General features: G+C 46.0%; 2 protein-coding genes and 1 pseudogene across 2 annotated transcripts; 2 read left to right on the top strand and 1 right to left on the bottom strand.

Annotated features, from left to right (window-relative positions):
• The first annotated feature begins 179,721 nt into the window (after nt 1–179,721).
• On the top strand, nt 179,722–179,872 carry LOC138496188 (5.8S ribosomal RNA; annotated as a pseudogene).
• Nucleotides 179,873–244,720: 64,848 nt separating this feature from the next.
• TM2D2 (TM2 domain containing 2) lies at nt 244,721–293,403 on the top strand. Its single transcript, XM_069617918.1, has 4 exons — nt 244,721–245,057; nt 274,454–274,541; nt 286,891–287,006; nt 292,625–293,403. The coding sequence occupies exons 1-4, from the start codon at nt 244,831–244,833 to the stop codon at nt 292,836–292,838; spliced, it is 645 nt and encodes a 214-aa protein (XP_069474019.1). The 5' UTR covers nt 244,721–244,830; the 3' UTR covers nt 292,839–293,403.
• A 142,096-nt stretch (nt 293,404–435,499) lies between these two features.
• On the bottom strand, nt 435,500–995,241 carry HTRA4 (HtrA serine peptidase 4). Its single transcript, XM_069617917.1, has 9 exons — nt 994,319–995,241; nt 608,095–608,194; nt 585,283–585,487; nt 533,664–533,858; nt 522,921–522,953; nt 499,607–499,721; nt 489,125–489,182; nt 449,462–449,557; nt 435,500–436,090 (listed from the first exon to the last, which is right to left on the bottom strand). Exons 1-9 carry the CDS (start codon nt 994,761–994,763, stop codon nt 435,925–435,927), a joined length of 1,413 nt encoding a protein of 470 aa, XP_069474018.1. The 5' UTR covers nt 994,764–995,241; the 3' UTR covers nt 435,500–435,924.
• Nucleotides 995,242–1,153,433: the final 158,192 nt, after the last annotated feature.

Genomic DNA, 1,153,433 nt, shown 5'->3' with positions numbered 1-1,153,433 from the left:
AGCCCTTGTCTCCTGTGAATTTGTTTGGGCTCGATTTATGGTGTAAACTAAGCTGCACTATTCACTGTTCCCATGATGGTGTATAGCTGGGCATCCCTGCTCATAGAGAGCATGAGGTGTTGCCAATATTACAGGAAGTTCCCAATCCAGAACTTGGGGACCGAACCGGCACCCCCTGCCAGATACAGAAGCTGTTTGACCAGGTCATTTGCATGGGTTGACCAAATTATGGTCAACCCATGCAAATGATACTGGGTATGTGGTTAATGTTAAGCCAGTTAAAATCACTTTGAATCGTGCCAAGACCTTGCCATGTGTACCTCAGTATCCTATTTCCAGGCAGGCTGAAGAAGGTATCCGTCCTGTGATAGAATCCCTTCTCCAACAAGGTATCATTGTGCTGACCGGCAGTCCCTGCTATACTCTGATTTTGCCTACGAAGAAGCCAGCTAAAGAGGTTTATCGTTTTATTCAGGATTTACGTGCAGTTAATGCAGCCGTGTTACCATTTCTTCCAGTGGTACCCGACACAGTTACCATTTTGTCATATATTCCCTATACAGCCGAATATTTTACTGTCCAGCATTTTTCTCCATGCTCCTACATCCTGATAGTCAGTATCATTCACGTTCACCCATAAATCAACTCAAAACATGTTTACTAGGCTACCAATGGAGTACGTAGAAAGCCCTACCCTATTTTCCCAGATCCTAAAGAAAGGTCTAGATTCAGTATGGTTTCCAGGAAGGTCGACACTGGTGCAGTACGTAGATGATCTGCTCATGGCCTCTCCCTCCTTGGAAGCTTATGAGGAAGACTCACTTGTCCTGTTGAAAGTGCTTGCTGAAAAGGGTCACAAGGCATCTAAAGACAAATTACAGTATTACAATGATCCAGAAAGTCCCTTGACCCCAGACCAAGAAGCAAATGAGGGGTTCATCGGGATGTTACTGAAAGCAGTGAGCCCAAGGATATGTATCCATAGATAAGCCCCTCCAGAACCTCAGGCATGATTCGATCCCTGAGCCACTACCATGGTCCCAGGAAGCAGAAGATGACTTTGTCACCCTTAAGCAAGCATTCGCAAAGGCTCCAGCTTTAGGTTTGCTGGATTATTTATTTTTTATTTGTATTTATTGAGCGTTTTAGTACCTAAACTGAACTTTTCACACATTTTAAAACATCAATTTACCTTATCACAAGCATTATTCCAAAATACATCCTAAGACCTTTTAAGACCACATCTCACCAAAAGTTTTAAAACCACATCCTAAAAGTTTAAAACCACATCCACAATTTCTAAAAATCTCAATAGTAAGGAAATGTCATTAGCATTTCAAATTCTGGTCAATAGCTCGTCCACTGATGAACTAACAAACAATTCTGTTTTCTCTCTCCAAAAAGAATGCAAAGCGGGGTAGTTTATACAAAGATGTTTTAGGGTTGTGTGCTCTAGTGCACAATGTCGACACAATTTCATTCCCCTTGGCACCTTCCTCCTTATTCCCAACACCTCCATAGTTGGGAACAAGTTTAGCTTCAACCTCGACATTTTAAACCTAAAATCTCTCGAAGGGTGCTTCTTCAAATAATAAGGGCCAAGACATTAAAATGTTTTATTGACCAAACAAAGTGGTCATTAGAACATCAATATTCCAACAGTTCAGCCCTCAACTGTATCCAAACATATTGGCACAACTTTTGTTTCACTTTGTTTGAATTCAGTATCAATTCCAGTTTTGAGGACTCAATTTTCAGAAGAACCTGCGTGCACCACTCTACCCAATTCTCAAGAACCCTACAGTTGGTCTTTACACACATCAAGTTAAGGTACACAAAGAAGGAAGCCTTTGGGGGTAAGAGAATACTAGCATAAATGTGTAGTTTTCCCCAATCTGTCTGGATTGGAAGTTGTCCCAACTAATACAAGATCCCTAACAAGGAAACTGAGGTTGGTAGGCGCAAAACCTTTCACCACAACTTTGCCTCCAACTTTGACCATGATGACCCGTTTCCCATGGTCCGAGCCCTAAAAATGAACTTTGGCACAACGTTTTGTCTAAATAGCGTCATCAGGGTCATCGCCGAAAATCTACCAAACTTAAAATCAAATTGAATCAGCTGACTTTTGGTTTCTGCTTCCTCCTCCCCACCTCTACTTCCCGCTTCATGCCACACTGCCGTTTCGGCTTCGGTCCATTTCTGCAGGTCACTCCACCAAAATTCTACCCTCGGTCTGTTGCATGCCTTCCACCCCATAACAATTCTGCGCTTGCCGAGTATATATGGCAAGTCCTTAAGCTTGCTAACATGTTTAAATTGGCGCAGTCTAGGGAACCCCCCTACCATGCATGCCCACACTGATTCCACGTTCAGCTTGATCCCCTTCTCATGTAATCGGTGGGCTACTTCTCCCCAGAACTTCCCAATTTCCGGACATGCCCAAAACATGTGTCATCCCTGCATTTTCTTCCCCGCATTTGGGGCATGTTTGTCGTCCGGCGTTCTTAAACCGTGCTATCCTCTGGGGGGTCATCTATGCCCTGTGGGTGACACATAGGTGTATTTGTTGCAGCCTTGCGTTCCTAGACACTTTTTTATGGTACCCTTGAGCCCTCTCCCATAGCCCATCACTCATGAGTTCCCCTGTTTCCTCTTCCTAATCTTGTCTTAATTGGACCACTTCTTTTCCCACCCTGGACATCAGCAACTCGTAGATTCAAGAAACCTCACGCCCTCCCTCTGCTATACCATATATCGTTTCTATGGCAGCGTCCAGTTGATCTTCCAGTATTATTTTAGACCATGGGCCTCATTATGAGTTTGGAGGCAGCCATGGTGCTATTAGCACCATGGCTGCCTCCAAACTCGGGTCCGGTTCCGGGTTCCTTGAATGAGGAATTACCGGGTCATTCCAACCTTGGAGGACCCGGTAATTCCTCATTCAAAAAACCCATCCCCCTTCCCATTTGATCCCCCATAAGGCTCAATGGGAATGGGGAGGGAGCTAATAACGGGCCCGTTATTAGCTTCCTGGTCCCCTTGCGGGACCCGCAAAGGATGTCTGGTCTGACCAGACGTTCTGAGAGGGTCCTGCAAGGGAACCTCATAATAGGGCGGAATGGGTTTACCGGCACCAGCACCATTACCGGCGCCGTTAAACCCATTCCGCCCACCTCGTAATGAGGCCCCATGTCTCTGTGATCCGCCGTGCCATTCTAGTATAAGTAATATACTGCCCTACGTGTAGACCCGTTACCTCTGCCAATACCTCACATTCTTTTACTTCCCCCTCCTGCCATATGTCTCCCACCGTGGCTATCCCCACCGGTTCCCAATGCGTACGAATTGTTTTCCTTAGTTGCACGTCTCCTCCAGTCAATGCCACTAGCAGCACTTGCGGAGTACACGGAGTTGAGTTCTCCATGGCCTGACAAGCTTTGCACCATATCTTCCATCCCAATCCCAACATTCCTGGGCGCCCTTTTAGCTCAGATTTGGACAGTAATATCACTTCTTTCAGAAAAAACAGGGCACACTCCGATCTCAACAATCTGGACTCTGATGTCGAGTCTTCCGTTAGCCATTTGACCACATATTGCAGTTGACTAGCCAAGTAATAGATCTCCAAATTAGGCAATTTTATACCCACTTTATAATATGCGTTTTTTTAACTTCCACAAGGCAATTCTGTTCCTAGTTCCATGCCAAATAAATCCACTGCATATGCCCTGGAGTTTGACAAAGACACGCTTTGGTATCATGTATGGTATGTTCCCAAAGAAATGTAGTAGCCTAGGTAACAGAACCATCTTCAGCAACGCCCCCCTCCCCATCATGGCCAAGGGGAGCTTAGTCCAAACCCTCATGCTATTTTCTATGTTCACTATCGCTTTCTCAGTGTTGTGTTTATATTCTGCTTCCACCGTGTGATAAATGTCAATCCCCAGGTATCTGAAAGTAGTGGTCTCCCATGGTATTTGTAAGACTGGCAGTTGTTCCCGCAGGACCCCTAAATACCTACCCAGGGGGAATGTACACGATTTCTTGGGATTACCTGCAATGCCAGAGAGCAACACAAATCGCTCCATTACTTCTAGAATGTATTGAAGATTTTCCTCGGGGTATTCTAAGTATAGTAACATGTCATCTATATATAATGAGATTAAGTGTGGTCCCCCTTTTGTGTAAATCCCGACTTCCTCATATTGCTGTCTCAAGTGTATCGCCAGGGTTTCCAATGCTAGGATGTACAGCATCGGGGACCAAGGGCATCCTTGTCTGGTGCCCCTACTAAGTTGCCACCTCTCCGAGATGATCGCTGCCGTTTTAACTCTGGCTAGCGGTGAACTGTACAGTAATTTCACCCACTTAAGGTACCCGGGCCACATCCCATATTTACTTAGAGCTGCCATCAGCCAAGGCCATTTGACAGAGTCAAAGGCCTTCACTGCATCAAGTGATACAATTGCAATCTCGCTCGAGTCCCCTACTGTGTGCTCTATGACCCGGTGGAGTCGTCTGAGGTTGCCTGATATGCTTCTGCATGGCACATACCCAGACTGATCAGGATATATTAATCTGCTTATAACCTGTCTCATTCTGTTTGCCAGCACAGTCGTTAGTATCTTGCTGTCCTGGTTCAGCATTGACAGCGGTCTATACGACCCGCAGTCTGTGCTTGGCTTATTGGGTTTGGGGAGTGGGATAATGATCGCCTCTCTCAGGGATTCTGGTAGCGTCCCTGTTTCAAATGCCTCATTTAACATCGCGAGCAGCGGGGGAGCACTTCTTCCCTATACATTTTGTAAAACTCACTGGGGAGTCCATCCGCTCCCGGGGTCTTGCTGGTGGGTAGTTGCTCAACCACTGCTTCTAATTCTTCCAATGTAATCGGGGCATCTAGTTTCGCTCGCTCTTCAGCACTTTATGTCTTTCAATGCTTCAGCTCTGAGTCGCCACATTGAAATCCTAGCCCTTGGGGACAGGTATTGCCATGTTAAAACCAATGGCGAGTGGTCTGAAAGGACCCTCGCTTTGTACTCTGTTCGCACTATTTCCGCCATCATCTCCTCTGAGGCAAACATATAGTCTAACCGTGTGTACAAGTTTTGTGGGGCAGAATAATACGAATACTGTCTATTGTCTGGGTGGTGTAACCTCCACATATCCTCTAGCCAGAGGTCCACCAACAGAGTCTTAAGGGCTCTGGCAGCGGGGGTGGGTTTGTCTGATTTCCTGCCTGACCTGTCTACCCTTGGGTCCAACGTGCAGTTAAAGTCACCTTCCTATATCACTGCCCCACCGAAGTACGGACTCATTTTGCATTATAGGGTCTTGAAGTAAGCCACTGGGCCTCATTCCGAGTACGGCGCTAACCAATGGCGCTATTAACGCCTTGGTTGACGCCGGACCGGCAGCGCCTTGGTGGATGGCGGAATTACCGCCCCATTCCAAGGTTGGCGGGGCGGTAATTCCCCATTCACCAAGGCTCTTCCCCATTCCCAAATGAGCCCCCATAGGGCTCAATGGGAATGGGGAAGATGCAAATAACGGTGACCGTTCATTATGGTCACCGTTATTGGCTTGGAGGCCCCTTTGCGCCCTCGACTTTAACACCTGCTCAAAGCAGGCGTTAAGGGCGAGGGCGCAAAGGGAACTCGGAGTATGGCGGTAAGGGATCACCGCCACCGGTCTCGTTACTGGTGGCCGCTATCCCTTACCGCCATACTCGGAATGAGGCCCACTGTGTCCTGGTTCTGGGCATATGTATTGATAAGGCATATTTCTCTATTTTCTATCAATCCCCTTATTCCCACAATCCTCCCATCCCCTTCCACTGTGGTCTGTAACAGTTTGAAAGGGACATGTGGTGCCACCCAGGTGATCACCCCTCTGGCATAAACCGAGTACGTTGCACCTATGACGGTCCCCTTCCATTTCCTCTGTATCACCTCTTGTTTCTCTTTCGTGAGATGCGTTTCCTGTACTAGGGCTATATCTATTTTCGGTGTGCAGTCATAATGTCGACATCAATAATGTCGACAGTCAAAATGTCGACAAATTAATGTCGAAAAACAATAATGTCGACAAACAAAAATGTCGACATTATTCGATATTTTTTCGAAATTTAATTTAGTGTATGAATAAATAAATAAATATATATATATATGATGTGTTGAGTATGAGGGGTGGTTGGGGGGGTGTGGGGGGGTGGCAGGGGGGTGTTGGGTGAGGGGGGGTTGGGGGGGGACCCCCCCATAGTAAATACAATTTTTATTTATTTAATTATTGAATAAATAAATAAATAAATAATTGGTATGTGTTGAGTATGAGGGGTGAAAGGGTGGTTGGGGGGTGTGGGGGGGGTGGCAGGGGGGTGTTGGGTGAGGTGTTGATAGTTTTAAGGGTTTATAGTTATAATGTCAAAAAAAAAGTCGACATTTTTTTTTCGAAAAAATGACTTTTTACATTATAAGTATAGGATGTCGACATTATTATTTTCGACATTTTTTTTCCGACATTTTTGTCTGTCGACATTTTGTTTTCGACATTATGACTATAAACCTCTATTTTCTGCCTTCTTAAGTACATCATAATCTTGTTACTCTTTAGGTAACTGTTGAGCCCCTTGACATTCCAGGTAACTATCTTAAGGTCCCCCATATTTCGACCATATCCAGCCCCCTCCATTGTCTCTCCCCATCCTCTGCATTAGGCGCAGGCGCGCATGTGTGTAAGCTAGTTTCCCAAAAAATAACACTGCAAATCCCCCAACTCCCTTTCCTCCCCCCACCCCTCTCATCCCCAACCGCCCCAACTTCACAAACAATTGCCCAGCTGCATCCCTGGATCTCAGGCTACCCCGCATCTAGTCCCTTTCTACGGCCTGTCCGATACTCAGAACCCAGCAGGGGGATACTTTACTACTAATATCCTACCTAATCTAACTACTGGGGGTATAGGTACGTCTCTTCCGCTCCTGCATTGAAGCTACAGTTTGTAATACGTTCCTATATGTTAGGCACTGCATAACTTCCACAACTCAGATCAACTATCTTCTGTATATATTATAGATCCGGGGTACGGATCTAGTGCACGATTATAATCTAGTCCCAAAGTCAATAAACGTGCTGTGCTTATCTCCATGGGATCTATATGTCCACCTGTGTGGCCTTGCGAGGGTGCCGATTCACTTCTCCATCTCCCTCTCCGTCTGGTCTCCCGGTCCTGACAGACAGTTCCTTGCGTCCAGCCATGCCATCACATCCTCTGGTGAGTAAAAAAAAAGGGCCTTGTTTTTATGGAGCGCTTTAATCTTCGCCAGACACAGTAACATGTATCTGTAGCCCGCCTCCTGCAGCCTCCTTTTGACTGCCACATAGTTCATACGCTGTCTCTGCACCAAGAGGGTGTAGTCCAGATACGCTGTGATGGTTGCTGATGCTCTGCTTATCGTCCCTCCCTTTGCGTAAATGTTCCAAGATCTTCTCTCTGTCTTTATAGTTTAGTATTTTGGCGATGATCGGCCGTGTGGGGGGGGGGCTCCCAGTGGCGGCCTTCTGACCAAGGCTCTGTGCGCCCGTTCCACCGCGAATTCCTGGCTGAGTGCCCCATCGGTTGTCTCTTGCAATAACATATTCTTAATGTAATTTGTTGGGTCCAATCCCTCCTCTCCTTCAGGAAGTCCCACAATGCGTACATTATTTCGGCGCGCACGCCCTTCCGCTTCTTCAGCTCTGCTTTCGAGGTTGTGCACTTGTTGTTGCAGCATGTGGATCTCTTTGGCATTGGTCGAGCATGTGCCTGTGTTGGCTTTTACCTCCTTTTCCAAGTTCCCTGTGCGCTCGGCTAGCGCTCGAGCATCTTGTCGCAGTAGGTTAACGTCCACACTTACTGCGTCAATTTTGCACTCAAGCGAGGTCTTCAATTCCTGGATAGCAGCGCCCATCTTGCTCTCCCAAGATACTTTCAATTTCGCTATGGCATCTAGTATTTGTTTGTCGCTGCGAGCTGTGATGTCTTCCTGTTGTGTGTGCTGTCCCTTAGGTCTGGCCCCTTCCACTGCTGGTGGTGATTTAGCAAACTCCTCTAGGGTAAGTTGTTTCCCCTTTGCTTTGGGCACCTTGGATGCCATCCTCACATGAGTAAGGCAAACGTGTCAGGTGCTGCTTTGTGATAGGTCTCACCCCGGTGGACGTGCCCTCCAGCAAGCATAGTTGTTGCAGTTCACTGAGTCTGTTGGGGGCGCCATGGCTATCAGTCGGGTTTATGCTATCGCGCTCCGTTAGCCTCGCTCTCTTCAGGGCTCAATCTGTGGCCATTGTGATCCACCTGAATTATTTGCAGCTTTGTGATCCCCTGAGATCCACTGTGTCTGTGTAACTCCCCTTTGATATGCATACACTTGTGTGCACCAGTTTCTGACTTCCAATCACTTGTACAACTTCGCTTCTGTGTATGCTCACATATACTGCCCGGCTGACTCCACGCATCATGTATTGCGAGCCCCCTCCACGGGACTGGTGATCAGTACCAATCCTTCGCTTCCACTTTCTGTACTTTCCCCGATCCAATCATCCAGCGTGTCGCCATCAACTTGTTTGGCAGGACATTTGCTTTTTCTGCACCTCCTCTGTGGGCATCTCTGCTCGAGGAATTCCACTTCGCTGCTGTGTTGGTGGCCGTGTGCTCCTGTGGCCCGTTTCATTTTTGCTGGGAGGCCAGTTCTAACAGGGTTTCTCATTCCATTACGTTCGTCTGTGCACTCCACTTAGGCGTTCAATCTCATCCTGTTCCGGGCAGATGGCTGTTCGAGACCGACTTCACTGCTGTTGCTGCCGTATATGAATGTTTCCAGGCAGTTACCTCGAATTTCCACATCTGTACTGACAGTTCGTTAGGTTGCTCGCCCCGCCCACTCTTCAAGGCTACACCACCATCATGCAGCCGGCTCCCACAACTGCAGTATTATGTGTTATGCCCAGGACTCCAACAGCGCTATTTGTAGGGAGCACCTGTGGTGCCTGTATTTCAGTTCTGCTCTGTGAGTGTTAGCCATCCATTTCTGCAAGCGGGCAGCATTCGTTTGAGTTCATTTGTATCCTATGCTTGTGCGCTACTATGTATCCAGCCTCGCCTTGCTGTGTGATGTTGCTCTTATATCCTACTCCTGAGCCACCGCAACGTTCCAACCTCGCTACGGTAGCGGGCTCTTCTCAGCAAGCCTTTCCGTCTGTGTGGGGCTCTTGCAGTGCTGTCCTCTCGTCCTCTCGCAGAACCTCCGTTCCTGCAGTGGGGCACCTGTAAGCACCATCAGTACCCTCCTTTGCTCACCGCCCACTGTGCACCGCTCTACCGCTTCTCACTGGTGATCACTTCTGCTGTTAGGGCAGTCTTGGTATTAGCTCGGGCGAAATGGCGATTCCATTCCTACTTGTTATCGTCGCTAGGCGTCCCTTTGTTCTGAGTGGGCCGCCATTTTGGTTTGCCTTCGGCGAGTCTCAGCAAGTTTCAACACTCATAATTCGCGCATCCGAGTGCCGATCGTCACATTTCTACGCCGTCTCAGTGCCACAGATATTCATACAGCAGCTTTTTCAAGTTTCCATTCCTCAACTTGTTTTCTGCATGGTTCTTGTCTGTGCTGCGCAGGATCAGCAGGAGCTCCTCCATGAGCACGCCCTAGTGCATGGCTCGTTAGCCATGCCCCCTCAGCCATATCTTTAATATAAAAACTAAATAAGAACAGAGCAAGGACACATCCCTGGTGTAATCATCAATTTGTTTCTATCCAGTCCGTAAATGAGCCATGAGAATCTAGCCTAACTCTAATTCGGGTCCCCGAATGGAGAGCCTCTAAGATATCAATTAAGGGCAAGTGGCATCCATTATCATTTAAGCCCTTCCAAAGAATTGCTCTATTTACATGATCAAAGGGTTTGCCTACGTCAAGGAAAGCCAGAAAAAACGGTCTCCCTTGATCTTTCACTTGCCCCGATAGAAGAGACAGTACAAAGCTGTTTAAAGCTGTCCCCACTCCCTTCTTAAAACCTGCCTGACATGGATCTAAGCTACCCCCACCCATGCCTGAAACTCTTTATTGCTGGATCATTGTAAACCGTTTGTCTTGTTTTGCGATGAGTGCAACAGGTTTGCTCAAGGTGTGTTTACTCAGTTACACAATGATAAGCACCAGCCTGTATCCTACCATAACGTGGCTGTAGATCCAGTGGCTGCAGGACTTCCAGCTTGTCTGTGGCCTGTCACTGCTGCTGCCCTGTTGAGAGAGAAAAATGACTCCTTAATCCAAGGACATCCTGCCACGAGTTTGGTTCCCCATTCTGTCTTGTCATTGTTACTAAAAGGAAAGACGCAACATGTGTCGAATTCCGGAAAAGCTACTAATGTCTGCTGCTAATGTAACCCTGTGTCGCTGTTCAATCTTGAACTCTGCCTCAGTGTTAACAACCCCTGAAGATTGGGATGGCAAATTGTCAGGTTGTTGTGGAAACACTTTTGTCACCCTGTGTTGATCTGGCTGATGGACCCTTATTGAATGCGGACCTTATTCTTTTCACTGACAGATCTTGTATCTCCATTCCAGAATCCGGAGAACTGGTTTCTGTGTACTTTGTATGTACCCTCCCCCTTGCTGTTCTAGAAGCATATCTATGACCTATGGCCAAATCGGCACAGGATGCTGAGCTTGTGGCCTTCACCCACGCGTGTACGCTGGTTCAAGGTCGATCAGCAGCGATCTATACCGGCTCCAGGTATGCTCATGGGGTGGTCCGTGACTTCAGAGTTCTCTGGAATCAGTGTCGGGACTTGACCTCCGAGGGCAACTCAATGTTGAATGGAAATATTTTTCAGCCCTATGAATGCATTGGTACTCCCTGTAGCAATAGCCATAGTGAAATGTAAAGGGCATGACCCTTCACAGTCCTTTACTGCCCAAGGACATGCTTAAGCTGATGGTGCAGCTTGCTCAGCAGCATTGAAAGGGCCCCTGGCTCCTAATGAATGTCTTGTTTGTTTTGCAGTTCCACGGTTACCCATCCCTTCCCTTTCCAGTCTATCAATTCTCCAAGATCAAGCTCCAGAAGCTGAGAAGGTGACCTGGACTCAACATAGGTATAGCCTAGGAGTAGACTCCCTGTGGCATTCCCCAGATGGCCGCCTGGTGGCACCCAAGGTACTTCTCCCCGATCTGGTCCATGAAACTCACATCGTGGCTCACTCAGGTAATACTGCATGATAACACTACTGCAATGGGACGGAATAACTCCTGTTTTAACCTCTATGACTCAGGGCTATTGTGAAAAATGTGCTACCTGCTTGATGTACAATATTGGGAAAGCAGTGTCTATGAAGCTGTCTGCCTGTCTCTTACCGGAAGATCCCTTTTTACACTTGCAGATAGCCTGCATACAGCTCCCTGCGTGCATGACCTATCTCTACTCTTTGATCCTTGTTGATGTGTTTTCAGGGTGGGTGGAGGCCTATCTTTGTAGGAAAGCAGATGCTGTCACTGTAGCCAAGAAATTACCAGCTGAGTTTATGCCTCGGTTTGGGTTGCCTCTTAGTATAGACAGCAACTGAGGTACCCATTTTACTGGGCATTCCCTAAGTCATTAGGGAAGTATGCAAAGCGCTAGGAATAATTCAACAGTTCCCATGTGTTTACCACCTACGTTAAAGCATACACATCGAAGTCTGGAATGGTGACCTTAGGTTGAGGCCGTCCAAAGTGTATAAAGAAATGGGGTTGTAGTGGCCCCAAGTTGTGCCGTGGGTTTTGTTTGCTATGAGAAATAACCCACAGCGTAAACATAGATTGTCGGCTCATGAAATCCACACTGGTCGTACTATGAGATTGGGAACTGCACCACCAGCAGTTCCCCACGGTCAGAGTTTGTTGTTGAAGGATGACACATTTCTCATGACCACACTGACCACCCTTCATCACAGCTCGACTGGTCGCATCATCTGACAATCCCCCTTTGAGGAAACGGTGCGACCTCAAGCCTAAACCTTTAGCATCCTACTTCACTCAAGAACTCAACCTCAACAAATAAACCATCGGATAACAAGAAAAGAATTGGCAAAAAACCCTGCAGCGTATCCGACCTTGCCCTGCTCAAAGAACTCTGTGCTACAGGCAGACACATAATCAATACTGCCAAGGCCAACTAGTACCAAAACACCATAACCAAGACCAACAATGAAATCAGAGCCCTCTTCAAAGCCATCAAGCAATGCATCAACCTTCTGCCTGACCCACCTGTAGCACACACCACCGAAAAATCCACTGCCATCAACTCTTTCGTCATCAACATGGTCAACGTGATCAGCATGATCCACAAATACATAGGGCTCTATCAGAACCATGGTGATAACCACCAATGCATATAGTGTTACCGCAACTCGGGCCAGCAGTATTAGCAACGGATATCGAGTTGTGGTATAGCTGGAAGTCCCCATTTTTTCAAGAGTCCATAGGACTCCATGGGGCATGCTGGGTGCGATTACCGCGGCACAATTTGCGCTGCATTAATAGCATCGTAAATGGGCGTAAAGGGGAGATTTTTACCTCCAGCAGAATGCTGGAGTAAACCTCCCACTTTCCGCCCAAACTCGGGATTGGACGGAGCAGTAATACATCCTTACTCATGACCTTTCCGACTGAAGGACTCCTCCCATACCTGACAAACATCAACATCTCCCTAACTCAAGGCGCCATCCCCTCAACCTTAAAACTGGACAAATCCTCCCACGTCTCAAGAAACTAACACTTGACCCTGCCGATCTCAGCAACTACTGCCCAATTTCCCATCTTCCTTTTCTAGGAAAGCTCCTTGAGAAAGCAGTAGCCACACAACGCCCCTGACACATGAAAGCCAAGAACCTTCTTCAGTCCTACCAATTTGGCATCAGCCCCAGATAAAGCACAGAAATGTCTACCATCAAGGTGATCGATGATGCCCTTAAAATCCTCAATGATGCCCATCCTTGCCTCCTAGTTCTCCTTGACCTCTCAGCAGCATTTGACACAGTAGACGACCAGACACCCATCGACAATCTACATCAGCCCCTGGGGATCAGTGAGATTGTAATCAGCTTGTTCAAATCCTACCATGCAAACCGCCAACAGTTCGTACAAATGGATTCTTCCAGATGACCAATTCTATCCATCACCTCTGGAGTCCTGCAAGGATCCATTCTGTCCCCCGTGAACTTCAATCTTTACATGGAACTACTCAGAATCCTTCTCTCTCCATACTACATCCATATTCACTAATCAAAGACATCAACAGGCTCAAGACCTGCCTCACATTGATCCAGTCCTGGATTTCCAGTGCTTCCCTGAAGTTCAACCCCTCCAAGACTGAATTCCTACTGCTGACAAACAACAACAAACACCCTGACATCCAGACCTGGCTCTCTGGTATGAGCCTTAAGGGATTCACACCCCAGTTGCCGCCCTGTGCCAAGTTCCATAGGTTCAACATCGACAGACACCTCACATTCACACAGCACATAGCAAGGAAGACACAAACGGCCTGGTACCAACTTCAGATGTGCTGTCCAAGCCTTGGTCCTCTCCCACCTAGATGGTGGCAATGCCCTTTTGGAAGGCCTTCCGGTGACTACCCTGGGACCCCTAACATGTGTCCTGCATGCTGCAGCAAGACTCATTAAAGGACTCTGTAAATTCAACCCCATCACCCCGACCCACATAAGACTGCACTGGCACCCACTGCAAGCCTGTATCATCTTCAAAATCTGTAGCATCATCTACAAGGCTGTTATCCTGAAGTCCCCAAGCCACCTCATTGAGAAACTCAGTATCTGTGCAGGCCTCCACCAGAAGTAAGTAAATGTGCAGACTTGAATTACAACAGTGCAGGAAGGAAAGAACCAGAATACAGGCCATCTCTGTATACGCTCCTAGACTCTGGAACCTCCACCCTATCAGCATCGGACTTGCCTCATAACCTCTACAGTTCAGGAACAATCTCAAGACCTTCCTCTTCAAAGAATGGCTCCTCCTTAACACCTAGGTCCACACACCATGTACTCCCCAACCTACATGAGACTCAGTGATCTGCTCCCCACTGTCTTCCCCCATGCAGCCAATTGCCCACCTCCCATGTTAGCTTTCCGCTCCTTCATGTATGCCTGCATATCCAATCTGACAGATTGTGGGATTTGTGCCCATTTGCCACATGATCTTTTCTCCTGGTTCCCTATCGCACCCATTGCCATCCAGTGGGGGGATGTCTGTTTGGATCTCAAGTTGGTGACCCAGTCTGTGGGTCCAGGTCCCTGTAGGGATGCTCAGTACCACTTGTGTTTTACTAGTCCTCTGAAATTCCCCACCCCTCACCAAGTGTGCATCAAACCAGACGCAGTTCATCTTTCCTCCCCGACTGTTGGCCTTCTTTGTTATACCAATCAAGGACATCTACACATGGGAACTAGAAAGTGTCAATATTATCTGTCCACTAACTCTAGTGTGGTGATTAATAATCCGGGTACTCGACATATTCCAGAGTTTACTTCATCTGTGGGGATAACCCTGGTTGCCCATAAATTGGGGAGGGATTTTTTAGATGGGATATATTATGCTTTTAATGCGTCACACTCTCACCTTTGCTGCTCAGCCCCACGCTAGGAGAAGACATGATTGGGAAACCTTTATTGCAGGAATGGGATATTTTATTCCACCCCTTGGGTTTAAAACAAATAGAGACCGGTTGATCTGAATGTCACGGTTAGTGAAGGACACTGCAAATGCTACTGCAGTCTCCTTGTCCTTGTTGTCCTGTGAACAAATAGCCATCCGGACTATGGTGCTCCAGAACCCTATGGCTCTAGATATTGTTCTAGCCTCGCAAGGAGGCATCTGTGCAGTCGTAAAAAGTGAGTCCTGCACTTTTATACCAGATTACGCAAGAAACATCACTGACATCATCACCCACATTCTGTAAGCCTCCTGCACATTAGTACTGAGACTCCCTGGTCCATTGGGACCCCTAGGTGTGTCAATTGGCCAGATCATTCTTGTAGCAGTGGTTATAATTTTAAGTGTGTCCAGCCTGTCAAGGGTATGTAAATGCCTCAATTATCGAGTATGACTTTCATGGGGGACAATAGGCCGTGGACAAGGCTTAAGTTAAAACAAACCCAGAAATCCTTGCCTCTAATTCACAGTAAAATCATGGACACTGAATTGCATTTAAATAGCATCATTAGAAGTGACCATGAAACTGAAAGTGAAGCAAGACAAAGTTTACCCCTCGATGTAATCGAGGGAGGAGTTGAAAGTAGCAGATCGGGACTGATTAATCCCGTTTTTTCCGCTACTCCAACTGCCATCCTAACTGCCCAATGCTTTACGGACACAATCTTGGAAGAGTGTACAGATGGCACAACGCCGGACTCAATAGAAGCTCCACCTCTTGTGGAGCCCGAGCCGGCTTTAGATGAACTAGCAACTGAACTTGCTCTAGCCCAGGCGCCGGTTGAGGCATGTAGAGCCACCCTTATAGCGAACTCAGATGTGGAATCATTGCCAATACCGCAGCAATTATACCTGCGCGATCAAGCAATGCCTGCAAACGCACGCGAGACTGCTGAGAGCTTAGTGGTCTTGAAGTATGAAATGGATAGAATGGCCAAAGCCTCCATCGAAGCCCGCACCGAATCTACGAACTTACACTTACAGTTTATCAACGGTGATAACGGCAGCAAAGCTAGGAGAATCCTAACTTTAGACAAAAATCCGAGGAACGGAACAAATCACACAGAAGTTGACTCAAACAGAGATAATGAGGTATTAGAGGTGATTGAGATAAATGCGGAGGCATTTCAGTCACCCTTCGATGTAACAGACAATGAACTGCTTGCACTTGAAGTCCCAAACATTGCACTTGATCCAAACTTACTGAAATTCACTTTTCCACTGTCTACCAAACCACATGAAAACCATCGGAAAGAAAGTACGCCAATACAAAAAATCATAAATGGTGTCAAGAACTGCAACCAAATAAAGGCAACCACGATGACATGCAATGGAAATGTGTCAAATCCCTTACATTTATTAACTAGTGGCAACCCTGTATCTGGAGCAACAATCAGAAATCAGACCTTTGGTCTACCACAAGGCCTCTGTAATGTATTACCGCTAAAAGAGATAGATCTGGCAGCGCGCGAAGCACGCTTGACAAAAAGACTTTTAGCCGACTTCGAAGAAATGAAAGATAGATTAACAGCAAGTTTCACTCTTGGAGCCTCAAGCAATAATAGCACTGTGGAAACTGTCTCTGACATAAATATTGAAGGCGACCAAGAACGCACCATCAGTGACAAAGTGACAGGACTGAAACAGACATCTTTGGATCAGAAGCGCAAAGCAGACCGCCTTAACTTAAATCCAGCAATTGACATAACACCATGCTCAAAAAGTCAAGGAATACACCTCTGCACTAGCACCAATACTGGCTCAAAAACGCAAAGCCAGGGGGGAAAAGCAACTGATGTGGAAATCCAACAACGGCCGAAAAGCATTCCAGCAACCAGTATGAACGAACAGAGTATTTCAAGCAAAGAGAATACTGGTAGCTTACACTGCAAAGATTCTGATTCAAAATCGAACCTATCAGCTGCGGCCGCCATACAGATCCACAATAACGTCTTGGCTGCAACATCTCTCGCCTTGATTCCATTCATAAAACTATATGAAAGCTTGAATGAATCCTCCCAAAACAACGGAGCGATCATGAGACACTTAGATGACAAAATAAACAAAATCGAAACAGAATTCGTGGCTTTCCAATTAAGACAAGAAGTCGAAAACACTCAGTCTGCCGAATACATGAGCAGGCACTTTGAACAACTGCTGATGGAACACAAAGGATCCAAATTACGCATTGAGGAAATGCTCGAAAATTTAACACAAATGCCATCACACGAAGTAGAGAAAAGAGATACTCCTATTAATATTTATGGCAGAACAGACGCAGGGATACAATGCAGATTGGATGCAGAAATACGTGATACAGAAAATGCAAATAATAAAAATACCTTAGTCACTGGTCCAATCTTGCAAGCTCCTATTGACATAACAGGAAACAGCTCAATTATAGTTCCAAAGACACGGACTAATGGAATTACCCCTGAGATAAATAAGATTGCTAATTCTTCAAATCAATCCCTGGCGGAGGGAACCATTGATTCAACTGTTGATTCCCGTAATAGATGCAGTGAGATAAACATGAACACGGGGAAGTGCTCTGAGCAGCCATCATGTTCCTCCGCAAAAGCATCATATGGCATTTTCAGCGGCCCCGCCAAAAACCTTGAGATTACGGCAAACAAAGAAAAAACAATCTCAGGGACAAATGGTCACCCAAAGAAAAAGCTAGAAAAAAAAAGAACATTCAGACTGTTCCAAAACACAGAAGCAACATAAAACAATTTATAAGAAATCTGACTACGCCTGTGAAATCAAAGTCAACTGTAAACAAAAGCCTTAGCAAATCAAATGCAAATAGTAAAGTGGGAAAAGCTGAGACAATAGCTGAACCTAAGTGCAAATCGCTTGCAAACCCAAAAAAGCGGATGAGAATCGAATCAGATCAGAGATCTTCTGATCTTGGAGATCTAATAGAAGAACTATGTAATTTGTCTACATATGATGATAATGAGGCTGAGGAATCCCCTCGAGGATCTGCTGTGGACCTAACAAACATGTCGACAAGTAGTTCAGACTCACCAATACAGACAAAACCAGGGAAACCGCTTTTAAAGAAAACAGGAGGCCAGAAAAGTGATATAGGTGAGGCCGGGGAGAAACAAAGAACAAATGTCGAACCTTTGTCTGGACGGAAGAGTGGTCCACCAGACTTTAACTCCAAGTCAGCAAACAACTCTCGTTCGGAATTAAATCCAAAATACACGTCCGCACATAATTGCAAGTCCTCTTCTGACTTACATGATTTTCCCCGAACTAAGGCATCCTATCAAAAGATCATGATCGAAAACATTTTCCGAAATGAATCAGATGTTAACTTGAATCGCGGAAACATCATGGGTCTACTGCATGCAGTACCAGCGCTAAGGAACATCAGGTCCGACGACATCCGTATTGTTGAATACTTTTCGGAAGATCGAGTTGACATTGTACTTCTCCACATAAATTCCCAAGCAGTACGTACAATGTTACTATCTGCAAAGCAGGATCTCATGTGCTTGGGATTTGAGATCTCACTTTATGATCCAACAAATAGCCAAGGACCAACAGCGATCTCTGTGAATATAAAAGCGAAAGAAACTTTGGAACAGTGACGTGATAGCTTGAGGAGACAGTTAAAAATCATACCACTTAGTAATGCAAAGAAAAGGAACCATGAAAACAAGTCAAATAAGCTTTAGCGCAAAAAAAAGAAATTGATGCGCCTGCGACTGTGATTTCTTGGAACACAAGGGGCTTCAACCATCTATATAATGATTTTCCGGTTGATCTAACTGATAACTTCGCCATCTGTTTACAGGAAACCTGGTTGCGGGTGCCACCAACTAAAGATGGCTATGTAACATTGCTAAACCCAGCAGAAAAAAACAACAGGGGACGTCCATTTTCTGGCTTAATTACAATGATAAAATCAGGAACAAATTGGGAAATAACTGAAAAAATGAATCCAAATAGTTATGTTCAAGGAACACTACTTCAAACAACGAATACTCAAAACAACAATGAATATCTATTAATTTTGAACGTGTACTGGAATCCGTTAAAAATCTCGACTGATGCATTTATATCTGCTGTAATGCAAATAATAGATAGCCACCAACGGACCTGTTTGTAACTTGCAATAATCATATGTGGAGACTTGAATATTTCTTGGTTTGATGAACATAAGAAACCTATCGAAGAAAATTCGTTAGATGGATGCCATGGAAATAAAAACAGAACGCAATGGAGTAAAGAACTGGAAGCCCGTGACTGCATGATGGCAAATGGTCAAGTGAGAGGTGACATACCACCAAATTTCACCTGGGAGAACATGGGATACAAAAAGACCTTAGATTATTTTTGGATTTCTAGAAATGTGTTTGCAACTATCACCAATCTCCAAATTATACCTACAACCAACAGTGATCATTACCCATTAGTAATGTCCTGGTTGTTAAAACGTAAAAAGAAATGTGAGACCAACAGTAAAGCACTTGAAGTAAATCATGGGCGAAATCGACTAAGGATAAAAGAATACCAAATTATCAAACTGTCCAATGAAATACAAGCGACAAACTATGATAACGTCGACCCTTTAAACTACATACCGTTGTTACCAAGCCTGAATACAGGCTTTGCTGGGAAAGTATCCCAAAATAATAAAGATCATAAACATAATTGGAGCCACACTTTGATAAATCAAAAAAAACAGCTCAGGAAAGACATAACTAAATTAAAAAAACAGCATGGAGCGAATGTCCTGTGCCAAATAAAACAGAGAAAACAATAATATCGAAATTGGTTAAAATCTTTCTCATATCAGAGAGATCAAGAGCGTGGCGAAGAAATGTTGGCCTTGATCAAAAAAAATAATTCAAGGGAAATATGGAAAATCCTGAATAAAGGCATGGGTAATCAGGATGCCCTAATGTCTAATGGAGTGTCCGAAAGTGACTGGATAACGCACTTTCAAAGTGTCTTTACAGGAAAGGAGACACCACACCTTGAAGAGAGTGGAAATAACAACACAGACTGGGACATAATTGAGTCTAGAGAAAACATTCAAATGGCCATATCAAAATTAAAGACCTCAAGAGCTGCTGGGCCAGACGGAATCAGCAACACAATGTTAAAAGAACATAGCCATGCATGGTCCAAATTCATTGGCAAACTTTTCGTGGCGATAGCCGATAGAAAACATGTACCGAGTTCATGGACTGAGGCAATAATAGTACCAGTATATAAGAAGGGCAGTCGTGACGATCCCGCCAACTGTCGACCGATTGCCCTCCTGGACACTATTGGCAAAGTGCTGGCGACTTTCTTACAAAAAAAGCTATCTGCATGGGCCAATGAAGTCAACCTACCTGATATCAGACAAACTGGTTTCACAAAGGGCGTGGGAGTAGAGAACAACCTTGTTCTGGTAAATCTGTTAAAACTTGATGCCCTAAATAAGAAAGATCAAGCGTTCGATTCAATTAATCGAATTAAACTATGGGAGAAGTTGGAAAATCGAAACTGCCCTAACGCTTTGCTTCAACCGATAAAGGCACTACACTCCAATACAACAATTAGAGTAAGACTAAACACAAGTGGAGACCTGTCTAAATCTATTATTACCACCAGAGGAGTAAAACAGGGATGTCCACTTGCTGCCATCTTGTTCAAACTCTATATTGCTGACATCTCTATTGCATTGGCAAGTGTGAACTGTTTCCCCCCAAAAATCAATGGACATCCAATAAGTTATGTGATATATGCAGATGACTTAGTACTGGTTGACAAGACCCAGATAGGGCTACAGCGGCTTTTGTCAAAGCTTGAATCCTACATGATTGATAATGACTTATCAATCAATCAATGTGAAAAAAACAAAAATCATGAGGTTTGGCAGTGATCGAGTCGCTAAAAAAAAAAACTTCAAATGGCGAATTGACAATAAAATCCTTGAAGAAGTCATGGAAATTCGATATTTAGGAATAATGATGAACATCTCGATTCATGAGTGGAGCTGGGTTCATGATCTATTCCAGCGGACCCGAATGCTCGCCCTACAAGGAGCAAGAATACATACCTTATACGGAAAATTTTCAGTATTACCGCTACGTACGTTTTACATCCAAAAAGTGGTATCCACAATAACTTTTGGGGTAGAAGCAGGCTGGAACATAGACCTAAAGATATGGCCCACTTTAGAAGGCTTATTCTGGCGCCAAGTCCTGAGATTACCAAAATACCTCTCAATGACCATAATACGCCACGAATTGGCACTAGAAAGCCTGTACGGAACAGTTCTATGGAAATCCCTGTCACTGCTACGAAAGATGGAGATATCGAACCCTGCACCAGCTTACAAAATCTTAAAATCAGAAGGAACACATCAACACAAGGGGCTGCTCTTAAGATGGTCTGAGAAAGTGAAAGCCATCTTGCACAGTGCAAATATCTCAATGGAAACTTTGATGAATCGGTCACAGATCGCGAGAACAAAATTGAAAGAATGGTTATGGATAGACAACGTGAACAAACTCGAAACAATGCCGACAGCATTGGATCTTGGGCCAACAAAGAATAAAGTGGACAATATACCAAACTATCTGTGTCAATTTCCATCGAGATATCACAGAGATAAATTTCTCAGATTCAGATTAAATCTTTTGAAAACTAACCACATGCTGGTGACGAGAAAAATGAAACCAGATACCGAAGAAGCCTGTCGGCACTGCAAACTCTTTGCAGAGTCACTAAAACATCTGATAATTGAATGTGTGGCCCTAAACAAGTTGCGTTCCATCCATTAGAGCAAATTCAAGCCAGTAAACGAAGAGATGGAAGATCTGTGGTTTCGGATACTGAGTGGAAGCTCGATACATCTTACCTGTTCAGTGATAAACTTTCTAGACACAGTCCTAATCTGAAAAGACACGAACTAAATTGTCAATGGAAAGCGTCACTAATGATCTTAGGATAAGTTGTAATAAAAGTTTTGTAAAAACTAGATGTTACAAATAAAAAAAAGAAAAAAAGAAAAAAAATTATCGAATATGCACTACCTGTTCTGAAGTTTCCCAAACTGCCCAAGTGCAATGCTGTCATGTTACTGAAGACATGGTTTGTTAGGGCAGTCCAGGATGTGATGTTTGTTCCATTAGGGATGTGTGTAATGAGGCTGGAGTGGAGGTCTCATAGAAGGGGACTGGAGGAAAGGGTTAAGGATTGAAAAGGTTATGTACTCCCATAGCATATAACCACTGCACACTGCTGTGAATGCACTGCAAACTGTCATGTTAAAACGATTGCATCTAGCTTGTGTGAGGGAAGGCGGTAGATTGTACTGCACATGTTTTTGCCATGAAAGCTCTTTTTCTTTTTCTTTTTTAAAATAACTTTTGGAGGTTATGTCTATGAGGCACAGCTCACTGCTCGTGTACTTTGTAGATCCCACCGGACACAGAAACAAGTCCCCTTCTCTTGGGGTTCACCAGGAACAGAACACAGGCCTCTTGACTTGGGGTTACACAGAATATACTCAGGATAGCTCTAGCACAGATCACCAGTGGATGCGAACAGCACCCGCGAACCCCCATCCACAACCTCAGCCTCCCACACTCATGCTGGGATTACAGGCGCACGCCACAACGCTCTTTTCCTAGCACAAAGGAATGCTCGCCTTGATAGTTCTCGCTTCTGACTTATTTCCCTTTTGCCATATGCAAGCGTGTTTATGTTCTCATTTTCTTATAAAAAGCGGCTTTAGTATGCAGAAGTCATCATATCGCAAGTGTTCTCTATTGCTGCCTTAGAGTATTTGTGAATCTTGAACGAGTAAATTCACCTTGATTAAATGTGTTATGCTATGCTGTCCTCCCTGATAACACTAAGCAGCACGTCAGAGTGTAGCTGGCTTTGAAGGTTTGTATAATGACAGTTTGTTCTCCGTCCGCAACAATTTTTCAAGGTGAGATCTTGGCCCGTTGGGACCACCCTCTTCTATTGAAATGCATGCGTGCTTTTGGGATAAGAGCGAGGTGCTCGGAGGGAGCGGGGGTTCACTTGCGCAAGAGTCTTGTACTGCTGTCATTTCTCTACCACACCACCCATTTCCTTCTTTCCCCTCGTAATTCTATCACTAATGCTTTCCGCTCTATTGCCTGGCTATCATTTGAATCTCGGTTTCTGTTCCATTTTTTTGTGCATTGTTTTTAAGTGTGCACATGTCTTGGCCCCTCCTTATCTATCATCCCTGGTTACCTTCTATGTTCCCACTCGCTCTCTTCAGTCACAATCTCACTTTCTTCTTACTGCTCCAAAACGTCTCTGTGCGGCATCCAGTTTTCAGTCTTTCTCCTTACTTGCGCTCAAGATCTGGAATTCCTTACCATTAGCTGTTCATTCTTCCCCTTCTCAGCCTCATTTCACTCTTCTCTTCAAGTTTACCTGCTGCCTTTATGATATTTTGTGTGAGATTCATTACAGTTGCATTTCTTTTGTACCATTGGTCCTACTGTTTAGCACTTTGGTGAAAGCACTATAAAAATTCAATACATTAAATGAAATGATCCTCAGATTGCACATATTAATTCTGCAGCAGGCACATTAACTGTGATATCCTTGTATGATTAGTGTGAGTGCTTGAGTGAATGCAGGGCCTCATAGAATGGTGAGGTGGAGCCTGGAGAGTTGGCGGCTTGGGGATTCCAATTAGTTTTGGTTGGGACTTGAAGTATGTCAGGGAACAAGGACAGATGCTAGTTACCTTCTCTCCTACCTTTCATGAACTATGGCTATGTAACTAAGCACAATAAAGCATTCTTCTGTTTGATACTTACCTGAGTCAGCCTGGTTCCTGCTCCATGTCATCCCTGGCTCAGATACAACATTAACCCACTGAGATATTTCACCAGTTTTGACTTAACAGACCTGCAAGTTAAGCGTAAAACAATTTATCAGGTGCATTGACAAACAAAGATGCATTTGTTAACAAGATGATGCCTTTGCAATGCCCCCTTGGGGAGAGCTAGTTGTGTTGAGTACCCAACTTGTGAATGGCTCGGGCTCCGCCTGTGCTTGTAAGGGCTATCCTATAAGGAAACAGTTAGATTTAGAACCAGGCTAGTGCTTCTGCGTGGTTGGCAAGGATGGGGTACTGTAGTTATTTGTCTGGAATTGGAGAGGACAAGAATAGGAAGGGTGCCATAGAGAGAGTGCTATGCCCTGAAATCAAACACAGCAATGTAAACTTGTCACACTGCCCACTGCGCTTCAGCAGTGCCACGAGTGTGTTGTTTACAGTATATCAGTCTAATCCACGTCGTTGCTGTCCCATCCTATGTACAGGAACATGCTAAGTAGAGACAAGTAATTCGCAATGCCCATTAGTGTAAAGTACACCCACTTAGAAGAATACAAAACTGATTCACACACGTGTTCCCCTCTGCTGAAAATCTACTGTACATAGACGTCTTCAAACAGGCAGTCCTTTATACAACTATTGAAATAACTTATTTTCATGCTTATTTCATCACAAAACAGTGGCATGTTCAAACTCTTGACCGGGGAGCCCCAAGTGGGGCACTGGCGTATGCAGGGGTGGCATGAAGTACGAGCGCGCGCGCACACACACACACACACACCCGTCCCCCATAGTTTAGGATAATGGGGTGACACCTGGGGTGGCCAATCAGATTCCAGGGGTAGCAAGTGCCCCCCGAGGCCACTCCCTAAACACGCCACTGTCACAAAAATCCATTTAGCTTTGTAAATGCATGTTACAACGTTATTAAGAATTATTTGACTTATACAAAGTGTGATGATTTCAGGCCATGTTGCCCTCACTTTCCAGTTAGAATAATTCTATAAAAAGGAAAGAAAAAAATAGCAATTTTTCTGACAAATGTGATTCCTACATTTTAAGTGAGTATCCTTGCTTATTGCAGCCAGAGATTCTGGGTCTTTGATTTCTTTAGTTTGAGGGGTGTCCCCGACGCTGTCTGTGCCCCAGGCCTCAACATTCCTTAAAATGGCGCCTGCAGGGAGACAGCAGAGAGGAATGCAGGAAGAGCAATATTCAAGACTGTCCCTAACACAGTGAAATCTTCCAACACTGTGCACCAACAGGCAGGAGCAGAGGCTGAAGAACATGGGAGAATTAAGGGCATGAATGGCACAAAAACACAGACCGTGAGTGGGGATTTGCTGGGCAGGAAGAGAGTGATGCAGTCAAACAGCAGGGTGGTGAGACAGGGATGGTAGCAGTGTAGGGCGAGAGAGGCATGCGGAGAAAATAGATAAGAAAGAGCCACATCGCTGCGGACGATGCAGGGGGAAGAGTGCATGGGATTCTTGCAATGGGTGCGAGACTTGTAGACAGTGCTTTAAGTGGGGTAAGAAATTGAGGGGGGGGGGCTCGTTTGGGGGTGTGATATATGCTGTGGGCGTGGCCTAAAAGTGCACAAATCATAGTAGGTGCGCAAACAAATATATAAATGTATGTGAGCATTTATATATTTGTATGCGTACTAGTATGGTTTGTGTATTTTTCAAGCGTTCTTTTATAAACATAGCAATGTTACATATTTCTATGTTTATAAAAGGTGGATTGAAAGTGTACAAACCATAGTAAGTTACGCACACTTGTGTTTGTGTACTTTTCAAGCCACCTTTTATAAACATAGACATTTGTAACATATTTCTATGTTCATAAAAGATGGCTTGAAACCTACAAGCCATCTTTTATAAAGCGTTGAGGACGGACAAAACCCAAGGTGGTTTTGTCCGTCGACAAAGCTTTATAAAAGATGCCTTGAATTGTGTACGTTTCAAGCCGTCTGTTATAAACGTAGAAATATTTCTACGTTTATAAAAGATGGCTTGAAACGTACACATTTCAAGGCATCTTTTATAAAGATTTGCCAAAGGAGACAGGCACCTCGGGCTCAGTGATCGCTGCTCTGAGCAGAGATCAAAGAGCCCAAGGCGTCTTTCACCCTCTGGGAACCCGCGGGCTCCGTGATGTAATCTACATATTAGATCATGGAGCCTGCAGGTTCACAGAGGGTCAGTGACCTGGCTAGGGCAAACAAAGGAACTGTAACTTCCCTGATGACCCCTCAGATGAGGGGTCATCAGGGAAGTTACAGTGACTGACAGAAGTGCCAGCCAGCCTCAGCGACGCTGTGGCTGGCTGGCACTTCTGTCCACTTGCCTAACGTTACACTGGCGGGCGCATCTCCCGTCGCGGCTGCGGCCGTGGCGGGATAATGCGTCCTGCCATGGGACCGGGAGCCCCGGAAGGGCCCCGGCTCAGACCCACTTTTTGGAGACTGGCGGGGCCCGGCCCCGGCAGGCCCCGGCCCACTTAAAGCACTGCTTGTAGAGAAGAAAGGAACAGAGAGGTGAAAAGGTTACGTAGGCCTAGACCGACTCACCAGACCGGGATACAGGGAGCTTCCCCATTAGGCCTTGGGGCTTAGGGCCTCTTTTCTTGGCGGAAGGATACATAGATAATGAAATCACTTTTTGTTTGCTTGAATTGGTTCAGTTCATTTTGATAATCATGATTGCAATTCATTTTTTTTGTGCTTTTTACTTTTAATTTTGCAGCTCAGCTTCAGTGACTGAGAGTCACGATCTCTGCCAAGCATTTTGTTTGGAGCTGAGTAGCTACTGCCAGTCAGGCGTGACTGTGGATGTGGGGGAGGGGTACATCACACCTGGGCCAGCCATCCTGGGTGTAGTTTGTTTGCGTGATTCTTTCTAGCCATGGATTTGGGGATGTGCGCCTGCGCATTGTTAGAGGCACCGGGCATAATTAGGTAACTGCACGCGCCCTAGTCCTTAGCATAGGTTTAAAACGCTCCAGCAATGAGCTTCATCATCCTTTCAGCAAAGCATGTTGAACTGCACGACCTGCTGCGAGTTTGCAGCTCTAGGCTGTGTGGGGCTGGCTGAGAGCAGAAGGTCTGTATAGGTAAGGATTGAGCGATCGTCACTCTTTTCTTCTGCTGCTTTGCACAGGACCGGAGTCGCGCTTAGTAACACTTTTTGGTAGTAGACGGTGCATGTTTTCTGTATTTGTAAAATGGGCAGGACTCCCAGACCGGAGGTCGGAGCCGGGACATCTGGTGGACCATCACACATCTGGGTCGGTGAAGGGGAGGAGAACCTTACACCTATAAGTGACACCTGAGTGTCTGTCACTGCGCCAGCCTTGTCCTGTTAAGGGACCCATGCAGATTAGCATCAGCTAGCCAAAGGGGCTCAGAAGGTGCATAAGGTGACCCATTCCTTTCCCTAATAGTTGTTGGTTGTGTTTCTGCCGCAGTTGTATTTCTTTTTTGTGTGACTGCTCTCTTGTTATGGACGATGATGTATTTCTAGTGCAATATGTCCTTTCCACTAATATTTCATGTCATTCTGAGGCACTAGCCTAGGTCAGGTGGTGAGGATGCAAGAATTCCCCTCCCTCTCCACACACAGCGGCAAGATAGGCCGTCCACATCCCTTTGTAGAGGAGCAGCTGAATGCCTCTGTAGGAATCCCGCCCTCATTTTGCCTATATTTTGGAAACCGGAAATGTGCTATATGTGCAAAATCAGTAGTAGTTTCAATACCATGAAGAGCCTTTGAGACAAGGTATCCATTGAGAAAACCCTACCTGATGTATCCCCGTAGAGATGATAATCTCTTGAAGGAAATCGCAGAAGGAATATGAAGATGAATAAAAGAGAAGATTGGTGACGTCACAAGAAGCAAGCGTGACACACTGAGGAGAGCTATCCAAGAAGAAAATGTATAATCCATATAGAATCCGATTACAAAGTAAAGAATTGAGTGGACTTTCATATGCGGAATGAAGAAGATTGCACGTGTGAAGAGCACTGCAGAAAATGCAAGCCGTTTTGTAACTGTACAGGGGCTGCAACGCAAGTAGCCTGTCTTGGTCTACCTTCGAACTTCAGCTGTCAATCCTCCTTTCTGCACGGGTTTGAGCTTACTAAAATTGTGACATTGAATATCCATATTCTATATAATGACATCTTTATAATGGCATCTATATAATGGCGGCCCCGCCTGCAGTCTACTTACTCTATATAGATAGCCTTCATGATTACTACCGGCGATGTATCCCTCCTCTTATGACTTTCTGCCAGATCTGTACTCCAATGCAATAGTTTCTGCTTATTGGATAGTCCCAACTAAAAAGTGGAAAGGTCTTGTCGTGGTCCATGATTGTGCGTGTGTAGGGCCACAGAGCAGTGGTGAAATTGAAGAAGCAGCAGCGAAGTTGACAATGCACAGCTGAGAGGATGGAGTAAGTGTGGGAGTGACAGAACACCTGTGATTGGGGTAGACCTGAGGCGGAGCACTCATAAATGATATGGGGCGTGGGTGTGAGTGTAGGTTAGAGTGTGGCACAAATGGAGTGAAAGTGAGTTAGCAAGGCTGAATGAGAGTGGGAGAATGACTAAGAGCGCCGTGTTGGAAGCGAGCGGTAAGGGGTGTGTGTGTTGCATGGTAGAGAGCCCGGGTGAGAGTTGAGGCACATAAGGGAGCAGGTCTGCGGGCATAAGAGCATTGTGAGATATGGGGGGCAACTGAAAAGTGGGGGTAGGCATGAGTGAGCAGGGGTTATTGCCATAGAGTAGCGGCAAAGGCGAGAGAGCACTAGTGAGGGCAGGGTTGGACTTGCCTGTAGGGAGCGCTGTAGATTTCCTGGTGGGCCTCTGCATCCTGGGCCTCTTTTTGTGGTTACCTATTTCATTGCCATATTTTCTCAAAGGAAAAGGGTTGGGCTTGCTGGAAATGTGTCACATGGGCCCACTTTGAACATTATTTCCAGGACCTCTTTTGGTTCCCAGACCACCACCCCCGGTTACAGGGGGAAAGAGATCAGGTGGAGATGGTTACATGATTTAAGGGGGGCCGTAGAGTGATGGAGGGAGAGAGAGAGACCGAAGGAAGAGAGACTGGGTAGTGCCGCTTGCAGCGAGTCTGGTTGACTGTGACGGACACAGGGATGGATGGCCCAGTCCACACCATGGGCTTTGACGTGGCCGTCATAGCAGCAGTGTTGGAACTCAGTACCAGAGCACGAGAATCTAGCTTCACGGCAGCGCACTTTTCAAATACAAACCTGACTGCAGCCTGCAGACGAGAATCGCATTATGCGGGTTTAAATACCTGGTTGCGGCTGCACACCGAACGTGTACTCCTACTGCAGCAGATCCCATGTGCATCTTGCAGATTTGCTTCTGAAACGTCTCCTCTGTGAGAAAAGGAATCAGGGTGATCTGTTATGCCGCTGACGACGGGAAAGACCCAAAGAAAATGGAGGAGGCAGCATGGTAACCGCTGCAGAGTCCTCAAGACATCTTGTTCCCCTCCCCCTGGGAAAGGGAAGAGTGCGGGGGCGGAACGGTGCCAAAATATCCCGAAGCCCGCGAAGGGCAAAACAAAGGAAAGGGGCGGGGCGAGCCTCTTTATAATCAGCAGGGTCCGACTGCAGAGACATCTCGCTCTTGCAGTGGGACCCTGTTGACTCGCCGTGCGGAAGGAAGGATTTAGTTTTTGTTTGGAAGGAGCTTCGTGAGAAATTGCTGCAGCTGTCTTGGTCCTCGATCCTTTAACTGAGCGGAGCAGGAAGGCGGGGCAGGAGCCCAGGTGGCGCGGTGGAGCAGCGAGGTCGGGAGGAGCCCAGGATCGGGTAATCGTGAAGACCCGTCTCGAGCAGACCCGGCGGGAGCGCAGGAGCAGAGAGGCAGCGCGAGCAGCCGGTGCAGCCCGTACTGAGCACGTCGGGTGCAGCTCGCACCAGCAACGAAGAGGACCAGCCGAGCGACGGGGTCCTACAACGCGGCATCGGGTGCCGGGAGCCTCGTCACGAGACCGGGAGGGGGAGGCAACCCAGAGGCGGGGACCAAGGAAGCCGGCGGAGGAGAGAACGCCAGCGAGCAAAGGAGCCGCGGGTGTTCCGTCTGAGGCCACAGCCCGTACAAAGGTCCCGGACTGCACCAACGGCCGCTGTGGGAGCCCTCACCGCAGGTGTCGGCACACTTGGCTACGGCCGGGGCACTGCCCGAAGGATACGGACGGAACAAGCGGGCATCCGCAACCAGACTACCTTGTCCCGCACCACAGGCACCTGCATCACCCGTATTCGAAGCTGCGACCCCCACCGGAAGGACCCGGGCTTCAATAAGTCGGGCTGCGTGCATCTGCCCCGCATTTGCTTGCTGCTCACCAGGCCACAACGAGAGCAGCAGCGGGAGGGAGCGAGCGGATAGGCAGGTGCCGGCGCATCGGCCAGAACTTTCCTGACGCCTAGGGCCAGATCCACTTTCCTGGAGCAGCGGGCAGGTGGCAAAAGGGCTCTAAACACACAGAAAGGCCTGTGTCAAGCAGGCAGCCAGCAGAAAGGCGCCAAGAGGCAAGAAGAGACAGTGAGCCACGGGGAACAGCAACAGGCTTCACAAGGTGGAAAGGAAGCGGGCAGTTGGCCCAGCAGGATATCTACAAGCAATGGATCTGGCAGCCTTTTTGGAGATGGCTAGGGTAGCAGCAGCATCCCATGGGCCAGATTGGATGAAGACTATGGTGGCCCAACCGGGCCAGGAACGGCTTGGACACAGCCAGGTGGTAGATAACTCACCACTCATGTTTCAGGACAGCGCCAGTGAGGCAACGGTGGTGGAGGTGGAGATTCACAGTGTGGAAGAGGATGAGGAAGAAGTACAGGTGAAGAAAAGAAAGAGGACATTGACGGCGAAGGCCAAAGCAAACAAAGAACAGGCCAGCAGCACCAAGAGGCCACAACAGAAGGGGAGGGCACAGGAGGATGTGGCCTTAACGGCTCCTACACCTGCTGAGGCTCCAGGGAACCGTGTGAGCCCACCCAGCACTCCTGCAACCAGAACAGTGGACGTAGCTGGGGAAGGAATCACATCCCTGGAGATGGTGAAAGGTATGGTGATGGAATGCATGCAAGCATGGGGAAAGAATGGGCAAGTACCAAATGTAATTACTAATGCTGGTATGATGGAAGGGATGGTCAATAGTGTTGGATCATTGTCTCAGCAAGGGGTATGCCAGGGCTTTGGGGGGCCAGTGGGCAGAAACTGAGGTTAGGCATGGTCCCCCTAGGGGGGATAAGCCAGTTGCCTCAAAAAAGCAGGATCCTGCCCGGGGGATTTTTATCAATCGGCCTGCCTAGCGTGGGTCCACCTGGGGGGGGCAGTCAACAGTCACAGATGGCCGCCGCAGCGAGGGCACAGAGGGGGCAGGAGTGGTGGAGTCAAGGGCCGGGGGCGCCTAACACCACTCGGATAGCACAACTGCCGGTACCAGTGGCCCCAGCAAGTGCGCAAGCGGGCCAGAGTGGTTGGGGGCTGGGGCATGGGACTGGCTTGTTAGGGGTTCAGAGAACAGCACAGCTTCCAGCAGCCAGCCCGAGCAGCTTTGGACCAGGGGGAGCCTGGGGGCAGGCGACTCAGTATGGTAGACCAATGCCAGGGTTTGCTCCAATGCAGGCAACAGTGAATTCCTTGGTATGCATTATCCCATGGGCAGTCAAAGAAAGGTTGTGGAGGAAAGAATTTATAGAAATCTTCGACTTATTGGGGATTGTTCCTGTGGGAGGAGGGCTGAAAGAGCTGTCCGAGAAGGAGAAGGAAAAGAGGAACAGGGAGAGCACCAAGGTGGAGCACTCCATTAACAATTGGCTCAAAGCATATAGGATGTACATGTCAGTGATGTTGGAAAGGTATCCACAGGACGCGTTAGCAATGATAGCTTATGAGCAGTATGTGCATGACTTATATCAGAAATATGGCAGTGATGGGTGGTTGGACTATGACTGGGGTTTCAGGCTAAAGATGCAAATATGGCCGGGGGCGTGGCTTAGCAGCCGATGTAGTGAGACGCGCTGCCGAGGAGCTCCGGAGCCATCCTGACAAAATCAGAGAAAAACTAGCATAAATTGATTCCAGAAGACCGCCAAAGTCTTCCTGCAGAGACAGGAACACCTGCTGCCCACCCGGCGAAGCCCCCGGAGGAAACCGGGCGGTGGAAAAGAAGTTAGACCGCCGGAGGGGAATCGCCCAGCGAAATCAAAATGGCGGGTGCGCGAGCTGTGGGAGGACCCCGGCCGCGTAATACAGAATGAACTGGTGAATCCACAGGAGAGGGACACATCACGCGCATAACAAAAAGTGCGGGTAGACCCGAGCCTGAATCAACCTTGCGACGGAGATCGGCGCGGCCGGTGAAAGTGAAACGTGAAGGCGGGAAGGCCCCTGACACGGGGAGGCGACATACGCAGCAGGCACGAGAAGGCCCGAACCCGAAGCGACACCCGCGAGAGCCTAACGAATACACCCGCCGGAAGATCCGTAAAACACCGGGAGCAGGGCGGCAGAAAAGCAGGGGCTACGGCACATGGAGTGCAGCCAAGACCGGTACCGGCGACGCAGGCAGAGGGCGGCTCCCCCGCGATGCCGAACAAGAAAGCGGAGGGGAAAACCAAGCAAGTAAGCATGGAGACTTTTACGATGGCGTCCAGACATAAACTGTCGCCGCCGGCGGAGGACACGTCGCGCCCTGTGGAACCCGCCAACGAAGGCACGATACTGGAAGCAATCGCCTCCATGAAAGAATCGCTTGAAAACAAAATGGACACAGCAATCGGGGCCCTGAAAGCATCTCTAGAAAATAAACTGGATACAGTAATGGTAGATGTGGGCCTTCTCCGCCAGGATGCGAGGAACCTGACAGAGAGAGTGACGGCGACGGAACAGCAGGTGCAGCAAAATACGGCGGGGGTTGCGGTAACGCAGACACAGATGTCGGAGGTACTACAGAGAATTAAGGTTCTAGAAAGGAGAGCAGAAGACGCAGAGGGGAGAGCACGGAGGAACAACATCCGCATAATTGGAATTCCGGAAGGTGAGGAGGGCAAAGACCCCACTGAATACGTCGAGAACATGCTCCTCCAGGAGGTCGGAGTAGGTGCACTATCCCAGGGCTTTGTGGTAGAAAGGGCACACAGAGGCCAGACTGGAAGACCCCAACCGGGTGCCCCCCCGAGAGCGATGATTGCTAGGATCTTGAATTACAAAGACAGGGAGAAAATACTAGCGTTCTCAAGGAAGGGGGGGGAATTCATCAGGAACTCTTCCAAGATCACAATGTATCCAGACTATACGGCCATGGTACAGAGGCAACGAGCACAGTTCGGCCCAACAAAAGAACGCCTCAGGACCGCGGGGGTGAGATACATGCTCCTGTTCCCCGCTAAACTCAAGGTGATACACCAAGGCAAAACATGTTTTTTCGACTCCACTGAAGAAGCCCACAGCTGGATGGACTCACAAGGCTTCCCCCAGTTGAGGCAGAGAAACGCTAGTAATCCTAGAAATAGACCCCGATGAGAAGTAACAAAGGCAATCTGGAACAAGAAAATAAGCATTATGTGAGTCAAATGGAGCTAGCAGTAAGCATGGAGGAGCAATCGGCCCCACTTTAGCTGCATTGGCTGAGAGAGGTGGCGCCCCAGAGAAGAATCAACTATCAGTTTGGATGTCAATTTTAAGGCATCACGCTGCGGCGAGTCTGCGCCCATTACAGGAGCATGGCGAGAGAAGCTGCGGAGCCCGAGCAGGGGGAGGGTGGCTGGGCGTTAGTTTTTCAGTTTTTGTTAAAGTTATGGACGTTGAACGGAGTGAATGGGCAGTACAAGGCACAAACTACGGAAGAACCATTGCAGAGAACACTGAAATAATACAGACAATTAGCGACTGGAGCAACATAGGCATCAGCAGCCGCTGCATCGAGAAGCATAGATCCGCGACCAGGACACTGAGGGAGATGGGCACGAGAAGAATAAAGCGCAGGGTGCAAGGACATGGCAGTGGGACACGGAAGCCAAGCATACAAAGGAGATCATGGAACCGGATAAACTGACGATAGCTACCTGGAATGTGAGAGGACTCAATGCGTATGTCAAGAGACTTAAGGTTTATGCCTGGCTAAACCGGATGAAAATCAAGATAGCGATGTTGCAGGAGACACACCTCACAAGGGACAGGCAGGCCAGGGTGGACAAGAAATGGGGAGGACAGATTTACAGCGCCACATATTCAAGTTACGCACAAGGTGTACTAATATGGATTGCCCCGGGGGTCCCATTCCAGCTACTCAAGCAAGAGACCGACACAGAGGGACGGCTGGTATTGGTGCATGGCATGCTAGAAAACAAGGAGGTATGCCTGGTCAACACCTACGCACCGAATACTGATGCAAGGGACTTCTTCAGGAAACTAGCGCCCAAGTTAGCGCAATATAGGGAGGCGACGTACATCTGGGCCGGTGACTTCAACTGCACCTTGAATCCCCTCCTCGACAGATCTGATAATAAATACAAGAAGCCGGCACCTCCAGCCAAAGAACTGTGTGGGATCCTGGACCAGCTACAGCTAGAAGACGTATGGAGGCAGGTACACAGGGAAGGGAGGGGTTATACACACTACAGCGCACCACATGGAACATTTACACGTATAGACTACATATTCGCGGGCAGGGAATCACTACAAGATATCACGGGAATCACCATTAAAGCACGCACACTCTCTGATCATGCCCCAATAGTGGCGACATGGGCACACACCAATAGGAAAGCCCCTATCCCAACGTGGCGACTTCGAGCAGAGGCCCTGAGCGAGGGTGAGTTTGAGGAACACCTCCGCGAGGTGATCGATGATTATTTTGAGCAAAACGAGGGCAGTGTTGAGAGTGGTGCCGTATTATGGGACGCATTCAATTTGGTAATTAGGGGAGCGGCAATAGGCAAAACAGGAGGATTGACGGGCCGGCCACGAGGGGATTGAATGAACTCGAGAGAGTGATTGAATTGAGAGAACAACGAGCGGGACTAGAGGGGGAGGAACCTGGAGAGCTGATAGAGCTGCGTACTAAATGTATGTTACTCTGGGAAAAACTAGGGAGGCTAAACTATGGGAGGTACCTACAGCGGTTACAAGCAGAAGGGGATAAACCTAGCAGGCTCCTGGTCTGTCTTACCAGACAAGAGAATAAAAAAGATCCCATAACGGTGTTAGAAGATCACACTGGGGCAGAGGTCAGGGACCAAGGGCACATTAACGCAATGTTTGCGCGTTTTTATGAACAATTGTACGCCCCAAATCCGGAAATAGACCCGGAGGACATAACAGATGCACTGGTAGAAATAGGGTTGCCGAAGCTGAAGGAGGAACAGGCCCAGCTGCTGGATGCACCCCTCACGGTGGAAGAAATAGAGACGGTGATCGCAGAGCTTCCCACTGGCAAAACCCTGGGCCCGGATGGGCTTCTGGGGGAATTCTACAAGACGTACAAGAGCGCCATTGCCCCGAAATTGCTTGGAACATTCCAAGACGCATATGAGACCATGCGTCTCCCGACAAGCCTGTCAGAATCAATAATTGTCCCGATTCTCAAACCAGAGGAGCCCCCAGGAAATGCGCCTGTTATAGGCCAATATCCCTTATTAATCAGGATGCCAAAATATTAACGGCGGTCCTAGCCAACTGCTTAAAACAGGTAATATCCACGCTGATCCACCTGGACCAAACGGGCTACGTTCCGGGAAGGAACATGTCCTGGAACCTCCGCAGACTTCACCATGTGATAGATGAGACAAAACCGACTGCCAGACGAGAGTGTAATCGTGTCTTTGGACGCTGTCAAAGCTTTCGATTTTGTGCGTTGGGAATGGCTGATGGGTGTACTATCCCACTTTGGTATCGGGGAGGGGTACCTCCGGTGGATCAAGTTACTATACAGGGAACCCAGAGCAAGGGTGAAAACGGGGCGATTCATCTCCGAGGAGTGGAAGATACACAGGGGAACCAAGCAGGGGTGTCCGCTATCGCCAATGTTATATATCCTGGCTCTAGAGCCATTTGTGGTATTCCTTAGAGCAGAATATAGAGATACCGGACTGGACATAGATGGGGTGCTCCACCAAATCTCGCTATACGCGGACGATATGCTCCTATTCGTACGCGAGCCGACCACTAACCTACCCTGCCTCCTAGAGGCGATCGGGGCGTACACTAGGCTCTCGGGCATAGCGATTAATAAAGAGAAATCCCTCCTCTTCCCCTTGGCAGGACTGAAACAGGCCCCCCCCCCATTGTTTACCGGACCTGGGTCTGATGTGGGCGCCCCGCACCTTTAAATATTTGGGTATAGGGATACATCATAATACCGTTGATACCCATGCATCCAACACGCTCGCCGCTCTAGATAGAACGCAGCGGTCAATGACTTACTGGAGGACACTACCACTGGGAATGATGGGAAGAGCAGCCCTCCTGAAAATGGTGGTGCTGCCCCGCCTACTATACTGCCTCACGAACATCCCATACAACATACCCAGGGCCTTTTTCACCAAACTAAATACAATAGCGCGTTCATTCCTATGGGGAGGAGGGAGAAATAGGATCGTAATAAGGACCCTGCAGAAGGGCTATGAAGAAGGTGGTATCAGACTACCGGATTTTGAGAAGTACTATTTAGCGGGGCAGCTGCAATTTGCAGTAAAATGGCTGGGGGAAGACGAAACAATAAACACTTGCATTTTCCAACCTGCATTGAAACAGTATTACCTAAGGGAAATACTATGGCTCGATAGACCCCGGCTCAGAACCCTGCCGAATATGCTTAACATCGCAGTGGATTTATGGAAAAGAGTGTGGAAACTCCAAGGGGTAAAGGATCCGCAGTCAACGCAAATCCCACTAGCGGGTCTCCTGGGGGGGGAACACAAATACATTAGCAACATACCGAGCACACTGGGAAGCTAAAGGGGTAAGACAAATTGGAGACCTGAGAAGGGAGGGAAGGTGGGCGGACTTCCACGAAATGGTAGATGTATATTAAGTACATATGGGTCAATTCATCCTATATACCGGCATGCTGAGAAACATCACGGGAAGATGGCCAGATTGGGAAGACCAGGACGAGGAAACAGCATTAGATGTATGGTATGACATTGCAGAGGGAACACATACGACCTCTAGGTTGTACGAACAACTACTGAAGGCCAAGGACCCACAGGAACGACACATGAGGCAGTGTTGGGAGGAGGAGTTGGGGAGGCCCCTCAGCGATCAAGAATGGACTAGGGCCTTAAGATACCCAAAAAAGGTATCGAGAAATGCGAGGTTTAGGCAGGCGCAGCTATACGTCACGCATAGAGCGTATCTCACACCCAAGAAGAGGAATAAAGTCCATACAGGGGCTCAGAGCGGGTGCCCCCGTTGCTCGGCGGAAGAAGCGGACATGGTACTCATGTTCTGGTCCTGCCCAGTGATACAGGAGTTCTGGGACGGGATCGGATTCAAGATAGCAGGAAGTGGACTTCGAATCCAGGCGGAACATCCTGAAAAGTACCTGCTGGGCCTCTTCTCGAGAGGGGTAAGCATGATTCACATTTGGCAAAGATTAAAGATTTGATAAGTATACTGGCCAAGAGACGGATAGCAATGACATGGAAGTCAAAGGAGGGCCCGCGTGTGGAGGCATGGTGGTCAGACCTTCAGAAGTGGGCGCAGGCAGAGACAGTGGTGTGGGCAAGAGCAGTGATAAGAGGGGAAGGGGAAACTGCGCATAAGCTGTCTGCATGGAACACACTAATGCAAGATCTTTTTGGCCACCCGGAGGAGGAAAGCTCTGAAGACCCCTTGGAAACAGAGGACCCGTAGGTGAAATAGTAAGGCCAGCACTAAGCACAAGAATAGAACATTGTGCATACCAGACCTGGTGCTCGACTCCCCGGGAGGTCCAGACTGAACTGATATGGTCGCTGGGGAAACTATGAAACCACAATGGGACGACAAGTTCCGCATGAAGTGCCAATAAGCCATCAACGTTAAAGTTGTTTGTATGTTATGTGTTTGTTGTTGTTAAAAAAAAACAATAAAGAAATAAAAAAAAAAAGATGCAAATATGGCCAGCAATGTCGTGGGATGAGTTGGATGTCGGGGGATACAACGACAAGGTGGTACCCTCCAGGGAGCCAGATGACAAGCAACAAGGGGAGAGGTCCCGGGCAGGGAGGGGCAGAGGGGGATACACGCAGCGGAGGAGGGGGTCCTTTCGCGGGCCCTCCTCCTGGGTGTATCGGGCAGCAGCCCACCAGGGGGAGCAAGAGAACTGCTGGAGGTTTGCAGAGGGGTACTGTTCATATGGGAAAGCATGCAGGTACAAGCACCAAAGGGGAGGCGGCGCCGGTCCCCGCAGACCCATCCCAGGCAAAGCCAAACACAAAGACAGTAGCAAACCAAAAGAGAAAGCAAATAGTGATTGAAGTACCGCCGAAGCAATGCAATGTGGGGGGAAATTGTGAATGACAGAATTGTGATTAAATGGAAATTACCCACGCCGGTTAATCTCCTTGCCATGACTCCTTTTCTAAATGTATATCACAATAAGGTTGATGCAAGGGTATCAGGTAATAATATCGCCATATATATGGTCGCCGTAAATAATATCGCTGGGAAAATGTCGTGGCAATATTATTTGGGTGACCATATATATGGGGACAGGGGCAAAAAAAAAAAATGAAAGAAAAAAAAAATAGTTTGGGGGTTGCGGTGGTGTCCCCTGCATGTTCCATGCACTAATGTCGCCACAAAAAACGGCAATTTTTCAGCGATATTTTTGCATGGCGAGATTTTTGTGGCGACATTATTACATGGAACCGATGCAAGGTTGTTGTGGCAAGGGTTCAGGTGGGGTTTTCAGATCACGGGGGCAGGTAGCCAGGTGGGGAAAGAGGCGGCCAACCTACGGTCAGCATTGGAGAAACCAGAGGTGGTGCAGAGGAAGGTGGAAAAGGAAGTGAGCCTAGGAGGAGTGGCAGGCCCATTCCCTGCTCCACCCATGGACAATTTGGTGGGATCGCCACTAGGGTTGGTACCAAAGAAGGAAGAGGGCCAGTTCCGCCTTATCCACCACCTCTCCTTCCCCGAGGGTCAGTCAGTGAATGATGGCATACCTGAAGAATTGTGCAGGGTGCATTACGCCTCGCTGGAGGATGCGGGTCAAATGGTGAAGGCAGCAGGGGAGGGGGCTCTGTTGGGGAAAGCAGACATAGAGTCAGCATTTCGATTGTTGCCAATCCACAAAGACAGTTACCATTTGCTGGGTTTCAAGGTGGGCAACGACTACTATTACGACAGATGTTTACCAATGGTCTGTGCAATCTTGTGCGCCTATTTTGAAGCGTTCAGCACCTTCTTGGAATTTACAGTGAGGCAAAAATCAAAGGAGGGGGGAATTTTGCATTACCTGGATGATTTCCTCTTCATTGGCAGAAAGGGGACGGAGGAATGCAGGGCTCTCATGGATGAATTTCAGGGGATGATGGGACATTTGGGGGTGCCTTTGGCGCCAGGGAAGACCATGGGTCCAGCCACTACATGGACATTTCTGGGGATTGAGATCGATTCAATAAAAGGCGAGTGTAGGCTCCCGCAGGACAAGGTACAGAAGCTACAGGTCATGATACGAGGCATGTTAGGAAAAAGCAAAGCAACCCTGAAGGAGTTGCAGTCTCTGGCGGGAAACCTCAAATTTGCGGGGAGAGTGATACCATTGGGCAGGGTGTTTGCCAGAACTGTGGAACTGAAAACAGTAGGGTTGCAACACGCCTCTCAGCACGTCCGGTTAGGTGCTGAGGTAAAGGAGGATCTCAGGATGTAAGATACTTTCTTAACAGAGTCAAATGGGGTGGCAATCTGGAGGGCTGACTGGGCAAGCAGTCAGAGGCTCAAACTTTTTACCGATTCCTCAGGGTCCCTGGGTTTTGGTGCAATCCTGGGGGACAGATGGTGTGGCAAGGCATGGCCACTTGAATGGCACAGGGAAGGTGTCACAAAGGACATTACACTGTTGGAGCTATTCCCAATAGTAGTGGCATTCAAGTTGTGGGGGGAACTCCTAGAGAACAAAGAGGTTGCCTTATGGTCGGACAACTTAGAGGTGGTCCAGATTATCAACACGGTGTCATCCAGCAACCTAAGGGTGCTAAGGCTACTCAGGGAACTCACCAAAAGTTTGTTAGCTCTGAACATTGAAGTCAGGGCACGGCACATTCCCAGTGTAAAAAATGCAGCCACTGATTCTCTGTCTCGTTTACAGTGGGAAAGTTGCCCCGAAGCAAGGAAGGAAATGGCCTTGTTCGAGGATCAGTGGTGGGGGATGATTGGGGTGATCTGAGCTCCTTGGTAGAGACAGCACTGGCGCCAGGTACAGCTAAGAGGTACAGGGCATGTTGGGAACGCTTTATGCAATTCCAGGAAGAGGTGCTGCCAGGCGATCAGGGGGAGAACCCGGTGCGGGCCTTTGTGGGCTGGTGCTGGAGGACGGGGAGGACCCGAGCATGGGTGTCGTACCACTTGGCGGCCATAGCGCCTTACGCCAAACTTAAAGGGGAAAAGGACCCCACCTTGGAACACTACATCACCCTGGCAATGAGGGGCTGGGCGAAGCGAACAGTACCAAAACCGGATGAGAGGCCGTCAATTGATATTTTAAAACTACTTGGGTTAATTAAATGTCTGGACGTTGTGTATAACGGCGGGGCCGAGAGGGTACTGTTCACGGCTGCCTTTACGGTGGCATTCTTTGGGGTTCTCAGGGTCAGCGAGCTGGTGCCAGAGAATAAAGATGGCAAGGGGAGCGGGTTTCTACAGTTGAGGGACGTACAGGTGAGCAGCTCCGAGGTGGTCATCTATGTGAGAATGTCAAAGACTGATCAGAAAGGGAAAGGGGCGGCATTAATGCTGCAGGCCATCCAAACCAGCAGAGTATGCCCAGTGGCGGCGGTGGCCAACTTCCTCCAGCAGCGGCAGCCGTCAGAGGCAGAAGCACCATGGCTCTTGCACAGGGACGGGTCCGCAATAAGCCGCTTCCAGTTTAAGAAAGTGATGGGCCAGGGCCTGGCTAAGATTGGGTTAACTGGGGGCCGGTTTGGGACACATTCATTTTGAATAGGGGCTGCCACCTCCGCGGCAGCCGGGGGCTTCAGGGCGGAGGACATAATGAGGTTGGGAAGATGGTCTTCGGGGTGTTACAAAAGATATATTAGGCCAGAAAAAATGTGAGTTAACCATGCCGTTCCCTCCAATTCTCCTTTCCCAGCATTACAAGGAAAGAGGAAGCGCACCGTGTGTGTAGTGGGGCACTCGTTCGTCTCAAGGGCCAAGGCGAGCTGGACTCGGCAGCAGGAGGAGATGACAGCCAGCGAGTTCCGGATTGAGTGGCACGGTGTGCCGGGGATGAAATGGGCACAGCTACAGGGGCTTTTACGGAAATTGCTGGGTAGGCAGCAGAAGCCGGAGGTGCTGGTGATCCACTTGGGAGGGAACTATTTGACCAGCCTGGGGAGAGGGGTTTTGTTGATGGACATTACGCTCTAGTTACAGGAGATCTCGGCACAGTTGGGCGAAATGGAGATTGTGTGGTCAGAAGTAATTCCCAGGGCCGAATGGAGGGGGGCCGAGAACCATTCAACAGTCGAAAAATCGAGGAGAAAACTGAATGGGGCCGTGGCAAAATTCTGCAGGGGCAGAGGCTTCCATAAAATCAGACATGGCCTGATCAACGGGAAAACTCCTGAGTACTTTCGGAAGGATGGGGTGCACCTATCTGCAATGGGAATGGAGCTCTTTTTCTGGAACATTTGTACCAAATTGCTGGAGTTGTGTAAAGGAGACAGGAAGAAGGGGAGCCACGGTGGGCGGGAACCCACCTAGTGGCGTGGTGGTGTTTGGGCGACCAAGCACAAATGATAGACTCCGGATGAGCCAAAAGGAAACCGGAATGGGTCTTCGCTCTTCCGGACCAGCGCCTCTTGGGGGCCTAACGGCGGGGGAGTCTGGTGGTAACAACTAAGGCTCAGCTTCCCCCAAAAAGAAATGGCGCTCTCCCCACCCTCGGACACCTGCATGGGCAGGATAGGCTCAGGTACAAAAGGGTCGGGGGAGTTGGGGGCCTACTATGGAAACTGTACAAAGGTATAGGGGGAAGCAGGTGAGATCCGACACGGAGCACGCGCCACACTTGCAGACTGAAGTTCACAAATGTGTACAATAATTCTGTTGTCATGGAAATAAAACTGCGGCCAAGTTTGCCATTTGAAAATACTGTGTCACGCCAATTCATTGCTTGGAAATAAATAAATCGCAGCGTAAGAACTTGCGCAAAGGACTAATTGGCAATAAAGGCAAATGGACAAATGCAGGGGTTATTTCAGCGCTCTGAGACCTATGGGTGTGTAGCTCTATAAGAAATAACGATAACGATGTGTTATTTATATAGTGCCTTAAACCAAAGCGCTTTATTGCGCATATATATATATATATATATATTGATCAGCCTGAGGAAGCCTGGTACATCCAGGCGGAACGCGTGGCGATTTTCCACCCTGGGGGGTGAGTGTTGTTTAAACCTGTATGCCATTGGAAGGTTTTGATGTATACCTACCCTTTATTGCATATTTTGCACAGTTGGTTGCTTGTTTTTATAATGAATAAAAACGAAGTATTTTTGTAAGAAGGTGGTTTGGTCTTGAGTGCTGGGAATACTTCTGACATATTTTGTGGGGTTTTTTGCAGTGTTACAACCCTCCATTTATATGTGTTTTTCTATATATATATATATATATATATATATATATATATATATAGCAGAAAGGGAGGAAAAAAACGAATCGCACTCCCGCAGGCACCAAAAAAAAAAACAAATGCCAGGTTCAGTAAGCAGTCGGAAAAAACACCGCAGACACAGTGCAACAATTACTGATGTCTTTTAATGTTAATACAAAATAAAAAAAAAAACCCAAATGCATTGTGCAAAAACCAAATGCACAGCACAAAGCAGCACATAGAGGACAAAACAGAAGGACGCCTAAGTTAAGCAGCCTGCAAAGAACGCGTTTCGCGCTATACTGAGCGCTTGATCACGTGAGGGGGAGAGGGTTGGACAGTGATAAATACACCACCAACAACAGTCCCTCAACTATGTCGATGGCAACAGCTGCTACCAACACAAGAGGGAACAGGGGCCGCCATGTTGGAAGGGAGTGTGTACACATGCTGAAACAGAAGAATGAGAGCACAGTGCTTTTGCAAACGCTTCTGTCAGTGATCGGTAGAAGTAAAATAAAACTGACCAAGATGTAAAATATAGTGTGTAACACCACAGTCTCCAAATAGGGAAAAGGCCCTTATACAAGTATCAATACCTATAAGGGGACCTTTCTAGACATCATTGCACAGTGCATAAAATAACAGTATTATGACCACATGGCATGGAAGATGTAAAATCAAACTCAAAATAAATAAACCAACATTAAAAATAACCCCATGTAAATGCATAATCAGCCTCATGAACTAACATATCATTCCCAACACTTAAGTAGAAAATACAATACAATAACAATAAAACTAGTCAACCAAGATTAGATGTAAGATTCAGGTTAAAAACAGCAGGACTGGACCTAAATGTTAATAAATTGTAACAAGGTAATACAGCCGGCAAGATAATTTGTGCAAATAGCAAAAATAGCAGCTAGATCGTCAGAGGTAAATGGTACAGTGCAAATCAGCAAATAGAGCAGCAAGGCAACAGTGCGGCTGCCCAACCTCAAAAGTAGAGGATTTAATAAAGTGCAAGTGCATCGACCTGATAGACTGTGTAAAATTGCAAAAAATAGCAACTAGTTCATCAAAGTGCAAGTGCAGACCATGATGTCAGAGTACCTAAAGCCGAAGGCAAAAACACAACATAACATATCCAGAGCATACAGTAGACTAGACCAGTAATTTCAAAACATTGAGGAATAGTAAAACAATGTCAGAAAATGAAGGGAATAACACAAATAAATAGAACAAAAAACTACATCTAGGTCCCTGAAGTAAACAAGACATAGGTGAGAGAGCGCTCCCCCTATTGCAAAATAATCAGCTAAGACAGGCAGGTAAGAAAGAATAATAATCGTAAGTGCAAAAACAGAATTAGATCAATAAATACCTGCGTACAAACCAACTAAAGTGAGGCAGGAATACAAAAATACAAAAGTGTTGAACCAGAAAAACAAAATAACCCCAACAAAGGAAAACAGAGCATAAATGGCAGGAGAAAGCAATAATGATAAATACAAGTGGGCACAAAATCAGGTACCCAAAAAGGTATACAATTCCTCGTCTACATTGTGACCCCTGGGAAATTTAGTGTCAAGATCCAAAATAAATCTGGTTTCGAGTTGTCTCAGCCTCAAAATACGATCACCACCCCTCGGATGAGGGGGTACATGTGCCACAGCAAAAAATGTTAGCATGTTAGCATCATTGTTATGTTCAGATTTAAAATGTTTAGCCATAGGATATGTCGGATCAGAATTCTTGATGGCTCTCAGATGTTGCAGAATTCTAAGTTTTAGTTTACAGGTAGTACTGCCGACATACCAACGCCCACAAGGGCACGAAAGTACATAAAAAACGAAGGTGGTGTCACAGTTAATAGAATGACGTATCATCTGCTGGGTTTGTGTGATAGGATGCAGGAAGAATTTCTTAACAGTGGCATGGTCACATGCTTTACATTTCATGCACTTAGTGAATCCCGTATGAGAAGCTGGAAGCCATGTATTAGAACGCTGGATCTTGCCCATGGGAGGTAAAAAGCTGGACACAAGTTTGTCCCTTAAAGAGGGAGCACGTTTATAAGTCATAGTTGGACGGTTGCCCAAAATAGGCTTCAAGTCAGCATCAAGGGTAAGAACATGCCAATGCCTTGCCACAATTTTACGAATGTCATTGGATGAGGTATCAAATGTAATGATGATTCTAGGATCATCATTTGACACAATTTTGGGACAAGTATCATACAGCAATGCATCTCTAGACATGCCACGAGCTCGAAGATATGCCGTTTCAATCGTTCTTTTTTGGTAACCTTGCTTCAAAAAATCCATGGCTGCCTGTGCACAATGATACTCAAAACAGGCGATATTGGAGCAATTGCGGCGATATTGAATAAATTCCCCATAAGGGATGTATTTTTTACAAGGTGTAGGATGACAACTATTGGCATGGAGTGGTAAACCAGTATTGGTAGATTTCTTATGTAATGCAGTACTGATACCTGAGTCATCCATCATAACGGTCACATCCAGATAAACAATTTTAGTGCGGCTGTGGCATTCAGTAAAACTGAGATTGACCTGGTTATTGTTGATACTTTTAACAAATGAAAGCCAATCCCTTTCGGTGCCCTTCCAAATGATAAAAACATCGTCAATATACCGCCACCAAGAAATAATCTGTGTCGGAAAGAAAGATAGTAATAGGTCAGAAAGGAAAGTAGCCTCCCACCACCCCATTGTGAGATTAGCATAGGATGGTGCAAAGGTGCTCCCCATCGCGGTCCCCCTTACTTGCCGATAGAAATGGCCTTCAAAAAGAAAAACATTGTTGTGTAGACAGAATGAGAGCATATCCAAAATCATGGTGCTGTGTCCAAGGTAGTTTAAAGAACGAGTGTCCAAAAAGTGTTTACATGCAGATATACCAATGGTGTGACATTAGTCACAACGCTTCTGTCAGTCACATCTATTAAGATGTGTATAAAGAAACTACATCTAAAGTGGCCAAAAGTAAACCTTCCTCCCAGGGTGTGTTGGTAACGTGTTGTAAAAAATCCTTAGTATCCCTCAGGTAGGAAGGTAATACCGTGACAAATTTGATCAATGTTTCATCAATGAATTGGGCTAGATGTTCCAATAATGAGCCACATAGAGTAACAATGGGCCTACCTGGGGGATAAATAAGGCATTTGTGCGTTTTAGGGAGGAAATAAATGGTAGGTATAGTATAGCATGTGGGAGTAAGAAATTTAACCAGATCATCCTCCAATAGACCTTCATTCGTCCACCTGGTAAACAAAGCAATCAAATCTGTCCTGATTTCTTCAGATGGGTCCTTCAACATTTTGGTGTAACATTGGCGGTCATGTAATTGTCGATTGGCTTCAATGACATATTTAGTTCTATCCTGGATAACAACATTGGAGTCCTTGTCGGCTGGTTTGATGACAATATTAGATAGCAGCTGGAGTTCATTCATGGCCTGGCGTTGAGCAGTAGTGAGATTCTGTTTGGTGGTACCAGCCTTATGACGAAGTTTTCTGAGATCGTCAATGCATAAATCATGGAAAGCCTCAATACAGCCACCGACAGGAAATTGAGGGTTAAATCTGGATTTACTTTTTAACTTGGTCTGTATATCCCAATTGGGATTGATGTCAAAATCAGAAAAATCAATATTCGATTGTTCATATTTATCATCATCAAGGCATGCCAGATCCATGAGTGAAGGAATGTCCGAAATTAAAAGATCGGTGCCACCCATACGAGGTATAGAACGTTTTATAGGGGCATCAGTGTTGGCAAAGAATTTTTTTAGCTTGATTTTACACATAAACTTGTCAAAGTCTATGCGTACTTGGGCGTAATCATAGTTCACAGTGGGGCAAAAATTAAGACCCAGTGATAACAACGAGGTCTGGGATTTGGTGAGGACATGAGATGACAAGTTGATAATTTGGCAAATCTTCATATTGTCTATAGTTGATTTTTGGCCCCAGAGCGTGTTGCTCTGCCCTGTTGCTGCGGCTTTTGACCGGTTCCCACGTCGGCCTCGGCGGATGACTTTTTTGCCTGCGATTTTTGTCCTCTTCCTCGTCCTTTGGGCTGACCACGACCTCTGCCTCTTTTTTGATTTTTACCATCCTGACATAAAAGTCTCATTTCATCTAAAAAATTCATTTTGGGAATGGGTTCGTCAGTCTTAGATGCAGAGATATCTGACTCAGAGGTGGTCACGGCTAGATCACCAGATGGAACAGACATTAACTGTATAGCATTGGTTTTGCGGAGAGAGTCAAAACGTTTAGCGAATGTAAAAACAACGACCCATCTCATAGTCTGTTTTGTCTCGTAGAAATTTCCTGTGTTTACGCTGTTTGATTTCATCTTCATATGTAATTAGAGCTTCATCAATTTTTTTGCGTAAAGATTTGCCTTCCTCTGTTGTGGGGACTTTGGTAAGATCAACCTCTACATTACCTAATTCTTCTATATATACAATCACCCAACCGAAATTGGTACTCATTTATCGAGCTCGGAAGGATGAAAGGCTGAGTTGGCCTGGCTGGGATTTGAACCTGCAACCTGCAGATCACACTCAGATTCAGCCACTCATCTAAAGGGCTAAAGCATACAATGGTCGTTTGTTATGAGTAATAAGCACACCTCATCTTTCTGTCTGATGTGATTGTACCGATACTATAGGGTGAAGGAAACTTACGCTTCTGTGGATCATGCTGTATCTTTTCTGCTGTGATGACCCCTGCACTGACACTTCCTCTGATTGCAGCTTGCCCTGCTGGGGCCTATGCTGTACCCGTTCTGTGTGCTTGCTGCGACACTGACCCTGCTATACCTGTTTAAAGCAATGGAATCTTGCCCTCCCACGGCCAGTGCTCTTCGGTCCCCCAATCTTTTTGAGAACAGTCGCACTGCTCTGCCAGTATTAGTAATAGTTCTGCGTTTTAGTAATAGTTCTGCGTTTCAGGAAAACACGTGTCTGCCGCAGCACGTTTAGGTGTACTGCGGTGGCCCGTGATTTCCCTGTTTTTGGCAAGGAAAGCTTGCCTTACTACACTCTATGTGGATATGCTAGATCTGTAGGTCCGATCGACAATGTGTGGGGGTCCATTTCAACAGGATGGTCAGAAAACATCTGTGGGCTGCATACATTATAACTGAGACAAAGAAACAGCCGGAAGTTAATAGCCTCCGATTATCAGAATATGGCCAGCCAGCAGGGAGCTAAAACACTAAATGCACACTTAAAAGCTATACATCCCTATTTGTTAACCAGCGGCCTATGTGAAGGAACCAGCAATCGGGTGTTAAAACGTTTGCAGACCCCAAGGGAAGTGATGGCAGGAAGGATTCAACCAAATGCAGCTTGTAAGCCGAGCGCTGCAATGAGCACATTTTAAGACCCGGAACGAAATTAATATATTGTTGTGTTATAAGCTGACTTGCAACATGGTTTCTGGGGGCTCCCTGAGGGTCGGGGCCCATTTCAATTGCAAAGGTTGAAAGGCCCTGCTGGTCGGATGGAAAACTGCACTGCTGTGACTGTTGTGTGTGATGGAAATTGGACTGCCTTCTTCTGTTTGTGGGAAACGTGCAGTGGTATGCAAAATGATGTGTCTTGTGCATGTATGCGCGATGTTGCACTGCCCCTATTAGGTTGACCTGTTTTGTGTGCACCTTGCATATGGTGACTAGAACGGGCACGTCAGGCTTGATTTGACATAAGATGGAGGGACTTGGAGTTGGACTTGGCAGACTGCACTTGACATATGATGGCATCCAAAGTCTGGTGGTGTCTGTACTAAGATGCATGGGATGACTATATATTGTTTATGAGGCTTTAACTACGTCGTATGGCAGTCATTGCACACTTGAGGCTTCACTTGGCAAACGACAGCAGCAACTAGGGGTGTGTGGCTGCATTCTGCATGTGCTCTCTGTCTGTGCCTGGTATGTTTGTTTTCAACTGACCAGAGGTAGCAATATCTGGACATCTCAAGCTGTAATAGTATATGATGGCAGTGTTCTTTGCCCATGATGGCTGTGCCCCTGACATACCAAGGCTGCACCCTTGGTATATCATGGCAACCCACTACAGGCCACCCATAAAGGTCAGATTGTCGCTGGTTCTTTCGCTTCGTAGGCTACTATCCTCCCTGAGAGGTTGCCATACCCCTCCAAGTACACCATTCCCCCTTCTCAAAGATATGCAATGGCCCTATCAGCTGGCTACTCCTGGAGAACCCACACAAACACAACCATGAAATGAATTAGGAAACACACAAGTGCAAGGACTGGAATGCTAGACCTCATAACTGAGATTTGAATGGAAGGAAAGATGCAGGACGTTGTAGGCAATATAAACACATTACACGTATGCAATCCCTGCTCTAGGAGGCAGCACTATACCTATGCCTTTATAGATGAGGGTTCCAGGTGTGTGTAGAAAATGAAATGCTTTGTGCTCCGACTGTACTGTGTGAGCTTTGATGTGCTTGATTCTTTTCTTTAAAAACACGTGCATACCGGATGCCTAATTTAAGAGGAGCCGCCCATGGTGCTGTATAACTCTTCCTGAACCCCCCACGGGAATGCGTGGATGCACTGAGTGCTGGCGACACAGTAGTGTGAGACCTGCCCCGGGCGAGTGTAGAGGGGGCAGCCTCGGATGATAGCTGACATGTTGATGGAAAGGACCGAGAACCCCTTCTCTGGTTCTGATATGCGGGTAGGTAGCACCCATGGACTTTAAAAGTAGTGCTTCTGCTGTTACAGCAACACCAAAGTTATTATCGGGTTAGTAACTAAAGTTTTCTTTTCGGTACTTCAGTAGCTGCACTTTTTGTAACTTTTTTAAATCCGAGATGGCACATCATGTGATGTAAAAAACAAGGGGGAGTCCCTCTGCCGGACATTAGTCCCAGTTATGAGAGACTTACCCAGAGTCTTTTGCTCACTATCTTTCACAGAGCAGAAATATCTAAAACATCAGTCTTTGTCCTGCCCTGGGACCGTCCAGCATCAAAATGCTAAGCAATTCTCCTCTGAACAAGAGTACCAACAGCAACCCCAGACACATGTTTCAGTCTGGTTGGACCTCATCAGTAGGGTGGAGCTGTATCTCTCTGATAGTGAGCAAGGGGTCCATATCTGGATTCCCCTGGTAACTTAGGGTGAGACACAAAGTTACTTAAAATATGCAAATAACAAGGGGGTCCTGGGAGTCTCTGCGGAAATTAGTCCCATGTCCCGGTTACGAGAGACTTACCCAGAGTCTTTAGCTCACTATCTTTCACAGAGGAGAAATGTCTAAAACATATCAGTCTTTGTCCTGCCCTAGGGCAGTGCAGCACTGAAATGCTAAGAAATTCCCCTCCGAACAAGAGTACCAACAGCAACCCCAGACACGTGTTTCGGTCTGGTTGGACCTCATCAGTAGGGTGGAGCTGAGCCTCTCTAAGAATAGTGAGCAAGTGGTCCATGTCTGGATTCTCCTAGTAACTTAGGCTGAGACCCAAAGTTAACTTAAATATGCAAAAAACAAGGGGGGTCCTGGGAGTCCCTCTGTGGACATTAGTCCCATGTCCCGGTTACAAGATACTTACCGAGAGTCTTTAGCTCGCTATCTTTCACAGAGGAGAAATATCTAAAACATATCAGTCTTTGTCCTGTCCTAGGGCAGTCCAGCACTGAAATCCTAAGCAATTCTCCTATGAACAAGAGTAGCAACCCTAGACACGTGTTTCGTTCTGGTTGGACCTCATCAGTAGGGCGGAGCTGTGCCTCTTTAAGAATAGTGAACAAGGGTTCCACGTGTGGATTCCCCTGGTAACTAATGGTGAGACTCAAAGTTACTTAAATATGCAAAAAACAAGGGGGCTGGGGAGTCCTGTGATGTAATCAAGGTCAAAGATCATGCTATATTACCTTCTGTGACACTATGGGGAGGATCAAAGGTCATGTGATTAAATTTCCTGTGATTCCATCAGACGTTCAATGTCACTTCCACTACCCCTGGCATTCTGGTGAATTGACATTCCTCTGGGATCTCAGAAGCGATCACTACATTTGAACTGATAACTCACAACATAAACTAGGCGCACACTGGTGGAGAGTAACTATTACTTATTTCCTCCTATGGTTGCTTGCAGATCCATTGCTGACAAAATGCCCACCCTCCCATGTTGTTAGCTTCCCATTCCCTTGTTTCTCTGTTTCCCTAACCATGTCCTTCCCCCCTAGGATTGTAAAACGCTCAGTTGTTTCCTGAAGCTAGGTCCATGCTCAATAAGTACTCTAATAATAATAATAATATTGAAGAAGTAAATATACAATGAATACTGTCAAGTTCTATAACTCTGTCGAGATACACATGGCTCGTCTTCCTGCAAATGCCACTCTGTGCTTCTTCCCTTCTTCTCCCCATGTTCACTTCTCTCCCTTCCTCTCGCAAGAGCAAACCTCTTACGAGATTTCATCCCCACATACCTCATTTTCTTGAAACACGTAGCGCACTAGTCCATGACATAATGATTGTATCTGGATGATTTCTTTTTCATCCAGCAGGCCTATTATCCTCATCATTGTCATGTGCGCCTTCTTCCTTGTGTCCTCTTTGTCTTAGTGCTGTTTGCCTGCTTTCTTCATACGACATAGGCTGCCTGCTACCCTGTGCATCCAGCTCATGTGTTATTTCCATGCTGCTTTATCTGCTGCCCCCTCAACATCTTCTTCACTTATGAGCCCAATGTTTTGGTCTATGACAAACAAGATATCTTTGCATGCTCTACTCTCCATGGTTTTTGCATACACTGCCACTCTCTCCATTTTCCATCTTTTCCTGCCTTGGGTGCACACGTGATTTGTAGCTGTGGATGCCACCTAAATGGGTTGACTGCACCTAAAACGAGTTACTCTATCCTTATAAGGCATTCTTATTTTGAACATATCTCCTCTCTCTACTGGTCTCCCTTTTACAGCTTGTCAGTGATTTTACCAAGATCTTATCCGGTTTGTGTCCTTCTTTGTTTGTTTGTTTGTTTGTTTGTTTGTTGGTTTATTATTTATAGTGAGCACCCCACCCTTAGGTATCTGGGCGCATTACAAGAATATACATGTTCATAGTTACAGAATAGGAAGTAAAACACAATAATTACATATAGAGGTATGTGGCAAGAATAACGTTTCATACTTTGAACAATTTAAGAATGATACTACACACTTTAAACAAGAGGCAAGGTATATACATACAGGATACAGAGTAAAACAAAACACAGTATAATGATACTAGTGGAAGAAATATACATTTGGGCGCAGGAGGCAGTGCGGTCTTTACAGGTGTGTCTTTGGAGATCAACCACAGTTTGATGTCTTTTCTGAAGATGTAGAAGGATTGGTCTGTGCGTAGTGTGGGGGGGAGTGAGTTCCATAGTTGGGCAGCCATCAAAGGGAAGCTGCTACCCCCAGCTTTTTTTGCTTTGTATCTCGGGACCCTTAGGCAGCCAGTGTTAGTCGTCCTGGTTGGTCTAGTGGGGTTGTTTTTGACAAATTCCAGGTATTGAGGGGCAGCGTTATTGAGGTATTTATAGGTAAGGGAGGCTGTTTTGAGCTGGATTCTTTCTTGGATGGAGAGCCAGTTGTTATTCCGTCTAGTAGTTGAGATATGTTGCTGTCTGGAGATACCCAAGGCAGTTCTAAGGGCATTATTCTGCAAGATTTGGAGTTTATTGATAATAGTTTTGCTTGCACCTAAGTAAAGGGCATTGCAATAGTCCATTTTTGATAACGCTAGCGTATGCGCTAAGGTCATACAACATTCCGTGGAGAGGAAAGGTTTGCAAGAGTGGATGAGCTTGCAGTTGGCGGCAGTTGTTGAGGCAGTTGCACTAACCTGTCTGCTCAGACTCAGGGAAGAGTCTAGGTAAAAGCCCAAAGTTTTAAATTCGTTGGCCACATTTATATCGTTACCATCAATGTTGAAAGATCGGTATAGGTTGCTAAAATTTCTTCATGTTGGTAGGGGAGGCTAACATGAGTAACTCGGTCTTCTCATTATTCAGGCAGAGACTGTGAGTGGCCATCCATGCCTAAATGATGAGGTAGATTTTGTTGACAAGGGCAATGTCCTTGTCATAATCTCCTGATAGAGGCAGGAAGATCTGGGTGTCCTCTGCATAGTAAGTGTAGATGCCACCCAGACGGCCCAGTTCATCAAACAGAGGTTTGGTGAACACATTGTACATGGTAGGTGATGCACATGAACCTTGTGGAACACCACATGTGATGGGGGTGGGGTCAGCTGCTGCAGAGGCAGAGAAGACTCACATGGATCTATTGTTGAAGAAATATTGGATCCAAGCTGTTGCTTCTGTTGAAAAGTGAGCCGCAGTGGATAAGTGTCTACAAAGCACCTTGTGATCAACCAGATCAAAGGCGGCTGATAGGTCCAGCAGGAGCAAGAGAGCACATTTCCCTTTGTCCTTCAAGTCATCGATTTGGATTTTCAGATCGTTCAAGGCAGTTTCTGTCCCATGTTGGGGCCTGAATCCAGATTGTCGCAGTCCAAGTAACATATGGGCCTCGAGGTACGTTTGAATTTGGTTGTAGGCAGCCTTGTCAATGATTTTAAGGAGAAAAGGTACAGTGGTGATAGGACGGAAATTGGTGGGGATGCTGGGGTCAAGTGTGTTTTATTTTTAGTAGTGGAAGTACCCATGAGTTCTTTAGATTGGTTGGGACAGTTCCTGTGCGAAAGGAGGCATTGATGAGGGTGGTTATGAAGGGGGCCAATTCTTTAGCTGTATCTTTGATGACAGAAGCTTGACAAGAGTCACGTTGGCAGTTTGAGTGAGGCAATAATATGAATTACTACTTGGGTGGATACTGGGATGAATTTGAATCGCTGTAGTGGTTTCAGCAGGATGGGGGTAGGTTTGAGCGTGGCCTGCTGTGGAATCAGAGTCTGTTTTTTATCTGCTATTTTCTATTGCAACAGAGTGATTTTATTCGTTATGGCTTCTTGAAATTTTGTGCACCAGGTTTTGTCCTTGATACAGTTATCAGTTGAGGGGATCGGAGATTCAAGTTCTCTTAAGATGGTAAATAGTTCTCTGGAACTAGAACTAGCTTTTTCAATCCTATTATTATAGGTTTCTCTTTTAGCTATCCGAATGTCTTCTGTATATCTGGCTGAAATTTTGAGCAAGGTATCTTTGTTGTCTGGGGAGGAGTTATTTCTCCATGATGTTTCACATTTTCTTTTTTCGTTCCTTAGAGCTTTCAGATTCGGGGTGAACCACGAATTGAGGTGTGCTTTAGGTCTGCTTTTGCTCTTTTTTAGAGGGGCAATGTTGTCTAGTGCCATGGTCAAGGTTTGGTTATAGAGATCCACCGAGTCTGACGGGTCGGAGGAGGCAAAGGGGGCCACAAGTAGAGCTTGGAGGAGAGGCAAAGGTTTATCTGCAGTATTATTCTTTTTATTCCTGGTAGGCATGGATGGGGCAGTGAGGTAGTCCATGTTGTGAGGGGTGCAATCTTGAAGGTTTAATGACAGGAGGGCGTGGTCGGTCCAAGGTTGAGGGTCAATAGAAGTGATGGTTGTGCTGCAATTAAGGTCCGCTATCCAGTCGAGGATTCCCCCTTTGTCATGGGTGAGGAGAAGGACTCTTTGAGTAAGGCCAAGCTCCACTAAGGATTTGGCGATGGAGGTAGCATGAATGTTGATCGGGTCATTGTAACCTAGATTAAGGTTGCCTAATAAAAGGATTTGCGAGGAGGGTTTTGTGTTGGTGGACTGGAGTGCATTGTTTTCTTCCTCGAAGGAGTCCAATGGTCCGGTCTGTAGATTATATGCATTGTTATGGTTTTGGAGTTAGTGAGGGGGAGTTTTACAGTCTGCAGTTCGCAGGAATTTGTAGAAGTGTGTGAGACTACTCTAAGTCCCAATGTCATTTTGGCTATGAAAGCCACCCTACCTCCTCTGGCGTCGTCTCTGTCTCCTCTGAGGACTGTATAGTTATTCGGGGTCGCTAGAAGGAGGGATGGTCCAGCTGCTTCATGTAACCAGGTCTCGGTCATTGCGAAGAAGTCCAGGTTCTTTTCTGGGATTAGATCAGCAATGTTCACTGCGTGGGCAACTAGGGACCTAGCATTTATCATCGCTCCTAGGATAGCATTAGTGTTGTTGTGGGCAGAGGGTAAGGGTGTGGCCGCGGCCAGTCTGGTCTTCTTCGAGTGTTTAGGTTTTGTTTTGGGTGTGCGTTGAGTAGAAATGTTAGTGGGCAATGGGGCAGGATGTATCTTATAGGATTTACCCAATCTGCTGCCAAGCCTTGCATTTCTGCTCGCTGAAGGGCATGGATGATAATATCCAGACCACTTCTTCCATGTCTATTTCCATGCTCTCCCTTATCCTAGGCAACAAGGTGGGCATGAGGGTTGATGCTGCCTTCCTCTTTCTAATCACATGGAAGGTTGACATTCCAGAAACTGTGTTTGGAGTCATTCCATGTGCTTCCAGGACTTATAATGCTGTCTTATAAGGGGTTATTCATGAGGCCATTGCTAACTGAATTAAACCGTTACTAAATCTGTTGGCTCTCTCTAACAGCCCATTGGACAGGGGATAATAGACTAGGGTTCTCTTTTGTTTGATGTTGTGATTTTGTAAAAACAAGTACATTTCCTCCGAAGTCAGGTATGCCCCATTGTCTATAACCATTTCCTTGGGCAACCCTTCTCTTCTGCATGTTTTATTTTAGTGTCTCAATCACCATCCCGGTCATAATTCTGATACAATGACTATTCAAAATGTATGCTCAGGTTGCATGACTTCTAACGGGCCTATAAAGTCCAACCCAATCTTTTCACATGTACCTGCTTAGTGGAAAGTAATGATGCTTGACTAACCGACAGCTGCTTGTTACTGTTGGCACACTCATGACAAGTTATGAGGGTCAGCTGCACCTCTAAGTCCATTCCTGGCCTCCAAAACACCCCCCGATTCTTCTTTTGGTCATGGTGATACACAAGTGTCAAGAGTGGGCTCTTTCAATTATCATTTTTCACAGGCCGTAGGCTGAAATCCCTCTGTTGTTATGACCATTCGGCATGTATAACTCCACTGACATTTTCCAATATTGCCGTATTCCTTCAGGCACAGCCTTTTTATCTGGCCAGCCACATTTAATACATCTCTCTATCAGACACATAGTTTGGTCTTTTTGCATCACTTCTTCCCAATGCCGTACACTTGTTCCAGAATATTTCCTCATTCATATATTCCACCAATGCCACAACACATTTGTCCTGAAGATAGTTTTCAAGATTCTGTGTTTTCAGTGGCGTTCTGGAAATCCAGCCTGCTTGTCAATTCTTCCATCAGGTGTACTCCTGCAGTTTTGCAGCTATATATGCCAGTCTGGCAGTGGACGTTTTAGTATCTCCAGTGGCTTAACATATGGACCAATGGTTTATGATCAGTAACTAACCAAAACTTAGTTCTCCACACATGTGTAAAAGCATTCCGCTGCACATGCTAGCATCTCCTTTTCAATTGTGGAATAATTATTTCCTGCGGTTGAGAGCGCTTTAGAAACAAATGCAACTATGTGCTCAGTGCTTCGCTGTTTTTGAGTCAGCATGGCCCTTATGCCATAGGCACTGGTGTCCTTGATACTGTATATGTTGCATGTAGAATTGAATGGTTTTAAACACGATGCTTCTGCGACCATTCTCTTCACCTTCTACAATTCCTCTTCTTGTGCTGTGTCCCAGGCAAATTCTGCATTTTTTCTTTAAGCATCTCATCTCGGAGGTCATTTCTGAACATCATGGCATGGCTTTCGCATAGTATTCAGTTAGCCCCAAAATGATCAAAGCTCTTCCTTGTTTGCGGTGGTGCATCTACTGTCATTTGTAGCAGATTATTTTTTTTTGTTCAGCACTGGCTGCAATTGTGTATCCCAGATTCTCAACTTCTTTGGTCCCGATTTGTCACCTATATTTCAGTTTAACCCTTGCCGCTTGCAGCCGTTATAACACCTCTCTCAGCACTTTGTCATGTGTTTTCTCCTCTGTAGCATATATCAGAATATTATGAATCAAACCTGGATCCCTGCTCTTTGGTTGACCTGCACAACAGTACCATTGAACATGCCCTAAATCAAATTGCACCTTTGAAACTGAGAAAGGCAAAACCGGCTGCCCATTTAAGCAAATAGTTCACTGCTGAACGAAGAGCATTACGTAACATCAAAAGACTATCTGAAGCCAATTGGAGAAAATCCCTGTCAACCCCGAACAAGGAAAGCTTCCCTTCTGCGGCAGCTACTTACAAAGCTGCCATCACCAACACTATAAGAGGTAGCTACAACACCAGGATTCAGAACACTAAATCTGGTACCAAAGAGCTCTTCTCTATCATAAAAGAACTAGTCTCCAGCACCCCCCACAGTGGATTGTATTAAAGATAGAGCCTGATGTGCGCACATCCAGAAAGCTTTATCAGACAAACTAGTCTTACTACAAAACAAAATTGAGACAAAAAAGAATGGCCTTGCCTCCAATACCCACTTACCCAATTTGCTTACTCCGCAACAGCCCCCCTTTCCACTTCTCCCCAGTATCCTTGAAGAAGTGGCTAATACAATTTCCGCCCTCAAACCTTCGAACTGCAAGGGAGACACCTGTCCTGCTTCAGTCATCAAGGAAGGCGCAAAATGATTAGCACCTTTCATCACGGCTTTGATTAACTCGTCCTTTAAAAACTGCATAGTCCCAAAAAACCAACCTCGATCTAAATATACTGACAAAATACAGACCCATAACAACGGTCCCATTCCTGCTAAAGTAAATAGAGTAGCATATCTCCAAATTCAAAAACATTTGGAAGATAACAACCATCTTGGCCTGCATTAGTTTGGCTTTAGACCCAGAAACGGAACCGAAACGGCCCTCCTGGATCTAAAGATCCAAATGGATGAAGCCAAGGACAAGGGCAATCTGGCCATCCTGCTCCTGCTGGACCTGTCAGCAGTGTGTGACCTTGTGGACCACCAAATCTTGACTGAACATCTCTCCTCTGTGGCAGCATTTTCACCAAATGCCGCCAGTTGGATCCAATCCTTCCTTACAAATGGAACAACCAGAGTCTTTGCACCCACTGCGGCCGCTGAGCCAGTACCCATCCACTGTGGAGTCCACCAAGGCTCATGTGTTTTTCCTACGCTTTATGATATATTTACTGAGCTCCTCTTTGATCGTCTTGATAACCTGGGTGTCACCTACACAAACTATGCAGATGACATGCAGGTCCTCATCACCCTCACTGGTTGCCATGAGAGAGATTCCGAAAAGCTTGATGAAATCTATAGCGAAATACAGGCATGGATGGCCACACACAGCCTCTGCTTAAATGACGACAAGACGGAGCTCTTGATCGTCGGCACCCAAGCCCATCTTAACAAACTCGTCCACAAGTACAAATCCTTTAACATTGATGGCAATATCATCAAAGTTGCCAAAGAGGTTAAAACCCTTGGTGTCTACTTAGATTCCACCCTCTCACTTAAAAAACAAGTAAATTCCACAGCTTCCACCACCGCATATACTAATAAACTAATCAACGCTGGCAAACCTTTTCTGTCCACAAATAGCTGCCTCACGTTAGCTAGGGCCTTCATCTTGTCTAAATTGGACTATTGTAACACTCTATCCCTAGGCTCATCTGAGCATAATCTGAATAGATTACAAGTTCTCCAGAACAACGCCCTTCGCTGCGCCTTGAACATATCACGCTCTAGTCATATCTCGACCACCAGACGTGACCCTCACTTTCTACCAGTACGCGACAAAATTAAACTTCACACACGCGTCATTACACACAAATGTCGGACCAATATAGCCACCCAATATTTGTCAGATAAATTCTCAAGGCACCAATCTACCAGACTTACCAGTCTTACATTCCCAATCGGACTCTTAGCTCTGGTAGCGATCGATTGGTGGTGGTTCCTAGGTTTCACTTTCAGGGAGTGGGTGGCATAGCATTCTCTGTAGTGGCTGGTAAGCTGTGGAACAGTCTTCCTCTTAAACTTAAGTCTACCGACAACCACTTAACCTACTGTCGCCTACTTAAGACCACTCTTTCCTGCTGATTATTTTTTCCCATCCTTTCTTTGGCCTTGCTATGTACTTCCCCTCGCCAAGATGCCTTCTGGTGTATGTGCGCATTATACATTTTCATAACATAACATATTGAGTTTTGACGATATTCATTATTCGACAATATTTTGTATTCTTTCATCATTACTTTCAGTTAATTTATGCTGAGTTAGGGGTAGCTGTCCGTGATCACTTCTAGATTTAGACTGCTCAAATTGATGCAGACTCTCTGCACTTTTCATTGTGATTTTTTGAACTACTGAGCTCAGCGACTCTACTTGTTCGATGGTACCTTCGTTCAGCATTTTCTGTAGTTGCTCTTCAAGTGTAGCAAGTGCAGAGGCTGGCACAAGGCAAACGTTATGCTTGACAGGAACAGCTTTATGTCTTATTTGTAATTTGTGCAAGGAATTGTTGATGCACCAAAGAGAATTGTAGATTATTTCTGGATAATCCTTTCCAGAGAGAAAATGTTATTCCTGATCAATTGACCGTACTTGGTCGCTAGTATTGGGGGTCTAACTTAATTTCCAATTTTGCCTGACCATCCCCGCGTAACACGACTGTTCCCTTTTCAGAGAAATATATCTTTGTTTTGGCTCTTCTGCCCTTGATCTCCAACCAACCTTTCATGCGTCGCAGTAGCTGGACACTGCCTACTCTAAGTACTTGTGGATGCTCTCTCACTTTATTAACTGCAAGGCTTTTTGTCCCACTATTGATTTGTATGTGTCAATCGGCATTATGGCTAGAGCTCATCATCTCGTTCCACCCTACCTTGATTGTGCAATGTGGTTTTTCCCTTCTGACCTTTCTCATGTTTGTCATCAGTAACATGGGTGCTTCCTCTGACGATGTCTCTTCATCAGGTCTGACCTCTCTCATTCCTATTGGCGTAATCTTGCTGCTCCTAATCCTACACACTTTTGGCACGTGTACTATTCTTCCAAAGTGTGTGCACTGTCTGTAGCTAGGCAAATCCTATTGTTGGCTAGATGTCTGACCCTGTTGCCTCGAGGACATCTCAGCATTGCTCTTTTCTTTATCAGTACTTCATTGTTGCTGTGATACCTCGACCCTTCTCGATGTCTTCTTACTTGCAATACCTGCACTTCGCCGGTGAGTGCGTTTCCGGCCTGTTCTTTCCATCTTTGCACTGTTTCTTCAGTCACGCTGGTTATCTGAATCGCTTTGTCCAATGTGAATTATTTTTCTTGTATGAACTTGTTCTCTGTGTTGTTCCCGAATTCACCCTGTACCGCCATTGCGTGCATCCTGACAACATAATAATCTACTGGTTCTGCACTGCCCTGTTTCCATGTATAAAATTAAAACCTGTGCAGTACGATGTTGTCTGTTCGAAAATCAGTTCACTATTCTTCTCATTGCCTCTTTGTAGGTATCATCATCATCCACACTTTCCATGGGTTTCTGATTCAACCCGGCAAAGATCTGCCTTTCCTTTCCAGAGCATATCCCGCTCTTCCTTGTGCTTTTACGAATCTGGCAAATAACGCTTCCCAAAGGAGCCATGGTATAACTGGCCTACCTGGTGTTGAGAGAAATGGTGGTGGGGTGTTGCTCCTTGCATATTGTGTAATTGTATATTCTTTCTACGTGGGTCTCTGTGGGTGCCACACAGGTGCTTTATAAGCACACAGGATGTGGGGCGTGTGTACCAATAATGAGGTCCCACAGGGAGTGTCCGATTCACAAGTCTTCGTTCTTCCGAATCGCTTCATACACTGACCCCAGCCCATTCTGTCACCTGTTTCCTGTCCTACAACAACAGACATGGAAATAGGACAGACGCTGATCATTTCAACTAGAATGTTACATTGATTGATTGATTGATTTATTGATTTATAGAGCGCTTTGCACCAAGGCGCTGACATCTCCCCCTCACATAAATGAACACATCTCAAAGGCTTTCTCATCAGTCTCTTGGATGGGCTTCAACTGACTGCCATTTCTTCTCAATTGCTGGCACTGCAGCTGCTGCACATTTGTTTGTGAGATATACCACGTGAAAGCTTCTTTGGGATTAGTCCTACTGGAGTGCACTCAGGGTTACCTGTTGACAACAGCGGGCTTGCTACTTTGAATGCAGCTGCTGTCAGCAGTGTTCACATCACCAGGAATGCAATCAGAGCAGCTCTCTTCTGAACTGGAATAGTTCACATCACCATCCATGCAATCAGAGCAGCTCTCTTCTGAACTGGAATAGTTCACATCACCATCCATGCAATCAGAACAGCCCTCTTCTGAACTGAAATAGTTCACATCACCATCCATGCAATCAGAGCAGCTCTCTTCTGAACTGGAATAGTTCACATCACCATCCATGCAATCAGAGCAGCTCTCTTCTGAACTGGAATAGTTCACATCACCATCCATGCAATCAGAGCAGCTCTCTTCTGAACTGGAATAGTTCACATCACCATCCATGCAATCAGAGCAGCTCTCTTCTGAACTGGAATAGTTCACATCACCATCCATGCAATCAGAACAGCTCTCTTCTGAACTGGAATAGTTGAATTTTCTTTCAGGAGAGGTGGAGAGGTGGGGCCTGCTGTTCCCTTTATGAGCTTTCTGAAGAGGGATGAATTTTGAGTAATGGAGTGATCTTGATCTTCCGCCAAGATCATGGATGCTTTTATCTCAGTCACTCGTAATGGACTGGGGTTGAATGCGGGCAAGTCCTTACAAGACTGATACTGTCGTACATAACCTCGTCCCCTACTTAAATGTCCGATTCTCTGGCCCTCCCTCGCCCATCAACATAGTCCTTCATTTTCTGTTTGTTTGTTTGTCTCAGCCATGGTTCTGGCTTGCTGAGTCACTTCCGGGTCTTCACTCTGTCCAGGGATCTGTGGCAGACACGTCCGGACCTTTTGGTTGAATATAAGCTCTGAGGGACACATGCCTGTGGTGCTGTGTGGTGTAGTTCGATAATCCCTCAGGAGGGTGCAGATGGCTTGCATGAACGACCCATTTGGGATGGTGCAGATCTGTTGAGTTTGTTTGATGTTGGCCATGAAATGTTGCACGGTACCATTCGCCTGTGGCCACAGCATTGTGAACTTCCTTTGTTCGAATCCCAGATGTTCAGCGAACATGGCAAAGCCACGTCTACTAAAGGGGGGACCATTGTCAAACTTCACTATGGTGGGGATACCATAATCAGCAAACATTTTGACAAGTGCAGGAATTATAGGATGGGCACCTGCAGATGAGACCAAATGTACTTCCGGGTATTGCAACATCCCGTCTATTGTCACCAACACATACTTGCCATTGGATAGTGGCTCAAATAAGTACACTGCCACCTCATCCCACACTCCCAAGGGCAGAGACGTCATCCTTAGAGTTCTGGAAAGGTGTGTGGCACCACTGATTTGCAAATGCCTCTTCATGGACACTGTACCCAAGTCACCCACATGTGCATGCTCAATGACTCAATCTTGTAATGATAGAGGAATGACAATTCTATTTTCTTTTAATAGTAGTCCTTGTGAGGATATAGGGCCTCATTGCGAGTCGGGCGGTACAGGGTTAACGGCACCGGTAAAGGTGCCGGTGCCGTCAACCCCGTACCGCCCGATTCCGAGTTCCCCTCGCTGGACCAGCTCTGCATGTCTGGTCTCATCAGACGTGCAGAGCGGGTCCCGCGAGGGGAAGAGGGAGCAAACAACGGGCCATCTCGTAATGGAATGACAATTCTATTTTCAACCTCGGAATGGCCCGGTAAATCCTCATTCCGAGGACCCGGACGCGATTTCTGCGGCAGCCATGCCGCCAATAGCGGCATGGCTACCGCCGAACTCGTAATGAGGCCCATAGACAGTTGGTCTTTTATGAGAGAAAAGATTTACATTATCTTCTGCTCTTCCTCAGAAAATGATGTCACTTCATTTGTATAATTGCACCATCTGCCTGATAGCATCTTATGCTTCACTTGAGTGAGAAAGACATCATTGCACACATTTTGTATGATTTCCTGTAACTTCATTGCTTTTGGAAGGGCATTGTCAATGATGTAATTGATGTATGGAATGGATTTTCACATTTGTGCATTATTCACCACCGGCAGTGGGTATCGTGAGAGGAAACTGGTGGGATTGTTGTCTTTCCCTGGCTTATGCATGATATTAAAACAGTATTCCTGCAGTCGGAAACCCCAGCGTGCAAGGCGTGGTGGCATTTTTGCATTGGTCTTTCCATAAATTGTTGTGACAGCCGATGATCCCTAACAATCGTGAACTTCCTTCCATACAGGAGTAAGTAGTAATGTTCACATGCCCAAACCACAGCCATACTTTCATTCTCTGGCTGTGACTAGGCGCATTCTGTGGTGGATGGGGCTTTACTGGCATAAAAAACTATGCGTCTAGTTGATTGAGACCCTCACTTGAATTGTGTCAGTATGGCCTCCAACCCTGCAGGACTCGCATCCATTGTCAGTTCTATTTCTAGGTCATATTATGCCATAAAGGTGGCTGATGAAATGCATGACTTTGTTTACTTGAATGCAGCCTCGCACTCGAGGGACCAGGTGAACTCCTGACCTTTCGCTGTGAAGAACCTCAATGGCGTGTTGACCGATGCAACGTCCTGAATGTATCTTGTACAGTAGCTAGCAATTCCAAAGAACAACCTCACTGCTGAGGTGGACATTGGGGTGCATGTAGCAACTAAGGCTTCCACTTCTGCTCGGTCAGGTTGGAGCCCTTCACTTGAAAAAATATGTCAGAAAATGTTTAGAGTCAACTTGCTAAACTCGCATTTATTTGCATTGGGAGTCAGATTAGCCTCTTCAAGCGCCATGCACACTCGCCTTAGTGTGTCATCATGAGCCTCCTGCGTGGCCCCAAATATTAGAATGTCATCACTATAATTTAAGCACCAGGGAATGTGCCGAATGGCCTGGTCTATCTCATTTTGAAAACATTCTGCAGCTGCGGAAACACTGACGTTTAATATTTTATATCTAAATGTAGCTAAGTGTGTGGCGAATGTGGTAATATAACAAGACTCGGGGTGTAGTTCCAGCTGACGGTATCCTTTATCAAGGTCCAGCTTTGAGAATACTTTCAATCCATGCAGGAAGTAAATCATGTCTGTCATCCTTGGTGACATATTTCATTCCCTTTCAATTGCTTGATTTGGTGTGTGCATTTCTACACACAGGCGGATCTTAACGCTGTTTTCTTTCTTGGGCACGGTGACGATTGGAGAAACCCAGGTTGTAGGCCCTTTGATTTGTTTGATAATGTCCTGCTTGAACAGTGACTGTAGTTGATCCTCTGCCTGAGACTGAATGTTCAACGGGATGCCCCGATAATGTTGTGCTACAGGCTTGTTAGTATGCGATTTAATCTATCTCTCAATTTTCCTAATGATCTGAAAAGCGAGGGAAACATTTTGAGGACTATGTCCCTGCCACTGGAGGTACAGGCCAACATAAATTGGTATTTCAAAATTGGGTACTCCCAGTTTTTTGTTATCGGGGGGACGACGCTATCAATGGGAGACTGATACGCTGAAAGCAAAGGATAATAGGTCGCCTACCCCTACCTTACGACCCTGAGTCACACCAGGTTAGATCCAAGGTAATCTCATGTAATTTTAGGATTACTCATACCACACGTGATTATCAAAAATGTTTTCTTTTTATTTTTATTGTTCAGACAACACATGCCTAAAATAAAACAGGCGTGCAAGCGCCTAAATCTGTAAAAACACTGTGCTAGTCACTTACAATCTAACTGGTGTAGACACACCAGACCTTTCAAAATTCCAAATTACATGGAGAAAGGTAACAGGAAAAACAGTGTATATTACTGCAAGCGTGGACACAGGTAGTTTCAGGGAAGAATCAAGATATATTAAAGTCTCCCAACTGTGATGTATGCCTCAAAGGTTTTATGACCAGAGCGGGTCTGGTAGTTCTGTACTTTATTTATTAGCCGCTCTGTGCTGATTTATCTGCGTTGATGTAGGGTGACTGAGAGTTGCTTAATACATATCAGCTACCCTTTTTGCAATTTACTGAAAATGAGAGATAGGAATCAAGAAAGTGAAAAAGTTCCTATTAGCAAGTCGACATATGTTTCGGCCTTTCTGACTCATACGGAACTCTCTCTTGGTGCTGTTGGTTCTGATGGTAATAGTGGCCGTCTTCAGGACAGAAACAATGTTGTTGTTTTCAGTAATAGATACTTTCCCATTAGTAGAACATCTAAAATGAAATATATAAAAAAAGGTGTTTTACTGAGAACATTTTATCAGCCAAAGCTAAAAATGGTGGTAACTAACAGTATTCAAACTGTTGTTTCTTGGACTAACCCTAGTGTTTCTCAATTTCTTTGGGACGTATATGGTAACTTTTTCGGCATTTTGATCCGGCTCCTAAACGGATGCCACGCATTCAATTTATTTTCATGCACTGTATCTGTAAAAATATATACAGTCATCAATATTTCCTTTGTACTACTCAGTCACTTGAATATTTGCCAGTTAGTAACACTAACTAGTTAAAAATACCTTTAGTGATTAGACTTGTGATGAACTGGTGAAGGCAAAAAAACTCCACTCAGCGTGGTTCACGGTGGTGCTGTGTTCACACTGTTGGCACTTTCATCTGTTGATATGGATGAGCAGTGGCTGTGAAAAGGAACAGGGTTGGTCATTGCCCGTTGCACTAAGTAAATTCTAATTCTTAGTTTGTTCTTATTTAATTAAATCATAATTTACCCGTCTATAAACGGCTAGGCCTTTAATAATTATTCAAGCATTCTGCTCAAAATTGCATTTGTCTTGTTGAGACATTTGGGTTGCAAAAACCTGGCATTTCAAACTACGTGTAAAGCATGGCATTTTAAAGTATGTTCTTTAGATTGCAAAACATGGCATTTTAAGCTATGTGCAAGACAAAGATTAGAGCCCCAGAATGCTTCATACTCATGTCTATAAAGGGTCGTGGATGACAGCTATTAGGTTATTACGTGCTGCGTAAATATAGGCAGGTCAGCCAACTCAGTGCCTTATGGGCATTGAAGTCTATAGCGTGTTTTAAAGGAACCGCGATTGATTTACTAAAACACAAATTCCAGCTGTGGAAATGCTGCGTGGTAGATCTATGTCTAATCACTAATCGCCTTCCTAGTTCTGAAGCATCTCATACAGTGACTGACTCCGCCTGTGTTTCCACGCGTTGTCAGATGCACGAAAGGAAATGGTTTGGATAACTTGTGCTATATGCACCATTCTTACGTGTCTTAACTCACCTCCAAAAGGGGGGCCATTCAAACTCCTTGCGCTCGTGTAAGTCAGGAGTGTGTTGATTCATCGGAAAGCATTTCTTGTCGGCTAAGTGTGATACTTAAACGAACGTCATGGTCACGTGCTGTAGAGTCATGTGCACGTTCCAAAAAAGGTATTACAAACACGGATTTACTCGCCACTTCTAAAACCTAATGCTTTTATTCAAATAAACCGCCGCGAGAGCCAGGGTCACAATCTAACGAATGTGGTTTCAAAAGACCACTTTAGGGCTGTGTGTTCTGTGTATGAGATATTCCAGACGGTTACCCTGCTGCTGGGAAATGTAGTTTGCACAGGTAATGTACTCTATGTGTCAATGTAAGCACAAAGAGAAGTTCACACAGTTACATTGTACAATACAGGGAGATAGATATTCGCTTTCCCTGAAGGTATTCAACTGGTACATAATACATTAAATGAAAGATCTTCAACATAATCTTTGTGCAAGTCCATACATAACATGTAGTCACATGACATTGACAAATTAGTATTTTGTCCAGGTCTAATTGCAGTGCACAGTCACCTAGTCAGTCACTGTATGAGATGCTTCAGAACTAGCAAGGCGATTAGTGATTAGACATAGATCTACCACGCAGCATTTCCACAGCTGGAATTCGTGTTTTAGTAAATCAATTGCGGTTCCTTTAAAACACGCTATAGACTTCAATGCCCATAAGGCACTGAGTTGGCTGACCTGCCTATATTTACGCAGCACGTAATAACCTAATAGCTGTCATCCACGACCCTTTATAGACATGAGTATGAACACATTCTGGGGCTCTAAACTTTGTCTTGCACATAGCTTAAAATGCCATGTTTTGCAATCTAAAGCACATACTTTAAAATGCCATGCTTTACACGTAGTTTGAAATGCCAGGTTTTTGCAACCCAAATGTCTCAACAAGACAAATGCAATTTTGAGCAGAATGCTTGAATAATTATGAACGGCCTAGCCGTTTATAGACGGGTAAATTATGATTTAATTAAATAAGAACAAACTAAGAATTAGAATTTACTTAGTGCAACGGGCAATGACCGACCCTGTTCCTTTTCACAGCCGCTGCTCATCCATATCAACAGATGAAAGTGCCAACAGTGTGAACACAGCACCACCGTGAACCATGCTGAGTGGAGTTCTTTTGCCTTCACCAGTTCGTCACAAGTCTAATCACTAAAGGTATTTTTAACTAGTTAGTGTTACTAACTGGCAAATATTCAAGTGACTGAGTAGTACAAAGGAAATATTGATGACTGTATATATTTTTACAGATACAGTGCATGAAAATAAATTGAATGCGTGGCATCCGTTTAGGAGCCGGATGAAAATGCCGAAAAAGTTACCATATACGTCCCAAAGAAATTGAGAAACACTAAGGTTAGTCCAAGAAACAACAGTTTGAATACTGTTAGTTACCACCATTTTTAGCTTTGGCTGATAAAATGTTCTCAGTAAAACACCTTTTTTATATATTTCATTTTAGATGTTCTACTAATGGGAAAGTATCTATTACTGAAAACAACAAAATTGTTTCTGTCCTGAAGACGGCCACTATTACCATCAGAACCAACGCACCAAGAGAGAGTTCCGTATGAGTCAGAAAGGCCGAAACATATGTCGACTTGCTAATAGGAACTTTTTCACTTTCTTGATTCCTATCTCTCATTTTCAGTAAATTGCAAAAAGGGTAGCTGATATGTATTAAGCAACTCTCAGTCACCCTACATCAACGCAGATAAATCAGCACAGAGCGGCTAATAAATGAAGTACAGAACTAGCAGACCCGCTCTGGTCATAAAACCTTTGAGGCATACATCACAGTTGGGAGACTTTAATATATCTTGATTCTTCCCTGAAACTACGTGTGTCCACGCTTGCAGTAATAGACACTGTTTTTCCCGTTACCTTTCTCCATGTAATTTGGCATTTTGAAAGGTCTGGTGTGTCTACACACCTGTTAGATTGTAAGTGACTAGCACAGTGTTTTTACAGATTTAGGCGCTTGCACACCTGTTTTATTTTAGGCATGTGTTGTCTGAACAATAAAAATAAAAAGAAAACATTTTTGATAATCACGTGTGGTATGAGTAATCCTAAAATTACATGAGATTAGCTTGGATCTAACCTGGTGCAACATAAATTGGTACATGGTTTGTAGTAGAACCATTTTCATGATGGATTTGAAATTGAGGAGGCTACCTCCTGGGGCCTTTCCTTTCGCCACACAGACAGTCCGTTTTTTAGCCTTTGTTTCAAACATTCCTTTGCATGGTAGCGGTGTCCTCGACCCATAATAGTGTATGTCAATGTTGGGTGCTCTTAGTTTGGGAACATATTTAAGGCCTTTATGTGTTTCTTCAGTCATTACGTTCACAGTGGCCCCTGTGTCTGTTGAGAATTCTTGGGTGCTTCTGTTCACTTGTAGTAATAGTGTGGGAGTGTATTCAACTGCCGTTTTATTTTCAATGACATGATCATACCCTCTCTTTCTGTCTCCACTTGACAAGGAGCCTGAGCCAGTCTAGCGCCTGTGAGATGCCTGGGAGATACCTCTATGTAGCACACTTTATTATGTGTCGACCTCCTTTTCTGGGGTTTTCCCTTCTTCGCTGAATCTCCTGACAATCTTCTGGATCTCTGTGGCGACGTGATGTATCATTCGTCTGTTGGGTGCTGTTTGGTGCTGGGGATCTCCGGTTCACGGATCAGTAAGCTTCTGAGCCTTTCTAGGATTGTCTTGTGTTACTGCAGTGTTGAACATGTTTAGCCATTTTGCACATGGCCTGAAACTGATTTTTCTCGCCACATGCATCACATCTGTGGGCCATGGCAGGGTGCGTCCCTTCATGGGGAAAGTCATATCCACATCTGAAACATTTGCATGATTCCTTCTGACTTTGCTTTCCTCTATCTTCTACCTGGCACATCGGGGCAGGTGTGGGCTAGAATCATCATCTCTTCCAATGACCTCCTCTTCAGTAATAATTTCTTACGAAAGTCTGCCAACTTACAACCTGCTATCACTTGTGATCTGAGTGCTTCGTCTGTGGATTAGTTATCAAAATCCCAGTATTTCACTCTTTTCCTCAGCCTCATGACAAGCGTGTCCAGCTTCTCATCTTTTTCTTGAGTTGTTGTGTGAAAGATGTCTCTTTCATAATCAATGTTCCTATTTGGACTAAACTAGGTAATGAGCGAGTCGATGACGCCCGTGAAAGTGTCTGAGGTCGTTTCTTGCATTTCATAGATGATATCTTGTACCATACCTCTTAGTCTTCTTTCTTCCCATATGCCCATGGTATCAATGTAGATATGAACAGCTTTTAGTCATCTGGCCCATCTGGGCCCAAAACTGCTGGTGTCTGTAATATCAAAAGGTACCACTGCCTGTAATTGCAGGCTGTCTTGCATCACATCTGGGCGACTGGGATTCATGGGTGAGAATGCCGAAGTGTGGACACTGTGAATTCTTCTGCATACATGGTTAATCACCTTTTAGTCGAGCAGTTCTTATCTTGGGCAGTGCTGGTAAGGTTACCTTACTGTATTGAAGTGTCTTGGGATTGGTCGCTCTACGCTGCACCCATTATTCGGGCGTCCTCAAGCCTGGTCTTTCCCTTGTACATGTGCTTGACTGAATTGTAGCAGATGATGCTACTTTCCAGCAGGCCACTTGGCATCATGGTAGCTAAACATCTGAGCTCTCCAATGCCTGGCACAGTGTGCGTGTACCACTCAGGCTGCATAGATACATAGGTCTGGTGAGCGCGCTGGGTCAGCACTATCACTTGTCGCCAGTGTTCTAGCCAGCATGGGTGCTTTATAAGCACACGGGAAGCGGGGCATGTGTACTAATAATGAGGGCCCATACGAAGTGTGTGGTTCAAATGTCTTCTTAATTCTGAATCCCTTCATACACTGATCCCAGCCATCCCGTCACTTGTTTCCTGTCCTACAATAACGAATATGGAAACAAAGCAGACACTGATCATTTAAACTAGAACCTTACAGTGGGGAGGAAGGTCCCGGATCCTGGCCAATTACATTGGGCCTCATTCAGAGTTTGGAGGTAACCACGCCGCTATTTGCGGCATGGTTGCCTCCAAAATCGTTCCGACTCCGGCCTGGTGAATGGAGTAATTACCGGTCCATTCCGAGGTCGGCGGGACCGGTAATTCCCCATTCACCAGGGCCATTCCCCATTCCCATTTGAGCCCCCATTGACCGCGGTCTCCCTTTGCGGGTCCTTCCTTAACGCCTGCTAAAAGCAGGCGTTAAGGAAGGACCCGCAAAGGGAACTCGTAGTAGGGCGCAAAGGGATTACCGGCACAGGTGTCATTACCGGTGCCCGGTATCCCTTTGCGCTCTACTTTTAATGAGGCCCAATTGTGTCCTCACAACATACACTAGATACGAACTAGATGAGAGTAACTAAATATTACTTTATTGAAGAGTTAAGTATGCAATTATTACTGTCAAGTTCAATAACTTCGTGGAGCTAATCAGGACTCGTATTCCTTCACTCTCTGCTCTGTCTTTCATCCCTTCTTTTCCTTGTGCTCTCTAATTTGCCGTCATGTCCCAATAGCTAGCTTCTCGTACCTGTGCAGAGGTAAGTCCTGGGTCTAGGATGCATCCAGTGCTAATATGAAAGCACTTTTGTGTATATTTGTTTTGCAGCAAAATCGTGCACTGGTGTGCGCACCCTGATCCACTTTGCTGAGTCCCAGCACCCCCTTCCTGTTCCCCGCCTCCCTCCCACCCCTTCAAGCTCCCTAATTGGGCCTAGCAGCCCGTTCTGTAGACCCTCTCCCCCCACCTGCACCACAGCCTGTTTTTAGTTTGTGGCTGGTGCAGAGGTAAGTCCTGGGTCTAGGACCCATCTAGTGCTAATTTGAAAGCACTTTTGTGTATATTTGTTTTGCCACGAGATTGCGCACTAGCGTGCACACCCTGGTCCACTTTGCTGATTCCCGGTACCCTCTTCATGTTCCCTGCCTCCCTCCTGCCCCCCTGAGCTCACTGATTGGGACTAGCAGTCCATTGTGTAGTCCCTCTCCCCCCGCCTGCACCACAGCCCATTTTTAGTTTGTGGCCAGTGCAGAGGTAAATCCTGGGTCTAGGACCCATCTAGTGCTAATTTGAAAGCACTTTTGTGTATATTTAATTTGCCGCGAGATCGCGCACTAGCGTGCACACCCTGATACACTTTGCTGAGTCCCGGCACCCTCTTTCTGTTCCCCGCCTCCCTCCTGCCCCTTCGAGCTCCCTGATTGGGCCTAGCAGCCCGTTGTGTAGTCCCTCGCCCCCCACCTGCACCACAGCATGTTTTCAGTTTGTGGCTGGTGCAGAGGTAAGTCCTGGGTCTAGGACCCATCTAGTGCTAATTTGAAAGCACTTTTGTGTATATTTATTTTGCCGTGAGATCGCGCACTAGCGTGCACACCCTCATAAACTTTGCTGAGTCCCGTCACCCTCTTCCTAGTTCCCCGCCTCCCTCCCACCCCCCCCCAAGCTAGCAGCCCATTGTGTAGTCCCTCTCCCCCACCTGCACCACAGCCTGTTTTTAGTTTGTGGCCAGTGCAGAGGTAAGTCCTGGGTCTAGGACCCATCCAGTGCTAATTTGAAAGCACTTTTGTGTATATTTGCTTTGCCGCGAGAATGCACACTAGCGTGTGCACCCTGATCCACTTTGCCGAGTCACAGCACCCTCATCCTGTTCCCTGCCTTCCTCCCGCCCCTGTGCTCCCTGATTGGGCCTAGCAGACTGAGCTCTTCCCCTCCTCCACCCGCTTCTTGGATCAGTGTTTTCCCCGCCCCTAGCCCAGTGTGCCGATTTGCTGCCTAGCCCTTATCTGTACAGCCACCCAGGGCAGCCATCCTGCCCGGCAGACCCCTCTGAGAGGGGCCCTAAGGCAAAGGGCAGCTCCAGAAGAAGCATCTCCAGAGGGTGTCTGCAGGTGTCAGCAGGGGAAGTAAGATGCCAGCAGCCGTCAACAAGCAGCAACTGACAAGCTAAGTAACAATTGAAAGAACCATCACTGTTCCACACTAAACTACACCTCCGTCAATATTCATATTTGTCTATAACCTTGATTATACTTATTCCCCACCACAAACTTTTACTCCCACTAAACACTGCTCAACTCTCTAGTTTATCCATAACTGTACATTAGTCACCTCTCAAAAGTCAAACCTAGGTGTGTTTCCACTGATTACATTTCCATTGATTGCTGTACCCTCAAACCTAGGCCTTTCTCCCACTATCCACGAAAGTTGAATCTAGGTGTTTGTCTGCTGATTCCTGCACCCTCAAACCTAGGCCTTTCTCCCACTATCCGTGAAAGCTGAATCTAGGTGTGTGTCCACTTATTTATTTATTTATTTATTTAAATTTGTATAGCGCGCAAGCAGCCCAGGGGCATTGAGGCGCTGTTACTTGCATGAGCTTAGTTACAGGCATGGTATCAGTAAGAGGCATAATACAGATAGGAACAAGCAAGGTTATCATTACAGCTTATGCGGTTGGTCAATACAACTTAGGCAGTGGGTCATATGGTTGGTATTATGCTGCTGCGAGGGACCTTATGAGAAGAGGGTGGTTTTCAGTGCTTTGCGGAAGGCTAGGAGGGAGGGCTCACCGCGGATGGTGGGAGGTAGGGCATTCCAGTGAGTGGGTGCGAGATAGGGTATTGCTGTACCCTCAAACTAGGCCTTTCTCTGACTATCCAGGAAAAACATAGTGGGGTGTATCTGCCTACCTGTGCTACTCAGACTCCAAGCCCACTACCCTTTTAACTAAAGGAAACCAGCGTGGGGCACCTCAGTACTCATCTAAACCTATGCCTCAGGCCAAGTCCTTCTAGCCTATAACCCCCCTTACTCCATCCACCCAAGATAATCAAGCTGTAGGGTAAGGACTCGCAGTCACTCTTACCCCGACAGACTACCCACCTCTATCTGATATCATCCCACATATCAAGCCACAAGACCACCCAACCCACACCACTATACCTAAAATCACAAATGCAAGGAAGCCAAGAATCATCATAACCCAAACTCAGCAAGGTGCTGCATGTGCGCTGCTGCCCTTGCAACCATTACGAAATCCTCTGCAAACACCTCACCACCACCTTCCACCTCACCCCTGAAGCCACCCTCTGGATCCAATTCTTCCTTCTGGTCGATCCACTAGGGTCTTTGCGGGACCCCATATCTGCTAACCCCATACCTGTCTCCTACGGTGTCCCACAGGGCTCCTGCCTCTCCCCTACCTTCTATAACATGTATACCAAACCCCTCTTTGACCACCTAGACAGCCTCAACATCCCATATACCAACTTTGCTGATGATACGCAGGTCCTCCTCAAAATCACTGGCAACCATGACCATGACTCTACCAACATCAATCACGTCTTCAGCATCATACAGGCTTGGATGACTACCAATCATCTCTGCCTGAATCACGGAAAAACAGAGCTCCCCACATCGCCTAAAACTCCTCAGCCCCGCTTTCTCTTCCTTTTGCATAAATGGCAATAGCATCCATGTCTCCGCCCATGTAAAAACACTAGGCGTTTACACAGGGATGTCATTTCACCAAAATACCAGGGGTAGCGGAAGTGACATAATACGCGCCTTGACCTCTGATGACATTACCGGAAGTGATGTCATTTGACCCCACCCCAAAGTGACATCACGGCAAGTGATGGAATATGACCTTTCACCCCTTGGCAAAACAGGAAGTGGCATCACATAGCATTGTTTCTACCTACACTACTAAACATATGGTTGGGATATCACTGTAAAGTGATATGCATTTGATACAAGAATGGATCACCATATGTATCGTTAATATCAGTGCATATAGGCCCATATTACCAAATGACTGTGAATGCAAGTAGACGTCCAATGCCAAATGAGAATGATGTGTTATTATATAGCAATTACCCTTAGGAGCTTCATATAGAACAAATATACATACAAAATCGCCCAACCTGTGTTAGTTCTCATTTATCAACCACAGCAGGATGAAAGGCTGAGTTGACCTTGCCGGGAGTTGAACCTGCAGATCACACTGCAGCAGTGAATGCTCAACCCACTGAGCTATCTTACCACCATAGCTATCAGAAAACCAGCCCCTCCAGAAACAAAGAGCCACATGCTGCTGGTGACAGCCCACAAGCCTCAATTTAAAAACAATAAAAACATTTCTTTAGGGGTAACACAGGAGACCACAGGGGTAGCAAGGGAGACCTCAGGGGTCGCAGGTGCAACCCCTAAATGACATCCATGTGTTTATCTGGACGCTGAACTAAACATGCAAAACCATGTCAAAGCTATTGCCTCGTCTGCAGCCTACTCTATCAAACTTATAAACCTTTCCAGGAAATTCCTTACCCCTAACAACTGCCTCACCCTAGCGAGAGCCATCATAGGTAGCAAACTAGACTACTGTAATGCCATCATAGCACGGACCTCTACTAAAAACATCAACAAACTCCAACTGCTCCAAAACAACACCCTCAGAGCAGTATGGGGCTTGAAGTGTTCCGACCACATCTCTCACATCAGACGGGAGGCACACTGGCTTCCCATCAAAGCCTGCATCGAGTTCAAACTTTTTGCCATCACCTACTGCTGCTTACACAACACTGCCCCCCTTACCTCACTGACTGTATCACCAAGAAACACAACATGCGCAATCTCCGCTCTTCCACCACATCAGCTCTGAACATACCGAGATTTGCTAGAAAGAGAGCTGGGGGATCTTGCTTCACCATCGCCGCTCTCACACTCTGGAACGCCCTCCCTCAGCAGATCCAAGACGAACCTGCCTATGCACTCTTCCGTAAGAATGTAAAAACCTCACTGTTTAACAAATATCTTTAATTATCTGGACTGCCCTACTTACTCTGAACCTGACTCATGATCTATGATGTAATGCAACTACCATATACTGTATGACTCACGTTCTACGATGTAATGTCATTCCTAACTTGTACATTTAGCGCTGTGATACCTCCGGGTATGGCCGCTACCAACAAATAAAACAAATAAATAAATAAATAAATAAAATAAATTACGGATACAAACTTCTGAACCAACCCACTCCTAATCACCACAACATTCCACGAAACAGAACAGGACAACGCGAAAGAAAAGCATGAGAAGGAATAAACCAAATGGAATCACAAACTGTCTCTCATCCACTCGACATAGTGATGACAGGAGAACACACCCCTACAAACAGGGCGGATGACAGAACAAAAACCAAAAGAAGAGAACAATCTCTATACCCAACACCATACCTCACCACTGTACACCCAGCACAGCAACTCACTGCCACCAACGATGCTAGACATACCAATAACATACAGGAAGCACACGGTAAAAGAACAGGAACACCAAGAAGGAACAACAAGAACAAAACCAACGCCTTCACTCCATATATCGCAAAATCGCGTGGACACCTCCATCAGCCTCAACAAAATACAGAAGAAGAACTGGAAGAACTCAGGAACCCAATACATAATCTAACAGACTTACTCAATGAGGAAACAGACCACACCGAACAACCACTGCACCCAGAAAGCAACATGGGAGCAAACCAACGCAGCAATCACAAGAGAGACCTGACATAAAAAAAATGCAAAACCATGGCAAAAAATTCCACTGCAACCGTATCAACGCAAGATCAATGTCCAAACACTCCACAGAGATCTACGACCTACTGTGCGACGATGGCATTGATATTCTTTTCCTTTGCAGAAACCTAGTTAAATTACAACTTTAAAATCACACTCCACAGCTGCCTACCCGACAACTTCAAGTGCTCATAGTTAAACAGGAAAGATAAAAGAGGAGGAGGACTTACAATAGCATACAAAGATCACCTGAAAATAAAAACATAAATAAATATACATTTCTTCAAACTTCAAACAAGAAAATAAAAGTAAAAATCGAAACATTACATTACAATTTACAATTTACTTCTACTACATTCATAATTAATTGATTTAACGTATAACATTCTCAATTATTTATATAAAAGGAGAAGGAGAAAAGAAAAAAGAAAATGAAATAATAAGCAATAAAAAATACATAATGTTAAGACTTGTACAATCATGGCCTTAAAGCGCAACTTTACATACAATTCCATAGTAGTTGGTCTACCTATCTCATCTCAAGTTAGTTTCCAAATCTAGCGCTTCTAAAAATATTACAATCTCATAGCCAATACTTTTTGTCTGAATATGAAAGAGATAGTACCACAACATTCCCTCATCCATAACTCTATAACTTTCAAAGTGTTTCCTAAAGTACATGGTTCGGGGTACTGTAAGATTTGAACATTCAACCACCAAATGTTGTGAAGTTTCCACGGCTTGTTGACAGTATCTACATATAGTAGTTTGTTCCCTTAACGGATACCATCATACCAGAATTGCTCTAGTTCGCCACAAATTCAGTCTAAAACGCAAGAGACCTGCCCGGTGATTGCGATTTGGAGATTTTATAAGATATGCAGCAATAGTCCCATATCGTTTTAACACAAATGGGTTTTTCACAAAATCATGGTGGGTTGACATTGTGTCCTGAGTTGCAATCCAATCTGTTTCCCATAGCTTAAATTTAGCTCTGGTGGGATTCTTGAGAAGCAATTCAATTGAAATGTCAGCACCGAGCAGATATTCTTGCACTCTAGCTTACCAAATTCTAATAAAGGTATTTGATGATGATTTAACATAAACCGCTAACATTTTTAATAAACTGTTAGTATTATTCACTTCCGGGCATTTTCGATATAGTGAGAATACTTTCTATTTATAATGCCCATATAATGAAATTAGACCTAATTCATGCCTAACCATTGATAATGGAACTGACACAGGAAGGTTTAGCAAAGTTTTCCAAAATTTGCCCTCATACCTATCCCAATACAGCTTGATCTTCCACCATTTCGTTTCTGATCCATAAAGCATTATGGGTAACACTTATTGTTGATAGTAGGTTACTATTGGAATGATCGAGAATTTGCAGTAATTGTTATTAATAATATGAGCTTGAGACACTGCTGTTATAAGTTTCCATTTCAGGCTCGTGTCATACGGTAGATCCACATGATGATTGCTTATGTTTACGCCTAAGTAAACATAGTGTGAAACTACCTCTAGCTTTGTATTATACAACTTCCAATAGTTTTTGCTACTCGTTGTTTAGCATTCCCAAACTGAACTATCTGCGTTTTCTTGGTATGTATCACAATCATGTTTTTTTTAGCATATTTTTCCAAAGGAGTTAGCATGTTGCATAGACCTCCTGAAGTTTTTGATATTAAAACAAGGTCATCCACATACAAAATCCATTTGATAAAATTACTTTCCAGTTTCGGGGAATTACAGTTACATTTCTCAAACTCAGCACCCACATCAGATATGACAAAATTGAAGAGGGCTGAAGCAAGGATTCAACCCTGCTTCAGCCCTCTCGAGGTGCATATCGGTCCAGACAGTGTACCATCTTGACTTAACCTTATCTGTATCGATGTATCTGTATGGAATTCCATTAGCCATTTTAAAATGTTCCATGGACACCCTCGATTCATTAGCTTACTGAACAATAATTACCTTGGAACCGAATCAAACGCTGTTTTAAAGTCTACGAAGGCTACAAATAATGGTTGTTTTTTTTGTTGATTATCCGAAATGATGGAATTTAAGGTGAGTAAATTAATCCCTGTACCAAGACCTTGAATGAATCCAGTTTGATACAGATCCTGCAGATACTATACAGGCAAAAACTTTGCCAGGACAATCTAAAAGGGCCATTGGTCTGTAAGATCCTGGATCCATCCTGTCTCGCTTCTTGAATAATGGACTATTACAGATTTTTTCCAAGATTCTGGTAGAATACCTCTCAACATTATTACATTGAATATTTAATTTAGAATTGAGGCCCATATTAGCGGATTTCTTTGGACTACACTATTATCTTAGCCATCAGGCCCAGTGGCCCTAGATGTACTTAATCTAGATATCTAGTAAAGAATATTATCTTCATCAAAGGAGATGCAATGGTTCCAATCAGGTCTTGATATATTCAAAAAGCATTGTGAGAATGGGGAGACATAAATTTCACTGAAATATTTAAACCAAACATTCTCCGATATCGGGTTAATTTGAATAGCTGCTTGCGTCTTGAATGTTACCTCATTCAGCAATACCCATATGTTGGCAGTTGATTTGGATGCCATACGGAACAACATATATTCGCTGTCATGTTGGTATTGTAATATTTTTCTCCCTCGGTTCCAGTTCTTGTATACAATTTCAGGTGTTTTATTTTACTTAATCTTTCCAAGAGTGAAAGATGTATAAGATTTTGAATCGATCGCTTTAGATCTGCTTTCCTATCGTGTACTATACGATCAAATACATGTGTGTGTTTAAAATAATATTTTTTAAAGTTTGTTTGTATAGGCATACACCTTAACATTGCTTTCGTATAGCAAATTCTGTTTTGAACTGTCAGAATATCATTGAGTTCATAAATTGTGGATTCAATCCATCTAATGCGATTTCTGGCATTGTTTGCTATCACACAACCTCTATACTTGTCCTTTCGTTTCTCAATGTTGTACAGATTCCACGTCCATTTTAAACACAACTGATTATGATCACTTACATTTGTCTGCTTGATTGTCAAAGAGTCTATTATGTCCAATAGGCTTCTATTGGTATATATATAGTCTAGTATTGCCTTGGAAGACTCTCTGTGCCACGTGTAATTAGCTGGGATGTCACCACTGGTAGCTCTGTTGAGCAATGTGAACTGACGCTCTTGCATTAATTGGGACCATGTCGTTTCATCTTCTTTATACGACATACCCCCCCCCTACCGTAAGAAGATGAAGCTTTAAATCTCTAACAATTATCACAAAATCTTCCCTGACATTAAAGTGTCAAGAATAAATTAAACATGCTAAAAGAAAGTATCAGGATGTAAATGTACCCTACCCCAGTAAATATTCAGTACAACCAGTACATAGATATTTACTTCAATTATGACTATTTGGATAAAAGGAGTTGGAGAAGTACACATTTGAATTTTAAAGCCTTTAGAGACTTTAGTAGCAACAAGTAAGCCCGCCATAGGGCGGCCTCTGAGTTGCGTCATGGCAGGAGTAAGCAACACATTGTAACCATCCCAGATGGGCGCAAATGGTAACCAAGTCTCCTGCAACACAACTATATCATATTCAACTAGATCTAATTTATTTGAGTTGGTAAAATGTTTGAATCCACGTGTGTTCCTGGAGATTAGGCAAACAGATTCCTTTGTTATGTATTGTTATGCCTGACGTTGTTCAAATGGAAGATTCCTTGCATCCTGAATACTCTGCCCTGAGATTGTGTTTGGGACTATAAGTTTTTCCAACCTGTAGATTTTCAGGGATATTTTTTGCGATTTTTGATTCTCAAGATTGTTCACGGCCTGCTGTTCTTGCAGTACCAGAAAACCCAGTTCGTACAATAATGATCTTTCTTCCCATAATATTGGCCACTGCTCCAGAGTGAATATATAGACGTACATTAGTGAAATCATGTTAATCTAAGAATTCAACTGCATCTATATCACTAGACCTTATGCTAGCTTGTTTAGGGGAATCTCTACATATATTTAATATACTCAACCGATTAGGATCAAACTTGGGATCTGGATGGTCTCGGCATTTGACTATTAACTGATGACAGTCCTTGTGGTACTGCTGTTTATTGGGTTGTATTTTATTGCGATTCACTGTGTTCCAAGGAGCAGATTTAGGATTTTTCGGGATGGTGTCTCTTTCAACAATTATGTTCTGCATATGAGGAGCTTGGTTCAAATCTGAAATCCCCTTTGGGCCTAGTAAAGTTGGTTTATAAAATGAAACAGGCATTCTATTTGCATCAAAACTCTTAGGATCTTGTAATTCAGTCTGACCTTTCAATATGTATGCAGCCACATACTTGCTTATTTCCTCCCGAATTTCATTGTTAATTACTTGTGTACGTCCTAGCAAACTCTGACTTGCTGATTCATTCAGAACAGTTGGATCTCTATGAACGGTGGACATACAAAATTGCTCACTGTTTCTTGTGCCATCTAGTTGCATGGACGCAGCAACCAAGTCAAGAGGTTTATACTTTAACGTATTAAGTGTTATCACTGGAGATACATTTGTCTGTTCAGAAGAAGGATCTTTAGATTTAGAATTCTGATGCAACAAATGTACTGATCCTTTTTTCCTCGGCATTGGTAGCACTTTAATAAAGGGCCTCGTTTTGGCTCGTAATTTGGCTCTTCTGTGCAACGCAATCACACTATTTGTGCGGTTGATTGGAACGCGCAAGTCTGTTTTCTTTTTACTCAAGTTTGTAGTTTTCTCAATTAATGGACTTTTGTTTCAGAAAATATCAAAAGACGTGAGTGATAATGACTTAGCATGCTCATTCACAGGAATCACGATTGGTGGACAGGGTTTTTCAATATTTGCCACTGCATTGATATTTGACAGTATTTCGTGATCACTGATATGGTTTTGAGATGAAAAACCTATACCTGTGGAGGAATCTCTAAGATTTGTTGACGTATTGGCTTGCGCTGCCATTGGTGTCGATTTTACATCAGTGGTTTGAGTTCCAACATTAGACAACCGCTGCTCATTACATGTTTGCGTTCCCACGTTGGTTAGTTCACAGTGTCTGAAAATGTCATACATGTCAGGTGGATTGTTCTTTTGTTTCGGATCATTGCGCATCGATTTTGCTTCAGCCAATAAATTAAGAAAAACCGTCTGATGGTTTATTTTTTGATCCATAGTCTCATATAGCCTGGCTAAAGTGAAAAGAGCAGTGTTCATAGCTGTTAATGTATGGTTTACTGCATTGATGTTATTCAGAATTACTTGCTCCAAATCTGAGCTCTCTTTTTTATGATTTGGTTCTGCACTTGTTATCTTGTGTGAGTGATTCTGAATAGTCTGGGCAGGGTTGATGTTTCGTGGTGTCGGTAGTATGAAAGAGGATCGATGAGACGCTGCTGGAGATACATGAGAGAACGATGGACTGAAAGAATAAAGTGACTCAGTCCTACACTCGTCTCTCTGTGGATCATCCAGAGAGATGCCATCGATTGTAACTGAGGAAGGGGCTAATTCAATGGGGGCCTTAATCGGCGATACTTCCATCATTTGCATTAGATCTCCCGAGTTAGAACGTATGAACAGTACCTCATTAGGCGCACCATGTGAATTATTACTAAGATCTATACAGTCCAATGCATCATCAACCTGACCTATTACCCTCAACGCTTGGTATGCGTCCGTTAAGGAGTGTTGAGCAGCCATTGTGCATATTCTTGGTTTAGCGTCAACGATGTCAACACATGCAGCATTTGATTTAAGTGACTGCATTAGTGAGTTGTTTAATTCATTCATCTCTGCAATTTTATCAGCAGATATGGGATTAGACGTAGGAATTAAATTACATTGACTGAGAGCTGCAACAATTGTTGTATCAGATATACCCACTTCTGACCCTAGGGAAGTAGACGGTATATAATGAGTCCCCTGATTGCTCCACTCATGTACCGGGACACCTGATTGAGGCATGACGGGAGCAGCAGGGCTACAATACAAACGAATATCTGCTCCTATTGATGTGGTACGGCGATGCGATCTAGAGGCCATTTTCTTAACTGCCGTTTCCACAAACGCTCTTTTACAGGTTGGTGTGGACGGCGTGGCAGAGAAAATTCTAGTATTATTCCACGGCATGCCAGATTTTAATGTATAGCTCGTCAGCTAAATTCAAGTGTAAACATATTATTAGGCTCCCCAGTGAGCACGGTGCACAGCTTGCAAATTACTTGTTAAAGTCACAAAGGAGGTGGACGCGCAATTCGATTAAATAAATTAGGCCAAAGCTGCAATTGGAAAGCGAAAAAAAGATATTTAGCTAAATAAAAACAGGATTGCAAATTCAAGCGAGGCCACAAATAAAACTATAATACTTGCCACACCCTCTCAACCCAGCCCAAAGCCCTTCTAACAGCAACATTCGCAAAAGCACGTACATGGGCTGTAAATATGATTCTGGGTGAGGGAGGAGATGCTTTCAGGATTTATGATATTTTCGTGAAAAGTCACCTGGTGAAAGAAGAATGAGTAATTAACGTTGCGTTGCAACTCTCTCAGTCCCAATGGCATAGGTGACCTCCCACAATCCGTACTGTGTTCCAAAACAAAGCAACACCCTTCGCGTTGAAACGCTGACAGAGTCCCAAATGCAGCAGGTCAAGTCGTGCAGCCACAGACAGCAACCCTTTGCACAAAGCCCTTCTCACAAAAGCACGCACGCAAAAGCGCGTGCATGGGCTGTTAATAGGATTCAGGGTGAGGGAGGAGGTGCTTCCAGCACTTAGGACATTTTCGTGAAAAAGGTCACTGTGTTCCAAAAGAAAGCAACACACTTCGCGTTGAAATGCTGACAGAGTTCCAAATGCAGCAGGTCAAGTCGTGCAGCCACAGACAGCAGCCCTTTACACAAAGCCCTTCTCACAAAAGCACGCACGCAAAACCGCGTGCATGGGCTGTTAATAGGATTCTGGGTGAGGGAGGAGGTGCTTCCAGCACTTAGGACATTTTTGTGAAAAAGGTCACTGTGTTCCAAAAGAAAGCAACACACTTCGCGTTGAAACGCTGACAGAGTTCCAAATGCAGCAGGTCAAGTCGTGCAGCCACAGACAGCAGCCCTTTACGCAAAGCCCTTCTCACAAAAGCGCGCACAAAGAAATTCAAAAAGCCAAAAAGAAATACTACAACAATCGAATCACCAAAGCCACCAACACTCAAAAAGAAGTTTTCAGCATCATAAATGAAATGAGGAACCCGCCGGGATGCAACAACGCTCCGTACCTCCACAGAAAATGTGCAACGACCTTGCAGACCACTTAAAAAATAAAATCAGCGACATCCATCGAATCATACAAATCAGGCCAGTCAACCAAAACACACACCCAATGCGCCAACCGTGGAACCACAGAACAAACTACAAAGCTTCCCACAAATATCAGTAGAGACATTCATCAAGCTGGTAAGACATAGCAATAAAGCAGGCTCGCCCATGGACCCCTGCCCTCCGGATATCTACAAATCAATCCTGACACAAGGCACACCTTGATTGTTGTAATACTACATAAATCTCCTTAACATACCACTCGCAACAAGGAAGTGATGCAATTATTCAAATCGGGATACATCAAACCACTCCTCAAGGACTCAGCAGGCGACGTGGAAACAGGGCTGTCAGAAGATGTGGTGAGGCCCGGGGCAAAACATTTGGTGAGGCCCCCTTACAGTTTTTTGCACTCGGCCAGCGGCGGCATATCCGCACACAGGAGACTTGAGAAATCTACCCTTGAGTTTGTGTGCAGGATCCCAAATATGGTTTATTACTACTTTCTCTAATGAAGAAAGGTTCATGCCAGACTAACTTTTTTATCATATGAATAAATATATATAAGATGGCATGAGCTCTCTACTGCGCCACCTCCAATTCTCTGAGGGTCAATCACTTTTCCAAGCAAAGAGTTGAGGGCAGATCTCTTTCTTCGGCTGGGGCCTCCCTCTGGAAACAGCCTCCCTACCTCGCTAAAAACGAGGAGCACCATCTCCGGTTCCGGAAGCACCTCAAGACCTGTTTATTTGCTTCTGCCTTCTTTCTTCCTCTCCCTTGCTGATCACCTGCCTGATCCATGCACTGGTCACCTGGTCAAGCTCTGAATTCGGGCCCAGGTCCCTGCCTGTACGTCCTATTGCAATCCCGCACTGCCTCTTGGCTCCCCTGCACTTGTGGTCTGTATCTGTAACCCTACAGTCCCCGCTCTTGCTCGTATTGTCCACCCGTTGGCTACACTTATGAGTACTCACACTTGCCACCAGTTGGCTGCACTCTTGTTTCTACTTTGTTCCTGCACTTCTGCATCCTACCCCACCCTCGGCACTTCTCCCCTCCCCATTCCCTGCTCTTGTACGATCTGAATGACACAAGGCCTAGTAAGATCTGTGTTTTGTCCTACTCTTTTGTTTCTCCCTCCTTGCCTTGTCGCGCCTAGAAACACTTGCGTACAGGCACGTTATAAATGCCATATCATATAATTAAGGAGCACCCTGCCCCTGTTTGCGCATTAAAACACACATCATACACAGTGACAAATGATGTACAGTGGAGGCTGGTACATTTCTGAACTTAAGAGGCTTAAATGTTTGTTCCAATTAGTCAGGATCAACAGAGCACAGTGAGGGAGCCCAAACCAAAGGGTGGCTTGGGGGGGGGGGTTCTAACTCCCAAGAAAATGTTTGAAACATTGGGTTAAAAGTATGCATTTTATAGCACTTTCTTTGCAAAATTGGGTAGAAATCCACACAGTTTGCAATTGGTTTTGTATGGAAGCACATGGAAATTCCCAATAGTTGCAAATCACAAATTGTGCCTAGGAACATTTTCCAATACATTTCATGCCGCCTTTCCACACGGGATATGCTAGTATAAACATATATTCATGCTGGTTGTTCTAATTATGTTGAAGCAGGCTGCATCAATATTTGCCATTATTACCATGTACGGATTCCCAACCAGTAAAAATGCCATGCCACAGAAAGTATATCCAGGCTGACTGTGTACCATAAGTGTTATTACTGGCTAGATTGGCCTACATTCAAAGTGGGCCAATTTAGCCAAGTAGTATGTTTGCTTTAACCTTGATGCATAGTCCTGTGCATCAAGGGTAAAGCAAAAAGAGCACTGGCAATGCTAACAGTTTGGGCATTTGTGTAGGCATGGCAAAGGCACTTCTGTATTGGTATTAGCTGGCCATTGATAGTGCCAGTGCAAAATGGTTTGAGTACCTGAGCAGCTAATAGCAGTGCCTCGTAAATGCCTAATACTTATACATAAGCCAAAACTGTTGGCTTTACCAATGCTTATTTTTAAAAGAATTTCAGCGAAAGACATGCAGGGTGTTTTTAAATTGAGTGGCCAAAGGCAGACCTGATTAAGACATTTTTATTACACCAGTTACGTGTTTACAACTCCAATGAAGTCATGAACTCTTAGAAGACTCCTTTGAGGAAACACTTGCAGGCACATTGAGGGCAAAGTTTGATGGCTAGCCATGTTTAAAGCTAGCCCAAAGAGTTCCAGTGAGGAGTTGTTTTGGGTGGGGAGGACAGGGACTGGGTGAGAATGCCATAGGGATAAGCATGGCCATGAGAAGTCATTTCACTGTTAGCACCTGCATTCATATCCATACACTTTTAGGTAATTGAAATCGTGATGTGGGGTTAGCACTTGCATGCTAGGGGAGTGATTAGAACGGAAGTGGTGACATGAGACATCTCATTCTCACAGCAGTCCTTAAGTGTGATGTTTCAGAAATGAAGGCAAGAGGTAGCTGCTTGTAACATTGAAGCTTCACCAGAATAGTCTCATTCGAAAAGTGGAAAGATTTTAGGTGCCCCCACACAAGGAAGTTTGCCCCTTCCTCACAGCTACTGACGTTAGCACCTCTCCCAACATTTGAAGTATTAGTCCCCTTTCCCCCCTGACATTTTAACCTAGGTGCACCTCTGATGCCATGAGCCCACCCCTTAATGAAGTGGCCCCCAGGGTGGCTACATTTAGGGGTGGTGCTGAACACACACTCACAAAAAACACTTTCACCCATGCATTCAACCACCAGTTACACAACTCCATACATGCATGTATACATAAAACCAAACACAGCATTGACACAAACATCAACATGCATGCATGCATTCATACATACATACACATATACATACTAATTTAATTTAAATACACATACACACTTAATTTAAAATAAAAAAACACTTACCTTACCTCCATGCACCCTTAAAAAGCATCCACGCAGCCGACACGTAGACATGCTGCCTGACAAGAGAGAACTCCTCTCCCATCAGTCAGCGGGGTCACGCTGAGCAATGTGAACACACTGACTGACAATAGAGAACTCCTCTCCCATCAGGCAGCGTGGTCACGCTGAGCAACGTGAACACACTGACTGACAAGAGAGAACTCCTCTCCCATCAGTCAGCGTGGTCACGCTGAGCAACGTGAACACACTGATTGACAAGCGAGGAGTCCTCTCTAATCAAGATGAACACACTGACTGACAGGAGAACTCTCCTGTCAGTCAGCGTGGTCATGCTGAGCAACGTGAACACACTGACTGACAAGAGAGAACTCCTCTCCCATCAGTCAGTGTGGTCACACTGACAACATAACACACTGACTGACAAGAGAGAACTCCTCTCCTGTCAGTCAGCATGGTCATGCTGAGCAACGTGAACACTGACTGACGAGAGAGAACTCCTCTCCCATCAGTCAGCGTGGTCACACTGACAACATGAACACACTGACTGACAAGAGAAAACTCCTCTCCTGTCAGTCAGCGTGGTCATGCTGAGCAACTTGAACACACTGACTGACAAGAGAGAACTCCTCTCCTGTCAGTCAGCATGATCACGCTGACATGAACATACTGACTGACAGGAGAGGAGTCCTCTCCCATCAGTCAGTGTGGTCACACTGACAACATGAACACACTGACTGACAAGAGAGAACTCCTCTCCCATCAGTCAGCGTGGTCACACTGACAACATGAACATAATGACTGACAAGAGAGAACTCCTCTCCTGTCAGTCAGCATGATCACGCTGACATGAACATACTGACTGACAGGAGAGGAGTCCTCTCCCATCAGTCAGCGTGGTCACACTGACAACATGAACACACTGACTGACCAGAGAGAATTCCTCTCCTGTCAGTCAGTGTGGTCACGCTGAGCAACCTGAACACACTGACTGACGAGAGAGAACTCCTCTCCCATCAGTCAGCGTGGTCACACTGACAACATGAACACACTGACTGACAAGAGAGAACTCCTCTCCTGTCAGTCAGTGTGGTCACGCTGAGCAACGTGAACACACTGACTGACAGGAGAGGAGTCCTCTCTTGTCAGTCAGCGTGTCCACGTTTTCAGCTGAATGACGGGAGGCAGCAGAGCTCACTTCTGAGCCCTGCTGTCTCCCATTATTTTGCTGTTTGTTGCGGAGCCAAACGGCTTCACAAGAAACAGCAAAATCATTGCAGGGGCAGCACAGTCCCCCGTGTGAATAAAGGACACGGGAGACTGTGCTGCCTTCCACTTAGGAGAGGGGGCCGCGAGGCCCTCAGCAAGCGCGAGGCCCGGGGCAGTTTGCCCCCCCTGAACCCCCCTCTTGACGGCCCTGCGTGGAAAACCTATCTAACTACAGACCAATTTCAAGCCTCCCCAACCCTGCAAAATTGCTATAAACCTACGTCTACAAACTAACACAGGAGCATGTGGAAAAAAAAAACTGCTCGACCAGGCACAAGTCGGCTTTAGACCCATGAGAGGGACAGAAACGGCACTCCTATCTATCTAGAATGACCTAAAGACAAACGCAGACTCTGACACAAACTCAGCCCTGATACTACTCGACCTCTCAGCAGCATTCGACACAGTCCGCCATGACATCCTTATCAAGACAGTAGAAGATATAGGAATAACTGACCTACCCCTGCTCTGGATTAAATTATTCCTAACTGATAGAACGGAAACTGTTTGGATAAAACCCTTCAAATCTGCTCCACGGGACATCAACTGTGGAGTGCCACAAGGATTGTCCCTATCCCCACTGCTCTTCAATATATACCTGACTCCATTAATCAAGCTCATCAAAAGACACTGTCTTAACTGTTACAACTACGCAGACGACACACAAATCATCTACAAAATCGAAGATGCACAAGAAGAGAACACAACCCTAAAAAACTGTCTAAAAGGACTCTATGAATGGATGAACACAAACAGCCTCAAACTCAACCCCAGGCAAGACAGAAATGATGGTTATATCCAGAAATCAGGAAAGCAATCAATATATCCCATGGGCGACAGAACAATGAACAGCACTCACACCAGCGAAAACCGTCAAAAACCTTGGAGTCCTAAATGGACAATACGCTAACACTGGAACCACAAGTAAACACAATAATCAAGAAATGTTTCTTCCTCCTACACATGATAAAAAGGAACTTACCATTCCTCTCAATCACACATAAAACACTTATCATCATCACCCTCGTCATGTCCAGAATAGACTATGCAAACAGCCCATACCTCGGAATGCCAGAACACTTGCTGAAGAAACTGCAATGTATCCAAAATGCAGCAGCTAGACTCTACTCAAACTATCACAAAGGGACCATATTGCCCTAGCACTATAAATGTTACACTGGCTGCCAATCACACAATGAATACATTTCAAAGCAATGTGCATAACGCAATGAGAAATCCATTGCCAAGGAGCATAATTCCTGCAAGAAAATCCAACCATTTACTGAACGACAAGAGCACTCAGATCAAGCAACAACATCTGCAGAGAACCAAAACCATACACAAAAAAAAAGACTTGGAGGATCCTCATTCTCCCATCTGGCAGCAAAAACTTGGAACACCCTCGCGAAAGAAAAACGCAATAAGATGAACCACCAAAAATTCAAAAAATTACTTAAAACCTGGCTCTTCACGTCGAAGGACAACCCAGTAAACCCAACTTATCAAATAAATGTGTCCTGCTTACAGAATCAAAAGCCGACTTAAAGTCAACAAATGCCATGTATATCGGTTGTTTGGATTTTGCTGTACGATGTTGTATGGCTGAGACTGTAATTAGGTTAATCGAAGTACCCATCTCCAGAACAGAACCCGTCTGATAAGGGTGAAACAGATTATCTTGATTGTTCCATGTGGTTAGATCTCTCAGGATCAACCTCGAGAACAATTTTCCAGGGGCGTCCAATAAAGCGATCGGACGATAGCTTTCTGGATTTGTGCGATCCCCTTTTTTAAATATGGGCACTATGATTAACTCCTTCCAGCTAACCGGAATTTGTTGTGTGCACATTACCTCCTGAAAGATCAGCATTAGAATGTTAGACCAATATTCAAGATTGGCTTTAAACTGATGGTTTGACAACCCAACAGGGCCAACCGCTCTGGACTGAGATAATTTGCCAATCTACATCTTAATATCATCTATATCAAATTTCAGAGGGATACAATGGATAGACTATTACAGTGTGTGATATCAATGCACTTTCTTTAGCATAAGCTGTATAAAGAGTTTGATCCACGTACTTTCAGGTACAGCATTCACCTGCAAGGAAACGTGCAACGTTAATGTACATGAGTTAAGAAAATGCCCTATAGCGCCAGAATTTATTGAGGCAACAGCTCTAAGCATTGTTTCGCCATCATGTTGATATATTAATGATCTTCTAGCTACTACCCAATTTCTATATTGTGCTTTCAAACTCTTGATTTTCCAAACTGTATCTTTGTCATACAATTTTACTTGCTGTATTGCTTTACGGAGTTCTGTTTTCTTTAACTTGATCTGTAAATCAAAAGTATGCTTGTGTTTGAACATCTGTTTCAACCACATGCTAGATGTCTTGTGAAGTAAGTACAAGGTTGAGGTATAATCCTGCTGTGCAGAGCATGCAGGCTTAGCATTATTACTTAGAATTTGTAAGGCCAGAAGCAATTTCTGTAGCCGTTTGGTGTTACAGGTAAGTCGATTATGACCATTACTAACCATCACTTCTCCCTATACTGGTTGGATGCAGGGACCCGACAGGGCCACGACCAAGTAACCATCAGTTGTTTGTTATCACTTTTGTTTTGAGTGTGAACTGAGAACCGACTTATGTGTGGAAATAATTTACAGTCAATATAGATATAATCCATAACCGATTGTTGTTGGCCATGATGCCAAGTGAACTTAGCTGGTAAATCACCCTCAATGGTTCCATTGAGCATGATCATCTATCGATTATGCATTAAACTGTTCCCTACATTCTTAAATTCTAACACAATTGGGAAGTGATCACTGCAAATCTCACCAGCCACATGGAAACTCAGAACTAGATCCCAAAATTTTACCCGGACACACAAATAATCAATTGTGGAATGGCCTTAAACTGAGGAAAAAGTGAGCTTACCCGGCATATCATTGGCAAAATGACCATTGACTGTGCACAACCCCCAGTTGTTTAGGTTCTGCCAGAGCCTTAGCCCTTTCACACAAATTCTAGAGTCCATCATGGCTGGTGTAGGGAACCCTGCCAAATTATGTTCGGATACATCAAGCAGTACATTATCAAGTTCCCCTTGAAGCTTTGCATTAAAGTCCCCCCTACAATAAGGATCCTATCCTGTGATGTAACCAAATTGGCCAAACCATCCACAACTGTGAACAATGCTTATAAACAGCCCCTTGAGTACTGAGTATGGGGACTACTGTAAAAACTGACAAGCACAATGTCATTCGTATTAACTCTTTTAATCCTAACCACTTGGAGGAAGGGGTGTGAAGTCTCCATGAGGAGGAACTCACTCGCAATATTGGTTTTTACCAATATGGACATGTCTCCAAAACAATGACCCCTAACATTCCTCTGGGCCACAACACTGTATGCAACAAATCCATCGACAATCATTCCACCAGTGACCAAGTCTCTTGACGGAGCACTATATCCACCTGCTCAAAAAGAACCGATACCTCCGGGCTGGCCAGCCTGGATTTAATACCGGCCACATTCCATGACATGACCACTAATGTCTGAGCTGATAAACAGTCAGTAAGAGATATAATATATGGGTCAGCTACTCAATCATCACCCCAGCCGGTAGAGCAGAGATATCAGGTGGGGCTTGGATCAAACTGGACCCAGACTGTAATGGCCAATGAATGGAATCCATCTTGGTTAGACATTCAAAGAAGTTGGTAAGTAATAAGAGAGGTTGCAGCTGGCCTGCTCACACTGGGACAGGAAGCTGCCGGCTCACTGCCTCAGTAGCCTATTTCCTGGACACCAGCCTAGTAAACTCCCGGAATTCACCTGGATGGCAACCTGTAGGTGCTGTGTTTTGCCCATATTTGGCCAGCTCTTGGATGCACCCCACCCCCACTGGATGGAAATTGCTCAGTGGTACCACCCATGCACTGCATCCACTACTAAGTGCCCCCAAGTTAGAATTGACGACATACCCTATGATACAGAGCTTGGCAAATGTAGCAGCAACACAGTCACCCTCAACCAACCTTTTGGTTAGGCCCACCTAGGGCACACTTCTAGCCATCAATATATGTTGGGGTGAGGGGGACTCGCACTGGTTGGCAAGAATCAGAAAAGTTCAGAAGGCTGCGCGACTTACACATTGGTCCCTGCTTGGGACATAGACATGGACATGGCCAGTGACAGCAACCGAGTGACATGTTACACATGAAGGTAAGGCTTGTTCTTGCCTGACAATAGGAGTAGAACTAACGTGAGTTTCAGTTTCTAGACTGCCGCTCATGATGTATGATGGCGTGATGCACCGCAGGCGGAGACAGTGTTACATGAGGAGCAAGAACAGAATCGTTCAGTCAAATCTTAGTGCTGTTAGTCATGGCACTCAAGGTTGGATGATGATCATTGTTTAAATGTAACCGAATACATGTATCTTACTGTTTTATGCATCATTCTCATTGTGTACAAACCCTATGAAAACCCGGGGAAATCTGTACGTATTTCCACTATTGGAATACTCCGCCAGGGATGCTCCCCTACCGCTGAAGAGAAAATAATGCTGACTCTGTTGATGCTGCCATGGTCATCATCTGTGGATTTTACTGGCCACTTTTAACAAATGACAGACTTGCATTCCTACCTAATTCGTAGCATTTTAATCGCACAGTAAAAGAAAGCATCTTGTTATTACCTTTTCATAGTTTGCCCCTTCTCAAGATGGCCAGGAGATTCAGGTAGAAAAGGAAAGCTTTATTGATTAGTTGCAAGATCAAGACATCCACCGCCCCGCCCTCTCCATCCACCATCCTCTCTCCAACTGTCACTCCACAGCATTCTGAACTCATGGCATTACAGCATGAAAGCAAGGAAGACAGAGGAAGAAGCCCACTTAAAAGAGACTAGCAGAAGCAAGAGGTGCTACAGATCAGGACAGTAAACGCACCCACCGAAACCAGCACACCAACATAATCCCACTACACAAACCAAATGGTCCCTACAGCACCTCTGCCAGTGCGCAGTAGGCACCTACCACTCCCACTGGGGGGCTCCACAACCTCACCATCTACGGGAAACAAGCTGCGTGACTGAGCAACTCACAATCCATGACTGGCACCCTTATAACATCCACACATGCCCCAGACAGCTCAAACCCACAGGGCAGCGGGACACACACCAGGCGCAGCCACACTCCTCAAAGAAAAATAAATAACAGACGTGGAGGGTGACAACTCTCACACCAAATTAAGAAAGGATGTCCTATCAATGCCAAACAGTCCATACAAATACAACAGAAGCACATCTAGTTACCGGTATCAGGTAATAATGTCCCCACATAATGTCGCTGGGAAAAGCCATTGGCGACCTTATATATGGTGAAATTATGTATGGGGAAGGGTTGCGGGGATGTCCCCTAAAAATTCAGGGGTTGCGGGTGTGTCCCCCGCATGTTCAACATGATAATGTCTCCGCAAAAAACTGCGACTTTTCTGTCAGGAGACATTTTTGCGGGGACATTATTACATGGAACCTACTTACCATCAGGCAACCACTCTACCAACAGGAAGATCAAACACATTCACCAGGAACTAACTAGACTGCAACTGACCCTGCAACATGCCAGCCACCTACAGCAGGGCCGCCCTACCACCCACCAAAGGCACATATCTAGCTATACTCATCCAGTGTGAAAGCAACACTAAGCTCTTCATGCCCCAGTCCCCCGATGCACTGCCTCAGCTGCAGGAGATAGTAAGTCAAACACCCACTCAAATACACACTAGAGAGCAGTGCATAGGCAGCGCATGGTCCTCACACAATAGCAGCACATTGATATGGCAAGCAAATACCGATACAAATCCCCATTAGTACCGCCCCCTCCCTCGGCCCATGATTTGCTAGTCCACGAACCCAGTCCTGCAGTGATCAGTACACCGGTCACGTACACATATATAGCAATGCTGTCCCACCCAATCCACAAGACAATAAGAAGGCCTTACATCACAACTAAGCATAGGAACTATTAAGATTAGTGCCACAGAAGAACTTAATCAACACTCTTCCAAAAGAAGAGGCGTCAGTGCTGCAGGAGGCAGCACCCAGTTGAGTGTCTCCCTGACCCCTAGTACTGGGGCAGAATAGAAAATATTTCTCCTCGAACTATGAAGGATTGGAGACACATTGTGCACAGCACTTGAAATGTGTGCTCTGGGTGGATCCCCCAAGTGTGCACAGAAACATCCTCTGGAGCTGGCTGTGGAGTGCATCCTGCAGAGATGTTCGTACAGTAGTGGCACCATTAAGTGCTTGTTGAGTATGTGCTGAACACACATATATTAATGCCGCTCAAAAGAGTGTATAAGCAGTGCTTTCGAGTCCCCTTGTCACCAAGAGGGGGACCGCAGAGGGGAGTGTATAGTCATGTTCTTGTGCATGTGGACTGTACGGAGATCACCAACCCCCAATGGCTGATCTCATCATATGGGTTGATGGCTTCCTGGGGAGAGGAGCTCCGGAGGCGGTACGCAATGTTTTGGCGCAGCGCTTTGGGCGCCGGGTGTTTTGACGCAGCACATTTGGCACAGGTCCCTGTTAGGTGTGTCCTGTTGGCCACCCAGCAGTGCGCAGAGACCTGCATGCCGAGATATTTATGTTTTACTTAAATATATTGTCAACCAAAGCACTGGAAAATGCAGTGCTTTGGTTGACAGCACATTTGAGCATGCAGTAGCCGCTCAGCACATGCACTTTTAAGATTACTACTGCCTTGTTTACCACCCAGATATAGACAGGAATATGCTTGCACAATATTTTACCACCTTCCGTCTTTCTGATTTAGGCCAGGCACAGTCGCACATGGTCAAGAGAATAAAGGCTACTGCATGGAATTAACTGTATTAATGTAACAGCATTATTTCTCTATTTTTACCACCACACTCCTAATAACCTCTCAGAATCAAAAAGCACACAATAATCAGATAATCCTGGCAAGGACATGGAGCGTGGTAGTAGAAGGAACAATCTAGAGATTTGGCTTAGCAGAAGGTATTGAGAAAGAGGAGTCATGGAAATAGCTGCAATCATTCTTGATAAAGGTCCTCAAACTTTATCCTAGAATCAACTTGAATAGCCTAACACTCCACTTGTTGGGGGTCATGCAAATATGCCCCCCGACCTTCAGGAACTAGCCTTGTAGTGCAACAATATACTTTTTGGAAATATACAAGTCATGTTGTAACTAGAAGCAGCTGTGGCAAATGAGATCATTAACGTGGCTAGGTCACAGAATTTACAAATCCCCAAATCTTGTTCAAGTCACAGCTGCAAGACGCTCCCAGATGTTATGACACTCACTTTGGAATTCATCACCCATTCGGATTGATGGTCATAAATGATGGAAAAACCAGGAACTAATTATATTATCATCTGGGTATAGTCATGTACATGCCAAGTTCAGTAACATGATGTTTACGAATGTGTATTCTTTCATTTGAAACATTTTCAATGCTTTCAGGATTGTACATGTATTTGAGGAAGCCCTCCACCCCCACTTCTCTCAAAATTGGAAAATCTCTAATGCGCTAGATTACCTAGACATAATCCACTAAATTCATTGAAAGGGGTACTGGGGTGGTTTATCTGCTAGTCCCTCTTAATCAACCAGTTTGATATGCCCTCAAGCTATGTTCTTGCAATTGCAGACCTTGTGGTTGTTTTGCAATACTGGCCATTGCTTTATTCTTTACCCCTGGTTTCCTTCCCTACTACTCCACAACTACATACAATGCATGTGCTGCAATCAGGATGTTCACCAGGACCTCTGTGTGCCAATCACCTAAAATTCACCTCTTTTCCTGTACCACACATTGTAATTGAGAGCACAAAAATCACAGACATCTACATTTAAAGACAATGGCCCTCATTCCGAGATTGGAGGTAGCCATGGCGCTATTTGCGCCATGGCTGCCTCCAATGCCAGGTCCGGCACCGGTCCGGTTGAATGGGGACTTACCGGGTCATTCCGACCCTGGAGTACCCGGTAAGTCCCCATTCAACCAACCATTCCCCATTCCCTTTGAGCCCCCATAGGGCTCAATGGGAATGGGGAAGGCGCTAATAACGGGCCCGCGAATAGCAGGTCTGTTATTAGCGCCCTGGTCCCTTAGCGGGACCCGTAAAGGACGTGTGGTCAGACCACACGTCCTTTACGGTTCCCGCTAAGGGAGCTCAGAATTGAGCAGTAAGGGATTACCGGCACCGGTCTCCTTACCGGTGCCCGGTATCCCTTACCGCCCAACTCATAATGACCCCCAATGTGATTAAAAATATATCTTTATGTGCAGTATAGCTGGTTGGTTGTTGCGGATATTATTAGCCCAAATGCGAGTGATGGATGGGCTTGAGGTGAAGCCAAGGGTGCACAATAAGTGGAAAAGGACAGTAACACCTGCTACAGCCCCCTCCCTCAGGGCAGGAATCCGGGTTCCAGATAGGATTGTGAAGTGTTTGTATTTAAGAGTACAATAATAACTCCCATTCTGAGTGGGGGTATTTCTTTGGCGAGGATAATATATTTGACCTCTAAACCCAATCCTTTTGTAATCCACACTCTTTGCCCTTAGTAGATTGGGCAAATTAAAACATGCACTTTTGCCCGTGTCATATAGCAGAGAGAGGCTCACAAAGAGTCCAAAAACGATTTTATAAGAAAAGGATTTATTTACCACAAACAATCCTCTTCAGGTCCAAACTCAAACATATAGTGCCCATACAGTATTTGTTCCAAATGGTTTAACAAGATCAAGGTTCCACTTCTTTACTTCACAAGATGTTTCCACATCAGTTATAGTCTTTGTGGTTCTTTCTTCAAAATTCTAAAAGGCCTCTCTCCTGTTGATGGAGGGATAAAGCCACCTCTGATCGCTTCTGTAGATGTCGCTGTGCGTCCAGCAGAAGCCGTAGATAAAGCTAGAGTTTCTCTTCCACTTGCAGACAGAGTCATATGTGGTTGCCTGCCCACAGTTCCATAAACTATCTTAAGAGGACCTTATCACTTCCCTTTTCCAATTACCTGATCTCTTCCCTCTGTATTCATCTGCTGGTCCTGGTCCTCTTTGATAACATGCCGCTTGCTTGTTCCTCCTCCTACTGTGGGTTTAATCCCTTCGGATCGGGATCTCACCCCTACCTCTTGCCTTGTGGTAAGCATGCCCTCTCATTCCAACTGGCTCTCACTAGGACCCACCTTGCAATCCATGTGTGCTTTCACCTGGTTCTTAACCTCCACTTGATGTCTTTGCCTTTCCAACTCCTGACCTTTTCCTCCCTCCACCTTGTGATGTCTTCCTCCTACCAGCTCCAGAAGCAGCCCTCCTACAATCTCCTCATGTCGCACTCCTACCATTTCCTGTCTCCCACCCACCCACCACCTCCTCACCACTCACTCCTACCACATCCGGATGCCCCTTCTCCCTCTCGTCTCCAGCCTCCTCCATTCTCTTCTGCTTCTCGCCCAACTCCTTACACCACCCCTTCTTCTGAATTGCCATCTTGCTCCAAACTTGGCCCATCACCATCCCCAAATGCCTCCACCTACCTTACTAAGATGTCCTATTTTCGTTTGAACTTGTCTCCTGCTTTGGCAGCGTTGGGTGTTAGAGCTGCGTGTGTATCCGTATTAGTGCTGCTGTCTGTTTGGCTGCAGTGGAACTGCTTTTCCCCCACAGGTGTAGAGAATCACTTAGGGCGTAACCCATGCAGTTACTGGAACAGAACTTTAAGAAGCTGATCTGCTATCTTGGTTTTCTAGTCTGTGTAAGCCTGTGTATCTGCACGGGCATCTGCAAACCCAGTGAAGTTGCGTAAACTTTTTCAGTGCTTTAGAGTTGTTATGATAGTTTCTGGCAAAGCTGAAACCTGCGTTTTGTTGAGCCTTGGTTTGGGGAGGGGTGCACTGCCCTGTATAAGGTTGCCAGTCTCCAACAAGGCACTTAAAGAACCAGTACCACTTTTGTGTGGCATGCCACTGTCTCATAACATATCGATAGGAGTTAAGGGAGGGTGACTGGGACTCCACACCACAGGGTAATCATCGACTAGCTCAGGGAGGGTCCTGCCCCTTTGATCACCCCTCTAGATGTGCCCAAAGTAAGGCAGAAGACTTTGTCACAGCTGCTGGTGGAGGTGTTCTGCTGGTACCACTAATCAAACAAATAGGGCTAGTTGGGGGCTGCCTCGTAATCTTCTGTTTTTAACTATTTTTTGTTGGGAATATCTGTACTCCCTATTTTTTGTTGATAGTATTTTCCTGTTTTTAGGGAGTAAAAGGAAATGGTCAGCTGCTTTATGCGGAGCTGGCTGTAACGGCATTTTAATATGGCAAAATCGTAAACGCAGATTAAAAATAATGTTAATTGTTGGAGGAGGTGATTTGAACTTTGGTGTGAACTATGCAAAGGTGGGATATAGGTGATGGGAATCAAGGAACGATGGTACCGATCGCTGGAATAGAAACAGCAGGCCTTGTAACACTTATAAGGCACTCTACTGACCCATTGTTTACAAAAACCTGTCAAATTAAAAATAATATAATACATGGTCTTCTGAAAGACCTAAGCCATTTGGGAACAGCTTTCTACCCTGATGTAATGGCCTGAGGGAAGCAAGGGCATTAGTGGGGCGGTGTTCTTTACACAGATAGTAAAGCCCACCCCCAAGTCATTACCTATGTTAGCATCCATGAGGTGCTGTCAAAATGGGTTTGGAGTTTAAAAAAAGAAAATTAGTATGTGTGTGGGGGATGGGCACATGGACTTACGCAGCATGCCTGCACAAACAGAAAAGGACAATTTCTGCCCCCTCTTTCACTCAACGGACTCACCTTTCATTAGGACACGGGAGTTTCCCAGACCTTTTGAAAACATGCCATATATGCCCTCATGTTCAAAAAACAAATTGAAGACATTGGCCCTCATTACGACCCTGGCGGAGGTCCATGGTGCAATTTGCACCATGGACCATGGCGCAGAGCTGCCAACTCCGCCATGGGGGTTGGCGGACTTACCACCCCATTCCGACCTTGGCGGGGCGGTAAGTCCCCAATCCCCATTTACCCTTCCCCATTCCCATTTTTGCCCCATAGGGTATAATGGGAGTGGGGAAGGCGTTAATTACGCCACCGTAGATTACGGTGGCGTAATTAACAAGAGGTCCCGTAGCGCCATGGATTTTTCCGCCCGGAAAATCCGGGCGTAAAAATCACCATGGCGCTACGGAAAGTCGTACTCTGGCGGAGAGGTACGCCATGCATTACGCTGGCGTAAACCCCTCTCCGCCAGGGTCGTAATGAGGGCCATTGATCATCTATCAGATTATTGTCCAGTTACTTCACTGCCATTTTTGGGAAGGTTCTTGGCGAAAGTGGTGGCGCTGCAATGAAATGATTGCGAAAAAAGCTGAAACTATTGGAAGATTTTCAACCAGGGTTTAGAGATGGCTGCGGTATTGAAACTGCAACTCTACATGTTTTGGATGATATATTACAAATTCTTGATGATGGAGGCAAATGTCTGTTGTTGCTTTTAGATCTATCAGCAGTGTTCGACATGATTGACCATGAGGCACTGCTAGAAATGCTTCAATATTGAGAGGGGATCAGAGGTAGGGTATTCGACTGGATAGGTTCTTTACTTATTAATCATTACCAGGCCACACCAATTGGCCTACAACGTTCTGACCCGCTTCGGGTACTGTACAGAGTGTTCCAGCGTTCAATACCATTACCAATTCTATTCAATTTGAACATGGAGTCGGGTGAAATTACAAGACACACAACTGTATATGACAATCTCTTCTAAGGGTAATTTATAAAGATTGGGGGACTGTCTCCATGAGATTGAAGTTTGGATGGTAGTTCATTTTTTAAAGTTGAACCCTTCTAAAACAGAGTTCTTAATTTATTCTCACTCCTAATTGCTGACTGTTCTCTAATACTAGCATTTTAAGAACTTCGTCCTATGAGTTTAAACATTTTGCCAAGTCTTTAGGATTCATATTAGACTCTCACCTATCTTTTACTACACATATTAATGCTATGTTGAAAGCAGCTGGTTTTGATTTATTTACACTAATAGCTGTGATAACCCTCCCCTCCCCATGGTGCTCTCCATCTCCCCATCTATTCCAAATGCTTCTCTATCTCCTATCCTCCCTATTTTTTCAAAGGCTGGAAGGAAAAAGTTTAAGAGGTCTCTCCTGGTCTCTAACCCTGGTCTGCCCATTGCCGACACTTATGTCAATGCTTCCTCCAGGCAGACTATCACTGACATACTCTTTGTCACTCCCTCTCCTGACCTATGGACTCCCCATATGGTTTTGTCAGGAAACCGCCTCAGTCCAAGCACTCAGGCACAATTAAGGCTCATTTATGGGCTAGGTTCCCTATCCATGGCTTCCCCTCTCGTTTACACTCTCAGTGTATTGCGCCACGTACATCTCACTCCATGAGAATTCGCCGTTTAGCAGGTAAACAGTGTTGGAAGTTACCATGGAGACGCGGTCCTTCCACGTTCATTCAGTCACGTGTCTTTTCACGTTAAGCCTTGGTTCACCCTGTCACGTGTCTAATGTTTCCTACTTATGCCCCGCCCCTCCTTCAATCCCTCCTTCTGAATTTGTTTTCTATGGCCCTTGCTATCTTGTTTGGAACTACTTTCTTGATTACCTACTCGGCTACGCTCCACGGATTCATCTTGTCCTGCTCCTTGTCTGTCTGTTCGCAATATCCAGTTTACGACCTTGGAACGCTTTTTGACCCGCTATGCCTGCTGATTCTGTACCTCTCTCTGCCTGCACGGATATCGACCCGGAACTCTTGACCATTCTACTTGCTCAGCGTGCGGTTCTTGCACTCATCTATAACCGTCCCCGCACAAACTTACCTTGTGACTCTTTCCACCGCATGTGCCTGGACTGCTTTCAGGAAACTATTAGGCAATCTCGTGCTGGCGGGTGTTAGGAGGATCATTTCTTCGCTGGAACTTGGACTGCTTCCTGGGAACTCTGCTAGGCGTCCTCGTGCCGGCAGGTGTTAGGAGGATAATTTCTTTGCTGCAACTTGGACTGCTTCTGGGAACTCTGCTAGGCGTCCTTGTGCTGGCGGGTGTTAGGAGGAGCATTCTTCACCTCATTGGTACAAGGAAAGTGTAACAGAGGATAGGCCCTTCCCTCTCCATTCTTCCCAAGCCTACTTCACCCTGCAGTACCCACTCTTGGACATATGGTAAGGTGTTGTCTTGCTTGTCTTATTTTGTCATACTGCTAATTTCCTTGGTTAATTCAACCCAATTATTATCCTGTTGTCCATTTTCACAGGATACGCCTGTTACTTATCTCAGGAACATAAATCTTAATAATGGAACATTACCTGCTACCTAAAGGTACTTTTGCTTGATTTTGCCCTGTCAGTTGTTCATGTACATACGTTGGAATTAATCTTGACCTTCCTTTGCAGGTCAGCGGTGTCCTGTGGCTTCCATCCATCTTTGGGTCAATTAACTCCTCAGGCATTTGTGTTTGCATCCCTGAGGGGTACATTGGCAGAAAGAACTTGTCGGCTACACGACGGTTTGAACTCCCGGAGCAGAACTCCAACCAGGAATCGTTCAGAGTGCTAACAGGTTCTGTCCTCTCCCATTTCTCTCCCCTTTCTCTTCCTTACCCATTAGTAAGGGATGATAGCTCAGGGGCAATGTCTTTGTCTTGGAAGCAAGACAAAGAAGCGCAACACACGTTTGAATCCCGATCCCGTGCTTTGAAAGCAATCTCTGGTATTAAGTGTGTTATAAAAGAACAATTCTAATTATAATTAATGGTGGAACCAAATGGGAAGTGCTCTTGACACACTTCTCATCATCCAGGTGCATCATCTCATTGTTGTCTAGCTGAATGCCACTATCATGGCCCAGGGCTCTCAGCCCAACCTCCTCCTTCTTGAGAGGTGTCTCCCGTCTCTCTTCAACTTTCTCTCTTCTCCTGCCACTTCTCTGACTTCCACCCCACTACTTCCTTCCCTTTCGAGTGGTGGTACCCCGACCCTGTACCACTCCTCGGAAAAAAAATATTGAAAGGGGCAACTAGCTTCACTTAGCTACCCTTAACTCTCACTCTGCTGTCAAACACTCTTCTGATCCTGTCACCTCCTTGAAGACTTTGACCTTGACATCCATGCGTTCAATCAGACGTGGTTCAATGCCAGCTCTGTCACTGCTTTTGACACTCTCCTTCCTAAGGGCTACAAGATCCTCTACAAGTCCAGGCCTAACCGGCCGGGTAGCGATGTGGCCCTTGTATTTCCTGAATGGATCCCTGCTTTTATCATACCCATTCAATCCTACTCATCGTTTGAATGTCTAGTCTGCAACCTTTGCATCTCCCCTACCCTATCTATCACTCTCGCTACCATCTACTGGACCCCTAGGCGGGGCTCCCTCTTTTGATCGGAGTGGGCCGACCTCACCTCTTCTGACCTCTACCTCTAAACATCTCCTCGTAGACTTTAATATTCCTCTTGATTCCCTGATGCAGCCCACCCTTCTGCAAAATCTGTGACTCTTTCTGTCTCACCATTCTTCCCTCCGGTCGAACCCATCAGCCGGGCACCAGCTTGATGCGCTCCTCTCAGCTGACCTCTCTCTCTCTCTCTCTCTAACCCTCTCAGCACACCTTTCTCTTGGTCTGATCACTCTCTCCTCTCCTATCACCTTGAGCTCCTGGGCTCCCCGGCTAAGCCTCTGTCTGCACTGCCATCCTCCTTCTCCGTCATCCAACCTATGAAGTGAGTGTCAGTAGCTTCCTTTGCCACCTCTTTTATCCCTCCCCTTACTCCTGCTTTCGACTCCCATTCTGACTCAGCCCTTGCCAACCTTCACCTTTCCATCTACAACACCCTGGACATCTTTGCTCCCGCCATGAGGATCCTCATGAAGCCTGCCTCCGAATGCAATGGTTCGTACAATTATGACCTAGCCTCACGGAAAAGAAGTGTAGAGTCTCGGAACGTAAATGGCTGCTTCACACAAATCCTCTGACAAACTGGCCTTCCGCCTGCTCCAAAGGCATTACAGACTCTCCATTCGGTCCAAAAAGCAGGCCCATATCCAAGCCTGCATCTCGGGGGCCAACAACAATACGGCTGAACTTTTCAAAATCTGTAAGGAATTTGCCAATCCCAATCCATTCTATAGCTCTACTCTTCCTTCCCAGGCCCAATGTATGACCACGGCCTCCCACTTCTTAACAAAAACTCAGGACATCCTGTCCTCACTCTCCTCTTCACTCCCTCCTCCACCTGCTCTCAGGCCTCCCTTGCACCCTCGCCGCCCCCGCAGTCTCCCCATTCTCAGCCATAGCACCTGATGAGGTCACCAAGACTCTTACAAACCGGTGCTTCCCTGCTCCTCTAGAACTATCAAGGACAATGTTGTTGCCTAACTCCCTCTTTGGCTGAGTTCTGCAATCACTCTTTTGCCACTGGCTCCTTCCCACAACCTCTCAAGCATAGTCTTGTGCACCGCACCTCCTCTTAAAAAAGCCATCTGCTGATCCTTCCTGTCTGGCTAACTACTGTCCTATATCCACTACCCCCTTCTTGGGCAAACTATTAGAGAAGTTTGGCCATCTCACAACTAACCCACCACACTGAAACTGTTGGTTGTCTCCTTGACCACCAGACTGGCTTCAGAGCAGCAAAAGGCATGGAAACTGCTCTCCTGAACACCTGTGTTGACCTGCTTTCTAATCTCGACTCCTTTTCGCCTTTTGTTCTCATCCTCTTCGATCTTTCCTCTCCCTTTGACACTGTCAATCATGCCTCCCTCTTAAATCATCTCCGCGGGTATCACGGACCATGCACAGGCTTGGCTGACTTCTTTCCTTATGAACCGGCCCTCCCAAGTTCAAATGGGCCCTTTTCTCTCCTCTACCTCACTCTCCAACTGCCATGTCCATAAGGGCTCTATCCTTACGCTGTGGCTGTACAGTATTTACCTTGCCCATCATGCCCACTTGATCTACACCTTCTCTTGTCATTTCCAGTGTTATGCCGATGACATGCAGCTTTCCTTTAAGCTTCCCTCCCCTACCTTCCCTCCTTCCTCTCTCATTTCCTATTTTCTGACTGCTATTCAGGCATGGTGCGCTGGTAATGATCTTTGCCTTAATGCCAGTAAGACTGAGATCTTTCTCATTGGAACTCCTGCTCCTTCAGTCCCCCCTAAACTCTGGCCACCCTCCTTGAGCCCCCTCCCGTCACCCTCTTGTGGGGCAAAAAACATGGGAGTCATCTTTGACTCCTCTCCCTCCTTCTCACCTCATATAGCGGACCTTACCAAGAAGGCCCACTTTCAGCTCTACCTCCTCAGAGGCATTCTCCTTTTCCTCACCTTCCCCCAGAAACTCAGTGTCTCCAGAGCTCTGGGTCTCTCCACGCTGGACTATTGCAACAGCCTCTCTCCTCCCTCCACCCTCTACAACTAATCCAGAATAGGTCTGCAAGATGTATCCTTGGCCTCAAGCCCAGGGACTACATCTCTCCAAACCTAGAATCTCTCCACTGGTTCTGGGTGGCTACAAGGATCAAATTCAAGACCCTCTGCATCATCCACAAAGCTTTCTGGGGCCTGGGTCTGCGCTATATCCAACATTGCCTCCCTAACTACTTACCTGCTAGGGTCCTTCGGTCCTATAGCTTTAACTCTCTGCAGGTCAACCGTTTCTCCAAGCAGACAGTGGGGGGTAGATCTCTTTCCTCGGCAGGAGCTTCCCTCTGGAATTGCCTCCCTGCCCCTATCAGGCTTGAGCCAGATCTCCTTAAGTTCTGGAAACTCCTCAAGACCTTCCTCTTATCCTCCTCCTTTCCTCTCCCTCTCCCCTGCCAATGGCCCCGGATTCATACAACTGGCTGCCTGGCCCATTCTGAGTCCTACAGGGGCCATGCCCTCTTCCTACCTGTCTACCGCAGCCCCCCATTAGCAGCACTTGCCTTCGGGCACTGTTCCCTAACCAGCCCACTGAGTCTGGTCCACCCCTGCTCGACGCACTTTTACCCCTCAGACTTGCACTCCATGGGCTCCCTTAGCACTTATACTGCCTCAGCCCTGGGTCTCCCCCTCTGCACTTTGCTTTACTACACTTGCATGTCATAAGGTCTAGTAGCACCGCTTCCTGTTGTTTATCCTCCCATGTTCCCCCTCCCCTTTTGTTTTGTGGTGCCTGGAAACCCTTTCTACTGTATAGGGACCATACAAATGACCAATAAATAAATAAAATAAAAAATAAATCAACCTTTCCTCGCTGAATCACACTTTTGTTTACTTGTCCAATCCTTGGTACTGTCTCATTTAGACTTTGGAAACTCCCTGCTAATTGGCCCTCCTAAAGCACTGCTAAAAGTGTTTTTTAATGTGGCTGCGTGCCTTATCTATGGAGCAAGCAAATATGAACATATATTGCCTATTTTGCAAGCACTTCACTGGCTCCCAATGGATTTCAAAATAAGAAATATATGTTCAATGACTTTGCATTACACACAGAGCACTTTATACGAAGACTCCTATATATGTTTCTGAAAAACCTAAAATCTCTGGGGGTACGAGAGGGCTTCGGAGCTGGGAAGCTTTGTGACTGGACGTTGCCCGATTCAAACAGTCAATAACTTTGAGACGTTCTTTTTTGAGGAGCTGCAGTAAAATGTTGGAATGCACTCCCGATGGAGATACATGTGATAGCAAGAATATTCGAATTTGCAAAAAGCTGTAAAAGCCTGGTTCTTCAGAATAGTTTTTAAATAGGTTGTGTTTTTAATTGATTTTAATGTATATTTTAATGGGTCCATGCGACTCCATAATATCTTTAGAATGATGATGCACCAGTAAAAGAAAAGCAATTGTAAATGTTTTAAAATTAGTGCACTTTTAAGGTAACTGTGTGTTGATCATTTTATATTTTATTGATGTGATTATTTGTCCTGCGCTCAGATACATTTGATTATCTTGTTTACGCTATGTTATGTTAAAGGATATTTATACTGCACACTATCACCACCAGAGTGGTCACCTGGCTCTCTGGCTGATCTTAAAGGTAAGAGTGTAGGATGGGTTAGAGAGACTGAGCGGGAAAAGTGCAAGAGAGCTATGATGTGCTGTTGGAAGCTTCAGTTCGGTTAACACTGTTTGCTGAGCTTAGGTGTGCTTTTTGGTTGGTAGCCGTCATGTGCTGTTGTGCGAGGCTATGTGTGATTTGTTTTGTTTTTGCAGTGTAGTGAAGTGTGTGTAGTTTGTTGTGCTTTAGAGGTATAGTTGTGTTCAGTTAGAGCTTGATAGGTGTATGCAGAGGGGTGAGATGTTTTAGTTAGTAGGCTGGTTAGTGTTATCGCTATCTAGATGTGATGCATGCTAATCTTCACAATTTTATATCGATGTGACGCATGCTAATCTCCACAATTCTATCTAGATGTCACGCATGATTATCTGCAAAATTCTGTCTAGATGTGACACATGCTAATCTTCACAATTCTATCTAGATGTGACGCACGATTATCTTCACAATTCTATCTAGATGTGATGCATGATTATCTTCACAATTCTTTCTAGATGTGATGCATGCTTATCGCCACAATTCTATCTAGATATGACGCATGCTAATCTGCACAATTCTGTCTAGATGTGACACATGCTAATCTTCACAATTCTATCTAGATGTGACGCGCGATTATCTTCACAATTCTATCTAGATGTGACGCATGCTAATTTCCACAATTCTATCATGATGTAACGCATGATTATCGTCACAATTCTATCTAGATGTGATGCATGATTATCTTCATAATTCTGCATGGACAGAGTCTGTATGAGCACTCCCTGCTACTGAGGGATACATACCAGATACTCAGGATGAAACTGTGCTGACGCACCTTTGTGTCATCCTTATGCTTTGTAGGAGCTTGAGTGCCTGCTTGTGTAACTTGTACGTGGGTTGGATTGCTCCCAATGCTGGCACGCACCCTCTGCAACAGTAGCTGTAGTCTGCTCGGTAGTGGGAGACATCCTAGTTTGCGGGATAGACTTCCCTCCAAGGGATAAGGACTAGTGCACACGGGCAGTGAGAGCTGGGCAGTAAATGACAGAAAAAAACAGCCCATCGACAGTTGCTAAATGTAGAGCGCAAGCAGCCTTGCTCGGAATGCTATGCAAAAGGACAACAGGGATTCAAAGTCGAAGGATCATGCAGCACACATCCATGCACACCTCCTATTTATTGATTGGACCAACGCACAAGGGTGCTTCCTGCTTCGTCCCACTTCTGCATGGCTCGTTGCAGTGGGTGTCAGGCTTTTAATCTTGTTTTGCCTCTAGTAAAGGATGAACATGGAACTGTATGAGTGGGGAATAGGGGGTACCCATAACTTAACTTTGCGTTTGGCACCGGTGTGTGTTGAGGGAGTGGGGGATCAAACTGCAAATAAATAAATAAATAAATAAATAAATAAATAAGGACGAGCAAGAGCATGACTAAGCAAACAAAGAGTGGCATTGTCACTCAAGACAAAGGAGAATGGTCAGAGCGGGGTGGGACAAAGCAGATAGGTGCTGGGTGGACGAGGAGAATTTGAGTGCACAGGGTGGAAGAGAGACTGACTATAGACAGGCAGGGCAGTAAAATGATGCCTAGAGACACAGTGAGGGAACAAGGGCAAGCATGCCTGTCCCTGGAGATAAATCCAATGTTCCCTCAGCCCTGATTGATTCCCGCTGCATCCTAGGGTGCTCAATAAGCATTACTGCCACGAGTGTGGGGGAAATGGTGAGCAAGAGGTGCCTTAAAGGCCGACGTTATGCTCTCGAGCAAAGTGAGAGCCCTCCATTGTGGTGTGTTCCCATTTAAGTGCCTTGTGATGTGCTAAGTGACTGGGCCAAGCTAATAAAGAGAGGTCACCCGTTTCACGTGGTCAGTGAACACAGGGACCACTGTAAAGTACAACGCTGTCTCTGCGTTGTTATTAAAGAGTGGGTAGGCCTCACCTGGGCAAGGCCCTGCCCCATCACACTGGCGACGAGGTGGTTGTCACGTCGGATCCATTCCAGGTGGTTGTGAACCGGCTACCAGTCAGCTGAGACTCCTCGCTGAAGGCACGGACTGTGCGCTGCTGAACCTCTCAGGTGAGACTCGGCAACGGCTGCACAGCAACAGCGCCCACAGGCCCAACCTTGTAGGGCACCTTGTCGCTGCTGTCATCCGGCCAGCAGTGGCGTGGCAAACAGTGCATACCCTAATGTCCCACACGAACACCCGACTCAGTGCGTGTTGGGAGATCACTGTAAACAAAACAAACAATGATAAAGAAAGACAACACGTTCAGGAAGTTGTTACTTCGCCTGCTACAAACCAAGCCCAGTTGTCCATGCTCATCTACAGGGTGTGACCCAATCAAATAAGCCCACACAGTTGAAACACTATCTAAAAGAAAAGGTGAGGATAACAATATACCTTAGTATAGGGGTTGCAACTCCCACATGGAGTGCTTGTGCGCACTGATCCAATCACCATGGTGACCAGCTCTGCCTGACCACCCGCACTTGGCCACGACGTGGGGACAGCTAGGCAACACAGTCTCTACATGAGGGTTGCAACTCCAGAACTGAGTGCTTGTGCGCCCTGCCTCTGAGGTCCATGTGCACGGCAAGCGACGGATACCTAACAAATGAGCCAAAATCTGACAGTGGCCACGACCAGAATAACGGTGGTGTATTTGCTCACAACTATTCCACATTTCAACATATAAGATGGCGGATGAAGCCAGAGGTGCCCCTGCTGGTGTCAGAATTCAATGCCCATCCATGTACCTCACACCCCTGCAGAATTCGATGTCTCTGGAGCTCCTTCAGTCCTAGGCCCCGGATGGTCCACCTGGGTGAAGCCCCTGAAGATGTTCCTAGCAGCAATGGATGAAGACAAAGATGAAACAAAAAAGTCAGTTATGCTCTACTCGGCTGGCCCTGCCGTTCATAACATTTTTGAGACTATATGACCTGCTGACAGATCCTTCAACGCAGCCAAGATGGCACTCCGGGAGTACTTCGCTCCCATGGCTAATTTAAACTGCGAGAGATTCCTTATGAGGACTGCCCTGCAAAAGGAAGAAGAATTCCTCACTGCCATTCATAGCAGACTGCAGCGGATGGACATGGCGTGTGCATGGCCAGATGAAGAACACGAAAGGCGTCAACAGCTAGTTCGGGGATGGTCATCTATTAAACTAAGATGACAGATACTGCTAGAACCGGTATTACTCTAGTACGCACCCTAGAACTGGGAAGTTCGCACGGGTTGGCGGATGTCAGTGCGGACAAGATGTGCGGTGCCATGAAGTCAATCAAGCTGGAGGAGGCATGCGCTCTAGGAAGAAAGCAGTTCCACAGACCAGACAAACGACTGCTGTGGAACAAAAAGGAAGGGTGAGGAAATGAGGTAACCCTGTGTCCCAAACGCAGCTACGACCGGCCCCACTCTAATAAATGCCCGGCAAAGGACCTTATCTGTGGGAGATGTGGGACTATGAACCATTTTTCCTGGGACTGCTTAGCGCCAGCACCATCAACGCATCTGTGAGGACGAGCCGGATCAAGACAGTCGTCTTAGAGGCAGAAACGGAAAGTAGCGCTCGTGGGGCAGCCACCACCAGACGAAGAGCAGCCTGTAGAGGAGGAAACAGACGAAGAAGACGTATTCTTCATTTTCAGCATATATGAGCTAAAAACATCAAAGCAACACCAACCGAAGTGTACAGTTCACATCTGCAACTCACAGTACCTGTGTTGGTTTAGACGGGAGCGTCAGTAAGCGTCATGGCGGACGAACACTACTGCAGACTGGCGGATGTTCCGCCCCTAAAAGAAACACAAGTATGGATATACATATTTGGCGGGAAGGAACCGTTCCCGTTAGAATGTGTTTTCATAGCACGTGTTTGACATGAGGACACCACTATCCGAGCAAGGTTCTTTGTCACCAAAGTGAGCGAAGTGACACTACTGGGATGCACCACAGAAGACCATTTACACATTGTGAACTTTGCTTTTTGCGTTCACGTACACAATATTCAGTCCTTGCTGGCTAGATTTGCAAGTGTGTTTACAGGCATAGGAAAACACACAGGTGACCCAGTCTGCCTTCAGATCGATCCCACTGTACAGCCCACAGCATTGAAGCACCAGTGAGTGCCGTTCCACCTAAGGGAAATGGTTGAAAAAGAACTTGAAAAGAAAACCTGGTTGAGACGGACATCATCGCTGAAGTACAAGGGCCCACCCTGTGCGTCTCTCCAATTGTGATTGCCAGTAAACCCAAACATCCGGACTCTATTCGCACATGTGTAGATATGCACCTCCCAAACAGAGCAATAAAAAGGGAAAGACACATCACCCCAACGCTTGATGACACTCTAGCTGACTTACAAGGGGCAAAATTCTTCTCAAAACTTGACTTAAGATTCGGCTATCACCAGTTGGTGTTGGCCCCAGCCTTCCACTACATCACTACATTCACTATGCACCGAGGGCTCTGTAGATACAAGCACCTCCATTTTGGAATTTTATCGGCCGCTGCTGTGTTTCAGAACACGATCCGTGGAGCACTGGCAGTACTGAAGGGAGCCATCAATGTAAGTGATGACATTATGGTCTATTCCAGGTCTGAACAGAAACACTCGGAAAGGCTGGGGAACGTTTTGAGCCGCATCTAGCAGCTGGGTCTTACGCTGCATAAGGACAAATGCGCATTCTTACAAAAGAAAATCAAATTCCTTGGGTTTGTATTTCAGGAAAACAGAATCTCTCCCGTCCCAACAAAGGTGAAAGACATTTGGGATGCAGGGGCCCCTTCTAACGTGCCTGAAGTACGTGGCTTTCTTGGTATGGTCACGTACTGCGGAAGATTTATACGTAACTTGGCCACCCTGTCTGAGCCTCTCCACAACCTCACGAAAAAGGACTGTGTATGGAGATGGACCACCCTGGAACAGAGCGTGCTCGAATATATCAAGACTGCGCTTACTCCAGAAGATACAATGATCTTTGATCCAAGTAGAAAAGCGGAAATCATTGTGGATGCCAGCCCATTTGGACTTGGAACTATGCTGATGCAGTCAGATGACTGTCGGAATGCCCATCCAGTTGTATTTGCTAGCAGGCCCCTCTCGGCCACAGAACAGAGATATTTGCAAATATAACGCAAAACCTTGGCTGTACTCTGGGGCTGCAAATACTTCCACCTTTACGTATATGGCAAGTCTGTGAGAGTGGTCACCGACTACAAACTGCTTATCCCGATCATGTTTGGCTCATCCTCCAAACCTCTGGGTCATATGGAGAGGTGGCTACTCGCTTTACAAGAATATGACCTCGAGCTGGTATTCTGCCCGGGGAATGCTAACGCGGCGGACTACCTATACCGACATCCCGGGGAGGCAAAGTAAAAAGGGGAAGAGGATGAGGAGAAGGAAACAAAGGAGTTTCTACAGGTTTTTACCTCGCCACTACGCCCTTTTCCATGTCCATCGATGACATAAAGGAAGTGTCAGCTAAGTATGAATGCTTCCGGATCTTACAGTCGGCTGGGACTCGAGGGGAGTGGGAAAGAGTTCTGGAGAAACTAGACAGGTGCACGCAGGATGCAAAGATGGTGCTTGAACAAATGTGGCGTGTGCGAACCGAACTAACATTCATGGACAACAGCGTTGTTCTCAGAGTGTTGAAAATGGTTATCCCCTCTAGTCTAGTACCGTGTGTTTTGGAACTTACCCACAAAGGCCATCAAGCAGTAGCCAAGACTAACTCACACTGAGAATGACCGTCTGGTTTCCAGGTCTCGAAGACAAAGTAGAGGGCTTTGTCTGCACCTGTGTGTGTTGTCAAGCAGCAATGCCACACCAGAGAGAACCCTACATCGAATCAATGGACCAGAGCAGCGTACCTTGGGGAATCGTACACATTGACTTTGGATCCACCTGCAGAGACATCAATTTCATGATCCTGGTGGACCAATGATCAAGGTATCCGGAAGTGGATTTGTGGATTCCACCTCGCTGGAAGACATGGTGCCTGTTTTAGAATAAATATTCGACACCCATGGGCTACCTGCCGAACTGTGCACAGAGAATGGCCCACCTTTCCAAAGCGGAGGATTCTACGAATATCTTCAAGGCCTGGGAGCACAACATTGAAAGGTGATACCGGTGTTGTGTATAGGAAACGGCACGGCAGAGAGCATGATGCGGACCCTCAATAAAGTGTTTTGAATTGCACACGGACTAGGGGAATGCCAGTGGAGGGCCCTATACCAATTTTTATCAGAATATCGTACCACTCCCCACTACTCGAGTGGTGTACTGCTGAGGCGTTGCTAGGGGGTGGCTAAGGGGGCTATAGCCCCTGGTCTTTTGGTTGTAGCCCCGGATAGAATCTCAGGAGCTACAAACAAAGGGCCAGCTAGCCCCCAGTCCCGACAGTTCTGACATTAGCATAGCCCCCGGTCTTTCCCAGACCTAGCAACACCCCTAGTGTACTGCCTGCCGAGGCCCTCTTTCAGCGGTTCCCGCGAGGGCTGTTGCTGGATAACTCGCTCTGCAGCCCTGGGTAATTGATGATGACCTTGTGCTTGAGAGAAGAAAGAGAGTGAATGAAAGGGAGAACATCTGGAGGGGATTACGAGATGGCATTACCCCATGAGCCTACCCCGATGGAAGTGGTAAAGATCAATGGAACAATGACGGCCGATTGACAGTGAAGAGACAGTGAAGAGGAATTCCAGTTTCTTCCAAAAGATAGCAGGGTCAACTGGAGAAGGACACAACGACAGCCCAAACCATCCAAAGTGGACAGATAACCCACGATGGCCAGGTCTAGAGAGCGAGAAGGTCGATCGGGAAACCTTTGTCCACAGATGACGAAGATGGACTGACAAATCAAGGTGGAGGCACAACACTGATGGAAGAGGAGTCTGAATGTGAAAGGCAATATCTGGCAAGAGAATGCCGCAGACCACCAGCATACCTGAAAGATTTGGAAATAAATAACCATTGACTTAGGCAACTGTCAACTAAGGGCTGTTGGTGACCTGAGATATGTTCATGTTGTGGACCAGTTGTTTCCACCTGTTGTGGCCAGATAATAATAATCCGTTTGTGTTGTCAATTATTGAACAAGGAGGAGTGTGGCGTGTGCCCCTTTAAGTTCCCCCGTGACGTGTGAAGTCACGGCCAAGTTAATAAAGAGAGGCCGCCCGTGTCACGTACAACGCTGTCTCTGCGTCGTTATTGCTGAGTGGACAGGCCTCACCCTGGCCCATCGTAACCATTACTACCCGCTAGGGGCAACAACGCTTTTTGCACCTGTTATGGGGTGACATTCACTTCCCCAAAGGAAGCCAAAATGGGGATTCGTCTGCGTCATCACATCAGGAAGGAGTTCATGCGTGAACAAACAAGGGAAGGGCCTGATCAGAAGAGGAGAGGCCGCAGGGAAAGGGAAGGGCCTTATGTGGAGGGGCGAGGCTGCAGGAATGGAAATGCCCCCTCCACAAAAAAAGGTAAGCAGGTCACAGAGGGCATAAAGGAGATTGAGGACACAGCAGCCCCAAGGAGTGTGGAATTTTGGGCATTCTAACAAAGAATAGTGCTTGAAATGACTCTCGCCTATATTAGTTCCAGTCAAGGGGCCTGAGGTGAATCCGAGGGCACTAGATGTTGCAAGGCGTCACAGGTATCACTTGACGCTAGCACGGGCGGCAAGCATGGTCATGTGACTATTGTTGATAAGATAAAGTTGGTGAGAAAAATAAAGCAGACCTTGACAACAACTTCCCAGGTGTCGATGTGTGTCATTGAGCGGATGTGTAAGCGCGGCCCTGAGGCCAGACCCGACACTTAAGGGATAAAGGATAGTACCGACAATAGCAGCCCGCCAAAGGAGGCTGTTGCCCTATTTTAATGTCGAAGCAAGGAAAAAGAATTTACCATAGTTTATAAAAAAAAAAAGAAAAGTGGAGCGTGACTCATCCGCGCATGAACCGGGTGCACAGGTTGCGACATGTGCAGGGAGGAGCAATGCAACTGAACAAGGTTCGGAAGTGCAAGCAGAGTGTGATGAGATCAGGGCGTCAAGGAGCGCCGTGAGCTTGGGCAATGGAGTATACGACGTGGTGATAACAACAGCAGCGTCATGATAAGAAAGGAAGTGATTAAAAAGATAGAAACAGGGTCTGTCACGAGAAAGTACTTTTGCCCGCCGTGTCTTTGTTGAGGTAGGGCCCATGCTCACGGACTCTGCAGCAACTTGCTATAACGCGAGCATTGATCTTGGGCTTCACTTTACTCCACTGAAATGGGAGCGGGAGCGGTGGGCGGCACGTGCGCCCGCGGCTTAGCATTTACTGTGCCCTATAGTCATAGGGATGGCGTTAGGGCCTTTCAACTTTTTAAAATGAAAGGGGCCTTGTGCCTCAGGGAGGCCCCAGCAACTGTCCCCATGTTTCCAGTCAGCAGTATTGTGACACAGCAATATATTCATTTCTCTATGTTCGTTCTGTGGCTTAAAATGTGCACTTTGCAGCACTCGGGCGTTTTTCTCTTCTGACAGGATATATCGAAATGTTATTATAACCGTATTGCCTTCTAACACTGGTTCCTCCAAATCAGCCACTTGCTGACAAAGAAGGGGTTGGAACTCTTCAGTGGGCATTTAGTGTTTAATCTCTCTGCTGGCTGGCTGTTTTTGCCCGCTTGTGTCTCAGACCGTTTCCGCTCTATGCAGGGGAGTGGGGGGCCCTCAACCATCATGTTGAAATGGCACCCCCCCCACACACCTTCAGCAGGGCCTGCCTATTCAATGTCATTATCGGTGCTCTAGGTACCTAAACAGAACAGTTCCATTCCTGAGGGACCGGCTTAAACATAAATAATACAAGATACTCTTGGCTCGGGTACAGGCCTTGTCTGAAGTCTTTTAACAGCCAGACATATGCAGCACACCTGTGACAGAAAGCCGGCCGCATACCCAGGCCCTGCATGCCTTACATGACCTTAGAGTGCACATTCAAGCCCCAGACATGGACCCAGGAAGCATCCCTCCTCTCTCCATCACCTAGAGGACAAGCTAGTGCCAGTATCCAAGCCAGCACACATAGAGTAGTTCATGTAAATAATCACTCTGGAAAGTCGGGCTATATACAACATACTCAATACAAGAGCAGTTTTTACAGAGAAGACACAATATAGATCATATAATAAGCATTATAACTCACATCCTGAGAACTCTGTGATACCAACCACAGTATTTATTTTAAAAAATCAGCAGAAAACGAGAATTAACCAGCCTCTCTGGTGACTAAGAAAGAAAAAAGATAATTCCAAGAACTCATAAATTCCCAATTTACATAAATATAAATAAGATAAAAACAATAATGTTGACAATGCAGAAAATAAAAACGTGGTCATTTACTAAGTGGAATTATTTCTTCTTTTTTGTGACAACGCTATAGGTATGTCTATGGTTTTATAATTTTCCACACATCACTTGCTTAACAATTGCATATTTTAAGACCATCAGATGTTACAAAGGGTACATAACCGACATATTTCTACATTTCAAACTATTTATTGTCCTTCCATCCTCAGAGTCAAACAGTAAATTAAGTATGCCACACAGAAAGTCTTGTAGCATGCTCTATAATTGTGTATTTTTATAAAAAGCACTACAGGAAAACCTTATTTTTACAGAGGGTGAGTTCAGCAAACCTTCCTCATATATAGTCAGCACTATACTGAAAACCAAATATTTCTCCTGGCACTTTTCCCCTCCCCTCTCCCCTGCATTTGCGCGATCTCAATGTCACCAGGCCTAGTAAGATCATTGTCTTTGTCCTCCCTTTGTTTCCCCTCCCTTGCCTCATCGCGCCTTGAGACACTTGTGTATAGGCACGCTATAAATGTCATATCATATCAATAAACAATATATTCTTTGACCCCATATCTTTTGATTACAAGTGCATGAAGGCTGGTGCAGACTCTAAAATAATAGATTTTTCATAGATTTTTACATTAGCCGTCATGTACCTACCTGGGTACGAAATAATAGACGTGGCGTCACGCCTCCAAACTTAAAAAAGCATTACGTACAATAGGCATGTATCGTTCTAGGGAATTGTGGAATAATTGTCTGATGTGTGGATGTCACTTCATAGATTTTATCGGGGTTTTGAGTGGGCACCGCTATGATTTTGTTGTCTATTTCTATATAGATTCTGCTCCTTTTTCTTTTAAATTATTTGGTCCTGTTGCCAGAAAAAGTACACTTGCACAGTGGAGTACAACGTGACTATAGGATATTTCTGCAGAGCAACTTAACGACTGGAAGGACTTGTGTGAAATATCACTTGCAATTCATATGCATTTATACATTCATGCAGTTGAGCACATTCCCATATATTCGGGAAAGAGTTCCTTTACATAAATAAGTCAGTGTATACATAAGAGGGCTCAAAAATATTTTATTTTACAGAGACAATAGTCCTTCTTGTGTGTGTCCAATGCATTTTGGTCCTAATTACCATCTTCAGGGACAGTTTCTAAAAAACTATTGGCAACCAAATTATAAACATTTGCCAAAAGGAAATTCTGCTTATCTTATATACTTTGTCATTGTTCTGATATAGTTACCAGGCTTTGTTTCCACTTCTGTACACCTTTTTAATTGTGTTTTTACAATTGGTTTAAGTTAACCATTCAGGAACCCCATTAGGTATCTGTAATGTAAGGGGGTAAGACAATTTACACTTTCTTGCTTTGTGAATATAATTCCCAGATTTTCTAAGAGGTTGCTAAATAGGTTAATACATTGTCTAGTCTTAATAGGAGAGATTTCAAACGTTTCTTTATTCTATCTTCTATGTGAGCCCACTTGACAAGGATGTGTATTTTAAGGATTCCACTCTGTAATGGAAGTAAAAGAAATCCTGTGTTAACTAACATTTTTGCCTAATAAAGGGAGGGAAACCATGATTGGAGTCCATAGAGTGTTCAGGAAACGGCTGTGTGCGGTGGCAGCTGCTTTGGAAGGCTACATATTGAGGACGGCTTCCAAAATCATAGACCACACGGTAGCTATCTTGAATGGCCTACATGTTGGAAGAAACAAAAGTGGTAATGCAAAGGAGGTGGCCATCTTGATATAAAAATGGAATCAATACAATGGAGACGGCCATCTTGGAAACATGATGGAAATAAAATGGGGTCACCATGTTGGAGTTAAAAATGGCAGCGCCTATCTTCGTTTATCTAGATGTGTGTTAGTGGCTACGTTTGTAGACAGTATGGCTGCGACACAATAGAGGCAGCCATCTTTCAATAAACAGCAGAAGCAGTTAAGGCGCTTTAGCTGGGACAAGAATGTCACATGCTATAAGTAGGGTTACTAAATTAGTAATCCTTGTGTGCCATGAACCCAATGGTGAATGAGCTAGTCTACCTAGAGTAGACAAAAAAGTTGAAGAAAAATAAGGCATCATACACCTAAATACCTGTTCCTTATTTAACAGTGCTGACTATTCAGTTTGCTCATTCAGCCCTTGTATGGGAATCTTCTATCTATCGATCTATTTGGCTTTGCATAGCTTAAAACGCACAAGACTACCAGCAGAAAGAACAAGGAAACTAATTAAACAAATACGTTTTCAGGCATACCTTAAAATGATTAAAACCTAAATCCCAAGCAGACATGAAGAGGGTGAGTTCTAGAGATTCAGGCCAGCCACTGAAAAAGCGTGACCGCCAGAACGTTCTAATCTTGAACCGCAGAATCCATAATTGTTCCTTTTTGTAGAGTAGTCTTTCCATGTTATGACGTCTTGGTGGATGTTTTTATGACTTCCACAATTGTCCACCTTAAATTATTTTCTGAGAGATTATGTTTTACATAACGGATCACTTATGGGGCAAGCAGTGTTTTATTTCACATTTTGTGTCTGTGTTCTGTGATACGGGCGCTCATGTTCCTTCATGTCAAGCCAACAGAAAGCTTTAAACAAGGACCTAAATTAATGTACATAAACTACACTATTGGTTTTGCAGTTAGAAATAATGTCAATGTCCCTGATCTATTTTCATAGATGAATGTGGTGCACTTAGTTGTAAATGGGCACGCTGTAGACCTCCCGTAAGGATGGTGGCCCTTTAACTCTGCTTGTCTATAGGTCTGCATATGTGGGCTAGTATGATAGTATCAATAAATCCTTTTGTTGTTTTGACCTCTTAGAGACAAACATTTGTTTCTCTGGCAAACCTTCCTGTTTTTCACTGAGATGCTAGTGCTTAAGTGCTTAAGTATTGTTTTGTGGATAATGGAGCCATCGTTTTATTATTATTTTTTTTTAAAACTTTTATTTTTGACGGCAGAGGTACCTAGAAGGCACACAAATGGAGGCATTTACTGTATACTTTGGAGCAGCACATTGGTTACAATACAAAAATCACAACAATGTCAACAGAGCAACATATAGAAGGATAGGGTACTGGAGTTCATGATGCAGGGATAGATCCCGATTGGGCAGGGGACAGGTCAGACCCGGGAGTACTTTCACCTTGATTGTTAAGATAGGTGTTAAATTCAACCCAGATGTTCTTGGGGCGAGAGTGGGCGTGGAGCATGTTTAGATATTCTTCCTCACAATTGCAGGACCAGGTGAGCAAACGCAGCCACTTCTGAGGGGCCGGGGGGAGGAGCTTTTCCAGTTCTGAAGTATGCATTTCTTAGCTATCATACAGGTAATGTTCAGGAATTTGGCCACGCGTCTGATGTCATCTGTTCTCCATGCTCCAAAGAGAACTGCTAAAGGGTCAGGGTCAACTACTCTATCAGTAATTACAGTAAGTGTTTCTAAAATGCTTTCCCAAAATTCAAGTAGTTTGCCACAGGTCCAGAACATATGTAAGTGATCTGCTTCCTCCGCCCCGCAACGGGGACAGGGGTGCACAGCGGTGTGAGTGAACCTCGAGGTCCTGTGTGGGGTATAGTAAAGTCTATTTAGAAGTGTATACTGCATGGCACGGTAGCGAAAGTTGAGGGAGACCTTTTGAGTGTGTAGGCACATTTTTTCCCAGATCTGATCAGTTATTTCCAGGCCCAATTCCGTTGCCCACTCATTGCGTGCTCTGAGAGGTTGAGTCGGGGCAGTGTCCTGTAGGATCTTATACAATGAGGAGACGACACCACGGGCGCCTCCCGAGTTGGCAATGTATGCAATCACCGGGTTATCTGGGGGCTCATCTGGAAAGGGGGGCCATCTGCTGCGAAATGCAGCCCGAAGTCTATAATATTGGAGGGTCTCCAGGGCAGATCTGGTGTGTCCCGATTTTCATGTCTGTGGGTCAATGAATTTGCCATCTGGGTAGAAGTCAGACAGTGCTTGGTATCCCAAAGCCCCCCAGTATTGCGCTAAAGCGGTATCGTGGGTAGGTTCCAGACCGGGGAAGTACCACACGGGGAGCCATTTATAGTAGGGGAGGGACTCCGCTGTGGTGCGCAACAGACGAGTCCAGGCCCGGAGGGTCGTGCTGATCCGACCAATAGGAGGTGCCAGCAGCAGCCAGTCGCTCCAGTTTGACATGAGGCCACGTTGGAGAGCCTGGGTACCAATGAGTGGCGTGTTGGGCCTGGGCCGCAGTCCAGTACAGCACCAGATCAGGAGCTGTGAATACACCATGCTTGTATGGAAGCACCATGCCGGTCCACTTCTTGCGCACCGCACCGGAGTGCCATAGGAACTGTGCACATAGCGTGTGTAGTCTGACAAAGTATTCCCTCCCCGGCCATACGGGTATGTTGCTAAAGGTGTAGAGAATCTTGGGAAGTAGAATCATCTTGATGAGGGAGAGCCAACCAGCCATGGACAATAGGAGAGTGTGCCACCGTGATATTTTTGTCTCCACTGTTTGTGCTGCCGCCAGGTAGTTTCCAGTAAGCAAGGCGGGTTTGGTTAAGGATACCTGGACCCCCAAATATCTGACACCATCCGGGGACCAGCGAGGGGGGTATTCGGTAGTGGGCTGTTGGGTAGATCTAGTGAGCGGAAATATCTCAGATTTTGAGTAGTTAATCGTAAACCCGGAGTGGGTGCCAATGCGAGTGATGTCTCTCAGTATAGGGTTAAGGTGGGCAGTCGGATCCCTGATGTATAACAGTACGTCATCCGCCTGTAGGGATATGATTTCAAGGTTGTCTTTCAATCTAATTCCCTTGCGGGCATGGCGTGCACGGATATAATCCGCCATTGGCTCTATTACTAGGACAAACAGGATCGGGGAGAAGGGGCAACCCTGTTGGGTGACCCTGTAAAGTGTGAACAGTTTAGATGTTAGTGAATTAGCGCGGGCTCGCGCCCGGGGAAGCGTATAGAAGTTTAATGTACCTAATCATGTTCGGGCCAACGCCCATTGTCTCCAGCACTAACCACATGTACCTCCATGAGACCATATCGAATGCCTTCTGAGCATCTAGGGTGACCGCCACAGCCTGCACATCCTGGTCGATGCGGGACATTACATTAAACAGCCTTCTGATATTGTGGGAGATGGAGCGCCCAGGGACAAAGCCAGCCTGGTCCTCATGAACCAAGTATGTCATGATGGGCAGATATCGATTCGCTATAATCCTTAGCGAAAATTTTAGTGTCAAGGTTCATGAGAGAAAGAGGTCTGTATGACTCAGATTCATTATCGGGTTTACCAGGCTTGAGCAGCACCGTAATGGCAGCTTCGCGCAGGGAGGGGGGAAGGATGGAAGTGCGGAGTGATTCGTCCCAGACCTCAAGCAACTTGGGGGCCAATATAGCGATGTGTTCTTGATAGAATTCAGTGGTAAGCCCATCAGGACCCGGCGCCTTACCCCTAGGCAAGACTGAGATGGCCGCAACTATATCATCCAATGTAATCAAGGAGTCAAGTTGGTCCCGGGTTAGGGGGGAGATACACGTGGTGGGTATCTGGTCAAGGAGCTCACGCATATGCTGTTCGGTGTGTTCAGTAGGCAGGGAGTATAGAGACCTGTAGAACTCAGTGAATGTGTCCAAGATTTGTTGGTCCGCCCATTGTACATTGCCTTGTTCGTCTTTGATGGAGGTAATCTGGGCCCGGCCAAGTTCCCCTCTTACAAGTGTCACTAGTGTTTTGCCTGGCCTATCCATCTCGCCATATTTCTGGGCGGCTTGTGGGCGGGCGAAGTACTGGACTTCGTTAGTCGCAAGTGTATTGTATGTCTGGAGTTCTTCACTGATCTGGGCGAGTATGGCAGGGTCAGCACCTGAGGGGCACTGCAGCTCTAGTTGTCTCAGTTTGGCTTCGGAGCGACCGAGGGCAGCTCTAATTGCCTTCAAAACCCCATCTTCCCTGGAAATTGACATACCCCTAATATACACTTTGAAGGCATCCCACCTAACCCCAGCAGACGTGGCCTGGAAGGAATTGAGCTCAAAAAAGGATTCAATTTCGGCCAGTATTTTAGCCTTGAACACTATGTCCTTAAGAGCTTTGTATTTAAAGCGCCAGGTGCTGAACGTCGGGGCAGGTGCTCCCAGTTTAACAGACAGTGTGATCGGGGCATGGTCTGATAATGTGCGAGGTAAGATCCGGGACCCCTCGACCCTGCCCAAGGTTTCACTCGATACGAGGAACAGGTCTATCCTGAATGAGTTGTCGTGCACCGACGAGTAATAAGTATATTCCTGCCGTTGAGGGTATAGGGTTCTTCAGACATCACAGATGTTAAGTGTTTTAATGTGGCCGTGTAGTTTACGTGCGGCACCGGACAGGGATCGGGTTGCAGTACCAGTTCTGTCAAGGACAGCGTCTAGGATGAGGTACAGGTTCCCCTCCACACAATCTGAACTCCCACATAGCCTAGTAGTATGGTGGCCACAGTGTCGAAGAACTCAGGAGAGTCTACATTGGGGCAGTAGGTATTAACAAGCAAATACTCCTTGTTGACCAGCGTACAGTGTAGTATGATGTAGCGCCCTTCGGGGTCTACATAGCTTTTGTGCAGTATAAATTTGATAGATTTATGGATCATCGTGAGGACACCCCTAGACTGGGTGGAGTAGGAAGTGAAGTAAGTGAAGTACCTAGCGAGGCCCCATGACGGCACCATAGCGCTTGGCACATGACCATTGGAATGTGTTTCTTGTAGGAATAGAATTTTACAACTGTGCCTATTGGCATAGGCCATGATCTTATGGACCTTGGTATGGTTGCTCAGTCCCCGGACATTGCAGGACATTATGACAGTAGATGTCTCAATGATTAACATTTAATCCCATGGCACCTGTCTAGTGAACATCCCAGGTCCGGCAGCCGCGTGAGCTCCAAAGGTTGGAGTTGAAAGTGCGCTCGTGCCTCCACAATGCGCGTGCCATGGTACCTTGTGTGCCTTTTTTGAATAACACCCCATACCCTCCTACCACCCTCACCACCAACCCAAGATTAGTAGTGTGAACATCACCCACCCTTATCTGCACACAGCTGGGCCTTCCCCAACTTGGTCCAGCCTGTGCAAGAGCCCAACTGGGGCAAACCCATAACAACAGTGTATCGAAGAACAGTGCAATTGCAGTGGGGTGAGCCGTTGCCGTGCACTAGCACACTTGGAACCATAGTGATTCCGTTGCAAAACAAGCAGTTTTAGCGGTCATGTAATGCTTGCCCCTGCATCTCTAAGTGGGGAGTAGGGACCCGCTGATGGAACATGTGAACGTTACAGTTTTAACAATGTTAACAATGAGTATGATCAAAAATAAACAGTCAGTATTGCAATAGCTCAGTGGTGTGCATCTCCAAGATGCTAGGTGACGTGTACACAGCCGGGGCTGTGCAAAAGGGTAAATGAGGAAACATAGTTGAGTGTAGGTAAGGTTTAACGTTCAGTGAGAATCTTGATTCACAGTTGAGTGGAACATTTAGATGACGCTGGCCAACTTTAGAGTTCAGTCATTGTTCATGAGGCCACCGGCGGGAGGCTGCGGGGAATATGTGCCTCTATGAACTTTACCGCTTCTGATGGCACCGTAAAGAAATACAGTTTGTTGTTAAATGTGAATTTCAGGCGTGCAGGGAACAGTATGGCATAGGGAATGTTCCTCTCTCTGAGTAGTTTTTTTCACGCCAAGAAATTGGCGACGCCCCTGCTGCACTCCAGTCGAGAAGTCAGGAAAGATTCTGATCACATGTGACTCCATTCTGAGCTCTCCCTTTTCGCATGCAAGGCGGAGGATCAAGTCACGGTCTTTAAAGCTGAGAATCTTCGCAATGATAGGTCTCGGAAAGTCTCCAGGTTTGGGGCACAGAGACAGCGCTCTATGGGCTCTCTCGATGGTGAAAAAGGGGGGCATATCGGGATTACCCAGTAGTTCTTTCAACAGGTTCTCAACTGCCAGTTCGAGCCGGCCCTTCAGCGCATTCTCCGGGACTCCGATAATGCGTATATTATTTCTCCGTGATCTAGATTCGAGATTGTCACATTTGGCTTTTACTGACTTCATATCGGTGACCAGAGTGGACACTGTGCCCTGTAGTGTCGTTATATTGTCCTCGTTAGTTCCGATCCTGTTTTCAGCCTCCGTGATTCTTGTTCCCTGTTGATCTAGTTTAGCTCTGAGTGACGCCACATTTGCATTAATGTCATCCAGCTTTTCATGGAAGGCTGCAAAGTTTCTAGCCATAGTTTCCATCATTACCGCGAGGTCTGTGGCGGGCGCCTCAATTGGGGCCGTTCCGTCAATCTGGTCACTTGATGTGTGTGCCGAGTCAGATCTCGGGTGGCTTTAGCAAATTTGTCCATGGCTCCGGTTTTGTTGGTGTTCCTGGACCTGTTGGACATGGTGCAGTGTGGTGACTGAGTGCTCAGTGCTCGAGGGAGGATCTCATGCGGGTGTAGTGCACCAGGAGGTCATATGGTGTAGAGACAGAGAGGTGGTCCACCACAAGCACTTCAGTGGGAGAGGAATGAGCTGGTGGAGAGAGTAAGGAGCCACAGCGTTCGTGTAGGCAGTCCAGGAGAGGGCAACAACTCCACAGGCGTTTAGGGAGCATGGATATGGTGCCCGAGTGGTTCCACTGTCATGATTATTGCGCAAGCCCAAGCAGATCACAGACTTTGTGCATGAGGAGCTCAAGGTGCGAGGTGTTTATTCAGGAAGTGGTCTTTCCCATCCCTCCAAAAAGACAAGGGAAGCTAGTACATGCAGCAGGTAGGGCCGCGTTTCAGGCCGTGAACGGGTCTCCAACCGAGTGTTGACCTGAAGACCAAGTAGCCGTGTAGCGTGGACAGTGTCGAGCGACCTTCAAAAGTCGAGTTGTTGCAGGATAGCCAAGCCGAAGAGCAAGGAGAGGGCGTCACACTGGGGGCTCACATTATTGTGACGAGTTCTCTTGTCAAATGCCCAGCACTAGGGCACAGTGCCAACCAGCGGTAGCCGATGTTGTCTGGGGTGAGAGATCATGGGAGATAGTGCCTGAGAAGGTGGCCGGAGGTCAGCTGAGGCAGCACACAGCATCCGCACCTCCAGGGTACCGTTATAGCGGCCAGGGCAACATCCGCATATGTCGACAGTGTCACAGGTCCACAGCCCTCGCTATGGAGCGCGGCGGTAAAGACAGGGGGACAGCGGGCAAGATTAATGTGTAGTGGCTCCCCAGCTCCTCACCTGTGGCGTGGCCCGCGACTCTGGCCGAAAGCGGCTGGATCTCGTTCAGGGCGGATGGCAGGCTCAGTCCACTGAGCGGAGCACTGCGATTCCTAGGAACAGAAGCCACGCCGCATCAACAGTGGTACAGCGGCGCGGGCATAGGATCGCCAGGGTCTCCCAAGTCACCAGTCACTTCAGAGGGGGCCAGGTGCCGCGCTGCAGGACGGTCCCAGCAGCCGCACGGCCCGCGGCTCCAGCCCAACTAGAGGCCGCCGACAGCAAGGCGCCACAGCGCCGGCGTAGTGCAGAGTCCTGTCTCACCAGCAGCGTCCCCGGCCCCTCAAAGAGACCACACGCACCACGTGCAGCTCGGGTCTCCGGGTGGCCAGGCCCAGGAATGACAGCGGGGGGATCAGGCAGGAGTATGGCACAGGGCGCAACAGCGCAGGGGCCCAGTTAACAAGCGGCACCACACGGGGCTGCCGCGGGCCTCTGCCGCCACCAGGGCAGGCCCACGTTGAGCAGGGAAACCAGGTAAAAGGGCCGTATGTCGGCCTCGGAAGTCGAATCGGGGCAAACTTCACTCGCAGGTAGCCCCAAGTATCAGCAGAGCAGGGGGACTGGTGTAGAGGCGTAACGTGGAGGCTGACCGCAGATGTCCTCGGATGAAAAGCGGCAGTGCTCGGAGAAAATTAGCTAGGCAGCCATCTTGTAGGCTGCTCAACAGCGCCCCCGGAGCCATTGTTTCTTAAGGTAGTAACACATACTCGGCCTCATCACAAGTTGGACAGAGCGGTAAAACACGGCAGTAACGATATTACCGCTGCATTACCGCTCCGCACAATTATGAGCTGTGCAGAAAGTTGGGGATTCACCTCCAGCTCTGAGCTGGGGGTAAATCCGCTGACTTTCTGCCCATTTTCAGTGCAATTACCATTGGTGGTATTAGAATTGCGGTAATTGCACCGAAAATGCCCTATTGGGTCCACTGGACCCACAATAAATGGGGATTTACCACTACCACCAGAACTTGGGATCCAGCGCTAATAATGCTGGACCAAGGTGCGGTAACGCTAATTGCGTTGGCCAGTATCCCGGGGGATTTACCACCGGGATACTGCCCAACTTGTAATTACCCCTACTGTCCTTTAATATTATTTCTGTCTTATTCAAATAATCTGTTTGGACCTGTGTTGCTTGCTGTTGTGGATTGTTTGTTTACAGCGTTCCCGCATTAAATGAGTCGAACATTGGTAAATTCGGGTAAAAAAAGACGTTTTCAACTAAATTGTTCACACCTCTGTTGTTTTGGAGGTACACATTTTGTATTCTGAGATAGACTTTTAATGAATGAATCAATGTATTTACAAAGTGGCGCTAAAATAGACCCTCAACCTGAAACTATTGACCTTCTTTGCGTATTTACAGACTGTGAATTTTAGGCAAAATATACATTTAGTGAAAGACTTTATCTCATTGTGGAGACCGATGCGTCAGATCGGGCAGTAAAGGCTATACTTTTACAAGTCGTTGCCACTATTCCACTCAGGAGAAAGAACACCCTGTGCTTTTCTTATAGAAACTGTCTCCCTGCAAAGTCAACTATTCAGGTTTGGAGAAGGAATTATTAGCCACTCGTGATGTATCCTCTCATAGGTGCTTGACACAAGGTCATTGTCCTCACCAACCATAAGAATATGCAGGTCCTCTAAAAGACTGACTGCCACAATGTCTGCCAGGTCCACCAGGCCTGCATTTTTTCCATTGTGATTTTGTTATCAGGTGTAGTCATGGTTGTCAAAACACAGTAGTAGATGCCTTGTCAAGAAGGTATCTTGAAGAAAGAGTGTACAAGCCTTCGAAGGAGACCATTCTTCTGAGAAAAGTGTTTTGTTTGCAGACTATTGTAGACACCCTTTTATAAACTATACAAGTTGAGACTGGTAAGGACTTTATTGTTAAGAGTTATCAAACAAAGAATCATCAAGATTTTATTAAATTTGATGGACTAGAGTTTCCTAAAAGAAGATTATACTTTCCCACAAGTCTCCTTATCTGATTTCTACGATGGCACCATCATTCTCAGCTTGCAGGCCTCCAAGAGGTTGTGACCTCTACAGGGCTCTTAACCAGAAACCTTTGGTGGCCTAACCTCGGGAAGGACTTTCACAATTTACTATCAACTTGTGCAGTCTTTTCCCAGACGAGCACAGATCGACGCCAAGACAAGGCCTATTGAGACTTTTCACAATATCTGCACAACATTGGGAAAATATTTCTACACATCTTATACTACCACAGAAGGTCCCGTGGTAATCATGACCACTCTCAATTATTTCTCCAAGTTACCAAATTTTTCAGCCTTGGCCAGCATTTTCCCCACCAAAGAAATGGCGGTTGTAGTCCTCTCTAAGATTTTCCATCCTGTTACCAAATAAAATTGTGTCCGACCGAATACGTTTCTTGTTTCTGGTTGCTTTGTGTAAGAATAGAAACAGCCCTCTCCTCTCTGCATACAAACATAAAAAACAGAGAGATGAAATCCAACCCTGGAAGGGTATTTAGCATGTTTTACTGACGCCACTCAAAGCAATCATTATTCCCATTTGGCTAGAGCAAAATTTGTATATACCATTTATTCCCCCTTCTTTGTCACCTATGGGTTCCATCCTAGAATGTTCCCCACAGACATAGTACCACACAGACACAGCAGTTTAGATACAGTACCCCCTGCATATGACCTGTTAGCCTCGATCAAGACCACGCATTGCAGAGTGAAGAAGCTCAAGACAAAGATATTAGGCAGAGGCTGATAAAAGCTGCAGACCGGCGGCAGCGCTCCATAAGATGCGTGATTGTGTCTGGCTTTCCTCCCAGAATTTGCCTCCATCGCTAGTAATGGCCAAACTATCACCTAGGTATTATGATCCTTCTTCCATTGTCAACGTCCTTAATCCTGTCACAGTGTGTTTACGTCTACCCTCCTCTTGGAAAATGCATCATGCTTCTCTCTTGAAGCCTCTACGTCACAGTATTTTTCCCTTTCACGCTCCCCCACTGCCCTTGGTGAAGGCTGTCCCCGAGTGAGAATTTCAAGAGATATGTGACTCTTGAGTCCATGAAGCGATCCCCAGGTTCCAGGCATACTTCAGCGCCTTTATGTATGGTCCATACATACACCTACCTGCTGTAGTCTGAGCTTTTTTCTGTCTTTTCCTTCAAACCTGGAGGCCCCTTCAGCATTGGGAATAGGGGCATACCGTCACAGTGTCCCATTGCCATGTGTGCATGCAGAGCCCCTTACCGGCTGCTCCCTCTCATGCCGAGGTTCACTGAGCACCACATTTCGGAGAGATCCGGGGCTCCGTGGGTTTCTCCATGGTGCTCTGTCCTTCCTGAATCGAGATTTGGTTGTGGTGTGGTGTTTTCCTCACCAATGCCCTACTTCGCAGCACTGTGAGGGTGCTCCTCCATTACAGGTTTTCCAGATTTCCCTCTTTGCAAACTATGCACGTGCCTACTGTATCTCCTATTAAGCGTTTTGTAGCCGAGGAGCAAACTGCTCTCCCATCAACCCCAAGAAGAGACACCACTAAAAGTAGTTAAAAGTTGATTAATTAACTATTGCACACTTTAATTAATAACGAAGAAAAGTAGTCCGGATAACTGAGCTCCTTTCCTTTGCCACTCTAAATTGGCCTCTGCTCTATACCTTGTCTGTTCAGTCTGGTTTGCCTGGAATGGCTATCCCTTTCCAGGTCATTTCCTGTTCCCCTCACTACTTAAGTGCGGGAATTCACAGTCATGTGTGCTCCCTCATGTGCCTGTGCCTTGTTGCTGATAGTTTCCTTTGTTATCTCTGTAGGGATTCTTTATCCACTGGAACCTTTTGCGCCAATAGGTTTTCCACTAGGATACTTTAGGACTTCACATCTGGTCCTGGCTCTCCGGACCAACCCTTTCCAGTATACTTGGCTGTGCACGGCGAATGGAACGTGGCATCTTTTTCCTATCCTGGTGATCAATGTTTACATTACCTATTATGGCACTGGCAAGCCTATGCAGAGGAAGGCTTTGTTAGGGTAATTTCTGTGGTCGGCAGAGCCGTACCCTCCAGCTCTCGGAACGCCCTAACTCCTTCCAATGTCCCAAGAAGTCGAGATCCACACAAGGAGCAAAGGGTTACTGCTGTTCTATTATAGCAAACAAGCAGGGATCACGCACATGGAGCAAAATCCAGTCCAGGCACATTTCACCGATTTTGGGCTCGCAGGCCACTTTTGTGCACTTGTGATGTCATAAACATCGTCACTTACCAAAATCCTTCCCCGAACCTAATACTACTCCGGGTTGGTTCAATGAGTGGTAGGTCCAGTATAAAAACATATAGTGCGCAGTGTTACTGGTGGACGCTGTGTCAGGTGGTAAACATTGATCATCGCTAAAAATTGCTATCTGAAAAGTGTTACATTAGAGAGCCCGATGATTGGCTGGGGATTCCCGCCGACAGTCCCTAGCCCCCAGTGCCCTCATTGGTCAGGCCGCGGGACCCCAAGCCACGGACTACAGTTGGACCCAGCCCGCAAGACACCTGTTTACATACAATGTGTATCAACTATGTGACAGTGTGTAACAATGGGGTGCTTCTGCTAATGCCATGTGAGCGGTCTATTCCCAGCGCATGCTGTAGGTGGATTGTTGCAATTTGTTGCAAGCTCTGTCCCAGACGTGAGACGGCCACGTCTTCTCAACTTTAGTCCTTGGCACCATGTCAGTTCGGCCGAGTCACGTGTGAGGAGACCGTCGGTGAAGCAGAAATTACTTCGATTTAATTTGTATTTTGGCTTGGAACATTCTTTCTTGTAGCCGGTCTCACCATGGCGCGGTGGGGGAGGAATGCCACTTGCAACATCATGTCCTTGGCGGCTGCAGTCCTTGCCAGAGCTATTCTGCTTACACAGCATCTTCGGTTTGGGATGTCTGTGAGACGATTCTGGCTTGCTGGATTTTCCTAAGGCCTACTTCAGCTCCGGTTATGCATTCAGCGTAATTATCCATAGGTTTAAGGCATGTCATGGTCAGTCAGGTCCCTTGAATGCTCCTGTCTATACATAGGGTTAATAGCTTGTAGCTCTTCTGTTATCTTGCATTTCTGCGGTGCTGTAGCGAACCTAAGTGGCAAAATAATAAATATGCAGACAGTATGTATATGTCACCATCCTCTAACTCATAGAACTGTACGCGTGTGTTCTTCATGTGGATTGGTGTGTGAGTGTATTGAATGTGCAGGTTGCACGTGTGCTTCCTGTCTAACGCAGCTATGTCATCATGGTGTCTTTAACGACCTGCAGCATGGTTTGCAGGAGATTTAGTCGATTCGGTCCATACAATCATCTCCAGCTCAGTCTTGACTGTCGACGCTTAGTTTGGATATAGCCCGTACCATCGCAGGGTTATATGGTCGGGTAGCTGGATACTGTTCATGGTGTGTGCTCAAGCTGGGAGCGGTGGGGATTGGTGCAACCTCATGCGGTCGGTGGTTATTCTGTCGAGGGTGCTTCTTCCGGTTGGGGGCCCGTCAGGAGTGAAGGGACACTCCGATTTTCTCTCTTTAGGTCCCCCTCTGGTCGACTTGTCAACCACAAAATTATTGCTCTGTTTGTCATCTCTTGCCACACCTTCGTGATTCTAGCCAGATGTCCGTAGTGATTTACGTGATCTTCAAATGACCAATACATATACACGCATTCTCCTCCAGGCTTGCAGTAAACCCATTTTCCAACATAAATCTTTGGGTTCCTTGGATTCTCTAGTTTCATTGATGGTGGATACATATCTGATTCCATTAGCTGTTGTCGTAGTCGCTCCCGTTCCATATGTATGATGTCTATCTGCTTCCATCCTCGGCAGGCAGGACTAGCTTCATTCCTATCATTTCTTCTGCAGTGGTCTTATATTTTGCCATGCATGCTTTTACCCCAAGTAGCGAGGCCATCCCCAGGATCAGGCCTCCTGCCAGTATTTTTAGGCCATCCAATAGCCAGGACGGCATCCAGGAACAAAGGTATGAAAACCAGCTTCCGTCCTTCTTTGTACCTTTGGATTCTTCTTCCATCTTAGCATGCATTTTCACTAATTGTGATACTGCGTCTGGTAACGTCCCGTTGTCCTCATCATTTGCAGGTATGAACATGCAACAGGAACTTCTGATTTTTGCGGATACTCCTCGGAGCTCTTCCTTTATTGCGTTGAATCCGTTCACAGTTGAGTTTATTGTCATCATTAGCTCCCATCTTGTTATTTGGAACCGTTTTGCATTTGTGTACATTTGGAACCCGGGATGTATTATTGCAGAGAAGAACATGGCAGTCCTGCTGAACAGTCGATATGATGGTGGTACTTCATCAAGAGCAGTTTCCGATTTGCCCCAGAAGTAATTCCCTTGTCGTTTTACTCTCCGTAATTTTCCATCTTTGGTGGTGGTGTTGCCTGGTGGTAGTTCAGCTGGGGATAACAACCTCTTCCTTCTTCTGTTGCCTACATCCATTTTCGAGAAGTCATCTATTTTGACATGCTTCTTATGCACTACCAACGAGGGTACGCTGACATGTGCCAGTGAACGGATCTGTAACGCTTACCTCTGGGGCCCTGCAGGAGTGCCTGGTCCGGTCTGTCGGCGAGGGCAGGTCCGCTCTGTGAACGCCTCCTGATGTTGCCCAAAACACTCTCTCCCCTCAGCTCACTGCAGGTTTAGTCACCCAGTGGTCAGAGAGGCAGGAGTGACCTGAAAGACTTGGTTCTGGTGCGTTGTCTGTGTTGCACCTCCAGGCGTCTTTCACCAAATGTCTTCCCAGTTATAGTCACTGGTTCGTTGATGCTACAGCCCAGTTTCCTCACTTGACAAGTCTCTGCTTACCTTTGTGTTTTGAGTTTTTCAGGTGTGCAGTGCGCGGAGAGCGGATGCACGGGAAGAATCTAACAGATGACGAAGAAACAGAACCAGAAGCAGTCTGCGGTCCGCACGCGCTCCGGTAAGTAGTTGCAGTGGATCTTGCCTCACGTCATGTAGCTTCCAGAGGTTACTGCATTGTGTTGAGCTGGTCTTGACGCGTAGTGCAGAGCAGGTTTTCTGATATCTTGACCTGTAGTGCAGAACGAAGGAACTCCGTGGCAGGCAAGCGTCACGCTGGCAGCCGGAGAAAACGCTAAGCACTGGGTGTGGCCCAGGGCAAGGCTTATATAGCCCTGGGCCCACCCAGCACTACTAGACCACCATGGAAACTTGTACAATGGTCTTCTAGAGGCCATGTTGAATAATATTGACTAGTCTAGTCCTGGGGGCCATCTTGGATGGGGCTACACAGGCAACAGCCTGTGGCTGCGCCAGGCAGCCAGTTTCTCAGCCCAGGTCCTTCCTTGAGCCTTGGCGTTAGCCCGGTTCGTGAGAGCACTCCCCCCCGAAAGCCCCCACAAGGAGAGCTACTCCCGGGCCTGGTCGTTCCGGATGTTCCCTATGGTATCGAGCCACAAGGCGAGGCGCATGTAGATGTTCCACTGGTGTCATGAACCGAGGCTTCCTCCCCCAACTCCTCACTTGGATCTTCTGGGAAGGATTCTTTAGGGTTGGCCTCGGGCTTCTTCTGATCCTTTCTCCTTGAGGGAGTCTTGTCCTTTGGAGTTCGGACCTTCTTATCGTGTAGATAGGGTCTGGCCCCTCCGGAGGCCACCTTGGCAGAGATGTAACTCTGACCTCGGGGATCCCCAGAGGGCCAGTCCTAATTTCCAGGGAAAAAGCACAAATGCAGAAAAAACCCTGTTTCCAGATGGGTTCAGATGGGGGGTCGTCAGTTCCTCTCAATCGAAAAGGAAGGCGTAGCTTCTCCACACCAAAGAGGAATACATGTAGAATAGAAGTCAGATTCCTCAATTGTTCTGACTGCTGGGAGTATAAACTGCATAGAACTCCCGAAGTTCTCCTAATAGAATGCAGATAAGAGTAAAGGATATAAGGTGAAAAAGGCAACACCACGTGACATTATGACAAAAAGAATATCCTAAACAGTTTAGGCAAGGCTGACCGAAAAGAAAAATAGAAAAGTATACAGATCTAGTCTGATTGAGTAAAGCCAAAGTTTCCCAGGGTGAGGTCAGAGCAACAGGGACCCACACCTGTGAAGGGCTAGGCAGCGCTGATAGAAGTAAGGATACCGGCACCTACAGTTCAAAATAAATTTAAAAAAAGGATAAGCTGAGTGGCGAAAGGAACAGGAGCAAATAGGGCTAACTAAAGGCAAAAGCACTGAACAGGCGGCGCCGAGACACCAGGAGTGGAAAGATGAAGAATTATAAGGCGGGAGAGAAAATAGAGCAAGCAAAGAAAAGAGGCACGGCAGGTAGGAGGAGGGTGACTAGAGCAGGAATCAAGGCGGTAAGTAGATTTGCTGAAGGCACAGAAGGATCCAAGAGGAAACTCCAACACACGAACCGAGCGTTGACAAACAGATACAACGCACCGGCTTGTGGGAGGAGCCAGCCTCTTAAAGGTACGGCGGCCATCTTGGGTGAGGACTGGAGCGCGCGCTGATCATAGCCTCCAGTGCTTCCACAATCTCCAGTTCCTGACAGTATACCCCTTCTTCCTCGGGGCACCCCCAGGTTTGCCCGGATGAAGTCGATGGAACCTCTGCACCAGAAGTGGGGCATGTATATGGCTCACAGGTTCCCATGTCCTCTCTTCTACTGGATAATTCTTCCAATGAACCAAGTAGTATAACCGCCCTTTGCGGTAACGGGAATCCACCAAATGAGATACTTCATATTCTTCAGGTGTCGAGATCACTCGGGCACGTGAGCGGTTCACAGGTCTCTTGAAGGGATCATCCTTGTATTCTTTGAGAAGGGATACATGAAAGACCGGATGCACCTTCCTAAGATAATCTGGTAGCTGGAGCTTATATGCAACCGGATTGATTTGTTGCAAAATGGGGAAAGGCCCAAGAAAACGAGAGGAGAACTTCCCCCTATGAACCCATCTAGGTAGATACCTGGTGGATAACCAGACCAATTGTCCGACCTTCCAGCTTGGATGGGCGCGACGACCCTTGTCAGCCCACTTCTTCTGCGCTAGTTGACTTGCTTGGTGAGCTTCCTTCGCGAGCTTGTGCACCTTCTGTAGGTCTAGTAGAATCGAATCTAGAGCCGGAATCTTGGTAGAAGGAGGACTGAGCCAGGGTAGGTGTTGAGGATGGTATCCGTAAGTACAATAGAAAGGGCTCATCTGGATCGAGGTATGAAGGGAATTGTTATAAGCGAATTCCGCTTGTGGGAGGAAGCAATACCACTCTTCTTGTTCTGGACTGCAAAAACACCTAAGATATTGTCCTAAATTGGCATTAAGTCTTTCTGTCGTTGCTCTGTGGATGATATCCTGAGGAAAGAGCCTTGTGAATTCCGAGTGCTTGGCAAAGGGAGGACCAAAACATTGAGGTGAATTGGGGTCCCCTGTCGGACACAATGGTTTTAGATACACCATGAAGACGAACAATGTCCTGGAGAAAAGTTGCGGCCATCTCAGAGGCTGAAGGGACTTGCTTGAAGGCAGAGAAATGCGCTAGCTTGATAAAGGAGTCTATGGTCACCATGATTGTAGTCATGCCATATGATGGAGGGAGATCCACGATAAAATCTGTAGATATATGTTCCCAAGGACGGTCTGGTAGGGAGTGTTGTTGTAACAACCCCAGCGGCCTTCCTGTTCGGTTCTTGTTGGAAGCACATACCGAACAAGCAGACACATACTGGCCTACATCTCTTCTTAAGGTAGGCCACCAGAATCCTCTCTGGATAAGATCAAAGGTCTTCCTAATATCGGAATGACCGGATAGAGGGGTGTCATGACACCAAGAAAGTATTAGCTTTTGCAACTCCTTCGTAGGAATGTAGAGAGCTCCTTCATGATAGAACAATCCGTCCTTACCCTGGTTAACAGATAACGGAATTTCGGAACACCTCTGATACTGTGGGATTAGGTCTTGAAGGAACGAAACTGTAGAAGCTAGGACGGTGAGATGCGGAAAAACCAGTTCATGTTCCTTATAGGAACTAGATGACTCTCCTAGGCTTCTGGACAAAGCGTCGGCCTTCCTGTTTTCTGTGCCAGGTATGTAAGTAATCATAAAGTCGTATTGTAAGAAAAAATAAGCCCATCTGGCGTGTCTGGCGTTAGAACATTCTAACTGTTGCAAAACCCGAAGGTTACGGTGGTCAGTTCTAATGGTGAATTGATGTGTGGCTCCTTGTAGGAGATGTCTCCATTCTTGGCAGGCCAATTTTATGGCCAACAGCTCCTTTTCGATTACAGAGTAGTTGCACTCACTACTAGTAAGTTTCTTGGAGTAGTAGGCAACCGGATGCTCATAGCCGTCTTCCGTCCTTTGGAGTAAGACTGCCCCTACCGCCCCTCCAGAAGCATCTGTTTCAAGAATGAAAGGCTTGGCCTGATCCGGTTGGACCAGGATGGGTGCTGTAGAAAAACATTCCTTTAAGAAACTGAAAGCTCTTTGAGGTTCGACTCCGAATATGAACCTCACACCCTTCTTCAATAAGGAGGTCAAAGGGAGTACCTTCTTGGAGAAGTTGGGAATAAACACCCTGTAAAAGTTAACCAGTCCTGGAAACCCTTGTAGTTCCTTGACATTGGTAGGTTCCTTCCAATCTCTAATGGCCTTTACCTTATTAGCATCCATCTCAATACCATCCTTGGATAGTATGAAATCCAAGTAGGACACTGTTGTGGATTCAAATGAACACTTCTCTGGCTTTACCAGTGAATGATGGAACTGCAGACGCTGTAGAACTAATCTGACCAATGATCGGTGCTCTGATAAAGACTTGGAAAAGATTAGGATGTCGTCCAGGTACACTACTACCGACAAAAACAACATGTCGGCGAATATCTTGTCCATGTACCTCTGGAAGATGGCTGGTGCGTTTACGAGACCGAAGGGCATCACACAGTATTCAAAGAGTCCGAAGGGGGTGCGGAACGCCGTCTTCCACTCGTAACCTTGCCTGATTCTTAAGAGGTGATAAGCACCTCTTAGATCAAGCTTAGTAAAGTACACCGCCCCCTGTACTGCCTCCAAGATATCCCGAATTAGGGGCATGGGATATCTATCCCGGATGGTAATCTTGTTTAGACCCCTGTAATCTATACAAGGGCGGAGCTCTGTCGAGTCCTTCTTGGGAATGAAGAATAAGGATGCCCCACAGGCGGACTTGGACTCTTGGATTAATCAGTTCTGTAAATTAGCGTTGAGGTACTCTCTTAAAGCCTTCCTCTCTGGTAACGACAAGGGGTACATTCTACCAAAGGGTACCACAGCCCCCGGAATTAAGTCAATGCAGCAATCCTCAGGTCTATGTGGTGGTAGTTGTCTGGGTATGGTGTCCATAAACACCTCTGAGAAGTCTTGATAATGTACGGGAACTGAGGCCACAGTGACAGGTTCCTGAACCCCACACTGGCTGTGTTCTAGGGTGTTAGGAGAAGCAGACCGGTTGATACAGTGGGACACACAGAAGGTCGAATTGAAAGAGAGCCTGTTGGTAGTCCAATCAATGTGAGGGTTGTGTCTCCTTAGCCAAGGAATTCCTATAACTAACGGAAAATGAGCAGCACATATCTGGTCAATCACCAAAAACTCCTCATGTTGGCCGAGCCTCATCCTTAATGGAATGGTCTCCAGCGTTATAGGTCCGGATGACAGGGGCCTACCATCGACCCCTTCTACTGGAATCGGGGTGGCCTTGGGTATGGTGGAGATTAGATGCTCAGCTGCCCATTTAGAGTCAATGAAATTTCCAGCAGCTCCGCAGTCTAGCATAGCAAACACCTCAGTGGGGGAATCCTCGGTCAACCACAGGTTGACCCGAAACACCATTAGGCTGTTATCCTCCGGGGTACTTACTGCTCCTGTGTAGTAACAAGGGAGCTTGTTACTTCCCCCGAAACCTCCCTTGCTATGGATCGGGGGTGGAAGTTTCCCTGTCGTCTAGGTGGGACTTCAGGACAGTCTCTCAATAAATGCTTCGAGGAGCCGCAGTACATACATAATCCTGCCTCTCTCCTTCTTCTTCTTTCTTCTTGCGTCAAGGGACCGTGAGCCGCCCCAATCTGCATAGGTTCATCAGTCCTAGGGGTAGTTTGAGGTGGAGGAGCAGGGGATGGTTGACTGGACTGTTGTGGGAAGCCTCTGGTTCTTCTTCTTTCGGATCTTCTCTCTTGAAGACGGAACTCGATCTGAAGTGACAAAGTCACCAATTCCTGAAAGGATGCCGGACGAGCCACTCTGGCTAGCTCGTCCTTGATTTCTTCACGAAGACCCCGTCTGAAGATTGTTTGCTGAGCAGAATCAGGCCAATCTGCCTTGGCTGCCTGCCTCTGGAAACGGGAGAGATAGGTCTGTATGTCTGTGTTTCCCTGTTGGACATCAAGTATTGCTTCCAGAGAAGAATAGAATACTTCTGGTCTATCAAATCCTTCACCAAAAACCTCTGTAAAACGATCATAGTCGCTCAAAACGGGATAATCTCTGGTAACCAAGGGTGTGGCCCATGCAAGGGCGTTTCCAATTAGATTGGCTATGATGAACCCCACCTTAGATCTGGCAGTCTCATAGGCGTGAGGTCGGAAGGCGAAATACACTATGCAGGCATCCAGAAATTCTTTCAGACCCCCCGGGTGACCATCATATTTACCAAAGGAAAGGGGCATTGTAGGCAGGTCTCCACGATCATCCCGATGTAACACTACCTGCTGCCTGAGGGCTACATTCTCTCTCCGTAAAGCCTGCACCTCTAAAGTAAGGTTCTGTAAAGCAGCCACCAATTCCTGATACTGCTCTAGTGAGGCCATGATGGTTATTGGGCGTTGTATGCTGTCATGAACCGAGGCTTCCTCCCCCAACTCCTCACCTGGATCTTCTGGGAAGGATTCTTTAGGGTTGGCCTCGGGCTTCTTCTGATCCTTTCTCCTTGAGGGAGTCTTGTCCTTTGGAGTTAGGACCTTCTTATCGTGTAGATAGGGTCTGGCCCCTCCGGAGGCCACCTTGGCAGAGATGTAACTCTGACCTCGGGGATCCCCAGAGGGCCAGTCCTAATTTCCAGGGAAAAAGCACAAATGCAGAAAAAACCCTGTTTCCGGATGGGTTCAGATGGGGGGTCGTCAGTTCCTCTCAATCGAAAAGGAAGGTGTAGCTTCTCCACACCAAAGAGGAATACATGTAGAATAGAAGTCAGATTCCTCAATTGTTCTGACTGCTGGGAGTATAAACTGCATAGAACTCCCGAAGTTCTCCTAATAGAATGCAGATAAGAGTAAAGGATATAAGGTGAAAAAGGCAACACCACGTGACATTATGACAAAAAGAATATCCTAAACAGTTTAGGCAAGGCTGACCGAAAAGAAAAATAGAAAAGTATACAGATCTAGTCTGATTGAGTAAAGGCAAAGTTTCCCAGGGTGAGGTCAGAGCAACAGGGACCCACACCTGTGAAGGGCTAGGCAGCGCTGATAGAAGTAAGGATACCGGCACCTACAGTTCAAAATAAATTAAAAAAAAGGATAAGCCGAGTGGCGAAAGGAACAGGAGCAAATAGGACTAACTAAAGGCAAAAGCACTGAACAGGCGGCGCCGAGACACCAGGAGTGGAAAGATGAAGAATTATAAGGCGGGAGAGAAAATAGAGCAAGCAAATAAAAGAGGCACGGCAGGTAGGAGGAGGGTGACTAGAGCAGGAATCAAGGCGGTAAGTAGATTCGCTGAAGGCACAGAAGGATCCAAGAGGAAACTCCAACACACGAACCGAGCGTTGACAAACAGATACAACGCACCGGCTTGTGGGAGGAGCCAGCCTCTTAAAGGTACGGCGGCCATCTTGGGTAAGGACTGGAGCGCGCGCTGATCATAGCCTCCAGTGCTTCCACAATCTCCAGTTCCTGACAACTGGTTCCCAGGTTTGATCTAACACTCCATAGCCCTTCCAGTCCACCAAATAATAGAGCTTCTTTCAGACTATTTTGGAGTCCAGGATGTTTTTCACCTTGCATTCGGCTTCTCCCTGCACTATTATAGGTGGAGGTCTCTTAAGGGTGTCTTGAGTGCCTGGATGTACTGGTTTTAGCAACGAATCGTGAAATACTGGATGTATACGGAGTACTGGTGGTAAATCCAGTTTCATGGCCACAGGTTTAATAATGTTCTTTATCGGGTATGGACTGATGTATCTTGGGTGGAATTTCTTGGGTCCCTTTAGCTGTATGTGCTTTGTAGACAGCCACACCTTGTCTCCAATCTGGTACTTGGGCTCAAGTGTTCTTTTCCTGTCTGCAAAGTGCTTTTGGTTTGCTTTGGCTTACTGTAGAGTTTGCGCAGCCTTCTTTAGGGTTTCTTTAATGCTGCTGTGCAAGGTGCACACGGCTGGCATGTCCAAAGCTGCTGGTGGATCTAGAGTTGAGGTTCGTGGATCCCGTCCACGTAGGAAGAAAAAAGGTGAAATTCTGGTGGAGCTATGCACTGTGTTGTACGCACATTCAGCTGCCCATCGTAGCTCCTTCAGTTCTGGTCTGTTTGGGCAAGCATGCACCGGAGGTATTGCTCCAGTGATTGATTTGTTCTCTCGGTCTGTCCATCGGTCTGTGGATGGTGACTAGTAGACAGACAGACCTCGATCTGAGCCTTGGCACAGCAAGCACTCCAAGATTTGGACACAAACTGACTTCCCCGGTCCGAAATTACCACTGAAGGGAATCCGTGCAGTCTGACAACGTTGTTTAGGAAGATTTGAGATAACTGTCCTGCGTTAGGTATACCTTTCAGAGCGGTAAAGTGCGTCATTTTAGTTAGGAGGTCCACTAATACCAGATGGTATTATAGCCTCTGCAGGGGGGTAGGTCTGTGATGAAGTCTAAGGAAATAGTGTGCCATGGAGTCGGTGGAATCAACAAAGGACGAAGTAATTCTTGAGGCTTGGCTCTGGACACTTTGTTCCTAGCACAGACATCGCAGGACTTCACATGTTGTACAATGTCTTTCCGCCAAGTAGGCCACCAGAAATGTTGTTGAATTTTTGTCATCGTTTTTGCTATGCCAGGATGACCTGCTGGAAGAGCATCGTGATAAGTGTTCATGATTAAGTCCCGCATTTCTTGATGTGGCAAATAGAGGCGCTTCTGATTATATGGCAGATTGTTGAGTGCAAAACGTTGTGGCCCCTGCAAAACCCATGTTTGTACTTCCGTGGGGGTCATAATTTCTTTGATTTCTTCATGTAGATTCTCCAGTGTGGTCTGGTGACTTCTGATTAATCCAATCAGTTTATCTTCGGGTATGATAGGCAGAGAAGGAGGGGATGCATATGCATCTTCTTTCTCAGTATTCCAGCCGATTTGTGATAGCGCGTCTGCTTTTCCGTTTTTCACCCCGGTACGGTAATTGACTGTGAAGTCGTATTCCGAGAAAAACTGAGCCCATCGCAGGTGTTGTGGTGTTTGTGCCCTGGCTGTTCGCAGGAATTGCAGATTGCGATGGTCGGTAAGCACTGCAACGGATGTCGTGCTCCTAGAAGATGGTGCCGCCATTCCTTGAAAGCTGCTTTTATGGCAAGAAGTTCCTTGTCGGTCACTGCATAATTTAGTACAGCTGGATTGAACTTTCTAGACCAAAAGGCTACTGGGTGTAGTTGGTTGGTGCCTGGATCTCTCTGGGACAATACCGCCCCATCGCTATATTGGAAGCATCCGTTTCAACCAGGAATGGAAGGTCCGGATTTGGGTGACTGAGTATTGGTGCTGTGGTAAATCGTGTTTTCAGTTCTTGGAAAGCTTTCTCGGTTCGGCGGTCCACTGAAAAACGCGGTTCTTTCTGAGCAATGATGTAATTGGGTGGACTACCTCTGAGAAATCAGCAATGGCCCTCCTATAGAAGTTTTCGAAGCCTAAGAATCTCTGGACAGTTTTGATGGAAGAGGGGGACGGCCATTGCAATATTGCATCCACCTTGCGCCTGTGCATCTGGATGCCGTGCGGGGTGAGTATGTATCCGAGGAACTCCACCGTGGTGACGTGAAAGGCACATTTTTCAAATTTTGTGAACAGGTCGTATTGACGCAACTTAGCGAGGACTGCTCTTACGTGGTGTACATGTTCTTTGATGGTTTCAGAATAGATCAAGATGTCGTCAATGTAAACCATAGAGCAAATATCCAATAATTCTCTTAGTACATTTGTCATAAAGTACTGAAAGGCTGCTGGGGCGTTGCACAGCCCAAAGGGCATGACAGTGTACTCAAATAGCCCAAATTTGGTGCAGAAGGCCGTCTTCCACTCGTCTCCAGCCTTCACGCGAACCAAATGATAGGCCCCCCTGAGGTCCAATTTTGTATAGACTTTTGCCCCTTTTACTTGGTCTAAGAGTACAGGGATCAGGGGCAAAGGATACCGTTTTTTTATAGTGATTTTATTGAGCCCTCTGTACGCTATGCATGTCCTCAGGTCCCCCTCCTTCTTAGGGACGAAGAAGAGAACTGAGGAGACAGGAGATTTGGAAGGCCGAATGAACCCATTGGCAAGGTACTGGTACAGATATTCACATAGGTGTTGGTTTTCCTTTTCCGTAAGGGCGTAGATGCAGCTACATGGTAATTGTGCAACTGAGATCAAATCTATCTGACAATCGTGGGGCCTGTGGGGTGGTAATACATTGGCCTGTTCTTTGCGAAAAACATCCTGAAAATCGCTGTACTGTGGAGGCAGTTGCCCTACGATTCCAAGGACAGCTCTTGATGTCTGTATTGCTGACTCAGGTTTCTCTTGAGTTTTAACTGAAGCTGGATAACAGTCCTGAGCACATTTGGGTGAAAACCTCACCGTATGCTTACGCCAATCTATGACAGGGTTGTGACATACTAACTAGGGCATTCCCAGAATTAACTGCAACTGAGGGGCATTAATAAGGTCGAAGATGATGTTTTCCCAATGACTGTCATGGCATAGCATCACAACCATTCCAGTACATTGGGTCACTGGCCCAGAAGTCAACTGAGTTCCATCCATGGACAATATGGTATCAGCCTTTTCCCTTCTTTGGGTAGGCACCCCTATCCGTTGGGCCATGGTAATGTCCATGTAGTTGCCTACTGCTCCGCAGTCGATATACGCTGCCAATGTGTGCATCCGTTGTGGCTGTTCGGGGCATAGTAGGATGACCGGTGTTGTTAGATACAAGACCGCTGACCCAAGAAACAGAGCTAGAAGAGGTCTGCGGTCCGCACGCGCACGTCCGTAAGTAGTTGCAGTGGATCTTGCCTCACGTCGTGTAGCTTCCCGAGGTTACTGCGTTGTGTTGAGCTGGTCTTGACGCATAGTGCAGATCAGGTTTTCTGATATCTTGACCCGTAGTCCACAACGAAGGAACACCGTGGCAGGCAAGCATCACGCTGGCAGCCGGAGAAAATGCTAATCACTGGGTGTGGCCCAGGGCGGGGCTTATATAGCCCTGGGCCCACCCAGCACCACTAGACCACCATGGAAACTTGTACAATGGTCCTCTAGAGGCCATGTTGAATAATATTGACTAGTCTAGTCCCGGGGGCCATCTTGGATGGAACAGACATAGCAGCTGTCCTGTGTGGTGTCCTTACCAATTTTCGACATGTGTTAATACCACAGCACTACGCTTACCTCTCCTTACCTTTTCATCTGTACTGGTTGTACCACCTGACACAGTGCTCCTTGTGGCTTGGGTAGGGGAGGTGTTAATATCAGGGGTTGCAGAGACAAGCAGAGCGGTATACAGCTGCCAAACGACAGCAGCTAGTAATCCAGTGGACAGCATTACCACAAGGTTGTCAGAACAAATTTTATTATCATAGCCATGAGTATATGTATGTATATATATATATATATATATATATATATACACGGCTTACCACTCTGTCCAGCTGTTGATGAGATGATAAAGTTGCCCGCCTGAAAATAGGCAACCGCCTGTGCCTGCGCCAGGCAGCCAGTTTCTCGGCCCAGGTCCTTCCTTGAGCCCTGGGGTTAGCCCGGACCGTGACAGGATCCCTCCCCAGTTCGGTTTTGGTTTGTTGTATGCTTTTTATCCACAGGCCCAATAATGCCTGATCCCATCTCCACTATCTTCTCTATCCGACTGCATCCCTCGGTTGTTCCTACTTCAATATCCCTGTCGTGTTGGTAGCACAATGTTGGTGTTGTTAAAGGAATGATTGTTAGTGGTCCATCTTCCTTATCCAACCAGGTCTGTAAGCTTGCACTCCTGGCCCATTCCTTGAGACATTTTCTTCCTGAACCTTGTTTACAGCAGCTTTTGTCAACGGTAATGGTTTGCTTCCCACCACTCCATCTACCTATCCTTCTTTAGTGTATACTTTTCCAAATAGCAACATGTGAGGCCGTTCCCAGCAGTCGGATTCTCTGCCTGTTTCCCAAGCGTTCCATTTGCACAGCAGGTAGTCTAATGCTACTTCCTTCGTTTCTCCCTATTCTGATCCATCAGTTATGTATCGCAGTGCTTGAGTGTGTTGCCAATAATTATCGAACATAGGTAGTGTTTTTATAAAACTATCCTCGTACGGGTATGTTGCTTTTTATCTCCATCTGAGTGTTGCTGTCTTCCCTTGGAATCTCCCTTGAGTCTGGAACAGTGCGAGATATAGGAGACAGTGTGCCGTTGTTGCTGGTACTTCTGTAGCTATGAAGGTCCTGGAGGCGCCCATGGCACATGGGATCAATGAACAGACATAGCAGCTGTCCTGTGTGGTGTCCTTACCAATTTTCGACATGTGTTAATACCACAGCACTACGCTTACCTCTCCTTACCTTTTCATCCGTACTGGTTGTACCACCTGACACAGTGCTCCTTGTGGCTTGGGTAGGGGAGGTGTTAATATCAGGGGTTGCAGAGACAAGCAGAGCGGTATACAGCTGCCAAACGACAGCAGCTAGTAATCCAGTGGACAGCATTACCACAAGGTTGTCAGAACAAATTTTATTATCATAGCCATGAGTATATGTATATATATATATATATATATATATATATATATATATACACGGCTTACCACTCTGTCCAGCTGTTGATGAGATGATAAAGTTGCCCGCCTGAAAATCACGTTAAAAAGCATTATGAGGTTAGTATTTATAAGTACTTCAAGACCGGTTTACTAAATAATCACTCAATGTCCATGCAAATAGATCTTCCTATATTTTTCATATGGACCTGTCTCTAAGTATGGGTAGGGTGTGGTGAAGTTGTGGGTAGTTTTGAGCTATGTATTCTAAGACTGCGTTGTAATATATACGAGGTGGCCTTGGTATGGAGTGTGTGGGCCTCCGTAGAGCATGTATATATTGGTGAGACAGTGCTTCAGTGTGTTCAATTGGGGGTAACATCTAAATCAAATGTTCAACCTACCTCTAACATTCATTCATATGCATTTATTAAATGCAGAACCCTGCATGTGCGGATAAAAAGAGAACATGCTAAGACAATGTTAACACAGTGTATTCCTAATGAGATTGTGCATGCTGTACTGTCATTTCTACATCAGGACATTCTTCATCTTTTCCCGTGTGTATCTCCTGTAGAACTCTGTATCTTTTTAACAGCAATGTTTAGTTTATTAATTCAGTTGTCCCAGTGAAGCTGTGGGGGCATCAAGTGCTTGTGAGCGTCTGACCATAGGGTGATCAGTACACTCTTGCTCACTTATGTTCAGGGAAGTATCTACATTTGAGGTTATTGCTAGTGGGATACTACTGCTGTCGGGTGTGTCTGTCATTGCTGTAGCGTTGGCACTGTTGGTGACGCGTTGGGGCAAGGACGATGCTTTGTAGGGCTTGACGTCATGGAGGTGGCTCCAAACAGTTTTATTTTCAAGTTTGACTGCCCTATCTGCGACCGCTTCAACTATGTGCAGCCCTGTGAATCTGGGTGAATTCCACTTTCTCAAATAATTATTAAGGAGCACCTGGTCTCCTTTTTAATAGTCAGTTATGTTGTGGGCTCCTGAGTGTCATCTGTTTCTTGTATATCATTCTCCGACCTCCCATGTGTCAGTTGGATCTGTTGAGATATAAAAGAAGCGCTAGAAACAAGTGAATTAACATATTCATGCATTTCAGTGCCACACATTTCTGCTGTCCCTTCGCAATCCTTGATTGCCCTTGTAGGTGGAGCTAACGGGAGATGCATTTGGCGTCCGGCCACCACCTCGTGGGGTGTGAGGTGGTGATCTCACCCAGGTTTGTTCCGCAGTTCAAACAGAGCCAGGGGCAGGCAATAAAGCAAGTTCTTCTTAGTGCTTTGCTGTGTTTTGGCTATACTTTCTTTAATGATTCCATTGAGGCGTTTGCAGACACCATTGGCCTGCACACGAGAACTTATGCTTTATCCCTAACAATGTGGTTATATGCTGGAATAATTAGTTTGCAAAATGGGGACCGTTGTCAGACCGAAGGACATTGCAGACGCCCCACCTTGGGAATACCTCTCTGACCTGAATTTGGCTTCCCTTAGAGAATCAGCATGGGAGCACAGGCCCGCCTCTATCCACCTTGAAAAGGTGCAAACTACCACAATCATGTAGCAGTAGCCTTGACATACGTTGATCATATCAACCTAATTTATGTGGAGGTGTAAGAATGGACCTTCGGGCCAGGGCATTACTCCTTTGATCATCTTAAGTGTGTGGCTGGCAGTGAATTGTTGGCAGATTAAGCAATTGCTAATGAAATTTGATACCTGGGCATTTAACTCAGGGCAGAACCATGATCCTCCAATTCATGCCGCAATGAACTCTTTCCCTGTGTGTGCAGGATGGTATAGTTGTGTTAATGCTATTTCTAATAATGCAAGGGGCATAACTACTTTCCCCATATTGTTTTGCCTCCACATGGCATCTGTAGGGAACATTGAGCACCCTCTTTTTACCCAGAGTTCCTTTTTCCGTCATTGGAACTGCTGCCTGCTGTTCCATTACCTGTGTCTATGGTAGATGGTTATAACCTTCTTTCATCAGCATCTGTCTCGCCCCTCCCCTCTCTTTTTGTTTTTCTTTGAGGTCCCATATTTTCCCAAAATAGGAGGCGTGTTTTGCATAGAAGTCGGCTGCTTCATTCCCTTTTGATATTGGATCTTCCCCATTAGTGTGCGCTTGGCACTTCACTAATGCAAGTCCTGCTGGGTATGTTATGACCTCTATCAATTCCCCTAGGAGGAGAGTGTGCTGTACTGGTGTGCCATCTGCCCTTCTGAACCCCCTTCTTAACCATCTAGCTAGGCCAGAATATACTGTTGAGGTTACGTAGGCACTGTCTGAATAGAAAGTGACCCTTTTCCCTTCACTTTCCCTGAGAGCTAATATCAAGGCCACTAGTTCTGCTGCTTGAGCCGAATATTGGGGAGGTAATTTAACACATTTTACTGCCTTGATTGTCCAATCCTCTCTTAATCTTACCACTGCCACCCCTGTTCTTCTCACCCCATCACCTTGATCAATTGTTGAAGACCCGTCAATATAGAGCACCTCTCCCCCCTCAAGCGCATCATCCTCTATTTTGCGTGTCTCTGAGTAGTATTCAATAGCTTTTGTACAATCATGAGCATATTCCCCTTCTTCAAATTCTTCTGCCAGGAAGTGTGCTGGGTTGACATTCTTACACCTCACTATCTTTAGTTCATGTCGTGAGAGTATAATTTCGTACCCTGTTGCTCTGTGTGTTGTCAATGTGCTTTTTGGCTTGTGCAGGAACGCATAGAGAGCACGTTCCACATAAAGTGTTGTGGAACATCCCATAGTTATTTGTGATGCTTTTTCTACAGCAAAAGCTGCAGCAGCCAAGTGTTGTTCGCAAGGCAAGTGCCCTGTCACTACTGGGTCTAGTTGCCCGCTGCAGTATGCAATTGGTTTGTGGCCAAGGTTTGTCCTTTGTGTGAGTACTGTCTTCATTACCATTCCATGAGAGTGTGAGAATATAAATAATTCTTTTTTATAATCAGGGGTACCCAGGACTGGTGCTGTTGAGATTGCTTTCTTTAATTCATTGAAGGCGTACATCATTTCCCATGCCCACCCCAGCTTCTTCCCTCCCCTTTGGGCTTCCTTGAGGGCTGTAAGCGGAGGACCTGTGTAGGTTCTGTAGTCGAATCCCCATGCTCTACAATAATTGCATAGACCGAGGAACTGTTGTAATTGTTAGATCTTGTGAATCTGGGTGCAGTGGTATTGAGAAAAAAGTGTTTTTGAGGTCAGTCACAGTGAACCGTGTAGCCTCAGCTGGAATGCCACAGAGTATTGTGGCCGGGCTAGCCGCTACGGGGTATTCTGCCTCCACAATGTGCTTGAGGGGTCTCAAATCTTGTATCAAATGCCACGAAACCCCGTTTGCCTTGTGGATGGGGTACACAGCAGTGGTGCAGGGGGATTCTGATGGGACCAGGATGCCTCTTTTTTTGAGGGCGCTTATTATCTCATAAATGCCCTCATCTGCTTCCTTCGACAGAGGGTATTGTCTAACTCTGGGCAGAATTGATCATTTTTCAGTTTTATTTTTACCCCTCCTATGCTTTTGATGTACCCTACATCATAGGGACTAGTTGTCCATAGTGAAGTGGGTTCCTGTGCTAAGTCTTCCTCGCAGAAGGGGGTGGTGCGGGAAGGGGTGCTTCCAATGCCATTGCCATTTTCGGGGCCACTTCTCTGTATGTTAACCGTAGCCAAAGGTACACACTCATCCCTAGCATCATCTCAATCTCTCCGTTTTCTTGTGAGAAAAGTTCCTCGTCTGATACTTGGGTCAATCGACACCCCTCTGATAGTGCTATTACTGCCCTCCATGCCTTTCCTTTGTCGTCTAGAGCCTGTACTGCAATCCAATCCTCTCTAGCCACTATTCCCTCGATGTCTATAGATACAAACGTTCCTTCCTTCTCATCTGTTGGTGTCCCTGGCCTAAAGACATACTCACCTGGCCTTCTCCACACTTTCCCTGTGATCCCTGGTAACCATGCCAGTACCATGTCTGTCCCGTACTGAAATACTTTGGGGTCTACTGGCTCTCCCCTCTGTACCCTTTTGCCACAGTATGCCTGAAGTATTTGCCTGGCTGTGAGTATGTGTATGCCTGGTGTGGAACACACTATACCTTTGTAAAGGAGATGGTCATGTTCAATCTACTCATTATGTCACGTCCCAAGATGTTTACAGGCGCGTGTTTAGAGTAAAGTAAGGGTATTGATAAGTCATGATCTCCTGTAGATAAGGAGATATTATCGGTAAATGGAACAACTTCTCGAGCCCCAGAAAATCCTTGAGTGTTCATGGCATCGCCTGGCAACGTGTTTTTCCCCTCCCGTATGCATGACCTGCTGGCCCCTGTGTCGACCAGAAAGCAAAATGTTTTGTCACCTATCGCCACCTTTATGCGAGGTTCCTCCTCAGGGTTAGGTGTTACTGATAGGACACAGCAAGGTAGTATGTGGGCTGTCCTATTGTGGGTATAGGGAATGTCCATTCCCAGCGTAAGGGTTGTGTCTCATTATTGTAACCCCTCTCATTTTTGCCACTGGCACCACCGCCACCGTTTCCATTGGTTGCTGTACGTTGTCCTGTAACTGCGTCAGTTGCTGTACTGCTTGTATATGTTGTGGTGGTTATTGTTGTGTTTGTTGTGGTTGCTGTTGCAAGGTCCCTGGCACCATTTGGTGTTGCATCTTCGGCTGGGGTATGTTTTGCTGTTGTGTCATTGGCTGCTGTCCTGCCTGTGGATAGTACCCGCTCTGGCCTCCTTGATAGTTTTGTTGTCCTTGCTCACCCCACCTTTCTTGTATTGCTCTGTAGCTGCACGTGTGAGAAATGTGACCTAACAGTCCGCACATCCAGAATTGGGGTGGTTCCTGCGCTCCTCCTCCCTCCCCTTGGCCTTGCAATCCCTGCTGTGGGTAGCCCCAGAACCCACCTCCGGTATGGTGTGCTTGTGGTCCGAAGCCCCGCCCCCTAGTAAACCCTGCCCTTTCTCTAAAGTTTGGTTGGTATCCGCTAATACCCATGTATTGCCCCCCCCTATGGGTGGTTGATATTGCTGGGCTGTGTTATATTGTGGCAGCTGCTGGGACTGTGGTTGGGGTTGGGACACTGCTGTCTGAGTTTGTGGTGCAGGGCTGGTGATTACTGCCCCCTCTAAAGCGTACTTTGACAATTTCTTCTGCACTAATTTAGCATTTGTCTGCTTTTCTATCCTCCACCTTTTGGTTCATCTTCTCTTGCCATAATCTACAATGGTGCACTATTGTTAGCTGTATTTCTGACCATGCTTTTGCTTCCATCCCCACCAATTTCTTCAGTTGTCTTTGCACTGGCTCTGGTAACCCTTGTATTAAGATGTGATAGAAGATAGCTATTGTTTTGTCCCACAGCTCTCAAGTCTCAAGGCGCCAAAGCTCTTGAATCTCTTGAATGTAGCTAACGGAATCCTCATCGTCACGCATCTTGCGTGACGTAATTGCCCATATGTCTGATGTGTCAGGGTATTGTGTCCTTAGTGCCTGCCATAACACATGCCTGCAGTTTGCAAATGGAGATCCGTCATGTGTTGTGTTTTGTGTCGTCACCCCTGGGAACCCCGCCCTCCTCCAGATGTCATCTGCTGCGTCACCCAATATGGATACTAGCAACCCCTTGACGTCCCCCCCCTGCCAGCCTGTGCCCCGCCGTCAATTCTTCCATTTAATATATCCATTTTCTTGCTCATCCACTTAAAGATGGTAACCTGTACCTAATGTTTTCCTTGTCTGTGTGTTTCCATGGTACATATTGTGGCCTGGTCCCCCCTCTCTCTAATAATGACATCTGTCAATATTCAGCCCTTACTTCAGGTGACCGTCTATACTGTCATATCTGGATAAGTCCTTTCTCATCTTCCATGTCTGCTCTAATGTCTGTAATGTCTATATTGTGTGACCCGCGTGGGGCATACTGTGTTCCTGTGTGCTCGTCCCGCTGACAGTTGTCTCCCCTATTTTGTGTTATAGCTGCCTCATCTCTTCTGCGCCTGGAGAGGTCTCGGTGCCTATTTGTGTAGGGTGTATGCGGGACTATTGCTGCTGCTGCATCCTCAGTCGTTTTGTCAGTGTGCTGTCCTCCATTCCTTTCATCTTGTGTTCTGCACTCCCATGACATTCCCCTGCCTGTTCGTGTAATGTAGAGTTTGATTAGCCCTTCCTTTCCTACATCATTACTGTCTTCATCTTCCTCACTACAGAAACCGTCTGAAAATGTAAGTTTGCGTGGGAGGGGGTAGCACACCGTTACACTTTCAAAATCAATGTTTGTAAAATGAGTTGCGTTATCTTTTCCCCCACCCCTCCGTACTGTGCGCTCCAGCAGCCCTTGGGTGCACCCTGACCGTTCTCGTGCTACTCCCTGCGTACCCCTTCGATACGCGCCGGCCCTGTTGCTCTTCCCGTTCCATCTCGTCCCCCCTGGTCCGATCCAGCTCTTCCATTATTTCTTCGCTTACTTTCCGTAGTGCTCTCTCGTCTTCATCTCTCTGACTTCAGGCCCCCCTGTCCTTGCTAGCCTTAGCTCCTTCAATATGCCTTCCTCGTACTAATGTGTTTTCTAAAAATATCATCCACCTCCAAAATGCCATTTCTCGTTCTGCTTCATCTCTTTCCTCTTCTTGTATTCTACCTCCCCTCCCCTCCGTACTCACCTGGCTTTTCCCTCCCATCATGTATCTCTCCCTTACATCCCTCTGCTCCCAGTCCATTAACGCCTCACGTTCCCTACTTTCCCGCTCCACTTTCTCCTTCCTTTCTAGCTCCAATTGCTCTTGCTTTTCCCGTTCCTTTTGCTCTAGTTGTTTCATTAACGGGTTCCTTTTCTCTTTTAATCCCGCTATTTTCACCTCTAACTTCGCTTCCTCTTCTTCCCGCACTTCACCTACCCTTACATCCTGCACTGACTTTCCTCTGCATCCCTGTCCCAGCTCCAATTTCTCTATGGCCTTAGTTGCCCCCTCTGCCTCCCCTGTAGTAGTCCCCTGTAGCTTCAAGAGCACCCGTGCCGCTACCAATTAATCCGGGCGATTTCCAGCAAACTCGCTCTTCGCCTGCCGCAGCCCTCCTCCATCGGTGCCTGCGCTGTCGGCCTCTGACCGCCCCCCACCCTGCGGGGCATTGGGGGTGTTGCGTTCGGGCCGTACGGGGGTGGCTTGTATGTGGGATTTGAGTAGCCCTCTGCCACGGTTAATTCTCGGGGTTCTGTAGCCTCTCTCAGTTCTATAATCAGGTATAATCCCTGCTCCTCCTCCTCCTCCTCTGCATTCTCTGAGACAATGCTGGGAGGTGCAGGAGGCGGAATGCAGGAATCCCCTTCCCCTTCTTTTACCTCCTATACACTCATCATCCCGGGTAATACCCCTGAAACATACGCCACAGCTCAAATATTTCCATACGGTTAGCTAGCTTCTTCCCCTTGTACGTCTTGTGTAGGTAGGTGAGTAGTGACTGCAGCACATCCTTGGAGAAACTCCTGTTAGGCGGCCATGGTACTGTTGTCTTTCCATCCATACCCTTAGACCATTCTATGCTGTATTTCACTATTCTGTCCTTATAAATGGGCAGCGTTTTACAGATGTGCTGAAATGGGGTTGTTAGGGTCCCGTGGCCACCGTATGATGTCCCTCCCCATGAACCCTGGGACATCATTGTTTGTTTGTAATTTTACCTGACCTCGAGTTGAGGATTTCGACTTTCTGCTATCAGTGCAAGGGTAAAAAATGTATTTTGTTATACAGTTCAATATTCAGTTAGCAACATCTGTGGCTTCTTTCGGCCTTACACCTTGGGCAGATTCTTATGCCGCTCCGCCTTCACTAGGGCTGCTGTTTTTCAGCACACCCCTTTGCCGCAGATGTCCCTTGCGACCTCGCACCTTGCGCGGCATACTCTCGTACCGCCCTGCCTTCACTAGGGCTGCCGCTGCCAGGCATGCCCCTTCGATCCCATGCCCGCGCTCTCCGTGCACGCCCACCTGTTCACCTGTCCAGTAGTTTCAGCGCAGAATTCCGAGCCCCGTGCTCGCTTATACCACAGTATTCTATGCAATGACCTATGGGTGCCGTCACAAAGCTAATGCCTCACAACCAAACAATTCTTGCACGTATTACACGATCTCGCCATTTTAATTCTGAATGTAAAAATCCACAATCCCCACAGCTGTCTTCCCACCTCCCCGAAGTGGAGTATACGTCATCAATCAACTCGTCTCGTAATTGAACTGCACCGTCACATCGCCTGACGCGTGATACGCTTCTTACCATAGAAACTGAGCCAGTCAACTACCTTCCCGAAATCTAAGATAGCTTCAGCTACATCTTACGGGAATCTGACATCTATTCATCTCATCGAACTAGAACTCTCAATTCATAGGAAAACCACATCTATTCCCCACGAGCTACAACTTTCATTCATAGGAAGACCACGCCCCGACACATGTGTTCACTGTCCAGACCTATCGGTGCAACAATCCTTCTGTCACATGGGGACCTGCTGCCCCGTCCCCAAAACGCACACTAACACCAGAAGGGACTACCTCTGCTCCATTCCCTACAATCATACACGTGCCAACCACCTCCTCGGTACTGAACGCTATGACAATGTTACACCAGATTCCACCCTATGTACACATTCTCCCCCACCCGCTCAATAGGTTGTTGCTAGTTGTGTGGACCACACTTACTTTAGTCGCACGTCTGCCAGCACCGCTCAGCTTCTGGCTCCCCTCCCACTCGTCTCGTCTCACCTCCTCTGGACCGCATCTGGACACTCACCAACTGTGGGCGGGTTGATTTCTGTAGTCAGCTCCTGGCGGCCAATCTCTGGTTGCACTGTCTGGTTGTGTCGCAATTTGTGAGGGTCCTGCAGTCCTCCGAGGTCCGACGGCGGAGTGGGCCGCACCTTGCTGTGGCCTCCAACATGTTAGGGTAATTTCTGGGGTTGTCAGAGCCGTACCTAGGGTCCGTGGACCTCCAGCTCTCGGAAGGTCCTAACTACTTCCAATGTCCCAAGAAGTCGAGGTCCACACAAGGAGCAAAGGGTTACTGCTGTTTTATTATAGAAAACAAGCAGGGATCACACACATGGAGCAAAATCCAGTCCAGGCACATCTCACCGATTTTGGGCTCGCAGGCCACTTTTGTACCCTTGCGACATCACAAACATCGTCACTTACCAAAATCCTTATCCAAACCTAACGCCACTCCGGGTTGGTTCCCTGAGTGGTAGGTCCAGTATAGAAACATATAGTGCACTGTGTTGCTGGTGGACACTGTGTCAGGTGGTATACTTGGATCATCCCTAAAAATTGCTACCTGAAAAGTGTTACATTAGAGAGCCCGATGATTGGCTGGGGATTCCTGCCGACAGTCCCTAGCCACCAGTGACCTCATTGGTCAGGCCGCGGGCCCCCAAGACGCGGACTACCGTTAGTCCCAGCCCACAAGACACCTGCTTACGTACAATGTGTATAGATAAGGTGTGACTATGTGTAACAATGGGGTGCTTCTGCTAATGCCATGAGAGCGGTCCATTCCCAGAGCATTCTGTAGGTGGATTGTTGCAATTTGTTGGGAGCTCGGTCTCAGACGTGAGACGGCCGCGTCTTCCCAACTTCCAAGCCTTGGCACCATGTCAGTTCGGCCGAGTCACGTGTGAGGAGACCTTCAGTGAGGCCGATTTACTTCAATTTAATTTGTATTTTGTCTTGGAATATTCTCTCCTGTAGCCGGTCTTACTGTGGCGCGGTGGGTGAGGAATGTCACTTGCAATATCATGTCCTTGGCGGGTGCAGTCCTTGCCAGGGCTATTCTGCTTATGCAGCATCTTGCGGCCTACTTCAGCTCCGGTTATGCATTCGGCGTAATTATCCATAGGTTTAAGGCATGTCATGGTCGGTCAGGTCCCTTTAATGCTCCTGTCCATCCATGGGGTTAATAGCGTGTAGCATCTGCAAGCAAATGCACAAGCTCTTCTGTCATCTTGCATTTCTGCAAACCTAAGTGGCAAAATAATAAGCATGCAGACAGTATGTATATGTCACCGTCCTCTAACTCATAGAACTGTATGCACGTGTTCTTTGTGTGGATTGGTGTGTGAGTGTCCCGAATATGCAGGTTGCACATGTGCTTCCTGTATAACGCAGCTATTTCGTCATGGTGTCTCTAACGACCTGCAGCATGGTTTGTGGGAGATTCAGTCGATTCGTTCCATATAATCATCTCCAGCTCGGTCTTGACTGTCGATGCTTAGTTTGGATAGAGTCTGTACAATCGCAGGGTTATATGGTCGGGCGGCTGGATACCGTTCGTGGTGCATGCTCATGTTGGGAGCAGTGGGGATTGGTGCAAACTCACATGGTCTGTGGTTAGTCTGTCGCAGGTGCTTCTTCCGGTTGGGGGGCCCGTCGGGAGGGAATAGACACTCGGATTTTCTCTCTTCAGCTTAGTCGGGGGTTTGATGCTTGACATTCCGGGACAAGTGTTGCAGACTGAGTGTTTTACTTCTGAATGTCTGACATGTCTCATCCATACCAGCAAGGGTGGGTATCTACCTGGTGTTCATCTGAGTGCTTTGTTGTACCCCGTACTGATTGGGGTTGCTTACCTAGGACTGCTGGTGTCTTTTCCTTGTTAATATCTGGCACACAGGTCCTGGGTTTAGCTTTGAGTGTCCCTAACCTTTTCCTCTACTTTCTCCCACTCTTCCTTCCCTCTCTTTAGTCAGAAGCTAGAATGCAACTGCCAGGCTTATCTGTGAAGACACCTGACCGCATCCTCTCTTTTCTCACTACTCTCTCCTCCTCTTTCCTACTCCAAAGTCAGGATCTATAATGGGGCCCCTGGGATGATTTGTGAATGCCCCCTGTCCTTCATGTCTCCTCCTTCCTTCACCCAGCCCTGTGATTTGAACTGATCTTCTATTGCAATGCTAATATCAAACACAATAAATAAATAAGTGGCCCCTGAGCATTGATATGATATGGCATTTGTAAGGTTCGTATACACAAGTGTTGCTACTTTAATGAAGAAACGGGTGTGCTCGCGCAAGCCAAAGGGAGGCCACTATGTTGAGAGACCGCTAACACTTCTCTGGGAACCAAGAGGCATTTGAGTGGAACTCAAGTCACATTTCACAACAGATGAAGGAATGTCGTTCTGAACCACCCTCTGAAGCCAGCAGCCATGGGGAAGGACACCCTAGTACTGTGACCAACACTAAGCCAAGCATCTCCAAGCCGAAGGAGACCTTATACAGAGTATGACTTGATTTAAGGCTTTGCATTGGACTCTGGAACTTTCCTCTTAGGTGCGCCAGATGTGTTTTCCACATGTGTTCAGAGATTTGCTAGATCATTTCTCTGTGCATTTCAATTTCCATATAATACAATGTGCAGTAATAATGTCAGAGTTTTCACATGTAATTATCAGCTGCACTGTGTGGCAACGCCATTGTTTCCAGTGCGAGGCTCATTAATGTGTGTGAACGGTTATGACGGATGTGTGTACAGTGAAATACCTTTCGCGAATCGCGAATGTACAGTGCACATCAACGCAGACATTCAGATTTAAATGTAATTGATCACAATGTTTTGATACCCCATTCTCATTCTTGTAGATTTCAAAGCAGATGTTCAATTTTAAGTTGTAATTTATTGTAATGTTTCTATGCTTGTAGGCTTCACTGCACTACAAAATGGTGGATGATGAACTGGAAGCAAGTACACACCGGAGTGTATGCTTCAGGTTATGGATCTCAGTCTCAGTCTCAGATTGACTGAATGGGTGACTGAGTGGCGTGCGTACAGACAGGAGAATACACGTTATAATGAGTCTCTTAGTCCTAGTGTAATGAATGCATGACTAAGGACAGACAAACACACTACAAAGATAGAGAGAGATTCTGCTGTCTGTCTGCAGTCCTCACAGGTAGGTCCTGAAATATGCAGTAGTTCATGGACAAGACAGCATCTCCTTCTCTATCACAGAATAGATTATGCGTGTGCATGTGAGGTTCCTAGCAGAGCGGGCGTGGGGGGGGCGGGCCAGGCGCCCGCCCGGGGGTCCATTAGCCCCTGCCACGCCAGCTCGGGCGAGTCTTTCAAGGGCTCCCTCAAGCTGGCGTTGTGGCAGAAGGTGCGGGAGGCGGCCTTTTGCTATTAAATGCACCCGCCGCTGCGGACACATTTAATAACAAAAGGCTGCTGTTGTCAGCACCCTATTGTTATTACATGCACCCCACAGCCGCAGGTGCATTTAATAACAAAAGGGCACCATAAGCCCCCCACCATGCCAGGTCAGGGGAGTCTTTTAAGGGCTCCCCCGAGCTGGCGTAGTGGCAGAAGGTGCCACTTTGTTATTAAATGCGCCTGAGGCGGCGGAGCGCATTTAATGACAGTAGAGTGCTATTGCACCCTATTCACATCATTACCTCCTGGTAAAAAAAGAAAAATTGCCACATCCTGGCCCGCCCCCGCCTCCACCCCGCCCCCTGTTGACCAGGGGCATGCGGGGAGCGGGTGGGGGCCCAATTCACCCAGGGCGCTGCTGACCCTAAGACCGGCCCTGGTTCCTATCTCTTTTCATCAGTGTGGCTACCAAGTCATATGCAATTGCATTTACAGATAACCCATCTCTAGGTTTGTGCCAAAAGAACTCATAGTGTGTTCACGATCTCCACCTTCACCTTCTGAAAAGCATCTTCACATTCGCCAGACTAGTTGTAGTGCACCACCTTTCTCAGAAGTGCTGAGACATTCAATGTTGGTAGAGAAGCCTTTGATGAACTTGGTGTAATACTGAGCTATTACCCTAAAGGATTTCAGTTGCTCCTAGTCTTTGGGGAAGTGGGATTCTACTGTGCTCTTCACCAACCATCTTTAGGGTGCAATCCCACTGCTGAAGTCAAATATCTCACAGAGTCCAAATGAAATGTCTTTTAAGTGAACCACTTTTATTTTGTTAATTGGCAGATGCATACTCTACCTGGCAGCCCTCATCAGAACTTTACCTCAGGCAATATGTTGCTCCGCCACGGTTTTCCCACATACCAATATATCATCTTGAAAGTACTTGACTCGCTGTATTCCCATCAGCATAGGTGCAAGTCACACTACTCTATGAAATACTGAAGCTGCTCAGCATAACATCAAGCCTTCACTATCAGAACATGGGGAACAGTCTTATGAAAGTTTCTACATGCTGACACTTCATGTGTAGACTGGAGGTAGGTGCTGCTCATGTCTAGTTTGGTACATACATTCACTCTGTTAAGGTATAATACCAACTCAGTTACATAGGTCAGATTACTTCCTTTTAAGGCCACTCACATCTAGAGGAATATCAAAGTTTATTTATTTATTTATTTGCATTTGTATAGCACACTTGCAGCCCTAGGGCATCGAGGCGCTGTTACAAGAATTTGTAGGAATTTTTTATTTATATGTTAGCAGGTGACCAGGGGTCTCTTGGTTACAGCAAAGACACACACAGTCAGGTTACATAACGATGCAAGGTAGGAAACTTCCTTTTACAGATTGTTGGCATTTTTACATTTCAGACAAAAAGCTTGGTTTTGATAGCTTTGCGGAATGCTTTGTGGGACTCGATCATTCTTAGGTGCGTGGGTAGTGCATTCCAATGGGGGGCGGCCAGAGTGGGGAAGCTGGAACCCCCAGCGCGGACTTTTCGCATTTTAGGCGTGATCATCATGTTTGAGTAGCACTTCCTTAGGGGTCTTGTGGTGGTGTGCTTGGTGATTCTTTGGGTCAGGTAGGGGGAGCAAGTTCATGAAGGCATTTGTGAGTGTGGGCAAGGGTTTTGAATACAATTCTATCTTTGACCGGGAGCCAATGGGCCTGTCTTCTCACTTCGGAAATGTGGTCTTTTGTTGAGGTTCCTGTGGCTGCTCTAACTGCATTATTTTGGACCAGCTGGAGTTTGGCCACATTTTTGTTGGATGTCCCAGCAAGTAGGGCATTGCAATAGTCCAGCCTCGATCCAATTATTGCCTTTACGATGGTGAGGCAATTATGGCGTGATAGGAAGGGTCTGGCAGCGTTGAGAACTTTAGAGTAGTAGGCTGATGAGGTTGGCAGGTTAACGCAATGGCGTTAACCTGTCTATCCATGGTCAGATCGGAGTCCAGGTAGCCTCCTAGTGTCTTAACATTGTTGGAGACGTTGATGGGAATATTATCAATGGTGAAATATAAGTACTAGGTTACCCAGGGTGGTGGGTGATCCTATGAGCAGAAGTTCAGTTTTATCACTGTTGAGGCACAGCCAGTTATCAGCCATCCAGGATTGGATGGTGGAGTAAATGGTGGCGAGTGTATTTGTATCCTCTAAGTAGTCCCCCGTGATCTGGCTGAGCAGCTGTGTGTCAGCCGCATAATTAGTATATGATATGCACAGGGAATCAAGGATGCTGAACAGAGGTTGTAGAGTGTGGGCGTGATACACGACCCCTGTGGGACACCGCATTTGATGTGCCTAGGGGTGGCACAGGATGAGTCGGAGAAGACTTTGATGGCCCTCTCTTGGAGAAAGGAGATAATCCAGTCACATGCTTTAGGGGAGAAGTTAGCCTGAGTTGCTAGATGATGGCATAGAGTGTTGTGATCCACCAAATCAAAAGCTGCAGATAGGTCCAGTAGCAGGAGGAGAGCAAGTTTGCCTGTGTCTCTCAGATCGTCCATTTGATTCTTTAAATCTAGGAGGGCCATTTCGGCGCCATGTCGTGGGTGGAAGCCAGATTGCCGCAGGCCGAGGAGACGGTTGTCTTCCAAAGATTTTTAGACCTGTAAGCTGCTTTGTCCAGAATTTTAAGTAAGAATGGTACAGTGGTAACAGGCCTATAGTTACCGGAACCGTTGGGTCCATGGCCGGTTTTTTGAGGAGTGGGCGTTAAGTCCAGTTGGAACATGGCCAGCCTGGAAGGAGGAGTTGATAAATGTGGTTAGGAAGGGAGCTAGTATATGTGCCGAGTCTTTGATGAGTTTGGCTGGACAGGGATCTCCCTTACAGTTAGACGATTTAATGGATTTGATGGATTTGAGCAGGGCGATGACTTCTAACTCGGTCATATCTTTGAAGTCAAACAGTGGGGAGGACTTGGTTTCAGTGGGCATGGTGGATTTGCTGTGCAAGTTGGCTATGAGGCGGTTAAGGGCTTTTTGATGGCCGCGAATTGTGGTGTGAAGGGAGTTGAGCTTGTCTAGCATGGCAGATTGAATACTGTTATACCAGTTTTCGTCTTTGATGAGGGAGGCAGGAGGGGAGGATGGTTTTTTCAACTCCCTAAAGATGGTGAAGATTTCTTTGGAGCCAGATTTTGCATCATTGATCCTTGAATTGAAGGATGCAGCTTTAGCTAGGGTGATGTTGGCTTTGTAGGATATGGATATGACTTTCAAGGCATTTCTGGTGGCTTCCGAAGGGTTGGCTTTCCATACGGAAAGGGCAATCCTTTTCTGGGAGCGTTGGTTGAGGAGTTCTTCTGAGAACCATGCGTTAGAGTATTTGTCTTTTTTGGCTTTTTTAAGGGCGTGTGGCGCAATGGCGTCGACTGCTTGGGTGACGATCTCTTTAAAGGTGTAAGCTAGGGTTTCTGGGTTCTTAGAGAAAGGTGCCTGCAGGGCAGGGATGAGAAGATAAGGTGCTATATTATCAGCTGTCAGTTGGCGCAAGCTCCTCGTGAGGGCTGCTAGGCAGGGGTTGATGGGCCTATGGGGCCCTTTTTTAGTATTGAGGTTGAATTGAATGTAGTGATGGTCGGGCCATGGGATGGGGGTGTTGGCGGTGATTTGGATGGAGCAATTATGGTGGCTGATCCAGTCGAGTGTGCGCCCTTTGTGGTGGGTAGGGTCAGAGATAGATTGCGAGAAGCCCAGGGTGGATAGGGCTTTCTTGAGGGATTTGGCATGGGATTCCTTAGGGCCATTGAGCCCTAGGTTTAGATTGCCCAAGAGTATGACTTGGGATGACTTTTTGATGTTGTCAGACAATGAGAGGATGAGGGTGTCCTGTAAGTCTGTGATGGGGCCGGGAGGTCTGTAAACAATATGCATAGCAATAGTGCAGTTATGGGAGACATTGATTTTTAATGGGAGATAGTCACTGTTATGTTCAAGTTGCCCAAACGCTTCTCTGATAGCAAGGGTTTCCCTGGCAATGAGCGCCACCCCCTACCCCCTCCCTGGGATGTACGGCCTTTCCTGAAAATAGAGTACCCTGAAGGGATGGCAAGGGATAGTGACGGGGCTGAGCTTTCGTTAAGCCACGTTTCTGTAAGAATTAGGAGGTCAAGGTTGTCTTTACTGATAAGGTTGTTAATGTCAAGAGCGTGGGCAGGTACTGAACGGGCGTTGACCAGGGCACAGCTGAGTGCGTGGACACTTAGAGGGGTATAGGCAGGTAGCGAGGTGGACGTAGTAGGTGGCCCCTGTATGTAGGTATCACTACAATTGGCCAGTGCAGTTGAGGGCTCCTCAAGGGGCACAGGCATGGAATGCAATGCAAGATTAACATTAGTCATGGGGGCCTCAGGGGGCACAGGCATGGAATGCAAAGCAAAATCAATATTAGTCATGGGGGCCTCAGGAGGCACAGGCAAGGAATGCAATTCAAAATCAACATTAGTCATGGGGGCCTCAGGGGGCACAGGCATAGAATGCAAAGCAAAATCAACATTAGTCATGGGGACCTAAGGGGGCAAAGGCAAGGAATGCAGTGCACAATCAACATTAGTCATGGGGGCCTCAGGGGGCACAGGCATGGAATGCAGAGCAACATCAACATTAGTGATGGGGGCCTCAGGGGGCACAGGCATGGAATGCAGAGCAACATCAACATTAGTCATGGGGGCCTCGGTGCCCCAGGCCGTAGGCACAGGGTTGATGGTAGTGTTAATGTCAGAGTGTGTAGGATTGTCAATATTGGGCATCAGTGCCTTAGGGGAAGCATGCATGGGGAACACAGTAATGGCAGCAGGGGTGGCCAATAATTGCATGGGTGCGATAGGTTGCACAGATGATGTGGACAGCAAGGGGTAAACAGTAAATCGTTTCGCAAACAGGGGTCCTGCCTCAGCAGCATGGGCGGACGTGACATGAGTGGGTAATGTTAAGGGAGTTTTGTAGCTGTGACTGAATGTTTGAGTTCCCAGGTTTCACGGCCAGCGCGACGTATCGATGGTGATTAGTAGGGTGGCGGCTGACTGAAAAGGGTGGACATCTGAGACCGACCCAGGCGTTGCGGTCTGCCAGGCTTGGAGAATGGGTGAAAAGCATGGGGGGGGTGGGTGTGCGTACAGAGTCGTGCATTCCTAAGGCAGCATGGAGGCGGGCGTAGGGCATGGACATGACCCTTCCTCAGATGGGGGAATGGATTGCAAGATGTGACGCTCTTGAGGGAGCTCTTAGCCTTACCTTTTGTTGGGAGGCCTGCTGGCGCCTTGCGCGCCGTCGAGCAGCGGAGTGCTGCAGAGAGCGGCGAAGGCCTTAACCACAAGCCTTCCCAAGATAGCGGCTTCGCCTGCCGGTCTGCCTCCTCTCCCTTTAAAGAGGGAGAGGAGGGGCTGGCAGAGGCAGGAGCCCAATCATCTGTGTCTGAGTCAGCTGTGTTGTTTTGCTAGTGGTGAGGGAGGGGGGCTGCTCCTCTAGATGTTTCTGTGCAGGCTGGGCCGCGTGCATCGTGATGGCGGCAGGGGGCCCGATCCTCCTCCTTATTTTCTGGTGCTGGTGGGGTCCGGATGGAGGCTCTCGCAGCAGAGCTGCAGAGAGCGGCTAAGGTCTTAACCACAGGCCTTCGCCAGATAGTTCTTGTCTCCAGCTGTTGCAAGACTGCAATTGGATTGTCTCCATCGATTCAATTTCTTTGTCACTGAACAGTTAGTTTAACTCTTCCTTCAGTTCACTTCTTGCTGAGACTGGTACCAATCTTACCTTGCGTTTCACAGAACATGCCCTTTCCTGATGCGTATTTCAAGGATGGGCCCTTCAAAATCCTAACTGCTGGCTCAAACGCTCATTCGTGTCTTTCTACAGTCTCATCAAATGCTTTAGTTTCCACGCCCAAGATCTGCTCGCTTGCATTTGGGTTTAGTTTGAGTGTGAATGTTTCTTGATGAGACCATCCAACTACTGGCTTCCCTTTTATCAATGTAAACCTTTTCTTTGATTTTTCTGTCGTTAAACTGAAGATGGCATCTTTGCTCCACAGCTCTCTGATGGTCATGTCCAAAATCATCATCCAGCGTCCTCAAACCTCCCGAGAGTGTATTCCACCCCCTTTTACTCTGTAGAGTGGTTTCCTTCTTATGCAGTTGCGTGACTGCTGACCAGTACTCAGAACCATGTCTCGTTCTGGACCTTCAGATTACCAGAAGATGTGAATACTTCATCCTTGTCACATGTCTTATGTTCCTACTCGCTTTTAGAATGTGCCCTTGTGACTGCATCTTGCGCAGGTTCTGTCTCACGCTGGCCACACCTTGCTACTCGCCTAATGTCCTTGGCTGCTGCACCTGTAACGAGTGTACTTGTCTCGTTAGTCACTTGCACGCTCCTTCGGCCTGCCTCTTGATTGCTAATGGTGTTGCTTCCTGCTTGACCTGGATCTCCATGTTGTTGCATGGTCCAGCCTCTACGGCACTGTTCAATAGTCATAGCTTCTTCCAGTCTTTGATCTTTTCTGTGTATCCATTTTTCTGCGGCACGGCTGCTCCTGCACACACAATGCCTGTCATGCCTGTCATGCTCGTGCTTTTATAGTTAGCATTTCGGCAGATCTGTGAAGACAAACCATGGGCTACATTTAGATAGATCTGGGAAGATTTAGCCATGCACCACATTGGATAGAATCATGAAGACTAACCTGCCTCACTTTGGATAGATTGGGTAGATTAGCCATGCGTCACTTATAGAAAGTTTTGTGAAGATTAGAAATGCGCTAGTTTAGCTGTTAATCTTACAACACCGAGAAGCACAATTGTATCTAATCATTCTTGCTGCACAAATAGGGACTAATGGGAGTAGCCAATGGGTTGCACTTGTAGGAACTTGTGGGAGAAGATAGTGCTCTGAGCTCAAAGGGGTGGCGGGGCGGACAGTGTCCCGCAGCCGGAAGACTTGGAGGGTTCCGTTAAGTTGCAGCTGCATGAGGTCTGAGTACGTACTCCGAAGAAGTTTGCGGAAAACCAATGTACCACCCTGCACCTGCTCCTCTCCAACATACTTCACTAGCACTATACATGCCTATGGGGTAGCCAATCTATGCAAACACACACCAAACATAACTAATATCGACCCACAACAAACAATCCCAAACACTGGACCTTACCCTTACCGATACAACAAGCCACTGCATACGACCACAAACACCAGCCATGCTACACATAAAAGACACTAAAACACACACCAACCATAACATTATCCTGCATACAACAAACAACCATGACACTGGACATTCCCTCACGGATGCAACAAGGTAGTGCGCACGATGAAACTACTAGCCAAACCGCATATGAAACGCACAAACACGCACCCAACATAACATTAGAACATAACAAAGAACCAAGGCATTGCGACTTACCCTTATAGATACAACAAGCCAGTGCACACAACCAACTCACATGCAAGCCAACACACACAGATGCTAGTTTCTACTGGTTCTAAACCTATGCTATCATTCTACCCTCACTAACACATCCGCCCTCTTTCTTGCAGAGCCACATAAGCGACTGGAGACCGCCCCAGTGGTAACGGTGCGTGGTATAAGACAACATAACATAACAACATAACATATGCTGCATCTACCAGCATCCACATTCCTTGCTCAAGCGCACATGTATTTGTAAGTGTGTTCCTGTGTGCACGTGCATCTGTGTGCTTGTTACCACCAACCCATTTATTGTTTTAAAGAGCACACTAACCATCGCCAAAGGAGGCATTAAGACGTTGGAAGGAAGATGAAGCAAAAGTACACATTTACATCAAAAAGTATTACAAAAAAGAAAAAAAAACAGAAAGAAGAGACATTTGGTAGAATATGAAATAGTGGCAAAGAAAACAAAGAAGGAAGTCCAAAGTGGTTTATTGGGACTCAACCCATACTACAGACTAGACTGATAGTACCCAAGATCCTGCTGAAAAAAAAAAACAGAGTCACACAAGTGCCATTATACCAGTGCCCATCAGGCATAATAGATGGCTCTGCGTGGGATTAGCAACTAAAGTTAGGGTTGTTCAAACATTTATTTTGCCCATAACTTTAGCAGAACAATGCTAGCTGGTCAGTGGAAGAAGAAATGATGGACAGAAAACCACGGCTCTAGGTCAACAAGTTTCTCCCAACGTTACGTCTATGGAAGTCGATTGTGGGGAGTGGTCATGTAAGCCGGACAGGGCCTCCGTATCAAAGCCGATGGGGACGGAGTGCCGCAAAGGCACAAATCCATGGAGCCAAAGCCCAATCCTGGTACAACTGAGGGAGAGCGGCAAGAGGCTACCAGGATAACACAAATCAACAGGCATGAAAACACTGCCACTATACACAAGTGGGGTGAACTAAATTAAATTCAGCCATGCCTTCCATATCACAATCCAATTAGAGAAATAAAGGTGAATGATGTTGGTAACAGGAGGCACAGGAATGGAGTGCCAAGTTAAAAAAAAAAAATGGAAAAAAATAACAGGCACCTTGATGGTAGAAAGTTTATCAAGAGTGTGTTTATATCATGTTAGGCTGGTTATGTTAGTTGTACAGCACTCACACAGTGGTAGAGTTGTTCTGTAAGGTATGTCAGTCTGCTGATGAAAAGGGCGTGCCATTGCCAAAAAGTAGCCATGATAAGGATGCCTGGAATGCTTTTGTTAAACATGGCTTTAATAATTTTAAGAAGGCCATAGAGAGATGTAACGGCCATCAGACTTCAAATCTTCATCGGGCGGCTGCAATGGTGCTAGTATCTGTGGAAAGGGGTACAAATGTTGTAGCAGCTCTGTCGTTGGGCCACCTAAAGCAGATGAGGGATAACAGAAGTGCGCTGTTGAATATCTTGACCACATTGTTGGCTTTAGCTCGGCAAGGTCTTGCAATTCGGGGCCATACTGATGAGGACTCTAATTTAAATGCAATTCTGTCGCTTCGTGGCAGAGATGTCCCAGAATTTCAAACGTGGCTTCAAAGAACAGAATACAAATGGATGTCGCATGACATAGTAAATGAAATGCTGGCAATTATGTCACATAATTTGCTCCGTGGTCTAATGAAAGAGATTCATGATGCAAAATTCTTTTCGATTATTTTGGATGAGACTGCTGATGTGTCAATAAAAGAGCAGGTCTCTGTAGTCTTTCGTATTGCAAAAGAGGATCTTCAGGTAGAGGAGATTTTTTTTGGCTTTTATCAAAGGTCTAGCACTACATCACAAACTCTGCCATTTTAAAAGATGTTCTCCTGAGGTTTGGCTATGAAATGGAAAACTGTTGGGGGCAGTGTTATGATGGTGCTTCCAATATGGCTGGACATCGACATGGTTTGCAGACATTGGTGCAGGAGGTGGCACCACAAACTATTTATGTGCACTGCTTTGCATACAATCTGAACTTAGTAGTACAGGATGCAGCTATGGGCATTGCCAAGTTCAGGGATCTGTTGGTTTTTGTAAGGGACTTGATTGGGTTCATTCGAAATTCCCCAAAACGGCTTGCTTGTTTTGAACATTGTCAAGAAGAAGGGAGTGTCAAACTGCTTCCATTCTGCCCTACCCGATGGACCGTTCGAGTAAAATCTTTGAAGACTGTACTAGTTAACTACAGTTCTGTAATTGAATTTCTGGGACTTGCAGCCGGTGACCACAATGAAGCGGGAGCAAAAGCCCATGGGTTGCACTTGCAGCTCCATAAACTCGAAACCTATCTAGGTCTTCATCTTCTGTACTTGGTATTTTCCCGTGTTGAATCTGTGAACACTGCTCTACAGAAGGTCAATTTTAGGTTCCATGAAGCAGCGGTTATGATTAAAAACCTTAAGACCATAGTTGCACAACTGCGTGAGGGATTTGAAGACTTCTTCTCAAAAAACAACATCAGCGGCCAATGATTTAGATGTGGAAATAGAGGAACATTTTGTGCAAATAAGGGCCAGGAACACCACGGCGCCTGGATGAAGGGTCACTTCCTCATGGTTTTGAGTCTCCCAAAGACCTCTATAGACAAGGTTATTATGAACTCATGGACCGCACATTGGTAGCTTTGTCAGAACGTTTCAATACAACTGCATGTGACCATATGGTTAACATTGAAAAATGTGTTACAGGGAATGCCACCAGTGATTATGTCATCAATTTTTATAAGACTGACTTCCATGAATGCAATCTAGAGTTCCATAGAAATATGTTCCTTGAACTTCTACAGAGGGATAAGACTCTGGTTATGTGTTTTCAGGATGTCTTTGACTTGTTCCAAGGTGAAAGGGGTCGTCCTATGCGCAATTTGTTCCCAGTCCCAGAACTGGCACGACTGCTTCAAATTGCAGTAACCATCCCTGTATCCTCTTGTTCTTCGGAGCGTTCATTTTCATGCCTTCGGCGCATCAAAACCTACCTGAGAGCTACAATGGGCCAAGCTTGATTAAATGCTGTTGCTTTGCTACATGGACACAAAGATGAAGCTGCACATCTGGATGTTGAGGCCATTGCAGATGAATTTATTCAACAAACTGTTGTCCGTAAAAATACATTTAGCCTGGGGAAGGTGCTGCAATGAAAACAGTTCACCTGTTCTCCTCTACAGCAGCACTATTGTAAGTTTGAATTGTTGATGTTTTACTGAACTATGGCACCACACACGTCTTGATTGGTAGTTTTTAATCGGTAAACGTCTTTACTTCTCGTTTAACTTGAATTGGGAACTTTTTTTTGGTGGTGGTGGTGGTACTCCACCTTGCAGCTGTACCTTCTGTTTAGCAAGCATTTAATTCTCCCATGTTGCTCTGCCTTTTGAGGGAGGGCTACTACAACCTGGATGATTATAGAGTGGTGGAGTAGGGGCAGTGATGGCTTACTGGAATGCAACTTGAAGGCTTAGATCTCCTTCTTTCTTGACTTTAGTATATGCAGTACATGCTAGCCAATGTTTCCACTGTTGGCGACTAAATGCACATGTTCGGTCATATAACTGCCAGTGATGTCACTTCCTGTATTTGGGCCCCCCCCTGGGAAATTCATAAGTCAGCTCCCCTGATTTCAAGAAATGTTTGCACCAGGGCAAAGGAATAAGCGTAGGATAAACAATGCTCTGGTGCAAGGGCGCATTGAAAGGTTATGTTTCTGTATTAAGGCAATGTTTGCCCTAGTGATAATGGCACTTGTGCCTTTGTACAGTTTGATATCACACTAGCTGCTCACTCAAAGTACACGGCTGCATTACAGGACATCGCCCAGACATCACCCTCTTACCTCCGACACTGTTCATTGACTGCAGCCCGGCACACTACCACCCCAACCCGCAACACACAGCAGCCTTTCGAATTATGCTAAGGAGGACATCCTGGAATTGGACACCATCGGACAACATGGGGCACCCTCACCCTCCCCACCCCCCCTACCAAGCACCCCTTCCCTTCCAGGCCCCGCTGCATTTACCAAGCAAGAAACCAGTCCAAGGTGTTTTATTCGTGTCTCAAATCCCTCAGGGACTTTTAATTTGGGCAGTGCACAGGCAAACAAGTCGTCAGGCATACACCAATATACAAAGTGCACTTCACATACAAGGCATCTGGTGACAGCAACACTGCTGGCGCTTAATAATATGAAGAAATGTGACATTGCTGTCAAAAATCAAGGTTTTTAAAAGCTATTTAACACCCGTTAACGGCTTAAGTGGTCACGGAATGGGGAGGAGAGGTGCAAAATAAACCATTTGTTACTAGGGCACACTACCCCCAGCAGGGCCTTATTGGCTTGTGAACCCTAGTTTAGCTGTAGGCTCGCCGCCGGATAGGTCAGAAGTGAAGCACTGCCCTCGGAAATGGCTCCAACGCCAAACATCATCTTAGCAAACTCGAACTCAGTTGTATTGAATGGGGTTCTAGTAGTAGGTGCTATTGCAGTGCTTAAAAGGGAGGAATACAACACTCCTGCCTTTTAAATTCCTTGCGTCTACCAGTCAGTGCATCCTCTCCAAGAGCCAACAGGCATAGAAAGATGACTGCAGCGTTCTATGTAAATTGGTGACAGTGGCTAAAAGGAGATGGATAGGCAGCTACAACCAGAAACGTGAAGCGAATAAAAAATGTACATTTGAATATGAGACTCCAGAGTGCTTATTACAACCTGCAACTGAAACCAAATACTACACCTTTTGAAAACTGTGCACCATCAGCCCTCACCTCTCCAGAATCCAATCAGATTAACTCCTCCATACCAACAAGAGTAAATAAATGAAGGACTCTGTAGTGCTCTAATGTCCCCTGTGGTCCACTGCCACCCCTCCATTTTCTACACAGACTGTCAAAAAAGCAGGCCTTTCGGCCATAGTCTGTGTTTTAAGCTAAGGGACTGTAAAGACTGAGAACAAAGGCCTGATCGGAGAACCCAGAAGTAAATCCCCAGGCAGTTTGGCTGCCTACTATTGGTGGCAACTTGTTTTGAAAGGAGGAATGTTGACAGGAAGGGAATTGATCTTGCTGTGCTGCCCAACCAATCAGCAGTCTGAAGGGCAAGGACTGCAGGGACGATCACCTGCCTGTGCAGAAAAAGTGCATCGATGCCAACAGGTTCATAGTGATAGTTTCGACAGTTAAAGTTCTTACATACAAAGGTTCTGACATAAAAGCACCGAAAAAAAAGTTTTTAATTTTTTTTCTATACAAAACTAAAATAAAACCTAAAACATGAAATGAAAAAAATGTATTCAAAACTTTTTCATTTGAAACTTTGTATTCAGAACTTTTGTATGTCAAAACTATTTTTTCGAAAGTATGACTGGACACCCTTTACTTCACTCTGTGAGAACACATCCTATTTCCACTCTTCTGATGGCCCCCGGGAGTAGGGGTATGGCAGAGCAGCCAGTGGCCCTTTCACAGAACAACAGAGACTCCCTTAAACAATGAAAAGAGAAAAGAGAGGATGACAATGTTTAACAAAGGCAATACTGGTTGCATATTTTTGGGACAGACAGTACTACTGGATTATTTTGGCCATAGAGGGAAATCCAATGTTTTACAGTAGCATTAACAGCATAATTTGGGGACAGCATGAAACTGTTTCACAGTGGCAATACTGACAGCATAATTTGGGTACTGAGAGAATGAACATGTTTTAGATTGCAGGTCAACGTGATACAAGCAAATATATTGACAAAGCTTGGATGGGAAAATCTTTCACTGACAATATTGGTATTATTTGGCAAAGCAAATTTGAGTGTGTTCTTATAGTGTCATTACTGGCATCTATTGGCACAGCCGTAATTGAAAATGTCGTCCTAGAGTTACACTTTTTTTCCTATTAGGGACAGGCAACATGTGTGTTATTACAGTGACAATACTTGAACCATAACTATATTTGTAAAGGAAGATATGCTATCACCCAAGTGAACCCCAGGATTTGAACAATGACACAAGAAAATATAAAAGTCCTAAACTTAAGGACCCTTGCACCCCTGAACACCACTATACTGCTCAGTCAAATTCTCAACAGTAGTCACAATATGTGTTCTTTAAAGATTCTTTACACAGTCAAGAGTGTGAAGTATAGGTAAAAATTGATGTTAAATCATCCAGTGGTTATTTCTGAGCTGTATGCATTTCGGCAAAAAGCCTTCCTCAGGAGCAAACACTTGTGCATATTACTTCCAGATTCTTCTGTACAAAATATGGGTTTAGAAACAGAAGATTTCCAACCAGACTTCTTCTGGAGGTAAAGAAGTAAAGGCCACTCTTTAGTGCAAGGAGGTCAGGAATTCACGCTTTCAGTCCAGATTGTGGAAAGGAAGGGAGAAATCATCAATATGAAAATTCTGGATGTAGCAATCTGTCTCTTATGGCATCATGGACACTAGTAAATAATCTTAAATCTCAGTGGAAAACGGAAAACGCTGGCCTCTCGCAGGGCTGCTCTTTCCCCCCACTCACCAAATTAATATAACTTCAACTACGATCAATTCACAACTTTTTACCATCTTCACAGAGGTGTGCACCACTAGAGTACTCCATCTCTCCTTGGAATAATGACACACTCAGGATACCAAAGCCTTCTTACAGTGTGTGGCGAACCAGAACAAGGACTCAGACCACTGACTGACATTTTAGTAGGATCTTTATTTAAAAGTAAATGAGAACTCCTAACTTGCCCGATTTCTATGAGCGATGTTCCCTACTTAAAACTAAAACTAATAGTGCTCGTCAAAGAAAACAGTCCTTGGTCCAAAATCCTATCCAACTACTCTGACTCTACCACTTGGGATAAACTGAACTAAAAATAGAGGCCGGAGCAATGACCTCTTTCTTCGGCTTCTGCCTGGCCCAATCACTTGGGTGCTCTGTTGATAGTTCCAAGTTTGCTATTATCAACCAGAAACTAAGTTCACAGCTGTCTCGTAGACTTTGTTAGTCCAAATAAAAAGCTCCTCCTTGTGATTCCCTCTTCTCAGGAAAACACGTTTTCTTTTCAAGATCTCTGCATTGTACATTTTAACACAGTTCTCTTTATAATGTTTTTTTTTCCTCTGGGACTCCCCAAAGTCCTACGGCGTACTAATGGGCTTGTGTTCTCTCAATTCACATAAACCCAGGGCACTTGCCCACTCGGGTTTATGAGTTTACTGTAACCTTGTGGGCTCTCTCAGCCTGGATTTGCAGTATTCGTACCTCTTTTGTTCTGAGTCACATGGGGGTGCTTCCTTGCTTGGGTTTCTTTGGTTCCCGTAACATCACCAGCTCTCCCAGCCTGCATTTGTAGAATTAGTAGCTGTTAAGGGTAATCTCTCAGTGGGGGCATTTGCCTCCCTATTGCTGCTAGTCTCCGCCACTAAAGCCCCTTCGGGTGTAGAGCTCGGGCATTTGGGTTCTCCCCAGTGAGCTGGTCTCAGCATCGGTTGTGCCACCAGAAGAAACGGGTGTCTACCCATTTCCTCCTGATTCCCCAACCTGGACTTCGTGGTCGGAGACAACACCAGCCGTCTGGCTAGCATTGGCCTCTCTCTCCACACAATTGAGCAAGGTCATCGAGGTCTAGCTGCTGATTTAGATCTACTCACTGCTGAGTTTCAAAAATGATCTGGGTGGACACAAGTCTTTTTGAAAAAATACTGCAGTTCTTATTTAATTTGTATGCAGTTAGTGTAGGAGTACACATGAATCTTTGAGGCACAGGATATTCGACATTAAAACATACATGGTGTAGTACATGAATCATACAATTCAAATGACAAATATTTGAAGTCTCACATTTTTGCAATTTCATTCTCAAAAGCCCCTTGTGGAGGAAACTTGAGAAATCAGTGTGGTAATAGTCAGGTGAAGCAGCACATTTGTGTGAAACAATCAACAGTTGGACAACAACTGGAGGCTCCGGATGCCAACAACAACAACCACCTTTTTTTCAACGGGGCATGCAACAAGGACGTCCAAGGAAAAGACCAACACCCCAGGGGCAACATATGCGGACCCGGCAGTGGTATTACAACCAAGGTCAGCAGAGAGGATTCCAATCTTCAACTTTTCCAACCACGTAACTACTCCAGCGGAACAAAACCTCCTTGAGAAAGGTCTTTCTTTTGTACAAGCAGCTAAAGCCCAAGCCTTCAACACAGAACTCGAGTTGAAACGCTTCTTCCATAACATCCGGCTGTAATACTTCTTTGAAGTGTATCTACCTGAACACTCACAATCTGGCACTGAACGTCCGGACAAGATCAACGACAACACGACTGGACTGAAAACAAAATCGACCTTTATGCCTCCATCTCATACCATCCCATGCAAATTTGAGACCTATGAAAACATTGTAACCCTTGCTATTCAAAAGGGCCTCTCCAAGAGAAACTTTTACCCAGACAACTTGCTTCCAGAAGAAAGGAGAGCTCTATTCTCCTTGAAAAACAACCACAATATGACAAAGGGGGTGGCATTGCCATCCTCAATACCACAGATTACGACAAAGAATGCTTACGCTTATTAAGCAACACAGAAGCCAATGTACCTCTGCAACGAGATCCCACCAAAGACCTGCAAGAGGAAATTCAAAGTTTGACCCGTCACGCCCACGAACAATCATGGATCTGTGATGATGAATACACTTTTCTCAATAAAACACATCCACGGATTCCATCTTTTAACATATTACCCAAAATACACAAGAGCATAGAAAACATGCCTGGCAGACCCATTGCATCAGCATGTGACTCGATTTTCGAACCACTATCAGTCTACACAGATGTTTTTCTGAAACCCTTTGTGAACCAAATGGCTTTCTACCTAAAAGACAGAAAATATACCATCTTGATGCTGGGAAAGATCACCATGAAACAAGAATATATCCTGGCCACTCTGGATGTTGAGGCACTCTACACCTCCATACCACAACAAGAATGCCTTGAAGTACTGAGAAATTTCCTGGATCAGAGAAATGACACTCTGTCAATTCCAACCAACTTTATACTTGAATGTGTCAGACTGGCCACGACGGAAAACGACTTCTTATTCCAAGACTAGATATATAAACAAGTAAAAGGGGTCAGGATGGGGGCCACCTTCGCGCCGTCATAGCCATCTCTACATGGCGCAATATGAAACAGAACATATCACGGCAGCGAGTAATCCATACAAAGACAACATCGTGGTTTGGAAAAGATACATCGACGATGTATTCCTGATATGGCAAGGCAATCAACAAGACCTCATTGCGTTTCAGCAATGGTTGAATCAATGCAACCAACACATCAAGTTCACAATGCAGTGGGACTTTCATTGCATAGATTTCCTCGATCTACACATTTTCCGGACAGGGGATTGTTTGAAAACTGAATTATTCTGCAAACCGACAGACCGGAATACACTCTTATATTTTGGAAGTTACCATCCTGAGAATATGAAATATAATCTACCCTATGGTCAATTTCTCAGGATCGGGAGAAATTGCACAGACCTAGACACCTATGAGAAGCATGCTGCAGATCTTCAGAACCAATTACTGGATAGAGGATACCCCAGAAAAGCAATAAAACACGCTAAGAAACGAGCAGCCAATACTGATCGAACAATATGTTTAACCAAAAACACCAAAAAAGATCTTGACAGATTGGTATGCATCACAACATATAGTCCTTTAAGCAATCTAATAAAGAAGACCATCAAACAACACTGGCACTTGATACAGAACACTGGATCTCTCAACAAAGTTCCTTTGTTCGCATTTAAGAAAAATCAGAATATCAAAGAATCACTGGTACACACTTTTACAGAACCAGTGAAGCAACAAACCATCCTTTGGAATTTACCTCCGATCCAAGGTCACTATCGGTGTGGGAAATGGCCAGTCTGTCAATTCACCAAAACCACGAAAATGTTCAAACACAAAAGTATCAATTGGACCTTACAAGACCACACCAACTGTAACACAAAACAAGTCGTCTACATCATAGTATGTCCTTGTGGACTACTGTACATTGGTAAAACGATGAGAGCGGTGAAAACGAGAATCTGCAAACACTGTTCATGTATAAATAATAAGGTACCCGATAAACCTCTTGTGGAGCACTATCTCAAGAAAAAGATAAGATAAGATTATAATCGAGCCTGCAGTTATAATCCAACAGCTGCAATACAGATGGCACATATCACAGCTGGGGCTCCACCGGAATCTGTCATTGGCCCTCTGTGCTTTAAGTAAGATGAGGTATCGATGGGAGGGGCTCTAACAAGAGACGGTGGCCAGAGATAGGGATGATTTAAAGAGAGTGCTGGGTCTGGCTGAAAAGGGGGGCAGCTAGTTTAGGCAAGAGTCACCTGCCCCCAAAGAATACCTCAGGAGAACCTGTAAACATGTATTTTGGGGCACTCTATAAGGACACTGATGGGCATGTTAGCATCCACTCTGAATATTGTAAATAAATCTCTCCCTGGCTTTGTCTGTAAATAAATTGGTCTGCAAATAAATCTCACTCGGTAAACGATCCAATTAGTGAATAAAACACCATAATTCTGAAATTAAATCGCTTTTAAGAAAAGGGAGAACAAAAATCACCAATGTGAGCGCCTTGCTGCTTTGCATAAAATCAAATCAAATTCTGGGAACATAAGAATTAGCACATGTGTTTATATTTCACAAATTCGTGAGGGAAAGTGATTCAACCATGAAATCCTTCTGAGCACATAACGCAAACTAGGCTAGCAGTGATTTAATTTGTCAAAATGCGTAACCTATCTGGAAAACATCTGCAGACCATGTGCCATATATACTCATTTGGTCAGCTTCAGCATGCATATCTAAGTTTTTGGCTGTCATATTTCCGCAGAGAACTTCAGCTTGCAAATAAATCCAATGTTCATGCTTCCAAATACTATATGCTTCAGATGTTTATAATTGGACGGACTGAGGGAGCCTCAGCTCACAAACGTTTTATAAGACTAACCTAAATATAATTCATGATATCAACTTGGGCTTTAAGTGGGCTGAGGCTAGCCAGGGCTCAGCCCTGTCAGTCTCCAAATATTGTCCTTGAGCTGGGATTCAGCAGGCTCCCCAAGCTGAGTGATAATGCCGCTCCTTTCCAGTAGATGTCACTATCAGTCATGGTTATAATTACAAATTCAGTTAAATACATTTTGAATTAGGTTGTTTTTAAACAGGTTCGATTACTACAACACATTATATTAAAGTATTGTTATTATAATTATGTTATTATTCCATAGGAATCAGGCATTTCTAGGATTGCATGGTACACTGACCTATTTTGATTTGAATTTCTATATGAATATAATGTTTTTGGTTAATGTTTTTAAACACCTTTATATTATTTTATATATATCTAAAAGTAGAATGTACTCCGTTGCATTACGTGTATGAAAACTTGATCGTCGGCCCCGCCCCCGTAGTCCTCGAGCTCTTAACACATTTAAAGCACTATCATCAACAGTAAAAGTTTATGGAGACTGTGGCACCACCTCCCATTCTTGGAGGAAGGTGTGCAATTACGGTAGCGACTAGTTCCCATTCGAGAAAAGGACCATAGCAACGGCCCGCCCCCTCGTTGTCACATGACCTCTGATGTCATTCGTGTGCTTTCCGGAGCAGAGAAGCGGTTCCGGAGCACGTTCAGTAAGCGGGCTGGGGCTGAGCGGGAATTTTGAACGCTCTGGCTGCCGCCTGTGCAAGTGCAACCGGACCCTGCCAACCTTTGGCTAGCAGCGTTTGGAGTTGGCATTTCAACACCGGGAACATTTCTAGGAGGCCCTGGAGCGTCCTGAGCGGCAAGGCTCTGGCTTCCAGGCTGCAGGAACAGCAGCAACCTGTGTGCTTTTGGCTGGCTGTAAATTGGAATTTTCTTCCGGATACCGTGAACGTTCCTGCAAGACACCCGATTTAGACGGGGGAGCAGGAAATTACATTTACTTTAAAAATCATGCTCAGCTATTCAACATGAAAGGTATGGAGGGCTAAGAAAAGGAACAGGGAGACAGTGTATGCTTGTGTTTAACTGATCAACGGGGGTTAATAGAGTGATTTAATGTTTTATGAGGGTGTGATTATTAGGATGTGTGGTTTTAGAGGGGGTTGGCTGGGGCTATCTGCGTGTGATTCGGGATGGCACACAGGCATGAATGGTTGGATAGGGGCATGCTGGTGTAGGTCTGGTGGGATGAGCCACTTTTGCGTGACTCTGGAGAAAGGGGGCACATTGGTGTGGGTCTGGAGGGATGGATAGGACATAGTGGTGTGGGTCTGGGTGAGGGATAGGGACAGTGGTGTGGGTTGGGGTACATTGGTGTGGGTCTGGGGAGGGATGGAGGACATGGGTGTGTTTCTGGAGGGAGAGATGGGGCACAGTGGGTCTGGAGGGTGGCATGAGTCATCTAGGTGTGGGTTGGGAAGTGGAACGGGGCATCCTGGTGTGGCTCTGGAGGGAGGTGGTGGGGCACTTTGGTGTGGCTCTGGAGGGAAGTGGTGGGGCACATTGGTGTGGATCTGGGTGGGGGGATGGTGCACATGGGTGTGTTTCTGGAGGGAGAGATGGGGCACAGTGTGTCTGGAGGGTGGCATGGGTCATCTAGGTGTGGGTTGGGAAGTGGGACGGGGCATTTTGGTGTGGCTCTGGAGGGAGGTGGTGGGGGCACATTGGTGTGGCTCTGGAGGGAGGTGGTGGGGCACATTGGTGTTGATCTTGGCAGAGGGATGGTGCACATGGGTTTGTTTCTGGAGGGAGAGATGGGCACAGTGGGTCTGGTGGGTAGCAGGGGTCATCTAGGTGTGGGTTAGGAAGTTGGACGGGGCATCTTGGTGAGGCTCTGGAGGGAGGTGGTGGGGGCACATTGGTGTGGATCTGGGTGGAGGGATGGTGCACATGGGTGTGTTTCTGAAGGGAGAGATGGGGCACAGTGTGTCTGGAGGGTGGCATGGGTCATCTAGGTATGGGTTGGGAAGTGGGACGGGGCATTTTGGTGTGGCTCTGGAGGGAGGTGGTGGGGGCACATTGGTGTGGCTCTGGCGGGAGGTGGGGCACATTGGTGTGGATCTTGGCGGAGGGATGTTGCACATGGGTGTGTTTCTGGAGGGAGAGATGGGGCACAGCGGGTCTGGTGGGTAGCATGGGTCATCTAGGTGTGGGTTAGGAAGTTGGACGGGGCATCTTGGTGTGGCTCTGGAGGGAGGTGGTGGGGCACATTGGTGTGGCTCTGGGGGGAGGTGGATGGGGCACATGGGCGTGTTTCTGGAGGGAGAAATGGGGCACAGTGGGTCTGGAGGGTGGCATAGGTCATCTAGGTGTGGGTTGGGAAGTTGGACAGGGCATCTTGGTGTGGCTCTGGAGGGAGGTGGTGGGGGCACATTGGTGTGTATCTGGGTGGAGGGATGGTGCACATGGGTGTGTTTCTGGAGGGAGAGATGGGGCACAGTGTGTCTGGAGGGTGGCATGGGTCATCTAGGTGTGGATTGGGAAGTGGGACGGGGCATTTTGGTGTGGCTCTGGATGGAGGTTGTGGGGGCACATTGGTGTGGCTCTGGAGGGAGGTGGTGGGGCACATTGGTGTGGATATTGGCGGAAGGATGGTGCACATGGGTGTGTTTCTGGAGGGAGAGATGGGGCACAGTGGGTCTGGTGGGTAGCATGGGTCATCTAGGTGTGGGTTAGGATGTTGGGCGGGGCATCTTGGTGTGGCTCTGGAGGGAGGTGGTGGGGCACATGGGTTTGTTTCTGGAGGAAGAGATGGGGCACAGTGTGTCTGGAGGGTGGCATGGGTCATCTAGGTGTGGGTTGGGAAGTGGGACGGGGTATTTTGGTGTGGCTCTGGAGGGAGGTGGTGGGGGCACATCGGTGTGGCTCTCGAGGGAGGTGATCGGGCACATTGGTGTGGATCTTGGCGGAGGGATGGTGCACATGGGTGTGTTTCTGGAGGGAGAGATGGGGCAGAGTGGGTCTGGTGGGTAGCATGGGCATCTAGGTGTGGGTTAGGAAGTTGGACAGGGCACATTGGTGTGGCTCTGGAGGGAGGTGGTGGGGCACATTGGTGTGGCTCTGGAGGGAGGTGGATGGGGCACATGGGCGTGTTTCTGGAGGGAGAGATGGGGCACAGTGGATCTGGAAGGTGGCATGGGTCATCTAGGTGTGGGTTGGGAAGTGGAACGGGGCATTTTGGTGTGGCTCTGGAGGGAGGTGGTGGGGGCACATCGGTGTGGCTCTGGAGGGAGGTGATGGGGCACATTGGTGTGGATCTTTGCGGAGGGATGGTGCACATGGGTGTGTTTCTGGAGGGAGAGATGGGGGAACAGTGTGTCTGGAGGGTGGCATGGGTCATCTAGGTGTGGTTTGGGAAGTGGAACGGGGCATTTTGGTGTGGCTCTGGAGGGAGGTGGTGGGGGCACATTGGTGTGGCTCTGGAGGGAGGTGGTGGGGCACATTGGTGTGGATCTTGGCGGAAGGATTGTGCACATGGGTATGTTTCTGGAGGGAGAGATTGGGAACAGTGGGTCTGGTGGGTAGCATGGGTCATCTAGGTGTGGGTTAGGAAGTTGGATGGGGCATCTTGTTGTGGCTCTGGATGGAGGTGGTGGGGGCACATGGGTGTGTTTCTGGAGGGAGAGATGGGGCACAGCGGGTCTGGAGGGTGGCATGGGTCATCTAGGTGTGGGTTGCGAAGTTGGATGGGGCATCTTGGTGTGGCTCTGGGGGGAGGTGGTGGGGGCACATTGGCGTGGATCTGGGCGGAGGGATGGTGCACATGCGTGTTTCTGGAGGGAGGGAGAGATGGGGCACAGTGGGTCTGGAGGGTGGCATGGGTCATCTAGGTGTGTGTTGGGAAGTGGGATGGGGCATCTTGGTGTGGCTCTGGAGGGAGGTGGTGGGGGCACATTGGTGTGGATCTGGAGGGAGGTGGTGGGGGCACATTGGTGTGGATCTGGGTGGAGGGATGGTACACATGGGTGTGTTTCTGGAGGGAGAGATGGGGCACAGTAGGTCTGGACGGTGGCATGGGTCATCTAGGTGTGGGTTGGGAAGTGGGACGGGCATCTTGGTGTGGCTCTGGAGGGAGGTGGTCGGGTCCCATTGGTGTGGCTCTGGAGGGAGGTGGTGGGGGCACATTGGTGTGGGTTTGATGGGAGGGATGGGGACATTGGTCTGGGGAGGGATGACCGCATATTGGTGTGGGTCTGGGCGGATGGGGGCATACTATGATGGGTGGTTTTAGAGGGGGTTGGCTGGGGCTATCTGCATGTGCAGGATCGGCACATGGGCATCTGATGCAAGGGGCATCTTGCTATGTGGAGGGAGGATGGTGCATTATGGTATTGGTCTAGAGGGAGGGATGGGGCATCTTGGTGTGGTTCTGAGAGGAAGGGATGGTGCACATGGGTGTGGGTCTGTAGGGAGGGATGGGGACATTGCTTTGGGTATGAAGGGAGGCACAGGACACATTGATGTGCATCTGGAGGGAGGGATGGGGCACATTGGTGTGGGTCTGGAGGGAAGGATTGGGGCTCATTGGTCGGAGGACGTATAGGGGCATCTTTCTGTTTGGAGGGAGCAGGGGCCATCATGGTATGGGTCTTGAGGAAGGGATTGTGCATCGTGGAGTCTGGATCGGAGGGGCATTGTTGATATGGAATGGGCATATGGTGGGGGCATGTCAGGGAATGGTGGAGCATGTGGGTCAGGGCTGGAGCGCTCTGGTGGGAAGGAAGGGGGCATCTGGGTGTGAATGGAGGGATGGGGTATGTTTGTCTGGAGAGAAGGATGTTGGTTTATTGGAGTGGTGGGAGCATGTGTGTGTCGAAGGGATGGGGTAATCGGGTGTGGGTATAGAGAGAGGGCGAATGGCGCCATCTGAGTGTGGAGGTAGAGATGAAGCATATGGGTGTGGCTCTGAGGGGTGGAGCATCTTGGTGTAGGTATGGAGGGACGGATGTTGGTGTCTTTGTGTGGGTTTGGATGGAGGGATGGTGGCATGTAGGTCAGCAGGGAGGTGGCATTTGAATCTGGAACGTGTTTGGAAGGAGAAATGGGGCATTTGAGTGTGAATGGTTTCTGCTTGTGGGTGGGGGCATTAAGGATCATTAACAGTGGAGCAGCGGGAGGGAGAGTCGTGGGCCCGACCTCGGTTGCATCCCAGACGTGCACACCCACAGCCCGGGGCACCTCTCGCAGAGCGGTCCGGTGCGCGTGGTCAACCAGCCCCCTCTCCTCACTGAGCCCGCATCTGCGCTGGCCGGGGGGCGCACACTCCTCTCTCTGACCTGCCAGCGGCTGGGCATTGGTGGGCACACCCCGGTCACCAGGGAAGCCCTGACTGGGGGCAGCCGGGAGCCGAGGGAAACCTGACTGCTCTCGAGGGGTGCCTCCCCAGGCAGACAGGCACCCGGGCAAGCCAGGCATGAGCCATGGTGCAGCTGGCTCACTTGACGGTGGGCGCCAAGGTTCCAGCCGCCCACATCTGTGTGTGAGCAATGGCCAGGCCCGCTGGCACAGTGGGTGACCTTCCCTATTGCCCAGGTACCTGGAGCTGGGTCCTATGTGGCCGGGCTGGGGTTTGAAGACTCTAGTGGTCCCACCCGACCCCCTGTCTGTGCTGTCTCTGGCCTGCCTCGTTGTCCATCTCCCAGCCCCCCCTCCCAAAAGGGAAGCGGAAGGGGTCGGGGAAGGATGAGTGGATCGGGCCGTGTGGGCAGGTGGCAGAGCGGCCTACCTCTATCACCCTGGGAAGCGCTGTGCTGCTGCAGCTGACGGTCAGGCTGAGCACCTGGATTATTATTTTTTATTTTTTTGAAACCACAATGGTTTCGGCCGAGTTAGACAGGGAGCTGGGCTGTCCAGCCACAGCCAGCGCTGCCTCCCCCAACCTCTCCTGCACCGGCAGGGTCAGGCCGACGTCTAGGACAAAAAAAGTTGCCTGTGGCTCTTGGCGGTGGATCACTCGACTTGTGCATCGATAAAGAATGCAGCTAGCTACGAGAATTAGTGTGAATTGCAGGACACATTGATCAACACTTCGAACGCACCATGTGGCCCTGGGTTTTTCCCGGGACTACGCCTGTCTGAGGGTCGCTTGTACATCAATCGCCTAGTGGTTCACTCCCAGGGGCGTGGCTGGGGCTGTCGCAGGGACCCCATTCCATTCATCCCCCTAAGGTCAGACCCTGATCAGCACCGTCGCTGGATCCTTGGATCTGGCGCACAAGCTCATTGCCGACATGTCCTGGTTTCCCCAGTTTCCCCACCTCATGCTGGTTTCGGGAGGGCCGGGTGGCTGACGCGCCCCGGATGTGGTGGCGGCGGCAGCAGGCTTTAAAAAAGCCTGGCGCACCTTCACCCTACCCCGGGGCACCTGGCCGTGCTGTGTGTGGCTGTCTTTGGTGTCCCATGGCTGCCGGCGCAGGATGACCATGGAGCACGGACCTCGTGACCATGTGGGCTTCGGTCACAGATTGGGACAGAATACACTCGCCTGCGCCAAGGGCTGGGGCAACCCCCCATATGGGCCCGAGGCCAGCTGCCCTGAGCTTTGTGCTCCCCGACCACGGCCTCAGATCAGACATGGTGACCTGCTGAAATTAAGCATATTACTAAGCAGAGGAAAAGGAACTAACCAAGATTCCCTCAGTAACGGCCAGTGAAAAGGGAAGAGCCCAGCGCCGAATCCCAATTAAGCAGCAGGCGTGGGTAATGTGGCATACAGAAGACCGACTCCCCGGCATCACTCAGGGGGCTCAAGTCCTTCTGATCGAGTCTCCCCACGCAGATGGTGTTAGGCCGATAGCGGCCTCTTGCACACCGGGATCAGGTCTTCTTGGAGTCAGGTTACTTGGGGATGCAGCCCAAAGCGTGTGGTAAACTCTGTCTAAGGCTAAATACGGGCGCGAGACTGGTGACCAACAAGTACCGTAAGGGAAAGTTGAAGAAAGTTCAAGAGGGTGTGAAACGGTTGAGCGGTAAACTGGTGGGGTCTGTGCAGTCCACCTACAGGATTCAACACGCCAGGCAGGTTCGTCACCTGGAACGGTGGAGGCCCTTGCGGGTCTGCGGCCCGGGCACATCCAGCCCCAGCAGGGTGCATTTGGGAAGGCCCCAGGGGGCATGTGGCTCTCTGCTCCAGCAGAGAGTGTTACTGCCCCCTAACAGCAGTTTTGCTGTGTCCACGGGGCTGAGGGAGATAGACCACCACCGGGGCCTTATCCGGCAACTGTCCTGGCCCCTCTTGGGGGTTGCTAGAGTGGCCACGGGAGACGGGGCTCCCGATGTGACTGTGGTGGACTGCCCTCAATACACCCCAACCACGTCGTGCTGCCGGACGGGGAGGCCCACAAAGGGCGCCAGGGGTCGGTTAACCACCCGACCTGTCTGGAAACACTGACTAAGAATATAATGCCTGCCCGAGTCAGAGGGATGAATGAAACCCTGTGATGTAATGATGTTGAGGGCCGGTGCCCGGCGATTGCAGTGGCATCCTGTCGCGGTGGGCTCTCCACCGACCCGTCTCCCCCACTCTGTCAGAGATGATGCATGAGCGTGTGTGATAGGACCCGAAAGATGGTGAACTCGGCCTGGTGGAGGTCCGTAGCGGTCCTGATGTGTAAATCGGTCATCCGACCTGGGTATAGGGGAAAAAGACTAATCGAATGATATAGTAGCTGGTTCTCTCCGAAGTTTCACTCAAGATAGCTGGCGCACGGAAACCCCAGTTTTATCTAGCAAAGCGAATGATTAGAGGTCTTGGGGCCGAAATTATCTCAACCTGCTCTCAAGCTTTAAATGGGTATGAAGCCCGGCTTGCTGGCGTGGAGCCGGGTATTGTATGAAAGTGCTCAGTGGGTAACTTTTGGTAAGCAGAACAGGCGCTGCGGGATGAACCGCACCCGGGGTTAAGGCGCATGATGCAGATGCTCATCAGTCCCCAGAAACGGTGTTGGTTGATATAGACAGCAGGATGGTGGCCATGGTAGTCGGAATCCGCTAAGGAGTGTGTAACAACTCACCTGTCGAATCAACTAGCCCTGAAAATGGATGGCCCTGGAGCATACCAGGCCTGCGTTGAGAGCCGTGGGGGCTAAGTCAGGCGAGTAGGAGGGCTGCTGCAGTACGCACAGAAGCCCGGGGCGAGGGCCCGAGTGGAGCCGCCGCAGGTGCAGATCTTGGTTGTAGTAGCAAATATTAAAACGAGAACTTTGAAGAATAAAGTGGAGAAGGGTTTCATGTGAACAGAAGTTGAACATGGGTCAGTCAGTCCTAAGGGATGGGCGAGTGCCGTTCGGAAGGAATGGGCTATGGCCCCCATTGCCCTCAGCCGATCGACAGGAAGTCGGGTTCAGATCCCCAAATCCAGAGTGGCAGGGACGGGCGCCCTTGCGGCGTCCAGTGCGGCAATGCAAATGATCCCAGAGAAGCCGGCGATAGCCGCATTTCTTTTTTTTTTTTGGAAAAAACAATTTTTATTTTATATAACACATAATTCTTGGGACTTCCAATTCAGCGTCAGAGTGTTGCAATCAGCATTGTCCAGTCTCATGAAACTCCCTCCCCCCTAACTTGAGCCAATATGTCAATGTCATCATCCTGTGATTTTTCAGGCGGGTTTAACGTCGTCTCTTTATCCGTTTTATCATCGCTCTGATCAGACTGGGGGGGCCACTCATGGTAGCCACCAGCTGCCTCCATTCAATTAGGGGTCCTACCTCCTCCTCCCCTCCCCTACAAACCGTGTCCCACCAAACAGCCGTTTCTGCCTCTGCCCATTTTAAGAGGTCAGCCCAACACAACTCTATCCTCGGCCTCTGGGCTGCCTTCCAGCACATTGCTATCCTTCGTTTGGCCAGGACATATGCTAGATCTTTCATTTTGCTTATGTGCTTTAAGTTACGTGGCCTAGGGAATCCCCCCAGCATGCATGCCCAGGCCGACTTCACCTCCAGTGTAATACCGGTTCCTGCTAAGCGTGCCTTCACTTCTTGCCAAAACCGCCCCACCTCAGGGCAGGCCCAAAACATGTGGAGTAGCCCAGCCTCCTCCACCCCACACCTAGGGCATTTCTGAGTCGTATGGCCACCAAACCTAGCGATCTTACTGCGGGTGAGCTATGCTCTATGTGTGTCATATAGTTGGATCTGCTGGAGCCTTCCGTTCCGGGACACTTTTTTATGATATCTTTGGGCTCTTTTCCAGAGCCCATCCGACATGGGCTCTCCCACCTCATCCTCCCAAAGTTGTCTGTTGGGTCAAGTCCTTCCCCACCTTGGACCCCAACAGCTCGTATATGCGGGAAATCTCATGCCCACCCCCTGAAATATCATATATAGCCTCCATGGTGGCATCCGGTTGTCCGGTGAGCACCTCTGTTGGCCACTTCACTCGTACTCTCTTGACAATTCTGGTGTAAGTTATGTACTTCCCTTTATGCACCCCAGTATCTTCGATCAGGTTCGGGAACTCTAATGCCTCCCCTTCCAGCCATATGTCTCCCAGGGTGGCCAGGCCCACTGGTTCCCAGTACTTGCGGACCCCTTGTATCAGCTGGGGATCCTCTCCACATAGTGCTGCAAGCGGCACCTGCATAGAGTACGGAATCAGGTGTCCCGCAATCTGCCAGGTTCTGTGCCATATCTCCCATCCCAGTACCAGCAGCCCCACCATCCCCCGGACCCTCGACTTGGACAGCCACACCACTTCTTTGTGAAAGATGGGGAGAAGTTCCCTGCACAGCAGCCTGGTTTCTGCCGTCTCCTCGCCAGACAGCCATCTTGCTACATACTGCAGCTGCCCTGCCAGATAGTATATCTCAAAATTTGGCAGGTTGATCCCTCCCCTATCACACGAGTTCTGTAGTTTCCAGAGGGCCACCTTGTTCCTGGAGTTGCCCCAGATGAAGCTCCTACACTGGCAATGGAGGTTAGCGAAAAAGCGCCTCGGGATCTCATGCGGTTTTGTTAACAAAGAAATGCAACAGTCTGGGCAAAACTACCATTTTTAGCAGAGCAGCCCTCCCCACCATAGCCAGGGGTAACCTGGACCAGAATCCCATGCTGTTCTTAATTCCTTCTCCTGCTTTAACCGTGTTGCGTGCATGTTATTCTGCCACATGGTATATGTCAATTCCGAGATATCGGAACGACTTTGTGTGCCAGGGTAATCGGCAACACTGACAGACTCCTGGGCAAGACAAGCTTGTATCTCCCCAGAGGGAACAGGCTAGACTTTTTGGGGTTAACCGCTATGCTAGAGAGAACGGCAAATTGCTCCATCATGTCTAGAATATATTGCATATTCTCTTCTGGGTAGCGTAAATATAACAGTATGTCGTTCGCATATAAAGAAACAAGGTGCATGCCATCTGCAGTGCGGATACCTATCTCCTCGTATTGCTGTCTCAGGCAGGTGGCCAATGGCTTCAGTGCCCATATGTATAACATGGGCGACCACGGGCAGCCCTGTCTAGTGCCTCTGCTTAGTTACCATTTGTCCGAAATGATAGCACCCGTTTTGACCCTGGCGATCGGGGAGCTGTATAACATTGTCACCCACCTGAGGTACCCCGGTCCCATTCCATAGCCTTTAAACGTCGAGATCAACTAGGGCCTTTTCACTGGCTCGAAGGCCTTGACCGCATCTAGTGAAACTATTGCCAGTTCACCTGGGTCATTTTTTGTCTGGTCAAGGATGTGATGCAGTCTTCTGAGATTATCAGTTATGTTCCTGACATAGCCCGTTTGGTCGGCGTGTATCAGTTTACCAATGACAGCCTTAAGCCTATTTGCCAGTACAGCAGTGAGGATTTTACTAACCTGATTGAGCATTGATAAGGGCCTGTACGACCCACAATCAGTGATAGGCTTGACCGGCTTCAGAAGCGGGATAATCACCGCCTCTCGCAGGGTCTCTGGTAGCCTGCCTTGCTCATACGACTGGTTAAGCATGGCCAGCAGCGGGGGAAGCAACTCTTGTTCATAGGTTTTATAAAATTCACTTGGAAGCCCATCGGACCCGGGGGCCTTACAGGTGGTCAAGTAGCGAACCACTAGTTCGAGTTCTTCCATCGTAATAGGGGCATCTACATCTGCGCGTTCTGCCTCATCTAAGGTGGGTAGGCCCATGTCCTCCAATCTTACCCAAATTTCGTGGTCTCTAGGGCCACCTGGGTCCTCATAAAGATGTTTATAGAATCTCAGGAACTCCTTATTCACCCCCTCCTGGGTATTCTGAGTCCACCCTCCCTTGCCTTTAATTTCTCTGATCACCGTTCGCGTCGTCTCACTCTTGTATAGCCAGGCCAGCAACCTGCCCGGCTTATCTCCCCCTGCGTGCTATCTCTCCACGTATTTCTTATAGCTTAGTTTACATAACCTGTCCCAGCAGTCCCCACTGGCCTGTTGTAATTGCCTTATCCTGTCTCTGTCCTCATCAGCGGTGCCTTGCGTACGCATCCTGCCCTCCAACTCCTCCTCAATTCCCTTCCACTCTGCTCTATGCCCCCCTGGAGGCCCCTAGGCTTCGAAATGGCAACCCCCCGCAAAACCACCTTAAACGCCTGCCAAACAGTTCCCATAGAGCTTACACTACCAGTATTTATCTCGAAGTACTCAGTGATCGCCTCTCTTAAATCCTCCCTGAATCCCGGGTCCTGCAGAGCCTCGGCTCTGAGTTTCTAAGTGGGAATCTGTGCCCTGGGAGGTTGATGCCGCCACTCCAGGACCAGGGGGGAGTGGTCCAAAAGCACCCTAGCTTTGTATTCCGCACCTTCCATCTCTCCTGCCAACTCTGTGGAGGCGAAGACATAGTCTAATCTTGTGTGAAGGGCGTCTGGTGCCGTATAGTGCGAGTATTGTTTATCCACTGGATGCAACTGCCTCCAGACATCCACTAGGGCGAAGTCCCTCGGGAGGGCCTGCAGCACCTTTGCTGCTGGGGTTGGTTTGTCTATCTTACTATCCGATCTGTCAACATTAGGGTTAAGTACACAGTTAAAATCACCTCCCCAAATAATCCCACCACCCAGCAGAGGGCCGACTCTACCGTACAGGGTCCTAAAGTAAGCCGCTGTGTCCTGGTTAGGGGCATATAAATTTACAATACACACTTCTCGGTTTTCCAATATACCCTTCACAACAGTCAATCTGCCATCTGGGTCACCCGTGACCTGAAGCAGCTGAAATGGCACCTGCAGCGCCACCCAGATGATAACTCCTCTAGCGTAGGCCGAGTATGTGGATCCCACCAGGCACCCCCTCCACTTCTTATTAATCACCTCCAATTTCTCCCTAGTGAGGTGGGTCTCTTGCAATAATGCTATGTCGGTCCTCGTCCTTTTCAGATACATCATCACCTTGTTACGTTTCAGATAGCTGTTGAGGCCCCTGACATTCCAGGTAACCACTGTAAGGCACCCTGGCGCCATCACCATGATATCCCGCCTCTTAAGGGTCACATTTTGGCTCAATACCCTTTCCCTCCCATCAAACTTCCCTCCAACCCCCTTCCCAACTCCCCATCCCCCAACTTCAAACCACTGCACACCCCTCTCACCCTCCCACCTCCCCCCCTTCGTCTACCCCAACCCCAACAAGTGCCCAGCTCCATCCCTGGATCTCGGGCCCCCATGCGTTTGGTTCTGCCCTAAAAGGCCCCAGCCCAGAACCCAGCAGGGTGTCACCGAACTACCAGTGACCTAACTAAACTATTCGCTATGGGGGTGTGAGGTCATGCTCCGTATAGCTCCTATATCTATATCAAGGTTTCCAGTGCCACTGTCTCATATTTATAATTGTAGCTCTGAACACACTCCTCTGCCGGTATATGCAATGCTATATTCAAATCCCATTGTCATGAGCTGCAGCACCTAGGGCGCTTTTCCGACGCATGTTACTTATCTCCACCTTCTTCTCCCTGGATGTCCGGTTCCTGGGGACAGCTCTGCGCATCTAACCATCCCATGGCATCCTCTGGGGTGTCAAAAAACAAGGTTCTGCTCTTGTAGAAAACCTTCAGTTTAGCTGGAAAAAGCAGCATGTACCTATGGCCTGCATCCCGCAATCTTCTTTTCACGGACCCAAAGTTCATGCGGCTGCGCTGTACTTTCAAGGTATAATCCGGGTATGCCGTTATGTTCGCAGCACCTCTTTGTATCGTGCCGCCCTTCCGAAAGTGTTCAAGGATTTTTTTCCCGGTCCCGGTAGTTTAGGATCTTCGCTATCACCGGCCTGGGGGGGGGCTAGGGTTCCCCGGCGGTGGCTTCCTCATCAGGGCCCTGTGTACCCTCTCTACAGCGAACCCCTAGGACAGAGCTCCCCCGGTTATCTCCTGTAATAGCATAGACTCAATGTATTCGTAGGGTTAGTTCCCTCAGCTCCTTCCGACAATGGGAATATTGTTCCTTCGGGCGCGTCCCTCCGCCTCTTCCGACCTGCTCTCCAGATTGCCCACACGTTGTACCAAGGCGTGAAGTTCAGATTTATGGGCAGAACAGGCTGCTGTGTTCGGGGCCATCTCTTTTTCCAGGTCCTCCGTGCGATCAGCCAACAATCGTACGTCTTGCCGGAGAAGATTTACGTCCTCCTGCACCGCTCCAACTTTGAGCTCAAGTACAGCTTTCAATTTCAATTTCAAGTTGCCCAAAATGTCTAGGCCCGGCCTGATCGTTTCAGGGGTGTCCTCCAGCGACCTCCCCTATTTCTAGAATGGACTGTGTCCTCCCATGTTCCCATGTGGGTTCATTCAGGCTTCACAGGACTAAGGACCCTGCCCCAGTCGATCTAGCTCCCCGGGCTGTCTGCCTGGCGCTGGTGTGGCTCTGCGGGCTCCGGTGGCCACTCTTGCTGGTCCCCACTTTCATGGGGCAACCCCGTACACCTTCATCTGCAGTTACCTCTTGCGGCCACCTCGGGCACGTTGTCTGCGTCTCTTTGTTCCCACTTCAGGCGGCTGCAAGTCTCTGTGTTTCTGTCTAAGCCTGTCTGTGCCGCTCGGGTGGCTGGATCAGCATTCGTAAATCAATCATAGGCATGCCTTGTTCTTCGTTGTGCTATTGTGTTTACTAGCCTCCACAGGATGGTTTAGTGGAGTTTGTTGCAGGTTGGGTTGCCGATGTGTGCCTGCGCCTCTTCGTCTCACGGTGCAGCGCTGGGTTTATTGTGTCATGGGCATTTCAGCTTATCAGCTGTCTGTGAGCAGCAACGGTGCTCTTTTCTCTCCTCCCATCACCTCGTTAAAGGAGACGGACGCTCCCAGCGTCGCCTCCCTCTGATCGATCCGCTTGGTGCACAGCGTACCGGGCAGCTCCCTTTGTCTATATACACGCGCGCATTGGCGCCATTTTGAATGCGCTATCCAAGCTCCGCATCGCAGCCCATTCAAAGAATTGCTTGGCAACGTGATAGTTACTTCAATATAAGTCAGTAGTGCTCTGGTCGCCACCGGTTCATTCTAGTTACTGGTTCCACATTCCACCATGCAATAGTTCCATGTTTGCAGGGTCAGCGCTCTGCATGACCCTGCCCTGTGCTGCAATTGCAAGATCAACTCCCTTGGCCCCGGGGGATGCGTGAACTTATACACGTTGCAAAGGGTAATATGATTAAGCTGGCATCTGTTTTGCTAGGAGCTGCTATCACATCTAATCAGGGTCCCCCTGTGTGCCTCCGTCAGGTCTCAGGTAACCCTTAGGCTGTGCTCGGCTATATTATCAGTGAAACTTGATTGCATCCGTTTCAGGGTCTTCCTTTGTGGCACTCCGTATACTAAGCTGGCCCTGTACATCTGTGTTATTGCGTTACCTTCGGTCCGGATGGCCGCAACACGGAGCCTGCAGCCGTGGACAACATGCGCGACCCGAAAAGCTGCCCTGTCATAGGCCTGTCTAATGACCAAGTCTCCACTGCGGCTGCAAGCGAAATCGCCCATAATGCTTGGACGGCTCACACGCCGTCACTTCGCTACATCTGCTTGTGGGCACGCCGGTGCCTCGTATGTGTTGCGCATACACTGCCGAGTATTGCAGTGTATATTGTACTGTCACTTATTCATGGGTGAGCAGCCTTGTAGTCTATCACGCATACACGCGGACTGCTTGGGGTTCCAGTCCCGTTTCATTGCGCACCGGGCATGTGCTTTTCAATCACGGCACTGTTTGTTTGCCGTTTTACTCCGACGTCGGGCTTCTCCCCCGGGTCCCGCGCTGTGGCCACAGGGGGTCTTCACAGCTCCGCTCTACTCGCAGCCCCTTCTGGCAGACCCGATCTGAGCGCAGCTCTCTCTCCTACAACGGGCTGCTTGCGAGTCAGCTGTCCTCCACATCTCTTTGTAGTTGGCGGATCGCCATTTTAGATTCCTCACAAGCGCACCGCCACAAAATTCTTCCAGCTGATTTCGCTCGTATCACAGCGCTGATCTTCACCATCTCCAGCTCCAGTTGGGCAGTGTTAGTTCATGAACTCGGGCAAACGATGTATTCAGACCAGGATGGTTTCAATGTGTCACATTTTCTCGGATCATTTCAGGATCATCAGGAGCCTCCTTGGAAACACGTCCTCCTACATGGCTCTGTAGCCACGCCCCCAGCCGCACAGAGAGTTCTTTTCTTTTGTTTGTGAGGGGCAGGGCACCCTGAATGGGTTTGCCCCGAGAAAGGGGCCCGAGCTTTGCAAAGCGTCGCTGTTCCGGCGGCGTCCGGTGAGCTCCCGCTGGTCCTTAAAAATCTGGGTGAGATTTTGTAAATCTCGCGCCAGGCCGTACCCATATCCGCAGCATGTCTCCAAGGCGGACAACCTCTGGCATGTCAGAACAATGTAGGTACGGGAAGTCAACCTCTGGATGCGAGCCATTCCCTTCCTGGGGATCACCCCAGAGCAGTGTTCGCCAATCTTGTTCTTCCTCTGGGGGTTCAGGGCCGGCATTCTGCCTCGGCCAACACCTAGCAGCTGACTTGGAACTGGTGGGGACCAGGGGAATCTGACTGTTTAATTAAAACAAAGCATTGCGAAGGCCTGTGGAGGGTGTTGACGCAATGTGATTTCTGCCAAGTGCTCCTAATGTCAAAGTGAAGAAATTCAATGAGCGTGGGTAAACGGATGGGGTAACTATGACCTTTAAGGTAGCCACATGCCTCGTCATCTAATTAGTGATGTGCATGAATGGATAAATGAGATTCCCACTGTCCCTATCTACTATCTAGCGAAACCACAGCCAAGGGAACAAGCTTGGCAGAATCGTCGGGGAAAGAAGACCCGGTTGAGTTTGACTCTAGTCTGGCACTGTGAAGAGACATGAGGTAGGATAAGTCAGAGGCCCTCGGGCCGCTGGTGAAATACCACTGCTGTTATTGTTTTTCCACTTACCCAGTGTGGCGGGGGGCGAGCCCCATGGGGCTCTCGCTTCTGGCTCCAAGCACCCGGCACCTGCCGGGCACGACCCGCTCCGGGGACAGTGGCAGGTGGGGAGTTTGACTGGGGTGGTACACCCTGTCAAAGGATAACGCAGGTGTCCTAAGGCGAACTCAAGGAGAACAGAAACCTCCCGCGGAGCAGACAGGCAAAAGCTAGCTTGATCTCGATTTTTCAGTATGAATATAGACCGTGAAAGCAGGGCTTCATGATCCTGCTGACTTTTTGGGTTTCAAGCAGGAGGTATCAGAAAAGTTACCACAGGGATAACTGGCTTGTGGCGGCCAAGCCTTCATAGCGACGTCGCTTTTTGATCCTTCGATGTCGACTCTTCCTATCATTGTGAAACAGATTTCACCAAGCATCGGATTGTTTACCCACTAATAGGGAACATGAGGTGGATTTAGACCGTTGTGAGACAGGTTAGTTTTACCCTACTGATGATGTGTTGTTGCAATAGTAATCCTGTTCAGTACGAGAGGAACCGCAGGTTCAGACATTTGGTGTGCATGCTTGGCTGAGGAGCCAATGGGGTGAAGCTACCATCTGTGGGATTATGACTGAACGCCTCTACGTCCAAAATCCCCCCTCCACCCCAGACCGTGATACTGCAGCGATATCGAGCATCAGTTAGCTTAGGACAGCCGGCCTTGGGTCGGTGTGTAGAGCCGCTTGCCTCAGGACTTGAGTGTGGACAAAATGGGGGCCACCTCTCTCATCCATAGTGCACTGCATGTTTGTGGGAATCTGGTGCTAAATCATTCATCGACAACCTGATTCTGGTTCAGGGTTTCGTAAGTAGCAGAGCAGCTACGTCGCTGCGATCTATTGGAAGTCATCCTCTGAGCCAAGCTTTTGTTGCAAGGCGGCAGCACCGCCAAGGTTCTCCATCCTTCCTCCTGGGGCATGCGGGGTGCACAGGAAAATACCACCCACCATAGGGGCGCACCTGCGGGGGGGTGCGGGCTGGGCGGGGAGCACTCTTCTCACCTTTCCTGGTCAGCCTGGCAGACCAGATGGCCTTGGGCCCGGGCCTTCGAGGTGGTGCCTTATGCCCCCGAACAGGGCAGGGGAAGAGAGGGTGCAGCCACCCCAGGGCGCGGGGTTATAGCTAAAGCCTGTGCCCCTGGAAAGTGGGGTTGGGGCAGGCCCGGCTGGCCACTGGACCACCTGGCCTGGTAGTAGGCCCAGATGGCCCAAGTTGTGGCTGGTGGACCAGATGCCCGAGTTGCGGCTGACTCCTGCATTTGTCTCCGGTCGGGTTCCGTAAGCTTAATAGTCGGTGTGGAAGTGTCTCCCCGGCCCGGGAGCGCTGAGTTGGTGCCTTAAACCCAGGGCGGGGAAGAGAGGCAGCACCTTAAGCACCCACCCCAGAGCATGCGGGGTGGTACCTTAAGCCTGTGCCCCTGGGCGGTGGGGGCAGGTACGGCCGCTGGGCCATCTGGCCCGGGGAGTAGGCCCAGATGGCCCGAGTTGTGGTTGCCACGGCTGACTCCTGCATTTGTCTACGGTTGGCATGGAAGTGCCACCTTGCGGCCTTCAGGGCGTCCATGGCGCAATTACCGGCTTTAGTTCAATGGCGTTCGTGGGTTGCTCCCGGTCCTCTGGCAAGTATCAACCAGTTGTGGTCAGGTCCAAGACGAGGTGCGTGTGTCAAGGGGCGCCCTGAGTGGGTCCCTTTCCTCCGCGTGGGGGTAAATGCTCTCGCAGTGGCCGGCCCTGAGTTCCACAGTGTTTGTGGGTTAGTCCTGGAGGGAAAGGCTCTAATGTTGTGGGAGCAGCTCAGGCCAGAGCTCCAGGGTGAAAGCCCCCGGACCCAGTGGTAGTCGCATCGCTCCCCACAGGGAAAAGCTCTAAAGGGGCCCTGCTAAAGCTCCAGGGTGGCTGGCGGCGGGGGTGTCCTGGCCTTGGGTGCCTGTCTCACGTCTGGGTTGACTGTCCGCAAGCCTGGTGGTGATCGTGGGGAGCCCTGTCCCTCTCTGGAGGGTAAAGCTCTAATGTGGCGGGTGAAGCTCTAAGGCGGCCCGGGCCAGAGCTCCACGGTGGCTGGGGCTGCTGTCCCCACTGCCCTTGGATGCCAGCCTTGTGCGTGTGGGTGGAGTCCCCAAGCCTTGCGGTAGTTGCGGGGAGCCCTGGAAGGGGAAGCTCTAAATGGGCCCTGCTAAAGCTCCAGGATGGCTGGTGGGGTGCTGGTCTCACATGTGGGGCGACTGTCCCTCCCCAGAGGGATAAGCTCCAGGGTGGATCAAAAACCTCTTATGTGGAGGCGGGGGGGAGAAAAACTCTAAGGTTGCCTTGCCAGAGCTCGAGGATGATGATTGGTGCTGGCCTATGCCTTTGGGCACCTGCCGGTGCCCTGTCCTTTGTCAGCTGGGAGGGCCAAAGGCCCTTCCCATCCAGGCCCATTGGAATGCTTTGACCTACCAGATGGCCGCTCTCCGAGCCCGGCCCTCTGGTTATTGGCCAGAGGAATGTCTGCAAGGACCAGGCAGCTTGGCTGCTCTGGAAGTTCTGATGGGCGTCAGTTTAAAATGTTTCTCCAGTTGGGTCTCTAAGGAGCCCGAGGCTTTTGCTGAGAGGTCCCGCTCTGTCACTCTGGGTACACAGATGACGAAACTTAATCTCCTTCCTCCGGATTACTATAGACTGGGTGAGAGGGACCTGTCTGCGCTCCTCTTGGTTCTCGTTGCCCAACCCGGGCTCTATGGTGAAAACCCGGGCCAGCCGGGGGGCGTGCCCCACGCAATGCCCCAGCAGAGACTGGCCTGCTGGGGGTGCTCTTCCGAGCACTCCATGGGAATCGATTTGGTGCACTTGGTCTGTCTAGGGTTGGACTGCTTGGCCATCCTCGGCTGTTTCAAGCTATTTGCTTACACCCGCCTTGGAACCGTGTCAAGGGTTTGCTTCCCTCGGGGAGGGCCCCCTCATTTGGGCAGCTCTAGAGCGAAGGCTAAGCAGCCCGGCAGCTCCCCAGTGGTCAGATCAGACGGGTTCCTCTCACAAGCCACGACGCGGCCCCTCCTCCACCAAGCACATTTCTCCAGCAGTTCGGAACACACGTTGGCTGCTGACCCCCTCTGTCGCCATACCAGTAGCAGCGTGCTGGCAAACCCCACTACCGGTTCAAGTTGTGCCTGGCCTCTCCCTCCCACCCACCCTGTGGCATGGCTGAGCAGGCCCGGCCGCCGGCGCCTGCGTGACCAACCTGTCCACCCGACACGCACGCGTCTAGGGATGCTCTTTGGCGCTCGGGTCCTGCAGACAGCCCAAGATGGTGCGCAGGTTGGCTCTGAGGCAGTCGCGCGGCTCCCCCCGTTGCCACCCTCCATCAGGTGGGGCTACCTCATTGATCCTGCCAGTAGCATATGCGTGTCTGAAAGATTAAGCCATGCACGTGTAAGTAAAACCACTGGTTCCACTGGTACAGTGAAACTGCAAATGGCTCATTAAATCAGTTATGGTTCCATTGATCGTGCCATCTGTTACTTGGATAACTGGTAATTCTAGAGCTAATACATGCCGACGAGCGCGGACCTCCCGGGATGCATGCATTTATCAGACCAAGACCAATCCGGGCTCGCCTGGCCGCTTTGGTGACTCTAAATAACCTCAGGCCGATCGCACATCCATGTGACCGTGACGATGCATTCAGACCAACTTTCGATGGTACTTTGGTGACCACGGGCAATGGGGAATCGGGGGTTGATTCTGGAGAGGGAGCCTGAGAAACGGCTACCACATCAAGGATTGCAGCAGGCGCCGAAATTACCCAATCCCGACTCCGGGAGTTAGTGACGAAAAATAATAGTACAGGACTCTTTCGAGGCACTGTAATTGGAATGAGTACAATGTTTAAATCCTTTAACGAGTACCCATTGGAGGGCAAGTGTGGTGCCAGCAGCCACGGTAACTCCAGCTCCAATAGCATATATTAAAGTTGCTGCAGTTAAAAAGCTTGTAGTTGGATTTTGGGATTGAGCTGGCGGTCCGCCGTGAGGCGAGCTACCACTGCCTGTCCCAGCCCCTGCCTGAGCGTCCTGGGGGTCTGAAGCATTTACTTTGAAAAAAGTACAGTGTTCAAAGCAGGCTGGTCACCTGAATACTTAAGCTAGGAATAATGTAATAGGACACTGGTTCTATTTTGTTGTTTTTCGGAACTGGGGCCGTGATTAAGAGGGACGGCCGGGGGCATTCGTATTGTGCCGCTAGAGGTAACATTCTTGGACCAGCGCAAGACGAGCCAAAGTGAAAGCATTAGCCAATAATGTTTTCATTAATCTTCTGTTGTTTTTGGTTGTTGGTCTTCAGGTCTGCCACTCTGCCAAATTCCCCTAGGAGTGCTGTTAACTTCCCGAGGGAAGTGTCCGTGTCTGTTAGCACGACTAGGAGGTCGTCGGCAAAGGCCATTGCCTTATGGTCTTCCCCACCGAATGTAATCTCTTTTATTCCCCTCTCCTGTCTAATTCTAGCTAGGAAGGGTTCGAGAAAGTTTGCGTACAGGAATGGTGACATGGGCAGCCCTGCTTAGTACCCCTAGTGATCCTTATCTCCTGGGAGACATGCCTATTGATAGCCAGCCTGATAAGTGGTGCTCCATAGTTGACTTTGACCAGGTGGACAAGTCCCGGGCCAAACCCCATAACCATCATCATAGCAAACAAGAATGACCATTTGACTCGGCCAAATGTCTTCTCTGCATCTAGTGCTAACACTCCCTGCCCTCAGAACTGTCCTGTTTGACTTCTCTATCAGGTGGGATATTCGCCTAATGTTGACAAACGTTTGTCGTCCCTTGACAAAGCCTGCTTGATCCGGGTGGATCAGGTCAGTGATTACTTTATCCATTCTAGATGTTAGAATTTTTTGTAAAGATTTTGGCATCAAGGTTTATTAGGGCAGTAGGGCGGTAGGCTACAGAGGGTTTGTTTCTTGTTTGGCTTAGGGAAGAGGATTACCTTGGCCTCCTCCATGGACTGGGAGATGCGGCCCGTATCGGAGAAGGAGTTGAACAGGGATGCCATTAACGGGACTAATGTGGTATGGAATGCTTTATAGAATGTGGCGGAGTACCCGTCCGGGCCTAGGGCTTTATTTGGTTGTAGCGATTGGATTGCTGCACGCACCTCGTCTTAGGTAATCATCCATTCTAAAGCGTCACGCTGGCTCTGTTCTAATCTTTTTAGCCAGCAAGATTTTAAGAAGGCCTTTTGGAGGTCACTCTCCGGTGCCTCCGCAGAGTAGAGGCTTGTATAGAACTCTGAGAATACCTGAAGGATCTCTTCTGTACGTGTGGTTTCCTGTCCCTCTACCAACTGACTGTGGCGTATTGTACCTGCCGCCTCCTTCTGCTTAACCTACCTGGCTAAGAGCCGGCCTGTCTTGTTTGCTGGAGGCAATACTTCTGCCTCAAGAATCGGAGCGATTTTACTGCTTGTTTAGCTAGAAGGATATTGATTTGCCCTTTGATATGCCTATACTCCCTCCTGATCATTACCCCCCTATCTGTCTCCGTTAACCCCTGTTCTAGGTCCTGTTTGGCTCGAGATGCCTGCTTTGCTATGAGCACCCCCCGCATGGTTGCCTTAAAGGCGTCCCATACTACATGTTCCTGCACCTCCGGGGTCTTATTTTCCCCCAAAATAATCGTCGTATCTCGTCGTAAATTACTGCATCAGCAGATGTCAGGGGAACCGCCACTTCCAGAGGCTCCCCCCTCCCATTGGATTTCTAGCTGCATGGGAGTGTGGTCGGGCAGGGCTATGGTTTCCCTTTCTATGATCCGTACTTGGCAGAGCAGTGTCTCCGAAATCAATATGTAATCAATTCTTGAGAATGTTCGGTGCACATGTGAGTGGTATGCCCCTTGGAGTCCCCTTTTAGTTCATGCCATGTATCTGCTAATGCTATTCTGTTATGCTAGCCTGTAGTTTACTAGATGGGCCTTCAGATGTGGGTGTCCTGTCTGCGCTTCTGTCTGTGGATGGGCACCACGCCAAGTTAAAATCCCGTCAGTATTAGCTGGCTCGTTGTTAACTTGTTTAGCTTCTCCAAAACCCCCTGCAAGTATTCTTACTGCCCTGAGTTGGGGGCATACACGGTGGCGATTGTGAGAGGCCACCCCCCATTGTAGCTGGACGAAGAGGAATCTACCTTCCTTGTCGACTTTTGTGCCTATTATTTCGATGTCAGGTAGGTGTCTAAATGCTATGAGGACCCCACAAGCTTTGCTCTTGTCGTTGGCCTGCAGAACCTGGGGTTATCCTCAACTTCATTCTGTATCTGTCTTGCTTACAGATCTCGGTACTCTGGAGCATCACAATGTCGGGCTTGGTATCCTGGAGGAGGTTCTCCAGTTTCTGTCTCTTTAGTCAGTGTGTTTAGTCCTCTAACATTAAGTTTTAGTATTTGGATCCCTACCCATACCCCGTTATGTTCTGAGAGTAACCATGTCGAAACGATCCCCCTCCGGCTGGACTCGGCTCAACTTCCCCAAGCCGTAACGTCGTCCTAGGTTGCTTGATCTCGTTCACATCCCAGAGAATAACTGTGCGGGGAGAGCCATTCCTCTGCTCTCCCCTGTTTCCAAGATCCGTCACCCCCTAGCCCCCCGTCTCCCGGAGCCGACCCTTAGGCTGACATTCCCTGTGTAACCCCACCGGGTCTTAACCCTTGTCTCGTGATTTCCCCCCCCCCCCCCGCTGCTGTTAAGTGGACAGCCTATTCAGCCTGGGGCTTCGGTTGCTATCCCCCCGGACCCTGCAATTGTTTGTGTCTCGGCTCTGACCTCTCTACTCTTCTCCACTCCCATGGCTTCTCTTGGTGGCTTTCATGTTCTGGCCTCCTATTAGGTCCTCCCCCTGCATCCCCTTCTTCTTCAATATTCAGGATCTTGGGTCCCTCATCCAACGTAGAAATGTGGTGTTGGCACCCTTCCCACTTGAAGACCATGCCAAAGGGGAATGTCCACCTGGATCTTATCTGGGCTTTGGTAAGGGCTTTGGTCACCGGGCTCATTTGCCTCCTCATTGATAGTATGGATTTGGCCAGGTCCTGGAAAAGTTCTGACGGCGCTGTTCACTTTTATCAGGGTTGCTTGCCGCTTGGAGGATCCATTTGTTTCGGTCGTATCGCTGTAAAGCCATCGCCACTTCTCTTGGCCTGGCCCCGGGTTCTTCTCGCTGCGGACCTTCTATCTGAGAATTTCTCCCCCAGCCATGCCCAGCAAATCTTTGAACACATGCTGCATTGTTTCCCTGAGGTCGGCATCGCTCACACTTTCTGGCAGCCCCTTCACCCTGATGTTGGACCTTCCCGAGCGGTTCTCCAAGTCCTTGTCTTGGAGCTCCAGGTTGTGTCGCTACCGCCTGCAGCTTCGCTAATACATCTATCTTCCGGGTGTTTTAAGTGAGTTCTTGAATTGCGTTTCATTTGTATCAATTCAACTGTTGCCTTTGATTTCCTGCAGGGATTGTGCAAGTTCTGTGCGTATTAGGCTTAATTGTGTCTGAAGGGTAGCAGTCATTTGGTCACTGAATGCCTTAAAGCACTGTTGCAGCCCCTTGCTCGTGACCTCTTGCCCCTGTGGTAGCGTCGGGGGCTCCTCCAACTGCTGCCTCTCTGTCACCCATGGATCCTCTTCCTCCGGGGCTTCCCCCTCATTTCTACATAGCTTTTGGAGGGTCCCTTCTGTTTTCTTGAGATCTTTGTCCTTGAGGGGCCTTTTTTGGCCTCCTTGGCCTTGTTGCGCAACATTGCCTGCTGATGGGGAGTGCCTGCCTGCACCTTACTGTAGGGGCTTCTTCCCAGGCCTCTGAGGTTCCTCTTGACCCCGGGGTATTGGCCAGTTGTTCTGTAGGAAGGGGATGCTTTTCTCTCCCTCCTGTGCGCAGCGGGGGTCTAGCTCCCCTTTAGAGCCTGGGTTGGCTGCCCCCTGGGGGCTGTGGGGCTAATACGCTCAAAGGTGAAAGTGGTTATGGTCGCAGTGTCACACTGGCCTGGAGCCCAGGAGCTTCTTGAATTTCTTCCCGGGGGGCCCCCGTGCTCCCACCACTCCTGAGCCTCTAAGTATGCTCTTGAACCCATGGAGGTTCCTTCTCGGTTAATCTTGCATGGCAGGGTTAGTTTTGATAAGGGTGGGTGGTGGAGCGAAGCAGCGCTCTCCTGCAGAGTCAAATGCTGAGGGTTGGGGGCACGTGCCGTCCCCACCCCTCTCCCCGGGTTCCTTCCCTGGCCGTTAGCGGGGGGGATGCTGCAGGAGACTTAGTGCTGTCACCCTTCTATTACTGCAGTTTGCCTCTGATGTTGCTGAATGGTATGAGCATGGGCCTTTGCTGGGGCCCGGGTATGCCCCGGGTCTCCTGCTATAGGGGGGTCTCCTTCCAAGTGTAGGTTATGGTGCGCTGGGGCAGATGCTTTCATAAACCTCCATGTCCGTTGTTTGGGAGAGGAGCGTCTTGCGTGCGCCTGCTTCATGGCTGCCAACTACCTTAATTATGCCTACTTACCCTGCGCCAGCTGGGGCGCATCACAGCTCATGGGGGCCCTGTGCCGCGTGGTTCGTGGAGGCCCTGCGCTGCGTGGAGCCGGGCTTGCTGTATGGGGCAGAGGCAGGCGCAGGATTTCAGGGGAATACTATCCACTCCCTCTCATTTGTAGCTGGGTGTCAGGGCTGCGCCAGCTCTTCTGTATTGCCAATGGATCCGCGGTGTTCCGCTCACACTCCACAGTCTCGCCTATGTTGCCTTGGCTGAATGGGCACCCTGCGTCTTCTGCACCACCCGAGTGGGTTCTCTGATCTCCTCCGGCTTGACTGACAGTCCCCACACAGGCATTGCTGCTGGCGGTCTCTAATCCACTAACTCTGCCCCCAAACGCTGCAGTTGAAGTTTTCTTGGGGACCGCTCGCTTCACGGGTCGTCCCTTTTGCTTTTGCTGCCCTGGGGTCTTGTAACGCCGCTTATTGCTCCTTTTTTGGATGGCCGGGGAGGAGCGTGCTCCTCGTGGTGGGGTGATCGCGGGGGCCCTTTTGGAATCTTCTTATGAAGCTTTTTGAACCTTCGTCTGCCCTTTCTTGAGTAATCTTTCTTCCACACTTCTCAATCCATTTTTCGTCCAGGATGTGCACAGAGGGGGTGCTGGTCTCCAAGGCTGATGATGCGGCTTGGATGCACAACTCTGGCAGCGTCGGTGCTTATTACTAGACTTATCTGCCGCCTTTGATACCGTTGACCATGCCGCCTTGCTCGTCTGGGCCGGCCTTTCTGGTGCCGTACTTTCCTGGTTTTCTTTGCTTTCCTCTAACCGAACAGTCAATTTCCATCCCCCCCCTTTTCACTCTGTACCGTCTGCCTTGAGATGTGGATTCCCTCAGGTTTCCTCCATCTTCCAGGTTTTGTTTAACATGTACATGTAACCTCTTACCAAGCTTATCTGCTCTCACGGCTTCCACTGTTATTCTTAACAGATCACACAGATCCTGGTCCGTTTAGCTCTCTCTCTTGTCGAGACAGCGACCAGATTTAGGTCCTGTCTCGAAGCTGTGGGTGCATGGATGTGTAATAGCTGCTTCAAGGGGAAAAATGAGGTGTTGGTGGTGGGCGCTCCTTCCTCTACTGCCTTTTGGACCCCCTCTTTTTGGCCATCTTTAGGGGTAAATATGTCATCTGAGATTCCGCAGACAGAAAAGCTAAGTCTAGTATGTCAAAGGGGCCATCTTCAACTGAAAACCCCATAGTAAGGTTCTTTGTTTACTCCTTTCTCAGTTAGGTGCCCCTGTGGTGTCCTTACTTGTTATGTCCTCCATGGAACACTGCAACGCCCCATTTCTGGCACAAACTGGCTACTTCTTATGGCACCTTCAGGTCCTGCAGAACTCTGCAGCCAGAGTAGCCACGTACACACCTAGTTGTGCTCACATTACTCCATGTGTGCACCATCTTCATTGGCTACCCATGGCCAAGCCCATTCAGGTCAAGGGCTAATGTCTAGTACATCATGCCTTTTATGGAACTGGGGCAGAATGTCTACAGGCTAAATTCTGTTTGTACATTCGTGCTCGGCCACTCCGCTTGGAATGCCTGATATTAAATACTGACAAACTGCCTTGTACATATAAATCCATTATACATCCAGATAAAAGTGCTGTGTGCAAATGCGTCATAAAGTCAAAGCAGAACCATATTACTTCAAGGCAAATTGTAACTATTGCAAATGCCTGACTAAATTGCTAAGAGTATAACGGATTCAAAAAGTGCCAGGTGCGCTTGAGAAACGTGTCAAGTGTTTCTGAGTTCCTTCCACTCAAATCACATTTTTAATTTTAGGCAGTGTGAGTTGCTTTTCATGTTATTTTAACTCACTGGGCCGCATTACGAGTTTAGAGGTAGCCATGGTGCTATTAGCGCCATGGCTGCCTCCAAACTCTGGTCCGGGTTCCTTGAATGAGGAATTACCAGGCCATTCCAACCTTGGAGGATCCGGTAATTCCTCATTCAAAAAACCCATCCCCATTTCCATTTGAGCCCCCACAGGGCTCAATGGGAATGGTCCCCTTGCGGGACCCGCAAAGGACGTCTGGTCTGACCAGACGTTCCGAGAGGGGTCCCGCAAGGGAACCTCGTAATAGGGTGGATTGGGTTTACCGGCGCTGTTAAACCCATTCCGCCCACCTTGTAATGAGGCCCACTGTCCTATAAATCCATATTTCGAGTGACATTTTTTACTTGCAAATATTCTGAGACCTTTAGTTGTCTATAGTTTACCTGTACTTATTCACACTACAGCACCATTATGAAAATCAAATAATTTATAGATCGATAATTGCGTCACAAACCTCCGGCACTGTGTATCATCGTTCCCCTGCTGAAGGTGTGAAGTCGTAATATCTGTTGAGCCCTTACAGGAAATATTGTGACAAAAGATTGTGAACATTTGCAATAATAAAGTTTACTTTTTCTTTTATCCAATTCTTGCAGCGACTCATGTGCAGTTATGAGAACTGTTTTTCCATAAATGTTTCACTATTTGGCTTCTTTTTCCTTCCAATCCCCCAGGTAAAGCATGTTCACTCCATATGGCTCCACCAATTTGATCTTTGGTTTACACATGTATATGTATTATTTGTTGCTTTACAGTGTAAGCACTTGTCATAATAAAAACACTTCAGTTACCCAATTGTCTATTTCTTTAAGATAATGGGCCTCATTCCGAGTACGGCGCTAACCAATGGCGCTATTAACGCCTTGGTTGACGCCGTACCCGGACCGGCAGCGCCTTGGTGGTTGGCGGAATTACCGCCCCATTCCAAGGTTGGCGGGGCGGTAATTCCCCAATCCCCATTTACCCTTCCCCATTCCCATTCTTGCCCCATAGGGCATAATGGGAGTGGGGAAGGCGTCAATTACGCCACCGTAAATTACGGTGGCGTAATTAACATCAAGGTCCCTTAGCGCCATGGTATTTAACGCCTGCTAAAAGCAGGTGTTAAAAGCACCATGGCGCTAAGGGAACTCGGAGTATGGCGGTAAGGGATTACCGCCACCGCTCTCGTTAGCGGTGGCCGCTATCCCTTACCGCCATACTCGGAATGAGGCCCAATGTGTTATTTGTTTTTAACCCCTTAACTGCCAATGCCTCCCACCCCCCCGCGCGCCAAGCCCTTTTTTGGTGGTTTCGGTATGTCGCCATTCAATCCCTTGTAATGCTTTATTTACTTGTGATATCTCCCTCAAATGTGGCCCCCTTTCTTCCCACATGTAGGTGATCATAACGCCACCTAGGAATCCTAGTTTGCGGTATGGGGGTGAGAGAAAATAACCGAAAACGGAGCACATTTCGTGTTTTTTCAGACAATGCCAATAAAATTATGTACAAAGAAGCCTGTGGGTGTTTCCTTGTAAGAGCTAGGAACAAATGATTTGCTGTGCTGAATTTGCCATTTTCCAGGCTTTCAAGAACAGGTTGAGTGAAAACCAAAAAAATAAGGTTACCATCAATTTCGTGAGAGCTATGCAGGTTTACCCCCCCCCCCCCAAATAGTCCATGTGGGGACGGAATGGAAGAGGAGGGTAGGAAAGCTGAAAGGGAAGACCAAGGCATACATTTCTGAAAAGTAGACAAAATTCCAAGTTTAGGAAAGGGTGATTTGTGCAGGTGAGACAACATCTATGTAGGGAAAATGCCCATAGTTTGGGGAAAGATTTGAAAAATTACAGTTAAAAAAGGTATGTGCTGGACATGGTTGAACCTGTAAGGTAATGGCTTCTATGAATATTTAGAAAAGCAGTGTCCCTCTACATTCCCCTGACTTTTCCAGTTAGGAAATCGCATGTACCATAAGCCAAAAACGGAGCCATAGTACACAGGAATTTTATGCTGACGGCCTAAACAGACATACTTAGCATCTGTAAATAAGGAAAATAAATGTGAGGAATGGCAAGCATACCATTTTTGAAAGAGCACAGGCAGCCCTTTTGAAGGGTAGGTGACTTGAGCAGGTTACAAAAGCATACAGTGCTTAAATCGGCAACTACATGTAGTTCACATTTGGGAAATTAAAGGGTTGTGTAAAAAAGTGCAATAGCAAATGTATGAAAATGTTAAACCAAGAGAAAACAACAAATGTCCTACTATCCTACATACCCACACATGTCCTGACGAAAACTGTACCTCATGTGTCGGTGCAACTACCTGGGTGCAAATGGAAAGGGCTAAACCACTGGTAACCCAAGCGTTTCAGGAGAGCAGACTCCCGTAGGAACCCACAGAGGTCTGACTTGTGCCAATTGCCCTAGTATTTATTACCCAAAAGCCCAGCAAAGTCTGAAATTTAGGGAAAATAAACACAATTTTCAGACATTTCCAACCTGGAAACTACTGAAACATACTGCAACACATGGCCTACCTTCCCAAAGGTGTCTGGATGAAAACAGTACCTCGTGTGGGTGTACCTACCTGGGTGAAAAAAGTGTTAACCATCCCCAAGTCCAACGGCACTCCCAAGGAGCACCAGCAGGGTCTCCATCCGTTCCCTGAGGGGAAATTCTGTAATGCTGCCTACCCAGAGCTCCAGGATGGTCTGCGGTGATGTCACCGGCCTTGGATGACTCTACCATGTGGGTCCACCATCCCCAAGTGCAGCAGGACTCCCAGGGAGCCCCGGCAGGTTCCCCGACCTTTCCCAGAGGGAGAAGCTGTAACACAGGCCAGCCAGAGCTCCAGGATAGTTTGTTCCTGGCCTTGGGCAGCTGTCTCCCATATGGAGTGACCATCTCCAAGTGCAGCGGCTGTCCCAGGGAGCACTGACAGGGTCACCTACCCTGAGGGAGTGGCACCCTTCTGGTGCTTCCTGGAACCGCTGCTGGGCTGCGGGATGGTCAACCCACATGGGAGACAGCCGCCCAAGGCCGGGCACTTTACCTGCAACCATCTTGGAGCTCTGGCTGGCCTATGTTACAGCTTTCCCCCACCAGGGAACCCCGGCAGTGTGCCAAAACCTCCACGAAGGGAAAAGCTGTAATGTAGCCCAGCCAAAACTCAAGGACGGCTGGAGGTGATGTCCCCGGCCTTCGGCATCTGTCTCCCATGTGAGTCCACCATCCTCAAGTGCAGTGAGAGCGACCTACCCCAAAATCTGATATTTAAAAAAATGGGTACAAAACATTTGGAAAAAATGCAACTACTTCAGTTTCAATTTAAACACATAGATCCATAATTATGCCAACGGCTAAGATATTTCACACTTTGGTCCAATTAAATGGTTATAATAAATCTTGAATATGATAAATATGTAAGAACCATGAACTGATAACTCGAGTAATAAAATAAATGAAAATAAGGCCTACTTTAACAATATAAATACTTTCATGGAATATAAACGACTTAAAATATGAAACTGTCAATGAAAAGAATTACATATTAAGTACAACAATGAACTGAGTGACAGCATAAAAAAGGAGAGGACTGTGACCATGTTTCTAGGTGGACATATGGGAATGGAGCTACGAGACCCTGGAGGGGCCTGTACTTTCAGAAAGATAATAGCCAGTATATAAGGTATTCCCAAGGCGTATACCCTATACACTTTATCCTTTGCCAGGTACCAGTCTGTAATTCAAGACCTGGTAGAGTTTTGAAGAATGAACAACTCTGCATTAGAAGGTCAAAAGATTTGTGGGTATCGTCTTTGATCCCACTAAAAGTACATTTGAATACACAGTCTGCAGGATGGACTGTGGAAAAGACCTACTTGAGCTTGGGTATGCAATGAAGTTGGCATATGAGGAGGTTCAAGGTTGGCAGAGTTATTGTGCAGCTGCCTGCAGGAGGCACCATGGTGGGGTCAGGCAGCTACCATGACAGCGCTGCTTGACTACAAGTTGGCAGCTGACAATTTATAACTGATAAGAATCACTAGATCTGAAGATGGCGAGTTACTCAGAAGAGCCAATCACTTTGTCACGTACACACAAGGAGTTGGGCACATTAATTAACACCTTTCCTTTTCCAGTATAAAAAGGGGCAGGACTATACAGGGAGGCTTTGGTAGAAGGCCTAGTATGGGAGTTTAGAAACAAGCGTTGCAGTAAAGAGCGGAGTAAAAGAGGAAGAAGGAAGGCGAAGGGAGTTGAAGGAGAGTAAGACTTGAGGTGGATGGGAGAGGAAGGTGAAGATGGGACAAAAGAAGGGAAAGTGGAGAGCAGCGTAAAAAGGGGAAAACTAGCAATGGGGGAAAAGCAGAGATGGAAGGTGAGACACAAGAGAAAAGAAGAAATTACTTGGAGAACAGTTTAAAAGGTACAGACAAAATCGGTGTAGGAAGAGGGCCACCGATGGAGGAACATTTTTGGAAAGGTACTGAGGAAGAAAAGGAAGGTGAAGGAAGGAAGAAGTGCAGAAGGTGGACCTTGAAAATAAGGTAAATGCTGTGGACGAAAGCCTGTGTCCATTAAGTGTTATGCTAGCTGGTGCCTGGTTGTACATCTTAACCTAATACCTAGCCCATCAAAAGTAGAGAGGGGTATTGGAAAGATGAGGAGGAGTGCAGTACCCTGGGTAAACTAACTTGACCGTGGTTTAACTCTCAACACCAAGCTGAGTGGGTCTGTCTTCGGTTTCTGGCCCTGCCGATGCATCACATCATCAGTTTCTGGCCCCTGGAAGGGCCTATCTTTGTCTTCAAGCCCAGGAGTGCCAGCGCATCTTCAAGCCCGGGACAAACAAATGGTCTTTCTGGCCAGGAGAGCAAACAAATATTCATGCCCAATAGGGCCAATGCGTCGTCAATACGAGGAGGATCAACCCATGCTCATATAGAGCACTAGAGGGGGACCAACTGAAGCATTCCCACTTGGCAATACAACTCTAATTGAGTAATATTAGAATACGGAAAGTGGCCATGGGATTAAAGTCCTCTAGAAGAAAGGGGGACTCCTAATAGTGTTAGGAATGTCAGCAGACGGAATCTTATGGGTGTGGAATGTGAACAGAGAACACTAGAAGAGAATGCAAGGCAAGTTGTATGGTGGTTGGTGTAAGGGGGGGGACAGAGAGAGTTGTTACAGCATAAAAATGAACTTAAAAGAAATTAAGTCACACATACTGGCTGTGTTCTGGTTCACTTCCTTAACTGGTGATGAGTTGCGGCAATGACAAAGTGCCTGCACTTGCCATTGAGTGTGGTTGCCCTGGCTGAACAGGTACAGGGTTAGTTGCAGAGTCAAAATGGTAGCTCAGTGGGACTCTCCGGGCATGTATTGGGGATTATCTGGGCTGTGCGTGAGCCTATGAGGACACAGGAAGCACCCTGTGCATGCCGTGCATGCAGACGACAGAACACGTGATCCAAGGACACATTGTCCGGTGTTGCAAGTTGTTACCTGGCAATTTTAGACATGATAAGGAGTTGACATGTCTGTTGCTTAGCTATGTAACAAGCTGAAGGCCTTCACTGCGGACACTGCGCTCCGTGCTGTGCCTGTCCCATGTGCACTGTAGCGACCGAAAGAAACACTTGCACACATAAAGAAGGGAGCATGCCGTAGCACAATTGGCTGTTACTCTGAGAGGTGTTTTTTCATTGCACTTTAAAAGGGAGATTACAGACATTTGTCCCTGGGAACAAGGTGACAAATACCAAGAGCACAAAAATAGGGGAGCAATAGAAATGAATTCAAAGATTATGGGAAATATACCAGGCACTGGGTTATTCCTAGGTTATTAAATCGAAAGAAAGATTCCAGAAGCATATGTTAGCAGTATATGGTCCTAATTATTTGAGTAAAAAGAAAGAGGCACTGTTTCTTTGTCGAGGTCGGGCTGGACAACAATTTCTTAAAACTAGCTGAATGCATCAAGATGGACAACCAGCTTGATGTACGCATAGCCAAGATGGACAAGCATTACGAGGTGAAGGGGAATAACATTTTGGCTTGTTATCAATTTTCCATCAGACAACAGAAATGTTGTGAGACCATTGAGGAGTTTGTTACAGCACTGTGAGGGTTGGCTATAAAGTGTTGTTTTGAACATTATCAGAAAGAGGACATTCGGGACAAGTTGATGATCAACAGGAGATCAATTGGTCCCCTCGTCTAATGGGAACTAGCCCACTCACACTGAAGTAGCTATTTCCCATTAGAGAAACGGCCCTCTGACCTGGAGAGGCAGAAAAGTCGGAGGGCCATTTCTCTAGCTGCTTCAGTGTGAGTGGCCTAGTTCCCATTAGACGAGAGGACCTTTCTGCCTCTGCAGGTCGGAGGGCCGTTTCTCTAATGGGAAAAAGCTGCTTCAGTGTGAATGGGCTAGTTCCCATTAGATGAGAGGACCTTTTTGTCTTTCCAGGTCGGAGGGCCGTTTCTCTAATGGGAAATAGCTGCTTCAGTGTGAATGGGCTAGTTCCCATTAGACGAGAGGATCTTTCTGACTCTGCAGGTCGGAGGGCCGCTTCTCTCTAATGGGAAATAGCTGCTTCAGTGTGAATGGGCTAGTTCCCATTAGACGAGAGGACCTTTCTGCCTTTCCAGGTCGGAGGGCCGCTTCTCTAATGGGAAATAGCTGCTTCAGTGTGAATGGGCTAGTTCCCATTAGACGAGAGGACCTTTCTGCCTTTCCAGGTCAGAGGGCCGTTTCTCTAATTGGAAATAGCTGCTTCAGTGTGAGTGGGCTAGTTCCCATTAGCTGAGAGGACCTTTCTGCCTTTCCAGTTCGGAGGGCTGTTTCTCTAATGGGAAATAGCTGCTTCAGTGTGAATGGGCTAGTTCCCATTAGACAAGAGGACCTTTTTGCCTTTCCAGGTCAGAGGGCCGTTTCTCTAATGGGAAATAGCTGCTTCAGTGTGAATGGGCTAGTTCCCATTAGACGAGAGGACCTTTCTGCCTTTCGAGATCAGAGGGCCGTTTCTCTAATGGAAAATAGCTGCTTCAGTCTGAGTGGGCTAGTTCCCATTAGACGAGAGGACCTTTCTGCCTCTGCAGGTCGGAGGGCCGCTTCTCTAATGGGAAATAGCTGCTTCAGTGTGAATGGGCTAGTTCCCATTAGACGAGAGGACCTTTCTGCCTTTCCAGGTCAGAGGGCCGTTTCTCTAATGGGAAATAGCTGCTTCAGTGTGAGTGGGCTAGTTCCCATTAGACAAGAGCACCTTTCTGCCTCTGCAGGTCGGAGGGCCGCTTCTCTAATGGGAAATAGCTGCTTCAGTGTAAATGGGCTAGTTCCCATTAGACGAGAGGACCTTTCTGCCTTTCCAGGTCAGAGGGCCGTTTCTCTAATGGGAAATAGCTGCTTCAGTGTGAATGGGCTAGTTCCCATTAGCCGAGAGGACCTTTCTGCCTTTCCAGGTCGGTGGGCCATTTCTCTAATGGGAAATAGCTGCTTCAGTGTGAATGGGCTAGTTCCCATTAGACGAGAGGACCTTTTTGCCTTTCCAGGTCAGAGGGCCGTTTCTCTAGTGGGAAATAGCTGCTTCAGTGTGAATGGGCTAGTTCCCATTAGACGAGAGGACCTTTCTGCCTCTGCAGGTCGGAGGGCCGTTTCTCTAATGGGAAATAGCTGCTTCAGTCTGAATGGGCTAGTTCCCATTAGACGAGAGGACCTTTTTGCCTCTGCAGGTCGGAGGGCCGTTTCTCTAATAGGAAATAGCTGCTTCAGTGTGAGTGGGCTAGTTCCCATTAGACAAGAGGACCTTTCTGCCTTTCCATGTCATAGGGCCACTTCTCTAATGGGAAATAGCTGCCTCAGTGTGAGTGGGCTAGTTCCCGTTAGACGAGAGGACCTTTCTGCCTTTCCAGGTCGGAGGGCCGCTTCTCTAATGGGAAATAGCTGCTTCAGTGTGAATGGGCTAGTTCCCATTAGATGAGAGGACCTTTCTGCCTTTCCAGGTCAGATGGCCGCTTCTCTAATGGGAAATAGCTGCTTCAGTGTGAGTGGGCTAGTTCCCATTAGACGAGAGGACCTTTCTGACTCTGCAGGTCGGAGGGCCGCTTCTCTAATGGGAAATAGCTGCTTCAGTCTGAGTGGGCTAGTTCCCATTAGCCGAGAGGACCTTTCTGCCTTTCCAGGTCGTAGGGCCGTTTCTCTAATGGGAAATAGCTGCTTCAGTGTGAGTGGGCTAGTTCCCATTAGCCGAGAGGACCTTTCTGCCTCTGCAGGTCGGAGGGCCGCTTCTCTAATGGGAAATAGCTTCTTCAGTGTGAATGGTCTAGTTCCCATTAGACGAGAGGACCTTTCTGCCTTTCCAGGTCGGAGGGCCGCTTCTCTAATGGGAAATAGCTGCTTCAGTGTGAATGGGCTAGTTCCCATTAGATGAGAGGACCTTTCTGCCTTTCCAGGTCAGATGGCCGCTTCTCTAATGGGAAATAGCTGCTTCAGTGTGAATGGGCTAGTTCCGATTAGACGAGAGGACCTTTCTGCCTTTCGAAGTCAGAGGACCGTTTCTCTAATGGAAAATAGCTGCTTCAGTCTGAGTGGGCTAGTTCCCATTAGACGAGAGGACCTTTTTGCCTCTGCAGGTCGGAGGGCCCTTTCCCTAATGGGAAATAGCTGCTTCAGTGTGAATGGGCTAGTTCCCATTAGACGAGAGGACCTTTCTGCCTTTCCAGGTCAGAGGGCCGTTTCTCTAATGGGAAATAGCTGCTTCAGTGTGAGTGGGCTAGTTCCCATTAGACAAGAGGACCTTTCTGCCTCTGCAGGTCGGAGGGCCGCTTCACTAATGGGAAATAGCTGCTTCAGTGTGAATGGGCTAGTTCCCATTAGACGAGAGGACCTTTCTGCCTTTCCAGGTCAGAGGGCCGTTTCTCTAATGGGAAATAGCTGCTTCAGTGTGAATGGGCTAGTTCCCATTAGCCGAGAGGACCTTTCTGCCTTTCCAGGTCGGTGGGCCATTTCTCTAATGGGAAATAGCTGCTTCAGTGTGAATGGGCTAGTTCCCATTAGACGAGAGGACCTTTTTGCCTTTCCAGGTCAGAGGGCCGTTTCTCTAATGGGAAATAGCTGCTTCAATGTGAATGGGCTAGTTCCCATTAGACGAGAGGACCTTTCTGCCTCTGCAGGTCGGAGGGCCGTTTCTCTAATGGGAAATAGCTGCTTCAGTCTGAATGGGCTAGTTCCCATTAGACGAGAGGACCTTTTTGCCTCTGCAGGTCGGAGGGCCGTTTCTCTAATGGGAAATAGCTGCTTCAGTGTGAATGGGCTAGTTCCCATTAGACGAGAGGACCTTTCTGCCTTTCCATGTCATAGGGCCACTTCTCTAATGGGAAATAGCTGCTTCAGTGTGAGTGGGCTAGTTCCCGTTAGACGAGAGGACCTTTCTGCCTTTCCAGGTCGGAGGGCCGCTTCTCTAATGGGAAATAGCTGCTTCAGTGTGAATGGGCTAGTTCCCATTAGATGAGAGGACCTTTCTGCCTTTCCAGGTCAGATGGCCGCTTCTCTAATGGGAAATAGCTGCTTCAGTGTGAGTGGGCTAGTTCCCATTAGACGAGAGGACCTTTCTGACTATGCAGGTCGGAGGGCCGCTTCTCTAATGGGAAATAGCTGCTTCAGTCTGAGTGGGCTAGTTCCCATTAGCCGAGAGGACCTTTCTGCCTTTCCAGGTCGTAGGGCCGTTTCTCTAATGGGAAATAGCTGCTTCAGTGTGAGTGGACTAGTTCCCATTAGCCGAGAGGACCTTTCTGCCTCTGCAGGTCGGAGGGCCGCTTCTCTAATGGGAAATAGCTTCTTCAGTGTGAATGGGCTAGTTCCCATTAGACGAGAGGACCTTTCTGCCTTTCGAGGTCAGAGGGCCGTTTCTCTAATGGAAAATAGCTGCTTCAGTCTGAGTGGGCTAGTTCCCATTAGACGAGAGGACCTTTCTGCCTCTGCAGGTCAGAGGGCCGCTTCTCTAATGGGAAATAGCTGCTTCAGTGTGAATGGGCTAGTTCCAATTAGACGAGAGGACCTTTCTGCCTTTCGAGGTCAGAGGACCGTTTCTCTAATGGAAAATAGCTGCTTCAGTCTGAGTGGGCTAGTTCCCATTAGACGAGAGGACCTTTCTGCCTCTGCAGGTCGGAGGGCCGCTTCTCTAATGGGAAATAGCTGCTTCAGTCTGAGTGGGCTAGTTCCCATTAGACGAGAGGACCTTTTTGCCTCTGCAGGTCGGAGGGCCCTTTCCCTAATGGGAAATAGCTGCTTCAGTCTGAGTGGGCTAGTTCCCATTAGACGAGAGGACCTTTCTGCCTCTGCAGGTCGGAGGGCCGCTTCTCTAATGGGAATTAGCCGCTTCAGTGTGAATGGGCTAGTTCCCATTAGACGAGAGGACTTTTCTTCCTCTGCAGGTCGGAGGGCCGCTTCTCTAATGGGAAATAATTGCTTCAGTGTGAGTGGGCTAGTTCCCATTAGACGAGAGGACCTTTTTGCCTTTCCAGGTCGGAGGGCCGTTTCTCTAATGGGAAATAGCTGCTTCAGTGTGAGTGGCCTAGTTCCCATTAGACGAGAGGACCTTTCTGCCTCTGCAGGTCGGAGGGCCACTTCTCTAATGGGAAATAGCTGCTTCAGTGTGAATGGGCTATTTCCCATTAGACGAGAGGACCTTTTTGTCTTTCCAGGTCGGAGGGCCGTTTCTCTAATGGGAAATAGCTGCTTCAGTGTGAATGGGCTAGTTACCATTAGACGAGAGGACCTTTTTGCCTTTCCAGGTCGGAGGGCCGTTTCTCTAATGGGAAATAGCTGCTTCAGTGTGAATGGGCTAGTTCCCATTAGCCGAGAGGACCTTTCTGCCTTTCCAGGTCGGAGGGCCGCTTCTCTAATGGGAAATAGCTGCTTCAGTGTGAGTGGGCTAGTTCCCATTAGCCGAGAGGACCTTTCTGCCTTTCCAGGTCGGAGGGCCGTTTCTCTAATGGGAAATAGCTGCTTCAGTGTGAGTGGCCTAGTTCCCATTAGACGAGAGGACCTTTCTGCCTCTGCAGGTCGGAGGGCCCTTTCTCTAATGGGAAATAGCTGCTTCAGTCTGAGTGGGCTAGTTCCCATTAGACGAGAGGACATTTCTGCCTCTGCAGGTCGGAGGGCCGCTTCTCTAATGGGAAATAGCTGCTTCAGTCTGAGTGGGCTAGTTCCCATTAGACGAGAGGACCTTTCTGCCTCTGCAGGTCAGAGGGCCGCTTCTCTAATGGGAAATAGCCGCTTCAGTGTGAATGGGCTAGTTCCCATTAGACGAGAGGACCTTTTTGCCTTTCCAGGTCGGAGGGCCGCTTCTCTAATGGGAAATAGCCGCTTCAGTGTGAGTGGGCTAGTTCCGATTAGACGAGAGGACCTTTCTGCCTTTCCAGGTCGGAGGGCCTTTTCTCTAATGGGAAATAGCCGCTTCAGTGTGTGTGGGCTGGTTCCCATTAGCCGAGAGGACCTTTCTGCCTTTCCAGGTCGGAGGGCCGTTTCTCTAATGGGAAATAGCTGCTTCAGTGTGAGTGGGCTAGTTCCCATTAGCCGAGAGGACCTTTCTGCCTTTCCAGGTCGGAGGGACGTTTCTCTAATGGGAAATAGCTGCTTCAGTGTGAGTGGGCTAGTTCCCATTAGACGAGAGGACCTTTCTGCCTCTGCAGGTCGGAGGGTCGCTTCTCTAATGGGAAATAGCCGCTTGAGTGTGAATGGGCTAGTTCCCATTAGACGAGAGGACCTTTTTGCCTTTCCAGGTCGGAGGGCCGTTTCTCTAATGGGAAATAGCCGCTTCAGTGTGAATGGCTAGTTCCCATTAGACGAGAGGACTTTTCTGCCTCTGCAGGTCGGAGGGCTGCATCTCTAATGGCAAATAGTTGCTTCAGTGTGAGTGGGCTAGTTCCCATTAGACGAGAGGACCTTTCTGCCTTTCCAGGTCGGAGGGCACTTTCTCTAATGGGAAATAGCTGCTTCAGTGTGAGTGGGCTAGTTCCCACTATTATGCAGGACTAGGCCACTAGGGGCAAAAAGGGCCATTTTTCTAATGGGAACTGCCTTCTCAGTGTGAGTAGGCTAGTTCCCATTATTATGCAGGACTTGGCCACTAGGGGAGCAAAAAGGGCCATTTCTCTAATGGGAACTAGCCTTCTTTGTGTGAGTGGGCTAGTTCCCATTATAATGCAGGACTTGGCCACTAGGGCCAAAAAGGGCCACTTCTCTAATGGGAAATAGCAGGACTTGGCCACTAGGGGCAAAAAGGGCAATTTCTCTAATGGGAACTAGCCTTCTTTGTGTGTTTGGGCTAGTTCCCATTATTATGCAGGACTTGGCCACTAGGGCCAAAAAGGGCCAATTCTCTAATGGGAAATAGCAGGACTTGGCCACTAGGGGCAAAAAGGGCAATTTCTCTAATGGGAAATAGCTGCTTCATTGTGAATGGGCTACTTCCCATTAGACAAGAGGACCTTTCTGCCTTTCCAGGTCGGAGGGCCGCTTCTCTAATGGGAAATAGCTGCTTCAGTGTGAATGGGCTAGTTCCCATTAGACGAGAGGACCTTTCTGCCTTTCCAGGTCAGATGGCCGCTTCTCTAATGGGAAATAGCTGCTTCACTGTGAATGGGCTAGTTCCCATTAGACGAGAGGACCTTTCTGCCTTTCGAGGTCAGAGGGCCGTTTCTCTAATGGAAAATAGCTGCTTCAGTCTGAGTGGGCTAGTTCCCATTAGACGAGAGGACCTTTCTGCCTCTGCAGGTCGGAGGGCCGCTTCTCTAATGGGAAATAGCTGCTTCAGTGTGAATGGGCTAGTTCCCATTAGACGAGAGGACCTTTCTGCCTTTCCAGGTCAGAGGGCCGTTTCTCTAATGAGAAATAGCTGCTCAGTGTGAGTGGGCTAGTTCCCATTAGACGAGAGGACATTTCTGCCTCTGCAGGTCGGAGGGCCGCTTCTCTAATGGGAAATAGCTGCTTCAGTGTGAATGGGCTAGTTCCAATTAGACAAGAGGACCTTTCTGCCTTTCCAGGTCAGAGGGCCGTTTCTCTAATGGGAAATAGCTGCTTCAGTGTGAATGGGCTAGTTCCCATTAGCCGAGAGGACCTTTCTGCCTTTCCAGGCCGGAGGGCCGTTTCTCTAATGGGAAATAGCTGCTTCAGTGTGAATGGGCTAGTTCCCATTAGACGAGAGGACCTTTTTGCCTTTCCAGGTCGGAGGGCCGTTTCTCTAATGGGAAATAGCTGCTACAGTGTGAATGGGCTAGTTCCCATTAGACAAGAGGACCTTTCTGCCTTTCCAGGTCAGAGGGCCGTTTCTCTAATGGGAAATAGCTGCTTCAGTGTGAGTGGGCTAGTTCCCATTAGACGAGAGGACCTTTCTGCCTCTGCAGGTCGGAGGGCCGCTTCTCTAATGGGAAATAGCTGCTTCAGTCTGAGTGGGCTAGTTCCCATTAGACGAGAGGACCTTTTTGCCTCTGCAGGTCGGAGGGCCGTTTCTCTAATGGGAAATAGCTGCTTCAGTGTGAATGGGCTAGTTCCCATTAGACGAGAGGACATTTCTGCCTTTCCAGGTCACAGGGCCGCTTCTTTATTGGGAAATAGCTGCTTCAGTGTGAGTGGGCTAGTTCCCATTAGACGAGAGGACCTTTCTGCCTTTCCAGGTCGGAGGGCCGCTTCTCTAATGCGAAATAGCTGCTTCAGTGTGAATGGGCTAGTTCCCATTAGATGAGAGGACCTTTCTGCCTTTCCAGGTCAGATGGCCGCTTCTCTAATGGGAAATAGCTGCTTCAGTGTGAATGGGCTAGTTCCCATTAGACGAGAGGACCTTTCTGCCTTTCGAGGTCAGAGGGCCGTTTCTCTAATGGAAAATAGCTGCTTCAGTGTGAGTGGGCTAGTTCCCATTAGACGAGAGGACCTTTCTGCCTCTGCAGGTTGGAGTGCCGCTTCTCTAATGGGAAATAGCTGCTTCAGTGTGAATGGGCTAGTTCCCATTAGACGAGAGGACCTTTCTGCCTTTCCAGGTCAGAGGGCCGCTTCTCTAATGGGAAATAGCTGCTTCAGTGTGAGTGGGCTAGTTCCCATTAGACGAGAGGACCTTTCTGCCTCTGCAGGTCGGAGGGCCGCTTCTCTAATGGGAAATAGCTGCTTCAGTGTGAATGGGTTAGTTCCCATTAGGCGAGAGGACCTTTCTGCCTTTCCAGGTCAGAGGGCCGTTTCTCTAATGGGAAATAGCTGCTTCAGTGTGAATGGGCTAGTTCCCATTAGACGAGAGGACCTTTTTGCCTTTCCAGGTCAGAGGGCCGTTTCTCTAATGGGAAATAGCTGCTTCAGTTTGAATGGGCTAGTTCCCATTAGACGAGAGGACCTTTCTGCCTCTGCAGGTCGGAGGGCCGTTTCTCTAATGGGAAATAGCTGCTTCAGTCTGAATGGGCTAGTTCCCATTAGACGAGAGGACCTTTTTGCCTCTGCAGGTCGGAGGGCCGTTTCTCTAATGGGAAATAGCTGCTTCAGTGTGAATGGGCTAGTTCCCATTAGACGAGAGGACCTTTCTGCCTTTCCATGTCATAGGGCCACTTCTCTAATGGGAAATAGCTGCTTCAGTGTGAGTGGGCTAGTTCTCATTAGCCGAGAGGACCTTTCTGTCTCTGCAGGTCGGAGGGCCGCTTCTCTAATGGGAAATAGCTTCTTCAGTGTGAATGGGCTAGTTCCCATTAGACGAGAGGACCTTTCTGCCTTTCCAGGTCGGAGGGCCGCTTCTCTAATGGGAAATAGCTGCTTCAGTGTGAATGGGCTAGTTCCCATTAGATGAGAGGACCTTTCTGCCTTTCCAGGTCAGATGGCCGCTTCTCTAATGGGAAATAGCTGCTTCAGTGTGAATGGGCTAGTTCCGATTAGACGAGAGGACCTTTCTGCCTTTCGAGGTCAGAGGACCGTTTCTCTAATGGAAAATAGCTGCTTCAGTGTGAGTGGGCTAGTTCCCATTAGACGAGAGGACCTTTCTGCCTCTGCAGGTCGGAGGGCCGCTTCTCTAATGGGAAATAGCTGCTTCAGTCTGAGTGGGCTAGTTCCCATTAGACGAGAGGACCTTTTTGCCTCTGCAGGTCGGAGGGCCCTTTCCCTAATGGGAAATAGCTGCTTCAGTCTGAGTGGGCTAGTTCCCATTAGACGTGAGGACCTTTCTGCCTCTGCAGGTCGGAGGGCCGCTTCTCTAATGGGAATTAGCCGCTTCAGTGTGAATGGGCTAGTTCCCATTAGACGAGAGGACTTTTCTTCCTCTGCAGGTCGGAGGGCCGCTTCTCTAATGGGAAATAGTTGCTTCAGTGTGAGTGGGCTAGTTCCCATTAGACGAGAGGACCTTTTTGCCTTTCCAGGTCGGAGGGCCGTTTCTCTAATGGGAAATAGCTGCTTCAGTGTGAGTGGCCTAGTTCCCATTAGACGAGAGGACCTTTCTGCCTCTGCAGGTCGGAGGGCCACTTCTCTAATGGGAAATAGCTGCTTCAGTGTGAATGGGCTAGTTACCATTAGACGAGAGGACCTTTTTGCCTTTCCAGGTCGGAGGGCCGTTTCTCTAATGGGAAATAGCTGCTTCAGTGTGAATGGGCTAGTTCCCATTAGCCGAGAGGACCTTTCTGCCTTTCCAGGTCGGAGGGCCGTTTCTCTAATGGGAAATAGCTGCTTCAGTGTGAGTGGCCTAGTTCCCATTAGACGAGAGGACCTTTCTGCCTCTGCAGGTCGGAGGGACCTTTCTCTAATGGGAAATAGCTGCTTCAATCTGAGTGGGCTAGTTCCCATTAGACGAGAGGACATTTCTGCCTCTGCAGGTCGGAGGGCCGCTTCTCTAATGGGAAATAGCTGCTTCAGTCTGAGTGGGCTAGTTCCCATTAGATGAGAGGAACTTTCTGCCTCTGCAGGTCGGAGGGCCGCTTCTCTAATGGGAAATAGCTGCTTCAATCTGAGTGGGCTAGTTCCCATTAGACGAGAGGACCTTTTTGCCTCTGCAGGTCGGAGGGCCGTTTCTCTAATGGGAAATAGCTGCTTCAGTCTGAATGGGCTAGTTCCCATTAGACGAGAGGACCTTTTTGCCTCTGCAGGTCGGAGGGCCGTTTCTCTAATGGGAAATAGCTGCTTCAGTGTGAATGGGCTAGTTCCCATTAGACGAGAGGACCTTTCTGCCTTTCCATGTCATAGGGCCACTTCTCTAATGGGAAATAGCTGCTTCAGTGTGAGTGGGCTAGTTCCCGTTAGACGAGAGGACCTTTCTGCCTTTCCAGGTCGGAGGGCCGCTTCTCTAATGGGAAATAGCTGCTTCAGTGTGAATGGGCTAGTTCCCATTAGACGAGAGGACCTTTTTGCCTTTCCAGGTCAGAGGGCCGTTTCTCTAATGGGAAATAGCTGCTTCAGTTTGAATGGGCTAGTTCCCATTAGACGAGAGGACCTTTCTGCCTCTGCAGGTCGGAGGGCCGTTTCTCTAATGGGAAATAGCTGCTTCAGTCTGAATGGGCTAGTTCCCATTAGACGAGAGGACCTTTCTGCCTTTCCATGTCATAGGGCCACTTCTCTAATGGGAAATAGCTGCTTCAGTGTGAGTGGGCTAGTTCTCATTAGCCGAGAGGACCTTTCTGTCTCTGCAGGTCGGAGGGCCGCTTCTCTAATGGGAAATAGCTTCTTCAGTGTGAATGGGCTAGTTCCCATTAGACGAGAGGACCTTTCTGCCTTTCCAGGTCGGAGGGCCGCTTCTCTAATGGGAAATAGCTGCTTCAGTGTGAATGGGCTAGTTCCCATTAGATGAGAGGACCTTTCTGCCTTTCCAGGTCAGATGGCCGCTTCTCTAATGGGAAATAGCTGCTTCAGTGTGAATGGGCTAGTTCCGATTAGACGAGAGGACCTTTCTGCCTTTCGAGGTCAGAGGACCGTTTCTCTAATGGAAAATAGCTGCTTCAGTGTGAGTGGGCTAGTTCCCATTAGACGAGAGGACCTTTCTGCCTCTGCAGGTCGGAGGGCCGCTTCTCTAATGGGAAATAGCTGCTTCAGTCTGAGTGGGCTAGTTCCCATTAGACGAGAGGACCTTTTTGCCTCTGCAGGTCGGAGGGCCCTTTCCCTAATGGGAAATAGCTGCTTCAGTCTGAGTGGGCTAGTTCCCATTAGACGTGAGGACCTTTCTGCCTCTGCAGGTCGGAGGGCCGCTTCTCTAATGGGAATTAGCCGCTTCAGTGTGAATGGGCTAGTTCCCATTAGACGAGAGGACTTTTCTTCCTCTGCAGGTCGGAGGGCCGCTTCTCTAATGGGAAATAGTTGCTTCAGTGTGAGTGGGCTAGTTCCCATTAGACGAGAGGACCTTTTTGCCTTTCCAGGTCGGAGGGCCGTTTCTCTAATGGGAAATAGCTGCTTCAGTGTGAGTGGCCTAGTTCCCATTAGACGAGAGGACCTTTCTGCCTCTGCAGGTCGGAGGGCCACTTCTCTAATGGGAAATAGCTGCTTCAGTGTGAATGGGCTAGTTACCATTAGACGAGAGGACCTTTTTGCCTTTCCAGGTCGGAGGGCCGTTTCTCTAATGGGAAATAGCTGCTTCAGTGTGAATGGGCTAGTTCCCATTAGCCTAGAGGACCTTTCTGCCTTTCCAGGTCGGAGGGCCGTTTCTCTAATGGGAAATAGCTGCTTCAGTGTGAGTGGCCTAGTTCCCATTAGACGAGAGGACCTTTCTGCCTCTGCAGGTCGGAGGGACCTTTCTCTAATGGGAAATAGCTGCTTCAATCTGAGTGGGCTAGTTCCCATTAGACGAGAGGACATTTCTGCCTCTGCAGGTCGGAGGGCCGCTTCTCTAATGGGAAATAGCTGCTTCAGTCTGAGTGGGCTAGTTCCCATTAGATGAGAGGAACTTTCTGCCTCTGCAGGTCGGAGGGCCGCTTCTCTAATGGGAAATAGCTGCTTCAATCTGAGTGGGCTAGTTCCCATTAGACGAGAGGACCTTTTTGCCTCTGCAGGTCGGAGGGCCCTTTCCCTAATGGGAAATAGCTGCTTCAGTCTGAGTGGGCTAGTTCCCATTAGACGAGAGGACCTTTCTGCCTCTGCAGGTCGGAGGGCCGCTTCTCTAATGGGAATTAGCCGCTTCAGTGTGAATGGGCTAGTTCCCATTAGACGAGAGGACTTTTCTTCCTCTGCAGGTCGGAGGGCCGCTTCTCTAATGGGAAATAGTTGCTTCAGTGTGAGTGGGCTAGTTCCCATTAGACGAGAGGACCTTTTTGCCTTTCCAGGTCGGAGGGCCGTTTCTCTAATGGGAAATAGCTGCTTCAGTGTGAGTGGCCTAGTTCCCATTAGACGAGAGGACCTTTCTGCCTCTGCAGGTCGGAGGGCCACTTCTCTAATGGGAAATAGCTGCTTCAGTGTGAATGGGCTAGTTCCCATTAGACGAGAGGACCTTTTTGTCTTTCCAGGTCGGAGGGTCGTTTCTCTAATGGGAAATAGCTGCTTCAGTGTGAATGGGCTAGTTACCATTAGACGAGAGGACCTTTTTGCCTTTCCAGGTCGGAGGGCCGTTTCTCTAATGGGAAATAGCTGCTTCAGTGTGAATGGGCTAGTTCCCATTAGCCGAGAGGACCTTTCTGCCTTTCCAGGTCGGAGGGCCGCTTCTCTAATGGGAAATAGCTGCTTCAGTGTGAGTGGGCTAGTTCCCATTAGCCGAGAGGACCTTTCTGCCTTTCCAGGTCGGAGGGCCGTTTCTCTAATGGGAAATAGCTGCTTCAGTGTGAGTGGCCTAGTTCCCATTAGACGAGAGGACCTTTCTGCCTCTGCAGGTCGGAGGGCCCTTTCTCTAATGGGAAATAGCTGCTTCAGTCTGAGTGGGCTAGTTCCCATTAGACGAGAGGACCTTTCTGCCTCTGCAGGTCGGAGGGCCGCTTCTCTAATGGGAAATAGCCGCTTCAGTGTGAATGGGCTAGTTCCCATTAGACGAGAGGACCTTTTTGCCTTTCCAGGTCGGAGGGCCGCTTCTCTAATGGGAAATAGCCGCTTCAGTGTGAGTGGGCTAGTTCCGATTAGACGAGAGGACCTTTCTGCCTTTCCAGGTCGGAGGGCCGCTTCTCTAATGGGAAATAGCCGCTTCAGTGTGAGTGGGCTGGTTCCGATTAGACGAGAGGACCTTTCTGCCTTTCCAGGTCGGAGGGCCTTTTCTCTAATGGGAAATAGCCGCTTCAGTGTGTGTGGGCTGGTTCCCATTAGCCGAGAGGACCTTTCTGCCTTTCCAGGTCGGAGGGCCGTTTCTCTAATGGGAAATAGCCGCTTCAGTGTGTGTGGGCTAGTTCCCATTAGCCGAGAGGACCTTTCTGCCTTTCCAGGTCAGAGGTACGTTTCTCTAATGGGAAATAGCTGCTTCAGTGTGAGTGGGCTAGTTCCCATTAGACGAGAGGACCTTTCTGCCTCTGCAGGTCGGAGGGTCGCTTCTCTAATGGGAAATAGCCGCTTGAGTGTGAATGGGCTAGTTCCCATTAGACGAGAGGACCTTTTTGCCTTTCCAGGTCGGAGGGCCGTTTCTCTAATGGGAAATAGCCGCTTCAGTGTGAATGGCTAGTTCCCATTAGACAAGAGGACTTTTCTGCCTCTGCAGGTCGGAGGGCTGCATCTCTAATGGGAAATAGTTGCTTCAGTGTAAGTGGGCTAGTTCCCATTAGACGAGAGGACCTTTTTGCCTTTCCAGGTCAGAGGGCCGTTTCTCTAATGGGAAATAGCTGCTTCAGTTTGAATGGGCTAGTTCCCATTAGACGAGAGGACCTTTCTGCCTCTGCAGGTCGGAGGGTCGTTTCTCTAATGGGAAATAGCTGCTTCAGTCTGAATGGGCTAGTTCCCATTAGCCGAGAGGACCTTTCTGCCTTTCCAAGTCGGAGGGCCGTTTCTCTAATGGGAAATAGCTGCTTCAGTTTGAATGGGCTAGTTCCCATTAGACGAGAGGACCTTTCTGCCTCTGCAGGTCGGAGGGCCGCTTCTCTAATGGGAAATAGCTGCTTCAGTGTGAATGGGCTAGTTCCCATTAGCCGAGAGGACCTTTCTGCCTTTCCAAGTCGGAGGGCCGTTTCTCTAATGGGAAATAGCTGCTTCAGTGTGAGTGGCCTAGTTCCCATTAGACGAGAGGACCTTTCTGCCTCTGCAGGTCGGAGGGACCTTTCTCTAATGGGAAATAGCTGCTTCAGTCTGAGTGGGCTAGTTCCCATTAGACGAGAGGACATTTCTGCCTCTGCAGGTCGGAGGGCCGCTTCTCTAATGGGAAATAGCTGCTTCAGTCTGAGTGGGCTAGTTCCCATTGGACGAGAGGACCTTTCTGCCTCTGCAGGTCGGAGGGCCGCTTCTCTAATGGGAAATAGCTGCTTCAGTCTGAGTGGGCTAGTTCCCATTAGACGAGAGGACCTTTTTGCCTCTGCAGGTCGGAGGGCCCTTTCCCTAATGGGAAATAGCTGCTTCAGTCTGAGTGGGCTAGTTCCCATTAGACGAGAGGACCTTTCTGCCTCTGCAGGTCGGAGGGCCGCTTCTCTAATGGGAAATAGCTGTTTCAGTCTGAATGGGCTAGTTCCCATTAGACGAGAGGACCTTTTTGCCTCTGCAGGTCGGAGGGCCGTTTCTCTAATGGGAAATAGCTGCTTCAGTGTGAATGGGCTAGTTCCCATTAGACGAGAGGACCTTTCTGCCTTTCCATGTCATAGGGCCACTTCTCTAATGGGAAATAGCTGCTTCAGTGTGAGTGGGCTAGTTCCCGTTAGACGAGAGGACCTTTCTGCCTTTCCAGGTCGGAGGGCCGCTTCTCTAATGGGAAATAGCTGCTGCAGTGTGAATGGGCTAGTTCCCATTAGATGAGAGGACCTTTCTGCCTTTCCAGGTCAGATGGCCGCTTCTCTAATGGGAAATAGCTGCTTCAGTGTGAGTGGGCTAGTTCCCATTAGACGAGAGGACCTTTCTGACTCTGCAGGTCGGAGGGCGGCTTCTCTAATGGGAAATAGCTGCTTCAGTCTGAGTGGGCTAGTTCCCATTAGCCGAGAGGACCTTTCTGCCTTTCCAGGTCGTAGGGCCGTTTCTCTAATGGGAAATAGCTGCTTCAGTGTGAGTGGGCTAGTTCTCATAAGCCGAGAGGACCTTTCTGCCTCTGCAGGTCGGAGGGCCGCTTCTCTAATGGGAAATAGCTTCTTCATTGTGAATGGGCTAGTTCCCATTAGACGAGAGGACCTTTCTGCCTTTCCAGGTCGGAGAGCCGCTTCTCTAATGGGAAATAGCCGCTTCAGTGTGAATGGGCTAGTTCCCATTAGATGAGAGGACCTTTCTGCCTTTCCAGGTCAGATGGCCGCTTCTCTAATGGGAAATAGCTGCTTCAGTGTGAATGGGCTAGTTCCGATTAGACGAGAGGACCTTTCTGCCTTTCGAGGTCAGAGGACCGTTTCTCTAATGGAAAATAGCTGCTTCAGTCTGAGTGGGCTAGTTCCCATTAGACGAGAGGACCTTTCTGCCTCTGCAGGTCGGAGGGCCGCTTCTCTAATGGGAAATAGCTGCTTCAGTCTGAGTGGGCTAGTTCCCATTAGACGAGAGGACCTTTTTGCCTCTGCAGGTCGGAGGGCCCTTTCCCTAATGGGAAATAGCTGCTTCAGTCTGAGTGGGCTAGTTCCCATTAGACGAGAGGACCTTTCTGCCTCTGCAGGTCGGAGGGCCGCTTCTCTAATGGGAATTAGCCGCTTCAGTGTGAATGGGCTAGTTCCCATTAGACGAGAGGACTTTTCTTCCTCTGCAGGTCGGAGGGCCGCTTCTCTAATGGGAAATAGTTGCTTCAGTGTGAGTGGGCTAATTCCCATTAGACGAGAGGACCTTTTTGCCTTTCCAGGTCGGAGGGCCGTTTCTCTAATGGGAAATAGCTGCTTCAGTGTGAGTGGCCTAGTTCCCATTAGACGAGAGGACATTTCTGCCTCTGCAGGTCGGAGGGCCACTTCTCTAATGGGAAATAGCTGCTTCAGTGTGAATGGGCTAGTTCCCATTAGACGAGAGGACCTTTTTGTCTTTCCAGATCGGAGGGCCGTTTCTATAATGGGAAATAGCTGCTTCAGTGTGAATGGGCTAGTTACCATTAGACGAGAGGACCTTTTTGCCTTTCCAGGTCGGAGGGCCGTTTCTCTAATGGGAAATAGCTGCTTCAGTGTGAATGGGCTAGTTCCCATTAGCCGAGAGGACCTTTCTGCCTTTCCAGGTCGGAGGGCCGCTTCTCTAATGGGAAATAGCTGCTTCAGTGTGAGTGGGCTAGTTCCCATTAGCCGAGAGGACCTTTCTGCCTTTCCAGGTCGGAGGGCCGTTTCTCTAATGGGAAATAGCTGCTTCAGTGTGAGTGGCCTAGTTCCCATTAGACGAGAGGACCTTTCTGCCTCTGCAGGTCGGAGGGCCCTTTCTCTAAGGGGAAATAGCTGCTTCAGTCTGAGTGGGCTAGTTCCCATTAGACGAGAGGACATTTCTGCCTCTGCAGGTCGGAGGGCCGCTTCTCTAATGGGAAATAGCTGCTTCAGTCTGAGTGGGCTAGTTCCCATTGGACGAGAGGACCTTTCTGCCTCTGCAGGTCGGAGGGCCGCTTCTCTAATGGGAAATAGCCGCTTCAGTGTGAATGGGCTAGTTCCCATTAGACGAGAGGACCTTTTTGCCTTTCCAGGTCGGAGGGCCGCTTCTCTAATGGGAAATAGCCGCTTCAGTGTGAGTGGGCTAGTTCCGATTAGACGAGAGGACCTTTCTGCCTTTCCAGGTCGGAGGGCCTTTCCTCTAATGGGAAATAGCCGCTTCAGTGTGTGTGGGCTGGTTCCCATTAGCCGAGAGGACCTTTCTGCCTTTCCAGGTCGGAGGGCCGTTTCTCTAATGGGAAATAGCTGCTTCAGTGTGAGTGGGCTAGTTCCCATTAGCCGAGATGACCTTTCTGCCTTTCCAGGTCGGAGGGACGTTTCTCTAATGGGAAATAGCTGCTTCAGTGTGAGTGGGCTAGTTCCCATTAGACGAGAGGACCTTTCTGCCTCTGCAGGTCGGAGGGTCGCTTCTCTAATGGGAAATAGCCGCTTGAGTGTGAATGGGCTAGTTCCCATTAGACGAGAGCACCTTTTTGCCTTTCCAGGTCGGAGGGCCGTTTCTCTAATGGGAAATAGCCGCTTCAGTGTGAATGGCTAGTTCCCATTAGACAAGAGGACTTTTCTGCCTCTGCAGGTCGGAGGGCTGCATCTCTAATGGGAAATAGTTGCTTCAGTGTGAGTGGGCTAGTTCCAATTAGACGAGAGGACCTTTTTGCCTTTCCAGGTCGGAGGGCCGTTTCTCTAATGGGAAATAGCTGCTTCAGTGTGAGTGGCCTAGTTCCCATTAGACGAGAGGACCTTTCTGCCTTTCCAGGTCGGAGGGCACTTTCTCTAATGGGAAATAGCTGCTTCAGTGTGAGTGGGCTAGTTCCCACTATTATGCAGGACTTGGCCACTAGGGGCAAAAAGGGCCATTTTTCTAATGGGAACTGCCTTCTCAGTGTGAGTAGGCTAGTTCCCATTATTATGCAGGACTTGGCCACTAGGGGAGCAAAAAGGGCCATTTCTCTAATGGGAACTAGCCTTCTTTGTGTGAGTGGGCTAGTTCCCATTATAATGCAGGACCTGGCCACTAGGGCCAAAAAGGGCCACTTCTCTAATGGGAAATAGCAGGACTTGGCCACTAGGGGCAAAAAGGGCAATTTCTCTAATGGGAACTAGCCTTCTTTGTGTGAGTGGGCTAGTTCCCATTATTATGCAGGACTTGGCCACTAGGGCCAAAAAGGGCCACTTCTCTAATGGGAAATAGCAGGACTTGGCCACTAGGGGCAAAAAGGGCCATTTCTCTAATGGGAAATAGCTGCTTCATTGTGAATGGGCTACTTCCCATTAGACAAGAGGACCTTTCTGCCTTTCCAGGTCGGAGGGCCGCTTCTCTAATGGGAAATAGCTGCTTCAGTGTGAATGGGCTAGTTCCCATTAGACGAGAGGACCTTTCTGCCTTTCCAGGTCAGATGGCCGCTTCTCTAATGGGAAATAGCTGCTTCACTGTGAATGGGCTAGTTCCCATTAGACGAGAGGACCTTTCTGCCTTTCGAGGTCAGAGGGCCGTTTCTCTAATGGAAAATAGCTGCTTCAGTCTGAGTGGGCTAGTTCCCATTAGACGAGAGGAACTTTCTGCCTCTGCAGGTCGGAGGGCCGCTTCTCTAATGGGAAATAGCTGCTTCAGTGTGAATGGGCTAGTTCCCATTAGACGAGAGGACCTTTCTGCCTTTCCAGGTCAGAGGGCCGTTTCTCTAATGTGAAATAGCTGCTCAGTGTGAGTGGGCTAGTTCCCATTAGACGAGAGGACATTTCTGCCTCTGCAGGTGAAGGCAAGCGTCCCCACACAGCACGATCCTCCCCGCAATGAGAGACAATAAAGGACTCTCCCAAAATGGGAATAAGGCCAAGACAGAGTGCGGGTGAGCGTAAATGGGAGTTTATCAATCAGAATAGGGCATGCAAAGGACTCTGCAAACTCCAAGAGCGCTCTGTCCGACAATAGCAAAGACAGGCGTATATATTTACAAAAAACGTCATAAGAACCTACACACTATAGGGGGCACAAGTTCATGGGGATTGGGTGGCGATGACTAACTATAGGTGCTGCTGTGATGTGGTTGGCTTTGGCTGGAAGACGTCACTGGGCAGCCTCGTGGGTTGGGCTGGGCCTGGCAGGGTGGCAGAGTTCATCCAGGCGGTGTTGTGGGGCCATCGCGGCCAGTGGCAGAGATGAATGTCTTTTCCTGACTTGTTAGCCCTAAGCCATGCACACCGCAGTCATTCAAACATTCTAGTATTATCTTCTTTAGTAAATCTTTCAATAGGTTATACAACAGGTTAATGCAACACAGGAGGAATGCACCTTGTGAGGGGTCTGGAGGCAATACGTCAGGGCATGGTTACCAGTGTCCTGTTGACCGGGGCCATAGGTCGTGGGGCTAAGCTTCGGGGCCTGGGGCGGGCGGTACATGTCTTACTGTCTTGTTAGAAGTTGTAATGTATGTTCCGCTGTGTGTTGTCAAAGTGTTGGGTGTCCTGATTGCACAGGGCCATAAGTCTGCGATGGTCCGGTGGGTTGTGAGGTTTACGAGGGGGCGCGTGTGTTCAGGCAGAGGTTTACGGCTGTGTTGTAAATAATGCAGGTGGCGGGTGGTGGCCTTGGGTGCTACAGAGGGGGTTACAAATCTTTGAAGCGGCTCCAGTCTGGTTGGGGGAGGTAAAGCAGTGCTGCGCGGCCTCTGCTCTCATGCCTTGGCAGCCTTCGCAGGGTGGGAGGGGGGATGGCCTTGCACGTATTTCACAAAGGTATCTCCCTCGTGTGTTGCCGAATTAGGTAAAAACATCACAAACATTTGAACACTCTTATAATACCTATCCAGCGTAATACAAAACATGCATTTAAGCTTTGCTGGATGTGTCTCGATTATACCCAGTCTGAACACCTTATTCATGCATTATGTTTTAACAAGTACAGTATTTAGTTATATGCATATATATTTGCAGTAAGTGAGGTAGAGTTAGGATTGGAGGAGAACATAGAAAGTAACCCGCCACTGTTCGTGACGGTGGTGGCACATGTGCGGCCTGGACATGCACACATGACATGCCCTTCCCATGCATTCTTCACATAGGCTCTTTGTATGGTTACATTCGTTTTCTTGTGTCCTCTAGCAGCATTAGTTCAGTTATGGTACGAGCCCATGGGGTGTAAGTTTTCCAGTCATGCACGTAACAGCCAGATTCCTGGTGCGTGCCGTTATTATTAGTACCCAACTGCAATGGTACATGCTCCCCATCGCTTATATCATGGGGGCATGATCTCTTGTAATTATACATCTTACAGGCTTCTGTAATATAAGGGATTTTATGAGAGGAAAGCATTCCTTGCAAGTAGTCTCAACATTAATATACAAATATTGTCTGGCATGTGACGACCATTTTACTGTTTTTTTTCATTTGCCTAGGCCTGCTGGCCGGGTCATGCTGGGAGCGATGATACGATACACTGCGGGAGGTGAACTGTTACAATGTTAGTGTATTACACTAGCTCATGTCCGTCTGGTTCGTGGGAACGTGTTCGCAGCGGATCTACCAGGGTGCTCTGCAACAAGGATGACTGAAACCCTCCAAGGGTGGGGGCCGTGCTACAGTGCGCTGAGCTCACACCATCTTTGCCAGACAAAATGGTTTCTAGGCCTAGCTAAATTTTAATACGTGTGGGCAATTAATACGTGCGGGCAATGTCTCCAGTGGGTGAGCCCTCCACCACCTGGGCCCGGGTGGCATGAGGGGACGCCCAAGAGAGCCATAGTCCTCACCTGGGGAGAAAGTGCAGGCGAGGGGGGTCGTCTTGGACCAGTCCTCCCCTACATTTCCCCCCTTTCGTTACTAAAGTAACGAATTCTTTAAATCTTCTATCCTCCTACATTCTGCCTCGTCCATCACCGCCTCATCCCATGCCGGAGTTCCTTTGATGGGCATCCATGCTCTGCACACTGCTCTTAAGCTCTCACCTCTCCGGGCATATTCATCTGGGGTACACGTTAGATATATGCACCCACCATCTGCTTCTAAATCTACCCAAACTTCCTCATACCATTCTAGTATACGGGGCTCTTTGATGGTGGTGTGCCACAACTTATCTACAATATCTTTATCGTGGTATATGGGCACCAGTTGGTACCTGGGCGAATTATCTATCCCTGTTTGTACTTGTGCTTCTTGCATTGTTTTTATTGTACCGTGTGAGTTGCCCATTGTCACCATCATCATTGCACCATTTGGTACTGCGTTAGCACAAACTCGAAGACCCACCTGGCACAGGCAAAAAAGTAGGAGGAGGAACACAACAGCTGGTATTAAAAATTTCACAGTTGTTCCAAGCCATGAGGGAACCCAGGAGAAGAGGTTGTCGAACCATGTACTCGCTTCTGCTCCGCCTTCCATTTTCATTTTTTCTCCTAGGTTGTGGACTGCTTCAATCACATGGGACAGGGAGCCATTCTCTGCGTCTTCAGAAGGTACGAAAGTGCAGCAGGCACTTCCTATTTTTCGGCAAACACCACCGTCCATCGCCGTCAATAGGTCCAGAACATACCTGTTTTGCATGGTCATTAGTCGTAAAGCTCTTAGTTCAACTTTGATAATATTGAATCCTTCTTCAGTGTCGTTCGCCAGCTGAATCAATTCCCAGCGTGTTATCTGGAGCCATTTTGCGTTTGCCCGTGCTTGGACACTTGAGACGAGTGAGGCGAAAAATGTTTCTGCTGAGCTGAATAATCGATATTTGTCTGGGATCTGAGCCAATAGTTCTGATGATGCCTTTGATATGTAATTTGATGCTCGCCTGTTACGGGTCAGCACTTTTTCCTTGTTTCCAGAAGACAGGACATATATGTGTGTCTCTGCAGTTGGTTGAGCCACACTCTGCATGCGTTCCTGTGTCCCATCGACGTGGCTTTCTGGTATTACCATTAGGGCTGAGTGTAGAGTGGCCATTGAGCAGCTGCCACTCCATGACTGGGGGAGGTGTAGGTATGCCTGTTTGCCGCACACCCAGTACGTGTCCATCAGGGCCGCTGTCCCTTTCCTTATGTCTGGGATGGTGAGGGTCTTGTTGCAGTTCTTGTTTGTTCCCATGGGGGTTCTCCCTTCTCCTTTAAAGCACAGTTTGTAGTCCATTTCGCTTTGCAGTTTGAACGGTTTTTCAATGGCAGTTATCCAAGTTAGTTTTGAAATGTGTTCTCTCCATACTGGTGTACATGTTTCCTCTATCCACTGCAATTTATCCGGTGCCACACCTCTTAGTGCTTCCGCTTTGCACAGTACTTCTTCATCCTTCCGCTTGTTGTCAGAAAAAAGTGTCCCTCCTATCACAAAAAATGGTTCTTTCAAACATACTACTCCTGCCGTTTTTGGGTAACACGTTTTCTCGTTCTGCAGCATTTGAAAAGTCACTTCGTGTGCCTGGAAGGTGTTCTTAATCCTGCACAGCGTGAGATGAAGGAGACATTGGGCATCCACAATAGGCAACTCTTTGGGTAACAACACTTTGGGTGTACCTGATGCATGGGGGATGAGGGAACAGACATAACAGCTCTCGTTTGTTGTCTGTTTAGCTGTGGCACTCATGTCTGCATACCACTTATTTGTTTGATGGGGGTGTCGTGGGTCTTCCATCTCATCTAGACCTAGCCCATAGTACTCATCGTACTTTCTCCTCCCTGCTTCTCTCTTTCGTCTGTTGTTCTTGTTGCTCATGTACTTCCCATCCCCCTGGGCAGTAGACAAACTAGACCCCCCTTTCTCATTCCCGCCCCCCTTGACCCATTCATCATATAATATTTCGTGCATTTCTAGTAGCTTTTCGTCTTCTTTCCTGACGTTATCTGGCATATTGTTTTCTGGGGTGGGGGCAAGCTGGCTGGTGGGGGTGTTATATAACCATGATATGGCAGACGGGTTTCGGTCATTGAGACTGTGGGCATTGTAAGTGGATACCCCTGGTGGAGACACTGTGTTGCTCTGTATTCCACCTTGTGGCTTTTCTCTTTGTGAGGTCACAACACTGGATGGTGTGGTATGATACCCCCACACAAGTTTAGTTCCGTCCCATATCAAAAAATCACCTTCCCTGGTATTGACACCTGCAGTTGTATCGGGCCCGGTGGTACTGTTAATTGGTCCAGTAGTGTTGTTACTCCCTCCCCCCTCGTACATCTCGATAGAGATGAACGCTATAAACCAATATGTAACCAAGCCAAACATTATCATAAAAAACAATGTGATGCATACTGATAATCCACACTCATACGAATATCTACATCTCTCATATACTAATTCTCTCATTCTACTAATTCTATCCGTTGCAGGCTGCCCGTTAGATGCCATGGAAGCTCCTGTTTGAGATATAAAAGTGCATTAAGTGCATGCATGTAAACGTTTTGCTGGCACCATTTGTGCCAATACATTTGACGGGGAATGGAAGCGGGTGGGGATGCGGGGGAGGGGTATTCACAGACAAGGGTATATACAAGTTGTAACAGTATTATTTCATTAATTATATACCACTCAACAAGATAAAAAAAAAGGAAATTTCACACACACTTTTTTTTTTTTTTTTTTTTTTGATATCCTTGTCAGTCATTATTTCATTCAATTCCAGTGCTGACATACACACTCACGCAAGTCGATATTTAGACATCCTACTCATTTGCATTGTTTGCTGTTGTCTGTGCCTCCTCATCTATCTCCTCCTGTACATTGCTGTATGCTTTTCGTACGTCGGTCAAGTGCACCCAGTACCGCAAGCCCTTTACCTTCACTGCTGTGGGCGTGCAAAATATTACTTCGTATGGACCATGGAATCGTGGAGCATTCCACCGACGTACAAAGCTTCTGACATAAATTGAGTCCCCTGGCATCAGCTGTAGCTGTTGCTCTGGTTCCGTGACAGGTCCTGTTATGTTTCCCTCTTCTCTAGTGAAGGGTGGGGAGAGTTGCTTTGATATTGCGCGCGCTGCCCTTGTTAATTTTCTTAGATAGTCTGTGAACTCATCTCCCAATATTGCGGCGCTTCTGTGAGCATCTGAGTGTTCGCGCAGTGGAGAGTGTGCTGTGTTCATTCGTCTCCCAGTCACGATCTCGTGCGGGGACAAATGGTGGTCTTTGCTTGGCTGATTTCTTAGTTCGAATAGCGCCAGGGGTAGACAGTAAATCCAATTTTTCTTCAATGAGAAGCATAGTTTGGATAACCTGCCTTTTAACAGGCCGTTCATCTTTTCCACTACGCCATTACTTTGGGGATGATAAATCGAACATAATTTATGTTTTATACCCAGTAATGTGGTCACTTCCTTGAAGAGTTCATTCACAAAGTGAGAGCCGTTGTCTGAGCGAATCACGTCACAAATTCCCCAGCGCGGGAACACCTCCCTTACTAGGAACTTGGCGGCGCTTTTGGCATCAGGTCGCGCGCATGGTCCCGCTTCCACCCACCTTGAAAATGGGCACACCACCACAATCATGTAACGCGAGCCATTACACCTTTCCCCCATGTCTGCATAATCTATATGTAATTCTCTGAAGGGGCCGATGGGTTTTGGAATTGTTCCCCGGAGTGTGCGTAATGTCATTCCTGAGTTGTATATTTGGCATGTTGTACATTCCATTGCCAATCGAGACACATGCTCCTGGAGACAGGGCACAAACCATTCTTCCTGTATTTCTGCTGCAATGTGCTGTTTACTGTTATGTGCTGGGAAGTGCAACTGTTGAAATGCAACTTCTAGTAACTGCAGTGGCATTACCACTTTCCCTGAGTTATTTTGCCGCCATAGTAGGTCTGTTCCTGATTGGCTGCATCCCCGTTTTGTCCACGTCAATTTTTCTTCTGCACTTGCTCCTTGCTGTAATTCTAGTATTTGTGATAAGGACATCATGTTGTACCCTTCTGACAGTTCTTCGGTTGTTGTGGTCTTGATCATAAACTCACCTGTGTCGTATTTCTGAAAATATGAAGCCTCCTTGGCGGCAGCGTCCGCCGCCGCGTTCCCTAAAGATACAACGTCTGTGTTGGCTGTATGGGCCTGGCACTTCACTATTGCTACAGCAGTAGGGTTTTGTAGGGCCTCAATTAATTCTTTTAACAATTCTGCATGCTGCACTGGTGTTCCGTCTGCCCGTCTGAATCCCCTACGGCCCCATCTTGCTAGACCTCCATGTACTGTCGTTGTCATGTAAGCTGAGTCTGTGTATATTGTTACTGCACAGCCTTTCGCTGCATGTAGTGCTTCTATGAGCGCAATCAGTTCTGCTGCCTGTGCAGAGTAATGCGACGGGAGGCGGTACTGTACTAATGTTTCAAACTCACCTTCCTCTAATCTCACTACCGCCATGCCGACGTGTTTTTCTCCCGTGTCCATATCAATTGATGCGGACCCATCCACAAAGTACACTTCCCCCTCGCTGAGAGCGTTTTCACACACCACTGTGTCATCCCCTCCTTCTCCTGTGTGGGTTGCGCAGTCGTGATTTTGCATATCCTCCAATGTGCACGCTTCTGTAATAAATGTGGCGGGGTTCACTGTTTTACATCTCACTATGTGGATGTTGGCGCTGGACAATATGATCTCGTATGCAGTTGCCCGCTGTGTGGTCAGTGTGCTTTTCGATCTTTCAAGTATTGCAAATAATGAGTGTTCCACAAACAATGTCACAGGGCATCCCATTACTATTGTGGCACTTTTCTCAATCGCGAATGCGGCTGCTGCGAGTGATTGTTCGCACGCGAAATGACCCTGCATCACGGCATCCAAAGTACCACTATAGTACGCCAGGGGTTTGTGTCCTAAGGAAGTTTTTTGTGTCAGTACTGCTGTCATAAGTGTTCCTTTGCAATGGGAAAATAGGTAAAATTCGTGTCCATAATCAGGGTTTGCTAGTACTGGAGCGCTTGAAATTAGCTCTTTCAGTGATTTGAACGATATGCTCATTTCTTCTGACCATTTTATTTTTACATTCTCCTGTTGTGCTTCTTTGAGTGCTTGTAGGAGGGGCCTGGTGTATGCTGCATAGTCTAGTATCCATGCTCGGCAATAATTGCACATCCCCAAAAATTTCTGCATGTCTTTCACTGTTGTGGGCTCTCCTACTGACCTTATTGCCTCCACCCTGTCAGGAATTATTCTCTTTCCATCTTTCGATATGAGCTGTCCCAGGTATAGGACCTCAGTCAGGCAATACTGTAGCTTCTCCTTGTCTACCTTGTATCCTTTGTTGGCTAGTAAAGTCAGGAGCATTGTTGAATCTTTTCTACATGTTGCTTCGTCTTGTGCACACACCAATAAATCATCTACGTACTGAATAATCGTACTCTCTACTGATAGGTTTCCCAAGTCTTCATGCAATATGCGGTTGAATATGCTCGGGCTCTCACAGTATCCCTGTGGCAGCCTGCAGTGTTCATATCTTTTTCCCCCCAGTGTGAACGCTGTAAGATACCTACTCTCTTCAGCCAGGGGTATTGAGAAAAATGCGTTTTTCAAATCCACTACTGTAAAATGTGATGCTGCTTTTGGGATACTGCATAGTATTGATGCAGGGTTCGGGACTAGAGGGAACTCTTTCTGTATTACATCATTGAGGGGGCGTAAGTCCTGTATCATCCTCCAAGACCCCCCTTTCGCTTTTTTGATTGGATAAATACATGTGTTACATGGTGAGTTTGAAGGCACTATTATCCCTTGTGCTAGTAGTGCATTTATAGTTTCTTTTATCCCTTCTTCAGCCTCACGGGACAGTGGATATTGTTTGACTCGGGGTAAGATAGCTCCTTGTTTTAGTTTTATTATCACAGGTTGTACTCCATGCAACAGCCCTACATCATGGGGGCCTGTTGTCCATAAATTGTTTGGTACTAACCTCATGTCGTCATCAAAAAATGACGGTGGTTTTCCTACCACTGCCATTAATTGGACGGGGATCTCTCTGGCTTGGATCAAAATGTCACAGGGCATCGCTATTTCCATTACTATCTCACCATCTGCTTCTGTGTCTAAAAAGAGATCCTCATCTGTTACTTCGCGTAGGGCGAGGTTTGCGTTTGTACACAGTACGGTGCGCCACTCACATCCTTCTCTGTCCATTCCAATCACAGCGATCCGTTTCGTTGATACCTGCACAGCGTGCAAATCCAACGGCACCACTGATCCTGGTGCTGCATTTGGACACACTATGGGGCGGAAGAGGAATTCTGCTGGAATCCTCCAATCCATGTTTTTTAGCTCTGGGACTATAAGGGCCAAAGTCTTTAGCCCTGCAATAAACATCTCTTCCTTTTGTGGCAGCCCTCGTATTTCCTGTGTGGTTGTGTAGGCTTGCACTACTAACATTGCACGCAAGGGGCATATCCCGGGTGTAGAACACACTATTCCTCCTTCGGTAAATGATATGGTCATGTTAAGTTTACTCATAAGGTCCCTTCCCTGCAAATTTATCGGGGACTGTTCATAATACAGTAAGGGTGCTTTTACAGTCTTGCCCCCTATGGTTACATCCAAAGCTTCTGTGTAAGGAACTTCAATTACAGCCCCAGAGAACCCCTGCGTCTCTAACTTCCTGTTAGATAACGGGAACCGGCCCTCCCTGACACATGATTTCTCCGCTCCCGAATCAACCATGAATATAAATTGCCTGTCTCCTATCTGCGCCCCCACCAATGGTTCCTCTGCTGCACTGTGGGTGGTAGATAGAACTGGACACGCAAGTGTTCTCTGTGGGCTGTCCTATGCGGGGTGTCTCATCGCCCCCCCTTCATTAAATACGTTACCTGAGACCACTGACATGCCGTTGTAAGGTGCTGGTGCGGGGGCCCCGTTAGCTGCTGTCGCGAAAGGGTTGCCTGGTGTATATTGCATGCTGTCGTTGTTAGGCATGTTTTGTGGGTGGTTCTGTGTTCTATACTGGGGTCCCTGTTGCTGGCTCGTGTTACCCTGGCTTGGGTCTCTCAGTTGCTGTTGTCCCATCGGAAGGCCATATGGGCTTCCCGGGTGGGGATGGCCATACTGTTCCACCTCCTGGAACCCGTTGTTTTGTCTACTTCTGCACTCCCTGGAGTAATGCCCCCATCGCCCACAGTTCCAGCAACTCCCCTGAGGGCCCCTGGGACCCTGCCATCCACTTCCTCCCATTCCCCCGTACCCCTGTGGTCCACCTCCTCTTCGGCTCCTGTACCCACCTCGTCCCCCTCGAGGGGTCCACTCTTGCCACTGCGGACCTCCACCCTGCTCCTGCTCGTTCCACTGCCGCTGTCCTGTTCCCGCCCAATTAGTTGCCATCCTTCCTTGTATTGCTATCAGCCCCTCCTCCTCATCTTCTCCCTCCCTGCTGTGTGGGAGCGCGGCTACTGCTGCTGCGACCTTCACCAATTTTGTCTGTACTAACTTTGCTTCGTCTGCCAACCTTTTCTGTGCCACCTCCTTCTCCCTCTCCTTTATCCTTTTACAATGGTGTATTATTATGCTTTGGATTTCTGGCCATCCCTTCGCTTCAACGCCTGCAATCTTGTCGAGCGCTTTCTGCACTTCCTTGGGGAGCCCTCTTTTTATAATGAAGTAAAATAAAGATGTCGATTGATACCAGGGCGTGCCCGTCTCCGCTCTCCACATCTCTTGAACCCGAAAAATGTAATCCATAGCCTCCTCCCCCTCATTCATGGTACATTGCATCACCGACTGCAAGTCCGGTGTATCTGGGAATGTTTCGCGCAAGGCGTCCCACACCCTAGCCCGCACTGTGTTAAAGGAGGCCCCATCATGGCGGTCACAGTCTAATGTTACTCCCGGGAAACCGGCTTTAACCCATACTCTTTCAGCCTGGTCGCCCACCGCTGATACGAGCAGACTTTTCACATCTCCTACAGCTAGGGGTACCCCAGCTGTATGTTTTTCGAAGGCGTATATCCACTTACTTGCCCCTCCTGATAACGGGGGCAATAGCTTTAATAAATTAGCTTTATCCATCTGTGCCCATGGGATATAGTTAGGCCTCCCTCCTCCCCTATGTATCAACGGGAGCTGTAGCTTTCCTTTCGTTGTTGCATCCGGACCCGTTTTGGCTGCTGATGTTCCCAGTGATGCCATCTTCCCCACTCTGTTCCTCAGTCGCCCCGCCCACTCATCATCTAGGGTTCTCATAGAACATGCACCTTCCTCCCCCTCGCTTCCCCCTCCTATTGCCATACTCAACCTGTCGCTTTCGTCTAGCTCTTCTCTAATATCACATAGTAGTTCCTCTCTAAGTCCCCCAAGCCTTTCTTCGTTACCACCATCTTCCTCTCGGGTCCCTACTTCTATTATTCGCGTTGGTTCTTCCTCAATCCTAAACAGGATCTCGCCCTTTTTCCACCCCTCTTCGGGCCTTCTGCTTTCATCCGATGCTCTAGACGTACGTCCAGCTCTAGTTGTATCCAGTGCTGTTCGTTCGCATATGTTTTTTATCCTTGAGAGCTCATCTTTTGCTATCAACAGTCTTGATTCTAGATCATCTGTGAGTTTCTCTATGTCCACCCTTTGTGTACCCGCCTGGCCTCGCTCCCTTGTACTTTCATATGGTGGGGGTGCAGTGGGCCGGTGGGGTGTAGTAGTTGTCGGGGGAGGTACATACGTTGGATCACTGTATCCTTCCGCGGGTACGGGTTTCTTTAATATCGGGTATAAACTTATTACCTCTACTGGTGGCGCTACACCTGGCAATTCTTTGATATCTTTCTGTAACATCAGTGGATTGTCTGTAGTAGATGGGAGATCAGGATTTGATGCTGGCGCTTTAGGCGGTGGTACCTCTTCAAATAACCGCCAAAGATCTAATATTTCCCTCCTATTCTGCAGCTGTTTCCCTCGGTACTTCAAGAAAATGCATGTCATTACCGTATCTAGAATGCTTTTGTCAAATGATCCTCCCTCTGGCCATAACTGGGGTAGCCCTTCTCCTTTCAACTCGGTTACCCATTGGTCGTGATATTTCTTAATCCGCTCCGCGTACCCTGGAAGATTTTTACAAATATGTAATAAGGGTGTTTCAGCCCCCATCTCTGTGTCCTCCTAGTGCTTATGTGTCGCTGTGTGTGTCTACAGCTACAATGTGAATGTAGTATCGATATTATTTTTTCGTATTCTACTTCACATTCAATGTTATGCTCGGTTGGGCTCTCCCTCCCTTGACTGCACAACACGGAACAGACTGTACACAGTTGCTAATTTGTTCTCTTTGGGGGACACATACAACAGCAACCCATCATTTATTTTGACAACATCAACCCGGAAATCAAAAGACACCCACTCACGTCACTGCCTCAACGTTGCCTTCAAGAAGTTTTATCCGGTCACACTTACCATGACCATTTAACAATTATACATTTATAGCCGTTTTACACATTCACAACATCAAAGTCGTCCCTTGACACATACGAGGTGCACACACCTCTTGGTAACACTCAGTACACCATTCACGCTGCCCTCCCTTTCCTCCCTAGCCGGCTGTCCCTGTCTATCTTACTTAGCGCATATGCATGTATTTATAGGTTTTAACCTGCTCTTCCCCCTCTAGTAGGACCCTTGTTCTCTTACTTTTCTCCCAAGTTCGTGCTAATTCCGTTTTTATTCTCCCTCTACTCCTAAAGAAAAAAGAAAAAGAAGTAGTAGCGATCACTAATATATTCTCAGTGCCCCCTTTTGCTGAACACTTTTATCTTGTATTTCACTTCGTCATATATTCCCAGCACTAGTCAATATAGCACTATGCGGCGCCGCCTTCCACCCCCTTTCGGAGCTAGGTTCCCGTCACTTCTATCTCTTATTCACCTCGTAATCCTAATGGCCATATGCAAAGAAAAAGAAAGGAAATTTTAGAATGATATTTAGTATATCTTCGTACCCCCTTTTCGTTCCCAGTCCTACACTTCTTTCCCCGCTCCCTTTACGATCGCTCACACTCAGTACTCACGTGCCCGTCTTGAACCGATAGTCTCCGAAACTGGGTCCGTCCAGGCAGTGTCGCCGTCAGCTCAACAGTCAGCCCCGACTCCGGCGAGCGGTACTCAAAGGGGATTTTTCAACCGGGATCCCGTACCCTTTCTCTATTGAGTGCGCACTTCTTAGTGTACCGGTCGCCGTTGGCGGGCAGCCTCCCGGAGCCGGCTCACCGTGCGTATCCCTTTTCGACCGGAGATTCTCGTGCCAAAAGGGGACGGTTATAACGCGTTTAGGAAGAAATAATATCACGTCGGGGTCACCACTGAAGGCAAGCGTCCCCACACAGCACGATCCTCCCCGCAATGAGAGACAATAAAGGACTCTCCCAAAATGGGAATAAGGCCAAGACAGAGTGCGGGTGAGCGTAAATGGGAGTTTATCAATCAGAATAGGGCATGCAAAGGACTCTGCAAACTCCAAGAGCGCTCTGTCCGACAATAGCAAAGACAGGCGTATATATTTACAAAAAACGTCATAAGAACCTACACACTATAGGGGGCACAAGTTCATGGGGATTGGGTGGCGATGACTAACTATAGGTGCTGCTGTGATGTGGTTGGCTTTGGCTGGAAGACGTCACTGGGCAGCCTCGTGGGTTGGGCTGGGCCTGGCAGGGTGGCAGAGTTCATCCAGGCGGTGTTGTGGGGCCATCGCGGCCAGTGGCAGAGATGAATGTCTTTTCCTGACTTGTTAGCCCTAAGCCGTGCACACCGCAGTCATTCAAACATTCTAGTATTATCTTCTTTAGTAAATCTTTCAATAGGTTATACAACAGGTTAATGCAACACAGGAGGAATGCACCTTGTGAGGGGTCTTGAGGCAATACGTCAGGGCATGGTTACCAGTGTCCTGTTGACCGGGGCCATAGGTCGTGGGCTAAGCTTCGGGGCCTGGGGCGGGCGGTACATGTCTTACTGTCTTGTTAGAAGTTGTAATGTATGTTCCGCTGTGTGTTGTCAAAGTGTTGGGTGTCCTGATTGCACAGGGCCATAAGTCTGCGATGGTCCGGTGGGTTGTGAGGTTTACGAGGGGGCGCGTGTGTTCAGGCAGAGGTTTACGGCTGTGTTGTAAATAATGCAGGTGGCGGGTGGTGGCCTTGGGTGCTACAGAGGGGGTTACAAATCTTTGAAGCGGCTCCAGTCTGGTTGGGGGAGGTAAAGCAGTGCTGCGCGGCCTCTGCTCTCATGCCTTGGCAGCCTTCGCAGGGTGGGAGGGGGGATGGCCTTGCACGTATTTCACAAAGGTATCTCCCTCGTGTGTTGCCGAATTAGGTAAAAACATCACAAACATTTGAACACTCTTATAATACCTATCCAGCGTAATACAAAACATGCATTTAAGCTTTGCTGGATGTGTCTCGATTATACCCAGTCTGAACACCTTATTCATGCATTATGTTTTAACAAGTACAGTATTTAGTTATATGCATATATATTTGCAGTAAGTGAGGTAGAGTTAGGATTGGAGGAGAACATAGAAAGTAACCCGCCACTGTTCGTGACGGTGGTGGCACATGTGCGGCCTGGACATGCACACATGACATGCCCTTCCCATGCATTCTTCACATAGGCTCTTTGTATGGTTACATTCGTTTTCTTGTGTCCTCTAGCAGCATTAGTTCAGTTATGGTACGAGCCCATGGGGTGTAAGTTTTCCAGTCATGCACGTAACAACCAGATTCCTGGTGCGTGCCGTTATTATTAGTACCCAACTGCAATGGTACATGCTCCCCATCGCTTATATCATGGGGGCATGATCTCTTGTAATTATACATCTTACAGGCTTCTGTAATATAAGGGATTTTATGAGAGGAAAGCATTCCTTGCAAGTAGTCTCAACATTAATATACAAATATTGTCTGGCATGTGACGACCATTTTACTGTTTTTTTTCATTTGCCTAGGCCTGCTGGCCGGGTCATGCTGGGAGCGATGATACGATACACTGCGGGAGGTGAACTGTTACAATGTTAGTGTATTACACTAGCTCATGTCCGTCTGGTTCGTGGGAACGTGTTCGCAGCGGATCTACCAGGGTGCTGCGGCAACAAGGATGACTGAAACCCTCCAAGGGTGGGGGCCGTGCTACAGTGCGCTGAGCTCACACCATCTTTGCCAGACAAAATGGTTTCTAGGCCTAGCTAAATTTTAATACGTGTGGGCAATTAATACGTGCGGGCAATGTCTCCAGTGGGTGAGCCCTCCACCACCTGGGCCCGGGTGGCATGAGGGGACGCCCAAGAGAGCCATAGTCCTCACCTGGGGAGAAAGTGCAGGCGAGGGGGATCGTCTTGGACCAGTCCTCCCCTACATTTGTCGGAGGGCCGCTTCTCTAATGGGAAATAGCTGCTTCAGTGTGAATGGGCTAGTTCCAATTAGACAAGAGGACCTTTCTGCCTTTCCAGGTCAGAGGGCCGTTTCTCTAATGGGAAATAGCTGCTTCAGTGTGAATGGGCTAGTTCCCATTAGCCGAGAGGACCTTTCTGCCTTTCCAGGTCAGAGGGCCGTTTCTCTAATGGGAAATAGCTGCTTCAGTGTGAATGGGCTAGTTCCCATTAGACGAGAGGACCTTTTTGCCTTTCCAGGTCGGAGGGCTGTTTCTCTAATGGGAAATAGCTGCTACAGTGTGAATGGGCTAGTTCCCATTAGACGAGAGGACCTTTCTGCCTTTCCAGGTCAGAGGGCCGTTTCTCTAATGGGAAATAGCTGCTTCAGTGTGAGTGGGCTAGTTCCCATTAGACGAGAGGACCTTTCTGCCTCTGCAGGTCGCAGGGCCGCTTCTCTAATGGGAAATAGCTGCTTTAGCTGCTTCAGTGTAAGTGGGCTAGTTCCCATTAGACGAGAGGACCTTTCTGCCTCTGCAGGCCGGAGGGCCGCTTCTCTAATGGGAAATAGCTGCTTCAGTCTGAGTGGGCTAGTTCCCATTAGACGAGAGGACCTTTTTGCCTCTGCAGGTCGGAGGGCCGTTTCTCTAATGGGAAATAGCTGCTTCAGTGTGAATGGGCTAGTTCCCATTAGACGGGAGGACATTTCTGCCTTTCCAGGTCACAGGGCCGCTTCTTTATTGGGAAATAGCTGCTTCAGTGTGAGTGGGCTAGTTCCCATTAGACGAGAAGACCTTTCTGCCTTTCCAGGTCGGAGGGCCGCTTCTCTAATGCGAAATAGCTGCTTCAGTGTGAATGGGCTAGTTCCCATTAGATGAGAGGACCTTTCTGCCTTTCCAGGTCAGATGGCTGCTTCTCTAATGGGAAATAGCTGCTTCAGTGTGAATGGGCTAGTTCCCATTAGACGAGAGGACCTTTCTGCCTTTCGAGGTCAGAGGGCCGTTTCTCGAATGGAAAATAGCTGCTTCAGTGTGACTGGGCTAGTTCCCATTAGACGAGAGGACCTTTCTGCCTCTGAAGGTTGGAGTGCCGCTTCTCTAATGGGAAATAGCTGCTTCAGTGTGAATGGGCTAGTTCCCATTAGACGAGAGGACCTTTCTGCCTTTCCAGGTCAGAGGGCCGCTTCTCTAATGGGAAATAGCTGCTTCAGTGTGAGTGGGCTAGTTCCCATTAGACGAGAGGACCTTTCTGCCTCTGCAGGTCAGAGGGCCGCTTCTCTAATGGGAAATAGCTGCTTCAGTGTGAATGGGCTAGTTCCCATTAGACGAGAGGACCTTTCTGCCTTTCCAGGTCAGAGGGCCGTTTCTCTAATGGGAAATAGCTGCTTCAGTGTGAGTGGGCTAGTTGCCATTAGACGAGAGGACCTTTCTGCCTCTGCAGGTCGGAGGGCCGCTTCTCTAATGGGAAATAGCTGCTTCAGTCTGAGTGGGCTAGTTCCCATTAGACGAGAGGACCTTTTTGCCTCTGCAGGTCGGAGGGCCGTTTCTCTAATGGGAAATAGCTGCTTCAGTGTTAATGGGCTAGTTCCCATTAGACGAGAGGACCTTTCTGCCTTTCCAGGTCAGAGGGCCGCTTCTCTAATGGGAAATAGCTGCTTCAGTGTGAGTGGGCTAGTTCCCATTAGACGAGAGAACCTTTCTGCCTCTGCAGGTCGGAGGGCCGCTTCTCTAATGGGAAATAGCTGCTACAGTGTGAATGGGCTAGTTCCCATTAGACGAGAGGACCTTTCTGGCTTTCCAGGTCAGAGGGCCGCTTCTCTAATGGGAAATAGCTGCTTCAGTGTGAGTGGGCTATTTCCCATTAGACGAGAGGACCTTTCTGCCTTTCCAGGTCGGAGGGCCGCTTCTCTAATGGGAAATAGCTGCTTCAGTGTGAATGGGCTAGTTCCCATTAGACGAAAGGACCTTTCTGCCTTTCCAGGTCAGATGGCCGCTTCTCTAATGGGAAATAGCTGCTTCAGTGTGAATGGGCTAGTTCCCATTAGACGAGAGGACCTTTCTGCCTTTCGAGGTCAGAGGGCCGTTTCTCTAATGGGAAATAGCTGCTTCAGTCTGAGTGGGCTAGTTCCCATTAGACAAGAGGACCTTTCTGCCTCTGCAGGTCGGAGGGCCGCATCTCTAATGGGAAATAGCTGCTTCAGTCTGAGTGGGCTAGTTCCCATTAGACGAGAGGACCTTTCTGCCTTTCCAGGTCAGAGGGCCGTTTGTCTAATGGGAAATAGCTGCTTCAGTGTGAGTGGGCTAGTTCCCATTAGACGAGAGGACCTTTCTGCCTCTGCAGGTCGGAGGGCCGCATCTCTAATTTGAAATAGCTGCTTCAGTGTGAATGGGCTAGTTCCCATTAGACGAGAGGACCTTTCTGCCTTTCCAGGTCAGAGGGCCGTTTGTCTAATGGGAAATAGCTGCTTCAGTGTGAGTGGGCTAGTTCCCATTAGACGAGAGGACCTTTCTGCCTTTCCAGGTCAGAGGGCCGCTTCTCTAATGGGAAATAGCTGCTTCAGTGTGAGTGGGCTAGTTCCCATTAGACGAGAGGACCTTTCTGCCTCTGCAGGTTGGAGGGCCGCTTCTCTAATGGGAAATAGCTGCTACAGTGTGAATGGGCTAGTTCCCATTAGACGAGAGGACCTTTCTGCCTTTCCAGGTCAGAGGGCCGCTTCTCTAATGGGAAATAGCTGCTTCAGTCTGAGTGGCTAGTTCCCATTAGACGAGAGGACCTTTCTGCCTCTGCAGGTCGGAGGGCCGCTTCTCTAATGGGAAATAGCTGCTTCAGTGTGAATGGGCTAGTTCCCATTAGACGAGAGGACCTTTCTGCCTTTCCAGGTCAGAGGGCCGTTTGTCTAATGGGAAATAGCTGCTTCAGTGTGAGTGGGCTAGTTCCCATTAGACGAGAGGACCTTTCTGCCTCTGCAGGTCGGAGGGCCGCATCTCTAATGGGAAATTGCTGCTTCAGTCTGAGTGGGCTAGTTCCCATTAGACGAGAGGACCTTTTTGCCTCTGCAGGTCGGAGGGCCGTTTCTCTAATGGGAAATAGCTGCTTCAGTGTGATTGGGCTAGTTCCCATTAGACGAGAGGACCTTTCTGCCTTTCCAGGTCAGAGGGCCGCTTCTCTAATGGGAAATAGCTGCTTCAGTGTGAGTGGGCTAGTTCCCATTAGACGAGAGGTCCTTTCTGCCTCTGCAGGTCGGAGGGCCGCTTCTCTAATGGGAAATAGCTGCTTCAGTCTGAGTGGGCTAGTTCCCATTAGCCGAGAGGACCTTTCTGCCTTTCCAGGTCGTAGGGCCGTTTCTCTAATGGGAAATAGCTGCTTCAGTGTGAGTGGGCTAGTTCCCATTAGCCGAGAGGACCTTTCTGCCTCTGCAGGTCGGAGGTCCGCTTCTCTAATGGGAAATAGCTGCTTCAGTGTGAATGGGCTAGTTCCCATTAGACGAGAGGACCTTTCTGCCTTTCCAGGTCAGATGGCCGCTTCTCTAATGGGAAACAGCTGCTTCAGTGTGAGTGGGCTAGTTCCCATTAGACGAGAGAACCTTTCTGCCTTTCCAGGTCAGAGGGCCACTTCCCTAATGGGAAACAGCTGCTTCAGTGTGAATGGGCTAGTTCCCATTAGATGAGAGGACCTTTCTGCCTTTCCAGGTCAGATGGCCGCTTCTCTAATGGGAAATAGCTGCTTCAGTGTGAATGGGCTAGTTCCCATTAGACGAGAGGACCTTTCTGCCTTTCGAGGTCAGAGGGCCGTTTCTCTAATGGAAAATAGCTGCTTCAGTCTGAGTGGGCTAGTTCCCATTAGACGAGAGGACCTTTCTGCCTCTGCAGGTCGGAGTGCCGCTTCTCTAATGGGAAATAGCTGCTTCAGTGTGAATGGGCTAGTTCCCATTAGACGAGAGGACCTTTCTGCCTTTCCAGGTCAGAGGGCCGCTTCTCTAATGGGAAATAGCTGCTTCAGTGTGAGTGGGCTAGTTCCCATTAGAGAGGACCTTTTTGCCTTTCCAGGTCGGAGGGCCGCTTCTCTAATGGGAAATAGCCGCTTCAGTGTGAGTGGGCTAGTTCCCATTAGACGAGAGGACCTTTCTGCCTTTCCAGGTCAGAGGGCCTTTTCTCTAATGGGAAATAGCCGCTTCAGTGTGAGTGGGAAATAGCTGCTTCAGTGTGAGTGAGCTAGTTCCCATTAGAGAAATGGCCCTGTTTTGCCCCCTTGTGGCTAAGTCCTGCATAATAATGGGAACTAGCCCACTCACACAGAGAAGGCTAGTTCCCATTAGAGAAATGGCCCTTTTTTGCCCCCTAGTGGCCAAGTCCTGCATAATAATGGGAACTAGCCCATTCACACAGAGAAGCCACTAGGGCCAAAAAGGGCCACTTATCTAATGGGAAATAGCAGGACTTGGCCACTAGGGGCAAAAAGGGCCATTTCTCTAATGGGAACTAGCCTTCTCTGTGTGAGTGGGCTAGTTCCCATTATTATGCAGGACCTGGCCACTAGGGGAGCAACAAGGGCCATCTGTCTAATGGGAACTAGCTTTCTCTGTGTGAGTGGGCTAGTTCCCATTATTATACAGGACTTGGCCACTAGGGGCAAAAAGGGCCATTTCTCTAATGGGAACTAGCCTTCTCAGTGTGAGTAGGCTAGTTCGCATTATTATGCAGGACTTGGCCACTAGGAGAGCAAAAAGGGCCATTTCTCTAATGGGAACTAGCCTTCTCAGTTAGAGGAGGCTAGTTGCCATTATTATGCAGGACTTGGCCACTAGGGGCAAAAGGGCCATTTCTCTAATGGGAACTAGCCTTCTCTGTGTGAGTGGGCTAGTTCCCATTATTATGCAGGACTTGGCCACTAGGGGAGCAAAAAGGGCCTTTTCTCTAATGGGAACTAGCCTTCTCTGTGTGAGTGGGCTAGTTCCCATTATTATGCAGGACTTAGCCACTAGGGGGCAAAAAAGGGCAATTTCTCTAATGGGAACTAGCTCACTCACACTGAAGCAGCTATTTCCCATCTGAGAAATGGCCCTAACAACCGATGGTCCGTTTCTCGGATGGGAACTAGTATCAACCGTGCAATTACAACTACACGCGCGCCGCCTACACTACTTCCGCAAGTGCCAAAACGGAGCTATGGTGCTGTCACTGTCAACTCGGGAAGAAGCCGTTTAGGGCGTGCCCTACGTAAAACGTGACGTGTGGGTCACTTGTTATAGATTCGTTGCTGGGTCCGTTCCTCTAATGTGAAAAATGGTAGCGACCTACCGGCTCTTCTAGGGAAGAAGTATTGTCTGGATTCGAGGTGTAATGTGTTGAAGGGTGGCGATGGCGCATGCCTGGGCGCTTAGCTACCTGCTTCTGGGTGGACAGCTGCTCCTTCTGCTGTGTGTGCTGCTCCTGCAGTGCGTCTCCTTTATCTCCTCCAGTAACAGTACCACTGCGGCGTGGACCACCATTCCCCCTGGTACCACCGCCGCAGCCAATTCTTCAGTGCCAGGCAACGGCAGTGAATATCGGGATCCGCTGAGCCCGCTTGTTCTCTGTTCCTTCTTGTAAGTACGGGGTCCTTCAGAGAGGGCGGGGGAGGGGTTGGTCGAAGTGAGGTGGTATATTTTTTAGACAGTGGGGCTTCATTTGAATGAGGCAAGGATCGAGTGCCCCGTTTGTACAAACCGGAGTACTCTGTTTCTCCGTGGGATTTACGCATACCTCTCACCCAGGGATACATGCCCACCCTCACAACATACCACTTGTCTTCTAGAGACTCATTCGACTCTATACACCTAGGAAACCCTATACCTACAGTCAAAAATGTACTAGTTCCCATTGGCTTCACCCATCAAACGATTTGGAGAGTCAGTAGTTTGAGAGTGATGCCTTTAATCAAATGAACACTTCTCGATGTTACCGAGATATTGTCTCATTCCAATACCTTTTACATATTTGAAATTGGACTAGCGTTTCAGTGCTTGCTGATTTTGCCAGGCATTTCTGTACCTGGACATTAAAAACTCTTAGATTTCAATTGCACACGGCACAAGCCCTCCATCCCCCCACTCCCGCAAAAATACATTTCCTGACCGATCCGTTACCACCTCTCCCCAACAAAAATAATGGATGTGAAGGTTATAACAAGTAGTCTATTCATAGAAATATTACAATTTAAACCATGGCGACCGATCCCCTTGATCAACCCCTGGCGGGATTCAAAAAGTGCTGCCTTCTTGTTGTGCACTAAAAAGTAGCTGGTTATTTTAGTTTTGATTTGACACATTATATATAGCACGCTTATACTCGCAGGTCTGAGTGTTGATGTTACTGTACCAGCTGCTTCTTTTGTTTCGGAATGGCTGTTCACGTCCAGTCAGCCTCTCATCTCCATCTCTTTTATACAAATATACATTTTTAGTTTGGACTATTAGGTTGCAGGGCCACTAAGCCGTCTATTGCACTGGAGTACAGGTGGGGAGAAATGGCATATGAGGATGAACACAAAGCTGAAGGTGTGTTTGGGTATTGGCCCGCCCATTGACTTGTCATGGAAATATTAATCCCTACGCCCGTTTCCACCCACTTGCTGCCCCAAACACCTCCTCATTGGAACTCGTTGAGCTTGCTTTAATGGAGCTGTACCATGAAACTTTGCACTCAAAAGTGCCTGCCAGTGTTTTTTCAAAGTAGTCTTCTAACGGCTCTACTTCAGCCCCCTCTGATCTTTCACTCATTCCTGCCTGTCTATCCGCGATTCAGGAATGGTGTGCCTCCAACAATCTGCCTTAATGCCAGTAAAATTAAGATCCTTCTCACTGGGACCCCTGTTCCCGCTTGCACTCTGGTCACCTACCCTGGGCTCTCCACTCGCGCCTTCCTGCGAGGCTAAGAACCTTGGGGTCATCTTTGACTCCTCCTCTCCTCACATCTCGGACATCTCTTAAGAATGCACCTCCTCAGAGTTATGCTTCCTTTTCTCACTTTCCCCCAGAAGCTCACTGTCTCCAGATCCCTGGTTCTCTCTAGCCTGGAGTACTGCAATAGCCTTTTTCTAAATATGCATGCCTCTCCTCTTCGCCCTTTGCAACTAATCCAGAACAGGACTGCAAGACTTGTCGCCCTCTTCTCCCTTCTGATGCTCCTGTCTGCTGTGCCAACTGGTTACCTGGCCTCCCACTGAACCTCACTGGCACCTGGCATTAGGCTCCTGCACTACCTGTGACTAGTAGCCCCTTGCCCTGCCTCCGGCCCTCCCACCCACTTAGGGACTGTATCTGCAACCCTACAGTCCCCTACCCCTTTACTGAGCTACCACCCTGGAAGCACTTACTGCGTTCTTGCCACTTCACCCTCATAATCAGAATGACACAAGGCCTAGTAAGATTGTTTGTTTGTTTTGTCCTACATCTGTCTACCCTCCCTTGTCGCGCCTAGAAACACTTGTGTACAGGCGCATTAGAATTCATATAACAGTTAATGTATTAATTGGAGCTGTAAACATGCAATTGGTGTAATAAAAAGAACTAAACCAGGTCTGCCTTTAGCCACTCATTTATAAGCACTATGCGTGTCCTTCACTGAAGTCCTGTTTAAAACAAGCACTGGCAAAGCCAACAGTTTTTGTTTGTGGATAAGTATTAGACATTTGCGAGGTACTGCTATTGTATCCCCAGGTATTCGCACCTGCTACTGTCAATGGCCAGTTAATACCACTATGGCAGTGGCATGCCTACACAAAAGCCCAAACAACCTTTGCTGTGACTCACAACAACCAGTACACCTGTTTCACACCACTCTGTATACACACAACCTTGTACACCATGCCTGTAAATGTGTCTATTGAAATCTCACGAACGACGCAACAATGTCTTATTCTCACCTAAACTATATAAATTCACTGTCCGAAACACTGCACTGGTCATCTCCACTCGGGTGATTATTTTTCTAAACTTCATATGCATCACACCTTGTTCTTTCACCGCAGCCTTGAAAAAGACCCATGTTCCATGTTGTGTCGAAGCGCGTGTCGGCTGAGTGTATTAAAAAATCACCAACAAATAAGAGGCAAGACTGCTGCACGTCTTTGTAAAATCTGTATACAATCATACAAAGAGTAATTTCTTCAATGAACCAGCGCCCTGGTGATACCGGTACTTCAACCCAAATTCACTTTATCCCTCGCTTGCTAAGAGGAGCAACTACCACCAGGGGCATCTTCGTGAAGTATTGATGGACCTTACAGTTTTCATCATGCCTGATTGATTAGCTTCAGATATCTCCCCGTTAGTTTGGCCAGTACAGTTATCTATTGAAGGGCATACCTGGAGTTGTCGCCTTCCAGGATGATACTGATTTATGGTGAAACAAGGGAAGAACACGATAAGGGCTTATACCAGCTTCTCAGATTGCTGCGTGAATGCGGGATGACACTGAGATTTGAGAAATGTTGAACGTAGTCCCAAAAGGTGAGTATCTGTGGTACACTATTTCAGGTAAAGGCACCTATCCAAAAGCTTCACTACCTGAAGCTAAGGCTATAGGGGAAAGCAACTTGCTCGAAAGATGCCGACAATTAAGGTCCTTCCTGGGCTTAGCTGAGTTCTATGCATGTTTTATTAAATGCTTTTCTCACATGACTGAACTTTTGAGATCCTGCCTGAAGAAAGGAAGGGAACAGTGTATGCGTGCCTTGATGAAATGGAGCAGTCTTTAGCAACATCAAGAATGGCTTTAAGTAGGCTAGTCCTCTGCATGGTTTCAATGTTAAGAATAAGTCACACTTTGTAGATGCCTGTGCATATGGCATGGGCTCAGGATTGTCATCATTTGAGGATGAGATCAGAACCTTAGCTTACGTCTTAAATGTGAATGACCCAAAGTGAATTACTCCATGTTTGCACAGGAGGCTGCAGAACATGTTAAACTGGACCTCTGGGGCAGGGTATTCACATTGCTCACTGACCAAAAACCGTTAGTGAAACAAAGCTCTCCCCACAACTATCCCCAAGTTGTTGGGGTGAAGTTTGTTGTATATTATTGAAATAAGTAGCTACATTTCAGCAATTCTGCTTGCATCCAGATTACATTCCTGGTAGGAAAACATTGAGGCAGATTACATGTCCATGTTGGCCATGCCCAGTAAATCTTTTGAGGGTAATGCTGAATGTGAGGTTTCTTGCAATGTCTACCCAGGGTTGATGTGTGGCATGCTGATTCATTGGTGATGTGGGTTAATGACTTAGGTGCATTTGAAAAGGCATGGCAGGAAGGTCCGTTGAGGGATGGTACCTTTTGAGACGGTTGGCCTCCAGAACACATTCTTCAAAGCGAGGTACAGATCTTTAGCAGCATTGAGTAAGAGGAATGGACGCCTTATGCATCTTGAGAAAATTGTACCACCGCAAGATGCTGGTCCTAGACTTTTCACTCTGGCCCATCGTGGGCATTGATGGACTTTTGGCACATAGTGCAAATTTACAGAAGAATTTTGGTGGCATAACCTAGATGAATATGTGGAGCGAGTAGTGCATATCTTTTTTTAATACTTTTTTTGTTCTTTCAGGCCAGTGACAAGGTTACTATTTAAAGAGTTTGCCAATGACTCGTTTTGCAATGCCAGTAAGACCATGACAGACATTGATATTGTTAGTTCTTTTCTAGTTCGGTTTTATGACTAAAGCAATTAAGTGACTCTAATCGATTACTATTCTAAATGGCTGAATGAGTAGCGTATTGGCAAAGGGACTTTTGTGCGTATGAAGAGATTTCTAGAAATAGCGTTAGTCAGGATTTTCTTAAGGAATTGATTTCAGACAATGGTGTTCTGGTTAGATCCTATGAAATGACAGATTTCCTCAGTACACCTAATATTGTCCACAAGTGTACCTTACTTTACCATCCTCAATGCAACTGTTTAGAGGAGGGAGTGAATCGTAATTTGAAGGGGCTGTCCAAATGTGTCTACAAAATAGTCCATAGGCGCCCCTCTTTGCGAACAAACGCAGCTAAATGACATGTTCTTTGGGAAGGTACCCACACAAGAGTCTGAAGCCACATTTTAGCTCACTGTACCTTTCACAGAGAGGGAAATATCCATTTGCATATCATTCTTTGTCCCGCCCACATGGGCAGTTTAGCACCAAAATGCTATGGGGAATTCTCTTCTGAACAAGAGCACCAACAGCAACCCCACACACGTGTTTCGGCCTTGTTGGGCCTCATGAGTGAGGTGGAGCTGTGCCTCTCTGAGCACAGTGAGCAAGGGGTCCACGTCTTGATGACCCTAGGAAATGTAGAATGGAATTGCCATAGCATTTGTGGGCGGGACAAAGACTTATTTTATTTTTTTATTTGTTTATAACCATATAGGTTTTTACAAAATGAATTTGTATTTTAGAAGATCTTATTATGTTCTACCTAGCAACACCACTCGGGATGGTTTAATTCAATGGCTTTGGCTTATTGCCAGTTTTACAAGGGCTCTGCCTCGCGGGCCACTGGTGGTGGCTTCTCTGCTGGCGTGTTTGCTTTTTGCAATGTCACCGTCAGGAATTTGGCAGCAGTCCTGGACCATTTGGCTGAGTCGCCGGCTATCAGCCGCGACCAACAGGTTTCCTCTTCCAGTGTCGAGGGTTGGATGATGAGTGGTGTTGGGTAAGTTTGTCTTTCCAATGTTAGCGCTGGGCATGACATGAGTAGGTGTCGCAGTGATTCCACTTGTTCTGGAGCTCTGCACAAGCGGCAGTCTGATGTCGGGGATAGCGATCTGATGGCCAGAATTTCCCGAGTGAGGAGTAGGTTCAGGCGGGCACGCATGAAGGTTTTCCTTAGTTCCTTTTCAGGGAATTTTTCACAGTACTTAAGGGGTTCCTTGAGTCGGTTGTGAGATGGAGGAAGATGCTTCAGAGATTTGTCCAGCTGGATTTTGTCATTTGTGCAAATCCAATCTTGTTGTTCCAGTTTGGTTTTTACCCGACTAGGGTTTGTGATGAGCGTTTCCTCGTCGCAGGCAACTTCTTCTAGTTTGCCCTGGATAAAAAGACTTGTATGCAAATTATATTTCCCATCTGTGAAAAGTACAGTGAGCTAAAGTGTGGCTGCGGACTCTCGAGTGGGTATGTTCCCAAAGAACAGGTCAATGGGCCGTGTTCATCCTCACAGAGGGGCGTGTATGACTACATTTTGAGTGTCTACAAAATAGGTAGCACTTTAAGGATGAGCTGGACACATTTCTTATCTCCTACTCCGTCACTTCACACATTACTACAGGTACTGCCCCTTTTGAGTTAATGCTTGGGTACCTACCATGCACTGATGTGTTTGAGACAGTTGCTGAGAAGGGAGTGCACCTTTTGACTGGAGTTGAAAGACTGGCTAGCAGTGTCTATTCTGACACCAAAAGGGGAGCGGGAGCGGGGGACACACCTAGCCAAGACTCAGCAGGAGAATAAGTGTGTGTAAAGCTCCCAGAGTATGTAGGCGCAGAAAGGAGATTGTGTGCAACCTGAGCGTGAGAACAGATAGTGTGTTGGTCGGCTGTCCTTGACCACCCCTTTGTTATGTGTAATGCTACCAGGTGTGGTCCATGGAGTTTGATAACTGCACAACAGCGCAGCATATTGGTCACCCTGCATTTCCGTCCCGTAGTTTGTCGTTCTTCCCTTATTAACGGGGATGGAGTAGTCTGGCTAAAACGCTCAGGCCAAGGCCCTATGCCCACATAAGTGGGGACCCATATGCCATTGCCATATTATTTTCTCATCACTTTTATGTACCATCACAACCTGTTTTCCGTAAGGCAGAAGTGTGTGTTTTTAGTTTTTTTTTTACTAAGCACTTACCTTGTGGCACTCTTGTACTTGTATCAGTTCCTCTTCGAATGTTCAGGCTGAGGATTCAGAATGACCGTTATTCTTTTGGCAGTTCTGTGTCCAATCAACGCTGAACCCATGTTTACCCTACTTAATAACATTTTTCTTTTTGTGTAAATGCAATCCCAATCATTGCTCCACACTTCTTTAAAAAGTATAGCAAGTGCGCCTTTTTAAAGCTCATTGGAATAGTGATGCTGCAGTGGCATTTTGAGACCAAAGTGCTGCAGTTTTTCACACTTGTTTTTTCCCTTGGCAATTTCATTGATCACCAAAAGGGTGGAGCCAGCATTAAACATTTAGGGGGAAGCTGTGGCTGCAGACAACGAAGTGAATTATGGCTCACACAAGGCCCCTTTTTGGAGCACCTCAAACATCGTACTTGATATATTCATGAAGTACTGTCGTTTACTATGTCCCACCTTCTATCTATTACCATATATGGCAGGGACACCTTCGTGTCCCCAGCTTCAGTCCTGCACGTTGATCAAAAATATGCCAGCAAACCTTCATATGGACATGTTCAGTTTTACATGGAAAATACGGAAATCGAATGCGAGGGTCAACTTCATGTCTAGATTCTGCCTGGTTTGCCAATGTACCAGTATTTTATACCAGTAATGCCTTTGTAGGTTGTGGTTGGAAAATGTGCCTTCGCAGCTTCCATATTGCCATTCAAAAGCAGCAGTAGTACAGGCTTCTCTCGCACTCGTGAAAAGGGTTGAGTACAGTAAAGAGCACACTCTTATCTCACTAAGCGGCAGCAGTGCATAGTTCCCTTTCACAAAACCGGTATAGCACAGGCATTGACAATACAAGCTTCACTTCAACAGAACAGATATGTCGCAGGTAGCAGCAGTGACAGCCCCTTACTACAAATCAAATTCACATTCTCTTTATTTTTCAAGATCTATAAACCTTCGTAAAGAAAATTACATGTTTTAAATAAAGTGAAAATCCATAATCACCAGACTTAAGAATTCATTTTACCAAACCAGATTTTCCATTACATCCTTATCATTGGACACCTCACCAGGCCATTGTTTAGACATCTTGCCCTTCGTTTCCCTCAACCATTCCTGATGATATTTAAAAATGTGTATTTTATGTCCGCGGAGCACTTGACATAAATTTCAATGACGTTTCCATGTTTCAACAAAAATCCCGATATTGGAGAAAACCCCAACCCGTCAATACAAAAATTACCCAAAAATTCATTTTCTATCCCTTAAAAGATTTTCCCCACACTAGCTCTCTGCACTCGCTGCTTTATCATAACCACCTCTATAACTATGTATCCCTCAACTGCGCACAAAAGACAACCTCTTATTAAAACACACCGGCCCAAATTCTTTCCATTCCTTTGAGATTTCACCTTCACTCGAGCCTAGAAGGAGTGCAAAGTTTTCCACTACAACACCGCTGTATCTCTTACTCTTTTCATTAGTATGACCCTTTCTACTACAGAGCCATCTTCCCCAAAACTACCAGAGCAGACCCACACTACTTTAGACTAATCAAGAAACTCAAGATGCTGGGTCCGCCTGTGCAATAGTACAAGTAAGGCCTTACCAAGATATGCCTCAGAAAGGTATCTATGGGTGGTCGTACCATCAGATGCCACCTCACTCTAAAGTGAGGGCTCTAGCCAACCAGACCAGAAACCTGAAGGGTATCAAGCCTATCCCTATGAGTAACACACTGCGCTGAAAGCCTACACCTCTAAAATAACAAATTGGATGATAAAAATGTTTTAACAACATAAAATGATTCATACGCTCTTCCCTCTTGCTTGTCCACTCTTTTTGACTGCTTACGCTCTGTTCTCTCCTCTTCTCCCTTTTCCTATCTCCTCCCCTTACTTTCTTCGATGCGCTTAATCTATCACAATTGTCCCGGGACATAGTATGTCTTCCCCGCCCCACAGCACTATCTGAAATGTCATCAGGACTAGAATGATAGGTGCCTGTATTGCTCTCCCCTCTCTTCCTGCATCCCTCTCCCTCACCTTTTTGTTTTTCTCCGCCTCTACCAGAAATGTCATCAGGCCTAGTACGGTAGTCTCCTGTCTGTGTAACCCTGGTCTCCCTGAACCACACAAAGAACACATATTATATACAGTTAATACACTCCCCCTCCGCCCCCCCATTACCGTTAAAAAGCATCCCCCAAAACATGATTGGCTGCCCTGTACGGAGAAATCTAAAACCTGCACAGTTCATTGGACACAGACATTAAAACACAATCCCCTACAACTTGCAAGGTTTACCTTTTCAACACACCCCTCTCCATATTTGGTGGCAGCCTTGCCTCTTAGTTACAAAATAACAGAATTCCTATTAATGACACACAGACCTGCCCTAAAAACACCTAAGCATGTGAAGATGGCAGAAAGACACGTAGATTTCCATTGACCTATTCGTGTTTGCTAACTGTATTGCCCAAACCTATTCGGTTTCCGATTATTGACCCTTCCTATTCACATGAGTTCCGTCCACTCTGACAACAAAATTGCTCTCCTGAAATGTATTACTACTGATCTCCGTAAGTGTCCTGGGTGAAGTCATTGTTCACACAACCCAGCAGGTTTAATAAATGCCTATCCCTTACAACAATTAACTCTCCTGTTTACCAGAGATCATATCTTCCCTTCGCCCTCCAGCACTTTTGCTACCTGCAAACTGACCGCAACCACCCCTTTGACCAGCTTTAATAACCTATTCCCTGACTGCTGACGGGTCTTTGCCATGGTTGTGAAAACACCCCTTGATATATAGAGCAACCTCACCTCATATATTTAATCTTTTACTAAATTCGAAAAATACTTCCTATACATCTATACCATTAGGTGTGCATTTTATACCTATTCTGATCGCCTCTCATGACCGCCATTCATACAGCTAAACTCTACATGCACATATTGATCGCCTGCTTCACCTGAGTGTGGAGGGGCCCTACATGTGACAATGTTTCATTGTTCGGTTTCTGCCTGCATGCAAATCTACAAATGTTTCGCCTCTACATAAAATAACTTAAATGTAACACTTATCCCATTTACCATAAATATTGTAATATTGGTAGCAATTTGCAAAAGTGACAGAAATGAAAATGACATGTCCACCACCCCTCCCCATGCCCCCCCAACCCCCAGTCAGTGGTATGGCCCGCCAGGTTCAAACCTTTCCAATTTACCCAACAGGGTCAACTTCATGTCTAGATTCTGCCTGGTTTGCCAATGTACCAGTATTGTATACCAGGAATGCCTTTGTAGGCATTGGTTGGAAAATGTGCCTTCGCAGCTTCCACATTGCCATGCGAAAGCATCAGTAGCGCAGGCTTTTCTCGCACTCATGAAAGGGTTGCGTACAGGTAGGAGGAAACACCTCTCTAACAGAATCGGTCCATCACAAGCAGCAGCAGGGCAAAGTTCCCTTCCACAAAACCAGTGTAGCATTGGCAGTACAAGCTTCACTTCAACAGAACCAATGAGTCACAGCCAGCAGCAGTGGCAGCCCCCCCTACTACAAATCAAATCCACATTCTCTTTATTTCAAAGATCTATAATCCTTCGTAAAAGCAAATTACATGTTATAAATTAAGCGAAAACCAATATTCACCTGACTTATGAATTAATTTTCCCAAACCAAGGACTGACCAGCATAGTGATTTCAATTTATTTTATTAGTTGACAACATTAAATAACAATGCATGTGCTGCTTATAATACTATTTCAGTAAAATAATACAGTGCAAGCAAAGGGTGCCTATTAAGGAAAGGGAAAAGGTATTTAATAGTTAAGCAGATCTAATTCGCCGTTTGTTAGAATGGGAATTATATTTTTCCTCCTATTGAGTATAAGCGCTGGGCCCAAACCAAATTGAAAAGTGTGTTGGATCCTCTTTGTCTACTCCATCACAGGAAAAACTTTCTGAGGAACAGGGACAAGCATTTGGTTGACTAAGTGGCAACCGAATATCCCTGAAATGGAACTAGTCTGGTGTGTTGGTACTTTACTCTATATTAGTAGGTTAGGAGCTTAGGCAGTTTACGAGTCATTTTACGGCCAATGTACTTGTAGTACTACCTGGGATTTTGTGGCCCTGGAGTTTTGCCAGTGAGGGTGGAAGGAAGATGATTTAGTTTGATTCAATGTATGTTCTATACCGATGTACAGCAGTTGTGTATACATTATGTCTGTGGAAAGATGCAGTTGCCAAAATGATGTAGGAACGCTTTTGATATATTGCGTCCACAATATGCTTGTTCTACAGCATCTGGTGCCCTATGGCATTATTTAAATGTGCACCCGGTACTTGAGAGACCTCCATAAACCTGCCCAAGTTTCAAATCTCAATCATCAAAGGATATCTTACATGAACCACAACTAGTTGCTGATGCGCTTAGAAAGCTTGCCAATTTCTGGGGACCTAATAAGTGTTATTCAGGTTACTCAACTTGTTCTAGAGGGGTCCTGATATGGCACATTACACTTGCGTTTTCTACTTGAAAGGGTAATTGTTGACCCAGAAGGCACATGATGGTAAATGATAATATGAAAAGCCTTTAATTGGTACTGGTTAATTTTTATGCTGCAAATGACAATGCTCTTGAGGTAAATGGTAAATATTTTCTTTTTGTTTTTTTCTCCGTGCTGGAAATTTCTAGGTCGTGTTAGGTTAATTAGGGGAGATTTTAAACTACCTGCATGATTTAACCCCCTGAACCCCCACCCGCCCTTCTCGCCCTTTAAATGATTATATGGTAGACATGACACTTGGTGACATCTGGCGTAAATTGCATAGGCATGAGCAGGGATATACCTTTCACTCTACAGTTCATGACTTGCACTCCCAGATTAGACATGTGGGTAACATCAATTATGACATCAAGGTTGACAGTAGGGTGCTCTGTTCTACCAAGTACTATCTCTGATCACTCCGCTGTCATGCTTACGCTCAACTAAAAGCTCTTGTTAAGGAAGTCACTAATTGGCATCTTAAACCTGCTTCTCTGTGAACATGCTTTTCAGCAAGCACTGTCAAAGAAATTTCACACGTTTTTTATCAGTGAGGACTCTCCAATTACGGCCCAGTGTGGAAATCCTTTAAATGCTATATTCAAGGAGTTTCCATATCGAAGCAGTCTTGAGTCCTGAAGTCTATCCGGACATTTCTTGATACACTTGAGATTTCTCTGAAATCACTGGAAGACAATTGCACCCCAACAGTCTGATTCAATCAGGTGATATTGCCCTCCAAGTTCGAGAATTGTGTACTATGGTTTTTTGAATTTGCTGAAAGGGAAACTAAATGCGTTACTAACCAGAGTTCTGCCCAGAAATGCACTCCAGAAGAAAGCCGCGGTTAGAAACTAACAACTAGTGTGATATCGCGGGCCTGTAAAATAGGGTGGGCTAACTTGTTCACACCACGCATGGGATTAACAGTGTTTTTGTTGACTATTCTGCTGATCTATAGTCCCCTAAATCTACAGTCTTGGATTGATCTCTATCTGGAACGTGCCAATCTGCTTTGTTTGAGGAGCCAAGGGCACCATTGAATATGCCCGTTAAAAGGTCCTGAGTGTAATTGCAGTTCTAATTTGGGCACAGTTCCTGGCCCAGGCAGGCTCCCGACTGAGTTCTTAAAAATGTTTAGCAACATATTAGTGGCTACAATACTATGGATGTACCAGGAAGCTCTACACATCATGAGACGTGCTCATATTAGTCATGCCCGAAACTAAAAAAGAAAAACTACATTGTAAATCATACGACCCCTTTCCATAATCAACCTTGATGATACAATCTTAGCCAAAATGTTAGCTGAGCATCTTATTCTTTTACTACCATCAATGAGCCTCTCGGACCATTGTGGCTTTTTTCACCGGAAGGTCCAGTATGTCTAAAATTTGAAGTCTCCTTAATGTTCTATCCTAAATTTAGCCCAAATTCAGTTGCCGCCTTACTTGACGCTAAGAACGCATTTGATTCTTTGGAAGGGGATTTTATGTTTGCTGTGCTGACAAGAATGAGTGGTGGAGCCACATTTATGTTGTGGGTTTGATTGCTATATGCAAGCCCTATAGCTGGATTATGCAGACATCGGATTGTCTGATGTATAATTAAACTCTGGTGCGTATGTAAAGAACCTTAAGGAAAACCTTCCTCCTCTGTCCAGTAAGTTGGTCCCTATCCTGGACTCCGGATCAACTGGGATAATACTGAGCTGTTTCAATTGACTGATACCACCAAGCTCCCTACTACATTGGCTGGCCCTAAATGAAATTACGTTTTGTTAAGTACTTGGATATTACGGTGGCCAGGACCCCTCAGAACCTGCATGATTTTAATTCTAACCCTTTATTGACTGACGTGGTGTAAAGTACAGAAATTGAACAAACTCCCGATATCTATGATGGCATTTAGCTCTTTAATTAAGATGCTAATCCTCCTTAAATGCCTGTGTATTGTCACTAAAATACCTATATTAGTATCTGAGAATCATTTACAGTCTGGGGTTGGGGAGGGGGGCGAAGGGACCAAGTGAGGCTGGCCTGGGAGTTTCCTTTTGTCCCTTTTTAGTATGGGAGGCAGAATGTTCCAGAGTTGGAGAACTAGGCTTTGATAGCCATGATTCAATCCCTTTTCCAATAATTTCAATGTGAGACTGGGAAGTCTTCAAGCTCAGAATTGAATTGATTTCAGTGGAGTCCACTCTTTTTTTTTTTTCCCCTCCCAAATTTCAATCTAATGATGTGGTCATTGCTACTAAAAGGACGTGTTGCAGAATGCACAATAGGTACAACCAGCCTCCACCCTATGTTGTCACTTTTATTCTTGAATAGAATACAAGGGCTACCATTTACATTTGTAAAAGGGATTGTTATTAAAATACAAGCTAGGCTTGTTTAAGATGAATGATTTGTAGATTCATGACACTTACCTATGTGTATAGGAATTTCACGAGATGGAAACCCCATCATTCACAGAACGTGTGTATTGCAGAATTGGGGGAAAGCTGGTTAATGGGTTTCATCCATTCCCTGACCCACCTGCAACTGGTCTCCTATATAAGCATATTACAAAACCAGGTACTTGTACACACACTATATCTGATTTGTATAATTTAGCTACCGAAAGGAGAGGTACTTGTTCTCTCCGCTACAAAATAGGTTGGGAACTTGCTTTGAGAAGTGTACTAGAAGACAAAGTATGAGGTGAGGTGTGCATCCAGGCCAGGTTCTTTTTCCATGAACAGTCATCCCTTCCCCGGCTAATACATCTAAATTTTCGTCCCAAGCTATATTAACCTCCATTCAAAAATGCACCTAACAGCTATGGTGCTTGCCCGAAATGTAAGATGGGTGTCACCATTTTTTCTTTTTAGATCTAGCCTGGCGGTGAATAAATTCTGGTCGGCGGTAACGACAAAATTGTTAATCATTGCTTACACTGACTTACCACTTGATTACATTTTGTGCTTTTTGGGGATCCCTTGTCCTAACCGGCAAAACAGTGAGCAGATTGATGCACATGGCACTGGCCTGTGTTTTTAGCCTGGATGCACCCATCCCCATTTATTAGTGCATGGTTTAGGGAATTACTGTGGGCAAATAATTGAGGACGTATATGCCCAGTTGTCCCAGCCGAGCTCACACCCTAAAAATGTCCCTACTGGATTGGCATCTTACTTGCATAATTGCTCAGACTGAATAGCACCTTCTCCTTCTGGTCAATTGTTGTGTAGATACTTGGAAACAGTGCATGCTGAACTGTTGTCTCAAGGTCACTATTACCTTGTATTATGCTGTTTTGTTGTCCTTTTCTATTTGCTGGTGCACCACTAACTACTGTTTTAAAAAAAATATATCTTGTTGAAATATTAATAGAAAAGGAATAAGAGACGGGTTGCCACCATGCATCCTTGCCTAACCTGGTGTGTGGATGGGAATCTGGGCGCAAGATCTGTCAACTGGCCACCATAACCTAATAAAATCACATTGTATCTCAACCACAATGTTGCATAATGCTACAATCTATGGCGATGTCTAGTGCACCTCCCAAAATTTGGGACAATCGATATAATCAAAGGCTGCTGTCTAGTTTATGACCCATCCCCCCCCTCTCCCTCCACCTCCCTGATACAAATATTGCTCCTGTAGCCCAGTACTTATTTGTCAAGGATTAATGCGAGGTTTAGCATTAGCTTAGTTGTATTTGAACCTTTACAAATTATGTGTCAGAAAAGACCTGGGTTTTAACCCAATCCACGACTCCCCTGCATGTGAATCAAGAAGGCAGATGGCAGGAACATTTAGGGTCCGACTCCTCGCATTTTGAAAATTGGGATAACCATGTCTTTCTTACAACTCTGTGGAAGACGATTAGCTTAAGTAACTTCTGAATGCTGGGACCCAGACTACTTGATCTTATTGAAACAGTCCATAGGGACTAGGTCTGAGCCAGGAGCTTTCCGGCTGGCTGTGGCTGATCAAGGTGAAACCCGCTGCAACTTTGCACAGATTTAGAACTGAATGATTCTGCTGCTGGTTTTCGTCAACTGTCTTTGGAAGAAAATAATTAGGCACTTGTATGTGAGGCGCTATCAAAGGTTTATAAAAAGAGGTAAAGTGGTAAGTCTACCCACAAAGAACTTCTAGTACCACCCCCGTCCTGCGGGGGTAGAGCAGCAATTGCTTAAGCCCTTAGGTAATCCTCCTCCAAAACTGAGCTGGTAAGCACAGCATGTTCCAATGTGTACTGCATCTTCATTTATTTAGGCCTTTTCTGCTCTGTCAGTATCTTTTACAGTTGTCCACAACGGCCACTATTGCCGGGTCACAATTCTTGAAGGCACTCAAAAGGGTTGTCTTGGTATGAGAGTGCAGGATGGAGAAATCACAAAATAAATACAACAAAGAAACGGAAGTGTACGCTTTCTCATAAAACGGGTCAATTTAGACATCAACTGCAGAATGGAAGGCTTCCCACTCGTGTAATGTGAACAGTACATGTAAATGCCTTCTTCCCTCACAAGAGGTACAGTAAAGGCCACTCCAGTGACACCTTCCTTCGCACAACAAAGTGGGTTGCAGCGAGAGCGTCTATCCTACAACTGTATAATGTTGCTGGCTTGGGACGGTCTTTGCCCTCTATTTGTGCTAGCGTTTCAGGTACCAAATGTCTTCTTAAACATCACCCATACTTAAATAGGATGTGAGTCTTTACTTTGTATATTAAGAGCAACCAATACAAATTAATTCATTAATACATGCAGAATGACACACATCCCTGGTTTGAATAGGTCTGTATTACATTGCATAGTTCATTACTTTCTGACCACAGCCCCAATAACATACCAACCTTAAACCCCGCCCTTTCAGACCACTCCAATCATGCCTGAGGCCCAGGGCTCCACCTCAGACCATGTGATTCTGTTTGTTACTAATAACGTTGAAGTGGGTTGAGTTTTACTCCAACCCCCCTGCCGCTTTTCTTGGGATTGCCTGGGAAAATTTGGGGAACAGCAGAAAAGTGGAATCTGATACCCAGTGGCAGTTGGAAAGGGTTGGTCTAACACACAAATTCGTTTATTATTGTATTGCAACTTCCAGCTTCCCTACTTGTAATCTTTTGTCATTTGCTCTCTTTTTATTACCAGCATACACTTCCGCTCAGGAGTGTTGCTAGGTCTATCGGGGGCTAAACTAATGTCAGGACGTGCAGGATTCGGGGCTAGCTATAGCCTTTTGATTGTAGTCCCTGAGCTTCTATTCGGGGCTACAACCAAAAGACCTGGGGCTATAGCCCACTCAGCCCCTCCCCTGCAACGCCTTCCGCTTCCTTCCTGTGTGTGCGTGCCTCTGACTGATCAGCAGGGCTCCTTATCTGTACTCCTGAACGATAATTATCGTTAGTATCTGGGAAGGCGTCTTGTGCTCACTTGGTAGACCAACTTAGCCTTCAAATGTCTGGGCAGCTCCTGTCGCTGTGACGTGGCGTTTAGGGGGAGTGATATATTTTTTTTTTCCACTGCATTCAGCTCATGAGATTGAATAAATTGTGAGTTACTGTAAGAACGTTCAGCCGAAAACTTGAACCCTGCCGTTTGTTGCAGGAGGGAAAGAACCAGAAGACAGGCCATCTCTGTCTACGCCAAAGAATCTGGAACCTCCTCCCCGTCAACATCACTCGTTTCCTCACTTATACAGTTCAGGAAGGAGCTCAATATCCACCTCTTCAAGGAACGACTCCTCCCTAACATAAACACCACTTCCCATCGCACCTGAGACTGGGTGATCTGATTTTCCCACTGTTTGTTTCTTCCACTAAGACTGGAAAGCGCTCTGTTGCTTCCCATATGTCCCCGCTGAATAAATACCCTAATAATACAGTGCAGAAGAATTTTGCTGCAAGGCCAGCTTGGAAAATTATGATTTTCGATGACTTCTCAACATACGCCACCATCAAAGTTAAGGTGTGTTTTAGAAATGTTTCAGGTGAGTGCAGAAAACCCATCTGAAATGTCAGTGTGGAATAGGTCATTTCTTCTAGCAAGTATGCATGCTCCAGTACCATCTCGGGAAGTTCAAGCATGTGTACTCAATTTGAGAAGTCTCTTGTAGGGCTGTACTTTTTTTAATACTTTTTTATACATAGCTTTACCAACTCTCAACAGATCCTCTCGAGTCTGAAGGTGACCACAAACATGTTTAACCCTCACCGGGGATCACCATTGTAGTGCAGGCTGAAATCCTTTGGATTGAAGCATGTTTTGCAAACACCCTTATGGTGAGTTTCAAAACATGCATGAGAAATTCCTTCTATTAGACCATGTATAAAAGGGACACCTTTCTCAAGTGGAGCCAAATTGTTTGCTTTTTAGCAAATGTGCATACGCATAATGCACTGCATAGTGTTCCGGACCAGTGATGGCTACTGGGTGGCATTGTGGCATGTCCTTGCCTTCTGATACGGCTTATTTTACTCTTGGCAGTACAAAAGATGTCTTCACAAGGCTGGCATCATATTTTGTGGGTCAGATGCTCCTAATGACGTTTAAAAGCCACGGATAAAAATGCTGCTGTGAATGTTCGAATAAATCAATTGGACAGTGTGTGGTCATTAGTGGGTAGTCTGAGGAGGAATTGAGTACACATCACACTGAGATCAGAACGTAATACATTACGAGAATCCGAAAATGAAGGTGATTGTGGATGTGTAAAAATGCCTCTTTATATAATCGCAACCTTTGCTTCCAGATGTTCATTAGTGTCAAGGATTTGGTGTAACCAAACTGGTTTTATATGGCAGTGGTAAAAATCAAAATTTGAGGAGCATGAGCTAAAAGCATCACATAGTGAGTATTGCCATTTTTTTTAATTTTGTTTTTTTTTATAGCAACAAAGGAACTAATTAGTGTAATCTAACTTCAAGTGTGTTTCCATCATATGTGACCCATTACACATGAACTGTCCCGTGGTGGTTTCCTAGTGCACATTTTACAACACATAAGAGTTAATGCCAATAATACATGGAGTTAATTCATATATAAATATTCAATATATAAATAAGGCCTATTTTAATGAGGCCTGTTGGACTGGGGTGTAGAAAGTAGTTAATGGTATGAGTAGGTCGGAAGCTAACCAAGCTCTTATGGGCCATACAGATATGTTGATCACTATGGTTGTGAATTGGCAAACATAACTGTCGGGCATTAACAAAGTCAGTGAGTCTGATTATGTTAAATGCCACTTGCAGCCTCCTATGTGCAGGTACTATTGTATGCAAAGGGATGGTATCATTCACCTATTTAGAGGATGCTGTCACTTGACACTTAAGAAGCAGAGCCTGTACAATTATATGCATGGTTGTCGGGGCTGACCTCGTATCTCTGTTCTCTAAAATAGCCCACCTCTTAAGTAAATGTAGATCGTCATTAAATCAAGTTTATTTTACAACGGCCGCTGGGAGAGAGGCTAGACAACTCTTTGGAGATTGAACTAACCCGAGTCTCTCTGAACCACAGAACGGATACGTGTGCATTTCCACAACACTTAACACACTCCCACAGTTCCCTTTCACATCATTCTCCAATGGGTTTGCCCTATACAAGGAAATCTAATCCCCACAATCCCATTGGCTGTCGTCCATTGTGGCACCATCTCCTTGAATAATTTTCATGACATTGCAAAATACAAGCTCGACCCTCTTCTTTGGTTTCTCCCTGCAAGACGCACATGCCATAAAATACATTTTTAGTACTGCTTCCACTTAGCCATGGACCTGCAATGCTAAATCTGACCCACATGGTTTATGTATGGACGCTTAGAGCCTATGGAGAGCTAACAAAAATGCTCTTTTGATTGAGCATGAATTCATTTCTCCAAGCATTCTGACACTTCAGATACTATTTCTTAGAGTTCTCTCCCCTTTTAATTGTGCTCTACAACCAGTTAAATTCAGCTGGCGTTCGTTCCCATTTTAATCTTTTCATGCTAATCAATTTTAACAGTCAACCTTTTACAAACGTAGCTACTACCCCTATATTGATATCAGCAGGTGGCCAATGCTGCTTCGGCCATTCGCTTTAACAATTTCCAAGTTGAAAACCTTGGCCCATGCTCTCCATTCTATTTCAGATCAAAATAGCCGTTCCCATGGAACCCTTATCGCATGCGCTGGGTAATGGTTTATTTGGAAGAAAAGAATGTCTATGATATTTATAAAACGAAGGTCCCATTGGTTTAGCATCCTATATTTATTCTTGTAGGCGACTGGTGTTTCGACCCTCCTGGGTCATTATCAAGGCATTCTAATGTGTGCAGTATGTTACTCGATGTGGAAGGTTGTAGTCTCAATTTAGGAGGTGGTCAGAGGATCTCTCCATAGAGGATTTGATGCTGTCGCCAGTGGATTTAGCTGTGGTTTCAGTGTGGACAATTCTTCATGGCGCTAGCCCGGGGATTCTAAGTAGATCAAGAATGACGGGCCACCTAGAGTCTTGAAGCCGTGTCGGCCTGTCTCATAAGCCGAGCAGCGTGCCCTGATGCTTCAACTCTTCAGATCCATTGGTGCGATCTTTCGTTGCAGTCGACTGTTGATGAATGAACTCGACCTGTAAAGATATAATTCTGACAGCTTTGGTTAAGACCCTAAGGTATTCTCTAAGCCCATTGCCCAGAATCTCTGTAGATTTCTAGTCATCTGCTGCAGTACATACTGAGGTAAGTGGTGTGCTCATCCTATGCCCTGTGACTACTAATGTACAGAACTTGCTCACTGAAGCCTTTCTTTTTTGATAATCACTGACTCTAATATTATAGTAATATTGGTACATGGTGTTATCTCTTGTGCGTTTGTAGGTTGAAAAAAAGTTCAAGTGGTATTCTCCAAGTCTTGTCTTGAATCCTAGGGACCTATCCTAGCACAACCATGACACCATAAAAGAAAAAAGCCGCATGACGGGCAACCCCCCCGCCCTTATCACGCTATCAATGTAACGTGCATACAGCAAGCGCTGCTGTTTCTACTGGGTACAACCCTAGAATTCAGCATATAATACCTTCTCTGTGAATGCAATGGTCCTGTTTAGTTTGCTGAGTATGTCCCTATCCAAAAAATTCACTGGTGTATCCTTACGATATAACAAGGGAGCAGATGCATTTTAATTGACCACCTTGATAGGCTGATCCTCTGTGTATTGAACCAACAGGAATGCTGCAAAAACCTCTGCGTCCATCGTTTTACCTGATAAGACACTCCCCTCCCCCCCCCTTCCTTGTAGCTCCTGTTGCTATCGAAGACAAAAAGATTCCTTATTGTCACCCCTACCTGGGGTCGTCTTCTGGATCAGCAGTAACAGACAGGACTGGACATGCTAGAGATTTCTGTGGGCTTTCCTAATCTGGATACACATTGGCACCCGAAAGTGGGAAAGGAATTCCTCCAAAAACCTTTGCTGCAGAGTAATGCACCATTGTTCCTTGATGTAACTTTCTTATCCCATGTCTGTACCGATGCCTGTGCTGGCATGACCGACTGAGGTATATAGTTCTGTGCAACTTCAGTCACCGGTGTCTGACCAACCCGAACCAGTGGTGGTTGCACAGATCCTGGGTCTTATGGCAGGGTTGGGGGTGGCATCTGTTATAAGAACTGCATGTAAACCTGCCAACAAATCCCCCTGCATTAGCACGTTGGTCGGAAAAATACACAGATCTATTCCGACAATTTCTTATGTCCCTTTTTTCCACAAGACTAGCACTGCACTCTGTATAGCCCTCCATACTGACCTTCCATTGCCCCAATCAACTGGGGCCTCATCCCACCAAATGCACCATGTCCTCTATGCAATGCTACTCTTCCACTCCCATCTGCCTTAGCACACCCAATGGTCCATTCTGATTCTGTCACAGTAGTTAAAAGCTTCCCTGCTGTCTTTCCGCTGAGCCGGTAATCATCGCTACTTCCAGATTAATTTTAGCTAATTTCTTCTGGACACGCTTAGCTGCTGCTTTTTTCGTGCCTACGCAGCATTCTTTTTCAAATCTTCTTTTACAAAAATGAATATGCACCTTTATCTCTGACAACTCCTTGGCCTCTATCCCTACAACTTTGTCCCGATCATGCTGGGTCTCCCCTTTATCAACATATGATACAACATTGCTATGTTCTTTTCCCATGGTTCTCCCGTGAGCTACAACCAGTTCATTTCATCTGGCCTCCGTTCCCATTATAATTTTTTCTTGCTAATCCATTTAACAGTGGCCCTGTTACCAATTTAGCTACTACCCCTAGATTGACAGTGCCAGGTGGCCAACGCTTCTTCGGCCATTTGCTTTACCAATTTCCAAGCTGAAAACCCTTGGCCCATGCTCTTCTATTTCAGATCCAAATAGCCGTTCCCATGTGGTTTCAGCTGCCAACCGATATATTCTTCCGCGGCCAGTCAGTTGTCCCCGAACAAGAATACGTGCATGTCCATTTTTATGTACATGTGTTCAAACTACTGCATATGAAAACGTTTGTGCAAAAGCACAATGTGCTCCCATATTATATTCATACAATATGATGCTACATGTATACAAATCTAAAATGTATGATACTTGACACAAAATAACACTAAAGGTGACCTTTAACAAACCTCTATTCTAAATGCATGCAAAACTACAACATAATATTGCATCAATTTTTAACATTAATATGGTCCGCGCAACATGAATTTCTCTTTTCTATTGGGATAACATCTATCTGACCCAACATGATTAAGACCTATATTCTCTTATAACTGGAGGGTAAGCTCATGAACAAGTGGAAGGACTTGGGAGCTAATAATACTTGAAACAAGTGGGGAGGCGTCCTGCCACTTACTTTAGGCCCATTTACCTATATGGTAAAGGCTGAATTTCTTTGCATGCTAGTTATGACAGTGGTTATATTATTTAGCTGACTGTCATAGGTTTTCTAAAAAGATGAGCAAGAGATAGACCCTTATGGAAATGCATCATAGCATACTTTTATTATTCTGCTAGTGCTAGTAGGTACACAACATATTTTATGCTTTTTTAAAGTTTTTTCAAAAATATATGTAGAAGATGCTATTTCATAATATGCATCTTAAATCAGAGTACATTCATTTTGTTTTACAAATGCATTGGAAAAAAGAAAGAGTGAGTGACAAATATGGTTGTGACAAACATTCAACAAATGCACTAAAAGAGTGTAACAAATGTGGTATACAAAATCACCATTAATATTGTTTGTTCGTGTCTTGAATAGAACATAGATACAAGACTGTATGGTGTTTGTAAGCTCTAGAGGAGACGGGGACCTATATTCTCATCAACATCCAGCATATGTGGAGGTCGGGCCTAAATCAGAATAACATTTGTTGCTACTTGTTGATTCCAGGTATAGTTTTGCTGAGGAGTCTTAAGTAGTTGAACCCGCAAACAAGAAGTCCAATCTGTATAGTGAGGGATAAAACTTACTGTGTAAATATATATATATATATATATATATATATATATATATATATATATATATATATATATATATATATTTTATCTGTAGACATATTCAAATTTGGCCTGGGCACAGTTGTAGACTCATGACCAAGAATAGCCATCATATGCCAGATAGAACCTCATTTGCACAAACTCTCATTATTTTTTTTTTTGAAACGTGCATACACACAGAAATGTATCACTTTGAAGTTGGAGCACAAAATGTAAGATGCAGGGTGATCTTGTATAGTCGTATGGGAGTGGGGAAATGGATGAACGGTGACAGAGTAGCGTACTACAACTGCAAAAAATAATTGTACCAGTATGTTCTTTTTAGATCACGTCTAGTATATTGGGCTGGGTACGCGCTAGAGTGTTCGAGAGGACTGTATCCTGCACTGCAAGTCTATGAACTCTAATGTGGTGTTTGTTACTAAGATATGGAGTAGCAAGTTTTCGACAGCTGTGGTGTCTCAAATTATTCTTAAACGGTGGAGGTACTTTGACTAATATCGCCTGCAGAATGCATGTTCCTTAACTCACTAGATGCCCCACCAGAGCACGACTCAGAATGTGCTCTGCCTCACTCATTGCAGATGCCATCATGAGCATATATGTCACCAGTGTGCTCAACAGACTCTTAAACATGATATGATATTTTATTTGTATCTCGCTCGTACACAGGTGTTTCAGAGCGCGACTACGCAAGGGAGTGGGGAAACAAGGAGAACACAAAAACAACAATCTTACTAGGCCCAGTGACCTTGGGAACGCGCAAGTGCATGGGACGGGGAAAAGGGGAAAAAGTGCATGGAAGGGGGAGAGTGGAAAGTGCAGAACAGGGGAGAGTAGGTAAATGAATAATCATTTTTTAAAAAATAGAAAGGAGGCAATAAACTGTGATGGTGCAGCCAGCATGTGGCAAGAGCTGTGTTTATGGCGACAGACTTGGTAAGTCTGATAAGTGCAGAGAAGAAGAAAATGGGGTGGGGGGGCTGTATGGGTACAGATACAGTCCATCCAGTGCAAGAGGTGGCCAGGAGACCGTGCAGGAGGGCGGCAGGGTGAGCGGATACCTCGACCCAGAGGAAAGAGGTTGGCCAGGTGCACAGTGCCAAGAGACCGGGTCAGCATGGGAGTGGGGGAGAGAAGGCAGAAACAAAGAGGAAGGTCTTTAAGTGCTTCCGGAACTGGAGATGGTTCTCCTCATGTTTTAGAGTGGCAGGGAGGCTGTTCCAGTGGGAGGCCCCAGCCGAAGATGGAGATCTACCCCCAGCTGTTTTTTTTGAAAAACAATTAACCTGGAGGGAGTTAGAGGTAGAGGAGCGAAGATCTTGAGAGGGGAGGTATTTGTGGAGGGATAGCTGAAGATATTTTGGACCCAGGTCCCAGAAAACCTTGTGGACAATGCAGAGGGTATTTAATACATAGGTATTTAATTATTTTACTGATTATCTTTTTGAGTGGCCTTTGCCAACAGTTTGGCTGGTGGGTGTATTGATTTATATCGGAGTAGATATCGTTGTTTGATTTGCATGAAGGAGTTAAGCACAGACTGGATGCGGATAGTTTTTGGAACTATACCAACTGTACAATTTGAGTTTACTGTATGTATGCAGGTTTGTTTTGAAAACCTTTCCACACTCCCATCCTCCAAAATTTTGTATTTCACAATAACTCCAGATCTGATCTGTAGTGCCCCGTCTTCATTCCCTCTCCTACTGTCGCTTTCTCTTTAAGGGCTTGAGACGTGCTTACAAATGGAGGCTAACTGTAGCAATGGTCTTTGGATATGACATCATCATTACGTGGGAGGACCCAGGGCACAAAATGAGAGCGTTAACAGTACAAGTTAGGGAATAGATGAAACGTTTTGTCTAACATGGTTTCACCAAAAATGTATCACATTGCCCAGGTTTAGGAGTGAGCATGAGGCCAGGAATATATGAGCCGTGCAGTGACAGCATGTACAACACCAATATATTGGTAAAGAGCTGTCCCACGCTATGTGATGTTCAGGTGGAGTCACAAAATCTTGCCCAACTCCTTTTGAGGCACACGACACATAACAAGGCTACAGTAAGCCGCTGTGTTCGGCAACGCACATAAGTTTCACTTAGTATCAACCGGACATGTGGTTACAGAGGGTGGTAGAGCGTATTACAGGACAACAGGAGCTCCACAGAGCAGAGACGGGTGACATGCATTGTGTGTCACCTTTAGCGCTTGTGGCAGCATGATCAAGTTGGCTGTGTGTTTTAAGAAAGCTGCACCGAACAGTAGCACTGCAGCCGGAGGTCGATTTTTCTATTTTGGCTGCTTAAAACTTCATCTTTATCCGAATTCAGTAACATTGAGCAAGATTTATATCCATCACATTGGGGGCTGTTATCATTCATCCCTCCAAGATAGCTGCTACACATGCGTTCCTCTGGAGAAAAGTGAGCACTCTAGTCTGCACACACTGTTTCTAATGTGATTGAGATGCTGCGATCACACAAACCTTATCTTCTATGAGGTAAGAGCAGCTCGAGTGAGACGTTTGCAGCAGAGATAGCTATTCTAAAATTAGAACTGCACATGAGACCAACGTTTGAATAGATTTATTTACATTATCCACAGGGGAAGGTAGGATAAATGTTTGTCCAGTAAGGACAGTGGCGTGTGCACAGCCACACAGCAAATGTGGAGAAGAAGATACAAATGCACTGGACAGTGTAAATAGTAAGTGATAACTCTGTCCAGTTTAATATTTCTCAAAACAATGTATGCCTGTAGAGGTAACTGAAAGATTGCATTGCAGAAGAACCTCGTTCTTGACTAAAAAGCAAAATTAAAGTGGAGAGAGGTTTTGTGAACTGTTACGAACGCCCCAAAAAGGGATTTGTTCCCTCGGTGGGGTCCTTAATAGGCCCCAAGTAAGTGACACTCCTGCATCTGAAGGGCTCACTGAGGTGATTACATTAAATAGCATACTTTTGACGCTAACGCATGCACCCCCTTTTTGAATTTTTCTGCAGGGAGTATAGCTGTGGGAAAGGGGGATGTTTTAATTAAGACACACAGCGATCGATGAACAAAAGAGGGGTTAAACCATCCATTATGAGTCCTGATGAAGGCCCAGCAAACATGGAGGCGGCTCTCCTGTAATAGACTGGGGAGACTGAATAGACCATTGGGCTGAAACCCAGATGTGTCAACAAATTCCAGTTGTACAGGGTGGTAGTCAAACAACCACTGTGTTTGAAAGTGTATGTACCAGAAACCACACCATGGTGGGCTAAGTGGAAGTGCGTTTGGATCAAGAAGACTGTATTTAATTTTTTTGGGCAAAGACCACAAACGCGTACAATGGGTTCATTTGAGGTGCCCAGCAAACATGGTTGATTCTGGGCACGAGTACTATATTGCCTCACCTACAAACCCGCATTTAATGTGTTTTTATGATTGTTTTCTATTTTTGGATACTGAAACAGACCCATACTGAAACAGACCAGAGTAACGTATTTTGCATTACAAGATGGAATAATAAAAAATGTACCAAAGGTGTGGTCTGAGCAGAGATGTGATGGGAAAGCAGAGGATGTACATACAAGGCAGGAGATTCTTTTAAGGAGTTGTAGCACTCCCATATAGGAGTTTTTTGTATAGACTGATGGGCTTTCCTAGAGGCTTTCACAAGGAAAAATGCTTCCATAAATGTTGAAAGTAAGATGTATGGAAGCCTTTTTTGTCGATGGGGAAATGGGCAGAGGACAAAACCTGAGCAGTTAGGAACAACACTTTTTGGTAATGGCTATATCCCTCTTTGAAGCTTACTTGCAAGTATGTTTGCCGACTCCCCTCCACATGTAGCTCTTTGTTGCCTCCCATAAATCCACATGTCATCCTTCATGTTCATCTTGAAATACAATATCTACAATTTGGCCTCTTAATTTCGGCCACAATAAACTAAAGTATTGATTGTGTTCTACCCATCGCAAGGCCTCAATTTGTCTTGCAGAATCTATAGTGGAGACTGCTTAATACAAATATTTTGATTAGCAATCCAATGTATATACCTTGCTTTCAATCGGGCCAGTGCGAGACGTGCCCCATGCATGGCAGCAGAGGCTCTAGCAGTTTTGCAGACTTGCTTCGCCGCTGCAGCTATGATAAGAGGATGCCTTTTGTTGAACATGTCATCGGACACCGCTACCCTTGCAAATTCAATGGGGCCTCATGGTCGCAGCATAGCATTTAAATGGGAAGCTCCTTAGCAGTGATGGTTTACTGATGAACCATTGTTTCTGACAATTGTTGACGTCATTTTTACTTCACATGATATGTAATCCCAAGTAGTAGACTATTAAACAATGACTACTAGAAGGTGATTTTATCATGCAATACCATTTTTGATGTATGTCTAGTCTTGAATGTACATTTCCCTAACTTGAGGGATGTTTTTTAGCTTAACATTACTTTGCATTCTAGTTCTTGTAGTTTTCCATTTGAAGAACAAGGCTAGTCCCTGGATTAATATGAATTTAATTGGGCCAAGCATGAACCCTAGAGAAATGTTGATGGCCAGAAGGGTTTGGTGGATTGGACCAACCAATAAATCTGGGGAAGGGGATTACATTGTAGTCTTCTTTGCGGATCCACTCCTAAAGTACCTGACAAAATCTATCTCGAGGCCTTAAACTGAATGGTGATAAGCTACTTAGTGGCTTGGTTTCGTTGGAGCACTTCTACCCAATCCCAGGGGGAGGGGCAAAGTCCAACATTGGCCCTCTGTCTGATGGGTGAATGTACACGTCGATGAAGACGGTTGTACCCGCGAAGGTCTCACCCAACCCTAACTTTTGTCCTATACTGAATCCGGGGATTAGATTTAGCCCAGCCTATTATCAGAAGCCAGCCAGCCAGGTAGGTGGCCCCATTGGGTGTGATGGTATGAAACCGCTTTGACCCGCTTTTGACTATGGAAGAAATAGACTGACAGGTGGGTCTTTTCCCCGTTCCCCAAGATATAGGTGTGTTCGAGGGTTGTTGGGGGTTGTAGGCGTGGGAAAGACCCAAGCCCAGAAAGTGAGGAGGGTTTAGCTAGCCTTAGGGATGCTGTCTCTGTGGTGAATTTATTGCCATGAATATCTAGCACGGGCAAGGGGGAAATTTAAAGCCAGAAATAGTGATTTTTCTTTTTCTTCTTTTGAAATACTATGATGTGATACTCTTGCAGGAAACATGAGCAATAGTGACCCTGCTCCTATGTATCTTCTGGGGTAGCGGCTAATCAAAAGAGGTAGATGTTATGGTGGATTGGCCATTCTGATCAGGACTTCCTTGAATGGTAAGGTAAAAGTTGTAGAGGCCAAGATGGATTATCTACAAATGCCGCTGCTCTCATCGCCTCAGGGGGGTGTGGTAGCCATTCTTAATTTTTAGATTCGTCCTCATAAGGCAAATAGGTTGTCAAAATGTAAAGCCTTCATCGATCAGTTGATGCAGAGTGTTGACAACATTGATATGTTTGTGTTGGGGGTGACTTTAATCTTAAAATGGGTGGTGGACCATTGGATGATCTATTTGATCCCCTTGAGGAGTTCACCCTAAATATCCAAAAACCTCAGATGCAGGATGCTATTGTGTGTGCAAAGGGTCTACAATTTTCTGATTTCTCTCATTGAATGGGGGGGGTGCGTGCCGTTAATGGGTGTATCTCACCGGATATTCCAGGCCTCCCGACCTATAGCAATCACTTGGGATCCTCCACTGTTTCTGACTTTCAGTAGCTCTGTGGGATAGAATTCTAGTATCCGAATCAGTGGATGACCCCAGTAGTGATCATCATCCAATCAGTTTGAAATTGAGGGGGATTGTTGGATGGGAATCCATGTCTCGTAATACCCCTAGTATCCCAAAAGTAGAGGCGGTGTCAAACAGGAGGATTAATTAGGCTAGAATAGCGGATCCAAGTTGCACCATAATATCTTGGCAGAGCAATTGCCTGGCCTTTTGAAGATTATGGATAGTTAGATAATACGGCACAGGCGGTGTCAGGAGTTGTGGACCTATTGGGGGCCTTTACTCATGGATTTGTGCAGAAGTGTGAGCGGAAGGCGAGTCTAACCATGAAGGGATGGTTTAATGATGCATGTATTTTTGCCAAACAAGTCATTTTTCTTATTTGGATTGGGGTTAAGCTTGCATCACCTTAGTAACATGAGCTGGTAATGGTGCTGTTACTAGAAAATCTATGGAACCCCTCCTCCTCCTCCTCCTCCTCCTCCCCCCCCCCCCATTTCAAGTTATCAGTCCCCTCTGCTCACCTGTGCTGCCTTCCCAGTCTCTGTTCACAATCCTTTACTGAAATGTCCTTACTGTTTTAGTCGCCAGAAACCCTTTCTACGCTCCAGCGTACAGTTTCTCTCCAACCACCTGCCGCAATTGCACACACCCCTCCTTTAGGTCACTGACTGGGGATCAACAAGAGCCACCTGCTGAGATCCAGAACATATGCTTGGTGTTCGCTTAGCAAGCTGCAAGCGCCTGGCCCACATATTAACTATTTTGCATACCTTGTGCCTCCCTTCTAGCTCACGGGCTTGCCTCTATGCCTGACCGGTTCTCCCATCTTGCTGCTAGGTCGCTGTAATTGCGCTTCAATTAAATTAGGTAAAATGTGCAGTATGCACTTGGCAACAGGCACACCGATTATGACTTCTGTAAGGTGGTTGAATATCTTTATTTGGTGGCCTGGTGGTGGTAAAGAGCTAAGAAAGCAAATCCACCTCGACATGCTCAGTCTTGCTTAAGAGTGTGTTTGGTAGATCACAACCCAAGAAATGTGAACTAACAGAGGGATTGATGTTAATACTGGTCAGTGCATACATCTTCAACATCATGTTAATTAACATTCATCATTAAACCACTGTGCATTATGGCATAGGACAAATTCTCCTTTAGCGGAGACTTGCTGAGACTCTGCTGTTGTGATTTTGATTATGCAATAAACCCGGTTTGAACTATGGAAAAACCCATTTGGTGGTCTCTTCCTCGGTCGAAGTTTATTATATATTTTTTTTTTGCATCCCTAGGCCTGAAGAATTCATTAACTGTGATGATCCAGTAGATCATTTAGGAAATAAAAGTTCAAATGATGATCTTGAACATGGATGCCGAAAGGTAAGTACTGAAGAATGTTTAATCCTTGTTCTTGTGGATTTCAAAAATTGAGCTTGTTCTCTCTGATTGGTATTTTCTGTGATTTTTGTGTGTGTACACAATTGGCAAGTGAAGACCAGATATTTGGCACTTGGCACAATGCTTCTTGTTTTAGAAGAATTGGTGATATTAGGACACAGGAATATAGTTTTTACCACTACCTGCCAAACAATTATCCAACCCCATATTGTAGCAACTGGCGTACTTTGCTAAACTGTTCTGTGCTTGCGTCCCATCATTTATATAATTTCCATTGGTCTCTGGGAAAATACTTCTCTTGGACTCTGACGAAAAGGATTAATGGTTTTCAGAAAAGTATATTTGAGGAAAGTATATTTGACTGTTTGGATCCAGCTAGTGTGTCTGACCTTGGGCAGGTGGTAACCTGTTTGCCAAGATTGCACTCAGTACTCATTTTTGGGTAAGACTATACCCCACCATGCATTTTGCCCCACATTACTGATGCCACCTGAAACATTCAATGTGGCTCAATGTTATATTCCTACATATGATTGTAAGCCCACAATTGACTCTGCTCCTGATGACAACATACCTCAGTACATATGACCCACCAGAAGAGCAGGCCCCACATGCACTGTGCATCTCATTATGCAGATGCACCAATCAGGCTACTTTTCTCAAAGATGCACTGCGTCTCACGTCAAAAGAATGCATCCACAAGTCTGTGGACTAGCTGGCATCCCTCCAGGCAGATGCCCCAAGAGTACTAAACCACTCTGCTTTACTTGTTCATGTACCCTACTTCCCTCTCCAAACATGCACGTGACTACATGTCAAAGGTTGCATTGCAAGATGTTTACAAATGCACTCTGCCTCACACGCTACAGATCCTTCACAAGGACTACCTACAAACCTCCACAAGGCAGCCTATTCAATAGTTACTGAGTTTAAATCCCACACTCTTGCTCAGTGAAGTGGCCGCTGTTGGGCTGTACACATTAAAGTAGTAGTGCATGTGGAGCAACTGTCCTGGCCAAACTACATACCATTTAATGTCTCCTATCTCAGTTTGGAGTAGCTCCCTCTCCAACTGCACTACAAGTCACAGCCCACTTTGCCTAACCATACAGAGGACTCCCATAAGACTATTCACAACATGTTCTCTGTACTTCTCAGATTATAACCAGTAGGGCACATGTGCACTCTCTTCCCCTTGAGTTAATTTAACTTTTTTAAGTTGACACCAAATCACCTTCTTTTTGTTAATGTGTTAGTCAATTATTAGACTTTTCACATAGTGCAGAAAGACAAATTCACAATACATAATTACAAATCAACGAAGAGTCGCAAATAACTCATTAAATTTAAACCCAATAAAGCAAAAGAAAAACCACTGCTTCCCACCAGTTCTCGTGGATAGTCCTCGTGGATAGTCCTAACACAAGCCAAGCTCCTTTAATGTTTTTGAGTTTGTCAGAAGTGTTTCATTCCCTGGGGACACTCGATACCAAAAATCCATAGTCTGTACCCATCTTTGGTCACTTACAAATCGGGCAAACAACCGCACGGTCAGAATGTGACGGTGACTGCTGTGTCTCAAGTTTACATAATGAGCATGCAGCATTACATGATATATCTCTCAACCTCTTTGACCCTGTTTCTCCAGTTGGCAGCAGATTTAACTGTAATCTTAACATGACATCTCTGCTGCTGCCATCCGGAAATCTGCTCAAATATCTGGGTAAAACCCTCATTGTTTTTTTTTTTTACAAAGGAGGGTGGTCCCATGGAGCCTCAGCAGTCACATTGTAATTGTTTTGATCCAGTATTCAGAACTAAATCCTCCACTGATGTTGACATTTTTAGCAGAATAGTATTTACCCTTCTAGTCCAATCTTTCATGAAAACATTTGACTGCTGTAGTTCTTCCCGATGCATATCTATGAACAGCGGGTTCTCTCTTGGAAGTTTGATAATCTTATACAATTGCAGAAGCCTCCACTCCATGCCAGTCCGCAGAGACCGCAGACCCAGCTCATAACGATGCAAAACCATGGAAAGGGACGGCGGCACACCCAGGGCCGCCTTGAAACCTTTCCCTCCAGATGTCCCAATCCAGATTCCATGCCCGAGATTCAATATTCATACTGTATAGCAGGGTAGGGATGACCTTGCCTTTATAAAATCGTATAGTTGAGGCCAATGAGAATCGACGGTAATTAACTTTAAGGTTTTTCATTTGTGCAATTAATTGATCTATTTTGCCTCTTAGCCTTTCCCCCACCAGGTTCACGTTAGGATGTGCAGCAAGTCTAAAGCCCAGATATGTTCAATAGGCTTGGTCTCCGTTGACCACCTGTGGGCTATTTGTTTCTTTTTTCCGTTGCAAAGTCTAAATAAATAGGTCTTTTTATAATTGATCACCAGGTCGTTCGCCAAAGCATATTCGCTTATGGCCCCCATTAATTGCTGTATTCCTCGGGGAGCTAAATCAATGAGCATAACGTCATCAGCGTACGCTATCCAGCTGATCTTCCTCCCACCAACAACTTGTTTATCCAAAACATCTGTTAGGTTTGCCAGGTGCTGGTTAAAGAGGCAGGGAGGAAAAATTCATCCCTTCCTCACTCCCCTCTCTGTGGGTAGTGATCTTAAGTGTCCCTGGGAATCCAATCTAACCTGGATGATGGTGTTTTGCCAGTAGTCTCAAGGGAATCCCCCTAAGCCTTCAGTTTTCGCCAAAGTTGGTTCCTATTAACTGTGCCGAAGACCTTAGTAAGATCCATTAAAGCCACATGTATCTGTGGATTGACCGCCTGCCATGCACCATCTCGCAACATGTTCACTACTAACCCTTAAGGGTTGTGGACATGCCTCACTTACAGCCTATTTGTGCTCTATCCTGGATGCCCCTGCTCTCTGCCCAACTCTCCAGTTCCAGCAGCACAGCAGCCGCAAAGGTTTTACTGTCTACGGCAAGAAGGGCGATCGGGCGGTAGTTGTTCGGATCCGCTCGACCGCCCTTCTTGTTAATTGGCACTATAACTGCAGTCTTCCAACTCTCTGGACATTGGGTCTCATTACTACCCTGGCGGTAGCCGTGCCGGTAAAAAGGGCTCGGCTGCCGCCAGGGTCATTTTATTTCCGGTGCCTGGCAATGGGGAATTACCAGGGCATTACAGCCCCGGCAGTCCCAGTAATTCCCTATATCCAGGCGCCGGGAAAAATTACTCCTCCATTCGAGTCTTAACGGACTCAATGGGGAGGACGGATGCACCGTTATTAACGGTGCCAGTGCATCCGTCAAGGTCTGCGAGCGAGTGCTGGCGGAAAGGCACCCGCTCGCAGAACCAGACCGGCATACTCTTAATGAGGCCCATTGTCTCTTCTCAATTGAGTTCCTGAACAAGAGATAACAATGTCAGAGACCAGGAGTCCAGATCTGCCTTTTGAATAGAATTTGTTAGCCTATTTGGGCCTGCCGCTCTCGAGCTGGAGGATTTAACAATTGCATTTCTTACCACCTCAAGTGATACACTCTCAGACCAGGGAACATCTAATTGAACTAATTGAATGTTTTCTACCAAACAGGGATTCAAAATGGGAACACCATCTTCCGACACAATTCGCGTTCTGTAGAGTCATACCCCCCCCCATTCACAAAGGCCCTGTAGTTTTGCATATTCTTTGTGCGAGGGATTCTGGCGTTGGAATTTTAGATCTCGATTGCCCCTGTTCCAATTACGGTATTCTGTGGTCAGAACTTTCTTTTCTCTTAGAAATGTGCCAATTTCACTGTTTTCTTTTCTCAAAACTTCCTCAATTCTCTTTTCTTAACACACAGTTTGATCGAACTGATATTTATGCTTGTGCACTGTTCTGTTCCCTCCCATTTGTGGTCTATCTAACTCCCATAGCAAATGTTGGAACCTATCTGGCTGGCAAGCAGCTCTTAGTTGCTTCAATGATTTGGCAATTAACAAGTTTTTCAGATTTTTAATTAACTCTTGCCCATTTTGAGGACATTTTAACTGTCGATTTCCTCCTATATTCACCACAAGGTCTATCTGTTTTCCCCTTATGTCATGTCATTGTAACCAGCATATTCTGATCGCTTCTCTGGGTGGGTCTTATCTGCATCCCAGAGCAGCTGTCAAATGGGTCTCTGGACAGGATTATGTAGTCAATTACTGATCTACCCTGATTTCCCTCCCATGTATAAGCCGGGGACAAGTCCCCTATCAAGTTTCCAAACCATAAGGTCCCATTCTTCAAATAATCTTTGCCACTTCTTGCCTCTTTCCCCTACCATGCCGAGCCCCTTCACTCGCTGGCTTGAGAAAAGGTAGCATGAATTAAGATCTCCTGCTATTCGGATACTTCTTTCCCTCTTCCAAACACACACATCTGACAGGATTTCTGACTTTTTTCCAGGAACTTGTTCAATCAGTGCCAAGCCTCTGTTACCTCCTCCCTTTACTCCTAGGGTTTCCTCAACTGCTTCCTGTATTACCCTCCAGTACTCTTGGATATGGGGGCATTCCTACCAGATATGGCTCCAGGTTCCCTCCATTCTACGTTCCCTCTAACATAGTTTGGATCCTAAGGCGTACATTATATGGATATTTGCTGTGGTTGGATGCCACTGTAGCATACATTTTACCCATATTTCCTGGATCCAGAGGGACCTTGTGAGCCTGGGGATAGTCACCCATAGTTTCCCCAATCTGTTTCATGTATTGGTTGTCCTATTGCCCCTTCCCATTGTGTTGTCTATCTCCTTTGTCCCGGGTCCTCCCCCTGTTTAGTATAGGAGTAAATTGTTGCCACTATACATCTGTCAGTAGGTATTGCTCAAAGGGAGTTGGGGTTTGCGTCGCTGCTTCCTTCATTCAGGGGTGCAGCAACCAATGTCTTATTTGGATGCATCTGAATCGTTCCCCTTCTTCCACCCATTATCCACCTTGTAATGAGGAGATTTAATTTCTGATCCCTCAAACATGTCGCAGATCTTTTGGCACCCTCCGGCCATTTACTAAAAGCCTTGCCTCTCATGCCCAGAGAGAATTGCAGGTTACCAAAGATTGGTGTGCGAGGGGACGGAAGGGTGGCGTTTCGGGTGCGCTTTATTAATTCGTCCCAGGAGTCTCCTTCCACGGACACTATCTTACTACAGTACATGTTGGATGGCCTCTCTCCCTTAGGTTTCCATAGTACCTCCTCTAGGTTCTCTCCTACCACTGCCCTGTCCATTGGTCTCCATATCTTGTCCCGGTCATCCCTCAACCAGTCCCTCATCACTCTTGTTTGTGCCGCCAGGAAGTATGCCTTAAAGTCTGGCTCCCCCATACCTCGACATCATCCTTGCCCTTTTTGCTATTCTTGGTCTTCAATAGTTTCACACAAATCGATCAGTGTGTTTTTGGAGGACTTTAAAGAAGGAGGCGAGTACTTGTGTTGGGAGGGCCGTGAAGCAATACAACAGTTGGGGGGGGGGGGGGGGGTGGATGACCATCTTCAAGATATTGCATTGATTCTACCTAGCCACGTTAGTGGGCCACAGTCTATCAGTTTGTTCTTTATGGCTTCTTGGAGAGGTGGGTAATTGGCAAAAAATAGCTCTTCTGTTGTTCTTGTCAATTTAACTCCTAGATATGATGTAGCCTTCTCGACCCATCTATACTGGGGGCCGGGGGGAGGTGGGGGAGTACTTTTTGAGGTTATCTACTTCTCTTGGTATTGTCAAGTTTAGGATTTCAGATTTATGGGTGTTTATTTTTAATCCTGCGGTTGTGCCAAATTGTTGCATCTCTGTCTATCGCTCCAAGGGAGGCCTTGGGGTCTGTTAATCTTAGTAACACATTGTCTGCAGTAGGACTATTTCCTTATTAGCTCTTACTGACGCCAGAAGGTGCTCTAGATGGATTGTATAGAATCAAGGTGAGGCGGGGCAGCCCTGTTTTGTGCTGCACTCTATTTGATGGGGTCTGTTAGTTGGCCATTAATAGCTATATGCAACGATGGGTTCTGGTAGTTAACGTTGATCTTTGCTACAAATTTATCCCTAAATCCCATGAGAAATGGAAACCTCCACTCCACCCTGTTGGAGGCTTTTTCAGCGTCCAAGGCGATTAGGAGCGCAGGTATGCATGTTTTGTTAACCTTCGCTGAGGTGCGCTATCCTTCTGGTGTTCTCACTCATTTGTCTGCCCCTAACAAAGCCTGAATGATCTGTGCTTACGATGTGTGGGAGGATTTGGTCTAGGCGCTTCACTAATGTTTTCGTGTATATCTTAGCATCCATATAATTAAAGCGATTGGCCTGTATGAGCCACATACGGTCTGGTCTTTTCCGAGTTTTGGTATTAGAACTAACTTTGCCTCTTCCATGGATGGTGTAATGGACCCCACTCTGCTGAATTCGTTAAATAGGGTTATTACGTGTGGTAACAAAGTTTCACAGTAAGACCTATAGAATTCTGAGGTGAATCTGTCCGGGCCTGGAGACTTATTAAGGGGTAATGACATTATGGCACCTCAAATTTCTTCGATATTGATATCTTGCTCTAGGGTTTCCCCTCTCCTGTTCTGTTATTTCTAATTGTGTGCTTTTCCCTATGCACCCCTCTTGTAATTGTTCTAACAGGTTTTCCGCGCTGTATAGCTTGGTGTAATATCTGAAGAACTCTGTCAATGTCCTCTGATAGTACTCGTGCTACCCCATTCAGTGTTATTTTGTTAGTATAGTTTTAGCCTTCTCTTCCTTTCTCAACATCCTAGCTAAGAGCCTGTCCGATTTGCTTGCTTTAATGTAGTATTTTTGTTTATGGGGGAGCATTCTGCCGCCCTGGTCTGCATTATGTCCAATTGCCCCCTTATGGTTCTATATTCCCTCCTTAGTTTTCCCACTCCCATCCAGGACATTACGTCCTTAGATTTTTGTTCCCTCTGTCTTTTTCGATGAGTCATTTCTCTGCCCCTTCGAGCTTTGGCGGCAATGATCTTCCCCCCACTAGTTTTTGCCTTGAACGCGTCCCACCTTTGAAATGTCTCTACAGTTGTCTCCAAAGAAGCCCTCAATCCCTTCTCTGATGTCCTGTCGTAATATGTCATCCTTAAACAGGAATGTGGGGTATCTCCATCTCCACAATCCTGGTGGGGGCCTAGTTCCTTTTGATTGTTAGCAGGATGGGAGCATGATCTGGCGGTGTCATTGCCCCTACCTTTATAGCTGATATCCGTCCCAATAGAGCATTTGATGACCATGCATAATCCTAGAAGACGAGCGATGGGTGTAGAAGCAATCCCCCTCCTTGCCCCGCTCCTTTTCCCTCCATACATTGACTAATGCAAGTCTTTCCATTTTCTCCTTCAGTTCTCGTGCGGTTTTATCCTGTGCCCTTAAAATCTTCTTGCTCCTGTCCCTTACGGGGTCCCAGGCCAGGTTGAAGTCTCCCGTCAGGACAATGGGGGGGGGGGGGGCCTTTGCGCATTTTTCTAGTCTGGCCAGTGATTTTGTTTTTTAGGATAAAGGCATCTTGTACTGTATTGGGTGCGTAGATCGTGTATGCCTCCCCCTACCCTTTAAATTCACAGCTATATATCTCCCCTGGGCATCCCTGTCAGTCTCCATTACTGTAAGGTTAAGGTCATTCCGAAGTGCTAGCATCCTCCTCCCCCTCCACCCCGCCCCTTTTCTTGCTCTTGTGAGTGGATTGATTAATTTGGCGGAATCACCGTATTCTTATTTGATCTCAATCCCGAGTATGTACGTGGGTTTCTTGTAAGGCTACTATGTCAGGGCCTTCCCACCGTAGGTACTGTTCAATTTTCCTCCTTTTCAACAGGGAATTTAACCCATTGACGTTAAGGGATATTATGGCAAATTTAGGGCGTTTAGCCATTGTCTCAGGGGCCTTCTTGTATATGTTGCCTCCCTGTAGGATCTTGCCCGGACCCCCCCCGCCCCCCGTCCCTACTCCAACCCCCACCCCCCCCTCCTCTCTGCTGGGTAGGGTTCACCAGCCTCTAGCCCCCCTGGAATCAGTCTCTCGAGACTTGAGCCCCTCACTTCCCCCCCCCCCAGATTTCACCTCTCCAGGTTCACCCAAAGCATTTGCCCTCCCCAGGCTTGCACTGTTGGTAGACCTTTGTACCTCTTAGCATTCTTTGTCAGTTGGCGGTGTCCTTTGCGGGATGGCTTTCCTTACACAGGACCTTTTCAATTGCAGTTGATTAACCCTCCTCCTTTCTTGGTCCTTTTTAAGTCTCACCGACGACCACTCCCATGCCTTGAGATTGCTTTGGGGTTTTACTGGGGAGTCTCCTGGGGTCTGGTCTTCCTCTTCTATCACTAAGGTTCTTTCTCCTTCCTCATAGGACGCGATTCAATGATGTTTCTTGCCAGTCGAAGATCAAACCAAACGGGAAGGTCCAGCGGTATTGGATGTCTGTCTCAGAGGACTGACCGGTTTGGGGCTGTTATTTTCCTTTTCATTAGTTATCTGGGCCAGATCCTGGAAGAGAAGAATCTCAGCGCCATTGTAGGATATTTGTTTCATCTTCCTTGACTTTTGCAGGATATTTTCCTCTGTTGTGTAATCATGCAGGGCTACAAAGACGTCCCTTGGTCTTACCCCCAGATCTGTCCTGACGGGCCCTTTGTGGACCCGATTTATTTTTTATAAGTATTTTATTTTCTTTTTTTTAATACTTCTGGTAGGTCCTCTGCATCCAAGAGGTCTGTGAAGATGGTTTTGACCACTGCCTCGAGGTCTTTGTCTCCAAGAGGTCTGTGAAGATGGTTTTGACCACTGCCTCGAGGTCTTTGTCTAGGACCTCCCATAAGAGGCATTTGAGTCAACAATCGCCTGGATCGATTTTTCCAGGTCCCCTGCAGCTCGAGGTTGTGGGTCGCGTTTGACAGTTGCTCCAACAGTGTCCTTCCTCCTAGAGTCTTCTGTCAGTTCTTGGATCGCTCTCTCGTTGTGTCCACCCTTTCTTCCATCTTGTTTATGACCCATTTTATATCTTGCAGTGCCTCCGCCAGATCCTCTCTCGTCATGTCCATTTGCCTGTGGACTGTTTGCAATTTTATCCCCCAAATCGTTCAAATACTGTTGAGAAGTGCCTGTGACACTGTTGATCTGGGCTTCTTGTGACTGCGGTTCTCCATGGTCCGCTTGGTCCTGGCTCTGTTTTAATATGGGAGAGTTAGTTTCCTTAGCCCATATCTTCTGATGGTTGCCTTCCTGGTCCCTTTTGAGGGAGTTGGTGGCTTTTTTACCCTGTTTTTCAACATGGTTGTGAGGTGACAGAGGGGGGAGAGGGAGGGGGAGGGGGGGTTCCCTTCGAAAGGGTTTTTTTTTTTTTTTTTTTTTCTCCTTTCCCTTCTGCCTCGTGGATGGTAGGCTAACCAGGGCGCTTCTTTTGCCCTCCTTGTTTTGGGGCACTGGGTCACTCGGCCCCCCTCCTTGGTTCCCTGGTTAAGCTCTCTGGAGCTTGTGGCTTGATGCTAAGGGCCCTGTTCCAGGGTTGTGCTTCAAGCGGGAGGTGGGCCGTTTTTATGGATGTACGGGCGTGTTGGAAGTCGCCCCCTCATCCGCTGGTTGCCCTCTGAGTGCTTCTCTACCGTTGCGGCCCAATGTTAGCAGAGGGGTCTGGTCTAGGCCGGGCCCTCTGTTAATCTGCAGCTGTCCTTGCGCAGGGTTTTGCACCTTCCCTTGGTCTCCCTCCTTGCCTGCTCACCTCTGTTGCTCCGGATCGGGCTCCTCTGCTAACCAGGTTTCCGACGTGGACTCTGCGTGTCTAGGTCCCTTCCTTGGGATCGCACCGAATTGGGTCCTCCTTCACTGTGCGTCCTTACCCCTGGGTCTCTTCGTGTTCCTCTTCCTCTCTTGCCGCAAGGCCTTTCCTGTTGGGCCGCCTGTCGGGGGGGTGGGGGGACCGAGCACACGCTGTAGGGGGCGGTCTCCTCTCTGTCTTCTCCGGCTCTGTGATTGCTCTTCTGCAGTCTCCTCGGGTTCTGTATGCCACCTCTGGTCTGTCAGGTTGCTCTGCAGCTCGAGCCCTCTAAGTGTCTTGCCCCTGCACCAGCTTGTATTGCCACTGGTCGGCGCGTGGAGACCAAGCGCTTCCTCCATTGTTCCTGCCTTCCAAAGTGAGCGACGTGGACCGAAAGCCCCCCCCCCTCACACCTGTCCAGAGCTTTTATCTGCTTGCCAAAGTGTTTGGGGAGGGAGTTTCGGCTCAATTGCTATTCTTCTTTGGTCCTAAGCATCGATTGCAATGCTCTTCTCTCGGTGGCCATCTTGTATCAGTCAAAAGCTCTTTAAACACTGCAAGTCTCTCGCTGCCACCAATCCACACAAGCTTCGCCTTTGCCTCTTTGTAATCCACAAACCCTTTAATACTTGATACTTAGAAGCCCACCAAACCCCCACTTGTGCTCACTTGCAGTGAGCGTCCAGGGGCCAGGTTTAGTAGGATCCCCTCAGCTGTTTGGTGCCCAGAGAGAATGCCTGCAGTAATCCACGGCACAGTGTCCAAGAATTGAAAATTCACTGACAAACCGTAACTTGCAGTGTTCCTTCGTAATGTTCCTGGTGATTGTTCCAAAATACCACTGACATCCCTTGAAGTTCTTCATAATGTCCTTTCACATCTGCTTGGCATCGAAGATTTATCTTGAATATGCTAAAAATGTGGATTAGTGATGAATGCTTATTGGGTGAAATTACCATAACTTCCTGTCCTAACCACCAAACTATTCCACCATCCACTAGCCAGATGAAGATCCTAATATATATATGCCCACCTTTTTCGGAATAACATGCCTCATTCAGTAAATATCTCGCATCTCATTCTCCTATGATACATGCAGTTATCTGCGAGATAAAGCAACTCCTGCAACTGCCCACGACCTACCACCCCAGAGCCAGGGCTTTTAAGTGGGCCAGGGCCAGCCAGGGCAAGCCAGGGCCGAGACCCGGCAGGCTCTGAAATCTCGTTTTGAGGCGGGGCCCTGCCAGGGCTCACTAATCTCCCCTGGCAGCCCCGGCCACTACATGACCAGGATTTATTCCTAAAGCCTGAAGCTCTTGGTCGTGTGCGAGAGCTTCTTGCTTCACACAAAAATGCCTTTCATCTAGAATGGTGGCGTCGCACCTGCGAGGCATCCCTTGAAACAAGAGAGATGCCTGTGGGCTGGCGCCACCATTATGGAGAGAAACGTGAGGCCGCTGGATGCTGAGGCCTTGTTTTCTAAACTTTGAAGCCCCTGCGCATTCGCAGGAGTTTCAGTCTATGCGCGGGAGTTTCAGTCTTTAGGAAAAAGGCCTCGGCTTCCAGTGGCTTCACGCTTTAATCCTTAACGGTGATGCTGCCCCTCTGCGGCTGAAAATCCGAGGACTGTCCCCTGCCAGGCAAGCCTATAGAAAATAAAAGCCTGGCGGAGGTGCCTGTAGCCCATTGAGCTGGGTCCATCAAGGGGCATGGCCTAATAAGCCAGCAGACGACCCCACCCTCCCCGCCGTTAGGCCCTGCCCCTTAAGGCACTGCCTAGAGCCCTATCCCTAAGACCATTCCCGTACCCCCCCCCTCCTTTGTAATTTGTTGTACTGGAGTGGTTGTGTGGTGTTAGGAACTGGGCTGACTGCAAAAAAAGCACTCGCTAATCAAAGTTGGTGGTTGGTCTTTGGATAAGGAATGGTTTAGCTTTCTCCTTCTGCTTTCCCATCGTGTCGGATTCTTGCAAGCAAGAGACACACAGAATAACCAAAGAAAAGTGGTTCTTTTTCTTCTGGCATCATGTGGCTGCTTTTCACCATGTCAGAGATTTCCTATGCGTTTATTTTTTATTTTCTGTCCTAATAGAAGGGTCCAAATCTGTAGCAAATCTCAGGAGAGGCTATGCTATGAAAAGCACACTCAACTGCTGCTAGAGCAGCAAAGGAAGAAGAAGGGCAGTGAGGAAGATATGAGATCATAGACTTGATAGTATTCCAGTGTAGGTCTGCTAGTGTAACTGGTCTCCAGACTTTCCCTAGAACAACCATTTCTCCATGTTCTAGTTCTCCTCATCCCTCCTGCTCGCCTGGAAGACCAAGTAACCAATCCACAACATCATGGGCTTGGTTATTGGCTGGAGATAATCATTGGAGAGATGTTTTAAGGGATCAAGTATGTCAGGGGAGGGGGGGGCGTTGGCACGACTTGGGAGGCCGTGGAACATGGGGCTGGGGAGTTGTGGTTAGTATCATGAATAATTAAGGGTGAAAAACTACATGTGAATAATGTCAACGTGGCCTGAAAATGTGTAATGCGAAGATTTTCTTTGTTTTTGTTGCAGTTTGGGGGACAAGAATATAAAGAAGTGGAGCGTACTGATGTACCTTGCAGGGCTTTGGATGGAATTGAATGTGCAGGCCCGCGCACTTTTCGCAGAGAAAATGTACCGTGCATCAAGTGAGCAGCTTTCAATTGTTTTTAGTCTGGGCCATTTCTGGCCACATTGTGTGCTTTGTGTACTTCAGAGCATCTTTATCTCGCCCCATTGAAAGCAGAGCTGCAGAAGACCCACTATTTTTAATGTCTTATGGACTGAGGGAGGGGTCATTATTGCGGGATAATGGCTTTCCCCAATTGGAGTTGGCAAAAGGTCATTATCCCAAGTGATAGTGAACCCATCCGATGTCATTAAGGCTATTGGCACATAGTGGTGGTAGTAGTAATATTGGTTCTGGACAATGGTGGTGAAATAAATTGCATTATTTTAATAGTGAAGTGAATAAAGTAAATGCTCAAAACATGTTAGTTGTATAACTATTTTAACTGTAAATTGGGTTGAACTGTAACAATTTCCCTGTGACTGCATTGGGTTTAGTGTAAATGTGAATGACCTCCCTATGTGAATGCATTATTCCAGATTTTTATCTTTCACTTTGGTGTGTTTATTGGAGTACCTTGTTCATAGAAATGTTGTTGGGAAATTGCATTGCTGTTTCTTGATTGTAGAGAAACTTTCTGCTGTTTTCCTGTTTGCTTCTGTCAATATCGGTAGTTATGTACTGCATTCTGAATGGCTCAGTCGAAGGGGTCAATAACCACCTGCTAATATGTTCTATTATGCTGTGTCTATGCATCTCCTTTTGTATGTTTTAACAAAGATCGTGTTTTTAAGGGCCAAAGTAAGGGATGGAGAAGTAGGGTTTGAGGTTATGAGTGCCTAGCTGATTTAGGGATTTCTTTTGCCTCTATTGTGATGTCTAACTTCACTGCAAGATTACTGTCAGGGAGGAACTCTGGCGAGTTTAACTTCGAAATAAATGGGCTTTTTGGTCGACCAGCAAACCCGTCTCTGAAGGGATTGTGTCTCGGGAATAGTGAGAATATTAAAAATGTATACACTGGTCAATGAAGACACACAGGTGTTGCCTTGATATTGAGTAGCACAAAATTAGAGCGGGCACCACTAAAACCATTTTTGAGATGATCTTAATTTATAAAATCTGTTCCACACCAGCAACCCTTTGCACGCAGGGAGTTTACAAAAGTGGATGTGAATCTGACAAAAGTCTTGTGAGAAATTGGATGAAACCTGTCCTCCACAATCCAGGGTTATTTTCAAAAAGGTTAGAAATGTGAATTCAAAGCAATATTAACCATATATAGAATCGTCCAAAAGTGAACACTTGAGCCCCGTTTCCAAACAATGGACACTTTAGATTACACGTATAAATACAGACGAAAATCCAATGCATTTCGGACATTGAGCCCTTCAGCTGGGAAGTATGTGTAAATAATGGACACAATTACAATATTACAATGTTGCACCAACTTGGGACACCAATGGAAAAACATATCCTGTCTGGCTTGACCTTGTCTTCACTCCAAGGAGCATGCAACAGTAATCCTTAAAATATGAATGCTACCAAGAGGAAAAATCTAAAACAATTGTTATTAAGAATACCAAAAAATCTTGACTATCTTCAAATTACTGCTACCCTAAACGTCCAATACTTTAGAAAGTAGTGTAGACATATGAAAGCAATTTGTAACATATATGAATGGAAGTGAACAACACCTTAAATTATACAGCAATCTTTTTTTTAAGTTGTTTTTGTTTATTTATATGAATAGATGTTCTCTCACTTCGCCAAGTGACATTAGCACCGGGTCTAATAAGTTTCAAGTATTGGAAACAGCCTCTCGCAATGTTGATCAGGTTTTCCACCACCAGGCCATTTTAAAAGACCCATTGGTTGACAGCGCACGTGTTGATAACACCACTCCTGCACAAGTATTGAAAAGCAGGATGAACCAAAAGTAGCGTACCAATCATGGAAAACACAATAGGTCTACATATTAGTGACTTGGTATTCAAACTTCCAAGATAAATATATTAAATAGGCGACTGCAACTCCTATTTCTGGATTCAGTTGACACTCTGTAAGATTACTATGTACAGCTGAACACACTCTGTTGTTTCTTTATGATAATATGGAAAATATATGTTAACTTTTGACCAGGGCTCCACATGAGATTTTGATGTATTAGTTTTCTACTTTTCCAAAGAGGTAAAATTATGACACCCAGTCACAAATGGAGGAAGTGAGCACTAGCTCTAAGCTTTCAACGCTTCTGTCACACAACAGCTCAGCTTGAGTAAGAGCAGTGCAGGCTTTGCCTCGTACAAAGAGACAATGCAATTAAGGGTAACAGCAATGTAAGCTTTCACCGTTCAGAACGGGGGAGTGAATCCGAGCAAGGTAGGCCAAAGGTGGGAGATTCCCGCACATGGAACACATAAGGAATGGATCTCGACTGTGGAAGCTCCCCTCAAATAGAAAAAGCACAGCATAGACTTAGTATAACATCGGATATAACATGGACCCCAGTAGATAATACTTTCCTCACATACAACAGGAACGTTGTGGGTCTCAAGTCAGTTAAATTGTGGGTCATAGCAGTAGAAGTTCCACTCACATAGAGAATGACCTGCATGGGATGGAGCAGCGCAAGCACTCCCTACGCTGGTAAATTAAGGGCTTCAGCAACTCAAGCTACACCCCCTCACCCCCATTCCGACTTCGGCATCAGCAGTCCCATTTCCCATCACAAAGAACGTGGAGCAGTGATCCTAGCTTCCCTCACAATGAAAAGGTACATCATAACCATAGCAGTGGGAGCACCACCCACATAGAACATGAGCAGTTACCTGCGTCAGGAGTGCAAGCTTCTCAGAGACTGAATTAATATAGCATTGCTAGTGACTAGTCCAAATAGGTAGGCTAACGCTGCTTCTGGAATCCAAAGCACTCCACACAGTAGATATTTGGTAAGTAAACCACAATTCGAAGGAATTCAACCTTAGAATAACAAATGATTGGTCTGCCAATGTCCAACTGCTCTATAGCTGGTACACTTCCTAAAGCTTGTTGCAGAATGGGATATTAATATTACATGAGGATAAGCCACTGAATATGGCTTTCATTATTCCTCTATAAAGGTATGCACATTCTGCTCTCTTATGAATATTACACAAACCTGGCCAATCAGAAAGTAAAGCAAACAAGACTTGAACTGTGTGCTTTGACGTTTGATTGCAGAATTGTCTTTTTTGATGAATAATAAAAGTCCTAATTTCCCTGAACAAGTACTATGTTGTGATATTTCATAGAGGTAAGTGCTCACTGCTAAAATCTATATCCAATCGCTTGGTCAAATGTTGGTTGGAACAAGTTAGCTTTGCATCCTTCAGAGGACGGTAAACTGGCTAATGATTGATGTAATAATGATCACAGTGCTTAGAAGAGGAACACTGCATGGAAATAAAATGATACCACTGCGTGGTGCCGTTTTTTGAGGTGAATTGCAGGACCACTACTCTATGATCTGCACATTTGTCTATGCAGATAGGAAACCGGAGTACAAGACTTTTGTTAAGTAACTTCTCCTTTGCAATACAGGTTTTGAAAGGAAGATAGTGTAATTTAATATATCACCCATACTCAATGTGGCAGGAGAGCACAATAGCCTCTGACAACATAAGCAGAGTTGTGGTGCAAGAACGTGAATGGGATCCTGGTACACACATACTCAAGCAGATTTCCATGGCCTGGGGCATCCATCAGGAGACCTGTTTCCAAAAGCAGAGAATGTAAAATGCCCAGCCTTTGCGCAATCGCTATGTCACCTAGCCTAGTAAGATCGTTGTCTGTCCTCCCTTGACTTGTCGTGCCTTGAAAAACCTGTGTATTGGCGTGTTATAAATGCCATATCATATCATCACGATTGCACTTGGCAACGTACTATGGATGAACCAGTCAGGAATATTTGCATACATGCCTCCCTCACACCCTACTCCTTCAAACCCGAATCTTCACATGGTGATACAAAAATTGCTTCAGGAACATCTGACATTGATATCTTTGTAACATGTGGTACTCTCAACCCCCTCTAAGCGTGTCAGTGTGCCTACTAATTGGGGTCTGACTAGCCTGCAATCTGCTTCAAGTGAGGTCCCTAAAATATGATCTTGGCAGCCTGGCTCCTGAAGTCATAAAGTTTGGCCCTTTACTTTTGCTGCCACAATGCATTGACACCTGGTGCGAAGCAAGAAAACTCCTACTTCAACACATGGAAGTGATTTGCATCTTAATCCAATTGATTGGGTTGATGGGGTTACTGACCTGCCTTTTCTCCCTCATTCAGGCTTAGCTTACAATGCTCTCAAGGTACACCTGGAAGCACTAGCAGTGTACACCTCTCAACTCAAGGTAGAAAGTGCCTGTAGTCCAGGCATGAATGGAAGGTGCTAAATGCATTTATCCACCAGTTGCTCAACCCCTTCCTGATTGGGGTCTAAATGGGCCATTCACAGACTAATGGTACCTATTAAAGACCCTTTAAAGGAGCTCTCTTAGGGGCAACAAGGAAGGTTGCTTTCTATCAGAAGGCTAAGAAAACGTTAGGTTCTATCACCGGATCCTTGGCCAGTATACACAAGTGGTTTTCAAAGTGCATCCACTTTTTTTTCAGCAAAGCACACTAAATTCCATGTCAACCAATCAATGGCATTACCAGCTTCCTTCCCTAATCCACAGAACAGGGGCAAGAAAGCACTCCACACACTCAATGGTCGAAGATCAGTACTGTTCTACTTTAGTAGAACCAAGTAACTTCAGAAAACATGCAAGCTCTTTATTTCTTTTGTAATAGGAAGGAAAGTTGATCCAGTAACTAAATCAACTAATAAAAGGTGGATTTCTTAATTGAATACAGCACTTCTACACGTTGGCATGTACACACCTTTCATTCACCCAGTGCACTCCACACATGGCACTGGGGCAAATGTAGCTTGTACCATTGGAGGCTGGTTGTAAAGCAGCAACATGGGAGTTCAGTGCACACATTCACACACCATTGTTGTGAAGATATGCAAGCCATAACTGAATCCCAGGTTGGCCATGCAGTTTTAAAGCTTTTGTTTCCAATGTTCCCTCAGCACTCCCCCCACCTCCTCTGCGTACTGCTAGTTAGTCTATGCAAAGCATGTCAATCCAAACAGATCCACAAGCCTCAAAAGACAAACCTTACTTATCCAGTAATAGTCTTTCTGTGGCTTGTATGTGCTTGGAATCACATGTGCCCATCTAGCCTTTATTGGAGCTTGCGCTCAGTACATAAACACAGCTGCACTCTCGTAATACTCATGTCATGTAAAAGAAAAAGAGAATCCCATCTGTGGATGTCGATGCATGAAGCATCATGGGTCCCTGTACATGTAGGTTAGGGATAGGTTTTGAATCTGGAAAAACTAGATTACGGCTTATTTAAAGCATGTCATGGAAAGATGATCACTGGGTGAGTAATTGTCCTATGTTGATGACCAGCGCGAATACAAAAAAAGTGTCTGCTGTCTATGCAAATGTATGTTAGTCTAAAGTACCAGTTACCGCACCTGCTACTCCATAAACGTGTAACAAATGTTCTCTTTAAATCTTGTACGTATGGAGAATGTCCAGACTATTGTACATGTGAAACTCCTGTTTGAACATTAAACATTTCTTTTGTTTCTCCAGGTATACAGGGCATTATTTTATTACTACTTTGTTCTATTCGTTCTTCCTTGGTTGTTTTGGAGTGGATCGCTTCTGTCTTGGACACACTGGAACTGCAGTGGGAAAGCTCTTGACCCTTGGAGGACTTGGAATCTGGTGGTTTGTCGACCTAATTCTTCTGATCACTGGAGGGCTGATGCCGATTGATGGCAGCAATTGGTGCACTTTTTACTAAAAACCGATGGCTTTGCACAAAGAGGCTGCTGATTGTAAGCCACAGAGTACATTCAGAAAAGGATAATGATTTTGTGGCTGAAAGGCAGCGACATTCAGAAAAAGTGTGAATTTTTGGAATTTCAATGGAGACAATTTGATATTAAATTGAAAACATTTCATCACAGTTCAATCGTGGGTAAAGAGGTGGACGGGACTTGTCTGGGATTCATCTCACAAACGGTGAAGTAATTGTGTAATTTCTGTTACTAGTGGCTGTCTGCTTCCATTTAATTGCAATGCTAAATACAGCGGATGTATCGCCTTTTTTTTGTGGGTTGGCTAATGGAAGCATCGCACGACAGAAGTTTACCAATTCATTGTTTTTTTTCAGCAAACCCTTAAGTGTTTGCCTGTGTTAAAAATTAAACAGAAATATTGTAGGCGCAAAATTCCAAATTGAGATTATACTGGAGGATATGTGCTTCTTACTGTTGCTTGTTGCTGCACTCCATGGACGCTCACATTTCCTGTGGATAATGCTTTGTCTGTGCTGCTTCACAGAATAAAACTGCCTGTCATTTTTTTGTCATTTTCCTTTTCTCCCCCTCAACATATTCTCTTCTATACATCCTTGTAGTCTAATGAGCAAAATTGAGTCATTTCGAGTCATTTCGAATAACTGAAGAACATATCATTGCTGGATGAGAAGTTAGGCAGTTACCTGATATCAAATCTGCCATATGTGGTGCTTCTCTGTGAATATAATTGGAGCAGCGTAATATGTACATGACTGAATCCATGGAAATGAACGTTCGAACATATTACTTAAAAAATGTACTCTTGCTGTTCTGAACCAAAACATGTCTGTTTTGTGAAATCTGAATGTTGCCGTTTCCACCATTACGTAAGACAAATTGCTCCTCCTGAATGATGTAGCCCATTAGACCAGTAGTTCAGTAGGCCTTACGCTGGTTTGTGTTTCAAAACAAGTTAATAAAAAAATGTACCGCCCGACCCCCAAAAATTCCCTGCTAAACAACAACTTGTCTAACAATGGCTCAATGATATGTGCTAGAAGGATTTAATCTGCAACTCTGATTCAACAAAATCTCTAAAAACGTTGCTTTTTCAACTGTACCTGGCCATAGATTAATCCCAGTGGATGCACAGTACTGTGCTACTTTTAAAATATGCCACCCCAAATGCTGGCTCCCCAAGCTTTGTACAGCGCGCTGCTGCTCTCAAGCTAGATCCGTGCTTTAAACAATACAAATAAATACACATTTTGACTGCATTAAAAATCCAAACGACAATCTGAAACTCCAAATAAAAACAAATAGGTTAAAATAAATCTAGAATTCAGTGTTGGATCACTAGTTCTGGCATCTTCTGAATGCTGTGGAGCCACTGCTGAGTGTCTGTAGTGCAAATCTGGTGGTGCTTTCAAAACCATACAAGCTGATCCCATGGCTAAGTTGACTGTCTGTCTTGTCACCCAGGATGTGAGCCACATGGTTAATGCTTCTGGCACCAATTTCCATTCCAGAGGCCTGACATAACTTTTATATTAGAATAGGCTTTTGAGTGACCTAATCCTACTTTGAAATACGACTGGTCTAAGTTCCAATTGCTCTATGATGGAGTTATGCCAGTTTCTACTTAATCATCTCATGTGTGACTTTGTCCTCTTCCCCCAAAGATGCCTAACAAAGCTTTTCTCAGTGTAGCTTGGCCTGCAAGTTCTTTTCAAACCGCATGACTCTGAGGCATAAACGGAGGCTGCTATACTTTGGCCCGATGCATCTGAGTAGCATCATTTATACAAAGGCGGTAGCAAAAACGGAGTACCTCTAACTGCTATTTAAAATGTTAATACCATCTACAAAACCAAGGTAGGTGAAACAAAAAAAAAAGTTTTTAATGCTAAAATTGAAGAGGCACTAAACAAACCGTCACTGCCTCAGCTCACACCCCTTCAGTGGATGTCTGTAAAATGGTACAAGTGGCCTTCAAAGCAAAGATTACCAAAGCAAGGGACCAAGTGCTAAGTGGCCCAAAAATCTCGAAAGATTACTAACACAAGGATAGCTCCAAGGGACATCTCAGGCTCTCCTAAATGTGTTTGAACTCCATCAAGGTACCAGAAATGGAGAAGATACTTGCAAGCATGAAACCTATCTCCTGTGTAGAAAACCCTTTACCATCTAAACTCGTCCTAGAGCATAGTGCCATCTTCGCTGCCCTCTTAACGCGGTTTGTAAACTCCTCTTGAGACAAGTGTATTCCCACCTCCATCAGTTATTGTTACTCCCCTGCCCAAAAAAATGAGCCATGACCCTAGAGATCCTGCAACCCTCGGGCATATAACAAATTGCCACTTCCTCCCGAAGATCTTAGACAAAGTCTTAACATCACAACTACAAACCCACTTGGAGACCAAGAATATCCTGCATGGAGGTCAATCGGGTTTCAGGCCATCCCACAGCACTGCAACAGCCTTATTAGACCTGCAATCCCATATGCTGTGCATCATAGACCAGGGCAAATCAGGCTTGCTGATCTTTTTAGATCTTTCTGCAGCTTTTGATCTGCTTAACCATCAACTCCTTCTATACACCCTTGAAACCAGAGGAAATTTCTCCAGCGGAGCCATCGAATGGTTTTAATCCTTTCTAACCAACCCTGTGTCCAGAATACACTGGGGATATGCTTTCCCCGCTACCATTCCCCTGCGGTATACCGCAGGGGGCCAGCTTATCGCCCATGTTGTTTAATGTGTTTTACCGGAGAGCCAGGGCATCAATTTCTACCAACTACGCAGACGATTCGCAAATGGTTATGGAACTCAAATGGGACTACTCCAAAGACTCATCCAAATTCCACTCGATCTTCAATCGGGTCGAACTATGGATTTCTGAAATTTGGATGTGTATAAATGGAGGGAAAACTGAGTTCCTTATCTTTGGCTCTTCGCAAGCCAGGAGCAAGCTTTGCACCTGCTATGATGTTTTCTCCATAAATAAAACTAGGATACCTATCCAGACAAAGGTTAAAAGGAGTCACCCTGGAAGCCTCCTTCAATGCAGATGAGCATACCAAAAGGATTACAACAAATTGCAATCGTTATCTGCGACTCATCAGGAACATTCAACCTTTTTAAAGAGGTGAATGTGGCTACCATCGCCCAAGCTGTCATCTTACCAAGGCTGGACTATTGCAACGCGCTACTTTTCGGGGCCAGCATTGCCAGTATAAAAAGATGCCAGCAAATTCAAACCAATGCTGTACGAGTCATTAAAAGGGTACCCTGAAAAGAACATGTTTCGAAGCTTCGGAAAGACCTGCATTGGCTGTCCATGAAGGACTGCATCAATTTTAAAGCGTGCACCATTGTTCACTACTGCCTCTATGGCAACGCTCCTGCCTACCTTTTTAAAACTGTGGTAACTCTCTACTCTCCAAGTAGATGACTGCGTTCAGTGGACCTTGCCTTGGTCTCCTGCCCCGCTTTCAAACGCTTAAAGGGCAAGGGGAGATCCTTCCCAGTCCGGGCAGCCCAGTTGTGGAATTCCTTCCCTGAGAACCTAAGGCAGGAAGTAAACTTTCTAAGTTTCAGGGACATTTTAAAGACCATGCTCTTTAAATAATTCACCTAAATTATCCTTGACCCAACTTTTTTCCTTTGTCTCGTCTCCATGTCTTGTTACTATTATTGTCTCTGTGTGGCTACTGGTACGTTTATAAATAAATAATACTGCCACGACTACCCAAATCTATTGGTTGGAAAGTGCACCCCATGCTAGTTGGAATGCCTCACCAATTCTGGGAAAGGGGGAGACTATGCTGTGTGTGCCCCCCTTAACAAGCAGTTTTGTGTCTGAAGTAGTCTGGGCCCCCATTTGTGCACCACCCCAACCATATTTTGATCTTGAGAAGTGTATTTTGACAAGTGATTTCATGTCACAAAAGCCTAGGGCTGCCACATATGAGAATGGGGAAGGCACAGGCACATTTGTATGCTTCATACCCTCTCCTTTTGAGCCCCACCAGACTGTTTTGCTGGATAAAATCCTGAATGAGTGAACCCTTTTTCCACTCATTCATTATTATGGGCTCTGTCTTTTGGAACTCTATTGTCTGTATTTTACTTGTCCTATTTTACTATTGCAGTACACAGCTCCTTATGGGTAGTGCTGCTGGGGACCCCTAGGGTCCTAATTTTAGATTCTCTTTTATCCTAAAGTAACTACAGTTCCTAGTATGGCTCCAAAAACATTATAGTCAGAGAGATTGGCACACGTCATCTTGGATTGCCAAAGTGATACCTAGTATTGCCCTTCTCTCTGCTCCTGTGACCTTTTAGACCCAATCTCATAGATATGGCTGGTGGCAGTGGATGTGTTCTACCAACTATTGTGCGATTGTTCTACTGCAGACTGTCCATAGCCTCGGTAGTGCACAATAGGGGCACCCAAGTACCAACTTGTGGCCTCCCTACTTTTTTCACCATTACTACTTGGCTGTTCTTTGTTAGCCCTTCCTCTACCATTCTGGGAGGGGGAGGCCTGTTTGTGTGTGTGTTTTGCCTTTGGCTGGAACATTTGGGTGTCCCCGCCTAGGCTCCAGAGTGCCTGGGCAGGCAGGAAGTGGGGGAAGAGTTTTCCAACCCTTCGCCCCTGTCCTTTGTCTGCCAGCGTGCCTGAATGGGACCAGCTCCCACTGGGGGTCTTGCTATCCCAATTGGACAGCCAAACAGCCCTTTCTGTAAACTGCTGAAGAAGATTGCAGAGGAGTGAGTGCTGGAACTGTATAAAAGGCAGGGCTCCTGGAGTGAAAAGCAAGTCTACCATGAAGTAACCGGAGAAGAAGACGACTTAAGACGCCTGCTGGCCTTTTGCAACATTGTGAACCGACCACTGCTGTCCTGACCCTGTTTTCTGTGCGACAGAGGGACTATGAAGTGGATGACTCCTTCCCTTGACTGGTGGGAACAACCAGTCCTAAGTCTAACTTTGATCCGAGCTGCCTCCCGAGGTCCTGTGAGTTTCCATAGCTGTGGAACTCTAGTACCACGAGACCAGCTGCCCATTTCAAGTGCATCATTGTGGAATGGCTGAGCCCTCCAGGACACTCCAGAGACCCAATCCAACTTGTCCAGACCCCCTCATCAGAGTGTGCGACTACAGGAACCGTGGAAGATTGACCGGGTGAATTGTGTACTTTGGTGGTGCTGCAGAAAAGGTGCCAAAACTGCATAGTGACCAAAGAAGTTGATGAAAGCCGTGCCAGAGGTCCTCCCTCGGGACTGCTGCTGAGAGATCCTGCCAATTGTTCTGCCTTTCGTCATCAGACCAAGGAATCTGGAGGTCTGGTCCAGAACTGCAACATCACAGAGCATCCACCATAAAAGTCCTTTTCAAACCTAAGGTACTGTGGGGAAAAGGTATTGCTTACCTTATTCCCGAAGTTGATCCAGAGTTTTGGAGTGCACATAGAGATGTTCAGGGCAACCACCTTTTACCTCTGCCTCAAGCCGCTGCTTGTGTAGTGTCTCCAACGTTAGTTAAGTTTTCTTGCATCTTCTTTCCTAGAGACTTGATATCCACAGGATCTTTTGACTTCTGCTTTTTCAAGACTTTAAGCCTCTACGAACTACCTGTTAGCTAGGGTTGCGTTTTGAACTTTAAAAGACTTGCTGTGCAGGGAAACTGCCTCTAGAACCTGAAACTCTGCTAGGATAACACTAACCAACTGTTCTCCTTCCCAAAACTCCCTATCTAATATGCGTATGCTAACTAAATACAATTGCTGTATTACTTTGTGGGTGCGCATTATAACCAATAGTATGGTAGACCTGTCTTCCTGTAACAATTGTGTGCGTTCAGCAACCATCAACTAAGAAGTGGCCTTTTGAAAGTATTGTAAAGTATACCTATGTGTGTTGGTTTATTGTGCTGTGTGTAAATATAATCTATATTTTAATATAAATGCATGTGCGAGTGTTTCTTTGATGTGCCTTACTACCTTGGTTCAGTGTACTTACCTATAGCTCACTTCTTCTTAAGATAAGCCTGACTGTTCTGCCACTGTACCAAGGTCTCTGAGTAGTACAGACTGATGGGAAGAGTTGGGGTGGGGGGGGATCTCCAAACCACTGGGATAGTTTACTAAAGTCTTACCTGCAAGTAAAACTCTCCTAACACAGACTTTACAAGGGGGACTATTTGATCTGCAATTTGGACATAACGAGATGCCCCACCATCCCATTTTAAAAAGCAATAGGGCAAGGGCGGAGCCCTGTCAATTGCCCCCCTTTTTACAAGGAAAGAATGGGAGAGATTTTGCTGAGCACCTAACGTTATCCTCACTAAGTTTTGGGCAGAGAAAACAATTGCCTCCAGTAACAATCTGCCCATGCTGTGATTATCCTAAATATTTCACTTGAGAGGCTGATTATTCTAATCCAAGGCTGGTTTAACATCCACAGAGGCAAGATGTAGGACCCCTCCCTGCTCTAAATGTTTGACAATAGTGAATTCTCTATCGCTCTCATGCGTCACCCCTCCGTACCAGGGTGGAAACTAAAGAATGCTGTTTCAGACCATTGTTGGACTCTTTAGGAGATTATTTGCAGCCTATTCACACAATAAATATGAGCAATAACATCAACAAGCCTGATATGAACAGATCATACATTAAGTAAATGTTAAACCTCCACCTCCGATATGCATTACACAGCCACACATATATGTCTGATTCATTTTACATGTGTGTACTGCAACGGGACCTGTGCAAAGTATCACTCACTACTTTCCAACTGTATACAAACACTGTCCTAGACCACACAGTCCTTGGTATGCTCTCAAAAGAGGACAACAGTAGAGATTAGCACATTCCAATTCACCCTTGTGCCTTCTACTCCTTGGCAGTGATGTGGTTTCCAGTACTCCTTATCTCTTGACACTCCATATAAGTTGTGGACCCTTATGCCACAAATTCTCATTCCAATTCAGCGTTTCAGCAACCAGAGCCAGACCTGCAGATCTGTTGTGCTTGTCTGATTTACATCTTGTGTATAATTCTAATAGGCAAGGAGCTGGCTCAAGCTTGACAGTTTCCCTTCTTATTCATTCATATTTCATCAGGCATTGATGCTCCGCGGTTTCGTGATCAGGCAATCCCAAAGTAGAATGGAAAAATGGCCATATGTGTAATCCCTCTGCAGCATGACCATGTGGGCTGGATAAGTGTCTGTTGGGTTATATGTAATACACACCGTACCCCATTGACAGTCCTTCAATTGTACACCAAGCTCTGTCTCCCATGCCCATCTAACATGGAACTACTGCTTGTGGATATGTCACTTGATGCTTGCTGCCCTCTTGCAGGCTGAACAGAGAGCCCAGAATAGGGTCCTTTGGTGTTTCCTCCCATAAAGTTAGATGTTTCTCTGTTGCACTGGTTAGGGATTCCAGTGTGTATATGAACGACTCCACAAAAAAGCATTTTGCTGCCTGAACCTACTCTATCTGGATCAGTGAGTTCCACTGATGCTTAGTTTAGCAGTCATTGCCACATTCCCAAAGCTTTCAATATCCAGAACAGGCAACAATCTTTTGAAGGGCCCTTGCAAAGAATCTCCCTTCCAGTTGGGGTGAGGAGGTCTGCATTTGGGGGCCAATGTATTTTCAGTGTGCTAATCCACTGTCACTTGGGCACTGCTAATTAAGAGTTCTTCTTAGTCTGGTAACTGTAGTTCCACTATGCCTCCAAGCATAATGTTGTTCTGTGCTTCCTTGGGTTTCCTACCTCTGCAAAGCAGGTCTCTGACCAACATATCCAATAATGTATAGGATACATTGATATGGTATAGGTGGGAAAATACAGAAACTTAGGGAGTATATCTCCATCTAGCAGACATCCATATTCCCGGGGAGCCTAGACATAATTGTGCAGAGGATGTACTTCCTTTTGTAGCTCTAGGTGTTGGTGTCGTTACTTGTGCATACTACAGTATTTGAACCACTTCAGCTGCTAGCGCAAGCACAGTTTTGATACATTTGCAGCTAATACGTGGATATGTCTGCAGCTAGTACATGGCTAAGTCCAGCCAATAGTAATTTACAGGAAGCAGGCTTATCGATGAGTATTTCAAAATTCTGGCACAGCTCCAGTACATGGCACATTGGTGGCTGGGTCCCTACAGACTGGAGAATGTTTACTGTGTGTAAAAGAGCATGTCTTTTAGTGCCAATTACTATACCACCCTTGCGGAAGTTTTCTTGTAGCATGGATGCCAGGGGCTTTGAACACCAGTGCAAAAAGGTTTGACCCTAGTAATCATTGCTATACACACCACCCAACTGCATGCCAGCCTTGTGTTATACTTGTGCAGGCTAGCAAACATCCAGTCCTAGTTGACCAAGCAACCCCACTTCCACATCCAGTGAGGCCACTGTGCACTGTCATCTGCAATCCTGACTTAATATGATGTATCGTTTTCCTCTTCACTGAGGTGTTCCTATGCAGTATAAATCCAGCCTGGGTAGGATGAGATGTGTTAGTGATGGCACCTTTCCAGCTGCTAGCTAAAATTTGAATTATTCAGTGGCATTCATAGCACAGGTTGGTTTAATTCTGTATTCCGAGCAGAGCTGCTAGATATTAGCCAGCAGCATTTTGACCACATTTTGTTTAATTCCTCATTACAGTTAAAACTGGCTTAATTTTTTTCAACAGTTGACCTAACTTATTAATCACAACTAGCACTGTTCCCTTAATGTATGCACCAAAGCTAGAACTGCATATATTGTATCATTGTTATTTCACTGATGGCATTGTGAACATATCATTTAAGCATAACTGTTGGTAATGTTTGCTCCAACGGCAACGCAGTTAGGTTAATTCCTACTTCAAAGATTGAACTGCTTGCATTTGTTTCACCTGCAATGCTGCCTAAAAATATGAGTCGCAGTGGGAATAGTGTATAATTTTCATTACTGGCTTTTCACTTGTTGAATCATTAAAGCTTAATCTTGCATCACAGGCAGAATAATTTTCTCTCGGCACAATAGCTAGTGCGTCAATTCTGTGTCTGCAGAACTTTCATCAACTGGTAGCACTTCAACCCCTACTATACAAGTTTCCTTCAGTTGAATGGATTAATCCGGCACAAACAATTTTGACCTCCTCTGTGGCTAATCACCTGCAACAAGCTTTGCTCAGAACCAACTGTAGGACTCACCACACAAACTCCTATACACCTGCATGCACCTCCTAATCTGTATAAGCAGTAGGTGGAACCATTGCACCTCACCAAAGACCAGCCCCTCCCATGAAAAGATACTCCCAACTGCTATAATTTCTATGAGGCTCGCCACTTGTCTCCAATCACACAAAATGTCTTGTACGTGGAAGGACAGTCTAACATGAAAGAACTCAGGGGGAGTCTGAGACAACCATTGCTTTAGATAACTAACGTTCTGCACCTCTCATCTCCCAGTCACTCCAGTCAAGTTTTACAAGGCAAAGAGAGTGGCTGAAAACCCTTTTATAGCTTGCGATAATGCCCAACCCACTAATGCTTCCATTGTACAGCACTAGGAACACCCACCACTCCTACAAGAGAAGGGAGTGCCACCACCTACCTACTTAATCACAAGATACTAGAGAGTGATGAGCAAAACACTCCAGCATGGCAACTTCATCACCAAGGGTTATCAACAATTTGCAGGTTCGTTCCAAGACTATTCTGACACATTTCACAGACACTGACCCTAAAACTTGGCCTGCTAACGGGGACAAGGAAAACCTGCTGACTAATGTGCTGAAAGAACAACAATCGACACCAAAAACTATACCTTTTCAATGCCCACTCAAGGTTTAGACACAGAGATCCCTGAAACTTCAGAGAAGGAGGCCAACATATATTGCTCTTTGCAGAAATGTGTTTAACGGATTAGTTGTTTTACACGTTCTGGAAATAAAAATGCTAGAGGAATTTGCGAAAAAACATTCCCTCTCAATAGAGCCTGCACAAGATAAGGCCAGCAAAACCTAAGTTCCTTCTACAGAAAAAGTATTCTGAGCAAACCAATAAAGCCATTACATTTTTCACCACTCAACCTTGGTATAAAAATCTTTGCATTTTGTAGCACAGCTAAAACCTCCCAGGTGAGAAGCAAGCAAACCTGAAGGTTTTTGATTATACTTTGAGGCCCTTTATAATGTGGATCTGAAATCCCATCAGGAATAATATGAATATATTACAGGGTAGGACCTTCAAACATTGATGCAATCCCAGGCCAATGAACAAGGCTGAAATGACTATTGCAGAAGTGGAGTTACCACCTTACAAAGCTCCAGGCCCGAATGGCCTAATGGGAGCCTTCTATAAAAATTATCAATCTCTCCTTGCTCCGATATTGGTTAAGCTCTTCAATTTATTTATGGTAAGAGGTTCTGTAATCTGTTTATGAATGAATCTAAGCGTGTGGTTTTGCCAAAACAGGTTGAAACCCTAACTTAATGTGGATCATACCGTTCAATAGCTGTAATGACCTTAGACACTAAAATGTACATGAAAATACTTGCAAATGGCCTGGAAAAATACATGCCACAATTAGTGGATGCTGACCTAGCCAGGTTTGTTAGAGACGGACCGACCTTTGACAATATCAGAAGGATCCTACACCTAGTTGAAAAAGAACACAAAAAGGTACCAGCTTTTTATTTACCCATGCTGCAAAAACGGCTTTTGACAGAGTAGATTGGACTTTCCTATTCAATGCTCCACATTGTTGCATACAATCAAAGCATGTTATGTAGCTCTGTGGCCAAAATCCATTTTAATAGACTACTCTCCAATCAATTTCCTCTAAAGAGGGACACCAGATAGGGATGTCCCTTCCACCTGTATTCTTCACGCTTTCCACAGAACCTCTAGATAATAGGATCCGAAAACACGAGGTGGTCAAGCAAACACAATTTACTGAGCTAGAGCATAAAATGTGTCTATATGTCGATGACATCCTATTTCCCATAAGCACAGTCACAAAGACTTCACCCCAATACACTGGAACCTGGAATTCTCACCTGCATATGAGGGCACAAACTTTCTAAAATGTGGATGTGAGACATTGCAAGACATGGCTGATGGGGCATTCACTTAAAACGTTAATCTGAGGGGGGGTGGCTTGATGGGAGCTTAATGGAGACGTGATTTTCCAGAGCTCTGTTTATCTGCAGAAAAATGTGCCACAACTCTATTTAAAAGCAGCCTCCACAGACCTGAAACATCTGATCAGTGATAAGAAGGAGGGATGTGGGAGGGGATAGTGCTGGCCTGCTTGAGCTGAAAATGGCCTGCATAACCAGTGTGGTGGATGATCAGGAATCAGAACTGGAGCTCTCTCAAAATGGTGAACTAACGCATCTTGGTTGGCCGGAGGAGGGAGCAGGATCTCAGAGTCCCTATCAGGAGTGCCAGAGCCTCACAGAGAGAGGGTGGATCAGAGAGGTCAGTGGAGAGTGTGAGGTCGGGCTCCTTACCCCTCCCACTCCTCAAAGCTGAAGAAGGTAATGGTTTGAGGAAAATCAGGATGATTAATCTGGGCGATAGGCTACTGGTGAAGGCCCCTTGATGGAGCAGAGGAGACAAATCAGTTTGACACCCTCGATCGGGGGAAGAAATGGGGCGAAAAGAAGAGGATATGGCCGAACTTGGGGATCTTTGTCCTCCTGGAGTGTCTAGCGGGAACCTTGCAACAGGAGCTGTGGTGGAAGCTACGATAGTCAGGCACACTCAAGTGTTACTCCTAGCCAGCTGGAGAGGAGTGGAAGGTGTGTACTGTGGCGGGCCCCGGTAAATATGGCAATCTGCCCTGATAGCAGGGTGCAGGGGAAACAGCTTCCACTAGTGGCAGCATCCCTCTTGGGGGATAGGAGGTGTGGGATTCCCTCTTTCCTCCACCTGGTATCATTGTGTGTTGGTGGCCAACCTCTTGTTGCAGACCAGATCTGAGGTAGAGGGAGAGCATAGGGAGGTACCATACTCTCGTCTGATAGAAGTCGGCCAAGCTGGAGGGACGCTGACTGGATACCCTAGCAAAAAAGGCTGCGGACTGAGGCACCCAGCCTGAGCCCCACCAAATCGAAGGAGAAGTGCACCTGCTCCATAAAGGATATGCTGCCGTCAGCTAAAATTACCCCTGCAGTTGCTTCAATTCCAGCACGGTCACCGGTATCCACAAAGAAAGACTCCCAACCTGCAATTAAAGGGGCTATAGCCAGGTTATTGAAATCTTTACAAAAGGACATGGCGGCTACGCTACAAGAACTAAATGGCTCCTTCTGAGAACTAGCCCAAAATGTACAAAGTGCTGAGCAGCGACTTGGAGACCGGCGAATAACATTCCAGGCTCCAGCATAGGGTCTGCGAAATTTTAATTTAGTCATGCGTCCATGGATGAAAAGTTGAAGGACAGTGAAAACCGATGTCTTACGAACAACATCTGCTTCGAGGAGTTCCTTAAGAGATTTCTAACTGAGACTTGGAGGACTACGTACGGAACCTATATACAGAGATTCTGGTAGGTTCCCCCGGGGGTCAACTAATCCCTGGATCACACCCATTGGGTATTTTTTGAGCTTTCAACAATGTATAAACCTTGTTCTGGATGTGCTGACAATGATACATCTTTCCAAATCTAAAGAGTAGATCTTCCACAAAATGCAAAATGGAATCTCCTTTGGGGGCAGCACCATCGCCCTATTCCAGGACTTGGTTGCAGGGATGATCCAAAGACGCCAGCAAATTAAACTTCTTACCCAATGGCTGCATACCAAGGTGATTACCTACAGGTGGGTATATCCCTTTTGAATAATATACACTTATTAAGGTGTTCAATGTCAATTTACCACCCTTCTGGTAGCTATGGAAGTGCTTACGATCCCGTGATCGGAGATACAGTTGCCGGACATGGAAAATCCCTCTAATCTGCAATATGACTGGACTCCAACAGGTTCCAGGAGAACAATGCGTAAAGACCATCTGAACCCTTCCTTGAACAGACGAGAGAGGAGCTTGGATCTGACGGCAGCAACCTGAAGGATATAAGGTTGGAGTAGGATCCCAGAGGATGCTGGAGGCAGTGCACTATGAACGACTAAGGGCCATTGGGCAAGAATTGGGAGATTTTGTTTCAATTTAGCTGAGTTGCTATGTTAGCAGTTTCATATATTAGATTGCAATTGTATCGGGAGCATAGACCCTTACTTTGGTAGTATACCTAATGTTTTCCCATAACGTTTTATTTTTAGTTTGTGTATCAAGGCATGACATGATGTGTGAAGAGGATTCTTGTTTAAGGACACAGAGGATATTGACATACTATATAGACATACAAAGGAGGGGATCTAAATGTTGTATTGTATTGCAAGAGTTAGATGATTTGGGAAGAGAGCACTCAAGTGGAACCTGGGGTAAAAGCGTGCAAGGGAAAATGTGTGCACATGGCAGTGGAAGGAAGAACCCGATATCAGGTGGTCCTGAGAGCCAGCTTAATCTAGAGTTGGGGTTTGAAAGCGCTGTATGTGGGGGTAAGGTAGGTTATTGTACAGCGTCTGCTAGAAGGACTAGTTTGGAATTGAATGGCTACCTTTAAGATTATATCCCTGAATGCTGAGGGGTTACATTCCCCAATGAAAGAGCATACTTGCAAAACGGACTGTAATGGGGGCATACCTAGTGGTACTCCAGGAGTCCTTAAAGCAGATTGGCCACGATTTGAGGCCTCAGTGGTTCCCAGATCTTTTTTTTCTTTGCATTATCCCAAGTCAAAAAGGTGGGAGTGGGTATCCTGATTAACTAATAAAATGGTACATTTTAAGAAGACTGTATAGGTTAGACAATCTGGAGATTTATAGGGCTTAATATACACGTGGAGGAGGCAGATCTCTCCCTTTTCTCAATTTACGGCCCTAACCAGCATCAGGAAGACTTTAATGCAATGCTCTTCTCACATATTGCCCAATTCCATGTGGGGGAGTTGATAGTGGGATGGGATTTCAATATGGTGTTAAATGTGGATACGTCCAGACTGTGGAATACATCAGATTCGGATGTTCCAATATCTCTTTCACAAGTTATGGAGGATCTTGATCTGGTGGATTCCTTGTGGCACTCTAACCCTCAAGCACGGGACTAGACATGTTTTGCATGTCCACCATAGCTTCTACAGGCTGGATTACATTTTGGTTTCCTGACTGCTTTTGCCATCGCCCACCCCCACAATGGAACTTAAATTGGCCTTGAACCATGCTCTCATTACAAGGCAGATTGAAGTCAACAGTAGCCACCTTTAGAGGTTTGCATTGTGGAAAATAGATGACTCTCGCCTAGTGGATAAATCTAGCTCTCTGAGAGGATTCCACAATACCTTTTAGGGCTGAAACTTCAGCCAAAATGGTTTGGGAGGCTTTCAAGCTCACACTGAGGGGGGAACATATTAGCCTTGTTTCAGCGTGGAAAAAGGTATAACGGCACAAAGATTGCAAATCGAGTACCGGGTGTGCAAGCTGGAATCTCAATACAAGATGCGGGGTGGGGGGATAACCGAGATTATATAGACAATTACAAACAGGGCACAGCTGAAGGTGACATGGGCTTCAGACATATTCCACAAGGTATTGAAAACTGAGCAATACTGTTTTAGCACTTCTGATAAGGCTTTGTGGCAACTAGCATACAAACTGAAAACCCAATGAACTAGTAACAATAGGGGAGCTATAAGACAAAGGGGGTTAGGTGCAAGTGATTATTCAAGTTATATAATCACTTCCTAATAAAGCGCTGGGTCTGAATGTGTTCTCTGTCCTTTTCTATAAACGTTTTGTGGAATTGTTGATGCCGCAGTTGGTAGTCCTATTCAATAGTTTTGAGACAACGGGGGCTACTACCCCTACGATGGGAGAATCCACATTAACGCTTCTAGGGAAACCGGGTAAAGATGCCAATAGGTGCGAATTGTATAGCAGTTTCAACAAATAACAGAAAATGACATACAACACTTCATATATTTTTATTTTTTTAAAACTACATTTCCTTTTAACCCCGCAGTCTTCTGTAGTCCTTATTTCCTGTCTCTATGCCCTTCCTCTTATTTTCCTGCACTTCAGCAAGGTAAGTACCATTCTTACTGTAGGGCTTGGAGACATTTGTAATTTTGAATATATGCATTTTTCACGAAAGTTAGGATCCAAGTATCCACTCGTTCAGTAGGACGCACTTGTACTAGGGAATGCACATGTATTTTCTGTTTTGACATTAACGCATGTCGCGACGCGGTAATGTAGTGCAACATATGTCCAAGTTTCTTACTGTCATTCAGCGCCGCCAGCGGGCACAGGTCCCTCTTAGTTGGCACGGAGCGATGCAAGGCTCGACACACCGCAAGAAGCCTATGAAGCCCCTGCTTAATTTGAAGCACGATCAGGGCTTCGTTTGGCTCACACAGTGGTGCAGTGCGGGGGCCTTCACCCTTGAGGGGGAGGAATCGGGCGCGCCCACATTACGTATGCAACACGGCTCACAGATACAAGCCAGCTCAGACAAGGAATGGAGACAGTGCACAACACGTTCCCACACCAATATATATATATATATATATATATATCGACCCAGCCCTAGATAAGCAGGGCAATCCCTGAGCGACAGCTTAAGAGAACAATTAGCCTATGAGAGAAAGGCAACAACCAAGGTGCCAACCACACTCGTAACAGATTAGAAAGAGCAGTGGACGTGCAATTGCACCTGACTGCAGGTAATTGGCACAACACCCAGAATCGTGTACGATCAAGAATGGAGCGAAGAAGAGCAAGTCCAAGATCTGGCACTCAACTTCAAGGAAGTACTGGGTAGCTCTCTGGTTGACGCAGTGGCAAAAGGGGTGAGACCCTTACAAGAGAGACTGGCAACACTGGAATACCATCTAAACTGGAAGCAGTCTAGCGCCAAAACAAGGCAAAAGATCGCATCCACAAAAGGGACTGAAATTCAGAGCCCTCAGGGGAGTACCAAGACCGGGAAGAGAAAAGCCTCTTCAACTCCCCTGGGTCACCCACGCAGGGCAGACCCAAAAGCCCCAGAGGCAGCTGATGCATTCAATAAATTGAGACAGGCCTTCCTGCAGCAATCAGTGGTGCCAAGCCTCCTGACCCCCTCCCCAGGGGAAGATAATATGGGCAATATGAATGAAGACTCCTCAGAAAAGTCATCAGAGGCTGCAGTCTCCTCGCAAGAGGAGGCCGCCAAACTGACAGAAGAGTGGGTAGAACCCAAGAGTGGCAAGAGTTTGGAAAGAAAAGTATCTGGATGAGGACGAAGTAAAGTTGTCAGATATGTTTAACCCCGAAGACATCTGAAACCTGAAGTCCTTGGACTGGCAACCATCGCCCAGAGTGGCAAAGTACATGGCACAGAGAATAAGAAAAGTGCAAGATAGACACTAGGTTGCACATGAGATCAGAATGTTCATGACCAGACCTAGTGGAGAAAGTAGCAGAAGCCCCCCAAGCTCGACCCCAAAATGCTAGCTTTTGTCACAAAATCTTCCAAAGTCCTATGGAAAGGTATAGACAGGTCCTGGAAAAGTTGCCAGGAGAAGGTACTAGACCTTACGGGACCATCGTCAAAAATAATGGCCCTGGCGGAAAGGGCTAGAGACACCAGCAAATAAATAAATGCGGACACCCTAGCCAACTGAACGCTGAAAGCAGTATGTCTACTAGGGAACACCAACTCTACAATCTTCTCGGAGAAGAGAAAAGGACTCCTCCTGAAGATCGACTCAAAGTTGAGCGACCTTGCCAATTATGAGACAGGAAAAGCAGCTCAAGGCCTACTCTTTGGAGAAGCCTTTAGTTAAGAAATGGGGAGATTTGTAGGGACCTACACCTCCTTGGCAAAAGCTCAGGCCTCAATCAAAAAGATCTTCCCGGGCAAAGTTTCTGCCGGGACCAGCCGCTATCGAGGTCGAGCGGCCGTCGATTCCATTCCACATGAAGGCCTCAAGCAAATAGAGCACATTACTGGGAAGGGAGACAGCAACATTCCTTCTTCCTAACTAGAGGGAGATTCCCCAGGGGGTGCAGGAGCAGAGGAACCGGAAGAGTGCACAACTCTAACACGGGTGAGACCGAACATCTACCCGTCAGTAGGGGGAGGACTCAACCGTGCTAGCGGAACTGGTCCGTGCTTTCATAGGATACATGGGTGATGCAGACGACCCTAGGGCTACGGCTAGAGTTCATACAAGACCCCATACAAGAGGAATACCCTCGACCCATTCACTCTCAAGCAGAAAGGTAACTCATCCACAACGAGCTAGAGCAACTCCTGAGGAAGAGAGCCATCGAACCATGCACCCAAACTCCCAGATTTGTGAGCAATGTTTCTGGTACTCAGAAAAGAGAAAGTGAGAGAAATTTAAGAGAACTTAACAGTTGGGTGACATACAGGCATTTCAAGATTAAAGGGATCCACCAGCTGGAGACACGCTAAGAGAAGGGGACTGGTTAGCAAGCATAGATCTAAAAGACATATGTCACCATCCCTGTGGAACCCGCCTATCGACTGTTGCTAGCATTCCACTGGGAAGAGCGATTATGGCAATTCAAAACTGACTTTTGGCATCGCTTCAGCACCTTTGGCATTTACGAAGCTCATCAGGCCAGTAGCAGCATCCATTGGAGAAAAGGGATTTGTATAGTTATATACCTGGACGATGTTCTTCTGTTTGCAGACAACAGGGAGAAACTGAACCTGCAGATGACCTGGGCGAAGGACCTCCTGCGTTGCTACGGTTCTTGATCAATCGGGAGAAATCGGACACAACCACATCGAGATGACGCTAGAGTTGCCAACAAGAAAGATCTGAGATATCAGGGAAGAGATGAGGATGTCTCGACAAACAGGTTATTTCCCTGCGAATATTAGCAAGAAAAAATCTTGCAATTAATTATTTTCTTATTTAAAATATATGTATGTATGTATGTTTGGGTGGGGTAAGGGTTACATTTGGAAAATGGGGGTTGAGGGACCCAATTTAAAAAAAAAAAATTGGGAATGTTTCAAAGGGCAAAAAACTGGGTTTGGGGGAGGGGCCCATCCCCCCCCCCCCAATAAAAAAATCGGTAAATTTGATATACCCATTTTCGGTGAAAAATGTCAATAATCTACATTAGATGAAACATTTTCTAATTAAACATTTCTGGATGAAACATCTTTCACTGAAACATTTTTCAGTGAAAAGACATATAACCTAAAACACCTACTGCAAGGACTGAGATACCATCAATTGATTCTATTAGACCGAGAGGCAAACCTTGAATTAAAATGGTGGCTACAGAATATGGAAGCATGGGACAGTCGTGCCATTTTTGGAGACCGTCCAGACCTAATAGTAGAGTCAGATGCCAGCAAATCAGTCTGGGGAGTGTGCTGTGGCACCCTAGAGACGGGGGGAGAGGGGGAATGGAGCTTGAACGAGTTACAACTACATATGAACTGTCTCGAACTGCTAGCTGGCTCATTGCAATAAAAGTATTTACAAAACACAAAGCAAACTGCTGCATCCTGCTGAAGGACATCATCTCGCCAGTCAGATGGATCAATCGCCAATCACCTTGGAGGGACGAAGTCCAGACTCTTAGCAGAACTGGCAAAATATTTCTGTTACTATTGCCTACAGGCGGGGACCTCCGTGACAGCCGAGTATCTACTGAAAACGCTCCACGTGAGAGCGGACTGGAATTCCTGTCACCTGATGGATTGCAGTGACTGGAAGCTCGACACGAACATCTTCAAACAATTGGAGCAGCTATGGGGCCCCCATATACCTGGATCTGTTTGCCTCCAGACTAAATGCTCAGAAGCACAAGTACTTGAGTTGGAGACAGGTTCCCACAACACTAGGGACAGACTTGTTCCTTCAGGATTGGCACAGGAAGCTGCACTATGCTTTCCCTCCGTTTGTGATGTTGAGCAGAGTTCTAGCGAAAATTTGGAGGTAGAAAGCATCGATAACAATTATGGCACCCATATGAAAATTCCAAGTGTGGTTTCCAACTCTTAATGGAGATTTCCTCTGACTTCCCGTGGATCCTTCCAGCAGGAGAGCAGCTGCTCACGGACCCAGCTGGGTTATTTCATCCTCTGAGAGTGAAGGGGACGCTTCCCCTCTCATGGTGTGCAAGGTATCGGGCAAAGATGGTGTTAGGAAAGGTTTCTTAATTGTGGGTAATTTTCCTTCCATGTGGCAACCCCTAACCTTTTTGCTGTTGTTTTCACCATGATCTAGACTTTGCCAGAGAAGTGCAGCCTTCTGCCGCACTCCTCTGGGCTTTCGCTCCATTCTTACGGGGAAACTGACATGCCCTTAAGACAGTCAGTACCGGGAAACGCTGTTTTCCGTAGTTTCTTTATCATGTTGCAGCTTTCGCGCAACATGGCACAAGAGGGCACTGTAAGCTAAGTTACTGCTCTCTTGGATCTAGATACTCTCTTTGGATTGTAAATGAACGGTGCAAGTGAACCACGGACGGGATTGGTGGCAGCGATCGTTTCTTGTGTTTTTGAGCTCCTTTTGACGTTTTAAGTGCGTTTCTCGCGCTTAGCCCAAAATGGTGGCCTGGCTCCCAAAATGGCCAGACCACGAGGCTCTTTGTCCTGTCCGCTGACCGTCTTGCCCCCTTCACCTCCTCCAGGTCGAGCCGGCCCGGGGCCTTCCTTATTTGGGCATGTACTTTCCCGCGAAACACAGATGCTTTTGCGGGCTTCTACAGGCCTGGTGTGTGCCTCCAGGATGGGGGCTGGGATGTCTGGTCCCAATACACATCCTGGGCGCCAGAGAGTCTACGGTGGTGTGAATGCCTGGACCCCCGTGGTTCCATGATGGTGATGAGGTCCACAGATGGTGTGAGTGTTTTATGAGCGGATCTCCCATTGGGTCCCCTCCGTTTTGGCGCGAAGGGAACCGTGGATAAGAGGGGGCTGGAAAAGCCACTACCAGGTCGATCTCCTGAGTTCTCATGAACAAAGGAATACAGGAGCCAAGTATCCTGCAACCACGAGGCTGAACCGAAGAATCGCTGGTGACCCGCTGAAGGACTGCTCCTCTGCACTGCTGTCGCTTTGTGAAACCCTTTCTACCTCTGATCGAACGAGAAGGCCTGTACTGGTACTTCGACCCTTGGAATAGTGGGAACAACTATTCTCGGCATCTTCACCATCTCCTGCAAGTAATCCTTCGGAAGCGTCCCTGGGCCATCCAGTGAACTGACCAGCCTACACAGGAGTATTGCTCTGTTACCGCCGTCAGGTTGTGTTGTATTCCGAGTCCCCGACACTCTCACCCGCTTCGTACACTTGGCGTTCCCAGGTCTGAAGTGAGAGTGTGCACTGGGCTAAAATACACCCGGCCGCATCGTTGCCCTGCTGAGGTAACAATCTGTGCGGGTTCACTTCGTTTGGGACATCTTTAACTCAACTTCTGCTGCCGCGGAATCTACACGACGCCGAGAGTCCCCTGCTCGCATCTGAACCTGCCAGCACTGAAACTGACGTGGAGAAGCCTGGGTCTGCCTGCATCGGGGACCGGTGAGTAGCATCGCTAGGAACTGGTCGCCCTCCTGCAGTAGCCTGTAGCTTTCTCCTCGCTTTGTTAAGCAGCACGCCTTGTCCGCACTCGCGCTCTGCTTCTGCCCACAGTGGAGGCTGCGCTTGAGTCACAGATCTTTGTCCTTCTTCATTTGTTCACTGATCTGAACTGCCTGACGTCCTCGCAGACTTCCTTTTGCCCATTGGCACCCGCGTGTGCAGGTACTTTTGAGCACAAGGCTCCACTCTTCGTAGGGCTCGGACTTCCTTCTAGTTAGGTGCCTCTGAAGGCAGACTGGGTCTAACTTGTATTCGCACTGCCTGTTTTCCTCCCCATCTAGGTGGTCTGCATATTTCGTGCGTCTCTCTCGTTAGACTCTGTGGTATTGTATATATATTGTATTGAGTGTGATGTATTGGTTTACATGAGTTTTATCGTGATTATTCGCTATGGTCAATGTTACAAAGGCCTTGTAATAAATGTGTCTATAATTTTAATATAACACCTGTTTGGAGTAATTTGTAAGTGTCCTTGCTTTGTGTGCTCATTGTGGGCTTTCAGTCACCCTCACCCCTCTTGAGACCTAGTCTTGACCACTGCGATCGCTACCCTGATTGGTCTGGCTTGTCCAGAGGTTACCCTGTTCCAAGAAACTAGGCTGGCCTTCTGAACCTCTGCGCCTCCAGGACAGAGTTCAGGAATCCGTCTTAACAGATGGTTGCTGTCAGGAATTTCAGAACAAGCTGCAGAGCTCATTGCAGACTCATGGGCTCCCTCCACTGGAAGGAGCTATGACACAGCATGGAGTCGCTGGGCGGCCTGGTGCAGTGGGAGAGGTCTTCATCCAGTTTCTGCCCCTTTCGTAGCAACCTTGAATTTCCTAACCTCCCTTTTAGGAAAAAGTAAAGCCTTTCGGACCATGGGAGTTTTAGCAGGTAGAATGAGTACCACTAGGAGACCATCCATGATGAAAGGAGCCTGGTTCCGAGTCCCACCAGAAACTAGATGCTCCCAGCTGTGGGATGTAAACATAGTGCTCTCATTCCTTATACACTGGCCAGCAAATAAACATGGTCTTTGACTCTATTATCAGGCAAACTAGCCATGCTTTTATGCTTAGTGTACATGACAGTGTATTAGAGTCTCGGACATCAAAGCATTAGATGTAGATAAGAAAGTGTACGGACCCGATGGGATTACCTTCATGCTCACTAAAAGGACTAAGACCGACTCCTTCGCAATCTCATACCCTTATCTGACCAGTCAGCCGCAATTATGCGTAGCAGCATGTATCCGAGAATAGGACGGTGGAACTGCAGCCAGCAGGCGTGCCTCAGCTGTTAATAGCACGCAGAAAACCTCATAAAGCAGTAGCTATGGCCACTATAGTGCAATGGGTCCGCAAAGCCATGCAGCTAGTGAGGGGAGCAATGGCATCCAAAGCATACACAACATGAATAGCCATGAGCGAGATTTTATGTGCAGTAGAGTGGGCTAGCGATGTGTTTTTAAGACCTTAAGCCAGTAACATCAATGGCAGAGTGAGTAATGAGAAGCTTTGAACAAGCATAATGCTCGCCTCCGGTCTTGACATAGAAAGAAGATTACCCCTGCATACTGCACATGGAGTCTAGATTCTATTAAAGACATGGAGGCGAGCATTACTATCCCTGCCAGCGCAGGCATTGCATATAACCGACAAGCTAATAAATTTTAAAAAGTATGTCCTGTGTATAGGCAATACCTACCTCACCCTTAACGATGTAACAAGGTCTGTGACAGAAGCGGCATCTAGGCAAATGGATTCCAGGAACGGAGTCCAAAGTTCAAGAACGGAAGTTCGAAGTTTTGTTCGTTTGCATGTTCTTTGCGGTTCCAGTTGGGACATGGTTCAAGATCAGTTCAGAGCAACCAAGGAAGAGGAAGAGCATAGAGACAGGACGTGGATGCTAAGCAGAGACAGGAAATGAGGAGGACTACAGAGGAATGTGGGGTTAAAGGGAAATGTAGTTAAAAAAACAAATAAGAAAATGAAGAGTTGTATGTCATTTTCTGTTATTTGTTGAAACTGCTGAAGAGTAGAGTAAAGAAGTTGAAGCATAATGCTCGCCTTCATGTCTTTAATAGAATCAAGACTCCCTGGGATAGTAATCTTAATTGTATAGACTGATCGCAGTTCTTAATTGCGATGCCCAGATCTATTCTAAAGTCATGGTTAACCGGTTAGCTGAAGTCCTCCCAAGCAATATCCATATAGAACAGGCCAGATTTATTCCCTCCAGACAGGCCCAAGACACAATATATGCAGAGCAATTAACATTATTGAATGGGCACGATAGGAGAGCATGCCTCTTGCAATGTTGTTGATTGACGCAGAGAAAGTGTTTGACAGAATTAAATATCTAAAGGTCTAGGTAAGAGAAGTGCTGCAAGGATTTGGTTTTGTGGCTTCCTTTATAAAGAGGGTATTGGTTAATTTTGTCCACCCATTCACAAGAATAAAACGAAATGGGTGGCTTTTGGATCCAATTTAATGGACGAGAGGGACTCTCCAAGGATGCCTGCTGTCTCCATTGTTGTTTGCACGATCGATGGAACCAATGGCACAACGGGTTAGGAAAATTTAACTTATTCAAGGAATAGAAATTACACATCTTCACCACAAAATAGCATTCTATGCAGATCTTTTATCATGCGAAATTTTAGATAGCAAACAGTGTCCCTTTTGGAATCATTTTGCAGGGTATTACGGTTCAAGATAAACTACGCAAAATCACACTTACTCAATATAACAGAACTACCTATAACAGCCGTTATACAGACACATTTTAGCTTCCAATGGACTCTGGATTCTCTGAAGTACCTAGGTGTTAAGCTTAAGACAAACTATGCTCTATTATTTAAATGCAATATGTAGGAATCTCAAGGAAGATCTGTCACATTGGGGAAAAGCTGGCATTTCGTTTTGGGGAAAGGTAGTGACAGTAAACCTGACCTTACTACGGAAAACTATACAGGACCTGTAGCCAAAAGTTTTCAAATTCATATGGGCCAAAAGGATTCCCAGAGTTTCTCATCACACAATGGTAGCCACCAGAGAGAACAGTGGCCTTGGGGTACTAGACCGGGAGAGCTTTTTATATGCAACACATTTGAACTTGATTCTGGAAGGCAAAACACCTTATCCGGGAGGCAAAAACATTGGGCGTTGATAGAGCAAACAAGATTATGGGTCCCAATACATGATTGGTGTTGGTGTTTTCCAAGGGCAAGAAGGAGCCCTACCAAAATGCTCCTGACTACAAGGACGATAATGTCATATTGGGGTAGGGTGCCAAGGAAATATACTTAACTGTGAGCTTAGAGCCCTTTGGATAGCATGCATGCAGTGAATGGGATGCAGAATAACTCGGACACTAAATAATCTAACCAACTCAGGAAGATGGCAATGTTTTCTGTTTTAATATCAATTGTCTAAAACAGGGAGTTACAACGGACATCAACTGACGTTCGCTCGAGCTCTCAGTACATTTTTTACAAAGAAATCACATCTTTATATCAATATCTTGTTATACGTGATTTCATACTATGTGGCAAATGAGAAAAACCTACGAGGGAATGTGTTATGCTCAAGGGGAACATCTAAGTATACTTTCTATTCTAGGTGGGATTGTGATTGCGTGTCTACTGTCAGGTGGCAGGTGGACAACGTATGCCTACCTCTACTGCAAGTCATCTTGAACAGTAGTACACAGTATATCATTGGCTCTCAAACTATAAGGCCCTCAGTTATATGGCCCTCTACAATTTGTTGGCACGCTCGTGCCATGTCTGGAACATTTGGTTCACTTAGCAGCACGTAAGCTCATACCCAGGGGCCAGGAGGTGGACATGAATTTACCTCCCCACTCAATTAACCCAACATCTCTCATCACCCATGCCTTCGGCCATGAAGATTGTCTTTGAACTTGGCCATGCTGAGTATTCTTGTCTCTGCGAATATAAGGGAGTGTGGGCACACACTATCATAGTTCTAGAACTCCATGCTCAATTCTATTTCCATCCCTGGCTCACGGGACGGGAGACCATGATTTGGTCCGTTTTGCAGCAATTAGATGTCTTAAATCAATAAAACTTGGGACTTGGTTCTTTCTTTGCACCTTAACAAGGGATGCTTCAGCTTCTCACATTTTACTGCCTTCAGGAATAGATAACCAGCTTTGGTACCAGGCCATACAGCCTCACCACTCATGTCCACGATCTAAGCTAATCTTTGCTGCGACAGTGCTCGGCTTTTGCTGTCCGTGGGTCTGGGCTCACGAAATTCATGACACTGATGTACAGCTTCTATACAATGGTGACTCCGCCTGCAGTCTATTCACTACATCTAACTAGCTTCTATGATCACGTAGTCTACTTGCGTTACTGCATCTGTACAATTATGGAACGGCTTGCATTTTCTGCAGTGCGTCACACACGTGCAATCTTTTCTTTGCATATGAAAGATTACTTGATTCTTAACTTTGTCATCTGTTTCTTTAAGGTCCATATGTTTTATTCAGCCAGTCTTCTCAGGGTGACACACTGCAGAAAATGCAAGCCGTTCAATAATTGTACAGATGCAGTAACGCATCGTCTTTTGTGATGTTACTTGCTCCTCTTTTGCTCTTTTTCATATTTCTTCAGGGAGTTACTCCTTCAGAGTGTTGTCTCTTCAGGAATACATTTGGTAAGGCTTCCTCAGAGGGTTCCTTCTTTCGAACATTCTCGGGGGTATGCTTACAACGGTTGGTGTCAAGCATGGCACAATCTCAGGTTTCCAACATACAGGAGGTAGGGGGTGGGACCTCCTGCAGAGGCATTCAGCTGCTCCCCTACACTCCCCCCTCTGGTCGATTCATCGACCACTGCTTCACCGATTTCCACATCTTGGTACTTTCTCTTGAAGTGTTTCTTTGAAATCCAGATCTTCATCACTCTCTTCAGGTGCCGGCTGGTTTAACATGTTCATCCACACTCCAGGTCATATAGCTGCACTGTCCATTCGGATAACAATATACCCATCGTCCTACATATTTCTTATATTTCTTTGGATACAGGAAGTTCGTCCCCTCAGGTGCTACGATGCTGGCCTCTATATATTTTCGAACACCTTCATCTGTCAATTCTTTGGGTCCGAACCCTGATTCGACATCGATCATGATCTTCATTCCTGCTGCTTTCTTTGCTGTCTTCTTACATTATGTAATTATTATCCTGATCACACAGAATCCAAACTTTTTTTTAAAAACGTTTTTTATTAAATTTCAACCAACAAAACAATACAGACCAAATATACAGTACAAGATGACATAATACAGTTTCGAATGTGTACAACATACAATTTGATCTCTGCTCCAAAAAAAACCCACCCCCCCACGAGCCCATCCAGTCTGTTCACTCTGTGTTCATGCCGCGCGGTGGGGTCCGTTCTCCATTGGAATCCGCCAGATCTGGCATCGTTCCAAACAATTCCGCTATCAGTGATTTCCAAGCCAACAGGGTTCCCACCTCTTCTTCCCCTCCCATCATACTGGACTCCTGCCATACCATAGTCTCTGCTTCCGCCCACTTCTGCAATTCCTTCCACCATATCTCCACCTGTGGTTTATGACAAGCCTTCCACCCCATGGCAATCCTCCTCTTAGCCAGCACATATGCCAAGTCCCTCAATCTGTTAACATGCTTCAGTTTCTGTGATCTAGGGAACCCCCCCAATAGGCAGGCCCAGGCTGACTCTACAACCAGTGTGACTCCTTTATCCGCCAGTTTCGCCGCTATCTCGCTCCAGAAGCGCCCAACCACCGGGCAGGACCAAAACATGTGTAACATGTCAGCCCGTTCTTCATCACACTTGGGACATGCTTGTCTACCTGCGTTTTTAAACTTTGATATCCTCAGGGGTGTCATGTACGCCCTATGCGTAATATATAATTGTATCTGTTTCAGCCTAGCGTTTCTCGACACCTTCTGATGATACCACAGAGCCCGCTCCCACATCCGATCCTCCATCGGGGCTCCCACCTCAGTTTCCCAATCTAATCTAAGTGTGTTGGTTCTTTACCAATCCTAAGCATCAGCATGTCATACAATCTTGAAATCTCGTGCCCTCCCTCTGTTACGTCATATGTAGTGTCTACAATACCATCCGGCTCTGCTTCGAGAATAGTTTTGGGCCAAGTCTTCTTAATTTCCCGCGCCAGTCTATGATATGTAATATATTGACCTACATGTAGCCCTGTGTCCTCACCCAACTCCTCAAAACTTATGATGGCTCCCTCCCGCCAAACATCTCCCACCGTTGCCACCCCCGCTGATTCCCAGTGGTTTCTAATCCTCCTCCGCAGTTGCACATCTCCTTTAGCCAGTGCCACCAGCGGTATTTGCGGGGAGCACGGAGCCGGGATTTCCATCATCCTGCACGTGCGGCGCCAAATCCTCAACCCAAGCATCATCATTTTGGGGCGCCCCTGCATTTCTGTTTCGGATAGCCAGATCATCTCTTTTAAGTAAAATGGGGCACAGTCTGCACTAAACAATCTGGATTCGGGGGTACTTTCATCCGAGAGCCATTTAGCAACGTATTGTAGTTGGCCCGCTACAAAGTAGGCCTCATAGCTGGGGAGCCGTACCCCCCTTTTTCGTAACAGTTTTGCAGTTTCCACAATGCCATCCTGCATCTAGTTCCGTGCCACAAAAAGTCCCTGCATATACTATTAAGCTTGACAAAAAACTTCCCAGGTATGAGGTATGGAATGTTCCCGAAATAATGCAGGAGTCTGGACAAAACCACCATCATAAGCATTGCACTATGTCCCATCATAGCTAGCGGCAGCTTCCCCCAAAATTGCATACTTTTCTCTATTTTCCCCACGGCTACCTCCGTGTTGTGCTTATGTTCTTGTTCAACCGTATGATGCACGTCTATCCCAAGGTACCGAAAGGTATCAACCGCCCAAGGGGCTTGCAATACCGGCAGCTGTTCTACAGGGAGACCCCTATAGTTACCCAACGGGAAAATCAGACTTCTGAGAATTCACAGCTATTCCAGACAGCCCTGCATACCGTTGCATAACCTCCAAAATATACTGGAGATTCTCCTCCGGATACTTCAGATACAATAACATATCATCTGCATATAAAGAGATCAAATGTCGCTCCCCACCCACTTCGATGCCTATGGTGTCATACTGCTGTCTGAAGTATATAGCCAAAGGCTCCAATGCCAATATGTATAACATAGGGGACCACGGGCATCCCTGTCTAGTACCTCTGCCTAACCGCCATCTCTCTGAAATAACAGCTCCCGTCTTAACTCTAGCGAGCGGCGCTCTGTATAACATCTTTGCCCATCTTACATATCCGGGCCCCATCCCATATTCCGCCAGAGTCGACAGCAGCCATGGCCACATAACAGAATCAAAAGCCTTTACCGCATCCAAGGACACTAATGCCAAGTCACCCTCATTCCCCCCCGCCCATTCAATGACTCGGTGGAGTCGCCTGTGATTGTGAGTTATGTTCCTGTTTGGAACATACCCGTCTGATCCGGGTGTATGAGTTTGTCTATGACTCTTCGCAGTCTGCTCGCCAAAACAGCTGTTAAGATCTTGCTGTCTTGATTCAGCATTGATAGTGGTCTGTAGGAGCCACAACTGTGCCCAGGTTTATTCCGTTTAGGGAGCAGAATTATAATTGCTTCCCTTAGCGAATCCGGCAGCTGTCCCGTCTCAAACGCTTCATTCAACATATTCAGCATCAGAGGGAGCACCTCTGCCATGTATGCTTTATAGAACTTGCTCGGAAACCCATCCGCCCCCGGGGTTTTACTAGTAGGCAATTGTCTCGCCACCGCTTCCAGCTCTTCTAAAGTGATTGGTGCATCCAACTCTTCCCTCTCTTCAGCACTTATCCTGGGCAGACCTATATCTTCGAGTGTTTCTTTTATCCTCCCTGGATTATCCTCCTCAACGTCCCCATACAGTTCTCTGTAATACGTGGCAAATTCCTGATTAACTCTCTCCTGGGTGTCCGCTACACTGCCATCATCTCTTGTTATTGCTCTGATGGTGGATCTGGGGGTTTCGCTCTTGTATAACCACGCCAGAAGCCGTCCTGTCTTGTCACAACCCACGTGCTGCCTCTCTATGTATTTCTTATAATTCAATTTACACAACCGATCCCAATGCTCTCCACACTTCTGTTGAAGTTGAAGTATCCGCTCTGCATTCGAACCAATATCGCCATCCTCCCTTTGTGCTTTTTCCAAATCCCTCTCAGCCTCCTGCAGATCAGCCAGGATACCGCCTTGCAGACCTTTGGACTTTGCTATGGCCACGCCTCTCAACACTACTTTAAAGGCCTCCCATAACGTGCACGCCGAATCTACACTACCCGTATTCTCCTCAAAGTAATTTATGATCTCCTCCCTTACCTCTTCTTTGAACACGGGATCCTTAAGCGCCTCCGCTCGGAGACACCACGTCGGGATCCTTGCTCTTGGAGGGCAGTATTGCCAGCTAACAATCAAGGGCGAGTGGTCCGACAGGACTCTCGCTTTATATTCCGCCCGCCACATTTCCATTATTATGCCCGACGTAGCAAAGACATAGTCTAGTCTGGTGGACAGCTGTTGTAGGGCCGAGTAGTGAGAGTACTGTCTTTCTTGGGGGTGCTTCACTCTCCATACATCAGTCAAGTCAAAATCATTGAGTAACGCTCGCAACACCCGTGCCGCCGGGGCTGGTTTTTCCAACTTCTGGTCCGATCTATCCACCCTTGGGTCTAGTACACAGTTGAAATCCCCACCCCAGATTACCACACTTCCCATGCACATACCAAGGTTAGCACTCAGGGTTCTAAAATACATTGCTGTATTCTGATTGGGAGCGTATGTATTGATTATACTTATTTCTCTGTTCTCTACCAGGCCCCTGAGTATGACCATCCTCCCGTCCCCTTCAGCAGTTTCCTGTAACCCATGAAAGGGGACATACGGGGCCACCCAGATAAGGACCCCTCTAGCATAAGCTGAGTATGTTGAGCCCACCACCACTCCTTTCCATTTCTTCTTGATCATTCCCATTCTCTCTTTTGTCAAATGGGTCTCTTGTAATAGCGCAATGTCTATCTTTTGTCTTCGCAAGTATAACATGACCTTGTTTCTCTTCAAATAACTGTTTAGACCCCTAACATTCCACGTGATTATTTTAAGGTCCCCCATGGCTTGTTACATTTTCCACCCCCACCCCAGCCGTGCAATCCACTGTTCGTACCCGTTCTCGTCTACGTAGGCTTGTATCCCTGTTCAAACTTCCCTTAACTGCACACACCCCAAACACCCCTCCCTTCCCCTCATCCCGCCCAACCACACCCAACTCCCCACGCCTCCCACCCCCCATTCTCCCTCCCAACCCCCCCAACTCCCTCCCCAACTGTTGCCCAGCTCCATCCCTGGATCTCAGGCTCCCCCGCATCTAGCACTTTTCTGGCTCCCGTCTGTACTCGATGCTCCGCGGGGTAAGGCCGCCCTACTGGCTAGCCTGCTAGGACTGATATGGGGGGGATAGGGTGCTCACGTCCTGCCGCTCCTATTTGCTATAAACTCAACACACTTAACTGTACAAATACCACATATATTTACACTTTGCTATATTCAAGTCCTTGTGTCCGCTCCAGTCCATGAGATCTACTTCAAGTGCCACCCGTACCCAGTGATATCCCTCAACCAAAGCCACCACCCACAGTTCAAATGGATACCCACTGCACATCATGTCCCGCTACATGTAATGTCTCAGCCACTTATCGTATTACTCTTGCGCTTGATCCGCTTCCTGTTCCGGACAATCCTGAAGGTCTAGCCAGGTCGTCGCTTCTTCGGGCGTGTGGAAGAAAAACATCTTGCTCTTATGTATCACTTTTAGCTTCGCGGGATACAGCAGCATATATTTGATCCCTGTCGCATGTAGCCTTCTTTTGATCTCCACGTAGCTGTACTGCTGCCTTTGGTCCAGCATTGTGTAATCTGGATACGCAGTGACAGTGCATGACGCCCTCTCAATGGTTCCTCCTTTACGGAAGTATTCTAAAATCTTCTCGCGATCTTTATAGTTCAGTATTTTCGCTATTATTGGCCGGGGAGGAGCCCCCGGTTGTGGCCTCCTCATGAGGGCTCTATGCGCTCGCTCAACAGCAAAACCTTGCGAGAGTTTTTCGCCCCTATTTCCTGCAAGAGTAAATTCTCTCCCTCTGGAAGGCCGACCACGCGAATGTTGTTCCTCCTCGCTCTCCCTTCCGCCTCCTCTGCCCGATTCTCCAGGTTAGCTACCTGTTGCTTTAGCACGTGAACCTCCTTCGCATTGCTGCTACTAGTGTCCGTGTTGATTTTCACCGCACTTTCTAAGCTACTCGTCCTCTCAGCCAACGCTCTAACATCCTGTCTCAGCAAGGCGACATCGATGCCCACTGCATCTATCTTGGCCTCCAGGGAAGTGCGCAAGTCCGCCATCGCTAACCCCCATGAGTCTTTTAGTTCCGTGATAGCCGCCAGAATCTGGTGGTTTTCGATCGTTGTAGTTCTCTCCATTGGTGCTGACGCGCCCCTGGGTGCTGCGGTCACAGGAGACAACTGCGTCTTGGCAAATGCTTCCATCGTGGACTGTCTACCCTTACTCTTGGTTACAGTCCCTCTTCTCGTCATCTTGCCTCCGGTAGCTTGGTCTCTGACGTGTCGGCTCCGCACTTCTATATCAATGCAGACCCAGGTCCAAGAAAGCTGCCCAGGAGAGCTTCCGTACAGGCATGCGTTCGCCAGGCTATTCCTGGAATGGGTTGTGCTCTCCCACGTATTGGTTCATTGGATTGACCGCAGGGATAAGTTCTTCTCACGCCGCAGGCACCCAACTTTGGGGCCCTCCGCACAATGTACACCGTTAAGTATGTCTTGAGCAATCTTCCTCGCACCCTACCATGTGCAGTGTTTCGCTGTGATGCCATTTGTACTTAGGCTCTGTTTTAACACACGTCAATGTACCATTTGGCAGCGCCTACCAGCACAACAGTACCATGCACCATGCTCCCATGACCACACATATGTATCCTCGCTGGCTCACCTTCCCAGTAGTGTCGTGGCTGGGCTCATAGCATCAAACTCCCAGTGAGCCACTGGTCCAACATCCATTTGGCATATCACTGCACCTGCACACTTCCATGCGGGCCTGCTAATTATGGCAAGTGTAGTGCCCAGTTGGGGGCTCAAAGCTCCAGGTCAATGAGTCCCAAATGCTGTAGTGCGGTGCACCCTCGTTCTGTGCAGCCGAATCTTGTCTATACTGTAACAGAGTTCCGGGTATGGCCTACGGCGGGGCCCCTCGCTTCAAGATCAAAGGGAAGTGTTCCCCATCCAGCTGTGTGCCAGTCCTTCACGGGCTACCTGCATGAGCTGCCGCTCGCTGGTCTCCCCTTGTTGTGCCAGCTTCCACACAAAAACTTTCTTGTGCTGGCTGCAGGGCCTTCAGTCCCACTGAGCCCGCCACCTCCACTGCTTGCCTCGTATCACACCAGCTGTTCTATTTGCTCAGCCGAGCAGGGGAGCCTCACCACGCACTCGGCTATGTGTAGTCACAGCATAACCCGCTTGACAATGGCCTGGATTCTGCTCATCCACTATTTGGGTCTCCTCGTGTCTCCCGCTGCTACATTGTGTCTCTGTGTTCCACCTCGCCAGTCATTTCTTCCGATTTCCCTTCTAAGGCCCCTCGATGCTTTTATTTCGTTTCCCGCATGCAGTGGGAGCCGTGCATCGAGACAGCTGGTGTGGCCGAGGGAGACTGCCTCGTCTCCGTGCTTCATCAGCCGGCTTCGCTCACGGTTGTCATCCGCAGCACATGAGGCCCCTTGATGCTTTTATTTTGTTTCCCACATGCAGCGGGAGCCGCGCATCGAGTCAGCTGGTGTGGCCGGGGGAGACCGCCTCGTCTCCGCGCTTCATCAGCCGGCTTCGCTCACAGTTGTCCTCTGCTGCACATGGTGTGCCACACTCGGTCTGCCTCCGTGATTGTTCCTCCCCACAGGTCGTTAGAGGAGCAGGGGATCGGCACGTCTTTTCAGTGGCATGGCTTCGATGCACGCGGTACGCTTGTATCCGCTTGGCCGCTCTGCAGCTACGGCCATTTATCCTTTGTTTGCTGCCATTTTGGATACAATGTATCTTCGCGGCCGGGCACTTCGGAATCCTCTATCTTGCCGGTGTTTGCACAGCAGGCTTCACACTTCTTAGATCCAGTAGCACATACTTTCCCACGCACTCGTATCTCTTTTGGTAGCAATTTGGCAGGTATTAAGCGCAGTTCATTCAGGTTCAGTGTCGGATCATAGGAGCAGCTCTCGCCCGCACGTCCTAATCCATGGCTGGTAAACCACGCCCCAATCCAAGCATCACCATCACTAATACTGCTTCAACAAACTTGAAGGCGTTTGCCATCTACTGCGGGATCCATGAGAATATGGATGCAAACCAACTATCATCTGCAATGTCCTCTGTCTCGTCTTCCATCTGATTATGCAGGTTTGTCAACAACGTTATGGCCTCTGTCAAGGTCCCATTCTCACCATCGTAAGAAGATATGAATGTGCAACATGATGGCCCAATTGTGGCGTAAACTCCTCCTTCCTTCGCTGTGATCATGTCAATGGCATATCTGTTCTGCAGGGTCATCAGTTGTATGGCCCTCGTCTCTTCATTGATCGCGTTGAATCTCTTTATGGTGGTGTTGATTGTCTGCAGGAGCTCCCATCTAGTAATCTGTAACCATTTAGCATTGTCCATCGTCTGGATCCCAGGCATGAAGGTAGTTGTGAAGATTGAAACAGTCTTGCTGAACAACATGTGCTCATAGGGAATGGACTTGTATGCTTCTATTGATTTGGCTGAAAAGTCATTCTCTCTTCTGGTTCGACTGAGAAATTGAAGCGCTCTTCTCTTTCTCAAATGGGCATCTACTTTCAGAAATTCTCCAATGCAATGGTCACTCTGAGGAATCACTAATGCTGGAATATGAATGAGCACCAAGGAACATGTTCCTCACCAATCCTTGGGCAGCTTCATGTAGGCTATAGGCCTACAAGCTCAACATCGATGCATCAGAACAGCTGTCCCTGCTCCCATCCTGGAAACGTCATCTGTAGTTTTGCAGCCTTTGTTATTTCCCACATGATTCTTCCCCTGTCTTTGTAGCATAATGGCACATTTGCCAATGGGATCAGAACCATAGGACCCGATTCATCTTCTATCTGTGTCAGTTGTTTGGCATGTTTAGCCCATGATTTTAAACATCCATCGTTCACTCTTTGCACCTCTTGCACAGATGAGCTGTGCAGGACATCAGTCCTTCTTCCCATCCCTTCTTGGACTTCACTCGTCCATAGACCAAGACTTGAGTTGGTTCCCAACATCCAGGCCATCCAGCTACTTCCGTTTTATCAGGGCAGTTCAGTCTCTTCATCTCTGAAATGACTACCTCTTCCTGTCCTGTCGCAGGATATATAAGCATCTTGCTCTTCCATTCAGGTTCCTTTTCCATCTGTGTAGTCTTGATATAATCATCCTGGAATGGGAACAACCATTTTGACCCCCAGCGCAAAGGAGCCCAACTTCTCTGGAATTGTCCTCTGGTCATGCATGCTGCAAGATGAGCAAGCCACCTGACATCATGTTCTGAAATTTCTCTAGAGATGATTGTTCGTACTGTACTCATGGCATAGGGTATGAGAGCGCAGACATAGCGACTCTCCTTAGACATTCTCTCCCCCACATTTTTCATGTGCTGATACCAAATGTTATTACCCAAGTGTGCTGCATTGTCTACATATGTATTTATCCTCTCATTATCCTCATCTGCATTTCTCTTATGTCTCACCACAAAATCAGTTTTTTTATAATACTCTTGAAGACTATCAAAAAGAGTTCTCACAGTGGGGAGCACCATAGGGGCTTTTTGTCTCAGCAGAAGTAAGTAAATCAAAAGCAGTTTCTGTACTGGAGGGAACCGTAGTGGCCTCTACCCCAGTGGGAGTACTAGAGACTGTAAACAAAGAGGAATACAAAGACAGAGTATAATTGTGCAGGCATATATCATGCACCAAAATATTGACATCCACCTTTTATGACATCCTAGTACTGGCTGCACTTGTTCGTTTTCTAGAATCATGCCAGCTTCTACATGTCTCATTTTTAATACAGTTTGTCAAATTTCTTACACCTGTAATTGCAATATCTGTTGAATGATGGGAATGAGCAGCCTTCTAATCACAGGGCCATTTTTAGGATCCTGTAAAAAAAGTGTGACTATCAACGTCTCTCCTGACAAGAGCAGGATAAGCTTGAAGTATAAATACTAAAATAGCAACATCACAAGCCGATGCACATCACTCTCTGTAAGTACCATAGATTCTACTGCTTAGAACAAGTATGTACCAATAAATGAATCTGGATACTGAGTTATTTTCCAATTTCTGATCAAGAACTGACTATTAATAACTTTGATGCTTCAAGGTATCTCTAAAGTTAATTTTTCAAAATTCCTATGATTCTCAGCAAGTCCTGCACTCTTTCTAAATTATCTACAAGGAGTGTTCATTTGATTCATAGTTAAAATGCAAAATCTGCATTAGCAGCTGGTCTCCTTATCGTCCTCCTTCCTTGTCATCGATTGAGTCCGCACATGCTGAAATTCTTCTGGTCTTGCTTCTGGATCGGCAATGGTGGGAGAGTGGGTGTCACCTTTATAAACTTTTATATTGCTTAAGGGAAGCCAAGCTCGTCTCCCTTGGACCTTATATTTCAATGCAAAAAAAGGGACCATAAAAGCATAGCTCATGCCACTTTCTCTGAAGTTCTTAATTAGAATTAAATCACCAACATACAACTTGGGTGTCGATAGAAGTTCATTTGATCCGGTTGTTGAATTGTCTTCATCTGTGTTCTGAGACCAACCCCCGACGCTTGAGCTGATCTGAAATGAAAGATGCTAGAGGTCATACATGTCAAATAATCAAGCAGTGCATCACCTAAAGTCTTAGCTACGCTCTGGGCATCACTTCTAATCCTAGACAGAGGTATAAGAGGCATTCTCATTCGCCATCCTGTCAATACCTCATGAGGGGTGAGGTGATGGTCTGAGCTAGGCTGATTCCAAAGGGCATATAAAGCTACAGGTAGGCAATATAGCCATCCCTTCTTCAAAGTCAATTTCCTTTCTTTAAGGAGGCTGTTGAGTGTCTCACATATTCCGTTCGCTTGTGGGTGGTAAGCAGAAGAAAACATGTGTTTTTTATTCAGCAAAAGCCCTATCTGTTCAAATACCTCATTAACAAAATGTGGCCCTTTGTCGGATCTCAACACTTCACACGCACCCCATCTCGGAAAGACTTCACATACTAAAAACTTTGCTGCGCAAGTGGCATCAGGGTGTGTACATGGACCTGCCTTAATCCACCTAGAGAAGGAACACACCACCACTAATGTATACCTCCTTCTTAATTATTTACAGACCACCTGGCCCCCTCTCTTCCTTCTATGAAGACCTTGAAGACCTTGACCATCTTCTCTCTCTCATCTCTTCTTCTCCTACTCCTCTCTCAGTCCTTGGCGACTTCAACCTTCCTCTCTCATCCACATCTCATTCTTCTCCTCTTCTCTTATTACTTGACTCCTACCTCCTCTCTACCTTTCCTATCCTCCTACCCATTCCTCTGGCTCCACACTTGATCTCATCGTTCTCTCTTCTTACTCTTCCTCCCCTGTGTTGTCTCTTCCCATCTATCTCTCTGACCACACCTTGCTCTCCTTCTCCCTCACTCTTCCCCCCTTATCTTCCCCCACCTCTCCCTCCTCTCGTCGTGACCTCCGCAACTTTAACCCTACTCTCTTCCATGACTCATGTTCTTCCTCCCTTCCCTCCTCTCTGATTTCACTTCCCTCTCAGCAGATGACGCCATCTCCACACTGTCCTCCTCTATAACCTCCAGTCTTGACCAATTCTATCCTCTCCCTTCTCGCCTTCTCACAAACCTTCCCAACCCTGGCTCTCTTCACACCTTCTGTCCATGCAACGCCTCCTCCGACGCCTCGAACGACGCTGGATCAAATCCCCTTCTCTGTCTAACCAATTCTCTTATTTCTCATATCACTCTCTCTACGACTTGCTTCTCATCTGCCAAACGCTCCTACTACTCTAGCCGCCTCCACTCACAAGCCTCTAATCCTCGCCGTTTCTTCCAGACCCTCTCTCGGCTTCTCTCCTCTCCCACTTCTGACCCTTCCACGAACTCTTTTCTCTCTCCCTCTGACTTCGCCAACTTCTTCTCATCCAAAATCCTCTCTCTTTGCCAGAACATCCTCTCCTCTTCTTCCTTCTCCCCTCCCCCCCTCTTCCAGCTCTGCCAACTTGTCCACCTTTTCTCCTATCACTCCTGCAAGTGTCTCCCACCCCTTGTCCAAAACTCACCCTACTGCTGCTCCCTCTGACCCCATCCCATCTCCCTCATCCCCAAAATGTACCCCCTCCTTATTCCCAACCTACCCACCTTCTTCAACATCTGTCTCTCCTCTGCCACCTTTCCTTCAGCTTTCAAACATGCTACCATAATCCCTATCCTGAAGAAACCTTCTGCTAACCCTCTTCTTGCCTCCAACTTCCGGCCAATCTCCCTTCTCCGCTTTATTTCTGAGCTCCTCAAGCGCCTTGCCTACTCTCAATTTTCTGCTTTTGTCTCATTCCACTCACTCCTCCCCGCCTCTCAATCTGGTTTTCACCCTAAACACTCCACTGAGACTGCCCTCACCTATGTCCTCAACTCTCTCCTCACTGCTCGCTATGCTAAGCAATCTTCAATTGTCATCCTTCTTGATCTTTCTGCAGCTTTTGATACCGTAGATCACCCCTTACCTCTTAGCACTCTGTCCTCCTTCAGCTTCAAAGACTCTGTTCTCTCCTGGCTCACTTCTTACCTCTCCAATCGATCCTCACTTTCTCCTGGGGTGGCCGCACCTCCTCCAGCCTCCCCCTGAACTATGGCGTCCCTCAGGGTTCCGTGCTGGGACCCTTTCTTTTTTCTCTCTATACCTCCCTTCTCTCCCCAGTCATTTCTTCTTTCGTCATTTCCCACCACTTCTACGCTGATCACACCAAACTCTTTCTTTCCTTCTCTTCTTTCACATCTGACCTCCACCTCACTCTTTCTTCCTGCCTCACGGCCATAAAAGATTGGATGTCATCCCACTTTCTTTCCATCATTTCTGACAAGACTGAGGTGTTTTTCTTCCCTCCTAACACTCTCTCCCCTTCTCCCCCTCCCTTCATCCACTTTCCACCTTCCAACCTCCCCATATCTTCCCATGCCTGCAATCTCGACCTCCACCTCGACTCCTCTCTCTCTCCTTCTCCAACCACATCTCTCTAACCTCTCGAGCCTGTCGCCACCACGTCTATAACATCTGCAAGATCCGCACCTCTCTCACATTCCATGCTTCCAAACTCCTAATCTCCTCCCTTATTTTCTGCCGCCTCTTCTACTGCTCCTCTATCCGCTTTGCACTCCCTGTCTCTCACCTAACTCCCCTAAAATCCAACTACCACTCCACTATCCGTACTCTATGCCTCCTCGGCCCTCGAGACTCTATTTCCTCCTCTCTCTCTCTCAACTTGACTGGCTTCCCTTCCTCTCACAACTGAAATTTCAATTCCTCTGTCTTGTCTACAAATCTCTCCATGACCTATGTTACATGCGCGGGGTAATGCAGCTGTTCATGCGTGACCTTTAATAATGCTACTGGCATCACCGGCTTTCCAGTGCTATCCTGTCGCCATAATGCTTCTGTGGGGGGATAAAGAGCAGCCACTTTGTTTCCATAATTCCTGCTCTTCCTGCAGTGCACTCCCTTGAATCTCCATTAGTTAGGTCATTGACAATTTATTAAACCCTTCTTGCAGTACCATGGTCGTGAGTACTTTTTCTCAAATACTCGGACTAACAAAACTCAAAATATCTGGAGAATATGCAACCCTTTTGGCTTCTACCTCTGCGGCTTCGTTCCCGCAAGAGATAAAATCTGTTTGCTTAGTATGAGCTGCGCACTTAACGACCGCTATGGCCACGGGGAGTTGTAGTGCCTTTATAAGCTTATCCGATAAGGATGTATGCTACACTGGAGTGCTGTCAGCGCGCCGGTAGCCCCTTCTTTTTCTAATGTACTAACCCTGCCTGTACAGTTGACCTCACGTAGGCGGAGTCACTGTTCACTGTCACTTCCTGCCCTTTGTTTTTCTCAAGCATGAGAATGAGCGCCACCAATTCTGCTGCTTGCGCTGAAAAGTGAGACCGTACCACTTGCTACAACTTCAAATTCTCCGTTTAATCTGTCTCACTACCACAGTGTCTGACTACCTTTCCCCACTAGGACAGAGGGGAGATTGGAATCGAGGTTGGTGAGCAGGTCTTCTCGGATGTTCAAGAGAGCAGTTTGTGTTCCTGGCTGCTCCGAAGCCAGACTGATGGTCATGAAGACAACCAACAGAATCAGTGTGGAGGGTAAACTGGGAGATGGCCATCTTTTCCAAGAGTTTGCCCAGGAAAGGGGTGCTAGAGATCAGGCGGTAGTCCGTTGTAAGAGCGGGGTCGGCTGTGGGTTTCTCGAGAAGAGGGTACACACAAGTGTGCTTCAGAGGGGAGGGGAAGGCTCCAGGGGCGAAGGAATGATTGCAGAAATCGGCCAGGGCTGGAGCGAGGGTGTCAATATGGTCCTTTTTTTTAGATGAACAGGGAAGAACCTGTTTTGATGAGACTTTCATAGATCGAACTTGTGTAGAAATCTAATCGGGGGAGAACAGTGGAAAGGAAGAGAAAGGGGGATGAGAGGCAGCTGTGGATGGGCCTGAGGTAGCGGAGAGAGAAGTGGGAAGAGGATGAGAGGGTGGACAGGATGTCCTTGGTTTTTGTTATGAAATGAGAAGCCAGGGCCTGGGAGGGGACAGAAGTAGAGACTGCAGCAGGATTGGCCAGCTCCTTACAAGTTCTGCCTAGTTGTTAGATGCCGCAGAGACATGGGCTTCAATGTGGGCTCTGTGTGGACAGAGAGCCGGTATTGTCTTTGGAGCAGGCGGCAGGCCTGTTTGTCAGAGGATGCAGAAGAAGCCCGCCATTTCCTCTCAGCGACCCTACACTTGCGTTTCAGGGTTACGAGGTCAGAGTCGCACCAAGAGTTGTGCTTGGATTTGGACGTCAGGTGGATCCTCATGACAGGGGCAAGGACATCAAGAGTATCCAAGATAGCAGAGTGGAGCTTGGAAAGGGTGGTATCAGGATGAGAGTTAGCATTAGTTGGAGGAGGGGGAGAAAAAGTGGCAGCGAAAGCCACAGCTGAGACACGCTTCATGGGCCGGATGACTGAGAAGCTAGGTGGCAGTGCTGGAGCTGGCTTGGTCTGCGGGCTAGAGAGGGAGAGATGGGAGGAAAGGAGAAAGTGGTCACTCCAGGAGAGGAGTGGTGAGAAGGTTGGGGAGGGGGAGGTTGAGGGAGATGAGAACATCTAGAGTGCCCTGCAGAGTGAGTGGGGCCAGAGGGAAGAATAGAAAGGGAGAAAGAGTCGCAGATGTAGCGAAAGAGTCCAGAGGAGGCACAGGAAGCTTATTCTAGGTGGGTGTTGAGGTCTCCAAGTAGGAGAAGTTGAGTGGTTGAGGCCAGGAGGGAGGAGGAGAGGTCTGCCCACTTGGAGTGGAAAGAGGTGAATGGACCAGGTGGTCGGTAGATAGTAGCCACTGTGAGAGAGTGGCCAGGAGAGAGAGAGAGAGAGCCTACAGACCAGACATTTAAAGGTGGTGTAGGCCGGCGTGGGAATGATGGAGGCAGGAATCCACTCAGGGAAGGCCAAGGCTACACCCCCACCGATGCGGTTGGCTCTGGGCGTGGAGAGGATCTTGTAGCCATCAGGGAGCAGAGTGTCAAAGTGTCAAAACTCGTAACAGAGCCTGCCTGAACCATGTCTCGGTGAGACCAAGTACATCAAGGTCATGCTCTTCTAGGAGACGGCAGATGTTGGTGTGTTAGATAGCTGAGCGAGAGTTAAGAGTGGCGAGGTGGGGTAGGTTGCCAACCGTTGAAAGACTTCTGGGGAGGGGTGCAAATCGAATGTACTCCCTGCAGAGGTGGAGGAGGAGCCTGAGGGAGGGCAGAGGAGGAAGGAGCAGAAGGTAGAATAGCCAAGGCGGAAAAAGAGGGTGCAAGAGAAGTGGTGGGGGCAAGGAAGCCGCAGAAGGGAGAAAAGGGATAGTGGGAGCAGAAAGGGAATTGATACGGCATGGCAACTGTCTGTCAAAGAGGAGGAGGTTGGCATGAGGGCTTTGGACCAAGGCAGTGCCTTTCCTGTAAAAATTAATGATGAACTTAGAGGAGTGAAAGGAGGCAAAGGAGGGCCTTCCACCGGGTGCCAAAATTAATGGGAGAGGAAGAGAAAGGAGAGAGCACAGAGACCATATGAAGAGTCCATAGGTCAAGTGAAGGAACGACAAAGAGAATGTCAATGATAGTCTGTCTGGTGGAAGCGCTGGTGTAGGTATCGGCGATAGGTAGGCATGGGTTGGAGACCAGGATATCCTTTTAGAACTTCTTCCTACTATACTTAGTGAGAATGGAAGGATAGTCGATAGAGAAACAGTTGGAAAAGATGGGAGGGACAGAGAGCACCATATCTGTGGAGTGGAGGGAGGGAGAAGGGTGGGGCATGGAGACACTGGGTAATGAGGGGTGGAGACAGAAGAGAAAGAAGACTACAGTGGGAAAGCAAGCAGGGGAAGCACAGTGGTCACTGGGCACAGCACAATTCGAAAGGTGGCAGGCATGTGGATACTGGCACAGCATAAATTAAAAGCAGGATAATGCAATGCAGAATGAAAGAGGGGGCAGAGTCCTGAGGTCTGGGAGGTGAGGTTATGACTAACCCACAAGAAACTGAAGAGTCAGGAAAATTCCAGCAGGCATCAGTATGTGTAGGTTCCAGTCTGTTCCCAGGACACAATGTAGGGGGTCGCCCCCAGGCCATCCAGGGAGCAGACAGAGGCCTTTGGTGCGGGCCGGCATTCACCTGCCAGCTACCCTGATTGGCTAGTTGAAGGGAGAGACCACCAATCCCTAGGGCCCTCATGTGAGATCACAAAGCACTCCAGTGCTTGTGTGAATGTCGGCCATCTTGGGTGGTCTAAAGGTCCCAGTTAAACGCAATGTGCCTCAGATGAAAAGGTGCAGGCACTCCGGTAAAGATACACAGTTGCTGACAAACATAGGCAAACTAAACAACAGAGTAGATAAGAGCGATGAGAGGGCTCTAAACAGTATTTCCAAGCCCAAGTAGGTTTAGCGGAGGGTGAAGTTAATGATCTGGAGACACATGGGATCACCACGTTGGAGATGCACTCAGCGATGCAGCCCCAATGTAGTCAAGTTGCAGCCCCGATTTAATCAAGTCTTGGCAGTATTGTAACTTCTCCTTTTCTACCTTGTATCACTTGTCTGCTAGAATAGTCATTAACTGAATAGAATCTTGCCTACACTCATCTTCTGTGGTGCTACCAATTAAAATGTCATCTACGTACTGTATCGCCACACTCTTAAAATCTATATTGCCTAAATCCATCTGTAAGATTGATGGGGATACACAGTACCCCTGGGGTAAACGAGTATGTTTCATTCGAGTTTGGCAAAACTTAAAGGAAGTCAAGTCTTGCAAATCTTTGTGCAACAGGATTGAGAAAAACGCATTTTTCAAATCTTATCACCATGAAATATCGAGCTTCCACTGGGATAATGCATAGTATGATCGCTGGATTAGGAACTAAAGAGAACTCTGCTTCTACAATTCGGTTAATCGGTCTCATATCTTGTATAAATCTCCACGACCCTCCTTTAGATTTTCTGATTGATCGGATACACTGCAGTGTTACACAATGATACGTTGTTTCATCATTTCTGAAATATTCCTTCATCAGCCTCTCGAGACATGGGGTAATATCTTGCTTGAGGTAAAATCGCTCCTGGCTTCAGCTTTATTTTAACCGACCCTATTCCATTCAATAGGCCTACGTCATAAGGGCCTGTGGCCCAAAGGACGCTTGGCACCTTCTACAAATCTTTCTGAAAAAATGCTGGACGCTGCCGCATTATCGCCATTCGATGTTGGACTTCCCTTTTCTCTATTCTTATCCCGTATGTAATGCTCCTAAAAAACACTACTTCATCATCTGTTTGATCTTCCCTAAACATGTCGTCATCAGTGATGTCAGTTAATCTGTACCCTTCTTCGAGAGCTATTACTGTTCTCCATGGTCTACCCTCATCGTACATTCCTTCGAGCATTGACATTTACCTTCATACTATGGCTGCTTCTAGTACTATAATGATAGTTTGTTCCCCCCTCTTTGTCCATAGGTATCTGTGGTCTAAACAAGAACTCGTCAGGTATCCTCACAATTTTTCCCACTAAGCCAGGTAGCCATGTTAGTAATATGCTCACTCCATACAGAAGAATCTCTGGCTCTACTGGAGCGCCCCACAGAGCCACTTGCCCTGTGAACGCCAGTATAAATTTGCCCACTTTTAAATAGTGTATTCCTGAAGTGTAGCACACAATCCGTTGATCAGTGAATGAAATTGTCATGTTAAGGTTTGTCATCAAATCTCTTCCCAAAATGTTAACTTGCGTCTGTCGTGAATATAACAAAGGAACACACATGTCACATTCTCCTATAGAGATTGGTAATTCATCAGTAAAAGGAACTCGACTTTGAGCCCCAGAGAGCCCTTGAGCATTCATGACAATTCCTGATGTTGGATATTTTCCCTCTTGTATACATGAACGAGTAGCCCCAGTCTCTACTAAAAAAGAAAAAGATTTGCCTCCTATCGTCACATAGACCCTTGGTTCCTCTTGGGGTCTGGTTTCACAGATAGTACTGAACACATCAAGTCACCCTGTGAGCTGTCCTATTGTGGGTAGAGGCTCATCCTTGTGAGAGGATTTCCCTCTAAGACAGTGACAACCCCTATTCTGGGTGTCAGCACTTGTCCTGTGTTTGCATAATGCTGTGTCTGCATGGGGGGTTGTTGCAACTGCCCTTGTGGTGGAGTCATTTGCACTCTCTCCGGTTGCTGTACCTGCTGCACTCGCGGCGCTTGTGTCTGATACACTGTCTGATCTTGTGCAAACCCTTCCCTAGTTTGTGTGCTATATAGTGGAGAATAAGCTGTCCCCCCTCTTGAGAATTGGCCATTCTGTACATTCCCTTGGCTCCCACATACACATGCAATGTGCCCTGTCATCCCATAAGTCCAACATATTGGGGGTGCTCGTCTGACAAGTCCCCTTTAGTTGTACACTCCCTTTGTGCTCTGATTCTCATTCTGTGTATTCTGAAACCCACCTTGATTTGTTTGCAATACCCCTCCTCTTCCTCTATAGCCCATACCTCTGCCTCGTGGCACAAACCCATATCCATAGGGCACTGATTAATCACCTGCGATGCACCCATTACTTCCTGCATTCCCAATACTTCTCCGCTTGTCGATACCGTTCCTTCTGTGGCAAATCTGGACAATTTCTTCTGAACTAACTCGGCTTCCTCGATTTTCCTAGTCTCATCTTTCTTCCTATTTTTCTCTTGCAGTAGCCTACAGTGATGTATCTCAGTCCACGGTTTTGCTTCCATTCTCACTTGCTTCTTCATCTGCCTCTGTACTGGCTCAGGCAACCCCTGCCATAAAATGTGGTAAAATAATGCCACAGTTTTTTCCCCCACAGATCGCGAGTTTCAAGTTGCCATTTCTCTTGAATATCCTGAATATAAGCAATAGGGTCTTCATCTTCCTTCATCTTATGTGTCATAATTGCACCCAAATCTGATGTGTCAGGATACTGTACCCTGATTGCCCTCCAAACATCTGCTCTGCAATTATTTAATGGCGGTCCATCATGCGCCGTGTTTTGTGCTGTCACACTTGAATACCCTGCTCTCCTCCATATGTCATCAGCTCTTTCCCCAAAAATGGCTGCCAGGAGACCTTTTATGTCCCCTATGGCCAGCGTGTGTCCTCCTGTCATTTTTTCTAACTCATTAATCGAATTCCTAGTGCCCAAAGTCAAACTCTGGAGTTTACACCTTAAATTATCCTTGTCCATCTGCGGCTATGTTATATTCTGTGGTCTTGATCCCTCTTTTTCCAATAAGGGAAACTGCGTAAATCCCAGCCCACAATCAGCTCCCATCGTTAGTCTATCCATTTATTTATTTTATTTATACCGCGCACAAGACAAAACCCAGAGGCATTGTGGTGCCAACAAAGACAATACACCAAAAAACATAAATCAGAAAAGAATCATGGAAGATGGATCAGGCCATCGCAGGGACGATCGTCCCTGTCCATCTTCTTGATGGTAGCGATCTTAATCTGCTCACATATGACAGCGATTCTCCCTTCTCACTATATGATAGTCCTTGGGGACACTCTGGATATGGTATGGGATCTGGTGACCTATCCGTAGGTTGTACCTAATTGGACCATCTTACTTCTTTGTCCATTTGCAGGCTTCCTCAGGGGCGCACATGCTCCCTCCTCCTGCCTCGAGGACGGAGTCTCGTTCCTCGTCTGACATGTCTTGTCCCCAACTAGTGTGACTATCATCCCCTTCACCCTTGTCCAAGTTCAGTCTGCTTAAGGACAATGTTCTATGTTTGTGACTGAGCGGAGTTGCTTCTTCGCTTCATGATTGAAATGCTAGGGATTGATCCCTCCTCCCTCGACTTTCATAGTTGCTACCTTCCTTTAATTCTTCATAGGCCTTATCAATCCCGTCTCCGATGCTCCCTGCATCAAATCTTTCTTCATCTAATGCAACTCTAGATGCCCTTGGCATCCCTACCTTTATCAGAAGGAACTCTTCTGTTCCGTCCCATCGTATTGATAGGCTTGGCCCTATTGGTTCCTTACGAATAAGGCTAATATCAAGATTTCGCTGTCTCCTTCTTCGTTTTAGTTTTTCATCCAGTTCTCTTCATTTTCTCACATCGCTTCTAATTCTGTCTTCCTCTTGCTTTCGTTCTTCCCTCCTTACTGCTTCCCTTCTTTCCTCTTCTTCTTTGTATTCTTGTGTCTGTTAATTTCTGCGCATCCTCCTCTTCTCTTATCCTTTCTCTCCTATCTGTGACGTCCATCGTTCTCTGCCTATTGTCATACTTTTTGTTCTTCTTTCCTTTCTTCTTTTTTCTCTTGCTCCTCCTGGTACATTTGCTCTTGTCGCTCCCTTTCTTCCTTTTCTGCTCATCTCAATGCTTTTCCCATAGATTTTGAGTAATATCTGTCCACCCATCCATTCGGTTTGCACAGCACTAGCTCATCAGCTTTATCCTTTTCTCCTTTCTATCTCTTAATTTCCCTTTTTTTTTTTTTTTTTTTGTATTTAATCAAAATTAGATTTTTACAAAAGTGGAAGAAGAGGAACTTTCTTTCTTTGTCATCAACTGAAGAAAAATAGTCTACCATCTCCTATGTAAGAAGAATGTTCAACAAACAACAACAAAGTCATGTTGGTCGAAGGTTTCGAATTCATCGTTTTGCCGGATTTTTTCCAAGGCAATGTCTATTAGCATGGAGGCCGCTATTAGCCAGCTTGTTTTAGCACCCGTAATCAAACGGTTCCACCATACATTGTGATCGATAACATAGGAAGATGATTTGACTATGTGGCCAAGGAAAGCTTCTCTTTCGTGAATAATCGAAGGGCATGCCATCAGAAGATGTTTAATAGTTTCTATTGTTTTTGGGTCTTTACAAAGTCTGCAGGAATTTCCCTTTCTATTTCTGTCGACCGCTCACTCTTCTCTTCTTTGTCTTGTATGATCTTACAGTTCTCTTCTTTTCTCTTATTCTCCTCTGGGCTATCATTGCTGCTATAAGTGGGCAGTCTGAATATTGGATTACTATAACCCATCCCCGCTTTCAATTCCTTTAAAGGATACCACCCCTTTCTTACGTGCTATTGCCTTTTACTTCAGGCGAGGTAAGGGGAGCTGAGGGCTCAACACCCTCCTTACGCAGACTCCTCAGGTGGAGGATCCTCTCTCTCTTCCTGGTTCATTTTCCAGAGCTCTAAAATAGGCTAACCTTTTCTCTAATGTCTTCTCTGTGTATGCAGCGTGCAAGTATGTGGTCATGTGTTAAAATACCGCTTTTGGCAGCGATTTCCCCCTTGTGGCCATGGCATGAACTTCTTATCTGCGGTGCCTTTCACCCATTCCGCACTATACTGTTTAAGCTTGGACATGTGTTTTGGCAGTGTCTTGCATAAGTGCATAAGAGGGTGCATAAGAGGAGTGTCTCCCATGATGGCAAGGCTCAATTGACTGTCAATACTTAACTGATTTATAAAATAACCTTTAATCACCACCTTTCAACACCTTAAAATGACAAATATGAGCGTGCACCATCAGTCGCCACTCAAGCCTCTAATTTCTTAATTCTCTAGCTTTGGATTGGTACCAACCACTTCGCTAGGGTAGTTATTGTAGCTCCTCAACTATTTTGAGTGACTTCACAATTTCTATCACTTTCCGATATCTCTACTCCCCAAACCACACGAAGACTAGTCGACTTTATACATTACTAAACACAGTGATCACACTTTTTTCTCCCTCGTCTTTTCTTAATACCCTGTACAGCGTTTGTTTTGAGATGTCACCTTACACGAGCCTGTTTGTGCGTTATATTTTTCTGCTCTACCCCGTTGGGATTTAAGACGTAGCCTTCTGAAACTCTCTTGAGTTTAGGACTCTAGGCGCCATCTCTTCTTTACACAATATTTCCTGTTAATCAAAAATTATCACAATCCCATCCTCTTAATTTGCCATTCCCCTTAGTCTACTCACTGTTTGTTTGTTAATCTTCGGTATCGACTCTTCCTGCAACCGACTACTTTGCCTTCCATCCGCAGAGTGTCAGTGGAAACCGGGCAGAGATTTCGTCAAAGGAGGACCTGCCCACCGTCTTGGTTCTTCTTGCAAGATAATTTCTATGTGGCTGCTTGCCACAAGAAACCCTGCAATCTTCCGGCTAATGGCGGAGGATGCCTGATCATCCGAAAGACTGGGGATAAAATAGTTTAGATCTTTTAACCATCCGCAGTGCTACCACGTGAGCTTAGAGGCCTTTTTATAGCACGCATGCAGTGGATGGGATGCAGAATAACTCAGACACAAAATAATTGAACCAACTCAGGAAGAATGCAACGTTTTCTGTTTTAATATCAATTGTCTAAAACAGGGAGTTACAATGGACATCAATGGACGGTCGCTTGAGCTCTCAGTACATTTTACAAAAAAATCACATCTTTATACTAAAAATTCATCATATGTGACATCATACTACTTGGCAAATAAGAAGAACCTACGAGGAATTGTGATACACTCAAGGGGAACATAAAGTATTCTGGGTGGGATTGTTATTGGGTGTCTACTGTCAGGTGGTCATCTTATGCCTACCTCTACTGCAAGTCACCTTGAACAGTTATTAAGTACACAGTATATCACTGGCTCTCAAACTATAAGGCCCTCAGTAATATGGCCCTCTACAATTGGTTGGCACGCTTGTGCCATGTCTGGAACATTCGGTTCAGTTAGCAGCACATAAGCTCATACCCAAGTGCCAGGAGAAGGACATGACTTCACCTCCCCACTCAATTAACCCAACATCTTTCATCCCCCATGGCTTCTGCCATGAAGATTGTCTTTGAACTTGGCTTTGCTGAGTATTGTTGTCTCTGGGAATATAAGGGAGTGCGGGCACGCGCTTTCATGGTTCTGGAACTCCATGCTCCATTCTATTTCCATCCCTGGCTCACGTGACGGGAGACCACGATTTGGACCATTTTTCAGCAATTAGATGTCTTAAAACAATAAAACTTGGCATGCTTGGGGTTCTTTCTTGGCACCTTAACAAGGGGATGATTGAGCTTCTTGCGTTTTACTGCCTTCAAGAATAGGTAACTGGCCTTGGCTGCCTTCAGCTTTGGTACCAGGCCAGAAAGCCTCACCACTCATGTCCATGATCTCAGCTAATTCTTTGCTGTGACACAGCTCTCTGGTTTGCCTCTCCATGAGTCTTGGCTCACCAAATTCATGACACCGATGTCCAGCTTCTATACAATGGTGCCTCCACCTGCAGTCTATTCACTACATGTAACCAGCTCCTGTGATCACTTAGTCTACTTGCATTACTGCATCTGTACAATTATTGAACAACTTGCATTTTCTGCAGTGCATCACACACATGCAATCTTTTCTTCGCATATGAAAGCTTACTTGATTCTTAACTTTTTCATCAGTTTCTTTAAGGCCATTCGTTTTCTTCAGCCAGTTTTCTCAGGGCGTCACGCTCGTCTTTTGTGACATTTTTTGCTCTTTTTCATATTCGGCGAGGTCCTCCCTCAGAGTGTTGTCTCTTCGGGAATACATTTGGTAAGGCTTTCTCAGAAGGTACCTTTTGAATATTCTCCGGGGCACGATTACAACTGTTGGTGTCAAGCATTGCAAAATCTCAGGTTTCCAACATACAGGAGGTAGCAGGGCGGGACTTCTGCAGAGGCATTCAGCTGCTCCTTTACAACTGCGTTCCCATCACTTCTTATTCCAATTTAGAGGAACCCGACTTTCCACTGGGGCTACATCCTGGTTGCTACAACTGCTGGTCTGAAGAGGTTGTAGAATGTTCGGGCCAATTATTCAACAGGGGCAGGTTGTTATATTTCTATAGCTGTAAACAAGCATTCCTTTTATCGGAGGCAGACAAATATGGGCATATACAATGTAGACATTGGATTAGCAGTTTAGCACTGCTAAAGTAACCTTAAGAGCTAACGGGGGAAACAACAAAGTTGGAGGACCTATTTATAGGCGAGCCACCCGCCAGAAAGGTTTTGTCATTAAATAAGGTCCTCAATGCGAGTTTCTCCAGACTCTGACATGCATACATGGCTAAATGGAAGGCCGGATTCTCCATTGATGAGATGTCATGTATAATATTTGGACTAGGGCTGCGAAGGCATCAAATTGTGATCAAATGAAAGAAAACTGTTATAAAATAATGTATTAATGGTATCTCACCCCGGAGAGGCTCCATACGATCAATTCAACAGTCATGTCTTCCTGTTGGAGGTGGGGACAGGCCCAAGTCACACTCTTATGGTGGTCATGTGCCCTTATCCAACCATATTAGAAGAGGGTGTTGCCCAAATTAAAATTATAACCAGATCAGACTTACCATTGGATCCTCTTGTAGTTTTTCTGGGTGATGAAGATCCAGGGGGCGATTATAAGCTGACTGTGAACAATATAAGCTGTCTGCGGTTAGTCGACACGCTCTATAGATTGCAGGCTCATCTCTTCTGTGACGTTATCAGGGTATGGTCTGAATGGCTGTCTTAGTGAATAGCGTTTCTCCCACCTGCGATACATCAACGATGAAGGGGTGTTGGGGCCACGAGCGATGTACATCTTTCATTTCTCTGTCGACGGGCTGATTGCGGGATGGGTGCAACAAGGGCTATGTTTAGGTCTCTCTCTTCATTCCCATTCTACTAGTCCAACCGAGGAAGAAATAAACTAGAAACATTGTGTCATTCAGAGAGACCACTACTGTTGGAAATACACGGAAATGTGTTACACACTACCTAACAGATATAAATGTCAAACAAAATTCCACCACCAGCATTACTTTTTGAGTACAAATATCCTGCATGTATTATTTGTGTGGATCATCAGTGCACCTTGGCTTGGTTCGGGGTCCCTGATAATAATTTCAGCCACTCCTTCACCAACCCTGCTCTCTGCATGCTAAAAAAGGATTAACTGGGCCTCGTGATGCCTTATCTAAAGCAGCCCTTCCCCCAACCGCTGATCCAGCCCCCCAGAACCCTTGGCACTGTACTTAAGGAAATGAAGGGAAGACCCAGGCATCCCTTCTGCCCTTTTAGGGTACAATGTATCTATTTGGAAAAGACAGCGCCTGAGTGACAGTCAAAATAGGAACTTCTTAAAGAGTCAAGTGGGAGAAATGTTGTTTGAACCATCAAATTTGTGCTCAGTTTACCAGTTTCTTATTAAAGTGTCACTTCTACCATCAAACTAACTCCTGCTGGAGTGTGGAGATCAACACTGTTCGAGTGTACCAGAGTCCCATCATGTTGCACTGGTGCCGCAGTGCAATGGTCCCCCCAGTTCTAGCATAGTGAAACCCTATGGACCACCATGACCTAGTCTGCCCACAGCATATCGGTTACCACTGTAGTAGTGCAGCTGCCACCCATAACCCTGACACTAAACTGCTCATCCACCGTCTTGCATTACACACACATCAGCCGAACATACCGCAGTGGCCCAGCTGCGGTCATTTTAAGTTGTCCCATCTATGAACCAACAACCAGCAAACTATACACATCGTCCACTACACTGCACCTCAATCAGCACAGACCTCGTCCTGAATTTCTCACAGGGAGGAGCTTGTTAGCAAACAACCAAGCACAATGACAACACCTAGAGTTTTCCTCTGGCCCTTGTACCACGCCATGACCAGAGGTCAGGCTTTCCAGAACATACAGCTTAGTATCAATGTGCACATTCTCTCTGAGGCAGACATGTGCTTCATCCATTTATATGCATGCTTCAGCAGGTGTATCTCTGACTTGATGATACTGAGGAACAACTCCCCGTCACCTGCTTCCACTACTGCAACACTGGACAAGGCTGTTAGGTAAGTTTGCCTCAGAACACTTTTGCGTCAATATGAAATAATTCGAATAAATTTGTCCTGCGAGAACTCCATGCATCTGTGTCTTCACACATCATGGTGAGTAGACGCCAGAGATGGCATAACCTGCCCAACAAAGTCAATGAATGCAAGTACATAGAACAAATAAAACTATAACCAAAGACCTACTAATCACCACGATGTGCATTTGGATACACCATTGGTGCAGGAAGGCACATGGTATAAGACTGCTAAAAAGGCCTTGTGCATGCTCGACCACCATAACTCCTACCTCTGTTGCCGTGCCGCCTTCTGGCAGGGCACAGCAACTCAGGTGCGCTGCGGGAGTAGCGCACCTCGCTCGCCCCGACGACTCCCCGCATTTAGGTAAGCCCATCGGGTCCCCTAGAAGCTGCGGGCAACTACAAAGATACCCGTGGATATAGCCACTGCCAACATTCAATTTTTCACAACAAGGAACGTGGCTGCCATATTTTCTCCGCACTTGATCTACTTGGTGCTAAACTCGCTGTTTCCTCACAAGGCAATATACCACTCTTGTACTCCCGCTGCCTTTGTATGAGGCTGACCGTGACCATCACAGCCTCCTGCATCCAATCATCAGGCTGCATCTATTTCCCCCAATACGGTGGACCGGCAGGCGGAAGCCGGCACCCCACCTAAGGCACCACACACAAGGCACCTGTCCTAGCCCCACCATCAGACGCTGCCAGCTGAGGATGGCACAGCAACTCAGGTGCGCTGCAGGAGTAGTGCACCTCACTCACCACAACGACTCCCCGCAATTAGGTAAGCCCATCGGGGCCATTAGAAGCTGCGGCCAACTACAATGATACCCGCGGATATAGCCACAGCCAACGTTCCATTTTCACAACAAGGAACGCGGTTGCCACATCTTCTCCGCACCTGATCTACTTGGTGCTGAACTCGCTGTTTCCTTACAAGGCAATATACTGCCCTTTTACTCCCGATGACTTTGAGATGGCCGCCGCCTTTGTTTGAGGCTCACTGTGACCATCACAGCCTCCTGCATCCAATCATCAGGCTGCATCTATTTCCCCCAATAGGGTGGACCGGAAGGCGGAAGCCGGCACCCCACCTAAGGCACCCCACCTAAGGCACCACACACAAGGCGCCTGTCCTGGGCCTGTCCAGGGACAGCCAGACGGCGACGGCGCCTCTCCATGCCAATTTACACATGGAACTCAAGACACATGAACCTTGAGCCGGCAGACCCCCCCTCCCCCCTAACCACGCTGATAGATAAACATTGTTGCAGACACCCTGATGCAGTAAGATAATCCCCTAACTTGTCATAAATCAGCATTGCTGCCCACCTAATGCATCTCCTAGTATTATATGACAAGCACTGCATTACTGTCTGCTCACCACTCTCACTCTTAGTCTGACGAGATGGGTGAATCCCGTCAGATACTGCATTACCACCCGATTGATATGCCCTGATTGACTGTCCTGCCCCAATTAATCTGCTGTGGCACGCCTCACCACTGTGCTCACGGAAATGCCTTGCTGTTTGGTCTGCACCGATTGACCTCACTGCGACATTTATGACCATTGTGCTTTCCGAAATGTGCTCACTGTAATGCCCATTGCTTTTGAATTGCCTTGCTGATTGATCGGCACCAATTGACCTCACTGTGACATTTATGCCCATTGTGCCCACCCAACATACTTACCACAATGCCCACCGCCTTGCTCTGACTTACTGATCGTTGCCCCACAATTACCCCCACTATCTAGCGCACTAAGCTACAACACCTGCTGTTCTACTAGATCTAGCACGCCAAAACACACAATGTTCATTCCAGGTATTAGCTAATTCCTACTCAGGACCATCCTTTACCTACTCCACGCGACTAGCCACACTAACCCACGCCCCAATACCACCTTTACCACTGAGACACCACTTAACAATATGACCCCTTCTCACCTAGTCACACCCCACACTACTACTAAACTACTCATCACAACCAACCCTTGCAGTCCCACTTCCCGAAAACCATAGATTACGTGCCAGGCGACCCAAAATATTTGAACCCCTCGCCAGGGCCTTGCCTTGCCGCAAATCTTAACAACCGCAGAACACCTAAACCCAATGGTAATCAGACCACCTTGCCCAATGACATCCTAACACATAGTCCAAACAGCACCACCCCAACCAAACACCACTTGCCCAATCAAAGCCCAATGACAATGCCCTCCAAAGCTACCGCTGCCAATACCAGAGGAGCTCTAATAAACACACGCTCCATAGTAGCTCATGCCTCCGACATAGCGGACCTTATCCTTCTAGAAAACCTTCATTTCCTAGCCATTACTGAGTCCTGGCTCCATACTGCTGCTGGCCCCACCCTTATGCTAGCCATACCAGATGACTACACAATTCTTAGAACCGACAGAACGGACTCCAGACGCTGAGGCCTCGCCATAATTGCAAAAACTAAACTGAACATGAAACTCATATCCTCGGACAAACCCAACTCCTGCGAATCCCTAACAGCCAAAATGCCTACTGCCAACTCCCAAACCCTCACCATTCACTTAATCTACAGACCCCCCAGCCCCTTGGAACATTTCAGGAAGACCTTACTACCATCCTCACCAACAACCTCAAAAATACCTCCCGGAGCCTCCTCCTAGGCGACTTCAACTTAGGTCTCAATGACAAGAAAGACCCTCATGCCACCCTTATCGCCAATACACTATCAGAGCTAGGATTCACTCAAAAAGTGTCCCGCTCTACCCACAACAAGGGCAGAACCCTTGACTGGGTGGCGGACTACAACTGCACGGCTACCATCACTTCCATCTCTCCCCAGGCCTGGTGGGACCACTTTCTTCTCTCCTTCTCTCCTTCTCTCTTGATGCTGCAGCCCCCACTCTCCCCAACAATCTGCTCGCCCCAGCCATCCCAACTAGAAACAAAAAAAACACCTTGGCTGAAAACTTAATCCCTCTCATTCTACCCAACTTGAACTCTCTCACTGAACCCACCTCAGACACAGACCCCTTCACCCTTGTAGATGTACACAACAAAACCATGACCTCAGCACTGGACTCCATTGCCCCTTTGAAACTTAGAAAAAGCAAACCCAAAAAACATCTCAACACCTGGTTTTCCCCTTGCCTGAAATCACTTAGTCTTGAAAAACGTAAAAGTGAACAGGCCTGAATACAATCACCTTCAGACATAAATAAGACCACCCTCAACAAAATCACTGCCCTCTACAAAAAATAAATTATACGGGCTAAGCATGACTCCTAGAACCTAAGAATCACTCAAGCAAACTCTAGCACCAAAGAATTATTTACCATCCTTAATGAGCTGGAAACCCCCATCTCAATTCCAGACACCTGTGTGAAGGACAAACAATGGTGCACCAGCATCCAAAGTGCCTTTTCTAACAAAATAGTAGGCCTACAGGCCAAAATCAACAAAAAAAAAACCTTCCGCAAGGACCGCTCAACGGCCCCACAGCGACCTACCCACCTCACACAAAAACCTATCTGCAATCCCCTTCTCCGCTTCAGCTTCTCTAAAGTATCCACCCTAGAAGTGGAAAAAGTTATTCTCACCCTTAAACCTTCCAACTGCTAGGGTGACCCTTGCCCAGCGCAAATCATCAAAGACGCTGCCAGAGAACTCTCTCCCTTCATCACTAACTCATCAATTCCTCCTTCTCCACAGGCACCATTCCTAGCAATCTCAAACAGTCATGGGTTCTTCCACTACTGAAAAAACAATCACTAGACACTACGATACCTACCAACTATAGGCCTATCCCCACTGTCCCCTTCCTGCTTAAAATTCTATACAAGATAGCGTATCTTCAAATACAGCAACACCTAGGAAAAACCCACCTCCTGGGAATCTGACAGTCCGGCTTTAGACACAACACGGGACCGAGACAGCGCTGATTGATCTCAAAGCCCAAATCGACACTCACTGGGAAAACCACGTTACTCCTCCTCCTCGACCTATCAGTGGTGTTCGATCTGGTAGACCACAAAATACTCTGCAACCACCTATACTCAGCAGCCCACTTCTCGCAAGAGGCAATTGGTTGGATTAAATCCTTCTTCAGTAACCGAACCATGCGCGTCTTCTCGACTTCGGCATCCGCCGATCCCATCCCCATCACCTGTGGGGTATCCCAAGGATCGTGTGTCTCTCCCACATTATACAACGTGTTCCCTAAGCCCCTCTTCGACGATCTCGATGGTCTTGGTATCACCTACACCAACTATGCTAATGATACCCAGATCCTCATTCCGCTGACGGGAGATTACGACGAGGATTTGGCCTTGGTGAACAGGGTGTACCTCAGCATCCAGGCATGGATGGCTTCTCACAGTCATTGCCTGTATGATGACAAGACGGAGCTCATAATCATCGGTACCACTATCAACCTTAACAATCTCTGCCCAAACTACTTGAGCTTCACGTTGACAGCAACTCCATCACTGCAGCTAAAGAAGTTAATACATTAGGCTTCTACATAGACGCCACCCTTTCATTCAACAAGCAGGTCAGTTCCATGGCCTCTGCCACAGCCTATACATGTAAATTAATCAGAGCCGCTAAACCATTCCTTTCCACCAATAGTTGCACTACGCTGGCTAGAGCCCTTATCCTCTCTAAACTGGATTATTGTAATGCCCTCTACCTTGGAGCTAACAAAAACTTTACTAACAAAATCCAGATCCTGCAAAACAATGCCCTTAGAGCAGCACTGAGCCTGTCCAAAAAAGAACACATATCACACACCAGAAAAGCCAACAATTGGCTCACCACAACAAACAAAATCCTACTGAAAGTAGCCTCATTGACTCATAAATGCTTGAACAACGCAGCCCCCATTATCTCTCAGATAGACTCAATAGACACCTCACCAACAGGCCCACCAGAACTGCTAACTCTAACCTCCTCACTGTGCCAAGATTCAAACGAGCTAAAACAGGCGACAACAGCTTCCAGATGAAAGCCGTTCAACATTGGAATTCCCTCCCTCCTTCCTTAAGGGCAGACCAAACCTATCCACATTTCAGATGCAACTACATCAATTGGATAAAGGAAAATGATTGCTAAACCCCACACGGCCTACGACCGCACAGTGCTGCTATTCTGCACCGATACCTGCGATACCTGTACTTTGTCCCTGTATATATCTGTATACTCGTTATGTAAATTGCACTATGCCCTCTGTATATATTTGTAAACGTTTGTAGAGCACTGTAACGAAGCCTTGAATATTCCTGTTATCTGTTGCGCCCTGACACCCTAGGGTCTGGCGAGCATTACAAATAAGTAAACAATGCAATAAACCCGTCTGATGACAACAGTATGTTAGCCTGTGATAATCTTTGAGCAGTGGTACAACCCGGCACACATCACAACCTAGAACACGAAAGACCATGCTTTTGGTGTGCTGTTTCTAGTGTTTCCACAGAAAGGGGAGGTTATCAATACACCCAGACAAGGTTTGCCTGAGTACTGCAATGTATGTATCCTACATAACATCGGCATCAGGCGCAATGACCAAGTGCCTGATCAGGAAACGAATAAGAATGGCCCCGGTGATGAGGCGGTGGACATGGGTATCATGGACAATATGTGTACAATCTAGATGGGGTGATGCAAATGAACGAGGTAATGCGTCATTTCTAGTGATGTGATTTATAAACCTACTTCACACAACAAACCTGAAAATGACCCCATTGTTTTGTATGAAAGTATTTCCCAGTATCAAAATAGGGGAGTGCTAGTTACAATGCCAACTTTATAGGTGGTGGGGCTCCAAAGGATATCCAAAATACCTAAATGCCTTTGATAGGAGTCGCTGGATGGCCACACCCACTGTGAACCGAAGCTTTTTGGCCGTTTGGCACACTACTTTGCCAGATAGTGATGCTTGGGGATGGAGAAGGATGAGACTTGAAAAATTGGTGTGCTGCTTTTGTGGCCACAAAATGTCCGCGTTGTAGACAGCGACGGCTCCTGAACCAGCAATCCAGTCAAAGTAGTTTCTGTATGGGCGTCCAAGAGGCAGGGTTCTAAAGTTGGGTAGCAGAAGGAGTAGTTCAACTGGGTAACCTTCCTCAAGGCAGATACGAGGGCAGAATGGGTCCTGGAGTCCTGCTTCAGGGCTGCCTTGGCTCTCTCCCCAGTTACAAGGTGCTGGGCTTCTGCATCAGCATAGGCCTTGCCCCGTCCTGGCCTGGGTAGCCTCAGTCTAACGCTTCAAATCAATGGCCTCCAGTTGTGTTTCTGCCACCTCTTGCCTAGTCTCACTTGTTCGTAGCAACCAATGCCCCCCTAGGGTTTTGGCGGTTCGCAGTTACGGCGGCACTGGTCCCATTGTCTGATTCTGGATCATCACCAGTTCCATGAAGGTGCACCTGATCCCACCATGCCTCGATGGATCACGTATGCCCCCGCCATACGATGGTGTCCAGAGCCTGTTTCTCTGTGGTGTCCTGCATGGCACCTGTAAGTGATTGAATAATATCAGTATACATATTGGCACACACATGTACAACCTTCACACCAGCAGATTCAAACAACTAATTGTACTCTATTACGCTACACTTTCAATGGTCCTCTCAACCATGATCCCTTGAAACGTCTGCAATGAAGCATCCCATGCCTATCTCTGAGTTCGCCCCATTCTCATTGATCTGAAGCATGCTGGCGGACCCTCATGTGGTACCGGTAACCCAGTAGCTGCGCTCTGTGCATAAGCCCTGTTTGGGCTTATCCACAGTGAAATGTTTATGTGCAGTGTAAGGGTGCAGGTGCAATGTGTGGGTGTATGTGCAGTGTGGCTGTTTGTGTAGTGTGGTTGTTTGTGCTCAGTATAAGCATGCATGACCAGTACATCCACAGTGTGATGGCTGATGTGCAGTGAGGGGGTCTACTGTATGCCCACTGTGTGGGTATGTGCACGGTATGGATGAGTGCATTTGGTGAGCATATGTCATGTGTGAGTGTGCATAATCAGTGTGAGCATGTATGTGGAAGATGTGGATCTGGGTGTATGTGCAGTGTGTGGATTATATGCAGTATAAGAGTGTTTGCACAGTGTGAGGTCGTAGGAGTATGTGCAGTGTGACTGTGTAGCTCTAATGCTTGTGGAAAGACTGCTTGAGAAGAAAAGAAACTTGCAATACAAATCCACTCATTTTCTGTGCAAAAGCTTAATCTACAGATGGAAACAGAGCCTGATTTTGGTACTTGGATTGTTAGACCAAGTGGATTTCCTACACCTCAGCTTGAATGTACAGGAAAATTATACATTTCCCTGCTTCCTGAATAGGTCCAGGAGGCGCCTCTTTGTAGCTTTCCCATGGTGGACTGAGAGCGGAACACTTTTGCCCTTCACCTGTGCAGTCTGCATGACAGGTTCCAAAGCTTAGGATGACCTTATTCCACCAGAAAGAAAATACAAGAGCAACAGACTACCTAAGTTACTGATTCACTGCTCAGAGCCACACATCAAGCCACTCTCTTCCTTTGTTTGACAGCGCCTTTCCTCATGTTCAAGGGAGACGTTCAGTCTCAGTGCAAGTGTGTGCCAGGGTTGCGCAAGTAAATATGTTGTCAGTATGAATAAAGAGGTGCAAGCATGAATGTAGATGGCATGAGGTGTGCATGCAGGTATGCATTTTTATTTTATTTGATGTATATAGCGCTTTCGCCAAAGCACTGAACAAGTTCAAAGAAATAGTACAATCACAATATGTAATACATTGGGAGATGATCAACAGACAAGAAAGAGAATTAAATCAATTGTTGGAAAAAGGTGATAAAGGTAAGCTTTAATATTTGTTTGAAAAATGCATAAGGAAAGAGGGGATTGGATGGAAAGAGGTAGAGAGTTCCATTGCTTAGGAGCTAGAAAAGCAAAAGAATTAAAATGTGAGGAGGGACAGGGGGATTTATAATAGAAAGTAGGAACTGATTTTGGGAACGCAGAGCACAGTGTGGAGAGTAGCGCGAGATAACTGAAGAAAGGTAAAGAGGAGCATTACCATGGTTCACTTAAAAATTATTGAAAGAAAATTAAAATGAATACAAGGGAAGGAGAGAAATAGGGAGGAGAGAAAAAGAAATAGAGGAACAAAAGAGAAGACAAATAGATGAGTTATAGACACAGCAGAGAGGAGCAAGATGAGATGTAGGAAGACCAATAAGGAGAGCTGAGCAGTAGTCAATGTGAGAGAAAACAAGACATGTGATGAGAGGTTTGGTAGTATGAAAAGAAAGATAGGGGAGTACATGACGAATGTTAAATAAAGCAAAGCAGGAGAATCGTTAGAAATGTGACTAGGCCTAAGTTATGAGCGGAAGAAGAGAATGTGAGGGACGAAGGGGGAAAGCAGAGGGAAGTAGAGGCAGCGGTGGTGGAATAGAAGTAGCAGGAAAGAAAAAGACCTCTGTTTTAGAGGGGCAAAGGTGTAGGAAGTGAGAAGAACATACATAGCTTGATTTCAGGGTGACAGTGATTGAAAAATAAAGCAAATTGGAAAAGGAGAAGGAAAAGAAAATGTTTGTATTTTCAGCGTAGCGATGGAATGAAAGATTATAGGAGGAGATACGAGTAGAAAAAGAGGTATAGTATAAAGTGAGAAGAGAGTGGCCCTAGAATAGAGCCTTGATGGACCCTGTGGATAACCGGGTGGGGGATGAAGTGTTATTAGGTCTAGCAACAAAGTATGAGCGGTTAGGGAAGTAGGACTGAAACCATCTAAGAAACAAGCAAAGCAGATGGTGTCCATAATGACGGGCACTCCCGTCCCCTACACACCTTTTTACTGACAAATCAGCCAAAAGTCATTCAAATACATGTAAAGTACGTTTAGATATAGGTTACATGTTAAAATGCTGTAGAAAATGATGATATTGAGAAATTTTCAAATCTTGCTTTATGTTCAATTAGTACCTGGTGAGGGTCAACCAGAATGAAACAATCATTCTGATTGGCCCTCGCCAGGTCCATAGCTAGCTGGGAATCCCTCATCCGGGATTCCATTCCTTTGACCCCAGAGGGGGGGCTTGGCAGCCCTCAGCCAATGAGGAGGCTCGAAACGGTCCATCCCTGCTCCTAGCCTCCACGCAATTCTCCCCTGTCGGGGATTCAGGTACATTTTATTTTTTTCCCTCCCCCCTGCCTCCCCACAAACAATCCCCTCCCCTATAAAACTAGGTTCAAAAGAACAGACATACCGTGTTGTATACAAAATTAAACATGAAGGTAATGTTAACTCATTTTAACTCAAGACAGTGAATTTCCAAAAAATCATCATTTTACGCATATCTGGGAAAGAGAGTTTACATTAAAAAGGGGGTTACTTAAAGAAGACCACATATTAAATGAAATATGAGGACCCTGTTCTAATGCCTAGATAGAGATGTGGTCAATTAGTGTCATTATAACTGTAATTGATTTAATAAAATGACATTCAACAAACGAAAACATGAGAGTAAGAACCACAATTAAAACCAAATGTGAGTATCTAGTGGAGAAAAATACACTCGGTTTTATTTATTTATTTATTTGTAATGCGCCGGTAACTCGCGAATTTCGGGGCGCAGAGACATGGACACGATGACAAACAAAATGGGACGAGACAGTTCCTAATGAAATCGAAGGTTTAGTGGGTCAAGGATGGTGAGGTCAATTAAAGAGATACGTTTTCACTAACTTACGAAAGCGTAAGTAGTTGGGTTCTTTCCTTATGTGGACTGGCAGATTGTTCCAGATACCTGTTGTAATGACTGGGAAGGATTTTCCCAGTCCAGACCTACGTTTGTGTGGCATTACAGCGATCCTGTTTTGATCCGAGGATCTTAAGGCACGGCTTGGGACATAAGGACGTACTTTCGATTTTAGGCAGCCTGGTGCCTTCCCGTGGATGCATCTGTGGGCTATTGTAAGCGCCCTGAAGTGGGTTCTACTCTCCACTTTGAGCCAGTGTAATTCCTTCCTGGATTTACTGATGTGGTCTGATTTGGATTTGCCTTTGATTATCCTAACTGTGTTGTTTTGGATAATCTGGAACGCCTGTATTCTTTTTTTGTTGGCTCCTGGCATAAGTGGTGCAGTTGTTCTCTGAAAGGTATGGTCTAATGGCTCTGAGGAGTCTCAAGTAATAATTGCATGTTTTTTTTAATGTATTGAGTCTGGGCTTCTGCTCCTAGGGATGCTTCCATCATCATGCCCAGGGTTTATACTTTCTCAAGTACTTTGATGGTGACGCCTTTGATCTTAAAGTTTGCGTAGTCATGGGACAGTGAGTTCCTGGCTTGGGTGGATCCAAAAACCATCAGCTTGGTTTTGCTGCCGTTCAAACACATCCAATTGGAATCCATCCATTGTTCAATGATGTTATAAATTCTGATTAGATTGTCATTGTTAGTTTTAGGGTCCCCGCTAAGTTCCAGTACCATCTGCGTATCATCCGCATAGTTGGTAAAGAATATATCTGCATGATCTAAAATGTAGCATTAGTATCTAACGTAGAGGTTGAACAGCAGTGGGGAATGCTGGCTCCCTGAGGAACCCCGCAAAGGATCTCCCTTTCCATGGAGAATTTGTTTCCCCAATGGACTCGAGATGTCCTGTTTTTTAGAAAAGACATTATCCATGTTTTCGCCGCTTGTGAGCAGTTTGCCGTTTTTCTTAGGGCTACTTCGAGTAGATTATGATCCAGTAGATCAAAGGCAGCACTGAGATCTAACAGGATGAGAAGTCCCGTTTTTCCCTTGTCTAAGATGCTGAGCATCTTTGTAAGTCCAACATAGCTGATTCTGTACTATGAGATGGTCTGAACCCAGATTGTTGTGGGTGGAGTGCATCCGAGGCCTCAATGTGTGCCTGTAATTGTGCGGTGGCTACTTTGTCCATGATCTTAAGCAGGAAGTTACAGTTGGTTATTGGCCTAAGGTTGCTTGGGTCTCTTGGATCCAAGCCAGGTTTTTTTATTAGTGGGGTAACTGTGACTTTCTTTATGGCCTGGGGGACTAGTTGGTCCTTAAAGGAAGTGTTGACGATTTTAGCAAGTGTAGGTAGGGGCGAAGATGTCTGGGTTTTCTAAGATTATTATGCTGGTAGGATGTTTTCCGCGCATGAGCTAGGTTTCATAGAGACAAGTGTTTGTTTCATCTCTTCTGTGGTGATAAACGAGAAATGGAAGGGTTCTATGTTCTCAAGTGGTTCGTCCACTGGCATTTTAATCAAAAGAGATTTGTTTAGTTGTGCTTTTGTGATTTTTTTCTCTAGCCTTTTCTAGTTTCTCAAAAAAAGCTTTTTGAGTGTTGTCGCATTCCTGTTGTGATGGTGAAAAAGGTGGCGAAATGGCAGGGGGTTTGTCTAAGGATTTCAAGATGTTAAAGAGTTTACTTGAGGCATTTTCTGCTGCCCTAATTTGTTTATTGAAATACAGTTTCTTAGCCTGTATTATTTCTTTCTTGTATTTTGTTTCCGTGATTTTCCATTTTTCCCTATTTTCAGGTGTAGGTTTTTTTTCCAGGTGTTTTCCAGTTTTCCTTTGGCTCCCTTAAGCTCGAATCGTTCTTTAGAGAACCATTCTTGCAATTTGCTTTTGGTTCTAAAAGTTTTAGTCTGTAAGGGTGTGTTTTGCTCTACTAACATTTTGAAATGGTGTAGGAGGGTAGACATCATAATGTCGCATGAATCCTCTTCTTTAGTAATGGTGGTGAAGTATTTTATGCATGATTCAAGTTGTTCTTTCTTGATGTTTTTAAAGTTCCTTTGCATAACTTTTTTTGGGGATTGGGATTTTTTTCTTTAGGTAGGGGAAGAGCGACCTGAAATGAGACACTGTAGTGGTCTGACCAAATGCAAGGTTTGGTTTGGTAGTCATGTGTTTCGAGGTTATTGGTAATTATCCAATCCAGTTGATGACCATTTTTCATGGTTGGTTCTTTATTTGTGATGGTGTAGTCTATGTTTAGTAGTGAGCTTTCTAGATTGATGGCGTCTTTGTCAGCCTGATTGCCGTACCATCTATTGAGATCTCCAACCGCTAATGTGCCACAGTTTGGGCCTTTCAGGAGGTTTAGGAGATGGGTAAAGTTGTCATTGAATTCCGGGGTAGGAGATGGTGGTCGATAGACTACTAGTAAGTTAAGGCAGTTATTTTCAGTGGGCAGGTGCTTGAGGTGAAGCATTTCGCATTCACCACATGAAGATTTGCCTTGGAAGAGTGTAATGGAGCTTCTAGCAATAACTGCAACTCCTCCTCCTTTTCTGGTTTCCCTGTTGGTATAGTAAATTACGTACCCATCTGTGACAGCAATGTCGCAAGTAGGACCTATGGGATCAGCGAGCCATGTTTCAGTGATACAGAAGATGTCAATATTCTCCTCAATGATCCTATCATGGATACATTGGGCGCGTTTGTTGAGTGATCGTGTATTAAGTAGACAAATTTTTAAATTGGTGCTACTTTTTGTTGTGGTAAGTGTAGCTGACGACTGAGTGACTAAAGGTTTTTTTTTGTGTTGTCTTTGAATTGCAAGTTCCTCTTTGTTACTGTTTTGGGTTCTATCCTGGGCAAGCCGGGTGGCAATCATGGCTTTGTTTAGGCGGATAAGTTTTTGTTGCTCAAGGAGCAAGGTGTTCAAAGGAAGGAAGCTCATTTTGGTCTGGTTTTAGAGAGTAGGGATATATGTCTCAGAGTTTCTGCGCCGGACGCGGTGGAAGGCGAGGACTGGCGCAAGACCGGCTTGGCCCAGAAGCGCCGGCGCTGAAGCGCCTGACATTTCCCTAAGATGGGAGCTGGTGCTTCTGGGGATTGTAGTCCCTGTAAGCCTGTTAGCCAATAGCAGTGGCTAATGCAGGAGTCAATGGCGTGTTCCCTGTTTCAAGGTGAAAGTCTTAGTGCACTGCGAAGCGGCTGCTGTTACCCGTAGTTGCACAAGGTCTCGGGGGCAAGGATTTTCCTGGGCGTTCCTGCCGTGCCTGAGAACCCACAGGTAAGTACTTTCTGTGCGTGTAATTATAGTTGTGCTCGCGCTTTTTACCTCTAAAGCTGTCACTTAGAGCGTGAAAGCAGCACAAAGGTGTTCTTAGTAAAAGCGGCTAAATGGCAGTTTAAACTATGATTTCATATCACGCATTCGTTGCTTCATTCATTCAATTTCAAACACTTGTACAAAGGCAGGCACACCCCGAGTTAATGCTTGTTCAATCATGTAGAAATTAACCCTTAAAAGGCAGAGTGCCAACCTCCCACCAAGTTACTCCTCATTCACTCCTTTAGGATGCACTGTATCCAAAAGGTGGATCCAGTGCATTTCTCTTTGCATGAGTTTCTGTATTGTGTTGCCACCTCTAGATGATGTTTTAACGATTTCAAGGATCATAAATCTAATCTGGGCCAAGTTATACCTATTCTCCTTGAAATGTCTAGCCACCGGTGACTTTAAATTCTGTGTTTGAATGTTAGGTTTGTGCTCAAGCCATCTTACCCTGGCTGTCCTGCTGGTTTGTCCAACGTATAATAGTCCACATGGATATTTTATAGCATAGATCACTCCTGTGCTGCTACAGGTAGCGAAGTCCTGAAGAGCGATTTTCTGACCTGTGTGTGGGTGTTGTATTGTGTTCCCTTTAATGACATTATTGCAGTTGCTACATTGCAGGCACGGTTTTGTGCCCTTTATGCATTTTATGCGCACTCTTTTGTATCTGGACAGTTCCTTTCAGCTCTCACAAATCTGTCTCTCAAGTTTTGACCTCTCTTGTAGGACATCATAGGTGGTTTAGGAAATAGTTTCTGTAGTTGTGGATCATGGTGTAAGTGCTTCCAATTGCTGCAAATAATCCTATGCAGGTGTATACTCTGTGCCTCATCACGAGTTGCGTTGCAGCCCTTAAATGTGGCAGGAACAGCATTACCGCTGTATTTAAGGGCTGGCCCTATGACAAGTTGGGCGCTAAATGTGCTGTTTTACCTCCAGCTTTTTTCTGGAGGTGGAAATTCCTGTTTTTGGCAGTATTACCGCCAGCTGTATTAGCCCGCAGTATTAGCGCCGAAAATGCCCCATTGGATCCAATGGACCCAATGGGGAATGGGGATTTTCTATTCACGCCCAATCCGTGATCCGACGGTAATATCGCTGGACCGGTGGGTGTTCAGGCTATTACAGTCGGGCAGTTTTACAGTGGGGATACCTCCCAACTCATGTTGAGGCCCTCTGGCTAGAAAATTCAGATATGTAAAGGAGTGGGATGTCCTTATCTTTGGGAATTGGTTGAAGTAATATTTTGCGGTCTAGCATCTCAGACTTCTGCATGGCTTTGTCTACAACCTCCAAGGGATATCCTCTCTTCTGAAATTTAGTTTTCTGGTCTATATATTAGTTTGCAAGTGATGTAGTGTTGGTGGTTATTCTCTTGATTCTGAAGAATTGAATATATGGTAGACTTTGTATCATTTGTCTGGGGTGAAAGCTCGTGTAATGCAGAACATTATTTTCATCTGTGGGTTTATGATACACATTTGTTTGAACCCCCCTCTCCAGGATTTTCAATTCCACATCAAGGAAGTGGAGAAATGGTTCTCCAATCTCCAGGGTGAATTTGATGCGAGAGTGTATCTCATTCAAATATTCAAAAAATGATAATTGTGTTTTATTTCCACTCCAGATCCAAAAATATAATCTATATACCTCTTCCAAGTTACGAGATATCTAGACCATTGTTAATTTTCCAAAATGTATTCGGAAAGAGTTGGTGCTCAAGTTAACTGGCGGTACCAGTGTCTCTTTCGCTGCCTTTCCAGTGTATGCTTTGTTTGCTGTTGGGAATCCTCCCCCTTTAATCTGCCTCCTCCCTCTGCTGGGATATCTAACCCTCCTAGGCACGAAGCGCCGGCATGACAGTTGGTGCTCGCGTTAACTGGAGTTCACTCGGAGGGACGACAGGGGCTCAAGCCGGATGGCCGCACCTGGCCGGATGGCCGTACCTGGCCTGAGGACCCGGAATTGGGCAAAAAGATGCACTGCTGCCCTGTGTGACCTGACAGATCGTTTCGGAGACGGAGCAAGATTCGCTGGACCTGCTAGACTCTGAAACAATTTCAAAACAGATATTTATCATGGAGTGGGAGGTGAGTGATGTGGAAAACCTTACTCTGCTAGCTATCGTACCACCAGAACTAAGCGAGGAAATTGCTGCGCACCCCAGTGCTCCCTCATTGTGAACTGCCAAGACACTGAGACTCTTCGTGGCTCCAGGCTCAACTTCCCACAAGAAGGAGACATTTTCGACGAGGCCCAGCCCTGAGACCAACTCCGGTCAACTCTGCTATCATCTCCTCCCGTTTACACGCCTGAGGAGGATTGCAATAATGTGCACACCCACTTTCTATTCCATTACCTCTGCTGTCTGCCGCAACATCGCTGACTGAAAACAGATATGAACACAGTCGGTTGCCTGGTACACTCGACATCCCGCAGAAATCCGACGGAGACATTCAGCCTTATAGGTGACCAATAGTGCTACCTAAGAAACAGAATACTTCGAGCAAGTCCAAGTTGCACTTGGCCAGAAACTTGATTTATATTGAATTGGCCATATAAGCTGGTGAAAGAGGGGCTTTGGCTGCTCGCTTTGCTCACAATGGAGCAAAAACATTTGAAAAGCGCTCTGGCATCCAGGCAGCAAGACCATCGCTAGACACTGTCGAAATTGAAGCTCTTATTAATGATCAACAAAAAAGAAATGCGGTTTTTGGAACTCCTCTGGCAACTGTCCCTCAACCTAAATCGGCCCAATCTTCGACATTTACTTTTCCTACTACCCACAAATCAAGTCTACCGTCTTTACTCTTGGAGAAGAATGTCCGTGTGAATCAGCACCAGAAAGGACTGAGTGAACCATTGAAACACGTCCATCCTGACACTGAAATGAGTCCCCACGAGCCCCATGACATCGAGGCATTTGCAGACAGCATAATGACCATAAAATGACCCCCGTACCAGCAACCACGTTCGATTACCTCGTCCAAAGATTTTTCCATCAAAGAAAACCTGGGATTGAGAGACTCATATTCCCAGCGAGATTTAAAAAAATGAACATGCATGAGAAATGGAGCCCACGCAACCAACTGGGATGGCCTTGCAGAATACTGTCATGGTGGCTATGCTGATCTCATTATCTCCATTTTTAAAGCTAAATGAGACCTTCAGCGATGCAATGAAGTATCAGGCTACCCTTTTAGCCATGGTCCACTAGAAGCAATTATATTTGTTTACAACAAAAATGAATTGCACCTTGACAGAGAGGCTGAATTGACGGCACAATGGCAAGCAATTTGATTTGGCAAGGGGCGAACATGCGGAAAAATCAACTATGATGACTTTGATCCTGGACATGCTGACTGTCCTTTGACGAGACAGACAAAATCTCAGAGTCAGACCATGCCCTCCAACCAATCCACAGAAAACATCAATTTGCCGCTCCCAAACACAGCAATCTGATCCACACGAGAACGTGCCCAGACTTTCACCAATCGGGAACAATATGAGGGCTCCATGCAATTGGTGAACAACAAGATTGACCCCAAATTGGCTGAATGCCCTTTGGGTAGAAGATCCCATACAGCTGATGCCTATGAACATCCTACGATTGTGGTCAATCCAACATATAAGTCTCCTCCATCTTTGGTTCACCCCCGGGTTGCTACGGATGAAGTAACAGTGACTGCCCCAAATCCAGTATGTGATTCAGCCGCGTTATCGCAGCAACCTCTGTGAGTGACTGGGACGCCACCCATACCTACTAAACAACCTTATATTATCTTTGGAAAACGATCCTCTACTACCAAAGCTCAAGAACCTATAGCCAAGAAAATGAAAAATCCACCTAGAGGTCCTAAACCAAAGTCAAATGGGGCGAGAGCCTTTTTACAAAACATAAGGGTTCTGTCAGATAAGTCAAAAATAACAGCTGAATCAGTACTAGTGAATGAGAAGGAGAGGCGGACTATACCTCAACCACGAGAAGAGATAACTGATGCAGACAACATCACTGAAGAAGAATTGGAACACAGAACCGCGCTCATGAACCTATCTGTTTATCCATCAGATGACGATCTTGAAGAGGAGCCAACCCTCACTCCTAATCCTCAAATTTCAGTTGAAGAAATCTCAGATGTGATCTAGAAGTAACAACTTTACCTGTTATACCTCTTCTCCAAGATCATGAGACTGTTGATTTGTTATCTGCTTCTAGAGGAAATGTGTTTATCACCTTAGATCAAAAACATCTCCTATCTGCTAAAAACCAAGAACAACCTGAGAGTAAAATCGAATGAATCAATCATAAAACTAACCAACTTTAATCTACTTAGACCTTCATGTCTTCCTTGCATGCTGGTAATTGAAAGTATCTTGAGATCACCAGATGGATTAATTTAAAATTCATGCCAACGTGCTCACATTTGGCCAGAATTGAAACCCCTCGACTCCAGAGACATTAAAATTGTCCAGTTTGTTGAAGAAAAACAAACTGATTGGGTGATCGTACACCTTTTCTCTACTGTGATTACAATTTAAATCTTAGAGTGCTGCCTTTTTACCATTGGGATTCGAACTTTGAGAAGATCAACTCGATTGTCTCTACTAAAGACACGCTGAGGCGAAGGGAGACGAGTTTTAATCACCGAAATATTGGTATCCAGCAAAGCCATGAAATTCCCATGAGCCGCTCGGACAAAGCTTAACAACCTTGTAAACTATTGGTGAATTTTGACATAGGAGGTCATAAGGAATGTTGATCAGTAAAGATGCCAGAGCAAACTCCAACTAGCAGAGACTTGAACCATGCCAATATTCATGCTAGGAAAATAATAGCATCGAGTCAGGCAGATTAGCAATCACAAACTCTAGTCATCTCGGCTCTGAAGTTGTGTTGTTGGAACACACAAGGATTTTCCCATCTTTTTATAGAAGCTAATGCGGAGCTGCAGACATACAATATTATTTGCCTTCAGGAAACATGGATTCAGGGCCTTCGAGCCTGTGATGGTACATTTCATATCTAAATCCTGCCCTTAGAGGAAAATCTGGGCAACCATCTTCAGGCTTACTGACCATCTTCAGGCTTACTGACACTAGTAAATCTACAAGTTCAAGAAGAGCTGAACCCGAGTCCATTCATTCAAATATTGGTCATCGTGAAAACAGCACTGAATAACGACCCGTACAATCATCTGGCAGTTTGTGATCTTTATTGGAATCCAGCTGGGATAAATGACACCATGTTTATTGAGACTGTTTTTTCGATAATCGATGACATGCAACTTCAATACAGGAACTTACAATTTGTAATCTGTGGAGACCTGAATAGTCATCTCTTCAAGGCACTTGGGTTTTTATTTCCACCAAGCTGCTCCCTAAAAAAGCCAAACTCTGGATTAACGAATTACAGGTGTGGTCCATTTTAATCTTTTGTGGACAGCTGCCCGAAGATAGACCTCCTATTCCTACTTGGCAGAAGGGAAACTCGCTTGCATATTTGGACTACTACATCTGTCATGACCCATAGAACTTGCCCCTTCTGGACTTCCTGGTCCTTATTGCGACAGGGCTTGTATTCCTTGTTACTCCCAACATGGCTGTGCCAAGTGACTTGCCTCGCACCTGCCTTCACGTCGCACACGGCACGTTCTATAAATTGGCCACGCCCCCGCGGCCCCGCGCGTCTCAATGCTATCATTAGGTAGTGACTTGACGTGTGTGTGCTGTTCGGCGAATCCACTATTCCTAGTTTCCTGGTTCCTTCTTCCTTCCGTTCACCCCTTCCCTCTAATTCTGCTCTCGGAATCCTCATCCCTAGCGACCGCTACTTTTTTCCTGGACATCCTAGAACTGCGACCTTCCCAGAACTTTGAACGGGCTCTGCAGCCGGACGAGACTCGAGCGAGCCTATACAAGACCCGATCCATCCACAAGAGGAATCCTCCCGCGGAACAGAGCAAGAAGCGATCCCAGGTGAGACGGGGGAGATTTACGACAGTTTGAGACGCCAAACGACCGACACTGATACTGCTATGGAGAAAGTAGTCCAGGACCTTATGCGTGGCATGCAAGAACTCACAACTGAAGTACAGAACTTAAAAGCTGCGAATGCTGCGTTAAAACAGTTTGTTTTGTCTCGCGACCCCGCTAACAAGGACAGTGTGTTACTGGGTGGAGTGGTAGACAAATATAATGGCGCGGCAAAATCCTTAGGTGGATTCCTGGATTCCTGCTTGGTGCATTTTACTTTTAAGCCCTATTATTTTTCAACTTCCAGGGCGAGAGTGGGCTTCATAATCTCGCACCTCACAGGGAATGCGTTGACCTGGGCCACTCCCTTAGTCAACTCAGGAGATGCCCTCCTGGATGATTATGATGGATTCATTCAGGCACTCAAGACTATGTTCGACCGCCCAGAACAGGTTTTTAGTGCTCAGGAACGGTTACTTGATTTCCGACAGGGATCTCAGGATATGCTAACGTACGTTACTAGATTCAAACAACTGGCCAAGGAAGCGGATTGGTCCTTAGAAGCAAGTTTCACTCTATTTCGCAGGGGTCTAAACGAGGATATTAAGGACGAATTAGCCAGGGTGGCTCGTCCTAGCTCATTCCAGGCTCTAATGGATCTAGCCATGCAAACAGACTTCCGAATCCAGGAAAGAAAGGCTGAAAGAAGAAAGACCAAGACACCCTTTCAATAGAATTCCCTTGAGACTACTGTAAAAACCGATCCTGCCCCAACCCCTGACATAGATCCGGAACCCATGCAAATAGGAGCCTTCCGTGGGCCTATTTCCCCACAAGAAAGGATGAGAAGGATCCACATTGGCCTGTGCATGTATTGTGCCTCGGATAAACACCTTGTTAGAGAATGCCCTCTAGCCCCTCCACGGCGTTCGGGAAATGCCAGCTCCCGATCCTAGATGGAGCGGGGTGTCAGGAGAGAGATGTTTGCTCCACATCAATTCCATCCTTGAACTCTCCTGGACAAAACAATTTGGTGATACTACAGGCCTTCCTGTCGCCCTCCAAGAACAAGACCTATCCCATTCTGGCCTTGGTGGACTGCGGAGCTATGGGAATTTTCATTGATCAAGACTGGGTTGTTAGTCATCATATTCCGTACGAGACACGAAACACCATGCAGCCGGTGAAAGCAATTGACGGAAGACCCCTCTCTTCAGGACCCATAAGCCTGCAGACTAAAGAGATCCAACTTTCCATAAACCATCATCACGAGCGGATTACATTCAACATCATTAAGTCAGCCCATTAGCCCATGGTTTTGGGTATGCCCTGGTTACAAAAGCACAATCCGTATATCAATTGGACAGCAGGATCATTATTCCTGGGCTCAGAGTTCTGTATGTCCCACTGTCTATCCCTGGATCCCTCCCCGACACCTCCAAAAGAACCACCAAGAGACCAAGAAACACCACTCATGGTTTCCAATATCATAAAAGTTCCAGAGGCCTATCAGGGATATGCTGATGTATTTTCTACTGCCTTAGTCCAAGCCTTATCCCCTCACAGGCCCGAAGACTGTGCCATAGATACAGATCCCTCAGCAGTAATTCCCTTCGGCAGAATGTCATTCTTTCCGAACCTGAGAAAAAGGCCCTTCGGGAATAGCTAGACATCAATCTTGAAAACGGCACCATAAGACCCTCGAAGTCTCCAGCGGGTGCTTCGTTGTTCTTCGTTCCCAAGAAGGATACCAAGGAACTCAGACCTTGCCTCGACTATCGAGGCTTAAATCAATGCACCCTCAAAGATCGGTACCCACTGCCCCTGATCTCGGATATCCTGGAAGCTGTGAGAGGCGCCGTAATATTCACGAAGTTGGATCTCCGGGGTGCCTACCACTTAATCCGTGTCCGGGAAGGAGACGAATTGAAAACAGCCTTTAGAACACCCTTTGGTCACTATGACTATCTAGTCATGCCCTTTGGACTAGCTAATGCTCCCGCAGTCTTTCAGCGTTTTATGGATAGGGTGTTCTCTGACATGTTGTTCCTCTTCGTCATTGTCTATCTGGATGACATATTGATTTTTTCCAAGGATCCTCTAAAGCATGAAGAACATGTAAAGGCAGTACTACAACGACTTTGTGAACACAAACTTTTAGCCAAACCCGAAAAATGCTTGTTTCACGTTACTTCTGTTCACTACCTAGGATTCATCCTTAGCCCAGAAGGAATTGGTATGGACCCTTCAAAGGTAAAGGCCATACTGGCTTGGACCGCTCCCACATCTGTGAAACAAGTTCAATCCTTCCTGGGGCTCGCCAACTTTTACCGGAAGTTTATTTCTACCTTTTCCAAGATCGTTCAACCAATCGTTGCTCTCTTGAAGAAAGACACCCTCTTTATCTGGTCTACACTGCAAGATAAAGCATTCCAACGATTGAAGACAGAGTTCACGCAAGCCCCCATCCTGGCCCAACCTGACATAAATCTCCCATTCCTAGTGGAAACGGATGCCTCTAACTACGCCATAGGAGCAGTCTTGAAACAGGAACTTGAGGATAAACTGGAACACCCCATTGCTTACCTTTCATCCCAGCGAGACACACTATTCCGTCCTGGAGAAGGAATTTTTGGCCATCCGCCAAGCCTTCACTAAATGGCGACACCTACTTCTGGGTGCTAGATATCCAGTTCAGGTCCGCACAGACCATCGGAATCTCCAAATTCTACAGTCATTGGAGTGCAGGAACAGTCGTCAGGCGCGTTGGGCCTACTTCTTTGCCCAGTACCAATTCCAAATCAATCATGTTCCCGGATCACAAAACATGATTGCTGATGCCTTATCTCGATGTCCAGACTACGTAGCCACTGAAGACAAGGCCTATCCTAAGATGTTTCCCCACACTATCTTTGTAGCTCAAGCAGTCAACCTCCTGGAAGAAATCCGATTGCAAACCCAGTCCTCTGACCTCTGGAAGGATATTTCAAGGAAGAATCCATGGAATCTAAGAGTTAAGGAAGGATATTTATTCAAGGACAATGCACTGGTCATTCCTACGCAGAAATTGCAACAAAGGATAATAAACCTCTGCCATGATACCCTTCACTCCGGGCATCGTGGTATAACTAACACCATCCGTCTCATACAGAGACAGTATTGATGGCCTGGAATGAAGACCGACGTACAACAATACATCAAGGCTTGTGCTATCTGTGTTCAAAACAAACATGATAACAAGAGACCGGCGGGTCTTCTACTGCAACCATTACTGCCAACAAGACCATGGGAATTTATTGCTACAGACTTCATTGTGGAATTACCACCTTCCCAAGGATACACGACCATCATTGTAACCATAGACTTGTTCACTCATATGGCTCATTTTACACCTTTGTATAAACTACCATCCTCCTCAGAACTTGCTGGAATCTTCTTGGAACACATTTTCTGTCTTCAAGGACTTCCTTCCAAGATCATATCGGACCAAGGACCTCACTACGTCTCACAATTCTGGAAACATCTGTGTCGTATTCTAGGGATCCAACGCGCCCTCTCATCAGGTTATCACCCACAAACCAACGGAGCCACGGAACATGTAAATCAAACCCTGGAGCAATATCTTCATTGTTTTACCACCAAGGTTCAGGATGACTGGTCTCTCCTCATACCCCTGACCGAGTTTGCCTACAACAATTCCGATCATTCAGCACTCAAGGTCAGCCCTTTCTATTGCAGTCAAGGTTTTCACCCATCCGTTTTACCTTCTGTTCTTCCACATCCCACTCCAGTACCTACTCTCGACTCATGGATTCAGACTCTCATCAACATACACAAGGAAGCCAAGGAACAATTGAAAGAGGCCCAGGCACGCACTAAGCGTTATGCGGACTCCAAAAGAAGACCAGCGCCTTCTTATTCTGTAGGTGATCAAGTCTGGTTGTCCTCGAAACTATTACCATGACATCTATGGCCAAACAAATTAGCCCATCGGTACCATGGACCATTTTCCATTAAGGAAATCATCAATCCTGTCTCATTCCGACTCAAGCTACCTGACTCCTGGAAGAAAATACACCCAGTCTTTCACACTTCCCTATTGAAACCCTACATCCAATCCACCCGAAAATCCTGCAGACCCAGTCCTGTTGTGGTGGACGATCATCTAGAATATGAAGTGTCCAGGATATGCGATTCCAGGTATAAATGGGGTCGACTTCAATACCTGGTTGAATGGAAGGGATATCCTCCTAGAAAGAACCTGGGAACCAGTTTCTAACTTAAATACCCCTCGATTGCTTAGAAGATTCCATCTCATACACCCCGGCAAACCTGGTGGAACAGGTCTTCGGAGGAGGCATGGTGTCATGACCCATAGAACTTGCCCCTTCTGCACTTCCTGATCCTTATCGCGACGGTGCTTGTATTCCTTGTTACTCCCAACATGGCCGTGCCAAGTGACTTTCCTTGCACCAGCCTTCACGTCGCACACGGCACATTCTATAAATTGGCCACGCCCCCGCTGCCCCACGCGTCTCAACTCTATCATTAAGTAGTGACTTGATGTGTGTGTGCTGTTCGGCGAATCCACTATTCCTAGTTTCCTGGTTCCTTCTTCCTTCCCTTCACCCCTTCCCTCTAATTCTGCTCTCGGAATCCTCATCCCTAGCGACCGCTACTTTTTTCCTGGACATCCTGGAACTGCGACCTTCCCGGAACTCTGAACGCAGTCTGCAGCCGGACGAGACTCGAGCGAGCCTATACAAGACCCGATCCGTCCACAAGAGGAATCCTCCCGCGGAACAGAGCAACAAGAGATCCCAGGTGAGACGGGGGAGATTTACGACAACATCTCCTCGCTAAGATTGATCCCGAAGTTGGATACTTTGAAAGTTGTCGCCACTTCAAAAAGCGATCATTGCTTAATGGCACTGACCTGAAAAGGTAACCAGGGTAGATTGACTTTGAGCAATTTCCCGAAATTAAAACTAACTAAGGGGAACACGATGCTTTGAATTCACGCTTTCCATGTCCCGATCATGACAGCAAATTTTCGAAACTGTCCCAAAATTGGCCCTAACAGATTCGACTATGATTGGATGCTGATCCTCTAAGAGCCACCGACTCAAACAGATCTAACTCTGCTTCTATTCCAGTCCATGCTTATAACACTTACTTGGTTGAGCAAAGATTGAAATATTGTGCAGATCTAAGAAAACTGAAATCATGTCCTTCCGAAGATCAGCCTCTTCTAATTCAAAAAAGAAAACAGAAATATAAAAACTGGCTGCTAATGACAAAGGCGCATCGCCTTCAATTGGATGCGGAGATGATGCTTAAAACTTTGACCAAACAACACCAGTGAATTATGGTCTCTACTTAATGGCCAAGATAGCATCCCTCCACTGTTGACCTCGGCAGTCCCTGAAGTTGAATGGGTTACACACCTCTCTAGTCTCTACACGAAAGGAACTAATTGGGAGTAACCACAAGATAAATTGGCAACAACAACATGGAACATCGAATGGGACAGAGATGACATTTTGATGGGAATAAAGAATTTATGTCGCGAGCACCGGGGCCTGACGGCTAATCTAACAGCACATTGAAATTAAATCAAGGCGTCTAGGCTGACTTCTGTGTCTCACTCTTCACAGCAATAATGGAAACTAACCAGATCCCACCATCATGGAAAAACGCTGTCCTGATCCCTACCTTTAAGCAAGGAGACAGAGCAACCCCAACTAACTATCGTCCAATTACCCTATTGGACCCGTTGGGTAAACTTTTTGCCTCTATTCTGCTCCGTCGACTATCATGCTGGTTATAGCAGAACAACAGAAGAGACCCAAGGCAGACTGGCTTCATGAAGGAGCAGGAACTAACATCAACCTCATGTTACTCCATTTACTAAAATTAGAAGCCCTGAGATCCAAAACAAAACTCTATGCAGTGTTTATAGAACTCAAACAAGCATTTGATAGCGTTAACCATGGAAAATGGTGGCACAAACTACGGATGCGGAACTGTCCACCGGATCTGGTAGTGGCCATGCAGGCCCTCTACACAGCCACATCAATCCAGGTCAGGCTCTTGGGCTCGGGTGCTTTATCAAAGAAAATTGAAACATGGAATGGCTTAAAACTGGGATGCCCGTTGGCGTCAATCCTGTTTAATTTGTACATTCCTAGATCTGGATATTTCCCAAGAAAGAGTGAGAACCAATCCTAAATGGAACCTTTGTCTCTTGGATGGTCTATGCAGAAAACGTGGTGCTTTTAGATAGAACCCTGATTGGCCTACAATGGAGCTTAAATGCTTTATTTCTCTACTTTCAAGAAAATGGGTTAACTATAAACAACGCAAAGACCCAAACGATGTCCTACTGTAATCTTCAAGGACGATGTAAAGAGACATTTTCCCTATTACTGGAATCTACTAAGCTTGTTCAGGTTAAAACTATAAAGTGCCTAGGAGTGTGGATTAATTCATCCTTGAATGCGCATGAGTGGGAGCCTGCCCTAAAAATAAAAGTCCAGACTCTGGCGCATCAAGCCTATATTCTGCATAGAAAATATAGGAAATTTTCTATGCTTCCAGTACTGATCTTCTGTCGCCAGAATGTAATCCTGATTTTGTCATATAGCGCCAAGGCTGCATTCAATCTAACATGAAGGATATGGGATTATTTGGAAGGAGTATTTTGGAGGAAAGTTTTCTCCCTTCCGAAATCCATCCCAGCTACTCGGATAAGTTATGAACTCACTATCCAATCACTTCACTCAACAGTTTTATGGAAGTAGATTGACCTTTATCGAAAAAAACCTTACAGAGATGATGTTCCTCCATTGGTGATTCTGAGATCGACTTCATCCAAGTATCAAAATTAAGTTTTGAACCTCTGGAAGTCCACATGTTTGAATTGGGTGAAAGTTCTTGATTCATCGGAAGAAGTTTTAAAAACTAATCCAACATTGAGTAAAAGAAACATCCAATGGAACGATTGGATTGAAACCCAAGAACTTAAAACAAGATACAAACTGTCTATTTACCGTGCGACTGAAGCACGAGCAGTAAACCTACTTCCTCCATACCTACATAAATTTCCATGTCCAAAGTTCAGAGATCTATTCTTGCGATTGAGACTTAATCTTCTCCCCACTAGAGAAGTGTTAGCTCACCAGCAACAATTGAATGGTCTCCCTAACACGTGTTGTTTATGTCATGATACCACTCAACCGGAATCTTTACGCCATCTTCTAATGGATTGCGACACTTTATCTCAACTCAGGCTTAAGTATCGTGATATTTTTTCATTAGAAGTATCAACCCTCAATGCAGATGAATGGTGGACTTCCTTGTTATTGGGATAACAAAAATGTATTTTATTTTATCTTTAGGATTCTACAATTTTGGACCGAACTGTCTTGAAAGGTCACATAACGAGTGGCCAATGTGACCGTCTTCCCCTTGCATGTCCCCTTTATACCCAGGAATCTGCCCCCAAAGCCTCTCTTGGTCTCAATCACCTCCAAGTGAAACGACTTGCCCAGGAGTATGCCCACATCTTCCTTTTTTGATGATCTGTGGGAGTCCCAGAAGTTTCTCCCTATCTCTTTGCCTTTTATCAGCGGTTAAGCTCCTTGCCGGTAATGTGTCACCCGTAAAAATAGTACTAACTGTTATTGCTTGCCGAACATGTTGCTGGTAAGGGAGTGCTTGTTTTGGGAGTTCAAGCCCTTAACGTTTAGCGTATCAATCTTTCCCTCAACCATTGTCCCTATTCACCCTTTGCTCGTGGCACCTCTTACATCCCGCTGGGCCAGATGCCTCTCCTACAATAAGGACCCATGGCACGTCCAGTCCACCTTACCCCCCCATGCCCCCTTCTCTTTCCCCTTGCCCTTTACTCCCCCCGCCCCTCCCTCCCCCCTTCTATAGCAAGGTTGTCCGTCTCCACCTCCCAGTGTAACTGGGCATGGTTAACGAACCACCAGGGCCTCATCCCTCTCCCCGGGTAGCCTATAAGGAAGATCTATCACTTCCAAGCCATTTGCCAATCCGGGGGGGCAGCCGGACCCCATTGGTACCAAACTGAGGCCTCTGTTCCCCCCTCTCCGGATGCCCCATTTACCCCCTGCAAACAGCCAACTCTTGGAACATTGTATAAAATCCAACAGAACAGGATGGGGGGAGTCCACATAAAAAATGCATCACTGTTCCCCCTATCCCCCACATCCTGCAACCAAACAGTGGAAATCCCACACTCAATTTCAAACCAGTAAGCCTTCATGAAAATCTAAGACAACACAGATAGAGTGAGAACAAGCATTATTGTTCTCACATCCCCTATTACACTTCAAGTGACGACTGTTCGCGGGGGCTGGGGGGACTTGTTCAACTTCTGGAATTTTTGAACCCCTTTCCACCTCTGCCTCCCCCCTCCGAATGCTCTGCCAAAGGTCACGCCTGGCTGCCGACCAGATCCTTGTGACCCTCTATATGTCCTCTTCAGCCACTAGGTAGAGTCTCTCACCCTCCCATTCAAAAGCCAGTGAGAATGAGTGCCCCACCGGTACCTAACCCCCTTCTCCTGCAGCCATCTGGTGAGGGCCCGCATTTTTACCTTCTTAACAGTGTATAGGCTGAGATGTCCTGGAAAATGGCTACTTTTGAATCCCCATACTGTATTTCCCGTAGGTGTTTTGCTTTCTCCAGGATCCCTGCCTTGTCTCTGTAATAGTGCATGCGTGCTAGAACTGTACGAGGCCCCCTCGCTCCTCCACCCGCTCTATGGACTCTATACCAGACAGGGTTTCTCCCTCCGACTCCACCAGTCTGTAGAAGTGGAGATTGTTTCTTCTCTCGTGGTTTTCAATATCGTCAACCTCGAGACGCAGCTCCTCTTCTTGGCGTTCCACCTCCATGAAGTGTACCTCCATCTTGTGTCTCCAGTAGCCCAGTGGATGTTTGGTTGGCCTCTACCCCATCCATTCTGTCCTCCAACGTGGCCAAGTTGCTTGAGAGATCGGCCAGTCGTGCTCCCATGTCTGTTCTCATTCCCCGGATTTCTTCAAGGATCGTCTGAATGTCTGTTTTGATGGCGCCCATCTCTGAGTCCTCTGCCTGAAAATGAAATTTTCGGAAAAAAGACTCCTTCCAGCTCATGTGTCATTCACTGCCCATCTCCCCCCTATTCTCCCGGGGTCTTCAGCGTGAGTCCGCTAGTTTGCAGGTGTTCCGCCTGGTGGCAGTATCCCAGGCCGCTGGTGATGTGACCCTCAGTTCCTGGGGTCTTAGGGGGTGGTTTCACCACACGGGGAGACCCCCTAGTTTGAAAGGGGTGTCCCCTGTGCCTTATGATCCCCACCAATCCCTCGCCGCCATTGTTCAAACTCCAGACTAGGATTCAATATGCCTCTCACTGGTCACTGTGGGCGCAGGTGTCCTCTCCTGTTGTTCACGTAGTATGGGGGTGGGATCTCCCCTTTCCGACAATTCCCTCCAACAACCACTGGGGCCCCAAAGTTAATATGCCCCCCAGTATGAGGGAAGGCCCTTCATTGCAACCAGGTCCTGCCCCGCCTTCGGTATATACCCGCAATCGGTCCACTTGTGATGTTAGGTGCCACCCTGCCTGCGGCTCTTCTCCGTGGTTCTCACAGCTGCACTCCCCATTTTGTGTCCTTCCTCCCCTGGCCGGGGGCTTATTGTGCTGTGCGCCCAGGTTATGCTCCCTTTCTGGGGTGTTGACTTCACGTGCCAGCACCTACCTCCGTCTAAGCAGGGAGCGGGGTGTCTCCAGTGTGGTGCGCCTCCTCATGGGCCCACTTTCTGTCCTTTGCTGTGTGCGGAGGGATATGCCCCCTGGCGCTACCCCTGGGGTATAGGTCATGTTGTGGGCCCCTGGGCTCTACAATTCACTGTGGCGTGGGGCAACAAATTGCCTGTGGGGTTGTGCTGCTCCTAGGCTTCCAGTTCACCTTGGCCCCGCTGCTGTACTGGGGGGCTAGGGTTCGGGGCCGTTTCAGGCCTGAGGGGATCAATACAGGTGTACCTGGGTGCCTAGCAGGCAGGTTATCGCCACAGTGCATCAGGGTTTGTTGTAAACTATGTAAGTGACCTGCTCCAGTGGGGCTGCGGGTCCCAGAAAAGTCTCTGGTGTGCAGGAACCCTACCTCCCCCACCTGTACCCTGCTGCTCTCTGTGAGAGCTGCAGTGGGGGGTGCGTCTTCTCAGAGTAACCGTAGCACACGCGTTGCTCCTGGCCCAGTTTCCCAATGTCTGGCATTGGGGCAGCTGCCACTGCGTTGCCCTTCCCACGTGGTGAGGCCGACCTTTCTCCTGCCCTCCTCATCTGCTCTGATTCGCTCCAGTCGCCCGCTGACCCGGAACATGCCGGGGGGCACGCTCCTGCGACGGCCCTAGCGGGGTACACCTCAATGGTGGGGTGGGCCTCTCCGTCGGGCGTCACGGCACCCTGGCAGCTGTATGGGCCCTCTCATTGGCTCCTGTTGGATTTTGCGGCGTCCGCGGCTCAATTCCTCGCTGCTTCTTTCTCTTGACGTGGCCCTGGGGAGAATAGTCTTCCTTAGCGTCCTGCAAAGTGCGGTCATGGGGGAGGGGCAACGGACTAAAGAATGTGATTGGTCTAAATTATGATTCATAACATATCTGTTATAATTTTACGGGAACACTTGCGGACCCATGAGTGAATAAATGCTACATTTCTTTCATGTCTGTGTAGCAAGAGAGGGCTAGTTTTCTTTTGGCTCTGTGACTTTTCCTTGGTGAATATCAAAGGACATAATCCTGCTGCATAGAACCTTGACCTCGCTTTTGGTTATTTTCTTTTGGTAGGAGCCATACATAAGCTAAACCCCAGTGCGCCTAAAACAGAACTGCCCAAAGTTCAAATTCCTGCAGCCCCATCTTGCCCTACGACTCTTCTTACCCCCTGCACCCTAACATGCCCCATTTTTAATCAACCAAAGGCCGTTAACACAGGGATTTCTCTATTTTGTCCAGATTTACTATTTAAAAAAAATGACATCATGTTGTGTGGCTAGCTGGGCAACAAGATAGCCATAACCTGTTTGAGCTCCCAAAAAATGCACCACTCAAATGGCTATATTTTACCCTAATTCGACTTTGCTGAAGGACCCCATCAGACCAGATGAAGCCTTCCCTCCAGAGGGAACATTCTATTTCTATTTAATGGACACGTGACGCTACTACTGTAACAGTTTCTAAGCGCTCTAATATCAGCCAGCAGGGAAAAGAAGTAAACCAAAAACAGGAGACATAGAGAGCACCGCCTTCCATGTTATTAAACGTCGAACCATGAGAGTGATTAAACCTCGAACAGTCAGGTCTTTAACTTCTTTCTAAACTGCAACAGATCAAGAATTTATCTGATGTCCTTTGCCAAATTATTCCACAGTTTGCTAGCTGCCACTGCCCTCGATTTCCCAAAAGATCAGGCTGTCTGGTATCTAAGAATTTGAATAGACAATCGGGGTAGTGAGCTGAGTGGTCTATCAGATTGGACTAGGCAAACCGTTTCTTCAGAAATGTCTGGGCTAAGCCGTATAAGGCTTTGTGGGTCATGGTGAAGGTCTTTCTGGCCTGAATGTGAAGTCAATGTAGCTTTTGACGCAGGGAAGTTTTTACATTTTTTATCGTGCACATGGTTTAAAACAATCCTTACACATTTACAATTATAGCATCCTCATTGAACAATATGTGTTATTCGATTAAACACCATTATAAAAATGTCATTAATTGATTTAAAGGAAAAATAATTAACCACATGTCAAAAATTAATCATTGCCTACGCCCCTATAAATATAAACCCAATCCTTTTTAAAAGCTGCATCAGCGTGTATGTCAATTTTAGCAAATCTCCTAAAATAATTTGCATCCACAAAGTATCCCTAAAAAAACAAAAAGGAGTGATTACATATATAATCCCTAAAAAAATATAGTTCGAATGTTCATTGGGACTGGGCATATCATAATCACATGTTTCAGGCTTTCAATGGCCCCATTGCTAAATCTACCAGATGCATCAACTCTCATCCTCTGAGAGCAAATGTTTAGAATTCGTGTGTTTTCATCAAATTAAAATCAAATTAAATCAGCATTGCATCACGGTATTCCTTAACAGGGTGAAGGAGATTGGGTCGGATACTGACTTCTTTCACCAACCCAGTAGCAGTATACAAGCAGGGGAGTTATATGTTTCCGTTATCTGATGTTGTGTATCATCTGGACGGCCATTTTCTGAAGCCTTTGGAGGCGGGAGACCCGATGCTTGTTTATACCCAAGTAGAGGGAATTACAATAGTCTAATTTGGTGCGTATGATAGCCCTGGCTAGAGTGGCACAGTCAGTGGTCAATAACAGAGGGTGCAGTTTTTTAACAATTCTTAGATAAAAATGTATGGAACTCACCAATTGGCTGGTGTTCCATTGATAAAGCGGAGTCGAAATAAACTCCAAAGGATTTTACTCTCGTTGCCACTTCAACCGAACAATTGGGCATCGACAAATCCAAAGATTTTGGAGTTCTTTGATCAGCATTTGTGATGAACAAGGGGAAGCCAAAAGCTCAAGGGGAAGAGTATGTGACAAATCGCGGCATTCAGTCACTTTCCCCCAAGAGGGAGGCTCCCTCCTGTGAGGCTAGGGAGGAGAGCCCACTATGCAATAATCCCCTTATGGGTGGTGGTAAGTGGGACTTCACAGGGAGATGCTCCCCTCTTGGAGATAACGATTCCCTTGGGATCCTGTGATGTTAACGGAAAAAAAATAATGAATACCTTTTTTAACTAAACTTAAATACCGAAAATCACAGCATTTTTTAAAATAAAATATGTATATGGGTGGTGGGCTAAGGGATTAAAAACGGTGGTTGAGCTGGTTGGGGTGGGGCTATAATTATTGCAAAATGGGGATTTTCGGAGGGACCCCCCAAAAAGAACATTTTCGTTAGGTTTATTAGGAAATTTTTCATTAACATCACATGGAACCAATTCCCTTTCCCATGATCATGAAGGGATAAGGAGAGCACAGGACGCCTTGACATGGGATAAGGAGAATACAGGACGCCTTGACATTGGATGCAGAGAGCACAGGAAGCCTTGACATGGGATAAGGAGAGTACAGGACGCCTTGACATTGGTTGCAGAGAGCACAGGAAGCCTTGACATGGGATAAGGAGAGTACAGGACGCCTTGACATTGGATGCAGAGAGCACAGGAAGCCTTGACATGGGATAAGGAGAGTACAGGAAGTATTGACATGGGAAGAACAGAATTTGCTACAGACATCTTTGCCATCGCAATTTGGCGAGCATGGCATGTGAAGTCATGTATCACGCAATAGCTGGAGCTGGGGTGCACGTTGTTGGGACTAGTACTCTTCTCCGCTCGTTTAACTCTTAGGCGGCATGCCTACCTTGAGATGTATTGTGTCCTTTTATGTTGCGCTTATCATTTTTATGAATATTACACTTCAATTTGATGGATGAAGGATTGTACATGTTTGGAAAAGTGGGAGAGATGCGGCTGCAATGGCTGCTGCAGTCATTAGGTTCTGTCTGGAGAGCCCACACCCAGTTACCTACCAATTGTGCTAAGTTAAGAACATTGCCTCAATAAATCTAACTCACAGATACACTAGGCTACTTTGTAACAGCAGGTTCTTCACACCAATCAGAATGGAATGAAACTCTAAGGTTGCCACACAACTACCAAAGGCCGGTATATGGAGCTATTTACAAAGGTTGCCCCAAACAACTGCTCCAGACACGGTTGCTACATGAAACAATTAACATGGGCCCCTTGTGAAGTTATGAGCCGGAAAACCCAAACCATCTACCACTAGGTAGGCTGTGTGGCATGCTTGGGTTCCACAGAACTGATCAGGAGACAGGAGGATGGGAAAGAAAGTAATGAATTGCGAGCAGCGGTGAAGTGCCTCGAGGCCAAAGTGCCTGTCATCTGTGTCGTCTAGAAAGCCAGTGGTGTGAGGAAGCAGTCGGCCATTGGGGGATCCAGAAGACAGGTTCAGGAGAGTGGCATCTAGCAAACCCAACGTCAGCATGGCTCCAAACAAGAGAACAGGAAGATGGCGGGTGGTAGCGAAACAAGAGGGGCAAGGTGTACGGAGACCATGGAGAGGCCCATGAATTTGGTGAAATTCCACGGTTTACCAACTGGTAAAGCTCCAAGCTTGACTAATCAGGTTTCACTTAGCGTAAGAGTGGTTTAGTCATTTACATAATATTGAGTGATGAGTAGCCACATTCGTAAACATCAAACCTGGTTGAGTCATGTAGCCCACAAGGATAACAATTGGCAAGGTGTGAGACATGTTTCCCAACACTTTAATTCGGTTTTTTTTACAAGGACAAACTGAAGCAATTCTCTCAGGGTCAGAATCTGTACAAAACTAACTCAAATGTGGTCAGGATCTTCATTCACCATGGACTGTTCAGGTTTCAGGGGAAACATAGGGGTGATAGGGGTCAGGGTCAGCGTCGTTTGGGAAATCTAAAGTGGTCAAAGTTCCTGACTACTCACTAGGGCTGGGTGTTAGTCCTTATGGCTTAACATAAAATAAATAAAATGTAGGCTCCCCTGATCATTAACTCCATAGCTTCCATTATCACCTCCTCCTTTATTCCCTTACCACCTTCTCAAGGACTCCTGTTGCTGCCTCCTCCTGAACCACTCTTGTCATCTTCTTTTAGCTTCTCCTCCAGAAGCACCTCTACATCCAGTACCAACCCCACTCTCTCCCTGACCAAATTGGCCTCTCACACCAGATTCTTCTTGGTCTTTCTCTTCCCCACCCCTAAAGGAGCGGCCGGGGACCTCTTAGCAGCTACCCTGATTACCAGCAATGGTTTCTTTCCCTGCCTTGGCCATGTGCTCGTACCACATGTTATTAGATATATGGGCCAAATCTGTTATGTATTTACCTGTTCAAAACCTACATCAGTATTGCATATGAATCTTTTCACCTTACTGGCAGCATTAGTCATCTGCCCAGATATGGCTTATGTGAGAGCAGGGATAGGGGTTTCGTTTGTGGGATGTTCTAACCCACTAGCCTATGCCCTGCAACATCACTGCGCGCTGTTTCCATCAAAAACAATAGGATGGCCGCCAAGAAGATCTTTGCGCTAAAAATCATGGAAAAGTGCGCAGGAAAACTTGGAAAATTGGCCGCCAATCCATTTTTGCCTATGTCATTGGTAACACAGGAGACCACTGCCAAAACCTATCATTGGGCTACCCACAGAGTAAAATGAAACTACTTGAAAAAGCAGTGCTGCATTGCAAGGGAAACTCAGAACTGCTTTAAAAGTCAGTTTTTCTTGGCTGTTAAATTTGCAAAATAATGATTCTTAAACAGCAGAGAAGATCCAACATTCTTGTTGGGGGTTAAACATCACTTGATTTAAAGAATCCACCTAAGCACAATGTCAGCAGAAGCACATTTCATCATGAGAAAATTCACATTCAAAGGTGCTTTCATGGGAAAAATATGTCAGGAATGGGCACAGTAAAGCCGCTCGCCTGTGTTAGAAGCTGGCATTTATCTTAACCTGTTAATTTAAACTGGTACATTAAAATCAAAGTATGGAAAAGAAGAGACTTCCCATCAAAAACAATATAGGTTGACAATTTAAACTCTGTTTGTTTATTTATATGGCGCACTGGACCAGAAGGTATGAGGGCGCAAGCATTACAAGTATTTTCTCAGCTTAGAAACAGTACTGCACATTATTTACATTATTAAACAAGGGTGCTGTGGGTAGAAGCAGTTATAAGGATACAGAATAAAAATGACGGCAGAGTTGCAAGTTGAACAATTTAGAAGTAGTTGCATGGTGACATTTATTGGTCTTTGTTCTTAAGCCACTGGAAGCAGTTACGCCTAAATTGATGGTAGGATTCGGGTGCTCTGACGGAGGGTGGTAGTGTGTTCCAGTGTTGGGCTGCTTTCACCTGGAAGCTGTTGCCGCCCATTTTCGTACGCTTGAATCTGGAAACGACAAGCAGGTTCGCATTGCTGTTTATGGTGTGTCTGTTGGGCGTGTATCTGGTTATTCTGTCTGATAGATAACGGGGAGCTGCGTTGTTAAGGCATTTGTGGGTGAGGGAGGCTACCTTCAGCAGGATTTTGTCTGAGGTGGTGAGCCAGTTGTGAGTTCTCCTAGTATTCGAGATGTGTTCTCTTTTAGGGAAGCTAAGCGTTGCTCTAAGAGCATTGTTCGGTAGGATTTGGATTTTATTGGTAATCTGTTTGTTGGCGCCTACATAGAGGGAGTTACAATAGTCCAGTTTAGAAAGTATGAGAGCCCTGGCTAGAGTAATGCAGCTTTGGGTGGAAACGAAGGGTTTGGCCGAGCGTATAAGCTTGCATGTGTATGCAGTAGAGGATGCCATGGAGTTGACCTGTTTATGGAAGGAGAGTGTGGAATCGAGATAGATGCCAAGGGTTTTCACTTCCTTGGCTACCTTTATAGGGTTGCCGTCTATGGTGAAGCTGGAGTAGTTGAAGTCCAGTTTATTTATGTTCGTGGCTGATCCCAGGATGATGAGTTCGGTCTTGTCATCATTCAGGCATAGACTATGAGAGGCCATCCATGCCTGGATGATGAGGTACACCTTGTTCACCAAGGCCAAATCCGTGTTGTAATCTCCCGTCGGCGGGATGAGGATTTGGGTATCATCAGCATAGTTAGTGTAGGTGATACCCAAACCGTCGAGATCATCAAACAGGGGCTTAGTGAACACGTTGTACAGTGTGGGGGAGACACATGACCCCTGAGGGACCCTGCATGTGATGGGAATGGGGTCGGCGGAGGCCGTGGTGGAGAAGACACGCATGGATCTATTGCTTAGGAATGATGTGATCCAGCCAATAGCTTCTTGGGAAAAGTGGGCCGCTGAGTCTATGTGGCTGCATAGGATTTTATGATCAACAAGATCAAAAGCTGCCGAGAGGTCAAAGAGGAGCAATAAGGCAGTTTTCCCATTGTCTCTAAGAGTGTCAATTTGGGCCTTTAGGTCAAGGAGTGCGGTTTCTGTGCCATGTTGGGGTCTAAATCCTGATTGCCGGACTCCTAGGAGGTGGTTTTGTTCAAGGAATTTTTGAATTTGAAGGTAGGCTGTCTTGTCGAGGATTTTTAATAGGAAGGGGACGGTGGTAATGGGTCTGTAGTTGGTGGGTACGGTTGGGTCGAGTGAGAGTTTTTTTAGTAGGGGGAGGACCCAGGATTCTTTGAGGTTGTTGGGGATGGTACCAGAGGAGAAGGAGGCATTGATGAGCTTGGTGATGAATGGAGATAGGTCTCTGGCCGCGTCTTTGATGATTTGAGGTGGGCATAGGTCGCCTTGACAGTTAGAAGGCTTGAGGACCAGTATGATTTTTTCCACTTCTAGCGTGGAGACTTTGGAGAAGCTGAAGAGAGTGGGGGGTTTGGGAGGACGGTGTTGAGGGAAGGTGCATGGAGGGGGTTGATGGGTTTGGCGTTGGATAGAGTCTCTTTCTTGTTGTTAATTTTGATTTGGAGGCCTGCAACTTTATTGGAAAGGGCATTTTGGATGCTGGTGCACCATTGTTTGTCTTTCTTGCAGGTGTCTGGGACCGGGATGGGTGTCTCCAGCTCTTTTAAAATGGTGAACAATTCTTTAGTGCTGGATTTGGTATGCAGTATTGTAAGAGGATTCAATTCAGCACTACAGCCAAGTCAACGCCTATTCTAGAATACTGAATGAAAACCCTTATTGATATATCTTTATGTCCAGTTCATGCGTTCTGGATGACTACCCCTATATAACACCCCTCCCTTGGAATCCCCCTGACCCCACTGAGCCAAGAAGTAGTTCTGTTTTGCAAGTTTAAAGGTTTATTTGATAACTTAAACAATATATATTATATCACGCTTTATAATAAATTAATAATTGGATATCACACTTAATCTGGTATGATAAAGATTAACAACGGAGAATCTGGCACTAGCACACTTCTTGATAATCACTAAGGAGTTGACATGAAATGGATAAGGTAGCAACAATACTTTTATGGTTGCAAATGGATGCAATGTGGAATGAAATGCAGTACAGAAAATACTCAATATGATTTCAACAAAACAATGTAATCACTTTTCTCTGGCAATCCCCTCCCCCCTTTATGCAATGCAAGGAAATGGAAGGAAAGCCCACAGTTCTCAGAAATGCAATCAAATGTAATTCAGTTCACCCCAGCAACTTAGACTACAGAAGTTGAAAACACAGCCCCAAATGCTTTTAAATGTGCTGGAAATGAAGAAAAAAATATGCTAAAATGCTTTTAATTCCCTCTAGGAGGTTCAGGGTGAGTGAAATCAAGTCAATATTAGTCCAGGCTCACTTTAGCAAGTATCTAGGAGTAACTAGCAGGTTAAACGAATTTCTGGCAAATGGAAGGCAAGCAGCAGCAGATTTTTACACGTGAAGAAATTTGCAAATTGCGGTAAAATGTCAAATCGCGGCTAAATTTGCGAATGCGCCGAGCGCGATTACAGAGGAACTACAAGGACTATCACTATCGTTTTGGGGTCCTAGGAAAGCCTAGGATCTCAGCTTCCAGGTGAAAGTTACTGAAAGTCTCTAGCACAAACGGTCACGGAGATATGAGCGATTAAATAAAGGTTGTTTTTCAGATTCGAAATTTTAAAGTTAAAAAAGACAAGTGCAGCTTGCAACTAGAAAATGACAAGTGACAGCTTTACAAATGACAGGTGACAGCTTTACAAATGACAGGTGACAGTTAGGAGGCAGTTCTACTTAGATTAAAATAGCTTGGATTATATTATTTTAACTTTCTGCACAGTTTTCTAGGTACTCACACTATATTCTTGAGTTAAATGGGCCTCGCCACGGATCTGGTCAGGTTTTAGACTGGACTCTGGTCTCTGCACTTCACAGTGATCTGGGTCAGCTCTCTCTGGTTCTGCTAACAGTGGTCTGGATCAGCTCTGCTCTGCTGGTCTGGTCTAGGTTTCTGGTTCTGGATATTTGATAGATTTGAAGTGTCTATGTCTGCTCTCTGAAGGTTGAGGGAGGTAAAGTATGGATTTTCCCGGCAGAGCTTCCAGCTGCAAATGGATTTGAAGGTCCCTATCTGTCCTGTCTGTTTGCTTTTATGTGTTTTCAAAATGGGTGTGTGTGCAGCATCACTAGACCCTACCCCTCTCCACTTATCATTGGCCAAGCTTTCATTTCTCCCCTGATTGGGGGAGCTAAGTTGTGTCAGAGTGATGTCATTTTACAGCCTGCAGAAAGTCCACTCCTCCTGTCAACTTGCACACAAATCTAGATTTGAACCAAATACATATTTGCAGAGGTACATGTTGTTTTAAAATCATATGCACCCATCATGCATTACAGGAGGTATACCCTGTTCAAACTCTGCTCTTCCTGGGAGCTTGCATTCAGAAATGGCAATATTTTGCACTTTTTAACTGGTTTGCAATACCGGACATTACCCCAAATTTCCACACATGTGCGCAAGGAGTATGGACATTAGTTGATGAAGTGTCAGATTTTTCACATGCACACATTTTGAGTAATATCCTCTTTTCCGCTAAAACCCCCCTGAACATGCCACCGGTTCTAAAAACCTCTTAAAATGTGGGCAGAAAAATCACAAGAATTATGGTATCAATTATAAAATTTTCACATGTCCGCTCTATGAATGATCCATCTTTTTAGAGTTATGTTCTGGCCCCAAAGGGGTGTGGTTTTCCCCCAGCACAAGGTTGAATTTCTGGTTTTTCCAGTTCTGCCAAGCCAGCTTGCTCTCACAGGCAGTGCTCCTCCCCTTTGCTTCAGGAGGAAGCTACTTTTACGACATCTGCAATAAACCATCTGCCTGAGTCAGGAGAGGGCTTTGTTCAGAGCTCCTGTATTCTGTGGGGGCTCCCCTTAATTCAATTATCAGAGAGATGGCATATCCTTAGTGTGGCCAGCAAAAGGCAGATAGGCCTGGGAACACAGCTGTGACTCAAGTTTCACTCCTGATGGGGGTGGCTGGTGGGCAGAATTCAGTTCCTTAAGCCAGGTTTCAGATAAAATGTCACTTTTTGTTCCCCAGTTTAAGTCAAGACAATTTTTTTACATATGCAGCTAGAATGCTGATTCTAAGTTCAAAACTATGACATTTAAACAATTGCAACCTATGTGACACTCAGAAATAGGTCACTCATTTCTTTTAAACATTTAGATTTTTAGTGTCTTTCAGTCCAAATTTCCTTAAACTGCTGAAATCCACAGCTCAGCCAGTCTTGTTATAAACCTTCAAGTCACTTCAGAATTTAACTTTACATTGGATCCACCTCTCAGTAAGTCTTTGTTTGGCATGCTCTGGGTTCATTTATTCAGTTTTACAAAAAGTAAAATCTGGTGTTGTTTTAAAATGCCGGCTTTTGGATAGTGGTGAGTACTGGTACTGCACCCTTTTTGGGATTTAAGAAAATGAATTCTCAACAGTTATGGGTTTGCTTTTGGCAATCAGCATTGCCATTCCCAATGGTTTCAGACTACTGTGTGGGTAGTCCAATGGTGGTTTTAGGCAGTGTCCTTCTGTGCCCATAACATCGGCAAAAATGGGTGGCCGCCTATTCTTCATGCAGTTCCCTGGGCATTTTCTGGGAAGCTCTGGCCATCATGATGTTTTCATGTCAGTACTGCACAGTTTTGAGGTAGGGCTCGGATGCATGGGTAAAAACATCCCACAAGCCCCCCTCTTGCGATGGCCATTCGGTTTCACTGATGGGACTCGCAAGACCTGGGATGTTTCCTCATCTTCTTCCAATAGATGGCACAGTTCAGCATCTTTTCCTCCATCCGGTACTGGTCGATCGGTTCTCCTCGCCGGTCCTGATGGGAATATTGGGCGGTACCCCGGGCCCGTTGCGTCTCTGCTCCCGGTCTCCAGATCGTCCTCCTTGGCCCGTCTCCAGGTTTTCTTTCTCCTAGGACGACAAAGGAAGAGCGGCAATACCTATTCATGGACATTTCTTCCCCCACTGTTGAGATAGTGGGGCAGCATATGCATTTCATCATAACGAAACATTACATTCTTATTTTGAAAAAAAAACAGTATAACTAAGAGACAGTTTCATGCAAATCACAATATTTTAGAGACTAGATGTGGTATGTTTTATGGTTGGAACTGAATTAGTCTGAGACAGTACCCGCTAGGATTCCAGAGGATTCCTCCAGTTGTTGCAGAGTGTGCCTGGGATGGCAACATTTCAACTGGTTTATGTGGACCCACTTGTCTTCCCCCGCTGCCAAAGGACCTTTGGGGATGTGGATTTTGTAGGCCACAGGGGAGATCTTGTCGATGATCTCAAAGGGTCCCTTCCATGTAGGCAAAAATTTGCGCTGCTTTGCCTGGTTCCTTTGGAAGTTGTATAGATAGACCCGGTCTCCCACCTGATATTCCTTCCTGGAAGTTTTCAGGTCATAATGGGTCTTCATGCTATCAGCCGATCTTTCTAGATTCCGCTGAGCATAAGCAAAAGCATGTTGGAGGTGTTTCCTTAAATTCTCCACATACTCATGAGTAGTGGAGGCATTTATCAGTGTCTGCTCTTGGGTCCTGTAGAGCAAATGCTGCGGAAGCACCATCTTGCGTCCAGTCATCAACTCAAATGGTGACATTTTGGTTGCAGATGAAGGGGTAGATCTGATGGCCATTAGGACCAGAGGTAATCGGATATCCCAACTTGGCCCAGAATCTGCCACAAACTTCTTTAATATGCTCACAATTGTCCGGTTATATCTCTCTACTGCCCCAGAAGAAGCTGGTCTATAAGCAATATGCAGCTTCCTTTTGACCCCCAGTATCTCCCACATCTTTGTCATTACTTCACTGGTGAAGTGGCTACCTCTGTCTGACTCAATCCTTTGAGGTAGACCAAAACGGGAAAAGATGTGGTTAATCATCAAGGCAGCTGCAGTTTCTGCCTTGCAATTTGGGGCTGGGAGACATTCCACCCACTTGGTGAACGAGCATGTGACGGTCAACATGTACTTATTCCCCCTCGCTGAGCGAATCACGGGGCCTAAAAAGTCGATTTGTAAATCTGACCATGGCAGTGTCATCCCCCTCTTTTGGAGAGGCGCACGGTGCGTGAGGGATGATGGCTGAAATTGTGCACACACAAGACACCCCTTCAAGTATTGGTCGAGGTCCTGCCCCATGTGTGGCCAGTATGCAACCTCTCTTAAGATTTCCAATGTTGTGTGAAACCCCCTATGACCGGCGGTGGCCGCATCATGGGCGTGACTTAACATCAGGCTTCGGAATGAGGTAGGAACCACCCACTGATCGTGGCCTGCTTTGGATTCCCTTACCAGCAAACTGTCTTGGATTCGGAACATTTTTGGACATTTCATCAACACTCCTAGGTCCTCTTTCCCAATGTAATCGGTATCCGTCAGGGGAAAGTTCTCAGGGTCCTCAATGTGCTGGTAAAATTTACCAATTATTGGATCCCCCTTCTGAGCTGCAATCAAATCAGCATCAGGGGTCTCCTTACTCCATTGTGCAATTGAAAGGTCGTTGTGAGCATTTGTCTGGGACCTAGTGATAGCAGTGACCTGGATTTCCCCCAACATGGACTCAATCTCAATGAGATCCCCTTGGATGGCCCCGGTTTTGGCCAGCTGATCAGCTAAGTCATTTCCAGTTTTGTCTGGTCCCTCTACTTTGGAATGACCCTTGATCTTCTTCCAATAGATGGTCATCTCATTCGAGGTGACCAGATCATCAATGTTTTGGATCAACTTCCCATGTTTCAAGGGTTTGTTGTTAGCACATAACATGCCTCTGGTTTTCCAATTAACCAGGTTCTCCACGAACCCGTTCCGTACATAATCCGAATCTGTGATTATGACCAGTTCGTGGAGTTGATGCTGGACAGCAGTGAGGATGGCCTGATGCACAGCCATCAATTCTGCCACCTGACTACTTCGGGGACCAATTTTGTATCCAGCGGAAGGTTCTGGGGACTCATTCACCCATGCATTCCCTACGCCGGCCACCAGTTCTTTCTCCCCGTTGTTGTCAACATGGTAAGAGCATCCATCCACATAGACAGTGGGCATTCCCTCACACTTGTCCTCTTCAAAGACTTTGTGTGGGGAATTAAGGTATGCCTCCGTGTTGTCCTTGATTTTTAGACTTTCGTCCTAGAGACAGATTTCTCTGGCACAATCATGCAAGTCAGCCAGACCTTGCGCGAGGGGACTCTTCTTGTTTTGGCCATATCGGACCTCCACAGGAAAGCCTTGCATTGACAGAATCCAGGAAGTAATTCGGGAATTACTCACATTTCCGGTCCGGATTCTATCACTTTGGAGATATTGCAGAGGCTGGTGTGGAGTCTCCACCATGATGTGTTCCCCCTGGATAAACGGGCGGTAATTCTTCAATGCCCACACCGTTGCCAGGAGTGCCTTCTCACAATCGTTGAATTTTTCCTCCACAGAGGATAAAGTTTTGCTCGCATAGGAGATTACTTTATTGACCTTGTCATGCTTTTGGTATAATACTGCCGTCAAGCATGTATTCGAGAACCCCGTCTCCAGGAAGAACTCCTTGTTTCTGACAGGGTAAGCTAGGCAAGGCGCTTGTGAGAGGCTTCTTTTGAGTTGTCTTACTGCCTCGGATTGTTCTGGACCCCATTCCCACTTGACCCCCCCCTTCAAGAGATGAATCAGGGGTCTGGTGATCTCTGCTTAGCCCTCAATGAACTTTCTGCTGTAATTAGTCAGTCCAAGGAGGCTCCTTAGTTCCCGCAGAGTTGTGGGGTCTTTCAGTTTCTGAAGTGCTTCCACTTTCTTTTCCTGGGGACAGAGAGCCTGAGGAGTAATCTCATGCCCCAAGAAATTAACACGGGTTCTACACCACTGTGCTTTCTGAAAGGAAAGTTTTGCTCCGGCGGCCCTCAACTGTGTCAGAACATAACGGATCTCCGCTATGTGTTCCTCTACAGATGAACTTTTAATGAGGACATCATCTACATAAGCCAGGTTACCCCTTGCACCCAAGTCGGGCATGGCCTTGTGTAGAAAAATGTTGAATTCATTGCCGGAGTTGAGGTATCCGAAGGGAGTCCGGGTCCAAGTATACTGCTGGCCCCCAAAGGTAAAAGCCAGCTTGTATTGGTCCTCCCTACTGACCGGCACGGTCCAGTATCCATTGGTCAGGACTATTGCAGTGAATACCTGTGACCCCTGGATCTGGGCCAGCCCTTGGTCAATGTAGGGCAGAGGCCATCGGGAAGTATGGACCCGTTTGTTGAGCTCCCTGAGGTCGGCGCAGAGTCTCCACTGGCCGTTTGGTTTCAATATTCCCAGCACCGGATTATTGAAGGTGCTGTGGATGGGACGGATTATTCCCCTAGACTCAAGGTTCTTAATTATTTCAGTAAGGGACTCCATTGATGCGAGAGGCAAGCGATATTGCTTCACAAACACTGGAGTCATGCCAGGGTCCGTGGGGATGGTTGTTGTGTGGATGTCAGTGCGACCACAGTCATATGAGTCTACCGCAAAGAGATCTTGGAAATCCAAGAAAACTTGTTTCAACTTTTGCTTTTGTTCCAGAGTCACACAGGCATCAGCTAGGTTGACTCTCTCTTCCACCATCTGCCTGAAGCCTGGAAAGACTTCTGGTTTGGCTATCTCCGCGGCCTCCTCCAGCTGGGTGGAGAAGTCCCTGGTCAGAGTGCTGATTTGGACCGGAGGCTTCAGGTGGGAAAGGCAGCCTTCATGAACCTGGAAAATCACCTCATCCCTCCTGAAGTCACAAGTCACATCTTCCTTACCATAGGGGCAGGAAGTGTACACCAGGAAGTTCCCCCCATGCCGGGTAAAAATCCTGTCTGGTGTTGTATTGTCCTCACTGTCACTGTCAAAACAGTCCTTGGGGATTGGTCCTAACAGTTCATTACCTAAATCGATGGAAAAATGTCGGTCATCAACCGCCATTCCAATAATGGTGCCTGCGGCTAGAGTAATACTCTTTAAGTCGCTGTTATCCACCTCTATTGGAATGGAGTCATGTTCTATGTTGACTAATGGAGTTGGGTTTACCCCCAACCCTTGCTGTTGGAGAGAAGCATTTAGATGTATGTAAGCATCAGGGTTTTTCAACTCTTGTCCCCTTTTAACTTTCACTTCCAGGGAGAATTGTCGGGTCCTTTCTGGGATGGTGACTTCCTCTTTAACCTGAATTTCAACTGCATAAGGTAGCAATTGAGCTGACCTAAATGCTTTTTCTGGATCATCAAAGCCCATGGGATTATCCGCTAATCGTGACCAAGCTTTGAAGTTTATTAGGTCCAAACTAATGGCAAAGCGATTGAGAATGTCACTGCCTAAGTAAAAGGCGGCAGGGACGTCTCGCACGACCCAACAATTGTGGACTATGCTCTTGTTGCCAATGGAGATTTTGAGCATACACCTGCTTGGCAGGAGATGTTTGGAATTAGGTGCTTCCAGGTCCATTTCCCATTTGTCTATCAGTTTGAATGTGGGAATGGCTGGATCTTTTGGGAGTTGGCGGAACATGGCTTCGCTGATGAAGCTCTTACCGTTGTTCACACACACTCGAGCGAGAACAGAGTCCTTCCCATCATTTAACTGAACAGGGATGAACAACTGCTCTCCAATTTGCTGAATATCAGCCATGCTCTGAGCTGATTTCACATCTTTCTGGACTATAGGAGTGGGAGTTTCTGATTGTGGATTAGTATAGAATTTCAGGGTGTTTCCTTCCAGCGTGGAGTACCACTTTAGACTGGAAGGAAGGTTGATTTTCAGAAATAGAGAGGACCCTCCATCACCAGTCTGTTGTCCTACTGCTATTACTGTCACGTCTGGAATTTGGCTATTCTGGAAGTGAAATTCTACTTGGTCAGATTTTTGTTCAACCATGTGGCAGGTGCCGTTTAAACTAACATGGTTGACACTCTGTTTTAATTTTATTGGTCGGCTAGTCTGGGTCCAGAGGACCTTGTTTACACAATCTATTAGGGGTGACAACCTTCTCAGGAGGTCATTCCCTAGTAAACAAGGGGTGCCCTCTGGAGTCACAACTATGACCGGGTGTTTCAACTTGTGTCGCCCAATTTTAATGTCCAAATCTGCCGTCCCCTCGACGGGAATTTCCTTCCCGTCGAAGTTCTGGAGTTGTCCAGGAAGAGAGGTGAGAGGAATTTGGTAATTCTCTCCCCTTCCTGCATTCAGTTCATCAAAGGCCCTTCTGGACAGAAGGGTAGCTTGAGATCCAGTGTCCACCAGTGCCAAACTTGTACCCTGCCCCTGTACTTGTACCGGGGCATAGTATCTTCCCTCCTTCTCCTCAAGGGGGCACAGATAATGCACATTTTTGGACAACTGGTGGGCTAACTTTCTGGTTTGGGACATTGCTAGCGAAGAGATTTGGGCAGAATTCTGTGGAGAGCCTTGGGAATCTGAAAGAAAAAGTTGGCAACTGGAGATCAGAGCCATTGTGGGTTCCCCTGGCTCCGGTTCCGGGCCGCCCCCCCCTTTTTGGAGGCAGTCACCGGAATGGGTTTGAACCAGAGGATTTTCTTGCTGTTGGTTCTGGGATGAGATGGTGGGCGGCGGTAGCTCAGTCTCCACATCTCCCCAGTCTGGATTTGCATCCCTAGGGACCCATTTTTCTTTGGGAGGAGTTCCCCCCTCTCTGAAGGAGAAGATGCTTTTCCCAGGATCCTCTGAGGATCCCTCTCCCTCAAATTGGAATATCTGTACCTCCTCCTCAAACTGAGTCTGTTTGGGTCTTTTGTTTCTCCTACCCCCCCTCTGCTCCTTAGGAGGCAGACTTTCAGGGGCAAGAGATTTTGTTTCCGGTTCCTGGGTTTCCAGGGGCTGTTTACAAGTGAGGAAGGAAGCTTCCTCCAAGGCTTTACACCCCCCTTCCCCTTGTGCCTCCTCCCTGGGAACCGGTGTGTTATCGGGGTGCTGCCCCCGTCATTGTTCTGGAGCACCAGGTCCAGAGTTGGGTGTGTTCTGCGCCGGCACGCCCATCTGAGGGTTCTGCTGAGCCCTCAGTATGTGACCCAGATCCCGCGCCATGTTTTGAACCTGGCGCTCTAACTGGGAAACCCGCTCAGGCTGATACGGGGCCCTGTTTTCTCCCCTGGGCTGATCCCGGGAAGGGTAGCTGTCCCTCCTCTGGTAATACCCCGGGTTGGGAAGATTTGGGTACCCCTCCACCCTTGGCCTCCCCTCTCCCGGATTCAGTGGTCTGGGCTCAGGGAATTGGGGAAAGAAGGATGGATGGTTTTGGGGCTGAAAGTCGGGTGGATATCTGGGGAAAAAGTTCTGCCCAGGGTTTGGAGAATTTCTGCCCTCCTGTGGGAAGTTAGGAGGGAAGTTCCCTGGGTTAGGTGCTTGGCTGGATCCCCCCCCTTTGGCTGGAGGAGTCCACACATAACCCAGGATGGGTCGATTTCCTTTGTAACGGGGACTTGCATAATCAGGAGAGCGAGCGACCCCCTTTGTGGGGCTGCCTCCTTGGCTCCCTGTCTGTGACTGGCCCGAGGACCTTCTGGGCCTAGCATTATTAGGTGCAGGTAGGTTTTTAGGCCCCCCCATCTCCAAATCCAAAACGGGGGTGAACTTTACCTCTGCCACCTTGGCAGCAGCAGGGGTGCTGTTGGCTTTGGGGTTTTTCTGGGCATTACTTTTGCTATCTACCGGTTTCTGCACCTCATAGATCCGGGTAGCCTGTTCAATGACCCAGTCTAAAGATCTTTTCTCGTGAAAATCCCTCACGAGCTGGGTCATTATGTATTTGGGCAAGGCATGGAAAAACGTATTAATAAATTCTCTGCTATCCGTGCGCACCCTTCTTGTGGTCTGTGCAAAAGCACGCTTTAACTCCTGCACAAATTCTTGTGGGGCCTGATCCTCCCCACATTGTAAATTGTAGGCTGCCTTGCGAGCCTCTTGAGGATTTCTGTGAACAGAAAAATGTTTCAAGATGGCCGCCTTATAGGTGGACCATCTTAAATGATTTTGGTCCTCCAGCCCCGCAAAGAAACTGGAGTATTCCGGGGAGAAAGTCCACTTTACATATTGAATACAGCTTTGGCTGTCCTTCAAATGGAAAGTCTCCATCATTTGCTCAAACAACTCTAAGTGCTCCCAAACAGAATACTTAGCGTTCTTATGGTAAGGCGTGATGACGCTCCTGATCGCCTTAATCTGCTTTAAGGGGTCCTTAAGTAAGGCCCTTTTTGCCTTATTGGCCTTTTTGGTTCGGGTAACCCTTGTCCATTCATCCTCTGACTCAGAGGCACTGCTCCCAGAGGTTCATGTCTGCTCTTCCAGGTTTTCCCGGATTCTGCGAGCCTGGGAATGGCTGGCAGAATGTGGGGACCTGGTCTCCTGTGTCCTGCGCAGTTCAGAGGAGTCTTCAGATTCCTCCTTGCTGCCAGGATTTGATGGGTACCCCCTCCACTGACCTAACTGGGCAGAGGTTTTCAGGATGCCCTTAATGGGCCTACTCTCCTGGGGTTCCCCATTAAATTGCACTGTGCTTGGGTGCCCATACCCGGATGCCCGCCCCTCCATTCCTGGGTGGTACTGGCCTATGAGCCCCATGCTTCTGGCTGGATAGTAATCTGCCATCCCTGTGGCCCTGTGCTCATGTGCGCCAGGGGACATGGGGGTGGCAGAGTCCAGGGACTGAAAGGTATGAGGGCCTCTGGTACTAGGGCTCCTGAGGTTATGCTCCGGAGTTTCCATTTCCCAGTGAACCTGGTCTCCATCCGCCCCTGCTCCCTGTTGCAATGCAAGAGCATGCATTTGTGCCTTCAGTTCCTCAGTTAAGGCCTTACTAGACTCTATCAGTCTCTCCTGCATCGCTACCTGTTGTTGGAGCCTATCATTGTGTTGACAGAGGGCCTCATTTTCCCTCTGGGCTTCCTGGTTGGTCCTGGAGAACTGGGCCAGTCTTTGCTGCAGGAGGTTTACCTCCTGAGTCCCATCCCTACTGGCCTGCTCCTTTCTTGCCAGAGCATCTTCCACCCTTCTGGTGTGCTCTACCAAGTTCTGGTTTTCTTTTTGGAGGTCACCCAGCCCCTGGAGGGCGAGGTGATTTTCTTCAATTTCCATTTTTAAGTGGCAGACTTCCTGGCCTAAAGTGTCTCTTTCCTGACTGAGAGCCTGCATCTGTACTGCCAGGTCGTCCCTCTGTCGTTGAAGGGCACCAGCTTTTTGGCGCTCCTCATCAAACTCTGCCTGGGTATCCAGGTCTTTCAGAATCAGTTTATTTCTCTCCTCTTTGTCTCTATCTAGCTGGCTTTGCAGGGTGACTACCTGCTCCGCGCATGCCCTGTTGAAATTGATCTGTTGCTCCAACTTTTTCTGGTTCTGCAGTAAGGAGTCCAAACTGTCTTGGTGCTCCTTCTGCAGGGCCAGAAATCTGGTATCCTGGTCTGTCTTTTCCTGTTGTAGGATGCCCATATCCTTTTTTATTTTAATGGTATATTGCCTACTATCATTTTCTGACTCCTGGCTCCTCTGCAGCCTCTGCTCAGAAGAGGCCAGATCAGATCGGGCCTTCTCTAACGCCATCTGTTGCTTGTTCGCCAGATCTTGGCTTTCCGTACATTTATCCTGCATGTCTCCCATATATAGGTACAGGTATGCCGCTATCCTGGCAATCTTATTGTGTTCATCTTTGGCTTTAGGAGCCATATATAGTTCACTCAGGGCCACATGTAATGGACCCTGATCTCTCCATAGGTCTGACCCTGTTTCAGTGACCTGTCGCGTGATGGCCTGCAACCAGGCATCTTGGCCCTGTTCAGTCCATTCACCTCTCACAAATAGTTTATGTAAGAGGTGCTCTCTGGCTATTTTCATGTCTACTAAGGTCGTCATTCTAGAGATTGGTCTCTGTCCTGACTTACAGAAGTTTGTATTTTATTTTTGCAAAACAGACCTTTTCCTAAGAGCGTTCCTTTGAGGAGTGCTTTACAGCGTAACACAGCGTGGTGATCCGACCGGATATGTGTATCTGGTCAGCTGGCACGCTGTATTAATCTGCACAAATGGTAGATCTAACCCAAACGTCCGCACGAGCCCCCAATTTGTAAGAGGATTCAATTCAGCACTACAGCCAAGTCAACGCCTAGTCTAGAATACTGAATGAAAACCCTTATTGACATATCTTTATGTCCAGTTCATGCGTTCTGGATGACTACCCCTATATAACACCCCTCCCTTGGAATCCCCCTGACCCCACTGAGCCAAGAAGTAGTTCTGTTTTGCAAGTTTAAAGGTTTATTTGATAACTTAAACAATATATATTATATCACGCTTTATAATAAATTAATAATTGGATATCACACTTAATCTGGTATGATAACGATTAACAACGGAGAATCTGGCACTAGCACACTTCTTGATAATCACTAAGGAGTTGACATGAAATGGATAAGGTAGCAACAATACTTTTATGGTTTCAAATGGATGCAATGTGGAATGAAATGCAGTACAGAAAATACTCAATATGATTTCAACAAAACAATGTAATCACTTTTCTCTGGCAATCCCCTCCCCCCTTTATGCAATGCAAGGAAATGGAAGGAAAGCCCACAGTTCTCAGAAATGCAATCAAATGTAATTCAGTTCACCCCAGCAACTTAGACTACAGAAGTTGAAAACACAGCCCCAAATGCTTTTAAATGTGCTGGAAATGAAGAAAAAAATATGCTAAAATGCTTTTAATTCCCTCTAGGAGGTTCAGGGTGAGTGAAATCAAGTCAATATTAGTCCAGGCTCACTTTAGCAAGTATCTAGGAGTAACTAGCAGGTTAAACGATTTTCTGGCAAATGGAAGGCAAGCAGCAGCAGATTTTTACACGTGAAGAAATTTGCAAATCGCGGTAAAATGTCAAATCGCGGCTAAATTTGCGAATGCGCCGAGCGCGATTACAGAGGAACTACAAGGACTATCACTATCGCCTAGGATCTCAGCTTCCAGGTGAAAGTTACTGCAAGTCTCTAGCACAAACGGTCACGGAGATATGAGCGATTAAATAAAGGTTGTTTTTCAGATTCGAAATTTTAAAGTTAAAAAAGACAAGTGCAGCTTGCAACTAGAAAATGACAAGTGACAGCTTTACAAATGACAGGTGACAGCTTTACAAATGACAGGTGACAGTTAGGAGGCAGTTCTACTTAGATTAAAATAGCTTGGATTATATTATTTTAACTAAGAGATTGGTTCTGCACAGTATTCTAGGTACTCACACTATATTCTTGAGTTAAATGGGCCTCGCCATGGATCTGGTCAGGTTTTAGACTGGACTCTGGTCTCTGCACTTCACAGTGATCTGGGTCAGCTCTCTCTGGTTCTGCTAACAGTGGTCTGGATCAGCTCTGCTCCGCTGGTCTGGTCCAGGTTTCTGGTTCTGGATATTTGATAGATTTGAAGTCTCTATGTCTGCTCTCTGAAGGTTGAGGGAGGTAAAGTATGGATTTTCCCGGCAAAGCTTCCAGCTGCAAATGGATTTGAAGGTCCCTATCTGTCCTGTCTGTCTGCTTTTATGTGTTTTCAAAATGGGTGTGTGTGCAGCATCACTAGACCCTACCCCTCTCCACTTATCATTGGCCAAGCTTTCATTTCTTCCCTGATTGGGGGAGCTAAGTTGTGTCAGAGTGATGTCATTTTACAGCCTGCAGAAAGTCCACTCCTCCTGTCAACTTGCACACAAATCTAGATTTGAACCAAATACATATTTGCAGAGGTACATGTTGTTTTAAAATCATATGCACCCATCATGCATTACAGGAGGTATACCCTGTTCAAACTCTGCTCTTCCTGGGAGCTTGCATTCAGAAATGGCAATATTTTGCACTTTTTAACTGGTTTGCAAAACCGGACATTACCCCAAATTTCCACACATGTGCGCAAGGAGTATGGACATTAGTTGATGAAGTGTCAGATTTTTCACATGCACACATTTTGAGTAATATCCTCTTTTCCGCTAAAACCCCCCTGAACATGCCACCGGTTCTAAAAACCTCTTAAAATGTGGGCAGAAAAATCACAAGAATTATGGTTTCAATTATAAAATTTTCACATGTCCGCTCTATGAATGATCCATCTTTTTAGAGTTATGTTCTGGCCCCAAAGGGGTGTGGTTTTCCCCCAGCACAAGGTTGAATTTCTGGTTTTTCCAGTTCTGCCAAGCCAGCTTGCTCACACAGGCAGTGCTCCTCCCCTTTGCTTCAGGAGGAAGCTACTTTTACGACATCTGCAATAAACCATCTGCCTGAGTTAGGAGAGGGCTTTGTTCAGAGCTCCTGTATTCTGTGGGGGCTCCCCTTAATCCAATTATCAGAGAGATGGCATATCCTTAGTGTGGCCAGCAAAAGGCAGATAGGCCTGGGAACACAGCTGTGACTCAAGTTTCACTCCTGATGGGGGTGGCTGGTGGGTAGAATTCAGTTCCTTAAGCCAGGTTTCAGATAAAATGTCACTTTTTGTTCCCCAGTTTAAGTCAAGACAATTTTCTTTACATATGCAGCTAGAATGCTGATTCTAAGTTCAAAACTATGACATTTAAACAATTGCAACCTATGTGACACTCAGAAATAGGTCACTCCTTTCTTTTAAACATTTAGATTTTTAGTGTCTTTCAGTCCAAATTTCCTTAAACTGCTGAAATCCACAGCTCAGCCAGTCTTGTTATAAACCTTCAAGTCACTTCAGAATATAACTTTACATTGGATCCACCTCTCAGTAAGTCTTTCTTTGGCATGCTCTGGGTTCATTTATTCAGTTTTACAAAAAGTAAAATCTGGTGTTGTTTTAAAATGCCGGCTTTTGGATAGTGGTGAGTACTGGTACTGCACCCTTTTTGGGATTTAAGAAAATGAATTCCCAACAGTTATGGGTTTGCTTTTGACAATCAGCATTGCCATTCCCAATGGTTTCAGACTACTGTGTGGGTAGTCCAATGGTGGTTTTAGGCAGTGTCCTTCTGTGCCCATAACATCGGCAAAAATGGGTGGCCGCCTATTCTTCATGCACTTCCCTGGGCATTTTCTGGGAAGCTCTGGCCATCATGATGTTTTCATGTCAGTACTGCACAGTTTTGAGGTAGGGCTCGGATGCATGGGTAAAAACATCCCACAGTATTCTCAGGTTGTAAGATTCTTGTTTGGCGAGGAGGATTTCTTTTTTATAGGTAGTGACTATTTTGTTGAGGATCAACTTGTTGCTGTCAGTGGGGGTTTGTCTCCAAATGTGTTCCTTTTTTCGTTTCTCTAGTCTGAGGGCTTTTAGGTGGGCCGTGAACCATGCGTTCAAGTGTTTTAACAGCTTGGGTTTTCTCAGCTTTAGTGGTGCAATGGCATCTAGGGCTAGGCGCATGCTATTGTTTTAACTTTCAACCAGATGGTGGGGGTTGGAGTTGGCTGGGAGGTGGTTCAGTGTGGGTAGAATGCGAGGGATGAGTTTTTCCACAGTTATGTTTTTCTTGCTTCTAGTTGGGATGGCTGAGGCTAGGGAGATGTTAGCGATGGGGCTGGCCGCTTCGAGTGTGAAGGAGAGGAGGTGGTGGTCTGACCAAGGTTGCGGGGTGATGGCAGTGATGGAGATCGCACAGTTGTGGTCTGCTATCCAGTCAAGAGTTCTCCCTTTGTTATGAGCGGGGGTGGACACTCTTTGGGTGAAGCCTAGTTCTGATAGTGAGTAATTAATGGCTGACGCTTGGGTGTCTTTAGGGTCGTTGTAGCCCAGGTTAAAGTCTCCTAAGAGGAGGCATTGAGATGTATTTTTTAAGTTGTTAGAGAGGATGGAGTTGAGGTCTTCCTCAAAGGAGCCCAGAGGTCCTGGGGGTCTGTATAGTAGGTGGATGGTGATGGTTTGGGAATTAGTGGTGGGGAGTTTGGCTGTGAGCAGTTCACAGGATGAGTAGTGATTGGTAGTGTCAGGTTTAAAGTTGAGGTGGGTTTTTGCGATTATGGCGAGGCCACCGCCTCTAGAGTCAGTTCTGTCTGCTCGGAGGATGGAGAAGTTCTCAGGGATGGCCAGCGCAATGGCTGGGCCAGCTGCTGCATGAAGCCAGATCTCAGAGATGGCTAAGAAGTCTAGTTCTTCCATTTGGATGAGGTCTGCTATGTCTGTCGCGTGGGCTACTGCAGATCTCGCATTGATTAAGGCTCCTCTTATGGGAGTAGTGGCATGTTTAGTCGTAGTAGGTGTAGAGGATGATGATCAAGGCTGGTGTTTGGTCGTAGTGTTGGTTTGGGTAGGCTTAGGTAGGTTTGTGCCTTTGTTGGATGGGATAGCCAGGATGTAAGGCTGGGGCCAGTTAGGTGGTTTGGTATGGGTGGTATCCCTGGCTCTGGGCTCATATAATTTGGGGAGTCTGGCGCGTAGTTTGGAGTTTCTCGCAGAGAGGTTGCACGTGTAGAGAGGTACATGGTGAGTAGTGGGGTGGTAGCCATGTTGGTCAGGCCTGGTGGGGGGGGAGGCTGAGATGACTAGTTGTGAGGATAAGGTGGATGATGATTCTCAGCAGTGCTGTATATATACACTGTAGGTACATTTTGGTGGGAGGAGGTACGAGCAGTGGGTATGTGTCTAATAGCAGCTGGTTCCTGGGTTGTGACCTAGGATCAGAATCAAGTAGACAGCTAAAACACACTAGTTGCACTGAGTGAGTGGGCCGGGGGTTCACCTAGATTCAAGAGTCACGTAGGCAGTTAAAACACATTAGATTGCATTGGCTAATGTTGGTTAATCGGGGCAGCTAGATTCACCTAGATTCAAAAGTCACGTAGGCAGCTAAAACACATTAGATTGCATTGACTAAAGGGGGCAGACGTTCACCTAGATTCAAAAGTCACATAGGCAGCTAAAACACATTAGATTGCATTGACCAATGGGGCGGAGGTTCACCTAGATTCAAGAGTCACGTAGGCAGCTAAAACACATTAGATTGCATTGACTAAAGGGGGCAGAGGTTCACCTAGATTCAAGAGTCACGTAGGCAGCTAAAACACATTAGATTGCATTGACTAATGGGGGCAGAGGTTCACCTAGATTCAAAGACAAGTAGATGGTTAAGGGGTTTTTCGCATTAAGTTACATTGACTTTCCGATTGTCAGGGTTTACAGCGACTGAGATGGGTGCAGCAAAGAGTACCTAGATTTTGTCAAAATTGCAGATCTCTAGTGTAAACTAATCAGGACACTTGCAGGCAATCTGAATACAATTTGGTCGGTAGGCCGTCAAGTGGCAGTTTTTAGCAAAATAGTCCAGCGGTCAGTGAAGTTTTTGCACTTTGTATGCTATTTCCTGCAGTACAACAGGCAAACATGGTAGTAGAAGACAGTGAGGTAGCTATGCGTTGCGCCGTAGTGTGGGTCAAAGTTACCTGGAGAGTGTTCGGGCAGCATGGGGCCCCCTAGCGCCTGTGGCGCTCTGTCAGATCAGTCAGTGCAGGCCTTCTTTCTTGGCCTTACTTCGCCGGCTGATAGCCTGCCGGCTATTGGGTGGTAGAGAAATGAGGCTGAGTGGCCAATCTGGGCCAGAGGAAGTCAGGCAGGGGAGCGGACATCAGCAGGCAGAGCCCTGCATCTGGGCGGCGGCCATCTTGGAAGGGATGCCTCATGTGTATTACGGAGGATGCGGCGGGGGAAGCGATCAGCTGTTAGCTAGTGCTGCGCTTCTAGATGAGGGATAATGTGCCGGAATGCGGGATAATGCTGCAGAATCCACGGCAGATCGTGATATTCCAGCATAGATCAAGGAGCTTCAAGGCAGCATGATCATGCCAGGAGCTTACCTCCGTGCTGGTGCGGCTTCCAGTGTGGGTGTGCTGCTCCTGCAGCACACGGCGGCGAGCGAGGTGAGCTCCTGCTCAGGGAGGGAGGGATCAGCAATCTATGTTTAAAAAAGGCTGGAATTAAGAGATTTGTGGCTATATTTGTTAAAAATGTTAATTGCATTTTTTGCATTAAAAGTGAGTTAATGCCAGCCACACTGGGCTTCAAAGACATTCCACAGCTTCGCACAAACAAAGGAATCTTCCCCCCTGCTCTCTGCTGAGGAACTGGCAGGGAGTTGTGAAAGGAAGTGGTAGGGGACTTTGGCCTGTTGCTCTGACAGGAGACAAAAGACTCCCTTGACTGAAAGGAAATGCAAATTTGGGCGTCAACAGAAACCAGATGCTGGCAGGAAGAGGCTCAGGTTGCTCTTGGCTCAGCCAAACCTTTGAGGCGGGGCTAGACTGAAATGTGTATCTGGAACTGAAAAAAATATAATTTTGAGAAAAAGACTCATAGAAAACTGTGCCAAACTGGTAAAAATCTAGAATTTATAGGTTGTTAAATGAAAATGTTGCTCACAAGTAGAAACTACTCTGGAATTTGTGCAATGTTCAGAGACTGAACCACGAAAATGTTGATATTGTAGTAATTGTGATAATGCTAGGAATATGAACATTTACAGGAGTATGCCCAGATGTTATGCGCATGTATGTGGAAAAATTCGTACAGATCTGACACTGGGTAAACAACCAAAAGCGCGAAAAACTGTCAATTGTGAACCGAAACTCTTAAGAAGATGGGACTTGGACGGATATATGCCTTATTTAATTGGGATGTGATTATGTATTATTAGCAAGTTGGTGATATTGTAAATATGTTTGATATGAAAAAATATATTTTCTGTGAAGAAACAAAGCGTCATCATGACACATCATGACACACTGGTTTCCTTCTCAAATCAGGAGAGAGGGAATACTTTGACCAATCAGTTTCCTAGAGGGTGGGCTTAGTATAATCAGCCTATCCACCCCCTTGGGAAATACATAAATAGGGACTGTTGAGGACCTACACACACACAGTCACCCATCAACTGATTTACCGGCGAAGCGCTCTGCAGGAGAACCCAGATCCAGACTTCAGAACTCTGAAAGCAGAAGGCCCAATCCAAAGCTGAACCCTTCTCAGCTGGCCTTTAAAATCTTCCAACCTGATTTTAACCCCAGACTTCCAAGGGGCACAACAAATTCAACAGCCGGGCTGCTCTGTTTTTCTGCTTCTTGCCAAGAACTCTTGCTAGAACCCAGAGATCCAAACCAGTAGAGCAGAGCTGTAACCCTGAACCAACCCATCAGATCCAGTCCAAGAGGCTGTGCAGAGACCAGAGTGCCTTGCTGAGTGCAGAACCAAGCGCCTGAATCCTGTCCGGTGGCGAGCAGATTAGAGTCCAAACCCTTTGACCAGATCCTGACGGGCCTATTCCAAAACCATAGTTGTGAGTATTTAGCATAGAATTGTCCATAGCCAATCTCTTATCCTTAAGTAATCCCATCTAACCCATTCAACATATCCAGACTGCATTGTAGAATCTCTTTTGTCTGTCCTGAAACTTTCTCTAATCCATATAGTCCTGTGATAATTGTAGTGATAATCATCTTTGCGCTAATATATATTTGCTGAAGAAAGGCAAGTGTCGCAGCGGGCAAAGATCAGACAGAGGCACCTCTGGACTGGTGGCTGTACCGTTGGTATCTTGCATCTTCATAGCCCCTTAGTGTAAAAGTGTAAAGCCAATCCTTGTGTGTAATATTCAAAAGCGCATCTTTCATTTGAAATCTTGACTCTTTTTGAGAAAAAATGACCTTTACTAAAACCTTCATAACTTCTGAGCCATACATGCTAGGAACGCAATTCTGCATTTGGCTCAATTTCATCTCATGTAAAACAGCTATTTCTTGCATTCACTCTCTGAATTCAGTTTCCTATCTGCCAGCCATTCAATCCTCATTGCTAGTGTTTACCTGACGCTATCCAAAGCAGCTCCCACTAGTTTTGAATCAATTTAGAGAATTAAATCAATTTTTTGCATTTTTCCCATTCAATTAAAATCACATTCAAAAGCATCTGACCTGTTTAAACTCATTCCTGTTCTCTCTAAGCTTGCTAGGCGGGGAATTGGGATTGAACTTGCATTGGTTAAGAGTGTTTATTCCTGAAACCTGTTTTCTCTCCTTCCATCTCTATATTGCATATTAGGGGGGATTGAGTAGTATCAGGGGGAAAGAGTGATTACATTGCATTTGATTGAATTCATATCAAGTTTTATTTCTGTGCTGCATTAATTTCCTACCATTGCATTTCATTGAACCCACACAAAGTTTTCTTCTATGCTACATTATTCTTCTCATCCATACTCCTATTGATTAAAGAGATTGTTGATTATTGTAATATCACCCATTGCTTATCATTGTGTAAATATTAATAGCGTGAGATTTAGATATTGTTCAGATTCATAAAAGTGTGATATATATCTTGTTCAAATTCATCAAATAAATCTTTTTACTTTGCAAAACAACCTTCTTCTTGGTTCAGTGAGACCGGGGGGGGGGGAGATTCTAAGAGAGGGGCGTGATAAAAGGGTACATCATTCTAAAAGAACTTTAGACATAAAAATATATAATTAAGGGTTCCAGCTGGGTATCTCTCGCCAGGCATTGACTTAGGTGGAGTGCTGGGTTGAAACCACTTACACGTTAGTAGGAATCAAAGCATGCTCATGCGAAAATAGAATACTGCGTAGTGCAATGAAGGTAAAGAGGTAGAGACAACAGAAGGTACAAAACATCAATTCATCAGTTTGAATTACAGTTCCCATTTTTTGTAGTACCGAATGTCCTTTGTACTACGGCCAAACTTTTCAAAGTGTGTAAGGAACAAGCCAATCCTACAAGCCAATCCTTCTGCAGCTTCTTCCTCTACCGCACCCACCCAGGCCCTTTGCTCGGCCATGGATGCACACTTCACCACCAAAACACAGGGCATCCTGTCTTTTCTCTCCTCAGCACCCTCTCATGTAGCTTCATCACTCGACCGCCCCCACCACTTCCCTTCTCTCCTCCCTCTCCTCTGTCACACCTGAGGAGGTCTCTAGGCAAGTCTGGTCTATGAAGGCTTCTTCCAAAAAGGTGCACCCCTGCCCCTCCAAAACCATCAAATACAACATTAACTAACTAGCTCCAGCCCTGGCAGACCACTGAAACCTCTCCTTCGCCACTGGAGTTTTCCCCACTTCTCTCAAGCATTCTCTTGTGAACCCTCTGCTAAAAAAAAAACCTCTGCTGACCCTACTGTTCCGGCGAACTATCGCCCTATCTCCATTACTCCTTTCTTTGGCAAACTCCTGGAGAAGTTGGCTAGCTCTCAGTTTACCCTCCACATGGAATCTGATGGTTGTCTCCACGACCATCAGTCTGGCTTTAGAGCATCCAGAGGCAGGAAAACTGCTGTTCTGAATGCCTGTGAAGACCCGCTCTCAAACCTAGACTCTAACTCTCCCTGTCTTCATTCTTCTTGACCTCTCCTCTGCTTTCGATACGTTAAACTATAACATCCTGATCTCCCATCTCCGTGAGGCCCTGGACCTCACTGATCTGGCCCTGGCGTGGCTAGCATCTTTTCTCTTGGACCGTCCTTCCCAGGTAGAACTCAGTTGCTTTCTCTCCGCTATCACTCTCTCTACTTGTGGTGTCCCCCAGGGTTCTAATCTATCCCCCTGGTTCTTCAATGTCTACATGCCTCCTTTGGCCCATATGATCTCTACCTTCACCACCAACTTTCAGTGTTATGCGGATGGCACACAGCTCTCTTTTAGGCTATCATTGGCCTCCTCCTGTTCCTCGCTCAGCCAGGACTGTCTGTCTGCAATTCAGTCCTGCTGCTGATTTTTGTCTTAATGCCAGTAAGACGGAGATGGTCCTCACTCTGGCCGACCACCCTTGGTCCTCTACCCTCAACCTAAAGTGCCACAACCAGCTGCACCTCCTCAGAAGTGTTGCAATTGTTCTCACCTTCCCCCAGAGGCTCACTGTCTCCAGAGCCCTGGTTCTCTCCAGATTGGACTACTGCAACTGTCTCTTTCTCAATTTTCCTACCTTTACTCTTGGACCTCTTCAATTTATCCAGAACAGAACTGCAAGACTTATCCTTGGCCTCAGGCCTTGGGACTGCATCTCTCTGGTGCTGAAATCCCTCCATTGGCTACCCATGGCTACAAGAATTAAGTTCAAGTCCCTCTGCATAGCCCTTCTGGGGCCGTGGCACTTACTATCTACAACGCTTTCTTCCTAAATACTCTCCTTCCAGAGCCCCCTGCTCAGCCGTCTCCAACTCTCTGCGGGTGAGCCATTTTTCCAAACAGAGATTTGGTGGTAGACCCTTATCCTCTGCAGGTGTCTCCCTCTGGAGCAGCCTACCTGCCTCTCTCCTTCTTGAGCCGGACCTCCTTAAGTTCTGGAAACTCCTCAAGACATTCCTCATCTCTTCCTCTTTCTCTCTTCCTCTCCCTTGCTAGCCACCCTTCTCTTCACTTCTCCCCTGCTTCCCTCCTTCGTTCTCTTCACCAACCTGTTTAGTCAGCTGACTAGTCGTTTGGTGCACCTCCAGAGCCTCACAGGTCCCAGGCTCATCCGCCAGTCCTGCACTTGCCTCCGGGCCTCCACACTCTACCTTGCATCACTGCACTTGGAATACGTCCCATGAGATTGGCACCCAATGTGCCCTTAACCCTAGTGCCTCCTGGACTGGGCGCACTTGTGCCCCTCCCCCTCACTTCTGTCTGCGCTCTTGCACAACCTTGAATGTACTAGGCTTAGCATGTTTGTCTCACCTGTCCTTCTCTATCTCCCCTCCCTAGCTGGTTGTGCCTGCATGCATAAGCGCGTGGATGACCAACCTTTTTGTCTTGTATGTTCCTCCCCTCCCACCCTTCTCCCCCCACTCTTTGTCACATACTTATTGTAGTAGAAATGCCCTGGCCTAATATGCGAGTTATTACTGTTAGATCATTCAGAATCTTCAGGGTCTAAGAACAGTGACAACACCCCCTTGTTCCCTTCTCGCCTTGAAGTGCTTTGAAGCACTTCACTTGTGTATAAGCGCTTTACAAATAAACAATTACAATTACTGTTCAGAAAGTCAGTAAAGTCACATGAAAAGCCTAAAACACGTTATTATTGTTTTAGTGTGTTGGTTAAGCGCTCCTTCTATAATACTGGGCAAGAGCTGCAAAAAACAATCGTTCCCACACTTAGTGTGTTGGTTGAGCACTCTTTCTATAATACTGGGCAAGAGCTGCAAAAAACAATCGTTCCCACACTAAACAGACCTTTGCACTGTTTAACAACCTAACAAGGGATGGATCTCTGTGGGTATGTTTGTGCCACGTAAAGAATAAAGGCATATAAGAACAATCTAGGTGGTATCATCCGTTCGGTCTTGTTCACAAATCTAAGAAAGTGCTTCTCAAAGGGTGTATGCAGGTACGAAACCATGTATCTTAGGGCAGTCCTTTCACTTTCACAATGAATACATAGTGTGTGGAAAGGATAGTGTGCCTAATCTAGCTCTGCGTTTTGTTTTTCCCTAACTCTGGTCTTTTGTTCTTCTTCTTGTATCAAATCGTCTTCGTGCTGACAGGAGGAGGTCTCACCTCAGCAGGGCTCAACGTCTCCAATGTAGTTCCAGGCTTTCTTGCCAGTCAGTTTTACCGCACGATCGGTGGCCTGCTCTACGGCAAAAGGTCCCTCAAACCTAGGTTTGAACCAAGGCCTAACAAATGTTTGCAAATACACAGAGTCCTCCAGATAAAGCAGTGGCTGCTTCAGTACCTCGGAATTAGTTTCTGGTGTGTTGTCTTCCTCAACCTTCTTTGACCTCTCCTGCAAGCACTGCAGCTGTTGGGAGATAGAAGAGGCAGTAGCCATCATCGAAGCAAGGTAATCATGTATTTCATCACCCAAGACAATTGCAGAACTATGGGCGTCTGTCAGTGCTCTAGTGGGAGGAGCAAGTGGGAGGTACATGCGTCACCCTGTCACCACTTCATGGGGTGTTAAATGGTGGTCGGATCCAGGCTAACTGTGTAATGCGAACAAGGCTAGTGGCAGGCAATGAAGCCATCCCCATTTCAATGTGGCTTTAATTTTGGCTATTTTCTCCTTTAGCAGGCTATTGAGGCGCTTGCATATTCCATTTACTTGTGGGTGATAAGCACAGGAAAACGCATGCTTAATCCCCATTAGGGCTGTTATGTGTTCAAAAGTCTCATTTACAAAATGAGGCCCATTTTCTGACCTTAGGAACTCGCACACCCCCCATCATGGGAACACCTCTCTAAGGAGGAATTTGGCTGCCCTGAGGGCATCGGGGTGTGAACGTGGACCAGCTTCGATCCACCAGGAAAAAGGGCATACCAATACTATCATATAACGGTAGCCTTGGCATATTTGAATCATGTCTACGTAATGTAGATGGAGGTGTTGGAAAGACCAAATTGGGCAGGGTATTGCTCTCGCACTACTCGCAAAGTATGGCCCACGCTATATTTTTTACACACAGTACAATTTTCCATAAATGCTGCAATGTGCTCTGTCATATTTGGACAGAACCACTCTTCCCCAATGTGTGTGGCAAGTACGTCCCTAATTAAGTGGGTGGGACGATGCAGTTCTCTGAGTGCAACTTGCAGCAACCCTACTGGAATAACTAGACTGCCTGTGCTCGCCTGTTGCCATAATACGTCTGTAGGGGATATTTAACATCCCATTCTAACCCAGAGCTCCTTTTCCTCTAATGGTGCTCTCCCCTGAAATTTCATTATCTGCGTGGCAGGCAGTGAACTATAACCTTCCTTCAATATCATATTGCGCATGCGTATGCGGATGTTAGATGGGGTGTCAAACTCCTTTATTTATTTAAAATATGCTGTTCGATTTGCTTCTGCATCTGCGGCTTCGTTACCATGGGAAACCAAGACCTCCCCCTTCATGTGTGCTTGGAACTTCGTGACTGCCATTGCCGATGGGATTTGTAGTGCATCTATGAGTCTGCCCAATAGGGCTGCGTGCTGCACTGGCGTGTGGTCAGCACATCGAAAGCCCCTCCTCTGCCATCGTAACAGTCCAGCATGGACTGTATACATCACGCAGGCTGAATCAGAATACGCTGTGACCTCCTTGTATTTTCGTGCCTCTAATGCCATTATGAGAGCCACTAATTCTGCTGCCTGCGCAGAATAATATGAGGGCAATCTCGCACTTGCTACTACTTCCGCTGTCCCGTCTAATTTCATTCTCACCACTGTTGTTCCAGTATGCCTTTCCTCCGTCGCTTGATCTATAGTTGATGACCCGTCAATAAAAAGGGTTTGCCCTCCTTTGAGGGCATTCTCCCCCACTTTAGGAATATCATCATAGTGTTCCATGTATTTATACCAGTCATGCACGTAGTCTCCTTCATCCACTGGTTCAGCTATAAATGTTGCTGGGTTTACAATTCTGCATCTCACTACCTTTATCACTGGATTTGAGATGATTATGTTGTATTCGGATTCTCTCTGGGTAGTAAATGTGCTTTTGAGCTTTACAAGGATCGCAATGAGGACATGTTCCAAATTAAGTGTGATGCTGCACCCCATTGTGATACTTGCCGACTTTTCTACTGTGAATTTAGCAGCAGCCAAGGCGTGTTCGCAAGGATAGTGTCCTCTCATCACTGGGTCTAAATGTCCGCTATAGTAGGCCTTTGGTATGTGTCCTAAGGTTGTCTTCTGTGTGAGTATCACGGTTATCACTACTCCATTTGAGTGTGGGAACAAATACAATTTGTTACGATAATTGGGAATCCCTAGCACTGGGGCTGTGCATATTGCCTTCTTCAGCTCCTCAAATGCTTCGGTCATTTTGTGTGTTCATGGCAGGTTACTGTCCCTCCTCTGTGTCTCATGGAGCCCGCTTCATAGGGGTCTTGTGTATGTGCTGTAGTTTAATACCCAGTCCCTGCAATAAATACAGAGGCTCAAGAATTACTGCATCTCTATCACTGTCCATGGCAGCAGCATTCTAAAGATCGCCTCCAATCTTTCTGGAGTTACTTTTTGATACTCCTGAGATATCAACTGTCCAATGTACAACACTTCCTTCTGGCAATACTGTAATTTTGGCTTGTGTACCTTCCAAGCCTTTTCTGCTAATACTGTCAACAAGTGCACTGAGTCATTTCGGCACTGCTTTTCGGAACTGCTGCAAATCAAAATGTCATCTACATACTGAATAATGGTACTTTCTAACTGTATGTTCCCTAGGTCCATTTGGAGGACACTATTGAAGATAAAAGGTGATTCACAGTACCCTTTGGTAAACTTGTGTGTTTGCACTTCCGGTTTCTGTATAGGAAGGAGGTCAGGTCCTGTGACTCCTTGTGGGGTGGTATAGAGAAGAAAGCGTTCTTCAAATCTATTATTGTGAAATGAGTAGCTTCCGGTTGAACGCTACATAGGATTGTTGCTGGATTCGGAACTAACAGAAATTCTGCCTCAATCGTTGGTTCAAAGGACATAAATCTTGAATAAAATGCCACAACTCCCCTGTCACCTCTGTTACTTGTTATAAAGCTGTATTACACTGTGACTCTGAAGGGACTAAAATGCCTTGCTTCACTAACGCAGCAATCGTCTCATAAATGCCTTTGTCTGCCTCCCTGGATAGGGGATATTGTCTTGCCTTTGGTAAGATAGCCCCTGGCTTGAGCTTTATTTTGACAGCTCCTACTCCCTTTAATAGGCCAACATCATTTGGACTGCTAGTCCATAGAACACTGGTACTCATGCCAAGTCTCCCTTGAGAAATGGTGGTGGTGCCTTTTTCAGCAAAACCATACTCTGTGGCACTTCTCTATAGTGTATCCTCACCCAATAAGTAATGCTCATGGAAAACACAGTTTCGAGATTCGAACGATCATCTCAAAACAGTTCCTCATCTGTCAAGTCAGTCAGCCTGTGCCTTTCTCCCAACACGATTACTGTCCTCCATATCCGTCCTCTGTCGTCAGTCCCATGCAACACTACTCTTTCGTCCCTTACTATAACTGTTTCCAGTTCTATTGGTAACACCTGTCCTTCCTTCTCATCTAGGGGAACCTCTGGTCTGAACAAAAAACTTGCTGGGTATGTGTAGCAGTTTGCCTTGTATCCCTGGAAGCCATGCTATTAGCACTTCCCAGGGCACTCCTCTTTGTCCCGTTAGCCAGTGGTTTGCGTCACCACTTTGTATGAAGTCTCCTCCTACTGCCTTTGGTCAATTTTGCATATTCTGGGCAACTACTCCCTCTCCACTCATCAATATCGACCCTTCCATTTGGTACTTTGATTTTTTTTTCTGCGCTAACTTCACCCCTTCCTGCTTTCTCTCCTCACACTTCTTTCTTGCATTCTCCTGCATTAATCGACAATAGTGCACTAAAGTTAACAGGATCTCAGACCATGGTTTAGCCCCTGTAGAGGAGGAGCCAAATGCCTCTACCGGAAGTCCTGCCCTATTTTGCCTATACGTTGGAAGCCGAAAATTGCAACATACCTGAAAAAGTAATGGTACCTATCGCACAAAGAATCCTCCAAATAAGGTATCCATTAAGAAAGCCCTACATGATGTACCAGCAGAGAAATGACAGTCTCGTAAAGGTGGTCCCTGAAGAAGTGTGAAGTGACAAAGGCAAGAAACTGGTGACGTCACATGAAGCAGTGGTAACGCACCAAGAAGAGATGCCAAGGAAGAAAGTATATAGAGATTATAGAATCTGATGATGAAGTAAAGAATTGTAACATTTCTTGTGCGGAATGAAGAGTGTACGTGTGAAGAGCACTGAAGAAAATGCAAATCGCTTCATAACTGTACAGATGCTGCAACGCAAGTAGACTAAGTAATCAGGAAGGCTGGCTATACGTAGTGAATAGACTGCAGGCGGTGCGTTCAAAATATATATATATAGGTATAGAATCTGGATGTTCCACATTGTATTTTACCAAACTAGGACCTCGTGAGCAAAAAGGTCTGAAAGTGTGGCGCAGAAAAGAAAGACGGCTGAAGATGGAGGAAGAATCGAGAAGGCTTGTCTGTCCCAGAAACTGATTATCTATTTGGGAAGATACAATGAACGTGAGAAGCGAGGTGACCTCCTGTTGAGGTGCAATGGAAAAACACTACGAGTGCCAAATTTTATTCATTTAGTTGTATTAAATATGAAAAAGGAGCTAAAAGACAGTCTCCTTTCGCATGGTGTAGATGAAAAAACGTTTTGCCAACTTACTGAGTCTGTCTTTTTATTGATGTAAGAGTAAATTCTGCATCCCCATCCATCCAATAAATTGTTACCTTGCTTAATGGGCCTATGCGTTTACGTGGTACCAGAGATAGGATGGTTCTGAAAAGACTGATAGATCAGTAGGTATCCAGTGATTCGGGCGATCGGACACCCACCGCCATCTAGCCGGAAGATCGCAAGGTTTCCAGTGGAGAGCGGCCGATATAGAATACTTGCAAGAAGATCGATATTGGTGGGACGGGTCCCTCTTTGACAAAATCCCTCCTGGTTTCCACAGGTGCTGAGCGGACGGAAGGCAACAGTGGTCGATTAGAGTAGGGGAGACAATACTGAACGCCTTGAGCTGAAGAGCGAATGGTGAGTAGATTGAGGGGAATGGCAAAATAAGGGATGGGATTTTTTTAATGCAATAAAATTAACGGGAGGTCGTTTAAAATAACAAAGAGCTTTTAAAAGTAAACAAGGAGCATTTTGAGAGGCTGGTTTCCTACCTCAAGGCAGGTTTAGAAGGAGTAATTTCAAACCCCAATTGGGGTATAAATAGGCGGCACATAAACAGATTTATGATAAGGAATAACTCAAACTCCAATCAGAGTATTTTAGGGGCTAGCTGAAAAGAACTACCATGGTACATATGTGAAAAGTTGACTAGTCTGTCTGTGTGTATATTATGTAAATGAAAAAAAGGTGTCGAAGAGCAACAAGAGTAAACTGTGTCAAGTTGAAATCGAGCAAAAAAGTTATTACCTATTTTAGGTCATTGTCTGTGTCGACCGAAAAGTAGGTTGATATCATTGAGAATTAGAGGCTTTGAGCAGCAAAGTTTGGAGCATGCTCATATTGGTTGTTTTTCTGAAACGTATCTGTGTAAACAAGGTAAGTATTGACAGTCAATTGAGACTCGTCACAATGGGAGATATTACTCCACTGATGCACCTGTGTAAAACGCTACCAAACACATGCCTAAGCTTAAACAGTATAGTGTGTAATGGGTAAAGGGCACAGCAGACAAAATGTTTGTGCCATGGCCACAAGGGGGATTGCTGGCAAAAGCAGTTTTGCAACACATAACTACATACTTGCACGCTGCGTACACAGGGAGGAAATTGGAGAAAAGGTTAGCCATTTTAGAGCTCTGGGAAATATATCAGGACGAGAGAGAGGATCCGCCTCCTCAGGATTGGATGATTAATCAGTGTAAGGAGGAAGGTGTCGAGCCTTCTGCTCCCCATGCCTCGCTTGAAGTAAAAAGCGTTGATATAGAAAGCGCAAGTTTGTATCTGTTGAAGGAACTAAAAGCGGCGACAGGGTATTGCAACCCGATATATTAACCGCGTGCGTATAGTAGTGACGATAGTCTAGAAGAGGCTAGAAGAAAGGAGGCAATCTATAAGATCATACAGAACAAGGATAAAAGCGAACGATCAAATCTAACCACAGACATGGAATGAGAGATTAAGAGATAGAAAGGAGAAAAGGATAAAGCTGATGAGGTAACGCTCGTACAGAATGAATGGATGAGAGGACAGATATTGCTCCTTCTTGATGGGAAAAGTATTGAGGAAGTCGGGCAAAGGGAAGATCAAGACAAGCAGGACAGAAAAGACAGTGAACGACAAAAACGATTGAAAGAGGATGAACATAAGAGAAAGAGCAGGCAGAGGCGAGAAAAGATGTATCAGGAAGAACCGTAAAGGAAAGAAGAAAGGGCGGAGGAGCAAAGGAAATATGACAGCAGATAGAGATCAATTTAAGATCGAGACAAGCAAGAAAGGAAGAGAAAAGAGGAGGAAGCACAGAAATGAAAGGATAAAAGAATACAAAGACAAAGGGAAGAAGAAGAGTGTAGAGCAAATGAAAGAAAGGAAGAGAAAAGATAAGAAGAGGAAAGAGTTAGATGGGAAGCAAGAAAGAGAAGAGAGTTAGATGAAGAAATGGAGCGAAAAAGGAGACAAAGGGAGTGCCATAGTGATCAGATACAGAAAGAGTTAATGGAACCAAGTCCAGTAATATCATGGGGCAATATAGGGGAGTTCCTCCCGTCCTAGGGAGCAATGTCAGGGCCGTCTAGGGTACTCCTAGAGGAGAATTTTGACATAGGGAGCATCGGAGAGAGGATCAGTAAAGCCTATCAAACTTAAGAGAAAGTAGCAAACCGGGAAGCTGAGGTAAGGGAGGTCAGTCCCCAGTCTTCCAATCACGAAGCAAAGAAAGAGACCCGTTCAGTCGCGAGTATAGAGCCTTGTCCTTAGACAGGCTGACTTTAGATAAGGGTGAAGGGGATGAGAGCCATACATGTTTGGGACTAGATATGTCAGATGAAGGAAGAGAAACCTTCCGTGGGGAAGAGAGAGGAGGTGCATGCGGTGTGTGTGGACAGTGAGTTTGTGTGTGGAGTGTGTGAGGCAGTTTGTGTTTAAAGTGTTTGTGGGGTCTATGGATGTGAGTGGAAAATGTGTGTGTTCAGGGGATACAGTGTGCCTGATATGGCAGCCATGGGAGTGTGTGTGTGGGGGCAGGGGCACAGGTGTGTGTAATAGGGGCAGTGTAAGTGTGTGTGGCAGTATGTTTGGCCAGTCTGTTTGTTGGGGAAGTGTTAGTTTGTGTTTAGGCGATGCATGTGTGATGCCTGCCAATGTTTGTGTAATAGTCACCAAGGGGTTAATGTGAGTGTGGGCAGAGTGTGTGGTGGGGCAGTGAGAGGGATGTACATATTGGGTCAATGTGTGTGAGAAGGGTAGTGTGTGTGGACAGTGGCCGTGCGAGGTGAGTATTTTGGGCAGTGTGTGTGTGTGGAAAGTGTGTGGGGGGAGTATGGGAGTGTGTGTGTGAGGGAACAGTGCTCACTGTTTTTTTATTTTTTTATTTAATTAAAGTGTTTATTGGTTAATTAAAACCTTATACACTACAAAAGAAAAAATGTTATATCAACCAAACACAAATACATATTACACATACAAAAGGCATACATCATATTACTCGCTTCCAAATATAAAAGTTTGCCCCAGTAAAAACCTTAATCTCTCCATCATAAATAACTGACCAAAATTGGTCAGTTTCAATCCTTTGCATGTCCTCTACGAAATGTGCATACCCTTTAACATAACATTCCCTTAGTTTGGTGCATGAAGTTAAAATATGTCTTGCTGTCTCCACCTCTATATTACAGTGCCTACACAATCTTTCTGCACGGGGAATATTTGTTCTTGCCCCGATAATATCATTACACGGGAGAGTGTTCAGACGTAGTTGCAAGATAAATCTTCTCAGAGCTCTGCTTCCCGTGTTTAGCAGATATTGTCTTGGGATGGCAGGTTTGAGGCCTTGGAGAGCATAAACAGAGTATCTAGACTTATTATAGAGATAAGATTGATTTTCACATAGATCCCAAATAAAAGCCTTATCTTTAAGACTTTTCTTAATACACATTCTGTTATCTTTTTCCATGCATTCATTATAGCCAAGGGCTTCTAGAAAAGACAGTACTGTTTTATGAAGATTAAGCATATAGGAATTCTTAAATCTGCCTTCACTTTTATTTTGTCTTATAAGGTTAAGCAGACTTCCTTCATCCCCATCCCCTGAAATTATTCTAAAATAGAGTTTGCAACATTCGATTTTCCACAGAGTCGGAAGGGATATGAGACCCAGTTCGCACCTTATAGCTTGTATTGGTACTGAGTTGGGGAGTCCTAGGGCTGGTCTCCAGATCTTCCCTTCTAGTAAGTGTAGTTTACTCAGATATTTACTTTCTACTGTTTCCAGTGCATACAGAATACCAGGTATAATGCAGCTTTTGTATATCTCAAGTAAACCTTCAATTGAGTGGCCGCCTTTACTAGTCATATATTTCCTTATGACATTCCATTTCTTTAGTACTTTTAGATTAACCGCCTCCTGGAAAAAATGTATGCAGGGATTGCTCAGAATGGGCATCCCCAAATATGGATAGGCCTCAACAACCTCCAATTTAATAGAGTTTATCTGCCATCTTGAGGAAAGTGTTTTCTTTTCTAACTTTGTAGCTCCGAATACCATTACCTTAGTCTTATTAATATTAATACTGAGGTTATTCGCTTCAGAGTAAGCTAGTAGGCCATTCAACATTCTTTGTAACCCTATCGGAGTCTTATCCAAGAGGACGGTGTCATCTGCATACATAAGGCCACATATGGGTTTCCCCGCCACTATTGGGGGAAAGTTATTTATGGTGGTGAAGCTTTCCCACATATCTGAAACATACAAGTTATACAATATAGGCGATGTAACACATCCCTGCTTCAGTCCAGTATTCGTAGCGATCTCCGGTGATAACATCCCTCCTTTGCCCAGGCATATGGAGACAGTAGTTTCCCTATACATTTCTTCCAAAAAATGCAGAATGTTGGGACAGATCTTTTTCTCTCTTCATTTCTTCCACAAAAGTCCCCTATTAACACTGTCAAAGGCTTTCGAATAATCAACGAAACACACATAAAGTTTTTCCCCCTTATCCTTAGCCCCTGCTATAATGTGTTTCAACATTGTTATATTATCGATGGTGCTATATCCTTTGCGGAAGCCAGTTTGGAGAGCAGGCAGAAGCCCCTTTTCCTCTACCAAGTTATTTAAGCTGTCAACTAACAATGAACAGAAGATCTTACAGCTACTGTCTGCCATGGCCAGTAATCTATAATTATCGGGCAATTTTCTGTCCCCTTTTTTAAAAATAGGGACTACTATAGCTTTCCTCCAGCTATCCGGTATGCGGCCTGTTTCCCATATAGCGGAAAATAGCTGGAGCAGAGTCACTGCCCATTTCATGGGATTTTGTTTTATGACAGCATTAGCTAACCCGTCTGGGCCGGGGGCACGTGATGCTTTCATTTTAGAGATCATTTAATAATATCCCGAATACCAAAGGGAAATGTATTATAGCTGTATGGATTTATACCAGTAGGGATAGCAGGCATATAACTAATCTTGAAGTAGAGATCAGTAATATACTGTTTCCAAGCCTCCTGGCTCACATTAGTATTTTCCCTGCAATCTTCCTCCATCAGGAATTGTCGGTATAAGTACCAAAAGTTTTTTGAGTCATGGGTTTTGCATATCTTATATAAGCACCTCCAATTGACATTATTAGTACTATACTTATAATCCTTTAGCCAGTTTTTATATTGTGTCTTTATATTACTGATTCCCTTACTTCTTTCTTCGTCATCTGAGTCACATGTCTGTTTTAGTTTACGGATCTCACCCATCATTTCTTTTTTCCTGTCATAAATCACTTGATCAAATTTGTAGGAATGATTTTTTCCCTTTTTATTTTTCACTATGAGGTTACTGTTTGTCCTCCGTATTATTCCCAACAAATTTGTTATCAAATTGAGGCCATGACGCGCAATATCCAGGTCATCAATGATCAGGCGATCAAACAGCTCATTAAAGATAATTAAATTTTTATCCGACCAAGTGATCCTGTTTCCACCTGCAGAAAATTGGATATCCATCACTTTGCCCACATCCCAGCTTTGCTTTATCGGGCCATTGTAGAATTTACCCCTGATGGGTGTGTGGTCACTCAAAAAGATATCTATATGTTCAAAATGGATCATAGATTGGCTTAGTTTTTTATTTACAAACATATAGTCTAACCTATATCCTACCTTCCCATTAGTCCAGGTTGCCCCAGTGCCTGGTCCTATATTAGGTTCCAAATATTCTAACCCCCAGCTAGACATAAGGTTCATCCACCGGCATCCCTGCACGGAATGGGTATTTAATCCATCAACCAGGTTGCCCTCCTGTGTTACCAATGATGCGGTAATGAACGTTTCATCCCACAATTCTTTGCACCTATTCATCTCCCTTACAGCAGAGTCACAGTAGGCGTTAAAATCGCCCACTATACAAATTTCGGACTGAGGAGAGTCCAGGGTCCAACTTTCAATGGTATGGTTTAGAAACTCCCCAATCTCATGAACATTATCCCCCCCTGGTTGAGAGTAGATGTTAATGAGAAGGAGGTTCCCTGATAGCCTTCCCCTATCTATGATTGCACACATAACATTAGGTAGGCTCCCATGCTTCTCATAAGGTTTAAATGAAAGATGTTTTTTTACCCCAATGCATAGCCCTCCATACGGCCGGCCCTTTTCACCTTTGGAAGCAACTTTACTCCAAATATTATATCCATCGAGTAGAATTTCCCCAGTTACCCAAGTTTCTTGTAAGGCAAAAACATCACTCTCCATCAGCAATTGGATACCATCCTTGTGTAATAGGGAATTAAAGCCTCTACTATTCCAAGAGAGGAGATTGAATTCATTAATACATACCTCATCTCAATTTTGAATAGTAGTATTTCTCTCCAAAGAATTTACTTCTACATTTTTATTTCTTAATTCCATAGTAGAAGGTGAAGCTCCCACCAAATTCATGTTTTTATTTTTCCGATCATTATGAGTTGCGGAGTGGCATATCACAATTTCATAGTTATTGCCCCATATTCCATTAGAGTATTCCCTAATAAGGTCAACAAAAACTGCGGATCTAAATTGGACAATGACCCAGTTATCCCAGCTTCCATATTCCGGCAGGATAATAGATTCAATATCCCCTGAGTTAATATTTTGTAGCTGTGGAATGTGTGACAGTTTATTCAGTAGCCAAGTCCGATTTAAAAATGGGCTTTCATCCGAAGTAGATTTTTCTATGATTTTAATACTTTTCCCTACTATAAGTTGGGGTTCTTCATTTATTCCCACAGAATTTGCCATACTTGTTTTTTGGTTACTATGCATAGCCAATCGCTCCATCTCTTTGATATATATTTCCCTCTCCCTTTTTGTGAGAGGCATAATATTGTTGTTATATGGAATTTCAACATATTTAAAATAATTTTCTATAGATACCATGTCCTCACATTCACTTTCCTCTATTGTATTATCCTTACCCTTTAGCCAGTTTTCTAATCCCTTACTTTTATTTACCACTTTTTTCCCACTGTCCGACTTCTGCTGATGTTCAATAATTTCATACTGGTTCCCCACTTCAACGCATTCAGAGTCTAAAGGTGCTGTATTTGCTAGGGCCAGGGAGTTTTTTTTAGAAGTCTTAGTAGTTTTGGTCTTGTCCATCGCCATCCTCTTACGGGTGGATTTTTTATGTTTTCTATTTCGCCTAGTGCGCCTCCTAGAGCCTTGAGCTGCCCTTATTTCTACCTCTCTCACACTAATAATAGTCTTATCAGCCGAGTTTTCCCTTGGATTAAGTTGTTCCGTGGGGAAAATATTAGTTTGTACAGTGGTATTCTCTTTTTCTTTTTCAACCGCCAAAACCAACTCACTCAAGTCTCCTAACACCTCATTAGACCCCATGGAATGCCTTTCCCCCTTTTTAAATTCATTTCCACATCAATCTTCTATCATAATCCCAAGAGATCTTGTATTATCAATATTCTGCAATACCAATGATTTTATGTCACTCTGTTCTTTAAGCAATTTAGTGCAAATGGTCAAGACGACATCCATCATGGTAGTAAGGGCATCCAATTTCTCACCGGATTTAAGTGAATATTCAATTACCCTACTTCTATCACTATTAGCAGAAATTTCAGAGAGGTTACCCATAGAATTATAAGACTCATCCCTCGAATTAAGTTCCACTTCTCTCTCGGCAAATTTATCCAAATCTGGAGAAGCTGACAAATTTGTACCGATAATATTATTCATATCGGTATCCTCAACTGCAGAAATTTCCAGATTTGTTCCTGTTCCCATAGATTGACGCCTGAATTTATGTACTAATGTCAAAAGCGAATTATTATCAATCATAGAGCTATTAACGGAAAGAGGGGGAGGTAATAAATTGTCAATCCTTGAGCTATTAAGGGGGGAGGGAGGGGGAGTACATTATCAGCTGCATATACTTTTTCTTTTATAGTAAAAAAGCTGGGTATCTTAGGTTGTTCCAATACACCTTTAGTCTCACATATAGGCTCATTCTTACTTCCCTTTTTTTGTTTTTTCCCTTTACCAGGCTTCTCGATTCCTAATTTGATATTAGATGTGGATACGCTTTTCTTCCCCTTTTTAGATCTCAGATTATGTGAGCATGGACTTTGGGCCATGGTAATAGAGTGTTAAGGGGGATATATATTAATAAAATGTGAAGGATTAATACATAGGATTAACTATTAATCCCTAAGGAGGCAAATCACCCAGAAATTAAAGCAATCCTATCACAAAAAAATCTATAATAAATGTACCTAGGACCTAATCAGTTCAGTAGTCAATATACAATCCGTTTCTCAGAAATAAACGGGGAGAAGAGACCTTCGCAGCCCCTCAGATGAATTAAGCTAATATCAGGGATCAGCAAGTAATAGAACTATAAAATGAGCAGCCAATACCATCAGTTAAAATGGGAGCGAATAAAAACCAAAGGTATACAATTTCGTAAGAAGAATAGTTAGTTTGTTAGGTTAAAATTATCATCACAAGTCATATAATAAAAAAAGTTAGTGAATGGTTGGAGAATAGAGTTAGAATGTCAATAAATGTAATATCAGAGTGTCAATCCAAACGAACCACCCGGAATGGGAACGCCCGACAGTTTGAGGAGCGGCCTTAGTCCGACTCTCCCCCCCAGCCAGGTGGTAACAATGAATATTTCACTGAGATAGCTGGTTTGCTTACTTAAGATCCTGCAGATTAATCTTCCTTCGGCAGCATCGACACAACACGCACAACAGCCGTATAACAGCCAGAGGGCTTAACTCCACAGGGCTTTACGCCGCAAGGGTGGTTTAGGGTTGGTTTTGATGCCCGGTGGATGTCACGTGATTCGTCACGTGAGGCTGCAGCGCCCCGCCTCCTCCAGGAAGCAGGCACCAATGTAGCAAGAGCAGGAGGCTCGCAGTGCTACTCGAGCGCAATGTTAGGCAGCAGAACGTTGGCGTTTGAAGAAACGCTTTTACACAATTCAAGCAGCACACACCCCTCGGCTGATTTAGGGCTGGTTTTGATGCCCGGTGGATGTCACGTGATTCGTCACGTGAGGCTGCAGCGCCCCGCCTCCTCCAAGAAGCAGGCACCAATGTAGCAAGAGCAGGAGGCTCGCAGTGCTACTCGAGCGCAATGTTAGGCAGCAGAACGTTGGCGTTTGAAGAAACGCTTTTACACAATTCAAGCAGCACCCTCACTGTATTAGGACCATGTTTGTTACAGTGTGCATTGTTGGGATAGTGTGCATTGTGGCAGTGTATGTGGAGGCAGTGTTGATATGTGTGGTGGTGCAGTGTGTGTGGTCAGTATTTGCGCAGCAGCATGTGTTGTGTATGGGCAGTGTTTGTGTTAGTGGGTGCATGTGTGCTTGGGCAGTGGGTGGATGTCTGTGTTTGTGTCGGCAGTGGATGTGTGTAAGTGTCTGCAAGCGATGTGTGTGTGGGGCAGTGAGTGTGGATGTCTATATGTGCAGGGGTCAGTGTGTAGTTGGGAAGTGCATGGTTGGGGGAAATATGTACAGGGTGTCAGCGTGTGTGGAGGAAATGGCAGTGTGTCGGGGAAGAGTGTGTGTGTGGGCAGGCAGAGTGCGTGTTTGTGGGGGGGAAGTGTGTGTGTGTGGTGGTACTGTCTATCGGCAGAGAGTGTGATGGGGAAATGTGTAGAGAACATTGTATGTGGGGTCATTGTGTGGGTTAAGGGTAGTATGTGGGGGCACTGTGAATGTGGCTGGGTGTGTGGGGCAGTGTGGCTGGGCAGTGTGTTGGGGCAGGGCACGTGTAGAATACATGTGAAGGGGCAGTGTGTGAATGTGTGAGAGCAGTGTGTGGAAAGGGTCATTGTTTGGGGTAGTGTGTGTGTGTGGGGGGAAAGTGCATTTGGGGCAGTGTGTGTGTGAGCAGTATATTTGGAGGTGGTTTTCGTTTGGGCAGTGGGTGTGGAAAGTGTGCAGACAGTATGTGTGGTGTGGGCAGTGGGCATACCTGTCATCTCACCCAATTTTGTTGGCCGTCCCCTGCCATGGTGTTAGTTTATTCAACCGCAAAGCCCCATATCGGTCAATGAAGCAAATGGGCTCTCACCCGCCAAAGACAACATCTTCTGTTTTTACTCACCCTCGAGACTCAAAAGGTTGACAGGCATGAGCGTGTGTGTGGTGGTCAGTGTATGTGGGGAGCAGTGTGTATGTGGGGGGGGCATTGGTTGTGGTGGTGTTGTGTGCCAGTGTTTGTGGGGGTAAGTGTGAGGTATGTGTGTGAGAGAGCAGTGGTGGGAGCTGCCAGTGTTGGTGCAGTTGGTGTTTGAGGGAGGTAGTGTGTGCGGGGCAGTGGATGTGTGGAGAGGGCAGCATACTGTGGCTGAGTGTGGAAGAAGAGTGTGTGTGTATATGTATGTGATAGAAACTGATTCAGCTCACATCTCACATTTTCTCTCTAATCTACAGATGTGTTAAAAAAGCTCTATCAGTTCAGAAAAAGGCCAAAACAACTTAGCTTAAAAAAAAATAGGCTATGAAATAATTTTGTTTTAAAAACGAACACATGCCAGTGCCAGCTTCTAGTAGTGTTGTTCAGTGACTGCACAGAGAGGAGTTAATTATTGAAACCTGTGAGGTCATATTTCAGTTTGCTATACAACAGCACATTACAGGCTAGCTGAATGAGCCTGTAAAACATTCATCAGATTGATAACACATAAATAAGTATGCAATGGGTGTGGTTTAGTTGGAGAAGGACATGGATAGGGTAGTAAGTGCCCTAGGCCTTAGCATGGCAATGGGGGCGTTGACAGGGATGACACATAACCAAACAACCTCTGCAGGCTGTCTTTTCCTCCTCAAATGCCATCTCCCTTATATCTGCTATTCCCACGTCAATAGATTCGGTTGTATAGGTGGCTAGCCCCACTTAATAGCCAAAATCTAAAAATGAGGACAGAGAAACAAACTGGTTTTGGACAGTCAAAATAGATGAAAATGATAAAGCTGTGCCACCAATACCACAACCAGAAAGCCAACAGGAAGGATTTTGTGGTTGATGTTGTTGAAGACTGCTGAAAAGTTGAGCATGGGCAGGACGAATTTCAAGAGGCCCGTGAATGTCATCTAGAGCCACCAGACGAATATAGTTGGTCTCAAGACGCAGACAGAGCTATCTTATTGTTCGACCACACTTTGAAGAGAACTATAATTTTGAGAATTTTAGCAGGAGGAGGCAGAAGAGAAATAGGATGCTAGCATGAGTAAGTGGGTCACAGGAAGGCATCTTAGGTAAGGGAGTGACAGCAGTTTTCATAGTTTCCGGGACCAGGCCTGAAGACGGTGAGGCATTGATGACAGGTAGCAGATTTCACTAACAGGGAGGAGCAATGTTTCAGAATTCAGCAGGGCAAGGATCAAGCGGCGATACTGATTTAAGAAAGAGAACAAATAAATCATCAGGAGACAGACATCGGCTCAGAATAGATGCTGGAAGCGGAAGTAGTTACAGCAGCATCAATAGACTCAATTTTAAATGAAAGAAGCAAGTTGTTTGTAATGTTGCAAAGTAGGAAAGACAGGGGAGGCTAAAGCAGTCAGGTAGGAAAGTTCACTAAGCATTGACGGAGCCAGGGGCAGAGGGGGGCAGCCGTCCCCATTGTTCCCCCTGGTGCACAGTGCACCCCCAGCCTCCCGCTGGTGGCATATTATCCTCCCTCCCAGTACCAAAATCTGCCTCAGCTACTGTCACTAAGAATAGCTTCCATCTCAGAGCTAGAACTAGACTTGATACGAAATGAGTCGAAAGAGTGTGTATAGCCATATTATTGGCATGTTTATAGATTTTAAGTTCCTGCCAGTAGAGGTCCCAAGTAACAACAGAGACACCAAAGTCGTTCAGCGACTATAGAAAGGTAGTGTGCGAAGGTACAGTCAGCATGGCTGAGAGAAACCAGTATGAGGAAATAGAATTGTCCGATTTGGATCTGGAGAGTTGAGTGTAATATATAATTGTAACTTTCACAATCTCTATTGTTGCGTGAGAGGAGTGTGTCTTTATAGGTTTCTGTTGGACATTTGGGGGCTTTGTTATAGTAAGGTTCTGGGGCTGTTTGCATATCTCTCAACTAGTCTTAGGTAGGTAAATATAGCCAACCAGTCGTGTTTTACTCTATGCATTCTGGTAGTTGCAGTATTGCTTTTCCCATATGAACTGCACAACAATTCCCAAGAAAACAATGCAGGGCTGTGTGGGGTATGCTCGCCTGTCACCAGGGACGTCATTTCGTGGTCGCCAGAGGTCGCAATTGCGACCTCTGGCGATTCCCTTGCGATGTCTGTAATTATTTTGCGACCTCTGGGCAGGGTTGGCTTGGCACTTTTGGAGGCAGGCCGCAGTGCACAGACAGACCGTGTCATGTCACTGACACTGTTCTTGTCCGTGCCTGCCTGCAGCAGGCCGGCTACCCACAGGGTGGCTGGGCCGCGGGACGGCATTGTGCATTTTATAACATTTGTTTTGTTTCCTTTTGCCAATTGCCACCAGTCACGCTCACGCTGTGAGCTCAGGCCACGTGGTGCCGCCCGGGGCCACAGACAAAGAACCTCTGGACTAGAGAGGGCTGGGCTAGCCCATAAAACAATTTCGGAATCAGATGATCAACTGTCTGCTCTGGGCTGGGCTGGCTGGGGCAGCATTCATTAAAGCAAGGTAACACTCATTGTTACCTTGCTTTGATTTGCATGCATGCATGATGTGTGCATCATAAATTATGGTTATGCAAACAATAAAGGAGGGGTGGGGCGAAAGTCCGGACAGTGCTCAGGCCCAGCTCCTGCTCCGCTCACACAGAGAGACTAGAGCCACGACACAGTGTGTTTGTTTCAAGACGTGTTGGTGTGAGAACTCACACCTGGCTTGGGCCCTGGGGCAGCAGCCAGCAGGGCAGGCGGTTGGAGGAGCCTGGAGCTAGGATGCCTGCAGGGCTGGGCTGGGCAAGCGGCGGGGACATTAAAGTTGCTTTCAACTTTGCAGGAAGCAAGCAACAAATTTGTTGCACTCCACTTTGCAAAGTTGAAAGCAACTATTATTGTCAATGAAAATGTGCGAGACTCTGTGCCGCCACCAGCCCTCACTGCCCGCCCCCTATTGACTATATTTTGCTTGGGCCTGGCAGCCTCTCACTGACCCGGCTAACTGTGCTGAGCTGAAGCCTGCCCTGACATAAACAGACTCACAGCGGAGAGGAGGACTGGGATGCAGCTTGCAGAGCTTCAGCCACGCACGCAAGCAGAAAGGACCACTGCCATGAGTCCAGGACCTGGCCCGTTGCTGGGCGAGTCAAGGTTGAGGAGGAGGCCGCTGACAGGCAGTCCACCACCACCCCACACAGGCGTGCATCACAGGCTGCCTGCCTGCTACTGCTGGCAGCGGAGACAGAGAGATGCAGAGAGCAGTGAGAGCTGAGAGGAGGTAAAGAGACGCGCCACCCTGATACTAGCATTAATAGACCATTCTTGCTTTGAATGACTGTGCAGCTGGCAGAGGAGGGTGCTCCCCGTGACCGGCCTGCTCTGTCAAAGCGCGACCACATCATTTGCGGGTGCTGCCTCTTCTCTTGCACCTTACCCATCCGTTCGTTTTCACAATGTGCATTATCCATCCAGTACAACGTAGGGCTGCAAAAACCAGAACGCATCTTACTCAATGAAATCCCCACATGGCTGAAGACAACCTGAGACATATGCTTACACTCCAACCAGATTTTGAACACCCATTTCGATACTTGGGTATTTTGCAAAGCCTGCGGGCGTGCATGTTTCTCTCCTCCCACCACAGCGCCTCGACCTCCTGAAAATGCAGGACCCCGGAACTGGAGGAGTAGCACTGGCACTTCAAGGCTCCGCCACAGCCCTCTAATGCTGCAAGTGTTTCCAAATAATGTAGGTGCATTCTGAGCCCACCCTCTGTCTCTAGTATCTATGCCATTGGTGCCAAAAGACAGTGTGCGCTCTTGGGGAGTGACAAAGAATAGGGGCAGTTTCCACGAGAAAAACGTGTCAATCTAGCACTACAATTATCAGGTTTACTGATGCAGCAAGACATATCCCTGCTGCTTCTAAGCATTCTAATAATAAGTGTTATGTTAATAAGAAATGTTACCCCCATAGCCAACACATTACCAAATTATGTGGTATGCACATTTAAGGACAGATAGCTAGTAGGTGGGTTAAGTGCTCATTGCTGGGGTACTTTGCTGCATGCTGCTTTGCCTCTTTTTTCCGTTAGGTGCATGTTGCATTAGTTTAAGTGTAATTGTGCACCATGACCATGCGTTGCCATTTTCTTCTATGCCAGGTTTCTGCATCCTGTGGCACAGGACTGGGAGCAGGATGGCCGGAGCAGACCAACACCAAGCAGGAGCAGTTTCTATTGCCTTGTCCGTAACCTCGAGATGACCGGTAACTGCAGGCAAGCCAAGGTAAGTGCATATGCTTACATTCACAGTAATTTGGTAATATGGGCCAATACACACTGATATTAACGTTGCATATGGTGATCCGTTCTTGTATGAAATGTATATCATATTACGGTGATATAACCATGTCTCTTAGTGTACTGAGGAGCAGTGCTATGTGATGCCACTTCCTGTGTTATCAAGGGTTCGAAAGGTTGTGTGCCATCACGTCCGGTGATCTCACGTGGGGGCATGGCCAAATGACATTTATTCCTGTGATGTCACTCTTGGGTGCGTGGCATTGTGATGTCACTTCTGCTACCCCTGGCATTTTGGTGAAATGACGTCCCTGACAGCGACATTTGCACAGGGCCACCTCTCCCGTTAGGCACCCTCATTGACATGACAATAAAGGTGCCGAATGGAAAGGTGTCCCGCAGACAGGACAATGAGGGTGCCGAGCAGGAGGATGCTCTCTGTCCCACTCCAGACCGTTGACTGCACTGCATGCCCAATAAGGGGCAGAGCTAGATGCAGAGCAGGCACACACTACTCCATGTCCCACTCTTGTGTGAATGTTGCAGGGAGAGGGTACGTGTCAGGTTATCATATGGGGGCAGGAACAATTGTGTGTCAGTTTAGCATTCATTTTTCAAGGTGCATTTGGGGTGAAAAGTAGCAGGACATTTCCGTGGCTCACCTGTCCCCCCACACCCCTCACACACTCTTGCCGCGCCCCTCCACCGCCACGCACCCTTGCCTCTTGCAGTGCTGGATACTCCCCTACCTGATACGTGTGTAGTTTAGAACTATGTTGTTTGTATAACTCTTGCGCCAATTTAGGGCTGCTTTAAAGCTTCAATTGTGAACAGTAGAAAAAGGAGGAGTGAATAGGAGAGAGGAAGAACAGGAAATACTAGCAGGAACTAGAGAGGTGGGTAGGAATAGGAAATGAGAGCAGGAACAGGTCACAGAAAACAAAGGGAAAAGGAAATGGAAAAATGGAACAGCCGGATGAAGGAGGGAATAACGTTGAGGGGAAAACAGGTGAGATTGGCAAAGGATGCCAATGGGACTTTTTTTATGCTATGCCAGTGATTGAAACTTTTGCTTATGAATTTAGGTTGGTGAATGTAGGTGTCCTGTTAGTACTGCAACTATGTTAAAGGTAATGCCAGCATCCGGGATAAGCCAACACAGAATGCTGAAAAGGTGCTGGTGTGGTCACAGAACGTTTGCCCCAAACAGGACCCTGGTAAACAGCTTTTACAGGGAGCAATGGTTGTTTTGGGGACATAGGTCAGGAAGGCGCAGAGACCATCAAAAAGCAATATGGCAATGCATTACAACACATTCTACTTTATTTTCCAGAAGGATATCCTAAACAGGAAATTTAATGCAAGAGGAATGCTGCTGGTAGGTGGACAAACTAAGCCTGCTCAATAACATACATTGAATTTGGTTTCAGTTGAGGGATGGGGAAGCCTACCAGCCCCTCCCCCTCCTACTAAATTCATGACACGCAAGAAAGCCAAAAAGCACCGCAATCACCCATTCTATTTGAGACGAATTCCCAATGGACACATGATTGATAAATATGTCGAGAGGTATCCCCTCAGCCAGACATACCGCCCAAGGAACGTACACACCTATCCATGTGTGAATGAAGAGCAACAGGTCGTAATTAGGGATACCTGTATGGACAGCCTGGACTAATCACGGTGCCATGTTGCTGACGTCGTTAGATACACCACGACATAGCAGCGTTAGACATGAAGCACACGTGCCACCCGCACTTCAGGACATAAGCAAGCCCTTGAATACATGAAGAACACAAGTGTATAGTCCTATAGTTGAAGGACAGACAGATATACATACTGTCATTGCTTTTATTATGTTGCCATTAGCTAAATCCAGCAATGCAGAAACCGCAAGAGACGAGAGATCCTGAGCAGAGCTTGCAGATGCTTACATGCAACAACCCTATGGAACTGCAGGAGCACCTACGGGACCTGACTGAGCCAAGTGTGACTAACCTATGGAAATTTTGTATAGTATGGACACTGTAGAAATCGCATTATACGGTTTAGGAAAATTACAGCAGGCCTCTGGACCCAGAGCAACAGACGAGATGAGCTGATTCAGCCTGGACAGAGAGCAAGACTTGTGAGACAGGACCCACAGCCAAGGCCAACATATACAGATAACATTTCAATCCCCAGTCGACAAAGGGACCAGCTGAAGAAAAGACCAATAAATCCTCATAATTCAGAGCTCCACAGCTCAAATTCATGGTCTCTGAATATGTCAGGTGGCCAAAGCAGACAATGGACAGTGACCAGTGGTGGGAAAGGAGAGCTGGTCTCAGGCTCCCAGGCACGGGTATGCAACAATATGCAACAATTGTTTCAGCGATCAGGAGAACACTCATGAGCTAAGGTGGTAAACACAAGTTACAATGCAGACACATATTCATTCTTGTTACCTTGATGAGGTACACAACGAGCTGAGGACCCTTGCGGGTCCCAGGCCTGGGGAGCGTCAGCTCTAGCCAATCACAGTTTAGTACCCTAGGGGTGGGTAGCAATGGGCAAGAACCAATGGTAAGTCCGCCACACTGCAACAAAGTTACAGTTAGTGACTTGGGGATGGACCAGGTCAGCCACCTGACATGCAAGAGCCAGTAGAGTAACATCTATATAGTCTACTATAGGTGATAAAATACTCAATACCCAATCATCTGGCCCAATAGGTTTTCTGGACAAGGGCCCAGATTGTGACATCATGCTGACGCCAGTGGATAGTAAAACCCACCTGCGAGCTGGGAAAGAGCGAAATGTGCACGGATGTTTCCTGTTCCTGTGCTGAACCCTGTTGGTTTTGCCTGTAATAAACGACAGTTTGAACTTGCCGTTGACTGAGTCCTCTGTGTATCCTGGGAGAGGAGGGAGTTGGGCCCTTCAAGTCAGCTGACTTCCATTGTCCCTCTGGCATACCTGGGGGTTCTTCCCAACACAGTGAACTCTCTCCCTATGTCATTGTGCACTTTTTGGGGGTGGCAGGCTAAACTCTAGTGGAAGATAAGCATGCGTTAAGCCTAGCTGGCATGCATCTGGCCCGACAACGGTAAACAAAATTCTATGGCATTAAATATTCATGGTTACATCAAAGTATCAAATTGTAACTACTCTTTGTCCAGAGACCACCAGCAAAGAATCCAACACATGAGGACAGCTATATTGGTCACACCTATTCAGAGTGTAATTTCAATTGTACATTTCAAAGAGTCAACCCAAGTTTCCAATAAAAGTTAGTAGGCCTTTGGGGCAAAAACAAGTCTGAGTACAACAAAACTGGCAGAGGCTCGACACACTAACAAGCGGCTAATTATCTAAAAACAAACATTATCTTGCATGTATGATACCTTTCTTAGGCTAATTAATGGTTTTGGCTGCGGCTGCTAACTTAAAGACCACATAGAACTATTCCTCAGGTATTTACACTACAGCGAAACAGGACCTATATTTATAGGCAAGAGAAGTTGAATTACCTATGCATGTGATAGGTAAAGATGTGTTAGGTGAAAACAAAACAAAGGAAGAAACTTGTTTACATTGTAGAGTTGTGCAAAACAGCATCCGAACAAACAGATCATCTGTCGTCACCAAATGTACAGTTCACTGCACACAACTTATAATTCAACGTGCACTCGCAAAGCATTAGTAAAGGGGTTGGTTCCCATTTGTGGCGTACAGCCTCACCTGGCCCATTAATGCCACTATATTAATGGCATAGACACCATATTGTAATGTGTAAGGCCACGCGCGCGGCTGTTGTCATCATATGACATGTGCAGCCTAAAACACCCAAGTAACTACATGATATGCCTGGCAAAGTTACCCTATGGTAAGGCATCCTCAAAGCTCCGGTGACGTGCTATGTACACCTTCTAAATAGATAGAAACATGTGGAATTGTGTATGGAATCCTTAAGCAAGCTGTGAGTCACACGTGTGGCCTTTTATTTAGATGCTTACTGTTGCATTTTTGCTCATCTTGACCACAACCTATGATGAAATTCACTCCTTAAATCTGGTCTCTTTCACAAATCAATATATGTCATGCTCGGCAGCCAGAGGAAGAAACACATCTCTGGCTCGCCAATCGACTTGCCAAAGAAATTGGCTTTGTGCGTCAGGATCTTCACGGTAATTGTTCAACAATTACAGATTGCATGCAGGGGCCCACCAACGTTTGCACTCACGCGATGTTGGATCACGTGCATGCAAATTTAATCATTCACAAAGTGCAGGGTAAAAGGAAAGAGTAAAGTGCGGTGGACTCGCTTTTACTCTTTCATTTAACTCTCAGTCTTGTGAACAAATACATACTGCCTGCAAATTAGTCTTTGCCGGCAGCATTTATTAAAGGAATCCTATGCAAGCTCCCTGGTCTTCAGCAGATGCAAAACCCAGGCGGATTCCATAGGAATCCATTCGTTGTACTCCTGCATGAACATCGCATGCAGGTGTGAAATGAAACACACTGTTGAGACAGAGAGGTGAGCACGTCACAGATCTCATCTGCGCTATGCACACCTTCTCCTCCACGTCTCCATGTCAAGTGCTGGAAAAATGGGGCAAACAGGGAGCTCAAAAAAGCATTACTCCTTGCTTTTACGCCCCGATTTATTACTCCGCCCGATTTAAAATGACCCGGCTTGTTTTCATCCTTTTAGACTTCTTCATGTTTACAATGTGCTAGTGCACTCTGTAGCAGCTGCGAGGCAGCAACAGGTTGCCCCAGTATAAGACGAGTAGCTAGGTAAATAATGGGAGGGATGGAGGGAACCAGTGATTTAGGAGGGTGCTTTCTCCGATGGACATATGTGGAGATGGAGCATAGTGCAGTGGCAATGGAGGGACACAAATAACTACTGAAATGTACTTGCTTCTTAGCAGTCCAAGAGATGTACAAAAACTCACGTGTCAGCAACTGGGTCCAGTAGAAACAGTTATTTTGACCGGGATACTGTTGCTGACATATAGGCTTTTATTTAGCAATCAGGTAACATATACAAATAGATTTCCCCAGATTACATTAAGGTTACTTTGAATTAGGGGTTATTTACTTCATACTACTTTGGATTACTTTGGTTCACTTTGGATTTCATTGGATGTCTTCTGTTAGATCCCTTATGTCACTGCATCATCTGGACTTGATCAGTAATTATGGCATAACTTGTCTGCACTGCAGTGCAAGGGAAAACATGGTGATGAGTGTGACCTATCGTACCTACATCCTAAGAGACATGATAACAAATCCTGCTTTATAGATAAGACATAGCTCCAGCTAAGTACTTGAATGGGTAGTTTGGTGGGATGCTGTATTGCTTTGAAATGGAGTTGCTGAAAGGGGCACGCTTGGACAGGATTTTGCTTTAGTTTCATTAGTTGCAATTAACCTCTAACATCTGAGAGAGATGGCTATGTTCTACATTACCTTCATTCTACAGGATGTAGATATAGTGAGGCTTAATTGCTGCAATGGACACGTATATTTCAGACTGGGGATTTTGTAGGCCTAAATGGCTCTGATAAATAACATTTATGTGGCAGAACTTCCCCAACACGGGCAATCTACTATTTGTAACTTGCATAGACGTAAACCTTCGGGATTACCACAATTTCTCTTCGTAGCAATAGGTTTTGGATACTGTCGCCCAAGAGACAACCATGAGCCAGGAGCAAACGTTCCCTTCTTTCCTGTGTTCACTTAACACATCTGTATCCTTCACACACTGTAATCATTTGAATCACTGAAGTTTCTCTTTTAATTGTACTATTAATAACTGAAGAAGAGACCCATATCCTCTAGAAAGATTTCAGACACAATTATGTGTTTGCCCACTAAAGCTACTTTCTCTGAAATAGCTTGTGTTTTTAAAGGTTTTCAAGCAACATGCTGTACAGTTCATCAGGTGAACATGGTATTCGAACAGCCTCAATTCGTGTTTGGCATTATGCACTGATATTGGCACCAAAGGGTAATTAAAAATTGCATGGTGGGAGGAGGTGTGTAAATAGCTCTGTATTTAGAACTTCAACGGCAGTGCAAAGGTGTCAGCTGAAATAGTTGCTAAAGAGCCAGCAGCACTTGAGCAAAACCCAGATATGGAGTTTAGAGCAGCCAAATAAGCACTGCTGACCATGCTGATAAATGGACGAAGAACAGTTCTTGAACTGTCAGCTACACAACTTTCCTTCAGTCACTGCGCCCCCACCCAGTCTTCCCACGACCCTCTTCTCTTTTGTGACAAGAACTACTGAGAGAGGGAGTGAGGGCAAGTGGGGGTATTTGCACTTAACTACCGAGAGAGGGGGAGTGAGTGCAAGTGGGGGCATTTGCACTTAACTACTGAGAGAGGGTGAGTAAGGGCAAGTGGGGGCAGTTGCACTTAACTACCGAGAGAGAGGGAGTGAGGGAAAGTGGGGGCAGTTACACTTAACTACCGAGAGAGGGTGAGTGAGGGCAAGTGGGGGCAGTTGCACTAAACTACTGAGAGAGGGAGAGTGAGGGCAAGTGGGGGCATTTGCACTTAACTACCGAGAGAGGGGGAGTGAGTGCAGGTGGGGGCATTTTCACTTAACTACCGAGAGAGGGTGAGTGAGGGCAAGTGGGGGCAGTTGCACTAAACTACTGAGAGAGGGAGAGTGAGTGCAAGTGGGGGCATGTGCACTTAACTACTGAGAGAGGGTGAGTGAGGGCAAGTGGGGGCAGTTGCACTAAACTACTGAGAGAGGGAGAGTGAGTGCAAGTGGGGGCATGTGCACTTAACTACTGAGAGAGGGTGAGTGAGGGCAAGTAGGGGCAGTTGCCCTAAACTACTGAGAGAGGGTGAGTGAGGGCAAGTGGGGGCAGTTGCACTAAACTACTGAGAGAGGGGGAGTGAGGGCAAGTGGGGGCAGTTGCACTTAACTCCTGAGAGAGAGGAAGTGAGGGCAAGTGGGGGCAGCTGCCCTTAACTATCGAGTGAGGGCAAGTGGGGGCCGTTGCACTTAACTACTTAGAGAGGGGGAGTCAGGGCAAGTGGGGGCAGTTACCCTTAACTACTGAGAGAGAGGAAGTGAGGGCAAGTGGGGGCAGTTGCACTTAACTACTGAGAGAGGGGGAGTGAGGGCAAGTGGGGGCAGTTGAACTTAACTACTGCGAGAGGGTGAGTGAGGGCAAGTGGGGGCAGTTGCACTGCTTTCAGGTTGCTGAAGTTGCAATGGGTTTCATCCAGTGCTTAATTTGTGCCGGTGGTAGGCGGTGGGGGCCACCAGAACTCTTTTTTGGGGACCAGAACATCATTGGGCAGCTGGCTGCGCACATGTAATTCCTTTGTTTGTTCACACTTTAAGCTTTAACTAGTTTCATCATGATCAATAAATCATTCACTGCTCTCCTTGCAGCGACATGGCTGGCTCCTGGCTGGCTGGGCCTACAGAGTTCAACACAACAACCAACAGCCAATGAAAACCAACATTCTATTGTTACTATGCAGTATCTGATACATTCTATAGTAACACAGATTGTACAGTTTTCATTGGCTCTGTTGTTAACTTGTTGACTCCAAGCTCCAGCCAGTGAAATTACATGATGACTTGAGTGTGTGGGGAGTGAGGGGGGTGAGTCACGTGGGTCTCTGTTGTTGAGCAGAGGCAGGATTCACTTAAGGCGTGGCGTGAGGTAAGGCCAGGCCGGTGATCAGACTCGTGTTCCGTTCTTCCGTGTGCTCGCCTCCGCGGCCCAGCCTACTTGAGTGAGTTCCTCAGGGGCGGGCACCGGGCAGGCCGCGCTTGCTGAACAACAAGTGAAACTTTTACTGTTGTTTGTTTTTTTTTTTTTTACACTATCTGTTGTTTGTTTGTTCGTGTTCGGCAGTTCGGGCCCGTTGCTGCGTCCACCCGCCGCCGTGAAATGTACATGATTGCTCTGTCAATTGACATCATGACATCCACGGCGGTGGGCGGCGTGCCGTGCGCGAAACAAATGCCACCATGCGCCATCGGCCCGACTGCAAGTGTGCGACCCGACCCGCCCCCCGCACCGCACCCCCAACTCTTACTACGATCCACCATGATGCGGCCGCATTGCATTTGCAGCAGTGCCATAATGCCGCCCCGCGGCCCCGTGGGCGCTGCGCCTGCTCCGCAGCCGCACGGCTGGGCTGGCTGGCTCAACGACCGAGGCTGACTCAGCAGAAGGCTGCGGGGCCGCGGCAATGCGAGCGGCGGCGGCACTGGCTAATGGGATAATCTGCATGATGCAGTCAGATGAGATCCCATAGCCAGTGCGGCCGCTGCCCGGCCCTGCGGCCTGAGTGCGGAAAGCGCCCCGCCCCTGCGGCAGCCTTGGTCGGACTCGGAGTTCAGACGACCAAGGCTGCCAGTGCCTACTTACCTGCGGCAAATGCGGACACGGTCCATGGGCCATGGTGGCACACTGGCAGTGTGCCATGGCCCATGGGTGACCGTGTCCTGACACTAGTGCTGCCCCCCACTGGATGGGGCCCGACAACTAGTGGCACTGTACACATTGTGCCATAATGGAATCTCAGTCCATAATAAGGGAATCAGAGACCTTGAAGTAGGGCCATTGCTCTGCATTATCTGTCCATACTCTAGGAATTGAGTCACATTGCGTTTGAGCAGGTTGGCTCACAGTACATAGACAACCACCATTTTTGATTTCACAATGGAACCCAACTCTTGTCATGTCACCTTCACTTTTTATCTGGAAAAAGTCTGTGATTTATTTCTTTAAGTAGGTAGATCATGAGTGCATGGTCCCGAGCGGGGTTGGATACGGAAGAGTTCAATGATGTGGAGAAAGAGCCAGAAGCAGTTTGTACTTTACTATTTATCAGTGGCTTCCCTAATACAGACACGACATTGCCATGTTGCATCATGTTGTTTAAAGCGTTTGCGCCAACTTTAAGTGGCACCTTTATAGGTACAGAGTTTTTGCTGTGTAAATTGTACATGATTCTCTTCAAGAATCAGAACTAGGGCCCGAGAGTTTACCTTGAATGAGTCTGCTTCCAGTCTCCTCTAGATGCCGGCTACTGCACTCACTAGCACTCTGTGCAGTTACCGGGTAGAAAAGCTTTCCGGCTGATTTCCTGGTGCGACGCACAAAACAGACTGGGGTCTGTAACAATGCTGTGCACCTCAACGAGCTATGCTGGCAACTGCACTCACCCAGCACTCTGTGAAGCCGCCGGGTAGAAAAAGGATGGGTAGGTGGACAGGGGTCAGAGAGGCAACGTTTACGGTGACATGGGCAGATGTTAGTAGGGGAGTGGTGAGGCGTGGGGGGCTGCTTGCCATGATCTGCGGCAGCAGAATGGGGAGAAGGAGAGAGTGCGCACAGATTTGGGGCATGGGGAAGGAAGGGAGGGAGGTAAAATGGAGTCTTTAGTGTTTGGCTATTAAGGGATCTCGAAAGGCAGCAAGACCAGGGAGTAAACCCCTGATTGGTTGAGGCCCTGAATGACATCAGAGGCCTGGTGCTAACTGGGCATAATGCAATCAGACTTGTTTGCAGCGTGTGAGGAGTAAAAGCAACGGGTAAAAGTGATTTTGTCTGTTTCTACTTTTGCCCACTTCATTGTTTAGTTGAAATCTGCATGCAGGAGACCCAGCAGCACATAAGGGCTACCATTGGAGGTCTGCTGCTGCTGTTTCCAATTAACATCCTTTTTACAAAATGACCCCCGGAAGGCTGCACGGTTACAGCTGGAGTCCTGATCCCCACACTACTTTCATCAAGATAGTTTCCCGTTTTCTCTGTTTCACCCCCTCCCCATCGCTCCAAACATGTATGTCTTGCTGTCAGTCTCCCTCATTCTCTGTCTCTTTATGCCTTGTCCCAAATCTCCCTCCCTCTCCCATTCTCACACTCAAACTCCACCTCTTTCTGTCTGCCCCCTTCTCTCACGCTTCAACTCCCCTCTCAAGCCCCGTATCTCTCTCCTGCCCTATCTATTCCATTATTCTTCCTTTTCAACTCTGTATGCCCCTGTCTCTTGTTCCTAATAGTCTTTCTTGATTTACTCTTAATCGTGTCTGCTTTTCTATTCTTTCTCCCTCTCTCTGCCCCCCTCTGTGTGTCTCTCTCCTCCTCTCTCTATTTCAATATATATATATATATGTGTATCTGCTTGTGTGTGTGACCGCACAAGCGTGCGCCTACACATAATTTCCTCTCTCCCATCTAACAAGTGTGATCTAGAACTTAGAAGTGTGTTCAAATGCACTCTTTTGCCTCTGGGGTTGCCGGAATGCTGGAACCACTACGCCTACCATAACAAGTAAGTGTTTTCCAACTTCAAAGCATTATACTTTCTCAACCCATGTGTGCCCTTCCCCATTCATCCCACTACTAGCCTGTGCCAGCAGTTGCTGCAGCGTCAAACATGTGACATGGAGCAGCAGCAGTGTGATGGGCTGCTGGTGGGCCGATCTAGGTAGGTCTAGCACTGAACTGGCACGGGGGCGCGCGTCCGCACTGCGGGGCGGCGCCGCGCCTGGCATTATGGGGCCAATATTTTTTGGGCACTGGCACTTATTTTTTTACAAATTAAGCACTGGTTTCATCTAACATTCCAACCTGAATTTTCTTTTGAAATACATGGGACTCCACCGATGCACATACAATAATCTCCACCCCTACCACTCCCCAGAAATCAGGGGAGAAGCGGGGAACATTTCTAGGGGGGAAGACAAAACAGGAAACGGCAGAGTGGAAAGTTAAGAAACGTATACAAAAAGAAGGAGGGGACATTGACATGACAGTGAAAGAATGCTACTGCCAGAAGTTGTTCTGTTAATTACATTCAGTTTACAAATATATGCTCTTGTATAAGAGCAAAATCAGGATGGCCCCCAGGGCTGACAGTACCTGCCTGTGCACACCATTTGTTTTGTAGTATGTGAAGCTATCTTTTATTACAGTTTTCGCCGTATTTGAGCTGGGCCTTTTTTCTGAGCCAACATCATATATGTTCAATTCACAATCAGGATCAATGTAAATTGCAATATCAAACCCTTTTCTACATGTTTCTCGCATATAACTGCCAGTTAATTCACTGTTTTTTGCCTTGCAGAGTTCATTGCTAATGCTGCGGTTTCCATCGACTATAAAAGGGTAATATCGGCAATTCCCACATTTCTTCACCCAACTCTATATGAGGCTTAATTGTGGCCCATCGTGTTCCGTAACTCACCAATCAGTTCATGAGATATGCAAGTTACCCATATATCACTTCTTTTTAAAGCCCATAAATACTAAATGTATATTTACGTAAAGTAGAACAGTTACCTTAAGTCGCCTCATATGTCTGAGCGGTTTCTCTTGTTCCATTCGTACATTTATTGTGTAATCTACAGAAGAAGAGACTGGTTTTCTACAGTATAAGGTAACAAAGGGTAGCAGAACATTGAAACATATTTGCATACATATATTTTCCGATAAACAATACTTGGTAACATTGATTTGTATAAACATAACACTGAAGGATTATCTGAAAGTTATCATGTTGAGCCCATCTGTTCATTCCGTAACACACATGATCCAGGGGATCACTGTATAGTGCTGATTGGAGAAGATCATCAGTCATGTGAGCAGCTGAAGTTGCTCTTGTTGGAAAGAGGCACAAAAAAGGCAACAATGAAAGTGATATCTTCTTTGGACAGAATGGGTTTCTGCCCAATCACACAGATAGGCATGTGCTGCAGGTCCTCAGGTGAACAGGTGGCGCTTAGTTTATTTCATCTGGAGTGACATTCAAGATCACATCTTCGTTGCCTCGGCGAACCACAATGGATAGAGTATCACTTCTCTTCACAGCTTCACTGACTTCTTCAGTGGTGGTTACCGTCTTCCCGTTTATGCTTATGATGACATCATGGTCTCGCATTCCAGAGCTACAAACAATGAACAAGATGTAAATTCTTATGGCAGTCATTTGGATTTTCTCTCCAACAGAGCATTCACTTCCACACAACGCATTTGTGCTGTGTAAAGCTTACCCCTTAATTATTCAATATTTAACTTTGCCTATGTGGACCGATCACATTGGTTGTTGCCAATATGCTTTGTAGAAAAAAGGAATGGGTAGAATATGTTTTGTAGTGACAACATAGCTGACACATTATTGAAGTCTAAAATACATTAATGTGACAAAAGCACATATGAGGTGGCAAAGTAGATATATATCATTCTTTTGTCTACAGAATACAGAGGCCATTGAACACACTATACTACATTCAGTTATCGAATAGCAGTCTCTTGTTTCCTCCCACATCCCCTGTTTATTGTATGTGACTTGACACAAGCATGCATGCAGGTTTCAACAAATTGCACTTCCAACCTGAAGTCATATTACAGGTGCAAAAAAGTGGAGCAAGTGAATTTTGCACCGATTTTACTGTTTAGATAATTGGGAATGGAGCAAACAGATTTAGCCCCAATTTGTATTATCTAAACATGTCTTCAGAAGGGCAAAAAGGAAACAGAATGTTTTATTTACTATGTTTGATGAGCAACATGGAAGAAAATGTACAAACCGATTTTTTTTAATGCAGCAAACATAGTACAAAAAAACAGTATCATTTATGTTTGCCCCAGCGAGAATGTTTTTAGATAACAGAGATTGTGACAAAACCTGTTTTCTCCATTCTATATTATCAAAGCATTTGCTCACTTTTTAGAACTTGTGCTAATGTTTGATAATCTGGTCCATAGATGTAACACAGAAGCATGTTTTATTTGTTTATTTCAATGTTTCTCAGTTTAAGTCATGACAAGGAGAATACAATACAACATCTTAACAGGCAAATAGTTTGGGGTTTTGTCCGTGCCACCTTTCTTGGGTCCTGCGCCTCAATTCAGGGCCGACGCAAGGAGACAGAACGCACACTTTGAAGGAGGGATTGATCCCATTGACTCGTTTTTTTCAACTTGACATGTTAAAGAAAATAGACCAGAAATTGGATTGATTTGCCCCGATTTGATAAAGGCACATGTTGTGCTGAAATACGTGTAATCCTAAAGGGCATCACAGTGTGTTTTTAATACGTTATTACAAATTGGTTTTTCAATCACAAGAATTTGTGTGGCGCATTTTTCCTTTGTGAGAGGAAACCATTCATTCCCAACATCTTAACAGTTCAACAATAACAAACACCATGGCTCTCTGTATTTTAACCCCACCGACACCCCTCGCCCCCAAGCAGCGACATCATCTGTAATTCACCACCAGATATAGGGTCGTGTGTGCAACATATATGTGACAATATATCAATAGAGGTTTGTGTTATTATGTACAGCGATTCCCACATATCAAGGGAGTTCCTCAGGGGCGAGAGCATGAAACTCCCGCTGTCCATCATGCACAAGACTGAGTTCAACACTCCGTCCTGGATCATCCAAATTCCCTTATACATTCATAAACCTATTGCACAAATCCAGCCACCCCGTTTCCATGTCAGAGCTCCCTCCATGAAGGCCAGCCGTAATTGTTTCCATTAAGTATATTTCCTTAGCCTTCGAGGACCACTCCTGCATACCAGGTAGTAACGCTCTTTTCCAGCAGGTAGCCCGACATGCCGTGGCCGCCATCAGCAGAAAATGTACCCTTTGTGGCAGACCCTTCAGTTCCCTATCTCTTTCTTCCAACCCAAAAAGAACAAGCATAAGTTCCAAGGGTTGTGTAATCCCTTCCACAGCCTTTATACTTCCAAACACTTCTGTCCAATACATTTACACCTTATCACATGACCGCAAGTACGTGGCCCATTCACCGCAATTGTGCCAACAACAGCGACTCACTCCCACAAACATTTTGGAGAGATGGACTGGATCATATTGCCACCTATGCAATAACTTTATCCCATGAAGTTTAAATTGGAACCCAATTGATGTCTTAAATGATCTCCTTAACATTTTACTTCAAAGTCCATCATCAATTTGCCTGCCCAGATCTCTTTCCCACTTGACCCGGAGTCCCTATGTACCCCCCCATCACCCAAATTCACCTCCATGAAAGCTGAATACAACAAGGAAATCAAGCCCTTCATCTCCACGTGTGTGCCAAAGAATTTCTCTGTTAAAGTGAGCTCCCTTTGGACTTGCATTTTCCATTTCTCTGCCATGAGCACCGTCCTGAACTGTAAAAAAGAAAATATGGACAGTGTCCCTATATGCAGGGCTTCTTCCAATTACTGGATAGAGATACATTTTCCACCCCCCCCACAACCGCCCCACCCGTGCCAATCCTGCTACGAACCAGCTCTGTAATACATATAAATCTGGAATATCATAAATGACTCATAGGTGATGGCCAAATGATGACCCCTATAGTCCCTGGGCCATTGCACCATATTTTCCAGACAACTCCAAGTATGGGGTGTTCTCTAATCCTGCATGGCATCTTCTCTCTTGGTACCCATAACCATTCACCCACCGTTGCCGGCCGCAAATGATGGTTCTCCAGGTACACCCATTGTTTACCGTTGTCCTTCTTAAGTGAGGCACCAAAACCTGCAACTGTGATGCCCTATAATAAGTGTGGAAGTCTGGGAGCCGCACCCCCCAAATTCTTTGGCCGATACCCGGGTGTTATATACCACCCGTGGTTTCTTTCTCTGCCATGGAAAGTGAAGCATGCACCCCCTAGCTTCTTTCAACAATATGTCTGGTACTTCTATCGGGAGCACTTGAAACGGGCACAATAGCCTAAGGAGGAGATTTATCTTTAATGCATTGAGACGGCCCATCCAGGAAATGGTTTGATTGCCCCATATCGACATTTCACTGTATAACTTCTGTAGTAATGGTGGGAAATTGGTCTCACATAGCCCCCCCCAAATTACTAGTGATGATCTGCCCTGAATAATCGATATTCTCTAACCTTACTTCCATGCCTAAGTGCTCAAGTGCCCTGATGTGTCTAACCTCTACGTCAAATGAGAATAGAATAGATTGAGTTCTATAAATCTTAAAACCTGAGTGTTCCCCATACCGCAAAATCACATCCATTGACGCCAAAGTGTGTGGGTTCCTTACATGCAATAACACATCATCCACATATAATCCTAGCTTAAATTCTGTTTCCACCACCTGAATTCCTTCAACCAGGGAAGTCCTCTGTAATTGTTCTGCCAGTGGTTCCATACACATTGCAAACCACAGGGGTGAGAGTGGGCATTTCTGGCTGGTACCAATTTGCAACCCCGAAGGGCCTTGAGAACCTGCCATGTGCACCCTGGAAAGGCAGATGGACCAACCACAATCTGCCTTTCCTGTGTGCATTCACTCCCTGTGGTGAAAAAGAAAAAGAAATAAAAATGGCCACCACCATTAAAATAGAAAATAGACTAAGTCAATTTACTGAAACTGTTTTCCATGGCTGCTGTGTCTTCGGGCCATTCTTATCCAACTGAATCAGGCTTTCCCTATTTAATGAAGAGGAGTTTGAAAGGAACACTGTATGTATGAACTGTATTTTGCAATTTGTACAAAAGAGATAGAAATGGTGTTAACCTTTCGAATTGGCTTAGAAGAGGGGGTTTAAAGTTTCACCATACCCTTGGAAAAAGTTGTGGATGGTGTGACTAAGTCCTATGCCCTTGGGCAAAGGACAGTCACAGGACAGCTCCCCAGACCACCAATGAGCCTCCCGGAGCCCGGCAATCCTGCCCTGCCACCCCAGAGTCCCCTTAACACAATCCCAGGAGCAGAGGGAGTCAAAACCAAAAAAACTGCATAGTATGTTGGGAGCTTAAAGCTCCTTACAGCCAGACCCAAACTACTTCTGAAGAAAATAAACTCTTTCCCTTCGGGAAGCAGAGTTACAGGTTCTGGACATTGCCAGAAATGTATTGATAGAGTTTATCCATGATGGCATCTCTGTCAAAGAGATTGCGGGGTTCGCAAGTCTCCCACAGATATATTGCTGCCTTCAACAATGTTAAATGTTAATGTTAAAGGTATTTATATTGCACACCGTCACCAACGGAGTTGGTCCCCAGGTACTCAGGCGGATCTGTAAACAAGAAGGCGGGTGGGTTAGGTTAGTCGGGTGAAGAGGGAGTAGGAGAGTGAGAGATGTGGTGTGCTGTTGGCGGCTTCAGTTCGGTTATCACCGTACGCTGAGCTTTGGTGCGAGTATCGGACCGAAGCGAGACCTTGTGTGCTGTTGGTGCAGTTTATGTGTTTGTAGGTTGTTGTTGCGGTGTGGCGAAGTGTGTGCGGTTTGCTGTGCGAGAAATGGTTGTATTGGTTTTCGGGCGAATTAGGTATGCAGAGATTAGAGGGTGGGTTAGTGGTTTGTATATCCTAGTCCTTGCAGATCTTTCCTATATAGCTAGTATTCCTGTGGTTACGCTTAGTAGATACTTTCCTCTGTCCATCTAACCGTTGTGGGCGATGGCACAGTGCATTCCCGGCTATGTTGTATTATACCTAGTCTAATGGATTAGGTTTGTCTGATCCCCCTTCTAATTTGGTGCTGTGGATTGGCCGTCTCCTATGCCCTCGCTATCTGTCGACGGTGGTCTGATGGTGCTTGGTGTAATTTGGACCCGGATGCTATTGGTAATTGTCCTTGTCCTTACGACCTGATCATAGCTATCTCTCAGTTGGTAAGTTTGGTATGTCGTGGAGTGAGCGAGAATGCAAGTAAAATTAACACACCAGTAGAAAAATCCACAATGTTCAAAAAGTGGAAATTCAAAAACACTGTTCTTATCGGATATCTTCTGCACCAATGTTCTAATCAATTGTGAGGTTATTGGATGCTTTTTTTAAATCAGGTTTTCACATGGACATCTGCCTGTGAATTGAGCTTTAAGAATGAATAATGTGGGCTTTGCATTTGTCACATAGGGGTCGGTTTTCATGTTTGTCGCATCTCAGTGGGCTGTGTCCTTTCTGCATCATAGCATTGAATAGTGCATGTGTCTAAAAAGCTCAATGCATTCATTATCAACCAACTGTACAGACACTATAAAAGATAACTGAAATTGAAAACATGGCACTAGCTTTGTGGGTTAATGATTTAGGACGGCTTAGGCTAATGCCTTCTTTTCTTATGACTCATGAATATTTCATGGGTTTAGAGCTGTACAGCCAGGCGCCTGGCTTCAGAATCAACGTGTGGTCTTAGATTGCAGCAGCAGGTCTGCGTGCAGCACTACCAACACAGGGCAATGACTGCATCAGACATCCTAGGAGAAGAGAGGCTGCCACTTAAAACGTAGTCTTCCACCTGTTCTGGTTTTGCCTGAAAGGTCAAGGTGTTTAACTCCCTGTCCCTGGTTTTGCCTTAGGTACAACCTCGTAATTGTCATGTAAACCACCTGCCTTCCTCCCCCTCAGAAGGAGAGGAAATACACACATGGGATCCCAAATTACCTCACCTGCCCCTCTCACCCCACCCCTTACATAATTTAGGGCTCTGGCCCTAAACACCCTCTCCCTTAGCTTATTGCTCTTTTATTTCAATTGTTTTGTGATATAAGCCCCATCATCTTTAGGCACGTTCTGTTTTTTTTCGTGCTTACCTGTATCAGAGTCTGCAATTAGCCCAAATGCAAACTCATAAAGCTTCGCCGATGTGGCTCGGAACTGGGGGTGAACTTCCAGCGATGGTTACTGGGTGGCGTTGTGGAATGTGTGACTTGGCTCAAATGGACTATTCTACTTTCAGATTTCAGGTGAACGGGTCTTTTTCAAGCCTTTTTAAACCCACCATAACTTCTACCAGAAGTTGGGTGGTACCACGGCAGTAAATCTGCTGTAATACTGCCCAACGCAATTACCGTTACCGCAACTTGGTCTGGCAGTATTATCCCCAGATCACAAGTGGCCGTGTTAGTCCCCATTTTTTGAGTCCATAGGACTCAATGGGACGTTTTATGCACAATTACTGCAGTGTTAATTTCGCTGCAGAAATTGCGCCGGAAATGGGCGGAAACTCTGTGCATTCACCTCCAGCTCATTTTGGTTGTTATAATATAGCGGGATGATGTCACTCGCTCGGCGTGCGCAAAGCACATTGGGAATTGAAGTGTAGATTAAGGGCCTCATTACACGGACGGCGGTAAGGGTTAACGGTCACCGTTAATGGCAACGGTGACCGTTAACCCTTACCGCCGTACTACGAGGTCCCTTTGCGGGTTGGTGATTTAACGCCTGCTTTTTGCAGGCGTTAAAAACCAACCCGCAAAGGGACCTCGGAGCTAATTACGGCACCACAAAATTGCGGTGCCGTAATTAGCGCCTTCCCCATTCCCATAGAGCCCTATGGGGCAGAAATGGGAATGGGGAAGGGCAATGGCGGAAGGGGGATTTACCGCCCCTCCAACCTTGGAATGGGGCGGTAAATCCCCTTTCCGCCAAGGCGGTGCCGGTATTTTACCGGCATGAGCCATGGCGCTAATAGCGCCATGGCTCACCGCCTTCCGTGTAATGAGGCCCTAAGTCTTTTTGAATATGTGCCAAAAGATATGACATTCTGATGTGAATGTAAGCATTGTGGGTGCATGTGAAATGCATGCAGACCACAATAGGTGATTCCAGACAGGACACCTACATTCTAACCAGTAAGTTCGTTAGATGGAATCAATTCTCCTATACTGGGGGTCTACTAGACACAGACAAGAAGTTGCATTCTCAATAGTGGGACTTAATACTTTGACATCTCACCAATGGGAAGTCTTTTTACAGGTTCCCAACCATTTTGGGTCCTGACAAATGTATTCTCTGCCCAAAACACTGGAGCCTTTAGAATACAAATAGAGCTCAACATGACAATCACAAATCCCACCTAACACGGTATGTTTTAATTAATAATTGTGTTTACTTTTTGAGCTCAGTATTCAATAGCATTGTCCTTTATCTTTGCTCGAAAATCTAACTCTTACCCAACCAATTGCAGGTCATACCAATTGAGAAGTATAGGTGAGCAATCTATCATAGTTATTCGAACACAATGGAGATAGGAATTAAAGACTACACATTGGGGTGGTGAATGACCCGTTAATAATACACAAGTTTGCTTTGCATCACCACGGATATTAGGAAGGTACCACCTAGTAAGGTTTGTGTGTGCACAACCCACCCTGCTCATTGCACTTATTAGTTATTTGCAATATTATCACTGCAAGCTATTAGTATGCTGAGAGGTTTTGCAACAATTATCCACTATATATTGGATATTAGCTTTCTTTTTTGACACTAACCTGCATGAAAGCTTCTGTATTATTTATTTGTTAAACAGTGGGGATTTACATGCACGAATGACAATCTGTGACAAACGTATCTTTTATGTCAATGGGCCCCGTATGGGGGCTCAAATGGGAATGGGGATGGTCCGGGTTCCCTAAATGGGGAAATACTGGGCCCTCCATAATCGGAATGGCCTGGAATTTCCCCATTCAGGGAACCCGGACCCGGACCTTATTAAGGGCATGGCTGCCTCCAAACTCGTAATGAGGCCCTATATGTCTGTTTGTTTCCTCTCTATTCTCCTCGACTCCCGTTATTGGTCTGTACCATTGAACCTCAACTGTACTGGCATACATCCAATGCAAACAATTGTTATTTCAAATGTTATTTCTGTTTAGATCAATTTCTTTTCATAATAACTGTATGGTAATCACGTGAATCAACTTTAATTGTTGTATACACAGCCTTGAGAAAGACGGAAAGTTGAAACACGTGTTGGCTGTTCAACATATGTTGAATTTGGAGAGAATAAACGGACGCATCAAGAATATCACAAACTTGAATAATTCTTTCAAAATTAGTTCGTATCTGCACAATTATTTATATCCCTGAGGCGGTCATCTTGGGTAGGTAATTTGCTTGAATGAACAGGACGCCGCATGGGCATCCCTTATATTAAAAAAAAAATAGATTGCTGTCAGCGCTCTTTTTGGATTGAAAACCCAGGGTGCTAGTAGCAATACATCCAGCGGGAACGCGATGACCTAACCCTCTCTCTCCAAGTCAATAACGTCTCTAAGTCCAACCACTACCATCTCAAAACTCTTAGGCACATTTTTCCATACCTCACATTTCCCAACAGACTCTACGCGGTCCAATCAATTGTTATGTCAAGACTGGACTATGCTAACCCTCTCTACCTCCCAGTCCATGCATACCACCTGAATAAACTACAAAGAGCACAAAATGCCGCGGCCAAACTGCTACTAGCACTTGGCCCAAGAGACTACATCTCCCCAGCTCTCAAAACCCTGCACTGGCTTCCGGTTCCCCGAAGGGTGACCTTCAAAACCTTATGCATCTCTCACCGAGCAATGCATAAAACCGGACCTCAATATCTTCAGGACAAACTAAAGCCCTACCATCCACCACACACTCTAAGATCAAGCTCTGCCAGCCTCCTAGTAATACCAAAACCAACTCAGTCAGGTTAGGTGGATCATCATTCTCAGCCCTGGCCCCCACTCTGTGGAACTCACTTCCACCCCACATCCGACTCACCGAGGACCTCATGTCTTTCCGTAAATTACTGAAAACGTGGCTCTTCCCCTAAAATCGACACTTAAACTCTAACATGATAACAGCAACAAAAACAGTAGCCCAAGGTTGCTATATCAAAAAAAAAAATAACAATCCAGCATCGAGATCCGAGCGAGAAAAATCAAAAACTAAATCTGCTGATGTAAATTAAAACGAAAAACTGAATAGAACGAGTGAAATCGATGAATGGAAGGAAGTGGATGAAGTGGATGATAGGAATGAAGTAGATGAAAGGAATGAAGTGGATGAAATAAATGAAGTGGATGAGAGGAATGAAATAGATGCAGTGGGTGAAATGGATACTGCGGATGAAACGGATGAAATAGATGCAGCGGATGAATCAGATGCAGTAGGTGTAACGAATGAAGTGAATGGAAGAGATGAAGCAGACGGAACGGATGAAGGGGACGGAACGGATGAAGTGGACGGAATGGATAGAGTGGATGGAACGGAGGGAGTGGTTGGAACGGAGGGAGTGGATGGAACGGATGAACTGCATGGATCTGATGGAGTGCTTGGAACAGATAGAACGGATGGAGTGCATACAACGGAGAGAGTACATGGAACGGACAGAGTGCGCGGAACGGAAAGAGTGCATGGAATGGACAGAGTGCACGGAATGGACGGAGTGCACGGAACGGACAGAGTGCACGGAACAGACAGAGTGCACGGAACAGATGGAGTGCACGGAACGGTTGGAGTGGATGGAAACGGATGGAGTACATGAAACGGATGGAGTGCATGAAACGGATGGAGTGCATGAAACGGATAGAATGCATGGAATGATAGAGTGCATGGAATGGATGGAATGAACAAATGGAGTGGATGGAAAGGATGGAGTGGATGGAACGGATGGAGGGGATGGAACGGACGAAGTGGATGGAACGGAAGAAGTGGATGGAACAGACGAAGTGCATGGAACGGATTGAGTGCACGGAATCGGACGGAGTGGACGGAGTTTAATGCACTCCATCCTTTTCATGTACTCCATCCTTTCCATCCACTCCAACAGTGGATGGACTGGTTGGAGTGGATGGAAAGGATGGAGTACATGAAAAGGATGGAGTGCATTAAAAACGGATGGAGTGCATGAAACGGATAGAATGCATGGAATGATAGAGTGCATGGAATGGATGGAACGAATGAACAAATGGAGTGGATGTAACGGATGGAGTGGATGGAAAGGATGGAGTGGATGGAACGGATGGAGGGGATGGAATGGATGGAGGGGATGGAATGGATGAAGTGGATGGAACGGACGAAGTGGATGGAACGGAAGAAGTGCACGGAACAGACGGAGTGCACAGAATCGGACAGAGTGGATGGAACGGTTAGAGTGTATGAAACGGATGGAGTGCATGAAACGGATAGAATGCATGGAATGATAGAGTGCATGGAATGGATGGAACGAACAAATGGAGTGGATGGAACGGAAGAAGTGGATGGAACGGAAGAAGTGGATGGAACGAATCGAGTGGATGAACGAATGGAGTGGATGGAACGGAAGGAGTGGATGGAACGAATGGAGTGGATGGAACGGATGGAGCGGATGAGTGCATGGAATGATAGAGTGCATAGGACGGATGTAGCGCGTGGGACGGATAGAGCGCATGGGATGGATGTAGCACGTGGGATGGATGTAGCACGTGGGACGGATGGAGCACGTGGGGCGGATGGAGAACCTGGGACGGATGAAGCGCCTGGGACGGATGAAGCGCCTGGGACGGATGAAGCGCCTGGGATGGATGAAGTGCGTGAGACAGATGAAGTGCATGGGATGGGTGAAGTGCGTCGGACGGACGAAGTGCGTGGGATGGATGAAGCACGTGGGACGGATGAAGTAGTTGGAATGGATGAAGTAGACAGATCGGGTGAAGTGGATCGATCAAATAGGCCGCACGGATCAGATGGAATCGCTAGATCGGATGGAGTGGATGGATCAAATGGAACGCAAAAAGCGAATAGAACACATGGAGCGGATGGAACGGATAGAGTGGATGCAACGGATAGAGTGGATGGAACGGATAGACTGGATGGAACAGATAGACTGGATGGAACAAATAGAGTGGATGGAACAAACAGAGTGGATAGAAGGGAGGGTGTGCATGGAATGGATAGAGTGCGTGGAATGGATGGAATGAATGGAGTGGATGGAACGAATGGAGTGGATGGAAAGGATGGAGTGGATAGAACGGATAAAGTGGATGGAACGGATAAAGTGGATGGAACGGATGGAGTAGATGGAAAAGATAGAGCACATGGGATGGATGGAGCCCGTGGGACGGATGGAGTGCGTGGGACGGATGGCGTGCGTGGGATGGATGGAGTGCGTGGGACTTGGGATGGATGGAGTGCGTGGGATGTGGGACGGTTGGAGTGTGTGGGATGTGGGACGGATGGAGTGCGTGGGACGGATAGAGTGCGTGGGACGGATGGAGTGCGTGGGATGGATGGAGTGGGACGGATGGAGGGCGTGGGACGGATGGAGGGCGTAGGACGGATGGAGTGCGTGGGACGGATGGAGTGCATGGGACGGATGAAGTGCGTGGAACGGATGATGTGGGTGAAACGGATGAAGTGGGTGGAACGGATGAAATAGATGGATCGGGTGAAGTGGATGGATCAAATGGAGTAGACTGATTGCATGGAGTGGCTAAATCGGACGGAGCGGATGGATCAAATGGAATGCATGGAGCGGATAGACAACATGCAGCGGATGGAACGGATAGAGTGAACGGAACGGATAGAGTGGACGGAACAGATAGAGCGGACGGAATGGATAGAGTGGACGGAACGGACAGAGCGGACGGAACGGACAGAGCGGACGGAACGGACAGAGTGGATGGAACGGACGGAGTGGATGGAACGGACAGAGTGGATGGAATGGACGGAGTGGATGAAAGGGACAATGCGGATAAGCAGATAGAGTGCATAGAACGTAGGGAGTACATTGAAACGGATGGAGTGCATAGAATGGATAGAGTGCCTGGAATGGATAGAGTGCATGGAATAGATAGAGTGCATGGAACGAATAAAATGCATGGAATGACAGAGTGCATGGAATAGATGGAACGGATGCAGTGCATGAGTGATGGAGTGGATGCAATGGATGGAGTGCATGAAATGGATAGAGTGCATGCAATGATCGAATGCATGGAATGGATGGAACGAATGGAGTGCATGTAGCGGATGGAGCGCATGTAGTGGATGGAGCGCATGTAGTGGATGAGGTGCATGTGACGGATGGAGTGCATGTGACGGATGGAGTGTGTGGGACGGATGGAGTGCCCAGGATGGATGGAGTTCAGATGTTCAGTAAGATCTCAAGCACCTTACTGAAAACCACCATATCTCATCACCACGCTTACTCTCTCCTATACACAACCACTCAACTAGAACACAGTGATACTATGACACATTTGATATAGCTGTTCTCATACTAACACCCACCACATACTCCTCATCATCCTAATTAAAAACAGCTGACTCTGGACACCCGCTAGTCTATGCATCTCCTTAGGCCTAACGCAGCCAGAAATCAGTCTGGGAATCAACCCACCAGAATGAACACATATTCCTGATCTCCCAACCACTACACCTACCACTAAGAAGCAGCTATCATGCAAGTGCCACACCAGCTGCACACATATCCGGTGCACCCACGCACCTTATGACTCACTCTCTCTACTGACTTGAACTATGGTTCCCGAGGGCATTCAACCTACCAGCGTCTTGAGATCATACCAATGATACATAAGGCGCTATATAAATGCAAAATAACATAACATGTAAATAATTTGTGTCTACCAGCAGATATACAACCCTTTTTCAAGAGTTTCTTTACTTGTACATTCGAATTTTAGGCTAAGCGCGAAGAGCTAGCAGTATACATACACTATATACGCTCTATGGTGTAGCGTTGCCACAGACTACTATCCTCACAGCTGGCGACATCTCATCTTGGAATTTGCGTCTTGGTGCAATTGGACACGGCATACCCCCTTTTTTCTTTAATACGCTTCCACCTAGAAAGGCTCATTAGAATGAGCTCATATACATTCCCATAATAGGCCTTGCCCTTCCTCCACTTGAATGCAGGATTGCCCTTCCATCTAGGAAAGATCCCTTGTGAGTAAGGAACCTACATTCCCCCTTCAATGTGTCTCATAGCCCTGATGCCTCTCTGTCAGGTATTAGCATCGGTGTAACACCTAGAATTCTTCTTATTTCCTTGGGTATCCCACACGTGTGAGGGTTGGAGCTAAACCACCGGAGGGTTCGCTTTTATAGAGGGGACATTCTGTAGCATTGAAGGCACTCAGTATTCCTGGGGCGCCCCTTCTGAATAAACCGAATGTGCAAGGGTACTTTCTGCCCCATTTACTTTATTCAATCAATGTTTCATCTTGCATAACAAATTGATTTAAATTCCAGTTCTGTCGCTTGATACATTGTTTTAATAATAATATTTAGAGAGCACTAGGTGAACCTGCAGGTCAGCAAATGGTGGTTTGCTGGGAATTACTGTCTGTGTATGGTCTTGGGCGAGACTCATAGCTGCTCTTGGAATTTGTCCAACAGAAGATGTGTTAATTCAGGAAAACTCAGAAACCATGCATTTACAATAGTTTCATTTCAAGACCATCTGCCCTGAACATAGGCATGTATTTGCTTTTCTTTATAAGACAAGGCAGGAATTGGAAGGCAGGTCTCACATGCACGCTTTCTTAAGTGCTCGACATTACCTTGCAGCAGCAGTTCCTGCGATCACCTCGAACACATACACCCCAGAGTTCACATCAGGGAAGTCTTTATCGCGGATTTTAAGTTCACGGATGAGACTGCAAGAGAGATAGACATTGTCACAATCTTGCACAGGACAACGTGCTGATATCCAAACGCCGGGCGCAGCCTGCGAACCAAAGAGACCCAACTGGCCAAGCAGTGATCATGCAGTCGTATCACTCGCATGCTAGAATGCAAATCTTACTGTACACTGTCATAATTTATTTATTTATTAATTTCTCCTAACGCGCCAAATGCCCACAGGCCTCAAGACCAAGCTGCACATGCGCCCCATACACCACCCCACGCCCCTTCCTACCTTGCCCTGGGAGTACCTTCTGTGCAGCACAGCCCACAAGACTACTGAACTCCAGAAAGGAGGAACAAAAGGGGCAAAGCACTCATGAGCCAGACAAACCCCTACTTTCTAAAAGTGGAGGCATGTGGTCACCAAGTGTGTGCTAATCATTTAGAAGACGCAGGGTTTTCTACTGTACATATAACTGTGATGTATAGTTTCAGAATTTTGGAACAGCGGGAGGATGGACTGAGAGTGTGCTATGGCGGTGTCCTGTTGCCTGTTCGTTTCTGATTGCTCTGGTGATATGCGCTGACTGCATGTTCAGTGTAGGGTCCTCCGATTAGGCAAAATGACTCTCTGATGCAGAATTTCAGCTTGGCATGTTCAATGTGTGAAGTCATATTGAGTCCATTGAGAGTTGGAGTCTGTAGGCGGGACCTGATGGTGAACTGGAAGAGCTGTAGGGCGCCTACAAAGGTTACACGCACACTTGTACTCGTTTTGGGCTCCCTGGTCGCTCTGCCAGGAAGCCTCCTTAGTTGTGGCCCTGCTTCACACTTAAAGACATAGCCCAGGCCGAGCTAACAGACCGGTGAAAGCTTCCCAGACGGCAGGCCTGAGGTCTCCGGAAGCTGGAAACTTAGTCACTTCTGTGTCAGACATCACAGAGTCGCAGCTTTTGGAACAGAGCAGAATAGCTTACAGCTAGCAGGTCCAACTCTCATTTCAGTCCAAGAAAGACAGGTTTCCTCTCGAGATCCTGAAAATCATTCATTCTGAAAAATGCATTTCAATTGAAAAGAACAAATGGAACCAGTGCAGCACAGGTGCTGACTCATCAAGCCTTGAGGAAAGATTAAAAAGGGGGCCACAGCAAACAATTTGGGGGTTTCGTTTAGTGCATCCCGTAGGTTGGTAAAAATGGTGGTGCGCTTTTCTAAGGGACTTTCCACAATTTGTCAGCTGAAGTAGGGGGGCAGGGCGGACTTACATGTCCGCCTGCTGTTGATGCTCTGCATGACAAATGTGTATGCATTAACGCCAGCATGTACTTTTACGCAGCCGGTAATGCAGTGGATTACTATGGAATTAACACCCGAGGTAGGATCAACCTCAATAAAAACCAAGGTCCATAATGTATGGATCGGAAACTATCCCTTGTGATTCACCCTTCCAATTCACCAAATGGGAAGCCAAAAACTGGAGAGCGGTATTACACCTCCCTCAATGTGTCCCGGCAGCCTGGATTAGGTATGAGCTTGGGCTGGTTTCGCTCCAAGCGCACTATAACTGGCGAGTGTGTTCTCTCTTTAAAAAATGTATCTTGTCAACTGAACGAAATGTCTTGCTGAAGGTAATCTCTCACTATATGTTCACGGTTAAACATGTATTTGTAACTAACTGGCTAGAAAATGTATACCAAATACTAGCTGAAGAGGAGATATCGATTGAGACCTTATTAGGCAATCCAGACAAAGTAAAATCAAAGATCTACCAGTTGGACTGGATAAAAACTAGGGAACTATGTTTAACATATCAAGATGGATATGAGCTTCGATTTCCCCACAAAAAAATCAGTATTCTGCCACAATATCTGATACGATGTCCCTCAGTCAAGGTGCGAAGTGGTATTCTCCTCCTACGTTTTAACTTGTGGCCTAAACTGATCTCAAAGTAAAATGGAAACTCTTAACCTCTGAAAAAAACATATGTCGTTTCTGTGCGGCGAAAACACGCGAAACACTAGCTCATATAGTCACTGAATGCCATGTACTTCGGCCAAAAAGAGAAATCTTTTTTGGCAGGCATTGTAAACGATTGGGCAAAATCACAGAGCAAGAATGTTGGTCCAAAATACTAGGCTTGAACACTATGCCAATCCAAATAGCGACTGTTAACTACCTGACAAATTTAAAGTTAGAAGAGAGAGCAGACGATGTTGAAATGTCTTCTCTCCTAGAGATCTGAAGTGACAATTCTGATTGTCGTATATATCATGACGAATAAGTTCAATTAGTAATTTTGGTCTAGGTGACTTCAAGAAGTGTTTGTAGATCTTGTGTTGTGATGTAAAATTCGTCACATTTGTTGAATTTTAATATATGATATTCTCCTTTTCTTTATTTTCTGTTTAATTTCAATTTCAATTCTATATAGGGTTTTATATTGTGATGTTCTAAACATTTTCTCCTTGATTCTTTTTCATTATGAATTCTAGTGCAAATATATTAATGGATGTGTACTTTGTATATATTTAATGATTTTGTATTATCTATATATTTGAAAGGTTGATTAAATTCAGCCAATACAAATAAAAATAAAAAAATTAAAAAAAACAAGCTTTATGCCTTAAACATCGCTCTCTCCAGCCATAAAGGCTAAGGTTTTGAGATGATATCAGTGCCTTCCTTACAATAAGAGACAGCATCCAAGTGAGAGATGTGCCCGATGCTGTCTCATATACAATGGTGGGTGTTCCATGCCCAACTCTAGAATACACCATCTCATATCCAGACCCCGATGAGTCCTGCTCCATTCCTCCAGAGGAGCCACAGTGAAACTCAGCTGACTCGGCTCCCAGGTGCTTGTTTGAAAGTTTCACTGCACTCTGGAAGCAGGCATGTGCGACATTATTCATGCCTTCTTGACACGTGTTGTGCTCCATCCATTCAAAGAGGCTGTGGACATGTCTTTGCTGAAAATATCACGCAGATCGTATAGTACCAGAAAGCTATGTACTGCATATGGCCGAGATGAGTGACAACAGACATCAGCGCCTACAGATCCACCTGCGAAGATGATCCTTACAAATAAACCTGCTATGTAATCTAGGCCTCCCTGAACCTGATCTGAACACAACACTGGAGAAAGGGGTCACGAATCATCGCCAGGAATTCTATATTTGCATTTGGTACTTTCCTGAATGCGCCAGCTGTATATGAAGGTTATTTTTACAACAGTGTGAACCAATTTGTTCCAAAAGCACCACAGTACCACGAATTCCTATATAAAATGTATTTTATTTCACTGGGTATCACTGTGTTACTTTTTCAGTCAATGGGCTTCATTACAAGCCCGGCTGGTAACCCTTTAATAACGGTGCCGGTGCTTTTGCGAAACTCTGTGGGCGCGTGCCGTTCCGCATGCCAGGTATGACCCTGTAGGGCAGGACGGCACCCACCCGCAGAGTCCTACTATGCCGGTCCAGTAACAACGGTGCCGGTAGGCTTACCGGCAATGTTGTTACTGGACCGGCACAGTTGTTATGAGGCCCAATGTGTTCCTTTTCTCTCAATGAATAACTCAAAATTTCAATACATCCTTTTCTTTTATTTCACTGTATTCCTATTTTTCAACACGTTACCCAACTGATCTACAGTGGATCACCAGGAGAGAGTCCTGTTGTGTTTGAATTGTGCCACCAATTTTTGCATATATTTGAGTTAGATATTGGTTCTCCACTAGATTTTTCAAAGTGGTAAGAACCGGTCGAATTGAACGGGATATGCTCGTCGCTTGATCGGTACTGCCGATCACTTATCAATAATATATTTGGTGCTGCTCAGTCCGGTTTCGGTCCTCCCTACTGGATGGAAACATCTTTACTACATATTTCCCACTACCTACTGGAGACGACAGATGAGGGGGCGACCTGTGTTAATCCCCTTTGCCCTATCCTTAGCTTTTGATACCATGCTATGCTGGCCAGTTGCCCGTCTTCTCTGACACAAGCGGTGCGAAATACAGGGACCTAAATGCATTTCATATGAAACTGTAGTCAGGTAGAGGGTGCCCTTGGGCGGTAGCTGTGCGCAGCATAAATCAACATAACATAACATAGTAAAAGTGTGGTGCATTTGTCTCCTCCCCACTCCTATGGACTCAAGGTACCGCTGGGCTCGCCATTATTGCCTTGCTTATACAACTAGGACACCACCTGATCTGTTGTATTATGCCCAACATGTGCTCACTTTCCTGATATCCTGCTTACCATGTTATGTATTTCAGAACTGCACTTGTGTCATCAGAGATGCTGAGCAAACCCAGTGGTCGAAGTGAGTGGGAACGGTTGCAGGTGCTGTTCTGCTACTTTTATTTTTTTACTGTTACAGCTCCACTACTTTTTGCAACCATTTTCACCATTCTGGAACTGTTCTTTGTGAAGTTAATGCACACTTCTCCACTTTACCACCGGATATCACCTACAGCTGAGCTGATATCAATTTCAACTCAACTGGCTGTCAACCAGCATGGCTGCAACCCTTGAAAAATGTGTTTTGCTTGTTGCTCCCTTCCTTGCTACTCTGTTCCCCTGCCGGAGTCACAGTTCACAACTTTTTCCGGTACACTTCTATCACTGTGCAAACCCTAGAGCTCCTGTGGCTGAATCAGTTTATCTGGACTGGGAGTGACAGGGTGCATGAGAATGCAGTTCCTCCTCAGCCATACTACTATGGGCTATATTTCTACAGGTGTACTTAATGGGTCTTGCACTCTGTTATCCACGTTTGGAAAGCACATAAGGCCTGTCTATGGGCAACCGACATGAGCAGTCTGTAGGATGAAACTGCTATGAGGGACCAGGAGGTGGTCCGGAGACAGTAGACCCTCAGGCCGACAGCAGTAATTGGAGCATCTGACATTTCAAAAAATGAACTGGAGGAACTCAAAAGCCACAGTGCTGTGATCCCGCACGGCGAGTGGAGGAATCATGTATACAGTCTGCAGGACGGCATGTGCCTCGGAGCAAAGGTGTTGAATGGATGTTCTATATTGCGTCTAATTAATGTTATAGTTTGTGCCATCAGGTCTGCCTTACGAGCCTGTCCAATGAGGGCTAGCATTCTAAGCTCATGCCATTGGGTCTGCTTTACGAGCCTGTCCAATGAGAGCTAGTGTTCTTTTTTATTTATTTATTTATAAGATTTACACAAAGATAAACAAGCAAATCAATTAATACAATTAAAACAAAGCAATTAAATACACACAGAATATAATATACAAATAACCATCAAAGAACTAGTACAAACTCAGAAAATCATCCCAAATCTTTTCATGCAATCTCAACTTCCCTTGTCGCTTATAAATCACCCTCTTCATGGTTGCAAGCCCAGACATCCCCTCAATCCAGTCCTCCACAATAGGTGCAATCCGTGTTTTCCAGCCCCTCAGAACCAGTTTTTTGCCCAAACTAACACCAGGGACCAGAAACTTTTTCCGTGAAACAGAGAGATCTTCTAGCAACTCACCTCCCCCCCAAACTCATCATCATGAAATCCAACTCAACATCCAAATTCAAAACACGCAGACACAACAAACATCATGCCAAAATCCCTGCACACGCATAAACTCCCAAAGAAGATGTTCCAAACTTCCCAATCCATTTCCACAACACCAGCAATCATCCGAATCAATCATCCCTTTCTTGAACATTCGTTCTGGACACCAAAACACTCTATTGAGTATCTTTACTTGTCTCGACCGTTCCTCCAAATTAATAGCACAAAGCTAACATTCGCACACATTTCAGACCACATCTCAGGCGAGATCTCACACCCCAATCTCCTCCCCCACTCATCCTTCAATCCAGAATTCTCCTCATAAGCAGACACAATACTTTTGTAAATCCTGCTAGCAATGGAACAACCACCTGGCTCCCTCTCCTTAAGAAAGAGATTCACCAGTGCACCCCCTTGCTCTACTACATCACCTATACATCTTTTCAATTTTCTGAAATCATTAGTTCGGAAATTGTCAATGTTAAATATCGCCTGTAATTCTCTTTCACCAATCCACTCACCATCCACAAAGACATCATCAATCCAGTAAATTCCACTCAAAAATCAGTCAGGCCAGAATAAAGACCTACCTCCAACAGAAATCAACGGATTCAACCAGATGGATGCATGAGTGGTTTTCATAGCAACCGATCCTAGCAATTCATGTATATGTCTCCACGTTTCTCTCAGAAAAACTGTCAAAGGCGATTTCTTACACAACTTGTTCGTAGCCGTGAGGATCGCCCTAGGAGGAAGCGGGCCCAACAAACTCGCCTCAGTAATTGCCCATTTATCAGGTGAGTCTACCAAAAAGGGTACAATGAAGTGACTGGAAAAAGCTAAATGATATGCTTTAAAGTTCGGAACTCCCAGTCCTCCCTTTTCCACGGGTAATTGAAGTTTCCATAATTTGAGCCGTGTCGGCTTGTTATCCCATAAAAATGACTGCAACAAACCATCAATTTTCTTCCAATAGTGTTGACCAATTTTCACCGGAAGCATACCCAGAATGTAATTAATTTTCGGAGCCGCATTCATCTTAAGAGCGTTCACCTTGCCCCAAAGAGAAAAATGAAGTAACGACCACAGCAAAAGGCTTATTTTCAAGTCACTACACACCTCACTCATGTTCACCACAACCATCTCATCTACCAACGGGGTCAGCCATATACCCAGATATTTTAATTTCCTTTCACACCACTGAAATCCATGTCTCGTAATCAAATTCTTATCACAGTATCCTGAAATCGGCAACACCTCGGATTTAGACCAATTGAGCTTAAACCCTGCCACTGCATAAAATCTATCCAAAACATCTAATAAGGCCGGAAGGGACACTCTCAAATTCCGCAATAATAATAGCAGATCATCTGCATAAAACCAAAATTTTTGATCGGCACCATGAACGTTCAATCCCTGTATCTGCACATCGCACCTCAAGGTCATCGCTAATGGCTCCATTGCCAAAACAAAGATCAGAGGAGACAAAGGACATCCCTGTCTCGTGCCCCTCTGTAGCACAAAAGAATCTGATGATTGTCCGTTAGTTCTAACAGTGGCCGTTGGACAAGCATAAAGCAGGGCAACCCATGAAATAAATTCTTCCCCCAGGTTCATAGCGCGCAGTACTGAAAAAAGATACTTCCAATCAACACGATCAAACGCCTTCTCCGCGTCTAAAGAAAAAATGGCATCCAAATCCATCATCCAAATCCTGTGCATGCGTCATCAGCAGTAACAAATTTCTAATATTACTAGAAGTTCTTCGACCAAGAACGAAACCTGATTGGTCTGTGTGCACCAATTTCACAAGTAAAGTCTGCAAACGCATAGCCAACAACTTTGCCAATATCTTGTTGTCCGTATTAATCAAACTGATCGGACGATAATTTGAAGGCAAACTGCTATCCTTACCCTTCTTGAGAAAAACCGAAATAGTGGCATGGTTGGTAAAAGCAGGAAGCAGACCCCCCACCCTAGACGCCACATACATATCTCGTAAAAGCTCCACCGCTGAATCCGGCAAGATTTTATAAAATTCAGCAGGTAGACCGTCGGGACCAGGAGACTTGCCTGAGTTCAGTTTTCTGATCGCCAACTTCATCTCATCCACAGTTACACTCTCACCCAACATGCCCTTCTCCAAATCATTCACTCTAGGTATATCCAAACCATCCAAAAAGGACCCATCCACACCACCGACACCCAATTCATTCTGGTACAATTTCTCATAATATTCCTTAAACGTCTCATTAATCTGTTTTGGATCAGAAGTCACCAAACCACCTGCCATTACAATGGAACTGATTGTACCTTCTGACTGCCGTTGCCTTAATCTGTACGCAAGCCAGCGGTCGCATTTCTCACCATACTCATAATAGGAACATTTCAGCCTGAACAGATCTTTCTCAGATCGTACTCTCAAAGTCTCATTCAGCTCTCTCTGCATATTCCTTAGTGTCCTCTTATTCTCCAGGCTTGCAGGATCATTCATCAAGGCATTGGAGCATTGTTTAATACGTTGTTCTAAATCTAAACTTTTTCTCTCCAAATTTCTTCTCCTGCTACTGGACAAGCCCAGGATCAGACCCCGCATTGTACATTTAAAAGCCTCCAGATTGTCCCAACACTAAGCCCATCTGTTCTGTTTTCAACCACAAAATGTTCAGCCTCGGATCTGATTTTTTCCACAATCTTCTCGTCCTGAAGAATAGAGGTGTTCATTCTCCAACAAAATGACCTGGATGTATCAAACTTCAGACCTATATTCAGAAACACCGGTGCATGATCAGTAACAGCAATACAACCAATCTCGCAACTTGCCAAATTTGAGGTCACAGATCCAGCCGTGAGAAACATATCAATGCAGGAGTGTGATGTTTGAGAGCTAGTGTTCTCAGCTCCAGCCATGGAGGCCCTCTCTAGTTTTTTGTACCACATGGCGTGAGCGTGGGCATTCTCTCTGTTTTCGTTCACCTTTTTTGAGCAAGAACCCTTTTTCCTAGTTTCCTCAACGATCTGCAAGGCAACCTTTCAGCCTTTAAACCTGTGCTTTTTTAGGCTGCTTGTACAGATGATAATAGAGAGTAGAGGGGATGGAGGGAGAAACAAGACCAGGAGAAGGGAGTGAAGAAGGAACAATCTGGAGCCTGGTGGAACACTGAGCAGGGAAGAGAAAGTGTGACCAAGGAGGAAAGAGTGGTGGTGATGAACAGAAAGGAGGACGGGAGAAGTGATCAGTAGGTGGAGAAGGAGCACAAGAAGAGGGCAATATGAGAGGGGGCCAATGAGGCTAGGGGCCTCTCGAGACAGTTTTTGGTTTTGAGAAGCCCGCCCTGTGACCTCAGTTAAACCTGGTCCCTTATTTTCTATAGGAAAACCTGTATGTGCCAACACTTCACTACTTTTCTGACCAAATAATACTGATTGAGTAAAACCCACAACTTTAGGCAGAAAAAAAAAGAGAACAGGTACCAACCCTAAGGTTAGAATGTCCAGGTAATTAAGTAATACAACATATTGAAGTGTATGAAGATTCCAGTGATCTGTATGGTATAACGTCCTTTCATCGACGGTGGGAATTTCAATGTTTTTTTTAACAAGTATTTTTTACAGAAAAAACTCATTGAAATATATAGGGGGTTGGGAAAGTGTATGGCCCTCATTACAACCCCGGCGCTAAACCATGGCGCTATTGGTGTCGGTGTTGTAACGAGTCTGCCATGGTGGAATGGGGAAATACCGACCCATTCCAAGGTTGGCGGGGGTATTTCCCCATTTCACCATGGCCCTTCCCCATTCCCATTTTCGCCCCATAGGGCTCAATGGGACTGGGGAAGGCGCTAAGTACGGTACCGCAAATTGCGGTACTGTAATAAGCACTGAGGTCCCTTTGCGGCGCCCTACTTTAACGGCTGGTAAAAGCAGCCGTTAAGGTCGGGTCCCGCAAAGGGACCTCGTAATCAGGCGTTAAGGGTTTAACGGCGCCGACACCTTTTATGGCACCGTTAAACCCTTAACGCCAGGGTCGTAATGACCCCCTATATAAAGGGTGGGGGCGGTAATAGTAAAAAAAACAATAGGGAATGGGAGTTGAGGAGAGAACCCCCTAAAAATAAAAAATAAAATCAATTTCGATTAGTTTTTTTCGGTAAAAAATACTCATAAAAAACATTGAAATTCCGACTGTGGATGAAATGACATAGACCCGATCTCTATGAATCTCAAGAGGGAATCAAGCCCCCAGTCAGCAGGTGCTGAATATGTCTCACATCCATGTCCAACTCCTCGACTAAGGTTTCATAGTCGTCTTCCACACTGGTCATTCTCTTCTTGTCTTCTATGCCATCATCTTGCCAGTCTTTGAGCTCCTTGACCATGTCTTGAATTGCTTTGTAGGCTTTCTCGATACTGTGTACGCTCCGGGTAGAAATGAGAAGAACGAATAAGAGTTGTCTTGCTTGGTCTACTTTCTGTCGCTCTTCTTTCAATGATTTGGGTGTCATTGTGGCGGCAGGTATTCACTTGCTGTTTACACATTTCTTTTAATGCCCTGTGAGGCAGTGAGCGAATTGATGATGTACTGACAGTACATCTGTGCCATACCTGTATGAATGGTCAAAACATATAGTACATGTCTGTGATACACGCTGTACCATGGTTTCCCAAAAATAGGACATGTTGAAGGGACCTTGACTGCCCGGTGAAGAAAGAGGTGTGCCCAGCTGCACATCTTCATAGCTGCTGGGTGGTCATTAGGAATGACGGGTTACTCTACTCCTGTCTCCGATTCCCTCCTACAATCCGCAGTACAATCCGCAGTACTTTGGAGGGGCAACTAGGGCACTGCTTTGGGGATCTGCTATAATCAGAATACCACTTCCAGGAGTCGCATTTCTCCTGCCACATCCAGATCTGTTTTCAGTTAGCAGAACATACTCATAACGCTAGCCTTCATATATATCCTGACTTTCTCTATAACATATATAGTACAAGTCACTTTCACAAAAAAGAAAGCACACCGCATGGATGGCACATAATGGTCCGGTATCACACACTTTACCAATTAAATCTGCCTTACCTTGACCTGGGGTGCCAGGGAACCTCTTCCTGCTGCTGTCCTTTGTTGGGGAGGCCGCCCACTACACTATCTGCAATGCCCCCAGTTGGAGTGGGGTTAAACTGTTTGGCTTTCACTTTCAGTGGATCCTCCAGGATAGTGGCCACCACCAACCTCCATCCACTGTTCCCAGGCACTCTAGCACTTAAGGACGGGTATTCAGTGTTGTCTTCGAGTACAGGGGCATCTGGGATCTTTTCAGATGAGTAGTCCCCGGTCAAAACAAACCGTGCAGATGTAGCCTTGACTCCTCTCAGGCCATGCACCCCATGTCATCTTACCTATCTATCTGCCCATGGTTTCATGGGGTGTCCGAAGCGCTGGTCTGGTAAGTTCATAGCTCACATTTCATAAACCTGCTGGTCCATATCACACCCGCTTCTTGTTGTAGTAAACTCAGGTTTGGTGCCAGGATCAGCAACTGTCGTCCATGTAAAAGGAATCTAAAACGTCAGTGGCCAGCGTGCCTATAAATGCCAGGCGTCACGGTGCATGAGTTTGCTGCGCCGTCCCATGACTTCCTTCCTGTCGCCTCTGCAGCCTTCATTGCAGGATGTCTTCTCATGCGTCCGAAGCCTCTTAAGGTACCATGCTTGCTTATGCAGTTCAGGTTTTCCCGTTGCACAGGGTCTCCTTGAGCCCCGCTGCTTCATGAATGTGACATTTGGGCTTTTCAGAATGTTGTCTGTGGTCTTTTGACTCGGTCACATCAGTCTTACGGATCCCTCTCAACGCTCTTTTCCTCAGGAATCACTAGTCTCCAGCTGGAATCAAACAGTACAAAATGTCTCATCTCTGGAAATAGAGGGTGGGGTTAGTTTTCAGCCAAAGAAATGTGCTGAAATGCTGTTTCGTTCTCCACTTGCACGTTGGTTCACCCACTGGTTTGTGTAAAGCAAGCTGTTGGCAGTGCTTTATGTGGTGTGTACTTCAGTGGAATACTCATGCTCCAACCGTCACTACTTGCGATAGTCTGGGCATTGTAAGACTACCCATCAGGGACAATCTGTCCTCCTGTGGTAGAACTAAGGCCAAGCCTATTACGCGGCAGTTTTAATTGGCAGTTGCATGTGGCTTTGCCCCCAGAGGGATGAGGAGGACTTGGGTAGTTTCTTCAGCCTGCTTCTAGACTGCGTAACAGCCACATTCCATGAATTTAAGTCAGAAGTACGGTACTGTCTGACGTCATCAAAATCTGTGACATGCACAGTTAAGGAGGTAGTGCATGTCCTGGATGCCTGTAGTCTTCATGTGACTGCTTTTGCACGTTTACCTTCAGACAACCCTTGCACAAAGTCAGCACGTCTTGTCCCGAGTACAGACCCCCGTCACAAACACGTGCTGCTGAAAAAGGCCTGCTTTGCAGTGCTTCATTTGTGGGGGTGCTTGCCAGGGCTCAGTCCTGGCACTTATTTCTGAGTCCCGGCACTTATTGTGTCAGAACACCTCTAGAATCAGAGCAAAATGTAAATGATGTTTGTGTTTAAAGACACACTTAAACATTTGTCTCATGTCAGGACACAATGAGTATGTTATTTGATGGGTATGTTGCTTCGTATTTGTAAATCACACATGCGCTGTAGTGACTGAGTACATCTGTCAACCACAATAAGCCAGTGGGCATTTATTTACTTTATTTACTGGATATTTGTAAGGCGCCTATACAACAAATGGTGTTTCAAGGCGCCACTAGACAAAAAAGGGGGTGGGAGGGACAAGGGAGAAAGATAACAATAATGGTCCTACTAGCCCTTGTGAAATTCGGATTGTGCAAGTGCAGTGACAATAGGTGCGAGGGGGGGTGGTGCCAGTCCAAGCAGAATGCGAAGGACTAGCGTGGGAATGCAAGTGTAGGACAAAGAGGACAGAGTGCAAGTAAAAAGAGAGGGGTGCAAGAGGGGGGAGGGCAACAGAAGCTAGGCTAGTGCTAAGGGGAGGTCAGAAGGGCAAGTGTCAGGGATTGCATGGCATGCAGGGTCCACAGCCTAAGGGCGAGGAGGGGACGGGGGTGGCTGTACTGGGGGGGGGTCTGGTGCTCTGTAGAACTCAGAGGGAACCAGGCAGCCACTCACTGTGGCAGACAGGAGTGTTAGCAGGCGAGGGGGAAAGGGAAGGAGGAAAAGAAAAGGAGGGTCTTGAGGAGCGTCCGGAACTTAAGGAGATCCGGCTAAAGCCTGATAGGGGCAGGGAGACCATTCCAGACAAAGACTTCTGCAGAGGACAGAGATCTGCCCCCACTCTCTGTTAGCGAAGCGTCTGATCAGAAGAGACTTGGAGCTAGAAGACCAAAGGGCTCTAGCAGGGAGGTATTTAGGGAGAGAGAGTTTGATTTAGTGGGGTCCCAGGCCCCAGAAAGCCTTGTGGATGATGCGATGCATAGGGTCTTGAACTTGATCCTAGCAGCAACCGGGAGCCAGTGGAGAGATTTTATGGCTGGAGATATGCGGTCCCTGGGCATGAGGCCAAGGATAAGTCTTGCAGTCCCATTCTGGATTATTTGCAGGGGCAAAGGGAGGAGAAAGGATGATTGAGGAAGAGGCTGTTGCAGTAGTCTAGCCTGGAGCAGACCAGAGCTCTGGAGACATTGTGCAGGTGCAGATGGTAGTGGGCCTTCTTGGCAAGGTCCACGATGTGAGGAGAGGAGAGAGAGGAGTCAAAGATGACACCAAAGTTTTTTGCCTCACAAGAGGGTGAGGGTTGGGGACCCGTTGGCGGGTAGCTAGACGGTAGGAGGGAAAGAGGGCGCTGGGGTCCCAATGAGAAGGATCTCGGTTTTACTGGCATTAAGGCAGAGATCATTGGCAGAACACCATGCCTGAATAGCAGTCAGGCAGTCAGGGATGAGAGAGGATGAAGAGGAGCCAGTATAGAGAAGGAAAGCTGCGTGCTGTCTGCATAACACTGGAAGTGAGGAGAGAAGGAGGAGATCAGTTGGGCCAGAGGGGCAAGGTAGATGTTGAAGAGCCACAGCGAGAGGATAGAGCCCTGAGGGACACTGCAGGCAGAGAGTATGATAGGGCAGAGAAAAGAGCCCAGTTGAACCTGGGAAGGTCGGTTAGAGAGGAATGAGGTCAACCAGTCAAGAGCCAGGCCCATGATGCCAAGGGTGCCATGGAGCCAATTTGTCAAGGTGGCATGATTGACTGTTACGAAGGCAGAGGAAAGATCCAGGAGGGAAAGAAGGGATGGAGAGTTAGAATTAAGATTTGAGAGGAAGTCTTCAAGGGTGTTCAGTAGAGCAGTTTCCGTGCCTCCGGCTGCTCTGAGGTTGCAGCTTTAACCCCATATATGTTGACAGCATCGGGAGCAGCTGTGGGTGGGGGACACAGTGGTCAGGAAGCTGCCCATCCTCTCGTGTCATGGCTGTATTCGAAAATGTTTCAGCCCTGGCACTTATTTTTTTTAACAAATGAAGCATTGCTGCTTTGGCTTTGAAGTGCGGGTCTAGGAAAGATGGCAAAAAGTATTTCATATTCTCCTTCAGTCAACAATTGTGTGGATCCCATTGCCTTGTATTACTCTTGCTGGCTGCACTACATCTGTCGTGCCTGACAAGCCACGCTCTCACATTGTATTAGATGGACCAATTTGAATAAGTACACCAGTGACAGTACCTTGCTGAGTGACAACGCATTCATGCTAACTAGCGGGGTTGCCCAATCAAATCGCTGCCACTGAGTCAATTTAAGGTATGATCCTGCACATCTCCAGCTGTAACTGCTAGAGTAGTCAGTCAATGAGGTCTTTGGCATGTGTATGGTTGAATTACAGCAGGTTGTCACTATAGACTTCATTTGGTGGCTTGGCACCTGCAATATGTGCAGCACATTGCTGGCCCTGAGATATCTACTGAAATGGGAGCAGATCTTCTGTGCCACACCACTCCTGGCAGCTAGAGGCTGGCAATAGCTGATCAAATGGGTGAACATAAAGTGGAGGATAGAGAGAGACAGGCACAGTCATATTAATCCTCACTGCAGCAATGCCATTGGGACCTTTGATGGCTGCCACCTCTTAGTTCTAATCATTGGGGAGCAATTCACAGGGCGGCTATCATTTCAAATTCTCCAGGAGGTTGTTAAGGAGAATGCTCAGAAATGTGCTAATTCCCTCCACCTTAGAGACCCCCAGCAACGTTGCTGTATTTTGAGGACTTGATTTTCTTGACCTGGAGAGAGTGAGACACTTTTCCACACTCTCTCATGTATTTTAATGTGATTTTTGAACACTGTATTTCTTTTGGTTGTGGAGTCTGACAAACTCCATAGGCATCATCGTTTACATTGGGCCTCATTACACGGAAGGCGGTAAACCAAGGTGCTATTAGCACCTTGGTCCATGCCGGTAAATAACCGGCACCGCCTTGGAGGAAAGGGGAATTACTGCCCTATTCCAAGGTTGGCGGGGTGGTAATTCCCCCTTCCTCCATTGCCCTTCCCCATTCCCATTTTTGCCCCATAGGGCATAATGGGAATGGGGAAGGTGCTAAATACGGTACCGCAAATTTGTGGTGCCGTAATTAGCACCAAGGTCCCTTTGCGGGTTGGTTTTTAACGCCTGCAGGCGTTAAAGTACCAACCCGCAAAGGGACCTCGTAGTAAGGCGGTAAGGGTTAACGGTCACAGGTACCATTACCGGCGACCGTTAACCCTTACCACCTTCCGTGTAGTGAGGCCCATTGTGTCACACATCACCTTCAGTGCAGTGACACATGGAAGTCTTCCAGATTTCCCAAGGGTTTAAATACCTTCTCTGGGATAAACTACTGTTTCTCAGAGCAGTAAAGTGAAATTGACTTTACTTACATTTATAACTGTCTAGACCCAGCACACACTATCTTACAATAGGGTGCTTGGGGGTTTACTTAGTATCCCCTTTGTCTAGCTTCTCATGTAACAATTTTATGTTACCCTTTCCCCAATGAATGGCTGGTGGCAATGGTTTACTTTTAACTACTGTGTTGTGCATTTACCGCGGGCTGCGTTCGCAGCTGCAGTAAAGCACCCAAGGGTGTCATTTTTGTCAGAATGTCCATGGTCTTCTTTTTTCGCCATTTCTTTGTGGAAAGGTCCTTCTTGAAATTCCCGGTTTGGTCCCTTTGTTTGCTGTGCCTTTGGCGGGATTCACAAGTGAAACCTGCCGCTGGCTCCAGGGTGTCTGGGGTGGGCAGGAAGTGAGGGAGGTGTCTGAAACTCCCTGTGCTTAGTCTCCTAGGAGACCCAAATGCACTCTGTAGTGATTGGCTGGCTGACTGTCCGTCAAGGACAGCCACCCTGCTGGGTGACTGACAACTTGACTGGAATTAATGGGAGAGAACTGAATAAAAGGCAAGGCTTTTGGCTTGGAAGGCAGAGTCGACTACTGGACGAAGGAACCGAAGAAGAACTTGAAGAGGACACCTGCTGCAACTCCTGGACCATTGGTTTGCCCGGTGAAGCCCTGCTGCTGTGCTGAAACTCCAAATTTGTATCGACAGAGAAGCCCCTGCAAGGATAACTCTCCCGTTGAGTTGGTTGGACCAATCAACTCCAAAGTAAGCCACCTGGGCATTCTCTCAGAGCTGGTTGACTTTCCACAGAGTTGCTGCCGGAAACCGCAACACCAGGGAGAGGAACACCTGATTGTGTGCATTGCTTTTAAGCTGGCCAAGAGCTCCAGGAAGATCCTCCGGACTCCCAGGAAGCAGGACTGAGCCCCCTCAACAGAGTGCGGGACCCCAGAAGCAAGGAAAGTCCATCTCGACAGGAACCGCAATGTTGCTATTTGCGGTTGACGCGAGGAGCTGAAACACCAAACAGCCACTTGTTTGAAGATTGCCGGTTGTGAGCAGTGACCATCATTGCAGTGCAGGAGTCCCCAGAAGTCCTCCCTCTGGTCCCCACGACTGAGGCCCAGGAACAGTGAGATCTCCAGAGCTGCTCAGGAACAGAAGTCATCTGCTGCTCTTTTTCATCAAAACAAAGGTACTGTAAAAGTCTGAGAGAACTTTCCTCCTGCTGTAGAGTTACTTGCATCTTCTGCTACTCACAAGTCTAACAGCTTGTGGTCCTACATTGATTCTTCTTTTTCTTCAAAGACTTCTAAAACATTGTGTAAAGGCTTTTCCTACTTATCTGCAAAGAAGTGCTTCAGCTCATATCGACTTTGGCTTATCCTGTTCCACTGAATGACTCTTATTGGGGGATCTGAAAGTAATTGCCTGCTTAAAGAATGTTTGTGGTCTCGTGTATGTTCTAATAACCATTTCCTTTGACACCTAAATGATTCTAAATACAACAGTGATATATTAATGTCCCCAGCACCCTAGCTATTGAAGTCACCTGAGGGTGTAGGTTGTGCCTTTGGGCCATCCCTAAAAGGTACTTACTGGTTTAGAAATATTAAGAGTGTGTATTTTGTGAAGTATATTTGATTGTTACTATTATATTGCTCCCTTCTGAAGAAGGCTTACCCGAACTGACTGATAAATAAATTAGTAAATGTTTATTCAAGAAACCTTGTGTGTAAGTGTTTATTTGAATACTTGTTAGTGTGAATCTCTGTGTAACTCCCCTACAGCTCACACTGATGCCTCTTGAGATAAGCCTGGCTGCTCAACACGCTACAAACCTGTGTAGTACAAGCTTATACCAAAGGTTGTGTTACTATTGCCAGGAGGTCAGGGTTGTTGTAGTGCACCCGAAGGGTACTGCATACAATCTTGCCCAACAGAGGTCAACACACTGGTGGGATTAGTCATCAGACACTTGCAAGCCTAGAGTTGCTCATGGTGACTGACTTACCTCTGCAGCTGCCCTAAGAAGTCCCATTAAATGGTAGCAGGGAAGGTGACCCTGTGTATAGTGATGACGATGTAATCCGCGCTCTGTCTCCTGACGCATATGTCCATGGTGAAATTGACGTAATCTTCCTCTTGCACTAGTCTACTGTCTTCCCATTTGTGATAGCGACCTGATAGTACAACTGTGGCTCTGGGAACATAATGCTAAAGTATTTACAACAGCAGCCTATAAAGCCAGGTTGTCAACACACATTAGTGCTAGGTTGGCATTCAGCACATGTGCTCTGGCACATGACCTGTGATACTTTGTCATACTCCAGCATCTCAATGATCGTGGGCTCCACATTATGCCAGTCTCGAAAAGGCAGCATGAGGTGCCATGTTGCGCAAGGGTAGAAACAGGCCTGGCTACTTAATGCAAGACAGCAAGTTTACCCAGTGTGATGGTTCGAAATTGTGGTGATATGTGAAGGAGATGCAGGGGTGGCCTAGGACTTCTCTTCAAGCGGGTGCATGGGGCCATGTCCTATGGGACCTCAGAGGTGAGATATTCAAAGTCGACCCAGCCGTCCCTCATCACACAGTCTTTTCTGATTGGTCCATTTCCCCAGGCCTACGGTCTGTAATAGTGGTGACCGGCACAAAGACATTGTGTAGCCGCGCCCTAGGGGACTGAGCATAATCTCCATCTGGGCCATTAAGTTTTGACTCACTGCAACTGGAAGGTGGCCTTCGAGGTGGTAGACAGAGGGTCTCACAGGGACTCCACCCAATCCCTAGGCGTGTGTGCACTCTGCGCCTGGGCTGCCTGAAAGCAGCAGCATGGTCCCGGTACCCAAGTACTAGCATGGAGCTAACAAGGGGAATCCTGGTGGATATAAGAAATCTGGCTCACAAGCCCACTCTTGGTTGCTTGCCAGCTGCCACACATGTCCTGGTCATAATTCCAGTCATCTTTAGGGAACGGAATAAAGAAAGGTGCCTAATTAGGATGGCAGTGTGCGAGTTAAGATTTGGAATGCGGAAATGGAAGGAAGTAACAAGAGAGGAAGATAGAGGGAAAAGAAGGAGTGGAGCGAGGGAGAGAGGAATGGAGGGAGGAAGACAAAAAAGAGAGACTATGGGCAAGGAGGAGGAGAACACAAAGAAAGACAGAAGGGATAGGAAGAGAGAGAACATCAAGAGAGGCAGAGATGGGAAAGGATGAGACAGGCAGAGGGAAATAGGAGAGGAGGAGAAAAGGTAACAGAGGAAGGAAGGAGAGAGCCAGAGGCAGATGTGAAGTTATTAATATGAGATGGGAGAAGGGAAGTAGAATACAGTTGAAGATCTGGACCAGAAGGACACTCATGAACTGGTTCAAAAGGTGGCAGTTAACAGGCCACAGGAAAGAAGAGACCAGTAGAGGCCACCTCTAGTCCAGCTATGAGATTTGGAGAGGCTACCTAAAGCCTTGCAAGGTGGGGACCAAGAACGAATCCAGTGGCCAACTGTTCCCGAGGAGTCTGACGCATGACCCCCATCAGATACCCTTAGAGTACCAGAGGGCTGGCGCCTGGCATAGAGTCCAGAAGAACCAGTGCAACATTCTGAGGACTCCTGTGTCAGTCAAGAAACACGCAGATCAGGAAAAGGGTGTTTGAGAGCACTACATAATCCCAGAGACTGTAAATAACTGCCTAAGCCGGGAAGGGTGAAGGCCCTGACTTAGCAAGAGAGGGACACATTTAAAACAATGGTCCCAAGAGAAGTGAAGAACCTGGTAGACACCCTATCACTTGCTATTTTGTTCCATACCCAGCCACTACTGTATTAGCAAGGACTCAATTACGTGTTCCTCACTAGAATTCCCCCAACTAGAAGCACTTTGGTAACAAGAACAAAAGAAACTAGAGAACCAAGAATTGATTTTGCATCATCTATTGATCCCTTGGCTGTTAGAGGCAACAGGGAATTTGCAAGATCCTGCTCCTCAGAATTGTGTACTGGTTTTCACCACTGTACTCTTCATGTTGTTCCCCTGATGAAGTATGCTGACCGCCCCCCTCCCAAACCTTCTGCTCCATCACTTGATCTGGCTGCTACACCTGTGCATGTAGCATGATGAAAACCAGACTGCATAAAACTTCTGACAGGTAGGAGATGTGCTACTCCTCAACAGATGACATGGATGCAAAATATCAAGCACAAGTGCCCACCAGCTGTATCCCTCACCCCTGGAACGTTTTGGAACTCCGAACATGATTCGATCTGAAAACATTGACTTCTTTTACATGTCAATGAACACCCAATTTCAATCAATTGATTGAGCTTCTCCCCTACAGAAAAAGTTAAAGTTCTGTGATTTTCTGTTGCTACCTATCACGCATCACCCTCCATGATTGATTGAGGCTACCTGCAGATATCATGTGTCACAGTCATTCATGTTATGTTGCCTCACCGAAAATCTAGTATCATTCTTTATGATTTTGTGTCCTCTCCCACAATGTCAAGTGTTGCTACCTGTGATGTTGTACTGCCTTTCACCGAAATCACATGGCACACTATGATTTTGTGCTGCTGGCTTCAAACATCACATGATAAGCTCTAGAATTTTGTGTTGCTATCTCCAAAAATGTGCACCACTCTCTATGATTTTAGTTTTCCATTTATAAAAATACCATGGCACTCTGATTTTCTGCAGCCTCGAAAAATTCTTCCATCACTATAATTCTGTGTTTCTCCCATAAAGCCATGCGCCACACACTGTGATTGTGTGTTGCCTCCAATAGCAATCATAAGCCATCGTGTGATTTCGTGTTGCCTTTTGTGAAAATCATGTGCCATACTTCCTGGTTTTCTGTTGCCTGATAGAAAATCTAAGTTCACCTTAACTGCTTTTGTGTTCTTTCATGCTATATCACTTGTCAGTGTTTGTGAGTTTGTGTTGCTTACCATAAAAAGCTCATTTTATGCCTCAGTTTTGTTCCACACAAAAACACCTGTCAGTTCCAGGAGTGATTGTGTGTTCCGCACCACAAAAACAGCTGAAACACTAATTGCGTTCTCTCTTGCAGAAAATAAGGTGAGGTAATACCCCCTGGGGGGAAATATAATTTCCCTGCAATTCCAAAATTAAAGTCCTAATCTATTTTTAATGATATTCCTAATAATCTATGCATATTCTAAAATAAGGTGTTTCCCTATGGTAGCCCAAAGCACTAACTTCAGTCTTCTCCTCTCATCCCCTTCTCCCCCCAAAAATTGCTGAATCTCGAAATGTGTACCTTAGATAGGCGAAAGGTCAAACTCACGCAAACCTCATTGACGGTGGTCGGTCAAAAAACCGAAAACAAAATATCGAATCACAAAAATATCGAAATCAAAATCTCGAAAAAAAAAAATCTCAAATTATTTATTTATTTATTTATATGTATTTGTGGGTTCAGGTAAGTATAAAAAAGGGTAAAATAAAAAAAAAAAGAAAAAAGGGGGGTTGGGGGAAACCCCCCCATTTCGAAATAAAAACATATTAAAAAAAAAAATTCGAGATTTTTGTTTTCGAGATTTTGGACTCGAGATTTTTTTTTTCGAGATTTTATAATTCAGTTTTTTCACTATAAACCCTCATTGACGCAAACCTCAAAGGTCATCCTCGTGAAAAATTCTGGAGATCTAGGTTTTTCTGGAACTGGTTTGAGCATACGTACCTTCAATCAAGTATAGGCGGCTTTATTTGCTCATTATGGTCCTGATTTACACAAACGTTTATCAATGGGAGCATCCCACTGAAAAACGCTTTGTAAAACAGGCCCTTTGTGTGCAAACATCATGGCTAAGAGAGCTGGTTTGTTTTGGCAAGAGAATGGTAAAATGCTGGACTTGGGCAGTAGAACTTTCTTAGAACGAGAAGTGTGAAGTTTGCATAACTGCTAGCTGATCAGGGCGGTGTGGGAGCCCTGATATTATTAGATCTGTCCACGGCATTCAACGCGGTCGACCAAAACAAACCTAATTTCTCGCTTACAGACTGCTGGCCTCTCGGGGCCCGTCCTGAGCTGGTTTCCATCTTTTCTCGCTGATAGTGGCCAATAAAAATCTTTGCCTCCTTTTCTCTCTTCTTGGGTTCTATCCTGTGGGGTTTCCCAGGGATCGGCCTTGTCCCCCATGCTTTTTAACGTCTATATTCAGTCGCTGATTCACCTCATCTGTTCCTATGGTTTCTGTTGTTATTCTTATGCCGACGACACCGAGATCCTGGTCCCTCTTGATCAGGATCTGGGTACAGTGGCCCTTGAATTCCAGGAATGTCTGTCGGCAGTAGGAAACTGGGTGAGTGTTAATTAGCTGAAGCTGAATGGGGACAAGACCGAAATCTTGGTGGTGGATTCTCCTCTGTCCTCTGCTGAATGGTCTGGTTCTTTTTGGCCTTCAACTTTGGGTGACTTTCCAACTACGGTGAAGGTGGTTAGGAATTTAGGGGTCGTCTTATTGTCATCTGATCTATCAATGATACTGCAGGTCAGTGCGGTCTGTGAGACTGGTCACTTCTTTCTCAGGGTCCTGCGCCGAGTCCTGCCTTTGCTGCCTGAACTTTTGTGGCCTTAAGTGGTGTCCTCCCTGATCTCTAGTCGGATCGACTATTGTAATGCACTTTATCTGGCGCAACCTCTTGGGCTGGTGCACCACTTGCCTCTGCCTATGGAGCTCATATAAGTCCGGTACTTCAAGCACTTCACTGGCTTCCAGTGGCACAGAGGATTAAATTCAAAGCCTTATGCTTAGTACATCGTGCCTTTATCAAGCAGAGACCTGAATACCTGCAGGACAAATTTCTTCGTTATGTTCCTGGCAGACCACTGCGTTCCGGCGATGCCAATTAGTGGTTGTCCCAAAGGTTTGCCGGGTCCGTGTAGGAGATATGATATGATATGGCATTTGTAACGCACAAGTGTTTCAAGGCGCGAGAGGAGGCCGAGGATTTTCACATGCTGCCAATAGACTATGGAATAGGCTGCCCTCTGGCCTTAGCGCCATGGCAAATCATCTCCAATTCAGGAAAGCTCTGAAAACTTTGCGATTCTAGGGCCCTGCTGTGGCTTGTATTGACTCCAGTCCTCGCGCCAAGATACCTTCCGGTGGTAGTGCGCGTTATAAATTCACATAACATAACATAACATAGGCTAAACACACAATGGGTTTTCTAATCAAACTGAGGCAAGTGATTAAAGGAGCCCCAGATCCAAGCTCATTGGATAGAATGAAAAGTGGGACAGACCGGTTACGACTACCCAGAAAAGTAAACATTCGTCACATTTTTCTTTCAAAAGAAATAGAGGGGTTCATTTTGTGATTTCTTGTTCATAACACATTGTACGACTTGACCAAACCTGGAGCCCATGGCTCAGCCAAGTACCACCCTGCTGAGTGCACCCGCCTGGCAGTGCCAGTGTTCCGTCTAGAGTACTCCCCCAAAGTATGCGCACCCTACACCGCAATTTTTGTCTCACTTTTCTCTAACTCGAATTCGAGAAATCGCCTTCATACCTCACCTTAAACCAAGACACTCCCACCCCACCTCGTATCTTTTAACCTCCAATTGTGTGCTTACTGCTATGCCCCCTCAACGCACTCACCCACACCTTCACCGTCCCACCATGGAAGGAAGAGTTGGCACGATACGCATTACCCCTTCGCATACGCCCCAGCGCCAGGAGAGCACTGTGGTTTTAAAGGGTGCAGTATAAACGCGTATTACATTACATCACACAGTATCAACAGAGAAGCTCGAGTCTGCTTGAACGGCAGTGCTAACATGTTTTTTCATTGAACATAAAACCGAGAATGTCTTGTGAACCTTGAACCTTTCTTTCGACAAACAAAATCAGCTAGTAAGGTTTAATTCCATTTCATTTTTCGTGTTGTGGAAAATACAGTGGCCGGTGTGTATTATTGCGAAAGGTCATGCGGTTCAATTTACGAGGCTTTCAACGCCAACATAATGTCGGAGCTCAAGTGCACAGGGACCCTTTGTCCAGCCCGGTGGAAATGCCGCGAGAATGGAAGGTATTTGTGGCGCAGAGTTGGCAGGAGAGACGCAAGGCCTGCGCGTTTTAAGACTTTAAGGAAAGGTTGTTATCCAGAATGCTTCAGGCATATCTTTCACAAGCCAGAGCATGTGAAGCCCACACTGCCTTGGAAGGGTAATTTAGGGGAGCTAATGGCTTGGCAAAAGGAGCATTATTGCTATGAGGGACGTGAAAGATTACATTACATTCCAACAGAGGAGTTTTGTAACATGTCGGGTTAATGTGTTGTGTGAAACTCCAGGAGCTTTAACGTGTTCAATTTCTCTAATCACCAAATACGTATTTGTAAGGGATCTGTCTGGAATGTAGGCCGGGGAGAATGGAATCCTGGAATCTGACGAAATGAAATGCTTTGACAAGGCAAAAAGGAATTGGGTGTTTGCCTGTAGTTATTGTTCTAGCAGCCATAGCTGCATTTTGGGAATGTGGGTGAATGAATGAATGGACGCGGGCCTCACTGATGCGCAATTATTTCTTTTTTGTACGTTTCTGGCAGGGTAGCCGACTTATGAATTTCCTGGGGGGTGCCCAAATATAGGAAGTGACATCACCAGCAGTTATGTGACCGCATTTGCACGTAGTCGCCAACTTGGTGCGAGTGGGGTGGGGGGTCGGCGCAGAACAGGGGAAACATTGGCTAGCATGTACTGCATATACTAAGGTCAAATAAGAAGGAGGTTTAAGCCTTCCAGTTGCATTCCAGTAGGCCAACACTGCCCCTACTCCACCCCTCTATAACCATCCAGGTTGTAGTAGCCCTCAAAAGGCAGAGCAACACAACTAGGATGGGAGAACGAAATGCCATCCCATCCTGTGAGTGTGTCAAACCTCAGAGCAAAGACTGTGCGTGTACCTCCTACCTTGGAGCACAATCTCACTAATTTGGTGCACATCTCACAAGTGGGTGCATGGGAATCCCATGCGTGTGTGTGGGCTGCAGACCCCGGATCACATGCTCACTTCTTCAGTGTGAAACTCTGGCCAAGGCTCTTTGGGCAAGCATTCAGGATGGGTCTCACACCTTTAAACAGTGTGATATATTGAGTGGGCACCTCACTCCTTGGAGCATAGTATACCCGTTGCTGGTAATCTCACAACTGAACGTACAGTTTCACTCTTGGCCATCTCGGTGACCCCATGCATATTGCTAGGGTCAGTCTCCCATCTGGGAAGACAATTATATTTCTGTTAAAACACTCTGAATTCTCACTCCAGTTTTCTCGATCTATAGATCCATACCATATTCATTCATTGTGTGTGCAGGGGTGATAACTTGTGTTTGAGAGAGCTCATTCTTTCATTCAGGAGAGATAAACGGGTAACAACCCCCTGTATGTGGGATCAGGCTCATTTTGCCCCATGGCCCCTCACTCCAGAATGAGTGAGCAGGTTTTAAGACCCTGCTGATTCTGCTATCCTACAGGCTCGAGCCTTCTATCCCTTGCCCCATCACGGCTTCCAACATTCTGAGCGGCAGCGTATGTACAGCAGGCAGCTCGGGACATGCCTGTTGCCAATTGAATGTAGCCAGACACTGGGAGAGTGCCATGAACCCACATTGGTGGTGAAGAAGCACTCAACATACAGAACACAATGGTATAGTGTTGCAGTCCTGCTGAGAAATGACAATTTGGTCTGTTTAAATGTAAAGCATAGTGGCCGAGAAGTACACGCACTGTGCTATTAAAAATAAAGAAGCTCTGGTGGGTGGATGTGCTGCTTCGGTGGCATCAAGAGTATGCAATTCCCTGCGGGGTAGTGTTGGTCATTTCCTATTGAAGTATAGCAGCCCTATTGAGAAGTGCAATTAAAAATGAAGCTGTCCAGTAGGCTGGATCAGTGCTGCCTCATAAATGTGTGGAAGCCTCTTTGAGAAGTGGCAGTACTGTCCTAACGGTGAGAAGTATAGTATTTTCACATTAACTAGGCTTAAGCACTTTGGGTTATTGAACATTCTGAGTAATTCCATCCCTTTAAATATATTAGCTCTTGTATAACCACAACAGTGTTGAGTTATTCTGATGATGATGAAGATGATGTTAGACTTGCTCTATAGTTCTGGTTCTGTATCATTAAATGTACTTCAGATCTTCAGTGTCTCGGGAGGATAGCTCAGGGGCAACGTGCTCGCCTTGAAAGCAAGACGACATGGAGCAACAAAGGTTCGATCCCTCAGTCCGTGCAACACAGGTTCGATCCCTCGGTTCGCGCTTAGAATCCTCTGGGTATTATTACACGCATTATAAATAACCAATTAAAATAAAAATAAATAAATCTGCTGAAAAGTGCTAGGGCCTTGTCAATGAGAGTGTAGCAGCTCAAATGAGAAGTGCTGATGTTGTCCCATCAAAAGTATAGCACTCCCACTAAGATGAACTAGCATTGCCTCAACAAAAGCATAGTATTACAACAATTATAGAAGCAATGTTTAGCGAGCTAATTGAGGAGTACCATCATTGTCCCATTTCAAATATGGCAGCTCTAGTAGAAAATAGATCACACAACCCTGCTGAGAAGTACGCTCTTTAAACGTATAGAAGCCCATTAGCTCTGCACGATTAGGCCCTGCAAGTACTGTCCAATTGAATGCTATTACACTGAACAAGGTCAACAGTACGGCACGGTCCATACTGGGTTCTATGTGATAATTCTGCATTTTGAAGAACAAATACAAAAAAGACCGATTTATTTCGGCCAATTTGTGTGGTCTTCAAAAGGCTGAATTATCACATTCTACTGCCCTCCACCCCGCTAACCCCCCCAAGAAGGTGATCCGACCTCACCCCACCCTCTCCCCTGCTGTTACCTTCCTTAGAATTCAGGGGAGTTACCTCCCTCAACGCCTCTGTTCCCCGCCCATAGCATAGCATTCACCCTCACCACGTACACACTCAGAGACATGCAAACAGTCTCATTTGCCCTCTCCCTGCCACCTCCCTTCGCAGATGCAATGCAAGAGGGGTGCACAGATGTACAAATACATCGTTTTGGGTTGGGTGTACCTCTACATCTATGCACCCCTCTTACCCAAGAGGGGTGCACAGATGTACAAATACATCCGACCCAAAAAGATTTTTAGGTGCATAGATGTAGAGGTACACCCAACCCGAAAAGATTTTTAGAAATTGAGGGACAGACTTGCTTTGCGTCTGTGACTCCACTTCTAAAAATCGTTTTGGGTTGGGTGTACCTCTACATCTGTGCACCCCTCTTCTTAAGAGGGGTGCACAGATGTACAAATACATCTGACCCAAAAAGATTTTTAGAAATTGAAGGACAGACTTGCTTTGCGTCTGTGCCTCCATTTCTAAAAATCGTTTTGGGTTGGGTGTACCTCTACATCTGTGCACCCCTCTTACCAAGAGGGGTGCACAGATGTACAAATACATCTGACCCAAAAAGATGTTTAGAAATCGAGGGACAGACTTGCTTTGCGTCTGTGCCTCCATTTCTAAAAATCTTTTTGGGTTGAGTGTACCTCTACATCTGTGCACCCCTCTTGCCAAGAGGGGTGCACAGCTGTACAAATACATCCGACCCAAAACGATTTTTAGAAATTGAGGGACAGACTTGCTTTGCATCTGTGACTCCATTTCTAAAAATCGTTTTGAGTTGGGTGTACCTCTACATCTGTGCACCCCTCTTGCCAAGAGGGGTGCACAGATGTACAAATACATTCAACCCATAATGATTTTTATAAATTGAGGGACAGACTTGCTTTGCATCTGTGCCTCCATTTCTAAAAATCGTTTTGGATTGGGTGTACCTCTACATCCGTGCACCCGGGTGCACAGATGTAGAAGTATACCCAACCCAAAACGATTTTTAGAAATTGAGGGACAGATGCAAAACAAGACCCTCTTGCTTTGCATCCGTCCCTCAATTTTTAAACATCGTTTTTTACCCGGCTTTTACCCGGGCCGCCAGAGAGAGAGAGAGACGCAGTATGGATGGAACAAAGGGCCATCGATACTGCATCTTTTCTCTCTGGCCCGGGGGGTGGAGTGGCTCAGCCCTGACTTCATTCTGCCGGCGGGTGCCCGGGCCCCGGAGCACTTGCGTACTTGGCGCCCCTGGTTTCTGGTATTGTGATTTGCTGAAAGGTGAAAAGTTTGTCCGTGCCTTAATTGCAAGGGAATGCCGCTGCAGTTAACTAAATGGCTCGAGCCCCAGGTGCTCCTAGCCTTAGCAATGCAGCGCTGATTTTGCTCACCCTTTTCGTTTTGGCTACTAGCACTGTAAGCGCTACTTGCAAGCTGAACGTATTGGCATGGCTAGAGAAGCTAGTAGAGAGATGGGATGTGAGTTGGATTATTTGCCCACCCATTATCCGCCCATGGCTAGCTATGCCAATCCCTATGGCCATTCCCACCCAGGCCTTGCCCACCCCTGCCCAAAACACACTGCATGGGGATTTCTGTTGCAGATTTTTCAACATGTTACCGGCCATCCTTCAACAGCCTGTGCTCACTGGAAAGAAAAAGACAAATGAAATGAAAATCAGCATGCTTTTATGGCTAGTTTGAATAAACCTTGCACATAGATACATACTCATTTTGCAATGAAACAATACTATATATGATATATTGTTAAATGACTCCAATCAAGCAATCCCACTAAGTCAGTGCCTGGTCTGGGATGCCCAAGGGAAGCCCTTATTTATATATTTGTATGTCTAGTTCGTGTACTCTGGATGATAACCCTTATATAACACCCCTCTCTTAGAATCCCCCTAACCCCACTGAGCCACGAAGTAGGTTTGTTTTGCAAATTGAAAAGGTTTATTTGAAAAATTAAACAATAGATATATATCACACTTTTATAATAAATTAATAATTGATATCACACTTAGACATATGACAGTGAGTGATCAACAATGGATGATGTGATACTAGCACACTGGGTAATTACTTAGGAGTAGTATAGAGGATAAGGTAGCTGAGAATGCTTTATATGGTACAAGGAAATGCAAGGTGGAAAAGAAGCAACGCAGGAATAAACTTGATATGATTTCAGCAAAACATAATATAATCACTTTTCCCCTTTTGGCAACTCACCCCCCCTCTATGCAATGTAAGGAGGTGGAAGTAACACACACAGTCTTCAGGAATACAATCACAGTACAATACGAATTCAGTTCCCCCCTAGCAAGCCTAGATCAACAGGGATGATTTTAAACACAGGCAAAGTACTTTAAAGGTGGTAGGCAAAGAAGGGAAAACTATGCTAAAGATGATTTTAATTCCCTATAAGAGATTCGGGGTGGGTGATAGCTACTTTAAATTAGTTCAGGATCACTTCAGCAATGCTCTATGAATGATTGTCAGGTTGCAAACGAATTTCAGCAAAGGAAACAAAAGACAAATATTTTTACACGTGGCTGAAATGAAGCAAAATGTCGAATCGCAGCAATTTAGTCGCGTGCGTCGAGTGCAATTACGGAGGAAGTATAAGGAGTAGCAAGTCGGTTTAGAGCTTGTTGGAAAGCTTAGAATCTCAGCTTTAAAATAAAAGTAATAAAATAAAAATTTCCTTCCTATCACAAACGGTTCAAGAGATACGGACGATTTTGTGGAGGTAGATTTTTATAAATGAAATTTTAAAGTTTCAGAATGACGGATGACAGTTTTGCAGCCTTAAAGTCGCAGAAGGACACACAATTCTATGGTGTAGTTCTCAATAGGTTAAAATAGTTTGAATTAGATTATTTTAAACTAAGAGATTGGTTTTGCACAGTTCTGGCTGAGTACTCACACTATATTTTGGACAGGAATGCGACTTCATCACGGATCGGGTCAGGATTGGCTGCGGTTCTCTCGCCACTGGGTACTGCTTCTGCGCACAGCGATTTGGGTCAGCTCTCAGCGATCTGGTCTTGGTCTGGTCTCTGTGGATCTCTGGTCTCACTGGATAATTCTGCCTTCTGGGTCTGCGACCGGTTCTGGCAAAAGTTCTTGGCAAAGAATTCAAACAGCTCGCCCGGCTGTTGAATAGTTGCAAATGATTTGTAGGCCTGCTGAAGAGAACTCAGCTTGTGGGTTAGGCCTTTGCTTTGAGTTCTGGAGTCGGAGTTCTAAGTTCTGGTCTCTGTCTTGCTGGAGTCAGTCCGGATCTCTGGATGTGAAGTCGTCTGTCAGCGTGCTCCGCAAGGAAATGGAAAGTCCCTACCTGTCCTGCACAGTCTCCTTTTATGTGTTTAGAAAGTGGGTGGGTCGGCTCATTCTGCATGCCCAACCCTCTCAACTTATCATTGGCCAGTTCCTTCTCTCTCCCTTGATTGGGGGAACTGAGTTATGAGTCAGGGTGATGCTGCCATTTACAATCTATTGAAGAAACGCCCCTTTGCTTTTGCTTTAGAATTCATTCTCATAACTAAACATATTTCCCAAACACACAAGTGGTTGACATTACATGTACAGATTGCAGATGACTTAAGGTACATTCTGGCCCAACTCTGATCTTCTTGGGGGCTTGCATTAAAAATGGCAACTTATTTTAGTTTTTAGTTGGTTTACCAATGTTAAATCTTTACCCAAAATTAAACAAATGTACACCCCCCTTCTCCACATATTCCAGTAATTTACTAGGTCTCTATCATAAGCACAGTGTCTGCAGTATTAATAATTAGCGGGGTTCGGTCCTAGAGCATCGTACGGAATTGAGTTTAGACTCAAATTGTAGGTACATATTCCATTTTGTGGACCCCCAAATTGCACATTTCTGTGTGCTTAATACAAGATTTTATAAGCAATTTAATCAAACATACATTTGCTGCAATATGAATTCACACTCCAGTCTAGCCCGCCCTTAGGAACTGGGAGAGTCAGGGATCACATGTCTCTCCTACCAGGGAGAGCTCTGTTTACAGTCAACACTCAAATCAGCATATCCTATTCAATGGAAAGAGTCTTTTGTGTCGGCTGAGGTCAGCAGGCCAGGGGGCCACTCTGCATTTGGTTAGCATGTCCATGTGATCTCCTGGGCTGTTGCTGGTAAGGGCTGGTGTGAATGCTTCTCATGGACAGAGGCCCTTTGAACTGTTAATTGAATCAGCCTGCCTCTTGGGAACAAACCTTTGAAGTCCCAGTTAGCTCAGGATCCTCTTGCATTCCTGAGATACAGTTCTACTGTCAGAGTTTAGACCACTTGCGCTGGCTTGTGTCCAAAGCTGGTACTGCACCCATTTTTTTTAGGAGTTGTCTTGAATTTGACAGGCGGATTTTGCTTGACATCTCTAATCCTTGCTGCCATTGTTTTGATGGGCATCCTTACAGTAGAGTGGTGAATTGGAACTCCCCACAAGAAGATTGAATCTTTAGAGTGGTCTTGTGCCCATGATTTTAGAAACTTTTTTAGATCAATTAATAATGGATTTTGAACAAATTGAAATGGACATTTTGAGCTTGCACTTCAGAGAAACAGCGGTGATTTCAAGGCGCTTTTGATCTAAAAGGCACTGCTATTTTTCCTTTGGCACCACCTTTCACCCCTGGCGCTTCCAGTCCATCGCGCTTGCACTGGTGGGTGGCAGGTTAGGTGACCGTTTTGGTGTGCTGGAATAGAATGATGGGCGGCGACAGCTCAATCCCCACATCTACCCAGTCTATTGATTTAGTTTTGTTCTGGGATAGAATGATGGGCAGCGACAGCTCATCCCCACATCTACCCAGCCTATTGATTCAGTTTTTGTTGTCGCCTAATAATTCAACATGGGTCAAAACCCTTGACAATATATAACCACATAGCACTTAATCTCACTTGTATCGCGCTCTGAAAGACTTGTTTACGAGCGCGATACAAATAAAATATCATATCATATCATATCATTACTTCCTACTTCTAGGAATGATGAAACAGATAGGCAAATGAAATTGAACATGAAGGGGTCGTCCCAACTACACCCCACCCAGAAGTCTTTCTAATGTGGCAGCCTGCTCCATGTAGCTACTCTGAATTCTCGCCCTGCTGGCAAACATTTCTCTGACAGCTGCCACCTCCTCGAAGGCCTTGACCTGGATGTCCTCGCTCTCACCGAGACATGGCTCACGGCTAGCTCTGTCACAGGTTTTGAGACTCTTCTCCCTAAGGGCTACAAGATCCTCTGCAAGCCCAGAACCAACCGGCCTGGAGGTGGAGTGGCCCTGATCTTTGCAGAATGGGTCCATGTTTCTGTCATTCCTACGCAGGCCTATTCCTCCTTTGAATACCTAGTCTGCAAGCTTTCTATCTCTCCTGGCCTCTCTCTGTCTGTGGCCACCATCTACAGGCCACCTGGGCAGGTCACCCTCTTCCTGGATGAATGGGCTGACCTCTCTTCTTCGCTCCTTGCCTCAACCTCTCAACCTCTCCTCCTCAGAGGCCTCAACATCCACCTAGATGCTTCTAGTCCCTCCTCTGGGCTTTTCTGCAACCTATACAACTCTCTCTCTTTGCATTCTACCCTCTGGTCCGACACACTCTGCTGGACACACCTTCGATGTTCTCATCTCCTCAGACATCCCCATCTCTAACCATCTCACTACTCCTCTCTCTTGGACTGACCACGCTCTGCTCACCTCTCACCTGAAACGTCTTGCCCTTCAAGCAAAGCCCACCCAAGCACTGCCACCTTCCTTCTCGGTCAATCGACCCATGGAGCGAGTGTCAGTGGATGCCTTTAGCTCTACTTTCTCTGCTCTTCCTAATCCTGTTGCTGACTCGCACTCTGTGACACAGCCCTCTCTAACCTGCATCTTTCTATCTCCAACACTCTGGACATCCTTGCCCCTGCCATGGGAATCCGTCTGAAGCCTACCTCCAAGTGCAACACTTGGTTTGACTCGACCTCACCGCCCTGAAATACAAGTGCAGGGTAACTGAGAGGAAGTGAAGTGCTTTGGGCGCATCCTCTGACAAACTGGCCTGCTGCCTGCTCCAAAGGCAATACAGACTCTCCGTCCTCTCCAAGAAGAGGATTCATATCCAAGCCTATGCTGCTGCTGCCTCTAACAACACAGCCAAACTCTTTAAAATCTGCAAGGAGCTGGCCAATCCTACTGCATTCTCCAGCTCTCCTGTTCCTGCCCAGGTCCTCTGTACGGCTCTGGCCTCTCATTTCACCACTACAACTCAGGACATGTTGTCCTTGCTTTCCTCTTCCTCTTCCTCTACCTCTCTTTGGCTGCCTCTCCCTCTCCTCCTCTTTTTCGTACTTCGCTCTGACAACACCTGACGATGTCTCTAGACAAGTCCGGTCTATGAAAGTGTCATCCAAACAGGTGCTCCCCTGCTCCTCCAGAACCATCAAGGACCACATTAACACCCTTGCTCCAGCCTTGGCAGATTTCTGCAATCATACTTTCGCCACTGGATTTTCCCCTCTCTCCTCAAGCACTCCCTTGTGTACCCCCTCCTAAAAAAAGCCTTCTGCCGATCCCAAATGTCCGGCAAACTATCAGCCAATTTCTATCACTCCTTTCCTGGGAAAACTCGTGGAAAAGCTGGCCATCTCCCAGTTTACCCTCCACACTGAATCTGTGGGCTGCCTCCATGACCATCAGCCTGGCATCAGGGCAGCCAGAGGCACAGAAACTGCTCTCCTGAACACCTGTGAAGATCTGCTCTCTAACCTCGACTCCAGCTCTCCCTGTCCTCATCCTCCTTGACCTTTCCTCTGCTTTCAACTTGGTCAATCACGCCACCCTGATCAACAGACTCTGTCTGAACCTGGGCATCATGGATCAGGCCCTGGCGTGGCTGACCTCCTTCCTCCTGGACCATCCATCGCAGGTTCAACTTGGGTCCTTTCTCTCAACCACCTCTATCTCCACATGTGGTGTTCCCCAGGGCTCTATCCTCTCACGCTGGCTCTTCAATGTCTATCTGGCCCCTTTGGCCCACCTGTTCTCCACCTTCTCTTCTAACTTTCATGTAATGCGGATGACACTCAGCTCTCTTTCAGGCTTCCCTCAGCCTCCTCTCCTCCCTCACTCATTTCTGACTGTCTATCTGAGATTCAGGATTGGTGTACCTCCAATGATCTTTGCCTTAATGCTGGTAAAACGGAGATCCTTCTCATTGGGACCCCTGCTCCCATGTTCCCTCTCTCACTCTAGCCACCCTCCTTGGCCCCTCTGCCCTCGTCTTCCTGTGAGGAAAAAAACCTTGGCGTCATCTTTGACTACACCCTCTCCTTCTCCCCTCACATAACAGACTTTGCCAAAAAGACCCACTTCCAGCTACACCTTCTCAGAGTTATTTTACCTTTCCTCTCCTTCCCCCAGAAGCTCACTGTCTCCAGAGCCCTGGTTTTCCCCAGGCAGGACTACTGCAACAGCCTCTTTCTCAATCTGCCTACCTCTACTCTTCGCCCCTGTAACTAATCCAGAACAGGACTGCAAGACTTATCCTTGGCCTTAAACCCAGGGTCTGTATCTCTCCAGCCCTGAAATCTCTGCACTGGCTCCTGGTGGCTGCAAGGATCAAGTTCAAGACCCTCTGCATCAACAACAAGTCTTTCTGAGGCTGGGGCCGGAACTATATCCAACTCTGTCTTCCGAAATTCCTTCCTTCTAGAGCCCTTTGTTCAGCTACCTTCAACTCTCTGAAGCTCAGACGCTTCTCCAGGCAGAGAGTAGGAGGTAGATCTCTCTCCTCTGCAGGTGCCTCCCTCTGGAACAGCCTCCCTATCCCTCCCAGACTTGAGCCGGACCACCTGAAGGGCCAGAAGCAGCTCAAGACTGTCCTTTTCACCACTGCCTTTTCTTTCTCACTCGCTTGCTAACTTCCTGTCTGCCGCGTCGACTGGTTGCTTGGTTCCCTCAGAGTCTCGCAGGGTACCAGGCTCCTCCACAACCAGCCTAACTTGCACTGCCTCCTGGCCTACTGTGCACTTAGGGACTGTAACTGTAACCCTACAGCCCCCCTGTTACCTAGAGCTGCGCTTCCCTTTCTGCACTTACTCAGAGCCATGCTGCCCTGATCGCACTTCCCTCTTTCCTCTACCTTGCACTTCCCCCTGTCCCCCCTGCACTCCTATTGCCGCACTTGCACGATCCGAATGACACAAGGCCTAGTAAGATTGTTTGTCTTTTCCTCCCTATGTCTTCCCTCCCTTGTCTTGTGGCGCCTAGAAACACTTGTATACAGGCGCGTTATAAATGCCATATCATATCATAAAGCCTTTGAAAAATGGCACTGTTTTGCGGAGTATCAGATGCAGCGCTCTTCTTCCACGATATCAGTGGATCACAGTTACCCCAGTTACCTCAGGGTTAGGTGCGCGTTACAAATAAACTAAACTAAACTAGCTTGGCTGTCCATGCTTCGATTTGTGGAGCCCTCCTCGCCCCACAGACCCTCAAAATCATCACACACTTTTATGTTGTCAGCCAAGCACACATTTCCAAGACGTTTCCAGCAACAAAATACCTTCCCCTTCGCCATGGTCCTAGGTGCATCTATCTCGTGCCACACCACACCCACCTCCACCTTTTTTTTCGCAGACGCCCGTTGCTTACCGGTTTGATCCCCAGACTAATGGACATTGGATCTGTGTTATTGGAGATGCTGCAACACAATCCTGAGGCGACTAACCTGTTCTCCATGTACCTGTGCACAGTTCCTGCAGGCCTCAACCTGTAACTGCACTCTGGTTTCAATAAAGGCAAACCACCCCGTGTAAGGCCCCATCCACCACCTGTTTGGAGGAGCCCGTTGCTTAGAAGTGCTGTCAAGTTCTCGTCACAAAAAGTCTACATAAACCCCCTGCAGATTTCCTCAAGCTAATGGATAATGCGGAATCCGCATTATTAGCGATTGAGGACATGGCGAGTAAAACCAGATAGGCATCAATGAAACCGCGAAGTGTGCGGTACACCCTGTTTTGATGCCGCTGGTTTGGCGGGGCCAGTTCGGCGCCGGGATGTTTTGGCGCTGCGATGTTTTGGCGCGCCAGTACTTGCCTATGCTGGGCGGGTTATTTCCCCTGTAAAAATGCAGGGTGACTGTTTCACAACTTCCGATAGATGCCTCATGTCTCAGTGATGGCTGTTGCAACAAACTGTTTTAAAGGTGTTTAAACAGTTTGCATGATAACAATATTGTATGAGCATACGTAGCTAAAAAGGCAAACGGCAGGCGTGGAACACTAGGTCCATTAAATGCACAATTCCCCGCCTGCTTAACCCACTGCACTCCAGTGTTGCTTGCACATTAGACGCGTTGTGCATAGCTCTGAAAGCACTTGTCATCTTTACATCTTTTTTGTGGACGTGCCGGGCTACAATCAGGCTGGGAGTCGATAGTCCTTGCTACTTCCCACACCTCCCTCCTGAACCCCTCCTCGCAGCATTAGTATGCTTCCTTCGCAGAGCACAAGCATAGCCGCTCTCCGTGAGGTCTCCATTCCGGAGCAGGACATTTCTCTGTGGCCAGTTCGGGGCTGGCAGGACATTTCTTTGCGGCCGCGCCGAACCGGCTCCTGCGCCGAACCGGCCGCGCCAAATCGGCCCGCGCCGAACCGGCCGTGGCGAAATGTCCTGCTCCGTGTGTTTTCTCCATCATAAACTCGAGCATAGAGCGCCCTCTGCTGGTCTTCTACTGGAACTTCATCTACGTTAAACAGCTATGCAGCAGGTCGGAGCTGAGCAATTTATGTGCTGCCCCATACGATATATTGAAGCAGTTGTGCTGCACTTCCTGCACCTAATTTGTCCTATGGCTAATGCCAAACTATCATTGAACTTCCTTAATGGCTACTACATGAAGTTCGCGAATCCCAAACGTAACAAATGGAGTCTGATTGTTGAATGTGGACATTTTCTTTTGCTGTAGACCATTGAGTCTGGAAATTCAACACTCCACAGATACAAAAATGTATACACCCAGCACGTTCTTATGTGTCTTTTTGTATTTATAAAATAGTTAAACACATTGCCGCATAGGGTAACCTTCAATGGTTGAGGGGAAAATGAGCTCGCCAAAGTTATGATATACGGTATCTACAAAAAGGTTAACCCGGATCCACAACTACCGCCCATTCAATAGGAAATATTTGACAGGAACTACTGGCCCTTGCTCGGAGGCACTAAGCTGCAGCTAAAAGTCGACCCATGAGCCTGGACATGTAATCTCGCCTTTGCCTGTGTTTCTGAGCTGTCAAGCAAGTGATGGTTAATTTACCGCTCGCGCACACCGGGAAAGAATTTGCTATGCACTTCGGATCAGTCCCCTAGGGTGCGATTAGCCCCCTAGGGTGCCAGCTCGGGGGAGCCTTTGAAGGGCTACCCCGAGCTGGCCTGGTTGGAGAAGTGTAATTTTGAAATTAAATGCACTCGCTGGAGCAGGTGCATTTAACAACAATGGGGTGCTGGCACCCTATTGAGACAATTACCACCCTGCTCGGCGCTGGAGTGGGCCGATAATCATCTTAATAGCGTGCCACAGCACCCTACTGTTGTTAAATGCGCCGGCTCCAGTGAGCGCATTCAATTTTAAAATGACACTTCTCCCACTGCAAAAATAAACATTTGCCCCCCCCCCCACAATTGACCAGGGGTGCAGCGGGAGGTGGGGCGCCAAATGGTTCTTTTTGTGCCTGGGGCGCTGCTGCCACTAAGGCCGGCCCTGCCAAGGCCAGAACGGATGCTGGCGATTTATCTGCTTCCGTATTCTGTGTTGCTGTATAAAGTGACATGCAACCAATCGGACAAACCCATCTTCGGGACCTCGCCCCAAATTATACCCATGCACAAAATTAAAATAGCAAGAAGTAAGGTGGAAACTGGCTTTCATCACTTTCTAGGCATCATATTGCATTTCTTACCCCCTTTCTCGGTCGCTCCCTGCCCCCTCTTTCGAGTGCTCTTTGTGCTTCCTTTGGAACACCCCGCGAGCTGTGTGATAATCATCATTATTATTAGGGTGTTTATTGAGCACGGATCTAGCTTTGGGAAGCAAGGGAGTGCTTTACATGGGAAGCAATGGAGCGCTTTACATGGGAAGCAATGGAGCGCTTTACATGGGAAGCAATGGAGCGCTTTACATGGGAAGCAAGGGAGCGCTTTACATGGGAAGCAATGGAGCGCTTTACATGGGAAGCAAGGGAGTGCTTTACATGGGAATCAAGGGAGCGCTTTACATGGGAAGCAAGGGAGTGCTTTACAATCATAGGACGAAGAACAAGGGTAGGGAGAAGAGAAACAAGGGAGTCGGGATCTAACAACAGGAGAGGGAGGGCAACAGTCAGCAATGGGTCTACAAGTAACCAGGGGAGGAAACAGTGGGGATCAGATCACCCAGTCTCAGGTGTGGTGGGGAGTGGATGGTGTATGGACCTAGGTGTTAGAGAAGAGCCATGCCTTACAGAGGAGGGTCTTGAACTCCTTCCTGAGCTGTGGAAGTGAGGGGCAGGTCGGATGCTGATAGTGGGGGGAGATCCCAGAGTCTTGGGGCGTAGACAGAGCAGTAGTCATTCCTAGCTCTAGATAGTCAAAAGGTGAAAGCTGACATTATCGTTTGTGTTGTGCCCAGTACTGTATGTACAACGTATGTACATAGTTACCCCGCATGTTTCTAGAGCCTTAGTAGGAGTGTGTCTGCTGTTGACTTTTTGAATCTGATATTTTTGTAATTTTCTATCAAAAGTTGAAGCCACATTACTAGAGTGCTTCCTTTTTCCCTTATTGCTTGGCACAGCGTTCCCAGGCTTGGGCAGCAGATGCAATGTATTCTCCCGGCATGCCGTGGGAATTTTTACTCCCCACCTGCGCACAGCGAGCCAACCACCCCGCTGACCATTTCCAAATTAACCTACATTACACAAGTTTCTTTGACGCTTAGTTTTTCCTACATTTGACAGATTGAAGCTTCGAGGCATATGCAGCCCCTATAAGCCACCCCCAACTCTTCTTAGAAAACACTCCTTGTTGGAGCCCCCTCTCAATTTCACACACCCGACTTAAAGCACTGATTACATAGTAAGTGGTGATGCAGGGGTAGTGAGCGCAGGATTGTTGTCAGTATCCTGCAATCATCTGTCACTGTAGTGTCCCTTGAAAGGCGTAGTCTTTAGTAGGGAGCCTGATGTTCCTAAGTGTAGTCAGTGATAGAAGTGTACCAAAAAAGTAGTGGAGCTGTGACTCCGGCGGGGGACATAGTAGCAAGGAAGGGAGCGAAGTGCAACACATTTTTCAAGGGTTGCAGCCATGCCGGTGGACAGGCAATTGAGTTGAAATAGATATCAGTTCAACTGTAACTGATAATGGGTGGTTAAGTGGAGAAGTGTGTGGAATGGTGAAAATGGCGGCAACAAAAAGATTGAGCTATTAACAGTACACAATAAAAGTAGTGGAGCACCGCTCCCGACCTTTCCCGCTCACTTTGACCACTGAATGTAGTGTTCCAGAGTGAGCTTGCTTAGGCATACCTCGGCCTGCCTGGCAACTTGCTTGCATTCCTAATAGCTTGTTTCCCTTCAGCGGAGCAATACAAGGCCTATACAATTGGTAACACAACAGCATGCCATCGCACAGTCTCTGTAATCTTGCAACCGCCCACTCACAACACCAAACGCGTGTGCACACACGCACACATGCACCCACAAACACACGAGCACTTATTGGGAAGCTTTCACGCAGAAAGATCAAAAGACAGCCAGAGTAACAGGCCGCCCACAGGAAACATTTCAAATAGAAGTGCAGATGCAACCTTACCCTGGGAATTGAGAATGGGACCCCCCCTCCAATGGGCAGGGTCTATTTTTTCATGCACCCACTCCCATACCAGACTCTCAGGAGGATAGCTCAGCGGCAACGTGCTCGTCTTGGAAGCAAAACGGCACGGAGCAACACAGGTTCGATCCTGGGGTCCGCGCTTAAAAACCTCTGGGTATTAAGAGTGTTATAAATAACCTATCATATCATAACAGGCAGAGTTGGCCAAATAGCACAGCACAACTCAAAACCACAAACATTTTCCGAAATGCAGACTTGATGATGGGCAGGTGGCCGTATTCTAAGGGTAACCACCATGCACTCGTGCCTTCTTGCTCTAATAACTGGTTTCCCGGGCATCACTACGCCCACAAGTGACTCACTTGGTTGACAGCTGAAGCATACGGACTCCCATATACTTTTTCTTCGGAAGGCTCTTTCCTTAAAAGTCACCAGCAAACAAAAACAAAACAGATGTGTAAATGTTAGCACATCCATACGTGTACAAAATTAAACAGCATTAAAGCGTCTTTAAATTAAACAGCATTAAAGCGTCTTTAAATTTTTTTAAATTTCATGAGATTTTATTATGAGAAGTTAACATGCATGACATGCGATAAACATTAAAGATAAAATAGGAAAGAATGTATAAACAAGATTATTTAAGACATCAGGTATGACTTATGTTAGCGCTATGCATGTATAAATGAATGCATCTAACAACCTTTCAAAGACTTTTAAGAAAGATTGGGAGGTGGTTAACATAACAATAACGAACAAAACATATAACATGACAAACAGGACATAACAGAAACACAGGGTAAGAAGGGGAGGGGATAAAGGAATACATAATATACATAATAATCACATAAGTGTTAGTCAGCATTTGATAAAAAGTCAAGAAAAGGTTTCCATTTCAATGTATGTTTGCATAGTAGAGCAGGAGAAGAAGCTATACAATTTTCTAATCTTTGAATATTACAAATATTGTTCCACCAACAATTGTAATGAACATGTTGCAGATTTTTCCAATTGGTTGAAATTGTTTGGAGAGCAACTATAAGACATAAATCAAAGAGAAATTTTGTATGATCATTGGCTATTGCAGTTTGTAAGATAGAACTTCCAAAAATAAGAAAGTCAAAACAAAAATCTTGTTGGGTTTTAAAAATGAGTTTGATTGTATGCCATACAGAGATCCAGAAGGGTTTGACTTGTTGGCACTCAACGAATATATAAAACGTCTTCGTCTTTAAATTAAACAGCACTAAAGTGTCTTTAAGGCAAGCTATTTCCTTCTGCTGAATCATTCACCCATCAACAGTACAAAGAGGGACCTTCACAGTTTGTTCCTGCTGGTTATCTTCAGGTCCAGGTGGAACCCATTATTCTTTTATGCAGTCATCAGCATTTGTATTCATGTGTTAGTTAGTATATGCATAGCACTGCATACCCTGTTGGTGCTGCCACTACCCTCCACACTGACAGACACAGCAACCAGAGAGGTGGCACCAGTACCAGTTACTCATAAGTGCAGAGGTGCAGCTTACCATTTTCACAGCCAAATGACAGCATAAGGGTGACAGACAACACGTCAAATAACAGCGTCTATATTTTTAATCAGGTAAATATCTATGTACGGTTTCGAAGTAAGTCGAGCATTTACGGTTTACTGGTGCCGCAGGGCCTATGTGCATTTTCGTTCGGACAGTTAAATTATGTTACAGCAGAAAATGGCATTTAAGTCTGGACTAAGCAATTTATTTACATTGCACAAGGGCGAAAAGAGCGACAGCGCTACATGACATGGATCAGCCCCCAACATCCACAGTCATATTGCCCACCATGCAGTGCTCCAGATAAGATTTTGAGATGGGAGTATTTTACAAGTACATTTTTACTAACATTTTCAACATAATGTAACATTAAACAACCCCCTGAACCCACCGGGTTCGGTCCCGAGCCATCAATATGTCCAAGCTGCACATTGTAGAATGCCCAACTCTTTTCATTCCCCTGGTTTCTTTTCAAGTCCAACTGTCCGTGGAGTCCTCTCTCGAAGGCCCCTCTGTGCTTACATTTGCTATCCTACGTTAAGCCCAATAGTCTCAACCTCCTCGGGCACCAAGCTGCTCTCGTCCCTTGCTGGAGGTAACCCAGCACCAGAGACCAGTCTGCGAGGAAGCCCTGATGGTCCCCCTGTAGGGAGTGGGTCACCCATTCCAAGGCTACAAAGTTCCACACGTTTCCCACCCATTCATGTTCTTGGGGAGGATCTTTTGATTTCCAATTCTTCATCAGGGTGAGCTCCCCTGCCATCAGCAGTAAGGGATGAACCTTTCGTTCCGCTCTTGTGGGTAGGTCATCTAGGTGAGCCCCCATACCCAACAGCACCAGACCTTTATTTCCTCTTGCCGTTGACCCCAGGGTTGCCGCAAGCACTTCTAAAATTGTTCCTCAGAACTTCTGGATGAATGGACATTCCCACAGTATGTGGCACCATGTCCCCTCCATGCCACATTCCTTCCAGCACATTTTTGACATCGAACTGTAACTCTTGTGCAGCTTAGCCAGGGTTAGGTGCCATTGTACCATCAGTTTCACCCACATTTCCTGGGTTTGAATGGACATAGTTAATTTGTGAATACACCTGAAAAGTTGTTGCCAGTCCACTTCCTCTATTGTCTGGCATGTTGACTCCTCCCATCATATATAGTCTCACCCCTACCTCCTCTCCCTGTATAGCCCTTGAATATATTGCCCTCACTATGTGATCATTCCCTGTTTCAGTTGCAAGATACTTTTCAAACAGGGTTGGAGCTTGGGTCGTCCCTTCCCTCACCAGGCCCTGCATTACCCAGTGCCTTATCTGGGCATTTCTATACCTTCCCCCCTCGATCAGCCCAAAGTCCTCTTTACATTGGTTAAAGGTTTTAATTTCTCTTCCATCAAACAGGTCCCGAATTTTGGGCACCCCCCCTTTATCCATACACGTAAACCCTTTCTCTGTGGATTACCAAATATTGGAATACATGGGGATGGAAATGTTGTAAATCGGGCTCTTTTCGCCAACTCGTCCAGGCATCACCCACCACTGCCACTATTCCGCTCCGATACATGTTTGCCCGTCTATCCGCCTTCGGTTTCCAGAATACCTCTGTTAAATTCCCTCCTACCACCGCCTCGTCCATTGCCCTGCATAATTTTCCCCAGTCGTCCCTCAACCAGTCCCTGAGGACCCTCGTCTGTGCTGCCAAATAGTATATGCAAAAATCTGGTTGTCCCATTCCCTCCATGTTTCTGGGCAGCATCACAACTTGTCTCACCACTCTACGCTTTTTTTGATTCAGTATGAACCTCCCTGTATGTTTCCGTGGTGCCCGAAAGAAAGACTGAGGTATCTGAATTTGGGAAACAGGTGAAGCGGTACAATAGCTGAGGAAGGACCACCATTTTAGACTATTAATTCTACCCATCCGCGTGACATTCATTGGGCCCCAGTCTACCAGTTTGTTTTTAATACTCCTAAGGAGGGGTGGGTAATTAGCCTCAAACATCATTTCCATAGATTTCGGAAAATGGACCGCTAGCTATTTTATGCGCTTCTCCACCCATCTATAGGGAAGATCTTTCCTAATCGCGACCTAAATTGTGGGGGGAGTAGTCAAGTTCAGTATTTCAGATTTATGAGTATTGATTTTGAGTCCTGCTACTGTTCGGAATTCCTGCAGCTCGCATTCCATTGCTTTAAGGGACCTGGTCGGGTCTTGTATTGTTAATAACATGTTGTCCCCAAAAGTGGCTATTTTATGTTCTATGCCTCAGAAGGGGATCCCTTTTATTTCACTGTTTGCCCTAAATGCTTTCAGCAAAGGTTCCAAGGGAATCGCGTACATTAGGGGCGATAAGGGGCAACCCTGCTTCGTGCCTCTTTGGACTCTAATGGTGGTTGACAGCTGACCGTTGATTGCCAAGCGTATCAAAGGGTTCTAGTAATTGGTCTTGAATTTTAATATAAACTTCTCACCAAATCCCATTCTCTGCATCATTAGAAATAGGAACTGCCATTCCACTCTATCAAAAGCTTTTTCGGCATCCAGGGTGATAAGAAGGGAGGCCCACCCCACCCTTTTCATCAGCTTTCTCTATGAGGTGAGCTATCCTTCTAGTATTGTCGCTTGTTTGACTTTCCATAATACAGCCAGATTGATCTGGGGAGACTAGTTGCGGGAGTATATATTCTAAGCGATTCGCTAGGACTTTCGTATACATTATAGCATCCACATTTATCAGGGAAATTGGTCTATACGATCTGCAAGAAAAAGGGTTCTCACCTTTTTTGGGCAGTAAATCCCCTTTTGACTCCTCCGTAGATGGAGTCATTTTCTCAATCCTTCCAAATTCATTAAAAAGGGGGACCATGTACGGGAGCAGTGTTTCTCTGAAGGCTCTGTAGTATTCCGTGGTGAATCCATCCCAGCCTGGGGACTTATTAAGAGGTAGGGAAGAGATGACTCTCCTCACCTCCTCGCTAGTTATCTCCTGGTACAGTACTAATATCTCCTGCTCGGAGACTTGCGTTAACCTCTTGCTAACGAGTTAACCTTTCTGCTTTTCTCAGGTGCCCCTTCTGAAATGTACAGATGGGAGTAGAATGTATCAAATTCCCAGGAAATACTTTCTGTGTCTGTGCTCATCCCCCATCCCTCAAAATAGTCTTAGCTTTTTCCTCCCTTGTCAACATCCTCACCAGCAATCTATCGCCTTATTTGCTCTGACAAAATACCTGTGTTTAAGGAATGAAAGGGAGTGTTCCGCAGCTCACGCCTGGTCCCTCCAGTTGTCCCCCTGACTGCCCTATACTCCCTCCTAATTTCTCCACTTGCACCAACTCGCATATGGGTCATCACCTGGTTCAATTTTTTCTTGAGTTCTTGTTCAACTAGCTGTAGTCCCCTATCTCTTCATGCTTTAAGTGCTATGATCTTCCCCCTTATTGCGGGTTTAAAGGCATCCCATCTTATCTGTTGTGAGGTATCCCCTTCTCTATTGTCCCCAAAATATTCCCCAATCCCCTCGCTAATTTCTTCCCTCAACATATTGTCTTTCATTAAGTAGGCAGGGTAATGTCTTTTCCACACTCCCGGTAGTCCCCCCCTTCCTCCTAAACTGCATTGTGATGGGTGCGTGGTCTGAGAGATTCAGGGTCCCCACTTCCATCTCCATGACCCTTTCCGTGTTAAGATCAAGATGCTCAGGCATAGTGTATCCTGGATGACGATGACGATCGATGAACATGAAAGAAATAGGTGTAGCCCTCCCTATGCCCTCCCTCTCTCACCATATGTCCACCACCCCTAGCCCGTCCAGTTTAGCTACCAGTTCCTTTGACAGCTTGCCCTGTGCCCCTAGTGTCCTCCTGCTTCTGTCTTTACCTGGGTCCCATAGGTCCCATGCCAAGTTAAAATCTCCAGTAAGTATTATGGGGGTCTTCGCAAACCTCTTTAGCTTGTTCAGGGAGGCCTGGAGAAAGCGGTCCTGGCCTTGAATGGGGGCATATACCATGGCGATAATGTATTTAATGTTTATTGCTAGGTACCTCCCCTGGGAGTCTCTCTCTGTACCTTCTATTGAAAGAGCCATATTGTTCCTAAGAGCAATCAATACTCCTCCCTTTTTGGTCTTGTCGTTTGCCACTCTGTTTCCCTTCCCCCTCTTGCTTCCCCCACTAATCACCAGGGGTGCTCAACCTGCCTCTAGTCCCCCTTGAACCTCTCCCTCGAGGATTGAGACACTTCCCTACCCCAGTGCGCTTGGCTACAGGTACTCCCGTACCCATTCCAAGTTGTCCGCTCCCTCCACACCTCCTCTGGACCTCCTGATTCTCTCCCTGTCAAGGGCATCCCCAGGCTTCTCCCCTTTACTGATTGCCCCGTTGTACCTCTTTATGGTTTTACCCCGCACTGTCTCTTTACAGGTGTATAAGTCTCTTCCTAGCATATTCAGGTCGCCAGGCCTTTCAACTGGGATTGGTAACCCCATTGTATTCTTCGTCCTCAATGCCCAGCAATCTGGCTCCTTCTTCGTAGGATCCAATCCGTCTCTGCTTGCACTGCCAATCAAAGACCACACTGAACGGAAATGTCCGTCTATATTTAATGTCTTTGTCCCTCAAAAACCAGAGGACCGGGGCCATCTGCCTCCTCTTGATCAGCGTAATTTGGGCGAGGTCCTGGAACAAGAGAATTTTGGACCCATTGCATGTTATTTGAGTCGCTTTTTGTTGCCACCTGTAGGATCTTCTCCTTCGTCGAATAATCATGGAGTGCCGCTAAGACATGCCTTGGCCTGGCTCCTGGTCCAGTTCTCCGCGCCCGTCACTATGCACTGTGTCTAGTCAAATGTCTCCCTGGTTTTCTGGGTCTAGGAGATCTGTGAAGATATTAGTAATCGCTCCTCGTAAGTACTTATCTAGCACTTCTTCAGGCAGAGCTTTTATGTGTATATTCGATCTTCTAGATCTATTTTCTAGGTCCTCTGCCTGAAGTTCCAGATTGTGGGTGGCTGATGCTAGTTGTTCTATGAGCGTGTCCGCCTTCCTAGAGTCATCCGCCAAATCTTGGATCACCCTCTCTTTGTTATGCACCCTTTCCTCTATCTTGTTTACATCCTTCTTTATGTCTTAGAGGGACTCCATGAGCTCCTCCATAATCTTGTTCACCTGCCTCTGGACGGTGTCAGCTATTTTATCACCGAAATCGGTGAAGTATTGTTGAGGACCGTGGTGGTGACCACCTAGTCTTGGTTGTCTTGCGGGTGGGGGTCGCCTTTGTCAGTCTGGTCTTGAACTGCTCCCATCTGCTGGGGGGAGCTTGTATCATGTGCCCACATCTTTTTCTGGACTGCACTTTTAGCTGGACTGCAGTTAATGGCCTGCACTGTGTATCTACCCACCCTCAGTTCGTTTTAGCTGCCGTTGTGTTGGCGGTTCATCTGCTCCATTTACTTCAGTGAGCTAGGCACAGAGTGTATTGTTGAGGTTTGGTCAACTGCTCATGTCTTCTGTGATGTGCTGTTTTCATGGAATAGAGTGTCTCTTTGACAATGCGCAGGGCTTAACCACGGAGTTCCAAGAAGGGCAACATCAAGACCGCCATTATGCCCTCTGACACGAGGGCGCTGTTTCTCAAATAACTATGCTTGTGTGTCATTTAACTTTCGATAAAGCACTCTTGCATGGGCCAGAATTTGAGACCTGCAAGCCACATTTTGAATTACATTACAGTTTTTTAATCATAAGTGTGCTTCTGCTCCCCTCTTGGTGGTTTGGGATAGGTATTACCCACTTTACTGGAAGCCCATTTCACCAAATCCCATTTCGCCGACATTTTTTACCGCATTTCCCAGCAAAAATGTAAAATGGAGGTTTGGGTAAGGTATGGGGGGAGGTAAGTTGAGGGAGATGCCGGGGAGGGGCTCTACCCAGAATGTCTGCAGTAAAATGCAGGGACACAGGTGTCAATGAAATGGGCTGCGAGTAAATGCCAGAAAACTGGCACTTGGAGAGTGTGTAGATTAGTTTGTATAATCAATAAACTTTTTGTCAAGAAATCAATGCAGAATATCTCTAGGATCACAGACCTGATTTAAATTAATGAATTAATATTTTAAGCACAGGACTAGGATTTGAACCTGTGTTGCTCTGTGTTGTCTTGCTTCCAAGTCAAACGTGTTGCCCTCCTGGATATACTTTCAGACAACTTCAGATATTATGGTCCTCTGTCTCATTTGACCTCAAAGATGCTTTGGTGCAGAAACAGAGGCATATAAAAAGGACGCTTAAGAGTTTAGCAGGTGCACAGGACGGATATTGGCACCTTTGTACTTGAGAGTTACATTTGGTAAGGTTCTTCTTTTCTTGCACAAAACAGATCTTTCATTGCTACGTATCACCACTATTTTGGCCCCAAATTATTCTTGATATTTGTCTGATGCTGCAGCTTAGGTGCTCTCTGTCATTTCGCCACTATGTATATTCTTGTCATTCAAAGAGTAGGCTACAAGAAACACTACTCTAAACCAAACAGTTCAGAAATAAAGCATGTCTTCCTCTGGGTATGCATGTCCCTCTCAAGTAAAGGAGATGTGTGAGTGCAGCCTAACAGGCCGCAAGCTGCTCCAAAGGGGGTAGAAATATAGTCCCCCCCACCTGACTCGCTTACCCACTCGCACTCCATGCCCCACCTCACTGATATATGCTGTGCCCATCTCTTCCATGTACAGTGTTTCTTGCGTGGCCACTTTCGTGGAGAACACTGGAACTCTGGTCTACAGACCACACGTGGGCACTAGCTTTGTCTCTTTCCCAATAAGGTATGTTGTGATCGTGATCTCTACTTGCAAAACACTGGTGCTCTGCCTCAGTTGCTCTATTTATATATGACTGGTTCCCAGTGTCTGGGGTTCAATTTATTGCACTGCTGACAAGGTTGAGAAGCCTGGGGAGATCCCACGTACGCCTTCTACAAGACCAGTTTCACTTCCCTGCCCTCAAGTGTCTTTCTCACCCCACATGTTTGCCTAACCTTAGGGACTCATCACAGTACATAGGGGAGGAAGGATAGCTCAGGGGCAACGCGTTTCTCTTGGAAGCAAGACAACGAGGTGCAACCCAGGTTCGAATCCCGATCCTGCGCTTAGAAACCACTTGCTGGTATTAACTGGGTTATAAATGAACGACAAAATAAAATAAAACTATAGCTTGGAGTCTCACTAGCATGTGGTAATTTAGGATAGGATATGTATCTATTAAGTTTGCATTGATTCCAAAGGCCAACAGCCCTCATGTAACTAAGCTCATCACATGTAACAGCACCTCGATGCCTAAGGGCTGTCTGTGTGCTCTATACATTTAAATAAATATGTAGGATGGGGTCTCGTGGAACAGGATACCTAGAATGTAGTCTCACAGAGCACGATACGTAGCTCAGTGGATACACAACATGTGGAATGACCAACATCGAAAGTCTGCTGGCACGTGCAGGTGCAGGGCTACAAAGTCAGACTTTTATCCCACCTGTAATCAATCAATTTGGGGATTTCGTTTGTGGGGCAGCTTCGTGCTGTGATCTCAAAGTTTAATGTGCAATACCTCCGTACGGCCTCGAGAGGGCAGCACAACCTTAGAAACCCAGGATCTGCGGGTACGTTTGATGATTCCTGGCAGCTGCCTGCTGCTTCGCACATTGCATATAACACAGACAATATCAAGTGAGTACTGGAATATTCGGTAGGCAGTAGACAGCCACAGATTCTCTGACCCAAGACTCTTCCAGCTCCTGTCAACCGTCCATACCCAACTGAAAATGGATGGTGCCTTCCAGGCCACCCCTAGGGCACCGCAGGGAGCTTGGCATGCATGCAATTGAGGATAATCAAACAAGAGAGTGCAGTCTGATCACATCATTGTTTTAGCTTATTTCATATAGTTTATTACTAAACAGCATCACCAAATCACTTCAATTATATATAAACAAATTCACGGGGATAGAAAAGATGTACAGTGAAATAGAGTGAGTGCTTGAGTGCTGTGCCTAAATAATAATTAAGGCTTCCGGTTTAATGGTATTTATTTTTATGCCATTTCCATCTGTATTATCCATATTTATTTTTTGGCCTTTTTTTCTGTATTTATCCACATTAATTTTTTGTCATAAAAAGATAATTCGCAACCAGTATTTTACTGCCTTTAGTCTAATGAAAAAATGTTTTTAAAGCACACATGCAGCCATATTGGAAAGAAATGCTGGCTCCATGTTTTCCATAACAAAAACGGTTGCTGCCGCTGCCCTAAGATATATGCTCTCAGCAATTTAAGGAACGTTATTGGTATACTTGTACAACCTTTGCACTCTCCATGCTTCCAATATGCAATGCGATTGGCCTGCGATGTGTGAGTGACCTCATAGAGAACCAGAGAGAAAGACATGTTTTTCTGGTTTTTATCATTCTTTTTTTATAAACAAATACAGACAGAAAGCAGAAAAACAGAAAACTGGAAGCCTCAATAAGAGTTCACTAAACGCCCAGAAAATCTTGGTCAGTAGCCATAGAAAAATTAAACAACTGTTAAAAATGCATTAAATATGTTACAAGGATAGGTTATTGAAGGGCATCTCTACATCTATACAGCGTCAGCATGCATGCTTTGACCCTTTCACATGTTGTTTATCAGGTCTTCACCAGGACACAATATCCGTCCTGAATGTGTAATTATACAAACATTAATTTTCATGAGACTTTAGTCAAGCCCGCATAGGACAAACCACACATAAAGTGGTGTAAATCACAAAGGTAGCAAACATTTGGGAACACCTGATCTTAATTTAAAATGTAATAAAATGTCTTCCAATTATAAGGTGCTTTATATTAAAGTAGGTCAAACTACAGCTGTTCTTTTTTGTATTCATTTAGAGATGACCAAGTAATTGGTTTTTTCATGGGCAAGCTCATGTGGCGTGAACACGTATTGTGGCCCCGTGTAGTTTTGCTTCCCCTGTTAAATGTTATGTGGATGTAGCATCTCCTCAATAGATTTACGTGTTTAATATGTGGTCACAATCCATCTGCGCGTTGCGCTTTCCAGATTGTTCGGAGCGCACTTAAAACATCTGTGGATAGAGGAATACTGATCAGACCTGGCACTTTCGAGTTCTAGGAAGGTCCAACTTGAAAAACCTGATACCAAGAATTACTTATGATTCCAGTCACCATCCATTGGCACCTTCAGAGAATGGCAACTCAGAATGAAAAGACGATTACTGTAAATTGCAGAGACCAGTGTATACATGTCAAAAACATCGTACCTTTTAACTGTCGATCGTGAGATTCTGCCAGAAACTGACGGATTCGGTCAGAAGGAATTGCAAACGATATTCCAGCAGTCACCTTCAATGTGTTTATTCCAATGACTTCCCCATCCTGTAGGGAGAAGGCAGAATTGCATCAATGTATTCAATTTATATGTTTCACGGTAGAAGTGATCGAAATGTATCCTTATAACCATGTGTAAACAGGAATGTGCCAGATTTATTTTAAAGTCAAAATACCAAGGGGCCAATTCATAGAATTCGGCGTACAAGTGGCGCACGCGGCTGGCGCACAGTGTGCGCGTGTGGTAGTCTGCGCCAGCCGCGTGCGCCGAAACACATTCAGGCGCACAGCGTATTCATGGATTCCAACATCCACAACCAGCCGTGGCGCAGAGTGGCGCAGCGACCCTGCAGCAGCGTCAGTTACGCCCCCAAGAACGCCCCTTGCGCAGGGAAAAGCCATCAAAATCCCCAATCCAGCGCAAAGGGCAGCAGCAAACACAGAGCGGGGAGCGTGTATTTCAGGGGTGTGCGGGTGTCCCCACACGCGATAGGCCTGGGTACGTGTATTACAGGGGTGCGCAAGAAAATCTACACGCGATTGGGCTGGGTACGTGGATTTCAGGGGTGCGCGAGAAAATCTACACGCGATTGGGCTGGGTACGTGGATTTCAGGGGTGCGCGAGAAATTCTACACGCGATTGGCCTGGGTACGTGGATTTCAGGGGTGCGCGAGAAAATCTACACGCGATTGGGCTGGGTACGTGGAATTCAGGGGTGCGCGAGAAATTCTACACGCGATTGGGCTGGGTACGTGGATTTCAGGGGTGCGCGAGAAATTCTACACGCGATTGGGCTGGGTACGTGGATTTCAGGGGTGCGTGAGAAATTCTACACGCGATTGGCCTGGGTACGTGGATTTCAGGCGTGCGCGAGAAAATCTACACGTGATTGGGCTGGGTACGTGGATTTCAGGGGTGCGCGAGAAATTCTACACGCGATTGGCCTGGGTACGTGGATTTCAGGGGTGCGCGAGAAATTCTACACACGATTGGCCTGGGTACGTGGATTTCAGGGGTGCGCGAGAAAATCTACACGCGATTGGGCTGGGTACGTGGATTTCAGGGGTGCGCGAGAAATTCTACACGCGATTGGGCTGGGTACGTGGATTTCAGGGGTGCGCGAGAAAATCTACACGCGATTGGCCCGGGTACGTGGATTTCAGGGGTGCGCGAGAAAATCTACACGCGATTGGCCCGGGTACGTGGATTTCAGGGGTGCGCGAGAAATTCTACACGCGATTGGCCTGGGTACGTGGATTTCAGGGGTGCGCGAGAAATTCTACACGCGATTGGCCTGGGTACGTGGATTTCAGGGGTGCGCGAGAAAATCTACACGCGATTGGGCTGGGTACGTGGATTTCAGGGGTGCGCGAGAAATTCTACACGCGATTGGCCTGGGTACGTGGATTTCAGGGGTGCGCGAGAAAATCTACACGCGATTGGGCTGGGTACGTGGATTTCAGGGGTGCGCGAGAAATCCTACACGCGATTGGGCCTGTGCGAGTGGGGCAGTGTATTACGTAGGTGTGCGGGAAGTTGAAGAGGTGAATTGCCAGTGTGGGTCCTCCCAGGTCTCCCCTCTACCCCCTCCACGACCTCTGCAGGCAGCCCACACCACAGGGGACTACCCTGCACCCCTGGTCATGTCCCGCAGGCAGCCCATCCACCATGGGCATGCCCCCCAGCCAAGCCACATGTCCCCTTGCACCCCCACCCCCCAGCACCGTGGGGCACCTGCCAGCAGGCCCCCAACCATGTCCCACTCATGTCCCCTTGCACCCCCACCCCCCAGTCACCAGGGGCAGCCTCCACCAGGCCCCCACCCATGTCTCACACCACCCCCACCCCTCCAGTCACCAGGGGCAGCCTCCACCAGGCCCCCACCCATGTCTCCCACCACCCCCACCCCTCCAGTCACCAGGGGCAGCCTCCACCAGGCCCCCACCCATGTCTCCCACCACCCCCACCCCCCAGCACTGTGGGGCACCTGCCAGCAGGCCCCCAACCATGTCCCCTTGCACCCCCACCCCCCAGCAGGCCCCCACTCATGTCCCCCTGCACCCCCACCCCCCAGCACTGTGGGGCACCTGCCAGCAGGCCCCCAACCATGTCCCACTCATGTCTCCTTGCACCCCCACCCCCCTGCAGGCCCCCACTCATGTCCCCTTGCACCCCCACCCCCCAGCACTGTGGGGCACCTGCCAGCAGGCCCCCAACCATGTCCCACTCATGTCCCCTCCACCCCCACCCCCCAGCAGGCCCCCACTCATGTCCCCTTGCACCCCCACCCCCCAGCACTGTGGGGCACCTGCCAGCAGGCCCCCAACCATGTCCCCTTGCACTCCCACCCCCCAGCAGGCCCCCACTCATGTCCCCCTGCACCCCCACCCCCCAGCACTGTGGGGCACCTGCCAGCAGGCCCCCCAACCATGTCCCACTCATGTCCCCTTGCACCCCCACCCCCCTGCAGGCCCCCACTCATGTCCCCTTGCACCCCCACCCCCCTGCAGGCCCCCACTCATGTCCCCTTGCACCCCCACCCCCCAGCACTGTGGGGCACCTGCCAGCAGGCCCCCAACCATGTCCCACTCATGTCCCCTTGCACCCCCACCCCCCTGCAGGCCCCCACTCATGTCCCCTTGCACCCCCACCCCCCAGCACTGTGGGGCACCTGCCAGCAGGCCCCCAACCATGTCCCACTCATGTCCCCTTGCACCCCCACCCCCCAGCAGGCCCCCACTCATGTCCCCTTGCACCCCCACCCCCCAGCACTGTGGGGCACCTGCCAGCAGGCCCCCAACCATGTCCCCTTGCACCCCCACCCCCCTGCAGGCCCCCACTCATGTCCCCTTGCACCCCCACCCCCCAGCACTGTGGGGCACCTGCCAGCAGGCCCCCAACCATGTCCCCTTGCACCCCCACCCCCCAGCAGGCCCCCACTCATGTCCCCCTGCACCCCCACCCCCCAGCACTGTGGGGCACCTGCCAGCAGGCCCCCAACCATGTCCCACTCATGTCCCCTTGCACCCCCACCCCCCTGCAGGCCCCCACTCATGTCCCCTTGCACCCCACCCCCCTGCAGGCCCCCACTCATGTCCCCTTGCACCCCCACCCCCCAGCACTGTGGGGCACCTGCCAGCAGGCCCCCAACCATGTCCCACTCATGTCCCCTTGCACCCCCACCCCCCTGCAGGCCCCCACTCATGTCCCCTTGCACCCCCACCCCCCAGCACTGTGGGGCACCTGCCAGCAGGCCCCCAACCATGTCCCACTCATGTCCCCTTGCACCCCCACCCCCCAGCAGGCCCCCACTCATGTCCCCTTGCACCCCCACCCCCCAGCACTGTGGGGCACCTGCCAGCAGGCCCCCAACCATGTCCCCTTGCACCCCCACCCCCCAGCAGGCCCCCACTCATGTCCCCCTGCACCCCCACCCCCCAGCACTGTGGGGCACCTGCCAGCAGGCCCCCAACCATGTCCCCTTGCACCCCCACCCCCCAGCAGGCCCCCACTCATGTCCCCCTGCACCCCCACCCCCCAGCACTGTGGGGCACCTGCCAGCAGGCCCCCAACCATGTCCCACTCATGTCCCCTTGCACCCCCACCCCCCTGCAGGCCCCCACTCATGTCCCCTTGCACCCCCACCCCCCAGCACTGTGGGGCACCTGCCAGCAGGCCCCCAACCATGTCCCACTCATGTCCCCTTGCACCCCCACCCCCCAGCAGGCCCCCACTCATGTCCCCTTGCACCCCCACCCCCCAGCACTGTGGGGCACCTGCCAGCAGGCCCCCAACCATGTCCCCTTGCACCCCCACCCCCCTGCAGGCCCCCACTCATGTCCCCTTGCACCCCCACCCCCCAGCACTGTGGGGCACCTGCCAGCAGGCCCCCAACCATGTCCCCTTGCACCCCCACCCCACAGCAGGCCCCCACTCATGTCCCCCTGCACCCCCACCCCCCAGCACTGTGGGGCACCTGCCAGCAGGCCCCCAACCATGTCCCACTCATGTCCCCTTGCACCCCCACCCCCCTGCAGGCCCCCACTCATGTCCCCTTGCACCCCCACCCGCCAGCACTGTGGGGCACCTGCCAGCAGGCCCCCAACCATGTCCCACTCATGTCCCCTTGCACCCCACCCCCTAGCAGGCCCCCACTCATGTCCCCTTGCACCCCCACCCCCCAGCACTTTGGGGCACCTGCCAGCAGGCCCCCAACCATGTCCCCTTGCACCCCCACCCCCCTGCAGGCCCCCAACCATGTCCCCTTGCACCCCCACCCCCCAGCAGGCCCCCACTCATGTCCCCCTGCCCCCAGGTCCTGACGAAACGCAATCATGGCAGTAATGGGCAGCATACCCAGCACAAACACCCAGCCAAGGATTGCATCCACCCACATAGTAGATGCAATTACATGATACAACCCCAATGGCAAGTATGTAAATGAACACATGTCCCTCACACACACATACACAATGGGTGCAAGTGAATGTCAAAACCCATATCATGACATGCATGAAACCAATGAGAAAATACCACAAATGTAAGTAATAAATATATGTATTAAAGATGAAAATGAAGTAAAGAAATAAAACACACAACAATGGGGATGACAAAACAAATGGTCCATGTCCGAGAACTAATAGAAAAAATCAAAAAACAAAGGAATCCAAAAACTAATGTAGTCCAAAGCAAAATAATGGGGGGAAAAATAAGGAAAAACCATTGCCTCATGGTGAACACAAATATAAATCCAACAAATTTTTTCCAAACATCAAACTATGTACAAGAATATCCCAGGGTCCATGAGCCCAACACCATAAATTAAACCTACTACTACTAACTAATAATAAAAATATATACAGAAAAGTGGCCATTGTCCGAGCGGTCCAAAAAAAACGTAAAAAATAAAGGAAACCTAACACTAACTAACTAAAGAACTATATACAATGGCAGCGGGCAAGTCCTGCGGCTCACTCTGTGATGTTGCCGGCCAGGGCATCCTCGAACTCCATGTCGATGTCCCGGAGGCGGGACTCTGTCCTGGCCCCGAGGTCTCGCAGGGACAACCCCGTGTCCACCTCAAACTCCCTGCGAGCTTCCTCGAGGCACTCAGCCCGCCTCAACGCCCGACGCATGGAGAACTCCGCCCTGACCATGGTGAGCCGCTCCTCTTCCGCCCGCTGCCACTCCGCACCTATCCGCTGGACCAACTGTTCCCACACGGAAGACACTGCCATCCCAGGGTTCTCCTGCCCTCCGGCCGATGCCTGCCCCTCTGATCTTGATGGCCCCGAGCCATGATGCCTCCCACGTCGAGCCTGCTGCTGCCTCCGACGCCACTGCCTCTGCCAGCACGACGGCATCCAGGCTGATGGAATCCACCGATGCCGTCGTGCACGTGCCCTGCCAGATGATGCCGGCACATCCTCCATCTGTAGGGGGACAGTTGCTGGTGTGTCCACCCCTGCTGGACCTTCGACTCCCGACTGTGGCAGGGATGGGGTCCCCACCGAGCTGGCTGCGTTGGTCGGGGCAGGTCCACAGGGGGCCCTGGTGGCATCTGGGCCGGAAGACGGCATGGAGCACGACTGGCGCATAGCCTCCACAGAGGAGGAGAGGGTCGCCAGAAGGCCACACACATGTAGGAAACCCCCGACCATGGCGGCTCCCAAATGGTTCACGTACGCACGGTGCTCTTCGTGATGACGTGCATGCTCCTCCCGGGAAGCATGCACCTCATCACGAATGCCAGCCGTGCGCAACGCGACACCAATCAGGACCCTCTCCACACGGCCAGGGGTCCCCTCGTCCGCAGGCAGAGGAGTGTCAGATGACATGGACATCTCCCCTACCTGCGGACGGGCCTGGGATGGGGCATCCCTGCTGGTGCATGGTGGTGCAGTCACAGTGTCAGGGACAGTGACATGCACAGGCACCTCCACGGCGACCTGTGCTGCCTCCTGCCCCTGGCCCTGGACTGCACCACTTGCACCAGCGGGGATGCCCCCACCAGGCCCCATGTGTGGCTCAGTAGCGGCCTCCTCCCCCTCTGTGGAAACCACCAACCTGGATGTCTCCACGCCGTCTTCCGCCGGTGCAAGCCCCTGTGGGGGCTCACCCACCCCTTCCGCTGCAGCCGTGGTGGCATCCCCGCCGCTCTGCTCCACAGCGCCTTCTCCGCCCTCTTCTTCACTTGCCACTGTGTAGAGGGAGACATAGAACACAAGCATCAGGGTACTGTACAATGGTCCCCTAGACAGGAAGCAACAGCAGATGAGTGGCACTGTCATACATCACTTCCATCATGTCCCTCCACAACACATGGGTCAGTGCAGGCAAAACACATACAGTAACAGGCATGGCGCATGCCATGGACATTGGCATACATGACCAAGGGACTCATGATTCATACAATGTTGGTTTTAAACTCACATGCATCATGGGTCTTGCCATCACATGCACACACCTCACCGTAGTTCCATCCATCTGGCCTCGTACACCACAGACGCAGTGGATACAAGGATGACTAGGCTGCATCAGTGAATCTGAACATTGTCACAGACATGTGTCATGCATCCATGGCAGTTACAAGTCACAGACACGCAGTTCAGACACACACACATGGGCACCATACGTGTACATGGGACCAGCACCCATCCCTCACCCCCACCCATGTCCAGGAATAGAGACTGCCATGCTTCCATGTGTCCATTCCGCACAGAGCCCCCCATGTTGCAATAGAACACATGCACCAACCATGTGGTTCACACATCACTGTACTCACATGCCTGACCATGATGTCCCTGCACACACACATACGTACATGGCCTATGTCACACATACAGGCAGGTATCAGACAACCAGCACACTGCAACATGCCCTGTCTCACACAGTAATGCTTGGCCACTTACCGGCCAACTCCAGATGGGTCTGCCTCCGAAGGATCTGGGCGTGCAGCGCTGGGTCTACGCATTCCAGGACCCTCATCTGGATGTCACTCAGGCGTGCCCGGCCCCCTTCCGCGAGGCGCCGGGCCTTATTGAGGGTCCTGGACCTCAAGTCCTCCCAGCGCTTCTTGATGTGCTTGATGTCGCGGGTTGCCACCCCCTCCGCGTTGATGGCAACCACTACATCGTCCCAGATGCTCTCCCGTCCTTCCTTGTTGGCGCGTGGTCTTCCGAAGAGGGCATCATAATGCCCCAGGACATGCTCCACCAGGACACCAACTTCCTTCTCACTGAAGCTGGTGGCCCTCTGCCTCTCTGGCTGGGGGTCGCCACTGGTCTCAGATGGTGCTTGCCCCGACATGGCGACCCCCGAGGAAGGCGTGGGTGGGCAACTGGGTCCTGGGGCTGGGCTGTGGAGCGATGGTATCCCAGTCGGGAGTCTACTGTTCCAGCAGGGGTCGACACAGCAACTGGACCCCTGCAGATGGCTGATGTGCAGGCACCAAATGGCAGGGCACGGTGGCAGCAGGCAGGCAGGCAGGCAGCAGCAGATGGCACGTGGGAGGCTGCTCGGGGCACTGGGGGGCAGTGATTCGGCCTCTGGGCAGGAGCGTGGTCTTCCGTGTGTATTCGCGTGGCCAGCTTGATACGGAGTGATTTGGCACGTGAAAAATCTGCACGTCAGCGTGTAATTCGAGGAAAGGCCCGTAGCGCGTAAGCGCGTCTGCACGCATACGCATTTTCATTGGACCAAAGGCCCTCAGCGCGTGAGCGCGTCTGTGACGTGTCGTGCGAGGGTGTATCCCTCATTGCACGTGATGACAGAACACACGTGGATTTCAACCAATCGCGTGTGAAAGTTCACGCCACCCTGGAACACACGTACCCAGGCTAATCGCGTGTGGAACTACCCGCACACCCGGAAAAACACGTACCCAGGCTAATCGCGTGTGGAAAACTGCACGTCCGCGTGTAATGCGCGTAATCGCACGTGAAAAACTGCACGTCCGCGTGTAATGCGCGTAATCGCGCATGAAAAACTGCACGTCCGCATGTGACGTGACGCGCGCGTGTGTTTCCCTCAGCACGGGTTAAAGGTGAGCGGGCCCAGCAGTTCGCTGTACGTGCCTTCCGTGGAGACCGACGTGTGTTGCTGCTTCCAGTTGTTTCGCGCGCCATCTACTTCACAGCTCTCAAGGACGTATCTCTTTTTCTGGCAGGGGTATTGGCTACGCGTGTTTTTCTGCATCGCGCTAGTCAGACGGTGAGTCGCAAACGCTCCTTTTCCCACTGCGGGTGCCCCTGTGTATTGCACCCATTTTCGATGTCATCGTAGCCTGCGTGTCCCACGCGTACGTGTTATTCGTGTTACTGGGTGCCACCGCGTACTGCGGGAGGTCAAATCCACGCACGTAGGCTGCAGGGTTGCGTGCACGGTTTTACTGCAGTTTTGGGGTGCCTGAGCGTTGCGTGACCCGTCACCACATCACCGGGGTCACATACAGCCTTGCAGGTGCAGGGGGGCTGTTAACATCTTGCTTCCCACCCCCTTCACCCCAATTGCCCAGGACAATTGTGGTGTACACCTCCCATTGGCACCACTCCATCTGTGCCAGCACTATTACATCTGTGCCATGGTTGGGAGGCCACCAAAGGTGAGGGGCGCCTCAGCTGGGCGTACTCCTCGTGGCGGGCGTGGTCGGGGACGTGGCCGTGGTGACCAGGGAGTAGGGGGACTCCAGGGTGTCCAGGGCAGCCACAGAGGGGGAAGAGGCAGGGGTGCGCCACTTGAGCACATTGTTGTGCCATGTGTTGGTGCAGCCATGCCACCACCCCCTGTGGTTCCGGGGGATGCAGCTCCTGCATCTGGCACTGGCACCCGTATGACCCAGCAGTCCGTTCCATCGACTGCCACGGGCCCAAGGGTAGCGGTAGCTGCAGGTGCAGCTGTGGACACCGCCACCCAGGCTCAGGGTCTGCCAGCGCAGGCTGCGTTGGCACTTGAAGAGCCCTTGGTAGATCTCCAACAGGCCAGGGGGGAAACCATAGGGGCACGCCGGGCTGCTCAGACCAAGACACGTGTCCCTGGGGCAGTCATGTCATCTGCTGCCCCGAACAGCCGGGTGTTGGCAAGTGCAGGGGCAGATGCACCCAACAGCACCCCGGTTGTGAGTCTGCCAACCAGGACCGTTGCGGTCAATGACCCTGCCACAGCTGATGTTGCTGCGCAGGGTCCATTAGTGGGCACCCAGCTGCCACTGACACAAGTCAGGCCTTTGGTCATCCCTCCACCTGCCACTCCCTCGGCTCAATCCACCGAACCCACTGGCCATACTGGTCAGGGCGGCATTAGCCAGCCAGGGTCTGCGCCACAGTCCAAGAGGAGGAAGGTTGCACCTGCAGCACAGGCTGGGACCCCACACACAGCCACGACCTCCTGCACGTCGAGGAAGAAGCCTTTCTGTAAGCAGGAACTGGACTTCCTCGTGGACTACGTGCGGGGACACAGCCGTGACATGCTAGTGGGTGCCAATAGTCAGACTACGGCTGCCCAACGTGACACCCACTGGAAGCATGTTGCGGAACATGTCAGTTCATTCGGCCATGAGGTGCGCACGGCGCAGGAGTGCAAAAAGCGCTGGAATGACATCAAGCGCAGCACTAAGGCTAAGCGTGCCTCAAATTACAACTTGACTCTGGTGACTGGCGGTGGGCCTGCACCAGAGGAGGAAGAACTCACTCCGCATGAGGCTCTCGTTGCGGAGTTCATACCAACAGAATTGGTCGAAGGTGTGGGAGAGATGCTGGACTTTGATGCCCAGTCCAGTGAGTGTTGATGCGTAGTTGTTGAGGACGTGTGTGTTTCACTTGTGGGATGTGTTGTGCATGATTGCTGCTACATGTGACGTGTACATGGTTCTGATGTGTAAGTAATGCAATGCTACCGTCATGCATGTCTCCTCTGCCTGCATGCGGGACTCCATGTGGGCATGCTCCCTTGCCCCTCCTCCGCCACTCTGCACCCCAGTTCCACCTTTGCACTGGTCTGCTACATTCTTGCCAATGTGTAGTTTCTTGTTCATGTGTCCTGTGTAGATGCTAACTTCCAGCTTAGAAACTGCCAGACATATGCCGTGTGGTACAGCCTTAGTACTCGATGCAGGGTATCCCACTTGTACTGTGCATGGGTCAGATGTCCCGCAGGGACATGAGTGCCCATTCATGCTCCATGTGCATTGCACGCATGCCCCTATGTGTCCTTGACTGGATGATCACTGTAATATGAGTCCTTGGTTACATACATTGCCTGCCATATTATCGGCCTCCCCATGTCAACTGTGGCTCAGTCCTGCGTTGCACACATGTTTAGGCAATGACAATCTGTGTGGCTCACAGGCCTCAGCCTGTTCAATGGCCAATGACTCTGTCCAACTCTTGTCGTGTCTTCTTCACACGTGGCTGGCCTCCGGATCTTCCATCATGTGTCCTGCCCACTGTCCCAGCATCATTAGCAGTGTTGTAATTTGATTCACATTAAGCCGTTGATGCCAGTCAACACTGCTTGTCAATACACAGGTGTATGGGCAGCCTTTTGATACCATGCTAGGCATCCCTGCTTTGGTACTGGGGTGGAGGGGTGCTTGGCTGCTAGACATGGTACACATTGAATACACAATGCACGTGATGTCTGAATTTGACATTGCACTGCCTTCACATTTCCTGGCACACACCATGGAGTGCTTGTACATGTAGGTAGTGAGTGGCGTACACATTTTCAGCACTGCATAGACCCACTTCCATGCAAACTGCCACCTTTCAACAGGTCTGATCACAGTGGCTATTCAAAGTAGACCCAGCATGCATGCCAGGTCATATGTTGTGTGTCACATGTCTGCCGGATGCCTTTGCTGTCGGTGTGTGTGTGTGTTGTGTGCTTCTGACATGTGTAGTGACCTTTTCCTCTCTATTTTTCAGGTGATGACGCAATGGATGCAGAGGATGGTGTTGTCATGCCAGACACAGGGTTGGTAAGACCACATCAACCCGGCACTAGTGGGGGTCGTGGGGTGGTAGGCCACGAAAACCCCCAAGTGCTGCAGTCCATCCTGTCTCTGGCTGCCTATGAGTCCAGCCTTGATGGCGACTCTGACGTCCATGTTGAGTTGGATGAGCATCAAGTCCATGTGTCAGGGGTGAGTGATTCTGATGTGGACACTCCTCTGTCTGCGACACCTGCACTGAGGGATCAGACAGTCTTGGTTCCTCCGCCCGTGGTGGATCGGGACGCAGGGTCACCCTCCACACCAGTCACTGATGTGCCTGGGACATCACGTCGACGGGGGCATGTAGTCGTGCAGCCGCAGGCGGTGCCAACACAGCGAGGACCTCCGGTCCTTGGGTCCCGCAGGGGTCAAGCCCGGCAACGCGGTCGCCGCGCGCAACCGCTGTATACTGAGTGGGAGCAAGACATGACTGCCAATTCCGAACGGCAGGGGGCAGCAATGGAGAACATCGCTGACAGCATGGAGCGTGTGGCCCGATCTGTGCTCCCCCCTGCTAGGCAGGTGCTTCTCCAGCAGCAGGCGGCACGGTCCACGGCCCGCTCGCTCAGGCTGGGCATGGCGGCCTCAGACAGGGCACGCCAGGCTGAAATGTCGTCTCTGCGTCAAGCAATTGCTGCTCACGCAGAGGCGCACATGGATGCCCTGAGGGAGGAGTATGCCTCCCTCAGATCCACTCTGGGTGTCCTTATGATGTCCCAGAGGCAGCAGGCAGAGGAGAGGTTTGCACAGCTTGAGCGCACCATCTCGGCTGAGCTACAGGCTTGCCGGGAGGTGCAGCGGTTGTCCAGCCAGGCCTTGCAGGAGGAACTCCGTGTTACACGTGCTACCTTGCAAGAGGAAGCACGTGTATACGTGAGGTTCTGCATGCAGACCTATGTAACATCGCCACACAGAACCAGGCTCACCTGTCCGGCAGACTTGCTGCCGACGAGGGGCAAGCTGCGGCTAGGCGTGGCCAGGCTACTGTGCCACGTCCTACTTTCCAGGATGAGCCAGACTCGGACGACCATCTATCTCCCACATAGGTCGTGCTGTGCAGGCGTTGAGCCCATGGAGGTATTTTTTTTTGGCTCAGCATCATCGCATGTGGATGTTGAGCAGCACCCTGTACCTCCCCCCTCCTGGGTGCCTCCCCTCCCCCCGGGTCGTATGTGGCCATTTTTGATTTTTCTTTTAGTTTAGTTAGTTAAGTTTCTGTTTGATAGTTAGTTTAAATAGGTAATGTAGGTTTTCCATAGTTAGTGTAATTAGTTAATAGTTGAGTTAGTTTAAAATTTGTAGTCTATTGTGCTTTCATGTGACAGTGCGGTGCCTTGTGGTTTTTGAAGGCATCCACTGTCTGTTCCAGCTGGGCCCTTCATGGTTGTCTTGTGTATGTGTTTGCTGCTTGGGTTCCTTGACTCACATATGCCACTCCTGCCTCCCTTATCCATGGGCTCGCAAGGATGGTTCGGTGTTACAGAATTTTACACAAGGGCTTTGGACTGTCATATCTGTGGCATGTCTGGTGCTTTGTGACTTGTGTTGACACCCCTAGTGGGGATGATTTAGGTGTAATTGTCCACTGTTCAGCTTTTGCTAGATGGGGTGTGTCATGATTAATGTGGACATTGATTGCTATGCGTTGTGTATTATGTCTCATATCTTTCCTGTACACGTGCCTGTTGCAATTCATGCTGTAGATAGTGTTCCACACTTTGGAAGTCAAAGACGGACTGATGGTGTGATTTGTGATGTGACTCTCTGACATGGTCAAGTAATGAGATGCCTGATGAGACACACACAGATCACTTTGATGCATTAATCATTTGTTTCATGCACTTTCTGCAGGGGGATGAGGCACCAGAGCACCTTTGCCAGCAGACATGGCCCATTGGACGACGGAATTCCTGACCCGTTTGTTGGTGCCCACATGCACATGTGTGCACGAGCAGAGCCACAGTGATTGCAGACCCACATCCTAGAACTGCTGACATGTTCCAAGGAACTCCAGGCAAGGTGAGCATCACAGGGGGGCCACGACACAGCAAAGCTTGCACCAGGCGAGTTGCACATGCAGGCTTAGTCACAGCACTGAGGGTGAGCTTAGACGAATATTGGTGTTGAAGCACACAATGCAGCTCAGATGTGTTTGTGGACTGATGGCTGTTGATAGTAGGGTGGTCTGGGACACATGCAGGGGCAGTGACACATACCCTGCGGTACACCAAGGTTCATTGAGGCACTTGTATCAACCATGTAGCCTTCCGAGACATGGAAAGGGGCAGCTCACAGGGACATACAGCAAGGGACATACTTGGGTGCAGTGCATGTCTATTCCACGTACTTCATGATAAATGCACTGCCAACTTTGTTTTGGTCATGGTGGTACGCAACTTGCTCTGTAGTCATGGCTTGCCATATGGGTCTGTCTGCTTACCCAGGGAACATTGCATGTTGTGTGAATTGTGACACATTGGTGTTCCATTTGCCACGCACCCACCAGCGCCTGACTTACTGCATTGACTGTGTATGACCTGTCACAGGGGTGATGTTATATATGGGTACGAAGCATCGAGCACTGATTGTCTGTTTGTAGAGTAGTTTGTTGCTATGGGGCATGTTTTGTGTTGTGTTTTCGTGTAATTGGCACATACAGGTTGTTGACTGTGTCTCTCTTTGCAGCATTGCAGTGCTCCTGTAACCGGCCCTGAGAGTGCGCAGGCAGGAGGCCAGCACTCAAAACCAGAGCTAAGTGTCTTGTTGTTTTCCTTACAAACTGCCCTGCATAGGCTTGCTGGGGAGTGTACTGATGCACGGATGTATGTGTGGTCCTATTTGGTATGTTTTTTTCCCTAATCACCCGTGATCCTATGCAATTATGAAACCTGTACCCTCTACCCGGTGTTCCTGCTTCCCGTGCCTATCCAAGCAACGTTCCCTGACCCTCTTTCCCCACTGGGGTTGCGGATGCCTGTGTAAACCCCGAACTTGCAGGTGCCAAAACCCTAGAGGGGGTGGTTGGTTCGTACCACACCTGAGCCTGGACTACAGAAGGCCATGACAATGATGTCCAAGTTTGTTTGGATTGTGTATGTGTTCATGCAGGTTGTACATTTTCGTGCATTCCCTAGTTTCATGTGTCATTCCTCCTCCCCTCACCTGCCACTCATTCCAGTCATCCAGTGTGTATACTGGAGGGGTGGGGGTGGTGGGAGACATGGGTGGGGGCCTTGTGGAGGCTGCCCCTGGTGACTGGAGGGGTGGGGGTGGTGGGAGACATGGTTGGGGGCCTGCTGGCAAGTGCCCCACAGTGCTGGGGGGTGGGGGTGCAGGGGGACATGAGTGGGGGCCTGCTGGGGGGTGGGGGTGCAAGGGGACATGGTTGGGGGCCTGCTGGCAGGTGCCCCACAGTGCTGGGGGGTGGGGGTGCAGGGGGACATGAGTGGGGGCCTGCTGGGGGGTGGGGGTGCAAGGGGACATGGTTGGGGGCCTGCTGGCAGGTGCCCCACAGTGCTGGGGGGTGGGGGTGCAGGAGGACATGAGTGGGGGCCTGCTGGGGGGTGGGGGTGCAAGGGGACATGGTTGGGGGCCTGCTGGCAGCTGCCCCACAGTGCTGGGGGGTGGGGGTGCAAGGGGACATGAGTGGGGGCCTGCTGGGGGGTGGGGGTGCAAGGGGACATGAGTGGGACATGGTTGGGGGCCTGCTGGCAGGTGCTCCACAGTGCTGGGGGGTGGGGGTGCAGGGGGACATGAGTGGGGGCCTGCTGGGGGGTGGGGGTGCAAGGGGACATGGTTGGGGGCCTGCTGGCAGGTGCCCCACAGTGCTGGGGGGTGGGGGTGCAAGGGGACATGAGTGGGACATGGTTGGGGGCCTGCTGGCAGGTTCCCCACAGTGCTGGGGGGTGGGGGTGCAAGGGGACATGAGTGGGACATGGTTGGGGGCCTGCTGGCAGGTGCCCCACAGTGCTGGGGGGTGGGGGTGCAAGGGGACATGAGTGGGACATGGTTGGGGGCCTGCTGGCAGGTTCCCCACAGTGCTGGGGGGTGGGGGTGCAAGGGGACATGAGTGGGACATGGTTGGGGGCCTGCTGGCAGGTGCCCCACAGTGCTGGGGGGTGGGGGTGCAAGGGGACATGAGTGGGACATGGTTGGGGGCCTGCTGGCAGGTGCCCCACAGTGCTGGGGGGTGGGGGTGCAAGGGGACATGAGTGGGACATGGTTGGGGGCCTGCTGGCAGGTGCCCCACAGTGCTGGGGGGTGGGGGTGCAAGGGGACATGAGTGGGACATGGTTGGGGGCCTGCTGGCAGGTGCCCCACAGTGCTGGGGGGTGGGGGTGCAGGGGGAAATGAGTGGGGGCCTGCTGGGGGGTGGGGGTGCAAGGGGACATGGTTGGGGGCCTGCTGGCAGGTGCCCCACAGTGCTGGGGGGTGGGGGTGCAAGGGGACATGAGTGGGACATGGTTGGGGGCCTGCTGGCAGGTGCCCCACAGTGCTGGGGGGTGGGGGTGCAGGGGGACATGAGTGGGGGCCTGCTGGGGGGTGGGGGTGGTGGGAGACATGGTTGGGGGCCTGGTGGAGGCTGCCCCTGGTGACTGGAGGGGTGGGGGTGGTGTGAGACATGGTTGGGGGCCTGGTGGAGGCTGCCCCTGGTGACTGGAGGGGTGGGGGTGGTGGGAGACATGGGTGGGGGCCTGGTGGAGGCTGCCCCTGGTGACTGGAGGGGTGGGGGTGGTGGGAGACATGGGTGGGGGCCTGGTGGAGGCTGCTCCTGGTGACTGGAGGGGTGGGGGTGGTGTGAGAGGTGGGGGTGGTGTGGGGCCTGGTGGAGGCTGCCCCTGGTGACTGGAGGGGTGGGGGTGGTGGGAGACATGGGTGGGGGCCTGGTGGAGGCTGCCCCTGGTGACTGGAGGGGTGGGGGTGGTGGGAGACATGGGTGGGGGCCTGGTGGAGGCTGCCCCTGGTGACTGGAGGGGTGGGGGTGGTGTGAGACATGGTTGGGGGCCTGGTGGAGGCTGCCCCTGGTGACTGGAGGGGTGGGGGTGGTGGGAGACATGGGTGGGGGCCTGGTGGAGGCTGCTCCTGGTGACTGGAGGGGTGGGGGTGGTGTGAGACATGGGTGGGGGCCTGGTGGAGGCTGCCCCTGGTGACTGGGGGGTGGGGGTGCAAGGGGACATGAGTGGGACATGGTTGGGGGCCTGCTGGCAGGTGCCCCACGGTGCTGGGGGGTGGGGGTGCAAGGGGACATGTGGCCTGGCTGGGGGGCATGCCCATGGTGGATGGGCTGCCTGCGGGACATGACCAGGGGTGCAGGGTAGTCCCCTGTGGTGTGGGCTGCCTGCAGAGGTCGTGGAGGGGGTAGAGGGGAGACCTGGGAGGACCCACACTGGCAATTCACCTCTTCAACTTCCCGCACACCCACGTAATACACTGCCCCACTCGCACAGGCCCAATCGCGTGTAGGATTTCTCGCGCACCCCTGTAATACACGTACCCAGGCCAATCGCGTGTAGATTTTCTCGCGCACCCCTGAAATCCACGTACCCAGGCCAATCGCGTGTAGCATTTCTCGCGCACCCCTGTGATACACGTACCCAGGCCAATCGCGTGTAGATTTTCTCGCGCACCCCTGTAATACACGTACCCAGGCCAATCGCGTGTAGCATTTCTCGCGCACCCCTGAAATCCACGTACCCAGGCCAATCGCGTGTAGATTTTCTCGCGCACCCCTGTAATACACGTACCCAGGCCAATCGCGTGTAGCATTTCTCGCGCACCCCTGAAATCCACGTACCCAGGCCAATCGCGTGTAGATTTTCTCGCGCACCCCTGTAATACACGTACCCAGGCCAATCGCGTGTAGCATTTCTCGCGCACCCCTGAAATCCACGTACCCAGGCCAATCGCGTGTAGATTTTCTCGTGCACCCCTGAAATCCACGTACCCAGGCCAATCGCGTGTAGATTTTCTCGCGCACCCCTGTAATACACGTACCCAGGCCAATCGCGTGTAGAATTTCTTGCGCACCCCTGAAATCCACGTACCCCGCTCAATCGCGTATTTAACTTCCCGCGCGTCACTTTTTTGATGCGCTGGGACTCTACCGCCTGCCTTCGTGTGGCGGCCGTGTTTCAGCTTGTGCGTGTCTTTGGCTGTGCGTGGCTTTGCCCTATTCGATTCCATGAATATGTGTGGTTCGAGTGCGTGTGGGCGTTCCGTCTGCTTCCCTGCAGTACATCCCCAGTTACGCCCTTATTTTCGCGTGTTGTTCCCCATTCCGCGCGTTACGCCCCATGTCCCGCCCACTTTCTGGTGTGTGCGCTGCGGTTGTGCGCTTTCACTGTGCGCGTCGCGCACGCCTTTCGCGATGTGCAGTGACTTGTGCGCCATGCACGGGTTTGGCGCACATCCCGAGGAAGACACGCGCAGGGACTTCCATGAATCGCACGCGTGCGCCTCTTTTTTTCCGCTTGCGCCTGCTTGTGCCTGCTTGCGCCTGCTTGCGCGTAGATTTTCGGCGCACGTTTGTTCCATGAATCGGCCCCCAAAAGTCACCCAAATGTCCCCTCTCGCCAAAGTCAAGAACCTCTCTGCTAAGGACCTAATTTCCACAATTGTCAGCAACAACCTCCTAGATTACTGCTCCAGCCTGCTTGTTGGCGTGCCCTTCTGGATGAGACCACCTCGTTGATTGCGGGAAGGAGGAGGTCGCTTTACGAGAGGATTGCCGGTTCACTCAGCCTCGATCAAGAGACACATTAGTCGGGTCACGTTACGAGTTCTTTCGAGTAACCAGGGAGGTAATACAGCCGAATTTTGATTGATCCGACCAGGTCTCTGATAACCTGAAACATCTGAAAGCGAACTCGATTTAAGGGCTGTTAACAGTCGCCAACACCATATATTCTCAGACTCTGCAGTCCGTGCAGGCTTGGTAGAGAGAATTCAGCACGAATTCCCATTGATGTGAAGATAAGAGCTCAGATGCCTATAGCAAATTGGATTTGGTAGACACTTCAGCGAGATACAGCAGCTACGAAAACCATGTGAAAACTACACAGTTATTCATCAGGGTGTGTGTTTGCTTTCATCTCCTGCGATTGATGATCAACTTAATAGCGTTCACCATCACACCCTTTTTTTTCCTTGGGCGAGAACCACCTCTACCTTCTTCCACAAGACAGCAAACTTTGAAGCTGCTACCGAGTTTGGGGCTCTACAGTGTAATAAGTAGCTGTAGGTTCCGCTATCAAGTTGCCACTAGATTATTATCTGTTGTGACTATAACCTTTCTATTGTATACTGTACATGTTCCCTAGACATTTGTTTGCCCTGATGAATTTCCCTAGATTTTATAGTATGATGTGTGTGTGAGGAATGAAACATGTTGGAATGAGTGGGTATGTATTAGTTTGGTTTTGAATGGATCAATTGTGAGTTGTAGAAGTAGATTGGTGATTGACATTTGTCTTCTGTTAGCAAGGCCATACCAGTTATCGCATTTTGAGCCTTGTGTAGAGAGGAAGGAAGTCTTTACTTTCTTGTTTATTTATATTTTTATATGTACCTGTCCTTTGTCTGTTGTATGAAGATGTACTTTTTGACAAATCAGTGAATTTATTGTCCTTGAACAACTGTATTTTATATTCTGTGTATGAATAAAGAGTATTTTTTGACATTGTCGTGATGGTCATTAGGTTGAATTCTCCTAGTGACTAGTAGTATCTGGTTTATGGAAGTTCTTGTTCTCAAGGATTTCTGAAGGTGTGGTGCTCCTCCTTGAATTAGATTCCTGTTTTTAAGCCTTTGTTTATTTTGTTAAAGTCTAATAACCTTTTTTGAGGGTTGATGCTCACAAAACGTAATAAGATTAATACGTAATCTCCCTCACACCTCTTTGTTGTGACAAGTGACCAAAATGTATCCTTATAACCATGTGTAAAAAGGAATGTGCCAGATTTATTTTAAAGTCAAAATACCAAAAGTCACCCAAATATCCCCTCTCGCCAAAGTCAAGAACCTCTCTGCTAAGGACCTAATTTCCACAATTGTCAGCAACAACCTATATTACTGCTCCAGCCTGCTTGTTGGTGTGCCCTTCTGGATGAGACCACCTTTGCCACTCACATTCTCCTCTTCCCCAATCTGCTCCCAACTCCAGTGATCGACTCCAGCTATGACGGCTATCAATGCGCAACCACTCCCTTTTTAAACTCCTATAACTTGTTTACAAATTAATTTATGTTTTGGCATTCCTGACATGTCTGCCTCCATCTCTCTACACTTCCCCTGCACTATACTATCTGCAGTGCTACCTCACCCTACTGTGCCTTTTCCTTACTTGCCGCTCACCAGTGGAACTCTCTGTCCTCAGACATCAAATCCATCTGTAAAGTGGCGAGTTTGAAGATGGTGCTAAAAAAGTACCTCCTCTCCCTTGAGTGTGCAGCCCCTCTCCCCTCGTCCCCTCCACCCATCAGTGACTCTTCATTCACCCAAATGTACCATCTGTTATACTATATGAAAACATGCACTGTATAAATTGTAGATGCTCCCTTACAGATCCACTCTCATGTATACAATGCCTTGCCTGTTTTGGTCCCTCCTCTCTGTAGCACCACCCTTTACTGCAACTGGTTTCTGTTCACTCATACATCAACCTGTTGTAAGGATGGCATGTTTTAGGGCATTTTTGGGCAAAGCACATCCAACTTGTTGAGTGTTATTATGTGGAGGAGGTGGTAGGATGTCGGGGGTGTACTATGATGGAGCAGTCAGCCTGGATCTTTTCATACTGCGGCATGGAATTATGTACTCACAATAAGGGCAAAAACAACATGATCAGATGGGGAAGGGGAGGGAATTTATGAAGTCAGCAAGGACATGTTTCGTTAATGGGGAATGGCACTTTTTACTGGCATTAAGGGAAAAGCCAAAATGGGTGTTGTTTTTACATGAGGAGAGGGGAATTTGTGCAGACAGTAAGAAAAATATTTCTTACTGTGTCGTTTCATTTTTTGCTGGTGTTAAGGGCAAATAAAAGATGAGCTTTCTTTAAAGGGGGCATTTGTGCAGCCAGAAAGGACATGTTTTCTTACTGTGGCGTGGCTTTTATCCTGACATTAGATCAAAACCAATCAGAGTATGTTCTTACATAGTGTAGTGGTATGGTGAGATGCATAATCCCCATTCTCTGAGTCTGCAGGACTCCATGGGGATGTTTGGTGGATTCACTGTGAGCAGCAATTCTGTGTGATAAATCCGCTGATTGTTGTAGGTAATGTGCAGGATTTAGCTCCAGCTTTTTGCTGTAGGTGAATCCTCCATTTTACCTCCAGACATTTGGAACTCAGCAGTGCAGTAAAAGTGGTGACAATGGAATTACAACAACCTTTTTGCTGCACCACCAGGCACGCAATGAAGCGCCTTCTGTTTTCTTGACTAGTAGTGTGTTCAAAAAACACTATTATTAGCTAGCTTTCAGAACATTTTGCAAGCCATTTCTCCTAAGCTCTATCTTCAGGCTTCTATTTCTGTTTTTTACCAATGCATGTGCAACAAAACACACACTTAATCTACCCATTACAGCTTTCATCTGGCACAGCAACATTGGTTTAAAATATCCCACATGCAAGCCATTGAAATTCCCCAATTCCTACTGAATATAAAATATTATCCAATATGTTTTTTTCTTTCTTTGAAATAACCAAATGATCTTAAGCATTGTGATCTCCAAGTATAGAGGTATGCTCAGAGAATTAATTCACCAACTACAGGCATTTTTGACTGACTAGTCACCTGTTGAATTCCATTATATGGACCATGGGAATATGTTTTATGTGAGTAAAATATAAAATCTTTAACATCTGGGTCTAGGGCTCTCAATACATCTCCTAACAACCTCAATGTGTTCTTCATTGACCCAGCCAAGGAGTCTTCTTCATTACATCTTCCTTGCGATTTTTCCATTAAAATCCATTCAAATTCAAACACATTCGATACTTTAATTAGACAACTGCACCTCCCCCGAGATGTCTGAAAAGATCTATTGCATATCGTTCAATCTTTTAGGGGAATAAGTAATTATTGTATCACATGTTCAGAACAGACCAATGGAGATATACAAGGAATGTACCCATTTATGTTACTTTTGCAAGCAGCCAATCAGGCAGATGCATTATTAAAAAATGTTGCTTTTTGCTTTCTGTAAGACCTAATATAACCCTGTACTCAAACCATTAGAACTTGAATATCTGCGGATAATTCCCTGCTTAAGCAGATTTTGTAATAAATCATTTTTTAAAAAGTTTATCTTGTATCCTTCGCATTGCATTTTTGGCTCCTGGGAATATTTTCATTGGGAAGAAAAGGGGACTTAACCTACAATTTCCTTCTTCTACTCCAATTAGACTACTAAAGTTTTCCATCTTCCGTAGGAGAGTTGTTAATCCTGAGGTTGTCCTACCTGGCCTGCAGGTGCGGGGCACTTCTGAAGGCGGTCTGTCTGTCCTTCCATTCTTTGCTGGACCTTAGACTTTTGCACACCTAGAAAAGGGACACCTGTGCACCCTCAGCAACCAATTAAAATAATAGTGATTGAATGAAAATAAGGACTCCCATGAGGCAGATGTATTTTCTTAGATGTCAACTGAAGATCTCTGTTAAGTCTAATTACTGACATTGAGTTTTATTTTGGCTGTCCAGAGGCCATACACATTGAAATGAACATCCAGTGTTTTAATCATATTTAAGGGTGAGTTCTTCTGTTTTGGTTTTTACCTCTAATTAGAAGGAATGTGGGGTGTGTGCGCATGTGCGTTTGGGATCAAATGAATTTGAGAATCTGGGTCTGGGGTGTATTTTCAGTTGCTCTTGCCCATACTGCAGTAAAGGCAAAGCCACAGTCACAACAGTCATTCATTCGGCTTCTTCATGCATTCCAATATCGTTCTGCATCCATTTCAAATAAATTCTTAGTACAACCACATGTTGCAAAGGGGATAGACATAACTTCTGTGGTCTCATCCTCCCTATCCCCCTAGGTTTGCCATGGTGACGCAATCAATTCTTTGCCTTCCGTTACCATAAACCTACATTTTCTACAGCTGGGAGTGCCGCATGCCTATACTCAATCTCTATCTTCACTGATTCTCCCAGAAAGTTGCTAGAACATCTATCGACTAAGCAGTACCTGAGCGCCCGACAACCACTTCAATATACTCAGACCTTGCGGAGCATAGCGACACTGGAGTTGGGGCGAGGGGACACGGATGGAAGTTGAAATTATCTAGTTGTCATGTTCTTCAGGATGTGGCCCTTGGCCACCACAGATTGCAAATGATCTGTGTTCATTACTTATTTACATAATGTACCACTAGGAGGGGGCGGTCCCGGAGGGTAAACGGCCCTCAGACTCAAGTTAGAGGCCAAAGCCGAGGTATATACTGCTATTGGCACGCGGCAAGTCATCCGGTATGCTAATAGTTCCCACCTGCCCCCCTGAGAATGCAAATGAAGACGGCCGCCATGGACACAGAAACAACCTCTATTTTTGCTGTCTAGGGTGGCCTGGGTGATGAAGTGGTGGAAAACGAGGGAACGGGTGCGCAGGTAGGGTGTGGCGGGGTGTGAGTTAGATGTGTGCAGGGGTGGGGGTGGATTCCATGTGTGGGGGCTATGGTCAGCAGGGGCCATTGTTGGAAGTCGCAGGGGCCTGTGGAAAATAGCAGCCTGGTTGCGAGGAGCCGTTGGCTAGCGTGGAATGCAAATTGTACCATGTGGTAATGCCTGTATTCCTAGCCACCTGATTGGTTGGCGCCTCTCCCCTGGGTGCTAATAATAGTAAGTACACATTGCATTGTGCTCATCTATTGAAGCTGACAGTGTGTTGAAGAGATACATTTACTGCATTTTGGAAAATTAAATGTACATTAGGACAGGTACTAGCTATTTTGAGGATTATGTAACTTTACATTTACCCTATCACCCGGCACAATCAATTGGGATCCTCCATTTTTATTAAAGATAACCTTGAGGGCACTAGTAAAATAAGTAAAAAAAAGAATAATAAAAAAAGGCGAATGTAACACAAAACTGCTTTTGGGACTTTATTCACAAATGTGTACCCAATATTTGTGTCCTTGATTTCATTTGTGGTACCCTTTGCTGTCAACCTACAAAACAACACATCTCAAAGGAGTTCTAAAGAATGTCAAGCTTTGTGAACAAGTGCAGATGAAAGGAAAGTTAAACTTACCAAATTCACAAGGGGGCCCCCAGAGTTTCCATACTATAAACAAAGGCAAAAAAATATACATGGTTATTCATTTCTCACACTATACGAGTGCACTATTTCTGTTATTCATTTCTCATTCTACATGAGTATAGTAGTATGACTTAGAGTTGTGCCACCCCTTCAAAAGTATTCCTGGTGTGCAAAGGTTTGGGATCTATAGCAATACCATATTTTCTGACCACCTGAGGCTTTCCTGACGAGGAAAGGATGGGAGAAGGGGCCAAAGTGAGGGACAGCAAGCACTGAGCAGAATCCGGGATGTTGGGCAGATTAGTGAGTAAAGGAGATGGTGGACAGGAATCTGCTCCACAGCACCTTCTCTGCCATCACACCCACATTGCCACAAACTCTCAAAAGCATCTGCTATTTTCTTACTGCAACTACTTCCAGCGCCCATTGCATGGTTTGGTGCAGCCTATTTTGCCAACCTCTATTCTTGGCAGCACCTGCACTTCAAAGAACCCTGGCACAAAGTAGCTTGGTGGGTATGAGCTGCTGCTTGAGAGTAGAGATGGATGAGCAGGTATGCTGACGCACCAGAATGATACTAGAATTCTTTGTATGAACTTGGGATGTATTTACTGCACAAGCTGTTCGTGTACAGTAAATACATCAAAGCGTGTTCCCTCGCCACCTCTTCCCACTCCGACCTGCCTCTTCAATGGGAATCTCCCCATTACTATCCCTTCCCTGCCTCTAGCACTCACGGAGGGGGTGTAGGTTACACCCACCTTCAATCTCCTCACCCCTGCCCCCATACCCCAACCGCCACACCCACACTTACCTGTGTCACCCAGGGACGTAATTTTACCAAAATGCTAGGGGTAGTGGAAGTGACATCACATGACTCTTGACCCCTGATGACATCACACGAAGTTATGTCATTTGACCCCACCCTGAAGAGACGTCAAGGAAAGCGATAGAACACGACCGCTTACCCCTTGACAAAACAGGAAGTGGCATCACATAGTATTGTTTTTAAGTACACTATGAAAAATATGGTACTATATCACTGTAACGTGATATATATTTCATACAAGAATGGATCACCATATGTATCGGCAGAAAATAACATGCTATAACTGCAACTTGCGGAAAAGCACAATACAGAGTCCAATATGGGTGCTTATTCTACTCTAAATGCTTTTTGGAGTATTTTGTCTGCTTTGTGAATTTGAGGTGTTTAAGAACAGACTAAATCAGTGACTCACCCCCTGAAGTGTGCCTGAAATAAAAAATTGAGTCTAGCAATTATTGTATAGAATTCCAGAAAGACAAATTATTTGGTATTCCTATTCTTTCTTATTTAGGGTAACTGCTTAAAGTGTTACACTTGTGGAACCCCGTTTTTTTTTTTTTAAAGAAGCCTGAACAAGAAAGCCAGCCACTCTACAAACAAAGTCACATGACATTGGCCACAGCCCAGGAGCTTCAATTTGTAAAAAATAAAAAATAAAAAAATAAAAAACTTTTCCCCCCATTTTCTTTAGGGGTAGCAAGGAAGATCACAGGGGTAGCCAGGGACACCACAGAGATCTCAAGTCTGGCCCCTGGCAACCCCTAAATGACGTCCCTGGTGTCACCTGCCGGAGGACGACTTCCTCTGCTTCCGTTTCTGGACTGTCCCTTCCTCTCCCTGCTCCCCAAATGCCCCCTAACTGCCGACTTCCTGCCCGCCTCCCAACGTAAACAGGCTTACCTCTCCCAGCTTTGCAGTTCTTTGCCACACTTTCAAGTGCATTGCAAGAATGACCCACGTTGTACTTGCATCGTGGCAAAGATCAAGATGGGTCACTGATACTAGATACTGGCATTGCTTTCGGAGAAAATTAGGAGCAGGATCGGATGCAAATGGCGGGTACGCTGGGTTAGAGAGTTAAGACTCATCTTGATGCCAAACTATCACTGAAAAAGGAGAGAGGGCGAATGGAACTAAGCTGCACAATTACTGCAAGAGCTGCGAAACACAAAAACAGAGCATTTTGCGAAAATGCCAGACGTTGTTAAAGGTTCAGGTCGTAGAATACAACACAGCCAATAAAAGGACACAAGAGAGAACGCAGATTACTGGCGAGGTCAAAAATGTGAAGTAACCTAATCGGGTGGTACAGGAAATGTATCTATTCAGTCCTTGTATCCAACTGAACGCCCCTTTCTTGGAGATGTGCAAGAACTTAACAATGGAAAATACTATAGATAGTGGTAAAAAGAATGGGGAAATTGGGAGGAGATTGGATTTCTCTAGCGCAGCACAGGACCTGACCACTACGCCAGAAGCAGATGCTTAACAGAGGGTCATAAGATCGCAATGACACATCTCCAACTCGGTTAGGTGATGCCCATACTAACTTTTGGCATGAGGGCCACTCCGGCGACAGCGCTCACACTGGTTCTACAATCTTCAGTAAGGCTGTATGATACTATTAGGGACGGAGTGGGCTTTCATACAGTCCTCTTGAAAGACATCCCAGAAGAATTAGAGAATTACTCACGATTACCCGGAGAGTTTCACAACACTCAGACAGTTAACCACGAGGAGTCATTATTGAATGACAGAACTACATCTGCAGGGGAATACTTACTCGCGGGCACATTTCAGGAATCAGATATTGTGTTGATTACATCGGTCGGCAAGAAAGACTGAGTGTTACTTCCAACCTGATTGAGATTAGTGAACAATCTAACCCGCAATCATCTGCAAGGGGTAAGAAGGCCGAACAACAAAAAGAAAAACCAAAGCAAGGAAAAACCAACAAAAATCGATCCTTGCGTTAAGTTCCTGAGAGCATTATGGTCACAAGAAGGGGTCCCTTCCCCAATTATAGAATCCTCCAAAATAATCTCCCTCATGGGCGGAAAGCTCAAGGGCAAAGTGCTCGCCTTGGAAGCAAGACGACACAGAGCGACACAGGTTCGATCCCTGGGTTCGCGCTTAGAAACCTCTGGGTATTAAGTGCTTTATAAATAACCAATCAAGAGAAAGGAAAAAAAGTGTAAAGGGAAAATAAGACCGCCAAGAAACCAGAAGTGAGGAGGAAATTATACCAATAAAGGAGGACATTTCCTCCTATATGTTAAGACAGCAATCGGATCAGTCCAATCCTACAGAGGAATGTGACATCGCAGCAGAGGGAAGCAGAGGAGGAATTGGTAAAGACCATAAGGCACCCACTTATAGAAATGTTAGAACCATTGGGTGAAAGGAGAGTAAGAGCAACTGCCACATCTGGTATGTTATCTGCAGATAATGAGGAGACTAACAGACTGGAACTGGCCCAAGGCTCAACTCTGCTACGTATTCAGCTTGAGACAATATTTGCAGAACGTGATGACTGTCCATTAAATAGAACTCATCTTATTGCGTCCCATACCTGCCTTTAATTATTTACAGACTTCACATATTGAGCTGGTGGAATTTGTAGGTAATAATCAAAATTGTGTAATTCTGCATGTTAAATCTCATTTAGTTTCAAATATTATTTTTAAGGAGACAGAAGTATTACAAAAGGGTATGGTATCATACGTGTAAACTGTGTATTAAACAAAGGGGGCTGGGCTGATTTGTTTGGAAAATAACTTTTCCAGATATTATCTGAAAACAAGTTGCTCCAGAAGTAACACAGGACAGAGACGGGTGAGTAGTACACACATATATAATGAGGCAGTGGGGAATGACTGTTCTTGGCTCGCGCAGCTCTTTCTGCAAAATCTCCATCATCCCAAAAGTCCAACAATTTTTAGCCAAGAGTGCTGTACAAATTATTTCATGGAACTATAGGGACATAATGTTGTAGCAGCCTCTGAGATGTTCCCCAGTATTAGGGATTGTGAAGAGATCTTATTACAAGAAACATTGCTATGTGCAAGAACCCAAATGGAGGGGTAAAATGTGTTGCACAGAATAGCAGACAGAGCATCAATAGGTTGGCTGTTTGGTGGTTTGCAAATTGCAGTAAAGAATGACATTTGTATTGAATTAACAGAATTATAATCTAATTTGGATAATTTACTCGTTGCCAAATGCGACTTTAAGAACTCTCGTGGGTCACCTCTGTTAATCAAGCTGTACTTGATCCAGCGAGAACAACTTTGCAAGTAATAATGGGAGGATCTAAATGATATCTTTACGAAGCGGATATTGGAAGGGAGAGGGGAGAATATACTGTTAGGGGGTGATTTCAATTGTTTCTGGTACGACCCTCCTAATGTCCCGGCCTCGTATAAAGGGAAATTACCAATCCTTAATGATAAAAGCAATAAAGGAAAATTGTGGGAGATACTCAAGAATGAGCGGAATCTGAATAAACTGAATGGCAATATAGAAGGGGACATTCCCATGCCACCTATATGCTGCAGAGGCATGCCAGAATCAAATAAAGACTACATGTTTGCCTCAGTTCATATATTTAATAACGGCACCTCATTGAGAGATATGTTTATGGAATTGAGCGATCATGCGGGTCCAATTTGGATATGGACGTGGAAATTTAGGAACATGCAGTGGATCTGAATCAGAGAGGTTTAGGCATCAATGAGGGCCGTAACAGAATTAAATGGTCCGGTCGATATTCAAAAGCATTTGGTAACTGCTCTTTATGCTGCCCAGAATCATTTGATGGGCTGGGATTTGTCAGTGTGGGAAATCGAATCATATGAGGCAACCCTCAACTCTTTATGTGATATGGTGCCGATAAGGGAAACGGCTTCAATGTTGAAAGTTCATACTAATTTCTTTGATATCGAGATCTCGGAAAAGAAATGTACGATAAGGGCAACTATTCGTAAGATAGGTGGATTGTGTGCTGATAAGCACACTTTCATGGAGGAGAAACAAAAATGAATGCAACATTATAGAAATTGGGTTAAAAAGCATAAGCACAAAATGTCCCGAGTGAATAGTCAAACGATATTGAAAACGCCTGTTTAAAGAACTCCAGTTTCTTTTGGGGACAAATAAATGACATGGGAAACCAAGAGAAACTGGTTCAACTAAACCCTATCTCGGAGAACAGGTGGGTCAATTTTCATGCGAAAGCTTTTCTTGATGAGCAGAATAAGGATAATGATTTGCAGTGGAAATGTTTGCCTGCAGGGAGTTTTCAGTTCCAAGAAGAGGACATTGAGATAGTCACAAAATCTTTAAAACATTTGAGAGCTTTGGGGCCGATAGTGTTTCTAACATAATGTTGAAGGCAAATCTGCCATTTTGGGGTGAAATGTTACAACTATTAATTGGGCAAATCATCAAAACAAATAATATCCTGCACTCATGGCACATGGCGCATGCTGTTTCCATCTATAAGAAAGGGGGCAAGCAAGATATCAGGAACTACCACCCTATAGCCCTATTGGATGTTGAAGAGAGGCAAATGTGCATGTCACTCATAGAGCCCACACCCTGACCTCCGTCATATTGGAAGAACAGAAAGAAAGTGCTGTGCATGACACCTGGTATCATCCCAATACTGCATCGAAGATATAAAAGACGTTATGCGCTCAGACAAGCGTATCGAATGTACCCTCGAACGGATGTGGTGGAAGGAAGTCTGTTGACACCACTGGATATAGAAGAACTATAAGTAAAGTCTGACAGGTGTAAAGTGACGTCACGAAGAGAAGAGACGAGACAAGACGAGACGAGGGCACACTTAAACGATATATGAATACTCAAAGAATGAAGATGTAACTGAAGTGATAAAGTGAACATACATGCAAATACGAAGAAATCGTATACACTGAGAAGATAAGTGAGCAGAAATGCAGTAGATGTATTTACGCAGTAACCCAATGTAGATGAGACATATAGAAGCTTACTAAAGGTAGGAAATATAACACGGGTAAATCAGCCATGTTAATAAAATGGACATCAGTTTCGTATAATAGTAAGCGAGAAGCCTGAAGCAGAAAGACCAAGGCTGCAAAGCCGACAAGCACTGGAATACAAACTTGTGCAAGAACAAAGAATATTTGTTTGGGTCAGGATCAAGAATGTCACACCAAGAATCAAATGCAAGGCACGAGAGGAGTCGAAGAGGATAAGCCATGTACGCAGGACATATTTCTCTTAGATTAAGTAAAGGAATGAACATTTGCGAGTGCCATATAAAATACAATTAAAGATGCAGAAAACATATGCAAGACGGAGCAACCAAGTCTCCAGGGGCCATGGAGTGTAATAGCACCTAATATAATTGAATCAAATAGCACTAAATATAAGGACAGAATGGACAAATCATGGTTTCCTCACACGTGGTGCAAGACCAAAAAACTAGGCCTATTCATAAAGCTCCAGACAAAGATAGCAATGTACCTTCACTCCCTTTAAAGTTCTGAGGAAGAGAACAGGCAGCGAGGTCAACTACAAAGAAGAAGGTTTGGTTTAGGGCATAACTGATAAGAGATGGTAGGCTAATTAGTCAAGTGAGCAGTTATCTGATGTTGTTCCCCGCACCTGGGTTTTGTTTTGCTTAGGTGCTGCTAACGAGTCGAAGGTCCAGGGTTGGAGGAGAGTGCCAACCAATCATGAGGTCCTAAGTAATGGTGGACTATACATTGCTGCAGAAGCCATTCCGCTGCTGTTATTCTGCTATTATCTGTATTGTACGCAGTTAGGTGTAGTTCAAGGCGTGCCTACCAGATAAGGGGCAACCAATGATATTACTAACACCTAAATGAACTATAGGTATATATGTTCCCTTAACCAATCCCTTCCTGTTTGCCACGTAGGATGACGCCATAGCTGACATACATCGAGGTATAAATCCTTGTGTGTAATGGAAATGCTCTGAGTGTGTGTGAGCTGCGATTTGTTATGCTCGCCAGGTTTCCCTACTTTATTGAGTTGATAATAAAGTAGTGTTTTGCTATTTTCTTTGAGTTTGTGCGGTTATTTGAGCCTTGAAGTTGGGCCTTCTGTAGCCCAACTAGTTCTGTGAAATGTAAATGCCACCCACAGGCTCTGAATCCAACTGACTGACCAGTGCATCCAAGCAGCCACTGAACCTTCTACTTCCTGCTCTCTCACCATGAGGGACTACTGTCAGTCATTTAAGGTGGAAATCGCCTGCTATGGGTATGATTTCTGGGTAGCTGGCCTTAGCAATCAAAGCCTTTTTGTTGTTGCTAGGAAACGCTGCGACCTAACGTATGTGCCTACAGATGTTTTAGCATGACATACTGTACTGTATTTTCGCAGGTTACAGTAAAGCATATTTGAGCTTCACCCTTACGTTTTCAATAATAATTGTTTCAAATAAAACAAAAGACGGCCTGTCATTGGGGTCAGGGATCCTTTCATGTCACTTCCGCTGATGTGACATTAGGATGTGTTCTGTTATGTGTCTTCTGTGACCCCAATGCTTTTGGATGCCTAAGGGTATGGATCTTAACATGCAGTCTAAACAGAATGCCTGTACCCAACGTTTTTGGGATTCTTTTAAAAACAATACTTGTGGAAAACACAACTGAAGACCACGCCCGGAGAATGGCCACTTTCCTCCCTTGCTATGCTGTCAGTGATGGAAGGCGCACTTGGTAGCCTTGCAAATGCTTGCAAAAGCGAAAGCTACATTGAAAGGCCCCGTGTAGTTAAAGAAGTATTGGTTTTATTACAGTCAATTTCAAAACATACTTTATTTAAATTTAAGCTGCCTTCACCAATTTGTGAGGTCCTTGAGATCGATGTTAGATATTTATACTCCAGACAAGAGCATTGCATTGTTCAAAAGAGGGTCAAGTATCCGGGCCCGAATTTTGCCACATGTGGAATCGCGTGCTCGCCGTGGATAATGAGTTTCACCATGGTTTCAAGAATGTCTATACCCCTTTAACTCGAGGAGGGTGAAGGCATTGTCAGCTCTCCCCAACCAATCCATCAATCACCATCAAATTTACTTCATCTGGCACGTAACTAATTGCAGAAAACATGAAAACAATAATAACATAGTAAACAACATTCTCAACAGCCCTACATCAACACAGCAACAGTGATAAAAGAACAATTACAAGGAAGCGCGCGCGCGCACCCACACACACTGCACCACCCCGTACACTGAGAAGAAATCCTGTGAGTCCACAGAAGTCCAGTGCCATTTTTCCTGTGCACACACTGCCCTGATAAGACCGACTCAAGGTAGACCTTCCTTGCCAAAGGACGACATTGTCTCGCAGGCAAACCTACCCTCCTCCCGGGGAGTTTTATTCCATTATCTGGCCAATGCCTCCAGTCTAGTGGGAGGGTATTCAGCATAGGTCTTCGAAAAATGAAGCACTGGAGGTTAGGTGGTAGTGGTACTGAGTATATGTTAAATTCCCGCCCGCCTTGAGCTCTCTGTCTAGTTAGGGTTTCTCATGAGAAGTAAGACGCATTATGGCTCCCTAAACTTCAGCCTCTGTGTTCTCTCGTTTGTGAAGCAGACCAATGGAGTGAGTACTAAAGAGTGGCTGCCCAATTATCGAGGGGGGCATGTGTGAAAGGGTCGGGTCTATTCAGGCAGAGAAGGGAGTGTGTGGTCCCGTGTTGAAAGATTAAGGTAATTGGAGAACCAGAGCATTGCCCTTACACGATCTTTCTAAAGTTGCAAGAACTGTGTGAAGTAAAGTTTAGTGCTTGAAAACTCCAGGGTAGTAAACTAGCTCTGGAAGGACATAATAATCCAGGGTGTTACAGATCCCAAAGGCATGACATTTTCTCTTGCACCCACTCAAACCTTTTCTTTAGGGTCAAAGAAGGCAGCAGCTGATCGCTCATGGCGACTCCATCCGGTGTGAACATGGGTTCTACAGCTGCTCGCTCATGGTGACTCTATTCTGGGTGAACATGGGTTCCACAGCTGCTTGCTCATGGTGACTCCATCCTGGGTGAACGTGGGTTTCACAGCTGCTTGCCAATGGTGACTCCATCTCAGGTGAACGTGAGTTCCACAGCTGCTCACTCATGGTGATTCCAACCTGGCTGAACTTGGTTCCGCAGCTGCTTGCTTATGTTGACTCTATCCTGGATGAACGTGGGTTGCACAGCCGCTCGCTCATGGTGACTCCATCTCGGGTGATCATGGGTTCCACAGCTGCTCGCTCATGGTGACCCCAACCTGGGTGAACGTGGTTCCACATCCGCTTGCTCATGGTGACTCTATCCTGGGTGAACACGGGTTCCACAGCTGCTCGCTCATGGTGACTTCATCCTGGGTGAAAGTGGGTTTCGCAGCTGCTCGCAAATGGTGACTCCATCCTGGGTGGACGTGGGTTCCACAGTTGCTCGCTCATGGCGATTCCATCCTAGTTGGACATGGTTCCGCAGCCGCTTGCTCATGTTGACTCTATCCTGGGTGAACCTGGTTCCGCAGCCACTTGCTCATGTTGACTGTATCTTGGGTGAACATGTGTTCCACAGCTGCTCGCTCATGGTGACTCCATCCTGGGTGGACGTGGGTTCCACAGCTGCTCGCTCATGGCGATTCCATCCTGGTTGGACATGGTTCCGCAGCTGCTTGCTCATGTTGACTTTTTCCTGGGTGAACCTGGTTCCGCAGCCACTTGCTCATGTTGACTGTATCTTGGGTGAACGTGTGTTCCACAGCTGCTCGCTCATGGTGACTCTATCCTGGGTGAACATGCATTCCACAGCTGCTTGCTCATGGTGACTCCATCCTGGGTAACCGTGAGTTCTGCTGCCGCTCGTATATGTGACTCGATCATGGGTAACATGGGTTCCTTTAAAGCGTTTTACTTCTTGCTCACTTGATAGGGGATGGAAGCAAAGTTTACAAAGCTGCAGTCAAGACCTTGACACAGGCACCACACCTAGTGACGTTTTGTGACTTTATTCTGAATTTGAAAAGGGTATGTTCGTTTATTTGATTCCAGAGTGATTAATGACAGAATGCTGCATACAGTGGAAAATAGTTTCATAACTAACTTTAAACAATTAGAATAATACATTGATTTAAAAAGATGTGATGTGAAACTGTGTAGACAAGCACACATGGCATAATGGGGTGCTTACACCTGAGTGAGCGGTTGCGGCCTGAGGAAGGCTTCTCTATATGGCTTGCAGCGTTCTGTTACACTAGGTGGAGAGTGCATGTGGTCGAAACAGGTGTAGCCACTGCAGACTGTGGTCTGTCTTGTGCAGTGAAGTAGACCTATGCATTACACTGGAAGGGTAATGGAGGGTGAAGACGGCTTTTGCTGTAAAAGGGACTTAGAGGATGAGTTCAGCTATGTATAAAAAGCGGTGCCTATGATTGAGCGATATTATTACTTTATTGAGTAACATCACTACTAGATGATTGAAATAACATTTATGACACATTTTTATAACTGCGTAATCACACCCTTGGTGTTACAATGTTAATGCTTTGTAGACTAATGGAGAGGTCACTGTCACAGGATAATTGCCCCAACGCACACCCCTCCCACATAATGACCGAGGTGAAGCAGAGGGGAGTTGGGGAAGGCCAATTATCTTGCGTGATAATGACTCTCTTCATGGCTAGTAGGCGATTGGCATATATCGTTAGTAGCATTCCAGGTATATGAGTTGTGCTACAGCCGTACCATTGTGGTCCACATCAGAGATTATTGACTGCATTCTAAGCATTATGTGGGCTAAAAGGCACTCAATAATGCCTGCTAAGTTCTAATTTAGCTGGCATCCGTATGAAGTGATTTGCAGAGACTCATGTTGATGAATAAGAAACATACGTTAATGATGGCATCGGTCTGTATGTATTCCATGTCGGAGTCCTTGAGCCCAAGCTCTTTACCACCTCTCTGTGTCGTACTTATGATCCCTGTTGTCACCGTGTTCTGCAGTGAGAAGGGACTCCCCAGAGCCACCACAAATTCTCCAGGCCTCAGATCGGAGGATCTCCCCAGCAGCAACACTGGGAGCGGTGCCTGCGGAATAAGCAATTGATATGTTAAGTTAGTAAAGTCCAGAATCAGATGTATTCCTCGCAGGCATTCAGCAATGTTTATGGCACTTCCTCAGAAGATTGCCTGTAAGCACTTTCCCACTAACAGAGTAGTTTGAGTAGTTGACATCAAGTACATAAAAAAGGCTTTAAGCAACAGTTGTTTACAGTTTTGTAATTTATACAATGGTATCCCAACAGGAATTTTGGCAGCATCTGCCATGTGATAAGTTGCACAGTTTTGCTCAAAAGGAGGGGTGTCATCTCAAGTTACCTGCAGTAGGTTTTATTTTTTTGCTTTGCAGGCACACATTTCTCACATTATCGGGCCTTCCAGTTAGAATTCTAGAGAATAGAGTGTTGATCCAAAAGAAAACAACAAGTCGATACCTTCATTAGCTAAAAAAGTCATTTATTGAGCGTATTTGCGAGCTTGCGTGATATTTCCCCACTTCCTCAGGCAGGCATGAATGAATGCTTTCCAAAACATGATAGCTTAAATAGCTCCTCCTGGAAATACCCTGTTATCTGTGCCTATCTGTGCACTTGATTTGTAGTTATACGCAGAGAGGCATGCATTAGATGTTGAACTCCCCCACATATTGCAGTCTTCAAGGTCTAAATGGTGCACTATGTTAAGTTGGGCAGGGGATAGTGGAACTGACGAGAAGGGACAGAAAAAGCCAGTTTGCAGCAGTTCTGTCATATTGCAGCATGCTACAAACTGCATGACTTTGGCGCTGCTCGTACAATGCCCTCCCCCCAAGAATGCCTCCTGTCAGTTACACTCGCCCACTTCCCTGCCACTTTTTTTTCTTCTCTACTCACTCAACTTATTCGATTGGTGCACACCCGTCACCCCAGCCTGCCTCTTTTCATTTTTGTGGGTTCCCGACCAACCACCCAAGACTGCCGGGTTTCCTTTTGAGGGAGTTCCCCCAAACTCTGGACCCTGTTGTGTTTCCTTCTTGAGTTTGGTAACATCCAAAGCCAAACACCACCCATCAGCCCAACCCTACAGTGCTTTCTCCTTTGTCTCTACCTTACCCCTATCTCCTGAAGGCCACTTCTCCTCGCCCTGCATGCCCCGGCCATTTAGTGCCAACTATGAGATGAAACCTAAAAAAAGGACAGGTCCAGTGATATTTTAACTTCTTTCTTCTCCACCCAAACAACAGAACAGCTGCCACCCTCCCCTCCCCATCCCCCCCATACACACAGGAATGAGAGGCCTATTGGCACATGATGGAACTCCCATGGTTTCCTCCACCCAATCACAGTAAGGATAATGAATCGCAATTATACACACAGACCTGAGCATCTGGATCAGCACCACCCAGGGTACAGGCTCCCCACTCATACAAGTGCAACATAACAATTCTGCCTTGCACTCGTAGATTTGGCAGGCAAGCACGCCAAGGCCTGCCTGTCCATTCCCACAGGACAATCATCAGAGCCATTTCTCAATGTCTTCTTTCTGGGGTTCAGGCCTGAGACCCACTAATGTTTAAATTATCTGGGCACCAGGTTCAATCTTCTTCAGCTATGAATGTAGCCAATGAGATTCCCTCGCTAGAGGTTGCAAATTGAAAGACCACAAATATGGTCCTTAAACCTAACAGCGTTGCTGATGGAAGGTGCTTTCCTTATGTGCTTCAGAGTTTTGCCACAGAAAAGCATGATAAATGTTTTCAAATCTCTATATTATTTTTAAGTCATGACATATTCCCATGCCACTCAAGCATACCTTTTACTGGGATAACAGGAGCTGGCAGGTGTTGGTGTTGTTGGTGTTAGAGCTTATAATGCGCAGACTATCAGCTTGAAAAAGCATGTAGGCGCTAAACAAGATCTGGAAGATATCTTGCCAAATAACAAGGCCATTTCAGATACCAGATCAAGATCTGGAAGATACCTTGCCCAATAACAAGGCCATTTCAGATACCAGATCAAGATCTGGAAGATATCTTGCCCAATAACAAGGCCATTTCAGATACCAGATCAAGATCTGGAAGATACCTTGCCCAATAACAAGGCCATTTCAGATACCAGATCAAGATCTGGAAGATACCTTGCCCAATAACAAGGCCATTTCAGATACCAGATCAAGATCTGGAAGATACCTTGCCCAATAACAAGGCCATTTCAGATACCAGATCAATGAGTGAACAATAAAGCGTTTAAGCAGCGCCTGAATTCAAGGTGGTTTACAATTAGGTGGAGGTAGACCAGTTAATATTTCCAAAGCCTAGGTGCCTGTACCGAGACGAACACCCAGCCCATGTAACATAGCTACACTTAGGAATGGTGGGAAACCTGGATGAGGTCTGAGGTGGAGGTAAATAGTGGCAGAACCGGCTCTTGAGAAAGGCGGGAGCGAGGCTATTGTAGGATTTCTGCTCAAGACACAACGCCTCAAACGCCAATATTTGCTCCACCGGCAACCAGTGTAGTTGAGGCCACATGGGACCTGCGCCCCAGATGAAAGATAAGTCTGGCAGCAGTGTTCTGGACCATTTGCAACTTGTGTATGCCAGATTTGGGCAAACCTAAGTAAATTGCATTGTAGGAGTCCAGTCTGCTGGATACAAACTAGTTGAGCAGCTGCATTTTGGGAGGGAAAGAGAAATACTCTAATTGTCTTTTTAGAGCAGGGGAATTCAAAAAGCACACTCTGCAGACTGTCAAAATGTAGTAATCGAGAAAGAGCAGGGGGTCTAACCAGACCCCCATGTCCTCACTCTCTCTGATGTAGTAGGGCGGGTACTAAGGGAAGTGGGCCAGAACTCGCTAGACCACATACCTGAAATTGAAAGCTCTGCTGTATTATGTGGGAGATAAAGCGCCATGAGGCGCGATGGCGCAGAGCAGGATTTCAGTTTTTGGGATATCACACGTTAGATGGTTCGTAGTCATCGAGGAGCAGACCTGCACCAGACATTCTTTAAAGCGAGCAGCCGGAGACCTATCTGACTGACCTACGAGGAAAATCAACTGAGTGTTGCCTTCACCGATAAAAGACTAAACCCCAAAAGAACTAAAGAAGCTGGCCAACAGTCTCATGCCATGTGAAGATTAAACAAAAGGGGGCTAACGGCTGAACCTTGAGGTGCCCGCAAGTAGTCGAGGTTCATGCTGGTACTGCCAACGTCAAAAACACTGATTGAAATCTGCTCATAAGAAACAAGGAGAGACAGGCCAAAGTTTAGTCTCTGATAACTAGATCACAGAGACGTGCTTGCAGGATGGCATGGTCAACAGTGTCGAAAGCAGCAGAAAGATCTAGTAGGAATCGGATCAAAGCCCCCATGCCTCTGCTGTCCACAAGGCGTCTAATGTCACCTATTGCAGCAACAACAACTAGCTCAGTGCTACAACCAGGACAAAAGCCCCCCTGAGCATCATCCAAAAATGCATAATGTTTAACAGAGTCTGCGTGTATTTCAGAAACTCCAAATGAATGATAGATAGAACCAAGGGTCAGAGAATGAGACTATTTTGATTGGCGCTTCTGAGATAGCCTGATTGGCAGAGCCAGAAGTCAACCCCCTTCTCTCGATTACTATACACGTCCTTTATGAAGAGGGGTGACCTGTGAACGCACTGCCTGTGGCCTGCTACCGACCTCTATATGGTACAACTGTGTGAAGGCCAACAAGAAACATCATTGTGACTTTGTATTATTTTATGGAAGCGATACGGGTATAGTTGTACTGCAGCATGAACTGTAAAGCAAATCACATGATATTGTTGTTATAAGAGCCCTCTCTTTAAAACCAGGTCCTGCTAGAACTGCCTCGCCTGCCCTTTCTAACACCAGCAGGCATTATCTGGAGAAACATTATGCTATTATGGGGGTATTCTGGCATATGTTGGCAGAGCCAACATGGGCAAGTTTTCGTACAGTACCATTACGGGCAAAGAAAATATGAATATGTTCTTACATGGGAATGCTGGCATATATTTGTGAAGCCAGCATGAATATGTATGGCACTGCTGCCAGCATGAAAATATGGTTACTCTGGCAAAATACTGGCATAGATTTTGGGCAAAGTCATCATGAAAATGCATTGTGAAATGCAGCTGTGCATTATTGGGAACTGGGCATCTAGCATTTTTTCCATGTGTTACCCTACACAACTGATTGCAAACGTGGCTTTTTATTAAAAAACAAATCCACAGACAGTGTGCTGTAAGAGGCAACATCTTCACCCATTATTTTAAACATTTTTACGGGGGAGAACCACACAAACTCCCCTCCCCCCGGTTGGTTTGGACTCCCTCAGTAGGCTCGGTCATTCTCGAATATTCATAGGAAACTTTACGCTCATCCAATAAAAAAATTCACCAGCGGCTACTGGGATTGTGGGAATCTCATCTCTGAAGAATCAGCCTGTGAGGTTAATGCAACCGGAAGCAAGGTAAATAATATGCATCTGGCCTTCACCTCATTGGCTCAGTAAAATGGACTAAACACACTCGCCACACTACAACGGGAGTGACCCTGACTCTGCCTTGTGAGTTGAAAAAAAATCACACACTAATCAGTTACGTTCTCACCACCCCACATCACGATGCTGACGTGACGCCCAACCACCCTTTGCGCGATTCTGGTAAAAAAACAGCGGCCATTCTGTATGCGTATCCAGGGGTCAAAGGAGGGCGGGGGGATTAAAAGGTGCGACGTTCCCTTACTTTATGCAAACTACAATACCGTTTCAGGACGGCAACTTTAAAAAAAATACTTTCTTTTATTTTATCCTCATTAAGGACTTGATCCCGAGCCCTGTTGATATCAACCCCATGCAACATTGCACTGCGCTATCTTGCAGGTGCTCGAGGGGAAATATTTATTTCAGTAGGCTGCTTGGGATACAAAACCCATTCTCAAGCAGCCAAAACACCCAGCCTGCTCGCGATCTGCATATGAATGAATGGCTTTAGGGTCAGACTTGTTAGCAGGTAATGGGAGGGGTGTGTCTGGCCATGTTCTTTAAGAGTTGCGAATGGAGGATGGTGTGGGGGGGTGCATGATGAGTGGGACAATGACATACGAATGGTGGTCATTTAAATCCATTTTCTTTCCTTGTGTTTTCTTCAGTTTTCACTAGAACTGTTGTACAACACAATGTTGCAGGGTGGAGCGGTGGGAAGGAAGGACCCAGGTATTGGGTGTGAATGGGGGAGGAGTTGGTGGTGAGTATGCAGGGAGTGGGTAGAAAAGGGGGACGAGCAAAGGGAACATAGTTCCACTACTTTACACTTCGACCAATGCGCGTATATTTCCAAACCGCAGCCACCATGTTCATTTGAGCAGTGTTTTCATGCTAAAAATGTGATACAGTTAACCAAAGAACGTTGCACACTTATAATAAATTGTAGAGAAATGCTTACACATTACACATCTAAGACTAATGCATTAACAATAACAACTATTTACATTGTTCTAATCTTACAATCAATAATAGTCCAAAGCTTCAATGCTAATATAAGGGAGAGTTGTCTAGGTAACCGATCCAAAATGTCTCAGTGCACAAAACATCATTCTAAGAAACAAATATATTAAGAAACCGTAGCTGCTCTGGCAATAACTCTATACATTGGGTTAGCTGCTCCGGCAATAACTCTATACTTTGGGTTAGCTGCTCTGGCAATAACTCTATACATTGGATTAGCTGCTCTGGCAATAACTCTATACATTGGGTTAGCTGCTCTGGCAATAACTCTATACATTGGGTTAGCCGCTCTGGTAATAACTCTATACATTGGGTTAGCCGCTCTGGCAATAACTCTGTACATTGGGTTAACAGATGTTTCGCTGGTTCTATTTCTTACATATTCAACCGTATTGTTGCTTATAAGGTACACCATTATGCAGTCCCATCACCGTCAAGAACGTTAATTAATTAAATCGCAACAATAAAAACAATGTGCCGATGTACGGTGAAGGACATTTCAGTAGTTAAGATTGTGATCAAATCAGTCTCAACACTACAACGGGAGTGACCCTGGCTCGGCATCTGGAGTTAAAAAAAAAAGTACACACTCATCAGTTACCTTCTAATCCACTTGCTACATGATGCCCACCCGCCCCTTGCACAATGCTGGTAAAAGAATTGTGGCCTTTCTGTGCACATATCTTTCCAAACAGCAACAGCAGCTGCCATGTTCATTCAAGCAGTGTTTCGTTATTATGTATCCACAGGCCCCCTGCACTGCTAAATTGTAGTTATTGAGAGGTCTAGAAGGGACACGTTCCCCAATAAGCAAAAGCAAATTTTTCAGATGAGGGCAAAAGACACCGATATTTAGTGATTGACCCAGGATTACACAGTTTAATCAAGTGCCAAAGTCCTAGTGCTAATTGAACTTGCACCGATGCAAGGTTTCTGTAAAAAGCCTACCAAGGAGTGGAACAACCTCCTTGCTAGGCTTTTCGAAGAGCGCACACTATTCACAAGAGGAGTTCTTTTGAAGACAAACCAATTTTATGCACAACTACTGCCTTTACCAAGAAGGTGATCTGAAGTTAGTGACTGAAAGAGGAAAATAGTGGTTACAACTGTGGCCTATAAATACCACTCACCTCAAAATAAGGTATTCTCCCAATATTTTTTCTTATGGGGGATCAATTTCTCAAAACGGGAGAGCGGTAACAGACTATCTATACAAAGGTGAGAAAAAGATTACATCTCTCTACGCCGGTTAGGGTCAGGATTGTTAATTTTGCACTGACCCCTGCACTAAGTATGCTGTATGTTTTAAGAATGTGTTCAGTAACAGTTTGTATAGCTTTTTACTCAAATATGTATTTTTACATTTAATAAAATTTGTATTTCAGTCAAATATGAGTGGTCATAAGATATGTGGTTTAATGATATAAGAGTGTTGTCCAAGTTTTGTGGTATAATGATCTAATTTATTTGCTGATCAAAAGATATATGTGCTAATATGGTAATAGTATAAAAACATCACCAATCCTGACCCTAACCGGCGTAGAGAGGGGTGATCTTTTTCTCACCTTTGTATAGGTAGTCTATAAATACCACTGGCAACAGCAAAGGGAAAGGGACACATTCACAGAAAAGATATCCGCCCCAGGCCTGGAACTACAAGAGGGATTACTGCAATCTGTTTTCTCAAATGCTGCCCTTTAGCACAATTTCAGTAGTCAATCTGGAAAATCCGTTTGCCTATAAATTCCCTGTTGAATGGCAGATTAGGCAATCAGTGCCTTTAGCAGTAAGTCAAGGCGCGGAATAAATCAGAGCCTGATGAGGAAAACACTCACACTCCTCTGATTCATGGCCTCCACGAGGCAGGGAAGGCCTGGAACCTGGTCAGGATCCCCAGGCAGACAAACATTCTGCACCACAATGAAAACATCAACAATATGAACCGAATTTTTACAACAATGCTCCTTTTCCTAAGGGAGGAACTGTAAATGATTAGCTGTCCAGCGCAGAGGGGCCGTGCAGAGGAGGTTGTTCCCAATGTCCACCAGACACAAGGTCATTTCACTGGGCACCCAAGCTCGGCTTGCTTACTACAAGCAGAGGCCGCTTCTATATGCATTGTCATTGTCGTTCGTCGGCACACGTCAGCACTTACTCCACGAGGGGAACTTCAGGATAATTACGTGACAGTCTTTCTCCATAAAAAATTATGCCAGAAGAACTGTTGGGTATGGCTTCCACAGCGAGCCATTGCAAGCCATTTCCCTTTGTGAATTCTCTATCCTCCTGCTGTGGCATCATGCCTGGGCATTATTCGGTTCATAATCAACTGCTATGGTAGATATCACAGCAGAGGGATATGGCCTTTTCTCGGCCAGGAATATTTTTCATGGTTGGGTTACTATGGAGTAGGGTGAGAGAGAAATGGTATTTGGTTTATATTTGACATCTTTCCCACATTCTCCTGGCCTCTGCGCCCCTGTAATGCAAGTCCATAGAGACAGTGTAGGCGGTGCGAAAGGGACGCAGAGTGGACATAGATAAGATAACATTTAGATGGTATCTTTCAACGGTGTTATTCCTCCTAGTGATTCTGAGTGACACCGCAGACAACTTGAGCCTCACTCTCGTTATCTATCAGATGTTATTCCGATCCCAGGCACTTCATAGCTACCCAGCTATAATTCTATGTATTGTGCTATTCATCAGAAATTACAGTGACAGCGCTAGATGGGTGTTGTGTTGCAGGTGTAATCTAATCCTACGCCCTTGCTCGGAGTTTGATGGACGGATCCAGGATGAGCCGAGCTCTTAGCTCGTTCTTCAGCTGGAATCTTTCCAACTATTATGAGTTGTTTGCCTTATCTGGCGTAAAAGGGAGATTAACATGCATGCAACGTTACTGCATTGCATTGGGGTGCATGCCTTAATTTCATCACAGGCATGGGGAATTACCCACAATTTTCTGCATGCACGCGCGTGATCACCAGTATATGTTGCCATACTTTACCATGAAATGACACATCCTCCTTTTACCATGCACAGGGCTGAACCAGGGAACACGCTCTAAAATAATAAGCAGTGGAGAAGTGAATTGGGATTACATTTGAATTAAACCGAGAATCAACCAAAAAAAAGAATGTTTTGGGTAAAATGGTCGTTAGAAATATAATTTTAAGTCTATATGTGACATTCTGTCCCCTCCTCTGGAGATGGCTGATCACAATAACGTTCTTTTGTGACTTTTATTTTCAGTCACACGTTGATGTTTACCTATTTTTTGGTGGTGCAACATTTGGGGGAAACAACCCTTTTTTTACCAGTAGGCCAGGCACTCAGATTAGTCCCTTCTGTTGCCTGTCTGGCGAGATATGACCTGCCAAACTGGTAAATCCATAAAACTTAAAACTTAAAAGCGAGCCTCTGATGTAGGGACCTTTTTTGACACAATTATTCAATGACACAGTTAGATTGGGTGGCATCCCCAAATCTTGGAAAAAAGGCGACTATCATGCCTGTCTACAAAAAGGGGGACCTAGTGACCCCAATAACCTTCAGCCTATCTCTTTATTGGACGCCACAGGGAAAATGTGCACCACCTTACTTTTGGATGTACTCAAAGAATGTATAGCTAATAATAGTCAAAAATGCAAATAAATCAAATAAATAAAAGTAAAATAAATAAATAAATTACATGCAGGCAGGATTTCGGACTGGGATCAGCACCACCGAACAGGTGTTTTGTTTCAACCTCTTAATGTAAAAATAAGTGAACCTGAGGAATATGAAACTGTGTGCAATATTGATAGATCTCAGAGGAGCATTTGATAAAGTTCCCCGCTGTGCACTATGGTAAAGGCTGGAGACTATTGGCGCCCTGTCACCTTTAACAGCTGCCATTGGAACACTTTGCACTGACAACATGGCCAGGGTCAAATGGAACTTGGGAGCGCCTACAACATATGTGCTTGATGTGCAGAAGGGTGTGTGCCAGGGCTACCCCGTCGGTCGTGCCAACTCTGGATAAGGTAAATACCCGGTGTTGATGTTTGCAGACAATGCAGTAATGCTCTCCCTGACCCCGATTGGGTTAAGAAAACAGCTGGATTTGTTTGTTGGCAATTGTGATGAGTATGGCAGGTTTGTGAATTATACAAAAACGAAATCCATGGTCTTTAAATCGCAAAGGGCATGTCTAAAAGATTTGAGACTGGAGACTGATACTGCAGAAATTGAGCAGGTGACAACATTTGACTACTTGGGTATAAGACTAATGGATACAGGGAAACTGACACAGTAAGTTGACAAATCCAATATTGCACTGGAAAGACATAATTCAGCTATACTAAGATTCATGAAAGCATTTGAGATGGAGCTTTGACAACAATACTCGATATTTACAAACTTCAGTCAAGGCAAGCAGCGGTGTGTAGTGATCAGATCTGAGGCCATGTAGCAGTAAACAAACTAGAGGTCATGGAAATTCAATTTATGAAAAGCATTTTGAAACTTCCAGGGGGTACACTGACACTCTCCTTGCACTACGAGACAGGCCTTGGGTTAATTGGACGAGGGATTGCCACCAGGCCCATATATTACTGGGTCCACATCTCGAGTACTCCAGCTCTGGCCAAATATATAGAGCCTTCCAGGATGTTTTAGGACAGGAAGGTGGTAAAACTGCCATGCGCAAGCACGTAAAACACATATCATGGCCTTCATAGTTACTGTGAAAATCCGCATATTATTGTCCCCAAGCATAAACAGATCCTATTGTCTGAAGTAAACCTTAGCGCACTTGGCAGGACACGAGAAGAAGTTTGACACTCCCATCACTCTCCCAGTATTGGGATTGTAAATTGTTTGTAGGATATGAGCCGTATTTGGATTACTCTGGTCCTAGGCATGCAAGCACGCGTTATGCCAAGGTTAGGCTAGGCATAATACCTTTGGCAGTATGCACTGTCGCCTGGGGAACAACAGGGCCAGATTCCTGTCCTCATTGCTCCACTACAAGAGAGACAGCAATTCATTTTTTGCTTTTTTGTCCCAGGTATAACAAGCTGAGGAAATCGTATTTAAGACCCTACATCTGTAGTTTTTCAGAAGCCACTGCGGCCTGTAAACCAAGGGATAATACCGCCTTTACCCATGCAGTTATTACTTACATTTACAGGGCATGGCTACTTGGGCAAAAGGCAATACGATGTGATTAACCTAAATACATTCTAAAACGAATTACAATTACATGACTCTCATGGATGGCTAGACCTGTTAGAGGTACAGTCATCATTTGGATCACATGGCACTATATATATATATACATATATATATATATTCAATGAAAAAACTTTGTTAAAGAGACGTTATGGTTCCAAGTAAAACCGAAAACCCCTGAAATTTGCCAGTTATGGTAAGCTAAGCAACCATAACTCACGCCACCACCATGCACTGCTAAGACTAACACCCACGACATCAAAGATGACATCACAAATGTCATTGATGACATCACTGATGACATCACATGTCTGTCTCCCTCTTTTTTCCTTTTCTGACACATCTAGGACACATGGTTTTCTTCAGTAACAGTCAGGAACTAAAAATTGTAAACATACTATATTTGTAGACTTATCCTTCAAGTATGTTCTTACAGTAATTCTCTTAGGGTCCAGTCATATCATATGAAACATATACATAGGGGAAGACACAAGCTTGAAAGACAGCAATCCTTTCTGTGCATGAAAATAATCAGTAGAGTTATCAGCACTTTCTGATAGTTCTGTTGTTTTTTTATTACTATACTATACTATACTTTCCCTGTATATGTTCATATTTGTAGACATTGTACTCACACTACTTTCCTTAGGGTCCAGTCACATCATGTGATACATATACATAGGGTAAATAGCAGCTTTGCAACAGAGCAATCATTTATTAGCATAAAGATAATCAGTTAGGTTATGAATTGTTTCTGCTACTACTTCTGCTTTTTTGCTTACTTCACTTTCCCTGTATATACACATATTTGTATGCGTTATTGTATCTTTGTGTTTTGTCTGTAATAATGCAATTATGTAATACATGGGTTTTATTAGCTACTTATTACATATTTCACAGTACACAAAACTCTAATAAGAAAACAGTTATCATTTCATTATTCAACATATCAACATTATGAATATTATACCTTCATCATGTATGCTGCACACAATGCCTAAATTTCTGCATGAGTAGCTTGGTATACTCGATAGAACTTCATAATAAAATGCTGTTTATATCAATGCATTGCTTAATGCACTAATTAGCTCATGATATTTATTCCAATGATCCTTGACACTTTTTTCTCAACATTATAATAAAAATCCCTTATACAGACATTTCATGAAAAGTAAATTCATATGTGATGTCATCAGTGATGTCATCAATAACATTTGTGATGTCATCTTTGATGTCGTGGGTGTTAGTCTTAGCAGTGCACGGTGGTGGCGCGAGTTATGGTTGCTTAGCTTACCATAACTGGCAAATTTCAAGGGTTTTTCGGTTTTACTTGGAACCATAATGTCGCTTTAACAAAGTTTTTTCATTGAATTTCATAGGTTTTTAGTAGCGCAACTTAACCATAACGTCCCTTTAACAAAGTTTTTTTACTGAATTTCATAGGTTTTTATTAGCGCAACTTAACAATAATAACTCTGACTTCATGTACAAGTAACATAGAACATACTGAACCCCCTCTACTGAATTTGATGTCCGCAAACTCTTTTAATGTCCGCGGACATATGCGGACAACAGCACCACTACCCAAAAAGTCTGGGGGGTATGTTTAATTGTTATATCATAACATATGAACATTTTACAAATTCACAAACCAGCACACATACACATTATATGTAGTAATAAATAAGAATTGTAACCCATATATATAACACACTAACCATTCATTTAAATACAATATGTTCTAAAATGGAATATACCAAAAGAAGAAAGATAGTCTTTGAACATGATTACCTCACAGAACCTCCACAACTAAGAGCAACAGCAGATCTACAGACCAGTCAGAACACACCTTACCAGAAGCTAGTAAATGTACTGCATTTTACTCGTATATTTGTAAACTTTCTGTATTAGATACAAAAAAGTGATATTATGTTTTTTTTCTCACAGAAATGTCTAGTACTCTGGAGTGGCTAGAGGAGCATTTCCCACGTGAGGAAATGTCAGAAGATAGTGAACCTAATGGTAGACACTTTACTATATAAACCAATTAATAAATATTATTTTATATACATTTAACATATATATTTTTTTTGTACAGACCATACAAAAATTGAAAATACTAAAGAAAAAGCAGTATTGGATAAGACTCTTCAGCACATAGAAGAAAAAATGGACCTACTCATGGCAAATTTTAACAATTTAAAAAACTTTATGGAGGATCACTTGAAACAAACAACTACATACCATTGTCCCACATGTACCTGTCCCCCCTCACCATATCCCACTCAATTATCCCCAAACCCTCTCCATGAACCAAAACGTTTTACTTGAGACTTCCATCCCTTCATCACCTCATATAAATCCTATTGAAACCCCCAATTCTCCTGTTTTTGTTTCAGTTTCTGCCTCACCTTCTCTGTCATAAATTTAACATCCATGTAAAATAAAGTAAAATTATTATATTGTGTCCTAATTCATTCCTTGTCTTTTTTTAAAAAGCAGTTCAGGTGTCCGCGGACAGCGCGGGTGTCCGGAATGTCCGTAAAGAAACAAAAATGGGAGCGTCCTAAGGACACTACATCTGTCCGTAATGTTTATATGCAAGTTGAAACTGTTCTAAGAACACACGGGGTGTCCTGAAATGTTCGTAAATAAACAAAATGGGGGTGTCCTGAGGACGCTATGCCTGTCCGTATTGTTCGCAGGCAAGTTGAAACTGTTCTAAGAACACACGCTGTGTCCTGAAATGTTCCTAAATAAACAAAATGGGGGTGTCCTGAGGACACTATACCTGTCTGTACTGTTCGTAGACAGGTTGAAACTGTTCTAAGAACACATCAAGTGTTCTGGGATGTTCGTAAATTAACAAAATGGGGGTGTCCTGAGGATGCTATGCCTGTCCGTATTGTTCGCAGGCAAGTTGAAACTGTTCTAAGAACACAGGCTGTGTCCTAATATGTTCGTAAATAAACAAAATGGGGGTGTCCTGAGGACACTATAGCTGTCCGTACTGTTCGTAGGCAGGTTGAAACTGTTCTAAAAACACATCAAGTGTCTTGGGATGTTCATAAATAAACAAAATGGGGGTGTCCTGAGGACGCTATGCCTGTCTGTATTGTTCGCAGGCAAGTTGAGACTGTTCTAAGAACAAACGCCTGTCTGTAACTGTTCGTTTCACTTGTGACGCACTTTTAATCACTTCAGGACCCGAACAGTGTCCATACACCAACGCTCATGCGCAAAACATTTTCAGTGCATTTGGTGTCCTGCGGACACCCGCTCCCTTCGCGAACATGTTCGCGAACCTATCATGTGACCGCGCCCACGCTGAGCGTGTGTTCTGATTGCGAACACTGTTCGTGTCCCCGAACAATTTAAAACTACATTTCAAGCAATCTACAATATCTTTCAATAAAAACTCACCATAGCACAAGTCCCACATAGTAATCCTGAGTTTCTACATACTTTTTGTGACTTTTTGAACCCATTTTTCTGTTCGATCTGTCTGTGGACAGCGCGCACGTCTGCGAACCTTGCACAAGCACCCCTATAAAAGACCACACCCTAAGGCTCATTCTCATTGTGTTTCTGGCTATCCTAAAGAACACAGCAAATTTTGCTGGCAACTTTGCAGATTTTCATCTCAAACCTGATGGCTTCCATGGCTCCACTCATGTCACCTGGTGCTGCATCTGCCTCATCGCCACCCCCACCCCCTCCACCACCACCACCTCCCCAAGGGCCTGAAGAGGGGAACAGGAGTGAGGATGCACAGGAGGATGAAGAGGATGACGAGAATGAGGTAGTGGAAGTCCCTACTACCAGCACTCGACGTGAGTCTTGGGTGTGGCAGTTATTTACCATTCGTGGTAATGGTCCTAAGGCACGTGCAAACCAAGTCACGCGCAACGAGTCCAAAATGGTACTCAGTCGCGGGAGGCCTGGTTCATACAGCTTTGTGACAACTACCATGAAGCGACACTTAAGGTCATTCCACACTGGGGCCATTCGCAAGGTTGTACCTTGCGAGGAGCATAGCAGGTTGACTTCCTCTACTTCATCCTCCGTTTCCGATCCTGTCACCACAAGGAACACTCCTGTGGACAGTGTATTCCTCAAGCTGCCTCACAGGCCATACGCAATACTGGTGACCCTTACCTTTCGAGGGTCACAGTTGTGTGTATGTACTGCGACGCAGTAATGTGCAGGGCGAGAGACTTCGTAGTGCTTTTGAGGCTATTGTCTCAGAGCAAGAGAAGATCTGCTTACTACCCAAGTAAAACTCACTCTACATCTCCCTCTTATCACTCGCCCTTTCTTATCCCCATGGTTAGTGTCCCCCCTTACCCTCCTTTCCCCTCCTCTCCTAGTGTGTCGTGTATAGAAAAACAAAAAATATAAAATAACAAAAATAAAAAAAGGCTCTTTTCAGAGCCGCATTTCACTGTTAAAAAATTAGAAGTGAAAATAAATGAAGCAGGGCCCTGTGTATTTTTTAGAAGTCCGCGGACAGTCAGCGAACATCTACATTTTGGAGTGCTGCCCTATCATAACTATTGCAGTTTTATCTGGGAGGAAGTGGTGGCTCTGAAAAGAGCATTTTGGTGGTGTTTGTTTGTGTTTGAAAAATTTGAAATGCTCAACACCTACTACAAAATGGATGCTGTAATTCCAAAAAAGGTTGCAATGCATTTTGTACATTTCTCAGAAAAATCTGATTGCCAGCATAAGTAAGATGGACTCCATCTCTGCGAAAAATGTATGTACTACGAACATAATATTTTCATTGTGAAAAGAGGACATGCAAAAATCTTTTAGAAAGGCACAACCAGCCTTATTGACATTGCACCTTGCTTTCTCCATTTGTGGACCAAATGAAGAAGAACGAAGCCACATTTGTCTCTGCGCAATCCGTGAAAAAATTACTTGAGAATTTGGAAACATGTCCATGACCTTCCCAAGTCCTTCTTTCATTGCAATGAAATTCCAGACACATGTCCTAAACTGTTCCCTCCATAGTGAATTACAATTATGTCTGGATGTCGCTCTGTCTCCAAAGTAGCACAGAGAAGTAGCAAGTCCAACCACTTCATTCCACGTACTCCAAGCCAGTGCACTTCCACATGTGGGAATCCAAGATCTACAGCTACTCCACAGCTTTCTGCATGCACCTTCAACCAATGTATCCACAAGTCTCCCAAAATCCAAACAATCTGTTTTCTGAAACACACAGCCATAGCTATCTGGTCTTCTCTCAGCAAAAAGAGTATCTGAGAAACTCTCTCCTGGCACAACACACCCAGTAAACTTTCCTGACCAATCCCTTTCTCTGCTCATTCTCATTTGCATGGCTCCCCAACCCAAAATCCCTGGATGTAACACCCGATGTCCGCAGACTACCGCCATGTCCGCAGACATATCGTAACATGGACAGTCCTTCTACCATTTCCATTTCACTTTCTGTGCCATTCCCTCATTGGATATAGCTAAGAAGTCACATGACCATCCACCAATCATACCCAAGACCTCTACATCTAACTGCATCATCATAGATCAGCACTTCAAATGTACTGTTAATCTCTCTGAGTACAAGTGTCATATCATTAGAAAGCACCTCTACCAGAAATACTGTACAAGTCTCCAAGATTTCTACTTACAGCTGCATGCATATCCATATGCATGAACACAAACTAAAGGTATGCATATTTTCTGTATAGTACATGTCCAATTCTTATAGATTCATATAAACAGATTAACTGACGTTTAGCTTGTATAATCTATAAAATGAATTTACTGTCATTTTTTCCATCTCCTAAAATCAACTGTCACTTCCAAACCTATCTTCTATTTAATTTCTTTTTACACACACATTTTCAAAGCATGTTGAACTAACATATTTAAAGTACAATATGAAGAGTTAACATTCTCAAACAAAATTGCATGCACACAGTATGTTCAAATATCAAACAACAATACTTGTACAAAAACATAAAAATGTATTTACTTATATTTATATAGTGCGCAAGCAGCCCATGGCATTGAGGCGCTGTTACTTACAAGAGCTTAGTTACAGAAATAGTGGTATTCAATGGTACATTATAAATTCCACAAGGCATAGAAATGATATTTTGGTTAGTACAGTTAGTCATTACAATACAGTTTATGCATTAAGAACATATGATATGTATTCAACTGGTGCAACGCATTTTATGTGAATAAGATAGTTTTCATGATTTTGAGGAAGGCGCTGAGGGTCAATGTCAATTAAAAAAATCAATGTCTAAATTAAAAACAGTGCTATGTACAAACAAAATTACTAATTTGTTTCCTTTACAATTGCAGTGAAGACCATTCTCCTGAAAAGAAGCAGCCGAATTTGAAGTACAAAGAACAACTAAGAAGAAACCTCATTTCAGAAAAAAAGTAAGTTGAATACCACCATATTATTTGTACTATTATTCAAACACACTGTAAGGTTAATTCATGCTATTTCTGTGCCTAAAAATAGAGATTGTGCACCATTCTGTCTACAAATCCCCATTTCTTAAACAGAGATTTACAGGCAGAATGGCACACAATTTCCTATTTTTCGACACACAAATGACCCAACTCAGCCCCTAGAATTTTGATATTATAGAACAAACAACTGTTTTAATTGTATACCATTAGATTTACTATTTGTACTTCTCCACACCACTAGCTTACTTTCTATTGTCATCTGAACCCCAGTTTATTAGCACATAAATTCAAGAATACCCATCCCAACTAGTTGTAGTTGCTCAATGCACAATCACACACCATTACATACATCTTAATCATCTTACTCAGACACTCATGCACACAGCAACCATACATTAAGAACACCCCAACCCATACCTTCTTTATTTTTTTCAACAGACCCTAAAGAATGCCTACCAAAAATCAAGTCTGTAGAAAGCAACGGAGAAGCCAAGCAAATGAAAATAGAAGTGTCCAAAACAAGCATCCATCTCTAGCAGAATTTGTAAAAAAAGTTAAAACAAAACAGCTAATACAGTCATTTAGCGAAACAAAACAAGCTTCAAGTACAGAAACTTTGCCTCCTCTATCAAAATGTAAAACGAACCACAAAACAATTAACACAAAATCAGCTACCACTACAGATAAAACTGCTCCTATAAATCTTGATGTAGTGCAAAGTAAGCATACCAAAAAATGTATTTTAGCAAAAATGTTCCGTCACAGAGTCCTTCAAAATCTTATAAAAACAGGAGAGAAATCAGGCTCAACACGTAGGAAATTAATTTTAGAAGCGTTGATAGACAGTGCAATCCTTCTCAAAAGAAAGTTATTTATTTTAGTGTTAAACAAAATGAAACCACTAACAAAACTAATGACTAAATTATAAAAAAGACTTCTCAATAAACGAAATGTCAACAGAAATAACTTCTTATGTATCTGTGGAGGTGAATGGAGTCACACTACGAGCACAGAACCATACTTTAATGAAGAAGCATACAAACAAAAGCAAACAAATACAATTGCCATGCCTAGCAGTGGACGAGGTTATGAAAAAGTTAATAATACCATAATGGAACAAGAAATACTGCTTACAAAAATATCCCCAGAAAACTTAGAATTACCTCTCCATTCAACTGAATCAGAACGTCTAGTATACAAATGGCCATGCACGTCAATGTGTAACATTCCCAAAAAATCTTTCAAGTCTTTACGCCAATTCCTTAATCAATATGTGAAAGGCAAAGACAAAATCAAAATTGAACTACTGCAAAATATGGATACCTGTCCAGTGCACAAGTACACAGGACTACAAGGACATTCATTGGCCTGCATTTCAGGACCTACTTGCAAAACCACCTTCCATTATATCAAAATGATATCAACACATCATTCAACTATAAGAAATCTAGTCTATAAACTGTACTATGCTAAAAGTCCTGCTTTAGCACTAGCCAATTTAAATAACATTCTTCTACATGGTACAGCAAAAGACCTACTTGAAGAAATCGACTATATCCAGAAAAAATATTTTTGAAGTGAAAGCCACTTATAGAATGAAATAGCTTTAAAGAAAATTAGCAACAATTCTATGCATGGCAACCTTCTACTACACACATACAAAAAAGAAATACTGAAATTTAAAAGTACATCTGCTGAAGTACCAAACCATGTGTGTGTATGTTGCCGTAGAACTTTTTTATAAAAGTAACACAAAAACTGTAGAGCTAACATACAAAATAGAAGACAATGAAGATTCTAAATGGTTTGAATTAGCTCTCTACCTTTATAGCAGAAAACAAATACGAAATAACTGACCCCTTAATACTTTCAGTTACTGCACTACAAAACTTGACAACAACCAAACTCCTTCACGTGCTATCACAAATAATTTGGAATTATTTCCACTACCAAAACTCCTACAACAACTCAATTTATATGAGAGCATCATAATTCAAACAGTGCACCCATTTCAAGCAATAACACGCCTTCAACCAAAAACAGCAAAATTACCTCCCTCTGAATTAGTGAAAGGTATTCGGGGAAAAGTAGTGTATTTACCATTCGATCTAAAAGAAAATGTGCACACTCTAGGAGTGCAACGTCTAATGGAGCAATCTTTATCTTAGTAAATGGTGTACCTACAAAAGACAAAAATATTTGGCAACAACTGGTAAAGTTACATAAAGTAGACAAGCCTTGCAATATCTAAAAGACAATAATGAATACTACAAAGAAATTAATATTGAAGAAAACTTGAAGAATACCACTGAAATAATTCAAGAGACACAAGAAGGTGGTCAATTTGAGCTCCTAGATCCTGCTACAATATCCAAAACTTTAGACCATTATACAATTCACCCATTGCACTCTAATGACACTGTAGAAGATGCACTAGAAACGTACCAAATGCGTCAAACAAAAGGATCACCAATCAGCATATGGGAAAAAAGTATAGAAGCACGTGCCTTTCCTCTACTCTTTCCTACTGGCAAAGGATGAAGGTACGATGATAGACCTATTCAAATAACAGCATCAGAATACCGCTCATTACGGATGTATTCTGAAGATCCCAGATTTAGACAAAATGTGGAATACATATTGCACCTACTCTTTGAAAGTGAACTAGCAACTTTATGTTACAGAGTTGCACACACATTAAAATCAAACCCTGAGGACAGAAGGGCTGGGAAGTGGCTGTTGAGCTGTGGCGGCGTCTCAAGAGAGCCAACTGGATTGATTTTTCTATTTGTTTGGAGCCTCTCGTGGATTATAACACTAACTGTCCCCTGCAGCATCGGCTTGCACTAATTTGCATCTTTTCTGCATACCTGGAGCTAAAGGCCAAGTGAGTCGGTGAAAAGGACGCCGACTGCCTAGAGGTTTCTCTTTTTTTCCTTTTTCTTTTTTTCTTTCACGAAGGCACGTGACACTCCGCCGTGCTCAAAGTCACTCCCACAGCGCCCTTGCGGCGTAAGCCCTGAGGACAGAAGGGCTGGGAAATGGCTGTTGAGCTGTTTGGCGGCTTTGGCGCGTGGAGGGTGCATCGCCAAGAGGAAAATAAATACTGGGAGAGTCTAAGGAGTGGAAGGAGGTCCGTGGAGTCCCGGACTATCACCGACTTCTCTTTGCTCCCCGGCTTCTCGGCGACGTTTACTTTCATCATGCGCGACTACTCGAAGCCTGCCTCCTTCGCGAAGACTCGCGCTCTACGAAAGCTGGAATCGGCTTCGCTCAGTCACCCGGATGTTCAGCGTTTGCTGCCTGTTACATTGATAGACTTGTCCGCGGCCGCTGTGCCGCCTTCACTCCAAGTAAGTGGAAACATGTCCTGTAAATTAAACACGGAAGCCCAAGAGTTTGTCAATCCTGCGAGTTAAATATGAACATTGCAAACTCTTTAACTCGAGCGGGTTTTGTTAAAGAGACGGGCGGGTCGTGCCTCTTGGAAACGCCATCTGTGAACTGTGTGACTGCGGTCTCAAGGGCGGCCCGTGAAGCTTGTTTTATGAAAGTACAAAATAACATTATGCCTACTGCTTCCCTGCCTGGTATGATAATTCCCCTGCGTGAGCTGGCATGGCGTGCGTTGAACGCGCGTGATCTACCAGCAACGAATAATGCCGCTTGGAGTATGCCTTTGATCGGTGCTGATGCAACACACGTCGATATCATTCCAACAACTTGCCCCAATGGGGTTATGGGCGAGAGTGGAGAGGGTAATCTGGGGTCCCCTCGTGCCCGATTCTTTAGTACTCTCGAGTATCTGGGTCCCTCCCCCCTGCATAATTTGGATACAGTGCCTATACTTGTTGATGAAAATAATGTCTTTTTTCCTACATTGGATGCTAATGAGGTGGGTGGTAATCCTGCACAGGACATAGGCAAACCTTTGCAGACCTCACTAATTAGCAAGGGAAATGCTCTGTACCACAATGAAAATCGACGTAAATCTCTGGACATTGTCAATAAACTGCTTACTGATCTGACGCAGTTAAATAAAGAAAGAATGCACAAAGCATCAAACAGCACTCTACCTGAGGAAATGGGCATATGTAATGAGACCCTCAAAACCACCAATTCCTTTGGCACTAAAAAACAACATAGCCAAAGCCCCCGCACAAGGAGCTTCTCCAAACGTAGGAGAGTGGATTCGAGTATTTCACCTAGTATTAGATGCTCCCAGATAAAGAAAAGCAAAACGTCATGTAACACGTCAAAATCCATCCCTGACGGTTTACATGATGATATGAATTTAAATGAAGAGGCGGAGGGTGGCTCTAGTTCAGTGCTTGATTCTTCATCGTATCTGTCCATTTCGAACTCTTCTCTAATGGAACGTCCATTTCCCAAAATTCGATGAGTGCCTTACCGTAGAAGACGCAGAGAACGGCAGGAAGCGCCCCAGGTTAAGGCAATTGGCCATGAGCAAAATATGAAAGACTTGCAAGCGATCATAATATCATCGATGACACTGGCTACTGCCCCCTTTTTGAAGATGTATGAACAGCTGAACGACACAATGAAAGATCTTTTTAGCCTGGCTGCAACAATTAACTTGAAACTCCTGAAAATGGAAAATGCACATAGCTCGTACAAAGAGTCATTGTGGAGGACCCAAAAGAGAACTGAGTTAGCCCTCGACTCTTTAGTTGAATCCAATAAAAATGCCTATCTTGATAAGAAACTTTTGGCAGAGGTGGCTAAAGAAGCATTAAATCTTTTTCAAAAAAGAAATGAAAGTCACTTTGACGCGAAGCAAGACTCTGCAAGGTGTTTTTCGGGAGCTCCAACTACCTATGCATTTGCCCCGAGCAGTTGTGCTCACTTAACTATAACCAAAAATGCTCTGGATACTCCATGCGTTCCAAGTAATAACATGGAACCAACTAACGCTCCATGTCAAAGTGATGTTTCAGTTTGTAAGCCTACACTCAAAGAAAATGTGAGGCTACTGGAGAGCGATTTGCCTGACGTGATTTTTGACAAAGAAGTGCTTACTAGTGAACCCGTACAAGTTCACATCTCACATTCCAACGAAAAGGCGTTGACTACGCTATTTGATGACATCCTTACTGCAAGCCAAGCCGCTGGCAATCTGGCTCTCTTAGATTCACAAACTGCGTCTACCTCCAATCTGGGAGCGCAAATCCAATCGGCTAGTGACGACTCTACACAGATACCCCTTGCTGTTGACCCTATGGATTCAACTCTTTATGACATATTCAAAAAGCCTGTGATCAATCAAGGGCCATTGAAGGGCAAAAACGCCGGAAAGGGCAATTGCAATAAAAAACCGAAAAATCAATCCACAAAAAAAAAAAACGTGGAAATGACTCACGCAAGTTCTTAAGAAACATCAAAACCGTTAATGTGACTGTTAATAGAACTTTTGTAAAAGGTACAAGTTGCGACACAAATGCTTGCCCAAAAGACACTACAACGGGGCTAGATGAAGCCCTACAATCCCAATCAGGTCTTAGTTGTGTATCCGAAGAGCTACTGAACTTGTCAACTTATGAGGAAGTCAACGACCAGGATCGGAGCCTCCCTGATGCGGCGCCCATCATCGATTGTCTACCTGCTCTAACCATGCTAAGACATGTCTTGGTTGATCTACCTAAAGAGGTGTGTGCACCAAACATGGCTCCTGATGCGACGAATAACGTCGATTGCCAACCTGTTCCGACTATGCTAAGACAGGTTATGGTGGAACAACTTAAAGAGGTGTGTGTTCCTCATACGGCCCCAAAACCTCATCAACCACTGGTATTGCCCGTTACGACTGCACCGGCTGTGAAAGGTTTTACGACTGATGCCACAGCTGGGAAAGTCACCACGAGCGAAGGACAAAGTCAAATCCAGTGCAACAAAGCACAAAGAAGCTGTCAAGTCCTCTATCCCTTTACTTTAACTCAAGCTGACGCTCCAAAATCCTTGTCAACCTTCATGACACTGGACCAGAAATGCATGAAATTGGTAACCCTCGCCTTAAACACAGATGGCCAACGAAATGCTCCTGCGACTCAAAAGAAGGCAGATAGTCTTAATGAGTCCCAAGCTGTGGCCCCTTCAAAATCCGATGTGCTGGAAAAGATGCGTTCCGAGCGCACAGGTGGTGCTCTGCTGTGCCACAGTTTTGATACCTCTACAACCAACAAGCCAAAGGCAGTAAATAGCAAGAGCACCCTGAAATCAAAGGATAAACAAGCCAGAAGCATTGTTCAGAAACCACAGGGTCGATATCAAGTTCTCCTGGAACGGATAGATTCCTCAGATGATTTAATCTTAAATCGCCATAATGTGTTATGGCTATGTCATCTTGTGCCTAGCCTTAGAGCTATTGAATCGGGAGATTTGAAAACCGTTGAATTTTTTGATGAAAACAAAAATGATGCAGTCATACTCCATCTACAATCAAAACTTATAGTAGATATCCTGATGGAAGCAGGCCCGGTGTTGATGTCTTTGGGTTTCGACATATCTGTAGTAGTTAAACACCCTGTGTCTGGGCTTCTGGAAAATGACTTGAGCTGTGTGCCTGTTAATGAAGCTAAACAATCAAATGCTCATGTCATTACCACCGCACAACCACAAATTGCGCAGTCACAAATGTGCAGCTCACAAGATGATTCGACGGATAAAATATCTATGAGTGATCCCATAAGGATAACAATTCAAGGGGCTGTAAGGCTCCCAATCTCTAGTGATGACACTGAGGAAGTTGTGAATTCAGCCGTACCAGATAATGATTGGTCCTGGTTAGCCGGCACCTTAAATTGCGAAGCTGACAAATAATGCCAAGCCAAGGGGAACCGGCAGACCTGCACAATAGGATCCTGGAACACGAGGGGATTTACCCATCTGTTTAATACTCCCTGGGCTACTGATCTGGACCTCATTTGCTTGCAGGAAACATGGCTTAATGAGATCCCCATCTTCGAAGGCTTTGAAATTGCGTTCAATCCGGCCATCAAACAGTCTAAGGGCAGACCTATGGCTGGTCTCTTAGTGGCGGCAAAGATAGTGTCAGGCCTCAGGACTGTTGAATCTTTCAATCCATCTCCTTTTATACAAGTAGTGGTGATCAGTCTCTATGTGGGAAGGACCGCTTTTGCACCTAAATTATACATCATAAACCTATATTGGAACCATTCGGCTGTTGGCTCAGAGTCCTTTATTGATCAGGTTACCTCAACAATTGACGACCTAACAGAGAAGAACATGATCAAGCTTATCATCTGCGGTGACCTTAACATTGATTGTATCACGCATCTAAATCTACCTGGCGCCAAAAAATCATTCAATACCCACCAAGAGAAGATAGTAAATCAATGGTACACAGAATTGGACCTATGTGGGTTAACGATGTTAAATGGCCAAACAGTTGGTGATATACCTGCTCGACCTACTTGGCGTAGAGGTGACCAGAGTTCGACGCTTGATTATATGTTTGTCTCCGGAAATCTACACATGAGGGCAACTTGTCTGGAGATCACCAATATGATCCATAGTGACCATGATATGGTGACTCTAGGTCTTCATAATCTTATGGAGTGCGAGACCAGAACGTGGCCGCATGCAGTGAGAACTGGAGCATCCAGAATATGGCTTCATCATGAAACTGAAGAGGTTACTCATATCACCAAGGGATTTCAAAAAAATTCTGAGTCACCGGAATACTCCTCAATTTGAAGAATGGAAAAATAAACTAAACATGCAGTCTTCTCACCCAAACATAGATTTGACTTGGAAATTCTTCAACATAAAAGAGCCTTACGTCGTGACTTAAGAAATGCCCACGGACAAAATCACCCAAATATTAACAACGTAAAAAGAGCAATGAGACAAGCATACAAGAACTGTCTCAAATCTCATAAAGCGATTATGGTACAAAACGATGCAGAGCTGATGCTGTCCAAAATGACGAGTAAAAATGGAAGAGACTATTGGAGACTAATAAACACCACTTTAGCTCCACAGCACGCCCTCCAAGCAAATTTGGTCTCAGAAGTTGAGTGGACGTCCTTCTATACTGAGCTTTTCTGCAAAGATTTGACAACTTCAGAATGGGTCGGTCCCTCTCTTACTCATTGGGATATCGTATTCCCTAGAGACGACATCCTTCAAGTCATTAAAAAGCTGCACGATTCCAGAGCTCCGGGCCCGGATGGTCTGACCAATTTCTCTATCAAACAACATCCAGATGAATGGTCAGACGTCTGTACAATACTATTCCAAAGGATTGTGCAAGGTTGTAGTACACCTAAATCGTGAAAATCTGCGGTGATTGTTCCAATTTTTAAGGAGGGTGACAGACGTAATCCCAAAAACTACAGACCAATTGCGCTGCTGGACGTGTTGGGAAAAATCTATGCCACCCTCCTGCAACAAAAACTACTAAAGTGGTCCACTAACTCCAACCGGGTGGATCAGAGACAAACTGGGTTTGTGAAGGGGGTCGGTTGTGGAGTTAACCTACTGCTGATAAACCTGCTGAAGATGGAAGCTCATCGCTCGACATCCAAAGTATATTTGGCTTTAATTGATTTATCCCACGCGTTCGACAGTATCAACAGAGATTTGCTTTGGGGAAAACTGGGTGCCTGGAACTGTCCTCCTAGCCTATTGGCGGCTATACGTGAGCTGCACACTAATACCACAATCAAAATCAGATTAGATCTCAAAGGCTCACTATCGGTTCCTATCAATACACACAGAGGAGTGAAACAAGGGTGTCCTCTTGCAGCCTCCATTTTTAATCTGTTCATATTGGATATTAAGGAGATCTTTACCGATATAGCAACCTTTCCACCAAAAATCAATGGTACACATATTGACTATCTTGTGTACGCTGACAACCTTATTCTTATGGACTCTACACCGATAGGGTTGCAGCGTAAACTCCCCACTCTTGAAAAATATCTAGTGGCCAATGGTTTGTTAATAAATAAACAAAAATGTGAGATCTTGGTCCTTGAAAAACTTGCGGGCAATAATGGGAAGGTGAAAAAATTGAACTGGTTTCTTGATAAAGAACCAATTAGGATTGTGAAGAACACTTCGTACCTAGGCATGAAAATTAACGCCAACCGAAATGATGCTCCTTGGGTTGAAGCGACCAAAAACAAATGCCACCAGTTGGTGTGTCAGGACTCCCTGATTAACAGAAAATTTGGGAAGTTCTCTTTGAAACCTACTGTAACCTTTTTTCAACAAAAAGTGGTGCCTGCACTTATATATGGTGGTGAAAATGCCTTTGGCTGTGATTACGAGTTGTGGAACACATTAGAAAACATCTTTTGGTCCAAAGTGTTATGTTTACCAAAGGGTACGCCCACAATTTGTAAAAGATTCGAACTTTCCTATATCTCGATACAAGCTCGTGTTGCTTGGAACCTACTAAGTTTGTTTAGGAAAACGAGGCAAAAAGATCCATTGCCACAAATCTGCATAATACAGCCACTGGGAAACGATACATCTGAAACAATGCTATCCCAATGGAACAGATTATGTCTCGAAGTCCTAGTAATGTACGACATTTCTATACAGACCCTGATGGACAATCCAGACCAGGCCAAAAAGAAGATGTGGAGAGTGGACTGGATCAGAACATGTACTGCAAGATCGGAATCGAAAACAATGAAGGATGTCCCAGTGGAAACTAGAGTATATGGGCAGCTGCAAAACTACCTTACTTGTTTGCCCGAACAACATAGCAGGGCTTTGTATATGCACTTTAGGCTGAACATTCTGGCAACCAAGGAATGTTTAAGTTTTTGGGCACAACATGCCGACCTGGATTCAAAGTGCCGCTTTTGCCAGTCTGAAATTGAGACTTTAAAACACTTGACGATGTCATGTTCTGGGTTTGTTCAGCAAAGATCTATCATTTTTGGTTCAATAACCGCTAAATACCAAACCTTGACGAAGGACGATTGGCGGAGAGCCTTATTCGACGGCTGTAATCGACCTGTTTTATACGCTCTAGTGGCATTTATTCGTGTGATAAAGGACGCGCTGAATGATGTGCCTATAAAATCAAAGCCTAATGAAAGTTAAACTCCAAAGTGATGTAATTTATGCATGTGTGATTTCGAACCTGTGTACCTAAACGAAATTGAACTGATCGGAGGGTGAAGACTTGGAATGTATGGATTGTGGACATTTTTTTATATGTGTTGTATTTGTCTTCTTTTTAAAGGTTTGTATAAACCAAAAAAATATTAAAAAAAAAAAAATCAGGATCCCACTTTCAAAATATGTCAGCCACACAATTATTACAAAAAGTGCAACAAAAAGATGAGGTTTTACAATCAAATATTACAAATCTATTAGCAAATATGCGTGGTACTAAAGAATACTGGTTTCAACGTCATGGAGATGTACGTTGTATGATAAGAAACCTTAGCCCACCCACTTGGTTTGTTACATTAAGTTGTGCAGAATATGCATGGGAAGATTTACATGATTTCCTACGCATATCAAACAAAAACAAAACAAGCATAGATATACTAACACCTGGAGAACTTTGTTCTCTAGAGCCTGTTAATGTTTCAAGATATTTTCACCATCGCTTCATTGCTATGCTACACTTTATTTGTAATAAAATTGCTCCTCCCCTTGGAGAAGTGCAACACTTCTTTTGGAGAAAGTAATAGCAAGCCAGAGGAGCACCACATATCCACATGCTTTTATGGATTAAAGATGCTCCTAAATTTGGCCAAGACAGTGATGCCACTGTTGTACAGTTTATTGAAAAATATGTCACTTGTGAAATTCCATCAGAAGCAACAAATAGTGATCTTCATGCACACATTTTACAATTTCAAAGACAAAAATGTGGCAAATATTGTCATTGCAAATAGAAAATCAAAGGAAAATACTACACCAAATGCTGCTTTGGTTTCCCTAGACCGGTTACAAAAACAGGTCAAGTGAACAACTTCATGTCTTCAGTTAGACATAGTGTTAAAGGTAAATCACCTAAAAATACATATTACATAAAAAGAACAGAAGAAGAAAAATATATCGATGATTACAATGCAATCATTGCCCACTCTTGGAATGCAAACATAGATGTGCAGTACATTGCAGACAATTCCACTGCAGTTGCACGATATGTTACAGCATACTTAACAAAAGCAGAAAAAACAGAGCTCCAAGACCTCTGGAATGACCTGTTATCAGACAAAACACTGTCTCAGAAATTATACAGCTTGGGCATAAAAATGCTCTTCCATAGAGAATGTGGTTCCTATGAAGCAACAGATCATTTAACTGGTACTGCTTTGTATGGAAAATCTGAAAATATAGTATGGCTAAATCCTGGTCCTGCTAAATCTAGAAAAATAGTTCTAAAATCATACGAAGATATAGAAACAATAGCCAAACATGATCCCAACAGCCAAGACATTTTAAAAAACAATTTACTGGACACATACTACCCAAACAGAAGTAAAACTTTGGAAACCATGTGTCTATACCACATAGCCCAAAATTTCACATACAAAAATAATATAAAACCCGATGAAAAAAAAGGTAAATACAGAGTGACAAATTGTGAAGGCAGTTTAGTAAAACTCACCAAACAAAATGTAATTAATCATATCAAATTGTCATTAAAGACTCCTCAACATAAAGAACTATATTACATGTCCCTGCTACAACTCTTTAAACCATGGAGAAAAGAAGAAGAAATACTAGATAACTATGACTCATATGAAGACGCTTTCAAAGCAAATGAAAGCACAATAACTGATGTAAACTTTACACAGTACAAAACAATGTTGCACAATGAACAGCAACACAAAGAAGAACTCCAGGCCCAACTAGATAAGGACACTGCTGACAGAAGTCAACCTTCTGTAACAGGAAGCCAAGAACCACTGGGAGAGCCACTAATAACAAATGAGGCAGAATTAGTTATGACAGAAGTAGAAAACACCATGTGTCAGTATGAAGATAAAGAAGACTTAACTATACTACAATCAAAACTAAACAATGAGCAACGTAGCATTTTTCAAGAAGTAACAAAAGAAATTGCACATGGTGTACAACATGAAAACAAAGAATGCACCTGTCAAAATTACAAACCTATACTACTGTACGTCAGTGGTGAAGTTGGTTCTGGCAAAACATTCTTAATCAAAACCATCAGTAAGTTCCTTCAACAATTGACAAACAACAAACTGTCAGATGTTGTCACTGCCCCCACAGGTTTAGCTGCCTACAACATAGGCGGTGTCACTTTACACTGATTACTACTCCTGCCAGTAGAACACCAAAACAAATTAGACTATTACAAACTTTCTACAGAAGCTGCAATGGAACTACGCAGAGTATTAAAACAAATGAAAATGCTACTAATAGATGAAGTGAGCATGGTCTCCCACCTAATGTTGGCTTTGATTCACCTCAGATTACAAGAAGTACTCAAAAACAAACTACGAAGAGCTCTTTGCAGGAAAACACATTATTGTTTTCGGAGATCTTCTTCAATTGACACCAGCAAAAGGTGAGTCTATTTTTAAAACCTTAGGACACAAACTCTGCCGTAAAACTGTTGGCAGCATAGGAAATGTCAACCTTTGGCAACATTTCCAATACAGAGAATTAACAGAAAACATTCAGCAATCTGAAGATCTCACTTATGCCAACATCTTAAAACGTATTAGAGTTGGTATACTATCTCAAGAAGCACAAGCAATATTGAAAACCCGGTACATTCATGCACTTTATGGCGCTAATGCATGTGCTACAGATGTTATGGAACAATTAGCCCACAAAATGTCAATTGTATGGCCTTAATGCCAACTGTTGCAAGCTGTTTCAAATTCAGTGAAACAATGTTAAAAAAAGAAATGCAACCAAAAATGGAAATTAGCGCCACAGACAAACTAGACGTACATGGCATGACACTACCCATGTGTGAACAAGCCACAACAAGACTAAATAGTTTAGAAAATTCAATCTCCAAAACAGCTGGATTGGAAAAAATATTAAAATTATCCTTAAATTGCAGAGAAATGCTTAAACATAACCTTGATATGGACTAAGGACTAGTTAATAAAGCACTGGGTAAAGTTGTTGCCTTTCAAACATACCCACGTGACAACAACATTCAGTTTGTCAATATTCTCTTTGACAAACTTTCAGAAGTAAAAAGGATAGGACGCTCAACAGCTCGATTCCTTCTCTTCAAAGACATGTATGTACACAGAGAGCAATTTTCTCTAACTCTTGCATACGCAGTCACCATTCATAAATCACAAGGTCTTACCCTAGACAAAGCATTAATAGACATTGGTAACACAGTCTTTAAAGAAGGCATGAGCTACGTAGCACTATCACGCTTACGTACACTTGACGGCCTATTTCTAATCAACTTTGATGCAAGTAAACGCTGATATTCCTTGCATTTTAGAATACAATAGACTTCGTTCCCTATACACCCCCATCTAAAAACATATCCTGTTCCACAAAAAATAAAACGTTGTAAAAGAAAACTAAATCAAACAGAAATAAAACAGGATATCACTGAAAATCCTCCAAAGAGAGTAAAAGAAACTAATACTTCATCAAGTACCACAAGCAAAAAAGAACCATTTAGGGAAAGTAAACCAGGTACTTCGTCAAAGAAGGAAGACAAACTAAAAAAATCACTCAGATATAGAATTACCTGGTCCATTTAAACTCTCAAATATAATTGGTGTAAGTTGCTACGCAAATATAGAAATGAATATTCTATTTCAATTACCACCAATTGTTGACAACATATACTTACACAGTACAGACCAATAGTGTTTGCATATGTTAGTACTTCATAGAAATGCAACAAACAATCCTAATAACACATGTAGGGCTTCATTACACGGACGGCGGTAAGGGTTTACCGGTACCGGTAAGGGCACCGGTACCGGTAAACCCTTACCACCTTACTACGAGGTCCCTTTGCGGGTAGGTACTTTAATGCCTGCTGTTTAGCAGGCGTTAAAAACCAACCCGCAAAGGGACCAGGATGCTAATTACGGTCTCGCAATTTGCGGCACCGTAATTAGCGCCTTCCCCATTCCCATAGAGCCCAATGGGGCAAAAATGGGAATGGGGAAGGGCAATGGGGGAAGGGGGAATTACCGCCCCGCCAACCTTAGAATAGGGCGGTAATTCCCCTTTCCACCAAGGCGGTGCCGGTATTATACCGGCATGGACCAAAGAGCTAGTAGCACCTTGGTCCTCCGCCTACCATGTAATGAGGCCCATAGTGTTTATGGAAAAAGACAACAATTGAACTACTGCGCTGGAATGGTGAAATTCACTATAAACTCACAGGAAGATCCACAAGAATTTGTAATGTACTTACTACAAGTACTGGAAAACAAAAACATACCTATAAATGAAATCTTCCAGATTTCATGCATGTGGAAACATACATGCACTCTCTGCAACAATGTGACACAAGAACAAATCCCCAATGAACGCTTCGTATATATATTAATACCTAATTGTGAATCCATTCCATTTCAGCAACGTGTACAAAATGCAAACCATGGTAGATTATGTTCTACCTGCAATTCGGATAATCGCTCCACCTTACTAATACAAACACATGGTAAATACGTAATACTAATGCTTTTACGTTACAATGCAGATGGTACCAAAAACAACTGCAAGCTGACTGGATTCACATATGGTCAAGTATCACTTGGTAAGAAAACCTTCACAACAATAGGTATAATCTACCACGCAGAAGCCACAACCAATTCAGGTCCCTACGCTGCATATTCAAAAAAGAATTGTGGATGGTTCGAATGTAATGATAGTACCATTACTCTAAAGCAGAGATTACCAGCAAATCTTACAAACGCTTATTTAATCTTCTTAAAACCAAAATGTATTATCTAAACTATACTTAAACCTTAACTAAACTTCTATTAAAAAACTATAAACTGTTAGAATATGCCAACAAGTATCTAACTGCCCCAAGATTCTACAACAACTAAACAGATAAATGAATAGAACTAAATTATATTAAAAAAATAGATAGTTAGAATATGCCAACTGGTATCTAACTGCCCCAAGATTTTACAATAACCAAATAGATAAATCAATACCACTTCATTATAAAAAAAACTATAAACAGTTAGAATATGCCAAAAGGTATCTAACTGCCCCAAGATTATACAACAAACAGATAAATGAATACCACTAAATTATATAAAAAAAATAGACAGTTAGAATACACCAACTGGTATCTAACTGCCCCAAAACTTTACAATATCCAAACAGATAAATCAATACCACTTCATTATAACAAAAAATAGACAGTTACAATATGTCAACAGGTATTTAACTGCTCCAAAAATCTGCAACAAGCCAATACGTAGAGCATTAGCCCGAAACAACAAGTGAACACTGAAAACAAACAAACAAATAGACTGTAGCATAACAAAAAAAGTTTTTTTTTATCCAACATGGATTTTTATTTCTCCCACAGACCCAATGATTTTAGCAACAAACACAGAAACCGAGCAAATTGCACAGTACACTGGTTTGTAATCTACTAAATATGAGGGTAAAAAAAATGTTGATCATTCAATGTTATAAGTCATTACAAAATACCAATACTAACATGATCTTTTCTTTCATCACAGAAATGAACAAGAAATGCATGTACTCCAGTTACTAAACCAAAGAAGTAAGTATATTATAATAAGTACAACAAACGGTACACTTTAATGGAAGGGTATTGTTTCAGCATTGTGCCCGAAGTCAGGCTATGTGTGAAACTGTTGGATTAGAGCGAACAGAATGATGCAGAGTTAAATTGGAATTAAGATGTAGGGTGAAATATGTGGTGATACCAGGGTGTTGTAGCCAGATGGTTTTGGAAGTATATTAAGAAAGATGGAATTTTCCTCATTTCATAGAAAAACAGAAAATTAGGGCGTGACTGTGCTGCAGCCTATTGGGATACAAACACATAAAAAAATTAAACATTAAAAGTGGTGAGCACTACTCTATGTTGAATTGAGTAGGAAGCAATGTTTAGACCATTAGTGAAGATGGGTGTTCAAAATTTCTTTTATAGGGAAACACATGCACTAGAAGTAACTAATTGGATGCAATTGAAGCAGAGGTCCATGAAGAGTGTTGGTAGGTAAGACAGTCGTTCTTAGCATTGGTTGTGTATCAATAATGTGTCATATTGAATATGTTAAAATGTATCTAGATAGATCGGTTTTAGCTTACATTTATATTTACATTGTAGATGTATCAGAACACAGGAACCCAGGCATGGGAGATTTATGAATTAAGTTTGCCATGATGAAGGCTGAAAAAATTAGAGCGCTGGGTATTTGCTCATGAGACCAAAACACTATGGAGGTAATTACGAGGTTGGAGGTAGCCATGGCGCTATTAGTGCTATGGCTACCCCCTTACCACATACTGGGTCTGGGTTCCCTGAATGGGGAATTACCAGGCCATTCCAACCTTGGAGGACCCGGTATTTCCCCATTCAGGGAACCCATCCCCATTCCCATTTAAGCCCCCATAGGGCTCAATGGGAATGGGGATCATGCTAACAATGGGCCCGTTAATACCGGGCCCATTGTTAGCATGCTGGTCCTTTAGCGGCTCCCACTAAGGGCGCCTGGTAAAACCAGCGGCCTTAGCGGGACCCGCTAAAGGACCTCGTATTGCGGCGGTAAGGGGTTAACAACACCGGCACCATTACTGGCGCCGTTAACCCCTTACTGCCAAGGTCGTAATGACCCCTTATATGTTGATATGTTTCATTAGACAGTGCCATGTATATACATTGTATAACAAGTCAAATTATAAGGCACAAAATGTCCTAGGATTCTCGCTGATGTGAAGGGCGTGACAAATAATGAGTTCAAACTCTGATGAGTGAGGGTCAACAGATATATAATTATTGGTTGTCTAGCTCATACCCGTGTCTATGAAATTATGTGGGGTCAAATGGAGAACCTGTTTAATTTTTGAAGTGTGGGTGGTTTTCATATGTGTATGTATTGTTGATCTGTCCACATGAGATGATGTGCAATATGCTATGTTTAGAATATACCTTTCTATAATAGAATTTAATTAATGCAGAGAAATATATTTTTAGTAATTAAATGTGGGAGTGAGATCCATACTGTAGGAGATCTATCCGGGAAATCACCCTGATCGTTTGCTTTATTATGCTCTATGATTCAGGCCAGGAATGAGGTATAAAGGCGATGCTTTGACTTAGAAGACTCACCAATGTATAACGTGCTACGTGCAATGTCGCTGAGGGAGGGGTGGAGCCACGCTTCATGCAGCTGTGATGCCAGATGGCACGTGGTAGAGATGGACCGCCCCCCCCCCCAAGGGACTGAATGCCAGAGAACAATAGTACTGTGGACATCTATTTGTTATGACCCCTTCCCCACTTCCATGCAGAGATGGCAGCATACTCGAACAGTGGCCGTGGATTTAGAGCCATCGTTGAAAGAGTGTGCTAACAGTGCTCTGTTGCCAGCTGGTAGGTTGGCTTACCTTCGGCTTCAGTTAGCACCAACTCTCCTGGAAACGTTTGGGTGACGCTGTGTACATGATCCTTGCAGCGGGTAAGCAGATCTGAGACCTGAAGAGCTTAAAGACTGGTGGGACACTGCTGCTGTTTTTCACTTTCCCTTATCAACTTACAATCTTCAGCAGCTGAGAGATTTTCTGCCACCTCCCTCCTGTTCCCCTCTTCTGCCCACCCCGCCGTAACATTTTTTATGAAGATCACCAGCAGGCTATAGCCCGCCAAGCAATCCCCTGGAATCTAGTCTGCCACTTACGGCATTTGGTCAGAGTGAGAAAGAGGGCATTCTGTGTTTTGGCACACATAGTGCTGTATGCGGCTCTCCTCACATGAACGTGTTATATCACTGTGGTAGTTGCAGCAGGACACATGGGTATGGGTCACCAGTTTGGCATTACTGGGTATCCGTGTCAGCTTCAGTCTCCTAGAGTGTCGGGGACTATTGGGCTCAATATGGCAGTGCTGTGGGGCTTTGGGTTACCGCATTATGTGGCTTTGGTCTCGTTCCATGCTTTCACATTACCAATATCTAGGAAGACTTTCTCTTCAAACATGCCAGCTGTCTCCTGTCCCTGTTTCATGGCGGAGCGCAGCGCCCCTCGCCAGTGTGTGTCCATGTGCCCCCTGCCCCTTGCCATTGTGTTCATGTGCCCCCCGATCCCTGCCACTGTGTCCATGTGCCCCCCAGCCCCTCGCCAGCATGTCCATGTGCCTCGTCCCCAGCCATTGTGCCCTTGCCCCTCACCACTATGTCCATGTGCCCCCTTGCCCCCCGCCACTTTGTCCATGTGCCCCCGACCCTCGCCACTGTGTCCATGTGCCCCTCGGCCCCGCCACTGTGTCCATGTTCCCCCGCCCTTCGCCAGCGTGTCCATGTGCCCTCTGCCCCCGCATTGTGTCCATGTGCCCCCTTGCCCCTTGCCAGTGTGTCCATGTGCCCCTGATCTCTGCCACTATGCCCATGTGCCCCCGAACTCCGCCACTGTGTCCATGTGCCCCCCGCCACTGTCTACATGTGCCCCCCAGCCCCTCGCCAGTGTGTCCATGTGCCCCCTGCCCCTCGCCAGCGTGTCCATGTGCCCCCTAGCACTCACCAGCGTGTCCATGTGCCCCCAACCCCCGCCACTGTGTCCATGTGCCCCGAGCCTCTTGCCAGTGTGTTCATGTGCCCCCGGCCAACCCCTACCACTATGTCCATGTGCCCCTTTGCCCCTCGCCACTGTGTCCATGTGCCCCCTTGCCCTTCGCCAGTGTGTCCATGTGCCCCCTTGCCAATGCACTAATCAAACCCATTTTAAACTTACCTCTAGGTTCTGAAGGAGATGCAAATCGGAGACGTCTGGCTGTTTGGTACAGGAATAATGAAGTCCATGAAACAACTGTAAACAGTACAACACAGCGCTGAGGGTAACTTGTCGAATCAAAAGAACATGGGATAAGTGTCAAAATCCTTAAAGACTCTGGATGCCATACATGTTTTCTAGTGAAATATTCTCCCTCTCCCCTTTTATCCTGGCTTTCCCCTATCCCCATGCCCGCCTATCCGCCCCTTTCCCCCCAGAATGTGATTTCGCTCTGTAGTCCTGTTGAAATAACAGGGCGGATCCACATATAGAGGGGATTTGGGTTCATACACTTTGCGTGGCAACATGGACCTTGACACTGCTACATATGATGATCCATTCTTGTATGAAATGTCACAATACACTGATATCGTAACCATATTTTTCTTAGTGTACTGAGGCATAATGCTTTATGAGGCGACTTCCTGTGATGTCGTGGGGTGTGTGTGCGCAAATGACATCACTTCCTGTGGGGGCATGGTCAAAAGGAATCACTTCCGGTGATGTCATGTGGGGCGTGGTCAAATGGCATCACTTCCTGTGATGTCACTCTTGGGGGTGTGGCACTGTGATGTCACTTCCGCTACCCCTGGCATTTTGGTGAAATGACGTCCCTGCGTATATGTCTAGTGAAATCTCCACGACATCCCTGAAACTTTAATCTTCTGAATAAACATAACTTTATGGTCCCAAAGGACTCACATTTCTGTTTACCTTAGTTTTTATTGTTTTGCTCCATTTCTCTCTTTTCTTTGGTGTTATGACTTCCAATAAAAAGTGCGTTCCCTTGAAACAGCGGCCAAGATGCTTGCATTATGCGATTGTTACACTCTATACAAAAATCCAATAAAATCAATCTTCCAGGTTCCCACAACATCCATAGCTTCTTGTGCTAGACCAGAGCTTCTGATTGGAAATATCTATTGGTACTTGGCAAGTAGAAGAGGAGTAGTGAAAACACAGACAACTAGAATAAGAATCAAGCAGCTTAGAGACCTGCTGTCAAATACTTAAGTTAGTGACACCTGTTTGTAAGAGAGCCAGGAGAACCACAGTCGCTGCTTGCACCCGCTTGTGGGGTCTCACAAAAGTGGGAATGAAGATAAAAGTACCGTGCAGATATTCAGAGTGGGTCGGGGGGTGGCCCATGTGGAGGGTTACAGCAGCATAACCTGCCGGGAGAATGATTCTGAGGAAGGCAAACCCAGGTTTTGTAACTACAGCTGGCCCACTCATGTCTGCCTGGGAATCTGTAGTTCACATAGGTTTTATCCATTTGCAGGACATGCTGACAACATCCACACAGCTGATCACACTCAAACATTTACACTTCCTGGCCATGGCTCCCCAGAGCTATAAAAGAGGAGTGCAGCAAAGGGAGAGCATTGGAGTTGGGATTATGAGTATGGAAGTGTATGTGCAGATTAGAGTGTGACGGTGCATGAGCAAGTTAAGGAGAAGCAAGAGAATAGAGTGGAGAGAATGTGGAGAGGAGAAGGAGGAGAAATAGGTGGGGAACAGGAGAGGAGAGATAGTGGAGAGAAGATGACAAGAAAGAGAAGAGCAGAGGAGGAGAAGATTGATAGAGGTTGTAGGAGCAGGGGGTTTCAGAGAGGTGGACGAGAGATCACAGAAAGGTGGAGGCACAGAGGATGAAGAAAGAGAGTGGAGGAGATGAAGGGAAGAAGGAGAGAATATCAGAGAGAAGCAGAGGTGAAAGATGGAGCCTCGAGGAGAGGAGGAGAGAAAATTGAGAGCAGGCAGAGAAACACAGAAGAGAGAAATGACAGAAGATGGAAATGCAGGAAAGAGATGAAAAGAGGTGGAAGCAGGAGAGCAAGTGGCAGAGAATACATTCTCCAGACCTTTGGTTTTGGGAAGGATCATCGAAGAGAGGAGAGGACCATCAGTAGAGGTTGATTATAGCCATCAAGAAGGTAGCCTGATAGCCTGTGGTGTCCAACAATTTTAAAACAGTCTGATGCCGCATGGCCATCCAGGGAAGCTGAGTGGATGCTTCCATTGTGAGCTCTATGAGCCATGGCCTACCGTAGCCTCAACCACCATCAGATAGGAGACTGAAAGTGGGTTCCTTTCGATGAGGGAGAAGATCCAAGATTGCAGCTGCGACACAGAGATCTTGGGACCGGGGCCATATAGGGTGCCGGGTGTAGGATGTACCTGGAATGGATGCGCATAGCCCTGGATAAGGGAATTCCAGCCACTACAACAATGCAATGTAGGCCGAGCACCTGAGCCGCCCGATTTTGGGGAGAAGTGTGCTTGCAATAGGAAGTGAAGGTACTGGTGCGGAGGTGAAGTGCAGTGATGGGTACCCGGTCGGGGAGCCCGAGTGAGCCCATCCAGACTCCTTTACTATGTGAGTATACCTCCATGTACGACTAGCAACGCAGTGAGTCGTGCAATCATCTCACTGAGCCGGTCACTGCAGAGGTGTGGGGGAGGTGCACAGAGCTCCAGCAGGAGCATCCCCAAGTTCGTTTACCATCACACTGGGCGCCTGAACTGAGAGCTTGCTTTGGCCATCTTACTTTGGGGAACTTACGTGAGCATGGCACCGACTGAAATGGACGGAATGTAGCAGCATTATCTCAGAATGGCTAAAGTGCCCACCAAACAGAAAGGGGCAAACATTAAAAGACATTAAAAGTCTCATGCAGGGGCAGGAATCCTCCAAACAAGAACCAACAAACAGTGGTAGTGCAGAACAACTCCCCGAAGTTAAAGACAACATTAAAGGGGATGGATACTACTGCCATGAAAGCAGTCTTGCAGATCATGTTAATGGAGATCAAGAGAGAGATGAAAGATAATGCCTCCATCTGGCTAAATCCATGGCGGATCTCTATAAACATGTGAGGGTGGCAGAAAGCAAACTGGAGGAGGTGGAAATAACCCCCGTGACCAAGCACATGAACAGGTGGAATTGGTGGAAAGAGTGAAAGGTCTAGAGCACCAGATGGAATGTGTCCTTTCCAAGCAGGAAGTTGCTAACAAAGGAATGAGATGTAATAACATCCAAATATGAGGGGTCCCTAAATGTATTTCTGATAAAGAACTAGAGGAGCATGTGACTGCCCAATTCTGTCACATCCTGGAAGAGACTGAGGAACTTGCAATCATCCTGGATCAGACACCCAGAGTTTACTCTAGGCTACAACAAAATAACAATGTGATCCCTGACGTCCTGATGCAAGATCACTACTTCTAACTCAAAGAAAGGATCATGAAACAAGTCAGAGTTCTGGAGGTGAAACGCTTCAGGGAGGACCCTATCTTGATATTTCTGGATGTTTCATAGGCGACTCTGCAGAAATGGAAGAGCTTGCTGCTGGTGACGGGTTGGCTAAAACAGAAAAGAGTGAGATTCAGACAGGTGCATCCATGCAGGTTGATATTTGAACTTGAAGGGAAGGCATATAACATTGCCAAAGAAGAAGAGGTTGCAGACTTAATGGATTTGACATTCCTTATCCCCGAAAATGAAGAACCCGCAAGTAAAGACAGGCATACAAGTAGGAGAGGGTTCCCAGAAAAGGTGGTGGAAGAAGAAAGTGCATGGGACCAAAAGGGGGTGAGGGAGCGGGGCAAAGCCTGGAAGGAACTTGCATTAATTATGTAATCAGTGCATTGTCGAGTTTTGCCGTAAAAAAATAGTCCCACCTGGGGAGGGGTTGAACTGAATATTGTAAGTGGTGGGGGACTCCTAATCAGTAATTGGGACAGTTGTATTTTATTTGTATTTTTATTAAATGTATAAAGCGCCTTTCGCCAAAAGCGCTTAACAATAAAACAATTCAAAAACAGTACAATCAGTGATAGAAATGGATCCAGATTACATCAGCAGAAAAGACAAAAGAACTTCTAGGAAACAAGAGAAGAACGAAGATAAAGTTTAGGATTTGTTTGAAAGATACAAAGAGATGAGAAGAGCGAAGTGAGAGAGGAAGGGCATTCCAATGTTTAGGAGCCAACAAAGAAAATGAACAGAAACAAGATGAAGCACAGAGAGCCATAGGAACAGTCACACGAAATACATTCTGAGACCGTAAAGATCGTGAAGGAATATAAAAAGAAAGTAAGGAAGAAAGATAGGGCGGGGACAAGTCATGAGTACATTTAAAGACCATCAAAAGAAAGTGATACAAAAGACGAGATTCAAAAGGTAGGAGTGAAATGGAAAGCAAAGAAGATGTAATAGAAGATCTAAGGGATAAGGAAAAAGAAGACAAACAGAAGAATTGTAGATGGAGCGAAGAGGAAAAAGGTGACAAGCAGGAAGACCAAACAGTAACGACGAGCAATAAGAGAAAAAACAAGAGAAAAGAGAAGAAGTTTAGTAGCATGAAAAGAAAGATAGGGGCGAGCGCGACAAATGTTAAACAAAGCATAGCTACAGGAGCATGCCATGGAAGAAATAAGAAGAGAGAAAGAAAGTGGAGGATCAAAGTTAATGCCACGATTGTATTTTATTTATTTATTGTTCACTTATTAGGCGTTTATACAGTTAGCAAAACTGTTTCAAAGCGCCCACAGGGCAAACAGGGTGGGGATAGGGGAAGACAATGAATTACAGCAAGGATACACAATTGCATTAATAGTACAAAATAATGAGAATAAAGGAAGGGGAGATGGACCTACTATGCCTTGTGAGTGTTCAGAACGTGCAAGTGCAGAGGGGGGAGGGGTGACGGATCAGGTGCTTTGAAGCTCATGGAGAAGTGCTCATGGTAAGTGCTAAGAGGATAAGAACGTAAGTGCAACCACAAATGAGTGTGTGAGCCAAGTAAGTGCAGTAGAAAGACAGCGGCTGGGATGAGAGATGTGGGGGGTCAAGGCCCCGAGGACACATATGGGCCCTGCCCATCAGTCAAACAGCTGTAAGGTTAGCAGGGAAGAGAGGAGGAGAAGGAGGAGGTAAAGAGAAAGGTCTTGAGGCTTTTTCGGAACTTAAGGAGGTCTTGCTCAAGATGCAAAGGGAGCGGAAGGCTGTTCCACAGGAGGGAGCCAGCGAGGAAAGTGATCTCCCACCAGCTCTCTGTTTAGCAAAGCGCTTAACATGCAGGGAGTTGGTGCCGGAGGAACGGAGGAGTCTAGGAGGAGATTATTTGGTCAGGAAGCCTTGAAGATAGAGTGGTTCACACCCCCAGATAACCTTGTGTATGATACAGAGGGATTTGAATTTAATCTGTGCTGAGACCGGGAGCCAGTGAAGTCTTTGAAGGGCAGGAAAGATGCGGTCCCTGGGCTTGAGGCCAAGGATAAGTCTCGCTGCCCTATTCTGAGTTAGCTGCAGGGGTTGCAGGGTGGAGGAAGGAAGATTAAGAAGGAGGCTATTGCAGTAGTCTAGCCTGGAGAGAACCAGAGCATGGGTGACATTGAGTCTCTGGGGGAAGGTAAGGAAGGGTATAGTCCCTTTGAGAAGGAAGAGCTGAAAGTGGGACTTCTTGACAATGTCCTGAATATGAGGGATGAAGGAAAGGGAGGCGTTGAAGATGACTCTGAGATTCCTAGCTGTAGTGGTGGGGGAGACCCATTGAGGAAGACCAGAGTGTGCAGGGAAGAAGTAGGGTGCAGGGGACCCAATAGGGAGAATCTCTGTTTTGCTGGCATTGAGGCAGAGGTCATTGGTAGTGCACTAGGCCTGGATGGCAGTCCGGGATGAAGGAGGGTGCAAGGGTGTCAGTGGGAAGTTTGAAGAAATTTTGTGTATCGGCAGCGTAGCATTGGAAGTTGGGGGAGAAGGAGAAAATGAGTCGTGCCAGCAGAGAAAGGTATTTGTTAAAGAGCCAGAGCGAGATGCCACAGGTAGCAGAGGAGGAAGGGGAGGAGAAAGGGCCCAGAATGGTTTTGGAGGAACGGTCAGCTAGGAAGGAGGTGAGCCAGTCCAGTGCCCGCTCCGAGATGCCAAATGTGTCATGGAGCCTTTTCAGGAGGATGGAATGATTCACTGTGTCAAATGCAGAAGAGAGATCAAGAAGGATGAGGACAGCAGGGGAATGGGAGTCAAGAGATGCGAGCAGTTCTTCACAGGTGTTCAGAAGAGCAGTTTCCATGCCTCTGGATGCTCAGAATCCAGACTGGTGGTCATGTAAACCACCAGAAATTCGGTATGAGAGTTAAGTTGGGGGAGGGCCAGCTTCTCAAGCAGTTTTCCCAGAAAGGGGTGATAGAAATGAGACGGTATTTGGCTGGGCAGGAAGGGTCTGCAGAGTTGTTTTTAAGGGGGAGCGCACAAGGGAGTGCTAGAGGGAAAATGGAAAAGAACCAGTAGCAAAGGAATGGTTGCAGAGGTCAGCCAGAGCAGGGATGAGAGGCGATATTTTCCTAGATGGTTCTGGAGGAACAAGGCGCAGGATTCTGGAGGAGTAAGGAGCAAGATTCTGGAGGGAGAGAGAGAGGGTGGAGGTAAAGTAGGAGAAATTGTAGAAGGGAAGAACAGAACCTCTGTTTTTGAAGGATTAATATGTGAGGGAGAAAGTGAGAAGACATCCAATTCTGAACAGCTAAGAGAAAGTTTGAAACAGTAGAGTCCAATACAGAATCAAAGGAAGAAAAAGAGAGAAAGATCTGGTTCTTGTCATCATAAAGATGAAAAGAGAGATTGAAAGAAGAAATAAGAGTAGGAAGGGGAGCAGTGGAGAGAGAAAAAAGAAGAGGGCCAAGTACAGAGTTTTGGGGAACACCATGAAGAAGAGGAAGTGAATGAAAAGAGTGTCCAGCCAAGTAACAGAATAGGTTAATTGCGAAAGATGTGAACGAAACCATTCCAGGGCAGACCAAAAAATATCTAAAGTAGAATCGGAGGAAATTAAAAGAGTGATACACAGTGTCAAACGCCGCAGAAAGATCAAGAAGAATAAGAATGGAAGAAAGCTTCGAGTGGCGGGCTGAGAGAAGAGAATTAGAAACATGAAACAGGGCAGTTTCGGTGCAATGAGATGGGCAAAAACTGGACAAAGGTGGGAGAAATGAGTGAAGTGTGTGAAGACAACAATACTGGGGGGAATCTCAGAGGAGGCTAGGTTGTTCATTCATAAGTTGTGGGGTATGTTTCCTGAAGGGGGCTGGGGCTTGGGTGGTCATAGGCTTTAGGATTTGCTCTGAGGCCATAGGGAGGGTACACATACATGTGGGGGAGACAGTGGACATTTTATTCATAGTTTGGTTATTTTATGGCTTTGTTTTGGGTCAACAGATGAAAACAGAGTGTGGAGAACATACTTTTTACCCTGACATTGAAATTAAGTGGGGATGTGCAGGAATATGCAGACGTCCTAATGGCTGAAATAGGACTTGTGACCCTGAAAGTTCAGGGTCTTAACTTCCCCCCAAAAGGTCATTCTATCCTAAGCAGGCTAGCTGAAATGCAGACCTCTATCGTGTTTCTACATGAAAAACATTTATTGGAAAAGGATGAAGGAAGAAAGACAGAGTTCATGATGCAATATTTTGCCTCAGGTGGGGGAAAGAGGAAAGGAGTGGCGATTCTAGTGGGAAAGGGGATAAGGGTTACGAGAAAATACATACATAGAGACCCAGAAGGGACGAGTTTAATTGTCAAGGACTTGTTAGAGGGTCAACTCTTTACATTAGTTGCATTCTATGCCCCAAATGAGCATCAGTACTTGACTACTTTGTTGGGAAAGCTAGGGGGGATCTGTGAAGGACAGGTGGTGATTGGGGGAGACTTTAATTGTGTAATTGTTCCCAGAATTCATAAAACACTTCTCCCTATAGCAGCGGATCAACGGAATAGAGCAGCCTTGGCTAAGTTGTTTAGGCACCTTCAATTCATTTAAACCTGGCGCATCTTTCGGCAGGAGGAAAGGGATTACACGTTCTACTCGGCGGGTCACAGGGGATACTCTAGAATAAATATGATCTTGGTCTCTTCTTCCTCAATAGCTGCTGTAACATCGGTAGGGATTGGTCTTAGATACATATCTGATCATGCTCCAGTTTTTGGAATCTGTGATGAATCTGATGGTGTTATCACTTCTTTGCCGGCAGTGACCTCTCCCCATGTTGCCAGGGGATGGCAACTACTACCTGATCCTGACCCTAGGGGGTGGCTATATGAGGGAGTATCACATGGGGGAGGTAGCCCTATTGGGGCTGTCCTGACATCATCGAACGAGACATGGGGCCTCATTACAAGCATGGCGGTAGCACGCCTGTATGGCAGGCACGGCTACCACCATGCTCACAACTGGCACCGCCTCCCGCGACTGGGCAATAACCGGCCCATTACGAGATGAATGGGCCGGTAATTGCCCATTCGCGGGAGGCGGTAATGCCGGGCTCCCGACCCCCATTCTGCCCCATAGGGCAGAATGGGGGTCGGGAGAATGGATGCGCTGGCACCATTAATAACGGTGCTGGCGGCATTACGAGTGCTGCTTGCGGGTGCCACACAGGCCGCCAGGTAAGACCTGGCGGCCTGTCAGGAACCCGCGAGCAGAACTCGTAATGTGGCGGCCCGGTATGAATTGTACCGGTGCCTTACTGGCACCGTTCATACTGTGGCCACCACTTTTGTGATGAGGCCCATGGTATCCACCTTTTTCTCTTAATGATACCCCTCTACACACTCTTAAACAAGAGTACAAAAAACGTCTAAACTCATAGAAAACAACATTCATAGAGAGGCAGTAGGATCACTTTGAAAAGACAATCAAGGAAAATGATGCAAATGGTTTCCGTAGTCTAGTAGCTTGTGGGCACTCAAGCCTCTCCCACGTGGACGGGAGCACACTTGCATCCTCTGAGTGGGTTTCCTATTGCAGTGCTATCTTGTAAGATGTTGAAGCCACGGCACCCCTTGCTGCTTTGACATCGAATTGCTTCAATAGCAGGATTACTTTCTCATTAGAAGAGGTCTCACGTGCTATAGAAAGTCAGGTAAGGCCCCAGCCCCGGATTGTATCAGATCAGATATCTACAAACGGTTTCCAGGATGGTGGACCCCGATTTTGCAGAAACTCTTTAATGCGATAGCACGCTCCCTGGCTGTCCCTGCTTCCTGGAAAAAGAGCATCATTACTCCTGTTTTTAAGACAGGCTCACACAATGTCCCCCACTGCTATCGCCCAATTCCTTTGCTTGACTCTGTGCTTCTAAGATTTTTGCCAGTTGCTTGGTAGCAAGGCTGGCTCTATGGAAAGCGGAACCACAGTCAATCATGTTTACATCCTTTAAATCATAGTTGAAAAGTATGTTTTACTAAGAGGCAGCTGTGTTTACTCTGCCTTTTTAGATTTAGCCAAGGCATTTGACACTGTGGACCGCTCCTTCTTGTGGGCTAAACTACAGAAATTGGGTGTGCCGCCCCCTCATTTACAGCTGATTATCTGCATTTACTCGGGCTCAAAGGCCTCTGTTGCCAGACCCCGAGGTCGAGGGCTACCCAAGGAGTTTATGTTCAACAATGGGGTAGGACAGGGCTGCCCAATGGGCCCTCTGCTTTCTATCAATTTTTATCTGATTTTAATCCCTGCTTTCAGCCGGAAACAACATTCTCACCCTTTTTAAATAAAGTTAGCTACCCCTTCCTGTTATAAGCAGACAATGCTATTTAATCGACCTGACACCAAAGGGGCTTGGTCGCTGCCTGAATTGCACAACTAGCTGATTTGAAAAAAACTGTTTCAAGCTAAACCTTCCAAAGACCAAAATAGTGGCTTTCAGAAGCAAACAACCCAAATTCACCTGGTTGACTAACAAAGTCAAGCTAGATGTAGTGAGTAACTATCGCTACTTGGGGGAGTTTTTTTCATGTAACTGTTCTTGGTCTCCACACCCGGAGCAGATGGAACATCGCCTTTGCACCGGTTTGTGCGGCCTGGCGAGATTCTATTACAAGTTTGGCAGCCATATTCATTCAGGTCCTGGGGGCCAAGGTTAATTCTTCCACCCTCTATAGTAGCGAGATTTGGGGTAGCACAAATTGTTTTGCCCTGGATCGCATACAACAGTGTTTTTCAGGAAGGTGCTGAGTTTGGGCCCGAGTGCCCCCGGGGTGGCTGTAAGGTTGGAAACTGGTATCCCCACATATTGGTGGCCTCATTGAATTATCCTTTTTGGATTTCTGTCGGAAACTATTTTCAGATTCCTCAGAAAATCCAAATATTAAAATTTATTTGGGTGAATTAGCGCTACAGGGCTTACTGGTCCTTCACCATTGGCTGAAAAACTGTACCACAATATGCAAAAAGTGGGGTATAGATATTGAACAGCCGAAGTCTGGTGCAATCAACAAGCAACAGCTTAAAACGATAGCCAAGCACTTGGAACATGGCCAGCCATGTATACCATTACCAACTTGTGTTCGCTGAGATTTTTAGCTTTGGCTCAAAGTTCACCACCGATTGCTGCATCAGTCTGCTCAATTCGTTCATCCGGCGCCCAGGCATATAATGGCAATGGTAAGACTAACCATCTTGCCGTTGAGAGCTTGCATGTCCCGGATATACAACAAAAAGTACTGCCCTTGCGACAGTGGGACTGTTGAGGACCTGCCCCATTTTTTGTTAACATGTAAGCTGTTGCTGGTTTTAAGGAGGCAGTGGTTGCATCACCATTTTATCTATAATAATGTTAGAACTATTTTGGAGGCAACTCAGTTCATCTTGTCTTGTACTGATGGCTTCTTTGTTTCTGACTTATCTGAATATATGAATGCCGTTTTGGAGTGCCCAGATAGGACTTTTTAATTCATTTTCAATTAGTTATTAGGAATCAAGCCATTTGCTAATTTTAATTGGTTGTGTGTCACTGAGGTTAATATTTAAATTGAAAGTGTAATGTGCAGTTGTATTTGATTGTAAAACATATTTTGTGTAATTTTGTAATGGCGAATAAAGTCTTACTACTACAATAAGGATATCCCCACCATTATTCATGCCTTAATGGCATATTGTCATACCTCCCCTCACCCACCTAGGAAAGGTACTGAAAACACTTTCACAAAATCTGTGTACAAGTCTTTCTGAATCTTTCGTCAACCCAAGTTAAAATCAGAAGAGGCAAATTGGTGGGCAACCTGATATATGAGGCCACATAGGAACCTCCCTCCATTAAGAGACACAGGGAAACCAACAGAGCCTATCTCAGGAACCCTTCTAAAGCTAGCAAAACCCCAGAATGTTCTTTATACCTTAGAGGGGAAGGATGGTTTGAATCAGGCTGAAGATGAGTCCTTGTGGCAAAATAATAACCTTCCCAACTCCCGAGTTGCCTGGGAAAATTCAATTTCCCTTGTAATAGAAACCCATGAGTCTCAACAACCTCCTATAAGGATGTCAGCAAAACGAATTCGGGAGAAGATGGGAAAATCATTCCATTCCCCCGAGAAAGTAAAAATCACTGAGTCAAAAGAAGAATCCCAGTCAATTCCCCAGGCCATATTTGACATACCTAACAGGGAAAGCCGCAACCATCTGGATGCCTTAGTATCCTCCACTGGGGGACCCATGTACCATCCTGGGCCCAAATTAAGACACAAGGAGAAGGGAGAGCCACCAGTCCTGTTAAAACCTCCTTATAGGCCCGAAGAACTAGGGAACCCCAAATAATCCAGTGAAAAAGACGGAGATATGGACACTGCATAGACAGAAGATGGAGATGAACCAGATCCCACATGGGAGGAATTTGGGTTCTCTGCAGGATACCAACACTGAAGTAGAGTGCAGTTTAGCATGAACTTGGTCAAACAGCTCCTTTGGAGTGGATGGTCCAAGTGTGGCTAATACGGACTAGGGTATTCCTCAAACATGCCAGATACCTAGTTATGGCCCCTGAGGAAGTGCCAAGGTTGAGTCTCATGGATCATGAACGAAACATGTAGGGTGTTGCATAATACGGAAATATCTCTGTATTAGCTAGAATTGGGCGATTTACTGTTTCACCACCGGGTTTAAGTGGTTATCAGTCTATGTTTACAAGCTCTGGAACACTGTATTGGCACATTGCACTCTATGGTCATATTACTGTAAAGTTGAGTTTTGTAAAAAGTTGTAATAATGTGTAATATGTATGTCTTGTGTGTTAGTTTTTAATAAGGACTTCTGCATGTTTTGGTGAATTTCCCTAGTCAATGAATTTAAGTATTACTATTGTGCATTAGAATAAAGCCTTGTTTGAATCTGATGTTCTTGCATCAGTAGTGACGTTTTTAACACGCACTGGCAGAGAAGGGGGTTATATTATGTGTGTAAGTTATAGTATGTACCCTATCAAAACTGTCAGTCCCTTAGAAGTACAGAATGTGCAGTTCCTAAAAGTGATTTGCTTCTCAGGGTACGCTCACTGTTGGTTTATCTTGCTATGGCGTTGCTTCAAATATAATAATCATGATTCGTGACCATTAATATACTGCACATCACAGAGTCAACTGTTTCTTGGCTCACTCATGACAACAGCAGTTGGAAGCCAGTGCCATTTTCTGATCTCTATGTACAGATACTTGCACCTTCTTGGTAACACCTAGGGCCAGATCCTCAAACCTTTCCTTGGCAACAGTGATGAGATGCGCGAGTGCATCTTATCACTTACGCCAAAATATGATACACCCATATGCACAAAGGGCATATGCATGTGTGCACCTCAGATGCACACATTCAGAATCCCCTTTCCTCTATTTTGTGAATTTGTGCAAGTAAAGAGGTATTTTTGTGCCTTTTAATATGCATCTCAAATTCACAAATGAGATGCACTTTGAAATGCACAAAAATCAAAGATCTTCCCCAGCACCAGTTTGGACTCGGCCCAGGGAAGGCACAATGCATGAGAGGTTCATTTCAGGACCTTTCATGCATCGGTTTTGAAGTGGGAGTGCAGTGGCTTTACCCAATGCTCTAACTCTTGCATGTCTATCCTTTAAACAAGGATAGAAATGCTTTTTTATGTGTACCCCATTTTACAACGACAGGCCCTTTAAGGGCCCGTGCTAAGTGCGTCTTTCTGCTGCTGTGCAATCCGCCCTGAAATGCACAGAGGACCTTTGAGACTAAGGTCACCTGTCCCTTCTGCAATGCACGCAAATGAAAAAAGTGCATCTTTGCGTTTTGTTTGCATTAGCGTCAATTTTTGAGAATCTGCCAACTCGTCTTTATCATCTGTAATATGGTATCTATAGCATCCGCATTGCTTCCAATCTCTCTCCTGTAGCCATGCTTCAGTACTCAAACATTTCGCGAGGCTGCTAATATGAGTTCTGTATCCATGGGGAGTTATGCACCCTTTTGCACACATCTGGCTGCGGGTCTGTGTCCATCATTTATCCTACAATCTCCATTCAATGATCTGGTTTCTCCTCTTCCAATGTGCCATGTACTAATGCTAGAAAACATGTCCTCTCATCCTGGATTGATAACTGTGCCCTTGAAATGACATTTGTTTATTCTTCTAATTTCATCCAGGTTCAAGGACTACAGGGATATTCCCATGCTTATTTTTTAGTCGCTACCATGAAAGCCAATCACACTATGGGTGTTTGGGATGATAGTGGGGTGGGGGAAAGATAATAACTTTTGTTTGAGGGGGCAACATTTTATCACTACTACACGCCCCCTAAACCCTTAAGATGACTCTGAGAACTGCCCAAGTTAACAAGCTCACAATTAGGTAGACAGATGGTGGCCAGTAAATATAGAGGAAATTAGTTCCTGCAATAATGAGTTGCAGAAGTTGTTGTAGATGTTCTAAATTACTAATAGATTGATTGGGATGAGGGTATTATTGATTGCTTAAGCCCTAGATCTCTCTCAAAGTTATGACAGAGTGAGGGGTGTTCAATATAGATATTTTACATCCTAGGGTATTTAATAAATTCCCAAAGATGTGAGAGACTCTTTACTGGGAGAAAACACGACCAAATAACCTGATCCCTGGGACGGTGCCCACTCGGGAGAATCGACAGTCAAATTTGAGCTCACTTTGCTTTTTACAGAGGACAGGTATCCATTTGCATATCAGTCTGATCTCACTTACACGTGCTATGTGGAGGGGAGTCCCCCCATAAACCTATTACTGAGCCACGGCTACATTATCTCTGCAATATTTTTTGTGTTTTTTTGGAAGGAACCAACAATGACCTACACCTAGCATGGCACCATTCTAACAGCACAAAGAGCTGGCCCAAGAAACAAGATGATTGAGGAAACTAAGGAATGTTTGGTTTACGTAGATCCCAGTAATCTCTTTTCATTCCCTCTTTCCCTCTTCTCTTGGTGGTTGGCCCTTTTCTTTGAACATGTTCCATTGTGTGAATATGAAACAATTGTTATGTTGCATGCCAATGTACCACTGTGATTGTTCATCTTATCATTTAATGATTTACCTTCTTTGTAGACTAATTCTTTTTACGAAATTTGGATGTAATTTCATTATTTTCATTCGTATATCACGGGCACTTGATTTGCTGTTTGAGGTCTTAAATTATATTGCGCTCTAAGGGCTCAAGGTGTGCACTTGCTACTAGCCACTCGCTAGTGCAAATCGACTCTTGGCAAGTAAAAAATAGTGTGCTGTATATATGTCTAGAGCTGAAGTGGCAAACGACTTCTAATGGCTGGCTAGAAGCTCGCAACATGACATTTTTACACATGCATTAATTGCATTAGTTCTGACTGGCGAGGTGCCTATATAGCTACCTTCCCCTTTATGTAAATACGTGCATGAATTGAATAGGCCCAAGTTCTGGTCCTCAAAATGCGTGCAATGTAATGGCATCCTACACCTCATTTCTCATCATACACCTCATTGCTCATCACATGGAGGATGACCCTTGTTAGTACACCCAAACAAGGTGCATCCTCCAACTAAGACATTTCTTTGTATTTGTCTCAGGGATGTATGTGCTTTCAAATCCAATACTATGTCCTCACCTTTAAGTGATGCAGCATAAATATGAGTTTCTATGGAACCAATGACTTGGTATCCAAAAACATTGACGACGAAGGAAAGCACAGGATCGGAGAATGAGTTTGAATAGAGTTTTAATTCTTAAGAAAATGTTTATGGGAAGAAAACATTTTAACAGTAGAAGGCATTTATACCTTTTAAAGTGTGAAACAGTGGTATTCAGCTTGAGATACATTTTACAACTGGGATCAAAGCCAACATAAAAAATATATATGCTACATGTTCTAAACAAATATATGCTTCCATTACCACAGCACACTTGATGAATTAACTTCTGCGCAGTAATGCAGACAACAGCAACAAGAGTTCTTATGCAACAGAAAATACTCCTCAGCGGAGAACACGCTAAATGGTTATACTCACATCAGGTTCTATTTTTATGAGCGCGATGTCCAGTTTCTGGTCAATATCCTTGACTTTGGCATCATAGTGGGCCCCGTTCTTAACTTCCACTTTAATTCGTTGCTTATTGGTGAGGACATGTGCATTTGTGACAATCAGGCCATCTTCTGACACAATGAAGCCTGAACCACTGGACACAGCAATATCCTGGCCTGTGAAGGGCAATCTGTCCAACCGAATAAAGGAGATATGGGAACAATGACCAGAGTAACATCCAAGTTACAACAATGTGCACTAAATACCATAAGTGAGATCTCTTCCCAGGAACATACGCATTGGATACCATAAGTGAAAACTCTTCCCAGGAACATGTGCATTGAACACCATAAGTGGGATCTCGTCCCAGGAACATGCACATTAGATACCATAAATCAGAGATCTTCCCAGGAACATGCGCATTAAATACCATAAGTGAGAGCTCTTCCCAGGAACAGGCACATCAGATACCATAAGTGAGATCTCTTCCCAGGAACATATGCATTAGACACCATAAGTGGGAACTCGCCCCAGGAACATGCGCATTAAATACCATAAGTGAGAGCTCTTCCCAGGAACATGCGCATTAGACACCATAAGTGAATACTCTTCCAAGGAACATGTGCATTGGACACCATAAGTGAGATCTCTTCCCAGGCACACGCGCATCAGATACCATAAGTGAGATCTCTTCCCAGAAACATGCGCATTAGAAACCATAAGTGAGCGCTCTTCCCAGGAACATGCGCATCAGATACCATAAGTGAGGGCTCTTCCCAGGAACAGGCACATCAGATACCATACGTGAGATCTCTTCCCAGGAACATGCACATTAGACACCATAAGTGGGATCTCGTCCCAGGAACATGCGCATTAAATACCATAAGTGAGAGCTCTTCCCAGGAACATGCACATTAGATACCATAAGTGAGATCTCTTCCCAGAAACATGCTCATTAGACACCATAAGAGAAAACTCTTTCCAGGAATATGCGCATTAGACACCATAAGTGAATACTCTTGCAAGGAACATGCGCATTAAATACCATAAGTGAGAGCTCTTCCCAGGAACATGCACATTAGATACCATAAGTGAGATCTCTTCCCAGGAACATGCTCATTAGATACCATAAGTTAGATCTCTTCCCAGGAATGTGCGAATTAGATACCATAAGTGAAAACTCTTCCCACGAACATGTGCATTGGACACCATAATTGAAATCCCGTCCCAGGAACATGCACATTAGATACCATAAGTGAGAGATCTTCCCAGAAACATGCACATTAGATACCATAAGTGAGCGCTCTTCCCAGGAACATGCGCATCAGATACCATAAGTGAGATCTCTTCCCAGGAACATGTACATTAGACACCATAAGTGGGATCTCGTCCCAGGAACATGCGCATTAAATACCATAAGTGAGAGCTCTTCCCAGGAACATGCTCATTAGATACCATAAGTTAGATCTCTTGCCAGGAATGTGTGAATTAGATACCATAAGTGAATACTCTTCCAAGGAAAATGTGCATTGGACACCATAAGTGGGATCTCTTCCCAGGAACATGCACATTAGACACCATAAGTGGGATCTCGTCCCAGGAACATGCGCATTAAATACCATAAGTGAGAGCTCTTCCCAGGAACATGCGCATTAGATACCATAAGTTAGATCTCTTCCCAGGAATGTGCGAATTAGATACCATAAGTGAATACTCTTCCAAGGAACATGTGCATTGGACACCATAAGTGAGATCTCTTCCCAGGAACACGCGCATCAGATACCATAAGTGAGATCTCTTCCCAGAAACATTCGCATTAGATACCATAAGTGAGCGCTCTTCCCAGGAACATGCGCATCAGATCCCATAAGTGAGAGCTCTTCCCAGGAACAGGCACATCAGATACCATAAGTGGGATCTCGTCCCAGGAACATGCGCATTAAATACCATAAGTGAGAGCTCTTCCCAGGAACATGCACATTAGATACCATAAGTGGGATCTCTTCCCAGAAACACGCGCATTAGATAGCATAAGTGAGATCTCTTCCCAGGAACATGCTCATTAGATACCATAAGTTAGATCTCTTCCCAGGAATGTGCGAATTAGATACCATAAGTGAAAACTCTTCCCAGGAACATGTGCATTGGACACCATAAGTGAAATCCCGTCCCAGGAACATGCACATTAGATACCATAAGTGAGAGATCTTCCCAGAAACATGCACATTAGATACCATAAGTGAGCGCTCTTCCCAGGAACATGCACATCAGATACCATAAGTGAAAACTCTTCCCAGGAACATGTGCATTGGACACCATAAGTGAAATCCCGTCCCAGGAACATGCACATTAAATACCATAAGTGAGAGATCTTCCCAGAAACATGCGCATTAGATACCATAAGTGAGCGCTCTTCCCAGGAACATGCGCATCAGATACCATAAGTGAGAGCTCTTCCCAGGAACAGGCACATCAGATACCATAAGTGAGATCTCTTCCCAGGAACATGCACATTAGACACCATAAGTGGGATCTCGTCCCAGAAACATGCACATTATATACCATAAGTGAGAGCTCTTCCCAGGAAAATTCTCATTAGATACCATAAGTTAGATCTCTTCCCAGGAATGTGCGAATTAGATACCATAAGTGAATACTCTTCCAAGGAACATGTGCATTGGACACCATAAGTGAGATCTCTTCCCAGGAACACGCGCATCAGATACCATAAGTGAGATCTCTTCCCAGAAACATGCGCATTAGATACCATAAGTGAGGGCTCTTCCCAGGAACATGCGCATCAGATACCATAAGTGAGATCTCATCCCAGGAACATGCGCATTAAATACCATAAGTGAGAGCTCTTCCCAGGAACATGCACATTAGATACCATAAGTGAGATCTCTTCCTAGAACCATGCGCATTAGATAGCATAAGTGAGATCTCTTCCCAGGAACATGCTCATTAGATACCATAAGTTAGATCTCTTCCCAGGAATGTGCGAATTAGATACCATAAGTTAGATCTCTTCCCAGGAATGTGCGAATTAGATACCATAAGTGAAAACTCTTCCCAGGAACATGTGCATTGGACACCATAAGTGAAATCCCGTCCCAGGAACATGCACATTAGATACCATAAGTGAGAGATCTTGCCAGAAACATGCGCATTAGATACCATAAGTGAGCGCTCTTCCCAGGAACATGCGCATCAGATACCATAAGTGAGAGCTCTTCCCAGGAACAGGCACATCAGATACCATAAGTGAGATCTCTTCCCAGGAACATGCACATTAGATACCATAAGTTAGATCTCTTCCCAGGAACATGCTCATTAGATACCATAAGTTAGATCTCTTCCCAGGAACATGCTCATTAGATACCATAAGTTAGATCTCTTCCCAGGAATGTGCGAATTAGATACCACAAGTGAAAACTCTTCCCAGGAACATGTGCATTGGATACCATAAGTGAAATCCCGTACCAGGAACATGCACATTTGATACCATAAGTGAGAGATCTTCCCAGAAACATGCGCATTAGATACCATAAGTGAGCGTTCTTCACAGGAACATGCGCATCAGATACCATAAGTGAGAGCTCTTCCCAGGAACATGCACATTAGATAACATAAGTTAGATCTCTTCCCAGGAATGTGCGAATTAGATACCATAAGTGAAAACTCTTCCCAGGAACATGTGCATTGGACACCATAAGTGAAATCCCGTCCCAGGAACATGCACATTAGATACCATAAGTGAGAGATCTTCCCAGAAACATGCGCATTAGATACCATAAGTGAGCGCTCTTCCCAGGAACATGCGCATCAGATACCATAAGTGAGAGCTCTTCCCAGGAACAGGCACATCAGATACCATAAGTGAGATCTCTTCCCAGGTACATGCACATTAGACACCATAAGTGGGATCTCGTCCCAGGAACATGCACATTAAATACCATAAGTGAGAGCTCTTCCAAGGAACATGTGCATTGGACACCATAAGTGAGATCTCTTCCCAGAAACATGTGCATTAGATACCATAAGTGAGCGCTCTTCCCAGGAACATGCGCATCAGATACCATAAGTGAGAGCTCTTCCCAGGAACAGGCACATCAGATACCATAAGTGGGATTTCGTCTCAGGAACATGTGCATTAAATACCATAAGTGAGAGCTCTTCCCAGGAACATGCAGATTAGATACCAAAAGTGAGATCTCTTCCCAGAAACACGCACATTAGATAGCATAAGTGAAATCCCGTCCCAGGAACATGCACATTAGATACCATAAGTGAGAGATCTTCCCAGGAGCATGTGCATTAGATACCATAAGTTAGATCTCTTCCCAGGAATGTGCGAATTAGATACCATAAGTGAGATCTCCTCCCAGGAACATGCACATTATACACCATAAGTGGGATCTCGTCCGAGGAATATGCGCATTAAATACCATAAGTGAGAGCTCTTCCCAGGAACATGCTCATTAGATACCATAAGTTAGATCTCTTCCCAGGAATGTGCGAATTAGATACCATAAGTGAATACTCTTCCAAGGAACATGTGCATTGGACACCATAAGTGAGATCTCTTCCCAGGAACATGCGCATCAGATACCATAAGTGAGATCTCTTCCCAGAAACATGCGCATTAGATACCATAAGTGAGCGCTCTTCCCAGGAACATGCGCATCAGATACCATAAGTGAGAGCTCTTCCCAGGAACAGGCACATCAGATACCATAAGTGGGATCTTGTCCCAGGATCATGCGCATTAAATACCATAAGTGAGAGCTCTTCCCAGGAACATGCACATTAGATACCATAAGTTAGATCTCTTCCCAGGAATGTGCGAATTAGATACCATAAGTGAAAACTCTTCCCAGGAACATGTGCATTGGACACCATAAGTGAAATCCTGTCCCAGGAACATGCACATTAGATACCATAAGTGAGATCTCTTCCCAGAAACATGCGCATTAGAAACCATAAGTGAGCGCTCTTCCAAGGAACATGCGCATCAGATACCATAAGTGAGAGCTCTTCCCAGGAACAGGCACATCAGATACCATAAGTGAGATCTCTTCCCAGGAACATGCACATTCGACACCATAAGTGGGATCTCGTTCCAGGAACATGCGCATTAAATACCATAAGTGAGAGCTCTTCCCAGGAACATGTGCATTGGACACCATAAGTGAGATCTCTTCCCAGAAACATGTGCATTAGATACCATAAGTGAGCGCTCTTCCCAGGAACATGCGCATCAGATACCATAAGTGAGAGCTCTTCCCAGGAACAGGCACATCAGATACCATAAGTGGGATTTCGTCTCAGGAACATGTGCATTAAATACCATAAGTGAGAGCTCTTCCCAGGAACATGCAGATTAGATACCATAAGTGAGATCTCTTCCCAGAAACACGCACATTAGATAGCATAAGTGAAATCCCGTCCCAGGAACATGCACATTAGATACCATAAGTGAGAGATCTTCCCAGGAGCATGTGCATTAGATACCATAAGTTAGATCTCTTCCCAGGAATGTGCGAATTAGATACCATAAGTGAAAACTCTTCCCAGGAACATGTGCATTGGACACCATAACTGAAATCCCGTCCCAGGAACATGCACATTAGATACCATAAGTGAGATCTCTTCCCAGAAACACGCGAATTAGATAGCATAAGTGAGATCTCTTCCCAGAAACATGCTCATTAAATACCATAAGTTAGATCTCTTCCCAGGAATGTGCGAATTAGATACCATAAGTGAAAACTCTTCCCAGGAACATGTGCATTGGACACCATAAGTGAAATCCCGTCCCAGGAACATACACATTAGATACCATAAGTGAGAGATCTTCCCAGGAGCATGTGCATTAGATACCATAAGTGAAATCCCGTCCCAGGAACATGCACATTAGATACCATAAGTGAGAGATCTTCCCAGGAGCACGCGCATTAGATACCATAAGTGAAATCTCTTCCCAGGAACATGCACATTAGACACCATAAGTGGGATCTCGTCCCGGGAACATGCGCATCAGATACCATAAGTGAGAGCTCTTCCCCGGAATATGCTCATTAGATACCATAAGTTAGATCTCTTCCCAGGAATGTGCGAATTAGATACCATAAGTGAATACTCTTCCAAGGAACATGTGCATTGGACACCATAAGTGAGATCTCTTCCCAGGAACACGCGCATCAGATACCATAAGTGCGATCTCTTCCCAGAAACATGCGCATTAGATACCATAAGTGAGCGCTCTTCCCAGGAACACGCGAATTAGATAGCATAAGTGAGATCTCTTCCCAGAAACGTGCTCATTAAATACCATAAGTTAGATCTCTTCCCAGGAATGTGCGAATTAGATACCATAAGTGAAAACTCTTCCCAGGAAGATGTGCATTGGACACCATAAGTGAAATCCCGTCCCAGGAACATGCACATTAGATACCATAAGTGAGAGATCTTCCCAGGAGCATGTGCATTAGATACCATAAGTGAAATCCCGTCCCAGGAACATGCACATTAGATACCATAAGTGAGAGATCTTCCCAGGAGCACGCGCATTAGATACCATAAGTGGGAGCTCTTCCCAGTGACATGCGCATTAGATACCATAAGTGAGAGATCTTCCCAGGAGCACGCGCATTAGATACCATAAGTGAGAGATCTTCCCTGGAGCATGTGCATTAGATACCATAAGTGAAATCCCGTCCCAGGAACATGCACATTAGATACCATAAGTGAGAGATCTTCCCAGGAGCACGCGCATTAGATACCATAAGTGGGAGCTCTTCCCAGTGACATGCGCATTAGATACCATAAGTGAGAGATCTTCCCAGGAGCACGCGCATTAGATACCATAAGTGAGATCTCTTCCCAGGAACATGCACATTAGACACCATAAGTGGGATCTCGTCCCGGGAACATGCGCATCAGATACCATAAGTGAGAGCTCTTCCCCGGAATATGCTCATTAGATACCATAAGTTAGATCTCTTCCCAGGAATGTGCGAATTAGATACCATAAGTGAATACTCTTCCAAGGAACATGTGCATTGGACACCATAAGTGAGATCTCTTCCCAGGAACACGCGCATCAGATACCATAAGTGAGATCTCTTCCCAGAAACATGCGCATTAGATACCATAAGTGAGCGCTCTTCCCAGGAACACGCGAATTAGATAGCATAAGTGAGATCTCTTCCCAGAAACATGCTCATTAAATACCATAAATTAGATCTCTTCCCAGGAATGTGCGAATTAGATACCATAAGTGAAAACTCTTCCCAGGAACATGTGCATTGGACACCATAAGTGAAATCCCGTCCCAGGAACATGCACATTAGATACCATAAGTGAGAGATCTTCCCAGGAGCATGTGCATTAGATACCATAAGTGAAATCCCGTCCCAGGAATATGCACATTAGATACCATAAGTGAGAGATCTTCCCAGGAGCACGCGCATTAGATACCATAAGTGGGAGCTCTTCCCAGTGACATGCGCATTAGATACCATAAGTGAGAGATCTTCCCAGGAGCACGCGCATTAGATACCATAAGTGAGATCTCTTCCCAGGAACATGCACATTAGACACCATAAGTGGGATCTCGTCCCAGGAACATGCGCATCAGATACCATAAGTGAGAGCTCTTCCCCGGAATATGCTCATTAGATACCATAAGTTAGATCTCTTCCCAGGAATGTGCGAATTAGATACCATAAGTGAATACTCTTCCAAGGAACATGTGCATTGGACACCATAAGTGAGATCTCTTCCCAGGAACACGCGCATCAGATACCATAAGTGAGATCTCTTCCCAGAAACATGCGCATTAGATACCATAAGTGAGCGCTCTTCCCAGGAACATGCGCATCAGATACCATAAGTGAGAGCTCTTCCCAGGAACAGGCACATCAGATACCATAAGTGGGATCTTGTCCCAGGAACATGCGCATTAAATACCATAAGTGAGAGCTCTTCCCAGGAACATGCACATTAGATACCATAAGTGAGATCTCTTCCCAGAAACACGCGCATTAGATAGCATAAGTGAGATCTCTTCCCAGGAACATGCTCATTAGATACCATAAGTTAGATCTCTTCCTAGGAATGTGCGAATTAGATACCATAAGTGAAAACTCTTCCCAGGAACATGTGCATTGGACACCATAAGTGAAATCCCGTCCCAGGAACATGCACATTAGATACCATAAGTGAGATCTCTTCCCAGAAACACACGCATTAGATAGCATAAGTGAGATCTCTTCCCAGGAACATGCTCATTAGATACCATAAGTTAGATCTCTTCCCAGGAATGTGCGAATTAGATACCATAAGTGAAAACTCTTCCCAGGAACATGTGCATTGGACACCATAAGTGAAATCCCGTCCAAGGAACATGCACATTAGATACCATAAGTGAGATCTCTTCCCAGAAACACGCGCATTAGATAGCATAAGTGAGATCTCTTCCCAGGAACATGCTCATTAGATACCATAAGTTAGATCTCTTCCCAGGAATGTGCGAATTAGATACCATAAGTGAAAACTCTTCCCAGGAACATGTGCATTGGACACCATAAGTGAAATCCCGTCCCAGGAACATGCACATTAGATACCATAAGTGAGAGATCTTCCCAGGAGCACGCGCATTAGATACCATAAGTGAGATCTCTTCCCAGAAACACGCGCATTAGACAGCATAAGTGAGATCTCTTCCCAGGAACATGCACATTAGATACCATAAGTGAGATCTCTTCCCAGAAACACGCGCATTAGATAGCATAAGTGAGATCTCTTCCCAGGAACCTGCTCATTAGATACCATAAGTTAGATCTCTTCCCAGGAATGTGCGAATTAGATACCATAAGTGAAAACTCTTCCCAGGAACATGTGCATTGGACACCATAAGTGAAATCCCGTCCCAGGAACATGCACATTAGATATCATAAGTGTGAGATCTTCCCAGGAACATGTGCATTGGACACCATAAGTGAAATCCCGTCCCAGGAACATGCACATTAGATACCATAAGTGAGAGATCTTCCCAGGAGCACGCGCATTAGATACCATAAGTGGGAGCTCTTCCCAGTGACATGCGCATTAGATACCATAAGTGAGATCTCTTCCCAGAAACACGCGCATTAGATAGCATAAGTGAGATCTCTTCCCAGGAACATGCACATTAGATACCATGAGTTAGATCTCTTCCCAGGAATGTGCGAATTAGATACCCTAAGTGAAAACTCTTCCCAGGAACATGTGCATTGGACACCATAAGTGAAATCCCGTCCCAGGAACATGCACATTAGATATCATAAGTGTGAGATCTTCCCAGGAACATGTGCATTGGACACCATAAGTGAAATCCCGTCCCAGGAACATGCACATTAGATATCATAAGTGTGAGATCTTCCCAGGAGCATGTGCATTAGATACCATAAGTGAGAGAGCTTCCCAGGAACATGTGCATTATGTACCATAAGTGAGAGCTCTTTTCAGAAACATGCACATTGAATACCATAAGTGTGAGCTTTTCTTAGGAACATGTACATTAGATACCATCAGTGAGATCAGCCCTACAGATAAGGGGTGTACAGTCCTACAGATAAGGGGTGTATCAGCCACTTTTACTCCCTAAAAATAGGCAGATACTCCCCCAAAAATAGAAATAGAGAGTAAAAATACTTGCAACAAAAATGTCATATAGACACTGTGGACCTTGAGCCCCTGCTTTCATCCACACAGCTCCATGGACATGTTTGACCACTAGTACCTGGCACGGAAAACAAAAGAAAAAGACGTACCTGTGGTTGGGTGGATTCCGAGCCTTACTGCATGGTAATCTAGATCACACAACGGTGTGCAGCTCGCTCCCATCTCCGACAGCATTTTCATTCCAGAACGGCCACCATGGAAATTGAGAGAAAGGACTACGTATAGTCCCTTCCTCCTGTTCCATGGCAGCCATTTTTTTGGTTGACTTTTTTTTCAAGTTACTTCAATGGCTGCCATGGAAAGGGAGACTACGTGTAGTTCTTTCTCCCCTTCCATGGTGGCTATTTTCTTTGTTTACTATGGCCACCAAAGAAAGAGAAAACGGACTATGTTTTCTGTCCGCATCGGCCATTTTTTTTTCCTTTTTAACTTTTTTTTCCCCAGCTGCAAAAAAAATGCGTCTCGCAGCCAGAAAAAAAAACATGTGTATCCCGGTCCAATGGGTCAGGGTACTAATGGTAATATGCCCCTCGACTGTGGGCCATTACTGCATAAGGTAACGCCCCAGGGGCCTTCATTAAGGCCCTCACTACGCTTTTCAGCCTGTAATTATGGCCTTTAGTGCACGTAGTACCACAAGAAGAAACTACTAATCTTACTGCCTGATCGGAAGAAATACACATGTATCTTTTAATGTGTATGAGTATTTAGGTGCAAAGAAATATGTATTACAAAACATTTCTGTTTTTCAGCTAAAACATATTTTTACTCACTTATTAAATGCTCCCATTGGAAATTGGACTTAGGTTTTTACTCCCTACAAGATCGTTTGACTCTCAACTTTAAAAAATAGAGATTAAAATACTCCCACTTCACAATCTTAACTGAAGCACTGAGTGAGAGCGCTTCCCAGGAACATGCGCATCAGTTACCATAAGTGAGAACTCTTCCCAGGAACATCCGCATCAGATACCATAAGTGAGAGCTCTTTCCAGTGGCATGCGCATCAGATACTATAAGTGAGAGCTCTTCCCAGGAACATGCGCAGTAGATACCAATAGTGTGAACTTTTCCTAGGAACATGTGCGTTAGATAGCATCAGTTAGAGCTCTTCCCAGCAACATGCACATTAGATTCCGTAAGTGAGAGCTCTTCCCAGGATTGTGCCTATTGGATGCCATGAGTGGGAGCTGTTCTCAGGAATATGCACTTTAGAGGCCGTAGCCATAAGTGGGAGGTCTTCCCAATAACATGCGCATCAGATACTAGAAGTGAGATCTTTTCCAAGGAACATTTGCATCAGATACAATAAATGCGAGCTAATACCAAGAACATGTGCATTAGACCCCAGAGGTGAGAGCTTTTCCCAGGAACACGTACAATTGTTACTGTAAGTGAGAGCCCTTCCCAGGAACATGTACATTGGATGCCATAAGTGAGAGCGCGTACCAGGAACATGCACATTAGTTACCCTGAGTGAGATCTCTTTCCAGGAACATGTACATTGGATGCCAAAAGTCACAGCTCTTCCCAGGAACATGCGCACTAGATACTATAAGCCAGAGCAGTTACCAGGAACATCCTCACTGTTATCAGATGCTGTATAAATTTGAGTTTCTATGGAACGCAATGACTTGGGTATCCAAAACATGACGACGAAGGAAAGCAGAGGATCTGAGAATGGAACAGGTACGCGCAATGCCGTAAGTGATAACTCTTCCCAGGAACAAGTGCACTGTATACCATAACAGAGTGCTTCCCAGGAACATGCGCATTGGATGCCATAAGTGAGATCGCAATGAACATGCACATTTGATACCATAAATGAGAGCTATTTTCAGGAACATGTACACTAGATAACATAAATGAGAGCTCTTGCTCTTCCCAGTGTGAGGAACCACGAATGAGACGCGGACCAGGAATCACAGAAGACTCATCGTGATTGGCATAAACTGTTATTAAACAATAAAAAGGTTGGAAAATACATCACTATCCCTAATCTAGGAGGTATTTCCCTACCTCAACCAAAACTAAGGGTCTGTCAGGTGTCAAGATGTCCAAAGCAAAAATGTCCTGTGTCAAAATCCTATCCTAGCCCTCTCATTCTAGAAACGAAATCTAAGGTGTTAAGAGTACTGTATTTGGCTTTGAAAGTGTGCAAATGTTCAAGTTCAACAAGAGGTATAACTCCAACACAAGTTCCAAATAGATAATGTTCACAGTTCCAGGTGAATGACTCCCTTCCTCAGGTTTCTCTCCAGCAAAACTAAAGTTAAAAAGAATAAGCAAGTTCTTTATAGCCCAAGAGGATAACTCCCTCCTTTGCTGTCGCAATCCACTCCAGGGGAATGCTCTCCCTTCCCCGGGTTTCTCTCTCCATTCACCACAACTTAGACCCTAAGGGCATGGGTCTTCCTTGGGATTCTCTTTCCAGATAACACAACTTGTGTGCAGGTGCCAGACTCGCAAAACACCTGGTATACTCTCCCGCAAGGTTTTCTTGTACAGTTCCTTTACACAATTTGGGTGCAGATCCCAGATCTGCAGTTCACTTGGTATACTCTCCTGCCAGGTCTTTAGGATTCAATCTCTCTTTCTTACTCATTGCAAGCGGGTACGGGTCTTGTGAGAAACCTGAGTGCGTCCTTACAGCTCCCTTTGGGTCCTCTTCTCAGGTGGCCAGGGAAACGCCATCGATTTTGGATCCTGACCCTAGGGGTGGAGAAGTGAGGGAGGATCACTTAGATGGAGGGTCCTTAGGGATTGGGGATGAGATGTCCTCAGGTGAGACGCAGTATCCCGTATTTCCATTTCAGGAGGAACCGTCTATGCCAGTGGCAGTTATGGGGCATTGCTGTCCCTGTGCCACTGACCAGGATACTGCCAGGAGATAATACCAATCTAGAAGCACCAGAAAGAGGGTAAACAAGAGAAGGTTTAAGGGTGAGATAGATGAGACAAGGGATCCCCTTTTCCCTTCTAAAAACCAACCTAGCCCTCCCCTGACCTTTTTGGGCTACTGTAAAACAACTCCCCTCTATTCTCTCCTTCGAACTTCTGCAGTACTGGGATGAGGCAGAGGCGACTAGAAGTAATGAACACAAATAGGTTATTTCACATCTCTAGTACTGAGACGCGGAAGATGCCTGTAGAGCACTACAAAGGTCAGGCATGCCACTCTAATTCTAGTCAGGCAATGCTAATTGAAAACTCAGACCTGAAACTTGTCAAGTGGTTGCAGGTGTATAGAAAAGGGGGAAATCAGCGACATGGAGACCAACAGGGAGGCCTGTGTGGGGGAGACCAGCAGGGAGTGCTTTTTGTGAGGAGACAGCCATGGTGGGTCCTGAGAGGAAGCCAGGATACCGGCAGACGACCCAGAATACCTGTGGAGCCCAGGGACAGTTGGGTTGACGGAAGTCCACAGGTGTGGGAGCCACGGTGGTCAGAAAGCTGCAGTGGGAGCTGCAGGTAAAGGAGAGAGGCAAGGAGTCGCTGCCAGCATCTGCGGAAAGGAAGCAGAGCTGCCATCAAGTACAAAGAAGCATCCAAAGTGCAAGCGGGTCTCGCTGTTACCGGCACACCAGCCGGCAGAAGTGAAGCAACTCAGCTGCCCGACAGGAACAAAGAGGACCGGTGAGTGAAAGGGAATGTCACTCGAGACTGGGGCGCACCTAGGGGCTGCATGGAAGTGAGAGATGCCGAATGAACCAAATGAAATACATTTGAAAATGCAGATTGAAAAACACTCAAAGCCACGGGTTGACTGAAAATTAAGAGGCACATTGAATAATACCAAGTAATGAATACCGAACTGAATGAAAACTTTACGAGCAAAGCTACAATCTGATGAGAGATACATGCGAAAGTGCCCATTTGAAAGCAACATACTGATTAAAAGAGCAAGTGTGAAAGAGCATGAAAAGGTGGGGAAGAAATAAGACCACCACAAGGGGAACTTTGTTCCTGAATACAGTGCAGCAAGGTCAAAGATTGGCAGAGTATGTGTGACACATTATGCCAAAGCTAAAAGGCGAACCAGGAGAAGCCAGGAAAGCGTGAACCTGCACATAAAGCCGTGAGGCCGACAAGGAGAAGCTAAGTGAAGGTTAATCTGTGCACAGGGGAAAATACAGAAGAACCTGTGTGGGCTGAAGAGCCTAGGGCTCCTGGTTGCGCGACCTGTGATGGGTGGACCATGTGAATGCCAAAGACAGTTTGGAAATAAACCAAGAAGGAGCACTTCAAGTGAAATGTTAACACAATCCAGAAGGAGCGTCAAGTTGACCAGGAGTTATGTTGAACATTAAAAGACTGAAACCAAGTATAAGTTGATATGCTGGAGTCTTGGGGAAGGGAACTCTGGGGTTTGATGAACCGCAATGTTGACTTGAGGATGGAGCCCTCAAGACCCTTTTCTTTGGAACTGTGTTGCCTTGAACTTGGGGAAGGGAACCCCAAGGATTTGTGATACTGTTTGAACTTGGGAAAGGTAATCTCAAGACTTTTGTTGAACTTTCTTGAAATTAGGGAAGGGGAGATGAAAAGGAATCTAAGAGATGGAAGAAGGTCAACACTTTGTTTTGATCACAATTTCTTTTATTGTCGACATTCCTACACATTGTTTAGCTTTAGTTGTGAGGGAAAAATAGGTTTTGGACACAGACAAACTCTTCAGTTGAACATTCTGACTCATACTTTCCTTAGTTTAGTTCAGGTAGGGAAATCCCACCTTAGCATAGGGCAGGTTAGGCCTTCAACCATCCTGACATTTGAGTTAATAAGCCATTTTAGTTTGAACTTTGAATCTGTATCTGCTGGACTCCAGCGGCTCTCCCCAGTCAGTGGCACAGAGCGTTCTCGCTCCTCGCATCGGAATGAAGACCGGCCTGGCTTCCAGTCATGACACCCTTCTTCTTCTTTGCCTGGCGATTCCACTATCAACCGGCCCCGCTTCACTACGCGGATGGTCTGAAACTTGCCTCTGCACCTCTCATCTCACCGGCAATGCTCTGAAGCTACGGCTCTCGGTCCCCTCTGCTTCTTGGTCTGCCTGGCTGGCCAGGAGTGCTTGGGTGGGCTCCTTCTCTCGCTGCCTCCACCAGCCTGCCTTTAGGGTTCCCTCATGGGTAGGGACACTGTCTGCTCTGTACTGCACTGCAACCGTTCGGAAAAGGAAGCTCTCCCCATTTTCCTGCAACATCTGATTTAAACTCCCACCTCCAAGCTGGGAGATGACTTGGACCAATCATATTCTTCACAACACCAGACTGCGCATTATGGTTCACACTCTTTCTCATGGAAGTTCTCTTCTTCGTCTCAGTACATGCTGCTTTATGAGATGTAAAATGTTCACAAGTTCTGTCAACAGCTTTTGCAGAATATTGTAGGGAGTTATCACAATATGACATCGAGGCATGGGCAATGGAGGGGATATCCCTACAAAGAAAGGGGGGATACCAGGTCTCATCTGATGATGCCTGTCCATCCCCCTAAGGGCCGCCTCCCCTAATGTGATCCTCTCTCGCATAGCCATCCCCAGGGTCAGGATCAGGGAGTGGCTGCCGCCCCCAGACCCCATGAGGAGAGGCTACCCCCTGGAAAGGAGTGATGACATCATCAGATTCATCACACCAGGAACATGCTCATTAGGTACCATAAGTGAGAGCTCTTCCCAGGAACATGCACTTTAGAATCCACGGCAGGAGCCTCGCTCCTTGCACCATATGAGCTTAGGATTCCATAATCAAGGGCTCTTTCAACTCTTTCCAGTGACTAAACGAGAATTAGATATTATAGTTGCATCTCTTACAAGATACGTACAATATGAGCGATGTGGTTAGCCCTAACAAAAGACAGTTGTCCAGCACAAACTTTGTAAACCTTACTTCACAATCCTTTTTGGCCTAGTACACATGTCTTGTGCAATACACTAGAATTATAAATTCAAAGATCCATTGGATGGCTGCTTCTTTAAAATTAGCATACAGACTCAAAAGGATCCCAAAAAGGCAAAGGTGAGGCACTACTCCAATGTATTAGCATTAGCTCTTACACTCATTAATTAAAAAAACATATACATTTACAATCGAACCACCCTCCCACCCCAAGTCAAACAATTAAAGCGTTAAATCATTGATCCAAAAAAGCAGCATTACGAAAAAGCTAATATCTACCTTTTCAAGACAAATGGTACTAGGGAAATACATCAGAGTTTGCTACAAGCAGTTGCTAGTAATTGTTTTCAGTGCTTCTTCCACATTCAGCAAATGAAGGACACAACTGCAAAGACCTAATACGGTTAATGGTTGAAAGTGCCCAAAAATAAGGCTTTTGGAGGTGTACCCACAAAACCTCCTTCAATAAAGAGCGTAAGCAAACCTTCCTTAAGTGGGTGTAATGTATGACATGATATGATAAGTCATTTATAACGCGCCTGTACACAAGTGTTTGTAGAGGTGACGAGACAAGGAAGAGAAGACAGAGGGAGGACAAGACAAACGATCTTGTATGATTAAGAAAAGGAAACAAATCACCATTTCCTGCTCCAGCTTACAAAAGCAGAGTAGGTCGGGTGGTTGCTGAGATTACCACTTTTCCACCACAGCCCTTAGAGGCAATTTCCCCAATCAGAACTTACTGTAGAGGGAACACATTTCGGCAATCGAGATTTCATTTAAGTAGGGCTCCAAGCCAATGCAGTATCTGGACTCCACTTATAGAGACCACCTTAGATGTACCTCTATTTGGTCTAAGTGGGCCAGTCTAACATATGTGTATGCAGCTTTCAGCTCAATAGCAGAGATGGAATTTGATGACTCGCACGGGTGGTTGAGAGGCAACACAGTTAGCAAACGTCTTCTATGAGCAAGCCACGGGAGGGATAACATACCCCTTAGGGGCATTATCTCTTGGAGATGCGCCTAAAAAAAGTTGTATCTTCTTCAGCTGCCTAAATTATGGTCCAGAGGAGAAGAGGTTTGATCGGGACTTCTATACTGATTGCCCCCAGATCCATCTTCTCATGGACCATCTTTGGTGGTGCAGAAATAGCAATCCCAAATGTTGCTTGCAGAAGATATTTTCTGCCACCTGGAGGTTGCCGCATTCACATGGCCTTAAAATGTGTCAGTTCATCAAGCACTTGTAATGGCCATTGTGCTATAAGCTTTTTTGTGTGCTAAAACAAAATGGGCCATCCTCCGCTTTCTAGAGTAAGTTTGCTTTTCTGGAGCTGCGGTTTTTGTGTACCCATGGCAGAAAAGCAAATCCTAAAATTAATAATGTCTTACAACTTTTAGAGGGGTATCTCCATGATTATCTTACACTAGCTGTTTGCCGCGGCTGCGCTCGCATGGATTTTGGGATTAGCTATAATTGTTTTTTAAAGACACATGAGTTTTTTGTTGCTCAAACTGTACGAAATATAATTTACAGGTTGATGTCTGAACGTAATAAGCAATCTTTATTGCAGACGTAAGTTGGGGCATATTGGCTACAAAACAAACATATTTGTTCCATTGATGTGCGCCCAGAATATTTTCGTGTTGTAATTACAAACAGACAATGAGACTGACAAAAAAATGAAAATTACTTATTTGGCATCTGCACCCTACAAAATAAACAATTTGACTACTTCTTTGCAAACTACATTAGTGGTTCTCCCTTCAGGTGCTAGCATTACCAGAGAGTTAGGTGAGCTCACTCTGGAACAGGCCATGTAAAACAGCCCATGCGAGAAGCACTCTTCCCCTTGGGTCAATCCCTGCTACTTTCAAAGCCTGCCCCTGAGATTTGTTGATGGTCATGGCGAAACAAACCTTTAAGGGAAAATGAAGTCTTTTGAATTCAAACTGATATTCTGAAGGTATAAGAGATATTCATGGTATGAACACCGACGTCCCCTGGCCAGAACCAGTTAGCACTGTAGCCTCAATCACATTTATGTGGAGAGCTTTCACTCGCAATCTGGTTCCATTACAGAGCTTAGGTGGGTTGAGGTTCCGCAATAATATCACAGGTGCTCCCACTTTGAGAAGAAGTTTGTGTTCGGAAGACCAGGAGGATTTACAGCGTTAAAGAACTCAACGTGGTAGTGGACTGCGACATCACTTTGAACCGATTTGGGGTTGTTTTACCGCGACTGAAAATTTTGCGACGGAAATGACCCCATGAAAAATGTACGTAATACCAAATTGTACATTTCCCATTCGGTCATCCAAGGTAAAACAACCCCAAATCTACCCTAACACAATACCACCCACCCCACCTACACCCACACCCACACCCCCCACACCCACACCCCCCTACTTAACTTTCCTTCCGTCTCGCTGGTCCCTGCGACGCCAGTTCCCTTTCACTTCACTTTCTTTTTTATGTTCTTTTTTTGGATTGGGTCAGCTGCAGGGGTGTCCCCCGCAAACCCCGCTCACTATAGTGAGCGCTGTGTTGCGGGGGACACTCCCGCAGCCCCTGCAGCCTTTTTTTTTGTTGGTTCGGAATTGCTGCAGGGGTGTTGCCCGCCGCCCCCGCTTACTATACTGTATAGTTTAGTGAGCAGTGTGTTGCGGGGATACCCCGCAGCTGTTCCGATCAAAACAAAAAAAAATATGACCTACACCACCAAATAGATACTTCTAAATGTCCTATGAACATTTAGTCAGTAGGACATTTAGTAGTATCTATTTTGGGTAATTTGGTGGTATAGATCACTTGGATTTGGTCATTTTGACCGAATCCCTTTGAACCACTGAGTTTACAGTTTTGTACTCCATTTGGACTCCTCCGAAAGAATGAATAAGTATGTTATTGATTATGGCAGCCATGCTGTTCTTTGGCATTAGAACGGCACCCTCATATAACCATTCTGTAGATTTCTCTATTAGATTTTTTACGTCGGGGTACATTTTGGAAGTGAGGTCTGCCAGGGAATTGACTGTGCCTAGGTCGGAAGGGATGACAATTTTGCTCTCAAATACGGGACACTCGCCGTTACCAATTTTAAGAAGCAGTTCGGAGAACTGACCTGCTGACACATCATTTTGCAAATTAACCCTCATGTTCTTCTTGAGGGACATTTTTTGTATAACTGTCCAGAAATAGGATGATTTGATGCATGCCTTTACTTCATCAGTGTTCGTTCCTCTAGGCAGTGCACGCAAAGTCTGCCGAAAGTTCCCAGCTAGTAGCACAGTGACATCTATCACCCCATTGTTTCCACTGATGTCTTTGAGTATTCAGTTTAGGGCCTCAAAAATTCCCTTATGCGCCATAGTGCTCTCATCCCAAACAATGGGTTTGCAATCCCAGAGCACTTGGGCCACGTTCCTTTGTTTTGAAATATTGCAGAGTAGTTTCTGCATGTATTAGGTTAAGAGGCAGCTTAAAGGCAGCGTGAGCAGTCTTACCACCCTTCAACAATGTTGCAGCAATGCGGATGATGTGACAGCTAAGGCTAGCTCACTGTTACTCCTTGCTTTCGCGAAAAGCAGGTTAATGAGAAACGTTTTCCCATTGCCACCGGGAGCATCTAAGAAAAACACTCAACCAGATCCTGCGTCAATGCTCTTAAGGACCTGCTTACAGACAGTAAGCTGCTCATCTGTCAAGGAACCTTCTTTACCCAAGACTTCTTGTGCTAAAGAGGTCATATCATAGCTGGTCTGCCTTAAATAGTCTGTGTTACCCAAATCTCCTCCAGACCTTGACGGATGTGGCAGACTATTCTGTGATATCCCTTGCCCGCCCAAAGCGAATACCACCTCCTCAATCATTAACAGGCACCTGCTATACACCAAGTCCTTCACATGCATCACATTGTCTCTTATAACTCTCTCGCTATCTGCCGTGTGATGTCCTCAGCCAGACTGTTTTTATACTTCTCCCAAAGACTCAAGAGATTGGAGAGTTGACAAAACACTGACATTACGCTAAAGAGCTCCTGCAATTTATGAGGAGAATCACATAGAGAAGCATCCTCTAAGATAGTATCCCAATGTTTGTCATCCTCGAGCAAGCCGAGCGCCTGGCATGCGGACTGGTAAGTGGGATGGAGGAAACAGTTGACAGGATTCAGATCAGAGAAGGACGTTGGACCGTGTACTTCATGTAGAAGCAGGCGGGGGTGATAAGATTCCGTGTTATTAGGGTGTATAGTCTATATCCTTCCCAAAGTATGATCCTTTTTACGCCGGGCCAACCTTCGACATCCTTTCCCTACATCCTTCTCTCGAACTTGCTATTATTCCACACAAAATAAGAAGGGACTTCAGAGTACAGGAGAGTCTTTGCAAAGGTATTCATTTTGCATAGTTTGAAGAAAGCAAGGAGTGTTATTTTAGGTGGGTTGTTGACTCTATCAACCAAGTTATTTGAGTTAAAATACACCCATTGTCCATTTTTCAGGTGAACAGCGAGATGTAAAACAGTTGGGTATCTCTCATGAATAGAGAACCCCAAGATTTGCCACACCGGCTCGCAACTGCTAATGTATCGACCACTTCCTCAAAGTGTTAGTTCATCTTTGTAATTCTCAAGGACAAAACATGCTTGGTCGCTTCCGTTGTTTACGTACTTACAAATGTATTTTATAGATTTAACGAAGTTGAAGTACTCAATGTTAATATGTGCATTAAAAGTATGTGAAAGCACGAGAGAATAAGGTACTACCCAGTGGTCGTCTAATTGTATACCATTGATATCAATGAGGAAGCCACCGTCTGATGGAGACCTTCGGCGATACTGTGGGCATTTGTTATCTCGTGTCTCAGAGTCATTGAGAAGAGGCTTTGGGTACTTCTTGTTACAGCTGCCTTCTTTCATGCAGGGCGAATTGTGGTGTACGCTTCCGCAGTGGCAATGTATCATGTTGGACTTTACGATGTGGAAAAGGAGAGAGTCTTTATTAGGGTCAGGAATTTCAGCACAGATAACATCATCGATCTTGTCGGGTGAAAATACGTTGCTCTAGACATAGCAAAATGCATATGTGAGGAAGACCCTGCTTCTGCCACTCCACCGAGAACATGAAGCATCGAACATCGCCAAACAATTTTCCCTTATTTTAAATATCCATCATTTTATTATCCTTTAATGGAACATCCTGGCTGTAATGTCGTGGCAATCATGGGCCTTTTTGCGATGCAGCAGTGCATCTATGATTTCTTTCCACCGGGGTTTATAGTTCAATGTTATAAAAAGGTCAGGACAGCCATAGTGGCAGACAAATGTCATGGCGTCCTGGGTTTTTTCATGCATGTAAGACAGTAGTACCCCCATTTGACCCAGGTGATTAGTATCAATGTCTTGCCTTCCCACAGCATCCCTAAGATGAATATAACTCTCTGCCCTGAGTTGTGCCTGGTTATTTTTAATGAAGTTCAACCTTTCACTCTCTATTTTGGCTTACATGTCAAACAAAAACAGACTTAAGAGAGAACGGAAGCGCACTCCCTCTGCCATTTTAAGGAACAGCTTTCCAGATTGGTCCTCAGAGATTGGCCCAGGAAACATGGCATGGCAATGTCTTCAGCATCTTAGAAAGAGGTCTGGGGAGCAGAAGCGGTCAACAAAATATCCATGGTGTAGTCTTCACTAACATACAGGTGGACACATCTACAACCCTTGGTTATTTTGACATACTTTTTCTCTCTACCAATGTAGTCTTCATTTTGGCATATGATGGAGGAGAGATGAGAATGTGGACCTCATTCAAATCGTAGTTTCTGGAATCCCATCAGGCGCTATGCATACTGAATGCACGCCCCTAAACGCTCACACCAGAAAAAATACAACCCGATAGGGAAAAAGGCCCAAGAAACTCTTGCAAGTATAACAAGTTTTATTTCTACAAAAAGTAGGTTTGCCAGCAAAGAACTCTGTTGCCTAGGAATGTTCTATGGGAGAAGGGTATGAGCAGAGGCTTAAAAGGGGGGGCAGTTTCACAGGTGACATCATTACATATGGTGAAAACCCACACGGCTGGTTAGTGCGACCCTATACATGGGTGGCCTGCTCCATAGGGGATGCCAGGCCATTGGTCCCAGCCCAGTCCTTCCGTCTTACATTATGTGGTGTCTGCTGGGCTCATCGTCTCCACTGAACCAAGGTCAAAGGAACAATTTGCTACATTTGCGAATGATGCTACTCTATCATTATACAGTGCACCTGGCAGGCTCAAGGTCACGAGGTCTCGAGGTCACGCTAACCCCCACAAACATTTCACTCATCCCGATCATGTCTCTCGGCTTCCAAGGCTTCCACCCTCGCTGTTGAATTATAATCTATCCCTCCCTGTACCTCGCATTACAAATCATGCCATTGCAGAATAAATGTTGGACAACCATACTCTTAGATCTTTTATGGTTGATTTGTTCATGGTCGGTGGTCTGGGGTCAAATAGAGTCTTGGAATTCAGGGGTCTTAGGACTGGAGCAGAGGCAGGGGCTATAACCCGTAATTGGCTCGGTGGGGGGGGTCTCGGAGGCCTGCTTTGGCTGTTTATGATAACACGTACACCATGGCGCCCAACACTGGCTTGTGGCCTTGCGGGGCACATTCTTTCTTAGAACAAAAATATTGGCAACACTTTTAGAACAAAGGAGGTTTTCTGTGGAAGCTAGCAGCGGCGTGGGCCTCTCTCATCAGCACTTGGACCTATTCAGATTTCCTCGTCAGGTTTGTGGCCTGTGTTTAGCACACTAAATACTGCTTGGCCATGCAGGCCCTGTACTTCGACCATGGCTACAAAATGGCATCTACTTATATGCGTGCACTATGTCTTAATCACATATAATATTATGATTGTGTGGGGAACTTTGGGATGCCCCCCTACTCCCTGGGCTTTTTGAGATCTCCAAATGGAGTTTGCCTCACCCTAAAGTGCCTAGGGGGTGGGATAAGGCTCATTCCCTTGCCAGCAATACTTTTGTAAAGTGACAAATCTATGCAAAAGGTAAACTTGCATAAATTGCAGAAGATGTGGCAATTCATCTCTGCAAGACCAAAGAGACACAGTACACTCTGAAACCATGATGCCGGAAGAAGGACGTTAGCATTAAACGCTGTTACCTGCGAAACAGTTCCAGGTGTACGACAGCCGGAGCAATCTTCTGCACAACGTCTGCGATGAAATTAAACTTCAACCTTAAACTGTCCGGACGATGGGAACCTAAAAGTCAATGTGTCCATTAGAAACAAGTTTCATGGAATGCATAGATCTCAAATAACATTCATTTTTAGTACAACATGTATCTCTTTTATTGTATTGCTTTATGTAATGCTCACACTGTCTGAAAAAATAATAGGTTCAACCACTGCGGGCCCTGTAGCATATTGACCCAGTCCAACGCATTCCGATTACAAGTTGGAGTAGGACAGGATTTTAAAACCAGAACATGAAAATTGGCCTGGGAGGTCAACATCCAGTCCATTCAATATATCTGCAATGACTTTGTAAGGTACACATGTAAAGCAGTTTCATTTCATTAGAGATTATTTACATGTGTGTGGATCCTGCAAAAAATCTCACCGAGACCCAATAACGGTGCCAAACTTACTATATCTATAATGTCTCTCATTTGTACAATGACATAAATGTACATAGTGCTATCAAATGTGCAGCAAAAAGATGTAAGATTATGATGCAGTCACAGTTGAAAGTGGCACACTATCTTAAACAACAGTATACAAACATGAATGCAGCAAACTAAATCTTACATTTTAATATTGGCGTGTCTGCCTGAGAATTAGTCTTCAGTGAATAGGATTCAAATTCTCCCGGGACATTGCAAACCAGTCAACACTCCCCCAAAAGGGACATTTGCGCATATTAAACAACATGGGCCCACATAATCAAACCTTTTTTAGGGTGTAAAGGATGAGATGCACCCATTTCTGAAAAGGTACTTGAATTAACAAATACGATGCGCTTTAAAATGTACAGAATACAAAGTCATTCTCCAGGGCCCATTGTGAATAGGTGATGGGGGTACATTCTATGATAGGGTCAACCCTGACCCTATCCCCACTTTCTTTCTAACTGGAACAACAGTGGTGTGAAGCACTGCTGTCCGACTTGCCTTTCACACTGGTCTGCCACTGTGACATGCACACCTAGCACCCAAGAGGGTCCTGGAAAATGTAGGAGCGCCCTCAAAAAACGAATGTATGCAAAGGGGGTTACCATCAAATCCTTTGGACTGCTTTCCAGGCCTCCTAAAATAAAACAAGTTACCTTTGAGAATAAGGAGAGCTGTGCATTTCTAAAATGAAAACAAACGAAAAGAAGGCTTCCTCTGTGCTGTCTTCATTTGCTTTTGTGAGGTCTCCAACCCATATCAAGTGAAGTTCGAGATTTGGGCCTTTGAGGCACTGATGTGTATAACATGCAGATCATGGGTTCACAGTCAGTTAGGGATGAGACAGCATTTTGCCCGGGGCCAGTCTTTGCATCAGGCCGTGCAAACGGCTGCTTGACGTGCCAGGCTCTAGGGGGTGCCTGTCCAACTCCTCCAAAAGGGCTCAAACACCACCATTATTCATGATGCTTGATACTTCAATTCTGCATCATTTCATTTTATTGGGCTAAAGTTAAGTACACTACGTTACTATCTACATACAAAAAAACAAAGTGCTAATCGAAAGTATACTCGTGGGAAAAGCCAGGCTAGCAGTGCACCTCGGGTCTCCATGCAGTTTCTGGATCATAGTGAAAAGCAACATTTGTTGCTTATCAGTTTTTCGGGCCAGGCCAGGTCTGGCCGCACGTGCCTCCTCCTCAGCGCATGCGCTGCAGTCATGGGATGAATGTTCAGCTGGCTGGGCTTTTCCATCAGCTCATACTATGGCCAGACAGCAGGAACCGGACACTCTTAAGAGATGAATCGCCATCACGCTTGGAGGATCAAGACCCAGGCACAGGAGCAGCAGGTCCAGTCAGGGCAGGACTCAGAAGGAGGTGTCACAAGCAGAGTCATATTATCTAGGTGCTGTAATGGTATCCCCCACAGCGGGAAGAGGACGTGGAACAGAAGAGAGGCACTTTTAATGTCTTCCTCATCAGAGATATCATATATCACAAGCATGTCATTTATGTAAAATGGTCCTTTTGAAATGATATTCCAGTGGCGTGATAGAAATGCCCAGTGTAGATTTTCACTAGTACAGCAGGTAAATGGGCCCCTGCAGCATTTATAAATAACCCATCATATCATATCATGATATGATGATATGATATGATGGGTTATTTATAACGTTCTTAATACCCAGAGGTTTCTAAGCGCCGACCCGGGGATCGTACCTGTGTTGCTCTGTGTCTTGCTTCCAAGGCGAGCACGTTGCCCCATGAGCTTTCCTCTCGAGATCATGCAGGTGAATGAGTCAACCCCCCACCCACAAGTGAAACCACCGAGTTTTGCAGCGAGATTTATTTCAGACAGCTCAGTTCTGAACTCTCAGGACCGGAGACTGGCCTCTGGGCCATGCCACTGCTCTTAATATGAAGCTTTTAAGATCACTGCGAAAGAGGGTGGTGAACTGTAGTTTCTGAGGCATCTGTAGTTTACATTGGTGGTGAATGAAAGCTGAAGGACTTTGTACCTAACGAAGCCCACTGTACTCCAGTATAGGGACGGCGTTGGGGCTTTTCAACTTTTTCACATGAAAGGTGTCTTGAGCCTCAGGGGGCCTCCAGCAACTTCCCCCAGGTTGCCGGTCCACAGTATTTCAATATATTCATTTCTAAAACTGCATTTTCTCTTACCACAGGATATACAAAAGTGTTATCACCTCAGTGCCTTCCTACACTGATTCCTCAACATCAGCCATTTGCTGACTAAGAAGGGTTTAGAGCTCTTCAGTGGGCATTTTGTTTTTAAGCTCCTTGGCGGATGATCATCTTGTGATAATGGGTGGCTATTAACCTTACCTTTGTTGCCATTGTAATGTATGCAACCCACGGGTGCTGCAGACTGTTTTCACTCTAAGCAGGGGGCCCGCAACCATCATGTTGAAATGCCCCCCTCCCCCCACACATCTTTAGCCAGGCCTGCTTCAGTGGAGTGGTCACCAATCTACAGTGTGGGTGCCTCTATTTTATAATTGGTTGACTACACCTTGTACGAGAGCAGAGTGTTGGGTAGGGGAGTTAAACAAATACAGTAATGATAATGATATGTTGTTTATATAGAGCTTTCACCAAAACACTTTACATAGACCATATACAGTATCACCCAACCAAAGTTGGTACTCTAAAAAGCTGATGTATAAATGAAACAAATACCATGAAGGAGCCTTTCATGCAGGCCAACATATCTATTCCAGTCAAGGGATGATAGGTCATTCCTGCATTTAACTTTGCATTCTGGGGCATGTCGTTCTGGATTTCCTCATTATAAATCCAGGACTACAGGTCCCAGAATGCAAACTTAAATCCAGGACTGGGCTAGCATCCCCCTAATAGAATGGATAATGTTGGCATGCATGGTACAGTATGAACTGAATAACTTCTAGGCTCTTTAAATGTTGACAGATAAATCACAGTGCTTTAAAATCACGTGTCCAGGGTTCAAAATGCGCCAAGGGAAGGGGGGGGGGGGTGCAGTACCTCTAGAAAGGTGCTCATTATATATGCAATGGGAAATGCTCGGCAGCCTGAGCAACAACCAGGGGAGAGATTATTTAAGATTTGCATCAGGGCCAAAAATGGAGCAAATGACTTTAGCACTAAATGTGCTGCTTAGGAGATAGGAAATGGAGCACACAGACTTTCTCCCATTATGCATTTTCTTAATGTCGGAACTAGGGCAAACATACATCAGGATACTTGTTGCATTATGTTTGCTGCGTGAAATGAAATGAAATGTGTTTACTACATCGTGTTTCATGTTAAGCAGAAAGCAGTACAAAAATAATTCTATTTCATTTTGACTTTAATAAAAAACATTTTAAGATAGTACGGTTTTGGTCACAACCTGTTTCATTCCATATTATCGATGCACCAAAACTGGGGCCAAAATAACACAGCTTTGCCCTTGGCCAAAAGAATGAAGCAAAGCAATTCAGCGCAGCTTTCCTGTTTAGATAACATGCCATGGAGGAGCAACAAGGTTTAGCCTCAATCCGTAATATCTAAAAGCCAAAATGAAGTAGTGTATTTTATTTACTGTGCTGTGTCAAATGATAAAAAATGTAGAAAACACATTTCTTTTATCTTATGCAACAAACATAGAAAAAAGGGACCCCTTTTTTGGCTTTCTTGCGAAGTTGTTAGGTGGTACGGTTTGTGACAAAAACGGTTTAATCCGTTCCGTATTATGTAAGCATTTGCTCAATTTGTAGCATTTGTGAAAATGTTAGAGAGCCAGGTCCCTTGTGTTAAAAACATTTTTTTGCACAAGTGTAATGTCAGGTTGCCCACATCGTTGTGTGGGCGGACCCCTGTTGGGTCCCACAGGACATGACGTCCCGGACGTGACGTAAGGGGAAGGGGAGGGACGAGGGCAGGTTCGGCAGTTCCGCCGATGTATTGAATAAAGGAAGTTGCATGATACCCGACTCCCGCGTATCCTTCCGGGTGAGTAGGCGCAGGGGATTACTGACTGTGGCGTAGTCTTTCAGGTATCTGGAGCAATAGCTGGCCAGTCCTAGAAATGACCTGAGGTCGGTGGTGTTCACGGGGGGCGTGGCTGAGTTGAGGGCCTCTACTTTCTCCGGGTCGGGTCTCATGCCTTTATCTGAGAAGATGTGCCCGAAAAACCTCAGCGATCCTTTCGAGAACTCGCACTTGGATTTGTTCAAGGTTAGCCCTGCGTCGTCCAGTGCTTGGCATACCCTGTGTAGTTTTAGGTCATGTTCTTCCTGTGACTTGCCGTAGACTAGGACGTCATCCGAGTAGTTCAGACAGTTGGGGACGTGCCTGATGACTTTGTGAATCTCCTCCTGAAAGATCTCGGCGGCCGAGGATATGCCAAAACTGAGTCTTTTGTATTGAAACAGGCCGAAATGAGTGACGGATGTGGTGATGTAACGGGATTCCGGTGCGATTTCAATTTGGTGGTATCCTTTTGTGAGGTCTAACTTGGAGAAAACTCTCGCCCCATGAAGGAGGTGAATCATGTCCGTGATCCTGGGCGCTTGATGCCTCTCCCTTTCGATAGCTTTGTTGGATCTGCGCATATTTATGCATAAAAGTATGGATCCTTCTGGTGACTTCTTAGAGACGGGGACGATGGGCGATACCCATGGCGTCGCGCCCGATACAGGTTCTATAACGTTCATTTTGATGAGCTTGTCCAACTCCTCTTCCACTTGTCTCTGGATATTAAACGGGATGCCTCGATAGTGTTGGGCCACTGGTTTGACCTGAGGGTTGATGTGGAGGTGCACTTTCCGGTTTCGCAACTTGCCTAGGCCGGTGAAGAGTTTTGGGAACGATTGTTCTATTGAGTCCGGTTTTGTGAAGTACTTGTGGGCCATCAACTGGTATAAGATGTGTACCAGTCCCATGTCCACTGCTGTCCGGAAGCTCAGTATACACCCGCTGTTGTCTTCTGTGTCTAAAATGTACAGCGGGATCTTCGCTGAGTGCCCTTTATGTGTGCATCTGGCTGTGATCATGCCTTTGCATGGCAGGGGTGACGTGGAGCCATAGGGATATATGTCAACCGTGGCCTTTCTGATCTTTGGCTGTGTGGTCAAGGACTGATATGCGCTTTCACTGATAATGTTGACCGTCGCTCCGGTATCCACGAGAAACTTCAGTGGGGTGTCATTCACCTGGAGTGTCAAAATGGGGCTGTGTTGGGTGGCCGCCGTGTTGTCCTGTAGGGCCCATACGTAACCTTTCCTTCTCTGATCCTCATCTGACGAAGGGGTGTCTGTACTGGTGGGGGATCTGGTCTCAACGTATCTTACAAAACGCTGCCTTTGTGATCGTCTCGTGTCCTCTGACGACCGTTTATCTTCACGTGTATATCGACTTCTGCGGTCGCTGTCTTCTTTCCTGGCGCGCCGTCTTTCGCTGTCTACTGCAGGTCTGGGCGGGCTCTGTGGGGTGGGCTGGCATCTTTCTTGGTAGTGATGTTTGGGAGTTGTGTGGGTTGGGGCGTTCTTACACATGGCCCTGTAGTGGTCCATTCCCCCGCATGCGGCGCACTTTTGCCCTACAGCCGGGCATGTCCCTGTGTGTGGGTATTCATAGCCACATTTAAAACATGTGGAATCGGGGTGTTTGTTGGCTTGACTTGGGTGGGTATACAGTTTATTGATCGATTCGGTGTTGTCACTGGGTTGGTGTATGGACACTTTTCCTAGGCTGTCCAATTGCGAGTCCACCGCTGCTTCCATGCGAGCCAGCGCCGGGATTTCTTCTAGCGATCGTTGTTTCTGTAGGAGCTGTTTGCGAAAAGGCTGTGAGAGGCATCCAACTATTACTTGGGACCTGAGCGCCTCTTCATTGGAGTACCTATGGAATTCGCAATGCTTCAGTTTGATGCGGAGGCGCATCACAAAACTGTCTATTGATTCCCCTTTTTCCTGTCTTGTTGTGTGGAACATGTGGCGCTCATAATCCACGTTTGTATGTGGTGCAAAGTACTTGGACAGCTTGGCGTGTAGCTCCCCGTATGTGACTGTTTCTACGTTCAGCAACTCCCCCGCAATGTCTCTTACCTCTGGTCCCACTGCCATAAACAGTGTGTTTTTCAGCCTCGTGTCGTCTGTCAATCCTATGGCACCTGTGTAGAACTTGAAGTCCCGTAGCCATATGTTCCATCTGGGCCCCAGATTGGATGTATCTCTGATTTCAAATGGGTTGGGCATGTGCATGACTTGGGCTGCTCCTTCCTGGTGTGCATGCTGGCTGTTGTCCTGTGCTGTGTCAGCATTTCCAGGCGCCGGTCTTACCCCGCCCGAGGAGGATGCTGGCGTGGTCGCCGTGTCCGACATGACTGCGTAGCAGTGAAGAGTTCGTGTGGCGATATGCTGTGGCACCTGGGGCTGTGCTTGGGCAGCAGCAGCAGTCTTTCTGCTGTGTGAGGTGAATTATTTTCCCCACCTCACCACTTCCTTGCGGCGTGGCCTTATTTCTTGGCCTGCGCAGCTTCACTCTGCACGTGGGAGGGAGTTGTATGCTTTGGCTCCACTCCCTCGTCTCCTGCTGTAACCGGGCGTGCCGGCACGCCTTCGCGTGAGCACCCGCGTGTGGAGTACGGGCCTTTATCACGCGGGAGGCGGGGCCCCGCGTGGTCAGAGCTCCCGTGATTCTGGAGCGCCCGTGTGCCGTGGGCGCCCGTGTGAGGAGTACGGGCTTTTGTCACGCGGGAGGCGGGGCCGCGCGTACACAGTGCTCCCGTGACTCTGGTGCTCCCGTGGGCCGAAATCCGGGCCTTTGTCATGCGGGAGGCGGGGCCGTGTAGAGTCGGCCGTCGTGCCCGAGGTGCGCCGACGCGCTGAACTGCTCGGCCGCAGACCTCGGCACGGTGCCAGCGGGGGGTCCGTGCCCGCTCGTCGCCAGTGTTGGGGCGCCGCTTCCACCTGAAGCGTCCCAGGGCCTTCTCAGAGGGGACGCTTCAGGTGGAAGCGGCGCCCCAACATGTTAAGTTTAGGTAATGCGACTGACCAGACCTTGGCTGTTGAGAATTGACTTGGCGACTGCTTACTGGTGGCTCAAAAGGGCTTTCTATATAAAGTCGTATCCCCCTATTCCCACACAGGACTTCTACAGCCCAACAGCTATGCTCACAAATTCATAAATGTACCAACGTTGCACGCCGAAAAAAAAAAACGTATAGCCCACGCGCAAATTAGAGAGAAAAGCTGCTAGCAATGCATTGCAGCTCTCAGCCTGCTGTTATTCTAACGCATGCGCAAATCATCCCCCTACATGCTCAGACCTGAAACCATAATCCGGCCCCAGGCGTTCACTCTGACAGGAAACCTGAAAAGAGTTCATATAATCAGAGGTCTGGGAACGAGAAATAGCCATTGTTTACATTTGGTAAATTTCACTATAATTTGGGAAAAGGTAACGACATGTCAGTTTTGCCTTTCTCGAGGTTTCAGATAATTATGAACAATAACATGCCTGCTGGGTGTAATAACATGTGGAAAGAAGTCGAAAAAAAGACAAGTTTATGTGCGCTGGTGTTGGGAAAGAGGGGTTTCCTTTTTCATAAACCAACGGTGCAGCAGGACAAGACCACCTGACCAGCTGACCGCCACCGCTGTACACCGGAATGACTGAAAGAATAAAGGCTGAAACAGGTCCTGGCTCAGCTCGCATTGCATGGAGCATTGTGTCTTGTGGTAGAACAGGATTCCAGCTGCTTCTGGGAGTCCCAATCCAAAGGCTTGAGGACAATGTGAGCCCTTCAGCTCTGCACTTCCACTGCTTTAAATTGACTGGTGCCTACAGGGGGTCATTCACCTTCAGTGAATAGGCCCTGGTTCCAGTGCAGCCAGTAGAGAGGCCATGGTCCACAGCAGGTCACCCCATCTGTTCACTGAAGAGGGTTAGGGGACAGAGCTCACCTCTGCCTTAGATGCCTTCTGTCTGTTTTCACCTCTATAGCAGAGAACTTTGAAGCAGACTGTATTCCCAACAGAGGTCCAGTGAATCATTCTTCTGGTCTTGATGGACCAAAGAATAATCAACAAGGATGGAGTCCTCCCTTCCATATAAAGGCATATAAAGGCAGGGGATTGATCCAAAGCAAGCCACTATTAAGGGCCCAATACAGGCTGTTGTGACAAGTGCCATTTGCCTTCTGACACCCCACCGAAAGTGCATTATCTGAAGGAAATGTGGGGGTGCAAGAAGTTGTGGGGAGCCCCAACAGATAAACAGATTGTGGAACCCCTCTCTCAGGTAATATTTCCCTTCTGGCTACTCTACCTCCATCGCCTTTACATGGCTGCTGCCTTCAAAGGCACTCATGTGGTCAGCACTATTGTGTGAGTGTGGCTTTGTTATGTAAGTGCTGCCTTTGAAGCACTGACTCCTGGGAGGGTTCCTGTGCTCTGAAGAGATAGTGTTGCCCTTATTAGAGTAGGATCAAAAGGCAGCAGCATGGCCATTGCCCCCCATGGTAGCTGTGGAGACGGTCTGACCAGACACTAATGCATATAATTGCTGTGAAAGATGGGACCTGCACACAGAGCTGACGCTAGTGTGATAACAAATTGTTGTGGCTATAGAATTGTGTGATCATAGTAGCCACCATGCAACAAGTGGCCATGGCTGATATATACAGTTTTACATGCCACAAGGCTGACAAGTTTACAAAATTATTAAAATGTAGGTCAGAGCTGCAGACAGTTAAAAAGACACCTCTGCTTGTAGGAACTTTGGGATCCAGTATCCGTCAGGAATGCAAATATGACCATTGAACCTACCCTTTGCGACTATAGGGCTGGTGCTAAGGGCACCTGGAGGCTGTCTCTCCAAAAGCACATGTGCGTATTATAATTTTGGTATGGAGGATTTATGAAAGGGGGGAGTTTGTCGCAGAGTTGGTTAGTCTGCGACATCCTATGAAATGTTCAGAGTGATTCTGAGAGTCTGTCCTCACTCCCTACAGTGTGTCCAGGAAGAGGAGGGATTGGACGTTTAAATCTCTGCAAAGTGCAGAGTGCCATGGAGTTCGGCGCAGAGTTGGATAGTCTGCAGTAGTCCACAGGAGTTGGCAGCAGATGGCCGCTGGCTGCGGTATGTACTGAGCCAAATGTCACCATTGTTTGAGTAAATATCATGAAGCTCAGAGACAGGCCAAAGGGCTTAATGCTGCTTGTTTAACATAATCACGCTCAGCTAGCTAATTGTGGCAAACTGCAGTTGGGAAAGCAGCACGTAGTGTAAATCCCGAATATTGTCCACTTGTAAACGGCAAGTATTGACGCGAGATAATGCCCTCGGTGGGAAGGAAGTATCAATTATGGAGTACAGTGCGGGCGTCTTGGAGTCAGTCACTGAGGGTGGAGAAATCAATCAGAAAAAAACGGACACAAGTTGTCGGGAAAAGGGGGCTGCCACTGGTAGAATTACCAGTGTTAACAAAAGGAGAGGTATTTCAGCCCACGCCCAGGAATGAATTACAACGTATTTAAAGGCACAAATACTGAACAGGCAGAGCGAGGGTAATCAAGAAGAAGCAAGAGAGATGAATGATCGTGATGCTGGGAAAAGTGTAGAGGCCGCTAATATGGCACCTATTAAGAATAACTCTCTCCTAAACCTAGGCCTAAATTTACAGAAAGAATCTGCAAATACCCACAACCAGTTGCTTCGGACCATCATATGGAAATACAGGAAAGTAATTGTGATAAAGTGCCTGATACTTTTGAAAACCTTTCTTAGTCCCCGACCTCGTGCGGATTGCAGAAAGAGTATATGTCTCTTTAACCACTCTAAGTTCTTCCTTTTCATCAGAATCTTTGGAAGATACAATACAGACCGACATGGAAATGACAATTATGTTGAAAGCTGTGCTGGCTCTATCCAATAACCTCTATAAAGAGCAACAGATAACCAAGGAAGGATTATTGTGCCTAGTAGACACAGTGTTGTAAACCGCCAGCCCAGCTGAGGTAGCTAAGAGCCCCGCTCATAAAGATGATGGCGCTTCAATAGAAAGTAGGGAACAAACTTCCATTATAAGTATATGAGGAACCAATCAGGCCACCAGTTTGAAAAATACAACTCTTACTCACGGTGTGGAGGAGGCGAAAGAAGGTGGCAACTTAAGTATAGCTACCTGTAGATCTGCATCACATTGCGATATAAAAAAAATACTATACGAAGAAGGAGAGGTGGAAAAGCCAAAAGGATTATAGCAAAAGCAAAAACAGTGGTTTTAGGGAAAAAAGGGAAGTCCCGAAAAGTTCTGCTATCCTTGGCTAGAAACTCTTACAAACTTTGAGATTTCCATGAATGAGCCAATGGCTTCTACATCAACGTATGTGCTGAAAAGAATATTGCCACCCACTCTATTGTCATGGTTGGACAAAAAGAATAACAGTGGGATAAAGGCATCAGAAAGGTCTACCACAACAGCTGACATTCAAGAAGGCAAACCTGTTGAAGAATGTTGCAGTGAAGGGGGGCAAATAAGATGTGGTACCCAAATATTGAATCTGTGAGTGGTAAATCGAAGAAGGTAACAAACAAGTTGCATTTAACTCTAGAAGAACAATGAGGCACAAAATACCTCATCAATAAAATCAAGAAATGGGAACCCAGTGCTACATTGTGTAGTCCATTCCTAAATAGAAATAATATCCTGTCTGTATTGCGCACTTATACGGACCTGCGGGTAATTACAACAAGAGATATATCATTGATGGAGGCCCTGGATGCCACCAAAGAGGTTAATTTGGCTATTGTACACCTGGTATCCCCATAGTGGTTGAACTAATTATGTGTAATGTCCCTGACATAGAGGATAAATGTTTTTTTATTGAAAGAAAGAAGGAGCCATATAGGAACAGATTGAGCAAGCCTCATATGCCTGTGAAAAAAGAGTCCTGTCCGCCTTTGGTGGATATGGATACCTTGGTACAATAAGTGGTGGCGTGGTAGGCACACTCAAGGCAGTCAGATGTACGATACACAGTATCAGGAGGGAAATTACTTGGATACGGTGGCAGGATAAAATAATAAAATAATAATAATGATTACAATTGAATAGGGTTTCGAATATTAGGTGGTTGTCATGGAATACCAGGGGATTTAGTTCCTTTACCCGTAATCTAGACAGTTTAGGCCACCTGCTTTCTTCTGACATTTTCCTGCTGCAAGAAAGTTGGATGACAGAGAGTTATTACTTGGATGGTTATAAAATTATACAAACAAAAGCACAGAGGAAAGACTTGGGAAGACCAAAAGGTGGCATAATAATGGCGTCAAGAACCATAATCCAGTAGTTGAGTTTGATTCTAGGCATGCAAAACAGAATATACAGGCCGTGATAATTACTTTAGAAGAAGGATCTTGGTGCCAGAAAGTACTGATTCTAAATGTGTATAATCCCCCTGGTAATTCCATGAAGGGAAACATTATAACTAATGTAGAGATCATTGACTGTTGGTTAATTGATAATATGGAAGGCAGTTATATAGTTGAAGGGAAGCTTAAATGCCAAAGGTTCTCCAGGTTAAAGGATCCACTGGTGGGTAACCAATCTAATATTCTAGAAAGCCCATCTGGTGTTATAGTTATGTTACCCAGTGAAGAGGAACCGGAATATAATCTGACTAATTGGCTGTCATTTGTTATGGCATTTGATTTGCGCCAGATAGTTAGCCAGCAGGTTAACTGAGAAATCAACTTCTGGGGTGCCAGTGGTCCAGGGATGAATATCGGTTTCTAAATCATCAATCAGCCCCACACCTCTAGTACACCAGTAGGGATCCAAACAGATTTGAAACACAAGCTAATTATAAACCTCCTTGTCCCATTTTGGTAACGTGGACAGAACGACAGGCTTATCTCTGTAAGGGAGTGGATCGTTGGTTAGTTGCAATACAGAAAAAATACAATTATTTCCCAATGATAAAAGGGATGGTCCAGTCAAAGTTGTACAAAAATATCTACTTTATTATTATCACAACAGACAGTTCTAGCACACTATGAAAAACAACCCAACTTGTAAAGGAATGCAGAGGAAAGACAGTTTGAAAGAAGGAAAAGGGATGCACTCTGGACACTGACAAAAGGGTAGTCGGTATAGTAAATAATCGCAACAGTTCAAGGATACTTGGTTTCAACATAAAGGAGAAATGGGTCATCAGATGTCTCTAGGGGCGTTCAGAGAAGGAACGGGGGACAGAACCACAATGCACCTTGTGCTTGTAGATGTTCTTGGTGCTCGACAAGGTTGAGTCGGTTTCAGTGTGCTTTGCAGCTTGTCTGACAGAGGTCAAGATGGGAGACAGCTGCAGATATCAGGCAGAAGCCAATTTGGTGAAGGAGGCTGGATGGACAGCTGCAGACTGGTCTACACGCCGGCTCAAGGTCATGAATCATTGTGTCAGTGCTGGTCGACAGTTCTGAAGCACTGGTCGAGGTTTCTCGGGTGGCTTTAGCAACTGCAGCATAGCAACAGGCAGCAGTGTGGTCAGTTGCAGCTCAAGGTGCTCGACTGGCTCGAAAATGTCCTTTAAGATGAACATAAGTAGATGCTTATCGATGAACTTCTCCTAGCTTCTTCACTGGGCGTGTGTCGTCCTTTAAGGCAGACGGCCCAAAGCTGAGGAGTATGTTGCAGGCAGCTGCCCTATCCTTGGTTTTGGGTGCAGGGACTCTCTGGCACTTGCCACCTAGGAAGCTTGCTGCAGTGCCTAGCAGGGCACGCTCTGTGCTGGCTGGGTGCAAGTTCTGGAGCTGCTCGATTATCCTTTGGATTCAGTATCTCCCTCAGTTCCCTGGGACATGTTTAGGGGAGGGATCTTGCTTCCCTTTTGGAGGTCCTGGCCGTCCTTCACTGGGGGAGGATGTAAGGCATATTTTACCTTCAGCCAGGGTCCAATGCCAAGTTCTTTTTGTTACTCCTTGCAAAGTCTCAGATGATTTGCCAAAAGAGAGGCATGACCCTCTTTTAAAGCCAAATGGACCACAGGAATTGGTGTAGGCTAAGCCTACCTTAATGAAACAATCATGGGTCCCCACAAACAATCGCCTTTATGCATGAGGTCATAACCAGAGTGCTTTGCAACAGTAAAGGGCTGAAAACATGTAATACTAAGTCCCACCCATCTTCTTATCTTTTGTGGATCAAAGAGTCCCTCTGGTTAATGGAGCTCTCTGTGGTTCCTGATTAAAGCAGCAGGTCTCCCTTGAAGCTGCAGTGAGAGCAGACTTTCTGGCTCTGTCAAACCACATACTCGTACCTTCTGAATGCGGTCCTCTTGCGGGGATGACTACTGTAAACACACAGTCCCAGACATGACATTTCACTGTCAATCGATACTGAGGGTGGGAGCTGGCTTCAGGTTGACACAATGCATATTAAAGGGTGTTGGGGTTTCCTGTCTACTTTGTTACCCTCTGCAGCCAGGCCCAATGTGGCCCTATTTGAATTAAACTCGGATTAGTATGCAAATTCTGCCACTTGCTACGGGGCTCAACAAAAGGACAGGGAAATCTATGAAGCCTTTGTTCATTAATTAGGCTGGACATGGCACGGGGAAGGTTTGACCCTCCCCCTTCTGGAGATGCATCGTGCACGCCATCTGTCAGAACCCAACTAAATATGACAGGGGGGACTGTGCCTATAGGCTGTGTCCACCCAGAGTACACGGGTCCATGCGTATGTTGTGCAGTGAGCATAGGAAAATGTGTGCGGATTAGCCCCACACATTTTCCAGAGGTTGATCTACCATCATTCAATTTCATTTAAAATTTCAAAAAAAGCCCAGGCGGGCGCACACCCACCGTGCGGATGGTCGAATTCCTCACAGTAACATTCAATAGTTATTTTACACATGGTTTAATGGCGATAAATACTCATGGATCGACTATGTGATGTTGCCTAAAAGAATGTCTGAGAACATAAGGGAATTTAAGTTGATCTGCACTGGGCTTAGCAATCATGCTATTTTAGAATTTGCCTACTTGCAAAACCATAGAAAGGAAAATAATGGATTGGTTGGTGAGTATAGGGTGAACAGAGCAGGTAATCATGTAATATGGTCCAAAACAATATCCTTGTTTTTAATGAAAGTATCTTAGGTAATATATTGAATAAATGGAGTTTCCAATTTTAAAAATATTAATGAATATGAGGCCATGCTTGATAATACTTTATCAATTGTTTGTAAAATGCAGAAGAAATGTGTACACAAGAATAATGGGAATAATAGAGTCAATGATATGGCCATAGTTGGGAGAAAGAAACAGTTAAGACTTGTTGTTAAGGAAATTAAGAAAGCTAACATATCTGATTTAGAAAAAGGTAAAAACATCACCTAACTAAAGGCAAGATATAAACATTGGATAAGGTGCCACAAAGGAACTATGGTTCTGCCCTGTGGCGAATAATGTTTAGATTTCTCAGAGTTTTGGATACTGAGAAATCTTGGGCCATGTTTAAGATGGACTCTAAATTGAATGACAATATTAAAGAGGTTAACCCGATTCCTTAGCCCCTATGGATCAATCATGTATGGGAGAAATATTATATAGAAAGCCCTATCCTGAAGGTTAAGGAGGACTATAAAGGAGTGTCAAAAGGAAATGTCTTGGAGATAACAAGAGAAGACATTGAAGGGATTAAGAACTTGAAACAGTATAGAGCTCCTGGCTCAGGTGGCCTAGCCAATATCATTATTAGGAGAGACCCTCAGATACGGACAACAATAACATATGATATTTTTTAAATAATTGGAACCACGGAAAGGGTCCAGACAAGTTGGACTAAAATTATCCTTATTTACATGTTTAAAAAAGGTCTTAGAGACAACCCAGGGAATTACCGCCTCCTCGCAATGATAGATTTAATCACAAAGGTATTCTCTGTCTTTCTGCTAAAAAGAGTTAATGAGTGGATAACAAAAAATGTATACTTAGTAATTAGCAAACCGGCCTTAGAAAAGGTGTCGGAAAACAATGCTTAACTTGTGGATACTTAACTATCTTATTAGAAAGAGCCTGAATATTAGGGGATGGCGTTGTATACTGCTTTAGTTGATTACGAGAGGGCATTGACACGGTTGATCGTCACATTGCATGGGAAAAGTTAAGAGTGTGGGGACTTGATCCCGTTATCCTATGCTATATCAGGACTCTCTATTAATGAATATGAGGCCATGCTTGATAATACTTTATTTTTGTAAAATGCAGAAGAAATGTGTACACAAGAATAATGGGAATAATAGAGTCAATGATATGGCCATAGTTGGGAGAAAGAAACAGTTAAGACTTGTTGTTAAGGAAATTAAGAAAGCTAACATATCTGATTTAGAAAAAGGTAAAGACATCACCTAACTAAAGGCAAGATATAAACATTGGCTAGAGACAACCCAGGGAATTACCGCCTCCTCGCAATGATAGATTTAATCACAAAGGTATTCTCTGTCTTTCTGCTAAAAAGAGTTACTGGGCCTCATTACGAGTCAGGCGTTAAGGGGTTAACGGCGCCGTAAACGGCGCCGACCCTTACCGCCTGATTCCGAGGTCCCTTAGCGCCATGGTGAGTTTAACGCCTGCTTTTTGCAGGCGTTAAAATCCATGGCGCTAAGGGACCATGGTGCTAATTACGCCACCGTACTTTACGGTGGGGTAATTAGCGCCTTCCCCACTCCCATTATGCCCTATGGGGCAAAAATGGGAATGGGGAAGGGTAAAATGGGAAATGGGGATTTACCGCCCCACTCACCTTGGAATGGGGCGGTAAATCCGCCATCCACCATGGTGTAAACATAGTTTACACCATGGTGGTAAGGGTACGACCCAGGCGGTAACTTACCGCCTGGGTCGTAATGAGGCACAATGAGTGGATAACAAAAAATGTATACTTAGTAATTAGCAAACCGGCCTTAGAAAAGGTGCCGGAACAATGCTTAACTTGTGGACACTTAACTATCTTATTAGAAAGAGCCTGAATATTAGGGGATGGCGTTGTATACTGCTTTAGTTGATTACGAGAGGGCATTGACACGGTTGATCGTCACATTGCATGGGAAAAGTTGAGAGTGTGGGGACTTGATCCCGTTATCCTATACTACACCAGGACTCTCTATCATGACACGAAAGTACACCTTAGGTTGAATCAAGGAGGAGGTCTTAGTTCCACTATATTAAATAACTTTGGGTTGAAACAAGGGTGCACCTTGTTGCCAACCCTTTTCAACTTTTATGTTGCCGACCTGGCATATGATTTAAATGACTAACAATTTTCCTCCACAAGTGGGCCTTTATCAAATAGGATGGCTAACATATGCGGATGATAAGATCCTGCTTGAACGTACATCAATAGGCCTGTAAAGAAGTCTAATTATACTACACAACCATGGGGTAAGAAACGGCTTGATTATCGATAAAAAAAAAGAATGATAATCAAGTCAGGAAAAAAAAAGAATCATAAGTTTATTTGGAACAAGCGTATCAAAGTGGTTAGCAAAAATATGTGTTTGGGGGTTAGCAATACTGACACTCTAGCAGTGGGCCATCTAGCAATGTATTGCGCAGTATTGTCCCCAGTTCCCTGTATGGCATTGAAACGTACAAAGATAAAAAAGGGTATGGCTAACTAATCTGAGGGGTCAGTAATGCGAGGCGGACAATTGCTTGTAGGGTTCTCAGTATTTGACATTTTATTATAAACGCAAATTGCAAAGAAACATAATTAAGCCTACGCTACCAGGGGATTCCCTAACTAGTCTAGGATCTAAGGAAAAATCTCCTAGTATACACAAATCTGGCCCTCACACTAAACAACAAAACATTCAAAGCAAAGCATAAACAATATAAATGAAAGATTACCAAATAAGCAGTGTCTTGGATGACCTCTACTTGTCCTGGGTAGATCTTGTGCCCTAGAAACGTCCAAAGTCAATTTCTTCCAAGGAAAAATGAAGTCTTAAATCAGTTCTTTAAAAGTTCCAAAGAAACAAAAGTTCAATCAAACAAAAATCCACTGGTAACCGTTCCATCTTTGTTTGTTGAAAACTTCCCTTCTCGAGTTCCACAACGAAAACTGCACCAATGGTAATGCTGTACAACCGCCTTCACAGATGGAATGGATAAAGTTCAAAACAAAAGTACCACTTTTGCTTTAACAATAATTTGTCTTCTGTATCCTCTGCAGTGTCATTAATATAACTTGTCAGGATGCTTCTTTTAAGGGGGTTGCTTTCTCCTTGGCAACTCCCTTCTGCCAATGATACTGTGAAAGCAGGCCCCTTTGTCACAGACTACTACAACTTCAACTACATTCAAATAGACAACCACAGTTTTACTGCTTCTGCTGCAGCGTGACACTTTGTAACCACATATAGACTCTTTGACCTCTACAGGTAGACAAGTGACTCATCTTTCCTGTATCATTAGAAAGGACAGCCTCCTTACCTCTTCTGTCTGTCTTGCAGCTACCACAAAAACCTGTATTGGCTTCTAGACTGCTTCTCTCTCTTAGCTTCCACAGTCTCAGCTTCACAGATTCTTGTTTAGTTCTTTCCCAGCTCCCTTCCCCAGCTTTATACACCTCTTCTGGCTTCCAGTAGTTACCCCAAAGCTGTATTGCCACTCTTCCAGCCTTGGATAACCTTGTCACCCTTGTATCAGAGGACTCTGGGTTTATAACAGCTTCAACAACTTCAAAACATTGGTGTTCAGGTCTTAATTGGGCTGGTTTCACCTTGGAAAGGATCTGCCTATTGGATTGGGTATTGCTTGTTCTTTTTGTGTCTTCAGCAACTTCATCTTCTTGATAATTGTTCTGAAGGTTAAACGCGTTCAATTTCACTTAATAAACTAATTTAGGTACACGCGATGTCTCTCTGATGTTAAACTGCCACTTACAGACTTGCATTCCCTTTCGTTCATGCAGCGTTCTGCTTTAACATGGATTGCGAAACACAATTTCAGACACGCAAACTCTCTTTGATGTTGGACAGTCTTCTAAAACTTGGGAACGTCAACTTCTACTTAATTAAATGCTACCAGCAATGATCTCCCTTTTTAATAGGAGACAGATGACCACTCCAGTAAGAGTTTTAATGCAACAGAGGGAAAAAGATAGGATTTCTTTTCTACGCGAGCACTTTGACTTGTGGGAATAAGCGCCTGATATAATTCCCTTTGTAATAATTGACTTCTCATGACCATGAACAACTTTACTTGCTTCTACACGCGAACATCAATTCAGCTGATTACAGTTACCGCCAAGGAGTTTATTTGTGCTTCGGAGTACAGAGTTTCATTCACTAGATCCAAAGTAACAGTGATTGCTGGCTGCTTCCACTTCACGACTTTCTTTCTTCTGCTACTACTGCTATGGGCACTCTTGGGACCCACACCTCTCTGCTGTACGGGTGTCTAAGATATGGCCTAAACAATGGAGAGTCTTCTGTAAAGAAGAAAGGGTTGCAAGACTACGATGTAGCTTTACTGTCCAAGTCCTGTACTTCTTCACGATACACATTAGGATGGTAGGGGACACGGACGACAAGATAGGGAGAGAAAGACACTGGGCTTGCTCCACACCCACACAGAACCGCTCTCTAACTGGCAAGCACCAATGGTCACCTCAGAACCCAACCATCACGTTCTATACCCAGCCATGACATCACCACCACTCTAAACTTAAGCTAAGCTTCCTTTCTCCAGCTTCCCTCAGCTTGCTTCTGCACAGAGGCCTCAGGTGGATGCACAACTTCAGCTCTGCTTTCACAGCAATTAGATGCACCAGGAAAGACTCCCCAGTCTCTTCCAATGCTGCCACAGTCAAACAGGGTTTGTGAGCACAGGACCAACTCAGAGCCTGCAGGTGGAATCTGCTCTTCTCTTGCTCCGGTGTCTCTTCTGTTGTCCCACTTCCTAGTGAACTGCCAGCCTTGTGCTCTGCTACTTCTTTTGCTACTGCAGCTAACCTTCCAGCTCCTGCTCCAGCTTCTTTCTACTACCCCTTCCTGCTGCAGCCTTTTAAGCCTCCCAGGTGAGAGACAATTGGCTTCAGGTGCAGGCTCTTATTAGATATAATTGCCTGACTCTGCCAAAGGCTGTTAGGCCTGCCTGCCTGTTGTTCACCTATTCATGCCTCCTCAGTCCTCTTCTTCGTCACCGTCCCTGAGGGATACTGGGATACTGCTTCTTCATTATTGTTAACAAGGGTTTTTACTCCTGCCGATATTATTGGAAGAGAGATTGTGGTGTTTCATCTTTTTAGAGACAGATGGAACATGAAGGGCCACATATTTGTCATTCCTCTTGGTGTACTTTTGATATTGAGGAGGACATTTAGGGATAACAAAGAATTGCTCTGAAGATGTGATAGATTTAGACTTTTTAATCCCAGGTTTTAATAGCTTCGCTTTAACCATAGGTGGAAATTCATCTGAACAGAAACAGACTATAACCGCTCTCAGAATAGTCTTAAGAGTATCTGAGGAAAAATACCATGGCTCATCCTGTGAAATATCCCCACTACCCTGGGCTTTGTCTCCACCACAGTGATCCTCCCGCAGTACACCACTCCCAGGATTGGGATCATGAAGTGTCTGCCCTCTCCTGGCCACCTGGGAGGAGACTCTGTGGCGGGGTTTGGTGGGGATTCGCAGGATTCTCCACACTAAACTGGAGAGTAAGTTGTGGCAGCCTGATCTGGGTTTATCCAATTCGACCCCAATAGATGTGAACTGGGTCTGACCTCTTTGCTAACCTTAAAAAAAAATTGTTTGTGTAATATAATTCTTAAAGATTTTGTCAGAAAATGACATTTCAGTGTATTCATACTACTTTGAAATGTTAAATTCTAGACCTGAACCTATTGTCTTTAAAACCTGGTTGCGGGATATTAAATTGTTGTTTTAAGATGAAATATGATACAAATTGAATTATCTAATTAATTTGGGAAGATCTATCAGGGAAATCCAGAAAAAGGCATTAATATTGGACAGACATTGTAATATGTCATACTTAACCAAGAAAAGGACGTACAGGGATTATGTCAAACAGGGGTCCAGGTGAATGCACTGCTTAATTACATCATCAAAGTACAGAATCCCAAGGTAGAAAGGTTTATAATACAGCTACGATTGGAAGAACTACTGACATATCGTTGCCTAGGGGGCTGGACAAAGGACCCCCTTGAGTGTAGACTGTACCGCCTGTGCAAGGGGGATAGAGATTCCCGGCATCTTTTGACTGGATGTGACAAGCTGAAAGAGCTATATGAAAAGGTATATCAAGGCTATATAGACATTAACAATATAGAAAGTGATCAAACATGGGCATGTATATATATTCTGGTGAGAATCTTGTTTTAAATTATGTGTTTTATATTTGGCAAGTATTGATAACAAGAATTGCAAGTCGGTAACATTTGCAGGAAAATATCAGTATGAAAAGTTCTTAGATCTCTGAATATTAGATACTATTAAATAAACCTTGAAGTTGTGAATTTAGGTGAAGTTATGAAGAATGAAATATTTAATGTATAAAGAATGTCAATGATGGCTATTGATGTATTGATTGTATGTAGCGTTTAAAACATGAACTATGAACACTTTAATAAATACAAACAATTAAGAAGAAAGGGGGGGTCTGATTAGCAGACACCCCGTTTTAGGAACAGAATTCCCCACAATATTTTATGAACTAAAAATCAAAAAGGTCTGGGATATTCCACCCTCACCAGATGGCATTCTGTCACAGTGACACAATGGCAGACTCTTTGGAGCCAGGTGTGGGTGGGCACAAAAGATATCTGAGGAACAAGGAGATGGCCAGGAATGCTGGGCAGCGTAAGTGGTTTGGGACTCACAGTTTTCTTCCTGGATGTAGGACAGCCTGAATTTGGCGAAGCTAGTTTTCAAAGACTGACCTATTAAGAGGGACGCGTGATTCCCTCTAGAAAAAGGGGGAAGAATGTTACAAAAGGGTTAAAATGTTAGTTTTTGCCATTGCTCACATTTATAATACTTCCACATCTGATCCCGTTGAAGATACGAAGGGGGCAAAGGAAGTAGACTAGAGGGATATTTGGGGGGGGCTACATATAAGCCAGTGTCAAGACCAGTAGCAAATTGTCTTATCCAAATTCATATCACATGTTAGTGATGCAAGAGTATTTTCCTGCAGCAAAAACAGTTGTCTAAAAGGTAGTGAGTTAATTGCAGATAGTCGGTTGCTTCTTATCTAGAGTCTTTTCAAATGTACGTAGTTTAAACCAGAATTTGTTTTGTGCACAAATACTTATCTGGAAGTATTCATCAGAACCCTGAAACAAAGCTCAGAATTAACCTTTTAACTGCCATGGGTTTTCCTCCCAGTGCCAAGTCCTATTTGGTGATTTCAGTATTTCACCATGCAAAGCCTTCTAACATTTTCTCCTTCATTAACCTCTTAAGTGCCAAGGACGAGCTATCTCGTCCTTGGCACTGGGGAGGTAATCCCAAGGACGAGATACCTCAGAGAAATGTGTTTTTCTTTTATATAGAAAACATAAATACTAGTAGTAACATGTTATTATTTTATAAATAAAATATAAAAACCAATGCAAACATTTTACATATATTATTTATTGTGATCATCTGAAGAAAACTGTAATGTGTACAAGTTGCAATGTTAAATATATCTGCAGGGGAGGAACACATGCCTGACTATGCAAAAGCCAAAAGTGATGACCTTGCCAATTCTTGTTTACAACACAGGTGAACTATCCTTTTGACCACATCGTCTGTCTTTGGAAAGCCATTGTTATAGGAATGTACGCTGTTCAGCGATGCTTGGGTTTCATGGTCAATTTGATGAGAGGTTGGGGTAAAACTGTCGGGGATGCTAGACTAGAGTCTGTAGTTTGACCTCTGAAGCGAGCCAGTAGAGTGATTGGCCCTGCTGGAGCTCCACTTCTGCTGTGCTCTTAACCTGAAAATGCTGTTGATTTTTCACACAACGGTACATTGTTTAATTAAATAATTTATGTGGTAGCCTTAATGATGCTTCTTGAATTTAGGGTGCCGAGGCCATGTTTTGGTATAGTTAAGCAAGTATTGTTAGTTTCATCAAGCAGCCCTCCTTTGCCTGCAAGTCGAGACAAATGTTTTCCACTTGGAGGTGAGTGTTTAGTAAAGGAGCCTGACCGAATTGCAGAATTAGCACCTGGTTTTGATTTCAAGACCCAGATACACTTCACCCCTGAAATCAATTTTTTTTTCCCGGTTCTCACAAGGCATTCCCCTTCCTGCTATAGGGCTGCGTATTCTGCTCCACTTTTGTTCCTTTCCTGCAGAACAAAAGAGGAGTTAAAGCTGGAAAGATACATGATGGGGTGAGCTGGATGAGGGATCTTAGTGCCCTTTCAAAATACAGTTAGTGAAATGTTTTCTTTTTCTCCTCTCAACATTCTTGAGTACAGGTACTCTCTTTCAGCATGGAGAAGTCTCCTTTCCCAATATTGACAAAAATGAAAAGTGTTTAAACAATGATTTATATGGTGACACTTTGGAAAAGTCACTACTCTTAAAGTGCTGATTCATTGAATTATTTGCGTGTAAAATGGGGATCTGCATGCTAATCTGCCTGCAAATCCCTGTTTGACGAATGTGGATTTGCGGGCAAATCTCCGTTTTACACGGAAATAATTCCATAAATCAGGGCCTCAGTCTCACAAACGTGAGGATAGAATTCACAGAAACTCATTGAGGTAGTATACAAATAATAAATATGTATCAAATTACGTTTTTGCTAACTTCACGTAACACCTGTGATTGACGTTCACTTTCATTTCCTGATGAGTCACTTATTCTCTGTTTTTTCTACTTTTTCTTTTCTCGGTAGCACTACATGTACTCAAAGTATTGATCAGCCTTGATAAAGAGTAGCAAGTGCAAAATATGTGCCAGGCTGTTGACTGGATGTGTTAAACCTTTGAGGGGATTCAATAACAATACAATACATTGGAACAATATCCAACAACAAAAAGTTGACCAGTTCCAAGGTCGACCTGGCAAAACGTGTTCAGGTCCAAAAGACAACCTAAAAAGGAAAAAGGTGATTGATAGGGAATGGGGTGAGTCTAACATTCAGGAAAACTTCACATTTAAAAAATAGCAGAGTAAGAAAGACAGAGAGAAAGTGCGGTTTTGTTGCACCATCCTTTCAAAAAGAAACATTAGCACGATTTTTTTTTAAATTGAACTTTCAAAATCGCCTACTTTTGGAAGTCAAAAATAGGACTTAAAGAATAGGAAAGATGATAAGTTGACCTTTGGAAGGGAGACTTAGCAATCACACTTAGGGTGCCCCACACCTTCATGTCAAGCTTTAGTCAAGACAAGTCAGGTCTTTGCTTTATTTCGCAATTTTAAATTAAAGCCACAGCATAACATTCAGTGTACACAATATAAATTACAATAATAAAATTACACTAAGACCAACTCCTCGGTAGTATGGAATATATTAAAACACACCTTAAAACCTAGAAAATAGAAGTTTGCAATACTCAGTAGGCGTCTTGATATACAGTGCAAGCTACTAATAATAAGATCAAGCCCTACATCAAATCTCATTAATAAATCCTTAACACGTCACATGCAATTTTTAAGTAAAGTGCTTAGAGGAATATGAAGGACCTGTAGACATTTCTGTATAAAGTGCAAAGTACTAATCATGAAAGCTTTAACCATGGAACCAATTACACATTCACATTTCTAATCAAATTGAATGTAACTAGTGCAACATCATTAGTCAAATGATCTTGTGAATTTAGCGTTCATAACCACGTTCAGGGGTGGTGATGGCCATTATTGGCCTTCCAGCCTGAGATAAAGAACCATAGTCTGTGGTCTGTTATTGGTCATCACCACCTGGGAAGATGGGTATGAACGCTATTAGCACGGACAGCCTTTGTACTCGCCACTAGCCATTGGCTAGTGCTAATTGACTCTTGGATAGTAAGAAACGGTGTGCTGCGTCTATGTCTAAAGTTCAGTTAGTGTTTCGTTTTCAAAGGAAAAAGAGAAATATGTTCTCTTTCATGATGTGGTATGTGTATGCGCCCTTTCACGAAGGGGAAGCTTTCCCCAATCTAAGATGGCTGTAAACGACGTGGCAGGGACGACACTGCCTACTGTACAACACTTTTCTCTCTCATTCAAGTTCGGACTGCACAGTTGCAAATGTCATTTCACTCCTTTTGTGATGGACTGTTTGAGTAGTACCCAAGGGGAGGTTTTTGATAACATGTGATGCAAATTTTGCATTTTAAAGGAGATTTATTCAGTAACACTAGTCAAAACTACTAGCCACATGGTGAAGTAACTTATCAAACTGGCCCACATGTGCCAAAAAAGTGGCCCACTTTGACCACAGAAAAACTGGCCCACACTAGTATTTTGCGTTTTTGGTACAGGCATTTCACGATAGGCCACTCTGAACCTGCTCTCATTTACAAACACAGACAAGCAGAAAACCCTGATTTTATTTTCATTACCAAAAACGGGTTCATCACGGGCTACCAAGCTTCCAACAGTGCACAGAAATATTCCCCATGACTACAAACTCAATAAGCAATAATACCCACAGCAGCGGGCTTGATCAGTCAGAAATGGCTTAGTAACGATGGGCTTCGGTGCCGTTACAGGACGATCGAGACCGATGCTGTGGGCATTATTGCAATTAGCACCTCCGGGTCAACCCTAAGGTGGTAATATTGTGTATGCCCAATAGAAATGGACCAATGGAAGCGCATGGGCCGTAGAGTAAATGGCTGGCATAGAAATGGAGGAGGGGCTCCGAACAGAGCTGCTCCTCCATTTCTATGGTGACAGGAGGCAGAGCAACGGAAGGCGGAGAGCCGTGGGGGAAATGGGGGATGGCCATCTGGAACCCACCAGAGGACATGGGATGTGGTGGTAAAGGAATGGGAGTGCTGCAAGGCAGAGATACAAATAAAGTATAAACAAGGAAAGGTTTCATTCTTCTCTGCACTTACTACCAATTGTCGATTTCTAATTTGAATACACTCTAAATTATTCTTAGTCTACAGGCTGCATTGGCTTGTTTACAATGTGACTCTAAGCCTAATGTCACATTAAAAACACGATTCATAAAGTCTAAAACTTCCCAATGCGTCAGGCACCAAATCTTAGATATTCCTCACTCAAAATAACATATTTGAAAATATTTTTATATTCTTTTTCGATTGACAGCTTTACAATTATTTGTCAATTGACAGCTTTGCAAGCATTGCCTTTCTTGCAGCTTTACAGTTATTGTCACTTAATAACTTTACAGTTCTCTCTTTCTTGCCAACACGTGTTTCGACTTTGACTTTAGGTCTTCTTCAGGGATATTATATCATCATCAAACAACATAAATTCTGACACCATCATATTGTATAACATATGCAATCAGTAATACATAAGTACACACCAAACGCCAGGTCAACAACGAGTCACAATGAGTCACAACGTGGTGGAAAGATATTTAGAAAACAAAACACTATTGAAAACTTGTACTAACAATGACAATTCATACAAGTTACAGAGTTCATTTAATTAATTTATAGTCTACTTGGCAATTTGTAATATAGTTTTTATCACTAATCATGTCAAAAGCACCTTGTTTTGTTTTCAATGCATCGGTGTAGATCCTTTTCCATCACCAAGATATTAATTCGTTTGGTGATCAATGTTTGAGTTCGGGAATTGCCTGTAAACCTCCAATACACCAAAATGGCTAAGATTTAGCAATAAGAAGTGCTAATTGTCCCGGGAGCATAGCTCAGCGGCAACGTGTGCCTTCGAAACAAGACAACATGAAGTAACACAGGTTCGATCCACGGGTCCGTGCTTAGAAACCTCTGGGTATTTAAGCGTGTTATAAATATGCAACTAAGTCAGACAAAAAAACAATTACACAACAAAAAAACAAAAAATCCTGTAACAGCGCCTCGATGCCCGCGGGCTGTGTGAGCTCTTTAAAAATGCATATAAATAATAATTTGTTCTTTCCAAGACTAGAGAAGTTAAGTTATCTGTTTGAGTTCGGGAATTGGCTGTAAACTTCTAATGCACCATAGTGGTTAAGAATTAGCTAGTAGAAGTGCAAATAATGTGTTCTTTACAAGACTAGAGAAGTACATTTATTTGTTGCATCATGCAGCGATCCCTATGTTTAGTGTTTAGAATTGATGAGATAGACATAAAACGTAAGACGTATTTGTCTTACGTCACAGCTGTATCTTGTTCTAAAATTTTGACATATATCACTAATTTATGAATTTGTTTGGTGACTAATGTTTGAGTTTGGAATTGCTTGTAATGTTCTAAATTAGTCATAGTGGCTAAGATTTAGCAAGTAGAATTGCGAGTAATGGGTGTTTTACGAGACTAGAGAAGTGAAATCATTTTTTGGATTGTGCAGTGAGCGCTGTGTTTAGTGTTCAGAACTGATGCGATAGACATAACACGTAAGAAGTACTTGTTTTATGTCACGGCTGTATGTTGTTCCAAAACTTGGACATACACGCACTACAGCGGGGATACTCATTGTAGATAATGACACGAAACGCCATTGACATGGGACGTAGACGTCTGATGTCATGGGTATTACAAAAAGGGAATTAACACACGATGGCGCCCCCGCATCATGTGGAACAACGCATTCTGTTGTCAGGAGATTACCAGGAAGGTTATCCAAGCTTAACAGATGCTAAATTAGGTATGGACATGTTTGATTTGAGGGACTTATTGAAGTAGTTAGAGTGACTTTTAGAGTGGAAGATGGATAATTTTTTATAAGAAATTGTGTGGATTATCACTTTTAGGACCTGAGTTGCTGGAAATTGACACATTTGATTACCATTTGAGAGAAAAAGCGCAGTCTGGTGCAGAGCGATTAAGTAAGTACAGTGATACCAAGAAGTTATGGACAGAAGGTATTTGAGAAATAACAAGTGGTTTTAATATGCATTGGTGGCAATAATATGTGAATTTTCAATTTGGAACAGGTATTTGGAATTTGAAATTTTTTCAAGGATTTGATAAAGGTATAAACTATTAATTTAAATCACATAGGGTAAATTAGAAAAATGAATATTAGTGGGATACAAATGTACAAGCATGGACTATGGTTATCACATTTATTGGAGCATTGGCGGTAGATATAAGATTACACCGGTGCATTGAAAACAAGGTGCTCTTGATATGATTAATGATAAAAACAATATTACTAATTGCCAAGTAGACTATAAATTAATTGAACTCTGTAAGTTTAATGAATTGTCATTGTTAATATAGTATTTCATTAGTCTTGTTTTCTAAATTGCTTTCCCCCATGTTGTGACTCGTCATTGACCTGCTGTTTTGTTTGTACTTATCTATTACTGATTGTATATGCTATACAATATGATTGTGTCAACATTCATATTGTTTGATGATGATATAATAGCCCTGAGGAAGACCTAAAGTCAAAGGAAGAAACACCTGTTGGCAAGAAAGCAAGAATTGTAAAGTTGTTAAGTGACAATAACTGTAAAGCTGCAAGAAAGGCAATACTTGCAAAGTTGTCAAGTGACAAATAATTGTAAAGCTTGTGGAATATTTTTATCCACACCACTGTGCCACACTGCACCCCTTTGCCAATGGGGAAAGAAAACTTTCAAAAATTGAGGAAATAACCCTGTGCGTGCCAAATATGAAAAACAGTATAGTGAGCGGGGTGATGCAGGGGACACCCCTCCAGCCCCCGTAGTATGTAAGTGTGTTCGCATGTGAAAGGTGCACACTTTTGGTAGTTTGCACCTTTCTCATGCAAACTTTCCGGCCGCGGCAAAATCAGCCACGGTCGGATCACTTAAAATCGGGATCAAATATAAGTAACTTCTCCTTCACGGTATGTCATACTAGATAATTACATCTCCCAGAATTGTTAGGTGGGAGTGGCCTAGAAAGATGGAGGAACTGCTGTTGCTAAGGACTCAGCTGAGGTAAAGTTGTGGCCTGGCCAGGGTTCGAAAATGAGGGGGGTTGGGAACTATTTAGCTCCTATTCTAGCCTAAAAGAGCCTGGTTAACTTGAACCCAACAACTACCACGAGCTTCTTTTGGTTCCCCCAGCCAATTTATGCAAAAAATACACACTTTTGCGAATTTGAATTCTGTGCGTTTGGGACAATCTATACATAAACAGTAGGACACATCTATAGGACATTTAAAGCATAAGGGTTCATAAATAATGGAAACATTGTAAGTTTGCATCACATGTGTTAGTTAGGTTTGTGGAACTCTATGTACTAGCTCCTGTTACCCAGTGGTAGCTCCTGGTCAATGGTTTATGCTGTATACCCAGGAGCTGCTTTTGGCTCCTGCTGCTCCAATCCTAATTTTGATTTGGTTGTAATTTATATGTTGTTTGCATCAAGGATTTCTGTGCATAAATTACATTGTCATTTTAAGGCAGCCAACAGTTCCTGACTGTTGAAGTCAGAGGATCTTGTTTGGCTCCGAAAATGACCCCCCCCCTTTGTATCTTGATTTAGATGTGGAGGTAGGTGGCTTCTTTACAAATTCAGTGGAGTTACCTATCTCTATTATGGCGACTTCATCGATAATGGTAATCACTAAATAGAAAAGCAAGCTTTTCTGCATAAAAGGTTGGCAGGAAATCTGTAGAGATGAACAAAAGGAGAACACCTGATTGTATGATCAAACCATTAAATATATCGGAAGCAGAAGGTGAGAATGACTCAGGTGAAAAACCCTTAGTCTCTTGTCAAACCCATTTCTCAAATAAGCTTGTCTGAACTGAGCATCAGCTCTAGCATCTGAGTCCAGACTGTACTGACTATCAAAGGTATGGACAGACTTTCAGGTGGCTGCTTCGCAGATCTCAGGTACTGACATGCTTCTCAGAATATCAGAATAGTGGTCATGCCTCTGTTCCATGTGTGGAATAGGGTCCTAGGCCTCCCTGAGAGTGACTTGTTTACTTTCTGGTAACATTAAAACGTGTAACATACAATCCACCTAGATATGGATTGTTTAGCAGTGGCAAAGCATGTATGGATTGAATACAAATTGACAAAAAGTGGATTTGTTTTACTGACATAATTTGCCTTGCCAGTATAGTACCAGAGAGCTCTCTTTTACTTCAAGTGTATGCAATGCCCTCCCTGCCATGGAAGTCCGGTTAGGGGAGAAAGAAAGTAAATAGTCTGATTTATCTAGAATTCAGATTTAACCTTAAGCAGACAAGAACGGTGTGTCCTCAAAGCTGCCTTGTGTTTGTGAAAACAGTGTAGGGTTCATCTGTACATAAAGCTTGAATTTAACTAGCCATTCTAGCTGAAGTTGTGGCCACCGAGATGGCATCCTTCCATGTAAGGTGCTACAAATCTGCTTTATGCATATATTTAATTGGGGGACCCATTAATTTAGCTAAGACTTGTTGGTCTCCTAGTGATGAAACCATCTCCTGACTGGAGGGTATTGTATTTTCAAATTACCTAAAATGGATGTGATCACTATAATACCAAAGAACATTTCTTGAAGGGGGTTTGTTTACTATGTGCTGTCATTTCCTATCAATGTATTCTAATGAAAGAGTACTGCTAACCTGATTTGGCCTCATTAATAGGATACAATAGTGCTATCACTTCTCCTAACACCACATGCAGAATCTCTTCTAGTTGAAAGCATAAGATGTTCTTCCTTGCATCCTTAAGGGCAGTCATGCATGCATTTGGAAGGTTCAGATGCACATGCTGCAGGAGCCAAGGAGCCATGAAGCTATGTTCATTGATGTAAGGTTGTATTGAAATACACTGTGGTTCATATTAGACCGGAGATCATGTCTACACAGGTGAGTCTAGTGTGGCTGTATGGATATGTGGTTCAGGTCTAAGTAATACTATTGCTTTGGCCACACAGAGAAAAGCCTGACCAATTGAACCAAAGGACATTCCCCTCTGGATCCTTGCTTCAAGTTTGTGGTGAAGCTGAGGCTTATTGCATTGTCTGTCATGTCGATCTCTGGCTTCCCCATTTTGCAAAGGTTGGTACTGAGCTGCTCAGGAAGTCAACTTGCACAGTCCAAGTTCCCAGTAAATGTATTGCTGTGAAGGATAGGTTCCTTGCCAGAATCCATTTCCAAATGGATTGAGCCTCCCTTAAGAGGGTCCGGGATATCGTGCCTCCTTGTTTGTTCAGATTATACACTGTCATTGTGATGTCCGATTAAGCTGTATTTGTGATTGCATTTTTAAGGAAAGGAACGCTTTATCACTCTTGGCTCCAAGAAATGCATATGCGATCTCTTCTCTTTCTCTGACCAGGCTCCCTAATTGGTCAGGTGATCCATTTGTGCACCACAGTTTTGCAAAGTCTATTGGGAGTGACTGGAGCAGTACTACTTGATGTGGTTCTTCTATTTCTACCCTCAACAGGAGAACAGTCTTACAAGCTGTGCAGGTGTTAGTCATTCCTCCCTCTGGCTTGTCTTTTGGCGCCATTGATACTCCACATACTCCTGGATCTGCCTCATGTGCAGCAGCGCACGAGGAACAATGAAGATGCAAAAGGACACTGCTCTTTATAGGGAGGTGATGTTTCTTGCTGAGGCATGACTGGATTCCTGCTGGGCTAATCAGCCTGTCTGATTGTGTACAATCTCATCTTGTCCGTCCAGGTGTTGCTGAGATGGTGGTTTTGCCGGAATTAAAGGAGGGAGTTTAGAAAATCTTTTGCAATAACCATTCTGTAGAGTTTAGAGCACCCAACTGCCTCTTCTCATTACTTGCCATTTCAGAAAATGGGCTTGAATGCTTTTCCCATTTGGACACCCACCAATGGTGCAAGTCCCAAAGACTCATTGCTTTTGTGCGGCAGAGAATTTTGCCACTGCTGCCAAGTGTTGTCGTCTTTGGTGGGTGCTGCTTAGTTACAAGTACAAATTCCACCCTTCCCGCCACTTATTTCCACAGGGGCTTATTGTATCCCCCAATAAGTCCAATGCGCTTGCCCCTCTGATGCTAGTAGAGGCAGTGGAGCAGCATCTTTTTACTTTATTGTTGGGACAACGATCGCAACAAACTCCAAGACAACCAGAATAGGTTTTTTCACTTTATTATGAGACAATCGAGACTACAGGTCCAGGGAGGGTCCCCTGCACCCTCTCCCTAATCTTTTAAGGGGGCTACCACCTCCCCAGCCCAGGCTTCCTACTCCAATAGGTCTGATGTCAATAGAGATTTCTCTCTATAGTCAGGTGATCCCACCTGTGCAGGCAAGCCCTATTAAAGGCTATAGCTTTGTCTGTGCAACTTCTTATAAGACTTTATAAATGACATAGCACGGTAATCTCTTGGTCTTCAAGCCCTGCCTCCAGATGACCATCTGTTAACTTTTTCTTCACTCCTGCCTGGCTCCTTTCTTTCCACAGTCATGGTCTTCTCTTTAGCTCACCCACATCTTCTGTCTCCATCATCCTGAGCTATCTAGCCCTTTCTACACTCATTCTCCAGGCCGTATCTCTTTCTCTTACCCTCCCCTGGTCTCTACTCTCAAGCTCTCTCCTGATGTTATCCACATCCCTTCAAATCTCACCACTCCTAATACTACCTTTGCCTCTCCTATCCTCTATCCTCCTACCTCTCACATACCTCTCTTATACTCTCTCCCTTTGACTCGCCATCTTACTCTCAAACACCCATCTATTCTCCCTTCATATATATCTTCAAAAACTTGCTCACACCAAATGTCTCCCTCAAGTCTTCCTCCACCTACTGCCACCTCCTTGCTGAATACTAAGTCCTTCTTTTCCTCCTCCACCTAACATACATCTCTCACTGCCAAATGATTCTGCTTGCCTTTTCTATGCCTCCCCTTCCTGCCTAGAAATGTTTCTACACTCCAATTGGCCACCTTATTTAGCTGCTTGCCTGGGCGAATCTCTAGCTTCTCTAATTCGAGTGGGTTCTCTGGTTTCCCCTAGTGCTATAACATGCTCTGCGGTCCGAGCCCCAATGCTGCAGCTCCCCGCTGTCCAGTTACATGCCTGTGCAGTCTGTAGTAAGTGTTTGGTCTCAGATGTTGCTCCTGAAAGTGGGAGCTTGGCAAATGTTAATGTGGGGTAACCAGCCCATTCCTCCTGTATCAAGCTGGGCCCTGGTGCATTGTGGTACTTGTAGTTTTTTCAATGGTGAAAGATTAGCGAGTGAGACCTGGCCAGGCGTGAAGCTGATAGGCATCCGCACAGGTAAAAAGATACTAATACACATGCACTGCTCTAGAGCTCCCCCTCTACATCAGGGTTCTTTCGCCCCCTTGACAGGGTCTTGTCCATGATCCTGTCTGCAGTGTTAATCTTCCTCCTTTCTTTAGCCACTGGTGCAGGTGATGATGATGACTGGGAACAGGAAGATGCAAATCTATTTAGGGCAATTGAAACTATTAGTGAGTCTGCCAGTGGGTCATTTCTGGCGAAACAAAGTGTCAAAATGCAGGTGTCAGCAAAAGGTCAGGTAGGCAGATTAGTAATGGCTACGAATCCAGAAATAACGCATCTATGTACCCTTTAGTAAAGTTCGGCCGGAAAACCAATCCAACATGGCAACACCAAATGAAAATAAGGGTTGGACTACACAAGGCTAATTTTGGAAATAAGTGAAAAGTATGTCATAGAGACATATTTAAAGGAACAGGAAAGAAAGATGTAATCTTTAAAACACATTTCTTCACCGTGTCCCATATCTTTTTCATGACTCTAGATATTTTAAACTCATAGTCCGGCCCGCTTTTGGCTCCTTTGCTTAATCTATTCTGAGCATACCAGTTGGGTTCTGGTTTTGTCAGGTTTGCTGCATGGAAAATACATTTTGCACAAATTGACTCCCTGGATTGGTAAAAAAAAGTACTAAATTCAACTTCCAGTACAAAGCATAGTGAGAGCCATGAACAATGTTCCTTCTAATTATTTTGCTCTAAGCGAGGAAATTGTTTCCTTTTTATGTGCACGTTATGTTAAATGTATGCAACTAACCAAGGAGAAAAGACACTTTGTGAGCATGCATAGTGAGCGAGCTATCATCTCTGAATGGAGTGCTGAAGGGAATGTCTCCCTTCCAACCACTGCAATTCATTACAAATCTGTATAAAGGTTCAACGTACAACACGTTTCCCACATATACTGTCTAAAAACACATGTTTTAGAGGTAGTTCTAACAGAGCTCATAAACCAAACAAAGAAACATGTTTTATGCATTAGAAAAAAAATGCTTATCTGAAAATGTGTTAGAAAGAATAAACACTGCTTATTATAACTCATTGGGCTGGAAAAACATTCAGACGTGATATATAATTTGCCAGACAGAATGATGGCAACCAGAAGGCGTTTGCTAGAAAACATGAACAGCCAGAGTTATTGTGGAGCACTAGAACTAAGTAATTAAGGGATAAAGGGACATTGTTTCCCAGAGGTTATGCCTCTGGAGAACAATTGCAACTGAATTGCACCACATTGTATGATAATCAGAATTCCTGTGTCACGGTTTACCATCACTATGGCATTATCCAGAGAACTGAGCCGTGTGACAACACTTACTGTTAACTAGCCCTACATAGAAGTGGAGGACCAGACAATTTTACTTACTGAAAACTTCCAACAAAACAAAATGGGGAGTGGAAATATGCCAAAACAGAAATAGGAAACAATTGACAGATAGAAGCCTAAGCCTTCCTACCCACACAATTCTGCTGATGTTTTCGGATCAGTGGCATCAGCGGAGCAGTGGCACAAGAAGGAGATCCAGAAATATTACTGCCTGATTTCACCAGGGAAGGATGGCTCTTTTAATTGGCATGAATTACAAGGTGCCAAGAAGTATGGATTAAGAAAGTTAAATGTGTTTCCACTTGTTTATAAGATATAACCATGATCAATGTGAATTGCTATTTCACTGCCTAAAATCCTTTTACTCCATACTTAAAAGAATAGGTTGTAAAATACTCCTATTTCAAAATCTTAGCTGAAGCCATGCTGGTAACCCTGTTACATGAAGTGAAATGATTGAGCACCAACTCTGGCATGCAGTTCTTTTGCCCACCAGTCCGAACCCCAGCCTGAAGAAATGAGTACTGCATGGTGCCCCTTAAACAAAACCACATAGGTTTACCTTTTAATTTAATAGCTACCCTATGGTACCTTATCCTGTAACAGAGAAGGGTTCTTTTTTCCAAAATTCACTATTAACAATTAAGATGGAGGAGATTCTAGAGATAAACATTAGTTACATACACCATTACTAGAGGACGCTGACCTTCAATGCGCACAGACAGCATGATTCCTTCACTCTGCTGCCAAAACATCAAACTTCGATTTCGAAAGTGGGTGATTTGTCCTTGACCTTCATGGATTGTGCTCCTGTGCCCACTACCCACCTCTCCTCACAATGTGCTGGCCTCCAATACTAGCTGAAGAGGGACAGTAAAATGTGAGGTAGACTCTTCAGAGTATTTTAGCAGTAAAACACTTACTGGGATATTTGCATACTGTGACAAATCTGGGAAATGTTTCCCTTCTTCCAAGGGGTGAGCCTCCCACTTTGAGGCTAGAGAGGTGAGCCTGCTAAGCAAAACCCTCTGTAGGGGTTTGAGAAAGCGGTTCATCACTGGGAGCTACGCCCACCTCACCCCTAATCCCTCAGGGAACAAGAATTCCTATTCCCTTGTGGGACTCCCTAGAAAGAAAACAATATCTGCATACATGGGAATTCAAGAAGAAGATATTTCCTTTAATCATGGGTCTCATACCAATCTTGATAACAGGTACATATGTTTGTCTCAAGGCAATTCTGGTTAGAAGGAAGATGTGATAGGTGATCCTGTCCAACACGCCTCCTCTTGGTCACGGGATACAGATAAGATGGCTGTTTGCCTTGAATTGAGGGGAAGAGATCCGCGGAGACGAGCTTCTGACACATGCATGTCAGGTAGAGGTGTGGCTACACTTCTCAGCGGAGCCAGATGTTATGGAGAGCAGCGTTGGCGAAGGAGAGATGCCGCCAAGCAGGCGATGAACCGCAATATTAAGCGAGAGCAGGACCGGGAAAACCCAGTCCCAGCTGGAGGCCCGCCCACGGCGAGGACATGGTGGGTGGGAAGACCACACAATGACGCCCAGTCCACGACGGTTGAATGATCACTCTGCTCGCAACAGTGCAGGAGCCGGTGAGAAAGGAAACATCAAGCAACCATAGGGAGGATGATGGAGAGCGGAAGAAGGCGAGAAGTCAAGCGAGTGGAAACTGCCTTACAGACACGAGCCTGCCATCAGAGAAGAAAAATGGGTTTGAAGGGGAGGGAGAGACCAGTGGGGAGCAAGGGAAGTGGAAAGGATTGCTCCTAACCTCAGGTCACAAGCTCACAGGTCCTATGCAAAAAAGAAACTGTTCCTTAAAGAAATAATAAATGATCAAATGTATAGTATAGACATTTTACCAAACCAGAGGCAGGGTACCGGAAAACGGGTCATCAGCTATCCATAAAGACAAGGCCCATGGAAAACGGCCAGTCTCCTAAAGGGAACAACTATGAAAGGGCAGAAGGCCCAGTTATAATAAATTATACGGAGCATAGACATTACACCAAACCAAGAGCAGTGTATCTAAAAGGGGGTTATCAACAACCCTGGAAGATAAATAAGTGTGCGATATTGGGGGGAGCCCATGGAACCTGAAGAATACAAGTTGAGTAGAAAGTCAGCTAAGAGTGAACCATAGGAAGAAATACCTAACCAGGAAGTGGAAAGGGGTTAAGGAGCTATCCCTTCATCTACACCAGATTAAAATGTAAATATTTTTTGGAACTTGAAACTTTGTGGGTGTTTGGTAAAACCTATTTTGTGATGTGAGCTCTTTTTGGATGAAGACAGTTATCAGTAAAGGCTAACAAGTAATATCTCACAGACCGAGGAGGGCTCTAGATTACATGAACTCTAGAAGCAGGTTATACTGCTTACTTTAAGTTGTGTTTCCTATAGTGGTAGGGTCAGGTAGAAGATAGATTTGGACATAAGACTATTGTTTTGATGAGCACCTTGGTATTGTTTTGTAGGCAGGGAATATTCCTTTAGCAACAGAGATAAAAAGGCATTTCTTTCATATGAGTTTAAGAAATCTCATTGAACAAAATTTCTTCTGGTCTGAGCCCTCCTTCTGGTCCGCCACAATACCCACATAACTTTGAAAGCAAACATTAAAGCCTCACTATGATATTAAGAAGGCAGTTTAAGAAGATATTGAAGGTTTGGGAAAGGGAATAATGTTTTTATGGGTAAGGTGTGCGGTTGGTGGTTAATGGGGGACTGCAGGATCCCACCCCCAGTCTTTTGCTCCTGCTCAGAACATTTAAAAATGAAACACTTGAGGATTCCAAAATCAAAGATAAAAACACATTTAACCGCTCCATCCCCCAAGAGCACTCATCAATTTATCTGTCTAGTGATCTCTCTTCTGGATGAAACATACACCCCAAGTCCCTTTGCCAGGACACTATCCACGTAGAATTGCACTGACATGCAATATTCAGGAACATTTGGTCTTCAAGCATCAAAGCTAGAGGGATTGCAGAAAAGTTTCTCTATAGCAATAGCCACATGAAGTTTGTAGTACATTTGCAATCCAGGATGGGTGTACTTGTGTTGCATCCTAGGTAGACAATACATTTAAACAATAGCAACAATGAGAATGTTATACAGTCTATTGTAAAGATGCAGGAACCAAACCTGTAGCTATATGAAAAAAAGACATTACTTAGCTGTGAAGACCCAAAACTGTTTCCCTAAAGCAAACAAACTGATACAGAGAAATCATGCTATTTATTTCAAGTGTGAGGCAGATGGCTCTGTGTAAGGAGGATATCAAAGGAAGTGACTGCTCAAGTGACTGCTGTTGGGCTGATCTCTGGTGGAATTTCGCTCTGTTGGTGAAACATTTAGACAAGCCTGCAGCGCTAGTGTGGAGAGGGTACTAAGACATGCCCCCATCACCTGACTTGCTATAAAACCAGCGGGTCTGGCAGCTTGTGCGCGCGCGCCTGTTCGCAAGTGGCTGCTCAGGTGACTGTTGTTGGGCTGTTTAGCTGTGAGGCTGCGAGGTGAGAGGGGAACCGGGAACGCGTTTCATGTCTTTACGTAACTCTTGGAAGAGAACTGTAACCTCCGAAGTTGTTTGAGAGATTTGTTTACCTTTTCTCATCGAAGCAAAGGTTATCGCACTTTCAACCTCTTAAGCAACATTTCAAGTAACATCTGGTAAACTGTTTGGAGAGTATAGGAATCTTAGTCTCCCCTTAGCCTCTATTGGAGTGGCCGCTCCAAGAACTGTCAATAATCCTTACTCTATTTTCAGGAATCTGTTGGGATTGACTCTCATACCTTTCTCTGAAATATCTAAATAACATATATGCCAAAGTTGAAAAAAAACTCCTAACTATTTAAAATACTATAACTTACAGAGCAGACTATTGACTGATGATCTATGAGCCCTGCAGGTTGAGAATGGGGGACCATTGAATGAGGGCGGTCTCAACAGCGATGACCAGGCTTTTAGCAATTTCGCTTTGGGGCAGGAGGCATGCAGCTTTAGCGAGTGTAGTGACAACAATGGCATCTATTCATTGAGAAATAAGGATGGACGATACTGCCTCGCCATTTCTGACGCAACAAGTCTGCAATTTGTGGTCAGAGGGTTTGGAATACACCATCACGATCAAAAACATAAAAAAGAAAATTAATGAATGCTTCGTGAAAAAAAGGTGGAGCACTGGAAACGTGGATACATGCGAGGACTACCAGGAATACACAGCAGAAGTTCCAGTATTGACGGTAAATGATGGCACTTTGGTCTTTAGCAAAGTTCTTCAATGTGAGGCGGATGTCTCAATAATCCTGCTCGATTTGGAGAGGGAAACTGGCACTTCCAACTGCACGTATCCATTGGCAGAGCAGGACCCCGCTCTAAATCTATTGAGGAACGAGCTGGGGAACTACGGAGACCCGCACACATTGACTCTGAGGCTACATTATCGGCTTTACATTTTGTTCTCACATCCCTACTAAATGTGTTCGAACTGCTAGAAATGTAGGTTCAAGCAAATTCTGGAATTGATCTAGACGTAAATAAAGACCTGGGCTCATGTGATGCATCTCTTACAGGCCTACACTCAGTTGTAAATTCAGAACTGCTGAAAGAAGTATTGGAATTGAAGTTGGGTGCTAAAAACCAGTAGCAACAAATGTTGGGACATCAGACATTTATGGCAGAATCTATAAAACAGATTGAAGTTACGGCTGCAATGAAGGGGTACAAGGGTGTGGGGGGGAGTCGAATATTGATGTTGGTGGTCAACCCATGGCCAGCTCCGCTGTGTGGAATTAAAATTGATATCAACCTGGATGACACGCCACTATCGGAATCAACATTAGAGTAATTCAGAAGACTGGCGAATGTAGTGGATGAGGTGGATAATCCAGCTGTTCAGATTATTGATCTAACTGGGCTTCCAATGGCGTTGGTAGGAGAAACAACTTTGCTGGACCCTCCCTTCAGAATGTCAGTTCAAGGAGAAGGATGAAAAGAAAAGAGGCAAGGGAGGCGAAGACTAGAGCTTAGGAAACTATAGAGCCGAAGTCTAAAAATAAAAAGAAAATAAAGACCTCTCTGAAATCATAATTTGTGCGGTCAATACACCTCACAGAGAACAACGCGGTGAAAGTGTGTGATGTGCAGCAGAGGAAAAAAAGTTGCTTCCAAAGACCAAGGTAATGAACTAATTTCTCAATATGCTCTGGGCCTGGCAAACATGCAATTGCCCCCGATATCAAAGGTGGGAGGGCAAAGCCTGTGTAAGATCTCGACGGGTTCTCAAACAGACAAGAATTTAGAGCCAATCTTTTATAAATGTAAGAAATATAGAGCATATCTTCCTAACCCTGCCTCGTCTGTATTTATGGCAGACTTACTTCAGGGCTCTTCTCTAGAGAGAGGATCTGGCTCCTTATTGCCATCAAGGAATGAGACTAAATCAAACCCTCGTAACATGATGGAAAAATGGGAACCAATTTTCTACAGAGCAAATACGGCCGTAGGAATAGACATGCTATAGTCTGTACCCGTAACTACCCAGGCACTTTTGCCGCTTTTAGGAAACCATTTAGAGAACCCTATAATGAGAATGGAACTAGCAGTATCATCAATAGTTGAAAATATTTCAGATGTGGAAGAACCTAAAGAAAAACCACCTGATGGATTACACGATATTGGAACATTTAAAGTAGGGGTCTCCTCTTCTAGTCCCTCTCAGTTTGTCATTCCTAGGCTGTGGCTGTATCATTTTAGGAGAGATAAGGACTTTAAAGCTTTTAATCGACCTTCCATTTTGCTACTCTTGAGAATGATCCCTAATGTATATTTGTTTTCCTCCAGCAACATTGAATTTATCAGTTTCCCATTTGTCAATTGTAAATATATTGTGGAACTGGGTGTAAAAGCAAAAATGGGTTCTGACGACACGCTCCTGTCTGAGGTGTCTGAATTGCATAATAGAGGTATGGAGATTTCCTCTGAAGTGATTACCCACCAAGAACAACAGAGTCTGATTAAGGGAGTGGCTGTTGACTCTAAAATGTCAGGGAGGGACATAAACTCTACCTTATCTATAGATGCAATTTCAAATAAATGTACACTTGATTCCAATAACACGCATGGTGGCTCTAAATCAAGTATGTGAGAAATTCTGCCAACCATAATAGCGCAAGTTTGTGAAAAGCAAGGGGGCAATGACAATGGGCCTCATTCCGAGCCATGCCGGTAAGTATCGGTACTTTCCGGGATGGCGTAAAGTACGACACCGGGCTGGTGCAAGACCGCATATTTCGGCCCATTCCGAGCTCGAGGACACGCGCTTCGCGCCATGCCGGAAAAGGACCGAGCGGCCTGCCGCAAAACGCCCCGAAAAACCCCTCCCGGCATGCTGCGACACGTAAAGAACAACACCGCCCTGTAAACTGTAGCGTCAGTGCATAACGGTGACCGTAATTTACGGACGGTCACCGCAATAAAAAAAAGGAACCGGAAATTACGACATCGCACAAGAATGGGAAGGAGAGCGGCGGCCATCTTTAAAAACACAATCCATTGCCATCCTCAGCCGCCAGCACCCTTGTGAGGTAACTAAAGTCGGGACCAGGCACCTCACAACATGCCCAAAGCACCCAAAAGGGAGGCGGATCACATTCGCAAGCAGAGATTCTGCCCCGAGGAACTCCAGGCCATGGTCGACTTCCTGGCAGAGCATGTCGATGTTGTCTTCAGCAGCGACATGCGGAGGGAGTCCACCCTCTGCAAGAAGAACATCTGGGCGGAACTTGCACAGAGGGTGAGCGCTGTAGGCAACACCCCCCGCATCCCTAGGGACTGCCGCAAGCGGTGGGATGACCTGCGGGTGCGGGGCCTCCTCTCCAGCAACCGCAGCCAGGCCCTGCAGACGGTCGGTGGACCAAGTACCGCAGTCCAACTTGAGCCGTGGGAGGAGACCTGTGCGGCTCTCATTGGCACTGAATCCATTGAGGGCGTGGGGACCATGGAGTGCGGGGAACGACTTCTGCAGAAGGAGGTGAGTGTCCACAGTGTACACTGGCAATGTCCATTGCATGATGAAAACTGACCCAGGGGCCATCGAAGACACCCTCTCGTGTTGCCCTCCCCCATCCAACGCATCCCCTCATCCAACAAATGCTAAGGCAAATGCCGCCTAACGATGGTCCAAGTGCGAGTACATAACGCACCTCAACCATAGTGAATTGACTTGCACAGCCCATCATGCACACTGTCCAGCGTGTTAGGCATTGTACTAGCCAAAATGTATATAACCAGGGCACAATGAGTCACTCCCAAACATGCGTATATGTCATTACCATGCACATGTACCACTGCCATAGCTACCCACAAAACAGAACAAACCTAAAATGACCGAAATATCCATGCAGCCATGTATGCAAATAGGACATTGCACATTCACTAATGTTCTCCCTCTCTTCTACCCCCACAGGCACTGACCATGACAGCACAGAGCCCCAATCAAGCCGGCCAAGCACCTCCACGGGTAGTGGCAGGGTCAGGCCAAAGCCAGCACCAAAAACAACCACCCCCCTGCCTACGGAAATGCCACTGGAAGCTGCCGGACCACCATCCCACACAGCATCGGCAGCAGCAACTATGCCAACCCATAGCTCGGCACAGTCGAGCGTCTCAGGGGAGGCTGCTGCTACCGCGCCTGATGAGTGTGAGCACAGCCCGTCACCCATCTGGGGGGCCTTGTTGGAGGACGGCCAAGACACAGTGCACAGCCCGGAGCCATGCATCGTAACACTGGCCTCATGCAGTGACTCTGGGGATGCCCCTTCACCTGTGCACAGTCCGGAACTCGACCCGCAGGGGTATGATGCCGATCTCCCCAGTCCACCCATACCGCCCCCTGCAGAGCATGCTGGACCAAGTGGATCTTCCAATGGTTTCCCATCTTTTGGCGGGCAGCGAGTGCATCAGTTGACGGACCTCATACAAAACTACATTGAGGACAACCACCAGGCCAGGGCAGAATTGCATGAAGAACTCAGTCAAATGCGGCAGTCCCTCACTGACTGCACCACCAAATTGTGTGACTCTTTGACAGACAGCACGACCCGGCTATGTCATGTCCTTGGCCGCATAGCGAATGCCCTTGAGGCAGGCCATTCAAATTCCGAGCCACAGCAGGAGGACACAGCCGCAACCAGTGAGGCCACGCAAGGCAGCCCGGAGAGACTCACTCGGCGTTCCATGCGTCAGCGGGATATGCCTCCCCCAGACAAGGGGAGCAAGAAACATTAGGCATTCCTGCCACATGTGGGCTTCACATCCTACATGGGACGACTGCTCTGGAGTAGGGGGGAGGGGGGTGATAGTTTGTTCTGGAGTTGGGGGGAGGGGGAGGGGAGTGATGGTTTGTTCTGGATTTGGGGGGAGGGGAGAGAGGGGTGATGGTTTGTTCTGGAGTTGGGGGAGGGGGGACGGGGATGATGGTTTGTTCTGGAGTTGGGGGAGGGGGGAGGGGGTGATGGTTTGTTCTGGAGTTGGGGGGGAGGGGCTGCTGCTGATGTATGCACTATTTTGTTTTTCTCACAATACACAATTGGTGTCGCAAACTTCAACCGTTGTGGACATTCATCATTGCACATTTGTTCATTGACTACTGCCAGTGCATGGTGTACAAGTATACACGAGTCCAGTGCCCTGTGTGCCTATGTCATGACATCCTCTACTGACTTGTGTCCTGAAGATCTTGTCCACTGTAAGTACAGAGCATTACATGTCCCTCAAGTGCACTGCCTCAATTGACCTTTGTTGCCACTTCACCCTCCGCCTTCACCGCATCGTCCTGTGGTTGTAGCAGTACCATGTCAGGGGTGATAGCCGCTCATGTAGGGATGCACTTTTTGTCCATCTGCACATATGACATGGGCTCATTCGACACCAGATATCAGTGGATGGGTCAACCACCAGTCCTGCTTCGCCGTCACATATGTGCTTCACGCAAGCCAGGTGACTGCTTCATCTACACGCATGCACGGGTATGGCCATTGTCTGGTTGCCCCATGGTTCTGTTCAGGGGGTTAATGACAGGGGTCATGTGGCTTGTTGTCAAGGGACAGCCAACAACAGCTGCATGTGTAGCCAAATGAGGTGAGTGTGTGGACTGTCATGGTGGAGAACAGTACTTGGCTGTCATGGCAGGGTTTCAATGATGGCCATCTGCACATGTCCATAGATGTATTGTGCACGATCATGGACACAAATATGTGTCCGATGCAATGGAATGCAGTGGGATGTTGCGTCTACATGATGGTCCGTGAACGATGGTGTGGACATCTTGGGGTACATGTTCCTTTGTTGCATGCTGCTGTCCTGATGTCGGATCAATGTGGTGCTGTGTACTGTGTAGAATCATATTTGGGTGTGATGGCTGTAGTCTGTGGATCATGGTCATCATCCTGCTCTGATCCATTCTATGGTGATTCCCAACACTCCTATGGGTGTGCCATGCTGGTGACGTGATGTCGTACCCCTGCTGCCCTCTGTTAATTCCACTCCCAGGGATGGGTCTGCAATGTGGTGCCAAGCTGGGGGATGCCACATTGTGCATGTGCAGTGTGTCTTCCGATATGCGCTTACGGTTGTGGTGTCCGCCAATGAGTGGTGCTGGTGTAGTGTGATTAGCCCTTGTTAGTTGGTGGAGATGTAGTGTGTTGTGAGTGCCTTATTCTAGCAAAGTGGGAATCTGTTCGTATGTGCTGTTGCACTGGTTCTGTGGCAGGGTTATTGTCGGGGTGAACACCGTACGGTGGCTTCATCGTTTCAACCCAGTTGGTTCATGCAGGCATCCACCCCATGGCACCAGTGCACTTGCATGACACAGTCAGACGACTCAACCGCCAGCCAGGCAGGTCATCCTGCATGTTGGACCATGTGGCGTGGTAGTGTGGTGAACTGCTGGCCCTTTGAGACATGTGTAGTTGTTTGGTGTCGGGCCCACCCATGTGTGCGGTTCTTGGTAGCGTTGGATTCCATCTGCACGTAGGGGGAGTGGTATTGTTTGCAGTTGCTGTCCGCCACCTGCATGCCATGCTGGTCCACATACGACCTGTGGGTGCTGTCAGGGGCACCATTGTCATTTGGCATGCCTCCATTTGCATTAGGTCCAGCTTTACGGTTGTGTATCTCATGGGTGGTCCATGTTGGGGATTGGTAGGCCCTTGTGTGCTTGCGGAGGTGTAACGGCACTTGTATAAGTGGCCGCCTAATGGACGGTTGTGACATGCCACTGTGTGCTGGTAGGTGCCTGTGGCATGGGTGTGGGGCACAGGCAACACAGTCACTTGTGCCAGGTTGGCACTGTACATTTGTATGGTGCTCGCTTTTCTTGTGTCTGTGGCGCAATATGGTGGTGACGGTGTCACAGTCTAGGTGGTCAGGGGTGTCTATCTGGTAGGACTTCTCCTTGAGTGGCCGGACATGCTGCGTGTGCATGGGGTCTGCTGGGGTGATGACGGAGGCTTGCACTTGTGCTGCATGCAGGGCCTGTCTCCCCCTCCTTCTACCCCTGTGTCTCCTCAGTGGGGGGGCGTGGTGTTGTTGCAGGGGTTTGTGTGGTTGTGGCCTTGCTTGTTCTATTGGTGTCATCTTGGTGTGGGTGGGGGGTGGTGTGTGAGTGTGTTCCTTTTCTGCTGCGGCAGACTCCTGGCCTCCATCTGTGTTGCATGTGTGCACCTGTGGTTCTGGGACCCACTGCTCAGGGTTCTTTACTCCTTTTCTGAGATGCCTGTATGTACTCCATGCCGGTAAGGTACTTTACGGGCTTGAGGAGGCCGTAATTTATGTGTGCTCCTTACTTGTGATCAGCTCCGGTTTACGCCATGCCGTTAATTTCGGCACGGTGGGGCGCGCGCGCGACCCAAGACCGATAATTATGGCATTGTAGTTTACAGTGCCGTAATTAACGGTCTGAGGGGTCAGAATAGCATGGAGCGGAAAACCATGCCGGTAAATCATTACCGGCATGGTTTTTACCTTACCTCCATGCTCGGAATGACCCCCAATGTACTTTAGTAGTAACAAACCTGACAATATTGGGTTGGAATACACAGGGTTCTAGTTAGTTCAAATTAAGATCTAGTTAACACAGGATAATTGATAAGTTTGATTTGATTTTCTTTCAAGAGACATTGTTGCCCAATACCCTTGAGCTGGATGGTTTTGTGGGGTGGATCAGCTGGCAACAGGGGAAGGACGTGGGAGGCAAGCCGGGGGGCTTGCTATTTTGGTAAGCACTTCTGTGTGCGATCTGCCGAACTGTTAACTACCAATAGTCAAGGTCTCCTGGCTGCCTTACGTACAGTTAAAAACACTGAATGCCAGCTCCAGATATTCTTGCTTAATATCTATTGGAACCCGGCAAATTTCAACCTGATAGATTTCTGAGAATTACTGTCTGAATTTTTATCAAATGTAAAGCAGAATTATGGTTTGGTAGAAATAATACTAACAGGGGATCTTTACTTTACTTTATTATATTTATATAGCGCAGCCACGTGCCCATAGGCATTAGGGCGCGTAACAAGATGGACAAGAAACACAGAGGGGGGAATGGGATGAGTGGGTCAGGTCAGAGCACAGAACTAGTCAGATAGGAAGGAGGCAGGAGACACGTCCAATCAACCAAATAAACTCTTACTGCATCCCTCAGAACCATGAAGGTTCCACGAAATCAAGGGAGAAATCGGCAACATATGGCAAGAAATGGTTATCTTTCTTTCAAAACTGGACTCCAAAGCTGGTCAGTGGGAGCGTGAAGGGGGATATTACTCCCGCTAGTACATGGTCAAGGGGTGCTGCTACCTCAACCTTGGACTATTTTTTGCTATCTGATAAGCTTTTTAATAGATGTACCACATTCCAGGTCTTCGATAGAGGTGCTAGCGACCACAACAAATTGTCAATGAGGTTAGATATTCAACTCATGCAGCTAATCCAATCAACGATTCCCAATTGATTTTGAATGAGGGTAAAAACCGAAACAGAATCTAAGACGAGTAAAAAAATGAGATTTCACATGAGGAGTTTGTCAATTGCTTTAATCCTTTGGGGTGGTGAACTTTCTGTGGGATCTGAATCCTCCGAAACCCCCGTTGGCCTTGTCGAGTAAAAATTATGCACATGCATTTGATGAGGAAACGTGAGGTAGAAAAAGAATATTTAGGAAGAGAATTTGAGACCAAAAACATAGAGTTGATTCTTCCCTCGAGTACAAGCTGAAGGTAAAAACATTATAAAACAACTATAGGTATTGGCTACATGCGCATAGGTTTCTATGCCACCAGCAAGATGGGGACGCTATGTTGACCACACTTTTATCCAAACATTCTCCTAACTTTTGGAGTCTGATTAATAACTATGGGAAATTCCAGAGTGATTTCCAAAGTAATGTCATCTCAGATACCTGGTGTAACAACTTCTTGAGTATCTTTCAAGGGAATTCTACTATTGAGATGAAGGATGAATTATTGGTAATAAATTCCTCAACTTCTAGAGCCCCGGTTCCTAATGTTCTCACTGACTTTATTCTAAGTATAATACTGAAATATGGGCTTCTGTCCTCCTAATTGTATTTGAAGACATTTTTAAATCCTCGATTATTTGATCCTCATGGAGGACAGCAACTGTTATCGACATCCACAGAAAGGGTGATTGGTCCGATCTGTTGAACTATCGGCCGATCGCCCTATTAGATGCAGATGGAAAGATCTTTGCAGCCACAGTGCTCAAAAATTTGGAAACATGGGTTGAGTAGAAGATTATGTAAGGAGCAAATAGGCTTTTGCAAAGGTCATTCTACCACCCTTAATGGGTTAATAATGGCGTTGAGTGCTGAAACGACTGTGGATAAAGATGGCCGTATCTTGTATGGTGCTTGGCTTGATTTATCAAGGGCATTTGATATAATCTTTAGGGAACGCCTTTGGGCCAAGCTTCTCCTTTGGGGGATTCCAAAGGGTTTACTTGCCATAATAGTGGCGCTCCATCAAGGTCCATCTCTCCGTATTCGGTTGAACACACACATGGGGAGTTCTGTCACATGAAGTTCCAACTCAACTGAAAGAGGCGTGAAGCAGGGGTGCAGTTTAGCAGCCTGCCTCTTTAACCTCTACTTGTCAAACGTGGGCTAGACCCTGGCTGGTCACTCATTGACAAGCCTGAAAATTGGAAACGAAGACATCTCTTCGATAGCCTATGTGGACGATATTGCCCTGCTGGACTGTACGCAAAGAGGATTGCAAAACTCATTAACAGCTTTCGGACACTATGCCGACTTGAATGAGCTGCAGGTCAACCCAGCGAAATCAAAAATTAAAGTTTTTGAAAATATGCATAAATCCAAGCTCTGCTATAAATGATTGCCATATGGCCAGGCCATTCTGGTGGCAACCAAGCTGACCTATTCGGGGCAAGGGATGCAAGCATTTCAAACAAATAGAGCCATGGAAATAGATCTGAATATATAACTGATACCACTTTTTGCCCAAATTAAGATAATTAACAACACTTATTCTACATTTTCAATTCGCCCATTGATACAGTTCTATACAGATAAGGCTATTTCATCCTTGCTCTATGGATTGGACGTACTATATCATTCTTAGAAATTGAATTGGGCATGCATAATAGGCAAGATGTGGAAACAGGTTTTGCACTTACCTATGAGTTGCCCTATATCTAGTTTGAGATAGGAGTTGGGGCTCCAATCGCTAAAGATGTGATTCGATTGGAAGATTATAAGACTTCTTAGAGTGATATTGATGCCGTGTAAAAACTCTATGTATGAGGACCTCTTGATTGACTTCAAATGTGACACCAGTCTGGCTCTTTCAAAATTGCAGAGATGTTGAGTCACTCTTTTGGGAAACTGTCATCGCTCAATTCAAGAATTGATGGATAATCCAACTGTAGAAAAGCAGTCTCTAGCCCACGCAGATTGGATTTTACCCATTGCGCAAATGCAAGCCTTGAAGACTGCTGCCTCGTTATCAGTGTTTGATAAACCGAGGGGCTTTCTGCCAAACTACCTGACATGTTTTCCTAATCAAGTGATGAGGTCAGAATTTCTGAGACTGAGGCTCCACTTAATTAAAATGGGTGAGATCCAATTGATACGAGACAAGACCAAAGTGGGAATCCCTAGATGCACTCTATAGGGGGAGGAAGTTATACAAACTCTGCACTACCTTCTAATTGCCTGTAAGGATACATTAACCATGCGTGTTCAATCTCTGTGTATGTTTGTATCCAGCTTGGATTGGCTATGTACTGATTCCTTTTGGGAGCGTCTTATTGCGGACCATAAAAGGCGCCTTACTGTTGAACTTTTAAAGGTCTTTCATGTATTTTGGGATTCATCAAATTTAAATATGTTTTAAATAACCTTGTTATCTCTTTTTCTGTAATAAGATCGGTTTAATGCTTATGTTGTTAAATATTGGTACTGAATGCTTTTTTATGAACATTTCTTTTTTTTCCTTCTCTACTTTAATATTTTCTATTTTTCTTTTGTATTACATTAGGAAGGAATGATGTAAGTTCTGTTTTCTTGTTTTTTGTGAAAAGTCAAATTAATTTGTCCTTAACACACTAAATATATTTTAAAAATAAATATCAAAGGAACATGAGCACTGCCTGAATTCAAAGTGTTTGGTGCCGGAATAGTGTCTTTCCCTGCTTCAATTGAGTAATATGTCCTCCTTTGCTATAAACAAGGTCCACCTGTGAGTCGCAGATAGTCCTGTGCACCTAAGAGACAGTACACAATATATTGGGCACATTTTATAATCTGTGCATTATTTGTAGAGCGCTTACGGCCCGTCTGGCATCCAAGTGCTAATACTCAGAGAACAGAATCTGTTGATGAGGGCGCTAGTTGAAAAAATAGGTTTTAAGTTTGTGTTTGAACTCTGGAAGTTTTTTTATGATTTTCAAGTCAATTGGAAGGGAGTTCCAGAGTTTACTGGCATGCAACTGGAAGTAGTGTTTACCAGGGATAGTGATTGAGCAGATCTAAGAGTGCAGGGGGCAATTAGAAGTGACATTTCCTTTTTAGGTATTTTGGACATATCTCATGGATGGCTTTAAGCACGAGTGTGAGTGTTTTAAATGTGATCCTTGCTAAGACTGGTAACCATTGTAGCTTTCTGAAGATGGGTTTTGTATGAGTTGCAAATGGGACTTCTGCGTCTATCCTGGCAGTTGTATTTTGTAGTACTTGTACAATCCTCAAGCTGATAATTGCTCGAGCTATATCCGCAGCATGCTGCTCTGAGATTGTCTTGATTGCCTATGATTAGGTGCGATCAAGATTCCTTTATGTTCACCGCCCAAGAAGCTGTGATAAATTATCCCTGGTCATCAGTCATTCATGACCGAACCACAATATTTCCAATGCCAGCGCTTATGCATTTCCGAGCCTAGTTTCAAGACTTTCAGCAGGATCACAAACATACATAGTCAGGAATAATAAATGTTCCCACTCAGAGATAAAATATTTGACTTGGCGCAATGATTGATAATAACATTGAGTTGTCTTGTGAATGCGGCTTAATATCTCTTATCTCCTAAGGGATGCTATATTTAGTAAGCATGTAAGTTTGAATGCAGATATAAAATAACATATTATTTATCCTATCAGCAAAATCATCTTGTAAGTAAGGAACATTGTGAATATTCAAAATAATGGAACAAGCAATGTTTTGTTGAAAAAATATTTCTTCTAAACTACATGCCCAGTCTTCACATGCAACGACAGATCTCATTGCACCCCCGTTGGAAAGAAAAAACACAACAATTTTAACAGGCTTCCTCTGTGCCCTCTGGTCAGCTGCCTCCTGCTTTCTTGTCACTCCCTCTCTCTGCAGGTCCTGTCCCCAGCCCACCTCGCTTCAATGCCACTCTTGCGCTGGCCGGCAAGACTGCTGAACTCCCTTCTTGCCTCCATGTCTGACCTATATTTTACTATCTGGCAGATGATCTAGCAAAGCGGCCATTCTATGCCACATTTCTTGATCGCAGAGAGACATGATTGTCAATGAGTTAGCTGCCTTCCCTGTGGTTGCCACAATTTCGATTACCTTCTTCCCGAGGGCCCAATTTACGCCCCTCGTTTTCTGGCGGTACCGCACATTCCTGTGTTTGAGAATGTGCCTTCCTGCCTGCTGCCACTGACACAACAGATTCTGCAGTGGGTTGTGAAATTAGGCACTTAGTTGTTGAGTCTGATGCCATATATTTTTTATCCCATCTGCCTTTAACAGGCGGCTCTGTGAAAGGGTGTTTTTGGTCCAGAATTCTATGTCCCATATATGTTCTAGTATAGAGATGGACACTACTGATTTTCTTCTCTTGCACTTGTGATCAAATAAGAAACATTCTTTATTATCTTCTACAGGAACTAGACTGAATTCCTCACATGCTTTAGAAATGGTGGCAGGTAAAGCTCCTATGGTGTCAGGGGGGACAGGTTTGGTGTTTCCTTCTCTTCGTCTTCCACAGGGGTGTCAGTATTTCATGCCGTATGTTTGGGGGATGTGGTAGTGGTTGAGTCTGTGTCCTGCGGCTCTGTGTCTGTTTCTGGAGGATCCCCTTCCTCTTGCTCGGTAGCACTACTTGATGTTACCGGTCTTGTGGTCTCTCTTTGCGCTGGTGCCCTTTTAGACTTAGCCTTTTGGAATTGATGACAATTCGGTGACCTGTGTGAAGACCTTGATTCCACTGGCGACATCGCTCAGAGTGGTGATCTAGATCTGATGGGTGACGCCTGTCTGGACCTCAATGGTGATGTGTGCGCTGAGTGGGGCCTTGACCCGGTAACTGACCTCATTAGTGCCCAGAGGGGTGAAACCGATGGGTGTCCCTGAGGCTGATGATGACTTGATTGAGCTGGTGACAACCTGGTTTGCAGCTGCGATAACACTGCTTGTAAAGATGACAGGACTTGTATTGATAGCAGAGTCTGCTGGTTGAAAAGCACTTGGGCTGGTTGTGTTGGGTTGAAAAGTGCGTGGGCTGGTTGTGTTGAATATGCACAAGCCTGTGTATGACCAGCCCCTTGTATGTGACTAGATCACGCTGTATCCGGGTCTTGAACGTGAGACCTTCCTGTTGTGGCTGGTCTTGACCTATCAGAGTCAGACGATTGTGATAATTGTGCCTTTTGTGCCATAAAATCTGAGTCTATTTCGTGTTGGAGCATGTCCTCTGGCATTAAATCTGAGTAAACTATTGGGGACACTGGTGAGGTGTAAACTTGCTCTAGTTGTACTTCCTGAAGAGACTGTAGTTGACCCCCTGAGTGCTTGGCTGCAATTTCTGCATGATTTTTCATAGCCGTCAAAGGCTCGTCTTACCTTTGGGGGGTTTATTGTCCCATCTGTGGGCGATGATCTTGTCAATGGCAACGGCTTGGTGTATTGCCTGGCTCCCTCGGTTGCAGACGAATTTCTTATAGCGCTCGTGGTCGTGGATGAGGAATGCCCTGGTGATGAAGAGTGTGCCTGGGGATTTGTGGATATGCTCGTTGACGGGCCGCTGTGTGACTTTTTTACTGAGGTTTTCACTGGCAGATGCCCTGTTCTTGAAGTAGTTGACAAGAGTTTTTTTCATTGTCATCGATGAGGATTTTGTTTTCATCGACAAGGGTTTTGTCATCGTCGAGACCGTGGACGGGCTCGTAGTCGAATGACCTGATTTCGTGCTAGACAACGTTTTTGGCGTCATCGAAGGCATGTACGAGCTTGCAGATGAATGACCAGTTTTTGTAGACAAGGTTTTTGCCATCATCGTGGCTGTAACTGAACGACCTGCTGTTGTGCTTGTGGATGGAGGATTTTCCTTGGGTTTTGATGTACCCCTTGCCCTCACAGTCGACAAGTGTGTTTTTGACCATGAGGCTAGCGTTGATGATCCCGTTGTTGACGCCCTCACCATTGCCGCACTTGACGTTAACGGTTCTTCACTGTGGTGACGCCTGTGAATTTTTATAGGGACTTTCTTCTGATTTAGCTCTTTACCTGGAAGGGGACCTGGTTCCCCTGGGTATGGCCATGTCCGTGGTGGAAAATGGTCTTCCTGGAGCCAACACACCAGTCGCCTATGTCTGTCTTTAAGGGTTTTTGAACTAGAACCCTGACAAATTTCAGAGTCGTCGGTGGAATGACTGGGATAAAGGCAGTAGATACATTCACTGTTCCTGTCGCCTTCATAGATGTTTTGAGGCTGCAAGAGTTACAGGCCTTAAACAGAGACTTCCTTTTCTCTTTCTCCATGCTTTTTCCAATGATGCAGCTTCTTCCGACAATGACGCTGTGGAGGAACAGTGACTCTTTCGATGAAAATTATACTTTTCATTTAGAAATTGAGGTTTCTCCTGAGGAGAACAAACCTGAGGACTCCATCCAGTTTGACACACCGTTAGAATCTGAGAAAGGCTGGGTGGAAGGAGCCTTAGACTCAATGTCCCATTGGATGGGGCTAGTGCACCCATAACGAGGTTGGTAGCACCCAACCTTTTACTTTAAAGTAACTGAGGATTCCCAGCTTGTCGCCGGGGAACATTCACAGCATGTGAATCTATGAAAGATCCAATGCTAGAGAACAAGGGTGGTTTAAAATGAGATATGACTCACTTGACAACACTTGTGGTTTAAGGAACTGGCACAAAAGAGGAAGATAGCATCTTGCTGCCATTCCTTTCATGAAGTGATGTGTGTAACTTCCCCTGTTCTCTTAGCAGATGGACCTATAATTGTCTACGTTTGGATTCTGAAATTTTACAATCTTGACCACTGTCCAGGACATCACGTGGCACTAGCTACAAAGCTGAGCTAAGCTAATTCAATCATGGCCCTGTTAATCATGATATTTTAATGGCTGTTTACATACCATTTAACATTCTGTGGGTCTACTGACGTTCTTTTCAATTGTTTGCTTGAGTTAATGATGACCAGAAAGCACTGCTAGCATGTCTCTCCCCCTCTAGATAGGTATGTATCACTGTGAAACCACCATTGACACATAAGGAGCTACATTTGGCAAGCAAGCTGCAAATATTGGCGGCAAAAAAGGAAGCATGTATATTTGTTGCAATTGTGATTAATAATCACTGCATATACAATTTAAGTAAAGGTTGCGCACAGTGTATACTTCAGAACCTAGAAGTATATGTTCAGGTGCTGAAAATAAACCTTCATGAATAAATCCATTTAATACAAAGCATTCAGATTAATTCCTACCACTGGTCATGTCCTCACTATATGAAGGCGGGGTCTTTCAGAACCCATTTCTAATGAACATACTGCGCAAATATTCCCCTGATTTCCAACTCAACGTGCTTTTGACTGAGTGATCTTAAGCCGGTGGCCGCTCGTGTAGACTGTCCAAAGTTTGAATTGATGATCTTTGAGGTAGACTATTACGCGAGTTCCTCTGTCTCCCACAGTCATTTGTAGGTGAAGATTTTCCAATGTGTACGTATGACGTGTGCTTAAACTTGGGCCTTGAGGTAGAATGCGGTACAATTTCAGTTAATTGAAGGCAGATTGTGGTCCAAACAGTGGCGGATTCTGCAATATTTTAGGCTCTCTGAATTCAGGATTAGCTCCCAATCTTCTCTTAATGCGTTCCAGGAAACACAGTGGCGATGGAAACAAAACTTGCGCCCCAGATTTCTGCAAGGAAATGAGATATCCCTGGGTACCTCTTCTGCTTTCGATGGAGGCCATCAGCGGGTCATGTCATGTATTCCTGAAACCAGACATATCCATCCTCCTCAGCGAACCCGTCGGCTCCTCCCTGGGGCAAAGTGTCAGAGAGGAAATGGGTGTCTTCCTGTGGTTGGCTTGAATCAGTCTTTGCGAAGTGGGCATCTGTTCCACTCAGTGCTGCATTGGTCCCATGGGAGTCATCTATTTCGTCCTGTGTGCAGTTTGCAGTACCCAGAAGCCTTCCCATGGGGAGCCTCAGTGGGTGATGGCATTTTTTGATGCAATCAAGTTACAATAGAACACTCAAGGAAAGAATCTTTGGATGCTTCACACACATCTCTGTGTTTGGACAGAAGTTAAGAGAGTTGATCTTGCCAAGACGCGACTATCTTGAGTGAGACTCTGACCCCCATGTTCCTGGCAAGAAGTAACTCTGTGGGATACACCATACATCTGGCAATGACTGACTATTGATGTGCTCTGATCAAGGAAAAATGAAATTTCTTCAAAACTGAGGACACTGTTGCTAACCCAGACGTCTGCACAGTTCAGCTCTGAAAGGAAACCGGGAAGCTTCAAGGTAGTGGATGTTGCAAGCACTCATGATTCAGTGCCTAGCACAGCACAGGAGCTAAATATTGCAAATATTATACGCAGAAAACTGGTTGGTGAGAATGTCAGTGTTCTAACGAGCACACCCAGCACATCCACATCCTTCTTCGAGGTTTTGGTTGCAAATACAGTGACTGCAGAAAAAGCAGAACTAATGCCCGGAACCGCTCGCCGTCAATCAAGGAGTGCATGGCCTGTTCCATGGTATCCTGACAGCCTAGGAGAGTTGCAATCTGCTTGACTGCCTTCGAGTGTGCTTATAGATAAGATTGCTCACTGCTAGACACTTGTATGCAAATGTTCTGTAAACGTGCTAAATACAGAATCGATATTGGAAATGGTAAAGGCCTTAAATTGAGGCTTGGCCAGGGTGGGAATTTCAATTGTGATTGCATGGGTGGATTCAAAATAAACCCACAACATTTAACTTGTGTATTCACAGTGAAAAGGGTTGGTACACCAACATCAATATGGCAACATGATGCACTGAACTGTAAAATATAGGAACCGTTTGATAAGCTGTGTACCAGACTGTGAATTGCATTCAGTGCTATTCTCACAGGAATTCACTTGTACAGCATGTGCACAAACTATGCGAGTAGTACCTTTGGAATCATGTAATGAGTACAGTGTTAATTCAGGACTTGCAGGTGAAACACATGCATGTGAATAAGGCACAACGCACTCTTCCTCAATCCAAGTGCTATTAATCAAGTGCACATTTCCCCTGAAATGTAGTTCCTGATGAACCACGGTAGTGTAGTTTGAAGGGGTACATTTAAAACACCAAGCACAATCCAAGTAAACACTTCAGGTACCCAGACAAATGATGCCACAAAACGTCTTGTAAGAAAACTGAGCAACAAGAAAGTAGAGCCTGACACTGCCTGATGTATTGCAACCTTGGACAAGTTAAGTGCATTTATTTGTTCTGGCAAAGAAATCACATTCCAATCTGGGACTCCACTGCTCAGAGTGTCCAGAAAGTCTATTACAACAGAACGACTTACTGCTGCTGCTTTTAATGATAGGTCATTCTGAACCAAAACCACTACATCTGTAATGACATCCCTTAGCGCATAGAAGCTCTGCTCTAGCGCTTGATCATTAGAATCAGATGCATGGAAGCCCTGCTGCACGGCCTCGCTTTGAGTCTGCAGGATTTGCATTATTGCTTGAGACCAAGTGTACGTTTTTCCCTGTTATGGACGCATGCCCTGTGTGTGTCTCAGAGCAGCAGCTGTCTGCATTATAGCCGTTCAATTATTTTTTTTAATAAAATTATCTAGGGATTGTATCACCTTATTCAGGTGAGATTGTGAAAGCATTCCCTGGCACAGTTTTCCTATTGATATGGCTTGAGTCAGGGAAGTGTTGTGGGAGTTCCAAGCATGATATGGGCCCAAACTGGTCCCTGCTTTCCTTTTATTGCATTCATTTGTTGGAACTGCCTACAGGACAGGTCACCCTGATGCATAGATAATATGCTTGGTGCCAATGCGTTCCTTTTCTTCCCCATCTGATGCACTCCAGAACTCACCTTCTTCCCTCTTCCACTCAGGGTAGACGGTTAGGTTCTTACTACTGCTTGTAGTCTAAAACTGCGTACAATTTAAGGAATAGATCAAATGTGAAAATCTACATGCAATGTCTAATGTGTGAACACCTTTGATTTGCCGTTTGTGTGGACCCCAATTAGTCCGAAGAGGGACAGATTCCCGCCATGTTTGTTCAGTCATGTTTTAAAAGAATTCCCTGTCAAAAACAACTGAATCTGCAACATACATGTGCTGTGAATAATCTGGCTCTGGAGGGAATTTATACTGATTTTCAAATGTGTAATCACCTACTTGGTAAAGCTTCAGTGAAATATATGGGAACTGTGCTTGGCATTCAGGGCTGTCAGTTTGGAATGGCATTGCACAATGTTTTGTTATGTTACTTTGCATTTATATAGCGCCTTATGTACCATTAGTATAGTCTCAAGGCGCTGGTAGGTTGAACGCCCTTGGGAACCAAAGTTCAAGTCAGTAGAGACAGCAGAGAGAGTCAAAAGGTGCGTGTGAGCACCGGATATGTGTGCAGCTGGTGTGGCATTCGTGTGATAGCTGTTTTTTAGCAGTAGGTGTGGTGGTTGGGAGATCAGGAGTATGTGTTCGTTCTGGCAGATTGTAATCCAGACCAATTCTGGCTGCGTTAGGCCTATGGAGAACGCCTAGGCTGGAGGGTGTGTAACCAGCAGTGTTTAGATGATGGCTGATGGGGAGCATGAGGCAGATGATGGTGTGAGAACAGCTATACCGAATGATGTCATAGTATTGCTGTGTTCTATTTGAGTGGTGGTGTAAGGAAGAGAGTACGCGTGGAGATGTGAATATGGTGGTTTACTGTAGGTGCTTGAGCCCACTCTAATAGTTCCATGTACTCCATCCGTTCCATGTACTCCGACTGTTCCGTGCATTACGACTGTTTCAAGCACTCAGACCGTTCCTTTCAGTGCTCTTTCAGACGTTCCAAGCCCTCCAAACCATTCCATATACGTCACGCCATTCTGTGCACTCCAATCCGTTCCATGCACTCCAATCCGTTCCATGCACTGCAACCATTTTATGCACTACTCCATTCGTTCGTTCTACCCACGTTATCCTTTCTCCATGCATCATCCATCCACATACATCAATGTTCCCAGAAGGTATATTTGGGCCACAGGATGGGCTCACGCTTGGCAAACAAAATGGCATTGCAATATCTCTCACCTAACACATACAGGATCCCATATCATGGAGATCTTCAACATCATCAAAATAATCAAACAAAGCATTTTGTGCAAATGTCTGGAGCCTAGTTCTTAACAGTTCTCTTTATGTTCTGGACACAGGTTTATTGGATACAAACAATCTTGATTAATCAATCACAGAAAAAGTGTGAATTTGCAGCTGCTTGGCTGGGCCAATGAAGGTTTAAATTATGGAACTTTAAGGCTTTAAAGGAATTTCTTTGCTTGCAGGTGGAGTGGAAACCATGCTCAAAATGTTCCCAGAAGTCAGTGAGATGAAAAATATAGTGAGACTCAAATACAACAGAATGAAATATATTGCTAGGCTTTCTGCATCCAAATGGGCAGAGCGGCAGTACTTTCCTGAATTGTGGAGTTTTAGTCAAGTGTGGCATATTCTACATCATCTTGGATGCCAATCATCATCATCATCTTTTGAATCTCCATGTCTTCTTCAGGTTCTTCAACTGGGAGAGGATGATTGCATGGAAACATCATGGTAATCATTTGAAGCAGGTTTCAGGTGATCAACAGAAACCTGTCTCTTGGGTGGTATTGTGGGCAGAACAGCGGTTCTAGAGCCCTTCAGGTTGATTACGTGCACTGTCGGTCTGTAGGAAGGGCCAAATGGAGTCTTGTCATGGATCTTCTCGCGGACCCGATCTCCTTTGTTGAGGGTGGCTTTGGGATTGGCCTTGGCAGCTTCCACCTGGAGGGACTCTGTAGAGAAGGTCCCAGACATGGCCTGCACCCCTGCCCCTCATTTCGAGGTGCCAGGAAAATACTCGCCAAGGTATGTGACGTATGAGGAACAGATGAACCAACAAAGAGCTGCACTGGGACTTTGCCCAGTGTACATTAGAAGATCTGTACCTGTTGAAGCGCCCGTAACCAGCCAGCCCTGGGCAGCACGGTACCCCATCAGACAACCATACCAACCGTTGATACGAAACGATGAGTATTTACAGACTGTCCGTGAGGAAACACAGAGAGCCCTGACGGAAGGCAAATGGTAACGAAACACGGGCCTGAACAGACTCGCACATGGTCAAAGGTAAATCGCCAGCGCGAGCAGCCATTAAATAAATATAAGAGACACGAGAGACAAAGCGATGCGGAACCATAAAAGAAACATAGCCGTGAAACAAGATGGAAGAATCGAACCAGCTAATGTGTGTAAATAGGCTTGGAACGTAAGAAGCTAAGAAATCGATACTGCTTGCAATGCTTTGTAGAACAATAGAGCGCCATGCACCAATCATATATCTACCTCAAATAAGGCACGCTATAAAAGTGTGACTCCATTTTGTAAAAGCAGAAGTACGCCCAGGCGGCCGAGGCCTAACCGACTAGGTTTCACATCCCAGCCAGCCTGGAGAAAGAGCGGAATCAAAACTCACCAAAGGGCAGCTTATGCCTGGGAAATCGAGGTCAACCGAAGAAAGGGAGGAGAGCTTCAGCGAGGAAGAATCGAAACTTCAGAGCATACCAGCCTGCCCCGTGAAGGTCAAGATAAGGAGGCCCAGGCAGGAGGTGGGGCAAAAAGGAGAATTAAATACACTAAAAACTGGAAACTGTAGCAGATTCATGGTGAACTAACACGTGACCAGCCAGGCGCGAAGAGGTACCACGGCCTGATGTCATCCAGAACCCAGGATGCCATAACTTTTCCCGATAAGAGACTACAGTTTCGAGGCCATCCTCAGCCAACTAATTGACACATCGCCCTAAAACACTGCTTGATGGAAAGGAGGCAGGGTGAATCCTGGGGCACTTGGCACCTGGGTGTCCATTCTGCATGCTGCTAATTAAAATGGAGATTTATGTTTAGGGGTGTAACCTGCCCAATCACAATGGACCGTGTAATCTAGGGTCCTATAGATACTGTAACCAATAGGACGTCATACTCATAGTGACGTCAGTCACGTGTGATGGAGAAGGATGGGCTTAGACGCCCACCCGATAAGAGTTAACCACTCCGCATGCTCTGTTGCCATATACAGATATAACACCTATACTTAAGTTACCTTTCCTAACCAATTATATTGCATGATGATTTTTTATAGTATTAGACGTCAGTGGTGATGAGTTTTGCTTATAAAAATGGCTGTTTGACTGAAGTTCGAGGAAGTCGGAGCAAGACAGGGGATCGCAATGCTGCTGATTCCCGTTTGTTTCCCTGTTTGATGTACTTGTCATTAAACGGACTTCCCTTTGCCAAACCGTCCTCATTATTGAGTCGTGTTGGAGTAAGTGAATCCTGCACCCCCAGACCTCACATGGTGCAGCTATCTTGTCTTACAGGTACTAGAGGGTGCGCACTGATCTATGGGCTCGTCAGTGTAATCACGCCCCTCTGTACACTTGGTAGCGTGAGGATGGTTTCGGCCATTGATTATTGATTATATAATTCTAAGACACTTTTAGACCGACGGCACGAAGTAACTCTGGGCCTTCGGCAATATCATGAGTCCTTTCGCCATTCCGGCTGAGTAGGCTGAGAAGCTTCCCGTGGACAATGATAGTGTAAGTCCATAAAAACTTGCAGTGGGTCTGAAGGAACCTGCCTTCCAAGCATTACCCTTCTCATTCCCATGGGCAGCCAATCGGACAAAAAACCTTAAAAGGCTGGAAGAGGAAGGGGCGGTGATCCCGAAGTTCCAGAGAGGAAAAGATGCGAGCAGTGAGTGAAACAATAAACTCGTTACTTTGGCAAATGTCTTGTAGGCAGTAGTGCAAGTAAGGGAAAGGTAACGGAGGGTGGCGGAGAAAAATAAAATAGTTAGAAGTAGAGAAGACTGTATATATATATATAAGGGGTTAATGACTCGAGTATAAGATAAAAAGTGTTACCGAGGGACACCCGAGATAAAAAAGAAGGATTACTGAGGGGGTGGGGGACACCCGAGATAAAAATGGAGTATTACCAGGGTGGCACCTGAGATAAAAACATAAGGATTCGCCTTATTCCTGCGCTCCAATATAGCGGTCAGAAGAAACGTGAACTCATAGCCCACAGAGGAGGGACAATTAGATTATGGTGACGTTTAAAGACGGCACTAAGGGAGTTTGTTTAAACTCCATGACGGGGTATTGATTAGAAGGCAGGTATACGTATGACCAGCTGGTGTCCGTCTAGTCTGTCAAGTGTCTGTCATATGTGTCCCGTTGTATGTCAAATGTGAGATAATTGTATCATTGATTGTTTAAAATGCAATTTTGCTTTACGCAATTCTGTAACTAAGAGGGTATCGCCAATGAATTGATGGTTTTTTGAGCAAATTGATAGTATACATTTTCCTGGGAAAAGATTGGATTGGAGCTTGCGTATTTGGTGCTCGCTCATACTATTGGATGGTTAAAGAACTGTATAAATACTGTTAGTGACGAAATTAAGAATGGAGGAAGTTACCCCGCTTGCACATTTGTGCAAGCAGCTCCCCAAGCATGCATCCAAACTCAAGAAATACAGCACAGAGTGGGTTAAGGGTACGGCCAACAAGATGTCTGTGCCTTGGCCACAGAATGGGTCCCTTTCTAAAGCCGTTTTACAGCACATGACGACTTTCCTCCATGCCACATATACCGGCAAGAAGTTAGAGAAACGCCTTGCTGTCCTTGAACTTTGGAAAATGTTCGAGCAGACGAAGGAGGAAGAACCACCCGCAGATTGGATATTAAATGTATGTACGGAGGGAGGTGAGACACCTACCGCACCACCAGCCCCGCCTGAGCTAGTGGTCGAGGGGAGTAAGTCAGAGGGTCTGTACCCGCTAAGAGAACTCAAGGCAGCCACGGGGTATAGCAACCCTGCATATAAGTCACCTACATGCAGTATTGACGAGATCAAAGAGAAGGAGCAGGAAAGTAATCTATCCTCCACAGTCCTGAGGGACATGGAGAGACGCAATGGTGGAAGGAAGGATCAGGCACAGAGTAGTGCACCTCTCAAGAAAGAGAGAGAGGGAAAGAAGTGGAAAGGAAGTGATGAGTTAGCATTCGCAAAAGACGAATGGATGGGAGGACAGCTACTATTGAAATTAGATGGAAAGGGAAGTGATGATGTAAGGCCGAGAGAAAAGCCTGATGAAACGCAAAGAAGGGAGAAAGAAAAGGAGGAGGAAATGACGGATGAAAGGATAAGAAGAAAGGCTAGGCTGAGGCGTGAACAACTATAGTGCGAAGAGCAAGACAAACAGCTCGAGCGCAAACAGAGGGCAGCCTATGACCAGTATAAGCAGGATAAGCAAAGGTTGGAAGAAGAGCAAAGGGTACGTGAGAAGAGAGTGAAAAGAAGAGAAGATGAAGAGATTAGAAGGGCAAAGGAACGTAGGAACGAACGAATTAGGGAAGTAGATAAGGCTTGAGAAGAAGCCAGGAAGCGCAAGGAAATAGACGAGGAAATAGAACGTAAACGCAGACAAAGGGCACGAGATCTTGAATATTTGGAGCGGGAGGTTATAAAACCCAATCCTACAGTAGAATGGGAAGACATAGAAGAATTCTTTCCTGCAAGTGATGCAGTACCAGGTACAAACGGGACAAATATTGAAGATGACTTCAACACCAGAAGCATCGGGGAAACGATTGATAAAATATTTGACGAGATGGGGCTGGAACAAATTTCCCAAGGGGGAAGGGAAGACGAGCGCTTAGAGAGCACTCAGCTGTATGACACTGAGGATGTCACCCAAAGTAGTGGGAGCAGGGGACTGTCCCTAGTGAGGCTGGAGATCAGGCAAAACGAAGAAGATGCAAGGAGTTGGGTGAACTGGGATCATTCAGAAACAGACTCCGGTGGGGAAACGGAGGACGAGGCACAAGAAGAAGGGAGGCGGTGCGAAAAGCGGCTCCCAAGGAGCCAGGGGGTACGATGGTCCAATGCCAGCAAATCTGAGCCCACAACATCAAAGCCTGCCACGGTGCATGGCCAATATGAGGGAACTCCCCACGGTCAGAGGAGGGAGCCAGCATCCATCTATGCAGGTAAATTAAGGGCATTGCCGGGTAGACGGCAAGGCAGGAATGCTGCCCCAGCAGTAGATAGGAGAGCTATGGGAAACGAAAAGGAAGACTGTGCGTTTCAATTCCCGCTGCTAGAAAAGGGGGGAGTGAGACCACAATATATTCCATGGCCTCACATGGACCAAGAAAACTTGAAAAACAAGCTTCCAATGCTGACATCGGGAACTGGGAAGTGGATACATGAGTTAGAGAAAATGACGAGGGGAGTCACTTTAGCTATAGGTGACATTAAAGGCCTCCTGATCGCCATACTTGGTGAAAGGGCTGACGATGTATGGAAGCGGGCCAGGTGCCCAAGGGTAACAATAACTAACACCACCCATGACGGAGTGACATTCAATAATTGTAGAGCAGCAGTGTGGAAAGCGCTGCGAACGCTGTACCCAGACACTTCAGATATGGGAGCTATAATGACTCGGAAAATGAAAGAATCCAGGGATCTGTTGATTTATATCCAGAATTTTCAAGACGCACTGGTGCTTGAAACACATGAGTCTTTGTCAAAATCTATCCCTTTATTCTACCATATACTGTGCCAAGGGTTGCCTGAACCAGTGCAAAAACAGCTCAAGAAATTGGTGGGAATAGAAGCCAAACCATGGGCTGAAATCCAATTGACAATTGCACACTACTGCAGATTGTTACAAGAAAAGAACCGAAAAAAGGAAGCAACTTGTAAAGGGGAGGAAGCGAAGCTGGTGCAAAAGAAGCTCTCGAAGTATACTCTCGAGGGAGCCATGTTGACCAGCCCAGCTGAACAAAGTGCTCAGCAAGTGAATAATCCATCACATAATAACCAGAGTAATGCAGGATTTTACCAGAGGGCTAGAGGATTTAGAGGAAGAGGATGGCCGAGTGACCAGGGAGGTTTTCAGAGTAACCAGGGAGGTTTTCAGAGTAACCAAGGTGGATTTCAAAATGTACAGATGGGCAGTCCAGCCATGACCGATGGGCAGATGGTCCGACCTCCGCCAGTATGTTGGTTGTGTGGAATGACAGGACATGTGGCGCGCATGTGCAGAAACCAAGGTATGTGGCAAAATGGCCAAGGAGTGGGAGCAGGTATGGTGAATCAGCCTGCCACCCCACAACAAGGCGGTGCACAGGGTTACATAGTGCAGCAGCAGGCAAAAGGCGCACAGCAAGGGGTTCAACCCTCGAACATGTGAAACTTGCAACAGGGGCAACCCCAACAGGCACTGCCACCTATGCCACAGGGAATAAACACTGGAGGGGGAGTTAACCCTGGGAATGGGGGTACTCCACAAGCGTACAGTGGGCCGAACCTATATATAAAATAGGACATCCCACTGGGAACTCGTATGTGCTCTATCCTATCAGTGACACCAGACCCTAACAGGGAACCTGGGGTGAATGTCACAATAGGGGGCAGAGAATATTCCTTCTTAGTTGACACAGGTGCGACGCTTTGGTGCATACACACTCAGGCCACACTATAGGCCATAGACACTCAGAGTTTCACAGGAGCTCACAGTAGAGTTCCCTTTACAGACGCACTCCCGGTCTCTGTAGGAGAGTGCGAGATGAATGTACCCTTATTGTATTCTCGTCAGACCCAGTAAACATCCTGGGTCGGGACTTGATGACAAAATTGAATATGACAATCTCGTTTACCAAGAATGGCATAGTATGCTCCACTCCAGGAATGCATTATGCGAACGTGTGTGAAATGATCAGACCATACTCGGGACTTATAGCCATGAGAGCTATACCGTTAGAACAAGAAGTCTTCGCATATGGGGTGCGTGTGTTTATGGCGGGATTGCCAGGACTCGCGGATAGAACCATGATGAATTTCTATTTAGACCAAGAATACCTATGCATGAAGAAGAGGGACAAGTATTTCCCTTGACGATACACACTGCCACGGTGAGAGGGAAAGTAGCACTGATCGAAGGGAATGATGACGAAGGCAGACAATGGTGCACGATTGTGGCCATTGAAGAAGGGTATCGAGTGACTGACGTCACCGATGACGATCTGTTCGAAGAACACCCTGACTTAGAAGAGACAAGGGTGGAAGTAAGTCTCATATTCTGGGTCAAAATGATCAAAGGAGAAGTGCCACAGAGAATGATGTTGGCGCTGGTACGTCCAGAATACTTTGAGGATGACATGGCCCAAGTGCCAGTAACAGTATGGACTACAGGACCCTATGACGTAGGACTCCTGAAAGGGGCAGGAGAAGTGAAAAACGAAAACCGGGAGCGATCCTACCAAGAGCGCGACAATATCCCATGTCCAGAGAAGCCGAGGAAGAGATCGGGAAGACAATTTCTGCCATGATGGAGCAGGCCATCCTAGTGATGTCAAAATCACCCTGTAACACAGTGATTTACCCTGTCAAGAAATCAAAGGGAGGGTCTTGGCATTTAATCCAAGATTTAAGGGCATTAAACGATATTGTTGAAGCCGAGTTCCCTCTAGTCCCGAACCCCTCTACAATTCTATGCAATATACCCACTGAGGCAAAATATTTCACGGTGATCGATTTGAAAAATGCATTCTTCTCAATCCCGTTGCACCGTGACTCGCAATATCTGACATCATTTACTTATAGACAAATGCGCCTGAAAAGCACGAGATTGCCACAGGGGTATTGTGAGTCTCCATCCATTTTTAACAGAGTCCCGCAAATGGACCTAAGTAATATTGCGGTGGACAGTGCTGTTTTGCAGTATGTAGATGCCATTCTGATCTGCAGCACCACTGAAGAGCAATGCAGGCGCGACTCTGTGCAGCTACTAACTATACTGGCTGAGAAGGAATATAAATTTGACAAGGAAAAGTTGCAGTACTGTCAACAGGAAGTGTTGTACATAGGGCAACTAATCTCTCATTAAGGGAAAAAGGTAACCCCAGAAAGGCTGAAGCTATCATCAACACGGCTAAGCCACTCACGATAAAACAATGCAGACCTTCTTAGGCCTGTGCAATTATGTCAGAGCATGGGTCTTCGATTACAGCTCGTATACCAAGCCCTTGCTCCAGGCCTTAAAGAAAGCCCAGGCAACTAAAGAGGAAATGGAATGGACGGAGGAGATAGAAAAGGGGTTTGCAGAACTCAAAGGGGCAATTTGTAAGGCCCCAGTTCTCGGGATTCCTAATTATGCAGAGGAATTCTACCTGTTCTCACATACCGATGGCAACTTTATGATGATATGATATGATATGATATGGCATTCGGAACGCGCATATACACAAGTGTTTCAAGGCGCGAATGGCAGTACTCGCTCAGCGAACATCGCTGGGGTACAAGCCCCTAGCGTATTACAGTGGGAGTCTAGACCCGGTCATGAGGGGGCACTTCCCATGCGAACAAAATCTAGCTGCCGCTGCATTCGCCATCGAGAAGGCATCATCCATTGTGATGGGGTGCTCCATGACATTGTACGTTGAGCATTCGTTATTCGCCATACTAGAGATACCAAAGGGCACACTGACATCACGGAGAGCATCCGCCTATGAGGTGATTATCTCTAACCCATCTATCAAAATAGTTCGATGTAAAACTGTAAATCCAGCCACGTTCGTAGCTGAGCCAGTCAAAGAAGGAGAACCTATACACGACTGTGCAAACTATGAGGAATTCTATGATGAAATCCCCAGGGTAAATGAAAACGCCCTGGCAGGTGGTGAAATCGTGTTAATTGATGGTTCATCAAGAATCGACCAAGAGGACGGACAAAGATATACAGGCGTGGCCGTCGTGAAACACCTGGCGAATGGCGAATTTCAGGTACTCGTCAGTGCGCAAATACCATCTCACTATTCAGCTCAAGCTGCAGAATTAGTGGCGCTGATACTCGCCATTGAGAATCATGCAGATCAGGAAGTTACGGTGTACAGTGACTCTTCCTATGTGACATCTACCGTGCACGCAAGTATGGCACGTTGGAAAAGGAGGGGTTACCTCCAAGCAGACAGCACGCCAGTGCAACATGCAGCCTTATTGGACAGGCTGATAAAAGCACTACAGCTCCCAGTGGGCATAGCAGTCATGAAATGCGCCGCCCACACCAAAGGGACAGATTTCGTGTCACGCGGAAACCATGAAGCGGACACGGAAGCCAAGCGCATGGCAACCAAGAATGAAACAATCATGGACGTGGAGGTGGCACGTACCCATGAGAGGATGATGGTAGCACGAGCTGTCACGATCCCTCATCATGTGGTCCCTAAGGCGCTCCCCCATCCCCTGTCTCGCTCTTCCCTTTCTTCTCCCCTTCTCCGGGATTCACGTGGACTCTCACACGCCTTGCGAGCGCGCCCGCGCCTGGTCCGTAACAGGACAGCTGTCAGGCTACGGCCATTTCTTCATTGGCAATTACCTTGGCGCCTAGGATCGCGAAGGGCTAGCATTGAGCTTCCGCGTCGCGGGACTGTAAGGTCACGTGACGCTCTTGCCCGATCACGCGACTCAGCCGCGCATCACGTGATCAGAAGCGCGAGTACTTAAACCCGGAAACCCAGGTACTCGTTGCTTCACAGCTGTGCTCTGCATCCTGTTTGGCGTTACGTACCTTTGTATCATTGACTGCTCATGGAAATCGACCTGGCTTGCTCTACTGGACTCTTCTTGGATCTACCCCTTTGGATTTGTTTGCATAGTGATATCCGGCTCTTGACCACGGACCGTTATTGGACTGCCTCCTGGATCTCCCTCTTGCACCTTGGCTCTTTGGACTTCTTGTCTCATAGCTCCACAGCTCCTGCTAACAGGCGAACAACTGAGGACTACTCCTCTTGGGGTACTTCAGTCCACGTGGGTCCCGGACCTCTCCACTAGGTTCACTACCTCTTCCTTGACCCTGATTGGTAAGACCTTTCCGTTTTTCCTAAACACTGTGGTTACTGTTTCTTGCTTGGTACTTAATCTGCATTTTCTTGCAGCAGCGTGGGGTCCCAGAGGTTCGCAGTCCCGGACTTGAACATCTTCGCCTGTGGCCTCAACGGCTGCACAGAGAGTGGCTTTAGGTTCTCTCTGTGCGGCATTTGGGGATGGAGGCCTCTTCTGCCTACACGACACTCAAGTCACAACAGACTGTGAAGCCTATTGTCGTGTAGGCAATGGAGGGGAACGCTGAAGACCCCATGACTGCTATAGTCCAAGCCATTACAGTGCTACGAGCCGATATGGCAGCAGCCAACACGGCTATCCATCAACGCCTCGACAACATACAAAGTGTCAGACACCCTTTACACCCAGATGCAGAATTCGGAGACACACCCCCTGTTTCCCAACCCGTTCCACCTCCGATTCTCCCACCTCAGAACCCCGTTCCCGTGGTACTACCTACTCCGTTCCCGTTGGCAGCCCCTGAGAGATACCATGGGGATCCCAAGAAATTCAATCCCTTCCTAAACCAATGCAAGTTGCATTTTCTGTGCCGACCTCAGGCTTTCCCAGATTCCAAAACAAAAGCAGCGTTCACCCTTTCCCATTTGGCTGGGATGGCCGCTGCATGGGCCAACCCCTTGTTGGAGAATGACAACCCGGCCTTATATGACTTCGATCTCCTCGTCACCGAGATGGCCAGGGTGTTTGATACTAGACACAAGGTCCAGTCTCGAGATCTGGAACTTCTGGATTTGTGTCAGGGTAGGGGTTCCCTCATTGAATACATAACCCGTTTTAACCAGCTCTCCGCTGAAACTTCCTGGCCCGAGGTCAAGAAGGCAGTAGTCTTCTATAGGGGTCTCAGTAATCCCATGAAGGACGCCTTATCAGTAGTACCCTCATTACCCACTGCATTCCAGGATCTGGTTGACTTGTCACTCCAGGTGGATGCATGTAGGTCCAAAAGAAGGGCGGAAGCAGGTTTCGCTCAGTCCTCCACACCTCACACGGAAGTTCCTTCCTCTGACTCCTCTCAAGAACCCATGCAGATCGGGGACGTCAGGAGCCTGATATCTGCCCTAGAAAGGGAACGTAGGAGGGTGGATAACGCCTGCTACTATTGTGGCACCTTAGGTCACTTTGTTAAGGAATGCCCACGCCGTCCCAAACTCAAGCCACAGGGTTTTCAGATAGCTCGATCATAGTACCGGGGACGGGATCGAGCTATACCACGTACACCCCGAACCCAACACCCTCTTTCGGGCGTATCCGGCCCATTCATGTACAAGCCACTCTACAGCCCACAGGGTCCGTTTCGCATTCTGTTACTCTGATAATCGACTAAGGGGCAATGGGTAATTTTATCAACATTTCCTTGGCCCGTTTATTAAATCTGCCCCTCTTGACCAAGACCAGGCCTGAACCAGTACAGGCTGTAGATGGCTCTTCCTTGATTTCGGGCCCGGTAAAACAACAAACAGCCCCTTTGCTATTGACCATACAATCCAGACACATGGAGACCATAAGTTTTGATCTCATTACCATTCCACAGTTTGGGCTCATTCTGGGAATCCCTTGGCTTCAGGAACATAACCCCCTCATTGATTGGAAATTGGGTTTGGTTCACTTTGAGTCGGATGTCTGTCAACATTTCTGTCTTCCCACAGACACACTCAGCGACAATCCTGCTCAGGATATAGCTCAGCTTACAGTGCAGGATCCGCAAGAAACACCATCAGAACACGTAGTCGGGTTAGTGGTGACAGACATTCCCCAGGTATACCAAGATTATGCGACTGTGTTTGATCGTGGTTCCTCTGAAACACTGCCTCCACATCGCCCGTGCGATTGCCCCATCGATCTACTCCCTGACACAGTGATCCCCACAGGGCGGATCTATTCCCTTTCGCCATCTGAGGAAACGACTCTCAAGGAGTACATTAGGAAGGCCTTGAGCCTAGGGCACATACGACCATCCACCTCGCCTGCAGCAAGCCCTATCTTTTTTGTGCCTAAAAAGGAAGGTGATCTGTGCCCATGTGTAGATTATAGACGCCTGAATGCTATCACGAGGAAGGATCGGTACCATATTCCCCTCATCACGCCCTTGCTTGACCGACTCACACACGCTACCATTTTCACCAAACTGGACCTCCGCGGAGCCTACAACCTGGTCCGCGTCCGTTCCGGGGACGAATGGAAAACCGCTTTCTGTACCCGGTACGGCTTATATGAATATACAGTGATGCCTTTTGGGTTGTGTAATGCCACAGCGACCTTCCAGAGGTTTATGAATGACATCCTGAGCGATATCTTAGATGTCTACGTCGTGGTTTACCTCGACGACATCCTAATCTTTTCTCAGTCTTTGGAAGAGCATGTGCGCCACGTTCGTGAGGTGTTATCACGCTTACAAAAACACTCGCTATATGCCAAACCGGAAAAGTGCCTGTTCCACGTTGATAACGTTGACTTCCTCGGGTTTTGTATCACTCCTGGGGGGTTGTCCATGAACCACTCCAAGGTTAAAGCGTTTTTGGATTGGCCTGTTCCTGCGAACCTGAAAGCTCTTCAGTCCTTTTTGGGTTTCGCGAATTTCTACAGGAGGTTCATCTCTGGTTTCTCTTCTATCGTGTCTCCCCTCACCGCATTAACCAGCCCTAATGTTCCCTTTCTTTGGTCTGATACACAACAGAAGGCCTTTGATTCACTGAAGACTGCTTTCACCACAGCCCCTGTCCTCGAGCATCCCGACTCAGAACTCCCTTTTATCATGGAAGCCGACGCCTCCTCCTTCGCTCTTGGTGCCGTCTTGTCCCAAGCATGTCAGGCCACGGGTCATCTGCACCCGGTTGCATTCCATTCCTGCAAGTTCACCACCCCCGAGTCACACTACACCGTGACTGAGAAGGAGTTATTAGCGGTTATGGACTCATTCCGCGTGTGGCGACACCACCTCTTGGGCGCCAAGCATCGAGTCACGGTGTTCTCTGATCACCAGAACCTGCAGGATTTGGCGTCCCTGAAATGTCTTAACAGTTGACAGGTGAGGTGGCATCTTTTCTTCGTGGCATTCGACTTCCAGATCCGACATCGGGCTGGTTCCACACACGGCAAAGCCGATGCGTTGTCCCGCTCTCCCGGTATTCCCTGACACATTGTTAGACAACACTAAGGTAATTTGTCTATGTACCCCCTCAGTGCCCTTACTGGACGCGGTACGCAAGTGGGTGTCCTTGCATCCCGACCAACTATCAGAGTGGGATCCGGTATTCCAGGATGGTCTCCCGTTTGTGCTAAACTGCCTATTCTTACCCACTGCCGATACATGCAATATGGCCATGGAATGGTCACACGATGCCCCTGTAAATGGTCATCCTAGCCAACGCCGTACGTTATCCCTCCTGAAACGTTGGTGTTGGTGGCCGGGCATGAAGAGGGACGTGGATTGCTACGTCAATACATGCACCATTTGTACACAATGCGAAACCCGTAGGTGACGCCCTTTAGGCCTGCTTCTCCCTTTACCAGTACCCCCGAAACCATGGCATACAGTAACCATGGATTTTGTTACAGAACTTCCTCGGGTACAGGGTTACGACACTATTTGGGTGGTGGTGGAGTCCTTCTCAAAGATGGCACGCTTCATCCCCTGTAAGGGTATTCCCTCCGCTTCCGTCCTGGCCACCCTGTTCTTTGATTCTGTCTTTTGTCTCTTTGGGTTGCCCTCTGTCCTTATATCTGATCGGGGTTCTCAATTCACTTCTCGCTTCTGGCGCGCCCTAACCAGATTAACGGGTATTGATGTCCGGTTCTCTTCGGCCTACCACCCGGAGACGGATGGTCAGACCGAAAGGACGAACCAGACCATGGAGCAATATCTCCGCTGTTTGATCCTGCAACAGCAGTGCTCTTGGTTGCGTGCCCTCCGACACGCTGAATTCGCCTACAACAGTGCGGTTCATGCATCCACTGGGTTCTCCCCCTTCTATGTCCTCTATGGCCAACATCCCCGCACACTACCGGTCCCTGACCTCGCGGCCTCCACCAATCCGGCCGCTAGTGCCTGTCTTAGGGATCTGTCCTCGATCCACGCCCAGACTGCATTACATCTCCGTGAGGCCCAGTCTTCCATGAAGGTCCAGGCAGACAAGAAGCGGCTGTTGGCCCCGGCTTTCTCTGTGGGTTTCCGGGTGTGGCTTTCTACCCGTCACTTGAGGTTAGTGGGTTGCAGGAAACCTTTGCCCCGTTTTGTGGGTCCCTATGTGGTGTCCCGGGTTATCAACCCTGTCACGTACCGCCTGGTTCTCCCGGGGTCTTGGAGAGTCCACCCTGTGTTTCACGTCTCCCTTCTCAAACCGTGTCCGGCCCCTTCCCGCTTGCGTGCCTCTGCTGCCCCGGTGTCCTTGGCATCCCCGGACGAGTACGAGGTGTCCTCCATCCTGGGCTCCCGGGTCTGCAGAGGGCGCTTGCAATATCTGGTTGATTGGGTCGGTTATGGCCAGAGGAGCGCTCTTGGGTCCCTGCTATTGATGTCCACGCTCTTCGGTTGGTGGCTCGCTTCCACCGGGATCAACCTTCCTGCCCACGGGGTTGTGGGCCTTTGGGGGGGGTTCTGTCACGATCCCTCATCATGTGGTCCCCAAGGCGCTCCCCCATCCCCCATCTCGCTCTTCCCTTTCTTCTCCCCTTCTCCGGGATTCACGTGGACTCTCACACGCCTTGCGAGCGCGCCCGCGCCTGGTCCGTAACAGGACAGCTGTCAGGCTACGGCCATTTCTTCATTGGCAATTACCTTGGCGCCTAGGATCGCGAAGGGCTAGCATTGAGCTTCCGCGTCGCGGGACTGTAAGGTCACGTGATGCTCTTGCCCGATCACGTGACTCAGCCGCGCATCACGTGATCAGAAGCGCGAGTACTTAAACCCGGAAACCCAGGTACTCGTTGCTTCACAGCTGTGCTCTGCATCCTGTTTGGCGTTACGTACCTTTGTATCATTGACTGCTCACGGAAATCGACCTGGCTTGCTCTACTGGACTCTTCTTGGATCTACCCCTTTGTATTTGTTTGCATAGTGATATCCGGCTCTTGACCACGGACTGTTATTGGACTGCCTCCTGGATCTCCCTCTTGCACCTTGGCTCTTTGGACTTCTTGTCTCATAGCTCCACAGCTCCTGCTAACAGGCGAACAACTGAGGACTACTGCTCTTGGGGTACTTCAGTCCACGTGGGTCCCGGACCTCTCCACTAGGTTCACTACCTCTTCCTTGACCCTGATTGGTAAGACCTTTCCATTTTTCCTAAACACTGTGGTTACTGTTTCTTGCTTGGTACTTAATCTGAATTTTCTTGCAGCAGCGTGGGGTCCCAGAGGTTTGCGGTCCCGGACTTGAACATCTTCGCCTGTGGCCTCAACGGCTGCACAGAGAGTGGCTTTAGGTTCTCTCTGTGCGGCATTTGGGGACGGAGGCCTCTTCTGCCTACACGACACTCAAGTCACAACACGAGCCACACCTGAGGCCTCTAGCAACATGGGGCAGACTCAGCTAATGGAGCTCCAAGGGGAGGCACCTCAGGAGGAGAAGAATTTGTGGAAGCGTCGAGAGTGTTCTTTAAACCCCTCTGACGGGTTGTGGAGGCAAGACAGCACTGGTAAACCAGTAATGCCTGTCACCCTGCTAAAGGTAGCATTAGAACAGCTACACTACCCTATCCACATGTCAAAAGAAAATCTCACTGCAACGCTCGCAGAAGACTGGTTCACTCCGAATTTAGCAGAGCACGTTGCATTTTTCATGGTGAACTGCATAATCTACCAGCAATTCACCGCTGGGCACACATTAAAAGTAGTAAGAGGAGTTATCCCCAGGCCAAATGGACCATTTCAGCACTTACACATCGATTATGTTGATAAGTTTCAAGTGTGCAACGGGTACAGGTATTTAATTGTGGTGGTGTGTCCCTTCTCTAGATGGGTAGAAGCAGGTCCCTGTACACACCCCAATATAAACAAAACAATCGGGATGGGGAGATCCAAAACAACGACACAGAAGTGCTAAGTGTGTGGGTTTATTATGTATTCACACAGGACGTGGTAGATAGCTTCACAATTTATTTTACATTACTTCCGATAAGCACGAAAGATTAGATGAAAAAGACGGACAGGGTTGGTTTATGCAGTAGTGACACAGGTGGGTGTAGGCCTCTGAAGTATAGAGGTCAGCACTACACTGGGATACATGTTGCCTCATATATCGAGGGGGTATAGGAACCCGCAGTTACACAAAACAAAAAGCGCACACAACAATCTTTGAATTTTAACGGGTGCAAGTAATGATACAGTTGTGATAGGAAGTTCGACACAGGGAGTGACACAGGGTGTGTTTCGGCCAAAGAAAGTGGCTTGGTTGTAGCCGTCTTTGTGCTGGCCTTCGTCAGGAAAAGGGGCACCAGTGGTGGTGCTGTCCGTGCTGTCTGTGGGTAAAACAGAGCTATTAGGATCTCGGGTAGTTGTTCGTTAAGTACTATAAGTATTGAATACGGGCCTAATTATTGCCCACGTTGTACACCATGTGGTGTGTCTAAAAGACAGCTTACCTGCCGTTCAGGGAAACAGGTGGGTGCTGTCGGGGAAGCCGCGAGAAGTGCGGAACGTCCGGTGCTGGGGTTAGCACTTGGTGAAAGGCTTTAGTTTCCTAGGGGCTGGCGTGGTTCAGAGTCTCACGAAGCCGAAGTTGGGCGTAATTGGACCCAAGTCTGAAATGAAAATTAAAAACCGGTATAGGTAACCTGTGAGGGTCAAGTGCGCCGGGGAGTATGTCCACGTAGGAGTCAAGGGGAACTTACTGTTGTCTGGGTGGTACGCTGCCGTGCTGGACGTGGACTGCTGGGAGCCGGATGAGTCGGACAACGCGGGAGCCGTGTTGGACTGTATAAATAACAGCCAGTGGCTGGGGACAGGCGAATGGGAACCCGCGATTCAAGGGCGACACCCAGCTTGGGCCAATCAGATGGCTGTGCGCCGTGTCCCAATGAGAAGGCGGAACTACGTGTGTGATGTTGGGTAATGTAGTCCGGTGCGGTGTATGGGGACTCCTGCTCTTGGATACTTGCACGACATAACAGGTAGGATACATGGTTGCAAACATAGGTAATCTGCGTGCGCCATGTGGATGGGCGGTGGCCGCCCACCATTACAGATGGTTAAACAAAATAGACTCTCGTATACAATAGTGTTCACAAGGTGGAGGATATAGATGTCCAGTGTGTACAAGAGAAGTTAGTGCCAGTACAATAATGTTCACAAGGTGGACAACATTGGTTTCAAATGTGTGTCAGGACAAAAGTTCATTCTAATCGGTCGAGCGTGGTGGACACTTGGAGGGGTACTCTAGAAGTGTTTCCATTCGACGGTTACATTTAGGCCGTCTTGCACAGAGTTCAATTTGTGGACCCATTTTTGTTCGAGTTTAGTGAGGGCAATGTTGATGTCACCTCCTCGTCTTTGTGGCTGGAGTTGTTGGACCACGGTCCATGTGAATTGTTCGTGGGTATGCTTCTCCTTAGTGAAGTTTTCGACCAAGGGTTTGTCCTCGACTTGGTTTTTGATGCATGATCTGTGTTCATTAATCCTTTGTTTGACAGGTCTAATGGTTTTGCCAATATAGATCAGATCACAGGGACACTTGATGGCGTAAATCACGTGTTTGCTCTCGCAGTTGGTGTGGCTGTTCTGTTTCCATACCAAGTTCTTGTGGATGAAAGTTTTGCTGTTCGTAGTAAAATGGCAGGCTACGCATTTACCACAGCTGAAGTGGCCAACTACTGGTGGAAGGTTCCATAGTGTGGTGGCTGGTTTGGTAGGTTCTAGGAAGGTGTGGACTAGGGAATCTCTTAGATTTCTGTTCTTTTTGAAGGCAAACAGTGGTTTCTTGGCGAGGGTGCCTTCATTTTTAATCAGATGCCAGTGTTTGTTGATGGTATTTTTGATGAGGTTGCTGACTGGGTTGTATGTGGTGACGCAGACAGTTCTATTGTTCGGGTCTCTTTCTTTGGTCGTTAGGCAAATTGAGCGGTCGGTGTTGGCTGCTCTTTTCTTGGCTGTCTTGATGGACTTCCTGGGGTATCCTCTCTCTCCAAGACGTGTTTGTAGTAGTTGTGCATGGTGGTTGAATTTTTCTCTGTCTGAACAGTTTCTCCGGATGCGTAGAAACTGACCATATGGGAGATTGTATTTTAATCCTTGTGGATGGTAACTGGTGAAGTGGAGAAGGGTGTTCCTGTCGGTGGGTTTCCTGAAGAGTTCCGTCTTCAGTGTCTCTCCGGACCGATAGATGTGTAGGTCGAGAAAATTGATCTTTTGATGGTCCCATTCAATGGTGAACTTGATGTGTTCGTTCCGTGCATTGAGCCATTGGTGGAAGGCTAGTAATCCTTCAGCGCTTCCTTCCCAAATGAGAATACCTGAAAGCAGGAATCATCCCCGAAGGCTTACAAGTCAGGAATATTCCGAGGGTTTTCACCGACAATCCTAAGTTCAAAGTTAATTTTAGCGGCGTGGGCAACAAATGCAGCCGCGACTGGATAATCCTCATAATCGACACTGCCCAGGAAGAATGCAAAAAACAGGGAGATGATCTCGCGACCCTGGAAAAGAAATTCTTAGATGACAAAACCATCAATGACGCCAAACAAAAACTAGAAAAACTAGAAGAAGAGGTTATCAAGTTTAACCAACTTACAGTAGAGCGTAAGGTACAAAAATTCAGAAAAGATCTCAACAACTACGTAGAGGAGAAAACATATCCCTATCTAAAAGAAACTTACTACGAGGAACTCCAGCAACAACAGAAAACGAACTACAATAGACGTAACCGGATAGTCAATTTCTCAGGTAGTTCAGGCACATCAAGCGAGAGTACTCCAGGCTCCCCCGGAAATGGCAGAAATCAGAACCAACCACCACAACATCCGTTTTTTCAGAGAGGGGGCCAACGGGGCCGCCCGAGAAGGCGCACTCAACAATCCGGACAATATATGAGGACGCGCCAGTGGTACTCGAACCAGCCCTAGAAACCATTCCTATCTTCAATTTGTCCTCCAGGCCATTAGCCCGAGCCGAACAAACACTGCTCGAGAGGGGCCTGTCCTTTGTTCCAGCTACCAAAGCAGACCCCTTCAATACGGAAGCAGAACTTAGACGGTTTTTCCGCACTTTGAGGCTAAAATACTTCTTCGAAGTATACATACCCAGCAAACAAGATTCAGCCAACCAGGGACCAGAGAGGAGCAAAGAGAACATCACAGGTTTCAAACCCAAATCTACCTTCATACCCCCTCCCCACACGATCCCGGGTGAATTTGAGACATTTGAAAAAATCGTGATGAAAACAATCACCGACGGAATTAAACAAAAAAACTTCTACCAAGACAACCTACTACCAACGGAGAGACGATCCCTTAAGGACCTCAATCTGGACACTACTATTACCATAAAACCAGCAGACAAAGGAGGCGGCATTGTTATCATGAACACCACAGATTACAACCAGGAATGCTTGCGACTCCTCAACGATAAAACCTCATACAAAATGTTGAACAGAGACCCGACACCACGGCTGCAAGAAGAGATCATCAACCTTACGAAGCATGCCGAAGAACAAGGGTGGATTTGCCAAGAAGAAAGGATCTTCCTCAACAAAACACACCCGAGGATTCCGGCATTCTACATTTTACCTAAAATCCACAAGCACCCCACTAAACCCCCGGGCAGACCCATTGTCTCCGCCTGTGATTCACTGTTGGAACCCCTCTCCTTGTACACAGACTTTTTCATGAAGCCTTTCGTGGGTAAGATGGCCTCCTACCTAAGAGATAGCACAGAAACTATCAAGATCTTAGACTCCATACATCTGACTGATGAGTCCATTTTGGTCACCATGGACGTTGAGGCACTGTATACCTCCATCCCCCAAACAGAGGGCCTACAGGCTTTGGCTACATGCCTTGAAAAACGAGCCAACACCTCCACCATACCCACCAACTTTCTGGTCGAGTGCATCCGGATTGCCATGGGCGAGAACTTCTTTCTATTCGGCCAACAGATATACCAGCAAATCAAAGGCGCCAGTATGGGCGCCACGTTCGCCCCAGACGTCGCCAATCTCTACATGGCACAATATGAAGAAGACCATATCTACCACGATGATAACCCACACAGACCACACATCAAAGTCTGGCGTCGATACATCGATGACGTATTACTCATTTGGGAAGGAAGCGCTGAAGGATTACTAGCCTTCCACCAATGGCTCAATGCACGGAACGAACACATCAAGTTCACCATTGAATGGGACCATCAAAAGATCAATTTTCTCGACCTACACATCTATCGGTCCGGAGAGACACTGAAGACGGAACTCTTCAGGAAACCCACCGACAGGAACACCCTTCTCCACTTCACCAGTTACCATCCACAAGGATTAAAATACAATCTCCCATATGGTCAGTTTCTACGCATCCGGAGAAACTGTTCAGACAGAGAAAAATTCAACCACCATGCACAACTACTACAAACACGTCTTGGAGAGAGAGGATACCCCAGGAAGTCCATCAAGACAGCCAAGAAAAGAGCAGCCAACACCGACCGCTCAATTTGCCTAACGACCAAAGAAAGAGACCCGAACAATAGAACTGTCTGCGTCACCACATACAACCCAGTCAGCAACCTCATCAAAAATACCATCAACAAACACTGGCATCTGATTAAAAATGAAGGCACCCTCGCCAAGAAACCACTGTTTGCCTTCAAAAAGAACAGAAATCTAAGAGATTCCCTAGTCCACACCTTCCTAGAACCTACCAAACCAGCCACCACACTATGGAACCTTCCACCAGTAGTTGGCCACTTCAGCTGTGGTAAATGCGTAGCCTGCCGTTTTACTACGAACAGCAAAACTTTCATCCACAAGAACTTGGTATGGAAACAGAACAGCCACACCAACTGCGAGAGCAAACACGTGATTTACGCCATCAAGTGTCCCTGTGATCTGATCTATATTGGCAAAACCATTAGACCTGTCAAACAAAGGATTAATGAACACAGATCATGCATCAAAAACCAAGTCGAGGACAAACCCTTGGTCGAACACTTCACTAAGGAGAAGCATACCCACGAACAATTCACATGGACCGTGGTCCAACAACTCCAGCCACAAAGACGAGGAGGTGACATCAACATTGCCCTCACTAAACTCGAACAAAAATGGGTCCACAAATTGAACTCTGTGCAAGACGGCCTAAATGTAACCGTCGAATGGAAACACTTCTAGAGTACCCCTCCAAGTGTCCACCACGCTCGACCGATTAGAATGAACTTTTGTCCTGACACACATTTGAAACCAATGTTGTCCACCTTGTGAACATTATTGTACTGGCACTAACTTCTCTTGTACACACTGGACATTTATATACTCCACCTTGTGAACACTATTGTATACGAGAGTCTATTTTGTTTAACCATCTGTAATGGTGGGCGGCCACCGCCCATCCACATGGCGCACGCAGATTACCTATGTTTGCAACCATGTATCCTACCTGTTATGTCGTGCAAGTATCCAAGAGCAGGAGTCCCCATACACCGCACCGGACTACATTACCCAACATCACACACGTAGTTCCGCCTTCTCATTGGGACACGGCGCACAGCCATCTGATTGGCCCAAGCTGGGTGTCGCCCTTAAATCGCGGGTTCCCATTTGCCTGTCCCCAGCCACTGGCTGTTATTTATACAGTCCAACACGGCTCCCGCGTTGTCCGACTCATCCGGCTCCCAGCAGTCCACGTCCAGCACGGCAGCGTACCACCCAGACAACAGTAAGTTCCCCTTGACTCCTACGTGGACATACTCCCCGGCGCACTTGACCCTCACAGGTTACCTATACCGGTTTTTAATTTTTATTTCAGACTTGGGTCCAATTACGCCCAACTTCGGCTTCGTGAGACTCTGAACCACGCCAGCCCCTAGGAAACTAAAGCCTTTCACCAAGTGCTAACCCCAGCACCGGACGTTCCGCACTTCTCGCGGCTTCCCCGACAGCACCCACCTGTTTCCCTGAACGGCAGGTAAGCTGTCTTTTAGACACACCACATGGTGTACAACGTGGGCAATAATTAGGCCCGTATTCAATACTTATAGTACTTAACGAACAACTACCCGAGATCCTAATAGCTCTGTTTTACCCACAGACAGCACGGACAGCACCACCACTGGTGCCCCTTTTCCTGATGAAGGCCAGCACAAAGACGGCTACAACCAAGCCACTTTCTTTGGCCGAAACACACCCTGTGTCACTCCCTGTGTCGAACTTCCTATCACAACTGTATCATTACTTGCACCCGTTAAAATTCAAAGATTGTTGTGTGCGCTTTTTGTTTTGTGTAACTGCGGGTTCCTATACCCCCTCGATATATGAGGCAACATGTATCCCAGTGTAGTGCTGACCTCTATACTTCAGAGGCCTACACCCACCTGTGTCACTACTGCATAAACCAACCCTGTCCGTCTTTTTCATCTAAACTTTCGTGCTTATCGGAAGTAATGTAAAATAAATTGTGAAGCTATCTACCACGTCCTGTGTGAATACATAATAAACCCACACACTTAGCACTTCTGTGTCGTTGTTTTGGATCTCCCCATCCCGATTGTTTTGTTTATATTGCGCATACCCACCTGGGTAAATCGGGACCTAGCCAGGTGCCCTAAGATTGAAATATCCTGTACACACCCCAACACTACCTGTGCTGCCAAGTTTCTGGTGAGGGAAGTGTTCCCTAGATGGGGGGTGTGCGAGGTAATGAGATCAGATAATGGGGCCCACCTTGTAAATTCAGTTTTTGAACAGATTAGCTTGTTGCTTGGTATAAAGCACAAGTTCTCGTCGGTGTATCATCCTGAGGGGAATGGCATATGTGAAAGGATCAACGGCTTACTAAAAGAGAGGATAGCCAAGTTGAAGCTCACATTAAAAAAGGGATGGTTGCACTGTCTAACACTGGCATTGCATGCACTTCGGAACCAACCCGGCTCCGACCATCATCTCACGCTGCACGAGATAGTTACAGGCAGAAGGATGAGGACCCCTCTTACCCCCCGAGATAGAGCTAGATGTGATGCCCAGCCGACTAGAGAGGTTTTGGGAACAGAGATGCAGAAGTACCTGAACTGTATGACATCCAGCGCCTCTGTCATTTCAGGCCAGCTACAGCGACGCAAAAAGGGGACAGCGCAGCACAAAGCACATCAGGAAGTGCTGAAGCAGACACCGCACAAGGTCTACATGCGCCCCTCGTCTTTCCTGGCGACACTGTGCTTGTGAGGAACTTTACCAGGAAGAGGTGGGATGAGCCACGATTCAATGGCCCTTTTATCGTAGAGGACTGCACCCCTTCCGCCATCAAGCTCCAGGGCAGAAGGGCATGGATCTTCATAAATTATATTAAACCTTATATAGGGGAGAGCCCTCCTGCTGCAACCAACTGTAAAGAAACCACCGACAACGGGGGAGAACCTCAGCACGTGCAGACAAGATCTATGGCAAGGAAAAAGGACGCATGAGCAGTAAAATCAAGGCAAAGAACCTCTCTTTGAAGATTGTGGCATTCAAAACCAGACAGACTCTTGAGAAAAGAGAAGTGAGGAAAGGTGATAAAGGATGAGAAATGGACACTCTGTGCATCCCAGTTGCAGGGTAAAGAAGAACGCATCCGAAGCCACAATAACATGGATAACATGGACTCTTGAGTCAAGTCAAGCAGTGTAAAAAGAGGAAAAAAAAAAAACTAAGACTCTGATAACCTATAGACAAGACATTTCTTAGAACCCAACACAGTATCCTGAAGCAAACAGTATTGAGACTTTGTTCACAGAACTTATGGTACATTCCAGCAGAAGTCTCAAGTGGGATGTACTCACCTATTTCCAACTCGTGGTAATATCTTACCCGTCACTCATAGGGAGAGAAGCCAGTGTCACAGACTTTATTCAAGATCCAGCTAACAAAAAAGTAATCAGGCAACTGCTGGCCGTCATCGCAGAGGGCTTTGCCGAGTTACCCGAGCATAGTGAAAAGGACACAAATGCTTCCACCGCAAACAGACATTGAAGAGCTCACCTTCACAATGTTTTTCCGCATAATTGAAAGTTGCCCAGAACTCCATGTAAGAACGACTGATACCCACACATTAATCAGAGACCCAAGAAATATCGAAAGATTAAACCAACTGTGGACCAAACTACACTATCTAGTGGCAATCCAAGCAGCAGGCCAGTGCAGAGACTGTTTGAATCAAAGGAAAAGCTTGTGATCAGGACCCAGCAAAATAAAACAAATGTCCCTGTCGCCGAGGACACCCAGCTGGTGCACAATGTCTTATTTAGACTAGTCATAGGCTATCCAGAAATGGTGGAAAGGCCCGCAGATGTTGACGTCGTCACTTTCCTTCGAGATCCAGCCAACACCCCACACATGGGCACTCTCCTCCACGGAATCATGCTCCAGGTGAAGCTATCTACCTTCCAGCGAGAATACCTAAGGAGGTTCCAGTGAGAATTTCGGCCGTGGGACAGATCGAGGAAACAAAGACACAGTTCTTCAATTTTCTGCCGTGGGAAAGACTGAGAGAAAGAGATATGGTGCTTTATTTTTCACCAAAGCACAGATCGAGAAGAGCAGAAACGAGAACTACACCATCTTATTTTTCTTCTTGTTTTGCCTATTTTTTCTGATTTTTTCCTACTTGTCCATGTTTACTTTTATTTTTATTTTTGTTTTCACTTTTCCAGCGTTCTATTTTTGCATGATTTTAGCAGTTCCATCTTTTCATTCCTTCGCATTGAACAGATTCCAACATGTCCTCGGGACCAAAGCAAATTCGAGGCGTGCACTGGGACTTCACCTACTATGGATATGCATAATGAATGTGATGTACCAAAGATGGTAGTCTAACCTTTTTTACATAGTCTACCAAATGAATTGTACTTCCTACCTAGAGACTACCCGCATCACCCGCAAGAGGGGGGACACTTGAAATGCACGCGTCACTTTAAGTATTAATAAACTCTTGAGCTGCGAGATCCGAATAAGAAAAGAAATAAACCACTGACTATGGACTTGATCGAAATGGGGGCCCAGAACAGTAACTTGGTTTTGCCACCAGCAGAGGGGTGCCCCCGCTTCCCTGGGAGAAGATGCTGCCAGTTGTCTTTCAAAACCATAATGTGTATTTGCATAGTAATTATCGTTGTGTTTTTGTCCTTAACTATCAAAACTGCATTTTTTATTGGTGCACGAAGTGTCCCAATGTCAGTACACCCACTGGATAATGAACACAAGGGTCCCATGAAGGCACCCAGACCATATATAGTAATCCTCGTTCCAAGAAAAGCTGATGGTAAAACGAATGATCTAAAATTAAACATAATTAGCAGTGATGCATACACACTTGAGGTAATGAATGTAGAGAAAAGCTGGAGACAGGGTCATCACGGAGTGAATGATAATGTAGTACTGACCACGGCACGCACCCACACACTGAGTGCACACGAACAAGGGCAAGTGTCAATGGCTACAGGGCCTCAAACCAAAACAACAGTAAAAGAAGAACTACCTATGGAACGAACAGCTCCAGAAAATAGTGGAAGTAATCCTGAGGAGCCAAGCGAGAAAACAAACAGAGAAGGCATAGCAAGATCCCTCAAAAGAATGAAAGAAGCCACAAAGGAACTCACTGAGAAAACACACACGTTAGTTGATTATTTGTTCCAACTCATAATTAGAGCAAAGATGCTACATGAGGAGCTGAACAATAAAACCGCAGAGACTGTAATAACGAGCACGCCAGCTCCAACGCAGGGAACAAGCACCAGGCCCACGACACAGCCACGCGTTGGGAAGATGGTGAGCCAATGGTGGTTGGAGGAAGTCTACAAAAGATTGTACGAGGGAAGGAAAAGAAACACAAATCCTTCTGCTACTACGTCGGTACAGGTAATGAAACCTGCTCCACCGAAGATGGTACCTGAGAAACTACCAGAGCGGAAAAGCAGCACAGACGCATTCAGAGACATAGTCATAGCGAATTATAGAAAAACATTAAGGATCAAGAGAAGCCTGCATGAAACTGACAATGAACTAAACGATTACCTGGACAGCACAGCCCATCTCGGAAATAATATCTGGTACCAACACATGAAGGAAGTAGGACGAAGACAATCGGAAGGAGAATGCTTCGTCTGTGCGCTCCTACCTTACAGCATGGGAAAATCTAAGATGTTTGTAGCAGTGAAATTGATGTCCCCACAGCACACTGTATGTCACACGTAGCAATGTGCAACACCAGAGGACAGTTTATGGGAAGAGACGTCTCACTGATATGGGCCAACGAAAAGGATTACCCAGATGAAGATGGGTTCGTCCAGGACATTAAAACGAGGAACAGGGCGCACACCAAGAATCATGTGATCAGATATGAGAACCCTGACGTCAAAGGATCAGGAATAAGATGAGAAATAAACCCAAGACTGAACGTCCAAGGAAAAACTGCAGAAGAGGCTCAAATCTGGAAGAACAGAGGCCGAATGCAGATCTGGGGGTCAGTGATCTCCCCAAATGGATGGGAAGACGGAGTAGTAATCTGCCGAGCTTGGATGGTTCTTGGAGCCTGCCAAGAAGCAATAGAGAATTCACAGAGGTTATGCAAGCCTCTATGGCTGAAATTGGTAAAGCTGCTGACATAGATCGAGGACAGAGGAGAACCCCTGCAAATAGTACCACTGGAAAGCCATAAACTATGCTTCAGAAGCAATGGCACAAGAAAGATGGGAGAGAATCAAAACTGCGGATGAATTTATGAAGCCCCAGGAATGACACAAGGAACCGCAGTCAAAATGGACCATTACTGGGCATGTGGATCCAAGGCATACATAAGACTACCGAAGTACTGGGGAGGCATTTGCACACTGGTGAACGTCCACGTTCCTGCACTAGTGATCCCTAAGAATGATCTGAATTTAGACAGTTTCCCCAAAAGCAGATGCTCATCTGGGAAAAAGAAGATCTGTGGAACTGATTTCAAGAATGAAGAGAGAAAATTACTTTTCTGCCAAATCAGAGGAAGCATTTTATGCAATCCCCTACGAACACAGGCTGTTCAGCCTAAACTCATCAGTATTCACAACAATACTCTCGCCACACATCCAAGTTGGTGCAAACACCAAATGGTTGCAGATAACCAGGTGGGAGATACTGCAGACCATCAACACCACCATACAAGGGTTCAACGCGATCAAAGAAGAACTAAGAGCAGTTCGGCTGATGACCCTCCAGAACAGATATGTGCTTGACATGATCACTGCAATGGATGGAGGTGTTTGCGCGAAAATCGGAGAATCGTGTTGCACATTTATACCATCGCACGATGAAGAAAATGGAACCCTAAAAGAGGCCATAAGCATGTTGACAAACCTAAAGAACCAGATGATCGATGAAACCGATGAAGTGGGCGACGACAGCTGGTTTGGGAACCTTTTCTCATGGGTCCCACAATGGATGGCTGATATATTTAAGTTTCTGGGAGCCCTGCTAGTAATGATACTACTAGGTTTCTGTGTTATCAAAATAATCATCACACAGTGCCAGAAAACTGCAAAGAAAGCCATTGGAATGAAAATCATGGTCGATGTCGAACCAGGGTGGAAGCCCAGAGACCCGACTGATGAAGAAATAAGAGACTTTGTGAAAGCCCGTGAATTTGCGCTAGAAGGAACAAAGTTCACATATCCTAAGAAACGAAGAAAGTATGAAGGAAAATGGATTTATTGCAGCCCAAACGGACAATGCCAGCTAATGACCTGGAACAAAGATGAGCATGTAAAAACAGCAGGAAGCTTGAAAGGTGTGATAAAAATATGGACTCCAAAGACACACTCATTCACACCATCTTGTACAAACCCAGAAGACGATGAACAAGACATTGAAGAATCAAAGAAAATAAATACAAAAGAGGAAGCAGAAGTGGTCGATGAACCGACCAGAGAGGGGAGTGTAGAGGAGGTTCCAGACATGGCCTGCACCCCTGCCCCTCATTTCGAGGTGCCAGGAAAATACTTGCCAAGGTATGTGACGTATGAGGAACAGATGAACCAACAAAGAGCTGCACTGGGACTTTGCCCAGTGTACATTAGAAGATCTGTACCTGTTGAAGCCCGTAACCAGACAGCCCTGGGCAGCACGGTACCCCATCAGACAACCATACCAACCGTTGATACGAAACAATGAGTATTTATGGACTGTCCGTGAGGAAACACATAGAGCACTGATGGAAGGCAAATGGTAACAAAACGCGGGCCTGAACAGACTCGCACGTGGTCAAAGGTAACTCGCCAGCACGAGCAGCCATTAAATAAATATAAGAGACACGAGAGACAAAGAGATACGGAACCATAAAAGAAACATAGCCGTGAAACCAGATGGAAGAATCGAACCAGCTAATGTGTGTAAATAGGCTTGGAACGCAAGAAGCTCAGAAATCGATACTGCTTGCAAAGCTTAGTAGAAGAATAGAGCGGCATGCGCCAATCATATATCTACCTCAAATAAGGCACGCTATACAAGTGTGACTCCATTTTGTAAAAGCAGAAGTACCCCCAGGCGGCCGAGGCCTAACCGACTAGGTTTCACATCCCAGCTAGCCTGGAGAAAGAGCGGAATCGAAACTCAACAAAGGGCAGCTTATGCCTGGGAAATCGAGGTCAACCTAAGAAAGGGAGGAGAGCTTCAGCGAGGAAGAATCGAAACTTCAGAGCATACCAGCCTGCCCCGTGAAGGTCAAGATAAGGAGGCCCAGTCAGGTGGTGGGGCAAAAAGGAGAATTAAATACACTAAAAGCTGGAAACTGTAGCAGATTCATGGTGAACTAACACGTGACCAGCCAGGCGCGAAGAGGTACCACCGCCTGATGTCATCCAGAACCCAGGATGCCATAACTTTTCCCGATAAGAGACTACAGTTTCGAGGCCATCCTCAGCCAACTAATTGACACATCGCCCTAAAACACTGCTTGACGGAAAGGAGGCAGGGTGAATCCTGGGGCACTAGGCACCTGGGTGTCCATTCTGCATGCTGCTAATTAAAATGGAGATTTATGTTTAGGGGTGTAACCTGCCCAATCACAATGGACCGTGTAATCTAGGGTCCTATAGACACAGTAACCAATAGGACGTTGTACTCATAGTTACGTCAGTCACGTGTGATGGAGAAGGATGGGCGTAGACGCCCACCCGATAAGAGTTAACCATTCTGCATGCTCTGTTGGCTTATACATATATAACACCTATACTTAAGTTAACTTTCCTAACCAATTATATTGCATGCTGATTTTTTATAGTATTAGACGTCAGTGGTGACGAGTTTTGCTTATAAAAAGGTCTGTTTGACTGAAGTTCGAGTAAGTCGGAGCGAGACAGGTGATCGCAATGCTGCTGATTCCCGTTTGTTTCCCTGTTTTGATGTACTTGTCATTAAACAGACTTCCCTTTGCAAAACCTCTGAGTCCTCATTATTGAGTCGTGTTGGCGTAAGTGAATCCTGCACCCCCAGACCTCACATGGTGCAGCTATATTGTCCTACATGTACTAGAGGGTGCCCACTGATCTATGGGCCCATCAGTGTAGTCACGCCCCTCTGTACACTTCCATCAGCAGTGTTGTTGCCAGAAGCTGTTCTTGTCTGAAGAGAGGGCTGGGGAAAGTGTGCAGACCAGGCATAAACCTTTTTCTACCAAAAAAGAGTTCAAATGGAGTCTTAGCACTGCATAAAGACTGGCATGGTAAATTGTTTAGATGTCCTATTACTAGAGGTACATCGACCACCCAGTTACCCCAATTGAAAGGATGCATTTTGTCACGCCGAACTTGATAGAGCGATTGGCCCCATTTTTTACCCCATTCGTCTCAGGACGGAACAGATTAGAAAAGTGCAGCTCTGATCCCCAACCCTCTAATGACTTTCTCAGGGCCTGCCCTGCGAAAGCCGCACCATTATCAGCATGAAACGCTTGAGTTTCTGTCATGGCACTACACCCCGGAGTGCCTGTATGACTGATTTGCAGTCTGCTCTCTTTACTTTAAGCATCTATAAAGTGCAGACCTTGGACCCATAGGCATTAGGGCGCGGACAAACAAAAAAACAATGCAGTAGTAATGACATACGGGGGACTCATGGGGCATAAACCGTAAGTGGAGGTCATGCGAATATCCATGTTTTCAGCTTTCTCTTAAAAGTTTCCAACTTAGTTTGACATCTAAGATCAAGGTGAAGATCATTCCCGGCATTAGGTGCAGCTATGTAGAATGCTCCCTTTTCTGCCTTCTTAGATCTGCATCTTGGAATTATTAAAAGTTTCTGATTGCCTGATCTAAGGGATCTGCTATGAACTTTTTCTGCAATAAGATCCTGCAAATATACAGGCATAATACCAAACGTGCAATTAAATGTAATCACTAGGAGGCGGAAGCCTACTCATGCCTCCACTGGTAGTCAATGAAATGCTCTTCTGGCGTTTGAGACGTGGTCTCGTCGGGAGAGACCCATGACCACCCTCACTGCCCCATTTTGAATAACTTGTAATCTGTTACCTTCAGTTTTGTTAAGTCCAGCAAGGAGGCTGCAACAATAGTCAATTTCTGCGCCTACAATAGCTTGTGCTATTGTCTCTGTGTCAGCCTGTGTAATGAGGGGTTTGAGATGAGCTAGGAGCTTAATATAGTAGGCCGCCGCAGAGACCAGGCACCCAACATCGGCCTTCATAGTGAGCTGCTGGTCAAAGATGACACCCAATGTTTTAGACTTCTTTGGGTGGTTATCTTGACATCACCCAGCTGAAAGACATCATACGCAGGACCCAGTTTAGAGGAATCAACCAGGTGAACCTTGTGCAAGCGTGCACTATCACTCGAATATATTTGTACTTATATATTGCTGGTAGTGGGCCTATGTGATCCAAAAATTGAATCTAAAAAAAAAGAGTTTGCCTTCCGTAAAAGAGCCCCCTCTGTTTTTTTTTTACTGTGATCCACAGTCGTCTTCAGACATGTGTCACAGTTTGCTATGTATACCTTAACCTGTTGCCTTAAGCCTGGCCACCAATACCTATCAAGAAACAGCTGTGTGGTTGCAGTAAGCCCAAAATGGGTAGATGCAAGTCCAATATGAGTGGTAGCTGTTAGCTTTTCTCTGTCTGCTTCATTGGGATTAATTGCTGAATAGGATCTCCTTTTTTCATAGGAATTGTGACGACTGCTTTATTATTCTCAATGTCATAAATATAATTACATGGGAAACTCAAACAAGCTTCTTTTATGTCCTCATACATTGCAGTTGCTGAGCGAGCTATGGCTGCCACTGTTTTTCTAACTGTGTGCTCCGAGATATTTGTCTGCCAATGCATTACCAATGCTATGCATATTTCCTTTGGTATGTTCTCTTGTGTGCATCACCCACAGTAAATGGTGAGCCTGTTTAAGGTCCCAAACCTGTCTCCAGAGTTGTCTGGAAGAAACTGTGTTATGCCTGTTGTCTCTGAAATCATTCTGAATCCACCAATGCACCCTGACAATGTAATGTGAATCTGAGACTACTAATGTGGGCTTTTGTGAGTCTTCTTGGCACAATGCAAGGAGCAACCCATGCAATTCAGAAGTCTGACCAGACATGTCTCCCAGGTACTTGTTGCAATGTCAGTATGCATACTATTTTCATCATGTGTAAAGTGTCCTGTTATGGCAGCACACGCTGCTGCATACTTGGAACTTGTTGCAAGAGCTGGAATTGCAGATACACACCAATAAATTATATGGAAATAATCAAATAATGGGATACCAGGCAATGAAGTGTCTGGATCTGTAGCCATTGTCTGTGTCAAACCACTCATTCTTTCCAATTCTGCTTACAATGATATTTTTCATCTGGAGAATGTTGAGATGCTGACCATTGAATCCATCTAGTGTGTAATGCTTTTGCATTGGGCACGCTAGCTTGGGTGGCTCCCTCAAGTTGAACTAAAGGGGTGTTAATGTGAATAGTTCTATGGGGCGTGCCTTCTGAAGAATAAACTGAACTGCTTAGTGGATCTTCTCTTCCGGTGTAAATCTCAATTCAGGAGTGGAATACACATGTGACTTATAAGCAACTGGTTTACTCTCACCTAAATTACAAACCATATATGTGAACGTGTTATCTCCCACCAACAGATGAATATCTAGATCCCTGTGTTTCTGTCTTTCAAAGTACCAGTTTTGCTCATCAATGAGTACACATGGTGCAAAATGTGAGTATGCTCTGGCAACCAATGAGATGCTTTGAAGTTTGGTTTTTATCAAAGCATTCAATGGTTTCACTAGCTTGGCAAAATTGGACACGTAAGATCTGCCAAAATTTAAAAGACCTAAAATGGCTTGCAATTGTCTAAGTGTGTTAGGTGGGCGTATCCAGGCAAACGTCTTGAGAAAATCAACTGCCCCGTCCGTGAGAGTGAAACCCAGAAAGGTGACCTCACAGTGAGCTATTTTAGATTTCTTGAAGTTAATCAGGGACCCTTTTGCAGCCAACGTTCGAATGACTAAATCCACTTGCTACAAGTGGTCATTCAAATCTTCATGGGTGATATAGATGTCATCTACATATTGCCAACAGTTAAGAATGTCTGCCAATAAACTCTGTATTCTACTTGAGAATGTGCTGGGGGAATGTTTATATCCCTGCATTATTCTAGTGAATTGAATATGCATTCCCTTAAAAGTAAATGTGGTATATTTCTGGCTTTCCACACTCAAAGGTTGTGTCATGCGCCCACCCGGGTCACTTGCCAACAGTCGCCTCTTCCGATGCTTCTCACCTGCACTGAAGGGATGGAGATTACACCCACAGTGGTGCTGGCACTATGGAGATGACAGGAACAATGTCACTCGAGTTGTATTCCGCACTGGGTGCCGGTTGTGGCTGAAGGGTGTCCCCATCTTGCCTGAGACCGCATGTGCGGAGTTCCCTGGACCTTATCCACACATGCGCAATGGGTCGCTGGCTACGGTTGCCTGGCAACCAACTGCAGCCACAAGGACGTTGCCGTTTGGCTATAAAACACTTGCTGAGACAGCGCTCCTCGTGTCTCAACTTCTCTTGTTGCTTCGCTCGTTTCTATTTCTTCTTTTCTCCGTCCTCTGACCTTGCTTGTATGCTTGCTTTATATTCACTCTTTGGTGCATTAATTGGTCTATACTCTTGTTTGTACGTGTGCCATTGCTAGTGGCTTAATGGGTCCTGTCTTTGTGGTGCAGGTGGTGTCAACACAGGGATTACATGTGCAGGACATTCCAGATCATGCCCTACATGGTTTTTAAAAAATTGCACTGCTCCCTGTGCTGCCCATGCTTGTGCATATTTGTGTACTAGGTCCCCACTCACTTCTTTTGAAAAAACAGGCATCACTACCTCTTCACCTCTAGGTACTTGTCTCACATACAACGGAGGCCAATCCTGAAGTACTAAAGGTTCTTCATATTGGATGTTTAACTGCACCAAAACAGTACATCAATCTCTTTGGGATTTTCACCTTATAACTGAATGGTTACAAAATATACTTCATTAATAGCTATCGTTTGCCCAGTGGATGTAGTTATTTCTACATTTTAAGGTGACTTTGTGTGCTCCAACAATGCCATGTGACTGCATTCAAACATAGAAATGTCAGCCCCAGAATCTAAAAGGACTTCTATCCGGTCAGTGGGATACTTTGTCTTGGGAATGATTCGATGAGTATGCAGACTCTGCATTTGTTGAACACTGAAGGGCTGCAGTGTGCTTCCTTTCAACATTCACGTCTTTACCCTCAGCCTTAGAACGGTATGGTGTCTTTGCCTGTGGGGAATGAGATGAGACCTCATCAGTACCATATTTCTGTGGACCTCTCATTTGTTTTCTCTCTCTGAAATCATAGTCTGTTGGTCTAAACTGGGGCAGGCCCGATGTTTACCCCAAGGTCTTCTACCCCTGTGAGCTCATTGGCACTGAGGAGCGTCCCTATCCCCTGCAGCTTTCTCATGCTTTGGTTCATTTTCTGGTTGTTTATCTTCACCTATTGGAGGAAGCGTATGGCAATGTGTTCTACCACCCCTTCCCCTTGAAAAGATCCTCTTCCTCTCAAGCATCTCCCTTGATGGTGTGTCTCTTTGTCTGAATTACTATCCTTGTTAGCCATTTTCTGCAACTCTGCCGGTCTCCTGCCTAGGTCATCTCTGCCTAGTAACTGATAGTTGCATGTCACTATATCCCCAAATCGCTCCCATTGTTCTTGTTCATTTAATAGGGACAGCTTTCTATGAACTTGTAACCTTACAAGCTCTAATTTCAATAAAGGTAGAATTATGTTCTCAGCCATTTGATTATTATTAGATGCTATAGACAGGCCTAAGTTCATGGCTGCAGCAGCACCCTGTGTGCCCATAATGTCTGCCAATATTGATGCTAAAGATGTGATGGATGGAGTGCCTAGAAGCTGCAAGTAAAGCCAGCTATACATTGAAATCCAGCTGTCTCAGCTTGCTAATGGCAGTGTGCAGCCAGAGGGAAGAACCAAGGCTAATGCCCTGTGTCTTTGTGAGGTGTAACTTGTGGATAGGCAGTTTGCAGCTGTCCTAGCTTTCCCGGATACTCTCTGGGTATGTCCTCAATTTTGGAAGGGCAAGACCCCAATATGATTTTCAATGTCTGTAGCTGCAACCCTCCTGTGTCGGTCTGTCCTTGTGATTGCTGAACATGCATTATTCCATGCTGTGCAGCATAATGTAATGCACCGTTCTGTACAGTGTCAAAATGTGCAGACAGGAGTTCATAGTTTGCTTTTAGAATTGGACCTCTAGATTTGGATGAAACGGGGCTAAGAATTCTAGTGACAGGTTGGGTGTGGCAAACTGTCTGTGCCTAGCATTTGTTTGTGGATAAACTAGATTACCTCCAAACCAGTTTACATAATTTATATAAGTTAAAGGCAATTTAGGAACCTTGTATAGGTGATAATGGATTGTCTATAGATCTCCTCTTATCAGGAGAGTGGCATACACATTATTGATTGTATTGGCTGAAGTTTTTACACAAGTAAATATAATCTCGGCAGGTAAACCTCCCAATTGAGCAATTGCTAAGGTAAAGATTATATTTGGCGCATCACAGTTTGATAATCGTAGCTAATCAAACACGGTTGTCCTGCAATGGATGGGATTATTGATCTCATAATGTGACATCTTCTGTGCGCACCTTCTATTCTAACCTCCTTTTAAAAAAACTTTTTTAGAAAACATATTTTTGCCAAGTCTGTTTATCGCAAATTTGGCATGTGGTTATTATTAGCAACACTACTGTCATCTAAAAAGGAGTCCCTTTGTGGTCGCCACCTGTCTTGATTGCCTATCACTAGGCGTGATCAAGAGTCCTTTATCTCCACCCCCTAAAAGGCTGTGTCTGAATCACACTAGGTCCAATGCCAGTTTATGGCCCATTGCTTATGCATATCCAGGCCTAGTTTTACAGTGCCTTCAGCATGATCAAACACAAATATAGTCAGGAAAAATAAAGGTTAGTGACCCACTCAGAGATGACAGATTTGACTTGGTGCAATGATTGACAATGAGTTGTCTTGTAAATGCAGTTTAATATCCCTTATCTCCTAAGGGCTGCTATATTTAGCAAGCATTCAAGTATGAATTTCAAAATCCTATCCCTCACCCACCGCTGTCTCACTAATGATGCTCCAGGCTACCTAGCTGACAATCTAAGAAAATACGCCTCCGAAAGACCTTCTAGGGCAGCTTACAGTCACCGCCTCATCACCCCAAGGTTCAAACATGGTAAAGCGGTAGGCTCCAGTTTCCCAGTCGGGGCACCATCTCTCTGAACAAACTACCACCACACCTGCGTGCAGAACCCTCCTATAATGTCTTCAGAAAGCACATTAAAATGCTGCTATTCATCTGACTTTCCTCCCCCCGTCCTTGCCCCATTGACTTCTGTATGCTTGCCATGTAACTAACGCCTAGATGCCTATGGGCTTTGCATGCAGCTATAAATGTACAAATGAATAAATAAAATAAATAAATGAAGGCAGATATAAAATAACATACCATTAATTCTATCAGCAAAATCATCATGTCAGCAAGGAACATTGTGAATATTCAAAATAAAGGAACAAGTAATGTTTCGTTTAAATGCACAGAACAATTTCTCCTAAACTACAAGACTATTCCCATGCAACAACAGACCCCATTGTACTCAAGTTGAAAAGAAAAAACCTTGTCAATGTTAAAAGGCTTCCTCTGAGCACTCTGGTCAGCTGCCTCCTGCAGTTGTCTTCAATTGTTTGCTTGGGTTGATGACGACCAAAAAGGGCCGGTAGCATGTCAAGATAAATGGTCACATTTGTTTGTTTTAAAATCATCAAATGAAAATGGGAGGTACTGATTATTTTATGAACATGCTGATTCACACTCAGAAGGTTGTCAAAATAGACCTCCAGTTTTTTTTTTACACATGGTTATATATTAAGATTAACGTCACCCAAGCAAATTTCTTTTAAGATGTTTTGCGACCCGGGGAGCAAGGAGGTAAACAGGCATTCTGTCGTTAGAGCATTGAGGCTGAGCCAGTTAGTATCTATCCCCAGTTCAATGTTTAAAAAAATATATTCGATGTACTCCTGATTTTGTTTGAGGTTGTTTTTGTTTAGCCATAAAATCAGCTGTGTATCATCAGCGTAGTTTTGAAAGCCGATGTGATGGGTCAGAAGCCAGTCATGTAAAGGTTTCAGGTATACATTAAATAATAATGGGGCCAGGCATGCCCCCTGTGGCACATCACAAGTGATACTATGTTCATCTGATTCAAAAACTGATTTTCACTTTAGCTCTTCGTTCTTTTAGAAATTAATGAATCTATTTTGAGGCTTGTTCAGATGTTCTTGCTATGTTTTTCAGCCTGCTGATCGGGATTGAGCGGTCCAGGGTATCAAATGCGGCAGACAAGTCTAATAGCATACGTAATGCTGTAGAGCCCTGGTTCATGATATAAAGAATCCACTAACGCTGTCTCAGTTCCCCTGCTAGGCCGAAAACCAGATTGACAATCGCCACAACAATTTGTTTTGTTCTAAATTATCTAGTAGTTGTTGAGTTGCAGTTTTATCCAAGATTTTTTGTTAGAACAGGCAGTTTGTTATAGGATGTAATTGCTTGTTTCATAAGGATCTAGTGATTTTTTTTAACAGAGGGGTGATCCAGGTTTTCTTAAGATCAGCTGGAATGTGTGTTTCAGCAAATTACCCCTTGATGAAATTCATGATGGCGATACTGAACTATGCTCGAGGCACATTGCTTTATCGCAGTGGAAGGACAGTGATCTCCCGGACATGAGGTGGGGTCAGCAATATTATTTTATTGATGACCTTTTCAGTCGTATCTGTGGAGAAGTTAAATTCCGAGCCAGCATTGCTTTTTATTCCTTTCTGTGAGTGGATAACATTATTTATGGTTACTTCCTGCACCGAGGCAGAGTTGCTTAATGCTTCCTGTTTTACTTGTTGAAAGCTAATCATGCTCTTGATATTTGCAACTTTGGATTGGAAAGCAGCTGCCAGGGAGTTACACCACTCAGTAGATGCAAGAATGCAGGTATTGTATATGCCCCTTTAGTGGTGTAAATTGGTGCAAACTTTAAACTATTTTTTTAAGCGCTTTCTGCCATGTCAATTTGATGTTCAAAGGAAGCTCATTTGGCCTCTACAAAAGCCTGCATATAGTCCAGGCACAATCTTTTCAGAGCAAGATTAGTACTCCATGCTGGGTCTTTATTCTACTTTCTTTAAAACAATATAATGCTGATTTTAATCTTTTTAAAGGCGGCATTATACCATTTATTTTGTTTGGGGACAATTTTGATTGATTTCTTATATTGAGGTGATTTATCATTCATTAATTTCTATTCTATTCTATTGTATTCTAATGTTTTTTTATATAGCGCCAACTAACGCACAGGCCTCAGAGCGCTCAGACAGAACGAACAATACTAAACAAATAAAGAAGAAGGCATCAGAGAACCAAGTTGGCTGTGGTCAGCAAGCGGACAGAATGAATGGACTACATACCACCTCCATCAAATAGAAGAGTTTTAAGAGCGTTCCTAAACTGAGCCAGTGCTGGCAGCTGTCTGATGGACACAGGGAGACTATTCCAAATTCTCGGCCCCCAGGCATCAAAGCTCTGGTCTCCAAAAGTCTTCACCTTGATGCTAGGTTGTAAAAGGATCATATGGATTTTGTTGGTCCCCTTGGTGTATTGCCTAACTAGTTCATCTAAAGGAAGCACTTCATTTATAGACTCCATGTATTGTTGGAGTGGAATAGCTAGGTTAGTCCTTGGATAGCAGAAGTGGATTTCTGCATAGACATTTTTATCACAAACTAAACCGTCCCAGGGACCATATTGTCCCCTGAATACATTTCTCCCAAATGTAAGTGAAACCAGCAGATGCAGAAAGCCCCAATTTAAAATGGAACTCAATCTCTAAAATTGTGATCAGGCCCCAGTGTGTCAAATATATTCTGTTGTAAGCACTGTATTTAATTTGTCAACAGTAAATTAAACCTTGGTTTATTCCCTCAATAATATATACATAGAAAGATACCAATGACATATTTATAAATGTATGTAAAACACTATGATGATTATGCATGGATGTGTATGTGTGATACGTTAAAATAGGAAATATTACTGTAAATGTATGAAAAATTGTTGGTTTTCCGACACGATGTTGGCAATATCTGTTTTGTGTCTTCTTGTTGCACTAACCAAAATTCAAAACTTCAGTTCTGCCCTGCACATACAGATTTCAATAGGGGTAGCTTATGTTTCCAGGAAAGTGAGCATGGGCCTTTCTGAGTGAAAAGATGTATGGCTGGTTGTCAGGAGAACCCATTAAACCCACAAGGAAGAAAGGGACCATCTGCAATAGGCCCCTTCAAGAGGAGCCTCGTTTAAGAATTAATATTCGAAAGTACATTCATTGACATTCTTTAAAATTGAAATTCGTGATCTGCTTATGTATAGCCACAAGGCCTGTTAATCTGAGGTCTAGGTTCAAACAGACTTCATTGTCATTAATGTGCGACTTTACATGATTGAAGGCAATGATGCTGGCCAAATGCAGCCTAATGGAAACACAAAACAAAGAAGACCTCTCATTTCATTCAAATCAATCAATGCATGAAGCAATTGCAAAGCTTGCCCACATACGTCATTGTGCTGAGACGCAAGATCTTGTTTACGGTTTAAATGCCTCGATTATTTGCAATTACCTTTTTACATACAGAAACACATTTCTATCTGTAATTTTGGAAACATGTGATTTAAAGAAAAACGAAGAAAGAATGCATTGTTATCACAAGAGTCTCCTCTTGAATATGGCATGCAACCTCAAACTTCCTGAGTTGATCAGAAATTATTACAATAATTATCCATAACTTTATTAATACAAATGTAGCATAATATAGTCATGTATCCAGACGTGTCCTTTTAAATAAAGTATGGGGTAGAGAACCCTCTTTTTTGTTTTTGAGGAGCCTATGACATGAGGGAATTTTCTTGAAACATATATAAACGGGACATGGGCTACTCCTCCCTTCTACACCTGCAGATATGTGTGATGCACTCCACTTTAACAGTTCAATAAATTGGTCTATATATGTCACTTAGCAGATCATTGACTCTTGTTAATAGATCAAAATACAATTTTATTTATCACCATACACTGTTAAAAAATAGCCTGTCCTCAGGCTATGAGTTTACAACCAATGCAAAAATATACAGTAGTTTCTTAGAGCACCTACACGCACCATATTAACATTCATATATAGCTATTATAGGGTAGTCTAGAGCATATAGTTTGGTGAGGTTAGTATACAGTGACTCAGTGTGTTGTTGTCATTACAAAACACTTTTCTAGTCGACACTATTGTTGTTTCCAGCATGGGTAGAATCTATACAGTTTTTACAGTAGTTTCTCTCTTGCTTTCCTCAGGACTGTTGAACAGGGGACTTTGGAGTTGTCTTTGTAACCAAAAACCCGATTCTGCACAACCACTTTTGGTGTGTTAGGCTGTTTCCTTAGTCAGGGTGTTTTATGTACAACACTGGTATCTGAGTTTCAGGCTCTTGACCTCTTAAGTGAATAGTAGGACTTCCTCTATCTTGATAGCGACGTATTCTGGCGTCATCAGAGTGATTCAGCTTTAACAGCCACTTTCTGCAGCCACTTGCAGTGTATGATGATAAATAAAATTGTATTTTGATGTATTAACAAGAGTCAATGATCTGCTAAGTGACATATACAGACCAATTTATTGAACTGTTAAAGGGGGTGCATCACACATATCTGCAGGTGTAGAAGGGAGGGGTAGCCCATGTCCCATTTATATATGGCGTGTCCTACACAATGGGCCTCATTACGACCCTGGCGGTAAGGGGTTAACGCCAGCATTAGCTGCGCCGACCCCTTACCGCCAATTACGAGGTCCCTTAGCGCCATGGCGCTTTTAACACCTGCTTTTAGCAGGTGTTAAAATCCATGGCGCTAAGGGACCATGGAGTTAATTACGCCACCGTAATTTACGGTGGCGTAATTAACGCCTTCCCCACTCCCATTATGCCCTATGGGGCAAAAATGGGAATGGGGAAGGGTAAATGGGGATTGGGGACTTACCGCCCCGCCGACCTCGGAATGGGGCGGTAAGTCCGCCAACCACCATGGCGTAAACGTAGTTTACGCCATGGTGGTAAAGTCACGGCCCAGGCGGTAACTTACCGCCTGGGTCGTAATGAGGCCCACTATGTGAATTTTAACATGGCAGGTTGCTACCATGAATTATCAAATACAACGATTTTACATTTTAAAAGGAAGATTAATAACCCACATCATTGCTCATGTTAAAGAAATTGAAATATGAACATCCAATTAAGATTGGCTGTGCATTTTAATGGAGTGACTAACTATGAAGCAAACCAATGGAAATATCTGACCAATCAAATAGTGTGACACAATCATGACATATGCCAGGGAATATTGATCATTTTAAAAAGTGGGAGCATGCAGAGATAGGATTCTGACTCTGGAAAAAGTTGCAGGAAAGAAAATCACGTGTTCCTATTGGATGAGTGCGGAATATGGATATTATGTGCAGATGACAAGCTCTTATCTATGAGGGAATTTGAACCAGCTTGACCCGAGGCACACTTGCCTTCTTGAGGAAGGGACCACAGGGGGCTGCTGACTGGCAATTTCCTATGAACACAAGATGGTCTCTGCTGGTTACATGCCATTAATGAAACTTTTAAAGTGAGAATGATAATTCCCCAAAATAAATGATATGTGCTTTCTACAGGTATTCTTCTGCTTAAGTCCCAAAGGAGTGGTGGTCTGGGAAGGTGTTCTCAAAATACATTGGTTTTAAATGGGAAATGAACAGAGTTTTTGAATGCATTTAAAATGAAGTGAAACATAATTTCAGTCCAACCCAAAATACATTTCTGAACTGTGTGCACAATGATACAGATAGCGCTCCTGTGCAGTCTGCATGCAGATCTTTGTAAATTATAATCTCATTAAATTGTACCCAAGGTGTTTTCACAGAAATATTTAACATTAAGCTGTGCTATGAAAACATCTGTGCTATAGCCTAATGAAGATGTACTTGATAATGTGTGTTCTGTGAAGGCTGTAGCTATTTAATAAGGATTGGGCAATAAGATCAAGTTTAATTTCTATACTCCCATAGAAAATTATGATAATGTAATTCTCATATAACCCCCATTTCTGAAATTACACAGGGGGATTCTATCTGTGAAATAAAAGGGGAGGGCACTTAAATCTGTTTGATAAAATAATAGAACTCTTCCCATAGGTTCGGTGGGTACTTCCTTAATCAACACTTGAAGAGTTTTGATGCAATTCAAGATAAGCTTATATAAAACTGTACACACACATGCCACGGTATCGTATTTACATGGGAAATGTGACACATGCAACAGTTCTCTAATTCTAGCATTTGTTGGTATTATTATAGACAGCAAAGTTCTTTGAATCCTTTCTAAATGTATCTTAGGTGCAATTTAGAAAGGTTTTGAAATCAAGAGAGTTTTCATATGGTGACCAACAAGTGGCATACTTATTACTGGATATCCTATTACTAGTCAGATTTAAACATATACAGGAGTTGACCACATTAATGTATTCAAATGTGTGAGAAATAGTGTGATTTTTGTTTTATAACAAGCTGTCTGTGATTGTGTAATATTGTGGTGACACTCTCTATAAAGCTTGGGGACCACCTTTGCATTGATTGTATTTTAATAAAACAAAATATCCAGAAACAATCCTGTTTCTTGTCCCTAGAATTGTCAGGGATCTTTAAATTAGGGGTGCCCACATAGTGAACAGAATAACATATCAATTAATATCTTATATAGCAAAGATACACAATTCGAATTAGAAGCAGAATGTACACATGCAGAAACATTGATACTGCAGAGAAATTGGTAGCAGTGAGAAAGGCACATACAACATAGCATAAATAAAGGATATGGGTTAGATGTTACCAGAAAGGTACACTAACCCAAACATATACCGATACTTGAGGATGGTCATGGTTTTCATGCAGAGCTGCCACAAATGGGCAAAGAAACCAATGAATATGGGGTGTACACCTTATGAATGTTAACTTTTATTATATATGAAACGACCTTGTAGCCAATTAAACCTTGAGCAAGGCATTCTGAAGGGTGTACCCTGAGAACAGACTCACTATTAGGGTCTTACAATTTTGAAATAGACAGTTTAGGTTTTATGATAATAACCAAATTGCTCAGAATCACACAATTTAGTTGAATGGTGAAGCTGGGGTTTACGCCCAGTCTGCAATTTCAGCACTTGACCACATTGTTTGCCAGTTTAAGTGGATTAGTTGTGAATCTCTGACTTGTATGAACTAAATGCATGCCTGACTTGGAAAGCACAGAAATCAAATGATAACCCAATGACAATCTTAAAAATACCCTTATGAAACATGTTTTGTAGGAGAACGATGGTACTATAACTTTATTTTCTGCTTTTTCAAGGGCAGTATAAAGTACAAGTAGCAGAATACTGATTGATCTTAAATAAACTCACGTAGGTTTTACGGCCATATTTCAAAGCTTAAAATACACCCAATAGAAGAAACTGTGTGACAAGTTCACCTGAGTATATTCTTGTTTGACACAGAGTTGCAAATTTGTATTCATGATTTGAAAAACATTTAAAATTGTACAAAAAAGGAATTGTTTGTGTCTAAGCAGCAGCTTGCCAAAAGCTTGTGACATTTGGTTGGGTATCTCCTGTCTAGAAGCCCTTACACTTATATAGCCTGCATGAATAGCCTGCATGAAAAGAAATAAAGAGCAGGCAACGGGCAAAGCGATTCCACCAGAATGTGAGAAGTCTGACATTTTCACAGAAGACAGCACAGTATGTACATTGTGATGAGATGATATGCTCAGGAACACAATAGCATCTGGGGTCAAAGCCGGGGAGAACGTTGACACTTTGGGGGTAATTCATAGAATTCAGCGCACAAGTGGCGCACGCGGCTGGCGCACAGTGTGCGCGTGCGAATCCCTGCGCCAGCCGCGTGCGCTGAAATCCATTTCCGCGCACAGCGTATTCATGGATTCCAGCCACCAAAACCAGCCGTGGCGCACAGTGGCGCAGCGACCCTGCAGCAGCGCCAGTTACGCTCCCAAGAACGCCTCCCGCGCAGGGAAAAGCCATCAACATACCCAATCCAGCGCAAAGGGCTGCGCTAACCCTGTACCAGCACAGCAAGCGGGCTACGTGTATCACTGGGGTGCGCGGGAAGTACCTCACGCGATTGGCCCCGTGCGAGCAGGGTACGCGTATTTCAGGGGTGCGCGGGAAGTTCCACACGCGATATCAGCAGGGTACGTGTATTTCAGGGTGCAGGGGAAGTTTTACACGCGATTCCAGCACGGTACGTGTATTTCAGGGGTGCGCGGGAAGTTCCACACGCGAATAGCCTGGGCGCGTGTATTTCAGGGGTGCGCGGGAAGTCCACACGCGAATAGCCTGGGCGCGTGTATTTCAGGGGTGCGCGGGAAGTTCCACACGCGAATAGCCTGGGCGCGTGTATTCCAGGGGTGCGCGGGAACTCCCACACGCGAATAGCCTGGGCGCGTGTATTTCAGGGGTGCGCGGGAAGTTCCACACGCGAATAGCCTGGGCGCGTGTATTTCAGGGGTGCGCGGGAAGTTCCACACGCGAATAGGCTGGGCGCTTGTATTCCAGGGGTGCGCGGGAAGTTCCACACGCGAATAGCCTGGGCGTGTGTATTCCAGGGGTGCGCGGGAAGTTCCACACGCGAATAGCCTGGGCGCGTGTATTTCAGGGGTGCGCGGGAAGTTCCACACGCGAATAGCCTGGGCGCGTGTATTCCAGGGGTGCGCGGGAAGTCCCACACGCGAATAGCCTGGGCGCGTGTATTCCAGGGGTGCGCGGGAAGATCCACACGCGAATAGCCTGGGCGCGTGTATTTCAGGGGTGCGCGGGAAGTTCCACACGCGATTTCAGCAGGGTACGTGTATTTCAGGGGTGCGCGGGAAGTTTTACACGCGATTTCAGCAGGGTACGTGTATTTCAGGGGTGCCGGGGAGTCCTACATGTGATTTGACATGTGGGTCCTCCCAGGTGTTCCCTGTACACCCTCCACGGCCCCTGCAGGCAGCCCACACCACAGGGGACTACCCTGCATCCCTGGTCATGTCCCGCAGGCAGCCCACTCAACATGGGCATGCCCCCCAGCAAAGGCACATGTCTCCTTGAACTAATGAACACCAACTCATGTCCCCCACCACCCCCACCCCCCAGCACTGTGGGGCACCTGCCAGCAGGCCCCCACCCATGTCCCCCACCACCCCCACCCCCCAGCACTGTGGGGCACCTGCCAGCAGGCCCCCACCCATGTCCACCTCATGTCCCCCACCACCCCCACCCCCCAGCACTGTGGGGCACCTGCCAGCAGGCCCCCACCCATGTCCAACTCACGTCCCCCACCACCCCCACCCCCCAGCACTGTGGGGCACCTGCCAGCAGGCCCCCCACCCATGTCCAACTCATGTCCCCCACCACCCCCTCCCCCCAGCACTGTGGGGCACCTGCCAGCAGGCCCCCACCCATGTCCAACTCATGTCCCCCACCACCCCCTCCCCCCAGCACTGTGGGGCACCTGCCAGCAGGCCCCCACCCATGTCCAACTCATGTCCCCCACCACCCCCACCCCCCAGCATTGCGGGGCACCCTCCACCAGGCCCTCGCCCATGTCCCATCCATGCCCCCCTGCACCTGGGTCCCCACAATCCCCAATCATGTCCGTAATGGCCATCCTCCCCTGCCAAAAGGCCCAACCAACTATCACATCCACCCACATATCAAAGGCAATTACATGTTACACACCCAATGTAAATAATGCAAATGAACACATGTCTGTCACACACAATGGCTGCAAGTGAATGTTAAAACACCCAACATGACATGCATGAAAGTAATGAGATGATACGACCCATTGAAGGATGAAAATAAAAATGTATTGAAAATCAACTAGAATGGAAATGAAATTAGAAAAACCACAAAGCAAAACAACAAAAAGAAGATGAATGTCCATGAAAAAAATCCAAATAATCAAAAAATCCATAGAAGAACTATATACAAGACAATCCCGGGTCCATGAGCCCAACCAAATTAAACCTAACTATGTCAACTAACTAAAAACTGAACTATATACAAAAAAGTGGCGCATTGTCCAATCGCAACCAAATTTAAAAAAAAATAATTTAAAGGAAACCTACCACTAACTATATAACTATATACAATGGCAGCAGGCAAGTCCTGCGGCTCACTTTTTGATGTTGCCGGCCAGGGCATCATCGAACTCCATGTCGATGTCCTGGAGGCGGGACTCTGTCCTGGCCCCGAGGTCTCGCAGGGATAACCCCATGTTCACCTCAAACTCCCTGCGAGCTTCCTCGAGGCACTCGGCCCGCCTCAATGCCCGACGCATGGAGAATTCCGCCCTGACCATGGTGAGCCGCTCCTCCTCTGCCCGCTGCCGCTCCGCACCTATCCGCTGGACCAACTGCTCCCACACGGAAGACACTACCATCCCAGGGTTCTCCTGCCCTCCGGCCGATGCCTGCCCCTCTGATCTTGATGGCCCCGAGCCATGATGCCTCCCACGTCGAGCCTGCTGCTGCCTCCGACGCCACTGCCTCTGCCAGCACGACGGCATCCAGGATGATGGAAACCACCGACGCCGTCGTGCACGTGCCCTACCCGATGATGCCGTCACATCCTCCATCTGCTGGGGTCCAGTTGCTGTGTCGTCCACCCCTGCTGGACCTCTGACTCCCGACTGTGGCAGGGATGGGATCCCCACCGAGCTGGCTGCATTGGTCAGGGCAGGTCCACAGGGGGCCCTGGTGGCATCTGGGCCCGAAGACGGCAAGGAGAACGACTGCCGTATAGTCTCCACAGAGGAGGAGAGGGCCACCAGATTGGCCGACACATGCAGGAAACCCCCGAACATGGCCGATCCCAATTGGGCCACGTCGGCACGGTGCTCTTCGTGATGACGTGCGTGCTCCTCCTGGGAAGCACGCACGGCATCACGAATCACAGCCGTGCGCATCGCGACCCCAATCAGGACCTTCTCCACGCGGCCAGGGGTCCCCTCGTCCGCAGGTGGAGGGGAGTCAGATGACATGGACATCCCCTCTACCTGCGGACGGGCCTGGGACGGGGCATCCCTGCTGGTGCAAGGTGGTGCACCCACAGGTTCAGGGACAGCGACATGCACAGGCCCCTCCACGGTGACCTGTGCTGTCTCCTGCCCCTGCCCCTGGACTGCACCACTTGCACCAGGAGGGATGCCCCCACCAAGCCCCATGTGTGCCTCAGTGGCGGCCTCCTCCTCCTCTGTGGAAACCACCAACCTGGATGGCTCCTCGCCGTCTACCGCCGTAGCAGGCCCCTGTGGGGGCTCACCCACCCCTTCCGCTGCAGCCGTGGGGGCATCCCCGCCGCCTTGCTCCACAGCGCCGTCTCCGCCCTCTCCTTCACTAGCCGCTGCGTAGAGGGAGACATAGAACACAAGCATCAGGGTACTGTACAATGGTCCCCTAGACAGGAAGCAATAGCAGATGAGTGCCACTGTCAAAGTACACTTCCATCATGTCACACCACAACACATGTGTTAGTCCAGGCAAAACACACACAGTGACAGTCATGGTGCGTGCCATGGACATTTCAATGCATGTCCAATGGACTCTCGAATCATACAATGTAATGGGACTCACATGCATCATGGGTCATGCCTATCACATGCACACACTTCACCTCAGTCACATCCATCTGGCCCTGTACACCCCAATCACAGTGCATACAAGGATGACTAGGCTGCATCAGTGAATCTGTACATTGTCACAGACATGTGTCATGCATCCATGGCACTCACAAGTCACAGACCCGCAGGTCAGGCACACAGACATGGATACCACATATGTATCTGGCATCAGCACCCATCCCTCGCCCCCACCCATGTCCAGGAACAGAGACTGCCATGCTCTCATGTGTGCAATCTGCACAGGGCTCCCCATGTCGCATTCAAACACATGCAACAACTGTGCGGTTCACACATTACAGGTCGCACATGCATTCCCATGATGTCCCTGCACACATACATGCGTACATGGCCTATGTCACACATGCAGGCAAGTATCAGACAACCAGCACACTGCAACATGCCCTGTCTCACACAGCAATGCTTGGCCACTTACCGCTCAACTCCAGACGGGTCTCCCTCTCAAGGACCTGGGCGTGGAGCGCTGGGTGTGCACGTTCCAGGACCCTCAACTGGATGGAACTCATGCGGCCCCGGCCCCCCTCCACGAGGCGCCGGGCCTTCATGAGGGTCCTGGACCTCAAGTCCTCCCAGTGCTTCTTGACCTTCTGGATGGTGCGGGTTGTCACCCCCTCCGCGTTGATGGCAACCACACAGTAGGCCCAGATCCTATCCCGTCCTTCCCTGTTGGCGCGGGACGATCCGAAGAGGGCATCATACTGCCCCAGGACTTGCTCCACCAGGACACCAACTTCGGTGGCAGTGAAGCTGGTGCCCCTCTGCCCCTCTGGCCGGGGGTTGCCACTGGGGTCAGATGTGGATGTGCCCGACATGGCAACCCCAGGGGCAGGAGTGGGTGGGCAACTGGGTCCTGGGGCTGGGCTGTGGAGCGATGTTATTCGAGTCGGGAGTCTTCTGTACCAGCAGGGGTGGACACAGCAACTGGACCCCTGCAGATGGCTGATGTGCAGGCACCAAATGGCAGGGCACGGTGGCAGCAGGCAGGCAGGCAGGCAGGCAGCAGCAGATGGCACGTGGGAGGCTGCTCGGGGCACTGGGGGGCAGTAATTCGGCCTTCTGGGCAGGAGCGTGTTCTTCCGTGTGTTTTCGCGTGGCCAGCTTGATACGGAGTGATTTGGCACGTGAAAATCCTGCACGTCAGCGTGAAAATCGAGGAAAGGCCCTTAGCGCGTAAGCGCGTCAGCACGCATACGCGATTTCATTGGACCAAAGGCCCTTACAGCGTAAGCGCGTCTGTGACGTTTTGCGCACGGGCGTTGCCCTGGCAGGGCTTGGAGATCCCGCGTGCCTTTAGGTTCTGTACGTGCTTTTCGTGCGGTGCGTGTGTTTTCCAGCCGTTGGGGTTCACACGCTATTACTTCACAGCGGGTGTTGGCTACGCGTTCTTCTACACGCAAGGCAGACGGTGAGTGGTACCCCGCTCTCCCAGGCCCGATCGCGTGAGATACTTCACGCGAACCCCTGAAATACACGTAGCCCACTCCCCCAGGCCCGATCGCGTGAGAAACTTCACGCGAACCCCTGAAATACACGTAGCCCGCTCCCCCAGGCCCGATCGCGTGAGTAACTTCACGCGAACCCCTGAAATACACATAGCCCGCTCCCCCAGGCCCGATCGCGTGAGAAACTTCACGCGAACCCCTGAAATACACGTAGCCCGCTCCCCCAGGCCCGATCGCGTGAGCAACTTCACGCGAACCCCTGAAATACACGTAGCCCGCTCCCCCAGACCCGATCGCGTGAGAAACTTCACGCGAACCCCTGAAATACACGTGCCCCGCTCGCACAGGCACTATTGCTGTATGTTGCCACTTTTGTAATGCGCAGGGACGCTACCGCCTGCCTTCGTGTGGCGGACGTGTTTGGGCTTGTGCGTGTCTTTCGCTGTGCGTGGCTTTGCCCTATTCGATTCCATGAATACGTGTGGTTCGGGTGCGTGTGGGCGTTCCGTCTGCTTCCCTGCAGTACATCCCCAGTTACGCCCTTGTTTTCGCGAGTTGTTCCCCATTCCGCGCGTTACGCCCCGTGTTCCGCCCACTTTCTGGTGTATGCGCAGAGGTTGTGCGCTTTCACTGTGCACGTCGCGCACGTCTTTCGGGATGTTGCAGTGACGTGTGCGCCATGCACGGGTTTGGCGCACATCCCGAGGAAGACACACGCAGGGACTTCCATGAATCGCACGCGTGCGCCTCTTTTTTTCCGCTTGCGCCTGCTTGCGCCTGCTTGCGCCTGCTTGCGCGTAGATTTTCGGCGCACGTTTGTTCCATGAATTGGCCCCTTGGTTTCCAAAGTCTGAAATGTGGCTACCTAGTAAAATCTCTTGACTAATGCTTGACCCTCCTCATTGGAGATGGCTGCCCAGTTTGTATAACCCTTGTTGGGAGGAACCAAAATCTACACCTGCACCATGCTGATGTTATGTTATTTTTTTTATAACTAGCTCTTTCTGATATGGCTACATTGCTTTGCAGCATGGTAGGTGCTCCCATGATCAAAGTTTGTCAACTTCAGAGAGGGAATGCAGAGTTTGGCTTGCAGCAAATTGGTACTGTGATCTGGCATATGAAAACCGCGCTCTGCAACAAGTGGTTAACACACTGAACTATCTTCTGAACCACCATTGTGGCACTCATACTCATTAATATTCATTTGAACTATGCTTATGATCAATATATTCATCAGTTGCACTTTAATGAACACACAAACTATATGTACTACCACATTAAAGGACCAATTCATCAGATCGGACCTTAATTGTAATCAACACTAGGCAACTGTCTCAGAACCACTGCAGCATGCTAGACAATGGGGGTCATTCCGAGTAGGGCGAAAAGGGATACCGGGCACCGTTAAGGACACCGGTGCCGGTAATCCCTTTGCGCCCTATTCCGAGGTCCCTTAGCGGGTTCCTTCCTTAACGCCTGGTTTTACCAGGCGTTATGAACGGGGCCCGTTAAGGGACTTCAGAGCTAATAACGGTACTGCAATTTGCGGTACCGTTATTAGCGCCTTCCCCCTTCCTATTGAGCCCTATGGGGGCTCAAATGGGCTCAAATGGGAATGGGGAATGTTTTGGTGAATGGGGACTTAACAGTCCCGTCAAGGTCGGACTGGACCGGTAAGTCCCCATCTCACCAGACCGGACACGGTACCGGTATGGGAGGTAGTCAAATAGCGCCATGACTACCTCCATACTCGGAATGAGGCCCAATATGTTGGTACGTGTTTATGTTTTGTAAAAAAGTTGAGTTTAGATCCCACAGTGCAACAGATTCAGCTTTACTCTCAATCTGGGACAATTGCAAAAAGCAGGTGTTCCATATGGAAACGGCAGACCACAGCTTTCGGAACCTGTCAGTAACTTTTGATATCCTAGGCCACTCTGTCCTCTCCTCAAGATTCCACCAGATAGGCATCCGAGATTTGGTGCAAGATTGTATCTGCTCTTTCCTCTGCCACAGAACCCAAATAGTGTACAGTGACGAAGTTCCCTTCCTGACTCTGATGGCAAGGAATGTGGTGATCATGGGGGCTGGGAACCACCACCTGTTAAGTGATGCAAGAATCATAGGTGGTTTGGGGAGTATCCCATGGCCTGCCTCACAATTCTCAAGTCACATGACAGCAACTTGTCACTCTACACCACCAAGAAGCTCTTTTCCTTTAGGGGACTCAGAGATATGCAGACCAAATATTGAGGCGCCCAAGACACCTGATCAGCTACCACAGGGCAACACACCTTCTAGGGAAAAGTAAGCAATGCTTCAGCTTATTGAGCTGGAGTTTGTGAGTCACTCTCCCAGGGATACATACTCATGAGCATGGGGACTCACAAATGAGGACGGCTCAGGAAGCACACAGCGCCTTTCTGCACAGTTGACATCATGCATGATTGAACCTCAGAACCAAGGTAATACCGGCCGCAGTTATCAGCTTAGTCCATAGACCCACAGGGGGAAAGAATGGAGCGAAATACACAGCCAGAGGCACGTGGTAGTTCAAACAAACCAATCACACATCCTCGTTCTGGGAGGATAGCTCGGGGGCAACCTGCTCGCCTTGGAAGCAAGACGACACAGAGCACCACAGGTTCGATCCACGGGTCCACGTCTAGAAACCTCTGCGTATAAAGTGCGTTATAAATAACCTATCATATTATATCAACCAATTTTCCACACATTTGTGATTGGTCAGAGGGAGAAGGTCCAAACACACATGGTCAGTCTCTTTTAAAACAGCGGGACTTTGACAAAATAATGTGGAAGTCTGGTTGGATCAGAAATGCAGAGAAGAAGGATTGTAAGGGCAAAAGAAGCTCAGAAGCGGTGGAGGCTGGTGTGAAGGAAGTTGGAGGAGGGGAGTTGACCTGGAGAGAGGGAAGATGATTTTGGAAACAGCAGTCGAAGGATGAGGTGGAGACAAAAGGGAGAAGTTGGAGAAATACCAGAATTAGGTGTGAGACATCAGGAGGAGGGGTTGAGAAAGCAGTAGGAGGAGGTGGAAAGATACCGAAGGGAGGTGGCGAGGCATCCTGAGGAGGTCATAGTGAGAGAAAGGAGGAAGTGAGTTGGCTGTAGGAGGTGGGAAGATAGCAGGAGGAGATGAGGACAAATAAAGACGAGGAGGAGTAGGCTGAGAGACATCACATCAAGTGGAGCAGGTGGTGACAGACCAGGAAGAGGAGGTGGTGGAGACACTGGTCGAGCAAGTGGACAAGAGTAAAAGCCTAAAAAGGAAAGACAAAGAGGGCCAGTACCCCAAATATGCTATGCAGCTGGTTGACCAGAGTGGTGGACGGAGGAGATGTGAGCACATGGTGAGGAGGTAACAGGAGTTATGTGTGAGGTACTGGATAGCAACAGAGGGACTGGGGGAACAATGGAGGGTCCACACGAAGGTACAAGGAGAGTAGCAAACAGAGGTACTGGGAATCACTAAGGGGCCCTACACCACAGCTAGAAGAAGCACCCTAAAGCCTAGCTAACCACCCAAACCCTTTAGGGAAGTCTTGGGGCCTAAGCTTGGAGACCCCATCCTCTTCCCTGTCATCACCCAGACCTGGATGTGGAAACTTGCGACTACTGGAACAGAATCTTACCAAGAAGGTGATGGAGGACCAAAGGCTGTCAGACACCACAAAAGAAGTACAGCGGGAATTCAAAACACCCTAGACTGTGAGTGACTGAGATCCCCCTAGATTTCACACGCGGGAGTACAGATATTTGAGACTGTTGAAAACCCCAGGATCTTTGTTTTAGTTTATTTGTTTTGGGATCCAAGTAGAAGCCAGTCCATTTTGGGGATCCACAAAGTGCCTTCCTCTTTCCCATTCTGTGCCACATATACCTCAATCCTCTTGCTTTTATCATCCGCTCTTTCGGCTTCATCTGCTACAGCTGTGCCAACAACATTCAAATCATCTTCAAGATCTTCAAATCCACTTCCACCTCATCCCTTCTCTTGCCTCTCATCCTCTCTAACCAGAATGTAGTGCAGAAGGACACTAAACTACCGCCTCCTTAGCCCTGGGAAAACTGAAATCATGCTATGTGTGAACTACCCTGTCATACCTCAACCTTTCCCCTGACCTACCTTCCAAGGCTCACAAATGAAACAAACAACAGCCAACAGAAATATGGGTGTCATTATTGACTCAGACATCTTGCTGAACCCTCAGATAACTTCTGTTACGAAACGTTCCTACAACCAGCTATAAATCTTTCATTGCATATTTCCCCACTTGTCTTTTCACACCATGTAACCATAATCATAATGATCATTCTCTCCCTGCTCACCACACAAGCACCAGCCTTTCAGCTTGCCAGACATCAACGCCCACAGAACGCTGGAGCAAGCCAACTGCTACTAAACACGGGACCCAGAAAGCACATCTCCCAGAACTACATGTCCTTCAGTGGTTATTATTGGCCTGATGAGCCACCTCTATAGTGACACCCATCAGGCTGTGCACAAAGGGTCCAGATTCCCTCCAAACTAAAACTTCAAGTCTCATCCACAACTATAACCACAGATCCTCCACTGCAAACTCCCATGATTCCCCACTTGCTAGATTCGCCAGAGTAGAAGGACCTTCTTTCCAAGTGTGAACCCCTGCAATATGGGATTTATTTCCCTACCAAGACCTGCTCACTGGAGGACTATTCCACCATCACGAAGACAATGAAGGCCTGGCTATTCCCCCTCCTCAACTTTCACAATCCTCCTTCCACTTAACAACCCTTTTATAGGAGACTCCCTCCTCAAGCCAGACTAGTGAAGCCAATCGTGACTCCCAAAAGAACTGCATGAATTACACCAACATGCTCGCACAATAAGCTACTCAACTAAAGAAGCAGGAAGATGGTGTAAAACCAACACTTTTGCACCTGCCATAAACTTCTAGAACCAAATGACCTCAACACCACAGTTACATGAAAGGATGTGGTGAGGTAATCTTCTCCCTATTTCCCCTTCACTACTCATAAACCCTCGAAATAGGTATCCTTGGATATTTTAACACCCTACATGACTCCATTTTCTGAGGGACATCCTACTCCACTCACTCGGGGGCTTTGCTTTTATCTTAGTTTTGCTTCACTCCAATGTATGCAACTGAAGTCACCCAACACTACTACTCCCAGGACGCAATTGATTGAGAAGTAAAAGACAAGTACTGGCACGTGGTGTCATTCCTGACATGGAATCATATGGCAACCCTAAAGCCTTCACTGCTGGCACTTTGGCAACATTCCCTCCTACAGTCCCTGCTGCACACACATCGTTTTCCCCTAGGCAACACGACTTGAGGGCACTCCAAGAGTAACATAGGCTTACCCAGTGTGCCCCCCCTCTCTCTCACACACACACACACACACACACATTACACACTCTCAACTGCAATGATGTTTAAGCAGTCACATGCCTATAACTTCAACTTAACAATAGTTATATCTGCAAACATTTTCCCTGGTTGATAAGCACACTTTTGGTATATCATGCCTCCTTAACATAATCTCCTTCTACTTGGTTCATAAGAGATGCGTTAAGACATTTTATTTGGCATTTATATAGCGCATTTTATATCATTGGTATGATCCCAAAGTGCTTGTGGGTTGGACGCCCTTGAAGACCATAGTCCAGGTCAATCGAGAGAGTAGGGTAGAAAACAGTGCATGGGATGCACTCACTATGGGTGTCATCACGAGTTGGGCAGTAGCCCTTAAATGTCACGGTAACGCCATTACCGTCACATTTAAGGGTCCGCTCAATCACAAGTCTGGCAGCACTTACCCCCAGCTCTAAGCTGGGGGTAATTGCAGCAACTTAATGCCCATTTTTGGGCACAATTAGCCCGGCAATTAGCCCGGCGCTATTAGCACACGATAACTCTGTCGAAAGTGCAGGGAATGGGGAATACCCATACCCGCCCAACCCTTGATCTGTCGGTAATAGCGCCGGACGGGTTGGCGTTAAAGCTATTAGCCCAGGCGGTATCATACTGCCCAACTCGTGATGAGGCCCTATGTGTGCAGCCAGTGTGATTTGCGTGATGGTGGCTGCATCCTAATACATATGTGGTGGTAGTGAGAGATCAGTTGAATATGTGCAGTCAGGTGGTTGGTCTCCGAGACTGCATTCTAGCGGCATTAGGCCTGTGTAGGACGTTTACGTGTGCAGCTAGGCCTATTTTTTCATGGGGTATATATGCGTACTAACAGGTTGTTGTGGAGCTCATGGAGAATTGTTTGTATGTGTGCAGATAGGCTGAAATTGATTGAGGGGTATAGCTGCGCTCTATTGTATGTTGGTGTAAAGTGGAGAATGAGCATAGTGGTGGGAGAGGAGAGTGTCTGAAGTGGATGATTTACTCTTAGGAGCCCAATGTTCCTGGTTAATTTCTGAGTCTGGATGACCGGGCAACGGTCTTCCTCATGTTTCGCTGTAGTGGTACTCTGAGGTCGATTCACAGGTCGGACCAGAGTAAGTTAAGATTTGCACGGTCAGAGGTTCATTACTCTTAGGCTCAGCACTATGTGTCAGGGAGGACATTTTCCGGGGCCCTGGTTGTAGTTTATGGTGGGTTACAGGGTAGGTCTTGGCAGGATACTGGTTATAGTTCCGGAACGAATGGGTATGATCAACTTGATGGTAGGAGAGGCTGCTAGGCCTGTGTAGTAGATTTGGGAAGCGGAGAGTCAGCAGGTGCATATCTGTTTTGCTTTATCTTGGCCATGTGGGGAGACTTCGTGCTTACGCCCGCCCCCTCCCCACTCCCCCCAGACACTTGCAAAATCAGTTATTGGACTCAGGTCAGGTAGGCAAAGAATTACACATAATACGTTGGTAATAATGATAATATAAATGGTTCGTTATAGGCACCATGTTTTCTGGCTCATTTCACACACACACTACACTCCACCCCTTGGACATTCAACTACCATAACCCAATGGTTGAAAAGGAGGTTCCCAAAACCTGCAAAACAAAAGCCATAATTTCTGAATCCATGAAATACAACAACAACAAACCAAAACAGCGAAAATACCAAAAATCCAAACCAAAGCCGAACGCAACGCTTCGGGAATCCAGGAAAACATTTGACCGAACCAGTCCCCGTCCTTATCTTGTGTCACTTAGGCAACTAGATCTTTCAATTCATTAATATGATCCTCAATGGAACGGGAACGATCTTCCAAGTCAAAACAACACATCCTGCTTACAGCGCCAATTGTTGTGCTTTATCTTGGCCATGTGGGGAGACATTGTGCTTACGCCCCCCAAACCCTTAGAAAATCAGTTATTGGACTCAGAAAGGCAAAGAATCAAACATAATACGTTGGTAATAATGTTAACATAAATGTCTCGTTATAGGCCTTTTATTCATTCATAACATACATGAAGAAAAACAAACACATTGGGCCTCATTACGACCCTGGCGGAGGACCATGGTGCAATTTGCACCATGGTCCATGGCGCAAAGCTGCCAACTCCGCCATGGTGGTTGGCGGACTTACCGCCCCATTCCGACCTTGGCGGGGCGGTAAGTCCCCAATCCCCATTTACCCTTCCCCATTCCCATTTTTGCCCCATAGGGTATAATGGGAGTGGGGAAGGCGTTAATTACGCCACCGTAAATTACGGTGGCGTAATTAACAACAAGTCCCGTAGCGCCATGGATTTTTCCGCCTGCAAAAAGCAGGCGTAAAAATCACCATGGCGCTACGGGAACTCGTAGTCAGGCGGAAAGGGGCGCCATGGTTTACGCCGGCGTAAACCCCTTTCCGCCAGGGTCGTAATGAGGGCCATAGTCAGTTATACATAAACATAGAAAAAAGCGCACCACCGTTAGGATAGTTGCAGAAAACACCTTAATCTCGGCCACCACGACACTGCTTAGTCCCACAGCAGGTAGGCAAAGGGATCACTCGTACTAATAGGGTCTGGAGCGGAGCGACCTCCCTCTCAGCAAGACTGCATCACCCAGGGTCAAAATTCTAACTGCCTTCCAAGAGCAAAACCTCTTTTCTTTATGGGGCTACTTTCGATGCTCGCCCCTCATGGGTTACTAGACTGCCCTTGGACAAAGAGCAGACAATAAGCATGAGGAGCAAAGAGTGGAATATTCCAGCTAGAAGTGGAAAAAGCCCAACTTCTCTCCTTGCTTTTGTTCCCACTTTTGTTATCACTGCACCTGCAGAGCGCTCCAACTCCCTTTCTGGCTTGTCCTTTGGCGGACAATACAACAACTATTCTCCACAGTTACATTAATATGTGGCCTTGCCTCCGCTGCAGAAATACATGTTTACTTGCTAAGCCCATGAAAACGTAAGCTTTCATTGCGGTTTCATTGTGGTAAATGGAAGTGAATGTCCAAGATGGCTGCGCATCGGCACCATGTTTTCTGGCTCATTTCGCACAAGCACTACAATATCCTAGAGCCTGCAGGACACTAAGGCTGCCAACTGTTGCATTACAGTTCTTAATTTCACCTGTGGTCCCTTCCCTTGGTATCCCTAAGAACACTTGTTGGCCAGCTGTAATTGCCTTCCAGTTTAGTGTCATTGAACTCACGATTCTAGATTTTGGTGGGTTTCGGCAGCCCTAGGTGGTCCTAATTATGGTTTACGGAAAAATCCAGGTTTTTAGAGCTTTATGGAAGGCCATGTAGTCTTGGTTGTGTCAAATGAGAAGAGATAGTACGTTTGGCAAGGTTGGAGCCAGTTTTGAGTAGTTGGACCCTCCAATCCTGGTTGAATTGGAGGCTGGAATCACTAGTAAGAGGACAGTGCTTGACCTTAGGTTGCGAGGTGGGTGGTAGGGTGTAATCTTCTCTTGTGGGTATGCTGGGCCGGTCTTGTGCACTGCTCGGTGGGTAATGCATAGAATTTTGAAAGCGGACCTTCGTACAACAGGGAGCCAGTGAAGGGTGCGGAGAGCGGGGGAGATGTGATCGCTGTGTCCCAGAGCCAGAAGGAGTCTGGCAGCAGCGTTTTGGACTCTATGGAGTTTAAGTTGATATGCCTGAGCAACCAGATATAAGGAGTTGGCATAGTCTAGTCTCTACATAACAATGGACATGATAGTGGCGAGTCTGTTGGGGTAGGTGAGGTAAGGGAAAATGCCTCTTAGGAGCTTGAGGTAGTAGTGACAGGATTTTTATATATTATTGATCTGATGGGAGAGGGTTAAGCCCGAGTCTATAGAGCAGACAAGGGATTTGACTATTTTGGAGGAAGGAGAGGGGTGTCAAGGGGAGGGGCATGGGAGTGGTTGCGGAAGAAGGGCAATGTTGCTGCACACCATGATCTCAGTTTTATCTGGGTTCAGAAGGAGGTGGTTTCTTGTCATCCATCGGTCAATATCTCTGAGTCAAGCTTCAAAGTCGGGTTGTGGGTTGAAGCTTGTTTTGGGAATTCTCAGGATAATTTGGGTATCGTCAGCGTAGTTGTAGCAGGTGAGGTTGTACATGCGGATGATTCCTGGTAGAGTGGTCAGATAGAGGTTGAAAAGGAGAGCAGAGAGGCAGGCACCTTGTGGTACTCCGGTGTTCACAGTGCAAGCAATTGAGAGAAAAGGGGAGAAGGAAGTGATCTGTTTCCTGTTGTTAAGGAACGAGGCAATCCATTTGAGTGCCGAGCCTCGGATTCCTAGGGAGTGGAGTCGGTCAAGGAGGATAGAATGGTCCACGGTGTCAAAGGCTGCTGACAAATCAAGGAAAACCAGTGCTGCACAACTGTCTGAGTCGGCTGAGACCATGAGATCATCCCAGATCGAGATCAGAGTGGCTTCTGTTCCATGGCGCGGCCTGAAGCCTGATTGAGCGAGGTCGAGTAGGTTATTGGATTCTACGAAACGGTTGAGCTGAGAATACGCAGCAGCATTGTCGATGAGTTTCGCTAAAGATCGGGTGTTGGAAATCTGCCTGTAATTCTTAGGCTCAAGGGGTCGAGAGATGTGTTTTTCAGAAGCGGTTTGACATGTGCTATTTTAAAGGCCTCAGGAAAGAGGCCAGAGGTGAGGAAGTCATTTAGTATGGACCTTGCTTGTTCCCCTGCACACCTGGAGAAGGATATTTCTTTCAGAAGAGAGGCCGTACAGGGGTCAAGGGCGATCCGGAGGGTCTGTTGCCGAGTAGTACGTCAAGGAATTTGTCTCTCAAGATTAGGTTGAAAGAGTCAAATGATGGCTTATCACTTGCGGCGGATGGATCAGTGGAGTCAGGTGGGGCAGGTGTCGAGCAGGGGGTGAGGGTAGAAAGTTTGGTAATAAGGGTTGCCATCCTGTCTAGGGATGTGTTGTAGAAATGAAGTGAGAGAGAGTAGCAGTGTGTTTGCGTAGGCGTGGTCTGGGCAGTGGTGCAGGAGGGTTTCACGAATTTGGAGATGATCCTGTGGAGCTCCTTGCTGTTGATGTGACCGTTCAGGATTCGTTTATTGTAATAGTCCTTTTTGGCCTTTCGAATCTCGGATTTGTAATTACTGTGGTGGCGGGCGAACATAGATCTACTGAGGGGGGTTTTGGATGCTTGCCATTTGTGCTCAAGAGAGTTATTTTGACTTTTGAAAGTCTTCAGGTGGGGCATGAACCATTTGGGGAACGGTGCTTTGTGAGAGGCTACGGGGGCATGAGGGGTGAGAGGAAGTAGTGATTCTTTAAGCCAGGAGTCAAATGATTTGATGGTTTATGGTCTATCTGAGGTTGGCAGTGCTGGGGGACTAAGTAGCAGGGCTTCAGTTAGGTCAGGGAGTACTTGACTTTGTTCCAGCATCTGTGATCATGTTTGCAGGCAGGGTGATCCTTGAGTGGAGGGGGTGGTGTGTGGACAGAGAAAGGGATGGCAGAGTGGTCTGTCCAGATGAGCGGTTTGGGACTAGATACAGAGACCTGGTCATAGGAGCTGAAGATTGCATCAAGGGAGTGACCTCTAGACTGGGTTTTACCTGTGGTATGTCGGAAGAGATTGAGTGCCTCTAGATTGTGAACCAGGGGTTGCGTCATGGAGTTGTTGGGCAAATCAAACCAGATATTTAAGTCCTCAAGTAGTGTGAGTGTTGGGTGGTTACCTGAATGGTAGCTAACGAGTCACAGAGATTGTTAGCAAAATGTCTGTCATATCCAGGTGGTCTGTTAATCAGTAGGAAGCTGTGAGTGAGTGTTGATAGTAGAGAGAGTTTTACTAGAAGGGATTCACAGTTAGCATTGCATGGCTGGGTTTCGGTGAGTGAGATGGAGAAATCAGGTTTATAGAGGATCGCTCCTCCGACACCTCTGGAAGGTCTGTTGTGGGAGATAAGCGAGTAACCTGGGGGGAAAGCCTTGTGTGCGACTAGTGCAAAATCTTCAGAGAACCAAGTTTCAGTGATGAAAATGAGGTCAGGATTGTCAAATGTTAGGAAGTCAAAGATGCTGTGTCTGTTTCTCGCCATGGAGTGGGCACTGAAAAGGAGGCAGGTGACTTTATGAGGCGTGGCGGTTTTCCTGACGCTCATAGCTGGGAGGGCTCAGTTAAATTGAGAGGCAGGGGTAAGGTGTAAATCGTTGTGATGCAAGGTGTGGTAGGCACAGTCTGGGTGGCTGAGGCTGACCGAAGGGTGGTAGTGGGGGATCGGCACACAAGTGCTCTTTGAGGGGGGGTGGGTGGGTCAGGTTGATGGGGAGCGGGAAGAGTAGGCAGGTAGGTAGGTATTTGTGAGATGAGGTGAGTGGTGCACAGGGTTAGGCGAGTTGTTGAGTGTGGTTCGTGTCTGGGTGAGAGGTTGTGTTCAAAGTGGTGGAGACGGGGAGTGGCAAGTGGGGGGGACAGGCGGGAGGGCTGGGAAAGGATGGGAGGGTGGACTGATGAAGAAGTGGTGAGGTAAGGAGAGTCGAGAGAGAGGGCCGGTCACCCTTTCCACGTTTTGTCCGTTTGGTTGCAATAGGAGTGTGAGAGAGGGTCAGAGGGGAATGGAGATGAAGCAATGGTTTTAGAAAGGGCACGACGTGCTTCTTTGAGGGAAGGGAAAGGGGTTTAAGGGGGAAGTTTGCGGGTGGGGGTTGAGGAGGAGCTGAGGGTGGGGGGCAGGTGGGTGAGGGAGGTAGGACGAGAGGGTATCGCAGGTGAAGCAGGGGGTTGCCGTGGTCGTAGTGGTCCAGTGCTGATAAGGAGACACAGGGATTTCGAAGGAGTGGTGTTGGTCGTGAGGAGGTGTGGGATTGAGGTGGGTGGGAAGGATGGAATGTGTGTTGGTGGAGGGTTGACAATGATGGTGTGACGCTGAGCACTGCACAAGTGGGTGAATGCTAGTGCAGGGGTCAAAGGGGTTTTGGCTGAGGTCCGGGGGGGATAATGACATCATGGAAAGATATAATAAAAAAATGGGGCAAGAGGTGATCTTATGACTCCATTGAGAGAAGATACAGATTTCCGGGTGAAAGATGTGTGGGGGCTTTCGGATGCAAAACCCCATCAGCACTTATCACCCAAGCGTTAAATGATAAATTAGAGGACTTGCTGCCATTAACAGCTGACAAAGAGCTGCCCTTTCTAAGGTGTAGACATGTTAAGGGACTTGCATGGCCCTAATGCCAGGTTTTGGGTAGTGCCCTTAGTAACACAGCAGCCTCCTAGTCATAGTTTAGGGATGTGTGGGGGCTGTATGGCCCCTAGGAGAGGGAGGGCTTGGTTGGCTGCGCGGGTAACTATGAGCCCAGGAGGTCATATCCCTGTGACTGTTTACAGTAGACCTTATTAAAGCCATTGTAAGCCTAAGGAAGGCAGACTCTGCATGTTCAAGAAGCATCACTTCAGTAACATGAATACCTTCACCTGTGGCCTGCCTTGCTAGCGATTTTTTTCGAACTGTGTAAGGCGAGTGGTGGTTCAGTTGGTAGCTATGCTGAATAATGGGGAAACTATCTGCAGGGCAACCACTGTTGGTGGGTGGGTAGCGGGGTGACTGACACCTCTGCCCCTCCACCCCTACGTCCCTTAAATTACGCCCATGGACACAAGTTAACCAGAATCACAGAAACCTAGATAAATCCAGCGCTTTGAGACCAAACCTCTAGGAATGCCTTGTAACATAACATGTGCATGCACTAGATAGCCCACATTTTAGTTTGAAAGTCAACTTCATATTGGTAATCATGCTTTACCAACCTATGCCCAGATCGAGGAGCTGGTAACTGGGGTGGGCAGGCTATGCCCCCCAACTAATAATGGAATTCCATGCCAGTAAAGGAAGGCCTGGGCACGTGATTTAGACACTTGTCAACGTTTGGCAGGATTTAAGTTTTCCTTTCCTATGTTTGGAAACTTTCTGTCCCTTCTCAGAGGAGCCATGTGACGGTCGCCAGGCCAGTGAAAGCAGCGACTTCTGGAAGCGGTCCAGGGGAACACGCTACTCGTAATCCATCTTATTAATTATATTATTTAAGTAATGTGTTAAGAAAATATAAAACAAGAGTCATTGTGGATGGGCAGGGCCTTTAGATTCCAAATATTGTATAAATAGATTTGTCTCAACGACGCAATGAATACACATCACTGTGCACGCGCAAACCATGAGAGAGCCAGCCCCTGCCAAAAGGAACAGAATCTGAAAGGTCACAGAAAAATCATGCGTCAAAGTGACAGCTGGCAAACGTGTCATGGAAACTAAACCACTTTGCAAGTTTACAAACATATGTCGCAGCTTGCTGAGACAGGGCGCTTCCGTCTGCAGGGCGCGACGTGTGCATTCCGCGTGCACCTGGGCTCGAAGAACACCGATGAAATCAATGGCTAATGTCTTGGCAGGATGGCCCCTGGCAACATCCCACAACATTTAAAGGAAATATCCCAGCCTAAACAAAATGGTGTTCAAGCAACACTGATGGTTGAAACAGATAAGTAGGGAAATGCGCAGTTAGCACCAGGAGAGTAAAGACCATTAGCGCCAAAATGCCACCCACATGGCATAAATTACCTCGTGTTATCCTTAATTCACCGTTTAAAATACTTAAGTTTATATTGTTTTCAAATATTGTGACTGGCAATGAACAAAACTTAATAAAGGAAAATTAAAAAAAAAATATATATATATTCTTCCATTGGCATCACACTATGGTTTAAGAACAGAATCAGTAAACGATTGGGAAGATTAAAATCCCTAAACGTGTGTATTGCTCAGTGACTTGCTAATGGTTGATGCCGTGACAAAAATATATTTTTTGTTTTAAGTGCCCTAGCTTTTAAATATGGTCAGATTGAAACAGGGTTACTGTGAAACAGAACCCCATCAGCATGGACCTTACAGAGCGCCTCAATAACGTTTCTTTCAGATGGAGGACCTGCCATTAATGATGTTGGTAATCTGAGGGTACCCCTCAGATAACAGGAATCCCTCCTGCCCCTTTATGGCAGTAACCAATGCCGATTCTCTGGTGGGTACTTCAGTAAAATCTCACACATTAAGAACATTCTATTGTTTGCCCTTTACATCCTCATTGTGAGGACGGGAGATTATTATGGTACAAGAACATAATGCTATGGTACTGTTTTTAAAAAAGCACTTAAGGCAAAGGAGGGGTTGGGGGGTCAAAAGGCACATATTTGTTTTTTGGTCTTTTTGGTGGCGCAGCCCCGAAAATATCACCAACACCATTGCTACAGAGAAGCGAGAGAGAGAGTAAAGGAGTGGCAGAAAGCTGTCTTTGTGGTTGGCATGACAACCGGAAATGCTCTGGCCTAATCAGCTGTAACACTAAATGTTATTTCCTGTTCACTTACGCCAATGTAATCCAATAGTGGCTTTTTATCGAATTTTCTATCAATCAGGAGTTCTGTACCATATCATTTGACACTGTCACTATTTGGGCTACTTTCTTAGCCAAGTTGGGCTACATGTAGGTTTACCTTTCTGAATACAATTACCATAAAAGCGAATATTTTTTGGAATGGTGGGGTACCACTGCATTTCATATCAGGACATCTGTATGTAGTCAGTGGTACTGCAGGTCACCAATCACCTGCAGTCAGTGTAGTCAGTAGTACTGCACCACTTCAAAAAATAAGTTGTGTAGACATCTGTATGTTGTAGCTCATTCCAGAGATGCAGTACCACTGACAAATGATTTCTCCTGCTCACAACCTGTTTCCATTTCTATTTTGTGTTTCCCTGGTTCTTGCTTATTTTTTATATTTTTTTGAAGAGGGGCAGTACCACTGAAAACACACAGATGTCCTGATAAGTCATCTCAGTGTGATTTCTTATGATGACATCTGTATGTTGTCGGTGGTATTGCAACTCTCCAATAAAATCAGTTGTGAGGACATCTGCAGGTTGTAGTTCATTGGATAGATGCAGTACCACTGACAACATACAGGTGTCCTTGTAAGAAATCACACTGAGATCAAAACTACAATACAGGACAACTGCGACCAAATGCTGCAGTTATACATACAACCATCAGATGTCACTCACTGCTTGCGCTGTTGCTCCTTTCCCCCTTGTGCTATCCCTCCTCCCCCTTGTGGTGGCCCCCTTCCCTCTCTTGCACCGGCTCTCTTCCCTCTCTTGCACTGTCCCTCCTTCCCCCTTGCGCTGTGCTCCCCACCTTGTGCTGATGCGCCTTCTCCTTGCTTGTGGCCACTCCCCCACTTGTGCTGTCAATCACTGTCGCTCCATCAACCTTTGTGCTGCTGAACAGCCCAACCTTGTGGTGTTGCTCCGCACCCCCCTTTCCCTGCCACTCCTTCCCCCCATTTGCACTGCCACTCCTTCCTTCAAATGTTGTACAATGCTCCTGTGTTCTATTGCTGGCCTGCCTTTCAACTATTTTATTTTTTTATTCCTCCTCCTGTTGCCATTTATTTCTTATTTATCCCCCAACAGTGCTTCTCGCACCCCCGGGTGCTGCCCTTCATTCCCTACCATGCTATAATTAATTCCTCTCTTTGCTGTCATTTATCATTCCTTCCTTCCATGCTAAATGTGAAATGCAATAAACTACAAACCGCAAACTATTGGATTTGCCAATGCTTATTTCAAATGGTTTGGTGTTCCGCAGGCAGGATTGTTTCTCCTGAAGTGAAGGGAAGAACTAAGCCGCCCCTTGGCTATAGGGCAAATTAAATGAAAAAAACTGGTTATAATATTTAGCTTCAACCTTTGGGTGAAGGTAAAAATAGATTTGTTTCCCTGGTGGTATTTCATTTGTAATCAGGTAGAACATACAACTGAACCGGTCAGGTATCAGGGAGTGGAAAAGAATTAAGGCCCTGATTCATGGATTATTTGCGCCAAAAAAAACAAATTTGTGCGCCATTCTGCCCGCAAATCCCCATTTGTTAAACAGAGATTTACGGCCAGAATGGTGCACAAATCCCGTTTTTTGTGGTGCAAATAATCCATGAATCAGGGCCTAAATGTTTACAATATCGCCTGTCTTACTGGCACCGCCATTGCTGTGACGAGGCCCATGGAGACCCAAACCTATTAAATATGTACTGGAATTTGTAGAAAGGTAGCAGGCCACCGTAGACCCATTTACGGAGCAGTGTTGTTGAAATCACAGTTGCAGAATTGTAGAGTGAATCAACTTAACAAGTGGCTGGATACAAAGATTGAAAAGAAGAGGTGAGAGAGCAGAGCCCCAAGGAACGTGGCATGAGAGGGGTTTAGCCATCGAGGTAAATGGGGGAAGAGAAAGGGACTGAGATCGATTAGTTAAAAAGACATAAACCAGTCCAAGCCTGAACCCGACACACCCACCGCGGACAACCGTTCCAGAAGGATGCCATACTTGACCCTAATCTGTGCTAAATCGTCTACCACTGCCACCAACACAGACTCGGTACCACGGCTAGGCCGGAACCTGTAATAGAAAGGGGTCCAGACAACCAGATTCCTTAAGGAAGGAACAAAGGAGAGAGGTGACCAGAGTTTCCAAGAGTTTCAGAGAAAAGGAAAGAAGAGAAATCGGGCAAAAATTACTTAAAACCGAAGGGTCAAGATTTGGTTTCTGAAGAAGAGGAAGGATAAGAGCGTGCTTAAGAGGACCAGGGATGAGAGCAGAAGAGAGAGAATCATTAACTGCAGCAGTGAGTAGATGCACAATGTCAGGTCAAATCTCTTTCAGGATACCAAGAGGAATAGGATCCGCTTCAGAAGTAGATTTCAGGCCACGCACCGCTGACAGTACAGCAGATTCTGAAAAGACAGGAAAAGAAGACCAGATCCAAGCGAGAGCATCAGGGGGACTAGGGCTCACCAAAGCCAGACCGGTACTGGCCTAGGTCAGAATTTTTTGACGAATGATGGAAAAATGTTATCGTCAAAGAAAGCACACAGCAAGTCACAGAGGTTCTGAGATGGAGCCGCACTGTGGGCAGAAGAGGGTGAGGAAAGAGAGCGGACTACTCTGAACAGTTCCTTGGAGTAGTTCATAGCGGCACTGACCTTGTTAGTAAAGAAAGCGCATTTCGCTTGCGTAATTGTCATCTGGTAGGTGGCGGTCAACTGGCGAAGGGCAAGGTGAGATTGTGTGCAGTAGGACACATGCCATTTACGCTCTGCTTGTCTATGAATCAGTTGTAAGACAGTCAGGTTAGTAGTGAACAAGGTCTTCAGGCTTTAACAGGTGCCAGGGAGTCAGCCACAATGTTACTCAATAACACATATATTGCAAAATTCCATTTACCTGGCACATAAAATCTGTGTGGTGGTCAGGGTGTCTCAACGTGTCACAATCATCAGCTGCCCATCTGACTGTGCACGAAGGGCGTGTGCTTGCCAATGAGAGCAAAAAGTGAATCAAAGCACGTGTCGCGACCAACTGCTTCTATGCTGCAAACTAGGTAACAAAATACCACAATGTTATAACTATAGTGCAGCGTGCACCAAAAACTAATGACCCATCTCAGGTCTGACATTTCCTTACCTGTGAAAGCAGTGGGGGTGTGTTTAACCGACTCGCATAGAGAGAAGCCTCACCTGTAACTTGCTTTAACTAAAGCATGTGCCTACTCACGTGATCATGAGGCTGACTCTGTGATGGCTGTAAATTAAAAAGCCACCAATTAAAGGGCTACCACACTTGTCTTTACAGCCGATGAGGCCAACGGCATCTTACATTTTATGAAAGACAGAGGATTCTCCAACAAAGGAGGTGACTCACAAAAAAAAGTCAAACAACTGGAGTATGTGATAAGGAAGGAAATAAACCGTAAACTACACGCCATAACACTGGGCAGATATTATCGGGCACAGCGCATTCCCAAGGGACTATGTATCCCACTCAGACCCACTCTGTGCAAGGAGAGAAAAGACTTTATAATCAAATGGGAACAGATACTCAACAAATGTTCCCATGATCTAATCTTGCCATTCAAGAACTAGCCAACAACATCATCAATTTACAAAAGGAGATAAATGAACTTGCCTTTGGGATCACTGGGCTGACCAGGACTGAATCATTCAAGGAAATCCTCACAGACATCAGCCATAAACTTGAGTCATACAGAACAGAGCTCGAAACTAGAAAGTTAAGAAACTTTAAGAGGGACTCGTATGAATACCTGAATAACAAGGTCTACACTTAGGCTGATAAATATCAGCAACAACCTATAAAAACAGGAGGATATTAATCATCAGAACTGAGCAGCTCTGAATCAGAGCAAACAGACACATCTACGACTACCCCAGCAACCCAAGAGGCCAGTACCCCTGCCACAATCACTGGCACCACAGGAGAGACAAACAAGCTGACGCAACATATTGTTTTAGAACAGGGAACAAGAGAAAGAGGAGGAAGAAGTGGAGGAAGGAGCCACGGGATGCAGATCAAATTCCAGACAAAGACAACTTAGTCATCAACCTGTTCAACAGAAAACTCACCACAAATGTGACCCGAAAACTGCATAAAGGGCTTAAAAATCCTCCCACCTATACCTCCAACTTGTTCAATATGAGAAGCAACATGTTCAAGTTTACACGTAAGCTCAAGCTCAAAATCTTCTTTGCAGAGTTATCCCCGAGAGAGAGCACCTCTGACATAAGCGATACATAAGAGGAAGATGTTTACACTGAGTTTAAACACAAGAGCACCTTTATGCTACCCACCTCAGTCCCATCAATCAACATCTTTCTAAATATGGTTATGATTGACCTCAAATGACTTAAATTCAGGAAACCCAAGCACTCTAACCTCAAAAGAGGAGAAATATCTCAGATTAAATCTTTATACACAGACCTCACAATCATAATACACCAGGCTGACAAGGGTGGAGTGTTAATCATGCAGAACACCAGGGATTACCACCTTGAATGCATGAGACAACTCAGCGACCAGAATGTGTACTCTCCTGTGGAGGAACATCCAACACCAGACATCAAATCCAATATAGATATCATATTACACAAAGCCAAGGAGCTCGAATTGATCACACACAACACCAAAGCATTCTTGACAACCACCTAGCCATCTGTACCCATTTTTTTACTTGCAACCCAAGATTCACAAGAGACTAGTTGATTCCCCCTTGCCCCCCCCACCCCAGGGAGACCCATTGTTGCTGCCACTGGTGGCTTCTTGCAATCTTTGGGCACCCACCTAGACCATTTTCTACAACCGTTGAACACAAATACCCCCACATCTGTGAAATCCACCACACATTTCCTCCAGACACTAGAGACAGTCAACCTCACTGATGAAGACATATTATTCACTATTGATGTCACCAGTCTATATACCAGCTTTCCCCATGACTTAGTCCAAGAGGCTTTACAAATTGACAGGATAGGCGCTGCTAAATAATTCATCATCATTTTGTTAGAATTAATTGCTCAGAATTCTTAATTCCAATACAAAGAGTACTATAGCCAGCCCTTTGGAACCTCCATGGGCACCACAATGGCCCCTTCAAACAGCAATTACTTTATGCATCAATTTGACTCTCAACACATTCTACACCATCCGGTCTGGCGGAACTACCTGGTCAAATGGATCCGATACATAGATGATATTTTGGCCATCTGGCACGGCACCCGAGAAACTCTTCAAGACCTCCTTACCTACATTATGAGAAAGATCCTCAGATCCAATTCACGGCCGAGATAGGGACACTTGATGTCCACTTCATGGACGTTAACATCAAGGTCATCAGCAACATCATCTCTACTACATTGTACACCAAGGCCACCAACAGAAACAATCTAATCCACTCTATGAGTTTCCAGCCACCGAACACTCTTAGGAACCTCCCTTGTGGCCAACTGCTTAGGATCAAAAAGATTGTTAGAAATCCCGATGAATGCAGGGCAGAGTTCAGTAAACTCACACACAATTTCCGATAAAGGGGTTACCCAGCAGAAGATCTTGAGGCAGCCATCACCAGAGCAGGAAGGCAACCACACACTGTATACTTGCTGATGAGACTGAAGAGGACAACTCCCCCTGCTGGTCTTTGTCTCTAAATTCTTTCTACAGAGAAACAAAGTGAAACAAAGTATAAACAGACACTGGAACATTTTGATGAGTGATGAAAGAACTAAGCACCTGTTTCCTGAACCACCTGTCTTTGCTTACCAGAGAAGTGAGAACTTTAGAGACATGCTAGTGAGCACCAGGGAACCTATATCCCGAGTACAAGATGTCAGGGCACCAACCTTTGTCTTAATTGTGGGAATTGCACTAACATCTCGAAAGGCCCCGAAGATTTTCAGCCACGCACAGGTGAACGCATCAGAATTTGGTACTTGCGCTTCCGAGAATGTTATTTATTGCGTTAGGCGCCCCTGGGAAGAAGGTGGAAGGAGCACAAGTCGAACATACGCAACAAGAATGCAAACTCATCTGTAGCCTGTCATTTCCATGAGAAAGGACACACCATAGCACAGATGAGATTACAGGTGCTAGAAGTGATTAGCACCAAAGGATATCGAGATATCAACAAGAAAAGAGCGCAGAGAGAAGCTTTCTGGTTGCACAGTCTTGAGTTCTTAGCATATGGTGGTATAATTGAAGAATTGAACCTACACTGTTTTCTGTAATATGCATCTTTTATTCAGTTATACAATTGCTGATGGTCACTGACCTCATGCAAAAGCACTGCACATATGGTTAGTGAGTTATTGCTCTGTCCTGGCACACAGAATCTGTTTGTTTTGGTTGACACTCCACCTCATTATGACATTGTGGTGAGTGGACCTTGTGCCAACTAGACATCACTGTCACAAAATGCACTCTTAAGTCTACATGATCCTGGTACTTCATAGTTTTACCAAATGCCCTAACCACTATCATCCCCACCCACGGTGTGCTAGGTTACCAACCCTTGCACCTACACGCAGCACTTGAGTCTTCATATGAGGCATTAAAATACCAAGCTGATTGTAAGATAAGGCCCCTTTTGACTCGTTCAGATACCTTAGTAGTTGATCGGGCACCTTACTGCACTAATCCTACAAGTAATTTGCACTGTTTTTCTGACTGGTTCAATCCAGCCTTCAGGTCTAACCATTGAGTAATCCAGACTAGCTGCTTATGTGTATATGTGTAGTATTTTCCATGCACTTTTTCCTATGCACAAAGGGCAGGCACTGCTGAGGGCACCCTCCCGGGGGCCTCGCCGCTTCTACTGAGTCCTCTTCATGATTATGGGCCTTATTACAAGTGTGGCGGTCTGGAAACAAGGGTGCCGGTAAGCTTACTGGCACCCTTATTTCCAGACTGCCACACTACGAGTCTGACCCAGCGGCACCATTAGGTAGACTTGTCACAGAAGCACCGCACATAGCAACCGGCACATAGCAACGGTGCCGGTGCTTCCTTCTCCCCACTCCCAGAGAGTCGTATGGGACTCTATGGGAATGGGGAGTTACAAAATCCAGCGCCTGACTTCCCGGTGCCACCTGGACATTACAAGTCCCAGCGGCACTGTGAAGTTGAGCGCCTGATTTAGTGTTACGGGGTTGCCGGCAACCTGGTAATGAGGCCCTATGTATACACACGGGACAGGCACTGCTGTGGACACCATCAAGGGGGCCTCACAGGCAACACAGTCATCCTCATGATCACGTGATTAGGCACAAACTAGACTTAAAACAGGTTACAGGTGAGACACTTACCTATAGGCGAGTCGGATAAACACAATGGGCCTCATTACGAGTCCAGCGGTAACCGAGGCGGTAAAACCGCCTGGTTACCGCCGGACTCGTATTACCATTCCGCCTCCGTGATTCCCGGAATTACCGGGGCATTACAACCCCGGTTTTCCGGGAATCACGGAGGCGGAATGGTGTTAATCCCCATTCCCATTGAGTCCTGTGTGACTCAATGGGAATGGGGATCATGGAAACACCGGCAGCATCTCGTAATGTTGCCGGTGTTTCCTTGTCCGCCTGCAGGTGGGCGGTGTTAAACCCGCCAGGTCAGACCTGGCGGGAACATCACCTCCCGCCTGCAGGAGTTGTGCAGGAGTTGTGATCGCTGGGCATGGAAACAACGGTGGCGGAGGGTTTACCGCCACCATTGTTTTCATACCGGGCGATTTGTAATGAGGCCCATTACCACTGCTTTCACATGTATGAAAATGTCGGACCCGGATGGGTCATTAGTTTTGTGTGCAAGTTGCACTGTAGTTATAAAATTGTGGTATTGTGTTACCTTACTTACAGCAGAAGAAGCAGTTGGTTGTGGCACACGCTTTGATTAACTTTTTGCTTTCATTGGCAAGCACACGCCACTCAGCGCGTGGCCAGATGGGCAGCTGATGATTGTGACATGTAGAGACACCCTGACCACCATGCACATTCTATGTGGCAGGTAGATGGAATTTTGCAATATTTGTGTTATTGAGAAACATTAGCCACATTATTTTCTCCCTTCTCTTTTTTTCCACTTTCCATTGTTCTCATTGCTTTGATTTATTGATGGCTACTACACAATGGTACTGTCTTATTGGACCATGCAATTACTGACATTTACGCAACATTTTGGCTCTTTTTAACCATGCTATTTGACATATCGAATATGTATTTGGGGTGCGGGATGTAACCACTAAATGCATTTTGGAACATTTCCAAACGGTTCACTATTGATGTGTCTTTCTGTTATCGGCATGGGGTTTCTCGGCTCCACTGATTGTTTGGGGTCCGATGGCCGTCTTAATGACACTTAATGACATGCACAGCCATATACCCAGACGATGGCCCACTGGTTCGAAATGCATAGGTTTTGTAGCTTTTTGGCATTGGCCACAGTGTAGTGCGCAACACGTTCAATACAACATAGTTTTGTCTCACCAAAAAATCTGTCTATTTGACTAGACTAAGGGTGTGCAACCCACATCGCTGGCTTTCACTAGCCTAGGTCCACAGTTCTGCCATTATCTTGAATGCCCCATGTGGAAGCATTTTCCAATGGGTATGTACCCCTCACTTTTACATTATTCAGAATGGGGGCGTGGCTATCTGGCCATGGAATAGGACGTGCTTCGTGAGGAGCTCCTGATGATCCGACTTTATTTTTGCTAAAGTTACCCGCTGAAACTGTAACGAGCGCCTAGAACTTTGGGGATCAGGCGTCGGAAGCTGCACGCAAAGTGGAGTTTGTGGGAGAAGTTCATGGTCCCAGGGAATCGTGAGATATATATGTTTTTGTTGGTACGGCTGTGTGGCCACTTCGGTGCCAAGATGGCGGCTAACAAAGGAGAGGCCTCCGAGGAGAAACAAAACTGATTCCCCGGAACTGCGGGACATGGCTGCGGACGATTGCCTGGAGGACGAGTACAACAGGGCAATATGGAAAAGTGTTCGAAATAACTCGGAGAGAGTGCCCGGCCCGGCGTACGCTAATGGAGCCTTGGCGATCTGACTGCAGGAGGAGATAGCATTGGATACTTGGGCGACCAGGGCTACGGAAGTTGAATGAGGAGTGTGAGGCCATAGCCCACCCGAAAGACAATTCGAAGTGCCATCTTGAATGTGAGTTAGGAGGGACAGTGCAGCAGCTGCACCAAGACGGAGCCGTACAGGAGTGAAGGGCAGCGCCGTGTCGGCGAAAGGGTTGCGAGTCAAGTCCAAGCAACCCACGATGGAGGTCTTTACGAAAACGCAGCGGACCCCCTCAACATCGGTGCAGAGCATGGTCGTGACTCCCGCGGAAGACGCCCCCGAAGGGGATAAGCACCAGATCCTGGAGGCTATAACGGGACTGAGTGCTAAATGGGACTTGGCAATGGCAGACTTACGCACAGCTCTGGAGAACAATATTGATGCTGTGGGTACAGAACTCACCCTGTTACGTCAAGATGTCAGGGCACTTGCAGAAAGAACTAGTGGTCTGGAAAGTGAGGTTAAGGTTAACACCGACGTTAGCACGAACAATGCGAAGGAGATTCATGTCTTAAAACAACAGGTTGGCAACCTGGAAAATCGTGTGGAAGAGGCGGAAGGAAGGGCGAGGAGCAACAACATACGTGTGGTCGGACTGCCAGAGGGGGAGGAAGGCCAAGACCCCACAAACTATGTGGAAAACATTATCCTACAAGGGATTGGAGCGGGGAATCTTTCGCAAGGATTCACGGTGGAGCGGGCGCATCGCGCCCTAATGAGGAAACCCCGGCCGGGGGCCCCGCCAAGACCGATCATCGCGAGGATCCTGAATTACAGGGACAGAGAAAAGATCCTCGAATATTTTCGTAAGGGCGATACGATAGAGAGAGCATCCACCAACATCACAGCATACCCGGACTATACGATGCTGGTGCAAAGGCAGAGGTATAGTTACGTCGCCGTCAAAAGAAGGCTGAGGGCGGCCTGGAGTCAAATATATGCTGCTGTATCCGGCACAATTGAAGGTGCTACATAAGAACAAAGCGCTATTTTTTGATATCCCGGAAGATGTTGTCACATGGCTGGACTTGCAGGGTTGCCCGGAACAAGAAGCACATCGTGATCGGCAGGAGCATACCGAATGAAGATTTTGTAATACGGTCATTATGAGGGTGAGTGGGAGGAGGATCCTGATTGTACAGGGAAATTGTAACTGGCTGAACTTTGAGCAAAATCCGAGCCTGGTGCTCGACATGGACTGGAATATAGTGAGTGTAACTGCAATTGGTAACTGTCTAGCATCTGTATGCGTAATATTTCTTAAAAGGAGCAACAGAAGGTGGACGACCTACCCCCATAGATTATTAGTTTTAGCGGCCATTAGGGCGGCTTTACCCTACTGAGCCCTGAGTAGAAGCTTGTGCTAGGCAGGGCTAGATGTGGGGGTGCCTGAGATCCAGGGATGGAGCTGGGCAACAGTTGGGGAGGGTGTTGTTGGGGAAGGAATGGGTGGGGAGAAGGTGGGGGGATGGGAAGTTGAGTGTGTATGTGGTTATGGGAAGTTTAAGTTTTGTTTCGAGCCTATTTGGAGGAATCAGCGTGTTGCACTCGCGTTGCATGAGTGGGCGGAATCGGCGGAAAATCGGGGGGGTGCTTATCAACGACCTATGGGAGACCTCAAGATAATAACGTGGAATGTCAGGGGCCTTAACAGTTATTTGAAAAGAAATAAAGTCATGATGTATCTGAAAAGGCAGAAAATAGATTTGCTCGGGGTGTGTTGATCTGGGCGGCACCGCATGTCCCGTTCCAATCGATACAAGAGGTAGTTGAAACTGATGGAAGGATGGCTATATTGCGAGGGCTGGTGGAGAGCAGGGAAGTATGCATAGTAAACACGTATGCCCCCAACCAAAACACAGCAGCATATTTCAGAGCTCTGTGTACCAACCTTAGTATGTGTATAGGGAGCGCGGTGATCTGAGGTGGGGACTTTAATTGTGTGTTGAATCCTGTGGTGGACAGATCTGATGGCGGGGTGGGTAAACCTAGCCCGGCGGCAAGAGCGTTGCAGACACTGCTAGTTGATTTTGGCTTTATAGATGTGTGGAGGATGAAACATCCCACTGAGAGGCAATACTCGCACTATTCAGCCCCGCATCAACTGCACACTAGGCTTGATTATGTCTTTGCTACAGCAGATCTGATGTCTGAGATTACTCAAATCGAATATAAGGCTAGGGTCCTCTCAGATCACTCGCCCCTGATCCTCGGATGGCAATATTGCCCCCGAGGGCGAGGATCCCTACATGGCGCCTCCAAGCAGAGGCGCTTAAAGATCCAGTCTTTAGGGAAGATATAAGGGAAGAGATTACTAACTTCTTTGAGGAGAATACTGGGAGTGTTGATTCCGCGGGCACATTATGGGAAGCTTTTAAGGTGGTGATGCGGGGGGCGGCCATTGCTAAGTCAAAGGGGTTACAGGGTGGGGTCTTGGCTGACCTACAGAGGACGGAAACTGAGCTAGAAACAGCATTGAAGAACGGTGACGTGGACACGGAGCTGGTACTCCAACTACACCAATCCAGGGCATTGGGAAAGACTCTGCAATCTCAATTCTAGGAAATATGTTGAGAGGCAGTACGCGGGGGGAGATAAAACAGGCCGCCTTTTGACCTGGCTATACAAAAGCGAGACCCCTAGGCCTCCGATTAGGACCATTATTAGGGAGGACGGGGATGAAGTGGCCACACAAGAGGGGGTTAACAAAGAGTTTGCGGATTATTACAGAGTGCTGTACGGGGATGATGAGACGGGTGACCAACGCAAGATAATTGAAAAGTTAGAAGACATAGGGCTGCCCAAGATCAGTGAAGAGGAGAGGGAGGAGCTAGATGAGCCAATTACGTTGGAGGAGTTAGAGGCGGTTGTGAAGCAGTTGCCTACCAGTAAGACCCCGGGAGCAGATGGGTTCCCCAGCGAATTCTATAAAGTATACAGAGAGGAAGTTCTCCCCCCAATGCTGGACATGCTTAACGAAGCGTTTGAGATTGGACGGTTGCCTGAGTCGCTCAGAGAGGCGATCATAATACCGCTGCCCAAGCCCAACAAACCGGAGCATAGATGTGGCTCCTACAGACCTTTGTCGATGCTAAATCAGGACAGCAAGATTCTAATGGCTGTCCTGGCAAATCGATTGCAGAAAGTGATTGGTAGACTGAAACATTCTGATCAAACGTGTTATGTCCCGAATAGGAATATAACACACAACCATAGGCGACTTCACCAGGTGGTCGAATGGGGTAGCAGGAACGAAGGTGAGATGGCGATAGTGTCTCTAGATGCAGTTAAAGCTTTTGATTTGGTCAAGTGGTCATGGCTATTGGCTGCTTTGGAAGGGTATGGAATGGGGCCGGGCTATATCAGGTGGGCGAAGATGTTGTATAGTGAGCCGCTTGCCAGGGTCCGAACTGGAGCGGTGATATCCGAGAGATGGCAACTTGGTAGAGGCACCAGACAAGGGTGCCCCTGGTCCCCGATGCTTTACATTTTATCCCTGGAGCCTCAGGCAATATGCCTTAGGGCACAGTATGATGCGATAGGCATTGAGGTAGGAGGGGAACGACACTTGATATCCTTGTACGCAGATGATTTGTTACTGTACTTGCAATACCCAGAAGAAAATCTCCTATACATACTTGAAGTGATGGAAAGGTATGCAGAGTTGTCGGGCATAGCGGTGAACCCCCAAAAGTCTGTCATATTCCCGCTAGGTAACTATAAGGGGACCCCTGTAGATAGACTACCGGTGCTACAAGTACCATGGGCAACTAGCTCTTTTCGTTACCTGGGCGTAGATGTATACCACACGGTGGAGGAAGAACATAGACATAACACAGAAGTAGCCATTGAGAAAATTAGGAACAGCATGCAGTTCTGGGCAAAGCTGCCCTTGGCGATGATGGGGCGGGGGGCTATGCTCAAGATGGTAGTTCTACCCAGGCTCCTGCATTACTTTAATAATATCCCATACATGATACCCAAGAGGTTCTTCAGTAAATTGAACAGTATGTGTAGGGACTTCCTGTGGCATGGTACCCGAAATAGAGTGGCGTTTTGGAAATTGCAGAACTTTTATGAAAACGGAGGTATCAGACTGCCTCATTTTGAGGTTTACTATTTGGTGGGACAGCTACAGTATGTGGCTAAGTGACTCTCTGATGAAGCGACCCCTGAGCACAGGGTGCTTGGACAGGACTGCGCCCCGTTTTATTTGAAAGAAATGATCTGGCTGCCTGAAACCGAAATGAGGGGGCGTCCTGCGATGTTGAGGTTTGGGTGGAAAATCTGGCGTAGGGCATGTCGTTTCATGGAAGTCCCATGCCCGTGCCTCCCGCAGATACCGCTGGTTGCTTTGACAGGAGGGGATAATCAGTTGAGGGTGATTATTAGGACCTACTGGGAATCGGTGGGGCTGGTAACGCTAGGCGATGTTTGGAAAGAGGGGTCAATTAAGGAGTTTATAGAACTCAACGAAGAGGCAGGGCTACATACGGGCCAATATGTCACGTACATTAGGTTGGTGCGGATGATCAGGAACACCTGGCCAGAGACAGTGTTGATAGAAGAACCAGATGCAGTTTTGGGAGCAATATATGATATATCCGAAGGAGGGCATGAGATCTCGAGACTGTATGAGATGGTGATGGCTAAGGTGGGGAAGGAATTGACACATCTGAGACTGGACTGGGAGGCGGAAGTGGGGGCCCCAATGGAGGATAGGGTGTGGGAGCGTGCCCTGGGCTATCACAAAAAAGTGTCTAGAAATGCCAGATTAAAACAAATACAGCTGTATGCAACGCATAGGGCATACATGACCCCCTTGAGGATATCTAAGTTTCGAAAGACTGGAAGACGAGCGTGTCCTAAATGTAACCTAGAAAACGCTGACATGGTACATTTGTTTTGGTCGTGCCCGATCATTGGGTGTTTTTGGGGAGAAGTAGCGCAGAAACTGGCTGATAAGGTGGTTACTGTTGTTATAGACACGGCCTGGGCCTGCTTACTAGTCCACGGAAACTCAAGCATATTGAGAAACAGAGAGATCTAGCGTATGTGCTTGCAAAACGTAGGATTGCCATGAGGTGGAAGAAATGCCAGAAGCCTAAGGTGGATTTATGGTGGAGAGACTTGCAGAGATGGGCGGAGGCTGAAACGGTGGCGTGGCAAGAGGCGAGTGGCCTGGCTGGAGAAGGGGAGGCGGGCACCTTGTCGGCTTGGAAATTGCTAATAGCAGAATTGTTTGGAGTAATATCAGATCCAACAGACTCTGAAGAGAACGAAACCCGGCCACATGTACCAGACATTGAATGAGATTGACAAATAGGCTCATGGGGGGAGGGAGGGGTTGTGGGAGCAGTGATTAAGATAAAATGATGTGTAATGGAACTATTATGATTATGCTGCTTGTTTGGTTTGTATTGTTTTGTTTGCATAAAATCAATAAAAGAAATTAAAAAAAAATACATTATTCAGAATAACCAATAGACAACTGAGAATACTGAACCTACCTATAGTGGTGCCTGCTCACACCTAGAATTTGTTGAAATCATAGTTGTCATGCCACTTGTATGGCCCTCCGTGCTACCGATGTGCCATCTTCCTATTCGATAGCAGTTACAAGAACATAGGTGAGGTCACTTTATGTCAGAATACAGATTTGTACTGTCCGGTGGAATTGTCAAAAACTTCTTTGCTGTGTTTTTCTTTAAAGAATTTGCATTTTTTCTTTTTTTATCTGGGGGTTCTGCCCCCCTCCTTTCCCCACTGCTTCCCTCTTTCCCTCTGTTGCTTTGCAGTTTTCATTTTTGTTTGCTCCCTATATTTTTACTCTTTTCCTCTGACTTTTTTAGTTTGAGCTATTAGGTGTTGCTTTAGCACCTCCCATAAGATGAAACTAATGCATTAGATTACCAATAAGGAGAAATGGCATATGCGGAGGGACACAAAGCTTGTCGGTGCTCTTTGGTTATAAGCCTACCATTGACTGCCCATGACCATGCTAATACTTATGTCCATTCCCACCCAGTTCCTGTCGCTCCCTGCTTAAAAAACCTCCTCATGGGAATAATTTGAGCTTGCCTTATTCAAGCTTTACCATCAAACTTTGTACTCAAAGAGCCTGCCAGTATTTTTTCAAAGCAGGCTTCTGAGAGTTAATGACTTAATTGGGGCTGTCATTCAGCTACTGGTGTATTAAAAATGTCTTAACCAGGTCTGCCTTCAGTACTCGATTTGTAAGCACCACGTGTGTCCAGTTAGGCGTGTGTATAAGTACTAGGCAAGTGCCTTTCCCATGCCTACACGTTGGAATGGACAATGCTTGTTTATTGTGGGCAGGTCATCACTAAGCCATCCGTCAAACTGTACTTTTTTTGTTCATTGTAGGGGGTACATCAAACTGGCTTAACATGATCCTGTGGTGTTTTATGGTAGGGGCATCATCTGGGTGCCACCTGTTATCCCCACGCCCCACCCACTGCTTGCCTTTGGTAAGATTTTGTAGGTTTATGCTACACTTACGATGAGAACGATGAAGGACCAATCCCTTTCACTGCTCACGCTTGTTTCATATTGAACTTGTTTTGCAGTAACATTTGCATTTGGATGTGGATAGATTTCTGAACCCCAATACTCATCAAGAGTAAAGAAGATACTTCAATAGAAGCATTGAAATGGCCACCTGGTCATCAACAACATGCTATTTGCTTTTTAAACTGTGTACTGTTGAAATGTGGCCATTACAGCCATTTGATGTTGTGAGGGGACTTGGAAGGCTAAGCGGCATATTCTTCTACGACTCCCTCACTTGTTCGACCAACAGGTGGACAGAAATCCTAGCAGCCGTCTAGGTGGCCCCAAACGCAGCCTCCTTTATTATCACAAATCCCTCTATCTCCAAACACCTGCTCTCAACCAGGGGTGTTGCTAGTTCTGGAAAAGATCCGGGGCTATGCTAATTTTGGGACTCTCAGGACTGGGGGCTAGCTAGCCTTTTTGGTTGTAACCCCTCAGCTTCTATCCGGGGCTACAACCAAAAGACCCAAGGCTATATATAGCCTCCTCAGGCCCCCCTAGCAACGCCTCTGCTCTCAACTCTCGTAAAACAGCAGAGGTTAAAGGAAAGCATTTCAAAAGCCCCCTGACCACTCTGAAGAGCAGGAATTATTAAATATTGGAAGCCCGAAAAATGATAAGAGAAGCATGAACAGAAGTAAATGAAATACTTCAGCTCTCTCTGTGGCAGCCACTGGCACAATGGCCTCAGCCCAACTACCATGCAAAGGTCTGCCAAGTGCTCATCCTATTTCGCCCCCTCTTCTCAATTGTGAACCCATGCAGACGCTTGGAATTTTTACGCAGTGATGGCTCTACCTAGAAGATCTTGGAGCACCGTGCAAAGTTTAAAAGTGAGGAGGTGAAAAAAAATGTCTAATGTTTTTCAGCAGCGTGCAAAATCTGCACTCACCACTAGCCTTAGCGAGAACGAAATGGCGAGTAAGAAATGGTGTGCTTTGTGCATGTATAGAATTGAGGTGGCAAGCAACCTTTTTATGTCTGGCTAGTTGACTCTAACTGATGGAAGGTGTGACATGGATGTTGGGTGGGTTGGTGTCCCATGCTTTGGGTGCGCATTGGGTGAAGGCTTCTTCTTGTGTGAAGGTTAGCTTGCACGTTGAAATGTGTGGGAGACTTTGGTTGGCGTGTCTGGTGTTTGTGTGGGTAATCGTTTTCTATACGATGTAGAGTTCTTAGAAAAGTTAATTTTGGGGATGATGGTGGCCAGTAGAGCGGGGTAATATATGCGTGTTTGGGTAGGTGTAGAAAGGGTCATGCTGCTGCATTCTGTATGGCTTCCACAGGGGCAAGAGTGTTGTTGGGAGACGAGTGAGGAGAGCATTTGGAGAGATCTAGTGCATGGACTGTGGCATGGAAGTCATCAGAGGGAAGGATGGATCTAAGCTTGTGTAGAAGCCCGAGCGGTAGGTTGTATGGTTTGGTGACGGTGACAATGTGTTGTGTGATGGTCAGGTAGGTGGTTGGTGGTGTGGCGAGGGATATGTGTGGGTTGTCTGCAGTGCGGCCATTGATCCAGAGGGTGACATTGGGTTTGTGCCACAGGGCAGATGAAGTGGTTTTCCATTTTGAATGGGTTGAGCTTGAGGCAGTGGGTGGCCATCCAGGTGGTGATGATAGACAGAGCGTTTTTGAGGGTGTAGATTTGTGAAGGAAAGGATATTAAAAAGTATATTTTCATGTCGGTCAAGTGGCACAGCGAGTAGAGCGCTCGCTTTGACATTCGTGCAGAAGGTCGATAAATGAGCACCACACACCGTGACTGGATACCTGAGGGTTCGTAGCGCTATATAAATGCCAAATTATTATTATTATTATTATTATTATTATTATTATTATTATTATTATTATTATTATTATTATTATTATTATTATTATGTCATCTTTGTATTGGTGAATTTGGATGCTGTGGTTGCTAGTAGTCTGTTGGAAGGATTGAACATATAGGCTGAAGAGAAGGGGTGATAGGATGAATCCTTGCAATACCCTATTTTTGAGGTGGGGTTTGATTGGTACAGGGGTATGGGGAATGGCGACAACAGTGGCTTAGAAGTTTCATCGTGTGGGGCAGGATGTTTAGGAAGATGGTGTTGAACACCATGTGTTGAAAGCTGCTGAGATGTCAAGGAGGATGATAAGGGTTGTGTCTTTTGTCAGTGATGCTGTGGAGGTCAACCAGGATGTGAAGAGTGTCAGTCTAAATGTTCTATCTGGGGTGGAAGCCTGATTGGAATGGGTTGAGCAGGTTGTTTGCAGTGATGTGTTCAGTGTGTGGGGGAGCAAGAGTGATATGAGCGGCGCAAGAGTTATATTTGAGATGTGATTGATTTGTCTGGCTCAGGGTTGCAGGCATATGTGCCAGCTAGGGGGGTTGTTGTGTTGCAGAGTGAGCGTGAGCGCAATGGCAAAGCGGTCTATGGTACACATTTGATTTTGTGCAGAAACCCAATGTTTGTCAGAAACCAGAAGGTCGAGGGTGTTGGCAGCTATGTGCATGTGGTGGGTGATGTGTTGGGTGAGGTTTTAGGGAGAGAATAGAGTGTGGAAACTGTTGGTATCTGGGTGGGAGGTACCTGGGTTGAAATTGGCCAGGCAGATGTTTGTGCATGGGAAGATGAGAAAGAGTGCATCTATAGTGGATGGGGTTGATAGGTGCAAGTGCATCTTTACAAATGATGACAGTCCCACCACCAGGCTGGTCCCTGTGGTGGATATGCAGTGTGAGGGGCAGCATGTCAGGGATGATTTGTGTGGTGGGATTTCAGTCATGTCTTTGTGAGAAAGAGGATGTCTGGGGTGTGTGTGATGATCAGGTCATTCATTTCATATGTGTGTGTGCAGGTGTAGAGTGTGCGAGAAGAATGCATGTGTATGTGAACAGTTGTTTTGGGGTAATGTGTATTGAGGTTTGATGTGCATATTGTTTCCGTACTGTGTTTGTGCCATATTTGTGGCACTCAGTGGCATACAAGGACTAACAGGAGGCACAGAAAAATAGAGAGATATGTACTCCTGCCCTGAGCTTTGTCAACACTTCGATCAGGACTCCTGGACCATTGGACTGCCAGGTCACTTTTGTGGTTTATATTCCCAAAGTGACCTGGCAGTAGTTTATCAGGAAACGTATAACAATGGGGAATAACAAGGTAGTCCTCTTTTCACTCTCTCTGAAGCAGCAGCAGGATCACAGGCTAGAGGTAAGCAGCTGCAGAAATGGTTGTGGAGGAAGTTGCCAAGCTGCAAAATGGTGGCTATGAAAGGGGGGTTAGGTTTCTAACCCTACCTGAACAAGGAGGAAGAGAAAGGGAAGGCACAAGACCATCGTGTAAATCCAATTACTTGTGGGTGTGTGCGTGTATACACACACCTTCATTTCTCCTCATTGTGTCATTGAAAATGTTCATTCATTTTCAACAACCTCCGCAGAAGAAAAAAGAACAGGTTCCTGTGGTCCCTGTGCTAAGCCGTAAACGTATTGGTGGGGTTTGTGCTGCTACAAAAATGCCATCCAAAGGAATGTCCAAAGCAGTGCTTTACCGTCTGCATCCGAGATGGTTGGTGATGACCCTGCAGTACTATCCGTAGACAATCCTTTTTTAGTCATCTCTATAGCCTCTTCATCCTTACATTTTCTCTTACTGTTCTGCAGTTTCAGATCATCCTGATATTCTTTCAGGATTGTGAGAGTAAATTAAAAAAAATGTTGTTGACAGTGCGCAATTTCCAACATGAATGACCTATTTAGAAAAGATGCATTGCTATGTTTGAAGTACAAAAAAAAATAAGAACCAACCAATGCGGTAGATCACCACTAATTAGCATAACCTTTTCAAATTATTCTGCTCCAGAAAATCACCAATATTTGTTCGCAAAAATGAGGCTCGAAATCATCAATTTATATGAGTAAATGTGTCTTATTGAGGTTGAAGCAGTGTCATACTTGAACATTCAATATGAAAAATATACATCCAATGTAAAAAATGGCATGAGCACAATTGATGTGACTCAAAGTACAGCACAGTGTAATGTAACAGAATCTTCCTGTCCTGAACCTCAATAATTCACCCAAGAAATCACATCCAATTCTCTGCATAATTGTGAACATCCTTAAAAGAGCCAACAAGTGTTTTAACGTGGAGGGGGTGCTCCCAATGGGTAAATTGGGAAAAGAACTAAAGACAATATGAAGCAAGAACAATCCGTGCCATTCGTAGCACTATAGATGGATTTAATAGTGATCATGAAAAGCAGATATTTTGATAAATACCGTTAAAAGCTGCAATCAACACATAATAGCGTTGATATGCAGCTGGAAAATGTACCTGTTCTGAGACCACTTATGTACTTTATAAAAACATTAGTATTTGTTGACTGATTGTTAGCAGCAAAATTGCAAAGTCCAAACTTGTTATTATAAACTGACATCGGTATATCATGATATGGTGGTTCAAAAGTGTTAGAATGCGGTCGACTCTGGTTAGATGATGGTTCGAAGCTGTACAGTGCAGGAATCCGGCTGCTTTGCTTCTTTTGGTGCTGTGAGTCGCAATCCCAGGCTCAGGGGGAAGATTGGTCCTTGTTCTCTTCACGCCCACCCGGGGAGGTTAGCTATCGCCTGCAGGAATCCTTCACCTCCAGTGAGGAGCCTGGGTACCAGTGCAGCTAGCAGGGAGTATAGGTCTTGTTCCAACAGCAGTTCATGTCCAGTGATGATGATTAGGGAGAAGAACTTTCCTCTGCCTTGGAACGCCTGGTTGCAACTCACAACTGGAGGACTTTGAAAATGACTGCTCTCCCAACTGGGTCCAAAGACATTCTTCTGACCTTCATGCAAAGGTCCAAAGGAGTAAAAGAAGGAAAGGGTGGCCCCTTCTTTATAAAGGCCACAGGAGATTGTGTAAAAGCAGGCCTGCTTTAAGGGGTCCAATCCCTGTTAAAGTGACAAGTTACTTTTGCCTTCCAACATCATACCCAAAGGGCCTTGCTATGCAGGAAGTGGAGAGACAGGAAGGAAAGAGAAGCCCACAGAAAACCAAGATGGAGGAACGCTTCCTCCATTCCATTTTTATGTCTGGCTGTCTAATCCTGCTCCCTCCTCAGGCCTGCCACTCTAAAGGTGAGAGCTCAATGATTGCTAAAAAAAACTAAAAGTAGAGTTCACTGATCAAGTCTTGGCTTCTCGGTGGATCAGTACAAGATAAAGGTCATTTGTTTGTTTGTTTGTTTGTTTGTTTATTAATTTGTATAGCGCACCTGACCCAAAGGTATATGGGCGCTTAATCTTCGAGTTACAGGCAAGGTAGGGTACAATTATACAGTGATGAAGCAAAGGTATACAAGACAGGATAGCAATTCGTGCATAGACAGTAATATAGCAATTCGTGCATAGACAGTAATATGCTGGCATGGTGCAAAATACAATCAAGCAGGAGGTATGCATTCAATCGTGGTAGGTTAATTGTTGAGTAACCAGGTGATGACCTTAGTTCTGAAAGGTTGGAAGGTGGGTGTAGATTTGATATCAAGTGGAATGGTATTCCAAAGTTGTGAAGCCAGAACTGGGAAGCTGGAACCACCAGCTCTTTTGAGGGAGAATTTGGGCACAGTCAATTGTAGTGTATTAGAGGATCTAGTGGTTCTAGTGTTCTGTCTTAGTGTGAATTTGTTGGTGAGATAGGGCGGGGCAAGGCCGTTGAGTGCTTTATAGGTGAGGCAGATAGTTTTTAGATCTATTTTTTGTTGGATGGATAGCCATTTGCATGCGATTCTGGTAGCCGAAATATGTTCTCTTCTGGGAATATTCAGGGCGGCACGGAGTGCATTATTTTGTATAACTTGCAGTTTATTGATTACTGTTTTGTTGGCACCTACGTAGAGACTATTGCAGTAATCTAGTTTAGATTGTATAAGTGCTCTGGCTAAGGTGAGGCAGTTGTTAGGGGAGATCAGCGGTCTACAGGCCCTGATTAGTTTGCCTGTGTAGGCCGTGGCTGAGGCAGTCATATTAATTTGTTTGGCTAGGTTAGTGTTCGTGTCGAGGTAAAAGCCAAGGGTTTTTACACTCTTGGCGATAGTGATGGTGTTGCCGTCAATGGTAAGGCTAGTGTAGCTAGGACTAAGTTTCCGAATGGTGTTGGGTGAGCCGACAAGGAGCAGTTCAGTCTTGTCATCATTCAGGCAGAGGCCATGTGTGGCCATCCATGCCTGAATGATGGAGAAGACTTCATTGATCCAAATGGCGTCCGAATTATAGTTGCCGGTTAAGGTGAGGAGTATCTGGGTGTCGTCTGCGTAGTTGGTGTAGGTGACACCCAGATGGTCCAGCTTGTCGAATAGGGGCTTTGTAAAAATGTTATACAAAGTGGGTGATACACACGATCCTTGTGGGACACCACAAGTAATAGGAATAGGGTCGGCCGCTGCTAGGGGTGAGAAGACCCGCATGGTCCTATTGTCCAGGAAGGATTGGATCCATGAAATTGCGGAGTGGGAGAAGTGTACTGCCGATGACAGATGGTTGCACAGGATTTTGTGATCAACCAGATCAAAGGCAGCGGATAGGTCAAGAAGAAGAAGGATGCCAGCTTTACCTTTGTCTTTGAGGTCGTCTTTCTGGCACTTGAGATCGACCAGGGCCGTTTCTGTCCCGTGTTGTGGACGAAAGCCGGACTGGCGAATTCCTAGTAGATGGTTTGTCTCAAGGTAATCCTGGATTTGTAGATAGGCCACTCGATCAAGAATTTTTAGTAGGAATGGGACAGTGGTGATGGGTCTGTAATTTGTGGGTATATCTGGGTCGAGGGTAGTTTTTTTTAGTAGTGGTAGGACCCAGGATTGTTTTAGATTACTAGGGACCGAGTTATCAGAGAAAGACAGGTTTATTAGTTTTGTGATGAATGGGGAGAGATCCCTTGCAGCATCTTTTATAATCTGAGCGGGACAGCTGTCCCCCTTGCAGTTCGAAGGTTTCAATGACGCTATGATTTTCTGTACTTCGGGTATGGATACCTTTTTGAAGGTGAATCCTGGGCTGGAGGCTGTAGAAGGGGGAGGGGTGGGACTGGAGGTCGGAACATAGGTGAGTTGTTGTTGTTTATTGTCAATTTTAGACTGGAGCCCTGAAATTTTGTTAACAAGGGCATTCTGGATCCCTGTGCACCATTGTTTATTTTTAGTGCAAGTATCCGTGGGAGGAATGGGGTTTTCTAGTTCCTTTAGGATCTTAAAGAGCTCCTTTGAGCTGGAGCTTGCCTCCGAGATCCTGGAGTTGAGCGATTCTTTCTTTGCGCGTATAATCTCATTTTTGTAGAAAGTGGAGATATTAGTGAGATTCGTTCTGTTAATTGCTGAGGGCGCTGATTTCCATAGTGCTTCAAGTTTACTTTTTTGTTGCCGGAGGGATTTAAGTTCTGGGGTGTACCATGTATTCAGGTGCGCTTTTGGTTTCCCTTTGCGCATTTTTAGTGGGGCAATAGTGTCAACAGCTATGGCCATGGAATTATTGTAGACGTTGACCAATTGGTTCAGGTCGGTTGTGGCTGGTAGTGCGTTCAGGATAGGGGTTACCAAGGGTATTAAGGCTTCCGCTGTGATGTTACTCTTTTTCCTAGTTAGGCAGGCTGGTGCGGTAACAGGCTTGTTATGCACTAGGCTGCTAGTGTTAATGTCAAATGGGAGGAAATGATGGTCAGTCCATAGGAGCTGTATGGGATCCTTCATGGTAATGTTGCAGTTAAGGGCGGTTACCCAATCGAGGATTCTGCCCTTCGAATGGGTAGGTTTGGAGCAGAATTGTTGGAGGCCATGCTCCTCTAATGCTGTGGCCAGGGCAGTGGCTGGGACGTCGAGGGGGTCATTAAACCCAAGATTGAAGTCTCCAAGTATAATCATTTGTGCTGAAAGTTTGGAGCTTTCGGCAACTAGTGAGGCGATGTCTTCCTCAAAGGAGCCTGGTGGGCCCGGGGGTCTGTAAATTAAGTGCATCGTAATGGTGTTCTTAGGGGACGTTTGTAATTTGAATGTGAGATGTTCACATGATTTAAGTGGGGGAGACGAGGCTAGTCTAATATTAAGCGAGGACTTGAAGATGATAGCTACACCGCCTCCTCGTGCGTTAGGTCTATCTGCTCTGAGGATGGTATAGTTGTCTGGTATAGCTAGGGTGAGAGATGGTCCTGCAGCATCATGCAACCAAGTTTCAGTAACAGCAAGGAAGTCCAAATTGTTTGTTAGAATGATGTCGGCTACTTCTATGGAATGGGCGACTAGTGATCTAACATTTAGGAGAGCTCCTTTAGGAGTAGAACGGGTGGAATTGCTAGGTATTGCAGTGTGATTGATAGTCTTGCAGGGACGCTTAACTAGGGGTATGCTGGTCTTATGGTGGGTTCTGGCACCGAGTCTTTTGTTCCGATCAATAGGGGTGAGGGTGGTGGTTCTAGAGACAGTAAGGTCAGCAGTTGTAGAGGTACTGGGACCAGAGGTGGGGCTTGAGGTACTTATATTGGTAGGGTTCCGCTTGGAGGTATCTAGGTGATTAGTAGCCGGGACATCAGAAGAGTATGCGTGGTAATGGGTCGGAGAGGCGGATTGTGAGATTGGGAGGAAGGCAGGAGTGGTAGGCAAGAAAGGTGTGGGGCATATAATGGGGTAATGTCTTGGGCAAGCCGGCCTGGCTAGACCGTTTTTATAGGCTATGTAGCTATTGCCATTGCAGGGTATGTTACTTTGCATGACACAGAAGGGGAACATGATTGCGAAGAGGTAGGAAAGCATGCTATGGCAGGGGCGACTTGCGGGAAATTGGCGAGTATGAGGCATTGGTGACATACGGTAGGCATACAACAAGTCAGATGCGGTCTGGGGGCGACCATAGGGCACAACACAGTTCAAATGTGGTCTGGAGGCGACCATAAGGCACAACGCAGTTCAAGTGTGGTCTGGGGGCGACCATAAGGCACAACACAGTTCAAATGTGGTCTGGGGGCGACCATAAGGCACAACACAGTTCAAATGTGGTCTGGGGGCGACCATAAGGCACAACACAGTTCATTTGATGGGGATTGAGATTTCTAGGTGTTCTGTGAAGGTTAAGTCACTCTTCTCTAAGCTGTGTAGGGTGTGTGAACATAATGGGACAGTAGAACCACAAGCAGTTAGCATCAATTGTGGATCCAGGAAATTCTAATAAAAATATATGAACTGCTTTGTTGTTACAATGAGCCATAAAAAAAACGGCAAAAAAGGTGCAGTATTTTAGTGGTCAGGTGAGAGAGAGCAACCCTTTTCAGTGATCAAGTTGTATTACATGAATCTGCCCAGACTGTGATTTTGATGTGAAGATTTGCATCATGAGAGTAGAAGAGAGGTTAGTTCTTATTACATTGATGCACTCCCAACACAGAAACATCAGGACCCAAAAAACAACGGGGACGTTTGTAGAAGCTTTTGCAAAACTGAAGAGGGATGGCTGGAAGGCTTTGAATGAATCATAACCAGGGGCATTTCCCTGGTCAACCCTACAGACAATCATATTTCAGCCTACTAGGCCATTATGGAAAGGGAAAGATCCTACACAAATCAGGCTTGGTCACATTCCAAAAGGAGCTTTCAGACCGATATGCAAACATAAGTAACTCCAGACATGCTTCCACCTCATTGGACATTGCATATATGCCTGGACATATCTGCCTCACTAGGGGTGACCCTCAAAACTGAAGAGAGTTGGAAGAAAGCTTCTGAATGACTCAAAGCCTCTGGCATTGCTGGGCAACCCTCCAGGCCATCGTTTTTCAGGTTGCAATGCCATTATAGATGGGGAAAGCTGATCACATCCTTTTTGGCATGAGACAGCAAGCAACCCCAGACGTGTTTCAGCCTCATTGGGCATCATCACCTATGGTTACTTATGGTTTCATGTACATGTCTACCTGGGTAGGACATGTAGAAGCAGACTTTCCATCCAGATTTTGGAAGAATGCCCATGAGTATAAAGAATGAGATGGGGAAAGTGAGGAAAATGTCACTTCAAGTGCAGACGATTAAACAGGAAAAGCATCTGCCAACTTTGCTTTTTTGCTAGGGCTTACTTCCTTCCCTCGCTCCAACTTATTCTCCCTCTTCACGTTTGCTTTTTCCCTTTGCTTCCTTTTATTCTACTATTGACCGGGTTTCCTGGTGCTGTAGAGGTTATTTTGAGGCACGTCTGCTCCTTGCAAAGTTTGCTCTTCTCCTCAGTCCTACAGTAGGTACATCTTCTATGACAGCTGGGAGGTGGTTTCTTGGCTACACGTGCTCTTGGTGTCCAGAGTCAGGGGTCTAGCAGCTTCACAGTGTTTCCCCCATCTTTCCCCCACCTTCCTATCTGGTACAGTTATTTCCTACGTTACCACATTACTTCATCCACATTACTTCATAAAGGCTGAATTAACTTGGGGATTATTGTCTGTCCACAACTTATTGAGTCGCTATTTAGTTTGCAACATATTAATGAAATTCACTAAGGGGCACAATAGCACAGAGTATAACTCTTTAGAATACAGTGAAAACGGCCCATTGAAGGTATTCAACAGTGTCTCCTGGTAGTTCTTAAAGAGACAGATTAAAACCATGGGCTTTGGCACCTGATGTATCCCTGCAGTGCAACATTCCTTAGAAACCCCAAAACACGCTTTTGTGCAAATTCAACTTTATTCGGGATTATCAACATAGAGGCGGACACGCATCAGAGATGTCTACTCTCCCTCTGAACTTTGCCAGGATCACAGAGCCCCTTTTAGCGGAAATTGCTCAGGACTATAACACAGCCGACATTTATATCACACGAGGAGTTGATGTACAGTTGCAATTAAGCCATTGCCTTTCAGAAGACAGCTTGCAAATAACAAGGGCAGAGCCATACAAGCCCAGCGGTGCATGTTACTGCATGACAGAGATAGCTCAAGAAAGCCCAGGAGGGTGCGTTTTTGGCACAAAGGGCGGGTAGTTGCTTGCGTACGGCCATATGAATTAGAATGTTCATGGGAAGTTAATAGGTGGGTAAAAAACAAACAGCAACCTTGTGCTGTGTGACCTTCTCACATCTCATCTAAAGCACCACTGAGTAACCAAAGGTAAAAAGGAAACTGGGCAAAACGCAGGGGGCCAAGAGCAGAAGTACAGTGGGCACAGGGGGACACTACAAAAAGAATTGTGCCGTAAAATTACCACAATCCGAATACCCATGGGCCCAATCATGGAACTGGACTGGAATTTCTAGCTTCTATCTCATTCACAACTATCCTAGCTATTGTAACTCCTCTATTGCTTTTACTTGTGTTTCTGAATGACTGCTTGTCCCTCTTAAACCGAGGTTGGCTGGAAGGGGAACCTCACTCCCTGTTGCTCCCATTTGGTCAACACAGCTCGCAGCCCATCATTTGGGATTGAGATGGGATTCTCTGAGTAGCGCTGATTGGAGATTTCCTCTTTGTGTCTTGAGCCTGTGGCAGTCGGGGAAGCAGTGGGTCTCTCCTGGTTCAGCGGTCTATCGTCCCTCTTCTGAAGCGTGTGGATGGTGAAATAGGCTCAAGCTCAAAGCTTTTCTCAGGACTTTACTAAAATTTGGCATCTGGAGTGCCTGTTTGAGGCGAACTCGGGAAATGCTTTTTGCATCGTTGTTTTGTGGCTCCTAACCTTGGCTCCATATCATCATGAAACCCCAAGTAGATTTTTACATCAGTGTAACCAGTGGAGGTGACTATGTGCAAAGCCTTTGAACCCCTGGTACTTTGGTTAATTAGTGAATTTGGCGGCTCACTTTCTAAATGTACTTCTTTTGGACGACAGAGATACGCAAGACCTTACAACTAACTGACCCGCTCCATGGGAAAACCACCAGGCAAAGTGGAAATAAACCGGCTGATAAAATCACTACTGCCCTGGAAAGAAGTGGCGGGGAAACTTGATGACCAAAACACTGAACACTCATGATAACGCTGCGAAAGAGCATGAACACGCGTGTGGATCAGTGGTTTCCTCGTCCTAGCCCAGCTCAACGAGCCCCAAAGGAGGATACTGAATTCCTCTCAACCTGTTGAGGGAACAAAACTTTGTACCAATGACAGTGGAAACTCAACTGTTCCCTCTAACGCTCCCTCAATCTGCCATCAGCATGAATAGAAACTGTATACTTTGCTGAACACTGAGCGGCAAAAGCTCAGAGGTTCCCCCTGCAATTATTATATCTACATCTACAGTCCCTGATTCCCCCTACAAAGGGCTTCGACCTCAAGAGTCTAGCTGGCCTTCATAAAAGAAACTGTCTGATATCTCAGGGAAATATTAATCAATCTTGGAACATCTGTCTAATTTTAAAACAGCTGCTCTTAACTTACTTCAGGGTTAACTGAGGTTTCCACTTACCTTTCCCTTCCCATGCCTAACCCTTTAGTCACCCCTATTGTATCGTCTACTGCCCCTCACCAAACTATAGCTGAACATCATACTTTGACGAGACGAAGGCCAAAACAGTACTAAAAAGCACAGCCCAGATATTTTTGAGAATACTAATTCTTCTATGCCACGTTTGAATGGGACAGAATCATTTGGAGGATTGCGTCTTTGTTTTCTTAGGCCTTTAAGATTTCTACCAGCTGCATTACCTCTGGTAGGGGCTATTGTAGATGACACATCACTTTCCCCAAACATTAATGAAGCTTCTATTTCACTAACTACTAAGACCTCAAATTGGATTAATTCTAATCTTGTCGGCCCTTCAATTATTCCAAATGATATACGGATGGTCAGAAGAATCACATGGGTAGGGTTTACCACTAAAGACATTAAGGGAGACTGTATAGTAGTTACGTATTCTAATTCCCACCTTGCTAGGTATATTGTTAACTCCACCTCGAGTAGACAAACACTCCTGGGCGCCCTTGGTTAGCTTTATTGGACTACTTTTACTAGAGAACACTGCCTTTGAATCAAGTGCAAGGTCCTACTCATAATCAAGTGCAAACAACTATCTGGCTATGCAGGAACTTACTTAATGTGCACCCAACTGGGGAAGAAACCCCTCTATCCTATCCCACTAATAACGCTACTCTATAACTGGCCCAAAGACGGAGGATGGGCCTAGATGGTATTCCAGAGAGCAACCACTTTGAGGCATTATCCATCTTTGAAGAAAGCGATTGACTACCTCACAAATTTCCCATAATGCATCCAACCATCCCAGGGCCACCTGGTGAATAATCCATCTTTAACAAGTGAGGTACCCGTACCGGCTAAATGAAATTGGCCACCTAACTCTTACAAACCAATCCCTATAAAGTCTTCGAACATTACAGGGACTTAGAATAAATGGACCAATCCTGTACTAAATAATTGTATGTGACAGTTCAACATAATACTTCTACAGGAGACTTGGTTGATGGATTTTCTACTCCTCGATGGGTATGTGTCAAACATAATCAAAGCACACAAAAAGACTCATGGTAGACATTTTGGTGGCTGGCAATACTTACTAATACCCGGCTTGATTGCATGATTGTTCCAATAGATCCCTCCCGAAACTTTCTGCAAGTGCTGAAAACAAGGTTAAATAATCGAATCAAAGTAATTGTCATTAACTTTTATATTAGTCCTCACAAATTCAATCAACTGCACAGTTTGTCTGAGTTTAAGCACTTTATGGACTCCCAACTTGCCTATCTGCCAACTGATGATCGTGCTGTCAAAATAGGTGGGGACTTTAAAGTAAAAATCAGTAATGGGCCCCCTCCAAACCTGTTTGGCAATATGGAAGAACATTTACAACAGCTTCCAAGACTGTGTATGAGAGATTCACGTATGTGTGCCAATGGGCTAAAATCCTTTTCTTGGCTGTGAACATTGGGTTTTAGGACCACGAATGGCCGCCCTCAAAAAGATACTCTGGGAAAGTATCCCTTTGGAGGGAGCCAGGCGACTCATCTATTAATTCATTTTTCTTTCCAATTTCACATTGGTCCTTGATTAATGATTTTCATGTGGTAGACAATGTCATAATTGATCACCACTCAATTGTTCCGAACTGCATTTTCCCTGATTGTAATCATAACACCTGCGTTTTTTCTGCATTTAGAAAGGATGATCCTGCACCCGTCCAACAGAGTCTTAAGATGGGAGTCATGCAACAACGTGCTGACACAACAGAGTTTTGTTAGTTCCAATTGGGACCTTATTACCTCAATCGTAACCAATGAGGTAACTATGACCTAGCCATTGCCCCATTACTATGTCCTAGCCTCGAAAATATTTAAGGTATAACAGATTGCTTATAGTAACTCCAGGAACTGTGTAATGATATACTGGTTCAATAAAGAATACACTCTAGCCAAGAGAAATTTGCTGTGAAAGCTAAAAAAGGACACCACCAAGAAAAAAGAAATCACGGCTACACACACAGAATTCACTACAAAAAGTGACAAAACTGAACTGGATGAGATTGCATGGGATAACCTTCTTAATGTACCAGATGACAAAAATACCAAGACATTTTGGGAACTGGTCTTGCACAGTCCTAGTCACTCCCACATAGTAAACAACCTCGAGAACTCTGTCGAAGATGCCTCTTGAGTTGGCCATTTTAGCTCCCTATACGGGGAGGCCATTCATTCTGTGACCAATCCAACAGGAGTTGAACAGAGCCAGAGTGCTAATAGTAGTGTTGCTATTATGGTCTCCAATCCTACCATAAACGCATTCTCACTTTCTGAGATCATTGCTGCTGTTTCAAAGCAAAAACTTAACTCATGCCCTGGACCCGATGGAGTTCCTGCTGATTTCTTTCGGGTGCACTCTCACTAACCACATGTTTTAATGCGATCAATTCATTGGTAAACATTCCACTGTTTTGGAAGACAGCAATTATATATCCACATTTTAAAAAAGGCCCTAGAGTTTCTCCTGACTCTTATGGGACAATGTCATTATTGGACTCATGGTCTAAAATATGTGAGCAACTACTACTGTCAGATTGGAGTAATGGGTGGTCGATAGTCACATTTTGGAGAATATCCAACTAGTTTTCAGACCAGGAGTTGTTACGAGCAAACAAGCATTAAATCTATACAGGATTGCTACCAACTCCCTATATCTAAAGCAAGAACCTATTTGTTTGGCCTTCATGGATCGGAGTTCAGCTTCGACAAAATTAATCAGGAGATATTGTGGGCCGTGCTCAGGTCATGGCACTGCCAGGAGTAACTACCAGAACTATCAGAACTGCTGATTATCCTCCACAAAGATAGAACAGCATGTGTGAGGAGTGTGAAATCTGCCTACTTAACTGTTTTTTTTTAGGTTAAGGCTGGTGTACATCAGTGATGTGTATTGGCCCCACTTTTATTTTCACTCTATATAACGAGCCCCACGAGACACTTACCATAACGGGTGCTGACGTCCCTAAATTAGGAAATCTAAAATAACCTGTTTTGGCTCATGCTGACAATACCGTGCATAACAGCGTCTTATTGCAACATATACCAAATTCACTAATGCCAGGGATTTACTGGATAACGCAAGAAAATCGGAAATTATGATTTGCCATTTGGGCTGTAGAAAATGTATAGTGGTAACAATGCAATCCCACAAGTAGAGGAATATGACTACTTAGGTATTCGATTCTCGACAAACCTGGGGGGGGGGTGCAAGACATGTCGACAAGCAAATAAATAGTTTCACTCAAGTATTGGGTGGAGTAGATAGATTTAGAAGAATATACAAGGATCAGCCGATAAATTGCATTCTCCAAGTCTACAAAATCAAAGCAGCCACTGTAGCCAAATATGGTTCCCCACTGTGGGGCGTTACGAATGTGTTACATTCTGCAGGTGGTAGAGAATTCTTTTCTTAAAAAAGTGCTTGGATTGCTGCAGTCGGCCTCCAGCTATGATTTTCACCTGGAGCAGGACTTGGATTTCATCCATGATGATTTGATTTTACAGCCAACCTTGCACTGGCTTCGCTTATGGTCTAAACCTAAAGCAGAATTAACCCATTCCATTCTGCAAACTCTATTAGCTAAAAGAGGAGATAGTCTGATACCATGATTAAAACATGTTAAATGACATTTGAGGAAAATAAATGCCCTTCACTGATCCCGCTGATTTAAACCAATCTGTGGCTACACATCTGAAGGCCTGCCTAACGTCCTACACCAGAGTGTGCCGAGAATCAACAGAACTAGTGAAGTCATCTAATCGGAACCATGTAATCATCTCCTCCAGGGTGGTACACAATTACCTTTGATGGGCTAAATACTGCATTATTACTAGTAGAGCCAGATTCAACTGCTTACTCCTTAGAGGAGTAGCAGCAGTTTGGTCGGGAAAACCAGCTGAAAGATTTTGTCGAGTATGCTCAACCACTGAAGATAATTTAATGCACGTTTTGCTTCTATGCCTGGTTTATGGACATATACCGGCAAGGACCGTGAAACCCATTCATAACGAAGTTGGTTTTAGACACCGTTGTCCTGCTTTATTGCTTTTATTATGCGCTGAGACCCCACGCACTGCATGATGCTTACTCTCTTTCTTAAGACAAGCACTTTATAGAATAAATCATATCAGTGCTGATAACCCACTGTCTAGCCCACTGTAATGCATTACTTGATTCTTTTAAAAACTGTGTTCATTGATTGATTCTTTACTTTTACTTTAAAACTGTTTTGATTGATTGATTCTTTGCTTTTCCTTTCTATGATATTATGTGTTTTTGAAAATGTAATTGATGTTTTTAATGCTTTTATGGATATATTTGTGTCCGAAATAAACGTACTTGAATAACTGACTGTTTTTCTTTCAAACCATAGCCTACAGGTCTGTTTTAAAAATGGATAGATAAGTACCCTGTAGGGTCCTATTTTCAATGGGGCGTTGTGTTAGGTGAAGGGGTAAAATCGAGGTGTAATGCGTTTACGCCTTCCATTTAATGTGTCCCCTTTTTTGGAGCAGTGGCAAGGCAGAGGAGAGGCACGTAGACGCGCTCCGATATCCTCCATGCTGACCTCCTCGGTCTTGTAAGTACATTTCGTTTTACACCTGAATGAAATTCGCATACATTTGAATGCATTTGCATTTGCAGGTGTAAAACAAACAGATTTTTATGGAATCCCCCTCGATTTTGAACCTGCTCAGAACCAAGCAGATTGCATAGGAATCCATTTGTAAATGCTGCCTACAAAGCGTAATTTGCATTCAGATTCTAGAAGTTCACGAGACAGGGAGGAAAATGGAAGAGTAATTGTGAGTTTGCCTCTTTTTTACTCTTTCCTTTACCCCTCCTCCACGAGGACATTTAAAATGGAATGCAGAGGTCTCCACAGCACCTTACCGGTGACGTTGTTGGCCCCTTGCATGCAATAAACGTTTAAAATAAAACGAGGCTTTGTGAATTGAAATGTTAGTGGATGAAAATGTATTTGTCAGTGTGATTTTACTTGTTTTTTTTTATAAAGCATTAATGCATGAGGTTGTTTCTGAGTCGTCGCAGGAAGGGGCAACAGCAAAGGGTGGTCAATGAAGGGAGGGACTTCATCAATAATGAATAATGCGGGCGATATTTGGAGATGGAGGCAGAGACCACCGCTGGGCTTTGCTTGAATGAAGTAGCAATTCTCAGGCATTTAGCAAAGGGAAGGTGGCAAACACAGTGTTACTGAACACCTGGTTGTGAGAATAATGTGGACACAGAGGTGAGCAGGTTTAGCGGTGAGTGATGGTATCATTGAAGAATACAAAATATTTGCATTCCAATGAGCATAAACCAGCAAGGAAACTGTGCCATTCAATACATTCATTCACCCTAGACTGGTATGAATTGAATTCAAAGATCTCTTTTCACTCTTGTTCAATAACATACCATGGAAATAAAAAAATGTTTTTGCGTGTTTAAACTGGATGCAATATTTCAACAGATGTACCTTCCTTTTCGAGCCCTTCACTCAGCTACCTCCAACTCTGGGAGGGTCAGGCCCATCTCCAGGGAGAGATTGGGGTGTAGATCTCTCTCCTCTGCAGGTGCCTCCCTCTGGAATGACCTCCCTGCCCCTCTCAAACCTGAGCCCGACATCCTGAATTTCCAGAAGCGGGTCAAGACCTTCCTTTTCTCCTCTGCTTTCTCTCTCTCCCTCCTCTGCGGATCTACCTGTCTGCTGTGCCGACTGGTTGCTTAGTACCCTCAGAGTCTCACTGGGTACCAGGTTCCTCCATGCTTAATAATAATTTAGCATTTATATAGCGCTACAAACCCTCAGGTATCTGAGCGCTGCTTATTCTTACCCACGGTGTGTGGTGCTCATTTATCGACCTGGGAAGGATGAAAGGCTCAGTCTCCCCTGCACTGCCTTAGGGCTTACCGTGCAATTAGGGGCTGTAACTGCAACCTCTACAGTCCCCTGTCTCCTTGCACCCAACCTGAGCTGCGCTGCCTTCACTGCACTTTCTCAGGGCAATTCGGCCCTGTTTGCACTTCCCCCTCCCTCTCCCTGGCACTTCCCCCTCACGCTTCCTCCTGCACTTTGCATTGTCGCGCTTGCATGATCTGAATGACACAAGGCCTAGTAAGATTGGCCTAGTAAGATTGTTTGTCTTGTCCTCTGTCTGTCTTCCCTACCCTGTCTTGTGGCGCCTAGAAACATTTGTGTACAAATGACATATCATATCAGATCATGTTTAGTGCCATGCCCCTCTGCTGACTGGACTGCAGAGTTCAGACAGTCTCTGGTTCACCTGGTGGTTGTTTTTTCCTCCATATGTTTGGGAGCATGGACACTCAATCACTCACACCACAGATTCCCTGTTGGAGTTTCTATGTTCTCTAAGGTGAACCAATTTAAAGTCTTCACTCTTTTTGCAAATTCTTACATTGTTTAATTCTTACGATGGATGATTATTGGATATGTGGATAGTGTATTTTAAGATGTATTTTACCTGCAATTGGCCCTCTGTTAGGTTGCTCTCCTATACGACTATTGTTCTCCCAAAGCTATCCTTGTTCTTGTCACCACGCCCTTATCACCACTTTTTGTTTTGCCACATCTCCTTCTTACATCATTCCTCACACGCATTCATCACACAAGTGATGGGTGGAAGGTTCTAAATGAATCTGAACCACTGGCATTGCTCTGGGAAACCTTCCACACCACCGTTTTTTAGCCTGTCTGCAAAAGGGGTCCAGCCATGTGCAAATCAGTCAGCTGCCGCCACCAATGGTAGCAGCCCAGCCCGAACTGCTAGGCCAGGTCCCCTCTGCACGGAAACACAAGCAACCCCAGACATGATTCAGCCTTGTCGGGCCTCCTCAGTGAGGTGCAGCGTGGTTCCCTATGGCGCAGACAGGCTAAAAAACGGTGGTGTGGAAGGTTGCCCAGAGCAATGGCAGCAGTTCGGATTCATTCAAAACCTTCCACCCATCACTTTTGTGCTTACTATACCCCTCTACAGTTCATCTCTCTATCCTACTATTCTTACTACTTTGTATCACCTTACCTTTTTTGCCTCCTTTTGCCCCCTTGTCTCTCCCTATCAAGGCATACACCCACTTCTCCAACACTTAAAATTACAGCCCTGCCTTTTGCCTTGCCCACAAATGCTGACCTGCCAAAATTATCTGAGGGATCGAAATTAAGATTGGATAAGCAGTAACTAAAAGCAGCTCCTTGTTATTAAGCATTAACCAGTAACTAGGAGCTACCACGGAGGGTCAAGGAGCTAATCCATAGCATTCCGCAAATCTAACTTCCACATAAGATGCAAACATATCATTTTGTCCATTATTTATGGCATCTTATGCTTTAAATATTGTATAGTTGTGTCTTAATGTTTATTTCTAAATTGTCCGCAAATCAAAGAGTTAAATTCATAGAGATACGTTTGTTCAGCATCAGTTGGCTTGGGGAGTCCAAAGTTGCTCCTGGTAGTTGTTGGTGCCAAGCTAACCAGGCGACAAGCAGGAGCTAAATAGCTCCCAGGCTCCCCTCAATTTAGAACCCTTCACATTCTCTAATCTCATCCACCCTCCTTGATATCCATCCTGTAGACTCTTTGTTCTCCTCACTTCTCCAAACATTCTTACACCGAGGCATTGGAAAGCTCAATCTGTCTGTAGTAAAATGTCCTACATCACTAATCGCTTTGATTCTCACAAGCCCCCAGTGGCAGTCATGAGCATCAAGACTCCTAGATCATGCACTGCTCTCTGCTACCCCTGCAACCCTTCACACCCATACTGATACCTTCTCTGACCCCCCCTGCTCTTGCAGTGAAAAAAGGCCCTAGAGATTCTCCCGCCTCTTATCAGACAATCTCATTACTGGACTCATTGTGTAAAATATTTGGGCAACTACTACTGGTCAGATTAGAGGAATGGGTGGCCAATAGTCAAATTTTGGAGATTATCCAACTGGGTTTCACACCAGGAGTTGCTGTGAATGAACAAGCATTAAATCTATACATGATTGCAGCAAACTCCATCTAAAGCAAGAACCAAATTATCTGGCTATCATGGACCAGAGTACAGCCTTCAACAAAGTTAATTGGGACAAATTGTGCCCCATGCTCAAGTCATTACACTGAAGTGAAGTTGGCCCAATACTCAATGCGATTCCCCCAGCCACAATCTCTGGTTTTGTACAACTCTTCTTTGAATTATTCAACACTCAACTCCCCCCACCTACCCTTTAAACCATGCCCTTTATGAACAGACCCCCTGGATCCTCTTAACATCTTCTCTGATCAGGACCTCTTACTTCACCCTTTTATCACTAAGACCTCAAGAGCACTCACGAGAAACTTTAAATTCCCTAAAATGTCTTCCACCCTTCAAATAAAAACTTCACTCACTACTTTCTGATCGCTCCCTGATCTACATTCACAACCTACCCACTTAATCTCCAAGCAACTCTTTTTTTTAACCTTTTATTTATTGGCAAACATATCAGAGTACAATGGTACATGGTAGCTTGTTAAATCACATACAGACGCAAATAATACAATAATGGTACAATAGTCAGGTCAGAGACATCATTATACATCACTTTTACCTTTGCTCATTTACGTTCACACCATTGTTTTATTGAGGTGGACACATTTCAGTCCTCGGAATGATTGGACAGGTATGTATGAAACTCAGCCCATATGTTCTTGGGACGGGAATCCAAAGCCAATGAGTTCACATATTCCTCCTCGCATGTTTGAGTCCAGGTAAGTGCTACCAGCCACATTTTGAATTTAGGTGGGGATTTCAGCTTCCAATGTTGGAGTATACATCTCTTGGCTACTACACAATTTATGGTTAGGAAAGTTGCTAACATGCTTTTGTTCACAGTGACATTCCGTATACCGAATAAAACACCCGGTGGATCATCTTCAATGGGAGGTCCGACAATTTCAGTGAGCGCTTGCAAAACTGTGTTCCAGAAGGTCTGCAGCTTAATGCAGGACCAAAACATATGCACATGGTCAGCTTCTTCAGATTGGCATCAGGGGCAGATGTGTAGTGGTTGTCGGGCAAATTGGGTGAGTCTTTGAGGGGTATAATACAACCTATTTAGCAATGTATACTGTATACACCGAAATCTGAAATTGAAAGAGACATTACGTGTGTGCTGACACATAGATTTCCACTGCTCATCGGAGGTCAAGGTCTAGTTCATTCGCCCATTTAGTGCGTGTATTGGCCGGCAGGTCCTGGCTTTCGTTCAATATCATACTATACAGGGAGGAAACGATCCCATGAGCACCGTATGCATTAGAAATGTATTGCAGTTCCTGGGTTTGAGGGGGCTCAGTTGGGAAGCATGGCAACAGCGAGCATACTGCTGCTTGCAGCCTATAGTATTGTAACCTTTACAATACTGTCCCCGTATGTTCCCCCTCCACATTTGGGGAGTGATGAATTTCCCATTTGGGAACAGATCCGCCAACATCCTATAACCCCACCCTCGCCAATGGTGTACCAGTGCTGCATCCCATGTGGGTACAAAACTCGTAAACCTCCACATAGTATGGGCATGACTCTCTAGGTGATTTTAGCACTCTATGCCATGCTAGTAAAGTGGCAGACATCGGGTCAAATGGGGAGTCGTTTTCAAAGGTGAAGTTCAGAATAAGAGTTTTGAGGTCGGAGTCCTGTGCTGCTAGTTGCTCTAGTTTAACATGAGGCGGGTGTCATAACTCATCATACCAAAAGGAGGCATATTGGGCCTGTGCTTCTATCCAGTATAGTTTGAGGTTGGGGCTGTGAAACCTCCTCTCTCATAAGGTAGGGTCATATCAGTCCATTTCTTTCGCACAGCCCCAGTGTGGCATAGGAATTGTGCGCAAAGACCATGTAGTTTGGAAAAATATTGTTTTGCAGGCCAGTTGGGCACATTTACAAAGATAAGAATCAGTTTCGGTATTAAGACCATCTTAGTCAGGGATAGTGTAGTCTGCCCGCCATAGTGATGGGAAGTGACCGCCATCTGGTTAACTTATTTTCAACATGTTTTTCCATAGCCCCATAGTTGTCTGCTAACAGGGTCGCCTTGGTCCCGGAGATTTTAACCCCCAAGTATCTGATTCCCTCTGTGAACAACGAAGTGGAAACTTGCACGTCGGTTGTCTGGTATTCTTTGTGAGTGGGAACATTTCGGACTTACTGTAATTGATCGTGAACCCAGAGAATCACCCTATCCGTAACACATCCCTTATGATCGGATCAAGGTTAATGCAAGGGTCCCTAATGTATAGCAGAACATCATCTGCTTAGAGGGATATTATCTGTGGTTGGTCCTTCAGGCGGACACCTCGTTGAGCATGCCGTGTCCTGATCCAGTCGGCCATAGGCTCTATTACCAGTGCAAAGAGTATCAGTGAGAGGGGACATCCCTGTCAGATGCCCCTGCTCAAGGTGAAAGGCAGAGATCTATGGGAATTGACCAATACACTGGCGGTAGGGCACGTGTATAATAATTTAATGTATTCAATCATTTTGGGATCGAACCCCATCATTTCCAGGTCCACCCACATATATTGCCTCGAGACCAGATCAAAGGCCTTCTGAGCGTCTAATGTGACTACCACTGCCTCTGCACAGTGATTGATTCTGGTCATCACAGTGAAAAGCCTTCTAATATTCAGCAAAATCGATCTACCAGGGACAAAGCCTCCCTGATCGTTGTGAATCATGTAGGGCATTAGTGGTAGAAGTCTGTTAGCTAACACTTTAGCAAAACATTTTGTATCTTTATTCCTAAGGGATAATGGCCTGTAGGATCCGTATTCATTGCTTAGCTTCCCAGGTTTTAGAAGAACTGTTATAGTGGCGTTGCGCAGCGTGGTTAGGAGGATCGAGGAGCATTGCGCCTCATTCCATACTTCAAGGAGCTGTAGGGCCAGTAGCGGTGCATGTTCTTGGTAGAACTCTGGGGTGAGTCCATCTGGTCCCACAGCCTTGCCCTTTGGGAGTTCTGTTATTACCTTCACTATTTCTTCAAGGGAAATCGGGTGCTCGAGCTCCTCTCTGGTATGAGGGCTCAAGGTTGACATGGGAAGCTCCTCTAGTAGGGAACACACTGCATGTTCATCAGGAGTCTAGCCCACCGCATACACGTTTCTATAAAATCTTGAGAAGACTCTGAGAATCTTGTGGTCAACCAACTGCGGGGAGCCTTGCTCGTCAATTATGCACTCCACCTGAGCCTGCCCACCTTCTAGATGGGTTAGTTTGGCCAGTGTCTTCCCAGGTATTTCCCCCTCTCCATATCTCCTAGCAGCTTGTGGGCATATAAAATACCGTATTTCCCTTCGAGCATGTGACTCGAAGAGTTATGTTCCCGCTCTAGGTGTTTAAGCTTGGTTTCCGAACAATGAAGGTTCTTACGTATCACCTTCAGTATACCTGCTTCCCTTTATATGGACAGGCCCCTAATGTACACCTTGAAAGCTTCCCACCTTACCCCTGCCGTGATGGTGTGTGGCTCGTTGCAAGTGAAGTATGTTTCAATGTCTGCCTGGATATCTGCCTTGAAAACAATGTCAGAAAGTGCTTCAGATTCAAACCGCTAGGAGCTATGGGGTAAGGTTGACGATCCCAAAACTATGGATAGCATCACTGGGGAGTGGTCAGGTAGTGTGCAGGGCTGTATCCCAGTGTTTTTAATCCTGCTCATCAGGGAGCTCGATACTAGGAATAGGTCTATCCTTGACAAGCTATCATGTACAGAGGAATAGTATGAGTACTGCCTCACTTACGCGTGGAGCATTCTCCATGCATCTTGCAGCTCCAACAATGTCATATGTGTAAGCAGTCTGCAGGCCAAGCCTGATAGGGATCTAGCGGCCGTACCTGTTCTGTCCCAATCTATGTCAAGAATCAAGTTTATATCACCCCCACATATGATTGTAATGATTGTAATACCAATAAATCCCATCAGAATTGATACCACTTTATCAAAAAATGCAGGAGTGTCAACGTTGGGGCCGTGTGTTTTGACCAACAGGTATTCACCACCAACAATTATACAATGCAGTAAGACATATCTACCCTCAGGGTCAATGTAGTTCTTTTTCAAAGGGAACTTGACAGACTTATGGATCATTGTCATAACCCCTCTAGCCTGAGAGGAATAGGTAGTAAAGAATCTGTTCGCCCCCCATGTGGGTGCCATGCCAGTTGCCACCCCCTCAAGGCAGGTGTCTCCTGTTGGAGTATTTTAGCCCCATGCCTTCGCGCATCTGACATAATTCTGCACGCTTTGGTGTAGTTCCCCAGCCCTCTAATCTTCCAGGACATCAAATTTGTCACCATCTCGTTTTAAGGGGTGTCCCATATTTTCCTCATTAGCTCATCAGATACTGTGTCTGTATCACCCATATGTTCACCGTTTACCATGTACTCTGTCGTCAAACATTTTCCCATTTTCGTTGGTGTACTAAACTCAATTCTGCAATTATCGTCTAACGTTACTCTTAGTCGCAACCTGTTACTTTGGTCACGCCCAGAGCTGGTCCGCACAGGGTGCCCAGCCTGTCGCTTTGGGTTAACTCATACCACCAACTTCCCTCCCTCCGACCCACCCTCACTGCTACCCCCCAACCTAGCAGTGTAACTTCCCCTCCCTCCTGCCCACTGATAGTAAGCCTACCCCAACTTGGCCATCTCCCTTGATGTAGAACCAACATAACTTTAGCAATTGCTGTGGGGCAAGCTGTCTGTGCCGAGACCCGCTTTGTTATAACAGTACAGAACCATACATTCCAACAATCCCTGTACAGAGGGGTACCTTGCATTAACTATATCATTATAGTCTCAATAGGATATTGCATGGCGTGGCTTGCCGGAGTCGTTTCAAGTTGGTAGTGGATCCTCCTCAGGCTGCTCAGGGCCGTCTGGCATCGGAATTTGTACCTCAATGAACTTTACTGTCTCGTCGGGAACCGTGAAAAAATAAAGCTTGCCACGAAACTGGAATTTCAATGTGGGCAGAATTAGCATAGCATATTGAATGTTGCGACTACGGAGCAGTTTCTTAACACCGATGAAGTGGCAACGCTCATTCTGTACCGATATAGAGAAGTCTTTCTCTTGCCACGCGAAGAAGATGGTCCCTATCTCGGTAGCTAAGAATCTTAGCTGTAATTGGTCGTGAAAGTCGCCGGGTTTGGGTCGGGGACCCAGGGCTCAATGCGCTCTCTCAACCGCGAGAGTGGGGCCAAAGCAGGTGACTGCAAGAGGTCACTGAGCAGATTCTCGACTGCCTGTTCCATGCCTCCTGTCAAGGCATCCTCCAGAACTCCCACTATCTTAATGTTGTTCCTCCTGGATCAGGATCCTAAATCATCACATTTAGATTTGACTGTTTTCATGTCTTTCACTAGAGATGACATTGTATTCTGGAGGTTGTGTACAGTATCCTCTGTCGCCCCAATCCTTGTCTCGCCTTCCGTTATGCTTCTGGATTCTCTGGCCAGATGAGTCCTCATGGAAACCACGTTAGCCGCGATGTCATCCAGCTTCTCGTGGACCGCCGCAAATCCCTTTGCCATTGCTTACATCATATGCGTGAGGTCTGGGGAGGGGGATTTGTAAGTGGCTGGGCTTGTTCCGCACTGCAGGTAGTTGCGGGGTCAGGAGTTCCCAACATTAGTAATTGTAAACGTATCCATGGTGCCAGTTTTTTTTCCCCCACATGCGCCTATAGTTATCTTGCTGCTATCAAAAATCTATCTATCTATCTATCTATCTATCTATCTATCTATCTATCTATCTATCTATCTATCTATCTATCTATCTATCTATCTATCTATCTATCTTTATTTTTATATAGCGCTGTTCGCCCACAGGCCTCAGAGCACTCACGAAAAAAGACACGTAGTAAAAAAATACATTAATACAGCAGGGTTCTGATATCCTAAGAGCAAAGGAAGTTGACAATTAGTAACACTGTTCCTTCATCAAACAACCAGGTCTTGAGTTGTTTCTTAAATATGTTAAGCGACACACAGTTCTTAATGGAGAGCGGAAGGGAGTTCCAGACCATAGGTCCCCAGAAATTAAAGTAGGTACTACCAACTCTTTTAAGGAGTTGTCGGGGTTGATAGAAATCATGATTATTATTAGATCGAGGATTTCTTCTAAGGGGTGCTTTCTTTATCTTATCAGCAAGATAGTTTGGTGCAGTACCTGCTAGGCATTTGAAGACCATTGTGAAAAAAGAGAGGATGAGGCGCGCACTCTGGTGCCCAGTCATGTTTACCTGCTTCAACACAGTTTGTCTTCTCCTCCAAACCTTTTCTTGACTCTATCAATCATCAGGGAGGCTGTTTTCCTTTTCAGGTGTGTCTAATTAATTTTCATTCAAGTCTCTAAGGATTCTGGTAGCTGTAGTTGCACAGGTTTTTCAATGCAGGTGACCAGGGACCAACTCTCCTCCATAGCATAAATCTTACCTTTGATAGGGGGAGGGGAAAGCCATCATGTCTCTGACAATCTTCAGGGAGGCAGTCTGTTCAGGTGATACAAATTAGTCTCAATTGTGCTATTGGAGTGGAGTTGGTTCCTGGTTACCAAAATAGACTACAGCTACCAGAATTCCTCGAGACCAATTGAGACTAATTTGTAACACCAGAAAAGACTGCCTCCCTGAAGATTGTAAGAGACATGAAAGCGCTTGGAGGAGAACCACAACTGAAATGCCGCAGGTATTCAAAGCTGGGAACTAGAGTGCGCGCCTCACCCTCCCTCCTTTTTCTACGCATTTAAAGACCATGAATGCACCTTTAAATGTTCTCAACTTGGAGCCAATGTAGCTTCCTCCTTGCTGATGAGATCTTGGAGCGTCAGCTAAGCCCAAAGACAGCCCTGGCTGCTCCATTTTGAATTGTTCGCATTTTTGTGATGTTAGTCTTCGAAGTACCCATTACTAGACTATTGCTATTTTGCTCAGTCAAATATGGGCAAATTTACCAAAGTAGCTTAGAGTAGTAAGCACATGTAGATTTTAGATATGATGCATGCCTCTTAAAATAAAATAAAATAAAATAAAATAAATAAATCAAATCAATCAATCAATCAAAAGAGAGGTGTGAGCCCATGAGGACTCCTAGCGTTTTAACATGATCTGATACCAAGATGCTGTTGTTATTGATTTTAAAACTTTGGTATTGATCATCTAGTTTTTTTTTACTTTTCAGAGGTACCAACTATCAGTAATTCTGTTTTTGCTTCATTTAAAGCCAATGAGTTTGTCGCCATCTGTTTTTATATAGCGTAAAACACCTCCCTGACTCTTTGTGCATCCTTTTCGTAGTTTCCTAATAACTCAAAGACCAGTTGGGTGTCATCGGCATAGTTTGTGAACCTGATACCAAGTGTTTGTAGCATGTCACATAATAACTTGGAGAAAATATTAAAAATCAGGGGGGACAAACATGACCCATGAGGGACACCACAAAGCAGCAGGCTTTTTAAGGAGATGAATTTTCCCTTTGTCACTGCCGCCATTCTGGGTGCCAGAAAATACTTAAACCAATTTGCTGCTGAAAGGGAGCATCTACCAACTGTTATTAGCCTTTCTGTTGGAAGGTCAGATCAAAAGCAGAGGAAAGATCTAGCAACAGGAGTGAAGCTGTATTCCCTTTTTTAATGATAGAGGCGATATTCGCCTAAAGATTTTTCATTTTTTTGAGTAAACCCATCATGTATCGCTTGACACCAGGGATTGCTTTCTTGTTCCTGGCAACTATAGCTGGGGCGTTTTTTAGCTCCTGTAAAATTGAAAATATCTCTTTTGACTGGGATTTCGCTTGTTGAATTCTCTCATTATATTTTTTGGCTTTAGTATTAAAAATTGTTAATTTATAGGTTTTTTACGGCCTGGTTATAGCTCGAGATTGTCTCAGCTGAGGGAGCTTTTCTCCAGAGGCGCTCCGCTTTACGCTTAGTTCTCCTAGCTTCTAAAATTACCTCCGAGAACCATTTATTTTGGTCGTAGATTTATTGGTCTTGGCAGGTTTAGGGGGGGCCCAGGGTGACAAATACTTGGTTAGTGCCCTTTCTAAACAAATGAGTAAAATTATCAAGGGAAGTATGGTCCTGTAAAGATGGCAGACACGGAAGTTACTTGCTCCTTAAATGTCTCACTGGTCACGTTTTTGTAATTACGCCAGGTCTTAAGTGCCTATTCCTGACTGGTAGTAACGCCTGTGGTGATTGTATGGAGCAAACAAAGTTTATAAGACGATGATCGGACCAGGCGCATTCTGTAATTAACGAGATTGTTACTTCTTGGTTTTTTACCATTATCCAATCTAGGGTGTTACCACCATTGTGTGTTGCGGCTCAGACCAGTTGTTTGAAACCAATGGATTCCAATGACATTTTTAAGTCCTTGGCCTCCTCAGCTGAAGGGTTGTTATCCCAAAGATTGAAGTCACCAAAGACAACAAATGCTGCGCAATCGTTAGAGGCATTATCTATAATGGCTAGTAACTGTTCCTCAAACAAAGGGGTAGATCTTGGTGGGCGATCAATATCAGCAACCTAATAGAAGAAACTGGATTTACATTGAGTTTCACCAATATCGCTTCACAATTCTCTATATCTGGAGTGTTAGATGTGTGAAGTTTTCTTAAAGATAATAGCCACCCACCCCCCCCACTTTCCTCTCGATCAGCATGAAGGGCTGAATATCCATCAGGGGTAGCCAGTAGCATGGCATGATGTGTGGATTTGGTCGTCAGGTTTCTGTAATGAATAAAATATCTAGATTTTGCTCCGCGATCATATCTGAAATTTGTACTACGTGTTTTATAAGAGAGCAAGTGTTTAGTAGGCAACATTTGAGTTTCCCCTTAGTTGTCAGCAAGTTATTTGCCTCCTCATCCTTATTTAGGCAATCAGCTATGTCTTGTACAAGGGGGGTTTCCAATCCTGTGGGCCTTGAAAGCTACCTCACAGGATAGGAGGTCACCAGTATTTGCAGACATTATAGGGGCCTTGTAACAAGGGGGAGGAACAATATGTGTAGGCACATGGAGTTGTTTGTCCTTATCATTCTTACCAGTTCCTTTAGAACACATTTCCACTGCCTTAACCATTAACTGAGCCGTCCCCTGGGGTTTACTAACAGCCTCAAGGGGCGGAACCATTGCCAAACAGGCAAGTGTGGGCAGTGGGGTGGGAGTGAGATGGCCATTACCACAGATATTTTCTGATTTTTGCTTTAATATCATGGAAGTATTGAGTGCATTAGCCCGTAGGCTGTTGCTTCTTACCTCTGATAACTCACAGGCACGTTTTATTGCCTCCAGAACTTCTTGCAGGCCCATTTTTAGGGGGAGCGAGATATTGTTGATGGCCCGTGCCTTCCCGTCCCCTTATACGGACCGTTACAGAGCGTCCCCGACGCGCCGGCGCTGACACGCCTGTCAGGTGAATTTAACGATCTAAGGACTACAAGAAACTTGGGACTTGTAGTTCTTGGTACTTACAAATGTGCGTGTATGCCTTTAAGAACTTCGGAATGAGCTTAAAAGCTGCACCGTAGTATGGTAGCACATCCAGGGATATTTCAAAGTACACAATACAATATTGGCAATTAATATAAAAACAAACTAAAATCGTACAGCTAAACGTATACAATAATTAGTTAAAAAGCACCTCTATGTTCAATTGAAAACCTATTCCTCCAGCAATATGCAGCGTTTCCAACAGCAAAATGGCAAACTAACTAACTGGATGGAAAGAGTGAACTGACCTTAAATACTTTCTTATCTCGTTCCAGAGCGTCCCCGACGTGCCAGCACTGATGCGCCTGTCGGGTGAATTTAACCGTCTAAGGACTACAAGAAACTTGGGACTTGTAGTTCTTGGTACTTGCAAAGGCACGTGTCTGCCTTTAAGAAATGCAGGACGAGCTTAAAAGCTACACCGGAGTATGGCAGCACATCCAGGGCTATTTCAAAGTACACAATACAATATTGGCAATGAATATAAAAAAAAGCTAAAATAGTACAGCTAAAAGCATACAATAATTAGTTAAAAAGCAGCACTATGTTCAATTTTAAACCAATTCCTCCAGCAATATACAGCGTTTCCAACAGCAAAATACCATCCTAACTAACTGGATGGAAAGAGCGAACTAACCTTAAATACCTCCTTATCTTGTTACAGACTGTCCAGACGCGCCGGCGCTGATGTGCCTGTCAGGTGCATTTAACGGTCCAAGGACTACAAGAAACCTGGGACTGCAGTTCTTGCTACTTAAAAAGGCACTTGTCTGCCTTCAAGAACTGCGGAATGAGCTTAAAAGCTGCACCATAGTATGGCAGCATGTCCAGGGATATTTCACAGTACAAAATACTATATTGGCAATGAATATAAAAACAAACTAAAATTGTACAGCTAAAAGCATACAATAAGTTAAAAAGCAGTACTATGTTCAATTTTAAACCGATTCCTCCAGCAATATACAGCGTTTCCAACAGCAAAATGCTAACCTAACTAATGTATTTTTTGCACGCTCATAGAGGTCTGGTGAGTGCCACTGGTTAATTTTCTGCCACAGCCGCGGTCAACGCCAGCACGTAGGTTATTTCTCAGCTCTCTTATTGGAAGCAGATGACACAGTCTCATGCGTGGCCCCCCCACTGTGGGATTCCACAGAACCACTGGTCCACCCCTCCGTAGGTCCCCAGTTGCAAGTATGTGCAGTGGTGATTATAGTATCCCAATTATGCAGCAGGCTTGGGGTATGTGTTTACGTGTTCCGCTCAACTGTCCATGTCACCAAGCGTGTCGTTGCCGCAGCACCAATGCTCAGTGAGGGCAGGGTTCATCACCATCAAAAGACCAAAAAGTTACAGGTATCAGCTAGCCACCAGGCCCTGCACCGCCTATAAAGACCGGAGGGGGGGTCTGCACTTCCGCTCTCTATATGGTAGAGGGGAGGCACAGAGACCCCTGCCAAGATTCTCTAGTATTGGTAGACGTAGTCGAGCAATCAAGGCCTAGCGTCTCAGGAGGTGATGCGAGCTGGTTCTTAAGTACAGTGTAGTCCCCGAGCACCCACGAAGAAATGTCCACACACTGTATCGGTTAAAACACAGTCTTTATATAATTAATATTTAAGGTCATATACACAATTACGATAACTCACTCTGTACTCCGAAAATCAACAATGGTAAATATGTACAATTCTAAAGTGGTACCACGAACGTTACTCGATCTTATTAAAGTGCATACGGTCAGAATGACACACAGATCAAAATAAAGAGGAAACCAGCAGTAGAGAGAGGAAGGAAAGCAAGATGGTTGAGCAATACGCAGAATACTGGTAACTACCGTTAAACACAGCTCTAGGTGGAGATCCCCCCACCTGGGCAACCTGTAGAAGAAAGAAACAAGCCCAGTCCATATATTGTTCACCATTAGACTTCCCAATAGTTCTGCAACCCCAAAGCACCTTGGTGTTGTAGCGTTCCGTGTTGGGGAAATCAACAACCCTTCTTGAGTGTCCTCCCTTTCAGGCAGGAGTCACGGGTCGTCGAACGTCCGACAGAGAACAGGTCGACCTACGACGGTGAAGTGGCCGTGTCGTTCCTAGCGGTGCTCGTTGATGGGGAAGTGCAAACGTCCTGCCAGGAATAGGCGTGCAGGGCACCTCGGTGTCGATAGTTCTGGACCGCAAAGAGTTGAAGAACTGTGGCCCAGCAAGGGCGTCGGGTCATCGGCGTCTCTGTGGTCTTTGGGTGGCGGGAAACCCACCGGTGGATGCTCCTCGGCGCGTCGACGGTCAGGCCTTCTCCAGCAGGATACGGCGGCGATGATGCGGACGGGAGCGTCCTTGGATCAATGAAGTTCTTAGGCAACGGGAGCACGGCGGCTCCAGTCAGTGACAGGGGTTCGACGACAGTGGCGGACAACAGTCCGGGCGCTTCTCCTTTGAGGTCCGCAGCAGTCCCCGTACCGGGTCGGCAGTATGTTGAAGGTCTGTCTACCAGGGAGCTTAGGCAAAGATCAGCTGTGCACGATGGTCCCTCGTAGCTCGGGAACAGGGCGCCTTACCAGGTCCTCTCTGGGTCAGTTCTTGAAGCACAGCAGCTTTCCAATTTCGAAGGAGAGCAACAGCAATTCTTCTCGTCCAGCAGGGCTCCAGGATCAAGCTTCAGTTACTCCAGTTCCTCGTCGTAGTGGACTTCAGCTTCTGAACACCATTCCTAGCAGTGAGAGGTCCCCAGATATACTGTTGATCTCCCATTCATTCCGCTGGGTCACACTCAAGCATCCAATCACGACTGCGGGCATTCATGCAGGCAGGCAGCCAATCACGCACATGAGGTATTCAGGCCATTAATTTCTCTCCAGACACAACAAGTTATGTGTATTGAGACAAGTACCGAGCCATTCAACACTCCAAGCTGCATTCATACCGGTTTCGGGCAGGGCTGTCTCAACCATTGTGTCAACCACCAGATACTAGACAGCCACAACATAGAATGTATATTCGTCACACACTCCATTCACCCAGGTCCCACCCACAGGCGTACCCACAACATACGGTCGTTGAGAAGGCTCCAGCTATTCTGGTCGGCACTTCCCCACAATACCATATACAGAACTTCCACCCAACAGCCAGTCAGGGGGAAGGGACAGAGGCAGGGCTTCCCGGGACTTCGTGAAGATCAGGGTAACAGGTGATGGAAGGCAAGAGGCCATGGGGGCCATTTTGTCTCCATCAGGAATCTACTGATTCCAATGACAGGGCCTGGGCATCCCAAAATGGAGGATGCTCAGGGCACCAGTCATTTTAGACGGAGCTGCCACCACCCCATACCCTACTCTGTGGGTCACACACAGGTGCCCAAAAACATACACTAGAGGCACAGGGTTGTACCCCTACCCATGGGTGCCATAAGGGTATCCCATGGGTCCGTTCACCAAATCAAAGGAGAGAGAGCTGCACCGCCAGGAGTTCCACATGAACTCCTGTGTGGAAAACACGACAGAACACACGATAAAAAGCAGTAAATTACAAGGATACGGAGGCCCTGTCCCTCCGATGCATTTCCAGCATCACACCACCCCACGCCGCAGTCTCTTGACCCCAATGTACTTAGTTCTGGATAGGAGATCCCATCTGGACCTTAGTTATGGTGGCATCAATGGTAAGGCCTCACGCAACGATGCATTAATATTACACAGACCCCAGGTAGAGGTGTATGAGCAGCAGACCCGAGTGCCAGGCCAGCCACAAAGTCCACTGGGAGCTCAGGGTGAGACAGAAGCACATACCGGAGCTGTTGATGCCTTGCAACTGCATGGCAGCGGGTCTCAGTGTTAGGCAGAATCCTGTGCAGTTCCCTTGGGGAACACTGCAAAAAGATTAAGACTACAGGAGCAGCAGTAAACCCAACTGGTAGCAGTCTGCACCACCAAGATTTACCTGGTAGCTGTGGCTGAGCAGTCAGACTTCTCTCAAGAAGAGTAGGGCAGTATGTAGAGTATACACAATAGGGCCAAAACACAGTAGAGCAAACAAACACTGACCAGAGCTTTGTATAAAAAGTATATAATTATTTATTTAAAAACACACTTGAAGTAATATACCAGCACTCATAAGTAAAAGCAAGTTAAAACACAATCAGGTAAAGTATACACACCTCCCTTAATAACTATCAGACAATTCAGGGTTAAAGCACACTGTATGTTAAGACAGAAGTGAGCGCTTAACCTAGATGGCACTCCAATAGTTTAGGTTAAAAAGGGGAAGAAAAGGCAGAGCATACAATAAAACAGTTCCCAACACTTTTCAAGAGGCATAGCAAAGGGAAGAAAGGCAGGTTATACTGTAGAGCCAAAGTTCATAGGCCTGGCCCACTTTAAGTGGAGCAAGTGAAAATGTGCCCAGGATCACGCGGTTTAAAGTGCACTAAAAGTATTTGCAGAGTGTCAAAAAGGAGTTGGAATAGTTCAAGAAACAAAGTTTAGCAGGTCTGGGGCCAACCCAGTATAGAAGTCAAGGATTTATGGGACACCTTGAGCACTCTGTAGAAAGGGAGGACAGGCAGGACACAGTACCTTAAATGGGAAGGAAGCTCCAGCAGGGGCTGTTGTCCCTGGCAGGGGTTGCAGTTCATTGCTCCAGCCAGAGGAAGTGAGGATCTCGTCGTGGAGGAAGTCTGGAGTCGTTGCACTGCCCAGGGATGAAACCAGCCGCGGAGTTCCCGATTTAAAAGGTGCGGCCCTTTTATTCACGGTCAAAAGTGGTGAGCTTGGCTATCCGGCCACCGGGGTGCTTGGCACGGGCGATTCAACCAAGTAACGCTTCTGGGTGCGAAAGAGGGCGAACTGGTTGGTCCCACCAGCTCAAAGGGGAGAAGACTCTCCAGCAGAAGATCTTCCCTGTCGTCGGAAAAGTGGTGAGTTTGTTGTAGCAAGGCTTCACCGATGGTGTCGTCGGGCTGCAGGTGGCTCAGCTTCTTCCTCGTCGGATTCTTAGGTCCTGTGGCGACTTCTGAAGTTCCAGTCCCAAAGGCCCTGCTTTTATGCAGAAAAACCCCCATTCATCAGCCTAGCTGTCAATCACACATGCTAAGTAGTGAGCAGGGCGGCTCACCACTGGGCCAATCAGAGTAGAGTGCGACTTGGGTTGCTAAGGCAACGCAGTCTAGGGTGCCAATTCCCCCCTCCACCCTTCCTGTGGAACCCAGACAGAGTGGCACCACTTGGAGGGCTTCTGTGAAGAAGCCCGCCAAAAATAGTGGAACAAAGGGCTCGACCTTGGTCAGAGTTACAGAGATGGACACAAACACCATTTTAGAATCGAGTTCTGGCAAAAAGACCCAACCAGTGATTTCATATTAAAAAAATAAACCGGCGGTATCTTTAACATTGCACCAAAAAGTGGTGCGTTTAAAATGAATGGGAAAATCCCATAGAGAATATTACGGTGGAATATTTCGTGTGGTAACCACTGCCACCAGCCAGAAACTCGACGAGGGGGGACGGGACAGTGCCCCCTCGAAAACAGACCCAGGGGCAATCGAATTACCCCTTACCAGCACTTCCACAATATGATGGTTTGTACTGGTTCTGTTCACAAATTTGGACTAGTAAAGCCAAGGGTGACTTTACATGCCCTGGGAGACAGTAGTCAGTCCCAGGGTATGGAGTCTATGTTTGGGGGTCACTGTGACACCCCTGTGGTACTGCACTGAGGGTGAGGGTGCTGTGTACCACACATACAGAAAGACAGATGATATCCTATGGAGTAAAAAGAAACCCCATAGCCCATAAGCACATAACAAGTCAAAGACATACCTCAAATCATGCCTAAGAGTGGGAGTAAAAGATTCTCACTCTTAGAAGGAGAAAAAAACAAACCCCAAAAATCCAGCAAAGCTGCTGGGGAACTCACTAGGTTTGGGAAATTAGCCTTTTAAGAGAATTCTCCCTAACACTCAGTAATCCACTCAGGGCAGCATCCTTAGAAACCTCGCTGTGGCTCAGTAATGGCGTATGACAAAGGTATTGCAGCTGACAGTGCACATGCAGTCCCAGAGCCACTTGCTCAAACAGGACTATCCCCCACCGTTATAACAAAGACATCTGGTTCCCTGCATCATTCCAATCTGGGCGTGTCGACACTGCGTGTTACTGTGCCGCGTGTCAGACCGCAGGCGTCTGGGGTTCCCGCTGACCGGTCTCACTCCCTCCATCTCCACCTCCGCTGCAGTCGGCAGCAACAAACGTGTACACTTCTTACACGGCAGGATGCTGCAGCGGCAGCCGCGTTTCCAGGCGATCACGGTCTACGTCCAATGCCAGCCCCCACGGACCTCCGTACCTCTAGGGTCATGTCAACTCCACGGGCCAGCTAATGTCCTACCGTTCGCATGGGACCCGGCACTTGTAGGGTGCTATTCAAATGAAGAATATCACGGTGAGGATCAGTAGCACGGTTCCCACATTTGGCTCCTTACTCAAGCCGCTCTCGCCGTCAGACTCAGCGACAGTCTCGATTCACTTCTCGGATGATCCTCCTCTGGCGTGAACACCCACACAGCAGGAGGAGTCTTCCGGCTCGCCGAGGCGCCTCTACACTGTGTCTCACCCCTGCAGGCACATCAGGACCTTCCCAGCACTGTTTTCATCCGGAAAAGCAAGTACAGGCATCTCTCGTACTTAGGTATCTATATTTAATAATAATTTGATCTTGCTTCCTCTCCTACTTTCAATGTCACTATTGACCCATCCCCTTCCTAACACCCTTTTCTCCACTTCAGTATTGCTGTCCCTTATTAAATGCTCCCCATCTCTTCCCAGCTGTCTCCAAATGCAAATTCAAACCGGACTACATCGCCACTTACTTAGCTGATGTAAGGTCCTCCCTACTCTCTTTTGCTCCTTCTGAGTCTTTCTTCATTGAACATGTCTTTTCTGATTTCGACCCAGCCCTCCACTTACCTTTGAAGTCCATTAACCCTCTTGTACCTTCACCCTTTGTCTCCCCAGCTCTTGATCCCACCTCTGATTCATCTCCTTGCAATAGATATGCAACAACACCACCAGAAGTGGCGCAAAGACAGCACCCCACCTCTTCTTCTTACCTACAAGAATGCTCTCTTCGAATTTACTATGGCCCTTGACTCTGCCAAGAATCCTAACTCCCAAATCTAATCCCTACTTTACCCTTTGCCCATGCCATGCTGTAAGCCATGCTCGCTCCTCCTCGTTAAAGCATTATCTCTTCTTTCCTCTCCACCACTGACTTTGCAAACTACGTTGCATTAAAAAAAGCAAAATCTGCGAAACCCTTGCCACTGTTCTACCCTTCCATCTGCCTGCTGCTTTCTCCCACCTCCCCCAATTTATATTTGTATTTGTGTTTAGGGTTTTATATAGCAGAATCCTAGCTAGGTAGTAACAAAAACCGGCACATAACATTGAGAGTACCATATGAGGGAAGTGGGTCACGGTTTATGGCATGGCATGTTCTGGCCATGAGCTTGGGATGGGATGCAGGAATGTAAGGATCCTAGGAGGGACCTAGGTGTTGATTGAGGAGTAAGATGTTGAGTTCCTTAATAAACTGCAAGCATACTAGTGCAGTTCTTATTGCCACCAGGATAGTGATCTAGGAAGCAGGAGTGTAGAACTCCTCCCACCTCCACTTCACACTCAATTTGAATCTGAGGTATTTTATGTGCGCTGTTAACATTGAAATATGAAAGTATGTATCTTTCATGCCATGTAATCCCCTATCTTCAACAGTGGGATGACTTCCTGCAGCGTTGTCATCCTGAATTAATGAGGTTTGACATACGTGTTTGCAGGGCGCAGGTCCAGCACTGAGCACATTGTTAGATCTTTCTTTGGAACAAGAAAGTACATTGAATAAATACCTTGATTTTGTTCCATGAAGGGCACCAGCATGATGGCTCCTTTTTGTAATAGGCTTTGGATCTCATCCTGGAGGATGCTATGTGTTCCGAGGACATTAGTCCTACATGCGGTGGATGGCGGTGAGGTGTTTTGAGGAACTCCACTGAGTATCTTTTGGCCACAGTTTCGAGGACCCAGCGGTCTGACGTTATTCCCTTCCATTGCTGGGCGAAGAGTCTTATGCGACCCCTGACTGGGGACGCATGGAAGGCAATGTGGATCGGCACGTCATTTGGAGGCAGGGGTCGCTGCACCCCTTGAGGTTGCAGCCCTGTCTCATCCTTTCCCACGGTGAAACCGCCGCTGTTGGTACTGGTAGGATGACTGACCATGCGGGTTGTAAAAGGAGGCACCAGACGTGCTTGCTCCCATCTGTCCCTTGTTTTCCTGAGTCTTGCGCCTGGAAGTTATGGTGTATGTTAAACACTCCTCCAGGAACAAAGGGCTTGATGGAAATCGGACCAAGGGTCTTGATTGTGTCATGCTCCTTTTTTGCTCTCACCAGCTGGTCATCGACAGCTTTTCCAAAGAGGAGACCCTCCTCTAGGGGCATGCTGATTAATGCTGATTGTGTTTCCGGCTAAAATCCTGAGCCTCTGAGCTTGGATTGTATTTTTAAGAGAGTATCCCCTGCAATGACCCTTCCAGAGGTGTCTGCGGAATCCAAGACATTTTTGAGGATGTTTTGAGAAAACTGCTTGCCTTCGGTGGTGATCTTGAGGAGGTGGGTGCGAGTTGGCTCTGCTACCGAGTCTAGATGCAGCGAGACCTCATCTCACTGGGTGCTGCTGTAGCTGACAAGCAAGGTTGCGTTGTTTTCTATCCTGGTGAGGTACGCAGCAGAGGTTGTAATGTGCTTTCCCAGTTTATAAAGTCTCTTGCACTCCTTGTTGGGGGTGCCTCAGAGGTTGAAAGTCAGACACCAGCCTTCTTTCTGGTTGTGGTCACCGCCAGAGAATCAGGCTTGATGTCACCCTTAATGTAAAAGGGATCTGAAGTAAAGGGCCTAACATATTTTTCCACCGGTGGGTTGAATGCCCTAGTAAGAGAGGGAGTAGACAGGGGCGGAGCCACCCTCTTTTTGATGGACTCTAGGAGAGGAATAGCCTGGCTAATTGGCTTTTTCTCGTTGAGTATCTTTTCAACAAAGTCGATCCCAAAGGGACTGGGTTCCTCAGTGTCAATGGCAAAGTGGTGAGCAGCCTTTTTCAGCAGATCATTGTAGAGTGGTTGGTCCACAATAGGGGATGAGTGACCACCCACAACTACGGAGGGGTCGACAGGGTGGACAAAGATGATGCCTGGGTTGTCTTGGTCTTCAAATTAGCTGTCCTCATCCGCCTGGCCAGGGTCATCATGAACATATACCCACATATCCTGGTCAGCCTGTGTTGACTGCATGTCCTCTTGAAGAGATCCCTGTGAAGGCTTCCCGGGAGGCAGGGTTGGAACCGGGAGAGAAAGTGTTTTTGACATTGGGGAGGTACAGGAGTCTGCTCAGCAGGCCTTGAGTGAGTGGGCAGCTTACTCATAAAGTCCACAAAGAATGAGATTTTGCCCATAGTGTCCTCAAACTGTGATTGAGTCCAGGGGGCAGTAGACAAGATATATCTTGGCAGCTCTGGAATGACCTTAGGGGCCACAGGTGATGCTTCCACCAGACAATCCATTCCAGGGGTGTCTTTAGGCTCCCGGGGGCACTTTTTGTGTAAAGTGGAAGACAAAGATGAGGATTCCTCCTCATAACGTCGAGAGGGCCGAGAGGCCTGCTTGTCCTGATTAGAATGCTCTTTGTGATGCTTTTCTCAGAAATGTGTTTTTGTTTTTTTCAGTGGCTGTTTCGGCATGTTCGCTTCAGCCACCGAGCAGTGTTTGTGCACACCCTTCACCGAAGCATCTGATGATCGCCTTGTGGTAGGCGCGTAGGCGGAACCACAGTGGGTGCAGCCGGTGTGAAATCGACCGGCCGGGAGGCGTCAACCGATGGCATGCGGCCATCCCTAGATGGTTAGGGGGTATTTGCTTATGGGAAGTGTGTGTGTACGTCGGCATCACCAGAGGCCTTCCTCATAGCAGCGCATTGTGAATGCCTTTCGAGACTGGGGATAGACGGGCAGGAACTAGATTGTTCCACGGTAGTGTTCTCGAGCTTCAAATCAGAGTCTCGGCTGCATTGGCCTCCGTGGTCCGATTAAAAAATCCCAGCGGCTGTTTCCGACTCCGCTGACATGGTGTATGCCGCCCACCGCTTGGTTCGGCGCTCCTTTAGGTTTTTTTGCCTAAAGAGCTTGCATGCCGCGCAACGGGACTGGAGATGTTCACGTGGAAGGCAGTGGTTGCAAACTCTATGTTTGTCGACTCACAGGAATTTTCTGTTGCACTTGGCATATAATTTAAAAGGAGTTTGCCAATAGTGGAAGGTAGACACAAAGGAAGCAGGACAAATGTAGTAGGGGCAGAAAATGGGGGTATACATTCTCTAACAAAGTAGGATCAGTCCCCCCAACTTTCCCTACTGGTTAGGCTGAAGCCTGCTGTAGGCCAAAGCCCGGCATCAGAAGAGAAAGTCTGTTTTTGAAACCCAGATCAGCCGTCGAGATGTTCAAAGGGTACAGCCGTCGAATTTGTACATCGAAACACAAACGACAGATGAGGTGTGGATGAGTTTTAACTCACAAAGTAGCTCAAGCTATGGGCTCCGCGAAAGAACAACTTGCCATGATGGCTCAAAAAATAATAATCTGAGGTACCCCGACGCGTGAGGGATCATGGCTACAGGTTACGTCACACTAGGGATAGTATTACAGTCACACCCTGTTGACGTCCTGTTTCGATCTTAGAAAACTTCAAGTGCAATACTCTGAAACTTCCGCTAGCACATGATTCTAAGCAGATCCACAAGCCTCCGAAATTATATATATTGGCATTACGTAAGATTGGGTAGAGGAGAGGTATCCTGGCGTGAGATAGCGGGATAGTGGGATGGCCTGCCTGCGGTCACCTAGTAAGAAAGGATCACCCACAGATGCCATCATCTGGCCTCATACTCCATTTGGGTGGTACTTCAGAGTAGGCAAGGGGTCTGTTGCATCAGACTCACCCTATGGGTCCCAGAGACCCCTCCAAGAAAGGGTGAGCTCAGGTAGCAGGTCCCCAGTCAGTTGGTGCTCAAGCAGGGGAATCCTAGGGATAGGTAAATGAAAGGGTTTAATGAATATGTGTGCTTCATAAATAAAGAGGGGTCCCTGTTGGGATCTGTAAGGAAGGCATGGTTATCAGAAGCATGACGGACACTAGCAGTACAATCCAACAGTGTTTATTGAACAGTATATGGGTGAGAAAAACGCGTAATCTAAACCTAAATCTAAGTTGGGAGCAAGCTACGACCATCAAACTAAAGTGGTGTTGTGTCAAAACAAAATGGCCTATACTTATAAACATATTGCCAAATCCTTACTCTATGTAACAAAAGGATGTGGGACAATGATGTGTCTAAAAAAAGAGTCTAATGAAAGCTGAAATGTCCAAAAGGGTTTCTGTAGTTCAGGACTGTTGAATTAATACACTAACTTACCCACGTTGCATCACGGGACAAGGCGGAACAGTGGCATGATTGTGAGCACCCCTTGAGTCTATAGGCATCAGGAACCTGTTTCTTCCGAAAAGTCACTATCCCTCGAATCAATATCTTTTTCTTGGCAGAACAAGACTTTTCCCACGCTCTAATCATGCAGGATTCCCTTCTTCTGCGGCTTTCTCGTGATACCCCTTACTTAGGTTCACCTTTGTCTATGCACCACTGTTCAGTCACTTTATCAAAATGCGGGATTCCCTTTCCCTTGCTTTCACTTGGCATCCCTCCGTCAGTTTCACTGTAGCCTTCAAATCACAGTTCACTTAACTTTACCAGTTCTATTAGTTTATAGCATTCAGGAACTCTTAATGTCTTTTTGAGCAAACATTTGGTTCATTTTCACAGGTTCACTTAGGTCCCCCTACTCTCAGACCTTCCTCTGTAGGCAGGTCTGGCTTCCCTCGATTGGGCAAAAGCCTTCAAACCACCAGCATCACACTTGTTACTTTGCAATCTTTCCCGCTTTCACTTTTGCGTACTTGCCAGTTCGATACAGAGACTTCTGATAGGTGATTGCGTCTTGCCGGGCCACTCTGTTATATTGTAGCAAGTGCGTTTACTTTTTACAATCAAGCTTCTCTTTCTCACGGCTGCCGTCTTACGAGCAACGCACAATACTGGATATAGTTCAAAAGGTTTATACCGGCCTCCTCTCCCAAGGCCTTCTGGTATCTGCCATTCCTTTCACTACTTGTTAAAGACCTTCGACTGTACGAGGGGGCTTGTACCCTTGAATTTCTCCTCATATGATCACTTTGACTATTTGCCTCCTTTCTTAGTTATTTTCTTTCGCGGCTTCTCTCACATGCACAATCTCGGCATTCTTCATTCTTGTTACAACATGCTTTCGCTCCTGGTTTCTCGACTACCCAACAAGCACTTCAAAAGTCAATGGGCCTCATTACACATTGTGCGGTAACCATGGCGCTATTAGCGCCATGGTTGCCGTCGGTATTTTAACGTGTCCGCCTTGGCGGATGGTGGAATTACCGGCCTACTCCAAGGTGAGCAGGGCCAGTAATTCCCCATTCACCAAGGCCCTTCCCCATTCCCATTTTTGCCCCCATAGGGCATAATGGGAATGGGGAAGGTGGTAATTACGGTACCGCAAATTGCGGTACCGTAATTAGCACCGAGGTCCCTTTGCGGCACCCTACTTTAACGGCTGGTAAAACCAGCCGTTAAGGTCGGGTCCCGCAAAGGGAACTCGTAGTAAGGCGGTAAGGGTTTACCGGTACCGGTGCCCTTACCGGTACCGGTAAACCCTTACCACCTACCGTGTAATGGGGCCCAATGTCCTTTTCATTTATCAACACGAGCTGGTCTTACTTTCAACTCACCGGCAGCGGCTGACACAGTTTATCAAGACATTCCGGTCAGTCAAGGCTTTTGGCCCAGCGCGGCTAGTCTCCTTTCAAGTCCTCACGCTGCACATGAAGGAGGTACCACCGTGACCTTCTGCAGTGGCAGGGAGTTGCCCGTTTTGAATTCTGCAGCGACTTTCACCTCGCAGCTGTAGGACCACAGACTTTCCTTTCACCTCCTGGTCCCGTCTGCTCTGCTTCCATAGTCGCGTTGCCTTTTCGGGATTCCCTGCCCTTCCGTTCTGCTGGTCTTGCTTGCTTCAGTTGCCCTTCTCGCCTTGCTCTCTGAGTGCTCTCAATCTCCGCCTTTTATCCTAGTGGGGAAAGGTAACAGGATTCAGGTGCGAGTCATTAAGGCTAAGTGCCTGACTCTGCCTTACCCTGGATTTGGGACATGTCAAACGGACTGGTTGTGTGTGGGTCTGTCTTTTCTTGAAGCGCTTTGTCTGGGCTGCAGAGTGTGTGTAGGAAACGGGGGAGATAAAGTTCCTAGATAGTACATGGAATGAGGGTGTTCTACAAGGAAATGGGAACAGCGGTGCAGTGTCTCGCCTCTGGGTGCCCCATTCCCACTCCCCAGGGACCCCTCATACAAGTGATCCTCCCGCACTGGTTCACCCCCAGGAGCAGGATCCAAAGATGATGGCCATGTCCTGGCCACCTGGATGACAGTTCCCCACGGACTGAGCAGTGAGACACCCTTTGTTTTCTGACAGATCCCTATAAATATCACTCTAGTGTCTGTGTCTCTTAGTGATCTAGGAACTCAGGGTGTAGCCCATCTCTTGTTAGCAATTTAATTTTGAGGTGCAGCACCCCTCCCTACCTGGTGGGCCTGAGGGGTGGTGGAGGTGGTGCCCATGGGCACTGTCCCTGGTCCAGGGTGAGGGAGGTGGACACCCTTGCTTGGGTTAGGGTTGGAAAACAGGGGCTACATTAGGGAACAGCCCACTGCAAGAACACCATTGATGTTACAGTACACAGTGATACAGATAACATTGCCTTGGGAAAGTTCCTTCGGAGAACACACAAATAAACGTTCACCCAGACCCCTGAGGATACTGGCAGTCCACCCATCACTCTCTCCAGCCAGTCTTGGTTGTAATTTCCCCCAGACTGCCAGAATATTGCACCCTAAAGCCAGGTCTACAAATACCCAACTCACTGTACTTTGCCCTCCACGCTACTGGAACAGATTGTAGCACCCCTCCTGACACAACCATCTGGCATTGCCATCCATACCTCTTTTGCTTCACAGCGCGGAACTTTACGTTAGAACATTGTTTCTTTTGTTTCTTACATCCCTACACATTGTACATCTTTAGTTGTGAGGGCAAGTATAGGTGTTTGACACAGACAGACGTTTGAGTTGAACTTAATGACACAGACTATCCTTAGTTTCTTTAGGTAGGGGAAATCCCACCTTAGCATAGGGCAAGATAGGCCCTACTCCACCCTGTCATTTAAGAAGAATACATTATTTTGGAGAAAAGTGAATCTGTTGTCTGTGTCTTACTTCTGAGGCGTGCATGGCTATTGTAGGCTATTATATTCTTGTAACTAAATGGGTGAACCAAGAGAAATGGGAAATCCACCTGCACTCATGTGTTACTCTCCAATAAGTTTAGATTCTGATGTTGTGATAATATTTAGCAGAATATTAAATAGGCTTAAGGTGCAGAGGAGATGATAACCAACCCTGGCATATGGGTTCTATAATGTGAATCAAAAAATAAATAAAGTTCCCAATGTGGGAACTCCCGTCCCCTGCACACTATCAATGGCTCAAAACATTATGAGTCCAGGTAATTTAATGATATTTTGTGTATTTGTTTCAATATAATTGCCCATCTTTTTATTTAAATCAATAAACCATTTTTTCAATATAATGTCTTTATATATAGTGTTTGAAATTTGCTTATATGCCCCTGAAGAAGAGATTACTCTCGAAACGCGTTGGGCCATAATAACTCATCTATGCTTTACAAGAAAACTGATTGTGTCAGTCCATCTGATATGCATCTAATTAAAAAGATGTGCAATTATATTGAAACAAATACACAAAGTATCATTAAATTACTTGGACTCATAATGTTTTCAGCCATTGATAGTGTGCAGGGGACGGGAGTTCCCACATTGGGAACTTTATTGTTTTTTTAACTAAATGGGTGAAACCACAAATCAACCAAGTGTTCCCTTTTTTTGTACCACACTGAAAAATAATCTCCTGAGTTTTACTCCTATACTTTCAAGTAACACTACAAAAGAAATGGTGTGATAAGAGCACCTACTTGTAGTCATTGCTTGCCAAGTGTGTATAACTAAGTGTTGTGTGTGATGTGACAGGTTTTGAAGTGCTGGTAAAAAGCAATGTCTCACAAGCAAACATTAAGGAATTAAACTAAGCAAGTTAAAAAAGAAACAATTTATTTTGTGATTCAATTTGTTGTCTTGGAAGACGAAATTGCTAACTTTGATATGCCGGGGCATTGGGTCCAGTTGCACCTATAACCATATGAATAATTCAGACATGCACACTTAATAGGAACACTTGTCACAGGCAAACGAGTACAATTCAGCACAATGGGCCTCATTCCGAGTATGGCGGTAAGGGATAGCGGCCACCGGTAACGAGACCGGTGGCGGTGATCCCTTACCGCCATACTCCGAGTTCCCTTTGCGCCCTCGCCCTTAACGCCTGCTTTGAGCAGGTGTTAAAGTCGAGGGCGCAAAGGGGCCTCCAAGCCAATAACGGTGACCGTAATGAACGGTCACCGTTATTTGCATCTTCCCCATTCCCATTGAGCCCTATGGGGGCTCATTTGGGAATGGGGAAGAGCCTTGGTGAATGGGGAATTACCGCCCCGCCAACCTTGGAATGGGGCGGTAATTCCGCCATCCACCAAGGCGCTGCCGGTCCGGGTACGGCGTCAACCAAGGCGTTAATAGCGCCATTGGTTATCGCCGTACTCGGAATGAGGCCCAATGAGTACCAGTAGCTTCACAACAGTTTAAAGACTGCATGGTAATATCACCCAGCTAAATGTTATTAATTTTTTGATTGCGAAAAGATCGGTCAGCACTGCCAGTATTTGAATACATGCATGTTTTCCCTTCTGTGGTATTGTAAAATGCATGCAAAGTGAATGCTGACTCTAAAGCTGTGACGTCTGATGAAAACCACTATGCGCATTTCCCGATCCAACATCACTACTCAATGTGAACAACCATTACTTATAAATATGCTGAAACAAAGCTATCTAATCAGGTTCTATAAGTCTTGGTGTGCGTATATCATATGCCCTTTTGAATTCCTGTATGTACATAATATATATGCAGGACTAAATGTATTACAATACAACATGTGAGCCTTATAGCCATGACTGCATTTGACATGAAAGCTTGAGATGTCTGCCAGCTACCATATAGCTATGCTACTTCCAAACTGACACACAACCCAAAATGACCTGTATGGATGGTCACCTGCTTGTAGTTATTGCTTGACACGCGCGAGTATTATGGTACTAAGCATAACATTCATGACATTTGTAAGTCCACAAATAAAGGTCTTTAAAACACTTTCAGCAGATACCCGATGAAATCCTTCTGCTTGGGTCTGAGCTGGGAATATTCACATTGATTAATTATTATTATTTATTGTTTGTATAGCGCAACATGCCCATAGGCCCCCGAGCGCTAAAGATGAAAGGAATCAAGAACAGGCGAAGAATCATCACAAAACAAAAGTAAAGATCATCAACCAAGGTCAGGCCAAGAAGTAATAATGAATCTAGCCAGAAGCAAATAAATAAGTCTTTAATTCAGATCAATTTTAGCAACAGGCTCTTTCCACAGAGGCTCCCAGGGCTTTCCTTTCTATAAGGGAAAAGGCTCTTAATTTGCTGTGCACACTTGTAGAATGAGCAACCCTGGTTGTTTGCTGACCTCCAAGCCCTATTTTAAGCAGCATATGATCAAGTGCAAAAGTGAACACAACTATACATGTTTTGTAAAACTAGCTGTACCTGGAGTATCATATGCCAACATGGTGCTCTATCAGTGTTAATCAGTGTTAAACGGTCATATTTCAACCAAAACTATTTAATAAAAATAATAAATAAATAAAAATAAATATGGCACACTCTCTCAGACTTGGGAAATTATGCAGACTAATTATGAAGATGCTGACGAGAGATCAATCTACATAGAGTTACCTAGTCATCTATCCGTTGTGTCACCTTTATTGACAGTGTTAAAGAGCAAGCACTTTACATTGAATACATAAACAAACAGCCAGTCCCGCCTATGCAGCTTTAAGCAAGAACTACCTCTAGCTTCGGAAAGTACAGCATTCATCCCATAACAAGCAAGTACTTGCAAAAGTCGCCGGTACAGGTTGGTATTTCCCCTGCAGAACGCCAATCAATCTTGGAGTGTCAGACATACATGCAATGCCCAATAAATGAAACACTCAATGGAAATATTGCACATACTTCCACGCTGATGCCTCCTTGCATGTTCTTAGTCACTAGAGTTAATTATGTACAACAATGTCAATCTGAGAAGGAAGAAGGAATTGAGCATATCATTTGGATAAGACTACCTCAAAGTATGTGTCAGGCGAATGAACGGCTATGATGACTAGGTTTTCACTCGGACACTGACCTATGTATTAATTATTTTTAGTTTTTTAACATGATATGTGATTTCATGTCTTGCCGTTTGAATTAACTTTCCTAAGTTCCAACTCTGCACATTGACCCTCGGATACAACCGCCATTCTTTTTTGCAATGGTGGATAATATCAGAGGAACTACTGTAGACAAAGAGGCAATTTGCATTGGTAGCAACCAAGGAGGTAATGTAATGACCTCCCGTAGCACCATTAATTTCATTGCGGGCCATCAGAATACAATTTTCCGTTAAAAGGACAATGAGATTGGTTTTTGTGCAAAGATTAAGCAGTGCATATTGTAAGTTTCCTTTCGTGCCAATGAAATAACAAATGTGTGAATACATGTGTCTTAACCCCACATTTGTACACTAGGCGTGCCTTCATTAATCTTACATTTTCTTAGGGGCCAGCACTGGTATTGCTTGTAGAAACCTACAGGTTGTTGGTTCCATTGCACTGTACATGACAAAGATGGAGGCGTGACAGAGAGACAGTTGGAGACCTTAAGTAAAATGTACTGGGCCATTATCTTGCAATTTGAATGGATCCATAGGGTTCTTAAAGAGTGCAGCAGCAACAACGCAGTTAGGGGACAACTGCCAATAAAGTGGGTACAATAAAAATGAAGGTTCATGTTAAGATACAACAGTCCTCATTTTGCGTTTCACATTAGTCTTTATATTGCTCAAGAAATTAGGCCATATTAAGGAGGTCCTTGTACATAAAAAAGAAAATATTGTTTGTTCAAATCGAGGTAGAAGAGATCAAAGAGGACACTGTGTTTGCATTACAGTGGAAGAATATGGCACCCCCAGTCTTACTTGGTAGAGGAAACATTGTAATATGCACTGAAGCAATGACAAATGTATAAGTACATCCTATATAGAAGCTTGTATGGCAAGGACCTGGTTCTCCGTGGGCACTACCACTTCCTCCACCCGCAGTAATTTACTAGTACTCTCGTCATTTCTCATGGTTAACTTGAGTTGACTGCTAGTAACTTCTTTATCCGCACCCCACATGAACCAATTGATTGGTGATTGCAGGACCATTGGTGGGAGGTAACAATCGCTGGAGCCTTAAGACCATTATGCAATTCACTATGTTGCTCTTCATCGCATACATAATGTAGTATTTATTCAATTTTTGTTTTATTATTTAAAGCACAGACAGCAGCAGAGCACTGCACAGGGTGTGGGTAGCCAGCGTCTTTTGACAGTCATGCCTGTGAGTTGTGGTCTGGGCATCAGTCTGTATGTCTATCAGGATGAGTCCTCAGTCAGGTATTGTTGTAAAAGCCATGTGTTGAAAGCTTTGTGGAAATGGAGAATTGTGGGGGCATTCAGAGCCGATACATGGATCGAGGTACACGGTCTGGATGTGCATTGTTTGCGGGCAAGTTGTGATTTGAGCCAGTTGGACGATTTGCTGCGTGAGACACATGTGCCACCAAAGATGTGACGCTTAACCACCAGGTACGCTGGTGTACTACTCATGACTGCTTTGTAGATGATACATGCAGTCATCAACAGTATTTTCACATCAAGGTTTTCCCCACCTCTTCCTAAACTCCTTAGATTTTTATCCACGGGGGCCAGAGCAGACACGCTGTTCCCCATTTGACCTGGTGGGGCTGTGCTGGCTGCTCAAAACTTTAACGGGATCTGGCTTCCGATGAGTCATTTTAGTCTTTTTTTTCCCTGTGCCCCATCATTGTTTTCTACCTCGCATACAGTTTTATTTTATTGCTTTTAACTTATGTCTTTATGCCTTATTTGTATGTCATCTTGTCACTCTCGATACAATCTGTCATTGCTAAGGTGTCTCTACGGAAGCGATAGAGTGCTCTACAAAACAATATACACACTGTTCATGTACAGTAACTGGATACCATCTATAAGGTTTGAACGCTCACTGCTAAAAGTACTGAAGTTGAGAAGGGGCGCTAGAGGTTATAAGGGATAAATTGTTCATTGTGTGCAAATCGGTTAACACAGTGCATTAGTTTGTTGTAAATCTGTTGTTGGTTACTCAGTTACTTATACATTATTGCAGTGTTTAAACAATCTGGCGTGTCCTACAATATTATAGGATGAATGTACTGCCCAAACTGCAATAAAATAGAATTCATATGTTAACATCTTCTTGTCTCGAGGTTGATCTTAATCGGCATCTCTACAAATTATATTTTCTACGCTCATATCAGTATTTTACTTTTAGCTTTTATTCTTGTTCCTCAGAAGCCTGCATTAAAATTCATATTATTGGAGACCTGAAGACAAGACAAAAGCACTTTCTGCTTCAAGCTATAACCAGATGACCCCCTCAGAATAGACAGCCCACTGGTGCTATGGTTTCCCTGCATGAATACCTTATTTTATTCATTTATTTATATTGCGCCGGTAGCTCGCAAGCCTCGGGGCGCAGAAACATGGACACGTGTACAGACAAAGAATTCAGGCATAGACACGAGACAAGAGGCACACATTGATTGAAAGATGCTCAGATATTTCTGGAAACTTTCTGGAATTTCTGGAAATATTATTTCCTCTAGAAATCATTTAATTACATATATAAACACAGATATGTTCATCTTTATGTAAAATGATACTGCATGTTTCCTAATAGTTTTCCACAGATTTAAAATAATTCTGTTGCAAAGGTTTCAATCGGGGTTCCTCATTTTTTTCAGACGGCACTCTGCTTAAACGTTTTTGAAAAGATACACACCAGATACAGTTGTAGAAACTGTATTTGTGGGTAGCAAATATACGAGCCCTCTTTAATTTATTATATATTTTGGAGAATGTGCCCCTTTTGGATCCACTATGTCAGGAACTGATATGCTTCTAGAAACCATAAGTCAGTTGTTTTACCAGCTGTACCAAGCGCAGGACAGTAAACTCCATGGCCAGTGCCATCCTTGTATGCTTGTGGCAACTCTTCAATTTGACCTTTCCACCATTTCTATTAGTGCTTTAGGGTGCCTCCTTTTATATAATTTCCAGACGCAGAGTTCCTGTCTCTAGTTCAAATTCATTAAATAATTGTTTAACAAATATCCTTCCCCAGCAAGATGTTAATCAGATTTACCTGAGCCGTCAAATATGTAATTCGCCATCTTTGGTTTTCCCCACGCAATGTCCAAAGCATTCTAGCTAAGGAGTTATTTTAGTTTCAAAATTTGTATTTTCCTCAAAGTCGTATAAGCTTCTTTCCCAAGTGTTTGACTGTGAGCTTTGGGTAGCAAAGTTACAAAGTCCTGCCTCTCCTTCAGGTGGCTGGCGACCCTCTTGCGTTTGACCACAAACCCATCCATCTTGACACTGCTTATGGACATGGGCTCTGAAGTGTTGCAGACTCGCAAATTGCTCAGGTGCCAGACAAGACACACGCAATGTAGTTTTCCCACCAACCTGTTCACGTGCAGGCAACAAATTGTGCCTGCCCACCTGATTACTGCAGCATCAGTACTCTCAGGCTTAGGTACAAAACCTTGGACAATTATCCCTGGCATTTTCCCTTGCAGTTAGAGTTTCCATGTTTTATGCCTCCACATTAGAACCAATGAAATCACAATCATTGGGTCACACTTTAGGCATTTGGCTGTGAACATATTAAAAAGAAAACCAATTCATTACACCCACATTGCACACTAGCAGAGGGAAGACACCCAAAATAACCCCCTGAGAATGCGCTCTGACTCATTGAGTAGTGATTTTGAGACAAGACTATTTCCAAAAATGCATTACACCCTCATATTAGTAATATCCCAATAGCATTCACTATGCCTCACTCATTATAGGTTCCCACACATGATTGTATGTCATGCATGCCATGTGCATCACCCTGTGCCAATTCCATCACATTGCAACAGATGGCAGAATGCATTATCTCATGAGTATCGAAGTCCGCATACTGTGTTCTATGTCTCAGAAGCACTTGGCCTGAATACAGCTGTGCCAGCAGACATACAGGACTAAGAATTGTAAGAAGCCAGGAAAGAGAGGTGGCCTTTTTGGCTATAAACATTTATTTGAAATCAATAAGGTTTGGGGGACATGCCTTACTATCCCCACCCTAAGAGATGTTTCTCTACCTCACCCTAAAACTAAGGGGTCTGTCTGTTTAAAAGATGTCCAAAATAAAAGTCTGTCCTGTGTCGGAAATCCTATTCTGGCCCTCACACTCTTAAAAATTACTCTAAAGTGTAAAGGACATTCTCTATGGATCTCAAGATGCACAAATGTTCCAATTCAATGAAAAAGATATAACTCCAATCAAAATGTTCCAATTGGACAATGTTCCCGGTTCCAGGGAATGGTTTCTTTCCCCAGGCTCCTGTTACCAATATGCATGTTCCTTGTAGCCTAAGAGGATGGCTTCTCCCTCTTGGCCCACACACATTAGGGAAATAGCTCCCTTCCCCAGGTTACTTTTAGCAAGTAAGTTCAAAACAAAGAATCAAATTTGCAATAGTTTAAGATCCTAGGGCACGAGACTTCCTAAGGATTCTTTTTTCAATGTACAATTTGGATGTAGGTCTCTGACTCACAGGTCACCTGGTATACTCCTCTGCCAGGCTCTTTTTCACTTCTTTACAATTCCAAGGGAATGCATCTTCCTTGAGATTCTCTTGTAACTTGACATACACTTGATTTGGTCTGGTATATTTCTTTCTGTCAGCACTTCTTTACAGTCATTTACACATTTTATCTTCACTTAGTATTTTCTCTTACCAGGACTTGCATATACTGTTTCTCTTCGCCTGGTGTACTCTCCTGCCAGGATTTTCAGATCATAACCTTTATTACAATTTTCTTCACCTGGTGCACTCTCCTGCCAGGACTCTCATACCACAACTTTATTTAAATTCTCTTCACCTGGCATATTCTCCTGACAGTGCTTTCATACCATCCTTTTATTACAATTCTCTTTTACCCAATGTTGGCGTATTATTCCTTGAATGGTTCTCTCATTTATTGGGCTTTTGGCCCTCTCATGTTCGTTCACCAAGCACCAACCCTACTGTCCTAGTTGACACCTCAACCATACTATGCTCAAAGCCCTTGACTTCATTGCTCCATCTGAACTGAGAAAACCCAAACCACAAACTCATCTCAACTCCTGGTTTACACCCCATCTAAGAACTCTTCGCAAAGAAAAACGAATAGCTGAATCACATTGGAAGAGTAACCCTACCGAAGCTAATAAATCCAACATCATCTATGCTACGCTAAATTACAAGGAAGCTATACTCCAGGCAAAAAAAGACACGTACAACAAACGCATTGAGCAAGCTAAATCTAATACAAATTAACTCTTCAAAATCTGGAAACCCCTGTTACTGCACCCGACACCTCCATCAAAGATCGCACCTGGTGCACTAATATCCAAAACGCTCTCTTTGGTAAAATAGCCACTCTCCAAGTCAAAATTAACGATAAACAGAGTAATCTACAATCCAACCTGCAACCCAACTCTCTCCCAACTATAAACAACTCTATCCCAGATTCATTGACTCCGTTCAGCTTCGCACCACTATCTATCACCGAAGTGGAAAATATTATCAATAGCCTTAAACGTACTAACTGCCAAGGGGACCTTTTCCCAGCACCCATCATCAAGGAAGCGGCCCACGAGCTAGCTCCATTCGTCACCACTCTCATCAATTCCTCCTTTAGCACGGGAACCATACCGGACAATTTGAAGGATGCCTGGGTTATTCCGCTCCTAAAAAAACAACCCTGGATGCTAATATACCTACAAACTACAGGCCCATCACCACTGTGCCATTCTTACTAAAAATCCTTGACCGAGCTGAATACCTACAGATTCAAGACTTTCTTGAATCGAATAAACTTCTGGGTCTAAGGCAATCTGGGTTTCAGCCCCGTCACGGAACTGAAACTGTCCTTATCGACCTCAAAACACAGATTGGAGATTTAAGAGACATGGGTAAACTTGCTCTACTACTTCTGCTCGATCTCTCGGCAGCCTTTGGTCTGGTCAATCATCAAATTCTGTGTCAGCACCTTAAACTAGCCACCCATTTTTCTGATAAAGCCACAGCCTGGATCAGCTCATTCCTGGAAATAGATCGATGCGCGTCGTCTCCCCCCTAGCAGCAGCATTGCCGGCACCCGTCACCTGCGGGGTACCACAAGGTTCTTGTGTCTCACCCATGTTGTACAACGTGTTCACAAAACCTCTATTCGATATTCTGGACTATATGGGTTTCACATACACTAATTATGCTGACGACACCCAGATACTCATCCCAATCTCAGGAGATTATGTCACTGACTCTCTCTTGTGAATGCCTTCTACCAAGTCATCCAAGCTGAATGGCGCAACACGGACTCTGTCTGAATGACGAGAAGACAGAGCTCCTCATCCTCGGCTCTCCTCAAAAACTATCCAAACTAGCCCCTGAGTTCAATTCCTTCATCATTGATGGCAACACTATCAAGGCCTCCGAGGACACTAAACTGTTAGGGATTTACCTGGATTCTACTCTATCTATGGCCAGACAAACAAATGCAGTATCCTCTGCAACGGCATACACCTGTAAGCTCATTACAGCTAGACGCCCTTTCCTATCACCAACCAATTGTATCACACTTGCCAGAACCCTTGTGCTGTCTAAAATCGACTATTGTAATGCACTCTATTTGGGCACCAACTGATGTAACTTAAACAAGTTACAAATTATCCAAAACAATGCTATCAGAGCAGCCCTCAACATCCCCAGGAACCAACACATCTCAGACACCAGACGTAACCTACGCTGGCTCTCCGTCCCTCAACGAATTACACTGAAAATGTTTTGTTCATACTCATAAATGCTTATCCAACCAAGCACCTTCCTACCTAGCCAAAAGATTTGCCCTCCACAACACCAACAGACTTCCCAGAATTGCTCAGACTAACTGCCTTGCCATACCACGCTTCAACCTTCAAAGATCTGGCGGAGCCAGCTTCCCAGTAACGGCGGCGAAAGTCTGGAATTCGCTCCCCAACTTGCTAAGATCTGAACCTTCCTTCCACAGATTCAAAAACATGGCCAAAGCCTGGCTAACCGCCCAAGACCCATCACTTACTAGCCAACCACCCCCCCATGTGCTAGCCACCCCTCACCACCTGAACTTAAGTTATGACCCTCTGCTCACCCGTAACTGCATTATGTATATATATGTTCTTAACTGTAACTGTAATTCTAACTGTAATTTAAACTGTAATTTTATTGCTCTGTTCTGCCTTATCATGTTGTAACCAAAAAACATGCGCCCGGATGCCCTCGGGCCTGGTGCGCTCTATAAATAAAATAAATACAAATACAAATACTAAGTGAGGTAAAACTCTGTATTTGGGCAGATATCGGACATAATTTTTTATTTCTTAAAATCATAGTTACGGAAACAGAAAGAAAACTCCAAAAACAAGCCATTTAAAGAAGAAACAAGACAGACATGTTAATCAAAATTTGCATACGGATTTATCCGTAACCAAGAAAGGGCAAGGGAAGTAGACCCTACTGCAAATATTTTTAAATCCCTAACAAATATTGAGAAACTATAATTTCCTGTCTCAGGAAGGTTAGGGAAACTTGATATTGACTAGGTAATACTGGTGGGAAAACCAAAGATACCTGACCTATATTTAGCACAAGTTCACACAGAAAAAACAAGCAACCCCCGAATAGCACATAAGGTAAGAGGGGAGAAACTATGAGCAAAGTCGTCCGCACCCAACATTAATCAAAGTGTGATGACAAGCCTCTAGATATTGATCATTGAGGAGGGAAATGATCTTTCTTGTGTGTGATGCAGGCAAGTGTAATGTGCCACAGGAGTTGACAATCTGGTAAATACATGGAACAACCAGCCAGCTCTCAATGATGACTGTAAGCCTGCAATGAAAGTGGATTGTTTAGACTTCCATCAGCTGCTGCTCATTCTAACAGCAGCCTTATTTAGCAAGATGAAAGATAAGGAAACTGTTATCTCAGTGATAAATATATCTATTCAACTTATAAATACAATATATTTTGGCATGCCTTTAATTCCATTATTACATTTTATATCAAATATTATCAAGAACTGGAAAACTACCGTTTGTTAACCCACACAATAGTCAGTTGACTGCAATGATTACTCTCATCAATGCAAATCAATTGATATATTGTAAATCGTATTGCTGATTCACAACTCTCTCCGTCGGAGGTGCAGCTTTGGAAGTTGTCTTGAGTGAGAGAGTTGTGAATCAACTATACGGCCGTCACAGAAAGCAAGAGGAATATCGTAGAAACTCAGCTGCACCGAAGGAACTCTCTGGAAATCTGAATTATACATTTGTGATTTGGAATACGTGTCCATGAAAAACAATGTGGATGATGTTAATTAGGACCTGAGCCATCTGATGATCAATATTGACTAGATATTAAGTGGAGATTCAAGAACTCCTCTCAACGAATTAAGGACACGTTCAAAGTATTGAAAGTGTCATCAACGACGTTCTGTTTGATGTTTTTGAGTGGTGTAACTCACCCTACTCGTTTAAATGGGAACAATGGATTTCCCCATTGTGGTCCTGACGAAGGTTGCATTACCAAGTAGACTAAAGTGTTGATGCCCAAACAGACAACCGAAACACGTGTAGACAGATACATCTGTGTAACTGATTGTACACTGATAGAACCATCAGAATATTTGGTGGAGGACAATTCACAGTGTAACAAGGATATATTGTTGACCAACTGGTCAAAGAGATCGGTGTGATTTGTATGTCTTTTTAGAAAGTAATAGTGAATGAATGGTAGGAGCGAATCAGTGTGAGTTGAATTTGAAAAAAATTGTATATGTTTTAAGAATTTATATTTTATATTTGTATATGAAAAATAAAAAGAATTTGAATTCAATGATTGACATTTATGGATATATTTAAAAAGATAAATGTATAAAGTTGTGCCATTCCCTATCCTAGTTGTCCATTTCTGTTTATTCCTAGTATATTGAGCCTGGAGGACCAGGGATTTAGACCAGACATCCCTTTGTTTAGAAGTGGATTTGGACACCCATATTAAATTCTATCATGATAGAACGTTCAATCGTTTCATGCATGTGCCATATGAAGGGTAAAAATGACTGTTGCACATGTTTATCTATTTGGCCTAAATATATCTATTCCAAATAGATGACAATGTTTACTACCTGACTATCAACATATCATATAATCTCTACACTTCTCTATTTAGTAATGCAGCCAGCACAATTTAACATTACTATAAGGATGCAATCCACAATTATTTCTTTGGCTGAGTGCCATATTGAGAGTAAAAATGGCTACATGTGTATCACATACTATCAAGTACAATCACCAGAAAAATCAGCATTATCAATTGTCTTTTTTACATAATTGCCTGGTTCTGATATTTGATTAGAATCCTTTACATGTGCTGGAATTGTATCCTCAATTGTTATAATGAATTAGAAACTGAAATATTATATATCCATCATTTAGGGTGCTTTTAAAAACAATTTACAAAAATAACCCATGAGGTGTCCATTACAAAGACTCTATTTTCTATGTTGTGCAACGACAATCATCTTGTGACAATTATAAAACAAATAAAAAAGATATTGCAACGCAACAAAACTACAGATTGTGTTATTATTCATTTGTACATCATGCACAATCATTCAAATATGTAGTTGTACAGAAAAGTGACTGTCCTATCATTAAAAAAGTAAACTGTTGCATTCAATACAAAAATCCACAGCACAGCTTACTGTGTCTGAACAACATATACATTGTTAGAGTTTGGTCAAACAATGATCTATATCACTGTATCTCTTGAATTTAACCTAACTTGTAAGGCAAACCATTCAAGCCCATTCTCATCGTTTCACTGTTTGGTAATGTTTAACCAATATTACATCTACCCTTTGATTATGGATACAGGATTTATTTTCAGAGATCCTCTGTTGGATCTGTCTAGCCGTTTACCCAATATAGAGAAGATTACAAAGGTACATGATAGCCTAAATAAGTGATGGAACAATCAGTGTTTGACGTTCTACGTGTGTGAACAAATCTATTTTAAATGTGCATCCTTTTAAAGACAAATAGAGGCTTAATGGATAGCACCTGAGGTTGTTTTATTGCAATATCATTGTTATTAATAGTTTTCTGGATGGCACTACTTATGTGGCTGAATGACGTGACACAGACTATTTTTTCAACACTAGATATTTCTTGTGTTTGCTGGCACAGTTACTCATCTAGATTGGCAGCACTGTTCTTTCTTTGTTTATTGAGTTTATGTGGATAATCTTGAATTTCAAGTCATTTTAGTAGGTCAAGAGCAAGGTCCACAAAATCTTCTTTTGACAAGAAATTGTGACAAACACTAACAAATTGCCCATAAGGCAAGTACATCTTCAATACCCATGGATGAAATCTATTGCAATGCAATAGACTGTTATTGCTTGTCTTTTTTTATACAACTCAGTGCATCGTTTTTCTCCTCTTTTGACTATGTATAAATCAAAAAATACCAAACACTTAAGCAATATACACCGAGCGGCGGGGGCATTTCCGACTCAGGTAATGCCCCAGGGCCCATAGTTAGGCCCTGGGGCATTACCTGAGTCGGCAATGCCCCCGCCGTGAGGGGCATATTGCTATTAGTACCCCAGCCCGCAAGATCTGCGTGACCAGGGCACTAAAAGCATTTCTTTGTCCCGAAACGCTACAGTGTTTCGGGACAAAAAAAAGAAAAAAAAACGACCAAGAAAATGGCCACCGGGAAAGGGAAAACGGAGTTAGTTTTACCTTTCCATGGCGGCCATCGGGAGCGGGCGCGCTGGGAACAGAAGCGTTCCCAGCGCGTCCGCTCCCAGACAAAAAAAAGAAGGTGGTAAGTGGGGTTGGGAGGGATTGTGAAAAAAAAATGAAAAAACAACATACCTGAGGCCCCGACAGGGGACAATGGAAGCTTCTAGACGTGTGGAGACTCGGAGCGGGGATGGTCCCGCTCCGAGTCTCCACACAGCTGGAGGCTGCCATCGCCCCCCACCATGGGACGAAGCAGGCTGAAGGTTAGTGGGGTGGGGAGGGCGGGAAGGTGGGAGGGAAGGGAATAAAAAAAAAACATACCCGAGTCCACGGCAGGGGGGGGTGAAGGCAGCTTCTCAGCCGTGGGGAGGCTCGGAGCAGGGATGGTCCCGCTTCGAGCCTCCTCATTGGCTGAGGGGCTGCCATGCCCCCCGGAACAATGGCCGTGGAATCCCGCCTGAGGAATTCCCAGCCGAATAATGGCTCGGCGAGGGCCAATCAGAATGGCTTTTTCATTCTGATTGCGCCCTCGCCGGGTACTAATGTATGTTAGAAGACAATCAAAAATGAAGGGTTTCATCTCTTCTTTTCACCCAATCTAAGACCAATGTCAATTCAGAGGCATTGCCGGCCCAGATGATGAAAATATCATCAATGTATCTCACCATCATTTGATGCTAGTTAGGCTAGAATGTTGCCAATAAACAGAGGCGTAGGCAGGGTAGGGCCTGAGGGGCAAAGCCCGCACAAAATCTGTGAATGCCCACTCAGCAGCTCTGTGTGGACATTCAAAGATATTTTTGTCAGTGCAGTGGGCCCAACTACATTAGCTTCAAACCTCATTTGCTAGACAATCCTGGCTACGCCTCTGCCAATAAATTCTGTATATGCTTTGATGGTGAAGAGAAACTCATAGCTAGGGAAACATTTGAAAGTACTCACCGGAGATTGTGTTGTTTTAGTTTAAAAGACACACTATTGATGTGTAGACCTTTATCATCCAATTTAACCCAGAGCAGAGACAAACATGGAATTGGACTTAAATTCCTTGACTACTTCTACCTTGCACCATTGTCATCTAGAAATTATTTGGAATTTAATTAAAACCAGCTCATACAGCTATCTCAACCTCAATGTCCCTTGCCTGTATTTGGAATGGTGTATTATTTTACAACAACTTGTTATGTTAGTTTAGCCTTTTACACATCAATACAGTCTTGGCAAAATGGCAAGATCATGATCACAAAAATCACCACTGCCCCTTTTGTACACAAGCGATGGAATCTTTAATACACTTTGTATTCCTTTGTCACACGTTTTGCAGGGGGAGAGCAAAGACAATAATTCCACTCCTACAAAATAGGCGGTTTGGACAATTAGTACACAGCTGCGGAGACAGGGGGGTGGCGGCCTGTCAGGCAATCAGGAGGCTCGTAAAAGGGTTTTAACCACTTCGAGCCTCCTCAGAAGCTGGAGGCTGCCATCTTCCCTGACGGTAATGAGGTAAGTGTGCCCCCGTTCGCCCCTTCCCCACATTCCCACATCCCCTACCCACCCCATCCCCACTTACCTTGCACTCCTTCACACCTCGGCAGTGGCAGGAACACTCTGTGTTCCCGGCGCAGCTCCATCGCAGCGAAGGGACTATGTGTAGTTCCCTTCTACCTGATCCATGGCGGCTTTTTTGTTTTGTAGGGTTTTTTTCAAGTTGAGAAACGTCAAGCCCGCTGTTTTTTAACTTGAAAAAAAAAACGATTCGATCCAGTACAACATGCTAGGATCCTAATAGCAATAAACATGATGGGTGGGATGTGGGCATTACGGGCGAGGTAATGCCCCAGGCTAACGTTAAAGTGCTCGCTTTCCTCTGGATTCTAACTGGCCCGGGGCATTACCTGGCTCATTAATGCCCCCCCCATTGGGATTTATTGCTTAATTAAGACCACGGTTTCCCTTTCTATTATCAGCAATGGACAGCTGATCACTTGGGCTTTAACCTACTTTTTAACAATTGCTTCAATATTAAGCACAGATCATTTCTAGCACAGTCCGTCTAACCATATTTATATGCTTGCTATGTAATTCTGATTCTGATGTATATTATTGGTTCAAATTTGATGCATTCTAATTTGCAGAATTGTTTGCTGCTATTTCGATGTAATGCACATTTGTATAGACTTGTAAACTCCCGAAATGACCTAATTTGATGATGAGGATGACCATATTAGCATCTCTCTTCAGGCTCAGTTTGCCTGTAGGGCAACAGGGAAATGGATATAGGGCTGGCCTAAAAGTCTAATGTGGGATAATTTTCTTCAGCCTATGTGGCACATTTTGATGACTTAACACATTATTGAGTTAGTTGTTTTAACCAGTGTTACTTGCTCAATATGTTTTAAAATTCACCATTTGTCACAAAGGCTTGTGAAATGTGTGCCAAGGTGCAAATCAAACAGTTTGTCGTGAAAGGCCCCTAGAACATATGATTCCAGAGTGTGGGGCACTTTTTATTTTGGGCCCATACCAAATATTGATTTATAATAATAATATTTATTTATCTGAAATCTAATGCTTGGACTTGCTCTTCTAACTCATAAAATGTGTAGAGTTTTATTTCAACCATCATATGTGCCCTATCATAGATTTCACCTCCAATATCCTCAACCAACTCCTTCATCCTGCTGCCAAAATTCTCTAGAATTATAAGAAAGCACAACAGAATTTCAAGACCCCTTTGGGTCACAGATTTACATTTGAGGGCCTTTCCGCTCACCCTCACACACCAGATGACATGGTCTGGTGGATGATAGACATAGGGAGGAACTCTGCAAATACCACCACAGCACCTCTACACAACGAGTCCTAGTGGACCCACAGACTAGGAACACACTTCAGCACGCCTCAATGAGGAATCACCACACCCAGGATGGGCTTTACACCTTGGAGCACCCAGGGCACAGGGACCTATACAGATGATTGGCCTTACACACATACATAAAAACCACACACTACTTCCATATGCCCAGTGGTCTCCTGCCATATGAGAGAGACCTGTGACGGGCCCTACACCGATACATCCAACCCCTGGCAGCGGTACTGCATGCAAAAGAGATAGGCACACCTCTGCCACACCGATACAACATGCCCACATTTCCTGATATAACATGCACACAACAAAATCATCTGCTGGTGGCTGCAAGCAATGCTCATGTCAGGCACTGGGAAACACACATAGAAGCACCATGTGTGTGCGTGAACAAGGAAACATTCCGACATGAATGATACAGGCACTTTGGACATGCTGCCAATCCAGGCCAACTATACATATAAACATTGTGACCTCATTAGCCGTTAAATGACTGCTTGAGCGCACTAGGTGACGTGGGCATACAAACAACAAAACCCTCATTGGCACGCAATATTACCCCGGCGATCATCACCCAGGGGTCCACCCTTAGTTAGGCCTGACACAAATCCAGTGCTGTCTAAAGTTATGGACATGCACCATCTCCACAGCAATAGCAACAGCAATGCAGTGGTCCACACAGATCTCCTAGCAGCATACCACAACGGCACGCCGACGCATGCACAGTGTCCACGTTGCTAATGGTAACAAGACACTGTCATGTCAACAATAGGACATGCAAGCGCTCTGCAGCGGAGTCTGGATCCACAGAATTCTGCTCGCTTCCATGAGGATGCGTCTTTTGCAGGATGATCAAGCATCGATTCATTGAGACAAAGGGACACAGAGCCAAGGGGGATGAATGCGCAGGCCATAAGCATATACTAGCAGGCTCTAACTCTGATCTCTCCACAGCTTCATAACATTTCAAAGCAGAGAGACATCAATTGAAGGGAGCCCCAAAATAACTTTACCCAGGCGATCGATAAATGTATTCCACACTGTGGGTCCTAAAATAAACAGGTAACACCGAGATAGGACCACACAGAGGCTGCACCTCAGAACGAACAGTGCCACTATTTAATAATACCTCCCCGGGCAACACATTTACCTCTTTCCCCACAGAACAAGAGCTAAGCAGCCAGAACTGCAGTGTTGAGCTGGGGGATTTAACCAATCAGGACACTCAACTGACCCGCAGACCTTTACATTGTCCATGAGCATGTCGTCATAGGACACAGAAAAGAACCCGCACACAGGTTAAGACATTCATTTTGTGCTACGATGGAAACAAATAATGCACCATGACACACCGCAAATAGAGGGCAAAACCAACCCTATTTACACTACGGTCATTTTCAACAGGTGACCAGCAAGAGGCAAAACACACAAACCCTTTACGCTATAGGGGAGACACCAGAGGACGCTTGCACACAGCAAGGTTAGTACAACAGTGATTAGGTCACAGAGAGGCAGACACTCTGACTCATAGAGCATTTTAGTTTTTATAGTTTTTAAGGAATTTACTATCAATATCTTCTCACACACTCGTGGTTGCTTTCCAGGATCCCCGCATGAGACATGGTCCTGAGGAAGGTGACACAATCGTAGATCCGCCGAAACGTCAACTTACTCATAGAGGAGGAAAATAAATTCACTGTGTAGAAAGTGTACCAACACAAGACGTAGACCTGGATGCAAATGAATTGTGTTTTTATTGGTGTTCAGTGGCATGCACATCACGAGGTGGTAGAGGAAGTCTGGCTGCATAGTCACACATTAGTCTTCATGCTAGGCTGTATGCACATGTGTAATGACTAAATGCGGCCCTATTGGTTTGGAAAACAAGAATGGAGAAAGAGTTATGTTTGTAGAAATAAATGTGAAACATGTTGAATTGCACTAAATAATTGAGGAAAACAAACAAGTGAAAAGAAATAACCAATAATTGAACAGTATTGTTTACTAGTAATGAGTCAAGAGAATGAATGTGGCATTTGTTGCAATACAAATCGATAAGAAACATGAAAACAAAAAATGAAGAAATCTTTTGGGTCCAATTGTGTAGTTATGTTTTGGTCAACTCCAAGTACATTACAAAAGGGGATCCCTTCTGGATCAAGACCTTTCGGCTCAGCTCATTATTACAAGTTCTGCCACTGTTGGAAATCTGAGGATTTTCTATGAAGAGCTTGGCTCATGGATAAGCTTGGATTTCTAAGGCGCTCCAGTGAATCGGGGCTGTGTGAAAAGCTTAGAAAATCTATGATGGTATTTGGACTCAAACCTTTGCTGTGAAGCTATGTAAAGGAATAATAGTCCAGAGAAAAGCAAGGATTGTCAACATACTGGATTCTGGGGAAAAGCAAGGATTGTCAACATACTGGATTCTGGGGAAAAGCAAGGATTGTCAACATACTGGATTCTGGGGAAAAGCAAGGATTGTCAACATACTGGATTCTGGGGAAAAGCAAGGATTGTCAACATACTGGATTCTGGGGAAAAGCAAGGATTGTCAACATACTGGATTCTGGGGCAAAGCAAGGATTGTCAACATACTGGATTCTGGGGAAAAGCAAGGATTGTCAACATACTGGATTCTGGGGAAAAGCAAGGATTGTCAACATACTGGATTCTGGGGAAAAGCAAGGATTGTCAACATACTGAATTCTGGGGAAAAGCAAGGATTGTCAACATACTGGATTCTGGGGAAAAGCAAGGATTGTCAACATACTGGATTCTGGGGAAAAGCAAGGATTGTCAACATACTGGATTCTGGGGAAAAGCAAGGATTGTCAACATACTGGATTCTGGGGAAAAGCAAGGATTGTCAACATACTGGATTCTGGGGAAAAGCAAGGATTGTCAACATACTGGATTCTGGGGAAAAGCAAGGATTGTCAACATACTGGATTCTGGGGAAAAGCAAGGATTGTCAACATACTGGATTCTGGGGAAAAGCATGGATTTTGCAGGAGGTATTAGAGGTATTTTGGGACACCCTGGAAAAATCAAGAACCATAATGCTCTAAAAAAGAATTGCACTTGAGCATTCCTGGAAAATCCAAGGATTTCGCAAAAAACGCATGCGCTGAAAAGGCCATTTCACTAAATAAATTGCACATGTCACAATATCAGTTAATAATGCAAACGTCACAGTGCCAGTCAATAGCCATCTCTGGAAGTTCGCCTCAATTTAAGAACAAAGAACCATGGGTGTGCAGGGTAACTGAACAGCTTCCATTGTCTTGTTGGGTAGGTGTGATTTCCCGCATAGCTTTATCAACCCAAGAGCAATGCAGTTGTCACCCGTGAGAGTGGAGCACTGGGGCATGTCTACCAAACACCAAAACAAATAATCCTTCTATGTTTATTGCGGGAGTGGGCCATGTCAGATATGCCACTGATTAGCCATCCCTGGAGGTTCCCCTCCAGCACAGAGCTACACAGCAATGCACTATGGGTATGCAATTTAACTAGAAAGTGTGCATTTGTATTCCTTATGGGATATTTGCCATTGCATTAAATAGCCTGCATAATTTAGGAAGTTTTAGGGCCTCATTACACGGTAGGCGGTAAACCATGGCGCTATTAGTAATTTACCGATACCGCGTTGGAGGAAAGGGGAATTACCGCCGTATTCCAAGGTTGGGAAGGCGGTAATTCCTCCTTCCTCCATTGCCCTTCCCCATTCCCATTTTTGCCCCATAGGGCATAATGGGAATGGGGAAGGCGCTAATTATGGTATCGCAATTGGCGGTACCGTAATTAGCACCCCGGTCCCTTTGCGGGTTCGTTTTTTAAAGCCTGCTACAAGCAGGCGTTAATGTACCAACCCGCAAAGGGACCTCGTAGTAAGGCGGTAAGGGTTTACCGGTACCGGTAAAATACCGGTACAGGTAAACCCTTACCACCTACCGTGTAATGTGGCCCTTAGTATTTAAAAAAATTGGATATTGGGAAAAGCTTGCAAATACCCTGACCATAATGTTCTCTAATGGATTTCAGTCAAAAGCAATGGGCCCGCTGACTATTGAAGTGTAACATAACTACAGCTTGCCTTAGTTTGCTAGATGAAAGCAGAGGCATGGATGAGTGGTGCACAGTGACCTAAATCCAACATCAGCTTCCTTTTCCCTCCTTGCTTTTTCACATGCTGAATGTATCTTTTGTTTTATGTTTGAAAGTGAATAGTTGCATTTTACTTTATGTTTATTTTCTATGATTTGGAATTGCTTTTCAACCAAGAAATTAACCATAGACAAGTAAATAATAAAGAGAATGCTGCATTTCGATTGTGCTTAATAATGTGATGCTCTTTCCTTGTTTCCTCAAAAAGCGTGAGATGTTGAGGGACGTTTATGAAAAAAAGAAATAGTCACAATGATAAAATAAGTATTTTTTTAAATGAGCTGTGTGTAAAAATAGTTGCAGAATAATTGTTCACTGCAAATCTGGATACAAGAATTGTAAAGGTAAAAATATCTATTTTAAAAGATGAATACAAAAGGCAACTTTGAGAGTGGACATTTTAACTTTCGAATGTTTCAAGAAAAAGTGCAAGCTTTTCTTCATGAATCAAATTCTAGATTTCAAGTCCAAGCTTCTCTTTGCAAATCTTATGTACTCCAATCCTTTTCAGTCCACATTTGTTTTTACAAATTCGAACTGTACCCGTGCAATGGAAAGAAAGAGTAAACGTCGGAGTTTCTCCTTAATTTTATCACAATTAGCAACCAGGTCGCTATGCATCGAGTAAAATGCAGCCTTATTGTTATCTTCAGAGTCAGAAAAAGTTGCCATTCCCTCGTGATCCAACCTAAATGAAATAGCAACCCTATGTGAGATGTGTGAGCTTGGGCAGGAATGGATAATAGCAACCCTATGTGAGATGTGTGAGCTTGGGCAGGAATGGATAATAGCAACCCTATGTGAGATGTGTGAGCTTGGGCAGGAATGGATAATAGCAACCCAATGTGAGATGTGTGAGCTTGGGCAGGAATGGATAATAGCAACCCTATGTGAGATGTGTGAGCTTGGGCAGGAATGGATAATAGCAACCCTATGTGAGATGTGTGAGCTTGGGCAGGAATGGATAATAGCAACCCTATGTGAGATGTGTGAGCTTGGGCACGAATGGATAATAGCAACCCTATGTGAGATGTGTGAGCTTGGGCAGGAATAGAATACATTTGCACTTTCATTATTCGATATGGCGAACTTCCTCTTTTTCTTTTGCTTCCTGTATTTCATGCATAGCTTGCATATTAGAGTTGTGTATATTAATAAACTAAATTAGAGTTTTTAGCTCCCCTGCTATGAAATTAGCATAGAAGTGAGAGGAGATCCTCTGTCCCACCTGGAAAAGCAGCATGTGCTTTGGGCTCTGGTACTGAAGGCGACAGTGTAGTGTAGAACTTCTAGGTGACAGTATTTTTCTTTACCGTCCCTGCATGTAGATCTTTTTAGAACTGGCCACTGGGCGAGTTTTCCAGCTACATACTTAGAAGGACCCGCACGGTTCCTTCAAGGATGACAGCTTAGTTCCAGCAGTGTCCTTTTTGTAGGTGTGAGTGAAGGTGTCTTAGTAGGGGAGAGATTTGTGAATCATGCTTTTAAAAGCATGTTTTTTTCTCTGATGTTTGGGACATTGATGTGATTTTAATTTTAGTGCTGCATAACTCAAGCACTTGTGTTGTTTTATTGATGTTGTTATTTATGGATGTCTCTATTCATGCATTCAAAGAACATGCAAAGTTCCCAAATCCCAATCTTTATTGGCCTCCATTGGCCAAGTAAAGTCTATGGGCCTCATTACACGGTAGGCGGTATGGGTTTACCGGTACCGGTATTTTACCGGTACCGGTAAATCCTTACCGCCTTACTACGAGGTCCCTTTGCGGGTTGGGGAATTTAACACCTGCTTTTTGCGGTACCGTAATTAGCGCCTTCCCCATTCCCATAGAGTCCTATGGGGCAAAAATGGGAATGGGGAAGGGCAATGGTGGAAGGGGGAATTACCGCCCCGCCAACCTTGGAATAGGGCGGTAATTCCCCTTTCCACCAAGGCGGTGCCGGTATTTTACCGGTGTGAACCATGGCGCTAATAGCGCCTTGGTCCTCCGCCTACCGTGTAATGAGGCCCTATATTCCTTACATTATTTCAGCAGCAGCCATACTGTAATGCCAGGTTGGCAAGAGCAACCAGCAACAGAGGAGCTACACGATTGCCCTCATTTATAAATGTTTTAGGGTGGCCTACACCACCAGTGCCTATGTTTCCATGCTGCATGGCACAATTATTATTTTTGTAATCGCCTGTGTCTGTGATTTCCAACCACCTTGTGCTCTCCATCTCTACTGTACCAGCTGACTGGTGCCATGGACAGGAACCCTGACCATAGGAAGAGACTGGATGGGGATACAGGTATCTTGGGGGAAAAAGTAAGTTTAAGATAAAAAGTGTAATAAAATGTGAATGTGTGTTGTGTGTAATAAAACAGTGAGTCTGTGTGTGTGTTTGTGTGGGTCTGTGTGCATGTGTTTGTGTGTGACACATGTAAATGTGTGTTTGGGGCATGTGAGGACCCGCATTGACCCATATGCCCAGAGATACGATTTACAGAGGTACACGGTGGACACTATCATGGGGAAATTTACTGGCGTAATACTAACATATATGTGGGCACAAGAAGCATGCACTTGTTCTTTAGGGCAGAGCTGGCCTACATTGAAGACACAGACATCATGAACTTGTGATTTCTAGTGGTACTGCTGACACATATCATGGGCATTGTTGTTTGCTGATGATGCTGTGCTACTCTCGCTCATGCCGGCTGGTGTGTACAAACAGCTGGATATTCTTGTGTCTTTCGGAAAGAAGAATGGCCTTGCCTTGAATATCACAAAAACTAAGGCTATGATCTTCAACGCCAATTCCAAGAAGAAGCAAAAGCCATTAGCTCTCTTTGTAGAGGGGGTGCAATTGAGCAGGTTTAGTTCTATGATTATCGAGGTCTGACAGTTATGGCATCATGCAGTTGGAAAATGCAGGTTAAGAAGGCCAACCTCACCTTGACTAGATATAGCGGGCCCGTCACTAGATTCACCAACGAACATGAGAATGGGGCATTGCGGGTCTCGCTGGAGGCCTACAGAGCACAAGCACTCCAGGCAGCATTGTTTGGGGTGGAACTCTGGGGGCACGTGGAGACCAAGACCCTTGCATGTGCTGAAAAAACATTTTTGAAGAATATCCTTGGGTTGCCCACTGCGGCCCCAAACATCCCTTTGCTTTTGGAAACTGGATTGAAGGAGTTTGAGATGATCTGTAAGTTACGCCCGGCCCTTTACTGGGCTTGCCTCTGGTCTAATCCTCACATTTGTAAATATAAAGAGGCAGTTACAGATTTTTTGTCCCAGCAGGGGGGCAGCTCCTTAAATTGGGTTGCCCATGTGAAAGGATATCTGGGTTTGTTGGGTTTGGAGGATTATTGGTCAAATCCCTCAATCATCACATCGGTTGCAAAGGAAGCAATCAAGAGCGCAGTAGGGGCAAAGGGTTAGGAGGACAGCCGGGGATGATCCAGGGTTTTTGAGCAGCTGGCTGGATATCTTTCAATAAAGACGCAGGCCGGCTGCGAAGAATACCTGGACTATGTTTCACCCAGGTGGGAAAGAGCATTATATTTAAAGTTCTGTATTAGGATCTTGCCGACTGCAGTATTTCGGCATAGATGGAATATTGCCATTTCCGTGTCATGTATCCTTTGTAGTGAGTCTGAAGAGACGGGACAACACCATTTGTTACTCTGTCCGGCCACAATGCCTCTGAAGAAGTGCTCCCTGAAGCCTCTGTTCTTAAGCCGTGGATGTAGGTCCCTAGCTGGCGCTGTGGTAATTTGCCTGGACGCCTCGGATATGGAGGCTGTGCTTGCTACTACAAGTTATCTGAGCTGGGCAAGAAAAGTGTATATGAGGAAGGTTAAGTTGTTGAACACTGCTATGGAGTAAAGACATCTTTCTGTACGAGCTGCTGTCTGTATAATGTTGATCTGTTTTTATTTGGTTTTAAGTTAAAGCACTGATTGTGTAATTTTAATGGAGTAATTATGAGCTGAGCGATTGTGATGATGTAACTAAGGTGTTTTTGTAACTTTTCTGTGAACTTCTTTGATGACTATTCTGTCAAAATAAAGCAATAAAAGGAAATACATCATGGGCACCAATATGAAAGTTTACACGTTGCAATACTAGCCTTTATTTGGCGAATCTAAGTGATCTGGTCGCGGCTGAATTTACCGCAGCCGGAACGTTCACATGAGAAAGGTGCGAACTACCAAAAGTTTGCACCTTTCTCATGCGAACACACATACATACTCACACCCACACACACAACACACCCACAACACACCCATAACACATCCCCCACCCACACCCCCAACATAAACATACCCTACTTACCTTCTTCTTCACACTGGTTTCCTGCGGCGCCAGTTCCCTTTCACTTCCATGATCGGGAACCGGCACCGCAGGGTCCTTTTCTTTTCTTTTTTTTTTAACGGGGGCTACAGGGATTTCCCCCGCAACTCCCGCTCATTATACTGTAAAGTATAGTGAGCGGGGTGTTGCAGGGGACACCCCCGCAGCACCTGTTTTTGTTTTCTATTTTTTTTTTTCGCAGGTGTGCTGAGGGGTGTCCCCCGCAATTCCCTGCTCACTATACCACACAGTATAGTGAGCAGGGTATTGCGGGGCACACCTCCACAGCCCCCACAGTCTTTTTTTTTATACTTACCTATAATGCTACCACCAAAGGTTTAAACTTTTGGTGGTTCGAACCTTTGGTGGTAGCATTTTTTGGACTTTCAGTCCATGCAAACCTTTGGATGCGGTCCGTTCGACTGCATCCTTAGTTGGCCACAGACAACATGGACGTTTTTTTCAAGGAACTCCTTTAATACATTGTAGACACAGGCATCATGAATATGTATGTGACTTGCAGTTGCAGTAGTGGCATATATTGTGGGCACCTTCATGTAGGTGTTTTACAGTGGCACTTGAAGACATATACATTGCTCCCATACACTGTTGCGGACCTAGCATCCATCTATTGATTTATCACATTACCCTAAACAACCTATTGTACATTGTCCAATTTTTGCCTTTTTGTCCAATTTTTTCTCAAAAACTGCATTGTTAAACGTACCATTTTAACTCATTAGTTAAAAAAAAGAAACATCTTCAGGGGTGAATCCCACTGAACACATTTTATTTGTTCGACTCCTTTGCTACGGTCCATTGCTCATGCTAATTCAGGGGAAATAAAAACACACCTAAAATAAGAAAGCAGCACCAACCACTGACCGTTAATAATTTATCATACAGGTGTTCCATGGGGAACCCACACATGCACCAGCACCAAAAGCTGCATCTGCAACGGTTAAGCCTGAGTTGTCAATTTTCCTTATGATTTACCCATCTTTTCTTGACTTCACACTTCAATCCACTAATTAAGCTCCACTCGAGACCCAGTCTGGCTCGACCCTGCAGCATGCCACGGTCCCAGGCTGTGAGCAGTGCCTTATCCAGGGGCAGATCCTGCTTATGTAGGTCTCAGTAGCTGCAGGAGGTTTTAAAGCTGTATGGGCCAGTGCCACTTCCAGTCTACTATGAAGCCCATCAAGTACTGCACATGAAACAAGTCCATTGTACACCACATGGAATTTATTGTAATTGTTCCTTGCTAGAGTGCCCTTTGTTTCAAGCTAGATGGGAAAAACAGCAAGGAAGTTAGGCAAAGAGAAGATAAGTATGAGCAAGATAAAAGGGACAAGGAAGGGGAGAAGACATTGAAAGAGGAAGAGCAGAAAAGGAAGAACCGGGAACGACAAGAGCAGATTTATCAAGAGGAGCAAGAGAAAAAAGAAGAATGGGCAGAAGAGCAAAGACAGGGGGCCTCATTACGACCCAGGCGGTAAGGGGTTTACGGCAGCGTAAACAGCGCCGACCCTTACCGCCTGATTCCGAGGTCCCTTAGCGCCATGGAGGTTTGGTGTTAAAATCCATGGCGCTAAGGGACCATGGAGTTAATTACGCCACCGTAATTTACGGTGGCGTAATTAACGCCTTCCCCACTCCCATTATGCCCTATGGGGCAAAATGGGAATGGGGAAGGGAAAATGGGAAAATGGGGATTTACCGCCCCGCCAAGGTTGGAATGGGGCGGTAAATCCGCCAACCACCATGGCGTAAACGTAGTTTACGCCATGGTGGTAAAGTCACGGCCCAGGCGGTAACTTACCGCCTGGGTCGTAATGAGGCCCAGTATGACAATAGGCAGAGAGCGAAAAAAGACAGTGATAGAAAAGAAAGGAAGAGAGAAGAGGAAGAAGCACAGAAATGAAGGGACAAAAGAATACAGAGAGGAAGGGACGAAGAGGAAAGAAAGGAAGGAGTAAGGAGGGAAGAACGAAGGCAAGAGGAAGCTAGAATTAGAAGGGAGGTGAGAAAACAAAGGGAACTAGATAAAAAACTAGAATGAATAAGGAGACAGCAGGATCTTGGTATTAGCCTTATTCACAAGGAGGCAGTAGGGCCAAGCCCAGCAATACGATGGGATAGAACAGAAGAGTTCCTTCCATTAAAGGAAGCAACATCAGGGGCATCTAGAATAGTAGTGGAAGAAGAAAACGTTGATGAAGAAAGCATCAGAGATAAGATCGATAAGGCCTATCAAGAATTAAAGGAAGGTAGCAACTATGGAAGTCGAGGGAGGAGGGATCAATCCGTAGCATTTCAGTCACAAAGGAAAGAAGACATTTCATTCAGTCACAAACATAGAGCACTGTCCTTAAGCAGACTGAACCTAGACAAGGATAAAGGGGATGATAGTCATCCTCGACACAGGAAGGGGGAGCGCGTGCACCCCTGAAGGAAGCCTGCAGTTAGACAAAGAAGTAAGATGGCCGGATTTGGAACAACCTAAGGACAGGATGCCAGGTCCCATATCATATCCAGAGCGTCCCTGAGGACGATCGTATAGTGAGAAGCAAGAATCGCCGCCATATGTGAGCAGGTTAAGATCGCTACCATCAAGGAGACAGACAGGGACAATCTTCACTGCTATGGATAGACTAACGATGGGAGCCAACTGCGGGTTAGGGTTTATGCAGTTTCCCTTAATGGAAAAAGGGGGAGCAAGACCACATTATATTCCATGGCCACAGATGGACAAGGTTAATTTAAGGTGCAAGCTCGCAAGTTTGACTGGGAAATGGATATATTAATTCGAAAAAATGATAGGAGGAAATACATTGGCCATAGGGGACATGAAAGGTCTCCTGGTAGCTATCCTTGGAGAAAGGGCTGATGACATATGGAGGAGAGCAGGGTATTCAAGTGTGACAGCACAAAACACAGCGCATGACGGGGCACAGTTTAATAATTGCAGAGTAGATGTGTAGAGGGCTCTCAGGGTGCAGTATCCAGATCCGTCCGATTTGGGTGCAATTATGACATGTAAGATTGAGGAATATGAAGACCATATTGCTTACATTCAGGATATTCAAGAGAAATGGCAAATTGAAACTCGCGAGCCTTGGGAAAAGACGGTGGCATTATTTTTCCACATTTTATGTCAGGGGTTACTTGAGCCAGTACAGAGGCAGATGAAGAAACAAGTGGGGATGGAAGCAAAACCGTGGGTGAGATACAGTAATGATAGTGCATCACTGTTGGCTATTGCAAGAGAAAAATAGTAAGAAAGATTAGACTAGGAAAATCGAGGAAGCCAAGTTAGTTCCGAGGAAATTGTCAAAATTTGCCACAGAAGGGGCGGTATTGGCAAGCAGAGAAGTATTGGGTATGCAGGAAGCAGTGTGTACATCACAGGCAAATAATCACCAACTGATGGATCAAGGTAGATATGGGTTTGTTCCACGAGGCAGAGGTATGGGCTACAGAGGAAGAGGGGGGTTCCAAAATAATCAAGGTGGGTTTCAGAATGCGCAGAATGAGAACCAGAGCACCTAGGGAGGGTATAACCAAGGCGCACTTATCAGTCGAGCTCTTTCAGTATGTTAGACTTGTGGAATGACAGGGCACATTGCATGCATATGTGGGAGCCAAGGAAATGCAAAGAATGGTCAATTCTCAAGGGGGGACAGCTTATCCTCCACCATATAGTACACAGACTAGGGAAGGGTATGCCCAAGATCAGACAGTGCATCAGACACACGCGTCGCAAGTGCAGCATGTACAGCAACCTGAGTGAGTGCAAAGGAATCCCCTGCAAGGGCAGTTGGAAAACAAGCCCCAATGCAGACACAGCAGTATGCAAACACAGGACAGGTGCTGACACCCAGAATAGGAGGTGTCACTGTGGTAGGAGGAAATCTTTTCACAGGAACGGGAATGCACCTGTACCCAAAATAGGACTGCTCACAGGGTGACTTGATGTGTTCAGTACTATCTGTGAAAACAGACCCCCAAGAGGAACCAAGGGTCGATGTAACAATGGGAGGCAAATCCTTTTCTTTTCTAGTAGACACTGGGGCTGCTCGTTTATGCAGAGGGAAAATATCCAGTGTCGGGAATAGCCATGAATGCTCAAGGGTTCTCTGGAGCTACAAGTCAAGTTCCTTTTACTGATGTATTGCCAGTCTCTATAGGAGAGTGTGACATGTCTGTTCCTTTGTTATATACACGACAGACACCAGTTAACATTTTGGGAAGATATTTGATGAAAACTTAACATGACGATTTCATTCACTGATCAAGGGATAGTGTGCTTCACTCCAGAAATACACTATTTAATCATGGGCGAATTTATACTGGCATTCACAGGACAAGTGGCTCTGCGAGGGCGCAGTAGAGCCAGAGGTTTTTCTAAATGAGGTGAGCATTCTACTGCCATGGCTACCTGGCTTAGAAGGAAAAATCATGAGGATACCTGATGAGTTTTTGTTTAGCCCACAGATACCTATGTAAGAAGAGTGGGGACAGAGCATCCCTATAGAATTAGAAGCAGCCATAGTACGAAGGGAAATGGTAATGCTTGAAGGAGTAGATGATGATGGTAGACCATGAAGAACAGTAATAGCTCTCAAAGAAGGGTACAGATTGACTGACATCACTGATGACGATATGTTTAGGGAAGACCGAACAGACGATGAGGTAATGTTCTTTATGAGCATCACATACTGGATACAAATAGAAAAAAGCGAAGTCACACAGCGAATAGTGATAATGTGGCAGCAGTAAGCATATTTTCAAGAAGACTTGGAGAAGGTGCCGAGCGTCCTTTGGATCACAGGCCCTTATGACATAGGTCTATTGAAGGAAATAGGGGAAGTCAAAAGAAAGCTGAAGCCAGGGGAAATGTTACCTCAAGCAAGGCAGTACCCCATGTCTCGAGAGGCGGATGAGGTAATATTTCAGACTATTTCAGCAATCATGAAACAAGGTATTCTGGTTCTATCGGCATCGTTGTGTTGTATCCGATCAAAAAATAGAAGGGCGGTCGTGGAGATTTATACAAGATATGAGACCGATTAACCAGATTGTAGAAGCAGAGTTTCCTTTAGTTCCTTACCCAGCAATGATACCATGTAGTATTCCAGTGGAAGCTTGATAGTTCACGATGATAGATTTGAAAAATGCGTTTTTCCCAATCCCATTGTACAAAGACTCACAGGACTTCACTTCCTTTACGTTTTGCCAAACTCCACTGAAACATACTTGCTTGCCCCACGGGAACTGTTAGTCCCCATCGATTTTTAAACTGAGTCCGACAGATGGACTTGGGTAACATTGATCTTAAGAGTGCAGTGATACTGTACGTAGATGACATTTTAATTTGTAGCACCACAGAAGATGAGTGCAGGCAAGACTTTATTAAGTTGATGACTATTCTCTCAGACAAGGGATACAAGGTAGACAAGGTTACAGTACTGCCAAGAAGTGGTGTTATACATAGGACAGTTGATATCACATGAAGAAAAGAAGGTGACACCTGAAAGAGCTTAGGCAATTATGAAAACTGCAAAGCCAAATACATAGAAACAAATGCAGCAGTTTCTGGTGCTATGTAACTACGTTAGAGCCTGGGTGTTTGATTACAGTTGATACACAAGACCCCTTTTGCAAGCTATAAAGAAAGCAAAAGTGGATAAAGTAAAAATAGAGTGGACTGAAGAAATGGAGGAAGGGTTTGAGGAATTGAAAAAAGCAATTTGTACAGCCCCTGTTTTGGGAATTTCCAACTATGCTGAGCAATTGTATTTGTTTTCACACACAAATGGGACAGTCATGACAGCAGTACTTACACAGAGGACCACATTGGGGTACAAGCCTTTATCATATTAAAGTGGGATTTTAGACCCAATTATGAAAGGACACTTTCCTTGCGAATAGTCATTGGCAGCCACCGCGTTCGCAATTGAGACGTCTACAAGTATTGTCGTCGGCTGCTCTATGACTCTCTTCGTGGAGCATGCTCTGCTTGCCATTTTAGAGAAACCCAAGGGTACATTGACATCCCAAAGAGCTTCAGATTATGAGGTAATGATTTCGAATCCAATGATTAAAATTGTGAAATGCAAAATAGTGAATCCTGTCACGCTTGTAGCTGAGCCAATAGCAGACAGTGATCATGTGCATGACTGTGCAAATTATGTTGAATTTTATGATGATATACCCTGTGTGAAAGAAAATGCTTTGTCAGGAGGGGAAATTCTCTTTATTGAGGTTTCTTTGAAAATGTATCATACTAGTGGGGAAAGGCATTCAGACGCAGCGGTAGTGAGACACAAATTAAATGGAGAATTTGAAGTTGTAGAAAGTGCAAGGCTACCGTCTCACTTTTCAGCACAAGCAGGAGAATTGGTAGCCCTTATTGTCACGCTCGAGAAACACAAAGGGCAGGAAGTGACGGTGTACTGTGACTCCGCCTATGTGACATCAACCGTACATGCAAGGCTAGCACATTGGAAAAGGAGGGGCTACCTCCATGCGGATGGCACTCCAGTGCAGCACGCATCCTTATTGGACAGGCTTATTAAGGCACTACAACTCCCAGTGGCCATAGCAATCATTAAGCGCACAGCTCACACTAAGCAAACAGATTTTCTCTCTTGTGCGACCGAAGCCGCAGACGTAGAAGCCAAAAGGGTTGCATACTCTTCAGACATTTTGAGTTTCAATACTCTGAGTGGTAAAGAAAAGGTAGTCACAATCATGTTGATACAAGAAGGGTTTCATAAATTATTGATAACCCAATTAATGGAGATTCAAGCAAGTGCACTGCAGGATGAGCAGGAATTATGGAAATGGAGGGGGTGTTCTTTATCCCCCACTGAAGCATTATAGCAACAAGATAGCACTGGAAAGCCGGTGATGGCAGTAGCATTATTAAAGGTCACACTTGAGCAGCTGCATTTCCCCACACATGTAACTAGGGAGAGTCTGGCTGCAACGATTGCGGAAAACTGGTTCATTCTGAATCTATTGGAGCATGTTGCACTATTTATAATGAACTGCATTGTGTGTCCAATGTTTAATGCTGGGCATAAATTGAGAACAATTGGAGGGGTAATACCTCAACCGAATGGTCCGTTTCAGCATTTACATATTGACTATGTCGATATGCTGCAGGTGTGTAATGGATATAGGTAACTATTAGTGGTGGTGTGTCCCTTCTCCAGATGAATCGAGGCAGGTCCTTGTACACACCCTGATGCCACTTGTGCAGCAAAGTTTTTAATACGTGAAGTCTTTCCAAGATGGGGTGTGTGTGAGGTGCTGAGATCCAATTATGGGCCACATTGTGTGAATGAGGTATTTGAACAAATAGGGCTCCTACTGAATATTAAACACAAGTTTTCTTCTGCTTATCCCCCGCAAGCAAACGGTATATGTGAGAGAGTCAATGGCCTCCTTAAAGAAAGGATTGCCAAGATTAAATTGACTTTGTAGAAGGGATGGCTATATGCTCTACCCTTAGCTTTGTATGCCCTTCGGAATCAACCTAGTTCAGACCACCACCTCACCCCTCATTAACTAGTGACAGGGCAGCGAATGAGAATGCCTCTTACACCTCCATCTAGAAGTAGAAGAGTTGCACAGATTGCAGCAAAAATGTTAGGTGGTGAATTAAATGACTATTTGACATGTATGACCTCTGGCATCTCTCTCATTTCAGATCAAGTCAATAAAGCGTCCGTAGTATCGGTATCAGAACACAGATGAAGACAATAGAACAACCAGATCACCTGAACTTTTATCTGCACCCAAGTATGTTGGTGATTCTGTCCTAATGAGGAACTTTACCTGAAAGTGGCATGAACCACATTTTAATGCCCCCTTTTGCGTTGAAAATATAACCCCCTCAGCTGTGAAGGTCGAAGAGAGACAAGCGTGGCTTCACTTGGGCGATGTGAAAGCATATTTAATAATTTAATAATTTGGCATTTATATAGCGCTACGAACCCTCAGGTATCTGAGCGCTGCTTATTATTACCCACGGTGTGTGGTAGGCGAGACCTACCCTCCCACTGTTGCCGATGCAGAAGCAAGACAAGAAGAAGAATTTCAGCGTGTACAGACTCGATCAATGACTAAGAAGAAGGACGATAAGGCGACCAGCTGCTCATCCTGATTTGCATTTGAACTGTGATTCAAACAGATACTCCTTATAGATTTTTTAGTAGGAGTGCAAAGGATACCGAGAATCACTGAAATTTTGAAAAATGAACTCTAGAAATGCATTGACGTATCAAAGTTATGCCTAAACGTCAGTTCTTGGTCCGAAATCGGAAATGAGCTCAGTATCCAGATTCATTTCTTGGTGCATAGCTGTTCAAAGTAATTAACCCTATGGTCCTCACAGACAGTGATGTGCATAGGCTTGTGCTTGCTGTTTTTGTAGTTATCCTTCAAGCTTATCCTGCTCTTGTTAGAAAAGACATTCATATTTGTACTTTTGTACAGGATCCCAAAAATGGTCTGTGAGTAGAAGGCTCCTCATCGCAATAATAGAACAGATATTGTAATTGAAAATGTAGAGGAATTGTCTTATGATTATAGTAGAAATGAGACATGCAGAATCTGCCACGGTTCTAGTGAATGGACAAATGCAGCCAGTGCCAGGATGGTGTGTTGATGGTCTTGTGCATAGAATATGCCTGCACAATTAACATTTGTGTCTTTCTGTTTCTCCTCTTTCATACTCTCTATTATACTGGTACTTCTGCTGAGACAAAGGCCCCTATAATTCTCCCCACTATAAAAACTGCTACTGATTCACTTCATGATCATTACACAAACCTTGCATATGGGAGATATAGGAGAAATGCAGAGGAAGATAGTGAGGGGATAAATACGTATCTAGACAATGCAGCATACTTGCGTAATAACATGTGGTATCAGCACATGAGAAAGGTGGGACAGAGAACATCTTAGGAGAGTTGCTATGTCTTTGCTCTCATACCCTATGCCATGAATACAGTACAAACTTTCATTTCAAGAGAAGTTCCAGAACACGATGCCAGATGCCTTGTTCGTCTTGCAGCATGTATGACTAGAGAACAGTTCCAGGTGGAAAAAGACATTATAAAAACTGATGCGAGTAGAAACTCTTCAGGTCAAGGGGACATCATAAAATTGGAGCAAACCATCTGGCTTGTTCCCATTTTATGATGTCAAATTGTATGATGTAGAAACCTTCAGGTCAGGGGACATCATAAAATTGGAGCAAGCCACCTGGTTTGTTCCAATTTTATGATGTCTCCTTGACCTGAAGAGTTTCTACTCGCATCAGTTTTTATAATATCTTTTTGAAATTTCCTTTAAAATACCACAAGAGTTAGTCTCATCTTCTTTTCTCCCTTTTCCTTCTTTCTTTTTTTACTTAGAGAGACTATCCCAGAGGCCCAGAAGAAGGATTAGCAACCAGGAGCCAAGATTCTGGTGGATACAGCTAACAGCGAGCTCTCTAGTCCACCACCCTTTAGGGGGTTTCTACCCCCTAGTGTTGTCACATCACGGCAGAGATGGCGGGTATGGAATCGCTGGCGCGGGATCACTGGCGTGACAGTCCGTCATTGATTTTCCTGCTCAGCGATTCCTTGCGCCGTCCTGGACGTTGCGCGCGTATGAGGCCGGAGGTATAAATTCCACCACTTCCGGGTTACGTGCACGTTGCAACGTTCCGGGTTTTCTTCCTGTGTTGCTGCCGCTCCCGTGATTGTTCCCGCCAGCGATTTTCTTGTCTTTCTTGCCTTGCTAGGGTTACACTGCCTCTCCCTTGTTTCTAGTTAGTTTTTTCCCTCCTTTTCTCCCTGTTTGCTGCCTTCCTTCCTTCCTTCCTTTTTCCCCTCCTCCTTTTTTCCATCCTTGTTTCTTCCTGATACCTTGTTGGATCTACTAGTTACTGACCCTGCCTGTTCACCGGACTGTCTTGCTACTCCCTTGTACCTTGTTGGATCTGCTGGTTACTGACCCAGCCTGCTCACCGGACTGTCTTGGCTACTCCCTTGTACCCTGCTGGATCTACTGTTTTAACAGTCCCGTGTTACCTATCGAACTGCTTTGGTGTTACCTGGTACCTCGCTGTGCTTCTGGTTCCAACCGGTGCCGGTTGGATGGTCGACGCTTCCACCACCTACCATTCTCCAGCGCTTCAGTCTACTTCGCAGTTCTACCAGAAGGAAGTAATTAGGGTTTTTTTGTGCCGTTGGCTTTTTCCCCTGGGTGGTGCTCCCCGTGGGAACGCCCCCGTTGCCCCTATCTTAGTGGCATGGTGGCATGCTGTCGAGGGCGTCCTTATCTTCATAAAAAAAAGAGGAGCCTTCAAGACACAAGGAAGGAAAACTTAAGAAGAAAGTGGAAGGTGAGGAGTTGGGGGAAGGGGGTGAATCTGCTTTTTCCTCTGAAGAAGAAGATATAACCGACGTTATTGACAAGTGTAGACCTACGGTTTGGTCTTCTTATTCAGCGTTTAGCTGACCTACAGTTTGGTCCTCTTAGTTAGGAAACAGATAACAGGTCTGACCAAGTGAGTGGACATTAAACCTATGTATAGCGGGTTTTCTTAATTTACTGCACATAGGACCAAAGCATTGATTTGCTCAAAAGCACTAAGGAAATATTAGAGTCTTAGGGCCTCATTACGAGTATGGAGGTAGCCATAGTGCTATTAGCACCATGGCTGCCTCCATACCAGGCTCCAATACCGGGTTCCTTCAATGGGGAATTATATTCCAACATTGGAGGACCCGGTAATTCCTCCTTGAAGGAACCATTCCCCATTCCCATTTGAGCCCCCATAGGGCTCAATGGGAATGAGGAGGGAGCTAATAACGGGCATGTTAATAACGGCCCGTTATTAGCTCCCTGTTCCCCTCGCAGGACTCGGAAAAGGACGTCATTACGGGACTGCCAGGGTCGTAATGAGGCCCTTAGTCTCTTTTTCAGAATTGAACTTCTTTTTGAATATATATGTGAATGACAAATATGATGTAATATTTGCCTGTTTTTTTGCAACAACCCACATGTGATCGGAGTAATGTATGTCTTGTTTGACACCTCACCTGCGCTCGGATTATGTTGTATAACTTTATTGCCACAAAGTATGCGCTGAGACTATTTAAGATGCTTGTCTACTAAACAGACAAAGAGATCAGCTACATTAATAAAGCTGCATTATGAGTTAAATTGTTGCTCAATGTTATATGTATGGATTGAGTCCTTACACTAACCACTACTTCAAGGGACGTTTCAGCATACTTTTTGAAGCAATATTTGAAACTTGTTTGAAAATTTAAATGGACATATTACTAATAATGTATTTTTGTGTACAAGTGACATATTATTAACAGACTCTGCAACAACCACAAGCTCCACTGGGACATCGAAATGGGGCAGAAATCCTAGAGGAGGTGGTACACCCAACCACACAAATGAACAGCCCTCATTATAACTCACTCTATTGTCTCAGTCTAACTGAAATAAGTGAGCCTCATGAGTGCAATAGTCTGTTTTTGAGTCACACCCCACATTCTGTCTATTAACATTTACAAGTGAAAAGATTTGTGGGAAAAGGGACACTGAAACGTATTATTTAGAAAGCGCAGCACTGACTCCAAAACAAAGAAGGGCATTTGACAGAATAATAATCATAAAAATATAAAGGCAAGCAAAATAAAACTAAAAGCTGCTGACAGAAAGGAAAAGGATAAAGAAGACATTCTGAAAATGGCACACAAGTCAGCCTCGAGAAAGACAGTTTAGGTGCATTTGCCGCTGAATCCAATTATACTAACATTGTAAAGCTAGAACCATATAGGCACCTATATTGCTTATTGGGGGTATTATTGTTCTAAGAGTCTTTCGGTAAGACATTATCTTCCATATTCCTTTTTTTAAACATTTCGTTCATTTGCTCCAGAAAGAAGTGGTGCGTCAATATTGTGCTGCTAATGTGTTGCAGTGTTATAAGGTGTATTCTGTAGCAGTGTCAAGTGCTCCAACATATTTGTAGTGTTTTTGTAGGTGTTCTCTACCATTACTGACACATAGGGTGGCACACAATTGTTTTAATGCTCACATTTTATTTGTTGTTTTGGATGCTGACATGTGGCCTAAACATGTGCATGCACTTGAAAAAACCTTGAGGTCATAGTCGTCCTGCTTTGCAGCAACAAATTACTGTGGATGACTGGAGGAATTACCAAATGTAGTGGAGTTCAGCAATTTTCTTGATATTTTACCACACATTTACCGAATGTTTTCCCAAGAAAACATTAAGAAAAAAAACTTAATGTAGCTGTTGTGATCTAAACAGTGAGAATCATAAAGAAATAACAGCTTTCTCTTCAAGCGGTCAATTGAAACCCAGAGGTACAGAGAAACAGCACTTCTTCTGGAAAATAGGGAGCCAGAACCAAGCAAGCAGGGTTTATGGGGGTTCTTCCCCTAGAGAACTGTTTTAAAATATTCGGTTAAAATAGTGAATACTCAACACACTTTCAGTGGAAATTGGGTAAAAAGCCGCAATGGGTTCTGCATGTTAACATATGAAAAATATTCAACAGATGCAAGCCATCAACATTGCACAGGAGCATTTTCCAGCTCATTTTCATAATGCCTTTGCACATAATCTATGCAAGTGCAAACAATGGTTTCATGTTGCCTATAGCCATACATGTCCATGCAGACAGCACCAATATATACCAGCATTACCATATAAGAACATACTCCTGTCGGCTTTACCAGTACCAAATGCCATGCTATATTAAGAAAATATGTCTACACTGGACGCAGCAAAGTGGGCCAGTAGCATGCTTTCACCCTTCATACCCAGAAATGAATGCCATAGCACAATAAGAAATATGCCCAGACTGGGCCCACCAATGTGGGCCAATAACACATAGGAATCTCACCATGCTGCTTTCAGCCTGGATGACTAATATAAAATGCAATAGCAGAGTGAAGATATGTCCAGACTGGACCCCACATAGGAATACTCTTTGTGCAGCTTTCACTCTTGATGAATATTAATAAATGCAATGCCACAGTAAAGCAGTATGTGCAGATGGGACCTACCAATGTGTGCCAGTACTACATAGCAATACTCTTCATGCTGCTTTCAATCTTAATGCCCATTAATTAATGCCATACCACAGTAAAGAAACATGTGCAGATGGGAACCACCAATGTTGGCCAGTACCACATAGGAACACTCATCATGATGACTTCACCCTGGTGCCCAGTAAAATATGCCCTACCTCTGTAAAGAAATATGTCCACACTGGACCCACCAATGTGAGCCAGTGCCATGTAGGATCTCTCATTATGCTGAGCTGAACCCTAGTGTCCACTAAAATGCCATGCCACAGTAAAGTGACATGTCCAGCTTGGACTCACCAATGTGGGAAAATGCCTATAGAAACTCACATTATGCTGCCTTCCCCTTTGTTGCCCAGTAAAATAAAATTCCTTGCATTTACCTTTGACAGTTCAGTTAAAGCCAGCCCAGATCTCTCTCACCTGCTTAGTGGAGTGCTCAGTGTTTTCATTGGGCTGGCTTGGCTCGTCCATAATGAGGGCGGGCTGATACCCGGTCACCCATAGTCGATGAGCGGCCCCTGATTCCAGAGATTAGCCAGAGCTCATTTGTCTTGCAATTAATCCCTACTTGTATTAGAAAAGCCACTCAGGCCTTATCCCCGCCCCAACCATTCCAGCAAATTTGCAAAACGCCACAGAAAGAATTATACCAGTGGTGCGACAGAGTTTTTTCTAGAGAGTCAAATGCACATTCCATTACTTCTATGGCAGACTGTGCAACAGAAGCTCAGAAGGCATTTTGCCCTAGAAAATGTATTTTAAAAACTATAAGAAAGAGGCATTTTGAGGCGTACTTATTAACTTTCTTGCTCTTTTTTTGGCATAAATCAACAAAAGGGTTGGGGGATCTCCCCTCCAACTCCCCTTCATTTATAGCTTATTCAAAATTGGTTAAAACAAAGTTCCAAAAAATGGTATTCCATTTAATTATAATGTATCTATCCTTTATGAATATCGAAACGTTCATGGACTGCAAATAAAATGTGATATGGTTAAGCTCTATGCGTTTGAGGCTATGCCCATCCTCTGTAGCGTAGGCACATCTAATAAAGGACACATCTACACAAGCCTAATGTGTGTAGACAAAGTATAAGTAACAATTCAGAACATCAAGCTACACATTTCTATGAACCTATGTATTACACAGTATTTAAATGGCCACATTTCAGAAAACATACCTTGCTCCAAGGAAAGACAGCAATCCATTCTCACAGGCAAAAGCTCAACAACCAATCCACTAGCCGCTCCACAGCTGGGTGATCAAATTAAAAAGCGAAATACTTAGCATTACGTAGTAACTTGATGTTTCCTACGGTATGTGATGACATCACAAGCATTTGGAAGCATGAATATCTCTGCATTTCTATCTAGATCCTGGTACTGACTAATATTCACAATCCTTATTTATATATGACATCCACCAATATTCAAAACTGTGTCCAAACGTGGCAACTGGCCCACCTTTGAAAGCCTGTATATATGTGAAGCAAGCTAGTATTCACAATTCTATCTAAATCTGGCCTTGATAGTATTCCCAATGCAGTTTAGACGTGGCACTGACTAACGATCGCTATTCTATCTGAATGTGGCACTGCCCGACATTCACAATCCTTTCAAGTTGTGAAGCAGGCTATTGTTCACAATCTTGTCTAAGTGTGGCACATACTAACATTTGCAATTCTGTCTAAGGGCCTCATCACGAGTTGGGCGGTAACGCCGGCCCTATTAGCACCGGTGCTAATAGCCCTACCGCCAAACCCCCCCGGCGCTATTAGCGCCGGATCATGGGTTTGGCGGAAGGGTTATTGCCCATTCCCCATTGGGCCCATTCGGGAATTCCTCATTCCCCATTGGGCCCAATGGGGAAAATTTGCGCTATTACCGCCAGTGGATTTCCCGCTGGTGGTAATCGTGCCGAAAATCGGCAATTTTGCCGCGGATTTCCCCCCAGCACAGAGCTGGGGGGAAATCCACCAAAGCCATGATCTGGCGGACCCTTAAATGTGGCAGTAATAGCGCCACTGCCACATTTAAGGGTTACCGCCAGACTCGTGATGAGGCCCTAAGTGTGGTATTTGCTGTCATTCACATTTCTATCTGGATGCGACTGAGGCTAGTGTTCACGATTCTATCTCAATGTGGTACTTGCTAGCCTTCCTAATTCTAACTAGGTGTGGCACATGCTATCATTCACATTTCTATCTAGATGCGACGCAGGCTAGTGTTCACGATTCCATCTAAGTGTGGCATATGTTAACATTCAAAAAGTATTTCTAAGGGCCTCATTACACGGACGGCGGTGGACCAAGGTGCTATTAGCACCTTGGTCCATGCCGGTAAAATACCGGCACCGCCTTGGTGGAAAGGGGAATTACTGCCCCATTCCAAGGTTGGTGGGGCGGTAATTCCCACTTCCCCCATTGCCCTTCCCCATTCCCATTTTTGCACCATAGGGCATAATGGGAATGGGGAAGGTGCTAATTATGGCACCGCAAATTGCGGTACCGTAATTAGCTCCCTGGTCCCTTTTCGGGTTGGTTTTTAACGCCTGCAAAAAAGCAGGCGTTAAAGTCTCCAACCCGCAAAGGGACCTTGTAGTAAGGCGGTAAGGGTTAACGGTCACCGGTACCATTAACGGTGACCATTAACCCTTACTGCCATCCGTGTAATGAGGCCCTAAGTGTGGCACATGCTGACATTCACAATTCCATTTAAGTGTGGCACTTGTTAACAATTATAACCCTATCTAGATGCAACTCAGGCTAAAGTTCACAATTCCATCTAAGTGTGGCACATGTTAAGTGTCCGGGATAAAGGTTGGCTAGTAGTGAGGGCTGGACCTATACTTCCCAACATTAGCACCGGCCTTGGTTCTGGTTCATGCCTCATCAAGTCAGCTGTAGGTTGGAGGGTACCCACACTGGTGAAAGCAAGAAAGTTAGCAGGGGACTTATTAAGCAAAGGGATTTTGAAGGCCTAGATTGTCGGTGAAGATATATTGCTGTCCTATCCCTTTCATGACTGCCTGGGGTGAGGGGCTGACCCTCATTCATTGGCAAATTGACTTGCTTTTTAGCTGTAGGATTATCTGCAGAAAAGTCACTAGCCAGGTCCCCCAAATTACAGGTGACTGCTCCGCTATCGCAGCTAATATATAATTTTCTCTTGAGTTGCTGGCTGGCCCCCCACCAGACATCCTTGTTGGTCCCAAGAAACTGGTGGATTTCCTTTACCAGGAAATACGCCTCTCCCGTAAACTTAATGGGACTGTGGTCTTTTTCCTTGGGGGCAGTGTCAATGTCAATGTCCATCCCATGTGGGAGGGGACACATTGCCAGTTTCCGCCTCACGTCAGAATCTTGAGTCTAGGCTCTACACAGTCTTGCATGGTTATGTTATGTTAATTATTTTTATAAAGCACACGCTTGCTGAAGCATCTTGGCGCTAAAGTAAACCGGAAGGACAAGAAATCAACTAGCAGAAAGAAAATAGCTAAAACTCTCAATGAGTCTGGCAGAGAGTTCCACAATTTAGTGGCAGCCACGGAGAATGAGCGGCCTCCTACCCCTTCAAACTGATAGCGAGGGATCAAACAGGCAACTCCTAAGCTGAGACGGGAGGCCCGGTTGGGTAGAATCCAACCGGATGATGATTTGCGTATCATCAGCATAGGAGTAACACCTGAAGCCAAAAGAGTGGATGAGCAAAACAAGAGGCTGAATGTAGATGTTAAAGAGAGCCGGGGACAAGGACGATCCCGGGGGGACCCCACATAGCAGCACTGCAGCAGCTGAGAAGAAGGAAGCAAGTGTGAATGTTTGGCTGCGATCATCCCAAAAAGAGGCAAACCAAGCCAAAACTTGTCCAGACAGGCTGCCCACTGCCAGATGATCCAGTAGCACCCGGTGGTCCACTGTATCAAATGTGGCCGATAAATCTAACAAAATTAGGACTCCCATTCCACCCTCAGAGATCATCATACACAGACAAGGACAATTTCTGTCCCGCGAACCGGGCGAAAAACCCGACTGGAAGGGGTTCAAAAAGAGGGAATGCTCAAGAAAAGGGGTGAGTACAGGAGAGACAAGGGATTCCAACAGTTTCTTACAGAACGGAAGCAAGGAAATGAGTCAAAAATTTGACAGAGCAGCAGGGTCTAATGAAGGCTTTTTCAAAAGCTGGATGACCACAGCTTGCTTGAGTTCTAATGAAATAGATCCAGATTGGCAGGAATCATTCACCGCTTCTGTCAGCCATATAGAAATATGGGAAGGGATACCTTTTAAAAATCTCAGAGGAATGGCATCCGATGGTGAGGCAGATTTTAATTTGCCAATCGCACTCTCCACCTCCTGAACTGAGAAAATTGGGAACACCGACCAATTTGTATCCTAGGTACACAGCAATGGCTGCTGCTCAGGAGCAGGAAAAGCAGATAGACAAATCTTTTCCCGTATAAAGTAAACATTATTCATAAAAAAATACCACCAGATCATCACAGAAAGCCTGAGAGTGACTCACCTGCGAGGCAGTATCCAGAGGAGAAGAGAGTGACTGCACACAGAGAAAAGTTCACAGGGTTGATTGAGTGCATTTTCAATTTTACCAGTACAGAAAGTGCTTTTTGCCGTCTGAATGGCAAGATGATAAGTACTACATATTTGAGTGAAGACTGACTCAGTGCTAGCAGAGTAAGTTCTCCTCCATGTTTGGAGGCAATAGATGTGCAGGATGTGGGCAGGAGGGTTCGGCTTGGCTTAGCTTAGCTTGGGGTTTTAGTTGGACTGAGCTTGCCCACAGTGAACAATTGGATCAAACTGTCACCACACTATGGCCCCTCTCCGGCCCCCAACCAGCTCTGCTCAGCTTAGCCCTTGTCCTCTCACCTTATTATACACGTCCCGTGGCTTTCCTATGTTGCTGCTCTGGGCTCCCGCATGGCTCCGAGATGTGTGCGCCTCAGTAATTGAGTAGCCTTCCACACTGCTGGGGTGGAACCCCTGCAGGAGCACAACACTGCATGCCCTTGTCCCGCAGGCTTCACCCTGGCGGTCCCGGACTGAAGTGTTTCAGGTGGATGGAGGCATGACTTCATGGAATCCAGCAACAGAGGCCCTCCTGGGCCAAGAAAGAGCAGAGAGCGGGAGTGCAACAACCCACACCCTTGTCCCACGGGCTTCACCCTGGCGGGCCTGGGCTGCAGTCTTTCATGTAGATGGGGGCTTGGCCTCACGGAATCCAGCAACGGAGGCCCTCCTGGGCCAAAAAAGAGCAGAGAGTGGGAGCACAACATCCACGCCCATGCCAGTTGTTTACATTCCTTATTTACTCTATTCATATCCCTCTAGCATATTCAGGATACAGTGCTTTCTGGCGAGGCAAACAGTTCTAACATAGACCTTGACGTTTTTTCAGCTGGTTATGGAGATTTCAACTAAGCCCACATTCCTGTTGAAGAAAACCTCAATATATTTTCTAATAGTTATTAAAAGCCACAAGTTCCTCAAAGAAGTCCGGTGTGCATTTGTCAGGGGCATTTATACTAATTTGTAATATTTTATAGTCCCAGCAATAAGAAGTGCTTTACCACTGACTTCAAGATATGACCTTAGAATTCATAAGAACTTTATAAGACCTTAGACCTACAAGATATATGCATTAGACAACAACTCCTCTGGAATTTGAAGAGTATGTAGAGATAAATCTATGCAAGGTAAATGTAGGCACCCTATAATGAATCTAGAATATAGACTATGGGCCCCTACAATTCTTTAGTTGGATCTAGAACTGATGCAACCATACAAAGCCGGCAAGAGGACCATGGCAATCTACTAGAGGTATTCAGGGCAGTCAGGAACAGGACCCCAATAATGCCCTATCCTCAAACATTAGCACCCCGCCAAGCTCAATAAAGTATAAATGTTCCTCATGGAGCTCTTTTAATACAATAAGATATAAAATTGAACATGAGTGGCCATGATTGCTGAGATACTTTTTGGAGAACTCCATCCTCATAAAAAAATAACTAGGCCGCCACACACAATGGTGAGGTTACAACAGTTAATGGTGTTGCCACAAAAAACTCAGTTGACACTTCACCGGCGTGTGCAGGCCCCCATTTATTCTTTCTCTGAAGTGGTCACCTGGCTGCTTTTGGCACATCACCAACTTAGCCCTTCATCCTTCAGGGGTCAAAATATTTCAGTACCATTAAACTATTCAATAACAACTATTATTATAATGCTTAAAAGCATCAATCTAACATGAAACTCTATATCAATTCCTAATAGTATACCTATTATTAATATTATTAGAAACATACAATAATGCTAGCACTTTCCTCTTCTGAACAACCCGCTCCTGCACATCTCCACGCGCACCCTGCACCATCAGACAGGGATCATGGAAGATGGAGATTTATGCTGCCTGATATTGCAGTTCTCCCTTCTCCTTTTCTGCACTTTATATATTAACCCTGTCTCTTTAAATGAGCATGCAGGTAATGGTAGGTCAGCAGGGTTTTCCTGGGACCAGTCTGGGCTCTTGGATCAACGTACTCCCTGTAACAATAAACTGAGATATGAATTTGGGATGGTGAAGCACTTTGCACAGGAATGTCTCATTCAAATTCTCCATCAGGCAGGTCTAAATAGATTCAGGGAGACCAAACACCCTAATATTATTCATCTTTGACCACCTATCTAGGGCATCCTTTTACCATTATGCAGCTTTATCTCCTTGTTCAGCCTGCAGGCAGAAACTAGGATTTGGTGGGTAGCATTCACATTTTCCCCAAATCTTCATGGCACCTCTGTCATCCTGGCACAGATTTGATAAGTCTAGCCTTTACATATTCCACCCTACCTGCCAGTGAGTCCAGTGTCTGCCATATCCTGGTCACCGCATTTTTAAGATGCCAGTTATCTTAAAAAACAGACATGTTATCTGCTGCATGCTATGTAGTGGACAATATTTTTGGTTATTGCTATTTCAGTCCAGTCCAGCAGAGATTTAGTTTATGAAAATAAGAGTGCAAATAGTGCTCCATCTGTTCATTATGGAAGTGTGCCTAGCTCTCAACCCGTGGTGGATGGCTGAAGAACATGAAGCTAGCAGGGGTGGACTAGATTAAGGGAACTTTGAAGATGTCCTGGCGGGTCTCAACACCATGGGCCTCTTTTGTGTGGTTACCCTTGTTTCCTGCTCCTCTTACTCTGCCTCCTAGTCGCCCTTCCCCCTTTCTTCCTTTTCACCCCACTCCCACATCCCATTGAAGTAAAGAATGTGTTACAAAGCTTCCAGAATGTTATTCCTCACTCCTAACAAATGCTAGCTGTCTGTATTTTGCTATGTTTAAAGGATAGTTCCGGGACTTTTTTTTTATTGTCCCTACGGGTCGGCCATGTGTTTGTAAGCATAAATCGGTAGATCGTAGGAAACTTTCCTATGGACCTTACCCGACTTTTCGCCCATTATCGCACTCGAAATCAGCCTCCATTTTGTGATAATCCTATCATTCCGCCGCATCGACCTGGCTCACCTGCCTTTGCGGCACTAAATCAAATCCCCCGCCCCTGAGCCTGACATCAGCAGACGCGTACTGCCCATTTCAAGCACGTCTCGTGTCAACAATCGCTGCGCCTCAGCTATTGACGTGTTGCCATGGAAATGGCAGGACGCCTCTTTCCCCAATAAGTATAAACAGACCGTTTCACAACATACAGCAGCAGATTTTCGATTCCATTCCTCTCTCTGTGTTACTTTGAGTATTCTGTGACTCGTTTCAGTGCTCTGGTCAGCTACCTTCGCCGCTTGTAGCCCGTGTGAACACCTGTACCATCTCTGTAAATTATTTTACTATCTTTACCGCACAATGGCCACAATAATGCCGTATATGTACGAGCCCGAGTACACCGAGGAGGAACTACTGGAAAGGCAAGCACGCGAAAACGATGGGGATTCGGACGGCAGTTGGGAGGACCAGTCAACGGATGAAGAGCCTGGACCATGTCGCATGGACGGCGTCTCCACCTGGTGCACGTGCAATCGGTGCGAGCTAATGCCAACTGAGGAGGAGAACTGCTGCTGCCGTGAAAATTCCGGGTGCTTGGCCTACATTTCGGAAAGCGAGCAAAGTCTGCAGGAAGGCGAGCAAAGTCCGCAATGCATCACCGAGCTGCCAGAGTTCAGGGAAGCCTGCCTCTCACGGACAGTGTTGAGGATGATGATGGTGCTTATGCACGAACTTCGTGGCACTGTTCGTCCGCGTAATCCGAGTAACGAGTAAGTATACTCTGTTTGTGATGTCAGTGATGCCACCACTATTTCATGGTCGTCTCCCACATATAAAATTACATTTACATATCATTCGAACGCATGTAAATTTGTTCCATATAGTGCATTTTCTAGATATAATTTTTTTCTAAGAAAAATGACATGTGTTACCTGAATCGACATTGATAAGAAAGTTTGGTCAGTTTAATACAGTTTGCATCTTTTTTTTTCACAGGTGGTACAGGCTGGTGGCCTATCGTTGCTTCACTTGGTGGCTTCACGGGAGGCTCGGACACCGCGTTCGGAGAGTAATACCTGCCTGTGCGGTACTTGCCATTAGACAACATTTCCCCAGTGACAGTGGACAATACCGCGGATTTTCCCTCGATGTGCTGCAACCTCAACTTTACAATGTGTAATGTTTATTATTTATGTTTAATTAAAATCTAAAATAAAGCCCAACATATATTTTAACAATGGTTGTTTTGATTTTTTAAATGAATCTAGTGTATATTCTCCTGGGAGGGTGAGGTATTTATAAACTCACCCCCCTGCCTTCCATGTAGTAGATCCTGCAGCCATCCTCTTACATTCAGTTAGATGGCCTCTCCTTGGTGAGGCCCTGCGGCAAACGGGTCTTGTCTGCACGACCACCGCCCCGATCCACCCCCCCGCCCTATCAAAGGCAGTTCGCACCGGGGTACTTGTGCTGGCAAGTGGAGCTGTCAGGGAGCGATAAAGGCCAAGAGGTGCCAAAGACCATGTACACTTCAAAGTGGTCTATAGAGCATGGGTTGTTGTTCCCATGTCTACCTCCAGACCCCGTGTCTCCTGCCAAGCATCCCCCCTCACGCTGGACGGCCCCCTGCAATCCACATAAGTGTGTCTCCATTCACGAGTCTTCCTGTGTCTTGTCTGCACGACCACCGCCCCGATCCACCCCCGCCCTATCAAAGGCAGTTCGCACCGTGGTACTTGTGCTGGCAAGTGGAGCTGTCAGGGAGCGATAAAGGCCAAGAGGTGCCAAAGACCATGTACACTTCAAAGTGGTCTATAGAGCATGGGTTGTTGTTCCCATGTCTACCTCCAGACCCCGTGTCTCCTGCAAAGCATCCCCCCTCACGCTGGACGGCCCCCTGCAATCCACATAAGTGTGTCTCCATTCACGAGTCTTCCTGTGTCTTGTCTGCACGACCACCGCCCCGATCCACCCCCCGCCCTATCAAAGGCAGTTCGCACCGGGGTACTTGTGCTGGCAAGTGGAGCTGTCAGGGAGCGATAAAGGCCAAGAGGTGCCAAAGACCATGTACACTTCAAAGTGGTCTATAGAGCATGGGTTGTTGTTCCCATGTCTACCTCCAGACCCCGTGTCTCCTGCCAAGCATCCCCCCTCACGCTGGACGGCCCCCTGCAGACCGCATAATGCCACGACATATACACGTCATTCATTCACAAACACACCCCTGTTTCGAATTCTTTATAACCCACTTCATATTTCTAATGAGAACTTCTTTGCGCTTTGCTAGTCAACCCGTGAAGGTGCTGGTTATCTGCTCTTCGTCTCTGTGAACTTCCGTGACCACTTTGAGCAAACTCGTCAGTTTGCAACCTGTGAACTGCTCCCTGTTCTACGACAAGAAACTACTCTGATCCCTGCATCTAACTGTTTGTTCGTCAAGGTAAGTCCATGTACCATAATCATTTTGCGTCCAATTTTTTAATTTATATCTATTTGCTAGTAGTCATCAAATTGCATCCATGTTTTCTTTTCGTTCACGACAGTACATGCAAGGAACTAGTCACATGTTCTGAGTTTAGTCAAATTACTTTTTCTATTTTTTGAAAGTTATTGAAATACTTATCCGCATGTGAATAACGTGTATAGTTCCAAGAACCAAAACGGACCTTGCATTGAACCTTTTATGTGTCATTTAATGTTTTAACACATTGGTATTCATAGAGAATTGTTGATCTTTACTTTTCAGAACTTTCCATAATGCCTGCCTGTTCCATTGGCGGTTGCCCTTCGAAGACCCATAACAAATCTGAAGGTACTATAATGCATGTTTTCCCTAAGACAATAGATCAGATAAGAGAATGGGTCCGATATTGCGGATATCCAGCCTCTGAGATAGAAAGTAGAGTCCTAGAAGTCTTTGCGGACAAGAGGGGTGATCGATACCGCATCTGCAGCAGGCACTTTAGCCCAGACATGTACTCCACATCATTGCTAATAAGGACGAAAACAGCGCGAGCGAGGCGAAAATTGCTCTCAACCGCTATTCCCACTCTATTCGTCCACATCCCTCCACTGGTGAGTCAAGTTTACGTATTTATCTCTCGGCATTGCGGTAGTGTGTAGCATTAGCTAACAATAATTTCCCCATTTATGTATCCACTCAATATGAAGGCTGAAGATTCTCCATCCGTGTCGTTATTGCAGTCATCAGCCACTTCAAGCGCCTATCGGGTAATCTTACTTAGCTATTCTGACACTGACTTGTTTTAGGCATGTAAATCAATAGTTTTAATTGATCGTGTAATTATTTTACCTAATGGTACACTACAGTACTCGTCCTCTAGTCTTTGTTTTCAGTTATAATTATTGTTATCCAAAATAATGCAAGTACTGTCTTTCAGGGAGATGCTGAGGAGTCCAACGCATTGACGACAACCGTAGATGTCACTCAGATGCTCGAGGTACGTTTCCAGACAGTTCCATCGATGGAGATCATCAGATCTTGCATTCTTGTAGCGTGATTGTTACACACAATGTTTCTTTCGTTTTTAGCCATTGGTATGTCCTTCTGTCGTCGCCCTCCTATGTGTCTTCTTTTTTCAATATTGTGTTCATTACTAATGAAAGTCCTATGTTTCAGGGAGTCGATGGAGCATTAGTCCAAGAAGAAGGGGGAGCATGCAGTTACGGGTCGGCGCAACAGCTTGCAGAAGTGTGCACCGCAGTTACAGCGTCCCTTGATGTTCTTATGCATTTCGAGGTATGGATACTGACAGATCAATCATGCGAGATCAAATGACGTGATTACATCCGCTATACTTCCTTCTTTATTAACGCAAGTACTATGTTTCAGGGAGCTGACGGAGCTTCTTCAACAAGAACATCACCCCTAGTAGTTGATGCAGATCTCTGGGTGGTGACACTTCCAACGATGGAGCAAATCGAATCATATTTAGATATCCATTATTTATTTTAGACAACTGATCATTTGTGCAGGTCTATTTAGATGAGCCGTTGACGCCTGCAGAAAGTTTATGTTCTTTTAAACAAAATAGAAAACCATACTAATGCAATTACTGTGTTTCAGGGAGTTGCTGAAGCGTCATCTTCAATAATATCATCAATGGAAGTCTATGCGGAGCCCGAGGTATGGATCTTGACAGTTCAATCTAACTAGATCAACAATGCGTGAACTATTGTCGTTTGAATGTTCTAAACAATGCGTTCATTCGTGTTTTGCTATTGAGATGTACGTATGGGTATTGGTCCCCAAGTACATTTTGTGTTTTCAATATTATTATACATACTAATGAAAGTTCTATGTTTCAGGGAGTCGATGGAGCCTCAGTGAGTGATGGATGTGCTTATCATGAAAGTATAGTCGTTGCAGCGCGAGAGGAAGTGGAGACATGCACACACGAGTCGGAGCAACAGCGTCCAGATGTTGAAGTTCGAGGAAAGAAAGTTTCAAAGAAAAGAAAGCAAAAGAAGGTTAGTGTCCTGTTCACTATATTATGTTGTCTTTCACTGTCAATAGTTCAATACTGTAAGTTGTGTTTAAACTGAACATCCCTTTTCTAATCTGTCCTCTAGTTGCGAGTGGGTGTAAGAACTAGATCTACACAGACAGTGAAGCGAACGAGAGATGTTGCTTGTCAAACCTTTTGGCAGGGACTTGAGACTGGAGATGCATCGTGCCAATGGGAAGAATATGAAGTGATTGACAACGGAGCTATACCACCACCAGCCATTGATAGTGAATGTCCTCCTGGTAGTTTGGATGCAGTCGTAGATCAATTCACAGAATCCACACCCGCAAAAAATAAGAGCGCGCGAAAGTTGAAGACATTGTTTTTTTCTCCCATCTCCGGACAAGGAACAGATGTTGCAAAGGAAGAGAATGAAGTGGACGACAATGAAACACCATCAATATCACTCAGCATAGCGGAAGACGATATCAGAGATTGTACCTTTCATGCGAGTGACATGTCCTCAACGTTACAGGCCGAACCAGCTAGGATGCAGAGTGACAGTATAAGGAAAGAGGCCAAATTCATTGTATTCGATAGCTGTTTGATGGATATTATTATGATGATGAAATGTGGGCATTGGGTTGGTGGGGAAGTATGTGGGGAGCCATTGATTAATGTGACTCGTGCAATTCGAGGCACTAACCTTAAAATACATGCCACCTGTACACAATATCATCCGTTCGCATGGTCTGCACAACCCATGCTGGGGCAACTGCCAGCAGGCAATCTACTTTGTGCAGCGGCCGCACTTTTTAGTGGTTCAAGTTTTAAAAAGTTACAGTATTTCTTTCAGTTTGTGGGAATCCATTTCATTGCGAAAAGTCAGTTTTACAAATACCAAACCGATTATCTATTTCCAGCCATCAGCGAAGCTTGGAGAATGGAAAAAATGTCAATGGAAAGTACATTCGCGGGCAAACGCTTCAGGCTAGCCGGTGATGGACAGTGCGACAGCCCAGGATTTTCAGCCAAGTACTGCACCTACCACTTTCAGGACATGGAAAGTAAGAAAATTGTGAGTTCGGTGGTCGTGCAGGTGTCACAAAGTACATCCTCAGTGGCCATGGAGAAAGTTGACTTTGTAGCATCATTGCAAGAACTACAATCGCGGGGAATGGTGATCGACCTGATAGCCACGGACAGACACGTTTCAATTGCCAAGACAATGAGAGAACAGTACAAAAATATAAATCACCAATTTGACGTTTGGCATCTTGCAAAATCAATCAATAAAAAATTGTCGGCTGCAGGAAAAAAAAAAGATATGCAAGGTATTTCACAGTGGTCCAAGTCAATCAGCAACCATCTTTGGTGGAGCTCAAAAACATGTGAAGGGTCGTTGGAAATTCTACTGGAAAAATGGCGGTCAGTAATGTTGCACTGTAGCAACGTACATCGATGGTCGACAAATGAGCATTTCCACAAATGTGAACATGGCCATTTGTCCACAGAGGAGGCACGGAAGAAGAAGTGGTTGATTCCTTCATCACCCACTCACAAGGCCATTGAAAAGATTGTATTTGATAAAACTATAACAAGAGATTTGAGGGGACTCACGGAATTCTGCCACACAGGAGGTTTGGAGGTGTTCCACAATATGTGCCTAAAGTACAGGCCCAAAAGATTGCATTTTGGCATGGAAGGCATGATAAATCGGACTCTTCTAGCGGTCTTGGCACATAACCATAATGTTGGCCGTCAACAAAGTAGGACGACCGGAACTTTAGGGACGCTTCGCTACAATAAGGCCTTCACTAAAAGAAGTAAACAATGGGTGATCAAACCAGTGTTTGAGGATATGCAATATGAGTTTATTGAGAGACTTATCGTAGATGTCCTCGATAGGCACATACATGGAGTGGTGAACGAACCTATGCAGGGGACAACTGCATTGCCACCCAACATTGCCTCTGTTCCATGTCCACCTAAAGCAGAGCTCATTGAGAAATACACATCACGGTTTAAATGATTGTAATTTGATTGTCTGTTCTCTCGAGTCTCCTCATGTTGCAGGCCCATTGCAATTAAACCAAACAGTAATATAAATCATTTTTACAAAAATTATAGAATGTTTCCGTATTACAAACACATGGCCGACCCATAGGGACAATAAAAAAAAAGGCACGCAGACAAGATGCCCTTACACTAACTGCAGCTAACTAGAAATGTGTGCTCGCTCAAAGTGAAGGTCAGCTGCTTTGATGTTTTGCTCGGGTGGCGGAACGGCCCACGACCCAATATAAGGTTCTATTGTGATTTGACCTTGACAGGCCGGGACCATCCTGAAAGACTAAGAAAAGATAATGAATAAAATTTCAGAAACGAAACGATGAGCCACGTTCATTAGAAGAAGTAACGTCGGCAAAGAAGGAGTGGTGTTTCGGGTCTGCCCTACACAGAGACACAATGGAAAATGCAAATATAATGTAAGTAACTTTTGATGAGTTTATACCGCAATTTCATTACTATACAGTGGCTTTAAAGACGGGTTCAGTTGTACTTGTTCGTTCTATGTGGCATAGTGTTTTCTACCGCGCACTATCTTGAGGAGAAACATCTGCTTTTACTGAAGCACCTCAAAACCTTCCTCTTTGCTTCTGCTTTCTCTCTCCCTCTCCCCTGCTACAACTGGTCCACTGTCTGCGACCTCGGTCCTGGGCCCTTCCACTCTCCACCTGCACTGCCTCCCTGTCAACCCCTGCACTGGGGGACTGTCTCAGTATCCTACAGCCCCCCCTTCCCAGCACTTGTTCTGCACTTACCTTGCACTTGCCACCAGCTGGCCCTATTTATTTATTATTTTATGCTACTTACCTTGTACTCCACTCCCCCCCCCCTCCATGCCTCGCCACGCCTTTAAACACTTGTGTACACCCAGTAGCGCTGTCCTCGCTATGAAATGAATAATTTTAATAAGGATCTGATGGTGAGACTAATTTCATTTTTTATGTTTTTAGGTACATCATTCACTACTGTCTGTGTCACGAGTACCAGACACCGGCGGACGGCTTCTACAGCCGCCAGTTGCTTCTCCGCGTGAACAACGTTACCACCCTGACCATTTTATGGGACGATCGCCAAGTACAAGTATGCCCTTACGCGGTACTAACGGTTAGATGCAACATACCTACCGTTGTGGTGGCCTAGTGCCTCGTTGTTGGAACAGCCATGCGATTATCAGTGCGACAGAAGAGCTTATTTTTATCGTAAACCAACACCCTGTGTACTGCACACGAACATCGCTTCCCTCAAGACGAACTAATTTGGATCGAGAGCAAAGAAAAATGCAAATCGCTGAATATTCTCTAAACATTTGATGTCCAATAAACGTACTTTGCCAAATGTACAATCTTGCCGTTTGCTTTTAAACCACGGTTTCACATTCCGAATTGTGGTGCTGTATTGTGAGATGCTCTAAGACCCTGTGTACAGCAAAGGACCATCGCGTTCCTCAATACGAACTTTTTGGAACATGAGCAAATAAAAATGCAAATCGCTGAATATTCTCTAAACATTTGATGTCAAATAAATGTACTTTACCACATTTACAATCTTGCGGTTTGATTTCAAAGTACAGTTTCATATTCCGAATTGTGGTGCGCTGTATTGTGAGCTGATCTGTGTTGATTTCCGGGGTCTGTGTGGAGTCGCGTAGAAGACGCCTGGGCGCGTTTGCCTACGCAGCTCAGTCACGTCACGGATAGAGGCGGGGAATATGAATGTTTTGATAAAGTCTGTTTCAGGGGCGGGGGATTTGATTTAGTGCCGCAAAGGCAGGTGAGCCAGGTCGATGCGGCGGAATGATAGGATTATCACAAAATGGAGGCTGATTTCGAGTGCGATAATGGGCGAAAAGTCGGGTAAGGTCCATAGGAAAGTTTCCTACGATCTACCGATTTATGCTTACAAACACATGGCCGACCCGTAGGGACAATAAAAAAAAAGTCCCGGAACTGTCCTTTAACTTCTTTTTAAACCTTATGTAGGAATACATGTGTTTCAAAAGTTACTATTTGGTCACTTTTTCCCCACATTTTCTTGTGTTATCACCCCCAAACCCTAATTAAAAGGGTTGGACTTGCACACATGGTGCAATATAGATGGGGAGCAGGTGCAAGTGGATCTAGGTCACCTGGCCTAAGCCCCGCCCACCTGGTGCAATTCTGCCTGCCGCTCCTTTTTCACCACTTAGCAAGCCCTGCCCAACTGGTGCCTTCCTGCTTGCTGCTCTTTTTCACCACTTAGCAAGCCCCGCCCACCTGGTGCCTTCCTGCTTCCCGCCCTTTTCACCACTTAGCAAGCCACGCCCACCTGGTGCCTTCCTGCTTGCCGCTCTGTTTCCCTACTTAAGGAGCCCTCCAGCTTCTTTTCCTTTGCAGATGGGAGCAGGTGCAAGTGGATCTAGGTCACCTGGCCTAGGCCCCACCCACCTGGTACCTTCCTGCCTGCTGCTCTTTTTCACCACTTAGCAAGCCCCGCCCACCTGGTGCCTTCCTTCACCATCACTGTCTTGTGGCCAATGCTGGATTTGACTTTTATGGACTTCATTCACAGTGCGTCACTCTTTCTCAACTCTCATGCTGGACTTCCTTTGCATCTTGTACTCATCGTGACCCTGAATCATGCTGTTCCCATCTTCATCTTGTATCCTGGCTTGCAACATTATGTGTTACTACTGACTTCTGTAATTGTATTCGCTCTCCACGCTTGCTTCTCCACTCTTGTCGACTGCTTAATCTCTTTTCTCTCCTCCTTTACCTTTTCCCTTTCCTATCTCCTCCCCTTACTTTCTTCTATGCACTTACTCTATCAGAATTGTCCCTGGACCTAATATAATAGCAACTTCGTCTGTTTCCTCCACCCTCCCATTACTGTTTTTTTCCTCCCCACCACCTCTCCAGCACTAACTGAAATGTTGTCAGGCCTAGTACGATAGTCGCTTGTTTTGTTCCTCCCCTCCCTTTCTGCACCCCTCTGCCTCACCTTTTGTTTTTCTCCGGCTCTACCAGAAATGTCGTCAGGCCTAGTACGGTAGTCACCTGTCTGTTTCCATTTCCTTCCCACTCTCCACCTCCATTCCTTATCTATGTCTTAGCTCTTGCACTATCTGAAATGTCGTCAGGCCGAGTATGATAGTTAATTTCACATCCTTACTGTTCATGGCCTGTAAGAATGTGGTTGTATTTTCCCTTGTTCTCTCCCTTGCCTTGAAGCGCTTTGAAACACATTGTGTATAGGCGCTATATAAATAAACGATCATATCATATCATAGGGCTTTTTAAACACATTTCCGGGGCCACATTTGGCTCCCAGTCCACCCCGAGGCTGGAAGTAAAGACTGCCATCCAGTACAGAACCTCAACATGTTCATGGAGGGCTGAGCCCCTTTGCAGACAAGCAAACCAGTACAACAACTAGACCTGAGCAGGCCAGTGACAATCCAACATGTACTAAAATGATAAGCCCAAAGCTTAAGGGCGGGCAAGAGTGGTAACAGCCTGGCAACCTGAGTCTTGTTCCATTGCTATTTCCAGGTCTAGGATGCGGAACCAAGAGCTGGAGAGGGAGGCATACAGCAATTTGGAGGTGGGGGTTTAGAGATGTGTGGGATACCTGGGAGGTGCCGACAAACGGGGAAAAGAGGCTCATGGGCCTGGTGAAGGGGGAGGCTCTGGTGGCAGGAAGGGAATATGGGTGGTTACTGGAAGATTCTGCCTGTGTTCTGTTGGGCAACTCCCAACAATCAGATCCAGGAAAATACAACCCGCTAGGGAAAAAGGCTAGGTGCACCGTTTTTCGAGAAAGACAACAGCATTTATTTTTTGTACAAAATGAAAAAGCGACATGGTATTACAAGTCCACTGCCAAAGAGCTCTCTGACGTCTTTCGTACAAGATTCAGGTTTTAAACATACAAATCATCACTTATGGTGCAATCGATATACAGTGTTAATCCCCCACCATCATTGGCTGCTGCCTATATACATGCTAATGATTACATATAACCCATCCTCCAATTGGTTCCGCTGTCTGCTCGCTCCTCTACACCACACGTGGCTAACATCTTCCTCCATCAAGGAATGCTAAAATGCAATTGGTTAACATCAGCTAGCACCACCCACCTTCGATCCTAGCCATGTGACATGCACCTTGTTATCAATGTGAACTCAGGGGGAAACTTCGAGGTCAGTTTGGTCCTTGCGAACAAAGCAGCCCTTTTCTCATCCCAGACACGTTGGTACCCCCAACATGCCCTCTCCACTGTATGGGCATCATTCTTAGCTCTCCTTCGCACAAAACATAGATCATGTTGTTCCCAGCTTCCCCTTATCAGTTCCCCGCCCCAGAAATGTGCCTACTGTCCCACTAATCAATTCTGCTCACAAAGGTTTTAAAACCCATTTCCTTGCACATCTGATTGTTCAAATAGAGAGACCATCGTTCTGGGGGGGCGTTAGTGCCCTAAATCTTGGTTCATGTTTTGGCATCCTAAGACCTCTGACTTTGCTCCCAGGAGTTCAAAGTTGGTGCTAAGCTGCAGACTTTCACTTCTCCCGTTGCACACATTCATGTCTAATTAGTTCCAAGGCCTAACTGGTTTGGGGGCATACACGTGTTCCTCTGCTGCACCTGGGAATTGGGATGCAATTGTGGGGCGAGGGACAAGGCATTGTTGTTCTGTGTTTCGGTGAAATCACGGCCCATGAGGATTCAGGCCTACTCATAAACTTAGTGTTAATGATACCTTCTCCCAATATGATTTCCACTCCTGCTAATTATACCCACTCATGACACACCCACCTCCCCCCTACACTGTCCCGTGCTTATTTCCATTATTTTAATATATTTTGTCGCAATCTGAACCGTCTAGAAGGGGTGGTGGTCTAAAACATGCATCCCAACAGTTCCTGGCCAACTCATTAGCCAAGCCTTTCACGCGGGTGCTAATATGTGATGCAGACCAGAGCTCACATAGAAGGAGGCACGGAACAGAGGATGCAGGGTGAGAACCAGCTCATAGAAAAGTCAGGTCATATAAGTGCTCGCTGCAGCTCCGGCTCAGTTACAACACCACACATGCACCTCAGAAAGCAGCTGGACCTTTAGAAATAGAGAACCCAATCTAAAATGCAGGCAATCACCTTCTATGTAATTTTCATGGGAGCATGAAGCCTTGCAGGCTGCTCTCCACTACCACCACCACCTGTCTCTCCCAGAATGCACTGGGAACTCAAACAGCCAGCCAGCTGGTCTGGGCCCCAATTTTAAGGAAAAAGGGATATCTTCAGTTTCCCCCTTTCAATCCCTCTCACCACTCCTCTCTCCTGGAGTGATCACTTTCTCCTTTCCTCCCATCTCACCCTTTCTACCCCTCAGGCCAAGCCAACTCCAGCACTGCCACCTAGCTTCTCGGTTATCCGACCCATGAAGCGTGTGTCAGTTGAGGCTTTCGCTGCCACTTTTGCCCCTCCCCCGACCCCTGACTTACTCACACCCTGACACAGCCCTTTCCATGCTCCATTCTGCTATATCTGATACTCTCGATGTTGTTCTTGCCCCTGTCATGAGGATCCGCTTGAAGCCCAAAGCCAAGCGCAACTCTTAGTATGTCTCAAACCTCTTCACCCTTAAACGCAAGTGCAGGGTGGCTGAGAGGAAATGGCATGCTTCCAGTACATCCTCTGACAAACTGGCCTGCCGCGTGCTCCAAAGGCAACACCAGCTCTCCGTCCGCACCAAGATGAGAGCCCAAATCCAAGCCTGCATCTCTGCTGCAGCTAACAACTCGGCCAAACTCTTTAAAATCTGCAAGGAGCTGGCCAATCCTGCTGCCGTCTCTATGTCTCCTGTCCCTTCCCAGGCCCTCTGCAAAGACCTGGCTTCTCATTTCATCTCTAAAACTCAGGGCATCTTATCCTCTCTCTCTTCCTCTCCCCCTCTTCCCTCTACTCCCTGCTCTTCCTTTGGCCCTACCTTGGCCACCTCTCCTCCCTCCTTCTCTGCCTTTCCCCTGTTCTCCTCAGACGAGGTTTCTAGACAAGTCTGATATATGAAAGTCTCGTCAAAACAGGTTCATCCCTGTTCCTCCAAAACCATCAAGGACCACATTGACACCCTAGCTCCTGCTCTGGCTGATTTCTGCAATGACTCCTTTGCCACTGGAGTCTTCCCCTGCCCCCTGAAGCACTCCCTTGGGCACTGTCTCCTTAAGAAACTCTCTGCTGACCCTTCCTGCCCGGCTAACTATCATCCAATCTCCATCACTCCATTCCTGGGCAAACTTCTGGAAAAGCTGGCCATCTCCCAGCTTAATCTTCACTCTGAATCTGTTGGTTGTCTCCATGACCATCAGTCTGGCTTCAGAGCTGCCAGAAGCATGGAAACTGCTATCCTGAACATCTGCGAAGACCTGCTCTCCAACCTCGATTCCAACAACCCCTTTCTCCTCATCTTACTTGATCTCTCTTCTGCCTTTAACACGGTCAACCATGCCATCCTGCTCAACCGTCATCGTGATAACCTGTGTATCAATGAGCAGGCCCTGGCTTGGCTGACCTACTTCCTCTACGATCAACCCTCCCAGGTCCAACTTGGGTCCTTCCTCTCCTCTATCTATATCTCTACCTGTGATGTTCCCCAGGAATCTAACTTCTCTCCCTGGCTGTTCAAACAATACCTGGCACATATTGCCCACTGCATTGCCGCTCTCTGCCCCAACTTTCAGTGCTATGCGGATGACACTCAACTCATTTTCAGGCTCCCTTCTGCCACCTCTTCTCCTTCTCTCATCTCCGACTGTCTGTTCGCCATCCAGGACTGGCGTGCTGCCAATTATCTCTGCCTTAATTCCACTAAGACCGAGATTCTCCTCATCGGCAAACCTGCTCCCTCCTTTCCTGTCGCTCTCTGACCGGCCTCTCTTGGCCATCTTCCTGCTCCCACTTCTGAGGCTAAAAACCTTGGGGTCATATTCGACTCCACAGTTTCCTTCTCTCCTCACATCTCTGACGTTTCTAAGCAGTCACACTACCAGCTGCACCTCCTGAGAGGTAGTCTTCCATTCCTCTCCTTCCCCCAGAAGCTCACTGTTTCCAGAGCTCTGTTTCTCTCTAGGCTGGACTACTGCAACAGCTTCTTTCTAAATCTGCCTGCCTCTACTCTCCGCCCTCTGCACCTCAACCAAAACAGGACAGCGAGACTTGTCCTTGGCCTCAGGCCCAAGTATCGTATCTCTCCAGGACTTGAATCTCTGCACTGGCTCCCAGTGGCAGCGAGGATTAAGTTCAAAACCCTCTGCATTGTCCAGGGGACCTCAATGCCTTCAACTCTCTCTTCCTAAATATCTTCCTTCTCAAGCTCTTTGCTCATTCACCTTCAACTCCCTCAGGGTCTGTCGCTTCTCCAAGCAGCGAGTTGGTGGTAGATCTCTTTCTTCTGCTGGGGCCTCCCTCTGGAACAGGCTCCCTGCCTCTGAAACTTGAGGAGAACCATCTGCGGTTCCGGAAGCACATCAAGACTTTCCTCTTTGCTTCTGCTTTCTATCCTCCTCTCTCCTGCTGATCTCCTGGCTGAATCTGTAATTGCACTGGTTATGTGACTACCCTCTGATCTTGGGCCCAGGTCCCCTCCCTGCCAGTTGCACACCTGAACTGGCCCCTGGGCAACCCTTGCACTTGGGGACTGCCTCTGTATCCCTACAGCCCCTACTAGCACTTGACTCCTGATGTCTGCACTTACCCTTGCACTTGCCACAAGCTGGCTGAACTTTTATTTATTGTCTTTATGTATTTTACTGTTATCCTATGTACTGCACTTCCCGTACCCTTTACCCTGCCCTTTCCCCTTCCCCCTCCCCTGCACATGCACAATCTTAATGTCACCTGGCCGAGTAGGATCGTTGTCTCTGTCTTCCCTCTGTTTACCCTCCCTTGCCTCGTCGTGCCTTGAAACACTTGTGTATAGGCGCGTTATAAATGCCATATCATTTCATATCATATCATATCATATCATATCATAGGGACAAAAGATGTCAGCGGCCGAACTGACCAGTCAGCCAAGATGGGGCTTCTTCCAATAGCCTAGAAGAACACAGATGTTGGAACAATCCTACACAGACGGATGTCATGTTGTCCTCTCCATTGAAGGCGATTAGATCAGGCAGGTTTAAAACAAAGAACATGATGAAATCTACACCTATGTCAATAAAAACGTTTATGGAATACATCCAATGTATGCTGTTATCTTTTTGCATGAGATGTGCAGCGTCCCACCTCTTCCTACTTTCCGATCACCACCCATCAGAGGAGTCGCTAGGTGGAGTCTGGGGGCCTATAGCCCGGGTCTTTTGGTTGTAGCTCAGGACAGAAGCTCAGGGGCTACAACCAAAAGACTAGCTAGCGCCGAGTCCCGACAGTCCCGACATTAGGGTAGCCCCCGAACCTTTCCAGTCCTAGCAACACCTCTGCCACCCATGTTAGAGTGTTCTGCTGCATCTGACTGAATTATCAAATTCTGTTTGAATTATAAAATGTCATCTTTTTATACACAACAAATGGGCCTTATTATGAGTCTGCAGTCTGCCGGTCTGGAAATAAGGGTTTTGGTATCAACGTAGCAGCAACCTTTCTGGACAGGCAAACTACAGCTCTGCTTTCCTGGGCCTGTGCACCCAGCAGGTCCGACATGGGGCTCCATGGGCATGGGGAACAACATTTTCCACTGCTTGATATCCCGGGCCGCTGGGACTTGTAATGTACCGGTGGCACCAGGAAATCCGGTGGTGGAAACAGCGTTTCAGTCCAGTGGCAACCCGCTGGTAGCACTGGTGGGTTACCGGCGGACTGATAATGAGGCCAAATGTGTGCTGCAAAAGTTGAGTGCTTTGTGTTTGAGGCTTTTTAGTAGGAGCACTGCCGTCCCCTACTCCAAACCGGGTATGTGCCTTCAAGAGCACAGCATTTGTCGCTGCCTGGCGTGTAGCAGCATATCACAGCAGCAGCAGCTCCTGCTGAAGGCAAGCTCAGGGCATGTGTGCAAGCTGGGGCAGAGATTGTTGACAAAGTTTTGCTGGAAAGCTCGTACGCTGTCCCTCGGGTTCAGGAGCATGAAATTCCACTGGGCTTGCCTATTTAAATCTAAAAATGGAGCAACTGCGCCCTGAGATCCAGCTGTGCAAGCAGCAACTGTCCCCAACGAAGCCATCCATCATCCAAAAGTGGCACTCCCCATAAACATTAAGGATAGATGCATTGCGCAACCCAGGAATGCATCAACACACTACTGGCCGCTAGATGGATTCTGTTTATTTAGTTCAATGCTGCATCACTCTAACATTTCCCCAAATGACTGTATTCGAATTATACCACCTCATCTTCAATTAATTTGCTATTAGAAAATGAGCTAATCCTGCTTCCTGACCGCAGACAGCATAAGGTGGCCAAGGCAAGCAAGCCTGTGTCCAAAAGTTAGCTTCTGTAAACAAGAATGTCAGAGAACCACACAGCAGTCATTTCCTAGACCCAGCACCAACATGAGCCGTTTCCTCTGCATTAACCAGTAAATATATGGGGGTCATCGGCGGTGCCATTTCACGTAGAGCTCTCCTAGAAGTGACATGCCATTCTGTTGGCGCCAAGCCACCGCTATGCACAAAAGTACAGTACACAGTTAAAAAACTAAAAAAGAGAGGTGGCTCTGCGTGCTCCCCCGTAATGCAATACATACATACATATACAAATAAGGCACCTTAAAAGGACTTCAGAAAATGTGCATCCCAAGTAATGACCTGGACCCCTCCTAGCAAATACATAGGCTGCCCAATGCACACAACTGAAGATGTGTGTCTTATTGGAAACTCGAGGGGATCATCTTTCTGCAGAGAAATATTAGCTAATAAAATCAGTTCGCTTGTTGCTGAAAACGTGTGTAATCGTGTGCGCATCGGTAGACAAAATAAACGGACCTATTTCACAAGTACGTTCTCTTCATTTGTGTGAACAAGTTGCACACTATTATAAAAGGCCTCTGAATGTGCACACATTCCCTCTTGTGGGTGCATTCCAGAACGCCAGAGGGTCAAAGGGCAACTTTCTGTGTATTTCAAATATGCATCGTGAATCACAAACAGGGTGCACTTTGAACTTTGAAATCCACAGAAAATGAAAGCATCCAACTGTGCCTGTTAAGAACTGGCACGTGGGGTGCGGCTGAGGAGCAGGGGGTGCAATGCATGAGGGAGTGATGTTTGATTACTTCACGGATTTTTGAAAGTTGATAGCAGCTGCTGTTCAGCTTGCATTTCTATCCACTCTCAAACGGGTATAGAAATGTGGGGCGTGCCTGTAGCGCCAGGAAACCTTGGACACTCCCAATGGAGTGCCAGGTTCCTGTGGGACGCATCTACACTAACTAAGCCTTTCCCACGTCACTTCCTGTGCTGCAGTATCCCAATTATGTTTAAAGAGGGCAGCAATGCAAACCCAGAGCACCTAAGACAATTAAATCACATGTCTTCTCTCTGCACATTACCCTGCTAGGTCATGGAGACCGAGAACCACTAAAGGAAGGACATAAGGATAAGGAAATGTCCAGCCCTACTCAGTGTTGTGTATCGTTGATACACGGGTCCTTTAAGGAAAGGACAAGGGTAGAGGAACAAGGAAGGGGAGAGGCAAGAGCAAGCAGAGTCAGACAGAATAAAGACCTGTCTCAATGTGTCCTCATTGGGGACAACACTAGTTAGCGAGATAACAACTGGTGACGAGCGATATGGGCTGCGCTGTTCCCATATATCTCTGCAATGTGTAGCTCCCATTTCTTCTGGTATCCTGCCGTTCAACCACATGCGTGATCCCGCCGATTACGGGTCATCCAGGGCCCATCCTCCCAGTGAATCCGCTGTCCAGCTCATGCTGGCGATCCTGCCGTCCAGCTCCATCTGGTGATCACGCTGAGGTCCATCCGTGATCCTGCCGCACATCCATGACATGCTCTGCGGCTCCTGCTCCTGTCAGCGATCCTGTATGGCGATCCTGCCAAGCCTAGCACTACCGCCGGCAGGCTTGTCAACCCAGCTAAAGCTGGTGGACAACCACTCCGACACACTTGGACGAACCCAGATGGCATTCTAGCGGTAGTGCTGCATGCCTCTCATGGTTCCTGCTCACGGGGCCTGGTGCAACGCTACCTCCACGTGCACCGGCTCTATGGTGCACATAATGCATTGATACCAAAAAGGAGAGTTGCAGTATTACAGCAGGGAAGCATAAGGATGGTGAGAACAGCCCAACACAAATAAAAGTACGGTCTGAGCGGCCGCATCCCTAGCTCTAGCCAGCATTCCTTGCAGGGGAGCTCAACACACGCCCAGCTGGGGAAAGTACTGTACACTGCAGCTTGGTGCTACTAAATACCATTGAGTGTGCCTCCGGCCCACCTGAACACGGTCCACATCATTCACCTGATAATATGGATGGCCAGGAAGCTGAGTAAAAGGCACCTCAGCGCCCAAGCACGAGAGCTACCTTCTCAGGAAACCCGCACCTTTCCAATTGCAACCACATCATGACAAAGGTCCTCAGTAGCTAGAGTAGATGGAGGAATTCAATGATTTCATACAGGCAATGGGGAATAAAAAGCGGCCGAACATCACAGATATCTTCACAAACTTAGCGGTAAAATAAAAGGCATCCTAAAGATAATTCCTGATGCAGAGAGGGCATCCTATGAAACGCTGATAGAAGTACTGAGAAAGAAATTGGTCATAGAGCATAAAAGAGATTATGGGAGGTACATTTTGAACCAGCACTCTCAGCTGCCATACAAAATAGTGGATGAGTTAATAACCAGAATCAGACAAAAACTGGTCCACTGTCAGTTTTCAAGTTGCTCAGATGACGAGGCCATCCACCTTCGTGTGATAGAAGGATGTATATCCTCCATTTTTAGGAAACAACTGCTGAAGACTTCCTTGCAGAGTAGGTCATTTAACTGACAACGATGCATGAACATGTAGACATGCAGGCACAGGTCATTGAAGCTCCACAAAAGAAAGAGGAGAAGGAGGAGACGGTGGCAGCCCTCTCATCAGCAAGATCTCCAAAAAGAGCCAGCATCAGGGGTCCCAACACACACAGAGGACCCATCAGGGGCAAGTACCAGCAGCAAGTTTAATCGTCCAGACCCCAGAGGATGTGTTTAGATGCAGGGTTGCATTCCCACATTCAGGTACCTGCCCTGCAATCTCCCAAAGATGCTCCCGGTACGGTAGAGAAGGGCACTTCCACTCTGTGTGCAGAGAGGGTAAGCCATTTCCAGCCACCAGACCTCCCACACCAGGCAAGTGGAGAACCCTGATCGGAATGCCACATCTCCTCGGCACCCGAGATTTTCCAGGAAACCATCAGGCAGATATTATTAGCAGTGAAGTCAGCATTTCATTATAGTGATGATATCCTGATCTATGGAATGTCACAAGAGGAGCATGATCAGGTGCTAGTGGCTGTGTGCAAGGTGCTTTAAGCGACAGGTCTCACACTAAATGCTGCAAAATGCAACATCAATAAATAAACTCTGGTTCTATGGTGACATCTTTTCTGATGAAGGAATGGAGCCTTACCCCAAAAAGATATGTACAATCAATGACCTATCAGCATCGACTCAGGTTGCATAGGATATGAGATCCTTCCTTGGAATGGCAGGGTACTGTGCCAGGTACTTGCCCGGATATGTCACCATCACGTAACTGCTGAGACGCCTACTGAAAGGGGAGGAGCCATTACAGTGATCAGCTGAGTGCCAAACGAGTGAAGCGTTCGAACAGATAAAAGAAGAACTGGCGTATTTCCATCTGCTGTGGAATAGCAAGATAGTGGATGCCAGTCCAGTTTGCCTAGGGGCCATCTTGGTGCAGAGGGACGCTGCTAACTCCCTTGTATGCCACTTAGTGGTATATGTCAGCAGAACACTATCTCTCACAGAAAGGGCTAATTCCTAGGCTGGGAAGGACATTCTGGCAGCTGTTTGGACCTGTGAGTACTTCCACCATTTCATCATCAGGAAGAAATTCACATTGGCGACAGACCACCAGGCCTCACTGTCCCTTTATGGAAACCCACAGAAAAAGATGCCACCACGCATAGAGAGATTGGGAAACGGACTCCAGGAGTACCATTATGATATCATCCACCAACCTGGAGGGGAGAATAACCCAGTCGACTACATCTCGCGCCACCCAGGCAAACCGCAGCAGAGAGCGAGAGAAGGAGATAGGGAGTAGATCAACTGCATCACAGCTGATGTTCTGCCCCCAGCGCTCACATTGGATGAGTTTTCAGAAGCATCAGGAGAAGATACGTTGATTGTCCTGGCGATGAACTTACAAACAACAACAAATGAAGGGACTACAAGAGGCGATTACTGAACCACCTGAATGCCGACAGGAAGGAGATCGAGAGAATGGCTAATATACATACAGCTGTGTCGGACCAACACAGATTGCTGAGAGGGTGGCAGCTGATCGTTCCTGCATCACTGAGAATAGAACCAGTATGTACAGCGCGTGAGGGTCACAGAGGAGTGGAAGCCACAAAGTAACTACTATGTCAGAACGTGTGGTTTCCATTCCTGGATGACATGGTTGAGGAAATAGTGAGGTGGTGTTTCCCATACCAACTTACGACGAAAGTTGACCCTAAGTTGCCGTTACAAGTGACTGAAATCCCAGAGAACGGATGGGACAGGATCGCAATGGACATTTATGGGCCTATGGAGACAAGGGATTACTTGCTAGTAATTATTGAGGAGTTCTCACGCTTCCCGATTGCCAAGAAGACCCGCACGACAGCATTTGCACATGTGGCAGGGGTCATCAAGGAAGTCTTCAGTGAGTGTGGCATTCCCGAAAAGTACAAAAGGACAACGCCCTCCCTTTCAATGGACATGACTTCCACACATTCGCAAAACAACTAGGATTTGTGCACTAGAGGTTAACACCACTGTGGCCTCAGGCCAATGGGATGGCCGGGAGGTTCATGGCATCCATCATCTGTAAAAAAGACAGTGGAAAGAGCACTAATTGCGGGGTTGCTGTTTCAGCAAGCTTTATGCAGGATCCTAAGGCACTATAGAAATACACCTCAAGGGGTTACTGGCAAGACACCAGCTGAACTAATCATGACCTTGACAAATCAACTTCCAGGGCACCAGTGGTCCAGGGATGAATATCGGTTTCTAACCCATCAATCAGCCCCACACGTCTAGTACACCAGAAGGAATCCAAACATATTGGAAACACAAGCAAGTTATAAACCTCCTTGTCCAATTTTGGTAACGTGGACAGAACGGCAGGCTTATCTCCGACAGGTCGTGGATAGTTGGTTATTGGCAACGCAGCAAAAATACAAAATTACCTAATGATAAAAGGGACTGTCTAGTCAAGTTTGTATACAAATATCTACTTTATTATTATCACAACAGACAGTTCTAGCACATTACCAACTGCAAAATACAACCCACCATGTAAAGGAATGTAGAGGACAGTCAGTTTCAAAGAAGGAAAAGGGATGCACTCTAGATACTGACAGAATACTGACAGGATGGTAGTTGGTATAGTAATTAATCGCAATAGTTCAAGGATACCTGTTTCAACACAAAGGGAGCAATGGGTCGTAAAATGTCACTAGGGGCCTTTGGAGAAGGATCAGGGGGACATTACCACAACGTACCTTGTGCTGTAGGAGTTCTTGGTGCTCGAAAGGGTTGAGCCAATTTCAGGGCACATTGCAGCTTCTGCAACAGAGTTCAAGATGGGAGACAGCTGCGGGTATCAGGCGGCAGGCAGTTTGGCAAAGCTAGATGGACATCTGCAGGCTAGCCTACACAACGGCTCAGGGTCAGGAATCGTCGTCTCAGTGCTGGTCGGCGGTTGGAAAGCACTGGCCGAGAGGTCTCAGACGTCATTAGCAACTGCGGCGTAACAGTGGTGCAGTCGGTTGCAGTTCGAGAGGCTCGACTGGCTCGAAAATTTCCATAAGGGGCAATAAAAGGTACAGGTGTTATCCATAATAGCAACACCGGATTTAAAAAGGTCCTCACAGTTGGACGTTGAGGAAATAGCAGCCAATTCGATCCGTAGTGCATTTGCAGGGATTTTCTCTAAGTCTTTCAGCTTGTGAGCCGGAGTCAGACCTTTCTCCTTAAATAACATCAGGAGGGTAGCTCAGGGGCAATGTGCTTGCCTTAGAAGCAAGACTACACGGAGGAACACAGGTTTGATCCCCAGGTCCGCGCTTAGAAACATCTGGGTAGTAAGCGCGTTATAAATAACCTATCATATCATATCATAGCTGTTCCCCTGGAAGGTCTAGCTTCACCGCAAACAACCTCAGGTGGTGATCAGTCCATGATAGTGGTGGAGAATCTTTCATCTGGCACCGTTTTCCTCGTACAAGTAAAACGCCCAGGCAATGAGCACATTTATGAGACACTGAGATTGTTAAGGCATTTAAGTCATGCGCATGCATGATATCATGCAGCTGTTTAGACCCCGTCCCCAATTGGTCTTCTAGCCAAATATTAAAATCCCCCAAGCACAACACTTCTTTATGTTTGCTCCTGTATCAGTCAGGTAGTTGTCTAATCCTTCAAGAAAAATCTTGACCGGACCTGTGGGCATGTACGCCAGTAAGACATGAACTGAGCTATTTGGGGAAATTGATAAGGTCACATAGCCACTTTCCACAGAATCATACCAGTGTAGGGACTCAAAATGTCAGATTTTGAGCTGTGATCTGGATATGACTCCTATTCCACCTCCTAATTTGCTATCTCGATTAATGCTTTGGATGGCATACCCCTCAGGTAGGATGCAGTGCCACATAGCATATCACGTGTCGTTAAACCACGTTTCTGTTAGAAACAAGATATCAAGTTGATATTCCCCAATAATATCATGTATTTCCGTGGTGTAAACCACTGCTGACCTGGCATTCAGTAGTGCTGCATTAAGCACAGTATTTGCTGGGGTTCTTGTCTCCCTTCCTATATAGTTTTTTTTTTCTTTCAATCCCCACAGTAAGAATTTTATTCAGGGTCCGGAGTGAGATGTTTCCCTAACAACTTTGCAGCATGAGCAACACATTCTTGTCACATTGGTGAGGAGTCATTCTATTCCCAATGCGTTTAAATGTGGTGTACCACCAGACCACTATAACCCGCGGTTAGTAGATAAATGGCAGCTTGGGACGGTAAGAACGGGATGAACAGCGCAACACGCCGATCGACGACTCTGGCCGTAAACAGACCTAAAAAAGCGATCCAGATATATCCTGTGTCACGTTCAGTATATCTCTTCAGCAATGCACTGGCACCAATCAGGCTGGGAAATATGGTTTGGGCTACACTCTCGTGTTTCCCCCACCACCGAACAAATGACTAAGTAAGCAGTCATGTTCAGCAGACCATCGGCTGCACCCTTAATATAACATTTGAATATTTTTTCCTGTGTCTAGTCACAATAATTACTAAACTCTTGCAAACTGTTTCAGTAAAATGATCTTGAAACCTATACAAATGGTGTTGTTAAAACAGTATTAAACAATTACATGATACTTCTAAGGCTACTCAAGTCACAGCTTCAATGAAACCTGATGACAAGGGATTAATGAAAAAATTATAATAAGAACATATTGAATACAACTGCTCTGTTATCTCCTAAAGAGGTGATGCTCTAGGGCAGTCATTAAGATTATTCTACGTAGAGTAACTCTTCTATATAGATTTCTTTTATTGTATAGAGGGGTATATACTCATTACAACCTCCTTGGGATACTAATGACTTGTCCTGGTGTAGTTATTAACACAACATAACCTATGCTCTTTGGCGTACACTTGAACTCGACATGCTTCTGTTCTTATTCCTATTGGTGGTGAACATTCATCAGGAGTGTAGAAGTGCAAGTCACTAATAAAGCTTGGGCTCTCAGTTTGATCCTTCTTCCAATCTCAAGTTTAGTCCGTTTTCCAATATTTGATTCCGTGGACACACCTCGGTATCACCACAACATGGGCTGTGGTGGTGTGTGGCGGCAGCCAGTTCCCGTATGGGTGGTCCATTTAATAGACTTAAATTATGTGCGTAAAATGTTTGATCTCTATGTCTCTTCAAAGCGCAGCTTATAGACAATGTGGTCTGTTTTATTGTGTTACACAGGTTGTCCCTTCATAAGGAGTTTATTTTAAAGCAGTGGCAATAAAAAAACTCTATGTAGACGAGTTACTCCACCTACAATAGTCAATGCCCTAGAACATCACCTCTTTAGGACATAACAGAGCAGTTGTGTTAAATGTTTTCCTAGTATTAGTATTGTTTCATTAATACCTTGACATACTGCTGTCCTAGTGCGCACATGGCCCTGATGGTATAACCTACATTTAAAAAATGCTGCTCATGTGAAGGCCTTGCTTCATAGTATGCAGCCCGACATTTAGAAAGGAAATTCAGGAGTCGCACTGAAGAGTTTGCTCACATGGTGTGCCCCCATTTGGCACATGCCATTAGGCACAGTCCTTTGACTTCAGAACCACAGTGGCGCGCAAGTTAATTTGGCGCGAGAGTGATTTGGGCACTAAATGGTGCTAAATGTTGGGATTTGTGCATTAAGTGACAACTAGCATACTCTTAGCAGAACAGATTCATACTCCATTTTGAGTATGATTAATTTAACATTTTCAATTCTCAACCATATAAAGTTGCCATATTGTAGACATTGCTACAAATGTACATGCTGCATAATACTCTATAAATTGTATTTATGTTGACTAATCAGCCTGATGTTGTGTACAGTAGGGATATCTCCGGTAGCTGCAATTGTGAAATGGATCTTTGAAAGTGTTCACTTTGCACCAGTGAATGGAATCCTCAAAGCTGTTGTCACATGTCTCCAATTGTATCTGCTAGAGAAGTGTGGGGAAAATATCTGTAATGTGGTATTGAAGGGCTGCATAAACCAAATAATGCTTTTATAAAAAGGGGGCCTAAACAGACCTGTAAAAAAGAAAATGATAAAAATATTTCCGCATTTGCTGATCAGTGAGAACTGAGATGCCGAATATCACAGTGAGGGACACTAGAAAGATCACTATTTATTCTTAGGAATTAATTCAAACATGCTAAGGTTGCAAACTGCATACTGCATGCCGCAGGTTTCGATCGCCCAGCAATGCAACCAAGTGGTTCTTTATTCAAAGTAGAGCGTTTACATTTAGGAAGGTTTGAGCATCTTTTGAATACACCATTGCTAGCCTTGTGTCTGCATATTGACAGGCGGCCAGAGTTAAAGCCACAGTCAATATGCTAATAATTTCTGCACTCAGAAATGTAAACATGCAGAATCGGCAGAAACATAAAACGTCTGGTCCAGGACTTGCCCAAACCCCTTATCCCTGCATCATGGTCATCACATCGTCTTCTGTCTGACATAAATATAATCAGTGCTTAATCGGGAAAAGAAATCCTGTCACTCTACAAAGCATGGAGGCTGAATATGTCAGCGAGACTCTGGTGGAGCATAACAGACATTCAATTAGATATTAAAAAGTACAAAACAAGTATAATCCAACAATAGCACCAACCTGACAATAGAGACTTTTTATTTTTATTACTTGTTTTAATCGGATTAGCGATTTTTACAAGACAAAGAACCTGTATATTGAAAAAATAGATGTAAAACATAACAGTAGCAGTAAGCTATTATTCTTTCAATTTGCCAGATATCAAAATGCTCGAAGTCGGTCCTGCAGTTTAAACCTTAGGATGCTCCCCACTTGTCAGATTTGTTTCATAGTTTGAGCCGTCGCTATTACCCATGCAGTCTTTTCTCCACTAATAAGTCTTTCCCAACACAAATTTTCTTCGAAGATGTGTGCGGAGGTGAAGAGAGGATTCATGTAACTTGATCTCATAGTTTGAGTTGCAGGACAAGCCAGGAGCTAGTGTCTTATTGTTTCGATCTGATCTTCCCCCTCACAGAAGCAGCACTTGTTCGAGCTTGAAAGACCTCGGACCGCTAGGATTTCATTAGTTTCCAAGAGATTGAGACGTGCTCTAAGGAAGGTATTCCTTAATGATTTGTTTTGAATTGTTTTCAGGAAGTCATGTATGCGGTTTAATTTCCTTATTTGAACCGGTAGGTGTTTGTTTGTTTGTTTGTTTGTTTTATTCACTTATAATGCGCAACAGACCCGAAGGTAGCCGGGCGCAGCAGTACAGAAAATGCGAAGCTTAAGTTACAGGATGGGTCATGGGTTACATACAGAGTACAAAATACAAATACAATATATTACAGGTAAGCGGCAATTGCAATTTACACACACGGGCAAAAAGAGTACAAAGGTATAATAAGGACAGTATATGTACAGGCACTAAATGGACGTTAGCTCATCGGCCATGAGGGGAGAGTGAGGAGGTCCATAAGATCAAAGGAGAGAAGGTTAGTGATGTATATATGCTAGGGTGGCATGAGGATAGATGGGCGGCGCTAATGGGCTAAACATTGGCAGACCTCAGCAGATTAATGTAGTTGGTTCTGAATTTCGGAAAGGGCTGCTTCTCACGTAGGGGGTTAGGCAGTAAGTTCCATAGTTGGGCCGCTTGAACCTGGAAGCTGCTACCCCCCGCCTTGGTTAGCCTAAATCTAGGAGTGATGAGGCTGTTGGCATTTGCGGTTCTGGCTGGGCGCGTGTGGTTTCTTTTTGTGAGTTTCTTACTGAGATAGCTCGGTGCGGCATTGTTCAGGGCTTTGTGAACCAAGGATGCTACTTTTAAGTGGATTTTATGGACAGCCAGTTGTTTTGGCACCTGATCTTTGAGATGTGCGATCTTCTAGACACACCGAGGGCAGCTTGCAGGGCGTTATTTTGTAAAATTTGAATTCGGTGGGTGATGGATTTATTGGCTCCAATGTAGAGGGCATTACAATAGTCGAGCCTCGAGAGGATTAGTGCTCTCGCTAGGATGAGGCAGTTGTTGTCAGAGAGAAAGTGCTTGCCTGCTCTAATGAACTTGCATGTGTAGGCGGTGATCGAAGCCAAGGACTTTACCTGTTTGTCGAAAGAAAGGGTGGCATCCAGATAGAAGCCAAGTGTCTTCACATCTTTAGACACCTTGATTGTATTCCCATCAATTTCAAATGAGTTGTAGTCCTGGCTAAGTTTTTTGAGGTTGAAATGAGTCCCCATGATAATCAACTCTGTTTTATTATCGTTCAGGCATAGACCATTAGTTGCCATTCATGCCTGGACGATGATATACACCCTATTTACCAAGGCCAAATCCTTATTGTAATCCCCGGTAAGTGGAAGGAGAATCTGGGTATCATCTGCATAGTTAGTGTAGGTGATACCGAGATGGTCCAGATCATCAAAAAGGGGCCTAGTAAATATGTTGTATAGAGTCGGGGAGACATACGAGCCCTGAGGAACTCCGCACAGGATGGGGATTGGGCCAGCCGCTGCCGATGGGGAGAACACCCTCATGGTCCTGTCGCTGAGAATGGATTCAATCCAAGTTATGGCCTATATGGAGAAATGTGCAGCAGAGTCTTAATGGCTACAAAGTACCCCATGGTCCACGAGGTCAAATGCCGCCGAGAGGTCCAGCAGCAAAAGGAGAGCCATTTTTCCTTTATCTCTTAGTTCATCTATTTGTGCCTTCAAGTCAATGAGGGCAGTCTCTGTGCCATGTTGGGGACGGAATCCTGATTGACGCTCTCCTAAAAGTTTGGGTTGTTCCAGAAAACTTTGGATTTTATTATAGGCAATCTTATCCAAGATTTTAAGCAGAAAGGGGATTGTTGTGATGGGATGGTAGTTCGTGGGTATAATAGGGTCTAGCGTTTGCTTTTTGAGCAGTGGTAGTACCCAGGATTGTTTTAGATTAGTGGGCACCGTGCCGGATGTGAATGAGGAGTTGATTAGTTTGGCAATAAACAGGGACAGATCCCTAGCAGCATCTTTTATGAGCTGGGCAGGGTAGGAATTGCCCTGACAATTTGACGGCTTGAGAGAGAGGATGACTGTCACCACCTCAAGGATAGAGGTTTTAGAGAACGTAAACCGTATAGCTGGGTCCTGAGCCTTTGAGGCAAGGTCTATAATAGAGTTATTGGTCTTGGATGGTTGTGTAAGGGAGGCTTTCTTTTTTGCTATTTTCGTTTGGAGTAGGGACATTTTATTTGATAAGGCTTGCTGAATGTCGGAACACCAGGTTTTATCTTTGGAGCATATATCCAGAATGGGGATGGGTGACTCTAGTTCCTTGAGGATGGTGAACAGTTCCTCATGCTTGAATTGGCATTGGAAATACGCTTATTGAATGAGTTCTGTTTGGCCAAATGGATTTCTTTTTTATATTGGGAGGAGATTTCTGTTCATTTCATTTTATGATCTTTTGAAGGGGTAAGCCTCCACGCTGTTTCGCAACTCCTCTTAAGTAGTCGCAGATCCTTTACTTCGGGGGTAAACCATTTATTTAGGTGAGATTTGGGTTTACTTTGTCTGAGTTTCAGCGCTGCGATGTTGTCAAGGGTGGTTAACATAATTTTGTTGTACTCATTGACTAATGTTTCTGGGTCTAAGTGATCCTCTAATCCGTTGAGGGTAGGTAGAATAACCGGGATTACTTTATCTCTGGTGATGCTCTTTTTATTTCTTGTTAGGCAAGGTGGGGCCATGATGGGTGCTTGAGGGGGTGGTCTGGAGGTAGATAGATCAAATGACAGGAAGTGAGCTTCCTTGTCTTTTCTTGAAGGCGTCGGTGCATAGCTGTTTCCGCTTTAGAGCTATCCATGGTCACTCCGAGGTACTTGAAATTGTTGACATTTTCTATTTGGGAGCCTTCCAAAAACCATTTAAGTTTTTCCTTTTTCTTTTGAGTCTTTTCCAATGACATGATTTTGGTGATCCCTATATTAATCTCTAAGTTATTAGAGCGGATGTAATGAGCCAAGTTGTTGAGTTGGCGCTGGAGGCCAATAGGTGTATGATATTTTAGTATCATGTCATCAGCATTCAGAAGGCGGGTAGTTTTAGTCCGACCAATCGTAGGCGGGAATGATCTTGCATTTTCCTCTGTGTATTTAAAGTCGCCCAGGTATGCTAAAAAAAGCGCAGGAGCCAAGGGGCAACCTTGTTTAACACCTCTTGTCGATGGTATTTCCTCGGTTAGCAGACCCGGTTGGCTCAAACACACCCTTATTTTAGTGTTGGTGTGTAACGCACAAATTGGGTGTAGAATTTAGGGTGGGCATTGCCACAATGTTAAATTGCCCCAGAGTTTTTCTCTAGAAGTTGTCTCTAGAGACATTTGTTGAGCAAAAACAAAAACTGTCTGACTCTTAAATAAATAAAACAACAAAGGAGCATGGTTGCACAGATGTGCTTTAAGGTCATTCTCAGTCACTGGAACAAGATATATGTTCATAATCTAGGTTAATAATAATGTATATAATTTCTATACACATGTGACTCATAAGGAACCCACTTGCTTTACTCACTGCATACAGCATCTTTGAGTTATCACTCTAATTTTAAAATGTATGCCTTCAGCATTTATGTGATCAGCATGAATGCTAACATTGTTAAACTAAGTGTCTTAAGGCAGCTCCGTGAAGTTATACAGCATAACTTTATGTACAAGCCATTTTAATCTCTTCTCCCGTGTGCAGGGAATGGAGGATTTACCTGCAACGGCGATGCACCCCTCTACAGTAATTGTGCACGAAAGCATACTGGTGCCTATAGGTCCCTGCGCCCTGCTGGCCACAACCAACAGGGCCTGACAAAAAGGGGAGCTACACCGTGTGAGCTGCACCAAATCATGCTGCGCTGAATGACTCGCACCCAATCATCCTGACCCGAAGCTTGCATGGACAGAACTAATGATGCAGACTGCAGTGCGATCTGCTGGTGGAAAAAGGAATATGTTCTTATTTATACTGTGACAAGCTGGCGTAAATAAACGCATCGAAAAATGAAATGTGCCGTAATTTCAAGAATTACATACGTAAAAAGGGCCAATACGCCCCTTATCTGGAGGGCTGCCTACATACACTCAAAGCCTTCATCCTGCTCTTAGTTTCATAGCAACCATCCAACCACTGGCCATCTCCTACCCGGGCAGTGGCAACATCCTACTCCAAGGAGTTTCAGATGCACTCCTGGCCGCTCGGAAAACTGTCCAGCACACTGCTGCACATCCCATCACTGGACTAAGAATATTCAAATACATCACCCCAACCTCAGGAGCTGTGCTGACTACAATTTCAGGCACACACTATCCTCAAGACAACCTGTATCATCTATAAAGCAGTGAGTGAGAACCAAATCCCCTTTCTACCTGGTCAGAAGGCAGTACCAAAAGCCACAGCATCAAACAGAGTGGAAACAAAGAACTTAAAGAGGGGAACAACTAGACTGGGAAACATGCCTTTTACTGCACAGTAAGGAACACTCTCTCTGGAATGAGTTTTCGATGTAGATTTCACTGGCTTCATCCATCCTACATTTCATAAAGGACCTGAAATACCTGCTCTTCAAAGAACTTCTTTCCAAGCTCCCCATTCTACACTACTTTTCCCCCTCCGCAGATTCCATGTCCCCTGAACTCTGGCCCATCACAGCAATCTCTGCTACGTCTTGTAGAACATGGCTGCGTTCCTATGTACAGTATTCTGTTGCTTCCCAGCTAGGTTTGTTCTTTATAAATCCCATACATACAAGGGTATCATCCCCTATGAAAGTGCTATTGCCTACTACTCCAAAAGGCTCACTAATAATATGCCAGAGAGAATAACGTTTATGCATACTCAATCTCATCTGAATTAGAACTCCTCCTCTCCTGGCAAGGTAGCTAATTTATTTTAATTGAATAGTTTTTTTATAAGGCACCTAATATCGTACCAGAGTTCGATTTCTAAGCGATCCGGGATTAGAACCTCTGTTGATCTGCGTGGTCTTGCTTCCAAAACCAGCACGTTGCCCCTCTACCGTCTTGTCTCTAACGATCACTGTCCCCTTATTACCTTATCACACCCTTCAAGTGTCCCAAATTGCGAGAGTGTTAGATCAAGTAGAAAAACACAATTTTAACTGGGAAATCACTAAAGTCTGGAGTAGGCAAACAGTTGATCCAACAATGGACAAGAATGGTCCTTTGACTAAATGAATGGAAGTTAACCCAAGCCAGCTCACCCATTAAGAATCCTGCCATCAATATGAGACCAAAACTCACAGTATACATCGGTCATGCAGGTGGAAATAGCAGAAACGTCCACTCATTCTCAGTAAGGAATACCCTGTTTGGCATGTGTAACCACAGAAGGTCCAAGTGGGTCGAACGGCCTAAAAAAATCTATTTATGAAAACCGGGATGAAGAGTATACGAGCTCTCGGCCCAATTACCTCAAACCACATGGATGAAAAAGCTATAATGGTAGGCGTACACCTGGAGAGAGACAAAGGGAGCCTTTCAGAACTCAACAAGCTACCACTCCAATACTATGACGCCAAGTCTTTTGGACTGTTCTGGTTCCACACAGCATGACCTCTCATCCTAACTGTGCAAAACATGCAAATGTGTAGCTTGCTAATATTTTATCCTTTCCTTTTTTGTTTTTATTTACCCAACCTTCTTGTCTCTTTTCTTTATCTCCTATAATTATGCTTATTGCAATGTTTTGTATTTAAAGACCGAATATGCAGACTGCTTAACCAATACTGAAAACTACTTAAAGCTTTTACAGTAGGAAAACCTTTTAAATGTGTGCCACTTTGTGCAGGAGAGAAAAGCATTTAAAATGTGAAACATAGATTTCGAAATCAATTATATACATGTTAGCAATGCAGTATTTAAAGTTAATGTTTAGAACATGCTTTCAGAATAGTATTTCCATTAAGTCCCCTTTCAATTTCTTGGGTGAGCGACATTTGATTTTAGAAAATACGTTTTGTTGTCATCGATTGCACACATTCAAGGTTCTTACAGACTGGGGTCTGCAATTGTATGTCAATGTAATTAAAACTGGATTATTGTGGAAATGTGTTCGATTGTGTTAATTTCAATTGCAGGTGATTTGGGGTAATGTAATAGTCCATACACAATAAAGTATACTTTTGTGTAGGTTGTTTTCTTAAAATGCCTATCTGCTTGCTTTTTGGGAGTGCTGGGAGATCACAACACTAGAGAGTGCATTTTTGCATTGCAAGCTAGCAGTCACAGCAACAAGAGAATAGATCAGCAGGGCCTAGCTGGAGCCTGAAGTGGGCTCCATTATGAAAATCAGCAGAACAGAACTACATCTACCATCCATTATGCATGTGTTTTCTGATTCTAGCCTGATTCTAGAGCAAATGTCAAACAAGGTCTGAGCAGCACGTGTACATGTGTCTGTGCAAGTGCAGTCGTCAGGGAAGTAAATGGTGTACAACTGTGTAGACAAGAACAAGCATCTCTGCTTGCCTTGACTACTTCAGGTGTTGAATCAGAGCAGATAAGGAAGCAGGGGCATGTTAGGATAGCCATGTGTAAGTTCGGCCTTATCCTACCCAGCCAAGAACTCAATCATGTTCAGTTATGCCAGGTACACGTGCAACATGCTCGCTGCTGGTAGACAACTTGTGGAGAGCAATGTAAGGTTTTTCGTGTTGCAATTCTGCCGTTTGACATTATTTATTGGGCTGGGGGTGTGGGCTTGGAGGGGGAACAGAGAGGAAGTACTGCTTGACCAGGAAGCAGCCTCCCACTGAATATAGTTTCATCTTTTATTCTGGAAGGGAAGTAGAAAGTGTAAGGCTATTTATGGGACAAGGGGCAATATAGAGAACATTGAAGAAAAGATCTAAAACAAAGAAAAGGTTTCTGGGGTGATGTGTAAATGTTTTTCTGTTTCAGGAGCAAGCTAGGTGCACATGCAAGCATACACACATGCGTAACAGGTGATAAAGAGTTCCCTGTCTGAGCATGTGCAGTGGACATGCCCCAAGCGGGCCGGTAAGTGCGGGGTCGGAGACACAGAAAAAATCCAATGTGAAAAGACAAGCTAGACTGATGAGGGGCAGGGTTGACTGGTAAAAAAGGAGATCTAGGCTTGGGAACATCCAGGAGCAGCAGGAGGGGAGCGGGATTATGGCTGCCTACCTGGTAAAGGTAGACTTCTGGCCATCGCACCCATTGCAAGATGACCCTGATCCAATCTCAAAGGTCCTATGATATAGGCTTCACAATAGCCCAAGGATTCTTGCATGAGTACTGGGAAAGGTTTACTAGGATGTGCATTCTGTTATCAGGTAGCTGGTGGGGGCTAATATCGAGTTGAGCTAACTACAAGAATGCTTTACATTTTAAAAAGGAGTCTTAATAGGTGTCCTCCTTAATAAAATGCTTAAAGTGGGCAAGCAGGGTCCAATGTTAGCCTGTGACCTAAGCCGATGGTCACATACAATGGTATAAATCACAGCACTGCCTGGCCACCTGGACCCAAGGTACTCCCTCTCAACATGACTAAAACTGGTTGATTGCAATAAATCCAATATCCAGTTTATCCATGGATAAATCCAATATCCAGTTTATTCATGGAATTGCTTTTCATATTTAATGTTCACAAGCCGCCAACATGTGTTTTGACCCTTTAACAGTCTTCCTCAGGGAAAATCTTACTCCAGTATCCGTTTTAACGATTCAAGCACCTTCGCGATAGTGCTCCTAAATAACTCACTTCCTGTATCCTTAAAATCTGGTTCAAATGCTTATCCGCAATTCACGGCCTCACCTAACTAAAGTGCTATTGGGGTAAATACCCTCTTTTGAATGATAGTTGATAGAAAATAACATATACTGGGGTGGTTGGTCCCAGTTCCCTTGTGGGATAGCAGCGTTTCACGTACATTATGTTATGTTTGCAATATTGCCAGCAGGAGAGTATGTATATTTTGGATTCTATTGAAGAATATTAGCCTAATGTCCTGGAGTTGGTTCCTTCATGCGTTGGCCCATTTTAGCAGATTCGAAGTGGTTGACTATAACGCTAGCTCAACGTGGCCTAGGCTATATCCAGAATCCTGCATTCATTCAGCTCTAACTATCTGTATTCCACATTGCACATTTGATTTTACTACCAATATATTGCTAAAAGAAAAGGATATTTACAAGTTTATCTCAAGTTGGGAGCAGCAAAGTTCTTACAGTGTAGTCATTATTTTGTTATAGTATTAAGGCAGAGCTCACATAATTACATATTTGTTTAAGGATCATTTTAATTTTCTGCTAGGTTATTGTTAAGTTATAGGTGAAAGGTTATTGGAATTTCCTGAGTGGTCTAAATTATTATATCCACGCTTTAATATAAACATATATGTCTGTTAACAATGTATGTATTGTGAAAACTCTTTTTAAAAGGTTAGGAGCACATCTGAACTCATAAGAGTTACCGACAAATCTTTTTGGCGTCTCCTTATCCAGAAAGTGTTAAAGGCACTGGGGTTTTGATAAGATTATTTACTGCTACTCAGTTTTGACTATGAATTTATTGGGCACACCCATTGGCATAGATGTAAGTTGATCACCAGAAAAGTGATAGCAGCAGGTGATTGTATTTTGCAGGTATGAATCCTCTCCTTTAAGGGCTAGCAAAGGGTTAGAGTGGTATCCCGGAACCTAAACTGTTAAACGACTCTATGAAAAGGACAAAAGTTCATACCAATCTTAAAAGGACAGTGAAGCATTACAGAAACAAAATATGTGGCTGTAAAGAAAGAAGCACAACTTAAAAGTGAATGGGTGGGAATGGAATTTCACAACTGCTTCCACTCCAGCCCAAGAGCATTATGTGTATTATTTTTCAATAAGGTGGGAGAGAGAGTAAACAATGATGGGGCAAAGGAGTTATCTAGTCATCCAAACGATGAGAGATCTAAAGCTTCCATAGATTAACAATTACCTCTAAAAGGTTAATTCTGCAAGCAGTCACAAGTGAATGGATAAAAATCACACCTCAGTGCAATGGGTCAAAAGTCATAATTGCAAGACACTTTAATATAGCTCTCATTCTTTCGGCTTGAATGAAGTAATCAATTATAAATGAATGACCAGAAAGATAAAAAGGCCATCACAATGCTTATAATTGCTTCGCCCAAAGCATTTCCCTTTCATTGACAATCTCACAACTCTTCCTAGAGTTGACTTTACACTATCTAGCAAGACTATCAATCACAAACCATAGGATTTATTTTACCCAAGGTTGCACTGAACCTTATATAGTCATTTACAAAACTGTTTTGTAACCGACTGAGGCGCGCACCGAGGGAAGTACCAGGAAGTACCTCTTAGCCTCGGCACGCTGCTCGTGAGACTGCTCGTTGGATTGTGGACTTTGCTGCATTTATTGCACTTGCTACGTGATTTCTGAATCACACCTGGACTAATGCATTAAGACATTGAAGCCACGCCCCCATCACAGTCACTGCCTACATAACCTTCTCTCCGAGCACACCAACGCACGCGCACCTAGGGAAGTACCAGGAAGTACCTCTTAGCCTCTTTGCCTCGTCGCCAGGGCGGAGAACTCTCCCTGGTAACTTCCCCTCGTTCCAACTGTGCGCGCTTATAATCAAGAGCAGTATTGAGCAACACGTTATACAGATTTTATACTATGAAGGTGCTTTCATTGAAATCTGGCATACCGCCCAGCCTCTCTATCCCATGACCCTCAGTGAGTCCAGCCCATTCCATTCAAACTTTAGCACAACTTAATTCAACACCGGTTAGAGGTAAGGGCATAAGGGGGGGGTCACTCAATATGGACATTCAAATGTTTTGCAGTGGTTCTATCTCTGCACATAGAGCAAAGAGTAGACTAGAAATGGGTCAGTTAACAAATCAAAGTGGAATTTCCAATTGCGTGCCTATTGACGCCCCTGTGCAAGTTTTGCCTTTAGCCCCTACCATTGCAAAAAAAACTGAGCAAAAACTCGCTATGAAGGTTTCTGGTCTCCACCATTCCATCACTGACACGGCAATTCTTGACAGTATTCCTGCTACTGCCCAACCAACCGAGTCTATATATTCAATTCGTCCGTAAAGGACGACGCTATAATAGACATTGACCTCAATGATTCAGTGTTTTCGAATAAAATGTTGTCAGAAAATGTATCTTGCTCCCGAATTATGTTTACTGAGGTATCCCGGACCACTATTGAAACTGTCTCATCCATTTCACAATCAGAGACAAGTAGAATACAGACTAATACTCACGGTACAAACACTACTTTACATACACACAATTCTGAAACAGCACTAGATATAACTTTGCAAGCCATGAATTTGGCCATTCAGGCCCTGGGAAAAATATATCAATCTGTTGATCGACGATTACTAATGCAGGAAGAGGTAATGCAGAAAGTGTTATCTCTACAAAAGTTGACAAAGTATGAGGTGCGACAGCACATCACCTCCAGAGTTCCTGCTTTACCACCCAAAGCTTTTTTAATATCGGCATCGTGCCAGACTGATGATGAGCCAGATCAGGCGCCACTTGTACACGCTTCTACACAAGCTGGAGAGAGTAGAGGAGTTACGGCAGCCCTACCATGCATAAATTCAATTATTTATGACCCTTAAACAGGTGCTGTTCACTTGCCTCATGATTTAGACTCCAATTTGCACATCAAGACTACCGTGGCACCACAAGGGAGGAAGACACTATACTCTATATTCACTCCAGCAGTTACCAGTGTACACAAGCAAGTGATAGCATTGAGTCCTGTCAATGCTCAACAGTCGCAGAATGATGGTGATAAGAATACAGGAAAAACAAAATCCTGCTTAAAAGCTTTCTAAAAACAAAGCTGCCCCAAAACACACGGGAGGCACATGAAGAAAACCAAAAGAAAATGAGCCTTACAGGCTTCCAACCAGCTCAAGCCTTGAATTATCCTCCCTTGGATGATCTTTTGAAAGAAATAACACAACGAAATACAGCTTGTGCTGTTTCAATTGGTCATACCCTGGATCCTAATAGTCAGGTACAAGGCACCACTAAAAAAAACAAAGCAATGAATGTGCTAAGTGAAAACCAACATAGAGCTGAAATTAGGAAAGCTGTTGATGCCTACATGACTGGATATGCTCAACCTCAAATAGAGTTGTATAAAAAGTCAAGTGAGCATATGCAGCCTAGATCGGCAGCCTTTGGTTCTCCAGATAGTAAAGCATCCACCACACAGGACTCATCCTCAGATACAGGCGCAGCAGGAATACCCTCGTTTCCCCAAGGGGCTCATAATGCTTCGGCAAATGCAGAAGTAAAAACTGTGCCCCCCCCCCCCCGCTAGTGAACATCTTCCAGTCCAATCTTCAGGTATGGGAACCAATGTTGCTTGATCTATGAACAATCTTTCTGGTGCTTTCATTCGCTTGATTGAAAATGCACTGGGGAATCTACAGTCCTCTGACACCCTGATAAAAAAAACTATTGGTGGAAACAGAAACCCCTAAGAGCAAAAATGTGATAAAAGGAGGCCCAGTCATTAACAAAAAAAAAATTCTGGTTAGCACTCATTAATTCGAGCATGCAAACCATTCCCTTCCACACAATACGATCTAAATTGAAGGGCAGTAATGGCAATCTTCTCAGATTTTCAGCAACTGGAAGATATTGTCTCCGCTGATTTGGCATTAGTTGAATTTGTTTATAAGCCGAACCTAAGTGCAGTGAGGCGATGGATGCAATCTAGAGTGGTACAGAATTTAATCTGGCAAACTAAAGAATCATTATTTAAATTGGGATTTGAACTGAGCATTGACCAACGAACAACACAGATGGTTCCCTCGCAGCAAAATCAAGCTCAGTTTTCTAAATCAAATCTCGAAGTGACCAAAAGTGTCAGAAACAACAACTCCTCAAATAAGGCTTGCAATTGCCAGCATAAAACACAGCAAAATTAACTAGATCCATCTACAAACCATCATGTAGTTTCCCTTGGCAGTTGGAACATGAGAGGTTTCAAACATCTCTTGAACAATGATCAACATCAGCTTAATAAATACGATCTAGTACTCCTTCAAGAGACATGGTTACCCATTCCCCCCATTTTGGTAGGTTTTGAAGTACATCTAAATCCTGCCATTAAATCATTAGTAGGAAGACCAACGTCAGGCATCATCACTGCAGTCAAAATGAACCTTGGTCTCACCTCTAAGCTTTGGGCAGCCCCAAATTGATTTATGTTGTTGGTCAAGGTTAGGACTCCTACTGAGGATTATGCCATTTTGAATGTGTACTGGAATCCTGCTGCATTAAGTGATGAATGTTTTTTCAAAGATTTGAATAACTTGCTAGATATGGTTGCTGGAGATCAGTACACCAGGTTTCTCGTACTTGCTAGTGATCTAAATCCAAAGTGCATTGATAATGTGCCTGGGAGTCTCAGTCAGAGACTCCTACGAGGGAAGTGTTTGGTCAATCATAGAGGTCTGCATGTCCTTAATGGTGCTTTTGTCTCAGACATACCACCTATGTCAACCTGGCACAAAGGGGCCTCATTGTCAGTTACTGATTACATCTATGTAAATACAGCATTGTGGCTGGCTGTGGAAAGATTCAGTTTCATTCCTTCTGATAGCAGTGATCACAACATGTTATCAACTCAATGGGGTACACAACTGATACACTCTCCTAACGAGAGGGTACTTGAGCAGGGTTGCCTGGTGGTGAATGGAGGTGGAAACCGCCTCTGATGGTCGGAGGATGTGTATGGGATGATTGGTCCGAGAGACCCCCCTCCCCTGCATCCTCTCCCGCCTGTGAAGTCCATGGCTCGTCCAGGGTCCCCCTGCCACCATGGCCCAGGTGGTGGGTAGGCCACTGGCTGAAGACATTGACCAAACAGGCTGAATTTAGCTAGGCCCTGGAAACCATTTTTGTCAAATAAAGATGGCTTGAGCCCTGTGCACCGCAGCGCGGCCCCCACCCTTGGAGAGTTTCACTTATCCCTGTGGCCGCAGCTCTCTGGCAGATCCGCTGAGAGCCCGTTCACATGAACAGACGGACATGAGCTAATGTTAGATACCAACACTGTAACATTTCACCTTCCGCAGTGTATCGCTGTTCCCAGTATGACCCGGTCAGCAGGGCAGGGGTGGAAAAGAACTGTAAAATGGTCCCCTGACAAAAGCAGAGTCCCCAAACACTAATGAGCAAACCACCTGTGACGAAACTTTTCTCTCAACGGCCTTTCTGACTAAAAACCTGTAAACCTCCATGAAGATGGTAGAATGTGTGCTTACATGACATTCGGGATGAAGTACCTACATCCCCGTAGCTATGCGGAAATAGTAAAGGTGTCCCGGGGTTTTTTCGTGTTATGTGTTTCACCGAGAAGACTGCACCCCACGGTCCCGCGCCATAACTGAACTAATGCTGCTAGAGTGCAAAGGAAGACAAATGCAACCATATTGAGAGCTCATGTAAGGGGTGCATGAAAAGGCACCATATGTAGGTCCAAGCTCACTATGTGTCACTGCCGTCAGCCTTGTTGACGGTTTTGTTCCTGCGTGCTCCACCAACCTTACTACTACCTCACTTACCGCACATGTATAGAAATGTAACAGAATGTTGTGGGTGTTAAATACTTAGCGTATAGATAACGTGTGTTAAATGGCCATGTGAAAGGCACTAACAATGTCAAAACATAAGCTTTGAAAAGACTCAATGGGTACTGTATATTATGTGAATGTTTATGTCTCCTCCACTTAAATCTGCAACACACGAGGAAAATACCTTTGTGAGCACATGCAAGGCCATTCCCCCTTCCTCCCATTGAAGCCTGCCAGACGAAAAAGCAGAGGCCTGTGCCGCGCTGCTCCACCTCCCCCATTTCGGCTGGAGCCGCTTCAAGCATTCACATTCCCCCGCAGCACCCAAGGCCACTGCCTGCCACCTGAATCATTTACAACCCAGCAGTAAACCCCGGCCTTAAAACACAGATCCAAAGGCGCCCTTTCTTAAGCTCCACGACCCACCGGCTTACCTTAGGTTAATGGCCCCTGTAAAATTAGGACACCTAATATTATAGCAACACTACAGGAACCCATTCATAATGACTTCTAACAAGACATGATAACTCGGACAGCCGTCCCAAGCCCTGAGACCCAACCTCGCGACCTATGATACCCGGTCAACAAGACGATGGTAACCATGTATTGATGTATCGCCAAAAGACCCCACTCTAGGTGCATTCCTCCTGTGTTGCATTAACCTGTAGAATAACCTATTGGATGATTTACTGGGGAAGATAATATTGCAATGTTGAATGACTGCGGTCTGCGTGACCTTAGGGCAGAAACCTAGGATAGACGTTCATCACTGACACTGGTCGCGGCTGGCACAACAACACCGCCTGGATGAGCCCAGCTGACCTGCCCGGCCCAGCCCAACCCACGAGGGTAACCAGTGAGGTCCACCAACCACGGCAAACCACATCGCAGCAGCACCTATAGTTGGTCGTCGCCACCCAATCCCCACGAACTTGTGCCCCCTATAGCATGTAGGTTCTTGTGACGCTTTTTGTAAATATATACGCCTGTCTTTGCTATTGTCAGACAGAGCGCTCTCTGAGTTTGCAGAGTTCTTTGCATGCCCTATTCTGATTGATAAACTCCCATTTAAGCTCACCCGCACTTTGTCCTGGCCTTATTCCCATCCTGCGAGAGTCCATTATTGTCTCTCATTGTGGGGAGGATCGTGCTATCTGGGGGATGCTCGCCTTCAGTGGTGACCCCGAAAGCGTGATTATTATTTTTCTGCTAAGATATATATATATCCCTACCGTCCCCTTTGGCACGAAAATCTCTGGTCGAAAAGGGATACGACGGTGCGCCGGCTCCGAAAGGCTACCCACCAACGGCGACCGGTACGGTCAGAAGTGCGCGCTCAACAGAGAGATGGTATGGGATCCCGGTTGAAAAATCCCCTTTGAGTACCGCTCGCCGGAACCGGGGCTGACCGTTGAGCGTACGGCATCACTGCCTGGACGGACCCAGTTTCGGAGACTCTCGGTTCAAGACGGGCACGTGAGTATTAAGTGCGAGCGAGCATAAAGGGAGTAGGGGAGGAAAATAGGACAGGGAACGAGGCTGGTTGAAAGGGGACCCTTTGGGACTACTAAGAACAACTGTAGACCTTCTTTACTTTTTCTTTGCATATGGCCATTAGGATTAAGAGGTGAAAAGAGATAAAGAGATGGGAACCTAGCTCCGCGAAGGGGTAGAAGGCGGCGCCGCATAGTGCTATCTTGACTAGTACTGGGAATATATGAAGAAGTGGAAAATAAGATAAAGGTGTCTGGTAAAGGAAGACACGGTGAATACATTAGTGACTGCTATTCTTTCTATTCTTCTCTTTGGGTCCACGGGGAAAAAACAGGGTTAGTACAAAAAAAAAAAAAAGAGATAATCTAAGTAGAAAAACAAGTTTATGTCAAAACTAAAAGACGAATTCATATCAGAGTAAGACGGAAAGGGACAGCTGGCAAGGGAGGAAAGGGAGTACAAATTGGGCTATGAATAGAGTGTTGCCTATGGGTGTGTAAGCATTGTATGTGTCAGAACATATTTGTTACAATGAATGTGTAAAGGTGGTCATAAATGCATAATTATGGTGTGGTTATGGTAAGTGTGACCAGAAGAAATTTTACAAATAAGAGTGCAATGCGGTAAAGTAATCGTTTATTTTTGGGTCAATTGCTGAAGATATTGATGGTGTACGAAGGGCGGTTTGCTTTTGTATGTGCCCCCTAAAGTATATAGAATAGAGGCTGTGTGCGACTATTCTTATATTGTCCAGGTGGCAGAAACACACACAGGTCCCCGCATGCAGTAATACTCAAATACTTAGATACATCTGGTGATAGACTTATGTAAAGATATATATATATATAATTATACATCAGTGTCGAGCAACAACGAACTATGGGGGCAGAAACACCCTTATCACATATTTGTAAGAATCTACCTGGGTACGCTGAACGCATTAAGAAATATCATGATCAGTGGATCACAGAGCTGAAGGGGGAAGGATTACCTCAAATATGGCCCGAAGGGGGATCATTTGACAAGAGTGTCCTAGATATAGTAGCTACATGCATTTGTTTCAAATACAAGGGGAAGCAGCTACACAATAGGAGAGAAATATTAGACCTATGGAGATTGTTTGAAGAAATACCCCCGCCTAAGAAAAGAGAATTAGGAACTGATCTGCCATCTACCACTGACAATCCATTACTGATACCAAAAGATGACAAGGTGTTGCCAGGAGGGGAGCCACCGGTAGAGATAACTAGGTTGTACCCAATACTGAATAAGCCAGTGCCCGCAGAAGGGTATAGTGACCCAACCTATGTACCCCCAACAACAGTCACTACGACTCAAGGGCCAACAGCACCCCCACTGTATGAGAGTCATAGAGAGCGAGACCAGGTAAGCACGCCAATAGTGAACATAGAGAAACTAACAGAAGATCTAGAGTCAAGGCTCTCTATAGCAAAAGATGAGCTCTCAAGGATAAAAGGTATATGTGAACAGACTGCGACCAATGCTGCTAGGTCAGAGCCTATATCAAGAGCGCAGAGTGAGAATAAAACCATTGAAGAAGGGTGGAAGAAGGGGGAGATATTGTTTAGGATACAGGAAGAACTGACCCGAATAATTGAACTAGAGGGGAGGGAGGAGCGCACTGATGATGAGATAAGGACTACAGGAGGTAGAGAGGAGCTATTGTGTGATTTAGGAAAAGACTTAGAGGAAAGTGAAAGGCTAAGCGTGGCAATGGGAGGAGGAAGTGAGGGGTTGGATGGCACATGTTCAGGGAGAACCATGGAAGAAGAGTGGACGGGACGGCTAAGGAATAGGTTGGGGAAAATGGCACCACTAGGAAAAAATGGAACGAAGGTGAGTGTAGATACAAAAACAAAGGGGAGGTTACAACTCCCGCTAATACACAGAGGAGGAGGGAGGCCAAATTACATACCGTGGGCTCAAATGGATAAGGCCAATTTGTTAAAGTCATTGCCCCCGCTATAAGGAGGGGCAAGCAAGTGGATATATGCATTTGAGAAAAACACAGCCGGGGTACCTATAGCAATAGGTGATGTGAAGAGTCTGCTAGTATCAGCAGTGGGGGATCAAGCTGACAGAGTGTGGGTAAAGGCTGGCTTCCCGGGAGTAACTTTAGACTGCGATCGCCATGATGGCGCCTCTTTTAACACAGTACGTGCCAGGGTGTGGGACGCCTTAAGAGAAACGTTCCCAGACACCCCAGATTTGCAGTCAGTAATGCAATGTACAATGAATGATGGGGAAGATGCTATGGATTACATTTTTCGGGTCCGAAAGATGTGGAGAGCAGAAATGGGCACGCCCTGGTATCAATCAACATCGTTATTCTATTTTATAATAAAGAGGGGGCTCCCTAAAGAGGTACAAAAAGCACTTGACAAAATCGCAGGCCTTGAAGCAAAAGGATGGCCCGAAATACAGAGCATAATAGTTCACCACTGTAAACGAATAAAAGAGAGGGAAAAGGAGATAGCGCAGAAAAGATTGGCAGACGAGGCAAAATTAGTACAAACGAAGCTGGTGAAGGTCGCTGCAGCCGTAGCCATGCTCCCACACAGCAGGGAGTGAGAAGATGAGGAGGAGGGGCTGGTAGCAATACAGGGGAGGATGGCAACGAATTGGGCAGGAGCAGGGCAACGGCAGTGGAACGAGCAGGAGCAGAGTGGAGGTGCGCAGTGGCAAGAGTGGGCCCCTCGAGGGGGACGAGGTGGGTACAGGGGTCGAAGAGGGGGTGGACAAGGGTACGGGGGAATGGGAGGAAATGGATGGCAAGGTCCCAGAGGTGCGCAGGGAAGTTGTTAGAACTGCGGGAGGTGGGGGCACTTTTCCAGAGAGTGTAGGAGTAGAACAAACAACGGTTTTCCATAGGTAGAACACTATGGCCACCCTCACCCGGGGAGCCCATATGGTCTCCCAATGGGGCAACAACAAAGGGAACCAGAGCAGGGGTACCCAGAGCAAAGGCAGGTGCATCACTACAGAACACAGAATCACCCACAAAACAACAACACTATGCACTACACCCCAGGAAACCCTTTCGCAACGAATGCAAATGGAGCCCTAGCACCAGCCCCCTATAGTGGTGTATCAGTAGTTTCAGGGAGTGTGTTCAACCAGGGGGGGACAATGAGACACCCAGCATAGGACAGCCCACAGAGAACACTTGCGTGTCCTGTTCTATCTACAACCTACGATGCAGCAGAGGAACCATTGGTAGGGGCACAGATAGGAGACAAGCAGTTCATATTGATGGTGGATTCGGGAGCGGAGAAATCATGTATTCGGGAGGGCCGGTTTCCGTTATCTAACCTGAAGTTAGAGACGCAGGGGTTCTCTGGGGCTGTAATTGAAGTTCCTTACACCGAAGCTTTGGATGTGACAGTGGGGGGTAAAACGGTAAAGACACCCTTACTGTATTATGAACAATCGCCAATAAACCTGCTCGGAAGGGACCTTCTTAGCAAACTTAACATCAATATCATTCACAGAAAGAGGGATAGTGTGTTCGACACCAGGAATATGTCCATTACGCGTAATGCTGATAGTGCAGGCTCGGACAACGGCACCGGAAATACGTGGCATGCCAGTGGACGAGAGAATGTTCATCGATGGCTTAAAATCACTGGCCCAAGTAGTTCCGGAGCTAAAAATGTTAGAGTGGAGAATACCCGCAGAGTTTGGCTTCCGCCCAATAGTGCGCCCAGACATAGCACCAGGGTCAGTGGTATCCTTAGACTTGCATGCTGTACAGGTATCAGCAAAAAGGATTGCAGTGATTGGGATGGACATAGGTGGGTGCGAATGGCGCACTGTACTGTGCATCAATGCTAATATTGCCCTACAGGATTTATCTGATGAGGATCTCTTTTATGATGCAGAAAATGATGGCAAAATAATAATGGAAATAGCAATGCCCTGTGACATTTTGATTCAGACGTGACAAATTCCCGTCCAATTGATGGCAGTGGTGGGAACGCCACCGTCCTTTTTTGACAATGACATGCGACTGGTGCCAAACAATTTGTGGACGACAGGCCCCCATGATGTGGGGTTGTTGCATGGAGTGACACCAGTGGTAATAAAGCTCAAACAAGGGGCAATTTTGCCCCGAGTGAAACAATATCCATTGTCCCGTGAAGCTGAGGAAGGGATAAAAGAGACAATAAATGCATTGTTAGCACAGGGGATAATAGTGCCTTCAAATTCCCCATGCAACACCTGAGAAAAGTGCCACAATAGTAATGCGGTGCCCTGTCACATTGTTCGTGGAACACTCATTATTTGCAATACTTGAAAGATCAAAAAGTACACTGACCACCCAGCGAGCAACTGCCTATGAAATAATTTTGTCCAGCGCCAATATCCACGTGGTACGGTGCAGGACAGTAAACCCGGCAACATTCATCACAGAACCATGCACACTAGAGGACATGCAAGAACACAATTGTGCAACTTACACAGGAGAATCAGGGGAGGGCACGGTGGTGTGCGAGAATGCCCTGAGCGAGGGGGAGGTTTACTTTGTGGATGGGTCAGCATCGATTGATATGGACACAGGAGAGAAACATGTAGGATTGGCAGTAGTGAGGTTAGAAGAAGGTGAGTATGAAGTGTTAGTACAGTATCGCCTTCCATCACATTTCTCAGCACAAGCAGCAGAACCTATTGCCCTAATAGAAGCATTACATGCAGCTAAAGGTTGTGCAGTAACAATATATACAGATTCAGCTTACATGACGACAACAGTACATGGAGGTCTAGCAATGTGGGGGCGGAGAGGGTTTCGAAGGGCAGATGGGACTCTAGTGCAACATGCTGAACTACTGAAAGAATTGATTGAGGCCCTAAAAGATCCAACAGTGGTAGCAATAGTGAAGTGCCAAGCACATACGTCCAACACAGACGTTGTGTCTTTGGGGAACGCGGCAGCGGACGCTGCTGCCAAGGAAGCCTCGTATTTTGACAAACATGGAACAGGTGAGTAAATATTACAGCACAAGACGAAAGAAGAACGCCCAAAAGGATATAATGCCATGCCCATATCACAAATACTAGAGCTGCAGGAAGGGGCCATTGGTGATGAAAAGATGGTGTGGGAAAAAAGAGGGTGCAGCCAATCGGCAACAGACCTATTATGGCGCCAAAACAACTCAGGAAAAGTAGTAATGCCCGTCAAACTGTTGGAGATAGCATTTCAGCAATTACACTTTCCAGCGCACAACACCAAGCAACACATTGCAGCAGAGATACAAGAAGACTGGTTCGTGCCCTGTCTCCAGGAGCACATATCTAGATTGACAATGGAGTGCACAACGTGCCAGATATATAACTCTGGAATGATGCTACGAACGCTCAGGGGAACAATTCCAAAACCCATAGGGCCCTTCAGAGAACTGCACAGTGACTACGCGGATATGGGGGAAAGGTGTAATGGGGCACGCTACATGATAGTGGTTGTATGCCCATTTTCGAGGTGGGTGGAAGCAGGGCCATGCGCACGACCTGATGCTAAAAGCGCTGCAAAGTTCCTAGTAAGGGAAGTATTCCCGCGTTGGGGAATTTGCAACGTAATTCTCTCAGACAACGGCACTCACTTTGTGAACAAACTCTTCAAAGAAGTGACCCCATTATTGGGGATAAAACATAAATTGTGCTCGATTTATCATCCTCAAAGTAATGGCGTTGTCGAAAAGATGAACGGACTGCTAAAAGGGAGACGGTCTAAATTGTGTTTTTCGTTAAAGAAAAACTGGATCTACTGTTTACCCCTTGCGCTGTTTGAGCTGAGGAATCAGCCGAGCAAGGACCACCATCTGTCCGTGCACGAAATTGTGACAGGGAGACGGATGCACACTGCACATTCCCCACTACGCCAACACTCAGACGCACTCAGAAGCGCCACGATATTAGGAGATGAGTTCACAGAATACCTGAAAAAGCTAACTAGGGCAGCGCGTGGAATATCAAGGCAGCTCTCACCACCATTCACAAGGGAAGAAGGGAACACAACGGTGTCCCTTGCGGAACCTGAAACACAGGTACAATTAATGCCAGGAGATTTCATTTATGTCCAGAGCTTTGTGCGCCGGTGGAATGCCCCAAGGTTTCATGGGCCGTACAAAGTGGTATTTTGTACCCCTACAGCTGTAAAGGTAAAGGGGCTCAAATACTGGATACATTTGACGGATGTGCGAAAGGCATATAATAGTGTGCAGGAAGAGGTGGATGAGGAGGCACAGACAACAGCAAACAAAACTAATGAAAATGATGAGTGAACGTGAACATGTGAATGGAGGAGTGTAACTGACAGATAGAAACGTTAACGAGAAACATTATATTACAGGATATCGATGAAGATAAATGAATTAAGCTAAAAAAAATAAAAAAATTAAAAAAACGATTTAAGTGTAAATAATAATGTGAAGAATATGTATATTGTCTGCTCCCTTCTATGTACATCCCAACCCCCCTCCCCTACACAAACCCATCTCCCTTCCATGACCTCTTGGCACTAGCAGTGTCAAGAAAAATGTTTACATGCATGCACTTAATGCACTTTTATATCTCAAACAGGAACTACCATGGCAACTAACGGGCAGCCTGCAACGGATAGATTTATTAGATATAGAGACTTTTTAGCTGAGAGATGCAGATATTCGTATGAGTGTGGATTGTCTGTATGTATTACATTATTTTTTACAATACTGTTTGGCCTGGTTACGTATTGGTTTATAGCGTTCATCTCTATCTATCGAGATGAACGAGGGGGGAGGGAATAACGGGATTAATGTGACAAATGAAACAGCAATTGTAAATACTAAAGAAGGTGATTTTTTGGTATGGGATGGATCTAAACTGGTATGGGGGTATTACACAACACCATCTAATGTTGCTATCTCGCCAAATGAAAGTTTGCAGGAAAAAATGCGAAACAGCACAACTTCCCCGCCAAAAGTATCTAATTACAATGCCCATAGTTTAAATGATCGTAACCCCTCTGTTATATCATGGTTATACAACACCCGCAACAGAAAACACACTGCTAGATAGCATGAAGAAAGAGAATGAAAAAATGACAGCGAGATATGAAGCATTATATGATGACTGGGCAAAGGGGGGCGAGAGGGAGAAAGGGGGGCCCACACTGTCCATCGCCCATGAAGCTGGGAAATACCTTAGAAATAACAGAAGGAAAAGGGAGGCGGTAAGGAGAAAATACGACGAATATTACGGGTTGGGGCTGGATAAAATGGAAGACCCACGACACCCCCACCAGACAAATAAATGGTATGCGGACATGAGTGCAACGGCTAAGCAAACCACAAATGAGAGCTGTTATGTCTGCTCCCTCATTCCCCATGCTTCAGGTACACCCAAAGTATTGTTACCCAAAGAGTTGCCTATTGTCGATGCCCAATGTCTCCTTCATCTCACGGTGTGCAGAATTAAGAACACCTTCCAGGCACATGAGGTGACTTTTAAAATGCTGCAGAATGAGAAGACCTGTTATCCGAAGGCGGTAGGAGTGGTATATTTGGAGGAGCCATTTTTTATAATACGAGGGACACTTTTTTCAGAAAATAAGTGGAAAGACGAAGAGATAATGTGCAAGGCTGAAGCACTGCGAGGTGTGGCACCAGAGAAACTGCAATGGATAGAAGAGACATGCACACCAGTATGGAAGGAACACATCTCAAAAAATTGACTTGGGTAAAGGCCATTGAAAAACCCTTCAAGCTACAGAAAGAAATAAACTATGAACTGTGTTTCAAGGGAGACGGGAAAACCATCATGGGGGTAAACAAAAATTGCAACAAGACCCTCACCATCCCAGATATGAGAAAGGGGACAGCGGCCCTCATGGACACTTATTGGGTATGTGGCAACCAGGCATACCTACACCTCCCACAATCCTGGGGTGGCAGCTGCTCATTGGCCACCCTACACTCCGCACTAATGGTGATCCCGGAAAGCCACATTGATGGGAGCAAGAAAACGCGAGAAAAACATCAGCAGAATGAGGCCCAGCCAACTGCAGAGTCACAAGTATATGTCCTGTCTTTCGGGAACAAGGAGGAGGTGCTGTCCCGAAACAAACGATCATCGAAATACATATCAAAAGCATCATCAGAACTGCTGGCACAGATCCCGGATAGGTATCGATTATTTAGCTCTGCAGAAACTTTCTTTGCCTCACTCATCCCAAGCATTCAGGCACGAGCAAATGCAAAGTGGCTCCAAATCACACGCTGGGAGCTGATCCAGCTGGCAAATGACACTGAAGAAAGGTTTAGCGTAATAAAAGTGGAACTGCGAGCACTGCGGCTAATGACCATGCAAAATAGGTATGTCTTGGACCTGTTGACAGCAATGGATGGAGGTATTTGCTGAAAAATTGGAAGTGCCTGCTCCACTTTCGTACCTTCCAAAGACGCAGATAACGGTTCCTTGTCCCATGTGATCGAAGCAGTACATAACTTAGGAGAAAGAATGAAAATGGAAGGTGGAGCAGAAGAAAGTACATGGTTCGACAACATCTTCTCCTGGGTCCCATCGTGGCTGGGAATGACTGTTAAATTTTTGATGCCGGCTGTAGTGTTCCTCCTTTTTATTTTTTGCCTGTGCCAGGTGGGTCTTCGATGTTGTGCTAACGCAGTACCGAATGGTGCTATGATGATGGTGACAATGGGCAACGCCCGCGGTACGATACAAACCATGCAGGAAGTACAGGTACAAACAGGAACAGATTACACGTCAAGGTTCCAGATGGTGCCCATATACCACGACAAGGATATAGTAGATAAGTTATGGCACAATACAATTAAAGAGCCCCGTATACTTGAATGGTATGAGGAGGTGTGGGTGGACTTAGAAGGGGACAGTGGTTGTATATATCTGACCTGCACCCCGGACGAATATGCTAGGAGAGGAGAAAGCCTGCGGGGAGTGTGCAGAGCATGGATGCCCATAAAAGGCACCCCTGCATGGGATGACGCTATAGCTGAGGAGGAATGCAAGAGGTTGGAGGATTTAAAGTATTCATTACTTAAGTAACGAAAGGGGGGAAATGTATGGGAGGATTGGTCCGAGAGACCCCCTCCCCTGCATCCTCTCCCCCCGTGAAGTCCATGGCTCATCCAGGGTCCCCCTGCCACCAGGGCCCAGGTGGTGGGTAGGCCACTGCTGAAGACATTGACCAAACAGGCTGAATTTAGCTAGGTCCTGGAAACCATTTTTGTCAAATAAAGATGGCTTGAACCCTGTGCACCGCAGCGTGGCCCCCACCCTTGGAGAGTTTCACTTATCGCTGTGGCCGCAGCTCTCTGGCAGATCCGCTGAGAGCCCGTTCCCACGAACAGACGGACATGAGCTAGTGTTAGATACCAACACTGTAACATTTCACCTTCCGCAGTGTATCGCTGTTCCCAGTATGACCCAGTCAGCAGGGCCGGGGTGGAAAAGAACTGTAAAATGGTCCCCTGACAAAATCAGAGTCCCCAAACACTAATGAGCAAACCACCTGTGATGAAACTTTTCTCTCCACGGCCTTTCTGACTAAAATCCTGTAAACCTCCATGAAGATGGTAGAATGTGTGCTTACATGACATTCGGGATGAAGAACCCACATCCCCGTTGCTATGCGTAAATAGTAAAGGTGTCCCGGGGGTTTTTCGTGTTATATGTTTCACCTCGAAGACTGTACCCCATGGTCCCGCGCCATAACTGAACTAATGCTGCTAGAGTTCGAAGGAAGACAAATGCAACCATATTGAGAGCTCATGTAAGGGGTGCATGAAAAGGCACCATATGTAGGTCCAAGCTCACTATGTGTCACTGCCGTCAGCCTTGTTGACGGTTTTGTTCCTATGTGCTCCACCAACCTTACTGCTACCTCACTTGCCGCACATGTATAGAAATGTAACAGAATGTTGTGGGTGTTCAATACTTAGCGTATAGATAACGTGTGTTAAATGGCCATGTGAAAGGCACTAACAATGTCAAAACATAAGCTTTGAAAAGACTCAATGGGTACTGTATATTATGTGAATGTTTATGTCTCCTCCACTTAAATCTGCAACACACAAGGAAAATACCTTTGTGAGCACATGCAAGGCCATTCCCCCTTCCTCCCATTGAAGCCTGCCAGACGAAAAAGCAGAGGCCTGTGCCGCGCTGCTCCACCTCCCCCATTTCGGCTGGAGTCGCTTCGAGCATTCACATTCCCCCGCAGCACCCAAGGCCACGGCCTGCCACCTGAATCATTTACAACCCAGCAGTAAACCCCGGCCTCAAAACACAGATTATATACGCCTGTCTTTGCTATTGTCAGACAGAGCGCTCTCGGAGTTTGCAGAGTTCTTTGCATGCCCTATTCTGATTGATAAACTCCCATTTAAGCTCACCCGCACTTTGTCCTGGCCTTATTCCCATCCTGGGAGAGTCCATTATTGTCTCTCATTGTGGGGAGGATCGTGCTATCTGGGGGACGCTCGCCTTCAGATGCTTCAGTGCATTTCAATCAATTATTGATGAAGTCAAATTCGAGCGTTGGTAACACACTAGAAAGTGTTGGTATTGTATATAGTAATGCGATCCAGGTTTTTCAACAACAAAAAAAAAATGTACTAGTAAGCGACAAAGTAATTTGTACGTATTTGATAATATGATACGAACTAAAAAAAAATATATATCGTGCTGAGCTAAGAAAACTTGCTGTGCATCCTCCTGCTGTTAGAGCGGTTTTATCGAAAAAGATACATAACAACTATAGGAATTGGGTGAAGGGGCATAGAATATCACTGTATCAGAGAGATGGAGCAAACATGTTTAGCACTCTCGCCAGTAAAAACATCTCTAAAATGTGGGCAGTAATGAATCAAACCTTGGGCAATCACCAAATTAGCACTCAAACTACAGCTGTCAATACACATCTCTGGATCACACATTTCAGTCAACTTTATGCAGCTCCTGAAAACAGCCTGAATTCAGGTACCCTAAATATACCCATTTCTTTTTGGCTCACGTTCAATGAATCTGAGATTCTTCACCTTATTAAAACTGCTAGTAATTCAAAAGCAGTTGGTCCTGATGGCCTATCTAATTATATCATGCAAATGCATCCAGAACTTTGGGCCTCCATACTATTTAACATCTTTACTGCCGTTAATTACAGTCAAAAGCTACCTCAAACATGGACCCAAGCCATAACTGTCCCAGTTTACAAAAAAGGCGATTGACAATCGCCAGACAGTTATCGACCTATATCTTTTTTGGATGCCCCCGGAAAAATCTTTTGTAGGATAATTCTCAAACAACTAAATCCCCTGTCAGAAAAAGGACCATTTTTAGACCCCTTTCAATCGTGTTTTGTCAGGGGTTTGGGCACGATTACCAACATATTCACCTTGTCCTTAATTCAATCGCACCAACAGACTCAAGGTCAGTCCTTGTACTTGGGCTTTGTTGACTTCAGAGCCGCGTTCGACTCAATTGACCAAACCGTGCTATTGTCTAAACTAAAAAAGCACAATTGCCCTCCTTCTTTGTTAGCATTGATAAAATTACTTCATACGAACACGTCGATGCGTGTACGTATTGCTTTAGATGGCAAGTTATCGCTAATTATTGCCACCCACAGGGGTCTAAAGCAAGCCTGTGCCCTAGCCTCTTTTTTGTTTATTTTTTATATATTAGACATAGGTGAATCTTTAACAAATTGTCTGGGTGATCCTCTTAAAATTGGAACACAACAAGTTCCATATTTATAATATGCTGATGATTTGGTCCTCTTGTCACAAACACTGATGGGACTACAAAACATGCTGGAACAACTTGGCAAATATGCCCAAGCTAATAATTTAAACATCAACACTAGCAAAACACAGATAGTGATTTGTAAAAGCAATCAGAGATTCAAAATACACAATTATAAATGGTATTTGCGACAGTTTGAACTTGACAACGTACACCAGTATAAATATCTAGGTGTCTTAATTCAACATAGGAAATCTTCAATACAGTACATATACGGAGTCAAAAGTAAATTACAATCCTTAGTGTCTCAAACCAAGATACTTACCAAAAAGTTTGGGACATTTTCTTTGAAACACGCAATTATGTTTTATAAAAATGAAAGTGACACCAATTTTACTATATGGTGTGGAAGCTAGTGAACTGAAAGATCGCAAATTTAGGGACAACATAGAATCAATTTATTGGAAACGAGTGCTGCAATTGCCAAACGGCACCCCCTTAGCGTTGATTTGTTACGAACTAGGTCTCTCATCACTCTATTCACACGTAATATGGGAACAATGTGCTTTTCTTCGGAAGGCGTTGGATGGTTTAGAGAAACCGTCCATTTTAATGGTTATAGCTTACAATCTGCTTACATCTAAAAACAAATTTCCATTTAAATGGCGTAAACACATTTTAACAACTGTGACAATTCCTCTACTTATTTCAAACTCTGATCGGGCAAAGGTAAAAATATTTCAGCACGACTGGGTAGAAAATATAACAAAGTGTTTTTCACATAAGGATTTTGACATATTTTTGTTTGGCACCAAAAGATATGGGGTGACAGCGAATTATCTTGTAAAGTGTCCTTGCCCTGTCCTTCGCAGAAAGTACTTGAGATTTAGATTAAATCTGTGGAAGACTCGAGATGTATTGTGCAGAAGGAGAATTATTTCTACTGAGCAAAACTACTGCTGGTATTGCCTGAACATAAACCAAACTGAAACCTTACAACATCTAATAGTCGATTGTAAGGCAGTGAGCAGTGTACGAAGCAAATCCTTCAAGGATAAACTATTGGTCCAGAACCATATAAGCCAATATCAAAAATGGCAATTGTTGTTCTCTAATCCAAGAATAACAATACAAATAGCAATTGTACAATTCCTGAACATGATTCTACCAGACCTTGCCTTTGATGAGTAAAAACCATATCATCATATTCTTCATTTGGTCAAATCTGTATAATGATGTAGATGGAATGTTTTAGTCTAAAAGGTTATGTACTTTAACTTTGTTGTCTCATTAGATATTGTTATGCATGAATGCGAGGTTAATTTTAATATTTGAAACTGTAGATACTGTTTTTATTCATAATTTGAATGTATACAGGGAAAACAAAGAAATGTTATTTGATTTAGAATGTTTGAGTGTTCTAATTTTGCTCCCTCTTTGATTCTCCTAATTTTAGTTATTTTGAATGTTCGTTTATGTATGAGTATGATGTTAATCTCAATAATTGTAATTGTTTTGTCTTTATTACTAATTTGAAAAGTTGATATATCGACTGAACAAATAAAAAATAAAAAATTTAAAACTGTTTTCCTTTAACTTTTGTTCTCGTTCAAGAAGGTTCACCAAATTTGGCATGTGACTGATCTGGCCAAAACCAAACAAATTTGACAATGTTTTATCAATATGTTCATGTCTAAATTGATGGTTGAAAATAATACATGGGTTTTGGCATGGTGATTTCCATAGTGGCTTGAAATTCATTCCCCCACACCAGCCGGGCAGATACTTACTAACTCTCCTGCTATTGTATGGCACCCGATTCAGGATTGGCTGTCCACTGTTGATTTCTCTTCTAAGGAAAACACTATTTCCCCACCAAGAAATGATTACAAAAATCCAAATAAATACAAAAATGCACTTTTAGCCTGCCATATTCGACCATTTTCAATTTTTATTATTAAGGTTTTTGACACCTATAAAGGACTAAGGCACCTGTAAAGGACTAATTGCATGCTTCACACATTTCAAAAACTGGAACCGACAAACTCAAGATAGTCAGTTCACATTTACATTGTCTATTTATCTGAAGAACAGGGACATCAATTTCGCTTAGAAGCGAGAGAAGGGACAGGGAGGATATGGGCCAGTGAGGATAAGTGCAGAAGAGTATCGGAGGGAACAAGATGGTGGGTAAACTGAGATACAATCAGACAGGTTCTGAGGAGCAAGACCATTGATAGTTTTGTAGACTAGGAGAAGGGACTTGAAAAGAGAGCGGTTGTGCATGGAGAGCCAACCAGCATGTTGTCAGTAAGTAGAAGTGGGGGAGGATCTGAGTAGGTTGTATAGAGGGCGGGGGCAAAGTTGAGGACTTTATCTGGGGGATGGAGGGAGTAGTAGAGAGGAAGGCCAAGGAGTAGGCTTGAGCAGTAGTCAAGTTTGCTGAGCTCAAGAGTGGAGATGAGAATATTTGTAGAGTTGTAGTACAAAAAGGATACATTTTCCAAATATTAAGGAGCAGAGGCAATGCTAATGATGAATTGTTACAGAATGAGGTCGCTATCAAAGAGGACACCAGGATTGCGAGGCTTGGGAAAGGGAGCAAGAAGGTCAGACGGAAAGGAGATTGTAGATGGGAGGGATGGCATTGGAAGCCAGGAGAAAGAGGACTTCCATTTTTGAATAGTTCTTCATGATGCAGCGCAGAGCCATCCAGCGATGAAGTGCAACAAGACAGTTTGTAATCCGTTCAAGATGACTCGGGTGTAGGAAGGAAAGGAGATACAATCTGAGTGTCATCAGCAAAAAGGCGATGGTGAAAGCCAAATAATTAGATACATTTTCCTAGGGCAGGAGTATAGAAGGTGAAGAGCAGAGGTCCAAGGACTGGTCCTGGGGGACACTGACAGGGAGAGGAATGGGGCCAGAGGTTTGTGAGTTCCAAGAGATTTTAAAGCATCGACCTTGCAGGTAGGGGCGATCCAGTCAGGGGCAGATTTGTGAAACCCAAGGTGCTGGAGAGTGAGGAGGAGAGAGGCGTTATTGACAGTGTCGAAAGCGGCAGAAAGGGCCAAAAGGATGGATATAGAAGAGAGTTTGCACATCAGTATACAGACTAAACACAAAATAATATTAACACATTACAATCATCTAAGGGGAAGTTAATGTTTCAGAAATGTTGTTTTTCTTTTATGTTATGTTTAGTGTTCATACGGTAAGCTACATATACAGATATGTGATGAAGCTCCAGCATACACAATATTTCACCTTTGTGGCAGCTCCTTTCAAAAGTGACTAACTAATCAATGAGTTAAATTTAAAAAAAAGTAAACCTTTAAAATCCGGTTGTCTGGGTATTTAATTGCCCAAACCTTTAAAATAGAACAAGAGCTCAGTACATAGGAGAAATAAACAAAAGAAAAAGAAAAGTAATGTTTGGCACACAGATTTTATTTTAGCTGAAGAGAGAAATGTCCAAGCTAAATAAACAACATACAGCCATAGACGAATTTACTTTGTTTAGAAAGAATTAAGGGTACAGCGATAGCATCCGGGATTAAAAATACAACATGCTAAAGACATTACTGTCGGGATCTTTAAGGGAATGCTGTGAGAAAGATTACCCCAGCCCTACTAATCTGAAAACTGAATAATTTACACATCTTGTTTCTGACTAAGGAATATAAACATCTACTACAGGGATTGTAATTGGTGGCAGCTATTTAGCTCCAGCTTGTGGAATGGCTGAGCCTGGTTAGCTTGAAACCAACATCTACCAGGAGCTGTGTTTGACTTCCCAAGATAACTGGTTTATACAAACAGGCCTATGCGACATTCATTCTGTATGATAGAAGCAGTCGGATGCAACTAGAAATCGTTTAAAGCACAGTGGGTCATATGTAATGGCCATACATGTATAGTCAGCCTCGCATGTGGAAGTTACATTTGTGTCACACTATGTACTAGCTCCTCCTTAACCGAGGTAGCTCTTGTTGCCTGGGGGAAGCGGGAATACCCATGAGGTGCTTTTAGCTTTAGCCCATTGAATCACTCGGCTAGAGACAGTAGAGCAGTGCGATCCATTCTTGCTTGGTAATGAAACCACTGCTTTAGTTCTAGTTGTTCGACATATTTACGGGGTTTTCCGAAGTGATTTAACTCTTCTGCTCCATTCAGTTTTTAAATGATAAGGTTAGCTACATGACACTCCATTATGCCATGCCTAGTAAAGACACACAGCTAGAAATGGTCTTCCAATTTCTTTACTGCGCATAGATGCAAAGTAAGTGCAAAATATCCATGCTGGGGCTAGAACAAAAGCTAAAATCTCATCCACCAGTGGCAATCAAGCGTTACATGGGGGAATATTGGATAATAATAACATGATTCCTGAAGAGAGACTTGCCCAGCAGCGGCCATTGGCTTGGATGCTGAGAAAAGCATTTGATAAACTGAATTTGAATGATTTGTTTGTAGACCTGCACTATATGGAATTTGGACCTATATTTTGTGGAACACCTACAGAAATGCATAGGCATTTTCAGGCTCACGCCACGTGAACAGAATAATCCCAGGCCTGCTCAACCCAGTGTGGACTTCATCAGGTTTGTTTAATGTCACCTCGACTTTTTAAAGGTTCAATGGCATCTTTAGTCATATCATTGACAGGAAATGTAAAATCTCAAGGAATCCATAAAAGGGACAGACAATTAAATCAATATATTTTGCCTGAGAAATACTTATTTTGATTAGATAACGTGCTACTTCTTTTCCTGTAATCATATAAATAACTAGCATAAGTACCCGTTCTCCGAATGTGTTCTATACACAGACATGATAACACTGATCCTGTACGCCGCTGTTGCAATTCACTTGTCGCTTTATGTGCTTTGCACCCTGAAGTAAACTGCACTGAGAATGGGTGTGTGTGGCTGGCTGACATACCCCGCAGCAGACGTTAGGGGGAGGCGAGAGTTGGTGTGTTGATGCATACTGGGACCTTCTGTGCTCTCTCCCCACCTGGGTCCTAACAGGTAACTATGCAAAAGTTGGTGCAGATTGGTTAAATGGTGTGGAATTGTATAAGGAACAACGCTGCACCACAAATCCCTACACAAACCCGCAGACCCACAAACAAATTTTGACTTTTGCTGAAATCCGGAGGAATGGGGTGGGGTGTCCAAATGTCATGTAGTCGGTAATGTCCGGAGGGTACTAACGGGCAACCATGCAAAATGTGGTGCAGATCGGTGAAACAGTGTGGAATTTTATAAGGAACAACGCTGCACCACAAATCCCTACACAAACAGACACATGTTCACTTTTATACCTATAGATTATACTTCTGTGTTAATTTCAGGCTTCAAGGTTTCTTGGCTCAAATCCTAACTGATGCTACTTTCTAATCACATTTACAGGTCACAAATGCATGAATGGATAGAAGAATAGATCCTGTTTCTAGGGGTGCAATTTACAAGGCACATCAGTAAAATGGTTGCTGTTGGGGCAGAGTTGTTTCTGGGGCTCTTTTGCCTCACCTTGTAGCCCTCTCAAAGTTTTTCTGACTTAGATGTACTACCCTTAACACTCTGGGCCTCATTACGACCCTGGCACTAAGGGGTTAACGGCGCCGTAAAAGGCTCCTGCGCCGTTAAGCCCTTAGCGCCTAATTACGAGGTCCCTTTGCGGCTCCCGACCTTAACGGCTGGTCTGGACCAGCCGTTAAAGTAGGGACCTGCAAAGGGACTTTGGAGGTAATTACGGTACCGCAATTGGCGGTACCGTAATTACCGCCTTCCCCATTCCCATTGAGCCCTATGGGGCAAAAATGGGAATGGGGAAGGGCCAATGGTGCATGGGGAATTACCGCCCCGCCAACCTTGGAATGGGGTGGTAATTCCCCATTGCACCATGGCGGGCTTGTTACAATACCGGCAGCAACCATGGTGCTAATAGCGCCATTGGTTACCGCCGGTGTTGTAATGAGGGCCTCTGTCTACTAAGGCAGTGGTGTTTTTCAAAAACACCTATTTTGGTTTTAGGATGTGTGTAGTGTGTATACCCCTTAAAATGTGATGCTGGGGAGTAGGAAGGTGGCAGCTGTACTTTACTTTTGGCTTCAGCCAGATTGTAGCAATTATTAGTGCATTAGTAGACAAATGCACCTATGTAGTAGCCAATGGGGTACCAATTTATTTGGTTAAGTTCTGTTTGTGGCCATTTTATTTTGTGGCCATTATAGGTCTATGATTACAATTAAGTATGACCATAATGGCAATTTAACTGTGCAAATTGCTCTAAAGTCCTTCAGACATACCCATCTACAACCTATATCTGGGTGCATGTCGTTTCACTGGGCAACCGTGATTGGCTGGCCTTCCAAACCTTTGGGAGCTGTCTGTAGTGTGATTTTGAGGGCTTGCTTTTCACCCCTTGAGTGATAATGAATATCAGAGAATACCTATATATTGCTTAGATTCCTCCCTGAACTCACCTGAAGACTGCTACTGACATGGACTGCTACCGAGGGTGGTCTTGTGTGGCCAAAGTGGCTGTCGGCCTGATCCTTTGTCCTTGCATCCATGCTCTCCCAGGCTCATGGAATACCCTGCTTGGCTCATCCTTTTCTTTTTCCAGTCTTTCTTGCTGGTTTGATTATCTGCCCTTGGTGGACTCACCTGAAGTGTCTGGCCTAAGTAGGGTTGGTGGTTTCTTCTTGTTGTTCTGGCTCGGAAATTGGATTGGTTGCTAGTTGCTCCACATCAGCTCCATCGTGGGGCATCCTAGGTTGCCTCTAGCCATTGTCTTCCACGTGGAAACATTTCTTTTGCAAGATGTGTGCACCCTCCAGCCCTTCCCGACTGACATGTGATGAGTCCTGGGTCCTTCAGAGACACTTTGTGCTGCTGTTGCTGCTGCTGTGTCCTTTACCTCATGTATCATCTGTCCTGGGGCCTTCTTCATTGTGGAAGCCTCATCCGGGCTGGTCATAGGTTCGAGTCACTCAATCTGGAGACCCCAACCACTGTTAGCTGGACCTAACCTGACAGAAAAAGATACCTCTGCCGTTGACAATCTTCAGCAGTTTTTGCAGAAGACACAACCACGAGTACTCATCCCTGGGTCCTTAGACCCCCATCCCCATTGTTGTTCCGGTCTCCTCTTCCACTGTTGATCTCAACTGGAAAGAGTGGGCCTTTGGCTCACACTGCAACCAACTGTTGGCTCTCAAATCTTCATTTGGAGGTCCTCTTTGATGGTCTTGCAGATTACAAAACTGGCTGACTGCCTCTGCACCTTTGGCTAAGAATCAAAATGTACCTAAGTTGCCCCATACCTGCAGCCAGCCTATTGGGTTTATCTTTTGATTCCTATGCAAAAAAGACTTTTCAAACTTTTGGAAGATCATTGGTGCCCCCTTGGGGCCTTATAACTTCCTGAACAATATGCAGAAAGTTTGAGGATAGCAATGATTCTACATACATTCTAGTATAATGAATCACTGCAGATCACTGTTTCAAATTAAAAATAATGGCGTTACTGTAACGAATTGTGGTTACATGTATTCCACTGGTTGTCTTGTGTGAGCTGGGACCTATCTAGGCCCATTACTGTACTTCTTTATTTTATTACCATTTGTTGGCCCTTTTTGACCGGTTTCTTACTTAAACTATTTAACACATTTCCTCTCTCCTTTATAAAACTATATATTTTAGTACTTCCCTGTCAGAGTCTGTTCTCTATATTGGGTGTGTGGAGGGAGTGGAGTGATCAGATCATGGAAGCTCAGGAAAGACCATGAGATAGCTTTACTTCTACAAGCTAGCAGATATTTGAGAAGATTGTGATATGACGCTCTTTCCTAGGAAGTGCTATGGGTCTTCTTGTTGTGAAATGTTCTTTTCACAACCTTTTGTGGTCCAATTGGCATAAAAAGGGAATTTAGATAGTTTCTCATCTGCTAAGCAGTGCTTAATTTGTGGGGGTGTTTACCAGGGCTCAGCATTGGCACTTATTTCTGATCCCTGACACTTGTTGAATCAGGCTCAGTTTGATTGTGATGTAGTGTTTTGGCAACTTTATTATTTTAGCTATCAGTCAGTTGTAGTTACACAACAAGCAACAACATCATGGGCCGGCTCATTCTTATTCATGAACTAGATGATCCCGATGGCCAGGCCAGGGCTAATTATCCATTTTCAAGGATAACCATGAATTGGAAGGTGGCAGTCAATGCTGGGTGATTTTGCTGGCCATGCCAACACAGCAGCCTGCATACATTGGTGCAGCTCAGCTACTGTAATAACCAGCAGGGCTGCCACAGGAGTGTGGATTGACAACAGGAGGACAGTCAACAGCCCGCAGCACTAATCCCGCGGCCAGGCAAGAGAAAAGGCCACTGCCAAAGAGGTTTGCTTGTCACAAGTGTCACACTATGCAGGAATATCTAGCTGCAGTGTTTGATAGGCAAGTTCAGCAGATATATGGTCAACATGTTCTACTTGAAACTTGTAGAATTACAGACAAATGATAACGATGATGATGCATTGAAAGAAGCACTTAAATAGTTCTCTTAGTTCAAGTCACAACTAGTATGTTATGTTATTTTGCGTTATGTTGCTTGGTATCTGTAAAACACACACATTCCATCGCTAGTGCATATATCACCTAGAACGAGCCGCTGGGAGTTATAGCTTTTATTCCAGATATGCTGACACTGTGGGGAGCTGCTGTGGGTTGTGGCAACAGGGGGCTGGGAACTGCCTGCCTCTATGTGCCAGAAGATTAGCTGGGCGGGTAGCTCAGGGGCAACACCTTTGTCTTATAAGCAAGACAACTCATAGCAACACAGGTTCAAATCCCAGGCTTGCGCTTAGAAACTGGTCCCCGTTATTAAGCGTGTTATAAAAGAACAATTATAATTAATTATGTGTAACGGGCGTGCTCGAAAATCTTTGGTCCCCGGCACTTATTTTTTTTACAAATTAAGCACTGCTGCTAAATGACTATGTAATAGTCAAGGTTAAACAAGTCACTACTAGATGTGTTCAATACAATGTTCATAAAGAAACAATAGGATGAGTAGGTAGATCATTATAAGAATTAATGTTTAAAAAGACAATAGTTAACCCCTTCTAATCATAAACTTAAAAAAGCCTTTTACTTGAATGAGGCCCCACCACTCACTGACATTTTGCCTATGTTTACGCACGAAGAAGGAGCGAGGGAATGTACTGTGCCATCGGCTTATAAATCAAAAGGGGTACTGGATAGTGCAAGGAGCATTTTTCAAAATGCCATGGGAAAGAATGCAGCAAAAAGCATGCTTCTGTCTTTATTTGACACCAGTTAGAATGAAGTGATTTACACTACCTAATTGTAGCAAAAGGTAGAGGTGACAAGCTGGATGATTCTAAATTGTTACAACATTTCTGAATTCTGGAACGGCGTGAGAAATAATTCTTCTCATATAAGCATAGAAGATGAAAGCTGGAACCAGAGCCATCTTAAGCACTTTTGGGGCCTTGGGCATGGACATCTTTGGGGCCCCCCTCCACCAAACCAAAGGAATTAAGGGATCAAGAATACGGGTCGCACCCCCCAACCGTCACGCTCACAACCTATAGGTTGATATGCTGTCTCGGAGCATGATAAGCACATTTACTTCCTTTAAGTCCACTTGCCCTCTTCATTCTTGCTCTAATCAGAATGATAAACAAGTAGCATTTGAAAACCAACATTAACAGTCTACAAAGGGCTTACTGTTCTAATACATACAGGATACATTTGATCAATAACATCCAGAAAGGTAGATGTAGTATTAATGCGGGACCGTATGTAAAAGGTACATGTAACCCATAATAGACAGATAACTCACATTAGATGCCTCACAGAATGCAAAAGTGCTCATGCATGGATATATACCACCAATTGGAAGGAAGGAGAACGCTACACATACCGCAGCATGGATAGTGGAAGCAGATTAGAAGCTACCAAGAAGGTGTCTTTATCTAGACAGACTGAGATTAGAAATGGGATATGGTTTTCAAATAGTGTTGACATTCGATATCAAAGGAACAAAAATGCCTGTGGTGTGCGATATAAATATGCTCACTATTAACACAATGAACCCATGAATAAGGCTTTTATGAAGATCATACCATGAGAAGGAAATCACTCACAAGGGTTGACAATTTTGAAAGGTTTAGGGACTGGCAATATTGAGAGGATAAGCAATACAAGATTAAATGAGATGCCCAGGATCACACATTGGTTAAGGGGTGAAGCTGGGATTTGTGCCAATTTCTGCATTTGAACACTTTCTTTTCCAGTTCTTACCATGAACTAAAACAATCTCATTTTATAAAATAACAGACTTGGAAAGTACATAAATCACATTACCAAACGTGACCATTTTTAAACAAAATATTATAGATGGGTGTTATGCAAAATGGGAATTATTCTAGCTTCATTCTCTCCATCATCAAGGGAAGTATATAAGAACCAGCATACCAATCGAAGTGATTTGGCAAATTTAATCTGGGTTTGTCTTTTGTATTTTAGAGCTTTAAATACTTCCAAAACTATGGCTTGTGACATTTTCATTTATAAACGTGCATAAAAACCTTTGACTTTTACCAAAAAGCAAACTGTTTTTTGTGTCAAAGCAATTACCTTGCTCCAAAACTAAATTGAAACTAAGAAAACTCTTATCACTAATGTTGAGACCCCACAGAATTCCACATCCTCTCCCGGGAACACACAGCCCCAATTAAACTTCACGCCTCTCTCTAGCAAAGAGGTTGAGACCATCATTTTGAAGCTCAAACCCTCTAACTGCCAGGGTGACGCTTGCCATGCTCCTCTTATCAAGGAGGCCGCGAAGGAACTAGGCCCTTTCATTACCTCTGTCATCAGCGCATCATTCAAATCTAGCAAAGTCGCAAATAATCTCAAAGACGCTTGGGTACTACCACTCTTAAAAAAACCTTTCTTAGACCCCAACGATCCATCTAACTACAGACCCATTATGACAGTACCTTTCCTACTAAATACACTGGACCCTGCGGCCTATCTACAGATACAGCAATACCTTGAATCCAATAACCTGGTAGGCCTTAGACAATCAGGATTCAGACCCTGGCACAGGACACAAACTGCGTTGATTGACCTTAAGAATCAAATCCAGACTTTGAAAGACAAGGGTGAATTGGCCCTTCTTCTCCTACTTGACCTATCAGCGGCATTTGATCTTGTGAATCATAATATTTGATATAAACACTTTTCATCTGCTAGTCACTTCTCGGAACAAGCAAACGCTTGGATTGAATCATTCCTCAATAACAGATTGTTAGGCAAAGTTTGTATGAAGTACCCTCTGGGAACACTACAAAGAACTCTAACTACAGGTATAGGAAACCCAACCTTTGGTAAAAGCTTGTACTACACCGTTTTGGTAGCGTGTTGAGCAGCCAGGCTTATCTCAAGAGGGTTCAATGTGAGCTGTAGGAGAGTTACACAGAGATTCACAGTGACAAGTATTCAAATAAACACTTACACTCAAGGTTTTTTGAATAAACAATTATGAATGTATTTATCAGTCAGTTAGAATAAGCCTTCTTCAGAAGGGAGCAATATAATAGCAACACTCAAATACACTTCAATACTGTACACTCTTAGTTTCTAAATCAGTAAAGACCCTTTTGGGATGGCCCACAGACACGACCTACACCTTCAGGTGACTTCAATATGTAGGGTGCTGGGGACATTAATATCTTACTGTTGGCATTTAGAATACTGTTATAGGTTGGTAAAATGGAAAGATTATTAGAACAAGAGACCACAAATATTCTTAAGCAGGCAAATACTTTTGGATCCCCACAGCAGAGTCATTCAGTATAACAGGCTAGGCCAAAGTCAATGGGCAAAAGTCTTATATAGGATGAAGCACTTCTGGTAGGTAAGTAGAAAAGTCTTTGCACAATGGTTTAGAAGTCTTTGAAGAAAAGAAGAATCAAATGTAGGGCCGCAAGCCATTAGACTTGTGAGGGGTAGAAGATGCAAGCAACTCTACAGCAAGAGGTAAGTTCTCTCAGACTTTGTACAGTACCTTTGAATTGAAGAAAAAGTGCAGCAGAGGACTTCTGTTCCTGTGCAGCTCTGCAGATCTCACTGTTCCTGGGCCTCAGTCATGGGGACAAGAGGGAGGACTTCTGGGGACTCCTGCACTACAATGGGATGGTCACTGCTCGCAACCGGCAATCTTCAAATCAGTGTCTGTTCAATGTTTCAGCTCCTCGCGTCTACCGCAAATAGCAACACTGCGGTTCCTGGCTGTCGAGATGGACTTTCCTTGCTTCTGGGGTCCCACACTCTGTTGAGGGGGCTCAGGCTCGGCCAGTCCTGCTTCCAGGGTGTCCAGAGGATCTTCCTGAAGCTGTAGGCCAGCTTAAAATGCAACACAAACAATCTGGTGTTCCTCTCCCTGGCTGCATGGTTTCCAGTAGCAACTCTGTGGAAATTCAACCAGCTCCAAGAAGGATGTCCAGGTGGCTTACTTTGGAGTTTATTGGTCCCACCAACTCCAGGGGAGAAGTCATCCTTGCAGGGGCTTCTCTGTTGATACGATTTAGAGTTTCAGCACTGCAGCAGGTCTTCACCAGGCAAACCAACAGTCCAGGAGTTGGAGCAGGTGTCCTCTTCAAGTTCTTCTTCGGTTCCTTCGCCCAGTGGTTGACTCTGCCTTTCAAACCAAAAGCCTCGCCTTTTATTCAGTTCTTTCCCATTCATTCCAGCCTAGCTGTCAATCACCCAGCAGGGTGGCTGTCCTTGCCAGACAGTCAGCCGGCCAATCACTACAGAGTGCAATTGGGTCTCCTAGGAGACTAAGCACATGGAGTTTCGGGCACCTCCCTCACTTCCTGCCTACCCCAGACACCATGGAGCCAGAGGCGGGCTTCACTCGTGAATCCTAACAAAGGCAAAGCGAACAATGGGACCAAACCTGGTTTGGTGTGCAGAATAAATCTCAAGAAGGACCTTTCCACAAAGAAATGGCAAAAAATGAAGACCGGGACATTTTGACAAAAATGGCACCCTTGGGTGCTTTACTGCAGCTGCAAACGCAGCATGCGGAAAATGCACACCATGGTGTTAAAACGAAACCACTGCCACCAGCCATTCAGTGAGGAAAGGGTAACAAAAACTTGTTACATGAGAAGCTAGACAAAGGGGATACTAGGTAACCCCTCCAGCATCCTATTGTAAGATAGTGTGTGCTTGGTATAGAAAGTTACAAATGTAAGTAAAGTCAGTTTCACTTTACTGCTCTGGGAAACAGTAGTTTATCCCAGAGAAGGTATTTAAACCTTGGGGAAATCTAACAGACTTCTCTGTGACACTGCAAAAGATAATACCTATTGAGTTTGTCAGACCCCACAACGAAAAGAAACACAAAGCTCAGAAATCACATTAAAATACATGGGAGAGTGGGAAAAAAGCGTCTCACTCTCTCCAGGTTAAAAAATCAAGTACTCAAAATCCAGCAAAGTTGCTGGGGGTCTCTAAGTTGCAGGGCATTAGCACATTTCTGAGAATTCTCCCTAACACAGATCCATGAGGGTTTTTGCACCCTCGGCATCAGCCACACCTACTTCAGTCACCTGCGGGGTCCCACAAGGGTCCTGTGTGTCTGCTACTCTCTACAATGTGTTCACGAAGCCTCTTTTTGATGCTCTTGACTATCTGGGTGTCACTTACAGCAATTATCCGGACGACACCCAGATACTCATCCCCATCACCGGTGATTACATTGTAGACAGTAAGAGACTCAATGACATCTATCTCACTATACAAGCATGGATGGCGAAACACAGGCTCTGTCTTAATGATGAAAAGGCAGTTGCTCCTCTTGGGATCACCAGCCAATTTGAACAAATTGGACATGCTATTCGCCTCTTTCAATATTGATGGCAATATAATCAAAGTGTCCGAGGTTGTGAAAACCTTAGGATTCTACATTGACTCTGTCCTAAACTTAACAAGACAAACGAACGCACTGGCTTCCTCATCTGCCTACACCTGTAAGCTTATTACTGCATGCCGCCCTTATGTGACCCCGCTTTTTTAAAATCCCTCCCCCCAATTTCACTTATTTGTTAGCAACGGTAGCGAGTCCTGCCGCAGCTGCTCCTGCATCCACCCACCCCTCCCCCCTGCTCTGGCTGCCTTGGAAATGGAAGAGGGGCTCCATACAGAGCCCCCACTTCCTATTAATGGTGGCCATGTTGGTACAGTATTTTCTCTCTGTGAACCGGATGCGGCATCCCATGTACGGAATGAACAATACTTTCCATTTTCTTTTAAAAACAGCACCCACATAGCATGCTACACGGGTGCTAATGGTGACATGCCCCTCAGTGGCTGTGCCCACCCTATGGGCATATTGCCTCAATACCCTTTCTCAATATACCATCTGCATTGGTACAGTGGGCTGTAGCACAAAATGTAATTGCAGCTGTGAAAATGTGTAGGTATCAGAACTGAAGAAACTAGCCACTATGGAAGAAGTACATTTTAATGTTTGATACAAAGAAAAAAACTTTGACATCTTTTTGACAAATAATTAAAAATGTATGTCCAATTCTTTGATCATAATACATTTATGAACAGTCGCTAGGTCTACGGATTCCAATTGGCTCCAGTAACACTGAATATATGTGGAACTCCGACTGTGCGCTCTTGCTCCTTTATGACGTGCTAAAGAACTTTAAGTGCCTACTCATGTCCCTAAAAAGCTACGTGTTCTCTGTTTATTGCATAGCATAAGTTATATACTGAGCATGGAGAATTTTATTTGCAAATATGTATGGTCAGAGAAAACAGGCTCAGACCTCAATTTCGGGTAACGGCAAACAGAGACAGCTTTATTGTTGCCTTGCAAGACAAGAAAACCAGCATCCTAAGTCTATCAGGAACTGACCGCTCTAACATTATACGCCCTCCAGACCCCTCACTTTTATAGGTCCGTAGTCACCTGACTGATTTGAAAACTAAGAACATACTGGAAATCAACACTAGGACTTCCAGCAGACGCATGTCCCTCCAGCCAATACAATAACATCCTGTCATTCACATTAAGCCTTTTCTCGACATCAGCTTCTGGTTACAGCGTCATATTGACAAGTCCTCCTGCCGAAGGGACATATGTACCCCTTCCAGCGTGTCATCATTCACGCTCTTTCAGCAATGCTTCCCGGACTTAACCAGTTATTGCGGTCACATGGCCCTAAAAGCCCTTGGCTGGAGTTTCTACAAGACAGCACTTTCCGGCCCCATTTCATATGCATGCTCGGGAGTCAACTAGAAAACAAGCAATCGCTAAGCCAACTTTAATGAAACATCAAAGCCTCACAATATCTGCTAAAAGGAAGGAAACATCAACGTTTCATTTAATGCAGTATTAAGGGGGTCGGCATACATTTTATTAATTTTAATGTACTCCCTTATTTATGTACTCATTGATTTTTTAATACATTTTCCCCTTAAGCCACAGTATGATACAACAAAAGTCTTGGAATGTTAAAGTAAAAGACATTACTATCATCCATAACATTATCTGTAGGGATTTGGCTATGCCTGAAGAGGATTAAAAGCTAAATGTTGGCAAAAGTAAATACAATCTACATAATGGCTCACTTGCATTCGAGACTTTTTTATGGTGGATTCAGAGTAGAAAATGGGCAGGAACAAGATGGAGCTGTGCTCTGGCAAAGTTTGTCTTATCATATGATATTTTATTTATATCACGCTCATGCACAAGTGTTTCAGAGCGTGACAAGTGTTTCAGAGTGTTACCAGAGTGCCATTCCATGAAGGTCCAAGGCCCAAGCCCCTGGGCTATCCCCAGGATCTGCTCGGAGGGAACCTTGCTCTGGCACCAACAAGCAGCTCTTAAAGGAGACTTGAGTAAGTGAGACTGAATGATTATTGTATGAGCAACGTGAGGAAAACAGCACAAGTCTCACATCCCATTGGCAAATGTGTATATAAGTCTTGCGATTTACAGACATTTTCTGAGAGAGTGAGTACTGTGACAAATGAAAAGAGCAGAGAGCCCAAACATCATTACTTGTTGAGATAGGTCATTATGCGAGGCGGACAACTGCTTGTGTTTTTATCCAAATTAAAAAATGTATTACGATTAAAAAGTGCAAATTAAACCACACTAAACCTACTCTATCAGGGAGTTCTCTAACTATTCTAAGGTTTAAGGGATTAACTCCTAGCATCAACAAAACTGGCCCTCACACTAAATAACAAAACATTCAAGATAAAACATAAACAACATAAATACAAAAATAACCAACACCCAATGATTGGAATGACCTTCACGTGTCGTGGGTAGATCGCTTTCCCATGATTACACAAAGTCACTTTCTCCCAAATGTTCCAAAAGGAAAGTAAAGTCTTGGGCCAGTTCTTATCCATTCCAGAAGAAAAGTAAAGTCCATTAAACAAAAATCCCACTGGCACAGTTCTTCCACCTTCTGTTGAAAAGTTGCCCTTCCAGTTTCAGCTATGAAGACCACATCAATGGTAATCCTGGATATCCTTCTTCCAGGATGGATTTACCACAGTTTGTTAAATAAAAGAAACAACTTCTACTTCAACAACTTCTTTGGTATTTGTGTCCTCTGCAGTGCCTTTAGTAAACTTGTCTGGGTGCTTCTTCTTATGGCATTGCTTTCCTCTTTATAACCCCCCTCTACTACTGTAGCTGTGGGAGCAGGCTCACTTTGCTCCACAGTTTCCTACTAACTTCAATCAGCTTCAGGGTAAGATGCACTTACAACAATATACAACCACAGTTCAGTTAGGTCTACTGCAATTTGCTGCTTTAGAATTATAAGGTATTTGCAGACAAGACTCTCAACCTTCACAGGTAGACAAGACCCTCTTCTTTCCTGAGCTATGAGAAAAGTTCAGCCACTTTGCCTTTTCTGTCTGTCTTATTACCTCTAATGTAATCTGGCTCTGCTTCCAGACTGCTTCACCTTCTAGCTTCAACAGCCTCAGCCTTACAGATTAATGTCTTAGGGCCTCATTACACGGTAGGCGGTGGACCAAGGTGCTATTAGTTTAAGTTAATTAGCTATTAGCACCTTGGTCCATGCCGGTAAAATACCGGCACCGCCTTGGAGGAAAGGGGAATTATCGCCCTATTCCAAGGTTGGTGGGACGGTAATTCCTTCCCCCATTGCCCTTCCCCATTCCCATTTTTGCCCCATAGGGCATAATGGGAATGGGGAAGGTGCTAATTACGGTACCACAAATTGCGGTACCGTAATTAGCACCCTGGTCCCTTTGCGGGTTGGTTTTTAACGCCTGCTAAAAAGCAGACGTTAAAGTACCAACCCGCAAAGGGACCTCGTAGTAAGGCGGTAAGGGTTAACGGTCAACGGTACCATTACCGGTGACCGTTAACCCTTACCGCCTTCCGTGTAATGAGGCCCTTAGTCTTTTACAAGCACCCAGCTCCCTTCCCCAGCTTTATTCACAGCTTTATGGTTCCAGTAGCTACTCTTAAGCTGTATTGCAACACTTCCACTTCGGATAACAATGTCAGACCTGTATCAGAGGACACTGGACCTTTAACAACTTCAACACTCTTGGAATGTGCGTGAATAGTTCTTAACAAGGCTGCTTTCACTACAGGAAGGATTTGCCTACTGGCTTGGGCAAGGCGTGCTCTTCATTGCAGTTTATCAACTTCTATCTTCTTAGAATACTTGTTCTGAAAGTTGCCTGGTCATGCTTCAATATAGAAACAGATTTAAGATACATGCAACCACTTTGAAGAAAGATTTTCAACATTAAAGACTTGCGCAAAATTGTTTTCCCCTTTATTATCACACAATTACACTTTGACTCCAATCGGGATTCACAAGTGTTCGCATGCGACTTTGTTTTGATGGAATATATCTTGTAACAATTTATGAAAGTCAGCTTAAGGTTTCTGTGTGATTCGAAATACGTTTCCCTTCTAAATTTGAGACACGCAACCTCTCCGGCAAGTTTTAATAGTTCAACAATGAAGTATGAAAGACTTCTTTTGTATGCAAACACACTGTCTTGCACTAGCATTATGCGTGATACATTCTCATTGTTAGTCAACCTCTTCAGAGCATGGAACCATTTTTACTTGCTTGCATGCTTACACAAGCTATTGTTAAGCCACCAACAGTTACCGGCAACCTTTTCAACGTGAGCCTGCATACGGAGCTTCACTCGCCGACTCCCAGAACACTATGCTTGTGGATTGCTTCCACTTCCTGACCTCTTCGGGCTCTTCTACTCCTTTGGGCACTCTTGGGATTCACACCCGTTAGCAGCACAGGTGTTTTCGGTGCGGCCTTAACAATGGGGAGTCTCATTTAATACTTGCTCCCTCAGCTTGCTTCAGTACACAGGCCTCAGGTTGTAGCACGTTCTTGGGTCTGCATTCACAGTCATTGGGCGCACCTCGGAAGACTTTCAGCCTTGACACATACCAGCGACACACATGGGGGGGATATCAGAGTATTTCTTTTCCATTTCCTGCACTGAGTGGATTTAATGTCAAAAGAAATCTGAATAGCTGTCACGCATCCGGGCGAGTGGCTGAGTAAGTGCTCTGGCGTAGCACACTCAACAGTGAACGGTCTCTAGGCACTGCTCTCCCACTCATCCAGTATTCTATTCTCTCCTTTACATTCTGGCACTTGACTTGGTTGATAATCTTCAAACACCAGAATACAAAGATGAACAAATTGAACTAGATTGGCCACTCTGAAAGAGAGAGAACCCTGCTGCATCCCCTGGGCGGGAATACAAAAGGTTCTGTATTGTGACTGGTTGTTGCGATAGGGCCTTGATGTGTAGCCGTAGACAGGGTAGTGCCTGAGAGTGCAAAGCCCAACAGAAATCTGTAAATGCCCACTCAGCAGCTCTGTGTGAGCATTAACAGATCCTAATGTCCCTACTGGGGGCCCAGCTACATTAGCTTCAGGCCCCACTTGTTAGACAATTCTGGCTATGCCTCTTGAGTAGAACTACCTTCTGCGCATGTGTTCTGAAGCCCTGCTTTGTTGCAGGGAAGGCCACACTGCACTCTTTAACTGGCCACACTATTAATACTTTCAGGAAAAACCATTTCACCCTCACAACCGACTTTTTTGAGAGCACAGTTTACCAGTGGAATACATGAATGGTGTTTTGCCGCAGCACTTTAAGTTAATTAGTATAACGGGAGTACACTTATGAGAAGGAAAACATCTGGTGATAGTTTGCTGTCTCCGATATCTCCAAATAGCAAATATTTCACAGCGAGTGTCAATCATGTATCTATTCAGTTCATGGTGATTTGTACAATCCACGCAGCCAAAGCCACTTTTAAGGCTTAAGAGTAAACGAGGGGGAGAATGTGGACAGTTGACTGTGGTAGTCATTAGGACGCGTAGGTGTATTTCACATCCAAGCAAGGTTGCATTCATTAGACTAAACGAGTCAAAGATGTTTGGGAAGGCACAGTTTTCTTGAGAGGGAATAAAATTAAAGTTCCCAGGTTAGTGGACGAAATCTTATTGAAACAATCTGTACATATAAATAAAAAACACAGCACCACAGAATGCACATAATTCCCAAATGTTTTGATAAGTGCATCTAGGTTTAGGGGCTACAAGACAGGTGCATTAGTTTACTACTGTGATTCGCACAGAACACTAGGGCAGCAGTGACAGCAGAGGAAATCAATTGGGAAGATGGCTGTGCTGCTTATAAGCAAAACCAAAAGTGATGGCTGGAAGGTTTAGAATGAATCTTAACCACAGGCACAGCCCAGGGCAACCCTCCAGATAATCGTTTTTCAGCCTGCCAAGCCATTACAGAAAGGGAAAGACCATATGCAAATCAGGCTTGGTCTCTCCCAAAAGGGGCAGTCCAGCCCGAACTGCTAAATCACATCCCTTCTGCAGGAGACCACAATCATCACCAGACATGTTCCAACCTTGTTGGGCGTCATCAGTGAGGAGTAGCTTGAGACTATAGGCCCGGGAAGCTCGGGACCCACTTCTGGACACACTCGTCCCACTCAGGGTGATGAAAGCAAAACCAAGAGGTGATGGCTGGAAGGTTTGTGCTGCTTATGAAGTAATGAATTAATTGGGATCTTGGATGGTTGTCAAAAAGAACAGGGAGGTGGTTAATACAGAGTGACAGAGATGGAATGGGTGGAGTGGAAGATAATATTAGCCACCCAAATTCTTAATGTCAATAACCAGCTACTCTACATGGCATATAGTTGAAGTTGTTTTAAATATGTGTCATGTCATTGTTTTCAGTACATTTTGTGGGTAAAACAGTGCGTTTTTCTAGGACAATGTTTGCACAATAAGCAAGGCAGAGGTTTGGGCTTGGGGTGGTCGGTATACGTCCAGTGTTGGGTTGCATGTGCAGATTGCCACCCCTCCCAAACGATTCAGATTGCAAAAACTATACTAAAACATGAAGAATGGGTGCAGGACGGTCTAGGAGGGTGCATCATGGGTGGGACTAACTGGTCGGAGCAGGGAATCATATAGGGGGAACTAACGAGTAGCTCTTATAATAGAATTATGTAAGATACATGACGTACATATAAACATGGTAATCACAAGTAGGCCTGGATCCTCGCAGGCCATGTTGAAAACACAGAACAACTAAACCTCGTTCTTTGTCTGACCATTACATTTTGATTCCCAGGCATGGTGAGAAACATGTACCATACACCAACACAAGCTTGGCATTTGAACAATTAGGTTGGGATGTGTGTAGCAGATCAGGCGAGGGGCTAAAGACTAGCACGAAGGTCATATTCTTGGGAAGCAAGACAGAGGTTTGGAGTGCCAAAACATGAACCAAGATTTAAGACTCTAGTGCCCCAGAAGGATGGTTATTTTATTTGAACTACCAGATATGAAGGGAAATGGGTCTTAAATGCATTGTGAACTGGACTGGTTAGTGGGATACTAAGTTTACTTGGGAATGGAACTGATAAAAGGGAAAGCTGAGAACAACATGATCTATCCTTCAAGCCAGGGAGAGCCAAGAATGATGCCCATACAGTGGGGAGGGCAAGATGGGAGTGCCCAAGTGTCTGGGACGAGAAAGGGCTGCTTTGCTTGCTGGGACCAGACTGACCTCGAAGTTGACTGCTGAGTTCATGCTGATAACCAGGTGTATATCACGTGTTTAGGATTGAAGGTAGGGTGGTGCCAGCTGAATGCAATCAATTGCCTTGCAGGCTCTCAAGATGTACAAGGACGCTACCCACATGTGGTGAAGATAGCCGAGAAGACAGTGGAACCAATTGGAAAATTGGCTACATGTAATTATTAGCATGCATATAGGCGGTAGCCAATGCGGGTGAGGGATTAACACTGTATATCAAGTGCGTCATATATGACTATTTTTGTGTTTATAATCTGAGTCTTGTACGAAGGATGAGAGAGCTCTATGGCAATGGATTTATAATACCATTGTCGCCATTTTTCTTTTGTATACAAAATAAAACTCTTGTTCTTCTCTAAAAAGGGTGCACTTAGCCTTTTTTCCCTAGTGGGTAGTATTGTCTTGGTCTGATCGCTGGGGAGTTAACCTACATTATTGGTGACCCCTATGTTATCCCAGTAACCACTGCAAGGAAGTGAATTCCTGCCCGCACATCCCGAGGGTCACCACCTACCTGCAGCGACCAGTCCCCTTTGAACACAACTGTTGCAAGATTTACAGACCCGGTGAGGGATCACTTCGGGTGAACATGCATACGTAAGTGCACCCTCTTCGGAGAGAAACAAGTGAGCTATGAGGGGAGAGCAGGGGTGTTGTGGAGTGTGGGGGAGAGGGATATATGTGTATGGTGAGGAGAGATTGGATTGATGGTTTATGAAATGATATGGTATGGTATACATTTTCTCTTTTTTTAATGACTTTTGTATTATGGATTGTGAAGTAAACAGGATCCTTTTCTAATGTAATAGGGAAGAAGACAACGCTGTGTATTGAAGGGGAAAAGATATGGATAGAGGCTCTGTATATTTAGTGAGTCTGGGATCTCTCTGCCCAGTGTAAAGGGTGTGTGGGAATGAAAAGTAGTTGTGGTAGATGCCCTTGTTGGTCTGGGATCTCCTCACCCGATCTAAAGGGGGTGTTTGAACGAAAAAAGTTGCATTCATTGTGTTAATAGTTTTTCTGTGTTTGTGGTAGTTAGTGGTGGCCGGAGGAAGGCCAATTGTGGTGTGACATAAAAGGCGCAAAAGACGAGTGTGTTTGTTCGCATATGCAGGAGGAGGGATTGTGAATAAGGGTAATTGGGGGATATAATACGTGGGTAGTGGAGAGGAGGATTGTTTGTTGGGGCGGGACAGAGGTGTTGAAACACACTGTAAATTACTGATCGGAAGGGGCGGCTACAATGGAGCCAATAACCCTGTTGTATTACATGTGTAAAGCCCTTCCTTTGTACTGAGATACGATTTTCAAGTACCATAAGGAATGGGTTGCGGAAACAAAGGGGGGGTTTAAGTTGTGGCCAGAGAAGGGTACAAATAATAGGAAGACATTCAGTGAGTATGTATACTTTTTTGACAGATAAATATAAAAGGAAGAAAACTACAAAATAGAAAAGAATTGTTGGAAATATGAAAAATGATGCAAGATCTGGATGATAAGCCTATGGATTCTTTGAAGGTCATATGTGAAGTGATCACTCTGTGTAACACAACTACTACTGTGGCTGTCGTTCCAAGTGCCCATGTGGCCCCTGTTGAGACAAACTGGTGCCCGCCTGATAGGGTGTTGCCCCACACATGCTGCGTCAGGACACATGAATCCTATGTATGTCCCTTTAACCATCATGGCTCCCCTGCCACCTACGCCTGTACAATATCAGAATCTTCCTAACCCCACTGTATCCACAGCTGTGAGAGGTAAGGGATCTGAGGGAAATGATACAAAACCACAAAAAGAATTGGTAGATGCACTGAGAAAGGTGGAGGGTGAATTGCTGTGATTAATAATAGAGAGGAAGAGCAGACAGCGGACTTCTGTAGGGGTGGAGGAATGGAGAGCAGGAGATATTTTATTTCGGATAGATAGCACAGCTATCAAGGATGTGCATATAGAGAAAGAAAGGGAAGACAGGAGGAGGCGAGAGGAAAGTATGGATTATGGTGTGGCGAGGTCAGAGGAAGAATATGACTATACACACGAAGGAGACGAGGAGTGGGATACCTTTGATGAGTGGAAGGGGAAGAGTAGCCACCCGTGATTTCTCCACGGGTAGAGAGCTTGCGGGACCTAGGTTATGGAATAGGTTTGGACAGATGGCAGTAGCCAAGAGGTCAGTGATGGGAAAGAAGAAAGTTGGGAAGACAGTAGAAGCACAGTTTCCATTACTGCATAAGGGACCGGGAAAGGCACAGTATCTACCATTGGCACATATGGATAAACATAACCTTATAAAGGCACTCCCGTCCCTTACAGCTCGGGTCGGTAAGTGGATATACGCATGTGAGAAGCATACAGCTGGTACTACCTTGGCTGTAGGGGATTTGAAAAGCTTGTTTGTGTCAATTTTGGGATATCAGGCTGACGACATATGGGCCAAAGCAGGGTATCCTGGTGTGAAGTTGGTTGATGCTAGTCATGATGAGGCACATTTTAACTATGTCAGGCCCCAAGTTTGGGCGGCATTACGGTGTGCATTCCCCGATACACCAGAGCTCCAGTTGATTATGCAAAGAACGATGAGTGATGATGAGGACCCTGTCCAATATATTGCATGTGCAGGAGGTGTGGTGGGCAGGGACGGGAAATACATGGGATCGGACAATTGCATTTTCTATTTTGTGGTTTTAAGAGGTACAGAAGGCGCTTCACAAGATAGAGGGGATTGAGGCAAAGGGGTGGGTGGAAATTCAGTCTATTATTATCCATTATTGTAAACGGTTGAAAGAAAAGGAGAAGGAAACTGCACAGCCAGCGCAAGCAGAGAAAGCAAAACTGGTTCAAAAGAAGTTAGCAAATGTTACATTGGAAGGGGCTGTAGTGACAGTGCAGATGGAAGGGTCAGCTGATTTCAGGGCAATTCAGGCTGATGTGCGTACGGCATCTGTACCTACGTGGGGAGGAGAAAACAAGTGGGCACGTGGATATCAACCCCAGTATCAAGGAGGGTTTCCAGGGGTTTTCAGGAGGGTAGAGGGTGGTTTTCAGGTGCCCGAAAGGGGGTTTGGAGGGATGGGACTGCGAGCGCCGTGTGGGCGAATGGGTCATTTTTCGATGGAATTTAGGAGTAAACATATACATATCCTCAACAACAGATGTATTCATACGCTCAGGGAGGCCTAGTCTCATAACCCCAGCCACACATACAGTTACCCCCAGATGTGCCTGCTGTGCACCCGTGCCAGCAGCCCCGCCTGATCCCCTGTCATATTTCCCACAGCTACCAGCTCCTGGTTCTAGTAATGTACCACCTTACAGAGTACATCAAGGGCAACAACAGGGCCCCCATATTCCGATCAGTACTGCTGTTCCAGCTGGTAAAGTGACCATTATCAGGGGGCCACAGTGGTCAGAAGGAACCCATTCCTCTTTACAGGGACGAATATGTATGCAGGTTAGGCAAGCCCATAGAGAGCCTTAGTATGTCCAGTCCTATCATCACAGCCAACCTAGACAGAGGAACTTTTGGTGAGCGTGGAGATAGGAAAAAAAACATTTATTTTCATGGTAGACACAGGTGCAACTAAATTGTGTATCAGTGAGGGTGGATTCCCTCTATCAGGCGAGGGCATGGAAATGCAGGGCTTCTCTGGGACAGTTCAATCGGTTCCTTTCACAAAGAAATTACCTATCAAGATAGGGGGTAGATAGATGTGGGCTCCCTTGTTGTAATCCGATTAACCTGTCGGGGAGAGACATTTTGAGTAAGCTCAACATGACCATCTTCTTTACAGAAAGGGGTGTGGTCTGTTCAACCCCTGGCATATGTGCTGTGAGGGTAATATTGACCTTACATGCATTGGGCATTTAATCTGCTGCTCGAGGACTACTAGTGGCCCCAGATTTGTTCTTATATGGTATTACCATATTGCTAAGTGCAATACTACAAGTAGCAAACAAATATTGGCGGGTACCATCCGAGTTTCTGTTCAGGCTCGCTCAGCCTCAAGAGGTTGTTGCAGGAACCATCATTAAATTGGATATAGAGGGAGTTCTAATGGAAGAAGACATAATGTTGTTGATAGCCGTTGATTTAAATAAAGCGGAATGGTGTAAAGTTCTGTGTCAACCATCCCGATGAAAAATGTCTCAGATGAGGACTTATTTGAGAACAGCAGAAATGAAGGGTAAATAATACTGGAGGTGTCTGTCCCCTGTGTGAGATCATGATACAGTACCAACATGTCACTTGTCCTGTGTTATTGGTAGGGAATGTTCCCTCTTTTTATTCTACAGATTTGTCTGAGGTAGCTGATAAATTGTGGACAAGTAGTCCGCATAATGTGGGACTTTTACGAAGTGCTGAACCAATATGTATTACTTTAAAACCTGCCGCTGTGTTACCTTGAGTGAAACAATACCCGTTATCAAAGGCAGCAGAGGAAGGAATAAATCACACCATCATGGCCCTTTTTCATCAGGGCATAATAGTACCATCCAACTTGCCCTGAAAATACAGCTATTTACCCGTTATAGAAAGCGAAGGGGGCTAGTTGGAGAATGTTCCAGGATTTACACCCCCTCAATGACATTGTGCAAGCAGAATTTCCGGTGGTTCCAAATCCTGCTATCATATTATGCAGCATACGAGTTGAGGCCATCCATTTTACTGTGGTGAACTTAAAGAATGCTTTCTTCTCAATACCCTGGCACACTTGCACCCCAATACAACATACTAGGCTTCCTCAGGGGCACTGTTAGTCCCTGAGCATCTTTAATAGTGTGTTACATGAGGATTTGGGGAATGTAGTTGTCCACAGTACTATAATCCAGTATGTGGATGACTTGTTGGTATGTGTCACTAAAGAGCATCAGTGCAGGGAGGATTCTATTGTACTATTGACATTGTTGGTTGACAAGGGGTACAAGGTGGACAGAGCAAAATTACAATACTGTCCTCTAGAGGTGTTGTTCTTAGGACAGTTGATTCCAGTGAATGGTAAAAGAGTAACCCCAGAGCATGTGGCAGTAATGCATGCAACCCCACAACCAGTGACAGTTAAGGATATGCAAACATTTCTTGGTTTATGTAATTATTGCAGGGCATGGATTTTTGACTACACGTCATGGGGGTCATTACAAGTGTGGCAGTCCAGAAATAAAGCGCTGGTAATTCTGATTACCAGCACTCTTTCTGGACCGCACTACTATGAGAGGCAATGCTGGTAACAAGGGTGGCGGTAACATCGTTCACTGTGCTACCGTCACAGATAGCACAGTGAACGGAAACTATGGGACCCTCCAGAAGCCATGCCAGAAACACTGGCACTGCAGTAACAAGGCTGCATCACGACAGCAGTTTTCCTGGAAACACCAGCACAAAAATGCCAGTGCCACTGGGAAAACCGTGTTGGAAACAACGGCACTGTGGAGCAGGCGGAAACCAGACCCATGTGTGGAGGAACAGGTCACAGGTGCACCCAATGCACCCAGCTTCACAAAATAAGCACTAGGACTGCTGAAAAGGACCACACCCACACCACACACACATACTGGCCAATACAACCATGCAGCCTCTTAGAGCAGTAGCTATGGACCTGGATATGCTGCATACTAGAGTGCAGCTTTATGAGCAGGAGCGGCATCAGTGGCAACAAGGTGACAGGCAGTGGAGGAGAAGGAGAAGGATGAAGAGGCGAATTTCAGAGATTCTCAGATTGGGAATCAATAGATCAACCACCCATTCAACTTGCTTGAATAAAGGAAGAGTAATCAGGAAGGACGGACGCGGGATTGAGTAAAGATTTCTGGAAGTGTCATAGAGGAAAGTCGTATAGCATAGAGTGCCTGGAGAAATGAACAGATTAATTTTTGTAACTTTTCCCCAACTTCAGACAAATTCAGGTGTTTCAGAGTGTTAGATGTTTTACAACTCCTTTGTAATCTCTTTAGGAGACCTAGATAAACAAAGTTACCATAATCCCATTTGGAAATTAAAGATACTGGTGTGGAAAAGAGAAGTATGTTATGTGATAAATCTGATGATGTCATCACTCCTTTCCCAGAGGTGGCCTCCCTTCATGTAGCCAGGCGACGGCAGTCGCTATCTGAACCTGACCCTGTGGGTGGATATGTGAGAGAGGATCACATATGCAGAAGTGACCCTGAGAGGGATGAACACGCATCATCACATGAGACATGGTATCCCCCCCTTTACTTTTAGGGATATTCCCTCCATTCCCCATGCCGCGATGGCATATTGTGACAACACCCTTCAACATCCTGCAAAAGCTGTTGACAGAACTCATGTACAATGTTCACCTAGTAAAATGACATGTAGTGAGACGAGGAAAAGGACTGCCATGAGAAAGTGTGTGAACCATAATGCGCAGTCTAGTGTTGTGAAGAATGTGATTGGTCCAAGGCCGCTGTCAGCATGTAGGTAGGAGTTTAAATCAGCTCCTGCCAGAAAATTGAGAGGCCTTGCTTCTCCAAACATCAACTTGGAGACAGGCGTGAGATGCAGGTTGCCGTGCAGGGCAGACTGTGTCCCAGTCCGGGATTGAACCCCAAAGGCAGACGAGTGGAGGAGGCGAGAGAGGGAGCCGACCCAAACACTCCTGGCGCTCAGGCAGACCAGGAAGCAGACAGAACCAAGAGGCATGGCCGCAGAGCACAACCGGCGAGTGGAGAGAGGCAGAGAAGCTCCAGACTGGCTGTATACTGAAGCAGTGCCGGCTGAGCTTCAAAACGCCAAAGAAGAAGGAGGTAGTTGTGGGAACTGGAAGCCAGGACGGGCATTGTTCTGGTGCAAGGAGCGAGAACGCTGTATGCTGCTGACTGGGAAAAGCTGCTCGAGTCCAGTGCATACCGAGGTGAGTACCCGAATGTGTGCGATTGGAGTGAGAGAACATATATGATGTCGACAAACCCAGAGGGGAGAAGGGAATACCGACACTGAGGCAAAGAGATCCTGAAAGAGTGAATTGGTTTTCAAGAGTGGGAAAGAGAATAATCCTCATGGGAATCAGTGTCATCTTCATCGTCACAGTACTTTGCCATAAAGTGACCTGGAGAAGACCCACGCCCTTGTGTATTGAATGAGAAAGAGAGATTGCAACATAATGTCCTGGCAGGAGAGTATACAAGGTAAATTGCGGATCTGGGATTCATACCCATAAGGAATTGTATAAGAGAACCTGGCAGGAGAGTATACCAGGTGTTTTGCGGATCTTGAATTCTCACCCACATTGTGTGTAGGAACCACACAAGAGAACCTGGCAGGAGAGTATACCAGGTGTTTTGCGAGTGTGGGACCTGCACCCAAGTTGTGTTATCTTGGAAAGAGGAGCATAAGGAAGACTCGTGCCCTTGAGATTTGAATACTAGTATATGTGGAAAAAGGCCTGTGGATGGGAGTCATTTCCTCAGGATTGAAAGGCAAAACAAGAGGGGGGAATGATCCTCTTGGGCTATCAAGAACTTGGTTATTCTTTGAACTTTTGTTTTGGAGGGGAGAATCCTGGGGAAGAGAGTCATTCCCTTTGGAACTGTGAACATTATCCATTTGGAACCTTTGTTGGAGTTATACCATTTGTTGTACTTGAACATTTGTGCACTTTCTAAGGCAAAGAAAATACCCTTCACACCTTACAGTTAATTTTAGAATGCGAGGGCTAGGATAGGATTTCGGATACAGGACATTTTTGCTGTAGATGTCTTGACATTTGACAGACCCTTAGTTTTGGTGAGGTAGGGCAATATCTCCTAGATTAGGTATAGTGAGGCATTTCCAACCTATTTATTGTTTCATAAAAGTTTATACCAATCACCATGAATCCTCTGTGTCCACATCTCATTTCCGGCTCTTCACAGTTAGCAGTCTTGTAAGTGTGTTCATTTGAATTACTTTTTAAAATTGCGGTGTTAAATTAAGTTGGCTATCGAGAATTACCCAGACTTTGGGCTCTCATACTGGCATAGGGGAGGAGGCCCAGAACTTGAGGCCAGAAACCTGGGCAAACGTGGGACACGTTTTGACACAGACTTTAATTTCTATGTTACTGGCATTGAATGTTAATCTATTTTGGTTATAAATGGCACTGTCAGCTAATTTGCATAGCCATAGTGCATTGCTGTGTAGCTCTGATTTGGAGTTGACCTTCCAGTGATGGAATTAGATGGTCCTGTGCATCATGGCTTTTTCACATTTTCTGTTATCAAATTGCCGCTAGAAGGATTGTTTGTTGCTTTTTTCAAACCCCCATAAAATGTATGGGGAATAGTAAAAATGGGCCAATGCTTCAGTGGGAAGGTTCAGTGTAAGAGATATGAGGAGAATGCAGAGTTGGCACGCAGAGAGGAAGCCTGTCTTGCATCGGCTAAGAGTGGGACATGCAGGTTTGAAAGGAAGGAAGTTTAAGATGGGTAGAGTCACTTCTGCGAATTGTGAGGCGTACGGAAGCCCAGAAACAGTGGATCACTATTTGATGGGATCTGAAAAATTCACACTTCAGAGGGAGTTGCTAATAGCCAGGATGAGTAGCATGGGGGGGCGGGGTCAGTGAGGAGTATATCTGACTTGCTTCACCTCGAAATGGGCTCAGAGGAGAAGCAGTGCAAGTTGCTCCTTTAGTATGTTAGGAAGACTGGGAAGTGGGAGAAGCTTTAGCTGAGGTGCGTGGCTGACAAGGGAGAATAACGACGAATATCATCTCTCCAGATGGAAATCGCTAGCTCTGGACCTGAAGAAGAAGGAGGATGTAAGCCTATATCCCACTGATGAGTGCCCATAATTGTGAATGGTGTATGTGGTTGGCTGTTGCTGTTGTATCCTTGAGGGTTGTTAGTTTGGGGTTGATGAAGCTATGCATCATACAAAAAAAGCTTTTAATCTACTTTGCATACTAATTGTGCATTGTTCATGGTGAGGTGAATTTCAAGTGTTGGCTACTAGATTGTGCTTTGCATGCGTGTGTTTTAGCTGTTTCGCCTATTTGACTATCACATTGCAGGATTGAAGAATTTTTTAAAACCCACAGTAACAGTGATCTTGAATGGTACATTTTTGTCTTGATTTTTTTCATACCCACTAGAACACTGTGACAAGTCCACACAGACTGTGAAGAAATCCAACTCAGGCCTACACACTCAACCCGAGAGGATACAGTAATGAGACTGAAGCCTCAGTATCCAATAATCATTGCTGATGGATACAATCTGTCAGCAAGAAGAAGAAAGGAGCCACTGGAACACTGATGGTGAATGGTAGCATGGATGCATTGATGGTTGGCAGGATATTCAACAAGATCTCTGATTCTTTTCCTCTTCAGCCACAGCCCGTTTGCTTGCATGCAGTTCAGTTCTGGACTCTAAAGAGGACACCTGTTATTATTGGTATGGCTGTAGAATCTGTGTTAAGTTTGGAAACTACAGTGTTTGCATGCCATTTGCACACATTTGAATTAGCAGCCATGGCTTTAGGTGCTATTTGCCAATAATGTAAGAAGAACACCAACAGATAGGTGTGTGGGGTAGAGGAGAGCCTTAGGGCACAAAGTAGGTTACCCGTTAGCTGTATTTGACCAATCGAACCATTCCACTCTGAGGGTTGTACACCGTTTCTGAGAAGCAATTAGATGTCGGCTGCGGCCGGAACGTTATGGCTATTTCGGGGCACTGGCCCTGAGCTGAGGCGAAGGCTCTATTGTGCCAAAGACTTGCGTAGGTCTGGAAGGACTAAGGAGGCACAGTGTATGAGAGAAAATCAAACTAATTTGCTTCAAAATCCGATTACCTGGGTCTGCCTGGCTCGCATGCTTGCATTCCTAAAAGGTGACCTAAACAACCCAATCTAAGGTTTCCAAAAGTCGAGTTAAAATCAATCACGTGTTTTAAATACAAAGTTGCAAGATCACTCGCCAGGTGCAGTTGAGAAATGTGCTGACTACAGACAACTCCCTTGAGGTTCATGCATGCGAGGCAGGAAATTCGGTCAACTTTGAGGTTATGTTATTATGTCAATTCATTTTTATATGGTGTTGCATAATTTTTGGATGACACTTTCTCCAAGAACGTTCATACCTCCCCAGACAAATAAAAATCCAACAGCGTCAGTAAGGCGATTGGAAGGGTGTAGGAGGATGGGGTGTAGCTATTTTGTAAGTTAAATAGGCTTTCCATTTTTTTTTAGAAGGTAATGTTCTTATTCGTGAAGAATTCCATTTTCTTCAGGGTTTTCTCTTATTTTAATTGGGGATATCTACCCACCCAATATCCTTGCCAATTCTAATTCTTCAAGTTAACGTTAAAGGTTTTCATCCTCAGCAGCATTTTGATTTTTAGATTGGAAAAGGAACAACACCTTAGCAAAGGGGAGAAGGAGTGGATTTAGTTATAATTTTTAAGGTGGCCCGTTTGGATGCCACATTTTGATTGACATATTTTTACATTTTATATTGACATTTGAATTGTCCTTGTCGTCCTGTCTTTATGTTGGCTCCCCGATGCCCACGGGTTTTTCAGCGCCCTACAACTAAACACACAAATAAATAAATAAATATTGTCAACCCTTTTTTGCTGTTATGGGGTCCCTCCAATTTCCCCCTCTCTACTCCACGCACCCTCCTACTCCCTTGTCCGCCACCCCCAGACTGCTACCCGGATACATATATCAAATAAAACAGTTTTGCAATGCCAAACTCATACATACATACATACAAACATCTAGGGCAGAATTGGTATTTTATCTGGATAAAGGTCTCTGTGGACCAATGTAGAGTCTCAGCGTCTCCGCCCATCTCCACAGTCCAGCCATTCACGTATACATATTTGTTTGGTCGACTCAACCTAATCTGCCATCGCAGATAAATATATATATATATATATATTACACGGCCACGGTAGTGGCCGTGTAGTTATGGTTAAGTTGTTGTTTCCATAGGAAGAGCACATTTTGGGCGGCTTATAACTTCGCTCCCCCTGAACGAATCCTCACCAAAATTTGCAGAAAAAGCATATGGCGCACTCTGAATTTCTTTTGCAAAGTTTGGAAAGTTTGGTGAGGTTTGGTCCCGGGGGGGGAAAGTTATAGGTGGGGCCCCAAAACGTCTTTTTTTCCCATAGACATAATGGGAAAAAACTTTGCTCACGCCTACAGCCCAAACCGCTGGACGGATTTTCACCAATTTTGCGGCAGGAGCGGCGGCTTGGTCCTGAAAGCGTGATTCTGTTAATTTGGTGTAAATCCGTCCAGTAGTTTTTTTTTAAATGACCAAAACATAAAGCAAAAAAAAATTGTGATATCTATGTCCGCTCCGCGGACACACTTCCCTGTTCGCTCTGCGGACAGGACACCGATTGGCTAATTGACATGCGTCATGTCCACAGATGCCCAACGTGTTCGCTGATTGATTGGCGTGAAGCGTGAGGTGCATCAGATTTTTGGAAACGCCCGCCATCTTGGGACATCGGCCGGTGTCCGTGGACATCGCCGTAAAAAGATATAAAAAAACACAACATTGCACTTGTCAAACTTATCAAATAATCTCTGGGGAGGTGAGGGGTGATGAGGATGGGATGGAATATGGCTGCAAGAAGCAAAAAAACTGGTGTTTTTTACCGCAAAAGTCCGCGAGCAGTTCGGATGTTCGCGAGCAGTCCTGAAAAGTTTGTGAACAACTCAGCATTACAGGGTTGGTGAAATGCAGTTCTTGGATGGCTTATAACTTTGGCACCACTTAACTTGCATGTATATTCCTGGGCTGATTCTGAGTGGGTATGCAGAGTTTGGTGAGATTCTGTCATGAGGGGCCAAAATTAGATGGGGGGGTCCCAAAATAATGTAAAGGCTTATAAATGAGGTGCCATTTGACGAATCCTTACTTAATTTGGGAAACTGATAATACATTTAGATATACATGTTTTTGCAAAGTTTGGTGGGATTCTGTCAAGAGGGAGCAAAATTACAGTGTGGGTCCCAAAATATTGTAAAGGCTTATAAATGTGGTGCCATTTGACAAATCTACACAAAGGTTTGCAAAAAGATTATAGATCTAGATTTAAATGTTTTCGTAAAGTCTGAATGGATTTTGTCAAGTGGGGGCTAGGTTATATGACGATTATATGTGCATACATTTGACACTTTTGAAAAAATAAAACATGGGTGGATTTCCAGCAAACTTGCGTAAGGAGCATTGGCAAGGACCTACAAGCATGGTTTTGCAAATGTGCTAGTGTTTTATTATTTGACAAGTGTCATAATGTAGCTACAAAAAATAGCAGTCTACCTTTAGTGACTGAGGGGTAGCCTGTGGCCATGGCCAGTGGCCAGATGGTCCGGGTCATGGAATAAGGTCATGATCCAGACAATCTGACCACTGGCCATGACCACAAGAGACAAAACATAGGATTAAAGTGGCCATGTCCACCTGGGTCTGGCTTTGTGGTAAAGTTATTCGAAATTAGGATAGATTTGAAAGGGAAGAAAAATGTGCTTGTGGTAATATGGTAATAGAGTTCTCTTTTTGCCTTCTGCAGGCTGCTATGGAAAGCGAAGAGGGCCCCTGTATGGAACCCTCACCTTACCTTTCGATGGTGGCCATTCTGGAAAAGGATTTTCCTTCCTACACCTGGATGCTGCAGGCATCCCGGTGTTGGAAGAAAAATCCTATTTTTTGCACCCCGGGTTCCGGCTTTGGGAACCTAGGGTGCTAATGGCCTTCATCCCCCCATTACAGGGGCTAGAATAGGGGGATAATGGTCCAGAGACCTTGTTATCCACCCTCGCTTCGCTTGGACTGATAACTTGGGCTGCTGGGTCGGTATCCACCGTTCCAGTCCCTGGAACAGATGATGAACGCCACAATATTCACATTAGCATAGCACAAAATGCAAATGGAAATGTTGGAAAAACGTATTTATTCTATGTACTTTACTGAGAAATATAAAGTAGATGGAGTCTATACATTTTTTTTTAGTTTATTTTTTAACTGTGAAAGGTGGTTCCTAAAGGAATATGTTGTTTGTTGTTTTTGGATGTATTTCTTTTGGCAGGAGAGCTGAGAAAGAAAGGTGGGGAGGGAAATGAGGGAAGAGCAACCAAACACTAATATGGAGGGAAGGGTAGGTGGACAAGGGAAAATGTTGCGTGTGTGTTATTTCTAAGTTAGGGGGCACTGTTTCTCATGCTCCTTGATTACAGCAGTGGTAGTGGCTCTTGGGGAGGAGGGATGGCATTAGCTGATGAATAAATAGCAGTTTTGCTAAAAGTATGTACTGTGTACTAGCTTGTTAATGGATAATGAGTAGGAATAGGTGTTGGAATAGGTGTTGGAGCTGTGCAAGGGAAATTTTGAAGTTGGAAGTTCCTAGATCAGTAGAAAATGTAGTTCCGAACTGTCCGCCAAGCAGAGATCTTATTGTGAAGTGCGGACGGGTTCTCAGACACGTCATCATGCCGCGCGCCAGCGTATGGTCATGTGGCACTGTCCGGAAGGTCCGCTATGAAGTCAGATGTTCGTAGACGTCTACGGATGCAAAACTAGTTGGAATAGTTGCAAGAAGTGTATAGAAGTGTTAAAAATTATTTTAGATGGTGTGAAATGGCAGAGTTTTAAGGTGAAACTTTGGAAATTGGTCACAAATATTGCTATAATGGGTAAGTATGATATTAGTAAGTTGTAGGAAAATAGCATGCACTGGTAAAACCTATGAAATTCAATGAAAAAACTTTGTTAAAGGGACATTATGGTTAAGTTGCACTAATAAAAACCTATGAAATTCAATGAAAAAACTTTGTTAAAGGGACGTTATGGTTAAGTTGCACTAATAAAAACCTTTGAAATTCACTGAAAAAACTTTGTTAAAGGTCATCTTTGATGTCCTGGGTGTTAGTTTTAGCAGTGCACGGTGGTGGCGGGAGTTATGGTTGCTTAGCTTACCATAACCGGCGAATTTCAGGGGTTTTTCAGTTGTACTTGGAACCATAACGTCCGTTTAACAACGTTTTTTCTTTGAATTTCATAGGTTTTTATTAGTCCAACTTAACAATAACGTCCCTTTAACAAAGTTTTTTCAGTGAATATATATATATATTACACAGCCACGTTAGTGACTGTGTAGTTATGGTTAAGTTGCTGTTTCCATAGGAAGAGCACTTTTTGGGTGGTTTACATATATATATATACATTTATTTATTTATTTATTTTTAAATCTCTTTATTAGTATGTCATTAAATTAAATCACAGAAGAATCAAACACAGAAAGGAATAGTGAACCAGAGAACACAAATCAAAATTATTCAATTAAAGAACATATCAATAAACAAACAGCATAATCAAATGATCCCTCCAACATACTAAGAACATTTTCATTTTTGTAAACAATAAAAGAGCAAAATACACCAGTCAATAAAAACATTTAACATAGAACATACACAAAAACAACAACAACACAGGGACACCAAACCAAATCCCCCAAAAAGTATAATAGTGAGAAGAAAAAAAAAAAAGAAAAAAAAAGAAAAAATATTATCTTTCCCCTCTTCTTTTCCCCTTCCCTATCTCTTTTCCTTTCCTCTTCCTTTTCCCACTACACCATTTCTACCCACTCCTCATACAAATCCACAGCCTATATAGTCAATCATACAAGGCATTGAATGGACCCCAAAACAGATTGTATACCTCTTCCTTGTCTTTCACTCTAAATGAGAACTTTTCAAAATTCGATAAGGTGCGTAAATCAACTAACCAATCTTCAACTGTGGGCTTCTTCCTAGTTTTCCAAACTCGAAGGATCAGTCTTATGGCCACCAATAAAGCCTTGTTTATCCAACCACTATATTTCAAAGAACGCCTACACCTACCTCGATGTAGAAATAAGATAATGTTCCCACCCGATCTCTGTAAAGCTACATCCAAAATTAAATCAATTCTATCAATCACATCAGTCCAGAAAGTCCAAACTCTAGAGCAATCCCATAGAAGATGCATAAGGGTGCCAACATCATTTCCACATCCCCAACATAGATTATCAGTTTGTAACCTAGTTTATACATTTTAACTGGTGACCAGTACACCTTACCCACCACCTTCTGTCTAATCAGACGCAAGTTCAAATCCGTACCCACATTGGCACTTACCCTAAGAATATCTTTCCATTCCCTGTCCGTAAAATATATATTTAGATCATCCGACCACACCATTCTCAATTTATCCCACGCCGCAACATGTTTATCTTCCAATTGTATAAAGCTCATATATGTACGCACAGAATATTCCTGTCCTGTAAGCAATTGACACAGTGCGGGTTTGATTCCCAATGAATTGCTAATCATCCTTTTCCTAAGATAGATCAGGGAGCTCAGGTTTTCATATTTTTGTCTTTCTTTTTCATGCAACCCATATTTCCTCTGTATGTCCCCAAATACCAAAAGATCATCACCTATTGTCAAAACCCCCTTCCGAACCCAATTTTGCCAAATCAAACATCTATCGTTTAGTTGTAAAACCTCATTGTGCCAAAGAGAAGCATCTTCACTAAAACCATAGGACTGGCTATTCTCTCCAAACCATCCCTGCAAGGTTTGCCTGGTTGCGACTATAGACTTCAACTTTAATCTATTAACCGACATATTGCCCATGGTATAAAGGCTATTTAAACGATATGGATTGGAAACCCCTCTCTCCATGCGTAGCCATATAGCACCTGCAAAGTCATCATTCGTATAATAATAAGTACCCTTCCTGAGCAGAAACGCCTTAAAGTATTTATATAAGTCAGGATATCCAAAACCTCCTTCATCCACACTTTGCATCAGCATAAATCTAGGGATCCGCGGCTTCTTACCCAACCCCCACAAGAAACATTGAAAAATCTTTTCAATTTGCATAATCTGTTTTTTGGAAATCAATAATGGAATCGACTGGATTATATATAACACTTTTGGTAATAAAATCATCTTTATCGCATTTATCTTTGCCCATAATGATAAATGAAGTCTTTCCCATCGTCTTATTGGATATATCATTTTATCCACTAGTTTATCAATATTATATTGCATAATTTTCCTCAAATCACCAATGATATACACACCAAGATATTTAACGTACTCAGGGGACCATTTGCAATTCCATACCTTCAAAATATCTTTACTACAGTCATTAGACAACGGGAATATCTCAGTCTTATCCCAGTTTATTTTATGGCCCGAAATCTCACCCACTTCTTCAAACATCCGTTTCAGAACCAATCCACGTTGTTCAGGATTAGACAACAGGACCAGCATATCATCTGCATAAGACAATACTTTAACTTCCACATCTCCAACACACAAACCTTTAATTTCTCCACATTGCCTAATATAAGCCGCCAAAGGCTCAAGTGCTAAATCAACCAAAAAAGGCGATAAAGGGCACCCTTGCCTCGTGCCCTTGGATAAAGAGAAAGACTCCGATATTAAACCATTTATAGTCACCCTTGCTTTAACCTCATAATGAATACACTTAATCATTGTCATAAAGGTTGGTCCAAATCCCATGTTTAATAAAGTGCATATATTTATAATTGTGCATTTGTAAGGCGTTTATACATCAAGTAAATTGTGTTCCATATATATAAATATATGTATGGTTGACTCAACCTAATCTGCCACCTTCAAAATGTATTCTGTGTATGTGTTATCACTGTACACCAACACAAATTCAACACATTTAAGAAAAAAGAAGAAGTGTTTCTTAAGCAGCACACTGGAATACTGGATCTTTAGAGAAGACCCAAACAACAGTGGATGTAACTTTAAAATCCTGGGTGCCAAACACATGAAGACCCTGCCACCAGTATTCATTGCAGTACACACGACTGCACCATTTCCCTGAGGAACACTAGGTAGATCTGCTTGAACGTGGTACGAGTAGTGCTTTGTAACTCAGGATGGCCACCCTGAGGCAGACACAAAAGCTCCCTGCAGCACATGCACACTGAGGCCAGGCTTTAAGTTAAGTTGTCTGGGGGTAGCCAGGGCTGAGCCCTGGCAGTCTCAGAAAAATTGTAAAATGTTTCTGAGACAGGGACTGCTGGGGCTTCCTAATGTCCCCTGGTAGCCCCAACCGATGAGGCAGCTGGAGGCCAAGGACTTTTTTCTAAAGCCTGCTGCTCTCGATAATGCTCAAAAGCTTCAGACATTTGAAAAAAATGCCTTTTCTTCCATAATGATCCCGATGGCCGGTTCCAACCATCCCTTTAGCTAATAGCTGTGCTGGACTGGCACCACCATTTTGGAAGAAAAGGTGAGGCTGCAAGAAGCATGCCCTTTTTTCTAAAGCCAGTAGCTCTCGCTCACGTGCAAGAGCTTCAGGCTTTAGGAAGAAAAGACGAGGATGCTAGAAGCCATGACCTTTTCTTCTAAAGTCTGAAGCTCTATCTCACGTGTGAGGGCTTTGTAGACAAGCAGATGTACATGTCACCTATAGTACATGCCCCCTCACCTCCGTCATACTGGAACAGCAGTAAGAGAGCACTATGTGTGACACCAGGTTTCATCCTAATACCGCATTGAAGATACAAGAGACATTATGCACTCAGACAACCATATTAAATGTACCCTCACATTGACATGGTGTAAGGATGTCTGCATACACCATTGGACATCCAAGACCTATAAGTGAAGCCTGACGAGAGCAGAGATGTCATGAAGAGAACACACAAAGACGCACCCAAACAATATGAGAATACTTAAAGAATAAAGATGCAACTCAGGCAACAAGAGAAACATGTAATCAAATACAAAGAAATCATGTGCACCAAAGAAATAAGTTGGATGAGACAAAGTAAATGTACATACGCAGAAACGCAAGGTAGATGAGACATATAGAAGCTTGCTGCAGAAGAAAATATAATATGATTAAAGCGGCCATGATGAAAAGATGGACGACGGACTTGTGTTGAAATCAATCAAGCTACCTCAGAGATAGACCAGGGCTGTAGAGTCAGGAGACGCTGGAAAAAATGACTTGCGTGAGGAACAAAGAATATGTCATGTCCACTGGACTGGAACCCCAGTCCTCATCCCCTAAAGGGTCCAGCTGGACCCAGTCCCGGCGCCTTTGGAGCCAGGCTCATAAGAAAGTGTGCTCTGCACACCTTTTTCCATGGGCAAGTGCTATTCCACTTCATCTCACTCAGCCACTCCCATCTGGGCCGGGCGTGGCCATAGGAATCCAAGAGGCTGCACGTGCAGAAGCATTTGGGTGTGGTTGGGTGGAACCATCTAGCAGTGCAATGGGGCATGGCCTAGACCAGGCTATTTAAGCCTGCCCCCCTGCAGGCCTAGGCTTTGCGCTATTCTGCCCAAGCAGCGTAACACTCACCGCCGCCTGAGAAGCACCTTACCTATGTTCCTGTGCAACCCTCCCGGCGAATCATCCATCCTGTTCTTCAACGACCCATCTCGAAGGAACCACTTACCCATAGCTCTCAACTCACACGCTTTTGGCGGGTGTCACCCGCCTTGTAAAGGGCTGACTCACCCGCCAAGCCTCCTGCACGCTCATTTATTCCAATGGGCGTCTCACCCGCCAAAAACAAAATCCGGTGATTTCACCCGCCTTTGAAAAACAAATGGTTGAGAGCTGTGACTTACCTGCCATAAAGCAAAACCATCACGGAGAAGCATCTTACCTGCAGAAACAGCAAAACAATCGCGGAAAAGCATCTTACCTGCAGAAACAGCAAAACCATCGCAGAGACGCACTTAACTGTTTTTTCTCCATCATAACCAGCCAAATCATCGCTGAAGCGCCTCTTGCCTGCTTTCAGTCACTCCATCCTTGACCGGCCTGAGAGCACTTACCTGACTATCAACTCGAGCACCAACTCACCGGTCAGCTTCATCGCGGTCACAGACTTCTTTCACCGCCGTCAGGTCCGCGCTCCACAACTCTTCTAGGGACGCCGCCAGACCATCCCTGCAGGAGAAAAGTAGAAATAAGGTCAGAAACTGGATAGGAACAATATTTAAGGTTGCGCGCCATCGCATCTCGCGCTTACCTTAAGATCCCAACTTGTCATCCTCTTGGGGAACACTTCGAAGTCCTGCACTGGCGTAACGGCTCCTCTGCATCGCCGTCACCTGTAGGAGAGAAAGAGACATTATAAGAGAACAAACTTAAATCATGTGACATGGAATTAATACTCATATGAACAATAATCAACACGAAAACTCTTACCTTTAAAGTGGTTCGGTCACAGCCGGTCTTGGAAACCACATTCAACGGACCAGTGAAGCAACTGGGTCATCAGGAAGCACCTCTGTTGATGAGAAACAGGACAGAGAGCGCGCCCTCACTAAATACCAGGTGAGCCTATATGGGTAAACACTTACTCATCTCATTTTGGCATGAAAGATCCGGAGGGAGTCACGATACCCCCACCCCCTTCTTATTACCTCTCGTGTTCCCGCAGGTGCAGTATCAGCAACCAGAGCAGTGTACTGGGCAGCAGCAAGGGGTGAGAATCGATCGAGGGGAGCCGAATCCAGGGAGGGCTCCAACCGTGCCCCAACCTCCCCGCAGAGACCAGGTGAGCGTAACAGAACGCAAAGCTTCTCTGAATCTCTGCCTCGGTGTTATGGAAACCTCGGAAACCGATCAGCTGGTCCAATTACTAGGGGAATTGCAGGCTGAAGTCCAAGCTTCTAGACAAGAGACCAATGCCTTACGAAGAGACTTAATTGTAGCTCAGGAACAAACTGATGATTTGGCAAGGCAAATGCTTCAGTTCCATCCAGGACAGGTTCTGCTACCTGGGGTGCCACAACCTCCTATATCACAGTCGCCACCACCAGTCCAGGTGGTACTTTCGGGAGCAGTACCACTAGCCCCACCTGAACGTTTCACTGGCGATCCAAACAAATATGCAATATTTATGAATCAATGCCATCTTCATTTTTTATGCCGGCCTGCGGCCTTTCCAAATGATAGCGCACAAGTTGCCTTTGTCGTTTCCTACTTAGGAGGAAGCGCAGCAGACTGGTCGATACCATAAGTGGACCAGGATTATCCTCTGCTATGAAACTTTGGGGATTTCCAACTAGAAATGGAAAAGTTGTTTGCTAGACACCCCAAAAGTCAAGCCTAGGACATCGAACTGTTGTCCCTCAGACAAGGGAACCAAGACTTGCTTACCTATATCGCCACCTTCAATCACCTCGTGGCACAGACAAATTGGCCGGAAGAAAAGCGGACCACGCTCTTTTATTGGGGCTTGTGTGGGGAACTAAAAGACGTGCTAGCCCAAGTGGTTAATCCCCCAGAAGGATGTGCAGAGTATATAAATATGATGGTACAATTAGAACACAGACTGCAGAATCGACGAATGGACCATTCAAGGAAAGAAGGGAGGTACGTCTATATGAAACCTCGGGATAATGCAGCCAAAAACCATGGACCAGTTGAACCTATGCAGATTGGAGGATTACGTGCACCTATCTCCAAGGCGGAGCGAGAGAAGAGGAGGCAGCAACAACTATATTTATACTGCGGAAAAGCAGGACACTTCCTTCGGGAGTGCCCATCAAACCCCCCCAAAAGAATTGTAGGGGCAACAGATAATGGGAATGAAGAAAAGGAACAAGATCAGGAAAACTCCAGTGCCCGGCAAGTGTAGGGGTCCAATTGTCGAGCAAAAAGAAGGAATCTGTACAGACCTCACACCTGGTCATCCCGCTACTTTTGGTCAACCATCAACAACCCACAAAGGTACACGCCTTGGAGGCATATATTGACAGTGGCGCAGTTGGGAATTATATTGATCAAAACCTGGGACGAACGAATAGGCCTTCCTCTTCAGCAAAAGCTCAAGTCAGAAAATGTTACAGCAGTGGATGGGTCTCAACTGTCATCTGGTCCTTTGACGCGACACACTGATAAAGTCATGCTGATATGTCAGGGCGGCCATCGTGAAGACATTACCTTTGACCTTATTGGAGCTCCACAGTTCCAGATGATTTTAGGGATGCCGTGGCTGGAAACACATAACCCAAGGATTGACTGACAACCAAGAGTGCTGACTTTTCCTCCAGAATGCAGTAACGCTTGCTTCCACCAAGAAGAGAAGATCAAAGAACTCAACACCAAATCCATCTTGGGACTTTCTGGCTCTCTGCCTCGGGAATATCTGGATTATCAGGACGTGTTCCAGGAGGAACAAGCTAATACCCTTCCTCCTCACAGGCCTTACGACTGCCAAATCGATCTGGTGCCGGGGGAACAAATTCTGTGCAGTCAGATTTATGCTCTAACTGAGCAAGAAAACCAGCACCTGAAATCTTACTTGGACCAGTACCTAGCTAATGGTTTTATTCCCCCATCTAAGTCCCCTGCCTCTTCAGCTTTATTCTTCGTACCTAAGAAGGAAGGTGATTTGAGAACCTGTATAGACTATAGAGCTCTGAACCAAATCACTGTAAAGAACCGGTATTCCCTACCACTTATCCCAGAATTGCTCGATCAAGTTAAGAATGCCCAAATATACACTAAATTGGACTTACGAGGAGCCTACCACCTCATGCGGGTAAAAAAGGGGGACGAATGGAAAACGGCATTCCGCACCAAGTACGGGCTTTTCGAGTATCAGGTCATGCCCTTTGGATTATGCAATGCACCTGCTGCATTCCAGTTCTTCATGAATGATGTACTTTACGAATTGTTGGATGTTTGTGCGCTTGTGTACATTGATGATATCCTCATTTATTCATCAGCCAAGGAAGAACACGTCACCCATGTAAGACCAGTTTTAGACAAGCTATGTCAACACTGTATGTTTGCCAAATTGGAAAAGTGCTCTTTCCACATCACTGAAGTCAAATTTCTGGGCTTCATGCTTACACCACAAGGTGTTCATATGGATACCCGCAAAGTGGATGCAATTCTACAATGGCCATCACCAACATCCATCAAAGGAGTGCAAAGCGTACTCGAATTTGCTCACTTATACCAACGATTCATTCCCGGATTTTCGCAAATAGTCCATCCAATCACTTCCTTACTGAAGAAGAATAAAAGATTCCTGTGGTCTCCTGAGGCAGAAGAGGCCTTCCTGAAACTAAAAAGGGCATTCACTTCAGCACCAGTTCTTCGGCACCCCTGTCCTGACCTGCCACATATAGTTGAAACAGACGCTTCTAGCATTGCCATGGGAGCTGTCTTATCAAAGAGAGATCCGGCTACTGGACAACTGCAACCCATAGCCTTCTGGTCCCGCAAGTTCTCTGCGCTGGAGTTGAACTACGCAATCACCGATAAGGAACTGTTAGCCATCAAAGGAGCCTTCAAGACTTGGAGACACTATCTTTTAAGAGCCCGACATATGGTCATGGTTATTACAGAGCACTGAAATTTACAATATTTAAAGACAGCCGAGGCCCAGTCTTCGTGCCAGCTCCGCTGGGCTCTTTTCTTTGCAGAATATGATTTCATAATTACCTACAGACCAGGGGTACGCAATAGGAAAGGCAATGCTCTATCCCGCATCGGGGAAGACAAAGAAGTCTTTGCAACAACCAAGCCTGTGGCCATTATACAACAAGTACGAATCCAGAATCAAATCGCCGCAACCTCCTGTTTGGAAGAATTGAAAACTGATCTTCGATTCTGAATTAATTCAACTGCACAACAGGAATGGCTAGCTCAAGGAAACCAATACTCAATTACAGAAAATGTGCCCTATTTCCAAGATAAGCTACATATCCACGACAAAACTCTACAAAGACAAATAATAGCGAATTACCATGAATCGCTAGTGGAAGGGCACCCTGGGATCACAATGACCCATGCCAAAATCAAAAAGGGTTATTGGTGGCCAACCTGGAGAAAGGACGTTGCTCAATACATAGCCACCAGTGGGGGGTGCGCGCAAAACAAATCTCAAAAGCAAAGCCCTGCAAGGCTATTACGTCCATTGGAGGTGCCGCCGGCACCATGGCACACACTATCGATGGATTTTATTACCGAGCTTCCTTCCTGCAACGGGTTCAATACAATCCTCGTTATTGTAGACTTGTTCTCCAAGATGGCCCATTTTATTCCACTGAAAGGGCTTCCAAAAGCCCTGCCTTGAAAAGGACCGAATTGGTCGAAACACGTGTTGGTAACTTCTTTGGGCCCATCCTCTTTGATTGGACAATAAATGTGATTCTGGAACTACTTTTACATATTGTTACAAATCGTATGTGTGTGGAGAGAGCTTTTTTGCCACAGATCACCACTTTATTCTAACCTTTTAATGAGTCTCGCAATTATTGTAAAGAGTTCTAGGAGGACCCATTATTTGGTATTCCCATTCTTTCTCATTTAGGGTCACTGATGAAAGTGGTAGACTTGTGGAACCCCTGTTCTTTTTTTTATGTTTTAGGAGGCCTGAACAAGAAAGCCAGCCACTCCAGAAGCAAAGAGCCACATGGTGCTGGCCACAACCCAGGACCTTGCATTAAAAAAAAAACTATTTAAAAAAAAAAGATTTTTAGGGGTAGCAAGGGAGACCTCAGGGATCGCAGTTGCGGCCCCTGGTGACCCCTAAAGGACGTCCCTGTGTCATCTAATGTTTAAAGACCCGTGACCTTTCCAGGCACAACATGATTAGATCAGTCTCTTGTTAGCGGGTCAACAAGCAGATTTTACAATTCTGGAATATATTGGGAAAATAAAGAGGTCTTTAAGTTGTTAACATTAAAATTAAGATTCTACCTGCCCGTGGTCCAACAGGACCCCAGTAACAGAGGTCTAACTAAATATTTGTCTGAAGGTCGCCGAGACAGGTGTGAACGGAACATTAACATGAACTAGCTTTGGCAAAGAGAACAGTTTTGGCTTTTGTGGTTGCATGGAATAGACATGTAGCAGTTACTGTCTGTCATGGAGGTCCTACCTGACCATGAGATAACAACAGCTGGTAAATGGTATGAGTATCTGTGCATATGATGGTAGTGCCTGGCAAATTCTTATCTGAAAACTGTTGGCTTTACCTATGTTTGTTTATAACAAGATTTCAGTGCAAGGAACCGATGCAAGGACACACATTCTGTTTCTAAACTAAACGGCTGAAGACCCACTTGTGTAAAACATTTTTGTTATTCCAGCACCACATTCCAGCTGCAATTAGGCCATTAACTTTCAGAAGATGATTTACAAATAACAGTGGAAGTCCCTATTCAGCACGTCACTGCTTGAAAGAGCTAGCTCAAAGTCCTAGGAAAATGTGCTTTGGGTTGGCTGAGGGACTAGTGGTTGGGAATTGCCAAAGGGGTTAGGATGGCCATGAGTAATCAATGGGTGGCTACAGCCCTACAGATAAGGGATGTATTGGACACTTTAACTCCCTAGAAATAGGTAAATACTCCAAAAAAATAAAAATAGGGAGTAACAATACTCCCAACTGTTAGCCAAAACTATAAAGCACCTCAGGCTTAGGGTAAAACCGGCCCACTTTATCATAGCGTATATTTAAGTCCTTGTGCATTCATCTAAAGGTTATCAATTCAGACACTAGCAACAGGAACGCATTAATCAGGAATGAGATTAATTAACAGAGGGCGATTAACTACAATTGGCAATCTTATTGTACAAAGCCAAGTTTTTCTACCTTATCTATAAGCATGCCCCAGTCTTGGGAGGATAGCTCAGGGGCAACACGCTCACCTTGTAAGCAAGACTGTGACGCAGAGCAACCCAGGTTCGATCCCCGGTTCTGCGCTTAGAAACATCAGCGTGTTATATATAATCAATATTAAGTACATATTTTGGGAGTCAATAACAGCTCACTAGGCAGAGTGTTCCCAAGGGCGTGCCTCTGACAGCAAATGTTCCACTTTTCGGTGTACGTCTTTAATAGCACACACTAACCTAGACTGTCGTCTTTAGCACATTTAGGAAATCAACACAGTTTTTGCTTGGATGACTTAACATGAGTCAAGCGAATAGGACTTTCTGAATAGAAATAACGTGCTGTAAACGTGTTGGCCTTTGATGGAAATGAACTCTTTGCCACTCTAGTTTTTGGCACTGGCAGTGGCAATCAAACCATGCCGACAATACTGTCTGGGGCAGTGTAACTAACATCTGAGGATGTTAAATTAAGCACCAGTCAAAACTATTGTAAAAGGAAAACAAATGCCCGGAGGCTGTGAAAAGTGATATATTGAGTCAATTTCATTTCAGTTACTTCCCTCTTGCAGCAAGCACATAATCTAGAAGCAAGACTCGCTCGTCCCCCAAGTGGTCTAAACAGTACCGAAGTTTTTCAACATAAGTGTTTAGATGAGCCCTACATGGCCCAGCTCTTAAATGCTTATTATGGCAAAACGATTCTGGGTGACCTCCAGGGCCGGGAAGGGGGGCGGCAGTGCCTGGACAATAAAACTAAAATGACGATATTGCGAAAGCAAGAGCGCCCTATTGTAATGAAATGTGTCCGGGCACCAGCACGAGAGAGGGGTGAATTCTCCCACCACGCCAGCTGGGGGGGACGCCAGCTGGGGGGGGGGGGGCACTTGAAAGACTCCCCCAAGTTGGTGTGTGTTGGGGCTAATGTGGCACCCTGGGCGGTAGCCCTGCCCACCCGCGCCTAATGCTGGCCCTGGTGGCCTCCCAATACCACTGCCTGGAATAGCACAGGCCACGTGGCCTGCTGTTTCCACAGAAGACCACTGGGGCATACCCTGCTCTGGCTGCCTGTAGAAAAAACAGGAGCATGTTTAAACTAGCCCGCATCACCCACAGCACGCCCTTCACACCTGAGCCGGACTGACCACTCCAGAGACTCGCCGACCGACCGCATAACACACATCTGCTGGAAAACGTCGCCGACCGACCGCATAACCAGGGGCGCCTCCACACATCTGCTGAAAAACGCCGCCGACCCACCGCATAACACACATCTGCTGGAAAACGTACTGAAAGATCGTGAAAACAAAATGCTCTTGACTTTGTTCCCGACCTGCGAACCTGGTGACTACGGTTCGACTCCCCAGCACCAGTTTCAGAACACGCACGTTCTTAAAATTCTAAAACTCTTTATTTCAATTGTCGGTCTTTGTATCTGAATTGCAGTTTTTAATGTAAGATCTTAAGCGGTGTTACAAATATGGAAAACCTATTTTTGGGGAGTGAAGTTTAATGTTTTATGAGGGGGGAGGGGCGGGGGGGGGGGGGGGGCGGCGTTGCAGAACGGTGTTCGCCCTCTGAATAAAGTGGGCGTGAGCCACACAAGTGTACCCATGACTTGATCCCCGGATATATCCTTACGTGGAGGGTCGAATGAAAAACTAAACAGTGAAGTTAACACCAACATACCAACATGTTGAGAGTGCTCACGGTTGTATTTATTCAGACAATGTTATTTTTTCACTAGCACCCAGTGATGATCATCGGACTGTCTGCGCGACACATAGTATGTAGCGATGCCAGAAAAGGAATCTCATTTATAGCCCAAATGAAGTTAAGAACTTGCCCAAAAGTAGCCTAATCGCACATGACCTAAATGTTCTGCTGAAACAATATGTTTTGCATGCAGGTAACACCGCTTAAGATCTTAGATTAAAAACTGCAAATCAGGTACAAAGACCGACAATTGATATAAAGATTTTACAGCGAGTTAACATTGGGAGTTCTGCCTAAACCACCCAGACACAGAGGCGAGGGAATCGTAATACAAGGGCATACATGTCCCATTCTATTCAGGAGATACTAGTCCAGCCTTGTTTTTAACTTGGTATTCTGAAATGTATAGTCCTTGGTTTATAAAGGGGAAACCCAGGACTAACTACAAGTCCCAGAATGCAAAGTTAGATCCAGGACTGGACTACCTCCCGAATGGAATGGGGAATGTTTGCTTGTATATAAGAGATCTCTGTTTGGGAAGCTCTTATGTGGTTTCCTCAACTCCATGACTGCCTGGACGGCTCTTCAAAATGCACTGTGTGTGTGCAATCAGTGATGTATCACAGCACTGATTGCAATCAGTGATGCATCACCGCACCGATTGCAAGCAGTGTGTTCTGACAAAGCGCCCAATACGCAGATAAGGAAATCACATGATTAAAGAAGAGTTTCCCGTAGCTCACTCCAGGTGTGGTTTTAACCCACTAAGCAGTTTAAGCACACACATTCCAGGATTTCGTTGGTACAAATATGTTCCTTATATACACATGTTAAGCTACACGAAGATCACTGTAGCTTTATTTACTAACATAGGCGAAGCAGCGAGCACAAGACGCCAACACGCGCGTTTAGCTGTTTATGTGAACACATAATTGACTCAGCAAAAGATTCAAGCCACGTTTAATCATCCGTTCAATTTGGAAGATTTCGCGGCTTTAACAAGGTGCTTTGTAGCACCAGTTACACGAGAACCAAATGAACATTGCATGAGGTTACAGACACGTGAATTCAGGACTCTTATTGGATTGGCAAGGATTACAGTGTTGCAACTCAGCATTATGTAATAGACTCTGACACCCAACGTACCTCCGTTTGTGGGACACAGCTTCCAAAGAGGCTACCACAGTTTGGAAGCGGAAAGCAATTAAGACAATTCTAGTGCATGCAAATAGCGAGTCACCCCGGTGAAGACTCATAAATAGCATTACTCACTTCTGAGAGGAACTTCAGCCTTACGAGGAATTATTGTAAACGGGTTACACAGAATATTGCCTTTGTCCTGAAGAAGACCAATGTGGTCGAAACACGTGTGGGCACATAGTGGCAAAAGGGGTACTACTACTTAGTGATAACAGTGATATTGATCACAAAAATAAAAGAATGGTTTGTATATTCTTGACTCATAATTATCAATGTGACAGCGCATGTTACAGGTACTACAGGTACTACACGTTTCTTCATTTGTGTTCTGCGAAAGCGCCCAATATGCAGATAAGGAAATCACACGATTAAAGAAGAACTCCCTGTAGCTCACTCTCCAGGCGTGATATTAACCCACTGAGCAGTTTAAGCACATACATTCCAGGCTTTCATTGGTACAAATATGTAAGGTTTCGATTATAAAGCCAAAAAGAATTCTGTTTTATAGAGTTTACTTTAAAAATACACTAAGAGCAGAAATCTGAAAACATATATTTCCTTATATAAACACGTTAAGCTACAAGAAGATCACTGTAGCTTTACTTTTCACATCCTGATAGAAAATGTGATCATTGGCATTGGTCAGGCCGCCCCATGTGACACTGGTAGACATCATGGGTGTAAACCAACCTTTAAACACAGAGAGGCCACTCCCTTTGGAAGATTTGGAAATTGGCATAGGTTTTCTAGTTAACTGGTGTCGTTTTGGGTCTTTCGGTAGGAAGTGTACAGGCCATCATGCATCAGAAAGGGTTTACTGATACGGATGACAAAGGAAATGTGTTTCCAGGCTCCTTAGGAGGGGATGGCTGCAGCCCCAGTCCAAGCTACGTGTGTGTGTGGCTGTTAGCCAGGTAGGTCTCGCTTTTCGTTGCATTTTAAACTAAAGGTAATGAAGCCCATTAAAATGAAAATAACGGGTGATTCAGCAGCAATGCTCTGTGTTGCACTTCCACCTTTACTGAGAGGATACGAAGAAACATTTGCCAAACCATTCCCGTTCAAAATAGCCCAGAATTGGCCACCCTGCGTACTCCCGCACTGCGCACTGTCATTTCCTGCACAATTGGAATTTGAGTAGCTCAGTTGTGGACAAAATAGTGCAATCTGGCAACCCTGATAGTTTGCCGCACTTGCTCTCATCTGCTCCTCCCTCGTGTTACGACCCCGCAGGTCCCACTGTTTATCTTGGATAGTATGATGCTGCACTTCTGGCTTCACCCCGCAGGTCATACTGTTTATCTTGGCTAGTAGGATGCTGCACTTCTGGCTTCACCCCGCAGGTCATACTGTTTATCTTGGATAGTATGATGCTGCATTTCTGGCTTCACCCCACAGGTCATACTGTTTATCTTAGATAGTACGATGCTGCACTTCTGGCTTTACCCGCAGGTCCCACTCTTTATCTTGGATAGTACGATGCTGCACTTCTGGCTTCACCCGCAGGTTCCACTGTTTATCCTGGATAGTATGATGCCGCACTTCTGGCTTCACCCGCAGGTCCCACTCTTTATCTTGGATAGTACGATGCTGCACCTCTGGCTTCACCCGCAGGTTCCACTGTTTATCCTGGATAGTATGATGCCGCACTTCTGGCTTCACCCACCAGGTTCCACTGTTTATCTTGGATAGTATGATGCTGGCTTCACCCCGCAGGTCCCACTGTTTATCTTGGATAGTATGATGCTGGCTTCACCCCGCAGGTCATACTGCTTATCTTGGATAGTGCGATGTTGCACTTCTGGCTTCACCCACAGGTCACACTGTTTCTCTTGTATAGTATGATGCTGCACTTCTGGCTTCACCCTACAGGTCCCACTGTTTATCTTTGATAGTATGATGCTGGCTTCACCCCGCAGGTCCCACTGTTTATCTTGGATAGTATGATGCTGGCTTCACCCCGCAGGTCCCACTGTTTATCTTGGATAGTTTGATGCACGCTTCACCCTGCAGGTCCCACTGTTTATCTTGGATAGTATGATGCCGTGCTTCTGGCTTCACCCCGCAGGTCCCACTGTTTATCCTGGATAGTATGATGCCGTGCTTCTGGCTTCACCCCGCAGGTCCCACTGTTTATCCTGGATAGTATGATGCCACACTTCTGGCTTCACCCCACAGGTTCCACTGTTTATCTTGGATAGTATGATGCTGGCTTCACCCCGCAGGTCCCACTGTTTATCTTGGATAGTATGATGCTGCACTTCTGGCTTCACCCCGCAGGTCATACTGTTTCTCTTGGATAGTATGATGTTGCACTTCTGGATTCACCCCACAGGTTCCACTCTTTATCTTGGATAGTACGATGCTACACTTCTGGCTTCACCCCGCAGGTTCCACTGTTTATCTTGGATAGTATGATTCTGCACTTCTGGCTTCACCCGCAGGTCCCACTCTTTATCTTGGATAGTACGATGCTGCGCTTCTGGCTTCACCCGCAGGTCCCACTGTTTATCTTGGATAGTACGATTCTGCACTTCTGGCTTCACCCGCAGGTCCCACTGTTTATCTTGGATAGTACGATGCTGCACTTCTGGCTTCACCCACAGGTCCCACTGTTTATCTTGGATAGTGCGATGCTGCACTTCTGTCTTCACCCCGCAGGTCCCACTGTTTATCCTGGATAGTATGATGCCGCACTTCTGGCTTCACCCCACAGGTTCCACTGTTTATCTTGGATAGTACGATGTTGTGCTTCTGTCTTCACCCCGCAGGTCCCACTGTTGATCCTGGATAGTATGATGCCGTGCTTCTGGCTTCACCCCGCAAGTCCCACTGTTTATCTTGGATAGTATGATGCTGCACTTCTGACTTCACCCCGCAGGTCATACTGTTTCTCTTGGATAGTATGATGCTGCACTTCTGGCTTCACCCTACAGGTCCCACTGTTTATCTTGGATAGTATGATGCTGGCTTCACCCCGCAGGTCCCATTGTTTATCTTGGATAGTATGATGCTGGCTTCACCCCGCAGGTCCCACTGTTTATCTTGGATAGTATGATGCTGGCTTCACCCCGCAGGTCACACTGCTTTTCTTGGACAGTGCGATGTTGCACTTCTGGCTTCACCCACAGGTCCCACTGTTTATCTTTGATAGTATGATGCTGGCTTCACCCCGCAGGTCCCACTGTTTATCTTGGATAGTATGATGCTGGCTTCACCCCGCAGGTCCCACTGTTTATCTTGGATAGTTTGATGCACGCTTCACCCTGCAGGTCCCACTGTTTATCTTGGATAGTATGATGCCGTGCTTCTGGCTTCACCCCGCAGGTCCCACTGTTTATCCTGGATAGTATGATGCCGTGCTTCTGGCTTCAACCCGCAGGTCCCACTGTTTATCCTGGATAGTATGATGCCACACTTCTGGCTTCACCCCACAGGTTCCACTGTTTATCTTGGATAGTATGATGCTGGCTTCACCCCGCAGGTCCCACTGTTTCTCTTGGATAGTATGATGTTTCACTTCTGGCTTCACCCCGCAGGTCATACTGTTTCTCTTGGATAGTATGATGTTGCACTTCTGGATTCACCCCACAGGTTCCACTCTTTATCTTGGATAGTATGATGCTGCACTTCTGGCTTCACCCCGCAGGTTCCACTGTTTATCTTGGATAGTATGATTCTGCACTTCTGGCTTCACCCGCAGGTCCCACTCTTTATCTTGGATAGTACGATGCTGCGCTTCTGGCTTCACCCGCAGGTCCCACTGTTTATCTTGGATAGTACGATTCTGCACTTCTGGCTTCACCCGCAGGTCCCACTGTTTATCATGGATAGTACAATGCTGCACTTCTGGCTTCACCCGCAGGTCCCACTGTTTATCTTGGATAGTATGATGCTGCACTTCTGACTTCACCCCGCAGGTCATACTGTTTCTCTTGGATAGTATGATGCTGCTCTTCTGGCTTCACCCTACAGGTCCCACTGTTTATCTTGGATAGTATGATGCTGGCTTCACCCCGCAGGTCCCACTGTTTATCTTGGATAGTATGATGCTGGCTTCACTCCGCAGGTCCCACTGTTTATCTTGGATAGTATGATGCTGGCTTCACCCCGCAGGTCACACTGCTTATCTTGGATAGTGCGATGTTGCACTTCTGGCTTCACCCACAGGTCACACTGTTTATCTTGGATAGTATGATGCTGCACTTCTGGCTTCACCCCACAGGTCGCACTGTCTATCTTGGATAGTGCGATGCTGCACTTCTGCCTTTACCACGCAGCTCCCACTGTTTATCTTAGATAGTATGATGCTGCACTTCTGGCTTCACCCCGCAGGTCACACTGTTTATCTTGGATAGTATGATGCTGAACTTCTGGCTTCACCCCACAGGTCCCACTGTCTATCTTGGATAGTATGATGCTGCACTTCTGGCTTCACCCCGCAGGTCCCACTGTTTATCTTGGATAGTACGATTCTGCACTTCTGGCTTCACCCGCAGGTCCCACTCTTTATCTTGGATAGTATGATGCTGCACTTCTGGCTACACCCCGCACGTCCCACTGTTTATCTTGGATAGTACGATGCTGCACTTCTGGCTTCACCCCACAGGTCCCACTGTTTATCTTGGATAGTGCGATGCTGCACTTCTGGCTTCACCAGCAGGTCCCACTGTTTATCTTAGATAGTACGATGCTGCACTTCAGGCTTCACCCCGCAGGTCCCACTGTTTATCTTGGATAGTACGATTCTGCACTTCTGGCTTCACCTGCAGGTCCCACTCTTTATCTTGGATAGTACAATGCTGCACTTCTGGCTATACCCCGCAGGTCCCACTGTTTATCTTGGATAGTACGATGCTGCACTTATGGCTTCACCCCGCAGGTCCCACTGTTTATCTTGGATAGTACGATGCTGTGCTTCTGGCTTCACCCCGTAGGTCCCACTGTTTATCTTGGATAGTACGATGCTGTACTTCTGGCTTCACCCTGCAGGCCCCACTGTTTATCTTGGATAGTACGATGCTGCGCTTCTGGCTCCACCCCGCAGGTCACATTGTTTATCGTGGATAGTGCGATGCTGCACTTCTGGCTTCACCCACAGGTCACACTGTTTCTCTTGGATAGTATGATGCTGCACTTCTGGCTTCACCCTACAGGTCCCACTGTTTATCTTGGATAGTATGATGCTGGCTTCACCCCGCAGGTCCCACTGTTTCTCTTGGATAGTATGATGCTGGCTTCACCCCGCAGGTCCCACTGCTTATCTTGGATAGTATGATGCTGGCTTCACCCCGCAGGTCCCACTGTTTATCTTGGATAGTATGATGCTGGCTTCACCCTGCAGGTCCCACTGTTTATCGTGGATAGTTTGATGCACGCTTCACCCTGCAGGTCCCACTGTTTATCTTGGATAGTATGATGCCGTGCTTCTGGCTTCACCCCGAAGGTCCCACTGTTTATCCTGGATAGTATGATGCCGTGCTTCTGGCTTCACCCCGCAGGTCCCACTGTTTATCCTGGATAGTATGATGCCGCACTTTTGGCTTCACCCCACAGGTTCCCCTGTTTATCTTGGATAGTATGATGCTGGCTTCACCCCACAAGTCCCACTGTTTATCTTGGATAGTATGATGCTGCACTTCTGGCTTCACCCCGCAGGTCATACATACTGTTTCTCTTGGATAGTATGATGCTGCACTTCTGGCTTCACCCTACAGGTCCCACTGTTTATCTTGGATAGTATGATGATGGCTTCACCCCGCAGGTCCCACTGTTTATCTTGGATAGTATGATGCTGGCTTCACCCCGCAGGTCCCACTGTTTATCCTGGATAGTATGATGCTGCACTTTTGGCTTCACCCCACAGGTTCCACTGTTTATCTTGGATAGTATGATGCTGGCTTCACCCCACAGGTCCCACTGTTTATCTTGGATAGTGCGATGTTGCACTTCTGGCTTCACCCACAGGTCACACTGTTTCTCTTGGATAGTATGATGCTGTCTTCTGACTTCCTCCTACAGGTCCCACTGTTTATCTTGGATAGTATGATGCTGGCTTCACCCCGCAGGTCCCACTGTTTATCTTGGATAGTATGATGCTGGCTTCACCCCGCAGGTCCCACTGTTTATCCTGGATAGTATGATGCCGTGCTTCTGGCTTCACCCCGCAGGTCCCACTGTTTATCCTGGATAGTATGATGCCGCACTTCTGGCTTCACCCCACAGGTTCCACTGTTTATCCTGGATAGTATGATGCCGCACTTCTGGCTTCCCCCACAGGTTCCACTGTTTATCTTGGATAGTATGAGGCTGGCTTCACCCCACAGGTCCCACTGTTTATCTTGGATAGTATGATGCTGGCTTCACCCCGCATGTCCCACTGTTTATCTTGGATAGTATGATGCTGGCTTCACCCTGCAGGTCCCACTGTTTATCGTGGATAGTTTGATGCACGCTTCACCCTGCAGGTTCCACTGTTTATCTTGGATAGTATGATGCTGTGCTTCTGGCTTCACCCCGCAGGTCCCACTGTTTATCCTGGATAGTATGATGCCGCACTTTTGGCTTCACCCCACAGGTTCCACTGTTTATCTTGGATAGTATGATGCTGCACTTCTGGCTTCACCCCGCAGGTCATACATACTGTTTCTCTTGGATAGTATGATGCTGCACTTCTGGCTTCACCCTACAGGTCCCACTGTTTATCTTGGATAGTATGATGCTGGCTTCACCCCGCAGGTCCCACTGTTTATCTTGGATAGTATGATGCTGGCTTCACCCCGCGGGTCCCACTGTTTATCCTGGATAGTATGATTCTGCACTTTTGGCTTCACCCCACAGGTTCCACTGTTTATCCTGGATAGTATGATGCTGGCTTCACCCCACAGGTCCCACTGTTTATCTTGGATAGTGCGATGTTGCACTTCTGGCTTCACCCACAGGTCACACTGTTTCTCTGGGATAGTATGATGCTGCACTTCTGACTTCCTCCTACAGGTCCCACTGTTTATCTTGGATAGTATGATGCTGGCTTCACCCCGTAGGTCCCACTGTTTATCTTGGATAGTATGATGCTGGCTTCTCCCCGCAGGTCCCACTGTTTATCCTGGATAGTATGATGCCGTGCTTCTGGCTTCACCCCGCAGGTCCCACTGTTTATCCTGGATAGTATGATGCCGCACTTCTGGCTTCACCCCACAGGTTCCACTGTTTATCCTGGATAGTATGATGCCGTGCTTCTGGCTTCACCCCGCAGGTCCCACTGTTTATCCTGGAGAGTATGATGCCGCACTTCTGGCTTCACCCCACAGGTTCCACTGTTTATCTTGGATAGTATGATGCTGGCTTCACCCCGCAGGTCCCACTGTTTATCTTGGATAGTATGATGCTGCGCTTATGGCTTCACCCCGCAGGTCCCACTGTTTATCTTGGATAGTATGATGCTGCGCTTATGGCTTCACCCCGCAGGTCATACTGTTTATCTTGGATAGTATGATTCTGCACTTCTGGCTTCACCCTGCAGGTCACACTGTTTATCTTGGATAGTATTATGCTGCGCTTCTGGCTTCACCCCGCAGGTCACACTGTTTATCTTGGCTAGTATGATGCTGCACTTCTGGCTTCACCCCGCAGTTTATGATGCTGCACTTCACTGTTGTGTTAGTGATCCGCTTCTACCCTCACCATCGCTTTAGGCATTTTGGCCCCTTTTGAACAAGCTGTACTGGATATGTTCCACATTTTGTCCCAGTCGTTCCTGCAGTGTCATTGAAAGTGTAATTTGCATGTGTGGGCACACTATACTTGGTGAAAGTGTATTTATTCTTGTGGGATAGCCTTATCTTGACAAAGTCACCTATGTGAATATGTCTCTTGATTACTGGATTTGATCTGTCTGCTTCTGCAGTGTCTTCAGCCACCGCAAAAGAACTAAAATCAATTAAGAACAATTATCAGGAAATATGGTCTTGACGTTTGTTTGTGTTATGTGTACAAATAATTCAAAGCTCTTGTTGAGTACCCCTTTTTGGAGACATGCGCCATGTGGCGCCCAACACCCTTTCTGAGGTCTTACGCCACCTTTAACATTGAAATCAACAAAGGGCAGGGGCCTTTTTGTATTGCACATGTTCTCAAAGTTCTCAAACTTCTGGTCTCTTGTTCTAGTGAGCTTTCATGGAGGAGTCAGTGTTGTGTGGGCCATGCACACACTCATTTGAATGAATTGGGTGTGGTGGAGATGGTCTTCACTCTATGAGCAGAGACCATTTCCTGGACTGCCTCGTGACAGTGTGGGCCTTTTGCATGGATTCTTTAATCATTCTGTTTGCCCTTTACACTTGTCGGTTTACCCTGGGATGTTCCATAGCTTCTCGGTAGGGCTTGATCCCGTTTCTGGGTAGAAATGTTGCTATGATGTTCAGGTGAACTGGACTCCATTGTCTGAGTTTCAGGGCCGCCGTCTCTGTGAAAGATGGAGGTTAGGGCTTCAATCATGGTTGCAGTGTTGATTGTTTACAGGAAATACACTTCAATGCATTCTGAATCAAAGTCCACAAGACCAAGGTGTGTCTCCGGAGAACGAGCCTGTGTTCCAAAAGATTGATAAAGTCTATCCCGATCTTGCCAAGGTTCACTCAACCAATGTCATAGGCAATGTTCCCTCTAAGCTGTGCGCATGTGCGCTTGCCCAGCTATCTTCTGGGTGCCGCTCAGAAGATTTTTTAGCAGCGCACACAGAAAATTCTCACCTATTCCAAAAGATTTAATACGGTGCAAGCCACTAATATTATCTGATATTAGCTTGCTCTTAAAATAAACTAATCTTGATATTCTGGTTATCATTTGCATTATCCTACTATGCAAGTGTGACATTAAAAATGTAAAAACCCCAACAACAGAATACACACACAAGAGGTTAAAAACTAATATGAAAAAGGGGCTCCGTAGAACAGAAGAATGAAACCAAGCTATGCCTTGACACATTAACCAAGTAATGTACCCTCTCCACCCATGACTCTTATAGTTGACTCTACCATGCTTTTACTTTGACTAACTTCTGCCCCAGAACACTATTAGATATCAACCATGAATCTTCCGCTTTTGTATCTAAGAAAGGTTACCAGACTTGTACCTACATCCACTTGTTTTATATTTGCTGTAATATGGATAAGGTTCAAGGGTGAGAATTTCTGGTGCTCATGGTGCCTTACCAAAAGCATCACCCACACTATGTATCCCATCCATCAGCTTAAAGTTAGTATCCAATATTTGGCTATCTACTTGGATGTGTAGCCTCATTCGATGCTTCCTCTTTGTACATATGTCACGCAACTGCTTTGCAGCAGTCCCCTTGCAAGTTAACACATTATGAAACTCAAATATTAATTTGCTGTCTAAGGATTTTGAGTAGGCAAATGCCATCTAAGCGTCTCCTACTTTAGTATTGCTAACATTACCCTTTAAGTGGAGAGCAACATTGCAATATCATTTACTTGGTCTGCAAGGGATAATGGGTATGGACTATGCCTGACATTACTCCTCTATAATATTAGGGCAATGGATATTCAGATAGTAGAATGTTTTTCACACAATCTGCATCCTTTCCAAGAGTTCAGAGTTCCATTGGGCAAAAACCTTAACAAATTATATGGTAACTCTATGCTATACAAAAACGGCTTCACTGAGCACTTGTATAATACCATGGGTTTTAAAAAAATGTGTTTTTATTTACTTGTGTATAGTCAAAGAAAAATTTACTTTTAGAAGAAGACGTTTTATTGCACTTGTCCAGCTATCATTGTAGAGTAGATTACCAATAGTCATAGGTTTCTTCACTGCAAACTCTAAGCAGGCAAGTCCTAAATTTTAAGTTTTAATCTAGTATTAAATACCATGGGTTTGAAGGGATATGTTGCAAGAAATCTTGCATGCACTGCAAAATAATTCTGCACATGCAGATTCATGACATTGGGCCTCATTACATGTTGGCCGTTGCGGAATTCCCCCAGCTCCCTTCCTATCTCCTATGATTGATGTATCGGATGTCACCTGATTGAAGACTATGTATAAAGGAGCTTACATAACCTACCTGCTGCCTCAAGTGTACTTTCAAGCTTAACAATTCCTCTTGAGATCGGGCAGCAATCTTTCCTATGCCACTGCTCAGCTGGTAACTAACTTGAAAAAATATCAGTGCAGCTTTGTGGGGAGAACCCACGGGTAGGCTCCCATGTGTTTATGGTTTGACATATTTGTTGGGCATGTTTTCAGGGAGTAAAAATGGATGGTGTATTTGTCTCTTAGCTTTAAGGGTTGTTATGAGTAAGTGTTGTTACAACTCTCTGGACAAAGTAATGTGCACAGAAAGCAGAGAACCAGGAATTTTGGCCACCATATTCTATATGCAGTTATTATGATGCAATAATCATTATTACGCATTACACATCCTCACACAAAATATTCATGTTCCCCTGGCCCTTGAATTACTTCATTAAAGTGGGCCATGAACTCATACTGGCATGTTTTCGACACATTCCTTTTAGTTGCGATTATTCCATCTGCAAATATTGTATTCTGCCTGATTGTTCTGACAGCCGCATGCATTATAAGTGATATTTGTTTTCTGTACTACATGAGGGTTTTTTTTACAGTGGCATAACACACATTTTACTCTGCACATGATTACTTTTGCTAGGTACTGTGGCAGATCTTGAAGTCTTGGACTAGTTGGTGAATTGTCTTTATAATAACATATACAATATTATTTTAGCCTACATGTTTGGAAAAAGTGTTGCAAGATCCAACTTTTACATAGATTTATGAAGAATTGTAGTGGATGGGAAGCAGAAATACCTTTCCAAGCTGTATTCAGAGGCAGTAGCTCACTAACTACGCATGCTCAAAAAGTAGCTTCGCTCATTAGTCAATTGCGTCCATTGAAAAAATGTGCGCACGACAGACAACCCGTTCCACACATAGAGAAAAATAATTAAAGGGAACATTGGTCATAGGTGGTGTGCATGCAATGAGGAGTTAATTTCCATCCCAGCATGGCCACCATGCGGTCGATCACATGCCTCTCCATGTCGCTGTCCATGCTGGGTCACCAGTAACATTCTCAGTGTTGTCGATTCTACAGTGAATGCATACGTGCCCTGCATGTGCCAACGGCACACCAGTAGAGTGCTGAGGAGCGCCATCAGTGGTATTAATGTGTCGGTCCTGCACAGTGATCCGTGTTCTTCTTCAAGTTCTGAGGACACTGCAGAGTGGGTGATCTTTGTAGTGCCGCCGGGGGCTGAAAAGTCCAACAAAGGCTTACACCCCATCTGCAGCGTCGAGTGCCTTACCCAAATGTGGTTCCTGCAGTGCTCTGTGGCCCAAGCACACACACACACAAGCATCTCTTCCAATAACTGAGCAGTTGTTCTCAGATTCAGTGAGAACCTTTGATGCAAATGGCACTACAGAATCCTCGGTGAGCCCCTTGTGCAGCCTGGTGGCACTAAGTGCAAAGGCACTTGCATCAAACGTGTAAACAGTGGGATTTCTGGAATGAATGGTCACATTGTTAGGGCATCTAAAATGTTTCTCCTGATTGTCTCGAAGGACGCTTGGCAATGCTCGCATCACTTATAGTGGGGACCTTTCTTGGGGAGGCCCCAGAGTGGTTCTGTCTTTGCCGAGAATGCTTCCACAAATTTAGCTTCGTATTCAGACAATCCCATGAATGAACACAGTTGTTCTTTGCTGGTAGACAGGTTAGCCTATGCAATGGCATCAACGGGAGCAATTTTGGGGTGGATCCCTGATGCTGACATTGTGCACCTCAAGTGTTCTACTTTGGGTTGTTCAAATTTGCATTCCTCTTTTCTAGGCATGAATCCACTGTCTTCTATTTGCTGGTGTTCTCCTCTCAGGGACAGCCAGTAGGATTCCATATCCTGTATGTAAACCAGGATATCCCCTTGGAGAGAATGGGAGATTAGGTATGTCATGCCAAAGGTTGGTAAGCAGTCTGAAAAAACACTGCAGCCAAGGAAAGCCAGAATGGCCCTCTAGTGCACTGGAATGTTCCTTCTGGGTGATGCAAGTGATGAACGCTTTGGAGTCAGGGTGGAGACGAGCTTGACGACAGGTGCTCTTGAGGTCGAGATTCAGGAAAAACCTCCACTCTTGGATCACCAGGAGCAGTTAGGCAATATTTGGTAGTGGGTTGATGTCAGTGACAATGTTGGTGTTTCGACTGCAGAGGTCTACGCACAGGTGAACACCTTGTTCTCTCTTTTATTTGTAAGAACAACAGGACTGAGCCATTTGGTGGCCTAAACTGGCTCAATGTTTTGCTGTAACAGTTTGTTGAGCAGCATTCTGAGACCTGAGAATGCCGTCAAGGGAACGGAGTAGACCTTGTGTTTGACAGGAATTGCTCCTGGGCCTATGGTAATCTTATGTACGTACTGCTTCAATGTCCCTGTTGCTGCCCGAAACACATTTTGGTGATGGACAGGAAGGTCTGGTATCGTCATATGCTGAACCGAGAATACTTGTTCAAAGGAGCATGGGTCAAGTTCACTAGCAGTCTCTAGTCATCCCAGCCAAGGATTGGCATGCACTTCTTTGTCACATAGATTCTTAAAGTAGCTGTTCTATCTTTGAAGCACACGTTGCTGCGCCTGTAATCTAATAGGTCTATTTTATGCCACCAATAAGCACTTGGCGTCTGTGTGGATTGTCCTCTGTGGCCCCTCGATCTCTGCAAAGCTGTCCTCGGTCTGGGATTTTTTGTCTCACAACACACACTTCCTCCTTGACCTCAGAGTATATGACTTCCTTGATGGAGTCAAATGACTGCTTGAGAGTTTTAGCGATTAAGCTAGCTTCTCCTAATGTGGGGTCCTTACTCATCAATAAGGCTACTTTGGTCTTTGGCTCATGGGAGTGCATGATGAGATCGTGACTTGTGAGGTGGTAGGCCATGTTTTCAAATGCGCAAGTCCTTGTTACCTATTTCAAGGCAGTGACAGTCATCAGTAGATTCAGATGATGACTGTAGTCGAGTGTAGAATTTCAGTCGTGCTAGAAGAATATTTAGTACCTTGTCAAATCTGTTCTCCAGCCGTGCTCGAGCCTCTGCATCATTGTGTGGAGAGCTACCAGGTTTCTTGGCTGTCTCCGCCAGTGAGAACAGCCTTTATCCCTCAGTTACCAGGGCACCGTGGAAATGCTCTACCACGGATTGCCTGCTAATCGGTTCGGAACTGGTCTTGCCATGGTGCTGAGGGGAACGGCAGCGGTTCGGCTACAGAGGAGCATAGGCAGAGGTGTGACACCTTGCGTTATGAAATTATAGATTTTCGGGTCAGAGGCAGTGATAATGGAGGAGCACTGCATACTTCGTGGATGCCGGTGATAGTGGTGAGGGTGTGGGCTTGGGACTTCACTGAGATTCCTTGCCACTGTAGGGGTCAGAATGGAAACAGAGAAATGAATACCCACATGTTGAGATTGCTCACCCTTGTATTTATTCCAGCAATGTTATTCTTTCACTGGCACCCAGTGATGACCCTCAGTCACTCTGTTCAGCATAGGGCTTAAAGTGCAACCTGTCTGCTCTCCTCTCGCCTGCTCCTTCCTTGTGTCACGTCCACCAGAGCATGGGGAAGGGGTGCATTTATCGTTCATGTACAATATTTTGGTACCCTGCCCTGTTCTCCAGCCTGTCCTGAGCCTGTGCAAACACACCATTCTGTCAAAAGCCATTGGGTTTGTTTGTTTGCTTGTTTGTTTAATGATTTATATAGCGCACCAAACCCGAGAGTATCTGAGCGCATTACACAATGTTACAAATATACATTGGCGTGAATTACAGTAGTTACAGTCAATATATACAGAATAATGTAGACGATAGTATAGCATAGCACATTTTGCAGTCATTGGCATTAGTTAAACGCAAAGGAGCCATATATAAACATTTGACAATGGATCATGTTATCCTAGGTAAATCATTGGTGCTTAGCCGAGAGCCAACTAATGGTATTGCGCCTAAAGTTGGGGAAGGACTGGTCCGATCTCAGAGAGGGAGGAAGGGCGCTCCAATGCTGCGCCGCCATAACAGTGAAACTGCTCCCCCCCTGCTTTTTTTAGTTTGTATCTGGGCACTACCAGACAGAATTAGCTGGCCGTCCTAGTGGGACGTGATGAGGTTTTTTTTAACAATTCTCTCGGAAAGGTAGAGTGGGGCAGCTTGATTGAGACATTTGTGGGTTAAGGATACTGTTTTAAGCAGAATTTTGTCCTTGATGGAAAGCCATTTATTCTTTCAAGGCCATGGGTCTTGGTACATCAACTGTAGTATTCTCCTGGGAGCCACAGAAGTATTGCACACAAGTCCCCAGGAAGGTGGAACCTGGCTGCAAGAACAGATGCAACAGCCCAGGAAATTCAAACTACTGGGTAGAGGCGGGCTATGATGTTCCTCTTTCGTATGGGTCCTGGTAACCCAGTTCAGAAGCTGCAGGAGTGGAATAACAAGGCAGCCAATGGTTAGCACAGATACTTTAGGAATGGTACCCCTCCTCCCTATTATAAAGTTTCACCTGAGATATCCTGGTCCAAACATAAACCACGAGGGACAAGAAGGGATACTTTCTTCTGTTGATGTCACAAAGGACGGGAGCTTAAAGGAGGGATTGGACAAAGATACATAGAAATCCCCCTTTGGAAGGGACTTAGAGTGGGAAAGAAAGTGACAGTTCACTTAGAAAGGAATTTAGCATGGACAAAACACATGGATCAAGAAAATAGAACAACCTATAACTAGCTATGAAGGTTGTTGACGGGGTCTGGAAACGCGGGTGAAGCGGTTTGCAAGACACAAGCTGGTCAGACTCTTCCTCTCTTTATAAAGACGGATGGATCTCTCGTCGGGTTACATCTGCGATCAGATGAGATGACGTCATCACGGTGTGGCGGCCATCTTGGAATGGGCCTGATTGGGCCGCTGCAGTCGCCATCTTGGAATGGGCCACGACGGCCGCCTTGGGATGGCCCGAGTACAGGCAGGTATGTCTCCCCTGGAGAGACTCTCACCGTGTCTGCGGCGTATCTCCGGGTCCACCTTTGCTGCCCTAATCGCTCCAGAAGCCATGGGGCATTGGCCCAGGTAGGTGATGGTGGTGGAATCCTAACACTTGGCTGGCTCCACCAGTGAAAACAGCCTTTGTCCCTAAGTGCCCAGGCTACTGCAAATCAGTGTAGATTTCCTTTCTCATGCCAATTCTGTACTATTTATTGCCTCCAGGTTGGTTTGTAACTGGGCTTGTCTTTGGGCTCATGGGAGCAGCGGTTCTGCTGGAAATTGAAGGGACATGGGCAGGGGTGGGACACCTGCATTATGAAATGATATATTTGTGGTTCAGGTGCAGTGGTAGTGGAGAGGCACTGTGTGCTTCATGGACGCCGGTGATCCTGGTGACGGTGTGGGCTTGGAACGTTACTGAGATTCATCACCACTGTACAAGTCGGAATTGAAAGATGAAGTGATCATTCTCTTATTCTCCAATGCCATGCCCCATTTCTCCGCCCCTATATCCTTTTCCTCTGGCCTCAGTACCCCATCCCAAAAGCAATCTAGGGGCTCTCTTTGACATTGACCTAAAACTTCAATCTTTCTACACCTTCACTGCAACAACAGCAGCCAGGCTTTACCTTAACATCTGTAAAATGTATCCTCATTTTAGCTTTTACTCTATCAAAACAGTCATTGCCACCCAAGTCCTCTGCAGGCTAGATTAGTACTCAAGCCTCCTCGTCAGACTCCCTTTTACTCATTTGCTCCTCTCATCAAAGAATTAAATTTGGAAGTGTCAGGTGTATTGATCCACGTTTGAGTCATTAAGCTGCAACATTTGGTGCTGTGGGCTTAGAAAATCCAAGATGGCCAAAAAGCCCACATGTGCCCCAGAATCCAGGAGAACCGCGCAGTTTGTGTGCACACCAAAATGGTCGCCTAACCTTCCACCCACCAGTGCGAGCGTGATGGGCCAGGGGTGCCATGAGTGGAATGTGTGCCAAAGGAAAAACAGCATTGCCTGTTAGCTTAAAAAGCCCTTTGAAATCACCTTGGTTTCTCTGAATGCAAGCTCAAAATGCAAGCTTTCAAACATTGCAGGATATTCAAACATCTCACTGAACACCAGCAGACATTTGGCAGAATGAAGTTTTGTGTGCATACAAAATCTGGAAAGAAAAAGAGCCCAAAACAATGTTCATAACAAAGCTGGCTGAGCTGTGGAGGTCAGCAGCTTAAGTTAAACTGAACTGAAAACCACTAAAATCGAAATGTTTAAATTAAATGAGGGACCTACTTTTGAGTGTCACATAGTTTGTAACTGTTGAAATGTCATAGTTTTGAACTTAGAATCAGCACTCTAGCTGCATGTGTAAAAATTGTCAGTTTGATTTGAATGTAGAAAACTGGGAACAAAAAGTGACATTTAGCTGAAACCTGGCTTAATGAAACTGGATTCTGCCTGACAACTACCCCCGACAGGAGTTGAAACTGGATCAACAGCTGTGTTCCCAGGCCTGGCTGCATCCTGCTTCCCCACCAAAAGGAATTAAACACCTCTCTGATTGAATTACCTGGGGACTGCAGGAAACTGAACAATGGACTCAGGCAAATGTTATATTGGGGGGGGGCGTAAAGTGGCTTCCTCTTGGGAGAAACTTGGAGGGGCAGTGCCTCTGCTAGCAGCTGAGCTTGGGGGAAGTGGATGAACCAGTTATTCCACCATGTGATGTGGGAAGCCACACCCCATTTTGACCAGGGCATAATTTTAAAAAGATAGATAACTCATAGTGCGGACTGGTCAAAATTATATAAATAATACCATTATTCTTGTGATTTTTCGGTGCACATTTTAAGAGGTGTTAGGACCCTGTGGTATGTTCCTGGGGATAGTAGCGGAAAAAAGGTTGTTACTCCAAATGTCTGCATGTTAAAAATCTGACACTTTATCATCTGAAACCCATATCCCTGGTGCACATTTGTGTAAAATCTGGAAAGGTTTAGAGGTCGTTATCTGGATGAAAAGGGGAGAATTCTGTCATCAGTGGACACAACATCGTACAAAGACAGGGATCGGATGGTTTGGTGCTACAGAAAATATGTTAACTGGACCTATAATATGAGAAAAATGGTACATAGATAAATATGTATTTGGATCAGAAATAGATTTGTGTGCAATTTGACAAGGGGAGGTTCCTCTGACCATAAAACCTACAGTATCACTCTGACACTCCATTTCTTTCCCCCAATCAAAGGAGAGAGGAGGAACTGGCCAATGACATGTAGAGAGGGGCAGGCTCAGTTATGCCACGCACACACCCACTTCCAAAACACATAAAAAGAGACTGCTGGGACAGGTAGAGACATTCAATTCCATTTTCTGCCGGACGCTCTGCCGGGAGACTCCAGACTTCACATCCATCAATCTCCAAAGACCAGAACTTTACTTCAGAACTTAAAGCAAGGGCCTAAACCCACAAACTGAGAACTCTTCTCAGCAGGCCTCAGCATCCTTAAAATCATTTGCAAACTATTCCACAGCCGGGTGAGCTGTTTGAATTCTTTGCCAAGAACAATTGCCAGAGACCAGACCAGAGATCCAGAGAGACCCAGACCGCTGTGAGCAGAACCGGTGCCTGATTGACCCGCCGAGCAGAGAGAACCGAAGTCCAGTCCAGTTGACCAGATCCGTGACGAGGCCCATTCATTTCAAAATTAGGAGTGAGCATCCGCCAGAACTGTGCAGAACCCAATCTCTTAGTTAAAATAATCTAATTCAAGCTATTTCAACCTAATTAGAACAGCCTCCTAGAAATCGTGTCATCTGTCATTTTTAAAGCTGCACAACTGTCACCTGTCAATTTTGCAGCTGCAAGCTGTCACCTGTCATTTTGAGTTTTACTTTAAATCCGAAATCTATCTTTCTTAAATCATCCGTATCTCTGGAACCGTTTGTGCTAGGAACGAGATTTAACTTTCATCTAAAAGTTTAGAATCTAGGCTTTCCAACGAACCTAGAACCGACTTTTTCCATAATCGCGAGACACGCACTCACGAAATTTACCGCGATTTGCGATTTGGCCCGATTTCTTCATCTGTAGAAATCAGCAGCTTTTTGCTTCTCTTTGCTAAAATTCGTTTGCAATCTGCTAATCATTCATAGAGTATTGTTAAAGTGAGCCTGAACTAATATAAAGTAGCCATCACCTACCCTGAACCTCTAGAGGGAATTAAAAGCAATTTTAGCACCTTTTCACTTCCTTGCAAACCACATTAAAGTAATTCGCCTATGTTTAAAACTCATATCTGTTTTCACTAAGCTTGCTGGGGGAACTGGAACTGTGTATTGCATTATAAAGTGTGATTTGTTGGGATTCTTGAAGACTGTGTGCTCTCCTTTCATTTCTTGTATTGCATACGGGGGGAGTGAATTGTCAAAAGAAAAAGTAATCATATTACCTTTTGCTAAAATCATAACAAGTTATTTCTGTACTGCATTTTATTCCACCTTGCGTTTCCTTGAACCATATAAAGCATTCTTTCCCACCTTATTCTTCTGTTCCTAGTCATAAGTTACCTCTTGCTGACTACTGCTCATATTCACAAGTGTAATATCCATTATCAATTTATTTATAGAAGTATGATATATATATATATATATTGTTTAAATTTTCAAATAAACCTTTTAATTTGCCAAACAAACCTACTTCTTGGCTCAGTGGGGTCAGGGGGATTCTAAGAGGGGGGTATTATACAAGGGTTGTCATCCAGAGTACTGAACTGGATATAAAAATACATCAATAAGGGTTTTCCTCAGCATCCCAGACTAGGCATTGACTTAGCTGTAGTGTTGATTGAATATCGCTTACAAAAGTGGGGGCTCATCCGGGATATTCTGGGTTAGATTTACCACTTGTGCAGATTAATACAGTGTGCCTACTGACCAGATACACATATCCGGTTACATCACCACGCTGTTTTACACTGTGAAAGCATCCCTCAAAGGAACACTCTAAGGAAACGGTCTGTTTTGCAAAATAAAATACAAACTTCTGTAAGTCAGGAAGGAACTCAAATTCCAGAATGACGACCTTGGTAGATATGAAAATAGCCAGAGAGCACTTCTTACATAAGCTATTTGTGAGAGGTGAGTGGACTCATCAGGACCAAACGGTCTGGTTGCAGGCAATCGCGCAACAGGTCACTGAAACAGGGTCAGATAAATGGAGAGATCAGGGTCCATTACATGTGGCCCTGAGTGAATTATACATGGCTCCTAAAGTTAAAAATGAACACGACAAGATGGTTAGGATAGCGGCATATTTGTATCTATATATGGGAGCCATGCAGGACAAATGTGCTGAAGGCCAAGCTCTGGCAAATAGGTAACAAATGGCGTTAGAAAAGGCCCAATCTGACCTGGTCTCTTCTGAGCAGAGGCTGCAGAGGAGCCAGGAGTCGGAAAATGATAGTAGGCAGTATATCATTAAAATAAAAGAGGACATGGATATACTTCAACAGGAAAAGACAGACCAGGATACCAGAATTCTGGCTTTGCAGAAGGAGCACCAAGACAGTTTGGACTCCTTACTGCAGAGCCAGAAAAAGCTGGAGCAACAGATCAATTTCAACAGGGCATGCACAGAGCAGGTAGCCACCCTGCAAATCCAACTAGACAGAGAGAAAGAGGAAAGCAATAAATTGATTTTGAAAGACCTGGATACCCAGGCAGAGTTTGATGAAGAACGACAGAAAGCTGGTGCCTTTCAAAGGCAGAGGGACGACCTGGCGTCACAAATGCAGGCTCTTGGTCAGGAAAGGGATACCTTAGGCCAGGAAGTCTGCCATTTAAAAAGAAAAATTGAAGAAAATCACGTGGCCCTCCAGGGGCTGGGTGACCTCCAAAAAGAGCATCAGGGCTTGCTAGATCACACCAGGAGGGTGGAGGAGGCTCTGGCAAGAAAGGAGCAGGCCAGTAGGGATGGGACTGAGGAGGTAACCCTCCTCAGCAGAGACTGGCCCAGTACTCCAGGACCAATCAGGAGGCACAGAGAGAAAATGAGGCTCTCTGTCAGCACAACGATAGGCTCCAGCAACAGGTAGCCATGCAGGAGAGACTGATAGAGTCTAGTAAGGCCTTAACTGAGGAACTGAAAGCGCAGGCTCTTGTATTGCAACAGGAAGCAGGGGCGGATAGAGATGAGGTTCGCTGGGAAAGAGAAACTCCTGAGCATAACCTCAGGAGCCCTAGTACCAGAGGCCTTCATCTCTCCCAGTCCCTGGACTCTGCCACCCCCATGTCCCCTCGCGCACATGAGCCCAGGGCCATGGGGATGGCAGATTACTATCCAGCTAGAAGTATAGGGCTCATAGGCCAGTACCTCCCAGGAATGGATGGGTGGGCATCCGGGTATGGGCACCCAAGCACAGTGCAATTTATTGGGGAACCCCAGGAGAGTAGGCCCACTAAGGGCATCCTGAAAACCTCTGCCCAGTTAGGTCAGTGGGGGGGATACCCAGCAAATCCTGGTAGCAAGGAGGGATCTGAAGACTCCTTTGAGTGTCACAGGACACAGGAGACCAGGTCCCCACATTCTGCCAGCCATTCCCAGGCTCGCAGAATCCGGGAAAACCTGGAAGATCAGACGGGCACCTCTGGGAGCAGCGCTTCTGAGTCGAAGGATGAATGGACCAGGGTTACCCGAACCAAAAAGGCCAATAAGGCAAAAAGGGCCTTGCTTAAGGACCCATTGAAACAAATAAAGGCAATAAGGAGTGTCATCACGCCTTATCATAAGAACGCCAAGTATTCTGTTTGGGAACACTTGGAGCTCTGTGAGCAAATGATGGAGACTTTCCATTTGAAGGACAGCCAAAGCTGTATTCAATATGTAAAGTGGACCTTCTCACCAGAATACTCCAGTTTCTTTGCGGGGCTGGAGGATCAAAACCATTCAAGGTGGTCCACATACAGGGCGGCCATCTTGAAACATTTTTCTGTGCACAGAAATCCTCAAGAGGCTCGCAAGGCAGCCTACAATTTGCAATGTGGGGAGGATCAGGCCCCACAAGAGTTTGTGCAAGAATTAAAGCGTGCTTTTGCGCAGACCACCAGAAGGGTGCGCACGGATAGTAGAGAATTTATCAATACGTTTTTCCATGCCTTACCCAAATACATAATGACCCAGCTCGTGAGAGATTTTCATGAGAAAAGATCTTTAGACTGGGTCATTGAACAGGCTACCCGGATCTATGAGGTGCAGAAGCCCATCGAAAATAAAAATAATGCGCCGAAAAACCCCAAAACCAACAGCACCCCTGCTGCTGCCAAGGAGGCAGAGGTAAAGGTTGCCCCCGTTTTAGATTTGGAGATGGGGGGCCTAAAAACCTGCCTGCACCAAATAATTCACAGCCCAGAAGGCCCTCGGGCCAGTCACAGACAGGGAGTCGAGGAGGTAGTCCCACAAATGGGGTCCCCCGCTCCCCTGACTATGTAAGTCCCCGCTACAAGGGAAACCGACCAATCCTGGGTTATGTGTGGACTCCTCCAGCCCAAGGGAGGGGGATCCAGCCAATCATCTGACCCAGGGAACTTCCCTCCTAACTTCCCCCAGGAGGGCAGAAATTCACCAAATCCTGGGCAGAACTTTTTCCCCAGGTATCCACCCAATCTCCAGCCCCAAAATCATCCATCCTTCTTTCCCCAATTCCCTGAGCCCAGACAACCTAATCCAGGAGAGGCGAGGGCAGGGGTGGAGGGGTACCCAAATCTTCCCAATCCGGGGTATTACCAGAGAAGGGATAGCTACCCTTCCCGGGATCAGCCCAGGGGAGAAAATAGAGCCCCGTATCAGCCTGAGCGGGTTTCACAACTTGAGCGCCAAGTCCAAAATATGGCACAGGATCTGGGTCACATACTGAGGGCTCAACAGAACCCTCAGATGAGCATGCCACCGTAGAATGCCCTAAACTCTGGACCTGGTGCTCCAGAACAATGACAGGGGCAGCACCCCGATAACCCACCGGTTCCCAGGGAGGAGGCACAAGGGGAAGGGGGGTGTAAAGCCTTGGAGGAAGCTTCCTTCCCAACTTGTAAACAGCCCCTGGAAAACCAGGAACCGGAAACAAAAACTCCTGCCCCTGAAAGCCTGCCTCCCAAGGAGCAGAGGGGGGGTAGGAGAAACAAAGGACCCAAACAGACCCACTTTGTGGAGGAGGTACAAGTCTTCCAATTTGAGGGAGAGGGATCCCCAGAGGATCCTGGGGAAAGGATCTTCCCCTTCAGAGATGGGGGAACTCCTCCCAAGGAAAAATGGGTCCGAAGGGATGCCAATTCAGACTGGGGAGATGTGGAGACTGAGCTACCGCCGCCCATCATCTCATCCCAGAACCGGCAATACCAAAATCCTGTGGGTCAAACCCATCCTGAGGACTGCCTCCAAAAGGGGGGGTGGCCCAGAACCCGAAACCATTTCCAGTTGCCAACTTTTTCTTTCAGATTCCCCAGGCTCTCCACAGAATTCTCCCCAAATCTCTTCTCTCGCCATGTCCAAACCAGAAAGTTAGCCCACCAATTGTCCAAAAATGTGCATTATCTGTGCCCCCTTGAGGAGAAGGAGGGAAGATATTATGCCCCGGTACAAGTACAGGGGCAGGGTACAATTTTGGCACTGGCGGACACTGGATCCCAAGCTACCCTTCTGTCCAAAAGGGCCTTTGATGAACTAAATGCAGGAAGGGGGGAGGATTACTGTATTCCTCTCACCTCTCTTCGTGGACAACTGCAGAACTTTGACGGGAAGGAAATTCCTGTCGAGGGGACTGCAGATTTGGACATCAAAATTGGGCGACACAAGGTGAAACACCCGGTCATAGTAGTGATTCCAGAGGGCACCCCTTGTTTAATAGGGAATGACCTCCTGAGAAGGTTGTCACCCCTAATAGATTGCGTAAACAAGGTCCTCTGGACCCAGACTAGCCGACCAATAAAATTAAAACAGAGTGTCAACCATGTTAGTTAAAACGGCACATGCCACATGGTTGAACAAACATATGACCAAGTAGAATTTCACTTCCAGAATAGCCAAATTCCAGACATGACAGTAATAGCAGTAGAACAACAGACTGGTGGTGGGGGGTCCTCTCTATTTCTGAAAATCAACCTTCCTTCCAGTTTAAGGTGGTATTCCACACTGGAAGGAAACACCCTGAAATTCTTTACTAATCCACAATCAGAAACTCCCACTCCTATAGTCCAGAAAGATGTGAAATCAGCTCAGAGCCTGGCTGATATTCAGCAAATTGGAGAGCAGTTGTTCATCCCTGTTCAGTTAAATGATGGGAAGGACTCTGTTCTCGTTCGAGTGTGTGTGAACAACGGTAAGAGCTTCATCAGCGAAGCCATGTTCCGCCAACTCCCAAAAGATCCAGCCATTCCCACATTCAAACTGATAGACAAATGGGAAATGTACCTGGAAGCACCTAATTCCAAACAGCTCCTGCCAAGCAGGTGTATGCTCAAAATCTCCATTGGCAACAAGAGCATAGTCCATAATTGTTGGGTCGTGCGAGACGTCACTGCCGCCTTTTACTTAGGCAGTGACATTCTCAATCGCTTTGCCATTAGTTTGGACCTAATAAACTTCAAAGCTTGGTCCCGATTAGCCGATAATCCCATGGGCTTTGATGATCCAGGAAAAGCATTTAGGTCAACTCAATTGCTACCTTATGCAGTTGAAATTCAGATCAAAGAGGAAGTCACCATCCCAGAAAGGACCCGACAATTCTCCCTGGAAGTGAAAGTTAAAAGAGGACAAAAATTGAAAAACCCTGATGCTTATATTCATCTAAATGCTTCTCTCCAACAACAAGGGTTAGGGGTAAACCCAACACAATTAGTCACCGTAGAACATGACACCATTCCAATAGAGGTGGATAACAGCAACTTACAGAGTATTACTCTAGCCGCAGGCACCATCATTGGAATGGCGGTTGATGACCGACATTTCTCCATTGATTTAGGAAATGAACTGTTAGGACAAATCCCCAAGGACTGTTTTGACAGTGACAGTGATGACAATACAACACCAGACAGGATGTTCACCCGGCATGGGGGAAACTTCCTGGTGTACACTTCTTGCCCTTATGGTAAGGAAGATGTGACTTGTGACTTCAGGAGGGATGAGGTGATTTTCCAGGTCAATGAGGGCTGCCTTTCCCACCTGAAGCCTCCAGTCCAAATCTGCACTCTGACCAGGGACTTCTCCACCCAGCTGGAGGAGGCCACTGAGATAGCCAAACTAGAAGTCTTTCCAGGCTTCAGGCAGATGGTGGAAGAGAGGGTCAACCTAGCTGATGCATGCGTGACTCTGGAACAGAAGCAAAAGTTGAAACAAGTTTTCTTGGATTTCCAAGATCTCTTTGCGGTAGACTCATATGACAGTGGTCGCACCAACATCCACACCACAACAATTCCCACAGACCCTGGCATGACTCCAGTGTTTGTGAAGCAATATCGCTTGCCTCTCGCATCCATGGAGTCCCTTACTGAAATAATTAAGAACCTTGAGTCCCGGGGAATAATCCGTCTAGTCCACAGCACTTTCAATAATCCGGTGCTGGGAATATTGAAGCCAAACGGCCAGTGGAGACTCAGCGCCGACCTTAGGGAGCTCAACAAACGGGTCCATACTTCCCGATGGCCTCTTCCCTACATTGACCAAGGGCTGGCCCAGATCCAGGGGTCACAGGTATTCACTGCAATAGACCTGACCAATGGGTACTGGACCGTGCCTGTCAGTAGGGAGGACCAATACAAACTGGCTTTTACCTTTGGGGGCCAGCAGTACACATGGACCCAGACTCCCTTCGGATACCTCAACTCCGACAATGAATTCAACATTTTCCTACATAAGGCCATGCCCGACCTGGGTGCGAGGGGTAACCTGGCTTATGTAGATGATGTCCTCATCAAACATTCATCAATGGAGGAACACATAGCGGAGATCCGTTATGTTCTGACACAGTTGAGGGCCGCCCGTGTTAATTTCTTGGGGCATGAGATTACTCCTCAGGGTCTCTGTCCCCAGGAAAAGAAAGTGGAAGCACTTCAGAAACTGAAAGACCCCACCACTCTGCGGGAACTAAGGAGCCTCCTTGGACTGACTAATTACAGCAGAAAGTTCATTGAGGGCTACGCAGAGATCACCAGACCCCTGATTCATCTCTTGAAGGGGGGGTCAAGTGGGAATGGGGTACAGAACAATCCGAGGCAGTAAGACAACTCAAGAGAAGCCTCTCACAAGCGCCTTGCCTAGCTTACCCTGTCAGAAACAAGGAGTTCTTCCTGGAGACAGGGTTCTCTAATAGGTTCTTGACGGCAGTATTATACCAAAAGCATGACAAGGTCAATAAAGTAATCTCCTATGCGAGCAAAACTTTATCCTCTGTGGAGGAAAAATTCAACGATTGCGAGAAGACACTGCTGGCAACGGTGTGGGCATTGGAGAATTACCGCCCGTTCATCCAGGGGGAACACATCATAGTGGAGACTCCACACCAGCCTCTGCAATACCTCCAAAGTGACAGAATCCGGGCCGGAAATGTGAGTAATTCCCGAATTACTTCCTGGATTCTGTCAATGCAAGGCTTTCCTGTGGAGGTCAGATATGGCCAAAACAAGAAGAGTCCCCTCGCGCAAGGTCTGGCTGACTTGCATGATGGTGCCAGAGAAAACTGTCTCGAGGACGAAAGTCTAAAAATCAAGGACAACATGGAGGCATACCTTAATTCCCCCCACAAAGTCTTTGAAGAAGACAAGTGTGAGGGAATGCCCACTGTCTATGTGGATGGATGCTCTTACCATGTTGACAACAACGGGGAGAAAGAACTGTTGGCCGGCGTAGGGAATGCATGGGTGAATGAGTCCCCAGAGCCCTCCGCTGGATACAAAATTGGTCCCCGAAGTAGTCAGGTGGCAGAATTGATGGCTGTGCATCAGGCCATCCTCACTGCCGTCCAACATCAACTCCACTGGTCATAATCACAGATTCGGATTATGTACGGAACGGGTTTGTGGCGCACCTGGTTAATTGGAAAACCAGAGGCATGTTATGTGCTAATAACAAACCCCTGAAACATGGGAAGTTAATCCAAAATATTGATTATCTGGTCACATCGAATGGGATGACCATCTACTGGAAAAAGATCAAGGGTCATTCCAAAGTAGAGGGACCAGACAAAACTGGAAATGACTTAGCTGATCAGCTGGCCAAAATTGGGGCCATCCAAGGGGATCTAATAGAGATTGAGTCCCTGTTGGGGGAAATCCAGGTCACTGCTATCACTAGGTCCCAGACAAATGCTCACAATGATCTTTCAACTGCACAATGGAGTAAGGAGACCCCTGAATCTGATTTAATTACAGCTCAGAAGGGGGATCCAATTATTGGTAAGTTTTACCAACACCTTGAGGACCCAGAGACCTTTCCCCTGACGGATACCGATTACATTGGGAAAGAGGACCTAAGAGTGTTGATGAAATGTCCAAAAAGGTTCTGAATCCAAGACGGTTTGTTGGTAAGGAAATCCCAAGCTGGCCACGATCAGTGGGTGGTCCCTACCTCATTCCGAAGCCTGATGTTAAGTCACGCCCATGATGCGGCCACCGCCGGTCATAGGGGGTTTCACACAACACTGGAAATCTTAAGAGAGGTTGCATACTGGCCACACATGGGGCAGGACCTCGACCAATACTTGAAGGGGTGTCTTGTGTGTGCACAATTTCAGCCATCATCCCTCACACACCGTGCGCCTCTCCAAAAGAGGGGGATGACACTGCCATGGTCAGATTTGCAAATCAACTTTGTAGGCCCTGTAATTCGCTCGTCTAGAGGAAACAAGTACATGTTGACCATTACATGCTTGTTTACCAAGTGGGTGGAATGTCTCCCAGCCCCAAACTGCAAGGCAGAAACAGCAGCTGCCCTGATGATTAACCACATCTTTTCCCGTTTTTGGTCTACCTCAAAGGATTGAGTCAGACAGAGGTAGCCACTTCACCAGTGAAGTAATGACAAAGATGCGGGAGATACTGGGGGTTAAAAGGAAGCTACACATTGCTTACAGGCCAGCTTCTTCTGGAGCAGTGGAGAGATGCAACCGAACCATTGTGAGCATATTAAAAAAGTTTGTGGCAGATTCTGGGCCAAGTTGGGATATCCGATTACCTCTGGTCCTAATGGCCATCAGATCTACCCCTTCATCTGCAACTAAAATGTCACCATTTGAGTTGATGACCGGACGCAAGATGGTGCTTCCCCAGCATTTGCTCTACAGGACCCAAGAGCAGACACTGATAAATGCCTCCACAACTCATGAGTATGTGGAGAATTTAAGGAAACACCTTCAGCATGCTTTTGCCTATGCTCAGCGGAATCTAGAAGGATCAGCTGATAGCATGAAAACCCACTACGGCCTGAAGACCACCAGGAAGGAATATACTGTGGGGGACCGGATCTATTTATACAATTTCCAAAGGAACCAGGCCAAACAGCGAAAATTTTTGCCTACATGGAAGGGACCCTTTGAAATTATAGACAAGATCTCCCCTATTGCCTACAAGATCCGCATCCCCAAAGGCGGTTTGGTGGAAGGGGAAGACAAGTGGGTACATATAAATCAGCTAAAGTGTTGCCATCCCAGGCACACTCTGCAACAACTGGAGGAGTCCTCTGCAATACCAGAGGGGACCGCTCCAGAGTAATTCAATTCCAACCCTAAAATATCCCACATATAGTCTCTAAAATATTATGATTTGGAAAAAAAATGTCTTATGATTGTATCTTGTTTTTGTTAAAATAAGAACGCAAATGTTTTGACTATAAAATGTATATGCCACCCCACTATATCAATGGTGGGGAAGAAATGGCTACGAATAGGTATTGCCGCTTTTCTTTGTCGTCCTAGGAGAAAGAAAACCTGGAGACTGACCAAGGAGGACGACCGGGGACCGGGAGCAGAGACCCGAGGGGCCCGGGGTACCGCCCAATATTCCCATCAGGACCGGCGAGGAGAACCGATCGATCCAACCGGATGGAGGAAAAGATGCTGAACTGTGCCATTTGCGGAATTGGAAGAAGATGATGCAGACATACCAGTGCGTGGGTCAAAACATTCTTTGCGCCGACTCCCCATCGACTCAAATTCAAAGTGCAGTCAGGTGGGGGGCCTTTGTCAGGTGTATTGACCCACGTTTGAGTCATTAAGCTTCAACATTTGGTGCTGTGGGCTTAGAAAATCCAAGATGGCCAAAAAGCCCACATGTGCATCAGAATCCAGGAGAACCGCGCAGTTTGTGCGCACACCAAAATGGTCACCTAACCTTCCACCCACCAGTGCGAGCGTGATGGGCCAGGGGTGCCATGAGTGGAATGTGTGCAAAAGGAAAAACAGTAGTGCCTGTTAGCTTAAAAAGCCCTTTCAAATCACCTTGGTTTCTCTTAATGCAAGCTCAAAATGCAAGCTTTCAAACATTGCAGGATATTCAAAAATCTCACTGAACACCAGCAGACATTTGGCAGAATGAAGTTTTGTGTGCATACAAAATCTGGAAAGAAAAAGAGCCCAAAACAATGTTCATAACAAAACTGGCTTAGCTGTGGAGGTCAGCAGCTTAAGTTAAACTGAACTGAAAACCACTGAAATCGAAATGTTTAAGTTAAATGAGGGACCTACTTTTGAGTGTCACATAGTTTGTAACTGTTGAAATGTCATAGTTTTGAACTTAGAATCAGCACTCTAGCTGCATGTGTAAAAATTGTCAGTTTTATTTGAATGTAGAAAACTGGGAACAAAAAGTGACATTTAGCTGAAACCTGGCTTAATGAAACTGGATTCTGCCTGACAACTACCCACGACAGGAGTTGAAACTGGATCAACAGCTGTGTCCCCAGGCCTGGCTGCATCCTGCTTTCCCACCAAAAGGAATTAAACACCTCTCTGATTGAATTACCTGGGGACTGCAGGAAACTGAACAATGGACTCAGGCAAATGTTATATTGGGGGGGGCGTAAAGTGGCTTCCTCTTGGGAGAAACTGGGAGGGGCAGTGCCTCTGCTAGCAGCTGAGCTTGGGGGAAGTGGATAAACCAGTTATTCCACCATGTGATGTGGGAAGCCACACCCCATTTTGACCAGGGCATAATTTTAAAAAGATAGATAACTCATAGTGCGGACTGGTCAAAATTATATAAATAATACCATTATTCTTGTGATTTTTCGGTGCACATTTTAAGAGGTGTTAGGACCCTGTGGTATGTTCCTGGGGATAGTAGCAGAAAAAAGGTTGTTACTCCAAATGTCTGCATGTTAAAATTCTGACACTTTATCATCTGAAACCCATATCCCTGGTGCACATTTGTGTAAAATCTGGAAAGGTTTAGAGGTCGTTATCTGGATGAAAAGGGGAGAATTCTGTCATCAGTGGACACGACATCGTACAAAGACAGGGATCGGATGGTTTGGTGCTACAGAAAATATGTTAACTGGACCTATAATATGAGAAAAATGGTACATAGATAAATATGTATTTGGATCAGAAATAGATGTGTGTGCAATTTGACAAGGGGAGGTCCCTCTGACCATAAAACCTACAGCATCACTCTGACACCCCATTTCTTTCCCCCAATCAAAGGAGAGAGGAGGAACTGGCCAATGACAAGTGGAGAGGGGCAGGCTCAGTTATGCCACGCACACACCCACTTCCAAAACACATAAAAAGAGACTGCTGGGACAGGTAGAGACATTCAATTCCATTTTCTGCGGGACGCTCTGCTGGGAGACTCCAGACTTCACATCCATCAATCTCCAAAGACCAGAACTTTACTTCAGAACTTAAAGCAACGGCCTAAACCCACAAACTGAGAACTCTTCTCAGCAGGCCTCAGCATCCTTAAAATCATTTGCAAACTATTCCACATCCGGGCGAGCTGTTTGAATTCTTTGCCAAGAACAATTGCCAGAGACCAGACCAGAGATCCAGAGAGACCCAAACTGCTGTGAGCAGAACCGGTGCCTGATTGACCCGCCGAAGTCCAGTCCAGTTGACCAGATCCGTGACGAGGCCCATTCATTTCAAAATTAGGAGTGAGTATCCGCCAGAACTGTGCAGAACCCAATCTTTTAGTTAAAATAATCTAATTCAAGCTATTTCAACCTAATTAGAACAGCCTCCTAGAAATCGTGTCACCTGTCAATTCTGCAGCTGCAAGCTGTCACCTGTCATTTTCAGTTTTACTTTAAATCCGAAATCTTTCTTTCTTAAATCATCCGTATCCCCGGAACCGTTTGTGCTAGGAACGAGATTTAACTTTCATCTAAAAGCTTAGAATCTAGGCTTTCCAATGAACCTAGAACCGACTTTTTCCGTAATCGCGAGACACGCACTCGCAAAATTTACCGCAATTTGCGATTTGGCCCGATTTCTTCATCTGTAGAAATCAGCAGCTTTTTGCTTCTCTTTGCTAAAATTCGTTTGCAATCTGCTAATCATTCATAGAGTATTGTTAAAGTGAGCCTGAACTAATATAAAGTAACCATCACCTACCCTGAACCTAGAGGGAATTAAAAGCAATTTTAGCACCTTTTCACTTCCTTGCAAACCACATTAAAGTAATTTGCCTGTGTTTAAAACTCATACCTGTTTTCTCTAAGCTTGCTGGGGGAACTGGAACTGTGTATTGCATTATAAAGTGTGATTTGTTGGGATTCTTGAAGACTGTGTGCTCTCCTTCCATTTCTTGTATTGCATAGGGGGGGAGTGAATTGTCAAAACTAAAAAGTGATCATATTACCTTTTGCTAAAATCATAACAAGTTATTTCTGTACTGCACTTTATTCCACCTTGCGTTTCCTTGAACCATATAAAGCATTCTTTCCCACCTTATTCTTCTGTTCCTATTCATAAGTTACCTCTTGCTGACTACTGCTCATATTCACAAGTGTAATATCCATTATCAATTTATTTATAGAAGTATGATATATATATATATTGTTTAAATTTTCAAATAAACCTTTTAATTTGCAAAACAAACCTACTTCTTGGCTCAGTGGGGTCAGGGGGATTCTAAGAGTGGGGTGTTATACAAGGGTTGTCATCCAGAGTACTGAACTGGATATAAAAATACATCAATAAGGGTTTTCCTCAGCATCCCTGACTAGGCATTGACTTAGCTGTAGTGTTGATTGAATATCGCTTACAGAAGCCCATACCCTCTATACATCCCACAATCCTCCGTTTCACCTCTCCACACCGCCTTCATTGATGGTGGTTAGCCATGCAAAAATCACTCCCTGTTCAAATTCCTTCTGCTTAAATCCAACCATGGGCTTGACACCCTACTTGGCCGGATATATCCCCATTACTCATCCCCTCACACTCCAAGCTCCCAAGCTCCTCTAAGGCTACCTGTCACCTGTCCACCATGTGCTGTTTCCCGCTTTTGCTTCTGCCGTCTCCTGGCATCACTGGAAATTCCCCCCCCTCTGAAATTAAGGACACTGCAAAATAGAATGGCTTCAGGATCACCTTTAAGAGACACCTACTCTCCAAAGTGGGAGCCCCAAGACTAAGGGCCTCATTGCACGGTAGGCGGTAAACCATGGTGCTATTAGCACCATGGTTGCCGCTGGTACCATACTGGTACCACCATGGAGAAAAGGGGAATTACCACCCCATTCCAAGGTTGGCCAGGTGGTAATTCCCCCTTTCTCCATGGCCCTTCCCCATTCCCATTTTTACCCCATAGGGCTCAATGGGAATGGGGAAGGAGCTAATTACGGTACCGTAATTAGCAACAAGGTCCCTTTGCGGGTCCCAACTTTAACGGCTGGTCTACACCAGCTGTTAAGGTCGGGTCCCGCAAAGGAACCTCGTAGTAAGGTGGTAAGGGTTTACCGGTACCAGTAAACCCTTACCGCATTCCGTGTAATGAGGCCCTAAGAGTGCTCTAACTCACCCCTGGCCCAATGTTCCCCATACACTGCCAATATTGGATTGTATAACCTCTATGTCTGTATAAATTCCGCAATTACTGTTGATGTATTTAAAGCCTGTCCGGTGCTTGCCACATTCACTGTGTCTGGTCTACTATGTATTTCTACAGGGTGCGGCATCAATCCACTGTCATAATTATCCTCTTGAATGGTGCCTCTGACCGCACCTGGGCTCCTGCAAACAGCATCATACAGTCCTCAACCTGAGACACCGAAGGACCAAAAAGCACAACCCCAGAATGCCCACCCTAAAAGATCTACACGGGGTGCCCCTTCCAGGCACACATCTTCAAGGCTAGTCATACCACTTACAAGGCAGCAACAACCAATGCTCATGAGACTGAAAAACAAGAAATATATACAGGAGCAGATCCAACTGGTCCCCTCTAGCCAGCTTTTCGGGAAGTGGCCAAAGACATTCTTCAAAGAGCAACTCAGGTACTGCAAACACTGCTAACCCCCCCCCCCACACACCCTCCGCCACTACCATGGAAAACAATGTATTTAAAAATGCTGGTCCTCCCATTGGTGCTCCTCCCAGCCTCACTCCCCTTTACCTAGCCACATTTATTTTACAGTTTCACAGGAGTAGATTCTCCGGCCCATCCTGTATGGTGGTCCACGGCTTTCAAGCTTGGTCTGTGCTAAATTAAACCCTATGCCTGCACACATCCTTGCAGTTTCTGGTCTGGCCACGCTGCTGTTCCATTCAGGGCCTCATTAAGAGTGTGATGGTATTACTCCTGGCAATAATGCCAAATGGAAATGATGTTACTACAAGTGGTATGCATGTGGTAACAGCAACGGTCAACATGATTTAGAGTCCATAAGAACCCATGGGGATCTGAAATTCAGTGATCAATGCGTGTGTTTGTGTCTTCCTTGCTATGTGCTCCTTGAAGGCGAGGTGTCTGTCGATGAAGAACCAAAAGGGACTTGGCACAGGTGGTCAGTTGGGGTGTGAAGCCCTCAAGGTTCATAGTGGAGTGCCAGGTCTGGAGGCTTGATATTGGGTGTTTTGTCAGGGCTACGCCCTGGGACTTATTTCTGAGCGCCAGCACTTAATGTCTCTGGTGCACTTCAATTATCATGTGCCATTTTGACAAATTCATTATTTTCACAGTAAATTACAGTCATGCAACAAGCAACAACAGTGTGTAATAGCCAAGCCTCTACATGCCATGATGGCCCACTGTTATTAATGAATCTGAAGAGCTACACTGGCGCTACTGTGCTAATGATCGATTTTCGTGTATAGCAATGAGCGGAAAGGGACAAAATTGGTCATTCATGCTGGTCATGCCTGCACACTGCACCGATCAGCCACTATGACTTTGGAGATGCTCCGCTACTGTAAGAAAACAGTCAGCACTGCAGCAGCTGGGTGAGTGGTTGGGGTGTATGTGCCGGCAGCAGCCGGGCCACTGCTGTACACTGTGCAGCTGATCTAACTAGTTCAGTGGGCAGGTGGGCAAACGCATGGATATGTTTCAGTGGTATGGCTGACATGTGGCATGCGCAGTTGTGCTGCTGTGCCTCTGCAGGTGGGGAAACTCAGGGGGTATACAGAGAACTCCTGTTATGCTGGACATTTCTCCTTTTTCTTCTTGTATGCAGATAGCGGTCTGTGCGCAGATTTGCTGAATTTTAAATGCATGCATGCATGCATGCACGTGACTGCATTCAGCGCTGCACAGTTGCCAGTGCCATTAGTGGGGCAGAGGGGCACCTGGCATAAAGAGGAGAACAACCAGACAGTCATCAGCCACCGGAAACACCACAGAAGCAAGGCCAAGGAAAAGACCACTGCTGATAAGGAGTGCCTGTGCTGAGTGCTGACCTATAAAAGAAGGTCTTCCTGCAATGTCCGACAGGCAAGTTCAACAGATCAGTGACAATTTGCCTGCTTTCACTCTTTTCTCTGCAGATAGACGGTCAAAATGTTCAACTTCCCACCTATCAGAAGAACATGATAACGAGCAAGATGTCATTTTACATTCTACTTGCATGCAGGGGGCCAGCAACTCTTGCACTGAGGGCAGTTCAGGGCTCATGGGAGTAAGTAGAAGGGCTTTGCTCGCATTGTTTCTTGGGCATGGTTTCAACATGCCTCAGCTCACCATGACACTGTGGAAGGCTCACAAACCTGATCAATGCGGAGCCAAAGAAACACAAAATAAATGGAGGTTTTTTGCTCACTTTTATGGGGAGCTTTTGCAATCTTGGCAAAGTCGGAATTCTGACGTACAACTCCACCTAAATGTTGTTGGGGGGCCTTCGTAATAGGGCTTTCCCATCAGGGTTTTCTTGGGCATGGATTCAGCGTACCCAGGCTCAGCATGACACTGTGGAAGGCTCAAAAGTCAGACTACTGCTGAACTGAGGACATGCTTTGTGTCCTTAAGCACTTAGTACAAAAGCATGCGCATATGACCAGGTCAAGTATAAAATCCTTATGGTATCCATGATTTAAAATGCAGGCAGGATTCATAATCAGGATGCAGGTGGAGGGTAACGCCATTGTAGAGGTAATCGTGTCTATAAAGGCGATTCTTCTGTCCTCTTGCTGGTGAGGTGGACTAAATTAATAAGGTAGAACAAAGAGTAAACTTGTGCTGCCTTAAATGAGTAGTTGATAGATGTCATTTGGACACTCAATCAGCATTAATGATAACACAACACGCCATGCAGTTGTTTTTGGTCTGATCTGGAGGATGGTGCTGTTGGGTATCTGGTGTGTGCTGGAGTTTATCCTGCCAGAGGCTATAAAGGTTCCGCTTAGGACTGAAATTCACTTCCTAGCTAGAAAAGCTGGTTGCATGAGCTATTTTGTTATAAATGCCATTTTATTAGGTTACAGTGAAGTATACCTAGTTTTACAGGACATAAGTCTGCCATGTCTCCTCTACCCCTCCCCTACCACTTACTCCATGTTCTCCCCAAGCATACTTCTATCAACTCTTGGCGCTGACACTTCTGTCAGCTGGCTTGGCAAACCTAGTTATCACCTATGATATAGCGATTGTTTCTTAATTACAAATCTGGTGAAAGCCTCCACACTGCAAGGGCCCGCTTGAGCACCGCTCAAGTCTGTCATGCAATCTCACTCACCATCTAACTACATCTAGTACAATGCTTTGTCGCTTCTGGATATTGCCATCACGATACAATACTGCTCTAATCCAAGCTGTAGCCTCCTGAGTCCTATACTCATGCTTACCATTAGTTTATCACATTTGAGAAACACACATCCCTACTTCGACACCCATATCCCCTCCCACTCATACCAATTGTTTACCCTCTCTGTTTTTGGTCATTCTATTGTCTAGTTTCTCTTTCCTATCACCTCCCCCCCCAAACTCCCCTTCCTTTCCACAGTATAAGGTGTGGCGACACCCTGGCAGGGTCACAATATGGCACCTTTTGGACAAGGCAGGATGCTGTAAAACCACTATGGTAGTGATGGGCGCACTATAAATATTGGATAACATAACATAGTAGCTCAACGGGGTGAGAATATTCCAGGCTTAACTTGTGGCGTGGCGAGCACCTCTCTCCAGCTATCTCTCCATTCGGCGCTGCACGCCATGATCACAGTCAAGTCCCAGAATAAATGTGGTCCAATTGTACACGTAGATCCTCCACCTTTTCCTTCTCATGCCTTCTTGAGCATCTTATCTATCCTCTGACCTCTTCCCAACTATCTAGCCAACTATGCTCCTCCCTACCACTACTGCATGCTCTATCCTGCTCTTCCTTTTGCCTCTCTGACAGGCAAAGGGCTTTGACGCTCCAAACTATGGCAGTAGGCACTATACAAATAAATTAATAAATAAATAAATGAATGAATAAGAAATAAAATGTAGCCTGCAAATGAGACTTTGCAGGTAGTGTATTATAACAGATTCCTATTAAATCCATCGGGTTTTAGCAGGTTCTAAACCATGGCGTATTCCGTAGGAATCCTTTTATGCCTGCATGAAAGTCTGAACCAGGCAGATGGAGGAGGAAAGCAATCCAGAGACGCAAACTCTGTTTTGATGCCCTGTTGCGCCTTGGAAATGCACAAGAATGTGCTGCAAAAGAAAATGGACTTCAAAAGTAGCATTGCTTTCATGCTTTCATTTTCCACTGCGCTCATTTGAAAATAACTCCCTAAGTGTCTCTTTTCAAGACACAATTAGTATGTTTTTTTTATTTTATGTTATTTTGATTGGTATTTGTGTATCGCACATCTTACATGGGTAGTGTAACTGTTACCTCCACGGATCCAGTGGTGGTTGCAGCTGCAACCTAAAATATGTTGGTAACATGGAGTGCATCAGTGGGTGGCGAGCTGCTGATATGAGATGGTACATATGTGCAAGAAATTCTTTGGGCCATGGCACTTATTTTTCTATAAATAAAACCCTCTCAGAGGATGCTCAGCGTTGTTGGTCAGCTGTAGGAATTTGTCTTGGAGGGGTTGACATTCAGGTAAGCACCGGACATCCAAGACTGGATCAGTTTGAGGCAGGTCTTCAGCCTCTGGATGTCGTCAATGGAGGATATCTTGAGGTACAGCTGCATCATGCCATCTGCATAATGGTGGATGCGAATGTTGTGTGGATCCGGCAGGGTTCCGATTGGTTCCATGTAAAGGTTGAAGATCCATGATGAGACGATGGATCCTTGCGGGACTACACAGGGGATGGGTAGAGTTGGTGTCTGGAGGAATCCATTTGGATGAATTGGTGGCAGCTAGCAAGGTAAGACTTTAAAAAACAGCTGTGGATTTGCTGATCCTCATGTAGTGATGTAGATTTGATCAGTGTCTGGTGCTCGACTTTGTCAAACGTGGCTGAGAGGTCGAGGAGAACAAGGAGGCAAGGATCACCATCACCGGGGATGTTAACAGCATCATTGATAACCATTTCCTTGCTGCATCTGGGGCTGCAGCCAGACTGGCAGGATTGAAGGAAGTTTTTGGTGTTGATGTGTTGGGGGAGTTTTGCGGCTACTCCTTTCTCAAGGATCTTACCTACGAAGGGAAGATGGGTGATGGGCAATAGTTGCTAAAGTTGTCAGGGTATAGTTTTCATTTCTTGAGAAGAGGGGCGTTTTGTCCAGTTTTATGGGTCAAGGGTTAAGTGCCTTAAGTGAGGGAGCTGTTGGGGAAGGTGCTTCAGTCAGAAGAGTCTTCAACATAGAGGCAGAGAGGATGCCGTCTGCGTAAAATGCAGTCTTGAAGGATGCTAAGGTACAATAAGGTATTCCTTGGTGAGTGTCTTGAAAGTTAACCAGGTAGTGGTGGTTTTGCGAGATAGAAGCCTCGGATTGTAATGAGGTGTTGGCACATTTTGTATGTATGTATGTATGTATGCATGTATGGGATTTATAAAGCGAAAGTCTAGCTGAGAAGCAATGGAGAGTGGTACAGGCAAGATGCACCCATGGATAGCAAGTAGGAGTGCACTTTTTCATACAAAGTGTGCTGCACTCGTTTTACCACTCTCCCAAGTCTTGGTAAAGATTTTTCCTCAAGAAATACACCTGCCAAGGTTTTTAGATCAGACCTCAGAGAGCACACATGTGGCATCTCTTCGTACAGCCTCAATCCAATGCACAGCTACCAAGGTTCAACTGTGCCAAGACGAGATGCACAAATAAAGAGAGATTCTTCTCAATGTCTTATCATGCTGTCATTACATCAAACTGTGCGCACGTTGGGAGTGGCTTTGCAAGTGCGGCCTCGCTGAGACTCGCGGCTACAAAAGCTACTTGGGTTTCCTCTGAAATATAGAGCGCATCCATCTTCCTGCAGAGGAATGCCAATTTTCTCATTGAAAAACTATTGGGACCTTGTGCCTTTCCCTTACTGGACGTGGAACAAACTCTCATCAATTTGCTGGCTTGCAGACTTTGTCCTGCTTTCTGAACAGGAAGTTCTATAAGTTGTCGCCTTTGGGCGCATTGGCACGCGTGCATTGGGAGTCCCTTTGCAAGTGCTGTCTCGCGGTCCCGCTGCCGGCTGACGCAGAAGTTCTATAACACGCAGTAAGTGCATCTATTTTATACAAGTGGGAAAAACAAAGTCTGCCTGTACTTATAAACGCATTGACTCAAACACTGAGAAGTATTCTGGTTGGCTGCTGGGTTCTATTGAGACGATGGTGTATAAAAATAAAACACAACAAAATAGGTACAACTTATGTGAAGGGCGTTTGAACCCGGTTGATAACGCAACACAAACTGCAGCGGATAATGTTCAGGGAGAAGATTCTGAGAATATGAGACAAAACTGCAGAGACTGTTAATCCAAAGGGTAATATTATCTATTTTTTTTCGTGGAGTCGACCATTAACTCCACGAATGAGACTCAGCCCAAGGCCCCAAATCCTGTTATAACTAGTGAAATAACAACTGTCAGCAATGATCAAGTAACTGAAGGGCGCTCAATGCTCGGAGATATTGACAATAATTCCTTACTTGGCCTCTGCTATTCACTGCAACGAAATATAGCATCAGAAGAAGCTAATTTACCGATGATTGTGGAGCCAGTGGTGGATCTTGGGAGAAGTCATGAAGAGGTGGCAATGGCGCCCCCCAAAGATCCCAATCGTCTCTCCAGCTTCACCAAACGAACTTGACCACTACGCTTCTGACGACGTGGTAAATGAAACCAACGACATCTCCAATGCAAATGCAGAAATTCATTCCTTCATGGTAACTATTCAGTTTGCCGTGAAGATTCTATTAAAGTTATGCAGCAGAATACACAACAATATAAAACCTCAGGTGTCATCTGCAGTACCCATAATAGAAACGGTTGAAGATCAGCGCATCAGGGAAATGTGACAAACTTAAATAACGAAACAGTTCCCATTAGGTCTAAAGTGGAGGCAAAGGAGATGTCCGGTGAAATTAATAATCAAACAACCACTCCCGACTCACCAGAATTCTACCTGTCCAGGAATCAAATAGGACTGACTCTTCGTGCTCGGGATATTCAGCAGAGGCTTAAGACTACAGTAGAAGTCAAAGAAACGCCTGATAGAGCCAAACCCTAAAAGGAATCGAGAAAACGATCCAAGGAACGGCTTTCTAGCTGGTTGGTTAAAGATGATAAAAACACTACTTTTCTGACACCTGACCACAACTCGGACAATTCAGTCCTGCAAATTAGCAACTTGGAAGAAAATAGGGCTAAGGGTTTGGAGTTTAGCTCAACCCCCGAATGTGGAAAATCACATACAACTACAACAACGTCCGCTAAATCAGTGAACGGATTAAACACTAAGGGCCCAGCAATAAAGGAAACAAACTCAGTTTGTAAAATCTACACCAGAAATGAAGGAACAAATGGATCAACAGATCATTAGTTCTAGCAATATTCAAGGATATCCTCCAATTAAGTATTCTGGTGACTGAAGATTTTGAATTCGTTGAGCCCCTTGAAAGTATTACCCCAATGTTACACAGATAAACTGTAAGAGTGCAGGTACTGTGTCACTGATAAGAAGCTACCATACTTTGCTTTTGAATCATGGCGTGCAATTGGATGTAGAATTAGACAAAGAGGACCCTGAGTTGCCACTGAACGAGCAGAGCAATGAAAGTGTCTGGCAAACTGCACCACTTAACAACGTGCAGCAAAGTAAAGAAGCAGTCAATATTGTGGACATTAAACGGATGGTAAAATGTTTGGCTGAATGACTGCCTGTTGCTTGTTTGGACTCCCACTGATCTATATACCTGGTATATTAGGATTAAAAAATCTTCCAGCCCCAGGCCCTGGACATTTTTCTTTAATGTCCGACCCCTGATTACCCCTGTTTAGCGCTTCCTCCCTCCCCGCACCGTCTTCCTGGTTAGCATTCCCTCCCACCTCCCAAGCCTGCCCCCCCTGCCCCGATTGGTCCTGTGCTGGTGCTACCAGGTCTAGCGACCCATGCCTCGCCGCCAGCTCCACTTTATATCTGGAAGCCGGGCAAGCGTAGGTAAGGATTCAAAAATCTTCTAGGCCCAGGCCCTGGCCATTTTGCTTTAATATCCGACCCCTGATTACTCCTGTTTAGCGCTTCCTCCCTCCCCGCGCCCTCTTCCTGGTCAGCGTTCCCTCCCACCTCTCAAGCCCGCCCCCCCTGCCCTGATTGGTCCCGTGTCGGTGCTACCAGGTCTAGCGACCCGTGCCTCGCCACCAGCTCCACTTTCTATCTGGAAGCCAGGCAAGCGTAGGTAAGGATTAAAAAATCTTCCAGGCCCAGGCCCTGGCCTTTTTGCTTTAATATCCGACGACTGATTACTCCTGTTTAGCGCTTCCTCCCTCCCCGCACCCTCTTCCTGTTCAGCGTTCCCTCCTGCCTCTCAAGCCCGCCCCCCCCTGCCCTGATTGGTCCCGTGTTGGTGCTACCAGGTCTAGCGACCCGTGCCTCGCCACCAGCTCCACTTTCTATCTGGAAGCCAGGCAAGCGTAGGTAAGGATTAAAAAATCTTACAGGCCCATGTAGTGGCCATTTTGCTTTACTATCTGACCCCTGATTACCCCTGTTTAGCGCTTCCTCCCTCCGCACACCCTCTTCCTGGTCAGCGTTCTCTCCCGCCTCCCAAGCCCACCCCCCTTTCCCTGTTTGGTCCCGCACCATCTTCCTGGCCAGCATTCCCTCCCACCTCCCAAGCCCGCCTCCCTTTCCCTGATCGGTCCTGTGTTGCTGCTTCCTAGGCCATTACTCCCCTTCCCAGGGCAGCCCCATACCCGTGCAGCCCTGCGACGAAGTGCCCAAGACAAAGAGTGGCTCCCACAGAGGCGGCTCCAGATCGTATCTGCAGGTATCCGCAGATGAAGCAACAAGCCAGCACCCACCGATAAGTAAGTGTGGCAAGGGCGCGGACTGAAGCAACTACTTCACGCCATACTACCCTACCACTCAACCCTTCAAGCCCAACTGTTGTAAACTCTTGCATCTAAACTGTAGTCCAAACATCTTTGAGTGCACCTAATGTGTTCCATTGAGTTGAATCTCACTTCTAGATAGTCTGCACAAACCTCACAAATTTAGAAAGTGTGCCTAATAGCATAACTGTGGTTTAGCTCTATTTAGAAAGTGTGCCTAATAGCATAACTGTGGTTCAGTTGCATTTAGAAAGTGTGCCCAACTAGCCCCTCTATACCAAAGCTGACTTTAGAAAGTGTGCCTAATAGCCAAACTGTGATTTAGCTCCATTTAGAAAATGTGCCCAACTAGCCCCTCTATACCAAAGCGGACTTTAGAAAGTGTGCCTAATAGCATAACTGTGATTTAGCTCCATTTAGAAAGTGTGCCTAATATCATAACTGTGATTTAGCTCCATTTAGAAAGTGTGCCTAATAACATAACTGTGGTTTAGCTGAATATAGAAAGTATTCCCAACTAGCCCCTCTATACCAAACCTGATTTTAGAAAGTGTGCAAAACTAGCCCCTCTATACCAAACCTGATTTTAGAAAGCGTGCCCAACTAGCCTCTCTATACCAAAGCTGTCTTTAGAAAGTGTGCCTAATAGCATAACTGTGGTTTAGTTGCATTTAGAAAGTGTGCCTAATAGCATAACTGTGATTTAGCTCCATTTAGAAAGTGTTCCTAATAGAATAACTGTGGTTTAGCTGAATATAGAAAGTGTGCCCAACTAGCCCCTCTATTCCAAATCTGAGTTTAGAAAGTGTGCCCAACTAGCCCCTCTATACCAAACCTGATTTTAGAAAATGTGCCCAACTAGCCTCTCTATACCAAAGCTGTCTTTAGAAAGTGTGCCTAATAGCACTACTGTGGTTTAGTTGCATTTAGAAAGTGTGCCTAATAGCATAACTGTGGTTTAGGTCCATTTAGAAAGTGTGCCTAATAGCATAATTGTGGTCTAGTAGCATTTAAAAAGTGTGCCTAATAGCATAACTGTGGTTTAGTTGCATTTAGAAAATGTGCCTAATAGCATAACTGTGATTTAGCTCCATTTAGAAAGTGTGCCCAACTAGCCCCTCTATACCAAACCTGATTTTAGAAAGTGTGCCCAACTAGCCTCTCTATACCAAAGCTGTCTTTAGAAAGTGTGCCTAATAGCACTACTGTGGTTTAGTTGCATTTAGAAAGTTTGCCTAATAGCATAACTGTGGTCTAGTAGCATTTAAAAAGTGTGCCTAATAGCATAACTGTGGTTTAGTTGCATTTAGAAAATGTGCCTAATAGCATAACTGTGATTTAGCTCCATTTAGAAAGTGTTCCTAATAGAATAACTGTGGTTTAGCTGAATATAGAAAGTGTGCCCAACTAGCCCCTCTATTCCAAATCTGAGTTTAGAAAGTGTGCCCAACTAGCCCCTCTATACCAAACCTGATTTTAGAAAATGTGCCCAACTAGCCTCTCTATACCAAAGCTGTCTTTAGAAAGTGTGCCTAATAGCACTACTGTGGTTTAGTTGCATTTAGAAAGTGTGCCTAATAGCATAACTGTGGTTTAGGTCCATTTAGAAAGTGTGCCTAATAGCATAATTGTGGTCTAGTAGCATTTAAAAAGTGTGCCTAATAGCATAACTGTGGTTTAGTTGCATTTAGAAAATGTGCCTAATAGCATAACTGTGATTTAGCTCCATTTAGAAAGTGTGCCCAACTAGCCCCTCTATACCAAACCTGATTTTAGAAAGTGTGCCCAACTAGCCTCTCTATACCAAAGCTGTCTTTAGAAAGTGTGCCTAATAGCACTACTGTGGTTTAGTTGCATTTAGAAAGTTTGCCTAATAGCATAACTGTGGTCTAGTAGCATTTAAAAAGTGTGCCTAATAGCATAACTGTGGTTTAGTTGCATTTAGAAAATGTGCCTAATAGCATAACTGTGATTTAGCTCCATTTAGAAAGTGTGCCCAACTAGCCCCTCTAAACCAAACCTGATTTTAGAAAGTGTGCCCAACTAGCCCCTCTATACCAAAGCTGTCTTTAGAAAGTGTGCCTAATAGCACTACTGTGGTTTAGTTGCATTTAGAAAGTGTGCCTAATAGCATAACTGTGGTCTAGTTGCATTTAGAAAGTGTGCCTAATAGCATAACTGTGGGTACGTTGCATTTAGAAAGTGTGCCTAATAGCATAACTGTGGTTTAGTTGCATTTAGAAAATGTGCCTAATAGCATAACTGTGATTTAGCTCCATTTAGAAATGTGCCATAGCATAACTGTGGTCCAGTTGCATTTAGAAAGTGTGCCCAACTAGCCCCTCTATACCAAAGCTGACTTTAGAAAGTGTGCCTAATAGCTTAGCTGTGATTTAGCTCAATTTAGAAAGTGTGCCTAATAGCATAACTGTGGTTTAGCTGAATATAGAAAGTGTGCCCAACTAGCCCCTCTATACCAAACCTGATTTTAGAAAGCATGCCCAATAGCCTCTCTATACCAAAGCTGTCTTTAGAAAGCATGCCTAATAGCATAACTGTGGTTTAGTTGCATTTAGAAAGTGTGCCAAATAGCATAACTGTGGTTTAGTTGCATTTAGAAAGTGTGCCAAATAGCATAACTGTGGTTTAGTTTAATATAGAAAGTGTGCCCAGCTAGCGTCTCTATACCAAACCCGAATTTAGAAAGGGTGCACAATAGCATAACTGTTGTTTAGTTGAATATAGAAAGTGTGCCAAATAGCGTAACTTTGAAAACTGTGAATAATCTCTGCAGTACACCCTGCAGTACAGTTGAAGTTAGAGGGTGTGAATAACCTCATCCTGTGGTATAGCTAAACTCAGAAAGTGTGATTAATATAATCCTGTGATATTGTTGAATTTAGAAACTGTGAATAATCTTACCCCATGGTACAGTGATTTTAGAAACTGTGAATAATCTAATGTGGCATAGGTAAACTTAGAAATTGTAAATAACATCATCCTTGGTATAACTGAACTCAAAAAGTGGGGATAATCTCACCCTGCGGCATAGTGGAATTAAGAAGATGTGAATAATCATCCTGTGGTATAGTTGAACTTAGAATGTGTCCCTAACTGTGGTATAATTGAACCTAGAAAGTGTGAATAATATCATCCTCTGGTATAGTTGAACGTGGAAAGTGTGAACAAAGCATCCAACTATAGCTTAGTTCAAACTTAGACACAACATGAGACCACCCAGCCCACCATGGTCCATCGGAAGAGTCACACTCAAGCCCGCCTCGCTTCCACCCCTACCTCCCTTCCCCTGCCCTACCTCCCTTCTCCTGCCCTATTTCCCTTCCACCCCCTCCCCAAACCATCCCGCCCTCCACCTCACTGTCATTCCACTCCCAATCCAACCCCCAAGACAGGAAACCAACCCATCCCAAACCAGCCAACCCACCACCACATTCTCAGCCCACTCGCTGTCCACCACGCCCCAACCCAACCCCTATCCAAACACCAAGCCAGAGGAGCCCGATGGCGAGCCAACCATCCTAAGACATCTGCTCCTCCCATCCCCTCCACCCACCTGCCCACTATCATCATGCCCACTCCCCCAGCCCCTCCAACCAACAGCCAGCCCGGCCTCCCAGGCACACCCAGCCCCGCCACCACCCCTTTGCCCTTCCTCTCATCAACTCCCCTAAACCTCCTCCCCCGACCCCACTCCTTCCCCTCTCTAAAAACTGCACTTCTCACCCTGGCAAGAACAGTAGCCACATCCCTTTCACCCTCCGACCCCCCCTACCCTCTCTCACACTCCAACTGCAACAAAAACCCTGAAAAGAAAACATACCTGTCTCCCTCAATCTCTCACTACTCCTCACACCTCATGTCTCGACCCACCACCTCAATCTCCCATTCCCGATCACCCTTCCCCTTCATTACCCTCTCCCTTGACTTCTCACCAAACACAACTAGAAGTCCTAACCCCCTACACCCCACCTTCGAATCATTTGACCCAATTCCAGCCAAGCTCACACACCCGCCCAACCCCACTGCCCCCATAACCACCACCTCGACTGCCGCCTACTCTTCCCATCCACCATCAACGATCCCCCTCTCTCAACCCCCAGTTTCCACCCCCAACCCTCTAAACCTCCGCCCACCCCCCCGACATCCCTCCGACCCACTCCCCCACCACTCCTAACCTCCACCTCCGCAACCTCCACAGCATTCTCCTATACCGATATAAGATGCATCCTTTTTAATGCACGATCTGTAGCTAGAAACAGACAGAGCATCTTTGACCAACCCACCTCAGACAAATCAGACGACCTAGTCTTTATCACAGAAACCTGGTTCTCTGACAACTTTGGCCCTATCGCCAATGAAGCCTTCCCCCCAGACTACTCCCTCATCCCACTTAACCGACCCTCTAGAGGAGGAGGAGTAGCAATCGCCTTCAAGTCACACTTCTCTGCCTCAATCACTGACAACCAGCCAAACTATCCCTCCCCCCCAACGCTCTCCCACAGCTTCCTAATCATCTACAGACCTCCTGGCTATGACAGGCAATTCTCAAACAACCTCTGCGATTGAATAGCCACCATCCAATTAAACCATCCCACCCTCACTCTACTAGGAGATTTCAATATCTGGCTCGACATCCCGACCAACCCTATGACCCGCTCTCTGGTCGACTGCCTAGACGCGATTAACCTGCGTACCCACATAAACGGGCCAACTCACTGCAAAGGACACACCCTTGATGCCATCTTCAGCTCCCACGACCAGATACATCTAAACCCCCCCATCCCTATCATCTGGTCCGACCATTTCATTGTCCCTTTCAGCCTTCGCTCACCCGCCCCCCTCCCCGTACCCGAACCAGAAGCTCCAAATCTACGCAAATGCTGGAAGAAACTAAACATTCTTCCGGACCTAGCACACACGCTCTTTCAGTCTCCCCCCCTGACTCCCACACGCAATGTACCCTTAATCCCGATGCCTTTCACACATGGCTCAATACCTCATTAATCCCACTCACGCCCACCTGCCAATCATCCACTCGCCATGGCCCTTTTCCAGGATGGTTTACACCTGAACTCAAGACTGCAAAACAACTATACAAATCCCTTGAACGCAAATGGCAGAAAGATAAAACCACCCTGAGCAGATCCACCTTAGCCCGGCACCATCGCCACTATAAAGCCGAAATCAGGAAAGCAAAAAAAGCCCATTACAACTCTCGAATCCTCAACAGTGGAAACCCCAGCAAAGAACTCCACAAAATCATCTCTGAATTCACCAAACCATCATGTACCACCACCCAAACAACCCCTTCTCAATCAATCTGAGACTCACTCTCTCGCCACTTCTACACCACTGCTCTTGAAAGAACAAACTCCCTAAACAACAAACTGGCCCTCCTGCACCCACCGCACAATCGACCCACCCCACCCGCCAATCCTCCACCTGCAACTCAAACCCAACCGACTTTCAACTCGTTCACACCAATATCAACTGACCAATTTACCAAACTTCTCTTCGCCCTGAAACCATCCAGCTACCCGCTAGACCCCTGCCCAGCCTCAACCCTCAAAGAAATATTTGCATCTACCTGCGCAGGAGAATACGTGAGAACCATAATAAACAAGTCCCTCACCTTGGGAACTTTTCCTGATGCGTTCAAAACTGCTCATGTCAAACCCCTCCTAAAAAAAATGGGCCTCGACCCTCTCGACCCCAAAAACTATCGCCCCATCTCAAACACAAAGTTCCTTGCTAAACTCATCGGCCGAACCGTGTACTCCCAACTAAACACCTTTGTCAAAGCCAACAATCTCCTAGACCCCGCTCAATCAGGTTTCAGACCTCGACACAGAACCAAAACCACCCTGACCTCAATCTGCGATGACCTTAAAAACACTGCAGACTCTGCGGGATGCGCTGCACTAATTCTTCTTGACCTATCCACCACCTTTGACACAATCAACCACTCCATCCTCCTAGACCAACACCACTCCCTAGGAATCCGTGGAAACTCTCTCAAGTGGATAGCATCCTTCCTTAACAATAGGAAACAAATAACCCTCCTCGCCTCCTTTACTTCCGCCGACCGACCAGTCAACACCGGAGTTCCACAAGGAGCGTGCCTATCAGCCCTCCTGTTCAACCTCTACATGTCCACCCTTCCAATAATAATCTGCGCGCACAATATCCTGTGCTACAATTATGCCGATGACACCCAACTAATCATAAAACTCTTTAACACAAAACCCAGCTGCCAACCCCGACCTCGCTGCCTGCTTCCTTGACATTGACTACTGGATAACCACAAACCATCTCCTTTTAAACCCATCCAAAACCGAAATCATGGTGTGTGGCAACACCAAACTTCTTCCACTACCTCTACCCTGGCCACCTGTCATGGGCAACTGCCCGACAACCTCAACCTCAGTAAAAAACCTTGTATGCACTCTCGACTCTGACCTAACCCTCTCGCACCAAGTCAACAACGTCTCTAAGTCCTGCCACTACCACCTCAAAATTCTTAAGTGCATTTTTCCATACCTCTCCTTTCCTAACAGACTCACTGCAGTCCAATCAACTGTAATGTCAAGACTAGAATATGCCAACTCCCTCTATTTCGGAGTCCATGCGCACCACCTGACTAAACTACAAAGAGCACCAAATGCAGCAGCCAAACTGCTACTAGCTCTTGGCCCAAGGGATCACACCTCCCCAGCTCTCAAAACTCTGCACTGGCTCCCGGTTGGCAGAAGGGTGATCTTCAAAACCTTATGCATCTCGCACCGAGCAATGCACAAAACCGGACCTCAATATCTACAGGTCAAACTTAGACCCTACCATCCACCACGCACTCTAAGATCAAGCTCTGCCCGCCTCCTAGTGATACATAAAACAGCTCAGTTAGGCTAGGTGGATCATCATTCTCAGCCCTGGCCCCCACTCTATGGAACTCACTTCCACCCCACATCCGACTCACTGAAGACCTCATGTGTTTCCACAAATTACTGAAAACGTGGCTTTTCCCCTAAAAATCGACTCTTAACGCAAACAGTTTAAGCAGCAATAATAACAGTAACGCAAGGTTGCTGAATCAAAAAAACATTGAGACCCGATCGTGAAAAACAGAAAACTAAAATTGCCAGTGTAAATAAAAACGGATAAACTAAACAGAATGGAATGAAGTGGATGAAAGAAATGAAATGGATGAAACGAATATAACAGATGCAATGGGTGAAACAGATGCAGTGGATGCAGTGGATGACATGAATGAAGCGGATGCATTGGATGCAGTGGGTGTAATGGATGAAGCAGATGGAAGGGATGAAGTTGGATGGAACGAATGGAGGGGATGGAACGGATGGAGCAGATGGAAAGGATAGAGTGGATGAAACAAATAGAGTAGATGGAACGGACGAAGTGGATGGAATGGATGAAGTGGATGGAACGGATGAAACGGATGAAACGGATGAAGCGAATGAAACGGATGTGGCGAATGAAACGGGTGAAGCGAATGAAGTGGATGGAACGGACGAAGTGGATGGAACGGACAAAGTGGATGGAACAGACAAAGTGGATGGAAGGGATGAAGTGGATGAAAGGGATGAAGTGGATGGAAGTGGATGGAAGGGATGGAAAGAGATGGAGGGGATGCAACGGATGGATGAACTGGATGGAACGGACGAAGCGGATGGAATGAACAAATTAAATGAATAAGAACGGATGCAATGGATATAACAGATACAGTACACAGCACAGTTAGAGTCGATGAAACAAATGAGGCGGAGGGAACAGGTGGAGTGGATCGATCGGATGGAATAGATGGAACAGATGCAATGGGTGGAACAGGTAGAGTGGATGCAACAGGTAGAGTGGACGGAACAGAAGGAGTGGACGGAACAGAAGGAGTGGACGGAACAGAAGGGGTGGACGGAACAGAAGGAGTGGACGGAACAGACGGGGTGGATGGAACAGAAGGGGCGGACGGAACAGAAGGGGCGAATGGAACTGAAGGAGCGGATGGAACTGAAAGAGTGGATGGAACAGAAGGGATGGATGGAACAGAAGGAGTGGATGAAACAGAAGGGGTGGATGAAACAGAAGGGGTGGATGGAACAGAACGAGTTGAATGAAAGGTTGGAATGGATAGAACGGATAGAGCAGATGGGCGGAATGGAGTGGATGGAACAGATGTAGTAGATGGATCAGGTGAAGTGGATTGGACAGATGGACTGGATGGAACGGATAGAACAGATGGAATAAATAGAGTGGATGAACCAAATGGAGTGGATGGAAAGGATGGAGTGGATGGAACGGATGGAGTGGATGGATGGAGTGGATGGAGTGGATGGAGTGGATGGAATGGACGAGTGGACAGAATGGACGAGTGGACGGAACAGATGGAATGGACGGAACAGATGGAGTGGACGGAACAGATGTAGGGGTTGGATTGGATGGAGTGGTTGGATCGGATGGAGTGAATGGATCGGATGGAGTGATGGATCGGATAGGATGGGTTGAATGGATGGAATGGATGGAGTGGATGGAACGGATTGAACGGATGGAACGGATGGAATACATGGAACGGAAGGAAGGGATGGAGTGAATGGAATGGACGGAGTGGATGGAACGGCCTTACTGAAGAAAACCACCATATCACACTACCACGCTTACTCTCTCCTATGCACCACCACTCAACTAGAACACAGCGATACTATGACACATTCGGCAAATCTGTTCTCATACTAATACCTGCCTCTTACTCCTCAACATCCTAATTAAACACAGCTAGCTGAGCACACACCACTAGCGTAAGCGTCTCCTCAGGTCTAATGCAGCCAGAAATCAGTCTGGGTGTCAACCCTCCAGAATGAACACATATTCATGACCTCCCAAACACCTCACCTACCGCTAAGAAGCAGCTATCATGCAAGTGTCTCACCAGCTGCACACATATCCGGGGCACCCACGCACCTTATGACACTTCTCTCTCTACTGACTTGAACTACGGTTCCCGAGGGCGTTCAACCTACCAGTGCTTTGAGATCATACCAATGATACATAAGGCGCTATATAAATGCAAAATAACAATACATAACATGTCCTGGAATACACGTGATTGTGGTCACTTGATGGGCCTTAGCGATTCACTAGCACTACTAGTCCAAAACCACATATTCTTGTTGCAGTAAACATGGCTGAGGTAAAAACTCTGATGGTTATGTTATTTTTTTATCTGTTGCAAAAAAGGATACCAAGGATAGACCCTGTGGTGCCCTGCTAACAGGAATAAAACACACTCTCAAGGCTCGAATGTTAGATCTGATGTGCTGTCAAGAATTTATATTAGCGATTGAGGTAAATGGCATAACCCCAGATCCTGCTTCTCGGTGCTGATTGTTAACATCTATAACCCTCCTGGGGCAGGCTCTAGAGAGATTATCCAAGACGCTCTGCAAGAATTGCTGGTAAACTGTGCAAGTGGTGAAAGTAATGACATAATCATTCTGGGTGGAGATTTGAATTGTCGTTGTGTGTGTGTATGGGTGAGTACCCAAGGCACAAAGATCTTAGCAGCCAGAGCACCATGATCCCGTCTAAATCAAATCATGAGGGTAAAATCTGGTCAAGCTTTATGGATGAATGGGACCCAAACAAATGCTGGATGGGCGGACGAATGGTGACCGCTGCGGTAATTATACCACACATTATTTCGGTAAGAAAAGAATTACGCTACACAATGTGTTTTCTAACAACATACTGCTCGACACTGTACAAGGCCTGAATGTGGAGTATAAGGATTTCAGCGACCATGCTGCTTTTACTCTGTCTTGCCGATGTGATAGACTGGGTAATGGTGCAAATAAGGTCAGAGGCATTGATGTTACCCATGCAGGAAACTGCATCAAATGGTGCTGAAAATATCGAGAGGGCCAACAGTTACATGGCGAGTAAAGCATCTCAACTATTTTTTCTCTTTCGTTCTGTGCTTTTTGCTTTAGATGTTTTTATTGATACATTTTGTACCATGTTCCTTTTATGCTTCTGTAAAAAGTCGAAAATGTTGACTAATATGCACAATAAAAAAAATGTATAAAGTAAAGCATCTCAACTATTGCTCGACTTCCAACTGCTGAGTTGTGATGAAATCGAGGAATGGTTTCTACAATTCACCAGTAAGTGCGCATTTCATAAAACTGCACAAATCCTCAGAGACAGAGAGGATAAGGTGAATATGCTATATGATAGATCCCTAAAAGATCAATAAAGAGGAATGCGCAGGGAAATCCGTAAAGTCAGATCTGACCGGAGAAATTCTGTTACACTTGTGGCCCGGATAATAATCCATAAAACACACATATAGAAACTGGGGTTGCTGGCGCAAGGCCTGCGGTAATGGTGCAGCATGGCAGCGAACGGTCGGACTGCTCCATTCCAGAAACAGAAGAAATATCCGGAACCTATTAGTTTAGGCCAAAGGTATTAAGAATAATAAGATCTTAAACCTCATTAGTGAGTCGCTTTGGAGCGACCACTTAGCTAAATATTCGGGAGATGAAAGCCCAGAGAAATGGCGGGTAGATAATAATGATACTAGAATGTACAGATCACTGCGCTGATCATGGATGATTTAGTAGCTGATCCTGCAGCCGGCGAGAGGGTCTTAGGAGACAGTGTTCAGAAGTCTCCGCGAGTTTACAGCGGGTTTGGTTAAGAGCCAGGGTCACCTAGGCGCTCGATCACTGATAATAAAGTTACTAGCTTTAGCTTCAGTTTTGACGGAATGAATGATAAAGTCTTGTCACTTGTTTGTTTGTAAGCGGAACAGTGATTTATTTATACACCTGAAGCCAACACATGTTTTGACCCAGGCTATTGTGATGATACAAGATGTGTGATTGATAATTGGTTGTAAGAACCACACCCATTAAGTGAAACCCTAATGAACATTCCAGTGTTCAACGTGCTTCATTCGGTAATGTTTGTGACATGTGGACGTGCATATTTGATATTATGACAGTCGTTATTTTATGCATGTTAATTGCATGTTGATAGTATTCCAATGAGTGACATAGGGCCTCATTACAAGTGTGCTGGTCCACTATCAACGGTGCTGATAAGCCTACCGGTACTGTTGTTACCGGACCGGCACACGAGTCTGCCTGTTGGAGTTGCTGTGCCTGGCAGATCTGACCATGCCGGGCAGAGCGGCCATGGTAGGCAGACTATCACGAAAACACCTGCACCATTATTAATGGTGCCGGTGCTTCTGTGTGTCCCACTCCATAGAGTCCTGTGGGACTCTATGGGAATGGGGAACAACATTTTACCAGCGCCTCACTTACCGGACCGCTGGGGTTGTAATACCCCGGTGTTTCCGGCAGGCCAAGTGCTGGTAAAATGTACAAGTCCGGTGGCAACCTGTTTGACCGGCATGGCTACCACTGGACTTGTAATGAGGCCCATAGTGTGCAAATGGTTTACAATTGTGTGGTTTCGATTATCATGACATGGTTGAAAGCACAGATGCATAGCAAGATCAGTATATTTCCAATTTGTAAGTATGTGGCACCAGGGAAGAAAAAAGAGAGAAAGTATCGTATTAGTTGGGGTGGGTTAGGGAACCTGGCCATGTATTGGCTTTTCGAAAGGTAGTGCATGATATACTGGGTGCTTACTGTGTGCAGTTGAAGCATCTGGGTTCTGGATAAAGCATCATGTATGCAGAGATGACGCAGGAGGCATGTAGTTATAAAATGAAAGTTGCTTTATTATGTTACAGGGCTGGTTGGGTGAAGGGAGGCAGGAGCTATGTAACAAGCATCCTCTCAAGTCAGATCTCCCATCCTGAAACCCAACTGACAGTCCTGGAACCTTGATGCCCTATGAGGTCTAACTATAATAGCGGAAGTATTGTGGAAGTACTCAAAAGTGAATCACCTGATTAAAAATACGAGCAAAAACACAGTTAATTCTCTTTAATAGAGAGCGATTAAGGGGGCAGAAACTGATTATTGAGGGGGAAACCATGGAATATATCACTAGTATAGCGATCTGGCAGTGGAACTTAAAACCCACAGGGGTTACCAGGAATGCATTGGACTCCGAATCAGGAAGCCGGCACAGCTGACCTCACTTATGATTGCAAGGTGTTCATTTGCCAATGTTTAAGCCCTGCGGTCCTACATGGACTTGAGAGCATAACCATTGTTCATTTTGCATGGTTACAGAAGATTGAGGGATGCTTTTGGAAGAAAATGGTGGGTCTTCCAATGTGCGTCGCTATGGCAATAATACACCTTGAATCAGGACTTAACTCAAAAGTGCCTTAGTATATATCAAAGCCATGGCTAATCCCGAGTGTCAGCTATTACAATCTTTGGGCAAAGAATCAGAAAAAGAGGGTCAAGGCGAAATACGAGGAGGCAATTACAAGGCCATTCATTAACATCGATTGGACCCCTGACTGGAATGTACCGTACTATGGGCCTGATTCATGGAACGTTTTCCTATGGGATTGCGCCATGTATAAAACACTTCCATGAATCAGGCCCAAAGTTTCCAAAGTTGCCTTTGAGTGGAGAATAGATCAATGGGACTGGTGTCGTAACTATACGCATTTGGCTTCTTTAAAAAGTTATGCATTTGTCACCGAAATGTTACACACCCATAAGAAAGCGCAACCTTATCTTACACTTTGTCCCTCTAAGAAGTTCCGAAGATTCATCCTGCTCTTGCACATGAATCGCCCACCAACATTGGCCATCTTGGGACCGGTATTAAATATCCACCCGGCTGCCATATCTGCACGATCCCTTATGAAATGGAGTCATCTAAGCACGTCATGACTGAACCCTGCAATATGGGTACAATCTACACACAACATGTTGTCAATCAAGTGCATGACTTATAGCCATCAGAGGTTCTGACTTCTGGAGGCGTCGCCTGAATACGTGAAGGACCTCACTCCATTGGGCACTATACAGGGTCCGGGTGGAGATGTGGCAACACAAGCAAAGTCGGGGCTGAAACAAACCTCCCAAAAATATAATGACTGGAACAAGAGAGCTCTCACCTCTGTGTAGATCAGGAACATGCTTAGTTTATAGAGGGATTCAGATTGATAGATAATATGTATTGATGATATTTGGTATATTCTAATGCACGTACTGCTGAAGATTTTATAGTAAGAATTTATATTTTACAATTTTATTGAATATTTGTGATAGATATTGTAACATGAATAAATGTTATCTTTAATGTGTGAATGTTTCATGTATTGTTAAATTTGTTATTTTTCAAGTTTATCAACTGAAACACATTAATAATACAATTAAAATAAAATGAACCTACTTATGGTGCCCCCTAATCCCCTATTTCCCACCCCTAAAAACCGATACCGACCGTTTCCCCACAAAATGTAACCCATTACCTGACCCTAAATACATTCACTATAACGGTTTTCAAGATAAAAGATTCGATATATGGGCATTCAATATAAAGGATTCGATATAAACACTGTATTCCGATAGGCTGGCTATGGAGAGCACCCATTCCCTTATTGATACCGCTGCGGTGAGGGGAGATTCAGAGCCTTGCATTATTCGGCTTTCACATGAAATAAATGATGCCGGGAAGCTCTGGTTTGGGTTAGCCATGGAGTCACTACTGGACCCCTACCCATGTCACATGGAAGGCGGGTTTTGGGGGTTCAGTTATAGTGTCTCTTGGAAGAACACTCTGCTGGGTATCGATGGTAAGCATGGGAAGGTCCCTTCGTGGTGTCACAGGGTCTTTTCTGAGTTGGGCAAAGGTGCTGAATTGAAACAGGGGGGAGGGGGCTCTGTGTGCAGGTAGTTTTAAGAGAATTTAGTTGCCAGGAACAGACCAATTTGGGGCCACTCCCCAACCAAAGAAATTAGGTGATCCAAGAATGTCTGGATGCGCTCCGCCCCCTCCATCACAATCACTACCAATTGCCTGATATGCTGCACTGGCCTCGGTTATGATATGATAGGTTCTTTCAGGGGAGTTGCTAGGTCTGGAAAAGACCCGGGGCTACACTGATGTCGGAACTGTTGGGACTGGGGGCTAGCTAATCTTTTGGCTGTAGCTCCTGAGATTCTATCCGGGGCTAGAGCCAAAAGATTAGGGGCTATAGCCCCCTTAGCCCCCCCCTAGCAACGCCCCTGGGTTCTTTATAACGCGCTATATACCCAGCGGTTTCTAAGTGCGGAGCTGGGGATCGAACATGTGTTACTCCGTGTCGTCTTGCTTCCAAGGCAAGCACGTTGTCGCTGAGCTATCCTCCCGAGACACAGATAAGCATGGGATGTTGCTTAATCTGCGCTGGAATCAGAATAATAAATAAGGCCCATTGCAAGGGCGACATGAGCAGGCCGCACGCAATGCGATGCGTGTCTTGAGTCATGGCTATAGGATACCTTTTAACAAGAACCACCAAGAGGGGGTTATACGGGCTGCGGCACAGACACAGGGCACAGATCAATTAGGCATATGGAAAGGTACCCATATCCCAACAGAGACACAGGGCTCAGATCAGCAGCCTCGCTGCAGGCACAAGCACTCAAGCATGGATGCAGGAGACAAAATGGAAGCAACGAAAAAGGTACTCATGGCGTCGCCTAGACAGAGGTTACTGATTAGAAGTTACCCATATCCAAACATAGGCTAAGATCAAGAGAGGACCCTCGTTTTAAAGTGGTATTGACTTAAGGGAGCAAATTGCTTTTTGTGCAATATATCAGTTGTCATTATAATTATGTATGAAATAATATTATAGCCAAGTAAGCCACGAGTAAGGGTCTTTTTAAGGGGTACGCTGGGAAGAATCACTGTTAGTGGCTGGCAATTTTGAAATATTCTGGGAACAACAATTTAGACAGCTTAAGCACTACGTGATTAAATGTGTGGCGCAGAGTTCCACTCTGTGGTTAAGTGGTGAAGCCCAGCCTGAAATGTGGGCACTGTACCACATTGTTTTTCAGTTCTTGTTGCATGACAAGGCGCAACGATTTGTGGATGTTTGACGCGTGAACTGAACACATTCCTTGTTTTGTAGATCTGACTTGGTAATTACACAAATCACACGATAAACCAACATGATAATATTTTAAAAAATTAATTCTTACAGAAACTTTTTTTTCACAAGGACAATGAATGTCGGCTGATTTTTTCCATCCTTAATGGAAGTCTACAAGTAACAGAAAACAAATTGCTAGAAGATTAAAAAGCTCATCTGGGATTTACTGCTGTATTTTAAAGGTGTAAGTAACCCAACGGAATTAACTGTGTGACACGGTGATATAACGTAAGACGCGTGTCTGAGACCTGTGACATTTGGCCAGCTGTCTCCTGTCTATGTCCCCTTCCACTCAACCGGCTGACATGGAAAGAAAGAGAAGGCAACAGGCTGAACATTGCCACCAGAATGTAAGAAGGCAAGCCTTTTTGCCAAGGACAGCTACACTTCACAATGAGAAAAGATGACCTGCCCAGTGTCACAGTATCATCCAGTGGCAAGTCCATGTTATGAGCGTCTACACTTTGATTCCACCGTCTCCAACTGGGCTACCAGTCACCTCTCCCAACGAAAACATTACAGTCTTCATTGGGGGGTGACCATTTTTTACCACCTTTATTTGGAAGTACCAAACTCTAGGTGATTTTTGGAGTAGGCACGTTAATTTGTAACACAACATGTTTTAGTTCATTAAGACAGGTTTATCAACCACAGAGAGAGGAAAGGCTGAGTATTCCTCGACAGGATTTATAACTGTGATCTGGCATATGAACCCATATCTCTGCAGCAGGCGCTGAACACGCTGAGCTATGTATCTTCTGAGCCATCTTGACACCCAAACTTAACGAAATGCATTTCAACTTGAGTTAGTGGCCATAAGCAATATATCCCCAAAGAAATGTGCGTACCGTGTGCGCTACAGGTAACGCACAAACGGTATGCACGTATGTTGAGCACAGTGCACTTGATCATATCAGACTTCAGATGTCATGAAGAACCAGTTGGAAGGTTTAGGGCTTCTGCGGCGCAGTATTCAATATCGTGACATGTGCTGTTTATGTTTTACGCAAATTGCGCACTGACTTCTTTTCATCAGGAAGCCAGGTGGTGCCCTTCATAGGGTGGGTTTTTGGGGCACGTGTCCCTTTTTTGTCTGTGGTTGTAGTGTGGCGTGCTTTAGTTATGAATGCTTTTCAACCTGCCTCACCCATCAATTGGGTGAAGACAAATGTTTTGGACATAGGCCCTAACTGTAGTCAGTGCGGGCAACCTGTTTCTGTGAACGGGATAAAGGCTTGCTGGGAGTGTGGGCACATCACGGTCTGCCTAAGGCAATGCACTTGCTGGAAATGTGGAGTTGGTCCACGGCGTGTGCGAGACCCTCCAAATGAGAGTACATTGACAGGCATGGGTACCCATGACAAGCAGGGGGTACCTTATTGCGTCACAGGATGTCACCATGCCGTGGCTGTGGTTGTGAATGGATATGGGGAGGAAGAGGGGAACAGTTGCCATGTGCAGTAGTGGCGCCGGCTGTGCTTCAGCTGCATGCGCAGTTAGTGTGCAGTACTGACAGTGGCGGCAACTTACCCGTGTCACAGGAGCCCTTCTGGATGTGGATGACTGAGGGGCCGAGGGTAAGCTGTGCCCGCCGGTTCTCCGCCTTCAGGTGGCACAGGTTGTGGTAGGTGCGGCCGTCGCTGCCACACACGGGTTCGGTCGAGGTACAGACGCAGGTCCCAGCGGCTCCGCGATGCTTGCGCTTGGGGCCCTCGCACTCCAGGCCCTCTCCACACGGGGGCGCACCGCGGGCGCCACAGGCCTCGCCTAGGCCCGAGGCGCAGACGGGGCAGCAGCCGCAAGAGTCGCGCACCTCGCCGGCCAGGCAGTTCTCCTGAGGCCGGGGGCAGCGGGCCAGCTCGCAGATCCCTGGGCACCCGGGGCTCTGCCTGCGGGTCAGTCGCCGGCCCTGGCAGGCATCGGGGAGCAAGAGGAGGCAGGGGAGCAGGACCTGACACAGCACACGGGGCAACATAGCAGCCAGGGAGCTGGACCCGGGCTCAGGGCGAGCGTAGTGCGGAGAGACGGGGTGAGGTAGTTCTGGGAGCTGGGCTCAGGTTGAGGAAAACTGGGTCCCAGGCACTGGGTGCGGAGTTGGGGCCTTTGCTACTCTCCCCTGATTTCACATGGGGTCCCAGAAGAGAAGAGGCCGTGAGGTGGACGCGGCTTCCAGAAGAGTGAGTTCTCAACCCCCAAAGAGCTGCAGCATCGGGCGCTTTCTGCAGGAGGCAGAGACAGGCGCCAAGTTCCTCTCAGTTGCAGCAACGGGCTGGGATCCTTCGGCTATGACCGAGGCTGCACCTCACGAGCCAAGCACCAGGGCAGGGGGTGGGGAGGTGTGGGGGGAGTGGGTGTGAGTGACACACAACCCCTACGAGTCCCCTCCTTGCAACTAGCCTTAGGGGGCCTTTCCTGCCGCAGCCCCTACTCCGCACCCACCCCTGTGCTGGGAGCGGGCCTCGAGCCATCGAAGTTTCTGATAGGAGTTAGGCGTAAAATCTTAGGCCTGCTGCCAGAAAGTGTCAGGCCAGTCTCGTTCCTCCGCGCACAACAAGCAGAACCTCCCGTTTATTGCATTGCAGCTATGAAATGTACATCCTGATTCATGGAATTATTTGAGATTTGCGCGCCTTTCTGCCCGAAAATCCCTGTTTGAAGTATGGGGATTTTCGGGCAGAAAGGCGCGCTAATCTGCGTTTTTCACGCAAATAATTCCATGAATTAGGCAGTTAATATATCCTCACCAGTGCAAAACTGTCATTTCTTTGACACGCTAGGGTGAAAAGGGCAGCCTCGGCTTAGTTCTTTGTTTTTTAAACCTCAAAGGGCAGCACATACATCAACCGGTCTCGCCACTGAGATGGGCTCCAGAGTCTGTGCAGCAGAACATTTAGCAACACCTTCCACGCGACAGTCGTCTAAAAAAAGAGTCATCATGTTAATATACATAAACGTCTTTAGTAACTTAAACCAGCAGTAATCCGAGTGTTATATGTATCCTGGTACGTTCCATGGGTGAGTTGGTCCTCCAGTACTGTTTCCTTTCTATGCATTCAGGGAACTGCAGATGTACATTTAAAATCGATAGGAAAAGTAAAACTACATGTCCCAGAATGCAAAGAATACAAACAGCATCCAGTGTTGGATGACATACTCACACATGGCATTGGGAAATGTACGAGACTTGTAGTAGATATAAAAGCCCATATGGGCTGTGTTGGGGGGGGAGGGGGCTGAGCGTAATGCACAACAGGACGTGCATGTGTGTTTGATTACGGAGGGGGAATGACCTGTTCTGTGCATTATTGCCCATCTGTTGAGGGCGCAGGAAGGTGGAAGTCGGAGGTTTTTGGAGGGTCATTTCAATTGAAGTCAATGACGATGATCTTTCCGCAGAAGTTTTTGGAAGGCAGGGGTTTTGCAGGGATTATGAAAAAAGTGAATTCATATAATGATCCCTCCCAAAAAAGAAATAGCTGCTAACTCGCCTTATGCCTTGTCCAGGTTTGACACCTTCAGCCATTTCGGGCTTTTCAGCAACCGCTATTTTCAAATTTGGAACTTTAATTTTAATTTCTCTATTATAAATATTGATCTATCAGTACCAGCGCAAGCATGCATAGTGCTAATGACTAAAATGGCAGAAACTGCCGATGGCACAGCGGCCACGTGTCCCATTCCCATGTCATACGTGGCACTTTAGGCTGGTAAAGGCTTTTCACTTTTCATGTTGTGGGCATATTTATACAGAGAAAACAAAACTACAAGTCCCAGAATCCACAGTGCTGGTCGGCTCACAATGCGCCACCAAATCACGACCGCCCAATAATCCTTAGCATAAGCTGTACAGAGGCCTAATGCTGACATAAGAACATGCACGAGTACAAAGCTCCAGGCACAGTTGTATGGGATGCCATATACTACTCCATCTCTCTTGGTGGGACATGGAAAGGGTTAATAAAGTACATCATTGAACAACTGCTGCACTTGATTCCTTACTCTCTTTGTGTGGCTGGCCCTTCTGCTCCCGCTGGTCTATCATCTATCCGTTCTCCATCATTCTGTGCTCCGGGGGATAACCATCGTTATTCTGTTTTGGTCCATTTCCCTACGTGTTTGGTTGTATTTGCTTTAAGGGTTAGTATCTTGGGTTCGAACATGGATATGGCACACATCTTGAGCTTTTTCGTCACTTCTTTGTAAGTGGAGATCCTTGCTCTTCTCTACGGAGATCCTTTCCACGCTCAGAGATTTATACCTGTTTTCCCTTTTGTACAATACAACTCGACTCACATTCCACCTTCCGCTTTTGCCTTGGTATAGTTATGGGACTTAGAGTTCATTCCATGGTGCTCTGCAATTGGAAACGATGCCCATTTTTTTTGCTAGTCAGCTCCTTCTTCACCCACTCTCCGTGCTGTGTCAAGTGGGACATTTGCACTGCTTCCACTTTCTTCTGACTATCTCCAAATGAGGGGGTCTTGGTGCGGCATTTTGCAACTGTCCAGGCCAGATTCAGTTTGGACAAGGGTGAGCAATCTTTCATGAGTTTAAATGGGCTCACACCTATGGTGGTGTCCCTCATCACTTAATGTACTTCACATGCTTCTTGTTTCTGCTCCATCATGCTATTTGAAATACACTCTCCGAGTCCTCAAGCAGTATTTCACAATTCAACTAATCCTTTCAACCTGCCCATTTCGCCTTGGGTGATACAGGCACGACTTGCAGTGCACAATACCATATCTTTTGAGGGATGAGGCCATCAAATGGGATTTGAATTGGACATCATTGTTTGAAAATGTGCACTTGGTATAGCCTTCCGGATAGAAAGGGTCTTAAAACAGTGTGAACGTAGATACTGTGGTTATTTTGTGCATGAAGAATGCCTCTAGCCATTTTGATGCATAATCGTTTATCACCTACACATATTTCTGCTCTGTGGGAAGACCATCTAAGTGGCCTATGAATTCTACCCCCAATATCACTCATGCTCTTACGGCCCAATCTACACTTGTCATCTGAGGCATCCTACTCCGTAATCTAGATTCAAATTTCAGACACACAGACATCCCTCCACATCAGGCCTCCATTCCCTCCCACATTTACTACCAGCTATGACACCCAAAATGCCCCAAAAAACAACCACATAAAACACGCTGAAAATATGTTGCTTTCCCATGTGGACTGTTAGTTGTGGGACTTTATAAGACTTATCCCTTGGTATTAGGGACCCAACTCTTAATATAGGCCTGCACTACACAAGTCGGTAGAGTGGTCGAGAAGCCATGCTTATCTTAGAAGGGGTACTGTGAGCTGTAGAGCAGTACACTGAAAACAGTGAACACAAGGACACAAGTAAACACTTACACACTTAGCGTTATATTAAAATATTTATTTATAGTTACACAAGGTAAAGCAATGAAACTAAAAAGGCAGCCACTAGCAATAACATTCAATGGAAGATGGATTTAAATGAATATAAGAATCAATAATGCAGGTGAGTAATTTCTTTCTATGCTACACAGTTCCAGCGCACAGAGGGACATCACTAAAGGTCAGTAATAGCACTTATATAAGTTTCACCTGTACACATTGAGTTTGGGAGGGAAAGTTTCAGAGTTAGATAGAACACACTTTAGCAACAGTTACAATAGTCTTTTCTCCCAGAGAGATGTAGGTAGTCTGTTTCCCAGCAGAAAAAAGTGTTCCACAATTTAAAACCTATGGGGGAACCAGCATTGCCAAAGCCAATAGGGTTGAGAAGAGGAGCCTTAAGGGAACCAGGATAACCAAAGTCAAGTGGATATTTCTATTTCTGATGCAGTTCTTCAGAGAATTAATCACGCAGTCAGTAGTTCTTGAGAAGCCTACCTGATGGTGCACAAGTTACAAGACCTGCACAAGTGAGTTGAGGTAAACTCTAGATGGCTGAAAATAGCACATCCCAAGCCACGAAGCACCAGAAATGGCACAAGGTAGATCCACCCCAAACCACACAGTACCTTTAAGATGAAGATGTTCCAGCTGGCGTCCTTCCAGATGCAGTGAGGAAGACCCTGATTCCTGCTCCATGGTCGTGGTGACGAGAGGGGGGACCTTTGGCGGCCTTCTGCAGCAGCACTCCGGAGAGCGACTCGGCAGAGACTCCACTCACTTCAGCGGCTCTTTGTGGTTTTGGCGCCTTTTTCTCAACGCCCATGAGGAACAAATATCCCTCGGTTGGATTTTCCTATGTCACTCAGTCCTGGACTCTGTTGAGGGGACTTTTAATGAAGAATTCCTGATTCTGTAGGACCCCATGGATGCCTGCAAAGTTTCAGCCATATTTGTTCTTCCTAAGACAATGCACTCGATGATGGTCTAGGTACCCCGGGTTTTGGTATATTGCAGCCCAGGAAGGTCGCAGCAAGTCACGGGTTGAGCCAAAATGAAGCAGGTCTTGAGGCTAGTTGGTCCCACCAGCCTAAGGGAGGAAGTCACCATTGTCAATGGCGTTTCAGGCAATTCGGACCTGCAGCAGGGCTTCACCGGTCGTCCAGGAGTTGCAGCAGTCCTCTTCCTTCAGCTCGTCTTCGGTTCTTTCATTCCAGTAGTCAACTCTGCTTTCCAAGTTCCAGAGACCTGCTTTTAAACAGTTTCCCCCCATTCATTCCAGCCTGGCTGTCACTCACAGAGCAGGGTGGCTGTCCTTGCCAGACAGCCAGCCGGCCAATCACGCCAGAGTGCATTCAGGTCTCCAAGTAGACTAAGCACAGGGAGTTTTGGGCACCTCCCTCACATCTTGTCCACCCCAGACACCCTGGCGCCAGAGGAGGGCTTCAGCACTGAAGCCCGCCAAAGGCCAATGAACAAAGGGACCAAACCTGGTTTGGCGCGCAGGGACAAACACAAGAAGGACCTTTCCTAAATGAAATGGGGAAAAACGATGACCGGAGTCTGTTTTTACAGATAGGTCTTGGGCGCCATATTGAAAAACATGGCTGACCTGATTTTTAGCTACGGTTGTTAGCGGTCGGAAAAAATCATGGTAGTTTGATCTAAAACACTGCCACCAGCCATTTAAAGTAGGAAAGGGTAACATTTTACTGTTACATGAGTGTTTTGACTCAGGGGAAGCTAAGCAACCCCTCCAGCACTCTATAGGAAGATAGTGTGTGCTGGGTCAGTAATTTTATAGAGACTAGTAAAGTCAATTTAACTTTACATGCTCTGGGAGATGGTAGTCAGTCCCAGAGAAGGTGTTTAAACCTTGGGAAGTCTGAAAGCCAACCTTGTGCCACTGCACTGAAGGTGCTGTGTGACACACAGAGACGGAGTATGCCTATGGTGTTGTTATAAAACTCCATATCCAAAGAACACAAAAGTAAAACACACATCAAAATACATGGAAGAGTGGGAAAAAAGGCTCTCACTCTTCCCAGGTAGAAAAAACAAATCCTAGAAATCCAGCAACGTTGCTGGGGGTCTCAAAAGGTAAGGGAAATTAGCACATATTGTGAATTCTCCCTAACAGTTGTTTCCTAGTTGTACTGATACAAATGGAAATCATTTGTATGACAGTGATGAATATAAATGCCCCGAATAAAGCTCAAGATGGTTTTTATGAGAAGTGCTTTTGCAGTTGATTTTCCAAGGGAAATATAATGCTGGTGGGGGATTTCAATCTATCATGGTCCCCAAAAGATGATACGAGTTGATACACTTCCCGAGGGATTTCTACACCTTCTCAAGCCCTTAAACAACAAATGGAGGGTTTGCAACTATGACATACATAGAGGGTGATATGGATGAAAGACAAGGGCTTGACATTGTATTCTCATGTACACGGGACGTATTCTCGGATAGATATGACTACCAGTTCAGTTGATAGGGAGGGTGGTTGTTATTGCTTTGGGAACTATATCTATATTATTGTCGAACCATGCCCCGATCGTGGTTACACTTCAGCATCCCTCTGCAGGACATACCCTATGGAAATAGAGCTTTCCCAGGGAACTTTGGAAGGACAAGGTCCTTACCGAAACAATAGAAAATGTCATCAAGGATTATTTTGAGAATAATCTTATCTCGCAGACGTCTGACAGTGTCACATGGGACGCGTTTAAGGCGGTCTTGAGAGGAGAATGTATTGCCTCAAAGGCACAAAGGGATAAACAGATAAGATGGATGGAGCTAGAGGAAGAATTGAAACATATTTAAAAGTTAATTGAGGACTACCCTATGAGAGCTAATTCGAAAGCATATAGGAGCACAAAGGGTCAGTTAGCGTTACTATGCACTAAAAGAGCAGAGAAGGCTTTGTTGTACACTACACAAAGATATTATGTGAAAACCAATAAGGCCAATTAACTGTTGGCAGGGACACTTAGGGAACAAACCTCGTCACGGATAATAGGACTGCGGAAGGACTTGGGTTCACCACATTGACCTCAATAGTAGACAAATATACAAAAACACTATCTCTCCATGTATTCCTCTGAATTCCCTCAATAAACCCACCAACTTCATTATCAACCTTACCTCTCCCAAAACTTACCCCAATGGAAAGAGGTAGTCTGTAAGGTGAAATTACAATGGAGGAGGTTTTGGCAGCAATTAAAGCACTTCTCATTAATAAATCTCTGCGTCCGGATGGGTTCCCAGCTGCATTTCATAAAAGATCTTGGGATAATGGCTGCTAAATTAGCCACTCTGTTCAATGCCTTTCGTGTCTCGGATGAGATCACACAATCTATGTATGAACCAAAGGTGATTTTGCTTCCCAAACCTAATAAAGATTTAACTCAGCATGGATCTAATCAACGTATTGCTTTGATAAACATAGATGCGAAGATGTATACAAACATTTTGGCTAATAGATTGGACTCTCTAGTCCCTACACTAATAGGAACGGATCAGTTGGGCTTTGTTAGGTCTCATCAGACATTTAAAATATCAGGAGGGTCTCTCATTTAATTGAACAGGTGACTATAACTGGACTCCCATCGATCCTCCTCTTCCTAGATCCTGAAAAGGTTTTTGTTCATTTGGAGTTGTCCTTTTTGAACAACACAATACAGAACATGGGATTTAGGCATGCTTATCCTAATATGGTAGGGGAAATCCACCGTAACCCCTCAATACGCTTATTAATCAATTGGTAACTCTCATCAAAAATTCATATCAACCGGGGTAAAAAACGGAGATGTGCACTCTCCTCACTTCTTTTTGCTAATTATCAAGAGCCCTTCTTGGCCTGTCTGAGGGTAGGGGAGGAAGTGAAGGGGATTTCATTTGGGGGAGAAGTGGATGAAGTATCTGCCACTGTTGACAACATGATCTTGACACTGACAGATGCAGAGACATCACTGTCTGCAGTAGTGGAAGAGCTTAATATTTATGGTAAGGTAGCAGGCTTGAAGGTGAATCTAAGTAAGTCTGAAATATGGAATCTATCCCTACAAGGAGAAAGGTTGGACCAAGCTAAGAGTTCCACTATGTTTAGATGGGCTTTAGGATCCGGTATTTGGGGATTACCCTTATAGAATCTCTTGAGACCATGTATAATGCGAATGATATAACTCTCCTGGAAATGGTTAAATCGGACTTGCTCAGATGCAACCCTTTCTCTATCTCATGGATTGGGAGGATTACTAACATTAAAATGGTGGTCCTACCTAGGGTGTTGTATTTTTCCCAAGCTGGTGCCAAACATATCAGCCACCACCATTCACAGCTTGTAAAATGATTATGCGTATGCCAGTGGAAGAGGTAGCTTTTGTTTCCAGATGTGGCAGGCTCCTGCTAAGGGGGGCACCAGAATTGCCAATGATTTAAGGTCAGGGGCAGCAGGTGAATATTTTCAGTGTAGGGACATTAACATCTATAATGAATCAGACCAAGAAAAAGCAACCAGCTCCGAGAAATGTAGGATACTTCGGAGGGGGCGATGGGGTTCTCCCCCCACGAGAAATGTTTTCAAATAAAGGGTTGGAATAGAGCATTTTACAGCACAATTTTCGAGATAAAATAGGTAAAGGGCCATACAATGTACAATTGGTGCTCTCGAGTAACACGTGCAAAATCCACTAGATGCAAAACTACGGGGGACTCTTGCAAGGGGGTGTTACAGAGAGATGGATATTGTTTAAAAGGGAAGTGGATCATGACTCCAACGGCATAGTCCCAGGTGCTCTTGTTTACATGAAGTGTTTATATTATAAATAAACCTCCATGTAAATACATAAGACTCCGTTTTCTGTGTTTTTACTGATTTCTGCACATAAATTCAGACAGAAATCTGTTTCCTATCAGAATTTCCCTGGAAAAGACAGAAACAATGGAAAAGCAAGACTCGCTTTTTGTGCTGGCGATCCTGTATTGCGAGTCATTAGCGATGCCAGCAGACAACATGGTGACACCCCTTTCCTGCCATTATCAGTGGCTGCACAGGTGTGGCACAGGCCTGCAGTAATCACAGGATCTCTGTGCGTATTTAAGGAGCATCTTTTATAAGGTGATCATTTTGGGATGAAGGGCTAGTTGTGTTTGCATGCTCTGTGTGTTATTTTTTTTTCTTTTAGTAAATACATACCTGTGTGTGTTATCTCCAGGAGGAAAAGATGGCGATTCATTTGAACCTGTTGCAGTCCATCTCTAGACACACCCTGAGTCTGCAAAGAAAATAAAGCAAACGTTATCTGTTTGTAAACGCTACATTATCAAGAACATGTGCCAAGGTGACTTCCTTTGATCTACAGGTGCTCACTCGAATTTGTCCGTTTTAATCAAACATTATTTATTTATTTAAACATTTGTTGCGACAATCCAGAGAAAGTTACAAGAGGGCGAGGAGGGGAGGGTGCATCAAAAGGGGGGGGGGCAAAGTTAGTTAAAAATGTGAGTTTTTATTTTAATTGTATTTATTTAAACAACATTTAAACATTAACCGATTTGAATGTGAAAATGGAGCATGCATTGATCTGTAGGAGCTCAGTACTGTGGGCCAGATTTATAGAATCCAGCGCAGAAGCAGCGCAAGCACTGCACGCCAGCCGTGGCACAACCCAGCAATTGCGCGGCATGCGTATTCATGGATTTTCCGAGGCATCAGTACCCGTGGCACAATGAACTTCAAGCAGCACCAGTAACGCCCCCAACACCACCCCGTGCGCATGAAAAAGCCAGTGAAATGCCAAGTATGTCACATGGCCCTGCGCAATCCATGGCCCAGCACACAGGCCCACCCCCGCATCGGAATCGTGTGAAAAATCGGAGCGTACCCCGCTCGCACCAGCCAAATCACGTGGAAAGGGATGCGCGTACCCCAGCGAAATTGCGTACCCCGCTCGCACCAGCCAAATCGTGTGGAAAGGGCCCCACGTACCCCAGCAAAATCGCATACCCCACTCGTGCCAGCCAAATTCGTGTAAAGGGCCGTGCGTACCCCAGCAAAATTGCTTACCCCGCTCACGCCAGCCAAATCGCATGGAAAGGACCACGCATACCCTAGTGAAATAGCGTACCCCGCTGGCACCAGCGAGATCGCGTGTGAAGGCCTGCACGTACCCCAGTGAAATCGCGTACACCGCTCGCAACAGCCAAATCAAGTGGAAAGGGCTGTGCGTGCTGCCATCAGCCCCCCCAACACCTGTCACCATACCCGCAGGCAGCCCACATGGGACCATACCCCGCAGGCAGCCCACACCACATGGGACCCCCCCACCACCCGTGACCATACCCCACAGGCAGCCCACATGGGACCATACCCCGCGGGCCGCCTACATGGGACCATACCTCACAGACAGCCCACACCACATGGAACCCCCCACCACCTGTCACCATACCCCGCAGGCAGCCCACTTGGGACCATACCCCGCAGGCAGCCCACACCAAATGGGACCCCCAACACCTGTGACCATACCCCGCAGGCAGCCCACACCACAAGGGCCACCCACCACCTTTCCACCTTTGACCATACCCCGCAGGCAGCCCCCATGGGACCATACCCCGCAGGCAGCCCACACCACATGGGACCCCTCCCAACACCTGTCACCATACCCCGCAGGCAGCCCACATGGGACCATACCCCGCAGGAAGCCCACATGAGACTATACCCTGCAGGCAGCCCACACCACATGGGACGCCCACCACCCGTGACCATACCCCGCAGGCAGCCCACACCACAAGGGCCCCCCAACACCTGTGACCATACCCTGCAGGCAGCCCACACCACAAGAGCCCCCCCGCAACCCGTGACCATACCCCACAGGCAGCCCACACCACAAGGGCCCCCCAACACCTGTGACCATACCCTGCAGGCAGCCCACACCACAACGGCCTCCCACCACCTGTGTTCATACCCCGCAGGCAGCCCACACAACAAGGGCTCTCTCACCACCCATGACTATAGCCCGCAGGCAGCCCACACCACATGGAACCCCCCACCACCTGTCACCATACCCCGCAGGCAGCCCACATGGGACCATACCCCGCAGGCAGCCCACACCACATGGGACCCCCCACCACCTGTGACCATACCCCGCAGGCAGCCCACACCACAAGGGCCACCCACCACCTGTGACCATACCCCGCAGGCAGTCCACATGGGAAACATACCCCGCAGGCAGCCCACACCACATGGGACCCCTCCCAACATCTGTCACCATACCCCGCAGGCAGCTCACATGGGACCATACCCCGCAGGAAGCCCACATGGGACCATACCCTGCAGGCAGCCCACACCACATGGGACCCCCACCACCAGTGACCATACCCTGCAGGCAGCCCACACCACAAGGGGCCCCCCACCACCCATGACCATACTCCGCAGGCAGCCCACACCACAAGAGCCCCCCCACAATCCGTGACCATACCTCGCAGGCAGCCCACGCCACTAGGGCCCCCAGACACCTGTGACCATACCCTGCAGGCAGCCCACACCACAAGGGCCCCCCACCACCTGTGTTCATACCCCCCAGGCAGCCCACACCATAAGGGCCCTCTCACCACCCATAACCATACCCTGCAGGCAGCCCACAGCACAAGGGCCCCCCAACACCCGTCACCATACCCCGCAGGCAGGCCCCGACTCATGTCTTCCACCCCCACCAGTGACAGCAACCTGCAGGCAGTCCCCGACTCATGTCCCCCCACCCCCAGCAGTGACGGCAACCTGCAGGTAGGCCCCGACTCATGTCCTTCCCACCCCAAGCAGTGACAGCAACCTGCAGGCAGGCCCTGAATTATGTCCCCCCACCCCCACCAGTGACGGCAACTGCAGGCAGGCCCTGACTCATGTCCCCTCACCCCCACCAGTGACGGCAACCTGCAGGCAGGCCCTGACTCATGTCCCTCCACCCCCACCCGTGACGGCAACCTGCAGGCAGGCCCCGACTCATGTCCCCCCACCCCCAGCAGTGACAGCAACCTGCAGGCAGGCCCGGACTCATGTCCCCCCACCCCCACCAGTGACGGCAACCTGCAGGCAGACCCCGAGTCATGTCCCCCACCAGTGACGGCAACCTGCAGGCAGGTCCCCACTCATGGAATGCCCCCCCCACCTTTGTACACCATGCAATCATGTAGCATATGGCGACCAAAATCCCACCTCACGCTGCACCCACACGGTGGACCTCAACACTCATCCATTGTTCCTGCTCCCCATTACATGCCCCATAGCATGGGAATCCCAAACTCACACATGCATGCATGTTTGCACACACATGAACAACATTGCTCAACACCAGGGAAACGTAATACAGACAAGGAAGATTGAAACATGCACCAAAACATTGAGAGCACACTCCACTTGTACTCCAACGTATAAGCATGTATTAATGATCATGAATCCAAATGAAACACATTCAAATCAAACCAGTGAAGTAATAATCACACAAAATCCAAATTAAATGGAATTCCAGAAAAAAAATAAGAAAATATGATTTAAAAAAGAAAGACGCCAAAATGTGGTCAATGTCCATTGTAACATATGAAAATCCAAAGAAAAATCTGAATAAAACCATTGCTCCATGGTAAGAAAAAATGTGATTGGAAACAACAAGATCCCATCTATATACAAGGTTCATGGGTCTATGATCCCCAAAAATCCAAGAACATCCTAAAAGTACTATAAAAAATAACTATATACAAGATGCAGAGCAAATTCCAGGAACTCCAAATAAAAAGAAAAAACAAATGAAACCTACTCCAAAAGAACTATATACAAAGGCAGCCGGCTAGTCCTACGACTTACCATTTCCCCCAAGAGTTTCAGCCAGGGCATCATCAAACTCTGCGTCAATTTCCCTGAGGCGGGCCTGTGATCTCCCCTCGAGGGCCTGCAGGGACTCCATAGTGCTCCTCTGATACTCCCTGCAAGACTCCTCGAGGAATTCGGCCCGCCTCTCCGCCCGGTGCAGGGTGTTCTCCGCCCTGGTGATGGTGAGTCGTGTGCCCGCTGCCGCTCTGCTCCGATCTGCTAGCCCATTCACTCCAACACGTAAGACATCCTTGTGGCAAGGTCCACGTTGCCCTCCTGCTCGATGGCCGATACATGCCCCTCTGATGTTGAGAGCCCTGAGTCCTGACGCCTCCTACGTCGAGCCTGCCGCCAGCGAAAAGCCTGGTGCCTGCACTTCCGGGACAGCCTCTGGGATGATGACAACCCCCGGGCCTGTCGTGCACGTGCTCTGCTGCTTGTTGCCTGCACTTCCTCCATTGCCATTAGTCCTGTTTCTGCAGTGACCACCTGTGCTGATCCTCCTTTGACTCCCGACTGTGGCAGGGATGTGGTCTCCACCAGGCTGGCCGCCACGGTAAGGACAGGTTCACAGAGGGCCCTGGTGGCATCTGGGCCAGAAGACGGCAGGGAGGACGACTGGCACACAGAGGAGGAAGAGGAGGAGGGGGTAGCAGCATCGTGATGATATGCAACCCCCCGATTGGAAGCCTGCACATCATCACGAATGCTGGCTGTACGCCTCGCAATACCGGCTAGCAACGGTTCCACCCTGTCACAAATTGCCACATCCGCCTGTAGTGGGAAATCCATATCCGTGGATACATCCGCCACCTGCGGACGGGTACAGCATGGGGCATGCCCGCAGTTGCATACTGCTGCAGTCACAGTACCAGGGACAGGATAAGGCACAGGCCCCTCCACGGCTACCTGCACTGCCTCTGGCCCCTGACCCTGGACTGCAGGAGTCACACCTACCTCATCAACCCTGCTGTGCCCCATGGGCTGGGCTGCTGCGGCCTCCTCCTCCTCCTCCTCCTCCACCACCACCAACCTGGATGACTCCCCACTGTTTTCTGCATCATATTGCTGCTGTGTGGTCTCACCTGTCCCTCCCACTGCAGAGGAGCCCACGACCAACTTTGCCCTCTTGGGCCTCCCCTCAGCAGCTGCGACCATTGTCGCGGATGCGGCACCAGTCTCCTAACTCCCGGAAGATGATGGTTCCTGGGAGGATGACTGGGCCCTGCGTCTACGCCTGGTGAAGGCATCCCTGCTGCCGGGCTCCACAGCACCTTCTCCGCCCTCTTCTACCATTGTTGCTGTGGATAGGGAAACATAGAACACATACATCAGGGTACTGGACATATGTGTGCTTGGCACAATGCAAAAGTACATAATTGCCACTGTCAAAGGTCACAACCATCATCACCGGGGAAGTGCCATTCACACACATGCACAATCATGTCCGTCATTCACACCAGACATTCACATCCTTGGACAAGGCACTGCCAGCACATCCAAATTATGCATGCACCTCACACGCATCATGGCACATACACATCTCACTCGCACACATCACTTGGCAGTCCTGAAGCAGGCCATGGATCCATCACGTCAGAGTGCACTGGAGGTCAAATTGGCAGCATGAGACAATCACACATGCAAAAGCAAAGAGTCACAGACATCCTGGAGTGTTTGCCACTCACACAGTCACAATGCATGTCCATGATGTTTCCGAATGCACACATGTGTCACACCTCTGGCTTGACACAAAACACACACAGGGATGCAAATATGTGCACGTTGTGACACACATGCGAGCATCACGCATTACCACACAGACACCATTGATGTTGCACATGCATCAATAAACTCACATGCAGCAGTGCCTGGGACATGCACACTGACATCTGTACAGTAGGCTTGCTAAACATAACAGCAGGCTACACACACCAACCACACGTCTACATGCACATGCACTATGGTGGACAAGAAGGCATGGACACTTACCAGTCAACCCCGGACGGAGCTCCAACTCCAAGACCTGGGTGTGCAGTGCTGGGTCGATGCGCCCCAGGACCCTATTTTCATTGGTGGTCAACCGGCCCCGGCGCCCCACTCGGACAGCCCCCGGCTGGAGGAGGTGCTGGGCCTTGTTGAGGGTCCTGGACCTGTAGTCCTCCGAGCGCTTATGGACATGTCGGTAGTCCCGGGGTGCCACCCCCTCCGCGTTGGTGGCACCCACGATGTCCACCCAGATCTTCCTCCTTCCTTCCTTGTTGACTCGCAATGGTACATGGAAGAGGGCATCATAATGCCCCAGGACTTGCTCCACCAGGATGTCAACTTCATTGGCACTGAAGCTGATAGCCCTCGCTGCCAGGGGGTTTCGACGTGCCTCTGATGGTGTGGTGTCCGACATGGCAACCCCCGAGGCAGATGTAGGTGGGCAAGGTGGTCCTGGGGCTGGGCTGTGGAGCAATTGTATGGCAGTCAAGAGTCTTCTGGATCAGCAGAGGTGGTCACAGCAACAGGATCACTGGCAATGGCTGATGAGCAGGCACCAAAATGCAGGGCACGTGGGCAGCAGGCACACAGAGTCGGATGCAGCAGCAGATGGCTCTAGGATGCAGCTCAGGGCAGTTGGAGGCAGGCAAATGGCCTTGTAGGCAGGAGCGTGGGTCTTCCGTGTTCTTTAGCGTGGCCAGCCGGAAACAGAGTGACAGCGCACATGCGGAAACAGCGCGTTCGTGTGTAATCAGAGGAAAGGCCGTAAGCGCGTAAGTTACGTGACGCGTGCTGGACGTTGGGCGTTGACGTTCAGTATTGGACAAAGGTGTGTGTAGGACGACAGTGCAATGTACGTGTTTTTCATGGGGATGGACGTGTGAATTTCATATTTTTGTGGGTACACATGCAATTACTTCACTACTGTGGCAGTGCGTACGTCTTGTACTCTTTGTTTTGGCAAGGGAGTTGCCTCTGCGCACATGCGTGTGTGATTTTTTTCATACTACGAGTCAAACGGTGAGTCGTGCACGCATTTTCCCCACTGTGGTTGCCCCTGTGTGTCGCGTACCCCATTTTCGAGGTCATAGTAGCCTACGTGTTCCTTGGTATTCATTTTTTGTGTTGCTGGGTGCCACAGCGTACTGTGGGACGTTTTTCCCTCACACGTGGACTAATGAGGGGTCGCATACACCTTCTTTTTTGTTTTTGGGGTGGCTGAGCATTGCGCAACCCGTTATTTTTTCCCCAGGGGTCACATAGAGCCTTGCTGGAGCACAGTGATACGTTTTTCATCACGTACCCTGCCCCCTCACCCCAATTGCCCAGGACAATTGTTGGCTACACCTCCCATTGCGCTAGTCCATCAGTGCCATGACTGGGAGGCCAACAAGAGGGAAGGGAGGCAAAGTTGGGCGACCTGTCAGAGGTGGCCAAGGGGGGCGACGTGGCCAAGGTGGTCAAGCTGGCTAAGGTGGGCAACGTGGCAAGGGTGGTCAAGCTGGCCAAGGTAGGTGACGTGGCCAGGGTGGTCAAGCTGGCCAAGGTGATCCACATGGGCAAGCTGTACAGGCCCATGCAGGGATAGCTATGCCCCCACCGAACCGGGGCAGGGAGATGCAGCTGTTGCTGACATCCCCAGCACCTGTGGTCCCGGACAAGCAGTGCCATCTGCTGTCCAGAGCAGCCAGGGTGTGGAAGCTGCAGGGGCAGCTGCAGCTACCACCACTCAGGCTCAGGGTCAGCCAGCCTGGACTGTAGTGGTCCCAGCCCAGGCACAAGGAGACTCCATGGCCAGTTTCCATGTCCCGAAGGCCAGGTCACGTGCGGTGCAGAGTCCTGGCAACAGCACCCAGCTACCGATACCTGCAAGCCGACCTTCTGTACTAACATCAGTGGCTGATTCAATAGGCCAGTCCACCTGTACTCCAGCCCCTACTGAACAGAGTGGTACAAGCCCCTCAGGGTCTGCACCACCTCGCAAGAGGCAGAAGCATGCTCTAGCGGTACAGGCTGGGACCCCAGAAACGGCACAGCCATCCCACACGTCGAGAAAGAGGAGTTTCTGTGAAGAGGATCTGGACACGCTCGTGGACTACGTGTTGGATCACGGTCATGACATGCTGGTGCAGGCAGGGACCACACATACGCCTGCTCAGCGGTTGGCCCACTGGCAGTGCCTCGCGGACCATATTAGCGCCTTGGGCCATGTAAGGTGCACAGCTGGTGATGTTGTGAAGCGCTGGAATGACCTCAAGCGCCGAGCAAAAGACAAGCTGGCTGCCAAATTTGCTTCTACTCAGGTTACTGGTGGGGGGTCAGCACCAGAGGACGATGAACTCACTGGACATAAGGAGATTGCTAGTGATTTCATTGCAGTGGAGCAGGTCCAAGGCGTGGGAGATCTGCCAATGTATGAGCCAATGTCCGGTGAGTGGTGATGCCTGTGTGTCCAGGCCATGTGTATGTTGCTTGGGTGATGTGTTTTGATTGTCTGCCAGTTCAGGCTACAATGACATGACTGCCATGTGTGACCCATCTGATGTTTGACTGATACGTACTTGTTGTCATGCAGACTGCATACAAACCATGTGCTGCACACAGAGGCAATCCCCATCACCACACCTGCTGCCTCCTTCCATGATACTCTCTGTCCAGTCTCTCTTGGCCCTATTCTTGCTCCAACCTGTGGTGGCGGATAGCCTGTGATGATATGCCACTCAATACTCGCCTTCTATCGTCACATGACTGACGTCTTTGTGAGGTCACCCTGCAAGAGGCATTCTTCCTTTCCTCTCCATCCCCCAGCAGCTCACTGTCTCCAGAGGACTGGTAATTCCTATGGTGGACTACTGCAATGGGCTTTACGAGGATTTCTGAGATTCTACACTCTTCCATCTGCAACTCTGCTAGACCTGGACTGTGGAAAGTCCTTTAGGCTTGGTGCAAGGTATCTGTCTAGGACTGTGATGATGGCACAGGCTCACAGTGGCTATGAGTGTTAATTCCTGAACTCTGTGCATTCTCAGCAAGTCCCTATGGGTCCTGGGCCAGCAATTCCTTCTACTCGATCTCCAGTATTTACTTCCTTCTCATGTTCTTTGATCATCCCTTTCAGGCTCCCTCAGGGTCAGTTGCTCCTCATGGACATTTGTTTCTGGTTCTCAACTGTGTTGAGCTGAGCCCTTCCTCTGGTACAGCCTCCCTGCCTCTATGTAATTGGAGGTGTAGCTTCTCCGGGTCTGGAGGCACTTCTGATGCTTCCTCATGTGTTGCGCTTTCTGTCCTCCTCTCCCCTGCTGTAGTCCCAGATGACTGAGACAATGCACTTGCCACCTGCCCACACTGTCTGCTACAACATGGTCTGACATGCATTGTACATGGCTCATGGACAGTAGTATTCAACTTCCATCTGAGGCTGGTTGACCATCCTGGCATGGCTATGGTACGTGCAATCTGTGTATTTTCATCAGTCATATTTGTGGAAGGACTATGCCAGTGACATGCTTTTGTGTGATGCAGGTGCTATGCACCATGCAGTACATGTGTTTTTTTGGCCTTTGACATACATCCATGTCTGCTTTCGGGCTCACCTTCCATTTAATTGGCACTGCATGCATGCCTCAGTTTGTGTCATGTGTGACATAACAGGTTCATGTGTTGGCTGACAACATTGTAATGCCTATGTGTGTGGCCTATGCTATTAACATGTGTATTCATGTCTCTTTTTTGCATTTCTGCAGGTGAAGAGGCACTGGATGCAGTGGAGGAGGAGGTGGAGGAGGAGGAGATGGTGGAGGGGGAAATGTATACTGAGCCCCAACCAGCCACCAGTGAAGGACGTGGTGTCGTAGCCCATGAGAATCGATTGGTGCTACAGAACATCCTGGCCAGGGGTGTCTCTGAGTCCGCCTCTGCGGACGCCTATGCCTCTGGTGCTGAATTGAAAATGGAACCCTCATTGCTGTCGCAGGTGAGTGATTCTGCTGTGGATGCTGTTCTGTCACAAACACCTGCAGGGGGGTAGACCCCTCACGGGGCCATTCAGTGTTGGTATGTCCATCTGTGGCGGTTACGGCTGCAGGGTCATGCTCCACAGTATTGGTTGCTGTTCCTGGGGCAGCTGATCAAGGGAGGAATGCAGTCCTGCAGCCACAGGCAGCACCAGTGCAGCAAGGGCCAGGGGTCCGGCAGTTGTGGGGTCTGGCAACGCGGTGGCCATGTGCCACCCGGAAATACTGTGTAGGAGCAATCGATGTATACTATTGCACAGCAACGGGGGGCATCATGTGAGATGCTGGCAGACGGCATGAATAGGGTATGTCAATATCATGCTCCCCCGGAAAGACTGATGGAGCTCCAGCCGGAGGCATAGGAGTCCACATGCCGCTCGCACAGGCTTGACATGTCGGCCAGCAACAGGGACCGACAGGCTGAAATGGGGGCTCTGCGCACAGCCATAGCTGCTGAGGCTGAGGCGCACAGGGCTGCCATGAGGGAAGGGAATACCTCCCTCAGATCTACTCTGGCAGCACTCGAGTTGGCCCGCAGTAGAAGGGCAGAACAGCAGATGGAGCAGGTGACGCACAACATCTCTGTAGAACTTCTGAGCAACCCGTGAGGTCTTGCAAGCGGAGATCTGTGCACTCTGTGACATCTTGCAGGCGGAACTCTGTGCATCACGTGAGGTACTGATTGGAGACCTCCGGGCCATCATGATGCAGAATCAAACCGTTCAGGCCTGCATGCTCGCTGCCATTGAGGAGCAGACCCGAGCTATACGTGGTCAGCCTCCCTTACCACACACACCCCCTAATGCTACACCAGAGGGTGACGACAACATCGACAGCTCTCCCACTCTGTGCTAGCCATGCAGGCCATGAACCCATGGAGGGTTTTTATTTTGTTCTCAACTTCCACACATTTGGCTGTTGAGGTGCACCCTGCACCTACTCCCTCCTGGGTGCCCCCCGCCCCGGCCCTCCCTGGTCCACCAATGTCATTTTTGATTATTATTTTTTACTTTATTTTTTGTCTATTGTGCATTCATGTGACAGTGTGTTGCTTTGTGTGGCATCCGAAGGCATCCACTGTGTGTTCCGGCTGGGCCCATACAGGCTTGTCTCGTGTTGGTATACTCCTTGTTTGTGCCTTAGGGTCCAGACACATATGCCTTTCCTGCTTCCCCTTTCCATGGGCTTGTAAGGAGGGCAGCATGTGAAAGTAACTTACACAGAGGCATTGGCCTTCCATCAGTTCTGTGGTCAGCCTGAAGTCCAACCTGTGTATGCACCCTTAGTGGGGATTCATGATTGTTTGTCCAGTGCATGTTTAGCATATCTCTTTCTTTGGACTTTGGCTAATGTGCATTTTTTCATGTTACATCTCACTTTCTTACCCTAAATACTGACAATACTGAACAGAGAACTGACACACCAGACACCATTAGAGCAGTCTTTAGTTTCTCCCTGTTGGTAAACCAAATCAAGAAGGAAGTGACTAGACTATGGCCGTTGCTCAATGTAGGCACGTCAGAAATCGGTCCCCCAAGATTTGCTATTAAAAGGAGGCGGAACCTACAGGACTCTTTGATTAACACATACAAAGGGCCAACAGAACAAGCTCCCAATATTCTGTGGAACCAGCACACCCCAATAGGCCATGCTCCGTGTGGGCAATGCAGTGTCTGCTCACTAACTAAGAGGTACAAATCCATAGCTATAGGCTGGAGGTACCAATGGTAACAAAGGTACTTCACCAACTACAATAGCAGCAATATCATCTACCTTATTACATGTCCATGCAATTTAAGATATGTAGGTATGACCACCTGCCCAGTGAAAATCCTCCTGGAGGAACATCGTCTTGTATCAGAACGAAGAAAACAAATGCACCTCTGGTAGACCATTTCATTCTCAAAGGCCATGGCCTGTCTGACTTCACTTGGACTATTGTGGAAAAAATCCTAGTACCCCTCAGAGGAGGCAACCTTCATGCGGCACTATTCAGAAGAGAGCGGTTAAGGATCTTCTGCCTCGGCACAGACAACACTGGCCTTAATGAACACACAAGCTGGCAAACCCTGGCAACTCTGTAAGATTCTTGATTACTCTGGGCTACGACTAGCTATGATCAAGGGTCATCCACCTGGAACCCCAAGATTAGTGGACACTATGACCATGACACAGGATAGTAATTTACTAGTAACTCTATCGGGAATAACACAAACCTAGAAATAGAGGAACTAAATGAAGCAGAGTAACTGCATGAACTCAATATGACAAGATCGCATGCAGGGCAATATACTAGCATGATAAGCGCCCAATTATGAATGGGTGCTCCACAGCATTATGATCATGGTCTTCATGACACACTTCATAGCAGCAGATGCATTTCTCACTAGGACAGTAACGGAGGTAGACTGCCAGTACACCATCCAAGGTATCTGGATCCTCATGAAATGTGGCACTCGAGTCGCAGCACTAACATAATTATGGAACTCATTTTGAGAACAGCCCAGGCATAGTTGTCGTAGAACACACGAGGAACAAGTTCCTAATCAATCATTACGCTCCACGGCGAGCAGAAATACAATGCTTTTTTATGTGTGGACTCGGAAATAGCAAAACACTCGATTCCCGAAATACACATATTGGAGTGCATAAATGGATATGCAAAGGACCCAGGTGGTTGCAAATGAACATTCCGGAATACACACATTGCCATCGGAGATTCAGAGTCATTGGACACTCCAAGATGGAGAATCCAATGACTCTAGCGCTACGTGTCATCAGCACACATGCACTGCTGCAATAATATCCCGCAAGGGATATATACCTGCCCTAACTCCACAGCAAAGACTTAGCCAGCCCTCACCGCGTCTGACAGTCGGAATCAGAGGTAAGAAATGCATTGTCCGGTAGAGCGGTCAGGACTCTCCACCCCCCACTCACGTTACACTGGCAACCCGCACAGAAAGAAAGTGCTTTGCGTGACTACATCACTATAAACTCGAGAAAATGTCCACCCAATCACGTGAGCAAGCCTAACAACAAAGATTTGTTTTGCAGGCATCCCAGACTTCTAATGAGTCCCCGGTTGAGAAGAGGCACCAATACGCTGCGTAGACCTGAGGCACAACATGACATTGCATTTTGGGGTAAGGATATATGACATGGCATCCTAGATGGTTGAACACAGCACTCATGGAAGTGTCGAGAGGGAAAGTAACAAACATGTTGTCTCCCAACCCCTCTCCGCCAGATGCAGTGATTATCCCCAGCCCAGCCTGTTTTTTGCAGTTCCTATTATGGTACCATGGCCCTGAAGAAAGTGATGATAGTTATATATGTCAATGAACGCGGCAGGCCCTTTTGTGGTTCCTGTGGTAGCACGAGCATGAAGGAGACCACGCGTAGGAACACTAATGTGTACCATATGCTACACACAGCTGTTGAAGTTTTGAGCCTTGCTTTTAGTTATCATTTTTAATTTACTGTGGAGTCACTAAACAGGATAATTAAAAGTAATTATAACCACCCTGTATCGCCTCCATCACTTGTTGGGGCATAGCATTCAGCAGCCTTTGACTAGGGGTACAGGGATAACCCTGCCCCCTGGGTGGCATAAGGGTATCCCAAGGGTCTCTGTTCACCATGAACAGAAAGAGGAAGAGCTGCACTGCCAGGAGTCCCAAGTGAACTCCTGTGCAGAAAACATCACAGAACACACATGATAATGGAGTACAGGACAAAGACATGGATGCCCTGTCCCTCCAATGCATTTCCAGCATCACAGTGATCTATAAAAAAAATCAGAAATGGTAATAACCCAATAGATAATTGAATTGTATGAAAACACAAATACAGCACATTATATGTACATTTCCCATAGAATAAGGTTATTGTTCACCTGTTTTGCACTCAGTGTAAATCAAAGGTCGAAGAGTGGACTCTAGATGTGTCAATGTAAATCAATGTATGAGCTGGACGGGGCTTTACAGAACCTAATAATCCAAAAAATAATAAGAAAAGGAAATAAGTCTCACATTGAAGGTTAGATAGTAGCCTCAAGAGAAATTAGAATCAATGGCTCAACTACAGGCTCAAGGCCTTACCTCCTAAAACAGGAAACACTAGAAAGCCAATAATTGCATTCAATACACCAATGGTATCAACCCAGTCTTCAGAATTCAAAATGAACCAGCAATGTCACTGCATCAATCTAAAATAATAAACAATATATCATAGGGATCCATTAGACAACCACAGGTTTGAGGGTTAAAAACAAATAGTCCATCTGAAATAAAAGAGATCTGGTCAGGCTACGAGGAAGCAATTACTTACTGCCAGTGATTGCAATGGGACCGCATGTGTTGAAAGAATGGGGACGCCAAGATGGCCGCCTTAAATCGGACGTGCTGTAGCATGTCATCAATCTAAGCTAAGGCGAGAGCACACATTAGGTATCAGATGCTGGGGATGCAGAAGGTCTGATTGCAGTCCTTTATCTAAACTTTCATCCACAAGTTCCCTGAATCTTCCTGGATTGTTGTAACATCACCACACACCTATTTAATTGAAGCCCCATATGTCCTGTCCCGTGCCATCCCAGAGTTCATTTTGAGATACTCAGAGCAGGAGATGGTGCAGCTCATAATTGGGTTCTTGTTGCACTGAAACGTATGCTGTGTTTTAAATATATTCTGCTTGTAAACTACTGTTGCTGGATAGTGGTTTCTAGGCACTATGAGAAGCACTGAGGTGACGTGGGAATCCCCAAAAGACAGCAGAAAAGACGGTAGCAACCTAAACGAGAGGAAAGCCACGTTTCTCAAGTCCACCCAACAAGAAGAAGCCTGGGCTGTGAGCAGTTATGCACCAGAAGAACGTTCAATAGATGAGCCTCAGTGTACATAAAGCGTGGCCGCTGATGAAATGTAATGCGTCATTTGCATAGCTCCTTTCACCATTGGTATGGTCACAACGCGCTGTAAGTTGAACGCCTTCGGAGCGACCCAAGTCCAAGGTATGGGAAATTCAAGGCGGTGCTAGAATGCGTGTGTGCATTAGAGCCAGTAAAGGTATATGAAGGAGTGGCCAAGTCCCTGCTAGCCACCCACGTCTAGTTGGCATGGGGATAGGTGGAGAGAGGTAGTCTAGAGTGGTATGCATGAGGGTAGTCACTATGTGTGTATCTACTATTCAAATGTGTGTTGTGAAAGATTGCTGCATTCCTATGGCAGAGGTGCTGTGCAAGGTGTCATTCGGTTGTGTATGAAAGCAGATGTGTGCAGGACGGCAGCCGTGCATTCAGCTAAATTCCATGCGCATGGAGTGCGATAGGTTCAAGTACATTGGCTACGATTGCCTAGTTTTGGTAAGTACGTCATAGTCTAAAATCACCTGGAATTAAATTGATGGCTGCACTCTACATACAGCCAGCTATATAACGTGCCTACATTCTAAAAAAACCTATCTCGAAAAAAACAGGGCTGTCACCAGTTGATTTGAAAAGGAAGAGCAAAGTGTGCAGTGGGCATGATAAGGATGCAAACGAGCAGGACCACGTGTAGGATCCGCTTTTCTAAGGGAAGCCAATGAAGATCCTGCAGTGCTCCAGAAAGGGGTGGGGCACCGCTGAATACACTTCTGAAGAATTTTGGCGGCAGCATTCTGCACTCTCAGCAATTTAACGATTTTGTATTTGCAAGGCATATCCGTAAAGCACTCCAGTAGTCATGTTGTGATGTGATAAGGTTAGTGCTCCTGTCACTTCAGTTAAACAAAGTGGGAAAAATGTGCCTTACAAAGAACGCGCAACTGTAAAACGCCAGCCTGCAGCACACTAGCAATTGTGGCGGAAGGATATATTGGCATGCAGTTTAAATCGGAGGTTCTTTAGGGATCAGCGTATGGTAGATGGCCATAGGGCCTCATTACACGGAAGGCGGTAAGGGTTAATGGTCACCGGTAAGGGTACCGGTGACTGTTAACCCTTACCGCCTTACTACAAGGTCCCTTTGCGGGACCCGACCTTAACTGCTGGTGTAGACCAGCCGTTAAAGTTGGGACCCGCAAAGGGACCTTGGTGCTAATTACGGTACCGCAATTTGCGGTACCGTAATTAGCTCCTTCCCGATTCCCATTGAGCCCTATGGGGCAAAAATGGGGAAGGGCCATGGAGAAAGGGGGAATTACCACCCCGCCAACCTTGGAATGGGGTGGTAATTCCCCTTTCCTCCATGGTGGTACCGGTATGGTACCGGCGGCAACCATGGTGCTAATAGCACCATGGTTTACCGCCTACCGTGTAATGAGGACCATAGAGTTCTGCCAGAACTTGGTGGAGCCAAGAGCTAATTTTTTGCACCATCCAGGTTTAGTTGATCACAGCACGCCACCCCTCAACTGTGGTTATATGCGTAGCTTCCTGAAACAGATCACCCTCCAGTTGGAGGATTATCTCAGAATCTTCCGCGAGTTTGCCTTCGTATTTGAAGTAGCTCGTATCTAGCTAGGAAGCAACAGAGCACGCAAGATACATGCCATTGTGGGTATCATATGCGCTAAGGGGACAGTCACAATATGAGGCATTCAAAGGTCCAGCCATGGGGTTGGGGTGTTATGCAGGAACGTACGGAGGAGGCATGGGTATATACAAAATAAAAATGAAAGAGTTGATCAACTGTGTTGGGTATACGAGGCAGGATTGTATTATGTCAAATGACCTCTTTACAATAAACAACTACAAAAAAAAGATTTAGAAAGACTGCTCTGTGACCGCACGGAGCAGTTTTTCTAAATCAAACTGTCAAGCCCCTTCCGCACATGATTGCTTGCAGGGACTGACAGCCACGCCAGGAGCCAGAAGCGCCGACGAGGGAGACCGGGTAATGTGTGTTTGTGCATGTGTTCTATGTTTGTGTATGTTTTGGGTTGGGGGAGTCTTGTGTGGAAGGGAGGCAGGGGGTGAGGGATAGCGGTTCGAAGGGTAGAACACCCCGATTTCGAATTAATTGCACCAAAGGGGGTGGTAGTGGGTGGTGGAGGGGGGTGAGGGAATGTCTTTATGACGTAGAACGGGCAGGATAGGGGTAAGATTAAGGTAATACAAACAAGGGTACAGTGAGGAACATTGTGAAACATCACGCGTCAAGGAGAGACAAGAGGACTCAAGTGCAGAAAAAGCCCCAGCTCCATCCCCACCTCTTCCTCCTTCCGCGCCTCCTTGAAATCTCTTCTTCTCCATTCCCCACCCTGACACCCTTATATCCTCCTTTCACCTCTCTCTCTCTCCCCCAGTGCTTGAAGGGTACGAAAAGAAGTAGTGGAACTATGTTCCCTGCTGGTCTGCCCCGCTCCCCAAAAACCCCATCGCTGTGCCCCCTCCCACACACAATCCAAACCCCCAAACAAACACAGCTGCTATTCATGGGAATGTTCAGTGCACTGCACTGAAGTGCAAACTTCAGCTTCTTCCTACACTTTTATTTTAAAACGAATCCATTCCAGAACAGTTTCTTTTTCAAATAAAAGTATAGGAACGGTGAAACTTAAAAATAAATAGTATAGGAGCACCACTCGCGACCGCTCCCGCCCACTTCGAACTCTGCTCTCCCCTCACATCTCCCCCTACTCACCTCTCCCTATCCGCTCCTTTTCCTCTTACCCATACCTCCTCCTCCTTGCATCTTCACCCTAATCCCCATCCTGTCTCCCTCCTCCTTTCCCTTCCTCATCCCCTCCTTCTCTTGTTTACCTTCACAGGCTAATTGCTCTACTCACTGTTTTGTTGGCTTGATCCATGTTATATAAATTGCTTCTACTGTTATAAGCGTCTATGTATCTTGTTGTTATAATGTAAAGCGCTCTTGAGTAAAGCGCTATATAAACACAATAAATACAAATACAAAAGTACTTGGAAACATATGCGGCAATGCAGCTGACCGAGATGGGTTACACCCACCCCGATGTAGGTGATCAAGATGGAGCTGATGGCCAACTGGGTCCAAGGCATAGCTTCCAGTGTGCCCCGCAAAGTTCCTCGCCACCTTATTATCTACATACATACATACCACAAGCAAGGGGCAATCACTCTATTGCGTGACGTTTACTTTGGTGCTACAAATTAACTGTGGCGAAACGAGAACGAGGGTGCGTATATGAAACCTACAACTGAAGAAAGGGCATGGAATTTCAGTCACCTTGGAAACGAACCACCGTAAACCAACTCGCATGCAGGTTCACTGTAAGATTTCTCAAAGGAGCCCGACGTGTGAAATATTATCAGCACGTCCGCGGCTGCAATTCTCAATCAGCACAAAATAAACACATGTTGACAGAATGCACAGAAAGGATCTGGACCACATTAATCTGTTCTAACCAACACCCCAATCCATCCCATTCCTAAAGAGAACTCTACTGTCATACTTCAATAGTGTGTTTTGTCCACTAAAATAGTACTAACATGGAAAGGTACATATTAATGCATTCCTGGAAATTGAAAAATATATGATCGCTTTTGGCTTTTGGTATATTGCTGGTCCCCTCCCAAACAGATTAAAAGGATGTATTTTTGCAGAAGGAAAACACATGCCCTTGAATGAGTCCGAGTGTGGTGGGCGTTTCTAGCCCCCGTGCTGTTGGCAGATTTAGCTTCACCGTTTGCAATGGACATCCTAACATAAACCTCTGTTCAAATCGTTTATTAGTAGTTTGTTATTAGGTGTACAAGAAACCATGCAAACCTTTGACACAGCAATTAAAGAGAGGTGTTAGTATATTAGAATTCCCTGGTTAAAACTAACTGCACAGGCAGCTGCAATCCAACTTTGGGTGAATCGCCAGTATATAAGGATTCCAGGGCGCCTTCGGCAGATCTTACAGTGCGTGGCTGAAAAACTGTCCCTAATACCTCGGCCCGCGCGTGCTGCATCTTACTACAAACAAAAAGAATACTCTCCTATTGTCTCCCTGTTACACTTACAAACCCGACGCAGTCTGTCTCTGTACAAAATATTTGTCCTCACTCCCCACCGGATAAAAATATCCATCTATCCCAACCTAAATTTAAAAAAAAAACTATTTTCTATATCTTGGAGGAGGAAGCGCGGACAGGTGTCTTTGCCATGAGCTGATAGAGGGAAAAGTTACCATGAGATGTAGTGAGGATAACAGAGCCGAGCGATTCCCATCACACAAAAGACTCCACGTTGTTAAAGCCCTTTTGGCCCTACATTTAAACTTGATAGTTGTACTAGGGTTCGTTATAGTTAGATTGCAAAGGCCACTAGTTAACAACTGCTTCAGGGGTGACTTTAATGGTACCATAGCACCATCTGCCAAGATGATATTATGACCCATAGTAGAAGACCCAGCTTCAGGATTCAGGGGATGCGATGCAAAGACAGTAATAACTTTATTCTGGGTCTAACCCTGAGACAAGAGCGATGGGAACGGCTCATAGTTCAACGCCACTGATGATCTAGGGTAGTTTTGTCTAATGAGTTTTTATTCTCTATAGTAAACATCTGATATCCAACGTTTTACTCTTGCTCTTAAAATGCGCTTGTTTCATTTCTGAGACAGCTGTCGGAGAAACTACAGATGTAGTCTCTGTTTTATAGGCCTTTCATTCTTTTTCACTTTACAGCCGATAAGGCGCGGGTGCGTTAATTTAGAATGTTCAGTGTCCTCCTGCCTAGGGCTATCAACTGCTTCACTTATCAGACCGGAGGGACCAAATTGTTACTACTTGGATACTCTGCCGTCCCAGGTGGGCAGTTTGCACAAACTATATCCTCCTTCATATCAAAGACAACAAAAGATGAACCTTGGTCCCTTCATCAATAAGATCACTCCCCGAGTTTGTGGCAATGGCCGCAGACGGCCGTGCAAGTGAGATTCCATGGGTCGGAGGACCTACCTTAGTGGCTTCTGATTCGACATGCAGGGCTTCAGACAGGGTTTGTCACGGCCAAGTATTTCAATCACCTCGCCCTCTCAATATGTACATTTCTGGCAAGCCCATTTCTCAGTTGCCTGAACATTTTTTTAATTTTCTTTAAATTGATGTTATTCAAAGCAATCTGCTTTCCAACGAAATCATACAAAAGCATGTTCGTTTGCGTCAGTTCATTAGTAAAATCAGCAAAGTCATGATTAGCACATGAACATTTAAGGATACACCCCTGATTGAAAAAAACAATGCTCGCATAGAAACATTGATGGGCTTTTATGGCCAAGGTTATCTTGCAGAGGGCCACTTGTTCTAATCTAATCTCTAAATCCAATAATACCTTGTCCAAGGAGACAGCAGTAAATAATTGCAGATAAGTATTTGGTGCGGCAGTTTTAGATGTGCTTTGCAACAACAGCCGCCAATATAGCCCAGTGGAAAATGCAAGGTCCCAATCGGAAACAACCAAGAGGCACTTGTCAAAGAAGCATCCATATTTGTTTGGACACTAGCTACGAGTTTCAGTCTTGTGTTCAAATAGTTTGCCAGAAATAAGTGCATTCCCAATAGCCAGTATGTACTCAATTCTCAATTCTTCAGTCGATTTGTTGAGAAGCCGAGCCAGTGAGGGGAGCTTTCCTGGGAGCATATAATCCTGGCTCGATCAGTCGTTGTTTGGACCTTTTTCATCAGTGGAGTTGTGGAAGTCTATTGGGCAGTTACTAGAAAACTAGGAGTTGCCACTGTCTAGTGGGCTACTTATTTAGTTGCAACATTTAAATTGTTATCGCTGGCTTCAAAGACAATGGGCCTCATTACGAGGTTGGAGGTAAGGGGTTAACGGCGCCGGTAAAGGTGCGGTGCTGTTAACCACTTACCGCCGCATTGCGAGGTCCTTTAGTGGGTCCCGCTAAGGGTGGCCGGTTTTACCAGGTGCCCTTAGCGGGAGCCGCTATAGGACCAGCATGCTAATACCGGGCCCGTTATTGACAGGCCCGTTATTAGCATGCTCCCCATTCCCATTGAGCCCTATGGGGGCTCGAACGGGAATGGGGATGGATTCCCTGAATGGGGAAATACCGGGTCCTCCAAGGTTGAAATGGCCCGGTAATTCCCCATTCAGGGAACCCGGACCCGGTATACGGTAAGGGGGTAGCCATGGCGCTAATAGCACCATGGCTACCTCCAACCTCGTAATGAGGCCCAATGTTAGGATTCGCAGGCTGGCACTTTGAACCAGTAGTAGGAGCATGCTGCATTATTTGCTCAGTAGCCTGCTTAGTGTGGGTTCTTGAGTGAATGCCAGTCGGGCAGAAATTCAGTTTTGGTTGAGCAGAATGATTGCCTTAACATCCACTCACTTGCACATTCTTGAATAAAACGTAGGCACCTCTCATTCACAGAGGGACAGGCCACGTTGTGCACCACAACATCTGCATGCCACGTACATCAACTCTAACCTGACCCACTTGACCTGTTCAGGCACCCAGGTATCAGTCCGACCTTTGTGTGGCTTGCCAGCCCACAATCCAGCTGTGTTAATCACCAGTATAACGTCATCATTAATAAAGGGCGACGAGGGTCTTGTCCTCAAATACATTTTTTATGAACAGTGCTTTACATTTTCTCCAGAGAGCTTCAGCATATACAATAAAGAAACAGAACATCAGCATTCCTGCTCAATATGGTGGAGGAGGCCTTAAATCTACATACCAGCCAGCTGCACACCTGGCCCCAACTTATTCATTAGGGGACTGACTGCCCAGCAATACGCACCAGAGCACTCACCAGTGCAGTATGTACACAAGGAGCGTACCTGTGTACACCTGCACCTGGCATAGATTGGGCCTTCTTATGAGTACCACAGTAATCCCACGATTTTTCAGTGAATTGCCACCAAACTCGGTTACCATCACCATCACTCGGTCTGTCGGATTTACAACTGAATTATGAGTTGTAGTAAGGCGTAATGATCCCTGATTTGTGGAAGTAAACTGGAGGATTTACCTACAGCTATGTGCTAGAGATGAATCCTCCACTTCACCTTCATGCGCGGAGTTCACAGAGGTGGAGGAAGGATAGCCCAGGCGCAACATGTTTGACTTGGAAGCAAGACAACACAGCACAACACAGCTTCGAATCCTGATCCCACACCTAGAAACCACTAGCTGGTATTAAGTGTGCTATAAAAGAACAATTATAATTGGACGGCAGGGTAAAATTTGCAGTAATTCTGTTACTGCCAAAAAAGACAGTGGGCCTCATTATGAGTCCAGCTATAACCCTGCTGGTGCTACCAGCGGACTGCTGCCGGACCCGTAATATTTTCCCGGTGCCACTGGGAGATTACAACTCCAGCGGGCTGGGAAGTCAGGAATCGGCAAAATGTCAGGAACCAGCAAAACCTAAGTCCCCATTCCCATATGATGGGGCTACAGATGCACCGTCACTGTTGCTAACGGTGCCGGCCCGTCTGTGAAGTGGTTGCCTACCGTAGCCGCTGTGCCCGGCAGGTTCAGACCTGTCAGGCACAGCGGCCATGGCAGGCAAACACAGAGTTTGCCGGTCTGGAACCAAGGCTGCCGGTGAGCATAACGGCACCCTTGTTTCCAGACCGACAAACTTATAATGAGGCCCAGTGAAAGAATTACAGCCCAAATTTAAAATACTGTCAAATTTATAATGAGGCCAATAATATTGAATGATCTAATCTGCATGTGCATTGAGAGAGACACTAGAACAAGCAAGTGACTTGTGTTACTATGGATGTGAATTTGCACCACTTTATAGATATGAAGATTGCCAGGAACACGCTCACTTTTGGTTTGTGCCATAGCAAGACAACACCCAATGAGATACAGTTGTATCCCCCAAATCAATTTGCAGAGCACAGAATAGAAAGCACGGGTCAAGTATGCGACATGGCGGAAGCAAGAGAATGCATAAGGTTACTTTATCCAAACAATGTTGAGGTCCACTCCTCAAGAACTTACCTTTTGTTGGACAAGTGGCAAAAAATCAGTTGTTCCGAAAAGCTGCTGTGACTTTCCTACAAAAATAACAGGATGCAAACCTCTAGGAAAACAAAATACACAACACTAGCCTTGCCCGGGCCTCACCTACAGCCACATGCTAAATACACATTTCTTTATTATTATTTATTCTTAGAAATCACAGACAAGCGATGTATGGCACAAAAACGCTTGCAAAATTTCACATTGATAACAGAGCGTTCCTTGACAATGGGGTGAAAGAATGTGACTTGAAGACCAGAGGTTGCAGGGAAAGATTGGTAGATGCAATAGGGTGAGCGATAGTCTCGGGTGGCCGCCTTTCCACAGTAGCCTGTTCAGAGTCCTGTGGAGGGCTCGGAAATACGCTTCTAGTTTGACCATGGGCATCACCTGAAAAATATACAACAATTTTGGGAGCGCGATCATCTTCGCCAACACGTTGCATCCCATCAGTGAAATTGTACCCAAAAATCCTCCAGTTTACCAAAGGTGACTACCACTTTATCAATATTCTGCCATTACATCGAGTCTCAATCAGCAGTTACCATTATACCCGGATACCGAAAACCCTCCCCAGCAACCTCCATCCCATACTGGAACAATGCCCTGCCCTCTCTGTTGATAATGCGCAAATCGCAGTTTTACCATGATTAACCACCAACCCTGAAAGATTCCCAAAGTCGCCTAACGTCGCCATAAACCGGGCCAAATCAACCACAATTTCAGTCACGTACAGAAGCATATAATGAGATACAATGACTTACCCCCCCTCCATCCCTCTGCCATCTACAGGCCCACTGCTCCGTTACTTCTCTGAACCACCCTAGCCAACGGTTTAATAACCAGTGGGAAAAATAAGGGGGCTAAAAGGCCCCTCTGGTGTGCACCCCGCTGCACCCACAGGACTGAGAGACCACCGCATTAACCTGTACTCTTGAGGCCAATCCCTCATACAAGAGCTTCACCCAATCAATGAAATGAACCCCCAGCCCCATCCTATTCATCACCATCCATTGGAAATCCCAGGCAACCGAATCAAAGGCCTTATAGGAGTCCCGACTTACCACTGTTATGTTTTCCAAGGTGCGCCTATACTTATTCAAAACAGAAAGCAGCCGTCCCAAATTATGTGTGGTAGACCTCCCTGGTATAAAACCAGTTTGGTCAGGATGTACTTACCCCTGCATAATCGATGTCGGACGTCCCGCCAATACCTTGCACAAAATCTTGACATCCACATTTATCATTGATAGAGGGCGGTATGAGGCAAACTCCCTCCCGTCCCTCCTTGGGTAAGAGTATCACCAGGGCTTCCAGCATTTCCTGTGGGAGTTTACCCCACCCCTCGGCCTCCCAGAAAATATCAACAAGCTTAGGCACCAGCAGATCTTTATATGCCCTATGCATCTCAACCGTCATACAATCCAGTCAAGGGGTTTTACCCATGGATAGACCTTCGAACGACCGCTGTACCTCATGTACATCTATCTCCCCCCCTCAACTGTGCCCTTCGTTCCTCTGTGACCAAGTCAAGAGTTGCTTCCTCCAACCATTGTGCAGAAACCGGTTCATCAAAGTTATCCCTCCCAGCATACAGGGAGGCATTGAAATCCTTAAACACCACGCATGTCTTCCCTTCCAGTGATCCGTGTCCCGTGCCTGTCCCAGACACCCTCACAACCCCATGAACCACACTCCCGCTTCACCAACCATGCCAGTAACTTACCGGCTTTGTCCCTTTCAGAGTGTTGCTGGCCAACACACTTAGCATACGTCTGTGAGTCCAGCCATTCCCATGACCCGCAGAGATCACTCCGTGCCTCAGCCACTGTCTCAGCATGTACCCCACTCCCTCGCCAGACCCTGTTCCAATCAGGTTACCTTCAGTTTGAGACCCCTCACTTCCTCTGTCAGAGCCCTGCATATAAACCTGCATATAGCCCCCTGATATAAACCCCCTGCACATAGCCCCCTGATATAAACCTTCAGCGCATCCCACTCTGAGGATCTGAGCACTGTGCTACCCGAATTAACCTCCAGGAAGTGCTGATTTTGCTCCCCCAATGTAGTCCAGAAGGCGCTGTCCAGTAGCATCCAATAAACCTCTTCTTGGGTAACAGCGGCCTGCCAGTCTGCTGAGTCACTCCCAGTGTCAACGGCACATGATCCAGTAACATTATATCCAGGAAACCCTTCCTGCCCCACAAAGGCATAATCAATGCGTGAAGATGACCCATGCACTGCAGAGAAATAGGAATAACCATTCCACCCGACCCGGTCCAGAGCTCAGCCAGTGCCCCCAGTCCCAACACGGCTCAGCACGTCAGCTACATCCCCTGTGCCAGCACCCCCTGTTCCATAAAGTTGCAACTCCTGCATCACAGCCAAAGTGCCAATCTTGTTAACATACACCCGCTCTGAGCAATTTTCCACCTGTGAATCTCCTGGCTGCTGATGCGCGGCTCCACCTTCCGACCCAGTAGCTCGACCACTCCCCAGCCTAGAAGCCGGAGTGCCTGATGAGACTGTGTCTCACCAGCCCCACACCTCAGTTGGTCGTTGAAACAAAAAAATAGAGCGGCCCACTGCCAGCACCTTGAGCTTCGCTGGGAAAAACATCCTGTGCAGGTATCCAAGTTTACTCAGCCTGCTCCTCACCGCCTCGTATGACTTGCGCTGTTTCTCTCATTCCTGCATGAAGTGGGGAAGACTAAGATTCACATAGCGCCCACCTTATATACCGTGGATCTTGAAGGTTCGCATCCCAGTCACAGAACTATAACAGCTTCACCACTATGGCGCGGAGGTGGAGGGGGTTGGCACTGGTGGTTTTCTTCCCAGGACTCTATGTGCCCTCTCAATAGTGAACCACATCGAGAGCCGCTTGACTCTCAAAGTATCCACAAAGTCTTTTTCCAAGAAGTACAACTCCATGCTCAGGCCCTCTTCTCCTTCTGCAATCCTGAGGATACAGATATTAGCGTTCCGTGAGTGGCCCTCCGCATCTGCAGCACGAACCTCAAGCACCCTTGTGGCTGCAGTGACCACAGAATCTGAGACTGTACCACCGACCTAATGTCCTCAATGCCACTCACTCTTTGTTCCACCTCTGTGACTCGGTACCTCATTTTCTGTAAGTTCGTCCTCACAAGCATAAATTCAACAGACACTGTCTGGACTTTATTCTCCAAGGACACCCTCAAGTCTTTTATCGCAGCCAATAGTTGCCTCATCATGACATTATCTTCGGTGGGCTCCGAGCTCTGACCCTCATCCACCTGGGGTGTTTTCCGTTTGTGCTGTCTAGCTTTGCCCCCCCCCATGCATTGCTCAAGTTTTTGCTGCTGGCCCTTGACCATCTTGCCGACTGCGATGCCCCTAGCTTCTTCCACCTGTGCCATGGGACAAACCCAATGACTACTGTCCCAGCGCAAACATGTGTAGGGCGCAACACCTACCGTCTCACTGCATGCCTTAGCTGGCCACTACAGTTCTGCAATCAATAGGAGCTCTCCTTCCCCTACAGCACAGGCCTCTAGCAATGTCTTCCAGCAGCTTCAAATGCCGGGAGATCTCCTAGCCTATGTGTTGAGCCCCAGGCAATCACGCACACCGGAGTTACCAGCACCTTGTCCTGCTTTCCCACTGTCCTCCAATGCTGGGCAGCACCACTTATTCACTGTCCAGCTGCCTGTTCTCAGGGGTGGTTCTACAGCTCCCAATCAGCTCAATATGGGCCTTTGCAGCTAGAGCCATATAGGGAAGCCCATCCCCCAACTCCCATGGCCTGGGCAGTCACATATGTCCCATCGCTGCCTTCACGGACAAGTAACCCCCACAATCGCCCGAGGCGATGGCCCACTCACCGTCCTTGCCTTCAGTGCACACACCTTCACACCGGGGCGGCCGAGACCCGTAATGTCAGTTCAGCTCTCCCGTTACAGCACCTGTTATGTGCAGATGGACAGGCAGGCCTCCCAACAGTTACAGTGTCCCTGCCATGCTGGTAGGCTCCAGTGCCCAATCGCCTCTTTGACACCGGCGGCACAGATTTCGTGCATCCGGTGATCACCACCCATGGCCTGTAGTGGTTCTGCCGTGCTCCACTTCTGTTGCAGGCCCACATGAGGAACTGGTCTGAGGGGCTATGAAGGAGGGTATCCTAACACGAAGAGGTTCAGGGAAAAGATGAGTCACCAGCAGACCCTCACATTAAGGGCGGAACCCTTGTCAAGCAAACAACAGAGCTGGTGACTCCAAAAATATACCGTTATTTCAACAGGGTGTACCTGAACCAACCATCAATCTCAAGTTGATGAACCCATATCCAACTTAAGGGCAGCCTATGGAAAAAAATCCCAAACAAATACTTTCTTTTGTATATTTTCTTAAAAGGATTTTTATTTCAAACTCATTTGCATTATATTGGTTTGATACAATAACAAAGTTAATTCATCTCTCATGGATTTAATCAGTAGAGGGAAAAAGTTATATAGTTAAAAGGCTATAGACAAAACATTCGAGAACAACCACATTGTGTAAGGCCAAGACAGTGTGATTACATAGCTTGGACCAGTACACAGAAGATTCAAAATCTATATCATGAAAAACAACCAGAATTAGTTCTTCATTAAAATAGCCACCCACTCGTGACATTCATACCAATCATCCTCATTCGTAAAACATTGTTCATTCATTCATACAACAATTAAATTTCAACATTGCATAAAAACCAGCCCAAAATGTTTTTTCCTATTATGGGTTTACTACATGGAAATTCTTCAGGGGCAATATCAAAAGTGGGAAAATATAATCGATGCAGAAATTCATAAAATGTTCTGAGAAAGAGAAATTCAGACGGACACTGTCATTGTGTCAGTTTCACTTGGTTCCCAAAGTCTGATTACATTGGATTCATCATGCAAAAGCATCAACAGGTGGTTCTCCCTGTAAAAGAGCGGTATATAGCTTAGAGTACGAATTTCTAGGCATTGTCAATTAAAGTGTAGACAGTACTGAGAGAGACTGAAACCACAGTTAATAAGGTTCCAGAAAACACATCAAGCTTATAACTTGCTTGCTTAATTCAACAGGCATTGTTCTGTTCGCCTAAGTTACAAAGGCAGTGCTGATTCACAACAACTCGTTCGTCAATCCTTTTTATCGTGAGAGGAAAAAATATACTATTCGATAACAAGAGGGACTGTTGTTAATCTAAACTGAATCTCTGGGGGGCTGCTCATACCTAACAAAGCATAGGGGACATCCGGGATTCAGGATGTCGAGCAGGACTGTGGTTGCCCTAGGTCTAGGGAAATGTGTGTCAGTCACATCGCTACAGAATTGACTCCCCTAGTCCCTTCCTATTGGGGTAGGGGACATGGGTACTGCCCAATATGTTGGACTCAGTCATATCATAGTATAGTGTGCCATCTAGAAGCAGATACATCTTAAACACAATGATCAGTAGATCTATACATTAGAAAGGTCAAGATGGACCATAAGGATTTACTTATCAGAATGACTTACGTCCTGTTTGAAGACTCCACAGTTGATCCATCTGGAGAACGTTAATCAATGAGGTTCAGCAGCTGTGTCCTACTTGTACCCCAAAATAGGTGTCCTCACTGGTGTGTCAAGCAGCTAGTGGGTAGCGTGTCACGGCTCTAAAGGGAAAGGAGGAGGGGTAAGAGGCTGTATTCAATAATTTCACCACGAACCTCAAGAGCTCGATATACCGAACACATTTTTTATTATTTTGTAAGGGTACCAATGTCCCCTTTAACAACTCTTACCCCACAAACTTGAAGGACTTCACGGATAAGTCGTTATATATATCCACGTCACGGCGTCCCTTTAAATGGTGCACATCCACGACAATTAGCTTAGTTGACGATCAATCTTGTTTGCCCTACGTCAGTCGCAAGGTCTGGTCAAGGTAACAAACAAAAAAAGGGGGGGGGGAGAGAACATAAATATTGGGCGGTTGCGTTTTGCCCACTTTAAATAAATTGCCTCAATTCTTCCACTGTACGTTATGTCCCCGAATCTACCCAATGCGGTTTTCACATCTTACAAGGACGAAGTGTGAGCCCTCATACGCTGTTCTATTTAAGCAAGGATTATCCTACACCGACTCTATGCGCACTCCCTGTAACTTAAGCGAATCATCCAAAACACTGTAGACTAATCTGCCGTGTCTCCAAGCCGAAGCGACGGAGGGAGGAAGTGCAATGTGTCATTAGCCCATTCCTGCATGCCTCATTAGCCTAACTTCCATGTATTGCAATAAGACGACACTAGCGGGTGAGTCTGTTACTGCTCCCGTGAAGATTGTAAGTGTGCTTACCTCCAATGGTTAGCTCTGTGTTAAACTTGAGTCGGGTGACGCTTCCTGTGCCGCTAGTGAGTTGCATTCATTCATCCTGCAACATCGAGCGGGACTGACAGGAGTTCCCTATTTACTGGGTCAGGTGTCTCATTATAGGCCAATCAGCTGGTGCGCACTCCGTACTCGTTCTTTGTCACGTGAGCATTGAATTACACCCACCCAACGCTTCGTATGCGTTGTCATGGTGAAATGGCCATTGTGTGTGCCTCAAGAGGCACTAGCAGGCTTCCATGGTTCAACCGCGTGTCTCAAGAGCAAGGATAGATGCATGCGTAGGTAAGTGCGGGCTCCGTTAGCAGACATGTATTCCGAAATGAACGTGTTAGCAGGCATAGTATAGTGTGTACAGATGGAGTAGGCCAACTCCACAACTCCCCATATATCCTGTTCCAGACTTGATTAAAGAGAGAGAGAGTGTATGGCGGCAGTTCATATTACCCAATCTAGTCTTTCATTCAGGCCTGTTATCATGCTTTTGGTTAAGAAAATAAATTCTCGCTCTTTTCTAGAGAGGGTAATTCTGTGCCGATTAATGTCATTACTGGGTTTAAGTTTGTAAATGACGGACCATGATAGATCATGTACCTGATGGATATTCTCTATCCAGTGGTCTACCAAAGGCGCGTTTTTGGTGCGATTCTTCAAACAACTCCGATGCTCTCCGATACGTGTCTTCACTTTTCTTTCCGTTTTGCCTATGTAGAGTTTCTTACAAGGGCACCATATGACGTAAATTACCCAATTGGTATTACAGTTGGTCAATGTGTTTTACACCCAGGGAGTTTTAAGACCAATGTCTATAGAAGAACTTTTTTGTGTGGATATATAGCATTGGCAAGAACCACATGGAAAATGTCCTGTCACCGCCTGCATGCCCCACAGTTGTGTTAATGTTGGGCTAGTGTTCGGTCTTAATGACACATCATTCCTGGTTATTTGTTCTTTCATATTTCTACTCCTTTTGAAGGCTATGATTGGTCTTTTGATTGGATTTGGGCCTTTTTCCAAGATGTGCCAGTGTTTCCCAATCATTTTTTTTATTGTGTTTGACATCTGGCTAAAGGTATTCACAAAAACTAGGCGGTCCATTCCTGTTTTGTCTGCTCTCTGATGTTTATATTGTAAGAGCGCTTCTCTGTGGTTGTTATCAGCTCTTTTTAAGGCAGTGTTGACTATTTTACTGGGGTAGCCTCACTTCAGGAGGCGTCTGTGCATCCCTTCAGCCTCTTTCTTGAAGTCCTCCCTTTTGGTGCTATTTCTCTTCAACCTAAGGAATTGTCCCAAGGGTAAATTATCACGTACGTGCTTTGCATGGAAACTGTCGTAGTGAAGCAATGAATTATTGTCTGTTGGTTTATTAAAGGATTTCACAAAGAGTTCTTTAGCAGTATCATCTACCATGATCGTGATGTCTAGAAAATCAATGGACCGCTTGTTGTGAGAAGAAGTAAATTTCAGGAACATGTTTTGTCTATTTATCCATGCCAGAAACTCTTCCAATCGTTCAGTGGTGCCATTCCAAATGACGAAGATATCGTCAATATAGCGACGCGAAACCCTTAAATTGTCACAAAAAGGGTTGCGGTTAATCAATATTGTGTTGGTTTCGAAAAGTTCCATGTACAGGTTGGCCACGCTCGGTGCCAGCGTGGCTCCCATGGCCATACCCTGAATCTGTTTAAAGAATGTACCATTGAAATGAAAGTCATTTTCTGTCAAGGACATTTCGGCACACCATGGGATGAAAGAGATGGGAGTCTTCTTAACAACGTGATCCTTTAAAAGTTTTTCTTCAAGCATCTCAACCGAAGCCTGTTTTGGTATGTTCGTATATAGGGCCACCACATCCAGGCTCAGGAGTATCTCTGTCTGTGGATTGAAAGGCATCCCTTCTACTTCAAGGATGATTTGTGTAGTATCCTGTACGTATGAGGCCATCTTCTTGACCAACGGTTGGAGAAATCTATCTGCAAAGCGAGACAAAGGTTCCAGGACAGAATTAACCCCGGATACAATGGGCCTCCCTGGTGGCTTCACTAATGATTTGTAGATTTTAGGGAGCACATAGAACTGTGGAATCAAGAGTTTATCTTTAACCAAAAAGTCTGCCTCTTTATCTGTTATCCACTTCCTCTCTCTGGCCTTCGCAACTTTGTTGGAAATGACAGAGGGTGCCAGTCCTCCCCAAAACGCACCCACCCTGTGCAACCGCAGATCAAGGACTCGCCACACAGTCCCCAGTCAAGCAGGCATCAGGATTATTTCAGGATGTCAAGGATTGGCTCCCAGGTGATGACCGAGCTCAGAAGAGGTGGCCATATTGGTCTGCTCTCTAGCATCCAATATTTGATAGCAGAAAGACAGACATTTTTGACAACAGCTCATTGGATAAGGAGAGGAAGGAGAGAAGATCTGAGTGTCATCAGCGAAGAGTTGTATGACATCACACCAGTGAACACGCAAATGTATTGTAATTATTTCTTCTATTAGGTCACTAATTTAAGGGAGTGTTGGAAGCAAGTGCTGTAAGGGAGTGAGGGTCCTACTTCAATGGTTTGCCCATATTAGCCTGACACTCCTACGTCGGCACAGACCTGCCTTCCAAAGAGGCATGGTTGTTGAAAGGGACGACCTCTTCATTGCTGGTGATGGTGTCACTGTGGCAAAACTGTTGCCAAGTACAGAAATGCTCCTGCTAAGATAAAATGATCAGTATGCCCAGGGAAACAAGTTGAGAGGGACTTCTGTGGGAAATGGAGAAGGTTGGGTGGAAGGACAGCATGATTACTAGGGGAGGAAGAGAATCACGCTCGGATGACTGCGGTGCCGTGGGGGAACTCAGCTGGAAAAGGGTGAGCGGTCCACAGGGGGCAGGGGAAGTGGGACGGATATCCCTCAGGGAGGTTGCAGGAGGGTCTCAGGGAGCCAGGTATTTTTAGATTCGAGCACCTGTGTTGTGCGAAGGTGCCAACTCGTGGAGCCAAACAAATAGCGTGGGCAGATAAAGGCAGTGCTTCGGTTATATGCCCCGCATCACATGCCTTGGCTTCTGATTTGTTAGAGAATGGCCACGCATGCGATTTCCTGACATATATTGTGCTTTTCATATTGAATGTCCGTGGTGCCAATCTTTATGCAAGGAGTGCCAGCTACTTTCGTTTCTCATATTACTTTTACATTGGGACCATCGTGCCTTGTTAGTTGAGATTTATAATGAGTCTTTGATGAGCCTCCCTCGTGCATGTAAACTGGCCATCAGATTATCCTTCGCTGCCTGTGTTCTTTCAGTGAGATGGATTTGACCCAGTCAGGGTTTGATTTCCCTTACGCAAAGAAGACTGCACTTCAACCATCGCCAAAGAGCGACAGGTCAATGTCTAATTAAAAACATATCACACGATGTGAATGCGTAAGGCGAATGTCATATGCCTGGAAAAATAATGGCACTTGCCACAATCGCACCTGAAAGACTGGCAAAACTCGGGCAGAATGGCTCGCATGCCAGGCCCTGAATTGTCTGTAATTAATATGAAGCACTACTTCTTTCAGCACAGATGTCCCTGGTAATACAATTGCTTAGCAAAGCTTACTATTAGATTCTGCTTGATTTACAAGCACGTTTTTCGATACAATTGTTTTATAGTTATTACTAATGCTTCTGAAAGTTGCTGATTTGTTAAATATAAAATAAATGCGGTCTAACACATGTGTGTCCTAGAGCCGCCAGCGCACACCCTCAATGTGCGAGGCTGGCGGGAAGGGGTAGATCATATGCAAGTCAGATGGTAAGGACATTTGCAGGAAAGAGCACAGTTTAGGAAAACCTTCAAAGAAATTGGAATTACAATCTAAGCAATGCCCGAGGAAAGTGGCTACGGTGCAAGCTTTCATGGCGTCCATTGTATTTAGAGTGCGGTGCCCCAGTAGGTTCCGTGCCACTAAACGATTCCACGCATGCCCAGGTGAATGTTAGAGAAAAGTCAGATCTGGCGAGCAAGTAGAGGGGACTGTGTGGTGGCAGGCAAGAAAATCAGCAGTTTGCCTGAACACTGCCCATGCCTACAACAGTATCTATTTAGCTATTGAGCAACGCATATATGATATATTCAACAACTAAGGGCAAGAAGCGCTCTGGAGACTAGGTAGGATGTATGATGCTGAATCCGACCGGAAGATAAGCAGAGTAGATAGTGCTGTTACTTCTTTCTGCAAACATCTAGCAATTGATGAAGGAATCCATGGTATATGAATAAAGCAAAGCAACGACAACGCTATAGACTGAGTAAGTGGATGATGGAAATACATGCTCATGTTAGGAAGGAACTGATTGTGGTTATTTGCTACTGGTTATTACAGAGAGTTTAAAGCAATGGGTTGATGGATGATAGTCTATATTAATGAGTTACAGGGTTTCAGGTCAGTGTGTGTGCGTGCGTGCGTGTGATTGTGTGTGTGTGTGTGTGTCGTGATACCGTGACCTAAAAGCCAATATCCTAGTGGGTTAAGCCCACAGTTCAGAAATCTGTGTAACATGCAGGTTTTACAAATTTAAAGTTCACAGAAATTACAACTCAATTTAAGGAAACTCATTGTAACAAAACTAGAAGCCTCCAAGGGTAAGTTGACCTGCCAGGATTTAAAAAATATGATCTTGAAGTTAGACACAGTTTTCAGCTGTGTATGCCCTAGTCTACTTTGCTATCTTAATATCTTATACTTTGTGATGTTCCTGTAAACATGTGGGATCTATTCAATTCATAAATTAATAACGTAATCTTATCTGAAGACTGGGTTGGAGGAATGGTGTTACATCCGGCGTGGACATGCACACACAACCTTGACACAACCCACAAGGCCGACGGTCACTTTGAAGAAGTCAGAAGGTCACATATAGCCCTCCATAAAAACATCCCAATAAATAAAAAAAAAGCATTTAAAGCATCGCCCAGTGTATCAATAGGGCATTAACGCCCCCAGTAGACCTCAAAATGTAATCTGGTAAGATGACTCTGTACCCCTGCTGGACACAGGATCACTCTGATGCCCACTTTTAACAGGACATGAGAGCCCTTTAACAGGACATGAGAGAAGTGTAAAAAAGCCTCTATTACTCAAATAAACTCCCAGAAGAACAGTGCCAGACCAAGAAGGAACCAGCTTCCCACACTATCACGACTATCCCCATAAAGCTCCTAGCCGGCCCCAGGAACTTCCTGGCAGCCATGGGTCAGGGCACTGCCCGAGAGATGCCACACTTCTAGATTAGTATTCTAAGGATGCTTATCCAGCCTCTGGCTTTGCTCCTAGGTCTAATGGGGACAAAGCTGCTCCAGTACACCAGCGATAAATATTTCAAAACGTATTACTCTATCCCTAACTAAGCAGCTGCATTAAAAACAGTCTTTACAAATATTCACAGTTTCTATACTTGCAAAAAGTCACTTGTATGAAAAGAGTTCTCATTTGATGCAGGCAGCCTGACCTGCATGTGCTCCAGATGAAATTCAGAAGCTGGGTTGCATGTGCCAAGAGCCACGCAGGTGGAGTCCACTGACCCGGGTGGCCCGGGGAGATGTGGGAGAGGCAGCGCTCCATATGAGGGAGTCCCTGTGGTGGTCTCCATCCACAGCGGCGAGCACTGCATGGGGTTCATCATGGTGGGGGTGAAATGTAATGAAAATGCGTAAAAGCCATACCTAAAGGCTTTTATGCATGTTCCTTACGCTACCCCTTTTACATTCATTTGAATGGTGGACATGAAGGGCGGAACACGACCTGCATTTCCGCCGCCTCCCTTCCTCTCCCCCATACATTTTTTCCAGCAGTTGCGCCAGACTGGATTTTCTTCAATCCGACGCCCCTTGGAAAAGGGCACGCCACACACACTGCCACTCCCTGGCTGCTCCTGACAGATGGGAGCTCATTTTGATAAAATGTGTAATCTGGCATTGGGGTGCCACTATGTGTACACTTTAAGGTCAGCGGATCCCGCGGACAAGTTTTGGTCATTTGCACTGCGTGGTGCAAATGTAAAGGGCAAAAGGCGAGGTACATGCGTGTGCCTTTTGCCCTTCACATTTGCACTCCCCAGTGCAAAGTCAGTAAACTCTGACTGTCATACTGGCATGCCAGGCAGCTTTAGTTTTGATTGTGAGCACCGCTTGCCATGCTCGCATGGCAAGCGGTGCTCACAATTACAATTAAATTCTGTCTGACATGCTTGCATGTCGGACAATATTTAATTATAATTGTGAACGCTGCTTACCATCCGTGCATGCTAAGCAGTGTTCACAATTAAAAATAAACTTTCCCTGCCATGCAAGCATTGGCAGGCGGTGTTTACAATGGATCCCTATGGTATACAGTGTTTATATCGAATCCTTTATATAGAATGCCCATGAATTTAGTGGTGGGCTAAAGGGTTCAATATTTTTGGGACACGGTCGCAGTGGGTTTTTAGGGGTGCTAAACAGGGGGTGAGGGGACCCCCCCAAAAAAAGAAAAAGAACAAAAGTGCATTCACTATAACATTTTTCGTTATAAAATATTCGATATATGGTCTTTCAATATAAAAGTTTTCGGCATAAAGAAATGTAACCGGTCCCTATGGGGTCCGCCTGCTTTCTGCTGATGCATAAAGCTGGCGGACCCCATAGGGATCTTCAGCATTTGCGCTGGCATGAAAACCCATGCTTGTGTAAATGCTGCAGTATTTGTATGGCGGAAAGGAAGAGAGGCAGCGAAAAACGTTAATTGCTTCCCGCCCCTACTCTCCACCATAGAAATGAATGAAAATGGGGGGAACGTAAGGAAAATGCGCAAACGCCTTTATACAAGACCTTTATGCATTTTCTGTACATTACGTTTCCATGAAAATAAACACCTCTGTCAAGAAACGGTGCAGGATGTAGGTGTCAGAAAAAGTTCTGTTACTTTCTGCCGAAGTGGAAAAACTACTAGCAGAGACTATATAAAAATCTAGTTATAAAATGTAATTACTCTTATATACTTATGCAAATCAGCACTTTCATTAATTCTTTGGAAACGTAGGCTGTAACTGTCACCATTCACCAATGCACAGCATGTGCAAAGTCCATCTTTGTGTCATTGGCTAACATGTCTGCCTTTCCTTATCTGGTCCCAGATGCCATATTGGTGTGGGTAAGTTGCTGTATTTCTGCAGCAAGGTCTCACTTTAAGCTAATGGCATTGGGGATTCTTGTAAAACATATAGCTGCTGTTTTTGCCTATGATAACTGTATGTACAGTCTTGAGATTAAAGGATTACCTCACCTATCCATGCCACCATTTTATGAGGGATGAATGTTATCTCCATCTATTCTGCAGGTCTGCCCTGGGCCCCCATCTCTGCTTGTCTTCTAGTCAGTTTATCTGCCCGTATAGCTCTTCAGCGCTGGCCGAGCTTGGCGGTATGCCAGCAGTAATAGCGCCGGGATGCCACCAACGCAAGTAGCGCTACTGCTATTCGGTCCAGCACTAAGAGCCCCGGATCATGAGTAGTGACATAGCGGTAAATCCTCGTTCCCCATTGGATCCATGGGACCCAATGGGGATGGGTGGGCAAAAAGCTGGAGGTAAAACAGCCCATTTAACGCCCAACTCGTGATCGGGCAGCCCTTAAATGCGGCGGTAATGCTATTAAGGGATACCACCCAACCCAACAATTTATTAATTGTGTTGCTGAAAATATGCCTTGACGCATTTTGTTGCATTTTAAACCAATCTAAACAGGTGACTGCGCTTCACATAACATTCCAATGGCTTTATATAAATTCAAAGAACAACACATCTGCAGGACAATCACTGAATTTGAAGCCACAGCTGAAAATCGCCAATTGTCCTTACCTAGGCAGGCCGTCGATATATTAATTTAAATAAGCATTATTGGAAACACATACACGCGTCTACTGGGCCGTTTTCATTCACAGCATGTGGGTTGGAGGACATTAATCCAATTCTTAAACCTTCGTGGTTCCTGGTGAGTTTAAAAAGTTTAAATTAGTGCTGCGCGCTAGTCGGAGGTATTAATACATTTGAATGTTTCCTGAGGACATCTGGATTGTAGGAAAAACATCTGCGCCTATATTTCTGAAACATTTCAGCAGCTGAGGACAGTTCAAACGAGTAGGAACTCGCAGGGGAAGATGCGAAATTGCAACGCGCCTGCGAGCCATTCTGCTGCTCATAATTTAGGTGTCGAGATTTCTGTGAGATGGAACGCGAACAGGGCCTCACAAAATGGCGCCGATTGGAAAGCATTTTATTCAGATGATTTTTTTTTTTTTAACTAAGCCATAGGTTCTGTGAGTCAGGTCTGTTTAACCCATTCCTAACCGAACAGGGATATTGTCACCGTAGCCATGGGCCTCTGGAAGTGCACGCGCACATAGGCAGTGCTGTGGCACAGGGCAGGACCATTCTTCAAATGTTTCTTTGAGTTTTGCAAAGTGAAAGGTGTTGGGATGGAGCAGGTTTGGGTGGAGTGATGTCACCTCTTCGGTTGTGGTCTTCTATGGTGTGTGTATTGGTGGTCCAAGGGCCATACAGGGATCTTGGGGTTTTTTGTCGCAGCTTCAAAGACATCATAGGTGCGCACTAGAGTGCGGCACACCCACATACGACTTGTCTGCACTGAAGATGACATTGAGGATTAGGAGGAAAGCAGGCAGCCCTTTCTAACCCCAGCTCAAAGAAAAGTAAGGGGTGACAATGTTTTATTCCCATCTGGAGCCATGGGGGGAGAGTGTAGGCCATCAAGGCCTGTTTCACTCTTTGCATTCTGGGACTTGTAGTCCACCATTTATAATAGTAAAAGTGAAACCTCAGATACTAGAATGCAAAAGTTAAAACAGTACTGAGAGGGCTACACCCACCTAAATTTGGGTCGACCTGATATAGTATTCAAGTAGACTGTACAATTGTTAAAGGAAACTGGGCATGTCATATACAAGAGACACACAGTAAGCCTTGTAGTAATATCGCCCGCTTAAATAGAGGGAAATCTGTATAGAGCCCATAAAACAAAGGATGCATGCTATTAAAAAAAACAAAGTAATGTTCCCGCCAAATCTATTAGCCTTCAATGGTGCCCAATCAACAGTTGCCATAGCAGGTGAAAACACACAATCACTGTCAAGGTGACACTGGACTTCAGCGAATAAAAGAATCAAGATGAGTTTTCCTGGTAAATCCATGGAGTGAAACTGGTTGAAGAAAGTTGCATTATAAGCAGCCCTGTATCCTAATGTTATTGGTGCAATGGATAGCACACGCATGCAATGTAATTTCTAGTTGTGTCAAGCAGCTCTCCAGCAATCGGGGCAGCCATAGCACATTCATATATGTGTTGCCCTCATTATGAGTGCAAATACTGTGTGAAAGATCCAGGAATACCCATGCCTCTGCAAGATGACTGGAAATAAAGATGGATCGAAGTGAAGTGTATGCCACCTGTGAGGCAACTGGGAGTGATGAGGAACAGACTACCGTTTAGTGCTTGAGTTGACAAACAACATCCGCACAATACTTGCAGCTACTGTAGCTCAAGGGTTTTTAAACATGATAAACTAAAAAAGATCATTCACAATTGTACTTAGTTTTTATGGGGGAAAGTGGATTCTGTAATATCTTTCTCATGTGTACTTCGGGACATATGACAAGAGGAGCTCGGATGGGTAATTTAGAGGACATATTGTAAGTGAGGGGCTTGCCTCAGAAAAATTAAGAAATAGTAACATACTTTTACATGATTTTTATAACTCTATTTAAATGCCTAAAAGCATATTTAACAGGGAAAAATGTAATGCAATTAATGGTTGACAACCTAAAAAAGAATCATACATTACACCAAAACTAAACGTGGCACTCCCTATTTTCTGTTTAGAAAATCTCAATCTCTGGCTATTTCTAATCCCAAAAGATTGGAATGCAGAAATAATGTCCAATGTTGAGTCTGAATTTTGTGCAACATGAAGAAATGAATTTTTGCACGGCATTCCGCAGCCCCTCCTTCATGTCAGGGTTTAAAAGGGCGTATTCAAGTATGCCATTTGCAAAAATGTTGTATGCGAGCATCAACTTAACCTTAAATTGAAAGCATATTAATTTTAGGACATCTGGCCAATGGATTACAACTATGTGCTCAGAATCCAGGGAGCTACTTTTGTTAAATGTTCCTGACTTCCTGTTGTGCTCCATCCAGTCCTCTGTTTAGTTTCAGACAAGAGTGGGTCTTGAAATGAATTTGCAAAGAAAGGTGGACGTCTCATAAGCCATTTGAGACAATTAACACAAAGAAAAGTGGAAAGTTGAGAGTGCTGCATCTTTATCAATTGCAGATGATGAAAACACTCACATTTAGAGTCAAGGACCCGGACCAGTGTTTCGACATGTGTCATGCGCCTTCCTTTTGTGTCTCTCTCCCGGAGAGAGCTGGAGATATCACAGACTAGTTGAGCTGGGACCATGGTGGTTCAGACTGCTCCCTGTGCACCATCTTCCAATAACATTAGGATCAGCACCCTGGCTGTGTGCCAGATAATGCACTGCCCCTGGTGTTAAGAGATGGATAGCGCAGGGAGCCAATGGGCCTCGTTACGAATGTGGCGGTACAGTGACAACGGCGCCGGTAGTGCTACCGGCACCGTTGTTACCGTGCCTCCACATTATGAGTTCTGCTCGTGAGTGCCGCTCTGCACGCCTGGTCAGACCAGGTGTGCAGAGCGGCACCCGCGAGCAGAACTCGTGATTGCACTGGCACCGTTATCAACGGTGCCGGTGCAACCATGCTCCCCACCCCCATTCTGCCCTATGGGGCAGAATCGGGATCTGGAGCCCGGCCATATCGGCACCCGCGAATGGGCAATTACCGGCCCATTCAACTCGTAATGGGCCAGTAATGGCCCATTCATGGGTGCCGGTAGCGAGTTTGGCGTAATGAGGCCCATTGCCTTTCCATCCTTCATTACATCCTCCAACCCCCTTTTCAGATTGCCTTTCCGTCCTTCACTACATCCTCCAACCCCCTTTCCCAGAACAGGTTTGCCCAAGATCACAAGGCACTCCATTGCAATCAAACTCCTCAAGACATTCCTCTTCTCTTGCTCTTTCTCGCTCACTCTCCCTTGCTAACCTCCTTTCTCTTCTCTCCTGCTTCCCTCCTTTGTTCTCATCCCCAATCTGCTCAGTCAGCTGACTGGTCTATGTGGGCACCTCCAGAGCCTCACAGGTCCCAGGCTTCCCCGCCAGTCCTGCAATTGCCTCTGGGCCTCCGCACTATGCCTGCATTACTGCACTCGGAATACGTTCCATGAGAGTGGTACTCTCTCTGCACTTAAATCAGGCCTCTGCTGGACCAAGCGCACTTGCCCCCTCCCCTTCCCTCGCACTTCTGTCTGCTCACTTGCACGACCTTGAATGTACTAGGCTTAGCATGTTTGTCAGCCCTGTCCTCCTCTCCCTCCCCTCCCTAGCTGCCTGCATGCATAGGCGAATTGTTGACCATCCCTTTCTTTTCTCGTATGTTCCTCCCCCACCCCACCCTACCCCCATTTTCTCCCCCCACTCTTTGTCACGCACTTACACTAGTAGAAATGCCCCGGCCTAGTATGCTAGTTATTTCTGTTAGTTCATTCGGAATCTTCAAGGCCTAAGAATGGCGATGATATCCCCTTGTTCCCTTCCCGCCTTGAAGTGCTTTGAAGCACTTCACTTTTGTATAAGCGCTTTATAAATAAATAATTACAAATACAATCCCATCACTTTTGAATACCTATCAAAGCAGGGAAGGAATTGGGCCAGAATAAGGCAGAGCTGCACTCTGCCAAATATTGTGTTGCTAGAGCTCCGTTCCATGGAGACCCGTGCCCCCTCCCCTCCCGATCTTGAGGAAACTCTCTGCCCCAGACTCCCCAAGTCTCCTGAACACTGTGCTTTTGAAGTCTCAATGCTTGCAGCGAGCGATGATATGCAATGCCTTAACAAGCGGCAACTGAAAGTTGTCCATTGCTTACCAGAACAGTCCAGACTCAATCAATGAAAAGGTCGAAAGCTGTATACATGTCTTGCGCTTTGTACACATTTTACTGTCACTGTGAATATTTTGACAGATCAAATAACCATTATACAAAGTGTGCATTGCATGCTCAGAAGAAATGCACGTTTGAATGAATATCAGACATGTTTGATAAATTGGCGGTCATTCTTATGTTCCGAAAATGCAATTCGTTTTTATGCAAAGCAACCAGCATCTGATATTAATGGAACCACATTCAACACCAACCTCGACCCCCCATTGTGATCACACCATTGACAACATGTCTCTGTCCCCCGCTACCGCAACGGCCATTGAGCAGACCGGGCAGGCTTTAGCCCCCCAAAAAAATGTGGGTCTATTAGAAGGGAAATGGGAATTGGAGGGACTAATCAGAAGTGAGAAGAGTGGATAATGGTGTATGTTTTATGAAATAATGACTATGGCTTTAAAACCCAAGGGGAATTTGTTAGGCTCACATACATCTGCATGTTGCTATTGTGACTTTACATGCAGGATGAGGAGAATAAAACTAAAGCCATACTTTTATTGCTCAATATATTTCTGTAACAATGCATATAGTGTATAGTTAGTTTACTATGAAATGCTAGTTTATTTTGTAATGTGGTTTGCTTTCAAGGCATTGCTATATATTTAAGTACATGAAATGCAAAACAAAACCTTAATAAACATCTATATCAACTAAATCTGGGAAGATGTACTCAGTTGCTTAAATTGTCCACATCCCAGTTTCACCATTTAACCAAAGAGTGTGATGTTGGGCAAACACATTAATTGCACTGTGTCCTATCTGCAGCTCTGTGATTCTGATATATTTCATAGTTTATGTTAATATATCATGTTAGTATAAAAGAAAATAATGACTATAGAGTTGCTCCATATATCATAAAAGCACAGTTTAGGTATTTTGCACCAAAAAGTTATTTGCCACTTAGTCACTTGAACTCACTTCCATGGTGTGTCCAAGTATCAAAGAATGATTATGCTTCTTGTAATGTCCTTTTCTATGAAATCACTTATGTTGGTGCAATCCATATGCAAATTAGGAGGTTTGCATGTATTTTGCCCCAGAGCACCAGGACACAGAGCTCTAATGGATGAGTTTCCTGCATTTCTTATGATCCTGCTGTTTTACTTTTGTGTTATGTTTTAAAATGCCATCTGCCACTAATGTTAAAACAAAAGTGTCCGCAAGTGTTGACTGTTGGACTGCGGACTGTGTGAACACTGCCGGCGTTTGGTCATGTTGCCGAAAATTATACACTTTTTGGAATGCAGGATTTCAACAATTGGAACTAGTAGGCAAGAGGAAAGACTGCGTGCCTCTAAACACGCGGGCTGCTGACTCACTTGGAGAAACCACACCCCTGCACCGTCGACAGTTCCTCCCCTTACCTCGATCTTGATTGGCTCCCAACTCAACATCTCCTCCGGTCATGCGCACCGCGCATGCACCGGAAGTGTCCGCAAGTGTTGACTGTTGGACTGCGGACTGTGTGAACACTGCCAGCGTTTGGTCGTGTTGCCGAAAATTATACACTTTTTGGAACGGAGGATTTCATCAATTGGAACTAGTAGGCAAGAGGAAGGACTGCGTGCCTTTAAAGACGCGGGCTGCTGACTCACTTGGAGAAATTAATTGGTCTAAATTCAACAGTAGACGTTACTCGCGTGTACTTGCTGTACTCGCTTGTACTTGCCTCCCATTTGTATTTGCTGTTCACTTAAACATCTCTCACTAAGTTAAACAGTAGTGTTGACTGTTGGACTGTTGGACTGTTCGACGGTGCACGGGCAGCTGGCGGAGACTTTACCTAATGATTGTAAGTACGACATTGTTCACTAAATAATAATCTATCCACACGTTGATATCTGCTGTACTCGCTCATTTCAATATTGTTAGCTCAAAGTGCGGGGACTTGGACTTTTACTTAACGTTTGTGCCTGAGTATGGTTGGGAGTTTGTGCAGTGGGAAAAGCGTCTCTACTGCTAAATCGGAAACGGCACTAAATGGCTCAGTGCCTATACAAACACACGATTCAAGCACGGAGGACACAATCCAATGCTACTCGTATCTCTAATAAGAGAACGTGAAATGGACGGCAACACGGTCCCTTACAGTCTCCAATCTCTATTAGTTGAACCTAATGATGATGCGGGCGCCAGCTCAGGTATCCATGTGGATATTAACACGGGGGCGGGATATAGTCATGTTGATCCATCACATATGACTCCCTTTAAAGGGAAAGCTATACATAACAAAAAAAGTATCCCTTCAACTCAAAAGAAATCTCATAATGAAATCTCAGATGTGTCTATTATGACACCTGCTCTAGTCAATGAGTGAGAAACACGTTATCACATCTCCCTGGGACCAAGATCACCTGCTGTAATTCTTCCCTCTGAAATGGAAAGTATACGTTTACATAATCTTGATGATGGAACATATGGTGTTCCGAAGCTAGAACTGACATTGTACCAGTTCCTTCATTTTTGAAAGCATCTAATAGCTCTCCCACAAACCAGCTTATGGGGGATCTATATGGGCCAGGGTCAGTTATGGGCTTACATGATAACGTGATTGCTGAGAAAGAGGACAATCAATCTCTTAGCAAAGATGGTGCGAACAATAACCTTGAATCTGATGTAAATATCGGTAACATTCCAATGGATGGAGGTGAAGGAAATGTGTCATTTCCAGTTATCACCTCCATCCTAAATTTATTGGATAAAGGTCACGATCTCACTCACGCTCATCTGAATTCCATAAAGGACAACATGTCAGACCTGTTGGGGAAAATATGTAAAATAGAGGGATTCATGTTGGCATATTTACCTTGTTAGTCTAAGTAAATGAATTTATCAGACTGCCGTATTCTAAAAATGACACAAACGGAAGCAACAGGGAGGCTTGACTCAAGCACTCAGACTGAGGAAGTGTCATATGCAAAAGCATTAACTGTAGGAACAAAAACATAGAATAAAGTGGTGGATGTATCATCTCCTGCATTGTTAAGGGCTATTCAAGCAAACTCATTAAAAATAGATGATGTTCTTTGGCACTTCATGTCACAACATCGTTCCATTAACAACGACAACAAATGTGGTATTTGTGCTGTCGACTCCGGCACGACAATGCCTGGAGAAGAGGAAGAGCATCTTAATAGCCCTTCACCCCTCGTAAAACTGATCGAGAATGCCAAATCCATTTCTGTTGACTAGGAGAATGGCAGTCTGCCAACAGGACCAGTTGGGGTTTTGTGTAATACTGCATACAATGCCGAAATGGAGGGACATGATCATGATGATTCTGACACTGTTTTTTATTCTGGTAAAATGAAACGCGCACAGGCAAAGGCGGTAAAAAAAGTTAACCAAAAAAAGAAATAACACAGAACCAAAATACACATGAGACTGTATTTAGTACTTAGTATTTACAATTCATTTTATTTATAGAGCGCACCAGGCCCAGGGGCATCCGAGCGCATCACTTAGTTACAACATGATAAGGCAGACAAGGCATTTATAATTACAAATTAAGTTACAGATATATACAAGGCAGTTACACAGTGAACATCATAGCTAAGTCTATATACAAAAGGTGAGGCAGGTTGTTAGTACCTGAGGGGAGGTTAGCCAGGGGAAGGCGGGCTTTGGATGGACAGCCACGCGTTAGCCAAGTGTTTGAATCAGAGGAAGGAGGGCTCTGCTCTTAGCAGATTTGGGAGCGTATTGCATAGTTTGGCTGCCATTACTGGGAAGCTAGTTCCGCCTGATCTTTGAAGGTTGAGGTGTGGTATAGTGAGGCAGTTGGTCTGAGCCGTTCTGCATGGTCTGTTGGAGTTGTGGAGGGCAAATCTTTTGGCAAGGTAGCAAGGTGCTTGGTTGTTGAGGCATTTGTGAGTGAGGGCCAGTGTTTTCAGTGAGATACGTTGTGGGACTGAGAGCCATCGTATGTTGCGTCTGGTGTCAGAAATGTGTTGGTTCCTGGGAAATATTAAGTGCAGCTCTGATAGCATTGTTTTGGACGATTTGTAACTTAGTTAAGTTACAACGGTTGGTACCCAGGTAGAGGGCATTACAATAATCAATTTTAGACAGCACAAGAGTCCTGGCCAGTGTAACACAATTGGTTGTGGAGAGGAAGGGGCGGCTGGCTGTGATAAGCTTGCAGGTGTATGCAGATGCAGAGTAGACTGTATTAGTTTGTCTGACCAAGGATAGAGTAGAGTCAATATAAATCCCTAGAGTTTTAGCGTCCTTGGCAGTCATGATGGTATTGCCATCGATGGTGAAGGATTTGATGCAGGGTCAAGTTTGGTTAGTTTTTGGGGCGAGCCTAGAATAAAGAGCTCTGTCTTTTCGTCAATTAGACAGAGTCCATGCTGTGCCATCCAAGCTTGGATGACTTGGTAGATGGCATTCACGGAGAGAGAGTCGGCTGAGTAATCTCCTGAGATCGGCATGAGTATCTGGGTGTCATCAGCATAATTGGTGTATGTGACACCCAGATAATCCAAGATATCAAATAGAGGTTTTGTGAACATGTTGTACAACGTACGGGAGACACAAGATCCTTGTGGCACCCCACAGGTGATAGGTGAGGGCGAGGCAGCTGCTAATGGGGAAAAGACACGCATCGATCTATTGTCCAGGAATGAGCTAATCCAGGCTGTGTCTTTGTCGGAAAAGGGTGCAGCTGATTTGAGGTGTTGACACAGTATTTGGTGATTGACGAGATCAAAGGTTGCCGAGAAGTCGAGGAGGAGTAGTAGTGCAAGTTTGCCCTTGTCTTTTGGGTCTTTGATCTGAGTTTTAAGATCGATAAGGGCAGTTTCAGTGCCGTGACGTGGCCGAAAACCAGATTTCCTTAGTCCCAGGAGTTTATTGGATTCAAGGTAATCTTGAATTTGTAAGTAGGCGGCTCGGTCAAGGATTTTTAGTAGAAACGGCACTGTGGTGATAGGACTATAGTTGGTGGGTATGCTGGCGTCCAATGTTGGTTTTTTCAAGAGCGGGATGACCCAAGCATCCTTCAGGTTGTCGGGTATGATCCCAGTGCTGAAGGAGGAATTAATGAGTGTGGTGATGAATGGAGCTAGCTCATGATCTGCTTCCTTGATGATGGGCAAGGGGCAGAGATCCCCTTGGCAATTAGAGGATTTAAGGCTACTGATAATATTTTCCACTTCAGTAATAGAGAGTGGAGAGAAGAAGTAAGGAGTCAAGGAATCGGGGATAGAGTTGTTTATAATCGGTAGAGAATTAGGTTGCAAGTTGGATTGTAGGCTAGTTTGTTTATTATTAATTTTGACTTGGAGGGAGGCAATTTTTACCAAGGAGAGCCTTTTGGTTATTAGTGCACCAAGTGCAGTGACAGGAGTTTCAAGTTCTTTTAGGATTCTGAAAAGTTCTTTGGTGTTGGATTTGGCTTGCTCAATGCGTTTGTTGTAAGTGTCTTTTTTTGCCTGGAGTATGGCTTTCTTGTAGTTTAAGGTTGCTAGAAGGAGGCTAGATTTATTAGCTTCCGAAGGGTTGCTTTTCCAGTGGGATTCCGCAATTCGTTTTTCTTTGTGCAAAGTTCTAAGCTGGGGTGTGAACCAAGAATTAAGATGAGCTCGAGGTTTAGGTTTTCTCAGTTTAGATGGGGCAATGAGGTCAAGGGCTTTTAGCATCGAGTGGTTGAAGGTGTCAACCAGGGCAGTAGGGTCAGAGCATGTAAGTACCTGATCATTAAGGACTGGTAGGATGATAGGGAGAAGTCTGTCGCAGGTTATGTCACGCTTATTTCGTGTGGGAATAGCAGGTGCGACAGCTGGAGTGGGGCTAGTAGTTTTAGCGAGGATATTAAAAGTAATTAAGTTGTGGTCGGTCCACGCACAGGGTTGGTTAGATATGACATTGAGCAGACAATTGAGGTCAGCTAACCAGTCAAGAATTCTACCCTTGGAATGTGTGGGTAGGTGAATGTGCTGCGTAAAGCCTGCGTTCGTGAGCATGTTGTCGATCGTCAAGGCAGCAGTGTCATTAGGGTCGGTGAGACCAAGGTTAAAGTCGCCAAGTACAGTAATTTGTTAGTTGGTTTTAGTGTTGTCTGTAAGAATGTCGGAAAGGTCTTCAGCGAAAGTGGATAGTGGCCCTGGTGGCCGGTAAAGTAAGTGAAATTTAATGGTGTGGTTGTGGGTGAGGGCTAATTTGGCTGCTAGCGCTTCCATAGAAGAGATTTGGTGCGCAGAGGAGAGGCGAAAGTTTAGAGAGTTTTTATGGATGATGGCAATGCCACCACCTTTGGAGTGATTAGTATTGCGATTGTGTCTGATAATGTTGTAGCCTATGGGAATGGCAAGAGAGAGTAATGGCCCAGAGGCCGCGTGAAGCCAGGTTTCAGTGATGGCCTGAAAGTCAAGGTCGTGGGTTAGGATGAGGTCTGCCACTTCTAGTGCATGAGCTGTGAGGGATCTGACATTAATTAATGCCCCTTTGATGATGTTTACAGCAGGGTGGTTAGATTGGGAGGTGGGTGAGAGTGGTGGGGGGGTGGTCCTAGCGATAGTCTGAGGGTGTTTATTATGTCGAGAGGGTGTCAAGTGGTGGTGAGAGGCATTAGTGAGTCTTGAACCAAGTCTGGCGTTTCTCATAGTAAGAGGGCATGGTTGGTTCGGAGTGGGTCTGGAGGCAAAGTGTTGGAGCCATAAGGCAAGGTTATTAAGGTAAGGATTGGTGTAGTGAGTGGAGGTAGGCATGGTTGTGGTATTGTTATGGTGAGAGTGTGGTATCAGAGCCGTGGTGTGGTTGAGTGCGGACACTGAATAGAGGGTAAGGTAGCGTGTGATTGACAATGTTAATGCAGATAGGTTAGGGAGAGGAGGCTGGCGTGGGTGAATGGCTATTGGGGGCGGGTGCATGTTGGCAAATTACGCTAATGCTTAAATACAGTTGCCTACTTAGAGTACAGAGAGTAGTTTTGTGTGAGTAAGCATAGCAGACAGTTCAGCTAAACTGAATGCTGCAGCGTGATCACATAGGTTGAACTGAGTGGTAATTCAGTAACAGGCTCGGGTCCTGTACAATCAAATTGGCATTACATGCATTCAAGTAGGTAACTGCTTCTAAGTATTATCCAAGGTGGGCTAGAATGAGTATACAGCAGCAAAGATCAAATGCATTATCACTCGGTCGGCTAGATATGCAGTACATATCGAGAGAAGGTTGCAAAACATTCAAAGAAAGGTGCAAAGTACAATCGGCAAGTAGCAGCACAAAGGAGTTGCTGTACCGTTTCTACTAGATTACGTTTTTGTGCAGGGCACTAGATATACTTCCAGGAGTAAAGTGCAGGCAAATGTAATAGGCAGAGCTATTAGCAAGTGAGCGGAGTAACAGTTGTGTTGCCAATCAACGTAAAATGCTGTGAATAAGGCACATGCGGTGAATCAGGGCGAATCCATGCGGTCAACAACAGAGTCTCAGAATTGGTGGCACGATTAAATACGAGTGTGCAAGAGCAGGAGGCACATAGCAGTTTCACCGTACAGTAGTTGAAGATGATGGTATGCAATCACGCATGCAGGCACGTGCGCAGCCGAGTACAGGGGCAAAGCAAAATGACCTGGTGCAGCCCGCAGCACGGCACGCTCGGTCAGCTCCGTCAGCAGGGTAGCCTTCTTTCTCAGCCTTAGTTCGCAGGCCGGCTCTCGCCTGACGGTTGCTCGTGGTTGGTTAAAAAGAAGCAGCCAATCATAGCGATGTTATGCAAGGAAGTCAGGCAGCCGGGTAGGACAGAATCAGGCACTGAGTGCACTCGGGCGGCGGCCATCTTAGAATAGTGCATCCCACAGTAAACAAAGGTATATCAGCTGTGGGCACCGGTTAAATCAATAACTAGAAGCAGGATGCGTGAATCAAAGGATATACAAGCATGGATTGCTTATTTAGAGCACTTCATTGCTCTTGTGATGGCGGAGCGTAGAGGGAGTTGTAGGCAGCTGATCATGAGCCTGCAACTTACCTCCTCATCATGGCTGTAATGCGCAGAGGGGATGAGGGACCAGTAGCACGTGGCGACGCTGGGGAGCTCCTGCTCCAAGGAGAGGCTCCAGGGGACTTAGCTCCATCAGCAGGGAAGCCTTCTTTCTCTGCCTTACTTCGCAGGCCGGCTCTTGCCTGATGGTTGCTCGTTATTGGTTAAAAAGGAGCAGCCAATCATAGCAATGTTATGCAAGGAAGTCAGGTAGCCGGGGAGGACAGAATCAGGCGCTGGGTGCACTCGGGCGGTGGCCATTTTAGGATAGTGCATCCCGCAGTAAACAAAGGTATATCAGCTGTGGGCACCGGTTAAATCAATAACTAGAAGCAGGATGCGTGAATCAAAGGATATACAAGCATAGATTGCTTATTCAGAGCACTTCATAGCTCTCGTGACGGTGGAGCGTAGAGGGAGTTGTAGGCAGCTGATCATGAGCCTGCAACTTACCTCCTCATCATGGCCATAATGCGCAGAGGGAATGGGGGTCCAGTAGCACGTGGTGACGCTGGGGAGCTCCTGCGTTGGGCTGGTCAGGGCACAACTTGTTGGTCTTTGTGTTCACAGCCTCGTGAGAATCTTGTGCCTGCGATGGGCCTGGATGCTGCATTACAATCTGTAGTTTTGAATCATCCATCTTTGCCTGGTATATTTGTCATAACAGCTGGACTGCGGCAGCCTAACAAATGCAAATGAAGGGAAAGCAATGCGTTAAATCTACATGGTTAGATAAGTACATAAATCCAATAACTCACAAAAAGAAGTGATGAGGAATTCTGTTTGTCAATTGATTTTTGGGGGGTACTTAATTTGGAGGGGGGGCGTTCAGGGTACAACTTGTGTTTGTGTTCACAGCCTCGTGAAAATTTCTTGATAGAATGGGAGGCCTGGTTTGTTATCATTACAGAACCATTACCCACCATTACCTATTGTTAGAGAATCATTACTCTTTGTTATGGAATTATTATCCATGAGTACCCATCATTCCATTATTGCATCCTGTTTAGTTATCCATCATACATTCTTATTAGTACATGTAGTAACATTAGACTATACACATTATTCTGCCACATATAGGTAGCATTTGTATTTGCTTATAGAATGAGGCCTGGTATATTCGCAGAGACATGTAGAGCCATTTAGAGACACGTTACACATGTAGAGATATGTTATGTATTATGTATGCATGTAGAGAGACACGCATTGAGTGTGCACTTAGAGTATGCAGTGAGTTTGCATTATAGATAGCACTTGGATTTGCAAGAGAAAGAGTAAACGCTAGAAATCATGAGGCTTATGGCATTATAAAGCCATTTCTGAATGGACATACAGAAGAGCCATTTGGTTCTGTGCGAAGTTGTTATGGTACACTGTGAAAGAAAGGAATTCGTAAACAGTTTGGTTGATAAGAGGTCGCCTTTGCCTTATTAGAGACACGGAGAAGGAGGCCTAATCAGCCTTGGCCTGGTGTTCGCAGAGAAAGAAAAGGTGGGAGGCAGCGCCATGAATAGCAGGCAGAGCTTTGCATGCATGAGAAGGAGAGAGGGATTTCATGGTTTGTGAATGGAGAAATATGAAGATGGTGTATTGCAGGCAGACACACTGAAGGCCATGATATAGATAGGCCGAAATGTCACAATGACAGAACACGCAGTGATTGACCAGAACACGGAGTGATTGCAGAGTGAAAAAACATGCAACACAGACATTCAGGCACGGCTCAAGTATAGAATGCTGTCACACAGAGAAACAAATGAATGCTTAAAGTAACCATGGATATGAGTATGTCATGGAATAGTATAACCAGAGGTGAAGAGATTGGAGTTTTTAGTTGTTGTTGGAGATGGAGATGTAGATGGGGTTTGAGTTCAATGAGAGAGAGACGTCTGGTTGGCATGAGATCGAGAGGCATTTGGTGGGGGATTGATGCAGCCTTGGCAGACCAGCTTGGGAGAGATCGAGAGCTTGGCAGAGACTTGAGGCAGTTCGAGTGACTAGACTTGGCTAGATGGGAGAAGGGGAGTATTGCTGAAAAAGACATGTGTTCATGGGGGAATTAGAACAGACGCACACAAATAGCTTTGGGTTTGGGAAAGGGGATATCAGACATGGATTGTCTTAGAGAGAGAGAGTGCAGTATGGTGTGGAATGGAGAGGAATACTGAATGCTGGCACTTGCCATATGTATATTGCATTAGACATGCTAGATCCAGCAAATCACAGGCTTGCATTAGAAGCCTGTAAGGCTTATAGTTATTACACTGCATGGTAGATTTGCACCAAAAGAATAAAGGTGCAAATTCGATATTTGCACTACATTATTGTTTGCATCATGCCTTGCTGTGCATGAATACATGTATTCTATTGTTATAATTGAATCGATTCATGTGTTTTCTTTGTGTCTTATGTTATTTTGTCCATAAGAGTAAGATAGGAGTATGTTGTTAGGAGTAATCTAGAAGTAACACAGTGCACAAAGGCCCTGAGATACGAAAGCACGGGGGGCATAGTGATCCACACCCGCCCCAGGAGATTGTCTAAGATTGTCTAAGACTGATGTATGGTCGCCCACACGGGGCTAGACCATGGTAGGAATTGTTTTAGGAATAACAAGACATCTAAAAGTAAAAAAACAAAGAAATAAGGGAAATCAAAACACCACTGCAAACGAAGGCCAAGGGATAAAGGCAAGTGGTCAACAAATCGAATCAGCCACTGAGCTAGTCATAGACCTGACTCAACTTAATGAGGAATCGAAAGCACTGCTTAATCTATCACTCCCTCTAGAACAAAAACTAAAATCTTGAAGAGGGAAGGCTATTCTAAAGCAGGGTATTGGTCAGATCTCAGAGGCGCCTGAAGTATCAAACTATCAGAAACAAGGTTGATTATCAACGTACTATCCAACAGTCATATATAAAACAAGCAGAAATTAAAGTATAAATGATGACAAAATCAATACCCATAACGTAGAAAAACCTCACAGCCCTTTGAATGCTAGGGTTAAAGATGAAAGTGTAGGATTTCCAGAAAACAAACAAGTCACTCATCTGGGAAGTGGTCCTAGTGTTGATTGTAGGGGTTGGTATGATAAAATTGATATAGTAGAGGAAATTACAAACAACACACTAGGAAATAACAAAGATTCTGTGTCAACACAAGACGGGACTGATAACAAACAGAAAAATATTAACACAAATCCCTCTCATGATGAAAGGGAGTCAAACACTTAAGCGCAAAATTCACGGAAGAACTCTGAAACAGATATGAATGAACTATCTTTCTCAAGGGACTCTCGGTACATCTTGGGATGGCAAAGTGACCCTAAAACGAATGGTGAGCAAAGACTGAACAGATCATTTTTATCTAATGTCCTTAAAGGTAGCCCCCAATTGAGGACATTACATTTGGATGATATAGAATGGATTAGACTAGCAAATCACAACAACCTGTGTATGATTTGTGCTCCCCAAACCTTAATCATAACAAGGCTGTTGTGGGAACACAGGAAAGATTTTGAAACACGTGGCTTAGACCTATGTCTATTCCGGTCTATAGAAGAGGCTGACGCCTTTCTGGATGAGCCACTTGCTACTGAACAAAGTCCGCCCGGTGACAAGAAAAATGTGTCCAATTCAGAACAGGTGGCAGACATTATTACTCAAATTTCAACACTGGTAGAAGCGGCTTCAAATTTGACCTGGTTAGCACCACTGATGACTTCCATAATAGATATGGCGGCAAAACAAAAGCAATCCTAGTGAAATTGAACTCATGTTCATCTCATGGAATTGTTGCGGGATGAAAAACCTGGGCAACTGGCTCAAATCTCCTGAGAGCCCTAGAACTCCCATGGTTTTACTCGTACAAGAAAACATGTGTCTGAACTCTTTTGTGGTGGATGGTTACGCCACTTTAAATGCACCTGCACGAAAAGGATTGGCTGACCACCCGTCTGGTGGTGTGACGATATTGATCAGTAATGCAATTAATCACAAATCGAAAATCCTATATTGTGCAGATGGCATCTTGGTGCTTGAATTGAGTCTAATTGGATGTCCCAGATTTGTATACCTATTGTTATGAGTTTATTTTAATCCAGCAGCCTCCACTTTAGAAAAGATTTTGGATGAACTAGATGTGATTCTTCAGATTGCAACAGAGCAAAACTTAAACTATATGATATTGATCGGAGAGGATTTCAACTCCAGTTGTCTTAGTTTGCGTCAACATGAGGTAAATCTCAAAATATCTAAGCGAAAAGATATCTTAGCGAATCGAGGGGAGCAATGGAATCAATATTTTGAAAATTGGGATATTGTGCGGGTGGATTTCGAACCAGGCTCACATGTGGGTACTCGGAGTAGAGGTGGAGTGGCTTCATATCTAGACTACTTTACGTCTCTGTGGGATTAATGGGGCGGGTAAACAGAGTAGCTATAATTGAAACCCCTTTTAGTGATCATGCTCCTATCCTTATAACTGTTAGACTCCAATCCATACCATTGGAAAAAAAACTCTGTACTCGAATTAGTAAAGATTAAATGTGCCCAAACTTCAGTGGGGTGGCATCCCCATATGTGTAGACAGTTGACTTATCTTGTACATAGAGACGTATGGAGGGTCTCAGAGGGAGGAGACACGAGATATAATGCATCACTAAGAGAGACGTGGAATGCTCTGATAATCAAAAATCACCTATTTTCTGTATTGAAAAGTACTGGGTACTCCTCCAATCGTCATCAAGAAACATATAGCACCAAAATAGCTGCTTTTAAATGTGAAAAGTACCGCTGCTTGAGGAAACTGTCGAGACTAAACATGAACTTGGTTTCTTACACACGTTTCAAACAGAACACTTGCCAAAAGTATAGGAATGTGATTAAAGTTATTAAGTACAGGATTAACCTAATAAACAACCAAAGGATAATGACAGTACTGATTAAAAATGACACCCGCTGTTTATGGTCCATCATTAATGATAATAACAGACATGAGGATCATGACTTAAGTTCTTCAATATCAGTTGAATTATGGAAAAGGAAAAATGTGTGAAAAATTCAAATTGCCTTCTGAGTTCCATAACATAAATTCAGAAATTTTGAATCAACATCATAATGATGAGTCGTTTTTCTCAATGGAGGACATAGTTGATGCTATTAAAAAATTGAACTCCTCAAAAGCTGCAGGACCTGATGGTCTTCCTTCCTGTATACTTAAGGATGATCCGATCTTCTGGGCGCCAATTCTCTATACTAAATTTCTAAACATCATGGAATCAAACTCTATTCCAAAATCGTGGCTTAACGCGATCATTGTCGCAATTTTAAAAAAGGGTGACCCAAAAGATCCCTCAAATTTTAGGCCAATTGCTCTAATGGAAGCATCGGCCAAAGTCTTTACGATCTTGTTATTAAAAAAGATGCAAAACTTTATTGATTTGAATAACATCTATTTGAAATTCCAAACTGGGTTTAGGAAGAATATCGGAACATCCCTTAATTCAATTTTAATATCTCATATATCTGCTAAATCTAAGATACCTGGTACGGGACCGATCTATATTGCATCTCTCGATCTAACGAGCGCCTTCGATTGAGTAGTTAGGGAAGTGCTGTGGGTTAAACTTCTCCATCTTGGTTTTCCCAAAAGGCTCATAGAACTAATTGCTATGCTCCATAATAACACCTCTTTTCAAGTAAGAGTCAATAAAGAATAGACCCTTACTCCTCCGATTGTCACTGAAACAGGTGTTAAACAAGGTTACAACCTTGCAGCCACCTTGTTTAACCTGTATCTTTTTAACAAGGACATGCTGTGGATTGGATCAAATATGTTCCCAGCTAGATTAGGGAACCTTAAGATAGATTGGTTATGTTTTGCAGATAACATTGTTCTATTTGATAGGACTCCCTGGGGACTTCAGAATAAATTAAACATCTTTCATGAGTATGCCCTGAAACATAATCTTGTGGCTAACCCAAAAAAGTCCCAAATTATTATCTTTCACAACAATAAAAAGATTAAATCCTATTTTTGGACTATTGCGGGAGCTAGACTTGAACAAGCAATTACTATTAGATATCTTGGGTATCCCTTAGCGGATGTTAATTCATATAAAACTTGGGAGGAGTATCTGAAAGTTAAATCACGTACAATGCTATCAATGATGAAGGTCATATATGGGAAATATTGCAAATTTTCAATGTTACCCCTTATTGTATTTTACCTATTAAAGGTTGAACCTATCATTCTTTTCAGTTTGGACATGTGTCTGTTGAACGTAGACTCAATTCTGAATAAGATTCAAGGGAACCTATGGACACAAACATTGGGCTTGGCTTTTCAATGCCCAACTGAATTGGGTTTATCTTCATTAGCAGCAAGATGGAAGTGGAGACAACTTTCTAGATATGCCAAAATACTATCACCTCCAAGGGATTCACTCTTCCAAGATCTAAATGCAATATTAATGGGTGGCTCAGTACTCTCATTGGAACTATTTAAAAAATAAATTGACAAAATGTTAGAATCAATTGATGTATCCATTGAAGATTTAAAAATTGGGCTTCTTAGAAACAAATGCAAATTATACGATTGGGATTGGACTATCACTTTAGATACAAATAAAGACTATTCCTTATACACGGAATATGTATTGAGACCTAGAAAGAGGGGATTTCGTCCTTTATATATCATCAAATGTCTGTGTAACAAGGTCAGAAACATCTATTTGAGATTTAAGCTTAATCAGTTCTCCACTTTGGAACGTATGCAAAGGTGGAATCCGGTTAAATCTCTGAAAAGTGACATAAGTGTTCGATTCTGTCTCTGTAAAAAACAGATAGAATCGACAAAACATATGCTGGTCTATTGTCCTCATTTTGAGGAAGACAGACGCACCTTTTTGGGTGAATATTGTTCAGCAGAAACTGATATTGTAAGAACTGTATTTTGGGAACGTTGCATGTGTGGGGACAGTATGCGTTTGATTTTGGCTTTGTCTCGGATAGTATTTAAAATTGAAGATGCTTTGACAAATAAAAATACGAGCTTAACTGCAGGCACAATGATGGAAACTTAATAATTGTTTCAGTGTTGGGTAGATTTGGTTGTCACTATAGTTTTAACTTTGGTCATACACAATATTCTGTTTAGTTTGAAAGTGGTGTCTTGTAAAAACTACATGTTATTATTATGATGTAAATTATGTATAAATATCGATAGTAGTTTAGGAAATTTGTATATATATGTTTGTTTAATCTAATTTAATGAAATTTTAATATGAAGTAAACGTCTGTTACGTTGTAAAAGTTTATAACTTATTTGTAAACTATAAACAACTTTTTTAAATAAAAAAAAACTAAAACAAAAGTAGATTGTCACGAAGGTGGGCGGTTTGGGGTGTGAATGAGACCGCATGGAATTGCGTGCACTTCATTTGTGGGTAAAAGTAGCACTGTAGCAGAACTTTTTTCCTGGCTCGCTCCCCCTCTTGCAATGCTGGATACTTCCCTGAACCCGGAGTTGTGATTTAAGGGGAATGGGCAGGTATGAAGGTGCTTGCACTGAATGCAAGCAGAATGAGGCAGACGCGAGGCCTCTTAGCCCCCCACCACCACCCCGAAATGCTTGAGTACTTACTGCACACCTGGTTGGTTGGCATCTATGAAGTATCTATCCTTACAGCAGTAGTAACGATAGATATTGCATAAATGCCTATTTTATTCAGTCATCCTCTGACCCATGTGAGCATATATTCACTCAGACACACACTATACTAACTCTCTGCTAACAACATACACACACGAACACTGCAGTCACTCAACGTTTACATATCAAACAGTGCACACATAACAAAACATAACTATGCACTCACCAGCATTCATGACATTCAGGCATATACACATAACATTAACATATGACATTACTGTAAACCTTGCATAACTCGCTGATGCCGCACTGCAGTGCTTACCTTCAGAAGAAGAGTCTTCTTCGGTCGGTCGGCACAGACACAGTGGCAGCAGCAGCCTGGACACGGAGCTCAGCATACAGAAAGCAGAGCAGCTTCCAAAGATTGAGACGGCAGTGGACACTGCACACGAGCACGCAGTTTTTTAATCTCGAGACCCGTCCTCCTCAAAAACAAGGCCTGCACCGCCGGTGCCATTCCAGCTCAGATCAACGTGGGCATTTGCAATTTTTGGGTGGGCCTTGCCCGCTCAGGCCCTACCCTGTGTACCTCTGCAAGCCAGAGACATCTAGGACTCTTCCTATTAAATTTATTCAAACGATATATATGATGTCATCCTGGCTCTCTTGTAGCCTTGCACAGAGCAATCAATTTGTTCAAATTAACGCGATTCATGATCATGGCATACTGTTCATTCAAGCAAATCCTTACCTACCTAACATGGTCACCATGGAAATGGAAGGGTGGCTCTGCACGCAGCCCTTCTTCCATTTCCATTGCTGCCCGGGATGCAGGGGCAGCAACGGTGCCGCCACCATAGGATTCAGGTAAGTGGGATGGGGATGTGTAGGGAGGAAGGAATGGTGACCAGAGGTCAAGGGAAGTGGGGGAAAGATGATGGGACGAATGCTCACAGTTCCCACCTGGCTTGGAATGCTGGCTTGGATCCATGGGATTCAGCAGCGATCTGAGCAAGCCGATTGGCTGAGGCACCTGCCTCTGGTGCTAATAAATGGTTGTGGTTGAAGTTACTTGTGAAACTCCAACAGTCCACATCCATGCTGCCTGTCATCACTGAAATCACTGCATTCGCTACTAATAATTGAATAAACACAATTTAAAATGCTTTACATTGTCAATAAAGTAATGCATAGTCCTCCAACCCAAAGAGCCCTCTCCCACGAAGGTCTTCAAGCCCCTAGTTCCAGCCATTCAGGAAACTGAGGTATCCTGCCCTGAACCTTACAACCATCAGGCTGACAAGGAATACAATATTTGGTAGCTGATCTTTTCACTGGAAGACTCTCCCACCCCAATGAAAAAATAAATAAAATCTTCTCAAGTTCCAGAAATACCTGAAAACACTTCCTCTCAAGTGCTTACAGACATTAGAGCCCCTAACCTCTTCCTTGACGTTTGTTTTCAACTACAATGTGCTTCTTCGCTCAAAGGACAGGTAATTCATAGTCTCCAGTTTTGTTAAGGACTGGTTCATTCTCGAAGTGTCCTAGGAGAAGAACCATGACCCCCTTAACTTCCTGTTATGTCTGCCTCCCCAGGGAAGTTAGACTGTGGGACATGCACGCTGGACACAGGTTCATTAATGGGTCTCCATTTGTAGTCCTTCCCTACAAGGCTAGTGGTTACTCTGGATAGCTGTTTTGCTTGTCCCCTGCATCCATCAAGTGGAACAAAATGAAACTCACAAGAAACAAAGCTTTTATGGGCACCACAGGCAGTCCAGCAATGCTTGACTGGCTTCCCTGGTTGGCATTGCCACCTCTTATATGATTTCTGACTCACAGCAACACATTGGCGTCAAGCCCAGTGTCTTCAGGAACCACCATCTTGGGCTCTAGCTTCAAGCTGAAGACTTGTTCTGCCATTGAAGAATGAGGGAGTATGAGCCATGGTCCCTAAAGGGAACAATCTTTGGAGTTGCGCCTATTGGGTGGACACTGGAGGATTAGGAGTGTCTGAGTATGCAGCCAGTGGGGTAACTTGGCGTGAGGGTAATCACCTTGGATTTCTGAGGGTGCCAACTGCGCCCATCTTCCCTCTTCTGTACTGGCTGCATGCGCAGAATCCCAGTCAGAGCCCTCCCACATTGCCCTGTCGCGCTATCTCACTTGCTTTACCCAGGACCTCCAGCTTCTAAGGCGTTAAAGTGGGTGTGGGTCAGGCCCGGGCCATCTTCACTCTACTGTCCCCATTTCCCTATGATAGGTGTGACAAAAAGCTCCTCTTGCATAATCAATCATATTGTTAGTTGTTTACGGTGTTTTTCAACCTGGACGCTGCAATGCTTGAGGCTTGGGATGATGATGGGAAGCCGAGAATCCTATTCAGGTTGGAGTTTCTTTCAGCATGAATTGCCTCTTAATCACCTATATTTTTCACAATTAAAAAAATATAGGAGAACACTAAAGGGGGAGCCAACGCGTGGATCTCATTATTTCTCTTCAGGGTTAACGATACAGCCTCTGTCCCTTTGTCAGGAGTGAGAGGGTGGACTGCTGTGTCCAGATCAGCCCTGTTCCTCTCTCTCTCTCTCTCTCTCTCTCTCGCTCTCAGTGACTTTTCAGCATAGGACTTTGGGAAAAGCACAGTTTATATGTTATTCTAGTGTGGTGTTAATCTGCTTAATTTGCTTTTCCGCATGTAAGGTGGGGACGCAGTCCCCCTCTGCGGCTCACGCAAACAAAGAGAAACACCTTCTCCTTTTTCTACCTGTAACAGCCTTTCCAAAACTCCCCAGCGATTTACATTGGGGGTGTTCCTGGGCATATTGGTGATGCACACATTAGGTTGGGTTGAGACATTATTTCTCTTGATCTTAAATAAGGGCAATTTATTGGAATAACACGAAAGTAACAATCAATATCAACAACTTACATCTAGTGTCCCCTTCAAATCTTGGCTATTAGGCAAGCTCTGTAGGCATAAGCCCAGTCTCGCTGGTGAGTCTCTCTCGGCCTGTTCAGTTTGAGATACGTTATCTTAATAAGCCCGGCTTAGTTGTAGACATGCTCACCTCACCTAAGCACCATCCATGATCACTTTTCTCTGGGCTCAGTTTGTGCTCCGTGCTTAATGGTGGTTCGCTGCCTGAAGGGTACCTGCTTCCATGTATGCCACTTATTTTGACCATTTTATCCCCTAGCAGGCTTCAAGAGTTGCTGAGCGTTTGAGAGCCTCATCAGAAAGGCACAAGGAATCCAGGTGGAACTAAAGCTGTTGTTTCTTGTGTGTTTTTCAGGTATCTCCCAGGTCTTGCTGCACCGGGTAGTCCTGCATTTGGTGGTTGTCTGGGGGTACTTGGACTATGCATGGTTTCCTTTCATTCCCTAATGTTAGCAGTTTAAAAAAGAAATAAGAATCTATTTCAGACAGGTGAGCGAGTGGGACATGGGTATGGCATATGGACTCCGGTTTGAGTCCTGTTGGCGCCTTTTGTCACTTCCTCCTTTTGAGATTGATAATTGGATGGTGCGTCCTAAATTGACGGAGATCACTTTCAATGTTTGGCCCACCATGAAAGTGGATTGTATAGAAATCTTTGAAAGTTTTGTTTCTCAGGAGCTACATCGCTGATGTATCTTTTTGTCAAACTTCCAGACGTCAAGTTCAGTTCACTGTGGTCCGCCCTTTGATTCTAGGCTTGGCTCTCTGCTTGTGATTCACCGTATTCCTCAGATGCAGAATTTTGACATTAACAGCAGTTGTTCTCGTCACCTGATGCATGTAGTATTACACACTTTGGTGAATGTCAATTACATAGAATTGTTTTTCGCCAAATCTTTTACCACGTTTTTCCACAAACTTACAGATGGTAAGTTTGAGTAAGGTATATACTAAGGGGAAGGGTGGAGGGGGAATGCGGGGTTATCTCCCTGCTGTTTGTGGTAAAGAAAAGGCAAATTCGGCAAAAAGGAATTGGATGATATACCAACAAAGAAAAACTGCAAACATTCATAGAAGCATGCATGTACCACCTTGGTCAGGTGCCAGCAGTCAAGCTGTACAGCCTAAAATGATGATGCACCATCTTTTGGTCCTGCAGATGTGGAAAACATTCCTGTCATTGGATCTCATGGTAAAATCACAGCTGTCATTTTGTGCTGTGACCCGAAGGATGTCTTTTGTATGGAGGCAACTGGCGAGACAATCTCAGTGCTCATTGCATGCCTAGGACATGTATGTAGAGGTAACGGGTGCGCAGGTAGGGGGACGCAAAACCACTTCTTAGTGTAAATGTTAAAGGTATTTGTACCGCGCACCGCCACCAACGGTATTGGTCCCCAGGTGCTGTGGCGGATCTGCAAACAAGAAGGACGGGCGGGGTTGTTAGGGGGAAGAGGGAGTAGGAAAGTGAGAAAAAGTGGCAGCCGGTTGGAAGCTTCAGTTGGGTTTTTACCGTGCGCTGAGGTTGGGTGTGAATATTGGATCTATGTGAGTCCCTGTGTGCTGTTGGTGCAAGTTATGTGTTGTTTGTTTGCTGTTGTGGTGAGGTGAAGTGTGTAGATAGAGAAAAAAGTCAGAAGTGCCACTAGTGCCGCAGAGCTACTTGAGGCTGCATAGCTACACAAATACATGGGGCTTCATTCCGAGGTGGGCGGTAAGGGGTTAACGGTGCCGTTAAGGGTGCCGGTGCGATTAACCCCTTACCGCTGCATTACGAGGTCCTTTAGCAGGTCTCGCTAAGGGCGGCTGGTTTTACCAGGTGCCCTTAGCGGGAGCCGCTAAAGGACCAGCATGCTAATACCGGGCCCGTTATTAACGGGCCCGTTATTAGCATGCTCCCCATTCCAATTGAGCCCTATGGGGGCTCGAATGGGAATGAGGATGGGTTCCCTGAATGGGGAAATACCGGGTCCTCCAAGGTTGGAATGGCCCTGTAATTCCCCATTCAGGGAACCTGGACCCGGTATGCGGTAAGGGGGTAGCCATGGCGCTAATAGCGGCATGGCTACCTCCAACCTTGGAATGAGGCCCATGGTGTTACCAGTGCCCCAATCCAATATAGCACAGTGAGACTTTAGCAGCACTGCCTGGCACAGGATTACATGGGCGCATGTTCCTTTGATGTATTGGGGCTGTGTGAAACTGCTGGATATGTGCAAGTTAAATATATAATTCGAATGCAATTCCTTGTACGCCAATTTGTAAACAGTTTAAACCTGGGGCTGCAGACCACACTTGCAGCGGCAAGTACCAAACCGAGTTTACTTTAAGCATGAACTTGCTGCTGGACCGCACACTTATTTCTAATAGAAACAGATTATGCAGCATACTGTTTTGCTCCAGGTGGATGCCATTTTTTTATGTCACTTTAATTTATGGCATACATTGCGACCCACATGCTGACTCTCACGATCCAGTTAGAAGACCTAGGGAAATCCATTCTCGAAGCCTCACGCTTGATTCTCCCTGAACAGACCCTATGATGCTGACTTCATTCTATCTTTGAGAGCCTGCCTTCTGTCCATGAGTAAAGACATGAAGACCTGGCACTGACCCAGTGCAGAGCACCCATGAGTGTATCTCCATACACCATGGGTCATTACGAGTTTGCCGGTATTCTGGCAGAAGATCCGCCAGAATACTGGCAAACTGATTCACTGATACTTCCACTCGTTCTGGTGGTATTTCCACCAGAGTACCAGAGGTGGTAGACAGTGTAAGTGCCCATTTCATGGAGTCCCATTGGATTCAATTGGGAACTTTACTGGTATTACCGGCACCTGTAAAACCAGTGATTTTTGTCGGTATAGGGACAGAATGGCCTCCAACTCTTTGATGGAGGTCAATCCACCACCTTACTGGCAAACTCGTAGTTGGCCGGTGCAGAAATGTGCTAGTATACATTAATAACGCCACGATATTACCGAACCGGCCAACTCACAATGAGCCCCACATTCCTCCTTACCACTTCACCTTACACAATTGACAACACAAAAAAACGATTCATTCATGTGGCACCTTACAGTGGAATTGACACTTTGATTTCTGCTCTTTTGTGCTTGTTGTAATATAATGTGAAGGGGTCTGATATAGCACCCTTCAGCGTTTTTTGTTGGCCTCGCCGTGGTGGTTCTGTACGAAAAAGGGGGGGAAGTTGCTAGGGGATAGTAGAGTAAAAGAGGCAGATGCTAAACCTGGAGTGTTGAATGGTGCAGGTCAAACACACCCTGGCCCTCTCTGCTGGTGTCCATTCTACTCATTTTGCGGGCACACTTGTGAATATGTTATATGAAAGGGAGAAAGCCCAAGGTCTGAGTACTAAAGCACTTTAGGTAAGGTTACCCCCCTAACCCCCGAAGATGTGAGGGATGGTATGAATAGGTCTGTGGAGGGAGCTTATTCAAAGCTCGATTGAATGCTCATTTTGTAGCAGCTATGGCAGTGGCGTTCATCTGTGAGGGATGTGTGTGTTTAGTGTAAGGTGATAAGACATTTTTAAAACTGCTCAGCTGAGAGTAGACAAACAAGGGGTACAGGAAGTGGTGGATTTCCCTAGGAGTGAGTCAGTCTGCACCACGCGGGGGAGAGGTTGTGATGGTTTGTTACCTGATTGCGGTAGATATCGTTCAGTTCCATTCCCGTTGTGAGAGGTCTGACCGAGATGAGCCTACTTTCTGGTAATCTTTGGTAATAGGTTCCATGTGGGTTCCAGGTATTTTCTATAATCGAAGGCGTGGCTCCCGTTAGATCCAAGTTCAGGAGAGCAGGTGAGTAGTTGGAAGGTTCTGGTGCTGGCCTCATCCTGGGGTTAGGTGAAAGCCAGGTATTTAGCCGTTTTCGAAAGTTTAGCTGGTCTTTTTCTGCACAGAGGTCATTGTGCATAGACTTCAAGAGTTTGGTTGCTAGGGGGAAGACACAGGGCCCACCATGTCATATCTAGTTCACGTGTGGTACCCCTAACTGTGTGACATTGCTGGATCATTGTTCTCAATGGCATGCTTTGAAGGGCTTTGCTTGAGTTCGATTCTGGGTCCCTTCTATGGTACGGGCAGCGAATGATGCATAGGGGTTTTGAAATAAATCTTCTTTTTGACTCAGAACCAATAAGGTGTGCAGAGTGTTGGGGTGATCTGCTTGAATCTTTCCAACCTCATGAGTAATGTGGCTACTGTGCTTTGGATTCATTGTAGTCTGTTCAGTAGATATTCCGGCAGTCCAAAGTAAAGTTGCTATCATAGTTAAGCGTTGATGGTACCAGTTACATAAAGGCTATGATTCTGTGCATGAAGGTCAATTGTAGCGTGAAGTATCATAAAGGGTAGAGCTGGAAGAAGCAATGCCTTTTGAAGGATTGCCCTGTGGCTTGGCCATTTATGATCTTGGAAGCAATTTGCATGTGGTCTACATAGTTAAAGCAAGTGAGGCCTATGTTGAAGAGGGTGTGGGGGGCCATGTACAGGCTGTATAGATTAACGGAGTGACTGGAACCTGGGGATACTTAGCATCTCAGTCTCAGAGGACGTGTTCTGAAAAGGGCAATGAGGGTTCTTTCCATTTATTCATTGATAAAGGAGGCAATCAAGCATGGGGTAATTCCCTTTACTCAAGGACCTCTACATGTTTTAGTTGAATCTCCTGACTGATGGTATCAATGGTAGCCAAAGGTTCTTATAGGATGAGTATATGGGGTGTGTCCTTGTTCATGTTGTTCTTCAGCATGTCAAAAATCAAGCATATTGTGATTTATGTCTTTCTAGTTGCCCTGAACCAATGCTGTGTCTTGTGGAGGGCGTTGTTCATATCGCTCCATTCCTGCAGTGGTTGGTAGATGAATTTCTTGAGGATTTTGTGTTGGAAATTGTACAATTTTTAGATAGATCATTCATGTTTTTTTTTTAAGGAGGCTTAACGTAGGTTGGTTTGAAGGTGAAAGTAAGATGTCGAGATGGGACAGGAAGGCAGGTGCTTAACCCAGTTGCTTAGTCTTCATATTGGAAATTTGGGGGAGCATGAGGCTTCTGGAGATCCTGCTGAGTTGCTGGAGTTGACAGTGGAGAACAAACCCTGGGAAGGGAAGGTGGAAGGCTATTAATGAGGGCGTGGATGATCTCTGGCTGGCATTTCCATAATTGGGTAGTGCACTGTTGCCTCTTTCCTCTCCAAGTGAACTTGCATATGTTGAATTTCGTTGGTGAACTGTGTTGCAATGGAATCACAGAGTTCCTGCATGCATGTTGGAGCCATTTGAAGGATTGTTTCATTCTTGGATAATCGTGAGTGTTATCTTCTGACCATGTTGCGCTGATTCAATATGATGTGAGTAGTGATTTATTTTTTCTGTAGTACTGTAGTTGTTAATGGTAGGAAAATGTGTCTTTTGGAAGGTTGCTTCTTCTCAAAAGTTTCTTGAGTTTCCGGTTTTCTTTTCCGATGCAGTTTAGTTTGCGGGTGAGCCATTTGGAGAACTGGTTCTTTTCTGGGGATCTGGATGCATTTCTTTGGTACTGCGCCGTCCAGGGAGGTGTTAAACCCATTGTCAGCGTAATGCAGAGAAGGGTACAAATTACTCTTTTCTACATTTTCAAAAATACTGTTCAATAGTGGCATTCCCTGCAACTGAACACAATCATTTCCATGCTCAAAACAAGGATGGTAATGGACTAAAGAACACAAATAAAACAAAATGCACGAGGAATTTCAGAAATATTGCATGCAGTATTTCTGTAAATCCACACACTTTACCACCGAGTTAGTATTATCAGGTGGATTCTAAGAATTGCGTTATGTCGCAGCAATCAATACTGAGTGGTAATTCTTGGTGCAAATCTGCTGAAGTCAAATGAGGGCCAAGGCATTGAAGCAATGTTCCCCTTCAAGCTCGTCCTCCACACTGTCCCTCCAATGCATGGAAGCCTTGGAGCAAGTTGACCCAGCTTGTCCACATTTGATCTTCCTCGAGTCGTCTTTGCTCTATGGGCTCTTTTTCCGGTGGCCTGTGAGAGATCAAGGTGTTTCATTGTCTTGCTTTGGGTATTAGCCTATTTGACCTAAAACATTTGACCTTTTTACCAAATTGACCTTTTCTGAGTGGTCCAAATTTACCTTTTTTTGCATCCGGTCCAAATTTACCTTTTGGTTTTAGGTCAAATAGGTTAAGACCTACTTACCTGAACATGAGGTGCAGGGGTTGGGGGGGGTGTCCTCTGCTCCTCATGTTCATGTAAGTAGGTCAAAAGAGGGTTGCGGGGGTGTCCCCCGCATCCTTAACAATGGAGGTCAATTTGGTCAAATGTTTTTAGGTCAAATTGTCGAGGGCAATTTGCAAAAGGTCAAACATACCCAAACCTTGCTTTGTATGTCATTGAGCCCCTTTTTAGGCATGAGGGGTCTATTTCTTCAACCCCCTGCATGCGGTCTCAGGTTTTTTAAGGGGCAGGGCAGATTATCCTTTCTTCGCGTTGGTACTTGAAGTTGGATAGGTTCCGCTGTGAGAGACCTTTTTAGGCATGGTGTTGTTGCTCCCATTGTTCTACTCATTGCTTATTTTGGGTACTTCTCTCTTCCTGTAATAGTGCAGAAGTCAGTTTGTGCCGTACGGGATCCTCCATTGTGGAGGAGTTCTGTCTATGAGCGCTCACGTCAGTAGCCAGATTTTCAGCTGCTTTCACATTTCTTATAGCATGATTGCAGTCTCGGGTTAGTGGGCAGCTAGCTACAATTTGATTTGTATCCGGCCTCTTCCAGTTTTCTGCCATGATGTTAGTCCACAGAGTGACCACTCTATTCTGATTTTTTGATTTTATGTTCCTCTTTGGGGTTTACCAGATGAAGGTTGGGTTGAGATTGGCGGGACAGTTTTTCCAAGGCTTTGGTGAATGATGCAGTGTCTCTTGAAAACAATCCTTTTTTTATGTGTAGAAAATGATGAGCTTCTAAGGTTGGAGTCATCTATTCCCCCTACACCAAGACTTTCTCGTTCTTGTTGCAGTCATTACTTTCTTTCAATCCACCCTGCCTATTCATTTTCATTTCCCGGGAGTGTTTACTGCTTGAGGAGTGAAGCCCGAGGTATCTACAGGAAGCCAGAGGAATCTACAGGAAGCCTGTGGAGTCTACAGGAAGCCTGAGGAGTCTACAAAAAACCTGAGGAGTCCACAGTAAGCCCGAGGAGTCTACAGGAAGCCTGAGGAGTCTACAGGAAGCCTGTGGAGTCTACAGGAAGCCTGAGGAGTCTACAAAAAACCTGAGGAGTCTACAGTAAGCCCGAGGAGTCTACAGGAAGCCTGAGGAGTCTACAGGAAGCCTGAGGAGTCAACAGGAATCCCGAGGTGTCTACAGGAAGCCTGAGGAGTCTACAGAAAGCCTGAGGAGTCTACAGGAAGCACGGGGAGTCTACAGGAAACCTGAGGAGTCTACAGGAACCCCAAGGAGTCTACAGAAAGCCTGAGGAGTCTACAGAAAGCCTGAGGAGTTTACAGGAAGCCCGAAGAGTCTTCGGGAAGCCATGAGGGGAGGTGCCATTATTATCGTTCCCTTGGGAAGGGTGTTTTCATTGAAACAAGAGGAGTTCTTATAGAAGGGTAGGTGACCTGTCTGTGGGTGTGAGAGGTGAGGGCAGTATGGAGAAAGTGAAGGGATTCTTGTAATGAAGATCACCAGTAAGTAATCTAGAGATACTTGCCATGCACCTATAGCATCAATCCACTCCTGTCCTTTCCTTCTACATATGTCATCCGGTCAGATGCCTAAAAATGCCACATTTGATTGCCTCCAACGGAAATCCTATTGGGCCAATTCAGAAAGACGTTGATAAAAGTAACTCTTATATTCACATGGCCCTCTTCCGGAGTAGTCAAGGATATGTCAGAGGCACTCATAGTAACTTCTTTGTGAATGTAATGACTCTCTACAGGTTTACGTCAAGGGTAAGTACGAGTCAATCATAGTAACTTCCTTGTGAATCGACTCCCATGTCCTTATGCACCTGAGGCTTTTCTCTCGATAGCCAGCAGATAGGAAGGCCTGCTAGAGCATGTGAATGACCTTCCCTCTAGCTGCTTAGTAGTTATAATTACTTACAAACCCAGCAACGACATACTCTACGCTGTTTTACAGCTTCAAACACCAAAAGCCAGAAGAATTACTACATGCCCTCTTAAACACCCTCCCTTCCTCAAAGCACGTTAAAGCTATGCGCTGAAAAAGTACTTAAAAAAATCTGCATAGCCTATCCGTTTATGTGAGATTTATGTGCCTGAAGGGTTGAACTCCCTTGAATAATGTGTTTTGGAAGAAGGCACTGTCCTAAGTTTGGGAAAAAGCATTGCCATTGTTAAGCCCTAAAAAACAATCGAGTAATATCTGTCCTACTTGCCTGCTCAAAAGATCACCCCAGGATGCAAGGAACATAAAAACAACCCAGGTATATGTTTCATTGGTAATTGATTGCCGGGAATGCTGACAGCCATGTTTGATAAGCAACGTTGTCCACACAATGATAAAACGTTGTAGTGCTCGCCCTCACAAGCCAAAATAACTTGGCTTTCTTCTCAGTGTAAACATCCACGCAGAGGTCATGGAACCTTCCAGCAGTCTCTTCTTATTCACGAGGCCGCAGCGGTTACTTGATTCATGGGCAGGGAAAGTGGACGACAGCTTTGATGGGCGCATGCACTGCTCCTCCTAGATTCTCTAAAAGCAAAGCCCATCTCCCCAAAGCGCTCTTTGGAGACTTGATGGTGTGATTTACAACCTGCGCGTCCCTCGCCGTGTTTGCAGTGCGGAATATAACAACTCTTCTGGGCTTGTGGGACAGTGAGACATTTTTATCATGAATTCAGCTGGACCCCAAAGCTAAACTGTTCCTCTGATGTCATCATTTTCTTCTCTCTACATATGCTTTTCATTTAAAGATCTCTAGCCAGTTAACCTAGTGACAGAGTAACAAAACAGGTTTATTTTCGCCAGTTTTATGCTTTGCTATCTGTGTTTGTGTTTTTCACTCCTACGTCTTCAGCCTGAGCTTAGATACCAACCAAATGTAAGGCAAGGGTTAATAAAAATAGCATTAACAAGGCCTACGCGTTATGAGGTAAAATGTGTGGCTTGAGTATGAACATGTGTCCCAGTAGCAGCTGGCAGGGACAATTCTGGCCATAAAGCACTTCCGTATGCACTGGGTCTCCATATGCAGCTCTGGGAAGGTTCCCAGAAATTAACTCTATAGAGGATGATTCACAAATAAGTTGTTATGAGTAACTGTCATTTACGCCTGACTTACTACGCCTGACTTACTAGCAAGTCAGGCATAAGTTGGGACACTTAGGGTGGACAACTTTACAAAATGGTTTTGCAGGACACTTTTGAGGTATACAAAGAGGCCTGCAGTGCGCACAGTTCCATACGGTGTCATTTGAGTCCATCAACCCCTTCCCCATTCCCCTGACCCCATCAACTTTTTGGTAATATTGGTGTTAGATTGCATTTTAACTTTTAACACATACACGGTACACACACAATAACACTGTTCGACTATTATGCATCGGGACACCGAGCTATTAGAGATCTGTCCAGGCCCTATGGGGTAAAAGGCATGTCAACCTCACAATGTGCACATGTATTCACACCAACAGAAAGGACTTCACAGGAAAGGGCAATGCAAGGAGCAGCATGAATCTTTGATGCTTAGTGGCACATGTGAAGTGACGTCACAAGGCGCTGCCCTGAGTAAGCCGAGAGACAAATAACTTTGTGGCGTGAAATACATGAATGGTCACTATTATTATGTATGAAGTAATTCTGTAGTCAAGTGAACCATGAGTGAGGCTTTTTTAATAATACCATATAATAAGATACGCTATGAAATGAATCACTTTTTAGGTACTCCAGATAAAACTGTAAGATGACATGATTTGCACAAGATCACAGAGTTTGGTTAAGTGGTGAAATGGGGATGTGGGCAATTTCGGCACTTGACCACATATCTTCCCAGATTTAGTTGATATAAATATTTATTAAGGTTTTGCTTTGGGTTTCAAGTGCTTAAATACGACTTTGTTAATTACAATGCCTTGAAAAGAGCACACATTACATAATAACCTAGACTTTCATAATAAACTAATGGTACACTATTCAAGAATCCCTATAGAAACATGTTGAGCAAAAAGAGTATGGCTTTAGTTTTATTTTCTCCATCCTGCACGGAAGGTCAAAGTAGCGCCAAGAGAAGAAATGTGAGCCTGAACAAATCTCCCTTGGGGTCTATAGCCACAGTGTTCTATTGACACAGAGCAGGGTGCTAAGATTTTTCCCGGATCCCCGGGAGAGCCTCTCTGCTGCCGTGCTCCACAACGTAAACACGAAAGTTTGAGAAGAGTTGAACAGGTTTTGATCAGCCCAGGGCCTGAAGCAAAGTCAGGACTCTTCCCTGTCCTGGAGAGAGTGTGGGTCACTTTGCACGGCAAGAATACACTTTGCATAGCTCCACGAATCAGGGTGGAGCAGTGCAAAGTGTATTTTTGCCATGCAAAGAGACTTTGCACCACAAAAAGGCACTTTGCCCTGTTCCATGAATCAGGGTGTTTGTTGGCAGTGCAAAGTGTCTTTGCACCAGTGAAAAGTCACTTTGCACCGTGCAAAACATTGCATGAATCAGCCCCTGTGTGTGGGACACGGGACACACCCTGTCCATTTGGGACAGTTCCACAAAATACAGGTCAGTTGTTCACCCTAGGCCCACTTGTGAATCGTCCTTAAGAATCGCATTGTTCTATCCATATTAAGTCAGGGATAAGTCTGAGTCACTTCTGTGTGAATTGTGTGAATTATGATTCATTCTGAATGGGTCACTGGGATAAAAGCATGCTTGTGCTATTTGTCATCTGCAGTGAACGCTTTCAAATCTCGGCAGGGCCAGATACTCATCTCTTGGTGCTTTATGTATGCAATGATGCCACGGCTTTCCGGCCACACGCTGGCAGAGATATTGGTTGTGCCCTCCCTCCCCCGCCCCCAGAAGTGGGATTATGACTATTAGAACCACAGGCCAAACATTAGGAGTGGTGATTGTCTGCAGAGTTTACGATCTGTGATTTCACACAAAAAAGACGATAGTGAGGGCCACCAGGGCCTACAGCTGAAGTCCCTCATCTGTTTCGATGATGGAGCTCAGTGTGCAGGAGAGACAGGGGTACGGCTGTGGCAGGTGCGGAATGTGCAGCTAAGTGGGGTGGTTTTGGGTGGAGAGGGGTATGGTGTTCAGAGGAATAGGTCCATGGATTGATGGAAGTGAGGGGGCAGGCAAGAAAATGGAGACAGACCCCGGGGAGGGGACACTGGTAATGGGGATGGAACGTGGGCATTGCATCCTGGGTGTCTTGCAGCAATCGACTGGATGCAGAATAATCAGTGCACCCAGGGCTTTAAGTGGGCCGGTGCCAGTTGGGGCAGGGACCCGGCAGTCTCCAGAAATGGCTTCCGAGCCGGGGCTCTGCCAGGGCCCACCCCGACAAGCCCCAGCCAGCCGACACGTCAGGCAGCCTGTGTAGAGGCTGCACAGTTATACAGCTGCCTGCAGGTGTCAGCACATCGGCTTAGAAAAAAGTCATCGCCTTTTCTTTTTTCTAAATCGAAGTGCTGACACCTGCAAGCAGCAGGCGCAACCATGCAGTGCAGGCTGCCTGATGTCTATGTACTCGAAACAAGAGGAGGGCTGGATTGGCCAGCTCTCCTTTTGTTTCGTGTAACTAGTCATCACCCATCATGATGCTGGGTGATGACTAGTTACTCGAAAACAAAAGTAGAGACTCAGTCCTCCAGCCCTCCTCCTGTTTCAAGTACAGACCTTACATTCAAGGAGCCCGTGGTTAAAGCGGGCTCCTTGAATGAAAGGGCTGCCTGCTGCGTGCGAGGTGGGGCACACTGGTGTCACACCTTCTGATGCGCCCAGCCCCTTCTTTTGTTTAAAAGGAGGGGCTGGGTGAATCAAAGGTAATAATGACAGTGTGCCCCAGCTCCAACGTTTACCAGCCACTCCCACCCAATCGAGGGATGGCTTCCATTAGTGGGCGTGTCCTTAGGCCCCCCTCGATTTCCAATCCCACTTAAAGCACTGAGTGTACGTTTCATCCAAGACTATCATTAGACTATCATTGCACTCGTGCTTGACCGTGAATTCTATAAAGCTGCTAAATGTCTCAAAATATGCACAAGATATGGCACACCCCATCGGCAGGCATTTATCAAAATAGTATTTGTCCTGAACTTTGAACCCAAACAACCGCTGACTGTCTTTGTGGATTGGTAGTAGCCGGAATGCTGCCTCAATATCTGCCTTCCCCAAGAGTGCTCCTTCCCCTGCCTTCCTTATCACCTCCACTGCATCCTCAAAGGAGGAATACTGTACTTTGCACAGATCCCCTTCGATCCCATCGTTGACTGAGTCTCCCTCGGGGAAGGAGAGGTGGTGAATCAGCCGGTACTGCCCTTCCTCCTTTTTAGGTACCAGCCCCAACGGTGAAACTATCAAGTCCTTCAGTGGGGGTTCAGTGAAAGGGCCCGCCACCCTCCCCAACTTGATTTCTTTGGCGATCTTGGCTGCCACTACCTCCGGCCTTGCCAAAGCTGACCTGAGGTTAGCTGCCTCCCTTCCCTTCCCTACTCCTGAACATGGTATCTTAAAGCCCCATCTGAAACCTTCCCATAAAAGTCTGGCATCTCTGACGTTATGATACACATTCAACCACGGAGTCATTGCTTGCAGATTGACCGGGGTCGGCAGCCTCTCTTTAATGACATTGTTACACAATTGCCGCATTGACCCAGACATACTGTTACCCTTATCAATCCCTCTTGACTTTTTCATTAGGTCTGGGGCTGCTCTTGCGCTTCCCTTCACTGGTTGCGGAGGTGTGCTCCTTGGCCCTCCCCCCTCGGGGGTGTTTGAATCTGCATGTCTTCCCAAAGGGGCAGCCTTCCTCTGAATTGACCCTCCAGCATTCAGCTTGCTCCCCCTGGTAGCTGGTTCTACTGTTCCAGGAGGAGTGCCCGCGAAAGGACGCCCTCCCTCGTTTGGAGTAACCCCCCCTGCCCTTCCAAACTTGAGGTTTCTCCCCTGGGACTTTCTCTCCCCCCCCTCCGGGCTGGATCATTTTGTCTAAAAAACCACCCACATCCATTTCATCCCAAGACAAAGCTGGCCATACTTGCATTTTTAAACGAAACGCTCTGTCATATTGCAACCATCCTTCCCCCCCGTGCTTCAAATACAGGTCATGGATATACTGTTCATAAGCCAACATTGATAGCGCGTCTTGAGGATATTTTTCAATCATCACTGATGTGTAAACCTTAAATGATTTCAGCCAGTTGTGAATGGACGCCTCTGTTTTAGGTTGCTCCGTGTCTCTTTTTTCTTTCTCCTTTTCTGATAGCTCTTTCAACCCGTTACCCAGAGGTTCCATCCCCACAAAATCCAGAATCTCAATAAATTCTTTTCTCCACACCCTCTCCTTTATCGATAATGGAATGTGCCATGACAGGGAGTTCACTGCCACCCTTACTGGACCAAAACCCGGCATTGCCCTCCCATATTGTGTCATTACGGGGCCCCACATCCCCCCTAGCCCTCCAGTACCGTTGGGCCCCGGGGTTGCGCCTACACCTGCACCTCCTTGGCCCCACCAGGCTGGAGCTGGGCTGGCTCCTGCCCCGGACTCTCCCCCCTGCGGTGTTACTGCCCCCGCAGGGCCTGGACCCCACCCTACTGGTGCTTGAGTCCCATCCGTCATTGGCCCTACCCCTTGTGCTGCAGCTAGGCTGTGCCCCCCTAAAGGACTAGGCCCGCTCCCTGTCGTCGCTTGTGCGCCCAGAGGCCCCTGCCCCTGGCTGTTCAGACCTGCGGCATTCCCATTTTGCCCGGCCAATGACCCGAAACCCTGCTGCGCCCCTCCGCTTGAGAAAGGGGGGTTCACCCAGGCCCCGGCCCACTGATTCGCCCCCCCTGGTGACCCATACCCATTCAGGTTCCCTCCCTGGAACCCCCTAGCTCCCAGGCCCCCAGGACCCCAAACCCCCAATGGCTGTTGTCCCAACACTGTGCTGGCGCTCAATTGATTAAATGCATTTACATTATTTACATTTCCGCTTAGCACCTGCCCCGCACCCCCGTTACCCCAGGCCTGCATGCATTGCATTAGCATACCTTTAACCGCCTCCAGGGATGCTGGCCCCTCTTCCCTTGCCGCCACCGGTACGGTCACAAGAGTGCTGGGTGGACCTGTTTCCCTTGGCGGCGCCACAGGTGCAGGTGCCGGTCTGGCTGCAACCTCCTGTGCCCGTCCCTTATTCTTTGGCCCCACGGCCTTGGGCCTCCTTGCCGCCTGTTCCTTGCTCGCCTTGGCCCGCTGTGTCTGAGTCCTCCTCCGTTTTCCGGCCGGTTCTTCTTCCTCACCGCCTTGCTCTTCTTCATCTAGCTCCTGAATGTCCTCATTGTCCGGGAAAAGAACTGGGGAGCTAGGCCCGGGGCTCGCGCCGTCCCCCTCTTGTTGATTTGCCAAGACCTCCAGCCACCTAGGCCCATGTTTGGCTGCTGCCTGCTTCGCCATGTCCAGAAATGCAGCCAAGTCCATTATTGCCGCTGACTACCCGGCCACGTGGGGTGCTTTGCCGTGGGCGTGCCCGCTTGTTCGCCGTGCTTTTGCAGCGCCCCGGACTGCCTCGCCGCCGAATGTGCCGGGCTCTTCCCCGAGCGCGGCCGCGGCTTCCTCTGCTTCTCCCTCGCTCGTTCGCCGAGCTGTGGACTCCTCGATGGGCGCGCCGCCCTTTGCCTCCTTGCGACGTTTCGTCGGAGGGGAGGGGTGCGAAACACGGATGTGGGATTCGAACCTGTGTTGATTCGCGTCCTTTTGTTTCCAAGGATAACACGTTGCCACTGAGTTATCCTTCTGGCTGCTCCTCCCCTGGGCCGCGATCTCGTGGTGGGGGGGGGGACACCGACCTTTTAGCAGCGGCTTCCTTCGTCGCTCCCCCTCGGATTCCTGCTTCTCCCGTCTGGCCTCCCCGCCGCTCCAGCTGCTCCTTGCTTGCCGCTTCCTCTCACCGATCGCCTCGATGCACTTCTTCTGCTTTCCTCACTCAGCTCGCCTGCCGCTGGCTGCTTCCGGTGTTCCGATCTCTTCCCGCGTCGCCGCAGCCGTCTTCTCCCTCTCGAGCTTCGCCGCTGGTTCGCCGCCGCTCTCCCTCGATTCCTTCTCGCACTGCACCTGACACGAAAACAAAGGAAACAAAGTCCTTGGTGGCAAGCGGGTCCCACTGCCAGGGGTGACTGAGTTCTGCAGTGGGGACCCGCCTGCTTTTAAGGGGCTAACTCCGCCCCTTTCCCATTGTCCTGCTTCGCGGGCTTTTCGCTCCTTTGCCGCGCTCCCTTTTCGCGGGCTTCTCCCGTTGTTTGCCGCGCCTGCCTTCCCCCCACCACCCCTGTGGAGAGGGGGAGGCCGCCTTTGGAGGAGGACACCGCTCGGGTTATCGGGGTGCCTCCTCCATTTTGTGTTTTTTCGTCGACACCTGCATATTTTGCTCAACTCAAGGGTAGCCATTTCATTAATTGCATGGAGATAAACGCTGAGTTTGGCAGCACACCTCAAATGTGATAGACTCTCACCAGCCCTGTCTGCCTGTCCGAGTATTCAACATTTTGATAAGAATATGCATTTCATCACTCTGTGAAAGATGACAGACTGTGGCGCACACAGCATGTGATTTATTCTTCTCCAGCTCTCCTGACATTTCGGAAGTTCTAGACATTAAGGAATTTCCCAAATGCAACACTGCACCACCTAAGCAGTACACCATAGCTGCCTACATTTGAAAATAAAAAACCCTGATATGTATGCCCCGCCCATAGCCACACAAGACTCCGCCCCTTTGTGCACAGCTCCGCCCATAACACCCTGCCCACATGTCGAAATGTGCAGTTTGTACTTTACAGTGGAATGCAATAAATGTCATTAAATTGGCTATTCATGACTACTCAAATTGCATACAACGAATAAGAAAGACGGAATGCTGCTTCAATTTGGGGCGACTAAAACATAAGGCAAACTGTCCAAAAAGAATCAAAGCTTAAGCAAAATAAACTCGGTAACACTGCTTCCAATCCTGTGTGATTAAAAACAGTATTCCGCGTTTATTTTGCTCCAGTCTGCTCCAGTCTGCATTCTTTTTGGTCTCGCCCACACCTCCACCCGATTGGCTACTTGCAGCCAATTGGATGGAGGATTGGACACTGCAGCGGCAACTGCAGCAAAAACCCGGAGACCCGGAGAAAAGGGAAAACCCCAGAATAATGAAAGAAGAGCCAGGAAGACCTCCAAAGCGACGGGCTCTCCCAAAGCTCAGTCTGCCATATTGACATGATACCGCCCCATGATCTGCTTCTACTTTTATCGGCCTCAGAAGGATAAAAGGCTACGTTGGGCACACATACGATGTGACTGATTTTCATACTAAATGTTCAGAGGTACCAACCCCCAGAGACCGCTTTAGGCATGGGCGATACGGCGGTCAGCAGGGCCACCACATTAACCCCCTGACACGCCAGCTAGAAGGAGTCTTTCAAGGGCTCCCCCGAGCTGGAGTGGTGAAGGTGCCCTATTAAAATGAAAAGCGCTCCACTCTTGTGCTGGCACCGGGCGCTCGAGCACGAGAGTGGGGCGCTTTAATTTCAAACGTGCTCCAACACATGAGCGAAGGATAGCACAGGGGCAATGCGCTCGTTTTGGAAAGCAAGCCCATGCAGAGCAACAGAGGTTTAAATCCTGAATCCGCGCTTAGAAACCGAACTCAGGTATGGTATTAGGCGTGCTATAAAAAACAACTAAATAGCAGCAGCACTCTAATGAAGTGATAAGCACTCTAGCATGGGAGCAGGAGTGCTTTCCACGTCCCATAGAGGAGCGCCAAATTTAGTTTCGGCCCGGGCCCAGCCCAGGCCAAGTCTGGTCCTGCCAACCTCTAATTACATTTTCCTTTCGTAAAGGGTCATCTTCAGTGGCTCTTGTTTAATCATCTAGGCTAAGTGAAGCACACCTAACATGTAACTGGCTACACTGGCTTTCAGAACCACCGCCATGGTATGACATCTCCGTTTTGATATTTTCAATTCCTGTTTACTGATCTATTCACACTCAAATAGTTGGAATGCAGAGCTGCGCGCATCTGACATATTACTGACTGTACCCCAGCTCTAACTGCCCTTCTGAGGTACCATCCTATCATGATATCTACACATTTTTTGTTACCATTGTCACTGTTACTAGCCTGGGCTCCTTGAGAAGGAAAAAAGACATAGGCAAACCAGAAATGCCACTGACTCTAACCCGGCCCTACTGCTTTTCAGATGTGCTCGACTGTTATAAATTCTCTACATTTTAGTATCTATTTCAATGGTACTAATTTGTTAGTTTTCAAAAAGATATAAAGCTGAGTCAACCTCTTCTGATGTGTGAATCACTCACACTCCGCACCATTGGCTTTTCAGAGGTATTAGACTTTGGTAAAACCCTGCCCTTTTAATATTATACAATTCAACTGTGCTGCTTTTATCTTAAAAAGAAAGGTTATTAGAAGAGCAAAGAATGAAAATAACGAACAATAGTTGGTTGAGCTGGTCTTGCCTGCTTCTCCCAGTTTGGGTGCGAGATACCCAAGGGGTGGTGAGGGAGGATGAAGGAGTGTATTGTGTTTAGACTGTCAAGTTCCGAGGCATATCCTACAATATGTAAACTTTGTAACTCCACGGGCTGGAGTATAATACAAATTATTGTGCAATGTTCTACCTGGCATATCGGACTAGGATACATGCTCGAAAGGGTTGTGTTCAACCGTCTTACCAATTTATTAGACATCCACAACCTTCGAGACCCCCTGCAAGCAAGTTTCCGCTCCTGTCACTCCACAGAAACTGAATGTGTCCAACTTCATCGCCTCCGCTAAGCACTCCAACTTATCCTCTATCCTAATTCTCCTTTACCTGGCCGCTGCCTTTGACATGTCGATCTCTCTGATCTCCTTAATACTGTCTTTCTTCTTAGGATTCACAATCGAGCCCTTGCCTGGATTGAATCGTTCCTTGCACCTCACCAGTTATCTGTCTCCTGGAACAACAACGCCTTTCAGCTCAGTCCTCTAACTGTTGGCATTCCACAAGGCTCTGTCTTGCGTCTGATCCTTTTTACACTCCACACCTCTGCTCTTGGGGCACTAATCTCCTCCTTTGGGCTCTCATACCAACTCTTCGCGGACGACATCCAAATCTTCTTCTCTTTTCCCAAACTCTTCCCTGATCTTTCAAAATGTCCAACTGTCTCTCTGCCTTTAAATATTGGATGGCTTTGCACTCAGTGATGTTAAACTCTACCAAAACAGATCTACTCTTCTTCCCTGACAAATGCTCTCTCTCATCTCTCTCTCTCTGCCTATCCAGTTCTGACCTGACACTCTCCCCTTCTCTTCTTCAGCTAGAAACCTAGAAAACTAGAAATCCCAGCTTCATCCATGACCCTTCTGACATCTCCTTTACTTTCATCTCCAAAACTGCAACAACAGGTCGCCCCAACCTCCTAAATATTAGGCAAATGAAGCACCTCCTTCCTTTCAACACGACCAAGCATCTCCTAACCACTTGTGTCATCTCTAAACTGGACTACTGTGCCAGCATCCTCTTTGATCTCCCCAGCTATGCTTTCTCTCCTCTCGACAAAAATCATTAACTTCGTTACCAGGACTCTCTTTGAACTCCCTCACCCCACACCTACTCCCTCGTAACGTCACCAGGCTGGATGTCTGATGATGCAAAATAGGGCCAGATTGAAATTCTTCTCCTGGTTCACAAATCCGTCCACGGTGAGGCACCACCATATCTATCCTCCTCTATCCAACTCTACAAGCCTTCTGTCCCCTCGACTACCCTCATGGCTCCTCACCCCCCCTGTGCTTCCTCTCGCTTCCGCTATTTTGCTGTTCTTGCACCATCTGCATGGAATTCTCTTCCTCCGGACATCAGAGAAACAGTTCAAATAGATTTGTTCAAAACCAAGCTAAAAGCATACCACCTCACCTCCGAGTTACCCTCTTAACCTACCTCTCATCTGCCTTCTAGCTAATATGTTTCTCTCCCCTCTAAACTGCGTCTGCCCCTCACTTTCTCTGCCTCCACTCTAGTACTTCATACATCATGGTCACATCCCAAGCACAGCTGGCTACCTACACTTTACAATATCTAATGTTGGTTGTCCTTGATCTATGTATGTGCACTAGCGTATTGTCCCAGTGACTGTTCCATTTACTCCCATCCACAACCTTGGTAGAATGTCCCTCAAACTCACCCTATTGTAAGAAGGTCACTGCTTCCCATCAAATCTGATTTGTTATCTATTGTACATTCTTTTGTGATCAAAAGAGCATAATTCCTCCCTGTATTATTGTTATTATTATTGTTGTTATTATTATTATTATTATTATTATTATTATTATTATTATTATTATTATTATTATTGTATTTATTGAGCGCAGACCTAGCTTCGAGAAGCAGCAGAGCGTTTTACCGATGTACACAACAAAATATAATGAAGCACTTTACAGAGGCATAGAACAGTACAGATGCATAACAGAGCACTTTTCAGAAGTAACAGAATAGATATACAGTGGGGGTAGGATACAGAGGGGCACAGAGGAGGGTGCTGCAGTATTGGGTGGCAGGAAGGAGTCGGGCGGGCATTGTCTAGCGAATCAGGTGGCGTGAGGGGTGACATGAGGGCCTAGGTGCTGAGGAGAGACTCCTTGAAGAGGTATATAAATAAATAAATACATACTTGACCAATGAAATCAGATGATACAGACCTGTGCGGAAACTCGGACTGGGTCAAATGACATGCCGTTAGTAGTGCTGGTACTCATAGAAGCCAAAAGGCTGAGAGAAATTGGTCTCAATAATCCACTAGAGAATCTCGGGTACCAGGAAAATCCCACATAGTTTTGGAAGACACTGTATACTTTACTGATGAGAGAGTGAGATAATTTATATAGCACAGACTGCAGAGCACTGCCTCTTGGTCCAGATGTGCATGGACTGGGATAGCCTGACACCGAAAGCCTACTCAGACTAACCACCGGGCCATTATATGGTCAATAAGAGTTTCTTAGCTGAGTAAAAGGGTAAATCAGAGTTACTGTTAGGCCTTATACTTTACAGAGGCACCCAGCACTTTATTAACAAGGACAATTGGGAACACGCCCAATGATCAGCTGCAATATCAATAGGTTACATTGCAGGACCTTTGATAGGTAGAAACAGGTTCCACCAAAATGAGGAGTGTAGTGCAAACACATGCAATGGGACTTACTCACATTATCCAAAGAAAGAATAGAGTGGGCACTACGTTGTAAGTTAATTCAGTAATTTAAACTTAGTAAAGTATTTGGTCCTGTCGCCAGATTCCTCCCCGTTGCAAAGGGAGGTATGAAATAATGTTACGCTGTCGACTGGTTAAATTGCACCAGTCTGCTGGAAGGACCTTTGTGGATATCTCACTAATTCGCTTTAAGTAAATGTTCAAAATTTTCCAAGAATTCTTCAAAAATAATAATAAGTTCAATTAGTTGTAACCAAAAAATCTTTTATTTAGAAATCTGCATTTGTCTGAGGCCTTTAGCAAGCATTATATTGTCCAATGCATTTCGGTCTGTGCTAGACCTTCATCAGGGACTATTAGTGATCAAAAGATAAAGAATAAAAAATAAAGATCATGTTATCTAATATGTTAATAACAGCATACATTTTCATTTAATCCAATACAACATTTTACATTGTACTTAAAGTTTGCTCCAAAATGTACCTGTATTAAACGATGCTTCTAATCTTAGGCCTGTTTGTATTCAATTCCTTATTGGAGAATTATCCAACTCTGCTTCACTCAAAGATGCTTATTTATATTTTGTTATATGCCCTTTGTGCAGCTTACTTCTGTTCTTGATAATCTAAATGATAACCAATGTATACTTTAAATTTCAGCAAATATCTAGTCACAAATGGTTCTATCAACCAGAGTTTCACTTGTTCTCAAAAAGAGTCTTACCTGTGGTAAACAGATGTGGAAGCAGCCGGGCACCTTGCTCGCGTGAAAACGCGTTGCTGGTTGCTCGGGCTGGTTTTATAGTGCAGAAAATGGCGCCGGCGCGCAACGTGATGAAGTCATCAATGTGATGACGTCATCGCGTGCCGGCGGCCATTTTGAAATGTTGAAAAAAAAAAACTTTAATTGGATGTCGACTGTTCCTTTGTGTGTACCAAATTACATATACAAACTTATAATGTGTTTAACTTCTGGGGTATTAGATCTTTTTTAGTTTCACACATAATTGGTTTCTTAGAGTATTAACTCTATATTCCTGAACAAAGTAAAACCAACTACAATTCACATGCTCCATATTATGGTATAATTGCCACACATAAATTGTTATATTATTAGTTATTTCTCATATGAATTATTGCTGTTGTAATTCCACATGAGGTTCTGTATATGTTGTTTCAGGTACATTACGTTGAAATTAGGTACCAACACATGAATGTGAGTATGCTGTTAATTATTTAATGTCCAAAAATATGTATACAAAGTTGAAGTATATAGCAACCAGGAGCATATCAGTAAATAATTGGTTCGTATCATTGGGTGTTCATATTAAGTAAGTTAAAGTGTTGATAGTCGCGTTACATGTACCTGAAACAACATATACAGAACCTCATGTGGAATTACAACAGCAATAATTCATATGAGAAAATAACTAATAATATAACAAGTTATGTGTGGCAATTATACCATAATATGGAACATGTGAATTGTAGTTGGTTTTACTTTGTTCAGGAATATAGAGTTAATACTCTAAGAAACCAATTATGTGTGAAACTAAAAAAGATCTAATACCCCAGAAGTTAAACACATTATAAGTTTGTATATGTACATTGGTACACACAAAGGAACAGGCGACATCCAATTAAAGTTTTTTTTTTTCAACATTTCAAAATGGCCGCCGGCACGCGATGACGTCATCACGTGGATGACGTCATCACGTTGCGCGCCGGCACCATTTTCTGCACTATAAAAGCAGCCCGAGCAACCAGCAACGCGTTTTCACGCGAGCAAGGTGCCTGGCTGCTTCCACATCTGTTTACTACAGGTAAGACTCTCTTTGAGAGCAAGTGAAACTCTGGTTGATAGAACCATTTGTGACTAGATATTTGCTGAAATTTAAAGTATACATTGGTTATCATTTAGATTATCAAGAACAGAAGTAAGCTGCACAAAGGGCATATAACAAAATATAAACAAGCATGTTTGAGTGAAGCAGAGTTGGATAATTCTCCAATAAGGAATTGAATACAAACAGGCCTAAGATTAGAAGCATCGTTTAATACAGGTACATTTTGGAGCAAACTTTAAGTACAATGTAAAATGTTGTATTGGATTAAATGAAAATGTATGCTGTTATTAACATATTAGATAACATGATCTTTATTTTTTATTCTTTATCTTTTGGTCACTAATAGTCCCTGATGAAGGTCTAGCACAGACCGAAATGCATTGGACAATATAATGCTTGCTAAAGGCCTCAGACAAATGCAGATTTCTAAATAAAAGATTTTTTGGTTACAACTAATTGAACTTATTATTATTTTTGAAGAATTCTTGGAAAATTTTGAACATTTACTTAAAGCGAATTAGTAAGATATCCACAAAGGTCCTTCCAGCAGACTGGTGCAATTTAACCAGTCGACAGCGTAACACTTACTCACATTATAAAAACATAAGTTCTCACAAATGGGTATAATGGTAGAAAATGAATGATAAAAAAAGCTTCATCCAACTCAACTGCAGATGTGCACTTAGTATTAACTTTTGTATTAACATTTATGTTAGTTTTACATACGCAGTATTTGGCATGAAATGAATAATGTGGAGTAAAAATGTAAGGGTAATACTTATACAGATGAATATGCACTGTTTTTAGGTACTGGAATTATGAAGTAAATGTTCAATTTATGCATAAAGATGACTGCAGTTTATTAAGAGAAAGAACACATGCATAGTAGTGAACTAGCCACGAGGAACTCTTACGTAGGCATCCATAACCTGTATTGAGGTATGCAGAATATTGACATTATTTTCTTTAATTAAATCGCATCCAGAAGGTGACACCTACTCTGAATTAGTGTGGCTTTTGAGAGTTACTCATAGTAACTTTGTGAATTCACTCCTCCATGTGTTGATCTGGGAGACATGTGACAAAAGGCCATGCACCTATTCTTGTGATGATGGCCTGGTCTTGCAACAAAATCTACCAGCACTCACATTTGCAACCTGAAACTGGACATTCAAGAAGGCGGCTGCCAGCCTTACTTTGAATCCCCCCAACACAGATCCACCCCTCCCTCTTCCTTCCCATCGTCTAGCACCATCTTCTTCCAGCAACCACTGTAAATCGATGCTTCACAACTTGGGAGGTGCCCTTAGGGCTAATCTGGACCTACCTATCTCCATCACAAATCAAAGAGTTCTCGTAAAGGCACAGAGGTAAAGGTTACTTCCAACCTGCACCCATCAACATCACAGGTTATGAGAATATGCCTTCTAACGTAACGCCCCCACCCAACTTTTATTTTATGCACAGTGAGACCAACATTATTGGCAGAAGGGCACTATAGTAGTAGAAGGAGCCCCCTTTTGCCTCATGTAAAATTTTGACAGGTGGACCTGTCCCCGGTTTCTGGTCTTATTCCTGCACCCTTTTGATGTCCTTTGATATAAACTTAATACACATAAGTCACCTGTAAATTCCCAACAGCTGTCACCGGTTAGATGTCTGGCATAGATATAGTTTGGTTGGTGGGTTACATTCTCTTGGCAGGCCTCCATGTGTCAAATGAGAAATTATATCATGCCTCCTATTGCAATGAATATATGTATATTGGCCTACGCCAAGCTGCTTATAAGTCACTTGCGAAAAGTCTGTGTTGCAAGGTCCTGACCTTAAAATCAATGTAAGCCGCCATTTTAGGATCATCCGCCATTTTAGGTTCGCTTTGTGAAGTCACCCTGTGAGTTAAAATCGTGGACGATGTCATTCCGAAATACAACATGGCCGTCTTGACCTCTGCATGTAGCTAATATGTAACTTGCCAGCAGACCACTTGTTGAGGTCGTAAACTGAGACCTTGTCCTTCGTTGACCTGTGTGTAAAGGATTACCCGTGCAATGAAACTAATCCGCGAGCATATGTTAAGAACAATGTATTCAAATACTGAACATAGAACACTTGTTTAACTACATTGTATTAATGTTTGAGAAGACCTGCATGGGAAATCACAGAATACACAGTTGCCTTGTAGGCTTGTTGATATATGTATTAAAAGCAAACCAGTTACATGCGGATGTGCGGACTCGGCATGAACCCTAGATCAGTAATGTATTAGAGGAATATTAACCCGAAATAGGGTTCGACATCATGTTCGCAAATAGTATAAAAGAGCCATGAATTGTAATGTAAAGCGTTTCTCACTGAACACACTGAACCACGCTGGAGTTCGCTGTGTTGCACTGAGGGCCGATAGCTATCTGATTTTGTTCTGTTCTTTGTAACTGAATTCAGTATAAATTAAAATACTTTGTATGTTCCTTTGTAACCCGTGTCCGGTGTATTTCCTTTTGGGGTACTCAGCCTTGATATTTTGATTTTGTTTTCACAGTTGGTGCCCGAATAGGGACCCTCAAGATTGATGCCGGATTATCGAAGGTTGACCCTCGCTATCGGACCGGGATCGGACGGTGTGACAAAAAGGGGCCCCACTGAACGAGACGTGAAAACTCAGCAGCGCTGCACAACCTGATCCCTGGACGATTAGCTTGTGGTCCGAGAACAGCATCTTGACGAGGGTCCACTTATCAAGGCGGGCAGGTTTGCCGAAATCACCATGCACGAGGTAAGATTAGTTAGGTAAGATTCTTTGAAATTCGATCGGACCTCCTTAGGCTTGAGGCCCGACTCTTAATATAATCCTGATAATTTGATTTTGGCGTATTGTATCTGCAGACACAATTATTGACGAGGTAACACCAATAATTTGATATGCCTGGGAAATTGTCTACCTGCTTCAGGGCGTTGTTCCACAGCGATAGACAATCTTTGGAATTTAGCCGTCACACACCACAGGAGGGGTCGCCGGCTTGTACCATGTACTGTAAGCATGGCATTGGAAGTATAGTATTTAATGATATTTGGCACAGACAAACCAGACATGCCTCCGAACTTCAGTGGCCAATCAATGGTAGTTTAGAAATCCCTCGTATTGAGTATTTACAGTCAATTCTATTAAAGAAAAAGGCTAGACCTGCAGCATTTGATGTTTTGCAGAATTGGAAAAAAGAAGCGTTACAGCAACTTAAAAGTAGAGAAAAGCATGCCGAAAAAGCATTATTGTATGACCAAGATAAACTTTCTGAATCGACTAGGAATATGGATAGGGCTTTCTCACTTGGAATTCAGAAAATCTATCCTTCTAAAGACCTCCATGCTTCCGACGAATTCATGGATAAATTGTTAAATGAACGAAGGCCTGCTGCCTCTGCGCCACCTCCGTATGTTCCTCTTCCTGCTGCTTTGCCTCTTCCTCCTGCTATTCCTGCTCTGTCTGCTGTCGTTCCCGTTGTTCCTGCTCCTCCTAATGTTCCTCTTCCTCCAGCTCCTCCACCTCTTCTTATCACACCTGTAACAGTACCTCCATTGAATTTGCCTGCCCCCTCTCTTCCAAGTGGTCTCGTGCCGCTTGTAGCCGATCGAGGTGCAGCGTCGAAGGTTGTCACTCGCAATACTGTACCACCAGAGAAGAAACGTGATTTGATTGCATGGGCTAAGCATTGTATGGAGAGGGCAGATCAGGCTAATGTTTTTGCCACACTTTGTAATATGGACAATTTTCCTGAGAAAAATGTTTTTATTGAAGGTTTAGGGATTCATTTAAGTGTGATGTGGGCTAAATTAAATAATGCAGATCTCCCGCAAGGGTTAATGGATCTAAATACTTTAGCGTTTTCTAGAGACACTGTGGAGAAAGTAAATGAGCATGTCGAGAGGTTATTTGGGTATAGAAAGGAGTTGGAAAGGTTACAGAATGAGGATGACGAGGGGGAAAGTGTGTATGTACAGAAACGGTTCCTTCCTTGTCGTAAATCGATATCTGAGGAAACACGAATTTGTATGAAGGATGCGCTTAGTTGGTTTTCAGATATGTCGATAACTCCAGTTGAGGTATATGACACATACAGTCAGTATACGCCAGAAATGCAGAGGAAAGTGATACAGGTAATGATAGAGTACCTAGAGGATGATTGTGTAAAAAGAAAGATTACTTGTCCCACAGAGTTATTGAGTATTTATAAGAGAGCTTTTTCACTTGACACTTCTTCGACTGCTTTAGCGCTCGACTTGGCTCTGTTGCTTAGTAAGCGTTCGGAGTTGCCTACTTCTCAGTTACCTATGAGAGAGGTTCCTCTGACATTTGTCCCGAAGGTTGAGATTGCGGCTGATCCTGCAACAAATGCAGTTGCTGTGAACATTCCCGCACATTATGTATCGCAGTTTGTGTAAAGACCGGTAGGGGGTGTCTGTACTTCTGCTCTCTACATGGTAGAGGAGAGGCACAGAGGACCCCAGGCAAGATTCTCTATTATTGGTAACGTAGTCGAGCAATCAAGGCCTAGCTTCTCAGGGGGTGATGCAGGCTGGTTCTTAAGTACAGTGTAGTCCCCCACAAAGAAATGTCCACACACTGTATTACTGAAAACACAGTCTTTATATAATTAATATTCAAAGGTATGTACACAATCACAATAACGCACTTTGTACTCGGAAGTCAATAATGATAAATATATACAATTCTAAAGTGGTACCACTAATGTTATCAAATCTCATTAAAGTGCATCAAATGTACGGTTAAAATGTCACACAGATCAATAACGAGTAAACCAGCAATAGAGATAGGCTGGAACGTAAGATGGTTGAAACAATAGGCAGAACACTGGCCCCTACCTCTAGGCGCAGTTCTGTGTGGAGATTCCCCCCTCCTGGGCAACCTGTAAATAAAGATATATAGCACAAGCCCAGTCCATATAATTTTCGATAGTCTTACTTCCTCCTATTAAGGTTTCACCCCCCCAATGTACCTGGTGGAGTAGAGTTCTCTGACGATGCGCCGACCAACCCTTCTTGAGTGCCTCCCTTTCAGGTGGGAGCCACGGATCGTCGAGAGGTGTCGGGGAACTTGGCGTTCTATGTCGGGGAATCGACGGCCCTTCTTGAGTGCCCTCCCTTTAAGGCAGGAGTCACGAGTCATCGAACGTCCGACGGTGAACAGGGTGAACTATGGCAGGGAAGTGGCAGCTTCGTTCCTAGCGGTGCTCATCGATGACAGAGCGTTGGCGTCCTGCAAGGAAGAGGCGTTCGGGGCACATCGGTGACAATAGTTCTGGACTGCAAAGAGATGATGAAGAACTGTGGCCCAGCAAGGGCGTCGAGTCGTCGGCGTCTCTGCGGTCTGTAGGTGGCGGGAAACCCACCGGTGGATGCTCCTCGGCGCGTTGACGGTCAGGCCTTCTACAGCGGGAGACAGGCGGATGACGATGCAGGCTAGAGCGTCCGATGATCAATGAAAGTTCTTAGGCAAACGGGAGCACGGCCGCTCCGGTCGGCGACGGCGGTCGTCGACAGTGGCGGACAACAGTCCGGGTGCTTCTCCTTGCAGTTCCGCACCAGTCCCCGTATCGGGTCGGCAGCCTGTCGAAGGTCTGTCTACCAGGGAGCGTTGGCAAAGATCAGCTGTGCACGATGGTCCCTCGTAGCTCGGGAAGAAGGCGCCTTACCAGGTCCTCTCTGGGTCAGTCCTTGGAGGCACAGCAGCTTTCAGATTGTGAAGGAGAGCAACAGCAATTCTTCTCGTCCAGCAGGGCTTCAAGGTCAAGCGTCAGTTAATCCAGTTACTCGTCTTAGTGGACTTCAGCTTCTGAACACGATTCCTAGCAGTGAGAGGTCCCCAGATATACTGTTGATCTCCCATTCATTCCGCTGGGTCACACTCAAGCATCCAATCACGACTATGGGCATTCATGCAGGCAGGCAGCCAATCAGGCACACAAGATATTTAGGCCATTCACTTCTCTCCAGACACTCACAACAAGTTATGTGCATTGGGACAAGTACCGAGCCATTCAACACTCCAAGCTGCATTCATACCGGTTTCGGGCAGGGTTGTTTCAGTCATTGTGTCAACCACCAGATACTAGATACCCACAACGCAGAATGCATATTCGTCACACACTCTATTCACCCAGGTCCCACCCACAGGAGGTACCCACAACATACATCCCCGGGAAGGCTCCAGCTAGTCTTACTGGGCCTTCACAACAACACCATATATGGCACTTCCATCCAACAGCTAGTCAGGGGGAAGGGACAGAGTCAGTGCTTCCCAGGACTTTGGGAAAACAAGGTAATGGGTAATAGAAAGCAAGAGGCCACCGGGGCCATCTTGTTTTCCATCAGGGATCAACTGATCCCAATGGAAGGGCCGGGGTATCCCAAAATGGAGGATACTCTGCGCACCTGTCAAATTCAGCATGGAGCTGCCCCCAGCCCATACCCTGCTCTGTGGGCCACCCACAGGTGCCAAAAAACATACACTAGGGGCACAGGGTTGTACCCCCACCCATGGGTGCCATAAGGGTATCCCACAGGTCCGTTTACCAAACCAAAAGAAAGAGAGCTGCACCGCCAGGAGTCCCACATGAACTCCTGCGCGGAAAACACAACAGAACACATGATAAAAAGCAGTAAAGGACAAGGGTAGGGAGGCCCTGTCCCTCCGATGCATTTCCAGGATCACAGTTTGTACACGTCCCGTTCTCGAGACAGGAAGTGAATACTATCAGACAATCTATTCCTGATATTAGGAAAAATCCGACAGGATTCTATAAAGAAATGGAGTCCGTCTTGCAGTCCTCAGTGTTCACCTTAGGAGATATTGATTTGTTATATCCTGTACTCCTGCCCGTAGATTTGTGGAAACAAGTTAGAACTATAGACGACGTGCCAGGGTTGGGAGATACATGGGTGAATATAACTAGACTCAATGGAGAAAGGCCAGCTGGTAAAAGACCGCCTCAGATGATACTAACTTTGCCCGATAGAATCATTGCAAAATTGAAAACTATAATTCCAGAGAAAAGAATTATTTGGGACAAACTTACGGACTGTGACCAAGGGAAGTCTGAGGGTGCTACTGAGTTCTTTAATCGGTTCGAACAGGTATTCTCGGATTTCAGCGGACAAGACCTAGGCACAGAGTCTGGGAAAAGGTTATTTGTGGAAACATTTGTGCATGGATTGCTGCCTGACATCCAGTCGCAAATTATGTCTTCTGAGAGCGCTTGGCAGGCGAAGTCCCAATCAGAAGTACTGCATATGGCTCAGTACTATGAGAATCGTGTCAATAATGAAAAAGATAGAGTCGAGAAACAAAAAGGTGATTTAAAGACTAAAGTGCTGTTACAGCAAATTGTTAGAGGCCCCAGAGGGGGTAGTTCGCAGATTAGAGGTCAGTATGTCCCGCAAGGGAATGTGCCCTTGGGCCCTGTGAACATTAACCAGTGTGCCTATTGTCGTCAAGAGGGTCATTGGCGTGCACAATGCCCCGTCCTTCGACAAAGGTTGACTAACACATTTGGGAATATGGGTAGACGGTCCAGAGTTTGCCCGGGTGTAGGGGGCCCTGGTAGAGGTCCATTTACACAGGATCCCCCGCAACCGTTTTCACGGGATAATCAGACTCTGAGTGTGGATACTAGGAACATATTTGACCATCCTTCTGCTGCATATTAATCTGAAGAGCTTCCTTTTGATTACATTTTGTTTCGTTATGATTGCCCGAAGCAGGGTTTGGAACCTACACCTATTCTCGCCAATCAGAAAGGTCCCAACGTTGAAATGGTGGTGGGAAATAGGAAACATCAGTTTTTGATAGACACTGGAGCACAGAAGTGTTCCACTGATCATTTGCGGGTTCCAAACATTCTACTGTCAGGGCAAACCAATCTTTCTGTAGGGTTTTCTGGCACACCAGTTGTTTGTCCAGTTTCTTCACTGGTACCCATTTCTTTGGGTCCTTTTACGGACCACTGTCCATTTCTGTTGACTTCAAATTGTGGAGAGAACTTGCTGGGGTTGAATCTGTTAAAAGAATTATATGCAGTGATTTATTGTTCTTCTGATGGAGTGCGCTTGACGATTTCACCACAGCAATTTTCTGTCTCGCAATTCCTGACTAGACCTTTGCCGCCAGAATTCATTGATGTACCAGAGAGCTTATGGGCTGTTGACGACAATGATGTCAGTGTTTTACAGATTGAGCCTGTTAAGATACTTTTGAAACATGGAATTGAACTGCCACGTATTCCCCAGTATAAGATTCAGTTGAGGGCGAGCGAGCTTTGAAATGCATTGTTTCAAACTTTGTGCATCGCGGGGTGATTGAATAAATTTCAGGAAGTTTGTGCAGTAGTCCGATTTAACCCGTGTACGAGAAAGGCGATAATGCAATTCCATACCGTTTCATAATTGATTTATGTGCCATTAATAAAGTCGTTGCTCCGCAATTTCCAATTGTGCCTGATGTGACGACAATATTAACCATGATTCCAGTTACAGCTGCTTATTTTAGTGTTGTGGATCTAAAGAATGCTTTCCTTAGTATTCCTATACACAAGGATAGTAGATTCTTGTTCGCGTTCACTTTAGGGGGACGCTAGTTCACATTTACTCGTGCACCTCAAGGGTACACAGAGAGTCCTAGCATCTATAGTAGGGTTTTGAAAGAACAGCTTGATACCCTTGAATTGCCCTCTACTTGTACATTGCTTCAGTATGTTGATGACTTGCTTTTAGCTGCTGACTCTGAGAGCGCCTGTAAGGAGGGCACTGTGTTATTGCTTATCCATCTAGCTAAGCATGGTCACAAAGCTTCGCTTAAAATGTTTCAATATTGTTGCCAGGAGGTCGCCTATTTAGGCTATCTCCTGTCAAAGGAGGGAAGAAGATTGACACCTGAAAGAATAAAACACATTTCTGGTATGTCTGTCCCAAATACACAGAAGGAAGTTAGAGCCTTGATAGGTATGGCTTCTTACTGTAGGTTGTGGATCCCACATTTTTCACTAATGATCAAACCGATGTTGGCTTTGACAAAGAAGGGCATTTCTTCGCCATTGCCATGGAACACGGAAGACCAGCAATCGTTTGACTTGCTCAAGACTGCATTATGCTCTGCACCAGTTATGGGCACACCAAACTATGAAAAGGCCTTTGTGTTGTTTGTGCATGAATGTGATGGATGTGCTTTGGCTGTATTAACGCAGGAACATGGAGGGAAGAATAGGCCGTGCAGTTACTTTTCTTCCGCCCTTGATCCTGCAGCATGCGCTTTGCCAAGGTGTTTGCGAGCTGTCGCTGCTGCTGCTGCGTCTGTAAAACAGAGTGAGGGAATGGCCCTAGGCCATGATCTAACCCTGATGGTGCCTCACTCTGTAGATGTTCTACTGAACCGAACCCAAATGCAACACCTCACTTCCGCACCGTTGGCAAGATATGAATTGATCTTGTTTGCTCCTCATATTCAAATTAGGAGGTGTTGTGTTCTTAATCCAGCTGAACTCCTACCTTTCCCGCAAGATACTACTTGCGGCGATGAGCAGTCACATGACTGTTTGTATACTACCGAACAAGAAACAAAGGGTAGAATTGATTTGAAAGACACTCCTTTGGATAATCCGCAAGGAGAGCTGTTTTGTGATGGCTCCTGCTTCAAACTTCCGGATGGTACATCCACAGCTGCTTATGCAATCACCACATTAAGCACGTTTGTGGAGAATTACGCATAACTCTGTGCAGGCCGCAGAGATTATAGCATTGACCCGAGCTTTTGAACTTTCCGAAGGGCTTGCAGTAAACATATATACTGATAGTCAGTATGCCTTTGGGGTGGTTCACAACTTTGGGAGACTTTGGTCAGAGAGAGGGTTCTTAACTTCACATGGCACCAAGATCTAACATGGCTCCCTAATAGTACAACTGCTCTCAGCGCTTGCACTCCCTACTCAGTTAGCCGTCATGAAATGTGCAGCACATTGAAAGATTACAGATGACATAGGAAAAGGGAATGCTTTCGCTGATCAGATAGCTAGACAAACTGCTACCGATCCCCTTACGGAGATGTATGTTTCAAGGGAGACTATAAATGCTTATGCAATGGATGAGGGTGTTGGGTCCGTACGAGAATCCAAGCTGATGCCACGTTAGAAGAATCCAAGAGGTGGGCTGAAGACTTGGGGAAACTTGATAATGACGGGTGTTGGGTGGACATAGTTGAAGGGAAATGGCTACTCCCTGACGCGTATGTAATGATGATGGTCATTATGGCCCATGGTCCTATGCATGTATGTGCCCAGAAAGCGACAAAAATGTTAGAGAAAGTTTGGGCAAATGACAACATTTCGAAAATTGCCCAGCGCTATGTCCAGGATTGCATGATTTGTCTACAACACAATGTGGGAAAGGGGACAGCAACTCCAAGGGGAGGTTTTGGGCCACCCTCTGTCCCCTTTGAAGTTATCCACTTTGATTTTATTGAAATGGAGCGGTGCAACAATATGAAATACGTGCTGGTGGTCATCTGTGCTTTTAGCAAATGGGTTGCGACTTTCCCCGCTAAAGATGCTACAGCCATGACTACTGCGAAAACCATGTTAAAGGAGTATTTCCCGCGGTTCGGACAATGCTCCTCATTTTGTCGCTGCTGTAATTCTGCAGATATGTGCGGCATTGCAGATCGACAAACGGTTCCATTCGGCCAGACATGCTCAGAGCGCCGGACTAGTAGAAAGACACAACGGTATCATCAAGAACAAGCTCGCTAAGACGTGTGCCGGCACTAAATTAAAATGGCCGGACCACTTACCAATCGTGTTATTATCCATGCGTACAACCCCTCAAACTAAGACTGGGCTCTCTCCATTTGAGGTGGTAATGGGGAGACCTGCCAATATCTGGAACCTTCCTAAATGTAGCTCTTTAAGAAACGTTGAAAATGTATTACTTTCAGATTCTTGCAGCCAGTTGACTAAAAACCTGTATTTGATTTATCACCAGGTGCGAGAGGCTTTACCTGTGCGATACGAGGGCCCGGGCCACAGCATATGGCCTGGAAGCTGGGTGCTCATCAAGGCATTTGAGTGCTCTTCTTGCCTTGCACCTCGCTGGTGGGGCCTGTTCCAAGTCCTGTTGGTCACCCAAACAGCGGTGCAGGTTTCTGGAAGAAAGAATTGGATCCACGCATCCCACGTCAAGAAACTTCCTCACCCTGTGCCACACGATACAGAAGAAACAGAACCCCTCATTAACGCTGCAACCAACGATCCCAAAACAGTAAATAACGCAGAGAGTGTGTCGGAGAATATTTCGGAGCCAGTGAGGCTTGGGGAAGCAGCCATCTTGTCTCCACACTCTCCAAAAGTTTTGCATCCGGAAACTGCTGTTTCAAATTTGGCATCTTCACTTGTCGCTGATACGTTGCTTCCATCGGGAAGTGACGATACATTGTTTCCGGATCAATCAGTACCGGGAAAAGCAAGGTACAATCTGCGTCCAAGAAAATAGACTCACGGCACGGTTTTGCTATGCATCTGATAGACTTACGGCACGGTTCGGCTGTGCATTCGGAGAAGGAAAGGATCATCGAGGGTTTGTTTTTGCCCAAATTTGAGAAGGGGGATTCTGTTGGCTAGGGTTGTGGAAGGACTAAGAAGTCGCGCGGCTGGGAGGTTGCCAGCAACGAACATTGGGGTTTCCGTTTGAAGACTACAATGCCTGCCACCGCTACCGCTCGTATGGGACTTGTAAATGATGGGGTGACCAACCGGGACAATGGACAATGCACCTGGGCCTCGAAAATGTATTGCTGTGTTTTTATAATGATATTTGGTTTTATAATAGTCACTGGCCCTCATTACGACCCTTGCGGAATACGAAAAACGATGGCGGAAATGTGATACCGCCATCGAATACCACCCGTTGCGATCATGACCCGTCACCGTAAAGTACGATGCGATTAGCGACACCGTAGTGAACGCCAACGCTAACTGCACCAAGTACGCGCACGCGCGCCATGCAAAACCGCAATATCCGCCATGGCGCAACGGTACGCGAATGCTGACCCCAGCGGACATTCACCTAACGCCATCAAGCATGGCGGAAAGTACCATTCCGCCAATGGCGAGAACTACGGCATCGCGAACCACCCGTAATGGCCCTACTGAGTGCCTGTACTCCACTCCCTGGCCACATTGCACAACTCCTCGTAGGCGCAATGCAGTCACACCATGCAACCAGTGAAATGTACAAGTCACCCATGCATGCCAACGAACCAATGCATGCAGGGGCCCCAAGTGCCCTGTGAGTGGCCATCCACTATTGGCAACACACCATTGCCGTACTGATGCAGCACAGGCATCTGAAGGTGCAAGTACACCAAAATGAACTGAAAATGCCATGACACAAAACAACAACAGTCCCCCATCGCTTGCCACCAGTGTAAACCAACAGTCAAAGCAGTAACCTGAGGGAGACTGCACCAGCCCTGTACACATGCCAGTAGTCAAACCAACCATCAGCATAAGCACGTACCACACAACTGTACCCAGAAGCCGGAACCCAATGCAGAACACCTCACAACACATCGCGCCACAAATCGGAATATGCCACATTACTAGCAAAGAATAACGCTACACGGTTAATATCTGAATATAAATTTAATGCACATCAAAATCACCAAGCCCATACAGCCATTTGAGCATAAACTCACAAATGATCAGCATTACTGTGGGCTGCATCCGCAATAAATGACCAGCTTCCCCATGTGTGACGCCCTGTACCTTCATGGCACACAGGGGCTACATCCACGTCCAAAAAGGCAACATGGAAGCGCCTAGGACCGCAGGCCCGTCCCATGAAGTAGGCACTAGTCCAGCTGGAAGCTAGGTATGCTGCACCTAGCCACTAGTACTGCGTAAGGGCATGTGGGCCATTGGCGATCGTCCCATAAGATCGTAATGGTGCTCCACTGATTAACTCGAAGCTGCAGGTGTTGACTGTAGAAGCCATCTGCAGGAGTGGCGTACAGATGGCAGCGGCAGAAGGGGAGGAGATACCTGTCACCCAAATGAAAAAAAAGATAGTATGGGCATCCGAACTTCATATGTTTTACTCACTACATTCAAGACACCAAACCTACAACCATATGCATGCTAGCCCACTCATAAGGATCAATTGCACCCAAAAATCACTTGCGAATCATAACGACACAAATCGAGGTGAATACACTATTTCAAACGAGTGTCTGTGTGCATGCGCCTGTCAGAACAGGATCCATCAGATGGGATCATCAACGTGCATAGACACAAGTGATTGAAGGCGCGTCGAGACAGGGAGGGCTCAACAAGGGCAGACAGACGATGGTCCCACTATGGCAGCCTTGCATCACATAGCGCAGGGGAAGGGGATAGATTCCAAATAGCCATGTACATGGCAGACTCCCAATTAAATCATCTTTCCATGCATCCATTCATCATTCCCTCATCCCGTAATGAAAACACCTGAATATTCACTCACATAACATTCGACATTTCCATTGAGTCTGTGCGTAATGCAGCCTTCAAAATCCACTGTGCTCCTGCCCGGATTCCTTGTGTAGTGAAGTCACATGTATTTGGGAACGTCCTGCCTTATCGTCCACTACGCTATAGCGCATCCCATTCAAATCACATCAATCATTGTATTCCCGTCATGGGCCCTGTCCCAAGGACATTCAACAATAGAACGTTACATTTCCAGTCAGACCTGTGGGCGTCTCCACGCCGCTAGTTGAAAAACGAAAGCGCTGTCCTTCGAATTCCTAATTTGCAACATCACGTTGAAAAGGCATCTGTGAACGCTTGTATTCACAAATACATCTATGCAGTGCGGCTGTGTGTGAAAATGGTAACTGGCCTCAATCACTGATGGGACTCCCCGCCGTCGGTGAACGTCGGTACAGTGCTGCATGAGGGTCCACCGTTGATCGAGCACTACATTCCACTGACCCTTCACAAGTCTGCTCGCGAATGCAAATATCGTATGTGCAACAATGGGACCATAGCAGAATTAACATATAAACCAATATTCCACAGCCTTCGGGATTAAGAACAAATGCAAGATGCCATGCGTCGAATTGCAGCGTCGTGTGCGGGACGTGCTCGCACGAAAGGCATTGCAGCTGACACAGGTGGAATGAATCACCACAGGTGAAGGCTATACAGCCTGAAAACATATAAATTGCATACCCAAACCCCTCCCACAACCACACCCACTCCAGAATGCTACCGGCAGGACTAGCGATGTTGGCCCTGGGGGACCTGATAGCACTGCAAGTACTCCAACTTCAAGAAGAAGACGAACGCCAACTACTACAACAACCGGCCGCACAGAGGAGACGCAGGAGGAGGAGGAGGAGGGCAAGGCATGGCCAGCAAGCCCCACCAGCACAGCCACTACCACCACGCAGGCAGCCCGCAATCCCACGCCTCCGAGCTAATCCGTTCAACCTCACAGCTGAGCAGATCCACACCCTCTACCGTTTGGACCGGGACACCATAACCGCCATTGTCGACATGACACACGCTGACCTTGTCAGCATGATAGATAGCCCAACCGCCATCCCACCCCTACTGAAGGTGGTGTCTGTACTCCACTTCCTGGCCACAGGCACCTACCAGCACACAGTCGGACAGTTGCATGGCATTTCACAGCCCCTATTCTCACGGACACTATTCCAAGTGCTTGATGCCCTCCTGAAGCACTCAGACGACTACATCACTTTACCACGCTCGGAGCAGGAGCTTACAAACACAAAAGTGGGATTCTATGCACTTGGCGGCATACCGGGTTGCATTGGTGCCATCGACTGCACCCATGTGGAATTGGTTGTCCCACATGCCATGGAGGCCCAGTACCGCAACCAGAAACAATATCATTCTATCAATGTACAAATGGTGTGTGACTCCAACAGGATCTTTACACATTGTTCTGCCCGATTTCCAGGATCAACACATGATTCCATGGTCTTGCGGAACTCTAGAATACCACGCTACATGGAGCGACACGCAGGGCGCCGATCCTGGCTACTCGGTGAGTCTCATTTAATGCATGAGTATGTGGGGTAGGTGATGCGTGAATGACCTGGCAGGAAGGGGGGGGGTGCGTACGTAGCAATGACATTCCACAAACATCCTTTCTTGTCCACATACAGGTGATTGTGGGTATCCACTGAAGAGATGGCTCCTTACACCAATCCGGAACCCACAGGACCAGCATGAGGAGGACTACAACCATGCCCACTCACGTACCCGTGTGGTCATAGAACAGGCATTCGGCCTACTGAAGGCTCGTTTCCGCTGCCTCAGCAGGTCTGGCGGGGCACTCCTGTACCGCCATGAGAAGGTGGCAAAGATGGTCATGGCATGTGTCATGCTACACAACATGTGCGTACGTAGGAATGTGGCCATGCCCCCCGACGCAGAACTGCTAGCACCTGAAGATTGTCATGATGAGGGTGGGGATGTGGAAGCACCTCAAGGGGTCCGCGAGGCACAGGAGGCCCGTGAATTACGTCAGAATCTCATAGATGCATGCTTCTACCACTCACGCCTGGTGGCTGTTACATGGACACGGGACTTGTGGCACTGTGTGTGTCTGGAACATGCACAATGTGGACTGTACGCCAAGATAGGCCTCGTACACAGAGATCAATGTCCACACATCTCATTGGATGAATATGAAGAATTGTATTGCAGATGTGAAATGACATTACACACCCAATCGAACCGCCACCCAAAGAAGCACAACACACCCCCTCCACCCTCCTACCCCCCCAACACCAGTGTCCAATGACGCTCATTGTCAGTGGGCAGACGCTATTGCAAGCCCCCTCTCCGGGTATCAGGGGCACCCCTGCCTGTGGAGCGCCGGTTCCTCCCAGATCTACGTTGGGGGCTGCCCTGGACGGAACTTGCAACGGATGATGTCTCTGCCTGCTCACGTCCATGCATGTCCCTAAGGGTTTGTGAGAGGTCAGTGAGCACACGGCGCACAGCGGCAAGTTCACCACATACGTCTTTGGACGTCGCATGCAGTTCCCCCCTCAGGCTCTCGGTGCTTCTCTCCATTTGTCCCCTCAGGCTCTCGGTACTTCTCTCCATTTGTGCCCTTAGTGTCTCTGTACTACGCTCCATTTCTGCCCTAAGTGTCTCAGTAGATGTTTCAATGGCTGCCTTAGAACCCCCACATTCATCAGCATGCTCCTTGAGGAGCGTGGACATTTGCTGCTGTTGCACTATCATCTGCTCGAGGGACTGTTGCCTCTGCTGGGCCATGCCCATTTGCGGTGGTGTCACAGAGGGGCTGGACGCCTCATGTTGCCTTGCAACAGGCCTTGTGGGGGTTGGCCAGTCATCGTCTTGTGGGTGCCCCTGCGTGGTTTCCTCATGGTGTACGGGATAATACAAACAGGGGGATTGAGACAGGTCATGGATGTGTCCTACTTCGGCAGCACCGTTTTCTGTGTCGGAGCATGCTGCCATGTATGCAGTGTCACCTGTGGTGCTGCTGCCACCAGAAGCAGTGCCTTCTGTGGCATCCATTGGGGGGACCTGTGGTGCTGCTGTTGTGGACATGCTGGCTGCTGGGGTGCCTGTTGATGTCCCCTCCAGTGTGCTGCCACTCGATTTGTGCTGCTGCCGTGTCTTGATCCGTGCAGCTGAGGTGGAGGGTCTTTGGCCGTTGGTCTTGGCCCTCTTTGCAGGTGTGCTGGTAGGGGTGTCCTGAAGCTCGTCGTTGGAATCGGACCCTGTGGTGGAGTAAAGGAGGGCGATCGTTATTCATGGGTCTGTGGTAATTGTAATGGCAATTGTATCACATGCATTGGGGTGGTACCTGGGGGTGATTTGGGTCAGGGCCTTGGAGGTGGTCTCATTTTTGTGTGCATTGGGGATGCAGTTATTTTGCAGTCTGCAGTTAGGGTGTGCATGCTGCACATGTAGAGTGTGTTTTTTGGATTTTTAAATATTTATTTATTTAATCTGACTTTTAAGGGGCGCTGTCATGGCAATGTATGTGGTCGTTCTCCTGGACATGTGTTTCTAGTGCACTATGGGGACACATGGTACTTCACATGGTTGGTAATTGTGGATTTGGCATAGTTTCATTTGTGCCACCTACCTGATTCTTCTGATGTCTGCACTCCTTTCTCCATCCCTCCGACTCCCTCTATGCTCTCCATTCCAATGGTGGAGGCACAGATTTCTTCCCAGGGGGTCAACTTGATGGGTGATTCCGATCCTCCCCCGGTAGCTGTGGCAATGTTCCGGTTGGCAGAGAGTATGCTCCGGACGCGTATCCGTAGGTCGTCCATCGCTTTCTGCATTGCTGTGGGTTGCGGGGTGCGGTCCCCACCGCACTTACCCGCTGTGCCACCAGCGCCCATATGGCCTTCTTGTTCGCAAGTGCCGTCCTGGTCATTTGCGTCGAGAAGACGACGGCAGCGTTCTCCTGGAGGGTCTCTGTGAGCACGGTGAGTTCCTCGTGGGAGAAGTGGACCTGCCGCTTGCGGTCGCACGCTTTTTTATCAACTTTTCCCATATTTATTTCTTTAACTGGGGTGGCTAACGGGTTGGGATGTGTCTCAAGGTCGGATTTTTAATGGTTGTGTTGGGATTCTGATTTTATGGGTGTGCGGCGTGCTGTTTCCCGTTCCGGCCCCATGTTTTTACTTCCGTTTCCGTATATTTACGGTGACCGTATTTTGCGCTGACCGCTCATTACGGTGACCGCTAAGATGGGTGGCGGAATTGCACCTAGGGCGACGTACGACGGCGGTAAGGGGCGTTTTGGGGTCATTTCCGCCATCGCGGACTTTGCACTTCCGCCATGGCGTAATGCTCGTGCCCGATGGGTCAGAATTAGCCGCACTTTCCTCCATCGTGCAGTGGCGGAAACGCTATTTACGCTATGGCGGTCATGTCAGTTGATTTCCGCCAGGGTCGTAATGAGGGCCACTGTCTTAGGATTGTGGTACCTCGAGGAAACTCATCCTTTAAAATCCTTGTTGCCTACTGAAAATGTACCTACTGTTCCTACTCCCGTTGTATATTTGCATACTCTATCCCCTAGGGACTCTCAGTACAGACAAAGGTACCACAATAATACTCTGCTACTTATCATGAATGCTACGCATGCCATTTTTAATAAGTCTAACTGTTGGGTCTGCTCACATTTACCGCAACACGGGGATAAAGGGCTAGGTTGGTATATTCATCCTTTACCTTTGACAACTGCTTGTCATGCTTCTCCTAGAGCACTGTTCTTTGGCCGTTGGAACGATAGCATCTCAGGGAACTTTGATGGCACTAATTGGAATAGTTTTGAGAAACATGTTTTGACTCCCCTGGGATGCTCGCTTTTCGCAAACAGGAGTAAACCTAATGTTGCTTCTATTAGGCCTTCTGATAGACTGTCTCGTCCTTTCCAATCTTTGATTTCCTTTAAGATGGCTCCGATAGGCAATAAGGATGCCATGCCTCCTTCTTACACTGTTAACCATAGCCCCGATTTAGTTTCTTTTTGCAAACAGAGGAATGGAACTCAGTCAATGGGAGGTTTTCTAGGTTGTGCCAACGTTGCAAATTTGGCTGGGGAAAACAGACCTTTGTATGTAGGCGGACCTGTCTACTTTGTCTGCGGTAATGTAGCATTCCCATGGTTGCCCAGGGATTGGCAGGGAACCTGTTATTTAGAGATCCTGTTACCTGGGGTGTTTATAGCTAGTACAATAGAAGTTTCAAAGGCTCGTCCACGGCGGGACAAGAGTGGTGACACTCCAGCACATATCTTGGGAGATATAGCGAAATCAGTTGTGCCATTTTGGGGGCACATAGCGAATTCCGAAGATATCAGAAGACTAGCGAGAGTACTGGCGCGTTCTCATCACTGTGTCGTAAAGTTTGCCGCTTGGAGCATTCAGAATTTATATTGGCACACCCCCTCTCCCACTTCAACGTTCGTCTGGCCTGCGGTTGTACAATGTTAAAGCAGGTTTTCACCCCCAAACCAGCAGGGGGTTGCCTGAAGCCACTGGTAGTACAGGGGTCCTGAACCCCGCCATAGCCAAAGACGTTTGGGGGTTTAAGGATCCTGTAATATGTGCCACAGCCCTCAATCGTGCCATGGTTGGAGAGGCAACTCCACGGACAGGGTTTTAAATCAGCCCACCCCTATGCCGCTCCAGGGTTTTCAACATGTTAAATGTGCTTCCCTCGTTGGCTGGCCCTTGACACTGGAAGAACACATGGGGGTGGCTTGTCCCAGCAGAACCCCTGTTAAGCATCCATTTGCCAGGCCATTTCCAAGATATTCACGACCCAATACGGGTATAGCTCAGAAACCATAATACCCCACCTGGGTCTCAGATACTCTTCTGCCACTCGTTGAGGCCCCCAATCCAGCCATCTCCATTCCAGCATGTGAAGAAAATCTTTGCTGCATTGACCCCGCCAATCCGGCGGGCCTTGGCAGGCCTTGCAAGAGGCTGCAACCCATCACTCCCTGTTACTGATCCAGTAAAAACATGCGCCCCATCCTCGGATCCACAAAAAACCCAGGGCGTGGTGAATCAGCCGAACAAATCTCCATGAATCCAATGGGTGACACTTTTTGGTTGCCAGAGGTAATTTTTTCAGAAGATACCGGCTTTGCCATCCTGTTGTTTGAAGACATGGCGGTTCTAAATAGAAAGAACCTGGAATCAGAATACATTTTTTTTTACTTAAAAACAGTCCCCATCAATACATGGCACAACCCCAAACATTTCAAGCCCGGTGTAACACCTCAACACATGTCCCCTTAAAAAAATCTGTCATGCCAGCAGTTTGTACTAAATAAATCTCTACTATAACATATGTGCAACATGTGTGATCCCTGGCACATACTCAGATACTAACTTCACATTGCACGCATTGTCAAGATTGCATAAAACATCGCAAAAGTTAGAACTTTATTTTAAATGGATAGCATACAATTAACAGATTGCTGCTTTAAAAGATGTAAAGATGCGGACCAACACTCTGCATTTCCATTGCAGACAGAGCATAGACACATTTTGTTTTGTGCCACTCTGTATTCATAATGAAATTACATGTAGCACCTACTTGTAAGTACAACACGAATCCGGCACAATCTAAAACACGAACTGGCACAAAAGCCAACTTTTACACTTCAGGTAAGATGTAGCACCCTGCCACTTGCCACCCTTAAAAATGTCATCAACTCTAGGACTTTGTCCCAATAAATCACGGCTATACCATTTGCGTAATATGTGTTATCTTTGGTGAGAACTCAAGCACTCAAATACTAGCGTCAGGTTGCACGCTAAGAATATTTCATCAACTTTATAAGTGCTGTGAAGCTAAAACACTGCATTGTGCGTGTGCAACTACGCTGCATCACAAAAAGACAAGTGCCCCAAAAATGCAGTCAGGGTTTATTTAATGTTTAATTTAACATTTCGAACAGCTATAAGGGTGGAATCCAAGCTTTATATTCAAGTGTCTGATTGATTTTGTGAGTATCTGATTGATTGCATGAGTGCTTGATTGATTGTGTGACGTCTGATTGGTTGTGTGAGTGTCTGATTGATTGTGTGCGTGTCTGATTGACTGTGTAGCAATGCTATAAACACTAAACCCTTACAAAACCCTTTACACATTTTCAACTTCTTCCAAAGCGTTGTAGTCAAAATCTCAAAAACAACACACACACATAAATAGAATATGGTGCTACAGACATCTATGCGATATCCTAGCTGACATGAATAAATACAGAGAATTCTAAGTTAACTATGGGCCTCATTACGACCCTGGCGCTAAGTGGTTAACGGCGCTGTAAAAGGCTGCGGCGCCGTTAACCACTTAGCGCCTTACTACGAGGTCCCTTTGCGGGACCCGACCTTAACGGCTGGTCTGGACCAGCCGTTAAAGTAGGGACCCGCAAAGGGACCTCGCAGGCAATTACAGTACCGCAATTTGCGGTACTGTAATTGCCGCCTTCCCCATTCCCATTGAGCCCTATGGGGCAAAAATGGGAATGGGGAAGGGCCATGGGGAAATGGGGAAATACCGCCCCGCCAACCTTGGAATGGGGCGGTATTTCCCCATTTCACCATGGCAGACTCGTCACAACACCGGCACCAACCATGGTGCTAATAGCGCCATGGTTTAGCGCCGGTGTTGTAATGAGGGCCTATACATTTTCAAACACGTCATTAAAAGCACACAGCTGTTTAGTTAAAAATGCAGATCCTTTCTCAGAAAGGGCCTGTCTCATGGCATGAGTCAGAAAGGCTAGAAACATACAAAAACAATACATTAAAGTATTGAAATACCCCCCAAACTCACCTTTTTGCTGTTGTTGAAATAGACCCCTGAATAAACAACAGGCCCAGTTTCTAATTAAAAGGCTTTGCATGGGTTCAATTGCACTGACCCATGATCAAATCCAGCCGAGAAGCACGGTACCCTGCAGAGTTGTAATCAAGTACCCCAGGTCAATTAGCTGGTGTCCGCAGGGGGCATCAATCCATGGATCCAGGGATCTGATACTGTGGTTGACAGTACCCCATGCTTTTCCTGTGTGGGGTTTCTAGCAAATCTGATTTGAGTTGTTTCTAGTGTCCAGGCTGTTTCCTGGGGGGCCAGTGCCATTTTCTTTATCAACACACACATATTTCCTGAACTCATGCATGGGTTTTATAACAAATCTAATTTAAGCTGTTTCCTGTGTCCAGGCTGTTTCCTGGGGGGCCAGTGCCATTTTCTTTATCAACACACACAAATTTCCTGAACTCATGTATGGGTTTTGTAACAAATCTAATTTGAGCTGTTTCCAGTGTGCAGGCTGTTTTCTGGGGGCTCTGCTATTTTTCCTGTCAACAGAAGCACATCATTCTAACTTCTGCATACTGTGCAAGAATTAGCGAGTATCACCGTAGCTTGTAAATAGTTAGCTCCCTGTATCCTTATACCAACATCTACAATTAAGTTCAGCCTGCAGCTGCTCCCTGTGTCGGCCCTCAGTCATAAATTAAAAATAGCCTTGCTAAATACCATTGATTTTAGTTGGTAAACATTGTTCATGAGTATTTACATGGGTGGTTTTGTTTATACAGCTGGCAAGTTAAATATAAAGGCCATCTGTGCTTTCTGCTGATGTGGACAGAATGCCACTCTGCGTGTCAGCACATTCCTTGGATTCCCCAGGCCTTGTCGTAGATATAAAACCCCTGCAGTGTTGATTCACAGCTCTTTGGTGGGTCACAGAGAGACACATGTATGACGGGCATGAGAGGCTTTAGACCCGTTAGAAACAATACTTTGACTTTTGTATGGGCTCTGGGAAGCACACTTTACTTATAAAGTAAACTGATCTTCATTATTTACACTCTTTATCAAAGCCAGTTCATATAAGATTGGTATACATTTTTTTTAATCAAAATTGATATCAACAATTTTTGATATCAACAATTTTCAGGGAAGTTTATATAAAAAATGTAAATTGATGTTTCATATAAAAACTAATTTTTTCATATACATTTCTATATCAAAAATATGAGTTTAATATACATTTTTAAATCCACAACATTATTTTTTATATTGATTGCTATATAAATGTATATATAAAAAATATTTTTTCAATGCTTATATAAATTGTATGATATCTTTTTCTGCTCACTATAAAGTTTATATACAAATTATTGGGGTTCAATAAAACTGCTATCAAAAATGTTGGGGGGCTTATCAATTTGATATAAAATGTATATCCGTTTCATATCACCCGAGGGTGGAACCCCTCTGTGATGTGATCAATGCACAACCCTAGATTCACAGTCCCCATCTTCAGAGCTCATTTGGCTCTCAGCACTCGACCGAGGAACATCGTCGAGCGCTGCTCCCATCTTTACATGGATTTATATAAAATGTATATTCACTTATATCAAAACAAACATAAACTAGAAAACACTTCCTATAAAAATATACATTTGATATAAAATCAATACCAATATTTTTTATATCATTTTTATATCAAATTTATATTAGGTTTTATCTAAGCACATCAAAAGGGGGTGGGATTAAGACGAGAAACAGGGGGTGGGCTCACCTGTCAAAATTGAACATGAGACAAAAGGGGGTTCCTTCTACTACTCACTATATAAGACCACTTCTCCAGCATGGGGTCTGGCATGGATTCACATGCTCATGAATATTCCCCGTCGTCAGGCTGGGAATCCTCGGTAAAGAAAAAACCAGTATCAGTTTCGTTTCTGATCTGTCTTTCGTAGTAATAACCAATCACTGATCTCTGTGTCATACTGACCACAGCCAATGACTGCCCTCTACCTAAGCCCCGCCTCTGGCAGCCATCTTCAGATTTTTACCGCACGTTCATGTGTTGGGATCCTCGTGCTATTGCTCTCGAGCGTTAGTGCTATTTTTTCACGTTTTTTCTCGAAAAACTTCTTTTTTTTCGGTCAAAAGAGCCTCAAGCTCCACCGACTCTCTATCCGATCAACGGGGACCCGTGTCGGATTCGTCTGCGCCCCTCAAGGGTGAAGATCTCGTCGAGCTATGCTTTTGGAGTACTCCAGAAGTTTCTCAGGCCCGGTCATGGCCCAGGAGAAGGGAAGCTCGACGCCCGGAAAGCTGTTCAGGGTCTGCCCTGGATGCCAGCTGCAGAACGTCTTCAAGGAGGACGAACACTCTTTTTGTCTCTACTGCCTACATGAGGACAAGACGCACGTGGAGAAGGACTGTGCGTTTTGCGGCAACATGTCGGAGCGGACCATGAAGGACCGCCATCAACGTCTCGCCAACTGGCTAGAAGGGAAGAGCCCGTCCGGCGAGAAGAAGAAGAAGAAATCCGAGCGGTCTTCTAAGACCTTTGAGGACGCCCCGGCGACGGGGGTCCAACATAAGGCCAAGCACCGCGAGTCCGCTGGCACCGGGAGCGCTGAACGGTCGGGCTCTACGGGCGCCAGGCAGGGCGCACCCTCCCCGGCACCATCAACCACGAGCCAACGCTCTGGGTCGGGTAAGAGGAAGGCCGAGCACCCGGCGAAGCTCCTGGAGAGGCCCCGGTCGAGCTCAAAGGCGGAGGGGGAGCGAGGCGGTGTCCCCCCCCTCAAGGATAAGGCAGTGAGCGCACCTAAGGTGGTGAAGGCCTTAATCCATCCGGCCAAGCCCTCTATCGAAACTGTCACGGCGGCCCTGGCTCAGCCTGTGCAGGCTACACCAGTGGTGGCGACTTCGGGGCTCAGAGTCTCCCTACCACCTCGGAGGGAGTCCTCTTTTGTGCCCATCGAAAGGGACCCCCGTGAAATCCCCCGAGGGGAAGAGAAAGGGGGGGCAGGGCGTCGTCGTAGATTCGGCCTCAACCTCGGAGGAGGAACTGGTCGAGGTCTTAAGCCATGGCCTCTGCGTGGAAGAAGACCGACCCGTCGGGATGGATCCCGACGCAGGTGACGACGACATCGCCGAGGGTACCGACGGGGCCCCTGTTCGCCCGTCGGATTCCCCTCTGCCAGCGCCGCGAGACAACTCGGCGGCCATTTTGTTGGCTATACAGTCCTTATGCTCAGAGATAAGGACGAGACTACCGTTGCCGACGGAGGAACCTTTCCCGTCTGGGGACCCAGAACCGGGACCTTCTGGTGTTCCCCCTACTAAGAAAAGAAGGATCCACCCTCCACCTCCTTTTCAGCCGTCGCGCCCCGTCCAGCCCTCCTCCCCGTCCACCCGAGGGGATGATACGGGGACTGACACGGCAGCGACGGGTACGGACGACGAGGTATACAACGAGGATGTTCCGTCGTCGCCTCCCACCAGGGCTTCTCCGCCCGACGAGATTGGATCGTTCCACTCCATGATCACCAGGGCATCCGAGCTTTTCCAACTCTGCCCTGAGGAGAAGAAGAAGGAAGGTTTCCTTTATCAGCGGCGCGAGGCCAAGAGGAAGACGGTCCTCTCAGTGCCTCTATTGGACGACATTTGGGATGAGGGCCTCACCCTCCTCAAGAACCCTTCCACGACGCCAGCTAGAAGAGACCGGTACGAGAAGAAGTACCGGGTCCCGGACACGGCCCCCCTGTGCCTCCGGGCACAGCCTACCCCGGACTCCGTCGTCTCCGCGGCGGCCAGGAAGAAAGCGGGGGGGTGCGGCCTCCACATCGACTTCCCCACCGGACGGTGAGGGAAAGAAATTGGACGCTATGGGACGCAGAGTCATCTCGTCGGCAGCGACGACGATTAAAGCGGCCAACGCCTTGGCTATCGTGGCCCGCTACGACAGGGAGCTCTGGTACAAACTGGCTCCCCTGCTGGACTTCCTGCCGGACGACAAGAGGACAGAGGCCCTGGAGATCCTGCAGGAAGGTGAGGTGGCTTCTGACCACGCCATTACCGTTGCGACGGACATCGCCGACACTGGGTTCCGCCAGTTGGGCAACGGCGTTTGCCTTAGGCGGCGTGGATGGCTCAAGGCTACGGACTTCCGTCAAGACGTTCAGACCAGAGTCCTGGACATGCCCTTCGATGGGAACAACCTGTTTGGGAAAACAGTGGACGATTCCCTTCAGGCCATTAAAGCGGACACTGAGACGGCCCGGGCCCTGGGAGTTTTGCAACAACGACGGACGCCCCTTCGGAGCAACGGAGGCAAGGGCGCCTCCAAAGGTTCCGGCGGCGGTTTCTCCACCTACCGTCAAGCGGCCCGCTTGTCGTCTCAGGAGGCCTACAGAGGACGAGGCAAGTCTGACGGACCCCGCCGTCGTCGCCAAGGTCTGGCCTCCCCGTCGGAGGAGAGGACCAGGACCATCCTGGGCAAGGTGCAGCGGATGTTGGTGGCCGACGCGGCCAAGGTGAGGTCCATCAAGTCCCTCCTCGGAATGATGTCTTCCTGCATCTACCTCATTCCCATGTGCAGGCTCCGGATGCGCCCGTTGCAGGAGTTCCTGGACGCGCGCTGGATCCAAACGACGGACAGCTTCGAGGAAAGGATCACACTCGACGAGAGTTTCCGACGAGCGATCCGGTGGTGGGGCACCCGCGCGCATCTGACGGCGGGCATGGACTTCCAGACCCCAGCCCACCAGGAGACAGTGACCACGGATGCCTCCCTGGAAGGGTGGGGAGCGCACACCGAAAATCTGCACGCAAGAGGCCTTTGGCTCCCGACGGAGAAATCCCTACATATCAACGTCCTGGAGCTCCGTGCAGTGTTTTGGGCCCTCAGGTCCTTCCTTCCGTCCCTCAAGGGCAAGGTGGTGAGGATCTTCACCGACAACACCACCACCATGTTTTACATCAGGAAACAGGGCGGAACCAGGTCCCCAGCACTGTCCAAGGAGGCGCAGGACCTGTGGCATTGGGCCGTCGCCCAAAGGATATTTCTGGTGCCGTTTCATCTGGCAGGGATAAAAAACACCATCGCCGACTCACTCAGCAGGGAGCTGCGCTCGTGCCACGAGTAGGAGCTACGGCAGGATCTAGTGGATCGCCTCTTCCGACGGTGGGGCACACCCCAGATCGACCTGTTCGCGACGGTGACGAACTCCAAGTGCCGGAGGTTCGCCAGCAGGTTTCCCCAGGCGAGGAGCATGGGCGATGCTTTCTCGTTCCCCTGGGAGGGCCTGTTCCTCTACGCGTTCCCTCCTTTGCCACTGCTAATCCGGCTCGTCAACCAGCTCAAGAGGTCACGGTGCAGGATGATCCTCGTCGCACCGGCGTGGCCAAGGCAGATATGGTTCCCGGACCTTCTGGACTTGTCAGCGTCCCCGCCAATCAAGCTGCCGGTGGACGCGGATCTACTCTCCAGGGAAGGGGGCGCCATCCTCCACCACGACCCGAAATCGCTGAACTTGCAGGCCTGGCTCCTGCAGCGCTAGAGTTTGGAGGATACGACATACCGGCCGACTGCAGAGAGGTTCTTGCAAAGGCCAGGGCGTCCTCGACTCTTAAATGCTACGGACACAAATGGAAGAGGTTCTCTGTCTGGTGCCGCGCACAGAAGATTAACCCTCTACGGATTACGGCCCCCCAAGTACTGCCGTACCTGCTGACGCTGGCCAAAGCTGGACTGGCACACGCGTCCATCAAGATTCATCTTGCTGCGATCTCCCGATACACCAGAACCACGGGGCGGACGTCCTTGTGGTCTCATCGTCTGGTGAAAGAGTTCATGAAGGGACTGTTCAGATCGTTCCCGCCGGTGAAGGCTCCGGCCCCGGCGTGGGAGCTCAACGTGGTGCTGACCAAGCTCACGGGACCTCCGTTCGAGCCTCTGCACTCAGCTCCGTTGAAATTCCTGTCGTGGAAAACAGCGTTTCTTGTGGCCATCACCTCCGCACGACGAGTGGGAGAGAGCCAGGCCCTTTCCTGCAAAGCCCCGTACTTGACTTTTCACGCAACGAGGGTAGTGCTCAGGACGCACCCCTCCTTCATGCCCAAGGTACCGTCGGACTTCCATCTCAACGAACCCTTGGTGTTGCCTGTGTTCTTCCCGTCGCCTTCGTCGCCGGCTGAGAGGACTTTGCACTCGCTGGATGTGGCTAGAGCGCTAAAGTTCTACGTGGACCGCACGAAGTGTTTTCGGAAGACGTCACAACTCTTTGTGAACTTTGGACCTGTCAATCAGGGGAAGGCTCTCTCGAAGGCTTCCATTTCCAGATGGCTCTCCGGCTGTATCATGTACTGTCACCGGTTGGCAAACAGACCGCTGCCTGGCCGTCCGAGAGCCCATTCCACCAGAGCGATCGCAGCTACCACGGCGTACATATGCAGGGCTGCTACGTGGAGGTCGACGCACACCTTCACGAAATTCTACTGCGTCGACCGATTCCAGGGAGGAGTCCAGGGTCGGCCAAGCAGTGCTGCGCAACCTGTTTGCCTGAGGTGAGCCTGGTGAGGAGGTAAGATGCTTAATGTTGAGTTTGATGTAATGCTTAATGTTGAGCCTTTGCCACCTCCCGTGGTTGTGCATGTGTGTACTGCTATGTATTCTTTATTCATGAGCATGTGAATCCATGCCAGACCCCATGCTGGAGAAGGAACAAGTTACTTACCTGTAACTGTTGTTCTCCAGCATGGGTCTGGCATGGATTCACATGCGAACCCTCCCGCCTACCCCTCTGCGGCTCTTCACTTGGTCATACTGCCACTTCACGTGCTTCCAAATCTGAAGATGGCTGCCAGAGGCGGGGCTTAGGTAGAGGGCAGTCATTGGCTGTGGTCAGTATGACACAGAGATCAGTGATTGGTTATTACTACGAAAGACAGATCAGAAACGAAACTGATACTGGTTTTTTCTTTACCGAGGATTCCCAGCCTGACGACGGGGAATATTCATGAGCATGTGAATCCATGCCAGACCCATGCTGGAGAACAACAGTTACAGGTAAGTAACTTGTTCCTTACCTTACCTTACCTCTAGCTCTCTGGTACCAGTTGCACCTAAATTGCAACATTGTATATATCTAATTAAATTAATATGAAAATAACAGATTGTGAAAACTGCACGGCCTTGCTCACATTCATCATGTGTGCACATTGTGAGAAACCAAATGGTGTCTTGCCTACTAGTACCCGGGGATCTCTCTCTCAGATGGCCAGGACACGACCATTGCCTTTGGTTCCAGACCCTGTGGGTGGACCAGTGCAGGAGAATCACCTGGGTGAGGGCTATTTAGGGAGTGGCGTTGAGGCAGCCAATGGTGAGACACGGTATTCCCCCCTTTTTTGTACATCTAACCCATCCTAATTTTTGGGATTCTCTGATGTCCCAACTCTGCCCCCCCCTTTGTACACAAACACTGCGCAGCAGAAGAGGGCGACTGAGAGTAACTAGACTAACTCTTTTACATCGCACTGGACATGTCCCGCTAATCAGGTCAGGCAAAGTCAGGCACTTGACTTTAAGTGTATACACTTTATACCAATTAGCACTCCTCACACGGAGAAAAGGCAGAACCTAAAGACACACTCTGAGCAAGGTGGAACATGAGTAAGAGCAGAACTTCTGAGGGCGAAGGAGAACCTACTAGAGCAGAGCGACTGACCAAGGGATGAGAGCAGCGGGTCGAGAAACCCAGGAGTTCCGTGCAGGAGGTTGTTGCCTCCAAAAGGCTGCGAAAGACACGTGGAGAAGGCCAGATACCAGAGCAGAAGGCTGTATTGTGGTTCAAGGACGCCAGCGACGCTCCCATGTGAACAGCAGAGTTGGGTAGGCGAAGCCAAGTATGTGGTGCTAGCCTTGACTCATGGATTGGAAAGTTGTAAAGAAAAGAAAGAAATGCACACAGCCGGTGAGTTGGCAAGCGATCTGAGAGACTGGTGTGTGTTAAGGAAAGATTGAAGTTGCAAAATCATATCACAAGTGAAGGCTGCATGTGTTTGGATGAGATGCAAATAAAGGCAGACCTGTGAATAAACATTGACATAAGGACAGCTGTGAAACCAGTGATAATGAGTAACAGTGGTCCAGCGAAAGGAAGTAGCTCACTCGAACGTCTCTGGGAAAGGTGCATTGTTTGTGGCAATAAAGTGAATGAACTGTAAAAGCGAAGTGAGCAAAATTAACCCTAAGAGAAGGGGAGAGTAAAAAGATGAACAATGAACTTTGAGTCGAAGTGGTCCTGCAGAGTTCTGTAAAGAAAGCCATGCACATTTGAAAGTCTTCGACATCTGGAAGTGGTCTGAGCCCAACTGAGGGAGACCCTAAGAGTAAAACATTTGTGGAAGTGCGCCCCCTTCAAGTATTGTTGAACTTTTGTTGTGAAAGGTCTGAGCCCGACAGAGGGGGACCAACATGAATCTTTTGAGGTCTGAGCCTGACAGAGGGGGGCCAACGTGAACCTTTGTTTTGAAGAGGTCTGAGGCCGACAGAGGGGGACCGGCATGAACTTTTTGTTGAACGTTGTTTGAAAGGCTGAAAAGAGAGGCTTTAAAGTGGAAGGCCAGACGGGATTCTATCCCCGTGTTGCACATTTTATGTGTTAGACACCCGAGCCAGAGTGTGTCATCCTGCCTGCGGGAACCGCCTTACTCCGTGCTGTTTGACGTGGGGATGAGACCTGCTTCAGACACATATATTATTTACATTTGAACACTGATTTTCCTACATCCGTATCTCCTTTATACACTTTTCATACAAGAGATAGAGCAGGAATTACATTTTTTTAGCATAGGCAATTTTGATTTGATGGACTCCACTAGGACTGTTATGTTTACTGTTTGATGGTCAAGACTACTCCCATCCTAGGTATAAGGCAAAGTAGGAGCTTTCCCAAACCCAGAAACTTTAATAAAACGTCACTGGATGGATTTACAATCGACCTATCCCCAGCCAGCAGATCCCTGATGGGGAGACCGTCGTCAGGCCTCCTAACGGCTATTCACTCAGGATCTGGGATCACGCCTAAATCCAAAATTATTGAAGTTTATGGTATGTTAGGCACCCTCAACACTTGGAAGCAATACGACCCCCTGCAGGATTCATGGCTTACTTCAGACTTGGCGATCTTAAACCTATATTGGAATCCGGAGAGAACAACAATAAAACAAATTTGCAATGAGGTGGCGGAAGTCATCGACACCATCAATGTAGACTTTGCTACTGATAACATCATAATCTGCGGCGACCTAAATGGAAAATGCAAAATACATACAATAAGTGAAAAATCAGTTTCGAGTGGCCCCTTGGCAGAAAAAAGAGGACAGGCTTGGTCTAACTTGATGAAATCAAGAAATCTGTACAACGCAGCCGTAATAAAAGACTCTGATCCCTTTGATTCCAACCTGGGTTAGAGACGCATCTTCGGTGACGTTGGATTATATATTTATAACCAAAGGCCTGATCCCATGGATTTTGTCCTTCGAAGTAGTGAAAACACAGGAAAGCGACCATAATTTGCTTCAACTAACATGGGGAGCACAAACACCTGAAAGGCCAACATACACTTTGGAACTGGACTCAAACAAGCAGCAGTCACGACTACGCCTTATGGCCGAAAACATCAGAGCCATAAAGGAAAGGTTGAGTACAGACTTCGACCTTACAACTAATAGCTTAGCCGCCTCCAGACCTGACTACACTCCACTACTGGTTCCATACAAGGTGCCTTTTGCAGGAACAAAGGCGGCAAGAAACCAACACATAAACACATCTATGATCGATTGGTGGTGACGAACAGTCGGAAAGTAAGAAACCTAAAAAATTTTGCAATCAGACACCAGACACCTGAGGCATGGTTGGAATTCCAAAAAGAAGCCGATCAGTACAAATCATGGATAAAACATCACGCGGCGAGCCTTTACCAGCATGACGCTGAAGCCATGCAGCTGTCTCTTACTTCAAGAAATACAGGGGATTTCTGGAATCTACTAAAAACCACCACTTGGGAAAAGGCCACCCCTATTATAAATGCGGTCTCAGAACAAAACTGGGTGTCCTTTTTTGGGACCCTTTTTCAACGTCCACACTCATCTGTATTTTAAAAAGTCCAGAACTGTAAAAACAGTTGGATTCCACTAACAGATGTAGATGAGATTTTAAGAATAATAACTCACCTGAAAACTTCAAGAGCCCCTGGCCCTGACAGCTAACTAACATCGACATCAAAAAACACCCTGAAGAATGGGCCGCTGTTATTGGGGAAATCTTTAGACTCTGCTATAATGCCAGACAGATCCCGACGTCCTGGACAGAAGCTATACTGGTCCCAATCTTCAAAAAAGGGGCTAGAGAAAAACCGACTAACTACAGACCAATAGCACTGTTGGACATTGTGGGAAAAATGTTCGCGACCATGCTACTATCACATCTCCAGAAGTGGACAAGAGCCTCACCCGCAGTTGACATCTTCCAGACGGGTTTTCTAAAGGATGCTGGGAAAAGCAATAAATCTACTAATACTAAACATCATCAAAGCAAGGGTAAAATATGGCGCCCCTAAAACCCACCTAGCATTGGTTGATTTATCTAAGGCCTTTGACATGGTGGATTGCGAGAAACTCTGGGAAAAATTAAGATCTTGGGAATGTCTGCCCCCATTACTAGATCCAATCATGGCATTACATACCCACACATCTGTGCATGTTCGCCTGAGTCAGCAAGGCCTCCTGTCCGACAAAATCCTAACAGAACGTGGAGTAAAGCAGGGCTGCCCCCTGGCACCAGCACTGTTTATCGCCTTTATAGGAGATTTTCAGTATACTGAGGATAAAATCCGCTCATTTCCACCAAGAGTGGGACTGTCAAAAGTTTCCAGGTTATGGTATGCTGACGATCTGATCCTGATGGATCAGACAAAAATTGGTCTGCAACGAAAACTAGCAAACCTCGCTGTGTACATGAAAGAAAATAACCTTGAAATCAATACTCAGAAAACCAAAATCCTACTCTTCACTAAAGCATCCAGGTTCCTGGACGACAACAAATTGGAAGTGGTGAAAAGCTATAAATATCTTGGGGTATGGATAGACAACTCCCCGAACGACAATTCTACCATGAGAGCCCTGTGGGACAAAGCTAGAAATCTGACAGCCCAACTAAAAGCTGTTGACAAAAAATTCGGGAAGTTTTCCTGGACACCTGCTCTTTGCTTCTACAAGGCCAAGATAGTTCCTGCCTTGACCTACGGAATGAGCGCAAACCTAACTCTTCCAGAAGAAATATGGCAAAAATTGGAAGGTTTCGTGTGGAAGTCAGCGCTCGGCCTTCCAAAGTCAGTCCCAATGGTGGCGATTCGAAGGGACCTCGGTCTCGGGTCGCTTCTATCTACAGTGGAACAGGGGGCACTACAACTATTCAGAAAAACACTTATGCCAGATGGCCTCCCCATTTTCAAAGTGGTAGCAGAGAAAATCCAGAAAGGAGGGTGTAAACCCCTAACTAATTGGGCTAATAAACGGAAGAAAAAACTGGAAGAAATAGCCTGTACGGAAGATCTGTTGGTCTCAAATCCCGGGAGAGTGAAAAAAAAAATTGCTGCAGCAAGATTGGATATTGACAAATGACAAAATTCTTTCATGTAAACTTCTGAAAGATCTTCCGCCAGGTCTGAACAAACTTAACACTCCATTGAAATAATGTGAAAAATTCCCAGAAAAAAATCTGAGAAGAACTTTCATGAGAGCCCACCTAAATACTCTACATACAAGAGAAATTCTGGCCATCAGATCGGAATCAGCTACAGCATCATGTCGTCTGTGCGAAAACATTGATCAGGTCGAAACAGTGAGACATCTCTTGACATCTTGCCCCGCATTGGATACTGAACGAGAGGCATACTTAACACCACTATTATCCTACCCATCGGCCTTAAATGAGGAGTCGGGCTGATTTCGGCTCATTGCGGGAGACTCAGCTCAGTGGGCGAGGGCCGCAGCCAAACTCCTAGACATTGCCCTGGTACGTGCAAATCTGGTGTCCACCCCTACATCTCTAGATGGACAATGATTAGTTGGACAAAAAATAGTTGGGCTATGGAACATCAAATGAATTTAATTGAAAGAAAGTGAAAGCAGTGTTTTAAGTTTGCTCATCAGAAGCAGTTGAAAGAAAAAGACAAAACATTTCCTTTTTTTTTTGTAAAAATCTTTTATTGATTAAATGCAAATAAAAACAAAAACAAAATAAATAAATAAATAAATAAATGTTTTACAAATTGTAAATTTGATGTCAGTGTCATACTTGTGATACCATGCCTCCCCTACAACATGTTACAGAATGGCAGGCAGAAGGACACATGAAAGAGAAGTGCTTTGCTTTCCTTAGCTTATAGCTGATGGCATGGCTTCAACATTGCAGGCAGTGAAGAACCCATCCTCTGCACTTCGGCAAGAGGCTTTGGCATGGTGCTATGTGCTATAAAGTATGAGAAAGTAACCATTGCCCAGAGGTATTTACATCTCACATAGCCTTGTTGCTGCCCTTTGCCAGTTGTTTTCACCCCAGACTGGAAGATTGAGCAGAAGGTGCGAACAGGCAAATGCTCACTGATCTGCTCCCTCTTTTCTCTTCAATGATTCTTCACCTTAAAATCCCACATTGAAAGTGACTTATCACCTGGTTCAAAAACCGAGGATTGACAATGAGGGTAAATGTTGCTACAATGCTTGCCATTTTAATTATATTGTTTGCACGGATAAGATAGCTGAGTACATTAATAAAACACCATCCTTCATTCATAAACAAAATTAATAGTTATAACCTATCTTATATTGTCAAAACATGAATACAAACACTAAAAACAAACCAAACGCACCAGCCTATCCACAGGGCTACAAAGGAAGGGCCTGCTCAGTAGCAGACCTTAGCAGAAGGCAACAATGCCAACAGTTTCTTCCTATGTCATGATGTCCATTTGAATAAGCCGGCCAGTACTCAAGTCGCCTGACAGACGAGACAGAATGTAAAAACAGTAAGGCAGGATGGCATTGTCTGCAGTACATGCCTTTTAAGCCCAAAGCTATTCTTTTCTTTCTAATGTCCACATAACCAGAAAAAAAGTGCATTGTGGATACAACCACTTGATGACAAAAAGAACAAATCATAGAATCCAAGAAGTCGCCTTTCCAACAACTCCTTAAGTTTTAATCAGGAGAAGATTAAATCAGGCTCACGTTAGCAAATTATGGTTTTTACTATAAGGAGACCAGTGTTAATAGGGTACAAAACGCCTGTTGCCTATATACCCTCTAATGCTAAATTAGTTTGATTTAGAAATCATAGTGTGCAAATCCGTAAGGAACCAAACAGAGACTGCATCTAGGCGCAGATGTAAAATTCAGATTGGGGAAAGTAGGATAATAGAAAAATCAGGTAAAAAAGTAATTGAAACAAATACGTTTTCAGCTTTTTCCAGAACAAAGACAAAGAGTCGATTTCCGGAGTTCGGCAGGCAAGAGATTCCAAATACAGGGGCCACCAACAGAGAAACATCTGTCTCCATAGTGCACAAAATGGGAAAAAGATTTTGACCAGCCGATCGGAGGGAGCAAATTAGACTGTGGAGAGAGATTTTAGAGATCAGAAATTAGAGAGTAAATGCAATTTCAAGAGAGTACAAATTAGCTTTCTCCTTCGTCAGAGATCAAAACATCAGGTACATTATTTGAACCACTTGACACTGCAGGTTAATACAGAGAGAAGTTCCAGTGAGCTGAAAAAAGATAACGACAGTCAGACCTAAGCGTGGCCCCACATGGATAGCTGCTGACCCTGACAAGTGAAACACTTGAAACGCCTGGAAACACTTGAAACACTTGTGTATAGGCGCGTTACAAATGCCATATCATATCAAGTGCACCAGAGTGCAATGTAAAAAGAGGGGAGAGGGGGCAAGCAACATGTTACTCCCGTGCTACAAGTTGGGGACCCCTTCCCTGGTGCTTACACAGCCCAGATAATACAACCTACCTTTAGAAAATTATGCACTGTGCACTGTGACTTGGGAGGATAGCTCAGGGGCAACGTGCTCGCTTTGGAAACAAGCAAGCAAGAAGACATAGAGCAACACAGGTTTGATCCCCTGTTCGCCCATAGGAACCTCTAGGCATTAAGCGTGCAATAAACAACCAATTATAAATTATATGAAGGCCAGTGATGGCTGGTGAATTTATTAATTGGAGGGGTGTGAATGTTTGCCATGAATAGGCGGGCATGGGGAGCTTGAACTAACGAGGGGTTTGGGGTGCTGTCCTCCTGAGAATTTTATCCAAATAATGGATTAAAATGATGCATTTTACAGTACCATTTCCGTGAAAACTGGGTAAAAAGCCAGTTTGCAATCTGTTTCACAGGGTAACAGATGGAAAAATGCAATAGATGCCAAGACACCAACAGTGCACAGGAGCACTTTCCAACGTATTTTCATGATGCGTTTGCCCACAATTCATGCTAGTGTTTAAAAATAGGATCATGCTGGCTGGGCGCAATAAGGCCCTGCATCAATATTTGTCAGGATTCCCAGTATGCCCTTAATGCCAGTAATCATATTATAAAAAAACATTGCCTTGCAGGCTCTACCAATATATGGCATGCCAGTATCCACGCGTAAGAACATTATCCTGCTGACTTTGCCCATAATCCATAAACAGAAATGTCATGTTCATAGAGCTATTGCTTGTTTTCCAGCTTGGCTTGCTGTTGACCATCTTGGAGTGTATGCTTTTTGGCCCGCGACCATCTAATTCACAGACAGGACTCACTAGCAGTTGCAATCAGCTTAATTTCTTTCATAATATACTGTTTGTTGATTCCTAGTTCATTTAGGAGATATGTCAACATATACACTGATTAATAAAAAAAGACAACATTCCCTGCTATCATGGTTCGCAGAAAGAGAAATAAAGCTAGAATGTTGCTGCTACGTTCTGTAAAGGAAAATACATTTGATTTCTTAAACTATCAAAATCTTTTTGCCTTTCAGTAGCAAGCACTGAACGCCACGAGAAACATGTCTGTCGAAATAGTGTTCTATAAGGACATAGCTCTCGAGTAATTACACACAGAGGGTGCCCCCACAGTCTTACTGGCGTTATGCTTGTGAATGACTGGTTCATTAAACAGAATGGTTATCCACTTGATCAAACTTAGTATCCTGGCCGTTAAATGTATGTGTGCTCACAAGCTTAGTTAGGATAGGTTTGCTGACCGTTTCAGGTGCCATTGATTACCTTCTCTTTGCTCACTCTGTTACATTGAGAGTGATAAAATGAAGACTGGTTGAAATTAACTAGGCAGTCTTCTACTAAATGAATTTTCATGAGAAATAGCTTAGGGGTGAGAGATTTTTACAATACTCTCGCTAGACATAACATATATTGCAGAGTTAATCCTAGTCTGATTGGAAAATAGTGCGGGTATGCGACTGTCTAGAGGCTTTGGACTAAAACTCCCATCGGCCCTCACCAGCATAATCACTGCTGAGGGATCATGGGAGTAGTAGTTCAAAACTGGAGAGCCGCACGTTGCAGACAACTGCAGAATCTCATCTGCACTGCGCACCCTGGCAATGTCATATCACACATATAATGAGTGATTCAGTTTTGTGCAAAAAATAAACTCCTAAAAACATCACATTTGTTTAATTCAACTGCATATTCAGCCTCTGTGTTCATCGTGCTATTGCTCTGTCAGGATAGTGTTCTTCAGTTCAAGGAGCCAGCTGAGCCTGCACGTTTACCCCTGAGATGCCCTAACTCCCGCATTCTAATCCAGTGCCCATTCGGTCCCGATTTCACACTTGGCCAAGCACCGGGGGCTAATCAGCATGTGAAATTGCACATGCCGAGTTGTGCTCATGCCAACGCCTGTAGAGACACACGGATTGTCATTCAGAACTTTTGTTAACTCAAAAAACATACTCTGCATGTGGTACTGCTCTGATGCCCATCCCACGTCCATCAAGTTATGGCACCCTGTTATGGCCACACGACGACACTTCAGGTGCCATGTTGTTCCAGTGGCAGTCCCCCTTAGAATCTCTCCGCAAGCCAACATCAGGGACATGGGCCCTAATTCCGAGGTTGCCGGTAGTACCAGCGGCCTACCCGCAACCTCAGCTTACTGTTTCCGCCGCCCGATATCCCAGTAATACCAAGACATTACAGGCAGCAGCGGCGGAATGATATGTTCCCATTCTATAGGACTCCATGGGAATGGGAACGCTGAAGCACAGGCACCGTTCTTAACGGTTCCGGTGCTTCAGTTATTTATCTGCCGGTTGGGGCCTGAACTGCCGGCAGGTCAGGCCTGCTGTAATTCACAGCCCCTACCGGCAGACTCGGAGTGAGCCGGTCCAGAAAAGGTGGCAGTAACATTGTTACCGGCACCTTAATTTCCAGACATGCTCGCTCGTAACGAGGGCCATAGTCTCGATATGGCAATCTGTCCCCATGCCACCCGTAGAGACATAGGGGGTCATTGCGACCCAGGCGTTAACCATGGCACTATTAGCGCCATGGTTGACGCCGGCATTTTACCGATTGCGCCATGGTGGATGGCGGAATTACTGCCCCATTCCAAGGTTGGCAGGGCGGTAATTCCCCATTTACCATTGGCCCTTCCCCATTCCCATTTTTGCCCCCAAAGGGCTCAATGGGAATGGGGAAGGCAGTAATTACGGTACCGCAAATTGCAGTACCGCAATTACCTCGAAAGTCCCTTTGCGGGTTCTTCCTTAACGGCTGGTAAAACCAGCCGTTAAGGTAAGGACCCGCAAAGGGACCTCGTAATTAGGCGGTAAGGGGCTAACGGCGCCGCCACCTTTTACGGCACCGTTAGCCCCTTACCGCCTGGGTAGTAATGAGGCCCATAATCTTGACATTGCAGAGGGGTTGGAGATTCTTACGGAGTTGCTGCTGTGCACAAGATCCGCATATTAGAGAAGACTTCAATTGCGTTTGTCATGTTTCTATTCCCAAAAATTCACTTCAATAAGCTTCTGCTCTCTGGTCGATCAGTGAAGCAGAAGCTTATTGAAGCATCCCCTGCAATACAGAAGCACTATCCAGTGCCCCAAGCTGCCAAGTATTACGGCATAACCATACGAAAAGCAATCAATAGGTCCATTATAGCAATGAAAATTGTTTTAATCTTATTATAAACAAACGTTAACAAAATCAGATACAGATTGTCTAGAGCGAGGTTCCCACCCCTTCCCTACAAGCCAGTTGAATTAGGTAGAGCACGTTATTTTCATTTACCCACTTTTCTCGCCTGGATAAAAAAATAAAAAAAATAAATGGTCAAAGTGTTATCGGGCTGTGAATCTTATGAAGATACAGATCTCCTTTCCTAAATATTGGCATTAGCTTTGGAGTCTTCCGTGATGGCAGGTGGAAATTCACTGTCGACATGACAGTGAAAACCCTGGCAAGAAGCGGGGCCCAACATTTCATATTCAATGTAAAAAAGAAAGCCGGCACCCCATCAGCCCCCAGGCCTTTAGTCCGTTTCTTGTTAGAATGATCTCCACAGAGCAAACAAAACTGATTCGAACCCTCTTATCCAGTGCAACCGTAAACCCTACATCCCCCAGGCAATTGAAGGAGGATTTATCTTTATATAATAACTCAAAGCGAATAATCCCAGTCAGAGCGTGGATGTTTCTTTCAATCTGATTAGTTTGAATAAATTGTGACCATGGGGAATTAATTCTCAAAAATTCGTGGAGTTTTATCAGCCGCTGTTTGGACACATTCTTCCCAAGCTAGGACTTTAAACTCTTATTTCAAACGTGAAGCATAGTTTATTCAGCAATTCTGATCTAATCTCTAGTGTCAGTCTTTAAGAGGCCTGAAAGGATAGCCAAGCATTCTTAAAATTGGCATCCAGACAACTTGGGGTACTATTCATTGGACTTTTTTCCTTTAAGAATAAAACAATCTTTAAGACCAACTATTATCTTTTAAAAGGCTGCAATATTTGAAACAAAATCCGACCTGCTATTAAGACATTTCCATCCTCCACCAGATAGTATGGAATTTTTTGGGGATGGGGGGGTTATTGTATCATGATAACACATATTATTGCAGCTCTTAAAAGAAAGAGTAACGGGGCATGGATGCATCTATGCATGAGATTTATAAAGTGCAAGCCTAGCTGGGAAGCAGCAGAGCGCTGTACAAAGGGGTCACAAGTGGGGTGCAGGGGTTCCAGAGGAGCTGAGATGGGTAAGGAAGCGGGGATGAAGGGGCACAAGACCAGAGAAAGTAGGGTTGAGTCAATCAATCACGATTGGCGAGATGTTATTTGAAGAGTAGTGTCCTTAGGTCCTTTCTGAAGTATGGTAGGAAGGGGATCAGTCTTATTTGCTTTGGCAACTTGATACAGAGACAGGGTGTGAACTGCTCCATAGGAACGTGGCAATGTTCATTATTATGAGGGAGCTAAATTAGGGAAATGTATTTATAGGGCTGTGGGTGTTCATAATATTTTTCATGGGTACATTTTTATATCTGGCTCTTCCACTTGTGGATCTTCTTTTTATATACATATATTGTAATTAGCACCATTTATCTGTTTATTGGTTTTATGCAATTTTATATATTTCATGTATGCAATGAATTGCACGATAAAAATCCAATGAATTGGAACACAAAATAGAGCAGTTTGAAATTCTTCACTTTTATATGCCACATTTAAATTGACTTAACACGTGATTACAAAACCCATAATGTGACCATAATGCTTTTTCTTAATTTAGCTATTTACACCCCATCCTTCTCATTGAGTGAGAGATTAACTCCCTGAGCTATCCACTTCTTCTAAGGGAGGTCACCCTGAAAGAAACACTAAAAGAAACAAGCAGATAGCTCAGTGAGTAAAGCCCTCCCTTAGTCAGATTTGTGGGCAACATGAATTTACAGATTCAAATCCTGAAAGTGCTAACTCATGCTTTCATCTGTTGGAGGTCGATAAATCGGGTTTATTCATCTTAATTATCCAACACATATTATTGCAGCAATTAAAGGTCAGAGTATCCCAGCATTCACTGCTGTACAGAAGCATGACATTGGTTGTGGTCACGGAGGAGCTAAATTAGCACAATTAATGTGGGTGGTTATGGATTTTCATTAGAACTGTTTATGTGTGCATTGCATTATTAGGTGAGGCTGGAGCATGCCTTAGTCGCTGCCAGAGCCAACGAAGATGCAAAAAAGGGGCACTGTGGCCAGTCAGCTGCCCCCTCATGAATATCCAGTACGTCTCGCTGAAAGTTGTGTTTTCCGGAAGCAGCCTTTTTCTGAGGGCTGGTGGATACGCCTAGTTTAGGGAGATATATGATATGTTAGGTTATTTATAACGCGCACCCGTGTTGCTCCGTGTCATCTTGCTTCCAAGGCGAGCACGTTGCCGCTGAGCTATCCTCCCGGTATATGTTAGATGCTGGTATAACGGGCATGTTTGCTTTCCCTTCTGCTTATAGATTGACTCCTTTCAGTTTCATGCTGTGACTGGAACCATTTATACTGGTGTGATAGCTACAGTTGTGATGCTAGGTTGCAGTTCATCAAGCAACCATCAGCGGCCCCCGCAACCGACAAGCAGAAGGCTCTGCAGCAGACCTCACAGAAGGCGACACAGTGCCCAGCGGTAGTGTCTTTGGGCACCTGTGCAAGAGACCTACAAAAGATGGCTCCACCCCAGCAGACAAGGTTAAGATTTTTCTGCACGGTAACATTCCTCCTTGACTGTTTGGGTGACAAAAAACATTGCACCTCTGTTTACCGTTCAAATACAAAAAAGCTGTTTTCATTAGAACCCAGTGCTGTGAACAAATAGTGAGGGGAAGTGTGAGCAAACTGTGATCAGATAATCTGCCTACCCACAATCCCTTCATGAATAACTGCAGCTTGATCCACTGTGTTTACGGTGTGTCTGCAAATCGTTCCCATGATGCTATGCATTTCAATTTGAATTTGCATACCTTATAATAGCAATGCTATAAGTTTGAGAGTCACTAAGAATGGAACCACAGTTCATACATTCCATTCTAGCAATTCTAATGTAAGATTGAAAACAATCAGTTAGGAAAATACTGATTCAGTGCGATGCCAGGACCCTCGCGTATTTTCTGAGGGGAATATTTGAATCAGTGCACGCTGCCCTATTGGTGGCCCGCTTACTTAGGAGGATTCCTTAATACGTCAACCCTGGTTTTCACCTCCCAATCAAAACCCTAGTGTCCACATTTTAGAGGGGGTCCTGGTTCCAATCAGCTGACCTGTAAAGGTGAGTCTAAATGACCTGGACTGGCTGTCACCACGCTTCTTTACTCGCCTTGTACTGCTGGTGTTCACCTCTGAGACTGCAGTTCACGGGCGTGCTGTTTCCAAGCTTGACCACAGTAAGGAAGTTGTTGGGTCCCTGTTTGCATGTGGCCATGGGCAGGGAACTTCTGGCGGGATCTCTTCTTTGAGAATCGGAATATCTGTGTGTTTTAGGAAGCCATGACCTTATTTCGGCTAACGGCAATAAAAAAAACTGCAACTCCACTCACCAGCCCCACGTGGGATGCCAAGGACACCTATTGGTTAGCAGATTATAGTACAGCTTATATTTATGTGCCTGAGGAGTTTGCTGTTTCAGGTCCACAGAAGCTGAAGTTGAAAAGAGCCTGGCGATAATCTGTGAATGGCATTAACAATGATATTGTTAGCACACGCCTTATAATTCACTTGTGAGTTCACTGTTAACTGGGGCTGATGTGACTCACACTGGCGGAAGTAAACAGTACCAGAATCTGTTGACAGGTGGCGCTGTGCATCCTCCCACTATAAACACAAACGAGCACAAGTGCTACACGAGGACAGGTAGAGTTTCACCGGCCGTTAATGCCGCTGCTGACACGTTGTGCTCCTGCGCTGGCCTTATTGCCAGTCAGATAGCACAACAAGCTGAGCACGCTGATCCAGGTTCGAGTCCCGGCCGGGCCAACTCAACCTTTCATCCTTGCAAGGTTGATAAATTGAGTACCACGCAATACCACGCTGTGGGATAAAAATATCAACTGTTATCCCAGCGCTCAGATAGCTGCCTGCAGGCTTGTGCCCGTATATAAAACTAGATATTATTAATCGGTGCCAGGAGAAAGGTATCAGATTGCTCAATACACCATGACTGTCAAAAGGTGACAAAAATCACAACTCTGTGACACTATAGTAAAGTTCTAATAACGTTTTTGTATAAGAACATTATGCTGGGAACACATAGTGAGTGGGTGTGTAAGCAGGCTGCGAGCAGATAATCTGCATACCCACAATCCTGTGCATGGTTTCATGTTGTTTTTTTGTTTTTTTTGCCAAAAGATACTTTTTTTTAGTTTTCCACACAGTATCTATTAAGCTGAATTATTCCTCTCCATACTGCAAGGTGTATTTTTCTCTAAAACAGGTTGACCGCTTAATGACTGGATCTCTGTTGGAAAAGATTTAGGAACTGTTGTAATATTATATATTTTCGACGAACCGCTTGATAGCAGTCTTAGCTCATGTTTCGAGGAGGCAAATGGGAAGTTTAGTCCAACTTGATCCGTAGTGTTATTCTAATTGATGCCGCTATCTCAGTTTTAACATTGTTTAAATGTTGAGCATAGTTTGCGCCGGTGCACGTTGCCATGAGCCATCCACTTTTAGCAACGGCTCTAGGGTTGGGCATGGTGGATGAATGGATACATCAGGGAAGGGCCTGTGGCAGGCAGCACCTTTGCCCACCTGCAAACAGCACAACAAAGAGCGGTAGACCATGCTGCAGAATGTTACCCGGGCATAGGAGCTGAGCGCTGGCAAAAGGAGCGGCCATGGACCATTGGGGTTCACTGGGCTCTGCTGCGTTCACAGTCTTCTTCTGCTGATCTGTACCGTCCAATGGGAGAAGGTAACGAGAATCACTGAAGAAATAGCAGACTCCTTATATGCAGCCCACATATACTACAAGTCCAGTGGTAGTCACATGGGGTAGGCTTCACCTTCCAGGGTCAACAAAACCTAAAACACAAGCGGTCAGCACAGGACACACATATTCTCACATTCACACAATGGGGGTTATTACAAGTTTGCCGGTCTGGGAACTACGGTACTGGTAAGCTTGACAGTACTGTAGTTCCCAGACCAGAAAAGTACGAGTTCTGCTTGCGGATGCCATTACGGCCGCGAGGTCTGTCCTAGCGGCCGTGCAGAACTTGACGGTAGCACCAGCACCATTATTAACGGTGCCGGCGCTACCGTTAGCCCTATGGGACTCAAATGGGAATGGAGACTAACAATTACCGGCACCCGACAATGTGTAATTATTGGGTCCGGCGGGGCCAGAATGCCCCAGTAATTGCCCAGTGCCGGGTGCCAGAAATAAAACGACTCCGGCACGGCTACCGCCATAGTCGTAATGAGGCCCACTGACATCGATCATATAAACAATCACGCTCATCAATCCACTCGCCCACAATATTAATCTAACCTTCTAGCCATCCATAAGCTAACACCTCTAAAAAAAAGGCAGACCTATTGACTTTGTCTATGTTTGTTATAGCTAGCTCTTCACTGGTGGATCTTCATTTAACAGACATGTATTTTAATTATGATGATTTATGCGTTGTTATTGTTTTTGAGTTTGGTATCCTTTTTTTGTATTGCATGTATCCAAATATTTTCAACATAACCATGTTATTGGTTGATATTGAATGACGGTGTACTCAAAACCTTTCCACCCTCCCCCTATATTTCTCCATCTATATGGTAGCACTACCAGGTCAACATGAGATATTGAAATAACATTCAACTAACAACATGCATTACACAAGTCTATTCTATATTTACTGTGTTACAAGAGAATGCAATATATTCTGTCTTTTAAAAACTCGGTCCAATGTTTTTTGTGTGTTTGATAGGTTTTTTAGGGTATTTCAGACACTATATAATCACTTAGATGGACTAGAACATATTTTGACTTCACCATGTAGCCATGGATCATTTCTAGAAATTCTAAAGTTCTTCAAATGTTTCCAGCTATTTTTTTTTATGTACATCGAATTAATTTAAAAAAACATTCAAAAAACATTTTGATTAAAACAGTGATATGGAGGAAGAAAGAGCAATGAGAGAGAGAAAGGAAGGGAAAAAAGTATGTTAGGTAAAAGTTACGAAAAATGCTTTGAAATGACACAAAATACCGTGGGCTGATTATCAGACACAATGGGCCTCATCACAAGGTTGGCGCTCCGGTAAGAACGGCACCGGTAAGGCAATACCGGCATCCATTACCAGGCCGGTGTATCATAACCCTAGATGCCGTTGCTACCGGCATCGCCAAGGACCCGCTGTGGCTGTGCACCACTGTACCAGCACGCGGGCACGCTTGCATATGGGGAGGCCTTAATACCGGCATGCCGCAAAGACTCGTGGTCTCTGCATGCCGCAGAGACCACGAGTCACACGTACAAGTACATACCGGCATCGAGATGCCTGTAAGAAGGGCCACCATGATGTCGGGAATGCCGGCATCGCGGACCACCCGTAAACAGCAAACTGCTGTGTAACCAAGTGCCACAGGTGCACTCAATCAGCACAGGTGGAGGCAATGGAGTCAGGGTCAGCACAAAAGGAGCACACCCACACACCACACCCCCCTCCAAGGCAAAATGCTACCACTTGTACTTGCCATACTGGGCCTGGAGGACATGCCTGCACTGCTACTCCTTGAGCAGGCAGTACAACAGGAAACACAGAGGAGACGCCGGAGGAGAAGGAGGGTGAGACATGCCCAGCAAATATCACCAGTGCAGGTAGTCGCTCCCGCAGACAGCCAACAATCCAACGTATAAGGTTCAATCCATTTGACTTAACCCCAGCACAGATCCACACCCTGTACTGCCTGGACAGAGACACAATCACCAACATAGTGGAATTAATACAGGACGACTTGGTCAGCCTGATCAACATCCGCACAGCCATCCCCCCTTTGCTGAAGGTGGCATCTGTGCTCCACTTCCTGGCCACAGGCACTTATCAACACACAGTGGGCCAAATGCATGGCATGTCCCAATCATGCTTCTCTGTTGTGTTAAACCAAGTGCTGGATGCACTACTGAAGCACGCAAATGCCTACATATCCTTACCAAGGACACCACAAGAGGCAAATGCCACCAAAATAGCATTCCATGCACTGGCAGGCATGCCCAATGTAATTGGTGCCCTCGACTGTACCCATGTAGAGTTGGTAGTCCCACATGCCGTGGAGGCGGTCTACCGCAATCGGAAGCTATACCATTCCATCAATGTGCAGATGGTGTGTGATGCCAGCCAGATAATAACACACTGTGCCAGATACCCAGGATCCACGCATGATGCCATGGTGCTCACTACCCCGCTACATGGAAGGAGACATTGTACAAAGTGGCTGGCTGTTGGGTGAGTCTGCCCTCTGGCCCATGGGGGCAGATGGATTGGGGGGGAGGTACATGCATATGCTAGGGGAATGCCCTCTGGGCCATGGGGGCAGATGGATTGGGGGGAGGTAAATGCATATGCTAGGGGAATGCCCTCTGGGCCATGGGGGCAGATGGATTGGGGGGGAGGTACATGCATATGCTAGGGGAATGCCCTCTGGGCCATGGGGGCAGATGGATTGGGGGGAATGGTAGTTTCTTAAGTCATCCGCAGACACACAGCCCTCACATATGCATGCAAAATGCCCCTAGCCAAGACATACATTCCCTGGTGCTTTAAAATCCTAGGACCCTAGGTCGTGGATGTCACACAAGACTCCCTCTATGGATTGGCATGCACTGTACAGGGCTGACAGTCATGTGGATGTGGCTGCCAATGACGAGATAGTGCATATGACCTTGAATGATGTACAGGCTGAGCACACCTGTCAACTGAGCCTCATCCTCACACATACCTCCTTCTGCTCCCATGTAGGTGATGCTGGATATCCCCTGAAGCCGTGGTTACTCACCCCTGTCAGGAACCCGCAGAACGGGCACGAGGAGGACTTCAATCGTGCACATACACGTACACATGTGGCCATTGAGCAGACGTTTGGCCTTTTGAAGGCACGGTTTCGCTGCATCAGCAGGTCGGGAGGGGCACTCATATACGGGCCTGAGAAGGTGGGCAAGATCTTCACGGCATGTGTAATGCTACATAACATGTGCATTCGGCGGAACATACCCCTGCCACCTGACGTGGAGCTGCCACCACCTGGTGAAGTAGAAGGAGAGGAAAGAGTAGAAGTAGGATATAGGCAAGGACGTGAAACTCGTGAGGGTCGCGCAGTGCGCCAAATGGTCATAGGCCAATCATTCTGATGTACTTTGATGCAGAGGGTGCCATGTGTTGTGAACTGTGGGCACTGGGTGTCTGGGCACATGTGCGCGAATCACCATGAAGCAATAAATTGACATGCAATAAATCAGCAATGTCCACTCATGTGATGTTTGTTACACAACTGGTGTATTTGTGAGGAATTAAGTACAACATGATACAACAATCCACGCCCCCACCACCCCTCCACCCACCCCCAACCTACTCCCATTCCCCCAAACACCCCAGTACTACACACTACACCCACCACCACCCCTCCACCCACCCCAACCTACTCCCATTCCCCCAAACACCCCAGTACTACACACTACACCCACCACCACCCCTCCACCCACCCCAACCTACTCCCATTCCCTCAAACACCCTAGTACTACACACTACACCCACCACCACCCCTCCACCCACCCCCTAACACCCAAAGTCAACTATGGCACGACATGTGTCTGCATGTATGCCCAAAGGGATTATGCAGGGTGGCCCTGCTACTGTTGAGCCCCCTTGGGAGTTGGGGGTTGGATCTCTGTGCGGCGCGAACTCCGCAGGGACATGCGCACAGGGCTGGTCTGCCTCGAGCCCGATGGCGTGGATGATGCAGATGACCCGGTTGGTTGTGATCCAAGGGGCTGGGTTTGCCGTTGGTCCATGCGGTCAGCAATCCTGGTGAGGATCTGAGCCAAGGCATTGAAGCCATCATGCACTTGCTGTGCATTTGAGTTAATGGCCTGCATAACGGAATCGGTGCTGTCCTGGATAATACGGCGTGTTGTCTCCCCTTCAGCAAGGTACTGCTGCACATAGCCTTGCATCACCTCCTGCCGGGCCTCCATCCTGGAGAGATGTCCCTCAAGGTCCCGTATGGCAGTGTGGGTTGTGGTTGGTGGGTGATGTGGTCGCACTGCATGGATCATGGGCTGTGCATGGCCAGAGACCACTGTCCATGGCTGCCCTGGTCGGATGTGTCCCGCTGAGGTGTGTCCTGTGGGATGGCCTGCGGGCTTGGTGTGTGCACTACAGGCTCTGAGTGGACAAGTCCTGCATCGCCCTCATTGTCCGGCCCAGCTACCTCATCAACACTATGATCAGCCGATGCAGCCATCTCCCCAATTGTACTGGCAGCAGCAGAATGTATGCCATCCTCCATGCCTGCTGTGTCCTCAGCCAGTGTGGATGGTGTGACCACGGATGCAGGTGCAGGTGTCAGCTCTTCCTGTGTACTTGTCTGTGGTGCTTTTTTTGCACTGGTTCTTGGCCCGCTCCCCGCATGGCCCATCCTTGGTCCACTTGAGGTTGATGGACCTGTGCCATCAGATTGCCTCCTAGGCATTTTGGCTGGTGTTGTGCATTGTGCACTCCCTTGCGCTTCATCACTGTCAGCATCCGTACCTGTGGGGGACAGAGAGTGACAGGATATCAGTGATTGTTCCGCTTGCATTGTGCATGCATTAGTCATTGGACATGTGGCGCCATCTGATCAGTTGCATTCGTGCATTTGTAGGGGACTGTGTACATGCAATGTTGAAGAGTGGATTCTGATAGCGTAGTCGTGTCCACATGTACACATTGTTGGGTGCAGTTGCACATTGATGTGTTTAGGGAGGGTCGTCCTGGGTGGCACATGCCCATGATATGTGTCTTGTGGGTGTATTTGTGTATGACCGCAACATGCATTGGGATGGGATGGTGGTAGACCCAGAATGCGTACATGGATATGTGTAGGTGTGCAGGATGGCCCATTTGTTGGCTGGTGTAGCAGCCACAATTGGGGGAGGGTGATTATGATGATTTTTACTGTTTCAGTAGGGACACTCACCTTCATCTGCTGATGTTGGCACGCCAAACTCTGCCTCACCGACTCCTTCGATGGACTCCACGTCTATGATGGAGCTGCAGGTCTCCTCCCATCTGGCCAATTTCAGTGGGGAGTGTGGTCCTCCTCCTGTTGCCAGCCCCTGGCTCCGATTAGCTGACAATATGTGCCGGACTCTCAGCCTGATGTCGTCCCAACATTTTTTGCAATCACGCACTGTGCATGCGGTGGTGCCGACTGCACTTACTTTCTGGGTAACTTCTTCCCAGATGGCCTTTTTCCTGAGCTGGGCTGGACGCCTGAGGTCGTTGCAGAACACCACTTCTGCATTTGCCACAAGGGTGTCGGCCAACATGTTCAGCTCATCGTCTGTAAAACGTGGTTTGCGTAGGCGGGCTGTGCCTCTCCGGGTGGTCTTCGACATGTTGTCAGTGGTGGCCTGGGAGTTGGGGTGTAGAGGGACCTGTAGGTGGAGGATGGCAATGGATTGTGTTTTTAAAGATGGCCTCATGGCATTTCCCGTTCCGGCGCGATGACGTTACTTCCGGGGCCGGTATTGACGCACTCGTTATTTGCACTATGCTAATAAGGGTAACAGTATTTAGGGGTTGCCGAGGGCGGAGCCGTTCTGTGCGTATTGGTCGATGCCGCTGTGTGGGTGTTTGGGGGTCGTTACCGGCATGCCGGTATGGCCGTAACCGGCATGTAGGGATGCGCGCGCCCACGCACTCTTGATCGTCCGCTATGTGCGGGTTGGTGCCAAGCCGGACATGTTATTACCGCCATGCCGGTTCGGCAAGATTTTTAGCGCCAACCTTCTGATGAGGCCCAATGTTTTCGTAGCTCAGGGAGGTTTTGTACTGTCAATAATCCCTGGCCTGGCTTCGAACAGCTGTTGGTCTACCATGTTCTATAGTGCATAACCCTTACACACTCCCAGCATCCTCACTGGTCATCTTTGGCTATATTTGCTGAGGTATCTCAGATGGATTCAAGACCCAGAAATAACAGTCACTTTGGATGCCTTACTTGTAGTAGGCAACCTGCAGCTCGACAAATGTTTTGGGACACGGCTACTAGGATCCTGCACCCAGCAGCGTACCAAGCAGGGGTGGTGGGGCACCAATGGCTCTTTTGTGAACCGGAACGGAACATTTCTGCCGCATGCACAATGACTCATTGTCTTGTCATTGTGATGCCAGCGGGACACCTTTCCTCTCCCCTTTGGGAAGAGGTGCCCCTCTAGCAGGAGAATGAGGGTGCCGAGAAGGAGCACACCACAGCAAACAGTTGCCTGTGTCCCGCCTTACACCACTGAAGCGGCCTCGAGCGGTGTGGGACACTGACACCAGTGTTACCGTGTGCTCTGCTCTGCCTCCTGAGCGCATTCACTCTGACTTCAGAAAGAAGGCAGAGATCATTACTTTCTGGAGTCGGAGCGCATCCGAGCAGAGTGGGTGCTATGGACCAGGCTACTGATGCAGCAGGGCACAAGTGCACTACGCTTTTGGTATGGAGTTGCGACAAAGTGGGATCTGATTAGTAGATTGTCCCCTGGCAGAAGGAATCACCCGAATCAAAATAAAAAAAAGCCAGGGGTGTGCACCCTTGCCTGAAGCCAATTCCTCATACTGACACTTCCCTTGGGAAGGCGCATCTTTTAAAGGCGAGAAAAGTAAACCGACATGGAAGCCACAAAACTAGACAGGCATCTTGTAGTAAACTATACCTGCAGGCAATGAGTAGTCTATAGTGAGTAAGTTACACAAGGATTAGTCATGGTTTGATCTTTTTATTGCACCTTATAGAAATGTAATTACAAAGTTTAGCATGGAACTCTCACTGACAGCCTCTTCTCGCCAGCTTGCTTCCCTTCTTCTGACACAGCTGCACACTAAACAGCTCATGTATTCCATTCATGCATCACACATACACTTCATATGCCACGCATGCCCCTCTTATCACATACGACAACAAAAACAAGCCAGAGCTCAACACAGCGAGGTCCAATCTGGGTAAAAGAGGAACCCAACCTATAACCCATGGTTCCGCCTATAAACATGAGTAAGAGATAGGAAGGGATAACGTATATATCGCACGTCGACCCAACACGTGCAATGGGACATGAACTCAGTGAATTACAATGGGACCTCAGTACAATGCACAACCAAGGAACATCAACGCGAACGAGGCATTCAGGGACTACTGCACATAACATGCTCTGGGGGATCAACCCACTTTTCACACATTACCTTAAGTAGAGCATCAAACCATTGCACAGCCATGGGACACACCAATTATTTACTGTGGATCTAGCTTATGATTTGATAGGTTATCTATAATGCGCTTAATACCCAGAGGTTTCTAAGGGCGGACCCGGGGATCAAACCTGTGTTGCTCTGCGTTGTTTTGCTTCCAAGGTGAGCACGTTGCTGCTGAGCTATCCTCCTGAGAAAACATATAGGCAACATTTCTCTTTCAGAATCGAAGGAGATCCTTTCCTGTTTTCACCGATAATGCAGCGACCGGCAGAGCACTGCAGAGGGCTAGACGAGCCCCCTCAGGTTGCTCAGAGCTGCTGTGCACTACCAATCGGGTATTGCCCGCATTCCGGGTCTCCTGACTGATTGCGTCGCGCTTCCAGGCGCTAATACACCATTAGAGCCAGCAGCTGCCATCCGGGGATGCAGTTGCACTGCTTAGTAAGCTGATGCATGCACAAATCAGAAGACTCGTACTGCAACCCAGGATTCAGCAACACTTGTAACAATTGCTGTGGTTGTCAATTAATAAAAGAATTAGCATGTACAAAGGTAAAAGGTCTGAACAGTCTGGTACCCCCCAAAACCCTGTTTCCCCATGTCAATAACCCCACCCCACACCCCTCCCCACCCGTTTTACTCCCTTACCCCATCCCCATATATGTATATATTTTTTCAATTCAGTGTTGTTGCGGTATCTTCGTCTAGTTGAAAATGGTTTTCGATCACTGGATACCGGAACAAAAACTGTTGAACTTGGGAGAACAATATTGTTTTCCTCAAACTATCCACATGTTTTAGGGTGCTCGTGCCTCCCTATCAGTGCAAGGGCAGGTTAGAGCCGGAGGCCAGCCAGGAGTCAAGTAGAACCGGGTCCTTTTGGAAGATGCACTCAGAAAGAGAAGTGAGTGACACCTTCCCTCCCAGTTTCGTTTGTGCACAACTGTGAGTCTAGCAGACACTGGGGGGGGGGGGGCTTTTGGTGGGAGTCGGGTAAAGGAATCCATTGCTAACCAGCTTGCTGCATAGGGGGTTAGGAGGATCCCAACGAGGCTGAAGCACGTCTAGGTTGTTGTTTTGCTGCGGCTTACCAGTTTCTAACGGAAAACGCCTATTTGCACAGGATCAGAAATGAATTGCATGTAGCTGGTCACTTTCTGTAATGATGTAGATGGGCTAAATAAAACAATGGCATGGAAGTGTGCCGAGAGCAATGCCAGTGTTCTGATTTATTTAAAACCTTTAATGTATCTCCATCTTTGGCTCTGGCAATCTGAAGTTGCCAGGGTAGTACTGACGCTGGAATGCCTAGTGCTTACCTATGACCTCTAGTTTAACGGCACGGAGGTGTGTTTGGGCAACATCACAGTCAGAGGCCCTCATTAGGACCTTGGCGGAGGACCATGGTGCAATTTGCACCATGGTCCATGGCGCAAAGCTGCCAACTCCGCCAAGGTGCTTGGCGGACTTACCGCCCCATGCCGACCTTGGCGGGGCGGTAAGTCCCCAATCCCCATTTTACCCTTCCCCATTCCCATTCTTGCCCCATAGGGTATAATGGGAGTGGGGAAGGCGTTAATTACGCCACCGTAAATTACGGTGGCGTAATTAACATCAAGATCCCGTAGCGCCATGGATTTCTCCGCCTGCAAAAAGCAGGCGTAAAAATCATCCATGGCGCTACGGGAACTCGTAGTCTGGCGGAGAGGTACGCCATGCACTACGCCGGCGTAAAACCCTCTCCGCCAGGGTCCTAATGAGGGCCAGACTGTTATATTGAGCGTGCTGGAATATTTCAGGAACGCCTTTTCATTTTTTTTATTTTTTATTAGCGTTTAATTGATTGTAATTGTTTAGCAAAGAAAATAATAAAAGAAAGAATACAGCTATGTGTCCAATCCAGTTTCATCCTGGATTTTTTTCAATTACACCTTTCAAAATTAAAACAGAATAGCTAAAATGTGACCACTGTAATCAGGTATCTTGCCTTTCTTCATTCCTCAGCATACACCATCATACTTCTGGGTCTAATATCAAATATCGGACATCAAGTTTCCGAGTAGTTTAGTTCGCTTGGCTTTAAGGGCTGGACATTTCTGGCTGTATTGTTTCAGTCATGTAACCTGGCATATGATTGCAACTCCCTTGCATATGGTAGCACTCCTTAAATTGTCATTACATTGCATGAACAAGCAAAGAAAGAATGGCCTGCAAGGTATCCCCGGCTGGCGGCGCCGCCATTTCAAGGTAAATCAGGTTTATGAGGAGTCTTCTCAGATGAGTAGTGGCGCATGTTATCTGGCAACTCTGCAGTGATGTGGTAGAAACATGTCAGCTGTGAACCAAGTGCTTCATTATGGCACCCGTTTTTAATGGGCACATACATGATGTTTAGCTAGGGTGACCTGATTTCCAAAACGAAAAACCAGACGACCAACAACATAAAAGAGGGACTACCCCGTTGCAGCCCACCAATTACGGCCCCTGCCCTAACACGCCCCCACAACCACCACCCAATCATATTTCCAGCACTTCTCTTTTCTATAAACTCTACATGATCTCATTTGTGCAGTTTTGTCTGTGAATCTTGGGATGTTAATTCAAATCAGGCGTTTGCTCTCGTTGATATTAGATGGCTTGCTGTACATTCATTTCCAAGCCAGCTCTGTGGCACAGCCAGTAAGTGTTGTGACTTGTACCTGAAAGGTTGGCGGGGTCGAGCCACAATTCTGATAGCGTTGTGTAAAATAACTACAATTTTAATTACAGTAGCCACCCAACCATGCAAACCCCGGACGGGGTTCCTAAAATGAAAAAACTCCCGGGACAGAGGGTGATTTCCACGGACTGTCCTGGGAAAACCTGGACGTCTGGTCACCCTTTGTTTAGCTACAGTGAAATCTCTCCTGGCCTTGTAAATATTAGAATATCTCCCGTGATCCTCTTTGGAAACCCCTGTCAATCGTATGTTTTTTTTTTATCCGGTGTTCTCTGAATTTGTGCTGCAGAATGCACCACCAGTACACGTGATTTTCGATATTTCCAGAGGGGCTGGCCCACACACTACTTGTGTGGTTCAGCTGGCTGCTGTTGGTCGGGTGTGTATATGCCATCTTGCAGAACGTCTCCAAGCCGCCTCTGGCATATTACACACATATCTTTTGAACACAACAAAGGCAGGGTTAGGTGTCCAGTAGATGTAAAGGTGGCCCCTGGAGATGCAGGACAGGGAAAGATAGCAACTCGGAGTTACAGGAATCAGCCTACCTGATGAAAGAATCAGCACATAGCATGCCTACGTTTTCATTGAAGAGGGCACACCTGTGAGTCCTCATTCGTTGTGGCTACTGGATTGCTCTTTCATGTCACATAGGAGGGGTTGAGAGTAATGTGATAGGATATTGAGGGCTGTAGAATTATTTATTTATTTATTGGGTATTTGTAAGGCACAAGTAGTGTTTCAAAGCGCAACAAGACAACACAAGGGGCGGGGGTGCAAGGGTGAAAGATATAATAACGGCCCTACTAGGCCTTGTGACATTCAGATGGTGCAATTGCAGAACAAGAAGTGCGAAGGAAGGGGGAAGTGCAAGTCGGTACAAAAGAAGTGCTGAGGAGGGAAGGGAAGGGTGATGGGGGCGAAGTGCAGGTGTAACAGTGAGGCCCAAGGGCAAGTGCCATGGAGAGCAGGTACTAGCAGGGAAGTGGGGGGGGCAGGGCGGAGGGGCCTAGGACCCTGTAGAACTCAGAAGGGAACTAGGAGCCAGTCAAAGATGATGAGGAAGGAGTTAGCAGGGGTTGGGGGGAGACACGGAGGAGGAGAAAAGGAGCGTTTTAAGGAGATCCGACTCAAGCCTGAGAGGGGCAGGGAGACCATTCCAGAGGGAGGCTCCTGTGGAGGAGAGACATCTACCCCCCAATCTTGCTTAGAGAAGCGACGGATTTGCAGAGAACAAGCAAGCAGACCTGAGTGCTTTAGTGGGGAGGTATTCAGGGAGAGAGAGTTGGATGTAGCGCAATCCCAAGCCCCAGAAAGCTTGTGGATGATGCAGAGGGTCTTGCATTTGATCCTAGCAGCAACCGGGAGAAAGTAGAGAGAAATTATGGCTGGAGAGATGTGGTCCCTGGGCTTGAGGCCAAGAATAGGTCCTGAATCCTATTCTGGATTGATGTTGATAGTTTATTTGCATAGCGCCTATACACACATGTGTTTCAAAGCGCTTCAAGGCAAGGGAGGGAGCAAGGGAAAATACAATTACATTCTTACAAGGCCTTGAGACATTAAGAATGTGAAATTAACTATTGTACTAGGCCTGACAACATTTCAGATAGTGCAAGAGCTTGTGACAAAGATAAGTAGGGGGAGGTAGGAGATGAGACTCAAGGCCTGACAACATTTCTGGTAGTGCAGGGGCATGACAAAAGGTGAGGGAAGGGGGGGAGGGAGAGAAACAAAACAAGTGACAATAGTACTAGGCCTGATGACATTTCTGGTAGTACTGGAGATTGACAAAAGGTGAGGGAGAGGGGGGAGGGAGAAGAACATAACACGCGTCTATTGTACTAGGCCTGACGACATTTCTGGAAGTGCAAGGGGGGGGGGAGAGGAACATAACAAGCGACTATTGTACTAGGCCTGACGACATTTCTGGTAGTGCTGAAGATTGACAAAAGGTGAGGGGGGAGGGAGAGGAGCAAACAAGCGATGTGAGGAGAGGAGAGGAATCAAAGGGTACACCAAGGTTTTTTACCTCACAGGAAGGAGCGGGGAGGGGGCTCATAGAGGACAGCCAGAGGGAAAGAGGGAAGAAGGCAGCTGGGGTTCCAATGGAAAGCATCTCAGTCTTACTGGCATTAAGGAAGAAATCCTTGGCAGCACACCAAGAACCATTGGATATTTCATGTATACTTCAGCTGCATCGCACATCCCTTGCCCTCCTAGAGAAACAATAGACATTACTTTGGGTTTATTGCTGCTTTCCTTAGAGGCAGGGTTTCCATGTGAATGCTGCCCTCATGCTTCCCTCCTAACCCGCACACCTTCCTGTATTCTCTATCTGCTAAGAGTGGCTGGAGAAACACAGACACTGCATGCCCCTCCAGCTTCCTGAATGCAGGAGCGGTAGAGAACACATAATCCCTATGAACCACCTGCCTCACTGGAGGCATGCTGTGTGAGGACCTGCTGTGGGGGGTTTTAAAGTCCTGTGGGTGTAAAACAAGAGATATGCTAGAGTTGAAGTACCAGCACAACAGCCTATTTATTAGAAGCATTAAGCTATCAGGTGCTTCAGAAAAAGATGTAGCCTCAGTTATTTGCTAAACGTTCTCAACTTACGTTCCTGTCTAAAATGGAGAAGACGGCCGGTCCAAACATTCCTCTCCCATACTGGAAAGGGTTTTCTATCTGCTGAATTGAGGATGAATTGGGGGATTACTAGCCTAGATGTTGCGGAAGAACAGAGAGTTCATGAAAGCAAGTAGGACTTAAATCTAAGCCTGGTGTAGTTGCGGCTCAAGCCATGCTGACTCTTGTGTATCAAAGTCAGAACTTTGAAGGATATTCCTGCGTGAACCAGGAGCCAATGCAGTTTAGAAATAATCAGAGCGTCTTAGTAAAGGTTGATGCTCTGGTAACACTGGCTGCTATATTCGCTTGTAGAATCTGATTCTCACAGATGATTTTGTTGGACCTACGATATCTCTAGCTATGGTGGCTGGATGGCTTTGCTGTAGGAACGGTGGTATTCTTTTGACTTGCCTGGTGTAGTAACTGGAAGAACTAACAATGTGTTTGAGTGAGTCATCAGATTAAGTTGGAAGTCAAAGAGGACACGCAATGTTTTAACATTGAGCAGAATAGCAATAAACATGGATTACATTTTACAGGAAATTGGCTGCATTTGCAGTTTCCTATTCCTTACGGTAGGGCAGATAATGGCCAGATAGTTTTGTCTATATGAAGCTTGAAACTTTGTCCTTCCAAACATTTATGTCATTGAGGGTGGAGCAAAATTTCACAATACCAAGGGTGGAGCTGCTTGAACGTTTAAACTATCATTGGGAATTATCAGTGTAACAATATTAACCAAGTCCCATATCCACCAGGGGTTTGTGTAGAGGCGTGGTGTAGTTGTTAAAAAGTAAGGCAGCTCGGACAGAAGCCTGTGGCACTCCCCCTATCACCATGTTATGTGTCATTTCAGGCCCATTGAGCCCTACCTTAATCTAATTCTGAGAAAGGTAGGAATGAAACCATTGCAAAGCGTTGTCCAAAACCCTCACCAACAAATGCAGTCTACCCCGGGTGATATGGTGGTACAGGGTGTCTAACGCAGCTGATGGAGCTAACAAGATCGGCAGTGTCTTCTGGTATTAATACTCCAGAGTAATTCCTCTCTGGCATCGATCAGTGCTGTCTCAGTGCCTCTTGCAGGCAAATCAATTGATTGCCTATCTCTTAAGCACTCAATTTGCTGTGATGAAGTCTTGTAGTTGCCCGGTCACTCTATTGGATTTAGGTCAGGAAGGTGGCATTGGCAATTGCTCCATAACCAGCGTTATTATCCAGGTCCAAATAAGGTTTCCTAAAGAGGAGTGATCCAAAGGGATGTTTTAAACATCTGGTAACATGCCCTGCTCTCATGAAATACTGATAAAGTTTGCAATGAATGGAAAAAGTTCCTCAAGGGATTCTTTGACGATAGAAGTGTGGCACATGTTGAAAGGGCAGGAGATTGTATTCATGTTTTTTAATGGTGACTCTTCCTATATGAAAGATGAAAGGAGCACCTGCACATTTGAGATAGCATTCAGATGATAGAGTTACTGATAGGGTTACGGAGAGCCCTAGATAAACATTGGGGGACTTGATTGGGTGGAGGTGCTGTTTCAATGTTTTGCAGAATGTTTGGGGTTTCAGTATCGTGGAACTCTTAGACCTTTTAGTGTAATCGGTTTAGTAGAATTATTAATACGTTTATTTTCAAAGTGTCTAGTTCAAAAGATCTGTTCTGATCAGTTTTTTTGTAACTCCATTATTATTAAAGTTTTTAATCACAAATGGTTGAAACAAAATCCAAAATGGTATAGTTCACACGATCTAAGAAGATTGTTTTGTCACCCATGTTTCAGAAAATGTTGAAGATACTGTAGTACCCCGGCCGGGCCATCCAGTGTTGACAAAACCCTGCTAATGTGCACCCCACTAACCCCTTTACCAACAGGCCAATACCTCTTCCATAGGCATCTTCTTTATACAATGGGCCTCATTAGACGGTAGGTGGTAGCCATGGTGCTATTAGCGCCATGGCTACCCCCTTACCGCATCCAGGTCCGTGTTCCTGGAATAGGGACTTACCAGGTCATTCCGACCTTGGAGGACCCGGTAAGTCCCCATTCCGGGAAACATTCCGCATTCCCATTTGAGCCCCCATAGGGCTCAATGGGAATGGGGATGGAGCTAATAACCGTACCGCAATTTGCGGTACCGTTATTAGCTCTGAAGACCCTCAACGGGTCCCTTCCATAACACCTGGTAAACCCAGGCGTTAGGGACGGGACCCGCTAAGGGACCTCGTAGTAGGGCGGTAAGGGATTACCGGCACTGGCGCCCTTACCAGTGCCGGTAATCCCTTACCGCCTATCGTGTAATGAGGCCCAATGTCGCATAAAACAAACAGAAAGGGTATACCTACATATTATCCCCTCCAAAAATATCGCCGTAGATATGGTTGTTTGTCTCGCCGTAGGCAATATTTTTGGGGGGGATGATTTGTGGGAGCGGGATTTCCAGGGGTGTCCCCCGCACATTTAAAAATAATGTGGAGGATGCAGGGTCCTTGGGCCAATATTGCCGGAAAAATATGCCGATAATTTTGTATCACAATATTTTTGTGGGGATATTAACACATGGAACCACGAAAAGTCCTAACAAGACACGACATATTAGGGTAGGTCTTCGTAACATTCAACTTTATGCACCTATAGCTCTCATGGCCTCCTAGAACGGTCGATACTTCAGGCAAGATCCCCCACCTTGAGGGGATCCAGAGCCTCCCATAATAGCCCTCTCACTACTCATGGTGACAGTTTATTGCCGTTCAAGCGCCTCCAACCTCCCAGCCTCCTTTCCCGGTGGGCCACCATCTCCTCCCACTACGTCCCATAGTCTTGTCTCCATCCAATCCCCTGACCTATGCTTTTTCTGTGAACTGACCCGGCTCATCCATAAATGAGGTCATATCATTGTGGGCTGTGTAGGTCAGCTACTCCATCAAGTAAACCTCCCACACCTTTCTAGGCCAGTCCCCTTTCTCTGTGAGTGAAGATGATTTGTAATTCTGTGCCACTGTTATCCTGCCCACTTCGAGCAGGGCTTCCTACATTCTCGGAAATCTGTAAGACTCATAGCCCTCAGGAGGTATATCCAAAAGTACTGTGACGGGTTTCATTGGTATCAGGATCCCTGTTACGTCCTTTATCCAGCCGAGCAATTGAGTCCAGAAGATGTCAATACAGCGACAATCTCACCAAATGTGTGCTGAGGTACCCGTTTCCCCACAACCCCATGTGTAAAGCAGTGACACCCCAGAAACATCTTGGAGTTCCTAACGGGGTTCATGTGCCAGCCATGGAGAATTCTTAAATTGTGCTTAATTGTGTGGGTAGAGAGGTGCCCATGAAATGTCACCTTGTATATTTTGTCCCATGATTTATCTGGCAAATGCGTCCCCATAAGCCGGCCCTAATATCCCTTATATTTTTTTAACCTTCGCAAGGGGTTGTCATGAGATCCTGATGTAGTTTGGAAATAATACCTTTCCTGGAAACCGACATCTCCAGGACCGACTCAAATGGTGTGCGATCCCTCACTAACTCCCCCGCCCGTTGTGGGTCCAACACTAATCCTTTCAAACTTAAGTATTCAAAGATCCCGAAGTTCGCCTTTCAAGACTTTTCTCTCACCTCCTCGTACTCCTTAAATTTACCATCCCACAGTAAGTGCGCTACCCTCTCCAATCATGGGTCCGACCATTTCTGCGCCACCCAAATGTTCCTATTGCCCAGCCTGAAGGATGTCCCTATGCGGACCCCAATGGAGACGGCCATGTGAATAACTCCCTATTAACCTTCGAATTTCTACCATAACGTCCACAATATCCCTAATGCAGGATGATTCTGCACCGTCACAGGGAGACATCTGTGGGGTGTATATATATAATCCTGTACCTTCTTTCGGGAAAGTGGCACAATCCTCCAAATACGTCCAGTACGTCCTTACATTTTCCACCATGTATTCTATCATGACTCTTAATTGGGTCACTTTAAAATATAGGGAGAAATCCAGGAACCCAAACCCAACTTGCGATAGAGCCTCCCTTGCTATCTGCACCCTTTTCTTTTGCCACATAAACTTAAGACACATATTTTCTTTATCCTTTGGAGGGAGTTGGGGGGGAATAGTCATGAGCATCTACAATAGAAATAGCAGCCTTGGAAGCACATTAATTTTCGCCACTGTCATAGACAGTGTACACTCCAGAGGCGTATCCGGGATTGTCTAACAAGTGGGGGCTGAAGCTAATGTAGTTGGGCCCAGGGCAGTGACATTAACATCTGTAAATGCCCAGCGCTGCTGAGTGGGCGTTTAGAGATTTTGGGTGGGCCTTGCCCGCTCATGCCCTACCCTGTATATGCCTCTGGTCCACTCCCGATCACCTCTTTAAAGCCCTCCTTAATTCCGCCATGAGCGGGTCATAGTTATTAAACCACATAAACCAAACAGAGAAGGTCATAGTTAACAATTCCCTTTGCCTGTATGATATCTTATTCACTCCATGGGATTGTTGGGTATGGTGATTACTGTTCATTTTTTATGTAAACAACGTTTGAGATGAAGAGGAGGGTAAGAATGGAAGTAAACATTATGTCCCACCACTCACAGAAGAGTAGTATGTTAGGTATTGCGATCAGAAGCCTCGGACAATCACAGAGCAGCTAAACACATCTAACTGGATTATAAGAGCAGGCCGCCTGTATTCAAAGCACCAGCGACGACGCACTGTGTCCTGCTCCTGGGCAGGAACCGACGGCAAAGCAGCCATTCAGCTACACACAGGCTTTGTAATTGCTTCATGCTGGCAGAAGCCTTTCATGCCTGATATGACTCTCCAGAAACATGTTGGATGCCTCAGAGTACCAGGGGATGCTAGGAGATACGGCTGCCCGGGCCACCTTTTGCCCATGGATCTCCTTGCTATAATGGGATTGGAGGGCGGTGTGGGAGATGGTCGGAGATGGGGGGGCTCACTCGTCAATTCCTGGCAGCTTATCAGGGAGAATTATCCGCACTGGGGGAGAGGAGCGGGCTTATGAAAGTTGTATGTTAAGCTCCCTTTGTGTAAGAATGTTCAATTAAGTTGAAGGTAAGAAAAAAGAAAGAGCCCATAAGAGAAAAAATAATAGTGTAGGGAAGTAAAGGCCGAGTGTTAAGAGGGAAAATGAATCATGGTAACACTTCAAGAAGGGAAAGGCGTGTGTGGGGGGTGGGAGGGTGTTATGCAGAATCAGGCAGCAACAGCATACAAGTGCAGAGCTGAAGACATTGAAACAATATGAACAGGTTCTACATGTCAGGGGGCCTCATTACACGGTAGGCGGTAAGGGTTAACGGTCAACAGTAAGGGTACCGGTGACCGTTAACCCTTACTGCCTTATTACGAGGTCCCTTTGCGGGTTGGTACTTTAACACCTTCTTTTAGCAGGCGTTAAAGAACGAACCCGCAAAGGGACCTTGGTGCTAATTACTGTACCACAATTTGCGGTACCGTAATTAGCGCCTTCCCCATTCCCATTATGCCCTATGGAGGCAAAAATGGGAATGGGGAAGGGCCTTGGTGAATGGGGAATTACCGCCCCCGCTCACCTTGGAGTAGGGCGGTAATTCCGCCATCCACCAAGACGGACACGGTAAAATACCAGCGGCAATCATGGCGCTAAAAGCACCATGGTTACCGCCTACCGTGTAATGAGGCCAAGTGACATTAATATACAGTAAACTGAAACACCGCATTTACAAAGTTTTATTTTTAAAATAAAACTTTTGAATTCAGATATTTTAAACTTAAGGTTTTCAAATCTTTCACTTGTAACCAGGTGCTAGACTGAGTGGTGTGCTGGGTGTGTAAGAGGATTCAATTCAACACTACAGCTAAGTCAATGCCTAGTCTGGGATACTGAATGGAAACCCTTATTGATATATATTTATGTCCAGTTCATGAGTTCTGGATGACTACCCCTATATAACACCCCTCTCTTAGAATCCCCCTGACCCCAGTGAGCCAAGAAGTAGTTCTGTTTTGCAAGTTTAAAAGGTTTATTTGAGAAATATAACGGTATATCTATCACACTCTTATAATAAATTAATATTTAATATCACACTTAAGAATATGAGCAGGAATCAACAATGAATAATGTTCTACCAGTAAACTGATTTGGTTACTCAGGAGTAGTATAGAGGATGAGGTAGCACACTTGTGAATAGGAACAGAAGAATAAAGGTGTAGAGAATGCTTTATACGGTTCAAGGAAATGCAAGGTGGAATAAATGCAGTACAGAAATAACTTGATATGACTTCAACAAAACAAGCAATCACTTTTCTTTGACAATTCACCCCCCCTTTATGCAATGTAAGGAGATGAAGAGGAGAGCACACAGTTCTTAGAAATGCAATCAAATATAATTCAGTTCAATTCCCCCCCCCAGCAACTTAGAGAAATCAGGTATGAGTTTTAAAACACCGGCCTAAGTGCTTTGAATGTGGTGGCAAGGAAGTGAAAAATATGCCAAAAATGGTTTTAATTCCCTTTAGGAGGTTCAGGGTGAGTGAGAGATACTTGGGATGAGTTCAGGCTCACTTTAGCAATGATTCAGAGATGGTGATTAAGAGGCAAACAAATTTTTAGCAAGGAAAGAAATGGCTGCTGATGGTTACACGTGGCTGGATTTTTAACCAAATCGCAAATCGCGTTTTAGGTCCGTTGGAAAGCTGAGATTCTAAGCTTTCAGAGGAAAGTTAATGTTCGTTCCTATCCCAAACGGTTCCAGAGATACGGACGATTAAATAAAGGTAGTTTTTCAGATTTAAAGTAAACTCAAAATGACAGGTGACAGCTTGCAGCTTCAGAATTGACAGGTGACAGTTGTGCAGCTTTACAAATGACAGATGACACAATTTCTAGGAGGCTGTTCTATTTAGGTTAAAATAGTTTGGATTAGATTATTTTAACTAAGAGATTGGTTCTGCACAGTTCTGCTAGGTACTCACAATATAAATTTGAAATAGGCCTTGCCACGGATCTGGTCAGGTTTTGGACTGGACTCCGGTTCTGGTCTCGGCACTTCACAGTGATCTGGGTCAGCTCTCTGGTTCTGCTCACAGCGGTCTGGGTCACTCTGGATCTCTGGTCTGGTCTGTCCAGATACAGCAGTCTCTGCACGGCTCCTGGATCTCTGCACTGGTCCTGGCATAAATTCTTGGCAAGGGATTCAAGCAGCTCGCCCGGCTGTGAGTAGCTTGCAATGATTTGAGGCCTGCTGCAGAGAACTCAGCTTGTGGTTTTAGGCCTCTGATTTAGGTTCTAAAGTATAAGTTCTAGGTTCTGGAGTATGTAGCTGGAGTCAGTCTGGAACTGGTATCTTCTGGATGTTGTGTGGTCCGGCAAAACGCTCAGCAGCAACTGGATTTGAATCTCTCTACCTGTCCCAGCAGTCTCTTTTTATGTGTTTTGAAAATGGGTGTGTGCCTGGGCCTAGCTAAGCCTGCCCCTCTCTACTTGTCATTGGCCCAATTCTCCCCTCTCCCATGATTGGGGGAAGGAAATGTGAGTCAGAGTGATGCTGTAGGTTTTATGGGTCAGAGGATCCTCCCCTGGTCAGTTTGCCCACAAATCTATATTTGATTCAAATACATCCTTCCCAGATATACAATTTGTTGAAATTACATGTGCACATTATATATTCCTTATGGTCCATGCTTGTGCGCCTCTGATCTTCCTGGGGTCTTGCATTCAAAAATGACAACATTTTGCGCTTTTTAACTGGTTTTGCAATATGGGACATTTACCCAAATTTACACACATGTGCGCAAGGAGTATGGACATTAATTGATGAAGGGTCAGATTTTTAACATGCAGACATTTGGAGTGAGAACCTATTTTCCGCTAGCAACCCCCCAGAATACACCACAGGGTCCTAACGCATCTCAAAATGTTCACAGAAAAATCACAAAAATAATGATATTACTTATATAATTCTGACAAGTCCGCACTTTGAGTTATCTATCTTTTTTTAAATTATGCCCTGGTCAAAAATGGGTGTGGCTTCCCACATCACAGGGTGAAATAACTGGTTTATCCACTTCCCCCAAGCTCAGCTGCTAGCAGAGGCACTGCCCCTCCCAGTTTCCCCTAAGAGGAAGCCACTTTTACGATGCCCCCAATATAACATTTGCCTGAGTCCAGGACAGGCCTTTGTTCAACTCCCTGTAGTCCCCAGCTGCTCCACCCCTAATCTAATCAACAGGGCCATGTGACCTCAGGATGCAGCCAAGCCTGGCAGCCAGGCCTGTGAACACAGCTGTTGATCCAGTATCAACTCCTGTCGGGGGTAGTTGTCAGGCAGAATTCAGTTTCATTAAGCCAGGGTTCAGCTAAATGTCACTTTTTGTTCCCAGTTTTCTACATTCAAATCAAACTGGCAATTTTTACCTATACATTAAATAATTACTTCCTTCAAGTCATTTCAGAATATAGTTTTACATTGTATCCACCTCTTAGCAAGTCTTTCCTTGGTCTGGTTTTGTTTCATTTGTTCAGTTTTACACAAAAGTCTGGTGGTTTTAAAACGTTGGCTTTCTGATAGTGGTGAGTACTGGTAATGCAACCATTTTTGGGATTAAGAAAATGAATTCCCCACAAGAAGGTTGTATCTTTGGAGTGGTCTCGTGCCAACTGCGCAGTTCTCCTATTCTGGCGTGAATGTGGGCGGCGATAGCTCATCCCCACATTCACCCAGTCTATTGATTTAGTTTGATCTGGGATAGAATAATGGGCGGCGACAGCTCATCCCCACATCTACCCAGTCTATTGATTCAACATGGGTCAAAACCCATGACAGGTGTAAGCGTTGAATGAATCAGTGAGTGAGTGGTTCAATGTGTAAGTGTTTTGAGTGGGGTGTTGGGCAGCAAATTGTTGGGACAAGTGGCGCCCATGCAGTGTGATGGACTAAGTGAAGTGCTCTGGCTTGAGTGTTATACTGAGCTCAGTGTTTTGGGTGAGTGAAATGCATGGGGTGAGGATGAGTGTTGGAGTGACGGTAATGATTGTTGCACTGAGTGAAGTAAGTGGGACTGTGTTGGAGTGAGTGGAGTGGGTTGGCATGAATATTTGATTGCAAGGAGCACATGGTGCAAGTGTTAAAACCTGTTGCGTGTGCTTTGGAATGAGTGGGGTGCGTGATGGAGTGAATAGGGTGGATGTTGAAGTGAGTGAAAGGCATGATGAGCGTGTTCTGTTGAGTGGGTGGGTGTTTAATGGAGATTGGAGTTAAATGGAGTGGGTGGCAGATTTCTTCATGTGTGGTCAATGGTGTTGAGAGTCTAGGGAGGGTGTTGGGGGTGGTTGATGGAGAGTGCATTGGGCGGCTGTTGAGTACATGGGGTGTGTAGGAATGAGTTAAGTGGGTGAGCACTTGAGTGAATGGAGAGTATGGTGTGAGTGATGCAATGAATGTGGGAAGTGCCGAATTAAGTGAGTGTGGAAATGAATGGAGTTCATGGGACAAATGTTGCAATGAGTGTGGTGAGTGTTGAAGTGAGTGGTGCTGATGTTGTCAATGTTCAAGCGATTGAAGTGAGTATTTTATAGAGTGGAAGAACGCCTCCAGCAATATTGTAATTGCCAGTGGTTAAGAACTATTAGCTCAAGCATTCCCATTGGTTACTTTTTGGTGCCTCTACGAAGTCTCCCTAAGTGAGAGCAGGTATGTTCCAACAGGTGCCCCTTGCTCCCTTTGACCAGGAAATCAAGCTACACCCGACTGATGCGACCCAAACATGTTTGAGGGGCATCAGGGGTTGGTTGTGTTTTCAAGAAGCAAGCAGGTTGCCTGGCAGTAAAGAGTGATCCCGCCACATGGAACTGTTTCTACAAAATACCCAGCAATGCCCATGAATTTACCCTGCTTCACCCCTTCCTGTTTCGTTGTTTAAATATGTATTTATCTGTGCTTGTAAAGTGCTTATAACACTGAAAAGGCAATCACCTCTAAGTGCTTCTCCCATCGTCTGCCTTCTAAGTTACAGTGTATTTGCCCTTGCATAGAGCATAGCATTTTTAGATGGGAATGTTTTGAAGAAAGTGGGGTTAGGCGGCTAGTCACACCCTCCACTCCCCACCTAACCGCGACAAAGAGATCTGCTCCCCCGTTTCCTCCCCTAGTTGCGTGTAGATCCCTTGATACCAAATTGCCCACCACCTCCTTCCCCATTTGTTAGCCCACACTCCTTTGCATTGATCCCTTGTGATCCGCTTCCCTCGCCGTGTAAAGGCCCCCTGTAACTTGCAAAGTGCTCCATTGCTTCCCAAAGCTAGCTCTGCGCTCATTAAATACCTGATTAATATAATAATAAGGGTTCAGGAGCAAGCAGCAAGCAGGTTCTTATGTTGAGGCAAGTCTTTTCATAAAGTCCTTCCGATTGCAGCACTGATTTGTGACAATACGCTTCTTGAATGGGTCCTTTGATATGATATTATTGGTTATTTATAACGTGCTTAATACCCAGAGGTGTCTAAGCGCAGGTACGCAGAGATCGAAGCTGTGTTGCTCATGTCGTCTTGCTTCCAAGGCGAGCACGTTGCCCCTGAGCTATCCTCCCGCAACTTTGTATTCTGTGGGTTCTTAAACTATTCTCTGTTTATTTTTTTGTGTCAGGGCGCACCACTCCGCATCCTCAAGAATGATTTGAGTAGTGGAGAGAAGAACTCAAGGGGTGCGTGCTTGTACAGTGGCCCTCATTACGACCCTGGCGGAATACGAAAAACGATGGCGGAAATGTAATACCGCCATCGAATACCGCCCGTTGCGATTATGACCCGTCACCGTAAAGTACGATGCGATTAGCGACACCGTAATGAACGCCAACGCTAACTGCACCAAGTACACGCACGCGCGCCGTGCAAAACCGCAATATCCGCCATGGCGCAACGGTACGCGAATGCTGACCCCAGCGGACATTCACCTAACGCCATCAAGCATGGCGGAAAGTACCATTCCGCCATGGCGAGAACTACGGCATCGTGAACCAACCGTAATGGCCCTACTGAGTGCCTGTACTCCACTCCCTGGCCACATTGCACAACTTCTCGTAGGCGCAATGCAGTCACACCATGCAACCAGTGAAATGTACAAGTCACCCATGCATGCCAACGAACAAATGCATGCAGGGGCCCCAAGTGCCCTGTGAGTGGCCATCCACAATTGGCAACACACCATTGCCGTACTGATGCAGCACAGGCATCTGAGGGTGCAAGTACATCAAAATGAACTGAAAATTCCATGACACAAAACAACAACAGTCCCCCATCGCTTGCCACCAGTGTAAACCAACAGTCAAAGCAGTAACCTGAGGGAGACTGCACCAGCCCTGTACACATGGCAGTAGTCAAACCAACCATCAGCATAAGCACGTACCACACAACTGTACCCAGAAGCCGGAACCCAATGCAGAACACCTCACAATACATCGCGCCACAAATCGGAATATGCCACATTACTAGCAAAGAATAACGCTACACGGTTAATATCTGAATATAAATTTAATGCACATCAAAATCACCAAGCCCATACAGCCATTTGAGCATAAACTCACAAATGATCAGCATTACTGTGGGCTGCATCCGCAATAAATGACCAGCTACCCCATGTGTGACGCCCTGCACCTCCATGGCACACAGGGGCTACATCCACGTCCAAAAAGGCAACATGGAAGCGCC

This window comes from Ambystoma mexicanum, chromosome 10, assembly GCF_040938575.1.
Source record: "Ambystoma mexicanum isolate Mex_15411 chromosome 10, UKY_AmexF1_1, whole genome shotgun sequence".
In the NCBI taxonomy this organism is placed as follows: Eukaryota; Metazoa; Chordata; class Amphibia; order Caudata; family Ambystomatidae; genus Ambystoma; species Ambystoma mexicanum.
Note: the sequence above shows the minus strand (reverse complement) of the source record. Positions and strands in the feature narration are given on the sequence as shown.

Coding starts and splice junctions, on each gene's coding strand:
- TM2D2 (XM_069617918.1), top strand. CDS start 244,831: ATGGCGCATGCCTGGGCGCTTAGCTACCTGCTTCTGGGTGGACAGCTG. Junction 245,058..274,453: donor CTTGTTCTCTGTTCCTTCTT/GTAAGTACGGGG, acceptor TTGCATCCCTAG/GCCTGAAGAATTCATTAACT. Junction 274,542..286,890: donor TTGAACATGGATGCCGAAAG/GTAAGTACTGAA, acceptor TTTTTGTTGCAG/TTTGGGGGACAAGAATATAA.
- HTRA4 (XM_069617917.1), bottom strand. CDS start 994,763: ATGTTGCCCCGTGTGCTGTGTCAGGTCCTGCTCCCCTGCCTCCTCTTG. Junction 608,195..994,318: donor GAAGGGCTCCTGTGACACGG/GTAAGTTGCCGC, acceptor ATTGACTTTTAG/GTTCCCATCGTCCGGACAGT. Junction 522,954..533,663: donor AGACCGATGCCATCATTAAC/GTATGTTTCTTA, acceptor CTTTGTTTATAG/TATGGAAACTCTGGGGGCCC.